The 1153433-nt window shown below is 44.4% G+C and overlaps 14 protein-coding genes and 1 pseudogene across 28 annotated transcripts; 9 read left to right on the top strand and 6 right to left on the bottom strand.

The window, feature by feature from the left end:
* The first annotated feature begins 139364 nt into the window (after window positions 1-139364).
* RORA (RAR related orphan receptor A) lies at window positions 139365-206153 on the top strand. 5 transcript variants are annotated; one of them, XM_063142853.1, is made up of 10 exons: window positions 139365-139431; window positions 187653-187738; window positions 193560-193701; window positions 195434-195829; window positions 197509-197630; window positions 198682-198814; window positions 200219-200326; window positions 202407-202517; window positions 203653-203765; window positions 205045-206153. In XM_063142853.1, exons 1-10 carry the CDS (start codon window positions 139404-139406, stop codon window positions 205207-205209), a joined length of 1404 nt encoding a protein of 467 aa, XP_062998923.1. In that variant the 5' UTR covers window positions 139365-139403; the 3' UTR covers window positions 205210-206153. The 5 variants fall into 5 exon arrangements, with proteins under 5 accessions (XP_062998923.1, XP_062998922.1, XP_062998924.1 ...); XM_063142852.1 differs by lacking the exon at window positions 139365-139431 and adding an exon at window positions 142326-142374; XM_063142854.1 differs by lacking the exon at window positions 139365-139431 and adding an exon at window positions 146609-146740 and having other exon boundaries at window positions 195434-195640.
* Window positions 206154-224029: 17876 nt separating this feature from the next.
* ICE2 (interactor of little elongation complex ELL subunit 2) lies at window positions 224030-261153 on the top strand. 2 transcript variants are annotated; one of them, XM_063142723.1, is made up of 15 exons: window positions 224030-224065; window positions 225470-225568; window positions 229624-229879; window positions 230217-230336; window positions 230600-230734; window positions 231631-231756; window positions 233052-233211; window positions 234611-234780; window positions 236311-237250; window positions 238202-238365; window positions 244195-244324; window positions 250423-250507; window positions 251413-251463; window positions 253774-254032; window positions 260658-261153. In XM_063142723.1, the coding sequence occupies exons 1-15, from the start codon at window positions 224037-224039 to the stop codon at window positions 260874-260876; spliced, it is 2943 nt and encodes a 980-aa protein (XP_062998793.1). In that variant the 5' UTR covers window positions 224030-224036; the 3' UTR covers window positions 260877-261153. The 2 variants fall into 2 exon arrangements, with proteins under 2 accessions (XP_062998793.1, XP_062998794.1); XM_063142724.1 differs by lacking the exon at window positions 230600-230734.
* Window positions 261154-306366: 45213 nt separating this feature from the next.
* Window positions 306367-344052, top strand: ANXA2 (annexin A2). The gene is made up of 13 exons (XM_063142725.1): window positions 306367-306389; window positions 318204-318263; window positions 320413-320512; window positions 326354-326448; window positions 328260-328373; window positions 335419-335509; window positions 336780-336859; window positions 337344-337403; window positions 338303-338396; window positions 339322-339417; window positions 340127-340185; window positions 341526-341648; window positions 343612-344052. Exons 2-13 carry the CDS (start codon window positions 318216-318218, stop codon window positions 343669-343671), a joined length of 1020 nt encoding a protein of 339 aa, XP_062998795.1. The 5' UTR covers window positions 306367-306389; window positions 318204-318215; the 3' UTR covers window positions 343672-344052.
* Window positions 344053-378580: 34528 nt separating this feature from the next.
* On the bottom strand, window positions 378581-378717 carry LOC134409897 (U1 spliceosomal RNA; annotated as a pseudogene).
* A 4971-nt stretch (window positions 378718-383688) lies between these two features.
* On the top strand, window positions 383689-852309 carry OTUD7A (OTU deubiquitinase 7A). Of its 3 annotated transcripts, none has more exons than XM_063142461.1 (12): window positions 383689-383696; window positions 782380-782534; window positions 800600-800785; window positions 803738-803956; window positions 820713-820814; window positions 825030-825157; window positions 826136-826248; window positions 830873-831000; window positions 831432-831581; window positions 845711-845825; window positions 846368-846452; window positions 850209-852309. In XM_063142461.1, the coding sequence occupies exons 2-12, from the start codon at window positions 782384-782386 to the stop codon at window positions 851631-851633; spliced, it is 2802 nt and encodes a 933-aa protein (XP_062998531.1). In that variant the 5' UTR covers window positions 383689-383696; window positions 782380-782383; the 3' UTR covers window positions 851634-852309. The 3 variants fall into 3 exon arrangements, with proteins under 3 accessions (XP_062998531.1, XP_062998530.1, XP_062998532.1); XM_063142460.1 differs by lacking the exon at window positions 383689-383696 and adding an exon at window positions 773645-773770; XM_063142462.1 differs by lacking the exons at window positions 383689-383696; window positions 850209-852309 and adding an exon at window positions 773645-773770 and having other exon boundaries at window positions 846368-846541.
* FOXB1 (forkhead box B1) lies at window positions 491404-492429 on the bottom strand. Its single transcript, XM_063142318.1, has one exon. It carries the CDS (start codon window positions 492427-492429, stop codon window positions 491404-491406), a length of 1026 nt encoding a protein of 341 aa, XP_062998388.1.
* On the top strand, window positions 627959-648777 carry BNIP2 (BCL2 interacting protein 2). Of its 5 annotated transcripts, none has more exons than XM_063142463.1 (12): window positions 627959-628114; window positions 628435-628546; window positions 633781-633906; window positions 635167-635231; window positions 636363-636527; window positions 639907-640083; window positions 640170-640272; window positions 641699-641830; window positions 643680-643766; window positions 643859-643957; window positions 644777-644812; window positions 647554-648777. In XM_063142463.1, the coding sequence occupies exons 2-12, from the start codon at window positions 628527-628529 to the stop codon at window positions 647603-647605; spliced, it is 1062 nt and encodes a 353-aa protein (XP_062998533.1). In that variant the 5' UTR covers window positions 627959-628114; window positions 628435-628526; the 3' UTR covers window positions 647606-648777. The 5 variants fall into 5 exon arrangements, with proteins under 5 accessions (XP_062998533.1, XP_062998535.1, XP_062998534.1 ...); XM_063142464.1 differs by having other exon boundaries at window positions 627962-628114; window positions 647557-648777; XM_063142465.1 differs by lacking the exon at window positions 644777-644812 and having other exon boundaries at window positions 627960-628114.
* KLF13 (KLF transcription factor 13) lies at window positions 638172-930210 on the bottom strand. Of its 2 annotated transcripts, XR_010026202.1 has the most exons (3): window positions 929143-930210; window positions 890381-894625; window positions 638172-638194 (listed from the first exon to the last, which is right to left on the bottom strand). XR_010026202.1 is itself a non-coding variant. In XM_063142469.1 (2 exons), exons 1-2 carry the CDS (start codon window positions 929684-929686, stop codon window positions 894333-894335), a joined length of 837 nt encoding a protein of 278 aa, XP_062998539.1. In that variant the 5' UTR covers window positions 929687-930210; the 3' UTR covers window positions 889942-894332. The 2 variants fall into 2 exon arrangements, 1 of the variants encoding a protein (XP_062998539.1); XM_063142469.1 differs by lacking the exon at window positions 638172-638194 and having other exon boundaries at window positions 889942-894625.
* Window positions 654497-662435, top strand: GTF2A2 (general transcription factor IIA subunit 2). Of its 3 annotated transcripts, none has more exons than XM_063142400.1 (5): window positions 654497-654633; window positions 656365-656507; window positions 657403-657507; window positions 658640-658766; window positions 662109-662435. In XM_063142400.1, exons 2-5 carry the CDS (start codon window positions 656436-656438, stop codon window positions 662132-662134), a joined length of 330 nt encoding a protein of 109 aa, XP_062998470.1. In that variant the 5' UTR covers window positions 654497-654633; window positions 656365-656435; the 3' UTR covers window positions 662135-662435. The 3 variants fall into 3 exon arrangements, with proteins under 3 accessions (XP_062998470.1, XP_062998471.1, XP_062998473.1); XM_063142401.1 differs by having other exon boundaries at window positions 654520-654584; XM_063142403.1 differs by lacking the exon at window positions 654497-654633 and adding an exon at window positions 655005-655029.
* On the bottom strand, window positions 678729-680045 carry GCNT3 (glucosaminyl (N-acetyl) transferase 3, mucin type). Its single transcript, XM_063142296.1, has one exon. It carries the CDS (start codon window positions 680043-680045, stop codon window positions 678729-678731), a length of 1317 nt encoding a protein of 438 aa, XP_062998366.1.
* Window positions 930211-978488: 48278 nt separating the features above from the next.
* TRPM1 (transient receptor potential cation channel subfamily M member 1) lies at window positions 978489-1042465 on the top strand. The gene is made up of 26 exons (XM_063142869.1): window positions 978489-978561; window positions 998577-998656; window positions 998915-999113; window positions 1000302-1000515; window positions 1000868-1000992; window positions 1001832-1002003; window positions 1005101-1005275; window positions 1006081-1006204; window positions 1009436-1009508; window positions 1009822-1009922; window positions 1011856-1012029; window positions 1013307-1013441; window positions 1014488-1014538; window positions 1017096-1017236; window positions 1017841-1017870; window positions 1023228-1023520; window positions 1026313-1026541; window positions 1026847-1026969; window positions 1028205-1028336; window positions 1029065-1029193; window positions 1030086-1030337; window positions 1031376-1031568; window positions 1035808-1035952; window positions 1037918-1038120; window positions 1039607-1039739; window positions 1040971-1042465. The coding sequence occupies exons 1-26, from the start codon at window positions 978505-978507 to the stop codon at window positions 1042211-1042213; spliced, it is 4926 nt and encodes a 1641-aa protein (XP_062998939.1). The 5' UTR covers window positions 978489-978504; the 3' UTR covers window positions 1042214-1042465.
* Window positions 1042466-1049647: 7182 nt separating this feature from the next.
* MTMR10 (myotubularin related protein 10) lies at window positions 1049648-1097443 on the top strand. The gene is made up of 16 exons (XM_063142150.1): window positions 1049648-1049728; window positions 1054830-1054890; window positions 1065821-1065957; window positions 1068014-1068086; window positions 1069137-1069279; window positions 1076256-1076346; window positions 1079304-1079466; window positions 1080522-1080609; window positions 1082306-1082394; window positions 1084212-1084342; window positions 1084826-1084895; window positions 1085449-1085519; window positions 1087702-1087871; window positions 1088604-1088774; window positions 1089807-1089989; window positions 1092612-1097443. The coding sequence occupies exons 1-16, from the start codon at window positions 1049675-1049677 to the stop codon at window positions 1093209-1093211; spliced, it is 2295 nt and encodes a 764-aa protein (XP_062998220.1). The 5' UTR covers window positions 1049648-1049674; the 3' UTR covers window positions 1093212-1097443.
* Window positions 1097444-1098873: 1430 nt separating this feature from the next.
* FAN1 (FANCD2 and FANCI associated nuclease 1) lies at window positions 1098874-1121490 on the bottom strand. Its single transcript, XM_063142615.1, has 14 exons — window positions 1121333-1121490; window positions 1118956-1120264; window positions 1115023-1115163; window positions 1112457-1112652; window positions 1109877-1110110; window positions 1108705-1108836; window positions 1108211-1108319; window positions 1107678-1107797; window positions 1107289-1107453; window positions 1105076-1105244; window positions 1103685-1103788; window positions 1102692-1102886; window positions 1100405-1100533; window positions 1098874-1099095 (listed from the first exon to the last, which is right to left on the bottom strand). Exons 1-14 carry the CDS (start codon window positions 1121456-1121458, stop codon window positions 1098958-1098960), a joined length of 3267 nt encoding a protein of 1088 aa, XP_062998685.1. The 5' UTR covers window positions 1121459-1121490; the 3' UTR covers window positions 1098874-1098957.
* Window positions 1121491-1126278: 4788 nt separating this feature from the next.
* MPHOSPH10 (M-phase phosphoprotein 10) lies at window positions 1126279-1138502 on the bottom strand. The gene is made up of 11 exons (XM_063142614.1): window positions 1138411-1138502; window positions 1135704-1136373; window positions 1134560-1134714; window positions 1133133-1133310; window positions 1132809-1132950; window positions 1131525-1131592; window positions 1130630-1130767; window positions 1129419-1129529; window positions 1128878-1128985; window positions 1128257-1128481; window positions 1126279-1126485 (listed from the first exon to the last, which is right to left on the bottom strand). The coding sequence occupies exons 1-11, from the start codon at window positions 1138500-1138502 to the stop codon at window positions 1126339-1126341; spliced, it is 2034 nt and encodes a 677-aa protein (XP_062998684.1). The 3' UTR covers window positions 1126279-1126338.
* Window positions 1138501-1150778, top strand: MCEE (methylmalonyl-CoA epimerase). The gene is given in 5 exon segments (XM_063142613.1): window positions 1138501-1138612; window positions 1142748-1142794; window positions 1142796-1142889; window positions 1148577-1148914; window positions 1150480-1150778. Coding segments are annotated over 5 exon segments (744 nt in total). The 3' UTR covers window positions 1150633-1150778.
* The last annotated feature ends 2655 nt before the right edge of the window (window positions 1150779-1153433 follow it).

Raw genomic sequence — 1153433 nt, 5'->3', positions numbered from 1 at the left:
TCCTACCAGAAGTAAAATATAACATCACTGAGCACCTCTGTGATTTAGCAACTAGCTTCAGAGATTCCTTCCCTGCACCTAATCCTGAAAACTCATGGAAAAGGAATCCTTTTGAATGTGGTGATGTACAGCTAACAACTCTATCTGCGGAAGAGCAAGATGCACTTGTTGACGTGACTTGTGAGGGTTCATTGAAATCATTTTCCAAAGAATATAGACTGGACCAATTCTGGGTGAAGGTTTTTCCTGATTTTAAGAAGTTAGGTGAAAAAGCTTTGAAACATCTAGTTCCTTTTTGTTCCACCTATCTTTGTGAACAAACATTTTCGACATTTTGTTATATGAAGAACAAGCATAGAAATCGGCTCGATGTTGATCCAGATTTGAGATTAAAAGTAGGAAATATTGAACCGGATGTGGAAGGGATTGTTTGGGACAGAAAGAGGCATGATTTCTCCCATCACATTTAGGTTTAGTAGCTGCTTGACAAGTATTAATTTGTTCAATTGTAAACTAGACGTTAGTAAAATTAAATTCGTCTTTATATTCCTAACTAAATCATTGTCATTTTTGCGTGGTAATATCACAAATATCACAAATTTTATGGTCTGTTTTTTTAGTATACCTAAAATCCCTTGCTTATTAGGGGCTACCCCTTATTTTCTCCAAAAAATTGCTTCGCACAGGTAACTACCATAGAGATAACATTTTTTTCAAAAGGAGGGTGTCCATGGCTTGACATTTGAAAAACAAGGGGTCTGCAGTACTTAGCTAATTGGGAACCACTGCATATTTTTGCTATTCCTCAAAGGGCAAATGGTTCATTTTACTACGGTTGTCATCCCGTTACGTTCCTGACATGGCTTTGGCTTCGTTGCGCACTGACGCCTGTTTCCAATTTTGAAAAAAAGAAAAAACACCACTGTGTTTAAAGACAGACTTATTTTTCTGTTGAGCGGCACCGTTCCACCTTCCTGCTGCTTCTGTTGGAAGTCAATGACATGCAGCAGAGCCGCTGTGAAGGAGTGAACACAAGACAACCCCATAAACATCATGGCAGGATAGAGAAAAGGCTTGTTTATTCTCCCAGCCCTTGAAGTCCCTGAAAAGTGTTAAGGTGACATAAACACAGGTGCAGGTGGGAGAACATGGTTCCTGGTTATGCTTTGGATGATTATGAACATCTGAAAGTTACTTCATAAAGACGTTACACTGTGATAGATTTTGGCGAACCGGAACAGGGTTACCCTTGATACAACCCAGCTGTAAGAGCTTCAGCCTTTTTGAGGAGATAACTTTGAGAAAAGCAAAGTACACGCAAAAATCGCCGAGGGCTGATTCAATGGTAGATTTTTTTTTCCCCTTTCCTTTTTTTCTCCTAAAGCAAAACGTCAAGGCAAATTGGGAGGTTCCTGCTCTGGTGGATCATCTCAGAAACTTCAATAAGATGAGCAAAATTTCCAAGAGAGGTTCAAACCGTCCCAACTTAGGTTCCACAGAAGACTCAATGCAAGGCAGGATAATGGCCATTGTAGCTGACTAAGGCCACAGCTAGACCTAAGGTTTATCCTGGGATCATCCAGGGTTCACCCCTGCCTGAGCATTGGATCCCCTGTGTGTCACCTAGATGAACAGGTTTGACCCCTGGACGATCCAGGGATAAACCTTAGGTCTAGCTATGGCCTGAGTGTCACCAATCTCTGCTCAAGCATCTGGCCCTGGTGAACCGTGAATTCTCTCTTGCAAAATGAAAGGAGTCCAGCAGCAGAACAGTCTGTTAATGCTTTAGTGGTGCTTGCTCTGAGGAGCAGCAAGTAATGCAAAGAGCAGATTGGCCCAAATCCTGTTGTATGCTGTTGATTCACAGGGAGAACTCGAAAGAGAGTGAAAGAGATGTGTGGCCTGCTCATAAGCCTATAATGCACATTTTGTTGGGGACTGGATCCAGATTTATCCTCACCACAACAACCCTGTGAGGTAGGCAGGGCCTCCAATCCCCTGAAAATGCTACACAGAGAGTCAAGAAACATTGCTAAATGGATTGACATGGGGGGGGGAGGGCAGAACCCCAAATTATGGGGGAAGGCCCCCAACACAAGCACAGCCCTTCCTCTCATGAAAGCTCCTTTTCTCTTGTAGAAGGCAGATCCTGGATCCAGCTGGGAAGGAAGGAAGGAAGGAAGGAAGGCCCAATGGGCCTCCAGATGTTTTGGAGAAGGCCATCCTAGAGGGTTGGGCATAGCCAGGCATATTTTGCCAGTGAGCAGTGAGGGCTCTGCTTTCTGAAGAAGGATCCATATAGTACATGCTCATGCCCACCCTCTAGCCTTCTGTTCACTCAGTTGTGGTGAATATTTTGATACTTGTTTTTGCAGTACTCCCATCCAACAAGAAAAAAAAAGGAAATCACCAAAGAGGTGAAACTGTTCTTGACCAAATCAACCTGGCAATTTTGTTTCCACCTCAGCCCTAGTTTCCATCATTAGTGTCTCTCTCTCTCTCTCTCTCTCTCTCTCACACACACACACACACACACACACACACACAGAGAGAGAGAGAAAGAGAGAGAGAGAGAGAATGTATGAGAAATTTGGAAGACACCCAAATTTTGGGGACACCCAATTCCCATCACCCCTGACTGTTGGCCATGAGAGGTGGGCCTGATGGGAGCTGAAGACCACCATCTGGAGAACACCAAGTTAGGTATGGCTACTCTAGGAAAACAAAGGTGCTGGAGAGGCAGAGAGAGAGAGAGGGAGAGGGAGAGGGAGAGGGAGAATGGGGCCTGCTTTTACTGCACAACCTTTCACTCAACAATGTCAAGTTTCTCTACATTTGCTGACTTGGAGGGGAAGCAAAGTGCTAGCATCTGAACGGTTAGGAACACCATGTGACTAGTTCAGGAAGTGCCAACCTCACTCTCCTGTGGTTACATTTGTCCTCAGTGAGGACTCACTCTGTGATCCCTGATTGGCTTTCTGAGGAGGAGGTAGGAATGGTGTTGAAGCACCAGTCACAACTCCAGGAAATAATGACTGTGAACAATGCAAAAGAAAAGTAAAGCCAAGTTATCTATATATTTAAAAGAGGCTGAAACACTTGCAGATGAATATTCGGCACAGCTTTGCTGACAATATGGCACCCAGAAAGAGCATGATTGTGTAAGGAGGGCTCAGGGCTCAGGAAATATCCTTCCGCCCAAAGTCACGTTCTACACGTACGTCTTTCATCTGTGTTGGAAGCCAAGTCACTGGTTGTAACTTTTCCAATTAATTCGGAGATGTTGTACTCCCTCTGTAGAATTTGAGAGGTTCCCTCTGTTCATGACAAGGATACATGAGGGAGAGTTAAAAAGGTCACACTTCCTTCGTGTATTTAAAATCTTGTTCTTGAGTTGCAAGTTCCTTAACTCTTTGGAAGGTCTGAAGCAGCAGTCATTTTGGAGTTTATGAGCAAGCAAGCTAAGCTACAGCCAAGCCAAAGCCCACAGACACACACTGACCTTTTAGAAACTGGAGATAATGGCCAAGGTTGTGTGGATACAGTGCCCTTTTGTCCAGGGAGGGACGGTGCTGTTTCAGTTCCAGGTGCTGCAACTTCTGACCTTTTTATTCTCCGTGGCTGGTTTTAATTGGAAAGATTACAATATGAATCCGCTTCAACGTGGAACTTGGGTGGCTTTGAATCGCGGTGTCAGTTAAAGATGGCTGGGCTTCCAGAAGAGCGGCCAGTGAGATATGCTCTTCTGCTAGATATAAAGGCTGAAATGACTTGTCTAGTTGTGAATGTAAGGTGACGTTTTCCAGGATGCTTATCCAACATTAGTCCTCCCTGCTTCTTTGTCCCCAGCATAGATACCGTATTTCTTCGACTGTAAGACGCCATCGATTGTAAGACGCACACTAATTTCAGTACCACCAACAGAAAAAAAGCTTTGATTCTAAGAATAATAATCACACCCGTAATTCTAAGATGCACCCCATTTTTAGAGATGTTTATATGGGAAAAAGTGCTTCGTAGAATCAAAGAAATACGGTATATGCTACCTCTTGATATGGAGGTTCCATTTAGTTGTCATAACTAATAGTTGGTACTAGAATATTTTTAATGAAATATTTGGGAATATCCCCATGGTTAAACTCCTACTTTTCAGAGAGAGTAGCTTGCTTCATTCAGAGGGAAAGCTAAATGCAGAAAACCAGATTCCAGCTAGACATCAGGAAAAACATCCTGATGGTTAGAGCAGTACGATAATGGAACCCATGACCTAGGGAGGTGGTGGGCTCTCCCACACTAGAGGCCTTCAAGAGGCAGCTGGACAGCCATTTGTCAAGCAAGTTTTAAGGTGGATTCCTGCACTGAGCAGGGGGTTGGACTCGATGGCCTTATAGGCCCCTTCCAACTCTACTATTCTATGATACCATTAATCATATAATTATTACCAGGCCTTTGATCATTATTACCAAGCACAGGGGGTTTTCACAGGAGATTCAAATAACTATATAATTAGATAGGTATTTGAATGCCTCTTCTAAAATGGTGCTTCTCATCTGCAATTTATAAATAAATTTCAGGTGAGAAACACCATCTTAGAAGGGGCATTCCGTCCTGTGTGATGGAGAATGCCTCTTCTAGTGTGATGCCTGCTGCAGCCCGTAAGATGCATAATCTAAGAACAAAGAAAAGTATGCTTTCCGTTCTTTGTTTTTCTCATGAGCATATTAATATAGGGTTGTTGTTTTTGTGGTGTGTGTTAGAGCTGAGGTGTAAGTTCTTCTAGGAGAACACATTTGTCTTGAAATGTGATTGGGGTGGGTGGGTACAGTGGTTAAAGATGCCCCAGATCACCTACCCCATTTCCACTTTCTTGCCACTGGTGGTTCAGAGGAAGTGTTCTTCTTGCTGGCTGACAACTACCACCCTGCACTCAGGTTCCCTTGGAACATGACGCTGTCTCATCATTCCCAGGAGACTTCTGGGAAATAAAAGCAATGCTTCCAGCTGTCCTCAGGAGCAGCCCATTTCAGGTGATGCCTCCTGTGCTGCAAGCTCAAAAACCGCTGAAGCCCCCTCCCCAATTTTATCGTCTGCAAATAGGATAGTAAAATGGGAAGGGGGTATTTTGGCTCAGCCCTACGTTGCACCAAGGAATTGCTCAACTAAAACTCATACTGTTTATCAGCTAAGACTCTTTTAAATTGGGTGACAATCCTACTTCTTATCTGAGATGTCTGTGTCTGGGACGTCGGATGCTCTAAACATTACACGGCAAATTTGAAAGAGGTCACTAGCGTTAAGGTCATGTGCCGTGTAAAATTGTCCTGTAATTCGGTCCAAGACCGTCTGCATTTTGTTCCAGGTGGTTTCAGGGGGCCAGGAGGAGCTCTGACCCGTGGTAAAGTTCGGCTCCTCTTAACAAGCAAGGTGACGAGAGTGAATGGTTGCCAGTTCTCTATTTGCGGAACGTCTTCACACCCACTCGCTCCGTGGGGCAGCAGGAGAGGCAATCAAACATGCCTCTCAGCCCCTTTGTGTGGCGACAGAATGAAAAGGTATCTGCTGTTCAAAGAAAAATGAAGCTTTGGGAGAGAACAGCGTGTTTCCTTTCTTTGCATCTCCGTGGGGTTCGTTTTATCCTTGGAGACGCAAAACGGCTTGTGACCCATTTTGAGCTGACGTAATAGGTGATCAAAGCAGAGGTCAAGTTGTGTGCGGGGTGGCAGGAGGGCAGGAGAGATGGCTGAAGCCTGGCTGATACTCATCAAGTAGTGAAATCAGGGCGACTTAATCATGTTCCTTTTTTCAAGACATGGGTGCAAATTCCCAATAGGTGCTATTCCCAAATTCCCAATGGGTACCAATGTTGTCTGGGGCTTCAGAATTCGCACAAGGGGCCCTCCGAGCCAGGCCGGGATTTCCTTCTCCCTATGCCACTTTTTTGAGGAGAGGAACAGCTCACATTTGGGACACTGATTCATGCCAGACTAGGTAGGCATTTCATCTGATCCAGCGTAGCTCTTCTTATACTCTCATTATAAAGTTGGATGAAGGGGAGGAACACTTCACCATTCTAAAATATATCAGTATTTATCATGATCCTTGTGAGTTCTGGGCATCCATCAACAACACCTTCTGGGCCAGGGTCAGTAGGCAGAACCTTCAAGCAATGGGGGTTCCAGGTTTTGGAGGACCCTTGGAGATCAATGGCTACTAGTCCTGATGCCTATGTGTGCTCCTGCCAGTATCAAAGGCAGTAAGCCTGTGTGCACCAGTTGCTGGGGAACATGGGTGGGAGGGTGCTGTTGCACCATGTCCTGCTTGTGGGTTCCTGGTCAACAGCTGGCTGGCCACTGCGTGAACAGAGTGATGGACTAGATGGACCCTTGGGCTGATCCAGCATGGCATTTCTTATGTTCTTAGGTTCTTATGAGTACACACCTCCTCTGGTTCTGCAGTGGACCCTTGGGCTGATCCAGCATCAAGGCTCCTCTTAAGTTCTCACCACCACCATTGTTGGGGCCAGAGTGAGTGGTAGGTGAACAAGCAGGTTACAATGGTGAAGAGGACAAGCCCCGGCTGGGGTGCCCACCCATACCTGCCCTTGATATTGGCCCAATCCTCAGAGATCTGCCCAGAACCCAGTAGCATCCACTGCTCATGCCTGGGGGATTCTGGGTGTTGTAGTCCAACACATCTGGAGGGCACCAAGTTAGAACTGGCTGCATTAAGGAAAAAGCCATCAACTAGAGGTGCCTTTTCACCAATCTTGGGCCAGGCGGCAAATATTTCTGATTTGTGTGTTGTGTATGTGCGAATTTTCTTGCACCTTTTCAAGTCTACGGTGCTTTCGTCTTGCTGCAGGAGAGATGCTCAGATTTCTTGCTTGGGTCTGAGGCTGGGAAGCAATTGGCACACAGCACCGGTAGCTAAACTAAGTGTCTATTAACACGCTCCACAACGGCCCATTAGAGCAAAGAGCAGCTCCTCATGTTGGCTTACACAAGGCCGGAGCGCCGGAGCTGAAATTGAGGACAATATTTCAGACTTAACTGAGCCAGAAGTTAAACCTTTGATTGTTTGGACAGTGGAAGTCTTTGAATGGCGGTTTCTCTAACAAGGCTTCCTATGCATTGTTCTTTCATCTTAATGTGGTTTGATGACCAGAAAAGTTATCCTTCTAGTAGGATAATTAATTGAATCATATGTGTGTTTTAATCATAATTGAATTTCCTAATTCAATATTTGCAGTGGAAAGGAAAGAAATATTGCTTTAGTGGCTACTCATTTAAAAAACCCATTATTTGGGTTAGTCTTTCACTCCGCCCCCCTCCCTCTCCTTTCAAATTGATTTCACTCACTTCAGTGATGTGGTTCTATTTCGGGCTCAAAGGGGGTAAGTTCTAGTGTGCCGTTATTCAATTCCCCCCTCTGCCTTTAAATGTGAGCTCTCAAAAGGACAGCCATGTATGTTGCTAAGTACAATGTATGTGTTTCTCGCCCTCTGCACCCCCCCTTGCTAAATTGGTGTATTTGACTCTTATCATTTCAGACAGCTGTAGTTTAATCTCGTATTACCTTCAGCAATAAAGTACTCCACTTCTGTACCACATGCCCAGCCAATTCAGTAGCAGGGATTAAATTACTTGAAATCCCCTCTACTTGGCCATTCCACCTGCTTGTGGGTATCCCTGAAGCAGCTCGTTGGCCAGTGGGGGAAGCACAATGTGGAACTAGATGGACCTTTGCTCTGCTCTCTTAGCAGAAGTGGCTGAATAAAGCAGACTGGATCTAGAAAGCGCAGGAATGGGCAAACTTAATGAGTCATGAGCAAAGTGCAAAGAGCAGAGCAAAATCTGCCTATGCTTTTAACAGGATTGGCAAACTTTACTGAGTCATGAACAGATAGAACAAAATCTATCTGTTCACAGCAAAAGCAGAGCAAAATCAAGCCAGGCTTCTAACAGAATGAAACCACTACTACTGCAGAACATACTGAACATGCTGAACAAGGGAGAGGGCCTTTTTGGTGGTGGCCCCCCAACTGTGGAATGATCTCCCCGATGAGGCTCGCCTGGCACCAACACTGTTATCTTTCAGGCGCCAGGTCAAGACTTTTCTCTTCTCCCAGGCATTTAACAGCATTTAACAACGCTACGTTTGTTTTTTAACAGACCTCAGAACTTTTGTTTTTAAATGAATACTGTTGTTTTTATACTGTTGTCTTTATGTTTTTTGATGGTTTTAAATTTTGTATACATTTTTTTAATGTTTACTGTTTTTAACTTTTGTAAACTGCCCAGAGAGCTTCGGCTATGGGGCAGTATATAAATGTAATAAATAATAAATAAATGAATAAATAAATAAATAAATAAATAAATAAATAAATAAAACTCAGGCCAAAAGGAAACTTACTTGGCTCTGACTAGCTGCTAGTCAAAATCCCCCTCCCCTGCCTGCACCCAAGGCTCTCTAGTGCACCCAGAGCTGTTAATTAGCTCTGCACCCAAAGTGACCTTTGCTATTGCACCTATTAACTGATTTTAATACTCCTCATACAAGTTCACCCTCGTTTGCATGCCCTTTTTGATGTGAATCCCTGGCATTGTTATTTCAACATGATCCAGGAGCCTCTTCTCCTCTGTGCCTATTGCCATATTCTCTGGCACTGAACTATGGAGGGTGCTGGCAACAGATACTAGAAGCCCCAGGGGTCAGTTCTTAGAGGCATAGGTGACACAGGTATGACACAGGTGTGGAGGAGCAGGGAGATCCCTTGTTGGGGAATCAAGGCTGTTGGGAAGAGATGATTCAAGGTCCATCCAGGAGATCTTTATTCCGTTCTTGCCATAAATACTAGGGGTGTGCACGGACCCCCCGCTCCGCTTCACTTGCAGATCCGCCATTTTCCGGATCGGGCTGCTCCGCCCCGCCCCCGCTCCGCCCACTTCCGCTCCGCTCCGCTCGGAGCTCCAGATCCGGATCCGGAGCTCTGTTTCCCCCCCCCCATAGGCTTGCATTGAAAGCTAAAAAATTATACAACTTTTTTTCTGTTCAAGTTAGAAACCTCATGTTTGGCACCATGACACCTCATGGGCGTATACACACGCACGCCAAGTTTCAAAGCAATCCCATCATCCCCTGATTTTTGGGGAATTTTTGAAAATCGGGCACCCCATTCACACCCCTTTCCATAGCTCTGTCAATTTGCACGTTAGAAACCTCAAACTTGCCACCATGAAAGCTTATCCAGGGATACATACGCACGCCGAGACTCAAGGCAGTCCCATCATCCCCTGATTTTTGGGGAATTTATGAAAATCCAACACCCCTTTCCATAGCTCCGTCAATTTTGCACGTTAAAAAAAAACCTCAAACTCACCACCATGAAAGCTTATCCAGGGATACATACGCACGCCGAGACTCAAGGCAGTCCCATCATCCCCTGTTTTTTGGCGGGGCTTAAACCTGCAAAATTTGGAACTTCCAAAACTCCAAGTGAGCGCAGGAAGGACTTCTCCCCTGAGTCAAAGCCACACACACACAACATCCCTGCGAGGTGGGCAGGGGAGGAGGGAGGGAAGGCAGGCAGGCATGCAGCTGGCATTTCTGGGGGTATAAGGAAGTGAGCCAAGGATAAGCCAGTAATGCATATAAAATGGAATAAATCAATAAATAAACAAAGGAGGGGTGGAATTAAAAGCAGCAGTGTTGCTCAATAAACAGCAAGAAGATTTTTTAAAAAAAGGCTATATCTGTCTTTTACCAGCAATAGGGGGACGTGCCCAGGGGAGGGGGAAGCAGCTGCCAGTTCAACTCAAGACAGCCACCAACAGCTCTGAGATTAAGAAGTAAACGCTCACTTCAACTCATAACAGGCATCGCTCCACCACTAAAAAGTGAACATTCACTTCAACTCATGATAGGCATTGCTCCACCGTTTTACTCTCTTTGGAAGGCTCTAATGGCCTTCCAGTGCAGGAGAGAGTGGGGGCACGTCCACAATGAGATGCCCTAGGGGAGCTCATCCCCTTGCACCACATCTTTTCAGTTGTTCCCCAAAGTTAGGGTGGGGAGCAGTGCTGTGTTTCTATCTCTTATTCTTGGCTTAGTATATGATTTCAGGTTGTGTTTGTGCATTTGGTGGGGCTACTGTGTTAAAAAACACGGGGAAAAGCCCGTTCAGATGAAGAAAGAGAAGTTTCCCAGAATCCCAAGTTACCTGTTTTGCCTATGCCCTCCTCTAACTTTGGGATCATCATGACCGGGAGCTGACTCTGCCCCTCAGCCCTTTGAAAAAGGTATTTTTCCCACCGATTTTTTAAAAACTTCTAGCGCGCGACCCGTACGACGCAGAAAGTTGGGAGTAGTCTCAAAATGACCCCCATCCACGACTCTCTGTGCACAAGAATTTTCAGAACGATAGCTTAAACCCCCCCCAGTTATCCCCGATTCTTTCCCTCAATGCAATCCTATGGGCGAAAAGCCGAAAACGCCGTTTGAGCCGCGCGGTTGACCCGATTTTCAAAAAAATATAGCACGCGACCCACACAATGCAGAGAGGTGAGAGTGGTCTCAAAATGACCCCCATCCACGACTCTCTGAGCACAAGAATTTCCAGAACGATAGCTTCAAAAACAACCTAGTTATGCGCGATTATTTGCCGCAATGCAATCCTATGGCGAAATGTTTTCAAGATGGCGACTGGAGCGCTCCGCCTGAACTAGGAACTCCGAACAATGGTCGCTTCTCTTCGCCTTGCTTCTAGGGGTCCGCGGTCCGCTCCTACTCCGCCTCTGGGTAAGGCGGAGCAGGCCAATCCGCTACTGCTTCTACGCTCCTAATCGGAGCGGATCACACCCCTAATAAATACCACCCCTACCAGCAATACTCCAAAGGATGTTTCTGTTTGCCTCCCACAGTAAATCCACCATGGACACCTGTGATGCAAAGCTACCTTTCTCCCCAAACCTCCTGGAGATCAAATTCTTCAACTGATGGGCAGAGGCCCACAAGTTTATTTGTTCCTCCATCTACAGTGGGTTGAACCAGCACTACCATTGTTGTTGTTGCTGATGGTGAGGATGTTGGTGTCGATGTAATTGTTGAGGTAGAGGAGAAAGATTGGGAGCGGGGAGAGAGAGAATATTAAAAACTTTAAAGTGCGTGTTGGAGCCAGGGATGTATGGATTTGGTTAAAAGCCATTCCTTCTGCGTTTCGTGGATTTTCAGGTGACTCACGGACAGAATTTCGTTCATGTGCAAATGTGTGTGAGCCAGTGCACATTTGCAAGTGAATGAAATAGTGCAAATCCCTCCCAAAAGTTGTTTTTTTAAAAAAAGTGGTTCGCAAGTCTGTGCAATTCATAAAAAGACAACCTGCAGTGAAATCTACAAGTAGAATTCATAGTAATTCCAACTTGTTTGAATCTATTGTGGATTTCTTCAACATACCTACTTGGAGCTGAAGGTGAGATTTGAGTCAGCTAAGATCAAAGACTATCGTAGTAGAAGAATCGCCCCTGTCCTTTGTAATGGGAGGGTTGTGAGGGATTTAAAAGAAAGAAAGAAAAAGATTCCTGTATCCTTTTAAACGGGCACCATGTAAAATTATGCCCACTGGCCAGGCGAGTACTAGTTCATTTTCAGATAAATTAGGCCCTGTTCTTCCTGCAGAGGGGGATTTTTAAAAAAAGCAAAAAGCAAAGCAAAGAAATCATATTCCACATTAACAGTCCCTTTGGTACTTTTGTCAAATGAGTTTTAGTGGCAGAGGGCCGCTAAAAATATCCGCCAATTTCTTTCCTCATTTAAATGCAGTGCTGAGTAGAACCCTTCTCCCCCCCACCCACCCCACCACCCCCCCACACACCATCACGCCGTTCCAGTTCACACACTGACTTTCAGGAGCGAAGTGTACAGCACCCTAGTTAAAGCTGGAATGCCGATCGTAGCAAGGCATTAATGCTTACTGTGAGCTCTGGGAAGCTCTCTCCTTACGATTGTCCAGTGCAGAGATTGTTGCTATTTATTTATTTGATTGCAATCCTATACCACCCCATAGGCTCTCTCGGCAGTTTACAAAAGAGGTTTACTTATAGCTAAAGAGTCTTTGATGGCTGGTGGCTGCTAGAATGTACTCAACATCTACGGTCCTCCTCCGAGTGCCTACTCTGAGGGAAGCTCGGAGGATGGCAACAAGGGAGAGGGCCTTTTCAGTGGTGGCCCCCCAATTATAGAATGATCTCCCCGATGAAGCTCACCTGGCACCAACATTGTTATCTTTTCGGCACCAGGTCAAGACTTTTCTCTTCTCCCAGGCAGTTAACAACGTATGCTGAGTTTTTAACTGACCCCAGAATAGCTGTTTTAAATGGACATTGTTGTTTTTATGCTTTTCTTGGTTTTAAATTTTTGTATATTTGTTTTTAATGCTCACTGTTTTTAACCTTTGTAAACTGCCCAGAGAGCTTTGGCTATGGGGAAGTATATAAATGTAATAAATAAATAAATAAATAAATAAATAAATAAATAAAAATAAATAAATGAAGGCAAGCAAAGTCTGGTTTTGCTGGATGGCAAAATTCACCAGATAGATAGATAGATAGATAGTTAATAGAATGGCATGCACTGACTACAAGATTACACTCAGACCTTAATTCGGCACATCAGAAAATGTCCCAAATCTGCTCGGAGGCCACCCTGTACTCAAGTACTGCACCAGAGCGGAGACTCTGAGATTCTGAGGCTATGTGCGTTTCATTAACTACCATGGGAAATAAAGTTTTAAAAATGGCTGCAGCGTTTGCATGTGTACAAGAGTAGCCTCTGCATGTTAAGAGTACACAAACACGGACCTGCTGCCAGCCCTGCTGTGTTGTCGGTGCAGGTTTCTTTGGCAGTTTCAGAACCATCTCTTGAAAACAGGCAGACAAGACTCTATGTTTGAGTAAGGCTAGACATACTCCCTTCGCCTGGGAGATCATGCATGATCACGTGGTCGCGAGGCCCCGATCCTGTTATATATAGGATACCAGCTCATCTGATCCTGTGCATAGCTTGTCTCTACAGAGGCTGCACATTCCGGACGCAATGTTCAGAAATGGCCTTTCTCCCTCGGCATCCTGGTTTTGCCTGCAACCTTCTGGAGTAGAATCCTTGAGGTTGGATTTGTTAACGAAGCTGCCGGCTCGGTTGCTCGCTGCTGGGATGATATTTCTTCCGAGAACCAGTTTGAGCGGCGTCATAAATCACTGGCGTGGGACAGTGGGGACACCCTGCCCTAGAGAGTCGGTCTAACTTGACTCTCTGTCCCCCTTGGGAGAGGAAATCTGGAGGTGGAAAAATGCAGTGTGAAGCCTCCGGTACATTTAAGCAAGGGGATAACGAACCTCCTCACTTGGAGGACTTGGCCACAGGGAAGGCGCGCCGTGGCCGGCTCATTAATTGGTGTCATGCAAAGCTGGAATAAAGAGACAGGATGCGGTCTTTCCGTGACCGTAGGAGATACCTGTGCACATCTAGGGAATAAAGAGCAGGCCACGGCCCTCGTGAAGGTTGCCTGGGTGGTTTGTCTCTCATGGGCGATGATTCTCGCTTAGGGTGCCGGAGGTCTCAGGTTCAGTCCTTGACAAGCCCTCACTGGGGCTGGATTGGACCAGAGGAAAGGCTGGTAGGAAGCAGGCCTTGAACCAGGTCCAGTATCGCCTGTGACATTTCCAGGTAGGTACAGCAGGGTGGCTGTGCCTTTCTCGGGAAGGGGTCATGGTTCAATGGTAGAGCTGTGGGTGATGGCAGAAGCCTTATGCCAGAGATACTAAGGGCCCACTGCATGCGAAACAGGGCCTCTACCACAGAGCTGGGGATCTTCTACTAGGGCTGTGCTCCGCTCCGTTTCGATTGCCTGAATCCGGAGTGGAGAGACCTGATCCGCCGCCGCCAAAGGCAGATCCAAATCGGGTCAGGGGAGCTGCAGATTGAGGCGAAGCGGTTCGCCTCGATCCGGACACAGGTAAGTCGGGGGGAGGGGGCTTACCTGGCTCCACTGCAGGCCGTGCAGTGATGGCAGCAGAGCCAGGTAAGGGGGCAGGGGGAGGGGGGCTTACCTGTGTCCATCACAGTCTAGTGCTGGCTTCAACTGAGGCCCAGGCTTCAAGCTGGAAGAGGCCATGGCCTCTTCCAGCTTGAGGCCTGGGCCTCAGTTGAAGCTGGTGCCGGACCGCAACTAACACAGGTAAGTGGGGGAGGCTTACCTGGTGGCACCACCACCACTGCAGTCCATGTGGTGATGGTGGCAGAGCCAGGTAAGGGAGAGGGGGGCTTTTTCGGCCCCCATTTTGTTCCCCCTTCCCCACTTATCTGCCTCCGCCATCCTCCGCGGAGGCAAGTAAGTGAGGGGGGGGGAAATCTCAATCCGGCCCGCCAAGATCTCACTCCACAGAGCAGAGTGGGAGAGGGTTGGATCGACCCGAAGCGGTCTGGGCCCGATCCGGAAGTTCCGGATCGGGGCCACGAAGCAGTTCGGGGTGTGTGTGTGTGTCCGTGCACAACCCTATCTTCTACCCCTGAGTTATGCCCTCTTCCTCAGGAACATTGGGAACTGTCTTATAGGTCAATATTATCTACACAATCTGGCAGCATCTCCAGTGGAGGCTGGTGGCTCCAGCATCTGTGGGGCAGTGAATCTGCTCCTGGTTTCCTTTAGCTCCTTTAGAGTTCGGACTGAAACCTGGAGTGGATTCCTTGCCCCACTGAGCTTTTCTCCAGGTTTTCAGACAGAAGGTCTTTCTCAGACCCACCTGGAGACACAGGACCTTTTTGAACCCGGGATCTTTCGGGCACAGCTCTGCTCACTCAATGACTACAGCCTCTTTTTCTTCTCGCCTTCCTGCTTTTTTAACTGAGGCTTAGACAGCTCTGGGCGGCAGCTCTTTACCAGCCCGGGCTTGGCCTGTAGCGCGGCTCAAAGCCTCCGCCCGGGCTTTTGCTATATAAATATATAATATCCACCAGCATACATTTTGCAGCAGGAATAGACATGTTGCCTTTCTCTCGTGTGCCACTTTTTTTTCTCTTTTGAAGAGCAGAAGATTTAGACTCCTGACAGTTTTGACTTTTCCCTGAAAAGAAATGTTCAAAACAGCACTTGGCAGTCTGAACTGTTTATTAAAGATGCAGTTGAGCCTTCCATCGTGTCTCTTCGAAGATGAGCGATAGGGGTAGATATTCAAATTGGGGTGGGGGGATGCAGCACTGGGGGACCTGTTATCTCCAGACTATTGCAAACGAAGGGAAGAAGCTGCCACAGACATTTTCACAGTGAATTTGAAGGTCTGCGCTTGGGACAATCCATATACTCCAACTCTTATTTTGCAAAAACAGTCTCTGTTTTCAGTCGCCCTCCTGAGTTTGCCTCTTCTTGTCTCGCTGTTGCTGTGACAAAATTATGCACAGTGTGGAGAATGTGGATAGGGAGACATTTTTCTCCCTCTCTCAACATACTAGAACCCAGTGGGGTCGTCCCATGAAGCTGATGGGTGGGAGATCCAGGACAAATGGAAGGAAGGACTTCTTCACACAGTGCGTAGTCAAACTATGAAATTCGCTACCACAAGATGTAGTGATGGCCGCCAATGTGGATGGCTTTAAAAGCGGGGTTGGATAAATTCTTGGAAGAGAACATAAGCAATGGCTACTAGTCCTGATGGCTCTATGGGCCTTGCTAGACCAGGGGTTAGCGTGGTGCGAGGCCCATGCTCGTCCCTGTACGTCCGAATGACGCACAGGGGATCCTGGCCTCAGCCAGGGCTCGAGCCACCGTGGCACCGCACTAACTAGGACCGCTTGTAGCATGGTTCTTCCTGTGGTCCTGGCCTCAGGTCGGGCTGAGGCCAGGAGCGCGGGCGTGTGGACCGTTCTGCCACTTTCCCCAGCTACCGCACTTACGCGCGAGTAGCCGGGAAAAGTGGCGGATGGGCTGCAGTGCTGCCACCGCCGCTGAGTCCCCTGGTCTGCGATCCCACCCCCCCATGTCCTCAGCCTCTGTTTCCCACCCCCCCCCCATGTCCCCAGCCTCCGTTTCCCACCCACCCCATGTCCCCTGGCCTGCAATCCCACTGCTGCCGACTCCCCAGCCTGTGATGCCCGGTGCTGCCATGTCCCCTGGCCGGGCATCACAGGCCGGCAACATGGCAGCACCGGGCAGCACAGGCCGGGGACTTGGTGGCAGTGGGATCACAGGCCAGGGGACATGAGGGGTGGCAGGAAACTGAGGCTGGGGACATGGGAGGGCGGGAAATGGAGGACATCAGGAGATCGGGGGGGTTGGAGGCCAGGGGAGATCGTGGGGGGCGAAATTGGGGGAAAGGGGGAGCAGGGGACCCAATTTTTTTTAAAAAAACACCTACCTTTTCCAGTGATGTGCTCCTGCGCATGCGGCCCCTTTAATCCTAAAAAAATAAAATGGCGGATGCGACGGATCCTTCCAGCAGCCCATTGCATCTTACGTGTAGATAGGGGCGATGGCCTGCACTATTTTTAGCGCGGCTGGCCCCTCCTCCCACACGGATTCACCAGTAGGTCTAGCAAGGCCCTATGTTGCCTCCAGTATCAGAGGCAGTGAGCCTATAAAGTAACAGTTGCTGGGGAACATGGGTGGGAGGGTGCTGTTGCACTTGTGTTCTGCTTGTGGGTTCTTGGTCAACAGCTGGTTGGCCACTGTGTGAACAGAATGCTGGATGAGATGGACCCTCGGTCTGATCCAGCAGGGCTCTTCTGATGTTCTTATGCTGTGGCCACCGACCACCTGGTAAGTCAGCCAAATGAGGTGAGAAGCCTGTCTAGCTCAAGGCAGGGGGAATGAATAGAGGAATGGAAGGCTATAAAAGCTTCCATCTTCCTTCTAGCCTGCCTGGCTCTTTCTGGCAGGGCTTTGGTTAGACAGAAGGCTCTGAGATTGGAGCCCTTGGTCTACTGAGCATCAATCCCTTAAGATTGTGCTTTTAGTGTGCACTAAGACTTCGTTGCATTGGATAAAACAGGGCAGTTGGCTATCATGTTCTGCTGTTTCTGAATTATCTTTAAATTTTCTACAATTGCTTGGATCCTAGGTCATGGTTAGCTATTTTGATAGTTATTGGTAGCAATTACTATCTCAAATAGGAGTGATAGAGTTATACAATCTCCGATAGGGCTGACAGGATCTTCTGTTTCAATTCTACAGCCTCAAATAGCAGCGTGATAAAATCTTCAGTTCCTCCTTTCAGCTGACCAGCTTTCAACCACTTCAGTGCTGAGGCCACGTCCCCCGTTTCCAGCCATCTCGTGCTCAGTGCCTGGGATCCCCGATGTTTCAGTCCATTCCTTTGTTGATTCCAAAACAGGCTGGAAGGAGTCGTCCCTTAGATTTAAAGGCGTGAGGGTACGAACTGCCAGAAGATGCAACCCTAGTGTTTGCGTTACTAAGGGCGCAATCCTATGCACGTTTGGAGAGAAAAAAGAGATCCTGGCCCTCCTCTGTGTGACGACCTTTCAAGTATTTGAAGAGTGCTATCCCGTCTCCCCTCAATCTTCTCTTCTCCAGGCTAAACAGGCCCAGTTCTTTCATTCTCTCTTCCTAGGGCTTTGTTTCCAGACCCCTGATCATCCTGGTTGCCCTCCTCTGAACACGCTCCAGCTTGTCTGCGTCCTTCTTGAAGTGTGGTGCCCAGAAGAAGGACGCAGACAAATGATGCTCTCCCATTGGTATGTTGAGAGTATTTCTAGCCAACAGGAGAAATCCAAAGAAGCACCAGGTGCTTATCTCAAGTATTTGAAAGTAGGTGGAGTAATATGTCCTCTCAGCTTTGGTATCTTTTGCAATGTCCTCCCTAGGATGGCTTAACTGGAACCAGCTGTTCTAGGAGTTGTAGGATGTCTCTTCTGTCTAAACATGCAGAGGATTTAGGGATGTCACAGCTGTCTGACTGGTTCTAGGAGTAAAGTGGACACCCCCGTGACCACCCGTCCGAACCCAGCTCACTGAGCCAGGGCTTGTTCACAAGCCTGCTCTTCAAGTGTCCTGTAGATTGGTGACCATCCGGCAGCCTCCATTGTGCGCAACAATAGTTGCTCCAGAAATTGCGTATTTCCAATGTTGCATAAATGGAGGCTCTAAAGGCAGCATTTACGCAACGTTAGAGGCATGATTGCTCCGTTCACACCTTTAATGTTGTGTAAATGGAGCCTTTAGGGCCCCCATTTATACAACTTTAGAAATACACCATTTTCTGAGCCGCCATGGTTGCACAACAACAGAGGCTCTGGATGAAGGTGGCGGCGTGGGGGGGGGGGCTTTGGCAGGTGCTCTCTAGGCCACAAAAAGCCCACATAGTGCTGCGAGTGAAGCCGGGCAATGGTGGCGGCTTGGCGGGCATCCAACATAGCCAGGCACGGGTCAGTCAGTCCATCCCTAATAAATTGTGCCCTAAATTGGAAAACGGGGCTCACAGTCCATCCCATGACACCCTCACCCTCCTTTGGGGGGCAGGTAAAGATGTTTTATGTACACGTATGTTGTGTGAACTGGTTTTAACATTGATTTTATTTGCTCCACTGAACTCGTTTCATTTGGTTCTTCATTAGACATCTATCTATCTATCTATATCTATCTCTATCATCTACCTATCTCTCTATCTATCTATCATCTATCATCTATCTATCTCGTTTTTCTTGTCCACCAGCCTGATAGAGCAAGCCTGAGACTTTTTTTTAAAGCTTGAAACAGGACCTACTTTTAAAAGCTACATGGCACCTTCCTGATTTGGTTGCTAGGCGGGGGCTGAGCGAGGCAGAGGGCCATTTTGGTCGGACGTATTGTTACTCATTCAGATGGAGTGTCTGTATTTGGGTCGTTGTCAAAGTTACTGTGTACGGTGAAGTAATTGCTGGACCTGTGGGTGTTCCTCTTTGCCTGCTGGGGGAAAACGTTTAATGACTTTGTGCCCAGGCCGGGGGGAGAAATCTGTAGGGGTGCATCCCGCGAAGTGGGCTGGCCAGCCGGCCATTTGTGTGCGTCCTGCGGGAGAAGGTCGAAGCCGTGTTTCAAGCGCCAGGCTGAAGTCATGATTTGGAATTCTTCTGCATCGGTGTTCCCTCCTCCCCTCTCTCCGCTTAAGCAGCAGAATTTGGCTGACTGCAGCTGGTTGGCTACAAATATCCTTCTCATCTATCTCCAGGAACAGGCAGAGACCTGGGCAGGCATACTTTTGCACTCATATACCAAGCGCTTTGGGGTACCGAATTTTCAAGAGAGAGAGAGAGAGAGAGAACGTAGCTGAGGATGAAATGGGCTCAGCAACCTGACTCCTTGACCTGGGAGCTCCACTCTCTCCATTCCACAGGGCTGTCAATCTCTCAACATGGCCAGGAATTTGGTGAGATCTTGCTCCTTCTGCAAATGCTCCAGGGCCTGAATACACCGGTTGCTGTGGAACATGGGCGGGAGGGTGCTGTTGCACCAGGTCCTGCTTGTGGTTCCCTGGGCAACAGCTGGTCGGCCCCTGTGTGAACAGAGCGCTGGACTAGATGGACCCTTGGTCTGATCCAGCCTCAGGGCTCCTCTTATGTCCTTATGGCATTCTTCTCTGTATCATAGGAAGCTGCCTGACACCCGGTTGGAGCCTTTGCCCATCAAGATTGGTACTGCCTACTCTGAGTGGCAGCAGCTGCCAAGTTCTCTGCCCAAGGCCTTTAGCCTCTGTTGACCCTTTGTTTAAACCAGAGATTCCAGAAATCAAGCCCAGGGCCCTCCTGCGTACAAGGAGGGCCCTCTGCCACTGAGCCTCAGGCTAAGGCACCTTCTGTCTTTCCTGAATTTGCCACCAAATCAATTTCACTGCATGACTCTGAGTTCTAGTCAGTGGAGGCTGGTGGCTCCAATACCAATGGGGCATAAATCCACTCCGAATTCCCATCTCAAATAGCTGATTTGGTCAGAACCAGTCAGAATGTGGATAGTTCCTTTTATAGTTCTGACTGAAACCTGGAGCAGATTCACCGTCCCACTGATATCAGAGCAACCAGCTTTCACTGGTTCTAGGATCAGGTAAGAGGGAGAGCCCATCTGTCTGCCTATGCCAACTGGTTGTGGGTCTCCAAGTTCCCAGGCTAGGGTAGCCACTTAAACAACACACACACACACACACACACACACACACACCCTGCCAAAGGAAATGCATCTCCAGAAGAAGAGGGCAGAAGAGGACACCGATTTGCATAAAATGTGCATATCCTGATTTATATGTATAGATGGGAAATTTAGAATTAAAAATAGAAAATAGAATTTTGGTACATCTCACCCTGGTGGCGAAGACTGGCTAGGTGAGCTATATACCTCCTTCCTCTGCTGCCCAGGTGCTTAACTGTTGAAGGGTAATTCCAGACCTTTGGCTCTAGCTCTTTACAGTTCCTTGACTGCAAACCAAACTCAGTCTGGGAATCCCTTGAAACAGAGGATGCCTTGAAAGAGGAGATCGTTCCATGACAGCCTTTCAAACAGAGGACTGCCTCTGTTAGGTAGGACGCGTGGCCACCCAATCTCAGTTTAAAAACAGAGAAGGGGGGAAGGATAGTGCTATCATTTGTTCAAATTAAGGATGTCACCCATTCATTCATTTATTATTATTTTTTAATCTTAGTTGATTAATCATATGAGTTTTGGTCAATTAATCCATTAATCCATTACATTTGAAGAAATGCTCAACCGTGGAAGAACACAGGTTCCCAAGCAGAGAAATGTATTTCTTTATTTTCATGGGATGCAGGTGGCCTCATCTCAGAACAGGCATCTTGCTTGGCACGAGAGAACATTACTAATTGATGCTTTTTAATGACACATCTCTGCCTGATTAATTGGCGCTACTTTTTTAATTGAAGGGTCTTTACTTGGTTAATCAGTGTGGTGTAGTGGCTAAAATGTCAGAATGGGAGTCGGGAGATCCGGGTTCTAGTCTCCACTCAGCCATGGAAACCCACTGGGTGACTTTGGGCCAGTCACACACTCTCAGCCCAACCCACCTCACAGGGTTGTTGTTGTAAGGATAAAATGGAGAGGAGGAGGATTATGTACACTGCCTCGGGTTCCTTGGAGGAAGAAAAGGTGGGATATAAATGCAATAATAAATAAATAAATAAATAACCCAATTAACTGATTCAACACAGTCTTAGTCTGAATGCCTGGAATGCCCCGGCATCTAGAGACAGCCCTCCCCCTCCAAAAAAAAATGTATAAAGTAGCCATGGTCTAAAAACAAAACAAACTTAGAATATGAGTTGTTCCTTCACCTCAACTACTCAACTACACAAAAAATTAAGTGGTTTGACCAAGGTCATGGAAGGAGTCTGGGCCAGAGCAATTGTTTCCTAAAGCACAAGGAATTCTCTTCCTTCTAACCAAAAATGGAGGGGGTGTGGCTTAGGGGAAGAGCACTGGATTTAGATTAGGGATTTGCTCTGCTTCTCCTCGGACCGGAGAAGCAGGAGCGGATCGGGGGGGTTCGCCTCCCGTTAAGGCAGAGGCGAAGAGGATTGGGGGAGCCGCGGAGCGTTGCGGAGCGGATTGAGGTGAAGGCGGATCCTTTGCCTCGATCCGGAGCTCCGCAAAAAAGGTAAGGGGGGTTTACTTGGCCCTGCCGCTGTCGCTGCCGCCCATGCGGTGACAGCGGCAGGGCCAGGTAAACCCCCCTCCCTCCTCTCCCTTACCTGTATCTGTCCGCGGTCCTGCGGCTGCTTCAACTGAACCCGAGGACTCAAACATGCAGCGACGGCGGCAGAGCTAGGTAAGGGGGCAAGGGGGAGGGGGGCCTTACCTGCGTCTGTTGCGGCCTGTCGCCACCTTCGCTAGAGCCCGCAGCTCAACCAGGAAGTGTAGGCCACAAGTGTAGCCACGGACTCTAGTGAAGCTGAGATGGGCCGGGACAGACACAGGTAAAGGGGAGGAGGGAGGGGGCCATACCTGGCGCCACTCCCCGCCACTGTGGAGCTCCGATTCAGAGCCGGAGCTCCACAGTGGAGCGGAGTGGCTCCTAGGCAGATCAAGGCGGGGCGAATCGGGCACGAAGAGGATCGGGGGGTCCGTGCACACCCCTAATTTAGATGCAGAAGGTCCCAGGTTTGATCCCCGACATCTCTAAGTAGGGCTGAGAAAGAATCCTTCCTGAAACTCTGGAGAGCCATGGCTGCCAGTCAGTGTCGGCAATACTGGGCTAGACAGACCCAGAATCTGATTCAGGAGAGGACAGCTTTCTGTGTTCCTATATTCCATATCTTACATCCCACATTTATTGGCCTCGGCCTGAACTTAAGAGGCATTGTAGGCGCTTAACTATATCGCATGAGCCCAATGTTAATAAAAATGATAAATTACCACCACTGCCGATCGCCGTATTATTCACGAGGAAGATTTATTGGCCTCTGGTGGGACTGGTGGCGAGAAGTGATATTAAAGAGATATAACTGTACAGATTCCTTTCGAGTTTGGCGGTTGTTGAAAACACTGAGCCCCCAATTGCTTGGCTCGTTGGATAACCCTTGCGATAACCCTGCCATTAATCAACGTGGAAAACCAATGTTTACCAGAGAAGATGGGGAAGTGGGGAGGAGATTAAAATAAACAGACCAACTCAGTGGGAAGGCAAAGGAGGCAGGCAATCGCGGAAGAGTTTCTGTGGAGTATTCCTGCCCTCTCTGCCTCCTTCCACGCAAACAACAGCAGCGTTTATGGAGGGTATGAGCAGAGAAAATCTCCTTGTCCTCATCTTCCCGGCCATGTTTCAGACTGCATATGATTCTGTATCAGGTGCAGCTATTGCGCCCCCCCCTAAGGACGCAGCTGCCTCGCATGGGGCAAAAGATGCAGCACAGCATCAACTGCAGCCCTGTGAAGGCTCCTGGGCCCGCACTTCTGGGGTGGTGTGCAGCATTCACCGTTCTTTTCAGGAGAAAGCAAGAATCCCAAGTGTGCTCTGCTTCGCATCCCCACTGCTTGCTCGTTCTTGGAGCGCCATTGTTGATGTAATGATGTAATCACCTTCCTTGCCACAGCTAGGAAAGGAAGTGGGGGCTGATGTATTGGAGGGCCCATAGCTCAGTGGTAGATCCTCTGCTGTGCATGCGGAAGGTCCCCGGTTCGATCTCCGTCATCTCCAGGTAGGGCTGGAAAAGCTCCTGGCTGGAACCCTGGAGAGCCCATGCTGCCAGTCAGTGTCAATAACTATTGGGCGTAGATGGTCCAACGGTCTGATTCTGCATAAGGCAGCTTCCGACGTTTCTAGGGGATTGTATGTGGGGGGCTGGAAAAGGGTGAAGGGGTGGTGGGGAGAGGGCAGCAGGGCAGGCAGGGGCAGCTGTAGATGCTTTGGTGTTTGGGGTTGGAAATCCTAAGGGTAACCCCCTCTTCCACCCCACTAACTAGTGGCACTATCCATTGGGGACGTGTTTTGCTCATGTCCCACTGGAAAGAACGGGAGCTGTGCTACGGCACTGCCATCATCCACTTGCTTGGCTCCCTTTGTTTCAATGAGGCATGCACCAGGTGGGCTGCACCCCAAGGATCAGTCTCCTGCCCTACCCTATTAGGGTACCCAAAATCTATCTTCATGGAGCAGCCCTTTCATCACGGCAGGTTGACCTCTGGTGGAGCAGCATCTTTGCTTTTTCACCCCAGAGTGTAGTGGCAAAAGTCATGGGAGCAGCTGGCGAGGCCATTAGAGGCTAAAGAGCTACCTCCAGTATCTGAGGCAGTCAGCCTCTGTGCACCAGTTGCTGGGGAACATGGGTGGGGGAGTACTATTGCACCACACTTCAAGAAGGACACAGACAAGCTGGAGCGTGTTCAGAGGAGGGCAACCAGGATGATCGGGGTCTGGAAACAAAGCCCTATGAAGAGAGACTGAAAGAACTGGGCATGTTGAGCCTGGAGAAGAGAAGATTGAGGGGAGACATGAGAGCACTCTTCAAATACTTAAAAGGTTGTCACACAGAGGAGGGCCAGGATCTCTTCTCGATCCTCCCAGAGTGCAAGACGCGGAATAACGGGCTCAAGTTAAAGGAAGCCAGATTCCAGCTGGACATCAAGAAAAACTTCCTGACTGTTAGAGCAGTACGACAATGGAACCAATTCCCTAGGGAGGTTGTGGGCTCTCCCACACTAGAGACATTCAAGAGGCAGCTGGACAACCATCTGTCAGGGTTGCTTTAGGTTGGATTCCTGCATTGAGCAGGGGGTTGGACTCGATGGCCTTATAGGCCCCTTCCAACTCTGCTATTCCATGATTCTATGATTCTGTCCTGCTTTGTTTGTCCCTGCTTGGCCACTGTGTCAACAGAGTGCTGGACTAGATGGACCCTTGGTCTGATCCAGCATCAGGGCTCTTATTATGTTCTTGTGGACTGGGATCAGGAGATCCGGGTTCTCCTGATAATGGAAACCCACTGGGTGACTTTGGGCCAGTCACAGACTCTCAGTCCAACCCACCTCACAGGGTTGTTGTTGTGAGGATAACATGGAGAGGAGGAGGATTATGTATGCCACCTTGGGTTCCTTGGAGAAAAAAAGATGGGATATAAAAGTAGTAGTAGTAGTAGTAGTAGTAATAATAATAATAATGTGTGAGGCCAGCGGTTCAAAGAGAGGCATCCAGATGCTGCAACTGCGTTGCCATTGTTGGGTCGGGGGAGCCACGGGACAGACCTTGCCAAATGATCTCTTTCCCCCATTGACAAAGGGTGGAAGGCCGGCAGGCTGGAGTTCCGGGATGCGTCAGCCCTTGTGACAAGCTCAGCACTGCTCCCAGATTAGCGAGAGAGAGTCCTTCCTCCAAGCCCTTTAAGTAAGGGCATTTGAGGTCAGCCGGCGTGAACATCTTTATGCTATTAGGCCTCGAAAGCATCTGCAAAGCAGACATAAGCCCAAATATTTGTGCGTGTGTTTTTCATTTCTACATCTTGGCACGGATCTCCTGAGTGCTTTCCCAGGTTGCCTCGTGAAGAGGAGGGCTGGTCGCTTTTGGAGTCCATGCTGCAGTTATCTCAGAGCCTCGGAGTTCCAGTTTGGGTTCAGAAATTGTTTAAGCTGCAAAAAGTTTGGCTTCTAATCGCCTGGCTAGCAGTTCCCATGACTTTCACTGGGGCCTGCTCACTGCTTTCCTTCAGCCTTCTCTGGAGGAAATTCTTGAAGTTCAGGCTTTTTGTTTGGTCTGGTAAAAACAAAACACTGCAGTGCATTTTTCAGGGTTATGTAACGCTCCAAGGCGTTTCCTCTTTGCAAAGGTGTCTTTTACGGCCTCTGATTCAGTTAACAGAAAGCAGAGAGACGGAACAGTCTAAAGCAGGAACTGCCTATGGAATCATCCGAATTTTCACATCATCATCACTGTTTTTCGGTGAGGTCTTTTTTCCACCTGGTGTGCTGGCTGAACATTTAAAGATTCAGTGAAACGCTTTGAGCATTTGGAAAAGAGGCTGAAGTTAATAGCTGGCAAAGCCCTCTATGAATATTAAACTCCACTTAGGCTTATACCCACGTCCCTGAGAGAAAGCCCAACTGAACTCAATGGGACTTACTTCTGAGTAGGCATGTATGGGATCGTGCCTTTAGTCAATGTTTTTCATGTGAAGTCTAGAAGAGGCATGAAAATTATCTCTGTGCCAAAATGATGGAGAGATAAAAGTGGGGGCTTTAATGAAAACCATGTGCCCCATCCCTGACTCTGCCTAGACTTAGCCAAATCATGCCCCTTGCTGGGCTTCTAAAAACAGTAGCCAAGGGGACATCCTAAACGCTAAGGCATGTAAACTCCCTACAATTCAATCACAGATTGTCTGTACTAGTTGGCTTGGATCCAGATTGACTGTCCTGGGGGAAAGTTGGCTTTCCTGCCCCCTCCTTCCTAGAACAGCCTCACCAGCCCCCCTGAAAATATTATACAGAGAGTCAGGAGATCCTGCTCCATAGGGTGACCCATGGTGGGGGAAGGGGGGTTCCCAAAATTCAGATAAGGGGAACTTCCATGAGTGGAGCCCTTTCTTGTGTGGAAGGCAGACTTTTGTTATGTCATCTACTTATTGATAGTATTATTATTATTATTATTATTAAGCAGAATTTCCTTCTACCTGTGCTAATTCGCATTAGAGCTAACACAAGTGTGCATCAGCAAATGAGTGTAAATCCCTCCCTCCAAGTGAAAAAGCGGAATCCGTGTGGCTTGGAAATCGCCGATCTGCTATGGAATCCACAGATCAGATTCCTACAGTTCCGATCCCATCTAAATCCATATCAGGTTTCTCCGACATCCCTAGCTGGACTTTCTTCTAGCCCAGTTTTGTTGACTCCCCAAGATCTCAAACAATGTGTGTCACGGGGACACTGGAGGGACGTAGGAACACAGCGTCCTTTCCCAAACCTGCTGGGCCACAAACCTTTTAACTGGAGGCACTGACGGGATTTGAACCTGGGACCTTCTGCTTGCCAGGCAGGTACCCTCCTGCTGAGCTACAGCCCTTCCCTTCTTCACCTCCTGCTTTAGAAATTAAACATTTGCTCCCCTGTTATATAGAAAGCTTCTTTCCAAGAGAAGCAAATGACTTGGTTTCATCGAATTATTTAGCATTTCTTGGAAGGGTGCTGACTACTTATTAGCAAGTCCGGGACACACCCATGGAACGGATGATCCCATTGGGTTGGGCTGGAGCTGGGCTGGTTGTGTGCTCGCAAGAAACCATGATGTGTGTGAATGACTAAAAAAAAATCTCTGGAAAAGGCTCTCACACACAGCGCACCCGCAGTGGGATTGGCCCATTTGCCAGCAAAGCCCTCTTCCGTAAGGCTACTGTGTGCAGCATTCAGAGATGTTGGGTGCCAGTTCCAGGCTGTTCTTTAGAAGGATCAATGGGGAAGCAGGAGGGCTTGGAGGGATGTAGACATGGGAGGCTGGTTTTAGGATTTCCAGTATCCGATGTAAGTGTAAAGCCCAGGAGGACCCCCATACTCAGAGGCAAAGTCCCTACTTTGCATGCAAAAGATCCCAGGTTCAGTTTCGGGCAACTTCAGTTAAAAGGGGAGGCAGTGAGGTAGGTGACTACCAAGATGAGGGCCTTTTCTGCTGTGGCACCCCAGTTGTGGAATGAGCTTCCCAGAAAGGTTCACCTGGCACTTACATTGTTCTCATTTGGGGTATCAGGTGAAGACCTTTTTTTAATTCACCCAGGCATTTTAGTTTTTCAGTTTGTTTTATATCTGACATTGTGTTTTAAATTTTTGCACTGGCGCTAGCTTCTGTTTGGTCATTATTATCTTTATATTGTAGTTTTAAACTTTTATACATTCTCATCTGTATATAAATCATGTTGTCTGTATATTATTGTCTTGCGTGCTATGGTTGTAATTGTTGTGAACCTCCCTGAGTGCTTCAGCTACTGGATAGTGTAGAAATGAAATAAATAAATGAAATGCCCTGCTGGTACCTTGAACATTTGCAATTTTCCTCTCCAGTTTAAGCTTGCGAAGAGTTAACAACTTAATGTGGGATGTGTGGAAACCTTACATAACTCATTCAGTCTCATCTCTGGGGTGTTTCTTTGCACACTCTGCCAGAACTAATTTCACGGTTTTAAAACGACTTGTGATACAAAAAGAATCTGTAATGAGCTATTGGGAGAAGCGAGGGCGTCCTTTTCCATCCAAAATGGAAGCTGGCTAGTGGATTCTCAGGATCATGGCCGCTTCATGTGCTCCAAAATGTCGCTCATCTCCTGTTATTTCCCCTATCAGTCCCTGTCCCTGTTTAGTCTTTGGGGGACATTTTGAAGATGCCTTTTCTACTGTGTCTTTAAATGTGAGTTGCCAGAGTGGTCATCCTTCAGTTTAGCCGCCTCTCCTTGGTCTCTAGAACAAACATGGACAGACATTAGGTTTCAAAGACCTTCTCTATGTTTTACTAGAAACCAAAGGTCCACCAACTGGCTCCAGATGCAAAATGGCGGCCCAAGGGGGTGGAGCCAGCTGCCACCTGGATTACATCTGATGAGCCATCTACTGGAATAACCTGCATATACAATACAAGTCTTCCTAACTGCAGATTATGGATTCTAACAGCCTAATTTAGGGGGGAAAGAGGGAACGAGGGAACATTGTTGTTGCTATTGTGAGTCATAAACCTTCATAGTTCTACTGGAGTACATCTAGTCATCAACCAGTAGTTCCTGCTCTACCATCTGCTTATTCCAGTTCCAGAAGTTAACAGCACCGTCCTCTGCATATTGACTCAGAAGAAAGTCTTACGAGTTTCACGGAGGTTGCTTCCAGTTGCAGCTTACATTTGGAAATGAAAAATACATGTACATGGAAGGAAGCAAAAAAATTATATACCTATTCTCTCCTTTCGTTCCACAACTCCCATCACCACTACTGAGATAATAAAGAGATCCATTAAGGCTGACAACTACGTTAATTCAACTTGTTCCTTTTGTCAACTATGCAGTATTTTCAAAGAACAAGATCAAACTTTGCAAGACAATAGATTTATTTATTTATTTTAAAAAATGTTGCATGAGCATCTCGTTGAAAGCACCTTCTTTTGGGTGTGGGGTGGCTTCAAGGTGCCAGATGCAAAGGGACAGACTCCGTCCTCCTCCACAGCTCCCACTTAGTTACTCGGTCCTTGTTAACAGTTGCTGTGGCATTTGGGTAGAAGGGTACCATTAAACGCATGCCCTGCTTGCAGGCTTCCCACTTTGGAAAGGTCCTTCAGAGTTCTGACTAGTTCTGACTGAAATCCAGAGCAGATTCACCACTCCACTGACATTGGAGCCACCAGCCTCCACTGGGACAGCATACTGCTGGATCGTGCCCTTCAGTGGTTGTGCATTGAAGGTTTAGCACCATCATGTTTGAGCTCTTTTATACGTCTCCTTATTTGTACTTTGTTTTTTGGGGTTTTTTGTTACCATAGAAAGCCAGGTTGGAGTTGTGGGCCTTAGCTAGAGCAGCCTTTACACCGGGGCGAACCCTGGGGTCATCCCTGTGCGTCCACATGATACACAGGGGATTCCGGGATCAAGGAGGGATCATCCCTCCCTGGCCCCGGGATACAGCCCAAACTTTTGGCCCGCTTTTGACCCACGAAGCGTGTGGCGTATTTCTGCGGGTTTACCTGGCTCTGCGCGATTACTCGCAAGATCACCCATCCTCCATCTAGGATTATCCAGTAGGTCTAGCTAAGGCCATGGTTAGAATGTTGGACTGGGACTCAGGAAATTTGGCTTCTAGTTCCCATCATGAAGCACACTGTGTGACGTTGGGCCTAACCTACCTCACAGGGTTGTTGTGAGGATAAATTGGAGAGGAGAAGGAGGAGGAGGAGAAGGACCATGTAAGCTGCCTTGGGCTTCTTTAAGGAAAAAAGGCAAGATAAAAATGCAATGCTCAATCAATCAAAGGAAGGAAGGACGTCCCAAATACATGGGATTATTGCTAAAAAGTATTTACAGATTTCAAAAGCCCACGAGAAAATCTCTTCCCCATCCTCTTCCTCATCCAGCCAGTTTAGAATTTCAAGCTCGTGTAGACCAAAACAAAAACAGAGCGAAGGTGAGCGGCCCGTCCCATCTCCTCTTGCAGACAGAGCTCCTGTCACATTGCTGAGATCGAAAGCCGGGGAAGCTTCCTGGCGCTGTCAAAAAGTCGTTGAGGAAGAGAAGAGCAGCGTCCCACCTGTCAAGGCCTAGAGTTGCTCTTCTGCAGCCCCAGTGATGTTTCATTCTTGGCGACGGCCTCACGGTAAACACTCTCGCTTGGTCATCAAAAGGCAGGAGCCGAGGTGAGAGGCTGCCAGAACCCGGAGCTCAGGAAAGGTCCGGGGCGGTGGCAGAGAGACACAGCCTGCCAATTTTTGGCTGAGAAATGTGCTGAGATAAAAGTGAGTGGGTTTTGCACATGGCATGGATCAAATGCTGGAATAATGCAAGCACAAACAGTAACTTAGGTGGCGATATTTGGGAGGGGGGGAGGATAAATGAAGCAGGATTCAGCGGCTAGCCCAATGTTGACTACTCTGGCTGGCAGCAGCTTCCTAGGATCTTGGACAGAGGCCTTTGGAATCACTCGCTACCCACTCCGTCTTAACTGGCAGTGCCAGGCACTGAACTTTCTGCATGCCAGTAGGCATGGGGGAATCCACCAAGCCTGATTTCACTCTGGGTTTCATTTCTCCACCACTAAGTTTGTTCCGTCCCTTTTCCACGTGGCATTGTGATTCTTTTTTAAGTCCGTATGAAAACCCATATGCCCTTTTGTACACGGTTTGCAAACTATATGCATTTTCATTGACCTTTCTTTTTTCAAGCCTATGCATTTTTGTGCACGCTCCTTCAAGAGTGGCATGTTTGGTAAAGCCATGTTTTAAAATCTCTTCACTGGCTGCCAATTAGTTTCCAGGCGAAGTATAATGTGTTGGTTATCACCTTTAAAGCCCTACGTGGTTTGGGTCCAGGCTACCTACGGGATCGCCTTCTCCCGTACAATCCGCCCCACACACTCAGGTCCTCTGGGAAGAACTTCCTCCAGCCAGCCAAAACTAGTCTGACAGGTATTACCTAGAGGACCTTCTCTTCTGCTGCTCTCAGGCTGTGGAATGGCCTGCCGGAGGAGACTTGTCAACTTAACAGTCTATCAGCACTTTAAAAAGCTATTAAAACTGATCTCCTCCAGCAGGCCTACCCAGTGGAATTTTAGGATGTTTTAAAAAGTATATTATGTTTTAATTCAGTTTTATGTATTTTATATTTACTGTTGTTCCCCGCCTTGATCAGAATGGAGAGAAGGGTAAGAATTATTATTATTATTATTATTATTATTATTATTATTATTATTATTATTATGTGCATGAATTTGTGCACACTTTTTCAAATACCCACTGCTGTTGTATTCATCGGGGCTTTGTTTTTTGGAGAACCACATTGCAAAAATTCTAAAAAAAGTATAGATTTCAACATCCAGATGTGTTCCGGTTCATGTTTAGATTTGGGAAGTGCGAATTCCATAAGTCCGCATTGAAAAGCAAACCGAAGGAACTCACCCGTGCAACGAAGGTGCAATCTGCCACTGAGTTGCGATCTTGCCCCAAAAGGCCATCCAGAGGTCCAGAACCATGGGCCTTCAGCGTTCCATACAGAATCCTCACTCCCAGCAATGTACCAACCTTAGAAGAGCATGTGTGGGAGTTCATGGGAGTTGTTGGGGGTGGACCTTAGGGGGACCAAGGGCAGAAAGAGCAGTCAAAACAGGAAGCTTGAGAATTGTTTCTGGTCTTTTTCTTGCCACGTTCATCAGGGAGCCACCGACGGGCGACGAACGGCCGTGTTTTGGACTCGAATCGTCGCTGATGTCAGGATCCATAAATAATTAATATGACATTTTGGATTGATTTGTCTCCAAACAGGCAGCCCCCCCCCCCCCCGGTGCGCGCTGACTGCTCAGCCGCGGTAATGAACTCCTGCTGCCGTCCGAAGGCCGGGCGCCTGAGCCGGAGGCGCCTCTCCTTCCTTCCCCCCTCTGTGCCCCCAGCTTCTTCTCGAGGCGAAAATCTTTATCATTATGCAAGAAGGAAATTACGTCGACGGACCCTGCCCCACAACTCGGAAATGGACAAAACCCAAGCTCCCTCCAGAAACGCCAACCTTCAAATGCGAAACAACTGCATTCTTAATGTGGTGGTGGTGGGAGAATCCCACAATTGCCTCTTAGGGTGCAGACTGGAGTGAGTGAGCAAGGGAGTGTGAGAAATGATGGCAGGCAAGGGGGAGGGTGGGATTTCCAAATGTCACCGAACATTTTAACTCTGAAAGCACCGGGAGCCGAATAGCCAGCGAGCCGTGCGAGTTTTTAATGGGGACTGAGTCCCATCTCTGTAACCAGCCCTCACTTAAAATATTCCAAGGACTGCTTTGGATTTTATATGGGAGGAGTGAGGCACTGAACATTAACAATGCAGTCCTCTCCCTCCCACCCACCCACCTAAAATACTCATGAGCTTTGATACTTATATGGGGGTTACTGTGCCAGTGACCTCTTGCACTTGGGAGAGCAAAACGCTCAGACCAGAGACCAGAGAACAAGGGCAGTTCTTGTGTCAAGTTATTACCATCCCATCGCGGCAACGTTATATCCCTCCTGCACGGTTATAACTTATAGGACACACAATGACATTTGTTGTGGTGTTTTGGATAATGTGGAATAAAAGCAGGAAATAACACAAAGAAAGCTGTAATGCAGTAATGTAAATCTATCCCCAGACCTTAATGGTCCTGTTCAGACGACACGTTAAGGGTTAGGCCGCTAACCCTTTTGCAGCAAATGGTTAGTGAGCAGGTTTAAACTGTGGTTATGTAGCCACCATGGTTCACACGCCATGCGAAGTCATGGTTCACATGACACACTAAGCCATAATGTTTAGCTCAAAATGCTTAACCACCATGGCTTAATGTGTCTTCTGAACGGGGTCAATGTCAGAAGTGGCTGGAGACCTGGAAGGATGAATGGATGGATGAAAGGAAGGAGGAAGATCATTTTGCAGGAAGCGTTTAGTAACGTGAAAAATCTCAGGTTCTTCCAAGCTAGTCCCAGTTTAATTGTGCAAGGAATACACAGTCATAACTCAGTAGTTATGGGGCAACAAAACAGCTTACCCTCAGGTAGCGCTTCTGCTATGGGGAGGCACAGGAGATTTTCTCAGCAATTGGTCAAAATCAGCGGGACCTAGGCACTAGGGGCTTTGGATCTCTTTCGGCTCAAGGGGAATATTCTATTTTTGAGAAATTCTGGGGAGGCGCATTCCAGTGGTGGATGGGGCCAAAGGAAATGGGTGAGACCAAATACCAGAAATACCAGCCTATTTTAGCTTAAAGCTCTTGTCAGTGGGCCCCTGTTAGGGCGTGCTCCCCGGCAGGTCCCCAACCATGCCTACCCTTGACCCCATCCTGGACAGGACCACTCCATCGGGTCTGCTGAGAGACCACCTCCATCTCCCTCCTGCCGGCCTCACCTTGTCGTCTACTACTGCCGCCGCCCCATCAGGCTGCCGCAGAGGGAGCGGCGGGAAACAGGGCTTCAAAACTGGTTCTGCTGAAACACCATCTGCATCAGGGAGCAACCTCTCCCCCTTGAACTATTTCCATTCCAAATGATCATTTCAAGGACAACTGAGTAACCTTACGAATCAGTCCCTGACTTTGTTTCCCCCCACACACACTTCATCCCTCTTCATCGCCATTTTCTTTTGTGTTGTGTAAGCCTGCGGTCATCAGCTGTCTTGCTTTTATTGATCTTACAAAAGCCACTCTGAGTGTCTCTTCATCTGAAAAGCAGGGTTAGGTATATATGCTGTAGCCCCACAGTCTAGTACATTCACCTTGGGATGCTTGACAGGAGCTCGTTGGTAGAGCACAGGTTCGATTCCTGGTATCTCCAGGAGGTCTGAAAAAGACTCCTGCCTGAAATCCTTGAAAGCTAATGTCCAGTTGGCATAAAGAATGCCAAGGTAGATGGACCACTGGCAGGTTCTTCTTCACCTCCCTCTCTAGTGAAACAGGTCTTGCAGGTTTTTCAACGCCTGGCCTAGGCTGCGTCGTGCGGGCCAATGTCTCCTTGTTTCTCTTTGCCTCCTCCTTTTCTCCTCCGTTTTCTTCCTTCTCCCCGTTTGGTGCCATCTTCACTCATGTGCTTTGCAGTCAAGCGCTGCAATGCTTTGGAGCTCCGTCAGTATGTAAATTAAACCAAGCATAGATAGCTTTGTGCTGCTTAATGTTCAGCTGATAAAAATTAATGTGGTGTGAAATGAGCATTTTATCTGACTGCAGATACAGTGACGGAGTTAATTAGACTGGCAGAGCAAAATGTTATTAAAACATAGGCGGGCCCCGCGTTGCGGACGGCGGGCCGAAACTCGGGATTGGGGGGGACATGGGATGTTGTCGGATGGTCAGAGGCATTGCGTTAAATCAACTGCAGCAGCCTCAGAGCAAACATGCCAGGAGCAAGTCGGGAGGAGAGCAATTGAATATGACCGCAGAAGTGGGACTGCGGATGGTCGCATGCCTGGAGTGCGTGGGGGAAGGTTCAAGACAAGCCAAGTGCTCCCAGCGCACCAAGGAAGCGCATTTATCAGCATTAGCGCACGGTTGACGGTGTTGTCTTGCCAGTAAACCAGGCCAGTCCTAAAGTTCAGCATTTGGGCCCTCTTGGGGTGATCAATAGCCACCGAACTTTTAATACGTTTTTAATATGTTTTAGCAACGCTTCCTACATGCATCTGGCCGACTTTCTACCAGAGAGTTTCCGGAGAGGCAGCCTTCAAAGCGCGGTGCCTTCCTTAAGCTAGGGTGACCATATGAAAAGGAGGACAGGGCTCCTGTGTCTTTAACAGTTGTATTGAAAAGGAAATTTCAGCAGGTGTCATTTGTATATATGGGGAATCTGGTGAAATTTCCTCTTCATCACACCAGTTAAAGCTGCAGGTGCCCTGGCCTCTTTTAAATCTGGTCACATCCTGCACCTTTAACTGTTGTGATGAAGAGGGAATTTCACCAGGTTCTCCATATATACAAATGACACCTGCTGAAATTCCCTTTTCTATGCAACTGTTAATGCAACTGTTGAAGACACAGGAGCCCTGTCCTCCTTTTCATATGGTCACCCTGCTTAAGCATTTCTTTCAATCTAGATGTCTTGGATTGCAATTCCCATCATCTCTGGCTCCATACCTCTTTGCCTGGGCATTTTAAATGGTTGATTTAAATCTGTCTCTTTATTGCATTTGCTGCTTTCCTTGGTTATGTTATGACAAGGAGGTTTTCTTGTTTTTCTTGTATTCGCGTGACCATTTCGACCATGTTCTTCTATGCAGCCCTCATCTGCAAGGAAGAAGGGCCATTAGAGAATACTTCGAGAAATAAATACATGGTTTAATCATGACAGAGGGAGCCCTGTATAATTTTATAGGCTTGATTGCCCATAAAGTTACTTCACAGAGTCTGCCGCAAAGGAGAGGTTTAGATCTTTCCCTGTCACGGTTCTTCATAAACTCTGATTCACGAACTCACCGTGTTCATTTTGTTACAAGGCCGGGAGAGCGCCAGTAAGTTCATATTTGTGGTTTGTCTGACCTCAGTTACTATTATTTATTTTCTTTTATAAGCCTTTTAGCGCGGGGGGAGGGGGGCAACACGTACATCCGCCTTTATCCTTCACCACTGGCTGATGGGAACTCTAGGCCAAAACATCTGCAGGACAACAAGGTCCCCTCAGCAGGAACATCTGGCCATCTCCCTCACTGAATGTATCCAAGGGTAAGTTTTTCAACAGCCCCAAATGGGTATTTAATTTTATTTAAAATATTTCTAGGCTGCCTCTTTTAGAACAGAAACATTTAGAGCTTTTCTGGACTGTACCATTTCAGATAGCCAGGGACTTCCCCGCCTTGGGAGGGCCCGGGTACAACAAGGAACCATCTTTGTACCTGGTAAAGCCTCATTTGAATGTCTGCAGCCTCCTCCCCTTTAAGACTGTAACCAAATACAGACACCATGGCTTGAACGTCAGCCACTTTTTCCAATTATTCTTTCCCACTTTTTTTCTTCCCCCACTTTTTTTTTATGTCTTGCCTGCTAAAGAGTTCTAGAGAACTCAAAAGCTTGCACAGTATTTTGTGAGTTTGACTGGCCTGACAAATCATGGCAATACAGAGTTGGAGAATTGTCTTTTGGGATTTTTTATTCTGATTATTTTGGCCAACACAGCATCCTTTGCCTTTTGCGTGACGCATCAAAACACCCTGCACTTAGAAGAATATCACGCTGAATGCTTTCCCCTGACATGCTGGTTTTCTACCTCAGTGATGTTTCTTCCATAAGGGAGCATTCAAATATGCACTTTGGACAGAGCCAGGACTTGGAGATACTTGAGTAGGGTGACCACATGAAAAGGAGGACAGGGCTCCTGTATCTTTAACAGTTGTGTTGAAAAGGAAATTTCAGCAGGTGTCATTTGTATATATGGGGAACCTGGGGAAATTTCCTCTTCATCACACCAGTTAAAGCTGCAGGTGCCCTGCCCTCTTTTAAATCTGGTCACTTTAGTATAGCTCCTGCAGCTTTAACTGTGTTGATGAAGAGGGAATTTCACCAGGTTCTCCATATATACAAAGGACACCTGCTGAAATTCCCTTTTCTATGCAACTGCTAAAGATACAGGAGCCCAGTCCTCCTTTTCATATGGTCACCCTATGCTTGAGGAATTTGATATTTGTGAATCCTGAATGCACTCTGCACATGCCCCATTGCAATGAACAGGAACTGGGCAATGCCCTTCTCCTTGCTTTCAGCATGTGCTTTCAGTTCGACTGGCCGGTTAGGCAAGTAACGTGGTAAACGGCACCATGGCAAAGTATGAGTTCTCAGCACATTCCTGTAAGTGGTTCTGACTAGTTGAAGGGCACTGTAAAAGGATAACCACGCTGGTTAGTGCATTCCCACTGAATGCACAAAGCCTCCATCTGCCAACTTCACAGCATGTGGAGGATCAGAAAGCCTGCTGAGCCAGGTCCAACACCTGACGTGGAGAAATAAATGGCTCCATTTCTACAAATTACATCTAGGCTTCACCGTGTTAACAGGGTTACGGCACTTGGCCATCGCCTCGTGGAAACAACCGGCGATCTTCCGACAAGAGAATAAGATGACAACCGGTCCTCCGGCTAGCACTCATGGGGGTTGCAGGGCAAAACATCTGGAGGGCCATAGGCTGCCCAGCCCTGTGCCAGACCTTGCTGCGCGTGAGGCCGGCTGCCCGGGCACTGCTTTAGACAGCAGCTGCATGTTTACTGAACGTCCGACTTAGCCGCCGGCCCAGAGAATTCCAGAAGAGGGGACTGGGGAGCGCATCTTCTGCAGTGGAGATTGGGGAGTGCGTCTTCTGGGCTTTGTGCAGGTGCGTGTGCTGCTTTGGCATTTGGCGTGTCACACAAGAGACGCTGACTCAGCGGGGAGCCGTCTTTCCCCCCCTCCAGCTGCCGCTTCTGTCTGCACAAAATCCCATGGGGGACAATGCACTGGGGCGACTTTCCTAGGCTGCTGCAATTGCAGAGGGGGGCAGAGGTTCGCATCGCAAGCATTAAAGCATACTTAACGCGATTCAATTTGCATCGCTGCTCGTTTAGCCCATCGTCAGTCCCGGTCGTTGTCCAGAAGGTGGTCATCATTGGAGCTTGTAGCCCTAAGCTGGAAACAGACAGCCGCTAACCAGGGCTGCGTTCAGGCCTTGAGGTTTGTGGTTCTGACCCGGTACATGGCTCAGACTTCTCTAGCAATGGGAAATGAAGTAAGAAGAGCCTGGCTAGCTCATGCTAGGTCAGACCTTTGGTCCATCTAGCCCAGGACTGTCAACACTGGCTGGCAGACGCTCTCTAGGATCTCAGACAAGGGTATTTCCTTGCCCTACCTGGAGATGTTGGGGATCAAAGCTGGTGCCACCGTTCCCCTACCTGCCAGCATCTGGTACCTAAGGCACTTGCCTCATTCTGCCTTACGGAAGCTCTGGCTCTGGTCTGACTGGGTATAAGACCATTTCCCAGACCCGTGTACATTCCAGCATTAATTGCGGGAGCCCATTTTGTAACCCCTGAAAATACGTCCACGATTTGACGTCCGCCCCAACAAAAGGAAAAGGGAGAGAGGAATCAAGTGTTGGGACCATTTCTGCATGGGAAGCGCTTTCACTGTGAACTTGAAAAAGTAATCAACCCAGCCCGTTCGTTTTTAACAAATAAACGGATAAGTAAATAAACCGCAGTGCATAATCCGACGTTAACAAGACCGGGTGAGTCAGACTGCAGGATGGCTCAAAAATCCTTGAAAAGCCCGGTCGGCACACAAGCGCTCCATTGATCGTCGGATTACGCTCATTCCCACCAAATGCGTTTCTCAATAATTGTTTCTCACCGAAGGAACAACACCTGTGATGTCTGTCAATACAGCTTTGCGCGCGGAAGCCCATCGTGTCTTGAGTGAGACGTTTCTGGCTGGAGGCAAAACCTGCGCTATTAAGTCGATAGAATCTACACAACAGAACATTTTATCGACTACTGGATTAAGCCCCAGTATATATATATATGCCTGGGCTCGATACTCAAGGATGGATGAGAGTGAAAAACAGAGCATTTGGGGGGGATTGGGTGTGTGTGTGTGTGGAAGGCACTTTTGTTAGGTGGTGTTAAACTGTTTGTATCTCTGGAATACTTTTAAGCCTTTTGACTGAGGTGTACACATACCCAGCAGAGCAGCTCAATAAATTTGGGGGAGGGGGGCAATTGGTCTTTTCTGATTCCTGTTGTGTGCCCAAGATTACAGGGTGGGGGGCAGGGTGGGTGGGAAGGAATAAGCATCCCAAAATCCACTCCAGAAGCAAATAGGGGAAGCAATCATGCCAGATAGGATTTTCTCACAACTAAAGAATTATTTTGTGTGGGATGGGTGGGTCGGGGGCATTGCTTCCTCCTCTGACTGTTTTCAGCCAACAAATTGAGATGGGAGGCTATTTGCCACAGCCCTCGTTTCAAGGTGGGGAGCAGCATGGGCAAAATCCGAAACACGAAGTTGATTAAGATTTGCAAGACGACTTGCCTGCACCTGACGGTTGCAGGATACCTTCCAGGTCACCTGCTGAGTTCACGCAGGTCATAGAATTCTGTATGGAATGGAGAATGTGGATGGGGAGATAATCTCTCTCTCTCTCTCTCTCTCTCTCTCTCTCTCTCTCTCTCTCTCTCTCTCTCTCTCTCTCTCGTGAGGCTAGAACCCAATGGAACCATCCAAATGAACTCAATGGGGAAAGATGCAGTACAGATAAAAAGGCACACAGTGCATAGTTGAGCTATGGAATTCGCCATCACAAGACGTAGTGATGATGGCCATGGGCCACACTGGGTGGGGGGTAATGGGAGTTGTAGTCCAACACAACTGGAGGTCACCAGCTTTGAGAAAGCCCTTCTACGCCAGCATGGCTGGCCGCCTTCTATGAAAACCATCTTAGAGTCTACCATCCAGCCTCTGTTTTAGCCTCTGCTTTGAGCATCTTTTACAAACCTTTCTTCTCCCTCACTTCTCCCTCTCCTTCGTGTGCTCCTTCTCAGCCTTTATTTTATTTGGAGGGGGGACGTTTTGGCCCCTACTTTCATTCCTCCTGACCCTTGTTTCTTTCCTCTCTCCTTGTATTCCCCCCACACGCACACGCGCCGTGTCTGCTGACTCCCTCGTTCCTCTTCTACTAAATTATGCCCTATTATTTCCACCGCCTGAAGATCTCACAGCTGAAGCATTATTTCTAACCGTATTTTGTATTCCTGGTGCATGCTGTAATCTGGTTTGAGTTTTTATTTTCAGCCAAGCTGCTGACGCAGCAGCAGTTTCTCTGTTCGTATTTTTATTGGATCGGAGTGCTCTCCCCAACACCAACACCCCCTTTCTTCTTCTTCTTCTTCTTCTTCTTCTTCTTCTTCTTCTTCTTCTTCTTCTTCTTCTTCTTCTTCTTCTTCTTCTTCTTCTTCTTCTTCTTCTTCTTCTTCTTCTTCCTGGAACCTTAGCTCCTGAGCTGAAACATGCGCTTTATTTTTAGAGACTCTTCCTGCGTTCACCCCTTTCCGTTGTTGATGTAATAAAACCCAAAGCTAAATAGTTAAACAGTTTAGGACTCTCTGGGCATGTCTAGACCTCCCGGCGTTCTGAGAGGGAGGGGGAAGGATCTCGCAGTAATCTGCTCGCAAGATCCTCTCCCTCAGTCCACACACGGTGCGCAACGTCCTAGGAGGAAGGAGGACGTCATGCCTGCCTTTTTTATTATTATTATTGAAGATGAGCGCAAAAAGGTTAGTTTTTTTTTTTAAAAAAAAAAAAGCCCTGACCCCACTCCTCTCCCCACCCCTGATGGGCACAGCATGTTTGAAGAGCTCCGTGCCCTATGCCTGGTTCCTGTCTCCTCGCGTTTACTTGTGAGGGGCCGGGAAGAAACCGGGATGGCTGCCCACACCTCCCGCAATCTCTGGATGATCCCGAGACTGTGGGAAAAGTCGGGATTAAAGCCGTCCCGGTTATCCCGGGGAAATGGGGCGATCATCGCTCCCTGCTCCCAGGATCCCCTGTGTGCCATGTGGATAAGGCATGGTGTAGACATGCCCGCCCGCCCGCCCTCTCTCTCTCTCTCTCTCTCTCTCTCTCTCTCTCTCTCTTTAATGAAGAAAAGAAAATTTGTATTTTTAAAAAAAACATATGGTAGAACAGCCTGGTATGACTTCTAAGTCAATTGTGACCATCTAAGCCAAATGCTACCTCAGCAGTCTCTTGGGTGAATGAAAGCCCTGCAGATTTGGTTTGGTTTTTCCAGTTCTGGATAAGAAAATGATATTCAATTGGGTGAGTCACACAAGTTGTAAAGGCCCTGTCCTTGGGTGGTGATTTTTATTTATTTATTTTATTTTGCCACAGCCCTCATGTGGCGTAGTGGCTAAAGCACAGGACTGATCACCGCTTAGCCATGGAAGCTCACTGAGCGACTTTGGGCCAATCACTAGCTCCCAACCTAACCTACCTCACAGGGTTGTTGTTGTGAGGATAAAATGATGAGGAAGGGGGTTATGTATGCAGCCTTGGGCTCCTTGCAAGAGGAAAAAAAGGAAGAATGTAAATGTAATAATATTTTTAAACACACACACCAAAGCCATGGGATTCTGTTCCTTCAAATGCAATGGCCATCACAACAGAAGATGGTCAGCCCCTGGCCATTGCATGTGTGTGTGTGTGTGTGTGTGTGTGTGTGTGTGTGTGTGTGATTATTTACTTCTCTCATGCCATTGAATGTAATAACTAAATTAGTTACCTTTGATCTGATCAAATGAAGGCAATCTATTACACTTTATTTGATAGGAAGCGGGATACTGAAATTTTGATTGCTTCGTACCATTGAAACGCCTTGCTATCATTTCAAAAGACTTCCCGCTGTCATCTTTGAAAATACCCAGCTAGGCAGACTGCTGTGAGATATGTAGGCATATATATATATTCCCCATGAGGTAGAAGCATTTCAAAGCATCAAAGCTCCCTATGAGGTTGCAGGTATGTTAATCCCTGATAACAAAACATGGCTATTATATCGTATTGCTTAATGGCTCGTGAGCCTTTCTTTTGACATGCCAGCCTTGTTTGCAGAGCTTGGCAGCACTGAGATTTCACATGTTGACTCTGACCCTGTTCAGACGACATGCTGAGCCATGGTGGTTAAGCATTTTGAGCTAAACATTCTAGCTTAGCGTGTCGTGTGAACCTTTCCTAACCATGGTGGCTACGTAACCATGGTTTAAACACACTCTCTAACTGTTTGCTGCAAAAGAATTAGCGGCTTAACCATGGCTTAGCGTGCCATCTGAAAAGTCCCTCTGTCTTTTTGCCATTTTACAAATATGTGGCATATCTAAAACAACAAGGAGTTTTGTGGCACTTTAAAGATGAGCACATCTATTACTCTTTAAGCTTTTCTGGATTGCAGCCCACTCTGTGACATGTTATCCCCTGAGTTGCAAGCGTTGCACACATGAGTAGCACATATGGCTGGTGAGGTTGGGGAGGTAAACCGCGAGACCAGAGGAAATCGAAATACAGAAATATTTCTGTACAAAACAGGGCAGCCCGTTTACTAACAAGGACTAGCTGGCGAGATCACATTATGCCAGTCCTTTTCCAGCTTCATTGGCTGCCAGTCCAGGTCCGGGCCAGATTCAAAGTGCTGGTATTGACATTTAAAGCCCTAAATGGTTTGGGGCCAGGTTATTTGAAGGAACACCTCCTCCCATATGTACCTGCCCAGACCTTAAGATCATCTACAGGGGCCCTTCTCCGTGAGCCCCTGCCAAAGGAAGGGAGGCAGCTGGCTACCAGGAGGAGGGCCTTCTCTGCTGTGGCACCCCGGTTGTGGAATGAGCTCCCAGAGAGGTCCGCCTGGCGCCTACACTGTGCTCCTTTCATCGCCAGCTGAAGACCTTTTTATTCTCTCAGTATTTTAACACTTAATTTTAACTTAAATTTAAATTTTACTGTTCTAACTCTGTATTTTAATCAATGTTGCTGCGTGGTTTTATCCTGGTTGTGCTTTTTATACTGTATTTTGTATTTGTGTTTTTAAGCTGTTGGTTGTTTTATTATGGTTTTAATTTTTGTGAACCGCTCAGAGAGCTTCGGCTATTGGGCAGTATAAAAATGTAATAAATAAATAAAATAAATAAATAAATAAATAAAATATTATGCCATGACACAAACCCCGGAAAAATGAGGAGGGTGAAAATGTAGATGCCAGCTCCTACATTCCTTCTGAAAAGAATGAGAATTACACACAGGAATCATAAACCTATGACTAGATCTACCAAATCAACCTTGGTCTTACAGCATCTTCGTATTGCATTTGCCAGCTTCTGGGGTTATCGTGTGCTTTGTGGTGTGCACACGAATATTTCAAGGGGAGAAGCTTGCCTGTACAGACAGAGAGATGAGTTGTGGGTTCTTCCAGGGTGGCACAGTTGGAGAAGCCTTTCTGGCATATGTCCTCTCGTGAGCATGCACCAGTGCCGGCCCTACCATTAAACACAGAAAGGCATCTGGTTTGGGCATCTGATTTGTCACCAAAGAGCAGCCAACCATGAGTTCTTTCATTTCTTGTTGTCGTCTTTTTTCCTCCCAGGGGTGACGCTGGTGGAATTTTCTGCCTCAGGTGTCAAACCAATTTGATCCAGTCTTGGGTACTATGCATCTTGATTTGTGGCGGGGTACAGGGATTTGCTATTCCACTTCAGAGACCAAAATGTCTGGGGCTGATCTTTATTCTCAGTCGTATTTCCTGCATTTGATCATTACGATGTTCAACACCCCATCATGGTTGTGCACAGTTGTGCATGAAGCAAAAATCTCTCCTGGAATTTCCTTGTGGCGGCATTTATTTATTTATTACATTTTTATACCGCCCAGTAGCCGAAGCTCTCATTTCAACTTCCTGCATCTTCAGAGAAGGGCTTTTATTCTATGAAACCAAATTGGCAGCAAGTCGCTTTAAAAATGGTACTGGCCACAGGATTCAGCATAATCTCTCAGCATTGGGTGTTGTTGTTTTTAAATTTGAAGCAAGTTACTAGTCCTTATGGATGCGAGAATAGGCTTTGCACGTTGCCTGGTAGAATCTCAGAGCCAGAAGGAGGCTCAGTAGAGATGAGGCTCATTACTCCAGCAATTTGCTCTTTCCGATCAGAGGCAGAAATTGAGTGATGTGTGCAAACTAAGGAAATGCATTCCTTAACTCGAATAGCTTAAGCAGGTCACAGAATCCAGCTCTTCTTGGTGCAGAATGTTTCTGCTTAAAGCATGGGAAATGCAGCATGTGGTGCAGTGGAGGCTGGTGGATCCAATGTCAGTGGGGCAGTGAATCCGCTCAGAACCAGTCAGAACTTTAAAAGAGCAATCCAAGGGGAGAAGCTGATATCAGAGCCAGCAGCCAACTGAAATAGGACCCTGTGGCTTTAGGCCTAAAGGGGAAGGCAAGGTTTTGCCCTTTCCTCTGGTACTGAGCTCTAACATGACCCACCAAGCTGAGCTGTTGCTGAGAACTTCAGTGTAGTCTTGCATATTGGATGAGTAAGGAAATCAGCAAACCTGTTAAACTTTTTTCTTCTACCATAGTTTGGTGTGTGTGTGTGTGTGTGTATTGAGGGAGAGAGAGAGAGAGCTAGCTCATTGCAAGACTTCAAAGGAGGAAAACAAAGGCATATGGATGATAATAATAATAATAATAATAATAATAATAATAATAATAATAATTCCTGATTATGCTGCTTCGAATACAGATTCCATCATTGTATCAAATGAAGGTCATTTTACCTAGACATCATTATTACACCGCTTTCTTTCTCCAGCTCTAATTAAATTTGCTATTTTAACCAATTTAGCCACATGCCACATTTTCAAAACCGGATCTCCAGCTGCTGGAGGTTTGGGCAATTTCCCTTTTGTCCCCATTTCCGCCCGAGCTGCCGTCAACAGATTTCCTATTAATTCCATACCCGATTTCCTCACTGAGGCCTTCAAATAGCAGAACAAACTTACAAGAGGATAGAAAGATAATTGGTATCCCAACTTGTCATAAATGATATTTAAATGAGCTTCCCAAGATTCCAGTCCTCCTTGATCCTCTGTCACCAACAACGGATAAAAACCTGCACCGGCAAACACCCGTTCCCAACAGTTATCAGATGATATGTATAATAAATCTTTTTTCCCTCCTAGTCTGGGTTTGATCGGAGTGGGCTGATGCAGTAGAACCTCTAATTAGTTTCTGTTCTCACAGGGAGAAATTTGAATGCCTTTGACCTTTTCAGCCAGAGAAGCAAAAAAAATAAAAAATAAAAAAAATCTTCCTTTCATTTATGAGAAATTTCATATCAGTCGCCACCGATAATTCAGAAACACCAAATCTCCAGTGAGAAATGTCCAGAGGCTTCCTTAACCTGCTACAGAACCAGGAAGACTTCTGCTTCCAACTTTTCCCATGGAGTTCTTCTTTCCCACCTCCAAGCGAATTCACACACACACGTGTGTGTGTTGTCCTGTGTTTGCAACATCAAGGGACTGCCTGCAAGGAGACCAAACAGAGGCATGAACAGAGATGGTGAAGAAACCTCATTTCAGCTCGAAGAAAATGCATTTCGATACGCAAATCATAAGAGGCTGCCTTTTACTGAGTCAGATGTTTACTCCTTTTGACCTAGGATTGTGTGCGCCAGTAATTCCCGAAGTGTGAGGGCCACATGTGGACGGACACGATGTTAATTGCGAGACAGATGTAAGAAATGAAGAGACGACACACAGAACTTTGGGTCTAAACAGGGCCACATTTATTAAAGATCTGCAAAGGGGGTAAATCCTATCGGGCATCCAGCATGGCCTCTTGACAGACCTTTCTGAGTACGGGTGAGCATTCTTGGCCAGTGGGTTGGTGCTGCATCATTCGCCCTCCCACTGGCCATCCCCCTTATGGGGTAAGGAGACCTTCCCTTGTCACCCCCAAACCCAGGCCACAGGGCTCAAGGTGGGGTGAGAAAGGTTGGCCTCAGAGGTAACCCTTATCTCCCAGCTCCGACCACAAGGCTCAACACTGAGAGCCCTCAGGAAATTACCTGTCACCGCAACAGTGCCTGTTAAATGCTCACCATTAAAAATCCCTCTGGATGCCCAATCCTACCTGCCCATAATCAAATGTGACCAAATTAGCTAGCAAAGTCAAATCAACCTAATTATGCTCCCAGACTGTCTTACAGTGTGGAGTAGGCGAAAAAAACTCATGCCGAAATTAGGACACGAGTAAAAAATTCCTACTCGGCCCCCTAATGGCAACCAGCAAGCTCACACGGTCTACAGGGAGGGAGCTGCGCAAGCAAAGAGCTTATGGAAGGGGTGAGTGCCTGTTTAAGAGGCACTCATTAACTCCTCCCACCCCAGTGGCACCACCCGAAGTTGCCCAATAGAAATTGGGCACGTCTCTCCCCTTACCCCGCCCGCAATTACCTCCCCACACCCAGGTTTTGACGGGCGTGGCAGAATGGTCATTGTCAGAAAACAAAAATATCCGTGTTCATTGCGATGCAAGTAGCAGCTATGGGGAATCTGCCCAAGGACTGTGGGGTTGGCCAGGTGGAGTTTAACTCTTTCTGGTTACTCTTCCAACAAAACTCTTTCCAACAAAAAACAACTTGGCTCAGCAATACTACAAACGAGAAGGATCTTGGAATTGTAGATCACAAGCTGAATATGAACCAACAGTGTGATGTGGCTGCAAAAAAAAAAAGAAAAAAGCAAATGCTATTTTGGGCTGCATTAATAGAAGTATAGCTTCCTGGTTCCTCTCTTTTCGGCCCTGGTTAGGCCTCTTCTTGAGTATTGTGTCCAGTTCTGGGCTCCACACTTCAAGAAGGATGCAGACAAGCTGGAGCATGTTCAGAGGAGGGCAACCAGGATGATCAGGGGTCTGGAAACAAAGCCCTATGAAGAGAGACTGAAAGAACTGGGCCTGTTTAGCCTGGAGAAGAGAAGATTGAGGGGAGACATGATAGCACACTTCAAATACTTAAAAGGTTGTCACACATAGGAGGGCCAGGATCTCTTCTCAATCCTCCCAGAGCACAGGACACAGAAAAATGGGCTCAAGTTACAGGAAGCCAGATTTCGGCTGGACATCAGGAAAAACTTCCTGACTGTTAGAGCAGTACGACAATGGAACTAGTTACCTAGGGAGGTTGTGGCCTCTCCCACACTAGAGGCCTTCAAGAGGCAGCTGGACAACCATCTGTAACGTATGCTTTAGGGTGGATTCCTGCATTGAGAAGGCAGTTGGACCCGATGGCCTTATAGGCCCCTTCCAACTCTACTATTCTATTATTCTATGATTCTATGGCCTTAGCTAGACCTAAGGTTTATCCCGGGATCATCCTGGGGTCATCCCTGTTCATGTAAATGACACACAGGATATCCCAGGAGCAGGCAGGGACGACCCTGGGATGATCCTGGGATAAACCTTAGGTCTAGCTATGGCCTAACTCTTTGACACCACTAGTGGCAATTCAAGGGAAGCTTTTCTTGAAGTCAATAGGAGCATCTAGTGAAGTCCTTCACCTAGATCAAGGTAGCGTGCTGTGAGAAAGAAACAATTCAAGGCATTGCTAGTTTAACCCACCTTAGTTGTTCATATTGGGGGATGTGAGCGCTGCAATATTCTGGCCCCACACCTGTTTAGATCTCCAGAGGCTAACTGCAGTGCCCTAAATTGAGGTTGGAAGCAAACTGGTAACCTGTGAAGCAACAGTGTGATGTGGTCCAAATGGGCAGCTCCCATCAGAACACTGACAGCTGTATTCTGGCCCAATTGCAGTTTCTGGGCTGCCTTCAAGGGCAGCCCCATGTGAGCAGCATTACAGTAATCTAGCCCATGTTACAGGCATGTGCAAATCAGCCTTCCCTCCTGGATTTTGTTCCCTGGGCATCTTTATGATGCCCGATTGAATAGGATTCTCTGCCTGTTCACAGGTCACCCCCTTTGCAGATGTTCTCTGCATCCTTTCATTTCTGTCGGAAACTCTACCTACTTTGTCTCATTAATGTTTAAATGAAGAAGTAGAAAATGTGAGAAAGTTTTACATTTAAGGAAACTTTCAGGAAATTGCTAGAGGCAAGGAAGGGAAAGTGAACTTCATGGGGGCACCAACTCCTCGTCCCCAGTGAGACAAAACTAAATTAGATCGGAGATGCTTGCCCTCACTGGTGGTGTAATGAGAGAAACGTGTTCCCTCTTTGTTAGCAGTTCAGCATGCATGGCAGGAAGAGCAAAAATCTGGGGGCATGGGAACATCGGAGCCATGTCACAAAAATATTACATGGCGTTCCAGTTCAAAATTGCAAAGGATTCATTGTTATGTGGTTAGAAGGCAAAAACATAGAAATAAAGCAACCGCCCAAGACAGTTCCGCTTCAGCGTATGGACTGGGAAGGGCCATGGCTCAGTGGTAGAGCTCCTGTTTTGCATGCAGAAGGTGCCTGGTTCAATCCCTGTGAACCGCCCAGAGAGCTTTGGCTATTGGGCGGTAGAGAAATGAAATGAAATAAAAGAAATAAAATGAAATAAATCTCTAGGTAGGCCAGGAAAAAACCCTACCTGAAATCTTGAGGAGCCCTTGCTGCCATCCAGTGTTAACAATACTAGGCTAGGTGGGCCAAGAGTCTGGCTCAATATAAGGCAGCTCCCTTCGTTCCTATGACTGTTGTGACATCATAAACCAAATGCTGGAATCTGACCCAGGCCAGTCTAAGACGTTTTTCTGTCCATGATGGACCAAAAATCCCACCCACCCACATCTAGTCAAAACACAGTAACCAAGGCTGGGTTAAGTTATTTTGGCAACAACAACAACAACAGTTTGGTCTGCTTTCTTGACACTGAAAATAATCTCTCTGAGGTGGTTGCCTGAAGAACATTCATGCCCATTGTTCAACCCATAGACTCACTGGAAGCCCTTGAGAAATTCATTCTCTTCCAGTTCCAGTCCCACACGTGTAAAATGGGTCTAATAGTTTAATTGAAGGCTTCGTTTGATTAAATCTCTCCCTTCCCTTTCAACCAATACTCGGAGTTGTTGGATAGCAGCCCAAGTGGGCCGAAAGGAGGTGCATGTGCCAAACTGGACAGGAGCAGCAGCAGAAGGTCAAAGAGACAGAAGTGCTTCCATAGTCAAAGGCAGAGAGAACTCCAGGTCTGAGGCATCGATCAAGAAAGGGAGCAGGAATCTCGGATGCATCCTCATACTTGAGACAAGTTTCTAGGGTGGCTGATAGACGAGAGACAGGCTCTGGTGCTAGTGGAAAGTATAAAACCTTTCATTGTTCTTTTTGTGTCAAAGGCTTGACGTTTCGGATTTTAACAAAATCCTTCTTCAGGAGCTGACGCTAGACGCAGGATGCTTTTAAAAAACTGTTTTTGTATATTAGCAAATCTTAGGCTTTTCTTTCTCCGAGGCATTCTGTGAACAAACTGCGTTGCGCCGAAGAGTTCTTTCTCATGACGAGTCTAGGCCAATGCAGTTCGTTCACAGAATGCCTCGGAAAAAGAAAAGCCTAAGATTTTCTAATATACAAAACCAGGTTGTTTTATAGCAGCCTGTGTCTAGCATCAGCTCCTGAAGAAGGATTTTGTTAAAATCCGAAACGTCGAGCCTTTGACACAAAAAGAACTATTAAAGATTTTATACTTTCCACTAGCACCAGAGCCTGTCTCTCATCTAGCACCTGTCCAGTGGTGCTTTTTCCCTCTACCACATACCAAGTTACTAGGGTGGCCAAGTATGCTTTTTTATGGAGGGCAGTCCTCTATTTGAAGGGATGCCAGAGAAGCATCCTCTATTTGAAGGAATCCTCTGTTGAACACCTATCCTGTCCAATTCTGGTTTCAAGATCAGAACCATCAGAACTACTGCCCATCGGCACCTAGACAACAGACAGAACAGGTCTCTGGGTCACAAGCCTTCTGTACCATGGTGAGATGTGCTATGTAATAATAATAATAATAATAATAATAATAATAATAATAATAATAATATCTAAATTTGCATTTATCTCTATGAATTAAGATGTGCAAATTTTATGCAAACCAGAGGCCTCTTTCATCTTCTATCCTCCTCTGTTTGGTGGTATATTTCCACATTTTCTAGCAACTCTTACATTGCCAGAAAACTTATAGTTCAGTTGCTTATAGGTCGGCCTTATAATATGGTTGCTTATAAGGCCAAGCTATAAGTTAGACTGAGTCAGGGGCTTTATAGGGCCTAGTGGGCCAGGATTGGCCTGTTGGGGGTCAGCTGATGGAATGTTCAGGCAGGCTGGTAGTGCAGCCTAGAGGACGACCTTGTGTTGTGTTTTTCAGAAAACTCCTGCTTTCGATGGGAGGCAAATGACGAGGCTTGCTAAGAAATCCACAATTTATTAAGCAACAAACGTCTCTTCTACCTGAAGCGAGTCTAACCTCTCGGAAACGTCCCCCTAGGCAAAACTATGCAAACTAAGCAAGACAATTGTCCACTCAAGAAGAATAGGAAGCCACTTCCCAAATGCCCATAACTTCAGAGAGCCTGGTACGGAGGCAAGTTCTGGCATAATCGAACTGACTTTCTCACGCCTTCCTTCTGCCCCGTGCGTTTGAGCTTCCGGGGGACCCTAGTATCAGCTAGCTTGTCAGGATGCTCACCTCCAGAAGAAACCTCACTTCCCACTGAATATGTAGGATTTGGCCTTGAGGAGATAAGCTCTGGAGAAGGCTGACTCCCAGCTGGGGAATCACCCATGAGAGCTTCCTCCCTCACTGGGACAGGCTGTGTCTTCTAGTTCTGAATCTTCCCCCACTGCGTCTTCTAGTTCTGAATCTGATTCTGATTGATTACCTGAAACATCTTCTCCCAAAACAGGGGCAGTAGGGTTAGACATGACACCTTGGAAGCCAGAACTCAGTAGAATCAGGGCACGGCTGGCACAGAAAGGAAGGCACTAGAACCTGATAGTTAGATACCCTGGTTTGATACGCACAACCTCTAACTCTCCACATGTGGTAGGACCCCATGTACTTTGCACTGAATTTGGACACAGGCATTTTTTCCTGTTTGACCTCCCCCACCCACCCAACCTGCCCACTAGGCATGTGCTCCGCTCCGATTAGAACTGGAGAATCAGAAGCGAATTGGCCTGCTCCGCCTTGCCCAGAGGCGGAGTAGAAGCGGACCGCAGACCCCTAGAAGCAAGGCGAAGAGAAGTGCCCATTTTCGGAGCGATCCTCTTTCCGCGGACCGATCCGATCGCCATTTTGAAACATTTCGCCCATATGATTGCATTGCGGAAAAGAAAAGGGGATAACTGTGTTGTTTTTGAAGCTATCTTTCTGAAACTTCTTGTACTTAGAGAGTCATGGCTGGGGGTCATTTTGAGCCTACTGTCAGCTCTCTGCGTGATGCGGTTCGCTTGCTAGAATTTTTAAAAAAGTAGGGTAAAGGCGGGGAAAAGATTACCTTTTCGATTGCTGAGGGGCAGAGTCAACTCCCGGTCATGATCACATGATCCCAAAGTTGGAGGAGGGGATAGGCAAAACGGGTAACTTGGTATTCTGGGAAACTTCTCTTTCTACTCTGAACGGAGTTTTCCCAGTGTTTTTTTAAAACAGTAGCTCCACCAAATGCACAAACACAACCTGAAATCATACAAACAGATAGGAAACACACAGCAGTGCTACCCACCCTAACTTTGGGGAACAACTGAATACATGTGGTGCAAGGGGATGAGCTCCCCTAGGGCATGTGGAGCCCTCCAAAGAGTAACCCAGTGAAGCAATGCCTATCATGAGTTGAAGTGAGCGTTTGCTTCTTAAAGACTTGTACCTAGACAGGATCAGTCAAATTGGCAGATGCTTCCCCCTTTGGGCACATCCACCCACCCACCCCCCTTCTTACTGGTAAAAGACAGATATAGCCTTTTTTAAAAAGTTCTTCTTGCTGTTTATTCAGCAAAACTGCTGCTTTTAATTCCACCCCTCCTTTGTTTATTTATTTATTTATCTATTTATTCCATTTTATATGCATTACTGGCTTATCCTTGGCTCACTTCCTTATGCCCCCAGAAATGTCTGCTGCCTGCCTGCCTGCCTTCCCTCCCTCCTCCCCTGCCCGTCTCGCAGGGATAGTTTGTGTCTGGCTTTGACTCAGTGGAGAAGTCCTTCTTGCGCTCAATTAGAGTTTTGGAAGTTCCAAATCCATTTTTCAAGTGTGGAAGAAGATTCATATTTAGGTTGATCTCTACTCCCCAATTCATGGCATCTTGGGATTTCCTTTGAAATGGCCCCATTGAGCTGTCTGCAGGTTTAAGCTCCGCCAAAAATCAGGGGATGATGGGATTGCCTTGTACCTTGGTATGATTGTGGGTCTAGATGGCATCTGTGAGTGTGCCCACTTCCCCTTTTTTATCTGTCCAAATGTCAGAGAACAGTCCACGTCTGCAAATGGGGTGCCCGATTTTCATAAATTCCCCAAAAATCAGGGGATGATGGGACTGCCTTGAGTCTTGGCGTGCATGTGTATTCCTGGATAAGCTATCATGGTGGTGAGTTTGAGGTTTTTAACGTGCAAATTGATGGAGCTATCGAAAGGGGTGTGAATGGGGTGCCCGATTTTCATAAATTTCCCAAAAATCAGGGGATGATGGGACTGCCTTGAGTCTTGGTGTGCATGTGTATCCCTGGATAAGCTATCATGGTGCCAAGTTTGAGGTTTCTAACCTGCAAATTGACGGAGCTATTGAAAGGGGTGTGAATGGGGTGCCCGATTTTCATAAATTCCCCAAAAATCAGGGGATGATGGGACTGCCTTGAGTCTGGGCGTACATGTGTATCCCTGGATAAGCTATCATGGTGCCAAGTTTGAGGTTTCTAACGTGCAAATTGACGGAGCTATCGAAAGGGGTGTGAATGGGGTGCCCGATTTTCATAAATTCCCCAAAAATCAGGGGATGATGGGACTACCTTGAGTCTTGGCATGCATGTGTATACGTCCATGAGGTGTCATGGTGCCAAACTTGAGGTTTCTAACTTTAACAGAAAAAAAGTTGTATACTTTTTTAGTTTAATGCAAGCCTATGGGGGGGAAACGGAGCACCGATCCGGATCCGGAGCTCCGCAGTGGAGCGGAGTGGACATAGGCGGAGCGGGGGCGGAGCGAAGCGGCCCGATCCGCAAATCGCGGATCTGGAAGAGAAGCGGAGCGGGGGGGTCCGTGCACACCTCTACTGCCCACTACTCCACAGAACCTAAAAGTGCATAATAAATATGACCCTTGACCTAGAAGACCAATGTTTAATGCTATTAAAAATAAAGGTTGCTCATTATCTACTTGTGAGAGATGCAGTTGCTATTGATTTGGGCATATATATATATATATATATATATATATATATATATGTACCCCCGTCTTTTAGCAGTCTATTAATTGCTATGGAGCCTGAATCGGCACTGACCTCAGAGCAGGCTTTGAGTCAAGGGGGCCTTAGCATTCGTGTTAATGAGAACCAGGATGAAAAGGCAGCAGCATAATCTCCGCTTAAACTTCAGGGAGGAAAATGCTGCAGTTTGGAAAACATAAAACACCAATGAGACTCTTAGGAAAGATGGAGGACACTGGAGTTTATGTAGATCAGGCAGGTCTTCAACCAGAGGGGGAAATATTAGATTTATGAGCCAGATTTTTTAAAAAATGAATATTAACCATTTTCAGATTGTCCCAGCATAAGACAGAATGAATAAGTGTGATGAAAAAGGGAAATGAGGGTTTGGAAATGTATCCAGTGTGGTGTAGTGGCTAAAATGGTGCTCATATCTAGTTCTGAAATGTTTGAAATTCTGCACATTTCTTTCTGCTTAACCGTGATGGAAGAAGAGGCCATCCAGACCAGACCGAAAGTCCAATTGAAGGTGCGCCTCCCCCTTAACCTGCCTGCCTGTGTCTAAGGTCTTCAATAGAAGCTCTTCAAGGTGTCCCCTCATTAGGGCTGGATCTACGCTACTGCTTTAAAGCACTTTAAACAGTTTTGACCACTGTATATGGAGTGTGTCCTGGGGCCAATCTACACCAAGCAGGATATAACACTTTTAAAATGGTATGAAAACCGTATATGTAATGTGTCCTGGGCCTGAACAGTTGTCATAACCATTATAAACCATCATAAGCAGTAGTGTAGATGCTGCCCTGGGCCCCAAACAGTTGTCAAAACTGTTATAAAGCGCTTTAAAGTGCTTTAAAGCAGTAGTGTAGATCCTGCCTAGGAGAAGATCGTTATGTGGGAGAGAGACCATTCTCGGGGTGTGTGAGCACCCTAATTTTGGAATGCCCTCCCCACAGGAGTAGGACTGGTTACAATCGTTTCGGCTGCTATTACGATCAGTGCCAAGGTCAAAACGTACTCATTCGCCGGGCCTTTTAGAGTCGGTACATTCTTTAGCCTGCTTTGCTTGTTTGTAGCTGCTTTTGGACATATTCGTGAAGAGTAGTTTTACGGTATTTTATTGTTGTGATTCATTCTATGCTTATTTATTGTTTACCACTCTGGTATCTGTGTGGATAAAGGGCCAGCCCCAAAAAATCTTTTCATAAATAATAATGGTATTCAGGGGAACACTGCCATTGAACTTGGAGGCTCCATTCAGTCATCATGGCTAATAGTTAGGAATAGAGTTCACCCTCCCCTACCTCCAACATGAGCCAGTGTGGTGTAGTGGCTAAAGTGCTGGACTGGGAGTCGGGAGAGCCGGGTTCTAGTCCCCACTCGGCCATGGGAGCTCACTGGGTGACTTTGGGCCAGTTACAGACTCTCAGCCCAACATACCTCACAGGGTTGTTGTTGTGAGGATAAAATGGAGAGGAGGAGGAGGATTATGTACACCGCCTTGGGTTCCTTGGAGGAAAAAGGGTGGGATGTAAATCTAATAACAACAACAACAGGAGGAGGAGGAGGTTCAGGAGGGTTCAGCTCCTCCGCACCCCTCTTGCCTTCAAAATCAGACCCCTCCCCTACTGTACCAATGTCTGCGGCAGCCCCCGTTTCCAAGCGACAGGATTTGCTTCTGTCGCATCTCGTTTCGCCCTTTGCGGCAGCCATGGCGAACGCCGCTGCGCAACCCATTAACAAACGGAGTAATTTGATGATTGCACATTACATCAATGCCACCGCGATAATGTGTGCCGCGTCATTTATTTGAAAGCTCTTGTTAAAGCCAACAAATTGCTGTGGATGTGCAGGTAATTGCCAGTGTGGGAACAGGTGAGACATGCCGGAAATTACAGCGTACCACCTCTGTGTACACAGACATTTCATCAAAGGAATGTGAAAGTGAGGTTAGCAAAGCCATCCTAAGGGGGAAAGGCAAGGGAGCGGTGGGTCCCCGGCCTCTGCTCATGCACCGTGGCGCATGCGGTACATTGTGTTCATCTGTGCAGCATGTCAGAGTCCCCACACCCGCATACAAAAAGGTGTGTATGGGGGATGCTGTTCCTTGCAATGCACACATTTGGGGGGAGGAATGCACTTGAAAAAAATGCAAACTTTTTTTAAAAAAGGCATCAACTCAGGATCGACTGAATTTAAGATTGGGAAACTGAGAACCTGAAACTGGCAGATTTCTCCATCCCAATAAGCCTGATTGCCACGCAGAACGGACCAAGAGACAAACGGAACAAGGAGAGGGAATTGTCTTTGCTCAAACTTCTGGCATGGCTTTGGGAGCAACACAGCAGAAAGAGGGACGTTGGGCAAAGGGGAAGGTTTGAAAGCAGCGGGCGTTGCATTTCGTCCCGCGATCCCCTCTTGGTTGGCAAATGGAAATCCAGATAGAGGATGCTGATGCGTCCTGACGGCTCTTTTAATAGAACCTGGTGCAACATGCTTCTCTTTTTCTTTCCTGCCCTTCTTTCCCCGTTTACAAAGTCAACGGCTGATGCTCCGGTTGTTTTCCCAGTAGTGATCTACTGACCCACTTTGCCTTAATCCCCTTGATGTCACTTGAATAAACGGAGGGATGGAGGAGAGGGAGGAGAGGGAGGAGGAGGAGGAGGCGAGAGGGTTGACATTGCAAAACAATTTCCCCTTTGCTCAACTGCAAATTAATTTGACGCTGTTATGTAAGCCCAGTCGCCCTCTCTAATCACAGCGCCGGATGGCGAACCGAGAGAAATAACAGGGGAAAGGAGCCTGCGGGCACAGGAAGAGGAGGCTGCTGCACCACAGGTCCTTTAATCCTGGCCAGGGGAACATTGGCAGAGTTGACCGGGCCCCGCTCCATGGAGCTCACCATCTGAATTTGAAGTGAGGGACGGAATGCGGAGGCAACGGTGAACCAGGGGTGAACGTCATCAAAATGTTTCAGCTGGCGAGGACGATCAAGGGTTGAAGCCAAGGGTGGCAAACGTGCAGCTGTATATATCTCCCCCCTCCATCATCTCTTGCCATTGGCTGATGGGAGTTGTTGGCCCAAATATCCGGAGGGCTCACCCGAAATGCTTATTCATGGCAGATACTCTGGTTTGGCCTCTGCCGAAGCGTGACTCTGTTTCGGATGGCTTGAACCTCAAGCCTCGCCGTTTGTCCTGCCATGTCTGATGTTTGGTCCTGCCTTCGGCCCAGCTCTGACTTGCGTGGCCATCCTCAAGCAATCCTCCCTGCCACTGTCCTGCAGCCATGCTCCAGTGTTTTGATCCTAATCCTGATGTGTTCTGGATGCCTTCCAGGCCCAAATGATCCTGATGAGCAGGTGGTGGTGGTGGGGACCTGGCACCGTTCAGAATTCTGCTTCTTCTTCCCTCCGTGTATTTTTGTGAACCGCCCAGAGAGCTTCGGCTATTGGGCGGTATAGAAATGTAATAAATAATAATAAAAAATTCCCGACGCAAGCGAGACATCAAAGGCTCTAATTCTGCAGCGTTCGAGCCTGTATCATCCCCAGGGGAGCTGGTAAACAAACACAAAGGTGTGAATAAACACACACAGAGGCCTTTGTTGTTGTTTCCTTTTGAGATCCCAGCGGAATTCCTGAACTGATCAGACTCTCATTAAGCGCTTCCGCACCCCACCCCCACCGCTCGGCTTCCAAACCGATTTCTGCCTTTGACTTTCTGAGCAACTGTGGTGAAAGCGATGCTGGGAGTGAGCAGACGCCCCGTCCGGTTTCAGATTCCTGCGTCAGGTTCTGTGCATTTCCAAAATCTTTCTGGAGGGTGTTCTCAGATGTAAGACACTTACAGGTATCTAATCCGGGGTGGGATCATTGCTGAGGCCTCCTTCTGAGGCGCTGGCATTGCTGAAGCAATAAGAGAAGGGAAGATGGGTTAGCCACATCCACCAATCCCTGTGGACAACCTGCAACTATCGAGGAGGGGGGGGGGGGTTTCAGGCCTTCTTGGCTTCCCAACTCAGAGCAAGGAAACAAATGCATTTCTCCAACTAACTTTATACTTCCTCAGTGGCTTAGGGATGTCCATTGCTGGGAAATCCGGGTATTGTTTGGATCGCCAGAGTTTCCAGGCGTGTACAACTCACTTTGCAGCTGTGAGCTGAGCTGTTGGGTGTTCCCCGAACTCCGGGAATATTTTTGAACATTTTTGTGTTGCGGGGGGAAGGGAGTTCTGCAATTTGTGCAAATTTCTGAGCGGTTTATGCAAATTATGGTCGAATTTGTGCAATTTCAGCCATATTTCCCCATCCCTTCCCCAAAGGCACAATATTCCTGGAAAATCTACAAAGTCGCCCAGCTTACGGCCGATTGATTTGGCGCCACAGAAGGAACTGAAACCAAGTTCGGGGGACTGAGCCTAGGAAAACCCATGGAACTCCCCCATGGATTTCTCCAACATCCCAAAGCTGGCTTCCTCTTTTCCCAGCTGCCTCCCTGTGATGTCTCAGAGAGGTTGCTCTCCCACTTGCTCTTCCTGGAAGTCAGGAAGCACTGCCTCCCAGTGGCCCTAAGTCCCCTGCCCAGAGTGTGCTTCCTTAAAACTCTGCAGTCCCTGGGCAGCTGGCTCTTGGAGCTGAGCATCCTTTCTTCCAGGAAACAGTGGGAAAGGCGTGAGGGGGAGCGAGCTCCATACAGCTTCTCCTCTGCCCAATGGATGAGGCCAGGTTGGTCTCCCTCACACCGTCATGTTCTTCCCGGAAGACAGCAAGTGCCAGTGTGTGCTTGCCTTCAGTTCTGCAGACCCAGGGCAATGGGACCCCTGGCTTTTATTTATTTATTTATTAATTTGTTACGTTTCTGGACCATCCAATAGCCGAAGCTCTTTTACCCTACCCCTTGTCCCCAAGTATGATGGGACAGGATGCAGTTGCATAGCAATGATGGCAAGATACTCCGTACATGCTCAATAGAAGTTCCTTTGATTACATTATTGTTAGGGAAGGTTACACCTTTGATGCACAGCCTTCCCACAGGAATGTTGGTGCGTGGCTTGATCTTGTTCCAGGGCAGCCGAAAGCTCCGAAAACAAATAGCCCTCTGCCGTTTGTGCTCTGCAAAAACACATCTGTCAGAGTCAGCTGAAAGTGATTACAAAAGGAACAGTTAATTGACGGTCTGATTGGGCCATTCCTGGAGTGTCAATCCTTCTTAAGGCTACACCCAGTGTTCCTGTCTCTGGCGAAAACCTACAGGCCTTATGATGTAAGGCCTTCTCTCTCTCTCTCCATGGCTCAATGCTTTGCTTTGCCTGCCCTGCGCCAGCAACAGCAGCAATAAACCCACAGATGTTCCCCTCTGCACCACTGCTACTATATATAGCAGCAAACGTGAAATATAGCGATGAAATTGTTCTCCTGGGCTCCGTGCGGCGTAATGGAAACTTTCTTCAAAAGACTCTTCCAATTGCTGCTCCGATTATTTCCCCTTCCAGGCAGCTCTTATCACTTCGGCAGGACTGCTGATCTTTGTATCGTCCTCTCCGAGACGGGCCAGAACAGGACTTCTCGATACCCTCTGGAATAAAATATGGTCTATGCTCATTTTATGAACGGGGTGGTATGGCTGAAGTCTGGGGCGGTTGAGGCTAGAACCGGGGATGCCCCACTCTGTATGTAGATGTCTTTGGTGGCGAACAACCAATGCTACCAGTGGAACATCTCCCAGGGTAGTGAAGGATTCCTAGATAATGGAGTGGCTGTGTCCATTGGAAGGGCTATGAAGGCTTCCTATTCAGACGAGGACTTTATGTAGCCCTGGACAGGCAACGTGGTGCACTCCAGATGTTTTGGGCTCCCATCAGCCCCAGCTAGCATTACCAATGGTCTGGAATTATGGGAGTTGTAATCCAAAACATCTAGAGGGCATCCATTTGCTTAGTGCTTGCCTAGGCAATGATAGACTCTAACTTGACTCTCCAGCTCTAGGGTCTTTGTTGGCCATTCTGATGTCCATCCAGTAATTTAACTGTGGCATAAAATAAGTGTGTGTGTGTGTGTGTGTGTGTGTGTGTGTGTGTGTGTAAGAGAGAGAGAGAAAGGAAGAGAAGGAGAGAGAGAGAGAGGTGATATGCATTTATTGGAGGACATGTTTCTGCTTGAAGATTCTTGCCTATTAGAAACACTTCAAACTTTTCTCAGATGGGAGATACAATATGGATGATGATTAAATCATTTATAATATTAAGCCGGGAGGGATCTATATCAATTATAAAAGAAAAGTACAACAATAGGACAGGGCCTACTGTGCCGGCAGCACATGGATCCTGGGGTTCCTGGGTCTAGCTTAGCTGCCGCTGACATCAAGAGGTACGTAAATTACCGGAGTCAGTGCCTTGCGGTTGTGGTTTCAGCCCCAGGATATTTTTCTCTGGTTTCATGCTGAAGTGGCACCATAGAAACCAGCTAGCCCAGAAACCGCGCAAGTGAGGATTGTCACATCACAGACTCCAGCTGCCTTGGTGAGTGAGTATCATGCTGTGGAAGTCTTCATGGAGGTGGCTAGGAGGAGCTGGTCTTAGGAATCCTGAGCTTGTGGTCCAATCTGAAGAAAAGCATTCTTCAGGCCACCCACGTTAGGAGGATTCCTCTGAGCCAACTGGACGTGCACCATCAGCCCATCTCTGTAATGGTCCCGATCCAGCTCTAGTGGTTAGGAACAGGTAGCAACCCCAGGTTGGGAGGTGCAGCCATAGGTGAACCAGAAATGAATCCAGCTGTGGTGTTCAAAATAATACTGACATTTCTATGGGCACTGCGAACAACGTTGTGTGCCTGCATTGACTGCGCATGAAGGCACCTGCTTTTGCACATGGATCTTCCATGTCAGATTGGTGTGGATGAGAGATTGGCTTGTATCCAACATTAGTCTAACTTAAGTCCCATTCATTTTAATGAGTCTACTTTGAGTAAGGCTAACACAATCTTACAATTGTGTTAGTACAATCCATTATTGTTACTTCTGTAGCTGCTCTTAAAAGATGTGCATGAGATGATAAAGAAAGGAAGACACGGGTACTGCTTTGAAGATGGTGTTTCAAAGTCTCTGAAATAGGTTTCCTTCCCCTTCCCCCACTTACCCAGAAGATGCTTGTATTGCAGATCTGAAGAGAAGTTAGACATTTTTCTCATACTATACATTCTTTGGCTCTGAACACTGATGGCACGCAGGAAATTAGTGGTTTTGAATGGCTCAAAAGGCAATACAGCTAGCTCTCTCAGGGATAAACAGTCAAAAACCTTCTCAGTCATTCACTGTTGAACCTTGCACAAATGATTCCTACAAGTCATCTACAACTCTGTGTGTGTGTGTGTGTGTGTGTGTGTGTGTGTGAGAGAGAGAGAGAGAGAGAGAGAGAGAGAGAGAGAGAGAGAGAGAGAGAGAGAGAGAGAGACTGAGACTATCTTCTCAGGTTAGCTTTGAAAGATATGAGAAGAACATACTCATGGGTCTCACCTCTCTTTGACTAAACCACAGCATTTATGGGTTGTACAGAGTGTTTGGGGCAGCAGGACAAGAACCTATCTTCAGATAGGACAAGAACCTATCTGAACCTTTGCAGGATTCAGTCAAGAAGGAAGGCCTGGGAAGGCCTGTGTTTAGGGTGCAATCCTATGCGTCTTTAAGCAGAAAAAAGTCCTACAACTCCCAGTGTTCCCTAGCCAGCATGCAGGACTTTTCTCTTGCTAAACAGCCCTTAATGTTGTAACTATTTCTTGAGCTCTTAATTGGCTGGAAGTTCCCTGATTGGCATCTAGACCTGCCTGCTGATTGGCTGGTCCTCCAGGGCACCTGGAACAGCCATACTGAATGGATTGCACAAGGGGTATATTCTGCTGGAAAGTTGTCCTTCAGGTATTCAAGCCCCAGTCCATTTAGGGCTTTATAGATGAAACCCAGTACCTCGAACTGAGCATGGAAGCCAGTAGACCAGCAGTGCATAATATGCTCCAAGCATCCTGTCTCTTCCAACAACCTGGCAGCATTTTGCACCAGTTGATTTTCCCAGATGCTTTTCAAGGGGAGACCCACATCTATAACTCCTTCACGTGGATATTCCTTGTCTCTTTAAAATGCAATGTGTCTGAGAAAGAACAGACCACTGCTTCTGCTGTCATTTTGGGGGGTAAAGCTGACACATGCCTTGCTTATTAGAATGGCAATAGACAGATTCATGTTCTTCCAAAAGGACAATTAAGTGGGTTTGGAGGATTTGAAAGATCTGCTATTTTGCTCTTCGCTCCTCTTAACCAGCAAACTAGTGAGAATGAAACTCCCTCGCCTGTTGGAACAACAGAACAAGATGTTGAGATTCAGCTGCTATCACAATAGAAGTGACGTCCCCCTTTTCCCCCTCATTTCACTGCAGGAGATTTGCTCAGGCCACAGTTGGTAGAAAAGGAAGACTAGTTTTTAAAAGTTCTGATCACAGCTTGTTCCTGTCCGTGTTCTCCAATTAGGCATCGACAATTCCTCTCCCAGCAGGAGCGTCTGTGCCTTTAATGGCTGTTCGACAGATGGGACAATGGGATGCATGGCTTCTTCCCTCGTAGGGATTTAATGACAAGAGAATCGGCCACCTCTGAACTTTGGATCCCATTCTCAGCGTTTAGCAGGGGGAAGCACTTATCTCCCATCATCTGCTGATCAGAGAAAAGAGCTTTTTTCCTTCAGAGGGAAAGGGGAGGAAGCTGCTGAGTGATTCAATCCTGCTTACTTGTGAGTAGCCATGCAGAGGCATGCCCTGCTTACTTGTGAGTAGTCATGATGCTTATGCTTACTTCTGAGTAGAAATGCTATTTCAAAGTCTTACTGAGTAATTCAGTCCTCCTTCTTTCTGAGACTTGTCCTTCTGAGTTTTGCCCTGCTTACTTGTGAGGAGACACGATGCTCATGCTCATGTCTAAGAAATGGTCATTGAAAGACTTACTGAGTAATTCAGCCCTCCTTCTTTCCAAGCCTTGTCCTTCTGAGCCACCTTGCGCTGCTTACTTGTGAGGAAACATGATGCTCATGCTTACTTCTGAGTAGACATGCAGAGGCTTGTCCGCCAAGTCGATCTGTTGCTCCTGCTTACATTGGAGTAGATGTGCTTCCTACTATACGATGATAACAATGGAATTGGGGGTGGGGTGGGTTTTTTCAGCCCCACCCACTTTCATTTTTGGTCCATCCCCAACCACAATTCCCCAACATCAGCGCTCTACCTTGACTTTGCACGGCCAAACCCCTAAGGGGGAAGCAGGACATCAGGAGGTGTCTCACCGGCACAACCATCCTCATGTATTTCCTTAACCACTGGCCTCTCAAATGATCTTCTTTCTTTCCTGCTTTCCTCATAAACATAGTATGTCTTGACTCCTTGAGCAAAGCTCTTATGAACCATTATGTACAGGGAGGGAGGAGGGTGCATCATTTCACAATGGCCGCGAAGCTCCTATAAAACTTCACCCGCATTGTATTCTGGGTCCTTTAATGAATTGTTGGACTCCAGTTGATGTTGTGGGGACCTGGACACTTTCTCCTGACAAACTGTATCCCTTGAGTGAACAGGCTGGGTTTTCGCTCTCTGATCTCCCCTCCCCCACTGCGTTTCAAACGGACAGTCGGAGGAGTTCATGTACGATATCAGTGTTTGCTTTTACACGTCCCTGGAGCCGCCGTGTGCTTTATTAGTTTACCTTCCTCTACGTGGTGATTTCTTCCTCTTTCTCTCTCCCCCCCACCCCGCCCCCCCTCCTTCTGAGCTGATAGCCGATGTGATGTGCTGGTTTGAAGTCTCCCCTGGGAATCAGGCGTTTAGTGCTACAAGAAAGGCCGATTCCCAGGCTGTGTTTTGAAGACACAATCGGGGCAATCGCTCCCAAGGATAGGAACGGCTGGGCAAGGCGGAGGCCATTTAGGGAATAAGTGGCTGGATTGAGACGTTCGTTGGCAAATGGAAGATCCCCCAGCAGGGGTGGAATGCATTTTCAGCAGGGTGTGGTAGGTTGGATCATTGTGTAGGGTGACTATATGGAAAGGAGGGCAGGGCTCCCGTATCTTTAACAGCTGTAATTGAAAAGGGAATGTCAGCAGGTGTCATTGTTATGCATGCAGCACGTGATCAAATTCCCTCTTCATCACAACAGTTAATGCTGCAGGAGCCCTGCTAAGCGTGACGAGATACAAAGCTGGGCAGGGCTCCTGCAGCTCTCACTGTTGTGATGAAGGAGGAATTTCACCAGGTGCTGCTGCATGCATAACAATGAAACCTGCTGAAATTCCCTTTTCGAATACTACTCTTAAAGATATAGGAGCCCTGTCCTCCTTTCCATATGGTCACCCTACAGAAAATAAATTCACTTCGGAGCCTATTTTGATGCTCCGGATATAGGGCTGGCTGCTTCATTCTAGTCAAACCTGTTATGTTTTGGACCGGTTCTCCAAAGCTGGAGACACCTCTCCACTGAGGGTCCTTGGCAGTAGAGGGGCGTTTCATATGGTCACCCTAGGCTTGTGTACTGGCTCCAAATATTTGAGGATCTTTGACCACCCTCTGTGGTTCCTCAGTGTGTCTTCTCACTGCCATTGTCACCAGCTGCTATTCCTCCCTCTCTCTCTCATCATTGCTACCACCTCCTTGCTTTCCAAGCAGAGAGCCAATGCATCAAGAAGCATCATCATAGAATCAGAGAATAGTAGAGTTGAAAGGGGCCTACAAGGCCATCGAGTCCAACCCCCTGCTCAATGCAGGAATCCATCCCTGACAGAGGGTTGTCCAGCTGCCTCTTGAAGGCCTCTAGTGTGGGAGAGCCCACAACCTCCCTAGGTAACTGGTTCCATTGTCGTACTGCTCTAACAGTCAGGACGTTTTTCCTGATGTCCAGCTGGAATCTGGCTTCCTTTAACTTGAGCCCGTTATTCCGCGTCCTGCACTCTGGGAGGATCGAGAAGAGATCCTGGCCCTCCTCTGTGTGACAACCTTTTAAGTTTTTGAAGAGTGCTATCATGTCTCCCCTCAATCTCCTCTTCTCAAGGCTAAACAGGCCCAGTTGTTTCAGTCTCTCCTCATTGGGCTTTGTTTCCAGACCCCTGATCATCCTAGTAGCCCTCCTCTGAACACGCTCCAGCTTGTCTGCGTCCTTCTTGAAGTGTGGAGCCCAGAATTGGACACAATACTCAAGATGAGGCCTAACCAGGACCAAATAGAGAGGAACCAGGACCTCATGCGATTTGGAAGCTATACTTCTATTTATGCAGCCCAAAATAGCATCTGCTGATCCTCCTTCCTTCATGCCATTGCCACTGGCTGAGCCAGAGCAAGAGGCAGGTGAACAAGCAGGTGGCAATGGTGAAGAGGAAGGACAGGTCCAGGGCTTCTTGTCAGTAGTGCCTTGCAGGGGTGGGGGCCCTTGGCTGTCGCCTGAATGTGCCAAGCTTCTCCGCAGGCCCTGGGAAGTTAGCGGTTCATGTTTCAATACTGCTGGAGTGAATAGCTATAGGGATGGTGGAGAAATCCACCACAGAATCAAATGAGTTTGGATTTCTATGACTCAGACCCATGGCTATTGCAGTAGGACAGCTTTTCCCCAGTCGCATGGATTCCATGGACCTGTGGGCCATATGTTTTTTCCACTTTCCAGAATTTCGCACAAATATCATTGCAGAAAACTAAATAAATGTAAAACAAACCTGTGTATTTCCCCCATGAACTAAATATGAAAATATGCATGGGGGGGATTTTTGCCTTGGGAGGATTTAGGAACTTTCACAAGTGTGGATTTGCACAAATTTGGGATATTGGAAATAATCTGATTCTGTCAATGAGCGGACAAATGGAGTTTACAAAATCTGTACAACCCCAATTGGGGGTGTAATACCTGCTGGCGGTGAGTGGGGTCAGAGCCAAAAGTCCTTTGGCAGACCTTTAAATAGAGGATTGTCCTCTGTAAAAGAGGAGACTTGGCCACCTTAAGCTACTCTCTGAACAGAAACATATTCAGAGTCAGAGCACTGCTCCATCCAACTCCGTAGCTGGGCTCGCCCCAATCACAGAGGGGAAATCTGTCATGGTGGCTCATTTCCCCAACCCACACATGATGGGGGATTCGCATCATTGCCCCATGGCAGCACAACTTGTTGTGTCACATGAATCTATCCAAGGTGGCTTGTTGTTTTCCACTGTGGGTAACAAGCCATCCAGAACCCTACAACAGGGCATGGACTCTGGGTGGCTCGTTGCCCACACACGGGGAGGGGAAATCAGCCACCATGGCTGATTTCCCCTCCATGATTGTGCAAACCAGGTCCTTGTGGACTACAGTGACTGGTGGTGGCTTTCTTAGGTTTTAGGAAGGAATTTTCCCGGCCCTACCTGGAGATACCGGGGATCAAAACTGGGACCTTTTGCATGCAGAACATATGCTCTCCCCGTGAGCTACAGCTCTGTTGCTACACCGATGGCATTTTGCAGAGCTACCCGAGGAAAACGGCGAACTGCTTCTGTTCCCCCTCTTCCCACCTACCTCTGAGGATTTCCTGCTCTCGCAGTTGTGCTTTCCTTGCCAAACCAGTGACTGATGGAGGCTGCAACTGTCTGGACGAGCCCTTAGGTGGCTCATTCCTCCAGCAGTACGAGGTTTTGAGTGCTACAGCTTGCAAAATTGGTTTCTGCAAAAGCATCTACTTGCCATTTGGAAGGCGATGGCACGGGGGTGCAGGGGAGGAATCAGTCTCTCCATGTGCTGGGAAAGGGGTGAAATCCTGTTAGATAAATTGCCTTCTCGGAATTGTTCACTCAGCTCAAATTTACATACATTTTTGTTGGTTTTGCACTGCCGGTGGCTGAAATTCTTTTTGCTCCTGAAAGATTTAGGTGACTCTCGCTCTCTCTTTTTTATTTTTATTTTTTTTCTAGCTCTGTCCTGATGTGCTGCTATAAAGTAATGGGCTAACAAGCGCACACCTGGTGGCTTCAAACTGCTGGCTCTTTTTCTTTCGAGCCCGGCTTCTTCTAACCAGCATTCAACGGGGCTGAAAAAGAGACAGCCCCGCTCACGAATATCTTGCCGATCATGAAACCATTGTGGCAGGATTAGAAGCAAATCAGATTAAAATGGGAATGCATGAAAATGATCTGGAGATCTGCTTCTCGAACTGTGCTTGGGGTGGGTCAGTGGTTCTTGGGATGATGGCAGAGTTCCTGCCCGCTTGGGCGAGATGCCGTGAGCCACTCACAAGCAAGGATGTGCGAATCAGAAAAAACTGAGCTCTCTGAAGCTCTCTGAGTTCCATCTCAAAGCTTGTTCTGACTCAAGTCTAGGGATGTTGCAAGTGCCTGACTGGGTCTGGAAGTCCGGTGGACCCACCCACAGACATATCCACCTTCCTGGACCTATTTGGGCGCTCCTGGTGTAAGCACAGATCTAGATTGTGCAATGGTGTAAGACAGCTTCCTGTGTTCTTCCTACCAAACATGGAACTAGGGCTGTGCTCTGCTTCTCTTTGGGTCAGATAAGCAGAAGCAGATCAGGGTGCTTTGCCTCCCCTTAAGGTGGAGGTGAAGAAGATAGGGGGGGCAGCGGAGCATCGCAGAGTGGATCGAGATGAAGGCGGATCCTTCGCCTCGATCTGGAGCTCTGAAGAAAAGGTAAGGGGGCCTTACCTGGCGCTGCCACCACCCGTGCAGCGACAGCGGCAGAGCCAAGTAAGGGGGCGGGGGGGTCTTACCTGGTCCATCGCGGCCCATCACCGGCTTCACTAGAGCCCGCAGCTCAACCCAGAAGTGTAGGCAGCTGCGGCCTGGTCTTCCTGTTTGAGTCCTGGGGCTCAGTCCTGGGGCTCATCTGGACCGCGGTCGGATGCAGGTAAAGGGGGAGGAGGGAGGGGGGCCTTACCTGGCTGCAGCAGTGGCACCGCTGTGGAGCTCAAATTTGGATCAGGAGCTCTGCAGCGAAGCAAAGTGAACCACTGGCAAATCCGCGCGGAGCAGAGCGGACCTGATCCGGAAGTTGCGGATCGGGATCCGAAGGGGATCCGAGGGTCCATGCACAGCCCTACATGGAACTACACAGACACACACAAGCTGTGAACCTCTCGTCACATGCCTATAACAATGATTCCGAATGGTTGACCGGGGCACCATTTTGAAGATGAGGCAGTTTTGCTTCAGCAATGCAGCTTGGAATTGCTGGCTGTGTTTGCTAATTGTTTGCTCTCATCATGACAAGAGGCAGACATTGAAAATGACTGTGAACATCCTGTCACATGCTGTAACAATGGTTTTGCATGGTAGATCAGGGCGCCATTTTGAAGATGAGGCGGTTTTGCTTCAGCAATGCAGCTTGGAATTACTGTCTGTGTTTGCTAATTGTTTGCTCTCGTCATGACAACAGGCAGACCCTGAAAATGACTGTGAACCTCGTGTCACATGCCTGTAACAATGATTTCACATGGTTGACCTGGGTGCCATTTTGAAGACGAGGCCTTTTTGCTTCAACAGCACGGCTCAGAATTGCCGGCTGTGTTTGCTAATTGTTTGCTCTCATCATGACAAGAGGCAGACATTGAAAATGACAGGCTGTTAATGAGGCCATCCAGTGCCTCGCTTCAGCACAACTTGTGGAGTTACCACCGAAGATAACAGCCAATGAGTGAGAACTTGACATGGGTGATTGTCCGCTATGATGAAATTGCTTCTGCAGTTCTAAGTGGCTTTCCTCTGCCCCCCACCCCACCCCCACCCCAGGTTCCTTTTGGAATGGGATAAGAGGGAACAGGTACCTGAAACAGCAATTACTTGGAGAATATACTTGAACTCCACTGCACAGTAGCCCAGTTACCAAGGGGTGGTTTATCTGTCATTAGCAGGGAGAGATATAGCAATATTAGCTATGGCACTACCTCATTAAATAGGCCGAGTTTAAATTTCTCCTTCAACACAGACGAAGTTTGAAAGTCTCAAACCACTTAATCAGTAGCAGCATCGTGGACGTTGGTCGGGTTTCTCCAGGACAACTTACAGCTTAATGGTTTGTGCTGCGCATGATTAGAGGTCTGCATGCCATTCATATTTGGCCGGAGGGACCCCATTTAAGCACATTTGGGAAAGAGAGGCCAGTGTTTTCCAACAGACAGGATGGGCTTTGACAGGGTGAGGAAGAGGTGAAGGGATTCTGGTGGAAATCTTACTTTGGAAAAGGGTGCTGTCAAGAGGCCCAGATGAAACATTGTCCTCTCTTGGTAAGCATCAGGGTCCAGGTGGCCACATTCTGGAGAGGGAGGGGATCTGGCTACCAAGTGGACCAGAAGCAGGTGTTTGTCCTGAAACAGGTTAAGGGTCAAATTCAAGAGCAGCAAACAGGGGCCAAGGGCACGAATTTCATTGATTTGATTGATACCCCACCCACCCCAAATTGTGCTCAATGAAGCAAACAGTAATAAACACCGTGGCTAACAGCGCTTTAAACTGTGCCCGAAAACAGACTGATAGCCAGTGCAGCTGTTGTCCCAAGGAGTCACATGTTCCCTGTAACTGGTCCCAGGCCTATTCCGCTCTGGCTGTAGCATTCCAGAGCAACTTAGTTGCGCAAACCAATGACCAGGTTCCTCCTTTGAGTCCGTATGCCCAGTGGACAGGCAATATTCAGGCAGGATGAGACCACTGCTGTCTTGAGGGCACTCTTGAAACACAGAGCTGCCCACCTTGCAATGGAAAGAGAGCACTGGTTGCAGGAAGTAAGGTTTTTAACACACACACACACACACACACACACACACACAGAGCACATTACACAATGTGCTATCTCAAGTATCAGAGCCAATAAGCCTAAATACACCAGTTGTTGGGGAACATGGATGGGAGGGTATTGTGTCACCCATGGCCTGCTGTGAGTTCCTGGTTGACAGCTGGTTGGCCACTGTGTGAATAGAGTGCTGGACTAGATGGACCCTTGGTCTGATCAAGTGGGGCTCCTCTGATGTTCTTAATGTTGGTGACAGACCCGTGTCATTGATTAGGGACGCCCGTCTCCTCTACAGGATGCTTCCTGTCACCCTGCATCAGTCAGCAAAGCACAGCCTGGTAGAAAGGCAAATGCAAAACAAAGGAACTGCAGATGTTGTCGTCTCATCCTGGTACATCCCATTAAGACAGAGAGATGTCTCCTTCGCTCTCCTCTGCTATCTCTCTTGCTTCTGGGATCCATTCTTCTTCCATATTCTCATTTCTGTTCCATCTCAACCCGCCATCGCTGTTCCAAATAACGCTTGCGTTTCCACCTGACATCCCGCATGCCTTTCGAGAGGTCTCGCCGGGGCTTCCTTCCTTCCTTCAAAGGCAGCCGTCACCTTGGAGAGAGATAAGACTGCCTCACGTTGGATGTAATCTCTTTCTCTTTGGCAGACACATTTATTCGGGAAGCTTCTTTATTTAGAAACATCAGGCGGTTCGTGGCCTGTTCTCCGGGAACAGTGATTACACTGAAGTAACATTTGTTTATAGAAGGTAGACAAGGGGGCACAGCAACAAAATGTTGTAGCGTGGAGTGCCCCTCTTCACAATTCCAGCCAGCCTTGCCCTTTTGCAAGACATTCCATTACCTCGTTCTTGTTTTCCATTTCTGCCAGCAGTCAGCCAGCATTCCATGGCCAATGAGCTGGTTCAGTTCTTATTGGGATGTTTGGGACCATTTTTCCCCTTAGAAGGTTGCCTCTCCACTTAAGTGTGTTTCAGGGCTGGCCCTACCATTAGGTAGAGTGAAGCAATCACCTCAGGCAGCAGATGTTGGGAGGCAGCAGCAAGGTGTTGGAAGGAAGAGCGGGTGGCCTGCTCTGCACCTCTCCAACCACCCTGCTACTAGTGTTGAAGGCAGATTCATCAGCCAGTCCAGGTAGCTTTTGTACATGGACTGGGTGATGGCGCCATTTTGTCTTTCACCTCAGGCAACAAAATGTCGCAGGCTTCCCCTGCTGGTTTTGTATTTCTGCAAACTGTGGCGTTTTCTCAAGCCAACAGATAGCTATGTACAACAGTTGCTGGGGAACGTGAGCTGGACAGTGCTGTTGCACTCATGCTTACTTGTGGGTCTTCCATGGGCAGCTGGTTGGCCACTGTGTGAACAGAATGCTGGACTAGATGGATTCTTGGGCCATTTCTACACCAGCCCGAAAATGTGGGCTGGTCATGGCCAAGTCCCTGTGAGTCCAAATGCTGGGGACGGGGGGTGCAAGCGCGGGTTTTCCCCGGGATAAATAATCCCTGGGAAAATCCAATTCTTCCATCCTGGCTTCTACCCTCCTCCCTGTGAGTAGTGGGGAGCAGTAGATGGAAGGAGCCGGGTCAGGAAGAATCAGAGTGGGGGGAGAGGGGTTGGGGCTTTTTCTTAAACTCACTTTTCATTTGAGCACACGTGCACTCAGGTCCTTTAAAAAATAAATTTTAAAAATAGCAGCCGTGACACCCTCCTTCCTCCTGGGATGTCATGCCCGCATGTGGATTAAAGGGAAGATCTCACAATCAGAATATCACGAGTTCCTCCCCCTCCCTCCCTCCCTCTACACCGGTATGGTGTAGAAATGGCCTTGGTCTGATACAGCATGGCTCTTCTCCCACTGGTGCATAGGTGGTACCTTTCTGGTTCTATAAGAGGTTTGGGCAACTTGTGCCCTTTGGATTTTTTTTTTGGGGGGGGGACTATAATTCCCATCAGCCCTAGCCAGCATGATGAGGGATCATGGGAGTTGTAGCCCAAAACATCTGGAGGGTCCCAAGGTGCTCAGCCCTGTTCCATAAGGAGCCACACTCGGAGATATGGGCTTGCTTTTACAAGGTGGATGCATTTAGAAGCCAGTGTGCTTTCCAGGATAATATTCCACACATCTTAAAGCTGAAATGAGAAATCAGGAGCAGGAATTATTTGAACAATGCCCATTATGTCGAGAGCGCGGCTTATGTTGCCTGGCTTCTCCATTCCTCTAAAGATTAATCATGTTTCTAAATTATCTGATCTGTGGGAAGAAGGGAGAAGAATTTTCTGTTCCTTGCTGAATAAGTCTCAGTTTGCTCATCTTAACCTCTGTGATTTTGGCAATTAGCAGAGACCAAATATTTTGACGTGATTCATAAGCTGGGAAGAATTATCTGAAATTGGCAAAAGGGAGACTCACAAATGGAAGAGGTGGGGAAGATTTGTAAGTTAAGAAAGAGTTTGTGTATGGGAGTTATTACTGCTAAAAAAAAAAATTAAAATCTGTTTTAGATTGGGGTTAATTACAAGAGGATGCGGAAGTATAATTAGTGTTCTTTCTATGGAGGATTATAAGTTCTCCTGAATGCCCCCTTTTTATTGCATTCTTACCTTCTTTAATTTCCTCTCTGTGCTTTTTCGATTATCTGTGCCATGACCTCAGGCTTCCAAATTTTGCAATGCAATACGACTGACATTTTTGTGTAACAGGTGGGATTTCTCTCCCCCCCACACACACCCACACACCTTAAATGGGCTGTTAACTACTGCTTTACCAGTTGACAACCAGTTTCTAGTGGTGGAGAGTAATGCCCTAAGAATACCAGTTCCCCTCACCATAAAGCAAATTAGAGCTGTGCCAAATGTTTTTCCTCCCTTGGTTTTTTTTAAGGTGGAAAGCATGTTCTCGAAAGGTTCCAAAAGCACTCCCCAAAACTCTGCTGTCTGCTTGTGGGCTTCCAACAGGCAGCTGGTTGGCCACTGTGTGAGCAGAATGCTGGTCTTTGGTCTTCTCCAGCATGGTTCTTCTCATGTTCTCCCCAGTGGATCCCTTTGAGAACCAGGTGGGCTTCACCGCTGGGCCCTTGGCAATGGAGCTCCTTTAGGGACTGCCATGCCTTTTGATTTAGGGTCCCTCCTTTCAGCCTGGTAAAGTTACTCAAGAACTTCCTGATCTGGCTTTGTCCAACACTGGAACTGTCCCCTTGAGTCTGTCCACTCCACTGGATAAAAGGGGCATGGGTGTATGTCTCCCCTTCTCATTCTCTTTTTGAGATGGCTCAAAGAGTGCCAATAACATTTAATACCATCAAGCTCCCCCTCAGGGTAATTAGCATTCAAATGTTTCAATGGAAAGGTCACTTGGTTTCTTGCCTCACCAGTCAATCCTTGTGAGCTTCTGGGGATTATGCTAGTTCTGTGGGTGCATCCCAAATGCCACCATCCAATTGAGATGTTCATGCATCTCTTTGAATTAACAGCTCGTGTAACTAGGAATGAGTGAAAACATGCTCCGTGTCTCCTTGCCTGTCATCCATTTCCCCTGGTTCAAGAAGGCTGGGAGCTCTAGGAGAGACGTTGCTTCAGCAGTAACCGATCTCAGGCGGAGAGTAGGGGAGCATGATAAATTTGTTTCAATTTGGTTTTGATCAGGATTTAACCAATTCCCACCTTCCAGACCAAAATTGGACTCAAACACAACATGTGTTTGAAGTCCGTACATTTCCGAGTTTGCAGTGGGATTTGCATAAACAACAACACCCCAAATAAAATGTCCATGAAAAAACCAGAGTCTCCCTTTTAATCCTCACTCTGAGCAGCTTGACTAAGGCCTTTGCTAGACCACAGGTTAGCCCGGGGTGAATCCCGGGCTCGCCCCTGTGCGTCCAGCTGACACACAAGGGATCCCGGGCTCAGGCAGGGGTCAACCCTCCCCTGCCCCAGGATAACAGGCACCACTTTTGGCCCGGTATTTCCTGTGGTCTTGGGCGTGAGCGTGTGGCCCACTCCACCACTTTTCCCGGCTACCTCAATTATTCGCGAGTAGCCGGGAAAAGTGGCGGATGGGGCGCAGCGCTCCGCAGGAGCACTGTGCCCATCAGGGCAGGGGGGAGAAATCGGGGCATGCGGAGCAGGGGGGAGAAATCGGGGTGGGGGGAGAGATCGGGGCCAGGAGGGGGATCAGGGAAAGTGTTTTAAAAAAAAAAAAAAAAAAAGCACTTACCTCTCGTCGCCCGTTGGAAAAGGAAAACAAAATGGCGGGCACGATGGCTCTCTACTAGAGTCGCCTTGCCTGACTTCAAGATGAGGGCGGGATCTTGCGTTAGTTACAACGCAAGATCACCCCTCCTCCCGCACGGATTACCAGGTAGGTCTAGCAAAGGCTTAAGACTCTGAGCCACCTGTTTACTTTTCTTGGCTGATGCCTTGGAGCCTGGTGACTGCCTGGTTTGGACCACACATCTGCCTCTGTCTCACTTGGACCAAGGCAGCTCCTGCCAGGTCCTTGAACCTGTCTGCTTGGATACTCAGCGCTCCAGCTTGGTCTTCACAAAAGCTCTCAGAGCATCCTTGTCTGTTGCATCAGAATGGCGAGTTGTTAACGTGAATCTGCTCCGCTGTTCTGTATGTTCTGTGCTTCAAATTCCCAAGATGGGCCTTAACATAACCTGCGAGAGTCAGTCCAAGCAGACAGGGCTCTGAACCCAGTTCTAGCTTCGTCATTCAGACCATCTGTGGTTTTAAGTAGGGATGTCCAGGTTTTGTGAAAGCTGCCTCGGGTGTGTTTCATGGATTGGGCAGTGTCATTCACTGTGGCGACTGCTCCCGTTATGCAGAGAAATAGGCAAATCGTTCCATGAGAAAGTTTGCAATGATTTACTTAATTTATGTTAGAATGTGACATTTAGCGTATTGTTCCCCGTTCCGTTTGCCTTTTCCCCGCAGAGATTTTCCAGTATGGCGTATGCATCAGCAGAAACTTGAGTATTTTCCTGCAAATAAATTTGCATAAATTTTGGGAAAGTAAAAAATAAAATAAAATTCCGGAGGTCCGGAGGTGCGACCCAGGGAGGCTATTCTGCAGTAGATTCCACAGATCGAATTCTTTTAAGTCCAAACACATTTTAATCCATCTCAAATTTCTCTGGCATCCCTAGTTTAAAGATTTTGGAGCAGCCTACTTTCTCTAGTGAGTCTCTAAAGGGTGTAGCATATGTCGGTTGGTTTTTATTAGATTTCTACAGCTCAGAGGATTATGAGGAAGGCATGGCGTTGTTCTTGGAACACCTTGGCAAGTGGTTCTGGAGCTGACAGCCACAGAACGGGCAATTTTGTGTGTGTTTGGTGTGGAGCTCCTCCATTGTCAGACAATCTCTTCCTGCTTTTTGTTTCCACGTTAGCCAATGGCCTTTGGAATCATTCCTACCCAGAAGGGAATGCCAGCAGCAAACAGTAGAGAAACTTTAAACCAGAACCATGCAATTTTGATAGAACTTAGGAGGAGACACTGAGCAGTGGAAGTCAGGTGTTGTTGTTGTTATTGTTGAGGTCAGCCCCAGCCCCAGGCTTCGGAGGGCCTTAGGGCAAGAGATGCCCTCAATGGGGCCCCTACCAAAGTAGGCCCCTTCCTCCTGTGGCCCATTAATTTGCCCTTTCCCAGTTTGTACAACTGCCCTGAGGCAGAGCGCAAATCTTCTCTCTCTTTGTCTCTTCTCACTCTAGTTATGGCTCACATGGGCCTCATCTACACCAAGCAAGATGTTGCACTGTGAAAGTGGTATGAAAGTGGTATATAAAAGGCAGGAGCCACACCAAGCAGGATATAGTGGTATGAAAGTGGTATATGGTATATGTCAATGGGGGCAAGAGCCTCGTGTGGCGCAGAGCGGTAAAGCAGCAGTTTCTGCAGCTGAAACTCTCCCCACTGCCTGAGTTCGATCCCAGCGGAAGCTCGGTAAAATGAGTACCCAGTTAGCTGGGGGAAAGGTAATAATGGTCGGGGAAGGCAATGGCAAACCACTCCACTATAAGGCCTGCCAAGAAAACGTCAGCGAAAGCTGGCGTCCCTCCAAGAGTCAGTAATGACTCAGTGCTTGCACAAGAGGTTCCTTTCGTTTTTCCCAATGGGGGCAACAGTGGTCACTGCACTTCAATACCGCTATAAAGTAGTCGTGTGGCTCCTGCCTTTTATATACAGCTTTCATACCGCTTTTATAGTGAATTATTATTATTATTATTATTATTATTATTATTATTATTATTATTTATTATACTTATATACCGCTCCCATAGCCAGGACTCTCTGGGCAGTTTACAGAAATTCTAAAATTGAGGTAAAAACAAGTATACAAAATTTAAAACTCTAAAACACAGAACATGCACACATAAAGCAATTAAAAACCGATTAAAAACTAAACATGTGGGTAATTAGGATGTGCCACCATATGCCTGGGCAAAGAGGAAAGTCTTAACCTGGCGCCGGAAAGATAGCAGCGTTGGTGCCAGGCGAGCCTCATCAGGGAGATCATTCCACAGTCTGGGGGCCACCACCAAAAAGGCCCTATCCCTTGTTGCCACACTCCGAGCCTCTCTCGGAGTAGGCACCCGGAGGAGGACCTTAGATGTTGAACGTAGTGACCGGGTATATTCACGTCGGGAGAGGCGTTCCATCAGGTATTGTGGTCCCAAGCCGTGTAAGGCTTTATAGGTCAAAACCAGCACCTTGAATTGGGCTTGGAAACATACAGGCAGCCAGTGCAAGCGGACCAGAGCAGGTGTTATATGGTCAAACCTTCTGGTTCCTGAAATCCTGCTTGGTGTAGATGAGGCCATGGTTGGAGAGGGCAGGGGAACAAGCAGCGACAGGAAGGAGGAAGAGAAGCAGTAGGGTCAGGAGGCTGTGACAGTTGCCAGTGCCCCACCCACCCCACAGGTGGTACGGGCCTCGACAGATGCTCAACAGTTGCCACCAGCCCTGGTTCAGGTATTACCTCCACTGCCCTTCTGTTCTTAATCTTCCGTTACTTTGGTGTCAGGAAGATATATATATGGCCGTTGTTGAACATCAGGGTAAAGAGATCACAGATATTATTAACAGATGAATGACTGGTTCCAATTAGACAATATTTTAATTTTTTAAATACTTATAACTACCCACCTCTTTAATTCCAATATTGTAATGAATTAGTATTTTCAGGTGCAGTTTAATGTCACATTCTCTCCCTATTTTTCAAAGTTTTAGGAACATACATTGCCTTATAATTAGGGGTGTGCACGGACCCCCCGCTCCGCTTCACTTGCAGATCCGCCATTTTCCGGATCGGGCCGCTCCGCCCCGCCCCCGCTCCGCCCACTTCCGCTCCGCTCCGCTCGGAGCTCCGGATCCGGATCCGGAGCTCCGTTTCCCCCCCCCCATAGGCTTGCATTGAAAGCTAAAAAATTATACAACTTTTTTTCTGTTCAAGTTAGAAACCTCACGTTTGGCACCATGACACCTCATGGGGGTATACACATGCACGCCAAGTTTCAAAGCAATCCCATCATCCCCTGATTTTTGGGGAATTTTTGAAAATCGGGCACCCCATTCACACCCCTTTCCATAGCTCCGTCAATTTGCACGTTAGAAACCTCAAACTCGCCACCATGAAAGCTTATCCAGGGATACATACGCACGCCGAGACTCAAGGCAGTCCCATCATCCCCTGATTTTTGGGGAATTTATGAAAATCCAACACCCCTTTCCATAGCTCCGTCAATTTTGCACGTTAAAAAGACCCCTCAAACTCACCACCATGACAGCTTATATCCAGGGATACATACACCGCACGCCGAGACTCAAGGCAGTCCCATCATCCCCTGTTTTTTGGCGGGGCTTAAACCTGCAAAATTTGGAACTTCCAAAACTCCAAGTGAGCGCAGGAAGGACTTCTCCCCTGAGTCAAAGCCACACACACACAACATCCCTGCGAGGTGGGCAGGGGAGGAGGGAGGGAAGGCAGGCAGGCATGCAGCTGGCATTTCTGGGGGCATAAGGAAGTGAGCCAAGGATAAGCCAGTAATGCATATAAAATGGAATAAATCAATAAATAAACAAAGGAGGGTGGAATTAAAAGCAGCAGTGTTGCTCAATAAACAGAAAGAAGAACTTTTAAAAAAAGGCTATATCTGTCTTTTACCAGCAATAGGGGGACGTGCCCAGGGGAGGGGGAAGCAGCTGCCAGTTCAACTCAAGACAGCCACCAACAGCTCTGAGATTAAGAAGTAAACGCTCACTTCAACTCATAACAGGCATCGCTCCACCACTAAAAAGTGAACATTCACTTCAACTCATGATAGGCATTGCTCCACCGTTTTACTCTCTTTGGAAGGCTCTAATGGCCTTCCAGTGCAGGAGAGAGTGGGGGCACGTCCACGATGAGATGCCCTAGGGGAGCTCATCCCCTTGCACCACATCTTTTCAGTTGTTCCCCAAAGTTAGGGTGGGGAGCAGTGCTGTGTTTCTATCTCTTATTCTTGGCTTAGTATATGATTTCAGGTTGTGTTTGTGCATTTGGTGGGGCTACTGTGTTAAAAAACACGGGGAAAAGCCCGTTCAGATGAAGAAAGAGAAGTTTCCCAGAATCCCAAGTTACCTGTTTTGCCTATGCCCTCCTCTAACTTTGGGATCATCATGACCGGGAGCTGACTCTGCCCCTCAGCCCTTTGAAAAAGGTATTTTTCCCGCCGATTTTTTAAAAACTTCTAGCGCGCGACCCGTACGACGCAGAAAGTTGGGAGTAGTCTCAAAATGACCCCCATCCACGACTCTCTGTGCACAAGAATTTTCAGAACGATAGCTTAAACCCCCCCCAGTTATCCCCGATTCTTTCCCTCAATGCAATCCTATGGGCAAAAAGCCGAAAACGCAGTTTGAGCCGCGCGGTTGACCCGATTTTCAAACAAATATAGCACGCGACCCACATGACGCAGAGAGGTGAGAGTGGTCTCAAAATGACCCCCATCCACGACTCTCTGAGCACAAGAATTTCCAGAACGATAGCTTCAAAAACAACCTAGTTATGCGTGATTATTTGCCGCAATGCAATCCTATGGCGAAATGTTTTCAAGATGGCGACCAGAGCGCTCCGCCTGAACTAGGAGCTCCGAAAAATGGTCGCTTCTCTTCGCCTTGCTTCTAGGGGTCCGCGGTCCGCTCCTACTCCGCCTCTGGGTAAGGCGGAGCAGGCCAATCCGCTACTGCTTCTACGCTCCTAATCGGAGCGGATCACACCCCTACTTATAATGATTGCACCATTGTTCAAATTGTACTATGTGCTTTTATGTTATATTTTATATCATGTTTTTATACTCTTCGTTTTATACTTTGGATGGTTTTAATTTTTGTGAACTGCCAAAAGAGCTTCGGCTATTGGGCGGTATAAAAATGCAAGAAATAAATAAAATGAATAAATAAATTCATCCAACAGTCAGCCCAACCGAGTGTAGGTGGGGGTGCGTGGGTGGGGGGTTGTCCTGGCAAGTCTATGCTGGCGTCACCTGGCTACATGGGCATCCCAGATCCCCCAGCCTCCCTCTTCCTCAAGGTGCTTTGCTCATGAACACATTGAAAAAATAAAAACAAAGGTCTGATATCTTCCAGTTCTGTGGAACAAGATGCTTTCTTCTTTCTCTTTCTGTTTTTTTTTTAGAGAAAAATAATCATTCCTCCCTGACCGCTATCAGCTCTTTAAATGAAGATGCTTTTGACAGCTGCTCATACTTAATGGCAGGCACATTTCTTTGGTCATTAATTATTGCCATATATATATGGAGACCTCAAGGATGCAGCCTCTTAAGGAGCGTCACGGTTTTTCAATGGTTTTTGTTTTCTTTTTAGCTGCTGACCACGTTCCCGGAGAATACCCAAGACTAGTAAGCCACGACACACACCCCGCCCGCCCGCCCGCCCGCCCGCCTGCCCCCACCCTGCTCGCTTTGATGCAGCCACTGACTTCACAGCTTTCACTTGGCAGGGCTCCATCCACCTCGATCCGTTCTGCAGTTCGTAAGCACTCAGCCGAGAGAACACCACAGTGCAGGGAGCCAAAGAGGTTGCAGTCTTTGAACTTCAGCATTTTTCTTTCCTTTCCGCTTCCAGGGCTGGGCTTCACCCTGCCAGTCACACCCTGCAGCGCCGGCTCCGTTAATTAGACAGTCCCTGACTGCTGGAAAATATTTGGCTGAGTCTCGTGGTCCTTTGGACCGGTAAATATTGATTCAACTCCTCTCTGTTCCCCCCCCCCCGTTGAATGAATAACCCTCATTTTTGACGCATGTCAAAGAAGCACCTTTGCCTGCGTGTTAACAGCTTCGCTTTGTCCTTCGCCGGTCACCCTCCCAACCCCAGCTGGCTTAAAGCTAACTTCAGGGACAGGTCGTAGCTCCATGGTAGAGAAGCCGCTTTGCAGGCAGAAGGTCCAAATTCCTGACATCTCCAATTAGAAGTATCGAGGAGTAGGTCCAGGGGTGGTTGGTACCCGTTGGGACTAGTAGGGTGGAAGACAGGGCAGATGTTTAATATGAGCTTGCCAGAGGAGGACAGGAGCAGATTGTGTGCGGCACTCAGCACTTGCACATGTACCTGGTTGTGCAGGGCTCTCTCTACCACAAGTCCGGGAGATGGGCTCATTGCCTGTTCCAGATGGGGTTGCACTCCCTCTAAAAGATCAGGTCCATAGTTTGGGGGTACTCCTAAGTCCATCATTGTCGCTGGAGGCCCAAGTGGCCATGACAGCTCAGCGTGTCGTCTATCAGCTTTGGCTGTTCCAACAACTACGGCTTCTTCCAGACAGGGATAGCTTGGCCGCAGTGATACAGGCATGAGTAACCTCAAGACTGGATTACTGCAATGCGCTCTATGTGGGGCTGCCCTTAAAGCTGCTCCAGAAGCTAGAGCTAGTGCAGAATGCTGCAGCTTGACTATTGTCTGGAGCTTCCCCTTTCCAGCATGTAACTCCTCTGCTGAGAGAACTGCACTAGCTGCGTATTTGCTACTGGGCCAGGTTTAAGGTTCTGGTACTAGTGTGCAAAGTCCTAAACAACTTGGGACCAGGATACCCGAGGGAGCACCTTCTCCCTTACCAAACTGCCTGGTCACTGAGGTCATGACACTGGTTCCTCTCTATTCGGCCCTGGTTAGGCCTCATCTAGAGTATTGCGTCCAATTCTGGGCTCCACAATTCAAGAAGGACGCAGACAAGCTGGAGTGTGTTCAGAGGAGGGAAACCAGGATGATCAGGGGTCTGGAAACAAAGCCCCGTGAGGACAGACTGAAACAACTGGGCATGTTTAGCCTGGAGAAGAGACGATTGAGGGGAGACATGATAGCACTCTTCAAATACTTAGAAGGTTGTTACACAGAGGAGGGCCAGGACCTCTTCTCGATCCTCCCAGAGTGCAGGTCACGGAATAACGGGCTCAAGTTAAAGGAAGCCAGATTCTGGCTGGACATCAGGAAAAACTTCCTGACTGTTAGAGCAGTACGACAATGGAACCAGTTACCTAGGGAGGTTGTGGGCTCTCCCACACTAGAGGCCTTCAAGAGGCAGCTGGACAAGCATCTGTCAGGGATGCTTTAGGGTGGATTCCTGCATTGAGCAGGGGGTTGGACTCGATGGCCTTGTAGGCCCCTTCCAACTCTGCTATTCTATGATTCTATGCTCCTGGTGGTTCCACACAGAACTATGGCCTGACTGGAATCCACCTGGAAAAGAGCCTTCAGTGTGGTGGCCCCCTTTCTTTATAATTCCCTGCCCGTGGAGGTCAGGCAGGCGCCAAAACTAGGTGCTTCCAGCACCTTCCAGAAACAGTCTTATTCCAGGAAGCATTTCTCCACTGATCTGCCACGTTGTTTTTATTTTATTGATGTTCTCTTTTTAAAAGAACTATTTTAATATGGTGTTTTCATCTTTTTATCTTTTTAATGCTTTACCCTCATGTTCACCATTCTGGAATCTGTCTTAGATATGGAGCGGTACCCAAGTGTTGTAAAGGAAAGGAAAGGAACCTCTCGTGCAAGCACTTGAGTCATTGCTGACTCCTCGAGGGATGCCTGCTTTCGCTGATGTTTTCTTGGCAGGCTTTGTAGCGGGGTGGTTTGCCGTTGCCTTCCCCGGCCATTATTACCTTTCCCCCAGCTAGCTGGGTACTCGTTTTACCGATCTCGGAAGGATGGAAGGCTGAATCAACCTGAGCCAGTTGCCTGAGAACCAGCTTCCGCTGGGATTGAACTCAGGCCGTGGGGAGAGTTTCGGCTGCAGTAACTGCCGCTTACCACTCTGCGCCACACGAGGCTCAGAGAAATAGATAATAAAAATAAGTGGGTGGGGAGACTGGTGGGGGTCCACTGACCCACTTGCCCCCAACATTGAACTGCCTCTGCTCTCTGCCTGAAACCCCAAAGATCCACTTTCAGTTGGAATAGACAAATACTAGGCCAAATGGATGAATACTTTGACCTGCAATGAGGCAATTTCCTATATTCACGTTGAATTGATGCACCTCTCCTCCGTGTCACCTTCATGGGAGCAATTTATTTATTTCTGTCATTGAATTTCCTGATTTCGACATTCCTATATTTAGAAAGCCAGCAATATTATGACACCCCAGCTTTTAAAAGTGGGACACAAACTAAGTTCGTATCACAAATACGTAAACTAAGTTTGTATCACAAATACGCTTGTCAATTAAATGTAGTTAAACTTCGGTGCTAAACAGTTATTCGTTTTGTTTTGCTGGAGTGCTGAGTTTCCATGGGGTCTTTTCCTTTTCCTGAAAGAAATACAGTGATTTCTAAAGTGGAGCTGTCCAGGGAATTTTTTGCTCCGGAAAATTCTGAAGAGAAGCGCCGTTTGTACAAAAATGCAAATCTATTTTTTGCATATGCATATATCTTTATATAAACCTCGTCTTTCTCTTCCTCCCCCTCACTCTGCTTTCTACTTTGTCTTCCCCACAATCCATCCACAGACCAAAACCGTAAGCTCTTCCCAGGGAGAATGAGGCAGTGAGAAGTTTAAGCATCATGGGTTTGTGAAAGTGTTAAAAGGAAGATAATCTATAAAGTCTTAACGCTTCTGTGGAAAGGGCTTAGCAAAAATGTTCTTTCTTGAAACACTCTGTAGAACAAGGAGCAAATTTCCAGCCACAGAGCAGACAAAAAAAATATTTGGACTCTATGAAGTGTATGAAGAAAGGCCTACAGATTTTTCATTTATACAAAAAGCTTTTGAGTTTCAAATAGAATTGAAGGACCACTCATTTAGACCACACAGTGACGTATGAGCCAAAGGTTTCCTGAGCAAGCAGGAAAGGGATGTGCAAGGGCTCTTGCAGCGTTCCCATTGCTTCAACGAAGCTTGTGCAGGATGACTTCGTGGTGGATTGTGTCCAAAGTCATCTTCTTTATGATGTTTCCTCTTTAGGCCAAAATCCTATGATCCTTGGGAATTTAATGTGTCTCCCTTCCCATGAGAGGCCTGCAGATAGAGGAAGTTGTAGGCATGGAAGCCTTGCAGTTCCACCATGTCATTACTAGCCAACAGGGGGCATGCTAGGGTAGGGCCATTTCTGAAAATGGCCCTTGATGGCCACCATAGTTTACGACCTTAGATTGAGGAAATGACAGGGCCCACCATCTTCGTTTAAAATGGCAGCTTTCTTTGAGGATGGGCTGCTTCCGGATGGGTCAATTAAGTCCCACAGCAGGTGGGGGCAGCAGCTCTGGGTTTGTGGGGGGTGAGCTCCTGGTCAGTGATGGGCTCCTGGTCGGCCTCAAGCTTGGCTTTCCCAGGCTCGCACAATGGCTGACTTGTTTTGGGAGTCCGGATCTCACTTCGGATCTGGATCTGAAGTGGATCAGCCTGGGCCTGAAGTGGCCCAAGTCAGAACAGGGCTGATTTGGAAGCTCCAAATTGGAGTCTGAAGTGAATGGGGGTGGTGGTGTCCATGCACACCCCTAGTATTTGCTTTGGTAACCACAGGTGGTTTTCTAGCTGTTAAGGCCCTGTGGGGAGAAGTGGGGATCTTCAATTGGATCTCCCAGCAGCCAAGCTCCAGAAATTCATTCCTGCGCAACCAACTCTCTGTTTCCATTGCAAGCCTGGCAGGCTAAAGTCTGTGCTTCAAGAGCACCATCTGGGCTCCAGTTCCAGTGTGCTTAAAAAATTGCATCAGCTGATCCCCCAGAGGGATCAGTCCCTGCCCACCAGGGCCTACAAAAGTTCTGCCCTTGGCACTTGCTCCTCGGTCAAAGCAACTTGTCCCTGGGGTTAGAAGAGGAAGTAAAGTGCCTGTTCCCACTGCCTGCTTGCTGCTATGGATCCTGTCTTGTGCTAGCTAAGCATGGGGCTCTTGGATAAGAGTGGGTCTCAGCAGTGGTACTGCAAGGTCAGGTTAGGCAATACAGGTTCCCAAAAAGCAAGGCAAGGTCTGTCAGGACCCTGGAGAGGTCACTGGCTGAAACTCACCCACAGAGACCTGTTGTCTCAGCAACACGCAGAGGCCTTCTGACAACTTTTGAAGGCTGGCAGATCTGGACCTACTGACAACTCCATCCTCTCTGAGAAGATATCTACTTCTTAAAGGGCCATTGTCTGATTCTACAGCTCCTGGTTCCTATGGCATGGAGATGGTGAGGACTACATTGGAGGAATTCCCTCTGAGTTTGAGGAGTCTGGTAAAGTCATGACTTCTGGCCTGGAAGGCCACAAAGCAACAGATGATGGGTTAGTGGATGAAGCTTCCTTCATCTCTGTGTCCTTCTCGGAGTCAGAGTGAGGATCAGGACCACCTACATCTGCCTGGCTTTGATCATACACCTGCCTCTGGCCTCTCTCGAGTCTTTCATTTCTGCTCTGGAACTCAGCCGCCACCTGTTCTGAACCACACACTTGCTTGTGGCCTTCTTGTTCAGACAGACATCTCCACATACACACACCACACACCTCAGGCTAAAATGTAGATGCATGTTTGGGTGAAGGGGACTCAGGTAGCTGAGTGTATGGATTTAACAAAAGGTTTAGAAACCAAAGAGGGCAAATTTTACAGAATCTTTACCAAGGAAAGTAAGCAGGCCTAGCCCAGAGATCCATGCCCCCATCATCTGAAATTTCCCATTTTTTAAAGTGCTTTTACACTGCTATAGAGTATTTGAATCATGGTATATAATTATATGCTGATTCTATAACTTTAATTTGTAATTACACATCATCATGGACTTAAACTGCGTCGTTATAAGAGCAGAGTATAATTTAAAATTATTCATTTTCCCCCTTTATTGCTCATCCACTTCATAGTAGCTAATTACTCCTAACAGCCCCCTGAATTGCATTGGTGTGATTCAGCAAGGTTCTGACAAGTTTCTCGCTGGAGCTGGGGATACTCAAAAGCTGCTCCGAAAAGCTTTCCATCTCCTGAGAACAGGAAGTTCTGAGCCTGGCAGATTTTAACTTGTTGAGAGGACAAATAAAAAGTCTGTTCAGCGCTCCCAGAAGGGGACAAAGCCTTTAGCATGGAGTAAATCCTCCGACTTCAATAAACAACAATAGATCTTTGGGCTGCTGGCATTGATATGCCACTGTGGAAGATTTGCCAAAGTTGGAACTGTAAGCAGATCTGTGTGGATTTTAGTTAGCTATTTGGCTGTTGAGATCCTGACTAAGGCTGTGCTCCGCTCCGTTTTGATTCCCCGAATCTAGAGCAGAGCAACCCGATCCGCCTCCGCCAAAGGCGGATCCGAATCAGGTCGGGGGAGCTGCAGATCAAGGCGAAGCGGTTCGCCTCCATCCGGAGCTCCGGACGCAGGTAAGTGGGGAGGGAGGGGGCTCACCTGGCACCACTGCCGCAGTCCATGTGGCGACGGTGGCGGAGCCAGGTAAGGGGGCATGGGGAGGGGGGCTTATTCGGCCCCCATTTTGTCCCCCCTTCCCCACTTACCTGCCTCCGCTGCCCGCCACAGAGGCAAGTAAGTGGGGAGGGGGGCAAAATCTCGATCTGACCCTCTGGATCTCGCTCCGCAGAGCAGAGCAGGGGAGGGTCGGATTGACCCAAAGCAGTTCGGGACCAATCTGAAAGTTCTGGATTGGGCCATAAAGTGATTGGGGGGGGTCCATGCACAGCCCTAATCCTGACTTCCTACCAATAATCGTCCAAAGTGACTTATCAACCAAAAGCTACAAAATTCACAGTATGAACAATAAACGAATGAATGGTGCTCCCACCGTTCTCTTTTATTCAAATTTATTCCCAGATCTCAAGAGTTCTGAACATGGCCTTATTTGTGAAGTCAAGCTGAAGCGTTAGGACTTTCTCCACTGTTCTATATTTATGTCTGGATTGGGCGCAAAGTGCTCTGTATGTGGTGTTTGCTGCAGCTGTCTTCCTACCCTTTTGCACCTTTCCTCCTTCTTCTATGCTACACAATGTCCTGGGTCAATATGTCAGCTACAATGCATTTATCCTTCTGTATTCGCACTTTTCAGAATTTTGTCATGCAATTCTACGAAGAAAATAAAACATACAGAAATGCATTTATTAGTGGGGGGGGGAACGTACGGAAGGGCATTATAGGAGGGGAAACTGCTTTAAAAATTTCATGCGTTCGGCGAAACGGCATAAGAATTTGAATACGTTCAGAGAAATGCACAAACAAAAACGTATACAGAATTTTGTGCTGGAAAAACAAAGATTGGAAAAATGAGAAACTGAGAGAAGCCAAAATTGGCAAATTTGCCTATCTCTAGTATACATGGCCATTAAAAAAAATAATTGGTGGCAAACCGCTACAGAGGTGGTGCTGCACTCAAGTCCTACTGGTGGGCCTTCCATTGGAGCAGCTGGTTGGCCATTCTGTGTGGACGGAATGCTGCACCAGATGAAACCTTGGTCTGATCCCGCGTGGCTCTTTTTACAGTTACACAGAAGTTGTGGCCCGATTCCACCCTATGACACGTATCTTATGTTGTTTTTCCAGGCGTGGTCACAAACAGCAGTACTGCTGCCCTCCGGCAAGTCTTTTGGGAGAAGGTTTGAGGTGTAGTGAGGGCTGCTGAGGAACAAGTTTTCAAATGGCCCAGCTGCTGCTTTGCCTGGGCTCATGTAAAACCAGTCACCTTAGAATTCTCTTGGAGCTCAGACAGACGGCCAGACCACTCGCATTTGAACTCTCCCTCGTCTCACTGCTCCTCTTTCCAATCAGTAAGGGGAACTGTATTGCTCAGGATGGGCAGATGTGTGCTAAAGCAGCTACCTGCATGGGCTGAACCCAAAAAATCAACGGCGCAAGCCTGGATTCCCCCCCCTCGTTCCTTTTTGTCTAAAGTCATCCAAAGTAGAAGGAAAAGTGGAGCGCTAGACAATGAATCAAATAGCAGGCGAGGGTTGCTCTGTGGATTGATTCCCCTCAGGAAGTTGCACATTTTACAGCCAAGTAGCTCCGTCTGTATCTAGTGCAGGCTAAATGAATTGCTCCCATTAGGGAGCGCCTTCCGTCGGAGGAGCCTCTGTTCTTTGAATGTCACCGGGAAGAAAATGTCCACGGCTCGTTCAGAGGGCGTCCGCTACTTCTGGCAATATTTTACTGTCACCGCCGCAGCTCACATAAAAATGATGACTCGCGGGAAGATGAAGAGCTGGAGACCGCAATGTATCAGGAGGAGGAGGAAGAGGAGGGTTTTGGGTTTGTGAGATCCGCAATGGCGGATCTGAGAATCCGTGCAGAGCCGTATTTTGCCAGCTCTTTGGGGGCCTAAACAGCACAGCCTTCCCCAGCCTGGTGCTCGCCATATGTCTTGAACTACAACTCCCATTATCCCCAGGCAACACGGCCATTGTGCGATCCGTATTCATTAAAAGGAAAAGGAAATCTATGCACTTCCTCCCTCCCCTTTCCTTGTGAATTTCCTCTCTAGATCAACTGTTCCTTTGCATCTTTCCTGTTGGTTTGATTCCTAAAATAGTCAGTGTGGACATGGCTGTAGAGTTTGGTCTGATTGGCTCGGGGGGAGGGGCATTTCTGGACCGGGTCACTGGATTTGGGTGATCCAGTTTTCTCCAGCCGATTTTTGGAGTGTGGACCACATGTGTTGGAGCAAGTTTGTGCCACGGGGAGTGCTGGGTCCTAAAATGCTTTGGATCAACCTGTGCAAGGTCGGCACGTACCAGGTGGCCGTGTGTCATGGGAAACGTAGTCCCCATTTTGCCTAGCGGCTGCTTCAGATTGATGACACCTGCAAGATCTTGAGAGCACCCTACAGCCCTCCCAGAGTGCCTCCTTCTCCTTGAGGAATGGCAAGTGAATGACTAAATTCATTCTTCCTGTCAAGGTATGCATAATCGCTCTACCCCGAAAGGGCAATGTTTTGTTAACCCCCACAAAGGGGTTGAGTTCCCCCTCCTCAAATTGGAGAGTCAGTGTGGTGTAGTGGTTAGAGTGTTGGAGCGAGAATCAGGAGATTCGGGTTCTAGTCCCCCCCCCCACCTTGGCCATGGAAGCTCTCTGGGTGCCTTTGGGTCAGTCACAGACTCTCAGCCCAACCTACCTCACAGGGTTGTTGTGAGGATAAAATGGAGAGGAGGAGGATTATGTACACCACCTTGGGTTCCTGGGGGGGGGGGGAAGGCAGAATAAAAATGCAATAAATAAATAATTTCCCAGGCCACCAAAGGCGTGAATTGCCACTGCAATCTAATCAACAGGACTAGGAACTCCAGCTCTTTAGCCTATGGCTGGAATGCTGAAAACTCTTTCATCTCGGGCAGCAAATTCCATGAATTCATTATGCATTGTGTCATGAAGTCTTCCTGGTGATCTGCTGCTCTTTCCCCATCAAGTAAAAGTTTTTTTGTGGACACAGATCAAAAACAACAACTTGTGCACCATTAAGGGTTCTTCAAAAGCCGCCTCCTCTTTAAAGCTTTGGTGCCCGGCATCTGTCCTTCGTTCTTTCAACTGATGGATTGCATAATTTATTCCCCCTTGGAATGAACTATAAGCATTAGTGTCCATTAACATCTGTCTCTTCCCCCCCCTACCACAAAGTGACCAAAATGATTTGAAGCACTTTTTGTAATATGGACTGATGAGCATTCATTGCCTTTTTGTCCTAAGCAAGGGCATGGCTTCATACCATCAGTTTTGGTTTAGGCCAGGCAAAGAGTGCTTTTTCCCCAGGTTGAAGTTATAGTTTCACTTTCATTTTAATGTGAATTTGCCGTAGCCGTGCGCAGCACATTTCACTAGGGTGTGCACCCAGGGAATTTTATTTTTTATTTTTGAGTCCCCAGTTGGAGTGGAAGAGGGGGAAAACACACTTTCCGGAGGCTCCGGAGACATTAGGATATGCCTGGGCACGCCCGGCACACCCCGTACGCATGCCTATGGAACTTACCTGATTTCATAGTCTTGAACCAATATGTGAACTGAAACTCCGAGATCCTCAGAAATTCATGCTTTTCCAAATTTTGTAATGAAGTTCTCCCAGCAAAATGTGCATAGACCAAAAATGGCTCCCCGGAAGCCACCTTGCCCTGGTCTCACCCCATTTTCCCTGACCACCAATTGTTTCATAGCTTTCCAGCTTTTGTGCCCTTTTTCCCCATTCTAAACCTTTGAAAGACTTCCCATAAGGCTGCATTACTGGCAGTAAGAGCTTTATAAGTGAAACTCTGCTGGTATTTTTGCCCTGCCCCCTTTGGCCTTTGGCCCAACCCACCCTGGAACACCACTCCCAAGAGTCTCCCTGAAATTTAATTTGGCCCGTGGGTTGAAAGGGGTCCCCGCCTTGCTCTGGTCTTGGCCGGCTCCTCCCCTGACTTTCTTTCCACATATTTGTTTCTAAGATGAGTTTTAACAAGACCGAATGATCATGTGATCTATTTCCGAAGCTGGACCCCTTTGGATTTGGTATTAAGTATTGTTAACCAGTCAAAGTGCATGTCTTCCTGTCTGACTTCGCTCCAGCCTATTCTTCTGCATTGCTGGGCTCTCCGTAAGTGCATGACTCTTCTGTGTAATCTACCATTTTAATTGCCGGCTTCTGATGCCGCTCAAAGCGAAACAGAAGCGGTGCACCCGCAGGAAACACAGTGGGGTCTGGGAGACCGTAATACATTTTCTTTCTGATTCTTGTGTGGATCAGGCAAAAGGCGGAGAGGTTTTAGTGAAAGGTTTATATATCACCCTTGGCACAGGAAACAAACGAAATATCCAAAAGACTCAAGTGTAGAATTACAACATAAGAATCAACATGCTGATTCCGAACAAAAAAAAGCACAATTAGCCCCAGTATACTGCTTCTGACAGCAGCAGCCTGGAAGCTCTAAGACCCTTGCAGCAGGCTGCCTCTCTTGTTTGTCTAGAGCTGGAGTGGGCAATTTGTGGTCCTCCAGATGTTTTGGTCTTCAACTCCCATCAGGCCAAGCCAGCATAGCCAAGGATGAGGAATGATGGATGCTGTATGCCAAAGCATCTGGATGGCCACCAGTTGCCCACTGCCTGATCTAAAACAATGAGGGTGCAGAGGTATACTGCCCCTTGGTATGGAGGCTCTGTGGCTCCTAGCCATCAAAAGTCCATATGCACGTCCTTATCATTCTTTACTATTACAGTTATTTAGCCTTGCAGCATAAAAGATAACAGGGCTGTTCACAAGATACGTCCCTGTCATCCTTCAATAAAGCTGTCTAAAGTTCAGACGGCAGGCGCTGGGTTTGTTTCACCTTGTATAAAACAGGAGTGGAGGCCCAATATACCCCAGTGCCCATCAATTGCCACTCTCTGGGGGGTCATTTGAGGGGCCCAGGTTTGTGGGACCCCAGACGTTGGCCCCCGAATCCAGCCCTTATGGCGCCAATGCTGCAATTACACGTAAACATTCTTCTCCTTTCTTCTCTTTCTTTTTGGTGGAAAGCAAGGCCCCAAAACAGCGCATGTTCCAGAAAATAGCTGTTTTATGTATGGATGTATTTATTTATTTGAAAGGAAGGACTTGAAAGGCATGGTTAGCGCTTTTTGAAGTTGGTTAGTAAAGGTCAGGAAACGACATCTTAAAAGGAAACTGCGGCTTCTTTGGTGAGTAGAATTGGTGGTGGTTGCAAATATCATCCTGTGTACATGGAGGGCAGAGGGGCCCGGGTGCGCTTTCAGCTCAAAACAAAATTGTTTCTGTTCAAAACAAAAGGGCGGCCTGCAACGGACGATGTTATCCCTAAGAAACTCATCGGTTTACTTGTTTTTTTGTTTCGCATCGAACAATAATGTCAGATGCAAATGCCCGAGCGATTGACGGCGCGATAACCGTAACCTTGAAACGGTCGTTTGTGATAACCGTGGCCATGTTATATTTTGGTATTTGCATGACATTTCTTTTTTGCTCGGCTTTGAAGGGTGGTTCGTTGATGTCAGAAATTTGTATTAGCAAAACTAAATGGATAAACACTTGGAGGGAACTGAGTGCTTTCGACAATGCTAATCGCCTGACGGTGCCCAAACTCTATTTCATTTCTTTGTTTATTTGTGTGACGCATCTCCTAGGGTGCAAGGCAGGTGAATGTCAGCATCACCTACATGCAACAGATTTACCATCATGTGTAGTTTAGCTCCACATGATAGAGCTTTTCTTCAACCTAGGAGCGTAATCCAGTAAGAACATAAGAACATAAGAAGAGCCCTGATGCTGGATCAGACCAAGGGTCCATCTAGTCCAGCACTCTGTTCACACAGTGGCCAACCAGCCATCGGCCAGCGATGAACAAGCAGGACATGGTGCAACAGCACCCTCCCACCCATGTTCCCCAGCAACTGGTGCACACAGGCTTACTGCCTCGAATACTGGAGGTAGCACACAACCATCAGGGCTAGTAGCCATGGATAGCCTTTGCCTCCAGGAATTTATCCAACCCCCTTTTAAAGCCATCCAGATTGGTGGCTATCACCACATCTTGTGGTAGTGATTTCCATAATTTAACTATGCATTGTATGAAGAAGTCCTTCCTTTTATTTGTCCTGGGTCTCCCACCAATCAGTTTCATGGGATGACCCTGGGTTCTAGTATTTTGAGAGAGGGAGAAAAATGTCTCCCTATCCACACTCTCCATACCATGCATAATTTTGTACACCTCTTATCATGTCTCCCCTTCGCCTCCTTTTTTCCAGGCTAAACAATCCCAGCTGATGTAACCTTCCCTCCTAGGGGAGATGCTCCAGCCCCTTAATCATTTTAGCTGCCCTTTTATGCACTTTTTCCAGCTCCATAATATTATTTTTTAGGTGTGGTGACCAGAACTGCACACAGTATTCTAAGTGTGGTCGCACCATAGATTTGTACAAGGGCAGTAGGATACTGGCCGTTTAATTCTCAATTCCTTTTCTTATCATGCCTAACAAGGAGTTTGCCTTCTTTACAGCGGCCGCACTTCTGATCCTGCAGCCCTGATACGTTTTGCACCACAAAATTATATCTGTTTAGAGATGGATTTCTGCTCACGGCCCTCCATGCACATGCAAGGATATCACGCACCATATTTACTTGAAGGCAAAGGCGATAATTCTTTGAATGTGGATTTAGAAGTATGACCCACAGGAAAAAAAAATATGGTGCTTACTTCTGAAGGAGCATACGGATCAGGATTCCAAGCTCTCCCACTGAAATGTGGGGCAACAGATTCTCCTCGTGCCATCCACAAACTCCTTATTCAGTAAACAAAACAACCACCACCACCTCGTCACACCTGAAGCATCTGTTAAGACCAGGAGCTGCCCTCTAAGCCTAGTTAGCCAAACAAAGCAAGGCAGTAGCCTATCAACACAATGGACAGTTTCCCTCTGTGCCAGACAATGCATAGGTTTGGGTTATAAGAAGAAACGCTGGTAGGTCAAAACAGCATTCGTCTGTGAGAACGAATGCTGTTTGATTGTTAGAGTTCTCAGTGTGCCTTAACTGGGAACCAGTCACATTGCCAAGGTCAGAGAGTTAGATGGAAGGAAGGAAGATATCCCAGATGGGCTAGTGAATGATTTTGATGTGAAACAAGATAGCATATCCGGTGCCCTCGTGTTCCTGATGATAGCTGGTCCCTGTGTTCAAGGAGGAAGGCCACAAGAACAAATAGGATGCCTGATTTATGGTCTGACTTAACCTCAAGGGTCAGATAAGTTGGTCCAGGGTTCATTCTCCTGCACAAGAAAGTAGCTTTTAACTCAGTGTCTGAGATACGGCTGTGATTCCATTTAAGAGATGACATACAGGGTTTGTTTGAGAAAATCTTTTGAAATGTTGTTTAAAGAAAAATTATTATTATTATTATTATTATTATTATTATTATTATTATTAAATTAATACAGATCCTATTTTTGATTGAAAAAACCACCTGTGATTTTCCCCACCCTGTATATACGTGTGTACAAGTCTCTCTATGTGTGTTTATGAACATACACACAGACACACACACACACAGAGTATATATTGGTTAAGCACTTCAGCTTATGCACCCATTTATTTATTTATTAATTACATTTCTATACCGCCCAATAGCTGGAGCTCTCTGGGCGGTTCACAAAAATTGTGATCACCCATATTGTCCTTTCAAAAAACAAAACAACAACAACAACAAAAACCAGAATGTATGATATCCTCAACAGGTTATGTTGATTTTACTTCTCCTCTAGAAGTAAAATCTTGCATTCAAAATGCTATCTATTTGGTTTCAATTAGCTTGAGATGCTGCTTGCAGTGAAAAACTACTCATAGTTAATAATACTAGTGAAGGAATCATCCTGAATCCATTCGACCACAGAAGAATTATGTACACTGATGGGTATGAATGTGGGGAAAATACTTGACCCTGGGAAGACAAAAGAAAGATCCATAGTCCATAAGTTACCACCAGTAGTTCCCCAGTTAAAATTTTTAAGAGCTTTTGTTGGGTTGCTTTTTGACATAGCAGCACATAGTTATGTCTTGACATCGCACATAGTTAAACTGTCAAATTCACTACCAAAAGATGTCGTGATGGCCAGCAACTTGGATGGCTTTAAAAGCAGATCAGACGATAATATTATTTATGGCTGCTAGTCATGATGGCCATATATTACCTCCAGTATCAAGAGCAATGCACCTCTCAACGCAAGTTACTGGGGAATGTGAATGGGAGTAGAATACAAGACTAGATAGGCCTTTGGTCTGATCCAGTATGGCTCTCCTTATGACATGGTAATGCCAGGACAAACATAAGAAGTCACCTTGTACCGAATCAAGTCATTGTTTCATTAGCTCAGAATTTTCTACAGTGATTGGCTATGGTTCTCCAGGTTTCCAGCCTGTGGTTTGTACGGTGCAGTTCTGACAACACTATCCTTTTTGCTTGCTGGCAGCGTTTCCACTTCTGGCACCTGAAGAAGTAGACACTGCAACCAACGAAAGCTTTAATTAGTCTCAAAGGTGCTACCAGATTCAGATTTTCAATGACTGCAGTCTAAGGCTGGCAGGACGGTCCCAGTACGTTTGCTAATAATGATTACTCTCTCTCTCTCTCTCTTTCCCCCCCTAGGTATTTCTGTAACAAAGAAGACACACACATGTAAGTAAACCCCTCCTTTCTGATTTGGTCTCCTTCCTTGTGTGCATAGGCAGCAATTGCACTGATGTGATGTGTTGCCTTAGTTGGGTACCCCAAAAACCAATAGGGGACATTGGGGGGAGGACACAGCTGTTATTTGACAACCATCTTGCTCAATATGAGACCATAGAGAGTCGGTGTGCAAGAAGTGTGCTAGACAGGGGACTTGGGGAGGTCTCTCTCTGTTTGGAAGGCCTTCTTATCTCCCGAGAAGCAGTTCATCTTGATTAAAAGGCGTTGATGTGGATTCAATAATGGGATGCTACCAATTTATTTAAGGAGCCGAAGTAGTTGGTTAAGAGTTGCAGTCTCTAATTTTATGTCTGTGTCTGATTAATGCATCCCGAAATGAAAGGAATTTTTCTAACCTAAGCCTGGTTTCATTCAGTAATCCCATAGTTAATGTTTGCTGTGTTGAGTCTCCATGCTCCTTACCAGTGGGTTGCTTTCTCCAGGTGTTGATATGGAGGTTTTGCTTGCAAAGAAGGTGAACATTTCCTGGTAACCACCCATATGTTGTCGCAGATGTCAACCTTATATATTTTCTAGTCCTCGTGATCCCAGAGATACATTCGAGAACGCGATGACAAATTCTTAAATTCAGATTGCAGAAGTCCTGAGCCGAGTCAAAATATCCAAGGGGCTTCCTCATCTGCACACCCTCTTCCAAGAATTCTTCTCTTTGCAGGCTGACTTGAGTTAGAAACAATCATGAATTTGCTCTTGTTTCACAACTGTTGTCAGATGCCTCCTTCCCACCTGAGCAAAAACAGTGGTAACAGTACTGCAAAAATGGGTTTTTGCTCAGACTTTGCATCCCTTCCAGAGAACCTTAGCAACAGACCTGTCAGGATGCAGAAACATGCTGGGTGTGATGCAGTCCATAAACGGGGCGACCAATTCCAGTCCAACAGACAATTTCTCTCTTGGAACATTGACTGAAATGATGCCTTTTTCAGGGATGTGCTGCATCGCCTATTAAAGTTTGATTGTGAAGTGGCTGCCTGTTGCTTTCCATTTTGGCCAGCTTGCAGCCTTTCTGAGTTGTTACCCAGAGAGCATGCACGCACCCATAAAGCCTCCTATGAATACTATACCCCCCTGACCCTTGACCACCAGCCTGGTCCTTTTGTCTTCTCTTCCTCTGCCTCCAGGAGGGGGGACCAGGAAGCCCTTGCTTGTTACTGCAGGTCAGGGGAGACTTCTGATGGAACAGGCAGGAGAACCTAGGGCCACCTGACCTCCCTGCACAAGCCATGGCCATGTCACTTACCCAAAGGGCCAACTGCTCTCATCAGCTGAGATCATCACTGGAGGTTAGCCAGGTGGCTACGAGAGAGAGAGAGAGAGAGAGAGAGAGAGAGAGAGAGAGAGAGAGAGAGAGAGAGAGAGAGAGAGAGAGAGATTATTGTGGCTGTGCCCTGTCCATGAATATGATGTTATCAGGCTACATTTTTCTTCAGCTGGTGGCAGCAATTGCTTAGGAATGGAAAGGTCTGTCCATTTTGGGTTTGCTCAGCTTCTTGTTTTTCCGACCGTATGTTCATTTTGCCCTGCTTTCGCATCAGTGTGCTTTTAAAAGAAAAAAGGTCTGCATGAAAATTCATATGGATTTTTGTGTGCATTTCTCCTAGTTTCCCCCCTAAAATATGCATTTTATAGGCAATTTCCCTAAAACATTTTTGTACATTATTTGCACTAATACACAAATAATGTTGTTGTTACTTTTCTAGCCTATCTTTCCCCCCTCTTGCACTGAATCCAAGGTGACTTACATAATCCTCTTCCTCTTCATTTCATCCTCACAACAGCCCTGTGAGGTGGGTTACTCTGAGAGTCAGTGACTGACCCAAAGTCACTCAGGGAGCTTCATGGCTGAGTGGGGACTAGAACCCAGATCTCCCAAATCTCAGCCCAACACTCTAACCATTACACCATACTGGCACCCATTGTGAATATGCGCATTTCGCTGTGCCCTTTCCCCTAATTCATGCATTTTTGTATGTATTATTTTTATTTGGAGAACTGCATTGCACGATTTGGGAAAGTGAGAATTTCAAAGCATAACGGTCTTTTGGTTTGTATATTGGTTTGGAAAGTGTGAAGGGGGTGAATCTGCATTAAAATGCAACTGAATGAAGATGGGGTGTTGTATTCTCTGATGATGTCACAAGGTGGGTAAGCATGCCTAAATGTTGCAAGTTGGGGGGTGTGGGTGTGTGTATGTGTGGTGGTGGTAATAGGAAAACACTTGATTGACAAAGAGCTGCTTCTTTTGGATTTGATTGTGTTGGTCACGAAACCTAGTTTCTCTGTGAGCATCCAGATTTCACACTGAACAACGGTCACTGAAGTCCTGTGTCTTGAGCATTTTTAGGTCACATGTTAGGATTTCCCCCCTTTCACTTTTGAACTAAAACTGAGATCAGATCAGATGTGTTTATTTGTATATAGTTCGCCAGACCATCACAAAACAAAACATTTAACCAAATATATACACGGTATCAATAAAAAGATAACATCTTTACACAAAGTTAACAAAACCCAGATCACAGGGAACAAACTTAAAATTCTGGACCTCTAGTTAAACTAAGTAAAATTTACGCATACCTATATAAAATTATATAAAATCCCTCATGAACTTAAAGTTCTGAATCTGCTTGAGAAAGCACAGCATTCCCCTTTAAGGATTTTCCCCTGACACCAATTATCGTAGATTAAAAAAAAGCTGTCTTTGCTAGGGATGGAACATTTAGGGAAGGCATGAGCGTGGCAAAGATCTCCGAGTTCCACCTTGAAACTCATCCACCGTTCTCAAATGTGAGCTTTTTCCCCCCTTTTGCTGTTGTTCAAACAGTTAAAGCGTGCATTTGGTTGTGCATTTCTTTAACGCACACATCCAAATGTGCACTCCCCGCCAGCATTGATTAACGTGTAAACATGTGCATTGCTTTCAAAATGGGGATTTGTTTGTTTTTTAAAGTGCCCATTTTTCTAACAAACGCATTTTGCAAACGGAACCACAATCTCAGGAATTCGAGAGCTTTGCTCACAAAAACGGTCAGGGGTGCAAACAAAATCCGTGTACATCCCCGGTCTTTGCACTTAAATATCTATCTTGCCCACAGCATAGATAAATTTCAGTCTTACGGATAGGTCAAACTGAAACTCAAACAGGAAATATTGAGAGTGGAAAAGTGGATTTCAAGCATTGTAGACAAGGGTTTAACATGTTTATTATTACTGCATTTATACCCCGCCTTTTTTCCTCCAAGGAACCCAAGGCAGTGTACATAATCCTCCTCCTCCTCTCCATTTTATCCTCACAACAACAACCCTGTGAGGTAGGTTGGGCTGAGAGTCTGTGACTGGCCCAAAGTCACCCAGTGGGTTACCATAGCTGAGTGGGGACTAGGATCTCCCGACTCCCAGTCCAGCACTTTAGCCACTACACCACACTGGCTCATGTTGGAGGTAGGGGAGGGTGAACTCTATTCCTGACTATTAGCCATGATGACTGAATGGAGCCTCCAAGTTCAATGGCAGTGTTCCCCTGAATACCATTATTATTTATGAAAAGATTTTTTTGGGCTGGCCCTTTATCCGCACAGATACCAGAGTGGTAAACAATAAATAAGCATAGAATGAATCACAACAATAAAATACCATAAAACTACTCTTCACGAATATGTCCAAAAGCAGCTACAAAGAAGCAAAGCAGGCTAAAGAATGTACCAACTCTAAAAGGCCCGGCGAATGAGTACGTTTTGACCTTGGCACTGATCGTAATGGCAGCCGAAATGATTGTAACCAGTCCTACTCCTGTGGGGAGGGCATTCCAAAATTAGGGTGCACACACACCCCGAGAATGGTCTCTCTCCCACATAACGATCTTCTCCTAGGCAGGATCTACACTACTGCTTTAAAGCACTTTAAAGCGCTTTATAACAGTTTTGACAACTGTTGGGGCCCAGGACACACTCCATATACAGTGGTCAAAACTGTTTAAAGTGCTTTAAAGCAGTAGCGTAGATCCAGCCCTAATGAGGGGACACCTTGAAGAGCTTCTACTGAAGACCTTAGACACAGGCAGGCAGGTTAAGGGGGAGGCGCACCTTCAATTGGACTTTCGGTCTGGTCCTGACGGCCTCTTCTTCCATCATGGTTAAACAGAAAGAAATGTGCAGAGTTTCAAACATTTCGGAACTAGATATGAACGCCATTTCAGGTGTCTCATAACTCAGAGAGGTTCTCCTGTTTTGCCTTCTGAAGTCAAGCGAGTTAAAAAAAATATCACGACACACACACACACACACACACACACACTCCTCAGAAAGTCAGAACTTTCCCCCAAATGATAGTTAAGGGTCTGTGCTGTTAGCACCAATGCCTCTAGAGAACAGGAGAAAACTGAATCCTGTCCCCTGAGGCCAGTGAAATAGCTGTTTGGTCCCTCGTGTGTTTCTGCTTAATAACTTAACCGGGCAGCCTCAAGGTCCCTTGGGGGTGTCTCTGCAAGAGTGCTCCCTCTCTTTGTTAAGATTGCTTATTAAAAATGATTTTATAATGAAGTTGCCTCAAATAGCAGCAAGTTTCTTGCTTGTCCTTGAAGCACTGTTTGCCCTGCTAAACCAATCCTCGAGACAACCCATGTATAGCTCTCACTTTCTTTTGCTTTTCTTTCTTTCTTTCTTTCTTTCTTGCCTGGTTCAAACTTTTTTTTATAAACTACTATATTACAATTGATATTTTTCCTCCTTGGTGGGAGGGAGAGAACACCTGTTCCTCAACAGCTGTTTAGAAGAGTCCAAATTCCTCAAGCAGCCATTATAGTGAAATGCATCTATTTGTTTTCTGTACATTAAGCAGCCATCAGTCATGGGTTTTTTTTTCACTCTCCCTCTTTGACACATGAGGTAAATTCTGCCACGCTGCCGGCTTTAATAGCATCCAACATCTGCCATCTGAGGTACCTCACCTTGCCCCAAGTGGTGGATCACCTCAGATGGTACAGCCACTCGTCCACAGTTGAACAGAGAAATCCGCAAGGAATCCATTATATTTTTCATGACTTCGATGGCAGCTAAGACCCAGTACTTGAAGTGTCTGCCTCACTGTGCTTCATAGGGAAGGCCACACTCACACCACCAAATATGGCTTGATCTATACAGGCAACCAAATTAGGAGATAGGTGGGTGAAATGGTAAAATGGAGTTGGAGAATTTCAGACTGTGGATAGGGAATCACATCTGGTAATGCTTCCCTCTGTATAAAAATAAGACATGGCCCACACCTTTAATAATAATAATAATAATAATAATAATAATAATAATAATAATGTGTTTTTATCAACTTATCCTGATCAAAACCTAAAATTACACCAACAGAAAGAAGACACGTAACACATAATAACACAAACTCCAGCGACCAAAGGACAGAACGCAGCAACAAATTATGTATCCAATATATGGCCTTGTACACTATGTTCTTCATAAAGTGAATTGCAATAGTCTACAAACGTTTTCCATGTCTGCTTAATATAATATCTTCTCCATTTGCAAATGAGTGCAGTATGTTAATTTGGTCACGTCCCTAAAATTCCAGACCTATGAAAACAGTCACACATCCGTAAGCAGCTCACAGTTTGGAACTTCCTTGCCACATAATTGTTTGAGTCTTAATGAGTAGAGATCGTGGAAACGACACCCAAATGCGTGCAGACGCACACACACACGCGCACACACACACACACACGTTACTCAATGTAATCCTTCCAGAAACAAGTTAAGACCTTCTTTCCTGTTCCTGTTTTGTAAGTTGAGTTAACTAACGTGGTTTGGGAGTTGCTGCTTTTACCTCTGCTGTTGGTTAGCTGCTTTTATTATATTTTGTTCTGTTTCTGTTTTTTGCTTTTTAAAAAAACTGTTTACTGCTATTACATGTTTTGTTATTTGATTTTTGCAGTTTTCTAGGGCACACTGCTTTGAAATTTTATATTGAAAGTCGGTATATATGTGTTTTTGCAAATATAATGAAATGAAACTAAGGAATTGTGACGGAATTGTATTCACATGTTGGGTACATTTTGTGGTGTCTTCTTTTTGTGATGGGGCCTCCATTATAAACATTTTCACACTCTTTAGAAATAAGAAAATGAAAATGTAAGCTGCTTGGTGTGCTTTCTGATTATATGCATTGTTGGTGCTATATTCCTCTTCCGTATAATTAAAAAAAATGTCAAGGGTGCTTACAAAACTAGTTAAAAGAAAAATAACAAATCTAGCACAATTTAAAATAAGATCACTCCAAAACCACATATCTAAAAGTTGTGTGCCAACATATGTCTTCATGGGTAGGACCATCAGTGCTTTATACAGGGTCATCTGGGCCAAAGGACAAGCCCTGGCATTGTCCTGTGGCTCAGAGGGTGTATCCCCAGCAGAGCCTCCATATTCCCAGCCTTGAAGAGGTCTCAGACTACAAAATCAGGTGAGGGTCCTTTAACAGTTCAGTCAATTCCTCCATGAGGGGTGGAGCTGGCCACACTACAGGTCTTGTCAGCCTGCATAAGGTTTCAGTTGGCGTCAGTTCCCTGCTGAGACAACATCACCTACTTTCTGCCTACCTTGTTCTGACTGCCATTGGACACCACTAGTTGCAGAGTGAGATACTCCTCTTCAACTATGCCCTATTTCAGGATGCTCCACTCCCTCTCACTCCTGGTTTTCTGTCCCCTCCCACCAATAGCCAGTCAGCTTTCCATGCCCACTAATCAATGAATAATTACAATGACCATCACCATTTCCTGGCCATTGCCCCACACTGCTGGATGTCCCACTGACAATTGCAAAATTTGCTAGTGCGGAGTTCTGAACTTTTACAGGCAGTTATGCTCTGCGAATAGGGCTCAACGCAGCTATAGCTGTGGTTACTGCAAGCGCACGGAAGGTGACTGACAGAGATAATGAATCAGAGCCACACAGATGCTTTGGGGCAAGATAATTCCAGCAGGGAACTCAAGGTAGCGTCGATGCAAACTGCATAATCCAAGAACTCCTGAATAACAATTCTGGGCCCATGATTCAACTGCTGTTAAGAGAGGGAACGGCTGGATTTTTAGTACTGTATATGGTGGCTTAAAATCCTTGCCCTGCCATGAAATGGCTTGTAGTCCACAGACGTTTCTGCTGCAATAAATTGCTTCATCTTTAAGATGCTACAAGAGACTGAGACTTTAATCATAAAGCTTTAGCAGCAATAGGGGCTGTCAATTAATTCTGCATTATGTCCTGCTTTTGCTCTACTGCTCCTCAATTTCGTTGGACGATCCCCAATTTCTAGGATTATGAGAGAGGGAGAAAACTCTCTATCCAATTTCTCCACACTTGTGTGTTGTGTAAGGTGGGTGAGTTTTTTTGGTGTGTGTGTGTGTGTGTGTGTGTGTGTGTGTGTGTAAGAATTTGGCCAAATTTCTCCATAAATGGGACCGAATGAACTTAAGAACTTAAAAAGATGTGAGTGTGGCAGAAAGCGAAACTGACAGATTTCAGTTTCTAGGCAGAAGACTTTGGGTGCTTCGCTCTTGAAAGTCCGGATTTGAACCCTTCTGTATTCAGCCATGTTTATGATGCTTAATTCGGGTTGCCACCTCTTTTTTTCTGACAGGCTTCTCATCTTTCATAGCCATATGGCAGACAGAGGCACCATGGACCTCTTCATGTTGGCCACAACTGAACCCATTAAATTTGGCTGGTGCAGATGGGAGAGAAGTTCTTTCAGTTCACTGCTGGATAAGAACTTACTAAAATCTGCAAGGTTATTTTAAAAACAGGATGGAAAGAGCTTGAGAATTTTTTAAAAAAGAAAAATTGAATGTGTGTGGGGGCAAGCAAAACGGAGCAATTGGTTCTCGCCTGTGCAGTGCAGCAGCTCGCTCAATCTTTGTAATGTTCCTTGTTTCTTACAAATCAGCGATCAAGTAAGAGCTATTTCACACCCTGCACAGGAAACTTGGCTTGTCCTTGGAGTGTAAATTGTGAAGGAACTACAGCCAATCCCAACTAGCTGTAGTATGATGCAGTTGTTTGCAAAGGCTCTTTTTTTAAATTCATCTTCATAAACGGCTTGGGGCCAGGCTATCTGAAGGAACGCCTCCTCCCATATGTACCTGCCCGGACCCTAAGGTCATCCTCAGGGGTCCTTCTCCGCGAGCCCCTGCCAAAGGAGGTGAGGCAGGTGGCTACCAGGAGGAGGGCCTTCTCTGCTGTGGCACCCCGGCTGTGGAATGAGCTCCCTAAGGAGGTTCGCTTGGCACCTACATTATATGCTTTTAGACGCCAGATGAAGACCTTTTTATTCTCCCAGCATTTTAACAGTCTATAAATAAATTTTAACTTGGTGTTTTAAATTTGTGATTTTGCATTGCTGCTGATTTTATCTGGTTGAGCTTTTATATTGTATTTTATATTATGGTTTTATACTGTTGTTTTATACTTTGAATGGTTTTAATTTTTGTGAACCATCCAGAGAGCTCCGGCTATTGGGCGATATAGAAATGTAAATAATAATAATAATAATAATAATAATAATAATAATGCACCTAAATATCAGAACCAGCGAAGAGACCCTAATGTGTCTGGGGGAAGGAATGGGGCTTTCCAGCCATGCTCTGCCCAGGCCTTTAACTCGTGCGCCACAAGACAGGCCGTTTTGTGCTTGAGCATGGACGTCAGTGCCCGGCTGCAGTGAGATTCACAGGCGTCTAATCCATCTGAGACTTAAGCCTGCTCGGAGCATTAATCTGGAACTTGCAATCAGCTCTTTGTCCTTAATCTGCGAGGGAATCGCCACATTGACAAAGACCGCAACCAGTTGGAACATGAGGAAGTGCTCAGATTCCCTTCAAGATAGATTCCGCTCGCTTCTCCCATGACCATCACCTTTCTTTCGCAGTTCTGTGGAGATGCTGATTCTTTATCTCTTATTGTAACCGTTACTAAACCAGATACGTAGGTAGAAAGGCAGCCAGAAGATTCTGAAAGAGGAAATAGATTTCCTGTCCCAGTTCTTAACATCTTTCATTTGCTGCCCCCCTCCCCTCTCTCTGCTCACTACATTAAAACCCAGCTTGGGCTGCTGGCTCCTGACCCCTTTTCCCCTTAAAGTAGAAAGAGCATGTTTGAAGGCAGTTGTAACAAGATACACAGAAATGCAAAGGACCTATTGAAGCCTTCCAGTTGGGGCTGGAGGCTGGAATGAATCATGATCTGTTTCATTTATTTATTTATTTGGATGATATTGATTAGTTACTTTTCTACACTGAGTCTCCAAAGTGATCTGCGTTATGAAATGCAATAAAAATTAAACACCCGACTAAAAGCCTGAATGCAAAAAGAGAAACAAGCAAAACCATGAAACCGCATTAAACCCCAAGAGTCCTTAAAACAGTAGACAAGACGGCCGTAAAACCGCAGCCGTGGCTCAGTTGTCCTGGTTTCCGTGTCATGCTAAACCAGCCTTCCCCAATGTGGTGCTCTCCAGATGTTTACAGAGACTAAGAACAGCTACATTGGATTTTTTTTCCTTGTAAACCATCCTTGGTTTCTTTTTAGATCCCTAAGCAGGATACAAAAGAGAGGCAGATGAACTGTACGGTACACAAGCACTAAAACAGTGCATTTTCCCCCAAAACACAATTATGTTAAGTGACACCCAGCTCCATCAATAACTCCATCTAATGCTAAAATGTGGTCTTGACAATTACGCATAGGCAAACCTACATTCGCCACCAAGTGTTCCACTCAACAAGAAAGCTGCAGCCAATCACGTTGGCCTGACAAGTGTTCACAAGTACCTGCAAACACCTGTTTGCCCCATCTACACAGTGCATTTTCAGTGTACGTCTAAGAATGTAATATGTGAATGGCACTTTGGGCAGGGCTCTGACATTTTCCATCCCATATCCCCATCTACCAACGTGTTCAGGAGGTTGTTGTGTGCAAACGTCTGCCTTAATACTCCTTTCCCGGCTGTGCGAACCATAGTTAATGACAGCCGTCTACCAGCTGACAAGTTTAATGGTCCATAAAAATCTCAGCCCTTGGGGTGTCACTGGATATTTATTGTTACACAAAGCAAAGGAGTAAATTTGTCACTTTCGGATTTAGGTGACTCAAACGGGTGCTTTAAAGATGGGGGGAAACATAAGCAGAGCCGGCTGGATACTGCCTCTAAATCATTTTCATTGTGTCATTTCATCATTGGTCCCAGATGTGGCAATGAATTGTGTTGCATGGGGAGGGGGGAGGGTTTATTTCATTCTGTATTCCACCCCCACCCCCAAGTTTCTTCCATCAGGGTAGATTCAACTAGGATAGGGTGGGGTCTACAAACATTTCGCTGCTAAAAGTTGTAAATCTCTACTGTGCAGCTACTTAGGAAGACGTTCAGTTGGCCAAGGGCACACCTGTTCTCTATCGCATGCGAGAGTGATCCCTCAAGGTGGACTCGCATCTTACAGATCATGGCAGATCTGTATTATTTATGACAGTTGACTTACTTTGCCCCATAGAACTGAATGGGTGCCACTTACAGCTGAATCCGCTTCTACCGGTATAGGCTTTGTTTTTAGGCATGGGGCGCTGGAAGGCTGAGAACAGCACCCTTCACACCCCTGTTGATGTGCTTTTCTGTTCTTTGGGGGTTGTTAGGTTTATTTTGTGGTTGTTTTAACTTTGTCTTCATGGGTCTTGTTTGTTGGTTTGTTACATACATACCTTTTCTTCCAAGGAGCCTGAGATAGAGTGCACACTCCTCCTCCTCCTCCTCCTCCTCCTCCGCCGCCGCCGCCTCCTCTCCATGTTATCTTCACAGAAACCCCGTGAGGTAGGTTAGGCTGAGGGTCTGTGACTGGCCCAAAGTTATCCAGTCAGATTCATGGCTTGAGTGGAGCCTAGAACCTGAATCTCCAGACTCCCAGTCCAACACTCTAACCACTACACCACACTGCCCCTTGCACTTGCACTTAGCTTCCTTGAACGTTATTCATGGGAAGTAGGCAGAACCCCAATGCTTCTGTAAATAACAAAGTAGACCATCTTTTAGACCAGCAGACAGGTGCTTTATGCTGGGCCTGATGGCGCCCGCAAAGTGAGCGAGGTGCTGTGGACTTTCCTCCAGCTCTTGTGGTTCAGAAGACAGGCGAAGCCACGGTGGTTTAGCATTTTGAGCTAAACAGTATGCCTTACCGTGTCCTGTGAACCGTGATTTAGTGTGTCGCATGAACCATTCCCAACCATGGTGGCTACATAACCACTGTTTAAACACGCTCACTAATCATTAGATGCGAAAGGGTTAGCGGCCTAACCACGGCTTAATGTGTTGTCTGAACAGGCCCATTGATAATAAAACCTGCCCTACTTCTACAATGACAGCTTCACAAGTTAATATCCGTATGTGAGTGCTTCCGTGCGCTCTCAACTTTCTCTCTAGTGAGTTTCCACCTCCTGCCCACGCACACGGTCCAGTCATTCAACTGCATACTCGATCCTCCCACCATGGCGCCCGAAACTCTCTGCCTCTTGGAGTTTCCCTCACCTCGTTTCATCCTCCCCGAAGCGTGCCTTCATCGATTTCACCGAGCACATCTGAAGCAAGCCCTCTTCTTATTTAACTCCACTCGGTTCTTCTAGGGTTGCAGAAGCGCGAGCCCAGGGTGTCCGGGCAGGCTTTGCAAATCTTGCCCGTTTCCCCTGTTTAAACCAGTGCTGCAGGGAAAGTCCTCTCTTTTGAAATGGCCTAGGCCACTCATGGAAAAGTTGGGAGGGGTTAGCTCAGTGGAAGAGCTCCTGTTGTGCAGGTGCCTGGTTCGTTCTCGTTCTGGAAAACCTCCTGCCTGAAACTCTGGAGAGCCCATGCTGCCAGTCAGTGTTGACAATACTGGGCTAGACAGAGCAAGGGCAAAAGGCAATAAGAACATGGCCTTCTGGAGAACCCAGAGGGCCAGACCAGAATCCCAGGAGGGGAAGATTTGGGCCACAGGCCAAAGGTTCCCCACCCTTGATTTAGCCACATCACACAGGTTCTCTGGGCAGCTCAAAAAAACCCAAAACCCATTAATATACAGTGTGTGTGTGTGTGTGTGTGTGTGTGTGTGTGTGTTAAAACTAAAGCACAGCTGAAACACAGACTTAAAGCTGAGTGGCCCAGATGATAAGATATTTTGTTTAAAAGTCCTGGGTGAATACTAGACAGATCTTTGATGCTGGGTAAAAAGTTGGTGCCTGGTGAAGCTCTCTGGGAAAGCTGTTCTGTAACTGGCAGGCCGCCACCGAAAAGGTGGTGAACCGCCCAGAGAGCTTCGGCTATTGGGCGGTATAAAAATGTAATAAATAAATAAATAAATAAATAAAATAAAATAAAAAATAAATAAAGGCCCTCTCTGGATAGTGCTGCAAGCGTGTTCTTTTTTGGAAATGCAAAACCATCTTGTCTTGAGATGTTTCCATACTTGATAGCTTAAGGCGCTTGCTGAATGGATTTCTGTGATGCTTCGGTTCTGCAGAGAACTGGACAGAGGCCAGCTTGTCCAGGGGGAAATGTCTGCGCTTGGGAACTACACCCAAGAAGCAATCTTGTGGCGAAAGGGTGTGGAAGGGGCGTGATCTTGCTTCACGGGGACTGAAACTCCTGGGATGGTTCATTCCACTTTTAAAGCGGTTTCCAAACTTCTGTAAGCATGGCCCTTTTTATGATAAATATCGATATATATTTACTGATAGATATTGATCCTCTTGGTGGTGATAGCTGAATTGTTTCAACTGTATTGCTGCTGTTATTTTTAACAAGATTACACTCCCCCCTCTCTCATTTTTTTTAATGCTGTGAGCTACTTTGCAAATTAGGTAACTGAACAGCAGTCTAAAAACATGGTAAATACATAAAGAGCCCAAACTACTGGCCGCCTGCCTGCCCTGCCCCATCTGCAAAGCCACATGCATGCCGTGAGCTACAACCCCCAAACTGGTGTGACCCACCCTTTTTTTAAAATCCTGCTCTCTCTGTGACACTATTAATCAAAGATGCTAGTTATAGAGAGAAGGCCACGGACCCGGGAAGAACAGGAGGGAGCAGATGTATCTGGAGCAGTGGAATTGGGATGGGTGTCTAATGGGCTTTGGCTGAGAATTGCTGTACGATTTGCATGCTTTGTAAGAGGCAATTGTCTTAAGGCTTTGCCCCCCCCCCCCCCCGGCCTTGATCAAGATGTGAGAGTTATATACATCTTTTAACTCAACCATGGATGAGAATGGTAATAGTTGTTAGTTGCAAGAAGAGGAAGAGTTAAGCGTAATAATGGTTGTTAGGGGTAAGAATAATGGGGGATAATAGAGAGAGACAGTGTGGTGTAGTGGCTAAAGTGTCAGACTGGGAGACAGGAGTTTGGGGTTCTAGTCCCCACTCGGCCATGAAAACCCACTGGGTGACTTGGGGCCAGTCACAGACTCTCAGCCCAACCTACCTCACAGGGTTGTTGCTGTTGTGAGGATAACATGGAGAGGAGAAGGATTATATATGCCGCCTTGGGTTCCTTGGAGGAAAAAAGGCAGCATATAAATGTAATAAACAAGGAAAGGAAAGGAACCTCTCGTGCAAGCCCTGAGTCATTACTGACTCTTGGAGGGACGCCAGCTTTCACTGACATTTTCTTGGCAGGCCTTATAGCGGGGTGGTTTGCTGTTGCCTTCCCCGGCCGTGATTACCTTTCCCCCAGCTAACTGGGTACTCATTTTACCGACCTCGGGAGGATGGAAGGCTGAGTTGACCGTGGGGAGAGTTTCAGCTGCAGAAACTGTTGCTTTACTGCTCTGCGCCACACGAGGCTGTAATAAACAAACAAATAAATAAAAGGTGTTAGTAATAAGTTTTATTAATTTCCCTACTCCATGGCAAAGCTATCATTTATATGCCATTATTTTAAATCTGTATCTTGGTTGTTGTTGTTGTTTTACTTTAGAGTAGGTGCGGGAGACCCAATCTGGACCTTAAAAGCCCCTCAGGCCACCTGACTGATGAGGGTCCTGACCCGTATTGGGCTCCCTGCTTCTGCTCTAGAGTAATCATGAAAAAAAAAAGCATAAAGCTGCTAGACATAGATTTAAAATAATGTCGGTTTTGGCTCAAAGGAAGCCCAACAAAACAGATTGGTTTTATGTTTTCAACGCAAATAAGTGCAGGTAAGGGAATCACAGGCTCCTATTTTATTTGTGTGTGTGTGTGTGTGATTTGCGAGGTGGTGGCAATGAATAAGTGCTGCTAGTAAGTCACCTTCAAGATAGTGACCCTCCGTCTCCTGCCAAAAATAATTACTCATTTCCCGTTGCTTTTCCTAGAACTACTTAATGAATGTTGCATAACGGTTAGAAATAGGGCAAGTGGTAGGATCCCTGATCAGGTGCGAGAGAGAAGTCAAATCTGGGCTCAGTGGCAGAGCACCTGCTTTGCATGCAGAAGGCCCCCGGTTTGATCCTCAGCATCTCCAGACCGGGCTAAGAAAACACCTACCTGGAAGTCTGGAGAGCCGCTACTGCCAGTCAGTGTCAGCTATACTGGGCTAGATGGACCAAGGGTCTGACTCGGAATGAAGCAGCTTCCTACGTTCCTATGGAGGGCCCTGCGCTGGAGGAGGAAGAGGGGGCTCCAGAGATCATTTTACCAGCCTCTCGCCTTTCAAGCCAAGTCAAGTTGACTTGGGCAGCATCTAATGCAGTCTCCTGGTGGAGGGGTGGGGGGTGGGGGTCTTGCTGCAGGACTGAATGCTTTCCTTTAAAAAAAAATGCACCCCCACAATAACCCTGAACACTATAGTATCTGATAGAGTCATTCTTGCCCTCTTTAAAGTGTGAATGCAGACGTTGGATTCTACGGTGGAGACCAGGAGGTCTCCCATCACCCTCTTATTTGTCTGTTTTATTGATTTGATTTAAATAAACCAAATCCTCATGTCAGCAGCCCAACAGCAGTTGAAGCATGTGAGTAAGTGACAGAAATTAATAAAGATGAGGTGGGGGGGGGGGGTGTTGAACCATAGGCATTTTATTAACAGCTAGGAAAATGCCCATCATTATGACAGTGGGTGGGTGGGTGGGCAGGTGGGCGGGTAGGGAAGTCTTAAATGTTGCAATACATTCTCAGGATGGGGAACCATGCAATGCATCTCCATGACCCGAGCCCACAGAGACACATTGCACCCCACTGCGGGATCCCTGTCAGTGAGTACAAGGTAGGACCATCAGAAGCTGAATTGTACTGATCCTTGGTACATCTCCTGTGTTCAAGAGACTCCGTTCCATCCCACCTCTCCTGTGTTCAGGAGACTCCGTTCCATCCCACATCTCTTCTGTTCAGGAGACTCTGTTCCATCCCACATCTCCTGTGTTCAGGAGACTCCATTCCATCTTACCCCTCTTTAGTTTTCAGGGGGGTTCCCCCTTCCAACAGCCAGCCACCATTTTATGGCCACTGAACATGCTTTGTCCTCAGCCTTTTTTTTTGGGGGGGGGGGAGGGTTCATTGTCACTCCCTCTCTTTGGGATATTTTTTCTAAAGATTTTCCTGCAAACCTTGGAGTTTCTCTGAGCCCGCTGATGCCTCCATCTCGTGCATTTGGCCCCTGGCCCTGGGGTTCAACACCCTTGATATATAGGATAAGATGATATAGTATGAAAATGATGCCTCGCTAACAAAAGTGCTGCACTTTGGAAACGGTAAGACATTAAATAGAGAGATGGTTATCTGGTCTCCAGAGTAAAATGGGAGTGCGTGCTATATCCCTGGGGCCGAAACTCAGCAATGAGAGACTCAAAACTCTGTATGGCAATTGAAACTGAACCCGCTATGACGTCACTCAATAGTAGTGCCCCTTTCTTATGAGGCTCTCTGGCCTGTCATTAGGACCTGTGTGCGTAACAGAGGGAAGGGCCCAATTTGCACTGGGGTGTAAACATTCTTTCTACAGGACTCAGAAGGGATATTGGGAGGAAAGGTTGCGCTGTGTCTCTCCTAGGATGAAGAAGAAGAAGAAGAAGAAGAAGAAGAAGAAGAAGAAGAAGAAGAAGAAGAAGAAGAAGAAGAAGAGATCCACCCTCTTGAAGGGCTTTGCCTGCAAATCAACGGAGAACTGAGGAGAAAAGGATGCAAGCAGGTTTCCCCCTTCTCTGAGCATGAAGTGATATTTGCAGAAAAATCGCAAATGAGAGTGATGTCAACACCAGACCTGGCACGGAAGAGCTATTGATTGATTTATATTTAAGCCAGGGTATTTCCAGAGTAAGGATTTACCTCAAGGGGAGTGTGAAGTCCATGCCTTGACTCAGCAGGCTCCCAAATTGGAGGCATGAGTGGAAGGCTGGGCTTGTAAAGCTCCTCCCCCCAACCCCAATTCCCTTGTCTCTTAAAAGAAGGATCTTCGGTGAAAGTTAATCCGGTCCTAGAACTCTGCTGGATCAGACCAAAGATCCATCCATGGAGGGCACCAGGTTGGGGAAGGCAGATCTAGTACATCACCCTGTGCCCAACACTGGCTCCACCAATAGCCTTCTTCTACCATTCTTCCCCAACAGCTGACTTCAGTTGCCTTTCCCCATCCACCCCCTCCCAGACTAAAAAGCCACAAATGCTTTAGCATTTACATCAGAAGTCCCAGGGTCCATCTAGTCCAGGACTCTGTTCACACAGTAGCTAACCAGCTGCCCCAATGGGGAAACCCACAAGCCAGGATATGAATGCAACAGCATCCTCCCACCCATGTTCCCCAGCAACTGGTGTACATAGACTTACTACCTCTGATACTGGAGGAAGCAGAAGGCCATGGGTAGCCTTCTCCTCCAGGAATTTGACTAGCACCCTTTTAAAGCCATCCAAATTTTGTGGTAGCAAATTCCATACTTTAACTACGTGCTGTGTGAAAAAGTAGTCTTTCCTCCTAAGGAAAAGGTTTCAACACCGATGCCTTTGGTTGCCCTTTTTTGCACCTTTTCCAGCTTTACAACACCCTTTTTGAGATGGACCAACCAGGTTTGTGCCCACTGTTCCCAACGCAACTGCACCATAGATTTGTGCAAGGACCTTCCATTACTCTAGATGCTTAGAGAAAGCCAACTGCATTCAGTTGGTGGCTCTTTTTGCCTCCCACAATCACTGTTGCAGAAGATCCCATGACTCTGAAGAGGTCACATGAGGCAACAGTGACTCCTGGGAGTTCACATGAGGCAGGAGACCTCAGTGCCTCCTAATCTCTCACCACCAGTGACACCTTCAAAAGCACATCATCCTCTGAGAGAACACCTTCACTTGTGACGCTCAGAACCCAGCCACGCAAGGAATCTTTGGGAATCCTCCATCTCTTTGCCTTACTCGCCCCATTCTTCTCTTGCATTTCAGTGGGAGGGCCATCGAATTATAGGGCCTGATGGGACAGTGAGGTATTCTATCCTTTTGCAGAATGCCTGGAGTACTCTGGGTGTACACGATACTTGCACAGTCAGGAATTGCTTCAAGGCAAAGTATAATTCTGTGTATATGCAGCTTTGCTACTGGCACGTGGATCCCATCACTGACATCTTGTGTGCCTTTCACACATCCCAAGCCAATGTAGGTTGACTCAAATGTAAGTTCCACCGTATTCAACAGGGCTTATTCTCAAGGAAGTGGGCACGGGACTACAGACGTAGCTCTGCAGACAGTGCTGTTGTCCTCTGCTCTGTTCTTGCTCCTATACCAGACTGGTAACATATAAAGGAAGGAAAGGAACCTCTCGTGCAAGCACTGAGTCATTACTGACTCTTGGAGGGACGCCAGCTTTCGCTGACGTTTTCTTGGCAGGCCTTATAGCGGGGTGGTTTGCCGTTGCCTTCCCCGGCCGTTATTACCTTTCCCCCAGCTAACTGGGTACTCATTTTACCGACCTCGGGAGGATGGAAGGCTGAGTCGACCCGAGCCGGCTGCCTGAAACCAGCTTCCGCTGGGAACGAACTCAGGCCGTGGGGAGAGTTTCAGCTGCAAAAACTGCTGCTTTACTGCTCTGCGCCACATGAGGCACACATATAAAACACCTCCCCAAAAGGTTAGGGTGGGCTGCACACCCAACACCATACTGAATTAGAGCTGGCTTGTTGGTTAACATTTGGATCAGATTGCCTTTACTTCAGAAAAACGCTTTTGCAATAGTTCCCCCCCCCCAACTTTTAGTAAATACGAATATGAAATAATCTCTGCTGTGTGAAGAGACCATCCCATGAAACTGATTGGTAGGAGATCCAGGACAGATCAAAGGAAGTACATCTTCACACAGTGCAGAGTTAAATTATGGAACTCACTACCACAAGATATAGTGATGGCCACCGATCTGGATGGCTTTAAAAGGGGATTGGATAAATTTCTGGAGGCAAAGGCTATCCATGGCTACGAGCCCTGATGGTTGTGTGCTGTCTCCAGTATTCGAGGCAGTAAGCCTGTGTGCAATGGGTGGGAGGGTGCTGTTGCACCATGTCTTGCTTGTTCATCCCTGGCCAATGGCTGGTTGGCCACTGTGTGAACAGAGTGCTGGACTAGATGGACCCTTGGTCTGATACAGCACGGCTCTTCTTATGTTCTCAAATGTGGCCTCTGGCAGGAATTGGGGTAGGTTTTAGTACTATTAGTTAGGGATTGGACTGTTGTTGTTTTTAGGAATTGTCCATTCATGAAACCATCAGGACTAGACCCCTTCTTTTAAAATCACAGCTGAGATTCTCAAGGCTTTAACAAGAGCACGTCAGTCGAGCTGCACTTATGCACCAGGCTGCAGAAACACAGCAAAAGCACAGGACCTAGTTTTGGGTGCAGAATTCAGCTTCCTGAGCGTCTCTGCTTTCATTTTAATGACGTTGCTAGTCCTTATGAATGCACAAAGCTCTGCTTGAAAGTGTGTGGGGAGCCAGAAGAGTTGCTGAACAAGCTTTCCAGTGGTTTGGGTGGGGTTTCTGCAGTGCCTCACTCCTCATAACCAGCAAAACCAGAACTATGCAAAATAATAATAAAAAAATGTCCATTTTTGTTCATCTCATCTGAGTTACAGAGGCTGTGGAATTTATCTTTAAATCTTTCTGCCACAGAGCCTTGCATGTACGTCGTTCTCACAAGCATTATTTGCATCCAGGGAAGGGGATTTTGCCCTCTTCTGTTTTACTCTCTGAAGCACCTATTTGTTGAATGGTCTGATTGTCCTTTGCTTTTACTGTCAAAAGAATGCAACCTCCGTCGTATGGGATCTAATTGGCCTGCCACTGATGTTGCCAATGTACGACAAATTGCTAACAGGAGCTCGTCCAATCCACGAGCTTTAACCACCACGGTTTTTATACCAAAAGTGCCAGAAGCAACCTGCAGATAAACACATCTGAATCAGTTCCGTTGCAACCCCTGCAGAAAAATAGACTCCATGCTGTCATATAGGATGTAGAATGGAGGTTGGCTGCACGCAGTCACCAAAACACATTTATTTATTTATGTTTGCATTTATATCCCACCTTATTTCCTCCTTAAGGAACCCACATAATCCTCCTCTCCATGTTATCCTCACAACAACAACCCTGTGAGGTAGGCGGGGCTGAGAGTCTGTGACTGGCCCAAAGTCACCCAGTGGGTTTCCGTGGCTGAGTGGGGGCTAGAACCCGGATCTCCCGACTCCCAGTCCAACACTCTAGCCACTACACCGCAGTGGCTTTCTTACAGAGTGAGGAGATGGGGTAGCAATCTCTTCTCAGAAGTGGCCATACACCTGTGGAACAAACTCCCACTGGCGGTCTGCCATGCACCATCCTTTTAAGAAGGCCTTAAAAACATTTTATTTTACTATGGCCTTCTCATAAATGAATACTGTTTTGCTGCTTCTCCCCTTGTTGTTTTTATGTAAGTTTTCACTGTTAGCTTTTATTTTTTTTAACTGATATTTTATTATCTATGATTTTATTGCTTTTAATGTTTATACTGTTTTATGTATTGACGTAAGCCACTTTGGGAGCGCTTCTGCCCTGAAAGACAGCTAAGAAATGTTTTAAATAAATAAATAAAATATCATGTTCTCTCCCACTGGGCAGCCACATAGATTACAAAGCACCTTGGAGAGTTCTGGCTGAAACCCAGAGCAGGTTCACTGACATTAGGGCCACCAGCCTCTACTGAATTCTATGTTTCTATGGTGTGACCAGCTGGAAGTCCTCCTGGACTGAGATAGCCAGGTCACTGTTAGTCTAGGCTGTCGATCAAAAAGGGGGGACTCATACAAAAGGAAGCTGCCAGTTGGATTACATGTGAGTAGGGTCTGCTCAGCCTTCAATTTGATCTGCTCACTGCTGGTGAAAGGCAGCAATCCTAAACAAACTTACCCAGAAGTAAGCCCCATTGAACACAGTGGAATTTACTCCTGAGTAAACAGGCATAGGGCTGCAGTACTGTTCTGTTTCTTTTTTGAAATTTGTTTTTTAGGATGTATCCGTAAGCCACCTGTAGATGTGGGTTTTTTTCTCTCTCAGCAGAAAGATGGGGTAGGGTATTAAATAGGGCTGTGCATGGACCCCACCCCCCGAACCGCTTCGTGGCCTGATCCGGAACTTCCAGATCTGGCCCAAACTGCTTCGGGTCGATCCAACCCTCCCCCACTCCGCTCCGCGGAGTGAGATCCAGAGGGGTGGTTCTAGGTTTTGCCCCCCTTCCCTACTTACTTGCCTCCACAGTGGATGGCGGAGGCAGGAAAGTGGGGAAGGGGGACAAAATGATGGCTGAATAAGCCCCCCCCCGCCCCCTTACCTGACTCCACCACTGTTGCCGCACAGACTGCAGCAGCGGAGCCAGGTAAGCCCCCTCCCTCCCACTTATCTGCCTCCGTCGCAGTCCAGCTTCAACTGAGGCTCAGGCCTCAGTTGAAGCCTGCACCATACCACGACAGACACAGGTAAGCCCCCTCCCCCCTTACCTGGTTCCGCCGCCATCGCCGTATGGACTGTGGCAGCAGTGGCACCAGGTGAGCCCCCCACTTACCTGCGTTTGGAGCTCAGGATGGAGGTGAACTGCTTCGTCTTGATCCGCAGCTCCCCCAACCCGATTCGGATCCGCCTGTGGCAGAGGCAAATCGGGCTGCTCCACTCCCGCTTCTATGACCCGAAACAGAGCAGAGCACAGCCCTAGTATTAAATGTTTTAAATAAATACATTTTAAAAGGTGTCATCTCCACCCGCCCCCATACAAAGACACAAGAATCTGCCTCATACCAAAATCGGACTGTGCAAAATAGGTGAGTTACCTTTTATGATTACCTTTACCCCTCTCCCCAATTCCCTGGGGTCCCGCCCAGGTAAAAGAATTTTTCAAAACTTTGATACTCCTAAAACTGACCCCTTAATCATCCAAGCTGTTAGGCTGTCTCTTTCTCTCCGTATCTTGTATTTATTTATTTATTTATTTATTTACATTTATATACCGCCCCACAGCCGAAGCTCTCTGGGCGGTTTACAACAATTAAAAATGGTAAACATTAAAAGTATACAAAATTTAAAAACCATCAAAAGCATAAAAAACAGTATAAAAACAACAATATCCATTTAAAAACAACAATTCTGGGGTCCATTAAAAACATACTTAACATTGTTAAATGCTGTTAAAAATGCCTGGGAGAAGAGAAAAGTCTTGACCTGGCGCCTGAAAGATAACAATGTTGGCGCCAGACGAGCCTCATCAGGGAGATCATTCCATAATTGGGGGGCCACCACTGAGAAGGCCCTCTCCCTTGTTGCCATCCTCCGAGCTTCCCTCGGAGTAGGCACTCGGAGGAGGACCTTAGATGTTGAGCGTAGTGTACGGGTAGGTTCATGTCGGGAGAGGCATTCCGTCAGGTATTGTAAAGGGCCTCTCTTGGTTTTCCATCTAAATCCCATCCCCACGATGCCTTGTTGTGCTTCCAAGCACCGACCAAGAACTTGGTCGCTGCGTATTTCTGTCTGTCAGTTCTGTGACTTCTGCTCGTGGACCCAGCAACTGCAGGAATTGACCACCGCCGTGGAAAATTTCACAGGCTTCCTTCATCGTGGCAGGACCAGCACCGTCTACTGGCATATCCAGCGAAAACATCTTGAAGCGACTACCTTTCAGGAACCAGCTTTAAAACACAGGCATAAGATTTTCCATCAATTACATGCCCCAGACAAACAGTTCTGAAAGTGAAATCAGACGCCTTGGAAAACGTCCTCCAGAAGGAAACCTAATACGTCAGGATTTGACTCCGGCCCATGGCACACCCTTACGCTGCACTGCGCTCCCCGAAATAGACACATTAGCTTATGTAAACTTGGTAATATGTATTCAGTAAACATGTACGGACTGACTCATGCCGGCTGCGTACCGTGTGACCGCACGCAAGACTGGAATCCTCGGTTTGTATTAAAGAAAAAAGAACCAGTGAAATATATACTGCATATTTATCTCTTTCCTCATGTTACACCACAGCTGTAGCGGGCTGATGTTCTAAGGGATAATTTCAGCAAGCTGTGTACAAAATGAGAAATGCCGCACGTCTGTGGCTGTCAGGGCCAGGAACAAGGTCGGGTGTGTGTATTCACCAACCGAGGATTTCTGGAGTCAATTCCTAGAGCTGAAGGTGGTGATAGAAGGTACTGTTTCGTTGCCTATGCAAGGCCAGAAGGCTAGATGCCTCCTAGGGAAGGATCCAATGGTGTCCAGCTGCTAGCGTTAGGAAAGCCATCATGCTAGCAAGCATGATGGACATTACACAATTATTGATTAGAATCATAGAATAGCAGAGTTGGAAGGGGCCTCCAAGGCCATCGAGTCCAACCCCCTGCTCAATGCAGGAATCCAACTCAAAACATACCTGACAGATGGCTGTCCAGCTGCCTCTTGAAGGCCTCTAGTGTGGGAGAGCCCACAAGCCCACTGCCAGCACAATGTAAATAGGGCAAGCAGCGGGACACGCCTGAGTCCCTTTCTTAGTATTATACCTGGCCGGCCGGCCGGCCCAATCCAGCGTCTTCATATTGCCAGCCAATCACAGTGGCCCAACATTGTGCGATACAACTTACTCCCTACCAGGGAGGGTGGATTTGGCCCACAGGCCTGAGGTTTGACACGTCTGACTTAGATTACAAAAGTTACTAGACCAACAATGCAATCCTATCCATGTTTACTTGGAAGTCAGTCTCATTGTGTCCAATGGGCCTTTTTCCCAGGTAGGTGTACCTAGGATTGCCGTCTCCAATAAAGGGGTCGGAACCACGACAGGCAGCATTTGGCGCTGATGTGTGATTTCTGACATTTACACCTTCTACAGCAGCCTCCTCCAACTTAGTGGCCTCCGGATGTGCTGGACTACAGTTACCATGTGTGTGTTGTGGATGACAGGAGTTGTAGTCTGTCACACATCTGGAGTTGGGGAAGGTTGCTGAGGGTGAAATGGTCTCTCTTTTTCAAGTGGATGCTTTGGAAGGCACCAGCTGTGCTTGGGGGCTCTCGTCCAATGAGGCCTGTGGGCTGGGACTTGACAATTTGGGATGAGCCAATGGGGAAGCGCACTTGGAAGCAAGCTCTTCCAGATGTGCTGCAAACTGCCAATGGCAAATGAGGCTGGAAAGGATTAACTCACGGCTCAGGAGAGAGGTGCTCCATATGATCACTGCTTAGTTAGCCACTATTTATCCCTCCGAAAGGAACAGTCTTATGGCAAAGGGTGTAAAGCTCCTGAGTGGCTTCTGTTCCCTGCAAAAGACCTCCACTGACTGCTCTCCTAGGAATACGTATACTTCGCAGGAGACCTCAAACCGGGGTCCAAAGGAGTCTCTCCACTAATCAGGAAGCTTCAACTCATAGTCTGTATCATCAGCCTTCCCAACCTGGTACCCTCCAGATGTGTTCCACTGCAACTCCCAATGATGGGGATGATGGGAGTTGCATTCCAACACATCTGGAAGACACCAGGTTGGGGAAGGCTGTTCTATGCAATCCTAAATCCAAAACAAGTCTGGAGCGTTTCTAGGTTGTCAAATTTTCCATTTCTTAATCATCCCAGAGATTTTCCACACATTCCACATGTTTTAGGATGATGCGCAATTTCCAGCATCTTGTTGGCCTGATTTTTCGATCATCTAATACATTCGTCACAATGTTTTTCTTTGCCTGGTGCAGATTATAAGACCAACAGCAGGTCCATCTTCAGTTTGTATCCTGTTCTTTTGGTGGCGATGGCTTTTTCTCCAACACTTCTCAGCTGAGGACATGCTAGCAGTGAGTCTGAAGTCAGTTCACCTTTCCAAAATGAAATTCCCAGAAGTTCTTCACTGCAGAAATCTACTTTAGTCGTACCAGCCTCAGGCGTCATTATATTACTGACTTTCAAGAATCATTACAAGCGGCAGTTTTGTGGTGTACTCTCTGATCTCAAATGTTTTTTATTTTATTTTATGTAATTTAAGAGATTTCTAAGCCACCTATCAACATACAAATGTTTTCCTAAAGAAGGGTACAAAATATATTAAAATCATGTTGAAAACAAACATCCATATAAACATTTAAAAGTAGACAAAGAGAACAACGATAAACAAAGCAAAAAAGAGCAACTCTGTTCATTTCAGGTCTGCCATTCTATCCTGAAATCTAAAGACAACACACAGAAACAAAATCTCTACTGTAGCCTCGAGTAAAAGCAATCTAAAGTAAAACATGGATTTAGGATCCAACTGAAAGAAGATCGGGAGGGAGGGATTTGTATCTTTCAGAGAATGGAGTTCTAGGAATATGACACCACCACTGAAAAGGTCCTGTTTAAAATCTTCAAAGTTTGAAGACTGCCATTTAACAGTTATCTTTCCTCAAAAAAACAAAACAAAAAAAAAACAACTTTGAGTTTTAATTTGAGTTTTACTTTGAGGCTGCCATTTTATGCTGATTTACCTGGATCTGAAACCCATTGAGTCCAGTAGGACTTACTTTTGAGTAGATATGCACAGTTAAAGCATATCTCAGAGAGCACCTTTTTTCCCCCTTGTCACTTTGAGCTGTTAAGATGGGCGTATGTGTCCCTTCACCAAATACTCTTGCCTAGAACAAAGACAGGCTACATTTTATTGGGAATTGTCACCTCAGCACAGCCATAGATGGGATTATAATGTTTTTCCAGGCATCTTATTGTTACATTTTTAATTTGTACGTCACCTTGAGCAGTGGAAGAAGTATAATATTATATATATATATATATATATATATATATATATATATATATTCCCTTTTTTAACTCTCAAAGGAAACTGCATTGTTAGGAAGGGTTTGTTTGTGCCTTTGTGTATATGTGTGTTTTAAATATGCTGAATTGTTTCCTGCTTCATTTAGCTGCAAGCTAACTTAGGTCTTTTCGAAGGATCCACCTCTTGTCTGCGTGTCCCTGATTTGTAAACGTATTTCTGCAGCTTAAAAAGAGAAACCTCTCCCTACAAACACCGGTACTGCATTAGATCCATTTTCAACTAGCATTCGAAGAGTGAGCTTTACACACACACACACACACACACACACACACACACAAACACACACCACAATTGCCATGGTGTACGTGGCCGGGCTTTCATGGAAGACCCTGCAAAATCAGAGAATGAAAGGAAGTGGTTTAAGAAATTCAAAGGTGTCACTTGCAGGAATGATAACGGGTGCATGCCAGCACCATGCAGGGTAACAGTCATCAAGTTACCTTTGCTTTATCTTTTCTTGCGAGACAGAGCTCCGGTTCTTCCGTAACGGAAAGTATCGCAATCGTCTATATTTTGGTGGTTTGTTTCTCTGTCTCATTTCCTATCGCTTCTGTCTCATTGTTTCACTCTTCCAATGAACCCGGTGATCGCGTGTAGATGGCTTCAATTTCCCTGCTTCATGTCTTCACTTGGCTGCAAAGTTGATGGGGTGACCTCTGGCCACTCACCCTCTCTCAACCTAGCCTGCCTCGCAGGATCGTTGTGAGGAAACAGTGGGAGGGAGGGAAATTCCCCCGCCTTGAGGTCCTTGGATGAAAAGCAGGATATCAATGAAATAGTGGCTGGACACAACGTTTTGAACCAAGATCATAAAATCCTCGTGGGAATCCTTCTTGCTGGAGATGTATTTGATCTTGTTTCATACAGCATCTTTTTTCGGCGTCCTTTGCTTGCTCGAACAATTCAGAGGAGGCTGCAAATTCAGAGCAGGTCTTGCCTATAATTCAAGGTCACATCGTCCTCTGGCACATTTGGATTTTGAACCAGAATAAAATTTCCACTCCGGTAAAGCGAAGAGCTTGAAAGAACCTCAGAAGGGCCAGTTCAATTTGGGCCGGGGCGGGGGGGCAGAGGTACCCTTGTATTTGCACCCAAGTTCTCAGAGGAGCCCATGTTAACGCCACCTTCCTCGTACCTTACCATTTTGTGATTTACAAACGCATCACTTAGTTCGAGGGCGGTGTTTTGCCTTTGGCAGTGCTAAACACCCCTCCTGATCCACATGCAACAGGCATATTTATTGTCTTGATATGCGTCAAGCTTAATCACACAGCCCCACCCACTTAATTTGACAGTGACTGGGGAGAATGAACCCACACCCTTTAGGGAGGCATCATCCAGCGCCTCGTTTAGTTATGTAACACGTCCAGGTGCCTTTTGCTTTTTTGCGGCTCAAAACCCAGTTTTGTACCCAGAACAAATGGGGAAAGATTGCTGTAGCCGTATGAATTCCCTGTGGCTGCAAGATTTACCGTGCAAGGGTGGACTCCGTTTCAGGATGTGGTTTCCTCTGCTTTCCTTTTCACTTTAAAAAAATATGTCTTAAACAAGTTTCTAGCCCTGCTGGTGAAGGTGCACATGTAGGGAATCATTTGGGAAGCAGCAAGGAGGCAGAGCTTCATGAGGACAGGAGAAGGAACGTCTGGCCCTCCATCCCTCCCACCACACACACCACTTTTTATTTCCTAACTACCCACAATCTCTCATTTCCTCCACCAATCCATCTTCTTACCTTCTGCCATTTTAGTCATTTAAAAATATCAATTCATATGTTGTGGCTACCAGATAGCTAGTGGGGGAAGAGGACACTGACCATTGGGCTTGATCCAGGCAGGATCTGGGTTCAAATCCTTCCTGGTCCCTGACCTCACTGAATCTGCAGCCCTATACACTCTTTTCCTTGGAGTAAGGAGGTCCCACTGAAAATAGGGCTTACTTCTAAGTTAAGCATGTCTAGGAATGCGCTGCACATGTCTTTGAGCAGGTTGCTTTGCCCGTCTATTAAATAATTGTTTCATGATCTATTGATAGGGTGACCATATGAAAAGGAGGACCGGGCTCCTGTATCTTTAACAGTTGTATAGCACTTCAGCAGGTGCCATTTGAATGCATGCAGCACCTGATGAAATTCCCTCTTCATCACAACAGTTAAAGCAGCAGGAGGTATGCTAGAGTGACCAGATACAAAAGAGGGCAGGGCTCCTGCAGCTTTAACTGTTGTGATGAAGAGGGACTTTCACTAGGTGCTGCATGCATACCAGTGAGACCTGTTGAAATTTTCTTTTCTGTACAGTTGTTAAAGATACAGGAGCCCTATCCTCCTTTCCATATGGTCAGCCTATCTATTGAAAAGGATAAAACCATTCAACAAATTAGCGAGCCCTGGAGGAAAATAAATGAACAATAAGAGCTTGACAGTTTGTTTTAATATAATGTTGTATTTCGTGAGCTCCCTCGGTGTCTATATAACGCATGGGTGGAGAGGCAGGAAATTCACACGGCCGTGATCTGCCACAGTTTCCGAATCTACTAGAGATGTGACAATCTTGGCTTCCTTAAAAATGAAAATCTTTAGTGGTTATTTCTTTTGCAACAATGGACCAAATCCAAAATATATAATATGAAGGAGCCCTTGGATGCTGTCCAGACCTCAGAAGGATAGATTTGGCCAACGGGCCTCAGGATCTGTCCCTCTGCACTGGACAGACACATCATGTGGTAAAACTCTTCCTGGACTGTCACATGTTGGCCTTCAGGTGCAGGCTTCCATGGCAGAACATTCTCCCAAGAAAATGACATTCTTCCACATACAAAGTTGGCATTGGAAAGAAAGTTAGGCAAGGGTAGAACTTTTCTCCCTGACATGCTAACTTTCTGGGTGCAAGGTGTTTGTTTTGTTTTTCATAGAGAGAACTGAGATTCCTCACTTGCAGAATGAAGCGGCCACAATCCAAGAATAGTTTTTAACCACATGAGGAGCTGTGGACACTTTTATACATGTCCAATTCTATGCATGTCTGCTCAGAAGTAACTCCCACTGATTTCAATGAGGCTTTTACTCCTGGGTAAGTAGTGCTATCTGAGATTATGCTTAGCTGTGGGCAGGGACTCTTAATGTTATATATTTATAATGGCCTGGTCTGAAGGAACATGAGGCAGCCACCTTGCTGAAACTAAGCAGGTTTGGGTCTGGTCAGTGCTTGGAGGGGAGACCACCTGGGAAACTTACATATAGCCACCTTGCATTCCATGCTGGAAGAAAGGTGGGATATAGACTGAAAGAACTGGGCATGTTTAGCCTGGAGAAGAGAAGATTGAGGGGAGACAGGATAGCACTCTTCAAATACTTAAATGGTTGTCACACAGAGGAGGGGCAGGATCTCTTCTCGATCCTCCCAGAGTGCAGGACACGGAATAACGGGCTCAAGTGACAGGAAGCCAGATTCCAGCTGGACATCAGGAAAAACTTCCTGACTGTTAGAGCAGTATGACAATGGAACTAATGACCTAGGGAGGTTGTGGGCTCTCCCACACTAGAGACCTTCAAGAGGCAGCTGGACAAGCATCTGTCAGGGATGCTTTAGGGTGGATTCCTGCATTGAGCAGGGAGTTGGACTCGATGGCCTTGTAGGCCCATTCCAACTCTGCTATTCTATGATTCTATGATTCTATAAATGTAAATATATAAAATAAATTATTTATTTATTGAAGTTTTAAACTGCTTTTACCCTCCAAAACTGCAGTCACTCCAAGTGGCTAAGAAATTATAAAAACATTATAACTCATTGTTAGGATTCATCGGGCCTGTTCAGACAACACTTCAGGTTCTTTGGTTAGTGAAACTGGCCCCATTCAGAAGACACCTTAAACTGCGGCTTTAACCATGGTGATTATGCCAGAAAGCCGGGCTGTGTTCAGAAGACACCTTAAACCATGGCTTTAACCACGGTGGTTAAGCTAGAAAGCCTTATTCACCATGGGTAAAGCCATGGTTTAAGGTGTCTTCTGAATAGGGCTGGTGTGGTTCTCTGGGGTTAGCACTAACGACAAGCCATGCTGTCGCACACAACACTTTAAGCCATTGTTAGAGCCACTAACCCTGCTGAAGGCATTCTGATTGTGGTTAGTGAGTGAGCAGGGTTTAGCAAAACGCATCGCAAACCCTGCTGTTCCACCAAGACCCTTAACCAGCAGGTTTAACGTTTCTTCTGAACAGGCCCATTAACAAGTTAAAAGCAGCATATCAAACCCCCCAAAACTAATTGTCAATAAATAAAATTAAGCCGCAGGTCTCCCATCCCAGCTACTGATCTACTCTTTGCCGACTTCGCTTCAGCATCCTTGCAGTAAGAGCGGCATCTGGACCATTTCTTGGGCCCGTGGTCAGGTGACTCTGAGCAAGCTGTGGATTGGTCCCTATGCTTATACATCAGCAGTGTTGCCTCTTCCAGGCCTTTTCCATTCCTTTGGACACCTGCTGCCCCTGAGGCCTCTGATACGCCTGCAGTCTAAGCTCTTTGGCCCATCCTTTCGAGCTGGACTGCTCCAGATCACCTCTTCGTTCTTATTCAAGCATCTCGCATGACTCCTCATCCTTTTAGACCTGACCCTTATATTTCCTGGCATGGAAGGTGATGTGCAGAAAGCATGTCATAACGTTTCTCTATCCTCTGACAAGCCTTTGAGTAGCCCTGTCAACAGTGATTTTGAAGGGGACTGAAATAATCAATACAGAAGTGTCTGCGTGACACATACTTGAAGGGTTCTCGCCAGTAACGGAAGCAGGATGCTAACGAGATTCCAGCCATATATATATATATATATATATATATATATATATATATATTCCGTTCAAGCAAGAAGAAGCTATTGACGCCTCCTCCATATCCCCGTGCCTGTTTAGGCTTTGTGTAAAGCCTGTGTGCCATCACCATACTGTGTTGGCTCCCATGGGTGCAGGTGAAGGGCGCCACATTATTTTAAGGTGGCAATTCTGTTGACACAACCCAGGAGCTCTGGTGGGACGCTGAGCAAGGGTTGGCTCCCATGGGTGCAGGTGAAGGGCGCCACATTATTTTAAGGTGGCAATTCTGTTGACACAACCCAGGAGCTCTGGTGGGACGCTGAGCAAGGGCCTTGCTAGACCTACCGCCGAATCCGGCGGTGAAGAGGGGCCAGGCCGCGCTAGAAGTAGCGTGGCCTGTCGGCCCCGTCTACACCTGAGGTGTGACGGGGCCGAGGGAAGCCCCGTCGCGTCTGCCATTTCCCCACACACACACCTTAAAGCGGACACATGCACAGGAGCGCACCAACAGCCAGGTAAGTATTTTTTTTAAAAAAAAGCCCCCCACCTCCCCTGGCCTCTGATCCCCCCTCTCCCCCCCATGTCCCCACCTGCTGTTTGCTGCCACCGCCGCTGTCCCAAGTCGCTCTGTGCCGCTGCCACTGCCGATGACGACGATGTCCCCAGCCTGCTGTCTGTCCCCCGGCCTGTGATGCCTGCATCGGTGGCAGAAGCCCAGAGCAGCTTGGGACATTGGCGGCAAACAGCAGGTGGGGACATGGGGCGGAGAGAGGGGGATTGAAGGCCAGGGGAGGTGGGGGGAATTGGGGGACAGGGGCGGGAGCGCTGTGGCCCATCCATCGCTTTTCCCAGCTACTCGCACGTAAGTGCGGTAGCCAGGAAAAGTGGCGGAACAGTCCACACGCCCGCGGTTCTGGCCTCAACCCGACCTCAGGCCAGGACCGCGGGAAAAACCGGACTAAAAGGGGTTTCAATTACCCCGGGCCCAGGGAGGTTTCACCCCTGCCTGACCCCGGGATCCTCTGTGTGTCATTTGGATGCACAGGAGCGAACCCGGGGTGAGCACTGGGCTAAACCTCCGTCTAGCAAGGCCCCAAGTCACACAATAAAATACCTGGCTCCTTTGAGCAGGCTTATTTGGAGACTATCTAGAGGCCATCTCATGATTTCCTTGGACGTCATCTCTGCATGTCCGGACATCAAGATGCTGTAGGTCTTGGGGAGGGGCCATAGCTGAATGGAAGAGCACATGCTTATTCTGAAGATGCCAAGTTCAATCCCCGACATCTCTGGTTAAGAGCTGGAGGCTCGGGAGAGCCACTGCTAGTGAGGGTGGATGGGCTAGGGGAATGCAAGGTTGGTACAAGGCTGCTTCTGATGTCAACTATTCCTGTCAAAAGCCGCCAGCAGTGAGGATGGGCAAAATGCCTATCGCCCCCATCCTGATGTCACTCTGCTAAGTTTATTTGAATTATTTATTACATACAGGTCCGGCACCAGTGTTAGGCATGGTTGGGCAGTGGCCAAGAACTCATTCCCCAGCAGGGGCCCATGGATGAAAGTCCCTTGGAATTGCTTTTCCTCTTCGCCGTTGCAACCTGCTTGTTGCTCTGCAAACTCTTGGCTGTGCAGACTTTGGGATATTATTATTATTATTATTATTATTATTATTATTATTATTATTATTGAAAAGTGGTACATTCCCCCCTTCCAAAATAAATAAATAACTTCAACTTCACATCTTTCCTCTCCCCCAGCCTTGCTTTTTGGTAACATCTTGCCTGGCAGAAAAGAAATAGGGATATTGAAAGCTCACCTGCAATTTTGCGCATGTTTGGTCAGTCTTGATAGAGGTATTGCCTGGCCATAGATGTTGGGTATTGTGGGTTTTTTCTTGTGGACCAGCCTGGCTTATTTTGTATGATCTGAGTGTTGTTTTGCCCTCGGTACTTAAAGCGATTTGCAACACATTACTTCCATTTCAAATAACTGTTTTCTATAATCTCTTCAAATATCAAATTCTAGCTAATCAATAACAGCGGACAGATCAACTATTATTATTATTATTATTATTATTATTATTATTTATATAGCACCATCAATGTACATGGTGCTGTACAGAGTAAAACAGTAAATAGCAAGACTCTGCCGCATAGGCTTACATTCTAATAAAATCATAATGAAACAATAAGGAGGGGAAGAGAATGCAAACAGGCACAGGGTAGGGTAAGCAGGCACAGGGTAGGGTAAAACTAACAGTATAAAGTCTGCACAACATCAAGTTTTAAAAGCTTTAGGAAAAAGAAAAGTTTTTAGTTGAGCTTTAAAAGCTGCGATTGAACTTGTAGTTCTCAAATGTTCTGGAAGAGCGTTCCAGGCGTAAGGGGCAGCAGAAGAAAATGGACGGAGCCGAGCAAGGGAAGTAGAGGCCCTTGGGCAGGCGAGAAACATGGCATCAGAGGAGCGAAGAGCACGAGCGGGGCAATAGTGTGAGATGAGAGAGGAGAGATAGGAAGGAGCTAGACAGTGAAAAGCTTTGAAGGTTAACAGGAGAAGTTTATATTGGATTCTGAAGTGAATTGGAAGCCAATGAAGAGATTTCAGAAGCTGAGTAACATGGTCAGAGCGGCGAGCCAAGAAGATGATCTTTGCGGCAGAGTGGTGAACAGAAACCAATGGACTGATGTGAGAAGAAGGAAGGCCAGTGAGAAGGAGGTTGCAGTAGTCCAACCGAGAAATAACCAGTGCATGAACAAGCGTCTTGGCAGAAGAGACAGACAAAAATGATCGAATCCTGGCAATATTATACAGGAAAAATCGACAAGATTTAGCTACTGCCTCAATATGAGGAATAAAGGAGAGCGAGGAGTCAAATATAAAGCCAAGGCTACGAGCTTCCTTGACCGGAGTAAGCGTAACATCATTGACAGTAAGAGAGAATGAGAGATGAGGAGGTTTAGGAGGAAAAACAAGCAATTCAGTCTTTGCCATATTGAGTTTCAAACGACGATGAAGCAGCCAAGCTGAGATATCTGAAAGACATGCTGAGATACGATCGTGAACATCAGGAGAAAGTTCCGGAGATGACAGATATAGTTGTGTATCATCGGCGTACAGATGATATTGGAGGCCATGAGATTGAATAAGCTTGCCCAAGGGCAACATGTATAAGGAAAACAACAACGGGCCAAGCACTGAGCCTTGCGGAACCCCTACTGAAAGGGGAAAGGAGGAAGACGAGCTGCCATTAGCCAACACACTGAAAGAGCGACCCGCTAGATAGGAGGCAAACCAGTTATAGACAGAGCCACAAAATCCAAGGTCATGAAGGGAATCTAAGAGAAGATCATGATCAACCGTGTCAAAGGCTGCAGTTAGATCAAGGAGAATAAGAACGGAATAATGGCCTTTAGACTTGGCAGTAAGGAGATCATTGGTGATCTTAGTAAGGGCTGTTTCGGTGGAATGCAGAGGACAGAATCCAGATTGAAATGGATCCAAAGCAGAGTTACTAGAAAGAAAGTCAAGACAGCGAGAGTAGACCGCACGCTCCAGGATCTTTGAAACAAACGGCAACAAAGAGACAGGTTGGTAGTTAGACAGAGATAGCCTATCAAGAGTAGGTTTTCTAGAGAATGGAAGACTGTAGCATGTTTAAAAGCAGAAGGAAATGAACCAGAGGACAGAGAAAGATTAATAATATGAAGCAAGGAAGGGAGGATAGCAGGAATAAGATTAATAAAGACGCGAGAAGGAATCGGATCACGAGAACAAGTGGAAGGCTTCGAAGAGCGCAGTATTGTGGACAGTTTATCCGCTGAGACCGAAGGAAATGCAGAGAAATTTGCAGGAGGAACTGACAGATGAGGAACAGGAACTGGAAGAGGAGCAGAGCTGGCCAGATCAGAGCGGATAGTTTGGATTTTAGCATTGAAAAAAGAGGCAAAGTTATTAGCAGACAGAGAGGCGGGGAGAGATGGCGGATTAGGCTTCAGAAGAGAATTGAAGGACGCAAAGAGCCGCTGAGGATGCCTAGCATTTGACTGGATCAGCGTTGAGTAGTACTGCTGTTTGGCCAGTGAGATGGCAGAAGAGAAAGAGGAGAGTACAAATTTGTAATGGACAAAGTCCGCCCGGTCCCTGGTCTTACGCCAAAGGCGTTCAGCTGCCCGGGAACAAGAGCGAAGGTAGCGGAGGGAAGAGGTGAGCCACGGTTGGGGTTGAGAAGGGCGAACTATCCGAGTTGTAGATGGAGCAAGATTATCAAGAGTTGAAGATAAGGAGGAATTAAAGAAGGAGACAGCTGAGTCCAAGGAGACAGCCGAACAGACAGAAGGAAGGGAGGAGGCTAGAGACTGGGAAAAAGCCTCATAATTGATAGATTGCAAGTCACGACAAGAGCGAGAAGCGGGACGTGAAGGAGGAGGATTATGAGTAATATTGAAAGAAACTAGGTGATGATCTGACAACGGAAAGTGAGCAGTAGAAAAGTCCAACACAGAGCAATTCCGAGTGAGAACAAGATCCAGACAGTGTCCAAGGGAATGTGTGGGTGCATCAGACCAAAGCTTAAGATCATAAGAGGAAGATAATGAGTGAAATCGTAGAGCTGCAGCATCTTGAGGGTCATCCACATGAATATTGAAATCACCCAAAATAAGAGTAGGACAGTTATCGGAGAGGAAAAAGGACAGCCATGAATCAAAATCAGAGATAAATTTTGAGGACGAGCCTGGGGGGCGGTACAGAACTGCAATCCGCAGTCGCAATGGAGCGAAGAGCCTCACCACATGTACCTCAAAGGAGGAGAATGAAGCAACAGCAGCAGCAGTATAATCAGGCACTGTCAAAAGTTGGAATTTTTGTTTGTTTGTTTGTTAAAAATGAATAAATCTCATCTTGACTGCTAGAATTCAGTAAACTCCTAGCCTGGTAACAGTGTGGCAAACCTTCTTGTGAGTTGACACCTGTAACAGATCATCTCTGACTGGGACTTCTTCTTGTTGGGTTGGGTTAGTTCATGCCCTCTGCCAAGTTTGATATTAGGGCCAACAGGTTAGTTCTCAGCCTGGTTGAATTTCATTTGCACAAAGAGTAGAACAATGCAATCCTATATCCACTTACCTGGGAGTAAGCCCTACCAGACTCAATGGACCTTACTTGTGAGTAGACCTAGGATTGCATTGCCAGTCTGCTTGGAAGGACATGAATGACCTCATAGAACCAGCTTCCCTAAATTGGCGTTCGCCACATGTATTGAACTACTATTCCCATCATCCACACAGGAATCAGAGAAGAGGGAGGAATAGTGAATCAGGATTCTTAAAGAGATATTCCCAATCACCTCCCAATCTTGGGATCAAGTTTGGAAACTAACATGGCAAAGAACGTAACAGTAACTGAAGCTGAAAGTGTGGTCTTGGAGAGAAGCTTTTGATGGCCAGACCTGTTTTACCCAGCATTAAAAAGTGAGTTCGGAGACTTGCCAGGTTTTTTATTTTTATTTACTCTTTTTTTTTCAGCCTCACATGAATATTCTTCTGTGTAGCATGCGAAAGCAAAGCATAAACTCAACAGGAACAAGGGATCGCTATTGGCTGGACAATGTCAACTTTGACTAATGCCGTCCCGTAAGCTCCAATTTTGAATGTGAGCAGTAAATCCATTATTGACATATAGCGCCACTGACAGAAATGTCAATAGTTATTAAAAAAAAAAAAGAGTATTTCATAACACACACGCTCAAACAAAAATTGATTATTTTGCTTGTCTGGGCAGAAAGTCGACAACATTCCTACAGAAGCAAAACTGACTTCCACATTTCATAGAATCATAGAATCATAGAATAGCAGAGTTGGAAGGGGCCTACACGGCCATCGAGTCCAACCCCCTGCTCAATGCAGGAATCCACCCTAAAGCATCCCTGACAGATGGTTGTCCAGCTGCCTCTTGAAGGCCTCCAGTGTGGGAGAGCCCACAACCTCCCTAGGTAACTGATTCCATTGTCATACTGCTCTAACAGTCAGGAAGTTTTTCCTGATGTCCAGCTGGAATCTGGCTTCCTTTAATTTGAGCCCGTTATTCCGTGTCCTGCACTCTGGGAGGATCGAGAAGAGATCTTTTCTCAGGATCCTTAAAAATGAGGAAGACATTGTAGTTCACTTGACTTTTTGTTTCTTACCCCAGTTATAGATTAACTGGTCGGTAATAAACCTTTTGTTTATTCACCTTTCTATCAGTCACAAATGGTTCCTTGTAGAAATTGCTATTGAATACTTCAGCGTTAATTTTTCTTACTTATCACTATCTCTGATCTCTCAAAATAATCACGGGGTTAGAGAAGCTGCCCTATACTGTTTGGAAGTTTTTAGCCAGGAGATGACAGAGACGTATAAAATTATGTGGAAAAAAGTGAACAAGGAGAAATAATACCTCTCTCATAATACTAGAACCCCATGGGGTCATCCAGTGAAGCTGAGGACAGACAGAAGGAAGTCATTCTTTGCACAGCACGTAGTTAGACTATGGAATTCGCTACCACAAGATGCAGTGATGGAAGCCAACTTGTAGGACTTTAAAAGGGGAGCAGATACATCCATGGAGGAGAAGTATATTAAGGGTTAGTAGCCAGTAGCCATGCTGGCTATATATTAACTCCAATATCGGAAGCAGTATGCCTCTGCATACCAGTTGCTGGGGAACATGGGTGGCAAGGTGCTATTGCACTCATGGCCTACTTGAATAACAAGAAACCATTCTGGATTTCACCCATAATTTCAGGTCTCACTTGCTGCTTGATTGTGTGTGTTGCTTCAACAAACAACATTGGTTCTTTCAGCAGCTACTGTCTTTGTATATTATTTATTTATTTCATACATCTCTATACTGCCTTTTTGCCCAGACACCCAAGATAGTTTACAATTTTTAAATACAGAAACAAATAAACAAACATTGCCCCCCCCCCAAACTAAAAGAACACCAGAAAACAGTTCTCTCAGGTCAGTTGATGGCCCCTATAAGAGCTGATAGCAGGACCTCCGGGCCCTGGGTTTCGCCTCTTCTGTCTTTCCCCAGAGCACACAGGTCTTAAATAGCCCCAGTGAGCATCTGCCTATACACTGATGCAGACAAGCTGGAGCGTGTTCAGAGGAGGGCAACAAGGATGATCAGGGGTCTGGAAACGAAGCCCTATGAAGAGAAAGAACTGGGCATGTTTAGCCTTGAGAAGAGAAGACTGAGGGGAGACATGATAACACTCTTCAAATACTTAAAAGGTCGTCACACAGAGGAGGGCCAGGAACTCTTCTCGATCATCCCAGAGTGTAGGACACGGAATAATCGGCTCAAGTTACAGGAAGCCAGATTCTGACTGGACATCAGGAAGAACTTTCTGACTGTTAGAGCAGTACGACAATGGAATCCGTTACCTAGGGAGGTTGTGGGCTCTCCCACACTGGAGGCCTTCAAGAGGCAGCTGGACAGCCATCTGTCAGGGATGCTTCAAGGTGGATTCCTGCACTGAGCAGGGGGTTAGACTCGATGGCCTCGTAGGTCACTTCCAACTCTACTGTTCTATCATTTTTAAGATTCTATATCTGAGTTGAATGGGAGGAGCTTCTCCCTGGTCCTTGCAGCAAGCCAGGTGGAGTCCTGGGTGTCCCTAGGCAATGAAGTTGGTCTCTGATGAGTTCTCCTCTTCCTCTTCCAGTTTGGAGGCCTACAATTCTAGCTGGTTTGTGGGTGAGGTGGGGCTGATACATCTCCAACGGTCAAGAGCAGCACCATATTTTCTCCCTAAAATCCTCACAGCCACGCCTCCTTTCAACATCGCTTGTACCACGTCCATTTGTGTATCTCAACGTCGACGCCTTACTGCCACAAACTCTCGGGCCACATCAGATGTCACTTCTGATTACCAGTTTGTCTTCATCTTTGCTGAAAACAAATACAGATCAGTAATAATTTAAAGCTACGTACCTTAAGGTTAAATGTCTGACAATCAGGCAAGACTTAATGGACTGTGACATTGCTCAAACCGTCGGCCTGACATGACTTGCTGTGCCGTAACAGCGATCTAACCCCGCATTACAATACATTAAGCTGTCTTTCTTTCCTATCTGTGCCGTGAGTTGGTCGTCTTGGTGCATCTACATTTCACAAAGCAGGGAGGCTATTGCTACTACAGATGTAAATGTCATCTCCGGCTCACAGCGACCAAGAAGACCTTAAACATCATTTTTTCTGCCCTCCAACCTTTCACTGTAGACATGTATAGCTCGTCTGTCTTTATCTCTTCGTTCCTGGACAGATGATCATCTAATGCTGCTCCCAGGATGGAATTTTATGACACCTCACCCCCAACGCAAACCTACACAGCCCCACTCCCAACCCTGGCATGGTGGCCTTCTGGTTGCTTGATCATTGCCCAGGTTCCCCCCCCCCTGCAGAAACGGCTTTTAGAGACAGAAGACAAGAAAGTAGAATTGGGTGGGGGGATCCATTAATAACTCTCCCAAGGCATAATCATTTGTTGTATCCTTCAGTTATTGGGCAGAATAATAATAATAATAATAATAATAATAATAATAATAATAATAATAATAATTTTATTTGTTACCCGCCTCTCCCTCTGGATCGAGGCGGGGTACAACACAAATAAAAACACCATAAAATACATAAAACTAATTCAAACATTTAAAACCAGTGCATCATTAAAAGCAGCACACCGTTAAAAAAAGCATCTTAGAAATGTATAGAAATGTAATAATGTAATAAAGAAATGAATGTCTGGAAATTTGCTTTTATTGTCATGGTTCTTCACCTGGAATATCTTTCATTTATTCATTACATTTCTATGCCACCCAAAAGCTGAATCTCTCCAGGCGGTTCACAACCATTAAAACCATAAAATACAGCACAGTAAAACTTTATTATTATTATTATTATTATTATTATTATTATTATTATTATTATTATATTATTATTATTATTATTATTATTATTATTTTAAACTACAATATAAAACCAAAGTTTAAAAAACAGCAGCAGATTTAAAGATAACAAAAACCGAAGAACTGAAATGTTTGGGGAAATAAGTAGTTCTTCAACATAGGCTCCAGGTGAGCCTCTCTGGTGGTATGGGGAGGGCATTCCACAACCAGGGTGCCACCACTGAAAAGGCCCTCTCTTCGGTAGTCCCCCACCTCATCTCATTTGGCAGGGGCAGCCGGAGGTAAGCCTCTGAAGACAACCTTCAGGCACCTGTGCCTGGGAGGAGACGGTTTGGATAAGTAAATCCTTGAATTTATGTTGGGGTGTGGGTGGGATGGAGGAGTGCTGTAGCAACGTAGCTGTAAACGGTGCTTATGGAAACATGGGATAATAATTAGCATTGCAAAAACAGCAATATCTGTAAACAGCATCTCTTCATATAGAAGCCTTTGTCTTCCAACACAGAGCCCTTCCTTACTTCTCTGCCTCTTTGTAATGTGCTTTTAATTATAGGTGCTTTGTGTTCTTATAGTGTCATTGAGCCACATAAAAGACATTACACTAGATCATTTGGGTGCTCTGCCGTTTTATCTTGCAAGTGTCTCTCTCTCTCTCTCTCTCTCTCTCTCTCTCTCTCTCTCTTCCCATTACCAGAGCAAGGTTAAGCAGAGACAAAGGTCCTCTGAATACAACCCCCTCCTCCAAGGCAGCTATTAATAGGTTTTGATTTAGATTTGTCTCAAACGAATTAGAGTAGGAGGCACGCCACCTCCGTAGAGAGTGAGATTCCTCCGGAGTTGACCTCCTCGCCTCAATCTCTCACCCCTTCGCCACACAACACTTCAGACCAATTACAGAGCATCAAAGCACTTTGGGGGAAGGTAAAGGAAAGCAGAAGCAACACTAGAGAAGAAAGAAAACACAGCTGGGCTGCTGCTAGATATGGGACCTTCCTTGCATACTTTCCAGAGCTCGTGGTGGCATTTTTGAAAGAGCAGTGCCCTTTTACCGCTCTTTCCTTATTTGCTTTATTGTTAGGATTCTTTTTAATGTGTTTTGATATACAAATGTAAGCTGCCTTGGTTATTATTTATTGTGGGGTAGAAATGCTGAAATAATTTTTATTTATTTATTTATTTATTACATTTCTATACCACCCAATAGCCGGAGCTCTCAGAGTGCAGGACACAGAAAAATGGGCTCAAGTTAGAGGAAGCTAGATTCCGGCTGGACATCAGGAAAAACTTCCTCACTGTTAGAGCAGTACGACAATGGAACCAGTGACCTAGGTCGTAGGCTCTCCCACACTAGAGGCCTTCAAGAGGCAGCTGGACAGGCCTCTGTTAGGGATGCTTTAGGGTGGATTCCTGCGTTGAGCAGGGGGTTGGACTCGATGGCCTTATAGACCCCTTCCAACTCTGCTATTCTATGATTCTATGAAATAAACATAAATATATGCTACAAGAGGCATGACAGGGTGTGTGTATTCCACTCTTGAGGTGTGTGTATTCCACTCCAGGCCTTTTACTTGCAGAGATATAAGAAAAAGAGCACAAATGATATTCTACTCTACCGCTTCCACCTTTTCAGGGTTTCGCGCAATGAGTGCGCCTTCATTTTTAAAATTGTCCTTTTGAATAACTTAGAGAAGCATAGCCGGCTTCTCTTCTTTGTGTGCATTTTATTTGTTTGTTCGTTTAATAGAAATATTGTTTTATATTGCCCTTCAGTTAAAAAAATACTAGAAAATACCAAAAAATAAATAAATCAAGTTCAAATATTAGAAATATTACAAATCAAAATGATCATAACGGATGCAAGAAGTGAAAGGCAGCACAATCTCAAAAAAACAAAAACAAATTAAATCCATCCACAGGGCTAAAATTATGTCTGGAAGGTCTGGGGCCACAGTACTGGGGAATAAAGGGTTAAAAACCTCCCTTCTGTGCCAGGGCCACCATCTAGATGGGGCACCCTGCTGGCTTTTTCATAAGCCTTGCTGGATCAGACCCCTGGTCCACCTAGTCCACACTCTGTTCACACAGTGGCCAACCAGGTGTTGACCAGGAACCCATAAGCAGGACATGGGTGCAACAGTATCCTCCCACCCATGTTCCCCAGCAACTGGTGCACACAGGCTTACTGCCTCTGATACTGGAGGTAGCACATAGCCGTAAGGACTAGTAGCCCATTGACAGTCTTCTCCTCCAGCTGGCTGAGAACAAGCAAGCATGCTGGGTCACGCTGCTTGATCACTCCTGCTGCAAAGACATTGATGGCCTTCTCCTCCGCCAGGAATTTATCCAAACCCCCCTTTTAAAGCCCTCCAAATTGGTGGCCATCACTACATCTTTTGGCAGGGAATTCCATAGCTTAACTATGCGCTGTGTGAAGAAGTCCTTCCTTTTATCTGTCCTGTCATAAGCTTGCATGCTAGGCCTATGTGGGAAACGGCACACCAAATTTGGTAATAAACACTTTCATTTCCCCCAGCATGGTGAATAGCAGCCTCTTAGGGAGGGGGCAACGTTTCAGCAGGAAAACATTAGAGAGGGAAACCGTAACCTCCCCCTTCCACAACCCACCCAGTGCAGTGGTCCCAATTTTGGTCTCCTTCTCTCCACCCATCTCCACAGGGGTGAGGGATTAGCAAAATTTGAATGAGAGCAAAGAAACAATCACATCTGTCGTCTCATCTAGCTTGGCCCTTAGCTCCAGTCCAGCACCACATAGGTGGCCTTGACATGTTCGGGGCAGCCCCCAGAGCCCTCCACAGGGTGACTGAGGCCAGCGGGAAAGACAGGCGTTGAGACCTGCCCTCGTCTTCCGGTTGGCACTCTCCGTGGCGTGCTCTGCAAACTATTTGGGCACAGCTCTGGCTTCCAGAAACAGGGTTAAACCTTTGATCTGTCACCTGCATCAAAAGTAAGTGAAGAAAAAAACGTGGATTTTGCTGAGAGAGAGAGAGAGAGAGAGAGAGAGAGATTATGAGGCAATCAGATATGTGGAGGGGTGTGTGTCCCCCGCCCCCGCCATTCTTCTTCTGCTTTTCATTTTTGTTCCATTATGTAAACACTTGCTAAAACTAAAGTACAGTTTCTGGGACCAGAACATCTGCAGTTGATTCAGTCTAAATGTAATAATTATTGCTTTTGTCTCCCACAAGGCCAGCAAATTGCAACTAAAACACAGTAACGGAATACTATGAAAATGTCTTTCCTGAAAGGCTTGGTTTGAAGTTCTTTAGTGGGCGACATGCCCTCAAGTGAGAGTGCAGTGCATCCTATCCCCGGATGCAGGAGCTGTGCTTGCACAGGCGCGATAGGAGGGTACTTCACACATCCTCAGAGGCACCGTTTTCCCCAGCCAACTTGCAGGTTGAGATAGGGCTGGCTGCAGATGTTGTGGGGCTGCAGTGGTCTCTTCATACACACACTGGAAGACAAATAACATGCAGAGAACACAGGCTCACTCTCGCGGACCTGGAGAGCAAGATCCAAGCGTGAGCACCCTCTTTCTCTGTAGCGAGTCCATAAGGCTGTCGGCCCATTTGCACGTAGCATCAGGGCAACAGCCACTGGTGGCCCAGCTGGATGCATTGTGCATGTGCTAATGCTGCACATGAATGGGCCAGTGCACATGATAAGCACATTTAAACATGACAGGACACATGTGAAAAACGTACATGCCCTTTATCATGTGTGTTTCAGCCTTAAGGTAGGCCTAGCTGTAGTTAAGGTGCTTTAAAGATCCTAAAGCAACAGCAGGCAGAGAATGGATTGGCTCGCTAGTAGGTCTCTGGGCGGTCTGCAAACGTTTCTGACTTTAACGAGAGCAAGGGAATTAAACAAAAACACCCTTCTGCATGGCTTCTCTCTCAGCCTGAGTTTTCTTCATCTGTAAAACAGGACTAGTAATTGGTTGCTTTTGATCAGGCCTTTCTTAGATCCAGGGCAACTCACGCACAGCTCTCAGTAGTCCACAGGGCCGGCCCTATTCTCAGGCAGACTGAGGCAACTGCCTCCGCCAGTGTTGGAAGCCAGGGCTGTGGCCTCCTGCGGAGTGGAGGACTGACCCATTGCCAGTGTTGGAGTAGCAGAGAGCCCGTGTAGTGGTCCGCCTGCTGGACTGGGACTTGGGAGATCCAGGTTCTAGTCTGTACTTGGCCATGAAGCTCACTGGGTGACTTTAGGTCAGGTACTCACTCTCAGCTTAACCATGTGAGCCCATTTGGGTCCCTTGTGAGAGGAAAAAAGATGGGTTAGAACTATAATAAATAAAACGAGAATTAAGATTTTACTGCTGGTCCAGTTGGCTTTTGTCTGCGGAAACGGGAGGCGGCACCAACTTTTCCTTTCGCTCAGGCAGGAAAATGTCCTGGGCCAGCCGTGCTGGCCAAGATGAGAAGAGAAGCCACCCCTCATGCTGTGAGTCTATGTGCTTTGTACAAGAGGGCAGGTGCATGCCCCCCAAAGAGCTTACAATCTGAAATCCACCAGGGAGACAATAAAAGGGGAGGGAAAGAACAGGTATGATTTCAGTTACGCACACAACAGAGGCTTGGCTCTAGTAGGGCACAGGGGCTAAGGCAATGTCCCCCGACCTGGTGCACTCCAGATGTATTGGACTACAAATCCCATCATCCCACAGCCAGAGCACCAACGCGCTTGGAAGGGGGAGTGTGTTGAGAAGGGCCTACTGGGAGTTAAAGTGAGGTCTGGGCAGGACAACATCCTGATGGATTGTGCACTGAGTTAATTAGTGTGTACATGTATGTGTCTACGGATGAGGAGGGCTTTGGATTCCCCTGCCCCGTCCTTTTCTGGCACAAAAAAGTCTTGAGCTTCAAAGCCAGCACGGAGCGAATGTTTACGAGGGCGATGGTGTTTACTGCCAAACTGAATGTTTACTGCACGTAACTTGCGGTATGTATGTATAATCAGCAGGGATTTTACAGTTTCAAACTGTTTGGAATGGCTTTGGGATGCAGCCCTCAATCAAGGAATTGGTTAAGTTAATCTCCTTAAAAAACATTTTCAGAGCTGCCCCAATTCATCAGTCAATTTAAAAATGTATATAATTTTAATATACTTTTAGTATACTTTTGATACCTGCCAGTTGCAGACATCTTAGGAGAGGCATCATTTTGTTGTTCGTTATTAACGTTTTGTTGAAAGACTTTTTTAAAAAAGTTGTTTTATACAAGAGCAATCCCTTCTAACCCCATCCTCATTCTCTTCCGCCGTCTTTTTTATTTATATATTCATCCTCCCACATACAAGACAAAGAAAGCATGTTCCAATGCAAGCGTAATGGATTAATGGATCAATTGATTGACTAAAACCCATGTGATTAATGAACGGAGTCATTTTAAAGCAGGTGACAGGCTTGGCTTGGCTGTACAGCTGCATCTGTGCCTGGTCTTCTGCGTGTAGCAGGATTCTCCAGTCTTGCAAGAGGTATTGTGACGCTGGCCCTGGGCCAGTGGCCGGGCCCATGCCTAATACCAGCCCTGCCCCATTCCCAGTGGCTGGGTCTGGGAGCCATCTGTCATTTTAATTACCCACAATGCCCCTGACAGTCTTGCTCTGGGGCATTGTGGGGGAATTTAAAGGGCCCTGCGCAGCCTCTCCAATCCAGTCTTGTTCAATAATGTCCTGGGTTATTGTGCTGGCATTCCTGCCTATCCAAACGCTGGTCTCTTTCGGTATGGGATGTTGATTACCTCTGTTGCTTCTTCCCCTTCTCTTTGTCTCTTCTCTTCCAGAAGTTCCCGTTGTCAACTCAATTCCTTCTTTTTACTTATTTCTTCTTGTTATATTTTATATCTCATCTTTTCCCCTCCCTTTTTCAAGAAGCCCAAGGTGGTACCTTTGATCCTCCTTCTCCTCCTCCTCTCCATTTTATCCTCACAACAACCCAGTGAGGTAGGCTAGGCTGAGAATCAGTGATTGGTCCCAAGACACCCAGTGAACCTCAGGGCCCAGTGAGGATTAGAACCCGGGTCTTCCCAGTCCCAGGCCAGCACTCTAACCACTAAACCAGACTGCCTCTCTCCTCTCCCTCATCCAAGGTTCTTTTTATTCCCCTCCTTTCCAGGCTCCCCTCTTGTTCATGGGTCAAGGGGAAAGTTGGGCCTTCGCATCCCTGGGCCCTGTCTGTACTAGTGGAGAGGATTTACTCCCAGGAAAAGCGAGCCCGGGCTTGCAGCTGTAGTGCTCTTACATCTCACACGAGACTTCAGGATTGCCTCCCTACGGCATTTCGGTTTGGGCCGAAATGCCGCAGAAGCGCAGCGCAGGATCCGCGGCACGTTTCCTCGCAAGCAAACTCTGCCGACTCCAACCGGCCTGGCGAGGAGCGCGCTCTTGGCAGAGTTTTATTTTATTCCCGGTGGCTTTCCCTCCCTCCGTCCCTCCCTCCCTCCCTCCCGAGAAAAGAATCGAAATCCTCAAAGTGGCGAAGAAGAGCGATTTAAAAAACACCCACCCACGCCCCAATAACTCCTGCAAACCTACGCCCGAAACGAGCCATTGTGGGGGTGGGGTGGGGGAATCATCTGGGACCCCAAAGGGGCTTTCCTGGCGGAGTTCAAAGTCTTGCTCCCGGGGAGGCCGACACGGGCAGGGGGGTTCCCTTCGCTTCCGATCTCCGGGGGATCTCCGTTTCCTCGGGAGCAAGTCCGCCAGACCGGGACGGCCCTTGCTCCCGAGGAGACCAGCCCAGGCGCGGACGGCAAGTGGCCTTACGCGCGTCTCTCCTCTTCGTGGGATCGGGCCCAGCGGCGCGCTCCCCTCGCTCCCTCCCTCCGTCCCTCCCGAGGAGGCGGAGGCGGAGGCGGAGGCGGCACCGTGCAGCCCGCCAGCCGAGCGTCCGCCCCGCGAGGCCCCCTCTCCGGCCGGGCGGTGCGTGCGAGCGAGCGAACGAGCGAAGGGGGCCGGGCCGGCGAGGCTCCCGCTGGTCACATGGAGGCTCAGCTGGGCCGCGGCGCGGAGGCGGAGGAGGCGGAGCGGGCGGAGGCTGCTGCCGCGGCTGCGAGGGCCGGTCGGGGCTGCCTGGCAGGCGCCTGCTGACGAGGAGGAGGAGGCGGCGGCGGCGGCAGCAGCAGCCAGGTGGCGCACGGCGAGGCAGGCGCGCTGCTCGGCTCGGCTCCCCCGCGCCCGCGCGCCCCGGCCGGCCTCCGCTTCGCCCGCCGCCGGCGAAGGATGTGTTTGGTGATCGCCGCGATGAAAGGTGAGCGAGCCGCCGCTCCCCTCCCGTCTTCCGCGCGCCGCCCCCCCCGCCCCATCTCGGATTCGCTTGCCCCCTGTGGCTGGACCCGCGCGGGGTCTCTAATCCGGATTAGTCCCCCTTCCACACCCCGATCGCGGGGCCAGGCGCATCCCTCTCCCCCTTCTTCACTAACTCGGCCCCCCTTACTCCCGAGTAAACATGCGCCGCGGAGGTGCCGGGCTCGTCCCTTCTGGAGCTTGGTGGGACGGAGCTTCTGCTGCCCAGGAAGGCTGCGTGTGGTTCGGTTGGGTTTGGGCCAGGGCGAAAGCGCTTTCGGTGGAGTAAACAGGCACCGGATCAGGTTCCTAGCTGGCTGGACTGAGTAAAGGAGGGGGGGCATCTGCCTTTCCCCCAACTGCATGCTTACCGGGGGGGGGGCGCGGGAGGGCGCTTGAATGCAATCCATGTATTTATTAAAGTTTCAGCCCCCCCCCCCATTAACCCTATAAAGCATGCGCCCTCCACCACGGGGAGGGGGGGAGATGCGTACCGTGCCACCCCTTTTGCCAACCTGGTCTTGGGTATAGGCGGAAGGAGAAAGAGGGTGTCAAGATCCAGTTGAATGGATTGGGGGGGGGCGATCCCCAGAGAACGCGGGTCTCCCTCCTCCGCTTTGGCACCCCATACGCGGGGTGTGGGTGTGTTTCCTGGTGTCCCACTACCCCAGTTGTGGACTGGCGTCCGCAGAGTGCTGTACTTTGCGCACCAGACCTTTGCAAACCTGGAGCTTCCCACGCACCCACCCAGCCTTCCCTGGACCGCAGCCTCTGCGTGTCCAGGGGAGACGTCAGGAGTGGCCCAAGCGCCGGGGATTTCATTTCGGTCAAAGTTAGACATCTCTCTCTCTTGGACGAGACTGTTTTAAAATGCAAAATGTTTTTAGAAGAAGTATTCAACACTGGGAGAAAGTGGGCAGATTCAGACATGAAAACTTTCTCTAGGAGAAACAGGAGGTTATCAAATTGAGGGGGAACTTTAAAACACGATTATTATTTCTGTGAGTGGTGGTGGGGCAGATATACGAGCTGGCAGGGGCCCCTCTTTAGACACACATTCTTTCTCTTCGTTCAGCCCCAGCTTTTTCACCTGGCGTTCAACTCAGATCTTGCTTCTTGTCAATGGCCTCTGTCCGATTTGCCAAATATTGCTAAGATCCAAAATTGCTTAGATGATCTCTTAACAGACTAACTTAGGTGGTAGAAGATAGCAAGCGTTGAGGTTACACAGAACTCTTCAATTGCCCATTTTGCTGGTCTATGACCCTAATAAATGTTCAATTCATTGTGTGAAAACAATGCAACCTGCATTTAAATTAAATAAAAACAAACTTGGAGGCTTGTGTAACTTCAGCTCAGGAGATCACTTTTGGGTTGCATGCTAGTCAGAGAAGAATTGCCAGTGGCAGCTGTGGGAGTGTGGGCAATGCTGATGCAATCCAAAGCTTGCGGTCAGAAGGACATGCCCCAAAATGCAGGGTTCTGTGCTGTGTACTAAGAGTTAAACATAACCCCTGCTAACAACCTGTTTTCCGCAGCATCCCTCCTCAACAGTTAAGAGTTATCTGTTGTTAATTTCGTGTGGTTTTTGTTTCCAGTGTGTAAGATACTTTACAGGTCTGCTTCTCTTTTTATTCTGATTTCAACACAGTTGAGGCACCTGTCAAAGGTCATCCCTTGTGCTTTTGCAGGATAATTCTGTTGTTCAAAGACTGGAAGGCAAATTCATGCTTTCTGCGCAGAAGTTAGATGGAAAGAGATTACTTTTTACTACTTATCTGTTGCAGAGGTTCAGAGTAGCATTGAAGTTGCGTAGAGCACATACATAGAGGTCTGAGCTTTAAAATGTAATTTCTCCCATCTGACGGGGAACTTCTTTAAAAACTTTAGGGCTCTGCTATAAAGAGTAAAGTGACAGAAACTGTCAAAATATATCCAGTTTCAAAAAGGAGAATCTGGACTGACCTTCATTGGATCAGGTAAAATCGGGCATTTTCAAATCGTAGTCAGTGTGTGTCTTTTAACAGTCTTGGTTTCAAGAAAACCATTGGAAGGTTTGCATCATTGCTTCTGAGAGAGAAATCTGAAACGTTTTGTGGAATGTTTTCAATTAGCCCTCCTGCCACATAATAAAGCGGTTTTGCAATTTCATGTGCTGAGTTTAAAAACAACGCAGTTGGAATAACATAACATAAAGTCTCAATAGTGAATTCTGTAGAAAAACGTTTATATACATACATTTTATTACCCAATCGCACAGTTTGCATGATGTTGTGTCTCCGTTAAAATACATCTTCTGGATTTCTCTTGCTGACGGTGGCACGTAATGGTAAGAAATCGGTTGGCTGTGTATTTTTTAATAACGATACACATGAAAACAGGATGGTGTGTGTATGTGTGTCTATGTGGCCTGCTGTTTTTTTGTTTTTATTTTAATGGTGCAAAGCTCTAAATGAACACGGCTAGCATTCGGCTAGACTCATTTTGTCTATATGTTTTGTCTCATTGCATATATGAAAAGCTTGATTAGTTCAAAGAGAGGCAGTGTTCTCATTATTAGACATAATTTTATGCAACTTTAATCTATAAAGGCAGTGAATGAATACTAATTGTTTAAGTGTCCTGGTATTTTATTAAGTCACTTCCCTTACAGGGTTAAAACTGCTTGAGTCTAACTTTCTCTCTCTCTCTCTTAAACAATTAGTAAACGTTTCCTAACATGCAGCCTGATCCAAGCAGGCTTACTTGGAAATAAGTGAGTTCAGTTGAGAATTGCTTCCTAGGAAGTTCTGTTTAGGATTGCAGCCTTAGCCCCACCAGGGTGCTCAATGCTAGGCAGGACATAATTATGTGAGGCTGCAGCAGCTAAGCACCATGGAATGCAAAGCTGACCCTGGCATGTGCCAAGGTGAGGTGGCAGACCTGGGGCCTTGTTAAAGGAGATGGAATGGGAGACAGGCACATCGGGGCGGTGGGGAAATGCTGCTGCACAAGCCCTGTGGAAATGCTCCTGCACAGCTCCCTTGTGTTTCAGTGGGGCCAGTACAGAAGTTCTTCCCTGTGGATTGTGCCCTGTATTAGTGGATGGGAGGGGGAGTCATTTAGGTGCCCAAATGTTTTGGACAAAATACCGGTGCAAAGAGAGAGACCAGGGATTAAATGCAGTAGCTCTGGATTAGGGGTGAGGAAAGGAGCTGGCGCAAGTTGGGTGACCTTCGAGGTCCCCAGAAAAGTTGGGGGGGGGACGTGGTCTCTGGCATGTTGTTTTAGGCCGGCCTTGTTAATATCGCTCTTTAGGTCTAGATCTTCCTGTCTGCGGTGGCGTACAAAGGGGGAAACGGATCTCTCAAAATGACTGCGAATGCCGGCATTAGTGGGCTTCATTTTGACTCATGGCACTTTCAGGATTTGGCATTTCGGTTCGTTTTGAATCTGGTAGAAGAAATGTGTACAAGCTGCAATTATTTAATCTCTCCTTATCGTATTTATTTATCTCTCCTTATCTTATTTATTTATCTCTCTTTATCTTATTTATTTTGAGGACTGTGACACTCAGCTACATTTGTGTGTTTTTTCTTATTGGGACTCCCTGACAAATAGATTTGGGTGAATGTTTTACCCTTCTTGCCCTAAAATGTCATACCTCTTGTTTTGCACTGGCCAGTGGCTGCAGGAAATGGGTCCTCGCCTGGTGTGCTCAAAGCGAACAAGACCAGAAGCAATGCAGAAAGCACTTTTTCTTAAAATAGATAGAATAAATGCACAGAGAAGGTGCACAAATATGTCTAGGTGGTTAGAATATTTTATTTATTGTCAGTGCTGTCATAGCATTTTTGAGGGGATGTAATTATTTATAACTGCTCTGAAGATGAAGCAGAGCCAAAGTGAATATACACACTTCCATATTCCTTAAAAAAAACAAAACCAGAAAATCGGAAGACAGAAGTACACCCACTCTATCCTTTCAAAATTATCTCCATAACCAGGGGTTGTCTGCCAGACAGAAGTCTTATGTAAAATATCTTTGTCTTCTTCCGGAAATATAAACAGTCCCATTATGTATGAGAGAAATACAAGTCCCCATTGATGGGTCAGGGCCTGTTGACATGTGACGCTTGAGGGAATCGTGGTCTACTTCAGAGAAATCTCTTGAAACCCAGCAGCTAACCAGTCAGAGGCCACATGGGTATTGTGTAAAGTTGAATGAAGTTGGTGATGATCATGAGAGTAATAATATTGAATGTTAATATAGCTTGTGCAAAGTCCTTCAAAATTGGTTGGTAATCCTAGCAACAACAGCAAGAATAACAGTCCTATCAATAATCCTGCAAGGTAGGTCAGTTATCGGTAAGGAATTAACAGGCAACTATTTAGATAACATGTTTTTGTAAATCAGTGGAGGCTTGTGGCTCTAATGTCAGTGGGGTGGTAGATCCGCTCTGAGTTTCAGTCAGAACCAGTCAGAATGCTAAAGGAGTTACCCAAAAGGTGTGAAGGACCTTGGTGAGCTCCTTTAGAGTCCTGACTGAAACCCAGAGCGGATTCACTGCCCCACTGAAATCGGGGCCACCAGCCTCCACTGCTGTAAATTGAATTTCTATAAGCCAACAACTGTAGATATATAACTGAAGTGGTGGCTTATATGTCTTTGCATGCCAATTTTTCCACTGTGCGTGTAATGGATTGCTTTACAGAATTTGACATCCTGTCTTCTGCTCATCAAATTGTGGGTTTTGCCGTGATGTAAGGCACAGGCAAATCTATATATCATATTCCAGTTCAACTACTGTTACTTCTGGGTTTTATTTTCTCTCGATATGTTAATTTTGTTGTGGCTTATGGCCAAACAAATAAGTTTTCTGACTGATGTTCTTGTAGTGTGGTTATCCCCATTTTACAGATGGGGAAGACTAAAAGAGAGAGGGAGGGGAGAGAGAGAGAATGGCTTAGGTAAGGCCACCTGGAGATAATGTATGTGACGTGCATTAAAGATTATATAGATCAGCCTACCCCAATCGGATGCCCTGCAGATGTGTTGGACTGGTGCCCAGAAGTAGCTACTGTTGGTTTATGCAGATGTCTAGGTTCTGTGTGGTTTTATTTCATTTAGCACAACCTGTACTGATTTCAAAGGGTCGGCCAGACGGTGATTATTTTGGCTAGAAGCCTATTAGCATTTTGGGTACTGAATTTGCATGGAGGCAGACATGCCTGTCCATCCAGTCATGAAAAGAAGTAGCAAACTCCATGTATGACTAAAGTTCTTAGGCTGGAATCCTAAGAACATTTACAACTCCCATAAACTGGCTGGGGAATTATGGGACTTGTAGTCCGAGACATCTGAAGGGCACCAGGTTGGGGATGCAAATGATGTTGCTGCAGGAGTTCCTTTTATCAGAGGCTGAGAAGGTAAGAAGAGTGTTGCTGGATTAGGCCGAGAGCCCATCCATTCCAGCATCCTCCTTTCCACAATTCTCAACCAGATGCCGATGGGAAGGCAATAGTCTTCCCCAGCTGTTGCTTCCCAGCGACTGGTATTTGGTGGCATGCTGCCTTTGAACATGGAGGTTCCATTAAACCATCATGACAAGTAGCCATGGAGAGCCTCCAACACATTGAGTTGGATGAATGCCTTTTTAAAGCCATTGGAGTTGGGGGCCGTTGCCATATCTTGTGGTGGTGAATTCCGTAGTTAACTGTGTTACCCCCAGGGTGGATAAAAATCAATGCTTTTTTAATATATATATAAAAATCAGATTCTTTTTATTTAACTCAGATTTTTTTTTATTTAAATGGGATTTTTTTTAAATAAAATGCTTCTTGAGGAAAACTCTATCCAAAGATAGTTTTCTATTTAAGATACAGTTTAGTCCAATGGTAAGGATTAGTTTTTAATTATGTAGCATAAGGCTGTATATTCATGCAATGTTTATTTTTATTTTTTTGGTAAATGAATTCCATTAATCCATTCACAATGTCATGCTCTTCCAGAGGTTTCTGTAAGATTATTGGGCAGTTTTTCTATCTAGAAGATATTATCACAGATGCTTGGTTTTACAGTTCTCAAAACTGTGAATTTGTGTCTGCAGAGTTCACAATCCCATTGTTCCTTTGCAAATCTATGTAAAAATCAACCCCTTACCTCTTCAGTGCTAAGTTTTTTTAAAAAATCAATGAATTCAATGCACTTTTTTGTGGGGGGGGGAGTCACAATTATTAAACTGAGTCTTTCTGAGTAGTGATTTAAATTGTGATTTAAATCAAATTGATTTAAATCAAATCCACCCTGGTTCCCCCTTGAGAGTCTTTTGACTGGGCAGATGCTGATGTGTGAGGTTGACATCCAGGTAATGCCCACAACCCAAGCCCACTCTAACGTGGGGCACAGACCAATGGGAGGTTCCTTGGCACAAGCTCCATTGAGATGAATGGGAACTGCCCGTGACCATGCCAGCGTGCTCTTGTGCAGCTCCTGTTTGTTCTGCTAGAGGACTCTCCAGGACTCTCCATCCATGGCTCAGATCCAACTGTCCATCTGCCACTTTGCTGCCATCGTTGGTGGTCCCTAGCCCCTGTGACCCAGCACAGACATCAGGTCACCCGTGTCCTTGCAGACACCGGTCCGATGCCTGCGATGAACGTCTAGGAAGAGGGAGAGTGTTTGATGCCACCTCACTGTTGCGCTTGGCAACTTCATGGCTTCGGGACGAAACACCATCAAAGCTTCTGCGCCTGTTTTAACTTGTGCTGCTGTAACGCCAAGGCAGGTGAAACAAATCTACCCCCCCCAAAAAAAAATATGTCGGTGTCGTAGGCATTCCACCCACAGAACCTGGCGGACATCAACGAGAGCTCTGCATGTGCGTAATGCACCTGGATCAGGCCCGTGGCAGAGGGGCGGGTGTGTTTTTGTTTTCCATGGCGCATCGGTGAACACGCCTGTCTGGAAATACCTGCAGTTCAGAGGCATGTGAGATAATGGCAGGCCTGGGCCAGGCTTAAAATGTTTTGGGAAGCAGATGGGATTACCTCATGAAAGGGAAGGTGTAAGGAATGTTCTCGGACTCCGCGCACACATTCTGTCCCGTGCCTTCCCAAATGCTGTGCTTTGCTGCGTCTCAGCCCACTGGACAGATGGTATAGATGCTCCAAGAGACAGTCTTGCAAAGGAGCAACAGGACTTCGACGCTCCCTCGCTCCTGGGAGTCGAATCGGAACACCGGACAGACAGTTGGACATGGAGAAATCTTTCATGAAGCCTAGAATGCCCTTGTGTAAGTGGAAAAGCTGACTTTTAAATGGCAGGAAGGCCTCCACTTCTAGTAATGGCAAGAGCAAGGGAATTTCACTGTGATCTCCTGGTCACAGGGGTGTAAGATTTGGGGTGGACCAAAGTTTAATTTTGGGGCGCAGGGGTGTACAAACTCCAGTTTCTTGTTCAGGCTGCAGCTCTGTGTTGAATAAGGAAGGTGGGGGGGAATAGGAACAGACCTTGTGCCTCCTTGATTCTGAGGCCAACGGGAGCCGGGGTCATGCAGAGACCGGGTGCCTTTTGGAGACACACCCTCCCCGTTCCAGTTCTCCAAGGCCGTCTTCCACCCCCACCTCCTCCGCTGCTCTCCTACTGGGTGTTTGGTTAGTCTAATATAAATAGAATGTTATCTTTGCGGCGTTAGAAAATCTTTGGATCCTGAATGTTCCTTCCTTGTCATAGTCAGGAGTTGATAAGCTCAAATTATTTTGCTGCGTCCTGCGTCCAAGAGGCTCCCACAAATAGTTAGTTAAATTGTTCTAAAATCTGCCAGTCTGGATGATTTAAGAGCTTGTCTTTCCCCCACCCCTCTACTGCTCTACTTCATTTGGCAGCAAGAGCATAACTTTTAAAGCCACCTTTATGGTATTTATCTCCCGAACTGTAATTGGCCATTACAGCTGATAACTCAAAAAGATCAAGTGAGCAACTCATTCTCTCCTTTCACAATGTGCCTTTTTTTGCTGGAAGATTTATAGCTGAGGAACGTCCCTGTACAAACGGTTCCACAGCTGTCTTGGAGACCTTTGCTGCCTTCTCGAAGCTCTCTCCTCGCCTCTCGTGTCTGTCAAGGCTGATGAAAGATTCTCGATTCTCAAAACCATTCTGTGATTCCTACTCTGCGCCTTGCGGAATGGAAAACCAATACGTTTTTGAGTCTGCAGGCTTTCTCTTCCAGTGGTTTGGAACAGACACAACTCCAATCTGTGGCTTGTTGCATTAACCTTGGCTGCGATCCCAAACATACACAGTTCAGCTTGCCAAGCGAAGTTCTGTCCCTGGAAGGTGTGCACAGGAATTCTACAGGAATTGCTTATCCCCAGACAGGTTGGTAAGGGCCTGGTTCACATGGAATGACAACTCAGTTTTGTTTTTGTAAAAGAAACACTGGGTTCCAAGGCTGGCTTGTCTCTTCCTCAACATGCCAGAGTTCCTTGTTTATATGTCATTGCAGCAGGAGTGATCAAGCAGCGTGTCTCAGCATGCTTGCTCATTCTCAGCAACCTGGAGAAGATGGCTATCAATGGCTAATAGTCCTGATAGCTATCTGCTACCTCCTATGCACACCAGTTGCTGAGGAACATGGGTGGGAGGGTGCTGTTGCACTCGTGTTCTGCTTGTAGGTTCCTGGTCGACAGCTGGTTAGCCACTGTGTGAACAGAATGCTGGACTAGATGGACCCTTGGTCTGATCCAGCATCAGGGCTCCTCTTAATTTCTGAGCTCCTTTGTGACATGTGAGCCAGACCAATGTGAACTCTCTGTCTTCACCATGCTTTATTTGATTCAGATGCACCACTTAACTAGTGTGACCATATGGAAAGGAGGACAGGGCTCATGTATCTTTAATAGTTGCATAGAAAAGGGAATTTCAGCAGGTGTCATTTGTATGCCTGCAGTCAAAATTTCCTCTTCATCAGTACAGTTAAAGCTGCAGGAGCTATACTAGAGTGACCAGGTATAAAAGAGGTCAAGGCTCCTGCAGCTTTAAATGTTGTGTTGAAGAGGGGATTTCACCAGGTGTTGCATGCTTACAAATGACCCCTGCTGATATTTCCTTTTCTATGCAACTGTTAAAGATACAGGAGCCCTGTCCTCCTTTCCATATGGTCACCCTATGATGCAAGCCAGTTCGTGGCCAGTGTTCAACTGTGGTTTAGGAATTCTGACGTAATGCTTAGCCATATGGTTAAATCTTATGCCTGTGTAGAGTCAGTGTGTAAAGGCAAGTCAGTATTGGTCCAAGCTGCTCTGCCCTGTACCTGGTGCTGTTCGTCTTCCTGCAGGAAACAAATGGTAGTGATGATGAGGCAGGTGGGACACTGGGGTTGGAATTACCTGATGATGGAGAGATGCAATAACTACTTGACCGTGTGTGTGTGTGTGTGTGTGTGTGGAATATCACAGCAGGAGAACTAGATAGGAGCATGAATGAAGAAGAGTTTCCTCCTGAGCTGTCATAGCCCAACTAATCAGCCCAGTGAGTAGCCAGTTAGATTGGAGGATGCTTAGATGTTTCCTGAAGATGGCCCATTTCTGTGAAAACTTAAGAGATCCTGGTGAGGATGTAGGGCAACTGGTTGTACTACATTGCTAGCTGGGTCAAGTCTGCAGACCAGGATTCGTCTGTTTCATCTTGGCTTATCTTAGCCAAAAAACACACAGCTTGAACAGTTTCTCTTCTGCCTTGTCAAGTCTTCTCCAAGTTTAGTATGTACTCAGGGGGGCTGTTCCCTGATTCCTCTTGCCCACAATAGGAGTGCCAGTGTGGTGTAGTGGACTGGGAGTTGGGAGATCCAGGTTCAAGTCCCCGCTCGGCCATGGAAACCCACTGGGAGACTTTGGGCCAGTCACAGACTCTCAGCCCAACCTACCTCACAGGGTTGATGTTGTGAGAATAAAATGGAGAGGAGGGTTACATACACTGCCTTGGGTCCCTTGAAGGGAAAAAGGCGGGATATAAATGAAATAAATAAATAAACAAATAAATAATTGCTTTGGGCCGCTTCCCAAACCATTAAGCTCATTTGCTGACGTAGAAGAGTTTTATTTTATTGGGGCTTCTGAAAGGTAGGAACAGGTGTGCACATACAGATGTTCCTACCTAATTTGCCCACCACCCAGGTTGACTTTGGAAAGGACACTTTGCGCTAGAAGTTATATTAATAGCTTGTATTTGGACCATCGGAATGAAAAAGAGGATATTCCCGGAAAAATGAACATTTCGGTCGGAAGCGTTTAAGGACTTGACAGCAAGCCATGCCATTCCAGGTTTCGCTGGAGTAAGCAACAGAGCAGTTGATGGGAAACACCCACCCACCCCACCCGCCGTGTGTGTGCGCTCGCGCCTTGTCCTGAACACAAAGCCTGCCAACTGATTTTATTTAAGTCTCGTTGGGACGCAGCTTCAGGCACTTTCTCCACATGTCGTCTCACCAGTCACTTCATAATCGCCAAAACTACACCCTGGACGACAGGGCGCGTGCGGCTTGTCTCGAAACTAGTCCTCGCATAGGGGCGGGGCGGGGTTCTTTTGCATCTGTCTTTCACTGCAGCTTTACTGTTGAAAGTTATTGCTCTGGGCCTGTTTATGCAGCCGGTGGGGACGGAGGAATCTCTCCCCGGTTAAGGTCAGCTGAGGAGGCCCCACTTCACGTTCCGTCCTTTGCCGAGCCCAGCTTGGTCTCCGCGAGAAGTAAGGTCTTCTCGATATCCTACTCCGGAGTCATGGAATGCCCTTGGATCGTCCCCTTCTGAAGTACCACAAGCCGGTTAAAACCACTCTTTGTTTTCTTTGTTTGTTTGTTTGTTTATTTCTGGTTCTTTAGCTTTGGTTTGTTGCCGCTTTTTGTTGCTGTTCTTGTTGATTTGGGGCTCTTTGTTTGGGTTGAGTTTAATTGTTGCTCTAATGTTGTTCCATCATAAACTAACTCTACGCACGCCTGTACAATACACACACACATACACACACACACATCTCTCTCTCTCTCTCCCTGTATATATTTGCTACATTTGTACCTTGTCTTTCCTCCAAAGGAGCCCAAGGCAGTATACATGACCCTCCACTTCTCCATTATAGCTTCAAAACAACCCTGTGAGGTAGATTGCATGTTTTGAATGTTCCCCATGGGTTGAGCGGGGGAACCCTCCCCACACATAGAAAATTAGCCTGCTAGGGAAGAAGCCCAGACTGAACCCTTCTTCCTGCTGACACACTAGTTTTCTGTTTGTAGGGAATCCCCCTCCGTAGGGGAAGCAGTCAAGCGTACAGCCTCCCCTGCGTGGCATTTTCCAGGAACAATGCTGCCACTTGATCCTGACGCTCAGGGCGATGCCACCACACACATTCGGGCTTCGTGGCCATTTGGCTGGAGAGCAGAATCTGATTTTTGTTTGGAGGTTGCTCTTCCCACAGCGTGGTGTGGGCAAAGCTGTGAGGGTCACAGCTCCAATTCGCAAAGCACGGGCGCCATCTTAGAAGGAAGGTAACCAGCAGCCTGCGTTGCCGTCAGCGCACCCGTTGCAATTGCGCTGGGAAAGTTCGATATCAAAGAGAGCACAGCGAATGTCGTGGTGGACGAATGCATCAAAGGGCTGATATGGGACAAAGAACAGCAGAGAGATGCAACAGGGATTCTGCAGTTTCAGGATCCCTGTGGATGAGAACTAAGATCTCCTTTTTTTTTTTTCCTTTGCAAAGTTGAGAAAAAGGGGGCTTTTTTGGTGCAGCCTTTTCTTCGTTCATGACAAAGCGAAAGATGCAAAAGATAAGGGATTCTGAAATTATCCCAGGTTCGTGTGAATATTCAGGAAAATCAGCAGCAAAACCTGAACATAGAAATCGGTCAAGTGAATCTGATCATTCAAGGGCTGGCCTTCATCAGTTTCGGTACTTTTGGATGAGCGTGTAAACTTAACATACCTGCACTAGACCTGCTGCTTTCGAGGTCTGTCACCTGTACCCCATCCTGTCTTGGTGATCAAGGCTTAGTTTTAGCATCACAAAGAACTCTGGTAAAGGGCTGCTGAGATGCAAATGCAGTCAGGCGCAGAAGTCCCTGCCTTCATGGGTAATAATAATAATAATAATAATAATAATAATAATAATAATTTCTTATAGAATCATAGAATCGTTGAGTTGGAAGGGGCCTACAAGGCCATCGAGTCCAACCCCCTGCTCAATGCAGGAATCCACCCTAAAGCATCCCTGACAGATGGTTGTCCAGCTGCCTCTTGAAGGCCTCTAGTGTGGGAGAGCCCACAACCTCCCTAGGTAACGGATTCCATTGTCGTACTGCTCTAACAGTCAGGAAGTTTTTCCTGATGTCCAGCCAGAATCTGGCTTCCTGTAAGTTGCCCCCATTATTCCGCATCCTGCACTCTGGGATGATCGAGAAGAGGTCCTGGCCCTCCTCTGTGTGACAAACTTTCAAGTATTTGAAGAGTGCTGTCATGTCTCCCCTCAATCTTCTCTTCTTCTTCAGGCTAAATATGCCCAGTTCTTTCAGTCTCTCCTCATGGGGCTTTGTTGCCAGACCCCTGATCATCCTGGCTGCCCTCCTCTGAACATGCTCCAGCTTGTCTGCATCCTTCTTGAAGTGTGGTGTCCAGAACTGGATGCAATACTCAAGATGAGGCCTTAACCAGTGCTGAATAGAGGGGAACCCTTTGGATCGAAGCAGGGAACAACATTAGTACAACAATACAGTATAAATCAAATACATACAATTAATTAAAAGAGTGTATAAAACCAATATAACATCAAAATAACAATGAACACATCTTAAACATTCTTGGTTTAACATCCATCTGGTAGGCCTGCTGGAAAAGACTAGTCTTTAACGCTGTCTCAAATTCAGTGATAGAGTTAAGTTGACGAATTTCCTCCGGCAGGCCATTCCGCAGTGAAGGTCCTCTGGGTAAAAGTTGATGACTTGGCGGGTTCCTAGGCTGGCAGGAAGAGGAAGCAGTCAGTCAGTCATGAATCATGGAGGTATCCTGGATCAAACTGGGAACAGCAGGCCTTGGACCTATATAGCTGTCAGTAGCACATGATTGGCTGTCTGGGTTGCTCTGGTTTCCAGGATCAGGAATCTGCTCCTGGAAATCTAGCTGGTTTCTGGTTTGAACGTTACTTCCTGCAACCCAGTGCTTCAGGGAGGAGGCCATTCTGAGCTTCACCTGCAGAGCTCTTGGTTTGAGATCCACAATTCAGACGTGACAAGGTGGGTCCTATTTCACCCAGAGCCATCCAATCTGCACAGTACAGGCCTAGTTCGCTGCCTCCGTGCAGCTAACAAATCAGCAGGCCTAGAATACATCTACACATGACATGTTGTTTGGACAGCATTTCAATCTACATCATCCCGTGGGGTGGGGAAGAATAAAAATAAAGCTTAAAACAGGCCTCTAGAGAGCTCAGGCAACTGCTGAATGTCCATGTGGCATTTTTTTTTAAAAAAAAAAACCACACAAAACCCTGAAGCCTCGCTCTTTCCAAAGTGGCTCTTTGCATTGCTTGCGTTCTTAGTTACTGTTCCATCTAATATTAGGCAAGACTCAGACCCAAATATGTCTGGCTCCTATGCCACAAAAGCCCACACAGGCTGGCATTTTCTCCTTTTTTTTGGTGCTATGGAAAGTCAGGCATTTTTTTTTATTATTTATTTATTTTTGCTGACTCAGCCTTCTAAAAAGCATGGTATACTTTCTAACAAGAATTACGGATTTCCTGTGCTTGTAGTTAAATTCATAAGCAAGTGTCAGGAACTTTTTTTCCTTTTGTTTTTTTTTAAAAAAGAACCAGCCTGCACAGCTTGTGATGCACCCAGCTGAATGCGGCCTGCCAGATGAATGACACCAGAACCTCAACCCACTTTTTTTTCTCCTTTGCATTCTGGACAGGTAGCTGGTGGAGCTTGCATTGGACTGAGTTTGCCATAAATTGTACAGGTGTGTTCAATCCAGTCCTCACTGGCAAACTTTCTGCAAGACTTAAGTTCACGGGCAAGTAGAATGCAAGATCCAGATTTCTCTCCTCATGGAAATGGCAGCTTCAGAGGAGCAATTTTCATTAGGACCCAACAGATGAAAGGGTTAAACTCCCCCTCCTTGCCTGCTGTGATCCTTTCTCTCTCTCTCTCTCTCTCTCTCTCTCACACACACACACACACACACACACACACACACACATATCTGCTATTTGCTTTTTTAAAACATGTGCAAAGGGCAGGACTGGAACTGTTGGTTGGAAGTTGCAGGGAAATAGATTTCAGCTGCCTTATACTGAAACAAACCACTGGTATTGTCAACACTGACTGGCAGCAGCGGCTCCCCAGGGTTTCGGGTAGGAATTTTCTCAGTTGTTACCTGGAGATGCCGGGAATCGGAGCTGCATGCAAAGGGGACCTTCTGCATGCAAAGCAGGGGCTGTACCACAGAGCCACAGAAGAAATGTCCTAATAGTGAAGGCTACTTTGCCTGGACCAGGCCACCTCGGAGTGGTGGGTTCTCCTTCCCTGGAGGCATTGAAGCTGAGGCTGGGCAGCCATCTATGAAGGATGCTGTGTCTGTATCTTGTGTGGCAGAGCCTGCATTGAGCAGGGGATTAGACAAGGCCAACCTCCCCCAACCAGGTTGGGGAAGGCTGGGTTAGAAGATCTCCAAGGTCCAACTCTGTGAGCCTCTGATTTAAGGTTGAGTCTACTTTGCCTAAGGCCATCCAGTAGGTTCATTACAAAGGCAAGATTAGAACCGGAGACTCCTAAATCACAGCCCAGCCTTTCAGCTCCTCTGCTACAATAGCTTTCAGGCTTTACGCAACGGAGGCTTTCAGCAGTCACCTGGCATTTGACACCCAGGTGCAGGAACGCATGACCCATGGGTGGGGCTGTTATGCCACCACCTACCAAGCAGAGCTTAGGAAAAAATGGAGCTCTTTGGGCTGGGCTTGGGGTGTTGCGTGGGTGTTAATTGTGTGCCTACGCCTTCCAAAATAGAGTCACGTGTCTATCTGTGTGTGGTGGAGCTGGTTGCATAAGCCCGCACCGTGGCTGGCAACTCAGTTGTGCAAAGTGTCCTTTGTGCGGACTCTGATGTGCTAATTTCCATGGTGGGGTGACATTTTGAAGTTATTATGCAATGTGATTTATGTGGCATCTGAAGGGATCCGGCTTACGATGGAGTGGGTGGGGAGGCGATGGACTGCTGTGACGTTTCTGGCCTGCCAGCGATGTCTGATTCACCAAACATGTTGCTCTCTTGGAGCGATCACATGTTGCCCTTTGAAGCAAAGCCATTCCACATGGCTCCCGTGTGCTCACAGTGGGATAGTGGAACGCCTGTCTTCCTAATCCACCCCCCATTTGTATTTCACCGTGTGGCATTGATCACAGCGGCAATAGTTAGGGTCCAGATTCTTCCACTCCTTGCTTCCTGCTTCTCCTGGCCCCATGTTTTCTGAAAGACAGGTTTCAACTAGGGCTGAGCTGCAACAACTTACAAGATTTACACTCCTGCTTTATAGCAGTATTGAAGTGCACTGACAACTGTGGGGGCCTGTAATACACTGACACCAAGAAGGATATAACACCATGGAAGTGGTATATGGTGTCTGTCAATAGGCCCCAACAGTTGTCAGTGTACTTCAGTACTGCTATAAAGCAGGAGTGTAGATCCTGCCTCCATATACCACTTTCATAGTGCTATATCCTGCTTGGTGTAGCTCTGGCACTGGTTTTGCCATCATTTTCGTGAGTGTTTTCAATCTTTCTTTTTTTAAAAAATAAAACAATCCACAATTCTTACAAATATATTTGCGTTGGGTGTTCACTGCCCTTTTGTTTTCCTGGTTAGTGCTGCTTCTCGCCTTGCAACTTTTTTTCCTCTTTGTTACCCTCACTTTGGCCATGGCTAGACCAGGCCTCTATCCCAGGATTGTCCCAGGATCATCCCTGTGCATCCAAATGACACACAGGGGATCCCAGGAGCAGGCAGGGACGACCCCTCCATTTGCCTGGGATAATCCTTAGGTCTAGCTAAGGCCTTAGTTGCCCTCACTTCTTTTTAATCTGGCTGTGCTAACTCACATGATCTAGTTGATGATGACACATTACTTTTAATGTGGTGACATAATGGATGCTCAGCGAACAAAACCACAGGAGTCAACGACAGCCACACAGATTAAATGCCAGTGAGGGCAAAGGAGGTCGAGGGCAGTGAGGGCAGCAAAGAAGACGAGAAAGGCAGTTGATAAAAAGCAACAATAAGGGGGATTAAGGGCTGTCAAAAGGCACTGAAACAACATCAATGTATTTCCACCACCACCACCCAAAGAATTAATTCACTGCATCAAATTTTCTAATTTCAAAATGATTTGAAATTTGTATGCTAAACATGATTTGAAATTAGCAAATTGTTGGTGCCACCCTAGTTGTAAGCATTAGAGAACAATTCTGTGATTTAGAAGAGCTAATTTGTGTAATGCCAGCAAGGATGCTTCAAAATATGGGTCAAGTCTTTCCTTTTTAAGATACTTTGATGGAGGAAATAAAGGTTCTAGCAAATTGCTTGCTCCATCTCTCCAGCAAGAATTTGGCAACTCTGTTTATTTAAGTCTTGAAAAGGCAAACTCTTGGAAAGAATCGCACTGAATTCTTCAAATCCTCTTTCCAAAGCCCCTTCTGTTTAGCATACAAATTGAATTCACTCGATTAGACTTCTAAAATGTTAAAGCTTCCCATCTCAACCAAATTCTGTTCTGGCAAGCAGGCCAAGACCTCGGGCATTGTGTGTGTGTGTGTGTGTGTGTGTGTGTGTGCGCGCGCGTTTTCTGGGGAAACCTGCTCTTGTTGGAGATGTCATCCCAAAGCAGAACAATTTTGCTTTAATTTTGAGATTGATGTAACCAATCCTTTTTCTTAGGATAGTGCGCTGCCCAGCGTTGTTGCTCAGCATCCTCCATCCATTACAGTGCGGCTTGGGAGTTACTCCCTCGCAGGCTCAATTGAAATGAATGGAAGTTGTACGGTGTTGGTTCTTGGCCAACCAAGCTCGTAATATTTGCTTTCCCTTCTTAATGCGGTGTCTTAAGTGGTTGCCAGTCCTTTTCTCCGCAGATGAACGCCAGTGTCATGTACTGGTGTTGTAAATAGCGAGCCACAAAGTTCAAATTTTACCTTGGACACACATTTAGTGGGGGCCTTTTTCTCTAAGGTCTGCCTCAGTACTTCCCTATCTGTAAAGTGTTGGTTCTAACATTGACCTGCCTTACAGGGTTCTGGAAAGGATGAATGGGGGGGATGAATTGATTGACTCTCTCCCCCCTTTTATTTAGTGGCTTTTGTGCAATTCCCAGCAGTGATGACCTTCTTCACAGAGCCCATTTACATTAGTGGGGCTTGTACAGCAGTTGTTTGGGGGTGGCATATACCTGCCTGCCATTTTGCATCTTTAATGGGACGCCCAACCCACTGCCCGAGGCATGGCAAGGCCACCTCTGCAGTTAAGCTCAGCTATCCTCCTCCCTGAAGGCCAGCAACTTGGTTTTGAGAAAATATCCTGGCCTGGCCTGTGTAGAATGTATAGTGCTCTTTCCAGATGCTTTTTCTGGCCTTCTTAACCAACCTTCTGGTGTTTTCCTGTGAAAGAAACTATCAAAACACTTCCGCTGGCACACACGAAGGGTGCTTCTCCTATTTGTCCTGGCTTGGCCCTGTTAATTTCAGGGAAAATGTAGTCCACAAATTCTTTAAAGGGAAGAAAAGACGTGCGGGTGTGTATATCCGTCAGAGTAACAGCCACGTCTTAAGAATGATTTTCTTTTTGTGGTAGATAAGCTCCTTAAAATGTCTGCAAAGTATTCTGGTCCAGATACTGAATTTGTTTGTTTGAAGCCAAAAGCTTTTCTTTAGAAACAGGAACAAAAAAGTAGTTTCTGGCAGAAGGTCAATCAAAATTCTGCTTTGTTCACAGATCACCAAATAATTTGATAATGATCAGAATTGGCAGGCATGGGGACGAAGCCGTCTCTGTATGCCGAGTGCATTTGTTTTAGGCACAACGGCCCTTACAGCAGCACAGCGATTAAGCGGGGGATACTTTGGACACGGAGATCAGCAGTGGGGCAAGTTTCACCTGGTTAATTTCTGTGTGTCGGGTGGCTTGTTAAGGCTACAGGAGCAGAAAAAAGAAAGCCAGCTGGCACCTCTGCTCATGTGGTCTTGTGGGCACAAGACCCCAAGACTTCTGTTAGGGGTGGTCACTTACATTGGGCGGCGCTTCCAATTTTGCAAAGTTTGAAACCTATTCTGCTCTGCCGTTGCTGCGAAGTAGGCCGCTAATGGCTCCCAATTCATACACAGGCAACTGAATCTCGGAGCAGGAAACTTGCACACACAAAAAGGGGGATTTGAACCCAACTCTCAGAGGCCAAGGCCCAGCTGTGTTTGTTGCATAATTCTTTAACTCCCATAGCTACAAAAAGAAATGGATTCTAAATCAGATTCTGAAATTTCATCCTTGTTGAGATGATGATAATAATAATAATAATAATAATAATAATAATAATAATAATAATTCTTTGTTACCCGCCTCTCCCTCCAGATCGAGATGGGGTACAACACAAATGCAAACACCATAAAATACATATAATTAAAGAAGAGGGTCTGGAGAGTTCAAGCCCAGTTGTTGTGTGTCTTGCTTTGTTGTATTCAAGCTATGGCTTGTCGAACCGTGGGTTGTGTGAATGTTAGACAACCCTCACATAAACCTGAAACAGCCATGGATTCTGCGAGGGTTGTTTAATCCTCACATAACCCATGGTCCCTGGTTCGGATGGCATTTCAACTTGTACCCACGGCTTCAGTATTCATAGTTTAAATTTGCAGTGTGTGCAGCATTACATCTAGTTCCTTTACTTGTTCACTTTTCAGGCTTCAGGAACCCTTTCATCTCCTGTTTAGGTCTGCATGTTTATTGCTCATTCTGCAGAAGTAAAGGAAAATATAGAATGTGGTCATTGACAAGGCTTGAAATCATCTCAAAAGCCAAGAGAATAGTGGCTGGGTGGGTGGGAAAGGGGGGTTTTGAGTTACAGGTGCCATTGATTGCTGTACTCCATGTCACCCCCCAAGACTAGTAGAAGCAAAATGGTGGAAACTATCAATTGGCATCATGTAAACAGGCTGCAGAGTGCAGTTTGGTGCAGACTTTGGATTCTGCCTTGGCCAGTTCTCCCCCCACCCACCGGCTATCTTTCTTGCATTCAGTGCTGGGCTGAGCTCAATCCTGCTATAGCATCTGTGTTTTAATTCAGAAGAGCTTTAATTCTGGGCTCTAGAGTGGCTGTCACCCAAACTCTCCTAACACTGTTTTATAAAAATGCTCCTGCCCCCCCTCAAATAAAACACATCGTACCATAGAAATAGTATTTGTCTTTCACTCCGTGCAAAGGAACATGAAACGTAATAGGAGGTTAAATGCAATATGCCTTTATTTCTAAAACAAGACCATCGTTCTCCAAGTTAAACAAAAAACAAAAAACACAGCGCTCAAGAGAGCATATTTGATAAGACAGATTTATTTCTGGGCTAAGCAGGTGAAATTCCTCTGCAGTGCACAGAGTTTATGTCCCTTCCTTCCTCTTCCAGCTGTTATGTAATGGGAGTGTTGCAAACTGCTTTCCTTTCTCCTCGTGAAAGTAGAGGATTCAAAACTTTAACCTCACCAAACTTTCTAGGCAGAATGGGTGATATTTTATTTTAGTTTTATTTAAAACATTTCTCTACTGCCCTTCAGTTCAAACTTACCAGGGCAGTTTACAATATTTATATTTAAGGTAATCAATAAACGTAGCCTTAAAAGTGACAATGTCTGGTAGCTACAGTGAGATTTTAGAATGTTTTTAAGGGTGCACTCCTAATCTCAAGGGGGTGAGGGTTAGGGTGCACATCGTTAAATATGTGCGGGCAATTTTTGTGCACGTTCAGATTACTTCTTACCATCCAGCAGGCCGTTTTAACCTCCTGTAATAGCTTCAGTTTTGTGTTGTTTCTACAGCATGTAAAACTTTACAGTTTGCAGCTTGTATTACACTCTGGTTCAACAACAACCCACACTTAACTACTGAGTGTGGGTTAGTGTGTTTTGTGAAGCCAGTCACTGTTTATTGACTGTGACTACAAAATCAGGGCCGGCAGTTCTTTGAAAATGAGGAGTACAAGGAAGGATTCATTTGGCTCAGATTTGCAATTTGGCATGGGGACTCTTAAACCTGGTTTATTTCCACGAACTCCATTCGTTGTCCTTCCTCCGAGACGTTTCCCTCCTATTCGAAGAACTGCCTCCAATCCTCCTTCAGTAGCTCATGTCAAGTTTTGCAACCCCCAGCTAATTGTGCAGACAAAATAAAGCATGTCAAGTCAGTAAACAAACACCTAATTGATGTACAACCGTATGATTGGTCCTAGTTTCAAACACTGACATTTCTGATCATGGAAACTTCCAGATCTAATTACATTTTCCTAAAGGAAAACAAAATGTGGTGTCTGTTCAGAATCTACTCCTGGAATCGTGTGTGTGTGTGTGTGTGTGTGTGTGTGTATTAGACAACATTGTCTATAGATCTGGCCTGGTGCATCTTCAGGTGAAGCGCTATTTGCTGTGCACATCTGGGTTATTTATTTATTACGTTTCTGTACTGCCCAATAGCTGAAGCGCTCTCTGGGCAGTTCACAAGTTTGGAAATTACACTTTACAGATCTGTGTTCCTTCCGGCTCAACTGGGAAGACTTTGGGGAAAAATTATCGCCAAGAACACAGTGTAGCTTTGCTTACAATTTCCCTTTTTAAAAGTGCTTCCATTATTATTATTTTTTAAAAAATTGAACTCCGGCTGTTGTTGTTTTAAATGATAGAATGTTGCTGTTAAAACAACAACCCATATTTGTTGTATTTTATTTAAACTTTCCCCAATGCCAACTGATGGTGGTGGTAATATACATCAGCTGTTCTGTGTCTGATGCCTTGTAACTCTTGGCAAGAGGAAAGGACATCAGCTTCCCTCTGTGTCACTGCCCAGCGCCGTGAGTTTGATCTATCCACCCACCTTTTTCTAAGTGGGAAGCGAGTCGGCAGTTTTTCCCAGGCTTTGAGAAAGCTGTGTATCTACTTCTCAGCCCCGCGATCACTGCTGGCCTCTTGTAAGACGTGTCCTCGTTTGCCCTCCATGCTCAGATATTTGCAGAACAGAGAAAGGATTATGTTCCTACTAGGATACTTGATACAGGGCAGGCAAGTTCATTCTCTCGCTGTGGCTCTTTGCCAGGGCCGTATTGTCCTTCTGCGTTCGGCTACTACATTTGCTGGAGAAAGCTGTGTTCATATGGAAATGCTGTTAGCAGAGCGAAATTCAGCATTGCAGAAAGCTGTGGCCAAGCGCAAGCTCCTAAATGACGTGTCAAGATCTTTCCGTTTTCTTACTTGTTTGCTTCACACACACCCCTGTCTTGAGCGACTTTGGAATACCTTCATTACATTTGATATTACCTGTTTGTGTGATCAGTGATGCTTTTTGAGCATGTTGTCATGTCAACTGAAGCTATATTAAAAGGGGGGGGGGAGACGAAACCAGTCTTCCCTAGAAACAAATTCCTCTTGTGTTATAGAGGAATGTGTTGTGTTACACATTGATAAACTCGCGTAGGAATACATTATTCTGCACAGACTTTTGCTTCCCTTTAAAGGCACTGGAGTCAAACGGCTGTTGGGTGCTGCCCGTCCACCCAGGCGATGTGGAGAGAAGACAGGTCCGTTCCATACTTGCTGCAATGATATTTGATTTTCCCGATGTCTGGAGCAAGCTGCAGAGAGAGGGTTGACAGCTGACCGGAAAAAATTAAAATAAAAACAGCCTATTCTTGTGCTTTCAATAACAGCTTGATGTGCGGAAATCGGCAGTTGAACTTTTTCACAGCGGCCGTGCCTTCAAATGTGTGTGTATTAAAGGGGAAATTAAAGTGGATGGTTGGAAAATGGTCAGGCCTATCTCTGTTAATTTTGTTAAGTTTCCAAGGGGCATTTAGTTGGCCGCAAAGTGTTGGCAAAATGCTAGACTTGGGCCATGGCTAGGCGATGGCTTATCCCAGGGATCGCCCCGGAATCATCCCTGTGCGTCCACATGACGCACAGGGGATCCCGGGAGCAGGGAGGGATGATCCCTTCATTGCCCTGGGATTTTGCCCTACCCTTTTAGCCCAGTTTGGCCCTTTTGGCCCGCGGTCCCGGGCTGATCCTGAGACTGCAGACCATGTGTCGCGGTTTGTCCCAACTGAGGTGTGAAAAAGCCTGAGGAACCCCTCCCCTCAAAAGAGTGGGTCTTTATTTCAAGTCCTGCCTGTTGAGCTATTCCAGTGACCTGGTTCAGCCAGCTTTGAAGTCCACTTATTAATATTCCTGCAGTAGAACTCTCAAGCTATTTTTTTCGGCGTCAGTGAATTAGGGAAGCAATACTTTAAGGCACCAGGACAAAAACAAAACAAAAAACCACACCTTTCAAAATGAAGATGGAAGGTGGCTCCATTGCTCTGGAGCAATGATGTCCAATCAGGATGCATTTTGGGAGGAGATGCACTGGAGACTAGACCTCTGCTTCCCTGAGAAGGTCCACTTTGCATGCTGGGAACCAATGGCCTATATTGATTTTATATCACTCTTACGAGGGCAGGGAACATTTAGTCCGGTTCTAAACCTGCCTTAATTGCATATGGTCAAACTCTATTGGAATGTGAGCATGAGTGTTGCCTCCCCGGTACGTAACGAATGGAAACGACATTGTTCCAGATGTCCTCCTGTTCCATTTGTCATACATCCCGGGAAGATCTATGTATCTCTTGTGCAATTACTTTTTCATAATATGAAGGATGGACCTGCCGTATCTCATGGGTTGGACTGTGGTTGGGCAAGGGCTGTTCACATGTTGATGGGTGTCCACCCACAAATTACAGCACTGGCACCCTGTAATTGCTTAGAACCAGGCAATTTATGTGACCTCTTATATAACAGGCCCAAACAATCCAGCATAAACAATAGTAGTTTCTCCAGCCTTCCCACCATCCACCCAACCAGGATATATATATATATATATATATATATCTCCCGCCTCTCCATTTTGATCGAGGCGAGTTCTTTTTATAGTTGTTTAAATAGAAGCAGTGTTTGTTTATTATTTAAAATATTTCTTGGCCTCCTTTCAGGGTAGAAGTCCTCCCAAGGCGGCGTCCAGAATAGAATACCTAAAAACAGTTAAAATATTAAAAGCGATAAAAACATAGACACAATAAAATAGCTCTAAAAACCACAATAAAACCAGAACCAACAGCAGTGGCAAAAGCAGCAACAACAATAATCATAACATGAGAAGGTCAAAGTAAAATAACGTGTTTTTTTTACTAAATAAAAATAAATCATATTTTAATCACTTTATTATCCTTTATTATACAACCAGTCCACCACTTAAAAGCAAACAAACAGCCAAGTCATTTTACGTATTACCCTCCCCTTTTTTGAGAGTATGCAGGTAAACTCCAGTTGCTTTGAAAACCTGAATATTGATTCCAGCCATTGTGCATTACTGATTTTCTTACATTTGGAAACCTATAAATAAAAAAATGGGGTCCCCCCTCCCGTGTGTGGTGCCGTTCTCCCGTTAAATTAGGTTGCTGAAAAGGAATTCTCTGGTGAAGGGAGCAGAAATGGTTTTGGGTTTTTGTGTGTGAAAGGACTTGTGAGCTTGATTCTGGTACTGATAATCACAAATTCCTGGGCTGAGCATTTGCTTAGAAGCGCCTTGCTGCTTAATTCTTAGTGTATGTCTGCCTGCCTGAGCCACTATTTGGCTCCTGGCTCCAGTTGCTGGATCTTAGGTTTCTAATAAAAAACTAAGTATATATTCCACAAGCCTGACATCTGCCCACCTCTGGCCAAGATAAAGCAGAGAGGGGTAAGATGGCCCAAGGCTTTAAGAAGTGATGAGAGAGATGGTGACCCAGAAGAACATAAGAAGCACCGTGCTGGATCACACCAAGGCTTCATCCAGTCCAGTTGTTGACCAGGAGCCCACAAGCAGGACATGGGCCTCCTGTCCGTGTTTCCCAGTATATAAGCTTACGGCCTCTGATACTGGAGGTTGAATATAGCCATCAGGACTAGTAGCCATGGACAGCCTTCTCCTCCAGGAATTTATTCAACCCCCTTTTAAAACCCTCCAAATTAGTGGCCATCAGTACATCTCGTGGTAGTAAATTCCATATTTTAACTCTGCACTGTGTGAAGAAGTCCTTCCTTTTATCTGTCCTGAATCTCCCACCCATCAGCTGCATGGGATGACCCTGTTGGGTTCTAGTATTATGGAGGGGCACACTGTTTTTATCTCCTGCCTGGATTTGGCCAGGACTGACGCAAACTAGTAGTAATATGTACTGTTTTATAAAACATTTGCTTGTTTGCCCTTATTACTTTATATGCTGCTGGTTATCAGGTGGGTTTTGTTGCTACTCTGCCCAAAAAAAAGGAAAGGAAAGAAAAGAAGAAATTCAGAAATTAAAAATGTGCTGGTATGCTCACAATGTGACAAGTAGGGTGCCTTCATATCACCTCACGATATCTCTGTTTCAGCAGTATAGGCTCCTAGAGTCTGCCTCCTCCCACATGCTCCACTACAATCTCTGAGGATGCTCCCTTAATGATAACATCTTCATATTGGCATCACATAGCAAGGGCCTAAAGAGAGATGCTCTCTGTGGCTGCCTTCCAATTATGGAACACCTCCCCACTACAGAGGTACACACTTCCAAGCCGGAACACCTTTCAGGTGCACTGTAAGACTCCCTGTTTGGGGCTGGCCTTTTAGACTCACAGTGAAGCAGATAATGGGGTGGGGAGATTTTCCACGAGGCTTTTGATGTGGTAATAAGACTCACAGCTGGTCCAATGCTCTGTTTCAGAGTCCAGCCAGATGCCTCTGGAAATTCACAAGCTGAGCATAAAAGCCACACCTCTCTCCCGTTGTTTTAGTATTTTGCTGTCAACATGGAGGTTCCATTGAGCTACCTTGGCTGTTGGTAGACGTTTACCTTCATGAGTTTGACTCATTTTTTTCAAAGCCATCTTAGCTAGTGTTCAGCACCAAATCTTGTAGCAGTGAATTCCACAGATTAATCTAGGAACACAGGATGCTGCTTTATATGGAGTTAGACCATTAATCTATGCAGCCTGTATTGTCAACAGTAACTGGCAGCAGGCCTCAGACAGGACTTTTTCTAGCCCTACCAGGACATCCTGGGGATTTAAATTCAGAACTTCTGCAGGCAAAGCAATTGCTCTACCACTGAGATATACCTCCCCATCCCATTATGCATTCTGTGATAAAGTACTTCCTTTTGTCAGTTCTTAATGTACCGCTAATTGGGTGACCTTGAGTTTTAGCATTATGAGGTTTGAGAATCTCTCATGAGTTCCAGCATTTATAATCCATTCACTTTTATGATCCTGAACGGTTAGGGTGTCGGGTAACATCCTGGGCCATCTGGAATTGGGTTGCATTGAAATCACGTTGTGGTTATGGCAAAACTCTTCCTGATCTCTGGCTTTAAGAAAAATGACAGAAAACTGTGGAGCGAAATCGACAATTTCCAATAGTGTGACTTTCTTATGGATTTAAAATGTGTGTGCGGTGGGGGGACCTCTCCTTTCCCATCTTTGGGATGCGTACTTTTGTTTGAACTAAAGCTAATATGGAACAGATTTTAACGCTGTGGCTAATTCCTTTCAATTGAGCCAGTGTTGGCAATTATGAAATAGGCTAGACATTGGCAAGAGCTTAAGGAGTAATTACAGGCTTCCTAAATCTGCAGAGTATAAATAATTACAGGTTTAAAAGTGTTATTGTGAGCTGCAATTTATACCGATTTTTTGGTTTGTTTTATCTTCGTCTTTTGAAGCTGTAAAGCACAAATCTTTTCAGGACCAGTGTAAATACTTGAGGTTTTGGGGATGGTGCATCTTTTGGATGATATAGATATAGGGAACAATCAGAAGGGAAGTTCTGAAGCACACATCCCATTGAATTGCTTTCCCCTGACTAGAAGTCAGTCTAGTCAGCCACTTTGGGCCCAACTAAAGTATAGCTTCCAAATCATGGGAGGTACTGGTTCCTCTCTATTCGGCCCTGGTTAGGCCTCATCTAGAGAATTCCGTCCAGTTCTGGGCTCCACAATTCAAGAAGGACGCAGACAAGCTGGAGTGTGTTCAGAGGGCAACCAGGATGATCAGGGGTCTGGAAACAAAGCCCTATGAGGAGAGACTGAAAGAACTGGGCATGTTTAGCCTGGAGAAGAGAAGATTGAGGGGAGACATGATAGCACTCTTCAAATACTTAAAAGGTTGTCACACAGAGGAGGGCCAGGATCTCTTCTCGATTATCCCAGAGTGCAGGACACGGAATAACAGGCTCAAGTTAAAGGAAGCCAGATTCCAGCTGGACATCAGGAAAAACTTCCTGACTGTTAGAGAAGTCCGACGGTGGAATCAGTTACCTAGGGAGGTGGTGGGCTCTCCCACACTAGGGGCCTTCAAGAGGCAGCTGGACAACCATCTGTCAGGGATGCTTTAGGGTGGATTCCTGCATTGAGCAGGGGGTTGGACTCGATGGCCTTGTAGGCCCCTTCCAACTCTGCTATTCTATGGTTCTATGAAAGTCATTATAAATCCAGGCACGTTTTGTGTCTAAATTAATGGCCTGGTGGTTGGCTCTTCCGGGTTACAGAGCTGAGGGATAATGGAAGATTACACAGTTATTTATTGTGTGTGTGTGTTTTCTGTAGAGAATTTGAAGGTCTAGTTAAACCTCCTGTGGTTTTTTTTTTAAATCAAGGACAGTGTAACAACCGGCATCACTCGACTTGTGTGCTTAGACTAGGCTTGAAAAATAATCCCTCACCTAGTTGTCTTCAGTGAGTCAAGCAACTGCTCAAGGCAACTTTTGCAAACTGGAACTTAAGTGTGTGTGTGTGTGTGTGTTGTCTTTCAGGTCATCAGCGTGACACAAATGACCAGCAAGTCTAATATATGTATAGGGCAAGTGTAAATACTTGTGTTCCGGAGATGGTGGATCTTCTGGATTCTGTAGATATAAAGAAGAATCAACTAGGAAGAGTAGTATAGTAACCTTTTTTTTTTTTTTTGGGAGGATTAGTAACTTTGCGGATTTCTTTGCAGGTATAATTTAGTGGTGGTGTCCACAAGTGCTCCCCCATTTGAAATTGGAACAATATTCAACATGTAGCTATTTTAGTTTGGATTTAAAAATAAATAAATTCAAGATTGTATACAAAACCTCACATGGGTCTCTTCTGTCCCCCTCTCAATTAAATGATAAAAGATATGGAGATTCTATACCACTGCAGTTTTAATGATGTGTTCAATGTTATGTCAGCCATATCTTTTCTTAATGCACTATATTTGATTCTCTCCACCCTCCAATAATCCAAGGAGATTTCATTCCAAGATGTTTTAGAAAGCCTTTTGGCATCCACATTTGTTAGATAAATTGGTTTGTAATTTGAACAACGCATTAGAACCTTGTCGGGTTTGAATACCGGAATATTAATTTCTTCAATTGAGATAGTTGTCAGAGTACCTTAGTATTTAGCAGCGAAAGCTGTTGGTTCCGATGTCCATGGGGTGCTTAATCCGTGCCGGGTTTCAGTCAGAACTCTAAAGGAGCTTTGCATCTTGGATAGCTTCTTTGGAGTCCTGACTGAAACCCGGAATGGATCTACGGCTGCACTTACACTTACACTGGAGCCTCCACTGGTATTTAGTAATTAAAATGCAGTACATAGTAGGGGTGTGCACGGACCCCCCGCTCCGCTTCACTTGCAGATCCACCATTTTCCGGATCGGGCCGCTCCGCCCCGCCCCCGCTCCGCCCACTTCCGCTCCGCTCCGCTCGGAGCTCCGGATCCGGAGCTCCGTTTTTCCCCCCCCATAGGCTTGCATTGAAAGCTAAAAAATTATACAACTTTTTTTCTGTTCAAGTTAAAAACCTCACGTTTGGCACCATGACACCTCATGGGGGTATACACACGCACGCCAAGTTTCAAAGCAATCCCATCATCCCCTGATTTTTGGGGAATTTTTGAAAATCGGGCACCCCATTCACACCCCTTTCCATAGCTCCGTCAATTTGCACGTTAGAAACCTCAAACACGCCACCATGAAAGCTTATCCAGGGATACATACGCACGCCGAGACTCAAGGCAGTCCCATCATCCCCTGATTTTTGGGGAATTTATGAAAATTCAACACCCCTTTCCATAGCTCCGTCAACTTTGCACGTTAAAAAAAAACCTCAAACTCACCACCATGACAGCTTATCCAGGGATACATATGCACGCCGAGACTCAAGGCAGTCCCATCATCCCCTGTTTTTTGGCGGGGCTTAAACCTGCAAAATTTGGAACTTCCAAAACTCCAAGTGAGCGCAGGAAGGACTTCTCCCCTGAGTCAAAGCCACACACACACAACATCCCTGCGAGGTGGGCAGGGGAGGAGGGAGGGAAGGCAGGCAGGCATGCAGCTGGCATTTCTGGGGGCATAAGGAAGTGAGCCAAGGATAAGCCAGTAATGCATATAAAATGGAATAAATCAATAAATAAACGAAGGAGGGGTGGAATTAAAAGCAGCAGTGTTGCTCAATAAACAGCAAGAAGATTTTTTTTAAAAAAGGCTATATCTGTCTTTTACCAGCAATAGGGGGACGTGCCCGGGGGAGGGGGAAGCAGCTGCCAGTTCAACTCAAGACAGCCACCACCAGCTCTGAGATTGAGAAGTAAACGCTCACTTCAACTCATAACAGGCATCGCTCCACCACTAAGAAGTAAACGCTCACTTTGACTCATAATAGGCATTGCTCCACCGTTTTACTCTCTTTGGAAGGCTCTAATGGCCTTCCAGTGCAGGAGAGAGTGGAGGCACGTCCACGATGAGATGCCCTAGGGGAGCTCATCCCCTTGCACCACATCTTTTCAGTTGTTCCCCAAAGTTAGGGTGGGGAGCAGTGCTGTGTTTCTATCTCTTATTCTTGGCTTAGTATATGATTTCAGGTTGTGTTTGTGCATTTGGTGGGGCTACTGTTTTAAAAAACACTGGGAAAAGCCCGTTCAGATGAAGAAAGAGAAGTTTCCCAGAATCCCAAGTTACCCGTTTTGCCTATGCCCTCCTCTAACTTTGGGATCATGTGATCATGACCGGGAGCTGACTCTGCCCCTCAGCCCTTTGAAAAAGGTATTTTTCCCGCCGATTTTTTAAAAACTTCTAGCGCGCGACCCGTACGACGCAGAAAGTTGAGAGTAGTCTCAAAATGACCCCCATCCACGACTCTCTGTGCACAAGAATTTTCAGAACGATAGCTTAAAAACCAACCCAGTTATGCCCAAGTCTTTCCCTCAATGCAATCCTATGGGCGAAAAGCCGAAAACGCCGTTTGAGCCGCGCGGTTGACCCGATTTTCAAAAATATATAGCACGCGACCCGCACGACGCAGAGAGGTGAGAGTGGTCTCAAAATGACCCCCATCCACGACTCTCTGAGCACAAGAATTTCCAGAAAGATAGCTTCAAAAAGAACGTAGTTATCCGTGATTATTTGCCGCAATGCAATCCTATGGCGAAATGTTTTCAAGATGGCGACCGGAGCGCTCCGCCTGAACTAGGAGCTCCGAAAAATGGTCGCTTCTCTTCGCCTTGCTTCTAGGGGTCCGCGGTCCGCTCCTACTCCGCCTCTGGGTAAGGCGGAGCAGGCCAATCCGCTACTGCTTCTACGCTCCTAATTGGAGCGGATCACACCCCTAGTACATAGGGTGCATCCTGTCTATAATATTTGGATGATACATACCATCACATGCCATAGAATCCTTCTCACTCCCGGGGCGGGGGTCTGAAATGTGTTGAATCTGTACACATTCTAGAAAGGTGTGTGTGTGTGCGTGTGCCATTCCTATGTGACTACATTCCATAGTAAATGTTTGGATGTGTGGATTGATTTTCATGTGTGGGTGCTCTTAAATGCCACCTCAAGTTTCATATGGGAAGGAACAGAGACTATGTGAGAGACTACACCACCACCACTAGCACGCACCTTTTGAATCATCTATCTGATTCTAGGAGGTTGCCTTGGAATCACAAGATCCGTACGGTCTGTGTGTGAGAGAGTGAGTGAGTGAGTGTCTTTAAATGTCATGAAATGGGAATGAGAGGCTGACATTGGAATGTTGAAAGAATAAAGATGCACTGGTGCCTCTTCTGCAAGAGATTTCTGAAGATTTCTACAAGCAAAAGTGACAGCAGTGCCCTGCCAAGTTTACTGAGCCACCCTCTTTAGAGCCGAAAGAGATGCCACTGCTATAGAAAGGTCACACAAGAGGTGAAAGGAAAAACCTGACACTTGCACACCCAGGTCAGCAGCCCTTAAAGTCTTCTGGCTGATGGTTGGAACCAGACAAGCTGGAGCGTGTTCAGAGGAGGGCAACCAGGATGATCAGGGGTCTGGAAACAAAGCCCTATGAAGAGAGACTGAAAGAACTGGGCATGTTTAGCCTGGAGAAGAGAAGATGGAGGGGGACATGACAGCACTCTTCAAATACTTAAAAGGTTGTCACACAGAGGAGGGCCAGGATCTCTTCTCGATCCTCCCAGAGTGCAGGACACGGAATAACGGGCTCAAGATAAAGGAAGCCAGATTCCAGCTGGACATCAGGAAAAACTTCCTGACTGTTAGAGCAGTACGACAATGGAATCAGTTGCCTGGTGAAGTTGTGGGCTCTCCCACACTAGGGGCCTTTAAGAGGCAGCTGGACAACCATCTGTCAGGGATGCTTTAGGGTGGATTCCTGCACTGAGCAGGGGGTTGGATTCAATGGCCTTGTAGGCCCCCTTCCAACTCTACTGTACTATGATTCTATGATTCTATGAATGTGCTTCTCTCTGTTTCTGTTCCCCAGGACAACTAGCTATCTGGCTGGAGAAGCAACCATTCTGTTGTTGTTCCTCTGCCTGATAAGAACATAAGAGCCTTGATGGATCAGACCAGAGGTCCATCTAGTCCTGCATTCTGCTCTCAGTGGCCAGCCAGCTGCTGTGGGAAGCCCCCCCACCCCCAAGCAGGACATGAGAGCAACAGCCTCCTGGTAGTGGAGGTAGCACATAGCCATCAGGACTAGTCTGATTCAGCTCTTTGTATGTTCTTATGTTCTTGAGTTCAACTGAAGCTGCCTTGCATGGACAGGAGAGGTAGTGAGGAGTTTTTGCTGGTTGCCTTACATTTTCCAGGTTGTTCCTTATCAAGAGGTTTGTCAAAGTCCAAGTCTGAATTCCTTCTGGAAGAGGTCTTAAGTCTGATCTTTCAGGGTTAAATAGATCTGGGATAAATTGAACAGGGTGTTTTGTGTGTGCTTCTCTTCTATTTAAACTACCGTATTTCTTTGATTGTAAGACGCCGTCGATTGTAAGACGCACACTAATTTCAGTACCACCAACAGAAAAAACAACAACCCTAAGACACACCTGCGATTCTAAGACACACCCCATTTTTAGAGATGTTTATATGGGGGGAAAAGTGTGTCATAGGGGCCTTCCTAGACGAGGCCTTAGCGCGCCTTCTGTCCCGGCTTCCCTGCTGTGCGTCCAGATGACGCACAGGGGAATCCGGAGGCAGGCCGCACTGAGGCCTGGTCTAGTGCGCCATAAGCCAATGCGCTTATGGCGCGCCTTTTCCCCAGCTCCGGCCTCAGGCCGGAGCTGGGGAACGTCTAGGGACTTCCGCAGCTTTTCGCGGCTCCTCGCTTACTCGCGAGGAGCCGCGAAAAGCTGCGGACCGGGCACAGCGCTCATAGGAGCGCTGTGCCCATCGGCGGGGGGGGGCGAAGGCTGGGAGGGTGGGTGGCACGGGGGGAGGGCGGGTGCGATCACGCCGCGTGCCGCCCGGGCAATGCCTGGCATGGGGCGGCATGCCGCCCCATGCCAGGCATTGCCCAGGCGGCGCACGGCGCAATCGCACCCGCCCTCCCCCCGTGCCACCCACCCTCCCAACCTTCGCCACCCCCACCCCCGTAAAAATAATAATAAAAAACCCCTTACTTTGTCCGCTGTCTTCGGGCCGCACCCGGCCCCTTTAAAATAAAAAAAAATGGCGGACGACACAGGGCTTCCGTCCTCCCTGCGTCTCCGCCGTCTGTAAGCCTGGGGGAGGCGCGCTAACGGTAGCGCGCCTCAGCCCTGCCTCCCTGCCGGCATAAGCCGGCAGGTGTAGTAAGGCCCTTAGAATCAAAGAAATAGGGTACTATCCAACTTGTTCTCTTCGGCAGGATAGGGCAGAAATTGTACCAAATAAATCCTACCTTAGTTGAGGTGAGAGATTAAGATTTAGATGATATCAACTTCAAGAAGAAAGCACGTGTTAACAGTTTATAGATCATTGGGTTGTATCCAGTGTTATTCCGGCAGGCCTATCCAGTGAAATTTTAGAATGTTTTTAGAATGTTTTAAGGATGTTTTAATCATGTATGCTATGTTTTAATTAGTTTTTTATGTGTTTTATATTCATTGTTGTTCCCCGCCTCGATCCAAGTGGAGAGGCGGGTAAGAAATAAATTATTATTATTATTAGTCCTACTTAGAATAGACTCATTCAAATGCAAAGGACTTAAGTTAGACTACTTTGGATACAGCCCAGTTGATTCAGCCTAGCATTAAATTAAAGGAAAGCACACATTAGTATTTTGCAAATGGCAACAATGATGCAGAAAGCTAAGGAGCGTGTGTATTACAATTATTCCACAAATGCTTGCCTATTGAGACATTGGCATTTGAAGTGTGTAGTTTGCAGCTCAGTTAGTTGCTTTGCATGAAATAGGGTGACCCTGTGGAAAAGAGGACAGGGCTCCTGCATCTTTAAAAGTTGTATAGAAAGGGGAATTTCAGCAGGTGTCATTTGTATGCATGCAGCACCTGGTGAAATCCCCTCTCCATCACAACCGTTAAAGCTGCAGGAGTCCCTCCCACTTTTGTATCTGGTCACTCTAGTATAGCTCCTGCAGCTTTAATGGTTGTGATGAAGAGGGCATTTCACCAGGTGCTGCATGTATAACAATGACACCTGCTGAAACTCCCTTTTCTATGCAACTGTTAAAGATACAGTAGCCCTGTCCTTCTTTCCATAGGGTCACCCTACATAAAAGTCCAGTTTTGCACTTCCAGGTGTTGAGGTTACTTCCAAAAGAGGGTTACTGGAAGTCCTTGAGCTTCAGCCACTTTCTCTCCCCTTTCTGTCTTGGCATACAGTGTACAAATCTTCTCCAGCAACAAGTTGTGGGAGCTGAGCTCAGTGAAGAACAAAGGATATTTCTGTTCTCTTTGTAGAAAAATGTTGTTTTTCAGTTACATTATAACCCCCCTTTGAAATGGGCATGTACTGACAAGCTGTTTTACACATGGTGACCCCAAAGTGATTTTCTTTTTTAAGAATGAGAATTACAGCATAATTTAGGGTAGAGCAGATCAGTGCCATAGCTGGGTAGTAACAAGGAACAATTTCCAAGGGAAGGCTAATGACCCATATAAATCTTGTTTTAATGTATATTCTTCATTATTATGACCACGCGCACACACACTCACAACGTACATAATGCATATCAAAAGGGAAAAAGAAATAACGATCGGAAAATACTTCTTAGTCTTGCACATTTAATCTACTTAAACATGAATTAGTTAATGTAGGAGGATTGTTTCATATCCTGTCCTATCTCATGTGCTCAGGGCAGGTTGCAGCATTTGAAAATGGCAAGCAGAAATGTAGATGAAAATCCCGATTCACTCCCACATCAAGGAGGGAATCTACACACAGTCTTCGGGGCGCCTGGAGTGCGCCTGCAGTGCGCCCCGAAATCGATGCTGTAGACAGTACCTTAAGCGTTCCAAGAAGAGGAGGAGGAGGCAGCCCCGCATCACCCCTCGCGGGGACGGGGTGAAGAGTTGCCGGGCCCGGGGGCTTCGCCGGGGAATCGGCTGCGTCCTTGGCGCCACCCACCTGCCCGCCGGCCTCCTGTTGCTGGCGAAAGAGCCACCCGGGCCCACCCGGGTCGGAAAGCTCAGCCGAAGAAGCCACCGCCAGCTTCTTCCGCCAAGCTCTATGACCCGGGTGGCTCTTTCGCCGGCAACAGGAGGCCGGCGGGCAGGTGGGCGGCGCCAAGGACGCAGCCGATTCCCCAGCAAAGCCCCTGGGCCCGGCAACTCTTCACCCCGTCCCCGCGAGGGGCGATGCAGGGCCGCCTCCTCCTCCTCCGCCTCTTCTTGGAACGCTTAAGGTACTGTCTACAGCATTGATTTCGGGGCGCACTGCAGGCGCACTCCAGGCGCCCCGAAGACTGTGTGTAGATTCCCTCAAGGATGACATGAGTTCAACCCAGGAAACCCAAAAAGCGGTTACAAAGTATCAAACCATCGTTAATTTTTTTTAAAAGCCTCTGGATGATATTTGGGTTCTGATAATGGTGATTTCTTATGGTCATCTCCTCTGATCATCTTAGATATAGGAAGTGAGGCCAAGTAGTTTTGGCTTTTAGAGGTCAAACTCAAAACCAGTACCTTTCAGGTCTACTCAGAAGCTTGTTGTGATTGGAAAGACAGTCTCCAAAGATCTGATCGCTCTTCTTTCCATTAATGTAGAAGACTAAATGCTTAAAAGCATTTGACGTGCATGAACGCTCTAGTGTACGTCTGAATTCACAACTTATCTGTGTGTGTTTGGATTTTTTCATACACAATTTTACATAATGGGAGAAATAGAGCAAATCACGTAACATCAGTCCGACCCTGGAATGGTTATCTACTGGAGAAGGACCTCTGTGCTTGCAGCATAAAAGCAAAATTAGGACCTCAACATGTAGCCTGTGGCCCAAAATACCCTTAGCTGAGTCTCTGAGAGCACTGTATTACCACTATAAATCAGACTTCAAACTTATGGAATCAACCTTTTTTTAGCAGAATCCTTAGATGCACTGACTCGTGCCGGATGCTAAAGACATTCACTTAAAATTAAAGAATTTAGAGCCCAGGAATATAACAGAACTGAGCAGAACTCACAATCCTTCCACACAAAAACCCAATCATGGTTACCCCAAGCTTTCTTAATTTCAGTAGTATTGTTTATACTCCCAGAGGGGAATAATTTTGTTACTGCTTTTGTTAAACATTTGGGAGTCAGAAATCTTTGCTAATCTACTGCAAGTCACCCAGAGACCTACCAGTACATCCAGAGGTTGATTAATTCATTGCATCAGAGATGACTAGAATTTAAAAAAAACGTTGCAAAACTATCCACAGGGATTTTGATTCTTATGGCAAATAACACTTGACAATAGAATATATGGGAAAACTTTTCCTGCTGCTATGGATAGAGCTCCCAAAATACGAACAATCCATAAAAAATTATGAATAGATGGCAACCCTTCAAGTAGACGTCTTCTATTTTAAGGTAGGTGGATAACCGGTTTAAGGTCCATGGGGAGGAACCCTAAGGAAGTTTGCAAAAAAGGAAAATGTTGAACCAAAGCACTTACATTCCACCCTGTCAAGTCAACTTTTTAAATGCTTTTAACTAAGATATTTTGGGTTTTTCCCCCTGTTTTTAAATATTTAACTGTGAATGTTTTGTATTTTTATTTTGTCAACTGTTTCAACATGTCTTTTTGGATACAGTCAAGAATAACTTAATTGAATAAATACATTTTATTTTATGCATATATCCTTTCATCAAACCAATAACAGAACAGTTGCAGTACTTTGTACAATACACCTTTTTATTCTCCCAGTATTTTAACACTTAATTTTAACTTAAATTTAAATTTTACTGTTTTAACTCTGTATTTTAATTTTATATCAATTTTGCTGCGTGGTTTTTATTCTGGTTGTGCTTTTTATATTGTATTGTATATTTGTGCTTTTAACCTGTTGGTTGTCTTACTATGATTTTAATTTTTGTGAACCGCCCAGAGAGCTTCGGCTATTGGGCAGTATAGAAATGTAATAAATAAATAAATAAATAAATAAATAAATCCTAACAAATTCATTTCACTAGAGCCACTAACAACACTATAATGACAACATTAAATAGGAAGTCACAGTTCATTTATCCAATCTAGCAAAAAAGCAAAACAAAACGCCAACAGAACTGGGAAGAATTGGAAGTAACATTCCAACTCCTGAACTAGCAAAGGCTAATCACTTGGGTTGGCCAACTCTGATTTTGCTCATTTCTGCATTTTTCTGAAGTGAAGTTCATTATGTCTCCTTTTTGCATCACTGTAAATTTTTTTAAACCTGCACAAAACGGTGTACATATTTTCATGTGCATTTCTTGAGACGTACAGATTTTGTACACATTTTTCAAATGGCATGCATTTTTGCAGGTGGCAAAGTATTCTTGTGCACATGTCTCTGTACTAGGCATAGTTTTGTACACAATTTTTTTGATGTGCGAACTTTGAGCACAACATTTGGAAAAGTGCAGCTATCGATGTTTGATTGTGTCCCAGTTTCTGTGTGGCTTCGGGTATTCCAGACTTGGTAAGGCTGCATAAAATGGAATTAATTTCTCCTCGAACCCTTCTAATAACCCAAAGAGCTGTTAGGAAGGACCTTGACATCTCCTTGGGCATCTCTGTGCCTGCCAAAAGAGAGATACCACACAAACTCTGAGAATTGTTATAGGCCAAGGATGGCCAACTCTGGCACTCCCACAAATCACTGGACTGTGGCCTGAGTACTAAGAGTGCATTTTGCCATGCACATTGACCCCCATGTGAATATTCAGATTGCATAAAAATATGTTCCTGCAGCATTACATACACATATGTACATCGTACATAAAGGAGGAACATTTAAAGTTTAGGATATTCTAAAGTTTAGAAAAAGACGTTTTTTCTTCTTCTTGACAGACGGTGCATTGTCAAACTATGGAATTCACTCCCACAAGATGTAGTGATGGCCTCCAATTTGGATGGCTTTAAAAGGGGGTGAGACAAATTTCTGGAGGAGAAGATTATCAATGGCTACTGGTTATATGCTCCTTCCAGGATCAAAGGCAGGATGCTTATGTATACCAGTTGCTGGGGAACATGAATGGGAGGGTACTGTTGCACCCGTGTCCTGCTTGTGGGTTCCCACTTGACAGCTGGTTGGCCACTGTATGAACAGATTGCTGGACCAGGTGGATCCTTGGACCGATCCAGCAGGGCATTTCTTATGTTCTTATGATCAAGCGGGGTCTTATGAGCAAAACTGGATGAAAATTTAATAAATTCATGTGCCAGGGTTGAGAGGCAGATCCAGTTTACAAGTCACTGGTTGGCCATCCCTGTTCTAGACTGATGAAGTGTGTCTGCCATCCAGTCAAAATGGGGGCATAAGAACATAAGAAGAACCTGTATCAGACCAAAGGTCCATCTAGTCCATCATTCTGCTTGCACAGTGGCCAACCAGCTGCCCAGGGTGAAAACCACAAGTAGAACATGAGTGCGACAGCATTCCCCTGCTCATGTTCTCCCCAGTTGGTATATGGAAGCATAATGCCTCTGATACTGGAAGTAATATATAGCCATCATGGCTAGTAGCCATTGATACCCTTCTCCAACATCAAATGTGGGATATGGTGCTAACTACCATCTGACATCATGGCGTTGGTAGGCCATGAACCAAATCCTATCATGAACATAATTTAGCAAGGTAACTTAGTAGAATCTCACCAACCCCACTGCTGCTCTAATGCCTGATACAAGGGTTTCTTCCTTCCTTTAGGCAACTGTAAAACTAGTTTGCTTTCTTTCTAAGCCTCTTCTCAATGAATATTTACTTTTAATGGAAAAGTTACTTGTTTTGTTATTGTCACTGTTCTGCCATGGGAGGATTTTGTTTGTATTATTCCTTCAGCCATAAATATTCTACTTATTGTTTTAAGTATTATTCCACCCACCCACCCCACAAACACACATTTTATTAAATTTATGGCTAAAGGCAAAATGGTTATGGAAACAAAAGCAGTTCTCTTTGCATACATCTAGTTTGTCCAATCTCAAATGGGTACTGTGTAAAGGGTTTTTTAGCAACGTTAAATTGGATTTCGTAGAGTCAGCTGATTCTAATAGCCTTTGCACACAAATAAAAAAAAAGTTGATCTGATTATTGTTTCTGTGCTCAGTGATGGGCTTATGTAATCGCTAATCTTGGCACTTCTTTATCTAAAGCAGATTACAAAGTCACTGTCATTTTGGAGACAGGCATTAAACAGATTTAGTTAGTGTTAAATATGTTAAAATTAACTTTAGCTTACTAGGAAAGAGAATGCACCAGAAGTTTACCTAACATCAAAAACCCTTGCTGCATGAACAAGTGGCATTGTTGAAAATTTCAGCCACAAGTTTCTCCTGGAAAGATTTATTTTTTACATTAGGGCTGTCAACTAATTTTGCTGATTGAACGGTTTAACGAATTGATTAAATGTATTTGCATATATTACTATAATTTCAATACCTTTGGGGGATATTGAATGCAGTAAGAGAACGTATAGGGTGGAATCCAATGCACGTGTAGACATAACAACAGCCCTACAACTCCCAGCACTCCCCAGCCAGCATTTGGGGCTCCCCTCTGAGTGCCACCTCCAAGGGAGGCTTGAAGGTCTCAACAAGGGAGAAGGCCTTCTCAGTGGTGGCCACCCTGACTACAGAATGAACTCCCCCAAGGCATCAACACTGACATTTTTTCCGCACCAGGTAAAGACCGCCTTCTACTCCCAGGCATTGAATGGTATATGATGAGGCATCTATGCCAGTTGTTTTAGAATTGGTCTCCTAGGTCATTTTCTCGTATCTGTAAATATCCACAGCATTTTTCATTTTGGGAGTTGGTATTTGCTCTATTTTGTTTCTGTTAGAGGTGAGTGGCTCACTGCAAGTTCACTTGTACAACTTGACTTTTTCCAGCTTTTGCACTTCTGCTGAGAGGTGATCCAGTTAAAGATGTCTTCATAAAGCTTCCAGTAGTTGGACATTCCCAGCCATTTTGGTGATCCAAGCATAACTTTACAAGCTGTAAACTACAGTTAGTTCAGAACTGGGTTGGGGGAGAAATCACCATTCATAGTTTCACTGCTGTACGAAAAGTAGCACTGCGGGGGGCTGAGGGCAGAGAGAGAGAGAGAGAGGCACTTCTACATTTGAAAGCAGCAGAGGTTTGAGAAATGATGACAAGCACTTTCACTTTGTCAAACCTTTATGACATTGCCAGCCCCAGGCGTTCAAACATTATGGGAGATTGACTTTAAAAATAATTATTTCTGGTTCTGTTTTAACTGCATTCATATTTTCGGGCTCATATTTTCAGGAATTCTCCAACGCCTTAAGGCACTTTCCCCCCTCCTTTTCTTTTTAAGCATAAGATGAAATTCTTGCTTGAAGAGTTTTCGAAGTCATGGCTTTAAGCAATTGAGGGATGATTCACTGGAATGTTTTAGAAAGGTGCGCATTGAGTTATTGGACAGGGAGGCCTGGTGAGGTGCTGTCAGAGCTGGGTTTTGTGGAACTGAGGGTGAAGCGGAGCGAAACAAAGGTTAGAGGGAGAGCAAAGGTAAAGCAGTGGCGGTCTTGGCCAATGTAAAGCATCAAGAGCAGAGGTTTCTAGAGGTTTCCTCCTGTGACCGGAGCTGGGTTTGGGGTGCATGTGCTGAACCCCTCCTGACATCCCACTGGTCACTCAGTCAAGGCCTTCTACAGGCTTAAATCCTGCCACTTGTGGTGTGAACCTTCGGTGAAGCCCAGGCCAACATAATGACAGAATTATGGATCAACTGGGGCTTGAAGCAGGAAGCTCTTCTGTGCCACGGCATCCCTTGAAGAGGGCCGTTCAAGCCTGTACAGTGAAGGATGAAGAGCTAGAACATGTCCCCTTAAGAACATATGAAGAGCCCAGCTGGATCAGACCAAGGGTCCATCTAGCCCAGCATTCTGTTCACACAGCGACCAACCAGCTGTCAACCAGGAACTCACAGCAGGCCATGGGTCCCATCCATGTTCCCCAAGAACTGGTGTATATAAGGCTACTGCTTCTGATACTGGAAAACATAAGAACCATGCTGGATCAGACCAAGGCTCCATCTAGTCCAGCATTCTGTTCACACAGTGGCCAACCCGATGTCCGCCAGGAACCCACAAGCAGGACACGGGTGCAAGGGCACCCTCCCACCCATGTTCCCCAGCAACTGGTGAATATAGGCTTACTGCCCAAAACCCCAGAGGGCAGCTGCCAGTCAGTGTCAACCACACTGGGCTAGATGGACCAAGGGTCTGACCTGTTGTAAGTGGCTTCCTATCTTCCTAATGTTCTATGTGCTGTATATCAAGGGTTCCCTGTTAGTTAAGCTGTTGTCTATTTGGACCACTGTTTGGTAACTCCCCGTGTTTTATAGGCCTAGGCCTTCTGGTGCACTGCACCCTCCTGCCCCAGTCACAATTCCACCAGGGCTTGCATGTCCTGTTACTTCGTTGGCTCTGCTACCACCATCTGGCCTTCACACCAGGCAACCCAAATGGTTGCTTGGGGCAGCATTGGATCTGGGAAGGTCAGAAGACGATGCAACAATTTTGGGGTTGTGCAATGAATCTGTTTGGGGCAGTTAAATATTTTGGACCTGTGAATTGCCCTTGCGTGTGAGTGTGTGTGGGTGTGATGTCTGGGATGTAAAGTGCTGTTTACCGTAGCCCTCCCACCACGAGTCCTTTTTCTTTCTCCCAGGCAGTTTGGAAACTAGCCCGCTGCGAGCCTGACACTGCCTTACTGCAAAAAGAGGGAACGCTAAGTGAGTGATGTGAAATCCAGAAATTGCTGGTCTTATTGCTGTTAAGCAGCGTTGGGCCAAAAAGACCTAACATCTCTTAAAAGCATGAGTATTGAACACTGAATTAACGATTCCCCACCCCTCACCCCTTAGCCAACTCTGCTGACTGCAGTGACATCTAATGGTCATGGGTAGAATTTTTTCCCTTTCTTCCTGCCATTCTGATTCCATGGAAATCTCTCAAAGAAAGTCTCAAAGATCCATCGCACCATAATACTTTTATTAGGCTAATCACAAAATAATGTGCAAGCTTTCTACTTTCCCAAAACTCTTCAGGTAAGAGGGTAAACAAAGCAGCAACAACAAAAAGTGGGGGTGGAGGAGGGAGATATGCGTTCAAGTGGGGGGGGGCAGGGCACTGTTTCCAGTGGCCGTGTCCCGAACGTTTGATATCTTGTGCCAAATGTCCACAAAGGTTTGGCATGCAAAGCAGGTGCTCTACCGCTGAGTTACAGCCCTTCTTCCCCTCCCTCCTTCTTCCCCTCCCTCCTTCCTCCTCCTCCTCCTCCTCCTCTTCTTCCTCCTCCTTCTTCTGCTTCCCCCACCCAAGCTAAAAAGCCCCAAATGTTGCAACCTTTCTTCACTGGGGAGCAGCTTCAGCCTCTTTATCCTTCTGCTTGTCCTTTTCTGCAGCTTTGCTCTTTTGCAAAGAAGCCGCATGTCTTAAAAGCCGAAGAACTGTGTCAGCGCTCAAACATGTACCTCCGTTAAAGAATCCAGCACGGGTCCGAGATCAAGAGGGACATTCCCACCCCACCCCTTGAGGTCCTCTTTCCATTTGATCATGGAAATCATGACCCTTCCTCCAGATCCTAAACTGGATCCTTCTCCCACCATTACTTTAGAATTCTCTTGTTTGTGCCATTCTGCGTAAGAGGAAGAGAGAGAAGTCCAGGGAGGTGGTTTTGACAGCAGCAGCTGTCATGTGAAGAGATATTTCCCTAGGTGTTCATCCAGTCTTGACTGCCTTGTCCATTTGACTGAGATGAACATCTCCAGTTCAACCCCTGCAGTGCGACTGGCCTTTGAGTTGGGGAACGTCATTCTTTTCAAAGGAACGCAGGTGTGGGATTCCACGTGCCATGCCCCAGGACTTCAGTGAGAGTTTCACTTGTCAAGCTGAGTCATTCCGCCCTCATAAAAATGGACCCCAAAACATGTTCTAAATAGACCAACGAAAGAGCAGTCCATTATCACTGGGGTTGTTGCTCTTCTAGCATCAGCATCTGTCCAAATAAAATGCCCACAGTCAGTTAACATGATATAGAAATGGCTGCCATGATGCCGTGTGGAGTGATATTCCAACTCGCCCAATGTTTATACCGTATACAGAAGAAGGAACCTTCTATCACCTTTGGTGGACATGTAAAAAAGCTAAGGCATTCTGGATGCAAATACATTCTCTAATGCAGAAAATATTAAAGACCAATATGCAAATGAAACCAGAACCCTTTCTACTGGGGTTAATGGACAATGAACTGAAAGAGAAGGGGGAAACTTTGTTCTTTGATATGTCAATGGCAGCGAGATTATTGTATGCGCAGAAGTGGAAAAATGAAATAACACCAACAATGGAAGAATACATACTGAAGATATTAGTATTAGCAGAAACGGCAAAACTGACAGTGATAATGAGAGAGAAATCAACAGTTGCATTTATATCTGAATGGAATCCTCTGATAGAATTTTTGCAAGAAACAGGAAAATGATGTATTGGTCTGTGGATTCAATGCATGAGATATAGTTAACTTAGAAGAAAGAAATGAATTTGATTATTGTGTTAAATGTATTAAACAAGGAGAGAATGTAATTCACATCTCTGATGTGTAGAGAGCCGAAAACATACCTTAACTTTGGTTTATGTATTTCCCCTTTTCTTTTCTTCCTTTTCTTTACTTCTTTTCTTTTTTCCTTTTTCTCTTTTCCTTTCCTTGTGTGTTCATTTTCCTTAGATGTAATGTCTTTACACAATGCTTTTATGCCATGTATGTTTATGAAACAATTTAAAAAATGATTTTAAAAAAGATATATTTATACTGTATAGTTCCTAAATACCTTTCAACATGTATATGGCAAAAGAACAAAAAAATACCACCAATGATGTATGTGTTTATGACTGGGGCCTTCATCTGTCGAGAGCTGTGTGAACAGATGTAATGACATTTGCCTTTTCTTTGCACACAGTGATATTTTGAAAGAACCCTCTAAGCCCAATGGGTAATGCATTGGCAGTCATGTTATTTCCTCTTAGGAATACTACTGCAGCACGTCAGTAAGTGTTTCCTTACTACCAGCGCACATGTGTCCCCGTTGCCAAGGGATTCCTATTTATTAAGCACCTGAAATTGGACTTCATGCTGTACAAACAAGCCCCTGTGCACGGTTTACATTGCAATGTAATCCTGTCAAAATATGGTTGTGTACACGGAGCCCTTGGTTTTAAATAACTTAATCTGCACAAGCTGGCAGGTGGCTATTTATCTAAGAGTATTGTTCATAGGGCCGGTCTTACTTTTAGGCAGTGTGGAGGGCCATTAAAGTGCCTTCAGAAAGCACATCTTTTCACACCGGCTTTTCCTGGGCTGTAACTATTGCTGGGTTTATTTTGGTTCTACATGGCATTTTTAAACTTTTAAAGCTTTATATTATGTTTAGATCTGCTTATTTTGTGGTTTTAATTGTGAACTGCCCAGAGGGCCTTGGTGATTGATATATATATATATATATATATATATATATATATATAATAAGTAAATAAATAAAAACAGAGAGCTTCGGCTATTGGGCGGTATAAAAATGTAATTAATAAATAAATAAATAAATAAATAAATCCCCTCCTTTGGTTTCAAGGGGAAGGGAATTCCAAAATAATAAAGATCCATCGGGCTAAATCTGCACCAATGTCCATGGCAAGGGGAGGGGAAGCAATGCGAGAGAGAGATAAAGAAAAAAAATCATAATTTTATTGTTGTTAAATGATGTTCAGCCTACAAGAGGCTTTACCTTGTTCCTCTCTGTCATAGGAGGTGACACTTCTTAATACGATGCTTGCCATCTGCACTCTTACAAGTATTTATTGCTATTATTTTATTAGCCAGCTTGGGTGCTATATGCAGAAAGGCAGGCTATTAATTGAAAGAATAACTAAAGGAAAGAATAACTACTTGTATTAAAAATAATATTATAGGCACCTGATTAATCAGCACACCTTCACAGTCAGTCAAAATGTTTAAATCAATTAATCTAACCCAATCAGTTATCCAGCCCAGTGGATTTCCATAAAACGATGTCGATGTTGGATGGTACTTGAAATAGAAATTGCTCATACCGTTATGGTGACCCCTCACCTCACCACACCACACATACTTTGAGAACCTGAACATTTAGGAAATTGTCAAAACCAGAATGTTGTTGTAAGCTTCAGTTGATTTAGGTGAATAGTACTTAATCATTGTGAATTACTTTAGGGGGCACAAGAGAGCAAATTATTTAGGTAATGGAGCTGAAAATGCACTGGGATTAGAACGTTATGTAGTCAAATAATTCCTTGTTTAATTCAGTTGGTTGCATTCCTTCAAATACCACATTACATGTGGTATTCTTGTTTGTGCTACTAAATATGTATGAGTGTCACTGACTATGTATGACTGCATGTTTATTCAATAGACTTAGAAGGAGCAAACACAGTGTTTCTAACACACACACAATTGTCCTTTTGATAAGTGTAGCATTTTCTGCTTAATATGTGTTTATATTATTGACCTTTTCCAGTTCGTACAAGCATGGGTTTTGAGGCTTTTGAATATTGCATTTTTTTTGTCATCTTCTGTTTCTTAGTTTATAGACAAACTGTTTTCCAAGCAATTGACGGATCCCCCCCCCACACACACACACTTGTTTCTGTTTTCTCTATTTATATCCCAGTCTCACTTCCTCGTGGGACCACGTGATCTCATGTAACATTCTGGGCCTCATGAATTCGTCCTGGTCGATGCTGCTTTCATTTTGGGCAGGCACACCTCCAAATGGGGGCTGTTAAAATCCACAAAGGCCATTTCTGATGTTGGTGGTGCATATGGAGTCTTTCAGTGCTGCCACCCTTGGAGGTTCATTCAGAGGGAACCCAAGAGAGGGCCTTCTCGGTGGTGTCTCCCAAGCTCTGGAGCTCCCTGACAAGAGAGACTATCATTGGCTCCTTCTTTGCTGGCAAGGAAAAGCATTTTTATTTATGCTTTGGCATATAAACTGGTCTACTGCTAAAGAGGTTTTCAATTGGTTGGTCTATATCTGTTTATTGCAGTCAAAGACCAGATTGAAAAAGCAAGGATATATAAGATAATGTTTACAAAAACGTATAAAGCAACAATGGTCTCTCAACTTTGAGGCATATAGTACAGTGTTTCATCCATGCTGAGCAAATCAAAAACAGGTTAATCTCTCAACTTAAATGCAACACAGAAAACCTTTGCCATTTAGGATGTTACATAACAATCTGTCTAGTGCTTCTATTTAACCATACGATTAGCTCAAATCGTAAATAAAATTAGGTGCATGCTTGAAGTGTCTGATTAAGTGCTTTCTAGGACCAGAGCCAAGTCCTACAGCATTTTAAGAGACACCCTCCTGTTCCTGACCAACTGACCAACGCTGCAAAGCACCTGCTCATTGAGCTCTTTGGCACACTGGATTAACAGGGGGTGGGAATGCAGCCCTATGGAAATGTAACCCTAATTCTGCACTAAGCAAATTGAAGTCTGTGACCTGCATGAATTATGAGTGGCTCTATCTGCTCTTGTTCACTTTGCTTAATATTTTCTCCTTTGGTTAGTCATGGAGAGAGACAAGGGATTATGTGGGTCACTGACACCCTTCACCCAGAAATCTTCTTAAACCACTAACTGGTCTGGCTTTTGAGATTTCGTCAGAAGCTGCTCACACACTTTCATCTTGACTCCACATCCGTAACTAAGGCTGGATCTACACTATTGCTTTAAAGCGCTTTATAACAGTTTTATAGCACTTTAAAGCAGTTAAAGTGCTTTATAACTGTTATAAAGTGCTTTAAAGCAGTAGTGTAGATCCGGCCTAAGACTTTGTGCCCAGTATCACATCCTGGGCTTTTTCGGTATTTGTGTGGATTCCCTGGACCTACCATAATGTAACCACTAACCTACATGAGTATGGTCATGGCAGATTCTTATGAAAGGCTGGTTCACATCATTGTGTTTCAATCAGGCACCATTTTTACTGAAGCCTCCATTCATCTATTGCAGCTATCACTTCTGACAGCCGCAACAGGTTCCCATAGCTGAAGAGCCCTTTCTAGCTATCTCCTTGCCCAGCATTTCCTGGTGAGGAAAGACCTGCTCCCTCCATCTTTCATTTACCCTACTGTAAGTGGCTCAATATTTCTTCAGCAGCCAGAGAGGCAGGAGAAGCCCCTCTGCTTTTCCCTGCAGTTGAAAGAACTGCCCCAAAGCCTAATGTTCTTCTTCCTTTCTGGACCTGCTAGGAGTGGCTGGGAGTAGCCCTCTCCTCACCATGAGTAAGCAGCACTTCCCAAGAGAGCCTTTGAAGATCATAGGATTGCCCCAAAATGTCGCAACACCTGCAAGAACATTAACATTCTCCGTTAATGTTTGCTTTCAAAATAATGTTTCAATGTGTGAATCAAAATGAATCCATATTCCTCTTAGATTAGAATCAGCCTGAATTACAGTTCTAATCTAAAACAATTCCCTCCCCCCCCCCCCTAGAATGATCATATTTTGTATTACTTGGAAAAAATTATTGTTCAGTTGATGGAAAAAAATCAGGTGATTAAGCAGCGTTGCTCTGCATCTTGTGTTCTTTTCTAAAGGAGCTTCAGCAGGACTTGGGGCACATTAACTTTATACCTCAATAATAGTAAAACAAAGCTGGAAATTTGTGTACTTTATTTATGCCAGGAGTCTTCAACTGGCCCAGACCCGAGACCCACCTCGGACTCCCAACCTGCAACATGGGACCCACTTTCACAATTTTCTCCATGCCCAACATGGCGACAATCCATACGGACTGAACTTGCAACCCCTTTTTGGGTCGCTACCCACCGATCCTTTGCCACAGGCAGAGAAAAGGGGGGGGGATGGGAAAAGAACAGGTCACAACTTCATTGATTCAATTTTACCAATAGCAAGGCAGGACATGCAGGCAAGGGTCTTTTTTTTCTGACAAACCACAGGCTACCAGAACTGCATGGCCCAGCTTGGCATGTGCTATCGCTTACTGGGAACAAGCAGACATACCACTGTTCGCTTGTTTCTCCCATCACGAACGGCTAAACAACCCAGGGATGTCTGAGGCATGATGTCTGAACTAGTAACTGGCTTGTTGCTCTCCTGTCAAGCCAAAGTCATTAGCCAACAAAACATCCAGGTTATTACTCTGGCTTGACATCATACTAAACTAAGGGAACGTCTCTGGCTTGTCTAACCACTCACCGGCAGGACGGGCCAAGTGGGAGCTGTTGAGCTGCACGTTCCAGCACGTTTGCTCATTCACAGTCAGACAGAATTCAAAACAGTTTCGGCTTTCCTTGACATGTGAGCTGGATTGGTTTCTTGCACACTGAATCCAAAGTGAAGCAGGTTTGGGTTTGATTCATGCTGTTCTTTCTTCACCTAGCTTTATTGGAATTTTATCTGGACTTCTTTTTATCTTTCCTGGTAATGTTTTTGTTTTTATGAAATAACTTTCATTTGTGCGTGTTTGTGTCCTTTTCTTATTTTTTTAAACAGCGCCTTGGGAACATTTTTGTTTTCTACTGTATGCACCATCTTGCTTTGTGGTGTTTTTTTTTTTTTTTCTTGGCCAAAGTGGGAACTCTTGGGTCAAACACCTCTTGGCTTTGAAACACTGAATCTGACAACGTTGTGAGTTTTTAAGCACCTTCTCAAATGACCCATTTTAATAACCTGAAAGCTATTATATAACAAGCAACCATAAATTAGTACAAGGCCCTAGGGGAACCCTCACAGTTCAGCAATGAATAGTTAATGTGGTAGAATGTTGAGCAGGTTATTAGTTTTCACTGTACAAATGCTGATCAGGGAATGCTTTTTATAAGGTGTTTAAAAGAAAATATAATTAACTGGTTGTGTGCTTCTGTTGCAGCTCAAATTGAAATTATTCCATGCAAGATCTGTGGAGACAAATCATCAGGAATCCATTATGGTGTCATTACCTGTGAGGGCTGCAAGGTAAGCTTTTAACGTATAGCTGGAGAAAGTGTGCTTAACTTTTGGCTGGCTGGCTGGCTTGTCTTTGTACAAGATGAAATTTTGATTTTGCACACAGTTAGCTCCACCCAATACAATTAGTAAACTACCACAGACAAACTATAAAGCATTTTGTTGTGTTTTCACGCCTAAAGCATAATTTGTCTAAATTCACACTTGCTTTTACCCTCCAAATAAGCTTCTCTCTAAAAGTAAACTGAATTTAGAAGAGAGTGAAGGCTTATTTCCTTCCAGGATGCTGCAGCTGTGATGCCTCAGCCTACCCTCACTTCCCTACCTTTGTGTTTTCTCCATGGAGGCATTTCTGCAAGAACTTTCTTGGTCAGTCACCGCTAGCTCAGATCCCATCAGACTATACACAAAGTGGGCATTTCAACATGCATCACTTTACACTTGCTTACATCGAATTGCATTTGCCAATTTAATGCCTGTTCTCCCAGTTTGGAGAGGTCCTTTTGGTGTTCTTCGCAGTCCATTTTTCATTTTAACCACCCTAAATGGTTATCAACAAACTTGGCTACCTCACTGCTCACTCCTAATTCCAGATCACTTATGAGTGAGTTTAAAAACACTGGTCTCTCTCTATATCCCAGTCTGTGTTCCACGTTGCTCTCACCTGGCTAGTTGCTACTCCGTGTAACACTCCTCAAATTCCTTTGCATATACAAAGATTTATTGGATTCATTCTGGTTTCCGATGTTAATCAAGCTAATTGCTCTTCTAACAGAAGCCACTACCTTATTAATATATGTATTCCTTCTTTGACAAATTTGGCTTGTAATTTGTATGAAAGATTTTTGGATATGGAGTTGCTTCAGTAATCTTTTTGGAGTTTGTCATATTGAGGCGTTGCTGCCTTGTAGCTAGATCCGTTAAGGAGAACAGTACAACAGGAAGTAATTATTACTTGAGACTGAAATTACGGATGCCTTCCTACCACCAGCAGTATTTATTGTTGGAATGTATTTGTTTTCATCCTGTATTTCAGTAAGTAATAAATTATTACTAAAATTTATGTGCCGTTTCCCACTGCAAAAAGCAGACTTAAAGCAACTTACATACACAGTACAGAATTCTATGATTAATATTACGGGGGGAACCCCAATATTAATATAAACCATAACCAACACAATAATACAGTCTAGAATGCACACAACAGCCCACAACCATTGGGCCATGACTGATGTCCAAAGACATGGGAAAATAAGTATGTCGTTGTCTGTCGCCAAAAACATGACAGTGTTGGTGCCAGGTGAGCATCCTTGGGGAGAGTGTTCCATAAGTAGGGCTATCACAGAAAAGGCCTATCCCTGACCTGACCGCACCTACCCTAAGCTTCTCTCAGAGGGAGCAGACAAAGAAGGGAGTCTAAAGTTGTTCTCAGGGTCCTGGTAGGTTCATACAGGGTGAGACAATCCTTGAGTGTTGGGGTTCAGAGCCATATAGGGCTTTAAAGTTTAAAACCAGCACTTTGAATGTGGGCTGGACACATCCTTTGGATATATTCATAGCGCAATGCCTACTTCGCTCCTGTTCTATAGGAAAATCCTAAGTGATCCTAAGAATGCACTCTTCCTTTGTAAATGTTAAACATACAATGGTGAATCATAGGGTTTCTAATAAAAATAAGATAATGCAAAGCTGAAGTTAGCTGCCCCTCTGGAATTGCAACAATAAAAAATCACTGCAACATAAAAAGTCATACACACAGAATCAAGAATTCTGTTTAACATGCTTCCAAATTCTTTGCAATGTGACCCCAAATTTCTTCAAGCAGAAACCCAAATTTCTACAATCAAAAGACAGATTTTTATTTTATTTTTGCTTCCTTAAAATATAAATTCAAAGTTTGCTTTAGAAAAAAGGGGGGGGGAAACGAGGAATGAGGGGGGAAAAACAACTCTCTGATTCCTAATTGGCAATTACTAGAATATTGTGAAACGTAATGATACGTGGAAATGTGTAAGTGTTGGCCATAAATCATGAGATTATGAATAAGTCTTTGTTGTCACAGACTGGTTGTATATCCTTTTCGGAGTGTCTGCCATTAGGATGCAACAAGGCAGCTGTCAGCTGTTTTCTTGTAATTAAACAGCCAATGAGCAGCTAATTAAGACATATGTGTATACAGAAGTGGAAGTGGGCATGTTAATGAACTGTAGGAATCAATTCATTAAATGGAAATTGTCAAAAGACCAAATACAAGTCTCTGCCAGGCTCAAAAAGCGATGAAGAGGAGAGAGGAGAGAAAATATAAGGATCAGTTTTACCACCTACAAGACATAGATGGGCATTTCTTGTCTTGTCTTTGAGGAGGGAAACTAAATAATCTTGTCTTTGTGGATCAGTTCATTGACACTCTTAATAGTCTTGATGAAAACTCCTATTTATGTCATCAAATTTACCTTTTCTTAGAAGTTATTCATTCAAGCTGACCAGCAAATGAAAAATGCACCTGGCAAGACTTTATTTGGGAGTGTTGTATGTGTGTATTTAAAGTATGCTTTGTGTATAAACAGGATTTTGATATGGCAGAAATGAAGTTGTACTTCGTTTTGCATTTTCAGCCGTCCAAACCGCTGTTGTTTTAACATGTAAGAAGAGACTTTTGTGCAAACGTCATAGATGCTAAAAGCATAACACGAGTAATTTATTATCAGCACTGTGTTTGGTGGGAACAGCCCAATTCCGTTTTGTTCTTGGCTACGTTTGTGAAAACGCAGCTATAACTATAGATGGATTTAACCCTACGCTAGCCAGTTTATTTCCTCCCTGATCCTTGCCAGCCCACCATCCTGGAGGATGACGACGCCTGGGGTGGAGTTGAAGGATATTCAGAATGGGAAGTGAACAGTGCTTTACAGGAGAAGGGAACTGGGAAGCAACAGGGTCAGGGTGATTTGTGGCAGAGGTGACAACTGGAGCTTTACAAGGATCCTCGGAGTGGGGTGGGCTTCACAGTGTGGAAAGGGGAGAAGTGCTGATGGCAGATTGTAAGAGTCCAGTGGAAGGGGAAATTGTCACTCGTAATGGACAGTTCAGGGCCGAAGTAAGGTACTGCTCAGTCAAGGTGGACACCCCTGGCTGGAAGAGCTGTGGTTCTATACTTTGTAGTCATCCTATCTAACACTGCATTGCATACGAAAGGGGGATTTAGCAAGACCATAGCCATTAACAGGGTTGGGGAAGGTCACACACACACACACACACACACACACACACACACACAGAGAGAGAGAGAGAGAGAGAGAGAGAGAGAGATGGATGGATGGATCTCTAGTGCAGTAAGCAAGGGCCAAGACTGCAATGTCATTTACTGGTACGTAACTGTTGAAATGAAAGAAGTAGTCCTCCAAAGAGGGTTTGCAGAGTCCCATAGCCCAGAGTCATGGAAGAAACCTAAGTTTCCCAATGCAACATGACACTATGTTACAAACATCAGTGGTGCATTGTGTGTTTCTTGCCTATCTCAGTGGAATCAGGCATGTTGAACTATGATCACTGCCCTTGCTTCAAAATTGGGAGCATTTGAGCCTGGCTTGTGGTTTTTGCATCCCATATGAATGTACTGAATCAGTGACTGGACTTTGCTCGGGGCTTCTCTGTTTGCTTCATTTGAGTACGGGAAAGGAATTCCTCCTATGTGCCCTGTACAAAAAAAAGTCAATGTGCAATAGTTGGTCAGTGGCGAACCGTGTGTGTAATCGGATGGGTTTGCTCCATAATATACATTGAAGTAGCAATCAGGGAATGTATAGGATCCACCCAGATAAAGAGAGAGGGAGCATAGCTCTGTGGCAGAGAAGGTCTCAAGTTCAATCCCCAGCACCTTGGAGTGCCTTTGCCAGACAGACAATATTGCTTTGGATCCAGAGTAGACAAATGGACAATTAATCTGACCTGGTATAAAGCCGCTTCCAATGTTCCTATACGTTCCCCTGCTTCTGCATATATTGTGGGAAGCCAGGCTGTTTGAATAGGTATGCACTATTCAGAGTTGATGCACCATACATATATTTTGTCCTCTGGTATCTGTATCTAAAACAGAGGGAGCAAAGTGTGAATTGACTCATAAGTCACTTTTGGTGGTCAGCTAGAGATCTCTTCTGCCTGTTCATCCCAAATCACAGCACTCCCACAGTGGCCTTGTTTTGTGAACCTACATAATCCAGCAGCTGTTTGTTTAGGAGTGTTTTGGTCAATGAGCTGCTTTAAACCGAACCAGACCAGTGATTAATCTATCATAGGCAGGAATTCTGCAGAGTCTCTGCAAAGGTCTTTTCTAGTCCCCGCTGTCTGTTTGTTTTTAATCTGGTGATAGGAGAGCAACGGTGGGACACTTGCGTGTATACCCTGGCAAGCAATGCCTGTTTCATCTTTTAAAAGCTTCTGCCTATTTTTCTGACCAAGTACTTGCAGACATTCAGCTGAACACAGGTATAAAGCAGGTAGCTTCTGTATATCGATTTTAATGTTCAACGTTTTAATCTTTGTAATCCACCCAGAGAGCTTTGGCTAGGGGGTGGTATAATAATAATAATAATAATAATAATAATAATAATAATAATAATAATAATAATAATAATTTTAAAAAAAATCTCTTATTGAAATAGACCTGAAATTTTTTTAAAAAACATGGGGAAAAATCCTAGCCGTTTATACAAAAAATATTTATGAATATTTTGTTGCAGAATATATACAACTTATACAAAGATATAACCATAGGACCATATTTATCAATTTGAATAAGTTTTATGTGTTCTGTAATAACATCTATTTAAAAATAACAAGACATGCTTGTTGTATAACCAGAATAATACACAGTTTTTCACATAAAGATAGATAGATAGATAGATAGATAGACAGACAGACAGACAAACAAGCTTCCGGTCAGTCAGATGAACTGTGTGAAATTAAGACTCTGGTATTTATTTATTTGTTTGTTTCTTTATTTATTTATTATGTTTATATACCGTCCCATAGCCTAGCTCTATGGGCGGTTTTCAAAAATGGTAAATCTTATTTGAATAACATCGCAAAAAAAAATTGCAGTCTTTGCTGTCACAAGCTTATTTTGATCTATGATAAGGAAAGTTACAGATGCAGTAACTGACCACTTGTAATAGATGGCAATGCTACTTATTATTATTATTATTATTATTATTATTATTATTATTATTATTTATTGCATTTTTATATCGCCCAACAGCCAAAGCTCCCTGGGTGGTTCACAGAAACTAAAACCATTCAAAGTATAAAACAAACATTATAAAAACATGATATAAAATACTCATTAAAAACTGATTAAAAACATACCATACATGATTAAAACATCTTTAAAACATCCTGAAAACATTCTAAAATTTCACTTGATAGGCCTGCCAGAATAGATCAGTCTTTATTGCTTTTTTAAATTCTAAAAAAGCTGTCAAGTTGACGAATCTCCTCCGGCAGGCCATTCCACAGTCTGGGAGCAGCAGAAGAGAAGGTCCTCTGGGTAACAGTTGTTAATCTGGTTTGTACTAGCTGAAGTAGATTCTTCCCAGAGGACCTGAGTGTGTGGGGCACATTGTACGGGAGAAGGCGATCCTGTACGTAGCCTGGACCCAAACCATGTAGGGCTTTAAAGGTGACAACCAACACTTTGTACTTCGCCCGGAAACTAATCGGCAGCCAGTGAAGAGATTTTAAAACTGGTGTAATATGCTATGATTCTGGATAATGTGCTATGGTTTTGGATCCAGCCACTGACGAGTCTTTTGCATTTTCTCATTTGCTGCAGGGTTTTTTCAGGAGGAGCCAGCAAAGCAACGCCACGTACTCCTGCCCTCGTCAGAAGAACTGTTTGATTGATCGAACGAGTCGAAATCGTTGTCAGCACTGTCGGTTACAGAAATGCCTTGCCGTGGGGATGTCTCGAGATGGTGAGCTTTACTAGTACAGGTCAGCTGTCTTGTATGTGCAACACTCCTTAGCTTTTTGCTTGCTCATTTGGGCTGTACACCTCCTCGGCCTGAATCCAAGTCGAGGCGGGCCAATTTGGCCCGAATCTGAGGTGGTATTGAGTTGGCCCAAGGCACCCCGAGGCCAATGCAGATCGGTACCAAAGCCTCGGGGCGTCTCAGGCTGATTCAGGACAGTGCTGGGCTGCTCCCCCTGTCTGCGTGGGAAAGCTGGTACAGCTGGCCATGAGTCCAGGTGAGTCCATTAGACTCACCAGACTCACCTCCCTCTCTCTCCCCACCCTCTCTGGTCACGTCCCGCTGCTGCTTCCGCCTCCAGGACTTACCTTCCCATGCGTCCTGTACCCTGAGGGCCGTGCAACAATTTAAAGGTAAGTTCCCAGGGGCTCTTTTTTTAATAGCTCTCTGGCTGCAAACCACGGCGGCCACAAAGGGCCATTTCCCTTAGTTTGTGACCATAGAGCTATTAAAAAATGAAAGCCTAAGAGATCTTACATTTAAATCATAGCTCAGCCCTCAGGGAAGAGGGCGCATGGGAAGGTAAGTCCCAGCAGCAGCAGTGGCTCCGGGTTTAGGGAGGCAGGGAGGGAAGGCAGGTAGGCAGAGAGTCGGGAGTCCAATGGACTCCCAGTCAGTCTTGTGCCCAGCTTTTCTGGGTTGCCTGCTGTGTGGCCGACACCCAAGAACCCCTCAAAGACCAAGCTACTTCGGGGTGGTGAGGGATCTCACTTCAGCTTCAGTACTGAAGCAAGGTGGGCAAGCTTCAAAGCGGCCCGAGTCTAATTGGCTGTTTTAGAGGCTCTGAAACAGCCTCGCTCATCCCATTCTTAAAAGATTGGTCTACTGTGTCACATAAGCCACTGAATTTCCTTTGGGTTGAGCTTTCAGGATTTCTTACCACTTGCATGTACACACCACTTTACCCAAATGTTGTTATGTCATGAAATGCCACAGTAAATGCCTGCCTTTTTCTCTAGTCTCATGAGTCCTGCTGGATTTTTCTTAAAGAAGAATTTCTTCTTCCATAACTATGTGGCTTCATACAACATAATGGATGCCCTGTATTTTTTCCCCCTTCTCAAGCAATTTTCATATTTCCACATTCTACCTCCCCTATTACTGGTAAAGGGATGATGAAGTCCTGCTCCTAATAGATGTCACCATCGCCACAGCAAGGATTAAAATACTCCTCTCTTCAGACAACAGGCGAACGCTGTAGGTTTTCTTGGCCAAAAGAAATCTGCCCTTTTGGACCAAAGAAACCCAGATTTAGATCTTGGACTATTCTGCAAATCAAATCTATTTGCACTGTATTTTGCGTAATCAAACTTTTTCTTTTTAAAATTGACTTTTTGATGCCTGTTCCCATACGAGTTACCTCCTCACATTTTTCTATAGCTCACGCAGGACCAAGATATCACCCCCATACACATGATCCATTCAGGGATTTTGAGAAAGTTAATCCAACAGAATTAAGCCCATCTTCTGACTTTCTAATAGATGACTTCACCTGTGGGATCAGCTACACACATGCTGTAGCTGTGTTGTAAGCTGCTTAATAACCTGGCCTAGAGATGATTGTTGTGATGTGTCCTGCTAACATAGCATTTTACTGCTGCTGCTGCTGCTTCTGGAAAGTGTAGACCGTCTAAGCTAGTGGTGATAAAATATATTGCTTGTGGATATATTTCAGCTGTAAAGTTTGGTCGGATGTCAAAAAAGCAGAGGGACAGCTTATATGCAGAAGTGCAGAAACACCGGCTGCAGCAGCAACAGCGAGATCACCAACAGCAACCCGGAGAGGCAGAGCCATTGACGCCAACATACAATATCACTACCAATGGGCTAACGGAACTGCATGATGACCTCAGTAATTACATTGATGGGCATCCCCCTGAAGGTAGCAAAGCAGACTCTGCCGTTAGCAGCTTCTACTTAGACATACAGCCTTCTCCAGACCAGTCGGGGCTTGATATTAATGGAATCAAACCAGAACCGATATGTGACTACACACCGGCAGCGGGCTTCTTTCCTTATTGCTCATTTACAAATGGAGAGACTTCTCCTACTGTGTCCATGGCAGAATTAGGTAATAACAAAAGAGGGGGGGAAATCCCATGTAGTTGCTGAAATAGCTCTCCTTTGGATTAAAAGCAACGCCGTCTGGCTTTTTACCACTGGAACCATGTGTGACCTTTGAGTTTTGGGTATGGCTGTAACTATGTAGGCTGCGCTTTCCGGAAAATACATCGTTGCCTTGATTTTAGCCAGCATTGATGTTGCACATTGAGTCCATAATTTCAGCTTGGACCTGAGTTCCAATAAATCATGTTTGCTGCTAGCCACTCAGCTGGGGTGATTAACAAGCCTTTTGTTGTATTTTATTTAATTATTTCCATTTATTTCCATATTCCACCTCAAGGTAGTGTATATGGTTGCCCCCAGAAATGTATCCTCACAACCAGGCTAGTTCGGCTGAGTGAGAGTGACTGGCCCAAAGTCGTCCAGTGAGTTGCGTGGTTGGATGGGGATTTGACTCCAGTCTCTCTAGTCCTAGTTCAGTAATCCAACCACTATACCACACCGCTTCTGGGAGAGCCGCTTGCTAGACACTCCACTCTCCTGGCTGTTGCAAATATGTTTGTGACGATTAACAGGGCTGCTATTTTGTTTTTCTTTATCTGCAAGGCTGCACTAAATGATGGGATATTCCATGTATTCTGGCACAGGGTTATAGGGAGTATTCTTTTTCATAGATGAGCAGAGCACCCAGTATTCCTTAGGTAATTTATTTAATACATATCTAGCTGCAGTATCTAGTTGAACACATAAGACACACCTGCTTGATTGAGAAATAGACTTTTTTTTGTAAAGAGCGCTAATTGCCAAGAGAGTTTCTGATATTCTGCAACAACAACAAACCGCAGTTACAGAAACCAAGCTCAGCTCCAGTTCATTGGGCCTTGCATAGGAAACTTTGCAAACAATTGTGACCCAGTAGGTCAGATCTCTCTCTACATATATCTATCTGCTACCCTTAATGGCACCCATAGTTGGCTAAATCAACTGTTATTTATAATATGCCCACCAGCAAACAGACAAAAGGGCATCATCTTACCTAATTCTGATTAGAAATCATATTCCAAACCCACCGTCTACGTCTCTTGCACTGTGTTCACAGTTTTTTTAAAAGAAGGGCTTCCAAAGAAGAATCCTGTAGTATGATAGCAGAGATGATGATGATAATAATAATTAATGTGACATAATAACGTGGCAGGTAGGTGATGTTAATGCCCATTGCCTTTCATGTGGGATGTTTGAGGACAGGTACTCACTCAGTAGCAGAGCACATGGTTTCCATGCTAGAAGGATTTCTGGTAGCAGGTGCTGAAATATACCTATGATCTTGCATAGTACCTCTAGCCAGAATAGACAATACTGGGCTAAATCCACCAAATTGTCTGACTCAGAATAAGGTAGCTTTATAAGTCCAACTGAAACATACTGGCTTTTCCAAGGCTACTAGTTGGACATCCAGATCCAAATGCAGTAACCACTCACTCCCAGTGACTGTCAGTAAGAAGTATAACAAATCTTAGAAATAAAATGAAATAGAAATGGATGTCAGAACCCATTTCAATGTTGTACAAATGTATTGTTGGAAATACCTGCAATTAATGGGTGGCTAGACAGAACATGCTCAAAGATATGTGTGGGTGACTCTTTTTTTTAATACATGCCACTTCTTGTTCACTCTGTCTCTTTTAGAACATCTTGCACAGAACATTTCTAAATCACACATGGAAACCTGCCAGTATTTGAGAGAAGAGCTACAGCAGATCACATGGCAAACGTTTCTACAAGAAGAAATCGAGAACTACCAGAGCAAGGTATTTGTTTTACAGCATATGCTAAAAATGGTGTGTCATGTTTTTGACATTGTCCTTCTTGAAGCACTTCTTGGCCATGTAATCTGAAAATCAGTTTTCCTCAGTTGTCAATTATTATTATTATTATTATTATTATTATTTATTTATTTATTTATATAGCACCATCAGTGTACATGGTGCTGTACAGAGTAAAACAGTAAATAGCAAGACCCTGCCGCATATTTCCAAATATTTTCATGAGCTCACCTGTGGCTGCTCTTTAGCGTTGGTGTTTTTTTTTTTTTTAAAGAGCATCTCATTTCTTCCATGCCAATGGGAAACATGGCAGAGAGCAGGCAAGCCTAATACTTGCTCCCAATCACTTCCCAGAAAGAATCCTTGAGAAGGGAAATGACATTCATATAGGGCTAAAGGTGGGATTAAACCACAACAAGCATTGTTTGATGAGCTGGTGTGTGACTGGAAGGGAATATTCAGATGCCTTTGTTAGCTGCCTTAGCCTCTAGATAGTGTGTTAGATGCCTTAGCCTCTAGGTAGTGTGGCATTCCTAGAATCATAGAATAGTAGAGTTGGAAGGGGACTAAACGGCCATTGAGTCCAACCCCCTGCTCAATGCAGGAATCCACCTTAAAGCATGTTTGACGCATGGCTGTCCAGCTGCATCCTGAATGCCTCTAGTGTGGGAGAGCCCACGACCTCCCTAGGTCATTGGTCCCATTGTTGTACTGCTCTAATGGTCAGGAAGTTTTTCCTGATGTTCGTCTGGAATCTGGCTTCCTGTAATTTGAGCCCATTATTCCATGTCCTGCACTCTGGGAGGATCGAGAAGACATCCTGCCCCATCCTAGTGAAAATTCCTCTCCTCCAAGGCTTTCCTCACCCCCAGCAGGAACCACCTACTCCCACACACTCTTGTATACCATTGTCACTGCCACCTGCTCATCAGTTGTACAGGTGAATAGACCTAAACCTTATTTTGCTTTTAAACTTCTTCCTTTAAGAAGGTTTAGCACACCTGGACTAGCACCCTGTCCTTTTTCTCTTTAACAGCAGAGGGAGGTAATGTGGCAGTTATGTGCAGTGAAAATAACAGAAGCAATACAGTACGTTGTGGAGTTTGCCAAACGCATCGATGGCTTTATGGAACTGTGTCAAAATGATCAAATTGTGCTTTTAAAAGCAGGTATGTAAGTTGGGGAGATTTCCTTGTTAACCAGTTTTGGTGGTATGAAGGATCATGCACCAGGTATATGATGATGACCACCCATTTCAACTGTAGGTATATCCTCAAATTTATTTCTGTGAATACCTAATCACCTGCTCTTTGACTACATGCATTCAACTCATTTATTTTGATGAACTGATATAGGCATTGCTATTTTTGTGAATGCTAATTTTCTGCTGAAAACAGAATGTTTTCTGCAGAAAAGACAAGACTGAGACCTTTCAAATAAATGACAGGTTAAAGGCAGAAATTTTGTTCGTTATAATAGAGGGTATATTCACAAAGATACCCTCTATTTTTTATTTTACATTTGTGTTTTAAACCTTTAAATGTTTTAATATTCTAGATGATTTAATTATATTTTAACTGTTGTATATTTCTATTTATATGTTTTAATTCTATATGTTTTAATTTTGTAAAGCTGCCTTGAGTCCCAGTATCAGGGAAAAGGCGATATTCAATAACAACACCAACACCTATTTAATGCTTTATTTAATATATAAACATTTTGCCAACGGACATAAAATCAACTTCTGGGAAATCATAAGTAACAATGTATAAGAATCCAGATGAATTCTCTTACTACTTGAATGTAAGCCATGTACATATCTACATTTACTTTATCAATGAAGTTAATTCCAGAATCACTCTGGTACAACTAATGCCGATAAAGTGAAACCCCTATTTTTCCCCCCAATACTGGCCTTAACCTGAAACATGCTTGGTGAAAACCAAGAACACATTACTTTAGTGGTACACCACAAAAATAATTGGCTGAGTTGTAAAGAATAGCCCCAAAAAGGGAGGCAAAGCCTTTAAATGATGTGAACCAACTTTGTATGAATGACAAAGAAGGACATATGTGCAATAGCCCTGTCCCGCCTGCGTTCCCCAGCTACTGGTATTGAGAGGCTTTCATAAGACCATAAGAAGAGCCCTGATGCTGGATCAGACCAAGGGTCCATCTAGTCCAGCATTCTGTTCTCAGTGGCCAACCAACTGCCCATGGAAGACCCACAAGTAAACATGTGCAAACACTTGTGTTCCCCAGTAACTGCTATACATAAGGATACTTCATTTGATACTGGAGGTAATACATAGCCATCATGACTTGTAGCCATTGATAGCCTGATCCTCCATGAATTTGTTGAAACTCCTTTTAAAACTGTCCAAGTTAGTAGCATATAGCGACATCACATCCCTGCTACAAGACTTCCTTTGTGAGCGAGAAACATTTTTTTAAAGAAATATAAAATGTATTGTTTATTTAAGAAAGAGATAAGAAAAGTTGTTTTATGAACTGAAAACACATTACTTTGTTTCTTATTCTCAATTGAAAAATATTTTCTTGTTTATATTTAGGGTCTTTAGAGGTTGTATTTATCAGAATGTGCCGTGCCTTTGACTCCCAGAACAACACAGTGTACTTTGATGGCAAATACGCTAGCCCTGATGTATTCAAATCATTAGGTAAGGAAATGAAGTACTTAATTAGAACACATACTTTTAAAAATAACTATTTAATGAAATTAATTGCTTGCAATAAATGGATTGTGTGCAAATCACTCAATTGATTATTCATAGAATAGACTGGGCTAACTCTATGTTTTAAATAAGTTATGCCCTTCATGTATGTTAATAATGTAATTTCATACCTTTCAGAAGGTCAAAACTAGGGCTAACCTAGACCCATCTTATCCTTCTTTTATAAGACTTGGTAATTATTATTCAGTAACACTTTGGAGTTCAAACTAGGATGTTCAGTACGCGTTCTAGAAAACATGCCATCCAAACTTCAGTGTCCACACTACAGAATAATAACTTGAGAAATATTTCCTATATCTTTATCATACAAAAAGGCATGCTGTCTAAAAACGTAACTACTAGTAATTTTATATTATTTTCAGAAGCTTATGCAGTAGCTTTAATAGAAAATTATATTCAGTTTATAATCTAGGTTGCCACTCAGGGATCCTTGTAATACATACCCTGTTCTGAAGTCCTCATATGCCTATGGCTTCTATGTCAGACACCAGCCTATCTTCATATGTAAAAGATACCGAAAGAGAAGCTCTATTATTTTTGTAATCTAATCATATCTCAGTTTGGTGCGAATGCTGGGAGGCATTCAAGAATTTATATAATGAGTTTAAATATACCTGGAGGTAACAACAAATGGATATTGACAGTACAGCAGTGAAGAACTGTCTGGATGTATTAACTAATCAACACTGAGATTCACTGACACTTGGATAAGCTTAAAAGTGTAGAACATTGAGAAGAAAGCTGAAGGCACTTCCTGCATTAACTTTTAGCAAAATAGGATAGAGGGAGGTTTTTAAAAATAATGAACACCAGAAATTCCATTTTGGGTTGGTGTACCAAGATTTTAGAGCAAAAACATAAGAAGAGACATACTGGGTCAGACCAAGGGTCCATCTAGTCCAGCATTCTGCTCACACAGTGGCCAAATGGCTGTTGACCAAGAATCCACAAGCGGGACACAGTGCAACAGCACCCTCTCCCCCATGTTCCCCAGCAACTGGTGTATATAGGCTTTCTGCCTCTGATACTGGAGGTAGCACATAGCCATCAGGACTAGTAGCTATTGATAATCTCCCACTAATCAGCTCCATGGGATGGCCACGTTGAATTCTAGTATTATGGGAGAGGGAGAAAAATGTCTTTCTATCCACATTCTCCACACCAGGCATAATTTTGTACACCTCTATCATGTCTCCCTTTAGCCTCCTTTTTCCATGTTAAACAATCCCAGCTGTTGTAACCTTCCCTCATAGGGGAGATGCTCCAGCCCCTTGATTTTAGTTGCCCTTTTCTGCACTAAGACATTGATTGGGCTGCACAAATCATAAATTGAAACTAATCCTATTTGTGACATGAGTTCTGGGAGTAACTGGGGAGAATGAAGGATGCCATTAGAAACCCTTCTGTGAATTTTAAGCCATACAAAATAAGTAAAGTAGAATCTAGGCCAGTCTGGTACAAATTATGCAAACCTTTGAGATATAAAAAAGCTCATTAGGCACCATGAGAAGATGGCTAATTGAGATATTTTAGTCAACTTGAATGCTTAAGCCCTATTTATACCCACCTTAAAGTGCATATATACTCTGCAGGTAGAAGAGCAAAGGGATCACATCCACCCAAGGTCCAGTTAGCCTGTATACATTCAGCATAATATGCATGTGCGGTGTACATGCAGAGTTACAGTGTGCATAGGTCTAATAAAGTGAGTCCCTTACTTCACAATTTCCCATACTATCTTCCGCTTGTAGGTGATGTGAGCCCCAGGGTGGACATCTTCTATCCCATTGTATGTTAATTACATGTTCTTAAAATAGATAGGAATTAGGACTATATCAAATCCAGCCCCATAAATGAGGTCTGGGCAAGGTCACTATCATCAAGATAAAACAAACATGGCAGTCTAAAATTTTAGCAATGTATTCTTCATCTGTTTTGTTTGAAAATAAAGTCTTGTTCCATCTTTTTGAAAGAGACTCTGTGATGCTTGTTTTCTTTTTGGCAGGTTGTGAAGATTTCATTAGTTTTGTTTTTGAATTTGGAAAGAGTTTATGTTCTATGCACCTTACTGAAGATGAGATCGCATTATTTTCAGCTTTTGTTCTATTGTCTGCAGGTAAGGTATAAAACACTGAAAGGCTCGCTCTGTCCCTCTGTAAAAGAGTTTAATTTTATATTGTTCTTTTCTTTAAGAATTACTTGTTAATATTCCATGAGCATGAAATTCCATTTCCATGTTGTCCACTGCAAATGCTGCTTTTCTTTCTCTTCAAAATCAATACTTAATAACTCTTGGAAGGACCAGGATGGATATATACAGTAAATGGCTCAGTTTAATAGTTCATCAGGATTGTTACTGAAAACCTTATATCCACTGATTTAATAATCCCAGTGTGAAAATTACTTATGTGCTACAAGGAATTAACTACAGAGAATGCACGAGCAACTCAGACATGAATCAACAACTCTCACGCACCCCGAAATAGTTTGAAAAACTTATTTGTGAAGGAGGAAAGAATGATTACTCAATATAAGACAGGATAACTTTTTAAGAATGCCTAGCAGTAACTAGCACAATTGTAGGGGTTGCTGTTCTAAAAGAAATAAGTGTGTAATGTAGAATGTGTTAGAACAGTATCACAATGTGGCTTTAGGGACTGATTCACACATGCATAAAGTCACTTGACAATGTACAGCCAAATTTCTTTAAAATCAACTCCAAGTTACTTATGTTTAACACTGCACATCATGGCAGCCAAAAGCTTTAAGTCCAGATTTTTATATTACTCTTTAATGTTCCCATTATTTGATTTTAACTTATTGGAGGAAACCACAGTAAAACAAGAATATGAATCAGTAAACAAGAACAGAATCTCCTTGTGGTTTTGTACAAATTGACCTCAATTGCTTTGAAATAAATCAGAAATCTGCATGCAAACCAGTTTGCAGGATTGCAAATACATCCCCCTCTGTTACTGTTTAATATTGCACCATTTTATGTAATCCTGCATTAACAAAGAAAGAGAGAAAGCCTCCTGAGTACTTCCCACAAGAACTGCAATGGATTGAGAATGATAGATTTAGTCATGTTGTATATTTTGATATGTAAGATTTTCAATGTAAGTAATAAAATCATCCTGAACTGTGATGAAAACTCCAAATGTGACGAGTAGGAGATTAGATATAGGATATGTAGATACATATTCTAAACTGAAAGAACAGCACAGATGTTTTACTTTTTTTCATTTTAGACCGATCATGGCTTCAGGAAAAGGTAAAAATAGAAAAGCTCCAACAGAAGATTCAGTTAGCACTTCAGCATGTATTGCAGAAGAACCACCGGGAAGATGGAATCTTAACAAAGGTAACTGCTACAGAGTCTGCCATTATCTGTTGAATATTAAACTCCCCCTGAAGTAGACTTAGCAGCATCAAATTTAAAGGGTTAGTAACTTCATTCACGGCATATTTTGTGACTCTTGTTTAAAATCTGATCTAGCAAATCTCAGTCGTTTTCTAGTAAGGTTGAAATAACGGGCTGAGCAAGCAATGAAATACTGAATTTTTTTGATGCTGGAAAATTAGTCACATTCCTTTAGAAAAAAAATATCGTATGGCAAGACACATCACTTTCTCAGTCTGGGAAGAGGATGGCGAACTGACGACAGGGGCTTTATCATCTTTTTATTTAAAACATTTCTTCGCTGTCTTTTAGGGCAGAAGCCCTCACAATCCGGCTTACAACAAATATATAAAAACACTTAAAATATTAAAAGCAATAAAATCATAAACACAATAAAATAACAATTTAAAACAATAAAAGCCAACAATCAAATCGACAAGAACAACAATGGCAATAGCAGCAATAATAGTACTCATCATGAGAAGATTATGGTAAAATAAAATATTTTCAAGGCATTCTTAAAAGCCTGCAAGGATGGTGCATGGCAGACCTCCAATGGGAGTTTGCTCCAAAGGTGTGAGGCTACTGCACAGAAGGCCCTCTCCTCTTGTCATGGTTTGGTCATTTCTTGTTGAGGTTTAGACTTACAGCATCTTTTCCCCTCTGCAAAGGGGTGGGGGGGTGGGGCTATTAAAATAGCAAATGGATTCTGGGGGATTCTCCTGCTGGTATGGCTGGTGCTTCTGGTCATTCTGTGGAATATGGAGTTCTCCCTAGAGATTGGCAATGACCATGCCTAAGAACCATCTCCCTCTGTGCAGAGCCCATGTAGCTCCTTGGTATACACCTGAGCTTACATTACTGGTTCCAGATAGACAGTTCCTGGCTCTACTCATCAAAAGACATTGTGAAGCTAGTCCATCATTTCCACCTTGAGGTTTTTTTATGGCAAGAAAAAGGACAGAAGCAGCAATGGGAAAACAATTAGAAGACAATTGTTTGGAGCTTCATAGAATTCCATGAATTAGGCAGCACAATAAATGCCTTGTCCAGAAGCATTGAGAAGGACCTGTTGGTGGATGTTGTTAGAAACTAGATGATAGGTTAGATAGTCAATCTCATACCTGGTTCTTACAACCTAAAAGGTTTTAAGACTTTTCCCTCAAAGTACAGAATTAAATACAAAAAAAATAAAAAAATATAGTCGTAAATTTAATTCATTTTGTTTGTTTTTCCACAGCTAATATGCAAAGTGTCTACTTTAAGAGCACTGTGTGGGCGACATACAGAAAAGCTTATGGCATTTAGAGCAATATACCCAGACATTGTGCGACTTCATTTTCCTCCATTGTACAAGGAGTTATTCACTTCAGAATTTGAGCCAGCAATGCAAATGGATGGGTAAATGTATCACCTAGAATGTCTGAAGTGCAAACATTAAAACAGAAAAAGGAAAAGGAAAAGATAAAAGAAATCAAGACACTTTATACGGCCCTGCATAGTCCTAGGGAGCCAACACACTGCACATCTTCTGGCGAACGGGGTCAGGCAAAAAGAATGGAAAAATGAAACAAGAATTGAACTTGTTTTTCTCATGCATATGATTTCCATGATGCCTACCGATATGGGCCCTTTTTCTGTCTTGACTTCTCAGTCTTTGACCTCTGTTTACACAGAATGAGGGTACTAAAAAAATCAGGAGGTTTCTTTTTCCCTTGTAACTCACTGCCCGCAGACTTTCATAGAACAATGTTTTGTTAGTAAGAACAGAATCTCCAGCTAGAAACCAGCGACTGGTGTGCATTGCAGAGGCTTCAGCATCAGTTTTGCACAACTTGCTCATTGTTTCATGAAGGACGATTTCTTTTCACCCTACCGTTGATTGCCAGAAGGCGGAATGGCATGAAAGGGGTCCATAGCAATAGCAACGATAGCATTATAATCTATTACAGGGTAAATGGGCATGAAGTCTATATATAGCAAAAGAGATATTGTTTATATATTGTTTTAATTAATATAAAATGTAGTTACTGGTATAGCTTTTATTGTTGAATTGATAAGGCACTTTCATTTTGCACCTTTTTTTTCTTTTAAATTATATGCTAGCGTGTTCATTGTCGTGTGCTGCATGTGCACCAGAAATTCGAGTTTAACTGAGGGAGGTTTGGAAGGTGTAGGGACACTGCAAGGTGTTTATGCTGCTGTTTTCCACATTTACCTTTAGAGAGAGGCTGGTCATATCACGAAATACCTTCAGTGATTTTGTGTAACGGGGCAGGGTGGGAGCAGGAAAGAAAAGTTTTTAAACTGTTCGTTTCAGCCCATGTTTTAAGAAGACTGTTTTATTGTGTGCGTTTTCTAAAAAAAACCCTGTTCTTAAACCTGTTTGCTGACATAGGGATAAAGGAATCTATATTTAATCACTTAACAAAAGGAGATGATTTTTAGTAGCACCTTTAAAATCAGCCCACTTACTTAAGGGAGTAAATATAGATTCAGACAACCAAATTTAGACACCTGTGTTTTGGAAATATTGGTCCTAATACTTTTGTTTACAGTGTGTGTGTGTGTGTGTGTGTGTGTGTGTGTGTGTGTGTGTGTGTACACGCCGTTCGTCATATATTGACAAGACCTATAGGGTACAATACACCAGGAAGTTCTTTTGTGCAGTCCCCTTTGAGATGAATAGGAGCTGCACAAAACATAGCTTTGTTTCTGGGCAGATTGTATCCATGAACTTAAATCTAGGACTCAGTTAGGATTGCTTAAATCTCATTTGTATTTCAGCTTGAGTAACTGCTGGATTGCTGCACTGTTGTTTGTTTTTGATAGTAAAGAGTGGATTTCCTTGTAGACGCCTTACTCCATAAACTAACCAATGCATTTTAAACAAGTTGCCACACCATTTGAAATCAAACCAACCTGAGTTGACACTGTGCATACAAAAAAAAACACTATCAGATGAATGCTGCACATTTGGTCACATATACCTAGAATCCTACACAAGACACTGTCCAATATAAACAGTTCTGTGAATAATGGATGAAGTCAAAATACAAAATCCTGTTCAAATGAGGAATCTGACCCTTAAAAATGAGTTTCGGAATGCCTCCGAGTTGTGTTTAATTTTCCCTTTCAACATTCCATTCTTTCCCCACCTTCCAAAGAATAAGACAGGTTCACTTCACGTTAGACCGACAGTATCATTGCCATTACGGCAGCATGGTTTGGGTGCATTTTAACCTTGCCAGCAAAACCCCTCATTTCCCTGGGATAGTTAAAACGGACTCAAATAATTTAGATGCCATTTCACAAAAATGGCTTTCAACAGAAAGATGAAGTTTGCCTTCTTGGTGGCAATTAGACCACCAACATGGTTTTGAATTATGCTATATATAAATATCCCAACACAATAGATACATGTGATATTGAATGTTCCAAGTGTTAGTGGTTGTATCAGACAAACTGTAGTATTGTTTCAAGCATAACATTTTCAGGATAGCTGAATCACACATCTTTGTTACAGAAGAGGAGAAGGAGGGTAAACAAGGATACATATTCATATTTATGGAGCTCTGGAGTGCTACTCTTTTTAAAAATCTTTTGAAAGTTTTATATTACATTGAGAAAGGAGCTTTTCCCTAGATCATTTTTTTCAGTCTCTTGGGGCTTCCCTCAAAATGTAGCAATTCAATATGAACCTAAGTATGTCTGAATCATAGTTCCAATGCAATTCATTCTTAAGGATCATTCTACATTATCTGGAATACCGTATTTCTTCAATTCTAAGACACTTTTTTTCTCATATAAACATCTCTAAAAACGGGGTGCGTCTTAGAATTGAGGGTGCGTTTATTATTTCTTAGAATCAACTTTTTTTTTTCCGTTGGTGGTACTGAAATTAGTGTGCGTCTTACAATCGATGGTGTCTTAGAATCGAAGAAATATGGTACCTGAGATTGTTTACTAAGATCACAATTCTATATATCCTTACCTGGGAGTAAGTCCCATTGAGCTCAGTGGTGCTTACTTCTGAGTAGACTTTGGGACTGTGGTGTTAGTCTTGGTTTAGTCACCCTTATTTAAACAAGGGCCCCTCGAGATGTTTTAAGTCAATCTGTTGTTGACTTCCCTAGTCTTCGTTCATTGCATGTTTGCAATAAATTCTGAATCCTACTCATCACTGCAAGGTACAGGTGACAACCTTGATGTGTTTTATTTGTTGACAAGTGAAGAACCCCTAATTATTCCAAAGCTCACTTTCAACTCTGACTTCAGCTACCTCTTTGATGATGGAAATGCATCAAAGACTAATGTGATTAAAAGGTTCATCTCAGGATAACCAGTAATGTAAGCAAGCTCTTCAAGCTACACCTGTTATTCAAGTGACTTTTTAAAAGTGGGTTTTATAATATAGCAGCCTTCAGCATCCAAATGATTTAAATTTAAAACATACATATGGATGATATCATGTTTCCCCTTGTCTCAAGGCCTAAGAGCTTACTTCAAAAGGCAAACTATCAAACTGTCTAGACAAGGCTTTATCAAGGTTTATAAAATAAAAGTTCAGAAAAATATTTTTCAGCATCTATTGCGTATTATAATTACCTAGGGCTTTTTTGTATTACAGTACATGATCTCTGGAAAAGTATGGTCTTTTTTACTAGTTAGAGTGTGTTTGCATTCTACCATATATGAGTTATTCACACATTTAAGACAATATGGAATTACTATGAAGGAAGGTGCATGAGGCACTATGTCCTGGGATCAGTATTTACTGATGTATAAAGAGCTGGAAATTTTCCTAAACTTTGAGAGCTCCTATACGCCCAGTGCTACCTGTATGAAAAAGAAAGTACTCGTTCACCTTCTCCTGGAGTCCTTTAGAACCATAAAAACAGCTGTGTAATATTTGTCTCTATTATCCCCCTACTGTTCTAGGATAGAGTCTGCCAATATTCAGTGAAGTTAGGGGAAATCCTAATTAGTTCTGAAAGGATCTAGTATACAAACAAAAGCAAACATTGTGTAGTTTGCATTAAATTGGATGGCCAGATTTACTATTGGCCTAGTTCACACTAACCAAAGGACTCCGTGCGAGCACCTTGGGATCATGTAGAGACGCTGCTTGTTCAGACACACTGTTGTATGTACCAGTGCCTCTATGTAAGAGACTATACATGTGGTTGCCAGAATTTGTGTAGTTATAACCACCTTCATGTGAGTTTCTCCCATTTGTGTCCTCACAGCCCTGTATGCTCCTGAAACAATTATGTGGAGGTCATATGCTACTTTGAACCAATCCAATATTGGTGGATGAGGAAATGGGACATTTAAACAATGTCGGATTACTGCTGTCCCTTTCTGGTGACCCCAGGGGATCCCAGTAGAGTGCACTGACTGAACAGTCCCACAGACAAATGGGATGCAGTTGAGTGGCTCAGATACCTGCCCAGAGCACTTTGCACATAGGAACTTGCCCATTCTTTTCTATAAGCAAATATCAAATGCATGTAATGACAAACCCCCTGTAAACATACTAAATATATTTCTTTATGTAAAAAGCCGATGATAGAAAATCCCTGAGCTTGCTAGGCTTGGACTGTATCTTGTGAATGGAATTCTGAAAGGGTCCCAAATTTCATTTCTTCTCTCATCCAGTATGAGTGATTCACAAGCTAGGATCTAGAGCTATTTTAGTGAATTAAAATCCTGGTAAATACACGGACAGTGTCTCTCCGACTGCAAATGTTTTGTTTATTTTATTGGAGTAACCGATCATTAATGTCAGTTCTGTTCTTTCCAGTGGATCTAGTCTGTGCTTAAAACTGGGCTGTTGAACAAACAAGAGTTTTCTGAATGTGACCAGCCTCAAGTGCTAATCTAGTTAAAGTTCAACTAAACTAAAACTGCAGTATCTACAAGCCAATGCCTGTTTAAGGTCTGCCATTTACTAGACAAAAGTATAAAACTGATTCAAGAGAAGAACAAACATTACTTGCGTGTGGTGATAAAGAGGATGGTTATATTTTGGTATTAACTCTCAGTCTGTTGTTGTTACTAAATACATTGTGGTCATGTCTTCACACAAAATATACGCAGATAGTGAATTTGTCCTTACTTGCTGGGAATGCTATTTCCAAACATGTAGGAGCCAGGCTGTGCTCTCTTGAAAGTCAAGCACTTTATGTCTAGAAGTTAGACGCACTGTTATCTTAAGTAAAAACAAGGGAGCCTGCTAGTCACTTACAGTGTTTTGTTTTCAAAATCCAGACGACGAGGAGTAAACTAGCATGCAGATGGGGATTTTTTTTCCATGTCAGTTATTAGCAAGTTATGTTTTGGCAAAGGTAAAATGGTTGGAACTGTTACTGATGCCTCTTTAAGAGAGGACATGTAAAAGGACTCAAGATGTAGCTAGCAGTATGTTGTTCTCAGCATTACAGCAGGGACAAACCTATCTGGCCAAAAATGCAAAACAAAAACCCCAACACTTGAGAATAAAGTCAAAGATCTGAAGATGACTGGGGTAGTATATTCAGCTGGAAAACTTGCAGGCTCTACGTTGAATTCCAATATATGAAGTGTGGCGATACTTGTCTTTCCAGGCTCTAGGGTTGAAGTTGCATCTGTTGAAGTTACATAAAATAGCTGCAGCTGTTAGAATAACTCCAGAAAGTTTGTTAAAATTGTTTTGGGTTTTCATCTTTCATCCCATTTTGCTGGACATATGGCACTGATGCATTCTTCATCTCAGTTATCCTTCAAGCTTCTAAAAGATTATGTGTAGTCCTGGACCACAGTGAAGTACTTTTGTGTCTCTAGCATGTTCCTATTATTTTTAAACTATGAAATGACCTGAAGTGGGATACTGTTTTGAGTTTGGTCGTTCTTTTATGGAGCTTTTATATCGTCATCATCGTCGTCGTCGTCATCGTCATCATCATGTGGATACCAAGGTCTGAATGTGTGTACCCTTGTATGTATGATGTGAGTGAGTGAGTGAGTGATTGCTTCTAGGCCATTAAGTGTCCATGGAATAAAGAAAATGTGTTGAAGATATTTAAGTCAAAAATAGAAGGTGGAAAAAAAATCTATATAAAGCCTTGTCTGGACCGCTTAGAGAGACTTCTATTTTTTTAACCCTTCTATAAATATTTGATGGCACTTGAAATATTCCTGCAATAAAATGTGATTTGTGTAAAGATAAACAAACAAAAAGATTTTGTAATGTGAAACAATGAAAGAAAGCAATGTAATTTTTCTAAAAAAGAAAAAGAAAAAACAAACTAACCAACTTTGTATTATTTTTGTTGATGGAATTTGTCTACTTGTCTTTGGAAAAAACTTTTTATTTCATTGAATGTGCCATAGTAGAAATGTGGGTTGTGGGGTGCTTTTTGGTTTTTTTTTTAAGTTTTAGATGACAGGAAAGCTATTTGTGTTACCGACATTCCATAATGCGAGAAGACATAGCATAATAATTAAAAGAAAAGATTTATTAGTAAGCTTCGGTCATTGTTGCTTTTTTGCACATGTACTTCATTCCTCTATAGTGCAATATGTACATAGAGCACTTGCGGGTTTTAACCTTGATCCCTCAGGGAAAAATACATATTTGTTGTACAGGTTGGTTTCCCCACTCCCTTCTTTTTGTTTTGCTAAGGAATGTCGATTGAATCACTTGTTGTCAAGGGGCAGCCAGATAATAATCCTAACACCACTGCCAAAAAACATTGATCATGTAATCATTCATGCCCTGCCATTCACAACAGCAACAAAAAATAAGCCTGACAGTTCTTTGTGCGAATTGGGGAAGAAAAAGGGTAATTAAGCACCTTATGATTGACTTAACTGTGAATGACAATCCATCTCGTTATCAATAATAGATGCCCTATCATTTAGAAGCTGGGGTTAAAAAGTCTGAAACTAATGTGCTCAGGGATCTTTCAAACTCTTGAACAGGGTGGCCAGTACTTCTGGGACAAATTGCTTTTTAAAAGTTTAGTACTATCCCTCCATTGCACAACTGAACTGGGCAGAGACGTATTTGTCTAAATTGAGTGTCAGTTGTTTGAGTTTCCAAACCTATACTGTTCAACCCTATTAAAAATTGGCTAACAGTAATAATAATAATAATAACAATAACAACAACAACGACAACACTCTTCCAAAGCAGCAGAATGTTTTGTTTAATGTATTAGAGAGGTGAGTTAATTTTGACCCATGAAACAAATTAATTTATTTCACCTAACCACATGTTTTGAGCTATAGAATCCTCAATACATCTGTGTGTCATCTGGTTCCATACGACAATGGAACCAATGACCTAGGGAGGTTGTGGGCTCTCCCACACTAGAGGCCTTCAAGAGGCAGCTGGACAACCATCTGTCAGGGATGCTTTAGGGTGGATTCCTGCATTGAGCAGGGGGTTGGACTCGATGGCCTTGTAGGCCCCTTCCAACTCTGCTATTCTATGATTCTATGATCTTGGTTTTCCCCAACACAGAGGCTTGTAGTGAAGAATAATAAAACAACACTGGTGAAGCTGGCAGTATACAAAATTTTCCAAAGCCAACTTGCCCTATATTTTCCAAATTAAAAAAAAGATTTGGAAGTCTTAATTAGGTATCAATACAATTTTCTTTTGTGACATCGAAAACTATTTTTATGTGAAATTTGGTATCAGTATTTTGCAACACAAAATCCATCCTTGGTGCTTAATACTTGATGAACTTAAGTTCACTTTTCCACACGTTTTAGAACTATGAATTATAACCAGTCATTACAATAAGTAACTCAGAATACAAGTAGAACATGATGCTGCCCAGAACAGGTTATTGAATCTCATCACCCACCGTTGATACACCTGCTTCTTTACTTCAACAAAATAAAACCAAAAATATTTTTAAAGCAAAACAGTAACTACCCCCTATGTAATTCCAAAACTAAAATAAATACGTAGCAACTAGTAAAGCGCGAACTCTGTGCCAAAACATGACAAGTTATCTAAGATTTTCAGGCCCAAATAAGTGTGGAAGTAAAGCTCTCTTGCACGTGGAATGTTTGTGCCTCTTTCCATGTTTATTAATAACAGGAAATGCAGTAAAGGAAATGGAAATAAATTAAGACAAGAATTGAAGATTCACTCTATTTAAGTCAGGCCAAAGAAAAATTGATTTCATTATCTCAGCTATGGTGTGAATTCTCGTCCCCTGCCACTCTCTGCATGCACTTCCTTTAAGTCATGTATCATGTCTCCTACATTTTGTGTTTTTCCTTCTAAATGCTACAACATTTATTTATAGAAATAACCAGAGTAAAGCATTCATAGCCTCCATTGCATGTTGTCTTGTGTTTAAGTTATGGTTCTCTTTTGAGACCAAAAATGGCTAAAAGGATAGTTTCTTGAAAGACTTTTTTTCCTATCTGCTTTATTCATTTGCAACTTAAGCCTAAAATATGAAATTACTGTGTAAGAGGTACTCAAATGTTGTTAAGGTTGTGGGGCTTTATTTGCATATTGTAAAGCAGGTGTGTCGAACCTCAGGTCCATGGGCCAAATCCAACCTGCCTGAGGTCCCAATCTGGCCCTCCGGAGTTCCCAATTGCCACCCCCTCTTCCCCTTGGTCCTCCTTTCCCTAAATCTAGCCCCCAAGACCTTCTCGTAAACTGAAGCCAGCCCTTGGACCGAAAGAGCTTCGACACTCCTGTTGGAAAGAGTGCTCAGAGAACATTACAAGGACAAACCTAGAAGAGATTGTAATTCTATAAAGCTAAATGAGAGATTCTAGAAATCCTATCTATATATATTTTTCCTATCGGTTCATAAGTTTCTGTTCTGTATACACAGGTTAAGTAGGGTGAGAGTTATTTATGGGCTTGTTCCAATGTAAAATGGTACACTTTTTTCTGGCAATTTGCTTGTCCAAATATATGCACAGATCTTGTGAGTGCTAGTCAATAAATAGGCTGTATACCCAGAGTGGCCCAGGGATACAACCTCATGATCTCCATGTAATAATGCTGGTGTTAGAATGGCTCTACATGACCTATGATAAAGCCAAGGGCAAAGCATTGATAGTGCAATGCATTAGGGAAGCAATAGATATGGTACGGAGAAGGTTCAATTCAACTGCTGGATCTTGAGCTCTGCCAAAGGATATCCAAATATATGTAAATATAGAAAAGTGGTGACAGCATAATTGGTTCCTGCCACCACTTTCAAAGGGGATAAGCTAGTTGTTTGCAAATGGTATGGGTATATCCAAGGCACCTGCTTGTTAATTATTTCAGATTCTGAGATTATTGCCTTAGACACATCTATAAGCTTGCAGAGTTTATGTAAAATATTTAGGTGATCCATTTGGGATGACACATCATGGGTTTTCTACAAAATTACCATTTTTACCAAACCAAACGTAAAGACAGTCTCTACCTGTGCTTTTTTTTTTAAGGCAGCCAGACTATCTAGAAGGTAAATGTTCAAGCTGCTAGGGAGGAAAGTGGAGAGTATTGGACCACAAAGGCAATATTTTTCCCCAGCTGTATATCCTGTGATTTAAAATTGTTTTTCAACGATTCTAAAATATGAATAACAATGTGAATAAACATCTAATTTGTGGCTTTTACACTGCTTCAATTGAATACTTCTGTTAAAGTGGTGATTGGGTAAGCCCTGTACAACCAACCAATTAATTGCCAATTGACTAATGACGATACAAATGAAGATTTGGAAACATCGTAACATATTATCCTACTCTGAATAAATTGTATTACGATAATTCATTACTATAACACAGATTCTTAGAGGTCATGTTTAAAATTGTCTACATTGAAATTACTTTGTTCTTAAACTTTTTTTTAAAAAAAGATTTGGATACAAAGAGCTCTAGGAATAAAGTAAGATGTAATCTACCATTGATTTAAATATATCAGTGCATCAATCGGATTTTCACATTTATTGGTAGCAGGGCAGAATATTAACTCTTCAGAGCAATAAATCAACTTAATCCAAATATGAAATGCTTAGCTCCTGTGCATTGAGGCATTTTGAATATGCAAGCTAATAATTATTAGTTGCTGTTCAAATTTTAGATTTTACTGCTAAATTACAAGTTTTGGATTTCACTTTATCTTTGCTCTTCATCCCATTGAACTTTAAGAATATAAATCATCCCACCCTATCTAATCGAGTTCATGGCATGACATGTTTTATGCTACATTCTTATTTTGTTGTGTGTGAGTTTACTTTGCAATACACACTTGATCCTTACCCATATTCCTTAGCAAGTTTTACTGAAGATGCATAAATGTACAGGATCCAGCAATCTGTTCGTTATTCTCTTATCTAAATGCAGAAAATTCATAAGCAATATAGTGAATTTTATTTCACAAATCACAGAGGTACTGTATATATATTTTCCTAATTCCAAAATTTTCTATTTTGACTCAACAAATTTGTAAAAAGAAACCACAGTGGTAACTCTTTTGACTATTAGGACATTAACTGGCTGCTTCTTTATATGTAATTGTATTGTCTGCCTGCTCCTTTTTTCGGAGATGTGTTTTTGTATGGTTGTTTGAGCCAATGGGAGGCTTCAAGCTATGATGTATTTTCCCACTTTAAATATATTTAACATACAACAAACCCCAGACAAGGCTTTTAAAAATGTAAGAAGAACTGCAGTGTTAGGTGGTTTATTTGCAAACTGTTTTCAGTGCTGTCCATTTTATGGCACCCTTAACAATATTCTTGTTTCCAAAGTACAAAATAAAGGTTAAAAAATATTCTAGCCATAACTGAATGTCAAGCAATAAAAAACAATGACTTTTTGTGCATAGATTTAAAAGAAATACAAATTTTAGACATCTGCATGTAAATGCAAATCTCTTGTTTACTGCTTTCTTAAACTTGATCAACCAACTCCTTATTTTACTAATTTAAGGACTTGTAATGGCCTGTATACATTTTCTCTTGCTCTAATTCTTATGTCATTATCTTTGTCTCAGCTTCTGAGTCATACTCTTCAGTGTTGTTCTGCTCACCTTCTGTATGGTTATAACTATTTTGCTTTCATTCTCTATAGATAAAGATATACTATTTAAAAAGCCTATGCGGTGCAAATATTTATCTGTTTATCAAATACCACATTATACTGTATAATATCTGTTTTACTATATACTCTATTTTAGAAATAGCCGTTTAGAACTAGAGTGTGCTATTTTTGTGTTTTTCTGACGTGTGGTGCTAGATGAGTTAATTTTATGAACAAATCTCCCTTTCCCATTTTACTCCTAGACAATACCACATTTGGGTCTTGTACTATTTCACTGAATATTTATGTGTGGGTGTGTATATACCGTATACACATTTACACACATGTCCAATCAAGTACCTGTATCAGAGTACTAGGTTGGGGACATGGTTTTCTCTTTGAATATATAGTATCATTCTATAAAGTTGTCTCTAGCATATTTAATCAGGAGAAAATTAACTCCTCACTACTGATATTTGATATCCAACTTTGGACCTTGTTCAGAGAACGCACTAAGACATGGTTAAGTCACTAACCCTTTTGCACCAAATGGTTAGTGAGTGTGTTCACATGACACACTAAGTCATGGTTCCCATGACATGCTAAGCCACAACGGTTAGCTCAAAGTGCGTGACCACCGTGGTTTAGCGTGTCATCTGAACAGGGTCATTATTTGTTTCTTCAGTTCTCTCTCCCTTCCCACCCATTCTTGTGTTTAAAAATCTGCAACACCATTTGGGCTATTCTTTGCTATGTTTTCTGATACCACGTACTCAGTTTTGTGCCAGTTTTCCCTTCTCTGATGTGTAAAGTACTAAAATGAAGGACATTTTTAAAAACGAGATGTTCACATTTCTCTAATAGCGCAAGTCAGTATTATTATTATTATTATTATTATTATTATTAATATTTATTTATATAGCGCCATCAATTTTCATGGTGCTGTACAGAACAAAATAAAACAGAATACAAAACACCATGCCATATGGCTTACATTCTAAAAGTATCCCTGGAGTCAGTAGGTGAGGGCTATATCGTGGGTACAGTGATATTCTGTTGGATGCAGGAGAGGGCTGGTGCTCCCAGGAGAATCCACATGGAAGATTTCTCTGCCCTGATGTAAGGATATGGTGGAGGTAAGAATTAAAGCTACAATGGTGAAATCTACAACACTAGCATAGGGGGGAGGGTGTTGGTAAACTTCTATATCTTGGTTCAGACACTTGATGAGACCTGCATTATCGCTGAGTCCAGGCTGCTGCATGGAAGCACTGATATGGGTGCATATACATGATTGGAGCCTATACACACTGCCATGTAAACATGCATGTACATGTACACATGCATATACAACCATGTATATATGCCTCCACATAAAGGAGCAGGTTCATACAATGAATGCCTCCATATGAGCTAATTTGTGGCTTTGTAGACTCCCACAAATATCTCGGTGGAGATGACAACTGCCTGAATCAAGCTTATGGTTTGGTCCCCACTACAATCAACATTCCCAAGGAAAGTGAGGGGAAATAACTGCAGCAAACGGCTATGCCATCAATAGTAAAGATCAAAGAAAGTCCATGCCTAACCAAAATAAACTTGTTCTTCCAAAAAGGGCAGGATGTCAGTGTTTCCAGCTCTTCTTGTGCATTGCCCTAGATTGAGCCAATATAGCAATTAAAACAAACACACTCCTCGATGCTCTCTTAGCGGCCTCAGCTTTCATGGGTGACCATTTGTTTGAGGGGAGGGGTTGCCACGGACTAATACTGCAATCCAGGGCCTCCAGCGTACATACGGATGTCTGTACATGAAAGCATCTTCTCATTCTCTCCTATGAACTAGGGAATTCTCTGCATGCACAATAAAAAAAATCCCACTGCATGCAGATATTATCCTAATAAAACAAAACAGGGCAGCTCCAGGTACACAAAACAAAAAAGCTTTGGCTTGAGTTTCTGATACTGGAGAAACCTTAGGGACTGAATCTCACTAAGGCATAACCCCATGCATTTCTACATAGGAGTAAGTATCATTGAACTCGATGGAGTTTACTACCAATATAAGTAGGGCATATAATTGGAATCTAAAACTGCAATCCTATGGACATTCATTTCGGAATATGCCCCATTGAATTTAATAAGACTTACTTTGAGTAGATATGCATAGGATATTATAAATCATGTTTAGCTTTTGGATGGACTGCTTGTCATGTCAGTGCATACAGAGGACAATGAGTATATATTGTAAAGGTATCAACTCCTTTTTATACCCATCTGTTCCTCTTATTCTCAAGAATTTGTGCTTGTCTCTCTCTTAACTAGGAATTTGCTTTAAATTCAGAAAATTATAACCGGTGTAAACTGGAAAATGTACATGTGGTTCCCACTGGCACTATGAATTCCACAAATTAATTCTGCACAGAATCTAGAACTAAAATTACGATGATCATATGTGACTTTCATGCTAATTTAACTAAACCCGCGTCCTTTCATTCACTACCAATATAATCTCTTGCAAAAATTTAATGGATATCAAATATCTAAAATGGGGAATAATTGAATTTAAAATATTTATTACAATTCTTTTCTGTACTATTACTGAAGTTATAAGATCTTTAGCAAAGATTTTTGAAGAATTTAAGAAGCTGTTTGTTTACTGCACTTTTTTGATAATAGAGGATAGTGAATATTAAAGCCACGAGTCTTGGCTCCACGAACTGCTTCTGTTCTTTGATTTAGCAAACAAACCATTATTCTGGAAATAAATACAAATTGTATATGCACCCTGGCTACATTTTAATGAGTAGAAAGTTTAAGTACAATCACTTTCAAGATAATTACTTTGGGGAAAAAAGTTTAACTCTTTACAATCTTCTTTAAAAATGCAAGTCCATGATTATTTTTCCATTCCCTTACTGATTCAAGTCACCTTTAAACAGGGGCTCTTTTAATTTGTCTAATATGTGTGTCACATATTGTATACCAGTAATGTTTTCCCTAATTGTTTGGACTTCATTGTTTTATAAATTATGCAAGTTTGTGTAAGTAATGTTTCTCATGTAATTAAATGTCTGAAGAATAAGAATAAATGCTGATTATAAATATGTATTGGTTTGAGGATTAAGCACATAAACATCACCAACCTCACTGAGTAACACACTCAGTCTTCTGTAAATAACTACAAATTGACATGGATCTGTACTGTACATGCAAAAATGTGTTGTCTTATGTGTACAGTATGTACAAATTCATTTTCTAGTTATGATACAAGCATAAGCCATTGAGAGGAATATTAAAAAAATATTGTAATAAAACTTCGCTAATGATCTTTGCCCCGTTATCACCTAACTTTTTCACTTCTATCAAATCTTCTTTAGAACTCACTCTTACACTTGTCAGCTTAGACTCAACTGTTTATTTTATTCTGATCCTGAATAAAGTATTTTGACTCATTTTGTAAATACAAACTGTAAAAATAAGAGATTTAATGTTGTCTTTTAAATACTCTGATTTTCATTCTAATATGAATGTTGTTATATTGTACTTAGAACCTGTACCTTTAATATTACATTACCTTTATCAAGTGCATTGAACACATCAATTTTAGATGTGCTTTATGTACTTTTCTCCTGTAATAAAACTTCAGCTTCTAATGGAAATTATTGTCACATTTATTTTTCACATCAAAATAATTTTGACTTATTTTACTGGACTGTTATAGATGTTAAGGCAAAGACAGAGCGCTTAGGCTTAGAATCATCATCATCATAAGAAGCAGATTAGTACAACAAACCAACACATCTTAAAAATTCTTGATTTCACATTCATCTGAGTAGGCCTGCCGGAAAAGGCTAGTCTTTAAAGCTGTCTTAAATTCAGAGAGAGAGAGTTAAGTTTACGAATCTCCTCTGGCAGGCCATTCCACATTCTGGGGGCGACAGAAGAGAAGGTCCTCTGGGTAACAGTTGTCAGCCTAGTTTTGGCTGACTGAAGTAAGTTCTCCCCAGAGTGTGAGGGGCAGGCTGTATGGGAGAAGGCGATCCCGCCGGTAACCTGGACCCAAACCATATTGGGCTTTAAAGGTAATGACCAACACTTTGTACTTTGCCCGGAAACTAATTGGCAGCCAGTGGAGTAATTAGACCAATAATTCATAAAAAGAGGAGACCAATAATTCCCAAAGTATGTGCTGGCCAGGGTATCCTGAGAGAACTGCTATTAAATAGGAGCCTACTTACAGAAAAAGCTGACTGCATCATCTCAGCTTCTGATCTGGTGTGGGGTGGCTAATTCTGCTGCTTTTCTGCATCAGTTCAGGCACTGCATTGGCACAGTTTAGACAACGTGTTTCTCAACAGTGGTTTTAGAACTCCACGGTGGAATTTTTACACTGCTGTTGAGAAATGTGTTGTCTGGTGGGAAAACTCCACTCAGCAGTGGAGCTTTTTTGGAAAACATTCCATGCAGAATGTCCACACTGTGCAGAGGAGAGTTCCTGCACAACAGTTGTGTGGCGGGCTCTGTGGAGTTTTCTGTTGAGTTGAGTTAACTTTTCCCCACTGGCTACAGAGTTCTCTGGCAAGAGTGGTGAAAGGAGGTAGTGTTGCTCTTGGAGAGTCATCGGGATTGGTTTTTTACAGAAATGGCTACTGGGATATCATCGGGAGGACCAGGGGAGAAAAGAGGGTGGAGGAACTGTCAATCAAACATTGCAATGGATTTTACTCAACAGCCACACAACGGTGGAGTTAGAACATGTTGTGTGGGGAGTACCTCCTAAAAACTCAACTGTTGACTAACATGAACTGAGCCATTGGCTGAGTCCGGACAACACGCTAATCAACGGTTGTTTTCCATTTTGTTTCTATTACCTCCCCGCAAGTTTATTAGCGTGTCGTCCAAACTCAGTCATTGTATCTCTTTGTGTTCCTGCCCCAAGCTTGCCTCATTACAGACTCAGGAGATACACCTAGATCCATCACTCCCACAGAAGTAGAGGGTGAACCTGAGCTCCTTTGAGAGTAGGTAATTCTTACACTCTGTAAGTGTGGCCTCTAAATTGTGGAGCCAGTCCAGTGTAGAGCGTTAGGAGAGGACCTAGAAGGCTCAGCAATGAAGTTCACTGGGTGACCTTGGGCCAGTCACTATCTCTCATCCTAACCCACCTCACAGGAGAACCATGTATGTTGTCCTGAGATCTTTTTGAGGAAGGTCAAGATATTATGTACAATTTTAGGAGGAAACATTTAAGAATCACAGGACTATGCACACAAGGGGGGGGGCAAAAGGGTGTAGGAAGAAGACCAGGCCATATCTGAGAAAATATGTTTATGATCAAGCAGTAAAAGTCCAATATTCTGCCTTTCTGGAATTCCTTTCAGCATCTGTAAATTTCTCTAGTGTTGGCAGTCAATCCAACTGACCAGTGAAATATTGTCGCAAACAGCAACATATCTAAATCGCCTTCCCCAGCCTGGCATCCCAGATTACAACTCCCATCATCCCAGCATCGTGCTGAAAGGTGCAAGGTTAGAGACAGCTCTGTCTTAAACATTGATTTGATTAGATATATGTGAGTGAGAGAGTAAATGAGTGACTCTGATGCCTACAGGCCTAGAGAGCAATGCGACACATTGACTGAAGCTGATCCCTAGTCTCCAGTTCTTTTTTCAATGCAAAGCAGAATGAAAAGCCTGAGTAATCTGAACTTTGCATACTTCTGCACCCTCCTCCCTCACAAAATGCTTTGGGGCACCCCAGATGATACAATCTGATGAACAGGAGACTGCCCTTGCTTCTGCCACTGGTAGCTAGCAGCTCAGTTCTTGACGCAATTGTCAATTTATTGGAAATTATGTATTATTTATCTATTTATTATATCTCTATACCGCCCAATAGCTGAACCTCTCTAGGCGGTTCACCCAAAAAAGTTCTTGTGAAAATTATTTTTGGGACGTCTTTCAGGGTAGAACACTGCTGCATTTTGAATCATTTTTGAAACAAATTTACAAATTCACCCTCAGTTACTCTATGAACAAGACTACCTTCTTAGTCATGTAAGAATGTATATTTGGGGAAAGATATCCAGTCAGTCCTTGTACATGGATCCTTCGGCCTAGTGAGTTCATGTGTGAGCCGTGTGTAAGAGACGAAACACAAATACTGATGTGACATGGTTGATGGTTCCTTATATACTTACATCCTTTCTCTTTTTTTTTCTGTTTTCTCTCATACTCCTTATTGTCTCCACCAGAGAAACACCTCCATGAGGTCTAGTGATATTCCATGCCAAATCCTCTTGTTTTCTCTGTACAAAACAAATAATACATCACAACAACAGTTATTAATGGAATATTAATTCGTCTATAAAGTAAAAATCACATGTTTATGCCATGCATTTTACTTACACATATATCTAAATTTGAAAATATTAAAAGTTCAGTACTCTTTAGCCCAAATTAAGTCAATGACTGCTCCAATATAGCCAAAAAAGGAATATTCATTTTATAAATGTATCATTTTATAGGGTAGAATATATGGTTTTTAAATACATTTATTGGCTGTTTTTCCATATAAAAACTATGCTCAAAGCTACAGAAATGTTTTATATATTCTTCATACTACTTTATTTTCTTGCTGTATCCTAGTATATTCAAGGGTGTCAAGAAACAACATACATAAACATTTAGGAAAAAACATAAATTTTAAGTAATACTAAATTAAATGATTGATATTTTTATTATCGCTTCACATGTTCAAAGGCTGAGAACTAGTCTTGAAAACAAGTTCCAACGGAGCCATTTGGTTGGTTTCTTTTAAATCCTTTTTGTCACATAATAGTGGGGCATTTTCAAACGTTTATTGGACGCTATGTGGTAAGGAACCAAGATATACATCCGCACACACCTGAAGCAGAGAAAAAAGCCGGATCCACGCATAGGATTGTGCCCTTAATGTAAAAAAAGAAGTATTGTACTATAACAGTAACTTAGGGCACAATCGTATGCATGTTGAGATTGATAAATGTAGGGTGACCATATGAAGAGGACAGGGCTCCTGTATCTTTTAACAGTTGTATTGAAAAGAATTTCAGCAGGTGTCATTTGTATATATGGGGAACCTGGTGAAATTTCCTCTACATCACAACAGTTAAAACCACTTTTTCTAGCATACTCAACCATTTTTCTGTCTCAACAAGCATAGGGTTTGTATCCTTGGCTTATAGTACTACACACCAGCAGTAGGGGCTACCCCTGTGACCCTGGTCAAGTTGTTGGGACTCCAATCCCATCACCCTCAGCCAGCGTGGCCAATCACCAAGGATGAGAGTTGTAGTCCGACAACATCTGGAAGGCCACAAACTCGCCCCCATGGCTATGTACCTTCATGAGTAAGACCCATTGGACTCAATTGATTTTCTTCTGAGTAAACCTCCAATAACTTGCCAGGAGGTATTTATTGCAATTCAGTAACTGTAACAAAGGCGAATTGTAATAACGCATTCATTATTACACGGTGTTTCTAAGTTAATACACAATTAACATTGATATATTCATTTAATTATGTTTGCTTCAGTTCCTTCAACCATTTCTTTGTATGGGGGAAAAACTCACCCCATATTCAATTGCTAAATTTTATTGCTTTGACATTGGCTATGATTTCTATTTTATACTGGAGTTTCCAATATTACATTAGGGGGAAATCTGGGAGAAAAATAAGGATTTTTTTAAAAAAATAAAACTATAAAATTTTAAATTTTAGTATTTTTTAAATTTTAAATCTATAAATATTTATAAACTCCATGTACTACTAGTGGTCATTTGTTTTGTTTCTGGAGGAAAATAAAATGAAAACAGGAGTCACTCCTGAGGCGTTTCTCCGCCTCAATTTAAAGGGGGGGAGGGGCTCCATTGAGAGAAACTCCTTCGTGAGAAGCAGGCGACGACGCTACTACCCTCACTCAAAATGGCGCCTGTCTCGCCTCGAGGCTTCTCTCCTCTCCGCACGCTGGTTGGTTGTTTTGCTCCCACGTGATGCGCGTCCTTCGGAGCTCCGCCGCGCTGATTGGGCAGCGCAGGGAGGTAGAGGCTGCCTCTAGTGACGTCTATAGAGGCCCTCATGTGGGAATATAGTGAGGCGCTTCTGAGGCTTTTCACGCTAGGCCGGGCAAAGCAGTGAGGAAAGGCCCAAGATGGCAGCGGCCGCGCAGCTTCTCAGTTGGTGAGTGAGGCCTTTGGGTTGCTCCCTATCCCACCCAACCCCCTCGCCCGGGCCAGGGTAGGACTTCAGAGCTCCACTGAAACTTATCCCCGGCTGTTTGGATTGGCCAAACCCCGGAGAGTGCGAAGCAAGAATGAAAGCGAGAGTGCCTCTGAGCGTATGCAGAGTGTTTCCCCCTTCAGCGCTGGGGAAGCCTAACCAGCTCCCCATAAGGCGCAGGATATCCCAAAAGAAGGCCTTCAAACTGCTCTGGACCCCTGCAACTCCATTCTTACAAACGGAAGCACAACTTTGTGCACGTTTACTCGGAAGTAAGCCCCTTTGGGTTCAATGGGCCTTTCTCCCAGATAAGTGCGCAGGGAGTGGTATCCATCCTCAATGGATTTGACTCCCGATTATTTAAGGGGTTTATTTAGGCTGCAATCCTATACACACTTGTCTGGGAATACCTAAGTCCCACTGAAATCAATGGGGCTTACTTCTGAGTAGACACGTATGGGATTATGGTGTTAGGAAATTTAAATATCGGCTTTCATCCAGTCAGACGTTGGTGCACATAAAATCAATCACTAAAATCATAAAATACAATGTGCACATTGCGAAGTGTGCGTATAGGAATTGCAGTCTTCCAATGGGTTTACTTGGAAGTAAACCCTACTGTTGTCAGGTACACCACTGGCCACATGCTGGCTGGAGCTAATAAGAATTGGGAGTCCAATAACATCTGGATCAACCTTTCCTAAACTGGTGCCCTCCAGAGGTGTTGGACTACAACTCCCAGCCTCTGCCAGCCAGATGGGAATTGGATCTCTTGAATTGTTCAGAATGATCTCGAATAATGCACAAGTTAATATTCCTGTGTCTTAGAATTACTAATATTTTGGTAGCTCTCTCTTTTTAAAAACTAACTAAATAAAATGCATTGTTTCATTACATTAGTGCATATGGAAGGCTTTTTCCAAGAGAAGACAACCTGTAAGAAAATACAAATGTAAAAGTTTCTGCTGTGCCCACTCACTCTCATATTTATTCATTTCAGTTTCTATGCTGCCCAATAGACTAAGCTCTCTGGTTGGTTTGCAACAATTAAAGCCATAAAAGTCAACATGATGAAATACAATATAAACATTTACAACTTTACAGTGTTATATAAAAACAAAAACAATAGAGGGGAACTCATATTATGAGTTTTCCTTCTTCCTTTTTGTATGTTTTTTGTGAGATACACTCAGAATTTCACATTTGCCCTTTAGTTCTATATGTGTACCTTTGCTACAGTCTCCTGTATTCCAGTGGAAATTATTTCCCAAAAGCCTGAAACTGTAAAATGTTTTCTGTGCACGTATCTATGGTCATAGATACAGCAGCATTAATGTTTGACTTCCTTTTCTGACACAAAAACAGGGATATTCCACCCCAAAATGGTTGTGACGTGTATTTTTCGCGGGATATATATGAAAAATACTCACTGACTCCAAGCCTTTCTGAGTTGCTGTTGAAAAGGTACTAGTATACATTTACTAAATTTGGTTTGGAAATAAGTTAACAAAGTAGATGTATCTGGAACTCATATGTATTCTGGAGAAGGACTCACATTTATTTTATTCATTTTTACTTGGGAGTAAGTCTCATGAAGTTTTGGGGACTTATTCCCCAATACTTTCTTAAGCACAGCCTTACATTGGAATTCATTGCATGTTTACCTGGAGGTAGGTTCTACTATGTTGAACAAGGCTTACTCTGTGGTAGATGTTGTTTCGGATTGAGCCTTTAGACTGGATACTGACCATGATCAGATTTGCATGTCACAGCAGCATTTGGTGGCAAATCATGGGTTAATTAACCCATGATTTGTGGGGACGTGCACTGTGTGCAAGCTGCTCCTGGTTTGCAGAAACAACCTACCAACACCCCATGGTTTGATATGGACATGGTGGACATCCCCACAAATGAACGGTTAATGCCACTGTGACATGTGAACAGCCTCTGTGTTTGCTGCGTGGGAGCCATCCAAGTTTGCTGTTTTTACAGTGGCCTTTTTATGTGCCATTTCTCATAAAAGCTTATAGTGAATTGGACTGTTGATCCATCTGTCTGTTCTCAGTGGCAGCATCTTTCCAAGGCCTTGGCCTTATTTAGCCCTGCCAAATAGGAGATGCCAGTGATTGCACCCGGGAGCATCTGCATACGAATTACATGTGCCATCATTGAACATTCTGTCCTATATTTTCCTATGTGAAGGAGTTGTCATGATATCCAAATCCTTTATTTACTCACGCTTTTTTTGGAATCACATGTAGACTTCAGTATTGTCTGTGTAGTTGTCACTGCAAGATCTACTTTATGAGCCACAAAATGTAGTTACCTTTAGCCTTTTGCAGTTTTCTCTCCATCCTTTGTTTTGGCCCCTGCCTCTCAGTCAGAGACTCTTGCAGTGGCTAACAGTATTTTAAAACTACAAACACATTAAAAACAGATTGAAACAATAATTAAAACAAATTCAGTGACTGGAAATAAAACAGCAATCAAATCAGATATCACTGAAAGCTAGATAGTTTAAAAACATCTTTACCTGTCATCTAAATGCAGAAAGTGTCGGTGCCTGACGAATTGCCGGGAGTAAACTCATTCTTGCAGGCTCTATTTCTAAGTCACCCAGGAAGAGCCTGGTTTAGGAGGGTCTACTTTGGAAGGGAAGCAATAGTAAGAAACCCAAACCTGGGATCTAGCTTGGAAAGGGAAAAGAAAGGCAATCTACACACACACACACACACACACGGGCAACTCCAAAACTGGCATTGGAAAGGGGAAAAGAAAACATTAAGGGTGCAATCCTATACATGTTTAGACAGAAAAATATCCTGCAACACTCAGTATACTAGGAGTTGTACGAATTTTTCTGTCTAAAAATGCAAAGCCTTGCTTCCTGACTGTAACTAATTTAGACTGGTTTTGGCTTCAGCAGCTTAGGGCAGGACTGCTTAAGGAATAAGTGAAGAGTTTATGGTTGCTACTCGAATGTGGAATCAAGGAGCAGGTAGTCCCTAGGTAGTTGTCACCAGCTAGATGCCCCATGAATGTAGGAATTGAACTCAGAGGTGACAAATCTAGGAGGTGACAAAGCTGACAAAGGAGGTGACAAAGCTAGGGCCAGGATCTCTTTTCCATCAACCCAGAATGTAGGACGTGGAATAATGGGCTCAAGTTACAGGAAGCCAGATTCTGGCTAGACATCAGGAAAAACTGTTAGAGCAGTACAACAATGGAACCAATGGCCTAGGGAGGTTGTGGGCTCTCCCACGCTAGAGGCCTTCAAGAGGCAGCTGGACATCCGTTTGTCAGGGATGCTTTAAGGTGGATTCCTGCATTGAACGGGGTTGGACTCGATGGCCTTGTAGGTCCCTTCCAGCTCTGCTATTCTATGATTCTATTAATGTGAAGAGACAAAGAATGTGTGAATCTGTCCCATCCCTCCTGGTAGAAGCTGTGATCTGAGCAAGAGGGGAGTTCATTGACGAAAGGTTCAGTTTATATAAAGAACAGGCTGGCGATACAGGTGAAAGGGGGACTGTCAGGTTGATTTTGACTTGCATTAACCTGAAGGCTTTGACAGCAGCATGCCGTGAAATAATCCTGATGGGCTGCCGTCCCACTCTCCGTCAAATGTAGCTAATTTAAGCTGCTAGAATCACTTGACATTCCTACATCAGGCACATCTGAGTCAGCATCTTGTTGGTGTAGCAGCTTAATTAAATTTGCCAGTTCGTGCCACAAGGATGGACATGTTGTCTCATTCTGAGAGACAGCTGTGTAGTATTATTAAAAGCTGTAGACATGATACTGTTGAGACGTTTTCCTGGTGTGTAAATCAGATCTTTCTTTTCCACTAGATCAGCACTTAACACTCGTCTTAGTTAATCCAAAATGTGCTTATTACTAAGCATGCTTTTGTTAAATAATTAAGAGCTAAGCAAGCCTTCACCCATTAGGGTGTTTTGAGTATCATCTTCATAATTGGTAGCACGGTTTGAAGACCCGCATGCTGAGGGGTAACACACTAAGAAGATAAACTGGCTGGGATCCAAAAAAACCAAAAACCAAGGGGGCTTTAGGTTCCCCCCCCCAACAACATACTTTTATGAAACATGGTATACTGCTTATCAAGATGAGAAGAGTTTGAAAAAAATATTTACCACTTACTGTCTTTAAAAATAAATAGATCTCTAAGCAGTTTACAAAGCAATGAGAATGCATTAAAATGCACATGAAAATACATAATAAACACAAAAGCATTTATAAAAACATTAAAACCAGATCCAAAACCACAATTAACTAACAAACTGGGCAGTACAATCACTCAGGAAAGGCCTGGGTAAAGAGATGGGCTTGCTGAATTTTGGAACTAAGAATATACTGCCTGAATTTGCTATTTTCTTCCTCCCTCCCAATCCCCTTTCCTTTTGTGTTGTGTCTGTTAGATTGTAAGCTTGCAGGCAAGGACTGTCTTATTTCTTATTTTTGTAAGCAGCCTTGAGAGCCTTTTTTGGCTAAAGGATAGAATAAAAATTCCATATATATATATATATATATATATATATATATATATATATTGGGGAAGGCAATCCACCAGAGCAGTGTTGCATTCTTTTGCACCCTTTCATGGGAGTGAGTCCCATTCAATGTGGGGTAGAGGGACACTGAGTAAGAACTTGGCCATTGTCTGAGAACAAAGATGCTAATGATTTAGGCAAGGAAGTGTTGTTGTTTTTATTAGGCAGTGTCTATGTCCAAACCAACCAACCGTGTTGTTGAGCTAGTAGTGAAAAGTTCAGATTTCATTCATGTTAAATGTTCTTGGTGTGGTAAGAGGACATCAAGTCTTGGCTGGACGGCTTATGGAGTTTTGTCAGAAAAATAAAAAGGTAGGTATTAGAAATTGTGTGATCGTAATAGGAATGGTGCTGACATTTGGCTCAGTTCAGACAACACGTTTCTAAATGGTGATTTTAGAACTCCACAGTGAAGTCTTTACATCACCATTGAGAAATGTGTTTTCTAGAGGGATTAGTTTTAGGTAACACTCCAGGCTGAATATCCACGCTGTGCAGAGGAGAGTTCCTGCACAACTGTTGTGTTGCAGGCTCCGTGGAGTTTTCCGTTGTGTTGCATTGACTTTTCCCACTGGCTACAGAGTTCCCTGGCAAGAATGGTGCAAGGCGCAAGTGCCATTCTAGGACAGCTGCTGGAATTGTTTTGTTTTGTTTTTTGCAGAAATGGCTGATGGGATATCATCAGGAGGACTGGGGGAGGCGAGAGGAACTGTCAATCAAATGTCGCGTTGCCTTTTATTCAACTCCTCGGTAGCCCACAGTCACACAACTGTGGAGTTAGAACATGTTGTGTGGGGAGAACCCCCTAAAAACTCAACCGTTGAGTGGAGTTTTCCCACTGCGTAGAGGAACGTGTTGTCTGAACTGAGCCATTGAATGGGTATGTTGGCTTTCAGGTAGACCTTTCACTGCAAAGCCTGAATATTGGTATTTTTTGTTGTATTTCAGGCCTGTTGAAGATGTATCCAACTCTGGACAAGGAAATAAGACTTCTAGTGAAGAGGCTGCAGTAAAATCAGACAGAGTGATAGTTAAGCCTTCAGCAGAGAATGCACCTTTTCAAGACCACAGAGTCGCCTATACTTATTTTTCTAGTTTGACTGCAAAAGAGCAGAGGAGATACTTATTTTTGTTGTCTACATACTTAAATGCCGATCCCAACTTGATAGATCTGTCTGAGCAAAAAGATTATTCACAGTATCTGGTGAGTGTCGACGTTTCTTTTTCTCACAGTTTGCTTGCAATTTATTTATTTATTACGTTTCTAGACCACCCCATAGCCGAAGTTCTCTGGGTGGTGCACAAAAATTAAAACCTCAAGGTACATATGATGGATGAATTGTACCTTTTGTAAATTGTACCCGGCCTTCTTGTATGCAAACAGTAGTGTTGTGGCTGATTGAAAAAAGACGAAGCCATCGACTACAGACAGTGTATGTGTGGCTCCCACAGGACAAGGGGAAACATGTCCACAATTGCTACTAAAATAATCATAAAATATTATGTTACAGTGGAATTGGCGGTTTTGTTTTGTTTTTAAGCAAATGAAAGAATTTCTGAGCAAGGAAGTTGCAGAGTTCTTGAAGTTTGCCCAAAATGCTGCCCGAAGTTGTACTAAAGACTATGATGGCATCTCTGAGGAGGCGTTGCTTTATACCAAGGTAAGAGTAAGAATGGATTGCTTTGCTGCCTTTTCAAGATTAACAAATGCCATTAATTTATTTATTACATTTCTAGACCACCCATTAGCTAAAGTTCTCTGGGCAGTTTGAAAACTTTGAAAACGTTAGAAAACTATAGTTTCAGAAGTGAAACTCTGTTTAAGAACTGAAACTCCACTGTAATGTAGCCATTTGATTATTATTTTTTCTGAGACACTGTTGAAGTATATATTGTCTTACAACCATTTTTGTTTTCCTTCAAGAAATTTTTAACCTGTCGTATTGGTTACGTGAAGAAATATCCCGAATGTTACACCCTGCATGAAGTTACCAGCATCATGGGAGGAAAGTTTAGCACAGAACTGACATTAAAATTTGAAAGAAGCCTTCTTGCTTTGGTAAGGTATATGGAAAAAAACTTTTGTCGAATCAGAACATTGTTTATCTTTGTTGTTTATTCGTTCAGTCGCTTCTGACTTTTCGTGACTTCATGGACCAGCCCACTCCAGAGCTTTCTGTCGGCTGTCGCCACCCCTAGCTCCCCCAAGGTCAAGTCCATCACCTCCAGAATATCATCCATCCATCTTGCCCTTGGTCGGCCCCTCTTCCTTTTGCCTTCCACTTTCCCTAGCATCAGCCTCTTCTCCAGGGTGTCCTGTCTTCTCATTATGTGGCCAAAGTACTTCAGTTTTGCCTTTAGCATCATTCCCTCAAGTGAGCAGTCTGGCTTTATTTCCTGGAGTATGGTCTGGTTTGATCTTCTTGCAGTCCAAGGCACTCTCAGAATTTTCCTCCAACACCACAGTTCAAAAGCATCTATCTTCCTTCGCTCAGCTTTCCTTATGGTCCAGCTCTCGCAGCCATAGGTTACTACGGGGGAATACCATTGCTTTAACGATGCGGACCTTTGTGGTCAGTGTGGTGTCTCTGCTCTTAACTATTTTATCAAGATTTGTCATTGCTCTCCTCCCAAGAAGTAAACGTCTTCTTATTTCCTGGCTGCAGTCAGCAATGACTCCCTAGAATTTCAGGCAGGATTCTTTCCCAGCCCTACCTGGAGATGCCGGGAATCAAACCTGGGACTTTTTGCATGCAAAGCAGAGGCTTAACTCACTAGGCTATAGCAGACAGAGCACAGCCTAGAACAGTGCTGGTACTGAGCTCAGACACCACTGTTGGTTATCAGACAGTTTAAGTGCATGCTTTTAAAAAGAAACACATAATTAAGTCCCCTACTCATTTAGAAGCCTGGCTCAGTTAATTCTCTTCTTTTCTTTTCTTTTTTTCCTTCAAGGGAAAGGTGAACCTCATTAAACGATACTTTCCAAAACTGCCTGCATCAATACAGTTACCGGTTAATAGTAGGAAAAATGAATCGGGCAGTGTAACTCCAGAGCAGAGAGCCTCGATGCTGCACAACGTAAGCAAATAATCAGCAGGGGATGCCGGCCAGGAAGAACTGTAACCACATAAACCCTCTCAATTTTAGTGAGCAACACTTCTTAGTAGATTGTGTCCATGAGTGATGTATTTTTAAAAACCTTTTGAATATATTCAAGTTTTGGATGTGGGGAGCTTTTATCATCAGGCAGCACCTGGGGAGGGAAATTTAACCCTTACCATGAACCTGACAAAACTTTATTATTTATTTATTTATTACATTTTTATACCGCCCAATAGCTGAAGCTCTCTGAGCGGTTCACAAAAATTAAAACCATAATAAAACAACCAACATGTTAAAAGCACAAATACAAAATACAATATAAAAAGCACAACCAACATAAAACCACGCAGCAAAATTCATATAAGATTAAAATACAGAATAGTAAAATTTAGATTTAAGTTAAAATTAAGTGTTAAAATACTGAGAGAATAAAAAGGTCTTCAGCTGGTGACGAAAGCAGTACAGTGTAGGTGCCAGGCGGACCTCTCTGGGGAGCTCATTCCACAGCCGGGGTGCCACAGCGGAGAAGGCCCTCCTCCTGGTAGCCACCTGCCTCACTTCCTTTGGCAGGGGCTCACGGAGAAGGGCCCCTGTAGATGATCTTAAGGTCCGGGCAGGTACATATGGAAGGAGGCGTTTCTTCAAATAACTTGGCCCCAAACCGTTTAGGGCTTTAAATGTCAATACCAGCACTTTGAATCGGGCCCGGACCTGGACTGGCAGCCAATGAAGTTGTAAAAGGACTGGCGTAATGTGATCTCGCCGGCCAGTCCCTGTTAGTAGGCGGGCTGCCCTGTTTTGTACCAGCTGAAGCTTCTAGACCCTTTTCAAAGGCAGCCCCACATATAACGCATTGCAATAATCCAAATGAGAGGTTATCAGAGCATGGGTAACTGTAGCTAGGCTATCTCTGTCCAGATAAGGGCGTAGTTGGTACATCAACCTAAGCTGATAAAACTTGCCCTTTGTGTTGCAGTAAACATTAGAAAAAGTGTTGGCAGGGAGTCTCTAGTTTGAGTCTTAAATGCTAGTGTTGGCTTCCAACCATATGTGTAGAGATATATTTCTGAGGTTTCAATAAATACCTTGATTCCTACTGTAGAAGTACAGCTCCCCACTCTTTTGGATCAAATGCTATTTCAATAATAATTTCCCCCTTTGGATCAAATATGTTTTCAATATATACTTAATTAACAGTGGGATGTCGTGTTCCTTCATCTAACTTCCATGTCATTATCTCAGTTCTTTCTCTGGTGTTTTTCTTTTTTAAGGATGTTAGTACTGATCCAAATGCTGAAAAACTTGCAGTGAAATACTGTCCTCAGGTGGTGCTAACAAGCGAATCATTATTCACCTTGTTGAACAATCATGGCCTAGATTACCGGCAACAGTGGGAACTTCCCATTTCTGTGAAAATCTTTTCTGTTGAAGGTAGGACATTTCCCCCCAATCCACTGTGGAATTGGTCTAAATTAGGGTGACCATATGGAAAGGAGGACCTGGCTCCTGTATCGTTAACAGTTGTGTAGGAAAGGGAATTTCAGCAGGTGTCATTGTTATACATGCAGCACCTGGTGAAATTCCCTCTTCATCACAACAGTTAAAGCTGCAGGAGCCCTGCACCAGGTGCTGCATGCATACAAATGACACCTGCTGAAATTCTCTTTTCAATACAATTGTTAAAGATACAGGAGCCCGGCCTTTCTTTTCATGTGGTCACCCTGTCTAAATAATATTTTATTACAAGCTAGTCAATTTCTTTAGAGCTAAGAAATACATTATGAGCCAAGAAATACATTATGAGCCAAAGGGCTTGTGCTTACTTTCAGATTTCTTATTATAAATTGTGTGTTTGCAGCTACCAAATTAATAGAATATTAATTAATATTCCATTAATATGCAGTATTTTAGAATATTGCTACTCTGAATACTGTTACCATTAATCGTTTGAATATATTCATGTTTGGTGTTTTGAATCCTGACAGTTGAAAATCTTCCTTTTTCATTATAACTTTGGGACTTATCTTCAACTCACACTGGTGTTCCCTTCTTAACCTTGTATTTCATTTACATTGTATGGAGAAAATAATTAGAAGGATCATACAGGTGAACTAACCTTTATACTGCAATCCTATATCTACTTACCAGATAGTAAGCCCCACTGAACTCAATGAGACTTACTTCTGAGTAGACATACAGGATTGCACTGCTAGTCTCTTGAACTTCTGAAAATGAGCAATAGCAAAAAAAAAAAGATGTGTTTTTTTGGCAATAGAAAAAATATCTATCATTAAAGGTGACAGTTAATAAATAGCAAAGAACAGAAAAGCAAACACCAATGTTTGTGTATATATAGATTGCATTCTCATTATTAATTAGAATAGTAACAGTGTCCAAAGGCAAGGAGCACAATTAATTCTGACTTCTGGTAGTTTATCAGTTGCATATTTATGTATTCTGTACTGCATTCAAAAAAACTGATTAAAACAATCCATGTTCATTCTACATAACCTTTTGCAAGTAAGGCATGTGAGGAATTAGGAAACTGATTTTGCGGGGTGTTTCTCTCCCCAGCCCTCCCTTTTTTGTAACTAAAAAGACAGGTGAAATATAAATAGTATTATCAGTGAAAAAACTTATGAAAAGCGGAATCAAGTTACTTTTGAAAGGGAGTTGTATTTTATTTCTCTGCTGACTAATGCAACTTCTCACACTTCCTGATGTTGTTTTAATTTAGTCAGTCGACAAAATAAAGTTAATTTTTAGGCCTGTATTTAAATAATTCATCTCACGCTACTGAAAAGTGAAAAATGCACTTTTATCTTTAAAGGTCTCAAACCAGTTAAGGTCGTCTTTGTTGATCCCCCTCTCCCAAAGAAAGAGATGACAGTGAGAGAAAAGAACCAGGTTTTTCACGAATTCCTGGCAGACTTTCACATGACTAAACAGTCCTATGTTTTGGCGCATGCTGCAATACTGGACAAGCCACCTGAAGAATCTGTGAGTTCTAGTTTTATGCTTAACTGGCTTTCATTACTAGGTATGGGCTTGGCTTTTCTGCAAATTGCTTAACCTTTACAGGAGAGCTTGTCTTCCCCCATTCAGTTTCTGGCACATAATTTCAGTTCTTGGGGACTTTACATATTATGTTAGAGGAGAATCTTGGAATTGTTGTAGATCACAAGCTGAATATGAGCCAACAGTGTGATATGGCTGCAAGAAAAGCAAATGCTATTTTGGGCTGCATTAATAGAAGTATAGCTTCCAAATCACGGGAGGTTCTGGTTCCTCTCTATTCAGCCCTGGTTAGGCCTCATCTGGAGTATTGCATCCAGTTCTGGGCTCCACAGTTCAAGAAGGACGCAGGCCAGCTGGAGCGTGTCCAGAGGAGGGCAACCAGGATGATCAGGGGTCTGGAAACAAAGCCCTATGAAGAGAGACTGAAAGCACTGGGCATGTTTAGCCTGGAGAAGAGAAGACTGAGGGGAGACATGATAGCACTCTTCAAATACTTAAAAGGTTGTCACACAGAGGAGGGCCAGGATCTCTTCTCGATCCTCCCAGAGTGCAGGACACGGAATAACGGGCTCAAGTTACAGGAATCCAGATTCCATCTGGACATCAGGAAAAACTTCCTGACTGTTAGAGCAATACGACAATGGAACCAGTTACCTAGGGAGGTTGTGGGCTCTTCCACACTAGAGGCTTTCAAGAGGCAGCTGGACAACCATCTGTCGGGGATGCTTTAGGGTGGATTCCTGCATTGAGCAGGGGGTTGGACTCGTTGGCCTTATAGGCCCCTTCCAACTCTGCTATTCTATGATTCTATGATTTTAGGAAGAAAAATCTTCTAGTCATCAAGGGATGGGAGAATGGATTTGGAAAATGTACAGACAATAAGACCACAAGACAGCCCGGCTGGGTCAGACCAAAGGTCAGCTTAATCCAGCATCTCCTTTCTCACAGTGGCCAAGCAGATGCCTGTGAGACTACCCAAAGCAGCACATGAGTGCAGTAGCCCCACAAACTCGTGTTCCCCATTGTCTGGTGTATGTAGGCATGTCACTTCCGATCCTGGAGGTAGCCGTGAATTTGTTTAATCTTCTTTAAAGCCATCTTAGTTGGTGGTTGTCACCACAACTTGTGATTGTGAATTCCATAGTTCTGCTGTGAGTGGTACGGAGGAATACTTCCTTTTGTCTGTCCTGAATCTCCCACCATTCATCTTCCTTGGATGACCCCATTCATTCGTGTCTGAATGTGTGTAGGTCTTCAGGTACATGTCAACCCCCAGCAGACACCCAGTGCAGCTCTCGGGGCTGAAAGGACTGTGCACTCCCTGTCTTATTAGATTGAGATAGTTATTGATACCAGTTCATTGAAACTTTCTGATGCAGAGGTATTGAATGTGAGTAAACTTATAACGTCCTTTTTCTTCAGTGCTACAGATAGTATCTGTCGAGCAGAATATTTATTTCCTATTTCTAAATGGTGGCTCACTGTATCACTGCTTTTGTTTCTCTCTTTTAGTTGGAGACAGCTCTTGAAATTTGCCAGGGTAGACAGATGCAGGTATCTGATTCTGTGGATCTCGACTTCGACACCGACGTCACAGAACTAGAAACCTTTGGCTCATCATATAAGTTTTTGAATGCTTCTGAACCAGAGAGAACTTCTGCAAAACTTGCCAGTTCATCTAAAACCTTATCAGAGCACCTGAAAATGGAAAAAGAGTCAGTGTGGGATGTGAGCAGGGGTGTTGGAGAAGAAAATGGTAAAGCCAGTGAGCAGAGGCAGAATTTTAATAAGACGCCGCCATTAAGTGGAGTCTTGGGTTTGGATTGCAAGAAAAATTCATCCGTCCAGGATTTTAAGTCAGTGGACATGGAAGCAGATGGCAGAGAAGAAAATCTGGACAAGATCTTACTCGGTTCTTCAGATAAAAACAATAACTTTAAGGAAGGAACTGATGTTGCCCAAGATGACAAGTCAGCTGTTCTGTCACACTGTAGTGACAACGACGAGGAGTCTTTGATAATTGACACCGAATGTAAAAATACTGATAACTTTGAACCAGGTGTGATCGCTTCTGATCAAGGCCCCCAAGCCGATGCTCCTGAGTCTCCTTGCTCTAGGCATGCCCTGTCAGGAAAACTGGCTGATCCTTCAGAGATTCCAGGCCAAGAAATGAATGTTTCCCCCAAATCATGTCAACGATTATCTAAAAAACTTGATCCTGTCGGGCAGATTTTGAAAATGCAAACTGAACTCCTTAAGACACCATCTCCAAAGCGTCCTGGACAGCCACAGATGCGCTCTGTAAGAAGTTTGAGCCCTAAAGCAAGCCAGGAATATCCACAGCCGAAAACCTCGGTACCTTCCACTCTGGAGCCCAGACAAAGCACCTGTGCAGATAGCAGTGGCTTATTCAAGTTCACCTGGACAACAAACTTCCAGGGATCTCAAAAAGGTAAGTCTTTTGATGGCTTTACTAACAGGAAGTTGGTACCTGTGTGGGCACAATACCATTGAAATTTCAGTGCTCTGGCCATGACATCTTGGCCAGCGACCAGCAGTGTCTTTCAGACTCCAACATGCACATTACTGAGACAACGTTCAGAAATCCCACTGGTGAGAAAAGATACTTTTAAATGGGTGTTGTGATGTCACAGCCCTTTACACTCGGCCCGTCGCATAAACCCTTCTCAGGCCAAGCGCCACCACTTGAAAACCTGAGGGTGGGGGGTAAATAAAACCTTTCCCCTAGCTATGAGGGAAACAGGTTTAATTCAGGATCTCTCTGAATATACTGTGGGTGTAATCTGGTGTGGGTGTTTAATAACTGTAAGGCAGGTAAATAATGCCAAGCTGACTCATGGTATTTGGTAGCTAACAAAATAATAAGTTTATTGTTATTTAAAAGCTTTAAATAAAAATATAATACTATTTATTTATTTATTTATTCATTTATTTATTTATTACATTTCTATACCGCCCAATAGCCACTGCTCAGGATTGATACTTTCAATCCTGCCTACTCTAAACACTCTGCACACCAACCACCTCACTTTCTTCACACCAATCCTAAGTCCCTAGAATCCAAACTCTTCAATAAACATCTCTCTCTCTCTCTCTCTCTCTCTCTCTCTCTCTCTCTCTCTCTCTCTCTCTCTCTCACACACACACACACACACCCACACCCAAACTCACACACACCACAAACTCTCAACACTCTCCTTATATACTCCTTTCCCCGCCCCACCTATTACATCATAAGCCACACCCACTCCGTTCTAACATTCCATACTTACCAGACAAACTAATCTAGACATATACAAGATAATCAATTGTGGGGTAACGCCACAGGTGCATCCTGGGGAATGTGAATTCTGACTAACGTTTCACTGTCTCTTTTGGAAAGGGGTGCTTTGGGACGCAGCCGAAGATCGTTCAGAATACGCATCCCCTCAGCAGGGCAATCTCGTCTACAAGCTGTTCAGGCTGAATGACACGCTGCTGCTGGTGCGCTGCCCTGTGCAGAAAGCAGAACTGAAGCCACGCAATAAGAAAGCTAAAGTCAAGCGAGTAAGTTTTCAGGTTCAGGGGGGAATCATGTTTTTCCAAAAACGTATTAATGAACTCGGTTTTCTCTTTGAGCCAGGTTGCAAAACCACCTCCTTGGTCGGCAGCCTTGGTTGCCAGAGCGTGGCCACTTTGCAAAAGTGGTGTTAGGCAGTGGGCTGCCGTTCCAATTCCCACCCTAATACCCTCTTATTTATTTATTTGAAGTTTTTTTATGCTTGTGCTCAGCTCCAACGTCTTCCAGAGTGTCTTATGTTAAGTCAGTAAAACAAGATAGTCCCTGTTCACAGGCTTACAATCTGAAACTTAATATGGCAAAGACTGAATTGCTTGTTTTTCCTCCTAAACCTTCTCCTCATCTCTCATTCTCTCTTACTGTCAATGATGTTACACTTACTCCAGTCAAGGAAGCTCATAGTCTTGGCTCTATATTTGATTCCTCGCTCTCCTTTATTCCTCATATTGAGGCAGTAGCTAAATCCTGACGTTTTTTCCTGTATAATATTGCCAGGATTCGATCATTTTTGTCTGTCTCTTCTGCCAGGACTCTTGTTCATGCATTGGTTATTTCTCGATTGGACTACTGTAACCTTCTTCTCACTGGCCTTCCTTCTTCTCACATCAGTTCGTTGGTTTCTGTTCACCACTCTGCTGCTAAGAGCATCTTCTTGGCTTGCCGCTCTGACCATGTTACTCCACTTCTGAAATCTCTTCGTTGGCTTCCAATTCACCTCAGAATCCAATATAAACTTCTCCTACAAAGCTTTTTCACAGCCTAGCTCCTTCCTATCTCTCCTCTCTCATCTCACACTATTGCCCCGCTCGTGCTCTTCACTCCTCTGATGCCATGTTTCTTACCTGCCCAAGGGTCTCTACTTCCCTTGCTCAGCTTCGTCCATTTTCTTCCGCTGCCCCTTACGCCTGGAATGCTCTTCCAGAACATTTGCGAACTACAAGTTCAATCGCAGTTTTTAAAGCTCAGCTAAAAACTTTTCTTTTTTCTAAAGCTTTTAAAACTTGATTTTGATCTGACTTTTATACTGTTAGTTTTACTCTACCCTGTGCCTGTTTGGTGCATTCTCTTCCCCTTCCTATTGTTTTATTATGATTTTATTAGAATGTAAGCCTACACGGGCAGGGTTTTGCTATTTTATTGTTTTACTCTGTACAGCACCATGTACACTGATGGTGCTATATAAATAAATAATAATAATAAAAAGGAAAAGGGGGGAAATTAAGTCTTTCAACAGGGCTAGTAGAATGCCCCCCCCCCCATATACACTTCTCATCTCCCTCAGCAACATCCTGCTGAAATGGCAGCTGGTAATGACAGTGGAGGGTAGAGTAGCCTTCACGGGGAGATCTTTTCAGCAGGGTTGGTAGAAAGGACAGAGCTTCTGCTGAATCTGGTCCTCTCTGACCTCTGGGTTAGCAGCTAGGAGGCCTCATTTGGCCCAGTTGCAAACGTATATCCTGTGCAGGAAAAAGCTGTGAGCCTCATTTCAGACATTGCACATTTCATACATCATACAGATGTGGGGAAAGAAGCCGCATAGGGGATCCACTATGCCCCATTCCCTGCTTCCTTTAAGTAATTCATGATCCGGCTCCAACCATCTATTCATTACGATAGTCCTATAATTTTACGGAAGAAGGAAATGAAGGCACACTTACCTTGTGTTGCATTTTGTGTTTGATGGTTACTGCTAATGTTATTTCAGATTAGTTAATGTTTGTAATGGCAGGTACTTACAGTGCTATCTGAGGCCCTCATATGCTATTCGCCAGAGCTTTAGCATGGCCCCACTTATACATCAAATAACACAGCTGTAATGGCATGCCACCAGGGTTGTTTGATCACGTAAGCACAGCGATTTACTGTAGTTTCTGTTGCTATGCCAGCTCAGTGAATTGTTGAGGAAACTCCCAGGATAATTAGGGGCTGCCGTTTCTCCTCCGTTGCATCTTGGGATCCGTGCACAACAACATGTTCTTTATCTCAGTAATTACATAATAACTTGGCAGTGAAGCTCCGTAATACTGTGAAATCTATTCAAATTACTGTAAGAGAAAATTGTCGTAATATATCTAGTAATGTACTGGATGAGAGCCAGTAAATTAAAGCTTGATCCAGATAAGGTGGAGGTGCTGTTGATTGATAGTATATCTGACTGAAGACACAAGGTGGGATCCTATTGACTGAAAGGCTCTGCTCATGGAAGGTGACTCTGCCTGATTTTCGGAAATCCCCCCTCTCCCAGGCACCACAGTGTACCTGACCTCTGTGTAGTATTTTCAGGGGGCTGTGGAGGCTTCCGTGGAGAGGAGGAGGCAAGGAAGGCTGCTTCCCAGACCAGTTGCATGCGCCTAAACCTGGATCCAGCCTGTAGCGTTAAAACTACTCTGGATGGTTACATTTGCCACAAAGGATGAAGTTTGCAACTTGGAGGTGGTATTAGTTCCAGGCCTTGCTCTAAGGTAAGCCCTGAGTCTTATCAGAATCTCCAGGTAGATGCCCTTGTGGAAGCACCTTGCACCATCTGAGGTTGCTCCTGGACCGAGAAGGCTTGGTCACTGTTATCCATGGCCTAGTAATATCCAGGTTAGATGACCCCACCACGTTATATGTGGGTCTGCCTTTGACGACTATTTAAACTTTGGTTCATTCAGAATCCAGTAGCTAGACTACTGACCGGAACTGGGTATTTCTCAGCTCTTCCGCCCAAAATCCTTTTAAACTGGAGGTGCCAGAGGTTAGACCCGGGGATCCCTGCTCTCCCCTGTTTCATGCATAATGCTGAGTTTCCAAAACACAGTCGTGCTTTTTCATTAAAAATTAGTGATATTTTAAACAAGAAAAGGACTTGCACCAACAGAATTGAAGCAGAACAAAATAAAAAGTTCTCAAGTTCGAAAAGTTCCCATATTTTGTTACTTTCCAGTATGGTTACTTTGCTTGTAATTATCAGGTTACAAGGTTTGATCTTCCAGATGATCAAATCTCTAAGGGCTGGAATTTGTAAAGGCGCACGTTAAGGAATATGCTGCCATTCTGTTTATAATATTAGTGTGTGGGGATTTCATCTATGTTCCTCTCAGAATCTGAGTACATCGGTCTGAATTCCTAAAGGTGGCAGCATTGCAGCGCTAATGCTAATTTTTTAAGAGCACCCCATGCATGCCAGATAGAGGTGCGATTCGTTTAGTTCTTAGCCATTGTGATCGATTACAATCTGTCCATAATACGTTTTCCCGGTGTGATTCGAGGACACTAGATCTGTATCTTTTATCCCATAAACACATTGCATACATACACAGCTGTCAAACAATTTAGCCCTTTTATAAGGACAATCTGGATGATGGAAACACATGAATGCACAGTCCATTTGTGGCCTAAGGCATCATTAATTATTACTGTGGAACTCTCAGAGAATACAAAATAGGTAAGGTGAGAACCTTTATTTACTTTTTAAAATTTAACCTGGTACTACAGGGAGGCACACATTGTCCTCAGTCACTAGCCAGGAGGCCTAGCCAGCTGTAACCCATGGCTCTCAGGAAGAACATATATTTCTCTAGACCTTCGACAACAGTGTCAGCTAAGGCTAGTGTGTCTCCTCTGAATGAATGCTTGGAGGCGGTAATGGGCTGGATGAGGAAAAACAAACTGAAGCTGAATCCAGACAAGATGGAGGTGCTCGCTGTCAAAGGCCGCAACCTGGGTTTGGAGGTGTGTCAACCGGTTCTGGATGGGGTTACAGTCACCCTGAAAGACTGTGTTCGCAGCTTGGGGGTGCTTCTGGATCCGTCGCTCCAAATGACAGCCCAGATAGATGCGAAGGCCAGGAGTGCCTACCATCAGCTTCAGCTGATACGCCAGCTGTGCCCCTTCCTAGAGTCGGAAGACCTAAAGATGGTAGTGCACACGCTGGTAACGTCAAGGCTCAACTTCTGCAATGCGCTCTACATAGGGTTACCTGTTTGCCTAGTCTGTAAACTTCAATTAGTTCAAAATATGGCAGCCAGGCTGATCACCGGTACACCTAGAGGTGACCACATTACACCAGTTTTAAAATCTCTTCACTGGCTGCCGATTAGTTTCCGGGCAAAGAATAAAGTGTTGGTTATCACCTTTAAAGCCCTACATGGTTTGGGTCCAGGCTACCTGCGGGATCACCTTCTCCCGTACAATCCGCCCCGCACACTCAGGTCCTCTGGGAAGAATCTCCTTCAGCTAGCAAAAACTAGATTAACAACTGTTACCCAGAGGACCTTCTCTTCTGCTGCTCCCAGACTGTGGAAGGGCCTGCCGGAGGAGATTCGTCAACTTGATGGTCTTTTAGAATTTAAAAAAGCAATAAAGACTGATCTATTCCGGCAGGCCTAACCAGTGAAATTTTAGAATGTTTTAAAGAGGTTTTAATCACGTATGGTATGTTTTAATCAGTTTTTAATGTGTATTTTATATCGTGTTTTTATACTGTTTGTTTTAATACTTTCAATGGTTTTAGTTTCTGTGAACCTCCCAGGAAGCTTCGGCTGTTGGGCGGTATAAAAATGCAATAATAAATATAAATAATAATAATAATCAAGGTGGGAATACCAACCAGGCCCCCTCCATCTACCAGCAAAGGAACAGCTGCAGCAATGCTTCCTTTCTTCCTTCCTTTTTCCTCTTGTATTGTGGTTATTAGACAGTGAGTCTGTGGACAGTGACTGCCCTGTCTTTTAATATCTTTACAGAGGAAACATTTGTAAGCGCAAATTATTACGCTACTGGTTTATGATCTGCATGGGCTGCCAGTCTATTTCCGAGACCGATTCAGAGTACTGTTATTAACGTACAAAGCCCCAAAACAGTGGTGACATTCAGTGGTTGTCCTCTTTTCAGTGCCTACTGCTTACCATTTGATTTTCCCAGGCTTTGGAGTCCTTCTGTTTTAAAAATGTGTTTTCACATCTTCATACTGCTAATGGCTTTTACTCTGCTTTAATTCTGTTTTAAATGTAAGGTTTGTATAGTATGATTTACTTAAGTTATCGTATCTTACGGTTTAAAGTTTTGTTTTGTGAACCTCCGAGAGAGTTTTGGGGATTGGATGGTATGGAAATGCAACAAATAAATACCAACACTTTAAAATATAAATTTAGCCCACATTTCAAGGTAAAATAATGGTTCCACATTTTGTCAGTGCAAGAGTTTTGAAATGTATAGAGCATTTCATTAAGCAGAATAGAAAGTCCTTTGCTACATATAGAACAAAGACAATTGCAGTCAGTTCTGCTAGGTCACTTCCTAATTGCAACATTGTAACATTTTACATACAAGTAACGAGCAGAGAGTTACCAACAACTGTCATTGACGTTCCAAAGGTTTTTCAGATCTGGCTTGGGGGTCCGTGAGAGCAGATGTCCCCATATCTATTCTTAGCTGAATGGGGAGTAGAGCATGTACACACACACACACACACACACACACACACACACACACACACGGTGCTCTGCATATTTTTCCCCAACTGTGAGCAACCCTTATTTAAAAACCGCAATTGGACTTAAAATTAATCTTTCAGAAGATATTCCTTTTGCTACTTTGCATCTCAAAATGGTGTTTGAATTGAGTGAAGACTTAACGGACTCCAAGTTTGGCTCTGCATAAAGCCAAGCCCAGCCCAGCACTGGCACCGAATCAGATGTACGTTATTATTATTATTATTATTTATTTATATAGCACCATCAATGTACATGGTTTCCTAGTAAATGCACAGACTGAAAGTACTTGAACCAAGGGGGAAATGTGGTGGTTTAGTTTCTCTCGTTTATGTTCCCTAGCACTTTCCAGTTTACGTATTGCCAAAGTTAGAATATCAAGCCATCTATGGAGCAGAAGCATTAACTGAAGGTGAAATATGTAGACTGTGGACAGAGAGCTTGTTACATTCCAACAGTTCATTTGCAGTTGGTAAGTTCAGTTCTGCTTAAATAGAACTTGGTTCATTTACAAGTGCACAGAGGCGTTATGCATTCTCTTGTCTTCCGAGTTCCTCTTAGCAACGTTTATTATGCAACTAGTTACAGTAACGTACAGTTCCTTAAAAATCAAAGCAACTTCGAATAATTCCCCAATGAAACACTATTGTGTCTGTTAACGGTTTCATTGTATTGTGGTGATCATAGCTGAAGCTTTTAATATGTAACAACGACCTTATGGAGTTCAGGGCCACAAAGATGTGATGGCTAGAAGCAAATATGGCCTTTTAAGAGGATATGAAAACTCGTAGGAGTGTAAGTCTTATTAGTTATGACAGTGCAATGGAACCTCCAGATTGAGGACCAGTCTACCTCTTGAATATCAGAAGTCGAGGTTTAAATTGCCTTCATGCTCCGCTTGTGAATGCTCAGAGGTATTAGGCTGTCTGCTGTTGGAGACAGGACCTTGGTCTGGTCCCAGTGATCTATTCTTAAACAATAGAGGCTGACATAGAATCATAGAATCATAGAATAGCAGAGTTGGAAGGGGCCTACAAGGCCATCTAGTCCAACCCCCTGCTCAATGCAGGAATCCACCCTAAAGCATCCCTGACAGATGGCTGTCCAGCTGCCTCTTGAAGGCCTCTAGTGTGGGAGAGCCTACGACCTCCCTAGGTAACTGGTTCCACTGTCGCACTGCTCTAACAATCAGGAAGTTTTTCCTGATGTCCAGCCGGAATCTGGCTTCCTTTAACTTGAGCCCATTATTCCGTGTCCTGCACTCTGGGAGGATCGAGAAGAGATCCTGCCCCTCCTCTGTGTGACAACCTTTTAAGTATTTGAAGAGTGCTATCATGTCTCCCCTCAATCTTCTCTTCTCCAGGCTAAACATGCCCAGTTCTTTCAGTCTCTCTTCATAGGGCTTTGTTTCCAGACCCCTGATCATCCTGGTTGCCCTCTTCTGAACACGCTCCAGCTTGTCTGCATCCTTCTTGAATTGTGGAGCCCAGAACTGGACACAATACTCTAGATGAGGCCTAACCAGGGCCGAATAGAGAGGAACCAGTACCTCACGTGATTTGGAAGCTAGAGGCATTCAAGAGGCAGCTGGACAACCATCTGTCAGGGATGCTTTAGGGTGGATTCCTGCATTGAGCAGGGGGTTGGACTCGATGGCCTTGTAGGCCCCTTCCAACTCTGCTATTCTATGATTCTATGATTCTATTAATGCAGCCCAAAATAGCATTTGCCTTTCTTGCAGCCATATCACACTGTTGGCTCATATTCAGCTTGCGATCTACAACAATTCCAAGATCCTTCTCATTTGTAGTATTGCTGAGCCAAGTGTCCCCCATCTTGTAACTGTGCATTTGGTTTCTATTCCCTAAATGTAGAACTTGGCATTTATCCCTATTAAATTTCATTCTGTTGTTTTCAGCCCAGCACTCTAGCCTATCAAAATCACTTTGAAGTTTGTTTCTGTCTTCCAGGGTATTAGCTATCCCACCCAATTTTGTGTCATCTGCAAATTTGATCAGCGTTCCCTGCACCTCCTCATCCAAATCATTAATAAAAATGTTGAAGAGCACTGGGCCCAGGACTGAGCCCTGCGGCACCCCACTCGTTGCCTCTCCCCAGTTTGAGAAGGTTCCATTGATAAGTACTCTTTGAGTCCGATTCTGTAGCCAACTGTGAATCCACCTAATAGTTGTTCCATCTAGCCCACTTTTAGCTAGTTTGTTATTCAGAATGTCATGGGGTACTTTGTCAAAAGCTTTGCTGAAGTCAAGATATATGACGTCCACAGCATTCCCACAGTCCACAAGGGAGGTTACCCGATCAAAAAATGAGATCAAATTAGTCTGACAGGATTTGTTCCTGACAAATCCATGTTGGCTTCTAGTAATCACTGCATTGATTTCAAGGTGTTTACAGATTGACTTCTTTATAATCTGCTCCAGAATTTTCCCAGGGATGGATGTCAGACTGATTGGTCTGTAGTTCCCAGGTTCCTCCTTTTTGCCCTTTTTGAAGATAGGGACAACATTAGCCCTCCTCCAGTCGTCCGGCACCTCACCCGTCTTCCATGATTTTGCAAAGATAATAGACAAAGGTTCTGAGAGTTCTTCTGCTAGCTCCTTCATTACTCTTGGATGCAGTTCATCGGGCCCTGGAGATTTAAACTCATTCAAGGAAATTATGTGTTCTTTGACCATTTGTTTATCAATCTCAAACTGCAATCCTGCCCCCTCAACTTCTGCTTCACTTTCTCCAGGGGGGTCATAGACCCGCTTTTGGGAGAAGACCGAGGCAAAGTAGGAATTGAGCACTTCAGCCTTTTCTTTGTCATCTGTTATCAATTTGCCATCCTCATTAAGCAGTTGAACCACCATTTCTTTCCTCTGTCTTTTACTACTCACATATCTGAAGAAAGCCTTTTTATTGCTTTTAGCATCCCTCGCTAATCTCAGCTCATTCACAGCTTTAGCCTTCCTGACGCCATTTCGGCACTTCTGCGCCACTTGTCTGTACTCTTCTTTTGTAGCCTGGCCTTCCTTCCACTTCCTATATGTATCCCTTTTTGTTTTCAGGTCATCTCTAAGCTTTTTGTGGAGCCACATTGGTTTCCTCTGTTGTCTTCTATCTTTTCTCCTCATTGGAATTGTTTGTAACTGTGCCTTTAAAATTTCATTTTTTAAATACTCCCACCCATCCTGCACTCCTTTTCTCATTAGGCTCCCTTGCCACGGGACCTTACTTATTATAGTTCTGAGTTTGTTAAAATCAGCTTTCCTAAAATCCAGAGTACGTGTATGGCTACGCTCGACTTTTGTCTCCTTCATAATCAAGAATTCAAGTATGACATGGTCACTTTCCCCCGAGTTCCCGTAACTGCCACTTTATCCACTAAGTCATCCCTATTGGTCAATAACAAATCAAGGATTGCCGGTCCTCTAGTTCCTTCCTCCACTTTCTGTAGGAGAAAGTTATCACCCATACATGTCAGGAATTTCTTGGAAGGGCCGCTTTTGGCAGTAATGGTCTCCCAACAGATATCAGGGTAATTGAAGTCCCCCATCACTACTACATCACACTTCCTTGAAACACTGGCAATTTGTTTCTCAAAAGTTTCGTCCTCGTCTTCTCCTTGATTGGGTGGTCGGTAGTAGACTCCGATTATCATATTCTTTTTATTCCTAGCCCCATTTATTTTAATCCAGACACTCTCGACGGGGCTCCCAATCTCATCCGCCTGTATTTCTGTGCAGGGATAGGTATTTTTTAACATATAGTGCAACTCCACCTCCCTTTCTATTTCTTCTGTTCTTTTTGAACAAGTAATATCCTTCAATTGCTATATTCCAGTCGTGGGAGTCATCCCACCAAGTTTCAGTTATACCTGTCAAGTCGTATTTGCCTTCATGTAATAAGAGTTCAAGTTCATTCTGTTTGTTTCCCATGCTCTGAGCATTAGTATATAGACATCGAAGACCATGTTTTTATAGTCTGGCTTTGTTCCTACATTGTTGCGGACACTATTTTGGGACACTATTGGAGCTGTTCTCTGTACTGTGGTGCATTGGCCTTCATCCATTGTTGCCTCGAAATTTACGTCTCCCGCCCCCGTAAGATTCAGTTTAAAGCCCTCCTGATGAAGTTCTTCATGCTGTGGCCGAACTCATTCTTTCCAGCCCTTGTGAGGTGCAACCCATCCCTTGCCAGCAGTCCATGTTCCAAGTAGCGTAGCCCGTGGTCCCAGAATCCAAAACGCTCACGACGGCACCACCTTCGAAGCCAGTCGTTCATCCGGAGTATTTTTCTTTCCCTTTCTAATCCTCTTCCAAGAACCGGGAGGATGGATGAGAAAACTACCTGGGCCCCAAAGTTCTTCAGTTTCCTTCCCAGAGCTTCAAAGTCTGAAATGATTTCTTCGTAGCTCTGCTTGGCGACATCATTTGTTCCCACATGGATGAGAAGAAAGGGGTATGTGTCCGTGGGCTTTATGAGCTTCGGTAACCCTTCAGTCACATCTCTAATCTGTGCTCCAGGGAGGCAGCACACCTGGCGAGTCCATGGGTCTTCACGACATACTTGGGTTTCAATCCCACGCAGCAGGGACTCTCCCACAACGACTACTCTTCTCTTCTTCTTGGTTGACCTACCTGTATTTCATATCATAAGACAGAAACCAAAATCTTGCCCTTTTTCTAACCTAAGTAGAAATACAGATTGAGAATATGAATGACAACTTCAGGAGCAGAATGAGAGCAGTTGTAGTAGTATGACAGGTGATTAATCCTTTCGTGGTGGTTAGCAGCCTAGCTTTCTCATTGGAATGATGCAAGGAGGGGGAATCCGTTCTTGATCATCTGCATCCTTTCTAAATAGAGTTCTCCTCTCCCATCTGTCCATTTCCCTTGCTTCCACCGCTAACATCAGTTCAGGGCTGAGTGAGAGACTCTTGGTTATGGTGTGACTACTTCTACTAGTCACCCAGATCTATTGCAGCTATGAAATCCTGTCTTGAAAGTAAGGGAGTATCAAAAACAGCATACTCTGAGTTAACCTACCAGCTCTGGAAATTAACAAATGAAATAGACTTCTGGTCCTCATCCCAACACTCCAGCACACACCTTTAACTCCTCTGACCGTGTGATTTTTGACACAAGATGTAGTGATGGCCACCAATCTGGATGGCTTTAAAAGGGGGTTGGATAAATTCCTGGAGGCAAAGGCTATCAATGGCTTCTAGCTCTGATGGTTGCGTGCTATCTCCAGTATTCGAGGCAGTAAGCCTGTGTGCACCAATTGCTGGGGAACATGGGTGAGAGGGTGCTGTTGCACCATGTCCTGCTTGTTCATCCCTGGCCAATGGCTGGTTGGCCACTGTGTGAACAGAGTGCTGGACTAGATGGACCCTTGGTCTGATATGTTCTCAACTGAATTAGTTTCACAACAACAAATTGATAGTTAGTTTTACCTTTCTTTAATGATATTGTGTTGCTTTGTAACTTCGTAAGCCAGCTTGAGGGATCCTCTGAATGAAAGGCAGGATAAATAAACCCTGCATGATTCCTTCAGGGTAGTTGAGTTACGGATAACATCTGCAGCCTGAATATGCCCCACCCTTTCACTGTGACTCCTAAGGATTTCTCGTTCAGAGGGATCGAAGTTTAAAAGCACCCCAAAAACACCCAACCCCTAATATTCTGTGCTTGGGATGCCTAACCAGCCATGGAGTGATGCCAGGCTATGAGGAAATTGGCATTTCCTTGGACGTACGATAGCATTGTGTTGTATAAAGTGCTTATCTGAACTGAAGTTTACCAAACTTTGGAACTCACTATTGGCAAAGCACGTTACAGCATGGTTTGGATGGTGCTCTGCATATAAAGGCTGAATTGAAGCTCAAACAAAGCACAATAGAGACCCAAGGGTTGGATTAGTGCGTAGGTGAGTGAAATACACAGAACCTTCAGATAAGTTACTGTTCAAATACTCCCTCCGCTTTTATGTACAGAGTCGGAGTCAACCGAGCTTTCCAGTCTCGCTGTTGCGACCTCAGACAAGCAGCCGCCACACTGCTTTCCACACCATCTGCCGGGGGTGGGTGGGGTGGGGGGACGACGACTCCGATCTCAGATTCTCTCTCCTGTGGTAATAGCAGTTCTACAACCTTCTGGGGGTAGGGATCAGCCAGACTCTACGGCTCCTGGGACCCTCTTCTAGGGACTGTAGGATTGCTCTGCTCAAGTAGTAATTTTTTTAAAAAAAATATATAGAAAACAAATCCCAGCCCCCCTTCCCTCCCTTTGATGACCAAACGTTAGCCAGTGAGATTGGGCTGACCTCTGTCAGAAAACAGCACTGAACTAGACAGACATCCAGGGTTAAACACTGTCAGGTTCCTTTCGCCTGATGTTTGTTTAACACTTACACAGTTTTTACTTTGTTAAAGTTCCAACAGTGCCATGATTTTTAACCTAAATTGTGGCATTTCCTATGCTCTTGTGTTTGCGTCATTTTATTGTAGACTTCCTTGTTCCTACTGTGAAAATGGTTTAGTGTGTTTTCCCTCCCTTTCTTTAGGTCATATCGATGCCCTTACTTCAAAACTCTTTCTGCTTGAGCAGCTATCTGCAGAAGGCTTGAAGAAGAGATTTGGCACATTTAAGTGAGTACGCGTTACATGGTATCTGTAGCAACTCCAAACAGAGCCAATTCCTCCTGTGTGTAAGCAGCTTAAACTCAGTTAATGCAGCGCTAACGCTGCAATTTTTATTTTAAAACATTGCATGCCAGCCAGCAACTCCCCATATTACTGAGACAAATAGATTGCAGTGTTGTTTTTTCTTTGTTAGCTGTTGTTAATAATGACAATAAATTATTATTATTATTATTATTATTATTATTAGCCTATCCATTGAAATTTTAGAATGTTTTAAGGATGTTTTAATCATGTATACTATGTTTTTAATCAGGTGTTATGTGTTTTATATTCACTGTTGTTCCCCGCCTCAATCCAAGTGGAGAGGCGGGTAAGAAATAAATTATTATTATTATTTATCATTATTATTTGTTTATTGTTTACCATTATTATTTATCAGTAAATGAAATAATAAACAATGTGGGTGACATATCCATCCATTTCAGGGGGCTTTTTGTTGTCTGTTGTCTTACTCCTCTGCATTATAGATACTCCGTTCGCAATTCACACTGACCCTTGGAAGCCTGCAGACTCCCCTTTTTTGTTTTTTGAAATGTCAGCTGACAGAGACCACGTTCTAAGATTCTCTCCACAATCATGAGGTTTAGAAACTTGCCTTTTGCTATAAATGAAAGCTGATGCTGAACACCCTGCCAGATGCCAGATCTCACACTTGTCTGAGCAGCCTCTGGCTGAGTGTTCTTAAACCGCTGAAGACGGGCAATATGTGAAGAAAGTTACGTGTAAACCATCAGAATTCACAAGCTACTTAGTTCCCGGTGTTGATTTTTGAAGGAGCAGTGATTATAGTGCAGTGATTTTTAATGTGAGCAAATTATTTGTTGCTTATGAATGTTAATCTGTACATACAGGCCAGCAAATTCATTGAACATTCTCCAACATATCTTGAAGAAAGTGACAGGGTATGTATTTCTTTTGTCTTTATTTCTTTACAGTACACATTCCAAAGTGATAAGCGGCCCCCATGCTAGCATTTATTTATTTATTACATTTATATACCGCCCCACAGCCGAAGCTCTCTGGGCGGTTTACAACAGTTAAAAATGATAAACATTAAAAAGTATACAAAATTTAAAAACCATCAGATACATAAAAACAACAGTATAAAAAAAAAACAGTATCCATTTAAAAACAACAATTCTGGGTTCCATTAAAAACAAACTTAATGTTGTAAATGCTGTTAAAATGCCTGGGAGAAGAGGAAAGTCTTGACCTGGCGCCGAAAAGATAACAATGTTGGCGCCAGGCGAGCCTCATCGGGGAGATCATTCCACAGTCGGGGGGCCACTACCGAAAAGGCCCTCTCCCTTGTTGCCATCCTCCGAGCTTCCCTTGGAGGAGGCACTCGGAGATAGACCTTAGATGTTGAGCGCAGTGTACGGGGAGGTTCATGTCGGGAAAGGCGTTCCGTCAGGTATTGTGGTCCCATTTGAAGAAATAGTGGGAATGAAAATAGAACAAACACCAAAAATTGCATTACTGTCACTATTTGAAGATTTAAAATGTGGAAAAGAAATTAAATAATTGATATTGAGTTTTCTGACTGCAGCACGATTGATGGTAGCTAGGAACTGGAAGATTCAGGGGGAATATTCTATTGAAGAATGGTATAAAGAAGTTTGGGATATAGCTATTAATGATAAATTGACTTGTGATATTAAGTGGAGGAAAGGTATAACGAAAATAAATGAGTTTGAAGGAATTTGGAAACAGTTCCTAATATTTGTGTTTTCTAAGGGAAGTGAGAAACCGCCAGTGGAAGAAAGTATGAGATTTTGGAAGCAGGAGTAGATCCTGAGGTGGAGGGTGCACTTATATGTTAAGAAAGATTATATTTGTAATGATAGGATAGATTATAGTTAATATTTACTCAGTATATATGTACTCAACATTTATTCAATGTATGTAGTATGTTGTGTTGTTGTTTCTTTTTTGTAAGATGTTTATTTTGTGTTTTAAAAGAAAAAAAGAAAAAAAAGATGTTGAGCGCAGTGTACGGGTAGGTTCATGTCGGGAGAGGCGTTCCGTCAGGTATTGTGGTCCCAAACCATGTAGGGCTTTATAGGTTAAAACCAGCACCTTGAATTGGGCTCGGAAACGTATTGTGTGTGAGCCCCAGAAATGTCCTGGTGGGTGTACCACTCCTGGTGGGTGGGGTCTACGTGGGAAGGTTTTTTGGGGAGCTGTGGGACACAAGAGCATGATTAGTGGGATCTAGAATGAAGAACAATGAAAGCAGCTCAGCCAAGATAATAAGAGCAAAGGGAATGGAGGGGGTCACGTGCTGGGAGGATGATCTGATTAAAAAAAAAGGAGAACCATTGCTGGAAGCAGCCAAGTTCACAGGCCATTAGACTAACCAGGAGAGTGAGGAACAAAGCAAAGCGAGAATTAAGGAGCCTCAGCACTCCAGGCCAGGTAAACCAGTCGCTAGGCCAGAAGCTTCATCTGATCTGAAAGGTTTTCCTTTTAAGAACATAAGAAGTGTCCTGCTGGGTCAGACCAAGGCTCCATCTAGTCCAGCACTCTCTGTTCACACAGGGGCCAGTCAGCTGTCGATCAGAGATCCACAGGCACCCTCCCACCCATGTTCCCCAGCAACTGGGTCACACAGGCTTACTGCCTCGAACATAGCACATAGCCATCAGGACTAGTAGCCATTGATCGCCTTCTCCACCAGGAATTTATTCAACTCCCTTTTAAATCCATCCAAACTGGTGTCAGAGATTTGTCCAGGCCTCCTCCAGGGCTGTTTGTCTACTACTCCGTCCTTTCAGGTGCAGCCGTCAAAGAGAACAAGGTGATGGTAGCAGTATTGTTGTGCAAATTGTATTTGTTCCACGAGGCTCACACAGGAGACGGATGCTTAAGTCCACATCCAGTGCCTCAATATCACTAGTTTCACCCGTTTGTAAAATACAGCTTCCCTAACCCAATTCTCTGGAGTGCATATGACAAATGAGAAAAGAATACCCTGGTGCTCATGCCTTTGTTTGTTATTAAAAATATTATTATCCTGCACGTCTGACGGCACCAGGGCAATCAAAAATCCAATACAGTATACAATAAAGCAACAGCCACCTTGTCCACTGCAGCAGTAAAAGGCAGGAAATAGTCAGCTCGCCTCGCCCAGCTTGCATTGTTCATTTATTTCAGCGCCACATGCATCAAACCCTCTTAGCTTCCACTCATAATGCCTTTTGTGTTTATAGTTTGCCTGAGGGCTCTTACCTCTTGGCTCATGCAGCCGGAGACTCGTCCGTTACAGTCTATAAGAGCTCTCATGGAAAAGCCACCAGAGCGATGTACAACTTGCATGCAGCGCACGCTGACCTGCCGAGCGAACCTTCTGCCCTATCCGTTCCGTGGGTCCCGCTGGATCCCAACGTCCCTCTACCGGATCACTTTGCTCAAGGCCGCGTCCCGTGCACTTTCCCTCCAAAGCCGGCGGACACCATGAAGAATCAGAAGGTGAGGTTGATATCAAAACGGGATGGATACGGTCATGATGGCTAGAAACCTAGGCTTTTGTTTTATTTGAATTGATTGGGCCTGAGCAGCAGGCCTTTGTAAGTGCATATACACAAAATGACAGTGCTTTAGTCTGGTCTAGAGCAATAATAAAAAGAACCAGTGTTTTAAACCAACATCTACAAAGGTAGAGGTGTTAAGTCTGTGGTAGTACAGCCAGTAAAGAAACATGTGGGCACCTTAAGAACATTACAGATATAACGTGGCATCATTTTTCATGGACTGAAAAAAGGAACCTTCTGATGTTGGAGGCTTTCACGTTTCTAGTGCCCAGCTGGGCTACTAGTGATGTTCTGGGCTGATTTTTAGCCTCTCCGTCTTCTTTTAATTCCCCCACCCCTACACAGGCTTTTGAGCCCATGTAGAGAGAGTGCACTGGTGCGGGTTGACTGGAGAGGCCATAGGATTTCTCATATCCTGGCCTCCCCTCCCCTCCGCATCCACTGAAACACCCCTTTTCCTTCCCTTTAAGGCTGTACTTGCAACTTCAGGAAGCAGCTGGTGTGGAGCTGCAAGGGGGTGGAGGAAGGGTGAACCCAGAGTTGCCCCTACAACTCTTGTATGACTTCTGGGGTGGGTGGTGTAGTCAGAACAATTCTGTGGTCCCTGGAACACTCTCCCAGGGACCATAGAATTGCTCTCTAAAGTTCACTTCCTCAGATGCAGAAAGTGTTACTTTCAGTTGGCAGGTAGATGTGGGTGGGTAGGTGGGTGTGTATGTGTGTGGGTGTGTATGTACACCACACACATGGATATAGAGGGGGGAAATGGGACCAAATAGCAACAAAATACAAAAACTACAATCTCTAACCAATTTAGCTAAAGTGCAATTTTACAGAATTGTTGGAGATCGTACTTTTTATATTTTTCGGCCCTAAGATCTCATTGTTTACTTTTTTTTCTTTTTCTATCCCACTGTCGTTATGCATATGGGTATATAATCTGCTAGCTAAAGCTTTTATTCACGTGTATCCCACACCTTCAGAATCAGAAGTTTATCAGGCCCCCTAATAATCTAGAACCTAAACACTTCATTCAAATGATGAAGTGGAGCCTAGTCCACACACACAAAAAATGTATCCCATAATAAATCTGTTAGTTTTTAAAGTCCTGCAAGCCCCTTTTGTTTTTTTCGTGGGGAACTACGTGATTCCATTTTTGAAAAAAGTCTAAAGTTCTTCCTCGTCTGGAACTGTGTGATTACTCTTAATGTAGGAAAACATGATTTTGACGTTCCAGATATAAACATATAATTTGATGTGGGTGGCTTGCTTTTTCCTTCCTTCCTTTCTTCTTTGGTTTTTCTTTGTAAGCAAAGCCAAACTGCTCCACTGGATGTATACATTCCCAATCTCTTCCAGCTGTACTTCAAGCAGAGGGGAAGGTCTGGCTGTGTGTGTGTGTAGGTCGTAAGGAGCTCTCCTTGCACACCGTGTCAGGCCAGGGCTGTGCCTAGCTCAGTCGTGGGGAATGCCAGGCCCAGGGGCCCAATCCATCCCTCCTGGTTTCCCCTGTTGGCCACATGCCTTGACCCCATCACCATCTCCAGAGCAGCGACTGTTGTGTGGGTTCCCCCCTCCCCATTCTGAAAGCTTGCCTCTGCTAAGCCTTCGTTACTGGCAGTAAGAGGTTTAAGCTGCAACGCGCTGTCCATCTTTGCTTTTTGCCCCCACCCACCACTGGAATGAGAGCTTTTCCAAAAACATATTCAGCTCTTAGACTCAGAGAGATTCCTCACCCCAGATCTAGCCCCATGCTACCACCACTGAAGGGCAGCAGCAGCACATCAGGATTTCAAGCAGGGATCCTCCTACCCTGAGATCATTTCACTGGAGAGCTCAGGAGGTGAACCTGATACCTGCATTGGCTGTGCTCCACCTCTGAACCACATGTCATAGAATCATAGAATAGCAGAGTTGGAAGGGGCCTACAAGGCCATCGAGTCCAACCCCCTGCTCAATGCAGGAATCCACCCTAAAGCATCCCTGACAGATGGCTGTCCAGCTGCCTCTTGAAGGCCTCTAGTGTGGGAGAGCCCACAACCTCACCAGGCAACTGATTCCATTGTCGTACTGCTCTAACAGTCAGGAAGTTTTTTCCTGATGTCCAGCTGGAATCTGGCTTCCTTTAACTTGAGCCCGTTATTCCGTGTCCTGCACTCTGGGAGGATCGAGAAGAGATCCTGGCCCTCCTCTGTGTGACAACCTTTTAAGTATTTGAAGAGTGCTATCATATCTCCCCTCAATCTTCTCTTCTTCTTCAGGCTAAATATGCCCAGTTCTTTCAGTCTCTCTTCATAGGGCTTTGTTTCCAGACCCCTGATCATCCTGGTTGCCCTCCTCTGGACACGTTCCAGCTTGTCTGCGTCCTTCTTGAATTGTGGAGCCCAGAACTGGACGCAATACTCTAGATGAGGCCTAACCAGGGCCGAATAGAGAGGAACCAGTACCTCATGTGATTTGGAAGCTATACTTCTATTAAAGTAGCCCAAAATAGTATTTGCCTTTCTTGCAGTCATATCGCACTGTTGGCTCATATTCAGCTTGCGATCTACAACAATTCCAAGATCCTTCTCATTTGTAGTATTGCTGAGCCAAGTATCCCCCATCTTGTAACTGTGCCTTTGGTTTCTATTTCCTAAATGTAGAACTTGGCATTTATCCCTGTTAAATTTCATTCTGTTGTTTTCAGCCCAGCACTCCAGCCTATCAAGATCACTTTGAAGTTTGTTTCTGTCTTCCAGGGTATTAGCTATCCCACCCAATTTTGTGTCATCTGCAAATTTGATCAGCGTTCCCTGCACCTCCTTGTCCAAGTCATTAATAAAAATGTTGAAGAGCACTGGGCCCAGGACTGAGCCCTGCGGCACCCCACTCGTTGCCTCTCCCCAGTTTGAGAAGGTTCCATTGATAAGTACTCTTTGAGTCCGATTCTGTAGCCAACTGTGAATCCACCTAATAGTTGTTCCATCTAGCCCACTTTTAGCTAGTTTGTTATTCAGAATGTCATGGGGTACTTTGTCAAAAGCTTTGCTGAAGTCAAGATATATGACGTCCACAGCATTCCCACAGTCCACAAGGGAGGTTACCCGATCAAGAAATGAGATCAAATTAGTCTGACAGGACTTGTTCCTGACAAATCCATGTTGGCTTCTAGTAATCACCGCATTGATTTCAAGGTGTTTACAGATTGACTTCTTTATAATCTGCTCCAGAATTTTCCCAGGGATGGATGTCAGACTGACTGGTCTGTAGTTCCCAGGTTCCTCCTTTTTGCCCTTTTTGAAGATAGGGACAACGTTAGCCCTCCTCCAGTCGTCCAGCACCTCACCCGTCTTCCATGATTTTGCAAAGATAATAGACAAAGGTTCTGAGAGTTCTTCCGCTAGCTCCTTCATTACTCTAGGATGCAGTTCATTGGGCCCTGGAGATTTGAACTCATTCAAGGAAATTAGGTGTTCTTTGACCATTTGTTTATCAATCTCAAATCGCAATCCTGCCCCTTCAACTTGCAGGTGGCAGGGTGTGGGTTTTATCTGAAGTATTCATGAGGTTGAAAGATCAATCCTCTCTGTCAGGTTAAGCTTCTGGTCAAGTTGACCTGCCAGGGTCAAGGTAGGGCATAGCTTAGGGCACTTGCAAACAGAGGGCCTCTAGCTCTAACCACGCAAAGGCAACTGTGCAACTATTGTGTCTTTTCTTCTTTAATGAAACCTACAGCCTTCCAGGTGATGATGGACTTGAACGGAAACACAATACAGATTTTTAAGGCACTAAAAACCAGTCTTAAAAATCAAACAAACCACAATGGTAATGTGGAGGAGTGGGCAGCCTTCCAGATGTTTTGGCCTACAACTCCCATCTACCTTCACCATTGGCTGTGCTGGCTAGGGCTGATGTAGTTTAGGCCAAAACATCTGGAGGGCCACAAGTTGCCCCCTGCTAGTATATAGGCTGAGTCACAGATCAGGAGAAGTTTGCATGAAAAGAAATTTCGAGCAAGCGATGGAAACTCAACCATTGTGGTGCTTGCTTCATACCAACTAGTAGAGAGTTCCATAAGCTTGGTGTGGCCATGCTAGATGCCCTGTCTTTAGTAGACACAAGGCAAACTGTGTCACTGTCAGTAAAACAAGGTTGTTGAGCAGGGGTACATGGAGGGGGTAGTCCTTCAAGTAGGCTGGACCTAAGTTGTTCACCTAAATATGACTTTTATTTAGTGCCAGCGATGTGATAGATGCTGTCTAGAAGCCAAAAACGATTTGTTTGTTTGCTTTTCAACATTAATCAAAGATACGATGGGGAAAAGGAATAAGCAGGTAATGTACAAGCAAAGGGAGACCAGTGTGAATCTACAATGGTTTGACTGAAAAAGCTGGGTTTAAGAGGGTATTTGAAGGAGGCGTGGGAAGTATCTGAAAACAGAGGGACAGGCTGTTTCAACCACAGGGCATATCATGGTCGGTGTTGGAAGCTTGTCTCAGAAGCATCATGAAAGCAAAAAGGGGGTGAAAGGGAAGCCCAGTGAAGGAGGCCAAACACTTTGAGGGATTGGGGAGTCTTAACGAGCTAGAAGTTTGTAATTGATGGCAGAGGGGAACAGAGTGAATCCTGTAGAGTGAATCCTTGTTACCGTTTTGTCTCAGGATCCTTTTAGAGGGTTGAGTGGCATTGAACCTAAGAGACATGATGGAGGTGTTCTCACAAGCCACACCCATCTCTTAATAGGTGTGAAAAAGCTCTTCTCTTTCTGGGAGGGGATTTCGCTTAGCAAGCTTTCAGGAATGCTCCTAGGGGCAAATTGCATGTGACTTATTCAGTTGGAACTCCCAACTTTTTTTTATTGTACGAAAAGCACACACTGGAGGCTAAGGTGCAATTTGGATCTCGGGGAGGGGTGGGGTCCCAACCCTTTGCCCCCACATCACAGCTGGAATCGTAATCTCTCTCTTTCTCTCAAACACACACACACACACAGGGGGCGGGGGAGACTGAAAGAACTGGGCATATTTAGCCTGGAGAAGAGAAGACATGATAGCACTCTTCAAATACTTGAAAAGTTGTCACGCAGAGGAAGGCCAGGATCTCTTCTCGATCCTCCCAGAGTGCAGGGCACGGAATAATGGGCTCAAGTGACAAGAAGCCAGATTCCGGCTGGACATCAGGAAAAACTTCCTGACTGTTAGAGCAGTACGGCAATGGAACCAATGACTTAAGGAAGTTGTGGGCTCTCCCACATGAGAGGCCTTCAAGAGGCAGCTGGATAGCCATCTGTCAGGGATGCTTTAAGGTGGATTCCTGCATTGAGCAGGGGGTTGGTCTCGATTTCCTTATAGGCCCCTTTCAACTCTACTATTGAATAATAATAATAATAATAATAATAATAATAATAATAATAATAATAATAATTTGTTACCCGCCTCTCCCTCTGGTCCGAGGCAGGCTACAACACAAAAACACCATAAAATACATATAACTAATTAATTTTAAAAAAACTTATACATTATTAAAAGCAGCACATTATTTAAAAGGGCATCTAAAAATTCAATTGGGTAGGTCTGCCGGAAGAGATCAGTCTTTATGGCTTTCTTAAATTCTGGAAGACTGTTAAGTTGACGAATCTCTCCCGGCAAGCCATTCCACGAACTGGGAGCGGCAGAAGAAAAGGTCCTCTGGGTAATAGTTGTCAGTCTCGTTTTTGTTGGCTGGAGTAAATTCTTCCCAGAGGACCTGAGTGTGCGGGGCGGATTGTACGGGAGAAGGCGATCCCGCAGGTAGCCTGGACCCAAACCATGTAGGGCTTTAAAGGTGATAACCAACACGTTATACTTTGCCCGGAAACTAATTGGCAGCCAGTGAAGAGATTTTAAAACTGGTGTAATGTGGTCACCTCTAGGTGTACCAGTGACCAGCCTGGCTGCCATATTTTAAATTAGTTGAAGTTTCCAGACTAGGCACAAAGGTAGCCCTATGTAGAGCACATGATTCTGTGTGTGTGAGAGAGAGCGATACCATTAGCTGTAGAAGGGGAAAGGTATGAGCTTAAGTTCTTAAACCTACAACCCTTAAACCCTTCGTAGCTAATAGCAACCGTGAAGTTCTTCTGGCGGGCTATATGCAGTGTGGAACTGTACGTTCCACATTGCATATAGTTTGACTTCTACAGTTCGGTGTTTTCTGGGATCTTGGGATATGAAAACTCTTCCTGAGAGCTAAGCCTGGATTGCCTTTCCAAAGCATTCAAGATAATAGCAGGGAGTAAAACTCACAGACTACTGAAATTTCCACAAATACCACTGAAGGGATAATATTATAATGCTGAGTGTCCTATGGAGCTTCTTTACCATGGTATTTCATGTAATATAATTTGCTCCAGTCATAACTGTTTCAGGAGGGAGTCAAGGGGCAGGAAGGAGGAGTTTTTACTGTGTTTTATTTTGACTAAGTGTTAACCAACTTTATACAGAATTAAGTAGAAACTTAACACATCCTGAGCCTTTAATTCACATTTGAAGTAGTCCGTTTCCTCTCTTTTTTTACCCCTTTCCTGTTCTTTTCTCTCCTAGATGAGTGGGACAAAAGCATACACAGACACACCCAACCGCAGAGAGCAAGTTTCCATGGAAACAAACAAGGATCCCTTGCCAACTCATCCATTTCGAAAGAGACACGGTGGGGCTGTTCAGAACAAGGCAGTGATGAGAAATATCTACAGACAGGCAAATCGGGGGCCAAACTGGCAATTCTGGAAAAAAGCAAACATGGACAAGGATGAAATGACTTAGTCATGTGGAGGAAATACAGATCTCAGGGCAGAAAACATTTTTTTTAGAAATGTTTAGCAACTGAAGAATGTGACGCCTTGGAGAGAACGCCAGGCTGGACGGAACTGCAGGCCCATGCAGGGGAATCTTACTCTGAAACCTTCTAAACTTTTTCTGTAGTTAGACGGTTTTGTCAAGGAACGCTTCTTACATGGCAAGAATTACCTGTTTGTAATAATCTGCTTTTACTGAGCCAAGTTGCACTGAATGAATGTAAGCAAATTTTCTGAACATCAAACATGTTTTATGTGTGTTGGGGGTGGTGGAGGTGAGGTGAAACAGTGCTTTTTATTTATTTATTTATTTATTTATTTATCTTGCTTTCCTGGATGAAAACCAAACCAGCTATAGTGTTCCTAGAAAACAACCAGTTGCAATTGTCCTAGTCTTCGGGACACAACGGATTCATTATTGCCTTTTCCAAGTTTTATTTTTAACTTTAAAAGTGGCCGGTGGGTCTGTCTGTCTGTCTGCTGTTTTCCCACCCAGCCGTCAGCTGCTGGTTAACTCTACTGGGGAATAAACACAGGTAGCTGTACTGTAGCTCTGTGTGGGTGGGTGTGGGTGTGTTCCCCTTTGGTGGGGCTGAGATTTCAATTGGAAAATATCTGAGAAGGACCCTCCGCGGCTCAGCTGCTTTTTTGTTTTTAAGTTGGCCAGTCAGTTCTGTATCTCCCTCATCACGTCTCTTGGATACTCAGTTGAGACAAGTACCTCAGAGAGAGCCGAGTAATTTGTGTCGCAAATGATCACAGCGCAATACTGTGTTAAAAAAACAAAATGTAAGATTTTAGTCTTTTCAAAAGTTCAAGTGGCTCCTTGCACAAAGTCACTTTAATGCGTTTTTTTTTAAAAGCAGTACATTTAAATGCCCCGATTCAAATTCCAGAAGTTGCTCCCTTTGAATTCGACTTAGCCATCTGTTTTGTTGTTATTTGTCTTTCCTTATGTTGTGAATAACTTTTGTTTTATACCCTGAAATGAATAAACGTTTGAGCCTCTGCCAGCATTTCGCAGCGCTGTTGCCTGTCCCAAAGCAGGCAGCCCTGCCATAACATGGGGGCATTTTGGTCATGTGAAGGGTAGCTGAATTGTAGCCAATCAGACTGCTCTATCCCAATTGACTGGGAAGTTCTCCTGCTGGGCCACATTGAAATGAACAGGAGCTGCACAAGAGTGCAGCAGTGTCCTTGTGCAGCTCCCATTCACTTCAATTAGGCTTGCAGAGTAGCACCCCTGTGAATTGGGTTCCATATTAGCAAATGAATACTGGGGATCAGTTGCATTTTCTCTTGCAGGCACCAAAATGCCTTGGCTCCTTCCTGCCACCACACAGATTCTAAACAACATTTTTACTAGGAATAATTTGCTTGGCTCCACTGAAATAAACCCTTGAAAAGAGAGGGAGGGAGGGAGGGAAGGAAAGAGAGAGAGAATGTTTCGAAGCAGTTTTACATTGCAGCGCTAGTAACAATGCAAATTCAGAATCAGAAAACATGTTCAAAAGCCGCCTTGCCATTCATTCATAGCCTTGTTTACATCCTGTTGCCATAGCAGACACCCTCTCGTTTCAAGTCCTGTGAGCCACTTTAGTTCCTTAATGACAAAGAGCGAAGTTTTCTTAGCACTGTTGCTAAATATTAGATTCTGTTTCAAAACCATAAATGCCATCTGTGTCCTCCCACAAGAGAAATATTTTTGAAGTGAGTCATGTGCTCAATAACAGGGTGAGGATCTGAAACATAATTTGCTGTTGGCTAAAAACACACACACATACACAAAACCCCATACCCTTAACAAGCAAGGCATTTTCTCAACCTGTCTATAAAGTTTACCTTTTACTTCTGAGTCCATAATTAATTTAAACAATTCCTATTAAGAGAGCGTTTGGTTGGCAGGCTTGTAAAGGTTAGCTGTGCATTCCTGGGCTTCTATCCACGCGCTGGCTGGTTCTTACATGATGAACTTTGATTCTTCTTATCAGTGTAAGCAGATTGGCTGCTAGAAGGAATAGTTGGGATATTTTCAGCGTAGCACCTAAGGGACATTCAACAGTCCTGATTCACTGAAGTCTTTAGTCCAGGGTTGCAAAACCTCAAGCCAGGGGCCAAATCCAGGCCCCCAGGGTTTGCCTGATGGCCACGCCCTTCCCTTGGCCACACCCCCTTTTCCCCTACCACCAATCTGCGAGGAGCTTTCAGATGGTTGCTATGTTTTGTATTACTATTTTTAGTAATTGTGGTTTTAATGGAATCTAATTGTGATGATTTGTAGTATTTTATGTTGTATCGTTAAGCCACTTCAGTGATGGTTTGGTTTAAGTTTCTTTTAAGGGCCAGCTCCATCCTCCTGTTCTGCAGTTTCATTGCTATAGAAAATAGTAGCATGAAGAGGATTTTATATGCCCATTGTGCATCACTAATTATGTCCCAGAGTACTGTAGGACCTGAAATACTCTGAGACTGGTAATTTAAGAGGGAATATTTTATGTGTCAAGGGGCCGCTGTGACCAATCAGAACTCCGTTGCCTTGGAGGACCTAACTCTCGGAATCATTGGGATGTTGATTATTATTATTATTATTATTATTATTATTATTATTATTATTATTTATTTATATAGCACCATCAATGTACATGGTGCTGTACAGAGTAAAACAGTAAATAGCAAGACCCTGCCGCATAGGCTTACAATCTAATAAAATTGTGGAGTCCTTACTATCTGTAACTAGGTCATAGATACCTGCAGATGTGTGCATGGATGTATACTGAGTGGACAGAGCTTTGCCTTTGGACTTGGGTTCAAATCTTTGCTTTCCTATGAACTTGCTTGCTTAAACAAGTTGTCATTCCTCTGTTCACGTAAAATTTGAACGTTAATAGCCTTCAGAGTGCTCCCCAGGGCTCAAGAGCCTTATTGTCCTCCATCAGCTGAGGGCCAAACTAGACTAGATTTCATTCAAGCAGCTGAAATCTGATGGGGAACGTTCATATTGGAGGACAAGCTGCCTTTTATGGAATCTCCTTTGAGAACCTTCTGAGGGCCTTGCAGACATCCACTGAAGAAGATTTGAAAACGACTGGCTTAAACTAAAACGGAAGTGAACGTTGAAATGAGACAGCAAGCAAATATTGGCACCACAGGTCTTGTGACAGGCATGGAGTTGCTCCCACTGACCTGAAAACTAGCACTAGTGGGGGGAATTGAGGAATCACCAAGGCATGAGTCAGTGGACTTCCTCAGCGTTTTCGCATTCTGTTCCCCTTTATGCTCATGGGCAAATAATATGGGAAGTCTTGCACCGGTTCACCTGAATGGCACCCCTCCACTGAAAAAATGGGTGTGTTCCTCAGGAAGCCCTGTCCTTCCAGGTCCCCATTGCCTTGGGTGGGGCTAGCTTGTCCCTACATGCGACTCCCAGGTTCAGTGTCCAGTATCTCCAAATCCTTGGAATTGGGCAGGGAAACATCTTGAACGGAAGCCCTTGGAGAGGTTTTGCCCATCTGAGTAGGCAGTAATGAGGCAGATGGACCAGTCATCTGACACCATCAGGTCCTAAGACCCTTCTCTAGCTAGAGTCGGAGGTCATGAACACAAGTTGGCCACTGAAGGCAGCATATACCAGCTCTCCCCAACCTGGTGAGATCAGTCAGAGCACGGAGCCAACTGCCTAGGAAAATGACAGGCTCTCCGTCACTGGAGGTATCCAAGTAGAGATTGGACAGTCATCTATCCAGGATGCTTGAAACTGGATTCCTGTACTGAGCAGGGGGTTGAACTCACAAGAACATCAGAAGAGCCCTGCTGGATCAGACCAAGGTTCAATCTAGTCCGGCACTCTGTTCGCACAGTAGCCAACCAGCTGTTGACCAGGACATGGTGCAACAGCACCCTCCCACCCATGTTCCCCAGCACCTGGTAATATAGGTTTACTGTCTCTCTTCTACTGGAGGTAGCACATAGCCATCAGGACTAGCAGTCATTGATAGCCTCCTCAATGACCTAAATGGCCCCTTCCAACTCTATCATTCAGTGGTGCCCTCTAGGTGTTTTGGACTACGATATCCATCAGGGCTGATCATTGGCTATGCTGGCTGAGGCTAATGGGAGTGGTAGTCCCAAAGATCTGGAGGGCACCAGGTTAGGGGAAGCTGGTATGTGCCTTAGCTGTCATTACTTTGAAAACAAACAAGCATATTTTTGTTAAATGTGTGAGATTTTCTGGATTTGCTACCTTCGACATTTGGCTACCTCTCCAGGATCTCTAGAAGTTAAATCTCTTGGGGGCGTTGGGGTGGAACTCTCTTATCTCCAACGCATGTGGCATAAACATGAAATGTGCAGCCTGCTATTTTGCACGGTGGTGAGAGGTTCCTTTGGAACTATGGATAAGAGATCCCAGGGCAACTGTATATTTTCCCTAGTGTATCTTTACTTACAAAAAAAGCAGCCACCACCTGGGCTTTTAAACCAGCACAGAAGCTGGGGGAAGTAAATCAGAATAATATAAATGGCCTAAGAATATCATTAGAAATTCATTGACAGAGCAATCAAAGCAATTTGATAGGAATTCTAAGCCTACATTGATTTCCAGCCCATAACGTGAATGAGAGGAGGGAACTAGACACAGGATTGCCAATGTCTGTGGCTGCCCCATGTCTGTGGTTGCGTCTAGCTCCTGGTTCCACCCACGCACCCCAAGGAACTTCCCTGGGCCAATAACTGCCAAAGCAGGCTGCGATAGTTGCAGCGTCTTCATTCCAGCTCCCATTTCAGGGATCGTTATCTGCTCTGTGCAGAAGGGTTTCCCCTGCTCCATAAGCCGTGTGGGTGCAAATCTGGCTCTTCTTTCGCAGGCCCAGAGTAGGGCTTGCAAATGCTGTACTCCAGTGCTTTATCTCTCCCGGCCGAACAACTGGGCATTGTTCTTTTAGGTTTCTGCTTGGTTGCGGGGTGGGCGGGGAAGACTGACTCAGAAAGGGCCTCACTTGGGCCTCTCTCACTAAATCATCTAGAGTTTCCTAGTTGAATCCAATGAGTCGATCAGAACGCATATTGCTGTGGAGATTTAAAAATAAGGTCTTTGTCGTTTCGCTTGTGGAGCATATGGGGGCTGAGTTGAGGCACTGAGCCGGCTGTGAGTTGCTCAGAAACAGGGAATGTGGTGGAGATTTACCTCTTGAGTGCTCCAGAAGAGGAATTATCTTTGGTTTTGCCGTTTGGATGATTGAGTCCATGTCTGCAAAGTTTCTAGAGGGGGTCGCCGTGTTAGTCTGTTGTAGCAAAAGCGGAAAAGAATTTTGCGGCACCTTAAAGACTAATGATGAGATGAACTTACGCCAGAATAAATCTATTTGTCTCGAAGGCGCTGTGAAACTCTTTGTTGCATTGCCATGCTTATACACTTGGTCTTCTCCAACCTGGGGCCTGCCAGATGTTGGACTACCACTCCCATCATCCCAGATAACATCTGGATGGTATCAGGTTGGGGAATGCTGCTAGAGCGCTATATAAACTATCATCACCAAGGAGAAGACATGCCGCCTTGCCCTCCTCTGCTTTCAACCTGTTCCCCCCCCCCCAAAGAAGGATGAAATGCCGTCTTCTAGAAGCATCAAGACCACGTCAGTGCCAGCACTATTGACTAAATGCGTCACTTCTTGCAAATCAATATTGCTAATGGGCTTTCTCTGGCGCTATTTAAAGCCACCTCTAGGAGCTAATGGATAGGCTCAGGGTAGATTATTCCAGCCAGCATGCGGATCATGCCTGGATACAAAGACCGCTCTCTATAAAATGTTTGTACTCTCTTATTTGGAGGGATTATAGGCATGCCAACCTTGCCAATAAGCATGCCGGGACCTGCTGAGTCTTGCCTATCACATCTCTGAGCTTGCAACTCAACCACTGAGCCCTTGCTCGGAGCTGAAGGAAAAGGAAGTATGAAGGAGCAAAGTGTCTTTGATCAGAAGCATCCTTGAGCTGGGGTGGGTGGGCAGAGATCCACCTTACTGGAGGAAGGAACCAAAGCCCCGCCTCGCTTTGGTTTCTGACCGACTGGGGGTCACGGGATTGGTTTTGGAAGGTAGATCTTGCAAGGAGGTCTGGAAGCCTCCTTAACTTGCGCTTCCTTCTCTTATGGCTGGCTCCTGAAAGGAGAGGAGCAGCCGGTCTCTGCAGTAAGAGCATCTCTTCTATTCGCCGTGCAAAAAACATCAAAAGTTCTGTCTCATGCGTGAACACCGAAGCTCAGGAAATGACGTGTGTGTGCATCATTTGTTGCTTTGTTAGTGTCCTTGTACTAGATGGCTCCTTTAGAGTTCGGACTGGTTCTCACTAAAACCGAGAGCAGATTTAGCGCCCCATTGTCATGGGAGCCACCAGCCTTTACTGCCTTCTCCAAGTCCCTAGAGCAGGGGTGCAGAACTAAAATTAGCTGGGGAAGGGCTAGTTGCCCCCCTAGACCCACTGTGGACCTGATGATGTCAGTTAGGATTGACATCATCTCTCGCACACACCCTGTTTTGCCTTTCTCGGTTCCGAGAGAGGCCGTCAGTCTTCTCAGTATTTGGTAGCCAGGAAATGCGGGACGGTGTAAAAGCCGGAACGGAACGGAACAGGCCGGAACAGCCCCATTATATTAAAAAACCATACCAAAAACAATGGCATGTGTTAGCAACACTTGAGAACAATATTTTAGGACTAAAACCATACCAATATTATATCACTATTAACCCCAAAACTCCCAAAACGACGTCCGGAACAGAATGGGATGGCCGGAACGGCCACTAGGGAACGAGCGATACCAACCAAACTCACCAGTCATGCATAACTAAATGGCAGGGATGCAATAAGCCACAAAAGTTGCCACGAAACCACGTTCAGATACCCGTTCCGGGCAAAAACACGTATTGCACAAAACGGGCCGTAACGGCAGCTTCCCAATGAGATAAGTGAACCAAACTCACCAGATGCACATAACTAGGTGGGACAAATATAGAAAGCTCCAAAAGTTGCCCCCAAACCACGTTCAGATACCCGTTCCGGGCAAAAACGTGTATTGCGCAAAACGGGCCGTAACGGCAGCTTCCCAATGAGATAAGTGAACCAAACTCACCAGATGCACATGACAAGGTGGGACAAATATAGAAAGCTCCAAAAGTTGCCCCAAAACCACGTTCAGATACCCGTTCCGGGCAAAAACGCATATTGCGCAAAAACGGCCGTAACGGCCGGTTCCCAATGAGATAAGTGAACCAAACTCACCAGATGCACATGACAAGGTGGGACAAATATAGAAAGCTCCAAAAGTTGCCCCGAAACCACGTTCAGATACCCGTTCTGGGCAAAAACACGTATTGCGCAAAACCGGCCGTAACGGCAGCTTCCCAATGAGGTAAGTGAACCAAACTCACCAGAGGCACATGACAAGGTGGGACAAATATAGAATGCTCCAGAAGTTGCCTCAAAACCACGTTCAGATACCCGTTCCGGGCAAAAAAGTGTATTGCGCAAAAAGGGCCGTAACGGCAGCTTCCCAATGAGGTAAGTGAACCAAACTCACCAGAGGCACATGACAAGGTGGGACAAATATAGAAAGCTCCAAAAGTTGCCCCGAAACCACGTTCAGATACCCGTTCCGGGCAAAAACGCGTATTGCGCAAAATGGGCCTTAACGGCAGCTTCCCAATTATATAAGTGAGCCAAACTCACCAGATGCACATAACTAGGTGGGGCAAATATAGAAAGCTCCAAAAGTTGCCCCCAAACCACGTTCAGATACCCGTTCCGGGCAAAAACACGTATTGCGCAAAACGGGCCGTAACGGCAGCTTCCCAATGAGGTAAGTGAACCAAACTCACCAGATGCACTTGACAAGGTGGGGCAAATATAGAAAGCTCCAAAAGTTGCCCCGAAACCACGTTCAGATACCCGTTCCAGGCAAAAACGCGTATTGCGCAAAACGGGCCGTAACGGCAGCTTCCCAATGAGATAAGTGAACCAAACTCACCAGATGCACATAACTAGGTGGGGAAAATATGGAAAGCTCCAAAAGTTGCCCCGAAACCACGTTCAGATACCCGTTCCGGGCAAAAAAGCGTATTCCGCAAAATGGGCCGTAACGGCAGCTTCCCAATGAGATAAGTGAGCCAAACTCACCAGATGCACATAACTAGGTGGGGCAAATATGGAAAGCTCCAAAAGTTGCCCCGAAACCACGTTCAGATACCCGTTCCGGGCAAAAACACGTATTGCGCAAAAACGGGCCGTAACGGCAGCTTCCCAATGAGATAAGTGAACCAAACTCACCAGATCCACATGACAAGGTGGGACAAATATAGAAAGCACTTTTTTTGCCCGGAACGGGTATCTGAACGTGGTGTTGAGGCAACTTTTGGAGCTTTCTAAGGGGTTCTTCAGACATTACCTCAGTGAAATGATGATGATGATGATGATGATGATGATGATGATGAAGAAGAAGAATCTGAGTTCACAATTACACTAATTAGTTAAAGAGGAGTAACTTTGTTTTGCTGTTGATTATAACACAAGGCTATAAGGAAATACACAGGTCGCTGTTTGACTGTTGCAGGTAAATGCTATATTTACAAAATGTGAATGTAGTAATGTCACATTAGAGCTTTATTCTGCTGTCTAAGTTGGCGTGATTTGGAGACCTTCACAAATATTCCTCCTTAGGTAAAAACTCCAGACATCCCAGGTGCAAAAGTTTCAACAAAACTAGCAAAATCCTCCAACTGGGCTGTGGAAATTGACATTCTCAAGGTGCCAACTTGCCACTGAATTCAACCTAAGAGAAAAGGAGAAAATTGGAGGCACTGGAATAGATGCTTTCTGAGGAATGTGATAGAAGTGTTAGGAGTTTAGATCTGAGGAGTGACATTTCTTAGATGGATTTCATTTGACACCTTAGTTATGAATACGTTCGAATAAGAAATGAAGATCATATCATGATTAGGCATAGATCATAGAATTAATTGGAGATTTATAAGGAGTTCAGATTACTAGGGTTGGGCAATAGGATTTAACAGGATTTTCTATTCTTGCATACATTATTGAAATAGTAAATTCGTCAGAAAACCTGTTTCAGTCAAGCAATGGAATGGTATCATAGAAGTATCTTCGGAATAAGAATGAACCATATTTTCTGTCCAGCACTAGTTCATGTTCATGGTTGCATAAACTGAGCCTGATGGAAAACAAGATATTACATTAGTTGTCCATTATAGATTATGAATGAATGAGAAGGTCTAAGCGACAGATGAACTCTTAGTAGAACCATTTTAATGGATAATTAAAATGGTGCTGTTGATATGCACCTGATACAATTTGAGTAACTATAGAATCAAGTAGTGCTGTGCACGGACCCCCCACTCCGCTCCGCTGCCGATCTGCAAATTGCGGATTCTGCCCGCTCCGCCTCGATCCGCCTAGTGTCCGCTCCGCTCTGCTGCAGAGCTTCGGCTCCAAATCGGAGCTCCGCAGCACTGTGGGGTGGCGCCAGGTAAGGCCCCCTTCTTCCTCCCCCTTACCTGTGTCTGTCCTGGCCCATCGCCAGCTTCACTAGAGCCCGCAGCTCAACCTGGAACTGTAGGCCCATCTTGCGGCCTACACTTCCAGGTTGAGCCGCGGGCTCTAGTGAACTGGTGATGGGCCACGACAGACGCAGGTAAGACCCCCCCTCCCCCTTGCCCACTTACCTGGCTCTGCCGCTGTCGCCGCATGGGCGGCGGCTGCATGGGCGGCGGCAGCAGGGCAAGGTAAACTCCCCTCCCTCCTCCCCCTTACCTGTATCTGTCCGCTGTCCCGCAGCTGCTTCAACTGAGCCCAAGGACTCAAACAGAAAGACCAGGCCGCACTTGTGTGGGAAGCCGGCTGTTGCGAGGGGGAGGAGCAGAATAGAGGCACCCCTCATGGCAAAATGTAGACCATGTGAGGTAGGGAGGGACTGTGCCTATAAAAGGCAGCCCACCCAAGGCATCGGCCTCTTTCATTTCATAAATGGAACTCCCCTTTCCTGACTTTTTTCCCCCTCCCCTGGCCCATACTGCCTCGGAACCTAGAGGTTCTATTACATCATCGTGGCTAGCAGGCTTGGATAGAATGGCCAGGTTTGCACATAAGGGAGGACTGAGGTGCAGGCCAAATAAGCCACAATGGCTTATTTCTTCTCCCTGTGTGTGTCGGTCTCATGGTGGGAGGATTAGCCTAATTACCCCTGGGCAGTGTGGCTCTGGCGTGGGCTGGTCCATGAAGTCACGAAGAGTCGGAAGCGACTGAACGAATAAACAACAAAAGCATGGCTTGTCATGTTGTGTGAACCTGATGGCTTGTTGCCATTGGTAACAAGCCACCCAAAACCCTACAGCAGGCCAAGCACTCATTCTAAGCTTGGTCAGGGTGGGGTGTGTGGAGGAGCAAGTACTGGACAAGAGGGAGAGAGAGGCCAGGGTAATATAGGGCAAATGTGGGCAAATGTACTCACATGCACATTGGCTTTGTTTCTGTTGTTTCAGATTTGAACTAAGGCCTTAAGCCAAAAGCTCCATGGAAGAGATTGGATTAAAGTCTAGGAAACATTATTATTGCATTTGGACTTTCATATTATTGGGAGCAATAAAGGATTTTTTTTGGGGGGGGGGAAACCTGCAGATATCAAGTCAAGGATATTGTTTATTATTTATTTATTTTATTACATTTATATACCACCCCACAGCTGAAGCTCTCTGGGCAGTTCACAAAAGCTAAAAACAGTAAACATTATATATATATATATATATATATATATATATATATATATATATATATATATACACACACACACACACACACACACACACACACACACACACACTTTAAAAACCATCAGAGATGTAACAACAACAGCATAAAAACAGCAGCATCCATTTAAAACAACAATTCTTGGGTCCATAAAAAAACAAACTTCGCGTTCAATGCCATTAAATGCCTGGGAGAAGAGGAAAGTCTTGACCTAGCGCCTGAAAGATATCAGGTCAAGGATTTATCTGAACAAAAATAATATTACACTAGCTGATTCTCTCCTTAAAGTAGACTAATATGTGAGCATTAATACACACAGCAAGTAAGATTGCACCTTTTATTGGATGTTTCTTCACTTAATACTGGAAGCACACTTTCAGGTTATGCTAAATGCTTCTTCAGATGTAGGTTATGAGTCTGAAACTAAACATCACACTTGGATAGTCAGGCTGATGGTTACTTAGTTGCAGAGCATTATGTGCCACTTAGTTGCAGAGCATTATGTGGCACAGGGATAACCTGGTGAGTTCAAATGTTATGCTTGAATATCATGGATGATGTCACAATCAGGATACACTTTAAGTTCTGGCAAAGTGTAAGACAGTTTACAGTCAGACTGAGTCTGAATGCAGTAAAAATGGGTCTTCGTAACAGGTATTGAAAAAGGTTTATTTTGGAGCTATATTAACTTTTACTTAGGGCTGGTTTGCAGATTGGATTTCCAATTCATAACCCACCAAAGCTAAGGGCAATTAATACACATTTTAAACACTTTTCCCATCAAAGAGCCAACCTTATATGAGAGTGGTTTGGTGAGATCCACAAAACCATATTGAAGATTTAAATATGGTTAAATATGCATTGTGATCTTGGAAAGCCAGACCCACAGGATAATATCATTTTCTGTTTTATATTATCATATAAGGAAGACTTTTCCGAGACTTCAGCTGAAATGGTTATGAAATTCACCTTTACAGCCATACTCCAAGCAATACAAGGGAAGTTACTTAGTCATGGTCTGCCTATAATTGTAGGTCTTCAAAACTACATCCATACCGTGACACTAATTTATTTTATCCTCACTGTGATCGTCATGGTGATAGTTTAATACTTCAATTCTTTGTATTGAAATGGAAGGGGTTCTCCTACTGGTTGTATAGGACCACGTATTTGACAGAGAAGAAGCCCATCAATGGAAGCTTCCTAAGGTTTTAGCTAACATTGCTGCCAAGGGGGTTCTGAGCATCTCTTGCTAATACAGAGACTTCACTCTGGGGCCTCATCTACACCAAGCAGGATATAGCACTATGAAATCAGTGTGAAAGTGGTATCTAAAAGGCAGGAGCCACACCAAGCAGGATATAGTGGTATGAAAGCAGTATAGGGTATGTATCAATGGGCCCCAACAGTTGTCAGTGCACTTCAATACCGCTATAAAGCAGTAGTGTGGCTCCTGCCTTTTAGATACCACTTTTCATAGTGGAATATCCTGCTTGGTGTAGACGAGGCCTGGATGATAAAGGAAGGCTGGAATAAAATATGGTGCAGCAATCAAGAGGGGTCTCCACTAGGGTTGTTGACAGCACCCAACTGGGTCCTGGAGGCTAATGGACCTCTCCCACGTCTGGCCTTACATTTGGTTCTGGAAATCCTTTGTGGAAGGGAGGGCCAACTGGTTAGCATCAATTTGGTGTTGGTGCTAAGTAGCAGCGTTCTGTCTTTCTTTCTTGGTTTCCACAAGCTGATATGAAATTTTGAAAGAAGTTCTTGATCTACTTTCATTGCACAAAAAAGTCTTATAACACGTGTTTCATTTTGCAACACTTCTGCAGGTTTTTCTCTTCGTTAAGAAGGCTAATGAACTGGAGGAGTCCCCATGTGTATCCAAAGGATGATTTGGGTGTATCTGGTGAGGATCTAAGTCTTGTACTTCTGGTGTCTAAGGATTGGCTTAGGCAGAATTGGGGTTTCATACCTTTGAATTGCTATTCCGTCAGTAGGAAGTCTCTTTGGGATAAGATTTGATACGCATCCAGTGCTTTATTAAACTAGAAATCATACCTTTTGACTATATTCCACATCATCTGAACACATCATTGCCCTGCACTGCTGTGGGTGGCTTCTGCAAACATTAAGGCAGGAGCCACACTAAGCAGGATCTAGTGGTATGAAAGCAGTATAGGGTATGTGTCAATGGGCCCCAACAGTTGTCAGTGCACTTCAATACCGCTAAAAAGCAGTATTGTGGCTCCTGCCTTTTAGATACCCTTCCAAAATTCAGCTACAAGTGCAGATTAGCCACTGAATTCTGCCTCTTGGAACAGAGGGAGTCTGTACATGCCAAGAGACACTGTTGTTGTAAGGGAGCCTTTGTGTTTCGTCAGGCTTTTTGAGGAAGAGAATCACTAAGTCCAGAGAGGACACCAATGGGCCCCACCTGTCCATTCATTCACCAATTTAGGATTGCCATGTTTCAGACTTTGCCTGAGATTGAATCCAGGGGCAGGGCTGTATCATTCTGATGGTGACAAAATTAAATTGCAGGGATAGCCCAACAAACTTGTCCATTTTATGGAATAGCTAGGCAAACTTTTGGGGTTTGAGTGCTGTACTGGCCCTTGATGAAATGTTCAAGGGCTGCACAAGTGAGCAGGGTTGATGGTGAGAATGGCAGTGGTGGGTGGGGTAAGACCTACAATTCCCATTCATTTCTCACACACTCATGAATTCTCTCCCTCTCTTACGCACACGCACACGCACACACGCGCGCGCACACACACACACACACACACACACACACACAAGATCACTGTTTCCCCACTGCTAATACAAAATTAAATTGAAGGGTGGCCCAGACTAGGAGTGGGCACTGCTGGAGCCCCAATGCCCCATCATCTGTCCAAAGATGACATGTATTGGTGCCAGGCCTGGCTGTGTCACTACATTCGGTATTAGCTGAGGCTTTGGAACAGACTTCAAGAGCAGCCTTCCATGAAAGGGGGATAGCAGCCCTTAAGTTCTGAAGGTAGAAAACATGAGAATTATGGGTCACAGGCATCTTTTTAAGGTAGGAGAGATCTAAAAAAAGCAAGAACTTGTTACTTGTTACTTGTTACTTATCCTTCTAGAAAAGGAGGTAGAAGTGCACATACGAGACATGATAAGGACACGCTGTCCTGTTGAACAAGAAGTCCTTGAAGTGTTTTCTGTAACTGATCTGTTAGTGTCACTTGCTGTAGGTCTTTTGTTTTCTCTTTCTTCCTAGATGCACAGCTGTGCTTTACACACCTCCAGAATTTGGGGTCAAGTAACACCAACACCTTGGCCCATTCTAACCTCAGCCTATGGGCCATGAGGATCACTCAGCCTGTGGTGGTCTTAACGAGTGCGTGCAACTACCTGCAGCAGTTTTATGAGGTACAACTCTTCTTAATCTTTTTAATATGGTATTTCTACTTGCATACTGGGCAACACTTTGGCCATAGCTAGACCTAAGGTTTATCCCTGGATCGTCCAGGGGTCAAACCTGTTCATCTAGGTGACACACAGGGGATCCAGTGCTCAGGCAGGGGTGAACCCTGGATGATCCCAAGATAAACCTTAGGTCTAGTGTGGCCTGAGTTTCTGAACAACTCCTTGCTTTATGTAAACCTTGGATGAGTGTTCCTTTCACAGAAAAGTATTGGTTGATTCTTTGGCCTACAAAGAAAAGACAAATTACACGCTGGCAGAAGAGACTACCAGCCACATTGGCAGCACAATCCACTTGCTCTTTAGAAGCTTTGTTTTAAATTCATTTTTGTGACTTTACATTTGCATACAACCCATTTTTGGGATGATCCCCTTCAGTTCAAGGGGACATAGGCCTTAGCTAGACCTAAGGTTTATCCCAAGATTGTCCCAGGGTCATCTCTGTTCATGTAAATGACACACAGGGGATCCAGGGAGCAGGCAGGGACGATCCCAGGATAAATCTTAAGTCTAGCTAAGGCCATATTGAGCTGGGGCACTATTATTTTATTTTAACACCCACTTCCATTGTTTTAAAAAACGTTTAAATGTCTTGTTTTTATTCTTAGGCTCTAATCCTAAACATGGCTACTGTGGGGTAAAATACATTGATCGTGATGGGCTTACTTGGGCATGGGATTGCACGGTTAGACCTTTCTTATTGTGGGGTTTTTGTTTTTGTTTTTTAGCAAATAGAAATCTTGGATTTGGTGTTTCCCCCTCTTTCTCTCTTGGAGACACGGGGACACACACACACAAGCAAACTGAGAAATTATTGATTTCATTTGAATTCTTACTCATTTTTAATCCTATGCAGATCGCACCAGTACACCGGATGCGCATCAATGAACTTCTGCCATCTTTTATCAAGTCGGCCAGCGAAATAAGTGGCAATTTGGCCATGAACCTGCTCCATCTTGCCATGGAGGACATTGATAAGAAAACAGTGCGTATCGCAATGGCAAGGTTGGACATTTATATGTAGTCTGGCCTGTTTGGAGATTCTGTGAAAAATGCATGCCTCCTCATTCCAAAAATGCAGTCTCACCAGTCCAAATTGTTTGGAGGAACATGCATACGATTTGGTGAGCCATGCACTGAGAGAAACCAGGGTTCTGCTTCCACATGTTCCTATGGCTATGGTGGCTCCTGGATGAATTTAAAGAACTTTGCAAGGAGGTTCGCACAGAGTCCATGTTAATATTGAGAGTTAATGTCACACTGCTTAATTTGTGACATTAACTAGCTGAGCCCCCACACCCATTAATTTGATGGGTGTGGGGGCTCAGCTACTCTGGTTCACTTGTCAATCTTCTTCATAATGCCAGATCTGTGTATAAGGTGTTGTGGGAGGGGGTCCTTGGCGGGAGATAAAAGCCATGCCAGTTACAGGCCAAAAAGCACTCTGTGCTTGCTTTCCCACCTCCTACCCCTTGTTTTCATAAGGCCCACTGATATTGGAATGCAGGTTCCCAGATTGAGCCCTGCTTTGATTTAAGCCCTATTCCAAACATTGCCACTTGATTAACCTGTTCTGAAACTCCTCCCCTTCTTCCTTAGATGAAGCCTATGCAACTTGTGACCCACTAAGCTTAATGTACCCCATTTGCCCTGTATAGTGGCCCATGATGAGCTTGAGAAATCTCCTGAACTTGCTGCCTGCCTAGGACTGCAAGCAGGGAGGCTGCCAAGGTCCTGATGCGGTACAATACATGGATGGTGGGGTTCCATTAGCTTGATAGATCCAAAGTTGTGAGGCCTGCCTTAGATGGTTCCCAAAAGGTTATGCCGATCTCTCTTTGTGCTGTAGGATCTTCAGAATCTGTACAACGATGCAGCTGGAGCCATCGTCGAAGCTCTCTGGAGCTACATCCCAGCAGAAGTCCTCACCAAGCTGCTGGAGACTTTCCAGGGCCAGCTGTTATCAGATCGCAGCTCCTGGAAAGTGCTCAGGACACTTGCCTCCAAAGGTAGAAGAGGGTCTCCCACCATGTCACTTTGATGTTTGCAGGAGCACAGATTTCATATTACCATAACAGCAGCAGTGAATCTCTTCATATGTGTGCAGCTCACTGAGGCCTAGGCCTAATTTACCCCAAGCAGGATATTGCACTATGGAAGTGGTATGAAAGCGGTATATAAAAGGCAGGAGCCACACCGAACAGGATATAGCACTGTGAAAGCAGTATGTGGTTTGTGTCAATGGGCCCCAACAGTTGTCAGTGCAGTTCAATACCACTATAAAGCAGGAGTGTGGTTCCTGGCTTTTATATACCGTGTTTATTTATTTATTTATTACATTTTTATACCGCCCAATAGCCAAAGCTCTCTGGACTGTTCACAAAAATTAAAACCATAATAAAACAACCAACAGGTTAAAAGCACAAATACAAAATACAGTATAAAAAGCACAACCAGGATAAAAACCTCGCAGCAAAATAGATATAAAATTAAAATACAGAGTTAAAACAGTAAAATTTAAATTTAAGTTAAAATTAAGTGTTAAAATACTGAGAGGTCTTCAGCTGGCGATGAAAGGAGTACAGTGAAGGCACCAGGCGGACCTCTCTGGGGAGCTCATTCCACAACTGGGGTGCCACAGCAGAGAAAGCCCTCCTCCTAGTAGCCACCTGCCTCACTTCCTTTGGCAGGGGCTCACGGACAAGGGCCCCTGTAGATGATCTTAAGGTCCGGCCTACATATGGGAGGAGGCGTTCCTTCAAATAACCTGCCCCCAAACCGTTTAGGGCTTTAAATGTCAATACCAGCACTTTGAATTGGGCCCGGATCTGGACTGGCAACCAATGAAGTTGTAAAAGGAATGGCATAATGAGATCTCGCCGGCCAGTCCCTGTTATTTATTTATTTATTTATTTATTACGTTTTTATACCGCCCAATAGCCAAAGCTCTCTGGGTGGTTCACAAAAATTAAAACCACAATAAAACAACCAACAGGTTAAAAGCACAATTACAAAATACAGTACAAAAAGCTACAGCTTAGCTATAGCTTCTGTTAGTAAACGGACTGCCCTGTTCTGTACCAGCTGAAGCTTCCGGACCGTTTTCAAAGGCAGCCCCACTTATAACACATTGCAGTAATCCAAACGAGAGGTTATCAGAGAATGGATAACTGTAGCTAGGCTATCTCTGTCTAGATAAGGGCGTAGTTGGTATATCAGCCTAAGCTGATAAAAGGTGCTCTTTGCCACTGAGTTCACCTGTGACAGTTCTGGATCCAAGAGCACCCCCAAACTACGGACCCGATCCTTTAGGGAGAGTGCAACCCCGTCCAGGACAGGGCAAACATCACCTCGCTAATACCACTTTCATAGTGCAATATCCTGCTTGTTTTCTAACGTCTTAGCTATAGCTTCAGTGGACACAGACAAACCTTTCACAATGTTTTTATTTTTTAAAACACACACAATAAAACAACCCTTCTACCATAGGAATTATGGGAGGAAGAAAGGCTAGATGGGTTGGGAAGGAATATAGAATACAGAATATGTGGGCAAATAGGATGCGGTAAGCAATTATTACTATTATTATTATTAGTAGTAGTAGTATTTGCGTTTTTATACCGCCCAATAGCTGAAGCTCCCTGGGGGGTTCCCCAAAACTAAAAGAATTCAAAATATAAAACAAACAGTATAAAAACATGATATAAAATACACATTAAAACGGATTAAAACATACCATACATGATTAAAACATCTTTAAAACATCCTGAAAACATTCTAAAATTTCACTGAATAGGCCTGCCACAATAGATCAGTCTTTATTGCTTTTTTAAATTCTAAAAGACTGTCAAGTTGACGAATCTCCTCCGGCAGGCCATTCCACAGTCTGGGAGCAGCAGAAGAAAAGGTCCTCTGGGTAACCGTTGTTAATCTAGTTTTTGCTAGCTGAAGGGGATTCTTCCCAGAGGACCTGAGTGTGTGGGGTGGATTGAACGGGAGAAGGCGATCCCACAGGTAGTCTGGACCCAAACCATGTAGGGCTTTAAAGGGAATAACCAACACTTTGTACTTTGCCCGGAAACTAATCGTCAGCCAGTGAAGAGATTTTAAAACTGGTGTAATGCGGTCACCCCTAGGTGTACCAGTGACCAGCCTGGCTGCCATATTTTGGACTAATTGAAGTTTCCGGACTAGGCACAGAGGTAGCCCCATGTAGAGCGCATTGCAGAAGTTGAGCAAATAGAAGGAAGAATCAGTGGGTAATGCGAAGAAGCCTTTGCCATCTTCAATTGGATCTTCCATGACCCAACTTTTAAAAGGAACTAAGCTTCTAGTTCTTATTGTTAAGTATCTTAGTTGGATAAAATGAAATCAGTGTGGGAGAAAATGACAGAAAGCTGGCAAAGAGAAGCTAATTCATGCAAATTCCTGCCACGGGTATCTAGATTAGATAGATGTAATACGCTCAATGTGGGCCTGCCTTTAGAATGTATTTGGAACGAGCAGCTGGTTCAAAAGTAGCTGCTAGATTGTACTGGGGCTGGCCATGTGGAGCATACAAATGCTGGTTTTACATGTTCTTTGGCTTCTACTTGATTTGCAAGCCCATTCAGTTGCTCTAAACATGCTGGGGCCAAGATACTTCAAGGACTGTCTTCTCCCATAGGAACCTGCCTGCCCATTAATATCTCCCACAGCAGCCTGCTCTGTGTTTCCCTCACTGTCTGAGGGTCAAGGAGGATTTTTTTTTTTTTACTGCTGCTAACTGCCACATGGGGGTGTTTTCATCGGAGGGCCCAGTTGGGGAGAGAAGAATTAAACCTCCCCACACACTGCAGTTCCAACCCAGTTGGCAGGGAGTGTGTTTACTCTGAAATAAATAAATAATAGAAGGGGGGAGCAGCACACTAGTGAGTTAATGTAACGTGTAGTTTAACCCTGAAGCATAGCGAGTACTAACATGGGACCCCATTTTTTCACAGCCTATCACATTGTTTTGGGTCAGTTAAAGCTCCCAGACATATTGTAAATGGGAGGTTTCATGCAGAGCTCATTTTAGTTATTTTACAAGTCAGGCATGTTAGTTATTTGATTTGCCAGGTCTGATTTAGAAAGAAAACCTCACAGCCATCTTGTCCAATAGAACAATATTCCTAACCAATGCATTTCTTCTTCTTCTTCTTCTTCTTCTTCTTCTTCTTCTTCTTCTTCTTCTTCTTCTTCTTCTTCTTCTTCTTCCACAGAACTTTTAGAGGAGGATTCCTCAAAAGCAGAGGAATGGAGGAGCAAACTGAAGAGGGTAAGGAAGGATCTCCACCTCTTGCATCTGGGTTGCTTTCGGCTGGGTTTAACGTTGACATCAGAGAACAAAGCATAGAATTGGGAACTTCGTGGTTCTCTCTACATGATGGTCGATTTAATAAATTATTCTGGAAGTTATGCCCAGGATGGGGCCCATTAATGGCAGGGAAGCCATATTGATGTTACACCCAGGGCAGATAAAATGTTTGCTTGTCTTATGAGGCAAAATACATGGCAGGTGAAACTTCTGCCTTGCAAAACTATCCATCTTCATCAGTGGCAGCTCTGCTTTGATGGACTCCTGTATCTCCACAGCACTGTTATCTGAGGGATTCCCCCCTTTGTGCCAGCATGGCATGGCCAAGGACTGCTGATCAGAATGTGGAGCTCTGAACTAGGCTTGCTGGGTAACAAGACCTGAGATGATAGAGAAGTGTCCCTGTGTAACTCATGCCCTCCTGGAGGCCTACTCTGACTAGAACCTGTGAAGTAGTCTGTGGCATAGCCAGAACCTGTCAGCCTAAGCATGGTGGTAGTCGGGAATGACTATTTCAGTGTCAGGGATACAATGGCCATCCTCAGAGCACCTTGACCTGAGATTGGAATCCAAAATAAAAGAGAGGAACAGAAGATGACAGGGCGCAATGGAAAGGCATGCTGGATCAAGCCTGTTCGGACAGTGGGAGGGTTAGACATCCATGAATGGTGAAAGGCTTGATTTCTTTTCCAACAGCTTGGCGCCAGATCCCTTCACTACCACCAGGAGAAGGAATTATCTGGAATCCTCCACCAAGTATTCAGGGAGGAGGGAAAGACCTCAAGGGATTCTGCCCTGCCAAAGGTCAGTGGAAGCTGTCTAAAGTTTATGGTGACCAAGCTCACCGTAAAGCAAGGTGGAATAGTCCAGTTTGGAGATGTCTTTCTAGATGCAGAGCCAGTATCTGCTTCTGTATTTTCTTTTTGATAATGAGGTTTGGTCCAGAGTGGCAGGGAGGTGTCTCTCTTTTTGTCTTTTTCTCTTCACAAATGAACAGGGGGGTACAGACTAGTGCTAGTACAGCATGTTTAGACTATGACTAAGTTTAAGTGTGTGACATTGACATGACACGGAAGTCTTGCTCATTCATTCCTGCCTCCCCGTCCCTCCCCTCCCTCTGTTATCTCCCCTATGTCAAAATAAGGATTGTATATTGACCAAAACCTGCACTTTGTAAACTACCATGAAGATGTAATGGTGGTACAATAATAGTAATATCCAACTTTCTTTAGGGCAAGATGAAATCATGAGATAATGGAGTCTATCTACATTTGCTGTCCCAATAAATGCAATCTTTGCCACTCCTTCTTGCAGCTCTTCCTGTACCAATATTATGGGGCCATTCTCCATGCCTCAGGAGATCATGCCCTCGTGGAGGAATCTCTGAACAACCTCCTGCAGTCATTGCTGACGAAACCATCAGATAAGGAGGTGAGAGGAATACAGCTGTCAGGCTTGGAACCGTGATATTTATTTTGAGCTCTATTTAGCATAATCATGATTATTAAAGTGTTACATTGATACATGCATTGATACATAATGTTGATCCATGCATTGTATTAATATTTTACAACGTGAAACCATCCTGCACTTTTAGCTTCTTGCCTTCCATCCTGGTATGATTTGAAAAGGCCCTCAAAGTGTTGCTACAGTGACCCTCTCGGATTGTGACTGTGTTTGCAGCAAGCGGGAATTTACATCCTTTGAGATCCCTCCCCCTTCAGCATCCAGGCACCTGATAAGAGGGAACTTACTTCACTGCCAATTAAATACTCCTCCTGCTTCCCCATGTGTGCACATTAGCAGTCCGCCCCTTAATCAGACCTGGGTATTTAATGCACTTCCCTACCTGCGCTACAAAGGAATATGTCTCTGAGCAGATCATAGGCTGAACAGAGCTTGGAAAGGAAACCAACTTCCCTCATACTTTGGAGAAGAGAATTTCTTGTTAGAATATGGGGAAGCATAGCAGGGGAGATCCACAGGCTTCTAGAGTGTTCTGTTTTCTCAGCCTTTGTGGGATGCACGATGAAATTATGAATGTGCGATGTCTCGAAGATATCGCGCATTGAACAGGGATCTATGACCCCCATTCACAATGGAGCTATAAATGGAGCCCCGTGTCCCTTTTCATTCTGTATTTCTTGCCCTGGAGTTGGAGAGCAGAAAGGAAGCACACCCTGGCTTCCAAAATCCGCCAGGCGACTGAGGGACACTGGCAGGCTGCCTCTCCTGCTTCCCAGGAATAACACCATGCCAAGGGGGAGACCAACCTGACCCATCCTTCAGCCAGAGAAGGAGCGGTTGCAGGGAATTCTCTCCTCCCTCCTTGCCAGAAAGACCACTCAGCTCCTACTGCCTGTAGCTCTGCAACTACAGTATCAACAGAGAGAATGCTCTGGTCCCATCCATTGGCCAAATAGCCACCAAATAGTATTTGAGCAAGAACCCCAGGGAGAGAACACCCGCTTGGCCCAATGTCCATTTAAATGCCACTGCTATAGCTCAGTGCTTTGTTCTGGCCTTGAAAAACAATCTCCCTCCTCTTTACATTTTCCCTCTACTCCTTGTCTCTATTGTCTCTTTACTTTGCAACCTAATGGCAAGAACTGTCTCTCTTTTCAATTGTTGTGGACCACTTTGGGAGACAATAATTTGAAAATACATCAGATAAATGTTTTTCAGACTCTCAAGGAAATAGGAATCAACTGAATAACCCCTGATTCTTCCTAGGGCATTCTTTCTGCCATCAGGCTTATTGCATCTAGCCATATCGAGTCCGTTTTCAAAGTCCTGAAGAAGTACTCTTCAGAGGAGGTCCTTTCATCAGAACCTCATCAGGTATCATGTCAGAAAGATAATGCATTTGGGAAGAACTGTGAGCCAGCACACTAAGCATGTGCGAGAAGTTATGGTCTCTCCTCACTCACTGAACTGGGGCTCTGTACATCAGGGGTGGCCAGAAGATAGATCTCCAGATGTTTTTGACTTCAGTGTTTCATGGAGATCCATGTTCTGCTCACCCACCCCCAGCATAAATCAGGAGCTTCCAGGACAAACCTGACGACTAATCATGTATCATGATGGCCTGCCTGATGCTTGTTTACGTGGTCGTAGCCAGGCAGGCAAACCAGCCAGCCTTTGGAGGGCTTTTTAGCAGGATGACTTGAAGGAGCTTCAAAGTGTGCAGGCACTGGGAAGTTCATTTGTGAATTGATGTAACATAGGGATATCCTGTTCGTGGGATTTGATCCCTGATGGCTTCTTCATACTTGCACATAATTGTCGATTAACATCACTATACAATTTGATTAGCTAGGGAAGTTCTAAGTAAAAAGTCACTTTTACCAGTTAAGGCTGAAATCCTATACTAGGGATGTATGAGAACTTCCTTCACCTGTGAAAATGTGAGGAAAGCACCCTGAATGCAAACTTGTGCATTCTTGAGCTTGCCATCACATTTGGAAGGGTGTATCCGTTTTGAAAAATGCACACTCTAACATGAGCATTTTTCAAAAAAGGACACATTTTTACACCATGGTTAATGTGGTGTGGGGGCATTTGCATTCTTGCTTGAATAAGTGTACATTTTCCCTGTTCGGAGATGTGCACACATTTACGTGAAAAGAACTTCCCTGAGGCTTACTTCCGAGTAGTCATGCATATCTGCACCGTAAGCTTTTCACATCTTCACATTACAAAATTCTGACAAGTTTCTTAATAGCACTAGAGGGACTTAAAAGATATTCTCTGTCTATTCCACTTAGGATAACATCCAGAACATACTGGTGGAGTCTATTGAAAAGATTGCTTCAACAGTAAGTGTCAATTTGAAGGGATGGTTGCCTGTTTGACTCAGCTTTTACGGTACCCAACGTATTTCGATAATCCTTATATTTTAAAGTTTGGGATACCATGAATTGCCATTCAATGTAACTAGAGGGGATGGCTTCTTAAGAGGAAGCCAAGGACTGGGGAGTGATATGAACTGTACAATAAGCGGGCAGTGCTGTGAAGTCGTTTTTCAAAACAGGCTCTTGGATTTGCACACCAAAAATCATTCCGACTCATTTCTGTACTAATCTGCAGGATACAAATCCATGGCTTGTTTTTTGTGTGGATTATCCAAAGGTGCACATGTATGCATTTGCTCTCCCCATCAGATAAAGCGACAGTGCACGTATTTGCCCACATGACGTGCCTTTTGAAACATGCACAATTTGGGGACAGATTTTTTTTAATTGATGGAACTTTAGCCCAGCTGCCCAAGAAAGTGCAGATTTCCAGTTACAACTGCATTCTGGAATGCGTTTTGGTCTGAGGGGTGTGCCAACTGGATAGGTCTGCAGTAAAATGGAGACCCAATTAAATTCTCATCTAGCCCTAATGGCCAGTGCAGTTGAACCCACATGAGAACTAATGCTTTTTCCTTCATAACTCTTTCTCCAGGAAAGATACGGAAGCCTTTTCCAAGTTCGGCCCTTTAAGAACATGAATGAAGAACACCAGTCTTGAAGAGGGATTGATGACCTGCAATTATTTAGGCTGTCAATTCAACTGGGGCGTCTCTCTCTTTCTCTCTCTCTCTCTCTCTCTCTCTCTCCTTCTCTCCTTTGCTAGACTTACCGTTAAATCTGCAACTGAGGAGGGGAAAGCCCACGATGCAACTATCCAGACATCACGTGTGGTGAGCTCAAGAAGAGAGCAGTCACGTCTGCCATTTTTTTTGTTTTCATGCGCACAGGTATTGGTTTTTTAAAAAAAATTAAATTGATTTTCCTGCTCCCCCCACCCTGCCCCCGATGGGCGCAGCACTCCTGGGGAGCGCTGCACCCCGTGCGCGGCTCCCAGCTACCTGTGAGTAACTGCGCGGGGCCGGGGTCAATCCACAGAAACGGGCCACACCTTCCTCGGTCCTGGGCTCAGCTTGGGACTGTGGAGAAATCGGGCCCACAGGCCTTTGCTAGACCAGGCTATATCCCTGGCGTATAACCGGGATCACCCCTGTGTGTCCAGATGATGCACAGGGGATCTCAGGCTCCGGCAAGGATCAACCCTGCCTGGCCTCGGGATATAGCCCTACACTTTGGGACTGCTTTTTCCACGGTGCCGGGCTGAGCCCGGGACCGCAGAAGGTGTGGCCCGTTTCCGTGGCTTGACCCCGGCTCCACGCGGTTACTCGTGCGAGGCTGGGAGCCGCGCACAGGGTGCAACACTCTCCAGGAGTGCTGCGCCTATCGGGGGCAGGGTGGGGGAGTGGGAAAATCAATTTAATTTCTAAAAATAAATTACCTGTGTGCACGAGCGTTCGTGCGCATTATCCCTTTAAGAAAACAAAAAAATGGCGGATGTGATGGCTCTCTTCTTGAGCTCGTCACGCGTGACGTCTGGACTAGTGCAACAGCCCGCGATAGTTGCATCGTGGTCAATCCCCTCCTCCGTCGCAGATTTAATGGTAGGTCTAGCAAAGGCCTCTGTCTCTCTCTCTCTCTCTCTCTCTGACACATGCCTGACTCCAAGCAGTAGCACAGCCTGTTTTTTGAAGTGATGACACAATGTACTGCATGTATGAAAAAAAATATTAACATATTGTACATTAAAAAATATAAAGGTTTTATTGACTTCAGCTTCATTTTGTTTCATTATTACTGTTGGATCCTGGATTGGATCTGGTTTTTCTTTTTCCACTATTTTTCCAATTACCTGGAGACCTGAAGAAAATGAGGAGTCAGCAGAACATGCAATTCCCTCAAATGTCAAGGTGTCAGCTGGACAGTTATTGAATTGAACACCACAGGAGTTAACAGAGGCTGGATCAGAGTTAGAAACGCAGCCAGAACAGAAAGAGGAGGCGGCATTTATCCCCCCTCGCTCTCAGAGAGCAAATAAAGGAGTCCCGCCAAAGCGGTTTGCCTCTGAAGCCTTTAATATAAGCTTTGAGCCGAATTCTTACGCAGATGTACAAAGATTCGGTTCTTTAGAAAGGCAGAAATGGCTAGAAGCCATGGAAAGTGAGTTGAAAAGCCTAAAAGACAATGAAGTTTTTCAAGAAACAGTTTTGCCTCCAGGGCAGAAGTCTGTAATGTGTCGATGGGTTTTTAAGCGCAAACAGTTAGAGACAGGGGAAGAAAAATTCAAAGCCCGACTTGTCGCAAGGGGTTTTAATCAAGTTAAGGAGGTAGACTATACCTCAACTGTAAAAGCAGAAACTTTAAGATTATTTTTAACTATTGCAGCAAAAGAAAAGTTAAAAATTAGGCAATATGATTTCCAAACTGCATACCTGAACGCCCCAATTCAGGAAAAAATATATATGAGAAAACCTGAAAGTTTTGAGTCAGATGACAACAAAGTTTGATTCCTGAAGAAAGCAATTTATGGCCTTAGACAGAGTGCCAGGTGTTGGAATTCTGTCCAAAACACCACTTTGGTAAGTGAGATGGGATTTGAAAGGAGCTGTGTCTGTACACAAAGGGGAGTGGTCAGAATGATAAAGCTCTCATCATTTTTGTTGATGATGTTTTGATTGCTTGTCCGAGTGATGCAGAGGTCCAGAAAGTTGCAAATCAGCTTGGAAGCAGGTATAATTTGAAATCCTTAGGTCCAGTGAAGAATTACCTAGGAGTAGAAGTTAAACTAGCAGAAGACGGAGGTTTTTTGCTCAGTCAGAAGCAAAAAATTCTAAAGCTGCTAGAGGATTTTGGAATGCAGGATTGCAAAGGGGTCAAAAGCCCCATGGAATTGGATATCCAGAAAAACCTGCAAGGAGAAAGTTTCAGTGATCCAAGCCTGTATCACTCTGTGGTGGGTATGTTATTGTATTTGGTAAGCTGGTCAAGGCCAGATCTGTCTGCTGCGGTTGCTATCTTAAGCAGGGGGGGATCCGCACGTCACTCCCAGAGCGCTTCTATGGGACCCCAGTGCACCCCGAAAACGATAGTCTGACTTCCCTGTAAAAGAAACGAGGAAGAGCCGTCCATGCCGCCGCCGCAGAGAGCTCTCCGCCGGCGAGGAGAGCTCGGCAAAAGAGCTCTCCTCTCGGCAAAAGCTCGGTGAGGAGAGCCCGCCTTCTTTTGCTGAGCTCTCCTCGTCAGCGGAGAGCTCTCCTCCTCCTCCTCGTCTTCGGCGGCATGGACGGCTCTTCCTCGTTTCTTTTACAGGGAAGTCAGACTATCGTTTTCGGGGTGCACTGGGGTCCCATAGAAGCGCTCTGGGAGCGACGTGCGGATCCCCCCCTGGTTCATTGCCAAGCCAACAGTGCCTGCTTGGCATGCAACCAAGAGAGTGTTAAGTACCTCAAAGGCACCTTAAATTACAGTTTGAAGTTATCTGCTGAGCCAGATAAAAAGCTCTTGAGTTATGTGGATTCGGATTGGGCAGGCTGTATAGAAGACCGGAAGTCAACGTCTGGAATTGTGCTAATGTTGGGAAAAGGACTAATCTCTTAGAAGTCCAGAAAGCAGGCTTTTGTCTCCAGATCTTCCTGCGAAGCAGAGTATGGGGCACTGTCAGAGTTGTGTGGAGAAATCACTTGGCTAATGCAATTAATAAAGGATTTCAAAATCCAAATTGAAACGCCAATCACAGTGTTCTGTGACTCCCAGGCATGTATTGCGTTGGCAAACGCAGACATGTTCAAGTCAAAATCCAAACACATTGCTATTAAGTACCAAAATGTGAAAGAACACATAAGTAGTGGAACTCTGAAGTTGTGTTATTGTGAGTCACAAGAAAACTTTGCTGACATATTCACAAAACCTTTAGGAGCTACAAAACACAGGGAGATTTGGGAAACACTAGGTTTCAGGCAGGATGAAATGTAAACGTCTGTACAAGTGTTGTGTTGTAAAAACTGTTGCGTAAAAATCAAAAGAACGGGTGTTGGATCTTGAAGAAAATGAGGAGTCAGCAGAACGCGCAATTCCCTTAAATGTCAAGGTCTCAGCTGGACAGTTATTGAATTATTGTATGGAAGCATTTTCATCAATTAATCAATTAGTGATTGCATGTTTTCATGTTTCTTATTCTTCATCTTACCCCATCTTGATGTATGCTGATGTGTATTGATCGTCTGTGAGTATTTGTATATATGCTGCCATAACTAAATTATTTCAACTGTCACTAAAGGGTTTGCTTTTAACTTACAAAGAATCCTTTGCCTCATCGAGTCTTTGCTGCGTCCTAAACTGAGAGCCGCTGCTACTTCTGCTCAACTCTGGTTCAGAGTGTGATTTCCCAACAATTACGTATATTGGTTTTGGTATTTTCTTGTTTTGGTTTGCTATGCCTATTGGTTTTATATTTTTTAGGAATTATTATTATTTTTGCTCTGAACCACCTTGTCAACTAAAGAATGAATGAAGGGATGCATACATTATATTTGCCCAGGAATGAATTGAAACAGCAACTACAGTTGCTTTAATTTGCTTAACAGCCCACTTCACATGCATATGGAAGAGGGATCCTTCCCATTTAACATAAAAAATAATTTAATTATTGCGGCTGATTTTCCATTTTAATTCTGTGTTCTCCTAAACTCTTAAGTTACTTTGAAGCTGTTGCTTTTATTTCAGCTGGGCTGAATATCACACCCTTCCCTTCCACAGGACCATTTGTCCCCTGCAGAAGGGGGGAAATGCCCTTAACTTGGGAGGGCAGGAGGGAATTAAATCAAATCACTTTCTGCAGTGCTTCCCATATAACTTTAGACACCATACTATTTCATTATCAAAACACGTGTTGGTTTAAGACCAGGGTTAAGGCTACCTCATGTTGCTCGAGTTTTGTTAGAGAAATCCTGGAAGGTGACCTCTTCCTGTTTGTTACTTCCCTCAGTAGCTGCAGGATGGGTTACTACCTCTGTTCTAGTCTGGACTAGAGTGTTACCTGTACCTTTAAGATACAGGTAGATAAAGACTAAACTAACACACCTGTCTGCAGAACTGGCCACCATTGAATCTGTTCAATAGAGTTGCTTGGGATTGAGGGTTGAGCTCCTTAATTAACATTTGGCTGTTAATTTGATCATGTTTCTGAAACTTTGTATTTGTTTTGCAGCCAAACTTCCTGGGGTGGGGAATTAATAAGATTCTGGGACAGAAAGATTACTTAAGGTGTTTCAATTTTTCCTTACTCCCACCACATTGCTTGTGAATTGCAGCGAGTCCTAACAGAAAAGTCTCTGAGCCTTATCTGTTGCTATTTGCCAATAACTTTGTCTTTGTTTTCACAGATTACGTTGCTTTTCTGAAGAAGCCAAAACATGGCAAAACAGGACTGAAATGGGTGCATGTTATACTTTGCCTATCTTGTAGAAAACCTGTGTTCAATGCACGCTCTCATGTTCTCTCCGTCGCCCAGCTGTTAAACCTCATTGCTTTTTGCACTTTATTTACGTCTTCATTTCATACTGAGTGTCTAGCATGTTTTGTGTAGACTCGTTCAATTTACTATTTTCTGTTTAATTGCATCATTCCTATGTTATGGTTTGTCACGCATTATAATATTGTTTGTAGAGTTGTGTGCTCTTTAGCATTTATTTTTAATTGCAAATTCAACTGGTGCCCCCCTTTTATTGGACTGATGATTGGTTCTCAAGCCAGAAACGGGTGGGGGAGGAGGACACTGGAAACTCTGTGCTCCCTCCTTGGCGTGAGGATTACCAAGCGCAACCCTGCAGGAGGAAAACTGCGGGCTTTAGGGGCAACATGGTGTCAATGTGGTGCCGTCAAAGCAGCCCTCTTTTCTAGGAAGGAACTTTATTAGTAGTCTCTCCCAGGCAAGCTTTTTCATGTTACTGGGGCGGGGTTGGAAATGACCATGTGGGAGATACTGCAACAAACTAAGACGGCTACCTCTCTAGAAATCATGACAGAAATTCAACTGGTGCAGCATTTCTCATCACTGCATCTCCGTCGGTCGATTTTTATTTTTTAGCAGTCACGAAGCACTTAAAAATGCAGGCGTCCTTGCACACAGAACAAAAACAAGGGATGGTGTAAAAGCTGGAACGGAACGGAACAGGCCGGAACAGCCCCATTATATTAAAAAACCATATCAAAAACAGTGGCATGTGTTAGCAACACTTGAGAACAATATTTTAGGACTAAAACCATACCAATATTATATCACTATTAACCCCAAAACTCCCAAAATGACGTCCTGAACAGAATGGGATGGCCGGAACGGCCACTAGGGAATGAGCGATATCAACCAAACTCACCAGTCATGCATAACTAAATGGCAGGGATGCAATAAGCCCCAAAAGTTGCCCCGAAACCACGTTCAGATACCCGTTCCGGGCAAAAACGCGTATTGCGCAAAACCGGCCGTAACGGCAGCTTCCCAATGAGGAAAGTCAACCAAACTCACCAGATGCACATGACAAGGTGGGACAAATATAGAAAGCTCCAAAAGTTGCCCCAAAACCACATTCAGATACCCGTTCCAGGCAAAAACGCGTATTGCGCAAAACGGGCCGTAACGGCAGCTTCCCAATGAGGAAAGTCAACCAAACTCACCAGATGCACATAACTAGGTGGGGCAAATATAGAAAGCTCCAAAAGTTTCCCCAAAACCACGTTCAGATACCTGTTCCGGGCAAAAACGCGTATTGCGCAAAACCAGCCGTAACGGCAGCTTCCCAACGAGGAAAGTAAACCAAACTCACCAGATGCACATAACTAGGTGGGGCAAATATAGAAAGCTCCAAAAGTTTCCCCGAAACCACGTTCAGATACCCGTTCCGGGCAAAAACGCATATTGCGCTAAACGGCCGTAACGGCAGCTTCCCAATGAGGTAAGTGAACCAAACTCACCAGATGCACATGACAAGGTGGGACAAATATAGAAAGCTCCAAAAGTTGCCCTGAAACCACGTTCAGATACCTGTTCCGGGCAAAAACGCGTATTGCGCAAAATGGGCCATAACGGCAGCTTCCCAATGAGGTAAGTGAACCAAACTCACCAGATGCACATGACAAGGTGGGACAAATATAGAAAGCTCCAAAAGTTGCCCCGAAACCATGTTCAGATACCCGTTCCGGGCAAAAACGCGTATTGCGCAAAACGGGCCGTAACGGCAGCTTCCCATTGAGGATAGTCAACCAAACTCACCAGATGCACATAACTAGGTGGGACAAATATAGAAAGCTCCAAAAGTTTCCCCGAAACCATGTTCAGATACCCGTTCCGGGGGGAAACGCGTATTGCGCAACACGGGCCGTAACGGTAGCTTCCCAATGAGGAAAGTCAACCAAACTCACCAGATGCACATGACAAGGTGGGGCAAATATAGAAAGCTCCAAAAGTTGCCCCAAAACCACGTTCAGATACCCGTTCCGGGCAAAAACACGTATTTTGCGAAATTGGCCATAATGACAGCTTCCCAATGAGATAAGTGAACCAAACTCACCAGATGCACATGACAAGGTGGGACAAATATAGAAAGCTCCAAAAGTTGCCCCGAAACCACGTTCAGATACCCGTTCCGGGCAAAAACGTGTATTGCGCTAAACGGCCGTAACGGCAGCTTCCCATTGAGGATAGTCAACCAAACTCATCAGATGCACATAACTAGGTGGGACAAATATAGAAAGCTCCAAAAGTTGCCCCGAAACCACGTTCAGATACCCGTTCCGGGGGGAAACGCATAATGGGCCGTAACGGCAGCTTCCCAATGAGTTAAGTGAACCAAACTCCCCAGATGCACATGACAAGGTGGGACAAATATAGAAAGCTCCAAAAGTTGCCCCAAAACCATGTTCAGATACCCGTTCCGGGCAAAAACGCGTATTGTGCAAAACGGGCCGTAACGGCAGCTTCCCAATGAGGTAAGTCAACCAAACTTTTTGTATGTCTCTTTGCACCTGTGCTATGCAGTGGCTCACCTGTCCCTTTCCCAGCAGACATGGTGCCTGTACGGCAGTGGATTGCAAAGGAACTTCTCATGCACAAATCACTTCTTCCACGGCCAAGTTTAATGCAGAGACAGCAGCAGAGAATAAAGAAGCAAAGAAATCAGAGAGAAATTAAGCAATTCAATAGTCCTGTTTCTAGAAAACCACCGAAAGGAACATTTTCTACAATCCAGTTCTTGTCTTCAGCAATACAACAGTATAACACTTCATCTTGGTCTTTGTGCTTAATGGGTGATCAGTGCAAGAAACCCAAGGAGGACACCATGGTTCTGTGCGAGGGAGCCTGTCAGGACTGGCACCATCTCTCTTGCCTTGAGATAAATCAAGCTTCTCGTGGTATATTCAAATGTCCAAAGTGTTGTGAGAAATGAATTATCTACACTGTAGGCAAAAATTTATGTTAACAGGTGCTATATGTTAGCATTTACATTTACACACACACACACACACACACACACACAGAGAGAGAGAGAGAGAGAGTATATATATATTATGTACATTGTTTTTGTTCTTACTGTTTGTGGTTATTTTTCTTGTATTCATGTTTTCATAAAGAATATGACTAAAGAAGCGTATATGTTAATAAAGCTTCAGAACATCACAGCCAATGACAATGGGTTATACTGAATCAAACAAATGGTCAACCTAGCTCCCTCTTATTCACATGGGGCTAACCTATTCAAGACACCTAACATACAATTAAAAATTGTGTGATTGGCTTTTAAAAATAAATTCCATGTTTGGGGAGGGGAGGGGTACCTGTCAAGATTGTGGAATGTGGGCATTAATGCTTTGTCTCCTGGTGTGATAAGGGTGACCAGATGACCCGGAAAACCCGGGAGACCTCTGGAAAAACGGAGATCTCCAGGGCAACCGGGACTGGCACCCAATTTCCTGGGGGAAAGGGCTGAAGGGGAAGGCCTCCATCAGCCCTGGAAGGGGTTGGGGGCCGCGTTTTTGGACTTCCTGGAATGCAGCCTCCAGTACTCCCATGGCAATCCTCAAAAGACCTGGGCTTTTTTGACAGAACATTTATATCCCACCCGCCACCCAGAAACGCATGGTGAACTACAATGGCCTTTCCCAATTTTGTAATAACCCTGTGGGATAAGTTAGGTTGAAAGATGTGAATAGCCACAGGTCATTGTAAGCTTCATGATGGAATGAGACAGCCCAACCCCAACAATGCCATCATAGACTGATATTTTAAGCATACTACCAAACCACAAGACAACTATGGGCTTCTGTAGGAAACCATCTTTGCAGAACTTCACTCTGGATTCTGAGAAAGTTTATTAAATGTTCCAGTTAGTACAATGAAAGTAGTTTATTTGATTGCATTCACACACATAGAAGTTGCCTTTCGAAGCAATTTCCCGACAATAGATAGTGCCTCATTTTCCTCACCCATAATTTTCTTTGCCAGCTAATTTTGGGAATATGAACTATGGCCCAGAATGGGTAACAGAACCTGACTATCATGGAAATTTCAGAGGTTATTATATCTGTCCCATCTAGTAATGTGCTTCTGGTGAGTTTGGTTGACTTACCTCATTGGGAAGCTGCCGTTACGGCTCGTTTTGGGCAATACAGACTTTTGCCCAGAACGGGTATCTGAACGTGGTTTCGGGGGAACTTTTGGAGCTTTTTACATCTGTCCCATCTAGTAATGCGCATCTGGTGAGTTTGGTTGACTTACCTCATTGAGAAGCTGCCGTTACGGCCCATTTTGCGCAATACGCGTTTTTGCCCGGAACAGGTATCTGAACGTGGTTTCAGGGCAACTTTTGGAGCTTTCTATATTTGCCCCACCTTGTCAAGTGCATCTGGTAAGTTTGGTTCACTTATCTCATTGGGAAGCTGCCGTTACGGCCGTTTAGCGCAATACACGTTTTTGCCCGGAACGGGTATCTGAACGTGGTTTTGGGGCAACTTTTGGAGCTTTCTATTTTTGTCCCACCTTGTCATGTGCATCTGGTGAGTTTGGTTCACTTACCTCATTGGGAAGCTGCCGTTACGGCACATTTTGCGCAATACGCGTTTTTGCCCGGAACGGGTATCTGAATGTGGTTTTGGGGCAACTTTTGGAGCTTTCTATATTTGTCCCCCCTAGTTATGTGCATCTGGTGAGTTTGGTTCACTTATCTCATTGGGAAGCTGCCGTTACGGCCGCTTAGCGCAATACGCGTTTTTGCCCGGAACGGGTATCTGAACGTGGTTTTGGGGAAACTTTTGGAGCTTTCTATTTTTGTCCCACCTTGTCATGTGCATCTGGTGAGTTTGGTTCACTTATCTCATTGGGAAGCTGCCGTTACGGCCCATTTTGCGCAATACGCGTTTTTGCCCGGAACGGGTATCTGAATGTGGTTTTGGGGCAACTTTTGGAGCTTTCTATTTTTGTCCCACCTTGTCATGTGCATCTGGTGAGTTTGGTTCACTTACCTCATTGGGAAGCTGCCGTTACGGCCCATTTTGCGCAATACGCATTTCCCCCCGGAACGGGTATCTGAACGTGGTTTCGGGGCAACTTTTGGAGCTTTCTATATTTGCCCCACCTAGTTATGTGCATCTGGTGAGTTTGGTTCACTTATCTCTTTGGGAAGCTGCCGTTACGGCCGGTTTTGCTCAGTACGCGTTTTTGCCCGGAACGGGTATCTGAACGTGGTTTCGGGGCAACTTTTGGAGCTTTCTATATTTGTCCCCCCTAGTTATGTGCATCTGGTGAGTTTGGTTCACTTACCTCATTGGGAAGCTGCCGTTACGGCCCATTTTGCACAATACGCGTTTTTGCCCGGAACGGGTATCTGAACGTGGTTTTGGGGCAACTTTTGCAGCTTTCTATATTTGTCCCACCTTGTCATGTGCATCTGGTGAGTTTGGTTCACTTATCGCATTGGGAAGGTGCCGTTACGGCCCATTTTGCGGAATATGCGTTTTCCCCCGGAACGGGTATCTGAATGTGGTTTTGGGGCAACTTTTGGAGCTTTCTATATTTGTCCCACCTTGTCATGTGCATCTGGTGAGTTTGGTTCACTTATCTCATTGGGAAGCTGCCGTTACGGCCCATTTTGCACAATACGCGTTTTCCCCCGGAACGGGTATCTGAACGTGGTTTCGGGGCAACTTTTGTGGCCTATTGCATCCCTGCCATTTAGTTATGCATGTCTGGTGAGTTTGGTTGATATCGCTCGTTCCCTAGTGGCCGTTCTGGCCATCCCGTTCTGTTCCGGACGTCATTTTGGGAGTTCTGGGGTTAATAGTGATATAATATTGGTATGGTTTTAGTCTTAAAATATTGTTCTCAAGTGTTGCTAACACATGCCACTGTTTTTGGTATGTTTTTTTAATATAATGGGGCTGTTCCGGCCTGTTCCGTTCCGTTCCGGCTTTTACACCGTCCCAGGAAATGCTACTTGTAGTGGAAACTGCTCCACTACAGGTGGAATGGGGCAGAATGGAGTGTCCTGGAAGTATCGGGACGGCTGACTGGCAGCCTGAAGAAGAGCAGCCCAGGCTGTGGAATTTTGCGGCAGGTCTCACTTGTGCACATCAACCCTAAATAGTGATGGTTTTATATCAGGGTTCCTCCAGGTGGGGCTTCTATTGCACCATCTCCCTGCCTCATTCATGGAATTTTACCGGAGATCCAGACGACATCGTCTTCTACCTGTAACCCTCCCATGTTTACCCCCCTTAGTACAGAAAGTGCACCAAGGGGATAAAAGGAGTGAAGAGCTGCACAAGACCTTCTGATTGGCAGCCCTCCATTCGGAAACACGCTCAGTTTAACTACCACAACCTCCTCCTAAGCATCATGGGAATTGTAGTTTGGTGGCTGTGCTGAGAAAACTTCTTGCCCCAGTCCTGATTGCAGGACGATGCTTTCCAGGGAGAGCCATTAAATCATGTTAATGCCTCCATATACGTCTACAGAGTTTTGTGGAAGAAAACACTGTCACCTTTGGGTAAACAAAGGAAATTCCCATGTATGTTTGCAAAGGAGCTCAGACAGGTTTTGGGTTTTTTTTTTTTTTTTTAAGATTTAAAGAAATATTTCCTTTGGAGAGATTTACTGTTGCACTTATGGTCTGCTGCAATCTTTTAATCTTCAGTTTATTTTGTGGCCGGGCCATGTTGAAGGAAGATCATTATCTTTATAGCAATCGTTCCTGAGTTTAGCTTGGAAAAAAAGAGGCGAAGGGGAGACATGATAGAGGTGGACAAAATGATGCCTGGTGCGGTGAATGTGGACAGGGAGACACTTTTCTCCCTCTCTCAAAATACTAGAACCAGGGGACATCCCATGAGGTTGACTGGTGGGAGATCCAGGACAAATAAAAGGAAGGACTTCTTCACACAGCGCATAGTTAAATTATGGAACTCAGTACCACAAGAGGTAGTAACGGCCACCAATTTGGCTGTGTTTAAAAGGGGGCTGGATAAATTCCTGGCAGCAAAGCCTATCCATGGCTACTAGCCCTGATGGTTGTATGCTATCTCCAGTATTCAAGGCAGTAAGCCTGTGCGCACCAGTTGCTGGGGAACATGGGTGGGAGGGTGCTATTGCATCATGTCCTGCTTGTTGGTGCCTGGCCGATGGCTGGTTGGCCACTGTGTGAACAGAGTGCTGGACTAGACGGACCCTTGGCCTGATCCAGCAGGGCTCTTCTTATGTTCTTATGCCATGTGTTCCCTGGTGATTCCAACATTGCATTGAAAGGCATCTTTGTGCCAGGCTCTCTTGTTTCAGTTTAGCACTTTTTAACACAGGCCTGGAACAGTCTGTGGATGTCAAAGGCTTCGATGAGGTGTAGGCCCATCTCTGCCCTAAAGGCACAGACTGGCTATATACTCCCAACATCCCACACTGTCTATATGGTGAGTCACAACATTGAGAAATGATCCCTAGAGGAAAGCAATGGAACAAGAGGTGATGTGGCTACTGTTTTGGAAGGAAAGGAAAGGAAAATGTTGGCCACATATGTAGGTCTTTCCCCACATCAGTCACAGTTCTTTGAGCCATGGCAAACTGCATATTTAATGGTTCTCCCAGGTTTTGTGAATGAAATGGGAGCAGAATTGTACATAGTATTCCAAGTGTGGTTGCACTGTTGTATATGGGCAGTATGATATTTTTGTGAACCGCCCAGAGAGCTTCGGCTATTGGGCGGTATAAAAATGAAATAAATAAATAAATGAATAAATAAAATATTTGCAGTTTTATTTTCGATTCCTTACCAACTATGCCTAACATGGAATTAGCCTTTCTCCTTTTGGAGTTCCTCACAATCCCTTTTTGTTTTAACCACCCTAAATAATTTGCTGTCATCAGATCTTTTAATTCCAGATCTTTTATGAACAAGTTGAGAAGCATTGGTCCTAATGCAGATCCCTGGGGCCAATCTACACCAAGCAGGATATAACACGTTTAAAACTGTATGAAAACTGTATATGTAATGTGTCCTGGGCCTGAACAGTTGTCATAACCATTATAAACCGTTAGTGTAGATCCTCCCCAGGTGTGTTGAACTTTAGTCCACTGGAACTGCTGATTTCAGATCTTGTGTTTTGCTTTCTGTGTATTGTATCTTATTTTAGACTTTGGAATTCACATTTTTTAAAAATAAAAATAAAATAGGTCAAATGTTGGGGTTAGAAGTGGACACTGGATCTGAAAAGTGTAGAAGACTTAATGGTCTGTGGTTTATCAGAAAATAATCAGGTTCTCTTTTCGTTTATTTTCAGGAAATGAGTATAGCCAGCATGCCGGATGCTGTGTAAATGTACATCCTGCGACTGTTTCATGGTCTTTGTTGACACACGTTTCATTCATGTAGTCGGCATGGAGTGGTTGGCAGGTGTGTTATTTATTTCTCTTTTGTGGGTGTTCCTAAGCAACCTCTAACACAGACAACATAAAAGGAGTTAATATTTTGCAAACTTCCTTTCAGCTGGGAGCTCATAATTTTGGATACATTCCTATAACTGATTGTGGAAATCAATGAGCATTGAGTGCTGTTGTTATTGTTTTTAAGTGCATTTAGTATTTCCCCCTTTCTTATAAAGTACATTGTTTTCCAAAATATAAAATAGCAATACTGTTGTTATCTTTCAACTGAATGACCCTCAAAACAGTTCATAATATAGATTACAATAACACACATACTACAAACCCACAAAATCCTTCCGCTCTGCACACCCTGCCAACAAATATAATTTATTATAACAGTGGGAATTTTGTACCCAACCATCATTCAATGATAATCTTCCTTCTCCATGCAGAGCATTCATTCACATGCCTCCTGACAACTTGGATTGCCAACTGATCAGAGGGAAAAACCCACTTGGCCTGTTCCTCTGCCTTTCTTTAAAAGTTGTTTAAACTATAGAAAGCCACAGTCTTTGCAGCATAGAAATAAACTCTCTCTCTCTTGCTAATATCTGTGGATCAAGCAGCTGTTGCAAGCACAGGAACAGAGGTCAGTAAAAACACGGTGAATCCGATTTGCAGCCCAGCACAAAGCAAATTAGCTCAGAAATAAGCCATGCAGATATTAATGAGACGTCAGTAAACATGCACAGAATTGCAGCGTTAAATGCTTCAAAGGAAGAAAATTGAAAACTATATTCTGGGGTTCCCAACAGTTTTGGGCTGATGGGCACATCTGGAATTTGTGGTGTTTGTGCTCTCATAATATGGCTGTCATGGTTGGCCAGTTACCCATTCACAAAAGATTGCCATCACAGGTGTGGCCAGTCACAAAAACAAAACAATACAAAACACACACACACACACCAACAACAACATTTCCCTGAAGGCAAATGGGTAAGGCTAAAAGAAAAGTCACTTGCTCAAGCACTTTACAAGGCAGAGGTGGGCTCTGAGTTCCAGAACATCAAACCACTCTTCAACTTGCTGATTTCTGCTTCAACAGAAGGCAAACTGTGTTGAGGATCAGGGTCAAGAAGCTTGGCCAAGAAACTGAGTACAAGACAGATGTGGGGTCTGAGCCTCAAAAGCCAAATCACAAATTTCCCCCCACGAAATCCAGCAAAATACTTGGAGGAAGGATGGGGCATAAACAAAAGGAAATAATAATATATGTTTTGACACATGGGGAACCTGGTGACATGGGCTCCAGACCAGTGTGGTGATCAGACATGTTCTGTGATCCAGAAGGGTGGGTGTTGTTGTTTTAGCACTGCAGCACTCTGAATGACTCCCCATGAGAGCTTCAAGGATTTTTTTAATTGTTGCAATTTATCTGCATTTTGTTGTGGTGGTTGGAATGATAAGGACGCTTTCTTACGTCCAGTGACTGCTCTAAGGGTTTCTAAATGCTTCCGTAGTGGCCTGTGGGAGTGGAAATAGAATTCCTCAAGCGTCCCTAGCACGGTACAGGGCTCCTGTAGAAAGATATCACTGCCTGGAGAAAATCAGGTGCAGTGAAACGCCAACAGTTGGGTGGGAAGTCCTCACTTTAGCAGAGGAAGATCTACATTTTTGGAAGCCGCTGACAATACATAATGGGAACAATGTGGGCGCAGCTGAAACAATTTGCAGGGTGTATGTTCCTCTCCAGCCTCCGTGGAAACAATGCACACCCATGAGTACATTCCGATGTAGCAAGTAAGGTGTTGGTTCGATGTCTCTCTTAGCTGACTACAAATTGCTTATGGCTCCGTCTTGCTCCTGAAAACAGGCAGCTGCCATAAACCAAAACAGAGTTGAATGTTCAAGAGTGATTGGCAGCACTTCTCCAGGGGGTTCTGATGGGATTTGGAACCCCCTAGATATGGGCGGAATTTGTTCAGTTCTCATTTTCTTGTGAACGTACCTAATTTTATTTATTTATTGCGTTTCTATACCACCCAATAGCTGGAGCTCTCTGGGCAGTTTACAAATTTAAGACAATTCAAAACAAAACAACAGTATAAAACCATAACATAAAATACAATATAAAAGCACAACCAAGATAAAAACAGCAGCAATGCAAAAATACAAATTTAAAATACACATTTAAAACAGCAAGGTTAAAATTAATTTATAGACTGTTGAAATACTGGGAGAATAAAAAGGTTTTCACCTGGCGTCTAAAGGCATATAATGTAGGTGCCAAGCGAACCTCCTTAGGGAGCTCATTCCACAGCCGGGGTGCCACAGCAGAGAAGGCCCTCCTCCTGGTAGCCACCTGCCTCACTTCCTTTGGCAGGGGCTCACGGAGAAGGACCCCTGAGGATGACCTTAGGGTCCAGGCAGGTACATATGGGAGAAGGCGTTCCTTCAGATAGCCTGGCCCCAAGCCGTTTAGGGCTTTAAATGTTAATACCAGCACTTATTGTATTTCTTGCAATTTTTTATTGTAATTTAGTCCTTTCAAACTGCTATGCAAACTAAACATTATCCTTTGAAATGTGCAATTCTCTTCATTTTGCAACAAGAGCTCTCTAATCAAAATATGGGTCTGATACGGACAATAATGATGCAAATGCATTACATTAAGGAAAATTGCTTGCAAGACCTGTGTATATTTTATCAGGCAGATATGCAAGTATTGGGAGAAGTGTGCACACTTTATATTTATGATCTGATTTTCCACTTAAAGCCTTCAGAGTGGTATATCATATAAAAAGAAATCATGAGTCCAAAATAACAAAACGTCACTATAAAAGGCTTAAATATGAATAAGGCAGAAGGAATACCTGATCCATAATCCAGTCACACCAAACTGAATAACATTTAATACGGTGGGATCATTTCAAGCTTTGACAGTACTAACCTCAGATTTCTAGCCAGGGTAGCAGTAGTGAGTGAAATGGAGAATTCATTTCTGGTAGTGTTGCTGTGCCTCTACCCCTCGGGGTATGTTTAGCTGTACAAAACTAGCATGGTTGTGTAACTCGGACAGAAGTCATGATACCAGTAATATGTCAGGAGTTTTACGTAATTTCTGTTTATGTGTAGATGATGAACTATTTTTCAGGCTACAATCCTAGCCTAAGCACAGTTAATTATATGTTCCAGTCATTCTTTGTTATCAGAAACAGCCCTGAATTTCTGAAATCCACCCCTGGTTTATTTATTTATTTATTACATTTTTATACCGCCCAATAGCCGAAGCTCTCTGGGCAGTTCACAAAAATTAAAACCAGGAAAAGCATAATAAAACAACCAACAGTCTAAAAACACAAATACAAAATACAATATAAAAGCACAACCAGGATAAAACCACACAGCAGAAATTGATATAGGTTAAAATTTGGAATTAAAACAGCAAAGTTTAAATTTAAGTTAAATTAGGTGTTAAAATACTGAGAAAATAAAAAGGTCTTCAGCTGGCGACAGAAGGAGTACAGTGTAGGCACCAGGTGGACCTCTCTGGGGAGCTCGTTCCACAGCCGGGGTGCCACAGCAGAGAAGGCCCTGCTCCTGGTAGCCACCTGCCTCACTTCCTTCGGCAGGGGCTCACGGAGAAGAACCCTTGTGGGTCCCTCCCTATGCTTTTTTTTTTCATTTGGGGATTATCTTTTAAAAACTGATGGTGTGAATTGCTAGAAGTGTTTTCTACAAATATCTTCACTCATTCCTGGGTCCCTAGAAGTCACCTCTCAAGATATGGTGGAGCATGGCTTTTGCCTCTAGTGCACATGCGTGGGCATACATGGGCTTGTATATGATTGCGCTATGCAGGGGACAGCCAGTCATTTCACTGGCTATTGCTAGCTATGATTAATTTTGAACTTTTGGGAAGGTAAGATAAGTGATTTTTCCAATATAGATTTGCACTTACTTTGTAATAGCCTTCCTTGCACTAATTTAAAAAAGCAAAGGAGATGTTTGTTTCTTTGCACTCACTGGGGTCCCATCCTATGCAGGCAGCTGTCCTAAGATTCATTGTTGGGGGGGGCGGGGGGGGGGTTACCTTGTAACACAGCAGACCAGTGTCTTTCTTTCTTTTTTTAGCTGAAAGGAGCAGCAAAGCTCAGGAGGGATGGCTTCCCGGCAGCTGCCATTTTGCTTTTCCACAAAACTCTGGACATTGTTGTGTGAGTCACTCCAATGCATTGTGGGGAAAACAAAATGCCTCTTGAACACAATAAGTGGAGTTGAATCTTCAGCAATGTGCAAAAACGGGTGGTCAAAGAGCTCCAGCAGTGATAATGTGTGCTTCAAGTCCAAGTATTATTTTAATTTATTTATTAAATGTGTATACCACCCAACCAGTAAATGCCCTCAAGGAAATTAATAAAACAATAAAGATAATGGTTGGGGAAGGTTAAACCCCATCTCGTCTCCCTTTTTCCTGGCTATATTTTGCTTTTTTAAAAAAAGAAGGAAATATTAAAATATTATGGGTGCATATTTCGACAGGAAAAGTCCCACAATTTCCAGTCTTACAACCAAGCTGGGAGTTATAGGACTTCTTTTCCCCATCTAAACTTGCATAGGATTGCATCTTAAAACATTAAAAAAAAATATTAAAGAGCCAGCAGTAAAGTTAATAATCAGAGCAACAGATGAAAGATTAAATGCCTACTGGAAGATGAAGACCTTGACCTGGCTTGTAATGTATACAGTGGAAGCGCCAGGCAGATCTCCCTGGGGAGGGCATCCCACAGATGGGAGTGGGCTACTACAGAGAAGGCTATTTCCCTGGTAGCCAGTCAGCCATTGCACTCCTTTGTAAGGATTTATGCAAAGCAAATTTCTTGTCTTGCAAGTACTGGAGAGAGGATGTGCATAATAGGTAAACAGGCTAAAGACCAGGCCCTGAGCACAACTCTGTGTCACAGTTGCACTCCAGAAGCATGTTTTATTATCAAAACAAAACAAAACCCTCTTTTTTCTTTCTTCTCTGCAGAGGATAAATGCTCCTTTGGAAGGAATTATGCTGAGCATACAAAATTCTCCAATGGTCCACGCCGGGTGCTGGAATGCCTGTGTGTACACAGGAGTCTTAACTGCAAAGAAATCCTTGATCCTAAGGATTAGTTTGCTAGGTGGAGCACCTAACAAGAGCTGTTGTACCCGTTCAATCTGCTGGTTTCCGCAGCTCACAAACTCATCCCACTTCCCACGTTGTAAGGTCTTTGGCATGTGGTTCGTAACTCAGTCCAGGCCGTTCATTTTACAAAGTAAAAGAGGGGATTAATTTATTGACTAGTTTAGGTCCCAGAATCTCTTCATGTGTTACATTTAGGATCAGGGGAGGGGGAGCATGCACCTACCAATGTCAACTTCTCTTCTATTATTATTATTATTATTATTATTATTATTATTATTATTATTTCTTCTTCTTCTTCTTCTTCTTCTTCTTCTTCTTCTTCTTCTTCTTCTTCGTGAAATGCAGCTGGAGATGAGGTTTAACTTTCCCCAACTATTTTCCCAACCGAAACCACCACTACTACCCAACAGTCACTGTTCTTCCTGCAGGAGAAAATATACTTCTAAGGCCAATAGAAGATGCCATGTTGGGGAGAAGGAGCATTTTGAGTAAGGAAAAAGATCACAACAGAAACGATGATGGTGATGATGATTATTTTCTTAAACGCCTTTCTCAAAAATAAGTCTCAAGGAGTATTAAAACATACCAAAAAAAATAAAAGCTGCAACAATTTTCCATTAAAATACAACCACCCCATAAGCACCATGTCACCAAATCATGCTATCCAAAGAGGACTGGATAAATTCCTGGAGGAGAAGACTATCCATGGCTACTAATCCTGATGGCTATGTGCTACCTCCACTATCAGAGGCAGTATGTCTATGTACACCAGCTGCTGGGGAACATGGGTGGGAGAGTGCTGTTGCTCCCATGTCCTGCTTGTGAGTTTCCCACGGGGAACCTGGTTGGCCACTGTGTGAACGGAATGCTGGACTAGATGGACCCTTGGTCTGATCCAGCCTTGGCGCTCTTCTTAGGTTCTTAATTTTGGCTCAATAAACTTTTGCGTCAGCCTGTAAAAATGCAGAGGGGTTTGTTGTTTTGCTGGCAGGCCACAACACACAGTTGGTGGATTGCAAAGATCCTGCCTTGATATTCTAGCAGCATTACCTTGACTGCTAAACTCTGATTTGGGCACTGTAGGCAAAGTTCCAACATTAGCTCATTCTAGCCACAGAAGATGCTGAGCTAACTTTCCAATTAATCACCATTTGGCTTCACCTTCCTATTTCTTGCTAAGCAGATTTAAAAACAGTTCTGCTAACTTTCTCTCTCTCTCTCTCTCTCTCTCTTGCTTTTTAAATTTTTAAAAATATAATTCCGTTAATTGTTCTGCAGACTCTCTTGACTGAAAACAGCCAAACACACACTCACACACACAATGATTTTTCTTTCTCTCTTGCTAGCATCAGCCAATTTCAGCCCAATCCTGATAATGACTGCTCAGGAATGAAGCCCATTAAGTTACTCCCAGGTAAACATGTATACAGGATCGCACCCTTCTAAGCCCCATGTCAACGTGCATTAGACTGCAGCCTTAAAAAGCAGCTAATCAGGTGGTTATTTGCATTGTGCTTCATTGAAAATTTATTTACCTAACGTATGTGGATTTCGAATTCTTCCAACAGACCCTAAGGCCACAGCTAGACCTAAAGTTTATCCTGGGATCCTCCAGGGTTCACCCCTGCCTGAGCACTGGATCCCCTGTGTGTCACCTAGATGAACAGGTTTGACCCCTGGACGATCCAGGGATAAACCTTAGGTCTAGCTATGGCCTAAGTCAAACACACCCACATTAATTGTTAAGGCGGAAGCAGGAGGGCTGTTTACTCTTGAGTAATGTGTGGCCAACGTTTTGCTGGTTGTCATGGACTAGAGGTGGCCCTCCAGATGTTTGGGCCTACAACCCCCATCATTCCCCACCATTGGCTAGGGCTGATGGGAATTGTAGGCCAAAATATTTCACCTTTGCTACACGATAGGTAACTTCCTTAGAGCAGGTCAGACTTATTTATCAATCTAGCCTAGAATTCAGCTATTCTGACTAACAACAGTTTTCCGGGGTCTCGTGCAGAGATTTCATGATACATAAGAAGAGCCCTGCTGGATCAGACCCAGGGTCCATCTAGTCCAACACTCTGTTCACACAGGGGCCAACCAGCTGTTGACCAGGCACTCACAAGCAGGGCACGGAGCAACGGTACCCTCCCACCTATATTCCCCAGTGGCTACTAGCCTTGATGGTTATTTGCCACCTCCAGTACCAGAGGCAGTATGCCTATATAGACCAGTTGCTGGGGAGCATGGACAGGAGGTGGCTGTTGCACTCATGTCCTGCTCGTGGGTCCCTGTGGGCAGTGGCGCAAACAGAATTCTGGACCGGGTCTGACCCAGCATGGCTCTTCTTAAGTTCAGATGTTCATGCCAACCTGTGTCCTCTTTTCGTGGAGATGTATTACCTCCTTTGGGGCGGGGGGAGAGATTCCTACATGGCTGTCCTCCAGGGCCATGCTGGCTGGGGATGCTGGGAGTTGCAATCCCAGCCACCCGAGGGGCCAGTGCTGGGGGAAGCTGCTGCTGCAGCTGCTGCCAGTCCTCTTCAGCTCAGGAGAACTTTACTCCCTAGCCCATCGTGGCTCCAAGGTCGCCCTCCTCCGCCGCCTCCTCGGCGCGCCTGCTCTGCCTCGCCCGGGGAGATTGCTCAGCCCTCCCGAGTCGGCGGGCGCAGCTGCAGCTGGAGCCAAGAGGAGGCGGTAGCGGCAGCGGCAGCGGCAGCAGCAGCGGGGATGAGTCAGAGGCGGCCGGCTGCCCTGGGTTGGGCTGGGCTGGGCTGGGCTGGGCTTCGCCAGCGCGGGAGGAGATTGCCAAGAGGAGGAGGAGGAGGAGGCGGCGGCGTCGAGGGAGGATGGGGTTGCTACAAAAACCCCACCCCGGGCGTCTCTTGCTCTTGCTCAGCCGCCACGACTCGGATTCTGCAGCCCCCGCCCGTCGCCTGCTAGGTAAGTCCCGGTGTGCGTGGGGGGGGGGGGATGGGGAATCGGGGCGACTCCTCGCCTCCCGCGCTCTCCTCTAATCCGGATTGACTACTCCGAAGTAAAGACCAAGGGGACTTGATTCCCGTGTTTGGGATCGCAGCCCCGCGGGTCCCTTTCTGCGCTGCGCCTTTCCTCGGGGAGCAAGCCCCCCCCGAACTCCACGAGGCTTACTCTCGTGTAAGCGTGCCTAGAACCTGGCTCTCTCGCGTCTCTGCTTGAAAAAAATGGCTCCGAGGAGTTTGCGCTGCGAGTAAGTCTCGGGGAAAGGGCGCTTGCTTGGCACTGACTCGAGAGTAAGAGCCCAGGTGTAAAAGTGAACTGCGCTGGGGCGGGAAGGCGGCCGCAGAACTGAATGGGCTTGCTCAGGAGGAAGCCTGAGGATCGGGTCGCGAGGCTGCCCCGCTACGCGTCCTTACCTGCATGCAACGGTGGGGTGGGCCTTGGCCTCCGAGGAAGAAGAAGAAGGAAAGAAAACCCCGTGCGCAGGATTGGGCCGCACAGCTGTCAAAGCAGAAAAGTTTCTTTAAAGGCCCCGCCCCGCTGCGCTCCAAATCTGCTCCCCCCCTCCTTCCCCAACGCAGTGGGTCTAAGGGTGCCAGTGAACCCAAGCATCTTCCTGCTCCAGCCAGGATCCTATGGAGAAGGTAGTGGGGTGCAACTCAGCCCCACCCCCCGTGGCTTATGGGGCTTGGGCTAGGAGCCATGATGGGGGACCCGGCCTCTGCACACACCCCTGACAAGGACTCGGTGTCCTGGGCGAGGCAGGGGCCTAGGCCACGCCCAGCACTTTGCAAATCCCCCAGCCCCCTCCCCCTCCCAGTCCCTGGGCAGCTGTGGTGCCGCCCCCTTGGTCTCCTTACTCCTGCAAGGACGGTTGTCCTTTAAAAGCTTCTGCCAGGTTGCAAAGGAGTCGGGGAGCCCTTTACTCTGCTCTCTGGGGTGTCTAGAAGGTGTAAAAAGAGAGGGTGTTGTTGAGGATCTTAATCTAGGAGGAATTGTGCCTGCCGGATTTCATCTCCGGTTGCGGCAGATCCCACTGCAGCGCTAGGTGTGTGCCTGGCAGAATTCTTTCAGTGAACTCAAGAATTCAAATCTGCATACACTTTGACCTTACATTGGATTTCTTTAAGAATGGCAAATTCTGTCTCTTCACCCCCTCTTTTCTTCCAACCCCTTTCTTCATCTCCCCTGCTCTGGGCTTGGAGACAGCCACACCCTGCCTACACAGAGCATCTGGCCTGCTCACTCAACCAGCCAGGATAATATCAGATCTGCTGTGCAGTCTCAGACTCTGTTACCATCGCCTGCCCCACTGCGATGCTCTAGCTTGTGTGGTGAAGGTCCAGAAATATCAAAAAATATTTCATTCTGTATCTTTAGTGAGTTACACAGAGCTCTTTGGGCAGGTGATGCTTCTTGGCAAAGGGTCCTGTGTAACCTGGAAGCCTGCATGCTTTTATGATAAATGGATTGGATTCTAGTGAAAGACAACAGCTTTCAATGGAAGGACTGTCTAACTGTAGAAGTGCCAGAAGGAGCTTCATTTTGTGCCCGAACTCTTTTCTTGTTGCTTCACGTCTTTCCTGAGCCTCATTCTCCCCCATCACTAGGGGTGGAAGGACCTAGCAGGCTGTTTGTAGAACTGTGCTTTGAAAGACGCAACCTTGTCCATGGACAGGCCCGGTGCTACCATAGAGGCCACTCAGGCGGCCGCCTAGAGCGCCAAGCTAAGAGGGGTGCCGGGCGCAGCGCAGCGCAGCACTCACGCGTGTTGGCTGTGAGCCGCCCGAGGATTCAGCTGGGCCAGCTGAAGGGAAGCCAGGGACGCTGGGGTGGGGCGGCGTTCGGACTTCCGGAACGTGAATGGGGTGCATGGGGTCTTTGAGTGAATGCATGTGTTCATGTGTGTGTGTGTTTGGAGTGAGCGATGCTGAGTGTGTGTGTGAGTTGGGGGGGGGATGATTTGGAGGTGATATTCCTATTAAATGATGCATTTTAGACCCATAGACGTTCCTTTCCAATTTGTTTGCTGTAATTGGCATGATGTATTTCTTGCACTTTAAAATAAATTTAGCAGTTTCAAGTTTTGTGCTTCTTATTTCTTCCAGGAAACATATGTTCTTAAAAATCAAAGTTGGCATTTGGGAGGGGTGGTGAGGGGGGTGGTGAAAGTGGCTCACCTTGCCTAGGGCGCAAAATAGTCTGGCACCGGCCCTGTCCATGGATACAATTCAATGGGGTTTGTCAGGAAAACCTCCCACAATGCACAGTTGCCAGCAAATTCTACAGGGCCGTATAGGAGGCAGGGATCGAGAAGGGGTGTGGCAACAAGGATTCTAGCAGCCCTGCCGAAACAGAGCATAATTGGCAGGAAAAAGCAAGCGGCAAACGAGCGCCATGATGATTAATACTCCATTAATTTCCCCTTTTGGCTTGAGCTTGCAAGCAGGGGAGAAGTCTGGTCATGGCCGTGAGTTTCAGCGTAACTCTTGGGTGTGTCCCCTTCTCGGTTGAACATCTCCTGTTATGTCATGCTGTGAGATGCCTCTATCCAGGTTTGCAAGTTGCAGCAAGATTTTTGCCCTGGTGAGAAAAAAGCCACACCCGCTCAGTCCTGGAGAATTCATGGGTGAATGCAGCCGTTGACTTTTCTATTCTTTTTTTAATCTTATTTCTTTAGTATTCTTATACCCCGCCCTTTGTCCAAAAAGAGCATGGGGCTGATAACGCAAGTACCAATAAAACAACGATAACGTTAGACTTTCACGCTAAAATAACTAAAATACAACACAAATCATCTGACCTAAAAGGACTGAAACCAACAAACCAGGAGCCAAATTCTTTTGTTAATAAAAAGGGGTTTAATTTATATTTGAAAAATAGAGTGGAAGACTAATTGCAGCTCTACTAGGAGGGAGTTCTACAAATTGGGGGCCACCAATGAGAAAGCCCTTTCTTGAGTCCACAGCCTCCTCACCTTGGGGCGGGGACCACGCACCAGGCATCTCCTGCAGGATGGAGAGTCCCAGTTGGCTAGTAATGAATTGTGAGAGGAAGGGGGTGCATGAAGTATCACACACACACACACACACACACACCACACACATTATGCCCCTCCATAGCCTCCTAAATACAGAATCCGCCCCTGGACCAGCTATAATTTCAGCACTGGAGGATGGTAACATCTCTGCATGTTTCTTGTGGAAGGGATAGTTACAGTTGTGTGTCTGCAGAGAAACCAAGAGGTTTCCTCATTGTGTGAACAGAAAGCCAGTGTAGTGGGTCCAGTGATAGGCTCTGAGCCGGGAGAGATCTGGGTTCAAATCACTGCTCAGCCTCAAAAGTACACTGGATGTCCACGGGCCAGTGGCTGTCTCTCAGCCTATCCTACTTCACAGGAGGGTTGTGAGGATGAAAAGTGTTTTTTTTTTTTTTAATAAGCTGAATGAGAGTCACTTGCTCTTTAGTTCTTTATGTGATTTGTGGACCCTCAATAGCCTTGATATGGGTATGTGTGGGTAGCTGGACTACTAAAAAATACTGTGGGCTAGCACCTCTGGAATTTTCAAGACTGGTTCAGCTTGTGGCATCAATTGTTGTTTAGAAGCGTTTACTGGTGGAAAGTGATCTGAAACAAGGGCTCTGATTCTTTATATACTTACCAGGGAGTAAGTCCCCGTCGCTTTTGGACAGTCCCTATTTGTTTCCATGGATCTTGTGCAGGGGAATTTCCCAGTGAGGCAGCCCTCCTCCCTGCAAATTTAAATTCTCGCAAAGGGCGTGACGCGTGGATTTTCTGCCTCAGGCATCCAACTGGCCTGGCCTGACCTGGAAAAGCTTGCTTACTTTTTAGTAGGTCCACCAGTTTCTATAGTGGTGCCTCATTTCCTGGCAAAGTTAAGTCGGATAGTTCAGCAGTGCTGAGCACTGGAAGGCTTTTACCTGGCAGTGTGTTGTGATAAGAACATCTTCGTACGAGAAATGAGAATGGAAGTCACCAAAACGAAATGTTGCAGATGCGAAACGAAATTTATAAAGAACCAATTCGATTAGATGCCTTTCAGAAGCATTTATGCCTGTTTTACCTTACCCCATCTTCTTCTATGGAAAAAAATAATCCTGACTGCATAAGCTGAAGAACAGAGATACAGTATTTTTTGTATATTCTTCTGGAGAAGGAGTAGATTTTCCCCGCCTGCTCCGCTTGTTCGATGTGCATCTTGCATCTGAGGAGGTGGGCTCAAGTCTACGCCACAGACGCTGATGCTGCAGTAAATCTAAAGTCGCTAAAAAGTGCTGCTAGGCTCTTGGTAAGGTATAGCGGAGGAAGGGAACAGACAGCAAATACAGGTGTCCATCTGAAACACTGCAGTATATCGACCCTTCGCTGTCAGCTGTTTTCTTGGAGGTCTCCTTGAGCTGGGAATGAGGAGGAAAGAGTACACCAGTGCAGAGTAGCAGATGATGGAGTGCAAGACTAGGACCGAAGGAACCCGGGTTCAAATCCCAGCACGGGTGTGAAGCTCACGGGGGAATCCTTGGGCCAGTCACCCTCTGCCAGGCATACCTACCTTGCAAGGTTGTGGTTAGGGTCACAACAGGTGTGTGAGGAAGCCATACATACTGCCTGACCACTGACCTATGGATCAGTGTTTTTCATGGAAGGGATACCCTTTGCCAGGCTTTTCCAAACCCAGCACCCTCCAGTTGGGTTGGGCATACAACCCCCATCATCCTCAGCCAGCATAGGCATGGATGCTGGGGTTTGTAGTCCCGACCCATCTGGAGGGGGCTGGTTTAGGAAGGCTGCCTTTGGCAAAGAAGCCGTTGATTTGCAATGAATGTGCACAGTGGGCCTAAATCATGTGGCGCGGCAGCCCCACCTGGTGTGACTTCCCATCAACGGTGTGAAGCCACAGTTGACAGGAAGTCAGCTCCAGGGTGGGGAGGTGAAAGCTACTGCAGGCCTGTGTGTAAGCAGGCTCCGTTGGCTTGTGCGGAAGCCGTCCCGTCCCAGCAGACGGCTTTTCCCTCTCCTTCCAGCTCAATAAACAGCATTAAAGTCCATGCTTAAAAGTCGCCACCAAATTCTGTTCAGGAAAAGGGTGGTTTTGGGTTCTTTTCTCCTCCTCCCTTTGGAGTTAATTGAGTTCTGCTGCAGAGGCTGTGGCATGATTTCATTTCTGCTTGCTGTCCTTGCGGGTTTCGCCTGCAGCCGGAGATGGGCTGCCTTTTCCTGCCAAGGCTTAATTTAAGACCGAGCACCTTTAAGCAACCCTGTTTGGGCTGAGAGAATGTTTTTTCTCTGGAGGTAAGAGCTCCTGGGAGTGTCTCCTGGGACACCCTTGTGCTTTTCTCTCTCTCCTTCCAGCCCACATCCCCCCCCCACCTCCCGACCACACCCCGGCCCACGTGGCTTCAGGATTTCCATTTTCTCAGTCTGAAGGTTTCTGCCATCTGCAAACGGGACGCTCCTTTGCAGGCTTGCACAATTGTCCCGGCCACGCCCAGCCAGCAGCGGCCCGGAGCTCTTCTCGTGCTGTGCTTTCGTTCCCAGCCTGTAAAGGTGCGTCCGGATGACGTCTTCCCCAAAGGGCTAGTTCAGAGCTTGGCAAGGGCAGCATTTGGTTTTGGTTTTTAGAGCAACAGTGTTTAATTGGTTAGATGAATTACTTAAAACAAAGGAAAGAAAAAACAAAACCCTCTTTTGTCAGCTACATGGACACTCCAGTGAACCAAAGAGCAGATTAAACAACCCTCCCTCCCCTGTTATTGTCAATGCAGAGGCACCGCCTTAAGAGGCATTCTCCTCTTTTCCTGATGTTGGAGAGAATGCCTCTTCCACAACAACCACTGCCACGTGTACAACTCAGCCTTCTCCCAACCTGATGCCTTCAGATGCATGACACTACAACTCCCATCAGCCAGCACAGTCCCAGCCTGTCCTTCCATGGCTCCCCAGACTGCCACGCCCCTACCCCATTCCCATGGCCCCACCCCCTCTCTCCCTGACAACCCATCGTTGGTGGCCTCCCAGCTTTTGTGCCATTTTGCTCCTCTTCTAGAAGGCCCCCGTGCCTCTCTTATGGCTAAGTTCCTGGCAGTAAGAGCCACAATATGCTGGGGGCTTTGGTCTTTTGGCCTTCAGTCCAACAAATGGTTCAACACCCCTGGCTTTAAATCCTTGGGTGTCTCCTTTCCTTTTCCTTCCAAATGGGAGGAGAAAAAATTTACCTGTTGCCCTCATCAGCAAGCTAATCAGCAAGCCCAGTTGTTGGCTGGGTTCACACAACCCGCTAACTCACCATGGGTTCTTGCGTCGTCTGAACACAGCACGTTTTCTGCCGGGTGGGTTAACGTGTTGTCTAAATGCCATGTGGCTTGTTAACCATACAGAGTGGTTTATTTTGCTCCAACAAGCCACCTTGAAGATGCCTCTTCTACGACAATGGCTGCCACAACACATACAATTAACTCCGTGGTGAGGCTATGTGCCTTGAAGGCTGTAGCTATCCATCCAGCGAGTGGGGGGGCGGGAATCAAAGGCACCTGGGTGTGGCGTTGCATCCCTCCCCGGGCTGCGTTAAGGGCCGTCGATGTCTTTTACTCTTAATTGCTCTGGGCCAAACTGCCCAACACTTCTCTGTCCTTTGCTGTTCTTGGACTCCGGCACCTAATGTAGCTGAACATTGGAGCCTGGTCTATTTGTCTGCAGGTCTGACATCTTGGCTTCGAGTCCCGGTGCTGAACAAAAGCTCGCCTTCCTCCTCCAGGAAGAAAGGACAAGCCCTTGCACGTTCCTTTAATATTTCTGCAATGTAGACGGGAGTGGCGTGGCAGAACTGGCAATCAGTGATAGCATTAAAAAAAACCAGTCATTGAGCAAACTTCTGTTTGGGATGTATGCAGTTCTGAACTTAATTCCCCCACCCCTGCTATTGCAGGGGTGTTGAACTTCTGGCCCAGGGGCCAAATTTCGCTCTCCAGGACTCCCCAAGTGCCCCACCCCTTTCCCAACCACGGATCTTCCCAGCTTTTGCATAGTTTTGCCCCAATTCTAAAAGTTCAAACTGCCTCTCTGAAGGCTTCATTATTGAAGTATAAGAGCTTTAAGCTATAATGTGCTGGTATTGGGGGCATTTGGCCCCCCCTCTTTTGCCTTTGCCCCACCTTCTGCTCCTTTGCCCCCCCCCCGATAACATCCCTGAGGTCCAACACCCCCTGTGCTATTGAATGAATTATGAAGCTTTGACTTTGCAATTGGAATCAAATTCGTTTTAGGCAATTTTACGCAAATGTTGTTGATCTGCGTACTGTTAACCTGGCTTCCATCCTAAGCTAGTTTTTTGTTTTATTTTTTGTTCAGAGCAATGCAGGCTGAGGCTAGCAGAATACTTGATAGGGCAAAGCAGAAAGAGGGAATAATCAGCCTTCCAAAAGCTGGTGCCGTCCAGATGTGTCAACGGCTGTGCAGTCCAACACATCTGGAGGATATTGGGTTGGGGAAAGTCAGATTAGCCATACAGACTCATCCCAGAAGGTTCCTCAAGGCCATGGGGAAAGAGGTGGAGCAATTAAGAGTGAAAACATACCATTGTCTGATGTTTGCAAGTCCCCTAGAACCCCCTACGTAATTTTCTAGTGTCTCAGCTTTAACGAAGCAGGCCTTGCCAACTCTTCACTGCAGCCATGAGGACGAGGGGTCTTCTGTTCTGGTTGAGATCTTCAGATTCTTCAGCAAATGCCAGAGCCTCTCTAAAAGCCTTCTGCAGTTCACAACATCATGATAGCCTGTAAGACCCATAGGCTTGGTTCAGACAACACGCTAAACCATGCTGCTTAACCACAAAATGGTTAAGGGGATCCTTAACCATTTTATGGATAAGCAGCATGGTTTAGGGTGTTGTCTGAACGAAGCCACAGCCTCTTTTTCTCTGGTCAAAGATGACTCTCCCGACAAAGAGAGCTTTGCAGAATTCCCCCCGCCTTTTTATTACCATTTTCTCTCTGGGCTTTCCTCTCCTCGGGCCTCTCTTTACTACAGTGTTATGTGGCAACTCAACGAACATTCCAAGGGCGTGTTTGCTGAATTGCTGGACTTGGTTCAGATTGGGTGCGTGTGTGCTTTCTTCCCTGTTTCAACAAGCCTGTTTGAATGTGGTTTGCATTTGATTTAGTAGCAGAGCGCTTTTAAAAATTCGGTTGGTGACTGGTGTGCTCTCAAGGAAGCTATTTTTTTTTAACCAAAATCCCTTTCAGCTCTTGTGCAACTGCTGGGCAGCAGAATTTCCTGATTGCTGTCTTATGAAATAATAATAATAATAATAATAATAATAATAATAATAATAATAATACCTCCCAATGTGTGCAAGGACACCTTACGGCTTATTTATTTATTTATTACATTTCTATACCACCCAATAGTCGGAGCTCCCTGGGCGGTTCACAAAATAATAAGCGTTGGCTATTGACCAAACAGTGGTGCCTTCAAATCATTGACACACCCTCAGTAGGGGCTCAGTGGCGTTTAGATGGCATGAGAAGGCGATGGGACCAAGTCACCAAATGCCTGCTGCTGTTGCTGCCATTGCCTTTGTTGCTGCTGCTGGGTTCATTATTGGCTGTTACTGTTATTTTACTGGGTTTATCGTTTTTATCACTTCTCATCATTTTAACTGTTTTGATGTATGTCATTGCTGTAAGCTGCCTGGCGGGGTTGTAAATACAAAATTGTTTTAAATACAAATGTTTTAAATACAAAATGTTTTAAATACAAAATTGAATACATTTCATGACTGTGTGCTACTTCCAGGTTGGGGGAAATTGTGTCCCACCCACCCTTTGTACTTCCATGAGGTTGTCCCCCCCTTTTTCCAGATGTGTTGCCTGATCCTGGCAGCTCAGGCCCTCTGCCCTCGCCCACACTATAGCCTTCCCCAACCCAGTGCCCTCCAGATGTTTTGGACTGCAACTCCCAGAATTCCTGACCATTGGCCAAGCTGTCTGAGGTCTTGATGGGAGTTGAAGTCCAAAACATCTAGAGTTCACCAGGGTGGGGGTAAGTCAGCTGGATTTTTTTTTAGTGAGCACACCTGCTGCAGCTAGATCACGTACCAAAAGCTGGCTGGCAGCTGAAATGTTTTTCTAACCTGAGGAATTTGGGAGTTCCGTCCTCCTCATGCTTGAGCTGTAGGAATGGAATGGAGCGGCCTGCGTTCCTCCAAACTACACCCTTCTTAGAACAACTGGCTTTTATTCCAAATACCTGAGACCCTCCCAGACCAAAAGGGTCATGGTTCCTGCAAAGAATCTGATAGTATGGACTGTGTCTGTGTGTCTGTTGGTGGTGGTGGAGGGGCAACTTGTTGGAAGAAAAAGTCAATTGAAATCAACATATATATTCGAACTGAGCTGCTTTGCCATTTTCTGCAGTGTCTTTGGCTTTTGGAGCTACCTTACAAATAGATCTTCAAGTTGCTAGTCCACAAGTGCTGTTCTGTTTTGCCTGCATATATGCTACCCATTTGTAGCCTAAACTAAGCAGGTAGTTGTCTAACATTTTTTTGCCGGGCTGTCAGAGGCAATTCTCCCCACACCTGACCAAAGAACAGGTTGCTATGAAATGGAACTATTCTAGTTAGTTCAGCCGTGCCAAAACTGCGCCGCCAGAGAGTATAGTGCAAGAAATGCTGGCTGCTGCATGACTCCAGTATGCAAAAGCAGTTGCGAGATCGCTACCTTGTCGTGGTGCTGGAGGTGGAGCACCTCAAGGACGCCATGAGCTAAACCGTGAAGGGACACCCAAGACGGGAAGGTCATGGCAGAGAGGCCAGGCTAAATATGATCCCTGGGGAAGGTAATGGCAGCCCACCCCAGTATTCTTGCCATGAAAACTAAATGGATCAGTACAACCAGAGATATGTCGGTATACCATCGGAAGACAGGACCCCCAGGTCGGAAGATGGTCAAAATGCTACTGATGCTAGGGAAAGTGGAAGGCGAAAGGAAGAGGGGCCGACCAAGGGCAAGATGGATGGATGATATTCTGGAGGTGACAGACTTGACCTTGGGGGAGCTGGGGGTGGCAACGGCCGACAGAAAGCTCTGGCGTGGGCTGGTCCATGAAGTCACAAAGAGTCGGAAACGACTGAACGAATAAACAACAACCTGGCAATGGCATATCTTCTGGACACAGTTCACTGCTTTGCACTGTTAATCCTGAAGGTGCCTTCAGGTTCTGGTTCTGATGGCTTTGGTTCTTTGTGCTCCTTTTTAAAGGGTCCGGAGGCCTTTTCCCTTTATGGGGTTTCTCCGAAGGGAGGGTTGAAGTCTTTCAAGTGGAGCAGCAAGAGGACTTTGTGGCCAGTGATAAGTCTCTGACTTGGCAAGGCCTCCTTTCCATTCTTCTTCCAGTGCCACGCCCTTGATTGCACATCTGTTAATGGAACACTGGTTCTTGGTGGGGCGCCTTGATCTCTTTGCCAGCATTGTAACTGTTCTTTTGCTTGGAGAGAAATTTTAAATAATCTCAATCATTTTTCTTAACTACATCATGGCCATTATTCCTGTGCTTGCATACTGGTCATCCTCTTTAATTCTGAATAATCGGAACCCCATCATTTATGCAACCAACCTTTGCTTATCATTAGAAAAACATCTGATCCACTGCACCACCTTCCTGTTTGTATGCATTCCACTTAACTGAGAAGCCACAACCCACTGTGTGTCTATAGGGCAGCTATCACCAGCCTGGTGCCCTTCAGATGTGTTGGACTCCAATGCTTAGCATCCTCTGCTGCCTTGGGCAATGCTGGGAACTGTAGTCCAACACCTCCGGAGAGAACCAGGTTGACCAAGGTAAGGGGATGAGGTCATTTATTTGTGAGCCAAAGGCCATTAACACAATGTATAAGACAAGCCACCTAGGGCCCTCCAGATGGTTTGGACTACAGCTCCCATCAGCCCTAGTTCTAGTCCAGCACATCTGGAGGATTCCAGCTCTGTCTTTCCTCATCAGGGACAGCTTGTTGAGGAGGCATGATCACACTATTATTCTTATCAATGTCACATGCATAGGGTCACTCTGTAGAGTCTCAGCTATGAGCAGGACACTTGAAGTTTGCTTCTCCCATGAACACACCGGGTTCATGGGAGCTATGAGGAGGACACTTGAAGTTTGCTTTTCTCTCTCTCTCTCTCTCTCTCTCTCTCTCTCTCTCTCTCTCTCTCATATCACTCTCCCCACAATCTGCAATATGGCCTGGGCATTGATAGTACTGACCTGCCTCACGCCGTTGTTGTAAGGCTTGCAACAAGCAATGTATGTGAACACTCGACAGTGGTCTAGAAATGCCAGATATGGTAGTCTTTCAATTACCCCTAAAAGCAATTCGTTTTACCTCTTGGGCTCCCTTTCTGCCACCGAAAGGAGTTATTTTTTAAAACAAATGGGGCTGTTCTTAGAATTCGGACAATCTTGAGCAATGCCGTTCCTTTCTCCCCCATACTCCCATCGGAAATCTCGCTGAATGTGTTATATCCTAGGCTGGTTCTCTTTGATTCATTGGCAAGGAATTATTTTTGTGAATATTTCGCGGGAGGAGCAAGCAATCGCCCGGGACGTTCCGAGCATCCTTAACCGTGGTTCCAAACATGTCGGGGAGGGGGGGGCGTTGCTGGAACTCGACGTCTCCACAGCTTTGCTTTTAACAATTTGGACAGCTCAGCATGCTAAAACAGATTTACGTGACGTTTTTCTTCCTCCTTTGTTTCTTCCAGCTACTTTTCACGATGTCGACGGTCCACGAGATCCTGTCGAAGCTCACCCTCGAGGGAGATGTAAGTATTGCTCACTTCAGTTCAGACTGCGGCTTCAGTTCAGACAACACCTGCTTGCAATGTAATTATTGGGAAACCCGCCTTTGGAAGGGCATTCCGCCCTGCCCCCTGCCCCCGCCCCCGTAATTATTTTGTGGGTGTAACCCCCTCCCCCAGGTCAGTACCAGGCATTCCTGGAGAAGGTGGCTTTAGCACATGGGTAACTTGATGCACGGGTCCAGTCAGAGGAATCCAAGCATCCACCCACAGAGGGCTGGTCACCACATCTCTCCAGGAATCTCTGCTCTGGACTATTTGGGGAGGGAACACATAGCTCAGTAGCTGCACGACACCTGCAAAAAGCCCTGGGTTCAAGCATAGGCAAGGCCAGCTACAGATAGGTTGGGTTGCAGGTGATGCAACTGGCCTTGATGGGGGTTGCAGACACACCAGCATGGCACCAGGCTGGAGAAGGTAGATCAGGCCTCAAATTGTCCACTCTCCCTGGCAGTAGCTCCTCAGCAGAGACGTCTCTCTCTTGTGTCAGCCGGGATCACCAGATCCTCTGGTGATCACAATACCTGACGGAACGCCTCTCCCGACGTGAATATACCCGGTCACTACGTTCAACATCTAAGATCCTCCTCCGGGTGCCTACTCCGAGAGAGACTCCGAGAGAGGCTCCGAGTGTGGCAACGAGGGATAGGGCCTTTTCGGTGGTGGCCCCCAGACTGTGGAACAATCTCCCTGACGAGGCTCGCCTGGCGCCAACGCTGCTATCTTTCCAGCGCCAGGTTAAGACTTTCCTCTTTGCCCAGGCATATGGTGGCACATCTTAATCACCCACATGTTTAGTTTTTTAATGGTTTTTAATGCTTTATGTGTGTATGTTCTGTATTTTAGAATTTTTAATTTTGTATACGTGTTTTTATCTCAATTTTAGAATTTCTGTAAACCGCCCAGAGAGCTCTGGCTATGGGGGTGGTATATAAGTGCAATAAATAAATAAATAAATAAATAAATAAATGGAGACATCGAGGGTTGGACCTGAGACCAGCGGAGGCTGGTGACTCTGGTGTCAGTGAATCAGCTTTGGGTCTCAGTCAGAACTCTAAAGGAGCAATCCAAAGAACTTCACATGCTTTGCACCTTTAGAGTTCTGATTGATTCTGACTGAAACCCAGAGCAGACTGCCCCACTGATATCGGAGCCGCCAGCAGGCAAAGCAAAGAGTCTATCACTGAGCTATTCCCCCACACACAAAATTTTGTGTTTGATAGTAAAAGAAAATATTTTGTTTTGGGAGCCGTCCGCTTCCCGGTGGGTGCCTTTAACTTTTCCACTCTGGGTTGGTTTTGGCATCGAAAACAAGCCGATCCTTCTGGAAAAAATGTCTGTGCTGAGCAGGGGGTGGCAGAAGGCCAGGTTCTCCCTTGGCCGAGAGAGGTGGGGCTATGGAAAAGGTGGTGGTTTGATAGCTGCGGGGCGGGGGCAGGGGATTACATGGAAAAATCCCCACATGTGTTTATGCCTCCCACCTGGAGGGCCTCCTCACAGCCACACTTGAATAACCTGCCTAGCAAGCCCGACTGGAGATGCGGGGTTGAAAGTCTCCATTTTATCTTGCCTGTTTGGCTGCCTTCCTGAATATCAGCCCTTTTCAATGTTGAGATCCCACACTAGACACAAAAGCTTTGATTCTCTACTGGAGAAGAGTGCCGTCTGCAGGTTCTGGGGTGGGGGGGCTTTGGCAAGACACCTTCCATGGGCCCCCTCCCGCAGGGAATCTGCTTTATTATTATTCTGTGGAATGACCTGCTGGAGGAGACTCGTCAGCTTGACGGCCGTTTAGCATTCAAGAAAGCTATCAAGACTGATCTCTTCCGGCAGGCCTATCCAGTGGAATTTTAGGATATTTTTAGTATGTTTTTAGGATGCTTTTAGGATGTTTTTAAACAGTGTATACTTTTAATCAGTATTTTATGTATTTTATGCTTGTTGTTCCCTGCCTCGATCCTATCGGAGAGGCGGGTAAGAAATAAATTATTATTATTATTATTGCCACGGCTGCTTTTGTCACCAGCCACTCGTGCTCAGCATTGCTACCACTTCGTTGCCGTTGTCACCAGCTCTGTCCTGTTTCTTTCCCCCCTCCCTGCTCTCCCCCCAGCACGCTCTCCCCCCAAGCGCCTACGCCACAGTCAAGGCGTACGGGAACTTCGATGCCGATCGGGACGCTGCGGCCCTCGAAACAGCCATCAAGACCAAAGGTGAGCTGGTGGCGAGGGAAAGCCCATCCGTTCAACGTGGGTGACCGCCATTTCCCCTGGCTGGGAGCAGAAACTCAGTGTTGGACAGGGACATCTGCGTGCTCATCCTGCAGGGCTGCTGTTGTTACGTTCTCAGGTTGGATGCAAATGCATTTCATTCCCCAGATCACAGCGGACGCCTGTAGCTCTGATGTCAGTGGGGCGGCAAAGCACCTTGAATTGCTCCTTTAGAATTCTGACTGAGACCCGGAGCAGATTCCCTGCCCCACTGATGTCGGAGACACTGGCCTGCACTGCCAGTTAGGTCATCAGCGGCTGAAAAATGGGGTGAAGCCACACTTCCGGTAGATCCGAGGACATCTGGGATGCAGCCAGCATGCCCTCGTGGTCAACCTCCCCACGTTCTGGGATGTAGCTTTTACGCTGGAGCTGAAAGGGGGCGTGTGATTCTGGCCTTGTCATTTTGTGAATTCCGTTCTTACCGTTCCACCTCTTGGGCGAGGGTTTTGCTGAAACGGAAGCAGGGCTCACGGGGAGGCATGGGGAGGAGGCGGCGCCTACAAAACTGGCTGTTCTTCCCATTGCATGTCAGAAAGAGGTGAGAAACGAGAATTTGCCCAAGTGCATTCCAGTGGAGAGGAACTGGAGGTGTTGCCGTGAGCCCAGAACAGCCCGATACAGATGTAGTCGGACGTTTTAAGGGTGGTGGTGAGAATCTGTCACATGTCTGTTGATGTTCCTGGGAATAGAAGCCGGGAGGAAAGCAGCTCTTGGCACAATCACCAGCCTGGCATGATTTGAGAACCACTCCTTGAAATGTATTAAAAACAAATAAACGATGCACTTGATCAAGAGTTGTCAACAAGAAGGTGCTCCTTCTCTATTTATCAGGACTTTCTCTATCCCAGCATCTATCAAGTGTATCATTTGGCATCCTAAGACACTGTGAATTCCATTTTTAAAAGAGCATGCATGTTTCTGGCCCTCATTATTTAGAACGTAAGAAGAGCATGCTGGATCAGACCAAGGTGGCCAACCAGCTATTCACCTGGAACCCACAAGCAGGACATGGTGCAACAGCACCTTCCCACCCAGGTTCCCCAGCAACTGGGGTATATAGGCTTTCTGCCCCTGATAGCGGAGGTAGCACACAACCATCAGGACCAGTAGCCATTGATAGCCTTTGCCTCCAGGAATTTATCCACCCCCCTTTGAAAGCCATCCAAATTGCTGGCCATCACTACATCTTGTGGTAGCAAATTCCACAGTTTAACTCTGGACTGTGTGAAGAAGGACTTCCTTTTATCTGTCCTGAATCTCCCATCACTCCACTTCAGGGTTGACCCCATTGGGTTCTAGTGTTATGACAGAGGGAGAAAAATGTCTGAGACTCGGAGCGGATGCCTAATTTTGTACACCTCAATCAGGTCTCCCCTCAGCCTCCTTTTCTCCAAGCTAAACAATCCCAGCTGTTGTAACCTTCCCTTCTAGGGGAATCGCTTCTGCCCCTTAATCATTTTTGTTGCCCTTTTCTGCACTTTTTTTCAGTTCTACAATATCATTTTTTAAAGTATGTTGTGGAGAGAGAGAGAGAGAGAGAGAGAGAAGGTCTCCTGACCCCAACAGCTGTATAACTCTAAACTTCATGTTTTCCTTAATCTCCCCCGAACTGTTTCTCCAGGCTTACTGTTGTAGTTGAGTGGAAAGAGAATAAAATATGCAAGCCTGCATAATTTGTATAATTAGAATGCAGATTATGTTGGTTTGCAGATAGGGCCTGCACGGGTAATGGATGCCATTGATTTTCCGTGCTAGATGTCTGACTTGAAATCTCTCCCACAGGACCCTTTTGATATAAAATAAATAAATAAATCTCTCCCACCCCCAATACCTTCTTTGGGAAAAAGCCAATCCTTGAACCACAAAAGGTGACGCAGTATTTAGTTCTGTTCCCTCCCACTGGCAGTTTTCACCTGTTAGGGCTTTGGGGGATGGCACAGGGGGAAGGGGGGGTGTAGACGTGGGACAAATTCTTTAAATGTAATCTCTGCCCTGGTAATTGTACAACTGATGCCAGTGTCCTAGGAGGCTGTTACAGTTCAGAGTTGTGTTGACTCTCCTCCTTGGGACTTTGCAGCCAAGTTGCCAAGTTCCGGAGGTTGCGTGGTCATTCTTGCCTCATCCCTAAGACTGAGTTACTGGCTATCAGAGCTTTCACCTACAGTAGGCCGGTATATATATTTAGATGTGTATTTTGGTTCCACCCACCACTGGAATGCAGCTCCAAAGAGCTTCTCCAGAAATGAATTTGGACCCTGGTTTGAAAGGGACCTCGTGAGACCATGTAGAAACAAAACCTATTATCTTGGGAGGGAGGGAGGGAGGAGGAGGAGAGGAGGAGGAGAAGAAGAAGAATAAATATCTGTCTGCCAAGAGGCAATAAAAGCATCTAGACAGACTGGTGCTCTCTCGATGGATTGGAGCGTTGCAACAGGAGGATTAAAAGCCGCACAGCACTGAGGCTCCTTCCCATGAGGGAGCGAAGCAGAAGAATGCTGAGCTCTGGTCTTAATTGAACAGCTCACGGCCCCACCCGTCTCTCGGCAGCAATGAGTCAGCATATCTCCTTACCCTGAAATGCAAACGGAGCTCCCCACCCACCCACCCTCCCCATGAAATGCCTGTGCAATGAACATGGCCTTGTCTCTTTTTATCTTGGCCGACATTGGGAACAGAAGAGCTCCACATTCTCCTACGCGGCTTACGGATTTTTCCAACCTCCCCCCACCCTGCCCCCCATTCTATACCCTTCTTCCAGCTGGAAGCTGTTCCAAAGCCACTTGCTGGATCTTCTCTCTCTCCCTCCCTCCCTCTCTGTCTTTCTCTCTCTCCATTTGTAACCTTGGATGCTCTTAAGCAGAGCTGAAATGGGCAAATTGCCCTTGGCGGCGGAATGTCCCGAGTCCTGTGAATGAATGAGAAGTTTGCCCTCTGTGCGAGGGCAGGGCTTTTCCGCACATGGACACACTTGCCTGATTGCTCTGCACGAGGTGCCTGGCAGACGCATTGCATTTGATCTAATGCAGACGCTCGAACTGTGGCGTCAATTGCACGAACCTCCCTGTACACTACGCTCAACATCTAAGGTTCTCCTCTGGGTGCCTACCCCGAGGGAAGCTCAGAGGATGGCAACCAGGGAGAGGGCCTTCTCAGTGGTGGCCCTCCAGTTATGATCTCCCCAATGAGGCTCGCCTGGTGCCAACTTTGTTCTCTTTTCAGCACCAGGTCAAGACTTTTCTCTTCTCCAAGGCATTTAACAGCATATGCTGAGTTTTTTAACTGACCCCAGAATAGCTGTTTTTAAATGGATATTGTATGTTATTGTTTGTTATTGTTTGTATTTTTTGCTTTTTATGGTTTTAAATTTGGTATATTTCTTTTTAATGTCACTGTTTTTAACTTTTGTCAACCACCCAGAGAGCTTCAGCTATGGGGTGGTATATAAATAATAATAATAATAATAATAATAATAATAATAATAATGGCTTGTTCATGGATGTGCATCCAGAGCTGACATAGTGCAGTGGCAAAGAGATGGAGCTATGAATTAGGAAGGCCCTGGTTGGAATCTCACATGTCCCATGAACCCCTGAGGCAAGCCACCCTCTCTCGGCCTCCATCTCCCACGTCTTCACATTTCCTCTTCCCTCCCTAAACCTTTCCATTTTGTGCCCTGTCTTTGCAGTGGCTCCAGAAAGCTGTGCTGGACAATTTCACTACTAATTACAGGTCACTACTTGAAATGACAACAATGGAGTGATTTATTTATTTAATTTCATTCTATACCACCCCATAGCCCGAGCCCTTTGGGTGGTTTGCAAAGATTAAAACCACAAGGTACAGCATAAAATCTTAAAATATGGAAGCTTAAAACCACTTTATAAAAGTACAATCGGAATAAAACCGAGCAGCAATGCAGAGATTTAAAAATACAGATTTAAAACAGCAGAGCTGAAAGGGTAGGATGCTAAAATGCTAGAATGTCTGGGAAAGCAAAAAGGTCTTCACCCAGTGCCGAAAGGAGTACAATGTAGGTGCCAAGCGAACCTCCTTAGGGAGCTCATTCCACAGCCGGGGTGCCACAACAGAGAAGGGCCCCCTCCTGGTAGTCACCCGCCTCACTTCCTTTGGCAGGGGCTCATTGAGAAGGACCCCTGAAGATGAAGCCTGCATGTGGGAATCCAACATCCGGTAGGGCAGGAAAACTCTCTCCTGCAGAGCAGTTGCTGCCAGTCAGTGTCGACAATACTGGGTCCGACTTGGTATATAAGGCAGCTTCCTTTGTAACCACATTTCCACCATTTGGGCTCCTGTGCCTAATTCCCAGGGCCGGTGCCAGGCTTTTTTGTGCCCTAGGCAAGGTGAGCTGCTTTCACCCCCACGCCCACTGTATCCCCCCCCCCCAGGTAGGCAGAGACAGGTTACCTGTCCCTCTCCTGAAGTCCTCCTGGCTTGGCGGGACGCTGCGGTGGGGTGGGCGGGCAGCTCCAGTTCCATCCGTTTGCCGCCGCCCCCCCCCCCAGCGTCCCGGCTTGTCTTTGGCTGGGAGCCCCCAGCCGAAACCAAGCCAGGAAGCTGGGGGAGGGCAGTCAGACGGCTCCATGTTCTGACTTTCGGCGTGCGCCGGAAGTCAGAACGTGGAGCCGTTCCTTCCCTCCCCCCAGCGGTCCCGGCTTGGGAACATGGAGCTCTGGGCACATGGAGCAGCTCTGGGAGTGGGAGGGCAACTTCCAGGGGCGCTAAACTTGGCACTCTAGGTGGCCGCCTAACTGGCCTCTATGGAAGTGCTGGGCCTGCTAATTCCCATCGCCAACCTCAAAGACTGTGAGTGATTCATCTCCCATACAATGACGCATATTCTGCCATTTGCTGGAAATATCCCTACAACCCCAAAGCCGATCCCATGAGCATTCTGTGGTCACGGCCGTTGCTGACACTACTTCTCCTCTGTGGGCTGCAAGCCTAAAACCCAACACCAGGAAATACCAGCTAATCAGCAAAAGGTTGACCTGACATTTTTCTGGTGCCTGAAGCAGCGTTCTTCCCTCTTCGCCAATTAATGTTTGGCACAGATCGCCTGAGAAGTTGTCTTGGACAAGACCCGTTGCAAGAAACAGCAGCTGTGCAAAAAGATGATCATGGTCTTCTCGTCGAGTTCAGGGACTATTGGGCTTTTATTTTTTTTATATAAAAATGGAAATAGGGTTGTCATTTGTTTTGTATTTTTATGAATTGTTGTAAGCCGCCCAGAGAGCTTCAGCCATGGGGCAGAATAGAAAATAAAGAAATAAAGAAATAATTTAGGTAATGCAGGGAGACCAGGCTTCCTGGTAGATAGCTTGATCTCCCTCCTTGCCTTGCTTCCATGTTAAGGCTACCTCTGTACCAAGGATGTGCCTTTCTGTAGTGACCGCAGTGTGTTAGGTGATGTACAGAGAGTAGACCTTGGACAGTTTCCACCCAAACGTCTCAGGCTAGTCCTGAACAGGTGGGATTCGAAAGCTGAATTACTGAATCAGTGGCAAGGTTTCAACAATTCCTGCTCTAAGGGTTGCCGGTTGTCAAGTGCACAAAGCGCTTAACATGTTGCATATTTGTGCATTATTGTTGCTGGAACTTGGATTCTGTTTTTCTTTTGAAAGCATAAAGAGTTTGGCTGCTATTTTCAAAAACCCAGCTGAGTGCGGACTCCTTTTTCAAATATTTGTGTGGATGCAGCTGCGGACACCGGAATCAAATTGTCAATGACTCATTGTCCCTTCCCTCTCTGTCTCTCCGCAGGTGTGGATGAGGTCACCATCGTCAACATTTTGACAAACCGCAGCAATGAACAGCGACAGGACATCGCCTTTGCCTACCAGAGGAGGACAAAAAAGGTACGGAAGGAGTCCCAAATCTACCCTACATGGCAGCCTTCCCCATTCCGGCACCCTACAGAATGTCTGTGGACTACAACTCCCATCAGTCCTAGCCAGCCTGATTGGGGATGATGGGAGTTGCAACCCAGCACTTCCAGAGAGGGCCAGGTTGAGGAAGATCTGCACTATACTGTATCAGATCTCGGGACTGACATAACAGAGAGAGAAAGAGAGAAGTGGGGAGAATCTCTGCATAAAAAATGGAATCGCTTCCCATTTAGTTCAGGAACATCGTGTGTCCGTTATGCAGAGAATTGCATGAGAGCTGAATAAAAGTCTGCTCTTCCAGTTCAATTATTGCCAAGCATTCGCTTGTCAGGGAGATCTGGGATGCCTGCTGATGGATAAAGAGAAGCCCATCAAATATGAATAGCTGTCTATAAAGGGCTGAGGAGATGACAGAGAAGCCAGCACAGGGAGAATCAAAAGGCTTGCATGAGTTTGGTTTTTAATTTTCTTTTCTGTAATTGAAGTTATATGCCTATATGGAAGGTCTCCATAGGCTTCAGTAAAGGTAGCTTGCCCTATCTGGGTCCTCTCCAGATGTGTCGGAGGGCACCTCCCAGCAATCCTGGCCAGCATGTTGTCCAGGATTGACGGGAGATGCCCTCTGACACATTTGGAGAGGACCCGGTCGGGGCAGGCTGAGTTTAAAGCATTTGACGGGACAGGACAGTCTCTTCTTACCGATTTTATCAGACCACATCAACAGATGTGATTATTGTTTCAGCTTTCACGGTTGTTACCGATCTGTGCTTTTCCCACACGGCTTTCCCTCGGCTGGGATAAAACCTCCAATTCAGACAGGGTGTTTCGGTGGGGAAGGATTTGGAGAAACAATGGAGACCATGCAAACAGTTGACCCATCCAATTCCACTCTGGAAAAACATGAGTCAGTGGGAAAGGAACAGGAAACAGACACACAAGCTGACTTTTCCTTGGATGAGTTCCCTTGAGGAAGGAATGATTTCCAGTGGGTCTGTTTTGGGGGAGACGTTGCAAATTGTCAATTCAAGTCATTTAAGGATAAAGACAAGAGCCCTGAGTACTTCTAAGACAGGGAGTATCAAAACCACCCCTTTGAATCGTGTGTTAGTTCCCTGTGCAGGTTGAGCTTTATAGTGTAAACTAGGTTGGCAGCTTGCTCGTCCATAAATGAATCCATTTCTCTGAACCCAACAAACACGGGAACACGTGCACTTCTATTGGTAATTAAATTGTTTTTATTTTTTTAAAGTTGCCCATAAGAGTCTCTGGGATCAGACCCAATGTCTAGTCCACCATCCTGTTTTCAACAGTGGCCTTCCAAATGCCACCGAGAAGCTACCAAGTAGACCATGAAGGCACCGGCCTGTCCTAAGCGCATGGCTGGAACAAGGAATCTAGGTTCCCAATGCATGGGACTTGCGTTGTTTCAGCACTGGCTAGACTGGAACTGAAGATTTGGCATGTCTGAGCACCAAATTAGCAGAAGCCCTACTCATGAGGAGGCCTTTACTCATGAGGAGGCCTTTACTCTTGAGGAGTCTTTTTCTGAAAGTAGATACTCCTTTGCCTATCCATGGCCCTAGCTTGTACCCTTATGCACTGGCATCCCCAGGGGCTGGGTGGTGTCTCAGGAAGAGAGTGGTCCATCTCTCTCATGGGAACATCTGAAGCCATCTCTCCCAGGGGCTAACAGAATTAAAGACCAAACCACCTGAGAGGGGCAAAAGGTCTGGAGATCAGCAACAAGTCCTAAACAGTTGGTCTCTTCCCTCTCTCTTTAGGAACTTCCCGCGGCTCTGAAGTCTGCTCTGTCTGGCCACCTGGAAACAGTTATCCTGGGCCTGCTGAAGACCCCAGCCCAGTATGATGCTTCTGAGCTGAAAGGGGCCATGAAGGTAAGTGAAAGCAAGGGCCCAAAAAGGGTGTCTCCTGTGTCCAGCCCCATTGCTCGAAAGGAACATTTCCCCAATACCTCGGGTCTCACATGTTGGTTCTAGCCTCCTGCCCTGAGCCAGGGAAGCTCCATGTGTTTCAGCTCTTGAACTGAACCCACATAATCCAGATTGGTGAGCAGGATTTCGAGAAAACCTCCTCAACCTGGTGCCTACCAGAAATAACAACAACAACAACAACAACAACAACAACTATTATTATTATTATTATTATTATTATTATTATTATTATTATTATTATATTTCTTACCCGCCTCTCCATTTTGATCAATGCGGGGAACAACAGTAAACAGTAAAATACATAAAACTGAATTAAAACGTAATATACTTTGTTAAAACTTCCTAAAAATCATTCTAAAATCATTCTAAAAACATCTTAAAATTCCACTGGGTAGGCCTGCTGGAAGAGATCAGTCTTGATAGTTTTCTTGAATGCTAGTAGACTGTTAAGTTGACGAGTCTCCTCCGGAGTTGCAATTTCTATCAACTCCTGCCAGCAGAGGCCAAGCACCGCCTTTTCCAGTGTGCCCGCCAGATGTTTTGGACTTCAACTCCAGTGAGCCACAGCCAGCATGGCCAGTGGTGAGGGATGATGGGAGTTGTAGTCCAAAACAACTGGAGGTCAACCCACTGGGGAAAGGCTGGTCTAGAGAGTCATCCAGTTTCCTTCCTTATCCTGAAACTAACCCAAGGTGCCAATTACAGTTCTGCTTAGGTTATGTCTCCACAGGACTCCCCTTGCAGGGGCTGCCAGTGTCTGTGGACGTTGGCTGCCCCTTGTCCATTCTTCTTTCAGCCCTACATTCTTGGTTTGCACCCCAGCTCCCAGTAACCCTCCACACTACAGATGTGTGTCCACTACTTCTCTTCCCGCACAGCTGCCAATGCTCCAGAACACAGCTGGGTCCAGGGCTGCCAGTCAGTGGAAGCTGAAAAGGGGTCTGTTTTTGTTGCTGTTGAAATAAAATGAGTGAAAGAGAACAAACCCCTTGCTTCCCTGCCACCACTCAGCAGCCCACCGCACCTGGAAACCTTTTTTTTAAAAAATAATAATAATAAAAAAATCAAGCACCCCAGCCCAATCCAAAACTCAAGCTGGAATTTCCCTCCTGACGACTTTGGGCTCAGCACTAGGCGGTAAACAATTCCAGAGCATCGTGCGGTAGTGTAAAAATTGATGGTTGCTTTTCAGCTTGTGATATGTTTCTGTTCTGACTCAGAATGCTGAAGGTTACCTGTAGGGCTGTGCACAGTCCCCCCAAACTGCTCCATGGCCCAATCTGCAACTTTCAGATTGGGCTGATCTGCTTCGGGCCAATCCGCCCCGCAGAGCGAGATCCAGAGGGGCAGATCGACATTTTGCCCCCCTTCCCTACTTACTTGCCTCTGCAGCAGGTGGTGGAGGCAGGTAAGTGTGGAAGGGGGGCCAAAATGGGGGCCGAATAAGCCTCCCTCCCCCCTGCCCCCTTACCTGGCTCTGCCGCCGTCGCCAGGTGAGCCCACCTCCTTCCCCTTACCAGCATTCGGAGCTCCGGATGGAGGCGAACCGCTTTGCCCCGATCCGCAGCTCCCTTGACCTGATCCGGATCCGCCTTTGGCGGAAGCGGATCGGGTCACTCCTTTCCCGCTTCTACAACCTGAAACGGAGCGGAGCACAGCCCTAGTTACCTGCTCTTCAGCCTTGCAATGGAAAAGGGTGCTTTGCTTTTTATGTTGCTAAACTTTATTTACGCTCCAGGATGGGTGGAATAATGTAATCATCACCTCTTGCAGCTTCTTTCTACTTTGTCCAATGCTGCCCTCTACTGGCTTAGAACTGGACTAGCTCCAAATGATGTGTAAGCTGTTATGAAATGGTCCCCCCTCCCTATTTTCTGGGGGTTTATTACATAGATCTTCAGTTGTAGGGGGGGGGGGATGCCAGCAACATGGTGTTCCTGCAGCAGTGTCTCAAACCTTTGTTCAAATGTTCATAAGCCTGTTTCAGACACATGGCAGGACAACCAGGGATGCTCAATCTCTCAGAAATTCTCCGAATGTCACTTCAAAGCTTGATTCAGCTTGCTCCTGTTCCCATTTGCAACCTGTTTTTTCTGGTTTATTCGAATGGGGGAAAGTGCACATTTCAAATGGGGACAGGGTGCGTTTTTCACCCCCACTGATTCAACTGTGAAAATGCGAATTTTTAAAAGAGTCAGTTTTTAAAAGGTATACCCTTTAAAACAATGCACACTTAAACATTCACACTTTAAATTGTGCTCTTTCATGTGCGTATTTTTTTTATAAATGCACATGTTTAATTGTGCATCTTCTGCAAATGCATGCACAGGTTTGGGAATTTACAAATCTTTTCAGAGAACAAGGGTTTCTGTTCATGCTCAGGGGTTGCAAATGGAACATTTTTCGAGTGACTTCCAAACATAAATGAAATTCTTGCTCATCCTTGGGCTAATTGCCATGATTGCATGATGGAAGGGCAAAAGGACACTTCTGTCCTGCACCAGGGTTCCTAGACTGAGCGGGCGAGTTGGACTCGATGGCTTAATTAGCCCCTTCCAATTCTACACTTCTCTGTAAATGTAGAAGGTGAGGACGCTACAGAAATCGGAGTCAGGAACTTGGAAACCGGAAAGGCTGAGGGGATGGAGGAGGAAGGTGACACCCCTGTGTTATCCTCAAAACAACCTTGTGAAGTGGGTTTAGGCTGAGAGGTTGTGACTGGCCTAAAGTCACCCAGTAATCTCCAGAGCTGAGAAGGGTCTTGAACACAGGCCTCCTCAGTCATAATCTGACTCTTTAGCTACCACATCACCATACTGGCCTTCTCTTTGTAAAAGGACCTCCTAGTACTGGGGCGAACATACACCGAGAACTGGAGGGGACGGGACACGCACCGAGAAACTGGTGCTTCCGTGGTGTCAAGGAGCTGCCACGCCACCGTTGTAGAAATGTTTGCATGTCTCTACAGGCTGGACAGCAGGCGTCCTTTATTTATACAGCTCATTCAACATCAGTGACACTTTGATGTAAGCATGGACACAGATCTCTTCCCCCATGGAGCTTACAGTCTAGATTTTGATAGCTGGGGAGATGACAAAATCCTGCATGTTGAAAACCATTTTGTCAGGGAAAAGGTTAGACAGGAATTCTTCCCGTTGATATCTAGTTTTCTATGAGCGGGAGACGGACAGACAGGCAGTGTCAAGAGTCGGCACGGTTGGGCGGCTGTCGAGGGCCCGCTAACAAGGGCTCTTTAGAATTTCTCCTTCTCCTCACCGTTGCAGTGCGCTTGTTCACCTGCCTCTCACCCTGGCCAAGACAACGGTGGTGGTGGGAAGGAGGAAGAGCAGTTTCCACGGACAACTTGCTTCCAGGCTCTCTGCATGCTGTGTTTCTCAGAAAGCTCCTGCTTTCAATGGGAGACAAATGACCAGGCTTGCTAGGTAATCCACAAAGCTTTTATTAAACAGCAAACATCTCTTCTACCTGAAGAGAGTCTAATCTCTTGGAAACTTCCCCCTAGGCAAAACTATGCAAATTAAGCGAGACAATTGTCCGACCAAGGAGAACAGGAAGCCCCTTCCCAAAAGCCCATAATTTCAGAGAGCCTGGTGTGGAGGCAGGTTCTGGCGCAATCCTAGTCGGACTGACTTTCTCACACCTTCCTTCCGCCCTATGTGTTTTAGCTTCCAGCGGACCCTAGCGTCAGCTAGCTTGTCGGGGCATTCTGCTCCGGAAGAAAGTTCACTTCCCACTGAGTGTGTAGGATTTGGCCTTGAGGAGATAAGGTCTGGAGAGGGCTGACTCCCCGCTGGGGTATCACCTATGAGAGCTTCCTCCGCCACTGGTACAGGCTGTCTACTGTCTGGCGCCACTTCCTCTAGGTCCGAATCTGATTCTGATTGATTACCTGAAACACCTTCTCCCAAAACAGGGGCAGTAGGGTTAGCCATGACACTGCCTGTCAAGCAAGCAAGGAAGAGGAAGAGCAGCTGGGGACCATGGTGGTAAAAAGGTAGACTCCCTGAAAAAGGGTGACTTGGCTGGCTGGGTGGAAGGGCAGACAGGCAGACCAGTAGGGAACACTCAGTCCTGGAAGCGGTTTTAGCGCATGCCAAAACTATTTGCCTATAAAACCTTTTAGAGACTGGGAAACACACTGGCGAAAAGTCAAGGCAAAGGCACCTTCTCCATGTCCCGCTCTGATCATTTGTGGACAGTACTCCATGTAAACCCTTCTGCCCTCTATCAGGGTTAGTTTCAAAGAGGTTTGTGGTTCCTGTCTCCAGCAGCGAAGCTGTTCCTCACCCTCCCTTGACGGGAGCACGTTTAAAACCTTGATACTGGTGAAAAGCATCTTTTATTTTCCTTCCGTTGCTCTATGGCTCCCCGGAGTTGCGCTGTAATGCAAAAACAAGGAAATTACATGACTTTCTTGGTTGAAGGCAACTTCATTTATCAATTATGTATCTAATTCTAAAGCCAAAGGTTGCATTTTTCTTTTCTTCTTCTTCTCTTTTTTAAGAGACACATAAAATAAGTCTTGTTAATTATGTTCTTTTCCTAAAAGTGTTCTAGCACCCCGTCAGCCAAAACCGCTTTATAAATGATTCCGGGTGGAACTGAAACTGAACTGAAATTAACCATCCATTTTTCAGCCCTTTGGCAGGAATCATTTTGATTGAACTATGCCAGGGAAGTTCATCTGAGTTCCCAAAGAGTTTAATTAACACCTGACACCTTTTCATGTGGATTAGTAATTTTCTTATTGTATTAACAGCTTCATAATTGATTTACACTTTACACCCAGTTAATTCAACTTTTAGTTCAAAGCTGTACTTCGGTATTCAGTTTTATATGTTCACTGTTCAGGGAAAACAAGCGACAGATGGACCTGCTGATTAAATCTTGACTTTGATCATAAGAAGCCAGACTTTGAAATACATATTTTATACTATATGTCCCTTGAACTCATCCACCTTGTTCAGAATGTATGAAATCTGAATATTAGTCTGTCGTGCAAAATATATTTTTGTTCTTCAGAATCAAGAGGGATAAAAAAAACACCTGCCTATTTTTTAAAGGTCTGCGTAGTATCGATGCCTCCTTTTTTGAAAAAACACCTTCCTGATGCAGTATGTGCATTGCACATGTTACAGAGTAAAATAGTTAATGTTCGTTTCAGCTGTCCTTTCCAAAGAGATGGTTTAAAAGCAGAGGCCCAATTTGGGTTTATATCTGGATATAATTGAAACCAGGACTCTCTAGTGCTCTGCTCCAGAACCCATTTTCAGTATGAGACCTTAGCCCCAGAACATATGAGGTAGCATTTACATCAGTCTTTCTTGGAAAGTACCACGATAATGATCAGGGGTCTGGAAACGAAGACCTATGAGGAGAGACTGAAAGAACTGGGCATGTTTAGCCTGGAGAAGAGAAGGCTGAGGGGAGACAGGATAGCACTCTTCAAGTACTTGAAAGGTTGTCCCACAGAGGAGGGCCAGGATCTCTTCTTGATCCTCCCAGAGTGCAGGACACGGAATAACGGGCTCAAGTTACAGGAAGCCAGATTCCGGCTGGACATCTGGAAAAACTTCCTGACTGTTAGAGCAGTATGACAATGGAACCAGTGACCTAGGGAGGTTGTGGGCTCTCCCACACTAGAGGCCTTCAAGAGGCAGCTGGACAACCACCTGTCAGGGATGCTTTAGGGTGGATTCCTGCATTGAGCAGGTGGTTGTACTCGATAGCCTTATAGGCTCCTTCCAACTCTACTATTCTATGATTCTTTTCTGGATATCACTCCTTCTCTACCATAGAGATTGTTTTTTTAAAAAAATATATATTTTTATTCCATATATACAAATGTTCATTATACAGTAATCTTTTTTACCACCCAAACTTATAAGCATAATTACTTTCCATTCAGTTTTCATCGTTTATCCCTTTTATCTCGTTCCCTCCCCCCAGCCTGGTACATTTCGCATAGATTGACCCATTTCTTTTTCTGGGATGTTATATCATTTCTGTTTATATCTTCCTTTATTTTATTTTATTTATAGTTATTTTCTAACATTACTTCTTTTCAGGAGTCCCAGAGCGTCCTATAGGCCTCTGCCAGAGTTGTTCTGTTCATTTCTTTCTTCATATATTCTATATACTTTTGCCAATCTTTCTTAAAGTTATAGATTGTTTGTTACTTTTAAAAAAACAAATCCCTTTCTTCCACTATTGGCAGCAAAGGGCCTCTTTTTGGTTGTCCCTTACCTTACGTAGACTCCACTGGGGAAGAGCCTCTGGGGGAACCATTCAGCTGTTTGGCAAACTTCTACGGGAACCTCCCTGTGAAGTGGTATTTAGCTCTCCAGGGCTAGGAGCTCCTCTGTTTTTCAGACCGTGGCCTGTGGCCCAGAAGTGTATTTAGCATGTGCTCTGATGCCTTTACGATTAATCAGTCTCCATAATATGGTTGACGCCATCTTACATTAATGGCTTCACAGTTGTGGGAAATATGCACTCCAGCTTAGCCAAAGTGCTGCACAGAAAAGAGAACCTCTTATGGTGCAATAAAGAGTCATTTATTAAGCCCAACCTATTTCATTCACCAGGGCCATCATAAAACAAAGTCAAACTCTGTCTTCTAAGTGCTGTACTGCTTACTATTACTAACAGAGCACATAGAAAATAGGGTTGCTGTGCTTTTCTGTGCCCCAAGGAAGACTGTAATCGAAACACATTGGGCTGAATAAATTATAATTTAATGCAGCTTAGGTGGTTGTCCTTCCTTTATGGATGGCTTCCCTCATTCCAGCCAGGTCCAAATCTGAGAGATGCATAATAAAAGACTAGAATCTCTCTCTCTCCTTCTCTTTACAAGTAGAACCTAAGGGCCCACCTGTAAAACTTCAGTTTTCGGTTTAAAATCGGGTAGCAATTGCCAGTGAGTACTTCTGCCTTTCAGTAAATTGATTTTTCATTTGCATTTCAGGGCCTAGGAACTGATGAAGACACACTCATTGAGATCATCTGCTCGCGAACAAACCAGGAGCTTGGTGTAATTAACAAAGTCTACAAGGAAAGTAAGTCAACCAGGAAGGATGTCAGGATCGAGATGGAACGGCTCCATGTTCTCCTTTAGATAACGGCTCTCAATCGCTTGAGAATTTACGTGATGATTTCCTGATAGAAGCTTCCAATTATTCCAAGCATTTAGTGATAACTTGGAAGAGTTAAGAAGCACTGTTGTAGTCAGTTGTGCATGACCCAAGCAGTTATTTTACAGGCAAGCAAAAGGAGGCAAAGCGTGCATATGGGAGATATGCAGAAATCTTTAATGAAAGGTATAAGATGTCCAATGCACCTTGTCCAATGCATCTTGGGCAAAAGATCATGATTCGCTGGGATCCATTATATCATAGGGGCCACCTTTAGTTCTCCTAAATGCAGTTTCTTAATTGTGAAGGACATGTATCAGGAAAAGGTCCCTGTGATGACACTGACCTCACCCAGAAGGCCTTGCCTGGCACACCCTTCTCAAGCCAAGCGCCACCTCTTGAAAAGCCCGAGGAAAGGGTAAAAACAACACAACCTTTCCCCTCTATGTGAGGGAACAAGGTAAAGGGTTTTGGGAAATAGGTTCTATTGTTGAGATACTGAACTGCAGGTGTATTGTTAGAGGTTTTTACACTGTGTAATATAGCAGGTAATAAATCCGAGCTGACGCGTGGTTTGTGGTGACAGAACACAAAGTAAAGTTTATGGAAATTGAACAGATCTTTGGTATTTCAATTTGGATCAATCCTGCTTATTTTTATGCTTAAAACAACAACCCCAAGTCCCTTAAAATCCTATCTCTTCTCACTCCTCACACACCAAACACTCTCATGAAGCACAAGCCAGACTAAAACTCCCAGACTAAAACCAAACCTCAAACTAAACCCCACAATCCCCTCAGGATCTATGAAAACAAGCCTGCATGAGCCTGGATGGTCTCTCATGATTTGATCCTAGTATATTTTAACTAACCACAATTACAACAAACCGTGGTTCCCTGGCTTCAGATGTAATGGGGAGCTGTGATTCCAAAGTGGAAGCAGAAGCTTCCAGCCTCCTCATCTTGTGTGTGAAGCAAAGTATAAGAGTATAAAAATGTAATAAATAAATAAATAAAATAAGTCTGCAGCTAGTGCAGGATTGTTCTTTTAATGACAAACCAGGATTTCTCCTTACATCTGAGCTGGGCTTTTGAATTTAAGAGATTGTAATGAGAAGTTCTGAAAGTTCAATACTGGACCGTTGATCTAAGCCCAAAGGCTTATTCCCTAATTCTCCCCCCCCTTTTTTTTTTAGTGTACAAGACTGAGTTGGAAAAAGACATCATCTCAGACACATCTGGCGATTTCCGCAAACTGATGGTTGCATTGGCCAAGGTAGGAATCTCTTGGTCTGGTTTACTGTTCCTCTGCTTACTTTAACGTTTTTATATAGGGTGGTTGTATTTTAATGGAGAATTGTTATAGTTGTTTCACATTTTGTATCTTTTAATTCTATTGTAAATTGCCTCGAGGCCTTTTTCCCCTTCTTTTTTTCTTTCGAGAACAGCATCTAAGAAATGTTATCAACGGAAGCTAACTTCCTGTGTTAGGTAGCTATTTGTCTCAAGACACGGCTGAAGCCTGCATTTGGAAGGGTCTTTATGAAAATGTTAGATGCTAGTGCTGTTCTTCGCCTTGGCTGCGTCAAAGTCTACGTTCCCCATGAGGGTTAAAGTTGTTCCTCAGCCCATCAGGGCACATCAGAGGGTTCTTGATGTTCTAGATGAATCTCTCCTGAATAAACGCTTGGCCAGCGAACGTTTCATGACAGTGCTTGGGATAGGCCATGACTTTGTGTTTTCTCTTTTTGTTTTAAAAGGGGAGGAGGAGCGAGGACAATTCTGTGGTGAATTATGAGCTGATTGACCAAGATGCTCGGGTAGGTGGCGCTGGTTTGCTCTAGCCAGTCTGCTTTTCTGTTAAAATCTTGTGACTGCCTTTAGAAAAGCTCCATCCCAGGAGACAGCCATCACGCAAGAACAATGGCTTAAGCCGAACGTGCCATCTATATTTAAATTTATGGGTCATTTATAAGAACGTAAGAAGAGCCTTGCTGGACTGGACCACTGCCTTGGGTCCCACAGCAGCCAACTAGGTGTCTCTGGGACATGAAGGCCATAGCTCTGCCCTGCTTTTTGCCCCTGCAGCTGATGCCATGAGATAGACAATCCTCCATAAATGGGTCTAATCCCCCTAAACAAGTGGCCATCGCCGCCTCTTGTGGCAGCAAATTTCACAAGCGTGTGATGCATTTACTGGGAAAGTGATTACTTTTGTTTGTCCCTGAACCTACTACAGTTTTATTACATGACCCTGGGATATGTGTGTGTGTGCGCGCGCATGCATGCATGTGTGTATGTATCAACGTTTTGCCACAGCATGCATAATTATAATGTCTGCACTCCCCTAAACTCACCCCCACAAAAAAAAAATCCTTTATCGCAGAGCTAGAAACCAAGACCTTTTGAAAGTGTGTGAGGCTTTCTATGACTTACCATATGATATCTGGTAGCCTTTCAACAGGTCCGTTTCTATTTGGGTTAGAAACTTGTGGTTCTCCAGATACTGTCTGACTACAACTCCCAGCATCCCAAGCCTTGGTCAATGCTGGCTAGGGCTAGTGAGAGTTGGAGTCCAGCAATATCTGGAGGGCCACACATCCCCCAACCATGGTTTATATCCTGGGTACCGCATCTGGCGACAGGTGTTCATGGTTGAATGAATGGTATTGCTAAGGCCAGGGAGCTGACACACGTCCCCTTTTCATTCCTACTGCAGGATCTGTATGATGCTGGTGTGAAGAGGAAGGGCACAGATGTTCCCAAGTGGATCAACATCATGACCGAAAGGAGTATCCCCCATCTTCAGAAAGGTAATGTGGAACCAAAGCTGGCTCTACTGTGACTTATGGGGTTGGGCCCAGCCACGTCCATGCAAAGCATGTGCTGTACTACTGAGCTAGGAGTTGAAGGTTGGACCCATAGCTCAGTGGCAGAGCACACATTCTACATGCACATCGTCCCCAGTTCAGTCACCAGCATCTCCTGTTAAAAAACCCAGTAGCAGGTGAGGGGAAAGCCTCTGAGCTCTTGACACCTGCTGCCAGTCAGTGCAGAAACTACTGGGTTACATGGAGAAATAGTCTATTCTGGTCCTAGGCAGCTTCATTCATGCACAGTGGTACAAAAGAGGTAAATTTTTTAAAAATGTGGACAAATGTGTATTTTTTTTAAAAAAAACATGTATTTGCAAAACACAAATACAAGAAAGGTGAACATTTCCAAAAAGTGCATGCAAATATTCGTATGGACCAATATATCAGTTACCTAGGGAGTCAGTTACCTAGGGAGGTTGTGGGCTCTCCCACACTAGAGGCATTCAAGAGGCAGCTGGACAACCATCTGTCAGGGATGCTTTAGGGTGGATTCCTGCATTGAGCAGGGGGTTGGACTCGATGGCCTTGTAGGCCCCTTCCAACTCTGCTATTCTATGATTCTATGATTCTATGATATATATATAAATTATAATCTGATGTGGAAAAAATGAGGACCTGACCAAAGCTGAGAGATTTGCCCATCTGTAGTTGCTCCTCAAGAGCTCCTCCTTATTCCGTCAGCCCCAGTGATGAAGAAATGAGGTGGCAAAGGAGTTGGGTACCAATTGTCCAAAGGATCGTTTTCTTTTTGGGCCCTGCAAATTTATGGCAGTGACTACTGAATGTGCGTGTTCTTCTTTAACCTTTACCTTCCATGAAATAATTGCTCTGACCTTCCTTTTCTGTTCCTTCACCTTGGTAGTATTTGATAGGTACAAGAGCTACAGCCCGTATGATATGTTGGAAAGCATCAAGAAGGAAGTGAAAGGAGACCTGGAAAATGCCTTCCTTAATCTCGGTGAGTAAATGCACAGAGATCGAATAGTTGGCCATCCAGTGTTGGGAGTGAGGAACGGGGGGTGGGTGCGGCCTACATACCCATGACAATAAACTTCACAGAGGCATCAGTGGATGGATTTCTGAAGCTGGCTGTTCATATTATATGTGGTTGACAAGAGCGATCAGTGGTGTAGTGGGGCATTTTTTGTTAGGGCAGGAACGAACGGTGGTGTCATCTACTGTAGCGCCCGGGGAATTGAGGGACCCTCGTTGTTCAGGCAAGTGAATGAAGTGATGATGAGGCTTTCAAGTTTTTCTATTGTCTGTGACCAATTGGCATAGAGGAAGTCATGTTCTTATGTTCTTAGTCGGAAGTATGCACCACTGAGTTCAGTAGAACTTACTCCCAAGTAATTGTGCAGACAATTGGACTCATGCAGGTTCAGATAAATTAGATACTACCTTAAATTGGCCTTCTCCAACCCAGTGCCCTCTAGATGTTTTGGACTTCAACTCCCATCACCCCCAGCGAGCATGGCCAAAGGTTAGGAATTCTGGGAGATCCAAAATACATATTAAAATTTAGACTTGGGGTTATAAGGCTGTGTCAGGGATTGGATCTTGACAATATTGTGTTACAGTCCTCCCTGATTGCTATATATTAATGCTCTCTTTAATTGTCCTGTAATGGATCTTTTACCCCAATATCCATCTTTTCCCCTCCACAGTTCAGTGCATTCAGAACAAGCAGTTGTACTTCGCTGATCGGCTGTACGACTCAATGAAGGTAGAGTATCTGAAAACGAATCGGGGAGCGTGGTCCACTGGGAAGTTCTCTTTTGCACACACCATTGGAAGGAATGGGAGCAGCAGCTAGTGAGGCTGGAGAAATTAAAGGCGGACTAAAATAAGTTTGGATTTCTAAGAATCCAGCCTGTGGAATCAATCCACTGTGGATTGGCCTCCCCAGGGTGTGTGGAGCCTGAAGACTTCCGGACTTTTTCTTTCACTTTCCTGAAATTCACACAAATTCATTCACAAGAAAATTCACATGTTTCTACTGAGACATATACAAAGGGGAAAGTCAAATAGAATGCGGAACAATAGGTAAAATGTTACATGCTAACATAAATCATGTAAACTGTTGCAAACTTCCTTACGGAAGTATTTGGGTAGTTTTCCGCATAACGAGGGGGGGGGGAAATCTGAATCTATCTGTGAACAGGCACCAGAACAAACGACAGCCCACAACCCACAAAACACCCCCAGGATAGATTTCACCAAATCCGGACATCCCTAGTTGTACCAAGGGTCTCCTATGCAATGGTCGTGTTCAACTCCCATTCATCTCAACGGGATTTGTGCAGAAGGGAACCAGAAGACCAGTGGCGAAGAAACCAATAATTCTTTAAGGGCGCAATCCTATGCACATTTAGGCCTGGTTCAGACAACACGCTAAACCATGCTGCTTAACCACAAAATGGTTAAGGGAATGCATGCATTCCCTTAACCATTTTGTGGTTAAGCAGCATGGTTTAGCGTGTTGTCTGAACCAGGCCATTGACAGAAAAAAAAAAATCCCACAGTTCCTAGCATGCCCCAGCCAGCCATCGGATGCATAGGATTGCACCCTAAATCAACAGATAGCCTTGCAAATGTTAGGACAACATTTGCTTTTGTTTTACCCTTGTACTGAGTCCAGTATCAGAGGCAGTAAACCTATATACACCAGTTGCTGGGGAACGTGGGTGGGAAGGTGTTTTTGCACCCGCGTCCGGCTTGTGGGTCCCTGGTCGACAGCTGGATGGCCACTGTGTGGACAGAGTGCTGGACTAGATGGACCCTTGGTCTTTTCCAGCAGGGAACCTCTTATGTATCATGAAATCAGCCTTAGAAACGACACCTATTTTCTGCCTGAGTTCTGAGATGGGAAAGGGATTCCAGGTGAGGCTTGAGGGCTTTATTCATTATACCAGGTGGAAATGGACCTTGAGGTTCTTCTCTTATAAATATACTGATAATTCTATGTCCATCCGTTGTCAGTCAAACGCAGCCTTTTTTTTTTTTTTTTAAGGTATTTCAAACATTACAAACAATTAAGCTTAAACGTGACAAAATCATTTTCAGGGCAAAGGAACTCGGGACAAGTTGTTGATCAGGACTATGGTCTCCCGCTCCGAGGTTGACATGCTGAAAATTAAGAGTGAATTCAAGAGGAAATACGGGAAGTCGCTCTATTACGTCATCCAGGTGAGAACTCCTCTTCTCTGTTCCCCGTCAACCAGCTCTTTTCCACAATACTCTTTTCCATCCCCCAGTTTCCCACTCTCCTGACAATACAATATTAAAAGTCTGACAGGTGTTACCCAGAGGACCTTTTCCTGTGCTGCTCCCAGACTGTGCAATGGCCTGCCGGAGGAGACTCGTCAACCTGACAGTCTATTAGCATTTAAGAAAGCTATAAAGACTGATCTCTTCCGGAAGGCCGATCCAGTGGAATTTTAGGATGCTTTTAGGATGTTTTAACCATGTATACTGTGTTTTGATTAATATTTTATGTATTTTATACTTGTTGTTGTTTTTCCCTCCTTGATTAGAATGGAGAAGAGGGTTAGAAATAAAATTATTATTATTATTAATCTTAAAACATTAACAGCAGTTTCAACAGAAACAATAATATATTTAAAATGCCACTGTTAAAAATGACAAGGGTTTCCCCACCTTAGAGTTTGTTTTTGGTACTTCTGCAAACCTCAGGGTTCCCCCGAGTCTTGCGGGTGGGCGGGTGGCACCGTTTTGGCATCACAAAAGAGTGACACTCGTCAACAGAACATGAGAAATAAAGAAAAATAGAGGGAACAACTGCTCTGACTCAGCAAAGGTGGTTTTGTATTGGCCACTGATGGGGTCTCTCTAAGGGCCAAATGATGTGTTACATAAACAGCCTGTTAAAAAGGCCATTATTTAGGACTGGGCCACCTCTCTTCCTTAGCAGAAGGCACCAGTGCAAGGGAACAATCCAGACTGAGGGTTTTGCAGAAGGAAGGCCATCTCTCTCTCTCTCTCTCTCTCTCTCTCTCTCTCTCTCTCTCTCTCTCCTTTTATCCTGTTTTTCTGCTGGGATCTCTTGCACGCAAAGCACCTTGAAGAGCTCATTTAGAGTCCTGGCTAAAACCCGGAGTGGATTCACCACCCCACTGACATCAGAGCCACCGGCCTTCACTGCACAAACCATTAATGCAACGTGTAGTCCATTCTTGGCTCGGTTGCTTGTAGGTACGATCCAGAGGGCCTCTCTCCTGCGCAAGCCTTTTTGCAACGAATGGGGCTGTTTTCTAATTCGGTCAGATTTCAATTGTGTGCCATTGCTCAGAACCTTTTTTCTTCTTCTGAGCAAGTCCCATTTAATTAGCGCAACAAGACTTACTTCTGAGTAGATGTGCAGAGGGTTGTCTTGCCAGTGTTAATTCCTATGCAGTCCCACTGACTTGACTTGCACATTCCACCCCCTCCTTTGAACTCAAAACCTACTGGGACATGAAAAGAAATACCTAATTGTTAATTTGTTCTTAATTGCTGCATCAGCAAGGCAACTGTTGTGGTGTTTAACACTGTGTCACAGTAGCTAATTTGCTGATACAGCACTTGAGAGAAGAATGGGCTAACAGCCCATATTGCATGACGTTAGACCGTGGCGTCATTCCTTCCCCATCACTGTCACGGGGTTACTTCAGCCCTAATACTTTGTAAGTGCAGTGTTCCAGGCGCTACTCACTTTGAAATTTAAGTCACTCTTATGCCATGATTTCTTCCAGTTGAAACACACACACACACACACACTGAAGTTTTGAAACACGGCAAAACATGCATACATGGGAAAAGTTATCCTTATTTTTTGTACTGTTTTGGGGTCCTAAATGGATGACTCAGATGGTGATAGTGTGGTAACTCAGATGGCTAATGTTCAATCCATCAAATTTATTACAGTCATAGACCAGCAGAATAAAAATAGCTAGAAATACAGAAATTATAAAAGCAATTTACAGTAATTATAAAAGCAAGCCAAATTAAGAACAGGGAGACAAGAGTCACTAACCAACAAGTTAAAATAGCTACAATTACAGCTATTATGAAAGTAATCCTGTTAAAGACTGGAGAACAAGAGTCATGTAATGGGGTTAATGTTTAATTTGAGTTCTCTTTCTCTTTGCAGCAAGACACGAAAGGCGACTATCAGAGAGCGCTCCTGAACCTGTGTGGAGGAGAAGATTGAAAACTGTGATGAGAATGAAAAAGAAAATCCCGTTCCTGCCCTGAAATGTGCTCCCCCCCTCACCCTCTCTCTCTGCTTCCCTTATGCTAACACTCCTTTGCAGAACTAGTTCCAATGACACAGTAGCCTTGCTAACTCGACTTCTGTATTCTATATATGCAAGACTGATCGCTGTCAGTTGCTTTCGTGTAGTTCCCTTCCTGGGCTCTGTGTTGCTTGGCTTTTACCCAAGTAGCTAATCTCAGCAGAAGTAATAAAGCCAAAGAAGTTAACATTCCAAAGAGAGAGAGAGGCAGGCATGCCTGTGTTGTGAAAGGCTCTGCCTCTGTGTTATGTTCCTGTCTACAGTACCAATAAAGTGGAGTTTTTACTTTAAGAAAACACTGTTTCTTCTCATGTGCTCTTCAGAATGAGCAGTGAGCACTTGCTTCTCTGTATAACATAAGAGGCTTCATCACACCGGGGTTATACAGTGCAATCACTGCGAATTGCATGCAAAGGACTCCAAAGTTTTCCAGTTTATAATCTGCTTTGATTGTGAAGCACGCCCATGCATCCTGCTTTAATTGTGCCATGAAGCCAAAAGACCCGTCCTATTTTGATACCCCTTTAAGAGCGAATCATTTGTTGCTTTCCGAGCGGCCACTGGGGGCGCAGGAGGAATTCTTGATTACGAAGGAGACAAAAGTTGAGCGTAGCCATACACGTACTCTGGATTTTAGGAAAGCTGATTTTAATAAACTCAGAACTATGATAAGTAAGGTCCCGTGGCAAGGGAGCCTAATGAGAAAAGGAGTTCAGGATGGGTGGGAGTATTTAAAAAAGGAAATTTTAAAGGCGCAGTTAAAAACAATTCCAACAAGGAGAAAAGATAGAAGACAACAGAAGAAACCAATGTGGCTCCACAAAAAGCTTAGAGACGACCTGAAAACAAAAAAGGGATATATATAGGAAGTGGAAGGAAGGCCAGGCTACAAAAGAAGAGTACAGACAGGTGGCACAGAAGTGCCGAAATGGCGTCAGGAAGGCTAAAGCTGTGAATGAGCTGAGATTAGCGAGGGATGCTAAAAGCAATAAAAAGGCTTTCTTCAGATACGTGAGTAGTAAAAGACAGAGGAAAGAAATGGTGGTTCAACTGCTTAATGGGGATGGCAAATTGATAACATGACAAAGAAAAGGCTGAAGTGCTCAATTCCTACTTTGCCTCAGTCTTCTCCCAAAAGCGGGTCTATGACACACACACACCGGAAAAAGTGAAGCAGAAGTTGAGGGGGCAGGATTGCAGTTTGATATTGATAAACAAATGGTCAAAGAACACCTAATTTCATTGAATGAGTTTAAATCTCCAGGGCCCGATGAACTGCATCCTAGAGTAATGAAGGAGCTAGCAGAAGAACTCTCAGAACCTTTGTCTATTATCTTTGCAAAATCATGGAAGACGGGTGAGGTGCCGGACGACTGGAGGAGGGCTAATGTTGTCCCTATCTTCAAAAAGGGCAAAAAGGAGGAACCTGGGAACTACAGACCAATCAGTCTGACATCCATCCCTGGGAAAATTCTGGAGCAGATTATAAAGAAGTCAATCTGTAAACACCTTGAAATCAATGCAGTGATTACTAGAAGCCAACATGGATTTGTCAGGAACAAATCCTGTCAGACTAATTTGATCTCATTTCTTGATCGGGTAACCTTCCTTGTGGACTGTGGGAATGCTGTGGACGTCATATATCTTGACTTCAGCAAAGCTTTTGACAAAGTACCACATGACATTCGGATTAACAAACTAACTAAAAGTGGGATAGATGGAACAACTATTAGGTGGATTCACAGTTGGCTACAGAATCGGACTCAAAGAGTACTTATCAATGGAACCATCTCAAACTGGGGAGAGCCAACAAGCGGGGTACCGCAGGGCTCAGTCCTGGGCCCAGTGCTCTTCAACAATTTTATTAATGATTTGGACGAGGAGGTGCAGGGAACGCTGATCAGATTTGCAGATGACACAAAATTGGGTGGGATAGCTAATACCCTGGAAGACAGAAACAAACTTCAAAGTGATCTTGATAGGCTAGAGTACTGGGCTGAAAACAACAGAATGGAATTTAATAGGGATAAATGCCAAGTTCTACATTTAGGAAATAGAAACCAAATGCACAGTTACAGGATGGGGGATACTTGGCTCAGCAATACTACAAACGAGAAGGATCTTGGAATTGTATACCACAAGCTGAATATGAGCCAACAGTGCGATATGGCTGCAAGAAAGGCAAATGCTATTTTGGGCTGCATTAATAGAAGTATAGCTTCCAAATCATAGGAGGTACTGGTTCCTCTCTATTCGGCCCTGGTTAGGCCTCATCTAGAGTATTGCGTCCAGTTTTGGGCTACACAATTCAAGAAGGACGCAGACAAGCTGGAGCGTGTTCAGAGGAGGGCAACCAGGATGATCAGGGGTCTGGAAACAAAGCCCTTGGAGGAGAGACTGAAAGAACTGGGCATGTTTAGCCTGGAGAAGAGAAGATTGAGGGGAGACATGATAGCACTCTTCAAATACTTAAAAGGTTGTCACACAGAGGAGGGCCAGGATCTCTTCTCAATCTTCCCAGAGTGCAGGACACGGAATAACGGGCTCAAGTTACAGGAAGCCAGATTCCAGCTGGACATCAGGAAAAACGTCCTGACTGTTAGAGCAGTACGACAATGGAATCCGTTACCTAGGGAGGTTGTGGGCTCTCCCACCCTAGAGGCCTTCAAGAGGCAGCTGGACAGCCATCTGTCAGGGATGCTTTAGGATGGATTCCTGCATTGAGCAGGGGTTTGGACTCGATGGCCTTGTAGGCCCCTTCCAACTCTGCTATTCTATGACTCTATGAGGAGGATTTGATCGGTTTAAACTACCAATTAAACAAATGCTTACATCTGCATAAGTTTTAAAGATAAAGAACATCAAAATTGGCACAGTAATAGATATTAAGGAGAGTTTTTAGCATACCGAATTTGAATCAGATTGGGCCATCCATTGATTTTTTAAATTATTTTTTACATTTCTACCCCTTAACCCCTTTCTTGTTATGCAAAGGATCTTAGGATCACTACCGCCCGGGGTGTGATTTAGCTAATAACAACTGCAACAGTGTTATGCTGTCGGGGATAATTCGAGGGAAACAGGTACTTGGGATGAAGCTAAAGCTTTCTCCAACTTAGTGCTGTCCAGACATTTGGACTACAGTTCCCACAATCCTAAGCCAGCAAGGCCAATGGCTGAGGATTGTGGGAGTTGTATGAAACAGCCATCACCTTGCTGAATTCCCATCTCTACTACACAGTCTTTCTCCCATCCAAGGAACTAAACAAATCTGCTTATCTTTAGCCTTTTTAGCCAACAGTTCAGTTACCTTTTCAATAGAACTTAACACATCTCGAAAGATGGTCTCCGTTTCTCTGCCCACAAGGCAAGTGGCTAATTTTTGAGAGGCCATCTACACACAGCTGAATGGATTTGATTCCCCAAAACCTCCCTTCCTTCAAACCCGCTTCTAAACCCCAGCCCCTCATATCCGGTGCATTACTGCAGCGTTTTCTAATCCGGTGCCTTTCAGATGTGGTGGGCCACAACTTCATAAGACCATACGAAACACCATGATGGATCAGGTCCATCTAGTCCAGCATTGACACAGTGGCTAATCAGCTGCCCATGGGGAACCCACATGCAGGACAGGAGTGCGACAGCACCCTCCCCCCCATGTACTATGTCGGTAACCTCAAGATTGGATTACTGCAATGCGCTCTATGTGGGGCTGCCCTTGAAGCTGCTCCGGAAGCTGGAGCTAGTGCAGAACGCTGCAGCTCGGCTCTTGTCTGGAGCTGCCCCTTTCCAGCATGGAACTCCTCTGCTGAGGGAACTGCACTGGCTGCCTATTTGCTACCAGGCCAGGTTGAAGGTTCTGGTACTTGTGTACAAAGCCCTAAACAACTTGGGACCAGGATACCTGAGAGAGCTCTGCCTTCTCCCTTACCAACCTGCCCGGTCACTGAGGTCATCTGAGGGCCTGCTCCTGGTGGTTCCACATAGATCCATCCTCCGATTGGAATCCACCAGGGGAAGAGCCTTCAGTGTGGTGGCCCCCCTCCTGTGGAATTCCCTGCCTCTGGAGGTCAGGCAGGCGCCAACCTTGTACTCCTTTCGGCGCCTCCTGAAAACATCTTTATTCCAAGAAGCCTTTCTTTAACATGCAGCCTTGGATTACTGTTATTGCTTCTTTTAAATTTTGTTTTAACTGTTTTTATTCTGTTTTTTTTTTTTCATTTTACCTTGTACACCGCTCTGAAATTTTTCAATGGGGAGCGGTATATAAATATTCATAATAATAATAATAATAATAATAATAATAATAATAATAATAATAATGATGATGTTCCCCAGCAACTGGTGTGTGCAGGCTTACTGCCTCTGATCCTCGAGGTAGCACAATAGCCATCAGGACTAGTAGACATTGATCACCTTTTCCTACATGAATTTCTCCAATCACCTTTTAAAGCCATCCAAATTGGTGGCCGTCACTACATCTTCTGGAAGCAAATTCCATAGTTTACGTGCTATGTGAAGAAGTCCTTCCTTTATCTTTCCTGAACCTCCCGCCAATCGGTTTTATGGGATGATCCCACTGGGTTCTAGCATTAGAAGAAAAAGAGAAAAACATCTCCCTATCACTTCTCCACACCATGCATAATTTTCTGCAACTCTATCATGACACACACCCCTTACTCGCCTCTTTTCCAAACTAAACAATTCCAGCTGTTGGAACCTTCCTTCGTTCGGGGAGATGCTCCAGCCCCTTGATCATTTTAGTTGCCCTTTTCTGCACATTTTCCAACTCTACAATACCCTTTTTCAGGTGCGCTGACCAGAACTGTACACCGTATCCGAAGTGTGTTTGCACCACCAATTTGTAGCATAGATCATAAACATTTCCTATGTTTTATGCTTGCCTTGGTGTCTCTTCCCTTCTTCTGTTTTTCTAATCTCTTTTCTGACAAATTTTAGATTGTAAGCCTCTTGGGGCAGGGAATCATTCTGCTTGTTCATTGTAAAGCTCCACGTACATCTAAAGAGCTCTAATACTATTACTAATAATACCTAGTATAAAGTCCACGTGGCCACGGGTGATAGCACTCCTGCTCCTTTCCTTCTTTTTTGCCCCTCAGTCCCTTCACCACAGAGGGGCTCACGACTAATACAAATGTGCCCCCTCTGAAATCTGTGTGCAGTGTAGCCCTCCTTCTCCCTCGCACCCCGATGGACCACCTCCGTCCCTGTCCCGCTCAACACTAGTGGCAACAACCGAACTCTGCACCCAGGTCCCACCTTCACTGATTGGCCAAGCATCATCCTGCTGGTGGAGGTTGTCCTGCCTCTTTCGAGCAAAGGAAATTAATTGCTATTAAAGCTCAAGCTTTGAACTTCTGGAAACTTTCAAAATTTTCTGCGTGTCTACAAGGCTCAAGCTTCAGAATAAAATAAAAATGAGCAAAAGCGGTCTGCTTGATCTGGAGACATAAGCCTTATACTACTGTATTCTTATGCAGATTACTACTACTACTACTACTACTACTACTAATAATAATAATAATAATACAATACAAGTTCCTCATTAGCTCATGAATGACAAGGGGCAAAGCCCTTGCTCTGTAAAGTTTCGTCCCATTTATTGTTTTCATTTTAAGCTGCCTTGAAGGTTTTTACAGCACAGCAGGATATAAATTCTCTATATATTAATAAATGAAGCAGATTGGCAAGCAACACTGTACGGGCACATTCCCTGCACTTGCTGAGAAAAGCCTTGTGGAAGAAGCTCTCAGGTTCTTGCAGAACAGTTTGTAGGTAGTAGAATTGATCTCGCGATAAAACATTGGGCCAAATATAAATAAATAAATATGAATAAATAAATATATAAATATATGCAGTGATGGCTGCTCCCCATTAGAGGGAGCTCAAAGAAAGCAATAAAAACTCTTCCATGGTTTGAATTGTCCCTATTTTCTCAACAAACATTTACATTTTCCTACTCTGGACTAACCTTCTCTAAAGAATGATGTCAGAAAACGTTTGTTTCATCAGACAGAGAGATAGAAGTATAACTATCCTGCACACATGCTCCATACATTGAAAGCCAAGCCAGGGTTGAGTAGGGATTTATTTATTTCATTTTAAAAAAAATGTATCGCCCAATAGCTGAAGCTCCCTGGGTGGTTCACAAAAAACACCTTTCGATCCAGGTTACGGAGGCCACGATCCATGTTTATTTTTGCTTGAAACACCAAGAGTGATTTTGCAAAGCTCTTTTAAGCAGCAGGGAAATGAGGGCAATGAACAGAAAGGAAATGAGAGTCGCCCCCCCCCTTTACCCCCAACTCCACCAGCAGTACTGGCAGAGTAGGACTGTCCCATGGTACTTTGGGATCCACTATTTAACATGGGTCCCAATCCACTCTGATATTCTCTGGCACAAGCCCCACTGAAATGAATATGAGCTGCACAAAAGCATTGCTTTTTATTTCAGTGGGAGCCGTGCAGCAGAACATCCTGGTGGATTGGGCCCGAATGGCTCTGAATGATTTGTGTCTTGGTCAGTTGGCCTTAAGTTAATGGCACCCAACTTCCATCTCATAGTAGCTTTGCAAGTTGCCTTATACAGAGGGCTCATCTACACCAAGCAGATATTCCACTATTAAAGTGATATGAAAGCGGTATATAAAAGGCAGGAGCCACACGACTGCTTTATAGCAGTATTGAAGTGCACTGACAACTGTTGGGGCCCATTGACACATTCCATATACTGTGCTTTCATACTGCTTTCATAGTGCTATATCCTGCTTGGTGTAGCTGTGTTATGGGCCCCAACAGTTGTCAGTGCACTTCATTACCGCTATAAAGCAGTAGCGTAGATCCTGCAGTGCACTTCAATATCACCGTAAAGCAGTAGTTTGACTCCTGCCTTTTATATACCACTTCCATACTGCTTTCATAGTGGAATATCCTGCTTGGTGTAGATGAGCCAGATCATCAGTCCTTCTAGCCCAGTACTGTTTTCTCTAGCCCTACCTAGCCGGGGATGCTGGGGATTGAATCGGGAACCTTTAGGATTAAAAGCACACACAGTACCACTGAGCTACTTGCCTTTTTCTGGTCTCCTTAATGGAGCACCTCATCTTGTTTTGCTCTGTGTGTGTTGTGTGTGTGTGTAATTTTTTCTTTTTTGAACTCTTAAGAAGCAAGTGTTTCAGAATTGCTTGCAGCCGTTGTACTAGAAAGCTGAAAAGGCCGGACTGATGCCTCTAAGTGTTAGAATAAATACTGCAAGGACTTAATCACAAACGGTTAACTACTCCTTGCTTTGCGAAAATATTTCTTTACCGAGAGGAAAAGAATTAGAGTAATTTATGGAGCAGTGTGTTATGAAAGTGGCTCAGCTCGAGGAAAGGTTTTCCAATTATTCGTGGCCACTCAGGTTTTCTTTCTTCCCTTTCAAAATGACTTGTTTACACTCGGGGAGCACTTCTAAATTTTTAATAGAGAGAGAGAATTCATTTAATTAGGCCGGGTGGCTTGTTTATGTCCAGGTTGTGCTTCTTTTTCTTAGTGTTGTAAAATGGTGGAAATTCTTACCCTAACCATAAGTGTTGCTTCTTTTTCGCTGTGGCTTCTTCTCCCATAACTGCCTTTAATGCTTGGAAACAGACTCAAATTTGACTATGCAGAGAAGGCTGAATGAAGGAAATAAGCAAGCAGGTAGATAGAAGACCGGGGGCAAAGAAGAAGACCAATAGTGTAGTTATGCCCTCAAATGGTTAAATTACACATCATTTTTCCAGGTTTAAACTTCCACGCCGGGGGCGGGGAATACACTGCAAAGCCAACTGAAATAAATAGAGAAAATTCTCATGGTTTTAAAATGGAGCTGGCTTGCAGGAACTCCTCAGAAAAGGATGAGGAAGAGGGCTAAACTTTAAACCCACTGTAAAGATTTTAAAGCGAGTTCTCATTCTCTTAAAGCCAGGCATCTAACCTTGAAGTGATTCCTTCATCAAAATATGGCTGTGGCATCTCATTGCAAGCAATGCAATGGGGCTTGCAGCTCAACCCAATGCAAGATTACTCAGAAGTAAGTTCCAATGTGTTCAATGGGCTTACTTCCAGGTAAGTGTGCATGGGATTGTACCCATGCAATGCAGTCCTATGTATGCTTACTCAGACATATATCACATTAAGATACTTTGCAATGATACCGTAGTATGTGCATTTAGGAACACAGCCAAACAGCAAAACCTTATGCATGTATACTTTGAAGTAAGCACCATTCAGTTCAATGGAACTTAGTCCCAGGTATGTGTGCATAGGACTGCAGCCTCAGCCATAATTAAATTAACTCCAATTAAATTCAAAGGGATTTTTGTCATGATTAACTTTTGCTAGTTTGTGCCTATAGTAATGTCATTTGGAAATCAATCGGTTTGTCTTTCTTTTCTTTTTTCTATTTGTTTTTTTTTAAAAAAAATATATGACTATATTATATACATTCAAAATGACTGTGGAAGCAGCTTGCTTTTTTCCCCCTCGAAGTTTTTCCAAAATTATTTATATAGGATTTTTGGTAATGATTATTCCAAAAAAAAAATAAAAAAAATAAAAAATGATGTGGTCATTAATATTTTAAAGTGTGTGTGTGTGTATAACAGACTAATTGTTATGTTCAATGTGTATTTATTTGCAAAGACATCATTCTCAGTGGGATTTGTTTCCAAATTTTTAAAAGGATTGAATCTTAACTACCCTCTCCTGATCTGAATTGCATTTCTTTCCAAGGAGGTGTGTTTAGAATTCCAGTGAAAGGATTGAGCAAGTTAAAACTATAACCATTGAAATGCTAAGAGGAAGACCTTAATTACCTTTGGCTGCTGCTTTATAATAAATGGAAAAGCAACACAACTTTTTATTAAATTAAACACCAGTAACAGGAGCATATATTGAATGGGAAGGAAGTAGGTGGCTGTGATTGATACATTTATTATAATGTAGGTCCAAAAATATACATTGGTAATATTTATGGCACAATACACAGGAAAGTTCTATATGAACCCTACTAAAATGAAATTGAGGGTTGCACATGAAAATATCCTGTTTGATTGGTTTCTCAAAGGGTAAGGTGTTTGCAAGATATCAAAACCATATAAATTTATATAACTCACATGTCCCCAACCCCCACTCCCAAAATTCCCTACATGATAATGGCTTACTTTTAGTTCCATAGCAGTAAACCAAAGGGATGTCAACAGCAGCCATCCAGCATGACACAAATATACATTATCCTACAGATGTACCTGCAAGGGATAAACATTTTTTTAAAAAGAAGTGTTCGGTGCTGAGAATATTTGTTTGGATAATTTTGAGAGTGAGATTTTGTTTTACCTGATGTAACTTCTTTATTCTGTCACTGATGAAATATTTCTGTTGATGCAGGAAAGGGATGCAATTTGGATAGAGAGAGGGAATGTTGCCATTGATGGTATATTCAATTTCAATATCATTGTGGCTAAAAAGCAGTATAATTGGATGGATTTCATTCTTTCTCAATTTTAATTAATTTAAACAGTTGTAGGGAATGCATTTCAATATACCTTTGGTGATTCTGATTCACAAGAAAGCACAAAAAACATCCCTTTTAAAAAATAGTACTTTTGTAGAACTCTAAGAATATTTTTGTCTTTTAACCAACAAAGTAATGTCAGACCTTTAATTCTCCGTCAGGTAGCATCCTTTATTCTACTGCAATGGCAGTCGGTTTATCTGTTCACGAACCCATTCTGTAACCGAAATGGTCCCTTAATGGAACATAAACAAAACCTACGTTACAGAACCTTTTTTGTAAGGGTTGATAGAGCATCGAGGCTGCAATCCTGCACAAGCCTACCTGTGAGTAAGCACAACTGAACACAGCGGGACTTACTTCTGAGTAAATATGCATTGCAGTGTACCTTTTTGCTTAAATGTGATTTAAAATGCCACTTTGTTTTTATTTATTTATTTGCATATGTCAAAAACGCCAACTTAAATGATTGGAAGAGAAACAAAGGAAGAGAAATCTCTTTCTGTACATGCATTTCTCTATACCAGGAAAATGGTATATTATTTCAACAAGCCCTGTCTGAATTGCTGCTGCTTGTGTCAGAAGACGACAAGCATTTCAAATTGGAATTTTGTGGAGTTTTTTCAGCAAAGGTGCAAAAAGGGTGAAAGTGGATGCAATGGGAGAAACAGACTCTTCAGGACTGATAGCTTCTGGAGAGCTCTAAAGCCTGTTTATTTAGTTAGCGATATTTTGGTTGCTCCTAATAAAGATATTGCCCTACATTCCTTTTCGTTTGCTTGGGATCTCGTGGAAAACAAACAAACAAACAAACAAAAGTCACTGAAGGGCAGAATCTTCCTTAGGAGCATCCAAAGTTGCACAAAATGATGAACGAGCTTTAGGTCTTCATTCGGTTAGCTGTTTAGGAAAATGAGCATGTGGAGTCTAAACACTTTCCCTAATAGACTGTCTTAAGATTTAAATGCTAGAATGAGGACAAAGGGCCAGGTACTAATGATCACCAGGAAGTGAGGGAAGCATCTGTCAGGGATGCTTTAGGGTGGATTCCTGCATTGAGCAGGGGGTTGGACTCGATGGCCTTGTAGGCCCCTTCCAACTCTGCTATTCTATGATTCTATGATTCTATAAGTCAGCTGGAGAAAAATACGAATGTGGATGAGGGCATGTTTTCCCACCCAGTATTGTCATGGAGCAAATTCAGGGTGGAGGAAATTCTATACCTACTTACTTACTTACTTAAGCATTTTTATGCCGCCATTCAGCCAAAAAAGGTTCTCATGGCAGCTTACAAAAGTATTTCTTGACAGCCCCTGCCCACAGGCTTACAATCTAAAAGACATGACACAAAAGGAAAGAGGATTGGGAGGGAGGAGGGAGAGAAGGAAAGCAAATTCAGGCACTACAATCTTAGTTGCAAAGTTCAGCAGTTAGTTGACAGTTGGCAGCAGGAGGGAGGGGGCTCTCAGCTGGAGCCAGGCAGGATGGAGAGGAGCCCTGCCCTCTTTTGTATCTGGTCGCACTTGGCAGGGCAGCTGCAGCTTTAACTGTTGTGATGAAGAGGGAATTTCACCAGGTGCTGCATGCATACAAATGACACCTGCTGAAATTCCCTTTTCAATAACAACTGTTAAAGATACAGGAGCCCGGTCCTCCTTTCCATAGGGTCACCTGTAGCATTCATAGCTCCTTGCTGCCCTGCCATCCCAACTAGTAAAAGGACTAATTGTGCAATCCTATGCATGTTTAGACAGGGGGGAAAGTCCTGTAATTCCCAGCAACATGTGAGCCAGTTATTCTGGAATTGTCCGAGGGTGCTGTAAAAGGATTCAAATGCACCTGGTTGGCCCTTTTTGGCACACCCTTAACCCCTCTCTTTTGCCACGAGTGTGCATTCATCTCTGAAACTGGCAATTACAAGGCAAGCTTCTTTAGAGTAAGACACCTTGTTCGGCGTGAAACGTTACCTGGAGACATAAAGGAATGAATCGTAAATTACATATGCAGAGGAACAGCATTTCCAAAGAAAGGGCACCGGTTCTCTCTGGCAATGGCCCCACTCCCTTCACCACAAGAGGAGTCGTACATGGAGTTGGTATCCACAAATACTCATACAGCCATTTCACAGAATGCATCACAGCAAATCTAGGTTTGCCACCAAGCATACATTCATCAGGGAATCATGCCCAGGATGCTTCCGGATAATGCTTTTATTATGCAGATGCCTTGCTTCATTTTTGGAATTTTGTCATCTTCCATATGCATCTCTCCCTTGTTTCTCCACTGCTTCTTTTTTCTTTCTTTCTACAGAAAAGCCACTAAAGAGGGAAAAACCAGAATAGCTGCACAATCTCTTTAAAGAACAAAATAAGAGCCCTGCTGGATCAGACCAAGAGTCCGTTTAGCCCAGCATTCTGTTAACACAGTGGCCAAACAGCTGTCGACCAAGAACCCACAAGCAGGGCATGGGTGCAAGAGCACTGTCCCAACCATGTTCCCCAGCAACTGGTGCATATAGGCTTACTGCCTCTGTTCCTGGAGGCAGCACATCGCCATCAGGGCAGGAGCTACACTACTGCTTTAAAACTGTTTATAGCAGTAGTGACAACTGTTGGAACCCAGGCCACACTCTATATACAGTTTTCAAAACGTTTTCAAAGTGTCGTATCCTGTTTGGTGTAGATCTGCACCAGGACTAGTAGCCATGGACAGCCTTCTCCTCCAAGAATTCGTCAAACCCCTTTCTAGAGCTGTAAAGTAAATGTACCTATTCTAGAAGGTGCTTTCAGGGACAATGCCCAATGCATCAAATATATCCTATGAAGTGGACCATGTCCACAACAGCTTGTGTGCCAGAATGTGTGTTAGTTCTTGAAGTTGCCGCAAGACTTTTTGCTCTTTCTGTTAATAAAATGCACAACCCCACACCATTCTTAGATGCGGCTGGGGGGCAGGCAACTGAGTGGGACACTTTGGCCAACGGCACAGGTTTCCTGGGGGCCAGAATCTCCCAGGAAGCCAAGGCGGGGAGGACTTCCTGGCGACACACGTTGCCTTTCATCTTCCTTCAACATACCTCTACGCACCGAGGCGGGGCAGGGGGGAATCATCTGGCCACGCCATCCGCAGGCTTGACACCGCCGTTCGTGAATAATGGATGCCCCCCCCCACCAAAAAATTTACATTCTTCTTTTGTGGCGCCAGTTTTCGGCAGCGCCTTCCTGGCTCTTGCAGCCCAAAGGAAAGACAATCTGGATCCAACTTCAGCGCTGCTGCTTCTCCGGCATGCCTGGCTGAGGAAAAGCCGGGCCTCTTTTGCAGTAGGGCCATCTGTCCCCCTTGAATGTGCTTATTAGTAATAGCATAGGTGGGTCTATCCGCTTGGGACAAGAATGCCGAAACAGATGCTGTGTTTATGTGCTGAGAGAGAGAGAGAGAGAGAGAGAGAGAAAAGATGGCTCCGAGCCAAACACGCTAATCACAGCCGCCTCTGAAGTGGCTCTAATCAGCTGTATGAAGCTGTATCAACTCTTATGTTGTTTGTTCAAGCTGGTAGTTTAGAGGTGCCGTGTACAAGATATTTGTAGTCGTAATTTCTCCAAACAGGTTAAGGCAAACACGATGAAAATCAGCATATTAATGTGCTGCATTTTCAAATTAGAATTATAAACACACTTTCCTCATTGGAGGCCCAGGTTGCGAGGAAAGAAAAACAGCCAGATGTTTCCCGATGGCATGGTTATTTCAAAGGCCCCGTCGGAAGTTCAACAAAGGATTGTGGTTGAACTGGAGAAAAGCCGGATTTGATGCATGAGGAGTGGGCAAGGTGACGTGGGGGAGAATCGGAGTTGCATGTCACTAACAGGTAGCCCAGCCTGCCTCCTGTGACCTCTCAAGTAGCAATACCTGACTGGTGGATTGATGTACCTGGAGGAAATCTCGGACCCCTGGTAACACACCGTCAACAGATGTTTTGAATGACAGGGGAAAGCATGGATCAAGGAAATCAGTATACCCTATTTCTTCAATTCTAAGACACACTTTTTTCCCCATATAAACTTCTCTAAAAATGGGGTGCGTCTTAGAATCGCGGGTGTGTCTTAGGTTTTTTTTTTCTGTTGGTGGTACTGAAATTAGTGTGCGTCTTACAATTGAAGAAATACGGTTGTATTGCTATCATTATCATGCTTATTATTGTCGTCATTGCGATTTAATATTTATTTATTATTTGTGATACTTATTTCCCACTAAATATAATACAATCTTCTTACTTTCTAAAGCTGCATTTGTTCACATTCAGTCCAGTATACATGTTCTTTTATCTCTCTCCTTTCAATTTTATATTGACAGCTCCCTGGGCTCCTTTGAATTTTTTTCTCTGAAACTCTGCAGTGAAAGGGGCTTCCAGATGTTTTTCTCCTTCTCTCCTAATACTAGAACCCAACTAGATCATCCCATGAAACTGATTAGTGGGAGATTCAGGACAGAGAAAAAGAAGGACTTCTTCACACAGTGCAGAGTTAAATTTTGGAATTTGTTACCACACAATGTAGCGATGGACACCCATTTGGATGGCTTTAAAAGGAGGTTGGACAAATTCCTGGAGGAGAAGGCTGTCCATGGCTACTAGTCCCGATGGCTATAGGCAACCTCCAGTATCAGAGGCACTAAGCCAGTATACACCAGTAGCCGGGGAACGTGGGTAGGAGGATGCTATTGCACCCATGTCCTGCTTGTGGGTTCCTGGTCAACAGCTGGTTGGCCATTGTGTGAACAGAATGCTTGACTAGGTGGATCCTTGGGCTGATCCAGCAGGGCTTTTCTTATGTTCTTGGGTTGTTTAGAAATTTTTACTGCTCTGCTGCCCTGCCTCTTTCATGGATTTTTATGGAGGGTCCAGATGACATTGCCTTCCATTCATCGGAACCCTCTCATGGTTCCCCACTTCCTTCTTCCATCTTTTTTCCTACTGTGGGAAATCAATGAAGAAAGACAAGACAGATGGCCTTATAGGCCCCTTCCAACTCTACTATTCTGTGAGAATACTGCACAAGGCCTTCTGATAGTCAGTGCTGGGCCGCCTCTGTCTCCAAGGTTCCTACAGGTCCTGGATGGTGGGAAGCCTCTCTGCGGATCTGCGAATGCCAAGAGATGAAGTTCAAGTCTTGCTTTGAAGAAACCAACCACGAGAACGGAGGGACACAGGAACCTGCTTCATACTGAGTCAGACCACTGGTCCATCTAGCCCAGTATTGTCAACACTGACTGGCAGCAGCAGCTCTTCGGGGTTTCAGGCAGGATTCTTTCCTAGCCCTACCTGGAGAAGTTGGGGATTGAAACTGTGACCTTCTATATGCAAAGCAAGTGCTCTACCAGTGAGCCACGACCCTTCTATTAACTCATCATTTTGGATCCCTGACTTCAGTGTGAAAGTGCATCCTGGTTTGGAAGATGAATGCTCCTTCCATGTCATTTTTAATGCTGCAAAGTCTGATTCTTTGACTAGGTACCCAGGATGAAAAGTTATGTCATTCCTCTCCATTGATTCTCAGACCTGCCATTAGCGAAGCTATTCCTCCTTTTTCGTTAGCTTAATTGCCCTCCTTCCTGGAGGTTTTCTCGGGGTGGGTGGGGGAGAAATCCACCTCATGCTTGGCTTAATTTAGACCCTGTTACAATTAATAGAACCAAATCTGTTTCTGAAGCGGGTTGCGATGGCTTTTCTATGCAAAATAAGGAGATTTGGGTGTTTCTTGGGGTTGTTTAGATTGCATGGCGTGGTATTTTAGAGTGGCTTCACGGACCAAGCGTATTAATGGCGCCAATCACGCTCGCTATGTGTTCGGTTCATAAAAAGTTCAGCGGCATTTGTGTCTTGGTAATGAATCGGGGAGTAACTTTGGTGTGTTTGTGTCCCTCGTGCCAGAGCATTGAAAGAGTCGAATTAGAAGCATAATTGGGAATGTTATTAAAAACCCGTTATGCCGCAATGGATGGGCAGAATCCAGCAAGCAGCGCTGGGGCACCCATCTCAACCTTAAAGGGTTGTGTGTGATGTGCAGGCAAGCCAAATTCTTCCCACTTCCCCAACACTGAGCATCAAGGTACATGGCACATTAGGGATTGTTATTATTATGGTGATGTACATTTCTATACCGCCGCATAGCCAAAGCTCTCTGGGCAGTTTACATAAGGATGTCAGAGAAATCTATCAAGAGAGTTGGACAAATTCCTGGAGGAGAAGTTTATCAATGGCTACTGGTCCTGATTGTTATGTGCTACTGGTATCAGAGGTGGTAAGCCTATATACACCAGCTGCTGGGAACATAGGCTGTTGTACCCGTGTCCTGCTTGTAAGTTCCTGGTCGACACCTAGTTGGCCACTGTGTAAACAAATTGCTGGACTAGATGGACCTGTGGTTTGATCCAGCAGGGCTCTTCCGATGTTCTTATGTTCTTAACAGCACTGGCAGCCAATGGAGCTGAACCAAAACTGCACTTGATATACCGTCTGTTTCTAGAGCAGCTTTTCCCAACCTGATGTGTTGGACTACAACTCCTAGCATCCCCAAGCCATTTACAACACATCTGGACAGCACCACATTGGGGAAGACTTCCCTAGAAGGGTGGCATCCATGGCCCTTCCTAAATGGCTGCCCCGCTAAGAAACTATTCGCTGCAAAGTTTTCAAAACTCACATGTCAAACATTCTTCTTTTGGGTTTATGACAATCAGGACTTATAACACACACATACAGAGAGACAACAAACCTTGTCCAAATGTAACATTTCTATTAATGAGTCTATTATGCCACATTTTCCCTCGAAGCTTACAATTAATTACCTCAAATCTGCTGGTAATCCAGTTGTGCTTAGCAAAGGCACGGATAAAATAAGTCAATTTTCTGCCGCTGTTTATTATGTTTAAACATTTTAATTTTTGAAGTAACCCTACAAGTAGGTGAGTTTGATTACATGCAGTTTGCAAACTGTGCTCTGGGTAGACTCTACATTGATTTTTTAAAAACCTCTGTTAAGGTGAGTGCTTGGCGGAAGGGGAGGCCTGCAGATTCATTAATTTGGAAATTAAAAGATTTACAGGTGCTTTAAGTTTTTGTTTATACGGTATGTACTCAATTCCAAAAGGCTTGGAGGAACCAGCGGCATCAGGTGAAGCTAAATTTTCCTAGTTATGAACATGCTGTTGGTTATCTTGCTATGGAGCTAACATCCTTATTCCAATTCTTATCCATTTGATAGGCAAAACAACTTTAAAGTAAGATTATCAAGGTGTTTAAGGGTTGGGGTGATTGTTCGTTTGTTGCTTGGACAACTAACTGTCTAACTTTGCCACACTATGGCTCTCATGCACTTGCACAAGGGGATGATCTGGCTATATTCTAAATTATTTGCTCATGAAGGAAATCCATGCCTCTTGAAAATGACCCCCTGAAATTCTCCACCCTATTTGTGGGCAATGAAAAGTGGTGGGGAGGGAAATTCACCCTGTCAAGTTTCAGTGGAGGATACCAAGTTTTAGGGCTCCTCTAAATAAGCAATTTATTGCATGCCTGTGATTGGTCACTCAAGAAGTTTGCAGGTCTTTCAAATGACATCATGAACAACCAGGATGTCACCTGCAGCAACTGTTGCAAGTTCCACCACTTTTAAAGTGGAAATCCTAAAATAAAAGCAGGATCTTCTGTCACTAGATGGCACTGTCTCAATTCAATTGAATTTAGGGGAAGTATTCAATTTAAACCACATGGTCGCCCCTCTCTGTCCATGTAACCAAGCCTATAACAATTGTGCCAGAAAACAGGAAGCACAAATGTCCCAGGTAAGCAACATGATTTCCCATTAATGGAAAGACACCCCCAGTTTTACAAGCGAGGGAGAAAAACCTTCCCTCTATCCAATATCTCCAGGCAATAGCCCTATTCAGGTGTTATGCCTGAATAGGTGCATGAATGCTACTCAGAGGAATCATAGAATAGTAGAATTGGAAGGGGCCTATAAGGTCATCGAGTCCATTCCCCTGCTCATTGCAGGAATCCACCTTAAAGCATCCCTGACAGGTGGCTGTCCAGCTGCCTCTTGAATGCTTGTTCTGCTCTGCAGATGGGAGCAATCTCCACGGGACTTCTACTCACTTTCATTTGAACCCTTTGCACAAGGAGTCCTCCACATTCAGGCAAATGCGAGTAGTAACTAGGGCTGTGCACGGACCCCCCACTCCGCTTCACTTTAAGATCCGCCATTTTCGGATCGGCCCGCTCCGCCCCGCCCCCACTCCGCCTGTGCCCACTCCGCTCCGCTCGGAGCTCCGGATCCTGATCGGTGCTCCGGTCCCCCCCCATAGGGGGGGTTACCGGGCCCTGCCGCCATCGCCGCCCATGCGGCGACGGCGGCAGAGCCCGGTAAGGAGGAGGGGGACCTTACCTGCCTCCGTCCGTGGTCCGTCGCCGTCTTCAATTGAGCCCGTGGTTCCACCAGGAAGTCTGGGCCGTGCGGCCCAGACTTCCTGCTGGAACCACGGGCTCAATTGGAGACGCTGACGGACTGCGGACGGAGGCAGGTAAGGGAGAGGAGGGCGGAGGGGGGGTTACCGGGCCCTGCCGCCATCGCCGCCCATGTGGCGACGGCGGCAGAGCCCGGTAAGGGACCAAGGGGGAGGGGGGCCTTACCTGCCTCCATCCGCGGTCTGTCACCGTCTTCAATTGAGCCCGTGGTTCCACCAGGAAGTCTGGGCCGCAAATGCGGCCCAGACTTCCTGCTGGAACCACGGGCTCAATTGGAGATGCTGACGGACCACGGACGGAGGCAGGTAAGGGAGAGGAGGGCGGGGGGCGTTACCGGGCTCTGCTGCCATCGCCGCATGGGCGACAGCGACAGCGGCAGGGCCCGGTAAACCCCACTTACCTTTCCGGCGGAGCTCCGGATCGAGGCGAAGGATCCGCCTTCACCTCGATCCTCTTCGCCACGCTCCGCCGGCCCCCCAATCCTCTTCGCCTCCACCTTAAGGGCAGGCGAAGCCCCCCGCTCCGCTACTGCTTCTCCGGTCCGATTAGAAGCGGAGCACATCCCTAGTGGTAACCCCTTGCACGCATCTCCACTCAATACGGCAAGCCAGAGAAATTGGTGGAGGGGCTGGCAGTTTCCTCTTATGGATGACTAGGGTTTATGTATAATTTTATACCTCTCTATCAGCCCCCCTGTACTCACCATTTTTCTATACTAAAAAAACCCATGCAAGAAGTTGCTCAGCCCCTGATCGCCTTGGCTGCCCCTTTCCAACTCTGCGGCATCCTTTTTGAGGTGCAGCTATCCAGGAACTGCATACAGTATTTAGAAGGTGGCCATTTTCTCTTCTATTGGCCGTGGAGACGGACACCCTGTTTCCCCCTCCACACAATCCTGTGGTCCTACTTAGTTTGCCTAATCTATTCAGAGAGTTGGAGTTGGCTTCCATTGGCGCAAAACTATTTTTGCCAGGGCGCAGTAGACACAGGAATCTGTATCATTTAGGGCTGCATGCAAGGTAACTTTGCCAAACAGTTCTATGAGGCTGGGAGGCTGCTCTTTGCAAAATGGTGCGCTAAGGTTTTCCAGTACTTGGTAGGTCTCTTAATTGCTTTAATCACTGCTTCTTGCCCATGGCCATTCGAAGGGGGTGGGGAAACAGGGTGTGTGTGTATGCCTTAGGAAGGGAGACCAGATGCAGCTGCACTGATTGGTTGGAAGTCCGGCAAGAAGAAGGACGTAAAGAGGGAACCAAAGATTTTCCTGCCTGCTCTTTAGACATATGCTCAGCTCATGGGCTCATCTTCCGGGTACTGTGCAGCCTGGGAGATGCTGCATTTGAGGCTGTCACTCTGAACGCTCAACACAAGGGAAAAAACGAGGGCGGGAGGAAACAGTCTTTTTAGGAAATGTGAAATGTTAGTTGCTGCCGTTTGCAAATCTTCAGTTTGTTTTTAATTCATACCAGGAGCCGGGTTGCTTGTTGTGTCGCCAAATTGCCTCTAAGTATTTTCTGTTCTGTGACGGTACCTCCGAGGCACACAGGCAGCAGCGGCACTTGTGGAGGGCTGCCATCTGGCACCCAGCTCCGATCCGCCTTAAACAAATGCAAAAGAGGCAGATTCAACGTTCCAGAGAGTTTCAGCTCAGATATATTTGTTTCAGCTGTAAGCCGTGACAAGTTGATAGCCGTTTATTCTCACCAGCGCTCTCTGAAGAGACGGGAGCTTCCTGGTGGATTGGGCCCAAAGAGGGAAGATACTGTGTGACACCTTAAGGCTCCAGGCGTGGGAAACATTAATGGAAAATTTAACAGCTTCAAGTTAAACGTTAGCAGCCTTTGGGCCTGTTGAGACGACACACTAAGCCATGGTTAGGCTGCTAACCCTTTCACAGCAAATGGTTAGTGAGCATGGTTAAACCATGGTTATGTAGCCACCATGGTTAGGAAGGGTTCACATGACACACTAAGCCATAATGTTTAGCTCAAAGTGCTTAACCACTTAATGTGTCGTCTGAACAGGGTCTTTAAAATTAACGTCACTTTCCACCTTCAATTAGTTAACTCGGTGGTGCAAAACCTCAGGCCCAGAAGCCAAAGACGGCCCTCAGGGCTTTCCCACTTGGCCACACCCCCTTTTCCTCTGACCACCATTGGTTTGGTGGTATCCCAGTTTTGCAGTTCTCCTCCCTGCCCCTCACATCCCTAAAAGTTTTAATGCTTCTCCTAAAGCTTAGTTACTGGCAGTAAGAGCTTGAAGTTACAATATGCTGGTGGGGGGGGGGGTGTTCCGGGGGGGAGCCCCACCCCTTTTACCTTCAGCTCCGCCCACCACTAGAATCCAACCCCTGAAACCTCCTCCAAAATGAAGCTTTCATTCAACACCCCTAAGTTAAATGGTAAGTTAATAGAAAGAGAGGAACTCGTTAACGTTACGTTAATCTATGAGAAATGTGTGAAACGTGGTGAATTGTCTATTAGCATTATTTTTCATGGATTTCTTTTCCAGAACCCCATGAATTTACTCAGAACCCGCTGCCCTGCTTTGCCCGAAAACAACGTTACACTTAATGCAGCTTTCAGAATAGCAATTTCCCAGTACCTGAGTTACATCCCTTCTCACCATCCCCAAGTGCAGCTCATCTGCGTTTTCTTTGGACGGCCCAAAACATGTTCAAATTTTCAGTTGTTGCTGTTGTCAAGATCAGGGTCATGCGATGGTAATTGTGCGGGCTACGGGAGGCCTCTCTAAATTAGGCCACTGTTAGTTAACATTCTTCATGCTGTTTAATTTGTTTTAAAAAATCATCCCTAGAGTCTGATGTAATAAAGAAGAAGAGAGTGACTCTAAGCATGTGTAGAGGGCTGTGTAGGTTCGCAGCATGGAATGGGGTTTGCAGGATAGAATGGGTTTTGAGGACTAGGCTGCCAGAGCCAGGATGAGGCACAGAGAGTGTTTTTTTTAAAGGATCAGCTTTTATTAGAGGTGTATGTGGGGGTGAACTCAAAAGCATGGCCAGCATCGAGGGTTGTCATGGTGGGGCACCTGCCTAGGGTCCATTCCCCAGCAGGGGCCCACTGACCAGAGTCCCCTGGAGGAGGAGGAGGAGGAGGAGGTCTTCTCCTTCTCCCCCCCCCCCCATTGCCAACCTGCTTGTTCTGGCTGAGACTCCAGTGGTGAGAAGGTTGAGAATGAATGGAGCCTGGAGCCAGTGTTGCTCCAAAGTGCACTTTTATGTCATGCTCAGAGGCACTGGCACACAGGTTTTGGGATGCAGGCCCACATGGGCATTGTCACATGTGCCCTGGAACGGGAATACGTTCTTCTCCTTTATTCTAAGCATGGGGAGAGAGGTACTAGGAGCTCACTGCAGAAGGAAAGGCACTCTGTATATTGTCACATTGTGTCTAGGAAGAAGTTTTGCTCTTTAATCCTAAGAATGTGGAGATAGATAACAGTGCCTCATTATAAAGGGAAAGACACTCTGTATGTGCCCAGAGGAACACATATTATATAAGCCTGTTCAGTGGAGATCCCCACCAGAGACAGAAAGGCATAGGGCACAGAGAGCATTTTAACTTGGTTTTATTTGCAAACATTTCTAAATTGCTCTTCAGCTCGGAAGAACTTCCAGAGGGTCAGAGCATACAATTCCAAGCCCCCCACCTGTCCGATCCTGTAGCCCTGGTTAAGCAGAGATGAGAAGGTAAATGTAGGAGGTGCAACATCTGAACAAAGGAGCGAAAACAGGGAGACATTAAGGTTTAGCGTCTGATCAGGAGACTTTAATTAAATTTGATTCACTCTTTCTTTCAAAAAATGTGCAAATAAATGGAGTACGATTTTGCTAATGCACAGATACGAAAGGGGGCTGGATGGGTTGATGTGTGTACGTGGGGTGGGGGCATAATGTTTTCCATAATGTGCTTAATTTCTGGTTTCACTGCTCAATGTGGGGGAAAATTGGCCCCATTTAGAACCATCTGTTAGAAAAATGGGTTAAAATCCTGTTGGCTTCTGAACTGCAGCTTTTAATACTTGAGAACAGATTTTGGTTTTTTTTTTCCAGTGACATCATTTGGAACATAGGTTTCTTTCATTATTATTATTATTGAGTTCAATTTAAACATAACAAAATCTCATTATATAACAACTTATAATAAATTAACAGAAGTGATCAAACAAGAACCCCCAAATTATTTCAATTCATTCCCAAGTAGTTATAAATATAAATAGTATATAATCTACACGTTGGTTTTAAATTGTTCTCCAAGTTGTCGTTGACGATACTGAATCTTCTACATGTATAAACACTTCTACATATATAGAAAGTTACATTATCAGGCTTATTGGGTATTATTCATTTTCATCAGTTTACTCATCCCAACTGATTTATGACTGCTTGGTTTTGGGTTGGGACGTATTGTTTGGTTGGATTTCATACAAAAGGCTGCACACAGCACTGGCGAAAGGTATTTTGATGCCTGACATGGAATCTGCAGCAGCCATGTACACTGTTTTATGTTATTTATTTTATTACATGAGTTTAAGCAGGCTTTTGTTTTATCAGATATAGACATTTTCTCTCCAACACTTATTTATTTATTTATTACATTTTAATATCCCGCCTTTTTTCCTCCAGGGAACTCAAGGGGGTGTACATGACCCTCCTCCTCCGCTCCATCTTATCCTCACAACAACATCCCTGTGAGGTAGGTTGGGCTGAGAGTCTGTGATGGGCCCAAAGTCACCCAGTGGGTTTCCATGGCTGAGTGGGGACTAGAAACTGGATCTCCTGACTCCCAGTTCAACACTCTAGCCACTATGCCACATTGGCTCCTCTGTTTTATGTGCTGCACCGCTCTCTATTTTAATTATATTGTATTGGTGTGCCGGTGTGCCTGTGTATGTGGGTTCTATTGTATTTCATGGCTGGTTTTAATTGTTAGCTGCCCTGACTGGTGCACAAACACCAGAAATGTGGGATCTCAACTTTAATATGAAATAAACAAATAACAACACACCATAGAGCATATGACTTTAAAGAGAACTAAGTACTGACAGTAACAGAAATGGCACAAGGTTCATTTCGTTGGAGCTAGAGCGGAAGAAATTTTGGTGAGTTGTGTTGTGCCCTGTGCATAAGATCAGTTAAGGCAGAATATTATCTGCATATTCTGCCATAAGGACTAGAGGCTTAGGGCACAACTGTGCCAAAGTGAAACAAGTCCAAAGGGTAGCATTTCCAACTTGTGCTTAACACTGCCATTCAAGTCAATGGGACTTAAGAACACTATAATTAGCCTTCTATTGTTCCCTTCCATATGTCTGTTTTTAATGGAAGGTTAAAATTCAGGGAAGGGGCATTTCATATCCACAAGGCGGGGGTGGCAAGCCAGTACCCGCTAATTACGTTGTTCTCGATTCCCCAGGTCAGTTCTGTTTCCCACTTTGGTACCCCATATCTACCATCTGGAGAGGGGGGGTCATCACAGTGTTTCGTGATGGATTCTGCTTCCCCCCCCTTTTTTATTGTGAATATCAACAAACAGAACAGAAAATACATCGTGAAAACGGGGGGTGGGAACGACCCCATACATTGTATATATAAAATTATCATCATTTTCCATCGTACGTACTGTTCAAAAAGAAAAAAAAAAGAAAAAAAGAGAGAGTTATACAAAGGTTTCAAGAAAAGCAGGCCAAATATCCATATGTTTATCCACTTCCAAGTTGCGTCAATATAACACTGGTTCAAAAGTTGATCATTAGGTCCTCGATCCATTGCATTATGGGAGGGGTGGATTTGTCCTTCCAATGTGATAATGGATGGTTTCTGCTTGCCTGCAACATGGTTCCAAGCATCTCAAGTTAGCCTTGCTGTGGAATTCTTTTAATAAGGGTATTTGGAGACAAACAAAACATCAATTTCAAGTGCAAGTTTGCTAAAGTGACTCCCTCCTCCCCTGAAAGAAAGATTCCCGGGTGGGGGGCCTTGAATATGGTAGGGTCTGTGTGGTTTCACTGCACTCCCTTGCGTACAAATGCCTTTGCTGCCTCCGGAGGCCTTGGATATGCAAATTGGGGTGAGCAGCGGAGGAGTTGATAACTGTGGCCTACAGCTCTCTCACAAAGGGGGGGGGTGTTGGAGAGAAAGATTTGTCATCTTCCCCCTTCTGTTTGTCTGTGCCTGGTTGACAATATAAAGAAAAAATGCAAAGGGAAGGGAGTCTGTTGTGCCGTAGGCGAAAAAGTACAACATAACAATCAACCAAGAAATAGGTACGTGTGTGCGGGAGAGAGTGACGGTGGGGGAGGAATGCACGAGTTGGGTATCAATTCAAAGAAACTGCATCGTGTAGTTATTTTGGAAAGTGTGGCAACGCACGGGGCTGAAAATATCTGCTAATTTTTAAATGATTGATAGCGTTGTTCTTTATGCCTGTTCATTCAAAAGCCTATGGCTGTTGTCCTGAACACACTTACCAGGGAATAGCTCCATCGAACACCATGGGATTGACATAGGATTGGGTTGTTACTCTTTAACCATTTCCCATTCGGATAAATTTGAAACAGGACAAATGGGGATGCTGAGATTATAGAAGAGAAAAGAGTTCCGAATAGAATCCCATTTCCTGAGCATCTTGGCTTTTGTTTGAAAAGGCGTTGTTTCTAGTCTTCACAAATTCTTGAAAACCAGAAAGGTTGTGGATAAGACTTCGGGGGATTGGGATGGGACAGCAGGGACTTGCCCTTCCGAAAGACGAGCAAGCCCAGAATGCAAAATAAAAATAAAAATGCAAAATGTTGCGGAATGCAAAATCATATCACTCAGGGGTGAGGAAGTGGAACTTAAATCCTTCAGGGGATGGATGATCTCGGTGGGTGGGACCATGCTGCTCCTTGACATCATCTGGTCGCTGTTCAAAGCCCTGCCTGGAAAAGCATTCCTCCTGGCAGCAGGTTTGGGGTTAGCGGCTTTGATAGTCCCATAATTATTGCCAATGGAATGGATGTGGGACAAGTGAAATGAGGGTGAGCAGCACACTGAGGAGAACCCCTGCTGTTATCTACAATCACTGTTCTACCCAATTATTGTTAAGTCCTGGTTTTATCTCCCATAACTGATTGGAAATAACACTGGGGAGTCTTCTCACATGGGTGAGGTTCTGGGAAGGAGGGGGAGGGGCCTTGCCTGAGGCCCTGTGGGCCAAATTTGACCCATGAGCCAGAGATTCCTCATTCCTGATGTCAATGAAGTGGATTTGACCAAGCTGCACAATTCCTCAGAATCCAGGTTTTCTGGGCATAGAATTTCTATTGCCCAGGATTTTATTTGATTTTGAGAAAGTGCAGAAGGAATTTCTTTGGTGATTAATTGTTAATTTGGGAAGATGAATTATTGTAGCAAAAGCGGGCTTTGTTTTTTGAGTTAAGAAATCAAGAAAAAGAAAAAAAAGGGAAATGGTTGGTTACCTGTTAAGGTAAAGTAAGGTAGCTTGCAATGCCACCGATCTTTCATAGGAAATTTTATGCTCAACCTTCACCTCAAGGACATGAGATGCAAAGATTAGGCTGAGGGCAGAGAAGCAGGTATGGGTTTTATTAGAGAGGTGGGACTTCCTGTGGAAGACTGTCCCCCTTAGTGGGACAGTCATGACTTCCAAGTTCAATCCAGCTTCTCCACATCTGCAGCAACATAAGCCTGGAGTCAGCCTTGAGCTTCCAAGGTAAGAGACAGTCTGTTTCGATTTAATAAGACAGTAATTGCACATTAAACTCCCATTGATTACTTTAAGTATGTTTATGGGGATTTAACAGCTATGAAACAGATGTATTTCTTGCAGATGTTCTCGAATGGCAGGCAGGCATCTGTAACAAAACAGCACAAAAGGTTTCTTTTATTTTAAAAGGAAACAAACAGGATAGGAAATATTCTGCTCCATTTGAATTAAGGGAAGACTGGAAGATACCCGAGCATCTCTTCTCTGATCAGGCTTGGAAACATCCAGGCAAGGCAGCGCACGTGGCACACAATCAGTCTTATATGTCCATACCTTCTTCTCCCTTGTCTGGCCGCCACATTTTGCACAAACTGCAGTTTTTGAACCGTCTTCAAGGGCAGCCCCATGTCAAGCGCATTGCAGTAATCTAATTTGAAGGTTGCCAGGGCAATGTTGTCAGTGGTGGGGCTTTCAGCAGGTGCCCAACCCTGCCCACCCGTGATGCCCGCCCTGACGTTGTATACACTTTGGAAAAATAACTATGGGGCCAAGATGCCATCTGGACGTATCTGGGCTGATGTTCCTTCTCTCTCTTCCAGGCATGTGGCAAGTGGAAGGCTTTTAACTTGTTCTTGCAGTACGTCTTTCTTCCCTATCTCCAAAAATCTAATTGAAGTACCTGGATGTTTAATCTCCTTTGATGTTGAAGTCAAGAGATACAAACGGACAGATGCTTCTTCCCAATACACTGAAATGTAAATGAACCTGTGCCAAAAAGAGGGAGATGGGGAGAGGGGGAGAGGAGAGGAGAGGAAAGGAGAACCGGGAGCAGAAACCCACTAAGTTCTTGCCTCCTGAAATTTTTATTATTTCCCATCCTAGCTGACTGCTTTTGTTTAATCTTTGCCATTCCTTTTCTTCTTGATTGTGTGCTCTTGTTCTTAGGGATATGCAAACTTTATTAGTCAGCGCGGCTTTCAAGCTCTTGTCGCTTTTGTGTTTGAGAATTGGGAATCAGGTACTTCGACAGATCGCCTAAGGGAAGCACCGGGCAGGAGGATCCTTTATGAATAATCAGCCTTGACATTTCCAACGTTGTTCCTTCATTATAAATATTGTTAAAGGAGCTGTGACCACCATGAGCTCAAACAGAACAGCGCGTGGAGGGGAAGCAGGAGTCGGCCTTTGATATCGGCTCTTGACTAGTTATCGCTCCGGTGATGACACGGGTGTTGACAGGCGTCATAGATTTCTCTGCCTCCCTCTTTTCTTTGGAGTAGGAAAGTTCTCTCTTCTCCCCCCCCCCCCCACTCTCAGTCCATTAGCATAAACCATTATTCTCTCTTTGGTCAACCACGTTCAGGGTGCAAACTGTGCAAGCATGGAGATACCAGAATGTGTGACTTAGGGTTGGCCTAACTGTGGTGCTCTACAACTCCCATTTGTCCTGGCCAGCATTGCCAGTGGTGGTGGTGGATCATGGGAGTTGTGGGCCAAAACACCTGGAGGGACACAAGTAGGGGATGTCGGAGAAATCCACAATGTGAGTTCGGATTTCTGTGATCCTGATGTAAAAATCTAGAATGCCCATTTCCCCTGACATGCAGACACATCCAGGCACGCATTCACACACGCGTGTACACATGCACCCACACATGTGTACACGAAAGCACTCATCCGTGCACACACACACACACACACATGCGCACACACATCCCTCTAGGACACCCCACCAGGAACCCACCCGGGGACACCTAGAAAAGGCAAATGGGCACAACAAAGCAGGGAAAGGAAGTAGCTAGACGCCCCTCAATAAAAACTCCATTTACCCCCATGCAAGTGGCATGTAGGTGACTTCCAAGCCCCTTTCTTGCCAGACGATATTGATTAAGTTAATCTTGCTGGATCCACATTGCTGATTAACTGCCCCGACAACACCTTAGGTCAGTTTCAAATGAAACTGACCAATCAAACCCAGCCAAGTCCTTGTGACTGCCCCCCTAGCTACATCACCAGGAGGGGAGGGGAGGCAACAGACTCAAAGCACATGGCAATTTCAGCTGCAGTTCCCCTTCTGACCACTGCATGGAGGTATATAAGCTATTGCCCTGCCTCAGCACAGTGTGACCCTGCCTTTGCAGCGTTAGCGCCAGGTCATCACCTAGTCTCGAGAATAAATGTTTGGTGCCCAACACCTTGCCTGTGATCTTTCTCAAGTGTCTCAATATTGGATTTTGGCACACTTGGATTTGGCATAATTTATGCAACAATCCGACCTGTGATTCTGCAGCAGACCAGCTTTTTCTGAGTCACCCCGATTCTGCCAGGGATCTGTGCAATCTTGTCCCTTTGCCAATGCACACTTGCATGGCTGCGCATTTGCGCTGACGTGCGCATTGGCAAATAAACCAAATTCCTGTACAAAAAAACAAATTAAAAAAAATCTGATTCCATCAATTAGCAGACAACAAAACGAAAGGTGCCTGACAACCTGTGATACTCAGATGGAAAAGTTTTAATGGAACTTGTACGTCCCTAGCCACAAGTTGCCCACCCCTGGTATCAGTGTGTCATGTCTAGCCCTGCTCCCCCTAAGTTGGAAGAAAGTATTTCAGGTGATCAATCAGAATCACACTCTGAAGTAGAGGAATTGGTGCCAAAGACAGGCCAGCCTGTACCAGTGGGGGAGGAAGCTCTCACAGGCTCTTCACCAGCTGGGATTGAACCCTCTCCAGAGCTTATCTCCTCAAGGGCAAACAATACACAGTCAGTGAGAAGCCAATATTCTTCCAAATGGGAGAGCATGGAGAGGTTAGCCAATCCTAGAGTATGCCGCAGACTAAAACGGGCGGAGCAAAATGAAGGAGAGAGAAAGTCAGCCCGGCTGGCATCCTGTCAGAAGCTGCATCAGAACTAGTTTCTCTGAAGTTGATGCATCTTGGGAAAAGGCTTTCCATTCTTCTTGAAAGGACAATTTTCTCACTTAGTTTGCATAGTTTTGCCTAGGAGAAAGTTCCTAGGGATTAGACCCTCTTCAGGTGGGAAGAGATGTTTCTTGTTTGAATGAAGCTTTGTAGATTACTTAGCAAGCCTCGTTATTGTCTCCCAAGAAGGTTTGAGGTTTTGAGAAACATGACACAGTGTCCCTAAACACTGCCTCTGTCATGGGTGGGCAGCCCTCCTCCTTTGGCCACCTTCCTCGCTCTACTCCATACGTGTGCTAGTCTCTAGGGACTAAAAGAGTAATTCCTCAGGAGAGGTTGCTCAAGAACGCCATTCATTCCATGGAACTTTCCTCTCTGAAGCTGCACTGAGGGACATGGAGGTGGTGAAGCAGCAGGAAGCATTTTGGTACATCGTACCCTGGATCACAGGGATACAGGAGAGCCAGTGTGGTGTCGTGGTTAGAGTGTTGGACTGAGAGTTGGAAGATTCTCGTTCCCAAGTGACCATGGAAGCTCACTGAGAGTCCATGACTTTGGGCCAGTCACGGACCCTCAGCCCAACCTACCTCACAGGGTTGTTATGAGGATCAAATAAGGAGAGGAGACTTAAGTACACCGCCTTGGGTTCTGTAAGGGGGGAAAGTGTGAGAAATTTTTTAAAAGGAAAGTGTCTCCATTGGTGTCAATAGAGGATTCCCTCCGTTCCGCTTTTTTACTCCCACACATGGGAGTGGGGAATTTCGAGAGGCAAGGGGGAGGGGGGATTTTAAATTTCCCATCCTGATACACCATGGTCTCAATCTGAATTAGGGTGTGCATGCTCACACGAGAGTCAAAAGCAAAAAGAGGGGTCAGTACATGCTACGTGATTAACGTAATGCATAGTTTGACTCTCGGTCAATTTACCTAAGCATGAAAAAGCAGAGTCACCTACCAAAGCTTTTGTAGGGGAGGCTGGATCGGGACCCTGTGAGTTCCTTCCTCTTTTTCTTCCCATCTGCCAGGGCCAAAGTGTTTGTGTGATCTTCATTATTTCTCAAAACGGGTGTGTGTGTGTGTGTGTTCTGTGATGAAGGCACCGACGCGGCTTGATCAACCTCTGCCAACTGATGTGCTGTTGCAAATAATGGCCTCCATTCATTATTGGCCCAGTTGATTTTCATTTACACTTGGCTCTAACAATTAGCTTGAGCAGGTGTGAAGGTGATGGAGGGCCCGGGACGCTCAGAGGTCAGCCACGGCTCCGTGTGATAAATTAACCATTATGATCAGCAGCAAAAGTGGCTTTTTCCTGCAAGTCAGCAGCCAACACAGCAGCACACACACCTCACAAAAACTCCACTCAAAGCCAGGGTGTAAATGCAACTTGATCGCTTCATTCCCCTTGGGTCTGGTAAATAAGAGTCAAAACATCCCTCCCACACCCACACCTCTGAGATAACTCATCTGGGCATCTTCCATCAAATCAGTCTTTTTTAAAAGAATGTGAATGGAGGCTGTTAGTAGCTAGGTTAGCAATGATTCGGATTTTGTTCTCTTCAGATGTGGGGTGACTTATGAAAGTCAATTTCTTTACAAATATCTAGTAGGAATGAGCATCAAGGGCAGGGCTGCCCTCCCATTATGCAGAGTGAAGCAGTGGCCTCAGGCGGAAGATGCTAGGAGGAGGCAGCACAGTGTTGTGGTAGGACATGGTTGTGTGTGCCATATGACCTGAGCTGTGCCCCCTAATCTAGCCTGCTGTTTTCAGGTGCAGTGGAGAATACTGGATTAAAAAAGGGGGGGACGTCTCCATTGCCTGGATGTCTGGACTACTATAATGGGGTCTGCTTGGGGCTGCCTTTAAAGACAATTTGGAATCTTCAGCATGGGACAGCCTATGGCTGTCTGAATATTGCTCAGGGCCGGGTGGTTGGCTTATATGAAATTGATCCTGCATTGGCTGCACTGGTTGCCAGTGCATTTCTGAGCATAATTTAATGGGCTAGTTCAGGCCCAAGTTACTTGAAAGACTGCTTTCTCCTGTACCAGCCTGTCTATACTCTTTGCTCAGCTAAAAACTTTTCTTTTTCCTAAAGCTTTTAAAACTTGATTTTGTTCTGACTTTACACTGTTAGTTTTGCCCTACCAAGGGCCTGTTTACCCTACCCTGTGCCTGTTTGCTTTCTCTTCCCCTCCTTATTGTTTTATTATGGTTTTATTAGAATGTAAGCCTATGCGGCAGGGTCTTTCTATTTACTGTTTTACTCTGTACAGCACCATGTACATTGATGGTGCTATATAAATAAATAATAATAATAATAATCAACAGAGGCCCTTCTCACTTGGCTGTCACCAAGGGCAGTGAGGCTGGTGAATACAAGATAGAGGGTCTTTTCAGTGTAGTAAAAAACAGATAACAGAAAAGAATAAAAACACCATATTAAAAAGACTATTTTTAAAAGAAACAGAGTTCTGATAAAACCTGAGTTCTGGTAAAACCACAGCTTGTCACTCAAGGAAAGCTTCCTGAAACAACAAAGGTTTCAGGTGGCACCAGGAGCAACACAACGTTGGCGCCTGCCTGCCTGCCCGCCAAAGGCAGGGAATTCTATACAGGAAAGGGGCCACCACCCTGAAGGCTCTTCTCCATGTAGAACCACCAGGAGCATGCCTCAGTGACTGGGCAGGTTGGTAAAGGGGAAGGTGCCCTCTCAGGTATCCTGGTCCCAAGTTGTTCAGGGCTTTGTACACTAGTACTAAAACCTTAAACCTGGTCTTTGGCTTTGTCAGCTGTCCTGCTGTTACTTGGACGCCCCCATATGTAGAGGGAAGACTCCCTCTCTGCCTTCCTGACGACAATCTGCGAGAAACTGGATCAGATAGATGTGCTTATCACCTTTATTTATTTAGGGTGCAACTTCCACGTGCTGTTTCCCAGAGCCAGCTGTGCAAAAATCCACCAAGCGAAATGATTTATTGCTCGATGCGCCACGTATCCTGTGAAGTGGTTTGAAATGCCCTGGTCTCAAACAGTAGTCCTTGTAAAGAAACAAAAACAAAAAGAGTCAGGAAGAAGGAGAGAGAGAGAAAGAGTAATTATTTTCATAACAACCCCCCCCCCCGACAACCTGCATTTAGAATGTCATTGTGTTTATTGCATGGGGAAGCACGGATGTCCTCTACAAGTACTTGCTAGTTTGTTTTTCCTTAGCTGGTGGATTCTTAAAAGCAAACTATCTGTGTACGCTTTTGATGTGTCAAATGAAAGGATTGGTCGCACGAGGATGCATTTAATACACTGGGGCTTAATTACAGTGAATATGTTAGCAAACAAACTATACAACGTGTTGACACTGTGTGTGCATATATGTGTTTCTATACACACACACACTGGAACGGGCCATTTCTTGCATTTGGACAATGAATAAAATCAGGAGAAATGCAACAAAACTGCTGCTATCGATCCATGCAGGCAAAACAGAAGGGCATCAGGTAGCAAATTAATTCCAATGCACCCTCCATTATAAATGGAGGTGTGATATGTTACATTTCCCAGAGATGATGTTTGAATCCTGTTAAAAATTCTCAAGGGCCTCAGTGGATAAACATTAAATGCTTTCCAGTGTGCGGGACGGAGGCCTGAGCTCCTGTTCACCACCTGAAGAATAGCACTGATGATTTGCAGTGGCTTAATGTTTGGCAAGTTTTTGCAGGCGAAGATGCCTCCTAAAATTTGCACATCAGCTCAAGTTATCAGTGGCTTCCACACAGAAAAAGGGAGGAAGGAGACCTCCAGGTGCACAAGTAAATGTTATTGAGCCCTACATGTATCAAATAGACTTCTCCTGCACTGCCCCTGGGTGAGAACTCGGCGTGAAATGCATTCTGCCTAATACAACGTTTTCTTGTGGACCAGTATAGGCCTCCTTCCTTCCTTCCTTCCTTCCTTCCTTCCTTCCTTCCTTCCTTCCATTTTCCTGCAATTGGTACTTTCCTGCTTTTTCTTTTACGTCTTCCACATGAACCACGGGAGAAATGGCCTGCTATGGTCTTTGAAACAGGAAATGATTGCATGGAATTAGACTGGATGGAAGTTGCCCGTGCTGCCTGAATCAACAGTCAAGGTTCAACAAACACAGCTACTATACTTAATATTTGATTTGTGTCCATTTATTGCTCTGCTGAAAGACTGACCTGTTAGGTTTATACAGGGAACAGAAGGGCACGGTTGAAAGCCAAGTGGCATACATCATGTTGGTTGGAGAATATGCAGCATGAACCTTTGATCGTAGGGCTAGCGTTGACACAGCCAAGTGCCGGCCTAGCTTTCTCCCTTCGACATTTTTGTCTGTCTTTGACCTCCTAATTGCCTCCTCTCCAGTTCATCTTTATTTGTTATTTATTTATTTGTTAAATTTGTATTCTGCCTGTGTGCCAAATGGTGCTCAAGGCAGCTAGCAGAAATAATACAAATACAATAAAATCTAACGAAATGCAATAGAGCAGTACAACGGGAGACAGTTTCACCCTTAAAGGCAGCCTAAAAATAATGTGTGTGTGGTGGGGGAGTCAACAATAATTTGGAAATTATTTTATTTATTTATTTATTTAAAACATTTCTTGGCACCCTTTCAAGGCAGAGGCCCTCACAAGGTGGCTTAAAACAAAAATAAATAAAATATTAAAAACAATAAAATACTAAAAGCAATAAAAACACGTTCGCAATAAAACAGCAATTAAAACAATAAAACAGCAGGAACAACAATATCAGCAATTACAGTATACAGCATGGGAAGGCCATGGTAAAATAAAATGTTTTTAAGGCCTCCTTGAAAGCTTGCAAATATGGTGCATGGCGAACCTCTGATGGACATTTGTTCCAGACGTTTGGGGCCACCACAGAGAAGGCCCTCTCCTGTGTAAATACCCACCTAAGTGTTCTCAAAGGTGGGTAGCTGAGAAGGGACTCTCTTTCTGATCTTAAAGTGTGGGCAGGCTGATATGGGTGAAGGCGGTCCTTCAAGTAGCTATGTCCCAAACCGTTTAGGGCTTTAAAGGTCAAAACCAGCACTTTGAACTGGGCTCAGAAACACACCGGTAACCAGTGCAGCTGGTAAAATATAGGCAATATATTAAGTGATTGTCATCCCACTTTAGCATTAATACATAGCTCCCAGGCTTAATTTGTTTAAGCATTCTGCTGAATTTGAAGGTTTATCCAGTGGGTTTCAGTGAGAGCTAGTCAGAAGTCTAAAAGAGCTGTCCAAGGAGTGAAGCCAGGACAGAGGTCTGACTGAAACCTGGAGCAGATTTACTGCCCCACGGACAACGAAGCCACCAGCCTCCACTGGGTTTACCCTTCCAGGTATTATTTTTTTCCTGCCTGCCTATCTTTACACAGGCAAGCTTTAGTTTATGAAGCTTATGATTTAGTGAAGAGAAAGAAATTGGACTGAGTCTGGGCATACAGCCAAACCAAGCCTGCTAAGAATTAGAGGATACGGGGGAGGTTTTCAGCTGAGCAAATCACATCGCTAAAACGGATAGCACTTTAAAGACTCCGTCTTGGTATATGTTCCCAAACATGCATTCATTGCAGCTTTGCAGTTTCTGATCTCACGGCAAACTATCCTGTGTTTTGGCTAGGGTGGTGCTAGTGGAAAAGAGGCAGGCCAAATGGTTGTTAGTGTATCGTTATAGCTGTAGTCTCTTCCCAGTTCATTTGCTTTTTATAATTTTTTTAAAAAAATATTTATTTATTTATTAAATTTATATATCGTCCCATAGCCGAAGCTCTCTAGGCGATTTACAAAAGTTAAAAACAGTGAACATTAAAAAGTATACAAAATTTAAAACTATCAAAAAATATAAAAACAACAGTCTAAAACAGCCTTCCTCAACCTAGGGCGCTCCAGATGTGTTGGACTGCATCTCCCAGAATGCCCCTGCCAGAGCTGGAGAGCCCCAGGTTGAGGAAGGCTGGTCTAAAACAACAGAATCCATTTAAACAACAGTTCTGGGGTCCATTAAAAAACAAACAAACTTAGCATATGTTGTTAAATGCTGTTAAATGCCTGGGAGAAGAGAAAAGTACCACAGAATTATGCTGTCGAATTTCCCGCATTGGGGGAAATTGCAGGGATCAACACACCCGGAGTGCAACGGATAACCCTTACCCTGGGAAAACCACCTTCGTGATCATGGTGCCTCCCCTGCCAGGTAAGGCTACTGTAAAAAGAAGGAGGTGAGAAGGAGTGAAATGGAGGGATGGAGGATGAAAGAGGAAGGAGACAAAGGTATATGTGTGTGTGTGAATGAATAAATAACTTTGAGGGCCAGCCCTACCATGAGGCATAATGAGGCATCTGCCTCAGGTAGATGATGTGGACTGTCGTGAACTGTTCAGATTGTTATTTATTTAACTTGCCTTATATTCCCCCAGCCAACCCCTGAGATCTTCTGAGGAGGCTTTATTGGGTGTTCCCCAACCAACAAAATGTCACAAGGCCTTCCTGGTAATGGCACCCACCCTCTGGCATGCCCTCCCACAGTGATGAGGTTTAAATACCCCTGGAAGGCATGTTTGTTTACACAGGTTTCCCCTGACTTGTAATTGACTATGACACTGGCCCATTTTTATCATGGTCTCAGTTGTAACGATTTTATATTGTCCTTATGTTGCTTTTATAGTGGTTTTATATTGTGTGATATTTGCACTGTGAACGGCGTAGAGATTTTAGAATTTTAACCAGTATAAAAGTAGTATAAATAGAGACAGGGAGGTGTATTGAAGGTCACTGGGTGACTGTGGGTGTGTTTGGCTACTTGGACCACATATTGAACAGGCCAGAGGCAAGTAATTGCTGGCACTGGCAAAATTTAAGGTCCCCCACTGGACCAAGCACCCTTTCATGAATGGGATTTTTTTTTCCTGTTTTGGTCCTCCTCCTCCTCCTCTTCCTCTTCCCTCCTCCTCTTCTCTTCCTCCTCCTCCTAAGTCAGGATGAACTCCAGCGCCGTGACCGCCACTTTTATTTAAAGCGACTTTTCCATTTTTCTCACTTAGCGGGGAATCTATTGCAGTCAACGTAATTGCATGAGCGACCGCCTCTGCGTTTACGGTTCCGGTATTAAAGGGAACGCTTCAGCTTGGCTAACATAACCACTGAATAAACACATATTGATATTATAGAACAAAATAATATATTAATGCATTGCTCATTTGTGCTCTGATAGTCACCCCGATACTATTAGTCACGCGGCGAGTGACAAACACAATTACACTCAAGTGCTAATAGAGTGGAAGGGCAAAACGGCCTGACCTCGGCACCACGGGTCGATTTAAATGTTTGATGTCTCATTGAATTAGTATCACAGTGTGAAAGACAAAGCTCCAGCTAATGCAAATGAGGCTGGACATGCAATACTGCTGATTGGGCTGACATAATTAGAATAATATTCTCCACACAGCTAATAACAAGCTGAAGAAATAAATAACCAAGAGATAACTTAATGGCTGCATGCGCAAATGCTCCTTGGAATATGCTAAGGCCAGCGTTTTCTGTTTACTCACAGAACGCTGGCGAGGGTCTCCCCTCTCTTCCCCCCTCCATAACTCACCTACACACACTGCGATCGTGAGCCAAGGGGATAGGGTGGCCAGGCGTCCTCTTTGTAAAATAGAGGACTGTCCTCTATTTTGAAGGGGTCCTCTATTTGTCCAGTCCAAGTCTGGTTGAAAGGTAAAAACCATCCGACGGGAGAGCTGAAAGGCCTTCGAGGGGCTCACCCACAGGCGGCAGCACTTGGACGGCAGAGTGAGCTAAGCACAGCAATAGGTTGCCATCCTCCACACTATGGCAAAATCTCCATTTACCACCATCAGCTAAAGCAGAGCTTTCCAAACTGTGCGTCGCGACACGTTAGTGTGTCAGCTGCAGTGTGTAGGTGCGTCACGCGAACGTAACGAGAAACCTCTGAGTCTATGTGAAATAAGCAATACCAACGTGCATGCATTTTTACGCAGCAAAGGTGCCGATTAGTATGGTGCACTAGTATATTCCCCTTCCGTCGTATCCATTTATGCACACCACGGTCAAGGGATCATACAGGTGCTGCGCATGCGCAGTATGCATAATCGGGTCGAAACAGCTGATTCGCATCACTTCTGGTGACGCGGCTGCACCTGAAGTGAAGCATTCGAGAAATTCCATGGGTCCAGTTTTTTGACAGAACACCGTCTCAACCGCCGCTCGATCGCAGCTCGACAAAATTGGTTCAATGTGAAAAGTCTTGGAAATGTATGTTATTATCTTGCAAATCATACATTTTAAAAAAATATAAATGAAAGGTTTTCATGAGGTATGTTGTGTCCCCATACATTTCGTTATTACAGTTTATGTATGTGTCCGCATCTCTTATAAGAGGTTAGTTTAACCTCCGGTTTGCTAGTAAAACTGAATTACTGTGTCGCAAAATGATGCATGTCTAAAAAGTGTGTCACCAACATGAAAAGTTTGGAAAGCTCTGAGCTAAAGTGTGAAAAATGCACATTTTAGGCAAAGCTATGTCTATTGGGGGCAGTTTTGCGCATTGGCGAATTTTCAGAAGCTGCCTGACAATCGTGAAACACTGATGGAATGATTTAAGAAAATCCATGCGTCCCTAATTGGAAGTACCCTTCTCACCCACACCCACCCCAAAATCGAGGGAGTAGCTGAGCTACACGGTACAGATATGTTCAAAACACTCTGGCTTTCATCAGTAGGTCTGTTCACCTGATATATCTGGGAATGTCTTCCTCTTCCTCTGTTCTGTGCATTCATCCAAGAGTGCTAACGGATGCCACAGCAATTCCAGGAAGAGACGCTTTCATGGTATCTTCAGCGGGCGGACTGCTCCTGCTAATTCCCAAAGCCAACCCCTTTCTGCAAATTGCTTTCTTTCACTTCATTAAGGGTTAAGAGTTTGATTTCAGTTTATTGCTGGTTTACACCAAGTTAGCAGTGCTGAGGCAGCAGACGCTGCTAGATCAATGGCCGAAACAGAACGGCATCACGGCTCTTCTCTTAATATCAGAGCAATTTATGCTGTAGCGTAAAGAGGAGCTGGAAAGAGACATATAGCACCATCTCCCCTGTGCTCAGGTCAGGGAGGACTAGACGGATTCATCTGTGGGAGCAATCCCCACTTCCATAAATGTCAAGTAGTTGGTGAAACCATGTTTCATTTTTTTTTTTAAAAAAAGAACAAGTTTCTGGACCACATGATTTTGAATAAAATGAATATCCCTTGGTGCCTGAGGAGAAGGGCTTTCTCTGCTGTGGCACCACGGCTGTGGAACAAGCTCCCCAGAGAGGTCCGCCTGGTGCCTACACTGTATTCTTTTTGTCGCCAGCTGAAGACCCTTTTATTTTCTCAGTATTTTAACTAGGGATGTGCTCCGCTTCTAATCGGACCGGAGAAGCAGTAGCTGAGCGGGGGGCTTCGCCTGCCCTTAAGGCAGAGGCGAAGAGGATTGGGGGGCCGGCGGAGCGTGGCGAAGAGGATCGAGGTGAAGGCAGATCCTTCGCCTCGATCCGGAGCTCCGCCGGAAAGGTAAGTGGGGTTTACCGGGCCCTGCCGCTGTCGCTGTCACCCATGCGGTGACGGCAGCAGGGCCCGGTACCGCCCCCCGCCCTCCTCTCCCTTACCTGCCTCCGTCCGCGGTCCGTCAGCGTCTCCAATTGAGCCCGTGGTTCCAGCAGGAAGTCTGGGCACTTGCGGCCCAGACTTCCTGGTGGAACCACGGGCTCAATTGAAGACGGTGACAGACCGCGGACGGAGGCAGGTAAGGCCCCCCTCCCCCTTGGTCCCTTACCGGGCTCTGCCGCCTTCGCCGCATGGGCGGCGATGGCGGCAGGGCCCGGTAACCCCCCGCCCTCCTCTCCCTTACCTGCCTCCGTCCGCGGTCCGTCAGCGTCTCCAATTGAGCCTGTGGTTCCAGCAGGAAGTATGGGCCAGAACCGCGGGCTCAATTGAAGACGGCGACGGACCGCGGACGGAGGCAGGTAAGGCCCCCCTCCTCCTTACCAGGCCCTGCCGCCGTCACCGCCCTATGGGGGGGGGGACCGGAGCTCCGATCCGGATCCGGAGCTCCTAGCGGAGCAGAGTGGGCACAGGCGGAGTGGGGGCGGGGCGGAGTGGGCCAATCCGAAAATGGCAGATCTTAAAGTGAAGCAGAGTGGGGGGTCCGTGCACACCCCTAATTTTAACACCTAAATTTAAACTTTGCTGTTTTAATTCTGTATTTTAATCCTATATTAATTTCTGCTGCGTGGTTTTATCCTGGTTGTGCTTTTTATATTGCATTTTGTATTTGGGTTTTTAGGTTGTTGGATGTTTTATTATGGTTTTAATGGTTTTAATTTTTGTGAACTGCCCAGAGAGCTTTGGCTATTGGGCAGTATAAAAATGTAATAAATAAATAAACCCTTGATGCTGGCTCTGCCTGGACTTTGGTGAGATCTGGATGAATACTCTCCAGCTGGTGTGGGCAATTCCACCAAAGTCTTCTTACTTCTTGGTACTGATCCTTGCTTGCTTCCCTTGCAGGTGTGCCAAGGAGGCGGCTGGTCATCCCATCCCATTGCAGCTGGACAGGCCCAGTGGGCTGTGAGAAGTTGGTTGGGGAAACAGCCCATCACTATACAGATGCTTCAGGGTGCTCGCCACAATAGGTGCTGGACCCCTCCCTCTTTGTACTGACCCCGCTCACTGTACCAAATTACCATGGCTCTCCAAATCATCCCATTGAAACCCCCCCTCCGCCCCGAATACTATAGCAAGGAGTAAAAGGGGAAGTTGCTCTCAATGTGCTGAATGCGAGGTCACTCCAGAAATTCCTGATCAGCCCCACAATTGGAAACTGATCAATTCCACACTCCATCAATTAGAATTAACCCAAAGAGTTTATTGATTTACTTATTTATTTATTTATTACACTTATATACCGCCCCCATAGCCAGGGCTCTCTGGGCGGTTTACAGAAATTCTAAAATTGAGGGGAAAAACAAGTATACAAAATTTAAAATTTTAAAACACCGAACATACACACATAAAGCATTAAAAACCATTAAAAAACTAAACATGTGGGTGACTAAGATGTGCTGCCATATGCATTTTATACTTACCGTTGTTTCCCGCCTCGGTCAAAATGGAGAGGCGGGTAAGAAATTATTATTATTATTATTATTATTATTATTATTATTATTATTATTTTATTTCTTACCCGTCTCTCCAAATGGATCGAGGCAGAGAACAACAATAAGCATAAAATACTGATTAAAAACATGGTATTCACTGTTTGAAAACATCCTAAAAGCATCCTAAAAACATACTAAAATATCCTAAAATTCCACTGGATAGGCCTGCTGGAAGAGACCAGTCTTGATAGCTTTCTTGAATGCTAAAAGGCCGTCAAGCTGATGAGTCTCTTCCGGCAGAAGAGAAGGTCCTCTGGGTAATGGTGTTGGTGGTGTTGGTTGTTATGATGATGCAGTGATGCTTGAATCATTGGGGTGGGGAGTTGGAGGGCTCTTAATGAAATCCACAAGCCCCACCCCATGGCAGCTCCCAATTTTAGCAAAATAAACCCTCCCCCATTCCACACACCCTGTAGCTTTCTTTCAAATGTTCGTCAGGGTGCTATTGCAGAAGGTAATGAAGGTGAGAGCGCTTTCCCTGCCCTCAAAGAACGTCCAACTGGTCTGGTCTGTAATCCTGACCTGTATATCAAAGCCTTGAAAGTGAAGTTCATGATAAAAAAAAAACCCCAAATATTACATTAAACAATCTTTATTACACACATAATATAACTCTCTCTCTCTCCCCCCCCCCACACATTTGTGTGTGTTCTTCTGTGGCAGGTGAAAATATGTCTTCAGAACATAAACGACTTTTGCATTGTTAGCAAGCGGTCCGGGGGCGCAGGGTGGTGAAAGGAAAATAGCTCATAGCTCTCTTTTTTTCTCAACAAAACTTTTGTACTCTTCTGGGGCCCTTAAAGAAAGACTAAATAATAGTTACGGCAAAGGATATGGTTGTGTCTGTATTCCTTGTTGCTTCTAGAATTGTCGGATTGATTCCAACGAGACAAAAACGATACAAATGCTTTGCCAATCTGGATCAGGACCGACTGTGTAGTTTTTATCTGAGCGGCTGTTCCTTTTTCCTTCCTTTTCTTTCCAAAAGACACTTTAGAAACAATAGGAAAACACACACGCTAGGTTTGTTTCTGTTTTAATTTGCGGGGGGGGGGGGGCTCTTGTTAATTTTGCTAAGAGGCCTGTTTATTAACTCACACTCTTCCGGCTTTGTTGAACGTTGGTTGTTGACAACCAGAGAATGTCAAGCCCTCAGCGCTAATAATTGCTTAAGGATCCCCTGACTCCAACAAACCCGGACTCCTCCTTACAGCTCAAAACCCCATGCTGCAGCATGCCTAGCTGGGAAACAGGAGAATGTGGTGGAGGGCGGGGGGGGGGGGGCAGGGGCTTGGGAAAAAAGAAGTGTGTGCGTGTGTGTGTGGAAACCTGAGCGTTTCCTTCTGAAGAATTTTTGATTTTCCTCTTTAACAAAGAAATGTCTGAGATTCAAAGAAATAGCTTTAAGTGATATTATAAAATAGAATACCGAGTGCCATGTTCAGAATGACTCTTTGCTTTGAATGTCAGTGCCTTTTTTTCTCTTTTCTTTTCCTCCCCCCCTTTTTTTTTGATTAGAGGGGGAGATTTTGTGTGTGTGTGTGTGCGTGTGCGTGTGCGCTCGTTCTTGATCTAAGGATTGAAGAGGAAAACATGCTCCACGCATTTAAATACAGCGCGAGCGCATTCACCGCAACGTGTCGGAGATAAAGCAGTTCCAGAGCTGCCTGCAGGCGGCACCTGCTTTTCTGCGGGTCAATGCCACCGTTCTCTTAGATCGCTGCTGCTGCTGCTGCTGCACCGCTCGTGTGGCTGTGCCTTTATTAGGTCTAATTAGGCAGGCTGTCACTTTTATTGGTGATGGGGAAGGAAGATAAGTAGATTACTCGTGTCATCCATCTCTATCCGGACGCATCTTTAAAAAGAGAGAGAGAGAGAGAGAGAGAAAGTCAAAAGTGCTTGCTGTGGGCCAGATAACGCATTCTGCAAGAGACTGAGGGACAGAGAGAGAGAGAAAAGAATAGAATAGAATGAAATAGCAACCCAAAGTGTCTAACCCTCTTTCCTTCGGCACTTTTGATGTATAATTTCAACCCCATGGAAAGTTGAGTTGAGGAGGTACAGGCCTCCTTTTTGTTCATAGAGAGAAGTCTGCCTCTAACAGGTCTGCAATGTCCAGGAGATGAAAAATAAATAAATAAAGCTGCTTAAAATTCACAGGTTGGTCTGAAAGTTAGCTCAAGCTAAGAGTGCACAATGTGAGGTGGGGTGAGAACAAAAGTTCTTTTGGAAGGCTATGGCCTCCATCAGACAAGCGTTTTATTGAACGTTCATAACCACGCCCTCACGGATTCTCGCAGGACCCTCTCCTGACACCGTCTGCCTCCCACTCCTTCTAGCCTGCTTTGTGCCAATTTTTTTAAAAAAATACTCCACCCCAGTAAGTCTGATCTATTTTAAAGACAGAAGTTGATGCTAACTCCCCCTGTGTGCAGGAGAAGCAGCGAGATCAAAACGGCCCACTGAACGGCCCACATGGACGTTGTTGACATCTTTGAGGGACAAACGCACGGGCGGAGAAGTGACAGTAAGCGAACACGATTTCCCCCTGTGTGATGACGCTCTGTATCTCTTGATTTCTCTAACACTGAGCCATGATGCAGGCTTTAGCGAAAGCATCAGAAACTCGCAGATTAAATTTTAGGCTTCTGTCCTGCTAGATTAAATTTTAGGCTTATTCTGTCCACAATAAAATCATTGTGGATTTTATACACAATGAAGGTCAGCACAAAAATAATCATGTATTGTCACAATGGAGACATTCTTTTTTTGACTTATATTTTGTTCCCACCCTCTCCTCAAGGCTCCCAGGGAAAAGGATTGTGCATCAGCCTTCAGTTGGTAAATTGGAACCCACAAAGCCATCACGCCCCAATGGATTGCACCAGCAACCACCACCATTTTCTTTTGCTTAAAATATTCTTTTATGGAAAGGAGCATGGCAGTTACTCCTCCTCAGCTCTGCTTGATCTCATATGGCAGCTAAGCCTGGGGTAGCACCTGTCATTGGCTCCAGGCTCCAGCAGTCCCTGCAAGAGGAAGTAGCAAGAGGCTACTGGAAGCCTGGCCAACAGCTCCCCCTTGAGGCAAACTGTATGTTACGTGAGAGATCCATGATTGGATATACTAACTGTAACGGAAGTCAGGGTCCACCTGACAACCCTGCAAGGTAGGCTCCTGGACCAAACGTCCCCAAGCAACCCACCTCCCTAGCCTCGTCCACAACTGGGATGAACCAGATGTTCAGGGAATAACACACAGACACACATTTAGGGACCAAAGCAAATTTATTGCAATGACTAAAACTAACACGTAAGGCCTTGGTTGGTAAAAGACTCTTAAAAAAGGAAAGGGGGGGAAGGGAGATGAGGAAGAGGGGAGTGAGGAGAGAAGGTGAGGAAAAGCTCTAATAATTAGCCATTACCCCAATAAACAGTCATCCATCCCCACACCCAGCCGGAACAATGGCTGGCCTTCTCCAAGATACCCACACACGTTAAAACATAAAAAAACCTTTCTAACTCTGAGCAAACCCCTCCTGGTTGCCTCGGACCTGATCTTCCCACTTGACGTACACACGCACCACCGAGGAAGATGGAGGGTCTTCTTCGTGGGGCTTTTTATCTCTTTTTGGGACCCCCTGTCCCACGACCCTGGCAGACCAACCAGCGCCGTTCCTGGGCTTTGGCCCACCCCTTTCCATAGGGGCCAGGCCCACCTCTTTTACCCACGGCTGAATCCCGTTAGCTTTTCCTCCACCCTGATAATCTCCAGGTGACTGGTTCGAGGCAGGGATGACCTTGGCTGGCAGCCACCAACTCTCACCTTCCCCACCCAAGCCTGGCACAGCCAGCTTGAAACAATAGACCATGCATAGAGGGCAGATTTTACAACCACATCGCAACAGCAGTTTAGAGGCACAAATTTGCACCCCTGTCCTTCACACTAACATATTTATTTTCTCTTAAAACAGTCATGGGAAGACCCGAATTGGATTAGGGAGGGACTTGTAGGGAAAGGGAGGGAGGCAGGCCAGCAGGTATGGGCACCCAATGAGATACTTAGGGGACATGGCAGGTTGTGAATTGTCCTTGGACATGGACTAATTCAGATTTATCCAAGCCCAATTCTGAGCCACGCTAGGGGAGTTCTCATCAAGCGGCACATGAAAGACAAGTATCAATTATATGCGTAGACCAGCCTATGCGGCAGAGTCTTGCTATTTACTGTTTTACTCTGTACAGCACCATGTACATTGATGGTGCTATATAAAATAATAATAATAATAATAATAATAATAATAATAATAATAATAATATCAGTTGGGCCAGGTGAACATGTCATTTCATTTCTTAAATAAGAATTTGTCAAATTTTGCAAAGTTCTTCGTACTTATTAGAGAAAGAACCTGAGATCTGAAGAACCCGAATGCGTGAGAAAGCAAAGCAGACAGATTGGCTCATGTATATATATGATATGTGAAAAGATGTGTGTGAGCTTGAAGGAAGAATGGGCAAAGAGAAGGAATATCACACACACACACACATCTTTGACCTTACACACAACTCCACTTATGCACAAATACTACGATTCAACCTCAAATCAGTGGGCATCATTATATATTGGGACTCTCAGAGCATGGGGGAGGCAAGGAACCCGTGAAGTCACATCCAGAGAGCATCTCTGCCATTTCTTCACACGAGATGGTACCACCACCACTGGGGCCGAGGGTCTTGTGCCCCGTGGAGGCACCTGGGCAACGTCAGAACCGAGCACACGTTAATTTCCCCCCCTCTCCATCCCCCCCCCCGTGTGTTTCAGCAGGCAGGCGAGGGGGAGGTCACATTCCACTGCAGGTAACGTTACCAGTTTGTTAAGCACATTTTAAAAGAGACATGCGGCATCTTAATGGCCATTTAACAGCATTGGCGATCAACAGCCTCCACTCCCCACGCCTGCGGGGCTGGATTGCAAGCGTGGTTAAATATTTAAGAGCTGTTCATTACACGGTGGAACTGTGACAACAGAACATCTGCATATTTAAGAAAGTGCAAGTTTAAAGATCCTTCTTTTCTTTTCTTTTTAAAAAAAAATCTGCTACAGTAAACATGAAGGACGGATGTTTGTCTGGCTAAAGAGGCATAAAAGAGCTTCGGCATTTGTAAATCTGTTTTTGGCAGTCTTGGTTACCTGGAAGTAGGAGATGTGGACTGAAGATGCTGAAATGCTGATCACCCTTAGCCCAGGGTTGTTGTTTTTAGTGTGCAGTTGGACACAAAATGTGCAGTTGGGGGGGGGGGGGAATGTGCAGTTGGAAATCTGATAATGTGCAGTTGAAAAAAGTGGTGGAAAAAATACGACATGTGTTATGTGTTTATTAAGAACTTAACAATAGACAAGAGCCCTTGATGGTGTGACTGATGTTGTTGGATCCTGTGACAGTGTTGCCTGAATAGATGTGGGGGCAGAGTTGGCACTTAGGTGTATTGCATGGTCTGGTCCCTCTGTCTTTGTCTCTGTCCTGTGTACTATTGCTGATGAACATCTGCTTCAGGGCGGGAGGTAGTCTGTAGGCCAGGCCTGGTCTGCCTCCCAAGGCTTGTGAGAGAGAAGTGTCTGTGCTGATGATAGGTTGGAGTTCACTGATGATCCGTTGCAGTGGTTTCAATTGTAGGTGACAACCAGTGGTGTCCTTCTCTTGGTCTGTCATCCTTCCTGGGTATCTGAACGGCCCTGTCGATCTGTCTTTAAGGTGCTACTAGTGTTGGTGATAATCTGTCCTGTCTTGAAAGAGAAATAATGTGTTTGGCTTCAGTGGAGGTGGGGGTCTGACAGGGCATTTGTGTAGTTGGAAATTTTGCTTTAACGACCCTCCAAGATCAGAGGGCATCTACCTCCAAATACGGCACCAAATATCACCAGTTCCTGGGGAGCAGCAATGCAGGGTGAGGGAGTGCCGTGGCATTTAGGCCCTGCTTCTCTGCTTCCTGGAGGCATCTGTTTAACTACTGTGGGAAAATAGGATGCAGGGCCAGCCCTACCATGAGGCAGAGTGAGGCAGTCGCCTCAGGCAGCAAATGCTGGGAGGCAGCAACAAAGTGTCAGAAGAGAGAACTGAGCACCCTGTGGCCTGTTCTGTGTCCCCTAAGCTAAGCCACTGCCTTCAGGTGCAGTGGAGGATGTTGTCCCATCATCAGAGTTGAAAACAGATTCATTTGCCACGCTGGCTGGGAATGTTGGGAGTTGTAGGCCAACGTATCTGGAGGGCACCAGCTTGGAAAAGGCTGGATTACCATCAGCTCGAAAGAGCAGACTTTAAAGAGATAAGATTGTTCAGAATACAGTCAAAATGCCCCTTCCTGGCAAGGCCGGAGCTGAGGCCTGCAAGGGGCTGCATGTGAGGACCACCAGCTTGGAAAGAGACCCCGAGGAGCTGATGGGTAGGTTAAGCAGCTGCCCTTCTCCTTCTGCCGCTCCACTTGTCAACCTGGTCCTTTGCTCTCTGAACCTCCCCACTGCTCTGTGTTTCCCTCCAACTCCACCAAGGCTTCGGCTGGCACCTTTTCAGGTCTCTCTGCTCCCCCAGCAAACTTTTCTTTCCTTGTTCTAGCCTTCCACCTCACCCGTGTCTCTCCATTCATTCCTGCTGTGTCCCTAACTTCGCTACACATCCTTCTTCTGTGGTCCCAGACAACGTCTTCTCTGTCATCTCTGTCTGCCTCTCTCTCTCTCTCTCTCTCTCTCTCTCTCTCTCTCTCTCTCTCTCTCTCGTTGTCATTTCCCTTGCCTTATACTTCATTCTAGGAGCTCCTCAGAGCTCCCCAAGCTCCCCGTGTCTTTCATTTCTTCATCTGACTTTCATATTCCCATTTCTGGGTCTCACAGCTCCCTTGCTCTACATGTCTATTTCTTCCGGCCATGTAGCGTTGCTTCCTTAGTTCTCTGGAGCATTAGAGAATTCAGCAAACTTCTCCTGAATCACATGAATGGGACGACGGCACTGTGGTCCCGACAGCAGACCCCCCCAGCCCCCAGTTTGGATGTTACCAGAGGCAGCCTTCATGAGCTGGAGGACTGGGTGGCCCCTCCACTCCACCATACACCCCAAAGAACATGCAGGTGGGCCTTCCACACCACCAGCAGAATGCACAGAACCCAGGGCATGTGCAAGTCCTCCCTCCCCCTGTCCAAAAACAACAACAACAAAAAGAGTAGAAAGTTTTGGGGTGGAGGCTCCTGCAGCTGGCAATTCTTTGAGGTGTTGGTAGCAGAGATAGCTCATGTGCTCCTCCACCTTATGATAGTTCTCGAGTAACGTATGAATCAAGTTCTGCCATCTCCATGTTGAGCAAAACACATTCCATGGGCCCCTTTCTCTCAATCTATCCTTTCACCACCATTGTCAGCTGCTGCTCTTCCTCCTCCTTCTCTTTCTCATCATCCCTACTTGTCAGGCAGGAAGCCAGTGAGCAAGTAGGCAAGTGGCCATCACTTGCTCCTCCTTCTTGCAGCCACCTAGGCATCTCTAGCTTTGGGGCAGAGCTAGAGGTGGGTGAAGAAGCAGGTTGCAATGGTGAGGGGGAGGGGCAACCCTAGCAGGGTCTGTTGGTGTGGGGGCCCCTTGGGAGGTGCCCAATCATACCCACCATTTATTTATTTATTTATTTATTTATTTATTTATTTCATTTCTATACCGCCCAATAGGCGGAGCTCTCTGGGCGGTTCACAAAAAATTAAAAACATTCAAAGTATAAAACAACAGTATAAAACCATAATATAAAATACAATATAAAAGCTCAACCAGATAAAAACAGCAGCAATGCAAAATTACAAATTTAAAACACCAAGTTAAAATTTATTAATAGACTGTTAAAATGCTGGGAGAATAAAAAGGTCTTCACCTGGCGTCTAAAAGCATATAATGTAGGTGCCAAGCAAACCTCCTTAGGGAGCTCATTCCACAGCCGGGGTGCCACAGCAGAGAAGGCCCTCTTCCTGGTAGCCACCTGCCTCACTTTCTTTGGCAGGGGCTCATGGAGAAGGACCCCTGAGGATGACCTTAGGGTCCAGGCAGGTACATATGGGAGAAGGCGTTCCTTCAGATAGCCTGGCCCCAATCCGTTTAGGGCTTTAAATGTTAATACCAGCACTTTGAATCGGGCCCAGACCTGGACTGGCAGCCAATGAAGCTGGAAAAGGACTGGCGTGATGTGGTCTCGTCGGCCAGTCCCTGTTAGTATGACTTCCCTAGAACTTAGGCCTTGTTACAGCAGGGTAGGTGGACTACCAGTTCCCAAGTGGAGGTTTTAACTATCTTGATGACACACCTTGGATCCTTCCATTTCGGCTTTTCAGCCCTCCTGTTCCCAAACACGCTTTCCTTTACTAGCAGCATTTTTGGTGAGCCGTCAAAGTTCGCCAACTGTACAGTTCCTCACTAGCATCAAAGGCTTGGGATACTTTTCTCCATTGCTCTTGATCCTGAGATTGGTGGGAGGAATAAAGCAAGAGAAGGCAAGAAATCCTCTATAGAGAACTAGATGTCTTGTGGAAGACTTTCACATTAGCCAAAAAGAATTAAAATAAAACACAACTCTTTTTCAAACAGAAAGTCCTACATTGTGGTACAAACTGTGGAATGAGCCGCAACTATTTCAAATCCCCTTGAACTTGCAGTTTTATCGTCTGTGTGTGAAGTAAAGTTTAGAGGGGTTTTTCTGATCCCTGCTTTCTACTAAATTACCAAGTCTCCAAGTGTCTTTCTTTTCAGCATTCTTTTTTTCTGATTGCAAATGTCCCCCGAGTTCTCCGCCCGCCCCGTACACACACAAGAAAGGGTTCCTTGGTGGCTCAGGAGAAGGAAATTTGAGTTTGTGTTTTTTGGCGTCCAAGATTGACAAATGGGTTTTAGGCCGAGGTGCTGTCTTCAATTATTAACGAAAAATATTGTATTACCAGAGGCAAATCCAACACCGAATACCTCTTCTGAGCCTCTGGCAACTCGCAATTTCACCGTTGTCTGCAGAGCTCAGAAGAAAATTCTCTTTTCCCTGTTCTCCCCACCTCAAAAGACTTCAGTGAGGTTTGGCAGGATAGCTCTCACCAATGTCTCGAGTAAGGTGCTCGTAATAAATAAAAAAATGACTGTGGCGTGCTGTTACATTGCCTCGTTTTGCAGGAATTAAAGCATTCTTCCTTGGCTATTGCAGTGATTTAGACACGGGTTAATTAAACATTTACATACATGTGCTCAACAATATATCGTATGGTACGATAATACGCGCTTTAATCAGAATCTGTGGGTGTTGTGTGTTTGCTTGTTCCATGTTAATTGGCTTCACGCTGGCTCCTAGCTTAGGTATTTGGCTAGATGGAAACAGAATAGACGTGGTGTTTTAAATATTTTAATTAGGACCAGAAGTTCCCGGCTCGCTCATTTCTCATTGGGTTGTTTTTCATGCATGAATAAATTAGCTAGCATGGAGGCACTTTGCAGAAAATAGTTGCCCTCCAGCCATAAAATGAGTCCTGTTCATTAATACTTTAATGAAATTAGCTGTGAGCAAAATATTACTCCTTTTAACTGTGTTCTAATTTCTTAATTTTAATTAGGCACATAATTGTAGTGTGCAGAAATGATCTTAAATGTGCACCAAGAAAAGTTCCATCACTGTGGACCTTCACCATGGCTGGAACTTAAGCACAACTCACAGTGTGCTTCGGTTTGCGATTTCTCCTGCTCTCTCTTTAACCGGGACCCTCTTTTTTCCTCTCTGTTTTGCCAGGCTCGGTGGTGGCGGCGGCGGCGGCGGCGGATGCTGCTGCTTCCAAAGGTTTTATTCTTCATTTATGTCTGTTTACAGCAAAGAAGGCAAAGCATCCTGTGGCACCTTATGACAGACTAATTCACTGCAGGCGGCAAGAGCATATTTTGGAGAAGGCATGTGTGTGTCCTGCTAGAGTCTCTCAGGTGACTCAGGACTGGTTTAATTCAGTGCAGAAGTCATGCTCCTGACTGCTATACCACAGTCAAGCAATCAGCAATAGGCCTCAAAATCCTACATTTGCTTGCTTGCCCCTCTTGACTGGAGTATAAATACTGCTTGTTCTACCCCTCTTAGAAGCCTCGTGTGGCGCAGAGCGGTAAAGCAGCAGTTTCTGCAGCTGAAACTCTCCCCACAGCCTCAGTTCGATCCCAGCGGAAGCTGGTTTCAGGCAGCCAGCTCGGGTTGACTCAGTCTTCCATCCTCCTGAGTTCGGTAAAATGAGTACCCAGCTAGCTGGGGGAAAGGTAATAATGGCCGGGGAAGGTAACGGCAAACTACCCCGCTATAAGGCCTGCCAAGAAAACGTCAGAGAAAGCTGGCGTCCCTCCAAGAGTCAGTAATGACTCAGTGCTTGCACGAGAGGTTCCTTTTCTTTTCCTACCCCTCTTCCCAATTAATTATGGTTAAGCTATGCTATGCAGTTGTGGTTAAGCATCAGTAGCGACATTAACTATAGTTAAGGCTAATTAGGGTTTCCACTTAACCAGGTAGCCCTGAGCCAAAATGACCCCCACACACACACACAAACACATTCAACACACACACACACACACTCTTTAAGCAGTCAAAAGACACCTCCTTTTTAGTGGTTTTTTTGGTCACAGAACATGTTCACCTATTCATTACCCTCTCTTGCTTTCAGTTGACCTCATTGGCCCTCCATGACATCATCACAAGGTCAGATTGGATGGGCTACATGGCATTGGGCCATCATGCCATCCATTCTATGATGCCTGATTGGATGGGATTGCTTGGAATCCAGGAAGCAGTGCCTTCACTCAGCATGGTCCTCAGATCATAAGAAGAGCCCTGTATCATCACATAGTCAAATCTTCCTGGCGACAGAGAGTTGTGATATCGCTCTGTGTGTTTCCTGAATATCAGGGCTCACTGATATGACTAAACCAGAAAGGAGAAAAAAGCATCAGCCAAGGATACCGAGGCATGAAAACAGAATTAACAGAAGGTAAACCTTTGCACAAAACGTTTTTCAAGAGATAGCCCACCAAAATAGCTATTTTTGACCTGGATATGGAACCTGGGGAATATACAAAGCCTGATTAAGTAGGAATTGTGGTTAGAGTTAACCGCATTACACTGGTGACCCAATGCCTAATTCTATTTAAAGTAGGCAGATCGAATTTGTATTCCAGAAGGCAGCATGTGCTGACAGGGAATGAGCAATTCTGCTACCCACTCCCAATTGCTTAACTATTGCTTAAGAATTAGTCTATAGCTCCCAACAATATCAATAGGATGAAGAAAGGGAAAGGCAACCCTCCTGAAAAGCTTTTAAGAGGTTTTCCCACCCCCTTGATAAAGACTCATGTCAAAACACATTGGGAACACAACCAATTCAGCTATCTCTTTTTTAATTTTGACTACAATGACCAACCCTTCCCAAACAGGCTGAGGATGATGGGAACTGTAGTCCAACACATCTGAACCAGGTTGGGGAAGGATGCCTTAGAACTAAATGAGTTGGAGAGGAGGACTCTTGATTAGAATGCTCAAAATCTCCATATCTATCATGACCATGTAGACCTGCAGTGACCTGAACAACATGGCCTCAAAGGATGAAGAACCAGTGGTACCAAGGGAAGAGGTACTGGGCCTGAGCATCGCTGCGGAACTAGAGACCCCTGAGTGCAAGGTATCAGAGACCTCTGATCCAGAGGCCCTCAACCTTGGGCAAACAACGGTGGCTCCTGAGCTCAGCTCCAGCACATGGGTACTACGGCCACCTCCAAGTGCTCCACAATCCATGGAGCTGGTGTGCCAATGCAGACAGCATGCTTGGCAAGAGCTGTTCAAGGCACAAAGCAGTGTGAGGCTTCAGGCCAGAGGCCAGCTCCTTTGGGGTTCTCCACTTTGTAGGAAGGGGTGGAGTCTGAAACACGGCTTCAATCTAGGCTCAGACCTTGTTGGAGCAAGTGGCTTGCTGGGAGCTCTCCCTGGTGCTGCAGCATCCAGCCTGCCTTGCTGCACTGCGCTCCTGCCTCAGAATAGAACACAATGAATTAACATGCAAAACTCGGTGAGGGCTTTGGGTCGGTGTGGGGGGATACCTTCATATAAGCTTCACCATGGCTTTGCGGGGACTTGGGGAAGAAGGCTGACAAATTAGATCTGGTATTGGTTATCCTTATAAACATATCTTGTATTGATGAAAGACCACCTTTCAGGCATTTAGAGTAATGCTTAGAAATGAGACAGACATTAGAAGCGGCTGTAAGTTAGGACATTGGTCCTTTAGGACCAGTATTGTCTATAGTACCTGGCAGAGGCTCTTCAGGCTCTAAAACCAGGATCATAGAACAGTAGAGTTGGAAGGGGCCCATAAGGCCATCGAGTCCAACCCCCTGCTCAATGCAGGAATTCACCTTCAAGCTTCCCTGACATGTGGCTGTCCAGCTGCCTCTTGAATGCTTCTGGTGTGGGAGTGCCCATGACCTCCCGAGGTCATGGGTTCCATTGTCATACTGCTCTAACCTTCAGGAAAGTTTTTCCTGATGTCCAGCCGGAATCTGGCTTCCTGTAACTTGAACCCATTATTCTGCACTCTTTCTGGGCATACCTGAAGATAATGGGGATTGAACCGGGGGGGGGGGGCTTTTGCATGCAAGCAAGTGCTGGAGCTACATCACTTTCTTCTTAAGCCTTTGTAAGGACTGCAGTGATTTTGACGCAGCTCTATGCATTTCCATGTAACGGATGGGAGCACTTAGGCAAAATAGACTTTTGACTAAGGACATTCGGGGAACGAGGGATTTGAACCAGGAGCTTATCAGCCTAGAGAGCTTACACTCCTGTACAATACATGGCGTCATACCAGTCTTCTAGGACTTACCGTTCTTAATTTATTTATTTGCTTCCTGTCTTTCTCCCAGGATGGAACTCAAAGGGGAATAAATAAAGTTCTCCAGGTGATGGTCTCCAACCCAGTTCCAAACCTGCTCAGCTACAGCAAGGCAGCTGCACCACGTGCCACCAGACCATGACCTGGAAACAAGCGTAGTACTCTTAATTTCTAGGTTCACAAGGCTTGAGCTCTAATACTGTGCTTATGGCTTGGGATAACATCCTCTTGACATCATCCAGGAGTGGGACTTGAACCCACATTTTCCATTTCACTGTTTCCCATGGAGGCACTAAGCAGCAGCCCCCAGTAAATGTTTTGAGAACAATTCAAGGAAAATAAGCTTTGGGGGAAATCATTTCAATTTGTTCTTACTTAAAATGTAGGATATTTAAACCGCTCTTGTTTTTAATGTTGCTTTCTTGCAGTTTTGCTGGAGTTCCTGAACAAATCTCTGTTTTGACTCTTCCGTTCTCCTTGACAAAACAATGGCGGCCTGGTCTGTATTTAAGAGGGACAAACGTTTGGGCATTTGAAAACTGGCACCATTTAGCACTCGCTGAAATGAGATGCCTTATTGAGATCCTTTTTCCTTCCCTTTTTTCTTTTTTCCTCTGCATTTGTGTGGCCTGCCGTAACTGGCACCTGCTCTAAATAATATTGATATTTCTTAGTTAAATAATATATTAGGCTAATTGTAATACTTCATTATACCCACAATTAAGTGAGCTGAGGTTAGTTTACAATTAATACTAATATTGGTTGATATGTAATTTGAATGTAATTTGCTGCTGTTAGCAGATTGCCACCGGAAACATGGAAGCTAGGGGACTTCCCCATTCCCTTGGCAATCTTGTTTTTCAAGATAAACAATTTTAAATAAAGTGGGTGTTATGCTCAGATAATTAATACAGTCATTAGATTAAGCATTCTCTTTCACTTTTGACCACTTCATTGTCAGAATGGTTTTCTCTCTCTCTCAAACACACACACACAGACACACACACACACCAGCGAATCCATTCCAGTTAGTAAAATGATCACACTGTAAACCTTTTGTTTAAATGATGTAAGGAAAACTCCCATGAGTGAAACAAGTGAGACTTTTTTTTTAATTGAAATGCATTTTTAAATGCCATTAGTTCAACATCAGTGTGCAAATCCTGTTCCAGTGTTGCTTTCCCTGGCAGCCAAGGTGATAAAGTGGATAATCAAAATCCAGTATGTTTTAATGATAATAATTATAAAAATAAAAATTATTTGTTACAACACAAATGCAAATGCCACAAAATACATATAATGATTAAAACATTTAAAACTAATACATTATTAAAAGCACTGTATTAAAAGGCATCTTAAAATTCCACTGGGTGGGTAGGCCTGCCGGAAGAGATCAGTCTTTGTAGCTTTCTTAAAATCTGGAAGACTGTTACATTGACGCATCTCTCCTGGCAGGTCATTCCTTAATCTGGGAGCAGCAAGAGAAAAGGTCCTCTGGGTAGTAGTTGTCAGCCTTGTTTTTGTTGACTAGAGTAAATTCTTCCCAGAGGACCTGAGTGTGCGGGGCAGATTGTACGGGAGAAGGCGATCCCGCAGGTAGCCCGGACCCAAACTATGTAGGGCTTTAAGGTGATAACCAACACTTTATACTTTGCCGGAAAACTAATTGGCAGATTACTCACTTACATAGCAGACTGGTTAGCACTGGTTGCTACCTCTTAGCCTAACTTGCCTACTTTGCAGGGTGATGGTGGAGAAATGGTAAAGAGCTTTGTCTAAGGGTATAGGTGAAGGGGTTTACTGTGCAATCGCCCTGCCTTATTCATGGAATTTTATGGGGAATCCAGATATCAACGTCTTCCATTGGTAACTCCCGTTACCTCCAAGAGATGGGTGGGCCTAAGGAAATGATGGACAGGGCAGGAAGATGGGCAGAAGCAGTTTGTCCCCAAAAGCCATTCAGGTCCTTTCCCTCCACAGTGCCTCTTCCCAATGGCTCCTACTTGACTCTCACCTACTACCCTCCTGTGAATTGGGACGTCTGCAATGGAATTGAATGAGTTCAGATTTCTATGAATCTGATCCACAGGTTACACGCCAGCTAGACTTTTCCCAAGTCGCATGGATTCCAATGACTTGTAGACCAGTTTTTTCTTTCTTTCTAGAATTTTATGCAAATTTAGTCACACACACACACACACACACACACACATACATACATATATATATATGTCAAAAATCCACATTTCCCTAATAGGCTAAAGGATGAAAATGCTCATTTGGGGGGGGGGAGTTGTACATTTGTTTATTTATTTATTTATTTAAAACATTAAGATCTCAGGGCAGTGTACAGATAAAAGCATACAATATAAAACAATAAATATACACAGCTAAAAACGAATTAAACCATTTGGGGAGGCTGACTGTGCATTTTTGCAAGTGCAAATTTGCACAAATGTGAATTTGTGCAAATTCAGAAAATTAGGGGGGTGGAATCCAACAGATGACAGAATGAGAGGCACCTGACAACCCACAAAATACAAAATCTGCATGTCGCTACTTGTGAATAAACTCAATTTTAAATGGGTATTCTATCTTTAGTCTCCATGTTATGCTATTTCTAAGCACCTGTCTCCCCTCCACTGGCTCTTGGAGCATTTTTGCCACTTAGTTTGTGGAAGTTTGAGGTTTATATCCCACCTTTCTGCCCAGAAATAATGCTCAAAGTCTGTGGAGTCTGGAGGCTGTGTTGTCGGTGGGGAATTGAGTCCATTCCAATTTTCATTCGGAACCAGTCAGAACTCTGGTTCCAAATGAAACCCAGAGCAGATTCATTGCCTCGCTGACATCAGAGCCACTGATCTTCACTGATACGACCCAAATTGCAAGAGTAAACCTTGAAATAGTCTGGCTTTCTCCTAGATAGAAGGCAAACCGAACCACCAATATAACTACTTGTGAATATACCTGGGCGCCCTTCTCCATTTTGAAATGCTTCATTCAATAAGCAATACTGAATTGTAACGTTGGCACAGGGAAGAACCAACAATGTGTCTATCACTTCACCCTGATTTGTGCCCTTCCTCAACTGGTAGAGCGTCCAATTGCACCGTAATTACACGATCATTTAGATTAATCAGTATTTCTCAGCATCCGTTGATTACAAAATTGTTAATTGAAGGCAGCATTTCATTAAGATATTTATTCCAGCATGACAGCTGTAGTGCAGCAAACCATCAGAAGGGTGCCCTTAGATTCTAGTCGAATCCACCCCAAACAAGGGCCACTCCACAAATTGGTCTCCAAGCGGCTTTCTAATCTGTGTAGTAGAGCCAAAATAAAACACACTGGACTTCAGAAATGACACTACACCACCTTTTAGCCCCTGACATGGCAATTTCCAGAAAGAGAGCAGCCCAAGATGGTAAAAAAAAGAGAACAAGCAATAGCAATCCACAATACCAAAGGAAGAAGGGAAGTTGACCCTAGGCTACAGCTGAACTGAACTGGTTTCCAAGAGGTGGTATCCAACAGGAATGCTCCTCTTCCGATAGAGGTATACAAAATTAGGCATGGTGTGGAGAATGTGGATAGGGAGACATTTTTCTCCCCTTCCCATAATATTAGAACTCAACGGGGTCATCCCATGAAGGTGATTAGTGGGAGATCCAGGACAGATAAAAGGAAGGACTTCTTCACACAATGTGTAGTGAAACTATGGAATTCAGTACCACAAGATGTAGTGATGGCCACCAACTTGGATGGCTTTAAAAGGGAGTGGGATAAATTCCTGCAGGTGAAGGCTATCAATATGATGGTTATGTGCTAAGCCTATATACACCATTTGCTGGGGAACATGGGTGGGAGGGTGCTGTTGAACTGAGTGATGGACTAGATGGACCCTTGGTCTGATCCAGCAGGGATCTTCTTAGGTTCTTATGAAACCATTTTTAAATGGTTTAAAAATATGAAAGTGAGCTTGTCTTGCCTGATCCCACCATACAGACAGGGATGAATCATACTCAAGGGCCTCACATTTCTTTCTGAAATCCCAGGGTTCCTGATTAAGCTTCTGAAAGGGGCTTCTCCTTCCTGCCCCTTCCTGCTCCATTCACAGGAGCCATGCTTGAGCTTCAGCCCTGCATGGGCACTTTCTAGATTAAAAATGGTCTCCACGTACATTGCTTGTGCTCAGCGTCAGATAATTCTCTTAATAAGAATCAATTACCTGTTCTTATATCTCCTCTCTCTTTCTCTCTCATTTCCTTCTCTCTCTCTCTCTCCCCCGTCTGGTTGCATGAAACAGGTCCCAGGGGATGGATGAGATTATGTTTTAAAACCATTAATTTCTCCTGATTATCATACTGCTTTCCTCATGCTAATTGCTAAAACCCAATGGGAGCTCACTAACATGAGGTACAGCCGAAGAGAGACAACAAAACCAGAAGTCAGCAAAGGTGCAGGTTTTTATTTTATTTATTTATTTATTTTAAAAACCTCTTAATCTCACAAGTTTAATAGCCACAAGAAAATGCAAAGGGGCTACTTGGAGTGGATGACCAAGCCCTGCAGAATGTCATTAGTTTATCTCCTCTTGATTCCCCCACTCCCAAAAATAATAATAATAATTGAAACTGTCTTTCCATCCATGAAGAAGACAATCCCTAAATCCGGAGTTCTTAAAACAATGTTATAGTGGAACGTTCCTAGCATCGTACACCAGATGTACTCTTGTTCTGTCTGCTAATTAATATTACGAAATGACTGGGGCTGACAGTTCGTTAAGGTGCCTTAATTACATGTGTCCCACATTTCAGCTGCCTTTATCTTGATAACCCATAATTTTGTTTCTCTTATCAATGAATACTGTCAGTGAATGACTAAGGCCAAGAAGTCTTTGTAGCCAGGTACAGATGCACTTTAAAATCTTTCAGATCCACCCTCTCTTGTGTCTTTATGAACACTCTTGGCTGATTTTGGAATTCTCATCAATTAGTCAACATCTTTCTGCTAATACGTTGCCTAGATTAGAATTTAATATTCCTGTTATGACTGCAGAAGAACTGAATATGGATCATATGACTGCCTTGAGGACAGCATTCACTTACACCCATATTCTTCCAATTTATTTATTTATTTATTTATTTATTTATTTATTGCATTTCTATACCGCCCTATAGCCGGAGCTCTCTGGGCGGTTCACAAAAATTAAAACTATTCAAAGTGTAAAACAACAGTATAAAACCATAATATAAAATACAATATAAAAGCTCAACCAGATAAAAACAGCAGCAATGCAAAATTACAAATTTAAAACACCAAGTTAAAATTTATTTATACACTGTTAAAATGCTGGGAGAATAAAAAGGTCTTCACCTGGCGTCTAAAAGCATACAATGTAGGTGCCAAGTGAACCTCCTTAGGGAGCTCATTCCACAGCCAGGGTGCCACAGCAGAGAAGGCCCTCCTCCTGGTAACCACCTGCCTCACTTCCTTTGGCAGGGGCTCACAGAGAAGGACCCCTGAAGATGACCTTAGGGTCCAGGCAGGTACATACGGGAGGAGGCGTTCCTTCAGATAGCCTGGCCCCAAGCCGTTTAGGGCTTTAAATGTTAATACCAGCACTTTGAATTGGGCCCGGACCTGGACTGGCAGCCAATGAAGCTGGAAAAGGACTGGCATGATGTGGTCTCGTCGGCCAGTCCCTATTAGTAACCGTGCTGCCCTGTTTTGTACCAGTTGAAGTTTCTGGACCATTTTCAAAGGCAGCCCCACGTATAACGCATTGCAGTAATCTAAATGAGAGGTTATCAGAGCATGGATAACTGTAGCTAGGCTATCTCCATCCAAAAACGGGCACAGTTGGTATACCAGCCTAAGCTGGAGCCAAGTTGGAGCCAACAGAAGTTAAGTGGCTAGGCATGGCAAGACCTCAAGCTTAGGAAAATGTGAGAATTTTATACTGTTCGTTTTTCTATTAGAATTTACCAAAACCTGCAATGTCTTCATAAATGGGATGGAAACCAAGCAGAGCCAATACCTGAAAGTAGGGCAAAGCCCTACAGATTCATTCATTTCTATCTAGGCAAGGTCAGAGGTGTGTAGAACTATGGACAGCTCACTGCACGTTGGTTACAAAATCAAGCTGGATATGAGGCAAACCAAGAAGCAGATTCTCAGCCAGCATGGCCACTGGCCACACACACCCAACACCAAAATTGCCACTGCCATAAAATTTTGCCATGGTGGTCAAAACACCCTGTGGTTTTGCATGAAAACCAGGGGAGTGTACCATGTTTTTTGCTGCCACTGATATGGGAGCAAATACAGTGGTGGGGTCAGTGAAGCTTGCCAAAACACTGAAGGGGATCTATCCCTGCTATGAAGCTAGTAAATCTAGGTTATGCCATACTCTGCCCATAACATACACATTTTTTATCCTAGATCTTCTGACCTTGCCAGGAAGCCAATATTTTTGAAATTGAAAGATTACAATGCTTCACAGAGTATTGTAAAGCCACCCCCATAGCTTTAGTGTTACCATGAGATAGTGATAGTTAGCTATGTCTTTAAAGAACCCAGTGGGGTCATCCCATGAAGCTGATTGGTGGGAGATTCAGGACAGATAAAAGGAAGTACGCCTTCCGACCGTGCATAATTAAACAATGGAATTCACTTCCGCAAGACATAGTGATGGCTAGCAATTTGGATGGCTTTAAAAGGGGGCTGGATAAATTCCTGGAGGACAAAGGTATCAGTGGTTACTAGTCCTGATGGCTATGTGCTACTTCCAGTATCAGAGGCAGTAAGCCTGTGTGCACCAGTTGCTGGGGAACATGGGCGGGAGGGTGCTGTTGCACCCATGTCCTGTTTGTGGATTCCAGGTTGACAGCTGGTTGGCCACTGTGTGAACAGAGCGCTGAACTAAATGGACCCTTAGTCTGATCCAGCATCAGGGCTCTTTTTTGTGCTTAAAGTAATGTGTAATTTGGCTCTCAGTCTCTTTTCTCTCTCCTAAGGAAGAGGATTGCAAGGGCTAGTGAGTACCAGCTCTAGCCATACTTTTCCTGCTTAGGCAGAAGAGGCACCTGGGACTCAATTTTACAATTAAAAACCTTCAGCAGCAGATGCCACTAAGGTAATATTTAGTAATGACATGGACAAAATTCCTCCCAGGTGTGTGTGTGTGTGTGTGTGTGTGTGTGTGTGTGTGTGTGGTTAATCATAATTAAACTCGGTTGACATTTCCTTGGCAACCTGCACTGAACTCCCTTCACTGAACATATTAAAATCTGCTGGGAATACTTTTGATGTCATTATAAATCTTGCCATTCTTTATTCTAATGTTGTCCACTTGGAATAAAGCAGGCCTTGGAAACTTTTGAATTGTTAGTTGCTTTCCAAATTGCTACATTACTGGTTGACAACAGATTTTCTCACATCGATTTTCTCATTGTTAAAAGCTGAAGGGCTCTGAACAGCTCAAACTGGTCCAATCAATAAAGCATTCATGAACAGCCATAGACACGCTTGCAGAACTAGTATCAACCAAGAGATGTGTAAATATCATTACTTGTCAGCTAAGGAATGGACATTCCTGACTGTTAGATCAGTATGACAATGGAACCAATGACCTAGGGAGGTTGTGGGCTCTCCCACACTAGAGGCACTCAAGAGGCACCTGGACAACCATCTGTCAGGTATGCTTTAGGGTGGATTCTTGCATTGAGCAGGGGGTTGGACTCGAGGCCTTATAGGCCCCTTCCAATTCTACTATTCTATGATTCTATGAATACTGTTGAATACTCAAAAACACTACATGTGCCATCAAACATTGTATTCTATTACTAATAATACTTAACATCCATATAGCACTGCTTAGCATCCAAACTGCTTCTCATACATGATCTTCTTGTAATCCTTACAACAACCTTGTAAGGTAGGTCAATATTATTATGTCCAAGAATTTATGGCAGAGGAGAAACTTGAACCCAGGGTTTCCTAATTTATAGCTCAGTCTTTTGACCATGGGAATGACACTGGCACTTCCACATGCCATCTGTCACATGTCAGATTTCAAAATCAAATGTCAAAGTTAAGTATCAATCATTGAAACCAAATATTGTAGAATGTCAAATGCACAATCATCAGATATCCTGCAAATTATTAGGAGTATTTTGAGAATCACTGGAGACCTTTGAACTCTTCCAAGGTGGATGAATGGGTCTGTCAATGGTTCTTAGCCAAACTGGTGATATATAAACTCAGAGTTCAAAGGCACAATGTCTCCCAACATCAGTCACTGGGAAGCAATCCCAAGAGTGGACTGTTGCCTTCAAGCTCAACTTCAAGCATCTGGTTGGTCATAGAAGGAAGTAGTATGCGGGAGGAATCTGGTTCGCCAATGAGGGAAGTGGGGTGCTGGAATAGATGAACCTTTGGGCTGGTCCATCAGGATTATTCTTTTGAGCCATGGCTCAGTGGTAGTGTACCTACATTGCATACAGAACATCCCAAATTCAATCTCCAGCAGCTCCATTTAGGGATCATAGAATCATAGCATAGCAGAGTTGGAAGGGGCCTACAAGGCCATCGAGTCCAACCCCCTGCTCAATGCAGGAATCCACCCTAAAGCATCTCTGACAGGTGGTTGTCCAGCTGCCTCTTGAAGGCCTCTAGTGTGGGAGAGCCCACAACCTCACCAGGCAACTGATTCCATTGTTGTACCGCTCTAACCGTCAGGAAGTTTTTCCTGCTGTCCAGCCGGAATCTGGCTTCCTTTAACTTGAGCCTGTTATTCCGTGTCCTGCACTCTGGGAGGATCGAGAAGAGATCCTGGCCCTCCTCCGTGTGACAACCTTTTAAGTATTCGAAGAGTGCTATCATGTCTATGGGGATGGGGAAATTCCTGCTGAAACCTTGAGGAGCCATTAGTACCAGTCAGTGTCAGCCATACTGCACTAGATGAACCAGTGATCTGACTCTGTAAAAGGCAGCTTCCTATATTGTACTTTAGGAATTGTGAGATCAAATTCCTCCAGTGTTTACATTTTGTTTTTTGTTTTTGGTAGCCTTTGATACTGTGTATCTCTGGAACTCTTTCTCCCTAAACATCCACTAAATGAAAACATTTTCAGAAGAATTGTAAACACTTCTTAATTTGGCTGAGCTTTGTGAGATAAGGTGTAGACAGTTTAGAATTATTTTTTAAATTAATAAGGTGTGTGTGTGTGTGTGTGTGTGTGTGTGAATTTTAACACCAGCTTAAAATCAACCCACTTACTGTCCATGCTGTACACAGAAGAGCAATACTTTCCCAGATTTGTTGGCAATTTTAAGGAACTCAGGTGCTTTAACTACTCTGCCTTAAAACATGCATTTTGTTAATTGGATGAATATGCAGATGTATCCATTTTCTCTGCTTTAACACCTCTGCAGTGGAAGAGTTAACGGTCGATTAATGATACACTTCCAGAGTCAATAGTGGAGGCCTTTTATCTATATCTTGTTAATTAGACACTTAAGTTCTTAATTAGCTACTGTTAAATCAATCAGTCAATGAGGTTTGGAACGTTGGCTCATGGGGAATTGTGGAAGCAATTGATCTAAACAGTGGCTCGCAAAGCAATCACATAGGCATTGTTGTGGGGCTTCTCACCAAAGGGGAATTGCTGTGTGTGCGGAATGGCCAATGTTAGAACTTGGGAATTCTGGAGCCTGGATTTAATGGTCTTGTGCTGGTGCCAGGTTTTAGATGGCCATGTGTGTTATTATTTCAGTTGTGAAGTACAAAATGAACATTACGTTTTACCCCACCGCCATCCCATACTCTGTAACTAAATTCCTGATATGTAAGAGAAAGCTGGGGACACCTCCCCAACCAATGCTGTTTTCCAGCCCTGGTACAAAAGAGAAACACTCTGAGCATCTGTGGTTTTGCATTTTGAACTCAGTTAAATCATAGCACCATCATGACGGCAGGAATAAAACGGAATTTGCTTCTGCTAGTTGGGGGAAATTGGAATTGTAGTCTAAAATGTATGGAGGGCACCACTTCTAAAAATTCTCATTTCTACCAGGAACAGGTCTCTTGTAAAGCAAATGCAAAGCCTCCTTCCGTTCTATCTACAAAAGCTGACCAGATGGCTACTGGAACTTGCTTCAGTCCTGGTGATGGGACAGCATCCTCTACCACACCTGAGGGCAGCAAGTTAGTTTAGAGTGTGCCATGTGGCACACACAGCTTTCTCTGCTTCCTGTCCTCCAGCATCTGTCACCTGAGGTAGCTGCCTCACTCTGCTTCATGGTAGGGCCGGGACTGCCTCCCCCCCACTTCCCTCTGTCCCTGCTGCTGGAAGGGAAATTTGGGGAAAGGCAGAAGACAATGGGGCTGACATTAAAACATTTTGAACTGGCCAGATAATTCATAATTAGTTAGGGTACAGTTCTAGCCAGAGAAAAAGGCCTGCGACTCCTAGTATTCCCTAGCCAACCATACTTGACTTCTTTTACTGCTACTGATTGTTGGAAGTTATAAGACTTTTTGTTGGCTGTGGAATGCTGGGAGTTGTAGGCTTTCTTTGTATCAACATGCATCGGATTGTGTGCTTCGCTAGCTTCTTATTGGAATTAATACACTGCCCAGCTGTTGGAGGAAAATTCTGAGAGTGCCTTGGACTGCAAGAAGATCAAACCAGTCCATACTCCAGGAAATAAAGCCAGACTGCTCACTTGAGGGAATGGTATTAAAGGCAAAACTGAAGTACTTTGGCCACATAATGAGAAGACAGGATACCCTGGAGAAGATGCTGATGCTAGGGAAAGTGGAAGGCAAAAGGAAGAGGGGCCGACCAAGGGCAAGATGGATGGATGATATTCTGGAGGTGACAGACTCGACCTTGGGGGAGCTGGAGGTGGCGACAGCCGACAGAAAGCTCTGGCGTGGGCTGGTCCATGAAGTCACGAAGAGTCGGAAGCGACTGAACGAATAAACAACAACAGCTGGAAGATGCTTTCAGGGTATTCTACAATCATAAAAAAACCCAAATAACAATAAAATAACAACCAAAACAAAATGCAACAATGAAAATAACAAAAGATCAACATAGCACTCTTCAAATACTTAAAAGGTTGTCACACAGAGGAGGGCCAGGATCTCTTCTCAATCCTCCCAGAGTGCAGGACACGGAATAACGGGCTCAAGTTAAAGGAAGCCAGATTCCAGCTGGACATCAGGAAAAACTTCCTGACTGTTAGAGCAGTACGACAATGGAATCAGTTGCCTGGTGAGGTTGTGGGATCTCCCACACTAGAAGCCTTCAAGAGGCAGCTGGACAACCATCTGTCAGGGATGCTTTAGGGTGGATTCCTGCATTGAGCAGGGAGTTGGACTCGATGGCCTTGTAGGCCCTTCCAACTCTGCTATTCTATGATTCTATGATTCTGTGATAATAAAATATTTTTAAAAATATTAAAGAGTCAGCAGTAAATAATAAGAACAACAGGTTAAAGATTGACTGTCTGCTTAGCCTGGTTAAGGCCTTGACCTGGCATCTAAATGTATACAATCAAGGCAGCAAATGGATCACCCTGGGAAGATCCACAGTGGTCCAGATCCATAGTGGTCCAGAAAAGAGCCTCCGAAGGTGGTCTTAGCAATCCATTAGGAACATCTGCGAAGATATTTCTGAGATTTTGGGAAACCCTCAGTAACCCTGAGGAATTTCCAAGAAATATCTGGAAGAGTTCAGAAGGAAACAGCCAAATCAGAATCAGCAGGGCAGGAAATCACTCATCTCCAGGAATAATTGGCACTTTGAACTGGCCCAGATCCATCCTGGCAATCAATGCAACTGTGCAAGGCTCCATTTAATATACATCTTATAGCTGGTCCCACTCAGGGCTCATGTGAAGTTGCATCAATTGAAGCTCCTGGACAGCCCTCAAGTTCAGTCTTAAGTAGAGCAAAAATTAATTCATCAAACTTGATCTGTTGAGGTTTTGTTTTATTTTTATTTATTTTTACGAATATAGGACTTGATGATTTAACCTGGAATCAAATCTGACATTAAATGATCTCTTCACTGTGGCTTCCTAATTTACTCCTTAATATTGTGTTCTGATCAACTGCTCTAGATGTGGCTATTTTATCTTCATGCTAATTAAAAGGCAGCCTGGAAATGAACATTTATCACGCAAGGGAAGGTTGATCATCTTCAAATATGGGGAGTGAGTGGGAGACAAGGTGTGCTTTGAATTTCAAAGGGACTCTATTATTATTATTATTATTATTATTATTATTATTATTATTATTATTATTATTATTTCTAACCCACCTCTCCATCCTGATCCAGGCAGGATGGAGTATAAAATCAACAAGTATAAAATACATAAAATATTAATCAAAACACAATATACATTGTTAAAACTTCCTAAAAAAACATACTAAAAGCATCCTAAAAGCATCCTAAAATTCCACTGGATAGGCCTGGTGGAAGAGATCAGTCTTTATAGCTTTCTTAAATGCTAAAAGACTGTTAAGTTGACAAATCTTCTCCGGCAGGCCATTCCACAATCTGGGAGAAGCAGAGGAAAAGGTCCTCTGGGTAATACCTGTCAGCCTGGTTTTGGCTGGCTGAAGGAAGTTCTTCCCAGAGGACCTGAGTGTGTGGGGTGGATTGTATGGGAGAAGGTGATCCCGCAGGTAGCCTGGACCCAAACCATGTAGGGCTTTAAAGGTGATAACCAACACTTTATACTTCACCCAGAATGTAATCGGCAGCCAGTGAAGAGATTTTAAAAGTGGTGTAATCTGGTCACTCCTAGGTGTACCATTGACCAACCTGGCTGCCACATTTTGAACTAGTTGAAGTTTCCGCACTAGGCACACAGGTAGCCCTATGTAGAGAGCATTGCAGAAGTCGAGCCTCAAAGTTACCAGTGTGTACACGACCATCTTTAGGTCTTCCGACTCCAGGAAGGGGCGTATCAGCTGAAGCTGATAGTAGGCACTTACCATTCGAGATAGGCCTGGATAGAGGCTTGTGGCTTGGAGGGAGGCAGAAATGGAGAGCAAAAAGGGGGACAAAATGCAACAAAATGTCAAATGAGATTCCATGTAAATAGGTGTAAAGTAATGTGCACTGAAGCAACCCTACCCCCACCCAGTTTACATGTACACTGGTGGACTCTGAGCTGGCTATAAAATTCCAAAACCTCTATTAGTGTAATCCTTTAATTAGGCCAACCCAAGATCACAAAAATGTGCAAGTTTTCAAGACCTTGTGATCTCTTTTCTCCCCACCGCCCTGCTTATATATCATCTTGACTAATGAAATATCTGGAGATGGACACCATCAAAATTCACAGAGGAGAAATCTTTGCATGTATTTGGCCAGAAACCACCATTTCCCTGTTGTTGAACTTTGCTGGGTCCTTCTTCTTTGCTAATTCCTCGGGGCCCATGGCTGTTAAGCTAAGCAATGTAATTGGCCTCACTTCTCTCTGGCTTAGCTTCTCTTTGAGACCTTGGGTAGGCCATTGCAACCTTTAACCTATGTGTGATAGCATATGTGATAAATAAGAGATCATAGAATCATAGAATAGTAGAGTTGGAAGAGGCCTATATAACACTATCGAGTCCAACCCTCTGCTCAATGCAGGAATCCACCCTAAAGCATCCCTGACAGATGGTTGTCCAGCTGCCTCTTGAAGGCCTCTAGTGTGGGAGAGCCCACAACCTTCCTAGGGAACTGGTTCCATTGTCGTACTGCTTTAACAGTCAGGAAGTTTTTCCTGATGTCCAGCTGGAATCTGGCTCCCTGTAACTTGAAGCCATTATTCTGTGTCCTGCACTATATTTTACTTTGATGGTAGAACTCACTACTTTTGTTAGTGGGATCTGCAAATGAACTGCCCCCACCTGAAAGCGAAATTGCCACTTTTTTTGTGCTGCCACTGCTAGATGGGGCACTTTTCCTCTCGCTGCTCCTACACCGCCACTTTTTGGCACCATATTTGACAGTGATTGCAGTGGCTAGGGTGTGGCTCCCAGTTGGGGTCCTGGGTACAATGCAGCCCCCTGACCCCAGAACCCTTTTTATTCTCTCAGTATTTTAACACTTAATTTTAACTTAAATTTAAATTTTACTGTTTTAACTCTGTATTTTAATTTTATATCAATTTTGCTGCGTGGTTTTTATTCTGGTTGTGCTTTTTATATAGTATTGTGTATTTGTGCTTTTAACCTGTTGGTTGTCTTACTATGGTTTTAATTTTTGTGAACTGCCCAGAGAGCTTTGGCTATTGGGCGGTATAGAAATGTAATAAGTAAATAAATAAATAAATGTTACCCACCGCTGCTGGAAGACATACCAAAAATATACTGAAATTGTGGTACCTTAATGTTTACATGCGCGCTTTCCTGTTTGACATCTCATGATGTTTAACAAGGATTGCTATAGGCAAATATATGCCAATTTAACACTCCCAGGAAGGCCCAGCCCACGTCTGTTTGGGTTGGTTCTCGGCTCTTCACACTCCTCCATTTCTGGGACTTCAACCAGAGCCAGCATCAAGGGTGGAGTTGCTGTTCCTCTTCACCATTTCAGCCTTGTTCACCCACTTCTTACTCTGGTGGTGGTGAGAAGGAGGAGCAGCAGATGTCCCTGCTTCTCCCTATCAAGCAAGCAAGTGATGGCAAAGAGGAAGAGTAGCAAGAGCAGATCATGGCGACAATGGCAATGAGAAGGGCAACTGTTGAGGGTGTCTACCTAAGGGCCCTGGAAAACCTGGAGCCAGCAACTTAGGGATTTGAGATTTTTCTTCTCCCTTTCACATTTGCTGCAGGCTTTTACGGAAAGTCCACGGGTCGCCAACGTGAGCCCCTAATCCCCCAGTCCAATCCCTTTGTCAGGAGCTCATCTTCACGGTCTCCCATGCTACATTTAACTTTGGTGTGTCTTGTGTGGGCCTCAGGCTGCACCAAGCACAGCCGATCTGAATATTCCCTGCATGCTAAACAGACCGTTGTAACTAAGCCTTCTCAACACGCCCCCCCCCCGACACCCTCCAGGCTAGATTGTTATAGATGCTGTTTATGATCCTGCTATGACAACTGTGAAGGACACGGCAAAGAATTTATCACAGGATTACTCATCCACCATCAGAATACCTAATAAGATTCTAAATGACCCAAGATGATAATAAGATCTAGCTTGTAGCAATAAGGTATTAATAAACTGCTTTTTTTTCCCCAATAAGGCAGAAGCGTGGCATCATTACCCTGACATATTTGTTTTCCTTTTAGCTGGCAAAGAGGATCTGGCATGTTAGATAGAAAATTTATTATTATTATTATTTTAAAGAAGTGTGATCTATGAAAAATATGCCATACATGAAGTGGAACCTATAGCTTAAAGGCAAGGTAGATCCCATGGTGTTTGCTGAGGATACAAACATGCTGGCATTTTCTGCTATGCATTCTAATTGCTCCATGCTAGTTTTCTTTTCTTCTTCTTTTTCCTTAAAAAAAATATTATATTGAGAATAACACATGGCCTGCTGAAGAACGCAAGGCCATCATTCAAATGAAGAGGTTTTGTCAAAATCAGGAGCTCCATTGAATACAGCTTGAGTGATTAATGGCTCAGACGGGAACCCTGAAGTTGCACGAAGGCAGGAGTTTCCATTGTGTGGTTTTGAGCACCAACACTGAGATGTCAGGAGAGAAAGCAGAAGCCCCAAAGAGGGCTAAAGTTAGACCACACCTGTACAAGTTGAGAGTTTATTGTCAAGGCTAAGTCGTAGGGCACCCTTCCCCAACCTCCTCCCCTTCCGATGTGTTCAACCAGTACTCCCACCGTCCCCAGCCAGCCTGGCCATTGGCCACAGATGTTGGGGTTTGATGCCCATTCCATCTGGAGGGTACCAGGAAGGCTGCTATAGGGAGCTCTTAACTCTTGGCAGGTTAATCAGAGAGAGAGAGAGAGAGAGAGAGAGAGAAGCACATCTGCAAGTTCAACAGGGATGTTGAGCCTCTTTCAGTGTCAGGATTAGGCCCAGTCTCCCTGGTGTATAACCCGAATCAGACTCAGAGGAAGAGGAAGAGGAAGAGGAAGAGCTAAGACAGGAAGCCGGGCAGGGAATTCTCCAAGACTCTCCAGGAGTAAAGGAGGAATCTTCAAAGGAGCTTATCAAACCCCTGGCTCAGGCTCAGAGAACACCCACCACTCCTGGGAACTCTGTTGGCAGGGGAGAGAACATCGGATTTGACAGATCCCAGAGTCTGCTACAAGGTCAAGTGGGTGGAGTTGAGAGGTGGTGAGAGCCAGTCCACTAAGCTAGGCAACTGCCTTGCTTTGTTAGGACAATTATGCTTAGAGAATAACTCCTAGCATCCACACTCCCTTTACTATTTACTGAGTAAAGCTTTGTGGATTGTGCACACACACACACACACACACACACACTCAGTGAGACTTCTTTATTTCAGGAAATCTCACAGCAAAAGCTTAATGTTATACACTACAGAAATCATATGGCTCATGGTCTGTAGCTGTAGCCTCTAAGAAATTCCAGAATGTCAAAAGCTAATCACTACATTCAGCCCAATGGCCAAATTGCATTTCAGAGAAGATCTGAGGGGCTGGATTCCAGCGGTGGGCAGGGCCTGAAATTCCACCTTATTTTAGGTTGAAGCTCTGCCTTAGGAAAAGCATTTCAACCTTTTGGAACGGAGAAAAACTGGACGAAAGCAAAGACACCCCCAAACGAGTGGTAGTTGGGGAAAATGGGGTGGGACCAGGGAAAGATGTGTGGCCTTTGGGGGAACACAGGAGGGCCAGATTGGGGAACCCCCATGCCTGAGGTTTGTTTGAATCATATATAATATATAGTGGTTCTATGAAAACACCTGATTTCCAGTCACCAGATGATTCTGGGAAGGGCTGATAATGGTGGGCTCTGGAATCTGTCAATTTCAGTGTTCCCTCCCCCTCCGACAAAGTCAGAGGCCTTAGCTAGAAAGTCCGGGGGAGAGGAGGGCAGACCTCGTGTTGCGATTAACACGAGACCTCACCCCCCTTTACACATAAGGCGTGATGACCTCAGGAAGAGAAGCGTCGTGCCCGCCATTTTTAAAAAAGGGGACGGAGCGCACGAATGCTCATGCGCAAAGGTAAGGTGTTTTTTTAAAAAAATCATTTCATTTCCCCGCTCTCCCCACTCGACTCCTGATGGGCGCAGCACTCCTCCCGGCGCTACGTGAATAATCGCGCAGAGCCGGGCCACACGCTCCGTGGTCTTGGGCTCAGCCCGAGACTGTGGAAAAACTGGTCCCAAAGGGGAGGGCTCATCCCTCCCTGATCCCGGGATCCCCTGTGCGTTATGTGGACACGCAGGGATGATGCCAGGGTTCGCCCCAGGATATAGCCTGGTCTAGCTAAGGCCTGAGTTCCCAGGGAGGGGGGGAGGATGATCTCTGAGCCTCCTTCCTGATAAGTCTGGTAGCATTGGGAGAAGATAATCAGGATATGATCTGGATGGCTTCTGGTTCAAATCCTGCTGCACTCAACAAGACCCAAAGAGCCACTGTTTCTCTGGACTGTTCCTAAAACCTGCTGCATTACCCAGCTTTCTCGATAAGATATTGAATGCAACCGACGGCTCTGGCATATTGAGGGCACACAGTAGGCACAAATCTGACAAAAAGCTAATGAGCTCTCCTGTGATTATCAGTGAGTACTATGACTCATTAAATCTCATTTCCTGGAAAAGTCCACACAGGGAGAAGAAATTATCCCGTATAAAGGCCTGAAAACCTAATTCAGCCAGATTTATAGGATTCCATAAAGGAGCTAGATAATAATCAGCACAAACAGGGAAATAGGGCTTCTAATGAGATCTTTAAAAATTGTTACATTCTCTCCCTCCCCCCATCCTCCCCCTCCCTTTTCCCTTTTTGGTCTTTCACTTCAATTCAGTGTGAAAGAAATCCCGCTGTACTAGTAAGTAGGCTGATCCACTCATTTGACTGGCATCAGTGGTGTCAGAAGCCATCTTCCGGTGTGACATTCGAGGTCACCAGGATGCTCTTTGCATCGTCTCATGCCTGACTCCCATTCGCGTTTGGAATCTCTTCTCGCTCTGCTTGTGAACGGTGATTGAACGGGAGATTTGCACAAACCTCACACACACACACACACACACACACACACGCACACACACCAAAATTTCTGCAAATGTCTCTTAATTTGCACAAAATTCCTTCCGTAGACTCAAACAGGTCTGATTCAGGCCTTAGCTAGACCTAAGGTTTATCCCGGGATCATCCCGGGGTTGTCCCTGTTCATGTAAATGACACACAGGAGATCCCGGGAGCAGGCAGGGACAATCCTGGGACGATCCCAGGATAAACCTTGTAAAGGAGACTGGACCCAGCCAAGCTGGCCTTCCACTGGATTTTGCACAGATCCCCGGAAAAACGCACACAGCTCACAATTTGGAGGTTTAAGCCCAATTTATTTTATTAGGAAAGAGGCAAGCAAACAGGATTAGCAACTAAAACTATGAATACATGCAGATATACATTGAACCCCAAAACCAGCAAACTAAAACTATGTTACAATATCATACATCACCCAGCCATGGAGTCAGCCAGCTCAGGACAAAGAACCTATTTCAAAAGTATCCCTTTATAGAAACTATATCCACTCTTCCCCCCACCCTTCGGTTCTCCCTGCGATGAGGTCTTTCACACTTCTCCTGAGATGTTAATTTCACTCAAGGTCACCCGGCCTGGCCCCAAGCAGTTCCAGGATGTACCCGTACGTTCACATGCAGCTGGCCGATTATCTCCCCGCTCCTAAAAATCATAATGGGACACTTTAACATTTTTACATTTTTTAAGAACAGCCATTCCATGCATGAATGTACCCCTTCCTTACAAACCTTAGGTCTAGCTAAGGCCTCAGTCTACTGAGGAAATTGGTGCAAACTTCAGAAATTTGCACAGATTGAACTGGGTATCGGGAATAGGATAAACCATGAGCAGGTTTTCAACCCTGCAAGGTAGGTGAGCATAATTATGCCCCATATTACAGAGTGGAAGACTGAGGCTGAGGGAGAGTGACTTGCCCTAGGCTACTTTGTGAGTTCATGGCGGAAGTGAGATTCAAACTGGGGACTGCCTGATTCATAACTGAGTCTCTGAACCACATTATGCTACATTAGTTCTCATGACATCATAAACATTCTACATTTTCCGTGCCTTGCTCTACATCATCAGTTTCCAGTACTAGGGAACAGAGACATGCAGAGTGCTGTGACATCATCATGTGAAGTTCTACTCAAGGCAACTTTTCCATCTGTGTGACTATCTTCTCTGTCTGTCCTTTCTTCTTTCACCCGATTGTTTTTTTGGGGGGAAGGGGGGTTCGCCTCCTGGCAAAGGGATAATGTAATTAACAAGGTCCAATTTTTCATATCAAAAGAAAGCCAGAACTCTGCTCGGGGGCTCCGTTTACTCTCAAAGTCTCTAACGAGGAAGGACAGGCAATTATTATTATTTATTTCACTAATTAGCAGCCTGATCATTCATGGCGAATCTATTTGGTCTTAGAAATCTGTTCCTCGTACCCTTTGTTTAACATCAACTTCCTTTTATCAACCTGCGCCATTTGCCCACCTTCACTACTATAGAAGAATGGGGGAGGAAAATATTTATTAAAAGAAAAAGAAAGAAAGAAAAGAAAGGATAATTTCTGAGCCTGCAAAGATAATGCTACAAGGAGCAAGTGTCCATAAAACCATCACCTTTCAGTCTCTGAAGACATAATGCTTTATGATAACCATAAAACATTTTAGTGCAAAATGAATTGCTGTCCTATTCAAATCCTTAAACGTAGTACAGAGGGTGTCACTGAAGACATACTGCTATTTTTTTCCTGGGCCGAGCTATATTTTATCATAATTTGTGGGGTAGGAGACATCCTTGTACACATGATTGCCTTTTCTTGCTTAGTTAACTCACCAAGGTCAGAGTCCTTTTGGCCTTTTATGGATTCAGGACTATTAGGAAATAAGGTACAACAGCAGAATTCTGTCAAAGGGGAACTTTGCTTCCATGTGCCACGTTGCGAGGCCTCCGGTGTTCCTGTTCTAGGGCGCACTCTAGTTATGAGAAAAACCTCATTCTCCTGTCCTTTCAGCTTAAAGTTCAATGCATTTTTATGACTGCACTACACTTTTCTTAACAGCAGTTTAATAGAAATAAAATTATGGTGAAGATAATAATGCCTCATGGATCAGTTATATATTTACGTAATGTTAAAACGTAAGAGGAGCCCTGTTGCTGGATCAAACCAAGGGCCCATCCAGTCCAGCATTCTGTTTCCACGGTGACCAACCAACTGTCGACCAGGAACCCACAAGCAGGACGTAGTGCAACAGCACCATCCCACCCGTGTTCCCCAGCAACTGGTGTACATAGGCTTACTGCCTTCGATAGTGGAGGTGGCATATAGCCATCAGGACTAGTAGCTTTAGGGCAGCAGGCTGCCCACCCCTGTAGAATTCAAAGCGTGGAAGGGAAAGAGGGGGAAATTCCCTTGACCCTGTAGCCTGGAAAGTTCTGTAATCCAGTCTCCACCTTTCAGCATGCTGAGACGTTTCTCCCCAACCTCATATTCAGGTCATTGTTTTCATCCCCCAGCCCACGACGACCCAAATTACATTTAAATAAATTAAATAAAATTCAACACTCCCTTATAACTGTGGAGCTGCATGGAACACATTGAGCTCAGAAACTCCGGCGTCTTTGGCAGTAACGGACTGAGCTACTGATTCACAGCGCCTGATTTTCTGCTAGTTTCAATGCGAGCTCATCCACGGGGCCTTTGTGTCGTCAGTCTGAAATTGGTTTATTTTCTTCTATTTTGCTCGTGACGCAGGCCGGCCGGTTCACTGACTAAGAGGTAAGATTGTGTTCCTACATTACACATAAACATGACGGCTTTTCGATTTGGCAAGAATGAGTTCCAGGTTTTCTGGTGGTAGTGCTTGTAGCTGAGTCTTGACATCCAGAATGTCAGTAAATCTGAGATCCAGTGTGGCCTAGTGGCTAAGGCGTCAGACTGGGAGTTTGAAGATCCGGGTTCTAGTCCCCACTCGGCCATGGAAACCCACTAGGTGACTTTGGGCCAGTCACAGACTCTCAGCCCAACCCACCTCACAGGGCTGTTGTTGTGAGGATAACATGGAGAGGAGGAAGATTATGTACACCGCCTTGGGTTCCTTGGAGGAAAAAAGGTGGGATATAAATGTACTAAATAAATACATAAATCTCCCTGAGAGTCCGTGGGAGACCAATGGTCAGGTATTATTGGAGTTATGGTCGCAAACATTGTGATCTAGTGATCTTGAATTTCTCCATCCTACTTGCAGGGAAGGAGAAATTCACTGATAATTGCTCAGGGATGGTGCCTGAGAAATTATCTTTGAATATGCCACGCACCTGGGTGTAGGTATGCTGCAATGTAGGCTAAACCACTTCCTGGTTTTGGTCCATACACCCCAAGTTGGGTTCTTTGAACTGTCTGTATTGGGTACTGCTTAGATTTTATTTTTCTCATGTGTTGTAGTTTTGTCATATATGTGTGTGTGTGTGTGTGTGTGTGTGTGTGTGTGTGTGTATATATATATATATATATATATATATATATATATATATATATATGCGTGTGTAATGTTTGAGAAAGAGGCACTGAGCCTAGATGGTGTAACACAATGGCGCTCCCTCTGAAGAAGCAGGTACGTAGCTTGGGAGTACTCCTTGATCCATCATTGTCACTGGAGGCCCAGGTGGACTCCGTGGCATGAAGTACTTGGGGTCAGCTTCGGCTGATCTGCCAGCTATGGCCTTTCCTGGACAGGGACAACCTAGCCACAGTAGTGCATGCACTGGTAACGTTTTAAAGGAACTGCACTGGCTGCCTATATGCTTCCGGTCAGAATCCAAGGAGCTGGTAATGACGTTTAAAGCCCTAAATGGCTGGGGACCTCGATACTTGAGAAAGCGCCTCTCCTTATATATGCCTGCCCAAGACTTGAGATCTGTTGGAGGAGCCCTTCTCTGCATCCCACCAACGCAACACATTCGCTATGATGGGACAAGGGAGAGGGACTTCTCTGTGGTGGCACCCCGACTGTGGAATGCCCTCCCCTTGGAGGCCAGATTGGCGCCAACATTGATTGCTTTTCGACGCCAAGTAAAAACATGGCTATTTAAGAAAGCCTTTGATGGTTAAACTCACTGGCACATTGTTTTAACTCTTTTAACTGCATCTATTGCTTTTAAATTATATATTGTTTTAACCTGGATCATGGTTTAATTTGTTTTTAACTGTGTATATTCATTGTTTTATACTGTATGTTTTTATCTGTATGCCGCCTTAAGATCTTAGTGATATAGGGCGAGGTATAAATGTTTTAAAGAAATAAATAAAATAAATAAACTACTGATGCAGCTTGCTTTGATTCAGAGGTAAGACTAGCAGCCATTTTGATATGGTTCATTAGGTGCATTTCCACCCCCATCATCCCTAGCATCTCAATTGATACCTTGTTTTTTTTAAAGAGCTTCATAATGCATTTGAAACCTCGGTGGGGCAAGGTTGGGCAAAAAAACGAAGAGATGGGACACGGCTACAAGAGAATCAATAGTTTTGAAACGCCCAGAGAGCTTCAACCATGGGGCGGTAGAGAGATAGAATAAAATGAAACTTGCTCCCTAACTCAGCGGAAGCATTGTTTCGTCCTAGCAAGAACTCTGACTCAAGTCGCCAGGCTTGCATGTCTATGTGGAAACAACGCGTACGGATTCCCGCCCCCCCATCCTGCACTTTCTAACCTTTCCGTCCTGCCTATATTGCTCAGGTCAAGCAGACAGTCACCGCTCTCCCTCCAGATCCAGGATTGTAGGTAGGGAAAGTGGGATGACATTGGAGAGAAAACCCAGTGATTAGACTTATTGCAGCTACAAGGACCTTCCAGAAACTCTCAATCTAAGGGCAAAACAAGCCATGACATCATTCACGCAATGAACAACTGGATATTGAGTTATGAAGGGTGTTTATTTATGGTGGGGAAGAAGGACCGAGGGGACAGGAGCAGGCAGAAGTAACATCGGGGCCTGCTCCTGCTGGACTCTTCCCCCCCCCACACAGGGCAAACTGCCATCTTGGCCCTGTGGGGAAGAAGAAGGACCGAGGGGACAGGAGCAGGCAGAAGTAACATCGGGGCCTGCTCCTGCTGGACTCTCTCTCTCTCTCTCTTTCTTTCTCTCTCTCTCCTCCCTCCCTCCCTCCTTGACTCCTTTTCCTTGTGTGTCATGTCTTTATTAGATTGTAAGCCTGAGGGCAGGGACTGTCTTTTTTCCTAAGTGTAAGCCGCTCCGAGAGCCTTTTTTGGCTGAGGAGCGGGGTATAAGTATGGTAAATAAATAATAAATAAATAATAAATATTCAGTGCTTTACAGACTGACCTCACAAAGCAGTTCACATGAAATCATTAAAACAAGAAAATCAATAAAATATCCAATAAAAAAACAAGATAGACCAACAACTGTTTGTGTTGGAGGAGGTCATTCTGTTTCTTCTCCTGTCATGGCAAGATGGGAGTCTGCGTGCCATTGATGCCACCCTCCAATGGATCTTGGGAACTGGGACAGGTCTATGGTGCCCACGAAACCCCCGCATAACGACCATCCCTTCTGATATTCAGACACCGCCAGACCCATCTATTGCCATTCTCTTGTGAGTAAAATTATTCTGTGCCTTGATGATAGAATCAGGAATCGTAGCATCGTAGACCAGGAAGGGGCCGTTGAGGCCAACCCCCTGCTTAATGCAGAAATGCGGTTTCAAGCATCCATGACAGGCGGATGCCCAGTCTTTGCTTGAATGCTTTCAATGATGAAGAGCCCAGCACCTCCATGGCATCTTGTTCCACTGTCCGATGGCTGTGACCACGAAGGATGTTTTCCTGAGGTTCAACCGAAGTCTGCCTTCTTCTAAGTTAAGCCTGTTATTTCTTGTCTTGGATGAGAAAAGGAAAGGTTGCAGCCCTCTTCTGCAGGACAACCCTTTAGATACTTGGAAAGTGCCATCATATCCACCTTCAGGAGGCTAAATATTACCCATTGTTGCACTTTTTGCAAAAGATTTGGAATTGTTGGATTACCAAAACTTCCTCCCTGCCATCTCTGGAGCATCAGTCTCTGAGGACTCCATGTCAGACTGCCTCTTCCAGCAACAAATGCCTTCCCAGGCTCCAAACCTTCCTCCAGTCCTAGAAGAGATGGCTTATCAAAGCTTATTCCCTGCCTGGTCTGGAGCATCAGCTGTGAGGACTCTTCCATGTCAGACTGTGCCTTTTGCAGACATGGCTGCCTTGCTATTATTATTATTATTATTATTATTTATTTATTTATTTATTTATTTATTTATATAGCACCATCAAGGACCCCTTTCCAGTTCTAGAAGAGATGGCTCAGAGGGCCTGGGCATCCCAGGAGTTGGACTCCGGTGGTGTTTTCTCCACTGTGCCCCATTGAACTGTGTTACAGGGGCACCATCTCTGTGGCCGGATGAGCCTGCAGTGGGGCAGAGAGAGGTCTCATCTCCCCCACACATTGGACACCAAACACATGAGAGGGGGGAAAAAGGCGACGTCACATCAAACTGGAAACCCTGCACCTTATTTTAACGTGAGGGGTGGTTAACTCTGCCCCTGCCGGAAGTCCTATCCCATCCCCGCAAGTCCCACGTCCGGAGTCCAGCCCCGGAAGGAGGGATCACCAGATGGGGGTCATGTGACTCCTCAACAAACTCATCATGACCCCATGGACCAAGAGGATGAGGCCGTAGACCCCTGTTGTACATGTGGGGGACTGGAAGAAGTCCTACCCTGGAGGGAGGGATCACCTGATGAGGTCAGGGGACCAGTCTACAAACCCATCATGCAGCCTCTTCCTCTTCAGCCAGAAGAGCATGAGGAGTTCACAGAGGGGTCACGTCACCCCATGAGGGATGCCGTCCATCCAGGGAAGGACTTTTGTAACTGGGATGTCTTGGGATGGGGTGGGGGATGATCCAGGGCCTGCTGCCTTCCCTCCTGGATCTTGCCCTGTGGCTGTTCCTAATTTCTACTGGCCCTTAGACTCCTTTGTATGATTGCCTGGCTTTGTTTTGCCCTCTAACTGCTGTGTCAACCCCTGTTGCCTTAGCCTGAACCCATTAGGGATGTCGGAGGGATCCAGTTGGGGGGTGGAGCTCCACATGTTCTTGTCAGCTCCGCCCCCAGTCTCTGTTCCCTCTTCCACCAGCTGTGGCAAGAAGACCGGCCAGCTAGCGGAAGTTCCGCAATTTTGCTTTTTTTGGTGCACAAAGCAGTTCTGCCAATTTCATGCAAATGTGCGCAATTTATAGCCGAATTCACACAAATCTCTACTTGGACATCCCTAACCCCTACATCTAACTGCTTCCATCCCCCCACTTGTATGGCAGGGGGCTAAAGGGACAAATCTGTTAGAAGAGGCACATGGCCCCCATCAGGAGATGCCTCCATCTGGGTGGAGCTTCCGGGGATGGGGTGGGGCTTCTGGCAGAGGCGGGGCTAAACCACCTGACTATGGCGCGTGGTGGGTTTCGAGTTTGATGTGAGGTGGCCTTTTTCAATACTCACCTGACCTCGACCCTCCGCCTCCCTTTGCAGGCTCACCAGATTCCCGGTCCAAGCAGCTGTCTTTGTGCCGCTTGGACTCAAGAGTGGACTGAGGAGGATGGAGGTGTTCCCATGAACTGGATGAGGGGGAGGAGGCATTTGCCTTGAATCCTTCCCCTGAAGCTTTAGGGATGGCTTTCCTCGCTCTAGTCCAGGCCCCAGGGAAATGGTCGTCACGCAGTGACCCCTGTCTCTTTTGGGTTACGCTGAGCAAGGCAGCAGCCACATCAGCTCAGGCTCAAGGTGGGACAGGGCCATGGAGAGCTGGAAGTGCTGGCTTATGGTGACCATATGAAAAGGAGGACAGGGCTCCTGTATCTTTAACGGGAATGTAGAAAAGGGAATTTCAGCAGGTGTCAATTGAAGAGGGTGAACTTCCCTCTTCATCACAACCGTTAAAGCTACACTAGCTATAGTAGAGTGGCCAGATACAAGAGAGGGCAGGGCTTCTGCAGCTTTAACGGTTGTGATGAAGAGAGAATTTCATCTTCTTCAATTGACACCTGCTGAAATTCCCTTTTCTACATTCCTGTTAAAGATACAGGAGCCCTGTCCTCCTTTTCATATGGTCACCCTGGCTGGACGTTCCTCTCTAAGGAGTTGTTGTTCAGGCAAAGGTCTGCAGTCCGGAGAAGTCAGAAGAAGGCTGGAGGAGCCTTGTGCAGAGGCAAATGAGTTTGATGTGTGATGGCCTTTTTCAATACTCACTTGTCCTCCCCTCTCCGCCCCATGTCCCACTTGGACAGAGTTGAGGGGGGAGGATGCAGCTGTTCCCATGAACTGGAGGAAGGTTTGCAGTCAAGATGGGCCTTAAGAAAACTGGCTGAGGCAGATCTTTCAATGGCTGCAGCTGGTTTGCATACTAACTGCAGTTTTTAACAGGCCAGCTTCAATTTCTATGTTCTCATGCTCTTGGTGGCTGAAGAACAGATATAGAAGTGGGGTGCTGAGGATTCACCCCAAGCTGGAATTGCATGCAGTCTGTCTTAATCTGAGTCATCCTCAGAGTGTTGTTGAGCCTCAAAAGAAAGGGACCAGGCACTCCCTTCTAGGCAGACCCCATCTGGATTGACTTGATCCAGGCTTTGATGATATCATTCATAAAATTTCTGGATGTGTTGATTTCTTTGGACATACAGGGAGGCTCACATGAGCGTGCTTCTAGTCCATAACCTTTGCAATCAACCAGATATTGGAGTCATTCCACTTTAACCAGGAGTCCAGAATATCTTGCATCTCCAACTCTTCTTCTCTATTGATTTGTATTGGAGGCGGGGGGCTTGATACTGATGCGGGTCTGAGTCAGCTGTGAAGGGAATAAGGAAAGATGGAACACTGGATGAATGTTGAAGGAGCTGGGAAGGCGGAGATCGAAAGCCACAGGAATGATGATCTGGATTATGGGGGAAAGTCCCAGGATGTGATGATCCAGCTTTCAGCAGGGATGAACAATTTTGGGATACTTGGTGGAGAGCCAAACTTTATCTCTGATTTTTCAGGGTTGGTCTGGTGGTTGCTTCTTATCAGCCTGGGCCTTACACGACTATTCTGCTTGTTCCCTTTCTTCTCTATGGCCCTTCTGGACACATGCAACTCTTCTAGGAATTGGTCATCTGCTGGTCCAGTAGGATGTGGGCAGGGATTGGGGAAACACTGGGCGTGGAAGTCATCATTTGAGAAGAACGAGCTCTACTGCATAGATGCATGAACAGCGTTGTTGTAGGCCAACTCATTCATGGGTTGAATGAGTTGGTGAGGCTCAGTTATCATGTGGATCAGTCGTATATCAATGCAGATGTAGGTCCAGAGGTTGATTTGTCTATTCCATCTGCCTATCTGTTGGAGGGTGATGAGCAGAGAAGATGCAATGACTGAAAAATACACCAGCTGGTCCAGGAGGTCTTGTGAAAATATTAGTTGGAAATAGAATTGTTCTTTTCCCTCTAATGGAGAAGAGCCTGTGCATGGTACAAAATAAGGTAAAGGCATCAACTACCACTAGGTTGACTGTGTGTTATTGAGGCTTAGGTAGCTCTGTATGAACGTCTAGGGTCATTGTTTCCCAGGGTCCATCTGGACTTGACACAGCAGCTACTAGGCCCTCTGCTTTCCCAGCATGATCCTTCACATGGACACACAATTCACAGGAGGTAACATAACATGGCGTGTCTTTCTTCATGTGTCTAACCACCAGAAATCTCTGGTTATTCAGTGGAGTGTTTTAAAGAGTCCAAAGTGGCCTGACAGAGGCCATCCTGACAGAGGTCAAGGACCTGAGAATGAGCAAGACCAGCTGGGAAATATGGGCAAGAATGCATAGATAGAAGCCCGTCAGGGCTGTCATCTTCTGCCGATGCTTGTATCTGCACTTGGATGCAAGCATCTTTTGGCTGCCATTGGTGGACAAGGGTTAGAAAGTTGGAGTCTTGGATGGTGGCTGCAAAATTCTGTTGATACAAGAGGCACATCTGACACTTTCTACAGATCTTCAGGTTTCTGAGAAAGAACATCAGCCCCGTGGATTTGGTTGAGTAGAATTCACAACAGTCTGAAAGCTGTTCAACGGAAAAAGCAGAGACCACCGTATTTGGGCGCTGGTTGAGTTTTTTAGCTGTTCAAAGGTGCTCAAGATTCCACAGATCTGTCTGAATTGTCACATGATAATATACTCCTTCTATGCCAGGTTTTGGAGGCTCCCTTGATGGCCAGTAGTTCCTTCTCCCAAGAGGAGTAGTTGCATTCCAATGAGGTCTGTTTTTGAGAGAGGCAAGCACATGGGTAGGGAGGTTCTGTGCCACACTTGATGCATCAACCATTTCTCAGGCAATGTAAATGAGTACTTGAGCTCTGATGAGCTGTCTTTTGAGAGGGTCAAAGGACATTTGAGCCTGAAGGGTCCACTTGAAGGCTACCTGGGTTCACAACAGGTCTGCTGATGGAGCAAGAATTCCTTATTGAAGGTCCGTCTCCACTATGATTGTCTTTGAAAAGGATGGAGCATCCAATTGAAGAAGGTGGAGTGGGTTTTTCCATATTTTGTGCTGTATCTGATGACTTGTAGTGAATTTTGGTCTTTCCTGTTTACATTGTGTTTTCCACCTTGGTCAGTTTTGGAATCGTCTTGCCTGCTTCTCCTCTTGGATAGGGAGGTTCTGTGCCGCGTCCTGGTTGATATAAAATGACTCCAATGGCCACATGGGATGCATCGGCCATTTCCCAGGTCAGGGTGTCTGTACCTGTCACGTCTATGGATCTTAGGCTGTGTCTTATTCACCAACCCTTTTGTGTTGTGCCGGTTGGACACTTTGACGTCTCTTGTAGAAAGGACTGTCTAGTGCTTCTTTTAAAGAAACGTTTTGACAAGATCCAGTCATTGCTTCCTTTTGGGAGGAGGTTCTCATACAAAGGACTTGTTTTAAATAGTCCACATAAATGGATTCTCTGCACCCTTTTGTCAGTGAAAAGACTGGTATTGTGACAGTAGAATAAATGGACTGAGAACCTTCCAACAGTTCCAGTATTTGAATGGGTGACCTATAGACACGGCCTTCGAATGGATTCCTGTTTGGATATCTGGTCTGCTTTCTGTATTATGTATGTAGATTTTTTCTTCTTCTCTTTTTTTCTTTTCCTTTTGTTGAAATTTCACAATAATAATTTTTAAAAAGTTTAAAAAAACTGGCTGCACCAAAATGGGACTCTTCTTTGTGAATTGGTGGCCTCTTAAACATTGGTCCAACTGCTGTATGGTCCGTTGCAGTACAGCTTACGGATTTTGCCATCCTCCAATTCCCCAAACTTTTTCTCTGGTCACACTGCAGTGCACTGCAAATGTTCTCTGGCCACACAGCTCCACCGCTGCTGGAAACCAACTCCAGGTGTGAAAGGGCCAGCGCGAGTTCCTGTAGTCCCAACCTCCTGCATGGCTGAGGGACAGAGGAAGCTGCAGCGGGGTCATCCCCAGAATCCAAGGATGGGAGAGCAACAGTCTTGGGCCGAGCAGGAAAAGATGGGAAGGGGTGCTGAGGACTCCTGCTGACATCTGGTTACTTGTGACCCGTCTGAACTGGAGCCCTTCTCAGGGTACTGCAGAGCCTGGGAGCCAGGGGAGGCCTAATCGAAGGAAACATCCTTTGCAGCCAAAGAAAAACTGCCGGTCGTTGTGTCACTAGCGGAATCTCTTGTACACTCAGGGCTTCAACGGGTGACTCCGTTTCATGATGCAGAGCTGACAAATGCAGGAACTGGAACTGTGCATATCGAGAGGGTCTACGGTCAGCGTAGAGACAGAGGCCTGCGGAGTTTGCTGTGGAAACATGTCAGGAGCTGTGCCAAGAAGGACCACTGGCCCCAGAACACCTGCCGTGGAAGATCTGGTGAGTGGGAGCTTCTAACTGTCAGCCTGACTGAAGAATGAAGTGATCATGTCACCTCTGCTGTGGAGTTCCAGCCATATGTCTGTCCCCACTTGACCGCATGCAGCGAATCCAGGACCAGGACCATGGCTGCTGCTCTGGTGGGTGTCTCCCTCCTATTCAAGGCCACAAGGCACCAAGTACTAGAGAGATGATAGGGAACAAAGGTGTGACATCACCTGCAGGGGGGTCCAAGATCCAGGAAAGCAAGGAGAGTGGGGAAGGGAGGGATTGATACTGAAAACTGGCAGCTCCATTGGGAGAGTAGAACCAGGGGCGAACGGAGCAATGTTCTTGGTTGGTGAAAAAAGCAACAAAGATCTTAGGTTCATATCTGGTAGATGGACCCTTGGTCTGATCCAGCATGGCTCTTCTGAAGTTCTCATCCAGCATTAGAAGCATAAAGCCAATGCATACCAGTTGCTGGGGAACATGGGTGGGAGGGTGCTGTTGCACCATGTCCTGCTTGTGGATTCCTGGTTAACCACTGTGTTGGGGATCTCTTGACAGACAGATAAGAGCAAGGAGCCGGTGGCGGGAGAGACAGGCAGATGGGCCAGTGGTGGTCTTTTTGTCTGTTGTGTCTTTTGCTTCCCTAGCTCCCTTCATATGTTCCAGGGCCCTTGTTGACGTCCGTCTTTCTTGGTCCATGACACAGGGAGGCGATTTCAAGGAACTCCACAACAGGGAAGAAACTACACAGTTCCTTTCAGTTCCCAGATCATCTACATCGAGGTGTCCTGAAATTGCAGGAAAACTCTTGACAGGTGGGAGCCTTAAGGGAAATCCCACGGGAACGTGGGGATGTGTTGGCGAGTTGCTGTCCCTCAACTTTCTTGAAAGGAGACTCCTGGAGAGGCAGGATTTCAGCACTCTTCTGTGTTGCCTATGTAACTCCCTGGATCACTTCTGTAGAATCAAAAGGGTTGTTTTTTTTTTTTTTAAAAAAAAAGAGACAGAGAGCCGACCAGAAAGCCAGCAGTCCCCAGAAGTCCCAGTCTTCAACTGGTTGCTCAAGTACCCAGCTCAGCCCCAGGAAATTCCACTGTGACCTGCACAACACAGCTCAAAGCTCCCCTTTACTGACAGAAAAAGATACATCACAAAGAGGACTGCCCACCACTGGTTTGCCTCTGGTGGGTTATCTTAAATTTCCTCCCACCCTCAAAATGGGCGTGACTGATGCAAAATCCATCACCTCTCTGGCAATATTCTTGGTTGGTGAACTTATCTTATCCCCTATGCTGTTTAACATATACATGAAGCCGCTGGGGGAGGTTATCCGGAGATGTGGACTGAGGTGTCATCAATATGCGGATGATACCCAGCTCTACCTTTCCTTTTCATCAAACCCAGGTGAGGCAGTGACTGTTCTGAATCAGTGCCTGGGCACAGTAATGGACTGGATGACGGCTAACAAACTGAGACTCAATCCAGACAAGACGGAGGTACTGTTAGCAGGTGGTTCATCTGTCCGGCGAGGTGATATTTGCCCTGTCCTCAACGGGGTTGCACTCTCCCTAAAGGATAGGGTCTGTAGTTTGGGGGTGGTCTTGGATCTAGAACTGTCACTTGAGGCACAGGTGAACTCAGTGGCAAAGAGCACCTTTTATCAGCTTAGGTTGATATACCAACTACGCCCTTATCTGGACAGAGATAGCCTAGCTACAGTTATCCATGCTCTGATAACCTCTCGTTTGAATTACTGCAATGTGTTATATGTGGGGCTGCCTTTGAAAACAGTCCGGAAGCTTCAGCTGGTACAAAACAGGGCAGCCCGTTTACTAACAGGGACTGGCCGGCGAGATCACATTACGCTAGTCCTTTTACAACTTCATTGGCTGCCAGTCCAGGTCCGGGCCCGATTCAAAGTGCTGGTATTGACATTTAAAGCCCTAAACGGTTTGGGGCCAGGTTATTTGAAGGAACGCTTCCTCCCATATGTACCTGCCCGGACCTTAAGATAATCTACAGGGGCCCTTCTCCGTGAGCCCCTGCCAAAGGAAGTGAGGCAGGTGGCTACTAGGAGGAGGGCTTTCTCTGCTGTGGCACCCTGGTTGTATTATTATTATTATTTATTTATTTATATAGCACCATCAATGTACATGGTGCTGTACAGAGTAAAACAATAAAATAGCAAAACCCTGCCGCATAGGCTTACATTCTAATAAAATCATAATCCGCCTGGTGCCTACATTGTACTCCTTTCATCGCCAGCTGAAGACCTTTTTATTCTCTCAGTATTTTAACACTTAATTTTAACTTAAATTTAAATTTTACTGTTCTAACTCTGTATTTTAATCTTGTATCAGTTTTGCTGCGTGGCTTTATCCTGGTTGTGCTTTTTATGCTGTGTTTTGTATTTGTACTTTTAACCCATTTTGTTATGGTTTTGATTTTTGTGAACCACCCAGAAAGCGTCGGCTATTGGGCAGTATAAAAATGTAATAAATAAATAAATAAATAAATAAATAAATGGAGCCAAATTTGGGGAAAGCAATGCATCAGTGCTCCCTCCCCTGAAACTCATAACTGTGTCACCCAAAGAGATGTGAAAAGGACAGAAACCAACCAACTGCCAGACAAATGAATTTATTTCAAAGGTTCAACAATAGTCCTCGCAGGGGAATAAACAAAAACTTGATTCGAAAGAGGGAAGATCGAACTTACAAAGACTTTTTCTTTTTGAAAAAAAAAACTCTCCTAAAAAAAGCTCCAATTAACAAAAAGGCAGGAAATTTCCAGAGAGCTGCTTTTGCAATCAAAGCCTCAAACACATCTGGAACTGGTTACCAAGTGTTTAAAAACCATCAAAGCAAATGATATTAATAAATGCAAGGAGACATTAGGCAGGCAAGGAGGACAGAAGGAACGACCCAGCACAGAGGTGGGGCCGACATGAGGCCTCAATGCAACCAGACTCATTAGCCTAAAAGGAGTTTGTCTCCTTTCCTTGTGCCTCCGAATTCTTTTCATCACTTTGTGGCACTGCTTATAAAGATATATTGAAAAAGCATCAAGGCAGTAGACAGGCAATGCATCCAGACAGCACCTCCTATATACTTAACCCTCCCCCACCCCCCACCCTGGTACATCCACCAAAGAATTAAATGGAGCCATTGATGCACAGGGTTCATTGGGGAAAGAGAATGAAAAAGAAATGGAAAGCATTGTAATGCATTTACAGTGGTGGCTAAAATTGTTGACACTTTTTGAAATTTTCATGTTTTGCAGCTTTGCATGCTTATAGAAAATGTTCTGTTCCACGAAATTCATATGTTTATGTATCAATTGAAAGAGAATTTAATGCTGAATTCAATACAAAAACCAGAATGCAAATAACTGCAGTACAAAAAAAGTTATGCTTACTTTAGTCTAAAAACAAACAGGTGTGATTGAGTGAAGAAGCGGATTGGAATTGCAAACCCTACTGGCCAATCACAGTCCTTGTTCTGGGGACCAATCCCATGGCAGTAGCTGCGATACATCCTGTTTCAAGTTGGGGAAAGTCAGTTTTGCTGTTTGTTCTGTAACTGAAGCGCGATTGGAGATGGTGTGAATATTTGAAGTATTTCTCAAATTAAAAGTGTGGATATACGGCGCCAACCACGTGCAGAGTTTCATGACCAGAAAGAGAAAAAGGTCCCTGCACACAAGGAGATTCCAGATTCAAAGGGACAATGAGGAATGTGACAGAGAGAGAAGAGGGAGAGATGAGGGAGAGATGCGGATAGTGAGGGATGTATTTTTGGCAAATGCATCTGCAGGGAAGGCTGGTGGCTCCAATACCAGCGATACAGTGAATCCACTCTGGGTTTCAGTCAGAACTCTAAAAGGAGTCGAGTTTTGACTGGTTCCGATTGTTACCTGGAGCAGATTCACTGCCCCACTGACATTGGAGCCACCAGCCTCCACTGCGCAGCTGCACATGTTTGCGCTTAATTCGCGTTGGGAAGAAAAGGGTGCAGGAGCATGTCAGGCTCACAGGGGGTCCCGATCCAGCTTTCCAGGGTGCCCCAAATGTCTGCACCTCTACCCCAATCCCCACCACATTCTCCCGGATCACCAATCATTTTCGGGTTTCTCAGCTTTTGTGTAGTTTTTTCTCCCCTTCTGAAAAGGTTGAAATGGCTTCTCCCAAGACTAAATTGCTGGCGTTAAGAGCTTTAAGCTAAAATAGAATCATAAAATAGCAGAGTTGGAAGGGGCCTACAAGGCCATCGAGTCCAACCCCCTGCTCAATGCAGGAATCCACCCTAAAGCATCCCTGACAGATGGTTGTCCAGCTGCCTCTTGAAGGCCTCTAGTGTGGGAGAGCCCACAACCTCCCTAGGTAACTGGTTCCATTGTCGTACTGGTATATGTTTTTGTATTTTTGCCCCCACCCCCAAAATGTATTTTGAAAAGTGGCCCATAAGTACAAGAAATAAATAAAGTATATAGGGACATAAAAGGGGGTCAATCTGAGTAGAGGGCAAAGTGAAAACAGAGTATTGGAGTAAAGCACAGATATCAAAGGAACCAAATTAAGAAAGGTTTTAACCCAGGAAGTTATATAGTGAGGTCACCCTGGGATTCACAGAGAAATCAGGGTGGAGATATCAAGTAAGTAAAGGGAATCTTACTTATTATTCAAAGAGTGGTTTTTGTTTTGTTTCGTTCCATATATTCATTTGTTGTGGTTACACATGCTTGTTGGCTGTTTATTTTAGATTTTTACAAAGAGCAACAGGAAGCAAGCATCTAAAACTTCTTTGAATTTGGCAGCTGCATCTATTTTAATCTATAAATGATAATATTTAGTAGCAAAATTGCTTTTGCTTTTAACTTGATTGCACTTTTTCATGTAGACGACCTATAATTTAAAAATAATGGGCGCAAAAAGATGAATATATGACTCCCATTAATTCCCACTGCTGCTTATTTTCAGCACTTTTTAATTATTGGAATGTGCTACCCAATATATTCAATTCGAGTGGAAAAGGCATTCAAATTTCACACCATTTGCAATTAGCCATTTATCTGCAGCTCTCCATCCCAAGCTCTTGAACTTCAAATTAACTTCTCAGTTTCAACACACTTTCTGTGTCCACCCCACCCCACCCCACCCCACCCCACCCCAGTTGGTAGGGAAATGTACTCCATTCTTTTGTAGCATTCCTTAATTTCAAAGTGGTTTGTGCAGGAGAGTTTCCCAGTGCATGGTGTCTTAAGTAAGCAGAAGCTTGGGGTGCCATAAACAATGTCATAGAATCATAGAATCATAGAATAGCAGAGTTGGAAGGGGCCTACAAGGCCATCGAGTCCAACCCCCTGCTCAATGCAGGAATCCACCCTAAAGCATACCTGACAGATGGTTGTCCAGCTGCCTCTTGAAGGCCTCTAGTGTGGGAGAGCCCACAACCTCCCTAGGGAACTGCTTCCATTGTCATACTGTTCTAACAGTCAGGAAGTTTTTCCTCATGTCCAGCCAGAATCTGGCTTCCTTTAACTTGAGCCCGTTATTCCATGTCCTGCACTCTGGGAGGATCGAGAAGAGATCCTGGCCCTCCTCTGTGTGACAAGTATTTGAAGATAATATGTCATTATATTATCTAAAATATTAAGCCGCAAAGTTTGCACTGAATGTTGAAGAACTACCTCCAAACCTTCTCCCACACCTGCTTTCATGGATTGCTGCTTCTCTTGAGTGCTGGGTTGGAACTGTGTCTCTCCTGTCTATTGCCTTGAGAACCTGTGATGCTGCTATGGCTGTGATTCATGCACCAAGAGTGCTGGGAAATGTAGTTTCCCCTGTGCAGAAAACTATATATCCTAGCTTTCCTGGCAACCTGGCCTTCAGGTGTAGCAGTGTGCCAAGAGCCAGAATGGGTAGAGTGACATAAGAACTTAAGGAGAGTTTTGCTGGATTGCACCAGAATTCTATTCCCACAGTGGCCAACTGGATGTCCATTGAAAGACCACAGGTAGGACACAAGTGCAGCAGAACCTTCCAACAGGTTTTCCAGCAACTGGCATTGAAAGGCATACTTCCGCCATTACTGGAGATAATATAGTATCCATCACTAGTGCCCATTGATAGCCTTATCTTCCATGAATATGGTTAATCCCCTTCTAAAGCCACTTGAGTTGGTGGGCATTGCTACGCCCTATGGGAGCAAATGCCACAATTTAACCATGGGCTGTGTGAAGTCCATCCATTTATCTGTACTGAATCTCCCCGTTTAGCTTCATTGGATGACCCTGGCTTACAAAAAGTCTTTCTCCCTATCCACTTTTTCTGCATCATACCAGATTTTATACTGCTGTATCGCGTTCCCCCCTTCCTCACTTTCCCCCCTTCGTCCAAGCGTGTAACCTTTCCTCCTAGGGGAGTTGCTCCAGCCCCTTAATCATTTTAGTTGCCCTTTTCTGCACCTTTTTGAATGCCTCTTTGAGGTGTGGTGGCAAGAACTTCATGCAGCAGTATTCCACAGGTGTGGTCACACCACATCTTTCTATAAAGGCATCACAATATTAGTGGCTTTTTTTTCGACCCCTTTCCTTGTCGTCCCCAGAACAGAATTTGCCTTTTTCAGTAGCGACACACTGGGTTGATCTTTCATCCTTCCTCACCCAGATTGGTGAGTAGGAAGGAGGCAAGGAAGGAGATTTGGCGGTCAGTAATGATCACCTTGTATTTGAGGTAAGTATTAAGTAAGGATGTTGGATAAATCTGCAATGGATTCGCACGAGTTTAGATTTCCCTGAATCCAACCTGTAGATTCCACATCAGTCTGGCTTTTTCTGTAGATGTGAAGGCTGGTTTTTCACTTTCTGGGTGGATTTGCACTAGTTTGCATTACTATTAATGCAAGTAGAATGCAATTCTGGTTTTAACACACACACCTAATTCTGTCAATGTCTGGAGAATGGAAAGAAAGACACCTGACAATCCGCAAAACACAGACGGACCAGTATCCCTTCAAAGCTTTTCACGGCCTAGCTCCTGCCTATCTCTCCTCTCTCATCTCACACTATTGCCCCGCTCGTGCTCTCCGCTCCTCTGATGCCATGCTTCTCGCCTGCCCAAGGACCTCTTCTTCCCTTACTCGGCTTCGTCCTTTTTCTTCTGCTGCCCCTTACGCCTGGAACGCTCTTCCAGAACACTTGAGAACTACAAACTCAATCACAGCTTTTAAAACTCAGCTAAAAACTTTTCTGTTCCCTATAGCTTTTAAATATTGAGTTTGTTCTGACTCTATACTGTTTAGCTTCACCCTACCCAGTGCCTGTTTACACTTCCCTGTGCCTGTTTGCATTCTCTTTCCCTCCTTATTGTTTACTACAACTTTATTAGATTGTAAGCCTATGCGGCAGGGTCTTGCTATTTACTGTGTAATATGTACAGCACCATGTACATTGATGGTGCTATATAAATAAATAAATAATAATAATAATAATAATACTAAGAGATGCCAAAACTTTTATTTCTTAGTTGAAAAAAATGTGCTTTCAGCCTCTGTCCCTGCCAACGTGAGATGGGCTTGCATAACAGCCGACATAACAGCATCACAGAGCAGCTTCTGGTGGATTGTGCCCACATAAGATTAATGTACTTTCGGCAAAGAAACCGACAAGTAAAAAAAAAGTCCTTGACGATTTACAGCGTGATGTCAGTTGATATGAAAATGAACACTAAATTCTGTTCCTTCTTGTAAATCTTGGCTCCAGTGGAATAGCTACTGCGGGTGACATTTTTCACATTTTAATTGGGCTTTTGCTGATTTTATCAGAATTTCTGCTGATCAAAGCAAGTTGGCTATTTATTTATTTATATATTTATTTATCTCTCTTCGCAACAAAGCCGCTAACTGTTCTACTCAAGTTTAATGTGCCGTAATGGATTTTAAAGATTTCTCTGGTTCAGATGTTCTGCCTCCAACCGCTGCACTCTTTTTGTAACACTTTAAATGATTCCTTTCTCCACACACACACACCCCACATCACCACATAATCAAGTACTCCACGTTTCATAGCACTACCATCCCTCCGTTTGATGGCCTGAATTCCATCGCTGGAATTCTTTGTTCTCTTTATACGGGGCAGGCAAACTTTTTGGCCTCAGGAAGCATGTGTGGTACTGCTGGGTTGTGTGTTGGGTGCCCACACATGTGTGCACACACACACACAAATGCATACGCTCAAAAACACACATATGTACAGTAGAGGCTGGTGACTCCAATGTCAGTGGGGCAATAAATCCACTCCAGCTTTCAGTCAGAACCAGTCAGGAGCTATCCAAAGTGCTGGACCTGGTTTGGGAATAGGGTTCATCACCTTGGATAGCTCATTTAGAGTTCTGGATGGTTCTGACTAAAACCAAGAATGGATTCATAGCCCCAACAAAATCAGAGCCACCAGCCTTCACTAGCAGTACCCCAAAATACAGAGAATTCACCACCTCTCCATCGGATGGCCTGAATTTGCCCCTCCACTTCCATAATCAAGGTTGCCCAAACTGTGAATCTGGACAATCCTCATCCCATCCCTGAATTTCGATGCTCCTCTCTTAGTGTTTTGGAAATAGCCCAGGTTCTCAGATTCCCACTCTTCTTACACACACACACACATGCACACACACACACACACACACACGTACGTAATATTGGTAGCTGTCATTGGATCAATTTGTACCTGCCTTGCTTTGTGCTTATGATAAATACCTTAATTATAAGTTTATTACAATAGCTTCCAGAATGCAAAGTTTTTATGTTGTTTACACTTCAGTGGCTTTTGCCTAATTGGCTCTTTTGTGCTATTTATCTATATATACATGTAGATAAATCATACAGAATTCTCAAATATTAATGATGCATTTTATGCCCCCCCCCCCCCCCCACACACCAGTTGTGGTGTTCCATAAATCCACCTTGCCAATGTTTTAAAAAGCAGGGGGAAAGTTCAGCCGGAGAAGGAAACTGCAACTATTGGCTAATACTTTGTTACAGTTTAGGCTTGCTTGAAAAGAGCAATTCTGTGCATTGCATGTGGGCAACCCATGGCCCGTGCCCACTATCTGCGCAGCCCACAGAGCCCCGCCCCGTATTCTGTGATGGATGTAGTAATGGCCACCAATTTGAATACCTTTAAAAGGGAGTTAGTCAAATTCATGGAAAAGGCCATCAGTGGCTACTAGTCCTGATGGCTATGTGCTACCTCCAATATCAAAGGCAGTAAGCCTGTGTGCACCAGTTGCTGGGGAACATGGGTGGGAGGGTGCTGTTGCACTCGTGTCCTGCTTGTGGTTTCCCGTGGGCAGCTGGTTGGCCACTGTGTGAATGGAAGTCTAGACTAGATGGACCCTTAGTCTGATCCAGTATGGCTCTTCTTACGTTCTTAAATTCCTGGAGAAGAAAGCTATCAATGGCTACTGGTCCTGATTCCTCCAGTTATCCGAGGCAGCATGCTTATGTGCAACAGTTGATGGGGAAATTAGGTGGAAGAGTTTGTGCCCTGCTTGGGGTTCCCAGTTAACGACTGGTTGGCCACTGTGTGAACAGAATGCTGGACTAGACATACCCTTGGTCTGATCCAGCAGGGATGTTCTTACTCTCTAGAGCCCAGCTGTGGACTGTGTGGAACAGAGTGCTGTTTCCCTACTGCTTGTAGCAGTATGAAAGCCTTTGCTATGTTTGTGTGGGCAGTGGGGATCCCAAGGATCCCTGCATACACAATGCTGATCTTGATCAGAATTGCTATGAGATGGATTCAGAAGCTCTAACCTTGGTGCCTCCTAGCAATCTCCTGAGGTCCCCCAAAAGGGTTCTGCAGTGTCTCCTTACCCACACCATTAAAAAAGTTGCACATTCCAGATATATATGTCTATTCAGAAGTAAGTCCCATTGAGTTCAATGGCATTTGCTCCCAAATAAGCAGGCAGGCAGGAAAGGGACAGATCACACTTGTCAGAGGTTTGAGCTGTTTCCATGCAGAGGGCTACAGGGAATTAGGCTGAAGCTTGCAGGGTTCTCTCGCCTGAGTTAGGGGGTGATATCAAAAGGCATTGCACTGAATTGAAAAAAGAAGAAGGAAATATTCATTCAATTTTTTAAAAAATAATAACCAGGAAACATTTTCTACTCTTACAAAATTGTCGAGAATATTCTATGCAGCCTTACCTTTAAAAAGGCATCCTACCTTTTGCAACAAGAATTTTGGTGGGAATATTTTTTGGAACGATACATGCTCTCATCATCAAGGACCTTTCTGTTTATGGGAAGAAAGAAAAATATTGTGTGCCTGTTGCTAGAATATTATACAGTGTACCTGAAATATATTCTGAATTTTTACATGTCTTCGGGACATATTGAAATGTAATGTTTTTCAGCTGCATTCCCCTGGAATGATACCAATCAAAAATACTTCCTGCAGGGATTATGTAAGAAAAAACTATCATTGGAAGAAGAAGGGGGGGGGAGCCCTCCTGGTTTGTCTGCTGTGTGAGTTTGCCATATATTGCAGTTCATTTAATCACCCAACAAAATAGATGTCCGTGTGATTTGTGGAAGGACGTCGACTTTCAAATGGAACATTCTCCATACTGAGCTTCTTGGTCTACTGGGGTTTAGTAGCTTTAGGAAATCTATGAATATTCATTCCTTTTTTTTCCCTGGGTGCAAAGTAAAATAACCAGTAATTAGTATAATATTTAATACTCCTGTTCAAAATAAATAAATCTTTTGTGTTAAAAAAAAATCTAATTATTATAATGTAACAACGGCTGTGTGTGTAACTGAAATTGAATGTGCTGTTTTGAAAATGTTTTTAAGCCCTCATTTACATGTTTCCAGTTCAGTTAATTATTCCCGTTGTATGCATAAAACGGAACTCTCAATTGTACTTGCATATATTATTCATTTCACCACATATCTTCTAAGTTTAACTGAATCTGATATTTAATTTTGCATTATTATTGGGCTAGTCAGTGATTCAAGTAGTGGTCTCCCGATTCCAAAGTTATCTTTGCCCAAATGTGTGACCCTTGCTTTTCCTAACTATTTCCAGGTCCAACTATTACTTTCATGGCATAGTATGTGAGTATACAGTCTGGGAAGTACTGGAACACACCATTATTTATTTAATATTGCTTTCTTTATTTCATTTCTATACTGCCCCATAGGTGGTTTACAACAATTCATAAAAATACAAAATACGACATCATAATAAAAAAAAGTCTAAATTTTTTATCATATAAAAATTTAAACAATGTAAAACAGCTAAAAATTATTTAAATAAACAATGTTTTTCCTAATAGACGTGTTCTAAAACAGCAGACATAGATGCCACATCCTATACCATGAAATGCCTGCGGATAGAGGCTGGTCTTTACCTAGCAATGGAAACATGAGAATGTGGGCTCCAGGCAGCCCTCAGTGGGGAGCTCATTCTATAGTCAAAGGAAGTGAGGCAGGTGGCTACTAGGAGGAGGGCTTTCTCCGCTGTGGCACCCCGGTTGTGGAATGAGCTCCCCAGAGAGGTCTGCCTGGCGCCTACACTGTACTCCTTTCTCACCAGCTGAAGACCTTTTTATTCTCTCAGTATTTCAACACTTAATTTTAACTTAAATTTAAATTTTACTGTTCCAACTCTGTATTTTAATCTTATATCAATTTTGCTGCGTGGATTTATCCTGGTTGTGCTTTTTATACTGTATTTTGTATTTGTGCTTTTAACCTGTTGGTTGTTTTATTATGGTTTTAATTTTTGTGAACCTCCCAGAGAGCTTTGGCTATTGGGCGGTATAAAAATGTGATAAATAAATAAAAATAGTCCAGGGGGCCACCACTGAGAAAGCCCTCTGCTTTGTGGAAACCATTAGAGCCTCTGGAGGGGATCCCAGATATTGATCATAGTGTTCACAATGCTCATTTAGATGGGCACATAAGCAGTGCTGGAGTGAGGGGTCATGAAGGGTCAAGCTTCTCTCCCTCCACACACTTCCAAATACAATTTGCTGCTTCTGGGCTCCACCAAATATGTTTCCTGGTGGCACCAGTGGATGGACTAGTTAATTAATTTAACATCTTCATGTTTGCATATATGTTCAGTAATGCAGTGCATATCTGTGCTGGAACCAGTGGGAGAAGAGAAACTATAGACAGGGTATACATTAAAAACAAATCTCTGGCTTTCCCCCCTTCCTTTGCTCCTGTTTCTTCCTTTAATGCCCCATACCATTCACACAGGGAGTCCCAGTTACATTGTTCCTTTAAAAACGATGGAGGCACTTGATACATTTGATACATCATGGAACAAATGCTTCTGGGAATGGGTTTGCCTGTCGACTTGATCTCTGTCTTCCTCTTACTTCTCTTGCATGCCCCCGGGGTGGAACAGCAGCACAGGTAGTCATAGTTATTGATCTGTGGATATACCGTAGATCAATGTCAGTGGTCGCATAAAATGTGTCAAAATTTGCACATCAATGGCACCTGTGACTTCAGAAATCAAACGTCTAGGTGGAAAAATCTATCCGGAACAAAAATAATAATCACAAAGCCATTAAAACAATCTCGGTGTTACATAGAACTGCCGGAGGCAGCCGTTATCTCTTGGCATTTCGATCCTAAAATGCTTTCTGGGGCTTTAAAATAGTGGCTACAGGATGGGCAGCATTTAAAGAGAAGCTGCCCCAATTTGTTTCCATCTACCTGTGGCATTCCGTAGGCAGAAGGTTACCTGGATGCCAGCTTTCTCCAACCTGGTGCACCCCAGATGTGCTAGATTTTTAAAGACGTTTGAGTGTTTTATTTATTTATTTCATTTATATACCGCCCCATAGCTGAAGCTCTCTGGGCGGTTTACAAAGGTTAAAAACAGTGAGCATTAAAAAATATATACAAAAAAAATTTAAACCAACGAAAACATAAAAACAACAATAAACATTTAAAACAACTATTTTGGGGTCAGTTAAAAACTCAGAATATGTTGCTAACTGCCTGGGAGAAGAGAAAAGTCTTGATCTGGCACCGAAAAGATAACAATGTTGGTGCCAGGCAAGCCTCATCGGGGAGATCATTCTAATAATTGGGGAGCCACCACTGAAAAGGCCCTCTGATTGTAGATGGTGGGCCAGGGATAAACTCCACTCTAGCCCCCTTTCAAACTCTGGGGCTTCTCCTCTCTATATCCAGGTTGTCTTCTCACCTGGTGTGGCTTCTGTTCTTTCTCCAGCCTCTCTCTCTAGTCTGGAGGACCACCTTCTTGTCCAAGAAGGCCTGGACTACCTCTGCCTCTGCCGTATCGCTTGTTCAGGGGCCAGGTAGCTCATGATGGGAAAGTCGCCTCTTTGCATGAAGAGATCTACTGACAGGCAGCAGAGTCAACCTTCTCCAACCTGATGCTCACTAGATGTTTTAGAGTCCAACTCCCACAATCTCTGGACATTATCCCACCTTTTCACCAAAAAATGATGCTCAAAGTCAGTGGAGACTGGTAGCTCTGATGTCAGAAATCCGCTCCGGGTTTCAGTTCGAACCAGTCAGAACTTCAAAGAGGTCTAATAATAAAACCAGGGTTAAAAACAAACCCTGACTTAAAACAAATACATTAAAAACAAAAACAAAAAAAAAATCATAAAAACACAACTGCACCAAGAAATAAGAGGAATATCCTCTGTAAAGTGGACACCCTACCAACCAAACATCTGTCAGAAGAGAGACAAGGAGAAGGACCTCACCAGGGATGCTCCTCCTTCATTTGTGCAGCTCTTGGAGTGAAGGAACAACTGTCTACATTGGAGATAATGATGTTGTTTTAGGAATGCAGGAGCCGCACGTCTATATTTATAGCAACAACAGAAGCTCAAATCACACAAAGGGAATTTCCGGGACGCCCACTTCATAAATTGCTGGCCAGGGCAAAACTAACAGGTGCGTTGGAACTATGGGAGCCTGTTTTTTTCTGCTGACACAAGGCCTTCTACAGATTGGGCTCTTGTCAACAGAGCAACGTCGTCGCCGCCATGCTACAAATTAGCTGGCTTCTTACCTTGACTCAAAATATCACACGTTTCTTTTCTTTTATGGTGAGAAAACGAGAAAGAGGAAGAGGGTGGGGGGGCACTCAGGTTGGCCTTGGGACCGATTGGCAAAGCACATTCTTAATTGTTGAAGCTGGGGGGGGGGGGCACACGTCATATCTTTCTTCCATTATTTGTTTAAAGTTGGCTGCAATTAAGACTCGAAAACAAGGCTTTGGAATGCTAAGTCAGACAATTAAAATGTTTCATGGGTGCATTAGAGAGGGGGGATCAATCCCCCCCCAAATTAGCACTTTAAATACACCAGACCCCTCTCTTTTCTTTCTTCTGATCTCCATTCGATTTCATTCTTAGGGAGAGACAACAGTGGTATATAACTCCCCCCCCCACACACACATTTCCCCTTAAAAGAAAAAGGGGAAATTAAGCCTGGTTCATCCTCTGTGGTATCAAATCCTCCTAATCTTCCACTTGTACATTTGAATGTCTTTCACTCCTCCAGAGAGTCACACCTCCCCTCTTTGCCTCATAATGACCCAGGTGCACACAACTTTGTCCTCCACTGGCTTGTTCTCAAAGGGGCCCCCGTAAATCACTTTAAGTGTCGCCCCTCCCTCCCCCTTGCCCCTGTCCCTTCCATCTTCTCTCTCTCCCCCCTTCCCCTAAACCCCTTTCTCTTTCCCTTTGAAGAGGCAAGATCATGTTAGCCTGTGATTTGTGGCCTCTTGAAGTGCAGCCTCTCGAGGCTTGGGAAGCTCAGGGTGGAAGAGGGCAATGATGCATCAGCTTGTTAAGGGGCGTTCTGCGGGTGCTGGCATTATAGCTGTCGGTGGCACTACGATCCCAGCTGTTTCCGGGGTGGATGGGAGGAGGAAGAGGCTTTCTTTCTCTTTAGCCATGGGAACACTGAGCGCTTTATCACACCAGCGTTATACTGTGCAATCACTGCGAAATGCGTGCAAAGGACTCCAAAGTTTTCCACCTTATAATCCGCTTTGACTGTGAAGGACTCCCAGGCATCCTGCTTTAATTGTGCTATGAAGCCAAAAGACCCGACCTATTTTGCTACTAGTATTGGAGCGAATCATTTGTTGTTTTCCGAGCAGCCACTGGGGGCACAGGAGCAGGGTTTGATACTTCAAATTAAACAAATGCTTACATCTGCATAAGCTTTAAAGATAAAGACATCAAAATTGGCACAGTAATAGATATTAAGGAGAGCTTTAAGCATACCAAATTTGAATCAGATTGGGTCATCCGTTGATTTTTTATGATTTTTTTTTTTACATTTCCCCCCTTAAACCCTTTTCCTGGTATGCAAAGGATCTTAGGAGTGCTGCCGCCCAGAGTGTGATTTAGCTAGCAACAACAACAATGAGAGCTTAGTGCTGTAGGGGATAATTCAAGGGAAACAGGTCCCATGGGATGAAGCTATGACTTAACTCCCCTCCCTTCTGTGGGGAGAACAGTGTGGCTGAGTTGCTTTTTACAGAAGGAGGGGGAAAGCCCACGAAGACCCTTGGCATCTCCAAGTTCTCCGTGCTCTTCTGTCTATTTCGTTGGGCCTTGCATCACATACAAGATGCAAGACCCATTATTTTAGTGGGAGGTTTACCTCCCCAGGTCACCATCTTTATTTCAGCCCCTTTTAGAACCATCCCAATCATTTGATTCTTTCATTTTAAAATATCCAGGAAGGCTCTCTCTCTTGTGCTCATTTTGATCCTACACCGTTTCCCTGTTTGTGTATTTGTGCGTGTGTGTGAATACGTCAACTTATAATTGCAAATGATGACTAGACTAGATAAAGTGCCACATTCACACAGAAGATTGAAGCATATCTCACCCAACACAGTATACTCACTGGATGTAAAAAGAATAGCAGAGGATGCATCACATGAAGAAGAAAAAAACTTTACAGAAAACCTTCAGAAACTGGGCCTACCAAAACACATCCACTCCTACATCCAGAAAGCAGTCATACTTAAAACATGCTCAATTGTCAGGAAATTCCTGAATCAGTAAAAGACAGCATGACCTGGCAAAGCCCTTCATGTCTGTCTAGAAAAACCACCATGAGCGAGAAAAGAGACAATAATAACACAATGGGCTGATTCACACGGTCACAGGGCAGTTAATAAGCCACGGTGACTTATTAACTGCCCTGTGTGTGCTGCTTATGTGTTGCTTGGACTTGCCACTTTTCAGCACGGCTTCTCATGTCATCCAAATACGGCACGGGTAGCTTATTGGGGTGGGTGACAAACCACCCCACAATCCTTTAACAGCCCATGGAGTGGTTTGCTACACCAACAAGCCACCCTTGCTGGGTTCAGATGACCCAAGAAGCTGGGGCAGTGAAGTCATTATGCAAAGCTGGGTGGCATGGAGCCGGCACGTGCACCGTCCTGAATGCCGTAGTCCTGTTCTGACACCATGTTTGTCTGCGTCAGGCGGCTGCTGCCACTCTCCCCCCTGACTTCTACAGCTCACATGCTTGGCAGCCTCTCTCTTCCCAAACACCCTTGAGAACGAAGGTCCTAGGACAGGAGTCGCTTTGCGAGACAGAAGCCTAATGAAATCTAATTATATTTATATCCTCAGCTTGGACCCCGGGAAAATGACAAACAATAAATTAACTGATCCCCTGGTTTTTATGTGGCTTTGCCATTTTCAGGCTTACTCGCTTACTCACTCATTCGTTTTATGAGTGTTAACAAGCCTGGAGGTTCCTTTGCAGGCTGAAGGAAGGTGGGGTGTTGTTGTTGTTTTAGCAGCAGGGCTCGGAAGTAGCAATGTGAGACTTCAGGATGGTGTAATGTATATGGGGGGGAGCTGTTAAGATGGAGAGAAGAAAAAGGCTTGGCATACGGATAGGTTTGAGTCATATCACCTGTAACAGCTTTCCCCAACCTGGTGCTCGCCAGATGTGTCAGACTACAACTCCCATAATCCCCAGTCCCAGCCAGATCTTCTTTATCTTTAAACTGGACTTTTGACTACACAGCTCTTCAGATAGACACCTGTTTCCCCTGTTCTAAAAGGCTGGAATGCCTCACCTAAAGCTTCATCCCTGGTAGTAGCAACTTTAAGCTGCAATAGGTTGGTATTTAGGCTCCACCTCCTTTTATCTTTGGCCATGCCCACCCCTGGAATGTGGGCGTGGGGGATGTCTCTGGAATAAAAATCAGCCCTTGACCTGAAGAAGGCTTAATGCCTCTGAAACAGAGGACTTTCCTCTGCAAAGTAGGACGCGTGGCTATCATAGGCGTGTGCAGCATTTCATTAGGGTGTGCACCCAGGGATTTTTTTTCAAAAAAGATGGACATTTATTGAATACTCTGTCATAAAGGACATTATTAAACACTGTAGACACTGATGCTGTACTCTGCATTTGGCTTGCCTGGCCGTGGAAGGACTGTTGCAGGTGTGTGGGGGGGATTGAGGAGATGCTTCTCAAGCCCCAGCACTGGTGGGGCTTTGTGGTGACACTGGCCTTTTCATTCCTGCTGCCAGAAGCAATGATGCTCTCTCGGAGGCATCGGTTCTTTGGCTTGGAGGTGGAGCACCCGGAGGGCAGCCAGAGAGGGTCATTCCCACTGTGTCTGGATCCACCTCTGGATCCCTACTCAATGGCCCCCTCAATTCAGCACTTATCGCTTGAGACATTAGGGTGTGCCTGGGCACACCTGGCACACCCCTTGCGCACACCTATGGTGGCTAGTCGAACTCAGGCTGCAGCAGGCCATGCACTGCATGAGAGATGCCAATCAATAAACTGGAATTGATGCCTTTCACTGTTAACCTTGCTAAGGCAGACTTTTTTTCTTTTCCTGGTGTCTGTGTTAACATGTTAACTGTGTTAACATGTTAACTGTCTGTGTTAACATTGCAGAAAAGCAGCAGTGCCTGGGTCTGTGTATTGCATATTAGGAGGAGATCATAGAACCATAGAGTCATGGAGTTGGAAGGGATTACAAAGATCATCTAGTCCAACCAGGGAAAAACAATTAAACCATCCATGAGAGGTGGTTGTCCAGCCTCTTCTTAAAAATGTCCAGAGAACCCACAACCTCCGTAGGCAGACTGTTCCACTGTTGTACAGATCTTACCATCAGGAAGTTTTTCTTTATATTTAATCGAAATCTAGGTAGCTGAAACTTATGCCCATTGTTTCAGGTCCTAATTCCTGTGGCAATGGATGATCACTTTAACTGTATATCTTGGCTTGATCTCTGAAGTGTCAACAGTTTGAATGAATATGTTTCTCACACAAGAGGGCAAACCAACAAAGCCCCATTCACAAAACCCGGGCAGCCTGGAACTTGCAGCAGACTCAGCCGCTCACTCTGTCGTCAAGGGGAAGTTTTTTTCTTGGGGGCTGAAAGAACAATTGTGCCCCCAATGAGATGCATCGACGGTGCCTCTTGGCACTTGACTGTCAGGTGGCAAAATGGCGGCGAGGCTCCCTAGAGCTTTGGTTGGGCCAATGGGGAAAGATTAAAACCTGCCTCTCCCCCCGCCCCACCAAAATCACCATGGCAATTTCCTCTCCACTTGTACATCTTTTATAGCCTGCATTTGTGATGCACAGAATCATTTATGGCGGGTGGGTTTTTTGTTCTTTGTTTTTACTGTTGCTTGAGTCCTCCTTCTGCAGCTGCTTTTGGCTTCTTGTTTTCCTAGGGGCGAAAGGGTGGGTTGGAGGGTCACCCATGGTACACCTGTGTTACGTCCTTTATTGAACGCCTTGATGTAGCGGAGGCTGTGGCAGCTTCTCTCCGAAAGGGCACACCTTCAGTCTCAGCTGTGATCTCAGGAATGTGGTAAGAATAATGGGCCCGCCTCATTCCTGGGCCTGTGCATTTTCCAAATGTCTCCAGTGCTGCACAATCAACAAGGCAGAGTTCGTTGAACAGAATCCAGTTTAGGGCCAAAAGAGACATGACTTTTAATGTGTATCTAGCAGCTATGTCTTATTATTATTATTATTATTATTATTATTATTATTATTATTAATTTATTTATATAGCACCATCAGTGTACATGGTGCTGTACAGAGTAAAACAATAAAATAGCAAAACCCTGCCCGCGTAGGCTTACATTCTAATAAAATCATAATAAAACAATAAGAAGGGGAAGAGAATGCACCAAACTGGCACAGGGTAGAGTAAAACTAACAGTATAAAAGTCAGATCAAAATCAAGTGTTAAAAGCTTTAGAAAAAAGAAAAGTTTTTAGCTGAGCTTTAAAAACTGCGATTGAACTTGTAGTTCACAAATGTTCTGGAAGAGTGTTCCAGGCGTAAGGGGCAGCCGAAGAAAATGGACGAAGCCGAGCAAGGGAAGTGGAGACCCTTGGGCAGGTGAGAAACATGGCATCAGAGGAGCGAAGAGCACGAGCGGGGCAATAGTGTGAGATGAGACAGGAAAGATAGGAAGGAGCTAGACTGTGAAAAGCTTTGTAGGTCAACAGGAGAAGTTTATATTGGATTCTGATGTGAATTGGAAGCCAATGAAGAGATTACAGAAGTGGAGCAATATGGTCAGAGCGGCCATTCTTCTTCTTCTTCTTCTTCTTCTTCTTCTTCTTCTTCTTCTTCTTCTTCTTCTTCTTCTTCTTCTTCTTCTTCATCTTCTTCTCCTCCTCCTCCTCCTCCTCCTCCCTCCCCCTCCTCCCTCCTCCTCCTCCTCTTCCTCCTCCTCCCCTTCCTCCTCCTTCTTAGAACCATAGAACAACTTCTTCTTCTTCTTCTTCTTCTTCTTCTTCTTCTTCTTCTTCTTCTTCTTCTTCTTCTTCTTCTTCTTCTTCTTCTCTGGAGTAGGCACAGGGGAGGCAGATCCAGATCTTAAAACAAAAGCAAAAAACTACACCCCATGCTAAGGTCCTGATCCAGATTGGAAGCTCTGAGCCTGCTCCAGAGTAAAAATGAAGAAGACATAGCTGTAATGTCTGCAAAGTAATGTCTGCTTTAGCCCTTCATCCCACTGATTTTAGTGGACTGTGGTGCCCTTCATGCATTTGCCTTGCAGTCTGGGAGAAACATCCAGGGCACGATTAGATATCAAGGTTGCTATTTAGGGAAGGTGTGGGGACTCATTACCGCCTACCAACCCAGATTTTGTCTCTATCAGTGGTGTACTGGTAAATCATAACAGCTCCCATAGCCATGCCCTCAAAGGGAGTCCAAAGGTGGTATGTGGTTAGGGTGTGGCTAGGCAAACCACGCAGTGGGGTGTGGTTCCATGGTCATGTGCCAGCAGCACTAGGTGTGGTTGCTGATAACCATATCAACCATGGTTAGCATAACCACGTGGCCCAAAGTGACATCTGAACAAAGCCTATCTTTGCCATGTTCTCTGGCTGGCTTTGGCAACTCACGTAGCGCTGTAATTCCATTGCCACATCAGCATGTTTCAGCGGTGAGGTGAACTTTTGCAGTTACGGCTTGAGCAGCAGCTGCAACATTAAAGACCTCCTTATCTGTTCATCTGGCTTTCAGCCGGCTGCTGCGTTCTGCCACCTTGGCTGATTGTGGAGGCTTTGAAGTCGAGAGTAAGTGTGAGTTTGCCGTTTTGTTAACAGGCGAGATTCCAGAAAGGGGCTATAAATTACCGTGATCGACAAAAGGCTCCCGGGGGAAGCCCTGCAATGTTTAGAAATCCTTCGACCTTACACTCTCTTCTGATACAGCAAATAGTTTAACAAAGTTACACAAGCCCAGGCTTCTGAGCTGACTGACGGCATCAGGTCGACTGATGTGCTCTGGGTCTTGGAAGACAGTTATCAGTTCATGCAGAGTTTGCATGAACTAATAAGAGTCTGCATCAAGGTCTCCACATGTCGAAGTTGAGAAAATATGAATTTTGTGACATCCAGGAATTTTCCAAATTTGCTTTTTTCTTTTTCTTTTAAAAAGCTTTAGTGGAACTACAGGGATTTATGGTAATAAGAGAACTCAGCTATACATCTTTGTGTAGGTACAGACTATATGAGTTAATATACAAATTTCGGCAAAACAATTTTTGCTGATAATTTATTTGGGGTTGAACACAATGCCGATCTTTGCTAGCACAAAGCTTCTACTGCTCAAATACTTGGATCCTGCTTGTACAAGCTGTTTCACAAGCCAGTTGTGCAAGCCAGTTCACAAGCCCTTGCACAGCTCGTTTTGACTTCATTATATTACCTGTTGCTTGTGCAAGTTGTTCCTCCCTTGTTTGAGCAATTGCTAGCAGAAGAATTCCACATGTTGTATTCTTTTTTCCACTAGCCTCATGCTGGATACAACCCTTTGATTATTGAGCATTTTTGTTGGTCTCTGTTGTTTCTTCTGATTGTTCCAGCCCATGACTACTACAATACATTAAGAGTGCTGATTGACTGAAGGTTGTTTTAGCGGGATATATGGTATACTGTCATATGAGAGAGAGAGAGAGAGAGAGAGAGAGAGAGAGTTGTGAACAGTGCTCAGAGGCACAGAAAAAGAAATAGGAAAGTGGAAGTTTGAATCAAACACTTTCTACCACCCTGATGTGCAACTGGTCTCTGCATTTGACAGATAATTATCAGATCAGAAATGGTGCCTACAAGAAAGCTAAAGAATCTTGTATCCTGTGGACAGACCACCTCACTAAAAGTCAGAAGCATTGCAGCACTAGCAGTCGGACTGCTCTGTAAAGTGATCACAGCAAACACAGACACTTAAGAACATCAGAAGAGCCCTGAGGCTGGATCAGACCAAGGCTCCGTCTAGTCCAGCACTCTGTTCACGCAGTGGCCAACCAGCCATCGGCCAGGGATGAACAAGCAGGACATGGTGCAACAGCACCCTCCCGCCCACGTCCCCCAGCAACTGAATTTCCTTTCAGGCAGAAGCTAGCAAACAAGGCTAGGCAAACTATGGAAATATTGAAATGGAATAATATAATAATAGCTGCAATAACAAGCCATTTTATATGAGTGAAGGAAAAATGATGGTCTAGATGTGTTTAAAAGAAAGAGGATGTCCCTGATTGAATTTTGCAATAATTTGATGTCTTTTGGTGTACAAATATGCCTTTGTTTCTTAGGATTTTATTGAAATACCTGTAACCCCTTAGAGTTAAATTTTTGAAGGGCCTAATCAGTGAGTTTATGCACAATGTGGTGAACGATGTGGTGAGCAAATGTCAAGCATTCAGTGGGCCCAGGTTATGTCCCTTTGTGTCAGGCTACAGGTGGAACACTTGGATCCTCCCCACCACATAAGATATTTCCTGAACGTAGAAACCCATTGCGTCAGGCAGAAGATGGTAAGCTAACGTTGTCTTTGGCCTGCCCGTTCAGTGTGGCTTTCAGGTAGAGGAAGTAGGTAAACGTTTGACTTCCTTCCCCTTCCTCACAAACTGAGATGGCAGAGTTCAGCAATAGTTAGGTACATCATCTGGGGCTTCTTTTCAGTTTTAGTTCTGAGAAACCCCTTTACTCCCTGCAACCATTGCTTCTGCAGTGTGGTAGATTAAAGGCTTTTTAACATAAATGTGGGAGAACCCTAAAATTGTGCCAGCTGTTCATTATTCTGATCCATTGAGGAAGCCAACCCAGAGCTTGCTTGCTTTCTGACAATTGGACATGTTGTATCTAACCTGCAGGCATTGGTTAAAATGGCCAGAGGGACATGGGAGGCTGCTTTATACTGAGTCAGGCCGTTGGTCCATCTAACCCAGTGTTGTCAACACTGACTGGCAGCAATGGCTCTCCAGGGTCTGAGGCAGGAGTTTTCCAGCTCTACCTGGAGATGCTGCCGGGGGTTGAACCTGAGACCTTCCCCATGCAATGCAGGGGCTCTACCACTAAGCCATGACCCCTCCCAACAGGGGCCTAATATACACCTACAGCCCTTGCGCAAGGGAGGAGGGATAATTGCCACTCCTCTGACAGCGGATTGGCTGTTCATTGGGTCAGGAGCTCACACCCAAAAGCAACAGGTTCACAAAGCGGGGTGCACGCTGGCCGTGGACTTCAGAATTGTATCCAGAGAGCTGGAAAAGCCGCTACAAATCCAGTGAGCGATATTCCTGAATAACTGAGTGGTTGCTCCGAAATCACCGCAGGAGTAGGTGAACGTCATGTGGCCCAGTAGGGATGACTTTGATATAATCCCTGAATAAACTACTGGTGTAGACACGGCCATTGCTTGGGTGTCCAGGCTCAGATCTACACTACTGCTTTAAAGTGCTTTATAACAGTTTTGACCACTATATATGGAGTGTGTCCCGGGCCCCAACAGTTGTCAAAACTGTTATAAAGCACTTTAAAGCAGTAGTGTAGATCCTGCCCAGGAAAGGAGCGTTCTGGTGGACAGACGGAATGTTGACTAAAGGTACCATCTCAAGAAAACATTCTGAACGTGTGGTCTATTCAACTACATTTCATTTTACAACTGATTGAGAACCTAAAGAAGAGGGAGACTGGGAGACTGGAAGAGAGGCATGGGTTCGACCTCTGCCTTTGACTTGGGGAGCTATACCAAGCTGTTATCTAACATGTCAGCAAAGCGCTTGAGCTTTCATGCCTGATATTGTTCTGCTTCATGTTTACTGCATAGTAACGAGAGTTTGAACACTGGGAGTGCGATTTACTGCTCTCTTTTTGATCTTGCTCATCGCTTCAGGTCTTGAATAGGTAACGCTGAGGTCAGCGGCTGCGTTATTGGTGTCTGTCCATATTTTCTTTACAAATGAAGGCACCCAGAACATAGCGGCCTGCTTTCCTTACATGATAAATGTTAACACTAATGAAACTGCGGAGCTGATGCAAAATCAGAATGGCAGGACAAGATGCCAAACATTCAGTTTGACTGAACTCCAGATTTCGACTTTGAACTTCCTTTGCCTTTGAAGACATGATATAGGTCCACCTTGTTGAAGTGGTAGGAGGGAGGCACACACCTAAGAATGTAGAAATTAACTCCTGTAACACCTGAACTTAGACAGAGGGTTCATGGAGTTAAAGAGAAGGGTGGAAACAGCGCCATGGGGCATGTTAACATCACATGATGACGGACTTGCCGATATTTATGGCTGAACTGGATATCTGAGATTTCTGTAATACTTGGAGGTCAATTAGAGCAAGGCCCAGGCCATCTCCATGCAGTACTGGCTTCAAGCTTTGGAGAGCTCTTCTCCAAGATTACTGCAATGTGTTATATGTGGGGCTGCCTTTAAAAACAGTCTGGAGACTTCAGCTGTACAAAACAGGGCAGCCCGTTCATTAACAGGGACTGGCCAGCGAGACCACATCATGCCAGTCCTATTACAACTTCATTGGCTGCCAGGCCAGGTCTGGGCCCAATTCAAAGTGCTGGTACTAACAATCAAAGTCCTAAATGGCTTGGGGCTGGGTTATTTGAAGGAACGCCTCCTCCCATATGTGCCTGCCCGGACCTTAAGATCATCCACAGGGGTCCTTCTCCATGAGCCTCTGCCAAAGGAAGTAAGGCAGGTGGCTACTAGGAGCAGGGCTTTCTCTGCTGTGGCACCCCGGCTGTGGAAGGAGCTCCCCAGAGAGGTTCGCCTGGCGCCTACACTGTACTCCTTCCATCACCAGCTGTTTTAACACCTAATTTAACTTAAATTTAAATTTTGCTGTTTTAATTCCGTATTTTAACCTATATCAATTTCTGCTGTGTGGTTTTACCCTGGTTGTGCTTTTCATATTGTATATTGTATTTGTGTTTTTAGACTGTTGGTTGTTTTATTATGCTTTTCATGGTTTTAATTTTTGTGAACTGCCCAGAGAGCTTCGGCTATTGGGCGGTATAAAAATGTAATAAATAAATAAATAAAGATACCCTCAATGGGTCCCCTCTTTCAGTGAGTCCACCTTCTCAATGCTATTGCCCCTCCTCCTGTTTCTATCACTTGAGTGCTTGACAGGATGAGAACCAATGAGTAGATAGCCAAGGGCATCTCCTGCTCCTCCTCCTCCTGCTCCTCCTCCTCCTCCTCCTCCTTCACATCACCACTGCTGTCTGGGCCAGAGCAAGACGCAGAATAAGCAGACTGCAATGATGAAAAGGAAGAACAACTCCAGTGGTCTCATGTCAGTCAGCCCCTGCGTGGGTGTGGACCCTTGACAGCTGCCCAACCATGCCACTGGTCTGGAGCCAGGGAAGAGGTGGGTCATGCAAGATGGAGACCACGCATCAGCAAGAAAGAGGGCACTGATTTGCATACGATTTGCATGTACTAATTTATGGGTATATTTGCAAATGTACCAATAAGTATTATAATTTAAATAGAAATACAGATTATTATTATTATTATTATTATTATTATTATTATTATTATTATTTACAATATTTATGTATCACTCAATTATCTAACACAGATTTCAGGTGCCTTTCTAAGGTAACTTCAAGGCTGAGATCTTTCTTCTGTTGGTTCTTTTATCTTTATGCTGGACTTGGATAGGGCATCCCTTCAAACTGAGGACTCCTTCAGTGCAAGGGACAGGCCTTTTGCAGGCCTTTCAAATAGAGGACTTCTTTCTCTAAAAGAGGGCACTTGAGTCAGGCCTGCTTAGCTTCAGCAAGACTGATACTTCTTTTCCATATCATGTCCTGAGACCTCCATGTAGTCATCTGTAGCTGTACAAGGGAATTTCAGGTTACTCTTCCTATCCAGTTCAGGATACATGTGCGGGACCGGCTTCTACATTTGTAACACTCCTCACTGGATAGTGCCCCTTTTTTGAAACAGGAGCATCAGTTAAAGCCCTCCCTGCTCAAAATGATTTATATTCTGGAAGGCATATGGAAATAAAATTAATTATTGCACATCAGATCAAAATAGCATGGAAGCATATTTTAAACTCTGGCAGCCTGGGCTCAGGTGTCACTCACTGTTGTTTATTATTTGTGTTGTCCGTCCATTGGCTTATTCTTTGTCCTGGTGAGCCAGGTTAAAAACCCTATTCCTACCTTTAGTGTGTTGTTTTGTCGACAATTCCATCTGAGGTGACCTTTGCAGAACTAGATAATATTTTATTTACCTTGTTTTGTGCATTTACTGTTAAATGTTAATGAAGGTAAGGGATTCAAAGGCATGCAAATAAAACACTTTAATTGACTTAAGTGCAACCATAACTGCAAATTGGCTACTTCATAGAGAAGAACTTTAAATAAAGCTCTTTAATACACTGGAACATGAGCTTACTCTGCGTCTCTCTTTCTGTCTGTAAAGCTGAACCTTTGAAACACTCAGATGGGAAACCCACAGCACCCCCCTGTCCTAGAGCAAAATCAAGACGAACTAGATTAAGGGAAGAGAAGAGAGGGAAACCATGTCCTGGGCTTTTTATATTCCAACATATTATCAATCAAGTGATCAAAACTCTGGGCTAGAGACTGTGGTTTTCATAACACGGCACTGGTTTTGACACTGAAGAAGAAGGGGGGAAGTTAAAAAATGAATTAGGTGTGTGCTTTGATTTGTGGAACAAGAAATATTTATTAAGTCATCTACTGAGGTGCCCAGTAATTTTCAAGTGCGATACACATACTCACACACACACACACACACACACACACATTTTGGAACCTATGAATTCTGCAACATGGAAATTGGTGTAGAATGAACGACGCAGGGCAGGCTCAAGTATTCAAATGAACTCAGCTTACATAAATTGGGCATCAAATCCAATTTACCTTGACCCAGAGTTTCGTAGAATCATAGAATAGCAGAGCTGGAAGGGGCCTACAAGACCATCGAGTCCAACCTCTTGCTCAATGCAGGAATCCACCCTAAAGCGTACCTGACAGATGGCTGTCCAGCTGCATGATGGCTACCCAGTTGCATGTTTGGACTGGTTGGGTGCAGAATTCTCTCCCCCCCACACCAGTACAATTTATATACAACCCTGCTAATAATCTCCCCTTTCTGAAATAAGCCTTCCTTGTTGTTCCATTTTTTCGCTCTCCTTCTCTGCTCCATAGTCAAATACACCTTCCACCCTCTCATATTCTATGTCATTGGCGTCACAATAGGTATTCTGAGGAAGGAATATGACAAATTTCCCCACTAAGCCTCTGTAAATGTACTCCTAAGCTCCCCAAAGCCTCTGTTGAGTTAAGCAGGTTGGGACCAGTTGATAACATTTCCTCGTCCATGTAGCGCATGCTTGACCTAATGGAATATCTAAGAAAAGGAATCATGGAGGAGTGGGGAGGGAATTAAAAGAAGCTTAATTTGATACTTGGCTTTCATTTGCTCTCATTTGCTTCCTGCAGACTTCGCCCTTGTCTCTCTGACACACACACACACACACACACACACACACACACACACACCAGCCGCAGCAAGCCAAACAACAACAACACCCCACTGGAGGCAGAATTCTTGCAATGAGGTCTCTCATCTGTCAGCTTGTGCCAACTCAGCAAGCTGATGAAACGAGTTTGGAGGGAAAGTGTGTTTGGGGTTTTTGTTGTTTTGTTACAGAGAGGTTTCCCTTCTTTCCTTCTCCTCTTTTAGTTTCTGTCTCTCTACCAGGTGGAAATCCTGCCACTTACATCTGCCTCGCTCATTTTGGAGCACAGAATTGGGGTGGGATGTGGGGAAGCTGCCTGCTGGTCCTTAATTATTGTGGTTTTGGTGCGGTGACCCACCTACCAGCTTGAGGGCGTTTGCCAGCATATTGTCAACTGAAGCACGGCTTCGACGAGAGCGCCTAGCCCTCTAGCTCATGCAAGACCTCTTTGCCAGGTTTTCGTTATCCCCCCGCAAATATAAAACAACACAAGGAAGAAGAAAAACCTTCCTTCCAGCTCTCTTCATCTTCTGGCTGCACCAGATGGCATCTAAGAATAATAACAAGGCAGGGCGGGGGGAACGCTAAAGAGGAAAAAAGCAAAATCCTGCTTGTTTTTGCTTAATAAAATGTTGATAAAATATTCTGCCACTCGCAAAGTGTATATCCAGATATACACAAATGCTCCTCTTTTGTACTTGCAACTTTGGGAAAGAAATAGGAAAACCAGCTGCTAACCTTGTGTTCTTTTGCTTGTGCATCTGTGCAGTTCTCTGCCCAGGTCTGTGTCACTGGTGGAGCAAAGTGAGGCCTTTGGTTTTAACTGGCCTGTTCAGCGTTATCTGTTGGTGGGAATGGTGTGTTTGTTTGCAGCACCATCCCTTCCTTGAACTTGGAAATGCATGAAGTGCAGAGCCTGGGATTGTTCCAAAATGACCTTATTGTCGCAGTTTGTAAGTTGAAAATAGTAGTGCTCTGCCTGATAGGGTTGTTGTGATGACCAAGGACAAGGAAAGGGTTTCAATTTGGATATTAGAAGTCATCTCCCATATTACATGACAGCAAACCCAACACTGCCACCTGGTGCAAAGTTGTTAAGGAGCACAACTAATAGGAAGGGCCCATAGTTCACCATTGGAGGACATGTTCTGCAGAAGATCCCAAGTTCAATCCCATCCTCTCCAGATAGGGCTGGAAAGTCCCCTATCTGAAAGCTTGGACTGCTAGATGGACCAATGGTCTGTCTTGGCATTAGACAGGTGCTCCTTTGCAGCCAATTGTGTCTTCTTGGCAAGAGCAATAGTATTAAGCATCTTTTCAAATACATTTATTGTTTTATATTTAGATGTTAGTATAAGCCGGGGCTGCAGAACCTCAGGACTAGGGACCAAATTTGGCCTACCTGAGGTCCAATCCAGTCCTCCAGGGTTCCTCTTCCCCTGGCCTCATTTCTTTTTCCCATTGCTAGGCTTATTGAGTAATGATGCCTCCTGTTAGAAAGGCAATTAGCAGAGAAAATCAAAAAAGGCAAAATAGAATGAGGGTTTACCAGGCTTACATGCACACAGGCTCTCTTACCACAATGAAGGAGACCCTTCTTCAGTGAAGAGAAGAATAGCAGTTTTACTCACAAGTATTCTTGTAGATTCAATGCAGGTAAAGTGTAGAGATTCAAAAGGTGTTTGTTCAGTCCATTTTGTTCTATTACCTAGGCAGGAGTGAGAGAGGAATACTGGGCGTTGTAGGTTTGCACCCTAAATCAATAAAATAAATGCATAGGTTTGCACCCTAAATCAATAAAATAAATGCATAGGTTTGCACCCTAAATCAATAAAATAAATGCATAGGTTTGCACCTTAAATCAATAAAATAAATGCATAGGTTTGCACCCTATATCAATAAAATAAATGCATAGGTTTGCACCCTAAATCAATAAAATAAATGCATAGGTTTGCACCCTAAATCAATAAAATAAATGCATAGGTTTGCACCTTAAATCAATAAAATAAATGCATAGGTTTGCACCCTAAATCAATAAAATAAATGCATAGGTTTGCACCTTAAATCAATAAAATAAATGCATAGGTTTGCACCTTAAATCAATAAAATAAATGCATAGGTTTGCACCCTAAATCAATAAAATAAATGCATAGGTTTGCACCCTAAATCAATAAAATAAACAAACATGCATCTGCATATTGATTGTGTGTCTCACCTCCATCCGAGCTGGGTGCAGCTTCCTCCCTGCCCAAACCCTCTTGAGTTGGGTGCTTGGTTTATCAGTGGCTATGCTAGCTAAACGAACTTCCATGTTCAAAGGCGGTATATCTCTAAATATCAATTGCTGGGAAACAATGATAGGAGAAAGTTATTTACTGTTTCCTGTGGAGTGCTGGGCCTTCACTCTGAACCAGCAGGGGCTTGTCTTGTGGTGGGTCTTGAATTTCTTTCTGCCTGAGGGTCACATTCCTCTGGTGGGGCCTGAGGAAGGTGTGGGGCCTTCTGAGGACCCCAAAGGGCTGGATTGGGATTTGGGATCCAGGCTGGATTTGGCCTCCTGACCCATGTCCTGCAACTCCATCTCATGCTCTTATGAATTCCAGCCAAAGGGCTGCAGGGGGGAGAGAAAATCGATATGGACCCGCATACCCACACATGCACACCATGTCCACACAGAATGCAACTCTGAGTATTGCGTCTGCCCCTTTGATTTTATCGCTACCTTTCAAAAACTATTCTCCACCTCAAACCTGAAAGACAGTGCAGTTTTTTCAAGTCCCACGAAAGAATGTCGTGAAGACCCATGGACTCGCCAGGTGTGCTGCCTCCCTGGAGCACAGATTACAGATGTGACTGAAGGGTTACCGAAGCTCATAAAGCCCACGGACACATACCCCTTTCTTCTCATCCATGTGAGAACAAATGATGTCGCCAAGCAGAGCTACGAAGAAATCATTTCAGACTTTGAAGCTCTGGGAAGGAAACTGAAGAACTTTGGAGCCCAGGTAGTTTTCTCATCCATCCTCCCAGTTCTTGGAAGAGGATTAGAAAGGGAAAGAAAAATACTCCGGATGAACGACTGGCTTCGAAGGTGGTGCCATCGTGAGCGTTTTGGATTCTGGGACCACGGGCTACGCTACTTGGAACATGGACTGCTGGCAAGGGATGGGATGCACCTCACAAGGGCTGGAAAGAATGAGTTCGGCCACAGCATGAAGAACTTCATCAGGAGGGCTTTAAACTGAATCTTACGGGGGCGGGAGACGTAAATTTCGAGGCAACAATGGATGAAGGCCAATGCACCACAGTACAGAGAACAGCTCCAATAGTGTCCCAAAATAGTGTCCGCAACAATGTAGGAACAAAGCCAGACTATAAAACACATGGTCTTCGATGTCTCTATACTAATGCCCAGAGCATGGGAAGCAAACAGAATGAACTTGAACTCTTATTACATGAAGGCAAATACGACTTGATAGGTATAACTGAAACTTGGTGGGATGACTCCCACGACTGGAATATAGCAATTGAAGGATATTACTTGTTCAAAAAGAACAGAAGAAATAGAAAGGGAGGTGGAGTTGCACTATATGTTAAAAATACCTATCCCTGCACAGAAATACAGGCGGATGAGACTGGGAGCCCCGTCGAGAGTGTCTGGATTAAAATAAATGGGGCTAGGAATAAAAAGAATATGATAATTGGAGTCTACTACCGACCACCCAATCAAGGAGAAGACGAGGACGAAACTTTTGAGAAACAAATTGCCAGTGTTTCAAGGAAGTGTGATGTAGTAGTGATGGGGGATTTCAATTACCCTGATATCTGTTGGGAGACCATTACTGTCAAAAGCGGCCCTTCCAAGAAATTCCTGACATGTATGGGTGATAACTTTCTCCTACAGAAAGTGGAGGAAGGAACTAGAGGATCGGCAATCCTTGACTTGTTATTGACCAATAGGGATGACTTAGTGGATAAAGTGGCAGTTACGGGAACTCTGGGGAAAAGTGACCATGTCATACTTGAATTCTTGATTATGAAGGAGACAAAAGTCGAGCGTAGCCATACACGTACTCTGGATTTTAGGAAAGCTGATTTTAATAAACTCAGAACTATAATAAGTAAGGTCCCGTGGCAAGGGAGACTAATGAGAAAAGGAGTGCAGGATGAGTGGGAGTATTTAAAAAATGAAATTTTAAAGGCACAGTTACAAACAATTCCAATGAGGAGAAAAGATAGAAGACAACAGAGGAAACCAATGTGGCTCCACAAAAAGCTTAGAGATGACCTGAAAACAAAAAGGGATACATATAGGAAGTGGAAGGAAGGCCAGGCTACAAAAGAAGAGTACAGACAAGTGGCGCAGAAGTGCCGAAATGGCGTCAGGAAGGCTAAAGCTGTGAATGAGCTGAGATTAGCAAGGGATGCTAAAAGCAATAAAAAGGCTTTCTTCAGATACGTGAGTAGTAAAAGACAGAGGAAAGAAATGGTGGTTCAACTGCTTAATGAGGATGGCAAATTGATAACAGACGACAAAGAAAAGGCTGAAGTGCTCAATTCCTACTTTGCCTCGGTCTTCTCCCAAAAGCGGGTCTATGACCCCCCTGGAAAAAGTGAAGCAGAAGTTGAGGGGGCAGGATTGCAGTTTGAGATTGATAAACAAATGGTCAAAGAACACCTAATTTCCTTGAATGAGTTTAAATCTCCAGGGCCCGATGAACTGCATCCTAGAGTAATGAAGGAGCTAGCAGAAGAACTCTCAGAACCATTGTCTATTATCTTTGCAAAATCATGGAAGACGGGTGAGGTGCCGGACGACTGGAGGAGGGCTAACGTTGTCCCTATCTTCAAAAAGGGCAAAAAGGAGGAACCTGGGAACTACAGACCAGTCAGTCTGACATCCATCCCTGGGAAAATTCTGGAGCAGATTATAAAGAAGTCAATCTGTAAACACCTTGAAATCAATGCAGTGATTACTAGAAGCCAACATGGATTTGTCAGGAACAAATCCTGTCAGACTAATTTGATCTCATTTTTTGATAGGATAACCTCCTTTGTGGACTGTTGGAATGCTGTGGACGTCATATATCTTGACTTCAGCAAAGCTTTTGACAAAGTACCCCATGACATTCTGATTAACAAACTAGCTAAAAGTGGGCTAGATGGAACAACTATTAGGTGGATTCACAGTTGGCTACAGAATTGGACTCAAAGAGTACTTATCAATGGAACCTTCTCAAACTGGGGAAAGGCAACGAGTGGGGTGCCGCAGGGCTCAGTCCTGGGCCCAGTGCTCTTCAACATTTTTATTAATGATTTGGACGAGGAGGTGCAGGGAACGCTAATCAAATTTGCAGATGACACAAAATTGGGTGGGATAGCTAATACCCTGGAAGACAGAAACAAACTTCAAAGTGATCTTGATAGGCTGGAGTGCTGGGCTGAAAACAACAGAATGAAATTTAATAGGGATAAATGCCAAGTTCTACATTTAGGGAATAGAAACCAAATGCACAGTTACAAGATGGGGGACACTTGGCTCAGCAATACTACAAACGAGAAAGGTCTTGGAATTGTTGTAGATCGCAAGCTGAATATGAGCCAACAGTGCGATATGGCTGCAAGAAAGGCAAATGCTATTTTGGGCTGCATTAATAGAAGTATAGCTTCCAAATCACGTGAGGTACTGGTTCCTCTCTATTCGGTCCTGGTTAGGCCTCATCTAGAGTATTGTGTCCAGTTCTGGGCTCCACAATTCAAGAAGGATGCAGACAAGCCGGAGCGTGTTCAGAGGAGGGCAACCAGAATGATCGGGGTCTAGAAACAAAGCCCTATGAAGAGAGACTGAAAGAACTGGGCATGTTTAGCCTGGAGAAGAGAAGATGGAGGGGAGACATGATAGCACTCTTCAAATACTTAAAAGGTTGTCACACAGAGGAGGGCCAGGATCTCTTCTCGATCCTCCCAGAGTGCAGGACACGGAATAACGGGCTCAAGTTAAAGGAAGCCAGATTCCGGCTGGACATCAGGAAAAACTTCCTGACTGTTAGAGCAGTACGACAATGGAATCAGTTGCCTGGTGAGGTTGTGGGCTCTCCCACACTAGAGGCATTCAAGAGGCAGCTGGACAACCATCTGTCAGGGATGCTTTAGGGTGGATTCCTGCATTGAGCAGGGGGTTGGACTCGATGGCCTTGTAGGCCCCTTCCAACTCTGCTATTCTATGAATCTATGAATGCAGGATTAAAGAAATGATGTACCCGAGGTGGGGAATTGGGCCAGGAGAGAATGAGCTCTCCGAACCTTTCCTGGAGTTTCTCCTGCCCAGAAAGTAGCAACGACTGGCCAATGGGTCTTCGCAAGAGAGAAAAAGTGGGGGGGGGGAGGAGGAAAAGCCGTCGTCGTCACCTCCCTGATTTACACCAGGTACGGAGCGAGGGGCTCTGATGCGGAGGACCTCGCCAGCCAAACACCCTTGTGTGCATGAAATTAGAATGTCAACATTTGATTCATGCTGCCAGCCGGTGACTGTGAAACAAATTATGTCAGTGGGTGGCAAGAGCAATATTAGTCTAAGCAGATAACATTTAGCTAAAAGGAGGGGCTCGGCCTGCACCAGTTTCTCCCAACCATTTTAATATGTCAACATCATTAGGCCCAGGAGACTGGGAGGTTTTGTCAGAATGGATGAAATACTGAAACACAGAAATAACTTATCAGTTGAGAGCAAGTGTGTGTGTGTGTGTGTGTGTGTGTGTGTGTGTGTATGAGAAAGTGCATTTCCCAAAATAAGACACAGATTTCAAGTCTTTTCATCCTTTCCAAATATTGTATTCGAAGTTCTTTTCGGAATAAAACTTCGACTAAACAAAGACTTAAAAACATAATTAAAAAGTCTTCTTGGAATGCATTTAACTTTTAATGTCATTGCCTATCTATTCTCTCTCTCTCTCTCTCTCTCTCTCTCTCTCTCTCTCTCTCTCTCTCTCTCTCTTTGGGAAACAAACAAACAAAAAAAGAATGTCTTAGGGAAACAGAAGTCCAATTTGCTAATTAATCTTTTCTCAAGAAAACTTAGGAAATGTTTTGGCTCGAGCTATAAAACTTTCAAGGCGACCGTAGGGGAAGAAACGCTGGTTTTGGCTTCTCTTCAATTCAACAGCTACACATTTGCTTTGGGAAGAAAAGAGAGGTTTTGTAAAAGGAGCGCACAAGTTTCTGTGAGAGTTATTCCTGGCATTGGAAAGCCATTAGCCCATTCCCTGGAGATCCCTCGTGTTGTTTTTGAAATGTGTTGTTGCTGCTTGCAACTCAGTTAAATTTTCTGAATCCATAAGGCTTGCATTCAACCAGTTTCAGAATTCACCCAGCCACTAATATTCCTGGTTTAAAAGTTAAAAAAGGAAATCCATAAAGAGGGGACTGGGTGCACCAAAGCACCTAGATGTTTCCATGAAGCAAACAAACGTTATCTCCTACACCCCTCTGTCCCATTTTTTTCTTCCTCATTCACGGGATTATTTGAAGCAACAGATGATTTCCAAATAAAACTTATGCTGTGTTTTACATTCTCAGTTTTAACACCTCGGAGAAAACTGTTCATTCACGGCCTGATTCTTAGACAAACCTGCAGGTTGGTAAAGTTAATTCTGTGCAACATTTGACTGGTACGAAGAAAGTATTTGGAAACGTGACCATTTGTTCAAGCCACTGAATACAGAAATGGCCATCCAATGTACAGTTGGTGTTTAGAAAGGGAGCAAGAGTACATGGTTCTGTTTTTATTTTTTTAGTCAATGTGAATGCTCATGTATATTTCCAGAATATTTGGAACGAACACACACACACACACACACACACACACACACACACACACACACACAAATACACACCATTATTTAGACATATACTTGGCTTCTTTGCCAAAATATTTACATAATCTGAATACTGCTACATCTCCCACAACCAACACTTGTAAAAAAAAAATCTATTTCTGCCAAATACCATTGTTTGTCTACATAAGGGCATTAGTCTCAATTTTGTACCCACTAGAAACAATGGAAGGCTTGACACTGGTCAAATTCTAATCACTCTAATTCTCTCTTTGGAATGCCCATTGAAATGAACGGATCAAATTAATCCCTGGTGTAACTCCATTGATTTACACCCCTAGCTGTATGCATTTGGTCCAATGGGACCCATTCACTCCAAGAGAATAGGACTGGGTTTCAATGACAGCCTTCATATAACATTCAAGTCATTTAATTCTCCATGCTTTGGAAAGGCTGATTCAAAGTGACTTTGGGGGAAAACGCAGCGTAATGAAACGTTTACACGGTGTGTGACCTTGTCCCCATTCTGCAATCCAAACATGCTTTACGTCAGCCTCTTGATGTAGCTCTGCCCTGGCACAAAGCCCATTTTTAAAGTATCCTTGAAAGCTGTGGTGCTATAGGAGTCATTACCTTGCTCACATGAGTAGCCTCATTGAAAATCAGCAGGGCTATTTGCATTGAAAAGCGTGTTAGCAAAATTGGATTCCAGGACTTGGTCCAAAATGAACAGGGTTTGTAAGCGATGTGCAGTTTAAGTTTCCCAACAAATTTGATTGGTGCCACAGTGCATCATTAAAGTGTAAAATATTGCATGAGAAATGCAACAAGTTGTAAAATATCTACTTTACATATTGGGCAAATTGTTACTGAATAGTTTTTAACGCATCCTGATTTAAAAAGGGGCTGCAGGCTAGCAAGAGAAAGCGTTTATTGTTTTGATTAGTTTCAAAATCTTTAGTCAAATTCCTATTTTCATGAGAATAATAACAATTTTAAAAATCCATCATATTTTACTGCTGCTGGACAACGTTTTTTTTTAACAACTCAAGGATTCTCTGCTGAAAAATGTAGGAGTTTTTTTCAATATTTTATTGGGTTCTCTTACAAAATGCTGTAACTGTTAACACTTCTCCCCCCCTTCTCCTTGGTAATTAATGGCAACATTGCTAATAAAGGCAAAAGTCCTGAAACTGCTAAGGCAGGAGAAGGGTGTTATCTTTATGAAGCAACAAGGGTCTTGTAACTTCTCCATTCTGATGGGAACCATGGAATCAAGACTCCATTATCATCTGTGGTTAACTGTCAAAGGCATTTTAATGCTTTATCAAGGAGAGTTAAGTTAAGAAAGAAAGAAAAAACACAGTAGCCAGATCTTCTTAATCTATCTACCTTCAAGAGAGTACATAAAGCTGAAACTTGTGCGTCTGAGCGTTGGGAGTTAACTGTATCTTTTCAGCAACATGCAAATTCCCAGAGATCAGAGAGCTTGAGTAAACAATATTTTGATGTAAACAGATTATCAACATGAGAGGAATGACCGTCTAGTCACCCATGGGGATTTATCCACCTAACACTTCCACCCCATAAAGACAATTGTGTGCAATCAATGCATATAGGGCCTTTCACGGGGTTGCTAAGGAACTCCGAGTGTCAACAGAAAAATGCACCAGGACGTACAGAAGCTTTGCCGAATGGGCAAGGGAGAAACAATGGACACTGGTTCAATTTTAAACTTAATTCAGTTGGTTATGAAGATGGCGACAAGGCACGGGGGTTGACCAGGAGGGGGAAACGTGGGGGGGGGGGCATTTGCGTTTCTAAAACAAGTGTGACTTTATAAAGTGGAATCTCCTATTTGTGCAACAAGGAGAATTTGATCTCGTAAGTGAAACCTCATACAGAAGAGAAGGTAGTTCAACAGGAGTGATAATAAGTTGAGAAATGCTACTCACTGCATAGGAAAACCCTGAATATTCAATCAGAGGAAGGCGGAAGGGTTACTTTGCAAAAACAGGCCTACATATACTCACATGCAGATCATTTGTCTAGAGCTGCATAGCATTCCTTCACCTTCTTCATCTCAACGAATAATTTCAACAGAAGCCTAAGGGGTTGGGGCTTCTTTTCTTCTTTTCTTTTTTAAAAATGAAGACTGAAGAGTTTCTCTTCAAATTTGACAGAGGTGAAACATCCCTCATACAAACACGCAAACTATTTTCATGGGACAGTCTTGAATGCAACGCTTTCATCCGGTCTTCCCCTCCCCCAACCATGTCTAAGTTATAAGCTCTTAGAGGCAGAAGACCACAAGAACCCCTTAGACAGGAGTCTCCAGCCTGTTTGGTTTGGTGGACACATTGTGGATTTTGAGAGCGTGTCATGGGTGCTCTCACAAAATGGCTTCCATGGGGGCTTGCCCATTCACAAAATGGCTGCCACGGTGGGTGTGCCTGTTCACAAAAGCACTCTTTTCTCTGAAGCCAAACTGGTGAGGTTAAAAGAAAAGTAACTTGCTCAAGAACATGTTCATCCCCAAATGAAATGGACCTTGCTGATGTCTGCCCACATTGGCTGGGATGTTCCGTTGTTGCACAGGTAGTTTTGATCCCACTCTTCTCTACACGAGTTGGTGCCAGGGTGTAAATCAAGGCAAAGAGATAAGTTGGAGTTCAGGAACACTTTGAGGCAGAGCAAAATAATAATAAGAATCCAACACTACAAACATGGCTGAGTATACAGTGATTCAAACCCAGACTTTTAAGATCAAAGCTCTGGACCTGGATGGATGGATGAATTTTACTTTTTCCCAGCTTTGGACCTTTTTGATCTCTGGTTCTTTCTATCCCATTTATGGAGAAAATTGTGCATTTTGGTAAGTTCTCTGAGCCTCGTGTGGCACAGAGTGATAAAGCAGCAGTTTCTGCAGCTGAAACTCTCCCCACGGCCTGAGTTCGATCACAGCAGAAGCTGGTTTCAGGCAGCCGGCTCAGGTTGACTCAGACTTCCATCCTCCTGAGGTCGGTAAAATGAGTACCCAGTTAGCTGGGGGAAAGGTAATAATGGCCGGGGAAGGCAACGGCAAACCACCCCGCTATAAGGCCTGCCAAGAAAACGTCAGCAAAAGCTGGCGTCCCTCCAGGAGTCAGTAATGACTCAGTGCTTGCATGAGAGGTTCCTTTCCTTTCCTTCCTTCTTATTAAAAAACACAAACAACACATAAACCAAACAAAATTTTCAACCCATCCGTCATTTGTTGATCCAAGAACACTTTGGAACAAGGTGTCTCCTCCCTCAGAACTGTCTAAGGTACTGAAAGAACTGTCTGTCCACCCTTGTTACTTGGACTGGTCTGCTTGTTTATTAACTGCTGACTGCTCTTGCTACTGTTGTATGCACCAACTTCTCAACCCTTTCATGAGATGCTCCTCACTAGGACAACACACAAGGTTGAGGAAGAATCACTTACTTTGTTTTATATATTTTTTCATTAATACAAACACACGTTTCACATTTTAAACAATTGTGCAATAAACAAGCCATTGAAACAATGTCCTGTTTAAAATGAAATGATTACCAGTTTAAAATGTCTTTTCATGCCTCCATGATTCCCTTATCCCTAAATATTCCATTAACAGATTATGAGAGAACCTCCTTCCCAATGAGAAAAGGAAACAACATGAGAAGCACTCCTTCAGTACCTTTGTTAATGTATGAAAAAATGGAAACCATTTCCAAAAAGTGATTTGGGTAGGTTATCCCACACTCCAGTCCCCGTTGGTCCACTAGGCCAAGTTGCCAGACTTGTGCTATCTAGCCATCGATAGCAGCCTTCCACAACCTTGTGCCCTTGAGCATAATGCCATGCTGTCTGGGAATCACTGGAGTTGGATAGCTCCTTTAGTGTCCTGATTGAATTCCAGAGCGGATTCACAGCTCCTTTGACATTGGAGTCACCAGCCTCCACTCAGTTTGGGGTTATCTCCAAGCATATCCTGCTAGATGAGGCGAAAGATTCACCTAGTCCAACATCCTATTTTATTTATTTATTTATTTAATTAATTATTTAATTATTTATTTGTTTCATTTATATCCTGCCCTATATCATTAAGACCTCAGAGTGGCGTACAGATAAAAGCATACAGTATAAAACAATAAATATGCACAGTTAAAAACAAATTAAACCACAGACCAAGTTAAAACAATATATAATTTAAAAGCAGTAAAAGCAGTTAAACAATGTGCCATCTTAGTGGATTTAACCATCAAAGGCTTTGTTAAATCGCCATGTTTTTACTTGGCGCCGGAATAAAATCAGTGTTGGCGCCAGTCGGGCCTCCAAGGGGAGGGCATTCCACAGTCGGGGTGCCACCACAGAGAAGGCCCTCTCCCATGTCCCATCATAGCGTATATGTTGCATTGGTGGGATGCGGAGAAGGGCTCCTCCAACAGATCTAAGGTCTTGGGCAGGCATATATAAGGAGAGGCGCTCTCTCAAGTATCGAGGTCCAAGCTGTTTAGGGCTTTAAATGTCATTACCAACACCTTGAATTCCAACCGGAAGCATGTAGGGTAGCCAGTGCAGTTCCTTTAAGCCCAGCCATGAAACCTCTGGGAAGCCTCACAAGGAAGTCATAAAGACAACCACCCTCTCCTGGGGGGATTCCACACGTCGTACTGAGGGCGCTTCCATGCGCCCCCAGTGCGGCCCCAAAGCGATCATGTAGCTTGCCTGGAGAAGCGACGAGGAAGAGGCATCCTTGGGGTCAGAGACCCCGCCTTCTTCCGCCAAGCTCTCCGACCCCGCCGGTGAGGAGGTAGGTGGGTGGCGGCGGCAAGGACGCCTCTTCCTCGTCGCTTCTCCAGGCAAGCTACACGATCGCTTTGGGGCCGCAACGTGTAGAATCCCCCCTGGTGAAAACCAAATGTTGAAATTGTTGGATCTTGGGTCCAGTCCATCAGGGCTCATTTTACATTCGTTATGGGTTGTTAAGGTGTAAACATCAATCCTGAGCCATTTATGAAACCAACTTGTAAAGCTATTTTGTAGAGAACCTGGCTTCTTCTTTTTATAAAACAAACAAACCCTACTTTACAGAGTTGTCTGTTTACCCCAAATATTGGCTCCAGATACATCCTCAGTTCTTTGTGTATGGAAATGCCTGGCTTGCAGTACCTCCCCACTCCCATGTTCCCTGAAAGTGCAGCATTCAAACTTTGAGATGGTAAACAAAAAGAGTCAAGTGATGGATTAAATTAGAGCTGAGGCTGTTTCCCATCCATTTGTCTTTCCTTTGTCCTCAATCTTGATTTGCCCTGTAGGTTAGTCTTATCATAAAGACAGTATGAATGACTCTCTCCGCGCCTTTTCTCATTAATGCGGCAGAAAATTGATGAGTAGTGCTCTTGAGCTGTGAGGGGGGTTGGCAAGAATTATAGTCCCTATTTATTTTGGAGGGACCCGTGTGGTGTTCTAAGTAAATATAATGTACAAATTCTCCCCCAAAATAAACATCACAAGTAATTGCCTGATATATGAAGTTGACATTTTAGTTTTGTGATTTGCTCCGATATGTAAAAATCTAATTTTCTTCCTAGGATGATGCCATTGCAAAAAGTGTAAGTAAATTAGAAGCAGTGGCTTACTTCGGAAGTGAGTAATAGAGTCAGTTATAATAGATCAATATTTATTCTGTGATTTCTCAAATTAACCCCAAATCTAAATTTCTAGAATGCTGAACAAAATACGACATGCAAAATATGATGTTTGCTTGGCTAGTGCTGATATAGACCAAAAAAAAAAAAAAAAAAAAAACCACAATGTGGATTTTCTGGACCATATCCCACCACTGCAAGGACCTCCCAGGAAAGCATTTAGCTGTCGCAATCCTGCATTGGGCTCCACCAGCAATGCACTTGTCAGTGAGAATTCTCCTACAACTCCAAGATATCTTTCTTGCACACTCCGACATAGTCTATGTGAAGGCAGGAGATAGATAGATAGATAGATAGATAGATAGATAGATAGATAGATAGATAGATACATAGATAGATAGACAGAGATAGATAGATAGATAGATAGATAGATAGATAGATAGATAGATAGATAGATATAGATAGATCCCAATTTGCATTGCTTTAAATTCACTTAAATTGCATCTTACCCAATTTGAAGAGAAACCTTTGGGATATCGCCATCATTAATTCATCAATGTCAACCCCCCAGAGAGCTTCAGCTATGGGGCGGTATACAAATGTAATAAATAATGTCACCTGCAAACTTGCCTGCCTCCCTGTTCACATCTGATTCTAGATCTGAAATGAATAAGTTACATAGCACTGGCCACTTTACAGCTCCTTGTCGGTCTGAGCTAAATATTCCCTTGATCGTGAAAACTGTCCACATATTCCAGCCCTTGGCTTCCTCTCCTTACCAATCCATAAGATGCCTGGTCCTCTTCCCTAAATTTTCTTAGGGGCCTTCAAAAGCTTTTGGAAAAAGGCAAAAAAAATCTTTCCAGAATACATTGTTGTTGTTGTTATCTGCCTTTCCAAGAATTCTGACTGTTTAAACCTGGGGTGTAGATCTGTAGGCCCAGAGACTATGGTCGTTTCTACACTAGCCCGAAAATGCAGGCTGGTCATGTCTGAGTCCCTGTGCATCCAAATGACACTCAGAAACTCCCGGGAGGAAAGAGGAATGAGAATGGGTTTTCCCAGGGATAAGTACTCCCTGGGAAAATCTGATTCTTCCTGCAGTCTCGGGATTGTCCAGAGACCGCGGAAGAAGTGGCCGGCTGGCCCAGTTTCTTCCCTCCTCCTCTTGAGTAGGAAGAGCAGTAGAGGGAAGGAACCAGGCCAGAAGGAATTGGGGATGGGGGGTAGCAGGGTCGGGGCTTCTTTTTTTTTTTTTACTTACGTTTGAGTTGGAGCGCACATGCGCTCAGCTCCTTTAAAAAAAATGGTAGGTGTGACACCGTCCTTCCTCCTGGGATGTCGCACCTGCATGTGGACTAAGGAGAGGATCTTGCAATCAGGATATCACAAGATCCTCCCCCCTCCCTCCCTCTACACCGGGCTGGTGTAGAAATGCCCTCTGTCTGGTCCCCTAGGGTCCCAATCCAGCTCTCTGATGTTCCCCCAGAAGACCTCTCCCTCCCCCACTCCTTCCCCCCACCCCAACCATCAATTGGAACATAGGAACATATTGGTCCATCTAACCCAGTATTGTTGACACTGACTGGCAGCCATGGCTTGCCAGGGTTTCAGGCACGATTCCTTTCCTTGCCCTACCTGGAGATGCTGGGGGATCAAACCTGAGAACTTCTGCATGCAAGGCAAGGGCTCTGTCCCACTGAGCTACGGCCCCTAGGTTTGGTGGTTTCCCAACTTTTGTTTATAATTGATCTCTCTCCTGTTCTAAAAGGGTTCAAATGTCGCTCACCTAAAGCTTAGTTTAGGCAGCAAGAAGTTTAAGCTAAAATATGCTGGCATTTGTGTATGGGGGGGGGGGTTGGCCCCACCCAGCACTGGAATGCAGGCCCCAAAAGTTTCTCTGAAGTGGAATTCTGCCCTCAGACCTCTGAGCTACTGCTGCTCTTCTGCTCGACATTAATATGTCTAAAGTTGGATCCAGCCAACCCAATGGCTCCTCAAGAGACCAGGGGGGGATCTACACAGCGTCATGAAGATGCTTGCGTGTGCCTCCAGTGCACCCCGAAACTCATTGTGTAGATCCTGCCCTACCTGGCCAGAAGAGGCAGAGGAGGAGGAGGAGGCGGCGGCCCTGCATCGCCCCTCGTGGGGACAGGGCGAAAAGTTTCCAGGCTTGGTGGCTGCCCCGCCTTCTTCCGCCAAGCTCTCGGACCTGGGTGGCTCTTTCGCCGGCAGCAGGAGGCCGGCAGGGAGGTGGGCGGCAGTGGTGGCAAGGACTCCCCAGCAAAGCCACCGAGCCCGGAAACTTTTCGCCCCGTCCCCGCGAGGGGCGATGCGGGGCCACCGCCGCCTCCTCCTCCTCCTCCGCCTCTTCTGGCCAGGTAGGGCAGGATCTACACAATGTTTTGGGGCGCACTGGAGGCGCACGCAAGCACCTTCGCGATGTTGAGTAGATCTACCCCAGCATAGGAAATGATCCCATGTGTGTTTAGGCAGGAAAAATCCCACAACTTCCAGCTGGGAGTTGTAGACCCTTTTTCTGTCTGAACATGCATAGGATAGTGTCCTTAGTCAATTGAGTCAAACCCTGATTTGCTTACTACAAATGGCATATCCAAGGCCACAGATGGAGTCCTTTTAATACCCCTCCCTAATAATTATTTGTATCTACACTGGGGGAGGGAGGGACATGCTTCCGTTTGAGCAAGCAACCCTTTTAGCAAGAAAATCAAAGGATTTTCATCTCACCCCTTTAACCTTAGCTCCAGAGAAGACCAAAATAAACATCTGACCATTCAATCTCTCCCACTTAAGGTTAACTTGAGTTTATTATTCAGGCTCCTGCTCTTGTGTATTAGGCAAAGCATAAATTATGCATACTAATTACTGTAGATGGGGCACCAATTTAATGAATTCTTTTAATTAAACTGCAACACAGTGGCTTTGCACAGGGTGGTCCATATTTCATCCTTAAGCTCTGTTAACCTTCAGCTTTGTCTGGAGAGAGCACACATTCAACTTGTTTTAATTCTTTTAAGTAGTGTGTGAGTGTGTGTGTGTGTGTGTGTGTGTGTGTGTGTGTGTGTGTGTGAGAGAGAGAGAGAGAGAGAGAGAGAGAGAGAGAGAGAGAGAGAGAGAGAGAGAGAGAGAGAGAGAGTACTACTTTCTGACACAGAGACTGGGAAAGGTGGAAAATGTTTGTGCTTAGGCGATACCCTAAGACAGCCCTGTCCAATACAATGTCATTCAGATGTCTTGGATTGCAACTTATTATTATTATTATTATTTATTTATATAGCACCATCAATGTACATGGTGCTGTACAGATAACACAGTAAAAAGCAAGACCCTGCCGCATAGGCTTACCCCAGACACCATGGCCAATGCTGTTGGTTATGGGAATTATAGGCCAGTTGTCTGGAGGGCCCCAGGTTGGGGCAGCCTTCCTAAGAAATGAGATGTTGCAAAGAAAAATTCTGCCCACCCACCCAAAAAAGCAAAAGCCAACAGACAAGCAATGGGGGAAATGGTACGTGTGTGCATTTGACAGATGGTATACAATTAAAGAATTAAAGAGCCATGCTCTTCCATGGACCCCAGTAATTTCAGAAGGGTTTGTGCAATACAGAGACCCTGCTACTGGAGGGATACTACTGAGAAGACCAAACCCAAATATCTCATCTCTGTTTTACTATTCTTATTCCAGCTAATGATTATATTGACACCTAGCATGGCCTTCTGGCTCTAATTTTTCATGGTTCAAGAGGACAGCCATACACAAAGTGCCTTGCTAGATCAGTCCAAAACCTGCCAAGCATCTTCTTCTTGGGTTCTTAGTGATTATTTTTATTTTATTTATTAACAACCTTTGTATACCGCTTCACATCTAAGGCAGATTCTGGAGCAGTGAACATAAGGGTAAAAGATTAAAAAGATTAAAATGCCATATTAAAATTGCTTTTTTAAAAAACAGAGTGCCAATGAAATACCGATAAATAAACATGGCTGGTTGATTAAGGGATGCTTGGACTGTTTTCAGAAGGCACCAAAATTGTTGGGGCCTCTACCTGACCTCCAGGGGTGGGGAGTTCTGAAGACAAGGGGGCACCAACATTATTAATAGCAGTTGATAGACCACCTCCTCTATGAATTCATCAAACATTTTTTTAAAAAAGCCGTCTCAAGTAAACATGCAGGCATCAGATCACCAAATATAAGGAAGCCATAGCGATGCAGTTACTGCCTATGGAGAGAGAGAGAGAGAGAGAGAGAGAGAGAGAGAGAGAGAGAGAGCAGTTCACTTTTGTTGATGTGTGTTGCTCCGAAACCCACGACTTCACTGGTAAAGGATTTGACTAAATGGCCTGAAATGGTTTTGCAAAACCGTGTACTAACACGTTTTCCCAGTTGAAAATTATGGAAGGCTTCACGTTGACACACCGGGATGGGTTTGATCACGCGATCTCTTGGCACACATCCTGTCTGTTCTGACCACTTAACAATTCCACCCTGTCCATCTTGATTCTGAGTCGCTTTGATCGCTGTGAGATATCAGCTGCTTCCTTGATGCCACTGCCTGACAGCTCCGGGGCTCGCCTTATACACACTGCCTGCAGGCTGCACTCCTGTCTAACATATGTTTTTGATACGACACCATCTGGTTTGCTATAGTTTCCCCACTCTCTGGTGGCAGATGCATTACAACCTGCCTTCTTTTGGCAAATGGCAAGCTTGCTGAAAAGCCCTTTGTCCTTCCACACCAGCCAGGACTTCTTCTTTAGCAGAGAAATGTTAACAGGTGTCAAGTGTAAAGCAATGTGGGAAAAAGAGGCAGCGTGCACGACCCCAAGGATGGCAAGCGCTTGGCATGTGAAAACGAAATGCTGAAATGCGCAGCGCTTAGTATGGATGGTGGAGGTGCAGGGCCTCATCCCATGCCTCCGTGTGAGAACGGCTGAATGAACTCCTTGCAGCAGGACACAGTTAGCCGATGGGTGTTCGGACGGGGACAGGGAACCAAGTGCAACTGCCCAATGAAAGAGAATCAAAGGCATCTGCAAGCCATTCTCTTCCAACCAGTTGTTTCTCTGCCCAGTGCAAAGCTCTTGATTCTGTGCTCCCCCATCCCAAACTGGCACCAGGGTGAGTGAGGATTGGTGGTGAACAAGGGTACCCAAAACCAGGACATCCAGTTAACATGGAGGCACAGTGTCCATAGTGTGTGTGTTTTTAGGGAAAGGATTGGCTACTGGGGAAGGGGGGGGTTATCATGTCAGTAGGAAGATGCAGTGTAGTGGTTAGAATGTTGGCCTGGGACTAGGGAGTGTTGGCCTGAAACTCACTGGGGGGCTGGGGGCCAGTCACTGAGACTCAACCTAACCTATCTCACAGTGTGGTTGTGAAGATAAAATGGAGAGGAGGAGGAGGAGGAGGAGGAGGAGGAGGAGGAGGAGGAGGAGGAGGAGGAGGAGGAGGATCAGGTATGCCGTCTTGGGTTCCTTGCAAGAGGAAGAGAGAAGTAAGAAATAACAGCACACATGACATTCCAATCTACTTCAGCGACATTGAACTCAATGGAACTTACAGTATTTACTTACTACTGAGCAGGTATGTATAGGATTGTACAGGATTGCACTGTAAAATCTGCAGCTCTAGTACATGAATGTAAACATTCTACCAGTGGAGGCTGGTGGCTCCGATATCAATGGGTTGGTGCATTTGTTCCAGCTTTCCATCAGAATGAGTCAGAAGCTATCCAAGGTGCTGAAATCTGCTTTTTTAATGTGTTCTTGCTTTATAAAACCTTTCCACCACCCATTAGTTGTGCTTGTTGTATTCTGAATCCTAAAATGAACCCCGGCCTTTTGGCAAGACATGGCAGTGGTACGCAGGTTGTTGAATGCCAGACATACCTGCCTGACATTTTGTAAGCTTTTTGGAACCAAGTGAAGCCAATCTTATTCTCTCAAGCTCTCGTGCAGGTGTGGGCAACCAGTGGCCGGCCAGATGTTGTGGGACATTCATTTCCATCTGCCCCAACCAGCACGGCCAGAAAGGATGAAGATTTCTTGGTCCAGCAGTACCTAAAGACCCAAATATTTTCCATCCCTGCTGTAATGGATAACATCTTCAGTACTGATTACCCTGTTTTATTAGTCTTTACTATTTTTATGGCTGTTGGTTGTTTTATTGCTTTGTATTACTGCTTCTGTGTTCCTTGTTTCAACTAATAGTTTTAATAACTGTTGAACGCTTTGAAAGTTTATCTTTGGGCAGAAGGATGAAACTGAAATGTTTTAAATCAATAAAACAAAAGGGACTTGAGAGCAAAAAATGGCTCATAGCATCATCCTAACTGTGTGGTGTTCTCTGCTTGTCCTGTGGTGTGTTGCCCCTACATCCAGCCTCCACATCAAGATGGATTCTCTTTCTGCCTTTCCTTTGCAATGTTAGTATTATGTAACTGGCCAATTACTTTATGTTTCCAGGATTATAATATAGGTAATGGATAATAAAAGCTTGGTAGAGTCATCAAAGTAAGTGTTCGTTAAGTAGATGGCCAGCGTGACACGTTCCGTTACCGGAATTTGGTTCATTCATAAAATGACTTATCTGTTCAAAGCAACTGTCAGCTTTCCTTTGTTGGGGGATAATTAAATCAGCTACCCCCTAATTATTTATTTTCTCCCATTTACATAGTGGGCATGTCTGAAAATCCACTGTACACAGAGATCTCCTCCTTGTTCTCTCATTTAGAAAAATATGCATGCAGGAATAAATCTAAATTGAGTTAGTGGTGGGGAGGAGAAAAGAATCAATCCTAATGAAGCTTATTGGGTCTGAGGAGGATGACCAAGCCAGGGAGCTGGCAGTAATACTCGAACTAGTAATAAAGTTATTGCTTATTTGGGCTGATTAAAAATATAATAAATAAATACAATAAATAAAGGTGCTGCTTTTTCATTGTTAAAGCCCTAAACAATATGGAACTAGAGCACCCAGGCATCACCATTTCTCTTACAAATGCTCCTGCTCAAGCACTCAGTGCTGAAGATGGATGGATTTGTCAGTTTGGCTTCCTTCCGCATTTGAATATTTTTTTTTAACATCACAAGTTCTTTCCTCTTCAAAGATGAAGAAACGTGTGATTTTTAATAATCAAAAATGTACTGAAACTACATTCTCACCCACCTGCACTGGCCAATTTCAGTAGGTACATGGTGAGTGACCCACCCACCCACGTTGTCCTTGCTTGCCTTGCAACTGTAAAAGAAGAGGGGGAGAAAGGTGGTGACTCTAATTCAGGTACGAGCCTGGTTGAATACACAGCAATTCACAGTCAGAATTTTAACTTTTGTAAACTGCACAGAGAGCTTCGGCTATGGAGAGGTATATAAATTAATTAATTAATTAATTAAATAAATAAATAAATAAATAGTTTACCAGGCAAAGCCCTGGGCCTAGACAAACAAATTGTTAGTTCTCCTGCATTCAGTGTTTTCATTTTTTCAAATCTCTTCTTGTCTCAAATATAAAGCAATTTTTGTGAACCGCCCAGAGAGGTCCAGCTATTGGGTGGTATAGAAATGTAATTAATTAATTAATTAATTCACAACTTTTAGATAATTCTTATCAAAACCAAACTTGAAACAAAATGCTCACCTATCACTACTCAGAGTAGGAGGACTTGGTGAAAGGCTTTGGATCTACTTTGATGACCCATCTCTGAGTTCCCAGGCAGCTGTATGAGCACCAGATGTATGTACGTATGTACCAGATGAGCACCAGATGTATGTACGTTGTACGTACACCAGTAACACCCAAAACTTGGAAGAGCCTCCCTAAAGAATTTCACCTGGTCCCATGGCTGCTCAGCATGGTTTTTTCCTTGCTTTCTACTTCTAAGGTTTACTGTGCTGACTTAGCTTTGATGGTTGTTTTAGCCTTTCATGTTGATGTGGTTGTTTATAGTTATTGAGGTTGGAGAGTTTTGTTAACCATCTTGATTATTTGCATTGAAAAGAGGCCTCTAAATGTTGGGTTGGATGGATGGATGGATGGACGTCTCCACCTGTGGAGTGCCCTTGCCCAAAAATCTCACTTGTCCCCCAAACACACACCCAGAGAGACTTGCATCCTTTAAGGGGACCCTAAACGTGTTTGGTTTTTTTAATTTCCACAAGCTTTTCATTGATTTTATTACTGCCTCCTACATCTGATTTTATGTGATGCTCTTTCTAAAGGAGCAGACTGGATTGTTAAAATGCCCGCACTTGATTTTGTAGCCTAAGACCTTTATGAGGCTGGGGAGATGGAGGTTCTGCTGAGGACTCATTCTCTGAGCCAAAGGATGATGGCAAGGCTGTTTCTTCTGGCCCCAAAGAGATCTAACTGTGCCTCATCTATCAGAATCCTCTGCTGCACACTGGAAGGTGGAAAGGTTGGGGGTCATGACAGTGTTTTGAGGTGGGGTTTAAAAGAAGAGGGAGCATCAGACAGGTGTTCTGTGAGGGAGTTCCAGGCATTACATTATCAGTTTCCGTGGACAGAATGATAACACCTTTCCTCCACCCATCTTTGACTGGTGTTGCCGATGCTACAACTTTGTGACTGGCTGAGTTTAAATTGCTTCTATGGATAGAAAGAAGAAAGCATCAAAAAGCATACAAATAGGATGTATCACCATTTTTTTTCTGGATATGTGTACCATGCTAAGACCATTTTGTTTCAGATGTAGTTTTCTTAGTCGAGCTCATGATAAACATCATATATATGTCCCCTGTTGTCTCCAGAAGACTCGCCACTGAAGGGTGGTACGGAGTATCAAAAATAAGCACATAAAGTGAGAAAATGCCAGAACTGAGTAGAAGCCCCTGTGTTTATTTTTCTTGATGACATTTATTAATAAGGCTATACCGACAACACAAAAAAGAGCTATCCCTGTTTAAAAGCACAGGCGTCTTTGATAGGCATAAAAAATAGCTAATATATATTTGATGTCAATAAATATTCATGGCATTGAAGGCTTTTGGAGCTCATCCCAAACATTATGTTTGGTTTATCCTCCTCTCTTATTTATTCTTTTATTTTCCTTGATCCAATCCAAGGATTGTCCTCTCTCTCTCTCTCTCTCTCTCTCTCTCTCTCTCTCTCTCGCACAGACACACACACACACACACACACACACACACACACACACACACCAGTTCTTGATGAAAAACCCACCAATTTCTGAAAAGCAAAGTTAGATCTCTTGAAAGCACTTGTCAAACTGTGAGATGAGCACATCCCACAGTAGTGTGTGTGTGTGTGTGTGTGTGTGTGTGTGTGGATTAAACCTATATACAATAAACCTATATACACCAGTTGATGGGGAACAACTGGGAGGGTACTGTTGCACTTGTGACCTGCATGTAGGTTCCTGGTCAACAGCTGCTTGGCCACTGTTTGAACAGAGTGCTGGAGTAGATGGACCCTTGGTCTGATCCAGCAGGGCTCGTCTTATGTTCTTAAACCTCACTGAAATGAACAGGAGGTTGCTCAACTGTCTATAAATGCTTCAAAAGTCATTTTCTTTCTCAAGGGAAACCAAGAACTGCAGTTCTGTGAGAGGGCTAAAGATCTGCCTTGGGTCGGAGAAGCAGAGGGTCAGATCATTTCATTCTGCCCTGGAAAAGGTTCCGTTGAATTAGATTTTTCCTTCCAAGCGCTGCCAAACTCAGATCTCAGTTATGGAATATATTGTATTTCAGAATAAACCATTCCTGGCTCTGGAAGAGCTTGGAATGTCCCCTAGAGCTTGGAATGTCCCCTAGATCTAGGCCGCCAGAACATTAAACAATGATGTATGTCAATCCTATCAGTGGAATGCACCATGATGGCCTAGATGCCTCCACCATGTGTATACGATGCTTACTTCTGTTCAAGGATATTTTTGAACCTGCTAGACACATCCTGGAAAGGTCTGGAGAACAATGCAGCTAGAGCAGAACCCCAGAGAACCACATTTGAAATCTGGATTTAAGTGGCCTCCAGAAGTGAAAGGTCTTCTGTCTTTCTTCATAATATTATTTGTGAAGAAAGACAGAAGACCCTTAAGTAAATGGGAGAGCAATGCATGGATGTGGACTACAAAATCACCATCCTTACAATAATATTTTGGGAGGAGATGCAATATGACAGGTCAATGAGACATCCAATGCTCCAGCAAAGTTCTGTTTGTTTACATTAAGAGCTGTTTCATAATTGATTCTGGAAATCAGAAAGGGAGAAAGTGGTGTTGCTTCTCTGTGACTCACAACCAGAGTGGCATATCACAAATAGAGTTGACCACAGTTTTTGCCGAGTTTTACTGTCACCAGCAAAAAGTGGTTGCTGTTTAACGGATGCCTCTGGTCTGATCAATCACAAAGTGCTCCAGTTCTTCTGCAATGGCTTTTTGAAGACAGCTAATCCCAAACACATGGAGACATTTCAGAAGATCTCATGCCTAATAGATCTAGCAAAACACTCTGAAAGCTAATGAATATTTGGGGGGACATCCTGGGGATATCAAGTATAAACCACACACAGGAACAATGAGATGAAAGCAAGGGGGGATTAATAAATGATGACTTGAGGAAACATGCCAGTAAAACCAATGATAAATTTAGGTCAAAGGAGGACAACATCAAGGCTGAATGGGTACAGGAGGATGGACACCATGCAGAATGTGGTAGCTGGGGAGAATTCAGCTTTCAGAGTATATAAGTATCCAAGCTTTCAGAGCATGTAAGCTTTTTAAATTAAAGAATCAAGTTTATAGCCCTCATGGAGATATGTTTGAAAATGTGTGGGCAATGCTTCCTGAAAGCATGAGAGACCAAAAGGCTTGCTGAAGATTTCCAGCAATGAGGTGGGGCTTCAGAGGTCTGTACACCTCCCCAAGATTAGCAAAACAAGAAGTACTCCAGCAAAATAGTACAGATGGCAGAATAAACAATAATAAAAATAAGTGAATTTATGCAAACATAATTTATACCACTCACAGAATTCTGCTTTCTTTGGTGCTGAATTGAGATTGCCCAAATGCAGAATTTAATTTATTTTTTAAAAATTCTTCTTCTTCTTCTTCTTCTTCTTCTTCTTCTTCTTCTTCTTCTTCTTCTTCTTCTTCTTCTTCTTCTTCTTCTTCTTCTCCTCCTCCTCCTCCTCCTCCTCCTCCTCCTCCTCCTCCTCCTCCTCCTCCTCCTATTGAAGCTTAGCTATCATTACAGCTATTTTTGTTTTTGACGCTAATGCTCTAAATAGTTGCATAGAAGTACGGCTGTATCATTCCCTCCAGCTCTTTAGCCATGGTGTTCATTTTCCTCCCACTGCTCTTTTTCATTCAGTTTTCCCTTGAATAATAAGTTAGAGAATGGTGTATTTTTTCTCCTTGAATAATATGACCAAGATATTGCAATTTCCTTCTTTTGATGGTATTTATTAGCATGTTCATATATCTCTGGGGAAGGTGGAGCCAATTTGGCACATGCATTTTAGGAGAATGGTGTGTACAAATAGCCTGACATGTGTCAAGGTTGCAGCTCACCATGTTCTGATAAATGTAGACATGTGGGTTAAACAGCAGGCAGGTAGCAACACATATTGGAGCATTCACAAGACCAGTCACTTCACACATACACACACAACTACATGTGTTTGATATGAAGCCTCCAAATTAATGAGGTTCCATGAGCATTTCTTAACCTTCAATCCAATGCCTTCACTTGGCATGCAATACATGTCACTGGATGACTACAACTGTTTTACAATGGTCTGCATTCAAAGGTTTCCTTCCTCCCAAAAAAGACATTCTCCATCATCAGCCCAGAGAAATTCCTCAGGCAGGTGTTGCACATAGGTATTTCCAAAACAGGTGCAAATGAACCCACATGACAGTTGTGGGCGTAACGTGGTCACCTTCCTGTCTGAATGCCAGGCTCCAGGTAGCTGAGTTCTGGGATTGTTGGGTGTAGGGGAGATCTTGGCTGTCATTTCAAGTGGGCCAAGAGTAGTCACACAGTCCAAAATGTGCAGGTGTCACATTCCCGAAAAGAAATCTGGAATAGGATAGGAGCAGACAGTGCTGGCACAACAAAGACAGGCAGCCCAGATTGAGGAACAAGCTCTGAAGCAAGGCTTTTATAGGACCTGGTGGGCCAGGATTGGCCCTTGGAGGTCAGCTGACAGAATGCTCAGACAGGCTGGTACTGCAGCCCAGGTGGTCCCCTTGAAGCACAGAAGTGGAAACAGGATATTCTGTAGGGACAAGGCACCAGCATGTGATCACTGGGGTGTGTGTGTCCCCATTTGGGGACACCCCCACTCTGTCACCTTACACTGAGATAAAACGGATTAGAGGAACAGGCCCCAGCTCTCAGAGGAATCTTTTTTATTATTATTCATACCCATGCACAGTGAGAGAGAAAGGGGAATAAAAGATGTGAACCCTATCTAAATGTGACTGTGTGTATTGTTTCGTTTTGTTTTAATTGTAAAAAAAAGAAGGGGTTGAAAAACACACCTAAGTCAATATTGACAAATAAACCCAGTATGTATCGGGCGTTTTGCGTGCCTTGTCTGTGGCAATTTTCAAAGTAGGGCATTAGAAAGAATGCTCAGTGTTCTCCTGTGGTGGAATATTATTCTTGGCTGTAATGTCTCTCTAAGGAGCCGCTCTAATTAATGCAAAACAGTCTACTTACTACTTAATAAAATACCAAGTCTTTTTTTTAAGTGGAACAGAATTAAATGCCTTTATTTAGCAAAGCCTATAAAGGAAGGTGTGTTTTAACCTTGCAAACACTTGAGGGCCTCTTTGGCTATCCAGTGGAATTTTAGGATGCTTTTAGGATGTTTTTAAGGATGCTTTAACAATGTATACTATGTTTTTAATCAGTATTTTATGTATCTTATACTTACTGTTGTTCCCCGCCTCGATCAAAATGGAGAGGCAGTAAGATATTATTATTATTATTATTATTATTATTATTATTATTATTATTATTATTATTATTATTATTATTAGCTACCATAGAGAGGGTTGACATTGTAGGCAGGGCTGGCTTCAAGGGTAGGCATGGTTGAACATGGGACAAGGCCCAAACCCAGGCAGGGGCCCACTTGCAAACTGCTCTTCCTCTTCACCATTGCAACCTGCTTCTTCCTCTGTCCCAGGCAATGGCTCTGGTGACATGGAGGCGCAGGTGATGCCGCTGCTTCCTTGCTGTTCTACCTGCCAAGCAAGCAAGAAGTACTAATGATGAGGAGCAAGATCAGCTGGTGATGGTGGCAGTGAGAACATGGACTCATGGAAGGAGGGGGGCCCATAGCTGGGGTCCTCAAGAACCTGGAGACGGCATTGATTGTCGGTGATACAGGAAGCTGACATCTAGAAAGGGGACCCAGATATTTTGAAAACAAGGGATGTGGTATGATCCACAGAGTTGTGCTAACTCTATCAGAACATGAGGTCTTAAAGATGTGTCCCTGCTAACTTGGTTATGCTTTGCTGTAGGGTGAGTTGCATAAGGCAGCAATGTTGCTTTGGAGCAATGTTGCTTTAATTCCTTCAACCACAACCACAACCATTGAGCATCAGAGCTTCCGATCTTTGTCCATCATGAGCCTTCTTTGGAAAAAAAACCAAAGTCTTCCATGCCCAGCCCCCAGCCCCCTTGGATTTCTCTGCCATCATTTCCTCTGCCTGTGACCTCTACTCCGGCTCAGTTGCCCAAAGACATCCCACGCCTTACATCAGATGTAGGCAAATATCAGTTTTCCGGAATCTACTTCAGTTTTTACTTGCAGACAGAACCCACTTCACATGGGTTGGAATCGCCCTCACCCTTCAAACAAACTTATGCAGCTCTCCAATTTGGACACATTGTGCCCAATCTGTCCGAGTGTAAACCATGCCTGGATTCACAACCCCACTGAAATTGGAGCCACTAGCCTCTCCTGGGTGTGCACTCAAGATATTTTGTACTACAACTCCCATATGCCCCAGCCAGCACAGGCAGTGACCAGGGTTTGTCTGAGTTTTGGCCCAAAATATCTGGATGGCACAAAGTTGCCCACCCCTCAGTGTAGAGGCTAGATCGTTGTTTTTTGCGGGGGGGGGGAAGGGGTTGGGTTATGATACTCTAGAAGGTACCATGTTTGATGATGCTGAAAACAGGAGGAGGAGGAGGAGGAGGAGGAGACATATTTATTTCCCAACCAGAGATAAAATCAGGCCATGCCATGTGCAATGGCAAATATGTTCAACTGTGTTGGCTGAGGATGATGAGATTTATAGTCCAATACATCTGGAGGGTACCAGGTTGGGAGTGACTGGGGTAGGCAATGCTGGATTGATTGGACCCATGTTCTAACTGAAGTGATAAGTTGGCTAGGCTGACCCTATGAAAAGGAGGACAGGGCTCCTGTATCTTTAACAGTTGTATTGAAAAGGGAATTTCAGCAGGTGTCATTTGTATATATATGAAGAACCTGGTGAAACTGCCTCTTCATCACAACAGTTAAAGCTGCAGGTGCCCTGCCTTCTTTTAAATCTGGTCACTCTAGTATAGCTCCTGCAGCTTTAACTGTTGTGATGAAGAGGGAATTTTACCAGGTTCCCCATATATACAAATGACACTTGCTGAAATTCCCTTTTCAATACAACCGTTAAAGATACAGGAGCCCTGTCCTCCTTTTCATAGGGTCACCCTAAAGTTGGCACAGGGAGGTTAAAGTATGATAAGTAGTAAGTCATGTTGGGGGGCTTTTGGGGATGGACAGGTGAAATAATTTTATAAATAAAGATATGCTTAAATAAAATATAGGTTCATCACTGACATGCACTCCCATAAATGGGATATGATAGGCTTGTCATTGTCCTTGCAGTAGAGCTTCCATAATTCTGATAATTGCAGACCAAAGACCAAAAGAGAGATTGAGAGAGAGAAATCATTGTGCCGTTGTTTTAATTGCACTCACTGCAGCTGCAGGCTGGATGAAAGACAGTAACACTTGAATTTCTGCCTGGCAGTTGCTAAAGACACTGAAGCCATGCCAGAAAAAGAAGATGACAACCCTAAACTCAGTAGATTTTAGGGAGGGTTTTGAAGCATGATTTCCCATTAAGATTTGAAGAACCTCCGACTAAGATGTAAAGAAACTGAATATAATGGTGGTTTATTTTGGAATGTGAGAGCCACCAAGGTACTTTTCAGTTTTAGCTTTCCCTGAGTCTAAGCAAATCATAAGACTGAGAGCAAGAAAGGGGGTGGGGGACTTTATCTCTGTCTTTCAGTGGACATTAATAGAGGGGAAAGGTGAATAAAAACAAGCTAGCAAAATAAATATTATACATCTGTCAACTAATTACAACTGTTAGTTGATGATGAATCCTCTTTCTAGCTGATGAATGGGTTAAGCAATTAAATTTAAATGAATTAGCACACATTACCAAATATTTAAGGAAGTGAGTAAGCTAATTTACAATTTAATTGAACTACCACTCATGAATAGAAGGGCATCTGGAAGTCTTGGGTGCAGTCCTATATACACACTTACCTGGGAGTGAGTCCCATGGAACACAATGGGCTTACTTCTGAGTAGACACCAATAGGATTGTGCAACCAATGTTTTCTTTTTTCAACAAACAGGAACCACCATGGTTTCAAAGGACTGGAAGGAGTGCTTGAATTGTTGTACAGCGGATCAGTGAAGGCTGGAAGCTCCGATTTCAGTGGGGCTGTGAATCCACTTTGGGTTTCAGTCAGAACTCTAAAGGAGTTCTCCCAGCAGCTATCCAAGGTACTAGAGTGCATCTGGTCACCATATATATACATTTGGGCTGGGGAGTCCTCTTATCATTTCTTGCAGCTATTTTCGTATTTTAAATGTATTTATTTATTATCGATTTTTGAGTCCCCTTAAACCATACCAACTTCTCAGATCATACAACCACAAAGCGGCTTATAACACAGTCCATGACAAATGTCAATGTACTAAAATTCCAGTTTATTAAACGGTAAAACATCAGGAACAATTGAACGACATTAAAACGAGCCACATCTTATAAAGCAATGTTGAAAAACAAAACAAAAACAAACAAAAAACCCAGTCCCATAAATTCACCCAGAGGTGGGTTGGAACAAGCAAGTCTGGAAGGCTGCAACCCTATACCTACTTTGCTGGGAAGAAGCCCCATTAAACTCAGTGGGACGTATTTTTGTCCAATGGCACTCACTCTCTGGTAAGTAGGCTTAGGATTGCAGCCTTATTGTGATGTGGCAGGAGTTTTCTGGACCACAGTTTCTCCCCTCTCTAATAAGATCTTCGTCGTCGTCGTTGTCTTGGTCTTCTTCACCTGCAAGCCCACCCCCCACCCCTCCGCCCCAGCTCCCTGTCGCTGTGATAAATCTCCAGCACCGCCCTGCTTTGGCTTTCCAACAAGATGCCAACACAACTTGCAGAGCAGTGCAAACAGAACCTCTGCCCCCCTCACTTCACCCACCTTCTAAAAAGGAAAGGAAAACCGGGGGGGGGAGGGGGAGAGAGAGAGAGAGAGAGAGAGAGAATGCATTGAAATTCCAAAGGAGTCCCAGGGTGGTTTCCTAGTCCGTGAGTCAGAAATGCATTTGTGAAAATTCAGGCTTTTTGTCTCAGGGAGGGGGAGGGGGAGGGGGCGCGGGGCCTAAATCTACATCGGTGGCCCGGTCTAGGTTTACCATTCTCTGCATTTTTCTATTCAAGTGAATGAAGTGCCCTGAGCCCTTGGTTTTGATCTAGTCAATTGGAGAAAGTGACAGAATTCTAATATATTTGTTTAATGCTTTTCAATGGGGCCTTTTCACACTTTTTGCAAATGAAGCCTCGAGTGAGGAGAGAGAAAACGGGGAAAGGAGAGACGAGGGGGAGGGAGAGAGTTTTGGGCCTTTTCTCTTTCCCTTTCTTTCCCATTCTCTCGCCCTTCTCTTCCAATGTGGCACAGGGACATTTTGCATTTCGTAAACTTCTCCAGCGCTGATTTGAAGATATCTTGGAGAGACGACGAGTATTTTTCTCTTTCCTTTTTCTTCTTCCATTTTTTCCTTCTTCCAGAAGACTCGAAAAGGGGGGGGGGGAATAAAGAAACAGCTGTGAAGTTATTGTCAGTTCCTAGAGTGGGACTCGGAGACTATTGTCAGTCCACTGCAGGCGGTCTAAAGCCTCCTTTTTACAGGCTGTAATTGAAACATATTAATTAGATAATTTGTTGTTAGTTTAAAAGAAACAAATACAACCCCTTCAAGGCTTCACACACAGACTGGCGTTTTTTCTCCTCTCCTCTCCTCACCACATCCATCACACACGCACACACACACACACAGCCCTCTATAGTTGCTGTGTGCGTTTTTTTCTTCAATATATTCTGAGATTTCAGCCCTTTGAAACTGAACAAGATCCTCTAAAAAAACAAACCAAAAAACCAGAGTCCCTTTATTAAACTGCATTTCCTCCCCCCTGCTTTTCTGCTTTGCCCAGACACAAGGCAGGGCTGGATTTCAAAACCTACCTGCCTTGAAGAAAACCGATGAACCTGCAGAATTCCTAGAAACGAGACCTCGCTTGCATAAGCAAAGTGTATTGGCAAAAATTGTGGTCCTTCTGAATTCAGTTGGTTCTTTCCCACTAGGTGAGATTGGGGCGGTAGGGTGTTTTTTTTGGGGGGGGGGTTTGTTGTTTCTGTGTTTAAGAAGAACTCATCCAGAGTTCATGCACTAGTATTAGGGAAGGGGGGGCTGGAACACAGAGGGGGAAAGGGGTCAGAATTCAGCCGGAAGTTCTCTTACGCAATTGACAAGAACGCATGAGGTGGTGATGCCCAAGAATATGCCCTGGCTCTTGCGCATTAGACATTCATTTCTAGGGAGGTTGTGCAGGGGAACTTCCCTCTGGATTCCCCTGCCGATGATAGACTGTCGATCCTCCCCTATACGCTGCAGTTTGTCCCACACGCCCCTTCCAACGAGTTCTGTTCAAGGTTATGGGTGTGTGCTACCTCCGGTATCCGAGGCAGTAAGCCTGTGTGCCCCAGTTGCTGGGGAACATGGGTGGGAGGGTGCTGTTGCACCACGTCCTGCTTTGTGAGTCCCTGGCCGATGGCTGGCTGGCCACTGTGTGAACAGAGGGCTGGACTAGATGGACCCTGGGTCTGAACCAGCCTCAGGGCCCTTCTGATGTTCTTACTTAGTTGCTTATGTTACCTCGGATCCCCATCCAGTCTTCTCGGTCTACAGCTAGCTGCGAAATTTCCCTTTGACCAAAAAAAACACCGTCCTTCTGCTGGTTTACTCGGAAGTAAGTCCCAAATATTACGTGTCTAAGATTGCATCCGGAGTCTTCCAGCGCTGGATAAACCTGAGATCGGAATGGTCGTTCTATGGCCTCTCATTACATTCTTCAGTCTTCTTTAAACCGATTCGCTTTTGGACGGCGACCTTTTTGAGTCCAGCGACGTCAACGGGGTGTGGGTGTGTGATTATATTGTCTTTTTGAGCAGAGGTGGCGGGGCGCCCTTTTACGCAGAGAGCAGAAAGTGATCTAAAATCTACACCTTCCATCCATCCAAGTGCATTAAAGGCATTCGCTCCATCCAGCGCGTAGATGAAACTAACTCGCCCATCACCTTCAAGGTGTTGTTGAAAGGGGGGGGGAGAGACTATATGCTTTTTAGCAAGCCCTGTTACATAAGGCTTCTCTGTCCTTGTGAAGACCGCACCTCGCCCAGTTTACTCGGGAGTAAGCCCCGTTGTGCCGGAAGGGGCTTCCTCTCCGTTTTGCACGGCATTGCAACGTTACAGCCTTTGCAATCCTGGATTTTAAATAGTGGCTGATTAAGATCGGAGCCTAAGTTTGGAGGAAGAGAGAGAGAGAGAGAGAGAGAGAAGCAACAACAAGGCTGCTACCAGCTACTTCGGATGGAAACCCAAAACACTCGTACCTAGACGTCAACCGCATTCATTTCCTTCCAAAGAAGTCTGTTGACAGCTGGAATGCCGCCACGTCACGCGCTCCTGCCGCCCGCTCCTCTGCCTGTTTACTCGGAAGTAATCCCCCACCTGGTTTAAGAGGGGTTGACTCCCAAGTAAGTGGGGGGATTGCGACCCAGTGAGCCTTCCCTTGGGAGTGTGCATTTACTGGACTAAGTGGAACTTACTTCCGAGGAGACATACTAGGGACGTTGTCTTTTAAAAAAAAATCCTGCGATTTCTGCTTAGTTAAGTTAGGAATCGCGGGGCGGGGTATAGAGGGTTCCTCTGCTCTCTTTCTAGTTGAGCTTGGAATGCATCTTTGTAGCTTAAACAACAAAAGACGGGGTGGAACGGGGGTGGGGGTGGGGGTGGATTTCATCCTACCAAAATCTGGGTCATGGCTTGTTTAGGGAAACTTTGTGGAGGGTGGTCTGTTTTGGGTTTTGGTTTTTTCCTTCGCATTGATCCCGCGATGTGTTTTGCTCAATGCTTCCTCCTCGGATGATCATGGTGATATAATTGTGGCTTGCTCTTGATTAATAGGGCCACTTGTCCCACTTCTGACAGCCTTTAGCAGTCTGGTGCATTTAAATTCGTCTAGTGATTCACGTACCCCACCCCACCCCAATCCCCCACCCCAATGCGCGCGTACACACCCCTTTCTCCTGGGTGTGGAAGATCCCCTTGTTTTTGCTTTTTGGTTTTTTGCTAATGGATTTGTTGCACTCTGCATCAGAAAGCTTAAAACTTTCGCCTCCCCCCCCTTCCTCCTCCTCCTCCCCTCCTCAACACCTCCTTGGTCTTTTGGAAGGGAAATTAATTAACCATCGCTGGCGCTCAGCCTCCAATGCCTTGAAGCTGCAAATCCGAGAGGAAACAAAAACTTCATTTTAAAATACCTCTAATTGTGTGTGTGTGGCTAATTTAGGGTGCAACGTCCCTTTTAGGCCGAAAGACCACTCTCTTTTCCCTAGCGAGTAAACCCCATTGGACGCAATGGAACTTACTTCCGAGTAAACATGCGTAGGCTTGCGTCCTGAAGCATTGGAGAACCGCTGGGTAACGATCCACAACTTCCTTATGCCGGAATCGGCTTGGTTGAAACCGAGGGGGCTGCTCCAAAACTATTCTGAATGTATTGGGTTGAGCCAGAATCCTGCAAACAGCATCATTTCAACCACCCGACTCCAGTAACTAGAGACTGAATATAGGAACTGCAAAGAAGTAAATATGGTAGCAAATGCTGGATGGTTTGCCCTTTAAGAAAAAAAAATCTTTCCTCTTCTTCAGGTGACAATTAATCATAACTATTCTAATTAAAGTGACTTCTAAGGCTGCAACCCCATGCACACTTTTCTGAGAGTAAGTAAAAAAAGTGAGACCAACTTCTGAGTAAACATGCATAGGGTTAAACTCCACGTTAATTTCAGAAATAGGAAGATGGAAGTATATGTTCACACCGACTACGAAGGAGATTTCCTGCTGAGGAACTTGATGCGGATATAAACGCGCCCTGGGTTTGATGGATGTTCTGATGAGGATGGAGTGCGCCCCTTCCCAAGCAGGGAAGCGTCTGGTGATGTGCCCCAAAGTGGAGCTGGATAGTGCAGAGGATTCAATAAGGCTTCCCTCCAAATGGCAAAACTCCTGTGTTTAAAAGGGCAGGACTGCATCCAGATAGGACACAATCCAGCCAAAATTAGCCATGACAAGTCACAAAATGGAATCTGCCATCGCAAGTCACAAAACGGAATCTGCTCATCATTAAGTTCCTTTGATTTAAAATAAATAAATAACCAGAGGTGGATAATCCTGCAATAATCCTGCTTACTCAGGAGTAAGTCCCATTGAGCTCAGTGGGTTTTACTTTCTTGGAGGGGATGATTAGGGTCACGACCACCTCCCTTGGCTGGAACGTGCGGTAGGCATCTAAAGTTTGGTTAACCCCCTTTATCACACAAGTTCCTTTAGAAGTTCATTGCACTGCATATTATGTGGTGTGAATAAAAATCTGGAACATGATGATACATGAAATCCCATACTAACCTGTGGTGTGTTGTTTTTTGTTTGTTTTTTTCATTAGCACGCTCTGTCAATAATATCTTGGGGATATATGTTTGAAGACTTAGGAAATAACTTTTCTTTTAATGTAGTGCTGTTTAACCTAGGTGGATGTGATTCATTGAAATGCAACTTTGAAGCTGCCTCCATTTAAAAACAACACCAACACCAAAATAGTTCTTAAGGCTGTTTTCTTGTTCCCCCCAGAGAGATTATCTTTCTCTCCCTGCCGGCCCCTGTTTATTTAGGTCCTCTCCCTATTGAAATAATGCAAATCAACTGTGCATCAATTAACGCACTTTTCTACTCAAAAAGACGACTGTGCAGGTCTGTTCCGGCTTTACATATTTTAATGAGAAAATATTATTTGGACGGCTAGGTTCATAATTTAACGTAGACACTTTTAAAAACCAAAAATAAAACCCCAAACATTTGTCCGAAAACACGCATGCTGGGAAAGAAAGAAGGACATTAATATTTTAAATATCATGCTCGTTTTGTACAGGAGAGAAGAAGAAGAAGAAGAGAGAGAGAGAGAGAGAGAGAGAGAGAGAGAGAGAGAAAGAAAGAGAGAGAAACTGTTAAGGCCCGATCCAGCGGGAAGGTCTCCTTCAAATGTCCCCCTGAAATGCTCAAGAGATGCGCTTCAGCTTCTTGCGGACAGTTCTCCTGTCGCTCTGGCGCCCGCCTCGTTTCCTTTCCATGACACTTCCGGCTGGATCGGGGCCTTAGTTTCTTAACAGCTTCGGCTGAACGCTTCAACATCGTGTTTTGTTTTCGTTTTGTTTTTTCCTTTAACTTAAGCAGTTCACAAACAGGGCGGATTCCAGCAAACTACCTACAGCTAGCCAAGGGGTACATCGAACAAAAGTGCATTTTTACACAGTTGGTAGCCATTCCTATTCACAAGCATGTACAGTTTTCCCTAGCCCCTCACCCGCCCCCCTCAAAAGTTCGGACAGAAAAGGTGCGGGGGTGGGTGGGTGGGAGTCATTTAGTCTGGATTTCTATGCCTCTCCATGCCCACAATCCATGCCCACATTAAAAAAAAAACACCTGGAAGTTTAGTTCCTATTTAATAATGAGCCTGCTTTCCCTATATGTATAAATTAGGGGAACCAGGCTCATATATCGCCTTTTTAAAAAATAAAATAAAATATATCCTCCAAATATTCAAAAGGTTAGCAGACAAAGTTCTTTCTCTCTCCCACTTAGAAATTAAATGTCCACATTGTAAGAGTTTGTGGGGAAATGATAGATGGGAGACAGCCTCACGGTCGCTTTTTAAAAACACCAGGCATCCAATCCAGGCAAAGTCAAGCTTTTAAAAACCAGCAGCGCAATTTTATGCATGTTTACTCGGAAGTATGTCTTATTGTGGTCCGTTGCGGCTTACTCCTAGTATGCATGGGATTGTGGCCAAAGTATTGATGGATTTCAATACAAGCGATCTAGGAGCCCGATCCAATGCACATTTACTTGGAAGAAAATCGCATTGACTTCGGAACTATTTACTCCGGGAATAAAAGTCCCTAGCATTGCAAGCTCATACTTAAGGTCGCAAGCCTATGCACACTTAGCAGAAAGTATACCCCACTGAATACTTTGTGTCCAAGTAAAGGTGTGCAGGATTGAACCTTCCGTTAGGATCAATAGGACTTTAAGGCTACAATCCTGTACCCACTTACCTGGGAGTAGGCCCCATTGAAATCACTTGGACTTACTTCCGAGTAGACCTGCATAGGATTGCACCATAAAAGTGGTTCACTTTGGTCGGCTTATCTGTGCGCTCCGCTCTTTGCGAGTGTCGCGTTCCTTCGATACCGTGAAAAGTGGAGGAGAGAGGAAAAGGATCTTTAAAATAATAAAGGGAAACCTGGCAAAGGAAGGGCGGTGGATCGGGGCTTTTCCTGCGGGTGGCTCAGGGGAAAAGGGGGGTCCACATTTCAATTGGGGGTGAGGGGTGCGGAGGTGGGTGGAGAAAGTGAGTCATTTAGTGCATGGCGCGATTTCTTGCCCTCGCGCCTGCCTGGAGAACTTCGAAAACTAGCCACGCACAACACAGACAGTTTGAAAAACAGCATTTTGGGAGAAGTCTCCAAAACTCCCCAGAGTTGCTGCTTCTACCAGTTGGAAGGTGAAACTCTTTTTTGCAGAATTGGGGGAGAGGAGAGCAGAGAGAGGGGGTGGGGGTCGTCTGTAGCCCCTTGGAAAGGGAGAGACGGGGGCGGCGTTGTTGCTTCTCTCTCCATCAGAGATGGGAAATGTGGCAAGGATTGAAAAACAAGAAAAGAAAAAGAGTAAAAGCAAAACGACGTAAGATGTGGCAAGATGCGTAAAGTCCTTTGGAAGGCTGGTGGTGCCGGGGAAGGGAGGCGGGGGGGGGGGGTTCGAAGATGGAGGGGTGACTTGAAGCCCAAAGCACGCACCAGCGCTACTTAGCCAAGCCAAGCCCGTTTTGGTACGAACGCCCGGGAAGAGTTTGCAAGGACTTGGAGCGGGAGGGGGTGGGGGGTGCGAAATGACCACAACCTTTGGAGAGGGGAAGAGCTCCGACGGGGCAGGGGGGGTCCTTTTCCCCCTCGTGCCCCTTCCCCCCACACACACTTTCTCCCCCCACACACACACACGCACACCCTTTCCCAACGTGTCCCGGCCTGGGGCGTCCCTGGGCGTCAGTGCACCGCGACCACGGCGTGCAGGGCCGAGGCCGGGCTGGTGAGCGTCTCGCTGGGGGTGGCCGGGCTGCTTTGGCTGGCGGCGGTCTGCGACGACGTGGGGCTGAGCGAGGGCGGCGAGTTCGACAGGATGGCGGGCAGGGGCGCGGGCAGCGCGGGCAGCGCGGGCACGGCGGCGGCGGCCGGCGTGGCCTTGATGGGCACCGGGATGGCCGGCAGCGTCTGTCCGCCGTGGCACAGCGGCTTGAGCGGCACCCCGTAGGCGGCGGCGGCGGCGGCCGCGGCGGCGGCCGCGCCATAGTCGCCGCCGGCCATGGCGATGGGGCTGGCCGCCGCGTCCAGCATGCCCGAGCCGTACATGTGGGGCCAGCCGGCGGGCAGCTGGTTGGGCAGCGGGTAGGCGGCCGGCACGGGCTGCATGGCCGAGAAGGCCAGCCCGCCGGGCATCTTGTACTCGCGCGCGATGATGTTCTCGATGGCGAACGGGTGCTTGAAGCTGGACGGCGGCGAGACGCCCAGGCTGTAGGGCGGCATGGGGGGCAGGTGCGGGCCCCCGCCGCCGCCGCCGCCGCCGCCCCCGCCCCCGCCGGCCGCCAGGGCGCTGAGGCGCAGCTTGGCCTGCTGCTGGAGGTAGTGCTGGGCGGCGGCGGCCTCGGACGGCTTGGAGGGCGCCAGCGGGTCGGCCTTGAGCACCTTGAAGCGCTTGCGGCGCCGCAGGAAGCTGCCGTTCTCGAACATGTCCCCGCAGCTGGGGTGCAGCGCCCAGAAGCTGCCCTTGCCCGGCTGGTCGGGCCGCCGCGGGATCTTGATGAAGCAGTCGTTGAAGGAGAGGTTGTGGCGCAGCGAGTTCTGCCAGCGCTGCGTGTTCTCCCGATAGTACGGGAAGCGGTCCATGATGAACTTGTAGATCTCGCTCAGCGGCAGCATCTTCTCCGCCGAGCTCTGGATGGCCATGGCCGTCAGCGAGATGTACGAGTACGGCGGCTTCTGGTCGCTGTACGTGTTGCGGCCCGGGCGAGGCATGGTGGCGGCGGCGGCGGCGGCGGGGAGCAGATCTGCAGCGGGGGGGGGGAGGGGGCGGGGAGGAGGCAAGACAGCGCGGATGAGACCCACTGGCGGGAGCGGGGGGGGGGCGCTGGGAACCCCCTCGCCGGCCTGGGAAGGAGCCCTCTCCCCTTCCTTGAAAAAAGTTTTGTTTTCTTTCGGGAGGGGGAGTTTCGGGGTCGGAAGGGGCAGGGTCTACACAACAGTAGTGACACACTCCACACGTGCAGTTTCCAAACCGTTTTCGAAGTGTCATATCCGGCTCCTTGCAGCCAAAGTGGGCAGGAAGGCACAGTTTGGGCCGGGCGCTCCAGTATCCCCCCGAAAAAGACGGGATGGGCTCCCGTCAGCCCCGCTGTCCAAGATGTCCCCGAAATTACCAAAACCCTGAACGTCAGAAACATTCACCCCGTCCCTCCTCCTAATTACCCAGCCGGCAACAGACACCGGTTTTATTGGCCTAGGCACTCATGGGCAATTTTTCCAAGTTCACCCTCCTTGAACAGTTACTCTCGAGTAAGCCCAGTGGAAAAGGGGGGGGGACAAACTTAGGCGTGAATCAAATCCGCCTCCCCTTAAGTGAAAGCCTCCCTCCCCCCAGGCATTATATAGATGGTTTCCAAGTCCCCAAAACTTCCCACTACAAGCATTCATGCCCCCCCACCTCACAACCAGCCTAGGAATCTTTCCCCCACACACACACACACATCCAGACACTCCTTGCCCGCAATGAATAACTCCCCCCCCCCGCTCCCGCATGCCGTCGGGAATATCGGGCGCGAAATAGATGTCCGTGCGGGGCTGGGCATCTCCTCCTGGACTCCCCCCTCCTCCTCCTCCAAACTTCCCCCTTAAACCACTGCGATAAAGCGCCATAAAAGTGGGAGAAACAGCCCCCTTTCGCCTTCGCCCCCCCCCCCCCCACTCCGACGTCCAACGTCCCCAGTCGCTCACCTCAAAGCCGCAGCGAGCGGAGCGTCGGCATCCGGGACGCAGCCCAGGGAGCCGCCGGGCGACGGATTCGCTCGCCCTCCGTCCGCTTTCCGCTTGCCTGGGCTGCCAGGTTGCCGTTTCTTTTAAGTCCCGGAGGGAGCGCGCGGCTTCGGCTCTCGGAGCGGCGCCGGCGCCGGAGGAGGAGGAGATCGGGGCGCCCGTGGGATGGGAGGGTGGGTGGGTGGGGGACCCGCCCGGCTCGGCGGCCCCGGAGAGCCGGCCGTGGCGAGGGCTGCGCCCGGGAGCTGCTGGGCTCCTGCGCCGCTCCGCGCTAAGTAGCCGCTGCCTCCGCCGCCGCCGCCGCCGCCGCCGCCGCCGCCGCCGCCTGCGCGCCCTGCCTCCCGACCATCTGATAGTTGCACGCGGTGTCTTGAGCAGAAAAGACCCCTGTCGAGGCGCTTCGTTAATGGGCCACTTCTTCGCTATCATATGACAATCGCCTTGGGAGGAGGGGAGGGGAGGGGAGGCGAGGGGGGGAGGGGGAGGCGAGAGGGGAGGGGGACGCCCAGCGCCGCGAGAGGGCCGGCAGAAAGGCACCATCGGGTTCCACTGACACCTATTTACACGGACACCTTGGTCCAATAGGAAGCGGCTCCATCGGAAGCCAAGGCGCAGCCGCCGGAATGGAAAAAAGGGGTGAGAGGCGCGAGCGAGCGAGCGAGCGAGCAAGAGGGAGCCCGCGAGGGCGCCTGGGCTGTGGGCATGCGGGTGTGTGTGTGTGTGTGTGCGCGCGGCGCTAACCTCTCGCAGGACCTGGCGGGGGGGCTTCGCCTGCAATTCACACTTACAAATGGAGCCACTGAGGGGGGGAGAGGGGGGGCCGATGTTTGACGTGGAAATTGCTTGCCTGGACGATTCTGTTTGTTCTGCATTGTTCTCTGATTTGTATTGTTGGCGAACTTAAGACGCCCCCCCCCCCAGTCCCGCGCGCTCCCTACCCCCCAAAAAACTCCCGGCCAGGGCTCCCCTCCTTTCTCCCCCCGCACTCCTCACCACCACCTGGAGAGGCTCCCTCCCTCCCTCCCTCCCTCCCTCTCTCTCTCTCTCTCTCTCCCCCTCTCTTTGCCAAATCCCAGCCATGGCTTGTCTCGGTGTTTCTAAGAACTCCTTCGAATGGGGAAGCGCTCTTGAGCGGAGCTGGCTGCTGCTGTGTCCGTGCGCGCGCGCGCGTGTTTTAAAATGCCGGTTCCGAGCCTATGCTTCTACTTCTTGAGATTAGAAATCAGGATTTCTCGGGATATTATTATTATTATTATTATTATTATTATTATTATTATTATTATTATTATTATTTAAAGGCTGGTTTGTTTGTTTGTTTGTTTGTTTGGGAGTCCGTCCAGCCGGAAATTCAAAGTCCTCCCCCCACACACACACACATCTGTTGCAAGGGAGAAGAGTTTGTAAGCATTTGATGATGCACCATTGAAATCGGCAGGACTTTAAAAAGCGGCTGGCTGGATCGCGCCCGTGTTTTGTTTTATTACGTTGACGGGTGGGAGTGGGGTCAGAACATACACACCCCTTTGATTGCGACTTCGGAGCCCCCCGCCCCCGCGAAAGAAGCCCAGCTTTTCCTCTGCTAGCGAGATACCTATCGACACATCACTTGTCTTGCCGGCTTCTTTCAAAAGCTGCTGCGGATTCTCTCGCAGTTTCTCCTTCTGTCTTCCAGTTTTGGGGGGTGGGGGTGGGGGTCGGGTGGGAGAGGTAGGAGATCGGCGGAAACATGTAAGTGTCAGGTTGTGCCGAAACTGGAATCAGCACAAGCCTCATAAAAACACTTTGAAGAGCCAAAGTATGGCCAAGGGGGAAATTAAGGAGTCCGTGAAACTCTTTCATTGCACTTTCAACAGGAAAAAGCGGCGGCGGGGGGTGGGGTGGGGCGTGAGATCCGTATAATGAATAGGTCCGACGTATCGTCTGAATTGGTCGACCTTTCTTCCCTGACATTTCGTCTTCCTCTGTCAGAGCGTGCAAGGAAGACACTTCGCGAGAGCAATTTCCAGCTCCACTCAGTTCGCTTGAAATCGGGATTTTGCCTAGACCGTGCGATCCATTAGCAAGTTAAGCGGAAGCATCTAGATTCTAGCTGATCTTCGCAGTGATCATAGACCCATTAAAAGCAGTGAGCAGCCGATCTGGGAAGTTAATTGCAGTTGATTTTAGGGAAACTTCCACTAAACTTGATTAGGGGTTAAACTTTTTTGTTAACATTAGGTGCACCTAAATTGCAACGTGTGTACGGGCAAACAGGTGAGCACGCGTGTATCACACAGGTACACTTACCAGAGAGCTGGGATTGGCCGCTGCTCCCTATTGGATGCTCCGTGGCAACCCCGGGTTTGTTGCTAGGTAATGTGTGAAACAGTTGTACTACTGAGTGATTGCTTCGGCTTAAGGTTCCCTCCCTCTCAATCTCTCTCATGCTTTCCAACAGTCTCAATGCGGTTGGTTCGCCAAGGTTCTGGCCCTCATGAGGGAAATCCAAAGGGGCCATGAAATCTAAATAAAGACGGCTTGGGGGACACCTCTGCACTCCCGTGTAAATCTTTTGCACTCCGGTGATGCGCCTGGTGAGAGGAGATGGCGCAGGCGGTGAGGGGGCCGTTCACAATGGAGCGATAGGCTTAAAGAGTACTCGGGAAAGCGGTCTTTGCGGGCAACTGTAGAAAATGCGTGGAAGGAAGGATCAGCTGGAGTCTACTTGTGGCTCGAGGGAAAGGCTGAACGCCGATGGCTAGCAGATCTAACAATGCTTCGGCATCCAATATCTAGGAGCCCAGGTGGCCCTGGTCGCTCGACTTCAGAATAAATACATTACTTTTTTTCTTAAACGTCTACCTCGCTTCCCAGCCAAAGTCCGGCCGGCAAGTCTAACAATGAATCTAATATAGTGCAATACAGATTCAATTACAAATAAACAAAAAACATAATTAAAATGAAGACAGTGAAGCAAAACCTCTCTTATGGGAGAGAAAGGACAGACACACACATACACAAACACACACACCGTGTTTCCTAGGAATAATTACAACCATATGTGTCGACTTTATCCCAATGACAACCCTGCAAGGTAGGCCAGTAGTATGTTCTGGCGGCCTTAAGAAACTATTGCCTGTCAAACTGCAATCCGCCAAAGCAATCATTTTATTGTCTTGGTTGTCGACGTTACAATATAGTGAGGCAATAGAGGTTGAAGATGACCTAAAACTCTTTCCACAACCCACCGTGGTCCTGCGGAACTCCTTGCATCAGGTTGCTCCAATGGCCTGCAGTGCAAATGACTTTTAAAGCAAAAGAATTTAGCGTGCAATATCCTACCCATGTTTAAGCAGAGCAAAGCCCTTCAATTGCCAGCATGCTCCAGCCAGTTCTAGGACTTACTGTTCTGTCAGGATTGCACCCTCCGTGTGTGTGTGTGTGTGTGTGTGGAAGGGGAAGTTCTCTGTTCTAAGAGGAACAGCAGAATCCGAATTATGCGGAATGGGATTAAGATGAAAATGGGAGGCTATTTTGTTTAATTGTTTCTTCGCTTCTATATTTCACCTTAAAGCTGCATTCGTAGGCACCCTTACTTGGAAGTAAACACCACGGGACTCGGACTTACTCCCGAGTAAACATACCTAGGCACAGCTGTACTCTCCATGTTAAAAGAAAGAAAGAATTTGGACACAAAAGCTGGATCGTTTATTCTAAAGTTTTTCTTTCCTTCTCCCCCCCCCCCGCCCCCCTTCACACACACACACGCACACACACACACACACACACATATACACGCCATTAACTACATTTTCATTGCTGGTCAATAACTCACCAAAACGTAACTTAAACACGACAAATTTAGGAGATTAAACAATTTCATTAATATTGAAATGGGGATGGAGCCTGAGCGCAGCCGCTTGAGATGCAAACGCACGTTTTTCAATATTAACAGAAGTACTTGAAGACAAGAATAATGTCACCTTCTTAATTCAGCAAAAATAAAGTGGCGGGAGGGTAGAGAGAGACAGAGAGAGAGAGAGAGAGAAGGGGGTTGGCTGAAGTCCAATGCGCAGGGCTTTATATGCGATTCTTAATCCGCATCATGAAAGGGACCGTCTCCGATAGATTATGCGTACTTGGCCAGAGAACTCGTTTGACAACATAACACATGCGTGTGTATGCGCGCGCACGTGAGTGTGTGTAAAATTGTGCCTCTCCCAGACTAGGGCAGTAGTTCCACAGGAAGGGAGAGAAAGCTTAGGGGGCAAGGAGCCATGTGTGCAAGGAACTGGGTCTCCTAGTCCATCGAGTCCTGGCAAAGGATGTTTGAGAAGATGCGCCGTTCCTGAAAGTTAAGACGTCATTCATAAAGATGCTAATAAGACATGTCATCGCCACGATTAAGGCTGCAATCCTGCCGGCGCGCCACTGAACACTGTAAACTCTATTGGAAACAGTGGGATTTACAGCCGAGTAAATATGCCTAGGACTGCACAGGCATAAGAGAATTGGCGCTCCAAGCCAAGGCTACGAAGATGAAGATCCCTCCTCCCCTGGGGTAATGAAAACGCAAACGGCCCAGGCACATCTATAAGGCCAGAGAATGGGGGTGGGGGGCATGGGCGCTCTGGATTAGCAGGGAGCGGTTTTCTCCAGGGAGCGGTGGCCAAATAGAACCTCCATGGACAAAAGCAGGTTATCTCTGACTGCCGGGCTAGAAAAAAGATTGGGGGACGGCCAGCACCTGACTGGCCTTAGACTTCTGAGCACCAAAACCTGGCTGCATCAGCTGGACCTTTAATTTGATCCAGCAGGGAGGGGGGATTCTGGGTGTGGGTGGCAGAGCGGATGCGTCGGGAACCGAGGCCAGGCTCAAAGGGGGCTTTTGTTTCACAATTTACAACCTTTCTCTCCCCCCCCCCCCACAAAAAGTCTTCTTCCGCTCTCTTCTCTTGTAAATCCTAAGAGCTTTTGTTCCTCCCCAGGAGCGGAAATTCTCCTAGTTGTGAAAATCATTTCAGTATCATGAAAACCAGAAATATATAGGGGGGTAGGAGTTTGCGTGTGTGCTATAGCCAGCGTCAAAAATCTTCCTAGGAAGCTAGGATTGCTAATACGCGCACATTCACACGAACTAATAAGGCTGCAGCCTTATGCGCAATTACTCAGCAGCAAGGGGGGAGTTGTTACTCCCGAGTAAAAATGCTTTAGCATCTTTGCTAAAGAAACATCCATTCTGCGATCATTTTCCAGTCAAAATGAAATGAAACGCGACCCACAAGGCATTGAAACCGCCTGCCTGGTTCTTCCTTGGACGCAGGCCGTTCTGGACCGGCCGGCAGAACCGATTGAGCGCCGCTGTCAGCCCACGTGTTGTACCTCCCACGAACTGTGGGAAAGAAAGAACTCGTTGCGGTCCATCCCTCTGGTGCTGAGAAACCCTCGGCTGCGGTGCCGCCGACTAAGCCCGTGAATGGACCGATCCTCTCCTGGTTTACTCGGAAGCAAGGTCCCGCCACAGCTCGCCCAGGCATGCCTTAAGTGCGACTTACTTCCGAGTAAACATGCGCAGCCTTAGGGTTACTCGTCCGGCGATTCTGAGTGCGATTCTTTTTTTTTTTCTTTTTTTTTAAAGGACCGTTCATGGAAGTAACCAGTCTCCCTTCCAAGTAACAGTGGGTTGCTATGTGTGCTTACTCAGAAGTAAATCCTATTGAATTCAGTGGGACTCCCCACCCCAAGTATGACCACATAAGGATGTCACTTTGGGAGTAAGGCTGCCCTCCCGTACGCTACTTATCTGCGTGTAAGCTTCGTAAAACTCAATGGCACTTACTTCTGAGTAGTCATGTATAGAGTCAGATTGCACTGTGTGATTCTCTCCTTCACCCACGCCATTGCGCTCAGGGTGGTTTACTTTCGAGTAAACATGCATAGGATCCCTCTTATAGCTCTCTTTTTTTTTAATGGACCGGCATTCTTTATTTTAATTTAAAAAAAAAAACTTAAAATTGAGCTGGGCTAGAAGCTTTCTCTGATTTTCGCTTTCTAAAACCCTTCCTCCTTTCCCAAATCCACCCTCTCAGTTTGGAAAACAAATACAAATGTGTCTAGAAAAGTTTATTTTAGGATTTATTTGGGGATGTGTGGACAACCATCCCTTGCCAAAGAAGAATTAACATCCATTCTGTAGGCTTTCAAAACAAGGAGACTTTGGCGTGGGGGTGGGGCGGAGAACGGGCGGGGGGGCATTGGCGGCGGGGGGGGCGGCGGATAGAAGCCTTATTCAAATAAGGAGCGCAGGGGAAGTGTTGGGAAAACTGTATAAATCCACATAAGTCAATTATATCCAATGGAAATCCATCGGGCGCGAGAGGCATTCAAGCCGCTCGGCGGAGGGAGCACCTTTTCCGCATGGTGGGTTCCCAGCGAGCACCCTTTCCCACAAGCCAGACCACACACGTTTTCCAGATTTGGTAATAATTTATGCTAATTTCCCCTCCATAAATCCACAATTCGCTTCAGTGGCGAGCCGGGGCTGCGGGGAGGCGAAGACAAAAAAGAAAAAAAGTGACGCCGACACAATATTGGTTTTTGGAAAAGGGGGGAGGGTGCGTTTACACGCAGGTGCGTGGCGGGGCTGGGCGGGTGTGTGCGTGCGTGCGTGCGTGCGTGGGAGCACGCACCCTCCCAAATTCCTTCTTTAAGGGAAAACTCGGAGCAGCGTGTTAATATTTACCAAACAGAGGGCGAAGAAAGGCTGAAAGGAAGGCGGAGGCGGAGAGCGATGCAGCGAGATGTGGGTGGCGGCGCGCGGGGGCGGGGAGGAGGGGGGGCGGAATACCAGCTTTTTAAAGTCCGCTCCGCTGCTCTCGCTTCACTGCGGGGGGGGGAACCCTGCCTGATGCTCAACCCCCCCCCCGCATCATTTTTCGGAATTTTTCTTTCTTTCTTCTTGTTAACCTGAGAGATGCTGCAGTATCTTTGCTTATTGGGGACGGGCCGAGGGTGTTGTAACGACTCGGGGGGGGGGGGGGTGCTCTTGGCTTTTCCATTGTGGAGTTTGCCAAAGCGATCTGGCTACTTCTGGGAACGGGGGAATTAAAGGCATCAAAGGGGAGGGGGGATCTTTGTCCCGCCAGGCATTCTTTCACCAAATCTGCCACTTTGGTGGCGTGAAACGGAGTCTCTCTCTTTCTCTCTTTCTCTCTCCCTCCCTCTCCTTTCCCTTGTATCTTTCTCCTGAACGCTAAAATCAGGCTTCTCCACCCACCCCCCTCTCCACCCCCCTCCCCGCCGCCTGTCAACGGTCAATTAAAAAACTCTTCTGGGGGAGAAACACGACCTTTGCGATCGATATTCCAATTACAGAAAGAGAAAGAAAGAAAGAAAATCTCAACTCTGTGGCTATCATCCAGGCACGCGCTTACTAGGGAGTAAGGCCCCCTGAGCTCAATGGGACTTACTCCCTAGGAAGGATTGCCCTGCACGTGTGCAAAAAAACCGGCCGCAGACCGTGCGGCCAGATCCTAGGCGTGTTTCCTTGAAGGTGTCCCCCAGAAAGTTCAGTGAGGGTTTGTTTCCTAGCCAGCCTGCACGCGATGGCAGCGGGAAAGAGATCCGCGGGGCAAGTTTCCGACGTGCGAGGTGCCCCTGGAAGGAAAAGAGGCCTGTTTGCTCAGTAAACATGACGTGTCCGCAGTGCCTGCAATCGGCGGCGCGCCTACTCGGGAGTAAGCGCCAGTTATCACGGGGGTGCTGGTGCGTAGGAGATCGTCCTGATAGGGGTGTCCTTAAAATGGACTCAGTGACGGGGGGAGGGGAATAAAAGACACATAATTTGCTTTTTCTTGTGTGATTGCTTTTGCAAGTGGGGGGGGGGCAGCCCGATCCTACGAATATTCAGTGCAGGGCTGCCATCTTTGCACATCGACTTGGGGTGTGTAAGTCCCCCCCCGTCGAATTTACTTCTGAGTAAAGCTCTCGCTGCACGTGTACCTAGAAAGGCTGCCTGATCCTGTAGGAGTTCCAGGCGGCTTACTTTCTAGCAGGTGTGCATAGGATTTCAACATTACGAGTAGGACTGAATTTCATTCGCCAGGCAAAATTCTCTTCAGTGGCGCCTCCGTGGAATTTATATTAATGTTATATTCATGCGCTCTTCAAATAGCTTCTCTTTCTCATCAACAGTGACTGCAGTTTAAGCAAGTTGTATTTTTAATTACAACGTACAACCTCTTGGATCATACCGGCCCAGGAATAAAAGTTACAATGTCAGGAAGGGATGCAGTCAGACGCTGCCCGGGACAATCCTAAACACGTGTTCTCGAAAGTAATTCCCACTGACTTCAATGGGGCTTACTCCCTGCTATAGGCATATTTAGGATCAAGGCCTTTTCGCCTCGTTACTCGGAAGTAGGCCCCGTTGTATTCAATGGGCTGACTTGCAGGGAAGCGTGCGTTAAGATCGAAGCCTTCGGCTGCAATCCGATTATACACACCTACCTGGAAGCAGATCTCTCTGCACTCAATGGGATTTACTTCCGTGTAGACGGCCTGGGATCGCGCTCCCTAACCATGGAAGATAAATAACAGAAGCATGTCCAGGGACAGGAGCGGGGTGGTGGGAGCAGTTGTACCCCTGAACTCAGATCTTTGATCTGAGGCGGTTACAGACAGCGAAAGTGGGAGAGGATGGCTCATTCGCTTCTTGTTTAGGGTTGACACTGAATATAGCCGTGGCTCCAAGTCCTAGATTCAAGACGTCCACAAAGCACTGATCCACGTGGGAATAAGAAAAGCAGCGAAGGAGTTCAGCTTCCTCCCGGCTCCTGTTTGATCCCCGGGGAAACCGGATTTGGCTTCCTGGTGTGAAATTTAAGTCGTGAACAAAGTCTTTCGGAGCATTCAAACCTTGTAGCTGTTTCCTGCCCAGACCGTCAATTAAATGGACAGATTTGATTCTCTCAAGTTCAGGACAGTTAAGGTAAGAGAGAAGGATATAACAGCGCAGATCGATGCAGGTCTACTCAGAAGTAAGTCTCCTTGCGCTTGCTCCCAGACAAGTAGGTATGAAATTGACACGCGGAGACTTTCAGGCTGCAAAGGGGCGACTCTCACAAATGACTTCTTTTCTGTGCTCTTGGTTACCGTGTGTATAGGCTGAACGTGTGAACCGACTGGAGAGAAGGCGGCTCGCTAGCGCATGAAGTCATCGCTTGAGGTGGCAGCCAGGCATCGAGCGATGGGGATGGCCGTCGTGTGAACCAGCCCCTCCTCAAGACACTCGTAGCAGTAGCCACAATCCAACACAGAGCAGAAACGCGCCCTTGATAATCAGCCGGCGAGAGCCGCGCCTAATACTAGCATAAACCTTGAACAAGCTGCTTGAGATCAAAGGGAAACTGGAGCCTATGGCCCCGTCTCACCCCCTAAACTAAACCTGCAGGAGGTGCCACGGAATAAGAAAGGAGTTGCCAAGCCAGGCTCTCTTACTTAATTGTGAGGCGTTAAAACAAACAAGTAAAACTATTTTTGTGAACCGCCCAGAGAGCTCCGGCTATTGGGCGGTATAGAAATGTAATAAATAAATAAATAAATAAATAAATAAATAATATTGTAAGTAGAGCAATTTATTCCGGAGTTGGAAAAGGGCAAGGACTTGTTTGTTTGTTTTAAAAAAGAATTGAACCCTAACCGCCAAGGAAATCTCTTATATATGGGATGAGATGCCTACGACCTTTTGATGCTGCCAAACCCTACCAAGGCGTGGGAGGTTAGTGGCTCTGTGCTCTTTGCCCTTGGGTCTCGATCCACCTCCGGAGGGGAGCTACCTTCCGACATTCATCCGCTGCCGGGATTAATGGAATACCACAGCAGACGAATGCGCTGCGGTGGGTTTGCCTGAATTATTCCAGACCGGTGGAGGAAAAAGGGGTAGTTGGGAGAGGTGTTCGGGAAAGAATACCGTCTATAGATCTTGCCCGGCTGCACATCGTCATCCTATGCCAGGACATTCCCACTGGATGCCATGCTAAGTCCCCTTTAGCAGGGTGTGTTTAGGGTGGCAGCCTAACTCTCAGTGTGTCCCGGACTCAAGGCCGCTGTGTGGACAGAGTGCTGGACTAGATGGACCCTTGGTCTGATCCAGCATGGATCGTAACATATGGTTCATAACATATGGTCTTATGAACTGGGCCAGGACAGTGTTGAGATCCATTGTCAGGCCAGAGAGCAAATTACATTTAATGAAACAAAACCTTAAGTCTAGGGGCGTATCTGCGCTGTGAGTCTGGCTTAGCCGGCTGGTGGTGCCAGCGCTGGAGAAAGTGGTACCCGTAACCAAACCCTCCTCTGTCGCCAAGGAGACCTTGGAACGGAGGAGAGCCCAACGTTCCATGCCGTCGCCAAGGCGCCCTCCATCGCTTGCGGCTTCCTAAAGTCCCCAGTGCTCGAGTCCTCTCTCTTTCTCTCTGTCTTAATGCTCTGTCGGGCTTTGAAGTCCTAACTTCTGGGCAGAGACACACCCGTCTGGCGTTGAAGCTGTACTCTTGACTCGTCCCCACAGTTTTCTAACGCTTTTGCTCGGGTTTTCAGAACTCAGTTGCTGTTATTTTGAGGAGGGACTGGGTGACCTCCTCGGTCCGCCTTTGGCATGCATCGTTTAGCACATGGAACCTGTCCTGAAGAGTCCTGTGGAATTTATGGATAGTTTTATTCAGGAATATGTCAGAGGGTCCGCGGACAATCATGTATTTAAACGAGTTTTAAATAAATATAGTATTTCCCCAAATCCATACCTCCCTCTCTCCCACCCCGTCCTTTGTAGGAAATATTGCCAATGCCACCTTAGCCCCCGAGGAGGGATTAACTCGCTTCCCCCCCCTCCCACCTTCTAACTCTGCTGTTAAGGCAGCATCAGCTCGACTGAATAATGCGGGCAGTGTTTGGTCATTTGTTCGAGCCGAACAAAGGTTGCGCTTAAGCCAAATTGCATTGCACTTGTGAACCGGGTCCCGAATCTGAAGTATCTTTTACAGCAGGGGGAAAGAGAACAATTTCGTGTATGTCTAAAAAGGCTCGAACAAAAGCACTTTCCAGGGCTTCTGAAAGTGAAGTAGTGAGGCGTGACATTCCCAGGGTGAGGCGGCACAAAGGCAGGGTCAGGACGAAGAGAAAAGAGAATCAAACAGGCACTTTCACATGTCTGCCCTCAACCGCGGCACCTCTCCATAATAGGAAACAAATGTTGTAAAAAGGAGGACTGCGCCCATTCATTCAAAATAGCAAATGATAGCTAAACAGTATTGTCAAAACTGAAGCAACTTCTGTGCGGTACCACCCAGAAAAAGGGTTTTGTGTGGTGTTTAATAGATGGGTGGGGGGCTCTTTCGCTCTTCTCTTTAAGTTATATATCTCCTTATACACACACACACACACACACACACACACACACACACACACGGAGGGAGGGAGGGAGGGAGGGAGGGAGATTTTTAACGCAGTTTTTAAAAATCGATTTTTTTTAAAAAAAAAATGACGTCTTGACTTTTAAACTTCTCTCCTATCTTCTTCTGTTGGAAGGGGAAATATGAAATATATCTTGGCCCCATTTCAAAATTTGCTGTATGGATGCCTGCTCAGAAGTAAGTCCCATCAGTAGGGCTTACTCAAATGTAAAACTGAATAGGATTTTAGCATTCAAAGTCCTTGTTTTCTGGCCAATCAATATATCTCTAGTAAGTAAATATAAGAAATAGATCAGAAGAGACTTATTCAGCAGCGGATCATGGAATGCGTTTATTTACAATTGCAAAAGTGAAAAAAAGAACATTCTCAAAAGTAGTGGCGCACGCACACACACACACACACACACACACGGTGTGTGTGTGGGGGGGGTCAAACTGGACAATATTCCAACCGTTGGTAATGGAGGAACTTCTTGGGTTGAGAGCTTTTTTTCTTCTTCCTCTTCTTCTTTTTTAAAGGAGCGAGGATTAAGGGGGGGAATCCTGCAACAACAAGTGTTTGCTTTGTTTGTTTCTTTTTGCAAACATCAGGAGCAAAACCAGGATACCGTCTCTCTAATTGTGTTTCTTTACATCCTACATGCCCTCGACATTCTGGTCAAACAAGTTTAAAACCACATTTTAAATTCTTTTCAATAAACTTAAAAACCATCTCAGAAAGCGCATAAATGTTACATTTCTCATATACAGAGACGGGATAAAGAGCCGGTATGCAACAAGTCCTTTGAGTTTGTCGGTTTCTTTCGCTTTTTCTTTTCCTCCTATCTCCCCCCCCCCCCCGCCCCACTCCCGCCTTCCACCACGTTGCCACCTACAAAGCTGACATTTAAAGACCTAAAAGTGATCACTAACACCCCTCCCAGCAAACCCGTCTCTTTTGTAGCTCCCCCTTCCGGGACCAAAATCGCCCCTTAATTTCCGGCACTTAAAAGTAAATAGGCCACTTTGCATCTCTATGGCTAGAAAGCGATTGCTTTACATTTACAGAAGAAATTCCCACTCGTGGTTCTGTTTTCTCTTTGAGCAGTCTTCTGATTCTAGTAAAGTATAGTGGTTAAAAGAGAGAGAGAGAGAGAGAGAGAGATGTTTAGCTGGGTTTGAATCAAAGCAGAACTTTTTGCATGATCCCAATCCATAGCCTATTGCAAGAGTAGCCCTTCATTTTAAACCGGTTACTTTCTCTAGTAACTTTTAGGGTGGCATCCTATGCTCGCTTACCTGGAAGTAGGTCTCATTGCACTTAATAGGAATTACTTCTGAGTAAACATGCACAGGCTTGTCATGTTCACTCACTCGGGAGAAAATTAGGGATGTAACTTTTATTTGATTAATAGGCTAAGGGATATAAAATCTTTCTAATAGACAAAAAAGGGGGTGTCCCAAATTAAACTATACCACACACATTTTGAAAGCTATTCTCTCTTTAAAAAAAAAAAAGTACTTCTAAAACTGTACATAAGAGGAGTCATCTTGGAAGAAGCATTCTGCTCAGAGGGAAGCCCAAATATTGTTTGTCTTTCTCTGCCATCCATGCCTGCTGCCCAGCACACACATACCATTTTCCTTTATTGTCTTAGGGATTGTTGTAAACCAGCCAGAGAGCTTCGGTTACTGGGTGGTATAGAAACAAAAACAACAATAATAATACACATCTGGCATCACATAAAAAAAAAAAGCTATACAGAAAACCTTCAGAAATTGGGCCTACCAAAATACACCAACATCCAGAAAGCAGTCATACTTAAAACCTGCCCAAATGTCAGGAAATGCCTGAATCCATAAAAGACAGCATGGCTTGGCAAAGCCCATCATGTTCGTCTAAAAAAATTGCCAGGAGTGAGAAAAATGATGATGATGATGGATGATGATGATGATGATGATGATGATGATAGGACCAACACAATAGAGCTCCGGCTATTGGGCGGTATAGAAATGCAATAAATAAATAAATAAATAAATAAGTAGCCTTGCTGCACTTTTCCAGCTGCAAACCTATACACACTTAACTGAAAGTAACCCCCATTGAATTCAGTAGGGCTTATTTCTGAGTACATATGTATAGGATTGCAAGGTCACACACAAAGTCCTGCCTTCATCTGTTCTTCCCTGCCTCCCAAAGGCCCTGGCTGAGCTAGGTTACCTCACCCAGCTGCATGACAGGACCGGCTCTGATGGGCACCTGCTGAGACCTTGACAGGCCCCATGTAAAAACAAAGAAAGCCCTACTTTTCCCCTTTCAAAGCTACTGTTTGTCATATGCAAATTTATGCTGATTTCATCAACCAATTCATCAACTAGGTTTCTTTAATCAGGTGACAGCCCTAGAGGGGGAGGGGAAATCTCCCAAAATTCAGGGGACTTTTTGATATAAATGTGCCTAGTACTTTGGAGCTTATCCTTTCCAAAACACATTTACTTCAAAGTAGAAGGAACTTATTTTTTAAAAAATAAAATAAAAGAAGGTGTGTGTGATAGGTTGGGCCCCCAGGGCAAGTGATAGAACACCAGGGTCCTCAGAGAGAGTTGGAGTGAGAATAAGACAGAACAAAATTATTGGAATCAAGGCCAGCCCAAGGTGGGTTGGCTTTACCAACTGGAGGCATCTCACGTTGACAGATGTGTCCCAGGATCTTTTGCAATGGCCTAGGCATGCAAAAGTGCAGGACACGGAATAACAGGCTCAAGTTAAAGGAAGCCAGATTCCAGCTGGACATCAGGAAAAACTTCCTGATGGTTAGAGCAGTACGACAATGGAATCAGTTACCTAGGGAGGTTGTGGGCTCTCCCACACTAGAGGCCTTCAAGAGGCAGCTGGGCAACCATCTGTCAGGGATGCTTTAGGGTGGATTCCTGCATTGAGCAGGGGGTTGGACTCAATGGCCTTGTGGGTCCCTTCCAACTCTACTATTCTATGATTCTATAATTGCAGCATGACATCCTAGGATTGTGCACCAGAATCCCTGCAATGCAAGTACTTTTAACTACTAGGGATTGAACACACTGGGATTTTCTGTATTTGATGCATATGCTCTCCTGCTAAGCCAGAGCTGTTGAAGGCATGCCCCTCCAGATGTTCTTGGACAACAACTCCCATTCATCCTAGTCGGCACAACCAATGGTGAGGGATGAAGAGAGCTGCTGCCCCTACAACATCTGGAGTGCCACATATTCCCTCAGCCCTGCACTGTGCCATTGGAGTCTCCTAAATTTACTGGACCCTGAACTGCACAGGAGAACGTCCTGATGGGCAATGTCAATTGGGTCAGATGAATCTGCTGCCCTGAGTGAGCATCATGTGCAGCAGCCACCTGTGGGATTCCTCTCTTCCATCCATCTTTTTACTCCTTTGGCCTTGCAGATGACACCTCCTCTGATGAAGCATGGATCTCAGCTGTGTGGGCTGGGTACACAGCTTGTGTATTTCACATTCTCATCCAAGCTATCTGGAGGCAATGTAGATTTTCTAAAGACCTAATGAATAAACAAGCACGGAGTGCTGGCAGTGTAATTTACATTGTTAATGCAGATATGTGCATAATAAATATGCATTGGTGTGTCTTCAAATAAACTCTTTTTCATTCTTAACCTGTGGTGGATGTTTCATTTTTGTTTTTCCATCTATCTTTCACAAGAATACTAGCTTCATCACAGAAAGAAAATGGGAGAACCTCAGCCTCTTAAAACAACCACCTACCTTCCTGCGCTGCAAGTCCTAGGCTGGGTTCACACAACATGACAAGCCAGAATATGGCTTGAACAAGGCTTGAGTGTCGATCATTGTTGAACCGTGAGTTGTTGTTGAATCATTTATTGTTCTGTTGTGTGAACCGGCCATGCTAACAAACCATGGTTTGGTAACCATGAACAGCCCATGAAGCCCACATTTAGAGGGGTGCAGACATGCTTGCATACTGTTAACCTCCTCTTGTGCATGGCTGGTGCTTTTTTAGACAAGCAGAACCTACTAAAGTACTCATAGCCACCTGCCTGACAGAACAATAGGGTGAAGACAGACAAGTTTTTGTTTTTAGAGCAGTGGGTCTCCTTTAAAGGATCTTCCAGGTTGAAAAGTACCATTTCAATTCCAGGATAAGTTTGAGGAGTGGGGAACAGTTACATCGAAGCACTAGAAGCAAAAATTGGCTTGTAATTGCTCCAAACACATAAATAAATAAATAAATAAATAAATCCAAGGGAAAGCCACTTGTAGTGAGCACCTATAGGCTAGTGCCTGTAATGTCACCAGCACATCCCTCCCGCCCTGCCTAGTACAAAAACACACAACCTCTAAGCAGTTTTTCAACTCTCTCTCTCTCTCTCTCTCTCAACAACCACAGGATAAAGGATGGATGTATTTATATCTAAATGTATCAATGCCACATATATTAAAAGGTAGATATCTTTCCTGAAGCATTGAAGGGACAGGACAGACTGCTAAACTGATCTGAATGTGCATGAAGCAAGAGGGAAAACGTAAATCACATCAAAGCTGAAGGAACAGCTATGATTGCCACTATCAAAACATAGTGTGTCTTCTTAACCCTCTTTGTAACTGGTGTCAAAAACAAACGGTTATACGTGGTTCTACCTCTGGTGCTGGTCTTTGACACTCATGGCATGTAAACATTTTTGCTCCCTCAAATTCTCTTAGGGCACCAGTGGTTACATTCATGGGGGGGGGGCCTGGCAGAGAGTATCTCATAGGTTTTAATTTTTTGTAAACCACCCAGATACCTTTGGCTATTGGCCAATATCAAAATATAATAAAGAAAGAAAGAACCTTATCCTCATCCAATTCATAATATCTATGGGTATAGTCTTGCTCCATATTCCTTCATTTACAGAATCACCCATTCTGCTGTTGGTTTTGAAATTGTGATGAATTTGGAAAATACTTTAATTGCTGTTGGTGGTGTTACAATAATTTTATTTTGCCATTAATTTTACTTTAATTTCGTATTGTGACCTGCTCTGGGATATTCCTTTCTTTCATTACATTTCTATACCCTCCAAGAGCCAGAGCTTTCTGGGTGGTTCACAAACATTATACTGAAGGGCAGTTTAAAAATACCTTCAATAAGTAGGACAGATTTCTCATGGACCATTGTGGGTATCATTCCCTCCAAGAGTTCTTCCCCACCTCCTGCATAATTTGTTTATTTGTTTACAATATTTATATACCGCTCCCCATTCAAAATTCCAGGGTGGCGTACAAGATAAAATACAATAAAAACAGAGCAAAACCAGAATAATTTATGAAAATAATAAAAAAATAGCTGAACAAAATAGGCAAAAATAAGAAAAATAGCCCAAATTTGCACAATATCCAAGGTTCAGAATACAGATGTCCCCAGGGAAAGATTCAGATGGCCTGGTCACAGAGCGTTGTATTTTTAAGCAGAGAACTACACGTGGTATTGGCTGACACTGTGTGTGTTTTTAAATGCACATTATCTCTTATTACTATTTTATCAAATTAATTTTATTCTCATGCTTATGTTTGTGAGTCATTCTGGGTTCATCCCTCCCCACCCCACCCTACCCTGGTTGGAAAAAGTGACTGACAATTTTTATAAATAAAACGTTTCTTCCAATCACTGCCTCCCCTGCTTGGCTTTCCTCCCTTTTTTTGCTTGCTCAGCTCAGAGAAAGCGATTTTCCCCAAATATTTCTGTAGAGGGCATCCCTGGGCAACTTTCCTCCTAACTTGCCCAGACAAATGAAGTACTCAGAAGTTCCCAGGCAGGAATGCAGCCTGCCAACAGCAGCAGCAAGACGCACGTGCCCATGGTGGATGCTTCGGAAATCTTTAATTGAAGTCAAAACGCTTCCTTGGTTTATGGAAACTATTCTAGTCCAGCCTTACATCCCTGCTTTTCATCTCCAACCCCTTTATTGGGACGGCAGAGGGAGTAGAATTATTGACTCCCTTTCCCCTGTTTATAAGCAAATCAAGCGCCTTTGCCTTCTCTCACTCCACGGCAAACAACTCACAGCTTTGACATGCTGGTTCTGGCATATATTATTTTAATTAAGACGATGGCGATTTGCCTTTCCTTGGAGATCCATTCCATGGTGCAATTAGGAACGTATTGGCGCTAGCACGTATGAATATTCAGGAGAGTGTCAATTAATTAGCAGACAGTGGAATCTCATTACGATGCTCAAAACCCTTTTAGTGCTAAGCGGAATTAAAGGGGCATTTGGCAAAGCACTGGATTAGGGAATATTTTACTGCAGACTCATTTAACTTCATTATCGTTGCACTTACACTACCCTCTGATTTTTATTAATTAAATTGCTCGTTAATTTGTCCAGAAAGAAGAGATAAAAGTTTTACGACGCTGTGGCACTCACGCTACGACCGTCTTCAAAAGTGTACCTTCTACTCTTCTCGGTTGCCCCGCAGGAAAGTAATTTACCATGGTTAGAAAAGATCTGAACATACAGTACTTCACAGCAATCTACTCATGGAGCCCTCTCGTCCATAAACACTCTTCTGTCGCGAGCACTCTAGGAGAAGTTTACTTCCTGGCTAGTTCATTTCCATTACGCCATGTTTCTATGATGCAAGGCAAAAAGTAAATTAATTAATAGGCAGCCTTGCATCAGTCCATGCCAGCTCCAGGTTTGGGAGGGACTTTGAGCAAGTCACCTCAGTGCGCAGTGAGGGAGTCTCACCCCTCCTTTAGAGAGTCTACCTTCTGACTGCCATTTTCACCTCCTCCTCTTTCTCCTCATTGCTCCCACTTGCTTGCTTGATGGGGAGAGAGAGAGCCAGTGAGCACATAGGCCGTGGCATCACCTGCTTCTCCTCACCACCACTGTGGTTTGGGCCAGAGCAAGAGGCAGGTGAGCAAGCAGGTTAAATGGGTGAAGAGGAGAGAGGAGCAACTCCACGGGGCTTTTCTGTGGACTTCCTGCTGGGGTAGGGGCCCTTGGTGGTGGCCCGACCACGCTGACCCTTGACATCGGCCCTGGGGGGATGGTGCTTGATCTTTCTTCTGCTGGAACCAATACAGCAGGAGCTCCATTTATGTTGGGCAGTGCCATCTCTAGTTCTTTGATGACCCTTGGGCAAGACACCCCCTGTCACCCTCTCCCTCAGTGAGTCTATCTCCTATCCACCCTAACCACCAGCTGCTTTTGCTCCTCCTCCTCCTCCTCAATGCTACCACCTGCTTGCTTGATGGGTAGAGAGCCAGTGAGCAGGTAGACCGTGGCATCACCTGCTCTACCTTCTCATCACCACCATTGTCTGGACCAGAATAAGAGAAAGGTAAACAAGCAGGTGGCAGTGGTGAAGAAGAGGAACAACTCCAAAGGGCTCTTGTCAATGGGACCCTCCTGGAGCGTGGGCCTAGGTAGGGGCACACCATGCCTACCCTTGATGCTCCATGCCTTGGAGAGCTCCTTTAGGGCCTTGCTAGACCTACCTGAAAATCCGGGCGTGTGGAGGGGCCAGCCCGCGCTAGAAGTAGCGCAGGCTGTCGCTCCTATCCATACATCGACATGACAGGGTAAAGGAAAGCCCCATCGCGTCAGCCATTTTGTTTCATATCTTAAAGGGGCCATGTGCGCAGGAGCGCACCAACGATAAAGGTAGGGTGTTGGTGTTGTTTTAAAAAAGGGGGTTCCCCAATCCCCCCAGACCCCGATTTCCCCCCCTGGCCATGATCCCCCGCCCACCCGCAATCTCCAATCCCACCTGCACACCCGCGATCTCCGGTCCCTCCATCCCCCTGGCTCCATTTCCCCCCCATTCCCCCCCCCCGCCCTGATGGCTGCAGTGCTTCTGTGGAGTGCTGCATGCCGCTTTTCCCAGCTACTCATGAGTAAATGCAGTAGCTGGAAAAGCGGCAGAATGGCCTACACACCCACGATCTCGGGCTCAAGACCGTGGGAAATACCGGGCTACAACCGGTGCTGGTTATCCCGAGCCAAGGGAGGGTTACCCCTGCCTGAGCCCGGGATCCCCTATGCATCATCTGGATGCACAGGGCCTGGCCCGGGGCTCACACCAGGCTACCCCGTGGTCTAGCAAGAGTTCTGACTGAAACTGGAGCAGATTAACTGCACTACTGACATCGGAGCCACCAGCCGCCACTGCTGTAGGTGGGTGCCCACATGACTAAGATAAATAACTCACAGTTAACCTAACTACTAATTGGGGCTGTTCACATGACATGACAGCCACCCTGGGTGAGACTGCAGCCCTTGCAAGGTCCATGCAGCTGCCATTTTAAATCTTCAACCTTTGCTTCAGGGTTGTCATGTAGGGTGAATGTGGGTCATGTGATTCAGTGACTGGCTGAGCTGCCTCTGTGACATTGGTGCAGCTTAACCAATCACTGCCTGAGGCCTCATCACAACATCTCCTATTGCATGTAGATGTTGGCAGAACTGCACAAATACTGAGTTAATAATATCAATAAGCCCAGAGTCCAAAGAAGTTAAGAACCTAATGAACTGGTGGTTTTGATGTCACACTCTTTCCTTTCCATTTCTTGGCAGGATAAAGCTGCTCCAAATTCTGGAATCTATTCGCTCTCTAATTAGGCAGGGCTTAAATGCTCATAACTATTTCGTTGAATTCGGAAGATTTGTTTAAAAGAAAGAAAGAAAGAAAGAGGGAGAAAAGAAATGTCCATAGGATATTGTGCTTAGGAAAAAACAAACAAAAATTTCCCCAGAAATGTTTAATATTAAATATTCATAGGATTCAAATTCAATAGGCGTGTCATCCGATCTATATGAAGGACTGAAACACGACAATGAGCCCATAATAAGAGAGCAGAAAGCTAGAAAACCCCTCAGAGGGAGGAGATGGACTATGGAGACACCAGGGGGTGGGGGACCCCCTTTATTTCAACATCCAGCCAAGCTTTTGTCTTTCTGCCCCCCACCTGCCGCCCAACATCTCCCCTTCGCCATACCATCACCAACAAACAAAAGGTTAGAAAGGCAAATATTAAATCCACCTTCACAAAAGAGAACTGCTAAATATGCTTTTAAAGTTAATATGCATGTAAAATTAATTAGTTGCATTTGGTGACATCAAAATAAGTTCCAGGGAAAGGGTGGTGAGGAAAGCAGGAGTGAGAGATAGGGAACCTTCTGGGCATTTGGAACCATATGCTGGAATTAGAGTTAATTGACTAATTACATAAATTAGACATTAATTTTACAACACATCGAGTATAAAAGATATCTCAATTAATTGTGCATAAATTACAAGGTTAAAGGGGGCAATGTTGGCAATGGGAAAATGACCCTTGGGGTGTTTCTTTGGGTAGCTGGGCTAGGACTGAGGTGTTGTCCTTCTGCTGGTGACCGGCTCTTTGTCATTCAAGTGGAAGGAACCATCAAGGGTAGCTAAGCAATGCTAGTGAAAGATGCGTTGGGTGCCCAGATTTCGCAGCTGTCTCCAGGCCATCATTAATGCAAGAAAGAAAGGTGGGGGAGATCTCAATTTCATTAAAATCAATTATACGTCTCAAGTCAAGATGGATTAGTTTTTGTTTGGGGAGGGGGGGGGAGATTCTCACTGGTTTCTGTTCTTATTGATACAATGGTTAGCAGTATCCCTGGTGCTGGACTGGAGTTCATGGGGACGGTGGACTAAATCTTCTACAGGCTAGCAGTGCTGGGCCATAGGCAACCAACTGCATGAGGAATTGAAGGTGTGAGTCCTGTCAAGAAGCGGGACCAAGCATGGAACACTGTGGTGGTAGTAGCACCACAGAAAAGTCAATGGGAAAGGCAGAGTCAATTGCAGGTCAGGATCTGACCCAGGAGTCCAACGAAACGAGGCTGAGACAAGGATCTAGGTAAGGTTCAGTTCAGCCATGAAATGGAGACGTTACAGAAACTCTTAGTCCAAGAGGAAGACCAGTTGGAAGAAAAGTTCTCATTGAGATTCTGTTCCAAATTGGCTAGAAACAATTCCAAGCAGATTTTTTAAAAAAAGTTAAGAATGGCCGTCTATGGCAATACTTGATTAGCGTCTCCCTTCCTGAAATCTATCCATAAAAATGAATTACACACAGCATAAGAATATAAGAGCAGCCCTGCTGGACCAGATCAGGGGTCCATCTAGTCCAGCACTCTGTTGGGGAACATTAGGATGACCCTATGAAAAGGAGGACAGGGCTCCTGTATCTTTCACAGTTGTATTGAAAAGGGAATTGCAACAGGTGTCATTTGCATGCCTGCAGCACCTGGTGAAATTCCCTCTTCAACACAACAGTTAAAGCTGCAGGAGCCCTGCCCTCTTGACCAGATACAAAAGAGGGCAGGGCTCCTGCAGCTTTAACAGTTGTGATGACAAGGAAATTTCACCAGGTGCTGCAGGCATACAAATGGCCCCTGCTGAAATTCCCTTTTCAATACATCTGTTAAAGATACAGGAGCACAGTCCTCCTTTTCATAGGGTCACCCTAGGGAACATGGGTAGGAGGTTGCTGTTGCTCCATGTCCTGCTTGTGGTTCCCTGGCTGACAGCTGTTTGGCCACTGTGTGAACACAGTGCTGAACCTGACGGACCCTTGGGCTGACCCAGCAGGGCTCTTCTGATGCTACTCTGTACTGCACCATGTACATTGATGGTGCTATATAAAATAATAATAATAATAATAATAATAATAATAATAATAATAATAATACTGCACTCGTTTCCTATTTGTGGGCTTCCCACAGGCAGATGGTTGATGACTGGACTAGATAGGTCATTGGTTTGATCCAGTATTGTTTTTATGTTCAACATGCTGCTATAGAAACATGAGTTCTGATCTAGTTCCTTAACAAGGTCTAGCAGGGGAGGCCCACTAAGCATAGTGCAGCCAGGGCCGGTGCTACCATAGAGGCCACTCAGGCGGCCGCCTAGAGAGCTAAGCTAAGAGGGGCGCCATGCAGCACTCACGTGCGTTGTTGGCTGTGAGCTGGGCCGGGCTGGCCTGTCAGCTGGGCCTGGGTAGGTGAGATGGTGCCCCGCACCCGCCCAGCCGAAGCGAAGCCAGGGACACTGGGGTGGGGTGGGGGTGGCTCCACGTTTGGACTTCCACCCGGAAGCCACCCTCCCAGAGCTGCTCTAGCCACCCGGAAGCCGCCCTCCCAGAGCCAGGAGGCTGCCGCCAGAAGAAGAAAAAGCACGTGGTGAGCTCGAACCTGGCCCAAGCCAGCCTCTGCCTTACTCCCGAAGAAAGGGCACCGGGTCGCCTCACCTCTCTCCTCAAACAGGCTGCGATGTCCAGGCAGGCAGGGAAGCGGGACTCCCTCTCCCTTCCCCCACGAAAGCTAGGGACTTGTGGACTCCTCGCAAGGCAAACTCTTCTGCTTCCCGATCCTGTGCGCGTGGATCAACGGGACTGGCATCCGAGAAAGCGTTGCACCGGGAGGCACCAGTGCGGCCCGATCTGCCTATGTCTCCTTACTCGGAAGCCTTATTCCCCCGAGTAAACGTCTGGAGGGGATCGGGATGCCAGGATGCATAGCGGGTTGCGTTCGCACGGAAGTAAGTCCTGGTGAATTCCAGATGGCCCGGTCCCAAATCGAAGTGAGCCAGTCCCAGCTCTCCACTCAGCGCACACGTTCGGACTTCTGCGTAATTTGGGGGGGGGGTGCAAGTAGCTCGCCTTGTTTAGGGCGCAAAATAGTCTGGCACCAGCCCTGAGTGCAGCACAAATGTAATGCTATGCTACAGTGCTAGTATGGACTTACACAGCCTTGTAGGCTGTGGCACATAGATTTTGCCCCTCAGACATTGTCTTAAGAGGGCCCTGGGTAGGTTGCTAGGACTGCGGGTAGATTTAGGACATGGAATAATGGGCTCAAGTTACAGGACACGGAATAACGGGCTCATGTTACAGGAAGCCAGAGTCAGGCTGGATATCAGGAAAAACTTCCTGACTGTTAGAGCAGTACGACAATGGAAGCAGTTACCTAGGGAGGTGGTGGCCTCTCCCACACTAGCGGCCTTCAAGAGGCAGCTGGACAACCATCTGTCAGGGATGCTTTAGGGTGGATTCCTGCATTGAGCAGGGGGTTGGACTCGATGGCCTTGTAGGCCCCTTCCAACTCTACTATTCTATGATTCTATCATCTATGATCTCCAATTACCTCTAATCTAATGAATTGTTTGAGACTCATCATTGCTAAAGTAGTCTTGCAGCCACCTAGTGGTAAATTCTGTCGTTGCCTTTTTAGTACAGCCAAAAGATGAAACTTGTGAGATATTTAACAACATTTTTATTCTAAGGAACTCAATGACAAATCTTTGGAGATTCAATGTCCGGTCCTAAGGCAGACTCTCCTTTATTTAATGTATCTCTAGTTGTTGTTGTTGTTGTTGTTGTTGTTGTAATAATAATAATAATAATAATAATAATAATAATTTCATTTCTATATGGCCCCATAGCCAAAGCTCTCTGGGCAGTTTACAACAACTCATAAATATAAACAGTCTAAAAAACATCAACACAGAAAAAGTACAACAATGAAAACAGCTAAAAGCAATTTAAGTAAATAGGTGCTGCTCATCCAAATTGTTTGTAAAAACTTCCGAAAGATAAATTCCAGGTGCTCTCTAGGCAGTTTATTCAATGAACTCTAGGCAGCACCTGACAGGCGAGGGCAGTGCAGGTGCTTGACATGCTGAATGCACCTGAGCATCTCTAGTTAAAAACCGGCCTTCTTCAAGTGAAAGGGCATGAATGAGCCGGAGGCCCAGAGCCAAAAGGCGTTTTCAGGATGGTACAAGTCCAGAGGACTCAAACACAAGTGTGACGTCTGAAGATCAAGACCTCAACATTTGGTTCTGCGGTTTTTAAACTGCTGCCATAGCAAATTATTACACTGTGCATTTGCAGTGGCATGCAAAAACAAACACACACACACACCATACACACATACACACAAATTGGGGTAAATCCTACTCAGATTCTCACAACAGTCTTCACACATGGTAGCTTCAATTGGGGGCTGAATTTAAAGGAATATCTAAACTGCAAAACCGTCTACCGCACTTTCCCCCTTTCAGGGGGAGGGGAGAGAAAGGGGAATGAGAGCTGGAAAATGACCCTGGGAGTCAGGATAAGTCCACCCACTTCCCATCATCACTTCTCCAATCAGATTCTAAACAATATTGGAAGATGTGACACTAAATCCGGGCAGGTTATGCGGGGAGGCCAATTTCATTTTGAGAGTTCTGGTCTTCCTTGACCAGCCTTTCCCTGAGTTGACACTTCCAGATGTGTTGGACTACAAACCCTATCACCCCTGGCCAGCATGGCCATACTGGCTCAGGATAATGGGAGTTGTGGTCCAAACACATCTGGAGGGCACCAGGTTGGGGAAAGCTGTCCTAGACCAAGTCGTCGTTTTTGAAACTTGCCTGGGAATGGGTTTGAAAATGGATGAGAGCCTGCCAAGCGGATGTCTTTTGACTGAGACAAAACGATCATTTTGATGGAGTTCTCTTTTTTTAAATATATATATATATATATTTACAGTTGCCAGATGCTAGAGGTACTTGAGGGAGAAGTTGACAAGTGGATAATTGTCGGCAGAACTAAAACAGACACTCTGTTTACAGTGGAGCATGATTAATTGTGAGCAAATAAAAAGGAAAGCCACCTCTGTTGGTAAATTCGTTCAGCATCTCAAGTTCAAGACACGCACACGGATAACAGAGGCAACGCACGCTCCACAAAAGGGCCGAGGGAAGGCATTGTTGTCTCAGAGAGAAAAGACTGTGCGAGAGGATCATCAGGAGGACAGACGCATGGACTTCAGAAGCTCCGTTGGGCCAGCAATGGGCCAGGGGTATCCAAGCATGCAGGGGTGGTGGTGAAGCTGGAGTCCAGACGGGATTGGGGCCTGACAGGGATTGAGAAGTGGCACAAAGGACCACCAGAGAATCAGCTCAGTGGGAAGAGTGTTTAGCACACACATTGCCTTGTGCAATTACAGTTGCTTCTAACAGAACAAACAAAAGACACCCGCATGCTTGACAAAAGGGAGAAAATGTCTGGATCTACAGACTCAGAACTCTGAGTCCAAATACTTCCCACTGGCCCTGCACTTTTCAGAAGGATCTTTTAGCTAATGTTACAGAAGTTGTTCCTTGACTACGTTGCTCCAAGGGACCTGCAGGATCACCTTCCCGAGGCTTCCACACTTCAAAGACGATGCTGTAGGCTTGCGTGAGTTAAAAGGATGAGCATGGGAGAGTAAGAACCTGGCATGTGGCTGCTAGCATAGAGGGGAGAGTTCTTTGCAAGAAGCAGGATCTATCATCCTTTTCCCCCAGTGTGAGCTTTTGGGGGTTGTGGGGTGGTCACTTCACTGATTCTGTGGAGAACAAAACAGTACTCTGTGGGCATGTTCAGATGACACGTTAAGCCATGGCTGCTTACCCTTTTGCAGCAAATGGTTAGTGAGCATGTTTAAACCATGGTTATGCAGCCACCATGGTTAGGAATGATTCACACGACATGATAAGCCATAATGTTTAGCTCAAAATGCTTAACCACCGTGGCTTAACGTGTGGTCTGAACAGTAGGGTGACCATATGAAAAGGAGGACAGGGCTCCTGTATCTTTAACAGTTGCATAGAAAAGGGCATTTCAGCAGGTGTCATTTGTATATATGAACCTGGTGAAATTCCCTCTTCATTGCACCAGTTAAAGCTGCAGGAGCTATTCTAGAGTGACCAGATTTAAAAGAGGCCAGGGCACCTGCAGCTTTAACTGGTGTGATGAAGAGGAAATTCCACCAGGTTCTCCATATATACAAATGACACCTGCTGAAATTCCCTTTTCAATACAACTGTTAAAGATACAGGAGCCCTGTCCTCCTTTTCATATGGTCACCCTACTGAACAGGGTCTGTATATATAATGATTACCATGGAGGTGTTGAGACTGCCATTATTTTGCCACTGGATTAGACATATTCAACAGTTTGTTTTTTAAGAAGGAAGCTTTGGAACACAGAGTTCCTCCAGCACTCCTTGTTATCAATTAAAATATACCACCAGATTGTATGATTCAACATTCCCACTGGGACTGGCATAAAAAGCAACATGGCTTGATGTTTTTTAGCCTTCATCCTAAAAGAAGATGTTATTTATAAGATGAGTGTTTAGATAATTGGAAGAAGGTATGCCAAGGAGAAAGACCTCATTCATTTTGTGCTTTTTTTTAAGGGGTGTGTGAAAGAGGTGAAGAAGAGAAAAAATAGTGTGGGCTGGAGGATGAAGACTGGATCTATTTTATACTGGAAGTCTGTCATACTTGAAGGTGACACAGGCCTTCGCTAGACCTACCTTAAAATCCGCGATGGAGGAGTGGAAAGCCCGCGATGCAGCTATCGCGGGCTGTCGCCCTAGTCTAGATGTCAGAAGCGATGAGCTGAAGGAAAGACCCATTGCATCCGCTATTTTTTTTTTCAATTTTAAAGGGGCGATGTGCACGAACGCTCATGCACTCAGGTAAAGTTTTTTAAAAAATTCATTTGATTTCCCCACTCCCCCCACCCTGCCCCCAATGGGTTCAGCGCTCCTAGGGAGTGCTGCGCCCAGTGCGCGGCTTCTCCTGACTACGCGCGAGTAATTGTGTGGAGCCAGGAAAAGCCACGGAACAGGCTACACACTCACAGTCTCGGGCTCAGCCTGAGACCGTGGGAAAAATCAGGCTTAAAGGGGTAGGCTATATCCCAGGACCAGGGAGGGTTGATCCCTCCCTGAGCTCGGGATCCCCTGTACATCATCTGGACGCATAGGGGCAATCCCGGGTATCAGCCTGGGATATCGCCTGGTCTAGCTAAGGCCCAAGAAGAAACAGCATGGGGTTACTATGCAAACTGAAGAGGGTATGTACTAGGTAAGGTGAGACAGTTCCCATGGAGTCCTTCTAGACACTCGGCACAGGGACCCATTGCACCTCCTTTATGTCTGAAATATGCAGCCCCCACTCAAGTATAATTATACACATATTATAATGATGCGAGCAGCGGCTGTTTAGAAAACCTTCTATGGGCTTCCTTTGAATATTTGGAATTATACTGTATATTTGGGAAGTGACATTTGATTATCTATATTGTTTGGAAGTTTTAAGTCAGTCCCAAGAAAAATTAGCCCACGGTACTAATCAGCTTGTCACACTGGCCATTGAGGAAGACCAAGAGTCGAAACTTTTCTGGCCAAATTGATTAAGTCTACTGAGTATTTTCTGTCTAGCAGTTTGATTCTTTTGTCATATTACTGTACATGTGAAATGCTCTGTGTATGTTACTTTTAACATTATATTTTAGTTTATAAAATTGCTCATGCTATGAGCACAATGCTTTGCCACACTACTTCTGATCATGCTGATATCACCAGGCATATCATCATCATCATCATCATCATCACATGGGCTGACGTGACCAATCAGATCTGGCTACGTGCAGGATATCACTGAGACCAAATGAGGGCAATGGGAAGTGAAAACAAATAAGGGTGATTTAAAATGGAAAAGCAAATATTTTCCCAAAGAGTGTGAAAATGTTATGAGACAAGGTAAGTTTATGCAGGTGGGCAGGGTGGCATTGCTGAACATGTATTTAAACAGGCGAACTGTTCATGCATTTTAAAAATAAATTAGAACATTGGAAGCTGATTTATACTAAGCCAAACCAGCAGTCCATCTAATCCATGATTGCCTTACATGGACTAGGAGCAGGCCAGGGGTGGGATAAAAGTGCTCTAAATAAATAAACCCTCTTGTGGGTCTCTGCTATAGCAAATGGCGCATCGTATTAGGATGCTGTCACCACCCATAAATTGGCATGGGGTGTGTATGCATGTCAGTGATACACAGGACCTCTTTGTGGTGGAAAGTGATAGACAAATCTTATTTTCCAAGATACCCTTCCACTAGTGTGGCTTGATAGGAATCACTGTTTTGGATAGTAACTCCTACACACACACACACACACACACACACACACACATCGTTAGGACTTATTTTCCTTTATATTGCTTTCTCTTAGAGGTGACCTTTACTCTCTTCCTGCCTGTAGGGCCCTGAAGATTTGTTAAGTATTTGTCTGACACCGTGTGATTTTACACTGCTAATTGGATTTTCCCTTTCTTCCCTGCTTTATTTTTACGAGAGCTAACCTATCTTGTCTTCTGTTGCAGAAAGAGGACGAAAAGGATGACTTTTTAATGAATGGCTGCAGAGAATAGTTTAGTAAATTGATGGAAAGGGGACACACTGCTGGTGGCCATACCGGCGACCCAAGGGAAGGAAGGAAGAAGGGAGTTTGCAACACACAGCTGAGGCATCACATTTGCCTTCTCTTAAGTTATCTGGGATACACAACTGATAGAAATGGGTCCAACAATGGCCAAGAATATTGAGCCATCAAAAGCTCAAGCACTCTAAGTGCCGGCCCTGCCATTAGGCAGGGTGACATGGCAGATTTTAGTTTAATATTAGCAGGCAGCAAATTGTCAATTGTTTAGAGCACAGTCCTATACATGAGTTCCACAGATGAAGGGCTATAGGATTTGGAGGACTGTGGGTGGAGTGAGTACCAGAGCTTAGTGTCCAAGAGGCCTACATCTTTACCTTGATCATTGTCATATACAATTGTGTGCTTGGCTGATCACTTATCTTTATCAGCTTATGCTCCATTAACCCAAGACATCTTTCCATAAAAGACCGTTTGAATGTGGTGGCTGATTTACCTCTTTGTGCTGTATCATAAAGTTTATAAAATCCCACCGAGACATGTTGAAGTTATTCCCTTCGTGCACATTTCTGCATACCCTTCGTGTCTTGGTGAGCCTTTCCATTAGAGCCAACGAACCTCATCTCAGTTGTTGAATAGTTGGACTATGGGGGAGGCAATGCAAGCCATTTATTGCAGGATTGTGTCGCAGTCATCACTAACGGGGCACATGATGTTCACCTGCTCCCATGGTGATTTTGGTTCCGCCTCTCAGTTTTCCAGGAATATCCCTGACTGCTTTTGTCACAGTTTCCCCAGCTCTCTCACTTCCATTCCGAAGAACGTTTGCGGTGTGCGAGATTGTTGCTGTTCACTATGAGTTCCAGGCTCAGAGAACTGCCAATCAGCTGTGATGGGTGTGGATGGGTATCGGAGTTATGCGGGAGTGGACCTGTCCGCCATTACCACATGTTTTGGATGGGTATCAGCATGTTTTACTGCTGAGTCTGTGTGGTTTCTTTTTTAATACAAACATATCTCTGTCCAGGAGTGCATATTCGATGGAGTTTCTATCCCCCTCCACGTCTTGCTGCGCATCTGTGCTCATGCGCATGCCTCATGAGTCAGTAAAAATAAATAAATCTCTGCCCTGTAGCTGCGTCATGTGACCCGCACCACCCATTTCTGCCAATCGACATGTGCAAGCGGCATAACGGGGCATACGTGCTCCCGCAACGGCACTCCTGAGATTGCGGTAAACATCAGTGCCTTGCACCCCGTGAGTGCCGATCGCAGAAGCAGGGAATATTCGGAAGCATCCTTCTTCCGTGCCAAAATCCCTACAGGTGTAGATTATGTGTGTGTTTCCAACTCCTCACAATTTCCATCCTTGCTGCTACCCAAAAGAATGTCAGACACGCCTAGTTTCCTAAAGCAATCCTGCCATAATGCCCGAGTCACCTTTGTACAAAGCCTATCATTACACTTGGTAGGAATTCAGTCAATGTTTACTAGAAACACATTGAAGGAAAATATACATCGAAAGTGTAACTTTAGCTAAAGGATTCACTCGACTCTCAAGCAGGGCAATGAAGCCAACATTTTGACAACAACACAGCCCATTTTACATTATTATTTTTATCGCTAGCACTTAAAAATAACATAAGATAAAATATTGTTCCCTAGAAGAGCCACTTAGTAGAGAAAATCCAAGACACATGCCTCTTCTTCATGAAACAGAATGCCTTTGTTGATACATAGTGCTCCCAGCAAAAAAAACCCACTGAAAATGTTATCCTACAAAGGACTCTTGACATCATTAGTGACTTAAAATATCAATAGTGTTGCATTATTTTTAATCTAGAGGATAACCTTGTGTGTCCTTAAACAGTAAAAGAAAAATCTTTAAACCCTGAGGATGAGAGACAGGTATGAAAAGATGTGAAAGCCTTTTATTACAATATTTTGAATGACTGTTAATATATTTACATAATTTAACGGGTGGTATAGAATGTAGTAGACGGCCTAAGACTACAGGACTCCTGCTCTAGCAATGTCCCAGATGCCTCCTTAGTGTGTCTGCCCTGTTTATCCTATATACTAGAAGTATGTTAGTATAAATAGCAATATCAACCTCATTCTCAACGTGTAGAAATGTGTAGAAGCTTCCTGACAATGGAACCCAAACGCCATCATCAATGCACAAGAGGGAAGTATCAGAAGGTTTGGAGAAACCCCAAGTTGTAGAAGTAAAAAAACACTCCTTTGAGGGGAAAAAAACCTCTAAGAATGGGGTAACCCCAGAACAGTCCAATGCATGCTCTGTGCAAGTAACTTGCATTATCAAGCTGCCTCCCAACATTTTTGAACTTTGGGGTTTCCCTCAGGGAAAACAACTCAACATCTAAATTAAGAAAATTCTGATTGAATTTAATGTCTTCCAACTGACTCTAGAATACAACCCCCAATGAAATAAAGAGATGAAGACTTCAGGGTGTTGAAAAAAATATGTTGTTTTATTATAAGGAGTAGCCCTATGTCTTTTCATCCTGCAGGACAGGGAATAATGGGCTCAACTTACAGGAAGCCAGATTCCGTCTGGACATCAGAAAAAACTTCCTGACTGTTTGAGCAGTACAACAATGGAACCAATGACCTAGGGAGGTTGTGGGCTCTCCACAGCTGGACAGCCATCTGTCAGGGATGCTTTAAGGTGGATTCCTGCATTGAGCAGAGGGTTGGACTCGATGGCCTTGTAGGCCCCTTCCAACTCTATTGTTCTCTGATTTTCTGAATATATATGGGCTAGCCTCTGGGGTCTGTATTTCTAAAAGTGCCTGCAGAGAATCCAGTCACAGGATTTTTCAGAGATTTCACTTTTTGAAAAACAGATCCCCTGAAGAAGGCCCATATGTATGTATGTATGTATGTATGTATGTATGTATGTATGTCAGGGCCGAAATACATAGGTCTTCTCCTTGGGGGAGTAAAATGGCATTTTTTTCCAACATCCTGAGACTTAGGCCTTTGCTAGACCTACCTTAAAAAGCATGACGGAGGAGGGGAGAGCCCGCAATGCAACTAAAGTTTGTTGTTGTTTTTTTAAAAAATTGTTTTCCCCGCTCCCCCCATCCTGCCCCCGATGGGCGCAGCGCTCCTGGGGAGCGCTGCACCTTGTGCACAGTTCCCGACTATGCACGAGTAATCGTGCATAGCTAGGTTCAAGTCGCGAAAAAGGGGCCACATACTCCGCGGTCTCGGGTTCACCCTGAAACCGCAGAAAATACAGTGCCCAAAGGAGTAGGCTATATCCCGGGGCCAGGGAGGGTTGATCCCTTCCTGAGCCCGGGATCCCCTGTGCATCATCTGGACACACAAGGGCGATCCCAGGTATCAGACCGGGATATAGCCTGGTCTAGCAAAGGCCAAAGTCTCTTTATTCCATTGGGCATTTTGGATGTTCTCCAATTTTCTTTGGTCCCATCCTCTCCAGAGTAACACAAACAGTTATTCTAGTTGCACCTGTATTTTTTCCCCTGCTGTTGCTTTTGTTTCATTTTTGTAAAATCCCTACAAGGTTTTCTGGCCATTAAAACAACAACAACAACACAGCTCTCTCCAAGCTTGGCTGAAGTACATGTGAAGGAATCCGTGGCTACATGTTCCCCTCTCTCAACAACCACTTCTTTTGTTGACACTGACCTCCCTTGCCCTCATTCTGTCTTCATTTGCCTTCAGTAATATCATTTGCAGGCTACACCACCAGACCTTAAATGTCTATGTAGCTTAAACAAAACAATACTGTTTTGTGTGTGTTTGGGGTGTTTTGTGTGTGTGTGCGTATGTGTGTTTACACAGAACGTCAATGACCTTAATGTTTTCCAAGCACAAGGTACTAGACCAGTGTGAGTTTCCATATGCTTACAAATTGCAGGTGATGCATTTAAAAGCTTTGCTTGTTCCTAAATACAGGAACACCTGCATTTCCTGAATCACATCTGTCGACTTCTCTTACATCTCCATTTTCCTCCACTGTCAGCAGTTGGCAACCAGATGAGTGTGAGATGAATTGCATTCACCTTCCTCCCCAGTTGTTTTACGATGCCAGTTAGATGGAATAGCTCCAGCAGCTACACTCAATAAGCTAAAGGCCTCTGCTGTCTGCAGTTCATTGAACCCATATGGATAAGAACAGCTGGAAAAATAGGTTTCCTACCTGAGGCCAATGTTTGTGTCGCCAACCGCAACTCCAGTGAGCTGACCCTTATATAATTCATTGTAGTAGAGGAGACGGTGCTCACTCCATTCTGTTTTGTGATGGATGGTGTTACTTAAAACTGATTGTCTTGTAAAGCAGGAGTGACTTTTCACGGTTGACGGATGTGAACAGGCAAGATAGACAATAAATATGGCCACGTTCCGAAAGCAGAATTGCCATTTTCAACTGAATTGGTGAGTTGTTAGCAAACAGAACTGGAGCAGGGATGGAGTGAGAATTTTGATCTGTCCGTCTTTTTGATAAGAACTTTCCCAAATTGGCAAGTTTCTTCATGAACGGGGCAGAAAGAACGTGAGATTTTTTAAAAAAATTATAATTGGGAGGGAGTAAAATTCATTCATCCCTGAGGCAAAGAAGGCTTTGGTTTCAAAATTAGGCCCAAGAATACATGAGGTTTGATTTGCCACATCACGGTCTTCTTCATTCCTTATCATTTATTTATTCATTATATCCTACCTTTCTTCCAAGATGGAACTCAACTCAAGGTGGCAAACGTGAAGGGTTCCCAGAGGGTGTCACATTAAGCAATAACCAGGCTCGGATCAACTTAAACTCCACCAGCCTTGCTGCATTAGATTATTGTAATGCACTCTATGTGGGGCTACCCTTGGAAGCTGCAGCTAGTGCAGAATGCAACAACTAGGGTACTCAGTGGGGTGATAGCTGAACTTCACTGGCCATCCATTGGCTAACTCAAGCCCAGGATACCCAGCAGACCACTTCCCCCTACATAGACCCATTCAACCTCTGAGATCTACTGAGGAGGCCTTGTTGACCATTCCACGACCAACAGAATGGTGCCATGTAACACCCCAGACATGGGGCCATCTCAGCAGTGACACCGCCCTTTGGAACACCCTCCCACATGCTCTGGGGAACATGGAGGGAGGGTGCTGTTGCAGTTATGTTGTGCTTGTGGGTTTCTCCATGGCAACTGTTTGGCCATTGTGTGAACAGAATGCTGAGCTAGATGGACCCTTGGTCTGACCCAGCATGGTTCCTTTTGGAAGTTAGTTGCCACCATTTGAGCAAATTCCAGAGCCTTTAATGATCATTCTCTAGGTGGGAGGGCTGATATTTTCCCAGTATCTAGCCAATACAGTTCTAGTAGCTATTAATTACTTTAAATTAATTTAAATTTAAAACATTTCCGTAATTTCTAGCAAAACGTTTAGTAATATAGACAATACATCAAATCCTATATTATTCCCCATTATTACACACACACACACAGAGAGAGAGAGACAGAGACACAGAGAGAGAGAGAGAGAGAGAGAGAGAGAGAGAGAGCGCTCTAAATTGATCTGAGCATAATCTGGCCATTTTCCAAAACATCAATTCAGGGTCTGAGTCTGATTTTGTTGTCGATGCACACCTCTAATCTAAATCCCCACCCTTCTGTGCATTCATGGTAGACATTAAGATACTATATTCTAGAAGAGCAAATAAACATGCAATAGAAACCAAGGCCAGATCATAGTAGAGTTGGAAGTGTCCTATAAGGCCATCGAGTCCAACCCCCTGCTCAGTGCAGGAATCCACCCTAAAGCATCCCTGACAGATGCTTGTCCAGCTGCCTCTTGAAGGCCTCTAGTGTGGGAGAGCCCACAACCTCCCTAGGTCATTGCTTCCACTGTCGCACTGCTCTAACTATCAGGAAGTTTTTCCTGATGTTCAGCCGGAATTTGGCTTCCTGTAACTTGAGCCCATTATTCCGTGTCCTGCACTCTGGGAGGAGCGAGAAGAGATCCTGGCCCTCCTCTGTGTGACAACCTTTTAGGTATTTGAAGAGTGCTACCATGTCTCCCCTCAGTCTTCTCTTCTCAAGGCTAAACATGCCCAGTTCTTTCAGTCTCTCCTCACAGGGCTTTGCTTCCAGTTCTACACCAAGCAGGATGCAACACTTTGAAAACAGTTTCAAAACTGTAAATGGAGTGTGTCCTGAGCCCCAGCAGTTGTCAATACTGTTGCAAACCATTATAAGGCAGTAGCGTAGCTCCTACCAAATAATGTCTAGAAGGCTGTTTAAATCAAGTCCTCCCTTTGCTCAGCCAGTACCAGGAAATGACTATCTGCCAATTTGCCCAATCCGACTGTAGAATTTGAGATCTCTTGGGTGCATAATTATAACTTTTGCATGGACAGAATACACACAGCACCAGTTAAGCTCTATAAGGCAGTGAAAAGCTGAGAATAATCCAAGCAAGCGAGAGACATGGGGAAAGGGTATTGATTTTGTGTCACACCAAGGTAGGTAGAAAGATCAAAGCATTAAATAATGTTCCCAGGGCACTTTCCCACCGCGACCAGCTGAAGCGGAAGAGCACGATATATTTAATGATCTGTAGAACACAACGTCTTCAAGGTCAATCATGTGTACTTAACCTTTAGGCTTTCCATGTTGTCTGCTTGTCCAGCTGGTTTATAGAGTGTATGTTAACATGATTGGGGATTTAAGGCAGTGATAACTTGATCTCGGAGACATTTGCCACTGCTGTTCAGTAGAAATTTGGGGCAAATCCAAGATGGGGGCTTGCTTAGGTTTATCTAATACTGCTTGCAGTTATATTTATTAGAACTGAATTGATTCTACTCATAGTGAGGCCAGGGAGGGTTACCAAATATGTTTGACAATGATGAAATCTATCTCACTTGAGCTTTGTTTTTCTTTCTTTTTAGCATTCTGTGTTAAATGTCCACTTGTTCACCTACTCTGCCCTCACTCCCAGGTGCCCTTATTTGCCCCCAGTGATTCCCTCTTCTAGCTAAATCTAATCTTCTGTCCAGCATTGTGACAGAATTCTAGTCATAGTACGGTCTCTGATTCGATGGGATTGCCTCTGTGAACAGTCCAGGAAGAAGGAGGCGGCAGCAGCAGCAAGTGAACAGGAGAACTGAAGAGCCAGCAGCCAGGAGAGAGAATAACTTCCATTATCAACATTTAAAAAGTGGACATTCACTCAACTGCGCCAAAGTGTTGATTTGGGATGTATCAGGATTCCACTTGAGGGGTGAAAACTGGTTTGGCCCTGCAGGCGTTTCTGGTTTGCCCCTGCAGATTTCGTTCCATTTCCCCTTGCTGATGTCGACGTGATATGTAGGAAATCAAGACAACACACAGATTCTGGCTGTGTGTTTTTAAATGGCAGCAATTTGTGCAGTTCTTGAAATCTGCACAAATGGTGTCATAATTTTAAAAATATTTTTTAGTTAGTGATCTGGCTCAAATGCACACAATCGCAAATCCGCCTGTCCACTATGCGAGCCCCGCAGAGGCGTAATTCCCTTCTTGTAAATATCCCCTGTCCGTTTCACCCCCTAACTTCTTCTTGCCTTGTTCTGATTTCCATCGGATGCTGCCAGCTTCCCCTGTGAGCCTCAAGGGATGACAGAGCGGGACAATATCTAGCCAAGAATTTGCAGAGGAGCTGAGCCAGGGGGTGCAGAGTTTATAAGATGCATCCTTTGTATGACTCTTCCTTAGCGAATAGCTGCAATGTCACTCTCTGGCCACCCAGCTATGGTGGTGATGCATTGCTGCAGACAAAACGTGAGCATTTCTCTGGTATATATACTGTATTTCTTCGATTCTAAGATGCACTTTTTTCCCCATATAAACATCTCTAGAAACAGGGTGCGTCTTTGAATCGCGGGTGCATTTATTATTTCTTCGAATTAAAGCTTTTTTTAGGTTGGTGGTACTGAAATTAGTGTGCGTCTTACAATCGATGGTGTCTTAGAATTGAAGAAATATGGTACTATCATGGTGGCAGAGTCAATGATGAGTTTGGATCTGGCATTTAGAACCCATGTCCGCTGGCCCCTTTCAGAGAATAATGGAATAACTGGCTCAAGTTACAGGAAGTCAGATTCTGGCTGGACATCAGGAAAAACTTCCTGACTGTTAGAGCAGTATGACAATGGAACCAGATACCTAGGGAGGAGGTGGGCTCTCCTACACTAGAGGCCTTCAAGAGGCCGCTGGACAACCATCTGACAGGGATGCTTTAAGGTGGATTCCTGCATTGAGCAGGCGGTTGGACTTGATGGCCTTTTAGGCCCCTTCCAACTGTACTATTCTATGATTCTATGATTTGGTGGCTGGCCCTCTCCTCTACCCCCAGCCCCCAGGTCTCCTGGTCCAAGCTTTGCAATGGCTGACAGATATAGTAACAGAGAAGGTTTTTAACAAAAATTGTTTGCTCCTCCTTTGCTTGGGATCGCACTGTTTTAAAGTCTATCTCAGTCAGTTACCTCCAGTAAATTGGCTGCCTCTGTAATTAAAAGTATAAATGTTCTGAATGGAATACATCCTATTAGTAAGATTCCCACCCACCCCCTTTCATTTTAGGAAACAAAAAAATAATAATTTATTCGCATTCGATATGGTCTGTAAATGCCACCATTAGGCGCTTTCTGGCAACCTTTGATTAGCTATGGATTAATTAAACTTTTATACCTTCTTCGTCAGCCTCATTTTGGACTTCTGTGTTTCTTTTTGTGTTTTTTGCATATGGCTTCTATTAAATAAATGAATTAGTGTCTAGAAATGTGTCATGCATATTACCTAGCCGCAGGAAGCGTAATACACTGGTCAGCTCCCTGGGAGTACGATAAATCTGAGCAGGCTGGCTAACCTCAACACGCCGACCCATTAAGACTGTGATGATTTAGTGAAGCAGTATTTGTGCTTAACAATGGAATTTTAGTTAATTCAAAACAATGTAAATCATCTCCAATTACAGTGTTTGAATATTCGCGGAGCAGGGAAAGGAGATGGGGGAAATAGCACAAAGGTTGTCTGGAGTTTAGTGTTCAGAGAGGGGGTGGTCGCCCTGGCTGTAGAAGTTAGGCCGGCGGCGTTCAAATGCTCTGCCTTCAAGGGACACTTTCCATGTGGTGCAGAGCAGTAAAGCAGCAGTTTCTGCAGCCGAAACTCTCCCCATGGCCTGAGTTCGATCCCAGCGGAAGCTGGTTTCAGGCAGCCGGCTTGGGTTGACTCAGCCTTCCATCCTCCTGAGGTCGGTAAAATGAGTACCCAGTTAGCTGGGGGAAAGGTAATAACGGCCAGGGAAGGCAACGGCAAACCACCCCGCTATAAAGCTTGCCAAGAAAATGTCAGCGAAAGCTGGCGTCCCTCCAAGAATCAGTAATGATTCAGTGCTTGCACAAGAGGTTCCTTTCCTTTCCTTGTCTGCCATGGGGCCCTGTTGCATTGCAAGGGATTCTGGAGCATCTCCTACCCCAAGGCACCCTGAAACTAAGGACATCGGAGATTAAGATGAGACTGGATTTCTATGAATCCAACATGCATATTCTGCTTTTTCTGAGTCATGCGGACTTGCTGGTTGGTATTTATTTATTTATTTATTGCATTTCTATACTGCCCAATAGCTGAAGCTCTCTGGGTGGCTCACAAAAATTAAGACCATTCAAAGTATAAAACAGCAGTATAAAACTATAACATAAACTACAGTATAAAACCACAACCAGGATAAAATCAGCAGCAGTGCAGAAATACAAATTTAAAATACAAATTTAAAACAGCAAAGTTAAAATTAATTTATAGACTGTTGAAATGCTGGGAGAATAAAAAGGTCTTCACCTGGCATCTAAAGAATATAGTGTAGGTGCCAGGCGAACCTCCTTAGGGAGCTCATTCCATAGCTGGGGTGCCACAGCAGAAAAGACCCTGCTCCTCCTGGTAGCCACCTGCCTTGATTCCTTTGTCACTTTATCACTTTCTGGAGGGGGATTAGGAATGTAGAAAGCTGCCTTATACTGAGTCAGACCAGTGGTCCATCTAGCCCTGCATTGTGGACTGACAATGGCTTGGTGGGGTTCCAGTCAGAAGTTTTTCCTGCCCTACCTGGAGATGCCAGGGATTGAACTTGGGACCTTCTGCAAGCAAAGCAGGAGATCTACCCCTGAGCCACGGCTCAAGGATTTGTGCTAATTCAAACAGCGACAGAATGGATGTAACAAATCTGCACAACCCTCCTCTCTGGCATCGTGAGAGAAAAGCGGTAGAGGTTGGCAAAATGTCTTTCAAAAAGACTTTGTCTTTCAAAATGTCTTTCAAAAAGACTTTGTCTTTCAAAATGTCTTTCAAAAAGACTTTGTCTTTCAAAATGTCTTTCAAAAAGACTGCTACTCATCTCATGCATGTATGTACTTATAGTTTCATATCCATCTACAGTCTTTTCCTTGATGCATTCAAGGTGGTTTCGGCCCAAGCTTCTCCCAAACCAGCTTGCCCACACTCTGAGGTCATCAGCAGAGGCCATTCTCATATGCCCTAAGAAAGAGTAGTTAGGCCAGTGAGTACAAGGTACAGGGTCTTTTCAGTGGTGGCCCCGAACCAATAGAATCAGCTTCCATTAAGGATTCATCGGACCCCTTCTTTGCAGGTCTTCAAGAGAGCTCTGAAGACCCATCTGGTTCCATTGGCCCTTCCTTAGCTCCGGGTCATTGTTTTGGAATGGTAAGTTTTATTGTTATTGATTTTAATTGCTGGGAAGACACCTGTTCAGAAGACAGCTTAAACCATGGCTTTAACCACAGTGAATAAGGCAAAAGGCCTTATTCACTGTGGCAAAAGCCATGGTTTAAGTTGTCTTCTGAATCGGGTCTAAGTGACATAACGTGTGTGTGTGAGAGAGAGACAGACAGACAGACAGACAGACAGAGACAGAGACAGAGACGGGTGGGGTGGGGTGGGGAATATATATATATATATATATATATATATATATATATATATATATATATATATATATATATTCTAGGCAATGGCTGCACACCAGTATAATATCTGTATGACAGCTTCCAAACATGCATATTTTTGCCTCTGTTCGGTCACAGCATAAAGTGGAAGCAAACACCACCACAGTTTAATGCATATTGACAAGACAGCCCATTCTCCTGTGCTGTGTAATGAGCGCCCGATGGGTAGTTTGCAACCCTGTTAAGAGTACCAGTGGTGAAAGGGGAGGGCGGAATCAAATGAATCCAATACGATAAAAAATATTGTAATCTATTCTACTGGGTCCTGTTTTTCTAGGGCTCGTTGCTTAGATCACTTTCCTCTCAAGAAAATGATATCTGTGCAATAGCCCTCGAAGGGGCGGAGGAGGAAAGTGAATTCTTGAGGAGGTGGGGTTGCTTCCGTCGTGCGATCTGGACTGAGATGCAATATTGGAGAAACTGTTTGGATCATCTTGGGCCTTAGCTAGACCTACTTTTTGTTCCAGGGGAGAGGAGGGGAGACTTCACGTTGGGGTTAACGTGAGATCTCGGCTCCGGTGCGACAACCTCAAAAAGAGAGGTGTTGCGCCTGCTATTTTTAAAGGGAGAGGAGTGCATGAACGCTTGTGTGCTGAAGGTACGGGCTTTTTAAAATTTCATTTCATTTCCCCACTTCCCCCACCCTAACCCCAATGGGTGCAGCTCCCGGCTCCCCGCAAGTAATTGCTTGGAGCCGGGCCAGACATTCCGCAGTCTCAGGCTCAGCCGGAGGCCGCAGGAAAACTGGGCACAAAGGAGAGGGCTGTATCCCAGGGCAAGGGAGGGATGATCCCTTCCTGATCCTGGGATCCCCTGTGCATCATGTGGATGCACAGGGACGATCCCAGGGTTCGCGCCGGGATATAGCCTGGTCTAGCTAAGGCCTTGGTCTCTAATCTTATGACCAAAGGTATGTGTGTGTATGTGTGTGTGTCTCCTTTCAAAGTGGTTAACTTAATTCTCCCATCTTGGTTTGGTCGTTAGAGTAGTCACAAAACAGAAGAACCCAAATTATCTCAACGCTATTGATTGACAACCCCATAATTCCTTTCTGTCATGGTTTATGCCTACTATCTTGTGCCCTGCAGACGTTTTGGACTTCAAATCTTATCTGCCCCAGCCAACATGGCCATTGTTCAGGAATGCTGGGAGTTGTAGTCCAAAACTTCTGGAGGGCGCCAGGTTTGGAAAGATTGGTTTATGTGAAAGTGAGTCAATAATATGCCAGGGTGGGGGGATTATGGGCATGATCCAGCTAGGTTTAGATGCATTTATGTCCACTTAAATGCCAACAGGAGCGTGAACATGTGATTCTCAATGGGGCTTATTCCCTTGTAAGTGTGTTTTAAGATTGCAACAGTAAGCATGCATTTCAGTCTTTCTCATGGGCTTAGTAAAGGACTTAGCCTTTACCTTTGAAAATATTGCTCCCATTTCCTTCTATTTGTGGCATTAGCAATGCTATTGCAGGCACACGTCCATGGACCCTTTTCTAAGGGCAGAGTTACAGGGCAGACTTAGGCTGCTTCTACCGCTGCCCATGAGAAGGCATTGTGCAGCTATTCTGACATCTTCTTTTTTCCATTAAAGGGTTCACAGGGGTAAGAAAAAAAGTGAGAAAATGTGGGAGGGTTACAAGTAGATAACAACATGATCTGGGTCCCCTATAAAATCCTGTGAAGGAGGCAGGGTGATTGCACATTTAAAAACCTAGTCTAGAAGCAACCTAAAACTGGTTAAACACCTGTCTCCCCAAGGACTTTTAGAATTGTACTTCTTTGATGGGGGCTAGGAATCTCTAAAACAGAAGATAACTATGATGCTGACGACGACGATGATGTTTTATTTATATCCTACCCTTCTTCAAAAGGATGCCAGGACAGTTCTACATTTCATAATCCATATTCCAATTCAAGAATCTACAACGGGCTCACAGTAGTATTAAAATCTATCTATCTAGGTTTAAGGTTTTGCTACTGGTGCATAAAGCCCTAAACAACTTGGAACCAGGATATTTGAGATCGCATCTTCTCCCTTTCCAGCCTGCCCAGTCACTGAGGTCATCAGAGAAGGTGTTCCTGGTCATTCCACACCTGGCTGCGGTCCACTTTGAGTACAGTCTTCAGTGTATTGGCTCCCTCTCTGTGGAACTCCTTGCCTGTTGATGTCAAGCAAGCATCAATGTTGTTTTTTTCAGCACCTGCTGAAGACATTTTTATTTAAACAAGCCTTCCCTAACTGACCAACTACACTTTTATTGGCACAAACTGATTGCAAATGTTTTAATTCTGTATTTTGATCCTTTTTTCCTTTTCTTTTGCCAATTCACAAAAGCATCTCTTTTGTTGATCTCAACATTAAATAATCAATGTGTGATTAAATCTTTACTCAAAGTTTCACCCCCAAAAGAAAAGACCAAGTTGTTAGGAACCTAGAGATTTTGCACCCACGCTTTAAGAATACATCTTTTTTTTTTAGTTTTTGTATGTAACTTGCCTGTCACATGTAAATATATGTGTTTGTATGTGATGTTGCTCCCAAGAGAATGTAATTTCATAATTTTGAAGCCCTTGTTGTTGCATGGTGTCTGCTTTATTTATTATGGAGTCTGGACATCCATGAAGGAATCCATTTGTCTGGGATCGTACACATCTAGAACAGAGGGATGCACACAAATATAAAAGTTACTCATCCCCAAGCTAGAGAACATATTTACCAGCTTTGTCAAATAGAAGCAACTGTGTGGCTTAAATGAAGTATACTTCAATTTCATGCTGCTCTTAATTAAGTCTCATTTAAACAATTTTAAGTATTTCTTTTTAATGGTTTTACACAGCAAAAGCAAAAACTGTGCCTGTATTCCTTGTGTTTGCATGGGGAATTGTTTTACTGAGCCTAGAGAAAGATCCAACAGGGATCCAGGCTCTTTTTCCAGTGTCATCACAGAATATTCAGCAACAGCCAACAAAGCATATATCTGTGTCTTGAAGACTTAAAACTGCTGGATACCACAACAAAATCTTGTATGTGTTGGTTTTATTATTAACTCTAGCTTTGAATTAGAATTCCCTGTATTACAGCTTGAAGCTAAAGTCTGTTTACAAAACAGTATTTACACTTGACTAATTTTGCAGATCAAACTAATTAAATCAATTAAACTGGTGATTAACCAAATGAAGGCTGATTGCAAAAATTAGTGGGTTTATTTTGGAGGACTGGAAGTAAGCTAATTACTGCAGTGATTACTTGAACCTGGAGTACTCTAAATGTGGTATAAATTGAAACCTCATCGCGAATTAGACTGGGAATTCATTACAGTTTAAAGCATGGTTAATACTATTCAGGCTGCAGCTCCTATGGGACATTTTCGCTCGGTGTTTTGTACACTGATAAACAATCACTTGGGCTGTGTCCTTTTGAACAGCACTCCGCAGTTCCATGCATTTCACAAGGAATGCTTCTGAATCTCAGCCAGTGACTCTTGCCAGCTGTCAACTGCTAATTAAAAAGAAAACACCACACCACTCAACAACATTGCACCATGGGAAACGTAGTCCAGTTGACCTGTCAATCATGATTAAGCTGTCATATTTTCTTTTGCAAGGAATTAACTTCCTTTATTGATTCCCCCCTCCCCCAATATTAACCACCCCTAATCTTACCTCCAAATGTCTTAGAAATGTAAGGTCATTTAATATAGTCAACTATGCATTACCAAAATAAACACCTTCATACTTTATAACATTATTATTATTATTATTATTATTATTATTATTATTAATAATATTTATATAGCACCATCAATGTACATATAAATATAACATATAAATGTGTTTGCATTTCTCAGATTTTCATCATCTTTTTTAATCAACATATGTATAATTAAGAAAGGCAGCCCTTTTAAAAAAAGTCCTTGTTTTCTAAAGAACTTTGAACATCACTCTTCCACCCTTTGTTTGTTTGTTTGTTTTGATAACTGTCATAGAAACCTGCCTTGGGCTGTGTCAGACCCCTGGTCCATTTAGCCCAACACTGACTGGCAGCAATGGCACGCCAGAATTTCAGGCAGAGAAATTCTGCACCTCCTGCACGAGCCTGCTGCCACCCTCTGGTACGATAGAGGGAGCTGTCCCACCACCAGTGCTGAAATAGGGTTCAACTGCCAGTCTGGCCAGCCAACTTTGTGATCACCGTTGTTATTTTTTTTAAGTCCCACCTCAACACTCACCTTTCCCAGGAAGGTATAGCTTGATTTAAATAAACTTAGCCCCAATGAAATCCATAGGAGTAAATCAGCTTAATATGAATTCATTTCTTAGGTTATAGATTGAACATCATCATCATCATCATCATCATCATCATCATCATCATCATAATTTATTACCTTCCTCTCCCTCTGGATCGAGGCAGGGAACAACACTAAATAAAATATAATACATAAAATTAGTTAAAAGAGTATATAAAACCACTAAAATATTAAAATAACAATCACAGCATCTTAAAATTCTTAAGTTTAAAATTAATCTGGGTAGGCCTGCCAGAAGAGACTAGCTTTTACAGCTGTCTTAACTTAGATTTTTATTTTTTCATGGTACCAGCTCTACTTGATCTGGGGCCATTTCTTAGATATTTCATTAAAATGTTTTCTTTGACAAAAATGGACATCCTTTTAGATTGTAATCTCCTTGGGGACAAGTTCTGTCATTTCTTTTTCTAAAGTGTCGTGTACATAGATGGTACTATATAAATCAGCAGCAGCAGATCAAATATTAGTATATTGGTTTTGAGCATTCTTTCTGATGAAAAATGATTTCTTTGACAAGGGGCATTTTCAGTGTTTTATAAATTGATTCCCTAATTGTTGTTATATCAGGAAACTAAAAAGTGGATGCCCACTTCATCAAAGAAAATATTTGAGTGCTATATCTAAGGAATGATGACAGACCAAGTAGTGCTGGTACAATTTTAAACAAATGTTTCAGATTCAATCTACCACCCAAGAAATGAATTTGTATTAAGCTGATTTACTCCTATGGACTTCAATGGGGCTAAGTTTATTTAAATCAAGCTGTTCCTACTTTGCTGGGTTGTAACTTGGATTGAAAATTAGTGAAAGGCAAGGTATGCACAAACAATAAATCCATTAAAGTTAAATTGCATTCTTTCTTTCTTTTTTCTTCTAGGGGGGAAATTGCAATATTATTCAAAAAGTGCTAATTTGGGCAGGTTGTCCCAGGAGAAATGGTAAATTATGAGGTCATAGGGACCTCATTGCAAAGTGTTTGCCAAACTTAATTGGTGCAATAAATAAAATATGCATGCAAATTAGACTGGTTTCTGAATTAGACGAATCCATTATCTCATGTAGCTAAGTTGATTTGATAGCAGCTTCACTGTAATTTAAGATATGCACACAGTTTGGGTCATATATGCTTTCAAATAAAACCATGAAAATAAACTTCAAGGCTTCTACTAAAGCCTTGATTCCTGGTAGTATGAAGGTTACACCAAGAAATGGATGGCTCAATACATATATACAGTAGAGACAGATATTAATATTATATTTTGTATTTGTGTTTTTAGAATGTTGGTTGTTTTTATGCTCTTCATGATTTTAATTATTGTGAACCACCCAGAGAGCTTCGGCTATTGGGTGGTATAAAAATGTAATAAATAAAGAAAGAAATAAATCTGTCAGTTGTGGTTTCTCTCCATTTCTCATTTTCCCAATCTTAAATTCCGTTCATTATTATTATTATTATTATTATTATTATTATTATTATTATTATTATTTATTTATATAGCACCATCAATGTACATGGTGCTGTACAGAGTAAAACAGTAAATAGCAAGACCCTGCCGCATAGGCTTACAATCTAATAAAATCATAGTAAAACAATAAGGAGGGGAAGAGAATGCAAACAGGTACAGGGTAGGGTAAGCAGGCACAGGGTAGGGTAAAACTAACAGTAGAAAGTAACAGTAGAAGTCTGCACAACATCAAGTGTTAAAAGCTTTAGGAAAAAGAAAAGTTTTTAGTTGAGCTTTAAAAGCTGCGGTTGAACTTGTAGTTCTCAAATGTTCTGGAAGAGCGTTCCAGGCGTAAGGGGCAGCAGACAAAAATGGACGAATCTTTCATCCCAATCTTTGAAAATTGTTTTAAAATTACATGAAAAAATGTATGCATTTGCATGTGTATTTCTACTAATGCTTGCATCTTCACAAAAAATCATATTTTAGGCAAAATTGCATGCAAATAGATTTCCTAATATAATGCATTTTAATGTTATTTTAACTAATATACACAATTTTGTGTGTGCTTTTATCCAATATATACACTTTGGTGCCCTTTTAAAAAAAACCTGGAGAACTCTATTTCAAAATTCAGAAAAGAACAAAGTTAGAAGGATAACTAAGTTTTGGTATGTGTATTGGTTCAAAAGTGTGAAATTAGGTAAATTTGCATTAAAATGTGAACCAAAGTAATTTCTCCTGCATCCCTGCTAGTGTTTAGAAGTACACATTGTCTTTCTTCGCCCCACTCTCCAGACAGCAAACCCTCACTTGATTGAAATAACTCATATTCCTCCCATTGACTCCTGCTTTATTCTCCCTCTCCCTCTTCTGTGATTTCTCCTATGTCAAATTTTAGATTGTAAGCTCTTCAGGGCAGGTATCTTCCCTCTTGTATATAGGAACATCAGAAGCTGCCTTTTACTGAATCACACACCATTGATCCATCTAGCCCAGTATTGCCAACACTAAACTGGAATTTTTCCAGCCAAACCTGGAGATGCCAGGGATTGAACTAGAGACCTTCTGCACACCTCTGAGCTAAATGGGAGTAGAGAAACAGAAACCTATTTCATACCATTCCCATCTAATTGGAAGAAAAGGTGTTAATGGAAAAAGAAGTTGGAAGGCTAAGGGCCCCTTGACAAGTCATGGAGAAATTTATCCTGGGGGCACATTGGTGATACTTTGCCTACCTCCTTTGCCTACCCCTGGTAAATGTACATACACTCAAAATACAAAATAACAGTTCCACATTTTGATATTTTTTGAGCCAAGAATTGCAGAAGCCAATGGTGAAGTGGAACCAGGCTGGTGCAGTGGTTAGAGTGTTGGACTGGGACTCAGGAGATCTGGGTTCTAGTCCCCACTCAGCCATCAAGCTCACTGGGTGACTTGGGGCCAGTTGCCAGCTCTCAGCCTAACCTACCTCACAGGGCTGTTGTTAGGAGGATAAAAATGGAGGGGAGGAAGACAATGCAAGCTGCCTTGGGCTCCTAGCAAGAGGGGGGAAGGTGGGATATAAGTGCAATAAAAATAGTTCATTAAGTTCTGATCTGCGCATTCGCTCAGGAGGTGTAGAACCAGTCAGAATTCACAAAGAGCAAATTCCTCAAGCATCTCTAGTTGGGTATCACAGAAATGCCGTATGTGTCCAGCATGCCTCCATCACATAATAATTAAAATAATAATAATAATAATAATAATAATAATAATAATAATAATATATTTATTACCCGCCTCTCCCCCTGGATCGAGGCAGGGAACAACATAGAATACAAAATATTATAAAATACATAAAACTGATTAAAATTAGGCATGTGCTCCGCTCCTATTAGAAGCGCAGAAGCAGGAGCGAATTGGCCTGCTCCACCTTGCCCAGAGGTGGAGTAGAAGCGGACCGCGGACCCCTAGAAGCAAGGCAAAGAGAAGCGACCATTTTCGGAGCACTTCTCTTTCCGCGGAGCGCTCCGATCGCCATCTTGAAACATTTTGCCCATAGATAACTGGGTTGTTTTTGAAGCTATCGTTCTGAAAATTCTTGTGCTTAGACAGTCGTGGATGGGGGTAATTTTGAGACTACTCTCACCTCTCTGCATCGTGCGGGTCGCGTGCTATATTTTTTTAAAAATCGGGTCAACAAACAGGGACAGCGCGGGTCAAACGGCGGTTTTCGTCCATAGGATTGCATTGCGGAAAAGAATCGGGGATAACTGCATTGTTTTTGAAGCTATCTTTCTGAAAATTCTTGTGCTTAGAGAGTCGTGGATGGGGGTCATTTTGAGCCTACTCTCACCTCTCTGCGTGGTGCGGGTCGCGCGCTAGAATTTTTTAAAAAGTAGGGTAAAGGCAGGAAAAAGATTATCTTTTCGATTGCTGAGGGGCAGAGTCAACTCCCGGTCATGATCACATGATCCCAAAGTTGGAGGAGGGGATAGGCAAAACGGGTAACTTGGGATTCTGGGGAACTTCTCTTTCTTAGTCTGAACGGACTTTTCCCAGTGTTTTTAAAACAGTAGCCCCACCAAATGCACAAACACAACCTGTGAAATCATATACTAAGCCAATAATAAGAGATAGAAACACAGCACTGCTACCCACCCTAACTTTGGGGAACAACTGAAAAGATGTGGTGCAAGGGGATGAGCTCCCCTAGGGCATCTCATTGTGGACATGCCCCCACTCTTTCCTGTACTTGGAAGGCCATCAGAGCCTTCCAAAGAGAGTAACCCGGTGGAGCAATGCCTATCATGAGTTGAAGTGAGCGGTCTACTTCTCTTAGTGGTGGAGCGATGCCTATCATGAGTTGAAGTGACAGTTCCACTTCTTAGCGGTGGAGCAATGGCTTTCATGAGTTGAACTGACAGCCTTGCTTCTTAAAAGACTGGTTGACCACCAGTCAAATTGGCAGCTGCTGCTTCCCCCTCCCCTGGGCACGTCCCCCTATTGCTGGTAAAAGACAGATATAGCCTTTTTAAAAAAGTTCTTCTTGTTGTTTATTCAGCAACACTGCTGCTTTTAATTCCACCCCTCCTTCGTTTATTTATTTATTTATTCCATTTTATATGCATTACTGGCTTATCCTTGGCTCACTTCCTTATGCCCCCAGAAATGTCTGCTGCCTGCCTGCCTGCCTTCCCTCTCTCCTCCCCTGCCCGCCTTGCAGGGATGTTGTGTGTGTCTGGCTTTGACTCAGGGGAGAAGTCCTTCCTGCGCTCACTTGGAGTTTTGGAAGTTCCAAATCCATTTTTCAAGTGTGGAAGAAGATTCATATAGGTTGATCTCTACTCCCCAATTCATGGCATGTTGGGATTTCCTTTGAAATGGCCCCATTGAAAGGTCTGCAGGTTTAAGCCCCGCCAAAAATCAGGGGATGATGGGACTGCCTTGAGTCTCGGCGTGCGGCGTATGTATCCCTGGATAAGCTGTCATGGTGGTGAGTTTGAGGGGTTTTTTTAATGTGCAAATTGATGGAGCTATTGGAAAGGGGTGTGAATGGGTGTTGGATTTTCCTAAATTCCCCAAAAATCAGGGGATGATGGGACTGCCTTGAGTCTTGGTGTGCGTATGTATCCCTGGATAAGCTTTCATGGTGGCGAGTTTGAGGTTTCTAACGTGCAAATTGACGAAGCTATGGAAAGGGGTGTGAATGGGATGCCCGATTTTCAAAAATTCCCCAAAAATCAGGGGATGATGGGATTGCCTTGAAACTTGGCGTCCATGTGGACACATGGATAAGCTATCATGGTGCTGAGTTTGAGGTTTCTAACATGCAAATTGACGGAGCTATTAAAAGGGGTGTGACTTAGTGTTATGGGTGGTGCGTTAGAGGTTAGAGCCCCGCCAAAAATCAGGGAATGATGGGACTGCCTTGAGTCTGGGCGTCCATGTGGACACATGGATAAGCTGTCCTGGTGCCAAGTTTGAGGTTTCTAACGTGCAAATTGACGGAGCTATCCCAAGGGGTCTGAATGGGGTGCCTGATTTTCATAAATTCCCCAAAAATCAGGGGATGATGGGATTGCCTTGAAACTTGGTGTGCGTGTGTATACGTCCATGAGGTGTCATGGTGCCAAATGTGAGGTTTCTAACTTGAACCAAAAAAAAGTTGTTTAATTTTTTAGCTTTCAATGCAACCCTATAGGGGGGGGAAATGGAGCTCCGATCCGGATCCGGAGCTCCGAGCGGAGCGGAGCGGAAATGGGCGGAGCAGGGGCGGGGTGAAGCGGCCCGATCCAAAAATCATGGATCTGGAAGTGAAGCGGAGCGGGGGGTCCATGCACACCCCTAATTAAAATGTATAAAAACTAATACATTATTAAAATAACAGCATTGTAAAATGCTTTCCCTTTGAAACTGCTTTCCTGGAAAGTGGGGAACATTCATTAATATAACTGAAGACTACCATCATGAGTACAGATGCATTAACCATTCATCTCAGAACTCCAGCAAAGAGAGAGAGAAAGAGAGTGAGTGAGAGTGCGTGTGTGTGCGTGTGTGTGTGCGCGTGTGTGTGCGTGTGTGTGTGTGTGTGTGAGAGAGAGAGAGGCTTAGCTAGACCTAAGGATTATCCCAGGCAAATGGAGGGGTCGTCCCTGCCTGCTCCTGGGATCCCTTGTGTGTCATTTGGATGCACAGGGATGATCCTGGGACAATCCCGAGATACAGGCCTGGTCTAGCTATGGAGAGAGAGAGAGAGAGAGAGAGAGAGAGAGAGAGAGAGAGAACAAACAAACAAACAAACAAACAAACTCCATCAAGTTAAATTGCCTTCATTACTTGGAAAGAAAACCAAGAATGTCTCATCAAAATAACTGTGCGTCTTTAGTAAAGTATGAAACTATCTGGGCAAGGAAACATCTTTTGGAATTAGTATCAATAAAGAGTCAGGGAGAGAGATGTAGTTAATGTTCATTGGGGTTTAAGGCGAATAGAAACATTGCCGGGTCACCAAGCCCAAATCAAGTCTTACACCTGCTCCTTACACACACACACACACACATACACACACACACACACACCCTTTTTATTACGAGCTCCTCCCCTGTTTTTAAAGCAGTTGATTGAACGAATACAAACGCTGCGCCATTGTCACTTGGGATAACACTTGATGTATCCCATTTTCGAGCCTCTAATTATTCCATTTGTAGACATGAATGCCATTTAGATGTCAGTTAATTCAGCATGGTAACTCAATTAGATTTGTACTGACTCGGATTTATGAAACATCAACGGATTCTTGGGGAGACCAATGGGACCACCAGTTATTTATCCCTCGCCTTCCTGACGCGGCCTCTCAGGAGCTCAATTAAACACACTGGCAATGAGAATGTTTTCTAACAGTATGGTAGCCTTTGCAATTAGAGAAAAGACTGTTGAAAAGCAGATCATACATGCAGCCAAGACACATGTCATATACAATATCGTCTCTCAATAAAATCACGGTCGGTGGGATTTAAAAGTCTGGATGGATTACAAGAGCAGGTTACAGTGTACAGTGTAAATAATGCCTTTTTAAAAATACCAAAAAATCTCTCTCTCTTCTCATTTATGAGCAAAGCTACCTATTGAACAGAAACAAGAAATAAAAAGAATAGCCTGGATGGATCTTTTTTCTGTGTTTGAGGCCAGTTGACACTACAGCAACAGGAAAATTAGGAGGCTTTCCCCCCCCTCTCTCAGAAGGTTATGGGGTTTTCTTTGGGTAGTATCCAATGTTAATCCTGCTTAGAGGAGACGTGTTGAAATGAATGGGACTTGACTGTGGAACTGGCTGCCACAAGAGGTAGTGAAGGCCACCAATTTGGATGGCTTTAAAGGGGGGTTAGTGAAATTTATGGAGGAGAAGAAGGCAGTGTGGGGCAGTAATTAGATCTGGGTTCTGCTCCCTCACACAGCCATGAAGCTCGGTGAGAGACTTTGGGCCAGTCACTGACTCTCAGCCTAACCTCCTTCACAGGGCTGTTGTGAGGATAAGAGAGCCAGTGTGATGTAGTGGCTAAAGTGTTGGACTGGGAGTCAGGAGATATGGATTCTAGTCCTCACTCAGCCATGGGAGCTCACTGGGTGACTTTGGGCCACTCACAGCCTCTCAGCCCAACCTACCTCACAGGGTTGTTGTTGTGAGGATAACATGGAGAGGAGGAGGATTATTTATGCCGCCTTGGGTTCTTTGGAGGAAAAAAAGATGGGATATATAAATTAGGGGTGTGCACGGATCCCCCGCTCCGCCCCGCGGGCCGATCCAAAAATTTTGGATCGGCCCGCTCTGCTCCGCGCCACTCCGCCCATACTCCGCTCCTCTTTGCCGCGGAGCTCCAGCTCCAAATCGGAGCTCCGCAGTGGAGGGGAGTGGTGCCAGGTAAGGCTGGGAGAGGAGGGTGGGGGGGTTACGGGGCCCTGTCGTCATCACCGCCCGTGCAGCGACGGCGGCAGAGCCCGGTAAGGGACCAAGGGGGAGGGGGGCCTTACCTGCCTCCGTCCGCGGTCCGTCGGCTTCTTCAATTGAGCCCGCGGTTCAAGCCGGCAAGTGCGGCCCAGACTTCCTGGTTGAACCGCAGGCTCAATTGAAGAAGCCGATGGACTGCGGACGGAGGCAGGTAAGGGAGAGGAGGGCAGAGGGGGTTACCGGGCCCTGCCGCTGTCGCCGCATGGGCGACAGCGACAGCAGCAGGGCCCGGTAAACCCCACTTACCTTTCCGGCGGAGCTCCGGATCGAGGCGAAGGATCCGCCTTCACCTCGATCCTCTTTGCCACGCTCCGCCGGCCCCCCAATCCTCTTCGGCTCCGCCTTAAGGGGAGGCGAAGCACCCCGCTCCGCTTCTAATTCGCCGGTCCGATTAGAAGCGGAGCACATCCCTAATATAAATGCATAAATAAATAAATAAATAAATAAATAAATAAATAAATAAGAGAGGAGGCAGACCATATAAGCTGCCTTGGGTTCCTTGCAAGAGGGGAAAAGTTAGGAAGTCCTTTGGGCTCCATCTTGAAATGTGCCTCACACAGATGATTTGTCTAACTAGCCCAGGACTTCTTCTGAATGGCAGTGGGCCTCCAGAGAGGGGCCTTTTCCAGTTCATCACCTGTTACCTGTTCTTTCTTCCTGGAGATGCCAGGGATTGTACCAGGAGCCTTCTGCTTTCAAAGCAGGTGCACTGAGCTACCACTGAGCTATGCTCCATCCCCAAAGTAAGTGATCATTCTTCAAATGAACATAACTTAAATGCTTTATACTGAGTCAGACTATTTGTCCACCAAGCTCAGGACTGTCTGTGTTTAATAGCAGAAGCTCCTGGATCTCAAGCTAAGGTCTCTCCCCCACCCCACCCCCCCACCCCCCAACCTTGTACTACCTGAGATTCTTTTAAATGGAGTTGACACGGAACTCAGAATTTCTGCCTGGTCTGCCCCTGAGACAAGGAGCCCTTTTCTTAGAGATCCCTTTCAGAAGAATGAGGAGCAGGTGGCAGGTTCCCTAAGTACACCTTGAGGTCAGGCTTGTGCCATCTGGCCCACCTGAGATAAGTCCATGCGGGAGAAGGTGAGCGCGGCTGTGTTGATGGAGCCTGGCCAATCAGGAACCTCCACTATGGAGAGGTTCTTACACCATGGAGAGCAGCAGGCAATTTGAAAGACAGCCTCTTTGGAGGAAGCTACATGCTGCCGCAGAAGTATGTGAAAGGTTGCTGATATCACCCAGCTATATTTACATTTTGCAGTTAAAAGTCCATGAAGAGAAAAGGGCTGCTTAGCAATGATCCAGCACATTCAGGTATGATTAGATTCAGAAATGTCTGAATTTTATTTTATTTTTTTATGCTATCACTGGCACCTCTTTGGTGGTAACTCACCCGATGCAATGACCCAGTGTGAGTATTGTTCTTCCCGGCACACGTGGATACATGGGTACATCCTTCACATGGGTCTGGGCTGCAGTGTGGTGGTGGGGCATCTATTTCTCCAGATTCAATCCTCAGCATCTCTTGGTAGGGCTGGGAAGAGCCTGCCTGCTGCCAGCCCCTGTTGACAGATCCCCCCAACTGGATCCCTCAGCTCCCTCCAGAAATTGTGGACTGCAAAACCTCCATCGGCCCCATCCACCTTGGTCAATGGCAGGGCCGGCCCATGTCCCTTTGTTGCCTGAAGTGAAAGACAGAAGCTGACTGGATTGCCAATTGTAGCTTACTTCAGTTGTATCTTGCTTCAGAACATGGGCTACCATCTTCCACCATACATGAGGGCAACCAGCTAATTTCTGGGGAATGGGACAAGCAACATGGCACAGGCAGTCCTGTCCTCCAACAGAGGAGAATGGCCACACCAGGAGGAAGAGCTGTGGGCTGCTGCTGGTGCTGCTGTCCCTCAGCACCTGCAGCCTGAAGCCATCACTTCACTCTGCCTAACGGTAGGGCCGGCTCTTGTCAATGGTCAGGAATGGTGGATGCTTTGATGCAAAATACCTGCATGGATCCAAGTTTGGAAAGGCTGATCTAGCGAATGCTGAGCTAGATAGACAAATGGTCTGACGCAGCATAAGTCAGCCTTTTCTGTTCTACAGAGGAAGAGCATCAATGGATGTTTCTCCCACAGCCTTAGTCTGCCCACGTTCCATTCTCTCTTTCAACTTGCCTTATAGGAAAACTCATTTGCCTGAAATAGGTCTTCCCTGGGCTAACAGTGGATTTGCTTGGAAGTCAGTTGAATTCAAATCATTAGGAGCTGAGTTCACTGCACACTGTGGCTGTTTCTACACCTGCCTTTTTTCCAGGGATTGTCCTGGGATTATCCCTGCACATGGAAATGACACACAAAGGATCCCAGGAGCAGGCAGGGACGATCCCTCCATTTTCCTGGGATGATCCTTAGGTGTAGAAAGGGCCTTTGTGCATCAGATTCCTTTTACCTCATATATCGATGGGCTGCACCTGCCCAGCATGCATACCAGAGTCATAGGTCGTCTCTAAGTGGAACTTTCCAAGTGGGTTGATCCTCCTCCTGCATGGCCATATTCTCACAGTCTCAGGTGACTGTTGCTCCAATGAGCTGTTTCATGCCTGGAATGATTTCCCTGTGGAAGAAACCAAGAGCAGAAGTAGAAACAGATGGCTCATAATGACATCTTAATGCTGAGGAGAACCAAAGTAGTATTTCATTACGGAGTAGCCACGTACCACCTCTTTCCAAAAGGCCTCCAGGTGTTAGTTTAAGAGAGTAAAGAAAAAAGCAAAAGTTAAAAAGATTTTTAAGATTTAGTAAAAGGGATAAGAGTTGTGCAAATCAGATGCAGTAATAATGCCCTACAAACCTGTCAGTTCATAGTACGCTGACAAGCGTTAGCTAACGGGATAGCTGCCCCATGGATGGGAATGGGCTCTTGTTTCACTTTGATGAATCAACTAGTTTGAATTATTAGAAAAATGAAATGAAGTGTTTGCCCTAGTTGAGAATTTCCAAATGCCCCTGCAGGAAGGAAAGTCCATGCATATGTCTTTTTAATAATCTGACAATCAGTTTGAAGTCATGCACAAGATTATCTCTTATTTTATCTCTGATTTGATAGATCATACATTTCAACAAATTTGTTACAACCAGTTTCACCTTGTTTGAGCTTTATTTGTTTTCTTTTGCTGAACTTTTCCACACATGTGATCTTAATTAGCCCACATCCAGTGAACATTACTTTGGATGCAATTTTTCAGATGGAGACATTTTATTGCGTTGTTATGAGTATCGACATATAAAACCTAGATTTGGAGCACTGAGGAAAATGAATGGTGTTCAATCCTCCTCCTTAAATGAACAGGACTGCTGCACGCTGTGTTTTATAAGGAAAGGCCTCTGCGGATACCAAAAGCTGTCATTAAAAGATTGCCTCTTTTTAACAATGTTGTCTACAACCCATTAAAGACAAATATGGAACCATATGCAAACATTTTAAATCCACCTTGTACACATTGCAAGAAAAGCTCTTATACGTTGCTTTAAAAACACACAAATTAATATTGCTTACTTTACAGCGGGAAGATATCAGCATCTCAGAGCCCTCCTTGGAATTGTATGGAGTTAAATAATAGTGCGTGTTTTTCCTTGTACTATGATAAATGCAAAGCTATTACATAACCTTTTAAAGAGTTGATGTAATTATCTGTAAATAGTAATGGTACCCCCAAAAGGTCAACTTTTGCTGCCATTAGAGGTTTATGGATATAAAGTGAATTTATGTTTCCATAAAACAAGGGCTCCAGCTAACTAGATTCATTCTACACCAACTAAACCAACTGTAGTAATATTTAGACACAATAAAATGAGACCAATTAAAACAATTTTATTTTTTTCCTCATGTGTCATATTGATTAATGGCGCACTAAAATTAACCAAAGACCTTAAAACCCAGCATGGTTGTTGGGAAGACGTCCAGAGCTTGGCATTATTACCAACAAGACGAGCAGTTAAGGAAGACAGGCCTGCACTGGTATGAATATTTAATTAATAATTAGTCATGTAATTTCTCCTCAGGAATTATTATCCCTCAAACTGGTTTGTGAATTTAATTATTAGGAGCCTTTTTGTTTCCATGTCGCCCTCATTACTGTCAGGATTGATGTAACATAAACTTCATTAAAAATTAAAGCAAGAGTCTTAATTACAAGGCTACCCTGACTGAAGTCAGAATTAGCCAAGTCAGTGATGTGCAAATGAGTGCATTATTTAAGAAACATGCTGGAAGAGCTTATGCTAATGTACAGGGTTCACAGTAGCAGACCTTTCTGCTTGCTGTTGCATATTCATTAAATGCACTATGCAAATTTAATGTAGCAGCCTTAGTAATGCGTTGTTAATTTATTCAGATTTATTGAGTACGTCGTATATTTTTTTAAAAAGTGCAAATTTAATTACTCTATCTGCTAGGAAGATATTAGGCGTGCTAGCAGAGGTTTCAAATGTGTTGATCTGGATTACCGCACTTTGATGGAAGATACGGTCGCAAAAGGATACCATTTTGATAAGTCGGCTTGAAAGAATATTTGATTTACTTGCAGGATGAAGGAAGAAATCACTGGAATTGGACATGTGACTTCCCCACAGGAAGTGTGTGTGTGTATGTGTGTGTGTGTGTGTGTTGTGTTAACTTAAGAGCTCAAGTGGTGCTGAGTCCACATTCTAATGGATGTAATGACTCTACTGAGACTAGTAAAAGTTATAGATAGAGATCTATTGGAACCAAACCATGTGGGTACAAAACTTCCTTGGTTGCCGTCATTTAACATAAGACAAGCCATGCTGAAAAAGACCAAGGGTCCATCTAGTCCAGCACTCTGTTCACACAGAGGCCAACCAGCTGTCAACTAGGAACCCACCAGCAGGACATGGGTGCAACAGCACTCTCCCGCCCATGTTCCCCAGTATAGAGGGTTACTGCCCGATACTGGAGGTAGCATGTAGCCATCAGGAGTAGTAGCCATTGACAGCCCCCAAGGTATATAAATAATAATAATAATAATAATAATAATAATAATAATAGCAGCAACCTTCTCCTCCAGGAATTTATCCACCCCTCTTTTAAAACTATCCAAATTGGTGGCCATCACTACATCTTGTGGTAGTACATCACTCCATAGAATCATAGAATAGTAGAGTTGGAAGGGTCCTAAAAGGCCATCGAGTCCAACCCCCTTCTCAATGCAGGAATCCACCCTACAGCATACTTGACAGATGGTTGTCCAGCTGCCTCTTGAATGCCTCTAGTATGGGAGAGCCCACAACCTCCCTAGGTAACTGGTTCTATTGGCGTACTGCTCTAACAGTCAGGAAGTTTTTCCTGATGTCCAGCCGGAATCTGACTTCCTTTAACTTGAGCCCGTTATTCCGTGTCCTGCACTCTGGGATGATCGAGAAGAGATCCTGGCCCTCCTCTGTGTGATAACCTTTTAAGTATTTGAAGAGTGCTTCCTTGGTGATGTTCCCATATAACACCAGGAGATGTTCTAACTAGATGTTCTATAGTGGCATCAAACAGCTTGTTAGCCTTGAATTGATGGAATGTTTAGGAAGTTCTCTATCTCCACACATCCTCCATCAAGGCTGGTGTACACAGACTGATTCTCACCGGTTAAAATTAATTTGACCCAACTGTTGATGCATCATGTGACACTTCACATCACCTGGTTCAAGGAATACTGATGGCTGAGGAGAAACAGTGGAAATAGGGGGGGGGCTAAAATAATTTTAAATAAAATAAAAGATGCTTCCTGGAGACTTCTGGTTGGACATGGTGGGAAGCAGAATGCTCAAGTAGATGGCGGGGCTGACTGTTTTTTAAGCTGTAGGCTTTTTTATGCTACAGTTGAGGCTTGACTGAAACGGAAACATTTCACTTGTGTACACTACTGATTCTATTTCGGAATGATACAAAAAAACCCAGTCAGCCCCACTTGATAAATGGTTTTTTTTTTTTTTTTTTTGCACATACAAGCCTAGATTTAGGACCACTGAAGTGGACCTTCTGGACAAAACGTGTCTGGCCGTTAGAAAAAAGCACTCTTCATCAAATTATGGGATGTTCCGTTTAGAAATACAAGTGCTCTTATGTGAAAACATTGTCAATTTTAATTCATTTGCTTTGTGTTACGTTTTGTACTTTCTATGGTCCTTAACTTTGCTGCTACCATCTTCCACATCTCTCGTAACTCTGCCTCTTGCTCCTACTCAGTGCTGTCACCTCCCTCTGCTTCTTGCCTCCCTTTTGTCCCACGCAGGCCCTATCGGCTACACAGCCTTTCCCCGCCTCCCAGCCAGGGCCAGTGCTACCATTCAGGCCAACTAGGCAGCTGCCTAGGGCGCAGACATCAGAGGGGCGCAGACTGCCCCCTCTCCCCACTCCTGGGGTCGGAGGTTTTGGAGGGTGGGGGCTCGGCCTGCATGTGCCCCCGCATGGCCGGCCTTTTCCTGTAGCTGCAATCAGAGGCCCCGGAGAGACGCTGCCCGTTTCCACTGTCTGTCTCTGTGTGTGTGTGTGTTGCTTGTTGCAAAATCCTCGGAGATGACGTGGAGGAGATGGAAGAGGAGCAGGCCGGAGGACAGCCGAAGGCTCTGGACAGTGCAAGTGACCCCCCCCTCACACACACCACCATGAGGTAGCCCCCCTCCCTGCCTGCGCCCAGAGCTCGCCTTGCCTAGAGCGCAAAATAGTCTGGCACCGGCCTTGCCCCCAGCCTGCCCCCTCCTGGGCTCCTTATTATTATTATTATTATTATTATTATTATTATTATTATTATTATTATTATTATTATAGCACCATCAATGTACATGGTGCTGTACAGAGTAAAACAGTAAATAGCAAGACTCTGTTACCCAACCCCTGCTGTTGCCATCACAGGTAGGCACCAGAACATCAGTATTGCAGTGGCCAGGAGGAGGTGATTTCAGTGGGCCACCAGCCTGGCCTGCTGGCTTTCAACAGACCACTCAAGAGCCCTTTCCCCATTACAAGTGTGACTACGTGGGCCTTCTCACAAGGTGGCCAGTTTTAAATGCCGCCGGTTGAAACAACAGCTGCAATGACAACAACTGGACAAAATCTCCAACTCTTCCTTTATTTCGAGAGTGTCACCATTAAGTGATGTACAGAGCATGCTGGGAAGGGTTGAATGATTGGACATTTACATCTGTTTAATTAAAGAATGAGCTTGAAGCTCTGTTTAATTAAGGACTAACTCATTTTGGAGGAGATCTCATGCTGGGAATTACGATGCCTTTGTGATTCAGACCCGAGTTACAATATAAGAGGAATGATGCCATGTCCTCTCAATCTTTAATGGGCAGTGATGCACATCGCAGAGCTAACAAATGATGGCCAAATCTGCAAACGAAGGAATTTTGGCATTGTCTCGGAATGAAGTCTCCAAGGTAGCACTTGAAGGGGCAGGGAGAAGGGACCGAGGCCAAAGTGGGGTTGGCATTTGCAGAATTAATATGCGACGGGTGGCCAAGTGTCCCACCAGCAACCTCCAAGCGGTTTGTATCATGTGCTGCCAGGGGTTCTCACACTGGTGCCTCAGGGACAACTCATGGATTGAGGTCAACTTCAGAAGCCTTCCTTTGGTTGCCCCCCACCCCCGTCACAGATATGGCCAGGAAAAGGGCAACGCCTTCCCAGAGCAGCTCACCACTGAGCGTCTGTTTTTACGTCTTTTGATTTTCTCAGGTGTGTTCAGGATTAAAGTTTAATTGTTGTTCTGTGTTGCTTTCATCTGCTGATGGTCTTGTTGTGTCTGCTTTTATTACATGTACTGATTCCCCCCCTTTTTTTCTTTCTCTTTTTTGTATTTAACGTTTTATGCTAAGCCACCTTAGGAAAACTTTTTGCAATCCTATGGACGTTTAGATAGAAAAAAGCCCTACAACTCCCAGCGTTCCCCTGCCAAGCAAGGGCCCACTGACAAAAGCCCCCTGAACTTGCTGGTCCTCTTCACCACAGCAACCTTCTTGTTCCTTTGCCCCCTTCTCTGGCTCAGACAGCAGTGGTGGTGAGTCGGTGGTGTAGCTGCTCCTGCCTTCCTGCTCACTGCCTGCCTCTGCCTTTTAAGCAAGCCACTGGTAGCCATGATGAGAAAGAGGAGGAGGAGGAGGAGGAGGAGGTGGTGACAATGGTGGTGCTTTGTCCAAGGGCCCCTCAAAAACCTGGAGCTGGCACTGGGTGTATTAGTCACATGACCCAATCAGCCAATAGGGAGCAGGGGTGGACAAGTGATAGAAAAGGGGCAGATCCCTCTATGAAAGGAGGTCTGAGGAGGAGATCCAAATAAGACATTGGGCTTAGCCCTCCAGTCAAGCTGGGTGGGACAGGGCATTGGTGGAACTGGGCCCTTTGCTTCAAAGCAGACTCTGCAAAAATTGAGGCACAAAAGCCAGGAAATTGTGGAGGCTTCATAAGTGTATTACCCCTGGCAGTAGAGGTGCAGATGGCTCCAGTGGCAGTAGGGTAGTGAATCTGCTCTTAGTTTCAGTCCAAACCAGCCAGAACTCTAAAGCAGCTATGAGAAGCTCCTTTAGAGTTCTGACTGGCTCAGAACGAAACCCAGATTGGATTCACCACCCCACTGACATCAGAGCCACCAGCCTCCACCGAGACCTGGGGAGGGCAGGAGGTAGATCTGGATCTGTTGTTAGATTTCTGGGTAGCTCTGCAGTAGATCGGCAAGGGTTTCTCACTCCCAGTTGTCTAGTAACAGCAACAAAATGTCTCCCTTTGCCCCTAAATTATACCACTGTGGGGGGTTTTAAAGCTTGAGGTAGCCAGGAGTGGGGGCTTTTGGGTAGAAGAACTGTGAGCTCTCTTTCATTCTGGTGCTTAAAACAAATTCCTGGTTGCTGAATTTGTTAATTCCATGCCTTTTCCATCAGGCTCTCATTGGAAGAATAAAAAGGAGGAGGAGGAGGAGGAGGAGGAGGAGGAGTCCCTGAAAGTTCACCCACTCCTATATCAGACAGTTTGAATTAAATTGTCATTGTTTGGTTTTGCCATTTTGCCTTGACCAACAATGGCTCCTCCCTGTGCTGTTCCTTAGGCCGCATCAACGCACCAACTTTCTGGCTGCTGCCCAGTGCATTGGAATGATGGGAGGCGGCTTTCGGCGCACTGTTGGTGACCTTCTGGCAGCTACTAAGCTCCCTGGTCATGGGGCTTGGTCCAGCAGAGTCAAGTGCTTTTGGGCACGTGGGGTTAATAATACGGGAAAGAGGGGAAAGAAGCAGGTTGGAATCACTGGAGAATTTCTCCTGCCGGGTTTCTTGGTGGCGAGGCATTAAAAACAATCGAATGCAGCTCCATACCCCATCCTTCTCCAAGTCTTAAATGGCTGTCTGTTGGGCATGATTTCTAATCGACTAGGGCTTTAGGACCAGTTTCGCTGAGAAGCCGGCACTGTTCAAGGAGGGCCCTTGACACCGTGCCGACTTAATGCTAGACACATCTGCAGCTACTTGGGACAAAATTGACATTGTCTAGAGAGCAAAGCAATCACCTCGCGGAGCATTACAGAGCATTTACACTTGAGCCGTGCTACCAGACAGCAAATCTTGACCTTTAGAAGTTCAGAGATTAGATGCCTTTGCGGCAAGCCTTCGAGGCATTGTTGGGAATTGGTTGCTATTCAAAGCGGCTTTCTGGGGTTGCCTTTGGGTTTAATTCCATGCATCAATCATTTTTTGGAAGGTTCTTTTAAAGCTGAGGAGTTTGAAAGAAAAATCGAGGATTACTTTTACATTTTATCGTTAGCTGCCAGCAAGGGATGGAGGACCAGGGGGTATGGTCAGGAAAGGCTTTAAATACAGTGGCATACTCTGAGTGGCTAGACTGAGGCTAGTAGGTGTTGTTTTGCAGAGGTTTGGGTGGAAAATGGAAGGAAGGAAGGAAGGAAGGAAGGAAGGAAGGAAGGAGGGAGGGAGGGAGGGAGGGAGGGAGGGAGGGAAGGAAGGAAGGAAGGAAGGAGAGAAGGAGGGAAGGAAGGAAGGAGAGAAGGAAGGAGAGAAGGAGGGAGGGAAGGAAGGAAGGAAAATGTAAAGTATTGCTAGAACTGACATTCTTAAATGGAGAATGTGAGAGCTTGGCCTTAGCTAGACCCAAGGGTTATCCCAGGCAAATGGAGGGGTCGTCCCTGCCTGCTCCCGGGATCCCCTGTGTGTCATTTGGATACACAGGGATGATCCCAGGACGATCCCGGGATATAGGCCTGGTCTAGCCATGGCCCATGTCAGATGTAGCTTAACCCAACCTGAAGGTCTTCAGTGGATTCACTGATGGAGCCATATTGTAGCTACAAGAAGGCATGTCCCAATTTCTCTTGCCTCCTTTCAGTGGTGTAGAGCATTCTCTTCCTTCGAACTTTTTACAGAAATCGAGTTTTGTTTCCAGTCCCCAGTCCCAGTTTTTCTTTATATTCATTCATTCATTCATTCATTCATTCATTCATTATATTTCTATATCGCCCAATAGCCAGAGCTATCCTCCTGGCTTTGAAGGCTTTGAAGGTTGCGGAGGTGGGGTGGGGTGGGGTGGGAGAGGTGAGTGTCAATCATTATTCGCCCTGCAGGAGGACCAAAGGGGCAAGTTATCTCTTTCCGCCCCTACTGTGGTCCTCGGGAAAATCCCTCTTTTGAAGCTGGTACCTTGACGTCAATAAGGAACTTTGGCCCAGTGCAAATACTAGCTTGGAAGGAGGGAATTTCCCCGGGGCCGCAGTAGGGGCAGAAATGGTTACACTCACCCCGACCGCACCCGTGATGCAACCCCAGTCATACTCAGCTCTTCAGCTGCGGTTAGAAAAACCTGTGTATGAAATGCAAAGGCCCATTTAACGCCGTGTCTTGTTTGGCCCAAAGCTCCTGGTTTTGTGTATCACTGTTCTTGGATATGATTTTTGTTGATGGCATTTCATGGCTGGCGTGCTTGTTTGTTGGTTTTCTTGTGTTTTGCATTTTAATGCTTTGGGCTCCATTTGCCCCTCCCAATTTTTATTTCATACAGATAAACCTTAACCTCACACAACACAGCACCTTGAGGTGTAGACCAGTGGAGGCTGGTGGCTCTGGTGTCAGCGGGGCAGTGAACCCGCTCTGAATTTCAGTCCGGACCAGTCAGAACTCTGAAGGATCTCTCCAAGGTGCTTTGCAACATGATAATGAAACCTAGTATAAAATTTCAACATACCAAATTTAAAGCAACTTAAACAGCTGAAAACAATTGCAATAAAATACTAGATCTGTGAAAGACAAGTGACATAAATGCCCCCATCATATGCCATGAAATGCCTGGAAGCGGAGGGCAGTTTTAACCTAGCTCTGAGAAGATGATAGTATTAGGGCCAAGTGGGCCTCAGTGGGGAGCTTGTTCCATAGTTGGGGGCCACCACTGAGAAGGCCTTGTTCCTACCTTCCAAGGAGACACTCAGAGGGAGGCTCCAGATGTTGATCATAATAGTTCATATTGGGGCAGGTGTTCCATCAGCTATCTGAGCAGCTATTTCATTCAATTTGGGAAGTGCTTTTCTTTCCCTTGAGATACTGAGTGGCAATGCTATCTTCACCTGGGAGTAAGTCAACAGGGCATACTTTTGAGTAGACACCTTTAGGATTGCACTGCACATACCACAACTTTCTGTCATAAAGGCAGCTTAAGAATCAACGCTGGTTTGATAAGATTTGGAAACTAGCTTTAAATGATAAGTTGACACAACATAGCAGGTTAGCAAGAGGAGAAATAACATCAGACACATTTGTGGAAAACTGGTTGGACTTTTTCACATTTATTAATATGAATCCTGGTGAATCTAGACCCCCAATGACTCAGGAAACCTTTTGGTTAGAGGTTCTAACTTAACCTGCATCTTTTTCTGTACCAAGTGCTTATTGAAGGAATGAACACCCATGCTTTTTTATAGTGGTGCTGTGGGAATATTTATATTGTTGTTGAGTGTTTTCTTTTACTCTGTATGTTTATTGTATTTGTCCTTACTTGAAAATCAATAAAAATAGTATTAAAAAAAGAATCAGTTCAAACAGATTGCATTGTTTTGAATTCCAAGAAACTTGATAAGACAACGACTAAAACAGAAGCAATGATAGATACAGTCATCTAAGCCATTGAAGGCATGGGAGAATAAGACTTTCTGTACTTGGTACATCCAAGTCAGCACATACAGAGTATTCTATGAATAGGAGACATCAGTGAAAATGCCCTATCTGAGATCACTGCCTGCTTAACCTTAGAAGGTGAGGGTGGTCAGAGAAAGGCCTCTGAGGGTCACCTTAACATTCACTTCAATGGGACGTTTTTAACCTCCTTGTCTGCTTACACCACTGAAGTTTGGCATGGTGACGGGAGACCTTGAATCTGAGAGCAAATTGAGCCTCCAGCTTAAATCTGAGCATTGTAAAGAATTTAAGGAAAGAACAGCATATGGGGCTGTTTGATGTGTCGCACATTAATTTACATAGTATTAAAAAGAAATAAACCCAACCCAACCTTGGTTGTAATTATACCATTTTGGTTAATATTGTGATTGGAACTGTCAGCTGGATACTTGATCTGCCTAATTAGAGAACGGTGTGTGTTGATTTTGGGTTTCATTGTCATTGCTGCCGTTCCTAGCTGTTGAGCGTTCATCTAGAATCATCCATTTTATGCAGCGTTTCAAAACCGACGTGCATCTTGAACAGCGGATTTGCATTTCGAGTGTTGGGAAGCACTTCGAAATTCTTCACCCACCCCTCGCTCTTTAATCTCCTTGCATTTCCCTCATCGCCCTGTCTACTTCGCACCCTTTTCTGGAGAGCGTTGTTTTCCAGGGGAGGCAAGTGCATGTTTGCACCATGCCTCTGCCTCTTTCTCTCTGCCATTCGCTCCCTGGGTCTACTTGGAATGGCCTCTTTAGCTCTGCCTCTCCGGCAGTGACACATCCAGAGGCAAACGAGTCATATCATTGCGCATTATGTTATTATATATAACTGGGGGCAGGGAGATTTGGAGATGCTTCATCACATCTTCAGTGACATCTCAGAAGACTTGAGTTTGAGAAAAGCTCATTTCTCTGCAGCCAGTTGTTATGATTTCACACACACACACACACACTGCAGATTCTTCAAGCCCTACAATTTGTGAAGTTGAATTATTATTTTTTGGTTTTAAAGGCTTGTGCTGTAAAGGGATCGAAATATAGGAAGTATTCATCCAGTGGACGCTGATGGCTCTGATTTCAGTGGGGCATGAATCCATTCTGGGTTTCAGTCAGAACCAGCCAGAACTCTAAAGGAGCTCTCCAAGGTTCTGAAGCTCTTTGGGGTTTAAGGTTCAGAACCCTGGATTGCTCCTTTAGATTCCTGGCTAGTTCTGACTGAAACCCAGAGTGCATTCACAGCCCCACTGAAATTGGGGCCACTGGCCCCCACCGTTTTCAGCCATCTAGTTCAGTTTTGTGTTCTCTGAACAGCAGCAATGGCTCTCCGTGGCCTCAGACACTTCTCCTTCCGGTCATCTGCTACCTGCTTCTTTGTTTAACTGGAAGTGCCAGGGACTGAACTGAGAACTTCTGTCTGCAAAGCTGGGTTTCTACCACTGAGTGGTGACCACTTCAAACCCTTTGCCTATCTAGCCCAATTTTCTGCATTCAAACTGGTGGCAGGGTCTCTGGAAGAGACTACTGGATCCTTTTAAACTGGAAGCACTGGGAACTGGAATTAGGACCTTCTGCATGCAGGCCATGTGCTCTGCAACTCAGCTATGGTCTCTCCTCATGTTTAAAGGGAGAGTCTCTTAACGGTAGAATCATACATTCAACTAAACCCTATCCATGTGGTTTCCCCCCACCATTTTATCTTCATAGTGACTCAGCAAGGTAGGTTAGACTGAGAAAGGAGAACAAAAGAAAATATCCATTGGTCTCGTTATGATTAGGGTTAGGTTGCATCTTCAGGTCTGGCGGCTTCGATGTCAGTGGGGTGGTGAATCCCCCTGGGTTTGAGACAGAATTCAGAATTCAGTTTCGCCACCCTACTGACATCAGAGCTACCAGACCATGCAGGGAAGGTCCTGAACATGCAACCAGAGTGGTGACAATGAGCAGGGCCTTTTCAGCAATCCCCCCCCCCCACCATGCTGTGGAATTCCCTCCCTAGAGAAGGCTCACCAACTAAGATGTTTAAAACAGCTGTAGTTTTAGGGAGGACTTTGAGAGATTTGGGCCTTTGCTAGACCTACTGTTAAATCCGGCTATCTTGGGCTGTTGTGGTAGTCCAGATGTCATGCGCGATGAGCTCAAGAAGAGAGCCATTGCATCCGCCATTTTTTAATTTTCTTAAAGAGGCGATGCACACGAACGCTTGTGCGCTCAGGTAAGGGTGTTTTTTTTTTTGTGTTTTTAAATAACTTGATTTTCCCACTCCTCCCACCCTGCCCCCAATGGGTGCGGCTTCTCCCGGCTACATGCAAGTAATTGCATGGAGCCAGGAAAAGCCACGGAATGGGCCACACGCTCGCAGTCTCGGGGAAAAACTGGGGCAAAAGGGTAGGCTAATATCCCAGGGCCAGGCAGGGTTGATCCCTGCCTGAGCCCGGGATCCCCTGTGCGTTATCTGGATGCACAGGGACAATCCCGGATATCACCCAGGATATAGCCTGGTCTAGCAAAGGCCTTGATATTCTTTAGAGTATTTGATTATTTTCACATGTTCCTTTGAAACTATTATGTACCAGATTGTTTTGATAATGTCTTATTGTCGAGTGGACTTTACAGACAGAGGGTGGGATGTTATTTTATTAAATGAAATGGAAGAGAAATGAATTGCCTTTGATAGATCCCCTCCTTTCCCCACTTTGACAGAATGATTCTAAGAAAAGCAGCCCTTTGTCATAATATATGGCAAAAAAAATTACACCAATAACAACGAAAAACATGAAATGGTGAAGATATATCTGTGCACCACTGGTGTGCTCCCAAAAACGAAGAGCATCTTGGAGTTTAATTGCCAGGTAAATTTAGTGGACCGAAATTTCACCGCTGTTAGTAGAGCTAATAAGATGTTATGAATTACCACCCAAGATCTCTGCCAATTTAACTGTAATAAAGCAATAAGGAAATATATTTTGATTGTCTGCAAGATTTGCTGAGACTTCTATGAGGGTTTTCCCCCCTTTTCTTTTCAAAAATGGGTCAAGAAACTCATTTAGGACTTATTTGGAAATTTATCCAATTCCAAGATTGTTTCCCCCCATTTACTCCATGAAAAGTCTCATTGCTCATTAGATTGAATCTGAATGGCTGTGCAATACAGCAACATTCTCAGTGCCATCCGTATGCCACTAAAGCCTGCAATTTGGGCTCCTGCTTTTTGTTGAGAGAAGCAAACCTTTGCAAGCAAAACCATCATAGTTTGCAATTTTTATGAAAACATACGTGGAGTGAAAGTGCAATCATGCAGTAGGTGTTATCAGAGGAGGAGGAGGAAAATTAAGGCTGAACACCCCTTAACAGAACCTCCTGCAGTTTTTGGGGTTTTTTTAAGTGTTCATAGCAGCAGAGATTTGGATCAGGAACATGGTTATGATGGAATTTGGGTCAGGAACATGGTTATGACAGAATAGTTGCAGGTGGAGGTTATAGAGCTGCAGGACAAACAGCAATGAGATGAGCATTTTAATTTTAATCAAGAAAATGGTGTGGATCGTGATCATTAGCTATGGTGGCTGTGACTCATGGGAATTGAATTCCAACAACAACTCCCAGGCATTTAACAGCATTTAACAACATGAGCTTAGTTTGTTTGTTTTTAACGGACCCCAGAATAGCTGTTTTTATAAGGATACTGTTGTTTTTATGCTTTTTATTTTTTTTAAACTTTGTATATTTGTTTTTAATGTTTACTGTTTTAAACTTTTGTAAACTGCCCAGAGAGCTTCAGCTATGGGGTGGTATTCAAATGCAACAAATAAATAAATAAACAAACAAACATCTCGAGGACTACAGTTTCCTGACCCCTTATGTATACTGATGGCATGACCAGGAAAGGAATCATTCCCAGAGCTGCCCAAAGTAACTACTTATCTCCCTCTTTGGCGATGTCTATTAATTTAGAGTAAGGAAAGGAAAGGAACCTCTCGTGCAAGCACTAAGTCATTACTGACTCTTGGAGGGATGCCAGCTTTCACTGACATTTTCTTGGCAGGCCTTATAGCGGGGTGGTTTGCCGTTGCCTTCCCCTGCCATTATTACCTTTCCCCCAGCTAACTGGGTACTCATTTTACCAACCTCAGGAGGATGGAAGGCTGAGTCGACCTGAGCCAGCTGCCTGAAACCAGCTTCCGCTGGGATCGAACCCAGGCCGTGGGGAGAGTTTCAGCTGCAGAAACTGCTGCTTTACCGCTCTGTGCCACACGAGGCTCAATTAAGAGTAAAGGCATTTTTAAATGCCTAGATAAGTTTTAAAATGCTTTTGCCCAGTGCCTAAAAGAAAACAAAATTGGTGCCTCCTTGCGGAAGACATCCTATTGCTGAAGGACCTCACCTTGACCATTCTCCCAGTATTTGGAAAAGGGCATCAGCTCATGACCTTAGCATGGGGACAGGTTGGTATGAGAATTGATTCAGTGACTGATAGAGGTAGAATTGATGTTGGCTGCCATGTTTTTCCCAGAAGACCCCTTAGAATGCCTCTATCTGATGGTATAGCATTGCTTGGAGGGGCAGCAAAATGGCGGCCACTACCTGACAGCCACAGGGAGGAATTCCGTCACCATCGCTGAAAAGATAGATGGCATTGAAAGGGAATAGAGGTTAATGGGAGTTAGCTCATCTCCTCCCTGTTTGCCTCCAAACCAACATAACAGTCAGCCAAAAGAACATTCCACCTGCCCGTAATAGTATATTTCACTGAATTGTTGCTTATAAGAGCAACACTACACAAAGTGGAACCCTGCAGATTGCCATGCTGGCTGGGAATTCTAGTCCAAAACCTCTGAAGGGCGTGACTTGGGGAAGGCTGCTTCAGACTAAGGTTATATCATCCATTTTTAAAATAGCTTAGAAGGTATTTAGGCAAAGGAGGTTCTCTTTGGATGCCCATATGTTTGCAGTTGTTGTCAATCAATGCCAGCGAAAGGAGGAAGTTTGGGAATCCGTTTCAAAACTTGAGGAACGAGCCATGCTGGATATCGCCTAACCGCTCTGACACGGAAACTCAAAATGTTGACACAGGCAGGCTCGTTATATTAATCGACACCCTGGCTTCTCCAGATGATACAAAGGCAGTTGTTCACATCTGCCCAGACAGCTGTTGGGTACTTGAGCTGACAACTTCCCTCATGATGTATTGGGAGCAACGACTGTACAATTTGCAGAGCTGATGGAATAAGGCCCAATCAGCATATGTAACCAGTATGCAAAGAACATCAGGATGAAAAATGAGAGATTTCCAGTTAAACTTGAATTTTTAATTACTTCATCGTTCCAAGAAACCCAGGGGCACCTCTGGACAGAGTCGGCTTTGCAAAGAGAAGGATTTTTGCCATGTTCTAATGATCTAACCATCTGGGCTCACTCACAGGTAGGACTCCATTTCCTCAGGGAGCAAGAACACTGTTTGCAGAGCGCATCATTTAATGGAACCCATTCAGACCACCAAGTTCTTTTTAATTCACACCATCTGATGATAGGGTGGCCATGTGTCCTTTCTTACTTAGGACAGTCCTCTGTTTCAAGGGATAATGCCACTGGACCATCCTCTCTTTGAAGAGCTCTCTTCTCCAAGTCCATTTTCAAAACAAAGAACCAGAAGATCACTTGTCCATCAAACATTAGCATAGCACAGCAGACTGAATAGGCCAGCACACGGGTCTCTTGGTGACAGTCCTCCACACTCTGCTGTGATGTACTGTATGGCCTGGTTCAGACAACACACTAAACCATGCTGCTTAAGTTCACCATTTTGTGGTTAAGCAGCATGGTTTAGCATGTTGTCTGAACCAGGCCAATATCTATTTAAATTAGGGTGACCATATTTGGGAAACCAAAAAAGAGGACACCTAGTGTGTGTGGGGGGGGAAGCAGCTTTCTGAGTCCTGCAGAAAGTACGTTATTCCCCCGCCACCTTAAAGAACCCGATTGGAATGGAGGAGGGGAAAGGATTTCATTCTGCACCACCACCATCCACTCCAATTGGGGCCTTTTCTATAATGTCCACGAATGACCCACTTTCCCCTTTAAGACCTCAATTGGAGCTTGGGGTGGGGGAATGATGTGCCTCAAGAAAGCATGTCATTCCCTCCTGCCATGCTAATGGCAGCCTTAAAGGGGAAGGTGTGTCATTCCAGGACATTATTGAAAATTATAGAAAATCCCCCCTGACACCATGGAAAGAACAAAAACCAGGACAAATCCAGGGAAATCTTGACAGTTGGTCACCCTATTTAAATTGTAATAACTTTTTTTAAAAAGTGCACCTATAAACTAGCATAGGTAAATTTTATGCAAAACACAGAGCCAGTGTGGTGTAGTGGTTAGAGTATTGGACTGGGACTTGGAGATACCTAGGGAGTTACCTAGGGAGGTTGTGGGCTCTCCCACACTAGAGGCACTCAAGAGGCAGCTGGACAACCATCTGTCAGGGATGCTTTAGGGTAGATTCCTGCATTGAGCAGGGGGTTGGACTCCATGGCCTTGTAGGCCCCTTCCAACTCTGCTATTCTATGATTCTATGATCTGGATTCTAGGCCATGAAGCTCACTGGGTGACTTTAGGCCAGTCATTGACTTCAGCCCAACCTTCCTCACAGGGCTGTTACAAGGACAAAATGGAGAGGTGAGGGTCCTCTGTTTTTGGAATTCATAAGTGACCTTTCTTATTGATGTCTTGCAAATCAGAAGTCCAGGCTAAGCTACATGGCTTTGCATGCATGAGGTCCCAAGTAGCTCAAGTTCACCACCACTTCCCACAAGGAATGGTCCAAATGATACAATCATTTTCTGAGGCTGTAAGGTGTGCAAATATTGCTATTTAAGGTGCCATCAGTTCCTTTGACATATCAGCACCACATCTACCAGTTCTTCTCAGCCCTATTTGCATGGTCAGCAACCAAGGGGCAAAGACTGCCATGCTTCAGTTTACAGGCTAAAAACCGAATGTGGACAAAACAGGGATGAATGGTCCATTTTCTCAGGCCACATTCTGCTCGTGGGGTGGGAATTTGGCTGCCTTTTCCGAAAATGCAGGACAGCTTCCCACCTACGAGAGCTAAGCAGTACAAAAGTGGTAATTGCCTCTTTAAGAACATAAAACTCACTCAACTGCTTGAAGCTTCGCCATCTCCTTCAAATCATTATCTGCTAATGACCAGCAGATTCCGAAGGGAGGGAAACATCTTTCCCAATTATTTAAGTACCCGGAGCTGTCTCCGTGTGGTGCTTGCTTAAAAAACAAAAAGGAAGATGCAGCCTTGTACATGAGGATGATTTGTTTTATGTTCTTGTGTTTTTATATAATTCTACATTTTAGGAAACTAAAGACAAATTAGACTGGCGTGGGCGTGGGCGGGCTTTTTTACTTGTGCTTCCAAGCGCTCTCATTGTTTGAACAGCAGCACGGTGCAAGCATGAAGCAAGGCCCAGGCCTATTTTTATTAGCACCCATGCAAAACAGCGCAAAGTGCATGCAAAGTTAATACGTTCCCCTGTTAGGGAAACGATTGTGCCATTTCCAACTTTTTCTGGTCTGATCTCGAATTGCTCTTCAGGTGTTCAGGGAAGGGAAGAGATGAGCCCACAAACAGGAATGCTGTTGGCTCCAGGTTTTTGGGGGGACTCTTGGACAAGATACTGCCATGAATGTCAGTGTGGCATAGAGGTTCGAGTATTGGACTGTGGCTCAGAAGATCTGGGTTCTAGTCCCCACTCAGCCAGGAAGCTCACCGGGTTATTTTGGGCCAGTCACTGACTCTCAGCCCGACCTACCTCACAGGGTTGTTGTGAGAATAAAATGGAGAAGAGGAAGATGTAATCTACCTTAGGTTCCTTGCAAGAGGAAAAAGGGTGGGGGGGGAGAAGAAGAAGAAGAAGACAACAATGACTCACATACTGCCTGACTAGTTAGATATGTTCCTCACTGCCCTCTCTATCTGACCCCAATCCACACAATTGCCCAGAAAGAGAGAGAGAAGAGAAAGAGAGAGGGAGAGAGAGGTATTTGGGAAACCACTTGCAAAAATGTGCATGTGAGGCAAAAATGCATACGGACACATGTATTAGGAGAAACATGCAGCCAAATGCTTTTGAGATTTCATACAAACCTTTTTTTAAAAAAATCTCAAAATTTGGGATGAACCAACCATAACACTGGAGAAAGTCTAAATGTCTGAGATGAACCAAACTTAAGCTTGTAAAACTGAGGATCTGAGAGAAAGCAAAACTGACAGATTTGTAATGCCAGCCCTGATCTATATAAGGCGCTTTACCACAGGAATCCTAAAAAGCCAATTCTGGGCCAACATACCAAGGATCTTTCACCTGCCAAGTTGTGGGGGTTGGGAGGGGAGGTGTCTGGGGAAAGTACATGTTTTGCACTATGCTGAGAAAGAAGGTGAGCTGCTTTTGCTGAATTCACCTGGCTATACACACCTGAGTCACACAGACCCAAATGTTTGTGGGTGAGCCTTCAGGATGTAAAAAAAGGGGGACTTCGGGATGGCTCAAAATGTTGTCTGAAAAACACTCCTCCCCCACACAAACACAACACTTTCCTTACCTTTTTGTTTCATTGTGTTTTGCACACATTTAACTCCATTTTGCTCAGATGTGAGGGCAGAAATTTTGTGGAGGAGGGGCGTGGCTAAAAGAGTGGGCAATTGGAACAGAAGAGCCTAAATTACATGCCGGTGGCCTGATGTGTTTAAAGTTATTTAATTGTATTACTGTTTAGTGAGCAATTGGACAGAAGTAATGCACGGACACTAAAAAGTAAACTCAATTTCAGGCAGAGCCCTGGGATATCCCAAGAGGCAGGCCAGATGGCTACAGCCGAGGCTTCACACACCCTTGGCGGCTGTTTAGTGATTACTTTCATTTTAAAGAGGGTTCTTGCTGGCTATGTAATCCAAGCCAACCAAGGATCATGATGATGTCCTGAGAACATCAGAAAGCCAAATCCGAGTGATGGTAATTCTTTCTACCCTCACACTGAATGGAAGAACACTTTCACTCCATTCAGTGAACACTTTCACTCCAGGGACTGCAATACCTGATGGAACGCCTCTCCTGACATGAACCTACCCATACACTGCACTCAACATCTAAGGTCCTCCTCCGAGTGCCTACTCTGAGGGAAGCTAGGAGGATGGCAACAAGGGAGAGGGCCTTTTCGCTGGTGGCCTCCCAACTGTGGAATGATCTCCCTGATGAGGCTCACCTGGCACCAACACTGTTATCTTTCAGGTGCCAGGTTAAGACTTTTCTCTTCTCCCAGGCATTTAACAGCATTTAACAATGCTAAGTTTGTTTTCTAACGGACCCCAGAACTGTTGTTTTAAATGGATACTGTTCTTTTTATTTTGCAGGGTTTGGCCTCCCCCCCCTTTGTGTGTGTGTGAATGTGCCCCCCTCCCACTTTTGCTCAGCCCTACAGAAAATCCAGATAACAACCCCATTAAAATAAGGCACATTCTACCAGGAAGTTCTCCTTCACAACCCCCCATTCAAAATATAAAGAGATCCAGAACAGCATTAAGTCAGGTTGTGCCCCAGGCCTGCATTTTCCAGGCTCTGAGTTTGCTACCCTCAATCCATCCCTGTCCCATGAAAGATGTGCCCCATTGTGGCAGAGCTAGCTCTGCTGGGCTCACTGCAGGAACTTTGCTCCTTTACCAGGTGAGGGAGAAGAAGCCGACTCGTTCGCTTCTCTCTTTGTGAAGTGTCAGCGAGAATAAAAAGTGGCCGACTTTGCACCTGAAGGAGCCTCACTAATCACGCCTCCCCCCCTCCAAATGAATAATTAGCCGGAATAATTACCAGCCTTAAGATGAATTCACACCCTGTTGTGCCCGTGATGATATCGAGGATAACAGGTGTTGAGAGTGCCTGGGAGGGACAAAGATTAAAGATTATTTCATTATCTCACTTCCTCCAGGCAGGAAAGTCTCTGGTTTTATCCTGTCATGCACAGAGAGGTCTAAGCGGAGTTGCACCGCTCTCTTCTCACCATTCACCAGTTTGCAAAGCTGAGCCTTTGACAAAGAGCGAATATTGTTTAATCTGGGGGGATGGTATGTCCTTGAGAACTCAGGCGGGTCTTTCTTTTCCTACCTGCACCTCCTTGAACAAATCTGTGGAAATTAAGGGTTCCATAGCAGGGAAACTGAGGCAGGGGCAGAGGGAGAGAGGGAGAGATGTTAGCAACAAGCTACCTCTTTGAATCAGGTTTAAGATTAATTAGGAAGGAGATGTTTGAACAGTTAACTTCACTTGGAGACCTGCGGATGGGATATTGAGCTTGCTTCCGATTCATTGTTTCAATATTTGCTAAGAAATATTCTCAGGGATTTTAGTAGGCACTTTCTTGCAGGCTGAGTAGCAGGCTTGGCTTACCTTCTGGGGGAGCATTGCAACAAAAGAGGAAAGCCAGCGAGTCCCTGGTTCAAATCTCGCCTCTGCCACTGATTCACTAGGGAGCCTTTGGCCAGTCATTCCAGCTGCCCAGCTGCAACGTGAGAATAACGTCTTCCTTACAGGGTTGTTACGGGTATTACCAAGATAATGCATGTGAGGTCGTTTGAATGCACACAGAAAGCATAACATAAATCCATATTTTGATTATTGCTGTTGCTATTGGAATGGGGCTGAGAGGCAAAGCACGTGATTTTCATAGATAAGGTCCAGGCTTTAATTCCTGCCATTTCCAGTTAAAAAGGTTCTGGTAGCAGGTTGTGTGAAAGAATCTCTGTCAGAGATGCTGAAGAGAGACTGCCAGTCAGTGTTGGCAATATTGGGCTAGATGGACCAATGGTCTGACTCAGTATATGTCAAATTCACGTCTTTATTGCATTTATATGTGGGGTACTAAAGTATAGTGCAACAATTTACCCCATTTCCAATCCAAGGTGATGAGTCCCTCTGCTATCATGCATGCTTTAACCCTAACAATGTCATTTCAGTCCTTACAAAGCAGCAGGACTGTGTGAAGAGCCCTGCCAGGGAACTGTATATAACCTTGCCAATGAATCCATTCAGCCTGAATGCAGTAAAGGCTCAACAAGCAATCCATGGTGGGACCTTACATAGAAGCAGCCTACTGTAGGATAATTGTTTGAGACTGCTTCTGGGCCTGTAGTGGCAGAGCCAGGGCTTTATCTGGTCCCCAGCTGAGCCCCTAGATTTATTTGGCATGCCATGACTCAACCCCCTGGACATGTTAAATAAGAGAGGCCATGTGCAGAATGCTTGTCAATGCTAGCAACAAACAGTCTCCACAAAGGTGAGATTAAGAACAAACGTTTTCTTTCCCAGATCACTATTTCTAGGCAAGGGTGCACACCAGCCTCCTTTTCCGATATTTTGGCTTTGGGGTGTGCAACATCATGTCTTGATCCATTGCGGTTTCTGCTACCAAGGACAGCCCAAGCAAGGTAGACATGGGTCACAGCCCAGCCTTCTGGAGCTGACTTGGAGTGAAAAGCCAGGACCCTGGACAGGGGCAGACGTGTTGACGCAGAGGTCATGGCTAGAGTTCAGGACCACGGTTAGCGACATTGCTACTCTGAAAAAGAATGTGAGAACATTTGCACAGTGTGCACAGAAAACCCACAAGCAGGACATGAGTGCAACAGCACCCTGCCATTCATGTTCCCCAGCAACTGGTCTACCTAAGCATGCTGTCCCAATACTGAAGGTAGCATATAGTGATTACAAGTAGTAGCCATCCACTGAAGAAGAATGTTGTGTCAGCATTGACCTGGAGCAAATGTCAGAGCTCTATAGCAGGGGTGGGCAACTTAGCTATGCTGGCTAGGGCTAAGGGGAGTTGTAAGCCAAAACATCTGGAGGGCCAGAAGTTGCCCACTCCTGCTTTATATCTCCACCTTATTCCTACTGGAAAATTACCAGCTTCTCCCTAAAGGCCAACACCTGGGGGGAGGGGGGATATCCTTCCCACTGCCCAATATCAAGTCTAACTTAGACCTCAATTTCATCCTGTGAACCACCCAGAGAGCAATGGCTGTTGGGCGGTATAGAAATGAAATAAATAAATAAATAAATAAATCCTTGATGTGCATCATGTCCCTTGGCCAATGCTCTAGTAACCTCCAGGCTAGATTACTGCAATGCATTCTACATGGGGCTGCCTTTGAAGATGGTTCAGAAGCTGCAGCTTGTACAAAATGTGGTGGCCAGATTGATAACAGGGACCAGAAGGTTCAAACATAAAAGACCAACTTGGGCCCACTTGCATTGGTTGCCTGTACGTTTCCGAGCCCAATTCAAGGTGCTGGTTCTAAGCTATAAAGCCTTACACAGCTCAGGACAACAATACCTGATAGAACACCTCTCCCAACATGGACCTACTCATACACTACGCTCAACATCGAAGGTCTTCCTCTGAGTACCTACTCCGAGGGAAGCTCAGAGGGTGGCAGCAAGGGAGAGGGCCTTCTCAGTGGTGCCCCCCAAAATTACGGAACTATCTCCCTGATGAGGTCTTTCTGGCACCAACATTGCTATCTTTTCAGTGCCAGGTTAAAACTTTTCTCTTCTCTCAGCATTTAACAACATGTGACAAGCTTCACTGCCCCGGATCTGTTTTTATGGTTGTTTATAATTATTTTTAGATATACGTTTCTAAAAATATTTGTATGTTTTTGTGGTTTAAAATTTTGTATATTGTTTTTAATTGTTTTAATCTTACCTAAACCTCCCAGAGAGCTTCAGCTATGGGGGCAGTCTAAAAATGAAATTACTACTACTAATGATGATGAAGAAGATGATATGACAACTTCTCAGTTATGCCCTTGTAAACAAGAGCTCTCCCTGAATATTCTGAAAGACCAAAGTAAAAAGAAAAGGCAAATAGATTTCTTTTAGAAGCATGAAACTGGGAAATGCATCCACATGTGGCAATTAAAGGTTGTTCAGAAACTCTGGCAAAACTTTGATTCCAGTTTAATTGGGGTTTTAGGCAGGGACTCTGATTGGCTCCTGCTTCATCTGAACCGGCACGTTCATTCCTAGCCACGCTCCCCTACGCATTCCATGTAGCCATCCTTCCGGTCTGCTTTTGAAGATTTTTTTCCCCCTCAATGACTATTTCAAAAGAGAGAGGGAGGGGGAAATCTACATAATTAATATGGATCATAAATATTCAGCCTCAGTTCATCATTAAGTATGGATATGCAACACATTTTGCTAGGAAATGGAGTTTTGGGGACTGGAAGAAAAAGAGTAACAAGACTCGAAAGCCACCATTTCGGGGGGAGGGAGGGCCAGAGAGCAAGAGGGAATGGCCATCACAGGGAAACCGGATTGGCAAGAGGAGTGTGAGGCCATTAGCCAAAGTGGTAGTTGTTCAGGCTGACGAAGCATCTGGCTCCCTGCCCCCCACCCACAACACACATACACACACACACACAACCCTCCAGCCGTATATCATAGCATCTGCCAGGCCTAACATTCACACACCCCTCTACTTTCTGTTTTTCCAATCCCAGTAAAACGAAGAAGTTTACCAACTCCCTAGGTGTGCTATCATAGGTTGCGGGTGAGTTGCACTTCGCTTGGAGGGCCACCACAACTTGTATAGGCCTGTAGCTGTTGCTTGCTACAACCAGGGCCTGGCTTATCCTACAAGCAGCTGAGCCGGGTGAAGAAATGTCATCACAAGCGCCCCTTCATAGAAGGCCAGGCTGACAACCAATCAACTGTTTGGGCTTTGAACCAATCGATCGAGTCATACATTCCAGTAAACGTATGTCTTGCAAAATTTCCCTGAAGTTTTTTTTTTTTTTTAAGCATTCTGAAGTAAAAAGTAGGAAATAGGAAAAAGTAGGAAACCTTCACTTTTCCTGAAGTAGGAAAATAGGAAGCTACCTCACAGCCTTGATCCAGCTAGCCCAGTATTGTTGACACTGACTGGCAGCAGCAGCTCTCCAGGGTTTCAATTATTATTTATTTATTTATTTATTTATTTATTTATTACATTTCTTTACCACCCAATAGCCGGAGCTCTCTGGGCGGTTCACAAAAATTAAAAAAATTCAAAGGATAAAACAATAGTATAAAACTATAATATAAAATACAATATAAAAGCTCAACCAGATAAAAAACAGCGGCAATGCAAAATTACAAATTTAAAACACCAAGTTAAAATTTATTTATAGACTGTTAAAATGCTGGGAGAATAAAAAGGGCTTCACCTGGCGTCTAAAAGCATATAATGTAGGTGCCAAGCGAACCTCCTTAGGGAGCTCATTCCACAGCCGGGGTGCCACAGCAGAGAAGGCCCTCCTCCTGGTAGCCACCTGCCTCACTTCCTTTGGCAGGGGCTTGCGGAGAAGGACCCCTGAGAATGACCTTAGGGTCCGGCAGGTACATACAGGAGGAGGCGTTCCTTCAGATAATCTGGCCCCAAGCCGTTTAGGGCTTTAAATGTTAATACCAGCACTTTGAATCGGGCCTGGACCTGGACTGGCAGCCAATGAAGCTGGGAAAGGACTTCAAGCAGGAGTTTTCCCAGCCTTACCTGGAGATGATGGGGATCGAACCGGGCACCTTCTGCATGCAAAGAAGGGTGCTCTCCTGCCACAGAGCTACGGCCCCTCTAATGGACCTCTTACATTTCATAGCCTTTTAACACCCCCAACCTCTTAATATGTAAGCACCTTGATGCACTTTAGGCAAGTTTGTTGTGATATAACCTTTTAGGAAATAAAGGCTGCTTTGTTCTTAGCCTGCAAAAGTGTCTGCCACAGTAAGGCTGTAATCCCATGCACACTTTCTTGGGGGAAAGTCCCACTGAACATACTGAGAACTCACTTCTGAGCAGATCCACGTAGGATTGTAACGTCAATCCGTTAGGCTTTAAGGTGCCACAAGATTCTTTGTCACTTTGCTGCAACACATGAAGCCACCTTCTGACGGGTCAGGCTGTTCGTCCACTTAGCTCAGGATTGTCCCTGACGGTGGGCTGCTGCTCCTCAGCCCTGCGACACCATCTCCTTTGACCTGGAGGTGCCAGGGATTAAACGCAGGGCTCTCTGCATGCAGAACAGGGGGCTCTGTGCTAAAAACAACAACAGGTGCGCTACACTGCTTCCCTTCCTTAACCAAACTAACACAGTGACCTCTCTGGAATTTATGATCCCATAAAAATTAATGCTTTTGAATGGCAGCACTGAGGGCATTTCTCCAGTTGCACAACAACAAGAAAGGTTGACCATACACTTGTCTACATAGCTGTTTTTATTGTGGAAGAGGGCCTTCTCTGCTGTGGCACCCCGGTTGTGGAATGAGCTCCCCAGAGAGGTCCACCTGGCGCCTACACTGTACTCCTTTCATTGCCAGCTGAAGACCTTTTTATTCTCTCAGTACTTTAACACTTAACTTTAACTTAAATTTAAATTTTACTGTTCTAACTCTGTATTTTAATCTTATATCAATTTTGCTGCGTGGTTTTATCCTGGTTGTGCTTTTTATACTGTATTTTGTATTTGTGCTTTTAACCTGTTGGTTGTTTTATTATGGTTTTAATTTTTGTGAACCACCCAGAGAGCTTTAGCTATTGGGCGGTATAAAAATGTAATAAATAAATAAATAAATAAATAAATAAATAAATAAATAGGGTTCCACTCTGTTAGAAGATGTCCACTGCACTCTATTGCTATGTCTAAAAGACCGTGCACTCCGTTTTCAATACCCCACATTGCTATCTTGCAGGGTTGTTGTAAGATCGTGATTAAGTTCATCCCGATATTCATAATGCACTCTAGAATTACCCAGGTATTATTTAGTGCAGTTCTGGAAATATTAGTCAGTACCCTTGCAATTAATATTTTCCCTTTCATTGTTATTTCCTGCATTCTCTGCATGGATACATGTCTGGCATCCAATTGTAAGCCTGCCTTGCTGTTTGCAATTTTTAAAAGAGAGACAGAATTTGATCCATCCCACTGTCTGAGAGGAAAGGCGTTTAAAATTTTGCTCTGAGGAGCTGCTGCTGGCCTCCCAGTCTGCAAGAGAGCAACAAGTAAGTAGAATTATGTAAGGGTAATGTACTGTACATCCGTCTATCAATTATACATAAAGCAGAAAATGCAAGAGTTTTGACTTATTAGGAGACAGCTGTGAACGGTTGCCTATGTAAAGAATTATTAATGGCTTGCCTGGGATTCGTTTCTTCCTAGGCACAGTAGCAGCGGCATTTGGTACCAATGTTCAATAGGGGAGTGTATTCTACACAGAAAATCTAATGCCCGTTGCTTGGGTTATTACAGCAAGGCGATCTGGTGAGAATTTATAAAAACTGAAATTAATGTTCACCCAATTTGATAGATTTACCAAATTTTGTTTCCGATTTTGAACGCAGCATTTTTTAATGCAAAATTTCAAATTCACCTTGAAATGCTAGCCTCAAATTTGAAACGAATGTGCTTTAGACGTGTTAGCATCTTTGGATTAGTTTTGCAGATGTTAAATATGAAATCTCTAAGGGTGCAATTGCCACGACACAGGCTCTATACACAGGCCTGTCCAGGGACATTCCCTGCTCAAGCCAAGCGCCACCACTTTATGAGCCTGAGGTGAGGGACAAACACCACCTTTCTACAAACTATGTGGAGAAAGGGGTTAAACAGGAATGATTTCAGGAATAAAATAATGCGCTGTGAATTACATGTGCTGATGGTGAATTAATGTCAGAATGGGTGTTATACACACACACACACACACACACACACACACACACACACACACACATATATATATATATATATATATATATATATATATATATATATCTGCAGATGATAAATGTGGTAGTAAACAAACTGAATAAAAATTTATTTCAATGTTCACAAACTTTGTTTCATAATAAAACTTTTCAGACCCTTGTTAAAACCTCTCATCCAATCCTTTCTCTCTTCTCATACACACTTTCCTTTCTCTTACACCTTCACTCTTGAACTTTCTTTATTATCAGGATTGTTTAATATACACTAGGGGTGTGCATGGACCCCCCGCTCCGCTTCGCTTGCAAATCCGTGATTTTCGGAGCGGGCCACTTCACCCCACCCCCGCTCCGCCCACTTCCGCTCCGCTTGGAGCTCCGGATCCGGATCGGAGCTCCGTTTTTTTCCCCCCATAGGGTTGCATTGAAAGCTAAAAAATTATACAACTTTTTTTCTGTTCATGTTAGAAACCTCACATTTGGCACCATGACACCTCATGGGGGTATACACATGCACGCCAAGTTTCAAGGCAATCCCATCATCCCCTGATTTTTGGGGAATTTTTGAAAATCGGGCACCCCATTCACACCCCTTTCCATAGCTCCATCAATTTGCACGTTAGAAACCTCAAACTCACCACCATGAAAGCTTATCCAGGGATACATAAGCACGCCGAGACTCAAGGCAGTCCCATCATCCCCTGATTTTTGGGGAATTTATGAAAATCCAACACCCCTTTCCATAGCTCCGTAAATTTTGCACGTTAAAAAAAAACCTCAAACTCACCACCATGAAAGCTTATCCTGGGATACATATGCACGCCGAGACTCAAGGCAGTCCCATCATCCCCTGTTTTTTGGCGGGGCTTAAACCTGCAAAATTTGGAACTTCCAAAACTCCAAGTGAGTGCAGGAAGGACTTCTCCCCTGAGTCAAAGCCACACACACACAACATCCCTGCGAGGTGGGCAGGGGAGGAGGGAGGGAAGGCAGGCAGGCATGCAGCTGGCATTTCTGGGGGCATAAGGAATGAGCCAAGGATAAGCCAGTAATGCATATAAAATGGAATAAATAAACAAATAAATAAACGAAGGAGGGGAGGAAGAACTTTTTTAAAAAGGCTATATCTGTCTTTTACCAGCAATAGGGGGACGTGCCCGGGGGAGAGGGAAGCAGCTGCCAGTTCAGCTCAAGAAAGCCATTGCTTCACCAACAGCTCTGAGAGAACTTGAGAAGTAAACACTCACTTCAACTCATAATAGGCATCGCTCCACCACTAAGAAGTAAACGCTCACTTCGACTCATGATAGGCATTGCTCCACCGTTTCACTCTCTTGGAAGGCTCTGATGGCCTTCCAAGTACAGGAGAGAGTGGGGGCACGTCCACAATGAGATGTCCTAGGGGAGCTCATCCCCTTGCACCACATCTTTTCAGTTGTTCCCCAAAGTTAGGGTGGGTAGCAGTGCTGTATTTCTATCTCTTATTCTTGGCTTAGTATATGATTTCAGGTTGTGTTTGTGCATTTGGTGGGGCTACTGTGTTAAAAAACACTGGGAAAAGTCCGTTCAAATTAAGAAAGAGAAGTTTCCCAGAATCCCAAGTTACCCGTTTTGCCTATGCCCTCCTCTAACTTTGGGATCATGTGATCATGACCGGGAGCTGACTCTGCCCCTCAGCCCTTTGAAAAAGGTATTTTTCCCGCCGATTTTTAAAAAAATTCTAGCGTGCGACCCGCACCACGCAGAGAGGTGAGAGTAGTCTCAAAATGACCCCCATCCACAACTCTCCAAGCACAAGAATTTTCAGAACGATAGCTTAAAAATCAACCCAGTTATCCCTGATTGTTTTCCTCAATGCAATCCTATGGGCGAAAACCGCCATTTGACCCGCACTGTCCGTTTGTTTACTTGATTTTTAAAACATTCTAGCACGCAACCCGCACGAGGCAGAGAGGTGAGAGTAGTCTCAAAATGACCCCCATCTACGACTCTCTGAGCACAAGAATTTCCAGAACGATAGCTTCTATGGGCGAAATGTTTCAAGATGGCGATCGGAGCGCTCCGCCTGAACTAGGAGCTCCTAAAAATGGTCGCTTCTCTTCGCCTTGCTTCTAGGGGTCCGCGGTCCGCTTCTACTCCGCCTCTGGGTAAGGCGGAGCAGGCCAATCCGCTACTGCTTCTCACATGCCTAATATACACCAACTGACTATCTGCACCCATCACTCAAAAGACAACCCTCTTTACCCTGATCCTCTAATTCTCCCTCGAACCAAAGTACTTTTTTTTAAAAAAAAACTTATCACCTAAGTCATTCCTTTATATATCCTCCTCCCCCCTCCTAAGATATTCAATCTCCACCCACTCAGGTCAACATTCTATACACAACAGACTTACAAATCCTAGACATACATTAGGGAACTGATTTGTGGGGTGTAACGCCACAGCAATCCCTACGCATGTTTAGACAGAAAGAAGTCCTACAACCCACCCACCCATGCCCACACCAGCATGCTGGGAGTTGCAGGACTTCTTTCAGTCTAAACATGCATAGGATTGCACCCTAACACTGTCATTCCACCCCACTACCCAATAGTTCTAACTCATAGCTTCATCCCACGTACCCGTTTCCCTCAAATTATCCCTACAGTGCTAAGCTGTCGGCATTGTTGTTGTTGTTGCTACCAGGCGGCTAGATCCTTTGCATACCAGGAAATGTAAGGGGGGAAATGTAAAAAAAATCATTAAAAATCAATGGATGACCCAATCCGATTCAAATTTGGTTTGCTTAAAGCTCTCCTTAATATCTATTACTGTACCAATTTTGATGTCTTTAGCTTTAAAGCTTACGCAGATGTAGGTGTTTGTTTAATTTTTCTCCAAATCCTGCTCCTGCGCCCCAGTGGCCGCTCGGATGATATGCTCAAAAACTAGTATCAAAATATGGTGAATCTTTTGCTTTTATAGCACAATTAAAGCAGGATGCATGGGAGTACTTCACAATAAAAGCAGATTAAGCTGGAAAACTTCGGAGTCCTTTGCACGCAATTCGCAGTGATTACACAGTATAACACTGGTGCAATAAAGCTTTCGGAATTAAGCATCCTCTTCCTTCTCCTCTATAAATCCGTTGCACCCCCTTTTAACATCATCCAAATCAGTGGCCATCACTACATTTTGTCTTAGTAAACACCTTTGTTTTAACAATGCATTGTGTGAAGAAGTGTTTCATTTTATCTGCTCTGAATCTCCTTCTATTCAGAGTGATGTTCTGAAAGAGGGAGACCTTCTCTCTATCCACTTTCTCCCCATTGAGCATCATTTTGTAAAACGTATGGACATGTCAACTGTCCAGTTTTCATCAAGGTATAATAAAACACCAGTCTTGTGTCATGTTGTGTACTGCCCAAACAATGTCCACTGTTCCAACCCAGACCAGAATCTGTCCTCATTAAATGGAGCTGGGTTTTGACATCTCATTGGCCATAGCTAGACCTAAGGTTTATCCCTGGATCATCCAGGGGTCAAACCTGTTCATCTAGGTGACACACAGGGGATCCAGTGCTCAGGCAGGGGCGAACCCTGGATGATCCCAGGATAAACCTTAGGTCTAGCTGTGGCCATTGTCTCCAAACAGAATTTCTTGTTTCCTCATTAGGTAATGAGAGGTTCCAGTGAGATATTTATAGGACTCTGTTGAAAAAGTTGTTTTCAGATGAAATTTTAAGTGTCAATAGATGCATAACTAATATTTACTTTTCCCCCCTTTGATAGTTATCCACCCAACACACACCCCACCCCTCCCTGCTTAATGTCTGCAATGAAAATCCTAGGAGCCTCTGGGTGTTTGTTCTTCTTGGAGAAATAGCTTACATCTGACTAACATGCTACCTTAATTCTTTCTGTGTTTGTGTTTCTGAAATGAATGAACAGTAATCCACTTGCTTGGAAGGTCTGCTGTTAAAGTCTCACTGAAGTCAACTGGGCTCAATCAGGACTGCTCTAAAGCAGAGGTGGCCATCCACAGGCCCATAGCCTTGGCCATGGTGGCCCTATCCAATTTTAATCGATGTGTGATGAAAACACTAGCCCACCATTTTGCAGCCATCCTAGTGGTGGGACAATACCTGGACCCAAAATTGGACAAGACCTCCTTGGATGAGGAGAAGGGTTCCATGGCTGGTGCCAATATAGAATCATAGAATAGTAGAGTTGGAAGGGGCCTATAAGGCCATCGAATCCAACCCCCTGCTCAATGCAGGAATCTACCCTATGTATTGGGACCAAAGAGAAATGACATACCTTGAGGAACACCCCAAAGCAGCCTTCCCCAACATGATGCCCTGCAGATGTTTTGGACTTCTCCTCCCAGCAGCCACAGCCAGCCTGGGCAATGGTAAGGAATGCTGGGAGTTGTAGTTCACAACATTTGGAGGTCACCCGTTTGGCCAATGGTCAGAGATGCTGGGAAATGTATCCACAACATCTGAAGAGCACCAAGTTGAGGAGAGCTGCACACACTAGTGCTGGATGCTTCACCATCACCTCCAGGACCCCAAGAACATTGGTGTTGGGATCCTGAGTAGAAGCCGAAAGCAGAAGGAATAACAGATGAGCAAGAGGTTGGTCACTTCTGAGCCCCCTGCTTGTGTGGAAGTATCAAGAGTTTGTGCTCTGGAGCAGGGCCCTGCTATGGGTGGAAGTTGTGTTGCTCCAGATATGGGAAAGAAGCAGCAAAGGCAGCTATGAAATTGCTCCCTTGTTGCCTGACTGTTGCTGGTGCAACATCTTCTCCTTTTGCCCCAAGTCCTTGTGTTCCTACTGGATTCCTTGGCTGGGCAGTCCCCCTTCTCCTTCAGCACACTTCACGTCTGACCTGCTCCTAGTGTTCTTGCCATGCTCGGAAGCTCCCCAGAAGACCACTGGCACAATGGGGAAAGGAACCAAACTACTTGTGCTTTTACAGGAACGGAACTCATTCAGAAGATGAAGCGGACCTGTTCTCTCTTGTTCCAGAGGGCTGGACTAGAACCAATGGGTGGTAATTGCAAGGGAGCAGATTTCTTGGCTAAACATCAGGACAAACCAAGGTCCTCCTCTTCTCCATTTTATTCTCACAACATCCCTGTGAGGTAGGTTAAGTTGAGAGTCAGAGAGTGGCCCAAATTTGCACAAGGAACTTCAGGCCCATATGGGGACTGGAACCCAGGTCTCTCAAGTCTAGGAACTGGAAGATTCAAGGGGAATATTCTATTGAAGAATGGTATAAAGAAGTATGGGATATAGCTATTAATGATAAATTGACAAGTAATATTAAATGGAGAAGAGATATAGCTAAATCAAATGATTTTGAAGGAATTTGGAAACAGTTCCTAATATTTGTGTTTTCTAAAGGAAGTGGGAAACCACCAGCAGAAGAAAGTATGAGATTCTGGAATCAGGAATGAGATCCCGAGGTGGGGGGTGCACTTCTATGTTAATTTTGATTATGTATTTAGATAAGATATTATGTATTCAACGTGCGGCAGGGTCTTGCTATTTACTGTTTTACTCTGTACAACACCATGTACACTGATGGTGCTATATAAATAAATAATAATAATAATAATAATAATAATAATAATAATAATAATGTAGTATGTTGTTGTTTTTTCTTTATGAGAGGATGTAATGTGTATGTTTAAGTATTGTAGAAAAATAAAATTATTTTTAAAAAAAGAAAAGGGGAAAAAAGTCCCAGTCCAACACTCTAACCACTTCACCATACTGACTCTCTTGCCCTACATCTGGGCTGTGTCTGAAAGTATCTAGTTGGCTACTAAGGGAAGCAAGACGTTGGAGTTGAAAATTCTGGCCGGGTCCAGCAGGGCTTTCCTTACAATGAATCACAGCACTGGTGATACATTTCTATCTCATCCCCCTGCCCCACTTTAGGAAAGTGATAGGGATGGTACGAAGGAGAGAAACGTGGTTCATCTGTTTACTTTCAAAAAGTATCCCAGAGAGGGCTTTGTTGCTGCTGTTGTCATTGTTGCTTGCTATAGGTAAATATCAAGGCAGCAATTTTTTTCATTTCAGTCACCAAGGAGAGATTTGTGGTGCTGGCAACTGCCTCTGACAAAGTTAATAATTCAGGTTTGTTGACAGCTCTTCAATGAAAGAAGCACTTTCCTCTCGTTAAGTGTCCTATTTGGATGTTAATAACTTTACTTAATGTCACTCCTTGGTTAATATATGAGTGGGGGGGTTGCAAATGTTTTTTTGGGGGGAACATATGTTGTCTCCCTTGCTTTGGAAAGTGCCATGTGCAAGGAAAGTGTGATGCACATTGGCCAGAGAGGAAGGAAAATGCCATGGATGGAACTTGGGATAAAAAACGGAAGTGATCTTCTGTCTATGGTTGTGCACCTTTTTTTCATGTTCAAGGCCACAACGCAGTAGTCAGCCAACTGATGATTTTGTGACCACTTTCCAGTCTTTGGGCAATCCATTGGCTTTGATATAGTACTAGATATTCATGGAGTGTATTGGTGGAACAACTAACCAACATCAGGCAAAACAAACATCTGTAACACGGATCCTGGTTTGTTCAACAAACCATAGTTTAATACAAAATTTGGGTTATCATTACATCTGAACATGGGCAGTGAAAGCAGGAGGCATCCTGATAAACCTGTGATTTGAGCTTGTGGGGAGGGGCTGCAGATCCAGAATGGAACTGTGTTTCAGGGGGCATCCGTTCCCCTACAGCACGGCCCTGATGAAAATCCTCCCAAAACTGCCATTTGCATTGAGGGGGGCACATTTAATCAAGACCATGTCTCAGAGGGAAAGGATTTTTTTAAAAAAAGCATAATCTGGTTGTGCTTTTTATATTGTATTGTGTATTTGTGCTTTTAACCTGTTGATTATTTTACTATGATTTTAATTTTTGTGAACCGCCCAGAGAGCTTCGGCTATTGGGCGGTATAGAAATGTAATAAATCTATCTATATAAATAAAAATGTAAATGTTCGTTCGAAACAGACGTTATATCTCCGAACATTCTTCACCGATTGCTTTGAAAATTTGACACAACGTTGCATTCGAATACACAAGCGTTGTTATGTAACTATGTTCTATATGGGGTCAAAAGTTTGTCTTAAAATCGAAGAAATAGGCCTCCTCAAAACCAGTCCTGCTGATCATTGTGACATCGCCAACCAGTAGGCCAATCCACTGCCTCTGCCTCCTCTCTTATTTGTATGTTCTCTCCTATTTGCTCTTATAGGTCATTGTGACATCGCCAACCAGTAGGCCAATCCACTGCCTCTGCCTCCTCTCCTATTTGCATGTTCTCTCACAATTGGCTGAGTGAATATAGATGTCACACCTGTGACAGTTACATGTTCTGAAGAAAGGTAACTGCCAGGAGTTTCCACTAACCTCCTCACCGTAAAAACATCCTTTTTTAAAAAACCAAACAGTAGGCCAATCCACTGCCTCTGCCTCCTCTCCTATTTGCATGTTCTCTCACAAAACTTTGCAATGGCACGCGGCTTGCAGTAAAAAAATTACTGAGCAACGTCATAGAAGGAACAATCCTGACAGGACCTTTCAAAGGTGAAGATGTCCTCATTCCTCGCATTCCTATGATTCCAACAGATATGCCATTTCAATTTAAGAGATTGCAATTCCCAATTCGATTGGCGTTTGCAATCACCATCAACAAAGCTCAGGGCCAATCTTTAGAATTGTGTGGTTTAGATCTAGACACAGATTGCTTCTCACATGGACAATTATATGTTGCGTGTTCTAGAGTCGGCAAACCAGACAATCTCTATATCTATACAGACAATGGAACAACTAAAAATATTGTATATCCACAAGCGTTGTGAAATTAAACATATTAGAAACATCCGCTTTGTCTTTTCTTTCTTTTCAATTTAACCAGACTGAGCCACAGCAACGCATGGCAGGGTACAGCTAGTAAATAAATAAATAAATAAATCCATGCTGTGATCCTGATCCTAATTGGATCCCATGTTGCTAGCATTTGGCTAGCATTTTTGGTGGATACGTTCTCCTGCCCACACTCACATTCAGGGTTGCAAATGGGGGCATGCCCTATTGTTTTGCAAGCGCAAACAAAATTCATGGACACCCCTAGTCTGAAATTCTGGAGAGCTGCTGTAAGTCAGTGTTGGCAGTAGGGATGTTTGAGAACTTTGTTTCCACTCATTTAAGATCAGAACCTGCCCCGTTCGCACCTTCAAGCGTGAGTGTATTTTGTGGGCAAAGCTCACACACCCCTGAGGTTCTTTTTCCCAAAACGTGTTCCTTAGAAAAATGCTTACTTTAAAAACCTGCATTTGGAAAAGTGTGCAAGTTCATGTTTAAGTCAATGGGGGGATGTATTCGGATGTGCACTTTTTTTAAAAAAAAAAGTGCACATGCACACTTTTGCCATTCAAACGGGGGCAGAGGAGTGTGCAGCCTTGTGAACTTCAAACCTTATTGGTTCTTCCATCCCTACTCGGCATTATTGGGTTAGACGCACCAATTCTCTGACTTGGTATGAAGCAGCAACCTGTGTCCCCAACATGAAGGCTCCCATCTGGCCCTTGCAACTAATAGTTGCTGATGCTTCTGATTCTCCATGAATTTGTCTATAAAAACAAAATAAGGCCAAGAGAACAGGTTTTGTTTAATGGAGCAGCATGGCCCTTGTGTAAGCCAAACAAGAGATGTGCTAAACAGAAGCAAAACCTTCCCGATGAGATGGAGGCATCTTATTTCTGATTACCTACTGATGTATTCAATGGGATCCCCCCCCCCAGATAGATAACATTCTGTGTCACTGTGGTATGGACATTTTTTTCTGAAAATCACTCACAGGTGGTATATTACTCCTGTTAGACTGCACCATATTAGAGGTAATATGTCCCCGCTCTTTTGGCGCGGTTGCTCAGTTCCTGGCACTTATCTTTGGTGGGAAAGTCAACAGGTCAAAAAAATTTGGTCAAGGGTTTTCCAAACCATTACAAACATTATTCATGTTGAAGTAGACACTGATCCAGCACTGGCTCTACTTTCTACTTTTAGGAATGCCAATAGAAACATTATTCCCAAAGCCTTGGTCACCCACTTGCTGGTTGCAGCCAGGTGGGAAATTGCCCAATTCTGGAAAAGCGACAGACCTTTTGACCATCAACGCTGGTTTGATAAGATTTGGAAACTAGCTTTAAATGATAAGTTGACTCAACATAGCAGGTTAGCAAGAGGGGAAAATAACATCAGACACATTTTTGGAAAACTGGTTGGACTTTTTCACATTTTTTAATATGAATCCTGGCGAACCTAGACCTGCAGTGACTCTGGAATCCTTTTGGTCAGAGGTTCTAATTTCACGTGCATCTTTTTCTGTACCAGAAAGTGTAGATTTGTTTAAGTTTTCTGTAAAGCAGCAGTTTCTGCAGCCGAAACTCTCCCCACGGCCTGAGTTCGATCCCAGCGGAAGCTGGTTTCAGGCAGCCGGCTCGGGTCGACTCAGCCTTCCATCCTCCCGAGGTCGGTAAAATGAGTACCCAGTTAGCTGGGGGAAAGGTAATAATGGCCGGGGAAGGCAACGGCAAACCACCCTGCTATAAGGCCTGCCAAGAAAACGTCAACGAAAGCTGGCGTCTCTCTAAGAGTCAGTAATGACTCAGTGCTTGCACGAGAGGTTCCTTTCCTTCCTATTGAAGGTATGAAAACCCATGCTTTTTTATAGTGGTGCTGTGAGAACATTTGTATTGTTGTTTGGTGTTTTCTTTTACTCTGTGTGTTTATTGTATTTGTCATTACTTGAAAATCAATAAAAATAGAATATATATATATATATATATATATATATATATATATATTGGTTGGAAAGTCACATCAAACCATGTGCGACAAAACGAAGGAGCCCTCTTTTATTTCAAATATAATTAGCCATTTAAATGTCTTGGGTCAATTTATTCATTGGGGTGTAACTTTTATGAGGCTTTATTGCAACTGGAAATTATATTCTACACAAATACAATAGAGATTTAAACGTTCTCTGGAATGTGCTGATGCTCCCTGGGCTTTATGGCACGGCATCGTAATGAACCTTGACCGGCCAAAGATTTGAGAAGTATAAAAAATCGCCGCTTGTCACTAATTTTGTTCGTCTTTAATGACTGATAATCCATGTCGATTTAGTGTGATAGTCACAATCCAATACTGGTTCTCCACCCCGCCGCCCTCTATAAATGTGATTGTAACAGGGACCTATTAAGTGTGTCTGCATAATAAAATTAGTCAGGGCAAAATCTTGTAGATTGTTTCCAGCTCTTTGGATTTCCATTAGGATACTGAAACTTGCTAGACTGCAAACCCATTCCTGGCGGGTTCGGGCGAGCAGTTTCGTTGCCAAGGGAAGGAGTGATGGTATTGCACTGAGATGCAAGCTCCCACCAGTCAAGAAAATTAATCTGATATCCATCACAGAAAGGAGAGAGTTATTTGTGGCAAAGGGCTTGACTCACTGAGCTTGGTTAAAATGGAAAGTTTTGATAATGTAAGTTTGTAGTAGATCAGGCAGGCTGAAACTCAGGTGCACAGACCAAACCCAGCCCAGTCCAGATCTCCAGGTTCTCCCAAGTGGATGCGCCCCCTGCCCCCCCCCCCCCCGTTCCTGAGTCTATGGGGTCATCTACACCAAGCAGGATATTCTACTATGAAAGCAGTCTATAAAAGGCAGGAGCCACACTACTGCTTTATAGCAGTATTGAAGTGCACTGACAATGGGCCCATTGACACATACATACCATATACTGCTTTATACTGTTAGACAAGTTCTTAGGAGGGTAGAGAGCTTGCTGAGGAGTCAAAACAGAGGGAGAAGAGGGGGAAGAAGAAGAGGACGGAGGGGAGGAAGGAGGGGGAGAAGCCAGTTGTTGCAAAGGAGGGGAAGAAGAAGAAGAAGAAACCGGTTGCAATGAAGGTGGGGGTGGAGCTGAAGCTAAAGGTGAAGAAGCTAAAACATCAAATTCTTCACTTGGGCCGGGTGGAAACACAAACTGACAATTCTTTTTCTTACGTTTTTGCAACAACATAACCTTATGTCTCTGAATCTTGCATTTTAACACCCAAGGAGACGGCGATCCTATAGGAGGTACATTCTTTTGCCACGTATCTATGTATGGGAGTTGTTCCCAGTGGCGATCCCTTGTTACTACAATACCACTTTCATAGTGTTATATCCTGCTTGGTGTAGCTGTGTCATGGGCCCCAACAGTTGTCAGTGAACTTCAGTAACACTATAAAGCAGTAGTGTAGATCCTGCAGTGCACTTCAATACTGCTATAAATCAGTCGTGTGGCTCCTGCCTTTTATATACCGCTTTCATACCACTTTCATAGTGGAATATCCTGCTTGGTGTAGATGAGCCCTATGCCACGCTGGAAAATATACATGGGGGAAAGTTGAATGGAATAGGGGACAATGTGCTAAATTTTACGTACTCACATAAATTATGCAAATTTTTGCGAATTTTCTTATGGAATTCTTTAGGTGTTTCCCACACAACGGAAGATCAAATCCATCTGTGACTGGATGCTGGAATGAATGACACCACACAATCCACAAAACACCCACAGGATGGATTTCATAAAATCAGGACCTCCCTAAGCACGAGTGGGGGGGTGCTATGGCACCCATATCGTGCTTATGCATCTCCCACTGGGTGAGCAGAATGCTGAATGAGATGGGCCCTTGGTCTGATCCAGCAGGGCTTCTCTTACATCCCTATCCCTCATTTAGTCCAACCTGGAGAATATTTTGTGCACATTATTATTCAACATGGGACAGCTAATGTGATCCTGAGCTGGATGAAATGTAAAGTATAGCACATTTTCACAACCTGGCTTACCTTCACACTGATTCCAGATTATTGCTCAGTTATCTAAGGAATTGGCACCAGATCCTTTCAGGAGACATTGGCTCAGGCAAATTTCCTCAGCTTTGGCTCACCTTTCCCGGCACTCAGTAAGGTCACAGAGAGACAAAGGAGGCATCAAATTAAAAGGCAAAGCAGGGGCATGTGCAGAAAAGTTTGGGATTTTCCTGTTTGCTCCCCAAACCAAAGAAACACAACAAAAGAAAGAAGGTGAAAGTAAAGCTCTGTAGCTATTGTCTGCAAGTGCTCTGGTTCCAGGTGACTAAAACGAGGTCCCTCTAGCCATTGGTTTAGCTACCCTGACGCATGGAATGTTCATGGAATGTCCAGCCTGAAAACTGTCCACACACACCAGGCCCGTTGGCAGACGGAGTTCTGTCGGAGGGAGGGGTTGGGCAGAGCAGAGGCCTGGGCATCAGCACCATCCAACTTTGCAACTGTGTGTGAATGCTGTAGACAGTGTGTAAAGGGTGTGAGTGAGCAGTGTGCGTTATATGAACACTGTGGATAACTAATGTGAAAGGGTGTGTGAATGTGGTAGGGGTCACAGAAAATTGCAGGGGCTGGAGACAGAGAAAGTACACGCATGCACACACATACACCAGCAAACATACATGGGTCTCTATTCCATTTCCTATTTCCCCCCCCCCCCATTTATACAGTTAATACAGGACCCAAGATTATTGATTTCTTTGTTTCATTCTGTTTTGATATCCCAGTCATGCACTACTCCCAATCCAACAGAAACCATTTCAAAACCATTATTCAACAGCAGTTAAATAATAAGTGCATTGCCCCCTAAACATCCCTGGTGAAACAAATGTCCCCTGATCTTTTTAGAACATAAGAACATAAGAAATGTCATGCTGGATCAGACCAAGGGTCCATCTAGTCCTGCACTCCGTTCACACAGTGGCCAATCAGCTGTTGACCAGGGACCAACAAAGCAGGACATGGTGCAACAGTGCCCTCATACCCATGTTCCCCAGCAACTGGTGCACACAGGCTTACTGCCTCGAATACTGGAGATAGCATGCAACCATCAGGGCTAGTAGCCATTGATAGCCTTTGCTTCCAGGAATTTATCCAACCCCCTTTTAAAGCCATCCAAATTGGTGGCCATCACCACATCCTGTGGTACTGAGTTCCATAATTTAACTATGCGCTGTGTGAAGAAGTACTTCCTTTTATTTGTCCTGAATCTCCAACCAATTCAGCTTCATGGGATGACCCCAGGTTCTAGTATTTTGAAAGAGAGAGAAAAATGTCTCTCTATCCATATTCTCTGTACCATGCATAATTTTGTACACCTCTAGCCTGTCTCCCCTTAGCCTCCTCTTCTCCAAGCTAAACAATCCCAGCTGATGTAATCTTCCCTCTTAGAGGAGATTTTCCAGCCCCTGAATCATTTTAGATGCCCTTTTCTGCACTTTTCCCAGCTCTATAATATCCTTTTTTAGGTGTGGTCACCAGTACTGTACACAGTATTCTAAGTGTGGTCGCACCATAGATTTGTACAAAGGCAGTATGAAACTGGCCGTTTTATTCTTTTTTTAAAAAAAATAGAAAAAACAGATACCATGGGTTTTATGCCCCCCACCCCGGAATTATCCCAGATCTTGAATTCGGCTCCTTCCTTCTCAGTTAAAGCCTGTACTGATACAATATGAATGGCGCTTCTTCCAAGTAAACACAAGATGACTGCAAAGTTGCCTGAGATGCTGCAATGAGGTTTGGGAATGATGGAGGAGGAGGAGGAGGAGGAACCGGGAGGAAAACAACCACTTCTGGCAGATGTGCTGACTGAAGCCGAAGAAGGAACTTAACAGATGTACAAAGCATCAGATGTACAAAGCAGGAGATCAGAGTGGGATATAAAACAGTTAAAACTAGCTGAAAGGCATGATGTGTCACCATCTGACACTTACATGTGCGCGGAGGCCCGGCAGAAGGGGGAATAGATGCTCAGCGATGCGCTCTTGGCTGTAGGCATACCAGGAAGATTATAAAACTGCCATGCTGTGATATGTTGCCCCCTTGCTAGAAAACCCGCCATTAAGACGCTTATTTACTGCACCTATCCAAGGCACAGCGCAGTTCAGAAGTGCTACCTGTCTTCCTGGTGGATAAATTAGTTGTGGGTACCCTAGGACTGGAGCCGTCTATTGTTCGGATGGCTTAAGGTGGAGAGAGATGAAAGCCACCCATCTGACCTTGCCACATTTTATGTAAAGCGTGAGCGCCCTCTCTTCTTTTCATCAGTAGTATCAGGACGTGGAGAAGAGATAGAGAGACGAGAGTGACACGTCTATGGTTTGGGGCTGATTCTTTTTTTTCTTTTTTTTTTAAGGATACACTAACGAAGGCAAAAATATTTAATGCAAGTCAATAGCAAGAAGATATAAAAGACCCAGTTTAAAGGAAAGTGTCATGGCACTAGAAGGTTTTTAATCTTCCATCTTCTGCCTCGTCCCTCCTTAATTTGGAACCGCCAGCATCAAAAGTCTGCGTAGAAAACTCTCCTGCGCGCCTCCGACTCAAAATATTTTTAATAGAAATTGTTTTTGCCCTAATATTTTTTTGTGAGATATGGAGCTGTGAACTTTAAATTAGCAATAACAGAAATTGACAAGTGCGGCATTACAAGTAAACCACAGAGCCCTGCAGGCTTAATTATGGAGTGAGCAGGGAGCTGGATGTTAAAAAAAAAAAAAAAGCCAGTTTCAAAATTTTACCTCACATAGTATAAATAAAAGATTATATCTTCCACTGGTAGCCTACAGATCAAAAGGATGAATAAAAAAGTGACACAGACATTAATAATTATTTATCTTTTGCTGGCAATGGATTGCTAATGTAGCAAGAAATATACACATATATGTGCCCATGTTTGGATATAGCTGGGTTTTAACCATAGCTACATAGGAATCATGGCATTTGGGTAAAAGGTGTGTTCAGGAGCCTCGCTTTTTTTTTTTTAATGAATCTCTGAAAGTAGGCCAAATTAACAGCAGAAATGACAAAAGGGCTCAATTAAACCTCAAAAATATATGCAGGGGAAAACTGAAAAGGGTGTGGAGAATAAGACAGATTTTTTTTTTTACTCTTGATACATTGCAAGTAAAAAAAATCTCTCAAGGGGAATTGTCCTTACCAATCTGAAACTGAAAAATGATTTTATTTCTCTCCTTCAGATTTCTAAAAAAGATAATTTCCCTTAAAAGTGTTTTACACACACACACACACACACACACACACACACACACACCACTACCACCACCACCATTTTTCTTAGCAAAATGCCCACTTAAGTAATTTTATGATAAAACAAGGTAACAAAACAAGATAAAGTATAATTTCACAATAAACCAACAAGGATTTTTTAAGAAATTGTAAAAAATCAGGAACAGAAGAGCCATAAAAACAGTAGAAATAGAAGGGACACATAAAAAAAAAAAGAAGAGGAAAATTAATTAAGGCTGCAAAACTATCGTCCTCCATCAGCTATGAGGTTACTGCAGGGGTGCAGAACCCAGGCTCGCGGGCTAATCCCAGCCCCCTGGGAGTCCACAGAAGGCCATCCTCTGGTCCCACCATCTTTCCTGCAACCACCCATTGTTTTCTGGTTTCTTGGCTTTTTTCCAGTTTTTCCCCATTGTAAAAAGTTGAGATGCCTCCCTCAGGCTCCATCACTGGCTGCAAGAGCTCTAAGATAAATATGCTGGCCTTTTTGGTATTTTGACCCCAACCCTTTTTGCTTTGGCTCCACCCACCACTGGAATGTGGCCACTGTGAGCTTCTCTGAACTGGAATCTGACCCTTGGGTTCTGAGTTCGAATTCAGCCATGGTGTAGCATAAGTGCAGCTGCACTAACACAGAGTAAATATGTATAGGATCAGGGCTCTTACGTTTAGAAAAAAAGGAGAGGAAGGGAAACCTTGAGAGAAGTGTATAAAAACTACGGTATGTGTTATGTGCAAAAAGTAGATAGGGGACATTTTTCTTCCTTGCTCATAATACTAGGACCCAAAGGGGTCATCCCATGAAGCTGAATGGTGGGAGATGCAGGATATATCAAATATGTGTACTTATGCTGAACGCTCTTAAAGTATGGAATTCATGACCACAAGATGTAGTGATGGCCACCAATTTGGATGGCGTTAAAATTCATGAAGGAGAAGGTGGTCAATGGCTTCTAATCATGACTGCTAGATACTATACTACCTCCATTGTCAGAGTTAGTATGACTACGTATACCAATTGCTGGGGAACATGGGTGGGAGGGTGCTGTTGCAGTCATATCCTGCTCATTGATTTCCCATGGGAAATCTGGTTGGCCGTTGTGTAAACAGAATGCTGAACAAGTCAGTGCTTTGGTCTGATCCGGCGTGGTTCTTTTTACGTTCTTAGGATATCATTCAGTTTGCTGCTAAACCCAATTCAAAGTTATTAGCTTTAAAGCCTCTTCACAGCATTCTTATAAGCACTTGTGTTTTACCATATAGCTTTATAAGTGCATTTTTTTCTTAGATATCATTCATTTCTCATATTTCTGCATATCCTGTCCAAGCTTTTTCAAATATCCCTTTTCACCCTTGCAATAAAGTGCATTCCTAAAGTTCAGTTTGAAGATGTCTCCCACTTTCCTGATACACACCAACACACACACACACACACACACAGAGAGAGAGAGAGAGAGAGAGAGAGAGAGAGGTGCCATTTGTCAGAAAAGTAAAATCCTTGTACGGTGAATTCGGCATATCTTTGATATGTGATTATCTTCCACCATCCTGGTGCCTGGCTCAATTAGAGGCAACATGGCTAATTGGAACATAAGTGTGCTTCTTTGTTAATGCATCTGACAGCTGGCCCAGGGGAATACTCATGCAGGTCATTATACACTTTAGTAATCTTCCTGTTTTCTGCCCCAAATGGTGCCATCAAATGCCCGTTCAGAGACTGACGCAAAAGTGCAAGTGTCCCCTACTGCATTAAAAACAAAGCACATTAATCAACTCCTAATTTCGAAGGGTTAGGTAGGGTGACCATATGAAAAGGAGGACAGGGCTCCTGTATCTTTAACAGTTGCATAGGAAAGGGAATTTCAGTAGGTGTCATTTGTATCTATGCAGAACCTGGGGGGATTCCACACGTCGTACTGAGAGTGCTTCCATGCGTCCCCAGTGCGCACCCAAAGTGATCATGTAGCTTGCCTGGAGAAGAGACGAGGAAGAGGCGTCCTTGCCACCGCCACCTCTGCCACCACCCACCTACCTCCTCGCCGGCCGGGTCAGAGAGCTCGGCGGAAGAACGTGGGGTCGCCTTCTTCGGCCGAGCTCTCCGACCTGGCCGGTGAGGAGGTAGGTGGGTGGCGGCGGCAAGGACACCTCTTCCTCGTCTCTTCTCCAGGCAAGCTACACAATCACTTTGGGGCTGCACTGGGGCACATGGAAGCGCTCTCAGTACGACGTGTGGAATCCCCCCAGGTGATATTCCCTCTTCATCACAACAGTTAAAGCTGCAGGTGCCCTGCCCTCTTTTAAATCTGGTCACAGTATAGCTGCAGTATAGCTCCTGCAGCTTTAACTGTTGTGATGAAGAGGAAAATTCACCAGGTGTGACATGCATACAAATGACACCTGCTGAAATACCCTTTTCTCTGCAACTGTTAAAGATACAGGAGCCCTGTCCTCTTTTTCATAGGGTCAGCCTAGGCATCCAAGCCCAGTGCTTCCGGAAAATTTTCATCTAGTTCCTCTATTGTGCCTTAAAATATTCCCAATGACGATTTTACTCATAAATGTTTATGCCCCATAAGTCCCCTGATGAGGATTCTCTCCTGGGCTGGATCTACACCGCTGCTTTATAATGATTTGTAACAGTCTTGACAACAGTTGAGGCCCACGACACATTCCATATACTGAGAGGGCCTTCTCGGTGGCTGCCCCGGGGCTCTGGAACTCCCTTCCCAGAGAAGCTAGACTGGCTCCCTCCTTGATGTGCTTTTGGAGGCAGGCAAAACCCTTTTTTGTTCTGGCAGGCCTTTGGCAAAAAATCTGGACCTCCGTCTATGCCTAGGACTTTTAGAATTGTTATGTATTTAAAATGTTTAAAATGGATAAAACGAATGAATCCATTCTTATATCATGCTATCAAGCCATATCAAGATATAAGAATGTATAAACGAGGGCCTCATGCAGCCCCATACAGCAGGGGGAACATGGGGCCCGTGTGCTGCATGGGGTGTGGGCCCTGCCAACCCCCCCCTCCCCAATGCACTCTGATGCCACACCACTGAAACATGTAGTGGCAGCGGAAAAATAATAATAATAATCCATTTATCACTATGGAGTGGTGAATCCATGAAATTTAGCTAGCTCACAATCTAAATTTAACCCATTTACCCCTCTATGGTGGTGGATGGATGGGATTTTGGCCACTGCCACCCCACAGAATTCTGCTGGGTGCTGGCAGTGATGATGGGGGAGCAGCCCATGGAGGGGTCTGGTGGAGGCAAAAATAGACTCTGAACACCCACCCACACCTACCCACCCACCCACGGCTTATCTACACCAAGGATATTCCACTATGAAAGTGGTATGAAAGCGGTATATAAAAGGCAGGAGCCACACTACTGCTTTATAGCAGTATTGAAGTGCACTGACAATTGTTGGGGGCCCATTGTCGCATACCATATACCACTTTCATAGCACTTTCATAGCGTTATATCCTGCTTGGTGTAGATGTGTCCTTGGCTGCTACAGTTGTCAGTGCACTTCAATACTGCTATAAAGCAGTAGTGCAGCTCCTGCCACTATAAAGCTGTAGTGTAGATCCTGCAGTGCACTTCGATATCACTGTAAAGCTCCTGCCTTTTATATACCGCTTTCATACTGCTTTCACCGTGGAATATCCTGCTTGGTGTAGATGAGCCCACAGTTGCCCAGACCTGGCATATGGCATAAAGCTTTCCACAATTTCTAATAAAATTGCAGGATACTTAACAAATGGACTTTGCAGAAAGAAAAACAGCGACATATGTCCAGTGTACACACTGTCAATATTGTATTGGCAAACCAGTTACAATGTGAGGCAAGGCTATTTTCTGGCTCTTAGGAAGCAGCCAATGAATTGTCTGTTGTCTTCTCTGTCATCCATCAAACGAAGCTAAAGCAGGCAAGACGATCTGGTCAACTATACTGCAAAAGTTCCAAATGCATCTGTTCTGTCTGTGTTCACAGGAATGTAAGCCTATGCGGCAGGTTTTTGCTATTTTATTGTTTTACTCTGTACAGCACCATGTACACTGATGGTGCTATATAAATAAATAATAATAATAATAATAAATGTTGATTTAAAAAAAAAAAAATGTGGCTATTTTATGTGACATTTATTTATTTATTTATTTATTTATTTATTGCATTTCTATACCGCCCAATAGCTGAAGCTCTCTGGGCAGTTTACAAAATCAAGACAATTCAAAACAAAACAACAGTATAAAACCATAATATAAAATACAATATAAAAGCACAAGCAAGATAAAAACAGCAGCAATGCAAAAATACAAATTTAAAATACAAATTTAAAACAGCAAGGTTAAAATTAATTTATAGACTGTTGAAATACTGGGAGAATAAAAAGGTCTTCACCTGGTGTCTAAAAGAATATAATGTAGGTGCCAAGCGAACCTCCTTAGGGAGCTCATTCCACAGCCGGGGTGTCACAGCAGAGAAGGCCCTCCTCCTGGGAGCCATCTGCCTCACTTCCTTTTGCAGGGCTTATGGAGAAGGACCTCTGAGGATGACCTTAGGGTCCGGGCAGGTACATATGGGAGGAGGCGTTCCTTCAGGTAGCCTGGCCCCAACCCATTTAGGGCTTTAAAATTAATACCAGCACTTTGAATCGGGCCCGGACCTGGACTGGCAGCCAATGAAGCTGGAAAAGGACTGGCGTGATGTGGTCTTGTCGACATGAACATTAGTGGCACATTGGGGCATTTTGTTTGATTTTAACATGAGTGTTTCTTACTTGTTGTGATGTTAATGAAAAAGGCCCAGGCATTTTAGAGACACTATATGTGAGAAATAAAATATGGCAGATGGCAGATGGGCTACACGGAGTCAAGTAACTGCTCAGCTCCTGGCTCATTACAGCATTGCCACTAACGCTAGGTTAGTCTACGCATGAGTGCACACAGATGGGTGGGTTGAGGATCCAAGTGGCAGCCAACCTAGGGCTACCAAAACATAGAGGTGAGCCTGTAGTGTTCATGGGAGCTTTAAATAAAGGGCTTCCCATGGCACCCCGCTAAATCTCTTGTGACACCTTAGTAAGCCCTAGCACAGAGTCTGGGAATTACTGGAATCTATCTACCTGACTGTGGTGGAGGTTTCTTTGGAATGATGATACCTGATCCATCAAAAGACCCATCAAGTATTTCTGCTAGCTGCAAAAATATCCACACATTCATGAACACGTTGGGTTAGTCCTCAATCAGTCAGTCTTAAAGAATGTCTTTCATTAAGGGATATAATTTGAAGAACTGGGTAATTGACTCACATTTGATTAAGGCAGATTCTATTGGATTAGTGTGATTAATAGATAAAATTATAATCAAACAGAAAGCAGTGCAAAAGGTGGCCTAGGTCATGGACCACATTAAAATCCTAAATTTAAAATATGATGGATAAACGATGTTAATATTCGTTTCATGGTAGGCTGGACCCTTTTTGGTTTGATCTGGTGGAGAAATTCAAAAGGCCCAAAACAAAGCCCATAAAAGACCTGGTTGTGCCAGCAAGTAACTATAGTTATTAGAAAATATATAATTATATCCTTTTAATTTCAAGAATTGTCATGTGGCATCCATATTACAATAGCGGAATGGGCTCCCAGATAATTTCTGGGCATGTTAAAGTGCTGGTAGTTACCTGTAGAGCCCTAAATGGCCTGGGCCCAGGTGAATTGCTGTCCTTTCTGGACAAGGAAGAATAAGTCCCAGAGGAGTTGAATCTCAGAAGCAGACTATGGGAGTCATTAGTCCTTATGGAGGCCTCTGTCATAGTTGTTCTTTTTCTCTCTTTCTTCCATTCCCGTAACACAGGGTAGACAACCAATGGCCCTCCAGAGGTTTTGGACTACAGCTCCCCTAATCCCTGTTCATTGTTCATGCTGGCTGAGGCTTATGGGAGTTGTAGTCCAAAACCTCTGGAAAATACCAAGTTGCCTTGACTCCTTGGCTCCATCTTGCAAACCCTTTCAATAGTCATCTTTCCTGGAGATAAAATATCAGCCAGTTACTCAAAGAATCATAGAATAGTAGAGTTGGAAGGGGCCTATAAGGCCATCAAGTCCAACCCCCTGCTCAATGCAGGAATCCACCCTAAAGCATCCCTGACAGATGCTTGTCCAGCTGCCTCTTGAAGGCCTCTAGTGTGGGAGAGCCCACAACCTCCCTAGGTAACTGGTTCCATTGTTGTACTGCTCTAACAGAGGAAGTTTTTCCTGATGTCCAGCTGGAATCTGGCTTCCTTTAACTTGAGCCCGTTATTCCATGTCCTGCACTCTGGGAGGATTGAAACATGAAAAACACTCTCCCAACATGGTTGCTAAATGCACATAAACTCCCCAGTGGGATTGGAGCACACTATATGGCAGCCTTCTGTAACCTGCCCCACCAAAGATGTTTTGGACTTCAACTCCCAGAAGCCCCACCTAGCAGGGCCAATAGTTAGGAGTGCTGAGAGTTGTAGTCCAAAACATCTGAAAGGCACCAAGTTAGAGAAGGCTGCTATAGGGCAACAGCTTCCACCCACTGTCCAACTGCACATTCTGGAATTGCCCAATACGTTCTGGGTTTGGGGTCAGAAGAGCTTTAATACCTGCTTAATCAAAATATGACACTGAGAACCCCAAAATTTCTAATCTGGGTATTCTATCTGGCCGGTGCTTGTTTTCAATTACTCCAGTTGCTACACCACTCAGTTTAGCTGGTTTCTTGAAACTAAGGCCTTAGCTAGACCTAGGGTTTATCCTGGGATCGTCCCAGGGTCTTCCCTGCCTGCTCCCGGGATCCCCTGTGTGTCATTTAAATGAACAGGGATGACCCCGGGACGATCCCAGGATAAACCTTAGGTCTAGCAAAGGCCTAAATTGCTGTGTACAAGGACGTAGTTTTGTTTCTTGTCGCAACAAGGCAGGAAAACTGTTGCTCAGTCTTGATCTCTAATTGAGATGCTACCACAGTTGGTAAAGCTCTGGAGTATAATGATTTGTCAGTACAGGCCACAGAGTGGACCAATTTAATGCTTGCTGCAGGGGCTGGGATTTCAACTGCCTTTGATCACATCTTTTTAGGTCAGTAACATTTAGAGGTGCAGGGGGGGAATCGTATAATTAAGAGGGGGGAAACCTCACGCGGTTGGGGGCTAATTCGGAAAACATAGATGATATTGTTGTGCACGATCTCCTTCTTCAAATGGAAAGGTCTAAAGATTTCAGGAGAGCTAGATTAATATTGATATCGGGTTACCATTCATAACATTCAGTGTGCAAACACCAGCCATCTCGTCCCCTGCCCTCTGTCCTTGCTGCCAACAGTGACTCAAACCCTGATGCCAAGGTGGTAGCTGTGATGGGCTTGGGGGGTGCGGTCCCTTTAAGACTACTGACAAAGTTGGTCTCTGGGCAGATCTGTGCTCGGGATGCCAAGCACCTTGAGTAATTATTGTGCCGACTCATCCTACTCTGCACCTGGCCGACAGTCCCCTGTTGTATGTGCAACCGAGACAATAAAAGATCAAGGCTGAACTGGTTGTGGGGCTTCCTTGCAGCAGTGTGATCCTGGTAACACTGGCTGAGAGGGAATGTTTTTCTGTCTCTGAGGCTACGGCCCGCAGAGCTAGAGTTTATGTAAAAGTTGGTTCAAGGGCTGGATGTCTTGGGAAAGGAGTTTCTGCTTGTTCAGCTGGGGGGAGGGTTGAGTGTGTGAGTGTGGGGTGTTGTGTTTGCCCTTCCTGCCCTTCTTGGTTTTTGTGCTGTGTCTTTCCCCCTATATGTGTTGTCCTGGCCCTGGGATGCAGGAACCCTACCAGACCTTTTTGTGTGTAATTAATAAACTGTTTTAGACCCTACTGTGGCGTGACTGTTATTTCTGGCACATCAGACTCAACCCAGATCAAGAGCGCAGGTGCTGAGCTCCTGGACAGTAGCATCAGGAACCTCTCATGCTCTAAGAGGAATAGTAGCTCCATCTGAGGGGAAGCAGACCATGGGCCCCCATGAAGAAGAAGACCCACTATCCAAACCAGATCCTGAACAGGACCCAGACTTCTTGAGTCAACTTTCCAGAACAAGGGTTTCAAAAAAGGAAAATGATTTTTTAAAAATAATAATAAAAAGAAGACCCACTAACATTAACATAAACCTCACTGTGCTCTTATGACATCCCATCTCTTTCAGTGAGGTTTGGGTAAGACACTGTCCTGGTGGATTGGGCCCCATGGGTTTGATCTGTCTGTCTCCCACTTGGCTACTCCTAGCAGAACCTACAATTTGAAGCCGCAAACAAGCCATCCCTGAAAGAAGCCTCCAAGGCAAATCCGCAGGATCCATAAATGATAGCTAATTCTTTTGAATGTAGCTTACAGAACCTAATTAACTGAATTAATTTGTTTACATAAATAAACAAGTTGAGTGAAGCATAGTTTGAGGTAGATTATTCAAGAAAAGGCAGAGATGGGGGAGAAACGCATTGAGTTCGCATTTTAATGCATGCTTACCGAATTCTGCCATTTCGAACTATGATAAAATGCTTTGAATTTTGCAGTTCTTTGGATTTGCAATGGAATTCTCCAATCAAAAAAGGCCATTAAAATGAGTATATTTGGAAAAAAATAAATGTTCAAAAATGCATTATATTAGAAAAATATATACCCAGTACAAGCCAAGATTAGGACTGGAGAAATTTTTACTGTTCAAGACAAACTGAATTTAAGAAAACGAGAAGCTGAGAGAAACTTAAATAATGAAAGATTTGTCTGGCCTTAAGAAGGGAAGCAAAGGGACAACCATTTTCAGAAAGAATCTCAGAATAGCAGACTCATCATGCAGAATGTTTTATAATATATGAAATGTTCTTCTAGGCCACCTTTGACCTGGAGTTTGATGGCAGCTCACACAAAGAACCAAGCAGTATCAAGACCCAATTCAACTACATCACACATTAAAAAAGTGAGGAAAATAGAAGTAAATGAAGCAATACAATCAGAAACAGGAGAAATAAGTAACAAAAATAGCCCTTCTGCAGAAATAAACGGTATTTCCAGTTGAGGCGTTTATGGCACCATCATGGTGCTTCATTCATGGAATTTTATGGAGATTCCAGATGACGACATCTTTCTCTCATAACCCTCTGATGTTTTACCAGTGCTTCTTCCATTGAGAGGAAGATTAATGCTATCCAAGATTCATGCCAGCCAAATTTTCCTGGGGAGAATATTCAACTGCTTGGGTGCCACCGCTGAAAAGGCCTTTCTCCTGGCATTGTCCTCCATGCTTCTGGAGATGGCAGTATCCAAAGGATGGCCTCCGATGCCATTCTTCAGAAAGCAACGAAAATGGTTCCTACGGCATCTGGCACCGCTGAAGTTCTCTTATACAATAAGAGATGCCTGCGATCAGCCTCCCTATTGTCTCACTGTAAGTGCTTCCTGGGTTTTGTATCTTGAGTAGGAATTACTAACACAAAAATAATTATGAAGAAATCTGTCACTCCAGCAAAACTTCCGCATGTCCAGTGTTTGCCAAGGACAAGTAGGCATTTCATGGCTAATTAAAGTTTCCTTTCTGTGAGGAGGAGGAGGCTGCAGGCAAGGCCCACAGTTGGAGGCAGCATCTGATAGATGAGATGACAGGCCTTCACCGGACCAAGTAGCAGCAGCAGCACACTCTTTTCTTCTCCGCTCCTTTATTCCCCGGTGGGCACCCCGTTTAATTTTATGGAATAACGTCCAGCTTTCTTCAACAGCAGAAACAAGCCCCGTAATGGATGTGTGAGTTGGCACGTTGTGCAATGGTCAAGTTAGGTGCCATCCATTTCCCATCATACAAACTGTGCTCTCTGCCTATACAGCTCTGCTTTTGTCAGACACCTCGTTTATAGTGGTAGACGTCATCCACCAGTCTTTTGTGTACATGGTGCAGGGGTAGGAAACCGCAGGCTGAGGGATGAGATCTGGCCCTTCTGGGGTCCCAAACCAGCCCTGTTGGGTCCCCCAAATGGCTGTGCCCTCTTCCTCTAGCCCCATCCCCCTTCCCCAAGTACCAGTCATCCAGTGGTTCCCCAGCTTTTGTGCACTTTCTTCCCATTCCAAAAGCCTCTTGGAGGCTTAGTTATGGTCAGTGAGAGCTTGAAGCTACAATGTGCTGAGGTGGGGGGTTAGCTCCACCCCTTTTGCCTTTGTCCCACCCCCTTTTATGTATGTATTTATTGCATTTATATCCCAACTTTTCCCTCCAAGGAACCCAAGGCAGCATACATAATCCTCCTCCTGTCCATTTTATCCACACAACAATAACCCTGTGAGGTAGGTTGGGCTGAGAGTCTGTGACTGGCCCAAAGTCAACCAATGGGTTTCCATGGCTGAGTGGGGACTAGAACCCAGCTCTCCTGACTCCCCGTCCAACACTTCAGCCACTACACCACGCTGCCCCCTTTTCCTTCAGCCCCACGCACCACTGCAATGTGGCCTCCAGAACTACTCTGGAATTGAATGTGGCCCTTAGTCTTAATGGGGTTCCCCACCTCTGGGTTGATGCAACCAAATGTCATGTTCTCTGTGGATGACCACTTTGGGGGATGACCTATAACCTTCTCTCAAACACACCCGAGACTGAATATTGCAGACTCCATGTCTGTCTACAGAAGTTGGGGTAGATCATGAGGATCCTAGACCCTCAGGGATGAGAGTTTTCTACTCTACCCTTATGACGGAGGTAGCCCCCACTCAGACCCAGAGACAGATGCTGAGAGGCCACCTGGACCCAAGGAGTGCAGGCCCCAAAAGGTTCCTGCTCAGCCAACTGCCAGAAGTGTCCATCAGAGGAATAGGGCTTCCTCGTATATTGTGAGCAAGGCTCTGCTTGTGAGTACCCCTCACGTGGCACTGCGTACCTAAAGGGTTGTCACACAGAAGAGGGTCACAACCTGTTCTCCATCATCCAAAACTGTAGGACATGAAATAAGGGGCTTCAGTTACAGGAAGGCAGATTTTGGTTGGACATCAGGGGAAAATTCCTTACCATAAGAGGAGTCAGACAATGAAACCATCTGCCTAAGGAGGTAGTGGGCTCTCCGTCCATCGCTGGAGGTATCCAAGCAGAGATCGGATGGCCATCTGTCAAACTGGGTTCATGGACTGCGTAGGACACAATGGACCTTCCAATTCTAGGATTCTATTATTCTACATCATCCACCAAGCTTACTCTGTACAGCACCATGTACACTGATGGTAATGTGCATAATTATTTATTTATTTATTTATTTATTTTTATTTATTTAGAATATTTATATACCGCTCCTCATTGAAAAAAATTCGGAGCGGTGTACAAGGTAAAATGAAAATAAAAACAGAATAAAACAGTTAAAACAAAATTTAAAAAGAAGCAAAACAACAACAACACAGAAATCCAAGGCTGCATGTTAAAGAAAGGCTTCTTGGAATAAAGATGTTTTCAGGAGGCGCCGAAAGGAGTACAAGGTTGGAGCCTGTCTGACCTCCAGAGGCAGGGAATTCCACAGGAGGGGCGCCACCACGCTGAAGGCTCTTCCCCTGGTGGATTCCAATTGGAGGATGGATCTAGGTGGAACCACCAGGAGCAGGCCCTCGGATGACCTCAGTGACCGGGAGAAGGCGCTCTCTCAGGTATCCTGGTCCCAAGTTGTTTAGGGCTTTGTACACAAGTACCAGAACCTTAAACCTGGCCTGGTAGTGAATAGGCAGCCAGTGCAGTTCCCTCAGCAGAGGAGTTCCATGCTGGAAAGGGGCAGCTCCAGACAACAGCCGAGCTGCAGCATTCTGCACTAGCTCCAGCTTCCGGAGCAGCTTCAAGGGCAGCCCCACATAGAGCGCATTGCAGTAATCCAATCTTGAGATTACCAATGCCTGTACCACCATGGTTAAGCTATCCCTGTCCAGGAGAGGCCGTAGTTGGCGAACCAACCGAAGATGGTAAAAGGCACTCTGAGCCGTGGCAGCTACTTGAGCCTCCAACGACAGAAATGGGTCTAAGAGTACCCCCAAACTACGAACCTGTTCTTTCAGAGGCAGAGCAACCCCATCCAGAACAGGCAATGAGCCTGTCTCCCAGACTCAGGAACCACTCACCCACAGAGCTTCCGTCTTGCCAGGATTTAGTCTCAGTTTATTGGCCCTCATCCAGCCCATTACTGAGTCTAGGCACTGGTCCAGGACTTGCACAGCCTCACCTGATTCAGTTGTCACAGGGAGAGAGAGCTGCGTGTCATCAGTGTATTGATGGCATTTAGCTCCAAATCCCCTAATGACCGCTCCCAACGGCTTCATATAGATGTTAAATAACATTGGGGACAAGATGGTGCCCTGCGGCACTCCATAGCTCAATTGCCAGGAGGCCGAGGACTGGTCACCCAATGCTACTCTCTGAAAACGACCCCGTAGGTAGGACAGTAAAACAGTGCCTCCGATGCCCATCCCACAGAGTCGATCCAGGAGGATACCATGGTCAATGGTATCAAAAGCCGCCGAGAGATCGAGCAGGATTAACAGGGTTGCATTCCCCCTGTCCCTCTCTTGATAAAGGTCATCCATCAGGGCGACCAAGGCTGATTCAGTCCCGTAACCAGATCGGAACCCAAACTGGAATGGATCTAGATAATCAGTATCCTCCAAGAGTGCCTGCAGTTGCTCTGCCACAACCCTCTCAAGTACCTTCCCTAAAAAAGGAGTGTTAGCAACTGGGCGGTAGTTGCCTAATACCATCGGGTCCAGGGTGGGCTTCTTCAGGAGTGGTCGCACTATTGCCTCCTTAAGGACAGCAGGGACCACCCCTTCCCGGAGGGAAGCATTTATCACCCCCTGGACCCACCCAGTCAGACCCCCTCGGCTTGCTTTTATAAGCCAGGAGGAACAGGGATCGAGAGGGCAAGTGGTCGGCCGCACTGCTGCAAGCACCTTGTCTACATCATCAGGCCGCAATAACTGGAACTGATCCCACAAAATTGGGCAGATGGTGGCATCGGACACCTCAACTGGAGCTGCACTAAAAACAACGTCAAGCTCTCTGCGGAGAGAAGCGATCTTGTCCTCAAAGTGTGATGCAAAAAGGTCACAGCAGGTCCTTGACGGAGCCAGGGCCCCATTTGCTGGGGAGGATGTTAGCAGCCCCCGGACCACCTGGAAGAGCTCCGCTGGACGGCTACTCGAGGACGCAATGGAGGCAGCAAAATAAGCCTTCTTTGCTGCCCGCACTGCCACGCAATAGGCACGATTATGCGCTCTACAGCGTGCTCAGTCATCTTCGCTTCGAGTCTTGCGCCATTTGCGCTCCTGCCGACGTCCAGCCTGTTTCATTGACTGCAACTCCTTAGTATACCAAGGAGCAGAGCGGGCTCTACAGGACCGGAGAGGACACTCAGGTGCGATCAAGTCGATGGCCCTCCGCATGTCACCATTCCACAATGAGGCTAGGGCCTCAGCTGGATCACCAGCTCTCTCCACTGGAAAATCCCCAAGAGCATTCAGAAATCCATTGGATTCCATCAGTCTCCTGGGGCGGACCATCCGAATGGGTCCCTCACCCTTGCAGGAGGGTAGTAACGCCGTGAGTTCAAATCTCACCAAGAAATGGTCTGACCATGACAATGGGTATAATGATACTGGTGAAACCATCTGAATGTGGATGTCACCAGTACTATATTGTTTCTCTGGGATGGCAGATTCACACAGCCCCAATTGCCATTTTCTGAGTGGTCCCAACAGCTATAACTGGGCCATTCAGTGTAAGGTTGTAAACATTTCCATGACCGAGGCATTATGGTCAGAAGAACCACCATTAGCACACTTCCTTATTATCCATCCTGGAAATGCTTAAGAGAAGAGCAAGGGGAGAAGAGCTGTATCTCTTTAAATTTGAGTCTTCCCAAACAATTATAATTTATAATCCTTTCCCCATCTGAAGTTCCTTAGGAAAGACATGTATATAGCCTAAAGCTAGGAGTCCAACTTGGCTTTTAAATGCAAATATTTTAACAAGTATAACACACAGTAGCATGAACTATCAATTATTCCTAGTAGGCATATGTAAAACATCTTGTTTATCACACTTTAAAAAACACCCCAAAAACCACCAAATTATGCTAAGCAAAAAGAAAGAAAAAAAAGTAAGATTGTTAACTGGAATTTTGTCTATTCCTTTGGAAATCTTTCTTTACCCTTCTATTTTAAACCTTATTTGGTTTGTCTTCGTAGCTCTAACTCAGTTTTTCTATGTGAATCGTGTTTAGAACTATGAAATAAAATGGGGAATTGTGAATGGAGGCCGCAAGACCCTTCCTGGTAGGGGTGTGATCCGCTCCGATTAGGAGCGTAGAAGCAGTAGCGGATTGGCCTGCTCCGCCTTACCCAGAGGCGGAGTAGGAGCGGACCGCGGACCCCTAGAAGCAAGGCGAAGAGAAGCGACCATTTTTCGGAGCTCCTAGTTCAGGCGGAGCGCTCTGGTCGCCATCTTGAAAACATTTCGCCATAGGATTGCATTGCGGCAAATAATCACGCATAACTAGGTTGTTTTTGAAGCTATCGTTCTGGAAATTCTTGTGCTCAGAGAGTCGTGGATGGGGGTCATTTTGAGACCACTCTCACCTCTCTGCGTCGTGTGGGTCGCGTGCTATATTTGTTTGAAAATCGGGTCAACCGCGCGGCTCAAACGGCGTTTTCGGCTTTTCGCCCATAGGATTGCATTGAGGGAAATAATCGGGGATAACTGGGGGGGGGTTAAGCTATCGTTCTCAAAATTCTTGTACACAGAGAGTCGTGGATGGGGGTCATTTTGAGACTACTCTCAACTTTCTGTGTCGTACAGGTCGCGCGCTAGAAGTTTTTAAAAAATCGGCGGGAAAAATACCTTTTTCAAAGGGCTGTGGGGCAGAGTCAGCTCCCGGTCATGATGATCCCAAAGTTAGAGGAGGGCATAGGCAAAACAGGTAACTTGGGATTCTGGGAAACTTCTCTTTCTTCATCTGAACGGGCTTTTCCCCATGTTTTTTAACACAGTAGCCCCACCAAATGCACAAACACAACCTGAAATCATATACTAGGCCAAGAATAAGAGATAGAAACACAGCACTGCTCCCCACCCTAACTTTGGGGAACAACTGAAAAGATATGGTGCAAGGGGATGAGCTCCCCTAGGGCGTCTCATCGTGGACGTGCCCCCACTCTCTCCTGCACTGGAAGGCCATTAGAGCCTTCCAAAGAGAGTAAAACGGTGGAGCAATGCCTATCATGAGTTGAAGTGAATGTTCACTTTTTAGTGGTGGAGCGATGCCTGTTATGAGTTGAAATGAGCGTTTACTTCTTAATCTCAGAGCTGTTGGTGGCTGTCTTGAGTTGAACTGGCAGCTGCTTCCCCCTCCCCCGGGCACGTCCCCCTATTGCTGGTAAAAGACAGATATAGCCCTTTTTTTAAAGTTCTTCTTTCTGTTTATTGAGCAACACTGCTGCTTTTAATTCCACCCCTCCTTTGTTTATTTATTGATTTATTCCATTTTATATGCATTACTGGCTTATCCTTGGCTCACTTCCTTATGCCCCCAGAAATGCCAGCTGCATGCCTGCCTGCCTTCCCTCCCTCCTCCCCTGCCCACCTCGCAGGGATGTTGTGTGTGTGTGGCTTTGACTCAGGGGAGAAGTCCTTCCTGCGCTCACTTGGAGTTTTGGAAGTTCCAAATTTTGCAGGTTTAAGCCCCGCCAAAAAACAGGGGATGATGGGACTGCCTTGAGTCTTGGCGTGCGGCGTATGTATCCCTGGATATAAGCTGTCATGGTGGTGAGTTTGAGGGGTTTTTTTAACGTGCAAAATTGACGGAGCTATGGAAAGGGGTGTTGGATTTTCATAAATTCCCCAAAAATCAGGGGATGATGGGACTGCCTTGAGTCTCGGCATGCGTATGTATCCCTGGATAAGCTTTCATGGTGGCGAGTTTGAGGTTTCTAACGTGCAAATTGACGGAGCTATGGAAAGGGGTGTGAATGGGGTGCCCGATTTTCAAAAATTCCCCAAAAATCAGGGGATGATGGGATTGCTTTGAAACTTGGCGTGCGTGTGTATACCCCCATGAGGTGTCATGGTGCCAAACGTGAGGTTTCTAACTTGAACAGAAAAAAAGTTGTATAATTTTTTAGCTTTCAATGCAAGCCTATGGGGGGGGAAATGGAGCTCCGGATCCGGATCCGGAGCTCCGAGCGGAGCGGAGCGGAAGTGGGCGGAGCGGGGGCGGGGCGGAGCGGCCCGATCCGGAAAATGGCGGATCTGCAAGTGAAGCGGAGCGGGGGGTCTGTGCACACCCCTACTTCCTGGGGCACCAGTTCAGAATTTATATCTGGTGCAGAAATTTGGCTCTCTGAAAACCTTCACACCCTTAAAAAAAAAAAAAAAACCATAGGTTGCTAGCACTTCTGTTCCTGGAGAAAAATCTTAGACCCATTTGAGCAGTACCTTCAAAATCTCAGACATCAAAGGGGAGGCAAGGAGTATTTCCAGCCATCAAGAAAAGGGACTTGAGTATCCAGCTGAACTTCCTACATAACAACTGTTGCCTGGCGTCTGCCTCTACAACATTTCAAATTTGGGGGGAAACTTTATTTTGGAAGCAGAATATAGCTTGCAATCCCTTAATCAAAGTTCTGCAGTCTGAACACCTTCACGCAGAGAGTTCATCGCAGCATTTATCTCCAACAACATCTGACAACCCTACCTTGAAAAGCATCAAATGCAATGGCGTGCGTTAGCCGGCTCGAACCTCTTTTATTAGAAAAAGGTGGGACATAGGTCTTTTGTGTGCTTGTTTGGTGATCGATTGACTGATTGATTGATGATTTGACAATTGAGAGGAAATGATGCCCATTCTGAAATCATTCATCTTTTTTTAAAAAAAAAGAAAAGAAAAGAAGAAGGGGGGAAAGCACTTTAACAACGCAACGTAACAGCATGACTTCCACTTCGACTGACATTCAAGAGGCCTTCAAGAGGCAGCTGGACAACCATCTGTCAGGGATGCTTTAGGGTGGATTCCTGCATTGAGCAGGGGGTTGGACTCAATGGCCTTGTAGGCCCCTTCCAGCTCTGCTATTCTATGATTCTGTGATTCTATGACCTTTACTTTGCAACCAATCTGAGCCCATTTCTGAAATCAGAGGCCACCAGATCTGCTGTGGCATCTCACAGCCCAGCAATCAGCATTTCTTCTCCACAGATTGCTTTTGGCCCTGAGTGGATCGAACTGTAACTGGCAATTCTGCGTGTTACACAATTGTTAAATGGAGCCACAGCCTTTTAACAGGTCTAATTTCCACATCATTTGTTTTATCTCTTGGTCTACCCATTGAGAGCTGGACTTGTATGTTTAAGCGGCACAAGATCTGCAAACCCGGTTTGCCTCTGATTTCTTCAGTACAATGGTTCTCACATCTCAGGTGGGTTTGTTTGTTTGCTTGTCTATGGAGGCCTCTAAGATGTGCAACCAGAAATGTGACACAGGAGCCAGCCTTCAACCCTAAGCCGACTTTCTCACAAATGTAAGAATGGACGGAGCAGTCATCTAATTTTCATCCATAGCTTTGCATTTGTGCATTCATGAGTCCATTCTGTCCCATTTCCACATCAATCGGCAATTTATTTATTTTAAATGCACAAACATTGGCATATTTTTGAACATAGTTTTTCTCAAGAGATGCATTTCTGCACCCGTTGTATCAATACACTTTTTGTACACATTTGGACCTAAAACGGATGAAGTCCCCCAAAGGAAAGCAGCAGGACATGGAATAGTGGGCTCAAGTTAAAGGAAGCCAGATTCCAGCTGGACATCAGGAAAAATTTTCTGACTGTTAGAGCAGTACAACAATGGAATCAGTTACCTAGGGAGGTTGTGAGCTCTCCCACACTAGAGGCATTCAAGAGGCAGCTGGACAACCATCTGTCAGGGATGCTTTAAGGTGGATTCCTGCCTTGAGCAGGGGGTTGGACTCGATGGCCTTGTAGGCCCCTTCCAACTCTGCTATTCTATAAGTCTATGATCCCTGGATCAAAATGTCATCTGTGTACATGTGCCTTTCATGTGCCCAGATGACATTTTGCTTTCCTCCAGCTAAAAAGCAGCAAACTCACCAGATCAGGAGCTGCTATGGGGACTAGCAAAGAGCAGGAGGAGGAGTTTGATGCTGACCAACAGAGGAAGCCAAATTGCATGTATTCCAATTCAGAGTGCTGGTCATTGCCTTTAAAACCCTCCATGGATTGGGACTCAGATCACCTCCTGCAACATTGAGATCAACTTACCTACCTGTACATTGAGATCAACTTCCCTGGCTTCTCCTCCAGATACTAATGTTTCCTGAAGTGAGGTGGCTGGAAAGTAGGGAAGCTGCCTTCACAGTTGTGACACCACACTAATGGGATGTTTTGCTTTCCCCTGGGGGACTCGCTTGGCACCTATTCAGTTATACTTTCAATACAAGGTGAAGCCTTTGGGCTGGATCCAGACTTAGGGGTCATCTACACCAAGCAGGATATTGCACTATGAAAGTGGTATATTAAAGGCAGGAGCCACACCAAGCAGGATATAGTGGTATGAAAGTGGTCTATTGTATGTGTCAATGGGCACCAACAATTGTCAGTGCACTTCAATACCACTATAAAGCAGTAGTGTGGCTCCTGCCTTTTATATACTGCTTTCATAGTGGAATATCCTGCTTGGTGTAGATGAGCCCTCTGTCATATTTAGAGTAGAGGCAATGAAATCAACAGGACTTAAGCTAAGCCCTCTCTGACTCATAATCCACCCATCATAATTGCAGACATTTTACTAGTGAGGATCACAATATTGATTTGCCTTACATATGTGGAAGGCATTATCAAAATGGTAGGTTTGTTTTTCATGAAAGAAAAATGGGTTACTGCTGCAATTCAATGAGAATTGCTGAAAATGAGGAACCTAGAATCATAGAATCAAAGAATAGTAGAGTTGGAAGGGGCCTACAAGGCCATCGAGTCCAACCCCCTGCTCAATGCAGGAATCCGCCCTAAAGCATCCCTGACAGATGGTTGTCCAGCTGCCTCTTGAAAGCCTCTCGTGTGGGAGAGCTCACAACCTCCCTAGGTCACATGTGTATACTATGGTACTCCTTCATGAGTAACACCATAGCTGTGTGCCTAGTTTTGAAAGAATCATGGCCACCATAAGGGAAAATGAACCATATTCTCTCTCTAAGACTCACCAGTATATCTAGCAATAAAATGCTCCAGTTGCCTGGTATCATGACAGAATTATTGTTTTGCAAATAGAGCATATATATATATATATATATATATATATGGAAAGTCATTAGCGCCAATCCACGGCTTCCCTTTGGTTTTCCTTACCTGACCTTGAGTGTTCTTAGGATGGTTTTGTGCTTCCCTTGGACAGCTCCGCCGTCTATCCGCATCGATTAAACCTTGATCTCATTTATTATCTGAGGAAATGGTCTCAAGGTCACAGGGCTGGAAATTTAATTATGGTGGCAGTATATTAAGTGGCACATTTAAAGATGCTGAATCGTAGTAATTAATTTTTTGGATGGTGGTCTCCGGGGAACAGGTTTTCTCCACACTGGGTGTTTAGACATCCATCATGGCCATTGAGCGTGGCAGCTGTCTTTTAGCTTTAAACTGCGCCATCATTCATCTTTTATGACTGCCTTTAAAAACACTAGACAACCCTACCCTATTTTTATTGTAATATATGTCTCCCGTTTGCATCGAGCGATACTTCACCTTTGCTATAAAAAATGCTCACCGAGGTTGCTTTGAGCTACCTAGGCTGCCCTCGGAACTGAGACCCACAATTACCCTTCGCTGGCACCTATCGTCAAGGCATGAGCGATTCCTCCGGTGCCCAGAAGCCACGGTGTGGAAATATCCCTGGCAATTCTGTCCATCTCACCCAAGAACGAGCTGTAATAATTAGCGAACACGAGGGATTAGTTTAGCAGTCACTGTTGACTTTGCAGCCGCGCTTAAGTTATTGAAAGGAATGCAGTTCTGCCAAGGTCTTAAAAAGCTTGTAATGTTTAATGAAGGGATGGTCATTAAACTCGCTGGTTCAAATATTAGGCGAGATGGGGCTGGGAGGTGTTTAATAAAGAGGTAGGAAAATAAGAAGTAAATTACAGATATTCATTAAAGAAGCTGGCAATGGCCCAGCCAAACCTTGGAAACCAGCCATTGGTCTTATTTTAATGGAATCTGCGTCGGCCTTAGCAGCAGACTAACTTTTAGAAGAGAGAGAGAGAGATCCTCTGCAGAAGTTTTTGCAGTTGGGGATTTTGGAAGAGAAATAAAGTAACGGTGCACAGGATAAAAATATTCATTACACTTTACTGAAAATGCAGTATGAGGCCACCAGGATGGCTTATCGACTTACTTTTAGTGGCTGAAGGGAAGTCTCAATAATAATAATAATAATAATAATAATAATAATAATAATAATAATATATTTCTTACCCACATTAACAACATTAGTACAGGAATCAACACATCTTAAAAATTCTTGATTTCACATTCAGGATAGGCCTGCCGGAAGAGGCTCGTCTTCAAAGCTGTCTTAAAATCACAGAGAGAGTTAATTTTATGAATCTCCTCCGGCAGGCTGTTTCACAATCTGGGGGCGACAGAAGAAAAGGTCCTCTGGGTAAGAGATGACAGCCTAGTTTCGGCTGACTGAAGTAAGTTCACCCCAGAGGACCTGAGTGTGTGCGGCGGACTGTAAATTAGGGTTAATTTAATGTTCAGGTTAGGGTTAGGGTTATGGCCGCATGGCTCCACGGGCAAAAAAACCAGTGTCTTGTTATAGCCTAGTTGGGCGAGACAGACCTAGTGGGCCACCAGATGGCTTGCCTACTGACTTGAAGTTGTAGGCCGAAAATGTGGGTGTCCACAACTTGCCCACTCCTAAAATAGGAGATCCTTTCAAATAGAGGATTATCCTCTAAGAGGCCTTGAACTAGAGGATCTCTCTGTAAAGCAAGATACATTGCCACCACAGTTTGCATACATTGTTATTTATAAAAATAATGTATTAAGTTTAATTTTGACATTTCTCATTTTGTTTACATTTTGTAGCATCATTATTATTACTATTATTATTATTTTGAGGAAATGTCTATTGATGATATACAAAGCCAAGCAGAAATAAGCTTTCCTGAGCCCATTCTTTCCAGCTTTGTATTAATATGAAGGAGCCTAAAACCCTTTTTTAAAAAATAAAATTTAAAAATCAACTTCTATTTAATGTGCAACAACAAACAATTCACATAGATTTTTTTTATTATTATTTTAAAAGTAGACTCCATGACTATTCCTTTGCCTCTTCACATGACTGATATTCTCATCATCAACCAGCCTGAACTATGCTCAACTTTTCTAAATGAGATTTTATTGGAACTGATTAGAGTTAGATAAATGGGCAGCTTCACTAATGTATTATACCCTTTTCAATTACAGTGTATGTATAATCACACACATTTCTTTTTGGATAGTATGACATTTATGTGACAGATCTCGGATGAGATGGGCTCTCTGTTTACATAATGATTTTGCTTTGTTATTAGGTGAAGTCTGAGGGGTTTGCAGTACCTTTCGGATAATTTTATAAATGCCTGGAAGCAAAGTTCTCCTTTAGATTTCAACTATGTCAGTTTTTGTATAAAATGGAACCAACATTTAAAATGTGGCTCTGTAGACTTCATTCTGTTTTTCCACTCCCATCTTTAAATTGTTTTGGAACCTATGCCACCAATTTCACTTGCTTCAGTCATTTAAATACATTCTTCTTTTTTGGGTTAAGTAAACCATTGTAAATATTATACTTTCCATGCAGTGGAGAAAGCAGATAGGGAGACATTTTTCTCCCTGTCTCGTAATACGAGAACCCAAAGAGGTCATCCCATGAAGCCAATTGGTAAGTGATTCAGGAGAGATGAAAGGAAGGACTGCTTCACACAGCGCAGAATTAAACTACGGAATTTGCTATCACAAGATGTGGTGATGGCCACCCATTTGGAGGCCTTTAAAAAGGGAGTGGACAAATTCATAGAGGAGAAGGCTATCAACGGCTACTAGACCAGGTGGCAGATGTCCAACCATACTGACCCAGGCCATTGCCTCTGCTCCTTTGGACAGCCGGTAAAAACAATACTATTCCACTGAGCTTTTACTGATTAATGCCTCTCCTTGATTTTAGGAGGTTGTCCTGTTTTATTGGGATGTATATATTTCATGTATTTTGGTTTCAGATGTATATATATAGTTTCATTGTAATGAGAGCACTCATTGATTGGAGGGATGATTCAAAAATACATTTAAATAAATAATTGAAGATGAAATCCTTGAATTTTTCCTAAATTTGCTTCCTACAGATTGCAGAACTAAGTCCCAGTTTGCTGACAACGTTGTTGCTCCTTGTTCAAAGGTGGAGGGAAAGTGTGCATTGGTAAGCCGTTCAGGCACAGCCCAGAAATAATTTGTTGTACTAAATTAATAGCGATTAATGGGAAGCCAACCATCACCTGCCCTTTTCCAGGGAAAATATTTCTCCAGCATTGACAAGGATAGTAATGGCTCTGGCTCATGACCAAATTGACAGGCCTGAAATGGAATGAGCAATAATCTCTTTGGATGGTGAAAGGATTAATGGGCCAAGTTTTAACAATAAGAACCCAGCATCATGAGGACATCAAAACATCAGAAGAGCCTATGCTGGATCAGATCAAAGGTCCATCTAATTCAGCACTCTGTTCACACAGTAGCCAGCCAACTGTTGACCAGGAACCACAAGCAGGACATGAGTGCAAGAGCACCCTCCTGCCCATGTTCCCCAGCAACTGGTGTATATAGGCTTGCAGCCTTTGCTACTGGAAGAGTATCCCTACTGCCTGCCTCCCTTGCAAAACCAGAAGAACATGAGAAATGACTTCCTGGATCAGACCAGAGGTCCATGTAGTCCTGCAAAATATTTTCAACAGGTGCTAGAATCAGATGCCTCTTGTGGTCACACCATAGATTTGAATAATGGCATGATGATAATAAAACTGCCAATGTCATAATGCTCTTGTACTTGGAATACTGTGGACAGTGTTGATCACTGTACCTCAAGAGGTCCATTGTAGAGCTGGAAAGTATGCAGAAAAGAGCAGCTAAAATGGAGCAACTCCCCTATGAGGAAAGGTTCCAACATTTGGGCCTGTTTAGCTTTTAAAAAGCATGTCAGAGGCAACAAGATATATACTTATGCATGATATGGAGAAAGCAGATAGGGAGAAGTTTTAAACCCTCTCTCATAATACTAGAATTCAAAGAGGTCATCCCATGAAACTGAATGGTGGGAGATTCAGGACAGATGAAAGGAAGGACTTCTTCCTTCATTCTGCACTCTTGAGTGGATCACCAATAAGGACATGAACTTGGAGGTCAGGAAGCTCTCTGTTTCACTCCCTACCACCCAGGTCACCAGCTTTCCTGGGAGGTTTTGCCTCTCCAACTGTCTCCATTGCACAGTCTGAACGCTAGACCCCACTATCTTCTGTGATGCCCTCACAAGGTGGCCCCCATGCATTGCCAAAGAAACAGAACATTCATCACCATGGAAGGAGCACAGAAGAGGATGGTGATTTGCATGAAATTGGCATGTGCTAATTCATGTGTGAAGTTGCAAATTTAGGCATGATTACTACGATTTAAATAGAAATGCAGTAGAGTTCGCCAAAGTGCAGCCAGGTGAGCTGTGTGCCTTGCAGTGGACAACTTCAAGGCCTTCAAGAGCTCTCGCTTCTGATAGTTCTTGATCTTTGAACTGGACTTGGACTGTACATCTGTTCAAAAAAGAGGATACTCTCAGAATAGAGGACTGTCTTCTGGCAGCACTTAAATAGTGGACTGTCCTCTGTAAAAGAGGACACATGGCCACTGTACACCCTTTGGACCTGCTGGGGTCATTGTTGCAGCCTCGGCATGTGTCAGCAAGCTTGAGCACAATCCTACCCAGCCAAGCGCTTCAGTTTCAGGCTGGCTGATTTCCTTCCTCTGCTTAAGCGCACCGTTTTCTCCCGTGAAACTTTTTCCCCCCTCCCTTAACCTATATTTGACTCTACAAGTCCTTTCCTGAGGAATCGGCCATTAAGAAATCTCCTTCCAATTGGAATTCTTCCACTCGGATATAATCATGCAAACAACCGGCAGAATTTATTTAACCTTCAGCCAACTGCTCATCCAAGTTGAAATTATTGATAGCCCATCAGTAATAATCAAGATGGAGAGGTTAAATGAAGAGGTGTCCCCTTCCTCCCTCCCTCCCTTCCTCCCCCCCTCTCTCCCCCCTCCCCAGCCTTTACAGGAGAACCATTGAGCTGGTAACAGGACTTGAAACGCCGTCTCAGCCTAGATGACTCGGTCAAGGAACTCAGCTGCGGGTGGGAAATAAAACTGTTAAGTTATGGCCGCTCTCCAATCAGTCACAGGGGTAATGATGGTTAGCTTTAGTCAGGTTACATGTCAGCAAATATACATCTCACCGACAGCCTCTAAGAGAGTCTTAAGATTCGGCTTATTGTTTTATATAGATAGGGGTCGGCTGCTGATATATGGCGGTCAGGGGCCGCTGAAATAAATTTTACATCGTTCAGCAGGTAAAGTTAATCTCAATCCAGGAGAGCGCATGGGCCGTTTTGATAGAATATTCATTCCATTGACAGCGATGGGACCTCCACCCTGCCACCACGTGACACTTTGTGCAAATCGCTGGAGGATGGACAATTTTCTCCCTCCGTTGCTCCCAAATATATCACCACCTGCAAGAGAAGAGATGTTTTCTACGTGTCTTTTTGGACACAGATGCAGTCAACTCAAAATTGGAATTTGGGTCTGTAAGTGCTTCTGGGCACATCAGCCCAGTGCTCTTCAGTCACACAAGCATCACTGACCGAACAGAGAAAAACAGGCTGTCTGACTAAGGATGTTTCTCTTGGCACAGAATGGGCATTTCTTTGGGCCAAATTATGTGTTAAGTTTGCCATGGAGACTGGCATCCCCATGGCACATTTTCTGCCCTCCAGTTGTAACATCATGTAACACTCACAACTTCATTCTTATGGTATAGCCATGTTCATTTACAAATTCAGGGGTTAAGTGAAGCATGCAGGTAGACCATCTGAACAACTAAAACAGTTAAGGCACAACTCCATCTATTGCACTGTTGGTGCTAGGAAGTTTCCGAATTCAGAAGCTTCTGAGAATCTTATACCTTGCCAGGCAGGAGCTGGCAGGGCAAGAGGGCCATCAGAGGCAATCTTCCCCTCCTCATCCTCCATCTTTGACAACTTTTGCTAGATGGCCTTTTTAGCCCATCTAGCGAAGGCACTTTGGAGGGGAAGGGAAGGAGGCTGGATGAAGCTCAGGATAGCTCATATCCTGGCCTCTTCAGTCTCCTCCCCTCCCACAGAACGCCCCCTTTCTTCCTTCTGCAGGATCACTCTTCTGACCTCAGAAGGCAGGTGGGCAGTCCTTTCTGCTCCTGATATGAGGGGTGAGGGAGGTCAGATCTCCAATTCCCCCCTCCAAGTGTTGTCTCTGACCTCAGAAGGGTTTTTCTGAGCAGTCCCAGGGTCCGCAGGATTGCTCTCCTAGTCCATATGTGTGCTGCACTTAACCCTTGAACACAATTCTTGATGTTCATTTTACTTGGAACGATCTCCCTGATGAGGCTCGCCTGGTGCCAACATTGTTATCTTTTCAGCACCAGATCAAGACTTTTCTCTTCTCCCAGGCATTTAACAGCATATTTGCGTTTTTATCTGACCCAGAATGATTGTTCTAAATGGATATTGTATCTAATCTGTTTTTAGGCTTTATATTTTGTATATCATTTTTTAATGTTCAGTGTTTTAATCTTTGTAAACCACCCAGAGTGCTTTGGCTGTGGGGCGGTATTTAAATTTAGAATTTAAAAAGCAATAAAGACTGATCTATTCCGGCAGGCCTATCCAGTGAAATTCTAGAATGTTTTCAGGGTGTTTTTAAGGATGTTTTAAAGTTGTTTTAATTATGTATGGTCTGTTTTTAATCAGTTTTTAATGTGTATTTTATATCATGTTTTTATACTGTGTTTTATACTTTGAATGGTTTTAGTTTTTTGTGAACTGCCCAGGGAGCTTTGACTGTTGTGTGGTATAAAAATGCAATAAATAAATAAATAAATAAATATTACATTTATATACCACCCCATAGCTGAAGCTCTCCGGATGGTTTACACAGATTACACAAAATTGACACAAAATTGGGTGGGATAGCTAATACCCTGGAAGACAGAAACAAACTTCAAAGTGATCTTGATAGGCTGGAGTGCTGGGCTGAAAACAACAGAATGAAATTTAATAGGGATAAATGCCAAGTTCTACATTTAGGAAATAGAAACCAAATGAACAGTTACAAGATGGGGGATACTTGGGTCAGCAATACTACAAATGAGAAGAATCTTGGAATTGTTGTAGACCACAAGCTGAATATGAGCCAACAGTGCGATATGGCTGCAAGAAAGGCAAATGCTATTTTGGGCTGCATTAATAGAAGTATAGCTTCCAAATCACGTGAGGTACTGGTTCCTCTCTATTTGGCCCTGGTTAGGCCTCATCTAGAGTATTGCGTCCAGTTCTGGGCTCCACAATTCAAGAAGGATGCAGACAAGATGGAGCGTGTTCAGAGGAGGGCAACCAGGATGATCAGGGGTCTGGAAACAAAGCCCTATGAAGAGAGACTGCAAGACCTGGGCCTGTTTAGTCTGGAGAAGAGAAGATTGAGGGGAGACATGATAGCACTCTTGAAATACTTAAAAGGTTGTCACACAGAGGAGGGCCAGGATCTCTTCTCGATCCTCCCAGAGTGTAGGACACAGAATAACGGGCTCAAGTTAAAGGAAGCCAGATTCTAGCTGGACATCAGGAAAAGCTTCCTGACTGTTAGAGCAGTACGACAATGGAACCAGTTACCTAGGGAAGTTGTGGGCTCTCCCACACTAGAGGCCTTCAAGAGGCAGCTGGACAACCATCTGTTAGGGATGCTTTAGGGTGGATTCCTGCATTGAGCAGGGGGTTGGACTTGATGGCCTTCTAGGCCCCTTCCAACTCTGCTATTCTATGATTCTATGATTAATAAATAACAACAACAAGAGTATTAATTTATTTCATGAATTTATCTTGTGAAGGAAATAATCAGTAAAAGATTTCTGAATTTATCTGCATCTTCCTTCCTAAACCAAGGCTGGGATATAACTTACAGCAGCTGGCTTAGCCGGAGAACTTGTGCCATGCAATTGCGCTCCTATAACTCCACTTGCAATGCTGAGCATCGCTGATCTCATTAGGTTTTCCACAATTACCCAAGAAATGAATGCCAGAGTGACCATAGATCTTACCCATTAAACACCCAGGAGACTAAGCTGGTGGGGCTGACTTGATAGGAAGATGCATCAATTATGGGGGCCTGACGAAATGCTCCTTCAAGCAGAACTCCTGTCCCCCGAAACGTCTTTGCAAAATGGGAAACCAGCGCTGGTATTTCATGAAGAGTAATTACTTACCCTTCCATGTGTTGTGTTTCTCTTTCATGACACAGAAAGATAAGGGTGTTTATAAAACAACTCCTGTTGGCTTTGGGTTGGCTTGAAACAGACTAACAAATTTGGCTACTCAACCAGTCCATGTGATATGAGATGAGCATCTGATTCCCATCTAAGATGGGTTAGTCAACTGGCAACTGGGGCCGTAGCTAGACCTAAGGTTTATCCCAGGATCATCCTGGGTTCGTTCCTGCATGAGCACTGGATGCCCTGTGTGGCACTTAGGGCCTTCCTAGATGAGGGTTTAGCCTGGTGTGAGGCCCGGGCTCCCTGCTGTGCATGCAGATGATGCACAGGGAATCCCGGGGTCAGGCCGGGCTAAACCCTCCCTTGACCTGGGACAACTGGATCCATTTGTGGCCCGGGTTTTCTGCAGCCCCGGGCTGAGCCCGGGGCTGCGGAAAGTCTAGCTGGTTCCGCGGCTTTTCCCAGCTGCTCACTTGCTCACGAGTAGCCAGGAGAAGCCGAGCGCTGTGCCGATCGGGCTGGGGGCGAGGGAATCATGGGGGTGAGAGATGGGGGCCAGGGGGGAAGAGCAGACCCGGCAGGAGAGATGGGGGGGAGAGCGGAGCCAGGGTGGGGAGATCGCAGCCGGGGTGGTGGTGGAGGGGGCATCGGACACAGCGAGCAGGGGCGGTGAGCAAGCAAACAGGCGAGCGGGGGGGGCGAGCTGGGGGGGCGAATGGGCGGGCGAGTGGGGGGTGAGCGGGGGGTGAGCGGGGGGCATCAGACATTGTGGGGGGGAAATCGGGGGCAGGGGGAGCGGGGAACCCTTTATTTTTTAAAAAAACCAGTTTACCTTTTCGTTGGTGCACTCCTGCACACATGTCCCCTTTAATGTTTTTTTAAAATGGAGGACGTGACAGGGCTTTCCTTTCCCCGTCGTGACTAACGTGTGGAAAGGAGTGACAGCCCACGCTACTTCTAACGCAGGCTGGCTGCTCCTCCCACACAGATTCTGAGGTAGGCCTAGCAAGGCCCTTAGATGAACAGGTTTGACCCCAGGTCAATCCTGGGATAAACCTTAGGTCTAGCTAGCTACAGCTTTAATGTCCATTGAGAGTCAGTGCGCACATGCTCACACCAGTTGCCCACCTTATTTCAGCTGACTTATGGCAACATGAAATTAACATACATTTTAAATTCATATCTCTGTTCAGTCTAGAAGTGACAGCACTGAACTTCTTTGCAAGTTAGAATCCAGCCGTTTCAAGTTGGAATCTCTCTTTAAAGTGCCTTCTGAAGTTAAAACTGGACTTTGATAAGCACTATTGGTTGCTAAATAGGAGTCTTGTTAACAGATTTTGAAGCAATAAGGCTGCATACTTAAATTTAATAATGAATCCACTATATTTAATACTTTACACCCAGTCAGCATATTTCAAACAATGTTGGTCATGCCTACAATCTCTGGATTAATCATTCAGTTCAACTGTGAAGTTAAAAAAAAACATTAATTTCAACAAGATTTAGGGTCAACCACATGTCTCTGAATTGTGCCCTGAATTTTTGAAATCCCCATATCCAAACCATGTACTAACATTGCAATACACCGTGTATTTGACATTGTAATTGACATTAACACAGCTGGAAACACTGCAAAACATTTTAATTGGGGGTTATTCTTTTCTATTCTTATTTCATTGCTTTTAGATTGCTTTTATACTTTATTGTATGTGTATTGTTCAAAGATTTTATGATATTAATTGTGCAGTCCTATGTGGGTTTAGGCAGAATAAAGTCCTACAATTCCCTGGAAGTTGTAGGACTCTTTCTCTGTCTAAACATGCATAGCACGCTGCCCTAAGCGGTGTAAAAATAGTACATATGTAAAAATAAATAAATACATAAATAGGAATGGTGTCTCCATAGGGTCCCAGCTGGGCCTCACACTTGCTGAAGGCACTACACGCATCCCCAAAGATGACTGCAAGACCATCATTGGATGTACAACCCAGCACTCACTCAGAGCGCTTAAGCCTCTTTGGGGCTCGCCCTATTTCCTTGATGAGGTGCCGGAGTTTGGAAGGGCCTTCATTAATTGGGATTAATTGGGATATTTTGCCAAAGCAGGTTTTGCAAAAGAGCTAACAATCGTCCCTATTTGTCTTTCACCAGGAAAGGTATTTCATCAATGTCAGGAAAAAAATCTCCTGCAGGGAATCCCAATGAAACCTCAAAAAACATTTAAATCCCATTAACAACTCCCCTACCAGAGGGGAAGTAGACTTAATTGGGAGTCAACATGCATTTTAAACCTCATGTTGTGGGGGGAGGGACTTGGGACCCAAGAATGATTAACAGAAATCTCTCTCTACAGCACTACAAGGGATAATTAAGTTGTAAATGTAGGCTTTGTTTGCCAAATGAGAAACAATACTTTTTACAGGCATCTTTTCCCCCAACCCCCACATTGTCTGTCTAAATAAATATAATTAGGTAATGGATGATGGTTTGTTAGCATTTTATCACACGTGTTTGCAAGGGCATTAAAAGTAATCACAAAGCGTACAACACATATTGTAAGTGCCCAGAATTTCAGCTGTGGAGAACGTGACTTTCCATTATCAGAAAAGGGCCCGGACATGCAATCTAACCAATTAACTCTTCCCCTATTCAAAGAAAGAACTGAGATTTTTTTTTCCCCTGGTTCAGCAGATTTGCATAGGCTAATTGCTAATTCCCTACCATTATTAATCATAGTAGTACTTCTAGCATTCATGGTGGCTGGGAGCCATGTTCACCTTCAGGCACTGTACAGCCTTGGACAGGAGGCCATGACTGTGCCCATTTTAGAGATGGGAGAATATGGAGGCTGGCAATAGGTGACTCGACGAGATCATTCAAAGAACCTCTTGGTTGGGACAAGCTGTAAACCCAAAAAGAGAATTGTATGAGGTGCCTTACTGGGATGGATGCACTAGAATGCTCCCAACATGACCGCTTCACAATGGGACCAGGAGTACCTGAAGGATGCCACTGTTAGAATGCAAGAACATTATCCAGTCCAAATTTAGTTATGTTGAATTCTCATGCCCTGCCCTCACTCTATAAGAAGCACAGACGTTGTGTGGTTCACACATTACCAGTGAGGCCAGGGAGCTATCCAGCAAGTCAGAGAACCAGGATGTCGAGATAACAAAGGCGCTGTCCAGCTAAGGAAGCCAATAGAACTAGGAACTGAGGAGGGTGAGTTGTTGTACCAGCAACTACTAGCCACCAACTCAAGAGCTGTCTAGGAAGCCCACTCCTTCCTGGGCCGTCAGCAGAGCTGTGATGCAGAACATGCATTGGTTCTACTCTCTTGCTCCTCAGAAGGGCAGAAGGAAAAGGGCTCCGACAGCACTGTCCTGACCCTCCACTCAGACACAGCGCCATCTCTGCTTCTGGGATCCTGGGGTGATTTTGGAGGGCCTGGAACTCAGGAGGGCTAATCAAGGTGTCATGTCCTCCAGCCTCCATGAGCAGGGCATCTCCTTGGGCAATGTGGTAGTCTCAGGTGGGTGGACATGTCACTGGGACACAACAATTGTGTAGCTGCCCGTAGCTGCTTCCAGGTTGTCACACAGATGTGTTGGGTCATACCATAGGAAAGGTGGTGCTGGCTTTTATTGGACCAGTTCAGTGCATTGGTGTTCACATTTTTGATGTTCACACTTTTGGTGTTCACTCCTCTCTTTATAACTTATTTGGCATAAAGATCTATCTTGCAAATTGTTGCAGCAACAGCAATTAGCACATAAAAAGTTACCCCCTTTTCTCTCTCTCATGAGTTTTGTGTTAACATTTAAAGTAAAAGATAATGAAGATGCATTTAGCATCATAACAAATGCACCACATTGGCTTTAACAGTTGTCTGATTAAAGAAAAAAATTAAACATTGCATATTTGAGGAAACATACCGAGTGTAAAGGCAGTAAATCAATCTTTAACATGGAAATACTATTCCACTCGCTTTGAAATTGAAGTCAGACTGAAATAGAATACGAAGCTGCTAGAACTTGACTGCATTCCATATTCAATATTTTTAATAAGAACTGTAAATAATAGATCATTTTGGATTACAATCAGTGATCACTTCCAAATTCTAATGGTATTTCATTTTAGTTATAGCCTGTCTTACAGCATTAGGCAGTAAAAGAAACCATCCTTACAGCACACACATATCATTTTTAAGACCAAGAATAAAGTTCTGGAGCAAGTCCATTCGTTTAATTTATGGTTGCCCTCATGGGCTGTTCTGCGAATATTGTAGATGATTTTCCCCTCATCAATTTAGCCAGGATTGTGTGTCTTCTTTTCCAGGCTTCTCGACCATCTGGGGTTTGATTCAGAGGTTGTCATTTACGTAGGGCAGAGGTGCAAAACCATCTGGCCTACAGGGGTTCCCCAAATGGCCACGCCCTTTCTCTTAGCACCACCCCTTTCCTGCAACCGTGTGTGTTCGTTTGCTGGTTTCCTGGGTTCTGTGCAGCTATTTCCCCATTCTAACAGGTCAAAATGCCTCACCTGTGGCTTACCTGCTGCCAGTAAGAGCTTTAAGCTAAAATAGGCTATTTTGGCTCTGTCCCCATTTGCCTTTGGCCTTGCCCATCACCTGAATGCGGCCCCCAAGAGCGTCTCTGAAACGGAATTTGGCACTCGGACTGACAGTGGTTCAGTGCCTCAGGGTCTTGTTGGTGCCATTTTCCCACCAATTGGAAGGGATACAAATGTCAAGAGCTCAAAACTAAAGACAAGACAGCTACCATGGGTTGGCAGGCAGGAAATAACCAGAAGCCAAGCAAAAGACAGACAGGTCAGACGTCCATTGCATAGTCATTAGACTCTAGTGGCAATAGAGGGAGAAACTGGTAAGACCATTGCAATCCATTATTTATTTAAAAGAGCTTTAAGGGACCACCCAGGGTGTCCCGTCCTCACAAGATGGTTTACAATATTAGAAAAAGATGAACATACACATTACAACTGAGCACACAGCAAAAGCAGCTAATGGTTTTAAGCACCAAATGCAGGCTAGAATAAATATGTCTTCAGGGTGGTTGTTTTAAAGAAAAATGGCAGTGTTGAGGCCATACACATCTCCCTGGGGAGGGAGTTCCAAAAGTGTGGGGCCACCACTGAGAAAGCCCTATCCTAGTTCCTGCCAGCCTCGTGGCTCTCGCTGGTAGAGCTGAGCTTAGGGCCTCTAGCACTGATCTTAATGGTCACTGACATCATCCAGCCTGTGGAGGGCTTGGTGGGGTAGGGGAAAACAATTCAGCATTATGCTCGGTACGGATAAAGGTGGAAGTTTGAAGAAGTCTGTTCTATTTTTCTACCGCCATGATTTTAACCCTCTCTTCCCCCAGCGAATTCCCAAATACCCTATTGCAGTACTAGGCTACCTTTCGCACAGAGGTGTGCATTGGCATCTTAAGCACATCTACCTGGAGGAGAAGGCTATGAATAGCTACTAGCCCTGATAGCTGTGTGCTACCACCAGTAGCAGAGGCAGTAAGCCTGTGTATACCAGTTGCTGGGGAACATGGGTGGGAGGGTGCTGTTGCACTCAAGTTCTGCTTGTGGGTTCCTGGTCAACAGCTGGTTGGCTGCTGTGTGAATAGAGTGTTGGACTAGACGGACCCTTGATCCAGCATAGTTCTTATGATCTGAAGTTACTTGAAAATAAGTTCCTGGTATGTTTACTTCGAGGAAGCAACAAGCTCAGTAGTACTGAAGTATTTAGCAATCCGAAAAGCTGGAAGATAATTTGGAGGAACAAAAATATTTACAGCATAAAGAATAACAGATACCAGGAGCATTCTGCACAGCATAATGGAGCTTTAATGTATTCCTCCTGTCGGCATGGTGTATCTGCGTGATAATTTTATGTGACAGCGTAATTAAATTGGAAAACAATTCCCATTTCCTATGTCTTTTATCTATTTATCATCATTTATTTCTTTACTTTCACCCTCTGCCATAAATATTATTGTAAGAAGAGTTAAATAAGTTAAACCAATGCAATTACTTTTACAGATGGAAATTAACTTCATATATCAATTTGTACCAGTTTCCCCGCTATTTGCCCTGCATTCGTTGCAGTATATTTACGGTGTCAGTGTGGTTTCTATGTTTGCATTCGTTTTTGAGTAATGATCTGTGTGTTAAAAGCTGACATTTTAACAGTATTTTCAAACAATTTCATTCATTATCAAATAACCATTTATTACACCGTGGCAATTTCAAACCGTTTACTGGACCCCACTGCACATTGCTAAACAATGATTAATCAACCAGTGTGCAAATTTTAATGCTTATCACAGCAAATAGAGAAAGTAACATTAAATAGGGACTTGACTAGAGCAGGGTCTAAACCATTTTTTTATTATTATTATTATTTATTCCTATTCATTGTGAAATACTTTGCCTGCACTTTTCAAAATCAAGCTGGATAAAGCATTAAGTTAAACAAGACTTCTGATGAAGTCTTCCAACTTGACCCTCTGCTGCAATGTAATTTCCTGAAATCCCAGGGAATGGACAACATGTCTGTTTTGCTCTTTGCATTACATATCTGCAAATGGTTCCCATTCAAAGGCACTTTTACATGTGCTCCAACTATCCTAATTAACCAGGAGCAGTTCTTGTCTTTAGGTCTCTGACCCCTGGGTAAATCAAACCCATTTTGTCTCTTCTTCTTCTTCTTCTTCTTCTTCTTCTTCTTCTTCTTCTTCTTCTTCTTCTTCTTCTCTTCTTCTTCCTGTTAGTTTATTTCTGGTTTTCTTTTTTTACAAGATTAACTACAGTTTCCCAATTTCTCCCACAGCCCACCTGTCCCTGCTCTACATGTTGATTCTTTATGTTATATGTTTAGTGCAACTTGCTTGTTACTATTTGATTCTTGTGAAAAAGGGGAAGGAGCAGAGCAGACACACAGAAAACAGAATGCTCTCCCCGACAAAGCCCGCCTGGCGCCAACATTGCTATCTTATCAGCGCCAGGTCAAGACTTTTCTCTTTTCCCAGGCATTTAGCAGCATGTGACGAGTTCTAATCGATCCCAGATCTTTTTTAAAGTTTGGCTGGCAGCTCAAAAGCTTTTTTAGAGGTATGTTGTCTTTGTGAATACTGTCTGTTGTGTGTTTTTGCGATTTTAATTTTTATATATTGTTTTTAATGTTTTGAACTTTTGTAAACCACCCAGAGAGCTTTGGCTATGGGGTGGTATAGAAATGTAATAAATATATAAATATTTACATATAATAATGGAGAGTTTGTGACTGTCCCCATTGCCAGGAAGAAACAAATTGCATCTGGCTGACCAAACTGAAGTGGACATCTCTTTTTCGCTAGGTTAAGGAGCAATTACTGATGACTGTCTGAGAATTGGGGAGGAGGTGGTTAGAGAACCACTGAACTGAAGGCAAAGGACTCCATAGCTCCGGACTCCGTCTCCAAATGAGCCCAGTGGATGGCTGTCATTTCTTAATTAGCCATGTGTTTGTGGCAACACGAGGCTCCTTTGCGAGCCGAACACATTGCTAATTACATTAACTTAGCATGCAAAAGGAGCACTAGGGAAGCTGGGAAGAACAGGATGGTGGGCCAATTAAGAGTCCCACTGTAATATTTAGGGAAGCAACTCTCTGATGAATACACAGAGTGCATGGCCTCTTTTACAGTAATACAAACATTCACACACACCATAGCAACAACCACAGGGGTTGAAGTTGCATCAGGAGGAGGGATCTTGGCAGGTCATTGTCAGCAAAATAAAATTAGGAGCAGGTAATAGCAAGGCATTTGCTGTAGTAAACCCCTTCTCCACTTTTTTGCCTTGTTCTGACTCAGATGGTAAACTTTTGATTGGGCTGTACCATTTCTGATTAGAGATGGGGGCTCACAAGCTGGAAAGCTATTCCACAGACACGCACACACCTCTCCACATGGAACACTAGCAGGAAGATAAATGGAATCTTATCCTTGACCTGCTAGTTTTCTATGTGCAGGGCATTAAAAAAAAGTACTATGGAAAATCATTAAATCTAGTGAACACACCAACACCACATCACCTGCTGTCTGAAGTGGAATCACGCAAACACAAGTTAACCAACATGGTGACAATGAGGTTATAAGGATCAAAAGCTGGATCAAAAATGGTTGGCTGGGGCATGATGGGAGTCATAGGACTTTTTTCCTTCCTAAAAACTACTGACTACTGTAATGAAATGGAATTTGCTTCTGCTGCCCTGATGCTAAAACACCTTTCCTTGAGAATAAGTACCATTATGTTGTAGAAAGTAAGAATAATAAATGAGCATCTTGCACCATTTAAATGTCTGGCTGTCCTGACTATAAAATGTTTTTTTTTAAAAAAAAGAAAAAAGAAGAAGAAGAAGAAGAAGAAGAAGAAGAAGAAGAAGAAGAAGAAGAAGAAGAAGAAAGGATGCTTTAGTGACCTGCTTCTGCAGCGATGAGCCTCCCACACCCATGCTGGCACAGGTACTAATGCCAGACCTGTTTGCTACTATCCCAACCATCTGCTGATCTCTGCATGATCTTTGGGGGCAGGGCTGTGTTTTTCGGAGTCCTGGACTTTGGCTCAGGGGTCCAGCCTTAGTTGCACCACTGAGTTCAGTGGAGCTTATGCCCAATGGTGCACAGGCTTGTAGTCTTAGCAGTATTTCTTTTGCATCTGATTTGATCATTGCAATCCTATGTACATGTGCTAGGAGGAAATTCTGGTCAACTCAGCAGGTCTGACTTCTGAGTCAATATGGTTAGGGCTGTGAAACACTTGTTTTGGGACAAGCAGAACTATTCCACAATTGTGGCAATGTAGTTCTTGCCCTCTTCCTTGGCTTTTTTTTTTAAAAAAAATCTTACATGTAAATATTTTTTTCTCTGATTTGTCAATTTTCAGTTATTGGCTGCCACCCTGTGGCAAAAGCAAAGCAATACATAAAATATAGAAACAGAGAGAGAGAGAGAGAGAATGGGTCATGTTTAAATAGAGACATCATTGTTTCATAATAAATCACTTTTTTCAAAGATCCACAACCATCATGACCAAACGGAACTTCTTCTAGGCATTAATTGTTGTAAAACAATTATGTAGGCCACCTTGGGTTCCTTGGAGGGGGGGAGCGGGATATAAAGGCAATGCAATAAAATTATTATTATTATTATTATTATTATTATTATTATTATTTATATAGCACCATCAACGTACATGGTGCTGTACAGAGTAAAACAGTAAATAGCAAGACCCTGCCGCATAGGCTTACAATCTAATAAAATCATAGTAAAACAATAAGGAGGGGAAGAGAATGCCAACAGGTACAGGGTAGGGTAAGCAGGCACAGGGTAGGGTAAAACTAACAGTAGAAAGTAACAGTAGAAGTCTGCACAACATCAAGTTTTAAAAGCTTTAGGAAAAAGAAAAGTTTTTAGTTGAGCTTTAAAAGCTGCGGTTTTAAAGCTCAACTAAAATAAAAATAATTATTTTATTTTAAAATAAAAATAAATTCACAGAGAGCTTCAGCAATGGGGCAGAATAGAAATGAAATAATAATAAAACAAATAATCTTATATAAGGCTTACTGCCTTGGATACTGGAGGTAGCACAAGGCTAGTAGTCATGGACAGCCTTCTCCTCCAGGAATTTATCCAACCCCCTTTTAAGGCCATCCCAATTGGTGGCCATCACTACATCTTGTGGTAGTGAGTTCCATAATTTAACTATGTGCTGTGTGAAGAAGTCCTTCCTTTTATTTGTCCTGAATCTCCCACCAGTCAACCTCATGGGATGTCCCCTGGTTCTAGTATTTTGAGAGAGGGAGAAAAATGTCTCCCTGTCCACATTCTTCACCCCAAGCATAATTTTGTTCACCTCTATCATGTCTGGGTGGGAGGGTGCTGTTGCACTGGTGTCCTGCTTGGGAGTCCCTGGCTGATGGCTGGTTGGCCACTGTGTGAACAGAGTGCTGGACTAGATGGACCCTGGGTTTGATCCAGCACCAGGGCTCTTCTTATGAAATCTGATGCATGTTTAAGGATGCAATCCGATGCATGTTTAAGATAGGGTAAAAGCCCTACTTTCCCCAGCCTGGTGCACACCCTAAACATGCACAGGATTGCACCCTAAATCAGCAGAGATGTTATGGGGCTTGCAGTGCAATACATCTGGGGCGGGGAGAGGGGTCCTCAGGTCGGAAGAGGCTGCAATAAACCACGCACGCGACTCCACCTCAACCCAGCTCCGAAGCCTCAGCAGCTTCATTTGCATAGGCCCCGCCCACACGGCCACCCGCCGCGCCACCCACTGGCTGCCCCGGGGAAGCTCCGCTCGCGCATGCGCACTCCCGCCCACTAACGGTTCCGAGATCAGTTATTGCAAGGAGCCGACAGGAGACGGCCGAACGACTTGCGCATGCGCCGTGGCGCGCCGCCCGTCTTCTGCAGGGAAACCGAGCCTCCTGCGAAGCCACGGCGCATGCGCATGTAGCGGTTTCCTCTCCGGTTCCCCCCACCCCACCCCACCGCGCGCTGATAAGGAAAGAGGAGGTTTCCTTTCGCGTCGTCCTCCTGCGGCGGCGCAGCTTCCTGTCGTTGACGTCTGCTTCCGGGGCAGGGTCGTTGCCATTAGGAGGGGTCGCTGTGGCTGCTTGGAAGTGAGGGAAGGAAGGAGCGACGGGAGGTGACGCCCTAGTGTGCCCCCCTCACAAGACCGGTGAGCAGTGGGGGCAGTTATTATGGGATGGGGGCTTTGGGGCGCTATTATGGGATGGGGGCTTTGGGGGTCACTATGGGAGGGGCATTGGAGGGGTTTCAGATATGGAAGGAAATGGTGGGGTATGTTTTTGGGGGGGCTTTGGGGCAGAAATTGGGGGGTGGTCTCTTTGCCTTTCCTCAGGTTTAATTCTCTCCCCACCCCACAGCAGAACACATATTTACATGGTAGTCCATGCTAACACGACATCAGCAAAGGTTCTTGTGGCACCTTAAAGGCTAACGCATTTCTCCCCTTTTCTCCTTCTCTCAAAATACTAGAACCCAGAGGGGTCACATCCCACGAGGGTGACTGGTGGGAGATTCGGGACAGATTAAAGGAAGGAGTTCTTCACACCACGCAGAGTTAAATCATGGAACACACTGCCACAAGGTGTAGTGGTGGCTACCCATTTGGATGGCTTTATAAGGGGGTTCGATACATTCCTGGATGTGAAGGCTATCCATGGCTACTAGCCCTGATGGCTATGTATTACCGGAGTAAAAAATAGCCAAAGGCAAGGGCAGAACCAAGTAATCTTCTACAATAATATTAGTAAAAGTTTTATTAAAGTGCCAGGTGCCTACACGTTTCGAACGCGTTTGCGTTCTTCCTCAGGGCTTTATAACGTTAGTGCAGTTGTCTGCAGAAGCTAGAGCCTAGCAGCTTCTGCAGAGCCTAGCAGCTTCTGCAGACAACTGCACTAACGTTATAAAGCCCTGAGGAAGAACGCAATCGCGTTCGAAATGCGTAGGCACCTGGCACTTTAATAAAACTTTTACTAATATTATTGTAGAAGATTACTTGGTTCCGCCCTTGCCTTTGGCTATTTTTTACTCCCCTACAGGGCTTTCCTTGCTTTCGCACTTGTTATGTATTACCTCCATTAGCAGAGGCAGTATGTTTTTGTACATCAGTTGCTGGGGAACATGGGTGGGAGGGTTCTGTTGCACCCGTGTCCTGTTTTTTTTTTGGCCTCTGGTCGACAGCTGGTTGGCCACTGTGAACTAGATGGACCCTCGGTCTGATCCAGCATGGTACTTCTTATGTTCTTAACACATTTATTGTGGCATCGTCTTTTGTGAACTGTGGTTCTCTACATCAGTTACACAGAATTTCAGATTATACAGTACATGAATGCCTTCCCCAACCTAGTGCCCTCCAGATGGGATGGGCTACAACTCTCAGAATCACCCAGCCAGCATGTGTTCGTTTACAATTCCCTGGGAGTTTGTAGCTGAACACATTTAGAGGTGAAGGCTGCTATGTATTTGGGGCGGAGGAAGAATTGTAAACAGTGAGGTCAGAAGGAAACTAAACGCAGAAAGTGACAACTGTAACAGTGGTCATTTGCAAGGCAGTGGTTGGTGGCACACCCTGGCACTTGGTAAGCCAATTAACACATTCATTAATTTCCTTCTGACCTCATTGTTTACAGTCCTTTCATACACACACATCCATATGTAACTGTAGTCTATGAAAGCTTATGCCATATAAGTTTGTTGGTCTTTATGATGCCACAAACTCTTTTTGATGTTTTTGCTGCAATAGGTGAGCACACTAATATAAAACTAGTTAAGTCAATATCATAATGAATGATGTTGTCAGTTTCATAATGAGTAATGTAGTACTTTGTGCATTGTAACATCATTATTTATTACTGTTGCATCTATTTTGGCTTAATTTTAAGGTAAGATAATAAACAGTGTCGGAATACTTTAAATAATTAGCACAAATGTATTGGTCTTTTAAGGTGCGCTAGGTTTTGTGTTCTTTTTGCTGCAGTGGGATAACAGTACTGCCCCATATTCTTAGACTCACAGAATAGAATCATAGAATAGCAGAGTTGGAAGGGGCCTACAAGGCCATCGAGTCCAACCCCCTGCTCAATTTCCAGATAATTGTTGTTAATTATACTGTCATCCTTTTAAGTGGGTTTTGTTTGTTTTTTCAAACAATGAGAGGACAGTTTCCTGCTCCAAGGGTCTTACGGCCTAATCAAGACAAAGGAGACAATAGTAAAAGAGGAAGGAGAGGAAGATAGGGGTAGATAGCAGCAGAATATGTGATTTATTTTAGTTATCTTACAGTAACCAAGCCAAAGCATGTATATGGTGATGTGGGGATAGTGCTTCCAAGCACACCAGGGAAAGTTGTCTCGCAAGGCTACTAATATTGGCCTCCTGACTTTCAGTGTACTGATCTTCTATTCCTAAACTCAAGCCTCCGATGCTGTTGTAAGGCTCCCGCTTAGCTACCATGCCAGAGATAGGTGAAAGGATAATTGAGGTCTTGTTAGATTGCGCTACAAAGCACTGGAAACATTAAAAGGCGGTTGTTAATGTGCTTTGCAGAGGAAGGACTACTTGTGGGCTTTATTTAATTTTATTTATTTAAAACATTTATATCCCGCCCTATATCATTAAGATCTCAGCAGCGTAAAGATAAAAGCATACAGTATAAAACAATAAATATGCAGTTAAAAACAAATTAAACCATGAACAAGTTAAAACAATATATAATTTAAAAGCAGTAAAAGCAAATAAAACAATGTGCCAGTGAGTTTAACCATCAAAGGCTTTGTTGAAAAGCCATGTTTTTACTTCCCAGTGGCAGCTGGTTGGCCACTGTGTGAACGGAATGCTGGACTAGATAGGCCTTTGGTCTGATTCAGCACAGCTCTTTTTATGTCCGTTGAAGGGTGAGTTGCAATAACGGATGTTGCCTGGAAAATGGGGGCAGTGTCTTGAAAACAGACAATTCCTGCTTTTAAGCGGAAGGGGAATCTGGCTTGTTAAATGTGAAGGTTGAGGTGATTTCTGAATGAGGCATTGATCTGATTACGAAAACATTGAAATCAATTAATCATGGAAGTTATCATGCTTCACCTATAGAACGTACGTGCTTCTCAAGATAAAGGAATGGAGTTTTGTTCTCTTAAAAGCAAGAAATGAAAGCCCTATGGATTAAGGAGGAATTAATTAACACTTCACCTTTAATGGGGGTTAATACAAAAATAAGAGCACACTTTAATCTCATGACAATGAAATGATCTTGATTTAGCAGTGGTGGGGATAGTGACCTGCATTTTGCAATATAGTTAATTGTTTCTCTTGGGTCGGGGAATTGGCCTGTTTTTTGGGGGGGGGGGGGCGGGGGGAGTTCTGCACAGCCTGGCTTTGGGGATGAATTTCAATGTGGCTCAGGAAATTCTGTAATGGTAAGAATGTTGTCTTATATCATGTTGTACAATAATCCAAAGCTATGCTGCAGATGTATCACTGAGAATTTTTTTTATTAGCCTCTATGTATGGAGACTGAACATGATGGTCTCTTCCACAATACCTCATGCAGCTCCCTCCCTCACTTAGCAGGGTGGGAGCTGATGCATTCAACATTCTGGGACTTTTTGAGACTAAGCTTCAAGGTTATTGGTGACCTCTGTGTACAGTTAAATGTGAACCTAAAAGGAAATAATTCACCCTTACAGACAACACATGAACAACTTTATTTTCCACTGTCACTTTGCAGTGGTTCTGTGTTTCTGTGTTCCTGGAGGCTCTTAAATGACTTCCTTATTAAGCAATTAGATGAGCTGTGCAGAGCATATTGAGAGAATAACACCTCGGGCTAAGTTTTAAGGTGCAGAACCAAACCGTCCATCAAATACGGTCAGTCATTGCTTGTGGTGTGCTGGGTGGAGTTTAGCTGTTATGAAATCTTCAGCTCGGCTTCCTACCCCACAACTTGAACAGTTCTTATTTTCTTCAAGACTTGTACAGGCAAACAACTAACCTCCATATGGGGAATGTCCCTTGCAGGAGTCTACAACTTTTGCTTGGTCATGCCGGCTAAGCCAAAGATAGTCAGCCTAACTGCCTCCCTACTCCCAGGGAGAGCATGGCAGGTTGGGCGCTGCTCTTTGAAGGTGTCCCAAGTGACCTTTCACAGCAGTCCCCAAAACTCTCCTACTGGCCTTTCCCAAGGATAGGGCAGCCAGTTGCATGCTATGGCTGGAAAGCTTTCTGAGTACCTCCCAGCAGTGGCGTCCAACTCTTGCCTGTCTGCCTTTCCTGCTCCAGATCAGGAAAAGTAGACAGGATATGTTGTGTTCTTCCAGTTTGACCCTGTGTGGCCAAGGCAGTCCAGGCTACACAGCTGACAAACGACCCCCAGGCTTCCTATGACTTTGGAATTGGGGAGCTGGCAAGTACTGCTATGCAAGAGCCAAAACAACCTTAATTCTGCAGTTCTAAGTTGGGAGGAAAGAAGGCTGGTTGCTCATCAAGCCAAATGACAGCACCGCATCCACCATGGCAAGCGGAGTTGTTGTTGTCTTGTCCTTCTACTGAAAGAACAGATGGAGGTGCAGCAAATGGAATGTGGGAGAGACGCGCTCACATTCCTGTTGAGCTATCCAGGCTACCGACTCCTGGGCAAAGGGCTTTGCTCTTGGAACAACGCGGGTGGCTTCTCTGTAAGCAACCCTGAGCTCTTGACATGGGGAAAGATGGAAGATGCACAAGGCAATGACTGCAGTTGCTGCCGGATGGAGACGTCATGATTTGGAATAGATGCCTCACTCCATCTGGACTGCCCCAAAGCCTGGAAGGCTGTGCCTTTTTCTATCTACATTTTTATAACACTTTTATACCGCTTTATATATAAAACCCCCTAAGTAGTTCACATTTAAAAATACACGGGGGGAAATAAGATAAAATAATAATTAAAACGTCACAGCAAAATAACCATAAAACAGGGCAGTCAGGGAAAGCCTCTGTGAACCGATACGTTTTAATGAGGCATTTAAAACTTGACACCGTTTTTGCCTCTCAAACCACATGTGAGAGAATGTTCCAAAGGGCAGCGCTGCCAGTGAGAAGGCCCATTTTCGTGCTATTACCTGGCAGTTCCATTGGTCTTGGAACACCCAGTAAGGCCTCCTCAGAAATCTCAGGGGTTGAGTGGGTATATGGTCAGTTAGGTATCCTTGTCCAGAGTTGTTTAGGACTTTGTATGTTGTCAACAAAACCTTGAGCATGACTTGGTAGTTAATAGGCCGCCAGAGCAGTTATTTAACACGGGTGCAATATGTGCATATCTGGGTGCTCCATCCTAGCAGCTGCATTCTGTATTAGCTGCAGCTTCTAAACCAGACACAAGGGCAGCCCCATCTAGAGCCCATTACAGTAGCCTAATTGTTACTAGCAAATGGATCAGAGTGGCTAAGCTAACTGTACCCATGTACATTTGGTTCAGTACCTGCTGAACTGAAACAAGCTGAAAACTTTTTTTTCTCACTAGTTCCTTATGGTTTTATACAATAGACTGCTTTACATTTTTAGCCCGGTCTTCTCCAAGGATTGCTCTCCTCCCTTGTTTTCAACTCCTGCATAGTGGGGACTACCACTCTCGGAGAACTTTCACAGAAAATATATAACAGATCGTGGAGTTAGTTTTCAATTGTTACTTCAGCCAACTAGTTATCCTTCGCTTCACTCTCATGAGTCTGTCCTCATGTTCCTGCTTTTTATTGTTACTCATATGCGTAGTGCTGGGTTTCTTAGGAAGACCTTTCAGTTCATGAGTACTGCTGAGCAAACAGCTCTTTTGAAAATACTTTACAGTTCTTACCATCTAACACGAAAGGGGGGAATTCTGGATCAAGTAGAATCTGCATCAGCCATTGAGGCAACCCTGAGGATGGAAGGCGTTGAGCTTAAAGAGGAGTGGCAAGACGAGGACTTTCCAAGGTAAGGAGTCACTCTGGCAGGTCTGACTTGCTCCAGAACTCATTCTTTGGAAGGCGAAGTTGTGCTTGATCTTTCTAAAAAGAACTCATCAGCCTGGCCTGGCAAGTCATTGACTCTTTTTGTGAAGGTGCATTTGTATGGCTCTAGAAGTCACGCTTTCTGCACTGTTATGTTGGGCCCTTGCATACCAAGGGCCCAACATAACAGTGCAGAAAACATGACTAGTAGAGTTGGAAGGGGTCTGTAAGGCCATCAAGTCAAACTCCCTCCTCAGTGTATTCAGCTGTGAGTTTGAATTACGTAGTTTCCAAAGCAATCTCAGGAAGAAGTGTATGGCTTATTAGCATGAATAAATCCTTTCTTATGGGTCATTAGTAGCCTAAAAGAAGAAAACTGTTATCGGTGTACAAAACCTTCCTTGCCTGGTTAACCTGGAGCCAATTCTTACTCCAGATGGGTACCCAGGTGAGTGGATGGGTAAGTCTGTTCTAAAGCATTGCTTCAGGGAATTCCTGACATATGTGCCAGAGAAGTGTTTGGATCAGTGTTAAGGGTGCAGAACAGTAATGCTGCATTACACTGATGAAGTAGACTGATACAGCTCATTGTAGCTGCTTTCCAAATGCCACCTGCAGCCGCTACAGGCAGGTGTCTCTTATAGTAGCACCATGCAAAGCCGTTAGGGAAGATGAGCCGTTAGGGAACGTGAGATGAGGAGGCGGTGCATATACTGCAGGGGCTCTTCAGTTCTTTCAGTGGTAGTCAGAATGATACATTGGTCCAATGTTCATTGCCTGATAATATAAGTCTGGCACTCTGCCTTATATCAGGGTGGCCTGGCACTGGGGAGGCTGATATTCTGGCCACATTGGTGCAAGCTACTACTGAGCTGCTGCAGCTATACAGCGTTTAGGTTGGAATGCCAGCATTCAAAAATCCAGCCACCCTGAAGGAACACTTGGGTACAGATCAGATTTTCCTTCAATAAGAGTCTTTCTGTGATTTATGAGGCTGTCAGCTTTGCTTGTCCACTGACTTCCATGTTTCTGACAGCTAACTTCCTTTGTGCTTGCTTGGATTCGTGATTCACAAAGCCTGTGTCCAGACGTCATGTGAGAAACTATCAGTGTCCAGTAGAGGTGTGAAAATCCGGAAAAAGTGGGGCAGTCCCTTTTTTTTATTATTATTATTTTCTGGGCCTTCCCATCTCCAGGCACGGAATATTGTGATCTTGATTCCTGCGTTTATTCTCTTTCCCAGACCTCTGCCAGAAGATGACCATATTGAAGATATGTCTGATCCAGCAGAAAGAGGCGACCAACATGGTAAGCCTGCTCGTCTAGATCAGCCTTCTGCAGCCAGATGGCTGGGGATGATGGAGCTTGTAACCCCACCCACTTGGAGGTGCACCAGGTTGGGAAGTTTCTATCTAAATTAACTCTGCTAGTGATACATGGGAGCTCTACCTCTTCTCTTCATGACCTTTTCCTGGAAAGTGAGGCTGCAAGAGTAAGAAACCACGTCGGAACATTTAAGTGATTCTAATATTCCACCTCAGCATTTGCCTTATTTGACTTTCCATTTGCCGATACCTGTGCTGGACAGGTCAGACAGGATGTGAAGCTGGGAAATACACTGCTTTTAAGTATGATAGATACCATTCATTTGTTTAGGCCTATAATAGAGACTGCTTCTGCCATGTTTATGTGTTTGCCTTCTTTATACCTTGAAATGTTACGGCTGTTTAAACATAACAGAATACAATTGAACCCTCAGTTTTCAACATGACTCCTATTTGACTAATAGTAAAAGCATTACTCTTAGTAACATTAGTATGTAACAGACTCTGTTTGCAGAACTATATTCATTGCACTTGTTACATCTCTTTAAAAGGAGAAATAAGACTACAGCATAATACTTGCGTTCAAAGGAAAATCTAGTCATATTCTTCCTTGTTTAAATGCTCTTATTTAGACATATTCAAGTTCTGTTCCTCTAGACTTGAAGTAAACTGTCACTTTCATCAATCAGTTTCCTTTAATGACTATTCTTGGAAATACAACAGTCATTTATTTATTTGTTTATTTATTTGAAGTATTTTTATGCTCCACCCCTCAGCCAAAAAGGCTCCCAGAGTGGTAAGCCTATAATCAATTGAACAACCCTGCCTGCAGGTTTAAAATCTGAAAAGACTTGATGCACAAGGAAAGAGGAATGGAGAGGGAAGAGGAAAAAATGGTTCTTTTATCAGGGCTGGTGGAATGGCCCTGCTCTTTCTCCCTCAGTGCAGCCAGCTGGAATGGCTGTTGGTGGTAAGAGTTGAGGAGCCTTCATGAGGGAGTTCTTCAACCAAGCTGGGGGAATGGCCCTGCTGTCACCTGCTTCAGCTCAGCCGGCTGGAATGACTTCCAAGTCTCTCATAACATAACTTCTTTCTCCCCTTCCTGACCTATTAGAAGTGAACGGCAACAAAGTTAAGAAGAAACTGAATGCTCCAAATATAAATTTAACTCTGGATCGCAGTGAGGAATCCAATTTGTCCGACTTGGAGGACAGCAGGGATATTGATCTGGATGATATAGACACACCATCGGAAAATAGCAATGAGTTTGAATGGGAAGGTAAGCCTTGTGACGACAGCTAAGCCTTGGGCATAGGTATATTCTCTGGACCTGTGTTGTGTGGTGGATTGGGCTTTGGTTGCTTCGTTTGCATCCTGTTGTGACACGTATTGCAGGGCTGCTAAAATTCCTCCAAATCAATATTGTGTGACAACGGTTTTGGGCAGAATTTAGACTTGTGTGATCCCCCCACCCCTCAAAAAAAACTAGGGTCCCAAAGACCAATAACCAGATCCAGTGCAAAATGGTTGTCCCGGAGCAGAATTGGTTACATACCGCTCTGGGATGACCTGCTTGTGCAAGAGTGGGAGGGCTTTTTTTGTTCTGGGAGCCGAATTTCCTCTCCAGACCAATCCGGTGGCCTGGATGATGTTGAGGGGTGAGGCCCCGCCCTCTCCCCTGACATCATCCACCCCCACCCTGCCCATTTTCTTTCTCTATTCAGAGAGAAGCACAGAGCTGAGTGGAGATGATATCTGAAAGGGAGCAGGGTTGGGGGAAGGGCATGAACAGCGGTGCTTCCCCCATGAGCCAGATTTGGCCCACAGGCTGCAGGTTCCCCACCACTGCTATATAAGAACATCAGAGCCCTGCTGGATCAGACCGAGGGTCCATCTAGTCCAGCTCTCCGTTCACACAGTGGTCAACCAGGTGTTGGTCAGGGACCAACAAAGCAGGACACGAGTGCAACAGCACCCTCCCACCCATGTTCCCCAGCAACTGGTGCACACAGGCTTACTGCCTCAGATACTGGAGGAAGCACATAACCTTCATCGCTACATCTTGTAGTAGTGAATTCCGTGATTTAACTCTGCGCTGGGTGAAGAAGTCCTTCCTTTTATTTGTCCTGAATCTCCCACCCATCAGCTTCATGGGATGACCCCACTGGGTTCTAGTATTTTGGGAGAGGGAGAAAAATGTTTCCCTATCCACATTCTCCACCCCAAGCATAGTTTTGGACACCTCTATCATGAACCTATGTCTGTGTTTCTACTGAGCTGAATTTAGAGGTTGTGGGGGAGAGCTTTTTTGTTGTTACTTCTGTTAAACAACTGGGAGCGAAAAGCTCTTATTGAACTGTTGCAAATCGTTATTATTGATCAGTAGATCCCTATCTTCCACCCGTCCCAACTGTGAAAGACCAGAGGGGTAGGGTCTGAGGTGTCGTTGGAACAAGGTGCCATCCTTTTGGACCACTGATATTGAAAGGGCTCTTGAGAGTTGTGTGGGCAACTTGGTCTGGGCCTCTCTGCCAGTCTTGGCTGGCTAAAGCTCTTGAACAGCCTTGGGCAGGTCGTGGCATAATTGCCCCAAAGACATGATCACTGGGCCCACTTTGAAGCACAGGTGCCTTTCCTCCCACCCCCAGCTGCTGCCTCCCCTTTGGAACAGCTATTGGCCAGGTAGTTCTCAGAGGTTTGGGCACAACTAGAAATGTAAGATCTGTGGTAGCAGGGTTAGGGTGTGAGATGGAGAGGAAGACCTAAGAAGAAACATGACGTGTTTGGATGTGGCAGAAACCCAGGCTCACCTCGCAGAGATTTTGGCCATAGCTAGACCAGGCCTAAATCCCGGGATCATCCCTGTGCATCCAAATGACACACAGGGGATCCCAGGAGCAGGCAGGGACGACCCCTCCATTTGCCTGGGATAATCCTTCGGTCTAGCTAAGGCCTTTGTTGTAAAATAGAAGAACCTCATGTAGGCCCTACTGTAAGAAATACCGTATTCTGAGCACAGTGGAGGAAATTCTGTAAGGTTACCTTGGGAAATACTGCTTTTCTGTATGGCTCTTCCCTCACTGTGAGGCGAGATCTATGTATCTTAGCTTTGTATACTGATATTTAAGAGGCAGATCAAACCTCCTTTTTTATTTTGTACACCCACTGCAGGTACGAATCTTGATGGTCACTGTGTTTGCGGATTATTTATTTCTTTAAAACCACGTTTAGGGTGTTTTTAAGGATAGAAACCATTCAAGGTGGTGTACCAAACTGAAACAGTGCAAACAATGCACAGTTTAATCGATGCGGTTAGCAACTCTGTCCACATGTGTCCTCTCCAGGGTATTCCCACAGGTTCACTGGGCATTTCAGTGGTGATGAGCAAAATGTTCAGGCATATGTTCATCAGCTGGTTTCCAGTAGTATGCACGTATTTCTTAAATCGATGTAGCTAACATTTAGCTTCAAGGCAGATGGCTGTGTCTTGGTTCATCTTATAAACTAGCTGAATTGCTACTTTCCATGATAGGAAATGGAAGTTACTTTTGCTCAATGCCAGCTTTCAAGTACGATCGTTTTCAGATAGTTCTTGAATAAATTATGGGCCCTCTGAAATTGGTTTAGAGATTAAGTTAGGCATCTCTTCAGTTTGAATTTAGTTACCTTGCTTTGAGCATTTGAATAAACCTGAGTGCATAACTGCAGTTGATGACTGCAGTGGCGTTTTGCTCATTTTTGCTAGCTTTTCCAATGTATTAGAGCTGGGTTGAGAGATACACAACTCCAGGTACTTAGACTTCACAGTACATTGGGCAAGAGAGCGGTTGGACTGGAGTTGTACATCATTGGAATAAGGTTTCTGTCTCTTCTCTTCTCTTTTTAATGCGGCGGTCTGCGTTTTCCTGGAAGGATAGTTTCCATTAACAACTTCTGTCTTGGAAACAAGCTACTAACATGCTGCGGTAGTTTTTTCACACCTCTGTGGTAAGGTTTGTGCTACTGAAATTACTTTAACAAAGCCATGAGGTCGACATATTCTTCAGGGTGTTCCCAAGATTGTGCTCGGTTTTGATTGAAATATCTATTTGCATGACTAGCACAAATCAGTGTACTGCAATGATTCATTACTAGACTCTTAATCATTGGGGAAATAATCATTGAACGGAAGATATCAAGGGCTATCAACTGATCAAAGGGGTTTTAGCATTGTCAGCATTCATACATTGTTTTCGGGTATCAATACGGGCTATAATATGGATATTGAATATGCTTTTTAAAAATTAATTGCCCGAATCTAGCTGTATTTAGCTCAAATACTGAGAACTCCTTTACAAGGGACAGCTCTGATTTACAAAAATAGACGCTAATCTGATCAAAAGGCCGGCTGTATCTCATGTAATCTGTAATGTATTCAAGGTTTTGGAAAGGAATTGCAGCTTCCTACTTCAGATATCTGAGTTTAAAATAATTCTGCACAGTCATTGCTTAATCATTTATTAAAATGCAACACAAGCAATTTCTAGATATAGATGTTAACACTTCAGTATAACGGCACAGCATTTTAAAAAGATTTTGAGCCGATAATGAAGTGACAAACCTGATTTACTCTTACTGTAAAGATATCTGAAATTATTGTGTTTTTTTAAACTGGTCAGATGATCTTCCAAAGCCCAAAACTACTGATGTAATTAGAAAAGGATCACTTTCAGAATATGCGGCATCAGATGAAAAGGAAGAGGAGCGGAGGTGGCGAATGTTCCGCATTGGAGAACAAGATCACAGGGTAGACATGAAGGCGATTGAGCCCTATAAAAAAGTCATCAGCCATGGAGGTGAGGATTGTCTTGTTCAGCATACCACCCCTCACAAACTGCAGGGGGGGGGAAAGTATAATTGCCTTTTTCTTTCCTCCTCCTAGGTTATTACGGTGACGGATTAAATGCAATCGTTGTGTTTGCAGTTTGCTTCATGCCAGAAAGTGGACAGCCAAACTACAGATACTTAATGGATAATCTGTTTAAGTAAGTGGTACTCGGCGAACCTATGAACCTGCTTTGCACAGAGTCAGACCTCTAACCCGGTTTGCCCAGCTCCATTGTCCTGAGGCCTTAAAGTGCTACTGCAAGGGGTCTTTCACAGCCCTTCTGCCCTTTTTAATGGGGCATGCGAAGGATTGAATCCAAGACTTTCATCAAACAAAGCACTACAGAGCTGGGACGTCTCCCATCTGATGTTGCTGGAGCCAGCCTAGAAATATTATGCATCAGTAACACCACAACCACTTTTACGTTCCTTGAAAATCAATTGCGTTATCTTATTTCAGATTGCTCTCCAGAGTTAAGTAAGGGGTAAGACTGCAAACAGCTTACTACACCGGGAGCCTGTATTGTCATCCTACAGTGGCTTTTTTATATAAAAGATTTGGCTGGCATTCTTGGCATGCATGTTTTCTGTTCAGACGCCAAGCCCATTCAACCCAGTCTCTTCATATAGATACCAAACCAACTGGCAGCAGCCACAGAAATTCCCCTGCCCTTCAAGTTGGGCAAAACCTTCTGTTTGGTCTGCCTCACCTACTGATTTCCTGCGCCCCCACAGCCTTCCATGTTTGTATATGTGTCATCAGTGGGCTTCACTTAACGGAGGGAGGTCAGCAGCGTGAGCAACATCTGTTGATCGTCGAAGACTGTTGGGAGCTCTGTGACACTCATCTGAGAAAGCTGGTCTTGTACCACTCTTTCTATAAGTGCTGCCTTGGCGGTGATTGGGAAACTTAAATATTTGGACCCAAAGGATGCAGGACCCACATGCTGAAAGTCCTTGCTCTCTTTCCCCGCCGTCTCTCTGCCATCTCTTAGCATTAGCAGAGCAATATTTTTTTATATATTTATTTATTTAAAACATTTATATCCTTCCCTATATCATTAAGATCTCAGAGTGGCATACAGATAAAAACATACAGTATAAAACAATAAATATGCACAGTTAAAAACAAACCATGATCCAAGTTAAAACAATATATAATTTAAAAGCAGTTAAAACAATGTGCCAGTGAGTTTAACCATCAAAAGCCATGTTTTTACTTGGCGTCGAAATGCAATCAATGTTGGCGCCAACCGGGCCTCCAAGGGGAGGGCATTCCACAGTCGGGGTGCCACCACAAAGAAAGCCCTCTCCCTTGTCCCATCACAGCATATATGTTGCATTGGTGGGATGCAGAGAAGGGCTCCACCAACTGATCTAAGGTCTCGGGCAGGCAGGAGAGGCACTCTCTCAGGTATCAAGTGGAAAACGTGACCTCCACCAATCACACCCCCCTTTGATGGCAGATCATTCTTAATTAAGCCCGCACAAAGAACGGTCAAGGTGCCTGCAGCAAAAGACGCTTGGATGTGGTGATCATAGCGAAACGTAACGGGAAGATTAATGCTTTTACTCTATCCACAGGTATGTTATCGGCACACTAGAATTGTTAGTAGCAGAGAACTATATGATTGTTTATCTGAATGGTGCAACTACACGGAGGAAGATGCCCAGTTTAGGCTGGCTCAGGAAGTGTTATCAACAGATTGATAGGAGGTAAGATTAAGAAGACATGCGAGGCATCTGGCTGATTAAGACATGAAAATGCACACCAGTGCAGTGATCAGTACAGAGGTCTTTAAATGTATGAAATGTATTTATTTATTTATTGCCAAATTGTGAAAGGCAGCTCTCTTGTCTCATCCTGTGTGATTTGGGTTCCAAACCTCCAAGGCAGAAATAACTTGCTTAGTGCTTAAGCTAGTGTGAACAGGTGAAGGCAAAAAGGAAATACACAATTCACACATGGCTGTGCATAAAAACGAGGTAGGTTTTCGTACACAGGTTTCTTAAACCTTTCAGGAGGATGGAGTATAGAGCATAGGAAAATGCTTGCATCAGAGCATTGGTTCAGCTCGTTCAGCATCACCTAAGTGACTGGCAGGGGCTCGTCATGGTTTCGGCAGGAGTCTTTTCCCAGTTCCTCCTGGGGGTTCCAGGAATTCATCCTGGAACCATTTGTGTGGAAAGCATAGATCTTTCTTCAGACCTAGGTCTTGTAGAACAGAAAATAGATCCCTCAGTGATTTGGACTTCAGCATTCCTGACCATTGGCCATGCTGGCAGGGGCTTCGGGGACTTGAAGCCCAAAACACCTGGAGATCCTACCCATCCCTGCTCTAGAAGGAAAAGCCAAATTGTATGCTACATTATCTAGTGTCCAACTTAAAATATTTCTCCAGGAAGGTGTCTACTGTTTTAATAGCAGTTTGTATAGCCTCAGAATTGCTATAAAAAGAAACAGAAGCTGGGTTCCTCAAAAAATTAGTAATGAGATCTAAGAAACAGTATTTCTCATTTGGGCTCTGTTCCCCATTAACATATCATTAATGTTCTGAACATATGCTTTCCGCCCAAGGTCTATGCTCTGGACAGCGTGGTTAAAATCTGCACAGCTGCTGATTTTATCCTGGTTGTGCTTTTGTATTGTATTGTACATCATGTTTTTATACTGTTAGTTTTATACTTGGAATGGTTTTAATTTTTGTGAACCGCCCAGGAAGCTTGGGCTATTGGATGGTATAAAAATGCAATAAATAAATTAATAAATAAGAGTAAAAAAGTTACACAAGCCTTTCCCAAATTTGAGCCAAGTTGTGATCTGGAGAGATGCTGTTGATCCATCCTGGTCTTGCGGAATCTAACCTTTGAATTTGGATGGGACCAGATCTACTTAGGTACATGGGGAGGGAAAGAGGGAGTTCTTCTGAGGATGTTCTTCAATGGTTCTTGCAGCGTAGACATGGTTTTGCACAGTTTTGGAGACCTCCAAGTCATCCCATCCTTTCTAACAGCTAAGCTGCAGGTTCTTGTTGAGCATGTTATGGAGAGCTTTTTCTCCTCCTCCAACTCTTCATTGTGTCCCTTCTCTTTGTATTTACAAAGACCATGTAAACTTCCCCATCCGGCTTCCAGTAGGTTGTGAGTGTGTGTGTGTGTATATATATATATATGTGTGTGTGAAACCTCTCAGTAGGTCTGTTTCCTTTGTCCTGACACTAGGTTGGGGATGCAGGTGTTCAGAATGGCTTTCCTTTCCATTTCTGCCTCCTGCCCAGGACACATGGCCAGAGCCTCTATCTCTGCAGGTAGGGGGAGACGTTCCCCTTCATCATCCCTTCAAATCATCTGGACACAACTGTGATCTTGCTATTTTAGTCCAGCTCTAATATGACTGCTGATCTGAGGCGCATTAGAAGTTCCTTTTAGCTTATACGTACAAGTAGAGAGCAGTAGCAAGTATTTGTAAATCTTCGTATCTGCTGCGTACAAACTCATATTTAGGAAACTTTTTTGCCTCGTTTTCTTTGGCTGATCACTCTTTAATATTTTGATTTAACGTTAGGTTAAGGAAAAACCTGAAGTCCTTAATCATAGTTCATCCTTCGTGGTTCATCAGAACACTTCTGGCAATCACCAAACCTTTTATTAGGTAACACTCGGAATATCTACTTCATTTTTTTTAAAAAAAGTGCTGGCACGTTTTGCATTTTAACAGTAACTATATTTTTGCATTTCTCTTAGCTCAAAATTTAGCCAAAAAATCAGATACGTCTTTACCCTGGCAGAGCTGGCTGAACTCGTCCCCATGGAATACGTTGGCATACCTGAATGCATAAAACAGTAGGTTGCTAGTTACATGTTCATAACCCTAAAATGATGCATAATTACTTTTTTTGAGCATGTCTAAATGTCCCATCTGTCGAGTTGTGGCAAATTGGCTCCCAAAGCAGCTGGCCATTAAAGGTGGAAGGGAAGTGTTACTCTTAGGGATGTGGCCATCACTGATGGGTATGCAGATTGTGTTTGTGTACAGACTACAGAAATGTATATCTCCCCCCACACACACACACACCGGATCTTGTTAGTGTACAAGTTTTCCATCCCCAGGTATGTAGGAAGGTATATATGTGTACTTCACCCTTCCCCAGCCTTATGCCCTCCAGATGTTTTAGACTTCAACTCGTATCAGCCCCAGCCAGCATGGGCATTGGAATGATGGAAGCTGTGATCCAACAGGTCTGGAAGACACCACATTGGGGAAGGCTCTTCAAGACAGACTGTTGAATGGGACTGGGGAAGCCCAGGTTCAAATCACTACTCAGCCATGAAGCTTACTGGATGACCTGGGGTCGGTTGCTACCTCTTAGCCTAATCTGCTTCTCAGAGGGATGGAGAATGAATGTCCATGCCCACTGCCCTGGACTCCTTGGACAGCAGGATACAAACATGATAGAAAACAGAGTAGTGACCTTACAACAGAACGAGTATTGCTCTTTACTACAAAATCCCATTGCTTTTGTTTATCTTGGTTTTTAAAAGTTATTAATGGGAATGCCTTGGCTAAATAGCTGCTGTTAGTTGTTGGCTTTAAAGCTGTTTGGGATTTGCTGGTATACAAAGCTGCATCTTATTTACTAAAATCAAATTTTCCCCACTAAGGTATGAAGAAGAAAAATTTAAAAAGAAACCCAAAAGGTATATGCACATCTTGATCAGGACTGTCTCTAATCTAGCCATCTCTGCACTGTGCTGATTGTTGGGATGGGTATGGCTTGCTGGAATGCATACAGCATCTGCGAATGAATGAGAGTGAACCTATCACAAAATTTTGCGCATGTATCTAAGCTTATGCTATGTTGTCCACATTTGTTGCCCAAATGGCTGGTTGCTTCAGATGTAAGCTAAGTAGCCAAAAGGCTAACTCACTAATCTACAAATGTAGAACTGCAAAATTCCCCTCCCCCCCTAAAACTTGGCTAGCAACTATTGCAAAATAGTTCCTTAAATCTAGATTGAAGGTGGCTGTGACTCAGTAATCACTTGATTTCAAAATTACTTTAATTTGCACATCTACTGTCTAAACTGACTGAATAGCTTCTTTGCTTTGTGCTGTCTGCATTTGCAGTATTTCTGCTTTTTTTATGGAATGGGTGGCGTGAGTGTCTTATCGATGCATGCTGGACTCTTCTGGTGCTTAAAAGTGTGTGATGAACGTACCTCAGCGATACCGTCCAATTCAGATCACCAATTGCTACTGCTACTAACAACTTCACTTGATCCAGACTGTGCCCATTGTGCATAACTATTCCAAATGCCTCTTTGCAGATGTCATCATTTTTCTCTTGTGAGGGAGGCATCAAACTTCAACTAGCAAGGCAAAGCTAGTCTGTCTTCAGGGCAATATTACAAACCAAGGGGTGTCTATTAGAATCCTTAAGCAGCTGTCATGGGAAGGGTGTTTTTCCATGTTTAATCCAACCCCTCCTACAATTTGAGGATGGTAGTATTAGGAGGAATTATACAATCTCTTACTGGTTGCATCTAAACACCTTTCCTCCTCCCCACTCCATGGGATATGGCATTGGTTTGAGATGAAGTTCTGTTTTGATCTCTGAACAGATCAGCAAAATTCAAAACCAAAATGGGACTAATTTCAAATGAGCTCACTCTAACTCTAGTTGTGTCAGTCTTCAAAGCCACAAGTGTAATTCTCTATCGTTTAAAAATTTAAGCTGTGGAGATGGTTCTAAGCTCTGGCAAAGAACTGATAATGGCTAGAAGAAGAAGAATTTATTTCTTACCTGCCTCTCTGCTTGGATCAAGGCAGGGAACAACAGCAAGTATAAAATACTTTTCTGTAAACCGCCCAGAGAGCCCTGGCTATGGGAGCGGTATATAAGTGTAATAAATAAATAAATAAAATACATAGAAGCAGGCATTTCACTCCATTCATTTGGAGCCACGAAGGATATTATACATTGATATCTGGACAACCTGCTAGATTTGTTTCTCTAACTTGACTCTAAATATCTGACATGGCCTGAATTCTAGAGACTTTGATTTAGCCAGACTTGGGCTTCGGACGAATGACCCAGCTCGTTCCAGTTGAATCCTAAACTGAGAAGCAATAAAAGATGCCTAGGGGAAAACTCTGTGCCAATGCAAACTCACTTGAGAGATTAGCCATGGTTAGGACACTGGGAACTTGGATGCAGGCTTCTCTCTCCTCCAGCGTGATTCTCCCAGCCTCTGCCTTGGCTCACTTTAGCCATGGTGTAGTGAGGCATTTGGCATTAGGACTAACCACAGCTGCTGCTGCAAGCAGGGTCAGCATTTGAAGTGGTTTTGCAAGCTTTCTGAGTGTCATTGCCCCTTCCTTATCAATAAGTTAAGCAAGGAGAGGGTTTTCAAGTCTAAAATACTCCCCGTGAAGCTGGCTTTCTTGGAGCCAAGACATCACCTAGGGGTGACCACATTACACCAACATTAAAATCACTCCACTGGCTGCCAATTAGTTTCCGGGCAAAGTACAAAGTGTTGGTCATTACCTTTAAAGCCCTAAATGGTTTGGGTCCAAGTTACCTGCGGGGTTATCGCCTTCTCCCATACAGTCTGCCCTGCACACTCAGGTCCTCTGGGGTGAACTTACTTCAGTCAGCTGAAACTAGGCTGACATCAGTTTCCCAGAGGACCTTTTCTTCTGTCGCCCCCAGATTGTGGAATGGCCTGCCGGAGGAGATTCGTAAAATTAACTCTCTGTGTGATTTTAAGGCAGCTTTAAAGACTAGCCTTTTCCGGCAGGCCTATCCAGAACAATGTGAAATCAAGAATTTTTAAGATGTATTGATTCCTGTTCTAATGTTGTTCCCGCCTCGATCCAAAGGGAGAGGCGGGTAAGAAATAAATTTGTTGTTGTTGTTGTTGTTGTTGTTGTTGTTGTTATCTAGATTTACTTACTTCATAAGGGGTTGCTTTTGCACATTACGTGTTGGCCACCTGCAACGGGGGAGCTGCAGCCAATCCCAGCTCCCTGGCAGGAGTGTGCCAAAATTAATGTGTATAGATGCCATTGTATGCAAAAGACTAGGAATTTCATTCATATTAGCTTGTGCTTATTCTTCAGTTTTGTGTGACCCCCACGCTGTAGGCCTCAGGCTGAACAAATCGCACTCAATGAAGGAAGCTGTACTTTTCCTCACCATGGTCTGTTAACGTCTCATTTGCCTGTTAACGTCTCATTGTTAAAGTCGCCTTGTGTTCACCTTCCAAGTTCTGATTCATGATCTGTGGAAAAAACTTGCTGCTCTACTTTTGTTTAACAGTTTCAGTGCAATTCTCAAGTAATAAGCATTGTTCTTTTTCTGTCAAGATCTTTAATCTCAATCAGGGTGCTAAACAGTATATATATTTTGACTCTTTGCGTTTTGTCTAATAAGCAGAATTGACCAAGAGCTTAATGGGAAACAGGAACAGAAGACGGAACAGTGAAAGATGTTTGTGTGTTGGATTTGAACCAAGGCTGAAGAATGGGTCGATGGAAGGTCATCTTGCCATTATCAAAACCCGTTCTGAGATCTGCCTCCAACTTGTGCCGAATGGACGACACGCTGCTGAACGGGTTTGCAAGTCCCAGCTAGCCATTGACACTTAATAGCTGCCTTTACTATAACGGTTTTATACTGCAGTGTCGCAAAGCGTCATAGGAGGCACCCATGTTTTTTATCCTAAATGAAGCTTATTCAGTAAATATTTATATGCTTAAATGTTAAGGAAAGAGATAATATATATTTTTATGATTTCTCAAAACAATATTTTATAACGTTTATCTGCAAAAACCCTGGCAAGGTAGACCAGGCCATAAATGACTGCTGTCATTTATTTGGTAATAAAGTGCATGACAGTTTCGTATAAATGGTCAAATGCTTCTTGGCTGGCAAATAAAGTAACACAACCTCAGTGATTTGCTAAGCAAGCAAGACATAATCAGCTGTACTGGAGAAATGCTAAGATTCTTGGCCATTCCGCATATTGGCTGCACCTAGTGCTCGGATATCCCCCCTGCGAAAGTTTTCTTGGCACAAAAAGGATTCTGTCCAAGTCGTAGCCTGTTTGGTCAGAGGGCTTTTAATTTTTGCACAGTATAACGCTTGCAGAACTGTTGCTTTAATATTTGAGCAGTGGAAGCTGTATACAAATAGAGTATTGTATTGACACACGTTAGCCATCCTCTGAATGATATGTGCCAACTATTCAGGCTGAAGATGAAGGGCAGAATTGCATATTGCAAGAAACACAGGCCTGCTGCCCGAAACGTCACCCTATGTTGAGGTGCCCTTTCTGTAACATGCAGCACACTTCGTGCCCTGGCGTCACTCTGCGGTTGCTTGTCCATCAGTGACATGGAACAGAGATGCAGAATAGGACATCAAAATGTGTGTGTTACAGGGCTGGTGTGTGATACAAGTTATGGAGAGGAAGAGTTTGATACAGGGGGTGCTCTTAGTGACAGCTCTGTATTTCTTGTAAAGTGTTGCTCCACCCTAAAAATGAGGGTGGAATATGAGAGCACTGCCGTTTTGTAGCCAGGATATCTCCCGTCTCCTGTGCTTTCGACCCAGCACCTTCCACAAGCACTAAATTCACTTTATTACACTTTATTTTTTTAAAAAAGGAATCTCTTTTTAAAATAAACAAATCTGCATGTCCATGAGCTTTTTCACTTGTGTGCAGAAAGTGACGGCACTAGTGTGAGCAGTCATTGTCCAGGGCGAACATGTAAACTGTGGATGTATCATATGCACTAATTCCTATGGGTGAATCATCAAAACTGTTGATTGTAGCAGAGATGTTAAAACACTTTGCTTACCTTGGAAGAAACACTTTAGAAATACACTTGTTTTAAAAAAAATTGTCTCGCATGTTAGCAACTCAGTCAAAAGCACCTTTCCCATCCCCAGACATTGTTTACGTGGGGTGGGGTGGGGGAAATGCTGCCCATATGTCGGTGTATAACCTAGTCAATAAATAGTGTTTTTACATAAAGAAAAATGACTTCAATTGATGTTTATCGTAATGAAAAGTTGACACAACTGCTCAGAGTTTTGGGGGCCCAACACTAAGGAAAGCCTCCCTATTCAGAAAGGTAGGGCTGTGCTAGAAGTGAGTTACGGACGCCATTCAGCTCAAGAGCCTAAATTAAATTTCAGAGCAGCTCTTGGAACCCAAATTACAGTGGTGAGTGGGGCTGAAGGAAAAAGGCAGATGTTCGTTTATTTATTTTATTTAAAACATTTCTTGGCCGCCTTTCAGGACAGAAGTCCTCAGGCAGCGGCTTAAAACAATAAAAATACATGTTTTCATTGGGGAACTGAATTAACCAATTGAAAACAAACGCTTCTAACACATCGCTGGTGGGAAGGGGGCGCTACCTCTGTGCTCAACACATCCCTCTGTTCCAGTCTGTTATGCCACCGTCTCGTGCATCTGACATAAGCCTGCCAGACATTGGTGGGCCCAACTTTAATAGGCACAAAGAACTGCTCTACCCTCCAACCTTGTACCTGAGCTGTCATGAACAAGGCAGCCCTCGAGTGGAACCCACGGCAGCACTGCTCACGCAGCTGCTGCCAGAACTTAGTCAAACACACAGATGTGCCATGGTGAATTCATTTTTTTCTGTTTGTATAAGACTTACAGCCATTTGCAGATGGGTATGATTTGGGTGGTACATCTCCAGAATGTCTAGTGTGAGCCAATTTTCTCCATGTGGTAAGAGAGAGAGTAGTTTTTCTTGGCGAAACACTAGCGGGCTTTTCCGAATTCCGTACCTGTGCATTATGACATCCAGGGCACATGGATATATTAAAAAGAACGATACAAGATAGCCATTTAAATGCATTGGTTCCTTGCAAATGGCGAAAGAAAATCACTGGAAAGTTTACAGATAATCTACAAATAAAATAACACGAAGGCAAGGCCGGCCAGGAAGGTCTGAAGGCCAGAAATAAGCAGTCCCCTCCCCAGGAAGGCAGTGCTTTCCTCTCTCGTCTTCACAGCGGGACTACTAGGCATCCAGTCTACAGCAGCTGTATTCAGCTTCCATAAGATGAAATCAGGCTTGTTTTCATAAGATGAAGAAGGTGATGGCGATGATGCCTTGCTTTCCTTGGACGAGGAAAAAAGCAAAGCCCTGCCGAGGAAAGGGAGACAGGGAAAGGGAGACTGCTTGTTAAGGTGCGCAGGCCGGCACTAAGCAGAGCTCTCCCCATAAAGGGGACACCACTCAGGAATGTGTGAAGGCCGGCACTGAGCAAAGCTCTCCCCATAAAGAAGACATTGGTCAATAATGTGTGAAGGCCGGCACGGAGCAATGCTCTCCCCATAAAGGGGACACTGACCAGTAATATGTGAAGGCCAGCAATAAGCAGATGTTTCCCCATAAAGGGGAGAATGGCCAGGATTGTGTGAAGGCCAGCAATGAGCACTCAACTCCCTATAAAAGGGAGACTGGCTAGTAAAGTGTGTGAGCTGGCAGTGAGCAGTGCTGTCCCTATAAGGGGGACAGTAGCCAGTAGTGTGTGAAGACCGGCACTGAGCAGTGCTTCCAGCTAGGAAGCTTTGGTGACTGGCAATGAGCAAAGCTTCCCCCATAAAGGGGTGATGTGTAAAGTAATGTGTAAAGGCTGGCAATGAGCACTGCCATCCCTATAAAAGGGAGTCCATCTAGTAAAGGGTGAGGGCTGGCAATGAGCAGGGCCGGATCTACACTAGTCTTATACCGTTGCTAGTGTCCCTTTCCAATGTGGTTCTCTGTATCGGTTCTCTGTAGCTGTAACGTTACTGCAGGGCACATTGTTAAATCCTTTCGTTGTTCTCCCTCCCTCTTCTCTGAGAGCTGCTGGGTTTGCTCTGCCCACTGCCTGCCCCATTCCTAGCCAGCAGTGCAGGGCAATAGTCATAAGCACACACAAACTCCCTCCCTCCGAAAACATCTTAACACAAGTCCCAGGGAATTGCCTGAGTGCATAGGAGCCAGCCACTTTGCTGAAGCTAAGCAGGGTTGGGTCTGGGCAGGGTTGGAATGGGAGACCAAATTGAAAAGTTTTAGCAGCAGCCGCATTTAAGCCCCGCTGGTCATGAGTTTTGGACTGGGACCAAGAGACCCTTGTTAATTTTCCTGCACGGAGCTACAGCGATCCTTTGAGCGCTCCTCAGCTCCTTTGCAAAGAGGGGGGAAATGTTAAAAAAAAAATCAACCGATGACCCAATTTGATTCAAATTTTAAGGCAGGATGCATGGGAGTACTTCACAATAAAAGCAGATTCTAAGGCGGAAAACTTCTGAGTCCTTTGCATGCAATTGTCAGTGATTGCACAGTATAACGCTGGTGTGATTTATCTGCTGTAGCAGATAAGATAGCAAACGGGCAAAGGAAGGAGAACAGGAAGTGGGCAGAGCAAACCCAGCAGCTCTGAGAAAGGGAGAGGAAAATTAGGGAAATGTGAAGGCCAGAAATAAGCAGTCCCCTCCCCAGGAAGGCAGTGCTTTCCTCTCACATCTTCACAGCAGGACTTCCAGGCATCCAGTCTTCGGCAGCTGCATTCACTTTCTATTCAATCCCTCCAGGAGGTGGGAAACAGACTAAGTGCCCATGGAAGTTCTGGGACAGGACAGCCGAGGCAGCTACCTGAGTCCAGATATGGAGCAGATCATTAACCTGGGGCAGAGGAGTGAAAATATGCAATCAACACATGAGAAGGAGATAAAACACAAAAAACAATACAAGCAAAGCCCCTGCAGGCTTGTGCCAAGAGCGTTGGACGGACCTACCTCATAGGGTTGTTTTGACGATAAGATGCAGAGGAGGGTGCAAGCCGCTTTATTTTCCCTGCAAGAAGAAAAAAGGAACAATATAAATGTAAACACATAAATCAATACACCAATGTAAATCTTACTAACTGCTATATCCAGACTGGCAGCTTAGTTTTCAAACATCTCTCAAACAGAAGCGGTATTTGAATAGGGTCTTGTTTGGTCTTTTTTTCCCAGAGTAGTGAAGGTGGGAGAGCACCCCATTTTGTGTTTGGCCTTCTGGGCCAAGATGGTGCCTGGAGACAGCATTCCAGACAGGGAAGAATTGCTCTGTTGAAACTCTCCACCCAGTAAAGAGCTTCTGTGAGCTTCTATAAGTTTTGTCTGCGGTTATGAAGCCACATCAGAATTTAGTCTGGCTTGTTAGTACTCAAAGCTCATTCTTCTTCTTCAAGGGTAGACCCTTTGATGCTCTCAAAGCAGCCATGGAAAAAAAAACTTTAAAAATTCCTTCAAGGGTTTCATGAGGAGGGTTCTGCTTCTCAGTTTACCCTTCCAGACTTGACCCTGTCAGTGCTGTGTATATCTACAACTCCCAACATGTCCCGGCATTGGATTGCACACTTAATGTATTGCACTCTTAGACCTAATAACAAAACAGAATATTGACTTTTGGAATTACTAATGCCAGTCAATAATTCAGAATTTATTTCTTCCGATATTCAATTATATTTTCTACACCAAGACATTGTGGTATATTGTACTGGAAAATCCTGGTACGTTGGAGGTCGTATACCTCCCCATAGCCCCACCGCCAGTTATAATAACTTGACAATTTACCAAGTTTTCTAATCTGTCATCATATTGTCTTCATAATAATACATCACTGGTCATACTAGAAATATGTTAATTGTTCATTATAAAACTTCAGGGCAATAACCCAGTACAAAAAAAATATTTTAATCTTATATCACATATCTAAAGAGGAATGACCTAGGAAATAATCATATATATTCTAGTGTTTTTTCTGATGCTGCATTAAACTTTAAAGAAAATTTCTAAGCTTTTTTTTCTTTGCTTCCAACACTTTATCAATAATTCAGCAAGGCTTGATAATAGGATACAAGATTAGAAAAACCCATATCCCCTCTTCCTGTATTCTTACAACTTTCCTACCTTATTATAAAATTTCAGCTGCCACCCTTGGTAGCACTTGGTAGGTGGGTAGTAGTAGTTGTCCTTTCTAGGGATGTACTGATGTTTAAACTGTTCTGTGTTTGGTGGATTGTCCTGGTTTTTGTTGTTCTGTTGTTCTGTCATCTGTTGTTCTATCAATACAATGGAGGCAGAGCTGCCACCTGTCTAGGAGAACACCTGTCTAGAAGGTCTTATTGTTCTTGGATCAGCAGCATGTACAGAAAACCTTGAACAGCAGGTGAAGATTTTCAAAGAATTTGGACATATAGTTCTAATGAGTGCGGGGGGCGGGGCGTTGTTTCAGGTTCTGGGGGTGGGAAATGGTGTTGGGGGGATGCTTTCCCCTCCCTAACTTTTCCGCATTTCCCCCAGTTCTCCCCCACGCAACCCTTGACACCTCCCCGTACACCCATGTTTCACTCATCTACGGTCCTCCTCCGAGTGCCTACTCCGATGGAAGCTCGGAGGATGGCAACAAGGGAGAGGGGCTTTTCAGTGGTGGCCCCCAATTACGGAATGATCTCCCTGACTAGGATCGCCTGGCACCAACATTGTTATCTTTTCGCCAAGTCAAGACTTTTCTCTTCTCCCAGGCATTTTAACAGCATTTAATGACGTTAAGTTTGTTTTTAACGGACCCCAGGATTGTTTTTTTTTTTTTTAATGGATACTGTTGTTTTTACACTGTTTTTATGTTTTTGATGGTTTTTAAATTTTGTATACTTTTTAATGTTTATCATTTTTAACTGTTGTAAACTGCCCAGAGAGCTTTGGCTGTGGGGCGGTATATAAATACAATAAATAAATAAATAAATAAATAAATAAATAAATAAAAATAGGGTGACCCTATGAAAAGGAGGACAGGGCTCCTGTATCTTTAAGAGTTGTACTGAAAAGGGAAATTCTGCAGGTGTCATTTGTATATATGGGGAACCTGGTGAAATTAATAATTTCCTCTTCATCACACCAGTTAAAGCTGCAGGAGCCCTGCCCTCTTTTAAATCTGGTCACTCTAGTATAGCTCCTGCAGCTTTAACTGTGGTGATGAAGAGGAAATTTCACCAGGTTCTCCATATATACAAACGACACCTGCTGAAACCCCCTTTTCTATGCAACCGTTAAAGATACAGGAGCCCTGCCCTCCTTTTCATAGGGTCACCCTAAAATAAATAATGACCCGCAGCCAGCGAGGAAACCTGCCTTTCTAACACTTTGGGAGGCACCCTCTGCGCACGCGCCGACTCTGAACCTCGCTGTCTGTCTCTCTCCCTCCCTACCTAGAAGCGCATGCGCACAACACACCGGGGAACGGCCGCCGGAACTCTATGGTTCACGCCTTAAGCGACTTCCGTTTCCGGGTTAAGCTTCGTGAGGGAAAGAGGAGGGGGAAGAAAAAGCGGCGGCGGCGGCAGCAACAACAACACCGCCTCCGTCGCCCGTTTTCCCGAGCTGGGGAATTGTAAGGAGCGCGAAGAGGCGGACTAGGCCTCGCTCGCCGCCTCCCTCAGGTGCCTCACGGGAATTGAGAGTGAGAGAGAGAGGCGGGGGGGGGGGCGTGTTTGGGCGCCACCCCCGGGAAAGAGGAGGCCCCAGCCAGCCAGCCAGTCCCGGGAGCCTCTTGGCAAGGCGGGGCTGCCGTTACCTCAGGATAGTCGCGCAACGTACATAATGACAACAACAGCGGCCGCGTAAGGAAGGGCTGGACGCGGTCCGAGGCGGCTAGCTGGCTGCCTGCCAGGGAGGGGTCTTGGCGGTGGTGGCGCCCCGGCCCTGGAAACTCACCACCTCCACCACCCGCCTTCCTTAAGACCTTTGGTGGCCCTTTGGAGCCTGCTGCTGGCTGTTCCGTGCTGCTTCCATCCCTCGTGTACCACTTAGGACGCGATCCGAGGCACCTTTAAACAGTGAGGCTGAGGAGGAGAAGGCCCTGCAGCTTTTAGCCATCCGTCCGTCTCTCCATGCCGGGCAGACTCGCACGCTCAGGCCCTGAATAGAAAGCCTGACGAGGGGGATCCACGTGGGAAGTGGGGATCTAGCGAGTGGGAGAGGCCCAAGCGGCCGTTGTGCTGCTTGGAAAATGGCGGGGGGGGGGCGTTTATTACTGCATTTATATCCTGCCTTTTTTCTTGCAAGGAACCCAAGGCGGTGTACATAATCCTCCTCCTCTCCATTTTATCCTCACAACAACAACCCTGTGAGGTGGGTTGGGCTGAGATAGTGTGACTGGCCCAAAGTCACCCAGTGGGTTTTCATGGCTGAGTGGGGATTAGAACCCGGATCTCCCGACTCCCAGTCCGACACTTTAGCCACTACACCATTTATTATATTTATTTGCATCCTGCTTTTTGCCCAAGGCAGCATTACAAAATTTAAAACATACACATTTAAAACCTATGGATAGAAATATACAAAAGTTAAAAATATATATGCTGTGCCCTGTTGTAGACCCTCTTTTCCCCCCTGTTTAAACAAGTTTAGGATTGTGTCATTAAGGGCACATGTTTCCTAGACATTTTCTGATGGGCTGTAGGATAGGGGGGAGGGGGTTCCCCTCTGGGGGGAGGGGTCCACAAACACACATCCCCCCTCCCTTTTCCCCTTGGCACTTGGTGAAGAAAGAAATGTGCCAGCTGCCGTCTGAGGTCAGAAATGGATAACTGTTGGATAACAGATTTCAGACGGCACCAAAATGTACTGTTTTTATCTAGAAGTCTGTTTATGCTCTACATTTGAGGTAGAGTTATGATTAAACCTGGAAGATCTTAAAGTACTGAAATGTGTTGCTGTCACCTGAGGCAAAAAACATGGTTGCACCTTTTCCACAGCAGTTTTCCACATGCCCAGTGGTACCTAAAGGTACCACTGGGCATGTGCCCACGTACTTTCCCACAACCTTGAAGTGTAGCATGTGAGCTATGCTTAACCTACGGACAAACTATATTTCTAAGCCAGGATATGCAGACTTGTTCTCTCCAGATATTTTGGACTACAACTCCCATCAGCCAGCGTTGTCCAGATGCTTTGGACTACAGCGCCATTGGCGACACCAGTTGCCCACCCATCTAGGCTTTGTCCCATTTCTTTCTTTTGTGATGTTGGTCTTGTTTGTGGCCAGCATGACTTGCACTTTTTTGTTTTTGAACCGATGCCTATAGTTGAGAACTCTGTTATCGCAGTTTGTACATTGCATGTTTTCCCCTCCCCTGCTAGCTCATTAACTGTTATGCTGGATTTCCTAGGTCTTTGGTGAAAGTCAGGGCATCTTCAGATCTGTGGATGATCAACAACAGTTTTGCCATTCACCTGAGCCATGGCCTACCAGCTATATAGAAACACCACACTGGGAAACAGTCTTCAGGAGAGCCTGGATGAACTCATACAGGTAGGGTCTAAACCCACTTTACCCCAGTAAGTCTCAACATCCCGGTGATGTATAAATGCTTTAAGTTCAAGCCATAATAGGTGTTCAAGGTATGACTGGATGAGATGTATATGTTCTGCTTAGTCTTTACCGCCCCTCCACTTTTTCAGTTATAAGCAAAGATTAAAACATATTTGTGGTGTTATAAAGGAAAGATTAAAACATCCAGTCAGGATGGTAAAAGGATATTCAGAAAGGAAGATGATCCCACTAACTTAACTTTTCAGTACAGCCATGGAATTTGAAATGTAACCTTTAAATGAAAACTAAGGTTTGCTTACTGGCATGCTCATTGCAAGAAATGAAATACGATGCTTGTTGACCTAGTAAAACTAAATGGGCAGAATTGCACACTCAGGCCTGAATGAAAGATGCTAAGATGGTAATTAGTGCTTGTAGTAAACCAGTGAATGCAAGATATCAAGAATATGAGATACCATTTAATGGCATATGATGGGACATTTACGCCAGTCATCTAAACAGTCTAGTATTTTATTGAAACTGTTTTTAGCTTTATAGATCCTTTTAAATTTTGTATATGTTAATTTTTTATATTGTATTTTATTGTTTTATAAGTTGTTGTAACCCGCCCAGAAAGCTTCGGCTATTGAGTGGTATAGAAATTAAAGGAGAAGAGGAGGAGGAGACACATTATGTTGTTTGAAAACTGACAAGAATTTTTCCTATTTATATACTATGACAGCTATGAAAGCATAATTTTGGGGGCAGCTTCGTATCTATATTAGTATGTGAATATATCAATAGAAAACTGTAAAGTTTTGAGGGAGGAGAGTTAGTGTCTGTCTTGAATGTAATTTATCCCTGAAGCTGAGAGTTTCTCTCTTCCCCCTTTCAGTCTCAGCAGATCACCCCCCAGCTTGCTCTTAAAGTACTTCTGCAGTTTGACAAAGCCATCAATTCTGCATTGGCACAGCGGGTCAGAAACAGAGTCAATTTCAGGGTAAGAATGCTAAATGCTAATTTGGAGTAGCAAATGGTTTCCACTTTTTACTGGAATGGTTTCCACTTTTTCTGCTGTGGATCCAAGCCTTCCATGGTCACAGAATACCCTCTTCAAGACTGAAATGATGTTGGAGAGGCAAGGGCTGAGGAGTTTCCACAGCAGCAGGGGGTGGGGGATTGTGAAGTTGGATCTCCCCCTCCAAGGTCAGACTCCTGTCTCTTCTTCCTCGAACTGGAGATCTGGAACATCCTCTCAGGGACCATAGGAACATAGGAAGTTGCCATACTACGATTCAAACTGTTGGTCCAAGTGGCCCATTATTGCCAATGCAGTCTGGCAATGGCTCTCCAGAATTTCAAGCAGTTTTTCCAGCCCTACCCGGAGATGCTGGAGATTGAACTTTGGAACTTGCTCTTGCAAAGAACATGCTCTTATCACTGAGCTACCACAGGGTTGTGGTTTCAAACACTCAACCAAAACTGCCCACCAAAATAAAATAGTCTCGGAGCCTGTTTAGAAGTAGGCGAAGAGGGATCCTGAGAAGCTTCTCTTGGGAGTTTTTTCCATAGTTTATAATGTTATGTCATTAAGGCTTCAACCCTATGCAGGTTTGGTAACAGCTTGGCTTACCAACTTTTTTAAACATTTCCAAAACAGAGCAACAACTTTTACATAGCAGAAGCACAGTTCTATTTACTAATCAACTCCCATTTCAGAGAAATGCTCAAGATCCCGTACAAGAAGCACAAAACAACTTTGTAAGATTATGCAACACTTCAAATCAAAAGGCTAGTTCTGCTGTATGACTTGGTTTAGAGGGCTGAGCCAAGCAATTAAGGATAGTCATATAGGGGAGGAGAGCCCAGGTGAACTTTAAAAAATATGGGGGAATTCTGAAGATACGGGACCCTGGCTTCTGAATCTGGCATTTTTCCATTCAAACTCTCCCCTTTGTTTGATGCTGATATTCCTTTAACTACCGCAAGAGGGCACTCTCTGTACACCCTTTTCCAGGGTATATGGGTTGAGGGGAAGGTGCCTTCAAGGGCATAAAGTCTGGATGACACTATTTATTCTTAGCAAGTCTGCTTGCATGTACTCAGACCTTCTCCCCTTTTTCCTCCTAAAGGGTTCTCTGAACACGTACAGATTTTGCGACAATGTTTGGACGTTTGTACTGAACGACGTTGAGTTCAGAGAGGTCACTGAGCTTGTGAAAGTGGATAAAGTGAAAATAGTAGCCTGTGACGGGAAAAGTAAGTTCTAGACTATGATGTGTGTGGAGATGCTGAGGCCAGACGGCTGTTCTTATCTCTTCTTGAGGGTGTGTGAATTGCAGCTTTAGGAAGAAATGTGCCTCTTATGAGGAAACTCCTGTGTAAAGGGTAGAAAAACCTTTTTTTCACCTGCCCTTAATTCATTTATTTATTACATTTATATACCGCCACATAGCCAAAGCTGTCTGGGCAGTTTACAGAGATTAAAAACATTGAACCTTAAAAACAGATATACAGAAATGTAAAGCATAAAAGCCAATTACATATCAATTCAACATTTGTTGTTAAATGCCTGGGAGAAGAGAAGAGTCTTGACCTGGCGCTGAAAAGATAACCATGTCGGTGCCAGGCAAGCCTCGTCAGGTAGATCATTCCATAATTGGGGGGCCACCACTGAGAAGGCCCTCTCCCTTGTTGCCATCCTCCGAGCTTCCCTTGGAGTAGGCATCCGGAGGAGGGCCTTAGATTATCCCACTGGTGCTTCCTAAAAAATAATCCTTGCACTTGAGGGGGGCTTCTCCACTTGAGGGAGTTCCTGCATGAAGTCCTACTTAAAATGGTCTTCCCTGCACCAGGGGCGAGTAGAAAGTAGACCTCCCAATGTTTTGGAATTCAATTTCCAGCATTCATTCTGGCAGAGGTCTCTGGGAGTTGGAAGTCCAAAGCATCTGGAGATTTACTTTCTGTTGATGTCTGCTCTATAGCAGTCTGGGATTATTTGATGGAAGGATGCGCTCAAACATTTCACCTGTTAATAGGTGGTAAACAGTTCTTTTATTATATGTATAACCTACTTTTTAGCCAAGATTGGCTCCCAGCGGGACTTACAGTTTCAAAGCCATTACAAAGGGTTCAATATATTAGGGTGCAATACTATGCTTGTTTAGATTGGTGTGTGTGTGTTTGTGAGTGTGTGGAATCCAACTCCTAGCATTCCCCAGCCAACATGCTGGGAGTAGTAGGACTTTTTTTCTCTCTAAACATGCTTAGGATTGCAGCCTTAGGGTAGTAGTTCTGTGGCTTCCTTCTGGCAGCTGGTGTCTTGTTTTTCAATCCAGCGGAAAGGGAAGGAGGAGCTGGCTGATGGTCATGATGCAAACGCTCACATGTAGCACCGAGTCACTTGGTTAGTAAGATGCCTGCTAGCTAAAATGAGCTTAGTCGCTAATGTTCTTTGTGTCTGGGTTCCCCATACAACAAACTATATTCCTATCACAATGTTTTGAGGCATGAGACCTTTAGATAGATAGATAGATAGATAGATAGATAGATAGATATTTAAAAACGTCTTAGACCTCACAGTTGCAGAGAAAAGATGTGTTGGCTGCAAGTGTAGGCCCAAAAGCCAGCTGGCTTGGGTCATGGATTTCTGGGCAGGTCTCCAATGCATGTTCCGCACAGGAATTATCCCAGGCCTATTGTCGGTTACTCTTCACCATTACCTCTTCACCACCTACCCTACTGTCCACCTGTAACCTATATTTGTATGTCTCTGTTTCTGCTTTCTCTACTCCTGCCCCAGCCCTATCCATCTGGCTTTTGAGAAAGGACTGTTTTGTTTGAAAGGCTGAAACTTGGCAGAATTATAAATGATGCAAAGTAAATACACTCAGTTGGCACACTTCTGAATGGTCCTTGATTAGTGTTTATATAAAGATCTTCAAAAGATCGTTAAAGCTCCAGGTAATCAAAGTTCCCTTCCTTGATACGAACAAAGTACTTAATGGAGTACTTGAAAGCCTGCCCCATTCTGTATGCTCCAGGCCAGCCTTCCTCAACCTGGGGCGTAATTCCAGGTTGAGGAAGGCTGCTCCAGGCGCACTCCAGCTTATCTAGTTGGCTTATGGCCTCTGGATCCAGAGTGTAAATGCGAAAGTTTTAGGCCCTTTAATTCCACTCTCCTTCTCTGAGCACCACAGTGAAGTGAAGAGCTCTGTAAAAAACAAACTCAGCCCACTAGTCATGTATCGTGGCCTATGACGGGGTTGGGAACCCACCTGACTTTGCAGTCCTGGCTATGAATCAAAACCAGGAATTATTGGCCAGGGGTGGGTGGGTTGGGATTGCTTTTGGCTTGGTGACTTACAATTTGTGCTGGCGTTGGACATTTTTATTTATTTATTAAATTTATATACTGCCCCATAGCCGAAGCTCTCTGGGCGGTTTACAAAAGTAAAAAACAGTGAACATTTAAAAAGTATACAAAATTTAAAGCCATCAAAAAATACAAAAACAACAGTATAAAACAGAAGTATCCATTTAAACAACAACAGTTCTGGGGTCCATTAAAAAAAACTTAGCATATGTTGTTAAAAGCTGTTAAATGCCTGTGAGAAGAGAAAAGTCTTGACCTGGCGCCGAAAAGATAACAGTGTTGGCGCCAGGCGAGCCTCAGCGGGGAGATCATTCCATAATTGGGGGGCCGCCACTGAAAAGGCCCTCTCCCTTGTTGCCATCCTCCGAGCTTCACTCGGAGGCGGACCTTAGATGTTGAGCGCAGTGTACGGGTAGGTTCATGTTGGGAGAGGCGTTCCGTCAGGTATTGTGGTTCCAATAACTGTTAACATAACTGTTAACTTGGGAGTGTCATTGTTTGAAGCTTTGGCTTGTGATTATATTTGCAACAGCCACCTAAAACTCAGCATTTGTCAATCATACAGTAAGATTAGAAGAATGTGAGAACATTGCTGGATTAGGCCAAGGGTCCATCTAGTCCAGCATCTGATACCCACAGTAGTCGGCCAAATACTTCCAGAGAGCCCTCAAGAATTCAAGGTGACAGCCGCTCACCCACTGTTGCTGGGCCCCCAGCAACTATTATTCAGGGAGACACTGCCTTTGAATAGGGCGGTTCCATTCATTCATCATAGCCTTCAGTCGACCTCCTCTATTAATTTGTCTAATTCCTTCGAAAGCCATCTAAGCGTGTGACCATTGCCACAACTTGTGGTACCAAATTCTACACACGCATTGAAGAAATACTTCCTTTTGTCTCTCTTCAATCTTCTAGCCATCAATTTCATTGGGTGAGTTGGTGTTATGGAGAGGGAGAATAGCATCTCTACCCGCACAGTGTATAATTTTATAAAACTAACATGGTCCCCCTTGGCTGCCTTTTTATAAAACTCCCCAGTTGCTTTGGTCTTTCCTCTGAAGGATGATGCTCCAATCTCTTGATCATGTTGGTTGCCAAACGCGGAGTGTCTCATTCTGGCCCTGAAGTTCCAGTGTGTAATAGGAACAAACTGTTTTAAATTCCTCCTACTTGGTCTTCCTCGACTGCTAAGTGTGTATCCTAACATCAGTTCTTCTCCCTTGTAGATACTGGTACCAATGCTGCAGAGTGAAGAGGAAGAGGCACCTCCGTGCCAGCATTGTCTTTAAGGGGCTGCCCTTCCTGGAGAGGAGCATGGCCAGAGACTGTGTCGATTACTATTTTAATGATGCAGACATGAGTAATCCATGCTGGAATGCATTGTGGAACTGTTGGCAAGATCTCTGTAGAGCATCTTTTGAGTTCACCGCCTGGGGGGGCATGAAGACAAAGAATCTTGCTTTTTTTTAAAGAGAAACAATAAGGATGAAACACAGTTGCTTTTTTGGTTCATCAACGTAGCTTCAATAAACCTTTTATTTAAAACTTTTAAACGAGTGATAAATAGGCTTGTGTCCCTACTCCCTGCACAGGTGTCCTAGGTGGGTTGAAGGAAACTGCTCAAGTATGAATCTACAGCCTTCATATGGCCCACATTGGAACTATCGGGGAATCTACTCAGTTCAAGAGTTACAGATGCAGAAATGCTGATGTCACAGAAGGCAGACCTTTGCTACAGTGTGGATATTCAAAAGTTACCCTTTTTCTGAGTTTTACATAGAATGTGTGTTCTGAAAACCAATGCTTTACTAGTATAAAATTCCCCCACAAAAGAGAAAAAGACTGCTGGAGACAGCAAAGAATCCCTGCCAGTCAAAAGCACACACAGCTTTCTAATAGCTCCAGTGCTTTGTCGCACAATCTAGCAAGACCTCAATCATCCTTTCACCCAGTATACAAGCTCTGCAGGGGCCACAACAGCATAGGAGGCCTGTCCTTAGGGATAGAAGAAGATTGCACTGAAAGCCAGTAATTAGTAGCTTCAAGAGACATTTCTCCTTGGGGTGCTTTGTTGGATATGAAACTTCCTTGCTGGATTAACTCTGCGTTGTTTAAACCCTAAACAAATCAGGGCACCCAGGTTCTGACACTATACTAACAGGCTAGTTGTTCATTGTTAATTGAAAGTGGAAACAAGGAACGTGCCGGAGGCAGGGCGCTGGTTCCCTGCAAACCAGGTCAGAATGTTGGGTGTGGTCCCACAGTGCTGTCTTTGCAAGTTCCTTATGGGCAGAGTTTTGAAAACTCATTCTTCAGAAGTAATTCCTTTTTAGAAGTAATTCCATATGCCCAGTGTGTTTCAAGGGAGAACCATCTTTGTTAGGCTGGGGGCAGGGGTGGAATAAATGGGGAGCGAAAGACCACAATCTTCCAACTCTTTCCCAGTGTGCTGAGCCCACCATGTAATTGTTACTACCCCTCAGATTTCTGGATATAAACAAGTATTGACAACACATCAAATTTCATGTGCACCTGTTAGCAAAACACCTGGCGTTTTGAGATGGGAACACAACATGGAGGTCAAGAGTTTCCCTCTGACGAGTTCTTCCGCCACAGCTCCTTGACAGCAGTTTAAAGACATCTTCCATCCTAGTTCCTTTTGAATTTCTTTGCGCCCTGCCATGCCGTCTCAGACTATCTTTTGTCTAGTTGGTTGTAGAACTGTTTGCTTTTTTCTTTTCTTTTTTTCAGACTTCAAACAAACCTCTCCAAATAGCCTGAGAGATACGTTAGGTTGAGAGACCACATCCCTATGAAAGAGAGGCATTGGGGAATTTGGAACTGTCTATTGTCCCCAGAACCTAGTTACAATGACAGTAAACACACAGGTGGTATTTTAATGTACCTTAATCTGACACCACCAGGATCAGTTCCATTGTCAACTTCGATCTCGTTCCTGTGGGAAGACATAAAGTGATCAAACTGCATTCCATGTGTGTTTACTGTTGGATTGCATTTTTAACGCTTTTGCTCCACGGTGTCTTTGTTCCATCACATGCTTCAGTAAAGCAAAGTGTGTTTGCACCACAAGCAAAACTGCTTTCACTCCTCCACACTTTCCAGAACTTTGCGGAGTCTAGTCCCATGAAGGGGAAGTGGAGGCATTGTTGCTAATTTGACTCTCCAGCCACACCCGGACTTTGGTTTGGTGTGCTCTTTACCTTCCTGCGCATTTGTGATCATAGCCTGGCAGCAGGAAGCCCTTAGGGACTGAGGAGGTGGATTCTGAAGCACACCTGTGCCCTGTAGTCCCGGTTTGCTGCCACTGCCACCTTTTCAGGGAGGGGCAGCTAGGAGCCACAGCTTTTAGACATCAGCCCTGATGAGGAAGGCCAGCCCATGTCCCCCCTAGAACAGGGGTCCCAAACATTTTTGAGTCAGTGGGCACATTTGGAATTTTGAGAGAATGTCATGGGAACTCTCACAAAATGGCTGCCACGGTGGACATGGCCAATCACAGGACACTCATTTACCAGAGGTTATGAGAAAAGTCACTTGCCCAAGAACCGAAGTACAATGCAGAGGTGGGGTGTGAACTCCAAAACACCAAATTACTTATTTGAACCCAAATAAACTGAAGTGGGGAGAGAACCTGGAATGCACCAAGAGAAGTATCTGGGCACACTGGTGTCTGTCAAACCATGTTGGAGACCCCAGCCTTAGACCCTGAAACCATTTGGCTGTGCCCTGCCCGCTGCTGCCCAGGGGATCCAACACCCACTAGGTATCTGAGCTCTGATTACGTCCACTGTTAATTCCCACAGGGCCAAACACACACCAAGAGTCATCACAGAGCCCAGACTGCATAGCTCTACCCTTCTATAATCCTTGAAGCAATTTAGCATTTTTTCAAACGTTCAATAGGAGTCAGTCAATTACATCTCACTTGATCCCCCCTCCCATGAAAGCTAGGACTAAATTAGGGGGTCTGTTTGATCCTAGTGTCAGATTAGGTTAGTGCTTTGGACAGGTGTAGGAAGTTATATTTATTTGTATCCCGCCTTTTGCCCAATACTGGGCCTCAAGGCAGCCTTACAAATGTGCCCAAACACTTAACAAGGAGCATACAACTCCCCTGTTAGAACAGCTTCACTGGTTTCCAGTCTGTTTCCAGGCACAATTCAAAGTGCTTGTTGTTGTTATTAATTGCATTTGTATACCGCCCCAAAGCCAAAGCTCTGGGCAGTTTACATAAGATAAAAACACTTTAAAACAATAAAGAAAAATTAAAAGCCACAAAAACTTACAATATGCATATACATTTAAAAACAACTGTAGGAACTCTTTAAAAACTATGAGCCTAAAAAAACAGACCCAGGCTAATTACATATTGCTAAATGCCTGGGAGAAGAGAAGTCTTGACTTGGCGCCGAAAAGATAACAGTGCTGGTGCCAGGTGGGCCTCGTCAGGGAGATTGTTCCACAATTGGGGGGCCACCACAGAGATGGCCTTCTCTCATTGCCATCCTCCGAGCTTCCCTCAGAGTAAGCACCCGGAGGAGGACCTTAGATGTTGAGCGTAGTATATGGATAGGTTCATGTCGGGAGAGGTGTTCCATCAGGTATTGTGGTCCCAAGCTGTGTAAGGCTTTATAGGTTAAAACCAGCACCTTGACTCAGGCTTCTGGTCCTGGTTATCAATCTGGCCGCTGCATTTTGCACAAGCTGCAGCTTCCGAAACATCTTCAGAGGCAGCCCCACATAGAGCGCATTGCAGTAATCTAACTTAGAGGTTACCAGAGTGTAGACAACAGAAGCCAGGTTATCCCTGTCCAGATAGGGGCATAGCTGGGCCTCCAACCGAAGTTGGTAGAAGGCACTCCATGCCACAGAGGCCACCTGAGTCTCAAGTGACAGATAGTTCTAGGAGAACCACCAAGCTACGAACCTGCTCCTTCAGGGGGAGTGCAACCCCATCAAGAACAGGTTGAACACCCCCCATCCGGTCAGCAAAACCACCCACTAACAGAATCTCAGTCTTGTCTGGATTGAGTTTCAGTTTATTAGCCCTCATCCAGTCCATTGCCGTGGCCAGGCACTGGTTCAGCACATCCACAGCTTCACCTGATGAAGATGAAAAGGAGAAATAGAGCTGTGTGTCATCAGCGTACTGATGACAACTTACTCCAAAACTCCGGATGACCGCACTCAACGATTTCATATAGATGTTGAACAACATGGCGGACTAGACTGACCCCTGCAGAACCCCATACTGGAGAATCCATGGGGCCCAGCAATGTCCCCCAAGCACCACCTTTTGGAGCCGACCCATCAAGTAGAAGCGGAACCACGGCAATGCAACACCTCCCACTCCCAACTCAGACAGTTGTCCCAGAAGGGTACCATGTTTGATGGTATTGAAAGCTGCTCAGAGATCAAGGAGAATCCACAAAGTCACACTCCCCCTGTCTTTCTCCCAACGTAGGTCATCATACAGGGCGACCAAGGCTGTTCCTGTACCAAAACCAGGCCTGAAACCCAACTGACCTACAGGTTATGAAGCTCTATACAGCTTGGGTCCAGGTTATCTGAAAGACCTTTTCTCCCTTCCAAGCCTGCCTGTCCTCTGAGATCTTCAGGGGAGGCCCTTCTCTTGGTGCCACCACCATCACAGGCACGCCTGGTGGGAATGCAGCAGAGGGCCTTCTCGGTGGCTGCCCCGGGGCTCAGGAACTCCTTTTCCATGGAAGCTAGTCTGGCTCCCTCCCTGGTGCCCTTCTGAAGGCAGGCAAAAACTTTCTTTGGGGAGTAGTCTATTTCCGTGTTGTTTATATATTGGATTTTTTTTTATTACTCTTATTTTGAATGTTTTAAAATGTTATATTGTAATATATCTATCTATCTATCTATCTATAGATAGATATAGGTTTTAACTGCAGAAGTTTTAATTTGTAAAGCTGCCTTGAGTCTTAGTAATGAGAAAAAGGTGGGAAATAATAATAATAATAATAATAATAATAATAATAATAATAATAATAAATATTTAATTAATAATATGGTAAAGCTACAGCAAATTGCAGCCTTTAAGGAAATGTTATGTTACTGCACTCAGTCTGCAATGGCTTTGCATTCATGTGATCTACTGGAAAGACTTTTAGTGATGTTGTTCTGCGTTGCATTACTTCCTTTGACAGCTGTCCTAAGAATTCCTTATCACTGGGAGTCGTGCCTGAGCTTTTGACGTACACATAAAATCAACATTGACTTTTGCGATTAGTTGTTTATTCAATCGTCATATTTATTAATGTCTTCTTTCTTCCTGTTTGGCTGGCAGTGTGCTTGTATTACAACAGAGACAACAGCAAAGCCTTAAGAGTTGCTGTAATGAATGGCCGTTTTGAGTTGCATTTGTTTATTTAATTTAAAAATATGTGTATACCTTTTCCAGTTTTTGAAACCCTGACATGGTCTGCAACAAATCATAAAACAAACATATCGTTATAGAAGCACAGCAACATTTAGACAATTTAATGGCTAAGAAAAGCTAGTGTGTAAACAAATATGTTTTTAATAATTGGTAAAAGCACATAATCGTCAGTGCCAGACATGTTGTAGAGGGGATGTCCTGAGTTTATCATTGCATTTGGGCATACACAAGTACTCCTGGATCAACCCAGAAGTGTAATACCTGTGTTTGTTTCTAGACAGAGGGGCTCCAAGTGAACTGGAACCAACCAGTAAACCTCTGCCATTCCTTCTAATTGCAAACTCTGGTGGCTGAGTGCTGAAAGGACTGGAGCCGAAACAGAGCTACTGAGAACAAGCGGGAGGTATCAGCTACTTAGAAGAACCAGGTGTGTACTGGAAGACGGGGGAAGATGCAAAGCAAAAGGCTTCTAAGGGTTAGCACCGCAATGCACTCAAGCAACTGCGCAGATGAAAATGGCATTCTTGCAAATTTACTGCCAAGTATTCTAATTACTTTTATTTCATGTGTATTTCATGGTACTGATTAGGGCTGTGCACACCCTCCCCAAACTGCTTCAGATCCCGATCCGGACCTTCCAGATCAGGCCTGAGCCACTTCGGGTCGATCCGGACCTCCGCCGATCTGCTCCAGAGTGACATCCGGAGGTTCGGATTGATATTTGGATGCCATTTCCCCCCTTCCCCACTTACCTGCCTCTGCGGTGGACGGAAGAGACAGGTAAGTGGGAAGGGGGTACAAAATGGGGGCTGAATAAGCCCCCTCCCCCACTTACTTGGCTCCGTCGCCGCCGTGGTCCGTGCAGCAGCTTCGACTGCCGCCCACGCCCACGCCTTCGACTGCCGCATGGACCACAGCAGAGGTGGACGGGGCAACCAGGTAAGCTCCCCTCCCCACTTTCCTGGCTCCGAAGTTTCAGAATGGTCTGAATCGTTTCGGACCATTACGAATCGCTTCGGGTCAATCCAGACCTCCCCCAATCTGCTCCGGAACCAGTCTTAGGAGATCTGGATTGGCCCACTCCACTTTGGATTTGGGGATCCATAACAGAGCAGAGCACACCCCTAGTATTGATGAGAGGCAGCTGCCATGACACCCTTCTTTTCACAAACCGGCCAACGTGCTTCTCGGTTTAACCCACTTCAAAATGCAGGTGGCAGAGATGCAAGGTGGAATGTTCTTCCATACACAATATTCCTGCCCCTCAGAAAGCTAAATGCCAAAGAGAAGAGGCTGAGCCTGCCCTTCTTCCTGGTGTGCCAGTTTTCTATGAGCAGGGATTTATTTCTTTGTATGGAGGACCATTTAGTCGTGTGTACTCTGAAGTGGTACAGCCCTCCCCCAGGGGGTTCTCACTTCGTCTGAGAATTGTGTTTTCAAACTGGACCGGTTTCCACGCTTGTCCTTGGCACCCAGAACTGAGACCCTACCAAGTCTGGCCTGAAGCACGTTATAACAGGAACAATTTTACAGCTGAACCTGAGCTGGAAGTGAACCAAACAGGTTTGTTTCTTGACTCCTTGCCAGGTTTTGGATTTCAAGAGTTGGCAATGACAGTGTGCAAGTCAATATTATGCAACCCTTTTGTAGGGAGTTCAGGAACGGGGTTCTTTTCAGTCGCTGTCTGGTTTCCTTGTTCAGGGCAGAGACAGTCAAAACTGGGGATGCGGAAGTGCCTGCAGCTACCACCATCTTTTGCAATCTGCGGGCCCCCAGCCCTGTACAGCGACTCACCCAGGAGCTTGAGAAACCTGTTTTTGCAGCCCCCCAGCAGTTTAGCAAAAGCCAGGTGTTTCCAAAGGAAGTCAGGCCCTAATCCATGGCTGATGGCTACCTTGAGCTTGTAGGGGTCACAATGCCTGCTAACTTGCTTCTTGCAATTTGCGGTGACCCTTCAAAGCAGGGCTGGTGTCACCGGTAGGTGTGGTCGGGCACCTGCCGAGAGCCCCCAACCTAGCAGGGGCCCACTGACCAGAGACCCCTGCAGTTGCTCCTCTTCTTCGCCATTGCAGCCTCCTTGTTCACCTGCCTCTTGTTCTGGCCCAGACGATGATAGTGAAAGGAGATGCTATGTCCTACTTGCTCTCTGGCTCTCTGGCTGTCCCATAAAAAAGTGGTGGCAATGAGGAGGAGGAGGAGGAGGAGGAGGAGGAGGAGGAGGAGCTGGTAACAATGGCAGTGGAAAGGTAGGCTCCTAAGGGGAGGGGGTCCAGTGAGGGGGCTTTGCCTAAGAACCTTCCAAAACCAGGAGCCAACTCCGTTTCAAAGGTTTTGGAATATGCCAAATCATAGAATAGCAGAGTTGGAAGGGGCCTACAAGGCCATCGAGTCCAAACCCCTGCTCTATTCAGGAATCCACCCTAAAGCATCCCTGACAGATGGTTGTCCAGCTGCCTCTTGAATGCCCCTAGTGTGGGAGAGCCCACAACCTCCCTAGGTAACCGGTTCCATTGTCATACTCCTCTAACAGTCAGGAAGCTTTTCCTGATGTTCAGCCAGAATCTGGCTTCTTGTAACTTGAGCCCATTATTCCGTGTCCTGCACTCTGGGAGGATCGATAAGAGATCCTGGCCCTCCTCTGTGTGACAACCTTTTAAGTATTTGAAGAGTGCTCTCATGTCTCCCCTCAATCTTCTCTTCTCCAGGCTAAACAGGCCCAGTTCTTTCAGTCTCTCTTCATAGGGCTTTGTTTCCAGACCCCTGATCATCCTGGTTGCCCTCCTCTGAACACGCTCCAGCTTGTCTGCGTCCTTCTTGAATTGTGGAGCCCAGAACTGGACGCAATACTCTAGATGAGGCCTAACCAGGGCCAAATAGAGAGGAACCAGTACCTAACGTGATTTGGAAGCTATACTTCTATTAATGCAGCCCAAAATAGCATTTGCCTTTCTTGCAGCCATATCGCACTGTTGGCTCATATTCAGCTTGTGATCTACAACAATTCCAAGATCCTTCTTGTTTGTAGTATTGCTGACCCAAGTATCCCCCATCTTGTAACTGTTCATTTGGTTTCTATTTCCTAGATGTAGAACTTGGCATTTATCCCTATTAAATTTCATTCTGTTGTTTTCAGCCCAGCACTTCAGCCTATCAAGATCACTTTGAAGTTTGTTTCTTTCTTCCAGGGGTATTAGCTATCCCACCCAATTTGGTGTCATCTGCAAATTTGATAAGCGTTCCCTGCACCTCCTCGTCCAAATCATTAATAAAAACGTTGAAGAGCACTGGGCCCAGGACTGAGCCCTGCAGTACCCCACTTGTTACCTCTCCCCAGTTTGAGAAGGTTCCATTGGTAAGCACTCTTTGAGTCCGATTCTGAAGCCAACTGTGAATCCACCTAATAGTTGTTCCATCTAGCCCACTTTTAGCTAGTTTGTTAATCAGAATGTCATGTGGTACTTTGTCAAAAGCTTTGCTGAAGTCAAGATATATGACACAGTCCACAAGGGAGGTTACCTGATCAAAAAATGAGATCAAATTAGTCTGGCAGGATTTGTTCCTGACAAATCCATGTTGGCTTCTAGTAATCACTGCATTGTTTTCAAGGTGCTTACAGATTGACAGCCCTCCTCCAGTCATCCAGCACCTTACCTGTCTTCCATGATTTTCCAAAGATAATAGACAGCGGTGAAGACTGGAAGGCAGAGAGAGACCATCTAGAGCAGTGGTCTTCAACTGGTCCAGACCCACCTTGGACCCCCAACCTGCAAAATGGGCCCCGCTTTCACAATTGCCCAACATGGCGGCCACAGCTTTGCTGTGACGCTTTTGGACTGATCTCACTAGCCACTTTGGGGTCACGACACACCAGTTGAAGTCCACTGGTTTAGAGGCTGTTTCCAGGTGACCTGGAAAACCACAAAGCTTCTTCTCCATGAATGGTTCTATTTTGCATCAAAGAGCGTGTCCTTTGGCACTGTGCTGTGCTGTGTGGTTTGCTGTTCAAGCACAAACCAAGACATGGTTGTTATGGGAACAAAGGGAATGCTGTTGCTGTGTCAGTGGCCGGCCCAAGGTGAGAAGCGAAAATCCAGCCAGGAAGGGCTGAATGGATGTTGCTTAAATTTCAGCTAGGAAGGTTCTCTACGGAAGATCCATGCCAGGCAACGGCCAAAGTGTTTGCTCATAGCTGCACTCGTCAGTCAGCCAAGCTAACATATGCGACAGCAAACTCAGGTTCATTGCGTAATAAGAACATAAGAGGAACCCTGATGCTGGATCAGACCGAGGGTCCATTTAGTCCAGCACTCTGTTCACACAGGGGCCAACCAGCCATCGGCCAGGGACCAACTGAGCAGGACATGGTGCAACAGCACCCTCCCACCCATGTTCCCCAGCAGCTGGTGCACACAGGCTTACTGCCTCAGATACTGGAGGCAGCACACAACCATCAGGGCTAGTAGCCATTGATAGCCGCCGCCGTCGCCTCCTCCTCCTCCTCCTCCAGGGATTATTCCAAACCCCTTTTAAAGCCATCCAAATGTGTGGAAGGGCTCTTGCTCAATGATTATACACCCTTTAAACCTGCTCAATAACAAATTGGGGCTATTAACTACAGTAGCTCAGCTTTGAGCAGCCAGAGCAGCCGGTGTTGAGATGTGGCAGGGGCAGACCCTTTCCTGGGCATCCTCTCCCTACACGACGTGATGCCCATCAGCTAATCTCGGGCTGGCTGTCAATCAAAGCCACCTCCTGCCCAAAAGTCCCTTCCTGGATCCTGCTTGGCTCCACTCCATCTACATTGGCCCATTCAAGATGCTCCAAGGATTGTTAACAAGGGACCACAACATAAGCCTAGCACTTCCCTATCGTACTCAGTATTGACTTTAGGTAGACCAGGATTTGTTTTTCTGTTTCATTCTTCCTCCTCACTACTTTCTTTTTTCTGCCCTATTTTCACAGTTTAATAAACTTGCTTGATTGGATTACAGGGCTGGATTACGTCCCATATTTGTACCTTCAAGGGTTGGTTGTTTCCTTTTATGCTGCCTACACTGTTCGGATAATGCTTACAAAGTCCTAAGAGAGGCACCGAAGAAGGGAGGACCTATTCGGGACCGGCCGGTGGAGACTGTGGTTTAGCCAGCTGTCCTTCTCCCAAGTAGACACTAGAGAGTGGAGGTTGCCTGCTCACGCTCTGTGTGGCCTAACTAATTTAAAGCAGGAGGTGGCAAAGGCAGAGGAAGGGTAACGTACACATGGAGCAGTGATCTACCCTGAAGGGCTGGCACTGGCCATGGCTCTCACGCGATCATGACAGGTTGTTTCTGCTGGGTCCAGGACCAATGTTAAAGTAAGAAGGTAGAAGCCCAGGAGATGCTGGTGGGCCTTTGGTGGGGAGGGACATATCAGCACATGGTAGGGATAGTGGATACAACCCACTACCACAAGATATGGTGATGGCCACCAATTGGGATGGCTTTAAAAGGGGGGGTGGATAAATTCCTGGAGGCGAAGGCTATCGATGGCTACTAGCCCTGATGGTTGTGTGCTATCTCCAGTATTTGAGGCAGTAAGCCTGTGTGCACCAGTTGCTGGGGAACATGGGTGGGAGGGTGCTGTTGCACTCCTGTCCTCTTGTGGGTATCATGTGGGCAGCTGGCTGGCCACTGTGTGAACAGAGTGCTGGACTAGATGGACCCTTGGTCTGATCCAGCATCGTTTTTCTTATGTTCTTGACCCAGTGCTGATGCATCACCCCACCAAAAGTGTTGGGTTCATGGTGCAGTCTTTTTCATGTGACATTTGCTGGGTGGGGAGGTCCGATACGTGCTTAAACCTACAGGTAGAATTTTTAATGTTTGTTCTGATGCCTGGAACCATCCCATGAAGGGAGGGGAGCATATTGTCAGAATTTTATCATGAGTTGTTAATTTTTGCTTTCTTTCCACTAAAGAGGGAGTTGTCTCTTGCCACATCAGAATGCATTAATTCATCTGACAGGGTGAACGTCAGTTTAACGTTCATTTACTGTGTATCTATGCCGCCCAATAGCCGAAACTCTCTGGGTGGTTCTCCAAATAAATAAAATAAACTCGTAGGGGAAAGGTATTTCTAAACATGCTTCAAATAGTTTTGGGAGAAAGAGTGAAACAAGGAAAGAAACAAGAGAATGGGGACTGTCAGTTCCCTCCTTCCTAAACTTGAAATGTTTGAAAGGGAGGCTGCAGTAAGAACTAGCAAATTTGGCCTTGCAGAACTTGGTCTCAGCAAATCCAAGGAGTGGCCAAATGCGCCCTCCATGTTCATTGATCTTGCAATCCCTATTAATCACCTATGGGTGCTAGTTGGCAATGGGTTGCATCCATTTGACTAATTCCATATTAATATGTGCTCCAAAAAGCACTGTGTGACACACCTACAGCTACCTAAGACATTTTGTGAACTGCCCAGGGAGCTTTGGCTATTGGGCGGTATAAAAATGCAATCAATCAATCAATTGCTTGACCTTTCAGCCTCCTTTGGTACAAAAAAAAGGCTTCTTTTTCTCCTTCGCCAACTTCCTCCTCTTCCTTAGTGCTCGTGGCCCCTATCCCCTTAGATCATGGGTTTGTAGGTTTCAGGTTTATAGGACCTGGATTGGGTAAGGCCATGGGCTGGTTTAGGCCTGCAGGCTGGAGGTTGCTTTCCTGTGCTGCCTTACTGTTATTGGCGGGATTTTCCCCTTCCAATGGATCAACATAGCTACCTACATCTTTTATAATCGAGTTGCGATGGGTTATTCAGGTGGGAGCGGGGAAGAGAAATGGTCAGTGGATGGTTGTACGCAATTCTGCAGCCAGGTATGAAGGCATGGCCTGAGAAGCAGCATATCTTTGGAGGCTGACCATTGCAAACTGTGAGACTACGGCCAGCTCTACCCCAAGCTGGATCTGACATTTTGAAAACGGTTTGAGAACTGCACACGGAGTGTGCCCTGGGCCCCAACATCATTAACTGTTTTAAAGCGGTATTGTAGACCCTGCCTTCACCTGCATTCCTAGCAAATACACCAGTACAATGGTTTGCAATTTCAGGTAGGGCTGGAAATTCTGTAGGGTTTTTATGTTGTAAGGCCAGGTACACAAAACATAAGAGCCACTGAAAGCTTCATCCCTCGTACCTGCTTCCCTCGGATTATCCCCGTAGCGCTAAGCTTTCGCAGTTGTTGTTTTTGCTACTGGGAGGCAGCAATCCTTTGCATACCAGGAAGTGAGTTTAAGGGGGGAAATGTAAAAAAATCATTAAAAAATCAAAGGATGACCCAATTCCATTCAAATTTGGTATGCTTAAAGCTCTCCCGAATATCTATTACTGTGCCAGTTTTGGTGCCTTTATCTTTAAAGCTTATGCAGATATAAGCATTTCTTTAAAATCCTGCTCCTGCACCCCAGCAGTGGCTCGGAAGATACGCTCAAAATGTAGGGGCTAAATACGGCAAATCTTTTTGCTTTATTGCACAATTAAGGCAGGCTGCATGGGAGTACTTCACAATCAAAGCAGATTATAAAGTGGGAAACTTCTGAGTCCTTTGCATGCAATTCGTAGTGATTGCACAGTGTAACGCTGGTGTGATAAAGCTCGTATTTTTACCTGATGTGTTGGACTAGAACTCGCATAATCCCTAGTCAGCATGTAAGGAAGAAGTACGGCCATGCTGACTGGGAATCATGGGAGTTCTAGTCCAAAACATCTGGAGGGCACCAGGATGGAGGATGCTTTTATGTACCCCCACCCCGAATCTAGTGCTCATTGATTTCATTGGGTGGCCTTGAGTACTAGTATCATGAGAGAGGGAGAAAAACTGGGGCACTGAGAAGGAGGAAGTGCACGTCATTACGTTGAACTGCCCTTGGATTTCCAAACTTTGGACTTTACCTCCCCTCCTCTTCCTGTTTATTTAGTGGCCTTTCCTGGAGCATACAGCCATCCAATGGAAGAGAAAGAAACTGTTTATCCTCTTTTACTTTGTTCTACTGATGTGGGAGATAACAAGGTAACGTGGTTGGGGTTCTAGTGCTAATTTGTGTTTCCTTGATGGCAAGCTGCCATGGCAGACCAAAGGCGGTTAAATGCAGGTACTGCCAGTGTAGGGTGACCCTATGAAAAGGAGCACAGGGCTCATGTATCTTTAACAGTTGCATAGACAAGCGAGTTTCAGCAGGTATTTGTATATATGGAAAACCTGGTGAAATTTCCTCTTCATCACAACCATTAAAGCTGCAGGTGCCCTGCCCTCTTTTAAATCTGGTCACAGTATAGCTGCAGTATAGCTCCTGCAGCTTTAACTGTTGTGATGAAGTGGAAATTTCACTAGTGCAGAATCTACACTACTGCTTTAAAACGATTTATAACAGTAGTGACAACTGTTGAGGCCCAGGACACACTCCCTAGACAGTCTTCAAAACGTTTTCAAAGTGTTATATCCTGCTAAGTGTAGATCTGGCCCTGTGCTGCATGCATACAAATGACACCTGCTGAAATTCCCTTTTCTATGCAACTGTTAAAGATACAGGAGCCCTGCCTTCCTTTTCATATGGCCACCCTACCTCTATAGCAATAGTTGTTCTAGTCTGGATGGATTTGCCCCATCCAAGAAGGAACTTCGTAACGCTTACAATCAAAGTGGCAATTTTGAGACGAACAAACGTGGGGGGATGCAGGAAATTAAACTAGACTCTTTCACTACTTCTCTTTGTTCTTCCTCTTCAGCTCTGCAGTCTACAACTACATTTGTAGACCACAGACACTGACAAAGAAACGGCAAATACGTTACGAACCTCTAACTTTCCTGCGTGGTGACAGAGCGCAGCAACTTAATTTTTCTGTAAACCAAAGCGAAGGAGAACACAAGTGAAACAGAGCGGAAGAAGCCGAAAGCACTACAGGCATTGTGAGTTTTGTGTACCTGGCGTTGCCACATGAAAAGCTAACAGAATATTTGACACCCAAGGTTACGTCGCTGCTCAGGATAAGCCATCATATTTGCCTGCAGATTTGCAAGGTATTAAACCACATCCGTGGTTGAGAGGCAGAAACCCCTCATCACTCCATGATATCTTATAGCTCACGTACATTCAGTGAAGGATGTGCCAATAAAAATTGCCAACACTGGCGGACCTTTGTCATCTTTTTATCCTATGAACTTTTACACATTCTCCTCTACTAGATGTGCCTTGTGTCATCTGTGGGCATGCATATCTACGCTACAGACGTGGTTGTTCCTTCAATATCCCTTTTCTGACCCAACCTTTTTTTTAACATTAAATATGATTATTACCGTATTCTCTAAAATTGGAAAGCTGAGCTCCCGAAAGAATTCTGATACGTTACTATTTTGCAATATATCACGGTAAACGTCCTCTTCTCTTTTTCTTTTTTTGGTTATGGGAAGCTGCCCTTTTCATTGCTTTTTGTTTAGCTACTAAGTAAATATGCGTCTACGCTGTTGACTCAAAGATGTTGGCATCAATGTATTTGTTAATTTATTAATTTATTGTAATTTTAATCTGGCTTTTCAGACAATTATTTTCTCCCAAAGTGGTTCAGAGCGATGATGATGATGATGATAATAATAATAATAATAGACAGATGGGTCTTGCCATCAGGCGTACAAACTTAAAAAGACAAGAGATACACAAGGGAAGGGCAGTGGAGGGAAAAGGACAAGAAGGGAGAGTAGTTTTTCAAGGCAAGAAGCAAGGCGGTGAGATGTAAAGAGGCATTTAAATGCACCTTGAGCCAGGCTGATCTTCCCTTGCTGGTGTTCTTGCTTGAATAGCAATTGGCGACTCTTGTTCCTGTGGCTGAAGGTTGGGGCTAGAGAGTCCTTCCTTCTGCAGTCCCAGGACAACCGTAATGTGGAGCTGGGTGTTCTTCCTAGTAGGGAGGGGGAAACAAAGTCCCTGCTGCTGTTACTGCTTCTTCTCCATCCAATAGATTTGCCAGGTTGGTCTCCCCCTTGGCTTGATGTTATTCTTGGATGGCTTTTGATGGCTGTTAGCTACTAGCTATTAAACACACCCCACTTCCATGGGTGGAAGCTGCAGAGAAACAGTTATGAAGCTGGGCTGTAGCCAGTGAAGGGAGTGCAAAATCTGCTTGATGAAAAGGAAACTGGGAGGAACCAATACTCCGTTATAGGCTACCAAATGGGTAGGCAACCTTTTGAGCCAGTGGACCCATTTGGAAATTTGAGAAACAGTCCTGAGCACAACCATGAAATGGCTGCCATGGGTGGGCACAGCCCGTCACAAAGGACGTGAACTGCCCAGAGGCAGTCATGGGAAATTAAGGTGGCAGAGGCCAAAGGTTTCAAATTTGCAATTGGAAAACTGAAAAATACTTTGTAAATAAAAATGGTGGAGAGTGGCGTGTCTTGGACACTGAAGAAGGTATCCTCTCACACGGAAACTGGCAGCATGTAACACAGATTTTCTACCACTTGTAGAAGTGGGGAGAGCAAAACACTATTAAGTTCCTACAGTGAGAAATAAGACCCCCACCCCTGGTTAAGTGCCCAGGTTAAGTTGGGCTCACCTGCGTTTCACTCAAGCGCTACTTGAAGCAGCTTGACTCAAGAGAGGATTTTCAGCGTGCTACATTGTGAGTGCTGAAACCTTCCCATCATACTTCATACATGGTAAATGCACAGTCACTGCAATTCATATACATTTAACGTACAGGAAAGTGAACAAATTAAACAACAACATGCCCACCTTTTTCTTCATATACCCTCGAGTGTGTATTTTAAAAATCATAAAAGACATTACAATACCCCCTACATTACAAAAAACTCTTTTCAGGATTTTGACTTAGATACACTCTTCTTCTTTTTTTTTTTTTTTTGGAGGCAAAGAACCCGCCTAAGGCAGGACGATGACTAACAAATCTAGCATTGAGCGCAGGTTGCAAAATGCAGCTGACTCTGACTATACAGACATCATGATGATCATAACTTAAGAACCAAGTCAGATTTCCCCCTCCTTTGCCTCTCCCCCTGCCAACCTGCTTTTTGTAATGCCTTACCTGATGAAATGATCTGGAGATCTCAAAAGCTTGCACATTTGTTGCAGCCTTTGAGTTAACCTCCAAAAGTTATTGCACTGTTACACATTTTGGCATTTTTCTCATGGCCACATTTGCTTTTCGTATTCTGCAAGTCACCTTCCTCCCCATGTCCCTGTTGGGGAAAATGCTGTCCGCCTTCCTTGTCCATTGCGACATCCACAGGTTTGCACCTGTGATCTCATCAGGGAGAGGCTACTGCCTGTCAAGTGCTTCAAAAAGGCTGAAGTCACACTGCATAGAAAATTGCCAGGTTCTCAAAATGGCCGTCTCTACACAGTCCCCCTTACTGAGTCATCATACAGGCGCTCACTCAAAGCCCCTTCCTGTAGACTGATTTGTAGCGTAGGTACTCTTCCAAACATTGTATGGCATTCTCATCGACTCTGGGATCAAACTTGTTGGCGAACAGGTGGTGCTGGCTGATCAGCCAGGGGAGGTCACCTATTCCATAGATACACACCGCCCGCTGGTAGACACCTGAACAAGGGGGGTAAGAAGCCCCTTTCCTGACCTCTCCAGCATTGTAGGACCACTTCACTGCTCTCGCAATGGCGTTCATATCTGTAAGATCGAATTTGCCATCAAAAGGGACTGAGCCCGGCACTCCTGGCATCCGGTGCAAAGTGGCCCAAAGATGCTCATCTGGACTGTAAGTGTCTTTGGACCACTCCAGTAACTGTTTTGCAGTCGGATCTTCGAAGAGGTGTTGGACAAACTCGCGGGTGACCACGACATATGCATTACCTGTGAACATTGGGGTACTTTGAGGAGGGGGGCTCTTCTCTATGTTGGTTCGGACCACGGAATTCGTCACGTTATGGCGATATTTCCAACGGCCCTTTTTAGCCCCAGAGGGTTTCTCTGACTCCATGTTGTTTTTCCCATTCAAAAGTTTTAGGGCTTGGATGATCTCCACGTTGGTCTTGATAGGGAAGTCGGTTCCACAGGTGTTCAGGAGATAATTCCAACTCACCTTGCTCTGCAGTAGTTCTTCCATGCAGTTCAAATCAGCTTGAACCCTGGACCAAGAGGCATACACCACACTCTCCTGCTTCGATGCCAGAAAGACATTCTCAAAGCAGGAGACGATTGCCCGGACTGCCGCTTGGAAAGGTTCAGGGGCTTTCCTGTCGACATGGACACAGTACACATTCTGGGGGGTGTAGATGGACCTTAATAGCCTTTCAAACATCTCAATCTTCTCATGGACCACCATGGAATAAGCAATGGGGAAGCCTTCCTCTTCTTTGCTCAGTGGGAACTCGATAAATTTCCTGCTTCCTTTGAAGAACCCACAGTCCTTGGTCATGTTCAAGTATTCCTTCTCCTCCAAGGGGGCCCTCTTGTTCCCACGCTGCAACCTGTACATCAGAGCCTCCTCAATGGCTGTTATGTCCCCTCTGCTGATCCGAGAGCAATTGATGTTGCCCGTGGAAGAGAGTCTCACGGCTTGGTAGAGCCTAGCTTTGCAGGATTGGCTCTTGGGGTCCATGGCGTCTTCGCCCAGGTGGGTGAAGTCACACTCCCAAGTGGTGTATTTCAGCACCACTGTGGCAAAGAGCATCAGGATCCCCACTACCAGCAGACGCAAAAACTGGCCGACGGGTCTCCTTTCCCAAAAAGGCATTTTGGGAGGCTGCACAAAAGAAATCTTGCCACGTCTTCTTAGTGCTGGATGCAGTCCCAAGTTCTGCTTCCAAGCGGGGAAACTCTGTGCAGATTCAAAGGTACTTTGTTAGAGTAGCATCACCTTGGTAGCAGCAGGTGCTCTAGCGGTGCTCAGTCCTTCCTTCCAGATACCTTTACTGCATGCAAATGTAACCGGAGAGTTCTGATGAATCGTCAGGTACAATCCAGGCAGGGAGGGGCTGAAAGAGGCTTAGCTGGCAGCAGGACCTCTTCACCCCAGACGTGTTGCAATCCACAGCAAAGTCATGGGGAGCTCAGAAGAGGAAGTAGCTTGCCATTCAATGACCTTTTAGAGGTAACTTGAATTTCTGGTAGATTCAGGAGGCTGAATGATTGCCTGTACTGAGATGAATAAGATGTAAGTGGTGATTCCCATGTAATCAGCATGCCGTGATCAGGGCTGTGGGTGTAGCAGTAAAGGCTGGTGGCTTTGATATCAGGGGGGGCTGTGAATCTGCTCTGGTTTCAGTCCGAACGAGTCCAAACTCTAAAGGAGCTATTCAGGGTGCAAAGCCGCTCCAGTAACATCAGCCTCCACTGATGTGTGGTGTGTGTGTTTCTAGATATTGTGGCTGCTGTGATCAAGAGGTATGTCTGCACTCCCACCCTGAGGTGATAGGACAGGCTGCCATCAGAGGTAGTCCTGCGTCTTTTTAATAGCCCTTAGCCACCCCACAGAAGAAAACAGTCTTATGGCTTTTATAGATGGAGAAGGATTGGCTCCTTTTTCAGAGCTCCCTTTAAACTCCTTGACAGGGATCTACACTACTGCTTTTAAAGTGCTTTAAAGCACTTTGAAAACGTTTTGAAAACTGTATATGCAGTGTGTCCTGGGCCCCAACAGTTGTCAAAACTGTTATAAAGCGCTTTAAAGCAGTAGTGTAGATCCCACCCCCCCTGGTTAGGGTATTTGCCAAGAAGTCCAGTTCATGGATGGGACACTATGGAAGTTAAGCACAAGGAGACAGTGTGTTTGTTGAAGAACCAAGCAGAGAAAAACTGTGAAATAGCCTGCTGCTTTTGAAAGATGAAATGAAACCTCAAACTAGCTCAACTCAAACTTTATTGATCAAGATCCTAAGAGTAACTCACCAAAGCAGATTACAGGGTGGGTGGTTGCCTGGGTTTCCAGAACACGGAAGAATTTTACCTTGACTCTTTGCCCGACAGCAAAAAGACAAGGGAAATCTCAAAGGGCTCTGGTATTTCTATGGGGCTAGCGAGGAGGGTGCTCCCGAGTGACTAAATCCATGGGCTGGGAGTGCCGAGTCCTGCATCCTCCAGGTGATTTATACCCAATTCCTTTTACATAAGCTGAGCAATGAGGAAAGGAGAAAGGAAAACCGGAGAGTCAGCCTGGAATGTATAGAGATGTAAAATGTGTTGCAATCTTGCCAGGCCTGACCTGTTCTTTGTTCAAGAATCTTTCCAGGAACAGAGGGGAGAAAGTTTGGTGTGTCACAGATGCTAAGATAGGCTTAGCAGTGTGTGGCTCACGCCTGCTGAAATGTTTGATTATTCCCATATTGATTGATTGGACACCTGCCAAGAACCCACACCCCAGCTGGGACCCACTCACAAGAGCCCCCTAGAGTCCCTCCCCCCCACACCTCCGTTCACCATTGCAGCCTGCTTGTCCACCTGCCTCCTGCTCTGGCCTGGACAACGGGGCTGGGGAGAAGATGGAGCAGGAGAAGCCACAACCAACTTGCTCACTGGCTCTCTGCCCATCAAGCAAGCAAGCACTAGCAATTATGAGAAAGCAGCAGAAGAGCAAAAGCATCTAGTGACAATGGTGGTTGGGAATTATTATTATTATTATTATTATTATTATTATTATTATTATTATTATTATTATTATTTCTTACCCACCTCTCCACTTTGATCAAGGCGGGGAACAACAATAAGCGATAAAATACATAAAACTGAATTAAAACATAATATACATTGTTAAAAACATCCTAAAAACATTCTAAAAGCATCTTAAAATTCCACTGGATAGGACTGCCGGAAGAGATCAGTCTTGATAGCTTTCTTGAATGCTAGTAGACTGTTAAGTAGACGAATCTCCTCCGGCAGGCCCTTCCACAGTCTGGGAGCAGCAGAAGAGAAGGCCCTCTGGGTAGCAGTTGTTAATCTAGTTTTTGCTAGCTGAAGTAGATTCTTCCCAAAGGACCTGAGGGTGCGGGGCAGATTGTATGGGAGAAGGCGATGAAACGTTGTTTTCACAGGCTTTGAACGTTTTATTTATGACCGATTTAAAACGTAGCTGGTTTTAAAACATTTACTTGCGTTTTCTGCATGTTTGTGTGTGTGTGTGTGTGAGAGAGAGAGAGAGAGAGAGAGAGAGAGAACGCTAGTGAGTGAGGGAGAGCGAGAACGAGAGAGAGCGTGGGGAAGGCTGGTGCTGCTTTCGCCGTTCTCATTCTCTCCCCATTTACGAGTCAGTGTCTGTGGTGCGCTGCCGGGAGTTGCTCGCTTAGCCGCTTCTCCTCTCTCCCTACCTCTCCTCCCCACCACCTCTCTCTCCTCCTTCCTTCCCTCCCTCCATCCCGAGAGCGGGATGGAAGGAGGAGAGCGAGGTGGTGGGGAGGAGAGGTAGTGCAGCTACGTTTTAAATCGGTCATAAATAAAACGCCTGTGAAAACAACGTTTCATATACTAGTGTAGATTCCCTACCAAACCATGTAGGGCTTTAAAGGTGATAACCAACACTTTATAGTTTGCTCGGAATCATTGAGGGTGTCTTGCCCAAGGGGCCTCCAAAACCCAAAGCTGCCACTACATGGCTAGTGAGCTTTGTGGAGGAATCTTAGGAGACCCAAAGCTGGACTAGATGGACTTTTCGTCTGACCCAGCAAGGGCTCCTCTTATGTCTACAACAGGATGAGATGACTGAGTGGAGTTGCCTCTAGTGGAACTTACTTACCTCTGAGTGACCATAAGACCATCAGAAGAGCCCTGCTGGGTCAGACCAAGGCTCCATCTAGTCCAGCACTCCATTCACACAGTGGCGAACCAGCTGTACATGGGGAGGACATGAGTGCAACAACACCCTCCCACCCATGTTGCCCAGCAACTGGTGTACACAGGCTTCCTACCCTTACTGGAGGTAGCACACAGCCATCCGGACTTGTAGCCATTGATCACCTGCTCCTCCAGGAACATACATACAGTTGCATGGTAAATCTGTCCAGTCTTTTTTGGGCTTCAGTCCATAGCACAAAGGACAGCACTTGGTTTAGCGCTGTGTTTTTTTGTATAAATAGGAAGTGACAAGGGAGAGATGACTGATTAACTAGACATTCTTAATTGTTTGACAAGCCCTATGCTCCACTGATCATCCCCTGCTCTGAGCCATTCAGTTCTTTCTGGTTTTGTATTTTCTTTTCCTTGTATATTTTTCTTCCTCTCTGTTCCCTAGTTTAATTCATAGGATAGTAAATCCTCTTGATTAAACATTGCTGACACAGTCAGTGGCCGGCAACCATAAGAAATGGATTCTTACCCAAAGTATACATTAGAGGAAAATATAAATACTATTTTTGGATCAAGGGCCAGACAGGAACAGCTGGAATACATTTGCACATTCATCTAAGCAGAATCTGATCCTACCGTCCCTTGAGTGCACGATTTTTCATTGGAGCTTTCCACACATGCAAATTGAAGGCACAAGGCCCAGATCCAGGCCTGCTGCAATGGGGCATAAAGGATTAAAACTCTTTCATCCCCATGCCAGATTCCTGATCTGGATCAAGCCCCCACCTCACCCCATGGTAGCTATTGCTAAAAGATAAATCATGCACTCAAGGGAAAGCCACGTGAGTGACTCCAAATGTGGTTCAGGGCAGAAGCAATGCCAATTTCCTTCCTCCACGAGCCTCCTTTAAGGTGGCTCTTGCCAGCTGCAGTTTTTATAGGCACTTTAATGAAAAATTAAAGTGAAATTAAAATTGTGAACCGCCCAGAGAGCTTCGGCTATTGGGCGGTATAAAAATGTAATAAATAAATAAATAAATAAAATTATATACGTATATAAAATCTGCTACCCATTCATTGGGAGTACATTTTTAATTGATTAAAAGCTTTTAATCAATTAATGTAACGGATTACTCAGTAAAATGTTTCAGCCTTACTAAATATCAGTCTAACTTCTCTTCTCTGACCCAGCATTGATGGTAATTTGCTGCAGCCGTTCCAGTCACCTTGGGCCAACAGCCAAGTTGCATGTAAAACTGTGCTCAGCTGAATATGAGTGGCCCAGTTTAATCAGGTGACTTGATTTTTCTATTAATGAATTACCAAAGATGTATATCTGATTAAAATCAGAATTACCAAAGATGTAAGTACATTATTTATTTTGCAATATTCTGCTCCAGCAGTGCAAAATTTCGCCTTTAAACATCCAGTATTTACTAACGGCTGAAAATGTTGCTTTTGGGAGTGGATTCATAAAAAACCTTCTTGGACAACCAAACAATAACCACATACAATTAAGTTAATAATAACCCATGACCAGTGGCAATAAAGTAGTATGTGACCCCCCCCCCCCTCACTCTGGCCCCTCACATAACAAGGAACCAGGCTTAATGAACTTCAAAGATGTTCTCCATCTTTTATCCCATTGGGGCCGAAAGACACGCGACGTTAAATGTGTCACTTGCAGCAAAGTCAGGTTGTTGGGTTTTTAAATGAAATTAAGGGCATGTCTACACCAGCCATTTATCCCGGGATCATCCCTGTGCAAATGACACACAGGAGATCCCAGGAGCAGGCAGGGATGATCCCTCGATTTTCCTGGGATAACTCTTAGGTGTAGAAAGGGCCTAAATGTAGGGGGCCCTGATCCAGTTCAGGATCACAGCTCATGAGGAGGGGAGATTGAAGCCCTGGCCTTCCCTGCTGTGATGCTTAAAAAATTACACAGCTCTGCTCCAAATTGTGATAGGAAAAAAGAGAAGACTCTTCCTGTTGGAGTTTTATGCTATTTGTTTTAGAATGTACCCCTCTACGGGAGTGCCTTCCTGAATAACAGCTTGTGAACTCACTGAATAAATAAAATCGTTTTACAATATCGCCCCATTGCCCACCATCAATTGAATGAGTGACATTATGTTTTAATGAGTGACATAGATGTTTTAAAAATATTTATTATTTTCATTATTTTATGAATATTGTTACTATTATTTTGTGGCTGAATACACAGGAATTCAAACTCAAGTCTTTCAAGAGCTAAGCACAGGTAGGTGAATCTGCCCTTTTTACATTCTCCCACATTCAATTTTTTAAAATCTCAACTTCTTTTCCTACCGAATGTGAGGTAATGTGTGAATTTTGGTGAATTCTTCTTTTTTAAAAAAATAAAATAAAAATCCAACTGATACTAAATTTTCAGTTGTCCCCTAGGACAGCTAGGGTGGATTCCTGCATTGAGCTGGGGGTTGGACTCGATGGCCTTATAGGCCCCTTCCAATTCTACTATTCTATGAGTGTTTTTTTTAATCATTAAATTGTATTTAATTTCAAAATAAAGCTAACAAACTCTAGGCAGCAAAAAGAAGAACGTACATAATAATAAACCAAGATCACTAAAGAAACAAAGGGATTTAGGAATTCTTAGACTGTTATCAGCCCATTTTAAAAGGCCCTGGTGTAGATTTAGCCCTGCTGCTTTTCCCAAGCAACTTCTGTTCAGTCAGCACATCTGAAAGTAGAGGATTCAGTTCTATACTTAATCTAGCCACCCACTCCCATCTTTAGTCCACCACCATCCTGCCACCATAATGGGGTTCGTAATACTGACCAGTTTTAAGAATTGCTGAGGTACTCATATGAATTGCTTTGAGTACTCCAAATAGCACTTATACACATGGGGAGTGTTCAACTAATGTTAGTTTAGGGTGTGCTGGTACTCAAGGTTCTGGGAGGCCTTTCACCTCATTATCATGGCAGGTTTTCCTTTAATGTTTGCAGATGTGTTAGACCTCTGCATGAGGTGTTCAGGTTTTGGAAGGGAAACCTGAACACTTTCGACATATGTGATATTTGCAATGGAATTCAGGTGTACAAATCTGTTGCTAGCGCAATAAAAGCAATGAATGAGTCACTCGTTATTGGCACACTGGGTGGGAAGTTGCATGTTTCTTCGTTTACTGGACTCATTATGTACCTTATCTGAAGGAGTACATTGCTATCCAATCTGATAAGCATGGCAGTAAACGTCTTACAACCAGCGTCTTGAGTTTCCTGCCTGTTCTTGTTTTAGAAATGAGTATTTCTACTAAGCAAATGCAAACACACAAGATTCAACAGTAATGATCCTGTGGAAATATTGACACTTCTAGGATTCAGAATTATTTACCGCTTCTTTTGTTCATCTGTAGAACAATTCATTAAAGTGGCCCATTAATATCTCCACTTTGTAAATTGCTCTCCAGCTTCAGAGTCAAACTACGTAGAATGCGTAGTCTGCAGCTGATCCTAAGGGTTTTTTAAAACTTTGGTGTAAGGGGAAGGGCACCCAGATTGGGACCACTGCACATGGGTAGGGCAGCATTTGATCTTCCCACTAGGCTGTTTCCCCCACTAGCGCCAGTGCCGGGATTTAGTGGGGTCATGGCTGGGTGGGAAGGTTTAGTGGCCCCTTCTAGCACAGAGTTGTCTATCTCTGGATCAGGGCCCTACCCGCTTACATTAAAGTAAAAGAAAAAAGATAGGACCAGCTGTACATTTAACATAGCATTTTGACCATTTAACTCAGGATGTATTATACTCCGCTTTCTTCTTGGAAGGTATGCCCCATCAAGGGCTATCAGTCAAGATGGCGATATGAAACTTCCATGTTAGAGGCAGCATGTTGCTAAATAACAAAGGTGACCTGGGCCAGATCTACACGTCGTTGCGAAGGCGCCTTTTTTAAAGACGTACCTAAAAGAAGCGCCTCTTTCTGTACTGTGTGTACTGTGAGCTAGGCAGCGCCGCCTGTGGAAGAATCTCTACCCCATTCAAAGACGCTGCTCTGCTCTGGCCGCTTCCCCCTCGCGTGTTCTTCCATCCGAATAATCCCCCCTCCCACTCAACGGCTCTTCTGGCACGTCCTGGCGGCTCCTCCTGCAAAACACTTTTCTCCCTCGGTGTGTTTGTATTTGCGTGTGCATGTGCAAGCACACACTGAAGAGCGTCCCGGGGAGATGACACCGCGGGGGAGAGCGAGAGGCAGGAGCTGAACTCGTCCGCCGCGCGCATGCAAACGCAAATACAAACACACCGAGGGAGAAAAGTGTTTTGCAGGAGGAGCCGCCGCCGGGACGCACCAGAAGAGCCGCCAGGTGGGAGGGGGGATTATTCGAATGGAAGAACACGCGAGGGGGAAGCAGCCAGAGCAGAGCAGCGTCTTTGAATGGGGTAGAGAGTCTTCCGCAGGCGGCGCTGCCTAGCTCACAGTACACACAGTAAAGAAAGAGGTGCTTCTTTTAGGTACGTCTTTTTAAAAGGTGCACGGAAGCGCCTTCGCAACGGCGTGTATCATAGAATCATAGAATAGCAGAGTTGGAAGGGGCCTACAAGGCCATCGAGTCCAACCCCCTGCTCAATGCAGGAATCCACCCTAAAGCATCCCTGACAGATGGTTGTCCAGCTGCCTCTTGAAGGCCTCTAGTGTGGGAGAGCCCACAACCTCCCTAGGTAGCTGATTCTATTGTCGCACTGCTCTAACAGTCAGGAAGTTTTTCCTGATGTCCAGCCGGAATCTGGCTTCCTTTAACTTGAGCCCGTTATTCCGTGTCCTGTACTCTGGGAGGATCAAGAAGAGATCCTGGCCCTCCTCTGTGTGACAACCTTTTAAGTATTTGAAGAGTGCTATCATGTCTCCCCTCAATCTTCTCTTCTCCAGGCTAAACATGCCCAGTTCTTTCAGTCTCTCTTCATAGGGCTTTGTTTCTAGACCTCTGATCATCCTGGTTGCCCTCTTCTGAACACGCTCCAGCTTGTCTGCATCCTTCTTGAATTGTGGAGCCCAGAACTGGACACAATACTCTAGATGAGGCCTAACCAGGGCCGAATAGAGAGGAACCAGTACCTCACGTGATTTGGAAGCTATACTTCTATTAATGCAGCCCAAAATAGCATTGGCCTTTCTTGCAGCCATATCGCACTGTTGGCTCATATTCAGCTTGTGATCTACAACAATTTCAAGATCTTTCTCGTTTGTAGTATTGCTGAGCCAAGTGTCCCCCATCTTGTAACTGTGCATTTGGTTTCTATTCCCTAAATGTAGAACTTGGCATTTATCCCTATTAAATTTCATTCTGTTGTTTTCAGCCCAGCACTCCAGCCTATCAAGATCACTTTGAAGTTTGTTTCTGTCTTCCAGGGTATTAGCTATCCCACCCAATTTTGTGTCATCTGCAAATTTGATCAGCGTTCCCTGCACCTCCTCGTCCAAATCATTAATAAAAATGTTGAAGAGCACTGGGCCCAGGACTGAGCCCTGCGGCACCCCACTCGTTGCCTCTCCCCAGTTTGAGAAGGTTCCATTGATAAGTACTCTTTGAGTCCGATTCTGTAGCCAACTGTGGATCCACCTAATAGGATCCTTCCATCTAGCCCACTTTTACCTAGTTTGTTAATCAGAATGTCATGTGGTACTTTGTCAAAAGCTTTGCTGAAGTCAAGATATATGACGTCCACAGCATTCCCACAGTCCACAAGGGAGGTTATCCTATCAAAAAATGAGATCAAATTAGTCTGACAGGATTTGTTCCTGACAAATCCATGTTGGCTTCTAGTAATCACTGCATTGGTTTCAAGGTGTTTACAGATTGACTTCTTTATAATCTGCTCCAGAATTTTCCCAGGGATGGATGTCAGACTGACTGGTCTGTAGTTCCCAGGTTCCTCCTTTTTGCCCTTTTTGAAGATAGGGACAACGTTAGCCCTCCTCCAGTCATCCGGCACCTCACCCGTCTTCCATGATTTTGCAAAGATAATAGACAAAGGTTCTGAGAGTTCTTCCGCTAGCTCCTTCATTATTCTAGGATGCAGTTCATCGGGCCCTGGAGATTTAAACTCATTCAAGGAAATTAGGTGTTCTTTGACCATTTGTTTATCAATCTCAAACTGCAATCCTGCCCCCTCAACTTCTGCTTCACTTTTTCCAGGGGGGTCACAGACCCGCTTTTGGGAGAAGACTGAGGCAAAGTAGGAATTGAGCACTTCAGCCTTTTCTTTGTCATCTGTTATCAATTTGCCATCCTCATTAAGCAGCTGAACCACCATTTCTTTCCTCTGTCTTTTACTACTCACGTATCTGAAGAAAGCCTTTTTATTGCTTTTAGCATCCCTCGCTAATCTCAGCTCATTCACAGCTTTAGCCTTCCTGACGCCATTTCGGCACTTCTGCGCCACTTGTCTGTACTCTTCTTTTGTAGCCTGGCCTTCCTTCCACTTCCTATATGTATCCCTTTTTGTTTTCAGTTCATCAATAAGCTTTTTGTGGAGCCACATTGGTTTCCTCTGTTGTCTTCTATCTTTTCTCCTTGTTGGAATTGTTTGTAACTGTGCCTTTAAAATTTCATTTTTTAGATACTCCCACCCATCCTGCACTCCTTTTCTCTTTAGGCTCCCTTGCCACGGGACCTTACTTATAGTTCTGAGTTTATTAAAATCAGCTTTCCTAAAATCCAGAGTACGTGTATGGCTACGCTCGACTTTTGTCTCCTTCATAATCAAGAATTCAAGCATGACGTGGTCACTTTCCCCCAGAGTTCCCGTAACTGCCACTTTATCCACTAAGTCATCCCTATTGGTCAATAACAAGTCAAGGATTGCCGATCCTCTAGTTCCTTCCACCACTTTCTGTAGGAGAAAGTTATCACCCATACATGTCAGGAATTTCTTGGAAGGGCCGCTTTTGGCAGTAATGGTCTCCCAACAGATATCAGGGTAATTGAAGTCCCCCATCACTACTACATCACACTTCCTTGAAACACTGGTAATTTGTTTCTCAAAAGTTTCATCCTCGTCTTCTCCTTGATTGGGTGGTCGGTAGTAGACTCCGATTATCATATTCTTTTTATTCCTAGCCCCATTTATTTTAATCCAGACGCTCTCGACGGGGCTCCCAATCTCATCCGCCTGTATTTCTGTGCAGGGATAGGTATTTTTAACATATAGTGCAACTCCACCTCCCTTTCTATTTCTTCTGTTCTTTTTGAACAAGTTATATTCTTCAATTGCTATATTCCAGTCATGGGAGTCATCCCACCAAGTTTCAGTTATACCTATCAAGTCGTATTTGCCTTCATGTAATAAGAGTTCAAGTTCATTCTGTTTGTTTCCCATGCTCTGGGCATTAGTATAGAGACATCGAAGACCATGTGTTTTATAGTCTGGCTTTGTTCCTACCTTGTTGCAGACACTATTTTGGGACACTGTTGGAGCTGTTCTCTGTACTGTGGTGCATTGGCCTTCATCCATTGTTGCCTCAAAATTTACGTCTCCCACCCCTGTAAGATTCAGTTTAAAGCCCTCCTGATGAAGTTCTTCATGCTGTGGCCGAACTCATTCTTTCCAGCCCTTGTGAGGTGCAACCCATCCCTTGCCAGCAGTCCATGTTCCAAGTAGCGTAGCCCGTGGTCCCAGAATCCAAAGCTCTCACGACGGCACCACCTTCGAAGCCAGTCATTCATCCGGAGTATTTTTCTTTCCCTTTCTAATCCTCTTCCAAGAACCGGGAGGATGGATGAAAAAACTACCTGGGCCCCAAAGTTCTTCAGTTTCCTTCCCAGAACTTCAAAGTCTGAAGTGATTTCTTCATAGCTCTGCTTGGCGACATCATTTGTTCCCACATGGATGAGAAGAAAGGGGTATGTGTCCGTTGTCTTTATGAGCTTCGGTAACCTTTCAGTCACATCTCTAATCTGTGCTCCAGGGAGACAGCACACCTGGCGAGTCCATGGGTCTTCACGACATACTTGGGTTTCAATCCCACGCAGCAGGGAGTCTCCCACAACGACTACTCTTCTCTTCTTCTTGGTTGACCTACCTTCTGTCCCTTGGTCACTGTTGCATGGTGTCTCCTGTACTTCCTCCTCTGCAAACTGTCCTTCAGTCTCATTCTCCAGAAGCTGAAAGTGGTTGCTTAACTCCAATGGCCCCACCGGTGCAGAACGCCCTCTAATTCCTCCTCTCCTAACTGTCACTCTTTTCCAAGGAGTTTCCTCTTCATTGGCTTTCCTCCCCTCAGCATACTCCACTTCTGCTTCAGCTGGCTGTTGTTCTTCAATCTCATGTGCTTCTTGTTGCTGTTGCAGTTCCACCGTTCGGTCTAAGAACTCCTCGACTTCTCTTATTCCTTGGAGGGTGGACACTCGCTGCTCAAGTCCCCTCACTTTTTCTTCCAAAAGTGCCACCAGCTTGCACTTGTTGCAGGTATACGCCATGTTGAGCTCAGGCAGAAACACGAACATTGCACACCCTTTGCAGGTCACCACCTCTAGGGACTCCTTTCCATCCATATTGTCGATTTCTGCTTTGGTTTTTTTTCCTTTTTGATTATAGTAGAATTGCCTTTGCTTTGTTGTGTCCTCTCTGAAGGTACACAACTATATGAGGATGTCTTAAGGGAAAGTAATCTTTTGGGATTTTTTTGCTTTTGTTTGGTGGTGGTTTTGTGGGGGTTTTTTTCTCTTTATGTTTTTCTTTTTTTTTTTCCCCCCACCTCTTTTTTATTTTTATTTTTTTTATTTTTTTTTATTTTATTTATTTTTTTAAGAGGCCTCCCCCTTGACCTCCCCTGCCGAACTCCCCCTGTGTAGATCTGGCCCAAGTTGGAATACCTGTGCTCAGGGCTGGCGTCAAAGGTAGGCATGGCCGGGCACTTGCCAAGGGCCACATCCCAGCAAGGGCCCACTGAGAGGCGCCCCCTGGACTTGTGCCTCCTCTTCATCGCTGCAACTGTTTGTTCACCTGCCTCTCTGGCATCTGGCCCAGACAACAGTGGTGGCGGCGGCAGCGGTAAGAAGGAGCAGGGAACACCACGGCCTACCTGCTCACTGGCTCTCTACCTATCAAGCAAGCAAAAGATAGCAATGATGAGAAAGAAGGTGAGGCGCATGGGCGGCTGGTGACAACAGCAATGAGAAGGTTGACCTGCTGAGGGAGCAGGGCCATTGAGGGGGGTCTTGCCCAAGGGGGCTCCAAAACCTGGAGCCAGCATTGCCTATCTTCCCTGCTCTGAATTCTGCTATGGCTGCCTATATCTCCTACTGTGCCTTGAAAAGGCAGGAGTGAATAGGGTGCCATGAGGTCACAGAAAAGCATCCCAAGGTTGAGGGGCAGGGGTGGTACGTTGCTTTCATTAACAAGTTAGTCTTTCTCACCCATGCCAACCCGTAGCACCATCAGCCACACCACGTCTCTTGCTCCCTGGTGCATGTGGGTGGCTTTCCAATCACGTTTTGCCATTGTTCATTGTCATGTTTCTAAAAGGGAAATGCTCCCATTAATCCTGGCTGTGTCTTAAAAGGCACAGTGGAAAGGTGTGCCTGCTTCCAAGAGAGATCCGTGTCTGCAAAGCAGTTCCTGGATTCTCAGCTTGGACAGGTTCCCCCTCTCCCCCCCCCCCCACCTTAGAAGCAGGCACCGGTTGGAAATGATTTGCATTGTAACAAGGATGGCATAACTAAGAAGGTGGCCTGCATGGTTTGGCGGACCTAAGGGCGGAGGCACTCTCTGCCAGGGCTTGGATGCCAATGTCCCCTCTTCTGAATAGAGAGACTCATTCCAGCGCCAGTCCTGGACAGAAGTATTAAGGGAAAACACAGAAGCTGTGGTGGTGACATTTTTGAAACTTGCATGTAGTTAAACAACAACACAGAAGGGGAGTCTGCTCTGCACACATATATAATGTGTATAAGGGTGTATACTTAAGATCAAATGACACATCTCTCCTCCATCATATCCAACGACGGCAGACAGGTGGCCATGTCTTGCCTTATATCCTTCGTATTGAGGGATGAAAGAATCTGGCCATTCCGTTCTCATTTTTGCAAACCTAAGTTCAGTCCTTCTTGACGCTTTCTCCAGCTTTAAAGTTGGCATTAAAATTCATTTCCATTTTTGTAAACATTTCTCCCCATACCTGCATTTTTTTAAAAGCACCTGTGCCTCATCCACATTTTTGCAAGCCGATTTCTTAATATAATGCAACATGCTCGTTTTTGTAGACATTTTTGATTGGAGAACTCCATGGCAGAATTCAGAGAAGTGCATATTCTGAAGGGATTAGTGAGTTTTGCTTCATATTGTGGTTCAAAAGTGTGCAACGAGGTAAGTTCCTGGGGTTAATCTTTTTTATTGTTTCCAACCACCAATTGTTTCCAAACACCCTACAGCACGAAATATAATACATATAAGCACACACACACAAAAATCAAACAAAGCAAAAACAAATAAACAAAAATAAAAATAAAATGTTCTTCCAATATTCCCCCCAGCAAAAGTATGTTGTTATATTTTTTAAAGTATGTTGTTATATGTTGTTATATTTATAAAAGTATGTTGTTATATATATGACAATGTTGTTGTTATATTTTCTTACTCTATCACTGTCAAATCCAAATCTCTAATTTCTCTCTTAACATTTTCTACATTATTGGTTGAATCCACAGATGTACAAGTCACTTTTTTCTCATCCCTTCATAAAGTTTACAAAAGGTTCCCATTCAGTTATAAATCTTAAAGTCGATTTTTCTCTCATTATTGCCATGAGTTTCACCATCTCCGCTAGCTCAAACATCTTCAGTAGCCATTCCTCTGTTGTGGGCACTATTTTGCTCTTCCATCTTTGGGCATATAGTAATCTTGCTGCTGTCATCATATATAAAAATATAGTCCCATGGTTCTTTTTCATCTGCTCATCCATAAATCCCAAAAGGCAGTATTCTGGTTTCAGTTGGATATTTTTTTTTTTTTGGATTTTTTTTTTTTTTGGATTACAGAATGAATTTGTATGCAGAAAGTTTTTGCTTTTTAGTGCATGCATGGTAGAATGTTCCTTCCTGCTCTTCACATTTCCAGCACAATCCTGATGCCCCTTTATACATTTTAGCCAATTTCGCTGGTGGCATATGCCACCTACACATCATTTTATTAAAAAATTCTTTAAGGTTAGTACTTAATGTAAACTTGTCCACATCTATTCCCATTGTGTCATTGGTATATTATGTCCCATATTCTTGGCCCCATTTTATCATCAACGAGGTAAGTTCCCATAAAAGTGTGAATGGAACAAATTTCTCCTCCACACCTATTTGCACCTCTGTGTAAAAGATCTTTTGTGTAACGGCACCATCTGCTGGCGGTAGAAACATCTTAAAATTGCTGTCAAAGATCCAAAGACAGGTAAGCTGATATAGTGTAAGGTGCCAATTTTTCTTGGTGTAGGTAGCAAAATTATTCTTTTTTAATGGTTTGGAAAGGGGGTAAGTTTCTAGTGCACACCGTATGGAAAGTATTTAAAGATTATGCATACAATATATACAAAAGCAAACAATGTTGCATGGATTTCTTTGCATCATTCTAGAGAATCGTGAATGCAAGTTAAAGATTTCATCACAGTAAGGATCTGACTCAGTAAAAGGCAACTGAAAATGTTCAAGGCTTTATTGAGAAGAGCAACATGTCAGGGGAGGTGAAATCCAAGCAGAGTTACCTGCTTTTGTGTACAGTTATCCGATTATCTGTGTTCCTTTTAACTTAAGATGCTAACCAGACGCTCCAGCACTGAGGTACAGCTTCTCCCCTTAATGCTTTTACATTTATCCCAGTATAAATGTAATACATGGAATTTCCACTATGGGATTCAATATGATACCAGGCAGTCTCCTATCATGGCATTGAGCAGTCGCAAACCTCCTGAGCTTTAGCAAATCTGCTGCATTACGTGGTCTCAGACCAGACCATGTTCTTTAAAAGGCTGCTTGGTCCAGTCTGAACTAACAGCAGTTTCTAAAAACTTTTCAAAGGCTGCTCAATACAGAGCACTTTAACAGGGCAGTTGACACATAGGCAAGGCCCAAAATCGTCCAGGAGAGGGTGCAGTTTACACATCATGAGCAACTGGGGAAAGATACACTTTGCCAGGGTGTCCATCTGCCTTTAAAAGCACAGGTACCATTTTGAGGAGATGATGACATGTAGGGAAGGGAGATTTGTCACTTTGAGAAGAAGATGGTGAAGAATATTGTCACGTTCCGGTGGCAAAAATATAAATATCGGACCCTTTGCGTTATCTCCAGATCTTCCTGGCAAACAGCACAGATGGACTCTCCTTTGACCTGGAAAGAAATCAGTTTCCAAAGAGCAACTGAATAGCTTCCTTGAGGGTTTAAATGGAGGGTATTAACCTATTCCCCCTTCTCTCTCTCTCATTTGTTTGTTTGTTTGTTTGTTAAGGGGCCACAAGACTTAGTTTGACATAATACCAAATGAGACCATTTTGCTTCCAGGAAAATAGATAATCTGTATCAATGCTATTTTGGCAATAATCCTTGTTCATTACAGCACTTGGTGAATTGCTTCCATTCTTGTATATTGTGTCCCCCCCCCCCCCCGCCCCTGCCGTGGATTTACTCCTGGCTTTTCTCCTGTGTAAACCAAATTAGCCATTTGAAGTAAACAACTGACCTTTTATCCAGGCTTTTGTTAGGTAATAGCTTCCCCAATTGGCGTTGGTGGTATTGTGATGACTGGTGGCTACTAACTACCTGGTTGGGTGCCCTGCTTCCCAGCTCTAAAGAAACAGATTGGCACTTGGACCAGAACCTGTGAAGGAGGAAAAAGTCTTGAGTAGTTGTTGCAAACTGGCAACAAGGAACTGAACTGTGTATCCAAAGGCTGTTTTCTTCTGGAAAGATTGATGCCACTTTACAGGCAAATCTTGTCTTTCTGAGCGCCTCTCTGCTTCTCAATGTGTACATTTCCAGATGCTACAAAAACATTGTATATTTTCATCTGTGAAATGCTGAAGGTATGCACTGGCAATGGACCATGGGTTCTCTCAGGTAGAGCAACTAGAGCCCAAGATGGGAAGCAAGGCCCACTCCATCACTCAGCTGAGAGACTGTTGCATAAATTATGCTAATCCGAGTGCATCAAAGTCCAATATTGAAACACTCACGAAAGATCACAGGCAAGGCGTTGGGCTCCAAACGTTTATTCTCGAGAATAAGGTGACCTCCTGGCACTCACACTGCTATATCAAAGTCACATGGCAGTGAGGCAAGACAATAGCCTATATACTTCCATGCAGTGGTCAGAAAGAGAATTGCAGCTAAGATTACTCAGCCACCATTATCATGTGCTTTACTTCCTTATTCCCAGGTGTGCTTTGCACCTGTAGCCCCTCCCCTATTGGTGATGTGGCTAGGGGGCAGTCCTAAGGACTTGGCTGAGTTTAACTGGTCAGTGTCATTTGAAACTGATCTATGGTGTTAAAGTGCACCTAAGCGATGTTTATTTATTTATTACATTTTTATACCGCCCAATAGCCAAAGCTCTCTGGGAGGTTCACAAAAATTAAAACCATCATAAAACAACCAACAGGTTAAAAGCACAAATACAAAATACAGTATAAAAAGCACAACCAGGATAAAACCACGCAGCAAAATTGATATAAGATTAACATACAGAGTTAAAACAGTAAAATTTAAATTTAAGTTAAAATTAAGTGTTAAAATACTGAGAAAATAAAAAGGTCTTCAGCTGGCGACGAAAGCAGTACAGTGTAGGCGCCAGGCGGACCTCTCTGGGGAGCTCATTCCACAACCGGGGTGCCACAGCGGAGAAAGCCCTCCTCCTAGTAGCCACCTGCCTCACTTCCTTTGGCAGGGGCTCACGGAGAAGGGCCCCTGTAGATTATCTTAAGGTCCGGGCAGGTACATATGGGAGGAAGCGTTCCTTCAAATAACCTGGCCCCAAACCGTTTAGGGCTTTAAATGTCAATACCAGCACTTTGAATCAGGCCCGAACCTGGACTGGCAGCCAATGAAGTTGTAAAAGGACTGGCGTAATGTGATCTCGCCGGCCAGTCCCTGTTAGTAAACGGGCTTCCCTGTTTTGTACCAGCTGAAGCTTCCGGACAGTTTTCAAAGGCAGCCCCACGTATAATGCATTGCAGTAATCCAAACGAGAGGTTATCAGAGCATGGATAACTGTAGCTAGGCTGTCTCTGTCCAGATAAGGGCGTAGTTGGTATATCAACCTAAGCTGATAAAAGGTGCTCTTTGCCACTGAGTTCACCTGTGCCTCAAGCGACAGTTCTGGATCGAAGAGCACCCCCAAACTACGGACCCGATCCTTTAGGGAGAGTGCAACCCCGTTGAGGACAGGGCAAACATCACCTCGCCGGACAAATGAACCACCCGCTAACAGTACCTCCGTCTTGTCTGGATTGAGTCTCAGTTTGTTAGCCCTCATCCAGTCCATTACCGTGCCCAGGCACTGGTTCAGAAGAGTCACTGCCTCACCTGGGTTTGATGAAAAGGAAAGGTAGAGCTGGGTATCATCCGCATATTGATGACACCTCAGTCCACATCTCCGGATAACCTCCCCCAGCGGCTTCATGTAAATGTTAAACAGCATAGGGGATAAGATAGAGCCCTGCGGCACCCCATGGCTTAGGAGCCACGGCACAGAGCAATAATCCCCCAGCACCACCTTCTGGAATCGGCCATCCAAGTAGGAGCGGAACCACTGCAATGCAGTACCTCCAACTCCCAGCTCAGACAACCTATCCAGAAGGATACCATGGTCGATGGTATCGAAGGCCGCTGAGAGGTCTAGGAGAACCAACAGGGTCGCACTCCCCCTGTCTCTCTCCCGACAGAGGTCATCCCACAGGGCGACCAAGGCAGTTTCCGTTCCAAAACCAGGCTTGAAACCCGATTGAAATGGATCTAGATAATCCGTTTCATTCAAGAGTGCCTGGAGTTGTCCTGCAACCACCCGCTCAAGCACCTTGCCCAGGAAAGGGATATTAGCCACCGGCCTGTAGTTGTTAACATCTTCCGGGTCCAGATTAGGCTTCTTCGGGAGTGGTCTAATTGCCGCCTCTTTTAAAGAGGCCGGCACCACTCCCTCTCTCAAGGAGGCATTTACAACCTCCTGGACCCAGCCGGCGATCCCCTCCTTATTTGATGTAATGAGCCACGAGGGGCAAGGGTCAAGCACACAGGTGGTCGACCGGACTTGGCCAAGCACCTTGTCCACATCCTCGGGCCTCAATAACTGAAACTCATCCAATAAAACTGAGCCGGATGGCGCTCTGAATGCCTCTACTAGTGGTGCTGCATTAAGTGTGGTGTCCAATTCATGACGAATCTGAGCGACTTTATCTTCAAAGTGCCGTGCAAACTCGTCACAGCGTGCTACCGAGGGTTCTACCATCTCTCGCCCTGGCCCAGAGTTTAACAGGCCACGAACCACCCGGAAAAGCTCCGCTGGACGACACTGAGAAGATGCAATGCTGGTGGAAAAGAACTGTCTCTTTGCCACCCTCACCGCCACAGAGTAGGCTCGATAGTGAGCTCTAGCCCGTGTTCGATCAGACCCAGCACGAGTTTTCCTCCACCTGCGTTCTAGCCGTCTCCCCTCTTGCTTCATTGCCCTCAGCTCAGGTGTATACCAAGGAGCTGACCGGGCTCTGCTCAGAGGGAGAGGGCGCTTGGGCGTGATCGTGTCAACCGCTTGAGTCATCTCTGCATTCCACAGAGCGACCTGGGCTTCGACAGGAGCACCGGCCATATCAGCAGGAAAATCCCCCAGAGCCCTCTGGAATCCATCGGAGTCCATTAGCCTCTGGGGGCGGACCATTTTAATAGGCCCCCCACCCTTGCAGAGGGGAAAGGCCGCCGAGAGTTTAAACCTCAGTAGGAAGTGATCTGACCATGACAAGGAGGTAGATGTTAGTTCCCCCACTTCCAGATCACCATCCTCCTGCCCAGTCGAGAAAACCAGATCAAGCGTGTGTCCCTTTGCGTGTGTTGGGCCGATGACATGTTGAGACAGCCCCATGGTTGTCATGGCAGCCATGAAGTCCTGAGCCGCTCCGGATACAGCAGCCTCGGCATGGAAGTTGAGATCCCCCAGAACCACCATCCTGGGGGTTCTCAACACCAGGTCCGAGACAACCTCCGTCAGCTCAGGCAGGGAGACTGTGGGGCAGCGGGGTGGACGGTACACCAGCAGAATCCCTAATCTGTCTCGAGTACCCAACACACAGTACAGACACTCAAGATCAGCACTCGACTGAACAGGAAGCCTAGAGAGGGAGATTGTATTCCTATAGACCACGGCAACCCCCCCTCCCCGGCCCTCGAGTCTGTGCTGGTGCTGCACCGAGTACCCAGGAGGGCAGAGCTGGGTGAGAGCAACACCCCCCCCATTTCACCCACCCAGGTCTCAGTGATGCATACCAGGTCAGCCCCCTCATCCACAATCAGATCATGGATGAGGGAGATTTTATTTTGGACTGACCTGGCATTCAGCAGCAGCACCACCAGACCCGGGAGCAAGCTGATAAGGCCACCAGGAACAATCCGGTTGGGGTAGGAACCAGAAGAGGGAATAGCTGTAAGGAATCTGTCCCCTCTTCTCCTCATCTGGCCTGTTCCTCCCCCAGCACCATACCTCCCCCTACCCGTGACCACAGTTATGTGGGCATCCCCATATCCCCCAGAGCTCCCCAGAGCTCCCCAGGCACATATTAAAAAGTAGGGGTGTGCACGGACCCCCCGCTCCACCCCGCGGGCCGATCTGAAAATTTCGGATCAGCCCGCTCCGCCCATACTCCGCTTCTCTTCGCTGCGGAGCTCCAGCTCCAAATCGGAGCTCCGCAGTGGAGGGGAGTGGTGCCAGGTAAGGCCGGGAGAGGAGGGCAGGGGGGGTTACCGGGCCCTGCCGCCGTCGCCGCCCATGCGGCGACGGCAGCGGCAGAGCCCGGTAAGGGACCAAGGGGGAGGCGGGCTTACCTGCCTCTGTCCGCGGTCCGTCGGCTTCTTCAATTGAGCCCGCGGTTCAGCCAGGAAGTCTGGGCCGCAAGTGCGGCCTAGAATTCCTGGTTGAACCGCAGGCTCAATTGAAGAAGCTGAGGGACCGCAGACGGAGGCAGGTAAGGGAGAGGAGGGGGGGTTTACCGGGCCCTGCCGCTGTCACCGCATGGGCGACAGCGGCAGGGCCCGGTAAACCCCACTTACCTTTCCGGCGGAGCTCCGGATCGAGGAGAAGGATCCGCCTTCACCTCGATCCTCTTCGCCACGCTCCGCTGGCCCCCCAATCCTCTTCGCCTCCGCCTTAAGGGGAGGTGAAGCACCCCGCTCCGCTTCTAATTCACTGGTCCGATTAGAAGCGGAGCACATCCCTATTAAAAAGTAGTTAAATGTTTTTTGCAAATTGCTGCTGGTTGGCTGGTTGGAGACCTTCAGCAGGTACACAGCAGTACAGCAGCTCCTCTATGCGACGCAAAGTGCGGCGCCAAGTGCCAAGGCGCTGCCTCTGGCAGGCTGCAGATGTACCTGTAGGGAGAGGCGGAGCACCTGGTTATTATTATTATTATTATTTATTTATATAGCACCATCAATGTACATGGTGCTGTACAGAGTAAAACAGTAAATAGCAAGACTCTGCCGCATAGGCTTACAATCTAATAAAATCATAGTAAAACAATAAGGAGGGGAAGAGAATGCAAACAGACACAGGGTAGGGTAAGCAGGCACAGGGTAGGGTAAAACTAACAGTATAGAGTCTGCACAACATCAAGTTTTAAAAGCTTTAGGAAAGAGAAAAGTTTTTAGTTGAGCTTTAAAAGCTGCGATTGAAGTTGTAGTTCTCAAATGTTCTGGAAGAGCGTTCCAGGCGTAAGGGGCAGCAGAAGAAAATGGACGGAGCCGAGCAAGGGAAGTAGAGGCCCTTGGGCAGGCGAGAAACATGGCATCAGAGGAGCGAAGAGCACGAGCGGGGCAATAGTGTGAGATGAGAGAGGAGAGATAGGAAGGAGCTAGACCGTGAAAAGCTTTGAAGGTTAACAGGAGAAGTTTATAGTGGATTCTGAAGTGAATTGGAAGCCAATGAAGAGATTTCAGAAGCGGAGTAACATGGTCAGAGCGGCGAGCCAAGAAGATGATCTTTGCGGCAGAGTGGTGAACAGAAACCAACGGACTGATGTGAGAAGAAGGAAGGCCAGAGAGAAGAAGGTTGCAGTAGTCCAACCGTGAAATAACCAGTGCATGAACAAGCGTCTTGGCGGAAGAGACAGACAAAAATGATCGAATCCTGGCAATATTATACAGGAAAAATCGACAAGATTTAGCTACTGCCTCAATATGAGGAATAAAGGAGAGTGAGGAGTCAAATATAAAGCCAAGGCTACGAGCTTCCTTGACCGGAGTAAGCGTAACATCATTGACAGTAAGAGAGAATGAGAGATGAGGAGAAGGTTTAGGAGGAAAAACTAGCAATTCAGTCTTTGCCATATTGAGTTTCAAACGACGATGAAGCAGCCAAGCTGAGATATCTGAAAGACATGCCGAGATACGATCGTGAACATCAGGAGGAAGTTCCGGAGATGACAGATATAGTTGTGTATCATCGGCGTACAGATGATATTGGAGGCCATGAGATTGAATAAGCTTGCCCAAGGGCAACATGTATAAGGAAAACAACAACGGGCCAAGCACCGAGCCTTGCGGAACCCCTACTGAAAGGGGAAAGGAGGAAGACGAGCTGCCATTAGCCAACACACTGAAAGAGCGACCCGCTAGATAGGAGGCAAACCAGTTATAGACAGAGCCACAAAATCCAAGGTCATGAAGGGAATCTAAGAGAAGATCATGATCAACCGTGTCAAAGGCTGCAGTTAGATCAAGGAGAATAAGAACGGAATAATGGCCTTTAGACTTGGCAGTAAGGAGATCATTGGTGATCTTAGTAAGGGGTGTTTCGGTGGAATGCAGAGGACGGAATCCAGATTGAAGTGGATCCAAAGCAGAGTTTCTAGAAAGAAAGTCAAGACAGCGAGAGTAGACCGCACGCTCCAGGATCTTTGAAACAAACGGCAACAAAGAGACAGGTCGGTAGTTAGACAGAGATAGCCTATCAAGAGTAGGTTTCTTGAGAGTGGGAGAGACTGTAGCATGTTTAAAAGCAGAAGGAAATGAACCAGAGGACAGAGAAAGATTAATAATATGAAGCAAGGAAGGGAGGATAGCAGGAATAAGATTAATAAAGACACGAGAAGGAATCGGATCACGAGAACAAGTGGAGGGCTTCGAAGAGCGCAGTATTGTAGACAGTTCATCCGCTGAGACCGAAGGAAACGCAGAGAAATTTGCAGGAGGAACCGACATATGAGGAACAGGAACTGAAAGAGGAGCAGAGCTGGCCAGATCAGAGCGGATAGTTTGGATTTTAGCATTGAAAAAAGAGGCAAAGTTATTAGCAGACAGAGAGGCGGGGAGAGATGGCGGATTAGGCTTCAGAAGAGAATTGAAGGACGCAAAGAGCCGCTGAGGATGCCTAGCATTTGACTGGATCAGCGTTGAGTAGTACTGCTGTTTGGCCAATGAAATGGCAGAAGAGAAAGAGGAGAGTACAAATTTGTAATGGACAAAGTCCGCCCTGTCCCTGGTCTTACGCCAAAGGCGTACAGCTGCCCGAGAACAAGAGCGAAGGTAGCGGAGGAAAGAGGTGAGCCACGGTTGGGGTTGAGAAGGGCGAACTATCCGAGTTGTAGATGGAGCAAGATTATCAAGAGTTGAAGATAAGGAGGAGTTAAAGGAGGAGACAGCTGAGTCCAAGGAGACAGCCGAAAAGACAGAAGGAAGGGAGGAGGCTAGAGACTGGGAGAAAGCCTCATAATTGATAGATTGCAAGTTGCGACAAGAGCGAGAAGCGGGACGTGAAGGAGGAGGATTATGAGTAATATTGAAAGAAACTAGGTGATGATCTGACAACGGAAAGTGAGCAGTAGAAAAGTCCAACACAGAGCAATTCCGAGTGAGAACAAGATCCAGACAGTGTCCAAGGGAATGTGTGGGTGCATCACCTGGTCAGCTGACGTTCCACAGGTGAGGGGAGAGACTGCAGAGGCAAGCCCCTGCAGTCTCCGTTCTTCTTTCCCCCCCACCAGCCAAACACCCCCACCTTCCCTGCCTCTGGCAGGCTGCAGATGTACCTGTAGGGAGAGGCGGAGCACCTGGTCAGCTGACGTTCCACAGGTGAGGGGAGAGACTGCAGAGGCAAGCCCCTGCAGTCCCCGTTCTTCTTTCCCCCTCACCAGCCAACTTTACTTGAAGTTAGGTGGCCCTGGAGCTGTGGGAGGGAAAACAGAGTGCGGAGTGGGCGGGGGAGGAAATGGACAGCCCAGTTGAATTTACCCAACAAGACCAGCAAATGTGTTGTTCACTCCCTGTACTGTTTCCATCCTGACTGGTCAGTATAAGGACTCTTATGGAACTTATACTGAATCTGCTTGTTTTTCTCTTCCCTCCTCTTCCTGTTTTTCCTTTTGTGCCATATCTTTCAGATTGTGAGCTGCTAGTGGGAGCCTTTGAATCAGTTGCCATGATACTCCTTCTTCCCAACATCCCATTTCCCTGGCCACTGTTAGAAGTTGGCCCTTATTTATCCTCTGCCACACTCCCATCTACCATTTTGGGCCATGTTTCCTGTCTCCGGCCCTTTGGACCTAGGATTGCTGCCTTTGACTGACCCATAGCTGCCCTGAACCCCACCGAGAGAGAGAGCAGCAGCTTGTGAACCACCACAAAAGAGGAAAAGAGGATAAAAGAGGGGAGTAATTTGCATACATTTTGAATACGTTAATTTATATGTATAAATGCAAAGTCAGAAATAATAATTACAATTTAAATTGAAATATAGTTTGCCTTGCCATAATAGGGAAGACAGTGGCCAGGTGACCTGAGGGCCTGCTGTCCAAACCCTATGGCTAGGCACGTTCAGGGCCCAGTGCTTCCTACTGATGGTCATCTTTCAACCAGACATGGACCTTCAAACAGAGGTCGGTCATCTGGAAACCCATCAAACAGAGGCCTGTCCTCTGTAAAAGAGGGCACATGGCCACCATAGCCACATTGCCCTTCCTGTCTTGGGCCATGTTTCCGGGCTCTGGCTCTTCAAACCCAGGCTTGCTTCTTTTGGTGGACCAGTAGTCGGGCTCTGACAGATGGATGTCTGTGGTTGCTCCGTGACTCCGTAGTTGCTGGCTTTGAGCTGAGTGGAGGCAGAGCGTTTGCTCTCATGCCAGCTTTCCCATGTGTCCCTGCTCCTGGCTCCTCCCCCTGACCCTGACACACCCCAGGTAAAAATAAAAAACTGACAACCCTAGTTTCAGCATGAATGGAACAGAGAACCAGAGCCAGATTTCCTGGACTAATAGGCCTCTGACACTAGCTTAAAACACAACTGCTCAAGGTAGGGTGACCCTATGTAAAGGAGGACCGGGCTCCTGTATCTGCATAGGAAAGAGGGTTTCAGCAGGTGTCATTTGTATATAGGGAGAACCTGGTGAAATCCCCTCTTCATCACCACAGTTAAAGTGCAGGAGCTATACTAGAGTGACCAGATTTAGATCAGTCTTTTAGAATTTAAAAAAGCAATAAAGACTGATCTGTTCCGGAAGGTACAAATAGGACAACAGGGTTGGGAGGGAATATGGAAACAAAGAGCGTTGAGAAATATGTCAGTAAGGATAAAAGAGAATTATTATAAAATTGTATGGAGGTGGTACCTAACTCTGGTTAGATTGAATAAGATAAATAATCAGCAATCAGAAAATTGTTGGAGAGGTTGTGGGGTTAAAGGAACGTATTTGCATATGTGGTGGGAATGTAACTATGTTCAGAAATTCTGGAAGATGGTGTTTTTGGAGATTGAAGAAATTGTGGAAATGAAGATAAGAAGAACACCAAAAGTTGCATTGCTATCACTATTTGAAGAAGATTTTAAATGTAAAAAGGAAATTAAGGAACTGATAACGAACCTGTTGATTGCAGCAAGATTAATGGTAGCTAGGAACTGGAAGATTCAAGGGGAATATTCTATTGAAGAATGGTATAAAGAAGTATGGGATATAGCTATTAATGATAAATTAACAAGTAATATTAAATGGAGAAGAGGTATAGCTAAATTAAATGATTTTGAAGGAATTTGGAAACAGTTCCTAATATTTGTGTTTTCTAAAGGAAGTGGGAAACCACCAGCAGAAGAAAGTATGAGATTCTGGAATCAGGAATGAGATCCCGAGGTGGGGGGTGCACTTGTAGGTTATTTTGATTATGTTATTAAGATAAGATATTTTGTATTCAAATTGAATATTATGTAGTATGTTGTTGTTGTTGTTGTTTTTATGTGGATGTAATGTGTATGTTTAAGTATTGTAGAAAATAAAAAAATTATTAAAAAAAAAAAAAAAAAGACTGATCTATTCCGGCAGGCCTATCCAGTGAAATTTTAGAATGTTTTCAGGATGTTTTAATCATGTATGGTATGTTTTAATTCGTTTTAATGTGTATTTTATATCATGTTTTTATGCTGTTTGTTTTACACTTTGAATTGTTTTACTTTTTGTGAACTGCCCAGGGAGCTTCAGCTATTGGGCAGTATAAAAATGCAAATAATAATAATAATAATAATAATAATAATAATAATAATAAAGAGGGCAGGGCACCTGCAGCTTTAACTGTTGTGATGAAGAGGAAACTTCACCAGGCTCTCCCTATATACAAATGACAGCTGCTGAGATTCCCTTTTCAATACAACTGTTAAAGATACCGGAGCCCTGTCCTCCTTTTCATATGGTCACCCTAACCCAAGGGGATGTGCTGGCACCCTCATGGAAGGGACGTTTCCCCCTTCTAGTATCTTAATTTGCAGTCATCTGCTAATGCAAATACATTCTCTTTGGCAGTCATCCAGGGTATCTTATCCGTGCACTTCCCAAGATCTGCTCTGATATGCCTAAGGTTTGCCTGGTCATTAGTCCATCATTAAAGCACAATGAGACCTCGCTAATGGGTTTCCACTGTTCGAGCACAGTGTCAAGAGCTTCTTGCCAGGTTTTGCTTTTTCCGATGCGGCAACGTGAGAGGTTGCAAGGCTCTAATTTGTAGCAGGCCGTGTTCAAAGGGAGCCGGAGTCTTTCTTCTGAGCTCTTTCCCATGCAATAATCATCACAGCTTTCCCCCGAGCTAGCAAAGCACAGGATTATATGAGCGCTTTCCTTTACCATTGGCAAAATGATGTTTTAAGCTTTTTGCTGACTCCCTGGTGTCCTATTGGCAAGATGGTGGTAAATCTTTAGAATCCTTGTGACCCTGTTTAGCTCTAGGCCAAAGACTGTTGCGACTGACATAGATGGGGAACTACATTCCCTGCTCGGTGGATGAAAAGTGCCAATTTGTGGGCAGAGGTAGCTCTCCCATGATGTTGGCAGGTAAATGTTGTGGTCCAGTCTCAAGCTGAAAAAGCAGCAGCTGTTAACCTGAAGGGCCAGAGGGAGGCAATGTTATAGAAGATAGGGCAGCAGCCTTGTGGGCATGTAGGGATTGGAATCCATATCTCCACCATCCTAGTCCAACACCCTAGCCTTCTCTACCCAGCTGGCTGGGAGTGATAGGGGTTGCAATCCAACATATCTGGAGACCACGCTAGGATGATCACAATGGCCGTTGACAGACCTCTCATTTGCAATGGACTTATCTTTTTACAGTTCTCTGAGTTGGTGGCTGTCCCCACATCCTCATTCCAGGCAACAAGGATGATCAGGGATCTGGAAACAAAGCCCTATGAGGAGAGACTGAAAGAACTGGGCATGTTTAGCCAGGAGAAGAGAAGATTGAGAGGAGACATGATAGCACTCTTCAAAGACTTGAAAGGTTGTCACACAGAGGAGGGCCAGGATCTCTTCTTGATCATCCCAGAGTGCAGGACATGGAATAATGGGCTGAAGTGACAGGAAGCCAGATTTCGGCTGGACATCAGGAAAAACTTCCTGGCTGTTAGAGGAGTATGACAATGGAACCAATGATCTAGGGAGGTGGTGGGTTCTCCCACACTTAGAGGTATTCAAGTGTGGGCAGCCACCTGTCAGGGATGCTTTAAGATTCCTGCATTAAGCAGGGGGTTGGACTCGATGGCCTTATAGGCCCCTTCCAACACTACTATTCTAAGATTGTATGATCCTGGAGCAGGAAGTTCCATATATTACGTGCTGCATGAAGCTATTTCTTCTGTCTGTCTAGAATCTGCTGCCAGTTAATTGCACCTGAGGATGCAAAGTAAGTACTCCCTTTATATTCAACTATATAAATACATGGCTGCCATTTGTGAGGCTTTCCCCAGGAAATCTCTCTCTCTCTCTCTCAATCAAACACACACACACACACTTTCAATCTCATTTTCAGAGAGAAAAACTTGCACTTCAGCTTCTATTGGTGGTGAGGATCCCATGGCAACATCATTCCCCTCCCCCTCCCCCCGGATATTTTCCTTTAAGCAGAACATGTTGGTTTAAATATAGCTTGATAGTCACCTGACATTTTATGTTCTTAAGGTTTTCATTGCTGCTGCTGCTGCTGCTGCTGCTGTGTGTGTAGGCACAGAGTGTGGAATACATTTGACCGGTCTGCTTTGCTGATGCTTTTGTCACTGATTATCTTCTACGCGAGAAAGGACTTGACTTCTCATTCTTGATTTCATGGCAACTCAAGGACTGCAGTAAATACCAGGTACCTCTTGCTCCCAGCTGGGATTATTCCCACTTTTCCATGTGTCAAAAAGGTCTGACGCTAAGTGGGTGAGATGATTGCATTCCTGGAGACAAATGTCTGTTGGTTAAAATTAACTGCAGAGCTTCTGTGTTTCAGAGCAATTTTTATCATTCCAAAGGGTGAAAGTGGAAAGCAGAAAGAGGCGCTGGGGCGAAAGGGGGGCAGAGGGCTTGGTCCAACTCCTGAGAGGCTTCCCATCTGTTCCTCTGCATCGTGCCAGATCCTGAGGTTTTCCTTCCTCTTATTAGGAATGGGGCTTACGCTGCAAGGTTGTAACATTTCCCCAGCATCCAAACAACAGCGGGTTCTGGTCCTTCCAATCAGCTAGTACACCTCCAGGCCCATTTCCTGGTGGCAGGAACACTTGAGAGCACAGGGGGAAAGAGAGTAGCACTCCGGTCTCTCCAGTGCTCTACCCACCTTGGGCAACATGCTGGCTGTACGACATGTGCCCAGAAACCAAATGATGTCAGGGGGCATGGCCACACCCTCAATGTCATTTGGCCCATTTGACCCCAAGTTAGTTGCCCACTCCTGCGATGTGCCGTGGTGTAGCTTGTTGAAATCTGGCCAGTTCTTGCATCCAAAGCCAACCCCAGAAACAAACTATGGTTAAACCAGCAACAAACCACAGTTTATTGTAGACTTATTAAGTCAGGCTTGTTTAAACCATTGACTTATCATGGCTCATCCCTGGCTTGTTTGTGCTGCTGAAAACAAAGGGTCCTAGCAAGACCAGTCTGAAAACAAAGGTTCTCTGAAGGTCAGGAGAGAAAGAATCCTGACATAGGGGAAACAAGCCATGGTTTGTTTTCTCACCTGCAAGACAATTCACAGCTCAAGCCCAAACAAACACACAGTTAATATATAACATGGCTTGGTGTTATGTGCAAATGCAGCCAATGCCTGAGCGGTAAGAAAATAAAAAGACCTAGAGCTGTCAGTGACAGGCAAACTCCGGAAAAAGAGAACTTCACATCATCAAAGTCTTTATTGTCCTTTGTGGAGAGCAGAGCTTGATTGTAGCTGGGAGTGAGGTTTATATCCCCCCCTTCTTAATCTCCAGAGAAACTCTGAAATGCTAAAGCCTGTGATCATTGGTGGAACTCCATGTGGAGCTCTCCCTGTTTGGTCCTGGCTGTCTAAGAAAGAGAAATGAAAGGAACTCTTGCTGAAGTAATGACAAAACTTCAGGTCCTCAGCTCCAAGAAAAAGGGATTACAATGAAGTAAAAAAGAGAGGTGAGTCATCAGTGTGGCACAAAGCACTGTGGGATTTAACAGTCAGCCTCAGCGCTGGTTTTGGTAGGAAAAGAGGTCTTATTTTTAGCAATCACTGTTGGGGATGTCAGAAAAGTTGGCTGGTGGAAGATAGATGAAAAGGATAATTTTTCCCCCATACAAAAGATTCACACCTACTTCGCAATTCACTGATGTCAGCTTTTATATTCATTCATTTCCATAACACCAGTCAAACTTACTCCTGGCTCTGCCATTTGATATTTGAAAGCTGGAAGTAAGTTTCTAACAAGTTAACTATCCAGCCTTGGCATATGGGCAGTTCTCTGAAAATATTAACTGTTTAGATTTACCATTGCCCCTGCAAAAAAAAGTGGGGAAATTAATAAAAATATTTCTAGGCCGTCTTTCTGGGCAGGAGTTCTTTCAAGGTGGCTTTCAACACTAAAATAATCCAATAAACAGACACAGACATGCATAATCAGGGGGAGGCCTGAGGAAAACACGTAGGTTTTCAGAGCCTTCCTAAAAGCCTACAATGTTGAGGCCTGGAGGACACTGGATGGCAACCCTTCCAGAGGTGTGGGGCCACTGCAGAAAAGTCCCTCTCTTGTGTACTTGTCCACCTAACTGCCCTCAAAAGTGGGCAAGTAAGAAGGAGCCCATTGCTGATCTTAAAGTGTAGGCAGGGTGATATGAGCGAAGGCAGCCCTTCAATAAATTTGGTTCCAAACTGAATTACTCTTTCAATTTTTTTGTTTGTTTTAAATTTCAGATAGCTAATTTTTTTATGCTGTATTTTTAATGGTTTATTTTATTGTCTTATAAACTGTTGTAAACTGCCCAGAGATCTTCAGCTATTGGGTAGTTTAGAAATGAAATAAATAAATAAACAATGCACTGTTTTTATCTCTGTTTTATGGTGTATTTTAATTGTTGTGTTCTATGTTGCATTATATATTAACCTGGAATCAATGTTTTTAAAACATTAATATTTTGAATAAATAAAACTCAGATTAGCAAAAGAAAATTCCCATTGAAATAAATGGCTTTGACTATTCTGCAAAAAGCAGTCAACAATGAAGATAGTTAGATCTCTTCTGGGAAGGTAAGAACATCAGAAGTGCCCTGATGCTGGACCAGACCAAGGGTCCATCCAGTCCAGCACTCTGTTCACACAGTGGCCAACCAGCCATCGGCCAGGGATGGACAAGCAGGACATGGTGCAACAGCACCCTCCCACCCAAGTTCCTCAGCAACTGGTGCACACAGGCTTATTGCCTCGAATATTGGAGATAGCATGCAGCTATCAGGGCTAGTAGCCATTGATAGCCTTCATATCCAGAAATGTATCCAACCCCCTTTTAAAGCCACCCAAATTGGTGGCCATCACTACATCTTGTGGTAGTGAGTTCCATAATACAACTATGTGCTGTGTGAAGAGGTACTTCCTTTTATTTGTCCTGAATCTCCCACCAATCAGCTTCATGGGATGACCCCATTGGGTTCTAGTATTTTCAGAGAGGGAGAAAAATGTCTCCCTATCCACATTGTAATCTGGATGCCATAAAGCAAAAATACATCCAGCCAGTTCTAGAGGGCTTAAGTAAACCCCATGATGACAATGGGGGTGTGAATCCGGAAAAGTGCCAATGTAGGGCCATGTGAATGTAAGTTGGCCTGCATGCACGGGTCTCTCTTGCTCCATCAAGGGTAATGATTTTTAGAGGCTATTGCTTCTGAGAGAGATACGGGCGCAAGATTTTTAAAAGGGCTTGGATGTGAAAGTTGCCTTGTTTCATTGTACAACGAAACGTAGCATGATAAAAGTCACAGCAAGGTTCCAGTGGTACAAAATTAGCATCAAGCCCATTAAATAAATTGATTACAATACTTTATTTTAGGTAAGTGGGGCTTAAAATGCACAGAATCTCCACTCTGTGCAAGTTGTTAGAAAGCCAAACATTTTGGTAATTAAATATTGTGTTGAAGTAACTGATTTTATAACTGTACCGTGTAAGATAAATTTGGAAACATAGTTTCTAATTTCAGTCACATGAGATGTAGGAGTACATTTATGGTTACACATTTTGTTTTTCAGGTTTAAATTGATCAGTAAGGTTTCCATGTTGAAGCTTTCCCGCCCCACCTACAAGCTGCCAAATTAAATAGAGACATTACGAACTCTGTCGCTTCTAAGGGATAAGCAAAAAATCTTTGTGTGAAAGGAACCTTTTGGTACTTTTGATCTTTCTATCTCTCCATAGTTAATGGAAATTGTGCTTTCAAATCATGGATGGAATATAACAAAAGGGAAGTTTCAAAAGGCACAATCCACTCTCAAAAATTAGGGAGTGAGGCATTCTGACTTCATAGAGAAGCCATTCTTTGACAATTAATCACTTTCTCATGCCTGGCTCTCCTCCTCCTCTTCCTCCTCCACCTCCAATGATTAGAATGTCAACCTCAAGACCAGCATGGTCAGATGTAACAGAGGACAGGGTTCTTGCACTTTTGATAATCGAGTAGAAGAGGACATTTTAGCAGGGGTTACTTGCATGGCAAATGAGATTAGGCAAGTGCACTAAAGGCAGGGGGCCTTTTCACTGGTGGTGTTTTAGTTGTAAAATAACTTTCCTGAGAGATGCCTTTGCTTTTTATTCTCCCAGGCTTCTTAGCCCTTCGGTTTTTAAAAATGTCTTGTCCTTTTTTCCCCTCTTTTTTTTTAAGTCTTAACACTGCTCTTGGTTTTACCTTGGTTTTATTCTGCACCTTTTTTAATTTTTAGTTTAGGGTTTTATGTTTTGATATTTTATGGGTTTAGCTCTATTTTGCTAAGTGCCCAGAGAGCTTCAGCTATTGGGTGCTATAGAAATGTAATGAATGAACAAAATTATTGTTGTATTTTATTGCAGGAACACATAGAACATAGAGTGGGATGTACTGGTAGGTCTCTGAATAATCTGAAGCAGACAAACACATGTTTCTGGCTCCCAGTATTGGCTATCTGTCTATTGTTCAACAGTAGGTAGGAATAACAAAAAGTCTCTCTCTCTCTCTCTCTCTCTCTCTCTCTCTCTCTCTCTCTCTCTCTCTCTCTCTTTCTCTCTCTCTGACTCTAAAAGAAACTGAGGGGGTGTGGGGGGACATGAAGCCAGGAGTTGGCTTGTGAGTTCTATTCTGGCACTAAAAACAAATTCCTGGGCTGAGTATGTGCTCAGAGGGACACCGTTCCTTCATTTTCAGCATATGTCTGTCCCCCTGAGCCGCCATTTTGCACCTGCCTCCAGTAGGTAGACCTTCGGCTGTAACATTTCTGTATTCGGCCACTGTTCTTGGGTCAGCAGCAGAGCCAGTGGAAGAAAGGTGGGAAGTCTGAAAGTGAGCATTGATTAACTGAGAGCTTTATCACACCAGGGTTATACTGTGCAATCACTGTGAATTGCGTGCAAAGGACTCCAAAGTTTTCCATCTTATAATCTGCTTTTAATGTGAAGTACTCCGAAGTTTTCCAGTTTATAATCTGCTTTGACTGTGAAGTACTCCCGTGCATCCTGCTTTAATTGCGCAAAGGCAAAAGCCCCGACCTATTTTGGTACTCCTTTTGGAGCGAATCATTTGTTGTTTTCCGAGCGGCCACTGGGGGCGCAGGAGCAGGATTTGATAGATTTAAAGAAAAATGAAACAAATGCTTACATCTGCATAAGTTTTAAAGATAAAGACATCAAAATTGGCACAGTAATAGATATTAAGGAGAGCTTTAAGCATACCAAATTTGAATCGGATTGGGTCATCCGTTGATTTTTTATGATTTTTTTACATTTCCCCCCTTAAACCCATTTCCTGGTATGCAAAGGATCTTAGGAGCACTGCCACCCCGGGGTGTGATTTAGCTAGCAACAATAATGACAGCTAAACGCTGTAGGGGATAATTCAAGGGAAATGGGTACGTGGGATGAAGCTATGAGACCGATTCCTCTGACTCCCCAACAGCCTCCCCCTAAAACCAGCGAGAAGAAACGTAGAGGTTTGGTCCATCGATGTAGAGCGAGAACCAACTCTTCCGCCAACCATTCTGTGCGTCAAAGCAAGCACCACTGTGACTTGCACGGCTCTTGCAGGTGCCCCCGGTCCCTGAATGCTAACAGTGCTTCAGGGAGCAATTAAAGCCGGCGACGAGTGCTCTCGAGGTGCAAGCCCTCTGTACACGACAGACGTTTTCATTGCTTTTACATCACAGGCCTGACAGGAAGTTTCACAATCGCTGCATGGAGCTGCCTGCATTTCGGAAATGGAACTCCTACAGAAAGGGAAATAAAAAATGAGGCGAGTCTATTGAATGGGAGCAGTTTTCATGAACAGACGTTTCAGCTGCAGTCTGTCAAATGGTGAAAGCCGGGTCAGTTTTTATTAATGTGGCAGCCACTGGGTTTGAATGAAATGTTCTCCAAACCTTTATCCCTTTGGGTTTCAATTAGCCTTCCCCCCTTTTCTTTTTAGGGGGCACAGCGCTCAACAGGCACAGGTCTCTACATCCCCTGTCATTGGGAGAGCCTGTACCCAATGACTTAATTCAGGCTAAATTTCAATGCCACCATTCTGCTGTCTGTCTCTTGCGGCAGCCAGTGTGTGACAGCCGTCAGCTGGAGCTGTAGATGGGGAGGCAGCAATGGATTAAGGGAGGGGGGGTTCAGTTGTCACCCAGTATCCTCCAGCACCTTGGGGTGATTAAGGAGGAAGGGCTGCAGCTGCCCCTTTTTGCAGGACTGTCTTTTCTGGGCTGGCATGCAACAAACCTAGGTTAATCAGAATACAGAGTGCAATTTTAAATTTTAAAATTCGTTAGTTGAGCATTCCCAGAATTTTTATTGCCTTCTCCGCCCCCCTTTGGACTGTCCACCAGCATCACTATTCCCAAATCTCTGATATTTTAATGGTAGAGCCCCTGTTTTGCAAACAGAAGATCCAAGGTTCAGCCCCTGGCATCAACAAGTAGGGCTCGAAAAACTCCCACTTGAAATCCTGGAGGGCCATTGCTGCCAGTCAGTGCCAACAATACTAGGCTAGATGGACTTAGTGTAAGGCAGCTTCCTAAGTTCCCATTCTAGCTAATAACTAGAAGTGCAAAATCTTGCTTCCTTCCCCCACTCAGGACTACAGAGGGGCAGAGTTTGTGTGGCATTGCATGTCTGTGTCATACCCCACGTAAAATTAAGATGAGGGCCACAGTTTCCCTCCTCTGGCTTTAAGGGCTACCTTTTACTCCAAGATCTCCAGCTGCCTATCTCTGGTTTTACATACATTTTAAGCATTAAGTTTATTTTTTATGGGCACATCTGCTTTTAAAACGTTGTAACTAGTACTGAGGTTCCAGGGGGAAAGGGGGGAAAAATCTGCTATTCAGATATGCACTTAGCTTTGAGCATCAGCTCGAGTAATCATGAACAATAACCACCGGCAGACATCTGCAGAAGCCCCCTGCCTCCCTTTATTGTTATCTCTATGAAGATAAAACTATAAGAGCGATGGAACTGGTAACAAGCCACTCTCGAGAACTAGTAAGCATGTTGGCAACACTACTTTTACATAATGTAGCCAATGCAAATTGATTTGTATGCATTCTATCTCTTTACTTAAAATGTGTGGGAGCATCCTGCTTTGCAGTGTGTGCGTGTGTGTGTGCGTGCGCGCTTAGGGAAGGGGGGTTCACAGGAGATGCAAAACCTGGCATTTGATTAATTCATTTTTATTATTATTTTTTGTAGAGTCCTGAAGCTTCTGGGTTGGATGAAAGATGTTACAGTATGAAGGGATTAGTTCAGCCTTCATCTCTACAAGGTATGAATTCTAAAATATTGAGGATTTAAAAAACAAAACAAAAAACCCCTCCCCCTCTGCATAGTCAAGTTCTGCCACTTTTAATGCTGGGAAAAAGTTATCATGGTATTTTGTGCCTGTATATAATATATATAGACTAGTGTAGACCCCCATATTGCCATGTAGTGTGAGAAAACGAAATAAAAATTAGCTTAATCGGTCTGATACCCAAAACCAGCATTGAGTCCAGTTTTTCAAAGGTGAAACCAAAATAAAATTGAGCAAAATCTGTCTGCTACACAAATCAGTTAAGGTGTGAGAGAAAAAAGATGTTCTGTTTTAAAAGATCATTTAGCATTTCTTTATGTTTCAGGTTGAAAGCACGTGATGTCAGATAAGGCGCTGTTTGGTGTGGAGAAAATAAACTGGCACTCAACCATGTGACCATGGTTATTGACCATGTCAATAAGAGCAAGTAAATATACTATTTTGCTATTAAAGCTTGAGCTTTGAAGCTTTTCGAAGTTTCAGAATTTTCTGCATGCCTACACTGCTCAAGTTTCAGTTTAAAAGAAATGAGAAAAATCAGTCTGATAGATCTCTAACATATTCTTATATAGATAGTTCCAATACAATGGCAGATTAATGGAGTTTGTATTCATTCACTACCTTCCCCACTCTGTGCACTCCAATATGCTCTGTTAAACAGCTGTGGTACTGCTTTGGTCTCCTCATCTAACGAGAGTTATCAGACAGAGAAAAGGGCCTTCTTGGTTATGGCACCGACTTTCCAAAATACCCTCCTGACCAGCGCTTAGAGTGCAGCTAGTAGGAAGCCATTTTCTGGCCAGTCCAGAGGACTCATAATGACTGCAGATCACAGGGTCTTATGCCCTAGATTGTCCCTGGAAGAGAGCTTTTGGCCTTTGTACCCACAATTCTGAGCTGCATACTAGGCTACTAGCTTAGAACGGAACATGTTCCTGGCTCAAGCTTTGATTCCTTCTGCCCCCGTAACATGCGATATGACAATACACCCATGTCACAACTCCCAAGGAACATGGTGTATTATCTAAATTAATTATGGAGTCGATAGGTACGTTTAAGGCCACATAAAGGATTGAGAGAACTGAATATAACTTGTATTGTTCTGTAGAATCTACAAGGTACGTCATGCAATCTGAGACCAATTTTGGCTCTGAAGGCATATAAATCCATGAATGCCTATTCACATGAACGCTTTCAGCAGCAGCAGCAACTTTCAAACCCATAAGCATTTTTAAAAAATCACTTTCCTCAGTCTGTTCCAAATAGCAAAAGAAGATGTAATTTTCCAGGTCCTATTTTTATATGTACCAGTACATAAACAATAACTTGCTTTGGGACTTACGGGTTTAGGAATATTGCCCAGTTCCACTCTCCTGTTGAAATGTGGTGTAGGAGAGGCATAAAAGAGCTTAAAAGATTTGTTTTGGACAACTGCTAGTTCCTGCACTTGCCCACAAACCCACAGTTTTGCACAGTACAACACATTGGCTTAAGCTTTATACTGGAATAACTAGCTTTCCCCCTTGAGATCTAATTAATTGCAGAATTGCCTGCATAGCTAGCAATGTCCATAATTTAGTAGAGTGCTGATGATAGTTCCATCTGGCATTTGCTTTTTTTTTTTTTAAAAAAAAAAAAACTATTACAAATAGTGAATGGTCATAATTGTTCTAAATGGTGGACATTTGCTAACAATGTAAAAGGGGTCAATCTGGAAGTATTTAAATTTTGAACTTTGGGAAATGGATAATCAGGTAGAATACACACTGAAGTGATTTGACAAATAAGTCAAGCCAATCCTGTTTAGAAGTAAAAGATCCACATCATCCATATACAGCTAGGAGGAGGAGATATGGAAATTCAAGTTTTTAGGGGAAAGAATTCTGTACATGCCTCTGTACACCAGTTGTTGGGGAACATGGGTGGGAGGATGCTGTTGCATTTATGTCCTGTTTGTTGATTTCCCACAAGCATATGGTTGACTACTGTGTGACCAGAATGCTGGACTAGATGGCTGCTCTTACGTTCTTATATTTACTTAGAATTAAGTCCCTGAAGCTTACTCCGAGATACATCAGCAGGTTCCCCACCTAAGGGCCTCCTCGTTTGTGCCATTCTGTCTTAGGAATTTGCTCCCAGGGAGGCTCACTTGGCATCAATTCTGATATATTTCTGGTGCTAGAAATATAAGCGCTTTTTTTAATCTGTCCAGGTTTTTTACATTCTCTTTTTTAACGTTATCATTTTATCTGATTTTTCCAGCTGTGACTGTTTTATGCTATTTCTATATGAATCAATTATTATATTTTATTGATTTATTTTTAAATGTTGTGTTTGATGCTCTGGGAAGTAGCCACCCAAGAAAGGATATAAATCCCCTAAATAAATTATTTCAGCTTTAGCCCACCCTATTCCCAACTTTTGGAAACATAATGAGAAAGCTTAATTTCAAAGGCGTTTGTGCAAAAGAATGTCCTGGTGGACTGTAGCTCTGTGAGTGTTGCCCTAATGATGAAATTGGAAAATTAAGACCCCTCTCCTTTTTTTTTTTTTCTTTTTAAAGGGAAAGATTAGCTACCCTACTGAGAGGATGCATAGTTCACTTTATGGAACTAGATTCTTTCGGGTTTTTTCATCCTTATCTTATCTCTTCAGAACAGCGTGGAGAATCCTTACTCTACCTGCCCTCTTTGCACCAGAAGGCATACTGAATTTCTTTTACACAACTACTTATTTTTTCTCTCCCCCTCTACATCAAAGCCTCTGGGATGACAGAGCTTGATTTGCTATGCAAGTGTGTATTCATCAGCTGTACAGCTATTTCCTTGGGGCCCATTTGAAGATCCTTTCCATTATCTTTCGTGGGCACCCATCCCTGCTGCTTACCTCATGGAATGAATATTAATCTCAAAATGCTGCCCCTGGGCTTGAATCTGTGCTCACTTGGGATCAGAGTAAAATAAAAATTAATGGGAGCACTATTCTTTCTGTGGCTTTTGATCAATTCATTTGTATCTCTCTCAGAGGAGTGGAAATTTGACAACTGTGTAGGTAAGGAGGTTTTTTTCTTTCTTGTTCTTCTTCCATCTCTGTCAGGGGATTAAGTGAAGGGGGTGGTTAGTTGTCTAACAGCAACTGTATCACATGTGCCTTTATATTTAACATGGCATATTTGTTACATTGCATTCAATAAAATCCCATACATTCTATGTGGTGTCTCTATGATTCTGAGTAAAAAGATAAACATCCAGTGACTTCGGAACAGAACTCAACTGTTATTCATTGTCCGGCACCATTGAGTTCAGGACCTTGGTCTGCAGGCAATATCTCTGTTCATTGCATTTGTGTGTGGCAACCCACAACAAACCAATGAAAATCCCCCTGAAGTTATAACTGCACACCCTCATTCTAGCTTCACTACCACTTTAAAGATCTGCTGAGTTGTGGTCAGGTGATCCACAGCCAACTATTGATCGGTCCCTTACCCTCATAAAACTGCAGTTCCTGCCACACCTCCTTAGTCTAGGCAACAATCTCCAAGTCTGGTTGCTGTCTGAACTCTGCACCAGGATGTAACTACACTTCCACAGACCTGCTACCCACAATGATGATTCCCGTCCCCCATTGTTTGATACCTCATAAGTTTGCTCACAAAAGACCTGCCTCATGAAGCCTCCTCCTCCCTCAACTGTTACCTTAAGCAGCCATTCCAGCAGGCTGTACTGAGAAAGATGAAAAGAAGAAAAAGGCCATTTCACCAGCCTTGCTGAAAAAGACGTTTCCCCCTCTTCCCTCCCCATTCCTTTTTCCTTGTGTGTCATGTCTTTTTAGATGGCAAGCTTTCAGGCAGGGACAGCTTTGTTTAACTGATTATATATAAGCCATTTGGGGGGGGGGATTTTTGGCGTACAAACACTTCAAATATATACAGAACCTAACAACTTGTAGGTCAGCCTTCTCCAATGTGGTTTCCCTCCAGATGTTTTCGACTACAAGTTCCATCAGTCCCTGCTGGCATGGCCAACAGCCAGAAATTGGGAGGAGTTGACATCTGGCAGGCATCAGGTTGGGGAAAGCTGCCTAGGTCCTTCTGCAGATGAACCTAGGTCCTGCTGCACATTCCTTAGGAAAGAGCTTCCCAGACTGCAATGATCTCTTGGAGACTCGATAATGATAGGGAGCTGTTCATGGTGCTGGAACTAGAGACATTCTGCTTCCAGCTTTTCATAGCCAACACATTTGAGGTTTGGCATGAAAAAGAAGTGTCTACCGTGCTCTTTGATGCTATGGTTTCTTTTCTTTGCCCACCTCTTGATTTTGTTCTCTCACTCCTTACTCTAGCGTAGAACTTTCCTGGACTTGCTGACATTCCTTCCTTGCTGTTTTATGGCTGTTAGATTTATGGCTATGAACCTAGTTCCCAATCTATGTCATTCTACTGGTAGGTAAATATATACCCAGCCTTAACCACATCCTGCCCCTTCAACAATTGCACACTTAGCCATCAAGAATGGGCCTGTCATTGGTGAGTTGGTCATCTGATCTGATTATGGGGACCGAAGACTTGTTCAGTATTTTTGTGTCTCATAAGATCCAAAGTAGGCCAGGGTGCTCAGCTATGACCTCGCACAAGAAAAAGCAGGCTACAGCTTTCTTCAGACTTATTTAAATAGTGAAGATAATACTGAAAACAACCTGACCTCACTGTGAAATTTGCCCTGAAATACAATGTGAATAGTTTAACACAGTTGTAGGCAAAAACCATTAGCTTTCGTGATCTTAGGACACAACACCACTACAGATTTATCCATTGTCAAATGGATTTAATTCTCATGATTTTCACCAAAAACTTGTGAAAATGAGCTTTCAGGGCTGCCATTTCAGGTTTCAGTAATCTAGAGAGAGCCTTTTTTGGCTGAATGGCGGCATAAAAAAAATACTTAAATATAAATAATAGTGCAGGGAAAAGATTAACTGAGGTCTGTTCTGGTATACATACTCAAGATTAAATTGCAACAAACACACAGAGATAAGCTGTATAGTCTAAGAACATTTGCTGTGTTTACATTTTAATACTTCATAATATATGTAACACATGGCAGCTCCCCCTCCCACTGTTTTTTTTTAAATAAAATAAAAGGATTTATGCCTTCAGCATGCATAGCTAGCGCACAAGCTCATTTAATGTTTATAACTGTCAGTGAATATGATATAAATTCTCCTGAGGAAGTATCACAGCTGGTCTAAAACATCTGGGGAGTTCCCCCCTTCCCTATATCACTCCCATAGTCTGTTCTTCTCTTTTGCACATATGCAGATTTACTTATTCACACAGCCACATTTAGGGCTTCACACAGACGATGAAGACTCCCTCCTCCGCCCCATACCAACAGGAATTGAAGGGTGCTGGTAGCCACCCTGTGTGCTAGATTGGTGGCTCCACCCTGAACAATTTTTACCATGGCACAGCAAAGTGTCAGCGCCGGTTTTCGGGCAGCATGAAAAACATCAGTGTAACTCAGATTTTATTGTACTGGACAAGCTGAAGCATATGACAAAAGGTGTATCACATCAAAATATACAAATAACTGGGAATAAAACAAAAATTGAAAAAGAGAAATCTATATAAAATACAGTGAGGACCCTAGTCCTCAAGTTCCTCCAACATATCAATAAAGTTTGCTCTGATTATCATGGCTGATAATGCAAACATTGATACTTGCATTCTGTTTGCATTCTCTTCCCCTCCTTATCGCTCTACTATGATTTTAATAGAATGTAAGCCTATGCGGCAGGGTCTTGCTATTTACTGTTTTACGCTGTACAGCACCATGTACATAGATGGTGCTATATAATAATAATAATAATAATAATAATAATAATAATACTTCATAAGTAGTTGCCACATCCAGGTTGGACAGCAAATAACAGATGGTTTTCTACATAGAATAGAGTTGGAAGGGGCCTCTAAGGCCATTGAGTCCAACCCCCTGCTCAATGCAGGAATCCACTCTAAAGCATACCTGACAGGTGGTTGTCCAGCTGCCTCTTAAATACCTCTAATGTGGGAAGCAAACTCATGACTAGGACACCAGCCATAAATGTCACTGAACAATGGACATTGCAAGAGGTAATGTACCAAATCCTCAATCTGATGTGGGCATTTTGGATGCACCCACCTCTGTGTAGCTGCCCAGCACATAAACCCCAGAGGCAAGCCTACTATTAGGTGAATTTTGGGCACCTTTGATGGAGGCCAAGTTGGAGACTTGTGGGACAGAGTCCATTGGAATGTTTTCCTGTCTAACCATCATGGAAGACTTTCACAAAAGCACTGCAAAAAAGCAGAGGCTCAGACTGGCCCTGCACCCTAAAATTTGTCTCTCTATCCTGTGTGTTCACATTCCTTGTTTTTATCTTCAACATAAACCAATCAATAAATAAAGTAAGCATGAGTTCAATGGGTCTTGTTCAGGCTGCACCGTTACTAGGGAGCCATGTGAGCTCAATGAGATTTACTCCTTCCTAAGTGCACAGCCTGGGTGGCCTTAGGCTAGGCCCAGCATACCTCACAGGGTGGCTGTGAGGATTTTATTATTATTATTTTGGTATTCACACAGCACATAGTTAAATTATGGAACTCACTACCACAGGATGTGGTGATGGCCACCAATTTGGAGGGCTTTAAAAGGGGGTTGGATAAATTCCTGGAGGCGAAGGCTATCAACGGCTATTAGCCCTGATGGTTGTGTGCTACCTCCAGTATCCGAGGCAGTAAGCCTGTGTGCACCAGTTGCTGGGGAACATGGGTGGGAGGGTGCTGTTGTGCCATGTCCTGCCTTGTTGGTCCCTGGCCGATGGCTGGTTGGCCACTGTGTGAACAGAGTGCTGGACAAGATGGACCCTTGGTCTGATCCAGCATCAGGGCTCTTCCGATGTTCTTATGTGTGTGTTTTGTAGGAGAACCATGCCTTTTCTGACAGAAAGATTAATCGTCGTCGTCTTCATCGCCATCCCACATTACGCCTTCCCTGGCTTGTCATTATCATGATGCTGTTGACTTTGTTTTCTACTGCCGTTTTTCACTGTTTATTGTTTCTCTTCCTCTTTGTTTGTTGTGGCTGTGCTGGTTTAGTAACTGGTGTTCAACCGTGCTGCCTTACTTGGCCTACTTGAGGCGTGTATTGAAAACGTCTCCATTTCCTTTGGCTTTCCTCTCAGCCACGAACGCTCTTTCCACCCACCTCATGACACTGCCGTACCGGAGCGCAACCACCCTTCTTGTTTTTAATTCTTTTGTAAACCGCTTCGTCCTAATAAGAAGCGGTATATAAATAAGGCTAATCTGTAAGAAATAAAATGAGAAACTTGAATATTTTCATAGTGATTTGTTGTTGTTTTTTAAAAAATACTTCAGCACGTAAAGCGTTTTTAGAGATTTTTTTTTTTTTTTGGTTACAGCAAACGTTATACAAGTATTAATTTTTATATATATATATATATAAATATTGTCCACAGGGGTGGCCTTCCCCCCTTCAAGCGCGCCCCTCCCCCAACACAAAGGCCCCCACTTTCGCCGCCCCTCCCTGAGGTAAAAAGTGAGGCGCGTTCGGCCAGGCCGCCTGGCCTTTTTCCCGCCTAAACGCCCCCGACCGTCCTCGCTCCCTCCCTGCCTCCCTGGCCGCCTCGTCCGTCCTTGTACCTTCGCTGCTGGAGGCGGCACGTCCTCCAGCGTGCGAGGAGGAGGAGGAGGAGGAGGAGCCCGGCTGGAGAGCGGGCCGGCAGGCAGGCAGGCAGGCAGGCCGGCTCTGGCTTGGCGTGGCCGCCGCCGCCGCCGCCGCCGCCGCCACCACCTTCACCTCAGCGGGGCGCCGTCGTCGTGGGCGTGAGGCGAGTGGGCCGGTCCTCCTTTCGCCGCTGCGGTGACTTCATGGGGACGGCGACGCCGAGAGGAGGACGGAGGCGAAGGTGGCGGCCGCCGCCGCCGCTGCAGCAGCAGCAGCAGCAGCAGCAGCAACGAGAGGTGAGGCGCTTTCTCTCTCCCCTCTCCATGACGAGGCGCGGCGGCGGCAGCGGCGCCCCGCACCTGCCCTCCTCCTGCGCGGAGGCAGGTGACTGGGCGGCGGCAGCAACAACAGCAGCGCGGGTCCGAGCCCTCCCTCGCCACACCCGCTCTGCCCTTCCCCGACGAGCCCAGCAAGAGGCAGCTGCAGCCGCCCTCCGGTGCTCGGATTACGGGGTGCGAAGGCGGCAGGGACCCCTACAAGGGCCCCTTGTAGAAGGAGGGCGGGGGGGGATGCTGAGGGGAAGCATGGCCTGGCTACAATGGGGAGGGGGTTCAGCGGGTGGGGGGTTTCATTGAGCCCCCCCAGCCTTTCCCCTCACAATTCGAGCATTGTTTCCCCCCCTCTCTCCCCCCCCCCGTCTCTCTGTTTTTTTTTATTATTTATTTAAAGAGAGGCAGACAAGACAGAGCGAGCCTGGCTGGCTTGTGAAGGGAAGAGTCTGCATTGCAGAATCTCTCTCTCTCTCTCTCTCTCTCTCTCTCTCTTCCCCCCCACCTTCCTTCTCTCCCCCCCCCACTTCCCCCCCCCCAATTGCTGCTCCGAAATTCCTTCCTGAACCGGGATGGTGGAGGCTTCCTTTGCTGGGAGCAGGTAAGGAAAAGGATCCAGAGTCTGCTAGACCTTGGTTGGCTTTTAAAGGAAGGTCAGCATAGATGTCTGTATGTAAGAGAGAGAGAGAGAGAGATTTTGGATATATCTGGTGTGCTGGATTGATGGGCTAATGGCTCTCGGGCACTGGAAAGAAGGGCGAAATGCAAAAAATGCAAAAAAGAAGACCTTGCCAAAAAAGGGGGGGGGGAGGATGCTTGGCCATCCTCTTGATAGTTGCATGCACATCTGTCGTGCATGTACATGCACACATGTGTGCTTATGGATACATGCATACATGTGCATCGATGCATAGGTTAATACAAAAGTAAAATAAATAGTGCTCTCCTCACTTTTTCCTCCTCCTCCTCCTCCCTTCCTCCAACAAAAAGCCTATGAGCAATGATGTGAGTGAATGAGCATCCTTAGGAGTTTGAGCTGGAAGCATAGTGCAAAAGAGCATATAAAACATGATGCAGCAGCAGCAGGAGAAGCCGTCTTTGTTTTGTGTGTGTGTTTTTGGGGTGGGTGGGGAGCATGATATTAATTTCTCTGAAAGCGTGACTTGATAACTGCAGGATTGTGACCGCTAATAATGTTTCTGAGGGCTGGGATGGTGGGCCAGTCCTGTAGCATCCCACCACATCCTGAAGTGAGACAAGAAAAGTGGGTGGGTGGGGGGCTTGCTAGAAAAGAAATGTGGTCCTGGTTGCTAGAGAAGAGGAACTGCACACTTTGACCGGCACTGGCAATGAGGCAACAGAGGTGGGGAAACGGGGTGTCACTTGAGTGACCCTTCAGGTTTGGCTAGTTCCAATGATGTCATAGCGTAACAAACTCTTGCGCCTTCATTAGCTTCTCCCCTGTCTCTCCCTCCTCCTGACCCAGAGCAGTGCAGTAATTTACAAGGAATAACCCATGGCAAGCAGTTAGATACAAATCTAGTGAACCTGGACAAAATTAATATGTGTATTAGAATTTTAAAAAGGATTCTATCTTAAATTATAGAGTGGATATTTGATGTGGTCAGGGTGGTTGATTTGAGTGAAGCAACTGAAGAAATGATTGATTTTAACAATAACAATGCCAGCATCAACGTTCAGCCATCATTTTGGGGCTATGAAAAGACTAGGCCCATGACAATGTGTCTGCTATTGTATCTTGAAAGGTTTGATAAATTTCAAATCATTTGCTGTTTTAATTTTTGTGGTTTTTAAAATACTCGATCTAGAATCAACCATGTAGTATAAGTATAATATTTGTTAAATGGTATGCATGAAGTCCCTATCAAGAACCCAAATGTGAAGAGTCCCAGCTGGTAACCTGTTTTAAAATAGACGTTTGTGCAATGTAAAAGGATTTTTTTAAAAAAGAAACAAACCTCTGTGAGATTACTTTAAATGACAGCTGTTGTGGGCCACTGGATAGAGTTATTTGGCTTAGTTCTGGAAGATGTGGGTCAGATCTTGCCTCAGTCATGAGCTCACTGGGTGTCAGGGCGTCTCTCAGCTTCATTTCCCAGTCTGTAAAATTTGTGTATTATGAAGATGTGTAAGATAAAGACAGATAAATCATATTATTTTGAGCATAAAAATATAGCAGCCTTTAGGTAGGGTGAAAGCTTGCTTGCTGTTATATGCCATTTATTGTTTTAAGAGCAAATTGATCAGATTGTTCCTTTATTTTTATTTTTACTAATGAAAACAACATTTGTCCACCAGATGTATGTGTAATGGAAATATGTACATCCCTGAGTGTAATATATGTATTGAAGAGAATTTAATTAATTTCTCTGTTTTCTTGTGCTTTATTATAGTACAGGCTACTTGTATCACACACAGTAAGTCTGCCATCCTACACTCACATAGGCGTAAGCCTCATGGAATTCAGTGGCATTTACTTCTAAGTAGACATGAATGGGATTACAGTGTAATTCACCTTAATTCAGACCAACATAAATGTCCTGTAACTAGGACATTTGGAGAAAGACACTGAGTAACAATGGCACCATTAAATCCAGTCTGTTAGAAGGCTTTTTTCAAATGTTTAAAGAGCAACCTAAGATAACAAATATTTAATCATTTGAAAAATTCAGACTAAGAAGCTGAGATGAGGAGACACCTGGAACATATGATTTCTATTCAGCTTCATACTCTGGTTAGGCCTGATTCTCACTAGTGCATCTGATGTAAGATGAAGGAACTTGTATCTTCATGTTTCAACCTGATGGTACAAAATAAACTTTTAAACTATGGTGAACATGTTCTTGGGGGGCGGGGAGGTACCTTTTGCAATTCAATTTCCCCCTACCTCCTCCCCTCTCCAAGCATGTGTATATAAATCTGCCTACTTGAGGTTATCACTTCATGCATCTGATTAAGTGGACAGTGTCCATGACAGCTTTTGCCATAATAAATTCATTAGTCTTTGAAACTAACACATGTTGTTGTTTTTCTGAAACAGACTAACATGGCTATCCCTCTGAAAATTTTCTTAGATGTTACATGTTGATATGTTTTCTTTACTTTTTTGTGGGGTGGGGGCATAATATCAGATTTGATATGGTTTGGCTTATGTCTACAATAATGATTGTTAAGAGCTCTCTCCAGGAGTAAGTACAACAGTGTCCACTAGAATGATGACTGTATTTTATAGGCATGAGCTGTGGTTGTGTGATACTGCTTCAGCTCTCTATCTGATGCTGATCTGGTACTTGGGGTATTGTTCTGGGAAGTGGAATAAAAAAACAGGCTAATGTGTATTTCTCTCTTACTCACACACCACATTTGTGTGCAGATACACACGTACACACACACACATTTTCTGGTCTTTTTAAAATTTGCAGATGCAAGCGCTGTCTTAGTCACATGCACAGTTCCTATTTCACTATCCAAAGTTTAGCTATTGCTTTACTTTAAAAATATATATAAAACATGAAAGATATAATGATTTTTGAGATTTTTAAAGATCGTTTTAGTCATTCATTTCTCTACACCAACTCCAAGATCAAGTTGGATCTTGAGTACAACAATAAGATATTGAGTCAGTGTATCCTGTGCACAGTTACGTTCTGTATCAGATATAATATATACAGTAGGATGTGTAACAAAATGTTGCTGTGTGACTTGCTCCTGTTTATGATTCCATTCCGTCAGTCATGCCTCTTCCACATTACTCCACTCTAGCCCTCCCACCAGCACACAGTACTCTATGGCTACTAAGCATGCTTGATCCTCATTAGGCAGGTTTTTGAGGTCCCCCCTTAAATAGATTTTGTACTTATACAAACCTTGGGGTTCCCCAAACTTGCTTATGACCTTGTTCAGTTCACACACTAAACCACGGTGGTTATTTCCATTTGTTGCAAAAGGGTTAGCAGCCTAACCATGGCTTGACATGTTAGCTGAACAGGCCCTATAACTTCCTTTACATAAGTAATGGCACTTGCAGCCTGACTGAATGCTGGAAATAGAGAGAATTATTATTTCTAGAAGAAATTCAATGTATATTGTGCTAGAATTATAAACTATCCCATTACAGAAAGAAACGAATGTACATTGTTCAACTAATGCTACCATGAAACTTTTATTGGGCCAACTCTTCTCTGTGCTCCATTATCCATGAACCACTGTCACTGCACTACTATATAATTCCGTCATAGATGAATTTCAGATTTTCCAAGAGGTTTAGATGTCCCAGAGCCATATTAAGTAATTAACAATGCAATCCGTGCATGCTTATGTGGAAGTATGTACCATCAAGTCCAACAAGGCTTACTCTGAAGTAAGTGGACATTGAATTGCAGCCTATATTGGACTATTATTTACCCAGAGTTTTTTGCTAGGTAAATTCTACCAGGAATGGATTGCCAAACATGAAACTAGAGAGAGGAGAATTGGTGGATTTGAACTTTCTGATTGACATGAAAATTGCTAATCGGATGCCTAACAGCGCAAACCTATGAATGTCTATTCAGAAGTAATCTTAAGGAGTTCAGTGGGCTTACTCCCAGATAGCTGGATGTAGGATTGTAGCCTAAATCACTTGTTTAATAGGAAATCTTTAGGCTGCAATCCTACACCCATTTACCTGGGAATAAGCCCCACTGAACTCGGCAAAACTTACTTCTGATCTGATACACACATGATTGTGCTGTTGAGAGTGTTTGGCATTAGGTGGATTGTGCTCTACGCTTGTAATATTTATATTTGTGTTATTTACATAAGGCCCATCAATTCACACAACTATAGTTTCATGTATTTATTTCAGTACAGGTTGACTTTTCCAGGGGATTTACATATACTAAACTGCTTTTGTGAGTAGCTGATAATATATGCAGATTGTGTTCCTTGAATTTTCTTTAATTATTATATGAAGTGTCACAAGGAAGCCAAATGTTCCATTCTTTTGTTGAAGGAATGGTAACTTTTTAATGCTTGGATTTTTCAGGATAGTTATCTAATGATATTATTTGTACAACCCCCTTTTAATATCTCACCTTCTACCCTTACGCATCTATTTTACATCTGCAAACAAGAGAGCAAAGTTTTTCTTGATGGTGATTATATTGTTGTTCTTATTGTTGAAATTATTTGGTGATGAAATAACTATAATGGTAACACTAATTTTCTCCCGCCACCCGTAGCTGCACAAAATGCTGACAAAAAGCATGCAATGAGAAATGGTTATGTATACTTTCTCTGTATTCTTAATACAGTTTTCCAATCATTTCCCCAGTTTTAACATCTTTTCATTTTCCCCTGGCTTGTATCCTTTTCTGCTGAACAAGTACTGCAGTCTGATCTCTTTCAATTTATTTCAGAACACTCATGTAATTTAGAACAGTGTTCTGACGTTCAATTCTTCTGATACCAACAGCTCTTTAGAACAGCAAGGATGAAAATAAATAATAACTAAACGTCCAGTTATACCAAATTGCATTTGTATCAGAGCAATAGGAACTACAGAGTAAGAATTAAAACTCAACAGATTTTAGGGAGGCTCTACAGGAAATGCTTTCCTTCAGATAGGTGTTTTTATCATGTAGCAATGCAGATATTCTCCCAATACCACCACCACCACCAGTTCCACTTGAATGGTTAAACTATAGCATAAGAAACCTGGGTTCTACTCTGTCATGAACAAAATTGAGTACCACGTGGCAAGAAAAGATTTTCAAGCCTCAGTACTGGCTGGACTGTAAAATGGGAACAATAATAAACCATCCTAAAGGATTATTCTGTGGATGAATGTCATAAAGGCTGTAAAGCAAATCCTGTTGGGAGATGATATATTAATGGCTATGGCAGCACATCATGACATATGACATGCTGAAGTTGTAGATGGCTAAGCCAGTGCAAATGTTTGGTGCTTGGGTCACAAAGTGCAGTATATGTGTTCTAAAATACTTTGAATCAAGGCTGTCTTCATCTGAATGATGCCTAATGCATGAATTGTTTAAATTTTCATCTTACTCAAAGCTCCATTTTAATAAGCACGTTGTTCTACAGTTTTGCCTTAAGCAAAACGAATTAATGCTTTAAAATGGAAAATGGGGAGTTTTAAAATCCATTCTCCAGAACAGCTGGCAGAATAGACTACATGTTTTTTTCTCCTTTTTAAGGGATAATTGTCTGTCTTTGGTTTTTCCTTTGCACAGTGTGATATTCAAGCAGCAAAAGTGGTACAGCCTGGATAGTTCCTGTATATTTTCCCAAGGATGATGATTGGAGTTTTGTCAGTGAATTTTTCAGAAGTGAGAGGGAGGCTGGATTTTCCCTTCTTAGAGAGAGAGAAAAAGTCATTTGGATACAATCTTAAAACAGATTTCATACATTGAGGCTTCATGCCTTTTAAAACTTTGAGGCAGCATTGTTCTGTATTTGTGCTACAGAAAATCCAGGTGCATTATGCTGTCCCAGCACTACTATAAAAATCTGATGAAGAAAGCTGAGTTCTTTTTCCTACATCACAATTTGTGTTGATGGATCAAGCACAGGTATGCTGAGCAGTTAGTTCATGGTTTCTGAACATTATTTTGAGAGAGGTTTCCAGTTATAAAAATTGTGACATGGGGAAGTTTTAGAAGGGGATATTGCAGAGGAGCTAACCAAATTCTTTTGACTTTCGGCTTGCGGAAGAGGATAAGAAACAGATGTACTTGAAATGTTCTCTTCAGGTGCCCCTTCTGTAAGGTCCAGTTTACAAAATGATTGTAGTTGTGTCATACACCTTCTGGACTGTATGAATACTTCCCTTACAGAAAGTAACCACTTTCCCAGAATCCAATATACAGCATTTGCTGCAACATTTGCTATTTCGGCAAGGAACTAACATGGAGAGAAAAGTCAGAAGACAGCTTGTGAGTAGTAGGGCATGCCATGGCTGCCATGAGAGAACATATGCCAAGTACCTCTAGCATAACTGTCAGACATTTTTGTTGTGAAGTCTTCAGTTAATAATGCTGTAATCTTGGGCTTTGCATGTAATTCTTAGGGAAGTATCTCTCACAGAAAATCTTTTCCCTTGAAGTCTCTGAGAATAATGTAGGACATGTCTATAATAAACTGTATTATACATTTCTCACTTTCTGATTAGGACACCAGACTGGAAGGATGGATTTTTGATCTTTCTCCTTGTGGGTTGTAGTTAATATTCGAAGTTGTTTGTTTCTTAGAAAAATATGCTCTGCTTGGATCCTTGGCTGCAATCTTTTACACATTTACTCCATTCTTATCTTAGCTAGTAATAAATGGCATACCCACAAACTTTCATTGTCAAAGAGTGACTGTGGAAAATCTGAAAAATCACCAGGTTTTTATGTTTCAAAGTATATAAAATGTATAAATAAGAGAAGGTAGAAAATAGTATATTGAAAAACAAGAACCTTGGATGTTTTGATTTCATTGTGGAAAGTTACAACTTGGATATAAATATTTTTCTATTTAACTGTCAAAGGTCTATATTTCGTATGTAGTTAAAACTATTTTAAAGCAAAAAAAAAAAAAGCTCTTCCCTATTTATGCTTTTATGATCCATTGACATAAGTAGCACTAGCTGTTGAATTTGTGTGTAAGGGCATGGACCAAGACTATTTTTGAAGACCAAACTAGGTATAACCCTCATTGCCGCTTATGTTTAAGGTACAATACATATGTTGCAGCAGAGGTGTTATACAGCTTGTAAGGAGACTAATGAAAGACTCTGTGGCACTGTAGTGTTGCAGGTGCATGGCATTGGGAATGATTACTATTACTACAGCTTCAGACAGACATTGGATTTTATGCTTGAATCACACAGATGTATGAATTTATTTGTGAGAACTGCAACTATCACTTGAGAGCTTGTTTGAGACGTTTTCAGTTTTCATAAACAGACCCTCAATAGAAACTTCTTGGTAATAGTCACTTCAACTGATTATGTGTATTGGTGGTACGTAGTGGCATCCATTTGAGGCCAGGGCAGGTATAAACTTTGTGTGTGTGTGTGTGTGTGTGTGTGTGTGAGAGAGAGAGAGAGAGAGAGAGCGAGAGAGAGAGAGAGAGAGAGAGATTCAACAAGAAGGATAAGGGGAAGACCCAACACCATGACAGTTGTTCACTAAATCAGGTGTATTAAACTTGCCTTTTTAAAGTTAATATTTAACTCTTCTAAACTCAGTTGTTTACTACTGTGTAAGCCTTAATATAATTAGATAGCCTGTAGTATTTTTAAATCTTTATATCAGACTTCCCCAACTTGATATCATCCAAACCATCTGAAGAGCAATTCCCATCAGCTCTGACATTGCCCATGCTGGCTGGGTCTGATGGGAGTTGAAAGCCAAAACATCTGGAAGGCACCAGGCTAGGGAAGGCTGCTGTACATGTTTCCATATCATGTTGAAGTTGCACATTGAAAATTTTCTGTAAACACAGATGTTAGAAAACCACTCCCTTCTGGGTGGATCTACTACACCTGAAAATACATTTGAAATGCTTTTATCATTAATAAATGTATTGTCCTTAATATCTATACATAGTAGGTTTTGTTTGCTTTTGTTCTTGAAGCTTGAAATTCTTAAGATTCATGTTTTTAAATTGTTCATCATAATTTTGGATTTTTGAGTGTCTGTTGATAAGATAAAACAGTGGCTTCTTTCTGTTTGGTGCTGTGAAGTACAGAGGCAGTGGTATTGTGCATCTGGATTTAACAGCTTTTCTTTCCTCCCTCAGTCTTTGCTTAGCTAAATTAGGTCACTGAATATATTACATTTAAATGAAAATAGAAGCTTTATGGTTGGGCAGAAGAAGCAGTGGTCCCTCAAATGTAGTTACAGATACTGTAACTACATTACAGTTTGATCCATCATTCTCCCCCACCACCTTCCCCTAATCCACATGTGGGTAACCTGTAGATTGTGTGTAGCCACTGGAGTCATTCAATGCATTTGCACTGGGTGCCAAAGCCCCCCCTGCAGATTCTATATTCCCCATGGTGAATTTTACTGTCTCCCTATCACTTTTCCTTCCCTGCTAGGTTGGGAGAAAGAGAAGCTGTTTCTTCTACACTCAAAATGGAAGGAAAGCTGGCTACTAGTCCTGATGTATGCTACCTCCTGTATGTGAGGCAATAAGACTATATACACCAGGTGCTGAGGAACATGGGTGGTAGGGTGCTGTTGTATCTGTGTCCTGCTTGTGGTCAACAGCTGGCCACTGTGTGAGTAGAGTGCTGGACTAGATGGACCCTTGGTCTGATCCAGCATGGCTCTTATATTCTTAATGGAAGATATCTGTGTGAATTGAGGGATGTGGATGGAAGTAAAGTTTGGGAGTGGGGTGGATAGATATGTGTGAATGTATGTGTGCTTAGATATGTCACATATGCTTTAGTTACATCCCATTTGTACTATTATAGTGTGCACTGTACGGCTGCTTTTGAAAAGTGCTTGGAAACTTCTGCTGGTGCAGAGTGTTGTGGCCAGACTGTAGACCAGGAGAGGAGGTGTATATGGGTGTGCAACTCTATCTCACACAAGTTTATAGTGTTTGGATGTGTATTTGTGTTTTCTAAACATTTCTCACAGCGATGAGTAGCTGGTTCACATAATTATTTTATACACGTGAAGAAGGAAAGGAACCTCTCGTGCAAAGCACTTGAGTCATTACTGACTCCTAGAGGGACGCCTGCTTTCGCTGACATTTTCTTGGCAGACTTTGTAGCGGGGTGGTTTGCCATTGCCTTCCCCATCTATACACGTGAACAATGCCAATTATTCTTAGGCATGCCCATTACATGTATGGAAAATGTATTTTGTGAATTGATGCAATAGCTTTTGGATGTTAAAAGGCAGTGAGGGAGTAGAAGCCCTAGCATACCTCTAGATGAGGTTTGATTAACCAATGACTAATTTCAACCTCTTCATAGCATTATAGGATGAAATACTTATTTTTGACAAGTGATGGGTGCAAAGAGCTCCTTAATGCTAAAAAGGCATTTTAATGTAGGGTGCGCTGTGTGTGTGTGGCAGGGGGGAGTGAATGCCAGCTAATTCCTATTCTTATTCAGTCTCATACAGGTCAATAGTGTGGTGAAATTGACTAGCCTAGATAGTAACCAGTTTCTATTCTAATCTCTGTCACTTCTATGGGAAGCATTAAAAAGAAAAAGTGTTCTAAAAACAAAAGTTATTTAAAAACAGCTTGCCTGATACATAAGATACTCTGAACTTATGAATATAAAAAGAGACCTGTAATGCCTATCCAGTACAGCATCCTGTTTCCACAGTGGCCAGCCAACTGTTCTGCATCAACAGTGCAAGATATCCTTCCACCTGAGGTTATTTAAAATTGCCATAATAGAAATGCAAATTAAAATTGTAGTACAGATTATTTATTTAATTATTTATTTATTACATTTTTATACCTCCCAATAGCCGAAGTTCTCTGGGCGGTTCACAAAAATTAAAACCATAATAAAACAACCAACAGGTTAAAAACACAAATACAAAATACAGTATAAAAAGCACAACCAGGATAAAACCACACAGCAAAATTGATATAAGATTAAAATACAGAGTTAGAACAGTAAAATTTAAATATAAGTTAAAATTAAGTGTTAAAATACTGAGAGAATGAAAAGGTCTTCAGCTGGCGACAAAAGGAGTACAGTGTAGGCGCCAGGTGGACCTCTCTGGGAAGCTCATTCCACAGCTGGGGTGCCACAGCGGAGAAAGCCCTCCTCCTAGTAGCCACCTGCCTCACTTCCTTTGGCAGGGGCTCATGGAGAAGGACCCCTGTAGATGATCTTACGGTTAGATTAGATTAGAAAAGGTATGAACAATCCACAAGGATGCTGCTGTGGTTAGCTTGTTTAGAAAGCCTGGAAATTGTAAAAGGCAAGAAGGCATCTTTTAAAAAATGGAAACTCTTGCCTAAATGCCCAAAATACAAAAGAACGCAAATTCTGGTGAAAGAAATAAAAGTTGACAATAAGGCTTGTTGTTGTTGTTGTTGTTGTTGTTGTTAAAGGGTTTTAGGAACATATTGCTAGAAGCATTAAAGAAACAATAAAAATGGAGGGGATTTAGGTTTGGAGACTGGAACAATATTTTTCCTTTTGTGATTGCATTATCCTTTCAAAGCTTTTTGCAACGCTTCTCTCCCCCGCCCCGCCCCCCCCCCCCCAGCCCAAACCAGCCCCACCACCACTTCCCGACAAAACTTTTGGGGGCAAGCTTGTTGCTTTTGCTCATATTAATGGGGTTGGGAACAAATAAAAACCTCTTGCTATTAGATCTTCAGATAAGATCTTCCTTTTCGTGCCTGTGTTTTCATATGTTTGACTGATGAACATTTGGTCTAGGAACTTTTCTGTGATTGGCCCCCTATTATTTAGATCTCCCTACCTAGGGAATCCCACGTTGTGAGTTCATTCTTGATTTTAGAAGAGTGCCAATCACCTTGCTTAAGAAGAGGGCTTTGGGGTTGCTGTGGGGAGAGTGCAACAATTTTATACATTTCTGCTGCTTGCTTTATGTTAATATTGTGGTTTTATTGTACTATATTTTATTGTACTGTATGTTTGCTGGAAAGATAAAATACACATTTCAGAAATAAATACTTTAATGGAGCCTTAGGAGGGGTTCTATTTTATAATAATAGAAAAATTAAATTTAAAATCATTAGAACAGTTTTCTCTTAAAGAAATACAAATGGTAGAAAGAATGTGGCAATATGGAGTTCAGCTCAGTATCTAATCCAAACATTGGACCAAATAACAAGGTTATTAGGATTAGCTCTTATTTATTTATTTATCTATCATATTTTTACCCCGCTCCTCAGCCAAAAAAAAAAGGGGGGGTCTCGAAGTGGCTTACAATCAAATTAGCAAAGAAGACAGTCCCTGCCCTCAGCCTTACAATCTAAAAAAGACATGACACACAAGGAAAAGGAATTGGGGAGGGAAGAGAGGGGGGCGAAGAGAGAGAAATTAAGTAGACAGGCAACAGGTCTGATGGGATTATTCTGCTCCTGAATTAGGGGAGTCCAACTGGAGCAGGCCCTGATGTTTCCTCTGCCTGCTCCTGTCCCCCTTGCTCTTCTTCCCCACAGGGTCAAGAAGTCAGTTAGCCTTGGGGGCAAATAAATAAATGCTGTATTTTATACCAACAACAGAAGCAAGTACCCATTCACAGCTCAGAAAGGATATCTCCCCCTGCCCCCAAGTATCTTGGTCCAAAAGCAGAAGTCCATGAACACTAGTTAGAAATAGAAGCTAAGTTTTTGTGAACCGCCCAGAGACCTTCGGCTATTGGGCGGTATAAAAATGTAATAAATAAATAAATAAAGTTTTGTCTTTGATTCCCCCTCCCAATACTGATGAGTCCCTTTTACACTTATAATTGTTGGGAAAATGGAACGCAGTAGTATTGTAAACTTTTGTGGACTTTTTTCTTGTCTGAAGACATTTCTATATCTTGTAATTAGGTTTGATGTACTCTATGGAGTTTAGATTACAGTTTTCCTGTCCCTTGGTTAAGGCAGAGATTTCAAGTCTACTTGGCACCAGGCAGAATGGACAAAAATCAGTTGAAGCAAGTCTCTGTTTACTGCCTGAACTCTAGAATTGGACTATAGCTAGATTTTGGAAGTGGTGACTTAGGAGGAATCTACTACATCTCCCCTGGCAGCTATTCTGGCCTCCTTAAAGAGACCCTCCTCTCACTATAAAAGAGTAGTCTTAGGGCCCAGGATAGAGAAATGGGGGACTAAAATCCAAGAGATGCTTGATTCAGTATTTGTACCAGATGTTCTCTGGCTTGAAGCTATGATCTTCTTTTGAGAAGCAGTATATAATGAAACCAGGATGAATTGTGTTGTTTTGCACTCCCTTGTGCTCTGTTGGGTTCTTGTGAATTGTAGACTCCTCAGTGAACTTGAAAATGTGGCAATTTAGAAGATGGTATTTCATTGATATTTCTCTCCCCCCCTCCCCACCTTGTGTCTGTATTGAACTCCCGGAATTTACACTGTGCAGTTGAACACCATAATTATCCAGTGCAGGACAGATTCTAGAGAATGGCTCCTAAATGTTCCTTTGTATACATTGATTTTCTTTTGACTAAGCGCTTGGTGTTCACGTCTCATAGTTTTTTTCTTATTCCTGTAAGTATGTGCTTTCTGATTGATCGTCTAAGGCTCCTTTTTTTCCCCATGTACTAAAGCAAATTACTATTGATGAAGTATTCCAGAAACTGCTGTGCTGCAGGAGAGAAAGTAATTGTACAAATGGCTCCATAGTTTGTTTTTAGGGTTCAGTTTGCTCTGGGAGTGTTTTATTTTATTTTCAAAATTTAGATGCAGCTTTCTGTTCCGACATCTGACTGTACCTGCAATTTCAATCCTTTCTCTATACTGTAAAATGCATAGCTCATTGTTTGAGGACATACTTTACATGCAGAAAGTCCCAGGTTCAATCCCCAGCATCTCCAGTTGGGTTGGGAACAACCTGTGTCTGAAACCATGGAGAGCCTCTGCCAGTCAAAGCAGACTATAATGAGGTAGATAGACCCAATAGTCTCATTCAGTATAAGGCAGTTTCCTCTGTTCTTATGTTCCTTCCTACTTCTATTGTAAATGAAAAATACACATGGCGTAGGACAGAGAGGCTGAATACAAGAGACAATAAAGGATGAAATATGAAAGGAAATATGGTTCTAAAGAAAGATAAACCTCCTCTTTCTTTGATCTCACAGGGTTTGTTGATAAAATAATGAGATTGGTAGGTATGGCTATTTTCGTTGGACCAGTTGTTTCCTACAGGGAGCTGTCCAGTTATGGGGTGTTGCTGAATCATTTGTGGGGCTTGGAAATGGTATTTCCAGGATCATTATATAGCCATACAATCTACAGCTAGAACCATTTAAACTAGTTTAGGCCAGAGCATATGTGACTAAACTTGAAATCTATAGCACGCTATGTATATATTATTGGATTGCTTGCATGTTGATGCTTAAACTTCTGTGGAGGCAGAATGTGAGAAACAGTGCAGCCATGACAGGTAATGCCAACAGAATACTTCGCCAGTGTAGCTGTTCTGCTGACGAAGATACACTAAAACATGGCAAAGTCACAGGCAGCACAGGGGAGGAGAACATGCTGTAGCCTATATTCCTCCAGACCTCAGCCACATCCCTGTTGATGGTGCATCTTTACACCAGCCACAGGCTTGTCTTAAGAAATTTCCTTTCCATTGACTTCAGTGGCAGTGTTTTTTTAAGCAACCCCCATATTAACAACTACCCTCTCCACATCTCCACAGCAGAGCATAGGGTATGGTGTAACTCAACACCAAATAACTGTACACCACCACTAGTACAGTGCTTGTGAGAAGCATAAGGGGATTTGAACCCTTGCCTTTAGGGATGCCTGGGGAGTGTTAGTAGTAGAGGAGTTGTTGCTGACTAAGCCACTGGGGCTGATGGATTGATGCTGTGGCGCAATTTTGCATGACATACTATTGGAGTGTGAGCTGGCAGCGTGTCGTCAATGGCGCCCTCTGTATATGAGTGCTGTTGCTGGCACCAGAAAGGTGGGATGTCAAGATGTTTCCAAGGATGCTGGGGGCATGTCTGCTATTTTTATGCCATTTTGGGTTTTTCTGTGTGCTGTGTTCCCCCCTTTTCCCCGGTTGACTGGATATAAAATATGATGGCCATTATGCCAGTGTAGCAGCAACATTTATTTATTTATTGCATGTACAGTATATACCACCTTTTTTCGTCCAAGGAACCCAAAATGGCATACATAATCGTCCTCCTCTCCATTCTATCCTCATAGCAACAACCCTGTGAGGTAGGTTGGGCTTAGAGTCTGTAACTGGCCCAAAGTCTCCCAGTGAGCTTCCATGGCCGAGTGGGAACTAGAACCCGGATCTCCTGACTCCCAGTCCTGCACTCTAGCCACTACATAACTCTGTTCCCAGCATAATTGGTGTATAGGACAGCTATGCCTGCACAAGAGGTTCATCTATATACACAGCACTTAGCTGGATTTTCTCTATTGATAGTGCAACACACTGACCTATTAAGTGTGTTTAAGATTTTAGTTAAGTGTTCTATGCTTTGGGGTGATTAGGAGGACTGATGTAATAGTAGGGAATCCATAAGTCCTGTTTCTTAAATGAAAGAAATGTCCCTTATAAGTGAAATTGACTTTTTCCAGTCTTCACTGGACTGAAGTGTCAAAATAATTCCATGGAGAATTATCAATGATTATCTGAAGATTTTTCTTTGCTTTTTATAAAGCAGAAATAGTTATTTTTCTGTTTTTTAAAGTCCTGGGAGTGGTTAAACTTTTACAGGTAAGCAGATATCTTGACAGTAGGCTATCAGTTAAAAGAATGAATATATCTGTTTTCATAAATACATGGACATTTTGCATATGCAGGTCACATAGACAGCTCCTGCCCCCAGACTATTTGTCTCTGAAGCCGCCACCACTTTCATTCCCTCATAATTGAGAATTGTAACATATAAAAACTACTGGCTTCATAGGAAAGGAAAGGAACCTCTCGTGCAAGCACTGAGTCATTACTGACTCTTGGAGGGACGCCAGCTTTCGCTGATGTTTTCTTGGCAGACCTTATAGCGGGGTGGTTTGCCATTGCCTTCCCCGGCCATTATTACCTTTCCCCCAGCTAACTGGGTACTCATATTACTGACCTCGGGAGGATGGAAGGCTGAGTCGACCCGAGCCGGCTGCCTGAAACCTGCTTCCGCTGGGATCGAACTCAGGCCGTGGGGAGAGTTTCAGCTGCAGAAACTGTCAGTCAGTATTAAAAGTTTTTGTCCCATTGATATAAGGAAGCCACAAATTTTGTTTACTATGATTACTGCTAGTATAGTTGTTTAGTGCACATAGACTGCTAGTTATGTTTCTGTGTACAGAAATGTTAAGGTCCCCCCACCTTGAAGAGATGACCTTTCTTATTGAATGGATCAGATAGCTCAAAACAGTCAATGGTTGATAGTGAGTAGTGGCATATTGTAAGGAGATCAGATGGTTGTTGAGGAGACCAGATGGTAGTTCAGGAGCAGGTCAGAGAGGTGATCACTTATCATGTTTTAGGAAACAGGTCACTGGCAAAACAGAAAATAAATCAGTGAATGCTGTGTATCCTTTCTCTCTTTTTGGGGGAGATGATTTGTCTTGTTTCATTTAACTGAGTGCAGTAACTAATTGTGTTGGAAAACAAGTGGTGCTTTTTTTAAAAAAAGAAGCTCATGTTTTCCCAAGGTTTCTAAAGAGATCTCATGTGAAATGAAGTATTGAACAAAAAGTCACTGTGAAGTAAGTTATGTGGTGATATTTTTCCAACTGTGGTTTCACTGTCTCTTCTGCATCCTTGCAGCATTGTGGAAATTTTCAGGTGGGTTTTTAAAGCAATAAACACTTCAGATAGTAGCAGTAACTTTGCTCTGGATCAAAACTAATGCCTGCAAGCCATACCTTGTCTCTGAAGTGCTTTAAAATTCTGTCTTAAGAGTAATCTTCTTTTTGTATCTCCAGCCATATGTCCTCTGACTGTGACATCTTGCATTTCACTTGTTTATTGGAAATAAGATTGAGCTGCATTGCTCTAGGAATGGTACCTTTCCATTGTGAAAGGAATTGGTACAGGATGTTCAAACACTTTTTTTTATTAAGTACCTTTATTATGTATTTCTTATGCATTATTGTTGAAACTTCTATTGCCTCTTATCCTCATCTCAGAGCAGTTTCAATTATTTTACTTGACTATATGTGCCAGAAACAAAAATGATAGTTTAAGATAGATATAGATATAGATATTCTGTGGCATATGCAGCTGAATAAAATAGTATGCTGTTATTTTTATAAAGTCCTGCTGTGGGTCAAAATGTCTTTACGGTTTTCACAAGAAGCTCATGTTCCTAGTTTACAGGTGGAGAACTGAAGCGGCTTCGTCATAGTCTATTGCTCCATGTGCAATGTGCCCCTGTAAAAGCCACAAGGATCATCTCCATAGGCTTGTTATGATACTACAGCATCATGTTTAGATGTCATTACAAAATGTAGTTAATAGTTTATTTCTCCTCATTTCTACAGATTTTGAATAATCATGTTTTAAAAACCTGGAAAAAAATAACACTAGATTATGGTATAATTCAAAAGGTTCCAAACCTTTGGCAAACTGTGCAGCCAAGAAGGCCTTCCAACCTTTTCTGCAGGAAATGGTGAGGTGGGCATGCAGGCTTTGGCTGCTCCATGTCTGTTTTGCCTGCTCCATTGCCCCAGCATTTCTCTTAATCTTGCGTTGGAGTAGGGTTGGGATTGTTCTGCTGCCACTAGGACAATTTTGTCAGGTTCAGCCTGGAACTTGAATCTGGGTTCTCATCCGAGTAGTCAGAGCTGGACCCCTCAGCACTGCCAGTGACCCTGAGGAATCCATCAATCCTCCAGAGGTTTCCAATCCTGACATTCCAGCTGCAGGATTGGAGATCTCCACACGAGGTGCCTGGCTTCTTGACCAGATTGTGGACCTTCCCCCAGACTGCAGGAGCAGTGGAAACGGTGAGCTAGGCAGGAGCTTCAGGGCTATCCGGGCTATCCTTCATGGGATACTACTTAGAAGGAAGGGGAAGGCCAGATAGGTGTCTGCCTGGATTGTGGTCTGGTTGAGAACTAGGAAGGGATGGAGGACCTCTGGCCCATATACATATAGCTCCTTTGGGCTCTCTGATAAGCTCCAAGGTCCTGTTCATGGCCAATTACCTGTCATGGTCATGCAAATCTTTCTGGAATTGCAGAAATGGACAGATTCCCACTCAGAAATGTAGCAAGCGAAAGTATGGAAGCCTGAGAATAAAACTGTTAAACTGAAGAAGTAACTTTTATCCTGGTTCAGGAAATAACCTAAAGATTTGCTCTTCTTTGATTCTTGTGTGTGTATTACCATGCAAAAAGTGTATGGCAGGTAACATTCCACATATATAAGCTGTTGCCGCCTCTTCATGGTATTAAGAGTGATTACATATTTTGGTCATTCTATAAACAGACAAAAAAGGAATAGATGGAATCCTTTCTATGCCCCATGTCGCTTATGAATAGTTACATCATATACCTGTTTTTGTTACCTTGGTTAGCTCAGTGAACTATTATATAAGCTGTCTCCTTTCATATTTTATGTATTTAAAAGGGCGCATTTTTACAAAATAAATTCTAAAATGCAGTCCATATTTTCCATTCCCATTACATTTTAATTTGCTTCCATGGCTAGGCACTATTTTGTAGTGACAGGAAGCTGTGGTGTTGGGTCGTTAAATCTTACGTGTTGGTTGTGAAAAGGAGCAAATGCAGCATTGCATAGGGAGATATTGCAAGGGTATGCATAATGTCAAGTATTGCTATAAATTTTCCTTTGAGTTCCTCCTGCTTAATTAATTCCTTGTGAAATCTCAGAAGGCAATGGGGTTGATGAATTAGATTTACAGTGGTCAGGGTGAGATAGCAGTAGCACATTCTAACCCAACCTGGTGCCCTTTTGATATTTTATACTCCCATCTCCCCTTAGCACCAGCCAGGATGGCCAGTTTTGGGGATTATGGGAGAAGTCCAAAACATATGGATGGCACCAAGCTGTAAAAGGCTGTAGGGAGGAGCAAGTTTCCTAGTTGAGGAGGCCAAACAATTATTCTGTTTTGCTAATGAATGAATAGATGGTTCAGTCCTAAGAATACCTCCCACAAATTGGGTAGAGTCTATGTACAATGTGGGTGTGGGATCATGCCTACCTGCCTGCTTTGCTTCCATGTGTGGTACATAACTTTGGAACAGGATCTGCACTCATAAGGCCCATACAAATGTAATGTTCCTGCATCAATAAATCTGTTGGACCTGCATGCTCACCCTTTCCCCTTTCACTTTGATCCTAGTCTCTTTAAACCTCAGTTTCCCTTTACTTTTTTTCTATTTTTGCAAAATAGGGTTTCAGACCTTGGCTGGTAAACTGAACTTTAACCAACAGTTTCCTTTTGTTTGGATATGCCAAAGCCATCAGGTGGATGCTTTTTCCAAAGTATCCCACAGGGTAACATTGACAGGTTAATTTGAACCCACAAGATTGGAGGTAAAATTGTATAGATCTGACCAAAATAGACACTTCCTATCAGAAAGCTCGATTCCTTTCCTAATGTTCCTCAACATGGATTTTGCCTTTTTTGCGCACACTGGGTGGACGTTTACAGTAAGCTTCTTCATGCAGTGCATGTGTAAAACTATAGAATTCACTACTCAAAGATGTAGTGATGGCTGCTTATTTGGTTGGCTTTAAAAGAGGGTTACACAAATTCCTGGAGGTTAAGGCTATCAATGGCTACTAGTCCTGATCACTATATAATATCTCCAATATCAGAGGTAGTATGCTGGAGGAACTTGAGCAAGTGGGTGCTGTTGCTCTGCTAGTGGACTCTCCATAGGCATCTAGTTGGTTGTGGTGGAATAAAATGCTGGACTAGATAGACCTTTGTCTGACCCAACAGGACTCATTACTGCTAGGAATTGCTCCATTTCCCACTTAAGTGTTTATAAAATAAGTTGTTTTGCTGTGTATCCTGGTATCTTCACAGATACAGAAATCACACAAACAAGGCTATGGTTATCTCTGAGAAACTGAGCAAACCCTAGTAGATATGTCAGAAAACATTGCACTTGAGGCAAAGAAGCAAATCTAAGTACATTATTGATTCAATACTTCTGTTGTTGTTTCTATATATATGGGAGGATTAAAATTTAAATATTTGACTGAAGAGGTAGAATCAAACACTTTTGTTATCCCCCTTCTTTGGTAACAAGAGCATGGAGCATAATCTTCTCTAAACCTAGTTTTGTAATAAGTGGAATTAAACTGAATATAACGGTACCAAGATGAACTGTTTAAAATAATGCAAGATGATGCTGTCAAGGTGATGCATGCTATATGCCAGCAAATTTGGAAAACACAAGAATGGCCATCAGACTGGAAAAAATCAACTTATATCCCCATACCAAAAAAGGGAAACACTAAAGAATGTTCCAACTATCGTACAGTGGCACTTATTTCACATGGCAGCAAGGTAATGCTCAAGATCCTACAAGGTAGACTCCAGCAATTCATGGAGCGAGAATTGCCAGATGTACAAGCTGGGTTTAGAAAAGGCAGAGGAACTAGAGACCAAATTGCCAATATCCGCTGGATAATGGAGAAAGCCAGGGAGTTCCAGAAAAACATCTATTTCTGTTTTATTGACTATTCTAAAGCCTTTGACTGTATGGATCATAACAAACTGTGGCAAGTTCTTGGTGGTATGGGGATACCAAGTCATCTTGTCTGCCTCCTAAGGAATCTGTATAACGAAGAAGTAGCAACGGTGAGAACAGACCATGGAACAACGGATTGGTTTAAGATTGGGAAAGGAGTACGGCAGGGTTGTATACTCTCACCTTACCTATTCAACTTGTATGCAGAACACATCATGCGACGTGCTGGGCTTGACGAATCCAAGGCTGGAGTTAAAATTGCAGGAAGAAATATTAACAATCTCAGATATGCAGATGACACCACTTTGATGGCTGAAAGCGAGGAGGAGCTGAGGAGCCTTATGACAAAGGTGAAAGAAGAAAGTGCAAAAGCTGGGTTGCAGTTAAACCTCAAAAAAAACCAAGATTATGGCAACCAGCTTGATTGATAACTGGCAAATAGAGGGAGGCAGTGACAAACTTTGTATTTCTGGGCGCAAAGATTACTGCAGACGCTGACTGCAGCCAGGAAATCAGAAGACGTTTACTTCTTGGGAGGAGAGCAATGACAAATCTTGATAAAATAGTTAAGAGCAGAGACACCACACTGGCAACAAAGGTCCGCATAGTTAAAGCAATGGTATTCCCCGTAGTAACCTATGGCTGCGAGAGCTGGACCATAAGGAAAGCTGAGCGAAGGAAGATAGATGCTTTTGAACTGTGGTGTTGGAGGAAAATTCTGAGAGTGCCTTGGACTGCAAGAAGATCAAACCAGTCCATACTCCAGGAAATAAAGCCAGACTGCTCACTTGAGGGAATGGTATTAAAGGCAAAACTGAAGTACTTTGGCCACATAATGAGAAGACGGGATACCCTGGAGAAGAGGCTGATGCTAGGGAAAGTGGAAGGCAAAAGGAAGAGGGGCCAACCAAGGGCAAGATGGATGGATGATATTCTGGAGGTGACAGACTTGACCTTGGGGGAGCTGGGGGTGGCGACAGCCGACAGAAAGCTCTGGCGTGGGCTGGTCCATGAAGTCACGAAGAGTCGGAAGCGACTGAATGAATAAACAACAAACATAACGTTTTAACATATGCCACATGAAGCATAGCACCTTTTGGACCCTAAGTCCAGCTGATGGATCAAGACCCACAGCTGCATCACACCCTAACCTCATGTGGGTTGCACCAGTGGCACAATCATAATTTTCTTTGTATCGCCTTTAGAGGCTTTTAAAAGAAGGAGAAAAAAATAAGCCTTGGCAGAAAGCAACAGCCAAATTACCAGCATAGTCATGATGGCTATATAGAACCTGTGTTCAGACACAGTATAACACTGAATACCAGTGGCTGGGGAGGCATCTGGGTGGCCGCTGTGGGAAACAGGATGCTGTTTTAGATTATTATCTGATCTTACTGAGGAAGAAAAATGGGAAAAGAGAAGGGTGAAAATAGGTCGTATGTTGCCTGGTGGAGTGAAAATTGGCTCCTAGATTTGAAAAAGTTGAAGACTCCTGCTCTAGACAACGGAGATGATTGCTTCTAAGGAAGGGTGAATAGTCACCACTAAAGCAAGCTCTCTAACCCACTTTTTATTTTTTGCTACTTAGGAGGCTTCTTCTTGATAGTACACTTTGCAGCTGCATCCTTTCTTTTGTCAGTGTATATAATGCCACTTTTCTTCGTTTTCTTGGCATATCAGCTGGGAATTTTTTCTCATTCACTAATGAAGCCACATCTGAGGCTATCCATTACTTTCCAACTTTGGTCTTATGCTTAAATCCCATGGCTGTATGCTTGCTTAATTGCACAAGGTTTTAAGTCTGGAAAAATATCTCTAATTACTGGACACCAACATCATATTGTAGAAACCAGCAACACATTTTAAATATGCATAGGCCTGAAAACTTAACCCAATTCCTGTGCAATAGCTGGGTATTTGGCTGATTAGGTGTCTTTTTTTATCCCTAACTTGGAAAAAAAACCTTTTTTTATTAACAGATAATATATATTTTTGCTTTTAACATGAATTTTTTTTAACACACAGCTTCCATAGGTCTGTGTCCCAATGAGCATCTGATTTTTCTAAAGTGATTTCTTCATTGTATTCTAGCTTCCTTAAAGTATAACTACCATTTTTGTGGCTTTATCTTTAATCTTTCCTGAGTTGTTGTACTGAATCTACAACAATGATTTCTCCAAGTTATTTTCATGCACACTCTTTGAAGCATCACTAAAGCTTGTTTGGATTGTTTCCTTTATTGTTTCCTTGAAGGGGAGTTGTCTCTCAGGGGAGCTGCCACATGACATACAAATCTTTGCAGTGTGATTGTAGAAAACGTCATCTGGACATCTGCAACTTTGTGCTGTCATTTAATGTGTTCCTGAAAATTTTAAGGTTGATGTAAATCTATTTCAGTTAAAGTTTTTTTGTCTTCTCCTTTCCAGTGAGATTTTTAAAACACAAAACAAAACATAGTATTGGACCTAAATTGAACTATGACACTGATATATAATAAATTACTTTCCTTAGGAAAAGATTTCATGACTTCAGCAGAGCTCAGTGAGGTGATTTTAAGTAACAACATCAGTACTGATGAAATAGCGGGTCTGTTCAGACAACACACTAAGCCATGGTTAGGCTGCTAATCCTTTTGCAGCAAATGGTTAGTGAGCATGTTTAAACTGTTGTTATGTAGCCACCATGGTTAGGAAGGCTAAGCCATAATGTTTAGCTCAAAATGCGTAACCACCATGGCTTAGCGTGTCGACTGAACAGGGTCAGTACTTCTTCTGGAATAGTGCCAGGAAGTGACCTAGAAATAACAGCTCAAATGGCAGAGAACAAATGAACTAAGAATGTAAGGTTGTAGTTAGAGTGCCACATTGGTGACAGCTAAACGTATATTTTTTTCAGTTAAGTGCTCTCCACAATCCATTTTCCCTGGCTCCCAGCATTGGAGAGATTCAAAACCATGAGCAGTTTCAATTCTGAACTTGATATCCTCTTTTTTATGTGTGTCCAGATAAATATAAGTAACTACATTAGGAAATAGAAAGGTTGACCTTATGCATATTAGTAACTGCAGCATTCCCTTCCCCTATACCATACTGAAGCAGGTGTTTCCTCCATCCCTCACTGAACAATCACAAGCACGATACTCTTGCACAGAGAAAATGATTGCAATTTATTTTTCAGTTGGAAATCAAGTGTACCAAACCAGCAAAGCCAGCTAAAATCATTACCAAGATGATGAAAGATCCATTGCCCATGGCAACATAAAGCTTATGAATGATGAAGCAATACTTGTCAAATGAATCATTATTTAGTGTTTCTTGAATTCTGGGTGCTTAATAAGTTCAGCCATCTCCATATCACTGCTTAATTTAATTGCTGCAATAGTTCTGGTGCTGGGCTGCAGTCTCTCTTAGGCCATAGCTAGACCTAAGGTTTATCACTGGATTGTCCAGGGGTCAAACCTGTTCATCTAGGTGACACACAGGGGATCCAGTGCTCAGGCAGGGGTGAACCCTGGATGATCCCGGGATAAACTTTAGGTCTAGCTGTGGCCTTAGTCTCAACCTTGTCACTTCCATAACCTTTCACCATTGCACTTTCTGATAGCTAACTAGGCACTGTAATGGATGTTCTCTGTAGAAGCCAGGAGTTGAATACTGCATTTTTCTAATTATGTTAGCATCTACCTGCTGGCAATAAGTTAGCCATTGAGTCTTCCTCAGACACATCTAGAAAGTAATAATCTGCATGTCCCCCACCCCTGCTCTCCTTTCCCTCTTGCACATTTCCTTTCCTCTAGGACAGGGTCCACAGCATTTTGGGGGCTGTGGACATGTTTTGAATTTTGAAAAAGTGTAGTAGACACCTTCATAAAATGGCTGCCATGGGGTTTAACCAAACAGAAATTTTTGAGCTGTAACAGACCACCATTTTCATAAGCAAACTGGTGAGGCTAAAAGACAATTAACTTGATCAGGCATTTGAATATAAAGCCAGAGGTATTGGCCTGAGTCCCCAAAAGCAAACCCAGAAATTTCTGATCCAGCAGACCACCCAAATCAAAGGATAATCACACCAAATCTTTGTCTCTCATTTAAAATCATTCACTCTGTCAGAAATTGTCTGCATGGGATCCAGTCCAGTCCAGGATTGTAGGTGGGCTGTAACCATTATTCGTTCACCCCTGTGCTCTTGATCTGGGCCATGTGTGTGCATGCCTGCATTTTGCACTGCAAAAAGAGGTCCCATTTCAATCAATCAATGTACCTTTATTGGCATAAAACAACCACAACCATACAAAAACATCTTGACATCCTCCAGACAAACTAGTACTCTTACATTGTGCAGTTCAGCCTGCTAGTATAGTAGACAGTACTAATCTCCCTGCTGACTATTCCACCATGCCTCTGGGTGTAGCTCCCAGTCTTTGATAGGTCATTACATAATGGGCAAATAATGCAACATTTTCAAGCATTCCCCCCCCCCCCCGCAGATAATAGGGTCCGTAGAGTGTCAGACCCCACGGATCCTTGACAATTTAATAGGATCTTTCCCAGATATCTCTTCCGTTGGGATACGTGGAGAGGGCAGTGTAAAAATATATGTTCATGGGTCTCAATACAACCCCCACTACATAAACATAACCTGGCTGAATATGGTATACCTCTGAACCGCCCCATTAGTTTTATTTATTTATTTATTTTATTTTTCAACAACAACAAAAAAGAACATAATACATAAACATAAAATTGCCTTAATATCATATATTCAAACTTAAGCTATTAAACATATTCATACTCAACATAAACAGTGCTCCCCCCACCTCGGGATCTCATTCCTGTTTCCAAATGAACCACCCCGTTAGTAATGCAGAGGGAAGGGCATTGCACCTAGCTAACATAAACTCTCTTCTCAACTGCGGATTGTACAGCAGCTGTAAGTAAGGTGCCATTTTACCAGGCTTAACAGGCAGATGGAAATGTAGTGGGGAGCATGAGGTATTTGCTACACTGTTGAGTTCCTGATACTCAACATCTAAAGTTCTTTCTCTAATGACCCTTGGGGCTGGATCTGTATTAGGACTAAGGCAGTCCAGGACCAGAATTAGTGGGAGGTGATCACTTCCAGTGTTGTCCCCAACACAGAATTCTGATACATATGGTTTCAGTTTGTTAGAGAGCAACATATAATCAACAACACTCGCACCTTGGCCAGAAACATACGTAAACTCTCCTGAATTTGGAAAATCTTCTAGGCCGTTTAACCAAAGCTTATTGAGGGCAACACTAAATTTAGCCAAACTAATTCCAGCCCCATTAAGTACAGGGTCTTTAGATCGTCTTTTGAACCAACAAATCGGGGGAAGAAGCTCCTCGTCTTCGACCTCCAGTGCTTTTAAGAAAACCTGCCCAGAGTGCCCCGTCCTAGCATTCATATCCCCCATAATAATCAATTCTGCTACCGGGTATTTACTTTCTAGATCCTCAATACAAACCAGAAGATCTTCCCAATATTGGAATCGCTGGTTAGTGTTAAGGGGTGATGGGACATGCACATTTACACAGATTAGTTGAACATCCAGCAAAGCTATAGATGTAGCCTGAACTTTACAGGAGCCCGAGATTATCTCCATCTGTCTCGATTTAAGATGTTTAGAAACACACGTAGCCAAGCCCACTGATGGACGCCCCTTAGAACTAGATCTTGATGCTTGGCTAGAATATACATTGTATCCTGCAATACATATCTGTTCCTGGGCCCACGTCTCTTGCAATACCATTATGTCAAAGGTCCTAATATATTCCAAAAATTCCTGTAACCATTATTCGTTCACCCCTGTGCTCTTGATCTGGGCCATGTGTGTGCACGCCTGCATTTTGCACTGCAAAAAGAGGTCCCATTTCAATGGGACCTCTTTTTGCAATACAAACAGCCAGTGCAGGGGGCCTGATCCAGATTGGGACCCTAGTTTGGGGGATAGTGGGGCTTAACTGTTTGCCCCTAACGTAGTCCTGATCTGGATTAGGATACTGCACATGCATTTTGCATTACAAAAATAGGCCCCGTTCATTTCAGTGGGACCTCTTCTAATGCAAATTGCTATCACAGGGTCCTTGATCCAGATTGGGACTGCAGCAAGGGGCAAATGGTTAAAGTCTCCCTACCCTCACACTAGGATCCCAGTCCAGGCCCTCCTGCTGGCAATTTATTTATGTATTTCTTTGCTAACAATATTTATGTACTGCTTCTCATTTGAAACAAATCCCAAAGCTATTTACAAAAGAATAAAAACACATTAAAACAAAACAAACAAAAGCGTGAGTATATACACACACACAAGTATCATGAGTCTTGTACAAAGATAGCTTACAGCTGCGGGAAAGCCAAAAAGCAAACATATGTTTTCAGTTAAAGCCCCCTCTTCACACACACACACACACACTCATTTCTTGCCTCTTCCTATTTACACCTTCCTTCCTTCCTTCCTTGCTTCCTTCCTTCTTTCTTTTCTTTTCTTTTTTCTGTTCAACTGGGCATACTTCAAAGTGAAGCAACAACTTGCAGCTGCTCTCCATTTTTTATTTTCTAAGAATTATTTGGCCCATATGGGGCCTAGAGGCATTCTGGGAAAAGAAAACTCATGTTAGAGGCAGGCACTTAAAATTGCAGCAGACCTGGCCTCTAATTGTTTTTTTTTTTAAATACATTTTATTTATTTGTTTATTTTAATGGGAAGGGCAGGAGGCCTTGGCAACTGCCAAGTAGAGCAGGGCTCTGGGCATTCTTGTGCTCATGGGGGCTCATTGGAAACCCCAGTGCTAGGATTATAATCTCTAGAGGTTAAACTCTTTCTTATGATAAAATCTTAAAGTATTTAGGGTTTCAGGTTTCTAATGGACTTCATGATTACACTAATAAGGATTTTAAAAAATAGTGAGATGGTCTGGAGCCACACCTCTAGAATGCCATGTCTTTGCGTGCTGAACCTCCTAGGTTTTTTGCAGTCTGTTCTGCTTTTGTTTCCTTAAAAATGTTGTGAGGGTTTGGTTTGCAAGCACTTTAAAAATGGGTAAAAAATTAAGTTACCAGTTAAATTAAAAACTTTTTTTCAGGGGGGGGGATTAAAAGAGATCTGAAAGTGCAAAGGTTGTCTTGCCCCAATTTCTATTTAAAACTGATACTGCAATCAACTCACTTGCTTATGAATAACTCATTTATCTCTGGGGAATTATTCTTAAGTGTGTAGTGCAATGCAGATTTTAACTTCGTGCCTTTTTTTAGGTGTGTGCTGATTAAAAAACAAACACACACAAAAATGGTTCCTTCAGGTGAAAGAATTCAGAGCGGGTGGTAATGGGGAGAAGTTTTGTATGTATTTAGTTTCCAACTTTGTTAATTATTTTTTGTTTTAAAGTAATATGAAAAGGGCAGTATTTTGACTTTTCCATTCACATCCAAGTATGTCTAAGGACAAACTTACACATTACTGACCCTTACTGAGTTTCCACCCCTTCCATAATGTGTAGTACAACATAAAGTAATGCTGAGACATCAAAACGGTGTGTTTCTTGCCTCAAATCATTGATGAGCTTTGGAAACTCTCTGTAAAATGATATCAGGGGCATGGGGTACATCAGTCTTACAAAAAAGCCCACAAAAGCCGATACCCTCCACAAAAAAGTAGCCAGCTTTTAGCTCCTTTTCTGCAGTGGTAGGCTTAGGGGACACATAAAAGCACCATCCTCAAAGCAGACAGCCTGTTAGAAAAACAGCCTTAATGTGTTTAATATCCACAGTGCCCTACATTATTATTATTATTTATTTATTTATATAGCTCGGTGTTTGGCCTAGAATATATCCCAGCATCCCCTACAGTTTGTATGACTTGTTCAGTCAAGATGAAAAGGATTCCCAGAGGATGAAAAGCTTCTGTTCAAAGTATTTTGCAGCATCCTGTTCTCATTGTTTCATCATCTCCTCAACAAAGTGTAGATGACGTGTATTTTATACAGATCAGGCATTTTGGGCTCGGAGATGGCAACCCGTCCAGTTGGAACTATGCCTGATCAGAGATTTAAATTCAAGTTGCCCTGTTTCAAAAGTTTCCAGCCATTTGATATGAAAATATCTTGCCTGCTGATTCGCTGTAGCATTGAGAAATATGCAGTGTTGACTTTTATATTGCGTTGTTAATGTTACTACCAGATTGCGGAAAGAATAGTTCTTGAAATTAATCCTTTTCCATGTAGACTGAAAAATACCTATCACTCCTCAAAGGTATTGAATGTAAGCAAAAGGATATTAAGTTACTTTCTACTGATTTCCTCTCTTTTGGACTCGGTTAAGAGTCTAACATTTTTATCACCCTGGGAATATAAAAGAAATCTAAAATGTATTTGGAGTTACTGGATTTAGCTTGCTCTTCACCCCCCTTCATGGATTTTATCATGAAGTGACCACATAATAGTACTAGTCCAGTTAATCCATATCTAGTAGTGTTAAAATTTTATTCGTGTGTTTTGAAGATCTAGAAAGAGCAGAATATATTTGTACTTATTTGTAATATTAATACTTTATTTCTTTTAAAATCAAGTCATAAGTCTTTTTTGGCTTATGTGAATGAGTATTCTCATAAGAGTACCTTTCCTGACCATTTTACCAAGGTTTTTACAGTAGAAAACACAGCAATCTAAGATAATTATCTATCCAAATATCACATTGAAATTGCAAAATGGACATGCTTCTGGGTTCTAAATACTTTAACCATTTTTAAATTCACATTGCAAAAGCTGTTGTCCATAAGTTTGCACTTAGACTAATGCATTAGCTTCTTCTTTGTTTTCGCAAATCTAATTTTGCCTTACTTAGGTCCATTACAAATGCAGCTCATATGGTCAGTTTCCTTTTTTCCTCTCCCCATCTCTCTCAATTTTGTTTTGTTTTTACACTTCTCCCGTTGGATCCTCCCTATAGCCTTTGTGTGAATTGGGTTTGTAACACTAAATAAAATCTGTATTGGCAAGAATTCTCACTCATGTTATAAATGCCTCCATGTGTAATTTATTATTGATAGCATTTATACCCCACTCCTTAGCCAAAAAGGTTCCCAGAGCAGCTTACAGAGATAAGAAGCCATTGCATGACAGTCTCTGCCTTCAGGTTTACAATTTCATAATCAGACAATCACGTAAACTGCATGAGAAATGGTCAATGACAATTTAAACCTCCTCTGAAATTACTCTTTTGAGTCTTTGTGCCTAATTGCCAGTTAACATTGTTTCATGGCAGCTTGGAAGTAAACCCACATCTTAGTTCTGCAGGTAGCTTCTGCTTTGGTTAGTCATCAAGTCAAATTAAAGAGCAGTATCTTTTTTCCCAGTATGGAAAAGAATGTACATAAACAGTGGTTCTCAAATGACTCTTCCATTGTGGTTGCAAGTGTGGCCACAGAACATCCATGAATGCCTCAAGCATAACTCTGTTAGCAATTTTTATAACTTTCCCCCTTTTCTATATGTCTGCAGCCACACCCTATTTTCCCTACTTCTTTGGACACAGAAAATTAAACAGCACCTGTAAATCTTCTGAATTAACGATACAGACCAAAGGCATGTTTCTTGGAGCCTATGCATATTAACCAGACAATGTACAAAATATAGTTGAAATGTGCATGTTCCCCAAGGCCTATGGGAGAGCATGTATACTGACCAGGGCATGTGCACAATTCCCTCTTCACAGGGAGATTATATACATATTCACTTTGAGGCATGGAGAATGCACATAATGGTCAGTTTGTATGAATGTTAGCCATTCAACTCACATTCATCCCTAACGTGTATATGGTGGCAAACTAGGTTTGTCTCTGCATAATGTGTGAAATAGTGTCATGATGTCTGATGTTGTCATAACCAGAAATTCTTCAAAAAGTTATTGGAGATTTGCTATCCCTAAAAATGACCAATGTGGTGATCTTTTTCTTCCAGAGTACCTTGCTGCTGGTTTTATTGCATAGTATAGCAGGGAATACAGAGAAAACAAATTGTCTCTTAACAATTTCATTTGGTAATGAAATGGTAAATGTCAGCTCTCTAGTGCCTGTTCTTTTAGCTCATTATAATCCTGCAATTGCAGTAGTGTTGCTTTCACAGGAGTCTTTGAAGAAATTCTGTTTATTAGCATTTAATAAACATGAGCTTAAGCATACATAACATTGATTACAACAATTGTGGCTATTACTGCAATCTGACAGAACTAATGAAAATAGTTGCTTTCATTAAAATTTCTATAGTACTTTCAGTATATAAATTACCTTATGATTCTTCTGTCATTTTATTCTTAGAACAATCCCAATGCCCTACAAAGCAGCATTTTGCCAAAAGCCACCAGTAAGCTTGATGGAAGAATGGGGTTAAAAGTGAAGCTACGTTGTTGTTTGTGCATGCATGTTCGTATGTACAGAAAAAGAGACACAGGTGTATTAAGGAGAACTGCCACCATGAAAAGCACCCAATGCACACATTTTTGTATGCATTTCTCCTGACACATGCATTTTTGTGTGGAATTTTCCTCAGTGCGTGCAGTTTTAATTGGAAAAAATGCATACATCTGGGGAAGTGTGAAAACTGAAGGAGGCAGGATATAAATGTAATTATAAATAAAATGTTCCTTGAGAGGAAATGTAATCTTTCTGTTCTCAAACCCATCTATTAGAAAGACAGATAGGGGAGGAGTTGCAGCTGGAAAGTAAGGGGGATTAGGGGAAGTGTTCAGCACACACACTCTCCTGCCCATGTCTTCTCTACTTGAAATTGCTCCCCACCTCTTTATGTTTCACTTACATACAGTGATTGCCAGCATAATGTATCCTTCGATCTCCTAGTGGCTAAGAGGATTCATTAGGTGGCCTTGGGCAAAGCCACTCTCTCTCAGCTTCTACCCCATGATACCAGGATAATAATGCCTTACCCGATTTTTCAACAAATGACTGAGATAATATATGTAAAGTGCTTGAACAACATTATTATTAATTTAATCCCCCCTGCCCCAGCTCTAGCCTGGTCTGTTCTTACAAATAAATGAAGAGTAATAAGAATTCCTGCTTCTGATATTTTCCTCCTCCTGGTTTGTGTGAAAAAGGTTTAAATATATACCTATGCATTGTCCCTTCGGAATTCTGAGATGTATGTTCCCTTTGTACTTCAGAATTCCATTGTTCCCATTCCAGTTCAATAGGTCCCCTCTCCCCTGCCCCACAACAGCATATGAAACAACCCGTAATGTGGAGATGTTCAACTCTGAATGTTCCTTTTGTTTTTGTTATACTTTACTGATAAACAATAAAATCACTAATATGTAATTGCTATTACATTTTTTCTTTTGCCAAAGCTGTCCTCTAGGGATTGACAGATGTGCACATATGTTCTCTCCCCCCCCCCAAGCTTATTTTCAATCAATAGCTATTTCATTCTATTTTTGGCTAGCAGACATTCCCATTTTACAGCACTATTTTAAGTACTATCCACTGGTCAGCTTCTTTAGTAATGAAAGAACAAATTAGGACATGGAATGGAAGCCATCTCATCAGAGTGTGGAATGGGGCTAAAAAAGAGCAGCTAGTGTATTTCCTTGCTGCAATGCCTTTCCTTTATCAGTCCATCCAGTTTATCTCTGTGTCACAAGTAGTTTATTTTGATTCTCAAATATCCTTATCTTGTCCGTCTTCACAAAGTGCCAGTGGTAGGTCACTGTTTTCTCCCCATTTTACAGATGGGGAAGTGAGGATGGGCCATGCATGAATCCATGATTGAACTGGAATTTTAAACCAAATTTCCCCCTAACCTACTGGACCATACCAGCATTGGTTGTAGCAGCATGAGATTACAGATCAGCTCTAAAGCTGTCAGAAAGAGTTCATTTTACGTGTGCAAGAAAGTCCGTTTGGGCAAGAGGAACTTCTAAATGTTAAACTTATTGTGTAAAATTGTTTTTTTATGAATTACTATTATACAAGCTTCCTTCCAGTCAGCCCTTACTTTTTCCGTTGTGATAGCAGTCTGCTTACGATAAAGTAAATGTTCTAAGTATTAGGGGTGTGCACGGACCCCCCGCTCCGCTTCACTTGCAGATCCGCCATTTTTTTGGATCGGGCCGCTCCGCCCCCCCGCTCCGCCCACTTCCGTTCCGCTCCGCTCGGAGCTCCGGATCCGGATCGGAGCTCCGGATCCGGATCAGAGCTCCGTTTTCCCCCCCATAGGCTTGCATTGAAAGCTAAAAAATTATACAACTTTTTTTCTGTTCAAATTAAAAACCTCATGTTTGGCACCATGACACCTCATGGGGGTATACACACGCACGCCAAGTTTCAAAGCAATCCCATCATCCCCTGATTTTTGGGGAATTTTTGAAAATCGGGCACCCCATTCACACCCCTTTCCATAGCTCCGTCAATTTGCACGTTAGAAACCTCAAACACGCCACCATGAAAGCTTATCCAGGGATACATACGCACGACGAGACTCAAGGCAGTCCCATCATCCCCTGATTTTGGGGGAATTTATGAAAATCCAACACCCCTTTCCATAGCTCCGTCAATTTTGCACGTTAAAAAAAACCCTCAAACTCACCACCATGACAGCTTATCCAGGGATACATACGCCACACGCCAAGACTCAAGGCAGTCCCATCATCCCCTGTTTTTTGGCGGGGCTTAAACCTGCAAAATTTGGAACTTCCAAAACTCCAAGTGAGCGCAGGAAGGACTTCTCCCCTGAGTCAAAGCCACACACACACAACATCCCTGCGAGGTGGGCAGGGGAGGAGGGAGGGAAGGCAGGCAGCTGGCATTTCTGGGGGCATAAGGAAGTGAGCCAAGGATAAGCCAGTAATGCATATAAAATGGAATAAATAAATAAATAAACAAAGGAGGGGTGGAATTAAAAGCAGCAGTGTTGCTCAATAAACAGCAAGAAGATTTTTTTTAAAAAAGGCTATATCTGTCTTTTACCAGCAATAGGGGGACGTGCCCAGGGGAGGGGGAAGTAGCTGCCAGTTCAACTCAAGACAGCCATTGCTTCACCAACAGCTCTGAGCTTGAGAAGTAAACACTCACTTCAACTCATAACAGGCATCGCTCCACCACTAAGAAGTAAACGCTCACTTCGACTCATGATAGGCATTGCTCCACCGTTTTACTCTCTTTGGAAGGCTCTAATGGCCTTCCAGTGCAGGAGAGAGTGGGGGCACGTCCACGATGAGATGCCCTAGGAGAGCTCATCCCCTTGCACCACATCTTTTCAGTTGTTCCCCAAAGTTAGGGTGGGTAGCAGTGCTGTGTTTCTATCTCTTATTCTTGGCTTAGTATATGATTTCAGGTTGTGTTTGTGCATTTGGTGGGGCTACTGTGTTAAAAAACACTGGGAAAAGACCGTTCAGATGAAGAAAGAGAAGTTTCCCAGAGTCCCAAGTTACCCGTTTTGCCTATGCCCTCCTCTAACTTTGGGATCATGTGATCATGACCGGGAGCTGACTCTGCCCCTCAGCCCTTTGAAAAAGGTATTTTTCCCGCCGATTTTTTAAAAAATTCTAGCGCGCGATCCGCACCACGCAGAGAGGTGAGAGTAGTCTCAAAATGACCCCCATCCACGACTCTCTGTGCACAAGAATTTTCAGAAGGATAGCTTAAAAACCAACCCAGTTATGCCCGAGTCTTTCCCGCAATGCAATCCTATGGGCGAAAAGCCGAAAACGCCGTTTGAGCCGCGCGGTTGACCCGATTTTCAAAAAAATATAGCACGCGACCCACTCGACGCAGAGAGGTGAGAGTAGTCTCAAAATGACCCCCATCCACGACTCTCTGTGCACAAGAATTTTCAGAACGATAGCTTCAAAAAGAACGTAGTTATCCGCGATTATTTGCCGCAATGCAATCCTATGGCGAAATGTTTTCAAGATGGCGATCGGAGCGCTCCGCAGAAAGAGAAGCGCTCCGAAAATGGCCGCTTCTCTTCGCCTTGCTTCTAGGGGTCCGCGGTCCGCTCCTACTCCGCCTCTGGGTAAGGCGGAGCAGGCCAATCCGCTACTGCTTCTACGCTCCTAATCGGAGCGGATCACACCCCTACTAAGTATGAATTCTTCAGTTTTAAATTTTTTCTTGGTAACTTTTTAAAAGGATTTCCCCCCCCAATCTCCTCCAGCCTCCTCACAAATTACATATGCCATTATTGCAAAATTTGAGGAATTTAGTGAAGGCAAACTTATTTCTCTTGTTAAAAAAACAAAAGTTTTTTATCGCATTGCTTTTCACTGCATATTACATTCCCTTTTAAATGATAATAAATAATAGTTCTTTTTCGTGGTCTCTGTGCATTACACTATGGGCTCTGCGCTGGCGCTGAGCTTTGCCTCGGAAATACTTCTTTTAGCTGAGAAACGTTAATTTTGGCGGGAACCCTCCCCCACCATCCACTGCGCATGACTGCGCGTGTTCCCGCCTTCCCCTCAGGTCCTTTGCGACCGCCTTAGCTGCTGCCTCGCAGGAATGCTTCTCCTCCTCATATTTAGAATTGAGTAGCTGAGTTACCTTATAATATTCATCTTCCTTTCCTCTTCGTTCTTTTTTTTTCTTTCTTCTTCTTCTCCTTCCATATATATATATATATAAGTTTACTGTTAAAAACTCTTACTCTCGCTTACTATTTTTGCATGGCCCTTAAGGCACCCTTTCGAAAGTGCATCCGCTGTGGTAATAAACTCCCTGCAGCGGACGGAAACTCCCTCTGCCTACTGTGTCTTGGAGAATCTCACGTTGTTGAAACGTGCCACCACTGCCAGGCTTTCTCTAAACAAACGAGAAGGCACAGGGCAGATAGGCTTAAAGCCGAACTTTGGAAGCAAACTCTGCAAAAAGTCGACAAACCAAGAACTATGGCTACGTCGACCACACCTTTACAAGCTTCGATATCGACGGATCCTTCGACATTGACAACACACACCAAACCTTCGACATCGAAGCGCTCTCTCACTGTGTCACCGGCAAAAAAGCTAACTAAAAAGGCTAAAAACTCCAAGTCTCCTCCTATTTCACAGGACAAATCAAAGAAAAAGCGACATAAGACTGCGAAATCTGGCTTGCCTCCGTCACGCCCAGCGGTCACAACAGACAGTTCCAACCGGCAGAATTCCCGGCTGTTGAACTGCTCTCTACCATCTCGGAAGGTGAAATTCGAGAACCTCCGACACCAACGCAGTTATCGACACTGCCTCTGACTCAAAGAGACCCACCTAGCACCGGCAACACAGATCTATGTCGACCTACCTCTCAACCTCGAACCATATCTAGAGCAAGGTTGAGGGAACATAGCGTACCTCACTCCCGAACCAACAGGGACACATACTATTCTCGATCACGATCCCGACATCGATCACCGTCAGTATATAGCGATCACTACGCCACTAGACATCGATGTTATTATCGCAGTAGATCAAGATCCCCATACCACGATCACGACAGACACTACGAATATTCTTATCATCCAAGACATCATGAATATTACTACGACAGGAGACTAGTTTACCGTGACGATCATCATACACACCGTCCTCCACAATCCCAAAAACAGAATCCTACAACTTCGTCTAATTCAGACACAAGACTAATACTGGCTCAAACAACCCGCGACGAACCGCGTACAACCCCCCCAGGGTCTCCCATCCCTGTCGAAGGCTACGAGTCTGACTCCTCAGTGACATCAGCTGAACAACCCTCTTTACCTTCCCCCAACGATAACATTGGTCCCAAGGAAAGAGGATCACCCTCCGAAGAGATGGGCTCCTTCGCAGAGCAGATACTCCGCATGGCTCATGCCCTCGGCATCGATGCCCAACAGCAACAAGAACAAATTACAGACCTCATCTTCGAACCAATATTTACCGAAGCCTCGGCTCCAGTAGAAATACCATTTGCACCGACTCTACTCCAAGCCGTTAAACAAACATGGACTTCTCCCTCCATAATGACACCTACATCCCGTCGCTTACAATCTATGTACAGAGTACAGAAAAAAGATGTAGAATTCTTGTTCACTCTCCCACGTCCGAATTCGATAATAGTCAAATCGTCCCACTCGCGATCTCAAAAGCATCACTCTTCCCCTGTGGACAAAGAAGGTCGAAGATTGGACTTCCTCGGCAGAAGATCATACTCTGCATCAGCCCTAGGTCTACGAGTCACAAACTACCAAGCACTGATGTCCCGATATCAGTTGTTCCTTTGGGACAAAGTTGGCTCGTTATGCGACTACTTACCCGAAGACCAGAGAGAACTAGCCCGAGTGTTTCAATCCGAAGCCTCACTCCTAGCAAAACTCCAAATTAACACTACTCGGCACCAAACAGACTGTTACGCCAAATTAATGATGGATTCTGTAGCCCTTAGACGCCACGCCTGGCTCAGATCAGTGGGAATGGCACCAGAAGCCCGTTCAAGGATAGAAGAACTCCCTTTCGATGGTGACGGACTCTTTAACGCCTCCACAGACGAGAAAATGGACACGGTCCAAAAAGCCAGAAACAATGCCAAGAAAATGGGACTTGGCCAACAAAATCAACAACTCCAACCTCAAAGAGGACGTAAATGGTTCCGCCAGTACCAACCATACCCCCAGAAATCAACCGACAAGACAAGATTCCAACCTACACAAGCCTTCCAAAGAAAGCCCTACACCCAGGCCAATCGCTTTCATCCACAGTCGAAACCGGATAACTCCAACAAACGCCGTCTTTGACTTGAACTACCAACACAACCAATACCTTGCATTCAGCGATCGTCTATCCAAATTCTACCATGCCTGGGAAACCATCACCACAGATTCCTGGGTCCTCCAAATCATCCTCCAAGGATACAAAATCGAATTCGAGACCCTCCCTCCTCTCGGTACCGTGAAGACCACAACACCCTCCATCACACTCACTCAAGAAACCACCCTCTTGCTCTCAAAAGGGGCTATAGAACGCGTTCCACCAGAATCCAGCCACACAGGGTTTTTCTCCAGGTACTTCACTGTACCGAAAAAAGATGGAGGCCTCCGTCCGATTTTAGACCTCAGGGATCTCAATTACTTTATTCGACCCAAGAAATTCAAAATGACGACGCTGCACAATATCCTACAGCTGCTGAGAAAGAATGCATAGTTTGCGGTTGTAGACCTAAAAGACGCTTATTTTCATATTTCCATTGCCGAGACGCATCGACACTACCTCCGATTCGCTATCGGGGAAGAAACCTACCAGTTCTGCGTTCTCCCGTTCGGACTCAGCACAGCCCCCCGAGTATTCACCAAATGCATGGCTGTAGTCTGTGCCCATCTCCGTCTATCCAACGTCGAGGTATATCCATACCTCGACGATTGGCTACTGACATTGGACTTGAAAGAAACTCTAAACAACAACATCTCTTTAACGCTCCATACCTTGGACACTCTCGGACTCTATATAAACCATGAGAAATCAATCCTACAACCCACTCAGTCAGTAAAATTCATAGGAGCAAGAATAGAGTCCACCATCGGAAGAGCATACTTACCTCGAGACCGAGCATACCACCTCATCCAAAAAGCTCAAACCCTCATTGCCAGACCTCACACGACGGCACACAAGATACAACGTCTACTGGGCTATATAGCATCGACCACCACAGTTGTACAGTGGGCCAGATTCCACATGCGCCCCCTACAACTTTGGTTCCTCCAACACTACGACAAAGATCGCAACCCGAAAAACCACTTCCTCAACATCCCACCCACCGTAATCGACAACCTCCGATGGTGGACAAAGCCACATCAACTCTTAGGAGGGGTTCCCTTCCAACAACCAGCCCCATCCAGAATACTTACCACCGACGCATCGACAACCGGATAGGGAGCCCATTGCGGAACACTACGAATCCAAGGCCGATGGATAAACAACGAGTCCAACAACCACATCAATTTCTTAGAACTAGAGGCAGACAGAAAAGCCCTCAAAGCATTCGAGCCTCACCTCAGAAATCACCACGTGCAGATACTTACCAACAACACCACGGTACTATGGCACATCAACAAGCAAGGAGGCACAAGGTCCCCGAAACTAGTCGAACTCACACTTCGAATTCTCAAGTGGTCTATCCCCAAAAGGATATATTTATCGGCTCTCCACATAGCTGGAAACGACAACACCCTTGCAGACTCTTTGAGCCGCACGTTCACTCTCCACCACGAATGGCAACTTTCAGACACCATACTCCATCAAATCTTCCAAATCTGGGGCCAACCAACAATAGACCTATTCGCCACACCACAAAACACGATATGCCAAACATTCTGCTCCAGGGGAGGAATAGGACACGGATCCATGGGAGACGCATTCACACTCAAGTGGACGAACGCCCTTTTTTACATATTCCCACCTCTTCCACTACTGAACAAAGTAATCATGAAAATCATGCAAGACAAAACAAACTGCATCCTAATCGCTCCCTGGTGGCCCAGACAAACGTGGTTCTCACCACTGGCACGACTCACCAAAGGACGCACCTACCGACTCCCCCTGACATCGTCCCTCCTGTCATGCAACAATGGACAGATCCTCCATCCAGATCTTCACAGATTGAAACTAACGGCATGGAGAATCGACCACGTTCATGCCTAGACAATGACACACACCTACCACCAGAAGTACAACATGTTCTAAAAGCATGCATAAAACGATCCACTAGGACATCTTATGCCAATAAATGGACACGCTTCTGCATCTTCGCAACTGCAAACTCCTTTCAACCTAATCACTGCTCCATCTCCAATGTGCTAACCTTTCTACACCACCTATATGAAAAAAGACTAAAGTATTCCTCCATCTGCGTCTATCTAGCCGCTATTTCAGCACACCGTGGAGAAATTCAGCACAGACCCATTTTCTCCACACCAATTATAAAGAAGTTTTTACGAGGCCTCAAAAACTTAATACCTCCAGTAAAACCCATTCCTCCCAATTGGAGCCTTTCAGTGATTTTAAATGCACTAACAACAAAACCATTTGAACCTCTTGCTACCACCCCCATACACCTCTTGTCATGGAAGGTAGCATTTTTAGTAGCAATAACATCGGGGAGAAGAGCAAGCGAACTATCAGCACTCCGTATCGACCCCCCGTTCACTATCTTTCACAAAGATGAGGTTGTCATGAGACCAGACATTGCCTTCTTACCTAAGATAGTGTCAGACTTCCACATCAACCAGCATATCGTTCTCCCAACGTTCTTCCCATCTCCTTCCACAGACCTAGAAAAAACATTACATTGTCTGGATGTTAGGAGAGCCTTAGCATTCTATAAGGACAGAACAAAAGCATTTCGCAAATCCCAGAACCTCTTTATTTGCTATATGGAGGCAAACAAAAAGGACTTACATTCTCTTCCCAAAGACTTGCCCAATGGATAGTACACACTATCAAGCTAGCCTACCGTCTAGCCAAATTACCTCTCCCGCAAAGGATAAGGGCGCACGCCACCAGAAGCTTAGCGACTTCCACAGCTTTCACAAAAGGAGTTTCCCTAGAGGACATATGCAAAGCTGCGATATGGTCACGTCCTCTAACTTTTGTCAAGCACTACAGCATCGACACCCGCTCCAGGAAAGACTCCTCCTTCGGTAGAGCAGTGTTATCAGTTGTACTCCAGTGACACCGACCCGCCACCGGTGAGTGTTAGCTTGGTAATCGCCCATAGTGTGATGCACAGAGACCACGAAAAAGAAATGCAGGTTGCTTACCTGTAACTGTAGTTCTTTGAGTGGTCATCTGTGCAGTCACACAACCCTCCCACCATCCCCACTTCGGTGTCATACACTGAAGGATTATCCTCTCTGTACCAAGATCACTAGTCAGTCTCAAAGGAACTGAGGGGAAGGCGGGAACACGCGCAGTCATGTGCAGTGGATGGTGGGGGAGGGTTCCCGCCAAAATTAACGTTTCTCAGCTAAGAGAAGTATTTCCGAGGCAAAGCTCAGCGCCAGCGCAGAGCCCATAGTGTGACTGCACAGATGACCACTCAAAGAACTACAGTTACAGGTAAGCAACCTGCATTTCCCAGTTTTGGTTATTTCTAGCAATGGAAGCTATTTACAGTATTGGAAATTTTGCAGTAAATTGAACTGAGAGCTGAATGAAGAAATCAAAAACGGAACATAGGAAGCTGCCTTATACTGGTCCATCTTGCCCAGTATTGTCAACACTAACTGGCAGCACCTCTCCAGAATTTCAGGCAGGACTTTTTTCAGCCTTACCTGGAGATGCTGGGGTTTGAACCTGGGATGTTCTGCATTCAAAGCTGAGTCTCTACCTCTGAGCTATGGTCCGTCCCTCCCTCCACCTACAAGCCTATCAGTCCCCACAATCATCAGCATATTAGTAGAAGCTGATGTCTGTAGGGAATCTCGGGGTATATGCAATATACATGTTTCTCAAGCATCCTCATTTCATGCAGCTTAAACACAGCATGCCATACTGTACCAGTTCATAGCCTCCCTGCACATGCCATGTGGACAATTGGGATATTAGAGGAGTTATGGCGCAGTGTTGGTTCAAGAGAACCTATGCCTTTTTGCACAGTCCTTTTCCTTGGACTGATTATTGTATTCCATAGTTTAACTATGTTCTGTGTGAAGAGGTTTTCCTTTTATCTGTCCTGAATCTTCCACCAATCAGCTTCATGGAATGACCCCTTTAGGTTCTAGTATTATGAGAGAGGGAGAAAAATGTCTCCCTATCCACATTCTCCACGCCATGCATAATTTTGTATACCTCTGTCATGTCTCCTCTCACCCTCCTTTTTTCCCAAGCTAAACACAGCTGTTGTAGCCTTCCCTCATAGGGGAGAAGATCAAGCCCCTTGAACATTTTAGTTGCCCTTTTCTGCACTTTCTCCAGCTCTACAATATCTTTTTTAGGTGTAGTGACCGGAACTATACATGCAGTTTGGGGTCACACCATAGATTTATATAAAAGCAGTATGATATCAGCAGTTTTAATCTCCATTTCTTTTCTTATTATGCCTAACATGGAGTTTGCCTTTCACTGGGTCAACATTTTCGTCGAGTTGTCCACCACAACTCCAAAATCTTTTTCTTGGTCACTACTAGCTCAAACACCATCAGGTTATACTGGAAGTTGGGATTTTTTGCCGTAATGTGCACCAGTTTACATTTGCTTACATTAAACAGCATTTGCCATATGGATGCCCATTCTAACTGTTTGGAGATATCCTTTTGAAGCGCCACAGTCCCTTTTTGTTTTAACCACCCTAAATAATTTAATGTCACCAGCAAACTTGGCCACTTCACTGCTCACTCCTGTTTCATTTCTATACCGCTCAATTGCCACAAGGTACTGCATAAAATATAAAATACAGAAGCTTAAAATCACTATATAAAAGTACAGCCAGAATAAAACCTAGCAGCAATGCAGAGATTCATTGGCTTCTATTTAATTGATGGGTTGTGTAGGTTAAGGCTATCAAATATCCTAAATAAGAAAGAAGGCACAAGAGTGGTGATGAGGATGCATTTTTGTGAACAAAAATATGAACCAAGAACTTCCTAACTTGTTTTAGCCACTATCCTACTTCAGCTCTAATAGATTAATCATTGGATTAGTCAATGCAATTAATCAAATTTTAGTCTCAGATTAAAATTTGCCGTGAGTCTGATAATAAGAATTCCTCTGGAATCCTTTGTCACCACCTTCTCAGTTGTATTCATACTTGCTTGAAAAAGCACTTTGAAAAGAGCTGTTTGTGACAGCTCTTTTCCAGAACTTATTTGTAATACCAGAACAGTGTCTGGAATATGGAAAGTGCCTCTGAGCAGGATAACTCTTTTCCCTTACCACCACAGCCTGTCCTTGCCCACTTAGGAATGTGCGTCTGACATTTGTGGGACGGACGCAAGAAATAAAGAGACGACACAAGTATTGGAATTAAACTGGGCCACTTTTATTCAAGATCTGCAAAGGGGGGTTCAACAGGGCATCCAGCCAGGCCTGCGTCAGGCCTTACTAAGCGAAGGGGGCGAGCTTTCCTGGTCCAGCGGGTGGCGATCTGTCTCGCCGCCCTGCTGTCCCTCCCCAATGTGGGGTAGGGAGACCTTCCCCTGTCACCCCCAACCCATGCCGAAGGCTCAAGGTGGGTGAGAGAGGTTGGCCTCAAAGGTGGTCCTTATCCCCCAGCCTGGCCACAAGGCTCAACACTGGGAGCCCTCGGGAGTCACCCATCACTGTAACAGTGCCTTGGAAGCTCACCATTATATTCCCTCTGGATGCCCTTCCCTACCTGCCACAGGGGGCGGCAAGCCACTTGCTTAGTCGCTCCCCCCCCCATCTCTCTAGAACACCTTGGAGACCCCTTTGCAGATCATGTAGAAATAGGTCGTTTCCGATATCGGACAGGTGTACACCGTCCTGACGATATAGCTCCCTCCGGGTGAGTGTGATCGCGGGGTGCATGATGCTGACATCCCCGTGTTTACAGAGCTCACGGAATATTTCGCTATTAACCCGCCGCCGAGCCCTCTCCATCGGCTTGATAGCTCCGGAACGCCATTCGAACCTGGGAAGTATACAAGACCAAATTATAACTACTCCCGGCCAACGCCGCCGAATGGTGTTAAAATCCGCATTCGCTTGCAGTATTAGCGCCTTGCCCTTAAGCAGCCCCAGGTCATTTCCTCCGAGATGAATCATGAGGACGTGGGGTGGCGCGGCCGCAGGCGTGTCCTGAAATAGAGTGGGGAGTAAGCGTTCCCACCGCATTCCACGTCTCCCCAGCCAGTGAATGTTGGCGAACCGGCTGCAGCCCAGCTGGGTACCGAATGAAGACGTAGCCGCTCTTTTGCCAGCCCAGAAGACCATGCTGTGGCCACAAATGACGACGCGAACAGTCGCCCGTCTTCTCGCATGATCTAAAATAGACAGGGCTGTTAGCAATTGGAATATAGATCGCATTATGGTAATTGTCGAATATAGGATCGGTACGCTACCGACTTCCATCGACCAATGCTTTGAATTGCTTGCTGCGGTAGCTGTAAACTAGCCGCCGTGGATGCTGCCCCTATTCTGAATGAATGTGTGCCGTAGGCTGCCACCTGCAGGCCTAACGCCTGCAGTACTGCTTTGGTAACAGTCCAGAATTGGAATTTCGTTAATGGTGTTGAATCGATATGACAGAAAAGGTAACCCTCCCGTTCACCCCGGACGTTAATATAATTTTGTAAAGCCATTACAGGGCAGATGTCGTCTACTGGGGCGCGGTTCAGCACTATTTCTACACCCCTTCCGGTCTGGTCCGTCTTGGACCTCCTCAACCGTATATTGACTCCGCGTTTGAATGATAGATCACTAAATAACAGAGCAGTATGCGTGATGTCCTTTTTTGAACACGCTAGAACCTCGGAGATCCGAAAGGCCCCGAAAAATGCTGTTACTGCCACTGCGTGAAATAGCAAAGCTTCATAAGGTGACTGGCACAAGGTAAGCCATTGTAATTTAAGGCGTGCCAATACCTCTGGAGTGATCGGGAGGCGGTTATCTTTCGGCGGAGGCGAGGTCTTAGACCAACCTTTTAATGCCTGCCTAATACGGAAATCGGATGTGTTGTCAATCACACCCCGCATCTTTGATAAGAATGCAAGAGCCGCTAATTTACCGGATATGGTCCTTGCCGCAAGGCCTTTCCTATGAGCCAAAACACAAAATTCTAAGATATGATCAACGGGGATGGGCCACACTGGGGCGAGGTGTTTGGATACTCTAAAAGCTTGAAACTCCTTACCTGCACGCTGGTATGAAGCTCTAGTGACTGCCACACAGCGTGCTCAACTTCATGCTGCCAATGTCCCATAGGGCTGGGGGCATAGGCTCTGGTTGCTGACACGCCCATGGTGCCAATTCCCTGAAGCGAAGCACCTGCTGGCGCGACAAAGCGTCAGCTATGGAGTTGTCAAGGCCTGGAATATGCCGGGCGCGGAATAAGATATTATATCGTAGGCAATGTAGCGTGAATGCACGGACCAGGTTCATAACTCGAGGGTTGCGGGAGGTAAGCGTGTTGAGAACGTGTACTGTTGCTTGGTTATCACACCAGAAATGGACGACGGAATTAGCCAGCTCCTTCAGCCAAATGTGCGCCGCTACGTAAATTGGGAAAAACTCCAAAAATGTCAAATCGGATGAAATGTTTGAGCGCTGCCATTCCGTTGGCCATTTCTCCGCACACCATCTGTCACCCCAGATTACGCCGAAGCCTAACGTGCCTGACGCATCGGAGTGGATCTGCATCTCTGCTTCTAAAAGCAAGTCTTGTCTCCAAAACGAGACTCCATTGAACCCGGTCAAAAAGTTTTGCCAAATATATAAATCCTGCCTCATTGCCTCTGTGACTCTGACCCTATGGTAGGGGCGTTTTAGGCCTGACATAGCATCGCATAGTCTATGTATGAATGCTCTGCCGGGGGCTACAACTCTACATGCAAAGTTAAGATGACCTACCACTTCTTGTAACTGATGTAAAGTCACCTTTCTTGCTTGTGTAATTTGGTTTAGAAGTTGACGAAGTGTATGCAGCTTATCCGTAGGTAATCTGCAACATTGCATAATGGAGTCTAATTCAATTCCCAGGAAAGTTATGATCGTGGTAGGGCCCTCAGTTTTATCCTCGGCTAGGGGCACGCCCAAATATTCGGATAGGATGCGGAATTCATTCATAGTGTTGAGACAAAGGTCTGTACCAGCTGGACTGACGAACAGAAAATCGTCAAGATAATGTATAGAATTCGCAAATCCCATTCTGGTCTGTAGCGCCCACTCCAGAAAAGAGCTGAATTTCTCGAATAATGTGCACGAGACCGAGCATCCCATTGGCAGGTTTTTATCTACATAAAAACGCCCTTGAAAGTGAAATCCTAATAAATTGAAGTCGTCCGGATGAATTGGAAGGATGCGGAAGGCCGACTTAATGTCGCACTTTCCCATCAGTGCGCCTTGACCGTTCGAGCCCACCAACTTAATAGCGGAATCGAAGGATGCGTAACGCACTGAACATAATTGATCAGGGATGTAATCATTTACGGATTCTCCCTTGGGAAAGGAGAGGTTATGAATTAATCTATATTCGCCAGGGTGTTTTTTAGGTACGATACCTAATGGGGACACTCTTAAGTTAGGCAAAGGCGGAACCAGATAAGGGCCAGCAACCCGGCCTGCGGCTAGCTCTTTCTGAATCTTATCCTTGACTATATCCTCCATACTATTCACCGAATTATGGTTGTTAGCAAATGATGCATTCCTGGTACCGACAAAGGGGATACGAAAACCATTGGTGAAACCGGCTAACAACAATTCAGCATCGTGTCTGTGGGGATAACTGCGAAGCAGGGTCGAAAGGGGGCCCAACTTAACTGGGCTGGGACCCTTTAGGAGGAGGCTGCGACTGTTGGCCACCTTGACGACATCCTCCCTGACCCTCTTTAAAGGAATTCCTGCCCGATCGCGCTTTGTGGCAGTTGGATGAAGGGTGTGCACCCCCACAAGCGATGCAGTCGTGTCTATATTTACAGGGGGAGCGTAAGCACAATCCCTTGGAATTGTACTCCCAGCAAGGCGGGCGTGATTGAACCCCCCGCCCCGCACTCCCCTTGAAGGTGGCGGGTTGCTTCTTTTCAAGAACATGGCCGCTATCGGCCCTATCGCCGGAAACTGGTCTGGCCGGGGTCATGAACTGCAGCCACAAGTCATGATCCCTTATGTCCCAATGTAGCGTATGATCAAAGGCCACCTTCTTACGAAAGGCTTCGTCGTACGCCAACCAAGCACCGCCCTCGTACTCGACATAAGCTCTGTAAATCATGTCGAGGTACTTAGTCAAGACGAACGCTTTTGTAGGGAAGCGCTGCTGCAAGACCCCCATGTAAATTAAGAACCCAGGCAGCCAATTGGCCCAAGTCCGGGCCGCTTTGCGCCTCCTTAACTGCTCTAACTCTTTTGCAGACAGCTTCTCTTTTTCAGCGCTTTCTAACTCTCTGAAGAGCAGAGAGAAAATGTCAACGTACTCTCCCTTCACTATCTTTTCCCTGGTGGAAGGAAGCAGGTGATATCCAAGAGGTGTGGAGGCACAGCCTTGTGGTAACGCATTGCACTCGGCCCCCGAAAATGGGTCAGAGTCATTGTTGTTTCCGCTATCAGTATGTACACCACCACCCACCGGGCCTTGCCAAACAGATGCACAAGCGGCAGTAGTTGAGGATGGGCCAGCTTCGTGTGTCTCCGAACCTAAGGGTTGCGTGTTGGCGTCACATGTGTTGGAAGGCGGCGGTTGTGTGACATTAATCCCAGCGCCCCCGCTGATGGGGACGGGCCAGGCAGTGGCAGAAATCCCAGGTATATTACCCCCAGGCGTGTCTTGGGCAGCAGGTGTGAGTGGTTGTGACATATGTGGCCAATGCATGGCGGTCATCCACGGGAACCAACCCCATGGGTTTATGTGAGGCAATGGCATTGGGTGTTGCGTACCTGAACTAGGCAAAGCTGGAGCAGCAGCGATCGGATGCATTGCGTCCGTGGGTGCTTGTGACTGCAGCGGCCCACGTTCGCGTTGGGCGTTGTCGTCCTCGATAACCACTGCCGGCGTCTGGCTCTGTTCCATAGTTATGGCGGGTGTAGGGTCGATGGCTTCGATCCTGGCCGCTAGTGAATGAAGCAGATCCGTTTGAGTTTGGTTACGCGTCCTGCGGGGCCTTCCACTTGCTGGCTGAGGAGCCGCCGAGGCCGAGGCGTCCATGCCCTGGCTCCTTTCTAGAGCTTGCACTTTTGCCAGCAAGGCGGCTACCTGCGGAGCCAATTCCTCGTCAGAGGAATCATCCTGATGCCTTACTCTTTTAGACTGAGTGCGAGGGGCTTTCCCTAAACCTTTTTTGGGGGGCATCGTGGTTCGAGTAGCAGGTTATAATCAAAACTCAATGTAAGGCAAAGGCAAATGCCGGAGCGTGGAGCGAGCCTGTGCTCACGCACGCACACACGCCGCGAACCAGGGACGAACGAGTGGCGCCGGCCGAGGAAGCACACGGCCTGCGAGCCGAACGTGAGCTCTTCCTGGACACAGCACCAACCGCTCCCCGCGACCAAAGTGAGAGCTGGTCTCGAATGCCGCTAGACCACGAGTAATCCAGCGACAGACGATCCCACGTGGAGGGCTGCAGGCCTCCGCGGCACGAGTGGCTAGCTATGAGGCTGCCTCTCAGAGCACACGGCCCCCACAGCTCCCACACGCCGCTACAACACCTGCTCGCGGGAAGGGTCCTGTCCCGAGGCACGGGCGATGTCCGCAACAGAGCAAGTCCGCCCCCACAGCCCCAACAGTTCCACCAATGCCGTAAACTGAGCGGCTTATCAAAGCTGTTTCTAAAGACTGTGAATATATAAGCGGGCGAAGGGGGCGTTAGCTAATCCTAGCTATTAAGGCCGCCACCTCGTGGCAACAACGACACACACAATCAGACACTTCAATAATATATTAAAACAAAAACAAAAAAAAACCGAAACCAAAAACTTAGGGTCAGCTAGCGAGCAGCAGGCTGCGGATCGGCCAGGCAAAAGAACAGCGAGGGCTGGCTGTGCGAAGGAGGTGAACCGCAGGTAGGCCCAGGCGCGGCTCTAATCCACGTGGGAGCGGGGCGCGACGCGGGCAGAAGCGGTTTGGGTGCGGCGGAGGAACGGGGGAACGACGAGGGCAAGGGCGAGCCGCGGGTAGTGAGGCTGGGGCTATGCCCGGTGCGGAGAGATGAGCCGCAGTTGAGGAAGAGGGGCCGAGAGGCCCAGGCGCGACCGTTAAAGGCGCGCCGGGAGAGGAGCTGCTAGGCCAGGGCGAGTCCCGGCTAGGCCATGTGGCCGAGCAGGGAGCAGCTACAGGAGGCAGGAGAGGCCGGCAGCGCGGCGGTGAGGCCGGGATGAGTGGGAAGCCAGGGAGGCTGAGCCGCGGTGGAACCGGGGCTCCGGCGCAGTCAGGAGAGAAGAGGGAGGTGAACCGGTGAGGTCGGGTCGTGGTGAGCCGGGGCCGAGGCGCAGCGAGGGGCGGGGGTGCGCCGATGTTGACTGGGGACCAGGCGCAGTGGAGGCGGCCGGTAGGCCTGGGCACGGCGTCGCGCTGCGCCGCTCTGGCCCGAGCCGGGCAAAGGCGGGGAACGGCGGAGGGTAAGGGGGGCAACGGAGACAAGGAGGAAACGAAGCGTGGCGAGGAATTGTCCCGGTAAGTCTGCGTTTAAAGCGTATTAAATTAACGAAGCACGTGGGGGAAACCGAAAGTGAAAATAATGCGCGGCAATGCCACCCCCCTTCACCAAACCTGTGGGCCAAGGCCCTAGAAGACTATGTGGAAAGGCGCGGGGCTCCTCATAGAAGGGGAAGCTGGAGTCGTGGAGCCGGATACTTGGTCGCAAGCTTGTCCTTGGATCAGCTTGTCCTTGGAAGAGCAGCGGAAGCAAGAGGGCTTGGGAGGGGTATGACACGTCCTTATATTGGACTAAACCCCTCCCATTCCTGGTGACACAAGCATGTGTCAGCGAGGGTGGCCCCGTCTCTTTACATGCTCCGCCCACAAATCCCTCCCCATGCCCAGGCTTCGCCGGGCATGGCAGAATGGGCCTTGTACTGATTCATTCATCTCTCTCTCTCTCTCTCTCTCTCTCTCTCTCTCACACACACACACACACACACACACACTACTGTAAATGTGGTATAAAAGTGAAGGTCTAATCCTATCAATCTTTTTAATTACCTTTGCAAAGTAAACACATAATCAAATCAGCATTGGTTCCCAGAGAAAGCTGTCATGTGGGAGCAATGCAAGTAAAGGATTTTCAGTCATTATTTTGATGTACGTGTTACTGCGCAAACTCTGTTTTGCAGTACTTCATAGGCAATGAAAGCTTTAAGTTATTTAGCTATTGTGTGCAGTCATCTGCAGTGGATGAGTAGGGCTGAATGCACAGAGCATTTAAAGCTCTCCACCTTTCTTCCCCATACTTTATCTAATCATATCTTTTAACTCTTGTCTTCCTGTCACACCAATATAAGCTTATGTGCACTCTTAGCTCCCTTGTCTTGATACAAAGAGATCCTATTTTCCACTTGCTCCCATTGGCTTTAGAGCCAGTCTGCATATCCATATTGGAGGCTGCTCCCTTATGGTGACTCATCCGGCTCAGCTGAAACCTCAAGTCTGGCTTGCCAAGCAGATCTATCTGATCATATGGAGAGTTTCCACTGCTGTTCTGGATGCTGCCAGGAATATTCAGTACTAACATGGAAACTCTGCACATGATCAGAAAATCATGTTGCACTAAATTATAGCTAAGCATGGAAAATCAGTATGAGGAAATTATATTCCATGTAGGCATGTTAAAAGCAGATGAGCCTTCCCACTGGCAACAATGGGGAAGATGGTGTAGCACAGAGGGGATTGTGTGTAGCACCATCTCCACTCATGACATGGATGGTGGTGATGATAATGCAGAGTTTTTGGTAGTTCAGAGTTCATCCAGACATCATACTAATCCATTCTGAACAGGCTTCCCCTGAGCCTGATCAAGGTGAGAAGGGAGTTCAGGTACACATCCTAAGAGGTAGCCAGCTAGACTACACCTTGAGCTAGAAAAGCTGGAACAAATAGTACCTGCCTCCACCATCTGTTTCCCTAAGCATTCCTCTCCAGGCAAACACCACTCTAATGAATACAATCTAAGTACCCTGTCATAAGCCTGAAAGGTCTCATGGCTAGAATGTGGGTCTTTAGCATTTTTCCTTCTTGTGCTTCCTTTTCTGTATAGTTGCTTTCCTGGACTATTGTCTTACTCAGTTGTTTGTGTACTACATGCAGAGCATTAGTTTCTGCTAGCAAGAGAAGCACAGGAAAATGAAAATAATGGTTGTTTATGTGCAGATGTATCCCAGATAATACTTGTAGGTAAAACATTACTCCCACTAAATGCAAGGTGGGCTGGATATGGTGATAGTTCAAACATGTGAAGAATTTCATTCTAACAGACGTTCTGTTTCCTTACAGATTTCTCAAGGGATACAACTTATTCACATGCTCTATCATGATGAAAATGAACTGTCATCTTCACTGAAAACTAGCAGCATAAGGTCTATCTGATACATGCTATGCAGAACTGTTACTTAAAGTCTACTAAAAGTAAGTCAAATGAACCACTTCAAGATCGCCTTAATTGTTTCTCTAGCTATTTTTGGCTGAAGAGCAGACAGCCTTAACAAGTGCATTAATTTTAGTACGTTAAGACAGCTGTTGTTTGTTCTTAAATGAAAATCTTGAAGAAATAAATAATAGAATGGGAGATGCATATGTGGTCCTTGTTACAATCATGGACATGAACCAGGTCTTCTCTCTATGGGTCACATTGGAAATTTACAGGAATAATACTGAGCAAGTCAGTAATATTGTGCTGGGGGTTAACTTTTTTAATTTTACCCTTTGTCTTTTCTACTGTTTCTCTGGGACTCCATTATGGTCAGTTTATTGGATTATTATTTTTTATTTATTTCAGGTTTGTTTTTACTACCCCAGTTCTCCAAGGGGTCAGCACAGATTACAAGACTTTTGAAAATCAAAAGCTTAAAAAATAAAATAACCCTCACCCCTAAATAAAAAATACAATTCATAAAGACATAAAAAATTATCTCCCGAAGTGGTTTATGTTTCACACTTAAGGAAAACACACACATAACATGCATGTGCACACTAGTGACAAATTGAAAACTGGCTCAAAGAAAAATACTGCCATGGTATCTCACAGAGAAATAAAGTCCATGTAGCAAAGAAAAAGAGTCTCATAAGGAATGCTTCTTTGATGAGGAAGTACAGGTATCAAACTTTCTTAGATGTAGATTGAATGTTCATTAACATCCAATCCATATTGCATCTTTTCCAGGCACCAGGTGTCGCCTGTGAGTAGAAATAAGATGTATGAATGATTTATACATTCAGTTTGCTCCCAAGTAGGAACCATGACTTGATCACTCTAGAATCAGGCAGTGGATCACAGGAATGATGGAGTTCTAATTGCATATATGAGCTATCCACACGATGTCTTTCTATGGAAATTGGACTGTCTTTGTGGGGAAAGTGAGACCCACATTATATTTTAATGAGGGTGTTCATGAAAAGCTAACTATAGCTAGAAGGTAGGGGAAAGAGCTGCTACTCCTCCCTCAACTGTCATCACCACCAGCCATTCCAACAGATTGTGCTGAGGGAGCACAGGGGAAGGAAGAGAGGAAAAATAATTCTTCTAGCTTTGGCCCTGCTAGAAGAATTATTTCCCTCCTCTTCCCTCCCCGTTTCTTTTTCTTGTTTGTTATGCCTTCTTAGATTGTAAGCCTGCGGGCAGGAACTATCTTGTTTAATTGATCATATGTATGTCGCTCAGGGAGACTTTTTGGCTAACGATCAGCATAAAAATACTTTAAATAAATAAATGTAATAGTTCTTCAAAGTGGATCAAGAAGATGTAACTCTTTGGGTTCATAGCATCACCAAACTGACCACCAACCATCCAATAGTTATTTGCATTCATATCTACTGGTTGTGCCTTAAGAAGCTTCTTATACATTTAGATCTTTGGATGAAGTTCATCACTTGGAGTAATAGGGCAAGTATTAATACTCAGAATTATTACTAATAACAAAGTGGTGAAGTCATTTTATAGTGTAGGAGGTGCTTTGATCATCCAGTTGGAACAAACAGTCTGAATGCAAGGTTTCTAATTTCATAGTGACTCATAGCTCCCTTTCCAGATTTTCTTTCTCTGCTTAAATTCTTCCTTTACCACTTGTAAATTGACATTGCCTGCTTTCATACTCCCTCAGTGTGCTGCCGCAACATATCACGTTAGTGAAATAGTCCCTCTTCTAAACTTCCTTTTTATGTTCAGTGCCTCCCTCATCCACATTTCTGCATAGGATCCTAGAAATACCATTGGGAGTACCTTCCCAGCTCCACTACACACACGTAGGGCATGTCTAGATGGGGTGATATCCCGGGGATCGTCCCAGGATCATCCCTGTGCATCCACATAACGCACAGGGGATCCTGGGGGCAGGGAGGGATGATCCCTCCCTTTCCCAGGGATAGCTGGGACGGCTTTAATCCTGACTTTTCCTGCGGTCTCAGGATCGTCCCTAGACCGCGGGATGTCTGGGCAGCCATCCCAGTTTCTTCCCAGCTCCTCACAAGTAAATGCAAGGAGCCGGGCATGAGGGTGGGAAGGGGTCTTTTTTTAAAACAACAACAACAACAACCTACCTTTAGCAATTGAGTGCTGGTGCGCTCATTTTTGATAAAACAAACAAAATGGCCGGCGCAATGTCCTCTTCCTCCTGGGATGTCTCAAGCCGCATGTAGACTGAGGGGGAGGATCTCGCGATCACCATATCATGAGATCCTCCCCCTCCAATCCCTAGGTCTAGACATGCCCCTAGTGTCACTCCATTAGTTTGTTCCTACAGCCCCCCTCCTCTACTAAATATGTGCTCCTCAGTCCTTACACCTTAGATACTTCATCGCTAGCCTGAGGCAACTGGACCTGCACTAGCCATGGATGTTGTTGTTGTTGTTATTGTTATTTATTCCATTTCTATACTGTCCCATAGCTGAAGCTCTCTGGGCGGTTTGCAAAAATTTAATAGTGATCATTGCCCTCATCGGTGCACATCTGAACAACGTTTCCAGTTTATTCTGAAAACTGACAAGATGATTTCACAATTTCCCTTGACTAAGCTATATGTTCCTTATCATCAGTTCCATTTAGAAACAGAGCAGAAAACAACATGTATTTAATAGTCCATATCCTAATTTGTGCATGTGTGTTTGTACAGATCTGTGGTGGGAAAATACAGCTAGCTTATATCTTACAGCCCATGTAAAATATATTCCATTATCTTCATGGAAACAAGATTGTATTTGCATTTTCTCAGCTATGACTCTTGCTTGGTTCTATTAGCTACTTACAAACTAGCCCCTATGTCAATGAGTCAGTGTCACATACTAGTGTGATTTTGCTTTTCTCAGCAACTGGATGGTAAAGACAGCTGGCAGTAAGTTGCTGAACCTACATTGCATCACTTAAGCTGTGAACAACCAGATCATTGTGCACAGGAAACAGGATTTCCTACCTCTTCAGAAAGAACTCTGTGCACAGAATGTATTATGTGATTAATTGGATATATTAAATACTGTAGTGTGCCTGCTCTAGGCTCTTATAAGATGTTCAATGCATTTTAGGTAAATATAGGGGGTTTTATGTTTGGTTAAGGTTTGCTGTACTGTTGTGATTCGGCTAACTGTAAAATTATACATATGGGCTTTTTGGAGGAATCTGGTTGGCCAATGTGGTAAACAGGATGTTGAAGGAGATGGCCCGTTGTCCTAATCAAGTAGGCTCTTCTTGTTTTCTAATTATTTGCTGTTTGGGAAAATTGCTGTGACATTTCTTTTTGCACAAAGTGATAACATTAGAAATCTATCTTTTCAAAGATATGTTTTATTTTCTTTAACTTGAGACTGTATGCTGTGTGTGAGAGAAAGAGAGAGAGAGAGTATTACTGTGATTATTAGTCTTGGTTATGTTTTATTATATGTATTTTCTATATCACTTCTAATATAGTGTGGAAATAGTGGTTTCCCTTAGTTGTTGTGAGTAAATATATATATATATATATATATATATATATATATATATATATTATAAAATATAAAAAGGGCATAATCAAAATATTAACAGTATGGTGGCAAGAGAATGCATTCCCATGGGGAAGCCACCTGAAACTACTTCTCTATGGCAAATGGGCAGGCTAGCATATGTCCCAAGCCATTAAGAGCTTCTAAGGTCAAAACCAACACCTTGTATTGGGCCCAGAAGCAAATAGGCAACCACTGCAACTCTCTCAGAACTGGTGTAATGTGATCCCATCTGGCCACAACATTAACAATCTGACAGCTATATTCTGCAATAATTGAAGCTTCTGGGTTGTCTTCAAGGGCAGTCCTATATACAAAGCACTGCAGTAATCCAATTGGGAATTTCCTGGCACATGAACTATCCTGGCCAGACACTCCAAATCTAGGAATAGTTTTAACTGGCAAACCAGCCAAAGCTGATAAGAGGCAATCCAAGCCACTAAGGACATGTGAATTTCAAGTGACAAAGGTGGATGAAGGTGTACTCTCAAATTACACATGTGGTCTCTCAAGGGGGATGCAACCCTGTCTAGAATGGGGATGGGGAGGTAGATAATATTAATCAGACTGCTCAATTCATCAGTAAGGAGGTGTGCGATGCTTGCTTTCTGTTTTAAAAGGGAGAGGGGCTTTCCCCTTAAATTCTAATTCAAATGTCATGAGAATATGTCTTTCAAGCAAATCCTATTCTTATGACATTTGAACTACGAACTATTTATCTTGAAAGAATGTTGGTTTTACTCTTGCTGTTAGCATTGGGAAGTTAAACCACTCCTTGGTAGAGAAACAAAAGTTTGTGTCTGTCTTTGCTGACATGACATGTCATGTTGCTCCTGAGTTTGATTGTGATGCGTCAATGTGACAAGGAATGCTACAATGAGATAATAGCATTGTATCCAGTGTTTGGCTCTCAAGACTGTAATCCCAAATAGGAAGGAGTCCGTGTGAACAGTCAGCACACAATTTTAATATGAGAAGCAGCAGTCTGGGGATTGCATTGGGAGCAGTATTCATCATTCTCCTTATAATAACAGTCGTTGTTATACACAGAAGAGAATCTCTAACACAGCTCTATAGAAGTCTGGTGAATCTGCCCTCTCTGACAAAACAGACATCACCAGTTGCTTCTGAGGAAGGCTGTAGCGAGACGGAGAGGCCCTGTGACAAAAGTAGTCATAGTTCTACTTTGAAGGAAAAAAATGATCATCACATTTCAGAGGAGGTGGAAGAAAATGTGGAATCCAATGAAAGTAGAACATCCAGGCATGGATGAACCAGTTAAAATAATAATAAGATTGTAAGCCTGAGGTCAGGGCCAGTTTTAATTTTTGCTCAGCCCCTAGCAATTCTGAGGTGCTTTATAAATAACAACTACTACTGCTGCAACTATTAATAAGTCCTATGTGTTCGTTGAGTGTGCTTCATATATATTATCTCAGTAAATCCTTACAACAACCCTCAAAGGTTGCATTATTACCCCACAATTGCATGGGCCTGAGGTTGAGAGAGAGCACAGTTTTCTTAAGGCTGCGTAGTGGGTTTATGACTGAGGTGACATCTAAGCTCATAGTCTGTGATACTTCATAAGTAATTGTACAAATTTTATATTGTTAGTATTTTACAAATCTAAATTTAACGCGCGCGCGCACACACACACACACACACACCACTTTTTATAATGTAAGAATCGTAAAAGCAGAAGACACAGTATGGTAAGAAAGCCAGGTCATAAACTGTGTGTGTTCTACATAATTGTTTATGGAGAGGACATGTTGGTTGTGCTGCAACCCGTAGATTGTCATCTTGCGGCAATGTAGAAAGTCTTTCTCCTAACTTTTGGAATGCTCATCTCCCTGTTGAATGGGGGGGGGGGGGGTGTCAGAGGAAGCGCTATTAAAAGCACATATTTTTTTCTCAGGGATTTGCCAGGGCACACTAAATGCTGGATGTTACTCGATTTTAAGAATTGTTGATGTTTAATTTCTATTTATTGTTATATTTGCTTGTAAACCACTGTGAGATCTTGGATAGTAAATAGTCTATAAATATTTTGAAGAAGAATAGTGACAGAACTGCTGTTTAACTATGGAATCATGTACCTGGCAGGATTTTGGCAGCTTGATATTACCAGTCTTCATTTTATTGACTTTTAAGCAAATCTCTGGGCCTTGTGGCTATAGAAAAGTTTGGAAACCCTTGAGGAAAGGTGACTGATGATGCCTCAAAAACCATGGATGGGGCAAGGAGGACAAGCATTAATCCTTGTCTCATAGTCACTATTTTTTGTTTGTTTGTTTGTTTTTGGAAAAACCAGTGTCTTAGAAAGAAAACAATAATATGGGTGTGGAATATGCACATTTGTATACTGTTACTTACTACATGTATTTTCAGAAGTTGGCTTTCCATGGCACAGAGCTCTGAATAGAGGACTGATTGTGGCTTTTGTTTGCTTTTATCCATTATGTTCTTCGTGTGAACTGCAAGGCCTTTGAACTGTCTGGTTTAAACCACATATACATACTTACTAATTATGGGAATTTATTTTTTCAGTTTATTTTTCATGAAAGCATTATATAAAAATAATGAATATGTAGTAGATTAGAAGAAATAGAATGTGTGCATGGTGCAGGTTGGCCAGGGTGACCATATGAAAAGGAGAACAGAGCTCCTGAATCTTGAACAGTTGCATAGAAAAGGGAATTTCAGCAGGTGTCATTTGTACGCATGCAGCACCTGGTGAAATTCCCTCTTCATCACAACAGTTAAAGCTGCAGGAGCCTTGCCCTCTTGACCAGATACAAAAGAGGGCAGGGCTCCTGCAGATTTAACTGTTGTGATGATGAGGGAATTTTACCAGGTTCTTCATATATACAAATGACACCTGCTGAAATTCCCTTTTCTGTGCAACTGTTCAAGATATAGGAACCCTGTCCACCTTTCCATGTGGTCACCTTAAGGTTGGCTAAAATATATATCAATTGCTGGGGGACATGGGTGGGACTGTCCTGTTGTGCAATGTTCTGCTTGTGAGTCTCTGATTGACGGCTGGTTGGCCACTGTGTGAACAGCGTGCTGGACTAGATGGACCCTTGGTCTGATCCAGCATCAGGGCTCGTCTGATGTTCTTATGTTCTTAATAAATTTCTCTCACTTAAAAAATGACATAGTTACAATTAAACCTCATCATAAACATGCTAAATCTACAGTAAGAGTCTCAGTAAGTTACTTTCTATTTAAGTATGGGCATTGATTTCAGTTTTTCTTCTCATGAAAATGGTTTTGTCCAGGCTAAGTACTAGCTCTTGCCTTTTAAAAGTGCTGGGCTTTCAGTCACATGTGCAAAGACACAGGCTAGATAGATAGGATTGTTGTTTTGTGCTTATGTGATGGTGGAGTTCAGCTACGTACTCTTGGGCTAATTAAGTTAATTAAGATAGAAATACAATATAGCAGGATGATTTTTTTAATGGATTTTTCAAGATTTAAATTGGATTTTCCCCCCTCAGTAATGATCAGTCTTTGCTTTGAGCTATCAGTTATAGTTGCTGTTGTTGCTGCTGCTGCTGCCGCCGCCAGTGTTGCTGTTGTTTGCTATTTTGTTTATTGTGAGGGCAAGGCTGGGCCAAGACAGAGTGTAGCAGAAAGTAGGGGTGTGCACGGACCCCCCGCTCTGCGGGCCGATCCGAAAATTTCAGATTGGCCCACTCCGCGCCGCTCCGCCCATACTCTGCTCCTCTTTGCCGCGGAGCTCCAGCTCCGAATCGGAGCTCCGCAGTGGAGGGGAGTGGTGCCAGGTAAGGCTGGGAGAGGAGGGCGGGGGGGGTTACTGGGCCCTGCCGCCGTCGCCGCCCATGCAGCGACAGAGCCTGGTAAGGGACCAAGGGGGAGGGGGGTGCAGCCCAGACTTTCTGGTTGAACTGCAGGCTCAGTTGAAGAAGCCGACGGACCGCGGACGGAGGCAGGTAAAGGAGAGGAGGGCAGGGGGGGGGTTACCGGGCCCTGCCGCCGTCGCCACCCGGTAAGGGAACAAGGGCGAGAGGGGGCCTTACCTGCCTCCGTCCGCGGCCTAGACTTCCTGGTTGAACCGCGGGCTCAATTGAAGAATCCGAGGGACTGCAGACGGAGGCAGGTAAGGGAAAGGAGGGGTTTTTTACCGGGCCCTGCCGCTGTCGCTGCATGGGCGACAGCGGCAAGGCCCAGTAAACCCCACTTACCTTTCCGGTGGAGCTCCGGATCGAGGCGAAGGATCCGTCTTCACCTCGATCCTCTTCGCCACGCTCCGCCGGCCCCCCAATCCTCTTCGCCTCCACCTTAAGGGGAAGCGAAGCCGGTCCGATTAGAAGCGGAGCACATCCCTAGCAGAAAGGAGCAACACTGGAAAGAAAAAGAGGAGACAAAATTATCCTGTATGCACCTTCCTCTATGGCCATACCAAGGCCATACCATTCCATGCCCACTTACCTAGGAGTAAGCACAATTAAACTCAGTGGAACTTATTTCTGAAGGGCCATGGATCGGGGTGTGCTGTTAACCTCACACTGTCATGAGTGCTGGTCATAAGAAAGACTGTGTGGAAACATTTTAACAACATTCCCTGTAGGAAAGCATGCAAAACATGTACAATGAGATGAAGAGATGCAAGGCCTGCTTGTAAGAATGAAACAGTGAAAATACTATGTTTAGTTGGAAATTAACATGGCTTAGTGGTCAGCTTTGCACCATTGTTCAGGAAATATCTGAAAAAGTTTCAGTGGGAAATTTGATTTAAATCAATGGTTTAAACTGACCTTTTTATTATTTGCTGATTTAAAATCACTTTAAATACCCTTGATTTAAATCAGTCCGTCCTGGCATGATGGGTTTGGTTTTGACAAAATTGGCTCTCTATTGACTAGCAAACATAATAAACTGTGCAACTAGAGTTTTCAAACATGTATAATAATAACCTTCCAATTTTATTTTTAAATAATTCAAGTTTATAAACTTGTCTTTTAGCATTTTTTGTTAGCTTTTATCTATAGGATTACTTTATTTGTCTCTCTTCATAGATGGATGTCTTGTAGCCTGCTGCCAAATCCTGCCACTGCTGCACATCTCGCAGCACCTCTACATCATCACATGACTCTTGATATGGACGCTGTCCTGTCAGACTTTGTTCGGTCCACGGGGGCAGAACCAGGTCTGGCAAGAGACTTGCTAGAAGGTAAGCCCAGGCTTCATAGATCTCTTAAAATGTTTTTTCTCTCCTTATCCATCCTCTGTGAAAGTATTCTCCTTTATACTCTTGATCTTCACCCATATAAGTCTGCCCGGGCTTTAGGATCAGCCACTGAGATCCGGCTTTCTAGCCAAAAGAGAATAGGGCCGTAGCTAGACCTAAGATCTATCCCAGGATCATCCCGGGTTCATCCCTGCCTGAGCGCTTGATGCCCTGTGTGGCACTTAGATGAACAGGTTTGACCCCAGGACAATCCTGGGATAAACCTTAGGTCTAGCTATGGCCTAGGTTGACTTGTCGTTTTGGAAGTGATCCCAAATTTATGGGACCTCCCCCCTGGAAATTCAAGTGCCCCAAATTTAGGAGACTTTTAAGAAACAACTGTAAAACATTTTTATTTCAGTCTGCTTTTTATGCATTGCTGATGTTTTATTAATTGCAGTTGTTGTTTTAACTGCTTCTGCTTAATTTTAAGTGGTTGTAATGTAGTTTTAATTATATGATTGTTTTATTATGTTTTATGAGTGTATTTTAAGAAACCTTGTACACCACCTTGAAGGGACAATTGTGCCCTAAGAGGCAGTATATAAATAAGGAAATAAATAAATAAATGCCCATGTTACAGAATTTCTTTTATGGAATCATCATGAGAGTTGGACAGTTATAAAGAATAGGTTTTACTTTAAATTCTGAGATGTGACCCATCAGGAAGGATATTGGCTCCCCCGCTCTTAATTTGAGGACAATGTGGGAATGGGATGTTGCATAGTGTGGATATGTTTGCTGATAAAAGGTTTTTAGAAGAATTGGCTGATAGGTTTTGTTTGTCTGCTGTGTCTGACTGGTCTCTTCCATCCATTGCAGTGGGACTTGCACAGGAAAATGCATTCTGGGTTGTACCCCTTGTTAATTAGGGGGAAGTGATGATACTATCTGCGTTTTTCAACAGGCACTAAAATCTCTTATGCTGGCCCCGTGTTCACAGTTGTATGCTCTGTCATTACTGCAACAACTATCAGGTTTTGTGAAAAATGGTTGCAACATTCCGAAACTATCTTCTAAAATAAACTGCTGAGAAAAATTTGGTAGCTAAAAATATTTGCTAAATCAAAACAAGTATTGAAGGAATTATACCCATATGGTTATTGTGTTTATAAGATAAGATATTGTGTTTATAATATTGTATTTTTTAAGATAGTTATTTAACTTGGGTACAGTAAACTTTGGATGAAAATGATACATAGAATTCTGTTCACCCTAGCATAGGCCAAATGATTTAGCAAAAATATCTGTTGTGGATCCATTTAAATAAATTCTGTTTCAGTTTATAATAACAATAAAAGTGGGAACAGGAAAGTGCCAGAAAGCAATTAATATCCTCCAATAACCTGAAACTGAGAGGGCCAATGTGATGGCAGATTAGTGCCACAGATCTGAGTATGGCCAAGTGGATTCAGGATTGGTTGGGGAAAAAACAGATGGCTGCGCTGTTGTAACAAAGAGACAATTATGCTCTATACAAGATATTCCCATTTTTATAGGAAAATGTGTTTACCTCTTTACAAAACATTAACACAGAAAAATCCATTACAACGTAATTTACAAAAGATGTAGCAGTCTCTGTTCCTTCATCCTCCCATGTAGGAGGTGTACAATCTAAGGCCCAGGATGCCTCACGGAACATCTTTCCCATTATTAGCCCCAACTCCCTGGGAGTATTTAGTTCAGTTTTTGAGTCCCTGTCCTGACAGTCATGACCTTCTGAAACTAGTCTAACCACTATGAGCAGCAGGGCATTCTTGGTGGTGGTGGTGGTGGTGGTGCTGCCCCTTGGACAGCTAAAGCTTTTTAGGCCTATTCATTGAACGAAGTCTGGTAAAGTCTTCTATATTTCAAAAGGCCTTTGGTTTTATTGCTGCTGGTTTGCTGATCTTGTTGCTGACTTTTCTATTTTTTTTTGGAGGGGATGTAATCAGTTGTATCAGATTGTTTTCAATTCTTGAAATGTATTAATCACATTATAATGTCAGTTTTATTATATGGGTTGTCTTGTGGGCCTGCTACAGGCTCAAACGTGAGATAGAAATAAATTCAATAATAATAAGTAAGGAACTTTGCTGTAGTTGGTGCTTGAGTGCCAGTGTATGGTTTCATTTCTTAGTTAAATGGTCCAGCACAATTCTTTGGGACGGGATGGAATTTGAATTGAGGCTGGTTTTCCCCCTCTAGTCCACTGTAATAGACTCCTTCCACATCCCATCCACCTCTAGAGAAAGCTTAGCATGGTCAGGTTGGATAGAAGTTATGCAGTCCATCTTATTGCTCCTGGCCTTGTGTTGAACCATTAGTAATAATATGGTTCAGTGTTTACTCAGTCTTAATAAAATCTGGAATAACTCAGAGCTATTGGTGAATACATAGATGAGAGCATTTTTTTCAGTAGAGTTTTTGTGTTATATTGGCTTCATTTCTTTGGTTTTGTGAGGAAAACTGCCTTCTAACAAACAAATTGCAGCAGTTTTTTAAAAATCAAACAATATTTTTAAATGGCAAAAAGAACACATTTGTCAAAACCAATGAATGATACACTTGTTCTTTTTTTGTGCTAAGCCATCTGTATCAGAACTATACCGCCACCTGCTACATGGCATAATTATCACCCACCTCCAGCTTGATATATTGCTTATTTGAGGTAGGTACAATTTGCCACTCACTCGTATAAAGCACAAGGGAGCCAAAATGAGTGCAGTCAGGTGCACTGACTCAGCATTAGTTAAACCTAAGTAATCCATCCTTGCATTCTCTCCAATGAGCACAGGTTTAATAGGTTCCATCCCTATATTCCAACCAATTTAACCACTGGCTCTTTTGATGGTATAACACGCTTATTTTTTTTTGAGAAATGGGTTTTAAAATGTGGCTATTTGATGCTGCATTTTGAATACATGAATATTTTTGCCTGACAAACAGTCACTCTGCATATTGTTTTGGGATCCTGTCATTGCATTTTAAGCTGGCAGACGAGTAACCATTTGCTGTTCTGGGCTTCTCGGTGTGGCACTCTTCTTTCTCCAGATCTCTGTTTCCATTCCTATCTTTACAAACCCACCTGAATTCTTATAATTTAAAAACTCCATTTTTGTTGCCTTTTAGATCTCTGTTTCTTTCTTCCCTCATTTAAAAATACCCAAAAAGCAGTTTTAAAGCTTTTTATTACATTTTATAGGTACCGCTCCATTTGAACTTCATGTAAAATGTATTTTGGGGGTTTGTAAAGAAATTCATATTTCCATGTTCATATGTCAATGTTTCTCTGCCCTGGGATGCCCCAGGGTCTACAGAACTGTTCCATGCATTTGGCTTACTCACAACCATACTATAGGAAACACACAGTTATTTACAAACGATCAGCTAATGTCTGTCATCCTATTTCACAAACAAGATATCCACTTGCTTTCTGCAGATTTGGTAAAGTTCAGCCTTCCCCAACTTGGTGCCCTCCATATATTTTGGACTACAACTTCCATCATCACTGACCATTAGCCATTCTAGCTTAGGCTGGTGAGCATTGTGGTTCAAAATATCTGTTGCGCACCAGGTTGGGAAGGCTGGATATGACAGTAACCAAGCATTCTTTCAGGTATGAATTCTGTCACATTTCCTGAAGAATATAATTTTTCTTCATCTTGTTTTTGTCAAATACAAAATAAGATTCAAACCCCCAAGTGATTTTCACAGCCTGCCAGTTAATTTGGGGATATAATTTTCATGGTTTTGTCTAAATTGGGTATTTAAACAATCCAACATATACAAAATATTCCTTGTTTTTTTCACCTTGCATTTACAGATGGAAACATTCATTTATAGATCCCAGAGCTCTAACCATCTACAGCATATTTATTTATACATTATTTATTTATTTATTTATTTAGCACCATCAGTGTACGTGGTGCTGTACAGAGTAAAACAATAAAATAGCAAAACCCTGCGCATAGGCTTACATTCTAATAAAATCATGATAAAACAATAAGAAGGGGAAGAGAATGCACCAAACAGGCACAGGGTAGAGTAAAACTAACAGTATAAAAGTCAGAACAAAATCAAGTTTTAAAAGCTTTAGAAAAAAGAAAAGTTTTTAGCTGAGCTTTAAAAGCTGCGATTGAACTTGTAGTTCTCAAATGTTCTGGAAGAGCGTTCCAGGCGTAAGGGGCAGCAGAAGAAAATGGACGAAGCCGAGCAAGGGAAGTAGAGACCCTTGGGCAGGTGAGAAACATGGCATTAGAGGAGCGAAGAGCACGAGCGGGGCAATAGAGTGAGATAAGAGAGGAAAGATAGGAAGGAGCTAGACAGTGAAAAGCTTTGTAGGTCAACAGGAGAAGTTTATATTGGATTCTGGAGTGAATTGGAAGCCAATGAAGAGTAAATGGGGAAACATAAACAGTTTCCCCATTTACTTTGACATGAAATAATACTGTGCAATCACCCATATCTCTATTGAGTTAGGAAGGTGGGAAGGAGCATTACACTCCCCATCTCTGTACTTCTTAATAAAGCAGTAATTCTTAATAAAGCAGTAATTATCCATCTATGAGCAATAATTTATGTGAGGTTAGAAATTGTATGTTCACTCCATTTTAACATGATATAGTGGCTACATAGAAAATAGCACATGTAACTGCCATATCAGATTAATGTTAAATTTAAATTCTAACCAAAGAGGGCTTGTTGGAAACATGAAAAGAAAGGTGACTGTCTATGCATTATATGACCAAAAGACATAATATCTGCATAACACTCATGTCATGATGCACTCTCTCAGCTGACTTCTCTTGTCTGTGCCAAGTAGGGTGGCATGCAATTAGCATTGTAACCATTTCCAAAGGGGGGGGGGTAGCCATGTGTTTCACTGTGGATTTGGGGGTGGGGAGATGGAGTGGGTGGTGATATCCAAGGTTAAGATGGTTCCCAGTCCAAATTAAAGTAACATTTAAATAATGGTAGCTCGAAAAAGCAACTTAATTGCTTGACGTCAGCCAGCTTTTTAGAGAGTGCCATTTAAAGAAATGTCAGCATCTAAGCAGGTCTTGTGGATTGCTTCATTGTCTGCTTGTTTGTGAAGATGGCAGTCTCAAGAGCATGTGTTGAGAGAATCTGGCAATTTCTGACTGTCCTTTGAAAGATTGTTAAGTGCTTTCATCCTTCTGGTGTAAATGCTGCCCTGGTTCAATAGAAGAAAATTAGAGGCATTCTGCTTTGATGAAAACTAATAATCGTCATCTGGTTTGAGAGCCAAGAATTACTCATATGTCATTTCTCTGAATGCTTTTTTCTAGCAAAGGTAGCTTTATGCCATGCATGTCCTTGTTCCACTGTTCCACCAAATAACAATACTACCAGATTTCCTTTTTTAGGAATAATACAGATTTGCTGTGATTAAAACCAAGCTTTAGTATTGTTATTATTAATAATATTATTTCATGCATTTAAGCAAAAATAACAACAACAACAAAACCCTGGGATAAAAGTTATAAATCTCCTTTTCTGAAAATTGACTCTGAAGGTAGCTGATGATTTAGATTCCACACTATTTTTAAACACTTCTATCACTTCTTAAGCAATTTCATACACATATTTAAGGAAATTAATTTTAAAATAACCTTTTAAAATGGCAAACATTTTTGTTCTTTTGTAGCTTCAGGCCCTAGCAATATAATTTCACCAAAATTAAAATTCCAGAATACTCTGCTCAAATTTAAACTTTCTTTATTATTTTATTTATTTATTTTAAACATTTGTATCCCGCCCTTTATCACTAGGATCTCAGGGCAGCATACAGATAAAATTATACAAAATAAAACAATAAATATACACAGCTAAAAACAAATTAAACCATTAATCAAGTTAAAACTAGTACAGTATATAATTTAAAAGCTGTAAAAACAATTAAAAGAATGTGTAAGTTTGGTGAATTTAACCATTAAAGGCTTTGTTAAAAAGCCATGTTTTTACTTGGCGCTGGAATAAAGTCAGTGTTGATGCCAGTTGGGCCTCCAAGGGGAGGGCATTCCACAGTCAGGGTGCCACAACAGAGAAAGCCCTCTCCTATGTTCCACCTTAGCGTATGTGTTGCGTTGGTGGGATGCGGAGGAGGGCTCCTCTAACAGATCTCAAGTCTCGGGCAGGCATATATAAGGAGGCATATATTAGGATGCTATCAGCTAAACCGTGAAGGGACACCCAAGACGGGAAGGTCATGGTAGAGAGGTCAGACTAAATACGATCCCTGGGGAAGGTAATGGCAACCCACCCCAGTATTCTTGCCATGAAAACTAAATGGATCAGTACAACCAGAGATATGTCGGTATACCATCGGAAGACGGTCAAAATGCTACTGGGGAGGAACAGAGGATAAGTTCAACTAGCCCCAGATGTGATGACGCAGCTAGCTCAAAGCCGAAAGGACAGCTAGCGGCCGACAGTGCTGGTGGTGAACGACGAATCCGATGTTCTAAAGATCAACACACCATAGGAACCTGGAATGTAAGATCTATGAGCCAGGGCAAATTGGATGTGGTTATTGGTGAGATGTCAAGATTAAATATAGATATATTGGGTGTCAGTGAACTGAAATGGACTGGAATGGGCCACTTCACATCAGATCACCACCAGATCTACTACTGTGGACAAGAGGATCACAGAAGAAATGGAGAAGCCTTTATAATTAATAATAAAGTGGCTAAAGCAGTGCTTGGATACAATCCAAAAAATGATAGAATGATCTCAATTTGAATTCAGGGTAAGCCATTTAACATCACAGTGATCCAAATATATGCCCCAACCACAGTTGCTGAAGAAGCAGAAGTAGATCAGTTCTATGAAGATCTGCAGCACCTACTGGATAATACACCAAAAAGAGATGTTATTTTCGTTACAGGAGACTGGAACGCTAAGGTGGGCAGTCAAATGACATCTGGAATTACAGGTAAGCATGGTCTAGGAGAACAAAATGAAGTGGGGCATAGGCTGATAGAATTCTGCCAGGACAACTCACTGTGCATAACAAACACTCTCTTCCAACAACAGAAAAGACGACTTTATACATGGACTTCACCAGATGGCTGACACCGAAATCAGATTGACTACATCCTTTGCAGCCAAAGGTGGCGGACATCTATACAGACAGTAAAAACAAGACCTGGAGCTGACTGTAGTTCAGATCACGAACTTCTAAAGAGAATAGGGAAGACCCACAGATCAGTTAGATATGAGCTCACTAATATTCCTAATGAATATGCAGTGGAAGTGAAGAATAGATTTAAGGGACTAGATTTAGTAGATAGGGTCCCGGAAGAACTATGGACAGAAGTTCGCAACATTGTCCAAGAGGTGGCAACAAAAAACGTCCCAAAGAAAAAGAAAACCAAGAAGGCAAGATGGCTGTCTGCTGAGACACTGGAAGTAGCCCAAGAAAGAAGGAAAGCAAAAGGCAACAGTGATAGGGGGAGATATGCCCAATTAAATGCAAAATTCCAGAGGTTAGCCAGAAGAGATAAGGAATTATTTTTAAACAAGCAATGTGCGGAAGTGGAAGAAGACAATAGAATAGGAAGGACAAGAGATCTTTTCCAGAAAATTAGAAACATCGGAGGTAAATTCCAGGCAAAAATGGGTATGATCAAAACAAAGATGGCAAGGACCTAACAGAAACAGAAGAGATCAAGAAAAGGTGGCAAGAATATACAGAAGATCTGTATAGGAAGGATAATAATATCGGGGATAGCTCAGATGGTGTGGTCAGTGAGTTAGAGCCAGACATCCTGAAGAGTGAGGTTGAATGGGCCTTAAGAAGCATTGCTAATAACAAGGCAGCAGGAGACGACGGTATCCCAGCTGAACTGTTTAAAATATTGCAAGGTGATGCATGCCATATGCCAGCAAATTTGGAAAACACAAGAATGGCCATCAGACTGGAAAAAATCAACTTATATCCCCATACCAAAAAAGGGAAACACTAAAGAATGTTCCAACTATCGTACAGTGGCACTTATTTCACATGCCAGCAAGGTAATGCTCAAGATCCTGCAAGGTAGACTCCAGCAATTCATGGAGCGAGAATTGCCAGATGTACAAGCTGGGTTTAGAAAAGGCAGAGGAACTAGAGACCAAATTGCCAATATCCGCTGGATAATGGAGAAGCCAGGGAGTTCCAGAAAAACATCTATTTCTGTTTTATTGACTATTCTAAAGCCTTTGACTGTGTGGATCATAACAAACTGTGGCAAGTTCTTGGTGGTATGGGGATACCAAGTCATCTTGTCTGCCTCCTAAGGAATCTGTATAACGAACAAGTAGCAACGGTAAGAACAGACCACGGAACAACGGACTGGTTTAAGATTGGGAAAGGAGTACGGCAGGGTTGTATACTCTCACCTTACCTATTCAACTTGTATGCAGAACACATCATGCGACGTGCTGGGCTTGATGAATCCAAGGCTGGAGTTAAAATCGCAGGAAGAAACATTAACAATCTCAGATATGCAGATGACACCACTCTGATGGCTGAAAGCGAGGAGGAGCTGAGGAGCCTTATGACAAAGGTGAAAGAAGAAAGTGCAAAAGCTGGGTTGCAGTTAAACCTCAAAAAAACCAAGATTATGGCAACCAGCTTGATTGATAACTGGCAAATAGAGGGAGAAAACGTGGAGGCAGTGACAGACTTTGTATTTCTGGGTGCAAAGATTACTGCAGACGCTGACTGCAGCCAGGAAATCAGAAGACGTTTACTTCTTGGGAGGAGAGCAATGACAAATCTTGATAAAATAGTTAAGCGCAGAGACACCACACTGACAACAAAGGTCCGCATAGTTAAAGCAATGGTATTCCCCGTAGTAACCTATGGCTGCGAGAGCTGGACCATAAGGAAAGCTGAGAGAAAGAAGATAGATGCTTTTGAACTGTGGTGTTGGAGGAAAATTCTGAGAGTGCCTTGGACTGCAAGAAGATCAAACCAGTCCATACTCCAGGAAATAAAGTCAGGCTACTCACTTGAGGGAATGGTATTAAAGGCAAAACTGAAGTACTTTGGCCACATAATGAGAAGACAGGATACCCTGGAGAAGAGGCTGATGCTAGGGAAAGTGGAAGGCAAAAGGAAGAGGGGCCAACCAAGGGCAAGATGGATGGATGATATTCTGGAGGTGACAGACTTGACCTTGGGGGAGCTAGGGGTGGCAACGGCCGACAGAAAGCTCTGGCGTGGGCTGGTCCATGAAGTCACGAAGAGTCGGAAACAACTGAACGAATAAACAACAAACAACAGTGAAGATACTCCCTGCATTTCCCATGTGTAGCTTCTAATCTCTGTGTTATTGCTAACTCTGATAGCAGAAACAATGCTTAAAAATTTCAACAGGAAATGTGGTAGGAAGTGAATTAATTCACTGGTAGTTGCACAACAAATGAGAGAGCACTTTTGTTTCCATCTGTCATGTGTTTTCTCTCACCCCCTCTCAATGATCACAGAATCATAAAGAGAAGAATGAGCAAGTCCATAAACCCCTGGACCATTAGGAGAAATAATGGGGTGCTAACTTTTACTGAGCATTGTTGTTGTTTTGTTTTGCTTCTATGCTGTCATGTAGATGAAGAGGGTTTCCTCCACTACTACCCTCAGAGAAAAATAATGTGCTTCAGGGAATTTGTACCTTTGGCTGCTTCACTTGTTTTCAGCTGCATCACAGTAATCCAAAAGTAGATTATTGTGCAACACAGAGAACATGTATGTGTCAGGCATTAATGATTACAGCTCATCAGTGACTGCCACAATGCTCACCATATAATTTGTCATGGAGGGCTTAAGTTAACAAGCCTATTGTTCAAAATACATGTATGGAATATATATCCAGTAGATTGTCTCTAGTGCAAGTCCTGTTAAATTGAAGCAGACTTGTGCAAAAGTTCCTATATCAGATGAGTCTAATAAGAATGACTGAGACCGGCACAACCTTTGCCAAATAGCAAACTCCACTTTAATTAAAGCAGAATCATGTTATGTGCTCGAAGCTATGTGCAGTGCCTTCCATTGAATGTTCTTCCTTCAGAAAACCTCTTTCACGGTTTTCTGAAAACAGAACATTTAAAAACAATGGGTGTATGAGATAACCAGGGCACTTTGCTCTCTGAGCCCATATTAATAGGAACATGATTTTCAAGACTACAGAAATAATCAGGATTGGAAAATTTCTGACAATCTGAACATCTGATGCTAAGTGATGTGCAAAACCCGTTCATCACAATTCAGAATGGGCTGAGTCTTTCAAAGAATCTTTGGAGAATTCTCAGATACGCTCAAATTTTCCCAAGAGCTTGGAACAAAATAACAATTTCATAATTAACTGTGAAGAATGTCCCAGAGATAGGAAATTATCAAGAGTGGAGATTATATACTAGGTCGAGAGCCAAATTCTGTGGTGGTACCTAGTGGTCAGATAGTTGATATGTCTTCTTGGAATAAAATCCCAACTTTCAAAGTTGTGAAAGGTTTGATGCTATTTCTATCTGGCTTTGCTCCTCCTCCTCCTCCTCCTAATCAAGCTTCTAGTGTTTAAAATTTGCCCACTTGTCTTAGAAATACTATTTATTTGAATTAGAAAATAAAAACCTTTGGATTGATTTGGCTTGCTTGTTGTGTGCCTTGTGGAAACAACTGCTTTTAATTCCCTCAGCCTCTTCTTATTTTTAATCACTTGATAACAGACATTTAGCTGCAGCAGTTTTAACATTTGCTAATTAAAGTGCAGAGAGCCTTGTAGTTGTTGTAGTCTGCCATCACAATAGAATGTTGGTTGTGTATGTTCAAAATAAATTTGGGCAAAATATTTTGAAGAACAGAAGTCTGATTTACATGTGAACAATTAGGAGATAATAATGCTATAATTAATACTTTACTGTTGTCCTTTTATTATCGGTACATCAAAGGCCTGATGTGACTGCATATGTAAAGTGTAATTTGAGCATATGAATTAATCTATTTCCACATTAGAATAAACAGTTTGAAGGCAATGCATTAGCAAAACAGTTATAATTGAGGGCAAGATATTTAAGTTGATAAATGAAATTCAAGTTAAATATATAGCATTCCAAATTATGTCAGGCCCTATTTGTTTTATTTCACATCCTTTGGAAGGCATTCTGCTTGGGCATATGTATGTAATAAAAATATGTCTTCCTTAAATTCAGCTTACGTAGTTACAGTTAGAACGCTGATCATGAGATCTATCTGTTGACAAAGTTGACAATGTACTATTGTTTGATCATGTTCAAATATTTTATGAATCCATGAGCTGCTGTGTACTTCCCTTGTGTAGGTAGCAGGCTATGTATTGGAGTGCCATTGTTGTTTTTAAATGAATGATAAAGAGGTGCTATCTGATAGTAGGTAGAACTGACTACTTGACAAAATGTGATGAAAATTTGACCTGTCTATCAACAAAGTACTTTTTTTAGTAGTCAAATATCCGACTTTACTGTAATTAGTAAAAGCTGTCTGCGTTCATGGTCTCACTGACAGAGCAATCCTATGGTTCCTGGAAGAGTGCTCCAGGGCTGGAAGAGGAGAGGCAAGGATCCTCAGGATCCTCGCCACCACCTGTCCACACACACTGAGGCTAAGGTAACTAAATAGGCTCAGAGGCCTGTCTAGCTGAATGTTTTGTTTTTGAGGAGGATTGGGAGGTGAAATTGCCTCCATCATTCTTCCTGCCCTCCCAGCAACCGCCCAGCAGGGAATATGATTTTTGGAAGCCTCCAAGCTCAGAAGGTTCTTCATCGTGGTCTCTATGCATCACACATATGGGCTCTGCGCCTGCGCTGAGACCTAGATCGGAACCTCCAATAGCTAAGCGACACGCTTTTGGGCGGGAACCCCTCCCCCACGCCACTGCGCATGTACAGTGGGTTCCCGCCCTTACCTCAGTTTTTTTCCGTCCGCCATCGTGCTAGACGCTAGTTTCTAACCTCCAGAAAAGAACTATTTCAATCTCTTCGTAAAAATTTATATACTTACCTTTTCTTCTCTTCCAACTATTCTCTTTTTCTCCTATAAATATATATATATATATATATATATATATATATATATATTAGTAGATATAGTACAAATTTTTCTAACGCTTCAGCTGAGGCGAATGGCAGTGAAGGACCCATTTCGTAAATGCGTGTCCTGTGGGGCTAAACTCCCGCCGACGGACGGGCATTCTTTGTGTGTACTCTGCTTAGGAGAAAGCCACAAAGTTCAATCGTGTCACCACTGTATGGCGTTCACAAAGCAGACGCACAAAAATAGAGCAGACAGACTTCGCTCTATTTTGTGGGAGAAGGCGCTTCGAGCTACCGAGCCAAAGAAGGCCAAAATGGACAAACCAGCTACAAAAACCTCCGATACTGAACTTGAAATATCCTCGTTCGTAGTGGGAGATGAGACCGTGGCGCACTATAGGGCTGAGATACCCCTCACGCCAGGACGGTCACTAGCGAGCTCCGCGGCTAAAAAACTTTCAATAAAAGCCCGGACTCCTAGATCCTCCGAAATGGAGAAGAAGAAGAAAAAGAAGAAAAGGCTGGAAAAGTCCTCACCGAGGCATTCTGGAAAATCAAAATCCAGCGGTACCGTGCCGACCTCGCTACCGACAGCGGCGGCAACTTCTTCGGTACCGAACCAGCCATCGATACCGTCTATGGTATCGACACCCACTAGGCGAAGACAACATGAGCCCCCGAGCCTCTCAGAGGGGGAAATCAGAGATTCGGCCTCAGCGGCCTCAACACGAGACCCGGCACGCCTCACAACAACAGATGAGGCGGCCGAAGTGCCTAGACCTGGAACCCCTAGACCTGCTCCAATTGAAGTGCAGCAGTCTCCTAGGCCGGATTGGGATCGATCTTCCCAGGTTGCTTACTATAGACCTGAAAATAGGTACTATGACTGGGAAGGCTATCGGCCACACGACTACCTTCCCGAGGGAAGGAGGCTACAATACCCTCCGGAAGCATATTTTGCTTATCCGCCGCCTCCGACAAGGGTCTGTCGAATGCCGGTGGCTCCTCCATTGTCTCACCATTCATCGCCAGCATCAACCCTTCGACATCGAGTCGACGCGTCTCCGCGTCGACCGGCACCACATCAAGAACAAGCACTGCAGCCTATTCAACAGCAAATTGAGGCGCCCTCTTCACCAGACAATGACTATCCTTCGGATTCGGAATCTGCACTCTCTATCGCTCCATCAATCCCATCACCAGAAGACGCGGTCTACTCAACTGACCCAGCTTCGCCGTCGGATGACTCTGGGAGATTTGCTGAACACGTTCTAAGAATGGCTCAATCCCTAGGTTTAGATATTCAAAAACCAGAAGACCAGGTGCAAGACAAGATCTATGATGTCTTCCATACCGAAGATAATGCACCGGTAGCCATCCCATTGCCTCAAACGTTAATACAAACTGCCCAGCTAGCATGGAAGACTCCTACATCCAATCAGCCTAATTCTAGGAAATTAGAGTCTATGTACAGGATTCAAGACAAGGACGCGGGTTTTCTATTGCAACACCCAAAACCCAACTCCATAGTTGTGGAATCGGCACAAGGCCGATCACAAAGATGCCACTCGGCACCTACCGACAAAGAGGGCAGGAAGCTCGATGTAACTGGGAGGAAAATCTACTCTTCCTCATCACTTGGCATCAGGGCAGCCACTTATGAAGCAACAATGGCCCGGTACCAACTATTTCTTTGGCAGAAGATAGGGTCACTGTGTGATCACCTTCCAGAAGATAAGAGGGAATTAGCCAGGGTATTTCAATCTGAAGCTACTGCCATAGCCAGGCAGCAACTGTCCACAGCGAGACACCAGACGGATTGCCATTCCAAGGCTATGATGGGCGCCGTAGCCCTAAGAAGGCACGCTTGGCTCAGGTCTGCTAATTTAACAACTGAGACCAAAGCCAGGATTGAAAGCTTACCCTTTGACGGGGAAGGACTTTTCAACTCCAAGACGGACGAGGCACTAGATACCATCTATAAGGCCCGTACAACAGCTAGAAGGATGGGTTTCAATGCACCATCCCAACAATACAAACCGCGTCGTTGGACAAAAAAACCTGCCCAACAATATCAAAACAGGCCATATTATCAACCCCATCCTAGGCAACAACAACAGCAGTTGCAGAAGAAGAGACCCTTCCAGAGTCGATTCCAGGGGGATAAAAGTCAACCTGACTTTAGCAAAAAACAGCGGGTTTGACTCCCGTGCCCCAAATCTACCACCATTTTTGAACCGCCTAGCACCCCATTTCCATCAATGGGAGTTAATAACAACCGACTCCTGGGTGCTCACTATCATCAAGCAGGGCTACGCCATCGAATTCGATGTCCTTCCTCCTCCTTCGGGACCGAAAGTAACAGCACCGTCCGCACCTCTTCTCCTCGAAGTCCAGACCCTCCTATCGAAAGGAGCTATCTCTCCAGTGCCACCACATCAAATCAACCAGGGATTCTTCTCCCGCTACTTCACGGTCCCGAAGAAGGATGGCGGTCTTCGACCTATCATGGACCTAAGAAATCTAAACAACTATATCAGCCCCAAGAAATTCCGTATGACAACGGTTTCTTCGGTACTCCAACTCCTTCACGCAGGCCTTTGGTTCGCGGTGGTAGATTTGAGGGATGCTTATTTCCATATAGCGATCAGGGAGTCACATCAACCTTACCTGCGATTCGCCATTGGAACTCAACAATTCCAATTCTCCGTTCTCCCTTTCGGACTCTCGACGGCGCCCAGGGTCTTCACGAAGACGATGGCAGTCGTCTGCGCCCATCTAAGACAGAAACAAATTTTCATCTATCCATACCTGGACGACTGGCTGCTGGTAGCGGAGAACAAATCCACGCTACGAGACAATATATCTACGACCCTCAACTTATTGAACTCGTTAGGCCTCTGGGTCAACGAAGAGAAGTCCATTCTAACTCCTCAAAGGAAGATAGACTTTATAGGGGTGACTTTATCATCCCTGGATGGCAAAGCTTTCCTTCCTCTGGCCAGAGCAAAGACGCTTCACGACTCCATCGTCGATATCGAGAAGCGAACAAGACACTCAGCCTGGACAATTCAAAGGCTACTTGGCTTGATGGCAGCCACTACGGCCGTCATCACGTTTGCGAGGCTTCGCATGAGAGTTTTACAAGGATGGTTCCTGAGAACGTTCGACCTTCGCCTCAACGCTCACAGAACCTTTCTCTCCATCCCGAAACAAGTACGGGCATCGCTGAAATGGTGGCGCTCGATGGGGAATTTGTTGGAAGGCGTCCCGTTTCAACGACCATCGCCTTCGGTAACGATCGCTACCGATGCCTCCATGGAAGGCTGGGGAGCCCATTGCAACAACCTTACTGCACAAGGGCGATGGCCCCCCTTCTTGAAGGAAGAGCATATCAACCACCTAGAACTCTTGGCAGTGGAGTATGCGATAAAGACTTTTGCCCAGATCATCGAGGGCAGAAATGTCCTGATAGCCACAGACAACACCACGGTAGTCTGTTATATCAACAGACAGGGTGGAACCAGGTCGTACCCGTTGACTCGATCTGCAACCAGAATATGGAATTGGTGTATAAAGAGGGATACTTACCTTGTGGCGGTTCATGTTGCAGGGAAGGACAATGTCATCGCAGACTCACTCAGCAGGTCCTTCCACACCGACCACGAGTGGGAGCTCGACGTCGATACCAGGGAACACCTCTTTCGATGCTGGGGGTATCCAGCCGTCGACGTCTTCGCCACCGAGGGAAACGCAGCCTGCTCCAGGTTCTGCAGCAGAGCTGGAAAAGGAGAAAATTCACTAGGAGACGCATTCACAAGAACGTGGAAAGGAAATCTCCTATACATCTTCCCTCCGTTCCCTCTCCTAACAAGGGTCCTAGCGAAGATCAGGATGGACAATTCGGACTGCATCCTAGTAACACCGTGGTGGCCAAGACAGGCCTGGTTTCCGCATGCTCTTCGTCTATCGAGACAAATTTACATCAGGCTCCCGTCGATACCGAACCTCTTGTCTCGACACCGGGGCAAGGTTCGGCATCCAGATTTATCCACACTGAAGATGACGGCGTGGAGGATAATCCCAACGCCTCTCTCGGTACCGTAAACTTAACAGTTGATCAAATACTGATGGCATCGAGGAAACCGTCGACGAGGAAATCTTACGCCAAGAAGTGGCAAAGATTCCTAATTTTTGCTTCAAAGAGCAATCAGCCAGCAATCTCATGTCCTATTTCTACAATACTAGAATATTTGCTGTCGCTTTACCGACAAGGTCTAAGACTGTCCTCGATCAGGGTTCACCTAGCTTCGATAGCAGCGTTCCATGACGGTGTCGAAGGGTATTCGCCCTTCTCACACCCCCTCTCGAAAACATTCTTGAAGGGGTTAAAGAATACGATACCGACCATCAAGAACGTCGTACCTTCATGGAGCTTATCTGTGGTCTTACAGTCACTGACTGCTAAACCCTTCGAGCCTATGGCTACAGCCGACCTTAGACTTTTATCATTTAAGACAGTTTTCCTGATAGCCATCACCTCTGCGAGACGTGCAAGCGAGCTTAGAGCTCTCAGAATTGACCCACCTTTTACAGTGTTCCATAGGGACAAGGTCGTTTTACGCACTGACCCTTCATTTCTACCTAAGGTGGTGTCGAACTTTCATGCCTCCCAGGACATTATTCTCCCAGCGTTCTTCCCGAGCCCGACGACGGCAATCGAGACTTCTCTCCATACGCTCGATGTAAGGAGAGCCCTAGCCTTCTACAAAGCTAGGACTGAAAGTTTTAGAAAAACTAAACAGTTATTTGTTTGTTATGGAGAGCCATCTAAGGGCTTGGCCGTCTCGTGTCAGAGACTATCAAGGTGGATTGTAGAGACAATTAATCTTGCCTACTCTCTATCAAAATTGGAACTGCAACAGTCAGTTAAGGCTCATTCCACTAGAGCTGTAGCAACATCTGTTGCATTCAGCAGGGGAGTCTCCCTGACAGATGTCTGCAAGGCTGCAACGTGGTCTACTCCATCCACGTTTGTCAGGCACTACAACGTGGACACTCGAGCCCGTCAGGACTGCACCTTCGGGAGAGCTGTGCTCTCGGAAGTCCTGAGATGACAGCTAACCTAAAGAGCTCTGAGGCTGGGACATGATGCACCAACCCACCTCCAAAGGTATGTCAGCTTGCTACTCGCCCATATGTGTGATGCATAGAGACCACGATGAAGAAATGCAGGTTGCTTACCTGTAACTGTAGTTCTTCGAGTGGTCATCTATGCATTCACACAACCCACCCACCAACCCCACTTGGTGGCATATGTTATTCTTTATTAGAGCACTGTATACATGTGTTATGATACATCTGAAACTGATTAATTATATTCATGTTTATGGGAGCACGATGTCAGACTCCTATGAACTGAGGTAAGGGCGGGAACCCACTGTACATGCGCAGTGGCGTGGGGGAGGGGTTCCCGCCCAAAAGCGTGTCGCTTAGCTATTGGAGGTTCCGATCTAGGTCTCAGCGCAGGCGCAGAGCCCATATGTGTGAATGCATAGATGACCACTCGAAGAACTACAGTTACAGGTAAGCAACCTGCATTTCCATCTGATGGGCAGCAATCCCACAGGACTGCACCCTAAATTAAGATATTCTGCAGTTGACATCTGTACAGGCAGGGGGTCCATATTTGTGTGGTTTTCCCAAAGTAGCAGTTTAGAATAAGTGTTCTTATACTTTGCAACGAGCCTCCATAATATTCAAATATTGGCTGAACCTCTATAAGTAGGTACTATTTTTGGTGTGTAGACCCAACATGACACATTTTATTCTAGATTAGTTAATCCAGAACAATTGTCATCCATTGCATCATACTCATAAACACCAATCACCTCTATATCCAGAACCATGTATGTGAACGTTGTTAATACTACTCTTCTTTGGTCTGATTTTAGGCAAAAACTGGGATTTGGCTGCTGCCCTGAGTGACTATGAGCAGCTTAGACAGGTTCATACAGCCAATCTGCCCCAAGTGTTCAATGAAGGGAAATACCCCAAGCAGCAGCAGGAAAGAGAACCTTCCCAACAGGTGAACAAGAGTGAGCGGTCTTCTCTTCAGAGGCAGGATGACATTGCTCAAGGTAAAGTGTTCTGAGCTCTGATATTGAGTTATAGACAGTTTTGTGGTCAGCAGAAAGTAGAGCAGAAACTCTAAGATGTGGACCATGTATGTTGCCATTTCCTAGCATGTACCTCAGCTTATTTGTAGAGCCATTCTGTAGGTACAATGGTACAGTACATCATATTGGTTCCCGCTCCCTGCTTGTGGCATACTGTAATCTGAATTCTGTGGGTTACCTATTTTTGGGGGGATGAGTGGGTATGTTGATGTTTGGTCTGGATAAGGGGCTGGAGCTGATTACTTTCTGATGTTCCCTTACAGCGACTGTATTTGAAGGTCCAGTATTAGAAATAGGCAGATTTGGCAAAAGTATGAATGATTGATTTGTGAATTGCTGGATACCTGTTGTAACACTGGACTCTCCTTACTCCCAATTACCAAACAGTTTCAGACATCTACAAAGCAAGTTTGGCCACAGAAACTCAAGCAGTTGTTGTTGTTGTTGTTGTTGTTGTTATTATTATTATTATTATTATTATTATTATTATTATTATCATCCTACCTTTTGCCCAATGCTGGGCCTCAAGGCGGCCTTACAAAGTTTAAAATATACAGGGGGGGGAAGGGAAACAAAACCATAAACAATTAAAAATACACAACAAAATTATAAGACATTAACATAGATGGAGGGCTGGATTATTCTCCAAAGGCCTGCTTGAACAAAAAAGTTTTAGCCTGCTTCCGAAAGCCCATCAAGGAGGGAACCACCCTAGCTTCCCCGGGAAGAGAGTTCCAGAGCACCGGAGCAGCCACCGAGAACACCTTCTTTTCCCACCAAGCGTGCCTGTGAAGAAGGTGGGACTGAAAGAAGAGCTTCTCCAGAAGATCTCAAAGCACGGGCAGGCTCATAAGGGAGAATACGTTCTTTCAAATAACCTGGACCCAAACCATATAGAGCTTTATAGGTCATAACCAGCACTTTGAATTGTGCCCGGAAACAGACTGGAAGCCAGTGGAGCTGTTTTAACAGGGGAGTTGTGTGCTCCCTGTAACCAGCCCCGGTCAACAATCTGGCTGCAGCTCTTTGAACCAGCTGGAGTTTCCGAACACTCTTCAAAGGCAGCCCCACGTAGCGCGTGTTACAGTAATCCAATCGGGATGTAACTAAGGCATGTGTCACCGTGGCCAGGTCCGACATCTCTAGGAACGGGCGCAGCTGGCGCACTAGCTTTAACTGTGCAAATGAACTCCTGGCCACCGCCGAAACCTGGGCATCCAGGCTCAGGGCTGAATCCAGAAGTACACCCAAGCTGCGGACCTGCGTCTTCAGGGGGAGTGTAACCCCATCCAACACAAGCTGAATCCCTATTCCCTGATCTGCCTTTCAACTGACCAGGAGCACCTCTGTCTTATCTGGATTAAGCTTCAATTTGTTCGCCCTCATCCAATCCATTACTGCCAACAAACACCGGATTAGTACAGAAACCGCTTCCTTGGAATTGGGTGGAAAGGAGTAGTAGAGTTGGATGTCATCAGCGTACTGGTGGAACTGCACCCCACAACTCCGGATAACCTCTCCCAATGGTTTCATGTATATGTTAAATAGCATGGGGGACAAAACAGAGCCCTGAGGGACTCCACAGGCCAATGGCCAAGAAATTGAACAGGAATTCCCCAGTACCACTTTTGGGGTCCATCCATCCAGGAAGTAATGGAGCCACTGTAAAACAGTGCCTCCGAGACCCATCCTGGCAAGGCGGTCCAGAAGGATACCATGGTCGATGGTATTGAATGCCGCTGAGAGGTCCAGCAGAACCAGCAGGGACACACTCCCCCTGTCCAGTTCCCGGCGAAGATCATCCACCAAGGTGACCAAAGCTGTTTCTGTCCCATAACCAGGCCTGAAGCCAGATTGAAATGGATCTAGATAATCCGTCTCATCCAGGAATCCCTGGAGTTGGGAGGCCACCACACGCTCCAATACTTTGCCCAAAAATGGGATGTTGGAGACTGGCTGGTAGTTATCCAATACAGTGGGGGCCAAGGAGGGCTTTTTCAGTGTGGGTCTGAAAGATCAATGATTACATAATGCCTTTACAAGCTTCTAAAACAATTTACCTCAGTATTAATTGTACCCTTAGACCACTTTTTGCAAAATATCATCAAACTCAAGTGTGGTGACAATTGTAAAATACACCAAAATGCTTTAAAACTGTTTTAAGAAGTTTTAAAAAATGAAAATGAGGAAACAAAGTGAAGAGAGATGTAAGAGGCACCTTGTGGAGAGAAGTTTTAGCTTTATTTATTTATTTCCCCTCATTCGGATGACATTTACCAGGTTAGAGAGAGTTTAAGTAATCTGCCCTCTGATTTTCAACCAAACTAGGCATTTATCTCACTTCTTTGTAAGATATAGTAGAACGTACTCATATTATCATGAGATTCTGCATTTTCTCCTACCCTCTTTCTGCTAGCCTTGATAGGGTAGGAAGTAGGAGAAAGCTGTATGCACAGTTTCCTTGCAGTGGCTGCTGTATCTTTATTGTTGAGAGGAATATTGGGGTAATCTGGATCCCCAAGTCATTCAGCATCTTATTTGCTCTTTTTATGTTGTTAGTGCAATAGTTTATAAGTATGTGTTCTGGTTTCCTAGTGTTATATATTCCTGACTAGAGTTGTGGAATATGTAGTATACATTTATTAAACACAGAGAGACTGAAAATCCAGCATAAACTCATAATCAAAGGGCAGAGGTTTCAATTCCTCTTGTATTGGGTGAAAAAATGTAGAACAGATGGGAGAAAAGATAATTGTCTCCACTAATGTAAAATATACCCTAAAACTGCAATCCTAAACATACTTAGTAGGGATTAAGCTTCATTGAGCCCTGTGGGATTTAAGTCTGTGTAAACATGTTTAGGATTGCATAGTTAGTCTAATTTTGCTCATCTTTTCTTTTTTTCCTGCACAGAAAAGAGACTCTCTAGAGGAATTTCCCATGCCAGCTCAGCGATAGTCTCACTTGCTCGATCCCATGTGGCCAATGAATGCAACAATGAACATTTCCCTCTGGAGATGCCCATCTATACATTCCAGCTCCCTGATCTTAGTGTTTACAGTGAAGACTTTAGGAGCTTCATAGAGCGAGACTTGATTGAGCAGGCGACCATGATTGCTCTGGAACAAGCTGGTGAGTAAATACTTAAAACGTGTGTCCTGGCTGGTTTGACTGTCTCATGCAGCATTCTTTTAAACCAAAGTTCTTCTTCGTGGTCTCTGTGCATCACACAAAATGGGCTCTGCGCCTGCGCGGAGTCTCGATCGGGAAAAATTTCTATAGCTGAGGCGTTTTTGGCGGGAACCCCTCCCCCATGTGCCGAGTGCGCATGCGCAAGCCGAGGGGTTCCCACCCTTTAGCTCAGTTCTCTTTCGACTGCCATTGTGGTGACCTCGTTGGGAAATTCTCTGTAGAAAATAAAATTGTAAGAGGCGTTTTATTCTTCTTCTCTTCTTTCTATCCTTCTCGTATTTCTACTTTATTCTTATTCTTATTATTTTACAATTTTTCTTTTCCTATTTTTCACGATAAGCGAAAACGCCCGAAGGGGCACAAGGCCCCGTTCAGGAAGTGTACGAAGTGTGGAAGTAAACTTCCCCCCTCAGACGGACACTCCTTGTGCCTTTTGTGCTTGGGTGAAGCTCACATCGTCGAGACCTGTCGTTTTTGCCAAGCTTTTTCCAGGCAAACACGACGACACAGGTCAGATAGGCTAAAAGCGTTGCTTTGGAGTAAAGCCTTACAATCAGTCGAAAAACCCTCGATGTCGACGTCCAGCACTATGGAGCCTGTCGAAGCTTCCCCAAAATCTCCTTTATTGGCACAACAACAGCCGGAGATACTTGTGACGCCTGGGAGAAGTGTTACGCTTTCCATTGCCAAACGATTAGCAAAGAAAGCAAAAAAGGCAAAGCATACTGCCTCAAATCCGGAGGAGCGTAGAAAAAAGAGAAATAAAAAATCTCTTAGAAAGAGTGTGCCGAACCGTACTCGGCCGTCTTCTCCTCCTCCAATGACTAATATACCGATGTCGACGGTCGATACCATACAGTCTCCATCGGCATCGAGAAATAATCCTTTGCCGCAAACTTCGGCGGCCAAAACTTCGGCTTCGATGCCGATACCGGCACAACCTCCACCGCCGCCACCGCTACTATTGTCGCCTATACCGACACTAAGACCACAGTCGGCACACGGTCCAAGGTTGACATCAATATCTGAAGGGGAAATAAGAGATTTATCCCCAACCCCCATACCGCCTGGACAGGCGCAACCTGAGGACAGACGTTATAGACACGGCTCCCCAGATTCCATGTTTTCGGGTCACTCAGGGAGAGGTTATTACTGTTATGATAGACCACCACCATCGAGAGACAGATCCCGTTCACCACACCGTGAGAGATGGGAACGGAATCCTTACAGAGACCAATACTTTGGTCGGGACATGTATTATCAAAGACCTTATGAAGGACAATGGGGATATTCTCCCCAAGCATATCACGCCCGAGTACCATATTACGGGGGACATCCACAGGCCAAACCCGTAGTTAGACCTTCAGCTACAATGCCTAACCCTCAATCTAGCCTGATCGATGCCAGTACACAGCCAATGCAACCGCCCACAACTCTACCTCTCAATACACAGGCGTCGCAACAACAACAACCAGAGCCACTCATTCAAATGCCGGTTGCTAGAGCGAATTCTCCATCGTCACCCCATGACGATTATGAGTCCGACTCTTCGTCCTCGTCATCGGCACAACCATCTATTGCATCCCCAGATATAGAGGTCGCTCCACAGGGGGGCATCTCTCCACCAGAGGATTTGGGTCATTTTTCTGACCAAATTATTAGAATGGCTCAGGCGTTAGGTCTACAGGTCGAACAATCCACATCCACCATACAGGATCCAGTCTTTGACTCCATCTCTTCCGATACATCTAAACCAGTGGCCATCCCAATGTTACCGGCCTTATTGGAAACTATTAAACAATCTTGGAAGTCACCTTCGACAGCCCCACCAACGTCTAAAAGATTGGAAGGGATGTACAAGGTCCAGAACGCAGATGTCCAGTTCCTTTTCGAGCATCCGCCTCCGAACTCCATCGTTGTCGAGGCAGCTCAGGGCAAAAGCAGACATCAGCATTCCTCACCTGTGGATAAAGAGGGACGTCGTTTAGACCTCCTTGCTCGTAGGTTATATACCTCTTCATCTTTAGGGCTAAAAATCACAAATTACCAAGCAGCAATGTCGGGCTACCAGTTGCTACTCTGGGACAAGATGGGGAAATTGATGGAACACTTACCTGAAGATAAGAAGCAATTGGCTAGACTCTTCCACTCCGAAGCATCGCAGCTGTCTCGTCAGCAGATACATACCTCTAAACACCAGGTCGACTGTATAGCAAAGACCCTGACAGGAACCATAGCACTCCGCCGACATGCTTGGCTCCGCTCGGCGGGCCTTTCTCAAGAGGCACGCTCTAGAATAGAGGACTTACCGTTCGACGGCATCGGGCTCTTCAATGCCGACACCGACAACTCGCCCGATACCGTACAAAAAGCGAGAACAACAGCTCGCCGTATGGGGTTCGGTCAACCTCAGCAACAATTTCAATGACGTTGGGTCCGCCCACGTTCCTCATATTATGCTAATAGACAACAATACCAACAAGTTCAACCTCGCCAGCAACCACAGTAGCAACAACAAGCCTTCCAGCCACGTAAGCAATTTCCAAGTTACAGAGGCAGAACCACCTCTCGTAGGAACGACGCAGGTTTTAAACGGCGTCTTTGATTTTTCACCTACACCTGTAAATAATCCTTCCATTTTCTTCGATAATAGACTCTCCCACTATTACCATCAATGGGAGTCTATTACTACGGACACATGGGTCCTCTCTATAATACAAAGAGGATACCGTATAGAGTTCAAAACTCTCCCTCTTCTCGGTAATGTAAAGATTACACCACCTACAATACCCTTACTCCAGGAAGTCGGCATGCTCCTTAGTAAGGGCGCCATTGAATCTGTTCCTTGGAGTCAACTTCAAAAGGGCTTCTACTCTAGGTACTTTACCGTACCGAAAGGAGACGGAGGACTCTGCCCTATTTTAGATTTACGTTTACTAAATTTACATATTATAACCAAAAAAATTAGAATGGTCTCTTTGGCTTCTATTACCCCACTTTTATTTAAAGGACAATGGTTTGCATCCATTGATCTTCGCGATGCATACTTTCACATCGCGATGGAGGGCACATACCGCAGATACCTACGTTTTATAATTGGTCATAACATCTACCAGTATAGAACTCTTCCATTTGGCCTATCCACGGCCCCGAGGGTTTTTTCAAAATGTATGTCTACGGTCTGTGCCCACCTTCGTCTTAAAGGAGTGGAGGTTTACCCCTATCTTGATGATTGGCTTATCGTAGCACCAACAAAACAGCAACTACAAAATTCGATACAAATTACTTGCAGTTTATTATGTAAATTAGGCCTCTCTATCAACTATGAAAAATCCCAATTAAACCCCTCACAGGTCATCCAGTTCATTGGGGGAATCCTCGACTCCATATCGGCTCGAGCCTTCTTACCACCCACTCGATGCGCATACATCTCGCTCAGAGTTTTCGGCACTGATCCCACATATCAACGTTCAAGGTGCAACAACTATTAGGCCTTATGGCTTCCACCACTGCAGTGGTTCAATATGCTCGCCTGAAGATGCGATCTCTACAATCCTGGTTTCTCAAACACTTCAACCCTCAAAAAGACTCAAAAAATCTCATACTGTACCCACCGGCAAGAGTAAAAGACTCTCTTATATGGTGGACGATAATCGACCATCTAACACAGGGAATCCCGTTCAATCAAGAACAACCAACAAGGATTCTGACCACAGATGCTTCGATGAAGGGTTGGGGCGCACATTTAAGCTCCCTAACTGTCCAGGGCTTATGGTCCAAGAAAGAAGCCAGACAACATATAAATCTTCTCGAACTGCGAGCAGTTCAATGGGCTCTCGTGGCTTTCGAATCCCAGATCTCAGGACGTTTCACACAAATAACCACAGACAACACCACGGTGGTGTTGTATCTAAACAAGGAGGGTGGCACCAAATCGGAACGCCTCCTAAGACTGACAATCAAAATCTTCGATTGGTGCATCCCAAGGCACATTACTTTCACCGCCATCCATATTGCCGGCACGGAGAACACACTAGCCGATTTCTTAAGTCAATCCCATCATCTTGCACACGAGTGGCAGCTCAACAAGACTGTGGCCAAATCAATATTCCAAACATGGAATATGCCGGACATCGATCTATTCGCCACGGAGACAAACAAAATCGTTTACAAATTCTGCAGCCGAGCAGGTCTAGGCAGAAACTCCCTGGGCGACGCTTTCACGTTACAATGGACAAACGCCTTTTTCTACGTGTTTCCTCTTTTTCCCATCATACCCAGAGTAATTGCCAAGATAATTGCCAACAAGACCAATTGCATCCTGATCACTCCCTGGTGGCTGAGGCAAACGTGGTTTGCCGCACTCCTACGAGTGTCGAACAGCCGATACCGACAGCTCCCACTGTTGCCAACATTGCTAACACAACAACAGAGCAAAATCAGACACCCCAATCTACAAACCCTGAGGTTAACAGCATGGAACATCCAATTCTCAGATCTAATGTAACCTCCACTCGATTGCAAGACATCATAGAAGCTGCTAGGAAACCATCCACTCGAAAATCTTATACTCAAAAGTGGACTGCCTTCGAGAAATTTGCTAAGGACAATAATTTTAATCCCTTCTCTTCCACCATAGACCAAATTCTCATGTTCCTGTTATCCCTCTCGGAGAGGGGCTTATCCACATCCTCCATATGCGTATATCTCTCAGCAATATCATCAATCCAGCCTAATATAGGAAACTCAACTGTGTTTTCACATCATCTATCAAAACGTTTTTTGAAGGGACTTAATAATTTAATACCACCAATCCGTACACGTATACCATCCTGGAGCATTTCACTAGTACTAAAATCATTAACTTCAAAACCATTCGAACCACTGGCCACAATGGACCTCCGTTTACTCTCTTTTAAAACAGCCTTTCTAATAGCCATTACTACAGCTCGGAGATCCAGTGAGCTTGCAGCTCTCCGCATAGACTCCCCTTGTCTAACATTCCATAGGGACAAGGCAATACTAAGGCCTGACGTGACTTTTCTACCCAAGGTAGTTTCAGAATTCCATTTGAATCAGGATATTATTCTTCCTGCATTTTTTCCTTCTCCATCGTCAAAGATGGAAATCACTCTTCATACACTGGACGTACGAAGAGCCTTAGCTTTTTATAAGCAGCGTACAGAACCTTTTAGCAAGTCACCCCGTTTATTTATCTCCTACTCTGGTCAACATAAGGGCATGCCTATTTCATCGCAACGACTTGCACGATGGATCGTTGAGACTATCAAGCTGGCATACCAACTTGCCAAACTCCCTCTGGACTCAAATGTCCGAGCTCATTCTACAAGGGCAATGGCCACTTCGACAGCCTTCAGCAAGGGCATTTCCATCCCTGAACTTTGCCGCGCTGCGACTTGGTCAAAACCATCGACTTTCGTGAAGCACTATCGCTTGGACACGAGAGCGAGAGCCGACTGCTCTTTTGGGAGATCGGTTCTTTCATCGATACTGACATAAGGACACCGACCCACCTCCGGTAAGTCAGCTCGCTAATCTCCCATTTTGTGTGATGCACAGAGACCACAAAGAAGAAATGCAGGTTGCTTACCTGTAACCGTAGTTCTTTGAGTGGTCATCTGTGCAGTCACACAACCCACCCTACCATCCCCACTTCGGTGTTATGCATGTAGTAATTTATTCCTTTGTCAATGACAACCTTTCATAGATGTGTTTGCTATTTGTACTAGAATAGTACCCGTTTATTTGAACCATTATCTCGGTGTCGATGTCCCCATCGACACCGATACGTAGTACAACTGTAATGAAACTTTGTCTCGGTGTCAATGTCCACATCGATACCGAAAGTTTTTACTTTCTCTCGGTTTCGAGGCCACAATGTCGGTCTCCAGGAACTGAGCTAAAGGGCGGGAACCCCTCGGCTTGCGCATGCACACTCGGCGCATGGGGGAGGGGTTCCTGCCAAAAACGCCTCAGCTATAGAAATTTTTCCCGATCGAGACTCCGCGCAGGCGCAGAGCCCATTTTGTGTGACTGCACAGATGACCACTCGAAGAACTACGGTTACAGGTAAGCAACCTGCATTTATTGCTGGAAATGGTTTACATCAAAATCAAATATAGGAGTTTTGAATTTTGTGTACAGATATTGTCTCATCTCTATCAGATTATAGAAGATCTGGAAAAGGTACCCAAAAGAGCAAGTAAAATGAGCTAGAAAAAATGAACCAGGAAAAAAATCCAAAAAAGCGTTAGTAAAATGATCATGGGGTAGAGAACCTTCACTATAAGTAAATGCTAAAGAAGCTGAAGTGTTTTAGTTTACCAGGAAGTGGGCAATGCAGGGGAGGAATGTGCTAAAGGTTTACAAAATTATGAATGTCTGAAAAGACATTTCATATAACATTCTCTCATAATACCAGATCTTAATGAATTTGATTGACAGTAGGGTGTGAAAAACATGAAGAATTATTGGTAATCACAGTGTTAACATTCTATGGACGGGCAGAAATGGATCATCAAGTGTTGCTTGCATTTTGCCCTTCCTCTTAAAATATTGAAATATCACTCTGTGTGGTGCATTTAGCGTGGCATGGCTTCATGGGAACTTTTTGTAAACTGCCTTGGGCTCTTTATGGTAGAGAGGATGCATACAGATGATATTAATAACAGTAAGCCTCCCTGAGTGCCATCAATGTTGTTTGAGCCACCAGCTTAAATAGATTTTAAAAAATGAGAACAGGATTTCTGATGTAATGACTACAACAGCAGGCAGGCTGGCTGGCTAGTTTAGCCAGAGCCCATCACATCTTCCCCGAATTCAGATAAACTAGTGATAGATCTATTATTTGTCATGATAGCAGAATAGAACTGTCATGGTCAGTGGCAGCACCTCATAATTCCATATGCTGGGAGTGGGAGTTATTAGTGGATATCCATAAATCGTTTGTGAGCTTTAGAGACACCTTGTTGGCCATTACTAGAAATCAAATTCTGAACTAAATGGACCTTGGTCTTTTCAGCAAGAAAATTCTTATGCTACTGCAGTTTGTTTAAACTTCACAATGGAAAAATATCTAAATACCTAAATAATTTAGTTAAGCAGAATTAGAGATTAAAAAGCTTTTTATATAATGTTCTAATGTAGAAGCTTTCAGATATGCTTATGTTCTGCTTCTTTAGCAAAATCTCAACATGCTACAGCTTCAGGCATGACTAGCAACACCGCTGCACTTTCCATTTCTACCAGCTATAGGAATAGTTCTTGAATGCAGTAGGGACATTTTATTCTAAATCCAGCCTAGGAAAGCTTTCAACAATGAAGATATTGGGAACAGGTTAGATCCTTGTATACATGATGATTTCATCAATTCCTATTGTTATCTGTGAGTGTTCAAGTGAACTTTGGACAAGGTCAGCAATATAGTTTTGGCCTTTCTTTAGAAGATGTCTTGAAATTGTGAATTCGCTCTCATAATTTGAGCTGTTTACGTGCAATGCTAACTTAATGATGATCCATTTCTGGCAGTCCATAGAATTGCTTGCACTTTGCTCCGCATACTGACAAAATTATCTGTTTATGAATATGTAATACTGTTTATGAATATGTAATACTGATCTGTTTATGAATATGTAATACTGATGATTTCCCAGTCCAAGAGGCCTTAAAGGTGTACTAACTTAGAAATAGTCAGTAAGTTTAGTTTAAACTAACACTCAACAGTTCGTATTCATAGAAGTTCATAGCCTCAGCCTTTTGAAACATTTATTTATTTATTTATTTTATTTCATTTGATGTTACCCTACCTATCTAACAAAATGACACTCAAGGCAGCTATTGATTATGCACACAACTTTTGGAGTGCATAATTCCTAATGTAATTTACTTCTCACTTCAATAACTAATGGCCCATTAAAGTTAGTCATAAAGTCCTATTGAAACCAGTGGAAAAAGTTGCAACTAACTTAATTTTGATTGTTTTCAATGGACACTAGTCATTTTGAACTTTAGCTCAATCTGGATCAATGTTTGTATACAGCTATTTGATAAAAGCAAAGAGGAGTATATTCATCCTTCTCTTCTAAGTTAACAGTTTTAAGAGCAGTAGAGAATTATGTATAATATCAGTCCAAACATAAAAGGAAGTATTAGCATTGAATTACTTGAGATGTATCTTAAGAAATACTATTTTAACCCTATCACTTTCTTCACATGAACAAATAGTAATAATAATATTGGAATTTTAGATTTTTGAGAATAGCTAATAATGTTAAGTCTATATATTTTGACTTTTATAGAATCCATTTGATGACAGTTCATATGCTTGGAAAGAACTTGTGCTAAATGGCAGCTAAAAGCTTGTAATGAATAATTAACTAAGATATAGATCTGTATAATTCTACTTTAGAATTGTTCTTTCTAGGTTTAGCAACCACTACCACTTTAGCCTCATTTCATTTTACTGGTGAATGTGTAGGGGACTGACATTTTATTACATTTTGATAGCATCTGTAACTTATTAATATTTAATGGCATCAACAGAGTCCTTTATAGAGCATTTCCAACTTTGAAAAAAAAATAATAGCTTCTATTGACTATCAGAGATATTGTTTTGGATCCAAACTGTAAGGCTGGATTTAAAGAACCATGAACAGAAGGAAAATAGCCGCTAGCTCTGTTTTGTAAATGCTTAAGAGTTTACATATTGCTAGAATAGGCTAGATTCTATTGCAGCTATCCAGGCTTCAGTTTGTGCAAGAAACTGCACAAGCTGAGGCACTAACACAGGAGTATTCCAAAAAGGAGAACTGTGTTTGACTTAGAAGAGTAGAACAAACAATATAAGGAAGGGCTTAGTCTGGTAGATCATGGAAATGCAGTGGTCATAATCCATGTTTATTTGACAAAGCATTTGAAAATGTCTCCCAAGATACCCTTGTTGACAAGATGGTAAAATGTGAACTGGGCGATACTGTTGTTAGGTGGGTCCACATGCCAGAGATCGGTCATCAATGACTCTGCATCACCCTGGTCAGAGGAGTGCCCTATGGGTCTGCCCTAGGGTCTTTACTGTTCAGTATTTTTTTTAAATGACCTGGCCAAATAGTAGAGTGGATTCTTATCAAATTTGCTGATGACAAAAAGCTGGGAGGGGTAGCTATCGCTGTAGAAAACAGGATTAAGATTCAAAACATGGAGACATGGGTTTTACACTAATTTAAGCATAAGCTGAATAATCACCTGTCATGGAGGCTTTAGTTTCACCCTGCATTGCAAAGGGTTGAACTCAATGATTTGCAAGGGCCCTTCCAATTCTATAGATCTATTCAAATGTTTCTCACACAGCGATCAATTGTAAAGCACCCCTTCTGTTTAATATTCCTGTACATAAATGGAATGGAAAAATTTGGTTCACTCTCTGTCAAATGCTATTTGAATTAGGCATGTGCTTCCCTCCGATTAGGAGCGGAGAAGCAGTAGCGAATTGGCCTGCTCCGCCTTACCCAGAGGCAGAGTAGAAGCGGACCGCGGACCCCTAGAAGCAAGGCGAAGAGAAGCGACCATTTTTTGGAGCTCCTATTTCAGGCAGACCGCTCCGATCGCCATCTTGAAAGCATTTCGCCCATAGGATTGCATTGCGGGAAATAATCGCGGATAACTGGGTTGTTTTTGAAGCTATCGTTCTGAAAATTCTTGTGCTCAGAGAGTCGTGGATGGGGGTCATTTTGAGACTACTCTCACCTCTCTGCATCGTGCGAGTCGCGTGCTAGAATTTTTTAAAAATCGGGTAAACAAACGGACAGCGCGGGTCAAACGGCGGTTTTCGCCCATAGGATTGCATTGAGGAAAACAATTGGGGATAACTGGGTTGATTTTTAAGCTATCGTTCTGAAAATTCTTGTGCACAGAGAGTCGTGGATGGGGGTCATTTTGAGACTACTCTCACCTCTCTGCGTGGTGCGGGTCGTGCACTAGAATTTTTTTAAAAATCGGCGGGGAAAATACCTTTTTCAAAGGGCTGAGGGGCAGAGTCAGCTCCCGGTCATGATCACATGATCCCAAAGTTAGAGGAGGGCATAGGCAAAATGGGTAACTTGGGATTCTGGGAAACTTCTCTTTCTTAATCTGAACGGACTTTTCCCAGTGTTTTTTAACACAGTAGCCCCACCAAATGCACAAACACAACCTGAAATCATATACTAAGCCAAGAATAAGAGATAGAAACACAGCACTGCTACCCACCCTAACTTTGGGGAACAACTGAAAAGATGTGGTGCAAGGGGATGAGCTCCCCTAGGGCATCTCATTGTGGACGTGCCCCCACTCTCTCCTGTACTTGGAAGGCCATCAGAGCCTTCCAAAGAGAGTAAAACGGTGGAGCAATGCCTATCATGAGTCGAAGTGAGCGTTTACTTCTTAGTGGTGGAGCGATGCCTATTATGAGTTGAAGTGAGCGTTTACTTCTCAGAGCTGTTGGTGAAGCAATGGCTTTCTTGAGCTGAACTGGCAGCTGCTTCCCTCTCCCCCGGGCATGTCCCCCTATTGCTGGTAAAAGACAGATATAGCTTTTTTTTAAAAGTTCTTCTTGTTGTTTATTCAGCAACACTGCTGCTTTTAATTCCACCCCTCCTTTGTTTATTTATTTATTTATTCCATTTTATATGCATTACTGGCTTATCCTTGGCTCACTTCCTTATGCCCCCAGAAATGCCAGCTGCATGCCTGCCTGCCTTCCCTCCCTCCTCCCCTGCCCACCTCGCAGGGATGTTGTGTGTGTGTGGCTTTGACTCAGGGGAGAAGTCCTTCCTGCGCTCACTTGGAGTTTTGGAAGTTCCAAATTTTGCAGGTTTAAGCCCCGCCAAAAAACAGGGGATGATGGGACTGCCTTGAGTCTCGGCGTGCGTATGTATCCCTGGATAAGCTTTCATGGTGGTGAGTTTGAGGGGTTTTTTTAACGTGCAAAATTGACGGAGCTATGGAAAGGGGTGTTGGATTTTCATAAATTCCCCAAAATCAGGGGATGATGGGACTGCCTTGAGTCTCGGCGTGCGTATGTATCCCTGGATAAGGTTTCATGGTGGCGAGTTTGAGGTTTCTAACGTGCAAATTGATGGAGCTATGGAAAGGGGTGTGAATGGGGTGCCCGATTTTCAAAAATTCCCCAAAAATCAGGGGATGATGGGATTGCCTTGAAACTTGGCGTCCATGTGGACATGTGGATAAGCTATCATGGTGCCGAGTTTGAGGTTTCTAATGTGCAAATTGACGTAGTTGTAGAATGGGATAATTTGGGGTGAGTTAAGCCGCGCCAAAAATCAGGGGATGATGGGATTGCCTTGAGTCTGGGCGTCCATGTGGACACATGGATAAGCTGTCATGGTGGCGAGTTTGAGGTTTCTAATGTGCAAATTGACAGAGCTATCCCAAGGGGTCTGAATGGGGTGCCCGATTTTCATAAATTCCCCAAAAATCAGGGGATGATGGGATTGCCTTGAAACTTGGCGTGCATGTGTATACCCCAATGTGGTGTCATGGTGCCAAACGTGAGGTTTCTAACTTGAACAGAAAAAAAGTTGTATAATTTTTTAGCTTTCAATGCAACCCTATGGGGGGGGAAAACGGAGCTCTGATCCGGATCCGGAGCTCCGAGTGGAGCGGAGCGGAAGTGGGCGGAGCGGGGGCGGGGCGAAGCAGCCCGTTCCGAAAATCGCGGATCTGCAAGTGAAGCTGAGCGGGGGGTCCGTGCACACCCCTAATTTGAATCCTTACTTAAGAGAAAAGTATTTGCTGGTCATTTATTTGATATTACCTGAGCTAAAGATCATCCAGTTTATTTGGAATGAATTTGAGTCAATGCTGCTTTATGGCCTTTCCCCCACAAGACTATTTATTACTACTTGACTATATCTACTTTATATTTTATTTCTGTGTACATTGTAAGTTATCCTATTTAAAGATTCTCTCTTTTTAATATGTCTGATCTTCCTTTTTCCTCATATTTTGATACTGATGAAAGGGTTACAAGCTGTATTTTGAAAGTATCCCTAAATGACTATATAGTCAAGCACTGGAACAATATTTTTTTCCTTCGAGGAAATAACTAATCTTTTGATGAATTTTTTAACAACCACATTGTTTTTAAAATGGGGTTTACTTAATCTCCAATTAGCTCTTTTGACATGCAGCCTATTAATTTCCAACTGAAATAAATTGAAACACATCCTGTGTATATCAAAAGGCCAATCTTTGTATTGTGAGAACCAACTAGATGTCATTTTAAACAAAGAAGTAGTTGGCCCGTAGAAGAGCAGTTGAGGCTTCCAAAATAAAGAGTGTAATCCTTACAGTTCAGATTTAAATACCTCCATAAATCTGTCAGGATACTGGCTTCAAGCCATTGTTCTAAAAAATTGGTAGTACTGGTTATATTTTATTCTGAGCAGATCTATCTAGAATATGATGAATTATGGCGTTAAAATTACCTACTCTGATTTTTCTTCTGATGAAGCAGCTCATATTAAGTATTTAAATTAACAAAGCTAGGATAGTGAACTTATCATCACGTTAATCTTGTAGATCTAGATCTAGATAGTGATACACTATATATTTTTATTTTTGCACAGGCTAAACCAGGAGTGAGGAACCCTTTTCTATTGAAGACCACATCACTTTGGAGATAATCTTTCAGGGGCCATGTGTGGGTGGTGGGGTGGGGTTGAAGCCATTGGTGGGCAGGGCCAGAGCCAAAAATAAGCAGGACTACTGCTTCTCCCTTTCTTTCTCTTTTTCTGACACCAAAGGTACAAACTGTCACTTGCAGAGGACTTTTGAAAATAGGCTGAGTGCTGAAGGTTTGCTACCCTGTCCTTAAACAGTGGCTTTAAAAAGGTGTAATGCTTTTCTGTAACATCAGCTTGATTGAAAATGTTAATTTGCATTTTCCTTTTGAAAGGCCCTTTTCAAATAATCTTTTCATTGTTCAAGCTCATGGCGTTACATGATGAAATTCATGTCTCTTCACTGTACAACTTGGATCTGAATTCTTAGACCTCTATTTTGGGTCATCCTTAATACACCTACCACAAGGCCTGTCTAAAGCCCATTCCCATCGTCACCAGTTGTCCCACCTCAATCAGCACATAGAACTACTTTAACTAGCTGTGTCCAAGCCCATGATCTTTTGACTATCTCTATCTCAGCTATCTATAGTAGCTTCTTGATCTATAGTTCTGGACCCCATCTTTTCTTATGGTTCTGCTCATTCAGGGGTGTTGACTGCCCCTGCCCGTAGCAGATGCACAAGAAGGAAAACGTCAGGGATCAACTGGCCCAACCTACAATTTGAGTAACAAGCTGTTTGCCCTATTGAGCTATAAAGCCACGGATTTTGTCTCTTAACTATTTTATTGTCATACTATTTATTGTTTTAAATTATCATTGTTGGTTTTAATGCCTAGTTGTGACCATATTTAGCCAAAACATTAAGGTAAAAATCATAAAAACAAACCTGTGCTTTATCCTTTAATTCTACATGAGATGTTGTGCTAACATAACTGGCCAGTGTGCATGTTAGGAATTTTAATATGGCTGGGCACACAGGGCTCTAGGAATGTACAGAAATGGGAGGCAATTGCCCCTACTAATCAAAACTGTGATTGCAGAGTAGTTGCTGCTACAGCTGCCTCAAGTGTGCTTGGCCTTGGCCTTGTCTTTAATTCTTATCCAACTTCTTCTCCTACCATGTCTCCCTAGACTGTAACCTCTGCTTATTTACCTGGTTCACTGAAAGTGTTTGACCCGTAAAACGGACAGTAGAAGGACAGCCAAGGTGTCTGTCCTGGCTATCTAGCTATGTGTGGCTGAATCCCTGCCCAAATTCCACTTGCTTAAAGCAAGCAAATGCTCCTGCAGCTTAAGGGAAGGGGCTGAAAAAAAGATACTTTATTATCAAAATTTTGAAAATATGGAATTCCACTAGCATCTGTGCTGAATATCTTCTGTCATATTCATGCTTTTTCAAATGAGGGAGATTGGCAACAACAAAAGCATCACAGTTTACTATTCTGAAAACATTTTTGCTCAGTCATTGATATAACCTCTCTGAAAAACAATTCAGACAAATGCCCTTAATATATATTCTGAAATGTAACAGGCACCACATCTTAGGGGTTTTTTTTTACTTAGCTATTACCTTCTCCACTATACAACTCTTCTCATAGAATCATAGAATAGCAGAGTTGGAAGGGGCCTACAAGGCCATCGAGTCCACCCCCCTGCTCAATGCAGGAATCCACCCTAAAGCATCCCTGACAGATGGTTATCCAGCTGCCTCTTGAAGGCCTCTAGTGTGGGAGAGCCCACAACCTCCCTAGGTAACTGATTCCACGGTCGCACTGCTCTAACAGTCAGGAAGTTTTTCCTGATGTCCAGCCGGAATCTGGCTTCCTTTAACTTGAGCCCGTTATTCCGTGTCCTGCACTCTGGGAGGATCGAGAAGAGATCCTGGCCCTCCTCTGTGTGACAACCTTTTAAGTATTTGAAGAGTGCTGTCATGTCTCCCCTCAATCTTCTCTTCTCCAGGCTAAACATGCCCAGTTCTTTCAGTCTCTCTTCATAGGGCTTTGTTTCTAGACCCCTGATCATCCTGGTTGCCCTCTTCTGAACACACTCTAGCTCGTCTGCATCCTTCTTGAATTGTGGAGCCCAGAACTGGACACAATACTCTAGATGAGGCCTAACCAGGGCCAAAATAGAGGTCTCAAGAATTGTATAGTTATTGTATGGATTTTATGAGTCTTCTTTAAGTAGCACTCTTGATTTGTCATCACCTGCATTATTACCAAAATATTCTGCATGGAGCTGGTGATAGGCTGTTATTTCTCAGAATCCACGAGAAAGGAATTGCTAAAAATGAGAACATGTTATTTCCAATTTTATCTCTCCCAGAGGCAGTCCAACACACTTTAAATTACGCTTCCCAAGTGCACTCCTAATTTAGATTTAATAAGACTGGTTAGGAATATGAAGTGCGTACCAGCTGCTGCTTATTGAATTCATGTGGCGATTACCAAGTGTTTTAATAAAGCAAACTATTACAATTGATAAACTTTTCTCGGTCTATTTTTGTTGGAATCCTTTGTATGTTACTGAACTCCTTAATGAAGCTAATCCTGAATTAAAACCATAAAATTGTAAGTTAGTTTAGAATCAAACAATTAATTCATTAGCAACCTCAAATTTTGGTCAGAAGTCTCTGTAAGGAGTGTTTTCAGAATGGGGTGATTGAGTACTGAGGAGCAAATCCAACATGCAGGAGTTAATCTGAAGGAACAGTTGATGGCAAATTGTGATAGAAGTGAAGAGGACTAGGAAATAGCAGATCTAGTGCTGCACTGACAATGGTAGGATAATAAATCAGGATTAGTCAGAGTGGTACTTAAAACACAGAAGATTGATTGATTAAAAGACTGGGAGAGAGGAAAGAGATGCAGCGAGCTCCAGAGCCAGAACCTGGTTGCAAGGATAAAGCTGAGATTCAGATTGAAAGGGAGAGAAGGGAGTTAGTGTAGAAGGAGCAGTAAGCAAGCTGCATTGGCAGCAAAAGTTACTAGCACTGCTATTTAAAACCAAGCAGAGATGTCACACAGTCCTTGCCCAGAGGGTTTGTAGTCTTAGGACCAAGCCACACTTCGTAACAAGAGTGTTTGCCATGTACCACTATTGCAGTCATAAATGTCAGATGTGAAGAAATAATATGCAGCAAGCACTTTTGCCACTTTAAGTGTGAATTATACTTTAGTTAGATGGACAAAAGTTGGTTAGAAGATAGGGCTTAATAAAATGAAGTGAGGCAGAGGTCAGCTCGTAGCAAAATTATATCAAGGCTTTGCTTTGTGGGTAGAGAGATGCCCATGCTGTGCAAATGAAGTGATTTTTTATGTATTTTATACTTATCGTTGTTCCTGCCTCAATCGGGATGGAGAGGCGGGTAAAAAATAAATTTATTATTATTATTATTTATTTGTTTCTGGGATGGGTGGGGCCTACCTTTAAAGGCAAGCCCCGCCCACGTCTCAACTTGGGAAGATGCATAGCAGATGGGTTGTCCTTCCCCTCCTTCCCTCCCACAAAAGCCTGCTCCTGCCCAAGCCGTGCTGCCACGGCAGGAAAGGGACTTCTGCCCCATCTAAGTTTCACATCTATTCAGTTGTAAGTCTGTTCCATCCAATTTCTGCATCCGTCTGCAATTTTTTAAAAATGCATAAAAATCTGCATTTATTTTCATGTGCAAATTCCCCTAATATGCAGCTTTGTATGCAGCTTTCCCTAACATACACATTTTTGCATACAGTGTTTGAGCTGAGAAATGCATTAAAATATTTAGAGAATTTGCAGTCTGAAGGATAACTGTGTTCAAATCAACATATTAATCTGGGAAGTGCAAATTAGGTCAGTTAGTTTAAAAATGTGGATGAAAAAACAATCTCCCCCAACCTATTTGTTATTCAGTTAGGGAATTACTAGAGACTACACTGCTCTTATACTAAAAAGTACAGGTTACTACACAATATTCAATTTGTGTCTTGGGGAAAGAAGTCAAAGTCAATAGGACTTCAAGGTAGTGAACGTTGGCTGGATCGTGTTCTTTATTTTGAAATGATGCTTCATTTTTCAGGTCGTCTTAACTGGTGGTCCACAGTGTGTACAAGTTGTAAACGGCTTCTTCCATTGGCAACAACTGGTGATGGAAACTGCCTGTTACATGCTGCTTCTCTGGGTAGGTCTTGTCTTCTGATAATATCAACCCATTCTGAAATACTAGTATAGCTGTCTGTTTTGTTTTTAATGTTTATATCCCACCTTTTTAGAAATGATGAAAACTCACAAGATACAGAAGTGAAAAGACTGAATGTGGTATAAATAAACTATTAAGAAAATTAATCTTATCCATGATGGCTAACTATGCTAAAGTAGGGCATAAGCAGCATGTTGGACTGAGATATCTGGGTACAATTCTCTGGACATCTGTAGATTTGCCAGATAACTTTAAGGAACTCATAGTCTCTTGGCTTCAGTTCTCTGCCTCACATAGTTGTTGTAAGCTTCAGTGAGATAAGGAAATATTACCTTTTTTTAGATGTCAAGATAGTACAGAGGCTGAATTGAAATAAAATGCTGTTCAATTTTCTCTCCTTCAGTTATATTGGATATGTCACTGGTCAGTACAGTTTGATGGATGACAGAAGGAAGGGAAAGGAACCTCTCATGCAAGCACTGAGTTATTACTGACTCTTGGAGGGACGCCAGCTTTTGCTGACGTTTTCTTGGCAGGCCTTATAGCGGGGTGGTTTGCCGTTGCCTTCCCTGGCCATTATTACCTTTCCCCCAGCTAACTGGGTACTCATTTTACCGACCTCGGGAGGATGGAAGGCTGAGTTGACCCGAGCTGGCTGCCTGAAACCAGCTTCCACTGGGATCGAACTGAGGCCATGGGGAGAGTTTCAGCTGCAGAAACTGCTGCTTTACCGTTCTGTGCCACACGAGTGCAGAAGCTTCACCAATTTAATGGCTAAGATGAAGATGCAACAACAGATTAAACTTTCAACCTGTTTGTGCCAGCATATGATAAGCATAAAATGTTTAGCCTGATACAGGCAAAGATTCCATTTTAATAGGATTATATCTACAACAGATGTGTAGGCTCAGGTCTGAGTCTTCAAGGACATTTATAGTTCATCTTATATTTATGTCCATCTTTGGGTTTCATGTACCCATTGCACTGCTTTATTTACTATTAGTATAAAAGGTTGTATCCTTGTTATCTTTAATTAGAAACAGGGAAGGATGAAAGTACCAATATGAGACACATGTAGTTTGTTGGACCCAATCCATTTTGGTTGATGCTGGTGAGGAGCTGAGAGAGAAGAGTGAATGAGAGAGAAGAGCAAATAGGTGTCACCTGGCTGCTCAGCCAGTTCTCATGCCTTAGCTTTCCCCCTCTGTGGGGGAGAGGAAAATGCAGTGACTGTGAGAATACTTCCTCCTTCCCATTGGAGTTGCAAAAATACGACGTGTGCAGTAGCTGTTCGTTCTACTTCATGCACCTGGTCCTGTAGGGCAGAGGTGTTGAACCGCAGGGCAGTGGCCCAAATGCAACCTTCTGGGATTCCCTAGATGGCCCCTTTCTCCCCGCCCAAGTCCCTTCCCCCTAACCACTAATCGTTTTGTGGTTTCCCAGCTTTTGTGGTGGGTTTCCCCATTCTGAAAGGTTGAAATGCAAGGTTGAAATGCCTCCCCTAAGGCTTAGCTACTGGGAGTAAGGGTTCTCAGTAGAGAAGTGTTTGCAATTTGTTCAAATTGCCATATATCTTCTTAAGTCATGCTGTTTGCATGCAAAGTGGACTTTCCCTATAGTTTCCCATCACCAGGTTTTCTTCTTGTGAGCTCTCAGTGTATGTGGCATGAGGCCAGCTGTGCCCTTACATTTGGATTATGGACTTTCTGTGTGAAATTTATATACTGGTTGTGACTTGGAGCTTAATTACATCTATGTCCTGTGCTCTATTGTAGTAACATAGGCATGGTAATTGTCAACACATGGGCAACTATTTTTGAGCCTCCCCCCATTTTTCCATTGCAGTCAAAGGGAAGGAAATTTCCTTTGCCAGGTCTGGGTTGGTGTAAAGTTGCACCATCAACAGAGGCATGGATTGAAAGGGGATAGGATAAGTGTGTCACCCCATTTCAACCTTTCTACTGGCATATCTATACTGGTGTTTTCCTCTGAAATATCTGAGGTATTCCACTGGCATATTTGGCATTTTGCTAGTGATTCTGCTGGGGCTCACCACGTCTTCCCAGGCACCCATGGTACTGAGATCATCCCAGCCAGGATGGGCATAATATGATAAACCAGACTGGTCTATTCTGACTGCCTTGATGACTTACAGCTTGGAGTGAGTGGAAATGGCTAGGAGTGTCAAGCAGATGCTGAAGACAAAGATAAAGGCCAAAGAGACATGGGTGGGGATGGCATTGAAAGAAGGAGGTGAGAAAGAGCGCTTTATGGAGAAACAGGAAAAGACAGGCACATAAGAATTGAAGAAGCTGGAAGAGGCATTGGCCTGGTTCACACAATCACAGAGGGGAAATAAGTCATCATGGCTTTTTCTCCCACCCCTCAGAACCACCACACCAACCCTGCATGTGTGTGCCAGTTGCATGCCAGAGGGATTTGCTGGGCTGTTGTAGTGTTCTGTTGCCGTGGGTAACAAGCTATTCAAGCCGCACTACTGATGATAAGTATGCAAATACCTCCAGCCTATGCAGAGTATAGGTAGAAACCACTGTGATTTATTTCCTCAACTGTGATCATGCGAACACAGTCACTTGTGGCTTGTTAAGCCCAGCCACGTGACAGTCGTGTGTCAGGTGGATTTCCCATGTCATCTGAACCCAGGCAGCATGGCTTATTTGAGGAGGTAGCAACCATCAAATAATCCATGGGCTGTTGTTGGCTTATTTCTACCATGGTTTATTTTCTTCGCTGGGATCATGTGCACTGGCCCAGTGAAGAAGAAAGGAGCCAAGTAGGGTAGATGTAGTACGAAGAGAAGCAAAGAACCGCCTCTTCGTACTACATCTACCCTACTTGGTGAACCGCCCAGAGAGCTTCGGCTATTGGGCGGTATAGAAATGTAATAAATAAATAAATAAATAAATAAATAAATAAAGAAGAAAGGAGGAGGAAAGAAATACGTGCTCTTACTTGTAACCCTTAGCAGTACAGGGGAAAGGGAAGTTAGAGCTTTGTGGGGCCTAGTCTGGATGATCAACCTCCCTTGCTGGAGGAACAAGTAACCCAAGCAGAAAGATGGATCTGCAGGGAAAGCCCCTAAGCCCCCAAGGGAGGAGTTGATGGACAGTGGAAAGAGACATCCTGCTAGAGAAAAAACACCAAGTCAAGTTCTAAGAGAAGGAATCAATTGCTTATAGTTCGAGTCAAGGAGATTAACCTTAAGGGAACAGCCCTTTAGGCACAGAATCTGAAGAGGATCTATTCCCTGATCATTGTTAAGTGTTTATGAAAAGGCAAGAAAAATAGACTTTGAGCTTATTGAAGGGATTTGAAGCCAGTGCTGTAACAAGACTGAATCTTAAGTTTAAAAAATCCATTTAAATGCACCTTGAGCTCTGTGGCTTTTATGGAGCCTGTGAACCAAGGAGGGTTTGATGTGCTCCTTCCATGTAAATGTTTCATTTATATGGTTCCTTTTCTTTATTGTCTTTTTTCACCTTCACAGCATCCCTGTAATTTAGGTCATGATTGTTCTTAGTTTTTAAGATTGAAATTTAGGCTGAAGGCTTCACAATAAATCCATGAGAGGGGCAAGACTTCAAGTATATATGTTTAGGATTGCAGCCTTAGAACACCGGTGTTTTTCTTTAATTGTATTAAGTTTATTTTCTTGCTTATGTTAAAGCTTGAAAGCATGTGGCTGGTTGTATTTTTAGGATTCAAATATTCTGAATTTTGTTTCTTTTATGAAGGTTTGTATTCCAGAAGATGTTAAACCGTCTCTTGTGGAAACAGCAAGCCCTGTAGCTCTTTGCATCATTACTCCTAAAAAAACCCTCTGAAGAGCCCTTAGTGATCATTAGAAGCTCAAGGCCTGTTCCCAAATTTCTAAGGCTAAAATCAAGAGCATTTGGTCCTTCTAGCAAAGTCGAGCCAAAACACTGTGTGCAAGATAACTCAATACTTCAAGGCCTCTTAAACTGAATTCCATATTGCTCTTCAGTAACCTATTTAATGTTTTCAGCTTTTATTTGAAAAGCTTAAAAACAGTGAAAGGGAATTAAACTCCTATTAGGAGAGCAATGGAAATTATTTATAGCATGCTAAGCTTTAGTTATTCTTCATGAGTTTTTTTGTGCTGTTTCTGTTTTGATACTTTATCTGTAACACTCACTCTATGTTTTCTGCATTTAGGAATGTGGGGATTTCACGACAGGGACCTTGTATTACGGAAAGCACTCTACACAATGATGAGAAGTGGTGCTGAAAGGGAAGCCCTGAAAAGAAGGTGGAGGTGGCAGCAGACACAGCAGAATAAGGAGGTTTGTATGGTATGAAGAGACAAGAACTTGCCCAGGGTTTGTTTTTTAATTTCTTTACAAGTTTTCTATGGAGTCCGTTATTAGTGCCAGTGCTTACGCTTGGTGCACATGAAAGAATTATGATGAAAAATGTGTCTGAGTCTGTGCAGTGTGCTTTCCCTGTGACACTGGATATCTTCAGTCATCCCCTACAAGTCTGGGAGACAAAATGTCATTTGCGGACCAGCCCAAGTTCTGGTATATCACTTAATACTGAAGCACTAAACTTGTATCACCCAGTTTTTGGTATCAGAAATTTCCGTTTTTCTTCTCCTCTCCATTATTCTTTATGATCCCATTTTGCTGGTTGAAACAAACATTTTGAAGAGAACTTTAACCTGAACATCTGTTTCTCCAGCCTGAGAGAGCTTGAAAGCACTATAGAAGAATGTGAAGACTTACTATTTATTTATTTATTTATTTCATTTTTATACCTCCCAATAGCCAAAGCTTCTCCCCCCTGATTTTGACTGTTCCTAGGCTTGCCTTCCAGAAAAAGATGCATAAGAGAAACCCAAGAAGATGTAGTGATTATAGTTTTGGAGTGGGAGTTGTGAGATCCAGGTTCTAGGTCTTACTCGGCCATGGAAGCTCACTGGGTGACTTTGGGCCAGTCACAGACTCTCACTTCAATCTATGGAGAGGAGGAGGATTGTGTACACCACCTTGAGTTCAACACAGGATGTAAATGTAATAAATAAACAAACATTTAATTTAAAGCAGGATATTGTACTTTATTCAAGGCTATCAATTAGTTTATATTTGAAAAAGGGACATTATAAATGAGTCCAGACAACTGCATACTAAGGTTCCAGAGAACAATTTCTGCAAACATGTGTCCAAAGATGTGAAGATGCCAATCAAAGTGTACCTCCATTCTGTTGTATGAGTTATACTTGTCTCCTCGTTTCTTAAAATGCAGTTTCTTCTTTCCCCTAGTCGGGGTTAGTTTATACTGAAGAAGAATGGGAGCGGGAATGGAATGAACTGTTAAAGCTGGCTTCAAGTGAACCACGCACTCACTTCAGCAAAAATGGAGGCACTGGTGGTGGGTAAGTGTGGATTGCTATGTCCCATTTTTGCTTTAGGGGCCTACCAGTGATAAATTATGTAAGACAATAGGAAAAGGATAAATTATATTAATTCATATCCTGCATACAGAAATGTGTCTGGAGTAATAGGGTGCATCCCTGTTGGTGGAAACGATGTTATAGTTTATGATAAGCCTTGTCTGGTAAACCCAAGAAGTCCCAAATGCTACGTATCCTTTTCTTGTAAGAGTTAGATCATGAGCTAAAGCAGGGGTTCCCAACCATTTTGGGTCAGTAGGCACATGTAGAATTTTGTGTAAGTGATATGATAGTGAAAAGGAAATGGCTCATAAAATGGCTGTCATCGGCACTTGCCTAATCACAAAATGGCTGCCATGGTACAAAATACCCATTTCCCAGAAAGCAAGCTGATGAGACTAAAACAAAAGTAACTTGACCGTGAGCATAAGTACAAGTCAGACGTTGGGTCTGAACTCCAAAACACAAGCCAGTCTTTCAAACCCCCTGTTTTCTGCTTCAACATGCATTTCACAGAAAGCAAACTGATGAGTCCCAAGGATACAAGGCAGATGTGGGGTCTGAGCCCCAAATGCCAAATCTCAAGCCAGCACTTTGGTTTGCAACATGCCACTTTCCCAGCTAAAATGATTAAAAATAATTAAAGAATAATAATCTATAAAATAAAAACCAGGTAAGGTGGGGAGCTTCCCAACTCCTGTCGGCTTTCCCCCAGGTTTCAGTTTAAAAGCTGCTCTGCCATCTTTTAATGTTTAGTGCCAGCATTGTGGTTCAAGGGGAGCCTGTCCCTCTTGTACAGGCCTGGCTTGTCCCAAAACATTCCCCAGTGCCTAACAAATCTGAACCCTTCCCTCCTACACCACCATCTTATCCACACATTGAGTTGAGTGGGTGGCTTAATCCATGCTGCTTTTGTATTCAGGTCCTTATCAGCAGTTTTCTCAACCTCATTCTGTCCTTTCAAGACTGTTCATGCCTCATGTTTTTGTACAGACCGATGTATTCCAATTAGAGAAGTGCTGAGATGTATTTGCCAAAAGAACTCAGTCTTAAAGAAGTCACTTCTGACGGCTTTGCTTCTCCAAAAATCAGAACTAACACACACACACCATACAGCGCTAATAAATAATTTTAATATGTAGCACCACAGTTCTCAAAGTGTGAATCAATAATCCTTAAGAGGGAGTTGCCAGTCACCAGGGGAAAGTGCAGCCTTCTTCCTGCCCTCCACTTTTCCAGATCTTTCTATATCAGTTAAAGATATAATCTATGGGAAGCATCTCCTAGACAATTGTGTAAGGATGCTGAAGAGTTGCAAAATGGTAGAAACAAGCAACTAAAACAATCTAGTAGCTAGAGCAACTCTCTCAGGAGGAAAGGTATGTCTGGGACTGTTTAGTTTAGAAAAAGGGGTAAGTAAGTGGAGAGATGATAGAGGAGTACAAAATTATGCATGGAGTGGACAAAGTGGCTGGGAAAACATTCCCCCCCCCCCACCCATCATAGTACTAGAACCCGGGGTCATCCCATGAAGTACTTCTACAGCAACACACTCTTTGCTTTTAGTAAATGTTGAATAATATTAGTAACATAGTTTAATAAATGCTTGAACACAATGTTCTGTAAGGGAGATAACATGTTACATTATTCATATGATAAGCATTGTTAATATTGGATGGCTATATATTATTGTCATTTTTCGTAGCAGAGGTGGGAAAGAATAATAATAATAATAATAATAATAATAATAATAATAATAATAATAATAATATCATTTCTATAACACCCCATAGCTAAAGCTCTCAGGGCAGTTTACAACAATTCATAAAAAAAAATACAGTATAATAAAAATAGTCTAGAACTTTTAACATAGAAAAATTAAAACAAGGTAAACTGCTAAAAATAATTTAAATAACAATGTTTGCCTTTATGTCTTCATTGGGGGCATCTCGTTGACCACTGTAGGAAACAGAACTCTAAGCGAGATGTACATTTGGTCTGATCTAGCAAGGCTGCTAGATCATATAACTGCCCAACAGTGGAAACCAAACCAGTCAGTGATAAGTGTAATCTCTTGGTTGGACCTATCTATTTGTTTTTTGATTTTTTTATGTTGAATATATGAAGGTATACTAAGGCTGGATTCAGACAACACGATAACCCACTCTCAAGGGTTGAGTGTGGGTTCAGTGTTGGCTGTAGTTGAACTCCGGGTTGTTGTTGAAATGTGGTTTATCATGTTGTTTGAACCCAGCCATGCTAACAAATCATGGTTTGTTAACTGTGAACAATCCATGAAGAGAATCCCTAGTTTGTTGTTGGGTTGTGAACTATAGGTTGTTTGTGGTTAGCAAACCATGATTTGCTAGTGTGGCCAGGTTCAGAAAACACAATAACCCACATTTCAACAACAACCCACACTCATCCCATACTCAACTCTTCAGTGTGGGTTATCATGTTGTCTGAACTCAGTCCAAGGCTGTGCATATGTGTGAAAAACACATATGCACTTTTTTTGTATGAAAAAGTGATTTGTGGAATTACATTCGAGCCTGCAGTCTCTTCCTGGGATCCAGGGTGAAAATCTGAGGCATAAAGATAAATATGAGAACCTGCAGCCCAGATTCCTTTTGGGGTGGAGAACATTCCAAGAGTACTTCTGTGCACTGACCACTCCCAGTTGTTTCACTGTACAGTTGCTGAAGAAAATTTGCATAGTAGCCTTTGAATTATAGATGAGCCAGTTTTCTTTGGTGCCACAACAAGCCTGATGCCTCCAAAGTTGCATCAGCTTCAAAGCAAACTCTGTTTTTTAAAAGAGAAAATAATAGATTCTAAACTAGACTAGATTGCCAGTTGTGTGAGGATTTTCATTTTCATGTTTTTAATGAGTAAACATATTATTTTTAAAAAAGTACAAATGTTGTCAACTTCCAGAGTTCTGAAGAATTTGAGAACTCTTTTATGTCAAGTTGCCAATTCTGGTCTTATGGGTAGCTTCTGTGATTAACGGTTCATATAAATGCACATGCTCACAAATAGGTGTGCATACTTTATTCCTAGATTCTGGACAGAGACAAATATGTCTCTATTGGTCTTCAGTTTTGTCTCACCGTTTCTGTGTTTTTAATTTTCACATGACGTCTGGAAATTCACAGTATAAAATTGCCAGCAAACATGTTTAGAAGGATGTTACCATAGTCTCACTAGCAAGATTTATTACCAACTAACAAAAGGACATATATTCCTTCCCCTTCACTTCTGGTCAGCAAGATCTAGGTCATGCTGGTGATGATTATTACCTGCTGTTCCCCCAAAGTCTGAAAGTTGGTTTGTCTATGTTCGCTTGTTGAATGCTGTATCAAGTAGTGACGCGCAAGTCTAAATGAGCCTTCACAGATCAAACACTACAGCTAGAATTCTCACATCACCTCAAATACAATTCTTTTCAGTGGAGTCAGTTCACACATTCAGCTCCTGTCATGTGCTGAATCAGCAAGCGTCTGCTATAAAAGCATGTGTGACCACCCTGCCTCTTAGCTTTTCCTAGCTTTTATAGCAGATAGGCACTATCAACAGTACATATATACTAAGCTCATACTAAGAAACACGTAAGTTGAAATTCGTAAGATGCCAGTTTTGCATTGGTTCAAATGAAAACTTGACCTCAAAATGATTTTTTTTAAACTTTGAGTGTGGGGAGTTGCAGAAAGGAAGACTGATGCAAAATGGCAACCACATAACCAATACATATTATGGATTTGGCATGGAGAATCCTCCACATGGAAGTGTTTGGCAGCAGGCATGCCACAATCATAACATCTGAATCCACCCTGAGAGCAGCTTTTCAGGCTGGGTTATTTATATGGATATAGATACTAGAGTACAATATGCAGACAGGGCATCTGTTAAGAATGGTTAATGCAAACAAATTTGTTATTGTTATTAATTATATTTATACTCACTTTTCAGCTAAACTCATCTGCTCAAGTAGCTTACAATTAAAATCCACACAACAATACAATGGGTTGAATCCAGCCTAATTTAGCTGAACTTAGTTCCCATTGAGATCAATGACTAACTCTTTCCATTGATTTCAGTGGGATTTAAGTCCAACTGACTTAGTTAGGATTCAACCCAATATACTTAGTGATATGCTGGTATATGTGGGGCAGTCTCTTCTAATTCCCAGCCAGGTTATTACTTCCAGATGATCATTATATTTCTCTTGAAAATACACATAATTGGAGGCTTAATCCTTTCCTAGTAACTCCTGCTGTTTAAAGGAAGAAATCCCTGTTTTGCATATTTACGCCTCCATGAACTGATGCACTATGTGTGCATTTTGTTCTCTGATATATATCCAAGTTCAACATTTAACTATCCCGTGTTTTGTATTCTGGAAACTATTTATTTCAAATATTTTCTGGAAACTATTTCAACAGAATTTGCTGTTCTAGATCAATGTGGTTTTATTTCCATCTTGTGTTTTAAATTATTTGAGTTGAGTTGTAAAGCTGTGATGTGCTTCATGGTTAGTAACTGTAAGGACAGGATGAAAAGCTCTCCAATTCTGAATTATATGCCATTATGCTTGGTTTTCTAGAGTTGACAATTCTGAAGATCCAGTCTATGAGAGCCTAGAGGAGTTCCATGTTTTTGTCCTAGCGCATATATTAAGGCGACCGATTGTTGTTGTTGCAGATACAATGTTACGAGATTCAGGAGGAGAAGGTTAGTTTTTTTATTGACAGCTTGCACCTGTTATTAACTATATCATCTTATTCCAATGGGAACTTTGTTTAACTGGTACCTAATGGGTGTAGTATCTAATGTTTGAGAAGTTAAATATTTGGCCAGAACAGCAAAACCGGTGATCAGACAACGTAAATAAAAACTCAACAGCTTTGTAGGTAACCTTGCCTGGCCCCTGGTTGACCAGTGTACATGACCTATGGGTTGCATTTGATTTGGTAGCTTACAAATTCTGCATGCTTGGGTTAGGGGATTTCTGATACTAAGGTATTTTGGATTTTTGTTCTGCCGTGCTGATTATCATCTCTGAATGGCCTCTATCACTGATAAGAAATGTAATACATCAATATTAAAAGTCATCTTCTCTTAGTTTTACACATTATTTCTACAGTCTTGGTTTCTCTTCACAGCATTTGCACCAATTCCATTTGGTGGAATTTACTTGCCTTTGGAAGTTATGCCTAACCGATGTCATTGCTCGCCCCTAGTCCTTGCCTATGATCAAGCACATTTCTCTGCTCTTGTGTCTATGGAACAGAAAGATCAACAGAGGGAACAAGGTATGTTGAGTAGGAAAATAAATGTCTTTGTAATCAAGAAGAATGCAGAGATGCTGTCTATGAGGTGGCCTGCTATATGCACTTATTTAATCCAGTGTTGAGTTGGAACCGACATCAGCTGGTACCTGACCTGTTGTTTTTGTATGGGAACACCTGTTCATTGGAATCTCTGAGAGCTGTACCTGTATGTTTCACACTGCAGTATTTTGGAGCATTAACAGTATAACTTGTGGATTTGGTAATTCCAAGTTAACTGCGCTTACCCTTCCTTTGTAGTATGTGACCAGATATGGATTCTGACTTTCTGACCTTCATTGTCTTTCCCTCTGGTGCCTTCATGAATTCTGCCTTACACAAAAGGTAGAAGTATACTCTGCGTGCCCATTATCACTTTGCTTTATTGTGATTTGTTTACTCATGAACTTGTGTGTTCTTGTACTCAGTTCTCAAACAGGGCTTTTTGAAAAAGAAATGTAAAAATAGAAGAACTCTGAAGTTTGTAGGCATGGAAAACTCTATTTTTTATTACAGATAAACAGTAACACAGCCAGGAATAGGGTGGAAGAAAACAATGCTAACGACACTTGGGCAGAGTTTGTTTATTTACTTATTTGCAATATTTTTATACTGCTTCTCATTTGAAACAAACCCTTTACCATAGAAGTGTGCACTGCTATGAAAATAGAGAGTTTGTTTTTAATTAAACACCAGTTGGAAGGATAGAAGGACCAGTGAAACGAACACAATGCAAGCTAGCATGGCAGTAGTCTGCAATGTAGACTAACCCTTCACCTGCTCAGAAAGGACACAATATTATTTTAATTGTTGCACTTTTGAGAAACTAATCTAAGAGGCTGAGCACAAAAATGGAAAAAGCCATTACTTCCTCTAATAGCAAACTTAGTGGTTGAGTACCGACAAGATTGTAGCCAAAACAGGACCACTAAGAAAGTAGAGGGAGGTATCACCATGCTTGAAGAAACACCAAGGTGAATAAAAATATAGAAATCTTTGGGGTGGGTGGGGAACTCTTAGCTGCCCAGTCAAAAGAAAACAGCATTTCAGAGACAAATAGCAGCTAAGAAAAGAGAGAACTTTCAGTAAAAAAACGATGCAGGGCCCTGATCTGGACTGGTCGCATGGTGCCAGATTTGGGTCTTACATACCTGACTTTAAAACATAAACACATGACAATAAACTTTGTTAGTTTAAGCCAGAAAGCAGATGCTTTGCAGCTTCATCAAAGGTGAAGACGATATTTGGGAGTGTGTGAGCCCAAAGCCCACCTAGGGCTCATCTACACCAAGCAGGATACAACACTATGAAAGTGGTATGAATGTGGTCTATGGTATGTGTCATGGGCCCCAACTGTTGTCAGTGCACTTCAATACCACTATAAAGCAGTAGTGTGGTTCCTGCTTTTTATATGCTGCTTTCATAGTGGAATATCCTGCTTGGTGTAGATGAGGCCCTAGTCTCATTCCCCACAGTTAAACTATGGTTTAATGTTATGCCCATAATATAAACCTAGGTCTGTTTATAAGTTATAAACACTTCTGATCGAAGTACAGTACTGAAAGCAGAGATGTGTTTGTATAAACTCATTGCCACTTTCCCAGTTTGTTGGAATGCATAAGCTATGGTTGCCAGTTTCAGAACACACTTGGATCATAAGCCAACTTTAAAACATGGTTTAAAATTATCACTTCTTCCAATGCTTTTAACCATAGTTTCTTGGTTTGGACAAAAGAAGAAGCTATAGTTAATTAAATGCATCCAGGTTTAGTCATGGCTTGCCACAAAGGATTGTGTGTGCAGGCAAAATGCTTGTGCTTATCTCAGCTTAATCTGAGTATTGTCTGAATGCAGCCACTATGTGGCAGGGCCTTGCTATTTACTGTTTTACTCTGTACAGCACCATGTACATTGATGGTGCTATATAAATAAATAATAATAAGGTTTTCCTCACAACTATGACAGTTAGAAGAATTGCTTTTGTCTTTGTTCAATGAATGTTTAAATTGTAATGAACCCAGCTCTCATGCTATTTATTTATTTATTTATTTTACCATATTTATATACTGCTCAATTATCTAATGCAGATTCCAGAGTGGTGAACATAGGTATAAACAGGAAAAGGAAGAAGATTTAAAAAGGAAATTAAAATTGTTCAATTTAAAAACAAAGGAACCAGTGGCTAGTCAGTGGAGGAAGGCTTCTCGAAACAGTTCATAGCATTGGATATACAGCACTTCCATTTTGCTATGGTTAGGAAAGATTAGCTTCAGTTATGAAGCTTGATCTTAAGATGCTCATTCTGGCATAGTCTGAGAGCCTCTGGACTATATTGAAGACAATGTTGCCAATTTCATTTACATTGAGAATGTGTGTGTTTTTCCTTAGTGCTTTGATGTTCAGTAATACTGTGCTCACATTTGCAATCACAGACAGTTTGTCTTTCTAATAAAAGCCACACACCATGTAAAAGAATAGTTACAGAGAATATAAAAAAATTAAACTGACATTTTTAATTGGATTAATTTCAGTTGGTATAGGAAGAAAAGTGCCTCCTTGCTTTTATTTTTTATATAAAATGTCTATATTGCTTTTTATACTGCAATAAGAATATAAAAAATAGGTTAAAAACACACCAGTACAACCTCACCATAGGTTTTAAAGAATAAAAATAATACACCCCTCAGCAGAAGTCTTGCTACAAATTAGCCAAAACATGGATCTTGCCAGGGATGTAACAAAATTAACCTCTCCCTCCTGCAGTGCTGCGGCCCAGATCTGAACTGTTATTGCCACCCTTGTGGCTGCTATTTTAATATTTTTAAAACACTCACAAGATCCAGATCTCCTCTATCAGATCTAGTTTGACCTTCATTCTTTCATCTCGCAGCTTTGCTGCAGATGATGGGGCAAGCTAGCCCAGACAGTGAGACTTTAGATAAATGCTTTCCTGTGCTGTCATAAAGGGGTATGTAGCAGGAGGTTCCCCAGGATTCTCAGTGGAGTTTCATCTACAGCAAGAGATTCTCTGAAAGAGCAGAGATTCACCTCTTCACCCATGGCTTGACCTGTTGAAAATCTTCCCTATGGCTTAGGGAATGCAGCAATATGGTGGCACATGGGGATCTCACAAAGTAATGTCCCATCTGAAACAATTAGTTCTTCTCCGTGGTCTCTGTGCATCACACATATGGGCTCTGCGCCTGCGCAGGGCCAGCTTCGGAAACTTCTCTAGCTGAAAGTCTTTTAGGCGGGAACCCTCCCTCACCGTCCACTGAGCATGCTCTGGGGTTCCCGCCTAATCCCCTCAGTTCTCTTCAACTGCCTGTAGGGTCAACAGCTTGTGGAGACTTCTCGTGTGTGGTATACTTTACCTCAGCTGAAAATATTCTATTTTCCTTCTTGTCTTTTCTCTCCAGTTTTCTAATCTTTTCTATTTAGTTATTATATATATATATATATTTTAAAAAAGAATTTGTTTGTTGTTAGCCTTGTGGCTTATGGCACATCAAGGCCTCTTCAAGAAGTGCCCCGTTTGCGGGCTGAAGATCACGCTAACCAACGGACATTCCCTTTGTTTGCTTTGCTTGGGGGACACACATTGTGGAATCTTGTGTGTTTTGTCTAAAATTCTCGAGGCAAGCGAGAAAAAACCTATCAGACCGCCTTCGGGCGTTGTTCTGAAAAAAGGCGTTGGAGGCAGTGGAAGTACCGAGAGGATCTCAACGCTCCAAATCTCCTATTATAATGGAGTCTATACCCCAACCTCCTCCCGCGCGGAGTGAAGCCTTATCGGTTCCCCCTTCCTCCTCTCAGTCCGCATCAACAAAGGTGGCAAAGAAGATTTCTAAGAGAGTGAGAAAGCATTCTGGGGCTGACAACCCCAGAAAGAAAAGAGCAAACTTAAGACGAAAAATGGGAAGAAGGAGCCCGGTACCAAGCACTTCGGTACCGAAGCATCCGACAGGGCACAGGAGCCCGATGTCGAGCCTTTCATTGCAAAGGTCTCCTCCGGAACCGATAAGCCCGATACCGAGGCTATCGCTACCGAGATGGGCGACACCATCCGCACCACCAGTATCGAATTCTCCGCCCCAGGCAGGGCACGGTATCGGCTCACCGATACTTTCTCCGCTGCAGATCATCACGGTACCGACAGATGATCCCAGCATAAGAGCATCAATTTCGGAAGGCGAAATTAGAGGTTCCTCCCTGGATAATACCATACCTGATCGGGGTCCCAGTTCCTCTCGGTACCGAGAGGAACCACAGCCCATCGATATCGACGGACGTCGGTACCGACAAGTGCCCCAGCAAACGCCGGTCGATACCGAAGGCTATCGATACTGACATACGCCTCCTTACAGGTACGACCGGGGTCGTTCACCAGCTTTAGCTCATTCAGGTCCTCAATATATGACCTATGACGAGTGACATCTGTCCCCTCCAAGAATGTGGGACTATTACGCCGATTGGCAACCTCCCTAGTATCCTCCGTATTATTGCGAGGATTGGAGACACAGAAGGCACCAAGATTACTATTATCAATATCCGTAGGAACGGCAACACGAGCCGTACCCGCGTTTCCGCCAACCACCCTCCAAAGCAATCTTCCCTCCATCCCTCCCAGAGGATGTCTTGGCCATGCCACCGCCGCCTCTACCATCGGTACCGAGGCATGCTCTGCAACCAACACAAACCGCAGTACCAACCGCTTCGGTACCATCGGAAGCATTGCAAACGTTGCCTACATCAGACATGGGACTGGATGTTCCATCGGAGGAGGATTACCAATCGGACTCCTCACAAGATACATCACCACCAGATGACCTCGTGGTCACTGCAGACGTGGTGTCCCCTTCAGAGGACTTAGCACACTTTACTGATAAAGTACAAAGAATGGCAAGGTCCCTAGGTGCTCAAATATCCCAACCTATAGAGAAATTTAATGACCCAGTTTACGATGATGTATACTGTGGGTCATCAACCCCAGTGGCTATTCCATATTTGCCTGTGCTGCTGCGCACAGCACAACAATCATGGAAGCTGCCCTCCTCTATGCCACAACGTCGAGGAGGCTAGACAACATATATTTATAAGATGCAGGACTAAATTGTCCCGTTCCTATTTACATACAAATAATGCACCAGTGGACAAAGAAGGCCGTAGGTTGCACGGCCTGGGGAGAAGAGTATACTCTTCTACAGCTTTATCCCTTCGTGTGCATAATTACCAAGCCGCAATGGCAAAACGTAAGCTCTTCTTATGGGGGAATATTACATCTCTCTCCGGATTCTTGCCAGATGACCAAAGGGAACTGGCAGATGTTTTTGTATTGAGGCTATGAGACTTTCTCGACAATAGCTTAATACGCTACGGACTGCGCCTCAAAGCCATGGTAGTTTCCATTGCGCTACCAAGGCATGCGTAGCTGAGGTCCACAGGGCTGTCCCAGCAGGCACGCACCCGCATAGAGGATCTGTCGTTCGATGGAAGCCAGATCTAACAACTACTGTTAGAGTCCCCATGGCTGGCCTCCTCGGTAGCAATAATAACTAGGTTCTTCAGTACACTGAAGCCTCTCGATACCGAGACTTGCAACAATATAACTAGCTTCTTCAGTGCCTAGCCTGTGACCTCTCGGTACCTAGATTGAAGCCTCTCGGTACCGTGACTTGCAACAATATAACTAGCTTCTTCAGTGCCTAGCCTGTGACCTCTCGGTACCTAGACTGCTCTCAATACCGAGAAACAATATAACTAGCTTCTTCAGTGCGGAGCCTGAAGCCTCTCAGTACCGAGTCTGGCAACAATATAACTAGTTTCTTCAGTACCGAGAATGAATTCCTCAATGCTGAGACTGGCAACAATGTAGCTTCTTCGGTACAGACTGGAGCCCTCGATACCAACAGTGGCAATTACATAACTAGCATCTACAATGCAGACGCTGGAGTTCTCTATGCTGACACTGGCAATGAACATTATTATTATTATTTATTTATTTATTTATTTATTTATTTATTTATATAGCACCATCAATGTACATGGTGCTGTACAGAGTAAAACAGTAAAAAGCAAGACCCTGCCGCATAGGCTTACAGTCTAATAAAATCATAATAAAACAATAAGGAGGGGAAGAGAATGCAAACAGGCACAGGGTAGGGTAATAACTGACTTTTTTGGTACCAAGGTTGAAATTTTTAGTACTGAAAATGACAATAACATAACTGGTTTCTTCGGTACCAAGGCTGGAACCCTTGATACCGAGATTGGCAATAACGTTAATAGCTCTTTGGTACAAACGCTGAGACTCTTGATACCAAGAGGGCATCTCGCATGCAGCTTCAATGTCAGAGGGTGAGATGTAATATCTCTCCCCTCCAAAGCCAATGGACATCTGTCCACCACATCAGGCAGTGTATACCTTGCAAGCTAACCACCTATTTCAAGGTCCCCATTCCAGAGTCTCTACGCTCTGAGTGCTTTGCTTTCAATGGAGAGCGTTTTATTACCATGATGTCTGATGTCATCATTCTTGGGGCTCCCCCCCCCTTGGAAGAGGAGGGCATACAATGTTAAATGGGCCACGTCTCCTGAGAATACCATACAAGCATGGATACTGGCTTTAGTACCGTGATGGGGATACGTACAACCGTGATCACTGTCATTGCGACCGATACGCAGGGCTCAGTTGTTACAGCCACAATGCGTCAGCACAATTACTTAGCTCTTCCCCATTCCACCCCCATTACATGGGACATTAGGAGATCAACTTGGGGAAGATGAGTTAGAGCATAAGAATAGACCTGATTCCCTTCAATCCTTTGAGGACTATCAGTCGGTCTCAACATTGCTCTCTTCTGCATCACCTACACAGGGCAGAACCTCCTTTGGAGGACTTATACCACTTCCCGGTCATTGAGGATGACCAGGCTTGGTATTGAGACACATAACTAGGAAAATAAAGTGCAGGATTTTGTATCTCATGCTGTATGCACTGGAGAAGCCAACTCCAGTGTCGATATTTTTCCTCCCAGCACTGCTTCTGACAGTTAAAAATTCCTGGAAGGGCCCTTCTTTGATGGCTCTGACATTGGAAAGTGCAGAATCTTTAAAGTGCAGTAATGGACATGGGGCTTTTTCTTTATGCACCCGTGTCCAATTCTATATTAGTTCAGTTAGCCCCAAGGGGAGTTTTCAGAACATATTCATCTGCTTTGGGCCCCAGAGTCATACACTATCTAGTTATGATGTCCAGATGCAACTTTTCCTCTTGTCATCAACTTTACATGACCCGTCACTTCACTGTGAGTTGAGAGCGATGGTGCACGCTCTGGCGCTTTGCATGCACACCTATGATTAGCAGGTCTCACTCTGTGAACTAGATTGAGGACCTACCATCCGATGGTGAAGGATTGTTCAATCGCATTGCTTATCTTGTTTCCTGCATCGGAACCAGCAAATTACAGATGACACACTGTCTTTCTTAATGCTGTTCCTCAAGAAGGGAGTAGGTTTTGCCCCATACACATAAGTATGCATACTTCCATATAGCCATTCAGAACACTCGCCAGAGGTACCTTGGGTTTATCATAGGTAAACCTGTCCCAGTTTGGGTGCGTCTATGGACCTAAGCACAGCCCACCGAATGTTTGCAAAATATATGGCAGTTCATTGCCTACACAGGGTGAAAGTCTACCTATATTTAGACAACTGGCTTCTAGTGGCATCTTAGAAGAGGATGCTATCGAAGGCAGTGGGAGTAATCCTCAATTTATTGAGCTCTCTGGACCTCATAGTAGAAACCACAACGTTAGACTGTCAATCTTTACCCCCTGATATATGGGACATAATTCTAGCAGCTAAGAAACAAGCGACTAGAAAGTCATATGCTACCAAATGGGAAGCTCACTCCTCCTTTGCACTAAGCAGGAATGAGAAACCCCTTTCAGAGCCTATTTCCACCATCCTCACTTTCCCTTTTTCCTTGTTAAAAGAGGCCTTAAGTTTCCTCACTTAGAGTTTATCTGGCAGCGATTCTGCCTCACATTTATGGATTTAGGGCTGTTCGGTCTTCACTCATCCACTGGTTAAGCGCTTTATGAAAGGGATGAAAAATACAGTTCCACCCCTTCGTTCCTTTGTTCCGCAATGGAGCCTTTCCGTGGTGCTCAAAGCACTGTCTGCCAAGCCTTTCGAACCATTGGCAAAGACAGATTTGCGTTTACCGACTTTTAAGGTGGTATTCCTTGTTGCCATAACGTCTGCTAGACGTGCATCAGAGTTAGCAGCACTCCGTATGGACTCACCTTATACGGGTTTTCATGCCGACAAAGTGGTCCTTAGACCAGACCCAGCTTTTTTCCAAAAGTTGTTACTCCTTTCACCTTGGGCAGGATTTTACTCTGCCAAGCTTTTTCCTTGCGCCGACAACTCTTCTTGAGTCAACACTACATACGCTGGACAGAACAGTGACTCTCTGGAGATCCCTAAGATTTTTTGTTTGTTATGGGTCAAACAAAAGGGACTCCAAGCATCTCCGCAGAGAATATCTGCTTGGGTTTTTTCAGACTATTAAATTAGCCTATGAACTTGCTGGCCCCCCGCTGAAGGGGAAAGTGCGCTCTCACTCCACCAGAGGAGGGGCCACTGCTACAGCTTTTGAAAGAGGTATTGCCATACCGGACCTCTGCAAAGCGGATATCTGGTCGACACCTCTGACTTTTGCCAGTCACTACCGTCTGGACATCAGAGCCTTTGGGCGTGCCGTCTTATCGGCAATCCGTTGAATTTTCATCCATCACCTGACACCACCCACCTCCGGGTAGTCAGCTTGTTATTCGCCCATATGTGTGATGCACAGAGACCACGAAGAAGAAAGACAGGTTGCTTACCTGTAACTGTAGTTCTTCGAGTGGTCATCTGTGCAGTCACACAACCCTCCCACTGTCCCCACTATGGTGTCATTTTTTGATTACCTGGTGGTTCTCCTCAGTGAGACTGTTTAGGCGGTTTCAGGAACTGAGGGGATTAGGCGGGAACCCCTGAGCATGCTTAGTGGACGGTGGGGGAGGGTTCCCGCCTAAAAGACTTTCAGCTAGAGAAGTTTCCGAAGCTGGCCCTGCCCAGGCGCTGAGCCCATATGTGTGACTGCACAGATGACCACTCGAAGAACTACAGTTACAGGTAAGCAACCTGTCTTTGCTGTGTATATTCCCTACTGGTGCTTTTATATGAAGGTGGTGAATACCCACATTGAGGTGCTTTATACCTTCTATCTTCTTTGAAGATTCTTTTCCTGTGCAAAGCAGAAGTAGGTTCCTTGATTTCTGGACCTTGCTGTATAAAGTAAGCAACTGCAATGCTGAAATTCTTTTAATCATGGGTTTTTAGCTGATTTATTCCTAGAAGCCTTTATTCATGAATTTGTCAGTTCAAAGGCACAAGTAACTCTTTCTGTCAAAAGACTCGTTTCCCATAAATGGATAAGTGTAATGGCTCTACTCCCAGTGTTGCTCAAAGCGTCCTTTGATTTCAACAGTACAAGGAGATACTATGAACGGAAGAGATGCTGTGATTGTGGGTTGCCTACTCAGTAGACATTTCCAAATCCATTTAGAAAGATTATTTTATATTTCCTGGCAGGTTGCTGGAATTTCAAAGAAAAAACAAAGGGGATAAATTCATTGTACTTTTCAATTGATTTGCCACTATTTGTAACCCACTTTCCATATAGGTGTGTGGTCTATGTCTTTGTAAGAGCCCACCAGTGATTGTAGATGTTTGTCTCTCATTGGTAAAAGAGTTATCAGACCTCTCCATGTCCAAATGCAGCTCTCAAGTATAAATTCCAAGCTATAATCTTCCTTCAAATGCTATAGATTAAGCTGTCAAATTTTTGTTGCTGCTTTGCTAGAAGATGTGTAGTATTTCTAAAATTTATCTTCTACCTAATATAATTTAGTTCTGCAGCATTGATCTGTAAGGCTTTGAAGCTGCTTTGACTTTTGGCTAATTCTCAAAGATGAGAACTCCCCTAGCCAGCTGCATCTCACTGATTAGTGTAATTACCTCTGCAAAGACTCCACTGAATATGTATAAGATAAAATGGAGGTTTCCATTGAGTTTCCACTGCTTCTTGGTTCTTGCTAACTTTCAGGCACACATATGTACAGTATGTAAGGTTGCCTGCTGCACCAATCCCAATACAGATCTTAGGGGACCCTACTTCTCTACATTCTTACATCATGAGAACTATCTCCATTTATTCCTACTCCCTGTTTCCTGCTGTTTCTGAATCACATTCATAATTAATGTTATTAATGTTATTTAAAAAAACATAGTAAAGACATAAAGCCATGCCTTGGCACATATCATCACTAAGAATCATTACACTAAGAATCATTACATGCCATCAAGTTGGAGTTGTAAGCTAATAAAGCCAATTATATATGAGAGAGGTACATCCACAGCAAGAATGCTAGACATATAAGTAATTATCAACCTAACAAATACCTTTGGGATATTTCTAGTGTGGTTTTGAAAACATGTAATGTGTTCTCCGGGCAAAATGATTAGTCAAAAGCTACTGGAAGGCTTTTGTTTTTTTTAAATTAGGCTTGCCTTAAAGCCAGAAAATCTGGGCTACTTAACCTACTAAAATCAAAAGAAGGAAGAAGTGAGTTGCAATCTGTATCTGTCATTAATGCAGAAATGCATTAACAGCTTATTATTTTAACCACAATATTTGTTAGAACATTGAAAATGAGAACTTTCATGAAATATATATATACTGCTGTTATTTATTGTTAAAAGTTGGAATAGTAATTATCAAGATAATGTACATTGCTTCTTTTTATACTTTATCCTTCAGAGGTTTTTTGGTTTTTTTAACATGTTATTTTATAAAATCCGGGGAGTAAAATCATAAAGATTTTCTTATCTCTTTGTTTTTGGTAAGAATCATGTAGTATTGTGTGTACTTAATATAATTTTTTCTTGTTGTTTAAATAAATAATTTGGTGGTAAAATAATGTTAAAAAACTGGTTTAAAAGAGGGCCAAACTATTTCTTTACCCCAAAGTTTTGGATTTTCTGGTTTTTTACATTAAAACAACAGACTTGAAAGATGCAGTTAGGAGTGGAAAAGCAGCAGTACATTTCTCGAAGAAAACATAGTCTTTATCCTACTTCTGAGACAATTATTGTTTCCCAAAGCAAATCCCACTGAAAAAGATAGGCCCTGTCACCAGGCTTATAGACCGAAAAATCAAGACACATAAGGGAAGGTTAGGAAAAAGGATGAGGAGGGAGAGTATTTTTTTCAAGAGCAGAACAAGGTGCTGAGCACCTCAGGCCAACCTCATGTAACCTTGCTGATGTTCTTGCTTGAATAGCAATTGGTGACTATTGTTCCTGTGGCCGAAGGATGGGGCTAGAGAGTCCTTCCTTCTGCAGTCCCAGGGCAACTGTGAGGTGCAGCTCGGTGTTCTTTCTAGTAGGGAGGGGGAAGCAAAGTCCCTGCTGCTACTACTGCTTCATCTCCATCCAATAGATGGGCCAGGTTCGCTTAATGTTATTCCAGGGGAAGCAGATGCCACAGGCTCCCAATGGTCCTACGTCTACTGGTTGATGGCAGAAGCCAGAGTGTGCTTCCCTTCAGTCCTCTAGTCCCAGAGTGTGCTTCCTTTCAGTTATTTAGTCCCAGGATCCTTTGCAATGTAACATAAGAAGCTGAGTATGTGCAGCTTTTAGATTGCATGTTGCTCTCCTGGGACCTGTTTTTTAAAAAAGAAAATTACATCCCATGCAACAGCTTTGGGTTGCTTTTGTACATTGGGCTGGTCCTGAATCCAGATAATCAATATTGCTGTAAAGGATCCATGCTACTTGCTTTCTAAACTAGAGTGTGTTGGTAAACTATGCACTCTGTTTCCATCTAGTGAAACATTGTTCATATTACAAGCTGTTACATCTTTTGCTAATAACTGTGAGTTGTGTTAACTGATCCTGCAAAATACTTTCTGTGTTTGTGTATGGATACTATTTCCTGTTTTTCACTGTATGTGAAACAATTTGAACTTTTGAAACCGCTATACAAATGTTCTTGTTCTTGTTCCCTTACTTTGACGTGTTCTCTCATGATATCTGGCAGATAAATAGGGTATGTGGCTGGACAACCCGAGGTCCCTAACCTAAGCACTAGATGGAAGAATGTTCCTCTACCCAGCACCTTGGTTAGGGCCCAATATCACTGTTTATAGGCTTTTAGAGAAATTAGCCCATGGAGCAGAAGTTCTCCATCCCTGGCCAAAGTTTGTCATCAGTAGTATGTTTTGATTTTGTTTTGTTTTGTTTATTTTTGCAATACAGCTTTGACCTGAGACATATGTGGCTCAGCGAATGCAAGGATTCTTGGAAATTACATAGCCATATATGTGGCAGGTTTTGCTAAATGCCTAGATATCGTTGAAAGCCTTTCCCAATAATCTGTACATGTTAGTTTGCATCCTGTCTCAGTATGTAACAAAATGAGTTAGGGAGAAAAATCCCAAGTTCTTGAAACAGACTGTGTGATCAGTATCAAGAATTTAAACTTGATAATTTTTATGCAATTTCTGCAGTTAGCATTTGCATCACTTTTTCACTGTGAGGCAAAATACTAGAGGGCATATGTTTATTCCTCAATACACAAGGCCAAAGGAGCGGTGATATTTCTAGTCACAGAATGTTAGTTTTCATTGAGTGATTATTAGTGCAAGTAAGGATACATTTCACTGCTTCACTGTTCATTGACAAATTGTTGTTATAATTAATAAGTGTTTCCTGATATCCAGACAAAAATGAAATCTGCTTTTCTGCAGTAATGTTTTGTTAATTATTCTCTTTTGCCAGTAGGTGGTGGTGCCAGTACAGAGTTTTATTATTATATTTTTCTTTCCTCATCTCTCAGTGCTTGTGTAGGAAGGGAAAGTAGTAACAAAGTGAGGAAAGTCAGCTTCCATGTGATTTTGGTTAAAAGGTCAAATTATAATCCTTTACAAATCTAGTCAGTGATGAGGAACCATTTGGAATGTTCTCAGACAGAAGTAACTAACAGTGTACTAGCAACCTGAAAGATAGGAATTGGAGATTTGTTGTCCTTGACACCACTACTGTGGGGTGAACAAGGGACAAAGGTGAGCTAAGTTGTCTGGATCTGACCACACTCCTTCCTAGCCAAGCAGTGGTGTTTGCATGGGTGATGTAAAAAGATGTATTGTTTGCCTTCAGTCCTCCAACCAGAATATGGCCAATTAGGACCTTGGTGTTCGGAGACTGGGAGTAGAGGTCAGAAAATAGGATAAGTGTAGGCATCAGGAACAAGCAGATCAGAGTCTCCCCCACCCCCAATAGGCTTTCGAGTTGCTAACCTAACTATTTTGGGCTATAACCCACTTTATCCTTGAGGCTATGGGTGGGTGACATGTTACTAAAGATAACAAAATTAGTAATTTTAATGCTCAGATAATTTCTTTTAACACCATCCATTGAAATGGCTTCCCCAAGGATAAGGCTTCACTGCCTCTGTAATATCTTTAGGCTAGAGATGTGGTGAGCCTGAGGCTGAGCTAAAACTAAGGAAAACAAAAAGAGAGATAATTTTTTTTGAGATAGAATGGTCAGTTAAAATACCAACCATTTTAAAATAAATGAATTGCCATCTTGGTGTCTGATATTACTCTGCTTCATTTTTTTTATTGTGAATATTAACAAAATAGAACAGAAAATACATTGTGAAAACAGAAAAAAACTTACATTACAAATATAGAATTATCATCGATTTCCATCATGTGTACTGTTAATTAAAAAACTTCATGATAAACATGTACCAAATATGAAAGTCATTTCCATTTCCAAAAGGAGACATTTCTTCCAAGATATCTGGCTAAGGAGAGAGAAGGACTGCATTAAATGCAGCCTTTTGAACATGTGCCTCTAAAATGCTCTTCTCTTTTCTTTTCTTTTCTTTTCTTTTCTTTTCTTTTCTTTTCTTTTCTTCAGACAATTCTTATTTCTCATCCTTTTTCAACCAAACTAATTTCTTTACTTCTGCTCTTCTCTTCTTTCTTCAGCGGTGATCCCTCTGACTGATTCTGAACACAAGTTACTGCCTTTGCATTTTGCTGTTGATCCAGGGAAAGACTGGGAGTGGGGGAAGGATGACAATGATAACTCCAAGCTGGCCAAGTAAGACCTCTTTTTACCAACTAAGATTTCAGCACCAACTTGCCTTGAGAACATCTGTGTCTCTGAGATGCTTGGTAGCCTTTGCTTAGTCCATGCTCTTTGTAGCAATCCTAGAACAAATAGCTCCATAGAATGTTTGAGCCACATACAGCTCTTGCATAGCTCACTGGTTAGTTGTGAAATTTCGCAACCTGTGAAATGCTGGTAGGTTGCTTCAGTATGAGCCGAAGTTGCCTTGACTGACAAGATAAGCACAGGCTGTGCTTTGCACATAGCTGGCTTCCCATAGTAAGTACAGAAGGAGTACAACTTCGTTTTATATATTTATTACATTTCTACATTTCTACATTATTACAATAGTTGAAGCTCCTTTTTACTGGTATATTTCCTTCGGAGTGCGTGCATCACTGGTACCTGTATCTGAAAGTGTGCTGGATAAAATAATTACTTTCTGTTCCACTTGATTAAGTGTGAATGATCTATGACTGTACCTCTTTAGTAACCATATGGTGTGGTCTTTCCTTTCTTTTTTCCTTTCTCAGTTTGATTCTGTCATTGGAGGCAAAGCTTAATCTTCTGCACAGTTACATGAATGTAACCTGGATACGCATGCCATCGGAAACACGGGTAACCCCTTTACTCTGTATAAGCAGCTTGTGCTCACAGAGGAGCTCATGAAAGCAGCTGACCCAGTGCTGGCCTCTCAGCATCAGTATACGGGAATGCATTGCCTCCTTGCTCTCTTGCTCTTGTGCTATAGCACTTCAGGAAATCTCCTGGGAAGCACAACAAGGGACTTTTTGGAGACAGAGAAGAGGTACAAGGAGAGCCAAAGCATCCAACTATGGACTTGAACTGCTGCCACTAAAGTAGCAGAGCAGGATTAGTTGTATATCAAATAATACATGCGAACACTGGCAAGGAGAAACAGATATAAAATTAATGCTCCTAATTTATCACTATGAAATGTGAGAACTCCAGTTACCTCCCACTCTATTTTTCCTATTCATTTTGTCCCATATGCAAATATGAACGGCTCCTTTACCCAACCTTTCTGCACCCTCACTTGCAAAACATCTCTTTCAGTGGCTGAACAAAGTGAATTCCCAACTCATTGCTTATTAGATCAAAACAAACTATGAGTTGATACCGCTTTATATTGGTTTTGTTAAGATGTAGCTTACCAAGTGCAAACTTCTGTTCAGCTGTCCTTTCCCATCGATAGGGATGGTAATTTGAAAGAAATTGAAAAAAACAAAACCACACATTAATGATTCTCTTGCAGAATATCAACAAATTATATTGCCTCCCAATGAATGGGTGAGCAGAATTATTTGAAGAAAAACGAACAGTTCCATCTGGAAGGGTATCTTAACATTGTATTTAGGAATCTTTGAGATGAATTTTATAAAACATACTTTTATATTTTTATTTATATTTTTTACATATATATCTCACCTTTTCCCTTCCATAATCCTCTCCCTCTCCAGTTAATCTTCACAACAACAACCCTTTGGGGTAGGTTGGGCTGAAAGTCTGTGATGGGTCCAAAGTCACCCAGAGAGCTTCCATGGCTGAATGGGGACCAGAACCGAGATTCCCAGCTCCCAGTCCAACACTCTAACTGTTACAACCACACTGGCTAATTTCTAGCACCACATTGCAATGATTTTATCGTAGGCAGTTTTTTATGAGAATGAGCTGAATTATTGTAACGTTATTAATTTTTACTCTTAAATTCATTCTTGCAGTTCTAATCCCTCCCTCCTCCCCCCAAAACTGGCATTGTCTTAAGGTGCTTGCCATATCTTGGAGTAAAAAGAAAAGCCAAAGGTAAAGGTAGAACCAGGCAATCTTCAAAACGGAATATTTACAAAAGTTTATTTACAGTGCCAAGGTACCGCCTACGCGTTTCGAACGCAACTGCGTTCTTCCTATAACGCAACTGTTATAGAGTTCGTTAAGTTGTCAGCGAACTCTATAATAGCCCTGAGGAAGAGCGCAGTTGCGTTCGAAACACGTAGGCGGTACCTTGGCACTGTAAATAAACTTTTGTAAATATTCAGTTTTGAAGATTGCCTAGTTCTACCTTTGCCTTTGCCTTTTCTTTTTACTCCCCCACGGGGTTTTCCTTGCTTTTGCACTTGCCATATCTTGCCAGATACTCAGAGTATGGCATCTGGAGTCCTACTATCTTTCTTGTACATTTCTGATGGCAATTCCTTCTTAAATCCATCAATCAAATCTCAGAAAGTATAATGAGGAATGTATCACCTCCATCTAACATCATATTACAATGGTTCCCATGGCTTCAGATGTGAAAGCATATGCAAAATAGCTGTGCTACTTTCTGATTTGGGTCATCAGCACCTTGGATATGCTCTGGCAATCACAGAGCATTTCCCCAAATATCAGTTAAAGAAATGTCTTATAAAGATCAGATCACCTTTTAATATAGCTCTCTCATCTTTGGACCATCTTCATATTAACATGTGCAGAGCCATACTTTTAAAGTAGGGGTGTGCACGGACCCCCCGCTCCGCATCTCTTCCAGATCCGCGATTTACGGATCAGGCCGCTTCGCTCCACCCCCGCTCCGCCTATGTCTGCTCCGCTCCGCTGCGGAGCTCCGGATCCGGATCGGACCTCCGTTTCCCCCCCCCCATAGGCTTGCATTAAGCTAAAAAAAGTATACAACTTTTTTTCTGTTATAGAAACCTCAAGTTTGGCACCATGACACCTCATGGAGGTATACACATGCACGCCAAGACTCAAGGCAATCCCATCATCCCCTGATTTTTGGGGAATTTATGAAAATCGGGCACCCCATTCACACCCCTTTCGATAGCTCCGTCAATTTGCACGTTAGAAACCTCAAACTCGCCACCATGACAGCTTATCCAGGGATACACATGCATGCCAAGACTCAAGGCAGTCCCATCATCCCCTGATTTTTGGCAGGGCTTAAACCTGCAGACAGCTCAAAGGGGCCATTTCAAAGGAAATCCCAACATGCCATGAATTGGGGAGTAGAGATAAACCTATGAATCTTCTTCCACACTTGAAAAATGGATTTGGAACTTCCAAAAGTCTAATTGAGCGCAGGAAGGACTTCTCCCCTGAGTCAAAGCCAGACACACACAACATCCCTGCGAGGCAGGCAGGGGAGGAGGGAGGGCAGGCAGCAGACATTTCTGGGGGCATAAGGAAGTGAGCCAAGGATAAGCCAGTAATGCATATAAAATGGAATAAATAAATAAATAAACAAAGGAGGGGTGGAATTAAAAGCAGCAGTGTTGCTGAATAAATAACAAGAAGAACTTTTTTAAAAGGCTATATCTGTCTTTTACCAGTAATAGGGGGACATGCCCAGGGGAGGGGGAAGCAGCTGCCAATTTGACTGGTCCTAGTGACCAGTCTTTTAAGAAGCAACGCTGTCAGTTCAGCTCATGAAAGCCATTGCTCCACCACGAGAGCTCTACTAAGAAGTAAAGCTCTCACTTCAACTCATGATAGGCATTGCTTTACTCTCTTTGGAGGGCTCTGATAGCCCTCCAAGTACAGGAGAGAGTGGGGGCACGTCCACATGGCATGCCCTAGGGGAGCTCATCCCCTTGCACCAAATCTTTTTAGTTGTTCCCCAAAGTTAGGGTGGGTAGCAGTGCTCTCTTATTATTGGCTTAGTATATGATTTCAGGTTGTGTTTGTGCATTTGGTGGGGCTACTGTTTTAAAAAACACTGGGAAAAGTCCATTCAGACTAAGAAAGAGAAGTTCCCAGAATCCCAAGTTACCCGTTTTGCCTATCCCCTCCTCCAACTTTGGGATCATGTGATCATGACTGGGAGTTGACTCTGCCCCTCAGCAATCGAAACAGGTAACCTTTTTCCCGCCTTTACCCTACTTTTTTAAAAATTCTAGCACGCGAACCGCACCACGCAGAGAGCTGAGAGTAGGCTCAAAATGACCCCCATCCATGACTCTCTAAGCACAAGAATTTTCAGAAAGATAGCTTCAAAAACAATACAGTTATCCCCCTTTCTTTTCCGCAATGCAATCCTATGGGTGAAATGTTTCAAGATGGCGATCGGACCGGACCGCGGAAAGAGGAGCGCTCCGAAAATGGGCGCTTCTCTTCGCCTTGCTTCTAGGGGTCCGCGGTCCGCTTCTACTCCGCCTCTGGGCAAGGCGGAGCAGGCCAATTCGCTCCTGCTTCTACGCTGCTAATTGGAGCGGAGCACATGCCTATTTTAAAGACTATTTCATTTTTCAAATGCTAAACATCCTGAAAAATACACATACAAATATAGGGGTTTCGTATTGAGGCAAATCATTGTGTAAGAATGCTCAATATTTCTAATTGTTAACTTGCTTCTCCTAATAGGCTCCTCTGGCTCAGCCAGAATCGCCTACTGCGTCAGCAGGAGAGGATGTTCAGTCTCTAGCTGATTCCATGGACTCCGATCGAGATTCCATCTGTAGTAATTCTAACGGCAGTAATGGCAAAAATGGGAAAGAGAAAGAAAAACAAAGGAAGGATAAAGAAAAAAACCGGGCTGATTCAGTTGCTAACAAACTTGGGAGTCTCAGTAAAACTCTAGGCATCAAGCTAAAGAAGAATATGGGTGGGCTTGGCGGACTAGTGCACGGCAAAATGAGCAGAGCAAATTCAGGAAATGGTAAAAATGGGGAGATAATTGAGAAAGTTAAAGAGAAAAAGTCCAAGTCGCGTAAAGGAAGCAAAGAGGAATCTGGCCAGTCTGCAAGCACTTCTCCTTCTGAAAAGACGACCCCCTCCCCCACTGAGAAGGCAAGTATCTCACCTGTTGAAAAAATGAATTCAAAATCCCCTTCAGATAAGCAGTCAGACCCATGGAAGTACAGTACTGACGTGAAGCTGAGCCTCAATATTTTGAGAGCTGCCATGCAAGGGGAACGCAAGTTCATTTTTGCTGGCCTCCTATTGACCAGCCATAGACATCAGTTTCACGAGGAGATGATTGGTTATTATTTGACCAGTGCCCAGGAACGCTTCAGTGCTGAACAGGAACAGAAAAGGAAAGAGGCAGAGAAGAAGGCTACTCTCAATGGGTCGTCCTGCAGGAAACTGGAGCAAGAAGCGTACTCAAAAGAGAAGCTGGAATCATCTCCTCAGGGAAGGGCATCACCAGTCTTGCCTCAAAGCCATACTACTCAACTGGTTTTAAAGTTCAAAGATCGCACTAGTCCCATACCAGGGTCATTTTCTTCACCTAGCAATGGTGCCAAGAGAAGTGGACCCATTCCAGTATCTGCCCACTATAGCCATACACCCCCTGTTCAAAGGCAGAGTGTCATCCACTTGCACGATGTCAACTCCAAGCCATCGAGCTTCCAAGATGATACTTACAAGCCAATGGTTGGCACCTTAAAAACATGTGCCACGTATCCCCAACAGAACCGCTCGTTGTCTTCACAGAGTTATAGTCCAGCCCGAATAGCAGGCATCCGTACTGTCAACACAGTGGAGTCATTGACCTATGCCATGCCTACGGACCACAAGTCGCAAACGTATACCAATGGGTTTAATACCAGTGACATTAGAGACTGTTTAGAATATGCTGATGAGGAAGCACCTCAGACCTGGTTGAACAATGATAAAAATCGAGGCAGGAATACAGTTTGCCCGATATATTCTATCCAGCAGAACCGCTGCAAGAAAGAGAACTGCTCCTTTTATGGTCGCCCTGAGACTGAAAACTATTGCTCCTACTGCTATAAGGAAGAGCTAAAACGCAGGGAGCGAGAAAGTAAGGGCCACCGACATTGAAGATGGTGGAGCTCTTCCCATGAATATTTATTTCCTCCCATTTTCTTACTTAGGAAGTATGTGGCAATGGATTATAGGGAGATGGAAAAACAACTCCTATGGGGGATTTATGAGGAAAAAGGTCTAGCTTATTTTTTTTCTGGGTCGATAAAAAAACAAGGATTAATTTATCATAAAGAGTTTATTATTTTCCATTTTGTCAGTGTCTTTTTTACATACACTGGTAAGCTGAAAGGTTGTTTACTCCTTTGTCAGTGCTATGTATATGTGTGGTCAAAATTTTACTAATGGTGCCTGAATTTACACTGACATCACTCAGGTAGTAGAAAGATAGGGAAAAAGTCATAATAACTGGAGATGTGGTATTGTAATAAGATTGTGTCTGCCTCATTCTATAGAGCCATCTCAGTTAAAGAAATTTAACTTTTCATAGCTTGTTCTCCCCTCCCTTTTTTTTAAAGGGGGGAGGAATAGTAATTTTGCATACAGTGCATACTAACATGCTAATACCTTGTTATAAACATTTCTATTATTTTAGTATTACTGTTTCTCCACAGATACACAAATCAAGGTCTGGATTCATGAGCACAGCTTTTCTTATGAAACACAAATCCTTGGATATATTGATTTAAGCAAACACTAGTTTTGTACTCCACAGAACCAAGAATGAAAGGCCCATGCATGAAGTGGCATGCTTTTGGTAAAAGGGTACGGATATTTATTTTTAAAACAGGGCTCTAGCCCTCATGGTTGAAAATAAGCACTTTACAGGTGGGAAGTCCTTAGGTCGTGCAACAACTCTACCATAGCTTTGGGGTCCTGCCCAACTCCATTCAGTGCAAACTGCACAACCGGGTATCCTGTATCTCATTGACTATATCCTTGCCTTGGTAGTTTTGGCCACTTTAGCAATAGTGTTTATTCAAGTAACATTATTTAGCTATTAATTTCTAGGAGATTCTGGAATATTGACATATGCAAGAGTTCATATTTTTATTATTCATATGGCCCAATGCAGAGTTGTTGCCTCTCTGCAGGAAAGGAAAAATATATACTGTTCATTTGCACATGTGTTAAAATATTTACATACTTTAAAAAAAACTGCCCGAAGGTTTGCATATATATATATATATATATATATATATATATATATATATATTACTTTAAAATGTCTGATCATAAATTTGCCTGTCCTGGAACAAACGTTAAAAAAATACAAAGGTTGAAAACTGAGTTCCACACATTCAGTCCCATTTCTGCATCAATTTGCAGATGTGTTTCATTACGTCTTCACAGTAATTCATGTGCAGTTTTCTACACAGTTTTCCTTAACACACATTTTTTTACAAGAACTTTCCCCTAATGTATGCATTTTTGTAGACATATTTGATCAGAGGACTGCCCTGAAAAACTCAGAGAAGTGCTCTACTTCTTTAATTCCTGAGTTTCTAATTGGGTCCTGGTTCACATATTTGTTCAGTAATTAGGTTGGTTGGTACTAAAATGCAGACCAAATAAATTCTGCCCCCATCCCCACTAGTCACTGCTGCCAACTGTGCTTCCACAGATAGCATGCTAAGTCCAGAAAGACCCCAAGATGCAAACACGGTCATTCAGAGGTTGTACCACTCCACCCAGAACTGGTGGAGCTTCTCTATCTGGAACAAATGGCCCTCCCACCTACTAACATCTTGCACAGTAACTCCATTGAGCTATGAAGCTTCTATCTCCATTAAATTAAGTTGTATCCATAAGAAGGCCTTTGTTGGCATCAATAGAAACCTATTTTGCATCCTTCTTCTCCCTAGCAAACCACGTACTGCCAGGATAGATGCCAAATGACATGATCCATAATTTTTGAAATATCTGATGGAAAGAGTCCCCCTCTGTGCCTTCCTTGTGTGCATTCTACCTGGATGTCTAGTAATACAGCCAGTTCCAAGAGCACACCAAATCTATTAGAGGGCAGTGTGGTCCCACGAAGAACTGAAGCTGAATCATACTGAACAATTCCCTGTATCAACTGGCTCTCCCCCATTTGGGATCTTTGTCTTCTGATGACACAAGTCCAAGCCCACAAAGTGATGCTCCCTTTTAATAGGAAAGCACATCACTAGGGGTGGCCCCTATTTTGGATTCTGCTTTTTAATTCCTGTATTTATAGGCAACTTTTTAAAAAGGTTCACTCATGGCCACTCCTGTCTTTACATTTTGTACTTGGTTCTGCACCCCTGAGTTCAAAATAATTGTGGCTCTTGTCAGTTGAGCATTTGCTCACAAATTTAAATTGCCTCACGTTGAAGTATTTTGTTGTGGCAGCCACTCGTGGATCTGTGCTTGAGTACAAAATGAAGTGAGAGGTGCTCCTCAGAATCTCTTTAAAAAGATTTTTTTGAGCTGGGGGAAGCCACACAAATATTACTTGAGTATAGCTCTTCATGAATCCAGGCTTGAGGTTTTTTGCATCTTTCGGAGGTTTACAGAATGTGTGGTGTTTCTGAATTATTATCAATGTTTTCCTCCAGATGAAGCTGTGTTACCACACCTAAGGGTACACTCACACCATCAGATTTGATTAGGGTGTGCACAGAGGGGTTGGTCTGTTAAGCGAAGCCCATGAAAAACAGAAGATGAACTGCTTTACCACCAGTAGCTAGCTTTGCAGTCTTCTTGATCAGCTTTATTTCGAAGGAGCAGACAGGGCAGGGGGTACCGTCCTCAATTCCTGAGGGACTCTTCCCTTGCCATTTCTGGGCTTCCACTTTAGAATCAAGGCACAAAACGGTTGTGGTGGGCAGCTGCTATGTGGATTAGAACCTTTGTAACCTTCGGTGTGGTTCCCTCATTGAACTATACTGCAGTGTCTTGATGTTTTTGGTGAGTTGTGGTAATTGATCATATATTTCTTTGGCCAAAGACATCTGTGGTACCAGATGAAATTATCTGTGATTGTATTTGTTAGAGAGAGAGAGAAATTGGCATGATTTTATAAAAGAGTTTAAGAAAGCAAATTTCAATACTAATGAATTACTATAGGAATAATCTTTGATATTCCTATGAATGCTTCTCTAGGTGCCATTAATAATTTCTGCTTTCCCCCTTTGATTCAAGTATGTTATATCTAGATGAAAAGCTTTTTGTAAAATGGTCTTCGCAAGGTAGTGTGCTATTTTTAAATAATAATAATAATAATATTAATAATGCAGTCTTTATCAGAAGAGTAAATGTTAGCAGTCTTCTGCTATATCATTTTAAAATAATATACAGAACTGGGTGAAAATATCAAGTGCTCTGATTAGCTTCTCATATCAGTACCACATTTGTGCTACCCAATAGCTATTTCCTAGCATCCATGCTCTGATCTGATCCTTGTTTGAACCCCTAATCATCAAAATATTTCAATGAGCATTGTCTGGTAGCTCTGTGCAAACAAAGGGTGTATTCAGACAACATGCTAAACCATGATGGCTAAGTGTTTTAAGCTAACCATGGTGGCTTAGCATGGTGTTTGTAGGGCATTTTCCCTAACCATGGTAGCTAATTACAGTTTTAACACCCTCACTAACCACATGCTGCAAATGGGATAGCAGCCCCAATCATAGCTTAGCATGTCGTCTATCAGGCCCCCATGGTTAACCCCTTGGTTAACCAAATGCTGGGATAGAGCTGCCATTAGAGGCATGACTAATCTGTTGTGATTATTCAGCCACCATTTCCGTAAAAGACCTTTTACGCAGAATAGCGCATTTTTGCCCATAATGGCGGCTTGCTAAGGGGACACATGGCTGTGAGATGCTCCTGGGCGCCCATTGAGCTGCCTAGTGGCAAGCAGCAGTGGCAAGGATTCACAGACCCCAGTCTGGCAAGCCAAGCAGGAGCACCCGTGAAATCCTGAACAGGGGACAAAGATGTTTTCGATCCCATGCTGCTGTTATCAGCACAGTGACCTTAAGCACTCCACGCTCCCAGGCACAAACACGGGCTGCCATTGCATAAAGTGAAAACATTCCTGCTCGCCCAGCTGATGGCCAAGAGGCACAGAAACCTCTTCTCATAGTTCTCCAAGCAGTTACAGAAGAGCAGCTACTCAAGCACGCTGCAGCAGTTCAAAGAGAAGCTCCATATGTTCAGGAAGGGTTGTTAGGGTGGAGGATGGTTAGGCAGGGTGTACTTGTGGTGAGAGTATTCGGCATGGTTAGTGCTAACCACCATGCCCTGTGGTTAGCCTAACCAACCTTACCAAAGTTAGGTCTGAACAGGGCCAGTGAACATTTAGGCATGGGTAAGTAAGGAAGAACCCATTGTGAACTGCCCAGAGAGCTCCGGCTATTGGGTGGTATAGAAATGTAATAAATAAATAAATAGACTGCAGAAATTCTCAGAGAATCATAGCTTTGACTGCCTCTCTCCATTCCCATAACTATGTTCCTTCACCTACAATTAGGAGTGAGATCAGGGGCAAATCCAGACATGGAGTGAGTGGTCCCTCCTTCAGGGTACTAGACATCAGCTGCTTAAATTAAGAACTGGGGGGGGGGGGCTCTAGTTGAAGGCTGGGGTCAAAGTGAGGAATCAGAAGATAACTGGTTTTTTGACCGGGAACAAGCAAATCAGGCTTATAGAATGTATACCAAGGTTAGCCAATCAAGAAGATTCATGCTGCCAGACTGTCATGAGGCCAGTGCTGCATACCCCTCTTCCTTTTTGTGCCTGAATAGAGCTTTCAGTACTTCAGTAGGCTAGATTCCAGACTCATATTGTTTGGTTCTTTGCCAAGTCTCTTGGGTCCCTGACAACAGATGCAACTGAGGGTGAGTTCGTATATTGATTGTCAACTGACCATGCAAACAAGGTTATGAGTGATCTCACCATCAGTGTCCTGTTCCTTTCTGTCTTTTCTGAAAGATAGATAGTTGCTTAGGGATTGAATGAAACATCAGTAAAGAACAAACAAAAAAATCCCTACTTCCTTCTCACCGGAAATTAAGTGTCTACGGAATTTAATGTTCAAAAGCTAAAACATGATTTGCTTGTATTCATTCTCTCTCTCTCTCTCTCTTTGTGTGTGTGTGTGTGTGTGTGTGTGTGCATGTGCACGCATGCATCTGCGTCTGTGTGCATACACACATAGACGTATACTGCTGTCTCATTCAGCTCAGCATTTTTCTTGTTTGTGCCAGTGAATTGTGGGTTGGTCACTTGGTGGGCGACAAGTGGATATTGTAGACAATTCAGTATAAAGGGCTAAAGGGTTTGTGGGAGATTAATTCCAAGTTAGGAAGGCAGGGCTGTGCAGAGGCAAAATTCCATTGTAGATACAGGAATTTGGGTGTTGCATCAAAGCTTGTTTTACAAAATATAGGCACAGTTCACTGAGGTGTTCTTCGCAAGACCTGTTGAAACAAATAGGAGCTACAAGAGAGCATCAGTGCACTTGCACAACTCAGTTTTATTTCAATGGGACTTCTGCAAGAGGACTTCCGATGGATTGTGCCTGTAGTTTGGTGCATCAGAAGTATTGAACATGGAACAGTGGTTGAATGTAATAAGTATTGCTAACTGTTCTGGGGTAAAGTGATGTTTTTACAAATGAAAAATGCTTTATTGTTAAAAGAAATTATACATATACACTGCTATTATACACTGCTAATATACATCGGGAATGGGGAGTGTATTGGGGTTGTTTGCTTAAATTGTTTAAGCCACTAATCCCAAATTTGTTAAAAACAAGAAAATATGCAAAATGTTTGATCTGTGGAACAAAGATTCTAAGCTAAGGATTATTAAGAAAATGGTATATAGCATTTCTCACACTTTGTAATAATACATTTAAAAGGAGTATAAAAAGGGCTAATGAATGAATAAAACATGATACACTCGTGTTTACAGATAAGTTGTGTTGTGCGCTGTAGGTGGTTTTCAGTAGGTCTGCAGAAACTTGTGCAAGTGTCAGTAAGTCACTGCAAGCAAATGTTTGGACTTGGTAGACGGGACTCTCTCTGCTATTGCATTGCCTCAAGTCTAATCAATTACTCATAGCTGTTCCTTTAAAGCAAGGCCAAGTATGTTCTCACTTTTCTGAAATCCAAAGATCATGCAAACTCCATACTCTTATTCAGCATGCATTAAGATCAGCAGTAAAGCACCATTCTCTGGTTAAAACAAGTCCCCAGGGAAGGACTGTCATAATGTGGTATGGATCATTTGTGTCTTATTCCCTGTAAATCTCCACTTTTCGTTTCTGGACTCTTGCTCTGTACTCATCTTTCCTTGAAAATAGAGGCATGTTAGCCATCCTTCATGGCAAGATATCTCCATAAAAGTTGGATGTAGAAAAAATGATAAGTTGTGTGGGGAAAATTGTGTCCAATCACTACCTGTCCTACATCTGTGTTCAACTTTTTGTGCACAACACTTTACAATACATCAATCTCTTCTGCTGAAAAACAGATATTAAATATTAATAGACATTTAATCACCAAGAGGGTAAAGGGCTTCACAATGTGCTTTGAAGAGGCACAGTCCTTTGCCAGAGAGCTTACTGCCAAGTCTCTCTCTCTCTCTGTGTGCATGCATGCTGCAATTTTGTGGAAGTGCAGAAAAAGTGTATTGGGCACAGAGTTCAACTTCATGAGAATCTCAGCTTTCTTTTTTCTAGCCCTTATGGCTGTAAAGATATACTTGAAAGTGTGTCAGCAGCGCCTGCTGAAATCTCAGAAGTCAGAAAGGCAGCTGTATAGCTCTATGGCCCTCACTGTGACTGGAAAACCAGAATTATTTATGCAAAACATTTTTAAATCGCAGAATAAATTATGCAAATTAAGAGAACTTGTGCAACTCTGTTTAATTTGCGTAATTTATACAAATAGAATTCATCTTTTCTGGATGCAAAATCTGGGTGTTGAATTACAATCCTTCTATCACTCCTCTTTAGAGTCCAATAGTAAGCAGAACAATGTATTTAAGTACATTGTCGCTGTTGTCATGGCATTGCTCCAATACACTGACCACTGGATTGGAATAATGACAAGCTTGGGCACATTTAGTAAAGGAGGAAGAACGTTTATTTGGAACAGAAGGCCTTATAAATGGTACAATTTGCCCTATGGACAAAGTCTTATTCATAGGAGCTCTCATTTAAGATAGATGGAAGTCTTGCCTTTTCTTAATAGTTTTGGTTTGATGCTCCCCAATCCCTGCCAAAAAACCTAATACCTTTCTATTTCCAAAAATCTAGTCTGTGCTTTAAAGTGCGTACTTTTGGTTGGATGCAGACATAATCATACTTTGAGTAGATCCATTTAAAAGAGTGGGACTTAAAGTTAGTTAAGACTAACTAAGTTCCATTGATTTCAGTGGGTCTATTCTAAAAAGACTAACTCTGCATTCAACCAGGTATATTATGATTATAATTAATTACAATGGGGAGTGAGGAATACATTTCTGCGCTTCTAAGGAAATGCACATGTTCTTGTGAGGACAGAAACAGAGTGGAAAAATAATAGCTGACCTTGATTGTAAGTGGCTTTTCAGCTCAGACCACCTTTAAATCTTTTGCAATGTACAACTGTGCTCTCTTTATTTGAAGGTATGGCAAACTTTGTAGAATTATCGCCAAATAGAACATGGTATAGAATTTAAATGACTTCAGTAACTTGTTTGCACATTTGCTTTTCTGTGTACATGATTGTTTTTTAAAAAACAAAAAGCAAAGAAAAGAATAGTATACTGTTGTTGTTTTTCTAAAAAAAAAAAAACCTAAAGAAAGGCGTTTGTAAGCGTGTTCTGTTTGTAGACATAAACAGCTGTATTGTGTTGGAATTTTCCAAGCCAAGTTTAAATTATAATATAGAAATTATTTTTATATTATTTTCAAAATATGCTACAAAGCAATATTTTGCGCCTTTATTATAGAGTTGTTGTCATTTTAGTAGGTTGACGTAGGAAATGTGGTAGTACTAACTTTGTGAAGAAAGCTTTGTAAATGTTATGATACATTCTGAATGCTCCTTGTCTATGTATGCCAATGTCTATTGAAAGTTGGAATACAGAATGATTTTTATTGAAAAGCTTTATATGGTGGTTTATATATTTTGGTAAAAATACACTTTGTCCCCTCTTTATTTCTGTATGGAATCCTCTTTTATAAGAACTTTGTGTTAAAAAATGAAAATGATCTTTGGATCAACCCAAAGTCTATCATATCACTTTGAAATCTAATGTTATCTCCAATGTTAGCAGAAACCACAAGTTTGCTTTATCTACAACAGACGTACAATACAGCTCCGGATGAAAAATCGTCTCTTGAATGGCTCTCACATGTATTACTCCAAAAACATTAAGGAATCATAAAGATACAGTTATGCACGCAGATCTCACCACAAGATGGATGCCAAAAAAAACCAAAAAACAAATCCCACAATAGCTGGGAGAAAAGCATCCATCTTCTCTTTTAACAGAGAGATAAGCAATTTAGAACTATATATTCATGGCATATGAAAAGTAATCAGTTAATAACATGAAGTACAACTGATGCATTATCTTGTGCAGAAATCCAGATGGTGCCATTAAAATCTTAAGGAATAACGCATATACTAATTTCATTCAGAACATTTTTTTAAAAAATGTCATGAGTATGAATGCTGAAATTTCAGTCAAGTAAGTTTAGAAACCACAGACTAGGAAAGAACAAAAAGTCTGTAATTGATATCACAGGATTCCATAAGACAGCAGAAATTTGGAGTGTGATTTTAGTTTTCCAAATATGAATGTAGTGATTCAATTTCATTTTGGCTCTTCATGGTACTGCTAGGATTCCATGGATTATTCTGTCCCCCCCTTTTCCTTTATAAATGCCTAATTATAAATGGCAACACTGGTATTTGGTTGAGCTTGGATATATAATGTTCTTGATGTATTATTTTTCAGAGCCTATAACCTGATAAGATGGAGCAGGTGAACTCCAAATGGCTGGTGTGCATTTACTTTTGAAACAGCTCTCTTGGGTTTATAGCAACGTGTTCCCATTCACATTAAAACTGTCCTTGGGGACTGTGTTGCTTTCCTGTAAAGTTCTGTATTCTGCTCATAGTCTGGTTAATTATATATGGCTGTTCAGTTCCCCTAATTGTGTGTTGTTTAAAGAGAATTTGTTTTGCAATCTACAGATCTTTGATGGTTGCCAGAGTGGCTGGAACCCTCAATGAAAGGGAAGGAGAATGGAAGGGACTCATGATAATTAGATAGATAATTTAGCATCTATGGCAACAAGAAGTTTTAGTGAAGGCAGATATCAAAGGCCAGCCTCTCCCCAGGCAAGATGCTCTCTAGACCAAACTCACAACATATCATTTTAGCTATTCCTCTTTTTAGTTGTTGAGATCTCTTACTACATACATCATGAGGGCTTCTCTTACAATGTGTGTGAGGAAGGATTCTGTAGTTTTATTATTATATATTGAGCAAAGTAAACTTGGCTTCATGTGGAGTATTGTCTGACAAGAGCAACATACAATAAAAAAGTCAAGAACAGCCCATTAGTTCCTTCTTAGTTTTTTCATTGGGCAGTATTCAATGGTGTTATTCTGCAAACTCAAACAGCATTAGTGAAGCACCACTGAATTTTTCAGTTGCGCAGGTGTTTTCACATTGCGATAGCAGAGCACATTTAACTTTAGGTAGATTTCCCCCTTGTTCAGAACCTAGTTTCTGCTAGCACAACATCATTTGTGTTACCAGAACGACACTGTTGGATACTTCCAAGTGCCATCCAAAGCAGCTTAGGAAGGTAGCCTGATTTCTGAGTACTGTTCATGTTATTTATGTGGTTCTCTGGATGTTATTGAGGGAAGACTATAGGAGACTGTAATTGATTGCCATAAACATGTGATGAGTGAGATGATGCAGCAATTTAACATAAGCTGATTGTGGACCGTGGTATTCAAATTCTTAGATTTCTAAGATTTTAGTTGGGTGCTTGGCACTGGACTGGCAAGCCCCTCTCTGACATCACAGCAACTAAACCAAAGGCATCCAGAGGTATGATACCCTCTTAAATACAAGTTCATTGTGATGTTAGATCCATTGGTTGAAGTTAGAAAGAACCAGTGAAATCCCGCCTGATATAAGGTTTGAAACGTGTGGTGGAGGAATTTTGGGGGACACCAGAGGAGGTTTTGTTTACATTTTTAAAGACTAGTAGCAACGTTTATAAGGAGTGTTTTGTAAAGCAGTAATAAAACGTGACAGAAAAACAGAAATCCAAAGGAGATTGGAAGAGAGGAAAAAAGGGGGGGGGGAAGTACTATGATCCAAAATGCAGGCACATAGAATCTATGGAGGCACATTACTGTCAGTGAACATGTGGGACAGTATAACAAGGTTTCACTCAAGATGGGGCAGTGCTGTCATGGGAGAATGCACTTGCATTCAAAATTCCATGTCTAAATGGTCATTTATGTGCATATATTAGTAGGCGAGCAGACATATGACCTCCAGTGCTTCTTGCCATGCCTCCCACAACACAAATAATGTGCATTGTTGCTCACTCTTCATATTTGTGCAGCTCTTTAAATACAGATGTAAGTTGGAAGAGACCATCTCTGACTTTCAAAGGAAGTGTGAAAAATGCTTCTATGGGAGTTTCACTTCCAGATCTTGAGTAGAAACAGAAGAGTAATCCCCAATTAAGAGTGAACACATCATTCTGTTGAAAGAGGGAGATTCCCCACCCCTGGACATGTCCACATAGAAAGAATGGTCAGATTCAGTGTCTCAAACTCCTGAAAAATGCATGTTACCCAGACTTCTGTTGATTCTGTGATTATCTGCAAGGTGGGACAGGCCAAAGGAAGAACATTATCCATGTTTGTACTGGAATCCATAGAGGATAAGGCACACATTCTTCTTCAGTACAATTCCCCTTTTTAGGTGCATATCTGGAAGAGCCATGGGCTGCTGGAAGAGGGATAAAGCACCCCGTCCCTCCGCTGGGAGGCCGCTTAGCAGATAGAAGGGGCCATCCTCTACTCCCCACTTTGCATAGAAATGCAGCGGATTGCTGGAGGAAGAGCTGAGCACTATCTGCCCCTTCCTTGACAGCCCACTTGATTTCTATGTTAGGCTGAAGGAGGCAAAGTGACTTCCTCCAGTCCCAGCATAGAAATGCTCCTGGGGACTGGAGGAGAGATTCTTGCAGTCCATTCACTTGGCTGGGGTAAATTCTTAGTTGCCTGTAGTGACCAGGAGAGTGCTTAGAAATGAAGAGGACTTAGTTGAACTTGTTTTCTCAAATTCTTCTTGTATCTTTTCCCCACAGTGAGTCTTTATTGCAAATTCCCAGTAATGTCAGTCTGGACGTCTGCATTCAGTTCGTGCCAAAGCTGATTCGTTTGTTTTTAAGTAGATAAGAGGAGAAGTAATATTCACGCTAATGAGCTCAGGGTGTAATCAAAATAAAACAAAAACTTGCATTGGTAATGGATTTAAGTACGGAAGAGACACTAGCTGCAAATGCATAATCTGAACTTGATGTTCATTATGCTTCTTCTAGGAGAAGATTTGACCATATTTACAAAAGTTTATCTTAGCTGATAATTTTACCTTTTTGTAAAGTTTCACACTTTCAGCAGGGGATTGTATTACAGCAAGATAGATAAAATGGGTAGAAAAATAACCTGTGCCTCAGGTTCTCTGCACTTCGTTATATCCAGCAGGATGTTATACCATGATCTCTGATCCTAAATATTGATGCCAGCATCGCTGCCGGTGTCTGTACCAGCAATGCTGTAGGTGGGACTTTTTAATTTTCTGTTGCAGCAGGTCCTAGGATTAGATGCATTAGATGATTGGTTGCCTTTCATCTTTGTAGCAAAGGCTGGGATCCAAAGAGCTTTTTTTAAGCATGCCTACGGACTTGGACATGACCAGTGGAATTGTTTTACTTCCTTCCATTGAAAGGCAGGGCCTTCTATGCCATATAACACACTGCTTTTGAAACCCTCTTCTGTTTCCAAGGAGGTCTGTCATGCAGCATGAGGAGCTGATATTTGAGAAACACAAGTCCAAGCTTTCCTTGGTCGTGGGGAGCTGCTCTTGTACCGTTCTTTGGATCCAAGCCAAAGTCTTTTAAGCTACTACTCATATCATATTTAAATTAATTGTTACAAGAAGCAGGAATAATAAATAATATGAACAGGTAAAGAATGTTTCTCTTCTTTTGGGATACGTGTGCCCTTCAATTTTATTTCTACGTGCAATCTTCCGTTCAATTAAAATTAGATGTTATTTTTATATCCTCCATTTTTGACCAAGAAGATGTGTAAGAGCTGTTTTTAGCAGTTGGATTGCTATTTTGTAAAGTATGGAAGCACTAACCCATTTTTTTCCAATAGTTATTATTAAAATCTGGCTTTTGTTTCAGAAAACTTCTAGTTATGACTGTCACTCTTTTTATAGAACTGTAATTAATTTCTTTCTTTTAGGAAAGAATGCTACAAGTTACTGATAGCTCTGTAATCTGTGTGATTGGCTTCTCTGTTGTTTGAAACAGAGGGAAGCTCTGATAGCTATTCAATAAAATTAACTTATTTGTAAAATACCCACTTGTCTGAATTCTTGCGCAATTCTTCTTTTTCTGTGCAGGATAATCCATGCATCTATAAATAGTTGCAATCCCATTTTCCCTACCCCACCACCTCCCAGGCGGTCAAATGATTTTTTAAAATTATATTTGAATAAACAGTGGGGGGGGGGCATAGGGTTGTCTATATTCCTGGATTCGAGGTCAGAGACAGTGCTCGGACCCAGGAGTCCAAGCTCCCCATCCCCTCAGAGCTGGCGTGGACAGAACTGTGCCAGTTGCCTCTCCGAGCTTGCAAAAGTGACCTCAGTGGGGGCAGAAACAGGGTATTTTGTTTATTTATTTATTTATTTATTGCATTTCTATACAGCCCAATAGCCAAAGATCTCTGGGTGGTTCACAAAAGGGTAGTTCCTTGGACAGGGAGGGGAGGGGACTGGGGAAATGGGGATACAAGCTACCCCCAGCCTCCTTCCTTCCTCCTCCAAAGAGCCCTAGCTAGGGTTACTCTGCAGTAATGAAAAGGATAAGTAAGGAAAAGGGCAGTAATGAAAATGCAGGAATGAAAAGGGCAGGGCAAGAGAGCTGAAAGGCTTCAGGCAGCTTGGGACTAAAAATCAGCACTTGTAAACAGCAGAATTATCAGGACTTTGAGGTAGCGAGATCTGGCACAGAGCAGACCCTTGAAATTCATAAGACTATTTCTGTTCACTTGCAATGATTAAAAAAAACAAACAGCTGTAAGTAACTGTTGAAGGAAATCTTTGTTTGGGTGGTGTTTCCACCAGAGAAGGAAGGGAAAATGCTTCTGGGTCTTGGTTAACAGTCTCTTTGTGAACTTAGGGAATCTGGACTTTCTGTGCAAAAACCATTTCTGCTTTTGCTGCCTCACAAACTAGATGTGGCTTTGAGCTAAAAACAAATCTTCAAAAATCTAAACTTTAATGAATAGCTGCAAATTGTTTGATTTTTTCTAGGTTGCTTCTCTGTCTAGTATATTTTCTGTGGGATTTCTATATCTGCCCAAGAAACAGAACTCAAGGCTGGGCTACAGGTAGGTAGGAATGGCTCAGTTCTCAGTGGTTCCCATTATGTTGCATGGAACACACTAAGTGTGGACTGAAGGTATACACCCACAGTGTCCAGAATAGTCTCCATTAGTTTCTCCCTTCCATGTGAACAGCAATTATTCCCCTCTATGGGGCAAAAGTAGAGCACTACAAATAGCAGTGTTGTGGAGCCAGAAAAGTCTCCTTTCAACACTGAGTGGCCCTGTCTTAAACTGAATGTGGATCCTGGTGGTGATGATGGGCGAGGTTGTAATGTGCTCCATAAATCTATTGAGCTCATCTCTGTAACCCTGGAACTGTCTTTAGGAAAAAGTCTAGAGTTGGCACTAGTATTTGTGACACTCCTCACAACAGTTTGAATTGACAGTGAACTTTTCTACACAATCTACTGTATCTGCTTTCTGCTTTGTCGCAGAATTGGAATCAGAACACTACATGAAGGATGTTTCCTTTCCTGCTTTTCTGCTCATAACCTCTAAGTTCCACTGTGGTATATCACAGTGGTTCCCAATTAGCTAAGTACTGCGGACCCCTTGTTTTTCAAATGCCAAGCCATGGACCCCCTACTTTTGAAAAAATGTTATCTCTATGGTAGTTACCTGTGCGAAGCAATTTTTTGGAGAAAATAACGGGTAGCCCCTAATAAACAAAGGATTTTAGGTATACTAAAAAAAACAGACAATAAAATTTGTGATATTTGTGATATTACCATGCAAAAATGACAATGATTTAGTTAGGAATATAAAGATGAATTTAATTTTACTAACGTCTAGTTTACAATTGAACAAATTAATACTTGTCTAGCAGCTACTAAACCTAAATGTGATAGGAGAAATCATGCCTCTTTTTGTCCCGAACAATCCCTTCCACATCCAGTTCAATATTTCCTACTTTTAATCTCAAATCTGGATCAACATCGTGCCGATTTCTATGCTTGTTCTTCATATAACAAAATGTCGAAAATGTTTGTTCACAAAGATATGTGGAACAAAAGGGAACTAGATATTTCAAAGCTTTTTCACCTAACTTCTTAAAATCAGGAAAAACCTTCACCCAGAATTGGTCCAGTCTATATTCTTTGGAAAATGATTTCAATGAACCCTCACAAGTCACGTCAACAAGTGCATCTTGCTCTTCTGCAGATAGAGTTGTTAGTTGTACATCACCACATTCAAAAGGATTCCTTCTCCATGAGTTTTCAGGATTAGGTGCAGAGAAGTAATCTCTGAAGCTAGTCGCTAAATCACACAGGTGCTCAGTGATGTTATATTTTACTTCTGGTAGGAATTCGTTGTCAGTGGACTCCAGAAATGAATGGTGAATATGTGAATGGTGCCACAGACCCCCTGGGGTCCACGGACCACCAATTGGGAACCCCTGTTATATCAGAATAGCGCAATTACACAAGTGAAAAAAGTGTTTTTGTTCACCTTCACAATTAAATGTTTCATTTAAGAAAACTTGTGCAGTACTATTTAAAAATAGAAGCGAAGCTGGCGGGTCATGAAATAATGCCTCGTGTAGAAAAGCTCAGTGTCCCTTCTTGCCACATGGTGGTAAGCAAGTTGAAGTTGGATCTAGATGAAGCAGTTGAAAATATTGAAGTCTAATACTATGGAAACAATAAGCTCTATTTGAACAGCTTTCTAATTTCAAAACTGACTCTGCTAACCCCTTAAAAATGATTAGTGAGGGACCGTAGCTCAGTGATAGAATCCATGTTTTGCATGTGCAAAGTCCCAGGCTCAATAATTAACATCTCCAGCTCAAATAGGATCTCAAAATCATGAGGGCTCGAAAAGACCTCTCTCTGCCTGAGAATATTGAGACACTTCCTGTTGGATAATATTGAGCTAGATGGACCAGTGCTCTGACTCTGCATAAGACAGCTTCCTGAAGGTGTCTTACTGAAGCCAGTTCCTGAATTCCGGTGGGCAAAGCATCAGAAGCACATCAGTCCCCTTCACAAAGAGGGCCTTGAACTTCAAAAGGGAAACAATTCACCTTTGGTGTATTGCCTTCTCTACTACCATAGTATTCTACCTCTTTGACCCCTCAGAGCAGAAAACAATGCTTTTAGAGGTTATGTCTGGTATTTCCTGATAGTTGTGCCCACTGCTCAAAAAATAAATAGTGAACTCACTTCCATATGAAAACTTGCTTCAGTCTTGTGAAACCCCCAAGGGGTTCCTGCTACAGCTGGTTCACCTTTGCTAATTATGTTGTTCACCCCCCTGAGATTGTTTATGACGAGGGATGGTATTAGAGTATGTGTGTGTGTGACCCCTAACTGTTGAGAAAGGCTCTACTGAAAAGCAGTGGTTCAGTTAGGGAATTTTAGATCATAGGTTTAACAGCCTTATCTCCTATTACTTCATTCACTTTGAAATGTATTAAGTGACTGCTCTGGAATCTATAGATGTGGAGGCGTATATAAATGTAAGCCCTGCTGCGTCTGGGAGACCTCCTGCTCACTCTGCTGAGTGGGGCCATGAACTCCTGCTTTTGAAGTCTTACCCCGGTGGCACCACTCTCTCATGGCCACAGTGGAGATCAGTGTCCAACCTACAGCTTGTCCAGCCCCCTCTCCAACCCTGAGCATTTCAGGTAGGAAGAAATGCATTTCACAATAAACAGAAGAGAGGTGAATGCCTACTTGAAAGGGTAGAAGGAGTACTCACTTGAATGAGCTAACTGGTTGTAAAGTTTTACTGGGAGGTTTCCGTTTGTTGCGTGGAATATTTCCTTGAGGTCTTCTGTGCTAGGCTGTTATTAAAGTGGTGCCAGAAGACTTTCTAATTCACTGTAGATAAAGGCACCAGGAATTAGCATCAAGCCTATGATCAGATGACCCGCTCAGATTGCTGACTGCAAGGAAAACCTCCCTTTCTCCATAAAGAGCTCCCTTGTTTGGGGGTGGTTTTTTCTTCTTAATTTAAAGATTATATATTTGTAGGCTGAAATCAGAGTAGAGGTGAGGCGAATATTTCTTTTGAACTGTTCTGGGCTTGTCTGAAGTGGAATAGGCAAATGCTAAGCTGAGTTTTTTCAGGTGATAAAAACTGGTGACAGTTCAAATTTGTGGGGCCGTGTAGAGGGTGAAACTAACATTTTTAACTGGAAAGATTTACTGAGAACTCAATGGAAGATGAAAGCATATGCTGAAGGTGGCAAAGAACAGTGTGCAACATGGAATATATTCCATGCTGCACACTGCTTTTACAAACATAGCATTTGCAAGCTCATCTACCTCATGCTTGCAATCCCATGCGTCTTAAATGTCCCTTTTTAGGTTGGCTAATAGCTCAGGCGGAGAGGAATTGGATAAGGGCTGGGGGTGGGCGCACTGCCCTGTGGTCCTGATTCAAAGGTGCACACACACACTGAACTGCTTTTTTTCAAAGAAAATAACATTGATTCAGGAATTACAAATCTTCTTTGTAACATGTAGTTAAACCCTAAGGAATAGCACATAGGATAGCAGTATTTTTTCTTTTCCTCTGGTGGTTACTTGTTCTTGGTAAGTAGATTCTCTGGCTGAGTCACCAAGTCAAAATTACACCTGCCACCACAAGCTGTCTGAACGTGCATTCAGAGATGACATATAAACATTTCTGCTTCAGTTGAGCAGATTATCTGACTCATTTGCCATATGCAGGCAGCTGTAACAGGAACAACATCAACACAGGTGCTGCAAACAGGAGCCTTCTTTACAGTGGCCCCCCAGAGCTGTCAACACCTGCCAACCCTGATGGCTTCAGCATGGTTAAGCCTTTTTCCATTTAAGCACTTTATATTGTATATATTACATATGTAATCAAAGCCAGGAATCCACATTGATACCAGGAGTCCAAAATGCAGCAGAATGAGATAAGAGTGACGTCTCCCACCTGCAGTCTGAAGTGATACAATCCATTCTTCCAAGCCATTGTGCATGTGTAAGCCAGACTTTAGGCTGCAGCAAATGCCCATGTGCCATGGCATTGTTCTAGTCTTTACATGTCTCTGTACAGGGGATCCCTCCAGCCGAATATGTGCAGGAGAGCTCATTTCACTACCGTCTAATTAACATTCCCCAGCTCTTCTATAGCCATATTTGATTTATTACTGTGGTGTGTTGAACTAATAAATGAGGAGGGATGTATGTTTTCTGCCCTGTGTGTTTAAATTCCATGAGTTAACCTTGTTTACAACACAGCAAGTAGGTGTTTTCCATTTGTCTCAAAGTACACAGATGACTCAGTAAAGCTTGCTGAGCTTCCTGTGGAATTGGGAAACTTCCCTCAGACAGCAGTTTCCTTGACTCATCATCAAGAACTTGTGTTAAAACCCAGCTTTTCATAAAGCTGTGAGAAAGAAAAAAGAAACTTCACAGTTTGGAAATGCAAAACATGGAACTCGTGCACTAATCCATAGGGAGGGGGTTGTTTACACCTTTGTGGAAAGACTGTAGCTCTGTGGTAGAGCACACCAATGGGATCTGCAACAAAACATTGCAGTCTATCGTCACCCCCTAATAAGAGTGGTCCTATTCAGGGCTGAAGATAACCATGTCCTCCTCCTGGGTACGATGGGCTGTGAAGGCCTGAAACAGGGCATGCAAACACCCTGCCCCTTTTTCTGCTCTTTTTTCCAATTGACAGCATCTCGTAGCTTCTAAGCATGCTCAGTCCTCATAGAACCTGTGGGTGTGCCCTCTAGTGTTTTGTACTGTGGATTTCTAAGCTTGCTGATACCTGCTCTTGTTTTGCCTCCATATCAGCTGGCACTCACCACCGGAGTTCCCTTTTGGAGTGATGCCTTGCATGGGAAAATGGCCCAGGTCCAACCCCTGGCATTTCTAGTTAAAATGATCAGGTTGCAACTGGCAAGGAAGACCGAGTTGAAACCCTGGAGAGCTTCTGTCAATCAGGGTAGACAATAGCAGCTAGGTGCTCAAATAGTCTGATCTGGTGCAAGGCAGTTTATCCATATTCCAGTTATCTAGGGCAAACAACCCCTGACCCTCCCTTCCACTTCTGATTTATTGACACAATCAGTGGCTGAATCAGAGACTGAACTGAGCTGAAAGATAGACAATGGATTCCAGAAAGATCAGAGGCTCTTGCCTTTCTTCACTCTAGTAGAAATAGTGTTGTGAATGTGCAGTGAAAGTGGAAAAGGTGGGTTCCCCCCCCCCTCCTCTCTTAGTGTCTGGTTCTTGTTCTCCGGAGAGCTGCATTTTGCGTCTTTCCTTTAGGAACTTCTATGATGTCCTTGTTTTCTGACTTTAAAGAAGGGCCTTTTGTGCCTAAAGGAAATGATGGGTTATCCTTACTTGAGCCACCTGAAGAATGAGGGTGCCTGTTATGCTGTTAAGCATCAGCCATCGCTCTCTGCACAGGCCGCTATTTACACACACAACTGCTGACAAAACTCAACAACAACAAAAATGCTTATAAAGTGTAACTCATTTGATCCAAGTTTGTTTGTTTTGTCATTTCAAACCCCATACATGAGCCCCACTTGTGTTTTTCAGCTTTGGGCACTTCTCCTTGGCAAGGCAGGCCAGCTGGTTGCCGGAATGGTTGCATGGAACCTTCTAATTTGAAGTATTTCCCCCAGTCTGGGAGACTAGCAGTGATCTGGGACAATCAGTCACCCCTGCCACCAGCTGTGCATCCCAAACGTTTGAATCTGATTGTCCCAGACTGAGAGAAAAAGCTTCCAATTAAAATGATGCATGGCTGCAGCGTTTACCCAGCCATGTTTTGCAGTGGATCTTCCTGGTGTTGATTGGGGCCCTTCAGACTGTGGGGGCCCTGGACATTTGTCCTGTGGTCTGCTAGTAATGATGCCACTGGTTGTAGAAAAAGAGCTGTCCCTCTTCTCTGCTAACAGAGTGCGAAATAGCAATCCTCTCACAAATGCTAGATGCCTTGATCTATCCCAGAGTCTGCATGAAAGAACAGAATGTGCAGTCTTTAAAAAAAAAATAGAAATGCATAGGCCTGTCTTTATAGATGTCATGCAAACCAAATGGCATTATATATATTCATTTGTTTTAAGTAATTTATTATATTTCTGATTAGTCATGAGAAAGGACAAGGAGAGATGCAGGACCCCAAAATCCTGTCTTCTAATGACTGGACATCCTAATAATGCCTAATACCATTTTTAGAATGATTTGCATGCTGTGGTTGTAGATAGGGCTGACCTGAAACGGCCTGGAACACACACACATTTCTCCACTTCTGGGGTAGCAAAAGGGGTTATTTCAGCCAGTGGCAATCAGATCACACTGATCCCCTCTTCTGAATCTCCCTCAAGAGGATTCTTCATGATGATATAGTGTTCTTCCAAAGGACCTTATGAGGAGCAATAGTGGCTGTCTGGTTCAGTGTGGTTGCTGCAAATTGGGCAGTGAAAGATAAAAGGGGTGGTGTAAAAGGTATGTGAACCACTTAGGGTTTTTATTATATTTAGCGGTCTATAAATATTACAAGTGAGTGAGTAAATGATAGGCCAGACTTGCCCTATTTTTTGCTCCCCAAACCCTGGCAAAATTCAGCCATAGGTTCTCCTTGGAGAACATTCAGTTCAGCTTAATGTAGAGTATGCACAATCCTTCCCATGATTACTTTCTAGCCATTGTGATGTGAGAAATAGCTTAGAAGGTATTGTAAGGTATACCTAGTCAACAGTTTTCATGGATCCTATTCTAGCTCTGCAAGGCCCGGTCAGGGAGCACAACGACGTTTTGGCCGGAAAAGCTTAATGAACACCCATTAAAACCATGACCACCGATGGTTTTTACTGGTATTCTGTTTTTAAAAAAACAAAAAAGATTAATGGGGTGTTTTATTCTTTTTATCTTTAATTGTTCACTGCTCCGGAATTGGTTTAGATGAGGAGGGGTAGATAAATATTATAAATAAAATAAATAAGTAAATAAAGACTTCCGCAGCAAAGCACTTTGATATTTTCTTTATGTAATATTTTTGCCCATTCCCCATCCAAACTAGATTGCTTTCTTGCTGCTATGCCTTTTTTTAAAAAAATTGTGAAACACCATTAACGGGGCACTCTAAAAATCAACTTAAGCAAGGAAAATACAAGTCTTGCCCCAAGGAGGTCGCAATCTAAATTTCAAGGGTGAGTAACAAGGGATGAAGGTGAGCAAACGGAGGGAGGTCACACCCTTAACCTTCAAGAGACCACCAAGAGACTCCTCATTTGAGGCCACCAGGTGGCAATGCCGGCCTCAGTACATAAACCTACAGTGTTCACTTTTGGCAGCTGTCCTGTTCCTGTGCTGTTTACCATTATGCTTCTTTTTACATTTTCTGACAAGAAATAACCTTGTGTAACTTCCCCGGCTAATTAGGGCTCTTATTACTCAATCTTTCATTGCAGAGTTACTTTCTCTAAATGTGAAAACCGCTTAATCATGGATCTGGGTGGATTCTGTGTAACAGGATTCAATTTCCGTCATGGTAGTATAGTCTCTATCTACTTTCCTGCTTAATGTGTATACTTCTTTTATAGTACTTTACCACCCTTCCAGAACAGTCTCAGTATAATCCCAAAAAAGATTGTCTTTTCTAATCAGTCCCACTGTTAGTTGCTGCTGATTACATGTTTGTTTAAAATATTATTTCATGATATTTATATCCTATTTTTTACTCAAGTGAGTCCAGAAAGTGGGTTTCCACAAATATAAACATGACAGTAGCATCAGCAAATAACTACTCCATCAGTTAAAAATGATGGGTTGGCTCCTGTCTTCCACAGGATAAAGAGATCTTCCATCTGATTTATGGAGATTACCCCTCCCTCTACACTGCATTCAGCAGAGGCATTTTCAGGTTGCTGGAGTACCTGCCATGGGAAAGAAGGGGTCTAGCACAAATCTGGATTCAATCCAATATTTTATGGGGCTATATACTTGGGGAAGCTGAATATTTAGGGCAAGGCAGCAACCTGGATCATTTGGACCTGGACTGCAGTCAGGTTTTTTTTCCTTGTGTAAATCAAATCAGAGAACTGTTTTATTCTTTACATGACAATTTTTTTTTTAGTAAATGTATACAAAATATTTTACAATTAATAAATACAGCTCCATAACACAGCAAACATGATCATGAAACAGTAGACAATTAAAACCACAGAATAAAACCAGACTCTGGGCTCATCTACACCAAGCAGATATTCCACTATGAAAGTGGCATGAAAGCAGTATATAAAAGGCAGGAGCCGCACTACTGCTTTATAGCGTTATTGAAGTGCACTGACAACTGTTGGGGCCCATTGACACAGACCATAGACCACTTTCATACCACTTTCATAGTGTTGTATCCTGCTTGGTGTAGAGGTGTCATGGGCCCCAACAGTTGTCAGTGCACTTCATTACCACTATAAAGCAGTAGTGTAGAACCTGCAGTGCACTTCAATATCACAGTAAAGCAGTCGTGTGGCTCCTGCCTTTTATATACCGCTTTCATACCGCTTTCATAGTGGAATATCCTGCTTGGTGTAGATAAGCCCACAGTTGTCATTTTAAACAGAAGTATCCACCTAGCTCCAAAAAGTCACGAGTAGGTGCCAGGCAAGCCTTACTGAGGAACGCATACCAGAGAAGGGTGTTACTATTGAGAAGGCCATCTCTCTGGCTGCACCTACCTAACTTCAGAGGGGTGTGTCTAGAGAATTTCGTGCCCAGGCAGATGAACGTAAGTGATAGTGGCCCTCCAAGAATCCAGATCCCAAGCTACATAGTAAACGTGTCATAAATATTGCTTTGCCTATGCTGGTATTAAAATCAGTGTTTCCTGAGGAAAACACATAATATCTAAAGGGGGGACAGGCAGGCAGAAATAGAGCAGTTTCTTCTGTGTTAACAACAATAAGTTGTTTTAAATCATATTGCTGTTTCTATGTTTTTAAAATCTTGTATATATTTTTTTAATGTTCACTGTTTTTAACTTTTGTAAACCGCCCAGAGAGCTTCGGCTCAGTATATAAATGTAATAAATAAATAATTAAATTGTGGAACGCCTGCCTTTTAGAGGTATATCTAGCACCAGGAAAAAAGGAAAGGAAAAGAACCTCTCGTGCAAGCACTTGAGTCATTACTGACTCCTAGAGGGACGCCTGCTTTCGCTGACGTTTTCTTGGCAGATTTTGTAGCGGGGTGGTTTGCCATTGCCTTCCCCAGTCGCAGTTACCTTTCCCCCAGCTAGCTGGGTACTTATTTTACTGACCTCGGAAGGATGGAAGGCTGAGTCGACCTGAGCCGGCTGCCTGAGAACCAGCTTCCGCTGGGATTGAACTCAGGCCATGGGGAGAGTTTTGGCTGCAGTAACTGCCGCTTACCACTCTGCGCCACACGAGGCTAGCACCAAAATCTCAATAATTCCAGGCTACTTCCAAATTAAAGCTGTTTGGGTTTCACAGGCATTTTACATTGGATTGTTTGTCTTACTATATTGGCTGCCTCTTAATGGCTTTGGTGATTATATTTTGTATTTATATGAGTATTTATAGTCATACTTATTGTATACCGCTGTGGCCTCTGTAAGGATGAAGGGAAGTTTATACATTCTTTTTCATATGCCATGGAGGTGCAGCCATTTGTGGCTCCCCAGCATGAGTCCATCACATGTTCTCAAGTGTTTGGGCGCACCAATTTCTCTTTCACACACTCCTTTCTCACTTTATCTTTCCTTGAGAGAAGGGTCTGGATTCCATGCAACAATCGAGTAACAGTTCCATGTTGATCATGGAACGACAAGAAAATATTGCCTGGAAGGAAGGGTCTGTTGTAGCAAGGGGAGAAGAGGGAGTGACAGAACCTCAGAGTTCTGCCTCCTTTTAGAATAATTCATTCATATAATTGAGGAAGAAGAATGTTCTGTTTTCCAAAAGGAACATTTTACATCCTTTTCAAAATCACTATGATTGCTGGGCCGAAAAGGGAAAGTTGTGTTTGAAAAGTTTATAAATAACATGACAAATCACTGTGAAAAAAGCCATGTAATGATGTGTTTTCTGGACGAGGGAAGGAAAATTCCATAGCTTACCAACTTCACTGTGATTAAACTTAGAATGGCCGTGTTTCATTTAAAACAAACGCAGATCGAGTTTTTCCTCTAACAGGAGTCTGGCTAAATAAAAAGACCCAGACAGTTGTGCCAAGCAGAGGATTCCTCCTCCAGACCAGCCAGCTTCCTTTTTGTATTTTCCACATTATGCAAGGAGAGAGAGAGAGAAAAAGAAAGCCAGCACTTAACCCCTTCAAAGAGCAAACAATGAGAATGGTATCCACTTTGGGTGTGCTAGGTCAGACTCAGTAGAACAAGAGATGTCAGCCCTGAGCCAAACCTGGAACATGGGACCTATGTTTAATGTTGTGGTCTGTCTCTCTGTCTGACTGTCTCTCCCTCCTTTCAGTCTCTTGTCTGGCCTTCACCGAAACAAGCAAAAAGAAATGGTGGTGGTTGCATAGACTGTTGAACCTTGGCTGTTGGAGTCAGGCTTCACAGAAGTGTTGGTGAAGTGATGCCAAATTCACCAGTGATGAAGTGATGTTGGTGAAGTATTAAACAGGGTTCTGTGCAGTTCTCTGGCAGGCCTCTCAACACAGGCTTGCAGCAGGGTTTCTCCAAGGCCAAGGGAAGAGAATGAAGAGGGATGCTGGGCTGGGCTTAAAGAGACAGTGCACAATTAATTCACTTGGCTTGAATACATCACTGGAGCGCTGCAGTGAATTACTTTCTCTTAGGGTTTGAGCCACTCTTGGATCTCAACATTTCACTTGAAGGTCAATGCTATACAGTGTGGAGCAAGAAGCTTCTGAGACAAGCATCTTACATTAGGAAAGAAGATATGTGCACACACGGAAAGTCAACTCAAACCCAGGACCTCTACCCAGTTTGATTTAGGGAGGCTGTAGGGGAATTACTTCCTGTTCTAAACATGGTGATTTGTCTGAGGCCTTAGCTAGACCAGCAGGCTGATACCCAGGACTGCCTCTGTGCATCCAGATGATGCACAGGGGATCCCAGGATCAGGGAGGGATCATCCCTCCTTGGCCCCGGGATAAAGCCCTACGCTTTGGGCCCGGTTTTTCCCAATGTCTCGGGCTGAGCCTGAAACCGCGAGCATGTGGCCCGTTTCCGCGGCTTTTCCCAGCTCCGTGCAATTACTCGTGCGGAGCCGGGAGCTGCGCCCATCGGGGCTAGGGTGGGGGGAGCGTGGAAATCAATTTTTTTAAAAACAAACAAACAAACAAACCCTACCTTTAGTTCCTCGAGCGCTTGTGTGCAACTGGCCCTTTAAAAAAAATTTAAATGGCGGGCGCGACGCCTCCCTTCTTGAGGCCGTTGCGCCTTACGTGTAAACGAGGGCGAGATCTCACATTATTCACAACGCGAGGTCTCCCCTCCTCTCCCACGGATTTTCAGTTAGGTCTAGCAAAGGCCTGAGTATATGAGCAAAACCCAGCCTGCAATCCGGTACCCACTTATCCTGTCCTATACCCCTACGATCCTATCCCTACTCATAGGCAGCACTCCTATACCCACTGAACTCAATGAGAAGACATACACTGCTCAAGAGAAAATTGTATGTACATTTGCATGGCCCAAATCTATTCTACCCAAAGACAAAGTTAAGTGACATAAGTCCCATTTCGTTATATGAACTCTAGCCTCCCTCATTCAACCCTGCCTGCCCTGAATGGATATGTGCTTTCACTTGTTCAGTGCTCCCCACTGAATCCTGTGTGTGCACACCCAAACTTGGATATCAAGCCCCAAACAACTTGAACACACTTCTGAAAATTCTACATAATTTTCAGCACAGTATTGGAGATTTTTTGATGCAAAATTTCCCCGTTTTGGTGCAAATAAATACATTTCTTTCTTGATTTTTTTGGTTCAAAATCTAACTGAACTCTGCCTCCTACTGTGCCTCCATGTTCTACGATCTGAGAGAAAGACTGAGGAGCTCCAGCCTCACTTTAGATAGTTGGTAGTAATCTGTAGCTAAAAGCCTAGCTTTTGAAAAGAAATGGAAAACCATGTGGGAAACCGGTATAAAGATAGTACAGACTGATCTTGTTTGTCCTTGTTTGTCCCTTGGGTGGTTGCCCAGCCTTGGGGAAAGTTGAATAAATAGAATGAGAAAAATGTAAGTCAAGTAGCTCTTGTCTATTAGTTTCTTGTTTCTGTTCCACTCGGACTCTCTCGGTATGTAAAAAGCATTTATGTAAAATGCGTATGTAGCAAGGAGAGGGGGGTGTATCAGGGGAAGGGAAGAAGGGGAGGAGTTTCTGGGCTCCGGTTGCTATTGTTCTGTTCTGTTTGGTGTCCATGCAATTTCGTCTCCAGGATCTCACAATAATGACTCATTTGGTGAGCTACCCACAACACCAAAGCCTGGGAAAGCTCATTCATTTGCTTCTTAAAGGCACATGCACACATTTATCAAGAAACAGTGGGACTGGATAGTCTAAGGGGTATATAGCAACTTTCTGACAGAGCCTAACATCACCCAGCTTCTGATACTAGATTCCCTTTCCACCACTAGGGCAAGCAATGAGATTTGGCTTCTAGGGGCACAATCCGGGTCTGTTTGTCCCTTGCACATCTAAACTTGCAACTGCGGCATCTCTGGACTTTTAGCAATACTGGCAAGTTGGGAGCAGGGGCAGTGGTGTATTCAGGTTATGTGCAGATGCATCTCAAGAGTGGTCATAATGCACTTCCCAGGCAGTACGGTATTGAGGTTACTATTACCTTGCTGCCATTTCTGTCAAAAGTAGGTTTTAGTGATAGTGTCGGCTTTGGACAGAATCAATTACCAAACGCTAAAAATATGTGCCTAGATGGGCTGTGATAGGAGGCTGTTCCAGGCGACATCTTGGATGCTGGCTGGTGAGATGTTGGAACTGTTGTTTGAAGAACAGAAGATGTCCTGTTCTTGTCCTGTTGTGGGCAGAGAACAGAAGGTTGTACCTTTAAGGGGGGCAGAACTTAGTGGCAGAACAGTTGTCTTTCATGTAGGAGGTCTCTTCAATCTCCAGTTAAAATGATTTAGCAGCATGTGAAGAGAAGACCTCTTTCCACCTGAGACTTAGAGAGCTACTGCCAGGCAGAATAGAAATTGCTGGGGTGATGGATTCGGACAACTCCATATGTTCTACAATAATAGGAATGGCTGAACTCTTCTGACTTTATGAAACTACAGTATTGTACTGAAGTCTAAGCCAGTGTGGCGTAGTGGCTAGAGTGTTGGACTGGGAGTCGGAAGATCCTGGTTCTAGTCCCCACTTGTCATGAAGCTCACTGGATGACTTTAGGCCAGTCACAAAACAAATATTGTTTTGATAACCCTTATGGAATTTATCAGGGGGGCAATATCCCTAGAATTGTCACCAGGTTTCTTCTGGAGAAAAATGTAAGGAGAATTTGGAGGTTTTTCCTCAGATGAAATGAGAAGTCTCAAGGAAAGCCAGAGGAATTTCAGCTCAGTGGAATTACTTGGAGGGGATTTAGGTTGTCACTAGATTTTGCTTAGAGTGAATTCAGACTCAATCTGGAGCTTCCTCCTCGGGCTAAACATCTGAGGAATAAGAGAAGACAACAGTGTTGATAGTTCAATACTGCAAGCAAAATTTCGGTAGGAGGGGTTCACGCATCCTGACAATGAACAATGAATGCATACTCCAAGGGATAGTAATATAAGTGCACTGGGGGAGAATAGGCTGCATTGGATTGGGCTGGAGATGTGTATGTTTTTGTTGTTGGGATATTCCCAGCACCCATCCTCTCTATGGGTGCTGGGAGGGCAACCAGGATGATCAGGGGTCTGGAAACAAAGCCCTATGAAGAGAAGGAAACAACTGGGCATGTTTAGCCTGGAGAAGAGATGATTGAGGGGAGACATGATAGCACTCTTCAAATACTTGAAAGGTTGTCACACAGAGGAGGGCCAGGATCTCTTCTCAATCCTCCCAGAGTGCAGGACACGGAAAGACGGGCTCAAGTTAAAGGAAGCCAGATTCCAGCTGGACATCAGGAAAAACTTCCTGACTGTTAGAGCAGTACGACAATGGAACCAGTGACCTAGGGAGGTGGTGGGCTCTCCCACCCTAGAGGCCTTCAAGAGGCAGCTGGACAACCCTCTGTCAGGGATGCTTTAGGGTGGATTCCTGCATTGAGCAGGGGTTTTTATTTATTTAATTTATTTATTTATTTATTTATTTATTTATTTATTTATTACATTTTTATACCGCCCAATAGCCGAAGCTCTCTGGGAGGTTCACAAAAATTAAAACCACAGTAAAACACCCAACAGGTTAAAACACAATTACGAAATACAGTATAAAAAGCGCAACCAGGATAAAACCACGCAGCAAAGTTGATATAAGATTAAAATACAGAGTTAAAACAGTAAAATTTAAATTTAAGTTAAAATTAAGTGTTAAAATACGGAGTGAATAAAAAGGTCTTCAGCTGGCGACGAAAGCAGTACAGTGTAGGCGCCAGGCGGACCTCTCTGGGGAGCTCGTTCCACAACCGGGAGTGCCACAGCGGAGAAAGCCCTCCTCCTAGTAGCCACCTGCCTCACTTCCTTTGGCAGGGGCTCACGGAGAAGGGCCCCTGTAGATGATCTTAAGGTCCGGGTAGGTACATATGGGAGGAGGCGTTCCTTCAGATAACCTGGCCCCAAACCGTTTAGGGCTTTAAATGTCAATACCAGCACTTTGAATTGGGCCCGGACCTGGACTGGCAGCCAATGAAGCTGGAAAAGGACTGGCGTGATGTGGTCTCGTCGGCCAGTCCCTGTTAATAACCTTGCTGCCCTGTTTTGCACCAGTTGAAGCTTCCGGACCGTTTTCAAAGGCAGCCCCACGTATAACACATTGCAGTAATCCAAACGAGAGGTTATCAGAGCATGGATAACTGTAGCTAGGCTATCTCTGTCCAGATAAGGGCGTAGTTGGTATATCAACCTAAGCTGATAAAAGGTGCTCTTTGCCACTGAGTTCACCTGTGCCTCAAGTGACAGTTCTGGATCCAAGAGCACCCCCAAACTATGGACCCGATCCTTTAGGGAGAGTGCAACCCCGTCCAGGACAGGGCAAACATCACCTCACCGGACAGATGAACCACCCGCTAACAGTACCTCCATCTTGTCTGGATTGAGTCTCAGTTTGTTAGCCCTCATCCAGTCCATTACCGTGCCCAGGCACTGGTTCAGAAGAGTCACTGCCTCACCTGGGTTTGATGAAAAGGAAAGGTAGAGCTGGGTATCATCCGCATATTGATGACACCTCAGTCCACATCTCCGGATAACCTCCCCCAGCGGCTTCATGTAAATGTTAAACAGCATAGGGGATAAGATAGAGGCCTGCGGCACCCCATGGCTTAGGAGCCACGGCACAGAGCAATAATCCCCCAGCACCACCTTCTGGAATCGGCCATCCAAGTAGGAGCGGAACCACTGCAATGCAGTACCTCCAACTCCCAGCTCAGACAACCTATCCAGAAGGATACCATGGTCGATGGTATCGAAGGCCGCTGAGAGGTCTAGGAGAACCAACAGGGTCGCACTCCCCCTGTCTCTCTCCCGACAGAGGTCATCCCACAGGGCGACCAAGGCAGTTTCCGTTCCAAAACCAGGCTTGAAACCCGATTGAAATGGATCTAGATAATCCGTTTCATTCAAGAGTGCCTGGAGTTGTCCTGCAACCACCCGCTCAAGCACCTTGCCCAGGAAAGAGATATTAGCCACCGGCCTGTAGTTGTTAACATCTTCCGGGTCCAGATTAGGCTTCTTCAGGAGTGATCTAATTGCCGCCTCTTTTAAAGAGGCCGGCACCACTCCCTCTCTCAAGGAGGCATTTACAACCTCCTGGACCCAGCCGGCGATCCCCTCCTTATTTGATGTAATGAGCCACGAGGGGCAAGGGTCAAGCACACAGGTGGTCGACCGGACTTGGCCAAGCACCTTGTCCACATCCTCGGGCCTCAATAACTGAAACTCATCCAATAAAACTGAGCTGGACGGTGCTCTGAACGCCTCTACTAGTGGAGCTGCATTAAGTGTGGTGTCCAATTCATGACGAATCTGAGCGACTTTATCTTCAAAGTGCCGTGCAAACTCGTCACAGCGTGCTACCGAGGGTTCCACCATCTCTCGCCCTGGCCCAGAGTGCAACAGGCCACGAACCACCCGGAAAAGCTCCGCCGGACGACACTGAGAAGACGCAATGCTGGTGGAAAAGAACTGCCTCTTTGCCACCCTCACCGCCACAGAGTAGGCTCGATAGTGAGCTCTAACCCGTGTTCGATCAGACCCAGCACGAGTTTTCCTCCACCTGCGTTCTAGCCGTCTCCCCTCTTGCTTCATTGCCCTCAGCTCAGGTGTATACCAAGGAGCTGACCGGGCTCTGCTCAGAGGGAGAGGGCGCTTGGGCGTGATCGTGTCAACCGCTTGAGTCATCTCTGCATTCCACAGAGCGACCTGGGCTTCGACAGGAGCACCGGCCATATCAGCAGGAAAATCCCCCAGAGCCCTCTGGAATCCATCGGAGTCCATTGGACTCGATGGCCTTATAGGCCCCTTCCAGCTCTACTGTTCTATGATTCTATCACTCCCTCTCTCTCCCTTGCTGCCTAAGGAATATTTGCTTCTGCCAAGTCAGAGCAGAAAAGAAAGAAAAATGCTCATTCAAAGCTCTCCTCCCCTAATCAGGTTGAGTAGGTTAATATTTTATTTCGCATTCTGATGAGGCAGCTATTATGCTTTATAGATGTTTTCACTACAGTTATGTAAAGTAGTTAAGTTCTTATTGATTATTATGTAGTCACCTTTAATGGTGTTGCGTTTCTAGGCCTTCAGGCCCTTTTTATTTACACAAAGGCATCTCTGTGTGTGGGCAGGTGTGCACGCATGTGCACATGCACGCTTAGCTGATTAGCTTTAGATTGGTTCCACTCAAGCTCCTGACAAGAGCCTGTTTTTCCTCCCCTCCCGCAGAACAACTGCACCAACATTCAGACCCCTCTCCCATAATAACATAAGAACATCAGAAGAGCCCTTCTGGATCAGACCAAGGGTCGATCTAGTCCAGCACTCTGTTGACGCAGTGGCCAAACATCTGCTTGTGGGAAACCCACAAGCAGGACCGGCGCGCCGGAGCACCCTCCCCTCATGCTCCCAAGCCACTGCTGAGACCTTCAGCTGTTGGGAGGTATTGAAATATAATGAAGAAGTAAATAAGCACGCTGCATCAACTGGAGGTTGCATATAGCCATCAGGATTAATAGCCATTGATAGGGCATTCCTCCATGAATTTGTCTAACCCCCTTTTAAAGTCACCCACCTAAATTGATGTTTTTTACTGTAGCAAATCCCCAGATTATGTAACCTTTCCTCATAAGGGAGTTGCTCCTGCGACTTGATCATTTTTGTTGCCTGTTTCTGCACTTTTCCTAATATACCTTTTAGGTACAGTGAACAGAACACAGTATTCCAAGTGTAGCTGCAGTAAAGGTTAAGGAGTAAGATTAAGGAACTTGTAAATAAGTCCCTAATGTCATTGGAAATTGCAAGGAGAATACAGAAAGTCACAGTACTCAGCAGAATTAGGTGCACGGGTATTCTCCCCTACCCCAAACATCCCCTGTCATTGTTCTTTAATTCTTCATTAATCCATTACTCCCATTCCTTATATGCATGATGTGCATGTAGCCACTTGATAATCTCGTCTTGGCCAACGCAACTGACTGTTTTGATAGGCATTCTACCAAACACCTGCACCAGTTCTCCTGACCACTGGATAGGATGCTACAGAAAGTTTCCTGTGGGCATCTGTGCCATCTTAGAATATCACCTTGCCAATTGATAAGGAGAATTTTTACCACACAAGTGTGGTCATGTGGTAAAATAGTCATCTATATCCAACTTCTATAAAAACAGAGTGGAAGCATTAAACATATAAAGTGTATTTTTAAACCTGTATAATTATGTTGAAAGCATAGCCTTAAAAGGTTAACTGGCTTAAATGGAAACCACCTTCAATGGAATTTGCTCTCCATTGAGTACAGAACCAGAAATCATGGGCTTTTACTGGGAAAGTAAAATTAAGAAAGACATCTTATTGTAGGAAAGAGTGCTCCGGGGAGCTTGAGGATTTTTTAAGGGAAAAAATGGTCCAAGGATTTTTATGTAATTGCTGTCTAGGGGGAAAGAGTGTTTGACTCACGAAATCCAGTGGACCTCTTTCTATTCTATGGCTACTTCATTTCCCAGTACTGAGTGTAATCTCCATGCTGTGGAAAGTGTGTACCCCATAATAGGTGAAGGATTGTGCAAGTTTGTTTTGGGTTTTACTTGCATCAATTGCGTGCTTTGGGAAGAAAATTTGCACAAGTCCCTTTACACATTATGGTGTATTACTCTTCTCAATGGCCTATTTTGGTAGATTGCATTGCCTCAGGCCACTCTAAATGGGACCTGTCAGACTGAGTTTCTGGGATACTGGTAACTGATGACATGGGGATAAGATTGATTTTATGGGGTCTCTTCTACAATCATTGGCGCTCTCCAGGAAATTTTGGGGAACTGTAGTTCTGTGAGGAGGGAGGTATAATAATGTATAACAAATAATTCTCAATATCCCCACCAAACTGCAATTCCTGGAATTTTTCAAAGGAAACCAGGTTGTTTAACCTGGTATAAAGCTGATATAATTTTATAGTGTAGATTAGATGACAGGTGGTGTTCAGTATAGTTAAGTGTTCATCAAAGTCAAAATTCACTGGATGGATTCTTTTTATGGTAAGTTGGGGAGCAAAGCCAATATTGTCACATAGAGTGTAGTGATTTTTTTCTCCATTGTGTTTCAGTCTCTGTTCTTCTATGCCATCACTCTTTCCTGTGCTGTTGTGTTGTTGTAGCTTTAATTAGTCTCCAGTGAACAGTAGGTGGACACGCTCTGGGGTTGTTTCCTTGAAAACCAGAGGTTAAGCAACGGCTCAGTTGTCAGTCGCACATTCATTATCTTCAGCATAGATGGATGCAGGCCAAGTCCCTACAGAGTTAATGATAACGTGTTGAGTCAAGGGCAAGGCAGGAACTACCTGCCAACAGTATATGCATTCAAATGTGTGGGCGTTTGGGTGTGGAAGCTGCTAACATTATTGTATCTGGGCAGTGACAGTTGCCCAGATACATTTCTCAGGAATTGAAGTTCTAGAAGTGTGGTTTTGTGTTTCTTTCATTGTAACTAATAACATGACCCTAAGCATGTTGACCCTGAGATAGGTCCCACTGAGTTCTAGAGGTTTAGTTTCTAGTAGGTATGCTTAGGATTGCAGCCTACATGTTCAAATATTGTAAATAAGTTAAATATGTCACATTCTGTGGCTTTGAGAGCAATCCACCTGGAAATTATCTTGTACAAGTCACACTGAAATGAATAATAATAGTAGTAATAATAATAATAATTTTATTTATTTCTTACCCGCCTCTCCCTCTAGATCGAGGCAGGGAACAACATCAAATACAAAAATACTATGAAATACATAAAAGTGATTAAAAACATATAAAACTAATACATTATTAAAATAACAGCCAGACATCTTAAAATTCGACTGGGTCAGCCTGCCGGGAGCGATCAGTCTTTATAGCTTTTTTAAAATTTAGAAAGACTGTCAAGGCCCAGCCATGCTCTTGTGCAGCCACCATTGCTTTCAATAGAGCTTGTGCAGGAGAAATTCCAGGTGGATTGTGAAGAGGGAATGACTATTAAACCAGGTCTGTGATACAGATATACTCTGAATGCTATGTAGGAGCAAATTGATAAATGTCTCTTAATCATCAACTTTATTTAGAAATGCAAACATCACTAATCATGCATACAAGTTGACATTTGACATTTGTTAGTTGTCTTCTTTTCTGTTTGTTGCGTAGGAAACTTGTCACAATATATAAATCTATGCAGTACAAAAACATTTTTTAAAAAACAACACCACCAAAAGATTACAGCAGAGCAAGTAGAGATCGACACATGGCTGTACAACTGCAATACTTCATTGTAGTGATTCATTAAAAAAAAATCCCAAAAAGTGACCCATGAAAGCATTGAGGTGCTGCTGAGAAGGGGGGAAATGATGACGAGTTCTCATCTTTCATCCCAAAGTGAAGATATGTATGTAAACATGTAAAATATCCACATACTTCCATTCATGTACTTACACACAGAGAATATATATCTATATCACTCTATATATTTCTGCACAAGTAACTATACACAGTATACCAGTTATAGCTTCAACCGAGATGTGACTTCAAATTTTTTACAAGTTGCATTTGCCTTGCAGAAACACCTCTCTGTGCCCTGTTGCCTCCATAACATTGCTGCCAACCTTCAACCTGAGATGTTTAGCTTTCTCTAGAGAAGGTTTCTGGAGGAGGAAGAAAAAGAAAAAGGTGTTCTCTGCCCCCGCCCCCCAAACACCACGTGGGTCTCTTGTTCCAGGCTGGAGGCGGGGGAGTCCTGAATAGAAACACTTCTAGGAGGAGCTGTTGATACTGCAACATTTTGCGGGCCCCCACTTAAAATCTAAATGTTGTCAGTGATGACTGGCTGTAGGAATGGGTGAATCTGTCAAACTTGACTTGCTCAGATTCTCATTCTTCCAATGCTAAATGTGATCCATCCTGACTTCCATTCTGCATTGGACTGCAATTTTATTTTAGTCTGCATAAAAAAGTATGTATTTTTATTTGAATTTATTTAAATATACACTCTTTGTATGCATCCCCCCCAAAAAAATGTATGCATTTTTGGGTGCACATTTTCAACCATACACATATTTCATATTTTTCATTGAATATAGCATTTTTGTCTACATAGTTTCAAATATAATTTTTTGTGCCCATATTTTTAAATGTATGCAATTTTTTTAGACTTTTTTTTTAAAAAAATTGCAGACTGTATTACCAACTTCGGAAATGTATGGATTTTGACAGTAAACTGCATTCTGGTTCATATTTAGGTTTGCGACGTGCAAATTTGTTAAGTTCGCATTGAAATACAAACCACACAAATTTCTCACCCATCCATACCAGAGGGTGGGGTGGAAAAGGGTAACAAATACTGAGAAGGCAATTTGAAAGACAAGCCTATTAAGGGAATGAGAGCAAAATGTTTATCCCTAGATGAATAACTTGTCAGACCAATAACCACGTCCTACTTCCTCATCGCATGGACATATCTATGCTAGTGCCACACATTCCTGGGGGTGCTGGTGCTGATGTGTTTTCACCCTGTGTGCTGGTGTGTGTGTGGTGCTGATGGTGATATACCCCTTGTAATGTGGAAGTAGAGTGTGTTTATTGATTGTTCTACATATGATGATGATGATGATGATGATGATGATGATGATGATGATAAGGAGGAAGAGGGGGAGGGTGACAGGTTATTATGAGTTGGCATTTCCTTTTGTTGAGTGAAATATATAGACCAGCCCTAAGTAACAGAGGATTGTTTCAAATCCTTTACTTCACCAAGGTTAAATGGGCTCATCACTAGTTGAATACCCAGAAATGAATACCCAGACTTGTTCTGAAGTTCCCAACCCACCCATTCTCTCAAGTGAGGGAGAAATAAGGATATGTTTCCATATATATTGGACTTGGATACAATGGGGGACAAATAAACACGGCTTATTCCTTTTCCTCCACCCTGCCTGGACTATATTACCATCCCTAATGTGCAGGAGGCTATTATACTGTACTCTGGCGGGCATCCTGGTGCATTCAACCGGCACAGGACACCAAGAGCTCATCTGCACAACCCGTTAAAGTAGAGAGCCATGCACGAGAGGACAATTTTTTGTTTCATTCAATTCAAAAGGGGCTGTTGATACCATCAGCCAGATCAAGTGGTAACTCTTTTTCCTGACAGTACCGCTTGTGCAGTGGTTGCAAATTTTTAATGCTCTCCCATTAAAAATAAACCACAGCCCAGCACATAAAAAAGTAAAATTTCTGAGAAGGCTAAGCTGAACATTCCTGCTTGACATGTCAGTAACATTCAAACAGGAAAACTACCTTCACACACACCCTATTTGCACCCCAAAGTGGTACAGTCCAGGAAGAACTTTATTACCTGGTTCTGCTAATAGTACATACTGGCCTTCAGTGGTAACCTGCATAAAAATCCCAGTAGATCGCTTCCATTTTTAAAATTTTCATTTCAAGTTCTACATGGGAGTAAGGCAATCAGTGTGCAGGTGTTGCCTGTTCAAACTAGCAAAATAAATGATTGCAAGAAGGCAAGCTTCATAGTTATATACAGAATTTGTTTTCCTTACACTTCAATACATAAAGCTTGTTTCCAGAAGAATGCATAACTCACATGGATTTAACTTCTAGAACTCTTACCACTGTTGCTTGGATGAAGCTAAGGGGTGAGCTAGAATTGCCTAAGTGGATGAGGGCCTCATGTGCCCATGCCCTGCAACCTAATTCTACACTTGAGACTTAGGTTATATTTACAAAGAATTCAAATTGTTAAGAGAGTTTAAAGTCCCCAGTGGAAGGCTGCAGGGCTGGAACTTACTGTGAGATTTATGCCGTAAAGGAGGCCATCTATTACAGTAAATGAGTGTAAAATGCAGAGATCCTGTTGAACATCTATAAGTGTTCAGTTATCAGTATATATTTTGCCACACATCAATCCCAGGATATAATTGTAAACAACTATCGATTAAGAATGGCAAGGGAAGAAGCAAGGAAAAACTAGATGGGAAAAGTGGGGCCATCCATTAGCCAGAGCCCTCCTGTCTAGAATTTCTCTAGTTAGACTGTCAAGAGCCCAGGTATTTAGTTAAACTGGGATACAAACCAACACATTAAACAATAAAGTTTCGACAGAGTTGTCTGATGGTAGGGTCAGACAAATAAGACCTGAGGGAGAAGAGTTTGGCATTGTGAGGAGTGGGGGATGAATTAAGTTGTTTTTATGAGAGGAAAGGTTTTAGAATAGCAATAATTCATCTGAATGCTCCAGAATATTTTTGATGCACATGTAGATCATGGCCCATCACATCCTTCCTCAAGCCACATTTCATGTGTGTTCCAGGATCTAATGACCCAGGAACTCATTATGCATCATAGATCTATCACAGCATTCAAACAAATGGTCATGATGTCCCAATAATCTCCCCATGAATATGTCAACACAACGTCAAGTAGACATCAGAATACCATGCTCAGTATGTTTTTGTTGTATTCTTGATGGCACAACCAATAACTGGCCTACACAGTCATGCAGGTGGCAAAACTGTTTTCAGCCAGTACCACTTCAGACTGCAGGTGCTTGGCTGTCTGAGTGCTCCCCCATGGAGAAACTACTCTTCCCAGCTCATCGAAAGCTAGGCCAGGCTTTCTCCCTGCCATCTGGTATTCTATATCCCAGGGATGTATTTTTGGAGAGCATTCAGTCATGCAAGTTTTGACCTGCAGCCAAAAGTTGCTCAGTGCAAGAACCATTTTACTCCCTGTTATGTAGGTACTGTGGCGTCAGGACCTGGCAACGTTGTGCAGCCGACAGGGCTCCAGAATCTAGGCAAAGCCCAGACCCAATGTGTGCCATGGAGCCCCCTCAGTTTTTTCTTTCTTTTTTTCTTTTTGGCCTGGTACTCCAAGCAACATAATGTAGCTCTGGGCATGCAGGAAATTTTAAGGGGGCTCAAACTTAGCATCTCAGCATACAAGTAAGACCACCAGAGCTCACTGACAGAGGAGGGGCTTTATCAGAGGACTTTGCCCAGGGACCCCTCAAACCCAGGGCTGGCTTTGACTGTCTCTGCCATTTGTGGAGACTGCCTCTAATACGGGTCGTCTTTGGATCACTGGTGCAGGATAGCAGCTCGGCCAGATTACTGTTCCTACGACACAGCATAGGCAGTAATGAAGCTCAGCTATTTTAGACCCTGGATTTAATGGTCTTATGGGGCAGGGTCTTTAGATGGCCATCTTTATTACTTCCATTGTGAAGCACACGACTAACATTTCTCTTCTCTCCCCACCCCACCAAGTGCTTTTACATTCCTGATCTGCTCAAGAGGAGAACCAGTTTGCCAAACCCCATAAAAAGAAACACTCTATGAATGTGTAGTGTCACATTTTAAACTTGTTTAAATCATGGTACTATCATGACTACAGAAATAAAAAGGATTTTGCTTCTGCTGCCCTGATGCGAAACACATTAATGTGGGAATCAGCAGTATTTCCACATAAGGATAATATATATATTTTAAAGTAAAGGATAATAAAAATGAACATCCGTACATGTTATGTACATGCCTGGTTGGCTGCCCCTGACTATAAAATGTCCTTTAAAAATAAGAAGAAAGGATACTGCATCAAGCAGCATCAGCTCTGGTGGACCCCGGCATGTCCACGCTGGACCAGATGCTGATGCCAGCCTGGTTTGCTGTGACCTCCATCACCTGTTGCTCTCTGGATATTGATTGAGGGGAACTGGGCTGCAGTGTCCTGGACTTTGGCCTCAGGGTCCAGCCCCAACTGCACCACTGAGCAGAGGTGATCCTCAATAACTACCATTACTTGGATTCAAATGAATACTGTGGTGGTTAACCCACCAGGGAATTGGGATGTAGTGATTATTCTTGGAACTGTTCTGAGCATCGCCTTGTGTTTTTAAAGCCGTCCATGGTGGGTCCACTACCTTCTAATTTTTGACTGAATCTTTCTGTTCCAAGCACATGCATGCCTGGAACCATTGCAAAATTTCTGTGGAGAAGTCTCCACGTTGTTTATTGGGCTGGATTGCAACACTGCAGAACACCTTAAAGCTGTGTCTGTACCTGCTGCTGTAAGGGTGGCATTGTAAAATGAAAGAATATACATGTTTAAGGGGGGAGGACCATGAAGGATGGAACAACCTGACAATGACACTCTCCTGATTGAATGCAGTAATGGACTCATCCCACAGGTCGACAGCTCATCTGCACATACCACCCACAGTGTGGGGCAGAACAAGCGGTTATGTCCACTGGCCATGTGCTCACTTCACAACAGAGTTTGCAGATGTGCTCAAGAACAGACATAGCCAAAGAAGCATGAAGCTGAAAACCCCTGGAGATTAATGCTTTATAATTTTTTGCACAGGAGGTCTTGACAACTTTTCAGATAACTGCTACATAGAATCAAATAGTTTAAGATAAAAAAGAAGAAAAAACACAAGAGGAAAATGCATCTGCTCATAACTTGCTCCATTTAAAAAACTAAAACAGAATTTGTGTCAAATTGGGTGCAGTTTACCATAATAAAGAGTTCCCAGAAAGGCTAAAATGAGGTTTTTGTGTCCTCTCTGTCATTAGACAGGAGTCTGTTATTAGCAAACCCTGAGTGTTTTGATTACGTTTACTATGATATATGAAGTTGCAAAGAACGGAAATTGGTTGGTTGGTTGGTTGGTTGGTTGGTTTAAAATCCTAGAGGCACATCAGAAGCATTGTTCATGCTTCCTCCAAATCCTAAATTAGCAATATCCCAAATAAATAAATATATACTGCTTTCCCTTTTGTTTTATATCTAGGGCCACAATCCTGACATATATGTACTTTTATGTTACATTGAGATTAATGAGACCATAAGCAGGTTTATGGGAGTGGCAGTGAGACAGGATCCAACGGTAGAGCACATGCTTTGCATGCACAAGGGTGCCAGATTCAATCCCTGGCCTCTCAGGAAGTGAGGGTGGAAAGGAACTTGGAGAGCCATGGCCTGTCAGAATAGACAGTATTGGGCTAGAGGGACCCACGGGGTCTCCCAGTATAAGGCAACATCATTTAAGTGATCCAACAGGGTTGGGATACCCCATGGGCAATTATTTTGAACTTGCACCATCATTAACTCTTTGGCATCACTCTTGGATCACGCATGGCGTCTCTCTTGAACCAAATACAGCTTCATTATGCACCCCTAAAATATAACTGTGGTTGCTTGTGCACTTGGGCTAGCCCTTGTTTGGAGAGAAGCTTCTAAGCATAGTACCATTCATTATTGCAATTTCAAACTGCGCAGGTAAGGGAAGAGAAATATGGTTCCCTTGGAAATATAATAATGTCCTCTTCAGTAACTTCATAACAGAAGGTAATGTGGCTAGATTAGATTTTACTGCCCTTTTATATCCCACTTATTATGTAAATACCAGTTCTTATCTAATTGATCCCCAATGTTACCTGTGTTCCGAGCAAGAATTTATTGTAATGGGCAATTAATATTCCTTTTTAGTTTTTCTGGATTCTTCTCAATACTACAACTGATTCCTACTTCCATCCTTACCTACCAGAATGATTTGGAACCTGAATTTCTATTATCTGAGTTGCCTCACATGGCCAATCTCATTGAATGCTGTCTGGGATATGATTGCCTTACCTCTAGAAACAAAATGCAGTGCTTTCCCCAACCCTCTCAAGGTGTAGAAAATGAACGAGATGTTGCCCACCCATAATGGTAGCCAAATTGGTGTGTTGTCCCTGCATATGGTTATGAATCCACACCGAGAAGCTTTGCCTAGCCCAAAGGTGAGCTTTGAAACCAATGCCCATGAAATACTGGAATATCTAGAGTTTGACCTGTGTTTGTATAATAGGTGGCAGCACAGTGGGAAGTGTGCCTGATACACAGAGCAATCTTTGCATGTACCTAGAAACTACTTTTTAAATTGATAACATATTATTTTCCTCTGACAATTAATATACAGTACATTTTTGTTTTGTTTTTAAACAATCTGGCAAAACGGAATTATTGCAAAGCAGGAAGATCTTGGTTAAGACACTTTTGGAATGTAGAGAGGATTACACCTATTGTAAACAGCAGTTTGGGTTTTGGAGTTTGTTTTACTATGCTACAGTCGACTGCATTTATATTTACAGTATTGTAAAAAAAAAGAAAAGAAAGAAAGGGAACATGATCACAGAAAAAAGCACCTGAATGTTGAATATACAGCATCGGAACCTGCCAAGCCAACAATAAGGTCTTTTTAAAAAGTTCCCAACATTCTTGTTGGCTTTTTTTTCCAATTTGGAAAGCATAGACCAAATTCTGGTTAAAGCACCTCTGTATTTATTGGGCCTGATCCAGCTGTAAGTGCATAACAACTGTGGCCCTGGATGTAGATGCACATCAAAAGATGCTTTCAGCCAGTTAAGTGAAGCCAAAGTTTCATCAAAATGCACCTCTACACCAGTAATGCACATGGAAGTCTACTTATGCACACAGATCTCTCTTGCTGAGTTGAGTAGTTTGTTTTTGAAATGGTCAGAAATCCTTTTTTTTTTTAAGGTAGCCACTATAGGATGTGACCAGAGTGGCCAGTCACACTGTGGATGAAGACGATCCTCTTGTGGATCAAAACCTAGAGATGTGAGGTGAGATCTGTAGGAGGATGAGCATTGTGGTAGTCAAGAAAATGGGAAGCGTGTCTGAGGAACCCTTGACTCGCTGATTGTGGAGGAGGATCTATATCTATCTATATCTATCTATGTGTGTGTGTTCAGTCAGACTGTACACAATGCTAGGGCTATAGGAGAAATCGGAAGTAATGTTGAGCTAAAACACCATGTTTGTAACACTTTCTAGATGCAAGTTTTGTTTTGTTTTGTTTTCCAAGTAAGAGAGCTTGTTTCTACCTCTTGGTTTCATCTTATTACTTACTGACCATAGAGCTACAATGCAGGACTGTTTGGAAGAGTTCTGGGACCTGGATTCTTTATAGCAACAACAAGTACCTTGATAAAGTTTTGATGAATTTAGATACACAGTTTCCCCAGGTGTAGGAAAAGAAATGTTCAAGTTGATACAGACTGCGTGCCTATTTTTGTTAGTCATGTAATAGACGACTAACAGTGCAGAGGCTCAGGGACATGGGGGCGTGAAACTCCAGGAGGTTCTCCTAGGCACACTTCATTGATTTCCATGAGTCTTCCACAGGAAACCTCCCTGCAGGACTCCAAGTTGTAATGCCTCAAAAGCAGGATTTGTATTTAAATAAATTGTTTCCCAGTGTAAATACATTTACCTATATTTAGAAAATGTGATTAAGGCATCTAGTTCATTGTTGTTACTTTTTGAAAACAATCAAAAACAAATCCCGCCATACCCCAAAAACGAATTTTTAAAAAGTATTGAACTTCATAGACAAACTTTTTGCAACAGGAAGCTGGTGGTGATACAATCATCTCAGTGTGAAGCGACATGAAGAATGAGGAGAAAAATAAGAGCAACTGAACGAAACAGTAGAGGGGCATGCCATATGCGGTCCTGTTTCCCCAAGTGTATTTATACCAGCTGTGAAACCAAACCATTGGAGCACAAAATCCAGCACTGGTTTCCTCCTCAGTGTGTGAAAGAACTCAACGCCGCTGTTTTGAGTGCAAATGTGTTTTCCAAGCGAGGCTGCAGGCGGGTGTGTCTTCCTTGTACTTACTGTGTTACATAAATATATATCCCTGAGAAAGATGGGAGGAGGCGGTGGTGGGGAAATCAACCCGGTTGAATTAGCTGTAGAGGCATTCCTGGTTTGCAATCTCTTTCTACAAAATTCGCTTTGTCACCTGAGCAAATGTCTTTTTAAGTGTGTGTGTGTGTGTGTGTGTTTGCGTGTTTAAAAACTACTAACAGGAGCATCTTCTTAAGGCTTCGAAGAAAAAAACAACAGAAACTCCTGACCAGGAATCATTTGCTGGCAAGGACACAGACGGGAGGCCCTTCGGTGTAGGAGATTAGTTCTGCTGTGCCAAATATTTTCTGCCCTGGGGTTGCAGTGAGAGAAGACGACATATTTTGTTTTTGTTGGTTTAAAACAAAAGGAAGCAAAAGTATCTGTTTAAAAACACTAAGCAAAGTGTGCAATGCAAATAAAACTCCAAAGAGAGAGAGAGAGAGAGAGAGAGAGAGAGAGAGAGAGAGATAAAAACTGCAAGAGCAAAGTGCTGGCATCCAGTGCAGGCAGGTCTAAGGGGAGCTTGCGGGACTGATGGTTGGGCTGGAAGCATCTGAACGGCTGTAGTCACTCACGGATCCTGTCCGGGAGCTGCTCCCGCTCCTCCTCTTGAGCATACTTGGGTGGAAGTTGGCGTGCCGGCGGGCGTGCTTCGTCAGGTGGTCGCTGCGCATGAAGCGCTTCTCACAGAGAGGACAGCCAAACTTTTTCTCCCCAGTATGAGTGCGGAAATGCCGGGCCAACTCGTCAGAACGGGCAAACTTCTTGTTGCATTCTTCCCAACGGCATTCAAAAGGCCTCTCACCTGTGTTGAGAGAGAGAGAGAATGACGTTTGTTCTGTTATTTTTCATTAAAGTGTTTTTATCCTGCCTCTCAAGTCAAAGATGCGACGTGAATATACCCGGTCACTACGTTCAACATCTAAGGTCCTCCTCCGGGTGCCTACGCCAAGAGAGGCTTGGAGTGTGGCAATGAGGGACAGGCCCTTTTTGGTGGTGGCCCCCAGACTGTGGAATGATCTCCCTGACGAGGCTCACCTGGCGCCATCGCTACTATCTTTCCGGCGCCAGGTTAAGACTTTCCTCTTTGCCCAGGCATATGGCAGCACATCTTAATCACCCACATGTTTAGTTTTTTTAATGCTTTATGTGTGTATGTTCTGTGTTTTAAAATTTAAAATTTTGTATACTTGTTTTTATCTCAATTTTAGAATTTCTGTAAACCGCCCAGAGAGCTCTGGCTATGGGGGCGGTATATAAGTGTAATAAATAATAAATAGGGGCAACTCACAATTTTTAAAAAACAATAAACATTTTATAAAAAAATTAAATTAAAAACATCTTCTAACTATAACAAATGAAGATACGTATCTGTCTGTGTGTCCTAGTAACATAGCACCAAGACCATGAAATCTAAACACATGAAACTTGCCATACATACTAAGGGTACCCAAGGGGTGTGAACTTCAGGGCTAATTTGTTGATCAAAGGCATTAATTTTAATTAATTTTAATGTGCCTATGTGGTTGAAGCCTGCAATAACATCATCAGTCACTGAGAGCAGACTTCTCTAACCAGCGCATAGCTCTGCAGTCATCATTTTCTGAAGGGAAAAAAATGGGGGTGAGGATGTTGATAGAACTATGTCAGGTCCTAAAAAAGAAAATTTGGGAGCCAGAGTAGTCCACCCCACCCACCCTGTTTAGTCTGGACTGTTGTTGCTGGAAACAACAATACCTCCAATAGAGGTGAGTTCCACAGGTGAATAAGGTGTTGATTTTTAAAATACAAACATAATTTGCATGAAAACCACAAACCTGTTTTGTGTTACTTTGCCCAGATGATATTTAGATCATATATTATCTGATGGGTCATAAAACGACTCCTCCTCCGCTGCCAAGCCATTCATCCCTTCATTGCTTTCCCTCACCTTCCATTGTTAACCAAATTGCCTGTTTCTGTAGAGCTTCTCATTGCATAGGAGAAGAAATAATAAATGCAATGCATGCATTGGATTTGTGACTAGTTCCATGGGTTTTGACAGGGAGATGAATGAGGAGGCGTGATGAAATTGTCAGCCCCTTTTGCCTCTTATCAAGCTCCTCTTAATATAACAAGCACTCTACACTTTTAATCAAATCAAACCACAGAACCTGGAGGTACAGTGCCAAGCCTTAATAATACTTAATGTATGAGGGAAGAACATTGGTCAAGTTGCTAGTGATTTCTCCTACTGGTAAAAGGAATAGATAAATAGCCAGTCTATTAATGAGACCAGTTTGGCTACTCCTATGTAGCCAGTCAGCTCCCACTTCCTCCTCCCATCCATCAAGGAAATGTGAAATGTTGCATTCCGTAAGGAAGGATGCTAGAATTGACTATTTCTTCCAAGGTGGCAAAAGCTCTTACCACAACTCCTAGAACCAAGTACCCCCACACACAACTTCCCCCTGTGGGTTAAGAGCTATTGCTAGAACTTCCTGCAATATCATAATCAGTTCCAACGTGTGACCCTCTCTAGGCATGTTGTTAGAGCATTTTCAGGGTTAGTTTTGGCACTGGCCCATCAGTAGAGTAAATCAAAGAGCTGCAGCCAGGCTTTTGGATTTTGTTGATCTTATTTTATTTATTTATTTAAGGATTTTTATGTCACCATTCAGCCAAAAAAGGCTCTCATGGCGGCTTACAAAAGTATTTCTTGACAGTCCCTGCCCACAGGCTTACAATCTAAAAGACATGACACAAAAGGAAAGGGGATTGGGAGGGAGGAGGAGGAGGAGGGAAAGGAAAGCAAATTCAGGCACTACAATCTTAGTTGGAAAGTTCAGCAGTTACAGGTGACAGCAGGAGGGAGGGGGCTCTCAGCTGGAGCTGGACCCAGGCACGGTGGAGAGGTGCCTGGCTGCTGCTTCCTCCCTCACTGGTGGCCTCTCCAGAGACAGTTGGTAGCAGGAGGGAGGGGGCTCTCAGTTGGAGCTGGACCCAGGCATGGTGGAGAGGGGCCTGGCTGCTGCTTCCTCCCTCACTGGTGGCCTCTGCAGTTCATCGAGATCAACTAAAATGTTGCAGAGTGGTGAGCAAACCTTTTGAGTTACCCCAGAATTCTTATTCAGGCTGGACATTAAGCAAAACAATAGGGAGATTGGCGAGAAAAACCTAGGCATGACGAAAGATCCTAAACCTTTATAGGTATTTGATAATAAAGGTATGACTGTAATTTTGGGTTTCCTAATAGACCAACGTGGCTACCTATGATTTCCATTTGTAGAATGCAAGTGTAAAACGCATCCTCTTTTCCCCTTCATGTGAAAGAGCCTTTATTAAAGGACGGTCAAAACCTTTCAAAGTTTATTTCAGGTGGTTACTTGATCCTTCCATCAAATCACTGCTCTTTCAGATGCTTACCTTCTGCCGAGGAGGGGGTGTTAGTGACACTGATTTACATTCTCTTGTGACTCTGTGCAGAATGCAAAATGTCCTTCGTTTTGCTTTTCCCCTGTGTGCAATGTGCATGTGATATGGTGATGGATATACTTGAACTTTTCCATTAGTTCAAGCTACCAAGTGCAACAGAGAGTGTTAAGGGAGTTCTGGGTTTTCTCTCTCAGCTGGACCACAGGCTCATGGGAGCTTCTGATCATGTTATCAACAGTGCTGAGTATCAGGTTAGAATGTGTTTTCATAGCAACCGTGATAACTTAATGGTGTTATCAAGGCAGATATGATTTCTAATACCGGGGGTGGAGTAAAATGCTAACTTTTGCTTTTCGCTGGGGGGAAAAAAAATTACGTTAATGTTATTTTTATTTATTTACAGCATTTTCAGTGATGGATACTCCTGAATACAGAGTGGGGAGTGGGGAGCTTTGGAGAACATACGTAACATTAAAATGGGCTTAAGATTCATCAATAAGACTTAAAGGTTAATTTAAAAAGGAATAGAAATTGGGTTCTTCAAAATATATATTTCTAATGTCAAATGTTTAAGCTTTTTGAAATTTATGATAATAAATAAATAATCAAATTCTGAATGTCCCGACATTTTTGTGCAATCTTTTTTGGTTCTTATTTAATTCAGTGGCTATAGCTAAACATCAAACGTTTATGTGAACAGGTCTACATGTTGGCACGGTGCATCACCCTCCACTGGCTGTAGAGAAGTGACAAGGACCTGGAGCAGAAGGGGAAAGTGCCGGCCTGGCTCAGTTAAGTCAACCTAGTGGCTTCCCTGAGCGACAAGCTGCCTCGGAAAAGGCGTCTGCCTCAACAGCACACCTTGCAGATATATATCAAGCAGCCACATGGGATTGTTCTAATTTTCTTCTGTCAAGAATTGCTCTGCAGCTTTCACATGAAGGGGAAAAGAGGATGCATCTTACACTTGCATTCTACAAAAGGAAATCATAGGTAGCCACGTTGGTCTATTAGGAGATCACGTCTTGCTTTCCTCCCCTTTTGGGGATCTCCTACCAGGCACCCCTTGTCAAAGGAAGCAGGGAGGAACGGCTACCATTTGGGGCTCTTGACAATGCTTCCAGCCTGCTTGCTCATTGTCTTGTCCGTGCTCTGACTTCTCCCCAAATAAGTCTTGGCCAGTTTGCCCATTTCAAGCCTATTTGCGTCTAGTTGTCCCCCAATCCAGTTCATGTCCAGGGGCCCAATCCAGGGGGTTGGACTCGATGGCCTTGTAGGCCCCTTCCAACTCTGCTATTCTATGATTCTATGATCTATGTCACTCGCATCTCGGTGTCCCCACACCCAGACAAAAGCCTCAAGCAACATGGCTGCTGCCTGTCTCCTTCGTCAGCTGCTCGTTCCTACCAGTGCATTTAACTTTTGACATGAATTTCAATGCGTCACCTCCTGCTACTAACACCTCCCCCACAGTAGTGTTCTGACATGTTGTGTAAAAACCCAATTTAACTAGTGGTGCAATAGCACTTTGAAGCTAAGGCTGCCATTTTTTTCTCTTACCTTTTAAAAACAACAATTGTGGATGTGATTAATATGCCATGTCTAGAGTATACAGGGCAGACATTTATTTAATTTGAATACTAGCCACTAAAAATATGGCTTGGTAATTTGAAATGGGATCTAACTCCACAGACCAGAATGCTCTTGGTCCTGGGAATCAGGTGAGCTCAAAGTGCCAATCCCATATGGCTGCTTGATATATATCTGCAAGGTGTGCTGTTGAGGCAGACGCCTTTTCCGAGGCAGCTTGTCGCTCAGGGAAGCCACTAGGTTGACTTAACTGAGCCAGGCTGGCACTTTCCCCTTCTGCTCCAGGTCCTTGTCACTTCTCTACAGCCAGTGGAGGGTGATGCACCTTGCCAACGTGTAGACCTGTCAAGCACAGAATCCCCTGTGCTAGAAAATTGTAGGCATAGCATTTCCAGACACCTGGAAGGATGAACAATTGAACATGTACGATGTATGTCGGTGTGATATTATCATGCACTTGTGGGTAACGCAACAATATTTTTAGGTGTCTCTTGGAAAACAGCCTATAAAGTTAGCAGCTTGAAGCTTTGCATAAACTCCACAGGAACAAACCTGCCTGAGGGTATTAGTTAAGATGAGGCTTAGCTCTGCTGCACAGCACCAACACCCTATATGGAAACTCTCGAGCTGTTACGTCATCCCTTGTCTCTCAAACCGGGGTTGAGGGGTGGGGATGTGGTTTTTTTCTGCAGGTGAGATTATATAAAGTGCCTTATTACTGGCAGGAAAGAGAGCAATCAAGAGAAACACAGATTATCAGAAGTCATTGCCTCATATTTATTGAGGAACTAGCAATGTGGAAAAGTTTTCTTGCATCAGCCTGAACTCTGCAGAACTTTTCTGCGGCAAAATAGCTGCTTGCGCCCACCACAAAGCAACGTTTGCCATCTAGGACTTGGGGAGGGGGAAGTAAAAAATTGCCCCCCCCCCGTATTTTGTTGGCAACTGAAGGAAGGAACAGCTGGCCTAGAAACCATTCGTGCCCTGCCCAAGTCATCGCTGCCCCTTTTTGTGTCCAGCTTCTCATTTTAGGAAGGTTTGGATTATGGCAGAGATGATAATAATAATAATAATAATAATAATAATAATAATAATAATAATAATAATAATGGTGGCCTTTTGCCAAAGCAGTGCAGTGAAAATGTAGCCTAGCTGTGGGTCGTGCTCCTTTGCCAACACGAATTTGGAAAAGTCTGAGAATGTGGTTGAAGACCTAGTGGATCCGAAGAGAATTTACTCCCTAAAAACATTCACACGTTCCCCAAATGGAATTGGAGGGGATTAGGGTTGGCCCAAACACACACACACACACATACACACCAGAAATGGAAAGCTCATAGCTCAGCCCTGGGAATGGGAGGAAGGAGACTCAGACCAGACAATGCAAATCTTGCTCTTGTGATCTCCTACCAAAGGAGTTAGCATTTGCATAAAAGGCTGGGTGATCCCAGGGGCTATGGAGCAGGAGAGAGCTGTAGTCAATGAGATTGAACTTCAGTGTGACAGCCTATTTTAGATTTCTATCATTTTGTAAAGTAAATTACACGCATGCACATCGTTTAGACACAGGTAAAATCCTAAACAAGAAAAAAAAATTAAAATTCTTTAAAAACAAAATATTGTACACATCTATGTAGCAGCTCCATTTCTGTCCAGGAACATGCAGAACAGGAAGAACAAACCCTAACAACACGTTCTATTTATGTTGGATCCCTGAGGGCATTGAAAAGCTGGGGCATCACCTCAGAGGCAAAAGGAGTTTGTTCCAAAGGAAATGGCATGTTGTTGAAGTAGCAAGCATTATGTGTTCTCAGAAGGAAGGAAGGAAGGGGAGAGGGAGAGAGAGAGAGAGAGAGAGAGATTATTTGCAGCTGGAACAGGAGCCATAGCATAGCTCCTGAAGTTGGCCAGGCACCATACAATAGCACTGTATATTGATTCCTAGGGCGTTGCTAGACCTACCGGGTGTTCCGTCGTTGAGGAGCGGTGAAAGCGGCTTTTCCCGTTCAGCCGTGACGCCTCATGCTCCACACCTGCCTTCGATTTGTGGCGGAAGTTTGCGCCGGTTGTGCTGCTGCCGCCGCGAGAACGGTTGCGCAGCCACACCGGCCTGATTGCCGCGGCTTTTTTTTCCGCTCGCTGCACGGTTTGCGCACGTCCGAAAGACCGCAAACTTGCGCAGCCGTCAGCGATGCCGCCGCCGGCCCTGGCGGCGGCAGCGGCGGCAGTGCCAGTGCCAGCTGAAGTGCTGCTGGTGCTGTTGAGGGTCAACATTGATGCGCTCACTTCCTGATGGGGGTCGTGGCGGGTGTCATATGACCCGAGGTCAATCGTCTGCATGGCCACTCTGTGCCTACATCTCCCATCATGCCTCTGAGGTGTCGGCAGCGATGATCGCCTCTGTGCCCTGTGCCCCATCCCAAGGAGCCAACCCACATCTGGCCGTAGCCATGGCAGCAGCCCACAAACAGCTCTGCCCTCTGCCAGCCTGGTACCCACACTAACAGGCAGCGTACAGCACCGCCATTATGCGGCCACGGTAGCTGCCCACCGCAAGGAGTCACCAGCCACTTTTCCGGTCCTCCGGTCCTGCGCAAACTGTCACTGGGGAAATAAAAAAAAAAAGCCGCTCCGCCGCGCTGCCCCAGCTGGCGGACTGCGCGCAAATGGCGGAGGCGGCTTGACCGAAGCCGCTGACCACTCCCCCTTAGCACGCCTTTTCCTGACCAGTGCCGACCGCAGTGACCTCACATCCTCCCACACGTACTCCGAATTACCGCGGGACAGCAGGAAAAGGCACCCTAAAACTCACTTTTTTAAAGTCGGGAGAAAGAGGCTTCACCGCGGGATAACGGCGGATCCTCGTGAACGTCATCTGGAAGCCTCGACGTGACTGCGGAAGGTAACGCGCGCTAGAGCCTCGTCTAGTAACGCCCTTAGTCACTGTAAATGTTTCGTTAATACTCAGTCCTCCCTAAACCCTTTGCCAGTGAGACTCCACCAGCACAAGGGAGAGACTGGGCAGAGTTGAGAAAGAGATATGAGAGAAGCAGGCCTCAGTTGGAATTCTAGGCTTCCCCCACCAACAACATCATGTTAGGTCTGTAAGTTAAAACACTTTCACTGGAGTCAAAGGAAAGACGAGTAACTAGCCCTGTCTCCCATCTTTAGATATCCATTACATAATGGAGGCTGGAATTCTGACTAACTTCTGAGCCAATCACAGCACAATAGGAAAACTCAGGTCTATGATATCAAGACAGATAGCCTCATAAACTATCTCCCACTCCTTCCCCCACGATATAGGGAAATCATAGAATCATAGAATCATAGAATAGCAGAGTTGGAAATGGCCTATAAAGCCATCGAGTCCAACCCCCTGCTCAATGCAGGAATCCACGCTAAAGCATCCCTGACAGATGCTTGTCCAGCTGCCTCTTGAAGGCCTCTAGTGTGGGAGAGCCCACAACCTCCCTAGGTAACTGATTCCATTGTCGCACTGCTCTAACAGTCAGGACGTTTTTCCTGATGTCCAGCTGGAATCTGGCTTCCTTTAACTTGAGTCCATTATTCCGTGTCCTGCACTCTGGGAGGATTGAGAAGAGATCCTGGCCCTCCTGAATTTAAAAATCATCATTATTATATTTAGGGTGACCATATGAAAAGGAGGACAGGGCTCCTGTATCTTTAACAGTTGTATTGAAAAGGGAATTTCAACAGGTGTCATTTGTATATATGGGGAACCTGGTGAAATTTCCTCTTCATCACAACAGTTAAAGCTGCAGGAGCCCTGCCCTCTTTTAAATCTGGTCACTCTAGTATAGCTCCTGCACCTTTAACTGTGGTGATGAAGAGGGAATTTCACCAGGTTCTCCATATATACAAATGACACCTGCTGAAATTCCCTTTTCAATACAACTGTTAAAGATACAGGAGCCCGGTCCTCCTTTTCATATGGTCACCCTAATTATATCCTACTTCTACCTAGGGCCTCCAGTAGTTTCCCATCCAGCTTTCTGCTCAAGGCTGCACTTGCTTTAGCCTCAAACGTGCTGCAGCAAAGATTCTGGCCACACAATCCAATGGGTCCCCCTGACTGATTACTGACTTCAGAGCCGTCCATTTTCATAGCTGTCCATAGTTCCCACAAAGGACTATGGGCCCCGGTGTTCTCCTTGCTGTGCCCCCATCCCCTTATTCATGGCAGCTTGTCAAGGTGGACGCACCGGGATCTTCTTCTGGTGCTCTGATGGTGTGCTCTTTGTTGAGAGCCTATGTGTACTGGGTATGCTAGGATCACGGAGTCTTTCAACTATCACTATGTGTTGATTATCATCATAAACGAAAATATTATTTATATGCCGCTTTCCCATATTACGCTCAAAGTGGCTTCCAAGAATAGTAAACAATTTGTCAATATTGTATGCCCAATAAAAACATAGTCATAGATATATCAAAACATTTTTCACTATATATTGCAAACGTAAATATGGTTGGTGCCTTCCATACATGGATAATGTAGGGGCATTATTAGTATACAGAGTTGGGATTGCTGTGAAATGGCAGATTTGCCAGGGACTCCATGGGCATTGCAATGTTAGCTTTTGTTTTTACAGCTCTTAGGCCGTTGACTACTGCTGGTTGAGCAAGGGATTGCAATAGAGTTGTGCTGGAGTTAGTCCTGGTGTAGTCTCCACCCAGTGTACCAGAGCCATGGCATTGTTTTGCCACCTCAGGCAGCAGATGCTGAGAGGCAGCAGCAAGATGTTGAAGGACAGAGTTAGTACTTGCACCCCCTGAGTCTGCCGCATTCAGATGTGGAGAGAATGCTGTCCCATCACCACTATTGAAGGAAGGTCAGTCTAGTCAGCTTTTGTACATAGGTTTGGAGGTTGCTCCAGCTTGTTCTTCTCAGGCAGCAAGATATCTTGGGCTGGCCTTGATTGGAACATCTGTAAACCCCTTTCAAATCAGATGTTCCTTGTATAGACCTATAGCTTGTATGCTAGAGTCTCTTCTTTTTTGAGGAGGACAGATTTATCAAATGAAACCATTGTACGTACCCGCTTTTGTATGAAGCACCCGAATCATAAATGGGGTTATGTGCGTGGGCAAGGCAGAGGTACTACCCTTCCACCATGTGAATTAGAGGGCCAGCCCAGTGTGCAAACCAGGACCAGTTTATTCTGAAGACCACATAAAAGACCAGCTGGAATATTCTTCCTCCAGAAGGAAGGAGTAGTTGGAATCTTTCCAAAGAGAGGACCATCATACATGATTTCTTGGGGCGGAACTGTGGTTTTCGTCTGACTGAGCCAACCAATGAGTATTTTTAAACAAAGCATCCTGAAATAGCGCTTGGTGTGGTTTGGGAAGTTATTTCCGCTTCCACTGTTTTTATACGGGTGCTTCAAACTGACCAACAAGCCAAACCTCGAACCGTCCTCAAGGCGGTTGAGGCATGAAAGCTGTTGCTTTGATTGCATGAAAGGTGCTTTCTTTACAGCATGCATAAAAGAAATAAAACCAGATCTCAGTGCCCCCTCTATTTCTAAGCTGAAAGCAGGGCTATTTTAAGCACTGCAATTTATTCTTTCCCTTTAAACTTTTCATTTATCTTTGGGTTTTCCCTCCTCTGTACAGTTGTAAAAGCTCAAAGAGTCTCCAACACATACAAGCACCAACCTATGTGTCATCCTGGCCTGATCTCAGTTTTAACTTTGGGATTGGTGTTGCTATTTTTTACTCCAAGATCTGTGCCACCCTGGAGCTGGAAAGATGGCTTGGAATAGCTCTTCTCCTTTTTCCATGAAAAAAATATGAAAATGAAACTTCACCCATGCACCACCCCACCCTAAATTACTCATTTTCCCTATTCATTCTCTCTTCTTCTTTCTCTACTCTGTGCAAATATTAATGAAGTAAAGTCATCTTGACATCAGTGTTCTTGTTGAATATTGGATAGTTCCATATAGGGTGACTTCTAAGTTTACTTTTCCTGAGCCAGATAAATGATCTCAACTTGTTTGACCTGGGTTAACCAGGGGAGTTTGCTCTCCTGGAAATTCTAGGCCATAGCAAAGGGGATGCCTACCCCCTCTTTCCGAAGCCCATTGCTGACAGGGCAATAGCAATTTCCAAGCTGGTTCTTTTTTTAGTATTTAGTATTTTAGTATTTCTTCTGGCTACAATTGCCATGCATATATGCCCAGAGCAAGCCTCTGAATAGAGCAGTATTAGGTGCTGAGAAAGAAAGATGGTAGTCTTTTCAAGGAAAATTAAGATTTACAAATATTTCAATATCTTAGCAACAGAATTTCTAGTCCTCATAAAAAAATAATCAGTGTCTCTCTACTTTAAGGAATAGAGTGTTGTTGTTGTTTGTGGGTATTAGTTCTAAAGACTCATGGACTTGTGAGTAATTCAGGCACACTTGACTTGAGGAAAATGTTTGTTCTCCTTACATTCATTTGTACCCCACCCCCAGTTCACCCTAAATCTCCTCACACTCCCAACACCACCCCTCCACCTCTTACTCCTCCAAAGCATAACAGATCTATAAATGCTGCATTTGCCCTGTGCATGTAAAAATGGAGGCAGCATTTCAGTTAGGATGCAAATCAGGACACTTCTAAATCCTGCCTCAGAGTTGGAGAAAGATAGGCTGTTTCTTACCACCTCTCTTTTCTCCTCACATTGCTAGGAAAGCTCATGCCGCCTAGATGTTCCTTTCCTGCCTTAAAAGTTGAGGTATGTCAAGATGCACTTTGCGTAATACTGGATATACATTGAAACTGGACACCACCATGGACAGAACTTGACAGACTGGGTTGTCCAGTGTGAAAGAGGACACCTGTCCACCCTAAGCAGGACCATAAATCATAAATCTTGTAGATTCTATATATGCTGTTTTCACTCGCAGTGAATTAACTGTGCATTGTCCCCTGAGGCACAACCCAGCGTCCAACTTCTCGGTTCCCTTTGCCTAGGAAAAACCCTGCTGCAGGGTTGTATCAAGAGCTCTGCCTGGGTGATGTATAAAGCCCTGCTAATTAGATCAATTAAGGTACCAATGTAGGTGGAGCCTGAATTCCAGAATCAAATTCCAACAGACAACACAGCCCACAAGCCCACCTCCCCTCTGTAGAGGCAATGCTGGTGCTGCTCACAATGTTTGGATGTGTAACCAGTAGTAGGGGTGTGCACAGACCCCCTGCTCCGCCCCGTGGGCTGATCCAAAAATTTTGGATCGGCCCGCTCCGCGCCGCTCCGCCCATACTCCGCTCCTCTTCGCCGCGGAGCTCCGGCTCCGAATCGGAGCTCCGCAGTGGAGGGGAGTGGCGCCAGGTAAGGCCGGGAGAGGAGGGCGGGGGGGGTTACCGGGCCCTGCTGCTGTAGCCGCCCGTGCGTCGACGGCGGCAGAGCTCGATAAGGGACCAAGGGGGAGGGGGGCCTTACCTGCCTCCGTCCGCGGTCCGTCGGCTTCTTCAATTGAGCCCGCGGTTCAACCAGGAAGTCTGGGTCGTGCGACCCAGACTTCCTGGTTGAACCGCGGGCTCAATTGAAGAAGCCGATGGACCGCGGACGGAGGCAGGTAAGGGAGAGGAGGGGGGTTTACCGGGCCCTGCCGCTGTCACCGCATGGGCACCCCACTTAACTTTCCAGCGGAGCTCCAGATCGAGGCGAAGGATCTGCCTTCACCTCGATCCTCTTCGCCACACTCCGCCGGCCCCCCAATCCTCTTCGCCTCCGCCTTAAGGGGAAGCGAAGCCCCCCGCTCCGCTTCTAATTCGCCAGTCCGATTAGAAGCGGAGCACATCCCTAACCAGTAGCTCTGCATGGCTGTTAACTAGAGGAAGCAACGGTGTCTCTGGCATCTTGGAATGATCTAGCCAACTTGCCTTAAGCATAAATAAGATGGTTAATGGAAACATTATGTAGACTGATAAATAAGACCAAGAAAGTCTTCCCATTCCCCTTTTTATATTTCTTTCCCTGGGGAGAACCTGCAAGACACTCTAGGGCAGCAGCATTCACAATGCTAAGTAGAGTTTATAAGCTGTGTCTGATTGCAGATTGCTGAGTTACAACAAACCATTTCTGAATTCAGAGCACACCTCTGTCTAACTCATCATGAATCCACAGAAATCCTTCTCACAAGGACAGTTGTCATTATGGGGTGTCATTTGCCAAAGAGATGTTGCATATGGACAAAATAAGCAAAGCAAACAACCTTCTGAGACCAAGGGCCCAATCACCAAGGTTGTGCGTGGACTCTGCATTTCTGCATCAAGAAAATCTGAATTCTTCAGCCAGTATAAATTATGATAATTTGCATGTATGAGCTTTTCTTATTTTTATTCCTTATTTTTATTTTTTCTGCTCAATGTGGAGAGGGACAAAGATATATAGGACATTGAAGTCCTGTGCACAGACAGCAATAATCTCACCAGGATTGCCTATACAGGAACTAGAAAGTTGCCCTTTTCATTTCTCTATTTTCTGAAGGAAAGATCTGATTCTTTAGATGCCAACATCTGTTTCCCCCCTGTATTTTCATAGAACTGCAGAAAACAAACACACACACGCACATGCACACCTTTCTGTCACTACCTTTCTTCTAACTCCAAAAACAGTTTGTCGGGTTCCAACTTGGACACCAGAAAAGATTAAGGCTATTTCACCTTCACCTTCCTTCTACAAAAATCAGAATTGCCAACATCACATCTACCTATTTCTTACTCTGCACTTCCAAAACCTGCTGCACTGCTCTGTTCTTCCCTTAGGCACAACTTAAAGAAAATACACTTAGAAATACATATTTAAATACATATTTAAATGTGAATTTTTGTGCAGATTAAATAACAACAACAACAATAACAACAGATTAATGCAGAAATGGGATGGAATGGAGTTATGGATAAACACCAGCAAAAAACGTCATGGACCGGAAACAGGACTGGTTTGAACTTCTCAGGTAACACACAGGAGCCCGTGTGACTCTATCTGACCTTCTGAGGCCTCAGACTTTGGCCTGGCTCCACATTCTGAACAACTTGTTAACTAGTGAAGACCTGAACATGGCTTTCTGACTGCCCAGATCTGCTTATTGCTTGCCTTATCTCCAGATCATCGGCGCTGAAAGTACCAAAAAGCAGAGCAGGGGTGAACAGGGTACACCAAGCCAGAAATACCTACAGGCTACACATTGTTTAGTAAAACAATCCAGATGACTCAGAGCCAACCTGAACACTACAGGCAAAGACAAACACATGCCAGAGCTACTACACAACTGGGTACTGGACGGCATTCCTTCTGGAGTCACTGCTATTCTCACAAACTGCAGAGAAATTGGCAAATCTATTTCTGGACTGAACCACTGCATAGAATCATAGAATCATAGAATAGCAGAGTTGGAAGGGGCCTACAAGGCCATCGAGTCCAACCCCCTGCTCAATGCAGGAATCCACCCTAAAGCATCCCTGACAGATGGTTGTCCAGCTGCCTCTTGAAGGCCTCTAGTGTGGGAGAGCCCACAACCTCACCAGGCAACTGATTCCATTGTCGTACTGCTCTAACAGTCAGGAAGTTTTTCCTAATGTCCAGCTGGATACTTCATTCTGGATACTTCATTCTTCATTCATACTTCATTCAGTTGGGGCCATCATGATTGAATTCTCTTATTCTAAAAAAAACACGCTTGCATATAGAAAACCTCAGCAAAACATCTAGGTTAGACCCCCCCCCTTCCTGATATACAGGACGGGACATGCAGGATTTTTTATTATTATGTATTTGTTGTAGGGAGGAGCATTCAGTTGTGAACTTCCACTTGCAGTCTGAAGTGATCCAGACCAGACACAGCATAGCTGTTCTTTGTGAGAACCAGACCATGGAACCTGAGTATATTGAGAAACATGAAAGCCCTTCACGATAAATGTTTCTTGGCCCTCCAACAGAATTCCATTTCTCCAGGCGTTCCAAGCCATTACCTCCCAGTGGGTTTCAAATCCAAAGTCAAAGTGCTGGTTTTAATAACTAAAGTCATAAATGGTTGGGGAACTGGATATATCAGAGACTGCCTTCTCCTGTATGAATCTGCTCGAACACTCCCATCATCTAAGGAGGCCTCAATTTTCATGTCTCCTCGGTCAGAGGATAGCAGTGAGGAATAGGAACCCCAAGGTACTGAAATGTACTCTGTATGGAGGCTTATCTTTCTCTATCTTTACTAGTTTTCAGACACCAAGTAAAAACAGTTTTATTTCTGAAGGCGTGGTCTCATTGGTCTCATTGGTTGTATTTTACTCCCGGGGTGGGGGTGGTGTTGGCATTTTCTGTTGTTGTTTTTAATGGTTTGATTGTCTTTGTCACTGTTCTGCTTTTTAAGCTGCTTCACGGGGGTCAAAAAAGCATGGACAAACATTTCTCAAATAAATAAATAGTCACCACCCAATTTTGCCTAAAGCGAAAGTTCAAGGCAAATTAATAAGTTCTTGCTTAGGTGAAAAAGACAACGAAAACCAAAGCAGCAACAACAGGACTAGTGAAATCCCTCAATAGGATCCCGAACTTCCTTTCATTAGCTATGGAATGAATGCCAAGCTATTCTGACCAAAGAAGGCATCAAGATGGTTGCTTAGTAAATGGCTGCTTGATGTCCATCCGTTCAAAGTCTTCGCCAGCGCCTTGCCTGTTGAAGGTTGTGGCTTTTGTTATGAATGGATCCCATAGTTCCATTGCAGGATGTCATTTGTACCTTGCAGGATGTCAGTTTTGAATAGAGTAGAAAATGGCATAACAGAGACATTCCTCGTATTTGTTTGTTTTTTGAAGCCTTCAAAAAATGTTGATCACAAGCCCTCTTCTCAGCTAAAATGAGCATACCTGGGGTGGGGAACAGTATTGTACTCATTGTCCTTGCTTCTACCCCCCCCCCCCATTGCTCATTGTGCTCATTGTAACTTGCGAAAGAGCCAACATTCATTATAGTGGTCCTATTCAGACAACATGCTAAGTGATGGTGGTTAAGCGTTTGAGCTAACCATGATGACTTAATGTGTCGTGTGAACAGCGTTTTTCTTCATCATGGTGGCTACATAACCACGATGCTCACTAACCACTTGCTGCAAAAGAGTCAGCAGTCTAACCATGGCTTAGCATGTTGTCTGAACAGGCCCAATGTGTGATGAGGCTAAATGGCTACAGTGGGGTAAGCAGGCATGCCATGGGCAACAAAGCTTCTTTCATTCCACCTTTGGTGTTGCAAATGCACATGCCTTTCAGACTGTTTTGCTAATGAAACAGATTGAGTCTCCAATGTTCTTCTCTGTGGACTTCAGCATTGCTTCAGCAGCAACTGTACAGCAACTTTAGTGCCCAGAATAACAGAAGGTGCTTTAAAACAGAGGCATGGTCTAATATCATGAGCTCATGACTATTACCCAGGGGGAGGGGGAGGGGGAAGGCAGCATTTCCTTTATTTTCTACTGATTATAGAAACACAAAGAAGTGGGGGTGGAAACCCTTAAGCAGTTTACAGCAGCTCCAGCCAATTGAAGCAAAGCATAAAGCTACTGTAAGTGGGGTGGTCTGAGAAGTCATTTCATTGGCTGATAGCTCAACACTGGGACTGTGTTCTGAAGGCCTGACAAAGTGCAGTAGCTGTTTGCTGTGCATATAAACCCATCACATTCACTTTATAAAAGCTTCTTCCTGAAATCAAAAGCTGCACTTGTCATTATAAGCTTTGGACACATGTGCATTTACAAGCATCTGTGTGGCTAAAGAATTAGAGCTGCATTCCACAAAGCAATGGTAGGGCTCCCTCTTGATTCAAGAATAGTTTGTTGATTGATCACATGTCTTTTCACTGATTAATCAAAATAAGTGTCAAGTTTATTTTAAACTTCCCCTAAACTTCAGCATAGGCGCCTTTTTGTGATGGTGATGCTGAAGAAAACGAGAGGTAACATAATCCAATAAGCAAAAGCTACGCTTAAGTGTTGGGGGTGGGTGGGTGGAAAAGCCATCCTTAACCATTTGTTTTCATTTCCCTAAAAGGACAGTAAGAAACCTGGAGCAAAATAGATTGGAAGAAAAAAATCAAGTTGATTAATCGTACCAATTAAAGATTGCAGACCCTTTAAAAACAGCAACTACCTAATACAAGGATGAGCAACTTGCATTCCTCCAGCTGTTGTTGGTTGGCAACTCCCATCATCCCTCAAAATTGGCTATGCTGGTTAGGGCTGATGGGAATTGCAGTCCAGCTACATCTGGATGGCCACAGATTGCCCACTAAGATGCCACCCTTAACCGTCACGGGAGAGTTGGTTATCCTGTCATTCACAGGACATCAAATTGCCTTTTCCCTTTATTCAGTCCTGCCTCTCAATTCAATTCCAAATGCACAGAGCAGAGTATCAGGACAGGGTGAGCTTTTACAACTTGCATTGAATTTGTATAATTCCTTTCCTCTCACACTTCTCCAAATTCCTACCTTACCTACTCTGGCCTCAAACCCAGGAGCCTTGCTGAGTTCTCATGAGAGTAGATGAAACAAGTTGCAGTGGCTTTCACAAGGAGGTGCCTCTCTGGTTTGTCCCAGCTGTTCAAAGAACTCTGTTTAAAGATGGCCCCAGTTTGAACACCCACCTGAACGCCTAGCTTGAGTGGTCGAAAATCTGCAATAGATTTTGATTCTCTCTACAGTACAGGACATGGAAAATAGCTTCCTTAGCAACACTTCCAGTTGGTGCTTCTCTTTGAACACTTTATTACTCCTTGCAACATTGCTTTGTAACTTGGAAAATGGCCAGAAATGTGGAGAGAGAGAGAGAGAGAGAGAGAGAGAGAGAGAGAGAGAGAGAGCATGGCCCCAGCATATCATTAGGACTTAAATAAATAAAGGAATGAGTGGGAAATCAAATGTAAATGCTGCAGGAAGACTTTGTTTTCTGTAAAAGCACTGCAAAACCTCTTGGCGTTTTGATATATGCCATGAAACATAGCATATTTCTGAACAGAGCCTCTGTATTCCAGAAGCCACCTATATGGTTATATGGTGTTATGGTTGCCATGATGAGCAGGGCATTACTAAATACATAAGCAGCAGGAAGGAGATCGTTAATGGCCAAAGCATAAATTAAGAGTGCCCAGGGCTCATTTACTTTATCGCTGTTATAATCCCGTGATTTATAACAGTAGCCAATAGCCTGAGCCATCTAAACATGCTGCTTTATTTCATGTTCTTATTGGAGAGAAGATAGTTGTGATCCCTTCAGCTAAAATATATTCTGGTTGACTGAGTATGCTGGGGCCACATCAGTTTTTCCCCAAATGAGCTGGCATTTCTGACATTACCAGAGTTGCAGGAAAGGAGCCTCATGCTGCTCAGTAAACATGAGAAGGGCCCCGAAGTATTTTTAAGAGCCAGGCTCTGAATTTTACATGTACACAGTTTGTATTTGGTATTCAGTTAACTGTACTCAAGCAGAAAATGCAACCCAAGAATTATCCCTAGGGAACTGCTCTTGGGTGATAGTAAAAGACACAACAGAGTGTGCCTAGCAGAACATGCTTTGTACGAGGTGGAAGGGTCCGTTACACAAAGCATTGTGAGGCTGCAAGATAATCTAGTCTGGTGATTTGAAAAATACGTTCTGAGTAGCCCTGCAGGTCCTTGGAACCTTATCAGGAAGAGGATCGCTAGCAGAGAACACTATGGTAGCAAAGTGGCAGCAACCCAGATGCTCTCCAGGGCCACCTCACCCGCAATGCATTCTTCTGTGATAGCTAGCTTGGATCTGGTGCTTGACTCCGGCCTGGCTTTGACTATCCATTTGATTTTGGCTGGCTCCCCTGATCCTTGTTTGCAGTGTAGCAACATGCTCCTCTCTCGTGTTGGATCACCTGCACACCTGGCCCCCTTGGATGGACAGCCATCCCCCTCCTAGTCCCAGAACCCTACTGCTTGGAGCATAACCTCGCTGTCGCCTGATAAATGTGCAGGGATTCTGTGGCAGTCACAGAGATGCCGAAAGGGTTCTCTGAGATAGAAAGTGTGAAAAGCACTGTTCTATGCCAATTATAAACTGTGAGGGGTTTTTTAAAAAAATTGCTAGACCTAACAGAGTCCACAATAGCGAGCTCCAACAAGAAATTATGGCCTGGTTCAGACAATACACTAAACCATGCTGCTAAGCAGCATGGTTTAGTGTGTTGTCTGAACCAGGCCTATGTATTAAACAGGAATAGAAATGCATTGAAATTTAAAAATAAACACATTGTTGGAACAAGGTTTTTTTTTTTTTACCTCTCATAAGATGAGGTGTGGTGTTTTAACTTTGAGATCATGCAGTGCCTCCTGAAATGTCACAGACACAGGAGACGAAGCAGGGATGGCGGTCTGACATGTGAAGTGTCCTGCCGTTCCCTGTCTAAGGGCTCATCTACACCAAGCAGGATATTACACTATGAAAGCAGTATATAAAAAGCAGAAGCCACACCAAGTAGGATATAGAGGTATGAGAGCAGTATATGGTCTGTGTCAATGGGCCCCAACAGTTGTCAGTGCACTTCAGAACTGCTATAAAGCGGTAGTGTGGCTCCTGCCTTTTATATACCACTTTCATAGTGGAATATCCTGCTTGGTGTAGATGAGCCCTAAGACTCTGTGGCATGAAACCTCTTGAGGGGCGGCTTATACAATCAACAGAATCAAGTGAGCAAAGCTGTTCTTGTTCTGCAACTTTTCTGGCTGAAGAAAGAGCGGTTTGCATGACCCAAGTACTCCTCAGTACCACAAATCTCTGTGTTGTTGTAAAGCTAACACATCAGGGAGAAGGGTCTAGGCTGGCTATATCTCCACCACACTTATTTTGAATGTGCAGGGTTGAGGGGTTATGAGGGAGCATAGGAAAGGGTCTGCTTATTTTATAAGGAAACAATTTTCCCATTAAAAACAACTGCAGCAGCAGAAACAACAACAGCAACAAGAAGAATGAATGTTGATTTCTCATTCTTCTCAGTCTCAAGGGTTTGTTTAAGGCTCAGAATCAGCTGCTGGGTTAAAAAAAACACTATCACTTCAGGGATGGCACCAGTACATCCCCTCTGTTCACAGTCCTACATAGGTGACTGTACTTCTTCCCCCGGTAGTCCAGATAGAGCACATCAAATGCCTAACACTCCTGTCTGTAAAGTGCATGGGCTCTTGCACACTACCATTCATTTTGCCCCAAAATAATTAGTGAGGGTCCATTTGGAATTTTTGGTCTCCAGCACCAAAATGTCTTGAGAACACTGCTCCAGACATCGGTACACTGAATTGCACTGTTAATGTTGCCAGTTTTTCTTTTCAAGCCAAGTGGACATAAACTGCTGAAATGGCAAGCTTTGCAAAACACAGGATACATTTGTCTGGCCTCTGAGCCTGCACTTAAATAACCTTCATTGTCTGACTGTTGTCTCACCAAAATACAGTAAGATAATGATCTCACCGACCACGTGAGATTCAACTCTGGCAGCCAAGTGGGTGACCAGTAAACAACAAAAATAGAAATGTACACAGAGGAGAGATCTTTCAAGAAGCACTTCTTAAATGGTTGCCCTTAATTTGGGTTGTGGTTTCCCTCGTCTTTTTGGCTCTGTCAGCAGTATCTCTCATCCAGACAGCTGATCCAGGATTATATGGAATGAAGAGGGTGGGGGAACTTTGAGGCCCAATTGAAGTTATAAAACAGAACTAGGAACCACGTGGCCAACACACAGCCTCATTCCAGGTTTCCAGGTTTGGACATGCCTGAAACATGCAGAGCCAGACAAGAAACGAATACAAAATCTGCACTTTGAAAAGTTAACACGATGCTTTCTCTTCAGATGGATTCTGAATCGTTTTGTACTCATGTTTTGATGGCTGAGTTAAGGACCATTTTGTTCCCATCCCTCCCAGTGAGCACGCACACGCACACACATCTTTTTCTTCTGTGCGGTAGAGAGATGTAGGAAGTATTATTAAGTATTATCAATGGAAGCCCTCTTGTGTATCCCAAAGTCTCTGCAGACTGAGACAAGCTGCTTTTAAACAAAATTGTAACATGGGTGCCTGCCCGCAAACAACCAGGTGCTCAACCATGCCTACTCTTGGTTTAATGAGAAGAATTTTATCCTAGGGCTTTGCTAGACCAGGGGTTAGCCTGGGCTGATACCCGGGCTCACCCCTGTGCATCCAGATGATGCACAGGGGATCCCGGACTCAGCCAGGGATCAACCCTCCCTTGCCTCGGGATAATGGGCTCCAGTTGTAGCCCAGTATTTCCCATGGTCTCGGACCGCAAGTGTATAGCCCGTTCCTCAGCTTCTCCCGGCTTCGGGCGATTACTCACAAGGTGCCGGGAGAAGCCGCGCACGAGGTACAGTGCTCTGCAGGAGCGCTGGGCCCATCAAGGCAGGGGGAGAGATCGAGGCCAGGGTGGGGAGATCGGGGGGACAGAGATTGGGGCCAGGGTGGGGAGATCAGGTGGGGGGAGATCGGGGCAGGGTGGGAAGATCGGGGGAGATCGGGGCTGGGGGGGAGATCAGGGCAGGGTGGGGAGAGTAGTGACATTTTTTTAAAAAAAAATGGCTTACCGTTGGCGCGTGAGCGTTCCTGCGCAGCGGCCCCTTTAAACACCAAAAAAATGGCAGACGCAACAGGGCTTTCCTTTAGCCCGTCACGTCTGACATCTGGATTAGAGCAACAGCCTGCGGTAGCTGCACCGTGGGCTTGTCCCTCCTCCTGCACGGATTAAGAAGTAGGTCTAGCAAAGCCCCTCGTCTCCTCCCTAACAGGGTGGAGCATTTCACCATGATATTCCCTCCCCCGCCTACATTTTGGTACAGGTCAGAAACAATTTAGCCATGTGATCTGTGTTTTGTATCGACGGGCCACCCACACCCGCAAACATTAAGAATAATTTCCGTTGCACGTTCAAAAAATCCAGCCTACAAAATACAGTTCCAAATGAATTGCCCTTCGCTTTGGACAGACCCACTCAGAATATATTTTGGTCATTTCCATTCAGCTTTATGTCACCCTGCTTTTCGTGACTGCTGTGCCCAAGTGTTTGGAAAGAGATTTCTAAGCTCCACAACTGCCATTTCCCTCAGCCTATCCAGAACAGATGGCATGGGCCTTTATCCCAGAAGGTTAGGCTAAACTCGTTAAACCAGAATTTATATTGCGTTAAAAAAAAATCGAGGGAATTATTGTCATATAATGAAAGATAAAATAAAAAATTTTCAGGAATTTTATCAGGAACTATATAAGGGTAAAGAAACTCAACAAGAAAAGGTGGAGGAGTATATTGGAAGGTTTATAAAGAACGGAATAAAACCAGAATATAAAGAGTTAATGGAGAAGGTAATAACTCAAAGAGAAGTTGAAGATGTCATTGATAATTTAAAAGTTGGTAAATCACCGGGAGCAGATGGTTTAGGACCAGAATATTATAAGGTCTTCAAAGAATTTTTAGTTCCAAAGTTACTGGAACTTTATAATAGGATATTATTAGGAGAGAAGATACCTGAATCATGGGAACACTCATTGATAATTCTGATCCCAAAACCAGATAAAGACCTGACTAGTCCTGATTCTTATACACCTATCTCGTTAATAAATCAGGATGCCAAAATTTTCTCATCTATTATGGCTAAACGGTTAAATAAATTTATATCAGAATATATAGGAGAAGATCAATGTGGGTTTGTGGCAGGAAGGCAGATGCATAATCTAGTGGGAAGAGTTTTAAATGCAATAAATGTAATAAAAAAATCAAATATCAAGGCAGGAATTATGGCATTGGATATTTTTAAGGCTTTTGATTGTGTGAGCTGGCAGGCATTAAAGATCATTGTAGATAAATTGGGATTTGGAAATAAATTTAAAAACATAATAGAACAGTTATATTCCCAAAATACAGCTGTAGTGGTGGTAAATGATGGACTCACTGAAAAGATACGACTAGCCAGAGGAACAAGACAAGGATGTCCGCTCTCGCCGGTCCTGTTTGTAATGGTTATGGAAGTATTGGCGAAGGCACTAAGGGAGGATGAAGAGTTAGAAGGAATTGGAGAGGTAAGGGAAATAAAGTTAAACATGTTTGCAGATGATACTTTATTGACCATTAAGAACCCAATAAGAAAATTAGAAAGAATTAAATATCAGTTGAGGGAATTTGAAGAAATTACAGGGTTAAGAATAAATTGGTCTAAATCAGAGATGATGTTGTTTAATTATACTAAGAAGGAAGAAAAGGATTGGGAACATAAGGGAATAGAAATGAAAGTTAAGGAGGAGATTAAATATTTGGGAATTAAAATTACAAAAAATTTAGAGAATCTTGAAAAGGAAAATTTAACGAGGTTAAAGAAAGAGGTATTAGAGAAATTGGAGAAATATAAAAGATTAAATTTATCTTGGTTTGGAAGAATAGCTTTAATAAAAATGAAGATATTAGCTAAAATTAATTTTGTGTTTAGGATGTTACCAATAAAAATATCAGAAACTGAGATAAAAAGTTGGCAAAATATTATTAATAAATATTGTAATGGAGAAAAGAGAGCAAGAGTGAATAAAAATAATTGGTATCTAAGCCAAAAAAAGGGTGGATTGGGTCTCCCAAATATAAAATTATACTACGTAGCAAATAGATTAAGACATATTGTAGAAGCAATTATAGGAGTAGGAGATTTATATTGGATGGAAGAAAAAATTATAAGTAACGTAGAGATGAGCTTGGACAATGTCTTTTTTAAAGATGGAGGGAGAAAGTGGGTTGGAAGTATAGATAATCCACTCCTGAGGACTCTATGGGAAATTTGGAGTAAATTTAAAGGGAAGTTGCTTCCGAGCAACTCTCCCTTAGCACCGATAATAATGTTAAAGAATTTCCCAGAGGATCTGAAGGGTAGATTATGTAAAATATTAAAAGAGAAAAGCAAAATGAAACTAAAGGATTGGTTAAGAGATATAAAAACAAGAGAGGATATGGAAAAATTGTTAAAGGAGAAAAAATTATCTTGGTTAGAATATGGGCAATTAGAACAATGGAATAAAAAGTGGATTAAAGATAATAGAGTTTGTAGAAAGATGACGAAGTTTGAAGAGTTAATAGTAAATAAGGAAAAAGGAAAAGGAGGTAGTATAGTTTTAAAAGGGTTAATGAGTGAAATATATAAAATATTGTTAGAAAAGGAGTTTAGAGAGAACTCAGAGAAAATGGTAAGGGAGTCAGATTTGAAGGTACAAATAGGGCGACAGAGCTGGGAGGGACTATGGAAACAAAGAGTGTTGAGAAGTTTATCAGTGAGAATAAAGGAGAACTATTTTAAAATTTTATGGAGGTGGTACCTAACCCTGATTAGATTGAATAAGATAAATGATCAGCATTCAGCAAATTGTTGGAGAGGTTGTGGGGAAAAAGGAACGTATTTACATATGTGGTGGCAATGCAAATATGTACAAAGATTATGGAAGATGGTGTTTTCAGAAATTAAAGAAATAGTGGGAATGAAAATAGAACAAACACCAAAAATAGCATTGCTGTCACTATTTGAAGATATAAAGTGTGGAAAAGAAACTATAGAGCTGATATCGAGTTTGCTGGTTGCAGCACGATTGATGGTAGCTAGGAACTGGAAGATTCAAGGGGAATATTCTATTGAAGAATGGTACAAAGAAGTATGGGATATAGCCATTAATGATAAACTGACATGTAATATTAAGTGGAGAAAAGGCGTAACTAAAATAAATGAGTTTGAAGGAATCTGGAAACAGTTCCTAATATTTGTGTTTACTAAGGGAAGTGGGAAACTGCCAGCAGAAGAAACGATCAGATTTTGGACTCAGGAATAGATCCCGAGGTGGGGGGTGCACGTTTATGTTAAGAATGATGATGTTGTAGTAGGATAATGTATAGGTAATACTTATTCAACATATATGTACTCAACATTTATTCAATATGTATGTAGCAGTTGTTTGATGTTTCTTTTTATTATTATTATTATTGTAATGTTGTATGTTTATATAGTGTAGAAAACAAATTAAAAAAAATTTTTTTTAAAAATACAACCCACTAAATATTGGAATATGGTTTACCTTCCTTAATTTTCTGTTAGAAAGTGGAGAACAAAGCCTATTGTCTCAATCGTGAGGTTGATATATGTTAACAGGGTTAATTAGTCACTTGGCACTCCCTTGTCATTATCGTTTGCTAATGTTGCCAAGGAACTGATACGAAGCAATTTGGCTTGTTCTTGAAAAGAGATTGGAAGAGGGAATTGTGGGTGTGGATAAATAGAGACCCAGAGACAGAAAAACCTCCGTCACGTATTCTTTTGTCCAAAGGCCAATATATTAAAATGAGAAGTAGCATTTGGTGCAACAAAAACAAGAGAGCACGCTGGACCTTCCGAAGTGGACACTTTAAAAAAAAAAAAAAGCAAAGTGCAAATGTGACAAACAGGTTTTGAAAACACACGTATTGTACAGATGCAGTTGGACTGGTGGTTGGTGTACACTCTTGGCAGCAACACCCAGGTTTGTTGCTGTGTAATGCGTGAGAGGGCCCCTCCACCTGTTTTGGACTTCAACTCCCATCAGCCCAGTCAGCATGGTCAATGGTCAGGAATTCTGGGAGTTGTAGTCCAAAACATCTGGAGGGCACTGGGTTGGTGCTGGCCCGTTTAGGGAATCTGCTGTAGACCTGTCAAATTGGCCGCTTGGTATACACTTGAGATATTTTAAGTATACATCTGAAATGGAAGCTGTAGCTGAGGGAAATACTGTTCTGAGATGTGTATGGGCTGCAGCTCCCTATCAAGAAGTGGCAAACCTCCGAGGTACATCTGAGTTTGCTGTTGAAAGATATTGTGTATAGTGGTTCTATCATTATCAAGCGTAGTTCCTTTCCCAGTAATCTCTGCAATTATATAATCTATCGCTGCCTTTGCTTGATTCACATATTTTACACTGCATCCTTGTTTCTTGAAATTGCCCCAGTGTTGAATGCATGTTTGCAAACACACAACAGACACACATTTGGGAGAAGGAATAACCGCTTTCTATGAATGTAAGCCTCTGCGGCAGGGTCTTGCTATTTACTGTTTTACTCTGTACAGCACCATGTACACTGATGGCGCTATATAAATAAATACATACATAATAATAATAAATGCACCAAAGCACTCACGCTTTCCTGCAAAGAAGCATTTATCACAGCCAGTATTAATGAACCCAAAGCACTGGCTCATTCCACCACCACCCCAATTTGAAAGTAATGAAGGCCAGAGGATGTGGGAGTGTGCGGAGGCAAGTTGAAGAAGAAAATGAAAGCCATCAACAGTGAAGATCTCTTCTCCCTGTTACGCTGAAAAAGATAAGAGGGTCGGACTAATACACTGCGATTCTTGGAGTGGAAAACCCAAAGGAACCCATACTCACAGACTAATAAACACGGCAGACAGTTCATTGCAAATTGTTCTAACGCCAGCCTCATTGACATGAATGGAAAGTGCACCTCGTGCTCTTGCCCAGGTCCTATTTGTTTTAGGGATGCTCGGATTGGCAGACCTCTTAGTGGATTGTATCCCATGGACTTGAGTTTTCTGTTTCCTGCTTGATGTCCCCAAAGGCCTCCCCAGGTATGAAAGCAGGGCTCTCCAATAGCCACCAGCAGAAATAAGTGGAGGAGCAAGCAGACCTAGTTGTCTACAGATACACTGAAAGCAAATCTCCTGTTAATGATACAATGGCCTTGATTCCAGATTTCTCTGGTGCCTTCCTATAGCGTATTTTTTTCTGACTGGAATTAAATTCCATCCTTTTGCATTTCAGAATATACTCCTTCACTTGACCTGCAGAAATTATTGGGATTTTTGTCAACATCTCCAGAATCATAGGCTACTGAAAGAACTGGGCAGGTTTAGCCTGGAGAAGAGAAGATTGAGGGGAGACATGAGAGCACTCATCAAATACTTAAAAGGTTGTCACACAGAGGAGGGCCAGGATCTCTTCTCGATCCTCCCAGAGTGCAGGACACAGAATAACGGGCTCAAGTTAAAGGAAGCCAGATTCCAGCTGGACATCAGGAAAAACTTCCTGTTAGAACAGTACGACAATGGAATCAGTTACCTAGGGAGGTTGTGGGCTCTCCCACAGTAGAGGCCTTCAAGAGGCAGCTGGACAACCATCTGTCAGAGATGCTTTAGGGTGGATTCCTGCATTGAGCAGGGGGTTGGACTCGATGGCCTTATAAGCCCCTTCCAACTCTGCTATTCTATGATTCTATGATTCTAATCAAACTGAAGAGGAAAAGAAGAACAACTCTGGCCAGGTAGGAGAGTGGCTCTTCCAGTCAAGCGTTATTATTTATTTTTAAGACTGCTTCAAGCATTTTGGGACATTTTCTGTGGAAACATCTCTGTAAATATAAATATTAACCCTATACAACTATATGACATCTATTTTGGTTTCGATCAGCACATAATTTGCAAAAAGAGAGAAAATGGTGGCGGGCTCAGACATATATCCCTTCCTGAGCAGAAAGCCCTAATTCTACATTGGCATTCAACACATGCTTAGAGGCAAACTGTCCCAACAGAGTGAGCTAATGTTTTGAATATGACCTTTAGGTCTTCGAAAAGCAAAAAGGAAAAGCAACTTATCAGGATTGTTAACAATGTCTAGTCATGGTTTATTGTCTTCCTGTGCTGCCAGTATATCTCTGCCATTTTGCTTTACTTCCACAAATGGCTCTGCATTGCAGGGACAATAACAAAATATCATATGCAATAGGTGGGGAAGAGAGCCATGTTGATATTCAACTCTTCTGTTTTCTTTCAAAATCAGGCTACGTGTGCACCCATGCGCGGGAATCTTATGGCAGTAAATGCTACGGGGTGGCTGGCAACTGCCTATTGGATCGAGAGACAGATTAACCTCTTCCAGATCTGAGAGGCTAAGACCATGGTTGGTTGAGCCATCTCTTGACCTGTTCGTTAGGAGTGGGTGTTCAGTGTTGACATTTGAGCACTAAATTCACCATTCAATTTGGGATCGAAATCAGATATCAATATTTGAATTCTGACTGGTTTGGATCCCCCTTCCCCGTCGAATGGGATATTTCCAGATTTATTAGTTAAAGTAATGGATAAAATTGGGAGAACGTTTATGAAATGCTCTTGCAGTCCCCAGCTATCAGACTCCATCAAGCGTGAACTGCTGCCACAGGTCAGATGCTGCTGCTGCATCTACAACCTAGATAATCGACAGCTACTAAAATATCACCCCCAAAGTATTTTAGATGGCACAGAAAGTTAGGCCCCATCTCTAGGTGCCCCTATCACAACTTCTAATTGTCTGTAACCCAGAATGGGGCTAGAGCTTACCTTGGCCCAAAAATGAAGTAACGTGCTACTTCTAGAGTTTCCGCAGGATTAAAAGCATGCAGTATTTCAAGGCTATAATTTGTTTCTATATTTAAAAGCACCACCAGACTATGCTCTCGCTACACCGTCCTTCTGCTTCCAGTGGTTCCTACAGTCAGAATCTGATGGGAGCTGAAGCCAACCCACGAGCCACCTATTTCTTTATTATATTTCTGTCCTGCCCTTCCTCCAGGAGCTCAGGGCCCATGCACAGGATTGGGCTTCCCTCTGCTTTATTCTCACAACAACCTGTGAGGTAGGTTAGGCTGAGTGTTGATGATTGGGAAGAAGTCAGCCAGTGACCTTCATGGCTGAGCAGGGATTTGAACCCGGACCTCCCCTTATCTAAGGCCTCAGCTAGACCTACCTAGTCTAGTGCAACGGAAGGATGAAGGTCTCATGATATTTTTATTATGATATCTCCCCCTCTGTTTACACGTGGTGCATGATGACCTAGGAGGGAGAGGACATCGTGCCCGCCATTTTGTGTTTTTATTTCTTAAAGGAGAGGAGTGCACGAGCACTCGTGCACAAAAGGTAAGATTTTTTTTCCAATTTTTCCTGCTCACCCCACCCCCATCCCCAACGGGCACAGAGCTCCTGAGGAGCTCTGCACCCCGTGTGCAGGTCCCGGCTCCTTGCAAGTAACCGCGAGGAGCTGGGACAAACCACAACGCTCGCCCACACGTTCCGCGGTCTTGGGATCAGCCCCAAGACTGCGGAAAAAGCGGGCTCAAAGGGTAGGGTGAGATCTTGGGGAAAGGGAGGAATCATCCCTCCCTGCTCCCGGGATCCCCTGTGCGTCATGTGGATGCACAGGGACGATCCCGGGGATCACCCCGGGATTTCACCCCATCTAGCTATGGCCTAAGTCTAGCATTCTAACCACTACTCCAAACTGGCTCTCCGATGGAGTCTTTGACACCTATTTCTGGAGATCATCTTGTGGTGGAAGGACTGTACTGTGCCAATACCCTCTTGTGAAATGAAAGTGAAGATGCACACCCCAATACAGAGTCTCACAAGCAGCAACTAAGGGGCACCTGAATCTGTTCATGTTGAGGGCTGTATGTATTCCATAAAAACTGCATCCAATCAGTCCAAATGCTGTGCCAGGAAATGCTTTATCCTATAGCTTGCATACATTATCCAAATAAAGCAGATATGGATGATCCCTTTTATTTTTGTATAATTTATTGTGGGTTTCCTAGTCAGGGAGAGGGTCCAAAGAGCAATACAGGCATGGAAACCCTAAACCTCTTGTCATCTGACATTTTAGGAGATATTCCAGATATACTTTTATGCTTCTCTTCATATCTATAAGGACTAGAAATCTGGTCCTTGTTTTTTTGTTTTAAATGAAAGCTGAAATTCTCATAAGCAGAGTTGGCTGCCATGCTCTATGCCTTTCCTGTGCTCCCAAATATTTACAGCACACACCCAGCCCTGTTCCTTTTCCAGTATTCCATTAATCCCAACTCTGTGTAGCTTCTTCCTTCTCCTTCTGGCAAGTAGGTTTAGGTCCCTTTGATCATCTTGCAATAGGAGAAGTTCTGTTTATGAGCACAGCAGCAAGGAAAGAAAAGAAAAGACACGCACGCATCCCTAACAAGTACAAGGTGTCCCAAACGTCTGTGTCTCGCTATAATCAATCATTACGTGATAGTTTGTTTCTAGCCTGAAGGGCTGCTCTTAACTTTCAACTGGCATATAAAACCTTGTTCAAGCTATTCCGGTCTTGCAAAGCATGCGAGCGACCCTGTTCCATCACAGCTTTGTTCATGCAGGAATTGAGACACGCCGGGGGATATTTTTCAGACAGAAGCTTGTAGCACCTTGCAGCCGAGGTTCTCAGAGCAAACTTACAGATGCTGAATCCAACAAGGTTAAAAGAGTTGATGTTTTGTGTTCTTAATCTGTGTTTGTTGACCTGACATATTATAGCTAGGCAAATTATGGCAAACATGCAGTGTGTGGCCCTACTTAACTGCAAGTCAGGGCTAATTCCAAAATGAACCATCAACAGTACGAGGTCCTCTTCTGCTCCTTTGAAGCACAAGTAGAAAACAACCCCCACCTCACCAACCCTAATGGGAACAGCTGTGAACAATTTCCCATCTGGGTGTCTTCCTAAGTTCAAGTTCACTTCTCCCAGTAAGCATGTTCCCCTTTGTCTACTTGAGCTCCTTGTTTCCATCGACCCTGAAATCCAAATGTTTCATATTTGAGCAAGATTTAGAAGTGTTACCAAAAAGTAGCATTTCCAAAGTAGAATTTCAGCAAGAGTCTAGCTGGTCCTACTCATGCTGTCATTTCTTCCGTTCTTAACAGACAACTTCTGGATCTTTTTGTTTACAATTAGTTTACACTTTTACTATCTCATTCATTCATTGGATTTTTAGTCCATACTTACTACATGCACAGTTGGTATACAACAGATATAGACTTCAAATGACATGGCGCAATGCAGCTGTGAACAAACTGAGAATGTGTCTATTGGAATGGCAATGGCAGAAGATCACACCCCCACAAATGGGTGCAAGCTAATTTGTTTTGGGTTGGATTTTTTTTTAAAGCAGTTAGTAAGTGCAGAGCTCTGGGTGCATCAGAAAGTTTGGGTTTCTTGTATATAAAAGGACTAGCATGTTGGGTATGTACTGTAGTAGTAGTGGTTTCATTCTGTTAGAAACCTGGCCTGAATTGCTTTGCTGTGTCTTATGCATCTGGCTTCTTATGCATCTATCTGTTTATGACTCAGTAAAGTTTTCCAAACCCTTCACTTACTGGATTCCATCTGCTTTATTCAGCCACTCTGCTAACATTGGCAACATCTGGGCCTGCCTAATTTTAAAGAAAGAAATATTGGCAGCCTGAATACAACCAGGCATAATCCTTTGGGCTCCATCACATTTTTCTTCTTCTGGATCGGGCTAGGAGGAATGCTTGGGAAATTCCTCCAGGGAAGGGTATTGCCAGCTTACATGTTTAATCCACCAATATAAAGACATCTTTAGACTAGCACGTGGCACCTGTTACTTCATTTTCTGTAAATTGCTATGCATTTTGAGCGCTGCAATATCTTTGCATGACTGTAAAGTGTGGAACAATTTAATCCTTGAGACAGCTATAATGTGTAAAATAGGGCTGAGAGGAAAGGGGGGATAATTTTCACAAACACCTTTGTCACTTTGGTGACTTTTTGGAAATCACTATAAAAGGGCATGGGATTTTTTCACTTATTTAAGAAGCACTCTGAAGGCAAAGAAAATGCTAGCCAACAGAAAAACAATAGTGCCAGAGTAGCAACATATAGGGGAAGCAATGGCAGACAACAGGCTTTTTAAAAAATAAAGTATAATATTCTCAGTAATTAAAGAGTTTGGGGGGGAATATTCCATCCTCTTCTCAAAAGTTCTGTTTTTGCCAACAGTATAGCAATGGGTCCAATGCAGCCCTCGTGTAAACACTTTCAGTATGATCCACAATTCAAAGACTTCTTCTCAGTGAACTCCGCCAAACCTTAGCACCTGAAGTGGAGTAGGATTTCCCTGCTTGGACTGACCTTTTGGTCTTGAGGATAACTCAGCCAAGGAAATGGAAAAATCTCAGTGAGGTTTTAATTCAATAAAATTGTAGATGGTTGTGCAAGAAGCATCAGTGGCTTCATTTACCATCCCAAACCTTTGGGATGAAACAGGCTATGAATGAATGAATAAAATCATCATTGGAAAAACTTCAGATTTTGCCCCACATGTGCTTTTCTATTCATCAGGTTCTATTCATCTAGTCAATAACGTTAGACTAGACAAATCTCTCCCCATACAAAAAGCCCAGAAGAGAACGTGACCTGTCACCAATTATGAAGCTGCTAAACACACTCCTCGTTATTACAGAGGAGTGTTTTCCTTCCTTCCTTTCCCTTGTCAAGGTTAGTTTCGAGCTGATTTTCTGGCCCACCAAGAAGGATTCCTACATGTGGTACACACCCACTGAAATAAGTCAGGAAGAAGGAATGTGAACATTCCATTTGAGCTTCACGGCAAAGTATTTTTTTGTCATTTGGGAGGCATTTTCGCCTGTCTAAAACTGTATTCAAAGTGGACTCCTCCTGAAGAATCTTAGAAGGTCTATTTTCTTCTCCTCTTTAGAGCCTTGCCTGGATGGGAAAGTGTTAAACAAAGGAGCTGGGAAGCCTTTGGGAATTGGCCACTCCTACAGCTGAGTCCTGCTGCTGCCACCTCTTTTTCCACCTAGCCAGCTATACTAACAGCACAACTAAAGCCCGTAGTCTGGGAGCAAAGTAGAAGGTTAGCATTTTTAAAAAAACACACACACACACATTAATAACAAAGAGAGCGTGGCTGAACGCCAGTGTCCCCATTTGACTCCTGCTTCCTCAGCCCGCTCTTGAATGACGTTTACGGGCTCGTTCTTCCCCTCCCTCTCCCCAGAGGCATGAGCTGCCAAACCCTCCTTCTCAGTATCAAAGAGAGGAGTTTTCCCCAGCAGCCTCCTCCGCTTAAGTTTCCAGTTGGTTTTATGAGCTTAAAATCCTTTTGTCTCCATGTTTAAAAGGAAAGAAAGGAGAAGTTTGGGCAAGAGCAGAGTGGGGCGTGATTCGTGAGCAATTTGCCAAGTTCGAGTGGCAAGGCAGAGGATAAATACTCTCCATTAGACATGAAAGCTACAGCAAGGGAGGGTGGCGAGAGCCGCAATTCAAAGAATCCTTACTTGGAAGTGACGCCCTTTCAAACCAGAGGGACGTAATTCTAAAGAAAGCATGTAGGATCAAGATGTCGTGTTTTGGGGGACACTATAACTTGGAAATAGACACGCCCTTTCAGCAGCATGTCTTTTATACTACTGAATTTTCTCGGCTTGCCTATACCAAGCAAAGTTTACCAAGCAACACCTTGATGCATTCGACATACTAGAAGACGATACAAAATGGGAGGAAGGGTGGATCAGAGATGGCCGTTCTGGGTAGTAGCAATCTCACCTTGCCTCAAGCAGTAAAAATCTTGGGAGCAGTTAAATGTGGCAGAACAGGAGACGACAGACAATTCCAACCCACGGTACATAATCCATCAGGAAGTTCTCCTGGCTTAAATGTAAGAGAACAATGTGAAAGCTTTAGCGTGCTTATGAAGCTTCTGATCGGTTGAGTGCATGGGAGAACTTCCTCGTGGATTGTGACCCATGTCAGTTAGTTGGGGGGAGGGTTTCCGTTTACATTTTCCATCTCAGGCACCAAACAGCTTTGTGCCGTCCCTGCATCATGCAAAATTATTACACAGAAGAAGCCACATGAACAAATCTAGCCAGCAGCCACCGGCTGTATGAACCGAAAAACAACACGAAGTATTAAAAGGGAAAAGAAGTGGGCGGGGAACCCAACTGGCCCTCTGAACCTACAGTTCCCTAGATAAGAGCAAAAGTTGAAATGATAATGCCACAGTCCTGGTTGGCATTGGAAGGGGACCACACAATTAATACTTTCTAACATTAATATTTACTAAGTGTGTTTAACATATTTCCAGGAGGGAATTTTTCCTCCCTGTGAAAATTTGTAGGAGAAAAGAAGTTAGAGAATCTTGAAAATATATCAGCAATGTGTGTTCTGGGGATTGTGATGGTATACTTTGCTTTAAGCGATATTTCCTCACTTCTTGGTGTAGATCAGTGGTTCCTAAAGTGGGCAGTACTGCCCCCTTGGGGGCGGTGAGATTGCATAGGGGGGTGTTAAGAGGCAAGGGGGTGGCAGGGGGGTGCTCGAGGTGGTCTTTTCCGAGAAGCGCCTCTCCAGAAGGTCTTAAAGCCCAGGGACATTTTTATGGGAGAAGGTAGTTTGGTTCCAAGCCATATAGGGGAAGAATCCACACATGTATTAATACCGTTTAAGAAGAGTCCTTTTAACGGTGAATTGAAATGTTTCAAAAGCACCAAAATGCGAATGAAGAGACATACCCTGCTTGGTGTGCCCCACCACGCTGGCTGCAAAACAGAGGCGTTTGCTCTCTTTTCCCTTCCTCCTTCGGCAAGCCTGTGGCGAGTGCTTTGGATTTTGAATAAATATTCAATTAATTGTTACTGTTTTGAATTTTATTGTTATTATCTTCCTTAGTGGGTCGTTGAAAACCGCTATTCCGAATAATGATTTTTATAGGGTAGGGTAGGGGGCACTGGGCATGAGTTTGTGGAACCAAGGGGGCGATTACGTGAAAAAGTTTGGGAATCACTAGTGTAGGTTGTTCTTTTGCTGCCCCTTTCGGTGTATGAATTCTGCTTCATGCATCCTTCTCCTTTTCATTTATTTAATTTCTATGCCATCTTTACAGTCAGTTTACAGTGCAGTTTACAGTAAGTTCTACTCTGAGGTTTGCTGCAGAGACACCATACAAACGTAGACGGTACTGGAAGACTCAAAATGTAGACGGCACCAAAATATGCCGCCTACATTGTAATTATGAACAGACACCAACAGCGCTGGTTTGCTTAAAAGGGGGCTGCGCTGGTGATTTCAAGGAAACGTCAGAAGCAGAGAAGTTGAAACAGTCTCTGGAAATAGGGCAGCAGGTTAGAAGAGGGCAAGAGAAAACAGAGAGAGGGAGGGAAAATGTGCAGCAGGTAACAATTACAGTTCAGTGTTCATTAAGTACGTGCTTGGCTAAACTACCTGTTATGGCGGCCACAGCAGTTAACGATGTAAGCTTTCAGATTCTCATTAACCTGTCCTGGACTTCAACTCTGGAAGCACGAAATCCGAATGTCAGCTAATTCCACCACCACTGTCACCACCACCACCACCAAGCTGTTAAAAACAAGCCCTCGGACCAGCCAAGAACTAACCTGTATGGGTCCTCAGGTGAGCTTTCAGATGGGAAGACTTGCCATAAACCTTTTCACACCCCACATAGTGGCATTTATGCTTTTTCTGAGGTAATTCGGGGTCAAGCCGGCATTTCCCTCTCCTGCTTCTTTGTCTGGGGCTTGGCTCACTCCTTGCCACCAGGCTGGTAGGTGGGGCCGCTTTCGCTCCTCCACGTTTGCCGGCCGGCAACATACTTTCTTGCTCAGGCTCTTCAGAAGACAGAGAAGGATTTTGTTCCTCCCTTGTGTTGATGACCTCCAGTTTCTCCACCTGAAGAGAAGAAGGGTTTAGAACATGCTGGTTCAAGTCGGCTAAAATGCTGGCGACGGCATAGACAGAGGATCCCCCTCCATTGTCTCTCCCGAGGTCTTTTGCTTCACGTTTCTCCTCTCGGTTTGAGGCAGAGAGAGGCGATGCCATCCCAACAGGTTGAGGGGCTGGTTCTCCTGCAGGGCTGTGTATAATAGCACGACTGGACATCGAGACAAGGCACTCGGCAGCAAAGTAGGCAGCTGTTGCCATTTTTCGCACCTCAGGTGTATAAATCAACAGCGGTCTCTCCTTTGGTGTTGACTTAAGCGCAACTATACCTGACGACTTCCCCACACGTGCACCTTTGAATAGGAATGAGGATAGCCGGATTCAGAACTCCCAGGAAAGTACTGTGTTTGTAAGGGTCACACCCAGTTCCTCTCTTTTTCAAGGAGAAAGTCATCCACTGAAAATGTAAAGCAAAACACCCTGTCCGGAACAGCTTGTTGCTGGAAACGGAATTAACGGCGGCTGTCCACAATAACAAGCTTGCAATTCCTCCAGCCTTTCCATTGCATGCTGACGGCAGAACTGAGCTGGCCCGTTATTGCTCCGTGGATTGCTTCAGACCCCCGTGGGGGTGGGGCTTTGCCAAACATCTGGCCGTGATGTCACAGAGAAGTTGCATCCTGGGCTGATCAGGTTAGCAGCAAACGAAGACTTCAGCTGCCTGCTAAAGCAGCTTCTGCCTCTGCTGCAGCCACCGGAGAGAGCCAGTGAGAAGAGCAGCAGCAGCAGCAAGGCACAGAGAACTGTGGCTGTGAGCTTGAGCTTGGCAGGAGCGTAAGAGCAAGTCAAATGAAAGGAAGGAACTGATTGGCTTGGGGCAGGCCAATCAAAACAAAAAGATCCACATTGGCACATTTCTAAGGGCTAATGAATTTCTCTTTCCTGTATGACCCAAGCGAAGGCAAGACATGTCTTCGGCTCCTGTTATGCAAGACAAAATTGATTCTTACACAAAGAGGCTGGCAATGACGGTTCTTCCTCCAGCAGCGACAATGAAAAACAAAACAGCGGATCAAGCCCAACATGACCTATGATCTACTGTACAATGCGGTCGTTAGCCTCATTTGTTTTCAGATACATTCCTTCGGCAGCGCCTTCGGCAGCTCCGGGTCACAGTACAGTACACCGTTGATTAGGAAAGGGCAATTTAACAGGTCAGGAATTCTCCGGGGCAAATCGTACGCGAGATTTGAAATGCAAAGGTGACACTAGTAACACCAGCCCAGGAATGTTTCACAGAGCTGTGGAAAGCAAACGAACCCACTGAAAAACTGGTGAAGCAGAAAGGCACAGAAGGCCTTGTTTAAGTTAATGGCAGTACTACATAAAAGCAAATCCTTCCAAATCTGGCACACACAAAAATTGTAGTCTTCTGGTGACTTCAATCATCAGCAGTAAAGTGTCATTCAATCCATCACCATCGGCATCCCTCAAGTGGCATGTTGGGTTGCTGTGTACTCTTTTGACCAATGCACCCGACTTTGATAGAAAACCCCACCTAGATGCAAACGTCTTAAAAGAATAGATGCATAAATGCCCTTGAGAAATTCTGCTAAGCTTACTGAAATGCCTTTCAGTTCTTCTGAAATTCCTATAGATATTTTGCTCTCCAAAGTTAACTTTAGGTGAAATTTGGTCACAACTCTAAAAAAATAAGTAGGGTGTTAAACAGAGCACACGGTTCCTCCAGTGTTAATCGATGAAAGGTGTACACAGACCTTGTAATTTGAAACCCCACTGCAATTTATAAAGCGGTTCAAGCCACTTGATACATGCACCTGGACTTGTTCAAAATACAGGTAAGGACGGTTTCAATACAGTGTCTATTCTGGTGAGGCCTGTTTTTCTTATAGCACTTGAATGACCCATGAGCACATGTTGAGGTAGCGATGCAAAGATAGAGCACATTAAGACTGATGTTGTCTATGGGATTCAGAGAGGCTTGAAGCACAGCAATAGCGAAAAATAGTGTTTGATTTATTTTTTATTACATTTCTATGTTGCCCTTCTTCCAAGGTGCTCTGGGCAGTATACATGGTTCTTACACACACACACACACACACACTTTATCTTCACAGTAACAGTGTTAAGCTGAGAGATGGTAACTAAGCCAAGCTCAGAGTGAGCTTCATGGCGTTTGAATCTGGGTCACATGAATATTTGTATTTATTGGCCTATTAGGACCCCTGTCCTAGGGAATTCTGTAATCCACCCATCTCTTGTACATAAGTAGGGATCAGTGAGAATTTAGTTTCAGTTTGGTTTTGATAAGTATTTACCAAAATTTGCAAAGTCTTGAATTTGGCTGGAACAGATAGGTGAGGATTTCGTTTCAATGCATTTTGTTCAAAATTTACCAAACTTTGCAAAGTTCTGCATATTTGGGAGAGGGAGAACTTGTGATTTTTAAAATAATCTTCATGTAGGACAAAGAAAAACAAATTCAACCATCCCTATACAGAAGGTATAACAAGCCTCTTGTCATTTTTCTTCTTTCTTTATTTTCTTGTATTTAAGAATGTATATGCTGCCTTTCAAAACAATCATTTCCCCAAGGTGACTTACAATCATAAAAACAAAACAAAAATGCAACAGTAATATGTTAGAAATTATTTAGGCTAAAACCAGCAACATAAGCTGAACACTACCTCACTCACCTCTTGAAAACATGTAAACCTGTGATTTCCTTCCACCCCCTCCAGACCCAGAACCTATTTTGAACACTAAACTTCAACATAGACCCTCCTTTAATTTTTGCCATGTATGTCATAAGAACATAAAAAGATCCATGCTAGATCCATTCATGGGTCCATCTCATCAGCATTCTGTCCCCACAGTGGCCAACATGCTGCCTGTGGGAAACCCATCAGCAGGACAGGAGTGCCACAGCACCTTCCCACTCGTGTTCCTCCGCAACTGGCATACACAGGCATACTGCCTGTGAGTCTGGAGACAGCATACAGCCATCAGGACTAGTAGCCATTGATGAATTTGCCCGATAAAGCCCTTGGTGCCAATCTACCTCTTGAGAGAGTCTTCCAGGTAACATTGACTCCATCTTCAAACTACTCTATCTATCAATCACTTGCACCGTCTGAGCACATGATGCACTCTATGGGCTCATCTACACCAAGCTGGATATTCCACTATGAAAGCAGTATATAAAAGGCAGGAGCCACACCAAGCCGGATATAGCGGTATGAAAGCGGTATATGGCATGTGTCAAAGGGCCCCAACAGTGGTCAGTGCACTTCAATACCGCTATAAAGCAGTAGTGTGGCTCCTGCCTTTTGTATACCACTTCCATAGTGGAATATCCTGCTTGGTGTAGATGAGCCCTATATCTTTTAAACCTTTACTACTATGTGGTGTCAATTTTATTGTAGCGCCTGAGTATATATGGGTGCAGGGAGAGCAGATGGTATGGACACAACATATAGCAGAAAACATAGTGACACTCAAAAATAAAGAGTTTGAGCACCGTAGGTCAAAATAATTCAGAAACTAAAGTGAGTTTGGTAATGGGATTGCGTGTTCCGCATTCGATCTGGATAGACCTGTCTCAAGAGACAGTTGCATGTTAAGCATACATCTGAAAGCAACTGACATTTAGAAACTGTGCATTAAGAATATCCACATTTACTGAATTTGAGCTCTGAAAATATCCTTTGGTGCTCTGTTAAACTCATTTTAATGTTGTTAGTATTGGCCTTTGGTTAGCCTCCCACCCATAATCCTGTTCTCTTGTTTTATTTTAATATTTCCCCCCTTTGCACTGGACAAACATTATATATGCCACCAACCTTGCATGAGTGTATTTCATTTGAAACCCCAAGAAAGGATAAAAGAGCCAGGTCTGAGACAAGCACATTGGTCCAACAGCTTTATATATATTCAGTTATTGGATCAGACTTTTATCCATCTTGGACTGAGATTTGTCAATCATGCTTTTACCACCTGGCGTGTACAGGAAATTCCATGTCTGTACACAACGGCTGCATTACTACTTTGTGATGTTTGGTGTTTTAGGTCATTGGGGCTGTTTTTATGTCTTACTACTTAACCTGCCCCCAAAAACCCTCCAGAGCGGAGAGGATACGAGATCAATGCAAACTGTGTATTTATTTCAATTTAAATGTGAAGGTTCTTGCCAAATCGAACCTACCCCCACTTCCCTCCATGGCTATCCCCTTCCACTCCTTCTCAGAGAAGGAGAAGAAGTCATTTTTCTTTGGCCCTTGAAATTGAATGTGTTGCCCACTTCATTAAGGCGAAGTCTGGAGGAAGGCCCAAGAATACGTTGTGTTTAATGTTCGGGTTGAGCTTGAAGTATAGGCTAATATACAATGGCGGATAGAACCAGTGCTCCCCGGAACAGCACGTAATGCCTTTGTCTGTGCTCCTGCTGGCATCAGTGACTATTGCAATGATCTCCCAGTTTTGGAAGGCCATGTGGCAGTCACTTTAAATACATTTACTATAGTTAAGGTGAAAGATAGCAAATTCCATTTGACTGCTTTAGTGGAGTCTCCAAAAGACCACTGGATTTTGGTGCAAGGACTTCCTTGTAAATGTTCACACTCCACCTGCTTTTCAAGGAATGCTTGACTTACTGTGGTGCATAAAGTGCTCAAGAGAGAGAGAGAGCTATTATGATATCAGCATTAATCTCCACACCTAACAAATTTTACGCAGCTTTCTCAGAAACAATGGAATACATGAAATGAGTTGGAGAAGCTGCTTTAGGGGTCACCCTTTGCCCTGTTGGAACAGACCAAAAGTCAATCTAGTCATGCTTGTGGTTTCCAACAGTAGTCAACCAGATATTTGTGGCACGCCTGTAAGCAGGCCCTGATGGCAACACCCACCTTCCGTTGTTGCTCCTCAGCCAGTCGTCATCAGAGGTGTCCTTCCTCTGAATATGGAGGCACCATATAGCCATCATAGCTAATAGTCATCAGTTAACCTCACTTCCATAAATACATCTACTCCCCTTTTTAAAACCATCTAATCCGGTAGCCATTGTCACATCTTCTGGCAGTAAATTCCATAAGGGGACAATGTGTTATGTGAAGAAAGACATCCTTTTGCATGGCCTGAATCTACTGTCCATCCATTTAATTGGGCCACCTCAATTTCTTATGGAAGAAAAGCGTCTCTATCCACTTCCTTCACTCCATCCATATGAAAGGCAAAGATCTGTGGGCACATGGCATTCTATGGCCAACATTTTTAGACTGTTCACTCCTCGGGACAGGGATCTGTCTTTTCCTCATATTACTCTTGACAAGCACTGTGCATACTGACAGAGCTTCCCGTCAAGGGGAAGATCCCCAGTCATAGGGCACAACTTAGCATGCCCACGGTCCCAGATTTAATTTTTGGCATCTCCAGGTAGCATGGAAAGTCTCTGGCTGTGACAATGGACTGGATGAGGGCTAATAAACTGAAACTCAATCCAGACAAGACTGAGATGCTGCTGGTGGGTGGCTCTTCTGACCAGATTGGGGGTGGGGGTGGCTTTCAACCAGTTCTGGATGGGGTTGCACTCCCCCTGAAGGAGCAAGTTCGTAGCTTGGGGGTTCTCCTAGAACCATCTCTGTCACTTGAGGCTCAGGTGGCCTCGGTGGCATGGAGTGCTTTCTACCAACTCCAGTTGGTGACCCAGCTACACCCCTATCTGGACAGGGATAACCTAGCTTCAGTTGTCCATACTCTGGTAACTTCCAAATTAGATTACTGCAGTGTCCTCTACATGGGGCAGCCTTTGAAGACTGTTCGGAAGCTGCAGCTTGTGCAAAGTGCAGCGGCCAGATTGATAACTGGAACAAGGAGGTTCGAACATATAACACCAATTCTGGCCCGCTTGCATTGGCTGCCTATACGTTTCCAAGCCCAATTCAAGGTGCTGGTTTTAACCGATAAAGCTCTACATGGCTTGGGACCACAATACCTGACGGTACGCCTCTCCCGACATGAACTTCCCTGTACACTGCGCTCAACATCTAAGGTCCTCCTCCAAGTGCCTACTCCAAAGGAAGCTCGGAGGGTGGCAACAAGAGAGAGGGCCTTTTCATGGTGCCCCACCCCAATTATGGAATGATCTCCCTGATGAGGTTCGCCTGGCGCCAACACTGTTATCTTTTCGGCGCCAGGTCAAGACTTTTCTCTTCTCCCAGGTCATTAACAGCATTTAACAATGCTAAGTTTGTTTTTTAACGGACCCACAGAACTGTTGTTTTTAAATGGATACTGTTGTTTTATACTGTTGCTTTTATGTTTTTAAATTTTGTATACTTTTAATGTTTACTGTTTTTAACTTTTGTGAACCGCCCAGAGAGCTTCGGCTATGGGGCAGTATATAAATGTAACAAACAAATAAATAAATAAATTTACATTGCTGCCAGGCAAGAGTAGACAGTATTGAGTTAAGATGGGCCAATACTAGGCAAAAATAATAAAATCATGCCTGTAGGGAGATTCTGGGCATATCTCCATTCAGCACCTGGGTTCTGGGAGTTGAATTTGACTTTTCATTGAAGGAACTCGCATTCCTGTATTTATCTCTCAGGTTTTTAAAAGACGGTGTCACGCTCTGGCTGCTCTGGAGAGTGCACCTGACCCTTTGCCCTCTCTTCTGCAAGCTGCACTTCTATGGTAAATAATCATTGACTAGAAATGAATGTGGTTGGTGGCACTTGGTCCAGCAGGTGCCGGCTAATTGCATGGGTTCATTTCGCAGCTGCCATGTGGCCCAAGTGGCCAGTTGAGGCAGACCCTGAAAGTTCATCTGATACCGGGCATTGGCCAACAGCCTTCAGAAACAATGGGCACAATTGTTCTTTAACAGGGACGGTAAACACCCAGAGGCAATGCTCCGAGATTAACAGTTTTAAATGGCCTGGTGCTGTACAAATGCCAAACAAAGCTCCTTAAATGAGTCGTAACATAATGTCATGGATGTGCTGGCTCCCCCCCCCCCCCCGCCCCCTTTAAAGTTAGAAAGTTGTTTATATCTTTTCAGGAAAATAGATGGACTGGGAGAACAAATGGGATTTCGTTCCTCATTGCAACAGAAGTGCCCAATCTCATGATTTCATTACTGTTACATGAAGACAGAGAATTAAATTGCAGCTGCAATGAAATACCAGATGTACGCTATGCTCATTAATGTGAGTTTTCCTCCTCATTTTCCTCCGTGCTAAGCTTGTTTTGCTTTATGTTCTAGCCTGATCAGGCATGAGAGCTTGAGTTATAATAAGGATATTGTCCAGAGATGGATGTTTTAATCATTTGTTGTGGGTCTTGTTAGGCCGCCCCTCTCTCAGCAGGGTTCCATCAGTCCAGACTTCATAAGCAAACATTTTATAATTTCACTGAATGTTGATAGATTAAAAACTTGCAGCCCAGACTTTTCAGGACTGTAGATAGTGTGTGCATTTCTACTTGCGGTCGCTCTCTGAGGTCAATCTAAACAGGCAGCTCAGATTAGAACCCCATAATATTTAATGCTGAATGGAAACGTTTTATTGATGACATGGGGGAGGAGAATAATAGAGGAAGTGTTACATACAGCAGGTGTGGCCGCAGTTTATAATGCTCCAGCTGATGTGGACTGGCAATCTCTTTTATGCAGCCCTCATGGTATGCCGGCCTCGCATAGGGCCCTCCCTTGGTGGCCGACATGAATCACAAATTATGCTCAGGAATGGAAGCCCCTGACCCCATCATAGAATCATAGAATCATAGAATAGCAGAGTTGGAAGGGGCCATCAAGTCCAACCCCCTGCTCAATGCAGGAATCCACCCTAAAGCATCCCCGACAGATGCTTGTCCAGCTGCCTCTTGAAGGCGTCTAGTGTGGGACAGCCCACAACCTCCCTAGGTAACTGATTCTATTGTCGCACTGCTCTAACAGTCAGGAAGTTTTTCCTGATGTCCAGCCGGAATCTGGCTTCCTTTAACTTGAGCCCGTTATTCCGTGTTCTGCACTCTGGGAGGATCGAGAAGAGATCCTGGCCCTCCTCTGTGTGACAACCTTTTAAGTATTTGAAGAGTGCTATCATGTCTCCCCTCAATCTTCTCTTCTCCAGGCTAAACATGATGGGTAGACAAAATGTGCTTCCTTTGACATGTTTGACAGGAGCGTGCTGTGTTTGTCACTGTTTCTAGGCTATTCCACTTGTCTCTTCTCCTTCTCAGAAGTCCCAAAGAGCCCTGCCAAGCTGGGGGGTGGGAGAGAACGTTGCCTTCATCCTCGTAGTCATGGCCAGCTTGGGGGATTGGGGGTAAATCCAGGTTTGTAACAGAAGGCTTGGCCCCTCCCTTGTCTCTTCCCATGAGAATGGCCAGGGGGTGGGGTTGACAGAACAGCTTTATGCCGCATGCATCCTTGCCATTCCCATTCATCCCTGAGGCAACTGCCAGAGAAAGGAGCATCTGTAGGCCAGCCTCTCTGCTCAGGCGATGGGTATGTGAGGATGGGACTGAGTCTCCATCTCTCCTCCTTCTCCGACCTCTGATTTGACTGGCCATTTGTAATGAATAAAGAAAAGGTACCAACATCCCTGCTGTTCAGAAGCAGCTCCATCATCAAATAAGTGTGTGAATATACTATCCCAGTGTTATTGGAGCAGCAAGCTCAGGGTATTAGATATTTGCAAATAAATACCCAGATTCAGGAATAACCAGCAGGGAGAACCACGGCGTCAGCAAACCATAGCATTGCAACTGGCTCCGATTCTTCCGATTTCCTGACACGGTTGGAATGCCAGTGGAGAGCTCCTAAGCCAGTAAATGGTTACAGAACTCCTGAACGGCTACTGGGAGTTGGGACACAAAGAAGACCCAAGCCGCTCATTGCTTCCTCCGCCTCCCCGCATCCCGGCCAAACACCCCCACAACCATCTGCATAGCTCTGATGTACAAAGTCTCCATTGTATTCCACATGCAAGTAATACCTATGTATATTTCAACAGACGTAATGTACTGTGGTAAGTCAATGGGGCAATTACAGGCAATGTGCACAGAGCACATCAAAGGGGATGATTGGGTTTCTTTCCCCGTGTCTGAAAACTGGATTTTGCCTATTTAAAATATTTTAGAACACTGCAAAGTTTCACTGTTCATTAGTGTTTTCCATGCCGCATCTGACAAGGTTTCAAGTGTTCGCTTTATTTTTTCAGTTGCCTTACGATGGGACAGAAACCAGCCTTCTGAATCCACCATCATGTTTCACTTCGATAGGACTTAATTTCATTTTATTTATTTACTTAGATGATGGACCCACCCCATTCCTAGGCCTGAGGGCAATATAAAAACATTCACATCAAATACTATCCAAAGAAAATCAGACAAAGTGAAATGTAAAATGTAAGCTAGTTAAAAACTTAACTCCAGCCATGAAAAGAAAGTCCCACTAAAGGATGGGGTGGGTGGGTGGTGTTGGCTGCTCTCCAAGGAGGAGAACTGAGTTCCATAGTCACCAAGAACATCAAAGCACCCTGATTGTCCATACTTTGAGCGTTGGGGAGCTGGAAAAATCAACCACATCTTTTGCCAAGTCTAAGAAATCACTATGTGATAGGGATATTTCAGGGCCTAGTGAGGGTATCATTTCAGGGTCCACAGGTGGTACTGGGCATCAATTTGAAGAATCAAAGCAAGTAGCACAGTCCATGGTAAGCACAGCTCATGTTCCAGAGGTAGTAGTCTGTGGAGCCAGAGGCAGGTACAGCTGAAGCATCCATTAACCAAGTCTACAGTCTAAGCAGGCTTTCGTTAAAGCGCTACATACAAAGAACAGTGCATAGGTTCTTTGCATGTGCTGCTCTACTGAAAGCCTGCTTAGACTGAAGACTTGGTTTATGGGTGCTTCAGCTGTACTTTAGCAAAAACAAGATAGGAGGGAACACAGAGTAAAGGACGCTTTGAGAGCAGAACTCAGTGGCTGCAGCTGGATCTGGGGGGAGACCAGACTATAAAACAGCCTTCCTCAACCTGGGGCGCTCCAGATGTGTTGGACTACAACTCCCAGAAGCAGAGCTGGCTGGGGCTTTCTGGGAGATGCAGTCCAACACATCTGGAGCACCCCAGGTTGAGGAAGGCTGCTATAAAAGCTTGGGGTCTCCAACATAGTGTTCGTAGTGGCCACCAGGCTCCCTGCCCCTTCCTGATTTTATTTCATTTCTTAATACATTTTTAATGAAAACATTTCCCCCCCCCCGAAAAAAACCCCTTCTCCAAAAAACCTGTGAAGCTGGTTTGCTGCAAAGTGAACTGCTGCCATGCAGCAGCATCTTTCCTTGGGTTCAAGAGCATGGTTTTGTGTTTTGGCACTGAGACCCCACCTCTGCCTTGTATTTAAATTCTTGAGCAAATTACGTTTCTTTTAGTCTCACCAATTTGCTGTCTGGGAAATGAGTCTTTTGTGATCAGCCAGGCCCATCACGGCAGCCATTTTGTGAAATGGCAATGCCATGACAGGCCGTTTATGCAAGGGCGGGGCTTCAGAACATTCCTGTAGACCTGCAAAGAAGGGACCTGATGAACCCGTGATGGAAGATGATTCCAGACCACAACTACCAATGTTTGGGTTTGCCTCCAAAGATGAAGATAATGAATATTCAGTGTAGCCCTATTATGGGGACATCAGGGAGAAGGTGGTCTCTAAGGTCTAAATGCCCTAAGCTGTTTTTGGCTTTATAGGTTTAGACCAGTGGCATGGGTTCAAGGCCGGCTCAGGCTCACAAGTCATAACTGACATGCCTTCATCAGGGTTCTCAGGACATAGTTTATGCTTACACACAAGACTCGGCCACCAGATTTCACTGGAGCACAACTTGGGTAGCTGCACCAGAAACAGTGCTTTCACTTCATTCTGTTGGGTGGGGTGGTCTTCATGCAAATGGATGAGCTTCTGTTTGAGCAGGAGACAGAAATACAAAATGCCAGTGCTCGCAATTGCATAATTAGGCGACACATCTCTACCATTTATGACTCAGTGGCAATAGCTTAGTACACCACGGCCATTGTCTAAGTCCTGCCCTTCCTTCTTTCTTAAGGAGAAAGAGACAGTGAATGGAGGCAATTATTTTAGGTTCTGGCTTTATTCCACCCAGTTAGCAATTCATAAGTCTTTGCTTTCACTCTGAAACTTACTCTTGGCTGAAATGCAAATGTACAGTACAAGTTATGCTTTCTCGTGCACTGTACTTTTTTCCATGCACTGGTCATATAACACAGGCTCATATTTGCTCTTCTGGACTAACATCAATGCATTCTTTGGCAAACAAGATTTCATAGGCATGTTTGCCAGAGAGACACCAGCACACACATACACACACGTATGATGCATGCTTCTCCGAAGTACGTGAGAGCTGTGTCCTGCACTGCCGGAAACAGCTTTCTGCAAACGCACAAGCTAACGGCAGTCTGAAGCAATGTCTATAACACCTGTCCATAAGTCCCTGTAGAATATTGCAAGACAGATAATTCAAAATACAAAGTATTTGTTAATCACTTTCAAGGCTATTCTAAACTCTACAAGTTAGCAAGAACCAGACTTGAGAGAGCTTTTCTAAAGGTTGAGCCCAAGTCAAGGTCTATGTAGACTCGGTTCAGGCAACTAACCCACAATTTGTTATCCATAAGTTGTTTGTGAATGGTTGAGATTGGGGGAGTGGGTTGGCTTTGTTAAACAACCCAGGAGTGCCCTGTTCCTGGGTTGTTCACTGTGATATCCGAACCTGGGACTCTGGGTTATTGACAGAGAAACAACCCAGAATTTTAACCCAACAACAGTGGGTTCTAGGGTTTTTGAGTGAAATGGGTGGCAATCAGCCCACTAACATGCTCCCGCATGCCTCCAATCTGTGGTTTGTTAACCATGGGTTCTTTGATTGTGCAAACCAGATCATACCCTAGTGTTTTGCTTCCCGTGGTGGCCAACCAAATGCAGAGCATTAAGGCAATAGGCCAACCCTGGATTGGCTCCACAGCAAACAGTATCAGGAGATACGATGCCCCTAAAGCTGAAGCCATTGTCACCCAATATTTGAGCCAACAAGCACTCCCTTCTCGGCTTCAAAGACAGGCTTCTTAAAGTAAATTAAAGTAGATTCCACGAAAGTTTACTGCTGGGTGGTGGTGGCAGCAAGGAATAGAGGAAATCATTTTGCAGTTGTGACTGTGAAAGTGTGAGGGCAACTTTGCATTTACTTTTAACTGTGCAAGATGCTCCTTACCACATAAAGAGGCACATGCGTGAAGCAAGATAGCCTAAGATGACGTATCTGTTCCTACTAACCTACTTTCAAGTGGCAGGCTGACTTCCATGGGTATATTATAGACTTTATTTACTTACTGATAGGATTTATATACTACTTTACATCCAAGAAGATTCCATAGTGATGAACAATAAAAAAGAAGAAAAGAATCAATATACAGAATTAAAATCTTTAAAGTCATTTTAGACCCATAAAACCATGGCTGGTCAGTCAAGGACCTCTGCAGGCAGAATCCTACTTTCACCAAGCGAATGCAAAGGGATTGCATTAGCTTGGTGAACTTCTTAAAAAAAATATTCCAAACTCCTCAGCCATATCACAGACTCTTTCTGAAATTCAAGAGAAGTTTGTCAGGACTTGTTTGCTGCAAGCTGGAAGCCAATAGAGATTGGCTGCCATGAGCTCATATGAGTAAGTCTGTAGCCCTGGTCAGCAGCTAACAGGTCAAATTTTGAATGGAAAAGGGATTGTAAGGGAAGCGGATGGGCCTCACGCACAGGCACAAGCCCATGTGAACAGGGACACAAGCAAAGAACTGTTTAACCCAGGCCATAGCTAGACCTAAGGTTTATCCCTGGATCGTCCAGGGGTCAGACCTGTTCATCTAGGTGACACACAGGGGATCCACTGCTCAGGCAGGAGCGAACACTGGATGATCCCACGATAAACCTTAGGTCTAGCTGTGGCCCCAGTGGTTCCCAAACCTATTCAGGTAACTGCCCCCTTGGTTCCACAAACTCATGCCCAGCACCCCCTACCCTACCCTATAAAAATCATTATTCAGAATAGCGGTTTTCAACGACCCACTAAGGAAGATAATAACAATAAAATTCAAAACAGTAACAATTAATTGAATACTTTATTCAAAATCTGGAGCACCCGCCGCAGGCTTGCTGAGGGAGGGAAGGAAAAGAGAGTGAATGCCTTTGTTTTGCAGCCAGCGTGGCAGGGCACACCAAGCAGGGTATGTCTCTTCATTCACATTTTGGTGTTTTTGAAACATTTCAGTTCACCGTTAAAAGGACTCTTCTGAAATGGTATTAATACATGTGTGAATTCTTCCCTTATATGGCTTGGGACCAAACTACCTTCTCCCATAAAAATGTCCCTGGGCTTTAAGAACTTCTGGAGAGGCGCTTCTTGGAAAAGACCACCTTGAGTGCCCTCCTGCCTCTTAATTGCCCCCCCTATGCAATCCCACCGCCCACTTTGGGAACCACTGGTTTAACCTATTCTTCCCCAGTGTGAGCAGCAATACACACACTTTCAGAGCTCTTCCTTCCTTGGGGAGGAGCCATCAGTCAGCAACAGAGAACCTCCCTTGCAAGCAGAAGGTCTCAGGTTCAGTCTCTGCCATCAAAGGGATCAGATATCAGCTGATGGGAGAGTCCTCTCTGTACCTGAGACCCTGAGGAGCTGCTGCCAGAAAGAGTAGACAATGCTGGGTAAGATGGCGTCTTTTTAAGGCAGCTTCCAAAGTTCTTATGAGCCTCGACTGCTCATTCCATTTGCCTATGGCTTCTAGGCGTGCAGCTAAGGTGTGCCTGTCCCTGCCATGGCAGGTGCTATTAAAAGGTTCTCAGAGATTAGAATGCCTTGCACAGGATTCTGGCTCGATTCATCAGGTGGCTTTAAGTTTCTCCCTTTCATTTTTATATAATCTTTAAACCTTTAATTGTTGCAATAGAGAGAGGCCAGAGGTATGGGGGAAAGACACCAGCTGCAAAAAAAGAAAGAAAGAAAAAAACATGTTTTTCTGTTCTTGTGGTTACAGTACAGAGTTAGGCAATATTTTATTTCCCAGCATAAGTACTCAACATTTCTTCTTTCTAATAAGTGCCAACACCGCAAGAGGAGAGGGGTCCATCAGGAACCTTTCTGCAAAACCCAAGCAGATGCCCTCCCCCTCCTGTTGCTCTTCAAGTCGGTTGGTTTTAGACTTTCACGTGGGTGGGGAGTGGAGGAGTTACACGAGGTGGAAAGCCAATGGCTGTGGCAGGCAGCTCCTCAGCTCCGAAGGACTCTACTCTTGGATCTTGTAAAGACTAAAAAATATGCAAAATAATAGCAGGGGGTGATTTAAATCTTAGTTAATACAAGTTCTCCTACAGCAGCTGTGTTGAAATGAAAGGGAGCTGTGCAACAACATGGTAGAGCTTTGCTACTGGAGACGATGCTTCTGGAGAACTTGCCCAGGAAGCTTGTGGTCGGAACTGGAGGGTTTCTTTCCCCCAGAAGCAAGTCTGATGTGGCCATCATGAATATAGGCTCACTGACAGAGAAAGACACATACAGACATTCTGATCTTCTTCTGGAACAGCCAGGAAGATGCACCTTGGCACAGGAATAGTTTGTTTTGCAGATTTTAAAAGAAGACATAACGTCCCTCTAGAGAAACAAACTTTAAAAGCCGAGACGGCGTTTTGTTCTTCAGGCTAGAGATATGCTAGGGAAACAATTGTTTGACAATCTGTTATTAGCAGTTTGAAATGAGCCAATCGAGCATGTGAAATGGGAGCTGCTGTGGTACACGGCATCTTAATGTGTGCGTGTCGCCTTTACATGTATGCTCATTGGGGTCAAGATTCATCCATCCCCCAAACTCAAGAGTTTTAGCTTCCATAGGCTTGTGATAAGGGCTGAACCCTGAAGAATAAGCATTTGGCAAAAGGCAAAGCTAAGAACAAACGGACAATAGTGTAGCAGGGATAAAGGTCAAAGAATAGGAATATAGAGGGATAAATATAGGGAACCCGGTCACTATGTTCAACATCTAAGGTCCTCCTCCAGGTGCCTACTCTGAGAGAGGCTTGGAGTGTGGCAACGAGGGGCAGGGCCTTTTTGGTGGTGGCCCCCAGACTGTGGAACGATCTCCCTGACGAGGCTCGCCTGGCACCAACACTGCTATCTTTCCGGCGCCAGGTTAAGACTTTCCTCTTTGCCCAGACATATGGCGCCATATCTTAATCACCCACATGTTTAGTTTTTTAATGGTTTTTAATGCTTTATGTGTGTATGTTCTGTGTTTTAGAATTTTAAATTTTGTATACTTGTTTTTATCTCAATTTTAGAATTTCTGTAAACCGCCCAGAGAGCCCTGGCTATGGGAGCGGTATATAAGTGAAATAAATAAATAAATAAATAAATAAATAAATAAATATAGGGAACATGAGTGTGAATGCCATTTTGCAGTAACTTTATAGCTGCTGCTCCCGAAAAAGCCTTCCCGTGTCTCAGAGTTCACCATGGCCTGAGGAAGCATCCTCTAAGTCTGCACAGTAGGGCTACCTCTAGACAACTTAAGACTGCAGCATGGAGGAGGGGACGGGCAGAGTACTGCTCTCTTCAGGCTCCAGAGTGGCTCTACCACCGTCCTGGCAGCTCAATGGAAAGCCCTGACCTAACTCCAAATGCTTCCAGGGAAGTTGGACATCCAGTTTAGGCCTTACCACCTCTGAGTCCGCCTGATCGCTTGGCACGGAGGCTTTGCTCTCAGCCCAGCAAACGACTTCGGCTTTGGCAGCTCCGTTCTACGTGATGTCTTGGGCTCAGTGACTCCTGGAGCTCCCTAGCCGTGCTGGCCTCCCAACTCTGCAGGTACGCAAGTTTGACTCCGCCTCGTTTGTTCAGCAGAGTGCTGACACCCGGTTCATAAAGTAGCCCTGCTGCATGTGCCTGTCTGCCTATTTCTTCTGACCTGCAGGACTTTCTTTCTCTCTCTAAAACTGCACAAGATTGCGCTCTTCGATAAGGTTCTTTGGCCCTTTCTCCACCATACTGGTGTAGAGGGAGGGAGGGGAGAGGATCTCTTGATATTCTGATTGCAACATCCTCCCCTTAGTCCACGTGCGGGTGCGACGTCCCAGGAGGAAGGAGGGTGTCGCGCCCATCATTTATTTATTTTTATTAAATTTTTATTTTCTACAATACTTAAACATACACCATTACAATTAAAGAAAGCAACATACTACATAAATGTTGATTAACATTAATATTGTATCTATATAACATCATCAAACTTAACATATAAGTGCACCCCTCACCTCGGGATCTCATTCCTGATTCCAAAATCTCATACTTTCTTCTGCTGGTGGTTTCCCACTTCCCTTAGAAAACATGAATATTAGGAACTGTTTCCAGATTTCTTCAAAATCATTTATTTTAGCTATACCTCTTCTCAATTTAATATTACAAGTCAATTTATCATTAATAGCTATATCCCATACTTCTTTGTACCATTCTTCAATACAATAATCTCCTTGAATCTTCCAGTTCCTAGCTACAATCAATCTTGCTGCAGTCAGCAAATTCGTTATCAATTCCTTAATTTCTTTTTTACATTTTAAATCTTCAAACTGTACGTTACAGCTTTTTTCAAAGACCTCCTGACGTTTCTCCAGTAAATTTACTCCTGCTTCTAGTGTCTTTATGCTCTTGTCATTCTGAGCAATCTTGCCAGCTAACACATCCATTCTTTTCTCTGCCTTTTCCGCATATTCATCCATTTTTTTTAAAGAGAGTGGCGTTGTTTGCTAATATGAAGCTCCTAATTTCATCCATAGTAGCTGGCTCCTTGCCAGCTTTTGTCGCCATCTTGTCTCTGCTCTCACTATCTGCATCTTCTTCCCATCATTTTTTAAAATATATATATATATATATATATATATATATATATATATAGGAGATGAGCGCACATGCGCTCCAACTAAACTGTAAGGTGTTTTTTAAAAGAAAAAGAAAAGAAAGCCCTGACCCCACTCCCCACCCCACCCCTGATTCCTTCCGGCCCATTTCCTTCCTTCTACTGATCCCCGCTACTCACAGGGAGGTGGAAAGAAGCCGGGATGGGCGGCCACACATCCCGCAGTCTCAGGATGATCCCGAGACCACGGGAAGAATCGGGTTTTCTCAGAGATTATTTATCCCTGGGAAAACACGTTCTCATTCCTCCTTCCTCCCAGGAGTCCCTGTGCATCTTTTGGATGCACAGGGACTCGGCCGTAACCAGCCCAGATTTTCGGGCTGGTGTAGAAATGGCCTTTGTCAGTTATTCACAATTTGTTTGGGCTTATATTCTTTGGAGATCATTGCCCATGCTCTCCTGACATTGCTTCTCTCCCACATGCCCCTTTGACTAAACAATGAATTTACAGGCTAAAGTGCACATGCCCCAGCTCTAGTCGTAGGTGAACTGTGAAATTCCTCTGCATTCTCTCATTACGCAAGTCAATTATTCCTACCTTTTCTCCCCGTTTAACCACTTGCTCATCCATGAAAGCCACCACCACCCCGCTCCACTTATTGGCTTTGCTTTCCAAACAGGGATGAATTGGTCAAAGCATGTTCTAGCATAATGAGCCATCCTTGTCCTCAAGGAGTTTTCAGCGGCTGGGATCAGTGCAGCTCCTGCAGGCCAGAAGTCCTACAGCATATGTGCAAGGGACTGAGAAAGAGCAAAACACCCTCCTCATCCCATCCCCCAATGATTGCTCATTGGGCAACCAGACAATTGGCTCTTACATATAGCTGGAACTCCCTGAATAGCAGCTGGGGCTGATGGGAACTGAAGTCCAAAAGATCTAGAGGACACCAGGTTAGAGAAGGATGCTGTAGGGAAATGTCTCCAACACCACTGCCAAGCAAGCATCGTTGAGGCCCGACTTGATGAAATTGCTGTTCTGTGTCATTTAACTGGCTACGGTGGAAGAAGGCAATGAAGAGGCTTAATAGCGGGTGAGCAGGATCCATGCATTCCATCTGCCCTTGTTACCCAACCCAGAATTTATGATCTCTGGAAATTTGCCCCTCTTTCCCCTGATCTTGAGCTGCACTTCTGGAAGGCGGAGGTTGCAGGCCATCTTCTGCTGCTGCGGCACCTCCTAAGTGCAGCCGAAGATAAACCCCCAATCTCACAATTGCATTCAGCTTTTGTGATACTTAGATTCAGGGCTGGCCCAAGACATTTTGTTGGCTGAGGCGAATGACAAGATAGTGTCCCCACCATCACCACCACACATACACACCATCATTCTGCATACAGAAGCCAACAAGAGTTGTTGTTGAATCTTACTTGAACTCTGGCGATAGGACAAAGTCCTCCACCATGCCTAAGGACAGCAGGACAGCTTAGGAGGTACAGGATGGGGCCCCTCTGGCCTCCCCTTCTCCATCACCAGAATGCATTCCTTAAGGCAGCTGCCTCACTCTACCTAATGGTAGGGCTGGCCCTCCCTTCAAAGTACAATCCAGTGGGGGATCATCACACCTGCCAGAGGGCAGTGGAACAGTTGCCATGGTGAGTGGAATTATGAGTCCTTGAAGATGAGCTAGCAGGAGCCCAAGACAAGATAATCAAGACGTAGAGCCTCAAGTGTAAAGATTCAGAGCATTCCTGCACAAGATCTCCAACTTCTGTGTAAATCTCCACCCTGTGCCCTGTCCACCCACACAGCAGATGCATGGCATGCAAGGCAACGGGTTGGTGTCATGGTCTCTGAACAGGAGGGTGCCGTACTAGTGCTGAAAAAACATTGAGCCAGATGCCACCTCTTCCCTGGCAATGCTTCCTGCCACTCCTGTGGTTGTGCCCTAAAGCATGAACTGGCAGCATGGGAAACATCCTGTGCAGATAGAGAGCTCGGAGCTGGTTCAAAAATGAGCAGAAATCATTCATCACGCCAGGAGCATTCCTCTTCAGGTTCCGAGGTGGAATGATGCACGGCCTTTTGAAACCCTGTGCAGCTCTTCCCCCCACCCCTTTGCTTTGCATAGCAGAGGGCATTTGGGCAGGTGCAGCTTGTCTCATCACAGTGTGGCTAGGGTGAGAAAAGTGCCCACAATTCCCTCTGCTGTGCAAGAGGAAGAGGCCTATTTTCTATTGCATCAAGTTAGCCTCTGTTGCATGGAGTAAAACGTGATGACAGAACCAGCCCTTCAAGTGAAAGTTGGGAGCAGCCTGTTTACTAGTAGTAGTAGTAGGGGCAAAGCTGAATTTAGCAGAACCTTTCAAAGGAGGCTCCAGCTCACCTCCTTCAGGGAGCTGTAGTAGTGGGCCCCACAAAAAGGCTCCGAAAGCTCAGAGGCTGTTAAAGTCTCTGAGTTGGCAAAGCAGAACAGCTGCATTTTTTATCCTGTTTGCCTGGGAAATGAGCCTGGAGTGGCTGGCGAGACCCTAGCCCTTTTAAGTGCAGAGCTGTTTGCTGCTGCTCAGCTGTCCTCAGGCGACCCTGCTGCTCAGCCGCTCCTCCAGACTCCATGGAGCTATTAATACAAAAGGGGGAGGGTTTTGCTCACTGCTTAGCACGCGATGGGCACTCCCCTTCCAGCTCAGCGACACAGAGAGCGATCGCTTGCCGGAAACCTCCAAGTTTATCAGCCCATTCTGGGCCAGACTTTAGCTGCACGAAACCCTACTTTAAAAACCGGGCTTGAGAACTCCTGAAGAAATAAATACTCCCATGTTCTTTTTTGCCCACCTGCCTCTTTTTGTCTTACTAATTGTCCTAATTTGTAAGCATAGGCGTGCGCAGCACATTTCATTAGGGGGTTCAGCCAGGGGTTGTTTTTTTTAAGGTAAACATTGATTAAATATATAGTAATAAAGGACTTTTTTCCATTCATCAAACAAACAAAATAAACGAAAACTGAAGTAAACTGTATTTTTTTTAATTAACAAGTAATCTGTACTTTAAAAATACACATTTTAAAATGGAGACTCTGAATACTATTTTTTTAAATTTAATCAGATAATGACCTAATCCAAACTTACTAAAACAGATTCACATTTAAAACAGATTCTATCACATTAACAACAATGAGTGTCATCTTAAGTTCCTGCACCATACAGAGAATACACCATACATAAAATGCCCTAATAATGATTTTAAAAGATTGCCCTGTGTGCTGCTGAGCAAAGAATTTGGAATGAGGTCCAGGAGAGAGACTTCTGGGTGAATATAGTGAGGACGAGGGGTGGCTGCGAGCCTAGCATAAGAGAGGGCTGGCTGGCAAGATTCGGAGAACTTGGGGGAGTGTAGGAGATCTGGAAGTAGGGACATCTCTGGAAGGCCGCAAAGGGGCTATTGGCAGAAGACAGGAGATGAAGGAGAAAAGAGAGGATGGGAAACCGTCACAAGGGCACATCAGTCTTCTTTACTGATCAATTGTAAGCCGCTCCGGGAGACTTTTAGGCTGAGGTGCGGGATAAAAATACTCTAAATAAAATAAGGGCAAAAGAAGAGGATTGGCGTAGGGGGAGCCCTGGGGAAAGAAGAGAGAGAAATGCCCCTATGTGTGGGGTAGAAGAGGGAGAGAGGGTGCAGACAGGAGAGGTATGAGTGTCCCGGAGGGGAAAGGAAACAGAGGTAATGTTTAGCCTTGAGGAGAAGCCTGAGGGGAGACATGATAGCACTCTTCAAATACTTGAAAGATTGACACACACAGGAGGGCCAGGATCTCTTCTCGATCATCCCAGAGTGCAGGACACAGAATAATGGGCTCAAGTTACAGGAAGTCAGATTCCAGCTGGACATCAGGAAAAACCTCCTGACTGTTAGAGCAGTATGACAGTAGAACCAGTTACCTAGGAAGGTTGTGGGCTCTCCCACACTAGAGGCATTGAAGAAGCAGCTGGACAACCACCTGTCAGAGATGCTTTAAGGTGGATTCCTGCATTGAGCAGGACTTGATGGCCTTATAGACCTCTTCCAACTCTATGATTCTATGATTCTATGAAAACAGTAGTGTAGATCCTGCCTGAGACACCTGGGCCCTGTACACCTAGGAAACCCAATGCATGTTGTTCAGTATCTAAATTATAGCCAGCTCTTGCCAGGGCTGGCCCAAGACATTTTGCTGCCCAAAGCAGAATAGCAAATGACATGACCCCCCACCCCACCCCCAAACTCACAGTGCCAAGCCAGTAAAGTCATTTTGGCACTTGAGGCCAGTGGACAACAGCTTATTATGCCATAATAAAGTTGTGAGTCTTCCAGATCTCACAGGATACTTTACAGCTTTTAAACACAAAAGAAGAAGAGGACTATACCACAACCTGGCCTTGTGGGTCATGTAACCAGCAAGTCCAGTCCAGAAAGGAAATCCAGACACAAGCAATTCAAGCCAAACCACACCACATACCCACATACTGTATAAGAACTCCTACAATTCTCAGCATACCCCAGCCAGCCATGCTGGCTAGGGGATTCTAGGAGTTGAAGGACTTTTTTCTGTCTAAACATGCATAAAATTGTGCCTTTAACTTATCATGTCACACTAACAGGAATACAGGAATCAAATAGGATTTCCTTCTTCAGTGGGACACACTTACTTAGGAGTAAGTACCATTTTGTTATAGGAAAGGATAATATATTTTTAATTAAAATTTAAAAATAACTATCACCTGGTACAGAGTTTTCCTATGGAAGACCTGGCTGGTTCACTGTTGTAATTATTTGATTGGGACTGAAGTAGAAGGGCACTAATTTTGCTGTACTTATTGTCTTTATATATGGTTAAATATCCCAGTGTGGGATGTACTTATTGTCTTTAAATATGGTTAAATATCCCACAGTTACCTTGCTATTCTATTTCTACAATTCTTTTTCTCCTGTCCTTTCTTCATCCTCTCTTCATTTTCAGGCTGCATCCGGTGCACATTTACCTCAGAGTAAGTTTGATTGATCTCAGTGGGGCTTACTTCTGAGTAGACATACATAGGATTGTGCTGCAGCTCTGTTTTAAAGTGACACAAGAGACACACATACCATATTTACCAAAAGAATGGCTTGAAAAATAAATATTGTAGAGCTAGGAACAGTGTAGGCCCCTGACTGTAAGCCCCACCGCTGGCCGGCCTTCTCCCCCTCACCTCCTTCGCACGTGGTGCTCTTCTCTTCCTCCTCGTTGCTGCTGCCAGCTCTCCTCTGTGAGGAGAGCTGGCAGCAGGTCTCTTCCAGTGGTCTCTGTGAATTGGAAATGGGAGAGCAGCCCTTCTCCCCGAACATCTGTCTTTGCCCCTGAAGGAACGCGCCTGACGAGTAAATTGCGGGAAGCGCGGCAGCCCCTCGCCCGCCCGCCGGCCACTCTCCCTGCTCTGGCCCTTCGCGGGGAAAGAGAAAGGCGGAAGGAGGTAACTGGGGAAAGCAGCGGAGAAACGCACCCACAAAGGTCTCCGCTCCGCAGGGAAGCCCAAACGGCACTTACTGGCCCCGCCATACACCTAGCCAGGCCCCGCCCCCGCCAGGCCCAGCAGCAGGAACCGCAGCTGCGGCCACAACGAGGTGCGGAGCCGGAGGAGGAGCAGGAACTAGAGTGGGGCGGGCGCAGCCGCTGGAGCGGCTTTTGACGGGCGGCGCTGCACATTTCCCTCTGACCCGTCTCTGGAGTGACGGCGCCTGGCTCGGCCCGCAGCGGCCTCAGAGGGGGTTCAGCAAGGACGGGGCAAACATGGCGGCGGCGGCGGCACATTAGGGGGTTCAATGGAACCCTCTGCACCCCCTGTGCGCACGCCAATGTTTGTAAGCAGAGCTTAGAAATCCCGAGAGACAGAAAGGGGTGTGTGTAATTATTGTAGGAGAAGGGGGAGAAGCTTTTGTTATTTGAGTTCCTGACACACACAAGTGGAAGCCATTGTAATATTGCACATTAATATATTTATTTATTATTTTATTTATTTATTTATTGCATTTCTATACCGCCCAATAGCCGAAGCTCTCTGGGCGGTTTGCAAATTAAGACAATTCAAAACAAAACAACAGTATAAAACCATAATATAAAATACAATATAAAAGCACAACCAAGTTAGACCTTGAGAGTGTTCAAAATGGAAGAGGCCATAGGCAAGGTTGTGCGAATCCACAAAATGTGAGCTTCCTGAAGTTCTCCAAATTCCATCTCAAAGCCCATTTCAATTCACATCTGTATCAGGTCTCCAGCTTTGTTTTATTATTTTTGTGTGAATACCTGTGCGCATTTTTCTTGGTCTTTTTCCAGATGTATGCATCAATTGTGCCTGTCTTTGAAATGTACACGTTATTCTCCCATTGATTGAAATGTGTTTGTGCATATTTTTCAAAAGTACGCATTTTTTTTATGCGCATTTGTCAAAGGTACACATGCTGTCAAACACATTTTTTGGGTCCGTGAATCACACTGCCCGCTCGGAAATGTATGGACTTTGCCCGCAGATTGCATCTGAGTCTGTGTTCAATCAGGAAAATGCGAACTGAGTGAATACTGATCAAAACCGAACTGAAACTTTTCATATATCCCTGGGCATAGATCAGTGGAAGAGCAAATGCTTTGTCTGCCGACGTTCCAGTTTCAATCCCCATTATCTCCAGATAAAAAAGGATGAGGCACCCGGTGATGGGAAAGCTGCTGCCAGTCAGAGTAGTCCAGTCTTCCATCAATCTGCCATCCTTAAGATGCGTTGGACTACAACTGAGTGGGGCTGATAGAAGTTGTACTCTACTCCAACTAATTTAGATCTATAGCTTTCCCCATCCTAAAGGCTCAGTGTGTTGAGGTACTGACTAACTCAGATCCTGGAGAAATGTCTTTGGAGGATTCTGATGTTCCTAAAGGGGAGAAACCTCTTCTCAGGGGATGCAGGCCTTTTGTAAACGTTTTTGAAAGTCAAATGGGCAGTGATCAAGTGATGCCCATGCAGGGAAGGACGATAGCTCAGTGTAGATCAGGTAGGATATGCTTTGCGTGCAGAAGATCCCAAGCACAGATCAGGTAGCAGCTGATGGGAAAAGCAGCTTCCTATGTTCCTACATTAATTTAGTTTACTTCCAAGATTTTGTATTACGCAGCTTGGAAACTATTACATTTGGATTTCTAAGACAGCTGCTCCAAAAGCCAATGTTGGCCAGACTATTGCTTAGAAGAGCCAGAGAGCAGCACTGTGTCATGAGGTCAGGATGAGGCTGCTCGGACTATAAGACTTGGAGTGTGTGAGAATAGGAGCACTGTAAGTGCACACGTGTCCCTGTTCTCACCTATAACGAGCAGGAAGGCATGGGGCAGATGTTTGAGCACCCGTGTGATGTTCTTCTAGCGGCCCGGCATGGCCCTCTTAGGAGGCAGGTGGCCACGTTCTGCCTTCCCCGATCATTGCATACATCTAACTGGATTTCTTGCAGGTGTGAAACTGCTATCATGGATCATCTATTGTGGCTCATGCCTCCTCTCATTACCTTAGCCAATTATCTGTCTGTGGGAGGCAAGCTAGAAGGTGATATAAGCCTATCATGTGCTTCCCATTACTTAAGCTGATTGGGTGAATTCACCTGCAGGCAGCTCAGCCTTGACTTTACTGGGCCACAAAGCTGGGTTCCGGGTCGTATTATGGAGAGTCTTAGCCTAAACGCAAGCAAGTCCGTTTCGCCCTTTGCTCTGTTGAGTTGTAAGAAAGCGAAAGGAGAAATCAACATGGCCCTGCCCAGAGCCCTACAGGTGTTTTGAACTATAACTCCCATAATCCTTGGCCATTAGCCATGCTGCCTGGGACTGAGGGGAGCTGTAGTCCAAAACATCTGGAGGGCACCGGGTTGCCTATCCCTGCCTAGAACAAACCCCACTGAAGCATGAATATATATATATGAAACTTCATACATGTTCAGATCTTCACTTGATGCCCTTCTTTCATGTGTGTTGCAACCAGGAAAAGGGCCTTTTCAGTGGTGGCATCCCAGTTGTAAAATGCTCACCCAGGGCTGCTTGTATGGCACCAAGAAGAGAGCAATACTAAAACCCCTTCTACATGTGAGGCAGAGCTGTGGCAGTATTTCTTCCAAGGGCAATGGTTTCCTTTGAGGCACACACGAATGAATACGACGAAATATCCGCTGTATTTCTAACGCAGTCGAGTGCCAGACAAAATGGCATAGTGTTCTGTTTGTGGGAGAAGGAGGAGGAGATTGAAAGGTCACGTGAGCAGGGTGGGGAAAGTTGAAATCCACCCCTACTGGTTCGGGTTTTAATGCCGCTCGGCTTGGAGCACACACATCTTTGTAACGCATGGAAGCTGCAAGCAGCAGAAAAACCTTTGTAAAGGACGTGTGGAAAACAACAGACTATTGAGGGAGAATAGTGTGAGGAGGGCAGTTTGGAGCGTGCGTCGTGTGCCGCACCAGTCGTTACAGGGCCTGATCAGCCCCTGGGCAAAGAGTTCTAGCTGCCGGGCTGAGGCTTCGTATATTTCCCACACCTTCACTTGATCTGTGAGCTGTTTGTTTTGTTTTGCTTTGTTTGCTTTCTTAACGGTTTGCCGCTTGCTTTGCTGATTCTGCTTATATTTGTCAATGCTTTTATGGGCAGGGTGCTTGTGAGTTTATTTCGTTTCTAAGCCACTTCAGTGTTTTGTCTTTTCATACTTAAAAGCAGGACAGAAAACGTAAAAAAAACCAAACTCAATTATACACACAGTGAGCCTGGAGGATTCCCTCAGCGCAGGAGCCAAGGTGGAGAGGGATTCCCTGACCGCGTTCAAGATGGCAAGTGAGCCAGGGCTGCGCCTCTGGGACCATGTGATGCCTTCTCTTGGGCAGCGAATATTTTGGTCCGGCTCTCTTAGCAGTGTCCTTTACATGTCCTTCTTTTCAAGGTGCTGATCCCCCATCTGCTTTCCCCACCTCTCTCTGTGCTTCCTCAGGAGTAGGCTGGCCACTGCTCTCTCGGAAGCCGCTTGCCACCCTTCCCCTGCTCCCCAACAGGGCAAGCCAGGCAGATGCTTGGCACCAGTGGTATCTCAGATCAGCCACTGCCAGAGCGTGTGTGACGTACATTTCAAATAATAACAGCCGCTCCTTCCTTGCCTAGGCTGGCAGAGTTGTGTTGCAAAAGGCACATGAGTCACAGAGGCTCAGAGCGAGCTGGGTGTATCTTTTTGTTGCATTTGCCTCTCCTGGTTTGGCTTGGCTTTAAAAATACATAAACAACAAAAATAGGTTTTTATCTGGGATGACTTCGAGCAGACCCTGCTTTCCAGAAAGGCTTTTATCCACATCCACGCACCTTCCCTCCTGCCTCCCAACATCCCTGGTATACAGCAAATCATTAGTATGTGGCAGCAACAGTTTATGTTAATAGGGCAGAAGTAATCTGCTAAGTGCAGCGACACCCTTGGCCTGCTGAACTCCCCGCGTTAAAGCAGGAACCTCAAGTGTGCATTTGTAATGTGCTGCCCTTTGCTCCTGGCAGACGCGATTCAGCCTGCAGATGCTTTATGAACCTCTTGAGACCTGAGTGCCATGCTATTCTTCCAAAGTGTCCACCAGCAAATGGTTGTTGTGCATCATCAACAAGAGCTTTCTGTCCGGACCTGTCAAAGGATCATGCAAACAAGAGCCCCACAGTCTTCTAAACAAAGGTTTATCAGCCCCGGGGCAAAAAGGCAGCAGCAGGAACTACAGAGCTGCAAACTAAACCAGGAGAGGATCAAGGGTTGCAGCTGAGGAGTGAGAAGGATCGATGTAATCCATCGTTTAGAGAAGAAATGTGCAATGTCTTTAAATGTACCACGGCAACATGGAGGCGAATCAGGAAGTTATTAAGGGAGGGGGGCTGTGGTCTATGTGGGCGTCCAGAGGATGCAGGGGAGATTATTTTTAGTACAATAGACGGATCGTGTTTAGACAATCCAGTGCCAGGTCTTCAAGGGTCCTTAGGCAAGACACCCTCAATAGGCCTCCTTCCTCACTGAAACTATCTTCTTGCCACCATTGTTACCAGCTGCTATTGTCCCTCCTCTTTCTCAGAATGACTACCAGTTGCTTGCTTGACAGGCAGAGAGCCCGAGGGGGGGGGAAGTGGGCGGTGGCAAAGGAAGGAGCAAAGGGGCTCCGTGAGTAAGCAGAAGGCTCCTGCATCAAGCCAAGATAGGGTTGTCCAAATTCCCCCGTTGTCTTTGAGAAGACCTTTCAGACTTCTGAGGAATACGCCAACAATACTCGCATGCAAAGTATTTTACATACGTTGTGTTAATAATCCTTACAGCAAGCGAAACAAAGGTTCATTATTACAAATACGTTGCCCATGAAGGGGAGGCAGGAAGATATTCAATGGGTCCATTTAAAGGATTTGGTGTTGATCTTAAAGCACTTCAATTCCAGCGACCTGCATCTCTTGGGGGATGCCTCTCCTAGCCTCTTGAGATCTTCCAGGTGGACCACACTAAGAGTCCCCAGAGTGCCAAATCTCCAGCAGGCCCTCCTCCTTTCCCCTTAGTGCCAGTCGTTCGACAGTGTTCCAGCTTTCGTGCAATTTATTCCCAGTTCCGAAAAGTCGAGATTCTTCTCCTAAGGCTTAGTTACCGGCAGCACCAACTTTAAGCTAAAACATGCTGTTATTATTTGTTTGGGCCTGTCCCCTTTGGCCCCTCCCACCCCTGGGAATGGGACCCCTGAGTCCATCTCCAAAACTGAATTTGACCCTCTGGCTGAGGACAGGTAGGGTAGTTCTGGGTGGCTCCTCCAGGGATCCAGAATGGTTTACCAGAGGACATCCATTTGTTGCCCTTCTCTCTCGGCTTTCAAGAAAGAATTGTAAAGTGCCTATTCAGACAAATTCAGTTTGTCACACAGAGGAGGGCCAGGATCTCTTCTCGAACCTCCCAGAGTGCAGGACACGGAATAACGGGCTCAAGTTACAGGAAGCCAGATTCCAGCTGGACATCAGGAAAAACTTCCCAACTGTTAGAGCAGTACGACAATGGAACCAATTGCCAAGGGAGGTTGTGGGCTCTCCCACACTGGAGGCCTTCAAGAGGCAGCTGGACAACCAGCTGTCAGGGATGCTTTAGGGTGGATTCCTGCATTGAGTGGGGGGTTGGACTCAATGGCCTTATAGGCCCCTTCCAACTCTGCTATTCCATGATTCTATTTCTAAGTTGGCCTGTGGAAACGAATCTTCTTGCCATTTGTTCATTTAGGAGGATATGTGTCTTATTTTCTTATTCTTATTTTTGGGGAAACATTTGATGAGATGTTTCTTACGATGGTTGTTAGCTGCGTCGAACACTTGGAGAAGCAGTATACACATTTGAATGGGCCCACCCAAACTCTTTGGTCAACATTGGAGCCCTGCTCTGTCCAGTCCAGTCCCCTTTCCACTGCCCTGTTCTGTCCCCACACAGAGACAGGGCCTTTTCAGTCATGATGGTAATGTGCCCTCCCAAGGGATGCCCACCTGGCTCCATCACTGCTCTCTTCCAGCTCATTATTAATAGGAACATCGGAAGCCAGGTCAGTCTAGTTGTCCGTCTTGCCTGGACTGGTGGCTTTCCAAGATCCTAAGCTGTGTTTCCTACCTAATTGGAAGCACCAGGGATTGAAACTTGGACTTTCTGCATGCAAAGTAGGTGCTCTACTATTGAGCCACAGTTCCTCCCTAAAAGTTCTCAAGGTCTTTGGGGGTAAATGCAGGCTGATTGTGGAATCGTCCCTTGTGTCGATCCCTTTGCTATCTGTCAATATGGCCTTTGATAGTTTGTTTGATCTTACGTAATAAATTGTTCAGGATTTCCACCACTGCATAATTTTGTTCTTGTAAGCTGCTTTGAGAATCTTTTCGATGGACAGGCAGAGCATGCATGTTCCGAATTAATGAATAAAGGGGGTAACAATGAAACCATTGCCTTGAAGGAAGGGAACTGTCCTGGCGAAAGATGCGAAGACTTGTTCAGATGCCTATTAAAATTCAAACATGACAGCAAGGGAAAAATAATGGATGCCCTTCTGAAATTCCACCCGTGAGCTTTGTAAACTCTGGACTTCTTCTTCCAATGGGACAACGTTCCGCAAAGACATGGCTGTTTTCTTTTTCCAGCTTTTTTTTTCTCCTTCCAGCGAGTTCTGGCTTATTAGATATTCTTCCTTGGCAAGCGGAGGGCTCTTGGGCTGCCAATGGCCCAGTAAAATCTGGGCTCAGACCTTTCCTTGTGTATTCAAGAATTCATTCTCTCTCTGGAATTCGTTACCTGTGTTTACTCAGACTAATACTGATGGTTCTGATTCCTTAAATACGGTCTCTCTAAATTCAGACGTGGAAGAGAAACCACCTGTACTGACGTTACCTTTTCGAGAGGGTGGGTGGGTGCTTTCTTGCCTGCTGCAAGCTGCTTGCCAGCATTTCCTCACAGTCCTCCGCACCCTGTTTGCCACACGCCTCTCTACAGAGAAGAGGAGAAGTTATGAGTCATGTGTGCGCCACGGCAGCCCAGCTTAGCAAAACAAAGCCCCACCCACCCCAGTAAGAACAAAGATTTCGATCTGCACAGCACCTGCTGTACAGTAGGGGTGTGTTTATTCTAGGGTTCCAGCTTTGAATACAAATAGGAAAACTAGGTCAGTGCTCAGGATTTGAATGGAAGAAATGTTGTTTTTGGTGCCGGGCCTGGATTCCAGAGAAGCAGATTTTGCATGCAGGCGTCCGCTTCTTTCAGCATTACAAGCCAAAAGGCAGAGAGGTGGAGAAAGCAGTTTAGCCCTTTGTGGCATTAGCTTTGACAGTTGTGTTTGTTGTTTAAATGGGGAGCAGGGAACCAAGTATTCAAGTGTGTAAACCCAACAGAATATGGATATATTTAAGGAGAGGTACCACTGGATTTTTCCTGATATAAAGTTCAAAGCATGCCTGGAGCATAATTTTGAAAGGGGGTGGGGTGGGGACGCACTTAACTAAAATAAACAACAATCTTTGGAATTTCAGCCTTCCAAGGTCCACGTGATGGATCTGTTGCTGGACCATACCATTTCAGAACAAATGTACAAAGAAGAAGCCAGCCATGCAGCCACACCGTAGATTTGTATAAGGGCAGTATGATAGTGGCAGTTTTATTGTCCTGTGTGTGTGTGTCTTTTAATACTTTTATTATTTTCTACAAAAGCAAAACACATAAGGGAGGGGGAAACAATACAGATTACACAATTTCACACCTATCACATCCAATAAAAAACACCTATATGTAAGGCTATACACCATTTGAAGCAGACTTCGCGTCAGACAATGACTGTCAATTATTACTATTTAGCCAGCTCAGAATTACATAAACATAAAGAAAAAGAAAACTGCAGATAAACACCAATTATATAGAGAGCCCGTCTACACTTGTCTAGATGAAACGTAACAAGTTGGCAGAGATGACGTCAGCAGTCACGTGATGCTGTTGTTGTTACGTTTCTTCTGACTTTTAAAACCGTTCCACTTTCTGTTAAAATCGTTTTAAAACTAACAATGTGCCCCAACCTTTCGTTGTATTCAATGCCGTCTTTCAAAGTCATGTCTCGTGACCATGGTCTTTGCTTCCTGATTAGGACAAGTGAGGGCTTTTCTAGGGGAGGGGAGGGAGAGCTGGCACAACGCGACAAGGGGGAGGGGGAGAGGGAGGGAGGGCGGTGAAAGAGGGGACAGAGGCTTAATTTTTTTAAAAAACTGCTTATCTTTTGGGGCGCACGTGGCCCCTTTAAGACGCTGCAGGGCTTCCCTCGTCCCTACGCGTCGCCCCGCCTCCCTGCCGGCTTATCCCAGCAGGTCTAGCTCAGAGTCACCGGAAGAAGGAGGTTTACTTCAGAGCTAATGAAGAACGTTCTAAAGAAGAGTGTGCCCGGGTAAAACGATAGAAGAAAAGGTATTTCGATTGACTGGGCTCAAGTTGCATTTTGTAACGTAGCAAGGGAGGACGCAACAATGCACTTAAACAACGGTGTAATGAATAGTGTAGATCCTGCCATAGAATCCACTTACAAACAAATCAGTTTTATTCTCAATTCCTTTTCTAATTATGCCTAACATGAAGTTTGCCCCCACATCTTCTTCTTCTTTTTTTAACAGCTGCTGCCCACTGGGTTGACATTTTCATCACCACAACCCCAAGATCTTTTTCTTGGCTGGTTACCCCCAGCTCAGATCCCATCATATTCTACTTGAAGTTGGGATTTTTCACCCAACTCTGAACTTCTCTTTCAGCTCCAAAAAGTGCTCTGAACCGCATCCTTTTAAGCTGCCCTAGATCGGGTCTAGATGTCATCTTTGCAGGAGCATCGCCTTCCTGATGAGGCATCTCCTACCTCAGTTCTACCGTTTTGGTGTAGTGGTTGGAGGGTTGGCCTAGGACTGGGGAGACCCAGGTTCAAATCCCTACTCAGCCATGAAGTTCACCAGGGGACTTTATCCCAGTCACTCACTCTCAGCCTTTCCTACTTCACAGGTCCAGATCCTGCTTCTCAGAGATGCCTGTCACTGACTTCTTGCCCCAGTAAGGCAAGAGGGTCACCAAATATCCACTCTATTCTGTGCTGTAGTGATCTGAAATGTGGAGAATTCCATGAAGAACCAAGGCCATTTCTAAGCTTGCAAAACGTTTGGAAACATGTGCTGTGGCAGCCTGCGGTTTGTGAGCCCCATCAGCTGGTGAAAAAAAGGCATGGCGGGTAGAGGCATAATTGGATTTCCTGGAATACCTGGCAGGCATAGATACGGGGCTTAGAGTTTCTCCAGCACTTTTGCCTACAGCGAAATTTCAAGGCAAATTTCTGGAGGTTCCAGCTCTGGAGAAACATCTGAGGAATTTTAACAGCAACAAAAGGACTGTCAAGTAGACTTGCAAAACTGCTTTGCAGGTTTGTACAAAATAGGACAAATGGTACAAAATGCGTACAAAATGTCCTACTTTGTAAAGAGCTTCCAAGAATTTTTGCAACTCTTTACACAAACAACGCCTCAGAAACCGTCTTTGCTTCTTTGTAAAAGGCAAACTATTTATGCTCTGTCTCCCCCTCATGCCATTTGTGCATGTGTATGACTCCAATCAGGGTAAAGAGAGCCATTTCCCCATGAAATATGAACTAACTAATGTGGGTATTACATTCTAATTACATATTTGGGAAATGCAAAAAGTGCTTCTGCACCACAGTCCTTTGAATGTTTACTCAAAACATGTCTGGAGCACAATTTTAACTATATTCTTCAGGACTTACTTCCAGGAAAGTGCACTTCAGATTGCAGCCTCAGTTTTTTGTGTGAAAATGCCCACAGAAACTGGACTGAATTTGTGCCAGAGCCCAGGCAGGTGCGAGCCAACACTGGTTGACATGACTGAGCTCAGTCCAGGAAATGTGAATGAATTTGTATTGGTTTTATTTATTTTTAAGTTTGTTTATATCTTGTCTTTCTATCTAACAGTCAAAGCTGTGAATGTCATTGCAAATCAGACATAACATCCTTAAAAATCATAACAAAAAACACATAGCCAGTATCAAGAGAACATAAGTGGCTGAAAATGCAACATCCACTCAGAGGTCAAAAGCCTGGCTGAAATGTTGTTCTTTAACTGGCCGTTGGGAAGCAAGCCTGGTGGAACACTTCATGGAGCCACCACAGAAAAGGCCCTGCTCCTCATGCTCGCTCACTGTACCTCTTTGCAATAGAGCAGAGACTCTGCAGTTAATCATAGGGCTCAAGCAGCAGGTCCAGATGGGAGAAGACAGTTCTGGTGGTTTCCTGATCCTAGGCCGTTATGGGCTTTAAAAGTCAACAGTGTGACTTCAAACTGAACTTGGAAACAAACCGGTTGCCAGTGGGGGTTATATTGTCAAGTCTGAGTTAATAATCAATTTGGAAGTGTTCTTTGGCGTGCATGAACTTTCTATGTCTTAAAACCCTCTGTATGGTTCAGAAGCTTGCTTTCAATGTTTTAAACATGTTTAGTTGATCCAATATATGGCCACATGCAACTGCCTGCATCCTGCAATGGAGCTGCCCCCCTCCTGAGAGCTAAGAAGCTGGGTGAAGGGCGATATATGCAATTGGCAAGATGGAAAGCCAAGGGTCTTGATTCTCCCTGGTTAAGCTGCTTTGGGGCTGAATCCCCCCCCCACTTTGCCATGATGAGCAGGGAAAGTTCTGTACTCCCCCCAGGCTGAAGGTGTCCCTCCTAGTCCAGGTGTCCCTCCCAGTGCAACAGAAGATCACCAGGAAAATGGCCTGTTCGTTTGTTTCCAACTTAAGAGCATGAGGACAGAATAACTTGATCTTTTTAACTGAAGTGAGTCCTTATTGACCCTGCACTGCCATTACTTTCCTGATCACCTCTGCTGTACGCTGTCATTTTGGAGACTGAGCAAGTCTCTTTGCTCCTATTAAAAATCTAGAGTGGTCTTCAGCAGCAGGAAGGCTTAATCAAGGGAATTAGGAATTAGCATTAGCCTAATACCCCACGTGGAAAGTTACGTCTCCTCCCCTGCCTCTCAGCCCAGCAAGCTCTAAGAAGCATCAGGAGTAATGAGCCATGGGGGCCATTGGGTGTTTACGCTTGGGATATATGTAAGGCTCACGCATTCCAGGGAAATGTTGCTGTCCTTATGTCTGATAAGGTAAGGTGTCTTCTTTTCTCTCTCTGAATTTGAACCAGGTGTAATGAAACCATGTAGAGGCTATCAGGATGGGACAATGTAGTGCTGTCTTGGAAGATATCTACTGGATGCCCCTGGCAAAAGAGCAGGAGAGGCTAAGGGCATTTTTAGAAATGTCCCCAAGTGCTGTAAGAGGCACGACAAAAGTCAAACATAAAACGTTATTTTGCATGGGGAATCGGCATGGGCCCTGTGGATGTCTTTTGCCAGCTGCAGTGGTTTAGCTGCATGCCCGTTTAGCATGCGGCGTGCATGAAGCTATTACATGTTACAAGTCTGCACGCATGCATTATTTTCTACGCCGAATTAGTTTCCATGGAGGAATTGCCAGCATGATTCTGCTGTGCCTCCCCACATTCACTTTACATACGGACCCAAATATTGGAAGAGCCTGAGCCCCACTTTGGGAGTGACTTGGGCTTGTAAAAAAGAAACGCACCCATGTAGGATTACCATGTGGCCACATTTGGCTTGGTAGCACACTGGGGATTCCTAGCCTGGGTGAATGCTCAGTGACCTGCTTTAAACATGACACCAGCTACACGTTACCCCCACATGGAGACGTTTCATTTATGTGCCCAGCAGTGACGTGTCTAAGCCAGGCCTGAAACTTGGAAGGGGTGTAGAATCTGGAGAGAATGAGGATTAGTCGTAATTGTTGTAAACCACCCAGAGAGATCCGTCTATGGGGCAGTACAGAAATGAAATGAATTGAAATAAATAAAAGTCCAGTTCTTAAACAACTATGGCCTTATAGGTTTTTAATTTTTGTGAACCGCCCAGAGAGCTTCGGCTATTGGGCAGTATAAAAATGTAATAAATAAATAAAATAAACAAATAAAATTATTGTAGAAAGAGTCGATAGCAAAGGCTCACTATCTATTTGCAAGTTTTTATTATATATTTTATGCATGCCATTTTAATGAATGTGGAAATGAGGGGCGAAAGCCAATGTAAATGTTACACTTATCCTGGGATCGTTTCAGTGAAGGGGAGATTCCGATTCTCGGTGTCTTTTAAATATTACAATTATGCTAGAAAAAAATAAGCCTGAAAAACAAATAGCTTTAAATTTCTTTCTACATCGGGATGTGAATTTAGAACATATTGAGCAGAATCCAGCCATGGGACATTATCCTGCTCATGCTCCATGGAACTGAATGGAGCTTCAGTACCTTCTCCCTAGATTCTGCCCACCCGTTAGCAGAACTTCAGCCTCATTGCTCCAACAGTTCATTTCTCAAATTGGTTTAAAAAAAAAAAAAACCTGAGCTAGTGAGCTGGAAATGTCTAAGTAATGTAATGTTATCTGTGGTTTGCGGTCAATGCCAACACTGATTTGATGTCAAAAGATTCACCAGATCTCCCCCCCCCAAAAAAAAAATCTGTGAATGTGCTTACATTCTATTTTAGCAACTAATTTCAAAGTGTAGCTTATGAACCATAAAGTCTTACAATGGCAAGGACTCCACATACCTATGAGAGAACCTCCCCACGGCTCTGTGGCCCACTGTGGCCACTACGATCGCCCAACTCTTAAGTTGGGGCAGCAAGGGAGCATAGTGAGAGGCTCCCCTTGAGAGTGTAATATCACTTATTATTTTATTTTATTTTATTTTATTTATTACATTTTTATACCGCCCAATAGCCGAAGCTTTCTGGGCGGTTCACAAAAATTAAAATCATAACAAAACAACCAACAGGTTAAAAACACAAATACAAAATACAGTATAAAAAGCACAACCAGGATAAAAACCATGCAGCAAAATTGATATAAGATTAAAATACAGAGTTAGAACACTAAAATTTAAATTTAAGTTAAAATTAAGTGTCAAAATACTGAGAGAATAAAAAGGTCTTCAGCTGGCATTTGTCCTGCTTGTAATTACTTTCCTGCAGTTATGCATGTGGCTTGGCCAATTTATTTTAAATCCTAGAATTTCTGTTTAAGACCATTGTTGGTCTAGCACCTTAGGTGATGCATTTTCGTAGTGTGGGTAACATGACGTTGTCTTCCACCCAATACAGGTTCATGGGGCCATTGTTCAACTGCAGGGCCAGCCACACCATTAGGTAGAGTGAAGTTGCCATCTTAGGTAGCAGGTGCCCGGGAGTGGAGAGCAGTGGCACAGTGTCAGAGGACAGAGCTGCACATGCCACATGGCCTGCACTGTGACACCTGTATAGCCTGCACTTCACTCAAGTGTGTTGGAAGGTGCTGTCCCATTGCCAGTGTCCATCCAGTCAGTTTCTGCTCATGGAATGATATGTGTGCGTGTCACAATATTGTCTTTTGCCTCAGGCAGCAAAATGTCTTGGGGGACGGCCTTGCGCACATTCATTGAATCTCTGAGAAAATGTGCATTTATTTAGCACTCTTAACTCACTTCTCCTCTGAAGTTTATTATTTTTATTTATTTATTTTATTTATTACATTTTTATACCGCCCAATAGCTGAAGTTCTCTGGGCAGTTCACAAAAATTAAAACCATAATGAAACAACCAATGGTCTAAAAACACAAATACAAAATACAATATCAAAAGTACAACCAGGATAAAACCACGCAGCAGAAATTGATATAAGTTTAAAATACAGAATTAGAACAGTAAAAATTAAATTTAAGTTAAAATTAAGTGTTTAAATACTGAGAGAATAAAAAGGTCTTCAGCTGGTGACGAAAGGAGTACAGTGTAGGCGCCAGGCAGACCTCTCTGGGGAGCTCTCTGGGAGCTCCACAGCCGGGGTGCCACAGCAGAGAAACCCCTCCTCTTAGTAGCCACCTGCCTCACTTCCTTTGGCAGGGGCTCACGGAGAAGGGCCCCTGTAGATGATCTTAAGGTCCGGGCAGGTACATATGGGAGGAGGCGTTCTTTCAGATAGCCTGGCCCCAAACCATTTAGGGCTTTAAATGTTAGTACCAGCACTTTGAATCAGACCCAGACCTGGACTGGCAGCCAATGAAGTTGTAAAAGGACTGGCGTGATGTGGTCTCGCCGGCCAGTCCCTGTTAGTAAATGGGCTGCCCTGTTTTGTACCAGCTGAAGTTTCCGGACCGTTTTCAAAGGCAGCCCCACGTATAACACATTGGAGTAAGTTCCTAATCAATTTCCCACCCAGGCAGCTTATAGATTCAGACCTGCTGAGCTTCATGTGCTGTCAGACTGCAGTGTAGTGGCTAAGAGGGAACACTTGGGCGTCTCCAGCTCAAGTCCTATATCAGCCATAACTTCTCAGCTAGGCCACAGGCAAGCTCCCCCCTCCCCCATCTCAGCCCCACATTTGCATTATGGTGATTTAAAAACTGCCCTATCTTATAGGACTGTTATAATGATTACATGAGTCTTCATTGTACTATATACATGGTGCTGATGATATTTTAAAGGGATATAAAGACATCTTCTTGGAAGATTTTCTGCCTGCCTGTCTTTCTAGAAAAACAGGTGTCTAAGTAAACCCCTTAGAGGTAGAATTTTATCTTAGCAAATTCCTGCTCTCTCTTGCAGCCCACCAAAGTCGAGTCTTTTTTAAATGGCCAAGGTCAAGTCAGATCTCCGGTCAGAGAGCAGAAAGAAGTTATGCCAGGCGAAAGCCAGGCTTGTGGTCAGGCTCACAATCCAGTAGAGTGGTCGGAAGGAAGGGCCCGTGAGGTCCCAAACTCACCCGAGAGCCTGGTGAAGCGAAAAAGAGATGAGCGCCATCAGGGCAGAGGCCAAGAGACAGGTAAGCTGGGGCAGAAGGCATGCCGTTCTGGTGAGGACACAAAGATGCCCATGGCAGTGGTGTTTTCAGAGGAGCAGGAAGAAACTGGCATTGTCGTCCATCTCATTTTTATGAGCCTGAGCTTTGGGGATATGCCCATTGACCCAACCACAGGCCTTTTGTGTGAAATACTGAAATTCCTTCCCGATTTCCCTGCGTTTTGTTGGGCTTCTTTCACACCCGACCACTTCTATATAATTTCTCTGCCGTCTCCTTGCTGAGGTCCTTCATTTCCCCCTCACATCCTACTCATTGTCCCAACTGCTATCAGATCTTGGTAAATCCTTGATTACTGGCATTCTATAGCAGACTTTGGCCTTTGCTAGACCAGGGGTTAGCCCGGTGCGAGTCCAGATGACACACAGGGGCTCCCAGGCCCAGGCAGGGGTCAACCCTGCTTGGCCCCAGGGTATCTAGCTACAGTTGTAGCCCGGTACAATTTGGGCTGAGCCCAAGACCACGGACGTATAAACCGGTCCTCCGCTTTTCCCGGCTACTGCAATTACTCCTGACTAGCCGGTAAAAGCGGTGGACAGGGTGCAGCGCTCCGCAGGAGTGCTGGGCTCATCGGGGCAAGGTGGGGAGATGGAGGGGGGAGATTGCAGCCAGGGTGGAGAAATTGGGGGCAGGGTGGGGGGAATCGGCAATCGTGGGGGGGGGGGAGATCGGCGCTGAGGGGGGATGGAAAACGGAGCCGGGGGAGGAATCGGAGTGGGGGGGAATCGGAGCTGGGGGGGAATCGGAGCCTGGGGGGAGCGGGGAACCCTTTTATTAAAAAACAACAACACGTTACCTGACTCGGTGGTGCGCTCCTGCACATCCGGCTCCTTTAAACCTAAAAGAAAATGGCGGATGCGACGGGGCTTCCGTGCAGCCCATCACGTCTGATGTGTGGAAAGGAGTGACAGCCCGCGCTACTTCTAGCACCGGCTGGCCTCTCCTCCCACAGGGATTCTCAGGTAGGTCTAGCAAGGCCCTTTGTTTCCCCCCTCCAGCCCCCTTCACTGCAATTAGGAATCTTACCTGGCTAAACTTACATTGGTTTGTATACCATTGCAATTGTCACTGGCTGTCCCTCAAAGCACCCTGGGAAATGGAGTTATTATTATTATTATTATTATTATTATTATTATTATTATTATTATTTATTTATTTATTTATATAGCACCATCAATGTACATGGTGCTGTACAGAGTAAAACAGTATATAGCGAGACCCTGCCGCATAGGCTTACAGTCTAATAAAATCATAGTAAAACAATAAGGAGGGGAAGAGAATGCCAACAGGCACAGGGTAGGGAAAAACTAACAGTAGAAAGTAACAGTAGAAGTCTGCACAACATCAAGTTTTAAAAGCTTTAGGAAAAAGAAAAGTTTTTAGTTGAGCTTTAAAAGCTGCGGTTGAACTTGTAGTTCTCAAATGTTCTGGAAGAGCGTTCCAGGCGTAAGGGGCAGAGTTGGGTGAGGGTGCATTAGATGCTTTGTTAGCGACCGCTCTGGCTCTACAACTCCCCCCAGAGATAGAGTGCCTGTTACACCCATTTAAGTCCATGGCGTAGATACGCCTTTTATCTCCATCTTTGCTTCCCCAAAACATCACACCTCCACCCTTCCTTTACCGGCAGCTGTTCTTTGCGCTAAGGTGGGGTGTGGAAAATAAAGGGAAAAGTAAGTGAGTGAGTGTCTGGGGGAAAGATTAGTTTGCTAGGACGAGCTCGCAATGAAGCCGGGTCCAATCTATGTCACCGGCTAATCCTGGCGTGATCCAATTACAGCAAGGTCAGGTGGGGTTTGGATCACTTTTTAAAAATTTGATTTCCCCCCACCCCCATTCCAATTAGTGAGTGTATATTTGAAGCATGTCTGCTTCTATTGGCAATCCCCAGGGGATTTCTCTAAATCCAAGGCTTAATGGGAAGGTTTCTTCCTCGCCAAGCAAATGCCAGAAAGTGCCCTGGTGTTAACCACATCGTCATCCACAAGAGGCAAGTGAGAATGTTTGGTATCAGTTTGGGAGGTTTGGGATTTGGCAGAGGTTGGGGCTGTAATAAAATGAAATATTAGGTGGTTTTAGAACACATGTTTCCAACGGTTTGGTTCTAAGCAAGTGAAAAGAGCAGGCCAGATATTGGTCCAGCGGCTAATGGACTGCTGCCGGTGTAGTAAAAATAGCCATGGTGGTGAGTGGTAATTGCACTCTCATTGGAAGCATCACTAGAAAGGTGTTGGATTAAAGGGAGCCAGGGAACAGATTGAGGCGCAAGGTCAGGGCGTCATTGGACATGATGCTTTGGTGGCCCAGGTCGCCTTTGGTCAGCAAAGGAGGTGAGAATTCATTCCGTGCATCACACAGTGGCGAAGGACACGATAGATAGCACTTTGCTGGTGGAGCAATAACAAGGGAGCTGAGCATTGTGCATGACATAAAATCTGAAATCCTGCTGCTGGAATCAACTCTGCAAATGAAGTACATCTGCTTCTGTGTTACGGGGTGACTGTTGAATTGCACATGACATTTGTGGTGGATTTTGCAGGTCTAGGAATAACGTATGTCGGTCTGCTTGCCCGGAAAATAGTAACATGCAAACCACCAATGCCCAGGTCTCATCTGTGGTCAAAACACCACAATTCAAAATTAATTTCATTACCCAGATCTGGCAGAAGAGGAAAGTCATCTGTGCTCAGTACACCACTCTTTAAAAGGCTCCCGGATTCTTTTTGACACTGCTCCTGGGTTCTCCATTTGGTGGGAAGACGGTGTGTGCCCCCAGGTTCAATCCTCGGCATCTGTAAAAGGATCTCTTCTGGGAAATCTGGGGGGAATGCCTGCTTGAGACCTTGGAGAGCCACTGCACTGGGCTAGGGGATGCAAGACTTGGCTCAGAATAAGGCTGCTTCATGCATTATTAAGTATGCGAGGTACTGGTTCCTCTCTATTTGGCCCTGGTTAGGCCTCATCTAGAGTATTGCGTCCAGTTCTGGGCTCCGCAATTCAAGAAGGATGCAGACAAGCTGGAGCGTGTTCAGAGGAGGGCAACCAGGATGATCAGGGGTCTGGAAACAAAGCCCTATGAAGAGAGACTGAAAGAACTGGGCATATTTAGCCTTGAGAAGAGGAGATTGAGGGGAGACATGATAGCACTCTTCAAATACTTAAAAGGTTGTCACACAGAGGAGGGCCAGGATCTCTTCTCAATCCTCCCAGAGAGCAGGACACGGAATAACGGGCTCAAGTTACAGGAATCCAGATTCTGTGTGGACATCAGGAAAAACTTCCTGACTGTTAGAGCAGTACGACAATGGAACCAATTCCCTAGGGAGGTTGTGGGCTCTCCCACACCAGAGGCCTTCAAGAGGCAGCTGGACAACCCTCTGTCAGGGATGCTTTAGGGTGGATTCCTGCATTGAGCAGGGGGTTGGACTCGATGGCCTTGTAGGCCCCTTCCAACTCTACTGTTCTATGATTCTAAGTACCAATTGTGGACCATTTCATTTCAGGGAGATTTGAAACCAATAGCGGTTTTGCTATCAGGGCAAATAGCTTCTGTGGGGTGGAGGGAGCAGTGTCAGAACCACGGCATGGGTGAAAATGTTAAACCTGATTTTGTGGTGGGAGGGCGCTTTGCAGCTGCTATGGAAATAAATTGAAAAATAGATAAAACGAGGCCATGCATTTCACACATCATCTAGTTTGGAGGCAAAATTTGCAAATACAATACATGGATGTGTTGTTGTTTCTCCTGAGTCCTCTTCATGTAGGGGCTTAGAATCTAACTTAATGAACTCATACAGTGAAATGTTATCCAAGAAGAGGGATACATTTTCAAAATATCCTGCAGATGGCACTGAAGGTATTGGAAATGTCCGCTAAAGAAACAGCAGCACCAAAACAAAAGAGCGGAAGAAAGGCAATTTCCCTTCTTAAAAGGCAGAACACAGCTGTGAACTGAAATGCTGATTTCACCTTCCCAACCTAAGATTTACTTCTTAGTGAGTGAATTATTATTTTACTAGTGAGGGGAAGAATTGAAAGAGGGCTACACCTTTCCACATCTGCAATGAAATCGACCCTGGTTTGGTTTAATTTGGAGATATTCTGGTGATATTGCTTATTATGTTCTTTGTGGACCTTCAGGAAGGCGGGTAAAAATAAAGTCTGGTTTGTTCTGACAGAGAATTCAGCAAATGCTGCAATGTACAGATCAATTCAAGTCTAACAAGCAAACTTCATTCAATGCAAAGTTCGTTCCTTATCAGGGATCTGCTTGAAGCCTTCAATTTCTTCTTTCCTCAGCTGGCATTTAGCTACTGCGTGAAAAGAAGGGAGAAACAAATTCTCAGGATGCTGAACTTTTTACTGTAGGTTGTAAAGCCCGACGCGTTTCGGCCTGTACCTTTTCAAGGCCTTCTTCGCAGGGTTCTAGGAAGATGTCTGCAAAGATCTTCTTATCAACAGAATGTCTTTCTCTGATTGTTAACAGCAATTCACTTGAGCCGTCAGGATCTGTATGGAGCCTTCAATTTCTCCTTTCCTTGGCTGGCATTTAGCTACTGCCACCCACCAGCTGTCAGATTTTCTGTGAACACTTCATTCTTTTAAAGGCATTAACTAAATAATTTTCCCCACTACACAATCTAGAAAGCTCACCTGGCCCCAACTTCATCATCCCTTAGACACCAGGAAAAAGTAGATGTCTCTTTTCTTTAATTCCCTGGTTTTGCTGGTGGCGGTGTTTTTGCTGTTGTTTGCTCCTGTACCGAAAGGAAGGGTGGGGTTTTTTTGGGGAAGGGATTGGTTTTTTTGTTTTCGCACCCCACACCCCATCGTACCTGGACGCAGGGCACCATCTCGCCTGCCCAGCCAAAGCGAGGCCAGGATGCTGGGGTGGGGGTGGGCGTCTTCGGAATGGCGCACCCGGCCAGTAGCCGCTCTGGGAGAGTGACTTCTGGGCGCACCGTTCCGAAGCCGCCCACCCATCCCAGCGTCATGGCTTCGCTTCGGCTGGGCACCCACCCAGCCGAAACGAAGCCAGGGCACTGGAGTGGGGGGGGGGGCTTCCCAAAACCATCCCCTCAAACACCCCCCCCCCGGTCCGTGGGAAATTTGGACTAGACCCTGGTGCCAAAATGGTTGGGGACCGCTGCTTTACGTAATGTTTTAGATGGGTACTTTTGTAAATTTGTATGATTTTAATGAATACGTTATTTTATATTGTATTTAGGGTTGTTTTGCTTTTATCATTTCTTTGTAAATTGTTTTGGGATTCATTTTGGTTGCGTGGATTACATAATTACATAAATTTAACTTACTAACTGGAAACCTATCAGCACCCCTGAAGAATCCCCAAATGGGAGTAGAGGAAGCTGCATTATACAAGGTCAGACTCTTGGTTCAACTAGCCCAGAACAGCTGCTCTGACTGACTGGCACCAGAGAGTCAAGCAGATGTCTTTTCCCAGTGATTTTAACTGGCCATACTGGGGATCGGAACTCAGACCTTCTGTATACGAGCATGCACTTGACCACTCAGCTAGGGGCCCTTCCTAAATTCCCTGCAGGGCGAAAGGAATCTTCATTGCCCTTCTAAAAACCTGAAATTTGCACACCCAGCAAGTCTCCTTAGGAAGCAGTTCACGGAATGGGCACCACAACAGGAAATAAACCCGCTCCTTCACAAACCACCAACCTGACCCAGACTAAAAAGACGCTAGTGCAGCTATTCTGCCTTTCCCTCCTCCGCAGATTTCGTCTGGTAAGAAAAAAGATGGAAGAAGCAGTGGGGAAACATGGGAGGGCCGCATATGGAAGAAAGTGTCACCTGGAATCCCCGTAAATTCCACGAATGAGGCAGGGCGATTGCTCGGTGCAAACCCCATCTGGAAGTATCGCATAAAGTTTTAAAAAAGCATCGGAACAAAGCCCAGATCCTAAATGGAAGCCAGCGATGCTGTCCAAATGCTAGAATGATATGTCCCCTGTTGTCGTCCCAGCCAGCAGCTGGGCTTTGGTAGTCCATGCCTTCCCCTCCCCACAGAGGCCTGAGGCTTGTCAGTCAGAGCTGGAACCCAAGGGGAAATCCTCTCCCCAGTCATTTTTATTTCCTACTGGGAGTTTGCTCCTGCTGGCAGAAGGCAGAAGGTAGATGATAATCAGGATGGGCAGCGGGCCTGGTGGGCCCCAAGAGAGGTCTCCACGGGCATGTTGGTACCTATGGGCACCACGGGGGGGGGGGGGGAGAGAGATCTATACATTGAAAAAACATGTGATTTAGGCCTTAGCTAGACTGGGCTTTATCACAGGGTGAACCCCGGGATTGTCCCTGTGCGTCCACATGATGCACAGGGGATCCCGGGATCAGGGAGGGATGATCCCTCCCTTGCCCCAGGATAGAGCCCTCCCCTTTGGGCCCACTTTTTCGGCGGTCCCGGGCTGATCCTGAGACCCCGGAACGTGTAGCCCGTTGCCACGGTTTCTCCATGCGATTACTCACGCAGAGCCGGGAGCCGCGCACGGGGTGCAGTGCTCCTCAGGAGCGCTGCACCCATCGGGGTTAGGGTGTGAGGAGCGAGGAAAGTACTTATTTTTTTAAAAAAAACACCTTACCTTCAGCGCACGAGCGTGCGTGTGCTCTGTCCTTTTTAAAGATAAAAAATGGCGGGCACAACACCTCTCTTCCTAAGGTCGTCGCACCTCACATGTAAACGGAGGAGGGATCTCGCATTAAACACAGTGCAAGATCTTCCCTCCTCCGCCCTGGATTAAACGGTAGGCCTAGCTAAGGCCTTGGCCCTCTTGGGAGTATAGCACTTCAGAATAGTGTCTGATTGCATGATTTAATGGGCCACCCTTGCTCTGCATATAGAAAACAAGTGCATCAGGGAAACAGCTCCGCTTGAACCTCACTCCTCTGACGTGCTGGCTTCTGTATCTGGGTGTTGTTGTGTTTTTAATGTGGGCATCATCCAGTCATATGATTCCTGCCTTTGGCCACGTCACTGTGAGTTATTGTGGCAGTGCTGTATCAAGACGACAGATTCGTAGCACGCCTGTAGAGATGCAGGGGCCGCTTGTGCTGAATCATCCAGCTCTCAGGAGCTGATCACTTATCTGCTTGAACGTGCGAAGTCATTAGGAGAGCAGACCAGGCGTGTCCAATTAGCATCTGGCCAGTGAAAAGAGGGACTTGCAGTGGTCTCTGAGGCAATTAAAAACCGTGAGTAAAAGATAAGAGTCGTCTGAGAAACAGTCAAGCAGATGATGGAAGGTTTGTGTTTTCCCAGTTTTAGCTTTACCCCTGCTGGATGGAAACCCAAAAAGAAGTAATAATGAACTATGATATATCACCAAGATAGTTCATATTAATTAGCGCCGTGCTAACTTTCTGTGTAAAAAAACAAAAGCAAAAAAACCCATTCTTTGGGGGGGGGGCTAGAAAATGTTCTTTCACGAGGTGTCCCCTAAACCTAAACCTCTCCTTTTCCATCTTCTTTTGGCTTCTGTTTGCAGCCTGGTCTGCTGCTGCCTTGGCTCACGCAGACACACACACACACCCTCACACACCACAACCTCCCCAGAGTTTGTTAGGCCTTCTTTATTATGTGATCCTAGCCAATCAGGGATCACGCACTGGATATAATGCTGCTGCAGTGACACCCAGGGAGTACTGCACTGGGGAGTGGGGGATTTAACTCTTTTTGCCCAAGTTGTTTTTCCAATTTAAATTCCCTACCCCACCCCAGAAAACATGTTGATTGTTTTTATCTTGTTTAACTGTTTTTACTTTGTATGCCAACTAGGGTATTCTATATATAGGTGGGCTATAATTTTTAATAATAATAATAATAATAATAATAATCCGTTAGTCACATGGCATCACATCAAAAAAACTATATAGAAAACCTTTAGATACTGGGCCTACCAAAATATATCCCCACCAGAAAGCAGTCATAATTAAAACATGCTAAATTGTCAGGAAATTCCTGAATCTGTAAAAGACATCATAATAATAATAATAATAATAATAATAATAATAATAATAATAATAATAATAATTCTTACCTGCCTCTCCATTTTGATCGAGGCGGGGAACAACGATAAGCGATAAAATACATAAAACTGAATTAAAACATACCCTATTTCTTCGATTCTAAGACGCACTTTTTCCCCCATATAAATATCTCTAAAAATTGGGTGTGTCTTAGAATCGCGGGTGTGTCTTAGGGGTTTTTTTTCCTGTTGGTGGCACTGAAATTAGTGTGCGTCTTACAATCGATGGTGTCTTACAATCAAAGAAATACAGTAATATACATGGTTAAAAGCATCCTAAAAAACATCCTAAAACATTCTAAAAACATGATGGGCTTTGCCCATCATGTTTCTAGAATGTTTTAGGATGTTTTTCGTCTAGAAAAACCACCATGAGCAAGAAATATAATAATAATAATAATAATAATAATAATAATAATAATAATAATAATAATAGAAGATATCCATATAATAGCTGTACGTTTTCCATCAGGGGGCAAAGGGCCCCATTTTAGATCTCATCATGTCCAGTTTCTGTAGAGCACCAACTCACTGCACCTGACTTGCGAATACAAGCCTTCCTCTTGTTCCCATTGTACTTTGCTCTGGGTTCTTTGGTAGAAGAACAATAACCCTTAGACTGGGAAAGACCCAGGTTCAAATCCCCATTCTGCTGCGTAGCTCATTGGGCGACCTTGGGTAACGGGCATGTCACTTTTGCTCTGCCTCACGTACCTCATGGGGTTGTTGTGACGATAAAATGGGCAGAGGGTCCCTGTGTGCTGCCCTTCACCCCTGGGAGAAGGGATGGCAGAAAACCACAATAAATTCAAAATTATATGGGGTTAGCTTCCTTGTGAGCAAAGAGTGCTGGAATCTTCTGGTGAAGCAAATTGTGTGCATATCCAGGCATAGATATGAACTGCAGGTCTGTTTCCTGCAGCCCCAATCCCAGCCAGGGCAGTAGATACACTCCCAGACAGGTAATGTCAGCCTTTAAGCAGCATCAATCACCCCAAGCATCAGAAGTTTCCCAACGCAAGTCTGCTTCTTGCCAGCCAGCTGTGAAACCCCAGCTTGCTGTTGCTTGACTAAATGTTTGTTTGTTTCTCCTGCCGCCCACATGCAGAGGCAGACCTCAGTATCCCACCCCAGCTGCAGTGGTCTGCATTCCTAACTCCACTCTAGGAATACCAGCCAGGCCCATGAAGGAAGCGCCGTCCACTACAGGACTATATAAAAACCTAGCAAGGTGGCCACCGCCTCTTTTTGCCCCATCGTGACCCTGTTTTAGTGAGCCCAGAGGATCAAGATCAGCGGTGAAATATTTACAAACACAATGGAGCCTTCATTCAATGGGAAGCAACTCCCAGGGGGATAAAAGGGTTTATTGGAGGGGAGGGGAGGGGAGGGGGCGATAAATGCTCTCTTTGAATAACAGCTAAAGTTGAATTTTTAAAAAGCATTTTTTCCCGCTAGGAGAAAATGTAGCCTAACAATTCTCTGCAACTTTTTGTGCACAATTCCTGCGTAATTGAGTACTTGTGTGCTGTTTGAATATTTCCCCATCTGCTGGGACTTTTGACTTTTGACTGCATTTGAAAATCAAAATCTACCAGATAGTGCCAAAAAATACTTTTCCTTATCAGAATTCAAGCCTATAGATTGCAGTTTAGGTTATAGTTGATCAATATTTGAACTTGTCATTCAATGTTTAGCAAGTATGTAGAGAGAAGGCGATTGATTGATTGATTGATTGATTGATGCATAGAAACATATATAACTGGATGGCAAGAGTCCAGAGTCTACAACTTCCAGAAATAATAAGCTACAACTCAGGAGAAAAAGATTACTGGAGGCTTGTGAAAATAACAGCAGAATGATAGGAGGTGGACAAATGAAAATAGAATAGATTACAAGAATTAATCCACATTTTTCTCCACCACTACTTTTTGTTGTGCTTTATTTTGCCCATATGTTGTAGCTAGACTTATCTCATTCGTCGAAGCTAGCTGCATTGCTTTTGTCTCCAGGGGTTCTGCTCAGGGGCCCCAATCCCTGCGAGGTTCCACCAGTTTAAGCCCTGTTGAAATTAAAAGGTGATGCCTGGATGCAAACACACGTTCAGTTCAAAACTTCTCTCTGTTTGGTTTGTCCGCATCACACACCGTTTTATAAACCTCTGTCGTGCAAAAGAGGAGAGGATTCTTATCCGGTTAACCAATCTGAAGAAGAGAGGATTTGGGCTGTGTATCTTGTCACTCTGGGGTAAGAAAATGCCCACCTCCTAAGATTCCCTTCATGGGGACCGTGGGGAAAGAGACACGAAGAAATAGGAGAGGGTAGAAAGACGTGATAGGTGGGAAAGAGTAACCTCACGGGAGATTGTAGGGTAGTGGGGAGGTTGAGGCTGAGGATTAGAGTTGTGCAGGAGAGAGAGAGAGAGAGAGAGAGAGAGAGAGAGAGAGAGAGAGAGAGAGAGAGAGAGGGAAGAATGAGCCACAGAGGCAGCCTGAGGGTGGGAGGAGATTTTCCCACGGTCCATGAGCATAAAATGTTATCTGTAGCTCTCCAGTCATTTGACTGTGCAGCTTCAGTCAAAATCCAGTTACCCACCCTGAGCTCATGAGATAGGTCGACATCTAAATAGATTGATCTGTTGTACTTCTTTTTTTATTCCAGCCATATACTAAAACTGTTGTTTTCAAATGTGGGGGGAAAAAATGTTGATCAGAACTACAGAAATCTCAAAATCTGGGTTTAGAAGAACACTCTTCATTTGCTACCTAGGTTTATAGCACCTTTAACGTGTTTGCCATCAGGTTTTCCAAGCCCATTTCTGGTTTGTTTTGCAAGCCATTACTCCCCACCCCTTAAACATTGGCTCAGAGGGCACGTTGCTGCCCACCCGTGCTCTTGGCTATGTCCAATTCCCTTTCTTGGATCCTTTCCCCGTCACCTCTGGCTAGCATCCCGCCAAGCTTCTAGTCCTCTGCGGGCCATCTGCTCTTTTCCCGTGCCTTTCTACTTGGCAGGCCAGAACGATTTCCATCTGACCACTCCATGCTTTATGTGAATAAAAACCTTTTGGGTCTGCTGCTTTCTAAAGTAGATTTACCTTCAATCACCATTTATTAAATCTCCATCCATTAGAAACCATCGCTTGCAGAAGCTGCGTGCATTAAGCCTGATTATAGAGAGGAGAGTGAGGCCAGGGCGGGGGGATAGCTGCTTGTGCCAGTCCGTTTGCTCGTGGCTTTCCCTACTCGCCTAGCCTGGCTCACTCTGCTTTCTAACAAAGGAGCCCTTTGGAGCAAGACAGGCATGTCCCGGGACTCCGGCTCTGCCAGTCCACCTTTTCATATTCCCTCTAGTGGTCATTCGTCAGTCCTTGGCTCCAGTAGGCCGTAGCTCGGAATAGGCACAAGCGAAGCCCGGCCTTGCTGGCTAGGGGCTAGGTGGCAACATGGAGGGCAAGGGGCAGGGGGCGAAAAAGGGGCGAGGAGGGAAGTTCACCGGCTCCCTCCGGAGGATGAGCGGCTCCTTCAAACGCACTTCCCTGAAGGGCTCAGCGTCTGGATCGCAGAAGGTAAGCCGGCAGCTTTGCAGATTGATCCCACAGGGCAAGGGATCAAGGGGTGGCCAAACGAGGAACTGGGTCAAGCAGGTGGATGGACTCCACAGCAGGCACCTGAGACAGACAACGCAAGATGATCACTTGATGGTGGCCGCGGTGATGATGGTGTTTTCGTCATAGTCAGGTTCAAAATTGGGCCTGTCAGGTGGGTTTTGAAGAAAGAGGTGATGCCTCCTCCTTGGGTGAGGGCTCTCCCTTGGGGGGCACATCCGTGTGTCAGGAGTCTGGGGGATGCTGAGCACCCAGAGCTCCATGGGTTCTTCATCAGGTATGCCAAGTAGGAACCTTCAAAGTCCTTTCAGTGGGGGGACGGTGCGGTCCTTTAAAGCCCGAAACAGCTTCGGACCATCGGCTCTCATATGAGCCTGGCTGAAATTTCAGATCGACTTTGGAGGTTCTTCTCTAGGTGCCTCCACCTTTGGAGTTAGCGGGGGCTGGCAGCCAGGGCGAGGGCCTCTTCAGTGGCTATGGAACGCCCTCCTTTCTCGTTGAGGCGGCAGGTGAAGGCCTCCTTCTTCTCCAAGGCTTTTTATGAGTGATTGGTGGCTGTGGTGTTTGTTGCCTTCGCTCGGTTTCTACGTTATTTCAGGCTGTGTTTTTCCACGGCTCGTTGTGTTGTTGTTAGTTGTTTTATTCTTGTTTTATGTTGAAGCAGCTTTGGAGTCATTTTAATAGAAAAGGGGTGGGGGTGTGTGTGTGTGTGAGAGAGAGAGAGAGAGAGAGAGAGAGAGCGTGAGCTTGAGCACAGATAGACAGTTGATAGATAGTTGTAAAATACGAGTCATGCATTTCACTGGGCCTATAGAACAATTTGTAGTTTGTATTACATTTATATCCCATCTTTTTCTCCAAAGAGCCCAAGGCCGTGTACAGGATCCTCCGCCTCTCCATTTTTCTTCACAACAACCCGGGGTGGTAGGTTAGGGCCCCGTGAGCTTCCATGGCCAAGAGCGAACTAAAACCCGGATCTCCTGAATCCCAGTCCTGCGCTCTAACCACTGCACCACCCTGCCTCTCCAGCTATTTGTTTCACGGAAGCAAATGCCGGCATTTATATAGCTGCATCCATCTCCCATTCCTTTCTGCAGAAAAGTTCATGGCTAGTTCTGTCCGTGGTCAGTAGGGTTTCTTTTCTTGAAACAAGAACCTTGCTTAAAGCAATGAAACAGGAATTCTACTTCCATGTTAAAACTTCCATGTTCTTGAGGCAAACACTAATGTGTGAGATTCCAGGCAATCTATGAGGCTGCCTTATTCTCGGTAAAACTGCTGCTCCGTCAAGCCTAATGCCATTTACTCTGACTGCCCGGGGCTCTCCAGGTTCTCAGTCTGATGTCTGTTAGCTTGCTAGTTGATTCCTTAAACTGGGGCCGCCGGAACTGAAACTCGGACCCTCGGCATGCAAAGGCAGTGCCTGACTGTTGAGCTATGGGCTGCCCTTTCACTACACCCATGAAAGCCTTGCAATGTGCCAGGGTTTCCATCACCTTCCGTCAAAAGAACGAAGGACCTTAAAAATCTGCTTTCCGTGTTCACTTGGAAACAGCACAAAAAGGTGGACTTTCTGTACAAAAGATTAATCTCTGATAATACCACAGTAAAAGATGTAACAGCTGGTCTGGATTAATATTCTGAAATATCTGCTTTCATGTGATTAATAGCGGTATGGATAAAACAAAAAAACCTCTGTTATCAGAAGCAAGCAGAGATCCCTAAGCTCTGATCAATTTGCTGGTTGCCATGTTTTCGTCCCTCTGTCTTGCCAGGTCCCCCCAATTATAAGCATCGAAATGCTAAATTGACATCTTAGTTCTTTGTTGTTAGATTGCCAAGTGTTAAAAACAACAACTCTGAAGCCAATTCAATCCTCAAAGAATGGTTTTTTCGTGTTTCTTTGGCAGTTTGATCCTATGGATCAACTTAGGGCCAAAATTAGATGTGGCCCACAATCACATAAAACAGGAGTGGGGAACGTGGTACTCTCTAGATGTTGTTGGACTGCAATTCCCACCAACCCCATCCAGTTTAGCCAACTACCTCTGGACGGTCTGTAAAACAGGGGGCCCTACCCCTGTTTTACAGAACGGCAAGGAAAAGTGCTGAGAACAACTGGCATAAATCATGATCTCCACCTTGGAGGAAGAGCACAAGAAAGTTGTTCCTTGTGGTAACATTACAGTTGAGGAAGAGTAACGTTTAGAATGGGAGGGCTAACTTCGGTACTCTTGGGGTGCCACTCTGGTTGGCATAGTTTTGTGGTATGAGCAAGTTTTTACTTCACTTCTACAACCTCTTGGCCTTTGTCTTCTTTAAAAAGGAGTCTGTATCTGCACGCTGTTTCCTCGGAATCTTATAGGTGTGAGCAGAACCACATTTCCTTTCCCGAAATACCCCTGTCCATTACAGATGGGCCGTAGCTTAGCAGCAGAACGCCTGTTTTGCACAGATAAGGTCATAGGTTTGATCCATGGCATCTCCAGGTACAGCTGAGAAAAAACCCTGTCTGAAATCCTGGCGAGCCCCTGCCAGTGTGAATAGAGAATACTGGGATAAGATGACTCAGAATAAGGACCTCTGCTTCCTGTCTTCCTATAACGAGGGCCTCTAGTACTATAGAAAACAACATCAAGAAGGATTCTGGGATATCAACGTGATGCCTCTAAATGTCAGCCTTCTGGAGGGAATCACCACCAAAGTCATCGACTCCTTTTCTTAAAATGTGTCAACAGTATCAAACATTGCCAGCTTTTAAAACGGATTTAAGAATGTGAAAGCGAGGAATTTATCTCAGTTTGAGTTTAGGTGAAGTTTTATTTGTGGGCAATTCAGTTAATGAGAATGTTAAGACTTAGAGAACAACTGAATGCCAGTGATTTTATCCGCCTCTTCAGCCCTGCAGAGGAAACAGGAAAGCAGGAACCCCCGCCGTGCCTGGACCAGCAGGCTGTGAAGAAACAGATGCAGCTTAATGAAAGAAGCTGTTGAGGGCTGCCTCTTTCCCAGAGCAGAGCAGAGCAAACCAATCCCGATGCCAAGGATATTAATGGCATTAAAGGGGACGCAGCCAGGGCAGGAGTTATATGCACCATTGCAGGCGGTTCTGTGAAGCCATTTGGTGAGTTCAACCAATGAATAATTTTAAAACATCCCAAAGTCCATAAAAGAGACCAAGTCAGCCCTAGGAGTCCTGCTTCAAAAGCAAGGTTTGCTGTTTGGCGGTGCCCAGGGTGGCCGAGTGGCCACTATTTGAAGGTGTCCTCTCTTTGAAAGGCTGTCCAAATCCAGTTTAAAGATAATGAACCAATAGAACTATTGGCTATCAGCACTTCGCACCTGAACAGGTAAGGCACACAGGTCGCCTGGACACCGCCTTCCACACTATGGTGAGATGTACTGTAGTTCTATTTAAATCATAATAATTATTTCTAAAGTTGCATCTAAACATACGAAGTAGCACTTGCAACTTTTATGCAAAACCCTGCCCTCTTTTGTTCTCTTTTGGGGGATGCATTTCTTCTTTCGTTTTGGCCATTCGTAAGCGCCCATCCCAGTGATGCCTCCCTTATGGACTTCCTTCCACAGATTAAACCCCCCCTGCTCAAGCCTGTACAACCCTGCAGAATTTGCAACCCGCCATCCACATGGGGGGAAGGGGCACCGGGGGGGTGACAACGCTCCCTTCCCCCATTTTGGAGTTCCACGCAATAGAAACAGGAGACTTACCGTGGCCCTCATGGGCTTGCATTTGGCTTGTTGGGTCATCATAAGCTGTTCAGGCCTGCAACCAGACACTTCTGTAGAGTTTGCCTGTTCCGTTTAGACAGACGGTAAAGCCCTTTCTCTTTCAGGTAGTTTTTGGACTGGCGAGGAATGTTAGCGTTTGGAAACATGTCAGTTTGCAATTTCTGTGTGTTGTTGCAGGTGATATTATTTTTGTGCGTTATTGTTTTGGGGTCTTACTGCTGTCTTGTAAGCCTCCTTAGGGGATCTCAAGGATCATGCAGCAGGGTAAAAATATGGATGCTAATAACCAGTCACTGGAATGCCTCCCCCCAAGTCCCAGGTAATTAGACTGTAGCTGTGATGTCTCAGTGGAGAAAGGGGAACGTCTCCCCCATGTGCTCAGCTGCACACCTTCAATATCAAGTAAACCTTTAATCTTGTAAAACTAACCTTTTGCAACAGATTCTTCTGTTTTAAGAAAGCAAATTACTTAAGAGGAGTAATTGAATCAGAATTCATTATAGATCAGGCATATCATTCAGTTCCAGTTACATACATCTGAATTACACATATCCGACTGATAACATGGAGGCAGCCAGATGAAACCAAATGTACATCCTCTTCTGTTGTACATCAACATTCATATTGTGGCTGCTTCTGTGATTTCCAGTTGTTTTTCCCAAACCCAAAGTCGCCATTGTTGTTCAACCACTACATGGCAACATGCTGATTAGATGAATCGTAGTCACTGAACTCACAACACTGATGTAAACTTCTCCATGGATCTGATCTCTGTTAATTGTGCTATTATACCACCAGCTGTGCATAATGACAAAACTGAAAAATCTGTGAGGGACGTGGAGGAAGTCTCCTCTTTTATACCTACTGCACAAGCTTGAAATCTGGGGGGGGGTGTTACAGCTTTATTGCTGAGCATTACAGAATCTAAACTAGGGTGAGCAGAAGATAGTTCTCCAGATGTTTTGGACTTCAAATCCCAGACGCCATTGCCAGCATGACCAATGGTGAGGAATGCTGGGAGTTGAAGTTCAGAAATATCTGGAACTCTATTTTCTGCCTACTCCGGATCTAAACATTTAAATTACAATAGTAATGATTCTGTTATTACATTTCTATGTGGCCTCTCCTCCATAGAGCTGAAGGCAGCATCCGTGATCCCTTCCACCTCATTTTTTATCCTTACAACAAGCCTGTGAGGTAGGCTATGCTCAGGGATGGGAACTGGCCCAAGGTCACCCGGTGAGCTTCATGGCTCAGCAGTGCTGTGGACCAGAATCGCCACAGCACTCTTCACAGCTGCACCACACTGATTCACACTATCCTTCCCAGGGCTTTGACTCTTGGGGGTCGGTGGGTGGGTAGATAGTAAATGTTAGGGTGACCATATGAAAAGGAGGACAGGGCTCCAGTATCTTTAACAGTTGTATTGAAAAGGGAATTTCAGCAGGTGTCATTTGTATATATGGAGAACCTGGTAAAAATTTCCTCTTCATCACAACAGTTAAAGCTGCAGGAGCCATGCCCTCTTTTAAATCTGGTCACTCTAGTATAGCTCCTGCAGCTTTAACTGTGGTGATGAAGAGGAAATTTCACCAGGTTCTCCATATATACAAATGACACCTGCTGACATTCCTTTTTCAATACAACTATTAAAAATACAGAGCCCTGTCCTCCTTTTCGAATGGTCACCCCAGTAAATGTGGCTAGTACTGTGATTTCAGCTTAATTCATATTTCACTTAATTTCTAAATGGAAATGTGCTAATACCGAACTCTTCCCCAAAGTACCATACTCTGACTTAATAGGCCTCCCCCTTAATAGCAGATGTGACTGGGGGAAAGCTGAATACCATTATTATGTGATATGAATTTGTTTTGTCTTGAATATTTTATCCTCCCCTTTTTCTATTGGTAATAAACTGTCTTGCAAATTGCCATAAAAAACACCATCAAACACTACAACTAGACAGCCAAATAAAAGAACAGCGCATAAAACATAAAAGTGCTCTGCACATGCCCAAAGGGCCCATCTTGTTTCCCCAGTATTACTTTGCAGGTTCCAGTGCTGCCACTTAAAATGATATTTGGGGTTTTGTATAAGCAGGTGGCCATAACCTAGCAGTGGGCAGATGCAGAGCAGATGAGTTTACGCAGGAGCTGCCACCTCATCTGAACTGGCCCTGTGCTTCTCCTGCTGGTCCCAGGATCATCCAGGACTGCAATATACACAGGGAACAACCATGGGTTGCACACTGGGTGCCGTGTCCCCTTGCCTGATCCTGACCTGTGCATATGTGCCAAGTACATGTGAAGGGATAATTTACCAACCATGGCTCTTTTGCAGCCTTCGTGCTTTTCCAATGAAGCACGGCTGAAATGATCTGACAACTGATATGTATGGAGCTGTGTGACAACTTCCAGTTATGCAGGAAAAGGTCCCAGGGGTTTGGGCACTCGGTGTGTCTTCCGCTTTTGGTGCTGAGCCATGCATGTGTCCCCCAGTTTTTTGCCAATATTGTGGCCCCCAGCCTGCTGGCTGAGTCGCTCTGTAATTCTCTCCAAAGATCAGCCAGAGATTAGCGTGGGGCAGCTGGTATGTTCTACAAGCCAGGAGGGGTTTTGGCACATTTTCATTCAGTTTTAATGCCCTTCTCTGAATAAATCCACCCACCTGCTCCCTCCCACCCACCCCATGAAGTTGTTGTCTGACAAATTTATTAAATAACACAGAAACATAAGCAAATATTTAATCTCCACAGATAAATAGTTACGTAGTCAATATGAATGCAATGCGTAGCTTTTTTAAAGTCTTCAGCGGACACAGGAACATTCAAAATCACCAAACTCTTTGGTTTAAACCATGGGGAAACCTTCTGCATTTATCTATATGTAAATTTCATAGTTTCATGAAAGCAATAAAAGAGGACCGAGATTCTCTAAATGTCACTCGTCAAGCATTTGTGGGTGTCTGTTCCAAGGCTGCATTCATCTTGGTCCAGAGCTGAGATGGGCAACCGTCCACTGCAGGCAGATTTCACCGGCTGAAACACTGGCAGTGGGCCATGGCTACCGTGTCCACTGTCTCCCTGCCATCTCTGCACTCACCTGCTTTTTCTCCCTCCTCAAATTTCCACCCCTGCTGCCACCATATTCGCCTCCCCACCCAACCTGCTGCACTGGAGTTCAGGTGGGAGGAGGCGGGGAGAGGAGGAACAGGAAATCCCAAGGGGTTCCTGATGGGCGCCATGTTAGCAACCCTTGATCTAGAGGCCTTTTCGGACATTCTTCACGTATTCGGTGATTGGATGTGTATGTGGGTCAGTATCACAGTGGCAGCTCTACCCAACCTCTACTTGTCCTTGTAAGCTTGGCAGGTGGAAGGGGAGGAGCATTGGGAGCTGGGAGAGGGAGGGAGGGAGGAATAGTATCTTTCCTGAGTTTTCGCTAAGATCAGCCAGTGTGGTGTAGTGGCTAAGGTGTCGGACTGGGAGTCGGAAATCCGGGTTCTAGTCCCCATTCGGCCATGGAAACCCCCTGGGTGACTTTGGGCAAGCCACAGACTCTCCACCCAGCCTACCTCACAGGGTTGTTGTTGTGAGGATAAAATGGAGAGGAGGAGGATTATGTACGCCGCCTTGGGTTCCTTGGAGGAAAAAAGGTGGGATATAAATGTAATAAATAATAATAAATAGATCTGGGAAACAGAGTAAAACTATCCCACCCAAATCAAGTTAACGGCAGTAATGGAGCGGGACCTCATGTTTAATATATGTTTAACTCTAATATGTTTGATTATATCAAATGAGGCATTGCATTCATGGATAACCAAATTAACCCTTAGCAAACCGCCACCATTTTACCACCTAATTCCGTGGTGCCAGTTGAGCATTGCCATGTGCAAGTGCATCTGCAGCGCACGTGGATCTTCCTCGCTGGATTGGGGCACAGGATGCTCCAGGATTCTCTCCTCACAAGGAAACCAGCTCTCCCAAAGTTTGTCCCTGGAACTTCTTGCTGTTGTGGGGGAAGTAGGGAAAGTCTGACGGTACCGGCTGAGGAACGCAGAGGAATCTGGGGTTGGCCCATTTGAAAGGACACCGCAAAGAAGGCAAATCTGAAAGCTCTGCTGAAAGCGGCTGAAAGCTCTGCTTTCCCTCATCAGGATAAACAAGAGAGGCACGGCCTGTGTGTAATTTAGTGGCGCAGCGAAGCATGTGGAATTACAGCTCCCTTTAAGCTGCCCCCTTTAGCCACCCCACATTCCGCAACTGTTGTCTCAGCCCCACATTCCAGCTCTCTGAAGGCTTTGATCGCCTTCCCTTTTGAAGGGGCTGCAGCCTGTGACACAGGCGGGCAGACGGGCCGCATCGCCAGCTCCCACTCCTCCAAAATGTTTGCACCGCAGTGGACACTTTTTCTTCTTGGTTAAAAATAAAAATAAATGGGGTGGGTGGGTTGTGTCCAACTTTGTGCATAGGTCGAGAGATAGAAGATCACTTATATTTCATTCAAACCAAACGGTACCAGTAATCAGGTGGGGCTTTGAAGCACAGAGCTACATCCCCCTCTTCCCTCATTGCCTGTGTGTTTAAGGTACGCCAGTTTCCCGCGGCCGACTGCCAGAAATCCCTCATTAGTACTCCCTGCCAATAATACCGTAAGTAATAGGGGGGCTCACAGCACAGTCAAACATAGCTGAGAATATCCAGTGTAGCCAGTGTTTCCCACCTCAAAGGCAAACCAACCTCAGTCTGGCTTCTGTGGGAAATTCTGCCCCCATGGTCAGGTTGCCAACTGCCCAGAAAAATAGCCTGCCATCTGCTCCTGTATCCTTAACAGCTGTTTGATCTGCAGAAATCAGCAGAGAAGCTTTAAGTATGGAGATATTTTTTAAAAAAAATAATAATCACTTGCTACTGCTTGCAATTCAAGCTTCTGTTAGAGGCACAAAAGCAGGAGCTGGTTGAAAAAGTTGGCAACTTGAACGCAAAGCCGCACAAGCGATTGTGTTTTAGCCCATTGGCTTCAACTCTTCCCTGCTTGCATTTCATACAAGCTTTTTTCCCCATATTTTACCCTCTTGATTACCCCAAAGCAGAGACAGGTTTGAACAGCAGGTTTGAGAGTATTTTCTGCCGCTTTCCTTAGTCCTATAAAAATGGAGTTATGAGCAAAGCTGCCCTTAAAGTGCCTCCAAAATTTATGTTCTTAGCTTGGCTGCTGAGTAGGATATTATCATTAGCTTGTGTTTTCATTCTAGCTGTATCAACTTTGCTATTAAAAGATCATCCATGACTACCACAAAGGATGCTTTTACAATGCTTTTTCTCTCTCTCCCCCCAGGCAGAAAAGCTAGCTCAGAAACGTAGCTTGCTATTATTCCCAGGAATAGTTCTTTCAGTTCCAATTTTCAGATTTGAGGGAAATGACGGTAAAAGCCAGGGCCTGTATAAGCTGCAAGTATAATTCAGGGCGCTTTCCTTGTGTCAGGCAGTGTGAAAGCAATCTAACGTGCCTAGCCTAGCAAAACTGGAGGAAGCCTCTTCACTTAAGCCTTTGGGATAGCAAGTCAAAAGGCTGTTGTTGTAGAACTGTAATGAAGGTAGAGAATTGGACTCCCGTCCGTCAAGTTTAACACAGGTTGCAGAAGGGACTTTGCTGTTTCTCTCAAGTACATGTGTGTGTGTGGGGATGTATGCATTTGTTTTGTGTCCCCTCCCCTGGTGTAATTGTTGACAAAAAGCAATGTTGCAAGTTCATGAATCAAGATGTTGCAGTGAGAGTTGTCTCTCTGTCGAGCTTACATAAATGATGGGACAGCTTGAGCTAAACAACTCTCTTAACTTACATCGTTTTAAACTTCTTTTTTTGCAGCTTGTACCAATTCTGTATAATTTATTTTAGTTTTGCTAGTTGAGAAGAGGAATAAAAAGCATACATAGCACAAGTGAGAAACTGCCCCCCACCCCCGGCCAAATGACTGGCAATGTTTTCCCCTCTGACTCCTGAGACATCCATAGGCATGGTCACACATGTTCAAGTATATCTTCTCATCAATTCGGGCTAGAAACCCAGGGTTTTTAATAGAAAGAAAAAGAAAACTGAGGTGGTCCAGGAAACGGCATTTTATGCTCAGAATCACACCCACAGAACCAGCTGTGTACAAGAATGGGCGGCATAGTCCCTACTCCAATCTAAAAAGACACACAAAGGAGACGACAGAGGAAGGAGAGAGAATTGGAGGCTGCAGTTAGGGAGTGTTTTATTTCAGTTACACATGACATAGAACTGAAACATGGCTGCACAATTCAGCCTACATAAGTAAACAGAATGGTGACTAAAGTAGTGTGAAACCAGGTTTGTTAGTGAGAACAAATAGTTAATTTGACTGAAATTTGAAGAGCGTGGGCAAATTTATTGGTATAATAGGTTTGGGTTGTTTGTTATTCCAAGTGGGCTGTTTCTGTTGTGGCTGAAATATTCACAATCTTATGCTTGTTTACTCAGAAGTAAATCCCACTGGAAATGAGATTTCCTCCTTCGCTGATGCACATAAGACTGCAGCCTCTGTCCACTGATTAGCTAGATTAACCGATGAAAAACGTTTTGATCAGATACAAAACGTGACTCCAGTTAGTCAGGCAGCAGAGCTGTTGTTTAAATTGAAATTATTTTTAATACAAGTATTTTAAAAAACTGCAGGTGGCAAATGCGATTTAGAGGAGACTTCCCCTCTTGTGGGAAAGAGGGAGGGTTACCACTTCGAAGATACTGGTGTGTGAGTGTGTGTTTGTTTAATCCACATATGCAGTTTTGCATGATTCGTTTTGAGCAAATGTTTTTAACCTCTATCAAGAATTTGAGGTGATGGAGTGGGAGAAGAGAGAAAAAGCATGCATAATTTTTATGTGACACATAATCACTATAGCTGTGAGATTTATATAGTATCCCACCACACACACACGTACACAAACACACACACACACACACACACACACACACACACACACACACACACAATATTCCCAGGGGAGGAACAGTAGCTCTTTTCAGGCTGCTGACTGAATTGCAAACTCATCTCCTGCTGAAGTCTTGCCAAGATTAAGCTGTTTTCGTTGCTCATGCAATTTTCGCTGGAGAAGCGCCAAGACGGGTACAAGAACGAAGAGTCGTCCTCATCTTTTGGTTCTGCACTGCAATGCGGGGGGGGGGGGGAACCACCCTGAACAAACAGAATCATTTTGCATATGTTGATTAAAAATCGTTATTCAAAAGTGTTCAGTTGTGCATGATAAAAATGCTGCAATTACTGCCATTTTACAAAATGGTAAACAGCATGTCGATTATGAGTACCTGTCAACTAGCCAATTTCTGGTAGGCCGTTTATTTTTAAAACTCTTGTCCCGCCTTTTTCTGCCCCCCCAAAAAAAAGAGATAGAGAGAAACTCAAAAACGAAACACTAAAATATACATAAAATAAACTAAATCCACAAAATGCATTAAACAACCATCAGAAAATACCAACATAAAATCGAAACATCCCGAAGTTGACAAACACAGTGACTTATTGCTGATCCTCATGGATTACCATTTAAGACCCTTACCTAAAGAAAGGGATTCCCACTACTTATGCTAACACCTCACAGATTTCATAGGATTGTAGAATTGGAGGGCTCCTTGAAAGCGATCTAGTCCCCTGCTTGATCCAGGAAACCCAAAACTAGAGCATTCCCAACAGATCAACCAATTTGTTTACATCTTTCTTGAAGTACGGTGCCCAGAACTGGACAAAGTCCTCAAAATGAGGCCTGATGGATCACTCCATTCCCATGTCACTCCATGGATCACTCCATTCCCATGTCACTCCATGGATCACTCCATTCCCATGTCACCCCATTCCCATGTCACCCCATTCCCATGTCACTCCATTCCCATGTCACTCCATGGATCACTCCATTCCCATGTCACTCCATTCCCATGTCACTCCATGGATCACTCCATTCCCATATCACTCCATTCCCATGTCACTCCATTCCCATGTCACTCCATGGATCACTCCATTCCCATGTCACTCCATTCCCATGTCACTCCATGGATCACTCCATTCCCATGTCACTCCATGGATCACTCCATTCCCATGTCACCCCATTCCCATGTCACCCCATTCCCATGTCACTCCATTCCCATGTCACTCCATGGATCACTCCATTCCCATGTCACTCCATTCCCATGCCACTCCATGGATCACTCCATTCCCATATCACTCCATTCCCATGTCACTCCATGGATCACTCCATTCCCATGTCACTCCATTCCCATGTTACTCCATGGATCACTCCATTCCCATGTCACTCCATTCCCATGTCACTCCATGGATCACTCCATTCCCATGTCACACCATTCCCATATCACTCCATTCCCATGTCACTCCATGGATCACTCCATTCCCATGTCACTCCATTCCCATGTCACTCCATGGATCACTCCATTCCCATGTCACTCCATTCCCATGTCACTCCATGGATCACTCCATTCCCATGTCACTCCATGGATCACTCCATTCCCATGTCACTCCATGGATCACTCCATTCCCATGTCACACCATTCCCATATCACTCCATTCCCATGTCACTCCATTCCCATGTCACTCCATGGATCACTCCATTCCCATGTCACTCCATTCCCATGTCACTCCATGGATCACTCCATTCCCATGTCACTCCATTCCCATGCCACTCCATGGATCACTCCATTCCCATATCACTCCATTCCCATGTCACTCCATGGATCACTCCATTCCCATGTCACTCCATTCCCATGTTACTCCATGGATCACTCCATTCCCATGTCACTCCATTCCCATGTCACTCCATGGATCACTCCATTCCCATGTCACTCCATGGATCACTCCATTCCCATATCACTCCATTCCCATGTCACTTCATTCCCATGTCACTCCATGGATCACTCCATTCCCATGTCAGTTTCACATGTGTTGCTTCTGTTACGCCCCATTTCTGCATCAATCTGCATTTATATTTTACCCCCAAATATGCATTCTTGGAACCATTTTATCCTAAAATATGCATTTTCTATGGTTTTAATCTAAAATATGCATTGTCGTATGTTATGAATTGAGAACTGTATCACCATTTGTCAGGTCCCACAGTGTTTAGAAATGCATATTTTGAGATAAATACATGTATAAATAACATATATAAATCAACTTTTAAATATGAATTTTCATGCAGTGTTTTTTGTTTTAAAAAATCATGGATGAATGTGGAAATGGGCCAGAGTAAACTTCTGGGTTTACACATGTGAAAGTTTTTTTAAAAATTGTATGTAATTAGCATGAGATGTCTATGTCTATGTACACTTTGCACATAGGGGAAAAACATACTCTAATAATACTGCTTACATTCTGCAAGTAGAGATCCATTCCTGCCTGTCACTGGGACTCTTCTCTCCCTGAATATGGCGATTGTCAAAGCAGCTGAAAACATTGCTCCATTTTATCGCAAGCATGGCTTGTCATGTCTCCCATCTGCCACTGCGAGGAACAAAACATAACATGTAATGCACATACACTGGTTCATTCAGTCATTCTGGACCCTTTTTGGGGAGGATAAGTCGCAGGGGCTGGACATATGCGCATCCACTCCCATTTCCTTTGTCCCATCATATGCACACTGTTGTCAGTTTCCCAATTGTGTAAGTGAGCCCTTGGTCATTGCTGTTCGTTCTAAATGCATTCCATGCTCACACTCAAACTCTCCTTGCAGGCTAGGGAAAGAGTGCTTCCGCATCCCTCTGTGGTTGCTGAGCCATGCTTAGCTCCACCTTCTTAGTCCATAGCACATTTGTGTCATGCGACCCCTTAAACAAACTCCATGTCCCAGGAGCCCTTCCCACAGTGGGAGCGCATGCATCCATGAATGCTGTTTTTCATATCGCTGCAGTTTCCCTGGGAGGCTGGCGTTTCCTCCACCATCAGCATTCCTTTGAACTATTCAGTGCTGATGTCCTTTGCCCTGACGCTGCATACATTGCTTGTAAGCTCGAGGTTGGGAGGTAAAGTTGTACAGAGCCCTGGAACATCTCCTGCACAGACCCCACTGAAGAGAATGGGAGCTGTGCAAGAGCATGGATCAACATGGGCAGCTGCTTTATACAGCATCAAACCATTGGTCCATCAGCTCCACAGCCTTCTAATCAGGCTGGCAGTTTCACAAGGTTCACTGCAGAAGTCACAGCCAACCTGAGATTCTTTTCACTGGAGGTGCCGGGCTTTGAACCTGAGAGCATCTGCTTTTCAAACGTATGTTCTACCAAGGCGCTCTCTGAGCTCTCCCCAGCATGATATTCTACCACCATCCAAAGCTGCCTTACCCTGAGTCAGACCATAGGTCCATCTAGCCCATTACTGGCAGTATCTCTCCAGTTTTCTCAAGCAGGTCCCCCTTTTCACTCTGTCTGCCCTTGCTACTGGAGATCCTTCCAAATGGTGGTGCCAAAGAAGGAAGGATCCACAGCTCAGTGGTGGAGAATGTAGATTGCTTACAAACGAGCCCCAGAGTTTGATCCCTGCATCTCCCAATAGGACAGGGAGAGACCGATGCTCCTGGAGAGTCAGAGAAGATTGCACTGACTTAGGTGGACCAAGGGAGAGGCAGGTGACAAAATTATTATTGTTGTTGTTGTTGTTGTTGTTGTTGTGAGTCCACAGAAGGCAGTTTCCTCTGAGCACAAAACCCATTCCACCTCTCCCCAGGTGGAAGTTATATTTGGAAGTGAAATACCATTTGCTACTTCGAGTCTAGATTGCTGCTGTTGTGGCATTGAGTGGGTGGGATCAGGGTATAAAAGAGAAGCATCGCGCAAGGTTAGAACTGTGTTAAGTAGGGAGGCTGTACTCCTACCGGCCTTACTCTAACCCTCCAACCTCTCTGCTGTCTGTGCACCTGTGCCAAACAATGGCTGCTGATCTCCAAGTCTGGGACATATCCTGGCACAGCCACTTGAAAGAGGATGCCAGGTAGAACAGCAAGAAACAGCTGCTGTCAGCCAGAGCAGGCCATATAGAGCGGACAAGACAATGATGGCCTGACTCTGTATACGGCCACCTGGAATAGTTCATCACTCAAGCCTGTATTGCCAATCCCTGTATTTGGAGCTTTTTGGAGTAACAGTGGCAAATGCTATTCACAAATTATGCCGTTTGCTGTTAATGGCTCAAAGGTAAGAAAACACACAGCATCTGAATTCATAAGGTGACCAGTGCACCTGAACAGCAGTGATGATGCTGTACATGGGGAGAAAAATACATATGTGTAATCTTTCCCAAATACATCTCCTATTGAGTACTTTTAACATAGACGTCCAGCCTAAGTTCAATTTACTCTAAAAAGGATTAGTTATAATTAATGCTGTATGACCTGCTTTTCCCCTTTCCCCAAAGAATGTTGAGCTGTACGTCTAATGAGGACCCTGAAAGGCCTATTATGTCCAATTGTCTCAATTATGCAAATAGCACTGAAATTTCAGCAGAAAAGAGAGGGTGTGCTTCAGATTAGAAGTTGTGAGCATCCAATCCAACCGGCCTTTTCTGTTGAGCCGGCATTCTTACGCGTTGCTCTAAGCCACTTGTTTGGAGAGAGGAAAGGAGGTTTAACAAATTGGAGATTTGGGCACTATCAAAGTCGATGTGTTGAGCCTTGTTCCACCATGGGATGGAAATTCCCTCCGGGCAGGGAGATGATGGGTCATGGGACTTCTAAAGGATTACCTTCAAAGGGAGTCATGGGATTGGTTTGAACAAAGAAGCAACTCACATGCTTATCATATGAGATTCTCTTCTTAAAGTGGTGGAACTCCCAACTTTCATGGGGATTCTCGTGGGCTTCAGAGAGGCTGGGAATCCGAGCCTGAAGAGGAGATTAAAAAACAAACAACCCTTAGCAATAAAAAGGATGGTGGGATGAAAGACCCAAGTTGAATTCCGATTATACCTGTTAGGTGCCTGCCACCTTTCCATGCTTTGCAATAAGGTTTTCCAGAGAATAACAGGTAGGAGTGTTGACTCATTTCAAATCTCCATGTTATTTTGTGATTGCCATTAAAGATGGTTTATTTGCATTTATTGAGATGATTTTTAAAAGCATAATATGTGAGGTGCAAGAATAAGGTACGGTGACTTGCCTTTGGGTTTGTTGGCGTCGGCTGAATCTGTGGCAGCATTTGTTCTGCAGTGGAGGATGCCTTGGAGCATCGGTGAAGCCTGGAGGCAGGCAGGCTTCATATGGTTTCATTGACATATGTGAGAGAATGCTGGAATGGGATTCGGTTTTGCACCATCGCCTAATGGCTATTAATCAGTTCTGAAGCCCTTTCTACAGGGCGGGATTTTTATAACTCTTAACTTCATTGAAGTTGACTGGGAATGTGCAGAACTCCCAAAGAAATGCCAACAGTTTTCCTATTTGAATTGATTTTTATTTGAAATTCTTTAGACATTTTTCCTAAACAGGAACCTCCAAATTCATCTGAGTTTTGAATTTGGCGAACGTTCATCACTCAGAGGCTCCGGTTTCAGATGTTCTCAGTTTTGCCGACAGAACGAAGAATGTCTTCATCACCCCCAAATTTCTAATAGGACAATCAGGGTGGATGAGAGGCAGGCAACGTCCACTGGATATATCTTGACTAACCAATTGCATGCATGTTTTCTGTGAGCCACAGAGATATGCGGGCGCACACATAAGACATTTCAGAAGAGTTATCAACATTCTGCGTGCTTCCTTTGGAATTCTTCTGAAGTTTCTCCTGACAGGAAATCTTCAAATTTGCCTTGAGATTTCACTTTAGATAGCAACTAAAAATGAGCAAACATGGGCTTAAAAATAAATAAATCAGAGCATTACATAACATTTTGTTTGCAAAGTGGTTCATTGGTTGGAACATGTTTCCTCCAGAATCAGCCATGCCTGCCATTTAAGGTCAGGGGGAAAAGCAATCATTGCTACCCTCATGTTTCAAGTTCTGTGTGATTATCCTTCAGGAACATCTATGTCTCCATTTATTTTATTTTATTTATTAAAACATTTCTACCCTGCCGTTCAGGGTAGAATAGGGCTCCAAGGTGGATCACAATGAGGCATAAAAAAGAACCTGTAACCAATAGCAGCCATGGGATACTTCAATAGATAGGAAAGGATGTCACCACTGTGTATCAACCATAGGACGGAACGCTCACATCCTTCCCGGCAGGAGACGTTTAGCGGTGATGGACATGGTAGGAAGGTCCTTGGCTGCTGACTTGCTAGGACAGCGTTGCCACCAGCTGCTCCCTGCACCCACCACTTTACATCTTCCACCAATATAGCCATGGGAGCACCCCTTCCCCTCAGTTCTTGCTCAGCGGTGTGGGGTCCTCTTCCTATCTGTTGCATCATCTCACGGGTTGCCACTGAACACAGCAACTACTCTTGGAAACCCACTGATTTCTTGCAATGTCCTCAGAAACACAATTCTCCAAGCTTTTAACTGCAACATGCACAAGCCTTAAAAATAGTCTAGACTCTGATTAGTAAAAGATATTTATTTCTCTGTTTGTTTGTTTGTTTTTATTTATTTATTGCATTTCATTTATTTATTTATTTATTACATTTTTATACCGCCCAATAGCCGAAGCTCTCTGGGCGGTTCATAAAAATCTATATACTGCCCAACTGGCAAATGTTCTTGGGGCCGCTTACAATATTTCAGTTGCAAGTGAACATTTCAGTTGCAAGATATACATTTCCATGTACCTTCTTCAATGAGCTCCGGTTAACTCACCATGCAGTATTCTTAGAACTCCAGCGGAGTCGTGGAGGGCCTTCAGCATATTCCTCGCATTCAGAGGTGCACTTGCAGGGCCTTTTCAGTATTGGCAACATGTCCTTGGGATACCCTCTAAAGAAAACTGCTTGTGTTCATCTCTCCGTAGTTTAGGAGTTAAGTTAAAATGTTCTCGCTTTACATGCAGATATTTCCTTTTAATTCTGGAAGGATGGGGTGATCTCACATGAGTTTGCTCTCCTGGCATTAAATCACTTATGCAAGAAGTTATTTTATTTATTTAATCTCGAATTCATTCCCTTTTTTTTAATGGTACCTCAAAGGCATTCTCTTGGTAATGGCATAACAATAACAATGCCAACATGAGAAGACAGGCCATTGTTATGCACTGACCCAGGATGCACTTTTTAAGTGGCTTAAAGTTTGGCGGAAAATGAAGAGTTGTGCTTGATAGTGACCTTGCTGGCTTGCTATCTCGTTCCCTCTCCTGTTGAGCAGCATAAGATCCTTCCTGGCTCTGGGCCTGAATGCTGCCATTAATCTGTCATAATCCCTTTAGAATTCTTTCATGCAAAGGCTCCTGCGGGAGGCATATCTTGTTTTCCCAAACAGCCTGGGAACTGTGGTGAGCGTTCTTCCTTGAAAGTCCAAGGAGCCATCTTCTTGTAGAACGTCCCATCAGTGCTCCACAACCAGGTAGAGTTTGAACCAACCAAACAGAGAGGATTCCACTATAGATGTTAGACAGTATTTTCTGTGGATTATAATCAAGCTTTCGGTAAGAAGATTAAACATACAAGGGCAGTGAAACTTTAAAGGCCAACCGTACATGCCTTTGTGAGGTTTTTATTCCAGCAATTTATTGTGTTTTTGTCTCTTTCTCATTAACATGAGGACTATATTAGTAGCACAGGGGAACCTCCTGGTCCCTGTTCTCCTGGTCCTCGTTCTGACTAATCTGTTGCCGTTTTGACCCTATTTTGCCTTTCACGGAGGCCTTGTTGCATTTTTAGTGTGAGTTGCTAGAGTTGTCATTCTTCAGCTTCCTCTGAAGAATGGCGCACAAATGCCATGCAGAATCATGTCGATGAAAGCGCATGGGCGTGCAAATGCCATGCAGTGCCTTTGCAGCCTGTTGCTGTTTCACCTGCCGCTAAGTCTCATTTTGAACTTCTGATCATAGATGGTAGGACAATTATGCTTTTCTAGCATATCTTTATCTAAAATAACACATACAACTGGCTTTCATAATACTGAAAGATTATCTAATGAAGAGCAAATCAATACAGCATCCTGCAGACAGCAGTGAGCATTGACAATGTGTAATAGGGGGCCTGAAGCAGCAGTGCTTGGTATGAGAAAAGGGGCGTAACGAATAAAACAGTTAGCAGGCAGCAGCAAGCCTAGAATGGCACAGTGACCGGTTTGAATTCCTAGATCATCTGTGATGTCGTTCCAGCTCCCAAGTTCTGTGATCTTTCAGCTAGCAGAGTTTCAGATACTAAGAACCATCTTACACGGAGCGTGTCCCTTGTCTCAGTCATTGCTCTCCAGGGACAGGCCCTGTTTCCTGGTACTGATCCTGGTCAATCACTGTCTCGGTCTTCATAGAATCATAGAATAGCAGAGTTGGAAGGGGCCTACAAGGCCATCGAGTCCAACTCCCTGCTCAATGCAGGAATCCACCCGAAAGCATCTTGTCCCCATTCTTGCCTCTTCAGGAGATTTTGGAAGTGCCATTTTGAGAATGTCCTTTGTGTGTGCGTGCAGATGCACACATGGACAAAAAGATGATCAGTGGCTCCTAGTCAGGATGGCTGTGTGCTACCTCTAGGGTAGGTCAGTCTATGGTTTTCTTTCCATTCCAGCTCTAGAGAGCTTCGGCTATGGGGCGGTATATAAATGTAATAAATAAATAAATAGATCTAGTGATGGGGAGGGACTGTAGTTTAGAGCCTTGGCTTTGCAGGCAGGAAATCCCGGCTTCTTCATTCACCGGCATCTCCAGTTTAAGAGGACGCAGGTCATGGGAACGAGCCATCTCTGCCCAAGATCCTGGAGAATTGCTGCCCATCAAAGTAAAAACGGTACTGGGCTTAGTAGACAAAGAAATAATCAGACCCAGACTAGAGTAGTATCATGTGTTCCTAACTGCCCGTGCCTTTATGTCAAGAGCACTGGGGAAGAGGTGAATCACATCACGTTTGATCTTAGAAGCCCCCCATCTCTGGTTAATATGAGGTACGGAAAAGCCCCTGCAGCAGGGACTTTTTAAAATAGGCCGCCTCGTTGCAATGCAAAGATATCCAGGCTTTCTTTCAGGTAAACTTCTCAACTTGCCATTTGTCCGACGATGAATTGCTTCTCTTTTTGTTCCTTTAGGGTCAAAAAGCTTGGATAGAGAAAACCTTTTCCAAGAGAGAGTGCATCTGCCTAATTGCCAACAGCAAAGATGCTACCAGGTGACCTTTCATCAGCTTTTGTACTTTCCCCCCCCACACCGAACGAGGAGCAATTTGGGGTTGGTAGCAGCCCCCACAAGCTGCACCTTTGCTGCAGCGGCCACCAGAAAGGGGGCTTTCCCTGATTTTTTTTTTTTAAAGATTAACTGAGCAGCTACCCTGATTAATTTTTGTAAATTAAAAGAACAGTTTTGTTTTGGTTTTGCATCAGCTTGTTGGGCACAGGCTGATGGTTGCTGTTCTGGCTTTCACCCCCAGGTGCTGCTGTGGCCAAGTTCTTATTCAACACATCCCAATTCCTCCGAGTATAACTGCAAACAAGAACGGAGAAGCAGCAGCAAAGCAGGTGGACACCCAGCCTGAGAAATGGTCCGTCACTAAACACACCCAAGCATCCCCGACTGATGCCTATGGAAATCTTGAGTTCCAAGGTGGAGGGCATACTAATAAGTCCATGGTAAGTGACAGCGTTCCTTCATTGGTAGAGGCAGTGCAGCCTAGTGAAGAGAGCTGATGGGCTTCCAAGACCATCACAAAATTCTTCTAGGACGGGTGGATCCGCCTCCCCCTCAGCTATGCTCACATTCCAGCTCAAGACAAAACAGAAGTACATTTGGAGAAGTGGTTTTCTTCTTAAAGATAACAGCTGAGCAATTTTGATGGCAGCCTGGTTCTGACTAGTGAAAATTCTCAAGTGTGCCTCTGTGTGTGTGTCTATGTGTGTTATCTGTGTGCCATTTCTGTTTGACGATGGGAATGGACCCCAGTAGCGAACAAAATCCCTACTTATACAAAATTATAACTCAGGGCTAGGCTAGGCCATCCCATGAAATTAATTGGGAGTAGATTTAACAAACAACCCAAAGTATTTCTTCACCCTCTGCATAATTTCTTCACCAGAAGATGGTGGTCAGGAGTTTAGATGGGTTTAAAAGGGAATTAGACAAATTAATAGAAGAGGATGAGGTTATCAATGGATATAAGGATGGGCAAAGCTGTTTTGCTTTGTCCTACATTCAGATTTTTCAAATTCTCAAGTTCTTTCTCTCCCAAATATGTAGAACTCTGTGAATTTTGGTAAAATCTAATCAAAACCAAACTGAAACGAAATCCTCACCCAACTGTACCAGCCAAACTCAATAGGTACAGGTATTCACAGCAAGGAGAGGACCACGTTATATCTGCCTGCCATGCAGCTGTTAAAGATAAAGAGCATGTCAGAAAAAAGAGATGGCAACCCAAACTCAGCACCAGCAACTCGGTTTAATACACAGGAATTCAAGCCCAGGGTTTTAAGAGCCAACTACTCCAAGCTGTGGACCAGGATGGATAAATCTGTCAGTTTCGGTTTCTCTCATATTTGATTTTTAAAAACCTTAAGTTATTTTTGTCCCCAAAATGGAGAACATAGTGAATTTTGAAAAACTCTTATCAAAACCAAACTGAATGAAATTCTCACCCTAAGGGTATATCAAACTTTTAGACTCAAGAAATAGTAGTACTAGTTGCTAGAGGACAGTTATAGCCTTGAAGTCCTCTTTGTAGACTTCCCAGTGTCATCTGATCTACCAAGGTGGGAAGGTGGGCTTTTGGTCTTCTCTGGATGGACTCTTCTTAAGATTGTGATGTCCATGTTATCTTTCAGTACATCCGAGTGTCATATGACACAAAGCCGGACGCACTGCTCCACCTCATGGTGAAAGACTGGCAGCTGGAACTCCCCAAACTCTTAATATCCGTCCACGGAGGGCTGCAGAACTTTGAGTTGCAACCCAAACTGAAGCAAGTGTTTGGCAAAGGCCTCATCAAGGCTGCCATGACAACTGGTGCTTGGATCTTCACTGGAGGAGTCAGTACAGGTAAGAAATGGACCCCCCTCCATAGCCCGGGATGTTCATGTGCTGATCTCTTTCTATCAACCTCTTCCAACATATATATTTTTCTTAAACGTAAGAGCCTGAGGGGTGAACTCCAATCTGGGTACAGTTTTGGGAGCCAAAGGCAAAGTGGGCGTGGCCAAAAGAAGTGTGGGCAGACCCAAAATGTGATTATTACCAATTTTAAGCCCACTCAGAAGCAAGCCGGACAAGGCCACCTTGGATTATTTAATACATGGGAATGGGAGGGTGTTATTCCTGGAGAAGCCTTTCTCTAAGGGGCATGCGGGTGCCCTAGGGAAGACTCTAATGGACTCGATCCCTTCTCCTGCAGGTGTCATTCGCCATGTAGGAGATGCCTTGAAAGATCATTCTTCCAAGTCCAGAGGACGTATCTGTGCCATAGGAATTGCCCCGTGGGGCATTGTGGAAAACAAGGAAGATCTGATCGGGAGAGATGTAAGTTCCTACACTCCCTGTTGATTTTTGCCGGGTTCTTCTTTGCTCATCGCCCTTTGAGGAAAGTATCCCTTGATTTTATCAGCAAATCAGACAGTGCAGCGCATGAATGTGGTGTGTGGGTCCTGAACCTATCATCCTGTTGTAAGAACAGGACTTTTGGGGGAACCCAAAAAGTGAGAGGATTATGGTTGCCACTGTTTGTGTGTCTGCCCAGAGACAGGAGCCGAGTGTTTTTATCAGCCCCGTAACAGCCTGAAATCAACAGCCAAAGCTTTCCCCAGCAATGAGATGAAATGTGTCACCATGTTAAGATCTACCGGTTGAGCTGTTATAGGCACGGAGACTTTCCATCCATGTAAAGTGCTCTATAAATGCTAAACAAAATAGGGCCGGTGTAGTGCAGCAGTTAGTATGCTGGTTCTAGATTGAGGAGATCCTCGGTCAAATCCCCCATCCACCGCAAAGCTCTATGGGGCCTCGGGCCAACTAGAATTTCACAGCCTAGTCTACTTCACAGGGGTGTCATGAAAATAATAGAAGAGCGGGGAAACTATGGATGCTGCCCTGAACATGCTAGAGGAAGGGCAGGATAAAAACCATGTAAATAGGTAACTGACATTTCGTCCCCGAAATTGAGAATTGTGGCTTGGTGAGGGTACTGAGACGTTCCAGCCCCCTCCTGACAAAATAAGAGTTCCCAAGGCGGAGACGGAGGGACTGTTAAAATCAATTGAAGTCTGAAACGGCCAGCGTCCAGAGTCAGCCATAAGTTTGAAACATTTCGGTCTCTTTGCATTTAAAAAAATACAATAAAATCACACTTTTCTTTTTGACAGGTGACAAGAGTTTATCAAACCATGTCAAACCCACTAAGCAAACTCTGTGTGCTCAACAGTTCCCATACGCACTTTATCCTTGCCGACAACGGCACCCTCGGCAAATACGGGGCAGAAGTGAAACTGAGGCGCCAGCTGGAGAAGCACATCTCACTCCAGAAAATCAACACACGTGAGTGACAGGTTTGGTACAACCTGCATCATGAGGGGCCTCTTTTATAGTTCAATTAGTGCGAAGTACTTTCCTGTCACTGACGACGGCTGTGAAAGTCTACTGATCCAATCAGACCAGGGTGACTGATGTCAAAACCACAGGTTGCTCAGTTGCTCACACGATGGGTTTGAATTTCTTTATTTGCTCTGATAAGAGCAGTGAACATAAAGTTTCCCTCTGCAAGCACACATACCCACTATTTCGTTTTTGCAACGGCTCTATCAGATGGGTTCACTATGATTTAATGATTCCAGAGAACATTGTAGTTGAGTGGGGATTTGAACTCTGAACTCTCCAGTCCAAGTCTAACCATGACATCCTGCTGGAAGAAAGATCTGAATCATTTAGTGCTTAACCAGGTCAGTTGAGGGTAGGGGGACACAGATGTGTATCCTGCGCATATGTACGCACACCTCTTCTCCTGAAGTCTGAGGCAGCTTACAGAAATAAAGCAAGACAGTTAAAATAAATCTTAAAAACAGACTACGGCTATCGCTAGACCTAGCAGTCTAGCACGACAGAGGGGAAGGATCTCGCGATTTTATGATCACGAGATCTCCCTCTCTGTCTACAAAGGGCACGTGACGTCCTGGGAGGAGGAGGAGGAGGACGTCGTGGCCGCCATTTTGGTTTTTTTATTAAAGGGGAAGGAGCACTCGAGCACAAAAGGTAAGTGGTGGGGTTTTTTTTACAAAAAAAACCCTCCTGCTCCCTCCACCCCACCCCCAATCGGCACAGAGCTCCTGAGGAGCTCTGTGTCCTGTGCGCAGTTACTCGTGAGGAGCCGGGACAAAACCGCGACACCCAGTCACATGTCCCGAGACCACGGGAAAAAGCGGGATTAAAGGCTATGCTGATATCCCGGGGCAAGGGAAGGAGCATTCCTGCCTGCTCCTGGGATCCCCTGTGTATCATGTGGACGCCCAGGGACGATCCCGGGGCGATCCCTGGGATATCGGCAGGTCTAGCCATGACCTACATGTCTGTCTTTCTTTTTAAGAGCAAGTGGTGAATCAACCAAATAAATTACCAAATATATTAACCAACTAAATTATCAGCGGAATAGCCCCGTGGTTATAACGCTCCAGTTCAGCTACCAAAAGTCTGTGAAAATAAATAGCCCTCATTCCAAACGGTTCCAGAAGAAGGGCATTGCCACATTTACTCTAGGAGGTCTCAGGACCACCACTGGAAAGACCCTGTTCCGTTCCAAGCAGTATGTAGCTATTGGTGACTCCACTTGGTATTTCTCTGCACGCACACTTATTGCTACCAGCAATGAATGCAGACCCGTCATGGGCTCTTCCATGGCTGCAAAAACCATGTACAATTGTATCTGTGAATCATGACCAGTGACAGTTCCCTAGAGCGTGTGTCTGTATAACATGTATGGTTGCTAAACACACATTTGTTGTCTGCACGTGTTATATTGGCTTGTACGTGCACCTTTTTGTACATGTTCCAAATATCATTTGTGAAACAAGTCTCAAGTACATAGATCCTGAGAATTACAAGCCTGTTTTTTTATAAAGCAGCAATTAACAGGAGAATCTCTTTCTCTCTCTCCACTCGTACGGAAAATGGCCTAACCTGCTTGCACTTTCCATCTGTCTTCTGTAGACGTGCTGAGAGGCACACATTACTTGTCAAACAAGCACACTGGCCTGAGAGATAAGACAATTAAGTCCTGAGAGGCAAGATATGCTGTATAAATAATTGAATGTGTCGTGTGTGTTTTTATGGTTGGGTTTGCTTTGTTCCTTGTATGCTGAATTATTCCGCCCTCTGTGAAACCAGTGCCATGAATCAGGAAATGTACCAAAGCTAACAGGCCTTTAACTGCCAGCCCTACATGGCAAACACATGTGGACATTAATTGATGCCCTCATTGAGCATCCTGGCAGAGAGGCAGAAGGATCTTGTGGGCAGAAAGGCTGACCGGTTGCCAAGGCTCAGGCTCCGAACCAGCTCCAAATCCCAGGGCTCAGTCGTAAAATAGGGATAGAGGGACATATTTCTCCCTCTCCCATAATGCTAGAACTCTCACTCGCCCTGTGTGAACGATCTGCAGTAGATTCAAGACAGAGAAACAAAAAGGTGGTTCTTCACACGCAGCGTCATTATGGGATTAGCTGCCATGGGGTACAGTCACTGGTTCAGGTCCCTTTAGAAGGGGATTAGAGAAATCCACGGAAGAGGATAGGGTCTGTCATTGGCTCTTTGGACCCCCACGCCAGTTATACAACGCAGCAGTGACCTCACAGCCATCGTGGGGCTTTCCTGCAAAGCGCAAATTTAAAAAGTCAGGGACTTACCCTGACTTTTTTGCTGGAGCGAGGCAAGTACTTTTGTTAGAGCCTGTGTATGGTTGCTAGAAAGTTGTACACATGTCATATATATCCATGCATGAATATTTTAAAAAATGGGGAGGGGGGATTATTGGTGCCTGTGGGCCCCACATTGGGGGGCCCAGTCTAGAATGCTTTTCAAGGACTAAATAAGCACAGTTCTCCTTCACAGATCTGAACCAGCATATCTGGGTTACATCCAGTTGGACAATCTAGGTTACATCCAGTTGGACAAGTCTCCAAATACACATAATACTGAGTGTCGTATACAAAGTTTGGGGATAATTCCCCCCCTTTTTTTTAGTCCTGCAGCTTCCTGACAGGTGACCAAGTCTGCATGGATCACGTGACCTGTGGGCTTCCCTTTGTCATCCTATGCCTGGAGATCACCGTGAGGCAGGGACAGCAAAAGGGTGCTCAGCTGTCATCCCTCACGTCGACCAGCCTGCGATGGGCCTTGGCAGGGGCGGATGTCATTTTGCAACGGGCGCATCAGTACGACAAGAACGTCTGTTTTATGCTGCTTCAGCTGTCTTGAAATTAAGAGCAGAGTTGTTTCCCTCGTGTTCTTTTAGATTTCTTGGATTATTCAGAGCCTTCCTTTCTCTCATTCCCTGATAACATCCTGGCTAATGGAGACGCCAAAGTTTTCACTCTTTTGAGACGTTTCACTGGCCAATTAGTGACCTTCCTGCTTTGTTCTACAGGACTGGGGCAGGGCATCCCTGTGGTCGGACTGATAGTCGAAGGGGGTCCCAACGTGATCTCCATTGTCTTGGAATGCCTGCGGGAAGAGCCACCAATTCCCGTGGTGATCTGTGATGGCAGCGGACGAGCCTCCGACATTTTATCATTTGCTCACAAGTACTCTGAAGAAGGAGGGTAAGAATAAGGGACATGGTACACCAGCCTTCCCAACCTGGCACTCTCCAGATGTGCTGGGACTCCAGTTCCCCTGATTCCCAGTTCAGCATGGCCAATGGCTGGGCATTATGGGAGTTGCAGTCCCAACACCTCTGGGGAGTGCCAGTTTCGGGAAGGCTGCGTTAGACCATGTGCCATGGCACTACACGGGCAAGTCTGGTGGCTGAGCTCTCCCTCCTCCCCTTGCTATCTGGAGTCGACAAGACGCCTCAACGGGCCCTGGGTTGTCATGCAGGGAGGCTCCCGCCAAATCTTGCCTCCTTCATGGCCTCGCTGGATGACTTCGGACATTGCTCCATCTCAGCCCCTCCTCTGCAGCGTAGGAATAATCATCATTGCAGCCTTACTTTGCAGGGTTGTTGTAAAGATGACCAAGCTAATGTATATGTTGAGCTTTGAATGCTGAAGTATTGTATGAATGCCAGGTAGTATTTTTTATATTTTAAAGGTGAATTAGTAAAATGGGGGCGCCATTCATGTGCAATCCTCTGCTCACAAGCAGCCAGTCCCATTTATTAAAATACATTCTTCACCAACGGAATTCCCGCAATTCCACCCTCACCTCTCTGCGATTCCTCTGTGCTGGGTGCCTGCCTCTCTCAGGCTCTGTTAGGCAAAGCCCACCGGTCAAGGTTCTCTGGCTGAGCAGCTTCCTTGATAACAGGAAGCCCCTGGAAGCGCTCCCGTGACGTTCTGATTAAAAAGTGTCATTTTCTGATGAACTCGGAACTATTTTTGTCTGTTTCGTCTCTATTGCCTTTAGCATCATCAGCGAGTCTCTGAGGGACCAGCTCCTCGTTACCATTCAGAAAACTTTTAGCTACAGCCGGAATCAAGCTCATCAGCTCTTTGTGATTCTCATGGAATGCATGAAGAAAAAAGAACTTGTAAGAACCTTAACGCTTCCTTCACAAAAACAGCCAAGGGTCCGGCCCGACTACACATTATATTAAGCACAGGCTGTTTCTTTTCTCCAGGGAAAAGTATATGGTGTAGTGGCTAAAGTGTTGTGTGGTGTAGTGGCAAAAGGGAGTCAGGAGATCCTAGTCCCCACTCGGCCATAGAAACCCACTGGGTGACTCTGGGCCAGTCACAGACTCTCAGCCCAACCTACCTCACAGGCTTGTTGTTGTGAGGATAAAATAGAGAGGAGGAGGATTATGTGCACCACCTTGGGTTCCTTGGAGGAAAAAAGGCAGGATATAAATGCAATAATAAATAAATAAATTTATAGTATTTTCATATTACCTTTTCCATAAAAACTACCACGATGGTGGTGTACAACAAATAAAAAACAATAAAACCAACATCATTAAAACATTAAAACTCACAATAAAACGTTACTCTAAACATTAAAAACTGCTAAAATCCAGATGCAAGTCTGGATTGGGTCCAAAGTGTGTTTAACCCTTTCCTTTCTACATGAGTTCATGGAGTTTTCCCTCCAACTGCTGTTTGCTGGCAAAGGTGCTGTTGTTTGCAGTAAACAGCACCTTCAGAACTAAATAGTCAGTCGGGGGGTGATTTTTCAGCAGGAAACCCATGTGATGAGTAAAGGGTTAAATTTCTGCCCCCGTGAGTCTTAGCTGCAGTCCAGATCCAGGCCCTGCACAGATGCTTTTTTTAAAAAAAGAACGTGTCCGTTAGGGTGACCATATGAAAAGGAGGACAGGGCTCCTGTATCTTTAACAGTTGCATAGAAAAGGGAATTTCAGTAGGTGTCATTTATATATATGGGGAACCTGGAGGAATTCCCTCTTCATCACAACAGTTAAAGGTGTAGGAGCTATACTAGAGTGGCCAGATTCAAAAGAGGGCAGGGCACCTGCAGCTTTAGCTGTTGTGATGAATAGGAAATTTCACCTGGTTCTCCATATATACAAATGACACCTGCTGAAATTCCCCTTTCAATACAACTGTTAAAGATACAGGAGCCCTGTCCTCCTTTTCATATGGTCACCCTGTCCGTCATTTTTAAAAGTATGTTGCTGCTGCTGATTTTACTCTTAGAGGTGGCCTAAAAATAATGCTACATAAATAAAATAATAATACTAACAACAACAACAATTTATATACTAGTTACCATATCAAAACATATATCTACGCAGTTTATTGAAACAGAGGTTCAGACACATCATAATAAATACCCCAAACTCATCAGTTACAGCGTTTAAAACAATTAAAACCAAAGCTAGAAATAGAATAATTAATAAAGAAGACTAACTAGGCAAGGCAATCATTCAGGGAAAGCTTGGGTGAAGAGATGGGTCTTTCACAGGCAGCTAAAGCTTTCCACAGTTGGCACCTCCTGAGTCGGGGTAGGGGGTGGTCATTCTATAAGTGGAGGGCGTTCCAGAAGGTGGGTGCCACCACAGAGAAGGCCCGCTTGTGGATTGCCACCAGACAGCAATCGGTCAGTTGAGGTACCACCGGCAAGGTCTCCTCCGACGATCTTAGCCATCGAACAGGTGTATTTCAGGGAATATAACATGCAGTTTGGCCCTCATTTGCATCAGTACCATTAGTGATTCACAAGGACAGCTCATGTCTACACCACAAATTGATTTGCAGCATTTCTCCCTCCTTGCTCTTTAGCCAAAATAATAACAACAAAGGGTTTCCAGAACAATTTACATAACATCTTTTCTTCCTTTCCCCCGCTATAAGCAGCAGTTCGATTGTTTTCACAAAACAATGGACGCCACATTCAGTAATTCGCAACCTACAAAAACTATTACCAAAATTCTCCCCACATTCTGTCTTCCCATGGATCCACTATCAATCTCTGTAAGCAAACTTGTACCCACATTCGTCCCTGACTCCCATCCTTCCTCAAAAAAGAAGAATGAGGAAGGAAGGAAGGAAGGAAGGAAGGAAGGAAGGAAGGAAGGAAGGAAGGAAGGAGCAAGCTGCCTGCCTGCCAATGCATGTGTGCCCCTGTGTTTTTGTGCCTGTACACTGTTTGTGTGAATGCACACTCATGTATGAATGCCCAGCCCCACATTTGCCTCCAGCCCTACCCATCTTGGCCTTCTGCTTCCCACACCACTGGAATACAGCCCTCGAGAGCTGACCCTTGGGTGAATGCAGCCCTCGGGCTCAAAAATTGCCCTCCGCCTGCCCCATTCTCTGTGCTGAAGAGAGTTCTGGGCTCATCCCATTGTGTATTGATAATGGCCTGCTATGAGCCATCTCCTCTGCCACTTTAACGGAATTCAGTTTGCCCTGTGGTTGATCGGCCCCTGAGGACTTTGTCCTGAAGCATGAATGGGGGAACCACAACCTTAGATATTTAACCAGTCACGTGGCCATGACCATCTGGTCTTGCAGGGAATCCCTTCTGATTATATAATCCGTCCGTCCTTCTTAAAAGCTTCCCTCCATGAAGACACTTCCTTTTTTTTGTATCCGCTTCATTGCAAAGGAAATAAACTAAGCAAATTATGGAATGTGCATTTTGCAGCAATTGCAATTAGAGGGGGCTTTCCTCCCTCGCTTTTTAAAAAGAGGAGTTAGGAGACCAATTTGATCAGATTAAGCATTAATCCCAGTGTTCCAGTTTGGAGATAAATGGTCGCAGACGGAACATCCAGGCATCCCGTACATTCTCCCTTCCCTGCCAAATCCAACCAGACTCATGATGTCTGTGGACTACGGGGACATATTCTGTCCTTTTAAAAAAAAAAAGCAAACAGCTAACGGTCTGACATAGAACCCAATAGAATCAGGGCGTAAAATCTCAGTGCAGACACGACAGGAAGTTCCTCCCCCTTGTGCCCTTGTTGCTGATACCCAACTTCACCCACTCCAGTGCTTCCGCCATGCCTTCGAGCTGTGTTGCGTAAGAGGTTTACTCACCGTCAGAGGACCTGATCCGTGCCCAACCACTGTCTGAGGCTCAATGGATGGGCACACAGAGCAAGGCCTTCTCAGTTGCCGCACCTCAGATGGGGAACACCCTCTTCGGGAAAGACTGCCTAGCGCCCTCTTTGCCTGACTTCCTGCATAGGACCAAAACTTTTTAGGATGGTTTTGGGGGACGTTGTGCTCTGATGGCTGGAGGGGAAATGGAGCAATTCCTTGTGCCTTTTCACCCTTCTTGGTTTGCTTATATTTAGATCACTGTGTTCCGCATGGGATCAGAGGGGCAGCAAGATATTGAGATGTCTATCTTAACAGCTCTTCTTAAAGGTGAGTTATCCACGCAAGGACGTTGGAACTGGGAAAATATCTCACTCTCCATTTGCATATCAGGCTATCAACCTAATGGGCCGATGATTCTGTTGTCATATCTCATTCCTACGTCCAGTTGCAACCTGCTCTCCAGTGTAACTTTGGCAACCAACCATTTGCCATTACTGCTTTCATTAGCAGGAGGAGAACCATCTGTTTTTGTTTGTCCGTTTGTTTATTCCAGTCTGTGTTTGTTTGTTTATTTAATTGGTACAGAACTGAAATTGCCTGCACTCCGGATGAAGTAGCAAATGCTTGTTTGTTTCCTTAGGGACGAATGCCTCTGCACCAGATCAGCTGAGCTTAGCGTTGGCCTGGAACCGTGTGGATATTGCGCGTAGCCAGATCTTTGTCTTTGGACATCACTGGCCGGTAAGAGCTTCTTAAGAGCAATTATTTGGTCGTTGTTGTTTTTAAATGGGCTCAGTTACCCCCAGTTTTCATGGAAGCATCTAGCCATCTTTGGACATTCCTAAACTATAATGACCTGGCCAGGGGCCAGCATCAAGGGTAGGCGTGATTGGGCACCTGCCAAGAACTCCCACCCCAGCAGGGGCCCGATGACAGTTGCCCCTGGAGATACTCCTCCTCTTCCCCATTTCAACCTGCTTGTCCGCCTGCCTCTTGGTCTGGCCCAAACAATGGTGGTGGTGAGAAGAAACCACAACCGATGACTTGGCCTCTTTGCTCAGTGGTTCTCTGCTTGTCAAGCAAGCAAGTGGTGGTAGCTATTAGGGGTGTGCACGGACCCTGCGGGCCGATCCAAAAATTTCGGATCTGCCCGCTCCGCGCCGCTCCGCCCATACTCCACTCCTGTTCGCCGCAGAGCTCCGGCGCCGAATCGGAGCTCCGCAGTGGAGGGGAGTGGTGCCAGGTAAGGCCAGGAGAGGAGAGCGGGGGGGGTTACCGGGCCCTGCCGCCGTCGCCACCCGTGCGGTGATGGCGGCAGAGCCCGGTAAGGGACCAAGGGGTAGGGGCCCTTACCTGCCTCCGTCCGCGGTCCGTTGGCTTCTTCAATTGAGCCCGCGGTTCAGCCAGGAAGACTTCCTGGTTGAACTGCGGGCTCAATTGAAGAAGCCAACGGACCGCGGACGGAGGCAGGTAAGGGAGAGGAGGGGGGGTTTACCGGGCCCTGCTGCTGTTGCCACATGGGCGACAGCAACAGCGGCAGGGCCCGGTAAACCCCACTTACCTTTCCGGCGGAGCTCCGGATCGAGGCGAAGGATCCGCCTTCACCTCGATCCTCTTCGCCACGCTCCACCGGCCCCCCAATCCTCTTCGCCTCCGCCTTAAGGGGAGGCGAAGCACCCCGCTCCGCTTCTAATTCACAGGTCCGATTAGAAGCGGAGCACATCCCTAGTAGCTATGATGGGAAAGAGGAGGAGGAGGAGCAATAGCAGCTGGTGGTGATGATGAAACGGCAGACTCACCAAGGGAGCGGGCCTAGTGAGGATCTCTTGCTCGAAGGCCCCAAAAACCTGGAGCTGGCACTGGATACAAGCTTCCTATAACATGCAGGCTAGATTGGGATCTACTGGTACTAGATCACTGGGTGTTTAGTCTGGAGAAGAGAAGATTGAGGGGAGACATGATAGCACGCTTCAAAGACTTAAAAGGTTGTCACACAGAGGAGGGCCAGGATCTCTTCTCGATCCTCCCAGAGTGCAGGACACGGAATAATAGGCTCAAGTTACAGGAAACCAGATTCCAGCTGGACATCAGGAAAAACTTCCTGACTGTTAGAGCAGTACGACAATGGAACCAGTGACCTAGGGAGGTTGTGGGCTCTCCCACACTAGAGGCAGCTGGACAACCCTCTGTCAGGGATGCTTTAGGGTGGATTCCTGCTTTGAGCAGGGGGTTGGACTCGATGGCCTTGTAGGTCCTTCCAACTCTGCTATTCTATGATTCTATGGTCAGCAAGGGTCCCTTACTCCCAATCGTTTAACAATAGCAAGTAAGAACATGTTGGACCAGACCCAATGCCAGGATGCTGTTCCCTGGGACATGAGTACATTAGCATCCATGGTAATGTTAGTAAAGTTGCAAGTTTACAAACATATCTTAGCCATAGTCTGCCACGTGCGCTAATCGCTTTTTTCTCAGCTGCAGTGTTCCTCAGCTGTAAAATAGGAGTGTTACTTGACCAGCCTTTGTGTAGCTCTGCTGGCCAGTTTTGTGTTGCGTCCTAACTCAGACGTAGATTTGTAGTTGTGTATGCAGCTTGTCCCAGTGACATCGTGGGATGCAGCCAGTACTTAGATCTGCCCTCCTGAGCTGCCATTTTGTTTCCTCTTCCCTGCAGCCATTGGGAAGCCTTGCAGCGACGGATGGGTCAGCCCCGGAAAAGGAGAAGAAATCTCCGGCGCCTCAAACCAAAGGAGCGAGAGGCAAAGGCAAAGGCAAAAAGAAAGGGGGGAAACAGAAGGAAGAACCAGAAGAAGAAACTGATCCACGGAAAATTGAGCTACTAAACTGGGTGAGATGTGAAACGGTGTTGCCCTTCTGACACTTCCAGTGCTGATTGCTTTCACGGGCGCCTTTGCTCCTTTCTGCTTTTCCAGCTTCAGATATAGCTCTTGGTTGATCGGAGTCTGCGTGGCCCTCTGGGGGTCTTGGGCCTATTTGAAAGCTTTCCCTCCTACATTTGGCATCCAAAATCCCCTGCAGGCTCAAATGCACGCTGGCATTGACTGCTCTTTCTCTGTGCACCTCGACGTGGCCATCGTGGCCTTGGGCGTTGGTGGTTTCACCCTCCCTTGAGGCTTCCAATCACGTGTAAATGGTGGCTTTTGCCCACAAGATGCCCCCAAGTGGAGATGGTCTTTTCTGGGCTACCGCTTCTGTACATCTTGTGGGCAGAGCCACGCAGGCGCACCCTGCATAAATGACACATTGAACATGCATGTGTACCTGGGATTGGTCTCCAACATGCTATAGGACGGGTTTATTGCACGGTTGATGTTTAAACCCCAAAGGGTGGCATGTTGAGGTTATACAATACCTGAAACCATGTATCCGCAGCTGTAAAAAGTTCCGCACTTCATACATTATGGCAGAGATGTTGCATCTCAGGCCAAATCTGTCCCTCCAAGGTTCCCAGAGGGCTGCCCTGGTGCCACCCCCCTTCCCCCATCCCCTGATCTGAATGGTGGCTTTTTCACATCCCCCCCCCGCATTCTAAAAGTTTGAATTGCCTCTCTGAATGCTTAGTTACTAAGAGCTTTAACCTAAAATACATTGGTATTTTTGGCACTTTGGCTCCACCCCTTTTGCCTTTGGCCCCGCCCATTTGTGGAACGTTGCCTCTGAGAGAGCCTCTGAAATCACATTTAGCCCTCAAGCTGAAAGAGGTCCAACACCCACCCACTCACCCACGATATGGTACGCCTGCGTTTCCATACCGCAATGCATATGCAGATTATGGAGCATGTCTGAGGGCTGGCTCACACTTGGGGGAGCCCCTGTGCACGTCAAGAGCATATGGAGACCATCCCTCATGAGACGCACCACCTTGATGTGGGGACTGCTATTGATCTGCCATGATTGCACTAACCCCCACATGCTCCCACGGCCCTCCCACGGGATGGGGGGCACCCCATGACAGTCAGCCCTTGATGTGGAAGAAATGTAATGTATCGTGAAGTGGACCACAGCCGACAGAGAAACCCCGCCACTTCAGAGCAGGGCTTCCAAGACGGCATCTTGGCAGGCTCTGTATTTATTTGGCATTTTACGTCCTCCGCCTATTTGTAGGTCAATTCCCTGGAACAAGCCATGCTGGATGCTCTGGTACTGGACAGGGTGGACTTCGTCAAGCTCCTGATCGAAAACGGCGTCAGCATGCAGCGCTTCCTCACCATCCCGCGACTGGAAGAGCTTTACAACACGGTGAGTGATATTCATCAGAGCACCTCCCGGAACAGGCAGGTTCTTCGTTCAAATTTAGGTTGTAACACTCTAAGGGATTTCGATGACGCTTCGGGCAAATATTTGATCAAAGTGTGCGATGGTCACAGAGGAGCTGAGCTTTCCGAAGGGCTGCTGCTGATTGTTAGCTCAGCTTCTCTGATCCTGAGACTTCTCCACATGTAGGAAAAATCCCGCAGTCTTACCGGGGCTTTGACTTCCGGAGTCTTCGCGGGCTTAATCATTGGCACAACACACATGCTCCCCCTCCCCCCTGTTTTTGCTGGTTCCTTCCCATTTGTTTCAGTCTTACTGCCAGCAGATGGTGCTACTTTATAGCATGTTTTCCATTTATTACTGCATTTTGAAGGGTTTATAAAATGGCAAATTCCTCTTGAAAACAGAGGATGTGGAAAAGGACCCACAAACTTCCGTAAGTGACCAATTATGATCGTGCAATAAACTGCTTGTGTGGAGAAGCTCTCTGTGAGCAGATCTGCACCAAGCAGGTATTGCACTCTGAAAGTGGTATGAAAGCAGTATATAAGAGTCAGGCACCATACTACTGCTTTATAGTGGTATTGAAGTGCACTGACAACTGTTGGGGCCCATTGACACAGACCATAGACCGCTTCCATACTGCTTTTATAGTGCTACATCCTGCTTGGTCTAGATCTTGCTAGTCTCACTAGTCGCCATTGGCAGAGCAGTATTGATCCTGTGAGTCTCTGGCTGATCCAGCCTGAACCGTTTTGATCCTACAAAGGGGCCAGTGCGGCAGGACATCCCAGGAAGGGAGGCATAAAGGAGCAGGGGGGTGAGGAAAGGAAGACATGCTTTGGAGGGAAGAGGCAAACATCAGAAGGAGACGGCTGAGACAGGAAAACTGGAAAAGGGAACCAGCCTAGATGGGAAGTGGGCAATGGCTAGTTGCTGCTACGGTTCATCTCCTGGTGTAAATAATGCTTTCAATAAACCATTCCCATATTACATCTCCTGATGTTGTGGCTGGATGTTGTGTTTTCCAGAGATTGGGTCCACCAAATACCTTACATGTGATCGTCAGAGATGTAAAAAAGGTAAGGTAAAAAATATTCAGGAGGCAGGCAGTAAGCAAAGTGCTGTTCATGTTTTCCTTGATTACGCAAGTCAGCAGGAAGAATCATAGAATAGCAGAGTTGGAAGGGGCGTCCAAGGCCATCGAGTCCAACCCCCTGCTCAATGCAGGAATCTACCTTAAAGCATCCTTGACAGATGGCTGTCCAGCTGCCTCTTGAATGTCTCTAATGTGGGAGAGCCCACAACCTCCCTAGGTCACTGGTTCCATTGTCGTACTGCTCTAACAGTCAGGAAGTTTTTCCTGATGTCCAGCCGGAATCTGGCTTCCTGTCACTTGAGCCCTTTATTCCGTGTCCTGCACTCTGGGAGGATCGAGAAGAGATCCTGGCCCTCCTCTTTGTGACAACCTTTCAAGTCTTTGAAGAGTGCTATCATGTCTCCCCTCAATCTTTTCTTCTCCAGGCTAAACATGCCCAGTTCTTTCAGTCTCTCTTCACAGGGCTTTGTTTCCAGACCCCTGATCATCCTGGTTGCCCTCCTCTGAACACGCTCCGGCTTGTCTGCGTCATTCTGGAATTGTGAAGCCCAGAACTGGATGCAATACTCTAGATGAGGCCTAACCAGGGCCGAATAGAGAGGAACCAGAACCTCACACGATTTGGAAGCTATACTTCTATTAACGCAGCCCAAAATAGCATTTGCCTTTCTTGCAGCCCTATCGCACTGTTGGCTCATATTCAGCTAAGAGTGGGAAGAATGGCAGGATGGAAGGTGGTTTGGGGTTGCTGTCCTCTCCAAAACATTTCTTGAAGAATCCCAGCTTTTTATTTTTGATGAGGGTCCGCTTTAAGGCAGCCCTTCCCCAACCCAGTGTCACCTGGCTCTGCATGTGTTAAGACTCCAGTTCCAATGAGCCACATGGCCAAAGGAGCCAGTTATTACCTAACAAGTGCAGTTGTAATTCCTTATGGGGATTTTTAAAAATTGAACAAAATAGCTGCCCGGAGAGCCTCAGCTAAGGGGCAGTATAGAAATGTAAGAAATGAAATGAAATGAAATAATATCTTATTTTATTTATTTATTTATTTATTGCATTTCTATACCGCCCAATAGCCAGAGCTCTCTGGGCGGTTCACAAAAATTAAAAACATTCAGTGTATAAAACAACAGTATAAAAGCATAATATAAAATTCAATATAAAAGCTCAACCAGATAAAAACAGCATCTTATCGTCGAGCGACATCATGTCAGTTGTTCTGGGAGAAGGCTTTAGAGCAGCGGTCCCCAACCTTTTGGGCACCAGGGACCAGTTTCGTGGAAGACAATTTTTCCACGGACTGGGGAGGGTGTTGAGGGGATGGTTTTGGGAAGCCATGCTCGCCCCCGCCCCACTCCAGCGTCCTGGCTTTGCTTCAGCTGGATGGGCGCCCAGCCGAAGCGAAGCCAGGATGATGGGGCGGGCAGGCAGGCAGCTTCGGAACAGTGTGCCTGGAAGTCGCTCTTCCAGAGCGGCTTCCGGCCGGGTATGCCATTCCGAAGCCCCCCACCCCACCCCAGCATCCTGGCTTCACTTCAGCTGGGCAGGCGAGATTGCGCCCCACGCCTAGGTATGCTGGGCTGGGTGGGTGGGTGAAAGCAACTCACCTGCGCTACCGGTCCCTGGCCTGGGGGTTGGGGACCCCTGCTTTAGAGACTTTGGACTCTCCTGCCTCTTCGACTGAGTAGCTTGCAGACCGGCCTCTGGTGTTTTTGCATCCCTTTTGTAATGGGCAGTGCTGCCTTCAATACAGTGGGAATGGCGCCATCTTGGGAGAGGGCCGAAATCCTCCTCTCTACAGGAAGGGTGTATGGCTCTTGACTCCACTTGCTTAATTGCAATGTTAGCCCCTTCCATCATTACGTTTCCAGAATTGGATAGGAAGTAATACTTTTTGATTGAAAATCTAGTCATACCACAAAATATCCTGATCCCCCACACATATGTTCTTGCATGGAAAAGAAAACATGTTGTGAGCTCATATGTCCTGTTTCACTCCAAGCATTTTTTAATGTCATTAACGTATCGTTGTCTGTCTCTCCACTTCTCCCTCTCTCTCTTTCTTTCCATCGCATTCCCATGGCTCATTCTCATTCAGCGACTATCTGGGGGATTTGGAGCGGTATATAAATATTCTAAATAAATAATAAATAAATAATATGGAGGTGAACGGCTTTGTTTAGAATGTCACATTTCCATCTTAGTTAGTTCTTGTCCCATGTCTTTGTAGACTAGACTCCATTGCTCTCTTTTGCACGTAAAAGGCACCCAGATTCAACTGTGTTCAGATCAAAGCTCAAGGCCGTGTGCCAAATTTTAATACAACTGTCAAATCTCAGCATATGACAGTAGAAGTTATACAACCTAATTGTTTACCGAATCTGGGCTGCGGATTAATGACAAGTTTGTTTAGCATTGAAATACTGTGCCTTGTAGCCTTGATCGCTAATAAATCTATGCTGGATCACAGTTTAAATAAATGTTACCCCTTGTTTTCACTTTTCTTTAAAACAATGATTTTGTGGGGGCGGGGTTTCCAGGGCAATCTGCCACCGGATTACCACATCAGTCTCATCGACATTGGCTTGGTGCTAGAATACCTCATGGGAGGGGCGTATCGCTGCAACTATACGCGGAAAAGCTTCCGAACCCTGTACAACAATTTGTTTGGACCAAAGAGGGTAAGAATTGATTGAACCTATCCGTTGTCATAGGCTCCTTCACGTAGCCCAACCCCATTTATGGGATCCCGCCATACACAAGTAATGTTTTGAACCTGGCCTGATCCCAGACATCACGACAAGCCACGGTTTAAACAAGCAAGACTTCGTAAGCCAACAACAAACCATGGCTTCTGTTTGTGGCTTGTAGGTGGTTAATAAACAATGGTATGTTTGTGGGAATGGGTTCAGAAGACACAATGACCAGCCATATTTCAACAAACCACACCATGGTTTTGCATTATGTGCAAACCAGGCCGAAGTGTGTGACTGAAATATTTCAGGGAGAAGGGGGAGGCTACCATAGTACTGGGTGGAACCAGACTCAGTCATTCTTAGAGCAGACCCATTAAAATCAATGGGACTTCAGTTCGTCATGAGTAATTGAAATCCCAGTGATTTCAGTGGGTCTAATCTAAACGTGATGAAGTTAGGATCTAGCCCTTCGTATCTAGTAGACATTAATATGAAGAGTTTATGTCAATGTATGTCAGTTAATTAAGACTGACAAATGTATGTTATTTCGTCACAAACTAAATTTTCCTTCCTTTTTCAAAACATGCAGCCTAAAGCTCTTAAGCTTCTAGGGATGGAGGTAAGTTGGCTTTTTATTTATTTATTTATTTATTTATTGGTCAAATAAGAAGCAATCCCTCCCTCCCCACACACACACACGCCCACCCACCACCCAACCTGATCACATGGTGTTAGCTTCCTTAAAAGTAATGGAAGGAGACCAGTTTAAGGGGGCACTGAAATATTCCCTGAGGTTGGTATAAATTTGGTCTGGCTTTTCTTCATTGGATGTTTAGGCCATCCCCAAATTCTCCTCTTGAAATCTAAAAGTGCCATATCTGTGTTAGCATCTCCCCAGGTAGGGCACATTCATAAAATGAAGTAACTACAGAAGAATTATAGGCATTGCTCACTTTGAGGTGAGATTGTCCTGTAAAACACTTTGATGGTCTAGCATCAATCCTGATAGCAGAAATATCACAACACATATTTATTAGATCCTGAATGCATAAAACCTAAAGTGTTGGAGAAACTGTGCATAGTGGAACATGTTTTATTTATTCGAAGTATTTTTATGCCGTTCCTCAGCCAAGGAGGCTCCTGGAGCAGCATACAATCTGTGCCTGCAGGCTTACAGTCTAAAAAGTCATGACACATAAGGAAAAAGAGATGGGGAGGGAAGAGGAAAATTCCGAATCACCTTTCAGCAGTTCCCCCTCTCATCTCCCAACATTATAGCCTGCTGGAATAGCTGGTGGTGGTGACACTTAAGGGAGAAGGAGCCGTCACAGAGGGTGATCTTTCCACAGAGCTGATGGAATGGCCCTGCTTCCTCTCTCATCTCATTATTTGAAAATCTCAGCTATGCAGTATGGTTTTGTCAAGCCTGATCCAGAGGTGGTCACATTCCAAGCGAGGCTGTTCCTACCCAAAGCATTTTGACACGTCCAGTAACCAGCCCAGTCACACACATGTAACAGGGTGGAACAACCTACCAGGAAGTTTGCCTCTGCAAACCCATTAAATTTATTTATTTCAATGCATTTGTTTTATTTACCTTATTTTACAGTCTTTATAGGCCATGTTTCAATATCAATTTACCAGGTGGTTTAATGACAGCTGTGCGAGAGGATTGCTCCTTTTGATTCCAATGAGGCTTGAGCAGGAGAATTTCCCTGTGTCTTGGGTCAGAATTCCCCATCTGCTTCTCTTAATAACACCCAGCATTTATTTATTTATTTATTTATTACATTTCTATACCACCCAATAGCCGGAGCTCTCTGGGCGGTTCACAAAAATTAAAAACATTCAAAGTATAAAACAACAGTATAAAACCATAATATAAAATACAATATAAAAGCTCAACCAGATAAAGACAGCAGCAATGCAAAATTACAAATTTAAAACACCAAGTTAAAATTTATTTATAGACTATTAAAATGCTGAGAGAATAAAAAGGTCTTCACCTGGCATCTAAAAGCATATAATGTGCCAAGCGAACCTCCTTAGGGAGCTCATTCCACAGCCGGGGTGCCACAGCAGAGAAGGCCCTCCTCCTAGTAGCCACCTGCCTCACTTCCTTTGGCAGGGGCTCATGGAAAAGGGCCCCTGTAGATGATCTTAAGGTCCAGGCAGGTACATATGGGAGGAGGCGTTGCTTCAGATAGCCTGGCCCCAAGCCGTTTAGGGCTTTAAATGTTAATACCAGCACTTTGAATCAGGCCCGGACCTGGACTGGCAGCCAATGAAGCTGGAAAAGGACTGGCGTAATGTGGTCTCATTGGCCAGTCCCTGTTAGTAAGCGTGCTGCCCTGTTTTGTTCCAGTTGAAGTTTCCGGACCGTTTTCAAAGGCAGCCCCACGTATAACGCATTGCAGTAATCCAAACGAGAGGATGCTCTCCTTGAGATGGGGTTTTTGGTAAGGTTGTCTGCGCATCCTGCGAGGAAACTGCAGAAAGCAGGAATGTGTAAAAAAGGGACCGGGCAGCCATGAGTACGTGTGTTCAATAGTAGCTGGCAACAAGTGGAGGCCACAACAAAATGTTCCAGTATGTTCCAGTGGCGTAGTGGAGCCAGGGCCCGGAGGAATGCTGCCCTGGCACTTTATGAGCACTGATGCTGACATCATCCGCCCACCCACCCCACCACAGAATCCCCTGTTCCCCCTGAGCTTAGCTGCAATCCTCACAATAGCTGGGGAAAATATTTTTTCCCAGCATCAATATATTGTTCTCTGCTGTAATGCCAAGTATTTTGGGGTGGTCCTGAACGGGCAACGAAGACCCATTCGCTTGTTGATATCCATCAACACAGCTACCTTAGATGTCGGACTCTCCCTGGGGATGTGTCTATGGGGACTCATGACGAGTGCCTGCACTTCACAATCTACCCCTACACCACTGATCCCACTGTCCCAAAGAGGGCCATCCTCTGCAGGATTCCAGCCAACCTGAAACGAGCCTTGTGCTCCTGTTCAGGCCTGGCAGAGTGGTTCAGGAGGGGAGAAAGAGGGAGAGAAACGTCTGAGAGAGAGAAGTCATTTCTTCCACTTCCCCATCCCCGAGGTCATCCACTGCTGTGCTACATAGCACTGGAAGGTTCATTTCCAGGGCTGCCTGCCAGCCCCAAATCTGAACCTGTTAACACTATAATTGGGGATTCTGCAGAGTGGAAAGGGAAAAAATGGCCTATCTTCCCTTTCTCCTGACAAATCCCTGTATAGTGCAGGAAGGACATTATTTTACACACACACACACACACACACACACACACACACACACACACTTACTTTAAATTGCTGGGTAATTTCTTGGAATGTCCAACTATTCCCAGTTTGGTAGGTTGCTGTGCAGGAAATATATTAGCCATCATCCTAAGTGGGCACAAGCGCATATGGTTATATCACTGTTAAAATCACTTATAAAATATATAAATACAAAGCAAAGCTTGTTGCTCTGAAAGCTGGTAAGCAGCTTTGCACTGTAAAAAGGAAGCATCAACAATGCATAATCTTCTTTGAACCCTCTTTGTCTTTTCTGATGAGTGTAGAGCGATTGTTCGGCTTGACCAAGGTGGCTGGTGGCTGGGTTGAAAGAACCATGGCTCAAATCCAGAGATGTGCTACAGGCAGCAGGCTGTGCACTGACCAGTGCCATTTCCAGGCTTTGAATAGCCCTTCAGCCAGGCGCCCTCTGCCCCCTATCCGCCACCCTCAGTGAGTCTCCCCAGCTGCTCTTGATCCTCCTCCTCCTTCTCAACATGGCTGCCACTTCCTTGCCAATGAGCAAGGAGGCAGGGGCATCTACTCCACTGTTGTCTGAGCCAGAGAAGGAGGCAGATGAACAAGAAGGTTGCAGTGGTGAAGAGGCAGAGCAGCAAGGCCAGGGGGCTTTTGTCAGCGGGCCCCTGCTGGCTGGGGGCTCTCAGTAGGTGCCCAACCAGGCCTACCCTTGGCGACGGCCCTGGGACAATCAGTTTCAGCTTAATAAGCCAAGATATGAATGAGCTGTTTGGCCGCCCCTTTGCTTCTCCCTTCAAGTGAGCAGTTCCACCAAGAAGGGCCCTCAGGAGGTGCCTGACCACACCTACCCCTTGAAGCTGTCCTTGCACATTTCTGACAGCTAGTGCTTCTCCTCCCATGAGATGGTTGGTGCGGCCAGCTTTGAGGATGCCTGCCGCCGGTTCCGAGAGGGACAGGGAACAGAATCCAAGCTCCGCCCTCCCAACACAGGAGGATGAGGAGAGAATGGATTCTGGGACTTCTTGCTGTCCTCATCATAACCTCCTAAAGAATGATAAATATGGAAAGCCTAGGCCGTCAGAAAACTAGTTTGACATTGCTCTTCTTAATTAGGATTTGTCATAGCGGTCCTTATCCTTTGGGACTCCTACTCCACTCTCTGTAGCCCCTTGAGTGACTTACGTCCATGTTGGTTCCTGCAGTAATGATCAACCGTCCTTCTCCTTGTCCCTGTAGGAAATGGGATAGGAATCCCTTCCGGTGTGTTCCGCATAAGAAAGAGGAGAGATTGTGTTCCAAGGTGACCCTGCCCTTTAGCCTTCTCACTCTCTCTCTGTCGTCTTCTCCTTTCGCATGCAAATCGGCTCAATCTCTGCATGGCATTCCAACAAATTAATTTTGGTGCGCATGTTTCTAGCTGCTTTAAAGGATTTGATCCACGTTTTCCAAACTTCTGATTGCTGAGACACACTTTTGTTCTGAATTAAAATGGGAGGCACATTTCATTTTTACACCAGAAACAGTTCAATTCTTAAGTGTGTAACCACCACCACCCCCCTACCACCCATAGAGGATTCCACCACACACACCACGTTTCTGCCTAAGACACTTTTCTAAAGGTTCTTTCTCTGTGGGTAAGCAATTCCTCTGTGCCTCTGAAACAGGAGTGCTTGATCATGGCAAGTACTACATGCATATTAACTCACCGCATACCAAGAATTACTTGCCCCTAGTAGAGGCTGGATGGAAAGAGGCCACACTGGATCCCAGATTCATCCGGACACACAGCAGGCAGCCCTCAATAAAGGCAAGTCATTGTGCTGCATCTCTCTGCACTAAGTGGGCCTGCAGGACCCAACCACACGCTTACCAGAGGCTGCTTGGAGGGACACTAAGGCCATATCACTGATTCATCCAGGGGCACAATGGGCAGCTCCCTTTGAAGGCAAACAATTGTGTTGCATCTCTGCACTGTGAATGCTTGAATGAACCCGTTTCGCTTGGTGCAGAGGCGCAGCGGGATTAGCCACGGCCAGCAGAGGCAGGCCGGGTGGAGGTAAAGACAGGCCACTGAATCACACAGAGGGGCACTTTGGGCTCCTAGGTGCAGGGAGAGATTGAATCCGTTCAGTTCTCAGGGCCCTCTTGCAGTTGTTTCATGGCGCAGCAACGGATCCCAGCCACCGTTTGGGAATTACTGGGTTATTTTGATAACTGATGTTTAGAGGCCTTAACATTTCAAACCGGAGATCACATGGGGGTCCTTCTTGCAGAGATTTCAGCAGTACCCCAATGCAAGGTCACATTATCTGAATTTAGGCGGACTGACACACCCCTCTCAAGTCGCCATGTTGGCGTAGCTTCCATTTACACAGTTGCAACCCTACGCTGTAATGCTCACATAAGAGGCATAGGATTTGTGTTGTGGATTTGTAGTGAAGCTTTGCATGGAATTACTGTAATCGCTATAAGAAGGCTCCCTTGTATTACTAATTAACACGCATACTAATTTTGCATGCTTCTATTTCCTCGCTCACTCTGGGGCTCTACGACTAAACAACCGCACGCAGCCTTTTCCTTACGGGTTTCCCCGCAGCTCGCTCATCACTGACCTACTTTGCTGTTAACTGTGGAATTCACGGTGTGAGCAAACGTAGCCTCCACGTGACATTAACTCAATTTTTCTCCTCCCTAGGATGATGAACCTCCGAGCAAAGGGGGGAAGAAGAAGAAGAAGAAAAAGGAGGAGGAGATCGACATTGACGTGGACGATCCCGAGGTCAGCCGGTTCCAGTTCCCCTTCCACGAGCTCATGGTGTGGGCAGTGCTGATGAAGCGGCAAAAGATGGCCCTCTTCCTTTGGCAGCGTGGAGAGGAAACCATGGCCAAGGCTCTGGTGGCCTGCAAACTCTACAAAGCCATGGCCCACGAGTCTTCGGAGAGCGAGCTGGTGGATGACATCTCTCAAGACCTGGACAACAACTCCAAGTGAGTCAACTGGAGCGCATGACGGGTTGGTGTGAAACGTGCATCCCGTCATCTGAGGGAGCTATGTGGCCAAACTGTCTCTGGGCGCCTCTTCTGGAAAACCATAAGAATGGCTTCATTTTTCTTGGCTGTGTTATGTGAGGTTGACAAAGCAAAAGTTTGTAGTCATGTGGTCCAAAAAAAGAGGGGTTGATCAAGGTAGCAGGAAACCAGGGAGCACAACAGGATGCACCTCACCAAAGAGGCATTTGCCACTGCAAGGCTTTGAAGCTACTATTGTGCTATCAGCATTTGGATAACTCTGCCTCTTGTGCCAATTGATATTTTATTTATCTATTGCACTTACATCCCACCTTTCTTTTCTCCAAGGACCCCAAGGCAGCGTACATAATCATCCTCCTCCACTCCATTTTATCCTCACAACAACAACCCTGTGAGGTAGGTTGGGCTGAGAGTCTGTGACTGGCCCAAAGTCACCCAGTGAGCTTCCATGGCTGAGTGGGGACTCGAACCTGGATCTCCTGACTCTCAGTCCAACACTTTAGCCACTACACTACACTGGCCCTCTTACGTGAAGTTAGCCATGCCATCTCTAAAGCCCTAAATGGTTTGGGTCCACGTTACCTGCGGGATCGCCTTCTCCCATATAGTCCGCCCCGCACACTCAGGTCCTCTGGGGTGAACTTACTTCAGTCAGCTGAAACTAGGCTGACATCAGTTTCCCAGAGGACCTTTTCTTCTGTCACTCCCAGATTGTGGAATGGCCTGCCGGAGGAGATTCGTAAAATTAACTCTCTGTGTGATTTTAAGGCAGCCTTAAAGACTAGCCTTTTCCGGCAGGCCTATCCAGATCAATGTAAAATCATGAATTTTTAAGATGTATTGATTCCTGTTCTAATGTTGTTCTCCGCCTCGATCCAAAGGGAGAGGTGGGTAAGAAATAAAATTATTATTATTATTATTATTATTATTATTATTATTATTATTATTATTATCATATCTCACAGGAACTTTAGAAGTGAGAACATCCCTGTAGAAAATGGATGAGATCTGAACTATGGGTCCTGATATTCCAGATTTAGATGCACACAGTACTGGTCCCGATGCAACTAGCTGGAAGCATGTGTTACTGTTTTTGTAATTTAATTGTTTAAGGCTCTTATATGTATCTTCCTAGCTTTAAACAAAACCTGCCCAAACGTTACGATCATCTGTAGAGGCCCTTCTTTGATTCCCTCGACTATCTGAAGTGGTGATCAGACAGAGGGCCTTCTTAGCTATGGCACCCAGGCTCTGGAATGTCTCCCCAAGCAGTCTCAGCAGGCACCGAGCCTGATGGTTTTCCAGTACCCAGTGAAAACTTTTTGTATATGCTCTGGTCGTTCCACATGTCACGTTTATGGATTTTACTGGTTTGACTCCTTTGATCTATTTTTTTGTTTGTTTGTTCTGTTCTTGTGATGTTGTTTTTATATACTTGTTCCTTTTATTTATTTTTTTATTTGTTAATCATTAGCCATCAGGGAGGTTTGCAAACTCAAGAGTGGTATATAATATAAATATTTACTGTATTTAGCTTTTTATAATTTGTCTTTCTGATGCCTACATACTATTCAGGGCACCAACAGCAATTAAAACCAACCATGAAATACAAGAAAATCGTTTACACACACACACAATGCCCCCAAACCACAATATAGTAATATCAGAGACAAATGCAGTGGATAAAAATGTATCCAGTTTTAATTTAAATAAACAAATAAATATTTCTATTATACATAAATCACCTTGTGAACACCTGGCAGTCCAGCAGGGACACAAATAAATAAACAAGCCACCTTGAGTGGAAGCGAATCATACATCGATCCTGCTTTCCTACAAAGGAAACCAAAGTGCTGTATAAATACTGCTTGTAGTTTGATTTGATTTATTGATTGATTACATTTATATACCGCCCCATAGCTGAAGCTCTCTGGGTGGTTTACAAAAGTTAAAAACAGTGAACATTAAAAAGTATACAAAATTTAAAACCATCAAAAACATAAACAGTATAAAAACAATGGTATCCATTGAAAACAACAGTTCTGGGGTCCGTTAAAAAACAAACAAACTTAGCGTTGTTAAATTTTGTTAAATGCCTGGGAGAAGAGAAAAGTCTTGACCTGGCACTGAAAAGATAACAATGTTCGTGCCAGGTGAGCCTTGTCGGGGAGATCATTCCATAATTGGGGGGCCACCACTGAAAAGGCCCTCTCCCTTGTTGCCATACTCCAAGCTCCCCTCAGAGTAGACACTCGGTAGAATCATAGAATAGCAGAGTTGGAAGGGGCCTACAAGGCCATCGAGTCCAGCCCCCTGCTCAATGCAGGAATCCACCCTAAAGCATCCCTGACAGATGGTTGTCTAGCTGCCTCTTGAAGGCCTCTAGTGTGGGAGAGCCCATGACCTCCCTAGGTAACTGGTTCCATTGTCATACTGCTCTAGCAGTCAGGAAGTTTTTCCTGATGTCCAGCTGGAATCTGGCTTCCTTTAACTTGAGCCCGTTATTCCGTGGTTAAGGTTGGGGTTAGGATTAGGGTTAGAGTTCTAAGAAGACCTTAGGTGTTTTATACCGCAGTGTACGGGTAGGTTCACGTCAGGAGAGGCGTTCCGTCAGGTACTGTGGTCCCAAGTTTAAGTTATTCAGTACATACGTTGGGTTTTGTCTTTCCCAAACTAGCCAGCTTTTAACTCTTATTTGTCATATAGCTGATTCTTATCCAGGATTCTTTCCTGCATCTTTATTTTTCCAGGGATTTTGGCCAGCTGGCCTTGGAGCTTCTGGATCAGTCCTATAAGCATGATGAACAAGTGGCCATGAAGCTCTTGACTTACGAGCTGAAAAATTGGAGCAACTCCACCTGTCTGAAACTTGCAGTGGCAGCAAAACACAGGGACTTCATTGCACACACCTGCAGCCAGATGTTATTGACCGACATGTGGATGGGAAGGCTACGCATGCGCAAGAACCCCGGCCTTAAGGTAGGCACAGGCTGCTGTTGCCTGCAGAGTCACCTGTTTACTACTGGACTGAATTTATTGATTTATTTATTACATTTTCATACCGCCCAATACCGAAAGCTCCCTCTCTGAACAATCCCAAATCACTGTTCCACTTTTGTCCTCAATCTTAAGTGCTGTCCAGGCAAAACATGGCACGTCTCTCCTGACAAAACGCCACCATTTTATCTTGTTCGGCCCCCGAGTTCCCATTCTGTGGATTCGGTGTTTGTAAAACTTAAAGTTGGTTTTTCGGTGCATTGAGCCACTAACCTCTTCTTGCACAGGTCATCATGGGGATCCTTTTACCGCCCACCATCCTGTTCCTGGAGTTTCGCACCCAAGATGACTATTCCTACCAAACGTCGAAGGAAAATGAAGTTGGCAAAGAAAAAGAGGAGGAAAACGTGGTCAGTATCTCCTCTTCCCATGACTGCCTTTATGGGCCTCTCTGCACAACAAACCCAACCAGTGTAATGGTCATAGAATCATAGAATCATAGAATAGCAGAGTTGGAAGGGGCCTACAAGGCCATCGAGTCCAACCCCCTGCTCAATGCAGGAATCCACTCTAAAGCATCCTTGACAGATGGTTATCCAGCTGCCTCTTGAAGGCCTCTAATGTGAGAGAGCCCACAACCTCCCTAGGTCATGGGTTCCCTTGTCATACTGCTCTAATCATCAGGAAGTTTTTCCTGATGTCCAGCCGGAATCTGGCTTCCTTTAACTTGAGACCGTTATTCCGTGTCCTGCACTCTGGGAGGATCGAGAAGAGATCCTGGTCCTCCTCTGTGTGACAACCTTTCAAGTATTTGAAGAGTGCTATCATGTCTCCCCTCAATCTCCTCTTCTCCAGGCTAAACATGCCCAGTTCTTTCAGTCTCTCCTCATAGGGCTTTGTTTCCAGACCCCTGATCATCCTGGTTGCCCTCCTCTGAACATGCTCCGGCTTGTCTGCGTCCTGGCCTCCCTCTTCCCAAAGAACCCCAGTGAACCCAGATGAGGCTGCTGAGAATTTTCAGTTTGAGGTTCCTACTCCCCCAAGCCCCTTCCCCTGCTCCACCCCATCACCACTATCACCCTACCACAGCTGTCCCACAAACGTTCATGCCCAGGGATTGCCAGGTAGACATTAGCTTTCCTGAGGCTATGCTCCCCGCTGAGCTCCCTATATAAGACCCCTCTCTACCGACCTGCCCATGGTGTACAGAATCACTTCTTTTGGCCACTGTTATCTCTGGTTAAACAGATTTTTCTGGGTTTTGAAGCACTGTAAAAACCTACACAACATGTATGACTGGAGATAATAAAAGGAAAAACAAAATAATTTTACATACCATACGCAGTGGGAGTTCTAGTATGCCTCTTGTACCTGACAAATGTATGTCTGAAGAAATGAAAAACAACAACAAGCAGAACACTTGTCAATATTCAGCCATTCACCCTACCACCACCACCACCACTGAACTTGGAATGGATGGAAGCCCTCCAGAGGTAACGATCTGTAATAACAATTTGTAATACAGCACTGTGTACATTGATGGTGCTATATAAATAATAATAATAATGATGATGATGATGATGATGATGATGATGATGATGATGATGATGATGATGAGCTGCCTGGTTGCTTATGTGCCTTTCAGGATGCGAATGCTGATACTGGTTCCCGAAAGGGAGATGAAGAGGATGGAAACAAAAAACAAAGGAGTCTTCCCATTGGAACAAAGATCTATGAATTCTATAATGCGCCAATCGTGAAGTTCTGGTTTTACACAGTAAGCGGAAAGGTTATATCCATTCTTTCATGGAAACTACACTTTCATATCTCCCTTTACCAGTGCAACATGTGTTGTTGTTGTTGTTGTTGTTGTAACAGATAGGAGGATCAGAGGCGCACTTCAAAAGTCTCACCTGGTCATTCAGCAAGCCAGCTTTGGAGGGATGTGGGGATGACCTCTCAAAGAGAGAGGTGGGACAGTGGCATGTGAAAGGGAAAATCCATTACAAAATTACTGTGAAAATGTGGCTTTTGTGGCAGGAAACCGCGTGGTTGCTGCAGAGTGGGGGTAACGTCGTGTGTCCTGCCGATGTGTGAGATACAGTAGCACTGCAATAAATTCCCCATGTAGGCTGTCTAGAAACATCTCAGAGGGCCATTATGCAGAAGATGGGGCAATGGAATCAATGGATGGAAATGGCAGGGAAGCAGATTTCGGCTAAGCATTGGGAGGAACTTCCTAATGGTAAAAGCTATTTGGCGGTGGAACAGGCTGCCTGGAGAGCTGGAAGGTTCTCCTTCTCTGGAGGTATTTAAAGCTGGGATTCCATAGTTGCAAAATTCCTGAACTGACCAAGGGATTGAACTCGATGACTTCTCAGGTTCCATCCAACTCTTATGATTCCGGGAGGAAGTGTCCTCAATGTCATTATCCAATGTATCTGCAAATGAGTGAGTTGCACAAACACCAAAACGTTGTGCAAGATCTCTTCTGTCTGTTCCCAGATCTCCTACCTGGGCTACTTAATGTTGTTCAACTACATCATCTTGGTACGGATGGATCGTTGGCCCTCGCTCCAGGAATGGATTGTCATCTCATACATTGTGACTCTGGCTTTAGAGAAAGTAAGAGAGGTAAGTAACAGCCACAGCAGTGGCTGTTCTTTGGAAATGCCCAACCTGTACTGATGCCAGGAGAAGGGAGGAAAGCACTGAGTAATACAAAAGTGTCCATCTCCTACACATTCCCACCATCCGTTTCTTCACTGGGATATTGGACTGGCAGCAACGTGAAGTTGGAGACAAGCATTGGGTCAAGAGGAGGAGAAGGAGGGAGAAGGAATGCCAGGTTTCTCGCTAATCCCACTGGCATGCAGGGCCATCTTATGCCTGCATATTCAGAAGTAAGCCCACCTTCATCCACGGGGGCTTACTCCCAGGGATGCCTTGTTTGGTCCTGTAAGGAAAACAGAAAATACTGGTGCAGAATATAAGGAAGTGGAGCCAAGGGTGTGATGTTGTAGGCATCCAGGTGGGCAAAGAGTTGTTCTAAAATGGTAGCCAAAGCAGCAGAGCCGGGCTGGGGGCAGGAGTGGGAAAGCCTTTCCCACTTGAGTAGGTTACAGGTGCTTGAGTTTACTCAGGTGGACACAGGTTAGCTCAGAAGGGAGCTAAAATTGACTCTAGTAAGGTGGGTGCAAACTCTGTTCAATATGGGGGTGCAATGCATCTCAGTCCCTCCCCCGTCCCCCACCCCACCCCACCCATCTCTGGTGGTTTGTCTCATACTGAACTAGTCCCCTGGCAATAGGTCCAGTTTGGGTCCAGGTTCTCCCAAGGATCCCAGCTCAAAACCAGCGCTGTGTTGTGTATTTCATGACAGTCATCTATGACCCAAAGTTTCCATTGTAGAGCCATTAAGTCTCTTACTTTTGGACTGTACTACGCTGAACTGCTCTCTCGCTCTCTCCTCTTCTCTTCTCTTCTCTTCTCCTCCACTCCACCCACCCCATTGCTTTGTTTTCAGATTTTGATGTCAGAGCCGGGAAAACTAAGTCAGAAAATAAAAGTGTGGCTCCAAGAATATTGGAACATCACCGATTTGGTTGCCATTTCTGTGTTCATCATTGGGGCCATTCTCCGTTTGCAAAACCAGCCTTACATGGGTTATGGGAGAGTGATCTACTGTGTGGATATCATTTTCTGGTACATCCGAGTACTGGACATCTTTGGTGTGAATAAATACCTGGGACCGTACGTCATGATGATTGGGAAGATGGTAGGTATATGTTGAAAACGTATGAGAAGGCAGCTGTTATGGCAGTTATGAAAGAGGTCTAGAGTGGAAGTATAGCACAGAGCTGCAGGTTGTCCTAAGAAGAAGTTCTGAGAAACTGGCTGAAGAATCTTGCGAGGGGACCTGGGTTTTGGAGTGACTTGTTCCCATCATACCTACATGTCCCCAAGTTAATTAGAGCGCTTGTATGGGCAGTGTTTTACCTTGGCTACTCAAGTGGCTCCAAGCACACCTGGCTCTGTCTTTCATCACAAACAGATTGGGTTAAATATTGGGGCAAACGTTTGCTGATGTAAACCTTGAGGTAGCTGAAATGTTAAAGTCACCTTCCAGCCAAAGATATGCCCTTTCAAGATCCATTTAAATCATTGGGGATGTAAATTATCGTTAAGAACATTTATATCCCTCCAGTTGGTTAAAAATAACCCAGGAAATGAAATTAAATAGATAAATAAATATAATAGAAACATAATATAATGCATTAGCAAATTAGGAAAACAGCGGGTCCATAATATCAGCTGAAAATCTTAACATTGTTATTAAAACCATGTAACAGTAAAAGTTAGTAGCAACATCTATCATTGAAAGTAACAGGCAAAATCATTGAGGCTGGCACCTTAAGCTCACCAAGGTTGGTGCCAGGTAAATGTCCCTGGGGAGAGTGTTCCATAATTGGGATGCCACCACAAGGAAGGCCCTTTCGCTGAATCCAGGGTCACCTGAGAGATTTTACCCTCTGATGTGCAAAACATGTGAAGAACCTGCTGTCGCTTTGAGGAGAGGGGGAATTACTTGTCTTACAGCACTGATACCTTGGTGGAGGTGCCTGGTGATCTCCCCTCCAGGCACCCATCAAGTCCACTTCTGCCTAGGTTGCTCCCGGGGGCTTCCAGCTCAAGAGCACCATTTTGAGTTTCTTCTTCAACTGGGATGATGTCTATCAATACTTTTTCAGCTCCCTCACACTGACACATTCGTGATATTGATGCAAGCGTTGCTCTGGGCTCTTTCCCTGTGCAGATGATTGATATGCTGTACTTCGTGGTGATCATGCTGGTGGTACTGATGAGTTTCGGAGTCGCCCGCCAAGCCATCCTGCATCCCGACGAGGAGCCAACTTGGCGGCTGGCCCGTAACATCTTCTACATGCCCTACTGGATGATCTATGGAGAGGTGTTTGCAGACCAGATAGACCGTAAGAGCAGAGTTCATAGTAAGATTCTGTTTCCTGTTTCTAAGGCAGATGATCAGATCCAAATTAATCAACATTCCTATTTTAATTTGGAATCGGCTTTACTCTTTCTACTCGAACCTCGCCTTCATTGTTGTGGCAGACACAATCGCCTTGCTCAAATGCAACCTCCTCTTGCAGTGGTTTCCTTCGTTTGCAAGTAAAAAGGAAAACGAAATCTTCTTTTTAGAAGTCAGAAACCATCTCTTTCCTCCGCTTCACACAGAAAAGCTTTTTAAAGTATTTTAAATATTGACACATTCCCCCCCCAAACATGGCTTTACCTAGTCAAGATTGCCTGTGTTGCTTCTATGCATTTCAGTAGAACTTCACAAGACAGCTTCCCAGGGGATTGTGGATTTGCACGATCATGCAGAGAACGATTTGCACCATGGCTTTTCCACATCCAACTGGAGCCAGGTTTGGGGGGCGGGGAGTCGACTGCAGTGAACATACACTTTTTCAGCAACTGAAGCCCTGTCTTCAGGGGGAAAACATTTGGCAGTCCTACAACTAAGTAACAACTGCACATTTTTCCACTATAAAATGATTGCTAGGAAAGGCAGTAAAGTGTTTTCTGTTTCTTTCTTGGACTTGTAAGTGACCTCTGCTTGTATTTCTAGTAGGGTTGTTCCAAAATCTCTCATCTTATACTTGGAAAAAAATTATGGCAGGACTGAAAGTGTTGGTCTTCTGCTCAGTATTTTTTTTTTATTAAAAAAAAATCAGTATCATGTAGATGTGATAAAACATTCCCATTTTGCATGGGATGCATCATTCAACTTTCCGATAATTTCATTTTAAAATAATAATAATAATAATCAAGTTTCTAGCCCTTATGGCTTTACAGTGTGTGGACAGTTCCTGCTGAACTCTTTTACTGACGGCCAGCTCTCTGGACCAGAACTGTATGGAGCCTGGTCCTGGCTGAGATCTGAGATTCATATCCATGAGGCCTTGGTCTGCAGGGACACGCCCGGAACTGCACTCTCCAAACAGCAACGCTCGTTCCCCAAAGTTTGTCCATCTTGTGTGATTTCTTTGTGGTGTTTTGTGCATGTGGTGTTTTGTGCTTGGGGTGATACCTGCGTCATACTTACATAATTGAAATAGCTTGAATATTTACATGATCATCTGCCAGCTGCCTTTGTAATTCTCTTTTGATGGCCACAAATGTGCTGCTGTACATAATGGTTTGAGAAAGACAACGAGAAAAGGAAATTGCAGGGTATTCTGGAGCCCTGACAGAGCCATTGTTTCGGAGCATGTATCTTGCCTGATAGAATATTTGAGGGTCTTATCTTTCTCTGGCAGCCAAGGAACTACGAGATTGTCAGTCATGCGCTTTCCTTTCCTGTTATTCTTTTGTTCTTTTTATCCCTGCCTCTTTTTAATGGTTTTCTTTTTATTATTATTATTCTGTGCTTTCGGAACGCTGTGTAGTCTATGCCATGGAAATTAATCGTAAGTCTTTGTGGGGAACTGATGAATTAATTACATGTTTTTTGTGGGTGGTTTCTTCCCTGCGCCCTACACTGAATAGCAACCCTTCAGTCGGGGTTTATCTCTGCTGTAAAACACAGCATCTGCCAAAAGCCACACACATTGTGCACCCGCCCCCCACTGCCAAAACCACTTGGCAGGCAGACTGAATGGTAGACGGTAAGCGGGGGGGGGGGGGTTGTGTCCAGTCTATATGAACAGCAGATCAGAGGGCGATCCTGTTATTTATTTATTTATTTATTTATTACATTTATATACCGCCCCATCGCCAAAGCTCTCTGGGCGGTTTACAAAAGTTAAAAACAGTGAACATTAAAAAGTATCCAAAATTTAAAACCATCAAAAATATAAAAACAACAGTATCCTTTTAACAATAACTGTTCTGGGGTCCATTAAAAAACAACAAAAAGCTTTAGCATATGTTGTTAAATGCTGTTAAATGCCTGGGAGAAGAGAAAAGTCTTGGCCTGGCGCCGAAAAGATAACAATGTTGGCACCAGGTGAGCTTCATCGGGGAGATCATTCCATAACTGGGAGGCCACCACAGAAAAGGCCCTCTCCCTTGGACTGCAGGTCAGACTACAGCCCAGAGATGGAATGTGCTCCTCCACTTGCAGCTCCTTCTTTCTGCCCTCTCCCTCTGAAGGGAAGAAAGTCTTGAATGAGGACTGTATCCCCAAGGACCAAAATACCCTGCAGATGATCCAAGGAGCTGCTTCTGTGGATTGGTGACTTGCCCATTTGCAAGCCTGCTGAGTCCCTTCTGCTCCCTCCCTCTGGAAGGAAGAGCCTTCAGCCTCGACTGTGACATCCACCCCCAGGGAGCAGAAGAGACCTGCCAAAAAGCACCTCCACATATCCCTAATTATATTGCACCCTTTTCCTGGATTTTAATTATAAGCAACCTGGAGCCAACCTTGGCTGAAAAGCAGAGCTAGACATATAAAAACAAAGGTCTGCCTGCATGTAGAAAAGTAGGTGTCAGGACAAAGGCTTCTAACTTAGCCTTCGCAATGAGATGCTAGTTTTCTCTGTGTAGGGCTATGGAGGGGTTTTTTGTGTGTGTGTTTTGGTGGGGAAACATTCAGACATCCACTCTCCCCCCACCCCTCCCCACAGCCTGAAGTGATACAGACAAGAAACAGTTTTATCTCATGATCAGGTGTTTGTTTAACCATTCTGCAATCCGGAGGTCTGGACTAGTACATGTAAAGTGAGAACTCCTGCTAACTCTTAGAGTAGCCTTCCCCAAGCTGGTATCCTGTAGATGTGTTGCACTACAACTTCCTCATATTGAGGCAGTAGCTAAATCCTGTCATTTTTTCCTGTATAATATTGCCAGGATTCGATCATTTTTGTCTGTCTCTTCTGCCAAGACTCTTGTTCATGCATTGGTTATTTCTCGGTTGGACTACTGCAACCTTCTTCTCACTGGCCTTCCTTCTTCTCACATCAGTCCGTTGGTTTCTGTTCACCACTCTGCTGCTAAGATCATCTTCTTGGCTCACCGCTCTGACCATGTTACTCCACTTCTGAAATCTCTTCATTGGCTTCCAATTCACTTCAGAATCCAATATAAACTTCTCCTGTTGACCTACAAAGCTTTTCACTGTCTAGCTCCTTCCTCTCTCTCCTCTCTCATCTCACACTATTGCCCCGCTCGTGCTCTTCGCTCCTCTGATGCCATGTTTCTCACCTGCCCAAGGGTCTCTACTTCCCTTGCTCGGCTTCGTCCATTTTCTTCAGCTGCCCCTTACGCCTGGAACGCTCTTCCAGAGCATTTGAGAACTACAAGTTCAATCGCAGCTTTTAAAGCTCAGCTAAAAACTTTTATTTTTCCTAAAGCTTTTAAAACTTGATTTTGTTCTGACTTTTATACTGCCTGTTTGGTGCATTCTCTTCCCCTCCTTATTGCTTTATTATGATTTTTTTAGAATGTAAGCCTATGTGGCAGGGTCTTGCTATTTATTGTTTTACTCTGTACAGCACCATGTACATTAATGGTGCTATATAAATAAATAAATTAATTAATAATAATAATAATAATAACTCCCATCATGCTCAGCCAGCATGGCCATTGAGCTAACAGAAACCCACATTTTACAACAGATGTCTGCAGTATCCTAAACCCCCCATACCCAGGGCATGTTTTAGACCTATGTTTTTTCCTATTGCAACGGTCGAAACATTCCTGCCTTTGAAATGTAGCCAGCTGGCTGCCCTCTGACTCTTCCTGTGGTCACTTCAAAAAAACTATGTTCTAATATCTATAACAAAGGAAACGAGTCTTGGTTATTTGATGATCAGCTGGAAACCCAGCATACCCTAGATTATGCAACCCTCTACCTACATGCTACCAAAGTACATCTTGACCTCACCCATTCCCAGAATGCTCCACCCCTCACCTACCCACCCCAATCTGCACTGAGTTACCATATTCCTCCAGGCTCTGCCATGGTCCAGATGTTGCCCAGGCAGAGGTTGAGAGCTGCTGTTCTGGAAATGAGAAGTGCACATGGGACGAAGGGGTCATTGTTTGTCTAAATCCACCTGGGAGTGTGTTCTGGTGCCAAACTGCCCAGCATAAGAGGAGGGTGAAGTCAACATTTCTCTTGGGTCCACAGTAACCTGGTGCCACGTCTGCGGCTAACTTCCCCAATTGTGTAGAGCGCCGTATCTGCTGCAGGTTGTAAAAATTCAATCCCATTTCATCCTCAGCTCCTTGTGGGGATAACCTTTATGATGAGGATGGCAAACGGCTCCCTCCGTGTATCCCTGGTGCCTGGTTGACTCCTGCCATCATGGCTTGCTACCTCTTGGTAGCGAACATTCTCCTGGTCAACTTGCTGATCGCCGTCTTCAAGTGAGTGTTTTTCTTGCCCTGGGGGCTTCTCCCTCTCATTTGATTCCTATCAAAAAGAAATCAGGTGCAAAGGTGGGCAGAATTCAGGCCTGTAGGATCTAATTTGTGTTCTACCACAATCCTCAGAGCAAAGGTACAAAATAGCGGCTCAGATAGGTGCACATATGCTAAGAATTAAGGAACGGGGTGCGTAGGCCAGGATTTGTGACGAGTACCAGAACCAAGCTCACAAGTCCTTTCACACAAAAATCCACTCCAGATTTTCCTCCAAACACTCTTTTCCAGCAAATGTAATTGGGTGGGGGTGTTGTGATTGTTAAAGAGTTGGGAGTCAGAAGCCCTGGCCAGCTATTATGATCCCCCAGAGATCTCCCACTTGTGCTCACCAGCGATCTAGTGTAATGTATTTGGGGGGCCTTGAGAAAGGCAAGCAAACGGTTAACCGTTGTTGGAGTTACTAAATTTTGTCCCTGCTAATAAATTCACCGAGTGTGGAGGTGGCGGTAGTGCTCCATCTGCTTAGATTGCCTCCTACGAACATTGTGTCTCAACTGCCTGTTCGCTTTCACACACACACACACAAAGGGGAGGAGAGGGTGGGGAGAGGCAGGGATACTAAGATTTGCTGCTCAATCATACCTTTATCTTTTGCTGCCTGTGTTCAGAACTGGAGAGCCGGTGGGTGGACATACATTACATTGTCCCAGGCGCTGTTCCCAGCTTGGGTGCCGTGCTTTGACTTTAGCTTCGCTCACAAACCATCCTTTATTTTTGCAGTCTGCGGCAGAAGGTTCAATAGCTGAAAAGGCCATGCATTTTAAAAGGAGGCATGTGCCAGACACAGAGCTAAATTTTGGAGGAGGAGGAGGAAAGTGCTTCTTTTGCACGCGCAATGGTGTGCAATCTGGAGGGACTGAAAATAAAATCAGCATTGTTGAAAATAAGTCATGCTGTTAACTCGTCCATGCTTGATAGGAGGCTGGAGAGGTTCATTGTGCTAAGTACTACTGTTTGGTACTCGGAGTACAATCCATCTCATGTAAACTCATCCCTGAAAAGGTGGTATTGCTAAGGGGTTCCTGTCAGCTTTGTGTGAGTCGGGCTAACTGTGCAGCCTTGTCCTGAAGCAACACCTGGTTGGAGTCCTGGACTTAACAAAGGAGTGTTGATAGTTCTGGTGATGTATCTCTGTGGGATATACATCACGCACACGGACTCAGCATCTAGAACTCACAGAGTACACAGCATCCACACAAAGTCCACACAGATCCTCCAGTAATCTATACATGAAACTGCAGGAACTGTGAAATTGGCAGACCACAGTGGGGAAGGCCTACTGTGCCCTACATGCAAATTGTGGGTAGTCGTTGCTCTGCCTGCTTAGCTTCAACAGTAAGACTTCTTGGGGGCTCACGTATTATACGGCTGCTCCCTGTGGGGTAGGTGAGGCTGATAGCCAGTGGTTCGCCCAAAGCCACTCAGTGATCTTCATGGCCAAGTGGGGACTTGAACCTGGATCTCCCAAGTCCCAGTCCAGCACTCTAACCACTATGCTACACTGGCCCTTCCAACTCTAGCATTCTGTTACTGTTTTGTATATTTTACACTTCACCCTCCAGCTAAGTTTTGCTTCCCAAGCAGCCTACAATTAAAATGTGTTCAGAGGTACAATGATAATATGGATGGCAGAATCTCCTTGCCCTTGGCAGCTGATGTCATAGTCCAGAGGTAGGGGAACTGGTCTGATTGCTGTCTGTCCTGCACTTCACATATCTAATTGGATGTGGCCATCTGGATGGGGACCATTCCCAGGCAAACAGGTCTGGCCCCAGACGGCAACTTCCCCAATCAATACCATGGTCCTGCCACCTACACGGCCGTTTCCAACTAGCAACCTTGGAACAGAGGAATGGCAAGGCAGATCTGCACCGAAACGGCTTAACAACCGTGATGCGTCTCTTGCAGCAACACCTTCTTTGAAGTGAAGTCCATCTCCAACCAAGTCTGGAAGTTCCAGCGGTATCAGCTGATCATGACCTTCCATGACAGGCCGGTGCTTCCCCCGCCCATGATCATCTTCAGTCACCTTTACATTATCATCGTCCGCCTCTGCTGCCGCTGCAAGAAGCGGAAAGAAGGGGATCAAGATGAACGCGACCGAGGGCTGAGTATGAGAAGGGTTCTCTGGGCTATGACCATGGCCAGGCTGAGTTCCATCCTTGGGGACAGGATGGGATTTGAAGGGCCCGTTCATAGGCCTGGCAGACAGCTCCCTGAAAGTAGAAAATCAGCAGAGCAGAGAGCAGGCTGGGCTAGAACCTCTCTCCCTGACATGCTAGTTTTTACTTGCAGGAATGTTTTCTATCTATCTATCGTTTTGTTTACCAATACACTCATTCAAGACAGTTACAAAACTTCGTCTTAACACATATAGTATATCTATAGCTGCTAAATCATCTGGCCTGAACCTATTCCAATAACTGATAAATGGTATCCAACTTTCGGGGAAAGTCTGGATGGAGTTTATTCTTCCCTCTCATAACAACTTATAACTTGTTATTTTAAAATGATCCGGTTCCCTGGTCAGGTGAACTGACCCAAAGGCCACAGTTCTGTCCACACTTTCCTAGGTGTGCGCACTTACCCACTGAACATAGAAGGACTTACTTTTCAATGAACATACGTAGGATAGGGCTGCGTGTCTCAGTGAATTTGATGGGATTGTTTCTGAGTAAATATGATCAGGATTGGGCTGTGGATTAATGGATTCACCCTACTTGAGCTTGAGTTGTTCTGATACAGGGCTCGTTTGACCATGGTGGCACAGGCATTGGTAACCTCAAGATTGGATTACTGCAACACGCTCAATGTGGGGCTGCCCTTGAAGCTGCTCCGGAAGCTGGAGCTAGTGCAGAACGCTGCAGCTCGGCTGTTGTCTGGAGCTGCCCCTTTCCAGCATGGAACTCCTCTGCTGAGGGAACTGCACTGGCTGCCTATTCGCTACCGGGCCAGGTTTAAGGTTCTTGTACTTGTGCACAAAGCCCTAAACAACTTGGGACCAGGATACCTGAGAGAGCGCCTTCTCCCTTACCAACCTGCCCAGTCACTGAGGTCATCCGAGGGCCTGCTCCTGGTGGTTCCACATAGATCCATCCTCCGATTGGAATCCACCAGGGGAAGAGCCTTCAGCGTGGTGGCCCCCCTCCTGTGGAATTCCCTGCCTCTGGAGGTCAGGCAGGCGCCAACCTTGTACTCCTTTCGGCGCCTCCTGAAAACATCTTTATTCCAAGAAGCCTTTCCTTAATATGCAGCCTTGAATCTGTTTTTTTGCTTCTTTTACATTTTGTTTTAGCTGTTTTATTCTGGGTTTTCCCCCTTCATTTTATCTTGTACACTGCTCCGAAATTTTTTAGTGGGGAGCGGTATATAAATATTCTAAATAAATAAATAAATAAATAAGGAAGCTTTAAATGGTGATGTATACAACAGTTTAGCCGCTACCTACTTGTCATGTGTTGGCCTTATGGTAATAGGTTAAAGAAGGCACAAAATAGTAGTTTAAAAGTCTAGTGCTTGTTTCAAATGACATGGAAATGCACGTTGAGATAGTAAGAAAACACACACGTAAATATATACCTACCCCATTTGTTACAGAGCTGTTTCTAAATGATGAGGAGTTGAAAAAACTGTATGAATTTGAGGAACAATGTGTTGAAGAATATTTCCGGGAAAAAGAAGATGAAGAACAATCATCAAACGATGAACGTATCAGAGTTACTTCTGAAAGGTACACGTTTCAATAATTTCTTTTTCTCGTAGTAGTGGGCAAAGAGGAAGCACTGACTTTGACCCAACTGGCTTTCTGACACATTGCTGAAGCATAAGCTAACTTACTATTTAAAAAACAAAAGCTACCGCTTGTGGTTAAAATGAAAAGCTATTTTATAATAGTTTCTTCTTTACAGTAATCACACTGGAATCAAGATAGCCTTCTGACAGTAAACCAGGCCAGCCCTGTTGATTAAATTTCTCAAATTAAAATCATTTTTTACAGATTAGCCAAATAAAATTAGATTATTTAAATATTCCAGATTTTAATTTGATCCTGGTTTCTTTTCATGTGCAACGATTTCCAGAAATGGTAGCCTTTGGACATTCCAACATATTTTCATTTTGAGATAAGAAATGTAATGCAGCATTGACTAGTTACAGCTGCTCATAGTTCCAGAACCAGTTCCGTAATGCCCACTCAGCCTTGGAATATGAGCTGGTTGGTTCTCTCAAAGTATGAGTGACTTTTGTATATATTCTTTTCTCAAGACTTTCAGTATGAAGCACTCACAAGAAAGCTGAGATGGTCTTTATTATTGAGTTATACAGTATGACTCACTTCAGCTGTTAAGACAGTGAATAAAGACAGAACTGACAACTCCAGGATTTTTTAATGCTACACTCTTAGAAAAAGGAGAAGTTGGGGAGAAGAGGCTGAATTTGCTCAATAATGAGTGAAGTTAACTTTTAGATGGCCCTCTCCCAGGTAGAAATTAGCCTGCAACTCTTGGAGTTCCTCTTGTTCTGCAGTTAAGGTGGTTTGAGATACAGTGGCAAATGTAAGTCGGGTGTTATCGGCTGGCTGTGATACCATGGCAGCTGAGCAATCTCCACACATATTATCTAAAAATTTACATATAAGGAGAACTGGCTAATAAAGGAAAAAGTAACAGAAAATTGAGTTACCTGGCCCAGACGTTATTATAATCCTTCTAGGTTATTTTTAGTCTCACTGGTGGATTTTTTTTTTTTTTTTTTTGGTCTTCTCTTGTTTTTATTATAGTTTTCTTGTTTTAACCTACCGATTAAACTGTTTAAAGCTGTAAACCCTGATAATTAATTAAACAACAAATTGTCCTTCCTCTATTGTTGTTCCAGGCTGATAATTACGGTGTACAAGAGGCCAAGCAGGCTTGAATCTATGTTGCTTAACTAATCTTTTTGCCCCCCCCCTTCGAATTCTATAGAGTTGAAAATATGGCTATGAGATTAGAAGAGGTGAATGAAAGAGAACATTTCATGAAAGCTTCTCTTCAAACAGTTGACCTTCGACTTTCACAGCTGGAAGAGCTCTCCGGCCGAATGGTGGATGCACTGGAAAAATTGGCGGGTATTGACAAAGCAGAGCTGACTCACACGCGCTCCCGGGCATCCTCTGAATGTGATGCTGCCTACCTTCTAAGGCAAAGCAGCGTGAACAGTTCTGACGGCTACAGCATGTACAGGTACCCTGGCGATGAGCTTGCCTACGATGAGGTGCCCACCCCAATGTCCCCAGCCTTGGCGTTGCGTAAAGCGGATTCAAAGATGCAGTTGTCTCCAGAACGCCAAGGAAGCCTCCACTCTGCCTCCAGTGCAAATGCAGTGGCCTCTACCGATCACAATAAAAATACCTTAGATGTTGTGCCAGCTGTCTCTAGGCCTCGCTCTGGCTCAGGAGACAGGCAGGAGCGCTGCAAGAGCGAAGAGACAATACCCCAGACCCTCAATCCAACAGATAATGTTGTGAACGGACAGTCTGGAACCAGACCAGATCTTCAAGGTGCTCATTTAACCCTAGAAAGGACCAAATTAGAGGCCACCATCTCCTATCCCCTGGACAAACCTAGAGCGATGAAGTACTACCCTTCTGAAACGTTCAGTGCTTGTCAAGCAACCATGATGAAGTCAAGGAGCTATATATTGGCACAAGGTGGAAAGATGGCCGGGGGTGTTAACAACTGGACCGGCATGGACCAAGGATACAAGAGCATCATGGACCAAGTGTGCCCTTCTACCATTGAGCAATGGACTGCCGAGTGGAAGTACGAGGTTCAGCAGAAGCTGGCTAACGAGCCCCCTCCTGAATATCCTGGCATCGTGTCCGAGGCGGAGATGCAAGCCGAGCGGAAACAGCTGCTGACCGACACTGAGGATGACAGCGATGTTGGCGATGTAACAGGACTCAGTGCCTCCCACCCTTCTTCACCTGTCACTCAAAGGATGGACACAGACAACCAGCTGTTGGGGACGTCCGACAGGACTTGTGGGTTTCCATCAGTACGGTCAAAAAGTTTACACAGCCATTCTCGAAAAGCCAAGTCCACGAAGGACAAGCTCAGCAGACCGGGACATGCCAGCAGCGTTAGCTGCCTAGCGGTGGCCTACGGAACTGTGATGGAAGCACAGAAAACCCATGCAGAAAACGCCTCCACGGAAACAGAATGCTAACATCGCCTTTTCTCACCAGACAGCAGCGGGAGAGAAGCACCTGGCGTGCTTGGCTAGGCCAGGACAGCGCGGAAAGGGATGCACACTGACGTGGGAGCTTGTGCATTTTGTTTTGCAGGGGTATTCGTGCTGAACCTTCTTCAAAGCAATTCCCGCTTCAGGTGAAAGGAAGGCGTCCTCCCTAAAAGTGGATGCAACAGAAGGGCCTGAAAATGTCTCATGGATTCTTTGAATCACCAGGGCACCAATTTTTTTATTTCAACAGGATTTATAGTTTAATCCCTATCATTGATATGGTTGTGGTGATTGTGGTGGAGGGGGGGGGGGGTTAGTCCAAAACAAAAACTTGAACCACATGTCATGACAATTTATTTTCCCCTTGATTCCTTAGAGGGGACTAACTTTGAATGAAATGTCATTCAATGGGCTGGAAGTTGGATCCTCCTGACCCCAAAGAGCTCCACTTCCTAAAATGGAGGGCTTCACTTCTTGGTTAACAGGGGACAACACACTTCACAGAGTGCAGGTTAACGCTGCAGAATGGTGTCATTCAGAGGCCGCTTTGGAAGACACGTAGAAAGTGTCGTTATCAACTGCTCTTCCTCCTGCAATATCTATTGCATTTGTGGCAACTGTGGATCTCCCAGGACCTGGGAGAGGCATTCAGTGAGCCATATCCCCACCTCTAATACTACAGATGAAGAATTCCATGTGCACCCCTACTCTAAGGGTAGTTTGAGGGAGCTGCTTCCTCTAGTGATGATGACACCAAAGTTGTGGGGAGGAGCAAGACGTACCCTGTAGAAGAGGTACCAGCTCATCTGCTAGATAAGTCCCATTCTTGCACTATCGTTTCTAATCTTGCCTGCTAGTTTTGAACTAGTGGCGATCAGTACAGGGATGTGGAACGTGGGTATCAGCCATACATTAAGTGTGTCTGATGCTCACAAAAGCCTCCATCTTGAAAGTAACCCATTCCACCCCACCCCCTGCCATAGTTGCTGATTCACACAGCCAATTTTGACGTGGAAATGTTACCACAAGGAAGTACAGCCATACAATTGGACAAAATGCTTGACCAACAGAACAAAAACCCTAGAACTCGAAAGTTTGCCCAAAACTTTGTGACATTTTGGTTGGTTCTAATAAAGGTATTACCCTAGTGTGGCTTTGGAATGGTTTGTTTCTAATGGACCAATGCAGCCTATGGTTTTTGTGTGCTTGGTAGCATGTATATTTCAAGATTGGTTAAACTTTTTTCAATTCTTACCCTTGGAGATGCTTCCCCTTGTGGTGACTTGCCCACCTCAAATATTACAATGTGTATCAGTGCTTAATGCCCTCAGCTCAAGGCAGTGGTGTTTTTAAGTGAAGCCCAAGCAGAAGGTGAACAAGAATGGGAAACGTTTGTTAAGTCTTAGACACACCCAGATATGTTCAACATTATCCGGATTTCTGGAGGGGCGATCAAGGTTGGAGAAGTGGCAGTGGGGAGGGGGCGCATAACCCTTATCCCATCCGCCACCCCCCTGCTGGAAATTGCACCCTGCTCAACAACTTTTCCAAATGTTTTCCCCTTGCAAATGGGCATCAGGAACTCTGGGAGGGGAAAAGCCATAGGGGGTGGAATGTCAGGTGGGGAAAGGGTTAAGAGCCCCCCATATCTGCCTCTTTTGTGATCCCAGTTGCCCTTCTAAAAGACAGTGTGACGTTACATGCATCTCCATATGGCCTCCACAGTCTTGCATTGTCTGTTTGTCATAGTGTCTTTCTAAAACAAGTTATACTTTGTTCACGTACCTGGCAGGCCTCCAGAGTTCCTGATCAAATCATGTCAAACGCCTTAAACTTCTGGCATCACTTGGGCGGTGCTGGTGCTGCCTTGTGAAAGAACTGCAGGTGGAAATTATAGTTTTGCGAGAGGATTCCTCTTTTAGGGTGCTCTAAAGGTGGTGATGTGGTATTTTGGGGCTACTGTGAGCCCAGAGTGCAAACCTGGACGGGTGATACCTTTAAGGGGGGAAATTTAATCTAAGAATTGCTTCAGGGAGGATCGCACACAGTGGTTAGGGAAGAGGGCAAGGAGGAAGTGAAACTTGTCCTAATGAACTGAAACTGGAGTAGGTTATAAGTCCTGCTGGGGGGAGGGGAAGCAGGGATGGGGTGAGGGAGGAGACGGCTGCTCCTGATCAGAATCTGATCCTCAAGCCAAATGCTAGAATTTCCTATGGAAATGCTGGAGCCAACATGTTGTTTCTCTCACCTGCATCTTGCTCACATTACCGCTGGCTTGTTCACACAACTGACAGCGTGGCCAAAGTCGACGTGCACCGTATTACATGATGGAGCACCCAGATTGCCCCATAGACCTGCGTTTGCAAGCATTGATTTCTGGGTTTCATACACTGAAAAGGCACAATCCTGGTTTTTACAAATGTGGGATTCATTGACACAACTCCTGCCTGTCACCACTCACCACACCAGCTTGTCTCCTCATTATTACCTCTGTGCAAAGCTGCGTCCATGTCCGTGCTATTTCAAGCTACTCTAAGAACATCAGAAGCGCCCTGATGCTGGATCAGACCAAGGGTCCATCTAGTCCAGCACTCTGTTCACACAGTGGCCAACCAGCCATCGGCCAGGGACCAACAAGGCAGGACATGGTGCAACAGCACCCTTTTATCCATGTTCCCCAGCAACTGGTGCACACAGGCTTATTGCCTCAAATACTGGAGATAGCACACAACCATCAGGGCTAGTAGCCATTGATAGCCTTTGCCACCAGGAACTTCTCCAACCCCCTTTTAAAGCCATCCAGATTGGTGGCCATCCTGTGGTAGTGAGTTCCATCACTTAACTATGTGCTGTGTGAAGAAGTCCTTCCTTTTATTTGTCCTGGATCTCCCACCAATCAGTTTCATGGGATGACCCCGGGTTCTAGCATTTTGAGAGAGGGAGAAAAATGTCTCCCTATCCACATTCTTCATACCATGCATAATTTTGTACTCTATCCTGTCTCCCCTTAGCCTCCTTTTTTCCAAGCTAAACAATCCTAGTTGATGTCACCTTCCCTCCTAGGGGAGATGCTCCAGTCCCTTCATCATTTTGGTTGCCCTTTTCTGCACTTTTCCCAGCTCTGTAATATCCTTATGTTCTTTCCAGTGTTGCTCCTTTCTCCTTCACTCTGCCTTGGCCAACCCCACCCTCAGAAAAACCAAGGAGCAAACAAAAATCAAATCCCCCTGACTGACAGGTCAAGGATAATCGTAATGCTTAACAAAAAAAATCTTTAATTTTGTGAATAGCATTCTATTCTGAGTTAATTATTTTCTTCTTGTCATTTCTGCAACTGGTGCTTTCCCTCCCTCCTGCAAAGGTGTTTTTTTTAAAAAAACAACAACAACCAAGCACGTATATTACTTTAGTAAGAAAGGATTTAAGTCAACTCGAATGAAAAAGTTAATTTTTCACAGAGTGCTGGTCAAAGGTTTACGCCTAACTCCTGGGATTAATGGAGAATAGTTTGCGAAGAGAATGCCATTCCGGTTTTCATTACAGGTTCAGATACAATACAGAAGCGGTAGGACAAAATGACACATTTTCTTTCCAACGTCATCATTCTGTTTGAATTTTTTAAAGGGGTAAAAAACGCTCAAACCTGGCAACCTTGCAACCTAAATTTTACATTGGAAATGTGTCCTTATTAATATAATGAATAATTATAATTAAACGTCTAACAGCTGGATCCCAAGAGGTAGCCAATGAGAAACCTACACTTTCTGTAGACTGGAATCATGGCTCCCTACCCCTAACACCCCCCCCACCGCATGTCCTGCTTTGGTCCTGCAGAAAAAGCAAACAGACAAAAAGGGGTGAAAGGCAGATCGTGGCATTTCTTGGTCGCATGAGAATGTGACCAAGATGGAACCCAGCAACTGGCCTTTATGTATATACATACGTGCCCCCACAGGGCTGTCAATGATATTTTGAAGAAAGGGCTTTTTGAGACTTCTTGACTTTAGTCAAGATTTGACTAAAACAACTAGGAATGCAATTTGGTAGCATTGCCTTTCCAAGTTTACTTCTATTCAACAATTTTATGCAGTTACACAGCCATTTGGTTTTGTATGTCTAGGTATACTTGTTTTAATATGCAGATGTCCTGCACTGTTTGCCTACACCCCATCAGCAAAAAAACACAACCCACGTTCCTCAGCAAACCTGAGTGATACAATCCTACCCAAAGGACAAGCGGTCTGCACTGCAGTGCATCCACTACAGTATAATTACTGCATGCTGCTTGTGACATCATTATGGTGTATTAATTCAGCCTTCGTTTTCAACCTTTTCTTCCTAGAATTTCAGTGATTACATTTCAACACGAGTTAATCCATGAGTAACGTGGAACTCTCTTAAAGGATACCATTTCTTATCTTTGTTCTGCTTGACTTTTGTGTGGAAATTTAAAAAAGATATATTAATGAAGGTTTGTACCTAAAAATGGCACGGCACACTAATAAATTCACTATTTATTTTTTAAAATCTGTGATGAAAAGCTGTGGATTGGTTTCTTTTAACTAGTTGTAGAATGAGAGTAGAAGAATTGACAAGCTGGTTAATAAGTGGAGGAACCATGATTTAAGATGGTTGGGTTCAAAGTGTTTCAGAGTACTGGATTGTGGAAAGTAAGCTTCTCAAGGTCTAGCATTACCCACAAATATGTCAGAAAAGCTGCTTCTGTAGGGGTGGGGTGGGGTGGGGTGGGGTGGGGTGAGGTCCCATGTGTGCAGCCTCTCTCCTAAAATCAGCTAAACAAAGAAGAGGCAAGAAAATGTTAATTCCATTCCCCGCAACTCCCAGCTTTCTACATACTTGCCCCTCAGGTGTTCTCTGCTCCCCGCAATGTGGCCATGCTCACTTCTCCACTTTGCTGTAAAACAAATGTGATTCTTTCTCCCTTGCACATTCAGAAGGGCCCTTGATTGTGGAATGAATGTCAGTCTCTCTCCCCCCGCCACCCAAATTTTCTCCCCTAAAATATAAAGGAAGATTGAAAGGGAGGAGCGTAGAAATACTGGGAAAGAGATCATTATTTATTGCTGTGTCTTTAAAACTGTCAAACAAACGCTCTCATGAGAAAACACAGGATGAAACTGAACTATGGGTCTGGTGAGGTGGGTGGGAGGTCTACATACCAAGGTTTACTCCAATGAGAACTTTTTACATGCCATTCCAGCTGACTGTTAACATAGTGGGGTGTTTTGTTGCTGTTAAAGCAGGCAGGAGTTACAACCTTGGATTCTAATGGGATATGTTGCTTGTGCTGATTGACAAGAAATTGCACCAACCCACACACTATATTGAAGGTCTGAGACTCATTGCTATCTGTGAGGTCTGACAAAGGGAAACTAGACCGTCTTCCAGATGCAATACTAAATCTTTTAAATTGAAGCAGCTCTGACTTGTTGATTTATTTATTTATCTTAAATATTGATATCCCACTTCATAGCTCTCCAAAGGCTTTCAAAGTGGTTTACAAGATATTCTTAAATTAAAACTACACTAAAATTTAGTAGAGCAATTTAAACTACATGATATCCATATGGAAGCAAGATTATTTAGGTAGCATTTCCTGTCCCTGTTGCTATTGGAGCAGCCTCCACCAAAATCCTCTGATGCACTGGTATGGATCTGAGCAGCTGGGATGATTCACTCAGCCCCTGACAGAAACTGCTTTTCCTTATTGAGTGCCATAGTATTGTTTTATTTTATTTTTAAATCCTCTTTGCTTGGAGAGTTGCAGCACCTACCAATACTGGTAGGACCTCTCTCTCTCTCTCTCTCTTTTAGGAACATAGGAAGATGCCTTATACTGAGTCAGACCCCTGGTCTATTGAGCCCAGTATTGTCGACACTGACTGGCAGCAGCTCTTAAGGGTTTCAGGCAGGATTCTTTCCTTGTCCTATCTAGAGAAGCTGGAGGTCAAATCTGGGAATTGCTGCCTGCGATGCATGTACTCTGTCACACTGATCTATTGTCCCTCCCCAATTGGTGTGAACCATTTTAGGAGACCTTGTTTGTCTGAAAAGCAGGATAAAAATATAATTAAATAAATAATATTATTATTACAATAAAAATGAAAATCGAGGAAACATGAGATATGATAACAAAGACAAAAGAGAGTGCTCTACATCACAAATCAAGTTATATTTATAGTATTTACAATAAACATGGTAAAAGACAAAGGAATATACACAAAGAATATTCTAGGAAGAGATTTGTTTGACTTGCATCCTTAACATTTGATGCTTATCTGTAGGGTGACCATATGAAAAGGAGGACAGCGCTCCTGTATCTTTAAAGTTGTATAGAAAAGGGAATTTCAGCAAGTGTCATTTGAATGCTTGTAGCGCCTGGAGAAATTTTGCCTTCGTCATAACAGTTAAAGCTGCAGGAGCCCTGCCCTCTTGACCAGATACAAATGTGGTCAATGAAGAGGGAATTTCATCATGTGGTGATGAAGAGGGAATTTCACCAGGTGCTGCATGCATATAAATGACACCTGCTGAAATTCCCTTTTCTCTACAACTTTTAAAGACACAGGAGCCCAGTCCTCCTTTTCCTATGGTCACCCTGTTATTTGTGGCTTGCTAACATCGGTGTCCTGATTTAAGACAGCTCTTACAATGCTTGCTTGCCTCCAGGTTCCCCCCGCCTACAATTCCCATCAGCCCTAGCCAGCACAATCAATGGTGAGGGATGCTGGGAGTTGTAGGCCACAACATCCGGAGGGCCACAAGCTGTCCACACCCCTGGCATGTGGCCTCCCTTGTCGTCCACAATTCTCCACCGGCCCCTTGAACACATGCTCGGAAAGTGACCACCAGTCCGCCCCTTCCCAGAACCCTTTGCGGTTCCTCTTGACAAGACTCGAGAGGGCCTGAGGCCTCGCACAGATTAGAAGGCGGCGGCGGCGGCGGGGAGAGAGGAAATCCCTCCGTTCACACTTTTGTCCCCTTCGCTCTGCCGTACAAGGCCGCCTCTTTCCTGCTCCTCCAACAAAGCAGGCCGCGCAGACCTTAGCCGTGGTTGCTAGGATACAAGCGGCGGCGGCCCCCGCATCCTCTTCCCCCTCCCTCAAGCTGGTGACGCAAGCGAGGAGCTGGCGGCCGCCCTCCTCACGTGCCCCATCCCTCCCACCTCGAGGGGCGGGGCTTGGGCCGCCTGAGGCGCTTCCAGTCAGGGCCTCAGAGCCGCGGCGGAGCCCGGAGGGGGCGGGGCGAAGTCAGGGTGGGGGGCGCGCGTGCGCGTGACGGCGGGGGCGGAGCCAGGCCCACCCCGGCGCCCTCCTCTCTCCCCCCCCGCCCGTGAGGTGGGGCCACAATCCCGGGCCGCAGCTGCGAGAGGGAGGCCGGGGGAGCAGCAGCAGCGGCGGCGGCGGCGGCGGCGGCGGCGGCGTCATGTTTTCCCTCAAGCCCCCCAAGGCCACCTTCAAGTCCTACCTTTTGCCTCAGGTAAAGGGAGAGAGGGGCGAGGGGAGGGGCAAAGGAGGGAGCGCGTGACTTCGGGCTTACTCGCGAGGAAACCCCCTCTGGAGCGCGGGCGGGTGAGGCGGGTGAGGCGGCGCAGGGAGATGGGTGCGAGGCGGGCGGGCGGGCGGGCTGCCGTCCTCGGGCACGCAGGGCTTACTCACGAGTAAGCCCCCGCCTGACTCGCACGGGGCCGGCTCCTGAGGAAACGCGGCGGTGCTTACTTTCGGAGCCAGCCTCCCCCCGCATCCCTTCCACGCGCATCCCGTTGTGCCGACGCCTGAGTTAGCCGCCTCCGTGCAAAGGACGGCAGCTCGACCCTGCTCCCCTTGCCAGGAGAAGCGCCCAGGGCCCCGAGCCTGCGCCTCCTCCTGTGCAGGACTGTGAAGGCCCCCCTGGAAGCTCACCTCCGCCTGAAGCCAGCACCGCACTGAGCTGCCCATGCAGGGAATTGCAGCTCCGCAGCTCACGCCTGACTCGGGTTGCGGCTTATTCCTTCTATTTCTATACTGTCCCATAGCCAAAGCTTTTTGGGCGGATCACAACCATTCACAAAATCACATACACAAGTCGCTCACACCCAAGTCAGTAGAGGCTGCTGTCCTGTATATCTGTCTTCCCTAACTTAACGCAGTCCTTTTACAACTTCATTGGCTGCCAGCCCAGGTCCAGGCCCAGGCCCAATATTCAAAGCCCTAAACGATTTGGGGCCAGGTTATTTGAAGGAACGCCTCCTCTCATATGTGCCTGCCCGGACCTTCGGATCATCCACAGGGGCCCTTCTCCGTGAGCCCCTGCCAAAGGAAGTGAGGCAGGTGGCTACTAGGAGGAGGGCCTTCTCTGCTGTGGCACCCCGGCTGTGGAATGAGCTCCCCAGAGAGGTCCGCCTGGCGCCTTCACTGTACTCCTTTCGTCGCCAGCTGAAGACCTTTTTATTCACTCAGTATTTTAACACTTAATTTTAACTTAAATTTAAATTTTAACTTAAAGTTTAATTTTAACTTAAACTTAAATTTAAATGTTCTAACTCTGTATTTTACTCTTATATCAATTTTGCTGCGTAGTTTTAGCCTGGTTGTGCTTTTGATACTGTATTTTGCATTTGTGTTTTTAACCTGTTGGTTGTTTTATTATGGTTTTAATTTTTGTGAACCGCTGAGAGAGCTTCGGCTATTGGGCAGTATAAAAATGTAATAAATAAATAAAATAAACTTGGTAGGTACATAAGAAGAACCCTGATGCTGGATCAGACCATGTCCAGCACTCTGTTCACACAATGGCCAACCAGCCATCAACCAGGGACCCACAAGCAGGACATGGTGCAACACAGCACCCTCCCACCCATGTTCCCCAGCAACTGGTGCACAAGGCTTACTGTCTCTAATACTGGAGATAGCCCACAACCATCAGGGCTAGTAGCTATTGATAGCCTTCCCCTCCAGGAGTTGATCCAACCTCCTTTTAAAGCCATCCAAATGGGTGGGCATCACTACATCTTGTGGTAGTGAGTTCCATAATTTAACTATGTGCTGTGTGAAGAAGTACTTTTTATTTGTCCTGAATCTCCCACCAATCAGCTTCATGGGATGACCCCGTTGGGTTCTAGTAGTTTGAGAGTGGAAGAGGGTACCTTCTAGATGTGTTGGAATGCAACTCCCATCATTCCTAGCCAGCATGGGAATGATGGGCATTGCATTCCAAGGCATCTGGAGGACACCAGGTTGGGGGGAAGCTGCTACACATTCTTAACTGGGAGTAAACCCTGTGCTTGCTTATGCATAGATGCATTTCTTGTGCTTGTTAGAATTGCAGATTGATTCCCCGTGCAAGTTTCCTCAGAAGCAAATCCTATGGAGTTGGGTGTGGGTCCGTTTGTGCACACGGGGAAGACCTATTTATTTATTTATTACATTTCTATGCCACCCAATAGTCGAAGCTGTCTGGGCAGTTCACAAACATTCACCAATTTGCTCACTTAATAAAGAGGCAGGGTGTATGCTTGCAGAGTGGAACGCTCTGTTGTTCCCAAAAGAGGGATGTGGGGATCCCAAGAATCATCGTGCTTAGCTGTATCTGAAATGTGTATCAAATGTGATGGATGACCCTTAGTTTAAACACTACAGTGCCAAAAACATTTCTAATTCAAAAGAGGGGGGAAATGATTTGTCAGCTCTAGGATATCCTCTTGAAAGTGGCACATTTTTTGAAACTCCCTTATGACATGCTTTCTTTTTTTAAAGCTCCAACTTTGTCTTGCAGTTAGTGAAATGGGGTGGGGACACTCTTGGGCTGCTAGTCTAGCTACTGTCACAGCTGGCAAAAAAAAGTTAAATAGCTTCTTTTTGCCTTTTATGAGGATGCATTTCTTGTCTGGAATTGACTGAAATGCGGTGGATCTCCCCCTCTTAGTTGCTGACCCAGTTACAACTTTGGGATCCTGGGATGTGAAGGACCCAGCCCCCAACCATGTGAGCAGGCCACCTCTTGTGTACAGTGCAACTTCACTTACATCCCCCACCCATTCTTTGGCAGCTGATTTAAAGACGTGGTCTTCTCATATACTTGCCAACACTTAAACTTCATTGTTATGACAAGTTCTATCTCTGGCTGGCTCCCCCCCACGACAACTACATTCCTAGGTTTTATAAATATCTAGTTAATAATTTGAAGAAATGGTTAATGTGTGTTTAGGTGTTAGTTAAGAGTTACTATGTTTTCCTGATAATTGTTAAAAGCACAGAAAGTGTGACCAGTAGCAATTCAACAGGTGCACTGCATTCCAGCATTAAGAAGCTAGAGAAAAACTGCACAATTGGAGCTGATCGATACAGTCTTACAAGTTCTGAAGAAATAACAACCTTGAAGCTAACTAATTTATTTTAAGTTATTTTGAGACATATTAACAGGTTCAAATATTTCAATATTGCTTGTTTGTGTCCCTTGGATTTCTGATTTCTTTTTCAATATCCGAGGTCTGTTGGAATAAAGTAATAAAAGCTTCAATCCAAACAAATAATGAGTCAGCCAAAGTTTAAAAAACAACAGTACCTATTTGAAAGATTAAAATGCTATAATTGGGGTTTTATATAGAGTGTATATAAATCAGATGTCTTGGGCTATTTTTGGTACAATTGATTGTGATATAACCAATGTTCAAGCACAGGATCATTTTAACCAAAATAAATGCCCTGCTTTCACAACTGTCTTGTCATTAAATTTAAATTGGTCTTCTTAAAGCAAACAAAAAGGTATTTGTTATTAAAATTAAAGGGATGGCAGAATTTTTTTCTGCACAGTGATAAAAGATAAATTGGTGAGCTTTACTGTGTGAGTAATTTAAGTCTAAAAATTTGGGGTGGGGACAGCTAAATTTAAAAAGGGTGAATACCGTTTCATGCTAACATGCATGGGCACAACCAGAAAATGAACGAAAAAGGAAAAGCTGACACATATTCCTGTCATAACTTGTTTGCTTTTTTTGTTTGTTTGTTTAAAGTTGTGGTTCCCACCCTTTAGACTAAATGATGAATGAACAAAGTCTTCAGCTGGGAGGGAATGTCACTTATCTTATTCGTACCAAATAGGCTGGGTTCACACAACACGCTAATCCACCATGGGTTATCATATTGTCTGAACACTACACATTTTCTGCAGGGTGGATTATTGTATTATCTGAGCACAGCATTTTTCTGCATGTTTACTCATGCAGTGTGGTTTATTTTTCTTGAACAAGCCACCCTGAGAACCCATGGCTTGTTGTTGGGTTGTTCAGGGTGGTTAAGTAGCCACAATGTATGGCTAACGAGCAACCCTGCAAAAAATAGTATGATAACCCACCCTGCAGAAAATGTGCTTCGTTCAGGTGACACGACAACCCATGGTGGGTTGCTGTGTTGTGGGAACCCAGCCATAGTAAGGGACTTGGCATGGAGTCCCACTTGGCTGCATCATCTAAGAAGATCCCTGCTTGATCAAGCTTTATCTAGTCCAGCATCCTCTTTCCCACAGTGGTCAATCAGATGCCTCTGGGAAGCCCACAAATGGCACATGGACCGTAGCCCCTCTTGCTGTTCTTCCTCAAGAACTGACATTTAGTGGCACGCTGCCTCTGAATGTGAAGCTTCCATATCAGCAGCTCTTGGGGAGGTGACAAGTCTTGTGAGAATTTGCACCTCATATGATGACACAATGTTGTTGTGGCAAAGCCTTTGGTAGAAGTTCTGCAGACTGTAGGCCATTAAAGGAGCTATGGGATCTTCCCAAGAGGCCAGAAGAAAGAATTGGGGGCATCTTGACAATTGCCCATCCCTGACCAAGGATAATCATTATTATTATTTTGCCTTTGTTCTGTGCCTTGCTTCCTGATGTAGAAGAACACTTCTGCAGCCTCTTCTCTTTCTCTCTAATAAAACAGCAGTTAATTTTATTATTTCTGGTCATGCAATGTTTAAGTGGTATTGACAGATTTGTAATCAGTTACTGATGTTGACTGCTGCAAAGAGAGTTTACTTATTTTAACATATCAATCACCTCTGTAAACAATAGACAAGGCCACGTGCATGGATCGTAAAAGATACCCTAAAGACAGTGACCTAGTTCACATGTAACAACCAGCCATAGATTAATTAATCTATGGTATTATTAGTTGTATTGTACAGTAGGTTGTATTGTATAGTAGTGGTTGTATTGGCCATGAGTGAGAACACTGCCTCCTGCCTGCTTCCACTTTGCATCTGGTTTAGCAAACAGCCCAGGGCTGGGCTGGGCTGAGGTGTTCCTTTTGCGTTTGATAAAGTGGGTGCAGTCTGGAAGTGGCAAGCAGGCAGGAGACCCCACAACAATCCATGGGTTGTTGTTGTGTGTGAACTGGGTTATAGTTAGAACATTAGACTAAAGGTATTTACCAGTGAAATGTGTGAGGGTAAGTTGAGGGGGAAATTACTACACAACTCATTGGAAGATGAGAGTTCTATAATCATGAATTGTGGGTAAGCACTGTTAGTTTTAAAAAATATAAAATTTAGACTGTGACTCTACAAAAGTGATGCAGATTATTTTAAGGTTTACTATTGTTAATGTGTTTCAGAGTGAAGAAAAGATTACACCAGAGCCCAGGCTTAAGAAATTGGAGCCAGTTCTTTTGCCAGGTAAAAATTCCATGCATTTGTCAATTTATTTATTTATTTATTTATTACATTTTTATACCGCCCAATAGCTGAAGCTCTCTGGGCGGTTCACAAAAATTAAAACCATAATAAAACAACCAACAGGTCAAAGTGGGCTTTGGCCCAGATAGGTTTCTGCTAACAAATTTGGTAGTCTGTAAGATGTTGCATGATCCTTGTTATTGTTTCTTAAGTGTTTAATGTTTGTTTAGACATCTGCACCTCTTCTTTAAAATCGAAGTCTTCTGTTTTAACTTTAATTGGTAGCTTGAGTTTGCACTACGTTCTGTAAATATTCACACATTCTGTGTAAATGCTTGGGATTCCCCCACCCCTCCTTGGGAGGTTCTCTAACTTTCTCTAGCTGTCCACTCTTTATTGAAGAAGCCTATATTCAGGATTTGATCAGTTCACTCATCTTCTTGCCATAGGGGTGTGCTCTCTCATCTGGTAAGCACCATGCTTCCAACAAAAGCCTTGCTTGTGGGGAAACTGATCCTACTTTCCTCCCTGGTTCTCTGGGGAGCAAAGGAGAGATGTATTTCCTGCAAGATACGGTGTTTTTTTTTAAAGTACCGGCAGCACCTTCCTACTGATTTCTACCAGCACCTAATGGGTATGGAAGGATACTGTGTCCCCTTGCTACTCTGTGGAGGAAACAAGGGGCAGTCCCTTTCGTTTATGGTTCAGTGTGTGCAGGAGGCAGCAGGGAGATTGCTTTCTAGAAAAGCCCAACGTGCAGGGTGAAAAGCCACCTCTCTTCTTCTCCAAGAATGAGGAGCAAAGGAAAGATGGTTTTGCTCTGAATTGGGGGTTGTGAAAAAGCGCCATCCTCACTGCTCCATCTTGCAAAAATAAATGGGAAGAGAAAAGCCACCCGGCCTTAATAATAATAATGATAATAATAATAATATATTTATTTGTTACCCGCCTCTCCCTCTGGACCGAGGCGGGGTACAACACAAATGCAAATTCCCTGTCCTCCATGGTAATTTCTTTCCATTAGTTTTTTTTCTTTTCTTGCAGGAGATAGCAGAAAAGCATGGCTGGCGTATTTTTGTGTGCATGCAAAAACTCTTGGTAAAACAATCTCTTCTATCCTGCATGGAGAATGGGGAAGAAAGGAGAGGTGGTTTCCATCCTGCAAACTGTACTTTTACAGAAAGCGGCAGTGCCTGGCTGCTTCTACCTCTTGCAACATCCCAATGGGAGGGGAAAATAACCCATTCTTTTCTTCAGGGAAGCCTGGGAGTTGGGGAGAGAGGGAAACATGGTTTCTTCTGCCTTTCGATTGGGCTTTTGGAAGAGGCAGCAGTTGCAAAATACTGCTTAAATTTCTGCAAAAGCACAGTTTGTAGGATAGAAGCCACCTCTTCCCCTGCCTTCAGTGTAGAGGAAGGGAATGTTAGATTCCCTTGAGGTTTCACAAAAGGCAGCAACAGCAAGGCGCAGCTTGCTCTTTATGGAAAAGACCAGCTCAATGGCAAACACCTTCCCTTCTCTGAATTCTCTGCACATCATCATCATCATTATTATTATTATTATTATTCATATTTATATCCCACTCCTCAGCCAAAAAAGGCTCTCGGAGCGGCTTACAATCAGTTAGCAAAAAAGACAGTCCCTGCCCTCAGGCTTATAGTCTAATAAAGACATAACACACAAGGAAAAGGAGTTCAGGAGGGAAGAGAGAAAAGAGAGAGAGGGAGAGAAATTAAGTAGACCAGCAACAGGGCTGATGGGATTGCCCTGCTCCGGAAGGAGGGGAGTCCAACTGGAGCAGACCCTAATGTTTCCTCCGCCTGCTCCTGTCCCCTTGCTCTTTTTTCTTCCCCACAGGGCTAAGATGACAATTTGCCTTGTGGGGGCGGGGGGTGGGGGGTGGGGAGTCCAACTGGAGCATGCCATGGGAGTTGAAGAACGTAGGGGGTCACTGGCAACAGAAGTAGTGGCTTTGGCTAGTAAATGAAGCCAAACTTTGTTGACCTCTCTATTGTTTTTTAAATACCTGAGGCACTAGTATTTTGTGTCTGCAACAAGTAAGGGTAATGAGAGTTCAGTGTCACAGATACTTATCTGACAGCTTTCTCTCCTTAGGTTACTAGATTTCTCTTGCAACAAGAGCTCTACAGGCTAAGCTTCACAGTTGTGCAAAGCAACACTTGCACATTTTTTGAATTTCAGAAATGTGGGCTTTTACGACTACTGCAGAATCTGTTGGTTCACATCTTCTATCCTTAACAGATGTCTATTATAGATCTGCCCCCATACACCTAGTAAATCTATTGTGTGGTGTACACGAGTGTTTATTTCACAGTATGCTTACTGTAAAAGTCATTTGAGGGACCCACACTTCAGCTTTTCTCCATTCATATAGCTTGAGAGTTTAAGTGACAAGTGACTTCAGCTTCTGTACTGATCCAGCAAGTGCTGAAATTGGCTTCCAAGGATTGCAGGAGTGACCTTCTAACTTGGGTTTGCATGTGTGAAACGATATGATGAGGTGAACATTGCATCTAGCACATAAAATGGTCTGTATTTCGTGCTTCTTGTAGATGTGTGCAGTGATACCTTCAGCAGTCAAGTGCTGAGGGCAAGATTGCCAAGGAATTGTCTAAAATGTGACGTAACATGTCAGAGATAACTGGCAATGCAAGTACGCTAATAAGTAACCATGATGTTTTAATTTGGCTGTTTCTATGCTGAATTTTGCCGCACAATGCTACCAGTCTCAACTTTGTCATAACTGATGTGGTTACAAGCACAGAGAGATGCTGACGACTTACCCTGCTCATGCCTCTGCTACATTCCCCCACAGTGTACATTCCACCACAGTGTACACAGTCTAGTTTTTCATGCTTTGTGATTTATTGGTATTTGAGATTTCTTCACACTTGGCAACATAGACTCAGCTTCTAGGCCATGTGAGGGCTGGGAGCAGCAGCTGGATTGTGAATTGCTGAGATGTTAAAAGAATCCCATACAGGAGGAGGAATACTGTCCTGCAGGGAATAGCTCCCACATAATTTCAGCAGGACACTCCGTAAAAGTGCATCGCAAAGAGATAAGGCAATCCTGCCTGTAAGTTAAAATCTGTCTCAGATTTTAAATGAGCAGAATTCAGTTTTCTTTGTTGAAGGAATGGTGAAACTTTCTGAATGCATTATTGCTCAAACTTTGACCTGTGGTATGTGTTTGTGCAGCCTTCTAAAGCAGCAGGCGACAGTGTGGGAGATGGTTGTTGTAGGGACTGGAGAACAGATCACATTTAAGGCTTGCTGATCCTACAAAGTATAGTCTGCCTAAAGGCAGATTAGTATGTCTTGACACATGGGAAGATATAAAATCTAAGGGAGGAAAAGGGGTGCAATTCTGATTGGTACCCTGTTAGGGCACATAGTGAAGGTGATTTAATGTATATTGGCTAATCCTCCTATCCTCAACCCGTCGCATTCTGCACTTGGGGTGTTTGTGGCAAAAGTGTCCGTTTGTATCCCCCCCACTCAATCTCTCTTACAATTAATGTGGTGATTCTAACCCAGGCTGCCTTCATAATAGCATCTAATGCACTACTTAACTGTAGTATTTACTGTGCAACATATGCCTATTTTGGGTTTCATTTGCATATGCCACGCAGTAAATTGCTCTCTAGAGCCTTTTAAACTAAATTTCAATACTGGCTTAAAACGTTTTGCATTCAGCGTCTAATGTGAATGCATCCAAATACAGCAAAATCTCTCTGCCAGAGGAGGAAAAAGAGAGCTGGAACGTCCTCTTCTGCTCTGCACTTCGCCTCCTCTGCCTGCCTCTCCTCTGTTCAATAAGATGCTGCTACAAGTTTCATTTGTTTGTTTTCCCCAGAAATACCATCTTAGCTTCAGGTTTATGTGAAGAAGGTTTTTAATTCTTAAACCCAATATGCCCCTACCCTTTCCTGGCAGAAACTAAAATGGCATGATCAGCAGGAGCTTACTGTCCTCTGAGTTGGAATTACTGTCCTCATTATGTGGAATATTTGAAAGAAATAGATATTGTTAACTTGAAGCTCAGAGGCAGAACTCCTGCTCTGCATACAGATTCAATCCCTAACATCTCCAGGATGGGCAGGGAAAACTGCTGCCTGAAAACTTGGACTGTCACTGCCAGCCAGTGTCGACAGTATTGGGCTAGATCAACCAATGGTCTGACTAGGTATAAGGTTACGTGTGAACCAAGCCAATTTTTTAAATTTACTTATTTATTATTTATTTATTTATTACATTTTTATACCGCCCAATAGCCAAAGCTCTCTGGGTGGTTCACAAAAATTAAAACCATCATAAAACAACCAACAGTCTAAAAACACAAATACAAAATACAGTATAAAAAGCACAACCAGGATAAAACCACGCAGCAGAAATTGATATAAGATTAAAATACAGAGTTAAAACAGTAAGATTTAAATTTAAGTTAAAATTAAGTGTTAAAATACTGAGTGAACAAAAAGGTCTTCAGCTGGCGACGAAAGGAGTACTATGTAGGTGCCAGGCGGACCTCTCTGGGGAGCTCGTTCCACAACCGGGGAGAAAGCCCTCCTCCTAGTACCTCCTGCCTCACTTCCTTTGGCAGGGGCTCACGGAGAAGGACCCCTGTGGGTGATCTCAAGGTCCGGGCAGGTACATATGGAAGGAGGCGGTCCTTCAAATAACTTGGCCCCAAACCGTTTAGGGCTTTGAATGTTAGTACCAGCACTTTGAATCGGGCTGGACCTGGACTGGCAGCCAGTGAAGTTGTAAAAGGACTGGCAGTATGTCAGTGTTGCTACTTAACAATGCTCTGTACTCCCATAGAGTTGAATAAGATGGGCTGAAGCATTTGGTCTATATAGTTTAGAAAATTGGCTTAAGGTGCTTTGATATGAAGCATTGTGTAAATTAAAGTCATTATTTCTCATCTTTTGTTAGCTTTGCCTCTTCCATTCCTCTTCCTCCTTTTTGTGCTTGGGTTTGTTTACTGCTCCTTTGTCTTCTTACACTGTCAAAATCTCAATGGTAGTACTAAATAATGGAAGAGTAAATTCCTGTGCCTTCAGCTTTGAACTCAAATACTGAGATTTGAAGTTGGGCTGATGTAATCCTGCAACTTTTTTGTTGTTGTATTGCTTAGAATTTAAGCCTTGCATGGATTTTATATTTTTAAAAAGTTGGGGCAGTGAATGAATGTCAAATTTAGAATGCTTATCTCCCCCTCTTCCTCTCTAATAATATTGGAATATTGCGTATACAATTTATATTATGAGACCATTTCTTAATAAAGACATTATAATACTTGACAATTATATAAGAATCTTGAGGTGCCCAAAGCACACATTGACCTGGCTTGGATGACTGCAGGGCTGAAAGAACCCATTGTGGGTTCTTTCACCACCCCTGCTCATACTTGGTTGTGCAACGGTGATATACATAATTACTCTGCGATGCAGTGCACAGAGGAGATGGCTTATAACCCACCTACAATCCATAATGTGCAATAGAGGTTGTGGGATGGGTGAGAAGCTAACTCCACCACACTGCGCACAGCATTCTTAAGTCATGGCAACCCATGTTCAATCGTGGGAAATTATGCAGATCATGGTTGCACCACTGTCACGCACGGGAGTGTGGAAAGAACCCACGCTGGGTTCTTTTGCCGCCTCCCAGTTGTCTGAACGTGGCCATCTTTGTGTGGTCCAGTTAGAGATTGCAGAATTTTTGAAATGTATTCAGGTCCTGTAACCTCATCATAAAGATCTGAGCATTGGAGAACCAGTATCAACAGCTCAGTTCCCTTCCTTCCTTTTTCTAAAAAGTAAGGATCCATCTTGAATGAGCTAAAATGTGTTTTTGATATGCAAATGAGATCCACAACAGGTGGTCTGGCAGAAGACAAAGCAAAGCCTCTTACGTCTGCTTAAGAGGAAATTAGTTCATTTGCTTTATCTGGGTTGGGATTGTAGTAGTGGTTATTGACTGATTGGCGTAGTAGCAGTAGTAAAATGTTGTTCGTTACAATCGCTATGGCTGACTTTCAGATTGCACACATGGAACTTCAGATGTATAAAGCCTTCTTGCCTCATGGACAAGCATTCAGCATACAAGAGACTTGGCAAAAATAACAGTAAATTGTAGTAACATTCTTTCCCTTGCTAAGGGCATGATGGAAACTTCCTCACATTTGTAACATTCTACCCTTTACATACTTGTAACTTTCTAACAGAACCTGCATACAACTTTTTTGAAGATAGGTAAAACTAGAGCAGATTAAATTAAGCTTTGGAATGGTACAAATCACTGAATTATCTGAGAATGCCCGTGCTTACATGCTGGATGTTATATTCCTCTTCCTGCATTGTCCAATAATTTGATCACTACACTTCATTATAAAAGTGTCTCATACTGAGCATTTCCCAGTGTCATTAGCCATCAGTTCCTGCTTCTTAAGTATTAATTCACAGGGAAGAATATTGAATAAAATCTGAACAGGTGGCAACAGTTAACAAAGCAGCATGCAATTACTTCTAGATCGCTTGTGGGGCCACTAACACATTGTCAGAGCTCATGAAAATTCCCTAAAAGGATTTGCAGAAAGCACTTCATGAGCTTACAAGTAGAATCTTCTCCAAATGGTGTTTTTCCCTTTTGAACTTCAAAATAGCTACTGAAGATGCAGAACAGAAGACTCATTTAGAAGTGGATTAGAGGAAATTTACATTTAAATGCTCAGTGCATGCTAATAAACCCATTCTGTTTTAATATTCAGCTCTTGGTGAGGACTTGTTTAACTAAATATGTTAGGGGACATAATCTGGTTTGATGAATTCAATTCATTTTCCATTTAATAATTTGGTTTCTTAGTGTTGGCAGATATGTGTGAATTACCAAGATCTGCATCCACCAAACTGTACTATAAATTGCTGCTACTGCTATATAAATGTGGTAGGTGCTGGTGGATTTTGAGGATTTCACCCAGAGAGAGGTGTTGTATAGTGCAGGGGATAAGGTCATGAGCCTGTGCTGGAAGTTTCTTCTTAAATCTGTCCACTCTCTAGGTGGACTTAGCAAATTGGTATTTCTAAGTCTCTTCCTCCACCACCAAGTCTGTATTGTGGAGATAATAGTATGGGCCTACTATACAGGGCGATTGTTTCCGATTGCTGAATAATGTCTTGAAGCACCCTTGTGAAAAACACTATATAAATGTGAAGGGAACAGTCCTAAAGCCTTGACTGTAGCTGGAGAGATTTAAGAACATGTGTACCGCTTCCAATAAAAAGGACGAAACTTAAAGGTGTTATTTTGGCTGGGATGTGTCCATATTAATTTTAATCAAATGATTCATTGTAGAGGAAGCATGGCTTTATCTTTCATTATAGAACTGTTTTGAAATTTCTTGTGCTGGAGAAGGCATGGTTCAGCATTCCCCAACCTGCTGCCATCCAGGTATTTGGACTACAATGCCCATAATTCCTGACCATTGGCTAGGATGACTGTGGCTGATGAGAGTTGTAGCCCAAAATATCTGGAGGGCGTCAGGGAAGGCTGGAGTGGATTATAGTATGGGGCAGTGGGGACGTATGTAGCAGTTTGCTTTGGGCTTTCAATGCATGAAGATCGTCCAGGTTGGGAAATGCAGAGCAGCTTTTCTTAGTCAAAGATTATGATGTTTTACAGTAAATGTAAGCACATGTTTAGAAGCACAGATATTATCAATATGAAAGATGAGTCAGTATGAGCAAGATAGGCCTAAAACTCACAACAAAGAAGAACATCATGATGATGATGATGATGATGATGATGATATATTTATTTATTTCTTACCCCCCTCTCCCTTTGGATCGAGGTGAGGAACAACATTAGAACAGGAATCAATGCATCTTAAAAATTCTTGATCTAACATTGATCTGGTTAGGCCTGCCGGAAAAGGCTAGTCTTTAAAGCTGCCATAAAATCACACAGAGAGTTAATTTTACGAATCTCCTCTGGCAGGCCATTCCACAATTTGGGGGTGACAGAAGAAAAGGTCCTCTGGGAAACTGATGTCAGCCTGATGTTAGTTGACTGAAGTAAGTTCACCCCAGAGGACCTGAGTGTGTGGGGCGGACTGTATGGGAGAAGGTGATCCCGCAGGTAGCCTGGACCCAAACCATTTAGGGCTTTAAAGGTAATGACCAACACTTTGTACTTTGCCCGGAAACTAATTGGCAGCCAGTGGAGTGATTTTAATGTTGGGGTAATATGCTAACCCCTAGATAAGGTTTCGAGAAGGTGTTTCAAATTCAAACCATGTTGGAAGCATCTATGAAACTGTGTTTCACTTTTCTTGTTGCATTGCTCTCTGGTGTTAGTGCGGTTGCCCCTTTTGGTCGCATATTAAGTAGACAAATTCCACTGCAGTGATTTAGGTAGACGTTAATTTTGTTGGCAACTTACTCCACAAAACGTTAAATATAGAACCCTAAAACATGAGGCCAAAATGCAACATGGCAAAAGGAATCTTCAGCCAGCCGAGGCTTGTTATTGCTCACATTCATCTGCACTGCCCACTGCAAAACGGATGAATTAAGTTTGAAAAGGTGCCTTGTTCTGTTGGTATAAATAAATAGTACAGTATTTAAGTAGTTTCAGTGCTCGATACGTGAAGTAACTTTCAATGTTATGCCTTCACTCTTGAGTAAATGGAGAGCTTTGTCCCACTATTTCTGGTGACTGTCAGAGTGTTAAGAAAGCATAGGATTTATATATCTGCAGTTTGCTCTTTGATTTCAACCCCAGGAGCGCATGACAAATGCCAGGCTCTTTCGCTGGCATTGTCATTTTTACAGCCATCTGGAGACCTGGTTCAGCACATTCCTCCCATCTGTACTAGTTGCTTTTTTTTTATTCAACAGGTGTTTAAATTCAGCCTCAAATCTGAGAGAGAAACAGAGAAAAGATCTAGTACATATTGAAAATATTATTTTTTAAAAAACACACACACACAGCAACTTTAAACAGCAGACATAAATCTTGACTTGGGTGAAAACCCAGGTGATAGGGCAGATTGTCTGGTTTATAAGTGATCTTGGAAGAGAATTCATGAGAAATATATTTGGAGTAATGGCGAAAGTGTCATGAGTTGAGACCACCACTGTGTTACGAGGTGTCAGCTAGCCAAGTTTTCTCGAGCACCTTTTAAGCAGCTCCCTTCAAAACCCCTGCCTCTTGCATGTGCTTTTGTAATAACAGCATCTGAATTGTAACTCGAATTTGAGAGCGTATTTGTGACAGTGATATTAGTTCTTCAGATTCTAAATTGGATATAATCTTCCGGTTGGAATAGTATGTATGCATATACGTGTCTTCGTAATAATGCTGTGGGTTGTTTTCTAGCTCTTGGCAGCCTCCGTTCAATCTACTTTCTTGCCTCTTGCATCTGCCCTTCGCCTGTTCTAGTCACACTCAAGTGACTACCGTTCTGCGCTTGGAACAGCTTGTCCCTGCAGAACGGAAAGAGAAGGGAACAACACCGTGGCTAAATTTAGAATAAACGTTATAGTGTGCAAATACCTGTAAATAGCTTTGCTGCTGCTTACCTTTTTCCTATTGGAGTGAGGCTCCTAAATTGTGTATTTGACCAATATTAAGCAAGGTTGTGGTTTTGTTTGGGTGGTTCTTGCAAGTCAAGTTCTCACTTGCAGGATTGGACTGGGGGGCGGAGGAGGAGGAGGAGGAGGAGGAGAGGTGGCCTGTATTCACCTCGCTTTACGTTTCACGCATAGAATCATAGAATCATAGAATAGCAGAGTTGGAAGGGGTCTACAAGTACATCAAGTCCAACCCCCTGCTCAATGCAGGAATCCACCCTAAAGTGGATTCCTAACATGAGTCGAAGGATTCCTAACATGAGTCGAAGGCTATCTTAAACCAAGCTTAGAAATGAGGGGGTGATGGTCATCCTCCCCACTGGCCAGTTTTCTACTGCTCTGCAGAATAATGAATCCAGACACCCTCACTTGTTCCTCCCACTTTCTCATGGGGTGGGTGTGGGTGGAGAGGGAGAGCAGGCCTAGCAGCCATTATTCATTAGCCTAGCAGGAACCACTACTGTTCCATCTGCATCCTCTGTTGTGGTGCATTGTTAAAAAATGATTCTACCTTTGCATTTCTAAACAAATCTGATCATGTGCTCTTTGAAATTGCCACCTGCTAAATGTTTAAGGTTCACACTTCTTCACTTAAAAGTTTTTAGAAACTTCCTGTGCTCGAAAATGTGCCTGCAAGTAATGCATCTGGCCATTGACAAGGAGTTGAAAGGCTGGATGGGGTGAATGAAAGAGCAAATGTTTGGGATAAGAAACTCTCTTTAGGGTGTGGGTGTTAGTAATTGTAACCCATCCTGGAAACTTTGAATTGAAAGGTGGTGTGGAAATGTTTTAAATAAACAAACTCTGCTGCATGAGAAGGACACAGTCTAAAATATTTGGAGGGCACTTAGCATAGAGAAGAAAGGAATTGTTTGTTGCAACTGAAGATATATCACTTGAAATTCAGATTTTTAGATGTCAGATCTGAATAAATATTTCAGATCTCTAGACATGTTTTTGCGTTAGATACTTAGCTTCCATATAGCTTTGCATCCTTCCAGATGGGAACTCCCTGGTGAATAGATTCTGTTTAGTACTTGCTTTTCTCACTTCTCCACACCCACCCCATGACACGAGCAATAAATTCACTAAAACATGGCCTCCTCAAGAAGTGTCTTCTGTTGCCCAATGCATGTTTTGTTTTGTTTTTTTGTTTTGCAAATAAAGTTTCTAAAATCACAGGTTTATGGATGAATATTTTCTCTCTTGGCGGGCAGCTGAAATTAAAGGAGCACACATTCATTGACCTAAACAACTTTCCCCCTTTTTAAGGTGAAATTGTTGTGAATGAAGTGAACTTTGTGAGGAAATGCATTGCAACAGATACAAGCCAGTATGATCTGTGGGGCAAGCTGGTTTGCAGCAACTTCAAGATATCCTTCATTACGGATGATCCCATGCCACTTCAGGTCAGTTGGTGTCTATTCCTACGGAGTGCCACGACGGGGATAGAATTCTCTTTAGCAGTACTGATTCCTACGCAGGACTATATATCTATTGTGGAGATCCATGTACTCATGACTCACAGGCCGTGTTTTTAGAGTTGTTGTTGTTTTCCTTCTACTATGACATCCCTCTCCTGTAGCCAGGACGCTAGAAATTCTAGGACCATCTGCATGTAACAGGGTGAGATCTTTTATTTTCCTGACCCACTCCACTGTCCGTATCTTGAACCATAATGCCTTGGCTGAAGGTTACTTGATTTTTATGTGTGTGGGATAACTACACAAGAGTCAGTGCACTCCAGATTCAACCCTTTAACACAGTTCCATCAGACCAACCGGATGTAATCAGCTGTCATGTGCTTTACTGGGTTTCTCAGGCTGCTGCATTCACAGCTGTTCATTTGCAACTTTTCTGAAGCCCTGTTGTGCTAAATTGTGGATGGGTATAATTGCTAGGGCCTGTCCCCATTGTAGTGGATAGAGTGTCAGATTTCCAGGCAGATCCAGGTTCATATGCCTATCTAATAATGAAGCTTACACGGTGATCTTGAGCGAGTTGTAATTTAATCTTTTGTGTTAATATACATTTTAGGGTTGTTGTGATAAAACAAAATAGCCCCATGTATGTCAACTTGAGGAAGAATGGCATAAAAATGTGATGAATGAACTCCAGGAGAACCCTGATTCCTATCAGGGGGTCCGAACCACAAGTGTGGAAGTGGGACACCTCTCTGAATCACGTTGGATGGTGTTCTTATAGCCTGGGCTAGCAGGTGCCATGTAATAGTTTGCTTTCCAACACTAGGGGAATAACACATTGACACAGAAAGCAGAACCAGGTTCGAAGTTCCTAAATAGATAAGTATAAACAATTTTTTTTGTCAGGGTCTCATTAGAAAAGGATATCCCGTTTCGTTGAACTTCATCAGATGCTGCCATGGAATGACAAAGTTCTTCCTTCATATACTGCAAAAATCTTAAAACGTATCCCCATATAAGGGTTCATGCAACCAAACACATTAATACATGAACAATGAAGAAAACATAAACATGCTGGATTAAAAACAACAACCAGCAACAATTTCAAAAACTAAAATAATGTGCCTTTAAAATATTTCTTAAAAACAGAAACTATATTCAACAGTTTTATTATAAGGCAGCAACCAAAAGAACTATCAGCTGTCTGAAAGCTATGGTCATCTTAAGCGCCTTCTCAGATGTTTCTTAGTTCACTCCAGTAATGATCACTCTAAAAGCCAGACATAAGGCAATAGTCCAAGAACCCTTTAAGCTCATTTGAAACAGATAGTCTCACCTTAAAGCTTGTAGATAATCCTGTCTGCTGGCTTCTATTCAACCTTGGTGGGTGAGTTTCTCTACTACAAATGAGTGCCCTTAAAAACCGTCCCCTTAAAGCAGGAGTAGGTCACTTGTGGCCATCCAGATGTTTTGCCCTACAATTCCCATCATTACTTAGCCTTAAAAAAACCACTAGTCTCGTAGAGCAGCCTTCCCCAACCTGTTGCCCTGCAGATGTTTTGGACTACAACTCCCAGCAATCCTCCATGCTGGCTGAGGCTGATGGGAGTTGCAATCTGGAGGGCAGGACATCTGGAGGGCACCAGGCTGGAGAGGCTGCTGGAGAGGTACTGTCAGTGATGCCCTTGCAAAACATTAGATGGAATATAAAGAATTAAATGTAAACAATGCTTTATAAAAACAGCCAAACACTGATTCTATAAATTAGATTTAATAATCAAAACTGTAAATCTTAAAGTTTGATTCCAACTCCCATCAGCCTCAGCCAGCATGATGGCCCACAGGTTCCCCACCCCTGCTTTACTAATTGTTTAGCTACATATTATACAGAGTGGTGATAATAACTTCTTTAATCCTTAGCCTTCAAGATAATTATATCTGACTATGCAAAGCATAGCTCAGACTTCAGCTACAAAATTATTAGGCTAAAATAAAGCATGAGTCATAGGATCTAACATGAGCTTTATCTCCTGTGTTTCAGAAGTTCCAATACAGAAACCTTCTCTTGGGAGAACATGATGTTGCACTAACATGCATTGAACAGATAGTCACAGGTACGTATCAAGCACTTGGGTGTGGTAGGTAACATGTTTGTGGTTTTGGTGCATTTATCTTTAGTAGATGAAAACAGAAGAGTCAGGATTGTCTTTGGGAATCTGTCTTGTGCCTGTGAAAATATGTCTGCTGGTTCAAAAGGTCTGCAGTCTGGTCAGGTGCATTCAGTAGGATTTACTCCCATGTAAACTGGGAACAGGATTGCATTATAAGGCTACAGTTGTGTGCCCTCTTACCTGACCCTGAGCACTATTCAGTTCACTGGGACTGTCTTCTGAGGAAGCATCCCTAGAATCAACATGTAAGTATGCTGTTAATGCAAACCCTTAAGAGATTTGCAAAAGCCACTTCTATGCCCCAGGCTGGAAATGCCGCTAGCTCCTGCCAATGGACTAGCAGTAGTGAGATTTTGGTTAAATGAATCTGAAATAGGAAGCATTTGTAGCCCTGGACGACAAGAACACATAGCAAGGGGTGTGTCTTCAGGTATGCATAGTCAACTCTTGGGCTGGTAGACCCAAATTATGGCTCTCCACCAGTAGCTCTGAATCATTTCAGGTAGAATTATAGAGCTAGAGAATTGTCCTAATCCAAACCTTGCCTGAAGGCAAGGTTATCCAAAGTGCACCTCTCCAAATGCACCTTTATAATCCTGGTTCCAATGGGACACAGGCAGATTGAGGTGCACTAGCCGGAGAGATGGATTAGTGAGAGCCAGTGCATTCAGCGGTAGGAAACCCAGATCCCTGCTCAGCTGTGAAGCTCTCTGGATCCATCTCCAGCAGAACAAATAAGAATTTCTCAGCCTAATCTACATCCCAGGCCTGTCATGAAGCTAAATGCAGCTCTGAACCCCTGGTAGGAAGAAGTGGGTACAGCTCAGTAATATAGTAAAGGTGTTAATGAACTCGTCATATAACTGCTTCGTTGTTCAGTAAATGTTACTAGGATTGTCTTCAGCCTTCATAACCTGATGGTGTTTTGCATGCTGTGTTCTTTTTAAAAATGTACAAGTTTATCTCCATTTTTTCCTTATCTCTTTCCTGCAGTAAATGACACAAAGAGGAAACAGAAAGTTCTGGGCCCTAACCAAAAACTCAAATTTAATCCAACGGAATTAATCATTTACTGCAAAGACTTTCGTATTGTCCGATTTCGTTTTGATGAAGCAGGACCAGAAAGTGCAAAAAAGGTATTCCAGCAGGTCTAGTTTTTGTCTTGAATGCGTACAGTTTCAGGACTTCACTAGTTGGGGAAAGTTCATACTTAGGAAATTGATTTTGCTATCTTTAGAATAAAAAGCTAATAATTAAATAGCATTTCATTATATCTTAGAACTTAGACCGGTTGCTTTCATTGTTGTTTCACCTATGGGTCAGCTGTTTAATTTACCACCATAAATATTGGTACTGTGGTGGGGCCTCAACATTTGAATTTCAGAACTGAGGTGACAGACAGTGCTAAAATCTGGAGAGATACTTGAAAGGAGAATGAGAACATAATGTATTGTACCTAGGCCTAGTTCTCATTGTGATGGTAAACTTGTGCTTGGGCTTTATCACTTGTTCCTGGCAGGTGTCCCTCCACGTGCAATTTTGGGGAGAAGCTAAGCTAGACGCCTTCTCCCTTGTGCCAGTTTTATGTGGAGGGAATTTTAAAGGGGACCATCATCCCATCCTCCAGCTTATTTATTTATTTATTAAATTTATATACTGCCCCATAGCCAAAGCTCTCTGGGCGGTTTACAAAAGTTAAAAACAGTGAACATCAAAAAGTATACAAAATTTAAAACCATCAAGAATATAAAAACAACAGTATCCATTTAAAAACAACAGTTTTGGGGTCCATTAAAGAACAAACAAACTTAGCATATGTTGTTAAATGCTGTTAAATGCCTGGGAGAAGAGAAACGTCTCGACCTGGCGCCAAAAAGATAACAATGTTGGCGCCAGGTGAGCCTCATCAGGGAGATTTATTTATTACATTTATATACCGCCTCCATAGCTAGAGCTCTCTGGGCGGTTTACAGAGCTCTCTGGGCGGATCATTCCATAATTGGGGGCCACCACAGAAAAGGCCCTCTCCCTTGTTGCCATCCTCCCAGCTTTCCTCGGAGTAGGCACACATAGGAGGACCTTAGATGTTGAGAGCAGTGTATGGGTAGGTTCATGTCAGGAGAGGTGTTCCGTCAGTTCCTTGCCTGCACAATCCATACACAGGGTTTTCGCCTTGGTGAGAACTGGGCCATAATCTCCCAATCCCCCTTCCCCTTTATACAAGTGGCTTGTAAAATGGAAATTGTAACTTTTAGTACAAGGTAATACTGAGGATGATTAAGGGCTCAGTTGTTTTAACCATATATGAACCAAATTGTACCAGATGCATACCAAATGTACATGGAGCATCTAATTAAGTGGCGGCCATCTTGCTTAGCGCTTTTTTAAAAAATGTAGGAAAATCTAAACATGGATTTCCCACAACTAGTTTGACCCTAAGGGGCAATCTCAGAGCGTTGACTGCAGTTAGGGACTCACAGTTTCTGAACCTAGGCATAAATACATCAGAAACTCTTAATGGTTTATTTTAAATCCCACAAGACAGGAATCAAATTGTGTATTAAAATAAGACAGTAGAGATTCCGTTGATGCTGGAATTGGAAATGGTTAGTCCCAGTGGTACTCAAAGGTTAGGACGTGAAAATTCACACGTCGCTCCTGGAAACTTGGAGTCAAGAGTTTTCTCTGGCAGATGCTTCGCATTCTGCACTTGTTTAAAAAACTGCCGGATGAATGTTCGGGGTTGGTTAAAGAGAGAACAAGAAGGCCATTCAGTGTGGCATAGACCAATATATTTGCCATCTTGGTTTTAAATTTGTCATGTAGCCGTAGGTTGAAGCGAAAGCTTTTTTTTATAATTATCTTCAGGTGGAAACTGTAAATAACATCCTGAAACTGAGACAGCAGCTGAGGCAATCTTCTCTTGGATGTGCTTTCTTGGAACTAGAATAAGTGGTTTTTAAAAATGAAATGCTTAACGTATTGGAGATGGTCTCTGTGTGCAAGAACAAAGAGACGTTTGAGTGTTTTCTTCGCATTAATGGAATCGACTGCTTGCATTGCTTTATTGCTTTATCATTTCTTGCTAACAGGTGTGTGTGTGTGTGTGTGTGTGTGTGTGTGTTGAGGATTAGAGACCACAGATGTGGCGACTAGTTCTTTTATTACCGTTCTTGGTTGAATTGGATCACGTTGTGTGTGTTTTTTACACTTACTACTGACTTTGCTGCAATCTCTGCCCTGCTGCTTTCAGTGTGGTATTTCCCTCCAAGCATTTTCTGCCTTGAGAAGTAAAATCCTTCCCTCATTTCCTCCTAGAAGGGGAAGAAGCCCCTTGGCACTTCTCTTTTGCAAAAGAACTCTTCACAGGGTTTTGGAGCTATTTACTACTGTGCTCTTCTGAATTCTCGCAGTTATTGTCAATCTTCCTTAAGCCTTTTCCCCCTTCTGCTGGTGTGGCAAAAGATTCATGCCACAGTCCTTGTGGGGGACGTAAGAGACAAGCGAATAGAGCAGCCATTGCATTCTTCCTACATCTTTCCCTGTGCCACAGGGAAGAATCCCCAGCAGTTGTTGCCAAGGCAGAGTTCCTGTTCCTCTGTTAATACACAAAGGCGTTCTGTGTAGCAGAGCTGACAGCGGCCTCCTAGTCTGGTGCCCTTAATGTCGAAGCTGGTGCATCTAGTAGTATATTCTCAGAACAACAGACTATGCAGCAGCGGGGTTTTTGCAGTCTTCCCCAACTCCCTTTCTGCATCCCTTTTACTCAACTGTAAGTTAGAACATGTGGATGTTAAGGCCGGTTTATGTATTTGGTAGTGAATTATGTATTTTTGCTTTTTAAAGGAATCTCTTGTCATACTTAACATAACAGGAAACATGAGTCCACAACATAATGAATGGAAAAACTTGCAATTCCAGTGGATGAGTCCCACTTCTAACTTTACCTGACTGATCTGAGCGCAGGCATATCCTAGGCGTTGACTTGGCTTGATAAGGAGCTGGTGACTAAATAGGGGAACTCTATTTTGTTGCCTTGTTGCTTTGAGTTTGTTAGCCATCTGTTTTTGCTGTCAAACCCAATCTGAAAAGTCTCCAAAGGAGGAAGAGTCAGGTGGGTGTGAGAGGAAGTGGCAGGAGGGGAAGCTGAGTGTAAGTGGAGGCCATGGAAGAACTTAAGTCAGCAGCCTTGAAGTAAACGAAGTATTTTTAAAGTAGAAACTGGGGAAGTTATTCTCTCAGCCTGATGGTGCAAGTGAAATGCTTGAACTTTAGCAAAGGAGTAAGAGTTAATGTAATATAAGACGGGTATGTAAAATGGATCAGTACTAGTTTTAAGCTGTTGTTTATCCTCTGCAGTTTTAATTTCCCTCTGTGTGTGTATGCCAGGATTTCTGTTTTTAAGAGCGAGGTTATTTAGTAGCTCAGTGCAAATGTTATGCATACTCTCCGGAAGCTGCGATGGTCTTGGCAGCAGCCATTTCTTCAGCAGCTACGCTTTGTCTGAAAAACTGTGCCAATCCCAGTTGGGGTGCTCTTTAAATAAATAGGGTTTCATACATAGGGTACTCTTGATCTCCTTCCATCCGCAGATGCAAGCACAGCTGGGGCACAGGTCCATCCCTCCTCCCTCACTTTGTCTCAGAGAAGGAGAAACAGGAATAAGCTTCGCATCCCAGCATCTGTGCTTAGAAGAAAAGCTGGGTAGGAGGGCAGTTAGTGGCAGTTTGATTTGGTCAAATCATGTCTTCACTTTTTTGTGGAGGGGCATAGAGGGTGGCCCCTTTAAAAAAACAAACAAACAGAACCCTGATTGTCAATATAATGCATTAAGGAGCATTACTGGGGAGAGTTATGACTTACATTTTTTTGGTTTTGGATCCAAAGTGCCCTGTGTGGGGGCAGAAGCCACTTCGGTCCATGCACGGAGCGTGTGTGTGTGTGTGTGTGTGTGTGTGTGTGTGTGTGTACACCCATCCATCCATTGCATCACCTGTGCTGCTTTGCACACCATTCCAAAGGGTCCCCCAATCCCCAGGAGTGGCTTTTCCGTGGGGGGGTGGGGGTGGAGGCTGCCAGGCTCTAGAGGCAGAGGTTGGAGGTTCTTTCTTTCTTTCTTTCTTTCTTTCTTTCTTTCTTTCTTTTTTTAAGCATTTTTATTCCGCCCTTCAGCCAAAAAGGCTCTCAAGGCGACATTTCTTGACAGTCCCTGCCCACGGGCTTAAAATCTAAAAAAACATGACACAAAAGGAAAGGGGATTGAGAGGGGGGAGGAGGAGGAGGGGGGAAAGCAAAGCAAATTCAGACACTACATTCTTAGTTGCAAAAGTTCAGCAGTGACAGTTGGTAGCAGGAGGGAGGGGGCTCTCAGCTGGAGCTGGACCCAGGCACGATGGAGAGGTGCCTGGCTGCTGCTTCCTCCCCCACTGATGGCCTCTGCAGAGACAGTTACGTTCTTTGGATCTAAGACATACTTACTCATTGTATCTACGAAAAAGGCTGCCTGCAAAAGGATGGCAGGTACTATGGCACATAACTTCCTACTGCCTAGCACAGTCTTCCCTGTCCTGGTGTTGTCCTGGGAGTTGTGGTCAACACATCTGCAGATCACCAGGTTGGAGAAGTCTGGCTTAGCAGCACCATAAAACGACGTGGTGTGGAGAACTGAAACATCGCTTTGATGGTCAATACAACAAGGAAATGGCACCTGCTTTTAGGGGGAAGGGGGCTTTTTGTCTGTGTGAAAACAAACCCCAGTTCTGCACTTAAGAACATAAGTGCCATGCTGGATCAGACCACGGGTCCATCTAGTCCAGCACTCTGTTCATACAGTGGCCAACCAGCCGTCAGCCAGGGACCAACAAGCAGGACATCTGTCAGGGATGCTTTAGAGTGGATTCCTGCATTGAGCAGGGAGTTGGACTCGATGGTCTTGTAGCCCCCTTCCAACTCTGCTATTCTATGATATGGTGCAACAGCACTGTCCCACCCATGTTCCCCAGCAACTGGTGCACACAGGCTTACTGCCTTGGATACCGGAAGTAGCAGACAACCATCAAGGCTAGTAGCCATTGATAGCCTTTGCTTCCTTGTTCCATCCTGACCCAGTTTCAAGAGAGCAAGAATAGAAAGCCAAGGGGTGTGTGGCTTGACTCAAGCATCTTAACAGTTTTCCTCATTACGCTATAAGCATGATTGAGGGGAGGAAAATGCTTAATTAGAGAAATGTTTTCTCATGGTGGACAGAAAAATGTTGACCTTTATCCTTTTCCATGGCATTCCACGTAGTTCAAGGCATTTGCAATCTGGCATTAAGAAACGGCTTCATTAAAAATCCTTGACAATGGAACTACTATGTGGAGTTGCTTTTTTAGGCGTAAATAAGCAAATAAATCGGGCTTTAAAAGTGAAGTACATCAGACTTTCCAGGTCCACATTAAACAAAAAGCAAAGTAGCCTTGTTGCCCAAAAGAGAAATTACAAAATCCGCATGAGGTTAATACTGGTTTCTTTTGTCACAAATTCCACATGGCCATTGTTTTCAACAGAATGTTGATTTCTGAGGGTTGTTTCTCAGCCAATGCGCACAGAACATGCACCACATTTAGGATTTGATGTTGCCAAGATGCTTTGAAATGCTGCAGAATAAAAGTGTGCCTTTGGGGTATTTAGTCCAGGATGCAATTTGGGTATCTTCCAAGAATTCTGCCCTACAGACTAGTGGCAAGGCCTTTGTAAAACACAGCCTCAGCTGCTTGCTTCTCTCATGCCTCATGGAATCATAGAATAGCAGAGTTGGAAGGGGCCTACAAGGCCATCGAGTCCAACCCCCTGCTCAATGCAAAGTCTCACCTCTTTTGCATAGGCCTCCAGTTTAGTGAAGTTGGAGATCTGACTTGAGAAACTCTCTTGGCTAAAACCCACGGAATCCAAATAACCACGCAAGTAGTTCTCCGCACCCAAGGTGGGTTTGGGCTTGTGCTTTCTCAGACAGCCCCTCCCTTCTGCTTCATGGCAGGCCGCTTTTGGTAAAGGACGGAGTGTCAAAAGGAGTACAGCTTATGGCACGTGTGTGTGCTGTTCATTGGACACGCCAGAGCTCTTTGGATCCTGGTCATTATCAAAAGAACATGAGAAAAAGAGGCTACTAGCTCTGGTGCTAAGAAATGTCAACAGAAATTTCTTTATTTTGATCTGAAATACAATTTTTTAAAAATGTTCAAAACAACTTTCAACCAAACTTGTACAACGCTCAACGTTTTGGATCTGGAGATCCTTCGTCAGGAGCTGTACAACTAAATAAATTACTTTTCAAAGTAATTATAAATTTAAAACCTTCTAGATATTTTTCACAAAACCACAGTGGTGTTCATTCTGCCTCCATCAGCAGTCAAACTGTTCTTTCAGATGGAGACAGAATGAACACCACTGTGGGTTTGTAAAAAATATCTAGAATATTTTTAATTTATAATTACTTCAAAAAGTAATTTATTTCGTTGTTCAGCTCCTGATGAAGTATCTCCATATCCAAAACGTTGAGCATTGTACAAGTTTGATTGAAAGTTGTTTTGAACATTTTTAAATTTTTATATTTCGGATCAAAATAAAGAAATTTCTTTTAACCTTTCTTAGCACTAGAGCTAGTAGCCTCTTTTTCTCATAGTCTTTTTGTGGTGCTTTTTCCCTCTTTTTCCTCAAACGTTATCAATAGAAGCCCAAATGGGGTGGTGATACTTAGCGCTCAAGCTGTTACATCTCATACCCTATTATTGGACAGAGACTCATGGAACCAGTGTGGTGTAGTGGCTAAGGTGTTGGACCGAGAATCAGGAGATCCGGGTTCTAGTCCCCACTCGGCCGTGGAAACCCACTGGGTGACTTTGGGCCAGCCACAGACTCTCAGCCCAACCCACCTCACAGGGTGGTTGTTGTGAGGATAAAATGGAGAGGAGGCTTATGTACGTCGCCTTGGGGTTCCTTGGAAGAAAAAGGGCAGGATATAAATGTAATAAATAAATAATAAATAAATGCAGCGTGGTAATTTCTTCTGAATGGTGATGGGAGAGATCCATTTTACAGATCCCTTATTTTTCCTTCCCCCCCCCCATTCAGGTGTGCCTTGCAATAGCACATTACTCCCAGCCAGCAGATCTACAGCTCCTCTTTGCATTTGAATATGTGGGCAAGAAATACCATAATCCAGGTAACTGAGATAACTCACATTTTCACATGAAGAGGCATTTTAAGTTAGAGCAGGGGTTGCCAGCTTCTGTGAGTGCTCTTTTTGATGACGACGAGAAGTTTGCTTTGGACGGTGCCAGAATGATTTGCACTGCATTCATGGGCCTCTACTTAATTATTATAAGTACATTTTAAAAGTTCTTCATATACTCCTCAGATTGGTAAAACCTGATTCAGAAAGCGTTTGAGGCCCATGAGGCCCGCCTTGGTCCCATAAATTCCCTCTATGTCTCAATTCAGTGGCTACCTGGCCATGCCCCTTCACCTGCCCTTCTCTTGGCAGTCAGTTTCTCTTCTGGTGGCATTGCAGGAGGGTTTGTGCCACTGGGGACACACCACGCCTCCTTTTCCTAGAGGCTTGCTAGGCAGTCCAAGGCTTTCGCCACGCAGGCCCTTGGCTGTCCCTGCTGAGTTGGAGCACACCCTCTCTGCTCAAGGTCAGTCTCCCACTGAACCTTGTCAGTTAGGTAAGCTTGCAAAAGATGCCTTCTGGACCCGGTTTTTCTAGTGTGATGTTAGAAAGCCATTGGGTGTGGGAATCGCCTCACTCCAACCATTCCCAACTTCGGGCCTTCAGTTTTACTGTTGGTCTCTACAAGTGAAGCCACCTGAAGATCAGACAGTTATTCTTACTCTTTGCATCAGAAACGGATACTGTAGAACAGGGGAGAACATTCCTGTCCCGTCTCCTGCTGCCATTCGCAAATGATTTACATGAACCTGGGCTTTTATTCCTATATTAATTTGGCATTTTATAAGCTGAGGCTTCAATGCCGCCATGTGTCTATCATGAGGCAAGGTGAGGTGGCTGATCTCAGACAGTCTGGGTGCTGTTAAGGCAGCACAGAGGGTGATGGGCAGATCTGACTTTGGGGACACAACCCACTGGGAAGTCCTCCTGTGCAAGCCCTATTGAAATGAATAGGACCTGCGCAAGAGCCTTTCATTTCAGTGGGGCTTTTGCAGGACAACTTCCTATTGCATTTTGCGACACGTTAGTCAGTGTGTGCTAGGTGCCGCCCGGCTCCTCCTCCTCAGGCACCAAATGTCTTCTGTAGGCTCTGTTCTTACGAGTGCAGATTGGAGGTGTCATGGGCTTGTGGGTCCCAGAGCTAGGGCTTGAAGGCAAATGCCTCAGCAAAGCTGCTGAAGCTAAGCTGGTCTGGTTCCCATCAGTGATTGGATGGGGCACAATTTGGGGACCTTGCATATCCTGCCTTGCGTTCCACAGAAGGAAGGTGGAATATAAATGCAATAAACCAATTCAGCGTGCAAAGACTTATTAGTATGTAGAAGCTTCTCATTGCTGGTGTCTAATCATATGCAAGCTTACAAAGATGCTGCTGAAATAATAATAACAACAACATTCATTTCAGTGCTATACTGTCCAATAGCCTACATTCTCTGGATGGTTCACACAAGCTATACAACACTGTAACAAAACATAGTCTAATTGTTGAGCATACAAAATTTAAAATAATTTAAATAGCTAAAAACAAATTGTAGCTAGCTTGGTATCTCCATGGACCATTTTCTGAGCTCCTCTGCTTACGTATTAAAATGCTTAGGAAGCGGAGAGGAAATATAACTAAATTATTTTGAATCTCATTTTAATTTCATCTGGGAAATATTTAATTTATTTATTTATTTATTTATTTATTACATTTTTATACCGCCCAATAGCCGAAGCTCTCTGGGCGGTTCACAAAAATTAAAATCATCATAAAACAACCAACAAGTTAAAAATACAAATACAAAATACAATATAAAAAGCACAACCAGGATAAAACCACGCAGCAAAATTGATATAAGGTTAAAATACAGAGTTAAAACAGTATAATTTAAATTTAAGTTAAAATTAAGTGTTAAAATACTGAGTGAATAAAAAGGTCTTCAGCTGGCGACGAAAGGAGTACAGTGTAGGCGCCAGGCGGACCTCTCTGGGGAGCTCATTCCACAACCGGGGTGCCACAGCGGAGAAAGCCCTCCTCCTAGTAGCCACCTGCCTCACTTCCTTTGGCAGGGGCTCACGGAGAAGGGCCCCTGTAGATGATCTTAAGGTCCGGGTAGGTACATATGGGAGGAGGCGTTCCTTCAAATAACCTGGCCCCAAACCGTTTAGGGCTTTAAATGTCAATACCAGCACTTTGAATCGGGCCCGGACCTGGACTGGCAGCCAATGAAGTTGTAAAAGGACTGGCGTAATGTGATCTCGCCGGCCAGTCCCTGTTAGTAAACGGGCTGCCCTGTTTTGTACCAGCTGAAGCTTCCGGACCGTTTTCAAAGGCAGCCCCACGTATAACGCATTGCAGTAATCCAAACGAGAGGTTATCAGAGCTATTAAGTGTATTTCCTATTGAATTCTGCCTTTCCCTGTCAGGTTTACAAATAAGCCATCTGCATGAATGGCTGGCGTCAATTGACGGTTTACGTCTACATGCATGAAGAAGCCTCGCTAGAAATGCAACGGTTCCCTTCTCATTGGTGTTTGCCATTCTGAGAGCCTCGTGATTGCAGTCTCCGCGCCATGCGGGCTGAGCCCTGGGTGGATTTCCCCCTTCCCTTGCGTTAACACAGGCATTCTTAAACATTGTGTAGTGTATCGTAGTAGCAGATACATATGACAATTAAATTGGTGTATGGTAGTGTCAAAGCAGCACTTACAGCTCATTCTACCATCCTGTGCAAGTTCATGTTAGTTAAAACGAGGCTGGATACAAAACGGAAAATAACTCACTTGCCTTGCATTTACACTTTCGGAGACGTTTCAGCCCCCACTAAATTGCATTTGAAAGATTACTGAGCAGTTTATGTGAAGCAGCGTTAAAGATTGATAGTTCTCCATGCTTCTTGTAAAATACTGTTCTTCTGTGTATTTGCAAGATACGACTGGGATTGTCTGTATTCGCTTCCTTTTAGCAAAACAAGTGAACGGAATAGACCCTGGAGGAGGTGGCGGAGGGAGTGGCCAGCAGACCCCCCTGTTTGAAACATATTCAGACTGGGATAGAGAGATCAAGAGAACAGGGGCATCAGAATGGCGCGTGTGTTCAGTCAATGAAGGCTACATGATCTCTACCTGGTAAGCTTGCTCTTTTAACCAAGAAACCACCTGGGGGGCGGGAAACAGAGTTGGAACTTGAAATGTACAGAGATATCCGATTTCTCTGAGCCACTCACTTCAAAGAGGTTGGCTGGCAAAACTTTGATGCTTTTATGAGAAGAAAGCTGATTCAGATGGCAGCTGACACCTCTTAAAAGTTCTATTAAACAAAAAAGAATGTTAGCGCTGCACTTTATATCTCTAAAAGAAAAGTTCAGGGTAATTTGTGTTTAAATATTTCTGCATTTGATCTTTCAACCTAGAAGGAAGGAAAACGCTGAAGCTTTGATTCATGTATTTGACTTGAAATGCTTTATTTGACTTCAGAAATGCAAAGACAGTATTTTAAAAAAAGACACTTGAGAGGCAGTGTGGTGTAATGGATAGAGTGTTGGACTCTGTGCTCTAGATCAAAGTTCTAGTCCCCACTTGGCCGGTTGCTGATTAACGTACCTCACAGTGTGGTTGTGAGAATAACATAGGAAGGGGAAGACCGTGTAAACTGCCTTGGGTTCCTTGTATTTATTTATTACATTTTTATACAACCCAACAGCCAAAGCTCTCTGGGCAGTTCATAAAAACCAAAACCACAATAAAACTACCAACAGGTTAAAAACACAAATACAAAATACAGTATCAAAAGCACAACCAGGATAAAACCACGCAGCAAAATTGTTATAAGATTAAAATACAGAGTTAGAACAGTAAAATTTAAATTTAAGTTAAAATTAAGTGTTAAAATACTGAGAGAATAAAAAGGTCTTCAGCTGGCGACGAAAAGACTACAGTGTAGGCGCCAGGCGGACCTCTCTGGGGAGCTCATTCCACAGCTGGGGTGCCACAGCGGAGAAGGCCCTCCTCCTAGTAGCCACCTGCCTCACTTCCTTTGGCAGGGGCTCACGGAGAAGGGCCCCTGTGGATGATCTTACGGTCCGGGCAGGTACATATGGGAGGAGGAAAAGGGGGGTATAAATGTAGCAGTACACTTCATCTCACACGGAGCTGTCACGTATGTGTTCTGTCTTGTCCCCAAGTCTTCCAGAATACTTCGTAGTGCCATCATCCTTGGCAGATCAAGATCTAAAGCACTACTCCTACTTCTTCACTGGGAGACGAATGCCAGTAAGTGTGAATCTGATGTGGTCGCTTATTGCTCTTATTTATTTATTTATTATTATTATTATTATTATTATTATTATTATTTATTTATTTATTTATTTATTTATATAGCACCATCAATGTACATGGTGCTGTACAGATTACACAGTAAATAGCAAGACCCTGCCGCATAGGCTTACAATCTAATAAATACAAATATTTATTTGTAACATTTATATACTGCTGAATATAATAGAATCTCTCAGCCATTCACAACATTGAAATGCAATATTAAAAAACAGCATTAAAACACTTCAACCACAGGAAAAGAGCAGTAAAATGAAGTGGCGTAGATGATTTATTTAAGGCCCTGGGAAGGCCCAGGTGAACAAGTGTAACTTCAGGAGGCGTTTGAATGATACCACATTTTCTGCCTCCCGAACTACATGAAGGAGGGTTTTTCCAAATGGTGGGTGCTGCTACAGAGAAGGCCCTGCCATCTTCTCTTGTATCGCTACTGGAATGCACTGTCTCCTATAAGAGGGCAAGTCTGTAGCTTGCACCAACACTTCTCACCCAAGCCACTGACATACAGTTTAGCAGGCTATTTGTTTATACTCAGTCATACAACAGTGCAAGGGGACTGCTTGTTTCTGTGCTGCAAGTTGGTCCCAACCCTTCCTTTAGGATATAACAGGGAGGAAGGTATAAGAAAAGCCCTGCTGGATAAAGCCAAGGGCCCAGTCTCCTGTTCCCATCAGTGCCCATGAGGGCATGAAGGCAGCAGCCTTTTCCTGCTTATGCTTTCTATCAACTCATTCAAAGTACACTGCAGCTGAACATGGGGTTTTCATTTAGCCATCATGGCTGGCCGATTTCAGTGGATTCCTCCCCCTTTAACCTCATCTAAAGCTTGTGGGATTCTCATGGCACTGAATTCCACAGTTTAATGATGCATTGTGTGAAGTGTTTCATTTTTTGTCTGTACCGAACCTCCTTCCCAGCAGTTTCATTGGGCAACTCTGATAGTTAGTGCTAGGCTAACTAACCCCCTACATCCACAAACTTTTGTGGGTCTATTCATCCCCCATGTGGTTAGAGGGGGATGTTTAGCTGATTCCAAGGCAAGCAGGCAGATTTTTTAGAAATTGAGGGTGGAGGCTGCGGCGGCTTACTTTAGTCTGGAAAAAGTGGCCAGGTTTCTTCCTCTTAAAAAAATAAAACCAGTGACGAGGCTTGCTGCAGCCTCCCTGCCATGTTTCCTGGATCAAAACGCTTGTGGGAAGGAACCTCATTCTCATGGGCATCATGATCCAGGAAATGCAGCCAGGAGGCTTGCCACTGCTTTGTTAAAAAAAAGAAAAAGGAAAAAGAGGTGGAAGAGTGGTAGCAAAAGAGGTAGAGGCCATTTCAAAGACTGAAAGAGTAGAGTCGTGGGGGCAGGAGGGACACACAGCAAACGGTTCTAGGATACGTGAGCCCCTGTGAAGGCCATGCTGAAAGCTGAGTTTGCTTTTTGGAGCATCCACATCTACAGCCAACAGCCTATGAACCTATTCTCCGTAGCCATAAAAATAACCAACTTGTTATATTCAAGACGTCTCTGGTTCCCAGGACGCTACTTGCTTTTTGAATGCACCCAGCCCTTTATGTAACTTGTATCTTGCCTGTTAAAATGTGCCTTGCGTTCCTCATACCAAGGATTCTCCCTCTCTCCTAGATGTGGTGTTGGAATCATTCCAACGGAAGTGCTCTTGTGAGGGTGGCCAACGTCAAGGATCCACTGCAGCAGCGCAAAATAGACCAACGGTAAAGACTGTAGTGTTCTCATGGGCGGTCGGCGGTCCTGTATAGGATACATCTCATATTTAAACTGTCCTTCGATGTTGTGTCCTGTTTTACTTCAAGCAGAGGACAAATATGAAGACTAAGAATGGTGCAATTCAGCCTTGCCCAACCTGCTGCCCCCTCCAGATGTGTTGGACATCAGTGTCCATCATCCACAGCGAGAAGGCACCAGGTTGGGGAATGCTGGTGTGATTTATTTATTTATTTATTTATTAGACTTATATACCGCCCCATAGCCGAAGCTCTCTGGGCGGATTACAAAAGTTAAAAACAGTGAACATTAAAAAGTATACAAAATTTTAATTCATCAAAAACATAAAAACAACTTATAAAAACAACGGTATCCATTTAAAAACAACAGTTCTGGGGTCCATTGTTAAATGTTGTTAAATGCCTGGGAGAAGGGAAAAGTCTTGACCTGGCGCCGAAAAGATAACAACGTTGGTGCCAGGCGAGCCTCATCGGGGATTATTACATTTCATGTATACATTAACTTAGACTGTTTTGCATCATCCGGTCTTAATAGAGATGCCAGCAAAAGCTTTAGCAGGCTTCACTTATTAGCAGCTGTTTGTAGTCTTTTCACAGAATCCGAATTCAGCACCCAAGAAGCTCAGTATTAAGTTCTGCTAAATGGTTTTCCATAAAGATGCTCAATTTGCATGATTCAATTTGATCCTGACTTTAGAGATTTTGCAAAATATGGGATGTCTTGGTGGGAAAGAGTTGTAGGAACAGCTAGGAAACATGTGAAGGAGAACGTGAGAGCCAGTGTGGTGTAGTGGCTAGAGTGTCGGACTGGGAGTCGGGAGATCCGGGTTCTAGTCCCCACTCGGCCATGGAAACCCACTGGGTGACTTTGGGCCAGTCATAGACTCTCAGCCCAACCCATCTCACAGGGTTGTTGTTGTGAGGATAAAGTGGAGAGGAGGAAGATTATATATGCCGCCTTGGGTTCCTTGCAGGAAAAAAGGCGGGATATAAATGCAATAATAAATAAATAAATAAATAAATAAATAAATAAACGTGACTGGTGACGTTTAGGTAAATGCTCAGGGGGAGGCACAGAAGCCCTTTCACCAAATGCTGGGACCTTTGGCAAATGTTTTGTGTAGCTTTTACAACCCCCCTTTCTGAGAACTAGTACCGCTTTCAGGTGGTGGTTGTTTAAAAATCCTGTGAACTTCAGGATTCTTCATTAGGGTTCAGGTTCAGATTTTCCATGTGAAATTCAGTTGACGCATTAGGTGAATATGAGTTAGTTGAGCTAGGCGACTCAAAATAGTGATAACTTCAGAGGCCAGTTGAGGGATGTGATCTGTCATTCTGTCTTTGTTTTGTTTTTTAAAGGCACGTGCCCCTAAATGCATTATACGACACTGCTTTGCCCCAGGAATTGTGCAGAGCAGCAGTTTCTGTTTCGACGCCCAACCCAGCCCAGAGGCTCTCTGCGCCCAGGCACAATGTTGTGCAGGGCATGCTTGCTACTGTGTCTGGCCTGACAAGGATCTGCTGTGCCTCTTCCCTTCCACTCCCTCCCGCAGCATTTAGCCATCTGCTCCTTCATAGCAGAGCGTGTTCTTGCTTGAATAAGGCTCTGGCAGAGTGTGGGGCTGATACGAAAGTATGTCTCTGTGCTTCAGGCTGACCGGTGAAAGTGGGCCTTAGGGCAGGCATGTTTGCTGCTCATAATGTTTTAGGCCATGGGGGCAAAGTACTCCTGAGACATTCCCACGAACATTCCCTTCAGTATGACATCTCTTTTTAAAAAATTCCAGGATTTGCAATGCAATCACTAGAAGTCATCCGCAGAGAAGCGACATCTACAAATCTGACTTGGACAAAAGTCTGCCAAATATCCAAGAAATCCAGACTGCCTTCCTCAGACTCAAGCAATTATGCGTGAATGGTATGTCCTCCAGACGTATCTGTGAAAGGGTGTGGAATGAGATGCTCTAAGAGGGTCATGAAACAGAGATGTTGTTTAAGAGTTCATGATAAGTTAGTGGCAGGACACCGTAGCATTAGTTGTCTGATGGAGGGAGAGAGACATGCAGAGAAGTTATGCCAGCAGCAGTCCCGAAAGATTGTTTCAATTGCATTGTATCTCGCAACCTTTGTGTTAGTAAGTACTCAGGGTTTGTTTTTTTAATGCCTGCCTTATAAAATAGCTTTAGGTAGGAGCAGTGGATAGGAGGGAGCAAGATGGGTGGGAGAGAAGCTGTCTATGTTTCTAAATATATGCAGATGTTGAGCACCCAGCTAAATCTGGATCAACCCAGTAATAAATATCACCCCATAGTCCTTAAGAATTGAGAGTACTGATTTTGTAACTCTATGGACATGGTTATTTAGTTCTGTTCCTGAAATAATTCTGTTCCTCTTACCACAGAACCTTTTGAAGAAACGGAGGAAAAATGGTTGTCCTTGTTGGATAATTCACGTTGGCTAGAATACGTGAGGTATGTTCTGAAGTGGTAATCAAAAGTATCCAAGAGGGTTAGCATATTGTTTTGCACCAAAGATGTACCATAAACAAAATACAGATTAGGGTTGTGCAACATGAAGGTGAGGTACTCAAAGATTCTGGTCACATGCCCCATTCCTGAATTGTTTGGTTAAAACACTGGGCTGTTTCTCCCTAAACACCCCAGAGTTCCACCTTTGCACATCACGTCGAACAGCCCATGAATGTTCTTGGGTCGTTTTCTAAACTGGATGCAGAAGTGGTAAGCAGGCAGGAGGCCCTGACCAACCATGAGTTAGTTAACCGTGGTTGGTGGTTACACGCGAACCGAATCAAAACATTTCATAGAAAACCTATGTCTTGAATGCATGAAATCAGATTCAGGAGAACTGCATTTCACTGGATATTAAAGCTAATTTCCTTCCCCAAATGCCAGCCAATGTGACAACTTATCCCAGGTACTGACAGACAAAATGAAGATTAAATAGTTTTTAATATGTTTAAGTTAATGTAGGGTGGTTGATGTTTTTATTGTCTCTTTGCTCTAGAGTCTTTCTGAAGCATTCTGCAGAACTCATATATATGCTGGACAATAAGCATGTTTCAATAGTTTTACAAGGTAAGTGAATTGGGTTTGGGTTTTTTTAAAAAAGCATGCTGAAGCTGCTGCAAACGTTATGCTAGTGTGATTAGGCATTTATAGCCATTATAATCCCTTAATGTGAAATGCTGACACCCTGATTAAACTTATTCATCCAATTCTTTCCTATATATTTATCCCTGAACTATGGCATGAACAGAACTCTCTTCTCCCACCCTGTTTCTCCCCAAAGCTTTTCTGATGTAGACCTAGGCATTGTGCCAGATTGATTGCTGGATAAATGATCCTTTGGTTCGCTGTTGTAGCTTTTTAAAACAGACCTCTATAGGCACTAGCCAATGGCTTATGTAAAACACAGGGCCTCAGTGTTTCACAGTAGCCCCCTCTTAGCCATTGCCTAGCTTCTCTGCCTTTTTATGGGTGAGAGAAGCAAACAGGTATTTCTTTTGCTGATACAGCTGGGTAAAAATTGTGACCCCTTGTCTCTCTGCTTCTCAAATCTTAACGCATCAGTGCACGCACACATACCCCTAAGATCCCCAAAGCATTCAAACCAACCGCTTACTGCTCGTAGTGTGCAGTTTCTCTCACTCACCAGGAATGGAATTATTGGGTTTTGCTGTCCATTCCTATCTCCCCATTGGCAAGGCTGGACTGTTGTTTATCAGGAGTTGGTGGGCAGCCAGTCAATATTTCTACACCTCTGGCAAGCTTTGTTTCAGGCACCTGAGATGATGCTACACTCCCGAGGGAAACAGCTAGCAGCTATCTTGTTCTACCAAATAGGCAACCTGAGCTCTTTGAAAAACACCCTGGACCACATACTTCTAAACATCCCAATTTTTCTGTGTTCATTTCAAGTTTACATCTTCCTTGTTGTGTCCTGTGTTTCTAGCTATTTTGTCTCTAATTGACCCTGTTTAAGATCATTTCTGTTTTATTATCCAGGGGTTGAGCCTTGGGTCTTCCTTCCAAATTGTCCCAAAAGACTATTAAAAGCTTCCAGATCTCAGTAGCAGGGCCTTCATTTGCACAAATGGGGAATCAGAGGTTTGATCTATATTATTTTGGCAACTGTACTGTGCAGAGAAGGCATAAACATGATGGCCTCTGCTGATTTGAATTAGCAACAACATAGGAGACCAAAACATGTCTGATCTCTCTGTGTGTCCCTTTGTGTATTTTAACAACCAGCTGGTTTTAGATTGCACAAAGTCCTTTGGGTCAAATGTAGGACATATGAAGCTATGAAACCTAATATTGCTTAGGTGGTGTATTAATTAACAGTTGCCACTTTTCTGTACCTTTTAACCACAGTGAAACAGTACCACCACCCGTTCATGCTGAATAGTGTCAAATGTGTTGGTTGGGGTTACACTCCCCCTGAAGACACAGGTCCGCAGCTTGGGTGTACTTCTGGATTCAGCCCTGAGCGATGGCCAGGAGTGCATTTGCACAGTTAAAGCTAGTGCACCAGCTGCGCCCGTTCCTAGAGATGTCGGACCTGGCCACGGTGACACATGCCTTAGTTACATCCCGATTGGATTACTGTAACACGCTCTACGTGGGGCTGCCTTTGAAGAGTGTTCGGAAATTCCAGCTGGTTCAAAGAGCTGCAGCCAGATTGTTGACCGGGGCTGGTTTCAGGCACAATTCAAAGTGCCGGTTATGACCTATAAAGCCCTATATGGCTTGGGTCCAGGTTATTTGAAAGAACGTATTCTCCCTTATGAGCCTGCCCATGCTTTGAGATCTTCTGGAGAAACCCTTCTTTCAGTCCCGCCATCTTCACAGGCGCACATGGTGGAAACATGGGAGAGGGCCTTCTTGGTGGCTGCTCCAGTGCTTTGGAACTCTCTTCCCGGGGAAGCTAGACTGGCTCCCTCCTTGAGGGACTTTCGGAAGCAGGCTAAAACTTGTTTGTTTCAGCAGGCCTTTGGGGAGTAATCCGGCCCTCCATCTATGTTAATGTCTTAAAATTTTGTTATGTATTTTAAACGTTTATGTCTCCGTCCCCCCGCAAATGTATGTTTTAAACTTTGTAAGGCCGCCTTGAGGCTCAACAAATAAATATAATAATCATAATATAATAAATGTAGTTTGACATTATTTAGTATGTGTAAAAATTCCCTACCTTCAGTGGTTAATCTCCCCATTTTCCTTACTTCTTTTGGGTTATCACTTTCAACGGCAACCTTAGAGGAAGAAGGGCGTGACCTGAGCTGCTGTGTGGCTTCCCTCGTCCAACTGATGGCAGATCCCTATTTTCGGACCATTGCGGGATTCCAGAGCCTGATCCAGAAGGAGTGGGTCATGGCAGGCTACCCGTTTCTAGATAGGTGTAATCACCTGAAGAAATCCGACAAAGAGGTAATTGAGAACTAAGAATATGACTCAATATGCAGAGAAGGCAGTTTGCATTGAAAAAAAATCTTGCTGTGGCTTTCACCAAGAAAGTCATTAATATAGCTGTTGATGTCATGGTAGTGGGTCAGAGGACAGAAGGCGGGAGAGCCATTTATTGGGGAATGTGCTGAGACGTGGCCACTTTCCTTTTGAGCTACAGTCCAGCAAGACATGAAATGCTGTCACCATCCTTGCATGACTTGTTGAGGGACAAAGAGTGGGCTGTGAGGTGGGGGGAAACTGGTCACCTTTGGGGATGCACCACATGACATCACGTGCTTGTGTGGTGTTGCTCAATAACCAGCATTGTTTACCAGCCTTCCTCAACCTGGGGCACTCCAGATGTGTTGGACTGCATCTCCCAGAATGCCCCAGCCAGCTGGGGCATTCTGGGAGTTGTAGTCCAACACATCTGGAGCGCCCCAGGTTGAGGAAGGCTGGTTTAGACAAATGTTCTAAGGTTTTTCATGCATATTCAGTAGTATAGAAGAGCCTTCCCCAAACTGCTGCCTTCCAGATGTGTCGGATTACAATTCCCTAATTCACAGCTAGCATGGGATTATTATACATACACATACAGACCAGTTTCCCAATTCCCGGGTATTTTATATGAATGTCATGTTGGTGGCTGCAGTAAACTTAGAGATTTGAACAAATGTGCATAGTAACTTGGATCCTTCACTTTCCCTCCTTCAGTCTCCCTTGTTTTTGATGTTCCTGGACTGTGTCTGGCAACTGCTAGAGCAATACCCACCCGCCTTTGAGTTTTCTGAAGCCTACTTGACAATATTGTACGACAGTACGCGGATCTCACTGTTTGGCACTTTCCTCTTCAACTCACCACATCAGAGAGTAAAGCAAAGCACGGTGAGCACAAAACATCATCCTGTCTCAAATCCCAGCGATGCGAAAGCTGGGAAAGTGGCAAAACCACCTGCTATGATAAAGTAGGTAGCATCGAATTGCTGTGCAAAGAGATATATTTCTGCGGCTTCTGAAGTCTTGATTACTCGACCGTAAAAGGGAGCAGTGTGTGCAGCATCAAAAGCTGGCCTCCCTTGATTTCTAACTTGCATAATTATTTCTCGGTAACAACCGCAGTGTTATCAGTATGGTTGATGCTCCCTATGAAGGACATGTTGCATTTGAGTCGCATATGCTCTGCTGCCCCTGGATTTTTAACCTTGAACTTCATGGAAACTTTAGCTAAATAATATGGGGAGGAAATAGTTCCTTAGTGAGGGGGTTGATGCTGCCGGTTTTCTACTGGAGAATCTTGCGGATTTGTCATAACGGACTCCTTTGCAGCTTGCTGGCAGCATAGCTATAATCAGATTTGTTCAGAACAGAGAAGAAAGCAAAGGCTGTCTTCTGCTTCGATCAAACATGTGGGTGTGCCACTAAGCATAATGGATGTGAACAAGCCTAGATATAGATAGATATCTAAGACATATGTAATGAAAGGTGGTTAAACTGCTTTACTATACTTCTCTTTTAAACCAGAATAAAATATTTGGCCTGGGATAATAACATAAATCGGAATTAACAGAGATTTTTTAAAATGTGTGTGTCAAGCAATTGAAAACCTTAGAAATTGGGCTGGTGTGCTGCAGTTTAATGCCAGTTGCTGGTTCAAAAATTAGGCTTGTTTCAGTTCTGGTAGAGTGTCAAGGGGCAGAGAGGGCACAGCAGAGACGCCAGTTGGAAAAAAGACATTGTCCAGTACTACATGGGGCCTTTTGATATATCCTCATGCCGTGCCAGAGTTTGGCTTCAACTCCTCCGAGCCCCACCACCATAGTGAGACCTTTTTTTGGGGGGGGGGTCCCCATTTTGTTTTTAAAAATAGGGCTCCTGTTCTTTTCATTCCTGAGCATAATTTGAACTTTTTCTCCCCAGGAATTTGCCATAAGTAAAAACATCCAGCTGGGTGATGAGAAGGGCTTGAAATTTCCTCCTGTTTGGGATTGGTCCCTACAGCACACGGCAAGGGATCGCATGCTCTTTCACAACCCTTTGTATATTGGGAAGAGCGCACCCTGCGTACACAACGGGGCCGTGAAATCTTTTAAACGAACAAAGGTAAGAAGAGCAGCGGAGGGCTGCAGCCCGGCTGTGTCCACAGGGGTACAGTTTAGCTATAAGCAGGGCAGCTCCTTGCCCTGAGAATGGAACCCTGTTGCAGCGCTTGGATCGGTGTAGGATTGGCTGTTTATGGGTTGGTTCCTGTTGCTTCAGCAGCAGCAGAATGCAATCGAAGGCACATTCAGGTTTGATCCTGGTTTCAACGTTTTTGTCTTTTTAAGTTTAAAATTTTCCTGTACTCCACCCAGAGAACTCATTATTAGGCTCTGAAAATGTAAGAAACAAACAGAAAAATAACATCTTCAAATACGCAAGCAGTGCTAGCATGTGAACTCTACTTCAGCTCTCCAAGCACGGGGGTTTCTAGTGTGTAATCTCTCGCACGCACAGTTTTCTATTTTTAAATAATGTTTTTATTATTGTGTGATACTGGTTACAAGGGTCAACTAATGTGTCGCAAATGTACATTTGGAGTCAATACAGATATAAATATATATACTTAATTACTTAATTATACAAGCCTGGGTGTAAAATATTTAACATTGATTAGTTAATTTAATTTCATTTAAATTCCATTCAATACAATCCAACTTAGGGCATCCTGGGACTAACTCTCTTTACCCTTCCACCTACGTTTCCCATATTTCTAAGTATGCCGGTGGGGGTGTTCTCCCACCTTCTTCTTTATTCACATAATTAATAAATTCCCACCATACCCCCTCAAATTTATCTTCACTTTGTTGTCCTCTTGCTTTTCTAAGAGGGCAATCTGCCAAACCCTTTGAAACCAGTTTTCAATCGTTAAGCCCTTTGCCATCCTTCCAGTGTTTAGCTATCAACCATCTAGCCGCCAGTAATAAGTGGTTTAGTCATTCCTTATTTAAGAGCTTAATCTCTGGTCCCCTGTATAAATTTAACAGCGCTAAATGAGGAGATGGGTGGACCCATTGTCCAGTTATCGAACTGATCTCCTGGAACACTTTTTTCCCAATAAACACTCGCCTTAGGGCAGGACCACCACATGTGTATGTACGCCCCTTCTCTGCAGCATCCCCTCCAACACACACAGTTTTCCAAACTCTTTTAGTAGTTTCGAACTCGCTACCAAGGGAAAAGATGCTTGCTGTGTTAATTCCAATCCACTCGTAGCAGTTTATTCATAAATAGTGAACGAGGCAACCTGTCGGTGGGCTGCTAGCCTGCTGGGCGATAAGCCAGGTAGGATCCAGAGAACTGCATTGGGAAATGGGACTGACAGGTGGCTCCTGAAATCAGATTGTCCCATTGTTGGGCTGCCTGAATGCGTCCAGGACCCTCTGAGCTGAACTGATGCATGCTTTGCCACAGTGTTTCCTGCAGGTTTGTTTTAGCGAGCTGTTAGATTTTTTCCTGAGCGAATGCTTCCCCATTTGTTGTCTAGCTATTTCTCAGAACCAGTTCCCAAGTCATTGGGGGACTACAATATAAGGGAGATAACTACATTGGAACAATTGCTGTTTCAAGTCAACACAAGTCGTCTGCGGGCAGAATAGAAAGGTAGTTAATTTTTAGCTACGTAGAGAAGGTTCTTTTTGTATAATGGAGCAAATTTTTAACAAGTGGCTAATCGCAGTCAGCCCTCCAAATGTTGACCTTCAAGGGGTTACATATTTAGATAGGACGCTCTTCTGGAACACCCTGCTAGTCAAGGTAAGCTCTCTTCTGACCTTCCCCATCAACACAGCTTGGAGGCCGGGCTTGTGTGTGTGCGCCTGTGTGTCGTCCCCCCTTGCGAGAGCAGGCACAACGCCTGCATAGGGCTTGCGTAGGCATTTAGTCCATCAAACTGGAAGTAACTAGAATTCTTGCATGAGTAATCAGTCTTCTCCATATAGCCAGGAATGATCCGCTCTTTCATCCTGCCCAATGACGCGCTTACTGTAGGTGAAGGCTTGTCTCTGCTGACACAACATTGTTGCTTTGTCTCTTTGTTCCCATATCGGCCCCAGAGATACAAATGCTCCCATGGCGTGGAACTCAGTCCCAGCAGAGGCTAGGTTCACTGTCTTTCTCCCGGCAGGCAAAGACCTCTTTATTCAAGCAGGCCTTTTGCATGTGAGCGGGTCCGTTGGGTTTGATGCGGGTTTTATTCTGTTATTGCTGTGTTTTACTTCCTTGACTGCTGTTTTTCTTGGTAGAAAGGCAGGATACAAATCAAATAAATGTCCATACAAGATTGGAAAACAGCTCCATTCCTGTGGTTACTCTTTGTAGATTGACATCAGACAAAGAGAGTACCACTTCATACCACAGATGATTTATATATGGATTTCATTGCCAAAAGATGTGCTGGCAAATTCACGGAGAGGGAGAAATCTTTCAGTGGTGAATAAGCCTTATGGTACCTCCATGTTTGGAGGGTGTACTGTCTCTGAGGACCAGAACCTCTTGACTGTAAGACTGGAATAGGTAACTATTTGTCTGATCCAGCCAGGCTTTTGGTGTGGCTACATTAATAGTACCTGATTGCTTCCTTCCTGGGAGTCCAGGGAGGTAGAAATTGAATGTAACTGAAGCTCTGTACTGACCAAGTTGAAACTGATGGAAAACTGAACATATTTTATAATCTTTGCCTCCCAGAAGAACTACAGTTCAACACTCAGAGGCCTGCCGCCATCCCTAAGGAATGGAATAATCAGCGAGCAAGACTTTCTTCCGAGAAGAAATTCACTAATACTAAAACTGAAACCCGACTTCTTTCATCACACGGACAGCAACCCCAGTGGCCTGGAGCAATATTTCAGAGAGTGGTTTTCTAAGCCGGTTGACCTGCATGGTGTAATCCTACCCCGTCTCTCTGGAACGCAAATCAAACTCTGGAAACTCTGCTACTTCCGCTGGGTGCCTGAGGCACAGATCAACAGCGGAGGGTTCATTACCGCTTTCCATAAGATTTCTTTGTTGGCGGATGAAGTCGATGCACTGAACCGGAATCTGCGGCAACACATCAGCAGCCCGCCTTTGCTAGCCCACACTTCCGAACTGGAGCAAAGCCGGATGTACTTTAGAGCAAACGGGCTCCATGATGTTTCTGCCACGCCAGAGTTCCTCTCTTCTTCTTTCCCATTTTCACCTGTAGGGAATCTTTGCCGACGGAGCATTCTGGGGACACCGCTGAGCAAATTCTTAAGTGGTGCCAAAATCTGGTTGTCCACAGAGACGCTCGCCAACGAAGACTGACAGCGTTTAGACCGATAAGGGAGTGAAGGAGAAGAGACTGACGCGTCATCTTTACGCAACACTGCTAACCGCAGCCCGGAAGCTGTAATAACTTGATATACAAAGGCTACCAATTTTTTTGCACAAAGTATTTAAAAGCAAAAGCACGTCATGCTTTGAAATCGCACAACTTTTTTTTATTGTTTTCTGCAAAGGTCTAGTTGACCATCTTGTCTTGCTTTCAGTCGTTCCTGCTGCTTTCTGAATCAGGCTTGTTACATAAGGGGAACACGTTGTTTGAGGTTGGTTTCTTCCCCCTTCACCAACAAAGGTTTGGTGACTAATTATGTTTCGTGTTGCTACGCTGTTGCTGACTGAAGCAAATTTCTTGTCAGCTTGGCTTGATAGATAAATGAAGGCAGACATCAAAGGGGGGGGAATAGATTTGCAGGGTCAGAATTGATTGCTATTACTGGTGTAAATACAAGAGCGCTGTTTTTTGTCAAGTTACAAATTTTACAGCATGATCCAGCTAGGGTTAGGCAGTTTAAACTCCTGTTGGTTTTAATGGTACTTTTAAAGTATCCTGTTGAAACAAATTAGATGGTTTAGCTTGATCTGCCTAGTTTATGAACACTGTGGGCATGATCTGAGTTTAGCCTGTGAGTCTATTTTCCCTCGTCACTCTTTATCCAGCATCTGAGGCTGCTTTTTTAGTTTACAAATCTACCTACAGAGCTCTGCCTACAGGACAGCGTGCGCAGTCAGAGGGTCCAGCGCTGGTGTAACTGCTGCCAGCCTCTTAACTGGGGTTAAGATTGAGAGTGAGCTGCGGAAACACGCAACTCTCTTCTTTTCTCCTCTCGTGTGTAAATCCCCCCTCTTGCTCTAACCATGGTTAAGGCATACCTTGGCACCAGTGTTTACTGTGTCAGGGCTCCCTGGGATTCCCCTTAACCCATGATCAGAAACCATAGTTTCACAACCTAGGTTAAAAGGCAGTCCTGGGTTAGGTTTAACTGAGGGAATTTGCTGCCATGATTGGCTCTAGATCGCTTCACTGCAGATTGGGGCCGTTACTTCTCCACAATCCCCAAACAACTTTTGTTGATGATAGCCTTAAAAGTGCCTTTTCTTGCATTGAAGTAAGATTTTTATCTCTTCATCATGGAATTCAATTACTCTCATGTGGTAAGCTACTCATTAGTATAACCCATTTTTGGAGTTTCATTCATATAGTGATTTCTGGAAGCTACCAAAAGCCATTTTCCTCTGAGCAGGCAAAGAAACTTTAATGATACAATATGCTATGTATAAATTAAAACTGTGAACAGGCACTGAATATTAGGAGGAAGATCGCTTTTAATAAGCCAAAATCAAGATTGCTCTAGGACCTCTCACAAAGAAAATGTTCTTACACATATTTTATGTTTCTGGAGTAAGCATTTGGTGTTCCTGGGATGTTTGCCAATTCTTCCGTGGCCAAAACAGCATGCTCTCTGACTCCCAGATCCTTGAGATAATGGTGCAGGGAATCTGATACTACATTGGTACTGGGGCTGTATTCCCAAGGCCATGGTAGACTGGGTTACTTAATGTTGCATGTCACACACGTGGCCAGAGCACTTGTATGAAAATCTTTAAAAGGTGGGTGAAGATTCTACAGTGGGTAGAGCTCGCTGATGTGTTTAGCATAAGATAGCAATCTGTAGCCAGCTCCTCCAGTAGCAGATGACTCCCTCATCATTATCTTTTAGCTGCTTCCCATTCTGCCCTACAATTCTGCTAATCAGCTGTTTGGATGAGGTTAAATCCAGACTGATTTCACCCCCTTGCTAATCAGAATGCTCCCATTTTTATCTGTGTGTGCGTGTAATGCCCAAGAGCTTTGTTCATTGGGCAGGATAGAAATGCAACAAGTACATAAATTTGGATTAGGCTGGAGAGATGTGCACACACTCTGTGCCATTTGCAGTATTGTCTCAATCCTCATTCAGCACCCGTTGACCCGCAGCTGGTTTGGCCATCAGTGCGAAGTACCACGTGAAAACTCTTTGCTCCCCCCATTTCCACAGGGAGCCCCCAGCCCACAAAATGGAAACCCCCAAGGGCTGGTGGTGATGTTGGTGTGGTCAGCCATGGGTGTTAACCACCATGTCCAAGGCATTTCTCTCGCCAAGATTATTGTCCTTGTTGGAGCGAACAAAGTTTCGTTCCTTCGTGTTAAATCTCAAGATGTTTTCTGTCTTTCCTTTTAACCAGGTCATAGATTTTACCGAGGTGACTTTTTTAATTGACTCTCTACTTATGCCTAATAGTCTTAACTACATTTCAGGTGTACCAAATTTTGCTAATTAACTGAAAATTGAACGAATATATATTTTGCAAGGATTACTAGGTAAGATGTTTTAACTTTTTTGAGACTTGTCTTGTATTATATGCCTGTACGAAGGGCCTTTCCTTACAGGAGTCTTTTTTAATTAATTGTGCATTTTTGTAGTTTGTGACCCTTTTTTTATCCTTTTGTTGTTACAGAACCCTGCCTTGAAAGAATAGCTGCGTCTAAACTGACCTTACCAAATAGAGCTAAACGGTTAAGCCAAGATACCTGATTAACTCCAGGCGAACAGAGCCTGTGACTGCCCATGTTAGGATTATAAGAGAAACAGAAGCCTCATTAATTTATTGTTAAACATGCTAAGCAGGAGAGCCTGAAATTTGGGGGTGTGGGCATGTGATCTTTGTTGGGAGATTCTGTAATGATCCAGACATGGACAGCTTGTGACCCTTCCTGATGTTTTGGCACTCCACTGCTGAGGAATTATGGGAGTTAGGCTAAAACATCTGGAGGGCCACAAATCCCCCCCCCCAGTTGTAATACAATCCTTGATGAAATGTGTGTGGGCAGGAGGGTGTGTGTGTGTGTTGAACATCCCTATACCACAGGTGAGCCTTGTCGGTGCAGGGTTTTTTGTTTGGTTTTTTACAGTGCCCTCCAATCACAGTTATGGCAGAGTTGTAGCCCCACCCGCTCCTCTCCGTCTTGTGTATCATTTTACTGAAGCAGGTTGGTGGTGCCGGAGGCTACCTATGTTTCTCAAGGCCGTGGGGGGCATAGGCAGCCGCTAACATGGCCTGGTCCAGCATTGCCAGACAGGCCCTTCTAAGCCCTTTGAGTAGGGGACGCACATTAAACCTTTACAAAACTCGCATGAGGTCAAAAGCAGCTTCTCACCTCGAGTGTCCCGAGGCAGCGTCCCTGAGTCAGGGAATTGGGGCGAAGCTGCTTAAAGCAGGCTATGAACCCCCTTGCTGTCAAGACTGCCAGAGGCCTGAATGGGCCCGCCCTCCTCCCCCATCCTCCCTTCTCCAGCCCCTGCTGCTATATGCAACTTGTTCACTTAACTCAAGAGGGGGCTTGCAGGAGCCTGGGAACAATCTACTCCTTTAAAACCAGGTACTTTTTACCTTTTGAGTTTTTTGTAAGTGTAGAAAACGATAGATGCTTATTTTTGTACCTTTTCTCCTTCCTAGCAACAGGCGCTGCTTGGGTTGCTTAAGAGGGCTGCAGTTATTAAATTACCCTTTTTTTAAAAAAAAAAACACCATTTCATATATGGCAGCTTTCCCCAACTCGGTGCCTACCAGGTGCATCAGCACTGAAATTCCCAGCATCTGACTGGAGCATGCTGGGAGTTGCAGTCCGACACATCTGAAGGACACCAGGTTGAGGAAGGCTAGCAGGTGTGGTCAAAGTAGAGATTAATGCCATTTAGCTACTGCAGAGTGGATGTTTGACTGTTACGTAATTTATCATGGAAGTGCAATTATATTTAACCCCTTGTGCAGGCCATGAACCAAAGAGACGCCACTCCAAAGTGTGTGTTTCGCAAAGGCAGAAGGTACCCCCCGTTTCAATACTGCTTGCTTTCTTTGGGGGGGATGTTCCCCCCTTAATTCCTGGCAGTTAAATCTCCAAAGAAAAGGTGTACATTGAAAGCCAAACAGGTCTAGCCTTATTTAAGGAAAAGGTGAAGCTGTCAGTCAGGAAAGCGGCCTTCTCCACGGCTGCATCGGGTGGGACTCCTATGGAATTGGGAGCCCTTTTCTTTTGCAATGGAATCTAAATAAGCCTTGATACCTACCAATGCCTTACTTGAGCAAAGTAGAGCTGGCAGGGCCGCGTACAACCCCTGCCACTGTTGTGAATGTGAAGTAAAATCAGGCGTAATAAAAACAAACCTTTCCACTTCCTCTTCTGCGTGGAACTTTTTCTTTCACATTCTGACTGGGTGTGGTGGGCGCGCTTAGTGTGGAAGAGCGCTCTCGCCCTGCGCCTGGACCGCGTAGCCACAAGCAAATGGAAAGATTGCAATCTCTGCACCGCCGTGCATACAGGTCGATATGCACATTGCTGCTTCTGAGATGAAAGGGGGGGCGGGGGGGGAGGCAAACCTGTTTCGTTCCTTCCGCTGGAGGGAGAGCAGCAGCTCCTGCTGGGCCGTGAGGGAAGAGCCTTCGTTTCACTCTATGCCACTTGTCTGCCTGTCTGTGATAGAAGACGACGAAAGCAGCAGCCCTCGAAGGGAAGATGACTCCCTTGCACAATTTTAAAGGGGAAACATCAGGCCTATTGCTGCATTGCCTTAATCCAGAATAGCATTCAAAGGTGACTACACACACAAAGTGGCACCACTGACAGCCCCTGCCGTTGCAGGAAAGAGAGTTTTCAAAACAAAAGGGGAAAACACCATGTGGAACTAGCTTGGCTTATTTTAAAGCTAAATTGTCAAATATTGCTTTGCTGTGGGGTTCTTCTTTTGAAGAGTAGTATAAAAGCTAAATCCAATAAAATTCATCTGTACAAAAACAAGATTAGCGGCTCTCAAAGCCACCCTTGGAAGAGAGGTTTTGACCTATATTTGAGAAGAGAACATTGGGGGTGGAGGACATTCTCCAACTTCTCGGCAGAGGACATTCCAATTCACTGGGGGCCACAACCATGAAGGCCATTCTGCAGGGAAGGTGATGCCTACGAAGAGGAGACTAACAGGATCCAAGATGGGTTGGAGATGCAAGGTGATAACCAGCATTTGGAATTGCGTGCAGAAGTTGCCAAGGCGAGGTTATCAATAGTCAAGCAGCTACATATTGCACTAGGTAGAGTTTATGCGCTGCGTTCAAAGGCAACCCTCCCTCAACTGCATTGCAGTAATCCAACCTGCAAGTCGCTATAGCGTGGAACAGTGGCCAGTTGACATGGTTTAGCTAGGCCCAGCTACGGGCCTGCTTTTTATGGGACTGCTAAAGGTGAGAATCCCATCAGTATTGCCACAACTTCCATGTAACAAAAGACTAGGGCGTTTTAAACTACCCTACCCAAGTTCACCTGAAGTCACATAAATACAGGTTAACTCTGGTGGGGTAGCTTCCATGCCCTATATATAGCCAAGCATAGAAAGCTGCTCTGTCCACAAGATTTCTACATCTTAAAAAGTTACCAAAAGCTGCCATAAACCTTTAATCAACCCAATGTGGAAGCTTCCCATTCCAATGAAAATTTAACCACATACTTTCTCTAAACACCATCTGAGAATGTTTCTTTTTAGCAGGTGCATGCATGAAAAAGACTGGGGTGGTATTAAGTTTTGCAAACATTCCTCTTGAGGACAACAAAACAAAAAAGACAGCCCAGAGAAACGTCAACAATTCGTGGAGTTCTCCTGGACGTGAGGCCGGCCGGCCACCACCACCACCACCGATCCACTCAGCTCAGGCGTTTGCTTTTAGATCCGATTGCCACCACGTGACAGACTTCAACCGCTGCGCCCAATTTCTGCAACTCAGCCAGCCATATCATCTGCTTGTGAGAGAGGCGATCGTTGGGGCCTTTGACTTCCACAAGCTGAAAAGTTGATTTAGCAGACGGAGAGTGAATGTTTCATTCAAGTTTCTAACAGGTTGCAAAAGTCTTTCAAAAAAAGGACTGCAAGCAAAGCTGGGCTTTAGGAAAACCTGCACCAGAATCATGAATTCTGCAGTTCATGTGCGAACCAGGTCATTCTCTATTTTGCTACAGTTCTGCAGGGAACTAATACAGAGCCATGAGCACACACCCCCACCTCCACCCTCTGCTAGAGACCGTTAACTCCTAGGCCCCATGGTCAAGCGAGTGTCAAATCACAAATAGAGCCGGGCTGGGAATCTTGTAGGGCAGACTGACGGCTATCTGGCTTACAGAGGAGTCTGTGCCACTAGATCAGCGAAAGCCGTGCTTCCCCACCCACCCCCACTTGGTCAGGCTCTGGCAGGAGCTCGCTCGTGACAAGTTGCTGGCTCCCGTCCCGGTTCCCAACCCATAAATTGTGTTAGAAGTGAAACCATTGCAGCAGAACAATGCAAGCAGGGTGGTCTGTAGGTTCCAACCAGAGGAAAACAGGCAGAGCGCCTCCTACAAAAGCTTTTTAATGGAAAGCTTCCCGTTAGAACAGCGGTTCTCAACCTGTGGGTCGGGACCCCTTTGGGGGTCGAATGACCCTTTCACAGGGGTCGCCTAAGACCATCGGAAAACACATATTTCCGATGGTCTTAGGAAACTGTATTGACTGAACTATGTCATGTATCATCTTTTGTATTATTAAAGCCATTGTTATGTATTATTTTCATTAGCAAACCATCCCATGAGATCGTGTAGAGAAGAACGAAAATAATTTTATGTTTGGGGGTTACCACAACATGAGGAACTGTATTAAAGGGTTAATACTGCATTAGGAAGGTTGAGAACCACTGCGTTAGAAGAAGGCTTGTTTTGGTGAAATCTTTTGTGGGCATCACTCTTAGGAAAACATGATAGCATGAACAGACCCGGTTTATGGCATAACTCTATCGCAATGCAGAGAAAAAAGTACAAAAGGTGGGGCCGGATGCAGAATTCAGCTACATCACTCTTTTCTTTGGGAAGAGAAATCTGCTAGTCCTTATGAAGAGAGATCAAATTCTCGTGCTGTCGCTGCACCACCTCCAAATGAAAAAGTTCCCCAGTGTTAAATTCTACTTGGAAATAACCTACGAATACAGCTGCAGGTCAGGGACATTTTGTCCAGCCGTGACTTTCTGGGCCCTTGCCAAGAGAAGAACGGAATCGTCCCCCATTTCACCTGTCTCATCACCAAGCTATGCAGTCTGCACCATCCACAACGCAGCCGGAAATGTACCTTACACTGCCGGTCTTCGGTTCTCCACACGACCAGATCGGGGAGGCCGCCCCTGCAATGGCGCAGATCTTCGGACAGCCGCCGACAAACGCCACTCAGAAAAGGGCCTCCGAAGGAAGACGCCAGGCTCTGCGGAAACCAAGGCCCATTTCTCTTTCTCCCAAATAGCACTTCCAGGCATATAGTTAAAGTCAGATTTATGGCTTCTGTCCCTCCCTGTTGCTCCTCTGCCAAGTGTGCCTGCGAGGTCCTTTGCAAAATCACGATTATGGTCTGGGGGTTTGCCAGGCATATTCTCCCATTTTCTCCCCATGTTGAAGGCAGCCTGAGGAACTTCCCTGAGTATTGCTCACGTTACTATATGTGTCTGCAGTGCAAGAAAGAGTAGTGGGCAAGGAGTAGCCAAAATCCCGTTTGTGCTTTGCTGAAATTTTGGAGGACAGATAACTTAGATAACTGATATACCAACTGTGCCCTTAACTGGACAGAGATAGCCTAGCTGCAGTTATCCATGCTCTGATCGTCTCTCGTCTGGATTACTGCAATGTGCTATCAGTGGAGCTGCCTTTGAAAACAGACCGGAAACTTCAGCTGGTACAAAACAGAGCGGCAAGATTGTTAATGGGGACTGGCCAACGAGAGCACATTATGCCTGTCCTTTTCTGTCATTACTGGCTGCCAGTCCAGGTCCGGGCCCGATTCAAAGTGCTAGTATTAACATTCAAAGCCCTATACAGCTTTGGCCCAGGTTATCTGAAGGATCGCCTCCTCCCACATGTACCTGCCCAGACCCTAAGGTCATCCTCAGGGGTCCTTTCCTGCGAGCCCCTGCCAAAGGAAGTGAGTCAGGTGGCTCCCAGGAGGAGGGCCTTCTCTGCTGTGGCACCCTGGCTGTGGAATGAGTTCCCTGGAGAGGTTCGCCTGGCACCTATGTTGTGAACCACCCAGAGAGCTCCGGCTATTGGGCGGTATAGAAATGTAATTAATAAACAAATAAATAAATACTCCTTTCGGCACCATTGTAAAGATCTTATTTTCCCAGTATTTTAACATTTTATCATCTTAGTCTTTTAAAATTCCTGTTTTTAAATCTTTGTATTGCTGCTCAGTTTTATTCTGGTTGTACTTTTATATTGTGTTTTTACATTATGTTTTTTTAAGTTTTATGTTTTAAATTGTACTTTTGGTATTGGTTTTTGTGAACCGGCCAGAGAGCTTTGGCTATTGGGCGGTATAGAAATGCAATAAAGAAATAAAGAAATGGTTCCCCGTCCCCTAAAGAAGCAAATTAATTAATCTACATGTATGTTTTTCAATGTTTACCTTGCCTGCTTCTCAGGGCATAGAAGTCAGTAAACAAGGTTTACATTAAGGGTGCAAATGGATTTTAAAACTTGTAACATTTAATCATGCAAGTGTCAACTAGAGCTGCAACCTTTAATAAATTAATTTAGGTTTAATTCACTAAGAATGCACTCGAGGAGTCAGGTAACACATCTTTAAAATACAGGTTTTGTAACTGTAAGTACTCATAAAGGCTGCAGAGGGCAGCGCTGCTTTGGGAGAGCCAGCCGCGTCCCCTTCGCTCTCAGGGAGAAGAAAATGCCTCTTCTAAGAGGGCGACCACTGTGGCAAAGACTATGCCATGCACGCACCATCTAAAAATAGCCTCCTGTTTTAGTCCTGTGCAAATGCCTGGAGATTCAATCAAATGGGATTTCATTGACTGGTAATTCTTGAATCATGCAACAGCCATAATCGTAAGAAATTCATCAAATGATTCCATAAATGTACACATTGATAAACCTTCTCTTCACCCATGATGTCACATTGTGTTTTTACTGAAATACGCTGGCACAAACTCTAACGCAGCACTGTGGGACTTCTGCCCTTCCAGATGATGTTGGACTACAACACCCAGCATCCCTGGCTACTGGCCCTCCTGGAGAGGGCTGCTAGGAACTGGAACACTTGTTCTAACAATAGGCAGTGGTTTATACCAACCCTTTCCGTGACATAAGGATTGACTTTAGTTTGCTGGATTTCCGCCCTCCTCAGCCTGAGGCTCTATCCGATAAGAGCAGCTCAGATAAGCTTTTTTCTTTCTTATTCGTATGGCTTCGGTACCAAAGAAGAGGCATTAAGCATTAAGTTAAAAACACACACCAAAATAATGATGCAAGAGACCCGTCTCTACCACAACCGCCTCCCCTTCACCAACCTATTGGGCAACGTCTACATAAGAAGAACCCACCCGCCCCACAGTTCACAGGGCTTTGGCGCTTACCTGCGCCTGCTGGAGGGAAGAGAACCGGTCCCAGCTGACTAGCGCAGCCGCTTTGCCCTGCTGGGCTGTCCACACCTCACCGATCCGTTTCTGCAGGGTCTCGGGTGAAGCCTCGTGCAACCACTGCAGCCTGGACTCTAGAGCCTCCCGCCGGTTTTCGTAAAAGCTGTCTGTGTACAAGTCCAAGGGAGAAGTCTGCCAGGGGTTGAGAGGCGAAAGAGATCAGTACAGTAGCCCTCCCGCTGGCATTCTGTTGCTCTACGTGAACCGCCCAGAGCGCTCCGGCTATTGGGCGGTATAGAAATGTAATAAATAAAGCTAGAGCTTGGCCAGAGGGTGCACTTTCCATTAAAAGGTGGGTCCTCATCAACTGACATCTTCCCCTGTTGGCTAGAAGCCAGCTGATGGAGGGCATGCCAAGCCTTCAGCTCTGTGACTCCCTTCCCCAGCTGTGGCCATGCAGCTGTGCTGCCTGAAACCAGGCCAATCTGGATTTTTTCTCTCTGCGGACACACAGAAGCACTTGCTCCTGGAACGGGATTGGGAACAGCGTCAATTGTGATGATAAGAGTGTTGGACATGTACTCAAGGAAGCCAAGTCCAACTTTCTGACTTGGCCATGAAACACACAGGGTGGCCTTAAAAATACAGGAACATGCCTTATACTGAGTCAGATCGTCTAGGCCAGTATTGTCAACACTGACTGGCAGCCATGGCTCTTCAGGGCTTCAGGCCGGATTCCTTCCTACCCTATCTGGACATGCCAGGGATTGAACCTGGGAGCTTGTGCATGCAAAGCAGGTGTTCTTACCACTGAGCTCCAGTCCTCTCTCCTTATACCAGCCTTCCTCAACCTGGGGCGCTCCAGATGTGTTGGACTACAACTCCCAGAATGCCCCAGCCCTGGCTGGGGCATTCTGGGAGATGCAGTCCAATACATCTGGAGTGCCCCAGGTTGAGGAAGGCTGCCCTATACGAACATAGGAAGCATACCTGGTAAGGATTCCTGAAGACGTCAGGGACACCATCCATGAAAAGGATATCCCACATCAGGAGGCCGTAGAGCGTGCCGAACGTAGATCCTTCGCCATGGATCCCTGAGGAACATTAGTTACAAGCAAGGGAACAACGTCAGAGTTTTCAAAATTCCGACAAGGAATTGCAATCTCTTCTGCCCACTGATCGTGGACACTGAACTGTTTGAAAATTGGTATGAATCTGCAGTCTTCTTAGCGATCAGATTTTAAAGCAAAACACCTTTATTGCCTTCTAACAGGCAAATCTAGTAAATATTTGCAGCCCTGAACTGTCTTTAAAAACACCATCTCGTTTTCTGATTTTTGGGGATTTTTGTATTCATCCCCTTGCAGAAGTAATGCAATTGACCAACAGTGGATACAAGAGGGTAAAAGAAGAAATCACTTGTGGTTTATGCAATGCATACATTTGCAGAATTTGCTGCCACTGAATGTGGTGATAGCTACGGGTTCAGGTGAGGAGCGGCCAAATGCACAGATGAGAGAGGTCTATCCATGCTTCTTAGCTGAGATCGGTGCATTAACCTCCTCATTCAGAGGCAGTGTACCTCCGAGTACCAGAAGCCAAGGCGAAACAAAGGCAGGGCTCTTTGCCTCCACGTCCTGCTTCCTGGAGACATGTGGTTGGCCAGTCTGGGAAGCAACAGGCAGCACTCGGTGGACCTTTGGTCTGATCCCGTCAGGGTCTTCTTACGCACTTTCCTCTGGCAGTCAGGATTGGGCCAGCCAGTGTCAAGGACGGAGGGCACATCACAACAAGAGTGTCCCCAACTGATGAGCTTTACTTTTCACCATCGGGCTGAGTCAGAGACCCTCCCTTTTAAGGGAGGAAATAAAAAGGACGCACTTGGTGTCACAAGCTTGGCAAATCTTGCTGTCTCCAGAGCCTCCTTCTGCCCCTGCCATTAAGTATCCATATAGCTCCAGTGCCTTCGTCTGCACAACTTTAAACAAAAGAGCCCTGCTGGATCATAGAATAGTAGAGTTGGAAGGGGCCTATAAGGCCATCAAGTCCAACCCCGAAGGTCCATCTAGTCCAGCACTCTGTTCTCTGTTCACCAGGGAACCCACAAGCAGGACAGGAGTGAAACAACACCCTCCCTCCCATGTTCCCCAGCAATTGTTTACATAGGCTTACTGCCTCTGATACTAGAGGTAGTCATCAGGACTAGTAGCCTTCTCCTCCATGAATTTGTTCCTTTTAAAGCCATCCAAATTGGTGGTCATCACTACATCTTGTGGTAGCGAACATCTGTGGGTTCTTTCTTGGTCAAACCAGTGTGCTGGAGGGGTGTGTGGCAGAGTGCCAATTGCCGGCTGTCAACTGAAGCCCGGACTGAACGTTACCTTGATCAAAGCCCTCCCGCTTGTAGTGGGCCAAAGCCAACTCCTCCACCGAGCACACGACTGTCGAGAGCTCAAGGTCTTCTCCTTTGTCTTCCACGCAGACGTCTTCCATGATGAACACGGACTTCCCCATCCCGGTCTGTGGGCACAGCTTTCCTTTGATGGTCACCTGAGCAAATCGAAATATCTGGCTGACCCCTAAGGAAGGGAAGCAGCCGTGGCTCTGACATGCATCTGTTTTCTTAGGTCAGGGCAGTAGAACTGTCACTTGAGGCACAGGTGAACTCAGTGGCAAAGAGCACCTTTTATCAGCTTAGGCTGATATAACAACTGCGCCCTTATCTGGACAGAGATAGCCTAGCTACAGTTATCCATGCTCTGATAACCTCTCGTTTGGATTACTGCAATGCATTATACGTGGGTTTGCCTTTGAAAACGGTCCGGAAACTTCAACTGGTACAAAACAGGGCAGCACGGTTACTAACAGGGACTGGCCAACGAGACCACATCACACCAGTCCTTTCCCAGCTTCATTGGCTGCCAGTCCAGGTCCGGGCCCGATTCAAAGTGCTGGTATTAACATTTAAAGCCCTAAACGGCTTGGGGCCAGGCTATCTGAAGGAACGCCTTCTCCCATATGTCCCTGCCCGGACCTTAAGATCATCCATAGGGGTCCTTCTCCGCGAGCCCCTGCCAAAGGAAGTGAGGCAGTTGGCTACTAGGAGGAGGGCCTTATCTGCTGTGGCACCCCAGCTGTGGAATGAGCTCCCTAAGGAGGTTTGCTTGGCACCTACATTATATGCTTTTAGACACCAGGTGAAGACCTTTTATTCTCCCAGCATTTTAACAGTCTATAAATAAATTTTAATTTGGTGTTTTAAATTTGTAATTTTGCATTGCTGCTGTTTTTATCTGGTTGAGCTTTTATATTGTATTTTATAGTATGGTTTTATACTGTTGTTTTATACTTTGAATGTTTTTAATTTTTGTGAACCGCCCAGAGAGCTCCGGCTATTGGGTGGTATAGAAATGTAATAAATAAATAAATAGAAAGCATACTAGGGCCTGCGGGCAAATCTCTGGGCAGTTTGCAGTCGACTGGCAACAGTTTCTGACCCCCAGGAAGGACAAAAACAATTCTACCCCTTGCCAAAATGAAGCATGTCTGGTGGTGAAACCAGGAGGATCATAGAATCATAGAATAATAGAGTTGGAAGGGGCCTACAAGGCCATTGAGTCCAACCCCCTGCTCAATGCAGGAATCCACCCTAAAGCATCCCTGACAAATGGTTGTCCGTACCTGAAAATATTCTGATCTCTGTTCTCGTACTGAAAAGAAATTGCAGGGCTGAACTTGTGCCTTAACTGCTTACAACTGCCCCTCTGAGCCGCTATTTTGCAGCTGGAACCCTGAACGGGAACACGACATGCCGCAACAATTCGTTGCAGGTCCTGCTTGTGGAACACTAAATTGTAATGCAACTTAGTATTCAGAAGAAGGCAGGGTGACTTGAACTTGGTTCGCACCAGTTAAGTGGAAAGCTAAAAATAAAACATCTAGCATTTAAAGTGCCATCTCCTTGTCAGCAATTTGACTCAATTTGGGGACTGACGAACCGGCGGGGGGTGGGGGCTGCTCTCTGGGTGGGAAATTTGTTCTCGCGCTGCGCATCTCAAACGTGGAGAAAGGAGGCTCTCTGCCTCTTCAACATCTCTGGGATGGGAGGCGGAGGAGCAGAACAGCACAGACGGGGAAGACACACACACACACCCGCAGCATCAGAAACAAGACCTGGCAAAATTAAAATAGCGATGCAAGTACCTTTCTGCAAAGTCCTAGGGCTGAACTGGACAATACTGTACGTACACAAATCCTTCCTTTGGTTACTTCTTTGTCACTGAACCTCTACTCATTTGGTCATATATGCTCAAGAACAAGAAGGTCTTTTATTTTGCTCTACGATGGAGTTCCCTTTTTTCTCTCGTCTAGATGGTTCATCAGGTCTGACCCTGCTTAACTCCAACAACTCAGCAATACCAGGTTCCCCCAGTTCAAACCATGATTTTTAGATCCTGGTTTAGGGCAAACTCCGGTTAGCTTTGACTAGTGGTGACATTGTTGCTGAGGAAGGGACCGTAGGTTGTGGTAGAGCCCCTGCTGGGCCCACAGAAGGTCCCGGGTTCAATCGCAGGCTACTCCAACAGCTACTCACATGAGCGACGTCTTCTACAGCAAGAAGAGGCAGGTCTTGAAGGACAGACCTTAACTTCTTACATACTGGGGAATCTCTCATTCTCTGGACTCGCTGGGAGAGGGAGAGACGGTGGCCCGTGCGAACGGACGGATCTAGGAGTCCTTTCCGGATGCACCCAAAGGCCTAGCAAGCAAGAAGCCATAGCAGAGAGAAGATCAACGCAGCTCTCACAAAGCCAAGGGGGGACCGAAGGCTACGGCCGTTTCCTCAACCGCATGGCAAACTTTCAGGGCCCCCACCCAGGGTGGAAGTCGAGAGGAACAGTATTAATGTGCGGAGCGCCTAGAGAAGATGCAGCCCTCCCGAGCAGCGCTTGACCCTGGAGCAGTGACAGATGGCAACGTTACCTTCTCCGCGTCTTTCAAGTGCTGGTGCAAGTTAAGAGCCAGGCGATCCCACCACCTTCCGCGGCTGTCGCTACAATAAACCTCCTGAGACAGAAGGTCTTGTAGCTGCTCCACTGCCTCCTAGAAGTGACACAAAGATACCCGCTAGAACAGGGGTGTGAAACACCAGGCCGGGGGCAAATCTGAAGATTTCCAGAAGCCCCACCCCTTTCCGCTGGTACTGCCCCTTTTTCCTTTCCACCAATCATTGGGTAATTTCCCGACTTTTGCGCCTTCCTCCCCACCATTCTAGACTGTTGAAGTATCTCTGCCAAGGCTTAGTTGCTGGCAGAAACAGCTTTAAGCTAAAACAGCCCGGTACTTTTTCTAATTTGGGCCTTTCCCCTTTGGCCCTGGGGAAAGGTCCACGACTGGGATGCAGCCCCCCAAGGGCTTCTGTGGAACGGAATTCGGGCCCTCAGACCAAAAGCCGTTCGACACCCTTAGAGCAGGCTTCGTGACAGAAGTACCTACTCGTTTCCCCGCCTTGTTACCTCGTACATGTGCAGGCGCTGCAAGACCTCAACGCCCCGCGAGAGGATCCGTGTATACACCCACCCCACTGTGAAGCGCCTCAGGTATTCTGGGAGGGCAGCGTGAGGCCTGCAGAGTTAAGCACACAAAACACGCAAGTCGTTGCCAAAGAACTATCCGCTTCACCGAAGCAGAAGGTTAAAACAAAGCCAACGACCTCTAAAAGAATAAAAAAAAAACCTCTTCCAATTTCCCCTCTGCAGTGCTTTAAAAAGCAACAACAACACCCCACCCCTAACAAATAAACCTTGAAGCTCAAAAAGTTTCCAAGAACGCAGAAGCTGTGAAACATCACAGGCTGAGTGTTTATTTACAGCAGAGCGCGTGAGCCGCACGGCAGAAATGAGATCACACACGCTGTAGTCTAGCTTTCCACAAGCTGGGGACCTTCAGCTGCATTCAGTGGCAAATTCCATCATCCCCAGCCAGTATTTCCCCACCCCAAAGTTAATACCTCAGAGAAGGGTGGCATTTCAACTCCTTCCAGGTCTCTTTTGCTGCCCCATAGAGTCTGTGCGCCTCTTTCCAGTTCCCGTTGGATGCAGCTACAGAGACATCGTTCGACATGTGCAGGGCAGCGGCATACCTAATGGGGAATTTCAAAAACAGTAGTAATAATGTAAGAATTATTGTTATTATTATTTATATTTCTATACCGCCCACGGCCAAAGCTCTCTGGACGGTTTACAAAAGGTTAAAACATTAAAAATGATACACAGAAATTAAAACCATGAAAACTTACAACAGTCAATCATCACAAAGACAACATACATCTAAAAACGCCTTTGAGCAATCAGCCAAACCTAAAAAACAGATCCGGGATCGATTAAAATCTCATCACATGGTGCTAAATGCCTGGGAAATGAGAAAAGTCGTGACCCTGGTGCCGAAAAGATAGCAAAGTTGGCGCCAGGTGGGCCTTGTCAGGGAGCTCATGCCATAATTGGGGCAGAGGGGGGGCACCACTGAGAAGGCCCTCTCTCCCTTATTGCCGTCTTCCAAACCTCCCTGGGAGTAGGCACCCAGAGAATAACGATGGTAAGATTCAGATCACATTATCTCAGATCAGGCAATGGTACAATATGAAGTCAAGAAAGTTTTCTTCCTGGAGGTTCACAATCCAGGGTTTATTTGCAAAACTAGGGAGACCCAGGATCTCTTCTTGATCCTCCCAGAGTGCAGGACACGGAACAATGGGCTCAAGTTACAGGAAGCCAGATTCTGGCTGGACATCAGAAAAAACTTCCTGATGGTTAGAGCAGTGCAACAATGGAACTAATTACCTAGGGAGGTCATGGGCTCTCCCACACTGGAGGCCTTCAAGAGGCAGCTGGACAATAATCTGTCAGGGATGCTTTAGGGTGGATTCCTGCATTGAGCAGGGGGTTGGACTTGATGGCCTTATAGGCCCCTTCCAACTCTATGATTCTATCCATTCCCCAGTCAGTCCCTCTCTCTCTTTCTCAGCCTAACCTACCTCACAGGGTTCTTCTAAGGATAAAAGGAGGAAGGAAAACCTGGTACATGGCTTGGAAACCACTTAGCAGAAAGGTAGGATATGGATGTAATCAAAAAGAATAAGAAAAATTAGGGTGAATGCAAAACAAGCTCCACATTCCTTCCTACCTAAGGAAATCATCCCGGTCCTGAAATATTGGACTTTTCCTGTTGACGGTGTAAGTGGGGAAGAGCGTCCGGCCCATGTTGACCATGAGCACTGTGGAGAGTTGACTTTGGCCACCGCTTCCGGCTTCTTCATCCTCCACTGGGTCAGTCAGGGAAAAGAGGAGCAGCAGGCGAGAGAAGACCGCCCGGGGACCTTTACAAATCCTGACGGACTTCCCCGCCAGATCTTTAGCCCTGGGGCCGTGCAAAAGAACAGCAAAATCGACATGAAGTTAACGCTACCAACCCTTCTGCACAGCTGCAGATCCGTTGGCCACACAACGATTGTCTTCGCGTCTGCTTGGAATTAAACCTGACCATCTCCAGTGGCATTTACTCCCTAGCAAGCGCGTGTAGGATTCCAGCCTAAAAATCACATTTTCTAGCATATTTGTTAGGTTGCAGCTGTTTGTCAGGTGGACTACCAGGTTGCTGGTGAGGATCACAGCTGAGCCGGCCCTTCACTCCAGGATAGCAGTAACTGTCCACTCCAATGGAAGCTGCATTGCTCCATGTTGGAATTAGGTATCCAACATGCTTCCATGGCTACAGGAGACTCTGTTTCCCACCTGTGTGGAGATGGATGCAAGAGAAGGTTCCTAGACGAACCCCTCACCTTGGAAGCTCTCCAAAGAGTCGCCACAGCCTTACTTTCTGCTATTGCCACTAAGTATTTCATGGGAACATTGGAAACACCAAATCAAACTATAACCCCATCTAGCCCATCATGGGCAACGATGGGAGGTCCAGAAGCCATTTTCACCATCCCGGACATGGACACACACCCTGCCACAGGCCACACCCCCTATGGACACCAGATTATTATTTTTAAATTAAAATGGTGCCCATAAGTGCTGAGGAGCACCCAAAGGGTCAGAATTAGCATTTTTGCAAGCTAGAATTTATGGGATAAGAGGAGCAGCTCTGCATGCTTCCGGACACTAGGGGGCGATACAGAACATGTTGCATTAACAGCCGCTTGTCTCGCTCATCCCCCTTGTTGTCCTGTAACTTCCAGTTCCTTTTTCCTGTTCTGTCCTCTTCCTTCTCCTCCTCTTGCCTCTACAACAAGCAACCTCTCTAGGAAGGAAGCATGTAACCATATTTCTGTAGCAGCCACAGACCGGCAAAAGGAGCCAATTTAGCTTGCAATTGAACCAATTTTGGCCCATTCTGTGCTTTGTCCCTCTAAAAATACCCACACCCACACCCCAAATTCTGGGAGCAGTGACAGGCACCGGAGACCTCATGAGACTTGTGGGCTGCCCACCCATGATGTGTCCTTGTACCTGCTCCTCTGACAGGCCACAGCTTTCCAGGATCTCATAAAGGGCATCTTTCCAGTTCCCTCCTACAAGATCTTTTTAACCAGAGGTGCCAGAGGCTGAAACTAACCTTCGGTATGTCAGAGATAGGGCCCCCAATCCATAAACCCAACCGTAACTGTAAACTGTTCCTCCAACTTCCCTGAGTTCTCCTGCCCTTTCTCTGTTGCGTCCCTTAAGACTGGGGCTTTTTCCAAGAGTATTTACATGGTACCATCTTCTCTCTCTCTCTCTCTCTCTCTCTCTCTCTCTCTCTTTCCTCCTTAAAACATTTTTTTCCGTCTCTTCAGATTTCTTGCTCTCTCTTTCCAGAGACATCAAGGTAAGATGAAGTGCTGAGCTACGCCTCCAAAATTATGCACACATCAACCAAGATAAGCCCTCTGCTTAAATTTAGCATGTAGTTCAAGTGCAAATTATAAAAGAAGTAGAACTACAGTCTCCCCGGAGGAGTCTGCTGTGCTATGGCAGCTTTCAAAAATTGGGTTAGACCGGGGGGGGGGGGGCGCACAGCAGAAGAAAGGCTGTAATCCAAATGAGCCTGACAGTTTGAACCTCTGTAAAAACCATGTATGTCCTTTGGTCCTTCTACTACCCTGCCCTTCTGCCGGCTTTTAAAGTTGTGGGAACACAGCCCATAGCAGCTGCATATTCCGATGCCTCCACTAGGTACAGAATTCCATTTCCCAAGAAGCTGAACTCTCATTTCTTTTCTGTTTTTTAAAAAAACAAGTTCTCAGCGTCCACAGTAGCACAGATACATATGCTACTAGAAGTCATTGCATTTGAATAAAGATTTCTGCTTCAACACCCTGTGGCAGGGAGCAGAGTCTATGATACCTTGACTCGTTAACTCGCTGTGTGGTTTTGTGCAAACCACCATTTCCCTGACAAAACAGAAAAATGTGTTTTAGAACAAATTCGCTCTCCTCTCGTAGTGTGCAAAGGGAAGAGAGAAGTCCGTGAGCCCAGGAGTTATGCTCGTTACATCTGAACCAGACCTACGACGAGAAGAATAACTGAGAACATAGCAAATGCTTGCAGAATCAATTACGGAAAAGCAAAGCTACAATGCAAATGTAGTTAACGTGAGTAATTTATTCAGGTTGCAGAATCTAGTTTTACTTGTTGCAGAATCTGTGTGATCTCAGTGCAGAATTCTGACATTTGTTGTTGTTGTTTACTTTAGCGGAGGATGACACTAAATGTATGTTACCTTTTTAGAATCGCACCTCCAACGCCAGCCTGGTTCCTACTGAAGATGGAGGGCTGCTTTGCTAGTTTCAGGAAGCCTTCGAGGAGCTGCTGTTTCTGAGCATGTGGGTTTGCCAGGTGGAACGCTTTGGCCAACGTTTTCAGCTCAGGTGCAGCGAGCAAGTCAAGGACCTCACTCAGATCTTGTAATTCTGCCTCTGCAGATGCAATGAAAAAGTAATAATACATTAAAATCAAAGCAAGAAACTTACATTTATTTATTTGCGGCACACATAATCCTCCTCCTCTCCATGTTATCCTCACAACAACAACCCTGTGAGTAGGTTGGGCTGAGAGTCTGTGACTGGCCCAAAGTCACCCAGTGGGTTTCCGTGGCCAAGTGGGGACTAGAACCCGGATCTCCCGACTCCCAGTCCGACACTTTAGCCACTACACCACCCTGGCTCTCAGGTCTTTTTCTACATAAGGTAACTGTGGCGTTACACCCCACAAGTCAATTCCAAATGTATGTCTGCAGTTTGTAAGTCTGTGGTTTGTAGAATGTTGGCCTGAGTGGGCGGAGTTAGAATGCCTTGGGAGGGGGGAGGAGGGATATATAAGGGAAGGACGGAGGGGATGGAGAGTTCTTGTTCTTGTCCTTTTCAGGAAAGCTTTTCAGGGAGACTTGTTAGGGACTCTTAGAGTCTGTAGTGCTCTCTGTATTTATGGTACTTAAGTTCTGGGAAATTTGAGAGTCAGTGTAGAGAGTGGTGTCTTTAGAGTGTGGTGTGCACGTAGTGGAAGTATATTAATCAATACTGAGAATAAAGAAAATTCAGGAGTGATTGTGTGAGAGAAAGGAAAGCGCGAATGTGAGAGTGACCGGATTGTATGGAAGGTTTCAAAAAGGTTTTTAAATGTTGTTATTTGAAACAAAGCTTATGAACTTTTAAAAATAAATTTTGATTGTTTGTTTTAAAACTACCACAAAAATCCCACGTGTCTGTTTGGCGTTTATCATCTTAAGTTTACACATTCAGCACCCACTCTGACCATCATTCACCTAAGCAGATATAACTCACAGCGCATTATTATATATATTAAAATCCATTCTCCATTTTAAACCCCTTTCTCCACATAGTTTGGAGGAAGGTGGGCTTTATCCCTTGCCTCAGGCGTATCAAGCGGTGGTGCTTGGCTTGAGCAGGGAGTAGCCTCGGCCGGGTCTGGTGTTCAGAGCCTGTATCACCCCATAAGAAGTGGTGGCAGACGTGAGGTCTGGTGTTCAGAGCCTGTGTCGTGGCAGTAACCAAGAACGTCATAAAGTTATTCTGTAAACTAAATTTATTTATTTGAAGTATTTTTTTACTCTGTTCCTCAGCTGAAAAAGCTCCTCAGTCAGCTTACATATAACCAATCAAAAATGTCTCTGCCCGCAGGTTCATAATCTAAAATCATCATCAGGGTTATTTTGAATGAGGCAGCACGCTCATGCACAGTTGGTTCTTGGTTTGTTTCTCTGGCTTGTCAGGGCAGAGCCAAGCCAGAGTTCTCAGTCTGAACATCACAATAAAGCTCAGACAGTGGTCCGTGGGTTGTTTAGCCACTCTTGCTTACAACTGCCTGACTTACAATAATCCCCCCTTTTTTTAATAATCCAGGTTATTGTGACCTGCGAAATGCCCTCTTTCTACCATCCCTTCTGGGCTGCTGGGGGTGGGGGAGGAGGGGCAGATGGCTTTTGCCAAAAGTTTCAATGGATCCCTTGTGGAGGGCTCATGAAATTAGGCTGAGGGAACACAGGGTGCCCATCCCTGAATTAAAGGTTGCAGGGCATTATTGTGATGTTTGAACAGGGTTACAGAAAGAGAAGGGGGTGGCAGAGAGAGAGAGAAGGGGTAGCACAGAGAGAGAGAGAGAGAAGGGGCACAGAGAGAGAAGGGGGCACAGAGAGAGAAAGAGAGAGAAGGGGTGGCACAGAGAGAGAGAAAGAGAGAGAAGGGGTGGCACAGACAGAGAGAGAAAGAGAGAGAGAGAGAAGGGGGCACAGAGAGAGAAAGAGAGAGAAGGGGTGGCAGAAAGAAAGAAGGTGGCACACAGAGAGAGAAGGGGTGGCACAGAAATAGAAGGGGTGGCACAGAGAGAGAAAGAGAAAGAGAGACAAGGGGTGGCAGAAAGAAAGAAGGTGGCACAGAGAGAGAGAGAAGGGGTGGCACAGAAATAGAAGGGGTGGCACAGAGAGAGAGAGAGAGGGAGAGAGAGAGAGAAAGAGAGAGAAGGGGTGGCACACAGAGAGAGAGAGAGAGAAGGGGGCACAGAGAGAGAGAGAAAGAAAGAAGGGGTGGCAGAAAGAAAGAAGGGGTGGCACAGAGAGAGAAAGGGTGGCAGAGAGATGTGGCAAGAGGGCTGAGAAGGGGTGGCAGAGAGAGAGAGAGAGAGAAAAAGAGAACGAAAAGGGGATAACCAACCGCTTTACCCTATGACACCCAACCACTACTGGTTTCTTTTTGTTGAGGGGTACATTCCTACCCCTGGGAATGTACCCCTCAACAAAAAACAGTTCCCCACTTCTTCTTTAGAGGACTTACCTGACTGCAAGAATCCCCCTCCAACAAGCTCTTCGATGACTGGCGAAAGATCATGGCTGATCTCTGCGTATTCTATTTTATTTGCTTTTATCCAGCTCAGCTTGCGTTGAAAGAGCCTGACGTACAACTTCTGTCCTCCAGCTGCAGTTGAATTGTAAATCGGGGGGTGAGTAGAAATGATTCTTAAACAGAGTTGGGTGCACACAGCTGCATCCTGATCAGCAAGGATAGTACAAACTCTGCTTTAACAGCTACTGTGCGTTATCAAACTTTGTTAGTGGCAAAAAACACTGGCGTTCACTGTTTAGCTATGAAAACCAATTCGAACTGCCTAACAGTTGCTTTACCAAATAAGTGTACATAAGCTACTAAACACTGCCTCTGACTTTGTGTAAGTTCACACCTGATCCCTCGCCGTTCTTCTGAAACCAAATCCAAAACAGCATTTGAAGGGTACCAAACTCCTACAAAAACCTGCACCAGGGAGAAGTATGTTTGACTATTCCACGTCTTTACGTATGGTGCCATGTTAATACGCCTTTATTTTAATGAACAGTGATATTGCTTTTGAGTTATTTCTATCAAGAAGTTATATTTAGGTTGTTTTATCTGCTGCTCTCTGGGGTTCTATTAAAATTCTCTCTTATTTGTCTGCTCCTGCTGCTATTTGGTTTTACATCCAACTGCATATTTTAAAACTGTGGTTGCTTTAAAAAAAAACACTTTCTATTGAAATCTGCTTCGAACATTATTTCAAAACTGAGACACAGAATACATGTCTTTGAAATCAATTGTATTATATATTACTAAACTGTTTGCACTGTTGGGTATTTGCATTTTTTTCTAGGTCGTAGAACAACCACTGATGTGTTTTCCTGTTGGATCTAAAAGTTCCTTCTCTCCTCAATCCCCCCTCCCTCCACAGGTGTGGCGTTAAAGAGAATTTCAAGAATCCTACTACAGGGAAAATTGATACTTGAAAAGCCCAGGTTGTCACTTCCCCAGTGGGGCTGCAGCTCCTTTGAAGTTCTTCCTCTGATGCTTCCCAAGTAAAAAAGCCAGAAATCACGCTGATCTTGCAGAACAACAAAACTTCTCTCTCACTCTTCCCTTCAGGGAAAAATACCCTAAGGCTTGAAATCTTGTTATGTCCAGATACATTAAAAACACAAACACACACTCAATGCTAACACTACAGTTCCTCTTTAACCATTATGTTTGCCTGTAAATTTGCCTCTTATTATTCCTCTCGCTGCTTTTGATGCAAACCTGCAGGTCAAGACAGAAATATCACCACCACCTCAACTTTTAATAGCCAACATGACTGCCTGTAGGCATCAATTAAAAACCCGAACCAATCCTTTTCTAATTAATGAAAGCATGTGGCTACAAATTCTACTCAGCACAGGAAACCAAGTGACTAAGCCACGAATCAAGACATCTCCAGTTCGTAAGAGCTAGTCCAGCATCCTTCCTGTTAGAAGGACTTAGAGCAGAGTTGCCTTATATAGAGAAAGCGTGGCAAAACAACGTTTAGTATAAGAGGCAATAAACACGGACTAGAGCCAGTTTAGAAGAAATTCAAATCAACTTACTTCATTGGTGCTTTTATACACATTGTCAGAAAAGGATATCTAACACTGGTAAACTACAAGCACCCCTAAAGTTGAATGCATGAGTGCAAGTAAGTAAAAGGTTATGGTTACTTCAGGGAGAGACCACATGTTGCTTGTTGCAGAGACAAGGAGGCAGGAGGAGGAAAAAAGAAATGAAAGTTACAGGACAAGGGGGATGATGCAACACGTCCTCTACTGCCCTCTAGTGTCTGGAAGCATGCGGAGTTGTTCCTGTTATCAAACAACAACCACAGTGGCCAACCCTATGCCTCTGGGAAGCCAAATGGCTTAAGGCAACTTATAAAAGATAAGAGCACATTAAGACACTGAAGCCAAAACGTAATCAGCACTTTGAAGCAGCAGCCCAGTCAGTGGCTCAAGAGGTGCAATCTAAGCAGGAAGAGAAATGGAAGACGCCAGTTGGAACAAAGTTTGCAACTGCATTTTGAAACACATTCCCTAAAGAGCAGGCTTGTAAATAGCCATTTGCCTAATCACCTAGGCCGAGTAAGGATCACCTCCAGGTGACCAGGCACACAATCGTTAACGGTTATATTTTCAGGCTACATTTAAAACAATGCTGTGGACAAGCAGCTTTCATGAATTGGCAAGGCTAGCAGAGAACCTTTCAGTAAAGTTCTAGGGTTAAAGATGAGCTAAAAGCGCCTTGGGGGGAAAAAAAAGAAAAGAACGGGAGGCCTATTTAGCCAGAATCAACTCCACACTCTTACAGCAAAAAGAGATCCCTATGGATCGTGCAGAAGCCAGGCTTCCCGGCAGACTCGAGACTCGTAAAATGGAAATTATTGCTCAAGTGGAGCGATAACGGCCCAGCACAGCTTCTTCGCCGGGAGTTAATCAACAGCCCAACATCAAAGGCTCATAGCTGCGGAAATCATGTCTGCCTCTTAGCAGAAGCCAACCAATTAGGGAGCCTGCAAATTATGCTAACAGCATTACACATCTGCTCAGAGCAGCCTTCTGCAGCATAAATTCCTACGAAAGCATCAAGGGGACATTCTGCTTACCAGCTAGATCAAAAGCTCACTCGGTCTTTGTGCACAAAACCATTCTTTCCCCTACAAATGCTCAGCGCCAGGTAGTGTTTACCTGTTCCCATGTTACGCCTGAGTCCAGTTGCTCTAACCCCCAATTACCCGGAGACGGAACGAAGGAAGCCGCCTGATACCAGATGAGATCATCTGATGATCTACTTTGACTGGCAGTAGATCTCCAGGGTCTCTCGTCGGTCTCCCCCATCACCTGCTGTCTAATCTTTTAAGCTAGAAACGCCCTATGCTCGAACCTGGGACCTCCCTGCATGTGCTTCCACACTGAATGATGCTCCCCCACTAAACTATGCAGGCTGTAACATATTGCAGAACCAATTCTTTAACAGCAACATGCTTGATTCCCCTTTCCTCATTTTTTTTGAGTGGGGATGGTCAACACCGAGGCCTTCCAGTATCCTGGCCTACAAGTGTGCAAAGGTGCTGGGATGCTTCTGGGTGCAACTCAACTCCACATCTACTCAATAGTCTGACTTGTGGGTCAGCCCCAGGAAAACGGGTTGCGGGGAAAAACTAAGATGTTAACAGTGGGACGGGGGGAAGAGATTACAGAGGTGTTCCACATAGTGGAATTTCCATATAGAGGAGGGCTGTAACTTGATGGTGAAAGGTCCCAGTTTCAATTCCTGGTAGCTCCAGATAGGGTTGAAAAATCTACCTGAAACCCTGGCAGCCAGTCAGTGCCGGCAACTCAGGGCTTGATGGACTAAGGCTTTGATTCAGTACAAGGCAACTTACCATGTTCCCAACTTGAGGCCTCTCATACAAATATTAAAAAACAGACAGCTGCAGCCGCTAAGATCCTTTTGGTGCTGGTGTTTTGAAATTTGCAGGTTGCTGTTTTGAAGTTAGACTTGCCTAATGTCAGAGACGGCTGAGGTTCCATTAGGGAAACATATTCCCTGTCTGAATTATTACGCAGCATTCAGTTTAGTAATTCTAGCTGTATTAGTAAGTTAATTACTGCACGCAATACAATGGCACCATCAAGGTCATCTTGCAGCAGTCTGTTTATTGAAATAACTTGTTAGTTTAGACGAAGGGTGTAAATAGTCACTGGTCTGTTATAACTGGTGGCAAATTTGACTTGTCTCCAGCTGATTCATGTGAGCCCATGTAAGCTTGATTTCTATAGTAAGCTCTTTGCAGGCAGGGATCTATTTTTGCCTTAGTATGTGTAAGGTGGCAGGTGATAGGGTATGGTATAAAATAGCAACAATAAATAATAACAATAGAAAACAAGCTACCTGACAGCTGGTAGAATTTAGCAATGGCACTCAAATCTTCCTCATTGAATAGCCTCCGGTCATCTTCATTCTCCATGACGGTTTGCAGGACCATCAGAAAATTCCGGAGGTAATATGGTTGCCCTCCGGTGTCTGACACAGGGTCAGGGCCGTTGAGGACGGATTCTAAAATGCTGCCACTTGGATTCTGAAAACTCGCTTCTTCTGAAGGTCCCAGATATGCCTCATTCATCACTGTATTTCTTAAATCCCTATGCTCTTCCATAGGAAGTACTTGCATGTCATTTCCCAGAGCAGAGAAATCTGACATTTGATTATGGTACGTCTCATTTGCACCGGGCAACGGATCCTGTTCACCAGAGGAGAGGTCTCTGCTTTCCAAATTAGACAGCCCTTCTTTACTAGAAGCTGTTGAACATACTTCAGGTTTGCAGAGATTTGAAACGGAGTCAGGTGTATTTTGCTGCGCGCTGCTCCCTGTTAGCAGCCCAAGATCTGTGCAAGGAAGACCACCCAATGGAAATGAAACTGGAGTAGAATTGTCAAAATTGCCACTAAGAGTTCCTGTGGTACTTTCTTGCAATGTGCCCAGGGTTGGACTATGTTGTCCCTGAAAACAGGAAAAAGGCAACTGGTTCTCTTTCTGAGAGCCATCCACCGATGCATCAAGCCCTGGGTTGTGCTCTATGGTGTTGTCATGCACACCTTGAACTGGACAAACCTCACCCTCCTCAGCTAACACATCGCGGACCTGGACACGGCGCCTCCTGGACAATTTGGTGGACAATCTTCCCAGGGAGATGGCTTTAACCACATGAACTCCAGGCTCACCATCACTCAACCCTAGACCGTTGCCTTTCTTGAAATACGGGCTCGCCTGTCCTCCTACACTTAGGGTTGTTTCAGAGTCACCACCTACTGGGTAGCTTGGGTTCTTCTCTGGAGTCAAGGCAGTCTTGGGAAAGTATGGACTAGAACGACCAAACCCATTTTCGGCTGAAGGACCTGCGGCCACATCGGATGCTGGATCAACCAGAATCACATCATCTCGGTTCTGACACACTTCATCAATATGCTGGTTGATTCCATATCTTGGTACCATCTGACTGCACAAAGGGCAGGCAATTTTGGCAGGGGGGGCATTATTAAAAAACGAAATGATAGAAGAAGGGGCGAGAGCGAAAGGCATCGGCCCTTTAACGTCCATCGCATGCTTCCTACTTGGAGTTTTTATCTTGTTCTTGCCGAGGGAGGCGCTTCTCCGGGGCCTTTTATTTTCTGGGGATCCATTTTCTGCCATTGCAACAACCTAAAACACGGTGAGTAGAAGAGTTACTCATTTACACAACACTGTCTTATGCAGACAGAAATTATTTTTTAGATGAAGTGGTCTTTGTTTGCTAGAGTGCTAAAACAGATATTTTATTTATTTATTTTGTCTTTTGGCTCATACAGACACAAGATAAAGGTTTTTGTAATACCCCAACAATCCTAATATAACCAGATGACAATGCAAGATGGTTAGTTTTTACTGAAGCTGCATTTAAAAAGCAAATATTAAAAAAATATGAATTAATGCCCCAAATCTCACCAATATGCATAATTACATGAGAAAAAAATGAGCAAAAGTTTAATGGGAGCATTTGTTCACAGCAGACTCACATGAGGCTTCCCCCCCTTTTTTTAACCCTGACATCTTGTTGGAGTCCTGCAATGCGAAGATGCAAAGGGCGAATTGAGAATTGTCACTTCAAGTGTCATTTGCCTACAAGTGCACTCAAACTCTGAAGATTTTTTTCATTCTGTATAATGATATAAATGATTTTTTTATTCTGGGTTCATGCTGCTGCTTCATCAAGTTCACACTTAATGCCAGCAAGTGGGGGGGGGCATTAACCGAAACAGATTTTTAGTTTTAAAAATGACCTTCTGTTATAACAAAGACACAGGTGAGGCAACCCTGCGCTCTGGCTAGCCTGTGAAGAGGCAGAGTTCAAATTCTGTCTTAACCATAATGAAGCTCACTGGGAGCTATTTGGTCAATAACGGCCGGGGAAGGCAATGGCAAACCACCCCGCTATAAGGCCTGCCAAGAAAACGTCAGTGAAAGCTGGCGTCCCTCCAAGAGTCAGCAATGACTCAGTGCTTGCAGGAGAGGTTCCTTTCCTTTTAACCTACCTCAAAGGGTTCTTGTGAAGATAAACCAAGACGAGGCTCTATTATAAAGACATGCCCCAGATACCTGGAATAATAATAATAATTATTATTAATAATAATAATAATAAATCCAGTTCACACAGGAAAGAGATGCTAAGCTGAGCTGGCGGAAGCCCTCAACTCAATAATAGGATGGGAGGCTGAACCTTATAATACCAACCTTTTGCTTTCCTCTGCCCCTAGCAGGCAGGAAGTTTTCAACTCTATAAACGCACTTTTTAAAAAATAGCAAGCGCTGGAAAAGACTGCTCCACAGCCCCGGGTCTCCAGGTGGATTATAAAGCATTAACAAAGATGAATAAAGGAGCGAATAAATATAATAAATAGCAAGCATAGGAATGGCTACTTGGAATTAATCCGCATGGTTAATAAAAAATGGGCCAAACAGCAAGGACGGAACCATTCCACTTCTGTCATTCCCACTCCCTTAAAAAGAAAAAAGAAAAGAGCATCAGTGTCCCATAACCGTCCCATGCTAGAACCCCTGTTGCATTTTGCAAAAATAAAAGAGGGGGGGGAAATGTAGTGGCAGAAATGCAATGCAATAAAATGTAATGCTGTGCAATGCAAGAAAAAGTAATTCAGTGCATTGCAATATTGCAAAATAAAGTAAACCCCACCCCAGGCTCAAAGGCAGCTTGGACCCCTTCTGCGCCCACTACTAAAATGCCATTCAAAAACCGTCTGAGCAGGGCGCGCGCAGGCGCAGAATCCCGGGCAGCGCGAGCCCGCCCAGCAGCACAAGCGCGCGCAGCTCTCTCTCGCTCTCGCTCTCTCTCTCCATTCCACAGCCAGGCAGTTGCAATCTATCCCCGACTCAGGCACGTCCGCTCGATGCCAGAGCGATCGAGCCCTCCAGTATGCCTGGCTAGGGAATGCTGGGAGTTGTAGGACGTTTGCCTGTCTAAACATGCGCAGGATTGCTGCAGCCTAAATTCATCCATCTCCCAGTCAGCATAAAATCGTTACATGTTGTGAAATTAACTGATTATTGGACACAATCGAGCCAGCTTTACGCAGTTCATAGGTTAGGTCAGAAACTGCATGATATTGTATCAATTTTGTTAAAGCTAACATTTAAATGTATTATATTTTATTTAGAGTTGTTCCCTGCCTTGATCCAGAGAGAAAGGCGGGTAATAAATAAGTACAGCATCATCATCATCATCAATCATCATCATCATCATTATTCGCCCAGGGGTCAGATTGGGTGGGATAGCTAATACCCTGGGAGACAGAAATAAACTTCAAAGTGATCTTGATAGGCTGCAATGCTGGGCTGAAAACAACAGAATTAAATTTAATAGGGATAAATGCCAAGTTCTACATCTAGGAAATAGAAACCAAATGCACAGTTACAAGATGTCTTTTAGATTGTAAGCCTGTGGGCAGGGACTGTCAAGGAATACTTTTGTAAGCCGCCGTGAGAGCCTTTTTTGGCTGAATGGCGGCATAAAAATGCTTAAATATATAAATAAATAAATCAGATGGGGGGATACTTGGCAAGTACTACAAACGAGAAAGAACTTGGAATTGTTGCAGATCACAAGCTGAATATGAGCCAACAGTGCGATAGGGCTGCAAGAAAGGCAAATGTTATTTTGGGCTGCATTAATAGAAGTATAGCTTCCAAATCATGAGAGGTTCTGGTTCCTCTCTATTTGGCCCTGGTTAGGCCTCATCTAGAGTATTGCATCCAGTTCTGGGCTCCACAATTCAAGAAGGACACAGACAAGCTGGAGCGTGTTCAGAGGAGGGCAACCAGGATGATCAGGGGTCTGGAAACAAAGCCCTATGAAGAGAGACTGAAAGAACTGGGCATATTTAGCCTTGAGAAGAGGAGATTGAGGGGAGACATGATAGCACTCTTCAAATACTTAAAAGGTTGTCACACAGAGGAGGGCCAGGATCTCTTCTCGATCCTCCCAGAGTGCAGGACACCGAATAACGGGCTCAAGTTACACGAAGTCAGATTCTGGCTGGACATCAGGAAAAGCTTCCTGACTGTTAGAGCAGTATGTCAATGGAACCCATGACTAGGTATGTGGTGGGCTCTCCCACACTAGAGGCATTCAAGAGGCAGCTGGACAACCATCTGTCATGTATGCTGTAGGGTGGATTCCTGCACTGAGCAGGGGGTTGGACTTGATGGCCTTGTAGGCCCCTTCCAACTCTACTATTCTATGATTCTATGTTTGGGGCTATAGCTCCCGTGGCAGTTGGCCATGGGAGTTGTAGTTCAGGCTAGCATCCAGGGTAGGTGTAGTCGGGGACTTGCTGAGGGCCCACACCCAAGCAGCACCCAGTGGCAAGTGCTCTGTGGAGTTGCTCTCCCTCTTTACCATTTGCACCTGCTTGTTTGCCTGCCTCTTGCTCTGGCCCAGACAATAGGAGTGATGAGAAGGAAGAGTAAATGCCACTGTCTACTGGCTCTCTGCCTGTCAAGCAAGCAAGTGGGAGCAGTGATGAGAAAGAGGAGGAGCAGCTGGTGATCATGGTGGTGAGAAGGCAGATTCACTGAGGGAGGGGAGTCATACCCAAAGGTCTTCCAAAACAGGGAAACAGCACAGGTTGTAGTCCCAACACACCTGGAGGGCACTGGGTTGCCTCCCACTGCTATACACACTTACCTGGAAATTCCCTTGAACTCAATGAGGCTTACTTCTCAGTAGGCATTCATAGTATTCTGCTGTTAATCTCAGATGGCGACTGGTTGTACTTCGTGGAATACTCCATATTTGTGGAATTCCATCCCTACTGCAGTATTTATGGCCTCTATTTTACATGGATATTGGAGGGCTTCTCCCACCCCCCTTAGATAGGTCTATGGGCCATGAAGTTCAGAAGCAATCTCTCTCTCAATGGCAGCATGGTGTGAAGAGGGTTGTTTGTTATTGCATTTATATGCTGCCTTTTATTCTTAGAAGCCCATGTTCCTCCTCCTCCTCCTCTCCCTTTTATCCTCGCAACAATCCTGTAAGGTGAAGACCGAGAGCCGGTGACTGGCCCAAAGGCACCCAGTGAGGTTCACGGCTGAGTGGGGACTTGAACCCGGGTCTCCCAAATCCAACACATTAACAACTACACCCCACTGGCTCTCCCAGTGCTGCTTTCGTGTTCTGCCTGCATCTAGGCCAGACGTGTCAAATCTGTTTCCATTTCATCTTTTTAGAAAGGGGGGGGGGGGGAATCAGGATGCTGAACTCAACAGACCTTTGGTCTGAGCCACAAAGCCTGTCTGATGTTTCTTGCTTTGTTCTCCTATTATTCATACGTGGCGCCTTACAGCATTCCACAGGCACATAGAATCAATTGAATTTACCTGCTACTTCCATTAGCTGGCGTGACCGTGGCCTCGATCACTCTCTATTATGTTGAGAGTCTTTTCATTTATTTATTTTTTCAGATGGTGGCCTTAAGGCCTCTCCTATTAGCTGTAATTGTGGTCTCTTGCTTTCGCCTGATTTTTTTTTTAATGCAATTTTAGCCTCTGTGTGACTTTAATTAACTGTGACAAATTTCCCCAAAAGCACATTTGCAAATAACACATAATTTATGAGGTCAGAGAAGCGTTTTCTTTAGTGCCCTATTAAATCAACTGATAGGCGTTTGTTTCAGGTACTTAACGGCCTCGTTTGAGGGGCAACGCGCGCGCACACACACACACACACACACACACCCCTTTCCCAACAGCCGGTGCTGTAATCCATTTAGGGTACAGCTCTTCCTTGGGCACTTTAAAAAGGAGGTAATTATTGCAAACTATAGATCAGAAAGGCAATTTTGCAGAAAGAATAAGCACCATGAATAGCAAGCTTTGCTTGCCTTCACCTTTGGCCCCTTGTTAAGCTAGGAAAATTGTACTAGTTTTAACTGCGCATTTTAGAAGTGTCCACAGTAAAGGTCAATCAAACCGCTATGGCAGCCTCTTTATATTTTGCAACAAAAAGTGAGAGCCAGTGTGGCGTAGTGGCTAGAGTGTTGGACTGGAAGTCGGGAGAGCCGGGTTCTAGACCCCATTCAGCCATGGAAGCTCACTGGGGGACCTTGGGCCAGTCACAGACTCTCAGCCCATCCTACCTCGCAGCATTGTTGTTTTGAGGATAAAAATGGAGGGGAGGGTTATGTACACCGCCTTGGGTTCCTTGGAGGAAAAACGGCGGGATATAAAAGCAATAAATAAATAAAATCTCCCCTCCTGAAATTTAAGCACAAGAAGCCATTGCCACCTTCTATGCGATGTCCCTTCAGGGATCTCCTGCCCTCTTTTCTATCTTCCCTGCTCCAAGTTAAACATTCCCAGTTCCTTCAACCTTTCCTCAGAGGACTGGTTTTCCTAACTGTCCTTGTTGCCTTCTTCTGAAACGTCTCCATGCTTACTGTTAACATGTTGAAAACACATGTGCATGATCCAACTCCTACCACCACGCATGGACTGGAACCTCTAAAAGCAGCACCCAATGAGGCAGGATTCCTGCTAGCATGGAGCACCTATAGCTGCCTGCGTGTGCAGCCCCTCCTTTCAGGCCTTCCTATTTATGCCGAAAAGTTGGTAGTGGGTCCAAAAGGAATACACTGGGTCAGGGTGGAACCAGTGGCCCAGTGTCATTCCCCCCGTTCCTCCATGTGTGAATTGGCTTGCAATCGTGGGTTGAGGGAGAAGCCCCAAACCATTGTTTGCTGGGTCACAGGAGGGTTAGCAGCACACGAACCCAAGGCTTGTGTGAGTAATGCAAAACCATAGTTTGGAGTTAGCTATCAACGAAGCCAGAGCCCACATAAAAATATCTGTTGGGCATTCAAATGCGGATATTAGCAAAAATGTTAAGATTATGATACTTGTGCAGCAATCGAGTCCATCCTTTGATAATTGTCAGTGGCCGGTTCGGACGTCACGATAACCCATGATGGGTTAATTAAGCCACAATGGCTTAATTAACCCATCGTGGGTTATCATGTCGGCTGGTGGGAGTTTTTTCAGTGTCTTTGTGACCTGTGTCCAATCGCCCCTTTTAATGCAGCTTGATTTTGAGTAACATGTAGTAGTACTTTCTAATGCAACTTAGCCGTGCAAAACAAATAAATAAATAAAAATGCAGGCTTAAATTAGGGAAAAAACACATAACCCTTATTTTAATTTATACAAAATAGTGCATGCATAATATATTACAGCTTCAGCTTCTGGGCAGAGAGTTCTCGTTTCTTCGGTTTCTTCTGGCTTTTCTTAGCGTCTTTAATTTGCATTCTCACTTGATCTTGCAACTGAGAAAAGAACGCCCTGGAGGACTTCAAAACCTTGTCTTTGCCATCATCCTGTAAGAGAGCAGCATTTATTTCATAACGAACGGAAACACACACACACACACACACACGTAAAAAGCATACAGTCGTTCCAGCCACTGAATTGTTTCGGCAGAATACACGAAAGACCCCATTTGTATTCCGATTGATAACTAAATGGCAAGCAGCAGCTGTTGTGCTACGCAGGACCATTTTTCCGGCACCACAATGCATCCCAAAAGCTGAAGGGGGATTTGGCGTTATCTACACTCTTATGCTTAACGCATGTTAATGAGAGCGAAGCAGGCACAGCTAGGAGCGTATCCCTTTATAATAGAGCTCTTGGTGGAATCTTTAAAATTCCTCTTTGAAGTTGCTCCTCTATAATCACTCAATCCTTTTTTAAAAAAAGCCTCAGACTTCACCAACAAGGTCTACTAGAAGGCAGGAAACAGCATTATTTTGAACAAATTGTATTTCTGGCTGTTTTCAAACCACTTTGCAGCTCTACAGGGTTGATTACACAGAGAATACTTGGGTATCTTGTCTCAGGATACTGTATTCAGAATATCGAATTGTTTGTTTAACAACAACAAAAAGCAAAACAACAACAACTAGGCATGACATAGTTTAAGGCCCACCTTTTCCTGCCTGTCAAGATCTTCTGGGGAGGCTCTGCTGTGACCTCCCCACAACCTGAGTATTCAGGAGAGGGTCTTAATGGTGGTGACCCCATAACTCTAAAACCGGGTCCCTTAGAAGGCCCAGCTACGCCCCTATCTGGACAGGGATAACCTGGCTTCAGTTGTCCATGCTCTGGTAACCTCCAAGTTAGATTACTGCAATGCACTCTACGTAAGGCTGCCTTTGAAGACGGTTCGGAAGCTGCAGCTTGTGCAAAATGCAGCGGCCAGATTGATTTCAGGAACCAGAAGGTTCGACCATATAACACCTGCTCTGGTCCGCTTGCACTGGCTGCCTGTATGTTTCCGAGCCCAATTCAAGGTGCTGGTTTTGACCTATAAAGCCTTACACGGCTCGGGACCACAATACCTGACGGAACGCCTCTCCTGACGTGAATATACCCGGTCACTACGCTCAACATCTAAGGTCCTCCTCCGGGTGCCTACTCCGAGAGAGGCTCGGAGTGTGGCAATGACGGACAGGGCCTTTACGGTGATGGCCCCCAGACTATGGAATGATCTCCCTGATGAGGCTCGCCTGGCACCAACGCTGCCATCTTTCTGGCACCAGGTTAAGACTTTCCTCTTTGCCCAGGCATATAGCGGCACACCTTAATTACCCACGTTTAGTTTTTTAGCGGTTTTTAATGCTTTATGTGTGTATGTTCTGTGTTTTAGAATTTTAAATTTTGTATACTCGTTTTTATCTTAATTTTAGAATTTCTGTAAACCGCCCAGAGAGCCCTGGCTATGGGGGTGGTATATAAGTGAAATAAATAAATAAATAAATAAGGCTCATTTATTTATTTTTATATTTATATTTTGCTTTGCTTTACCTTAGTACTGTCAGCCACCTTAAAAATCTTAAATGGAAGGAAGGACATAAGTGTTTTTGAGTTAAATAATGAAATGGCACAGGGCTGCCATTTTCAGCGGCAGCTTTGTGTTTCTTGGAAAGCTCAGCTCCAGCCTTCGCTGACCATATAAAACAGATCACACTGTGAAAAGGTGGCGACCCCATGCGTTCCTCTGGGCAACCACCACAAACGCCGTCACAGAAGAGAGTTAAGACCTCACACCGAAGCTTCTCAAAATGTTCGCTATTACTTCAGTGACCTCACCTTGAGTAAAGAGGTTCTCCCCTCCTTCGTGAGCTTTTTGAGTTGCACAGCTGAAGCTTTTTTGCTTAACTTGCTTTGTTCTGAATTTTTCTCCAGCAGTTTTTGCCGTTTCTCCTTTTCCTTCAGCTTCATGCGCTTCACGAGCTTCTTTTTCCTCCTCTCCCTTTTCCTGTCGGTTGGAGTCTTTTCGGCATCCGTTTTCATATCTCCACCTTTGTTCTTCTCCTAAAACCAAGAATGCAGCGACTTTGGGATCCCAAGACAATGCATTCCCTTAAAAAGGTGTGTCCGTCCCAGCCCCAGTATGGAAGTTCCAACTGCCCAGCAGGGGCTGCTGCTGCTGCGTGACAAACTCCACATTCCAAACCAGGAAATGCAGTTTTGGATACTCAACGTAAGCGGAAAAGCAGGACATGAACGCCTAACCATCATCACCACGATTTAATTGAAAGAGGAGGGCAGCAGGGGATTTTGAGGAAGACAGCGAAAACGGCACGAGACAAATCAACCCCGTTTGCTTCCTCTGACTTCACTGACCAGGAATGGGAGGGGTTCCCAAGGATGCTCTCCGTATAGGAAGCGAATAGCCAAGTGAGAAGCAGTTTTCAACAGACACCTTACCTTGACCTCTTCTGGAGCGAGGAGAGCAGCATCACTGACACTCACTGGTGCTACTTCTTCCATGGTTATCGCTGGGAGGTTGGAGACAATTTTAACCTCTGGCACAGGCTACAGGAAGAGAAAAAGACACATTATCCACATTAAACAAACATGCAAGCCTGTGCATATTTACACAGGAGTAAGCTCCACAGAACACGGTAGGACTTCTCTGAGCAAGAGTGGGCTGTGAGGATGCATTCCTACCCACGCTTATTCCTAAGGAAGTCCCATTGAACTCAGCATGGCCTACTTCTGAGCAAGCACACATAAACACACAGATAGTACACTAGAAGGCTGATCACAGTTCAGTTAAGCAGAAGTGACTCAGTCCCCCCGAGGGTAACAGGACTACCAAGGTTGGATAAGGCATTTTGGTCTTTATAGACACCACTAGGTATCCAGAGCATACAGCAAGCACAAATACTCTTGAACCCTTTCGTACTAAAACATTATCTTCTTATGCACAAACATGCCAACGAAGTTGCAACGTTGCAATACTTACTGGCTTGGGTGTGAAGTGGAAATTGGAAAGAGCATCCAGCTTGAGGAAGAGGGCATCCATCGTTTTCTGGATTTCTGTATGTTCAGGTTTTTCTTCCTCTTCAGTTTTTTTCTGAGTTAAGAGCAATGTGGGATTTAGGAAAGCAATTTCCAACGTTTTTGATTCTGGCTGGACATCAGGAAAAACTTCCTGACGGTTAGAGCAGCATGACAATGGAACCCATCCCTAGGGCGGTCGTGGGCTCTCCCACACTAGAGGCCTTCAAGGGGCAGCTGGACAGCCATCTGCCAGGGATGCTTTAAGGTGGATTCCTGCATTGAGCAGGGGGTTGGACTTGATGGCCTTAGAGGCCCCTTCCAACTCTAACATTCTATGAATAAACAGCAAGACACCATATTGTAAAATATTAACAATGCAAGAGAAATCAATACCTCCTGCAGCCTTTTATAGATAGAGGCCAGAAAGGAGTTGGGAGGGGAGAGCTAACAATGTATATTCACCTTCACTCACCCTTGGCAAACCCAGATGTGGTTGAGGTACTTCACAAAAGCACCCCCAACACATCTGGCTTATTTTTTAGAACAAATATGCCAGACTAACATTCAAAAATGTCCGATTGTGAGTTGGTAAGGTTATTATTATTTCAGAAATGCAGAGATTATAGTAACAAACTCTACAATGTAATTTTCAACGCAATTCAACAAAATTATAATTCCTCAACATAATTCAGTAGGAAAAGGAACAAGAACTGTATCACATGTGGTCAGTCCAGCAAGGAAAGGACAAAAGTGTAAACTGTCTGGTGCTTCCTTTTCTCCTCGTTATCCTCATGTCCAAAATGGCACTTGGTCTAAATTATGCAATCCCATAATAAGGAATATTCTATGCAACAGAATATGAATGACAGAAAATGATGCATATTTTTTTTATATATCCTGGCTTGTTTATGCAATTGTTTTAGAAGGGACTGAAAGAATGAAGTTGCAGGTGTGCCTTTTAAAAATGCATCCTAAAGGTTTCTGCTTCTTTCTGAGTTAGAGATATGGAGCTGATGTTTTCGAGTTTCACAAACTGCAAAGGATGTCCAAGCAAGCTCAGCGCTTCTAAATGTGCTCAAAGCCCAGCCAAGCATTTCCATTGACAGAATTCAGCCCTTAAATGCCCTTAAGCTAATCCCTACAAAGATTTAAGGCACAACCTTCAAAACGCACCTGGTTAAGTTTCAAATATTCTTGCTCATAAATTTCAGCAAGACTCTGTTTGCTTTTCTCATGATCCAGAGTCAACCGCTTCTTATATTCATAGGGATCTTCTTTTGGTTTTTCTTTACGGATAACATCATCCCAAGCCTAAAACAAAAGATGTCAGAAAGATACTGCTGCATTAACAAACAAACCAAGGTAAAGAGTTTGCAGCAGGGTAGGAAGGGATGTATTCCTTGGCATATACTTGTTTTCACATTTCTATTTTCTCATTCTTTCTGCAGGAACCCAAGAGGGCTAAGAAAATAATGAAAACCAATTCACAAATCCATACAACTTATAATTAATTGTTGCCTGTTTAAAGAAAAATGTTGACACTGGCAGCATTGGGAAATAGCTGGTCACTCTGGGGAGAATTTTATAAAACTGGAGCTGGAGCAGTCAAGGCTCTGCATTCTTTGAAGCACCAGGTGATCTCTTTAGCAGCAGTTTGCTGTTTGCACATAACGACAACCCATTGGTTTAAATACCGATGGGTTGTCATGCAGGAGCAGGTGGGCTCCCAGCACCCAACACCAAGCAATCCAGATCTGGCATGGGTTCATGAACTATACTTTGTCAGATGGTGACAATTATAGTTTGTCAAAATCATATTTTGGTGTTGCATCTCAACCATTACTTACTCATGACAATTCAAACACCTGACTGCATTTTAAGGGCCTTTCTGAAACCTTCCTACTCCTTCAAGAAACAGAGGATACACGTCAGGGCAGTAAAACAGCACTCTTAAGCTGCATTAAGTGTACTTCTATTCTTTTCCAATCAACACACTGAAAATCCTCCCAGATTTCCTGGCCCATTCTCCCACAAACAGCAGGGAAGACATGAAATCAGTCCTATTAACCTGATCTTTTATCCTTCTCTTGATAATATCTTCAAGCTCAAGAGTTGTTTCTTCTGTGATTACTGGAGCTGAAAATACAACAAACAGAACATTCAGGATATTATTTAAAGAAATGCATTTTTAATTCCTTTATGGGCTGAGGAGGCCCTTTCACTATTGCTGTCTGTCACATGAAAAGACCCACAACGCATAGCAATTCAGCCCAACTGTTTCTAGCCTAATCCCCACCCCACCCCTGCAACCCTATGGCTCAATGACTCGGTGCACATATTTGAGGAGCAGCATAACTAGGGATAAGCATGGCTGCAGATATAGAGGAATCCCTGGGATGGACTAGAATCAATCTCTGGCAATGAAAAAAATAATTAGGAAGCTAAAAGACTCCCCTGCCCCCAGCCTAGGAAGCCTACTTTATACAGAGAACCATATCCTCATATAAGAAGACTGGTTTCATCATTGACAGTTAAATAAGGTACTAATTTATGCTATCCTTATTCAACTGACCCATAAACGTAAGCTGCCTGTTAGCCTAGAGAGATCCAAAGGCTCCAGGAAGACAGATAAAATAAGAACCTGCCATTCCTACCTTTCATATTTATTTATTTATTTAACTTATTTATTACATTTTTATACCGCCCAATAGCCGAAGCTCTCTGGGTGGTTCACAAAAATTAAAACCATAATAAAACAACCAACAGTCTAAAAACACAAATACAAAATACGGTATAAGAAGCACAACCAAGATAAAACCACGCAGCAGAAATTGATATAAGATTAAAATACAGACTTAGAACAGTAAAATGTTGAAGCACTGTGTGTTGGTGAGGCCATAGCTGAGTAGACAGTAGCTTAACACCACTAAGTCCTGGAGGGATCATAGTTCAGGGGTAGAGAACACCTGCTTTGTATGCAGAAGGCCCCAGGTTCAGTCCCTGGCATCTCCTGGGAGGGCTGGAAAAAGTCCTGCCTGAAGCCCAGAGAGCCAGTCAGTGCCGAGAATACTGGGTTAGATGAACCAATGGTCTGACTCGGTATTAGGCAGCTTCCTAGGTTTGAGCTGGAAACACCACAGTGGGGGCATGATCTCAGCAGCAAAAGGTAACGCTTCTAAACAGAGGTGCTTTTATAACCCCACTGCCTCTGCATGAGTACCTTTTCCTGGCCATGGGCTCATCCACACCCACAACACATTCCCCAGGTGCTTGTATAGAAGTCATCTGCTGGTGTGTAAGCTCCACCCTATACGGATTTTTTAAGAGGGACATTCCTAGGTTCAAAATTTACCCATTTTCACGGCATGGTCAAAAAGAAGCATTTCTTCCAAAAGGCTGTTTTCGGGCCGCTTTTGTCCAGTCACTTCACCTTTCAATTGCCAAGGTTTCTCCATCAGCAGCTCCTCTTCCAACGACTTAATTTTTTCACCCATCTGCAAGAGAAAAAAATTCTCTTCAATTAATTCTCAGGACACTGTTTTTGCCCTTACCTTGTTAGTTTCCTTTAAAAAAAAAAAAAAAAACCTTACAATTTTAAAAATTTGCTTTAAAAGGAGTACTTTCAGGTCACAAATGCATTTGGGTGACAAGCTGGCATACAACCGAAAAAAATCACCTTTTCCTGCCTTTTCTCAAAGGACGATTTCATTTGAGGGGAAAGGTTTGTCTTTCCCTGGAATGTGTCCATAACTTCTTCCATGTCACTGTCATCCGGCAAGGTGAATGTCACTCTTTTGGAAGGTTCTTTGTTTTTTCCAGTCTCTGTCTGTCTGATTTCATCCGTTTCCTCAATTCTGTAGTCAAACAACATTACATGTAAAGGGGATGTCAATCTGTTTTATAAAGCACTTCATTAGGCATTTAGTTTATTTATTTTACTACATTTGTATCCCATCTTTTTCCTCCTTAAAGAACCCAAGGCAGAGTACGTAATCCCCCTCTCTATTTTATCCTCACAACAATAACAACAACCCTGTGAGGTAGTTTGGACTGGGAGTCTGTGACTGGCACAATGTCACCCATTGAGCTTCCATAGCCGAGGGAGGGGACTAGAACCCAGATCTCCCTACTCTCAGTCCAACACTCTAACCACTACACCACACTGGCTCTCAGTTCGCACTGAAAGTCACAAAAACAGCCCTGCTTAGACATCAAATAGAATACCCTGGGGGAAACTGTCATCCCACCTATAATATATAATATAATATAGGGAGGTTTGAGCATATAACACCGATTCTGGCCCGCTTGCATTGGCTGCCTATATGTTTCCGAGCCCAATTCAAGGTCCTGATTTTAACCTATAAAGCCCTACACGGCTTGGGACCACAATACCTGATGGAACGCCTCTCCCAACATGAACCTACCCGTACACTGCGCTCAACATCTAAGGTCTTCCTCCGAGTGCCTACTCCGAGGGAAGCTCGGAGGATGGCAACAAGGGAGAGGGCCTTTTCAGTGGTTGCCCCCCGACTGTGGAATGATCTTCCCAATGAGGCTCACCTGGCGCCAACATTTATTATTTATTTATTTATTTATTACATTTTTATACCTCAACATTGTTATCTTTTCGGCCCCAGGTCAAGACTTTTCTCTTCTCCCAGGCATTTTAACAGCATTTAACAACGTTAAGTTTGTTTTTAATGGACCCCAGAATTGTTGTTTTTAAATGGATACTGTTTTTATACTGTTTTTTTATGTTTTTGAAGGTTTTTAAATTTTGTATACTTTTAATGTTTACTATTTTTAATTGTTGTAAACAGCCCAGAGAGCTTTGGCTGTGGGGCGGTATATAAATGTAATAAAATAAATAAATAAATAAATAAATAGCTCTATGGATGGGGAGATGCCATTGTATAATCCATCATAGGTATTTCTCTCTTCACAGAATTACCACCACACCAGGGATGGGGAACATGTGGGCACTCCAGATGTTGTTGGACTGCAACTCTCATCAACCTTGCCAGCATGTTAATATCCACTTTGCATTTCAAAATTAACTATATTAAAATAACACAACCGAACCTCAGCATATCAGCCACTTACTCATTAGCAGTTCCATCGTCATCATCGTCAGTGTCATTTTCTGCTCCTTCACTCTGGCCGTCTTCACTGGACTTGTGTTCACCTGAAAAGCCTTCCGGATCGTCCACAGGATCAAAGTAATCTTGGTATTTAACATCACGAGCACTTTTAATTAGCTGCGGGGGAAAGAAAACAATGAAGAGACACCTGAAGTTTTTAAAATATAACCCTGGAACAAGTATAACGAGTAAAAGAACCGTCTTAAATAAGTATCCTCATAAAACAAACTGAATAATTTAATGAGTTTTCCTGAAGGAGCACAGATCAGAGTTTAAACTATTTCAGTAACAGCCAATTCTGTTTTAAGATATGCAAACACAGATGTGGCCAAATCAGTCTGTTTATTTAAAGCTAACAAAAGCTTTTAGCACGTTCTGCAGTGATGAGATATTCTCATACATCATTTCTTTTTCTTGCTCTACCTCCAAATCCCCCATGGATTACAGCACACCTTCCCAGGGGTGATTCCTGTGATTACAGCAGCTGAAAGAACAGGTTGCCACAGTAAAACGAATCGCTGCCAGATGCATTCATGAAAAGTTGAGCTGGCACACTGCTGTGCTCCATTTAACCCGTTCTCGACAGCAGTCAAGAGAAATTGTGCGATGCCTTCTTTGCAAGGTGTGAACCCGTCCCAAAGAGTTAGTCCAACAGGAACTGCCTTGGGTGATTCGTTTTGAGAAGGAACCAAAGCAAGGCGGAAGAGAAAGACACACTGGCAGAGGCTCACTTGTTTAAATGGTGCCAGTGACAACATTTGGTTATGCTATCAATAATTTATTTCCATCCTCACCTACCAGACACTGTCCTGTTACTGGGCCTCAAGACTCAAGAGTAGGATGATCGGGGCAGCTGTTTTTGGAAAAGCCACTGCATGCAACAGTTGGGAAAGATCAAGTCACTACACTTTACTTATAGGGATGCATGGGACAACCACAGGTACACAGAAATAAATTTACACATAAGTTTACCCGTTTGCACATAAGTTTTCCCCATTTTATTTAAATAAAGGGTCCTATTATAAAGCCACTCATAAACCCTTTGAGAATACATTAAAGTTTTAGCTTATGAAACAAACTATAGCCACATTTCTTGAGACCGTTACCTTCATTTTGGCGTGTCCAAATTCCTCTTCCTCGTCATCCTCCTCCGAAAGAACGTCCTCAAAATAATCTATTCCATCGTCTTCATCTTCATCCTTCTCTCTGTTTTCTTTTTTCTCTGCAGCATCCAAAGCAGCCTCCATCTCAGATAGTTTGAAAAATCTGTCATCCACGATGGATGCCTCTCCTGTTTTTTTTATGATGCTCTTTGACATTCGGGTTTGCTGCTCTAATTTATCAATGTCGAAGTCCATATCGGAATCCTCGTCACTAAATGCATGGCTTTTCACTGTTCCTAGTGGACTTCTCTTTTCTTCAAGCTCGCATTCCTCTTCAAGGTGATCGCTGTTCAGATCTGAGTCTTCTTCCGCCTGGTCCTCACTATCCATCTGCTTCTCACTATCCCCTACAACAGACCCATCCTCCTCTAACTCTGGGAGAAGGCAGAGATCTCCCTCCTCCTCCACGTTTCTAGCAACAGCTCTCTTGAAGTAGCCCAGAGCTGCATTATTCTGGAGTTCTAGCTGTTGCCAGATCTGTTCTTCATCAAAGTTATCTATCACCAGCTCCTTTAAAGGACTTCCAGAAAGAACATCAGTCCCAAGAGCTTTGTGGAAATCATATAATGTTTTTGTTAGCGAGATGAAGTCACTGGCAAGTCCATCCTGAACGCTGCAGTCAAAACAAGTTGTAGAATATTAAATATTTTAAGTTAGTCAAAGCATAGAAGTCATAAAATTTACCTCTATGTAAGACCAATTGCTTTGCAAGAGAGAAATAGCTGAATACACTATTAAATACCTGTGATAGTTCCAAGTAAACATGGATAGAATTACACTAAGCCATGTAGGACTTAGGCTGCAATCCTATGTACCCTTCGAAGCCCCACTGAACATGGTGGGTATTTCAAGTGAACATGCCTAAAATAGTGCTATTAATCCCAAATTAGCCTGCGTGGAGTATAGTGATTTCACAAAATCCAGACATCACTAATAGGATTGCATCCTGAGAGACCTCTAAAAACAGTGATATTGTGGAATTCTCTCCCACAGGGAACATGTTGATTTTAAACAGGGTCTTAAATAAATAACTTTTAAAATTATGACTCTAAAATCACAAATGTAACATAAGATACCCTGAAATCATCAACACAATTAATCAAAAAATCTCACAGAGCATTTGCCTATACTCTGAAGGCCTCCTCAAGTAAACAGGTATAGATATTGAGTATTTATGTGTCATACACACACACACACACACACAGGGATATATCCAGATTTAGACATACAGCAATGATTTCAATGGGTCATAGAATCATAGAATAGCAGAGTTGGAAGGGGCCTACAAGGCCATCGAGTCCAACCCCCTGCTCAATGCAGGAATCCACCCTAAAGCATCCCTGACAGATGGTTGTCCAGCTTCCTCTTGAATGCCTCTAGTGTGGGAGAGCCCACCACCTCCCTAGGTCACTGATTCCATTGTCGTACTGCTCTAACAGTCAGGAAGTTTTTCCTGATGTCCAGCCGGAATCTGGCTTCCTTTAACTTGAGCCTGTTATTCCATGTCCTGCACTCTGGGAGGATTGAGAAGAGATCCTGGCCCTCCTCTGTGTGACAACCTTTTAAGTATTTGAAGAGTGCTCTCATGTCTCCCCTCAATCGTCTCTTCTCCAGGCTCAACATGCCCAGTTCTTTCAGTCTCTCTTCATAGGGCTTTGTTTCCAGACCCCTGATCATCCTGGTTGCCCTCCTCTGAACACGCTCCAGCTTGTCTGCATCCTTCTTGTATTGTGGAGCCCAGAACTGGACGCAATACTCTAGATGAGGCCTAACCAGGGCTGAATAGAGAGGAACCAGAACCTCATACTTAGAGTAGGCATACTACTCTAAGTATGCCTAAATCTGAATACAACGCACATGCACACTCTCACACCTCTCTCTCTCTCTCTCTCTCACACACACACACACTCTTATTGATTTCAATGGGTCTACTTTAAGTATGTCTAAATCTGGATCCAAGCCACTATATACACAATCACATGCACATTCTCACACACTTTTTGATTCCAATGGGTCTTCTCTAAGTATGCCTAAATCTGGATCCAAGCCATTATACACACAAGCACATGCATCCTCTCACACACACTCTTATTGATTTCAATGGATCTACTCTAAGTATGCCTAAATCTGGATCCAAGCCATTATACACACAAGCACATGCACTCTCACACCACACACACTCACATTGATTTCAATGTGTCTACTCTAAGGATGTCTAAATCTGGATCCAACCTACTTTATATACAAGAACATGCACACTCTCACACCACACACACTCACATTGATTTCAATGGGTCTCATCTAAGGATGCCTAAGTCTGGATCCAATCCACTTTATATACATGCACATGCACCCTCTCACACACTCATATTGATTCCAATGGGTCTTCTCTAAGTATGCCTAAGTCTGGATCCAACCCACTTTATATACAAGCACATGCACACTCTCTCACACACACTTTTTGATTCCAATGGGTGTACTCTAAGGATGCCTAAGTCTGGATCCAACCCACCTTATATACAAGCACATGCACCCTCTCACACCACACACACTCACATTGATTCCAATGGGTCTCCTCTAAGGATGCCTAAGCCTGGATCCCGGCCACTATAGATCTGCGAGTCCCACGCCGGAGACTCGCGCGCCCTACCTGAGGAAGCGCTGGGGCTGGGCCGTGGCGGCTGCCAGCACCTCTAAGCACGCGCCCAGCCGCCCTCCCGGAGCCGCCGCGGACCCCGCCATGGCTGCCCCTCCGCTCCGCTCCGCTCCCCGCACGCGCCCGGCCGCGTCCCGCACCCGGCCTGCTCCGGCCGGCAAAATGGCGCCGCGCCGAGAAAGGTTCCGCCTCCAAGGTTCCGGGAGAGAAATGGCTTCGCTCCAGGGCTGGCTGGGAAGAGCAGGAGAGAGGGCGGCCGGGGCGTGTGAATGTGCCACACCCTGCCCTCCCTCAGTCGTGAAGAAGCCACTGGCTGAGTTCCCACGACACGCGAATCAACCGTTGATTCGCGTGTCGTCAGAACTCAGCCCCTCTCTCTATGTGTCACGGGAGTGGTGGCGGGTAGTGGGTGAATGACCTGACATACATTTATTTATTCATTATTGCATTTATACCCCGCCTTTTTTCCATCTTAAGGAACCCAAGGCGGGGTATATAATCCTCATCCTCTCCGTTTTTATCCTCACAACAACAACCCTGTGAGGTAGGATTGGGCTGAGGGTCTGTGACTGGCCCAAAGTCACCCAGAGGGTTTTCATTGGTTGAGTGGGGACTGGAATCCGGCTCTCCCGACTCCCAGTCCAACACTCTTTACCGCTACACCACACTGGCTGTGAAGCTTCTTGAGAAGTGTCCTGGCTACCTTCTTATACCTCCCTTCCTCCAAAGGGACGTAGGGTGGCACGTGTGGACCGTCCCCAGCTCCCCTACTTTATCTTCACAACAGCCCTGTGAGGTAGGTGAGGCCAAGAGAGAGGTAAACTGGTCCACCATGTTGCTGGGCTGGATGTACACCCCTGCTTTTGTAGTGGTATTGGAGTGCAACTGTTCGGGCACATTACACATTCCATGTACCGCTTTCATGGGGTTATTTCCTGCTTTTTATTCCGCATTATCTAGGGTGACCCTATGAAAAGGAGGACAGGGCTCCTGTATCTTTAACAGTTGCATAGAAAAGGGAATTTCAGCAAGTGTACTTTGTATATATGGAGAGCCTGGTGAAATTCCCTCTTCATCACAGCAGTTAAAGCTGCAGGAGCTATACTAGAGTGACCAGATTTAAAAGAGGGCAGGGCTCCTGCAGCTTTAACTGTTGTGATGAAGAGGAAATTTCACCAGGTTCCCCATATATACAAATGACACCTGCTGAAATTTCCTTTTCAATACAACTGTTAAAGATACAGGAGCCCTGTCCTCCTTTTCATAGGGTCACTCCAGCATTATCCAAAATACCCAACAAATGTTACTGTGTGTCCTATGAGGTATAAATGCGCAAGAGGGATATAACGTTACCAGGATGGGATTGTAATGATTTGACACGAGGTGTAGGTCTAGTTCCAGTGAGCTTCATGGGGGCTGGAGGGGGGGGGGAGGAGGATTTAAAGCCGAGTCTCTAAATGAATATGTAGAATCATAGAATAGCAGAGTTGGAAGGGGCCTCCAAGGCCATCGAGTCCAACCCCCTGCTCAATGCAGGAATCCACCCTAAAGCATCCCTAACAGAGGGTTGTCCAGCTGCCTCTTGAAGGCCTCTAGGGTGCGAGGGCCCACAACCTCCCTAGGTAACTGGTTCCGTTGTCGTACTGCTCTAACAGTCAGGAAGTTTTTCCTTAGTATTTGTTCAGCACTTTCCCACTAACCTCAAAAGGCTCCGTGTATAATATCTCGGGTAATTAAGCCAGCATTATTGTCGTCACAGGCCCCATCACTAGGGAAATAAAGAGGAAGCGCCTCTGTTCAGGCTGCTTCAGAGTTAACTATGGCTGCAAAGTTTTACACACTAACAGTGCAAACCCATGTCTACTCAGAAGCACACCCCATTGAATTCAGTGGGACTTAGAATCATAGAATCATAGAATAGCAGAGTTGGAAGGGGCCTACAAGGCCATCGAGTCCAACCCCCTGCTCAATGCAGGAATCCACCCTAAAGCATCCCTGACAGATGGTTGTCCAGCTCCCTGAGGAGTGTCTATAGGATTGCGGCCTTACTTGGCAGCATGACCCGTTGAATGGCTTGAAAAACACATATTGCAGAATTATTGCCTATATCAGCTGTCCCTAGCCTGGTGTCTTCCACATGTGTTAGAGAGTAGAACTCCAAGTACTATGCTGGTTGGGCATGATGAGAGTTGTAGTCCAAAACATCTGGAGGGCACCAGATTGGAGAACGCTGGTTTTTGAATTCCAGCGGTCGGACAATGTGCCTACCATTCAAAAATGGGAAAATAAATGGCACAAATGTGATATGCATGCTGAATTCACAAATGGACAAAGGAACTCCAATATTCTTTTAACTGTTTTTAAGGTTCTTGTTTTTATTGTTCTAAGGCAGTGGTTCTCAACCTTCCTAATGCCGTGACCCTTTAATACAGTTCCTCATGTTGTGGTAACCCCCAACCATAAAATTATTTTCGTTCTTCTCTACACGATTCATTGTCATGGGATGGTTTGCTAATGAAAATAATACATAACAATAGCTTTAATAATACAAAAGATGATACATGACATAGTTCAGTCAATACAGTTTCCTAAGACCATCGGAAATATGTGTTTTCCAATGGTCTTAGGCGACCCGTGTGAAAGGGTCGTTCGACCCCCAAAGGGGTCCCGACCCACAGGTTGAGAACCGCTGTTCTAAGGTTTCATTGTTTTAAATTGCTATACATAGTTTGATGGCTTTTCAGCAGATAAGGCAGTATATAAATGTCAGTAATAAACAAATGAATATTTTATTAAAGAATTGGCAATGTTACATTCAATTATCAGAAGAACAAAACACCTCCATCAGTAAATAACCCTGCATTTGATTTATGATGTGTTTCTATATACTCCCTAGTTTTTCTGAGTGCTTTTCTCATTTCTGGTTATCTCCCCACCTCTTGAGATGCTGGGGGTTGAATTTGGGATCTTTTGCAGGCAACGCATGTGCTCTACCAGTGAGCAATATGGCTCCTTCCCAGGACAGGCCCTCCAAAGGACAGAACGTTATGCTCTTCAAGTGCTCTGAAGAGTACAGACTGTGCATCATTTCAAAGGGTCTGTGGATAACTAATTGTGAGAGTAGTAATGAGCATCAGGACCGTAACACTCCACTGTGTTCCATTACGTGCCGTGGAGTTTGCTTCTTTCCCCTTGGGTTATTCCAGGCCTGATGAAAAGGAAATTAATAATAATAATCTAAAAATAGTAACAGTTCCGTCATCTTACTATGAGCGTCTGTCTTCCTGACCTATATTTTTGGCTTGGCTTGGCCTTAGATTTTACAGCAGCCGCAGAAACAACACAGTGTTTTATCTTCGCTCAGTGAGACACCTGACACATTAACAGTAAGCATCTCTTGGAGCTTATATGCTCTTGTGGACTGGAATCCACTGAAGTAGATGCACAGTACAATTGTGAGTGGTTACTTTGAAGTAAGTCCCACTCTACTCAATAGGGCTTACTCAGAGACTTTGCTGGAGTAGAAAGCAATAGTGGTCATGCATGGTGGGGACACACACACACCCCACACACATTTATGCCAGTCTCCCCACAACCTATTGTAACCCCTGCAGCTCCTAAACAGCTGCTCCTGAAATGGGGGACTTCCAGAACAAAATAGGACATGGTGCAGGCAGCCGCATAGAGGGATTAGCAAACATCTTGGGGCCAGCCATGTCTACAATGAAGTCTTTTTCTCTCAAAGATACAAGCCTTTGTCTCTCTGACTGACTAGGATGGCTAATATTAGGATAGCCTAATATTAAGGCCACAGCTGGCCTTCTTCCCCTGTAATCTAGTCTCCACGTCTAGAGGTACACTGCATCTGTACATGGAGGTTCAATTAAGCCACCATGGCTAGCAGTCATGTGCAGACCCATCCTTCATGAGGGACAGTGTGTGCGCAGTGCCTGGTACTCTCTCAGAAGCCAGAGGGGTCGCTGGGGTTACTTCCGGTGCTCAGGGGGCGCCTACCTTGCAGGCAGGTTTTAGCTGCTGCTGCTTCGTACGGTGCCTTCTCCTTTCGGAGGTTAGCTATTTTTGCTTTAGCACTCGTGTTTTCATAATACCACAAGCTGGGAACCAACCTGAGAGCTTCTCAGAGGGCAAGAAGCTTCCTCCCCCAGCCCACTTTTTAATCAAATGGCATTTGAGGAAGATGGGAAGGAAAAATAGCCTTTTGCAAAAGACGTGATAAAACGGGTGGCTTTAGGACCTTGGGGCGGCGGAACCTTCCAACTGCTTTGCCCAGCGAGGGGGGAGGCTTCTCTCTCTCTCTCTCCTTTCGCAAGCGCCGCTTTGTTCTTTTGAGCCTGCTGAGCCGCCGTTGCCAGCTCTCGTCTTGCCTTTGCTGCTGTTCCACTCTTCGGAGAGTTGCTGGTCCGGAGTTGCCAGGTTTAAAGATGGCGGCCTCCAGGTGGACGCTGGCAGCTGGTATGTCTTCCCAAGATCCAGGGAGGGAGGCGAGCGGTGGCACTGTCAGGATGAGACCCTTTTGAACACCTTGTTGCGGGGCAGGCTGGATTTTGCAGGGACAGAGACTCCTTGCATTGCATACTCTTGAGAACCTAAGTTTTGCCTTCCCCAGTATTCTGTTTCCAATGTAGCTGAGCCAGGTGCGATGCCTGGAGGACAGCTTCCCCCATCCTGGTGCTCTCCAGATGTGTTGGACCACGACACCCATAATCCCCCATCCTGGTGCTCTCCAGATGTGTTGGCCCACAACACCCATAATCCCCCATCCTGGTGCTCTCCAGATGTGTTGGACTATGACACCCATAATCCCCCACCCAATATGGCCAAGGTCTAATTCTTTAAAAACACACAGCTGATATTCAAGTTGCTTTCTTTCTGTATGACTGTTCTATACTTCCCAATAGCCGTGGCACCCACAGCAGTTCACACACACACACACAAAAAAACCTCCTTCTAAAATGGCCATGCTGGATGGGGGATTATGGGAGTTGTAGTCCAACACGTATGGCCGTCGCCACATTGGGAAAGGCTGCTGTAGAAGCTTACAAGCGCGAATGCAGTTAATCCTTTTCATCCTTCAGGGGAAAGTGAATTGTTATAACGCCGCAGAGATTTCACAAAAGCCAGGATTTCGGCGCAAGAGTAATAAATAGAAGCAAAAGAGGATTGTTCAAAGTCTCTGCTTTTGGCAGCCTTCACGCCCGGTATTTGCTCCAATTGAATGTTTGGTGATTAATCATCTGCAGTTATTATCTGCACAGCTGCTGAATTTCTAGAAATGGACCAAAATCACGGTGGAAAAGTAATTTTGGCCACAATAAGTTTTCTAAATCGTCTTTCCCCACCTCATCACCCTGGGTGCACATTTGTGCTGTGTTCTTTGCCATTTTGAACGAAATGCCTGGTGTGTGTCGTTAAGCTGCACTCTCAAAGCTTTGAAAAACATGGTTAGATAGGGACAGAATTATACCAGGCCCAGCAATGGTCACGCACTGATTATGTAAGCCAGGAGCCAATCCAAAGAGCAGCAATGTGTTTATGCAGCAGTACCCACCTATTTTGGTGGGACAGGTGTGTGCCACCTCCCAAGGGGGCATCACATGCCTGCATACTTGAGGCTGAACATGCTTAGTTCATTCAGCCTGCCTTTGTAAGATTTGTCTTCTGCATCCTTTATCTTCTTTGTAAACCTTTACATTCTTTTCAGTCTCTGAAGCTCTTTTCGTGAACCATCGTACATGAAACCCCCCATCTCTGTGAGTTCTGTCTTACTCTAACTTTTTGTTTTGAACCATGGCCGGGCAGGTGCCTCTGACAAGCTCACGACAGTGGTCTGTTTCCCTGTTGTTGGTCCTCAGTATCTGGTTATTGAAAGGCACACTTTCCACCATCATGTCAGCCACAGTATTATTATTTTTTTAATTAAGCCGAGTATGTTATGGTTTCACTCTCTGCTTTGCCACTTGACGGTGTTCTTCTCGGCCTCTTATCAGAGATGTCCTTCTCATCCTTATTCCCATTCGAGGTGTCTCTCCATGCTAGCTGTGATTTTGCTTCAGGCAAAGTTCTAAGAGCTGGGCTTTTCCATTGCTGTCATCCATTTAGTCCAGGGGTGCAGAAATCCAGCCCTCCTGTGGTTCCCTGATGGTTACACCCACTTCCTCCAACCACTGATGGTTCACTAGCTTCCCATCTGTTGTGCAGTGTCCTTCTGTCCCCCCCCCATTCTAAAAGGTTGAAATGGCCTCTCCCAAGGCTTAGTTATGGGCTGAAAAAGCTTTAACTAAAATACCCTGGGATTTCTTGGTATTTTGGCCCTTTCCCTTTGTCCCTGCCCACCACTACAAAGTCTCCCCTAAGAGTTTCTCCATCATGGCTGAAAGAGTTTCAACACCCCTGATTTTGTCCACCATGGCTGCTCTGATGTTTGCAGTATTCAGTGGTTCCTTGTGCCACATGGGTCCAGATGAACAAGAAACAAACCTATGTTATGCCTCTTACTTTTCCTGCTCATGCTGGCTTCTTCCCTTGACGTCTCTTTGTTAATGTTTACACTCTGGTATTCTAAATTGTGTCCCGTATAAAAAGGATCACATTAATTCGTGAAAAATGCAAAGCAAAATGACTAAAATAAAGGATATTTGAAAAACTATCAGCGTTAAAAGAAAAAGAATGATCTGCCAGCACAGAAACAGTAAAATTATAGCACAATGCTATACCTGTCCCTACTCAAAAGTAAATCCGATTGATTTCAGTGGAGCTTACTCTCAGAGAAGTGGATATCGATGACTCTTTTGCTATTTCGGCAAGATCGCTACTTGTGACCTTTGGGAGGGGGCTGTTTCTTCTTTCCCCCACAATCGCACCATCTGTTCCATTGCGCTCATGCACCCCTCTGTGGCCTTCTTTCTGCCAAGTCCCCCAGGCATAAGGAAAGAGATTGTTTCACTTTGGATTTCTAACCACAATGACTGGGGTGGGGCTGGGAGACTAATTGCATGGGGCACCCTTGAGGAAGCTAATGAAGGCTGCATCCAGCAGCATGAACCGAGAAAGCTTTCAGTATGCGTTGAGAGTGGTACGCTGGGGAGTTCACAGGAAGAGCAAGATCCCCCATTTCTTTTAGGCATTGGGCTAAGAACAAAGTACAAACTATAGGCCAAAGCATTTGAGGAAGTGGGGTGCAGTCCTCTTTCTTGTGCTGGTTTAATTCCAAATGGACTCCTTTCAAATAGACTACCCTGTTCTGTGCATTCAGTGCTGTTTGGTATTGATTTTCTACATCCCAATTTACGCTTTTCGTGCATTAAATCTTTTGCTTCTCTTTGACGAGTTTGACGTAGAGTTGGGGCCATATTAACCAGCATACCCAGCGTCTTTAGCACCTGGGACAAGGGTGCTGTGCTGGAAAGGATGGAGCCCTTCTTCCTGACAAAAGTGATTTCTCCCGTTGTGGAGGGTGTGCCCACTCTGATTGTCACATCGAAACAACAAGTTGAGCACAAGGCCTGCCTGGTGCAGAGGCTGGATTTTGAACATCCTAATGAGCCTGTTCAGACGACACGCTAAGCCCGGGTTGGGTAGGGTGACCCTATGAAAAGGAGGACAGGGCTCCTGTATCTTTAACAATTGTATTGAAAAGGGAATTTCAGCAGATTTCATTTGTATATATGGGGAACCTGGTGAAATTCCCTCTTCATCACAACAGTTAAAGCTGCAGGAGCCCTGCCCTCTTTTAAATCTGGCCACTCTAGTATAGCTCCTGCACCTTTAACTGTGGTGATGAAGAGGGGATTTCATCAGGTTCTCCATATATACAAAGTACACTTGCTGAAATCCCCTTTTCTATGCAACTGTTAAAGAGACAGGAGCCCTGTCCTCCTTTTCATAGGGTCACCCTACGATACATGCCATCTTGGTAATTTTGGCTGCCATCTTGTTAGATTTGCTCGGGACTCATGGCAACTTCATATTGATAACTAGTGGTGTCGTTGTGCCAATTCCACTTATTTATTGGTTTATTTATAATACTCATATACCAGTTACTATAAAAAATCTCTTAAGTGGTTTACATGTAACAGCATTAAAAACCCATGTTCAAAACACATTAAAAAAAACCACATTGACAACTATGACAACAATAAAAACAGCAAGGGAAAAAGCCATCATGATTAACGGTGATTAATTACAAGCCATAGAAAATTCCAAGCCTGCATAAACAAGGGGATTCTCAAAAGGTGATTAAAACTCACCCCATTTTCAGTCACCCGAATTGCATGGCTGAGGGTGCTTCAGAAGGTGGGTGCTACTACCAAGAAGGCCCCCTTTTGAGATGTTACTTGATGACAGTGTGTTGGTCAAAGAACACCCAGCAAGGCCCTTCTCTGAAGATTTTAAAGACTGCATGAGTATAGATAGGGGAAGGCGTTCAGCTGGGTATCCTGATCCCGAGTTGTTTAGGGCTTTGTATGTCAACAGCATCACCTTAAACATGGCTCAGTAGCTAATAGTCGGACAGTGGTTTTGGCTTCTTCCTGCATCCTTTCAGGGCCATTTGGATACAGGAAGCATGAGGGCAGCAGCAGTTGCGCCGATCTTTCCCTCCCAGCAAGGAGCAGCGGCTGCATTTCCTGCAATGCAGAAATGCGGAGTGTGGTACCAGAACACTGTTCAATCGGAGAGTGGAAAAACGCAGATGCTTAGACATATTCACATTTTAACACATTAGCAAATGTGAAACATCAGACGTTTTACAGTGTGCTTAACAAGCTGGGAAGATAAACACCAAGAGTTTTCTCCTATAAAGGGTTCAAGGTTGGTGTAGGACATCTGGGAATTTCAATCTTTGATTCAGGGATCAAAAAAACCTACTGGTTTAAGTTAAAGCTATCTCATGTCAGCTCAAGTTCCTAGTTTTTCAGTCCCAAATCCACATGGGGAAGATGGGGGTGTCTGGGACCAGCAAAGATGCTCCACGTTGTCCTGGCAGCTGAGCCTTTACTGATTTGCTAGAGCAATCCTCCCGTGAGTTGGGCTAGGCCATTATGTTGCTTACATCAGTAGTTTGCAGGATGGGTTGAACAGCTGAGAGGGCGCCATCTTCTAACAGTGCATCATAAGGCAATACATGACCAGGGCAATATGGGGCAGTGGTCAGCTAACTGCCAGTGGCGAACCCATAAATAGGACATAGGTGCATCAGCACCTTCCAGAGAAACTGGTATACATAGGCATGATGCATCTGATACCTGAGGTAATATATCATATAGCGTGACCGTATGAAAAGGAGGACGGGGCTTCTGTATCTTTAACAGTTGCATTGAAAAGGGAATTTCAGCAGGTGTCATTTGTATGCCTGCAGCACCTGGTGAAACGCCCTCACAACAGTGAAAGCTGCAGGAGCTGTTAGATAATTGAACAAACTTTGCTTTGTTATCTCAATCCTTGGGTTATTTTTTTGTTTCTCTCCCAATTTGCTTGTTTGCTTCCTGTATCCCAGCCTTCCTCAACCTGGGGCGCTCCAGATGTGTTGGACTGCATCTCCCAGCTGGGGCATTCTGGGAGTTGTAGTCCAACACATCTGGAGCGCCCCAGGTTGAGGAAGGCTGCTGTATCCCAAATGCTTTTTATGGCACTGTAGTACTGCCATGTGTAACACCTGGTGGTGTTTTTTTGTTTGTTTGTTTTTTACCACTCTCACCCAGCCTGGCAAAACAACCCCTGCTATGAACAGCCCACAGTTCTGGGTTCAGACAGAATGACAACCCGTGGTTTAAACAATCCAGAGTTTACAACCCAACAACAAATCATGGGTTCCCTTTCTAGGTTGATCATGGTTAAGAAGCCAGGCTGCATTCACACATCACGACAACCCAGAGTTCAACAAACCATGCCATGTGTTAGTGTTATGTGCGAACCAGGCCAGTATAAAGCAGATTCCTTTAAACTCATAGCAGGGAGACATTTCAGCCTCTGCTGATATTTTATTCCGTGCCTGTGTCTGGGATGCTATTGCAACATAATCCCTTAATGTAATGAGACAGAGGCTGCCATCAAAAGGGAGAAAGATGTGCATTGATTTTGTTGTCGCTTAATGCAAAGGGATTATAAATGGTTTCTGTTCAGTTTCCCCCCCCCCCCCCCAGGACTTCTTACCCGGTTGCAGACAACGGCTCCAGCCAGACAAATGTCTGCTTCTGCCCCCTTGGCCCAGAAAACTCCCCGTTCTTTGTGGAAACTGGGCCGACTCAACCACGTTGCCATCGCAGTCCCCGATTTGAAGAAAGCCACAGCTCTGTACAGGGATGTGTTAGGAGCTCAAGTGAGCAACACGGTTCCCCTTCCTGAACACGGGGTCTACACGGTCTTTGTGGAACTGGGGAACACGAAATTGGAGCTCCTGCACCCACTGGGCGACAAAAGCCCCATTGCCGGCTTTCTACAGAAGAACAGGGCCGGAGGCCTGCACCATATCTGTATCGAGGTATTTTGCACCCTGGCTTCCTTTATTTGAAAGCTTTTAAAAACAAAAACTGACTGAAATGCTGCATGCTGGGGGGTTTTCATGGTAAGGCAACGTTTTTGAAACCCTGAGACTCCCAAGAATTGCATTCCTTTTTCTTAATTTTCTTTTAATTATTATTATTAATAATAATATTTATTTATATAGCGCCATCAATGTTCATGGTGCTGTATAGAACAAAATAAAACAGAATACAAAACTCCCTGCCATATGGCTGACATTCTAAAATCACAGTAACAAACAAACAGGGAGGGGAAAGGCCAACCAGCATGGGGGACAATAAGACCAATAATAAAAACGAGTATCTTCACACTACGGGTTATAAGCTTTCGAGAAAAGAAACGTTCTCAAGTAAGATTCAAAAACTGAGATCGACGTCGCGGTTCGCAGATGCACTGGAAGAGAATTCCAGGCCTAGGGGGCAGCGGGCGAAAATGGGCGAAGACGAGCGAAAGAAGTAGAAACTCTTGGGCGAGTAAGAGATGTGGTGTTATGAGAGTGACGAGTGCAAGCAGGACAGTAAGGTGAAATAAGAGACGAGAGAGAGGGTGGAGCCAGACCGTGACAAGCGTTAAGTCAAAAGGAGAAGCTTGTATTGAATTCTGTAGGAGATAGGGAGCCAGGGAAGGGATTTTAGAAGCGGGGTGACGTGATCAAAATGACGAGTCAGAAAAACAATCTTAGGCGCAGAATGATGAATGGAAGCCAATGGGGAAAGATGAGAAGAAGGAAGACCAGTCAACAGGAGATTACAATAGTCCGAGGGGGAGGGTTTCTAGCCCTCATTAAGGCTATGTTTGGAAAACTCATCACAAAACGATGCTTACGGATCAGAAAGAAAGGGGCAAGGTATACATGTTAAATCACAAACTAGTCCTCAACTTGTAGATCTCGTGTTCTTTGTCTATTGCAGGGGTATTGAACCTCTCACCTGAGAAACATTTTTGGGGGTGCATTCCGTAGAGGGTGGAACCAAAGGCAAAAGGGCTAACGTCAAAAATACCAAAAGTGCCAGTATATTTTAGCTTCAAACTCCGCCTGCCAGTAACTAAGCTTTTCAAAGAGGCATTTCAAACTTTTAGAATGGGAGCAAATTTGTTTCTGCCATATTGTAGAACACAATATGTTAATAATTGAGTGCCGGTGTGGCGTAATGGTTAGAGGGTTGGGCTGGGACTTGGGAGATCCGGGTTCTAGCCCCCACTCGGTCATGAAGCTCACTGGGGCCCTGTTCGGAAGACACCTTAAACCACAGCTTTAACCACAGTGAATAAGGCCTTTTGCCTTAGTCACCATGTTTAAATCCATGGTTTAAGGTGTCTTCTGAACACAGACCAGGTGAATTTGGGCCAGTTACTGGCTCTCAGCTTAACCTACGTCACAGGGTCGTTGTGAGGATAAAATGGCGAGGAGGAGGGCCATGCAAGCCGCCTTGGATTCCTTGCAAGAGGAACAAGTGGGATATAAGTGTAATAAATAAAGAAGTAATCCTGGTCTTAAACACAGTTCCCTCCCCCCTTTTTAAGGTGGACAATATTACAGAAGCCATAGGAGAACTGAAGGAGAAGAAGATTCGTGTACTGAGCGAAGAACCCAAAATCGGTGCCCACGGGAAACCGGTGGTTTTTCTCCATCCTAAAGACTGTGACGGAGTCCTCGTGGAGCTTGAGCAAGTCTAAGCTGTGGATCCTACCTAATTGTGGGAACAAGAAACGGACAGAAATTAACTACGGGGGACGTGGCGCCAATTTTGGGTTGCATATTCTGTGCTTTAAATTATCTGTTTTCCTTGTTAATGAAGTGGTTGGGGCTTCTTTTTTTTTCTTTTTTTGGACTAAAAACATGAATGACAATGTCATTCACCGAAAGAAAGAAAATTTAAAGCTCAAATTCCAATTGTTGTTATTATTTGTCTTCAATTTGGGAAGATGTGGTTTGGTTGCTTGAACCTTCCAAAATCATAATTCTTTGGGGTCTGCCTTTGAATTATTTTGGACTGTACAGTTGCACACCAAGCTTAGTGCATATAGAGGTATATTTCCTGTTTCCTTACAACTCTTGGGCATAATTTTGCATCTGTTTGATGGATTTCTAGGTCATCCTTCATCGTTCTGCTCTACATTTGGGAGTCTGCATTTTTAGCAATCGCTCCAGTATTGCCTTAAGGAAATAGCCAGGAAGGAATCACCTTATTTTCTGTATTCATCATTCTAAAGACTCTTTGAGCATCACATTGATTGGTTCACTCAATAATATGATGCTTGCGTGGTTCTGTGTCTCTCCATGATTGCTAAGCAACTCTTCCTTCCTGTAACAATTGCTGTCGGTAAGCTGCTATTTTGATGCTGTCAAAAATACACATATATGGAAAAAGGGGAATCCGGAGTCTGACCATATGAAAAGGAGGGCAGGGCTTCTGTATCTTTAACAGCTGTACAGAAAAGGGAGCTAATGCACGTGTTGTTTGTATGCATGCAGCCCCTGATGACCCTCTTCATCACAACAGCTAAAGCTGCAGGAGCCCTGCCCTCCTTTGTATCTGGTCACGCTAGGCAGGGCTCCTGCAGCTTTAACTGTACACCGCTCCACATCCGGACAGATTTCAGAACAGTAAACAATACAGATAGGATAAAAGAATTTAAAACCATGTTAAAATAACTACAACTTTTAAAAACAAACAATAGTTCTGCTAAAACTGCAACCAGTCACTCAAGGAAGGCTTTCTGAAATAACAATCAACACTAGGAGTTGAAATCAAAAACATCTGGCAATCTACTTTCTGCCCACCTTGACTGATTGCCAGGTCATTTCTGGATCCAATTCAGAGTGGTGATTCTTCCCTTTAAAGCTCTTAAGTTTTTATGATTTCCACCTGTGTTTTCTCCAACTGTATGAGCTTTCTCAGCACTTTTGATCTTCTGATCAGGCTCTGCTCTGGGTTCCGTCTTACAGAGAGGCTACGTTGACCTCCACCAGACCATGGCCTTCTCTGCTATAGCCCCAATGATATGGAATTCCTGTCCAAGGTAAGTTCATAGTTTGTAGCTCCACCTCCCTAGTGGTTTTCTGCAGACAGCTAAAAATGTACTTACGTCACCTAGTATTTTAAAACTGAAATTGACTGCTGTGTCCCTTGTTTTATGTCTATTTCACAGTGCTGGACATGCCTGCCACTTTCAGGGTGGCTGGTGCGGCATTTGGTTTTAATGATGTTTTTTAAAAAATTATAGTAATGTTAAATAAATGGGTCCAACCAGAGTGAAATTAGCAACCCCCAAATGCCCCCTAGTGGTTGAGTATGGCATCTCCCAGTGTTCAAATAATTTTTTTTCACTCCATTATCTGTATTTTAATAGACTATCAGGTTTATGGTAAAATATTCCAGTTCTTTCTGTGCTTTTATGCTTTTGCTTAAGGGGAGCATAAAACACCTCCTTAATAGCACCCTTAATTAAGAGCACATTAAATTCACACATTTTATATAGCACTTTCCTGAGCGGAGAGGGAGATAAAGTAAACTTTGATTTCTGCTATAAATTTACCTTCAGTCAAAACTGAATAATTTATCGTCCTCCGTGCATAATGTGTACGGAACGTGTAATAACCCCAAGTTGTAAGGGACTTCATTAAGGCCTGATTTTGTAAACGCTTGAGTAGCTGTTCTACTTTCACTAGAGTGCAGGTCTCTGTGCTTCCATTTGTAATGTCCGTTTTGTTTTGTTTAAAAAATATAATTTAGACAGCCTCATAAAGCAGATAAACCACTGGAAAACAAGACTGCGAGAATTAATGAAAGGGCAGATACAAACAAGATTGGAAAATATTCCAACATCATTCTGTCCTGCACTTAGCAGGTGCAAACCAGGATGTGCTTGTAACATAGGAAGCTGCCTGCCTTATACTGAGTCGGGCCACTGGTCTATCTAGCCCAGTATGGTTGACACTGGCTCAGTTCAGACAACACGTTTCTCAACGGTAGTTTTAGAACTCCACGGTGGAGTTTTTGCACCACGGTTGGGAAATGTGTTGTCTGGTGGGAAAACTCCACCCCGCGGTGGAGTTTATTTGGAAAACACTATGCTGAATATCCGTGCTGTACAGGGGAGAGTTCCTGCACAACGGTTGTGTTGCGTGTTCAACGGTTCTGTTGCGTGTTGTGTGGTGGGCTCTGTGGTTTTCTGTTGCATTGCGTTGACTTTTCCACTAGCTACAGAGTTCCCTGGCAAGAGCGGCGAAAGGAGCAGGTGCCGCTCTAGAGCTTCCAGGATTGGGTTTGTTTGTTTTTTGCAGCAATGGCTGATGGGATACCATCGGGAGGACCAGGGGAGGAGAGAGGGTGGAGGAACTGTCAATCAAACGTCACGATGGATTTTACTCAACTCCACGGTAGCCCACAGTCACACAACGGTGGAGTTCGAACATGTTGTGTGGAGGACCATCCTACAAACTCTACTGTTGAGTCAAGTTTTCACGCTGTGTT

Source organism: Elgaria multicarinata, chromosome 16 (genome assembly GCF_023053635.1).
Source record: "Elgaria multicarinata webbii isolate HBS135686 ecotype San Diego chromosome 16, rElgMul1.1.pri, whole genome shotgun sequence".
NCBI lineage: Eukaryota > Metazoa > Chordata > Lepidosauria > Squamata > Anguidae > Elgaria > Elgaria multicarinata.
This window is presented reverse-complemented; position numbering and strand designations above follow the sequence as displayed.

Excerpts from the sequence above, each read along its gene's own strand:
- RORA (XM_063142851.1), top strand. The coding sequence starts at position 146,704 with ATGGAGAAATCTTTCATGAAGCCTAGAATGCCCTTGT. Across the intron at positions 198,815-200,218 it reads AATTGTGCTTTTAAAAGCAG|GGTCTTTAGAGGTTGTATTT; the intron begins GTATGTAAGTTG and ends GTTTATATTTAG. Across the intron at positions 203,766-205,044 it reads AAGATGGAATCTTAACAAAG|CTAATATGCAAAGTGTCTAC; the intron begins GTAACTGCTACA and ends GTTTTTCCACAG.
- ICE2 (XM_063142723.1), top strand. The coding sequence starts at position 224,037 with ATGGCAGCGGCCGCGCAGCTTCTCAGTTG. Across the intron at positions 250,508-251,412 it reads AAGAGATTTGGCACATTTAA|GCCAGCAAATTCATTGAACA; the intron begins GTGAGTACGCGT and ends CTGTACATACAG. Across the intron at positions 254,033-260,657 it reads ACACCATGAAGAATCAGAAG|ATGAGTGGGACAAAAGCATA; the intron begins GTGAGGTTGATA and ends TTTCTCTCCTAG.
- ANXA2 (XM_063142725.1), top strand. The coding sequence starts at position 318,216 with ATGTCGACGGTCCACGAGATCCTGTCGAAGCTCACCCTCGAGGGAGAT. Across the intron at positions 326,449-328,259 it reads ACCAGAGGAGGACAAAAAAG|GAACTTCCCGCGGCTCTGAA; the intron begins GTACGGAAGGAG and ends CTCTCTCTTTAG. Across the intron at positions 328,374-335,418 it reads AGCTGAAAGGGGCCATGAAG|GGCCTAGGAACTGATGAAGA; the intron begins GTAAGTGAAAGC and ends TTTGCATTTCAG.
- FOXB1 (XM_063142318.1), bottom strand. The coding sequence starts at position 492,429 with ATGCCTCGCCCGGGCCGCAACACGTACAGCGACCAGAAGCCGCCGTAC.
- BNIP2 (XM_063142463.1), top strand. The coding sequence starts at position 628,527 with ATGGAACACACTGCCACAAG. Across the intron at positions 636,528-639,906 it reads CAATGAGTTTGAATGGGAAG|ATGATCTTCCAAAGCCCAAA; the intron begins GTAAGCCTTGTG and ends TAAACTGGTCAG. Across the intron at positions 640,084-640,169 it reads AAAAGTCATCAGCCATGGAG|GTTATTACGGTGACGGATTA; the intron begins GTGAGGATTGTC and ends TCCTCCTCCTAG.
- GTF2A2 (XM_063142400.1), top strand. The coding sequence starts at position 656,436 with ATGGCCTACCAGCTATATAGAAACACCACACTGGGAAACAGTCTTCAG. Across the intron at positions 656,508-657,402 it reads GCCTGGATGAACTCATACAG|TCTCAGCAGATCACCCCCCA; the intron begins GTAGGGTCTAAA and ends TCCCCCTTTCAG. Across the intron at positions 658,767-662,108 it reads AGTAGCCTGTGACGGGAAAA|ATACTGGTACCAATGCTGCA; the intron begins GTAAGTTCTAGA and ends TCTCCCTTGTAG.
- GCNT3 (XM_063142296.1), bottom strand. The coding sequence starts at position 680,045 with ATGCCTTTTTGGGAAAGGAGACCCGTCGGCCAGTTTTTGCGTCTGCTG.
- OTUD7A (XM_063142461.1), top strand. The coding sequence starts at position 782,384 with ATGTCTTGTAGCCTGCTGCCAAATCCTGCCACTGCTGCACATCTCGCA. Across the intron at positions 826,249-830,872 it reads AATGGAGGCACTGGTGGTGG|AGTTGACAATTCTGAAGATC; the intron begins GTAAGTGTGGAT and ends TTGGTTTTCTAG. Across the intron at positions 831,001-831,431 it reads ACGAGATTCAGGAGGAGAAG|CATTTGCACCAATTCCATTT; the intron begins GTTAGTTTTTTT and ends TTCTCTTCACAG.
- KLF13 (XM_063142469.1), bottom strand. The coding sequence starts at position 929,686 with ATGGCAACAGCTGCCTACTTTGCTGCCGAGTGCCTTGTCTCGATGTCC. Across the intron at positions 894,626-929,142 it reads TCACCTGAGGACCCATACAG|GTGAGAGGCCTTTTGAATGC; the intron begins GTTAGTTCTTGG and ends CTCTCAACACAG.
- TRPM1 (XM_063142869.1), top strand. The coding sequence starts at position 978,505 with ATGAGCGGCTCCTTCAAACGCACTTCCCTGAAGGGCTCAGCGTCTGGA. Across the intron at positions 1,009,923-1,011,855 it reads TCTTTGGACATCACTGGCCG|CCATTGGGAAGCCTTGCAGC; the intron begins GTAAGAGCTTCT and ends TCTTCCCTGCAG. Across the intron at positions 1,031,569-1,035,807 it reads CCGTAAGAGCAGAGTTCATA|CTCCTTGTGGGGATAACCTT; the intron begins GTAAGATTCTGT and ends TTTCATCCTCAG.
- MTMR10 (XM_063142150.1), top strand. The coding sequence starts at position 1,049,675 with ATGTTTTCCCTCAAGCCCCCCAAGGCCACCTTCAAGTCCTACCTTTTG. Across the intron at positions 1,049,729-1,054,829 it reads AGTCCTACCTTTTGCCTCAG|AGTGAAGAAAAGATTACACC; the intron begins GTAAAGGGAGAG and ends AATGTGTTTCAG. Across the intron at positions 1,069,280-1,076,255 it reads GACCAGAAAGTGCAAAAAAG|GTGTGCCTTGCAATAGCACA; the intron begins GTATTCCAGCAG and ends CCCCCCATTCAG.
- FAN1 (XM_063142615.1), bottom strand. The coding sequence starts at position 1,121,458 with ATGCTTTATAATCCACCTGGAGACCCGGGGCTGTGGAGCAGTCTTTTC. Across the intron at positions 1,108,837-1,109,876 it reads GACCGGGATGATTTCCTTAG|GTATGCCGCTGCCCTGCACA; the intron begins GTAGGAAGGAAT and ends ATTCCCCATTAG. Across the intron at positions 1,107,798-1,108,210 it reads AGCGCCTGCACATGTACGAG|GAGGCAGTGGAGCAGCTACA; the intron begins GTAACAAGGCGG and ends TGTCACTTCTAG.
- MPHOSPH10 (XM_063142614.1), bottom strand. The coding sequence starts at position 1,138,502 with ATGGCGGGGTCCGCGGCGGCTCCGGGAGGGCGGCTGGGCGCGTGCTTA. Across the intron at positions 1,136,374-1,138,410 it reads CAGCCCCAGCGCTTCCTCAG|CGTTCAGGATGGACTTGCCA; the intron begins GTAGGGCGCGCG and ends TTTTGACTGCAG. Across the intron at positions 1,133,311-1,134,559 it reads GACGATGGAACTGCTAATGA|AATTGAGGAAACGGATGAAA; the intron begins GTAAGTGGCTGA and ends GTTTGACTACAG.